The sequence below is a fragment of the Ursus arctos genome, unplaced genomic scaffold (assembly GCF_023065955.2).
Source record: "Ursus arctos isolate Adak ecotype North America unplaced genomic scaffold, UrsArc2.0 scaffold_20, whole genome shotgun sequence".
Lineage (NCBI taxonomy): Eukaryota > Metazoa > Chordata > Mammalia > Carnivora > Ursidae > Ursus > Ursus arctos.
In genome coordinates, this window is record NW_026622875.1 from 36,739,789 (window position 1) to 37,893,221 (window position 1,153,433).

The 1,153,433-nt window shown below is 36.5% G+C and overlaps 1 protein-coding gene, 1 non-coding gene and 1 pseudogene across 4 annotated transcripts; 1 reads left to right on the plus strand and 2 right to left on the minus strand.

Annotated features, from left to right (window-relative positions):
* Positions 1–59,493: 59,493 nt before the first annotated feature.
* On the minus strand, positions 59,494–914,617 carry ZNF385D (zinc finger protein 385D). 3 transcript variants are annotated; one of them, XM_057315888.1, is made up of 9 exons: positions 914,457–914,617; positions 693,867–694,085; positions 271,515–271,657; positions 177,278–177,388; positions 141,695–141,857; positions 77,502–77,732; positions 70,405–70,583; positions 69,271–69,372; positions 67,064–67,428 (listed from the first exon to the last, which is right to left on the minus strand). In XM_057315888.1, exons 1-9 carry the CDS (start codon positions 914,560–914,562, stop codon positions 67,195–67,197), a joined length of 1,488 nt encoding a protein of 495 aa, XP_057171871.1. In that variant the 5' UTR covers positions 914,563–914,617; the 3' UTR covers positions 67,064–67,194. The 3 variants fall into 3 exon arrangements, with proteins under 3 accessions (XP_026352717.1, XP_057171871.1, XP_057171872.1); XM_026496932.4 differs by lacking the exons at positions 693,867–694,085; positions 914,457–914,617 and adding an exon at positions 344,218–344,649 and having other exon boundaries at positions 59,494–67,428; XM_057315889.1 differs by lacking the exons at positions 693,867–694,085; positions 914,457–914,617 and adding an exon at positions 343,385–344,204 and having other exon boundaries at positions 67,067–67,428.
* LOC113254172 (U6 spliceosomal RNA) lies at positions 579,704–579,809 on the plus strand. The gene has a single exon (XR_003315699.1). It is a non-coding gene; the product is annotated as a U6 spliceosomal RNA (small nuclear RNA).
* Positions 676,944–677,057, minus strand: LOC113254168 (U6 spliceosomal RNA; annotated as a pseudogene).
* Positions 914,618–1,153,433: the final 238,816 nt, after the last annotated feature.

Genomic DNA, 1,153,433 nt, shown 5'->3' on the forward strand with positions numbered 1-1,153,433 from the left:
AATCTGAAAGACTGACCAGCCATTGGTGGCAATGGGGAGTGACTGATAGTCTAAAACTACTGGTGAAACATTCCTTTTGTTAAATAGTTCGGCCATTTCTTAAAAACATGAGCATATATCCTCCATGTGATCTCTCAACTCTATTCCTAGAGAAACAAATACACATTTCCTTATGTGTCTCATACATGAATTTTCATAGCAACATTATTTGTTGTAGCCAAAACTAGAAGCAGATGTAATTAGCAGTTATAAATCAATGTCCATTAATAGCTGAAAGGATTAAAAAACTGTCATACATTCATACAGTGGAATACTACTCAGCAATAAAAAGGAATAAACTACTGACACAAGCGACATGGATAAATCTCTACATAATTATACTGAGCGAAATAAGCTACAAAAATAATGTACGTTGTATTACTCTATTTATGTATAATTCTAGAAATTACAAACTAACCTGGAGTGGCATTCAAAACTTAATCTGACTATACATTTTAAATATGCGCAATTCATTTAATGTCCATTATACCTTAATAAAGTGGTCACAAAACTCAAATTAAATTCTTGGCTCAAAAACTAAAAAATACATAGAAATGTATATGTACCTCAGAGTAGGTTCACCTCCTTCTGTGTGTCTTTCACCATATATGATGAGCCGGAAAAAATTCTAAATGCATAAGACAGGGAAAGAAGTTTCAAGTCCTAGAAAAAGTATATACAAATATATTTTAAGTCATTGTTTAAATGTAAGGACTTGGATTTGGTTATTTTAATTTTACGTTTTCTCTCTTCCTAAGTTCTTTTTCATTTGTGTTAACTCTGTCATATATTGTCTTGGGTATGCTGTGTCATATCATCAGCAAATATTTACTTCTTTTCCAATTCTTATGCTTATATTAGATTTGGTAACCACAAATCACTATATTAAAAAAAATGTGCTGAATGCCAAAAGATTCAAAAACTCTTTCCATGAGCAAAATTTAATCTAGTTCTCTTTCTTATTAGATACCAAGAAATAAAATCTCTTAACTGGGACAATGTTTAAGAGTATTTAAAAATTTATTTACCTAGTATTTAAAGAAGGAAGAACCTCAAAAATAAATCATTTCAAAAACATGAAAGTTGTATATATGCTGCTTATCTGCATCAAGAAAATTCTTAGGATAAAAAAAGATAAAGCAGAAAAGTGTTTTTTTATTCAGCCCCTCGTGTGATTCTCAAAACAGCTGCAAGTAATGTAGTGTTATTTACTGGCATTTTGTAAATAAAGTCTCTGAGATTCAGAGTATTTAAGAACTTGCCCACAGTAGCCCGGTAACTAATTTTGGAGATCCTGTGGGAGCCCAGGTCTGTCTGATTTCAAAGTCCATGGTCTAACATCACACTTGGCTAATCCAGACCGTACATTTTAGCGATTGTTTGAACTATTTGTTACTGTGTAAACCGCTACCCCAAAACTTAGTGACGTAAAGTAACTAAATCAACTCACAAGTCTACAGTTTGGGCAGGGTCCAGCGGGGTCCAGCCGGGTCCAGCAGGGAAGACTTCTCCGGTCCGTGTAGCGTCAGATGGGATTGTTTGTGTGGGACCGAAGATCCGATTCTTAAAAGCGCTCAGTCACGTGGCTGGGAACCTGGTTCTCGCGGTGGGCTGAGAGTGTTAGCTGGGCTTGTCAGCTGAAATACCTGCACGTGTCCTCTGCAAGTAGCCTTTCTGCATAGGCTAGTTGTGGTTTCCTCAAATGTGTAGCAGCTGGGTTCCCAAAACAAGCCTCACAAAAGTCTCAGGTGGAAGTTGTATCATCTTTTGTGGTCCAGCTGAGCCTGGTCTTCCTGAGAACCCTGCAGCGAGGTGCTCCCGCATCCTTGCGCCCTGGCTACCCTTGGTGGGCAAAACAGTTTGCTGAGCATTTATTGTATAAAAGGCAAGACTGAGTAAGAGAAGTTAGATCCCAGGATCTCCAGGACGTCCCTGAAACTGAGTCGATGACACACAATGAATTGTTTGCCCTAAATTTTGAGGTAGAGGAACAATCCTTTTTTCCCTTTTTGAGCACATGAGCACACGCACAGAGAAACAGTTCCTGAGAGTCTGTAATTCTGTGAACATTCTCTCACTTCTGTATATAATGGAGTCAATCAGGAGTTTATTGTTCTTCCCAATAAGTTCTCCTTCTAAAAAGGTCAACATAAGTGGTCCCCAAGGAGCAGGATCCCAGCTACTCTTGTTCACGACTCCTCCAATAAACAGCCTGCTCTCTCAAGAAAATGTCAATTTTCATTTTTCAATGGCCCCTTATTGTAGGGATAAGTAGCCTGTCCTCTCAAGTCCTGCTGGATCAAAAGCTAATTCTTAGGTACTATTATTTCTATGCAAGACGAGAAGAAAAAATATTTTTGAATTCTGATGAAGCACCTCATTTCGGCTCATCAGAGTACTTCTCTATGTGGCAAAAACAACTACTCCCTTAAAAACAAACAAAAATAAAAACAAAATGAAACAAAAAAATACCTCCAAGGTAAATAGTCAGAGGCACGGTGGCAAAAATAAGACCTGCTTTTACACTTCCGGGACACTGAATAGAGTACATTTAAAAGAATCAAAACAAGCTGAAAAGAGGGCTGTTGCTGCTGTTGGAATCTCTGCCGTTGTGAGCCCCTCACTGGCCTTTGCCTGTCAGGGGCAGTTGAGATCTGTCCACTTACCCGTTTTTAATCTCTGCCATTGCTGATTGCTAATTTCATGAGTATTAATTACAAAGTTCAGTCCTTCCCCCATGGAGTCTGAAATGGAGAATGAGGGCTAACTTTAGAACAAAAGCCGTCAAATTCCCCCATCTACTCAGTACATTTAAGGCCAAGGCCATGCAAAGCAAAGAGACACATTCCTCCCCTTTCAGGAAAATTTCTGTGACATTAGGATGACTCAAACATTCCTCTCGGTCCTTAAAATAAAGGGTGAGTGTTAAAGGCATTCCGTTTTTGAATGGCCCTAAAAAAATCTTTTTCTGGGAGATCTAGAAAGAGGGGTGAAATTATCTCAGCTCATTGAACACAAATAAATGTTCTGGCCATCCTTCCCTGCATGATTAAACCGTTGTCTTAATCACAGACTGGCCTCTAATTCCCCAATGAGTGCATTGCCTTTGTGCTGTTTTTCAAGAGAAAAGAAGAAAAAGAATTTTGAGAGATTTTTTTTACTTTTGATCTCAGGGACAAATTACATACTGTGGGGCTACTGGCTTGTTGTTTTCAGCCACGATATTCAATTTGTAGCACATCCTCATACTTCCTCAGCAAGATTTTGTTTTAGCAATTTCCATGTGGAACAGAGAGGCGAGTCAGAAAGAGGGCCAATGTTCCATACTAGCTGATGTGACAGGTGGCAGGCATGTAAGTGTCTCTAGTAGCCACAAACATAATTTGACTCATGTACTGTCAAGGGTCTTATTTTAAAGCAAAACACATCTTCCATTTTAAAAATGTCCCAAGAAATTATGATGAAATGAATGGGGAAAGCTGGGAACAAGTCAAATGTGAAACTTGTGTACCCCCATCCACTTAGGAACGAAGACTTCCCTTAGGAAGGAGTATAAAAACTCTACAGAGTTAAAAAAAAAAAAAAAAAAATCTAGGCATGCCTGGGTGGCTGTTTGTTGAGTGTCCAACTCTTGGTTTCAGCTCAGGTCACAATCCCAGGATCCTGGGATCGAGCCCCGCATCGGACTCCATGCTCAGCGGGGAATCTGAAGATTCTCTCTCTCCCTCTGCCCCTCCCCTTGCTTTTGCACTCTCTCCTTCTCTCTCTCTCTCAAATCAATAAATTTACAAAAAAATCTAAAACCCGAAAACACAGACTAAAACCGGAAAATCGATGCCAGTGTTGTTTAGTGACTCTATGACTCAGTCCAGTCAAACACATTAACCTTCTCTGCAGCTTCCACTTCCTCGTCTATAAGATGAGAGATGCTGGACTGGGCAAATGTTCCTAGTCTACTCTCTAATGTCTAGGGATATGCCATGATTCAAAAGCCCAATGGAAATTGTTCTCATATCAGAACAAAAGATTCTCATCTAGCTAATCATCCTTGCTTTGTATTAGCTGGACTTAAATCTATTCGAAACAGTAAGTGTAATAATTACGGTCAGAAGGCAACAGTCAGCTTTCGGCCTTGTGACTTATTGAGAGCTGCTGAAATCATTCCCATCTCCCCCCCACACCCTTGCACACCGGGGGTAATCCCACACCTCGGTCACCTCCCCACCGTGTTGAACGTGATTTGTTGCTGGGTCCATTAATTCCTCCCATACCAAACAGTTGATAAATGATGATAGCATGTTGGCTAATGTTCATCTCTTGGGCAGCTCTCTTCCCCCCCCCCCCATCTTCTCCCTCTCTTTATTCCTCTCCTTTTTGCTCTTCCCCCTGTGGAGCAAAATATGTGTCATGTAGGGCCATTTAGCTGTTACTTTTTGAATCTTTTTTATGTCTTTGAGTTTTCCTTTTGCACCCTACATAACTTAAGTTTTGCTTTTTTCTTTTCAAACTAATATAGGAGTTGTTGAAGATGCATTCTTTCTACCTCGTAACATATATCTCTGATGAGTAAAAATTCATTATGTCATTTGATGAACAAAATAAAATGAGGCTATTAGACAGGGTCTTCCAGACTAGTGCTGAGCAAATATCTGGTTACTGTGGTCTAGCCAAGTTGGCACGTAAAATGAAACATCACAATGTATTATTATTTAGCGTTGAATTTGATTTGATAAATCAATTCTTTCAAATATGTGAATTCCAGATGTTGAAAAGTTTGAAGACTACAGATGAAGAAGTTTTGTAAGGTCTTTCTAAAGTTCAAGGAAGTAGAAAAATGCTGACTCTACTGACTGTCTTGTTGAATGACTGGGCAGTGTTTAGGGTTTCTCCTAACATCTTAAGTCTCTTCTGAAAAGACTAGCTTCCAAGTCCTCTATCTCTATCCTTTGGACTTACAGTGATAATGATCTGTTTTTATCTGATATGCTCTGAGGGACACTTGTCCCTTGCTTCTCTCACTGTTTGTTGTTTCGTTGTTTATTTTTGCTAAGATAGTCTTTGAACCTGAAGAAAGAGGAGAGAAATGTTGATTGACCCAGAGTTTCCCTCTTAGGAGATTTTAAGAATGTGCAAATATGGCAAAACTTTGAGGCATTGAGGAATTAAAAATAAGTCAAAACAGAAATATAATATAGTAATTACATTTGGATTTTCATTGAAGGGACCTAGGTAGTTCTGAAGTCACTTAAGAACAAGCTCTGGGGCAATCCACATTTTCTCTTCTTCCTCTTGCCAAATTTTGCTTTCCAGATCTGGCCAATCAGAAATAACTTAGCTCCTTCCCATTTCCTTCCTGGACCAGGAATCTTTGCCACTTCTTATAATGTCTACATCTCTATGAAGTTTGCTACACAAAAGAATTTTTCTCTAAATGGATAAATGGCTGTGAGCATTTTATTTTGTTACATTATATTTGTTTTTTTGTTTTTTTAGATTTTATTTATGTATTTGACAGAGAGAGAGTACAAGCAGGGGGAGGTGCAGTAAAAGGGGGAGGGAGAAGCAGGCTCCCCACTGAACAGAGAGCCCCATCCCAGGACCCTGGGATCAGGACCTGAGCTGAAGGCAGAAGCTTAGCACACTGAGCCACCCAGATGCCCCTATATTTGGTTTTTAAATATAAATAAAGTTAAACCTAGATATACATTTCAATTACATAAAAGCATGAACATCTGTCTCCCCACAATACAAAGCCTGATGCAAGATATGTTCTTGAGAAAAGGAAACATACATGCATATCTCAAGTCCCAATTTGAAAATCAGTGTTCATCTTTTAAAATACATTTCAGAATTAATGTGCTTTGATGGAGATAAAAATGGAAAAATAATTAGACACTATCCTCCTTATTTGCATTCTTCAGACCCATTCCTGATTAAATCAAACTAGTAGGGTGTTTTGTTTTGTTTTTCTCCACTGATGGCATTTTTTGTGGAGTGGAAATTAAATCTCAGCCGTGATGAGTGGCCCACCAGCACCATAGGAAAGGATTTTCTGAGACACAACTCTCAACGTGTCCAAGAGGCAGTTGTTTGTGAAATGAGAATTTTTGTGCAAAGGCACAAAGTCTGTGTAATAGTAGAACTAAAACTCATAATCTCCAAAAGGTAGAGTGGGGCCTGAATTTCCCTCTGGAAACTGCTGAAATCCAGCCCTCCTTATTTCCCTGGTGTGTGTGTGTGTGTGTGTGTGTGTGTGTGTGTGTGTTGTCACGGAAAGGGGAAGAATCCAAAAACTCTGTAAACTTGCAAATACAGAATGTGCAAATCACTGAACCCAGTTACAATGTCTGTTGGATGGAATTGGCAAGAAGCCGAAGCTGAAAGTAATGGTGTGGACAGCCTCACCCCATTACTTTCAAAGCAATTGATTCTGTTGTAGCCATTATATCACTCTCGATTTAAAAAGAAAAAAAATGGCGGTGGTTTATCATCTCTCCCTTCTAATGGATGGGAACATAAATTTGCCCTCAATGTGGAATAAGTGAACTAAATATAAGGTGTTCAGCTTGTGAGTCTCTGTGTCTGACCCAATGATGAGATGACATATGCTCAGCTCCGTTGCCAACATTCATGCTCGCTTCCTGTGTGAGAGAGTTCCTGGGTTGCGTGCTTGTCTAAAATGGCTTCTGAGAGTCAGACCAGCTTGAAGGAAAGAGAGATACTTATCAAATGTCAGTCATTCCTCAATGTCTGAATATAATGTATCGTGTGATGGTAAGATGGAGGATTTTTCAGTGTCTGGTACTACTACTGTCTGTCTTTGGGTGTGTGATTATTGTTGTTTATTAGACTATTAGCTAGAACGAGATACTTGATTAAGACTGCTTATACCACCCTGTAATGAATCATCGAGCCTTACATTGGAAACCGGGGATGTACTGTATGGTGACTAACATAATATAATAAAAATCATTATAAATAAAAAAAAAAAAAGACTGCTTATACCACCCTGATCTGATATAGATCAGATTCTTTTTTTTTTTAAGCTGAAGAAAGAGAAAATTCTGTACTCAATACCAAATGCATAGTCATTCACACATACATGATAGGTTTTTTGTTCAAAAGTTGTTCTGCCAACACTGTTTTAAAATAAACAAATCCACCTGAGAAAACAATATGATATCAGAAGTGAAAGTCCAAGTGTAAATTAGGAATAAGGAAAGTCAAATATATTTTATCAAGTTTAGAGTTGCTTGGTTAATTAAGTGAATTGTTTTATGCTAGTTGGTTTGGTTGCTGGGTAAGAAAGGAGAAATCTACAAATGCTTAGAAATCTACAAATGCTTATTTCCAGTTGGCTGGGTGATGACCAGTTCATATGTCTAGGTTTGATACACGCGGTGGTCCTCAAACTTTGCTGCACATTTGAATCACCTTAGATTCACCTTTAAAACATACTGATGCCTAGGTCCTACCCCCAGAGATGTAGATTTAAATTTTCTCAGTTTTGTCCTGATTATCAGGACTTTTAAAAGCTCCCTAGACTTCATTGGGCAACCAGAATTCGGAACCCTAATTCTCAGAAATGAGTCTCATAAATTCAGGTGTTTGAGCCCAAGTTGGTCTGGGTTTTGGGAAACACCTATTACTATTCAGGTATGAACAGAACCCATAACTTGTCTTTCTATGTCAAGGTGTTTACATCTTCAAACACCATTAAAATTCCATTTTCATTTTTAGGAATCAAAAGCTCAACTGGGAATTAGTGGAAATGTTTGATGACTCATTCCATTGTTAAAATTAAGTAAATTTCAAATACTGATAACAAGTTATACTTTAGCTTTCAATCTACCCCTCCAAAAAATTTGATTTAGGTTAGAAAATTCAAACCATGTAGGTCGAAGGGTACAAACTTCTAGATATAAGAAGAATAAGTTCGAGGAATCTAATGTACAGCATGGTGACTATAGTTAACAATACTGTATTGCATATTTGAAAGTTGCTAAGAGAGTACATCTTAAATGTTCTTACGATAACAACATTATATGAGGTGAAAGATGTGTTGACTAACATTATTGTGGTAAACATTTCACAATATATACATGAATCAAATCATTACATTGTACACATTAAGCTTACATAATGTTATGTCAAATATATCTCAATAAAACTAGGGAAAAACATGAAGGACCTCTGATAAAGCTTTAGCTTTGAGCTTTATTATTTCTCTTCGAAAAACCTTTATGTAAACAGTTTATCTAAGTCAATAAAGTGAGATTATTGAGATTACTCTAGTACTTTTTCATCTAGAAGATAATATTTATATATATAATATATAACTTGAGTTACAATATATTATATTTCACATACAATAAGTATACCTGTGCTTTTGTTATATTCACAACTCAACAAAAGGGAATGGAAAACCACCCATGTTTTACAGACGAAGAAAGTAAGTTTTTATGATGTGAAATGACTTGTCCAAGGCTACCCATCTACAAAGTAATAGAAATAAAATCAGAGCGTTTATTTCTTCACTCCAAACTAATATACCTTTTTTCTGGTAGAGTAGGATATTCCAAACACTCTCTGAGCCTTAGTTTTCCTGGAGAGCAGCTTGTTGAAATTTGAAATTTTTCTTTTACTTTGAAATCAGAGCCAGTAGCAAAGTGGTAGGAGGAAACACATCTAAATACAAACTGAATTGAGAAAATATCCCTGTATAATGAGAACTCCTGTTGCTAAATACCATTGTTAGGTAAAGAATTTTGAAATATACTATTTGCTAACTGCCTTATGCAAGAATTAATTATTAATGAATTAGAGATATTACATAAAAAAACAGAAAGAAAAGTTATTTCTCTTTTGTTTGTAGATAGGTTACACTGCAAGAATATCTTTGTAAGTAATAATTCAATGAATGTTAGGATCCTAAGAGATATATTTTGTCACTAATGTTATTTGTAATGGAATTCAGAAATTACGATCACATAGTTAAGTACTTAACTCTATGTAATATTCTTAAATATTTTTACCTTATACACCTCCTTTAGAAACTAATAAAAACCATAGAAGCTCTCTCTGGAAAAATTGCTCATCATAACAATTCTCTCTTTTTATTTAAGATTTTTATTTTTTTAAGTAATCTCTACACCCAATATGGGGCTTGAACCTACAACCCTGAGATTAAGAGTTGCACACTCTACCAACTGAGCCAGGCAGGAGGCCCATCATCATTACATTTCTAATATAATTTTGAGAAATTCAGAGACTCAGACCCAGACTGAGAGTTGTGTGCAATTAAATGGTATAAAAATTTAACCGAAGCAAAGTAATCCATTTAAATATAGAGCCATTTCAGGCAAGAAGACTTTAAGTAAAATATTTTTTATGAAGAATTTTCTTGTTTAAAGGGTGACGGAGCCTGCCATGTGTTTATCACTCTGTATATTTAGAATTATTATAACTTAAGATTTAAGAGACTATTTTCTCTTTAGGCATTTTGCCTATATTTTGTAACACAGAACTATAACCAACTGGCCACTGATATCTGGTAACAGGGTAGACTAATAGCTAGGTTTGGTAGAATTACTAACAATGAGAACAAGTACATATATTTGAAATATATATATATATATATATATATATATATATATATATATATATATAATACCTCAGTTATCCTAAAAATAAGCAAATGAAGGACTCTTCTCATAATAGCCACAGTTAAATGAGTTGTTAAGAGAATTCTGCAAATCAGTTTAAATAGACATTTTAGTTTAATTGGATTTCCTTCTCACTAATCCTTAGCTAACATCACTTACTGAATTTAATTTAACATTGTTATTTTGACCATTTTAAGATATACTCTCAAATCACCATAAGTTGCCACAAATCTTAGTGTTTGACCTTCCCCAGAATTCATTGGGAAGTTTTAAAATTTCAGAACTCAGTATCAAAAACTAGCACACAGGTGACTTTTGGTTTCAGTTCTGACCTGTGAAGAGCTTGGAAGTTTGTCACTTCAATCCTTAAAACAAGAAAAAGTTTGACAAGCTGCAAAACGTTGACTGTCCTTGGACCCACCAGAGAACTAAGGTTTTGCAGGGCAAACAATCACTCCAAAATCAAGAGAGACAGGAACATCAGTGAGATACAGCAACTGAGATCTACTTATCTGAAACTGCCGTTACTGGAAACATAAACTTACTGGTAAGGTTGGTTAAAAGATAGTTTTGATAAATTGCTGGAGCTGGAGTGTGGGGTAGCATTGGTTAAGTGATAAATTCCTGGGGACTACAGTCTTAGGGGAACTCCCACATTTTTATGGGTGCTATGTGTAGGAGCCTCACTAGATTTGCACAGGAAAGAGGTAAGAAAGATGCTCTTGTGGCTCTGCCAAGGCGAGGAGTAGAAAAATCACTGTGAAATATGCCCAGAGCCTTCTCTATAACAAAGGCCCAGTCTCCAGGGGTTAAGAGTTTGCCAGAACCTTATGCCAGCTTGAGGAAGGACATCCCTCCCGTTGCAGCCCTTCCAGATCTTCTGTCTCACTGAAGGAAGAAAAAAACATTAGTCAACAAAAGTCAGCCTTCAAGGAAATAGCCAGAGAGGGGTGCAGGGGAATAGGGTGAGAAAGAGCTCTACCAATGGAGCAATATTTGTGACATTCACAGTCCCATCACAGGTCTATCAGAGCACTGAGATTTCATTAGATTATTGAATGCCTCGAGTCCCATCACACCAACAGAACTCTGGCATAATAACAGTGGATTAGAGATTGAAAGAACTACAAGACACAGATTCTTCATGAGAAGGAGTACTTAAGGAAGCCTAAAGTCATGAGGGGAGACAATCACAAGGACTCTAGAGAAATTCAATTCTCTAAACACATACAGCTGCACAAACAGTAAACACAGTCCCATCCTTAGCTGTATCAATATAAATCCTGACACTAAAGGCCTATTTACATCTTTACATCAGTTCCTATTGACCAAAACAACCTGACTTTCAATAAGAAAATTATAAGGTACAACAAAAGGAAAACAAACTAACCCACAGTCTGAAGAGGCAAAGGAATGATCAAAACCAAATTTATATACGACAGATGTTGAAATTATTGGACAGGAAATTTAAAATAATTATAATTAATATGTTAAGGGCTGTAAGTTAAAAAATTGACAAATATGCAAGAAAAAATAGGTAACATAGGTAGAGAGATAGAAACTTTAAGAAAGACTGAAAGGTAAATGACAAAAATCAAAAAGGCTGTAACAGAAGTGAATAAAATGCCTTTCATAGGTTTGTCAGTACATTGGACACAACAGAGGAAAAAAATCAGTGAGCGTAAAGGTATGTTAATAGAAACTGACATTGCCAATTTCTGAGAGTGGAGCAACAGGAACTCACATTCATTATTGGTGGGCAGTTTGGCAATTTCTTCGAGGTATTTTCTTAATCGATTTGAAAACTTATGTCCACAAAAATACTTGCATGCAAGTATTTATAGAAGCTTTCTATTGCCAACAACTGGAAGTGACCAAGATATTATTCAGTAGGTGATTGGATAAACAAACTAGAGCACGTCCACACAACAGAACACTCTTTGGCAGTAAAAAGCAATGAACTATCCAGTGACACAAAGATATAGATGACTATTAAATGATATTTCTGAATGAAAGAAGTCCGTCTGAAAAAGCTATATATATATATGATTCTGAAAAGAGCAAAACTATAGAGATAGTAAACAGACCAGCAATTCAGATTGGGAGGGGGCTGAATAGGTGTGAGTAGGTGAAGCACAGAGATATGCTGAGGGTGGTGAAACTATTTTATATGATACTTTACTAGTGGATATATGACACTGAATTTGTCAAACCCACAGTACTTTAAAGAATGATGCTTAATGTGTATAAATTAAAAAAAATTTAGGAAGTTGAGATATTCCATTATAGAATGCAGAATGTGTCAAAAGAATATAACTGTATTACCAATATATTAAATAATCTCCCCAAAGGGGCTGGAGGAAAAGTTAACTGACTTAAGTAACTGAAAATGGAGTCTGTACAACCAAAAGTAAAAGGTACTTGGACACTGTACTCCAGTTGATTAAGTTGTGTCCCATGGGGATTCAGGCAAACAATTCTGAAATCATTTTACATGTATACTGAAATTAAGCAATTAAGTAAATGGGTAGTAGATGATGGGGGCAGGTTTCTCAGTATTGGAGTGTGGGATTACAAATAATCAAGGGGAGGGGGCCAGAATAATCCATGTGGTAATAGATTAGAGTAGGAGACATCAGTATGAATTCCTGTTTAGCTTAATATAGGTAAAGTAATTAGGGATAGAAATATTCATAGATACATGTATCATGTGTGGGTTAGTATATACAAACATATATTTCCTTCTACGTCAACTGAGAGGGCCTAGAAGCCATGATGTCCCAGTAGAAATGTGCACACCTAATACCTAGATCTCAGTTTGTAATATTCTATAATAAAAGGAACCAGGGATCTTTACAGAAGTGGTTGATTATAGGACTGAGCAGGAAATATTTAAGATGAGCCTGGGACATTTGGTAGGGAAGTAAAAAAGAGCCAAACAAAACAAAAAACACAATGAAATACGTCAAAAGGACACAGGAGTCAATTGAAAAAGTTGCCAGTGGCCAAAGCTGGAGTAATTTGAACAAGAAAATAAATAAAGTAGTATTGTATTATAACCTAAAAGTATAAAGTAAATATCTAGGTGTCCATTCTAATATAAATAACTGATTGAGTAAATAATGAATAATAGACTGATTTCCCTTACAGAAAAATTCCAAATAATTCATGTCGATGCTGCACTCACAAGGAACTGGCACATGACTCCTCACTCTTTAAGTATGAGCTACACAGAGTAACTTTTTTTCACAAAGTACATGGTGGAAAGTAGGAAAGAAGCATAACTTACAGTAGAGAAACCAGGCAAATACCCCCTCAGCCATGTGATCAAGGTTGATATCAGCAGTGAAAAGTCATGTTAATTGTATGTTACCTTGACATGATGCGATTAGAATAGATTTTACCTCTGTGACCTCTCTTCCAAAAACCCATCAATCTAGTCTAGTCATGAGAAAACACCACATAAATCCCAATTAAGGAATATTCTACAAAATATCTGACCAGCACTCCTTAAAACTTTCTTGAGGTCTTCAAAAACAAGTAAAGTCTGAGAAGCTGTCACAGCTGAGAAGAGCCTAAGGAGACAAGACAACTAAACGTAATGTAGTATCCTGGATGACAACCTGGAACAGAAAAATGACATAAAAACTAAGGAAATCTGAATTAAGTATGAATTTTAGTTAATAGTATTATATCAACATGGATTCATTAATTGTGACAAACAGACTGTTATAAGATATTAATAATAGGAGAAACTGGGTATAGGATATATGAGAATTCTGTACCTTCTGTATGTTTTTGGTGGGCTTTTTTTTTTGTAAATCTAAAACTATTCTCCAAAAAAAGTTGATTTTAAAAACTCAAATAGAGTGTCACTTGTCAAATTCTTATGTTTCAAAGTTATAAATCATCTATCCCTTGCTAGAATGTTGTATGTACAAAAAGTCTTACTTTTCATTTACTCTACACCTACTTTTTCTCTTTATTAGTCTCTGTATATATGTACGTATTATATATAATTTAGTTTATTTACAACAACATAAATCTTAAAGAGTTCCCATTATCATCTAAGATGGTTATTTTCTGGTTTGTTTTGCTAAGGCTCTCTGACATATCTTTAGATAGATGTGCACTATTTTAATTATTTCTCACATTTATTTTTTTGAGAAGATACATTTTTGCTCTTACCATGTGAATTACACTCAAACTGCCGTTCCTTGAAGAGAACTCATTTAAATCGACTAGACTAACTTTTAGCAACAAACTGAAAAATAAGTTAACACACTAAACTATAAATAGCTTTAATATGTAGATGCATCATGTTCGATCTTTAAATAGCCAACAGAAGTAAATTTAATAATAGAGATTCATCAGCTTTGCTGTTTTCCACATTCTCTGAATTTGGGTCTGCCATCTAATAGACTGTGAAAACATGGTGAGACTCAGAGTGACTGCCTCTCAGAGGCACATTTACTACTGCGCCTGAACACAAACACAAGCAGAATCATAAAATGGCAAATTGCATGTTCAGATGCCAAACTGCAAGACTAGATTGATATTTACACCTGCAGTTACAAACCGAAGCACACAGTACATTACATGTTCCAAAGAGATATGGGATCACGTTTCACGGGCACAACCTGACTGCTGGAAATCACGGCCTTCACTGACGCACAGTGAATTTTTGTACCTATAACCATGATCACAGCGATATGACCATTGTGGGGAAAGTCTTCCATCCCATGTTTCAGCTTCAAGGCTACTTCTGCAAAAGAGATGGATCAGTCACTGTAAGTAAATAACTAGGAGATAATTAGTATTTATTAGGGATAGAGTTTTTGTCATTTTGGATCTCTGAAAACCTCAGAACAATGTTCACAAGTTTATTATAATATAGACAAGAGAAACAAAAATTAAGGAAAAAAGAAGAGTAGTGGGTAAAACATTATTGGGTGAAATTCTAGCTCATTATGGTAATTACATGGGATTTCAAATAACATAGACTTTCTGGCTGCAGAAATGAGGACGAAAAATGGGGAGGAAGGGAAGGGAACATGCGAGATATAAATAAGGACTCATCCCTCAGGAAGACTTAGCCCAGGAAACGTGGAGACAGTCTAATCAATATTTCTTCATTTCTCAAAGAAAGTTCTGAAAATATAATTTCTCTACACAAATAGCTCAAGAAAAAGATATATTCAAAGAAGGTATTTTGAAACCACAAAATATAAAAACTGGGGAAAAATCTAAATATGACAGAGCTGCAACTTTACAGTATGAAAGATGACAAAATAAATACAAATTGAAATATAATTGGTGATATGTTGCACACATCAGGAAAAATAACACAAGATAAAATGGTAAAGAACTAAGATATAAAATTGCTATAATTTAAATGATAAAAGACAATGGAGAGTTAAATTCCTAAAGACCAGAACTAAGTAAAACAGAAAACATTAGAAATATAATAGAAGAAAACTATTGAATCTGCAGATCAAAAGAACTCAGCATATCTTGAGCTTTACGAATAAAAAGCTAAATTATAACCAAGTCAAGAAAACACTGAGGTCAGTTTTCAAGAGCAGCAGGATTGAAGAGGGAGATAACTTCAGGTTGAGACACACTGAATTTATGGTTAAGATATTCCAATGAGACACTGAGTAGGCAGTTCCACATGTACTTCTTGACCTCAAAAGAAATGTATAATACATATATATGTATTTCATATATGGGATGTTCCTGGAATTTAATACAAAAATAGAGAACACGTTTATAATAATCTGACACACAATATATAATAATAATTGTGCCCATTATACAAAAAGCAATTCAGAATCCAAACACTATTTTTAAAAAGCCACATTAGATGAAAAGAAATTGATAAAAATGGTAATTTTTCTGCTGGTCTCTTCATGGTGTTAGTTTCTCTGGTTGGACGGTGGAGGGCAGAAAGCATGGGGCAGATACAACAGAAGAGTTCCTCTTTGCCATTTTCTCATAGTTTATGTTTCAGTTTCTGGTTGATTCTAAGAATATGCTGAAAATGGGGGTGGGGGATACCTTGCCTGAGAAAAGCAATCAACCCATCATGATAGAATTTTGTTTAGTTTTATGTTCCTTAAGGTATGGTAAGCTTATGTTAAAGTAAGCATTTGCTTGAGAAAAACCTGAAAGATATGTCTATGATGGTTAATTTTATCTGACAACTTGACTGGAAGGTGCCCAGACATTTGGTCAAACATCATTCTGAGTGTGTCCATGAGGGTGTTTTGGATGAAATTAACAGTTGAACTGTAGACTAAGTAAAGCAGATTGTCCTCTCTCTAAAATGGGTGGCCCTCATCCGATCAATTGAAGACCTAAATAGGAAAAAAAAAAAAAAAGTTGGGGCTCTTGTTCAGAGCTGAGACATTGGTCCTCTGTTTTCAGACTCAAACTTAGACTGGAACTAGGCCATCAGATCTCCTAGGTCTCCTGTTTGCCAACTACAGATCCTGGGACTTAGCCTCCATAATCACATTAGCCAATTCCTTATAACAAAATCTCCTTATATGGTTTATATGGATGTCTACATCTATATCCTTTATCTATCTATCTATCCATCCATCCTCCCATCCATACAGAGAGAGAGAGTAGAATGTGGTAAGAACCTTTATTAAAGCATGAAATCAACGAGTCTACATCAAGATGAGGCATGGAGAAGGCATGCTAGATAGAAGCAGGTAACCAACCACATGCTCTTGGCTAGCAACTGGCAGATCAAGAAAATCAGGGTAATAGTCTCAAACCAAAGATAAGTACTAGATACAATTTTTGAAACAGAATCCATTTCTTACTTATTCAGGAATTTGTTTTATTCCAGGATGGAAGCCAATCAAAATGCATAACCATTCTAGGTAGAAGCAGATTGGACACATTTGAAATTTGATAATTCAAATACTTGATTGGAGGACAAGTCTAAATATAAGAATGTCTTTTTTTTTTTTTTAAAGATTTGATTTATTTATTCGACAGAGAGAGAGACAGCCAGTGAGAGAGGGAACACAAGCAGGGGGAGTGGGAGAGGAAGAAGCAGGCTCATAGCGGAGGAGCCTGACGTGGGGCTCGATCCCATAACGCCGGGATCACGCCCTGAGGCGAAGGCAGACGCTTAACCGCTGCGCCACCCAGGCGCCCCTAAATATAAGAATGTCTTCTGATGGCAACATTTCATTTATAAAGGGGTTATGACAGGTTTTCTTTTAAACAAAAATTGAAAACCAGCAAAAATAAAGCCATATAAATAAAAAAGTCATGTCACCCGGATATCTATTTATGAATATTTATCAAACTATTTATCAAAATTGTGCAAGGCTTAGTTATATGTAACGGTCTGTGCTGCACCGTTCAGATGAGCTGTGTGGAATGGAAGGTCTGTTTACTCTCTGAACTGCTTAGAGTACTGCCAGTTGACAGCCCTCAGCTCCATTTAAGAATTGCCCTCATCTGCAAAGAGTCATCTTGCCCAAAACCACATTCCCATCTCTGAAGCAGCCTATATCCACTGACTGGTTGATGTGAGAATATAAAGGCCCAACCTCTCTGTCTCTCCTTGACACAACACTGAAAGGCTATCTCACTTGTAGAGCCTAAGGGATCTGCTATAGTCTTTGTTAAGACTTGTTGTGATGACACTGTAGGTTATCACCTCCTCCTGGGCAATCTTACTCCTCTACTTTTCTGCTTGGTTGCCTTATTTCCTTACCCTGTGCTGAAGGTATGGGTGAGCCAACAGTTTAAAGACAATACCCTGTAAGGAGGAGATTTTATGCAGAATATACTCTAAATCAATTGTATTATTTTATGCTCTGCTCCCAAAACTAGAATGTAGGGTCCCATAAACCAAAGGGTGCAAAAATGGGCAGCTTCACTAACCATCACTTTGAATAACCCACTCAAGAAAATTTTGCTTTCCATTCCCACGTTCCAGGTTCTGGAAGTTTATAGGTCCTAGCTCCCAAAGAGTGATTTTTCCACCAGAAAGAGTTCCATGGAACTTTAAGGCATGACTGCTAACGTCTACATAAGACTCCTTAAGGTGCTCAGGGACCAGTGGCAAGTAACAGGATTTATTGACTTTAATCAGCAAGAAGAAGTAGGGCTACTCTTACACAACAAGAGTATGGCTGAATAATTTCAGCATCTAGACAATTCCCTAAGGCATGCTGAGATGGGCACGCTGACATGAGACCTAGATCCTTTAGGAATGAGGATCTGAGTCAACCAGCAAAGAGGATGAGAGGAACTGGAATGATTAGTAAAGGAAGAAAATGATTGAATATCAGTTTTAGGAGACAGTTTCAGTAGCAGGATGATCTTTTATCCCACTAATCTTCCTTTTGTAAATTCACTCCAGGAAGGTGAGACAATCATAATCTTGAAAGAGTTGCTTCCAGAAATTAAACAAAGAAGTGCATTTGAACAACACAAAAGGTGGACTTAGAAGGGGTGATATGTCATCTACATACACTTCAGAATGAACTAACCTATTTCCCTAGCTGCTAAGCGTACTGCTGGCTGACTGGGTTTGGTCTATATGAAACATCTAACCAAAATGTATTAACCATGTGGACATCCTAACGCGAGCTTTCAAAAGCTGGCTATAACAGATGCTACTTAGTTGCCTCAGCTGAAGAGAGTTGCTTCAACATCATCTCACCACCATTTTGGGCAGCCTGCACCTGATGAAATATGGGTGTAAAGAACTAATCTGGGAATAACTATGAAGGTACAATCCCAACCTCACAATATTCTGGGGTCATCCGAAATGTTTGCTATGATTGGCCCACGGAACAACTTCTTACTCTGCCCAATCCTGCTACATTTCCTTCCCACATAAGTATAAAATCAGGGGGCTTCCCCTAATTGACCTCCTGAATACTAATTTCTGTCTCAAAGTTGGTTTCCTAGGGAATTCAATCTGTGGTATTGTCCAAAAAGAAGAGATGATTAATTGAGTTGTTTCTATCCTTCAAGATAGAACCAATACTCTACAACCACATATTGTCACTATTTTGAAGAATATTTGGTAATGTACATAAAATTTCATAAGATAATGTTGAGTGAAAAAGAAGCAAGGTATAAAATATGATTATAAAGACATGTGAGAGAGGCAAAGTGAGAGAGAAATCTGACAGAAAATACCCCAAGATATTTGCATAGGTTACCTAGACTTAAGAAAAATCGTAATTTTTTTCCTTTGTGCTTTTCTGTGTTTCTGAACACTCCACAATTAATATGTATTGATTTTTAATTAGGAAAGAATATTTTAATCAATATCTCAATGCTTGGTCAGCACAGTACATTTTAGAAAATTGTGGTATCAATGTAATTTTCACACATAGCTAGGATGACTTTTGTACATTTATCATTTTAAGGGAGCTGTGTGCTTCTTCATTTTTAGCCAATATAGTAATTTTTGGTGGTTGAGCTATATTTTCTGCCTTCCTTTGTGATGACATATTGAATAATTGTTATTTGCAAATGTACAACCCCACTGAGAGCTTCCCAGCCTAACTTCTGACTTGCCTGTCTTTAGGACAAGAGACCAAGTTACGCACATTGCACTTCTCACAGTGCTCAAAGGCAGAGAATGGGGATGTGCACAGGCTGCCATTCTTACACTGACAAGACATCTAATCCACAGGCATTAACTTTTTGACCGTTAGGACCCAGGCTTTCTAAAGATGGTTAGCAGAGATGCTATGCAAGGTACATTCCTTCACACTACATGCAGTCTCCCCATAAGTCATTTCATCTGATGAATTTATTATTCCCTCTCATTTCTCCAGCCCTGCTATTTAACCTTGGGACCAAGAGCAATAGAGTCAGCTGAAAAAGAGGGGTGGTGCGTGTGTGCGTGCGTGCGTGTGTGTGTGTGTGTGTGTATGTGTGTCTGTTTAAGGGGCAAGGTGCTGTCTTTTTTAACAACCAATTCCCTCAAGAGCTGATTTCTTCTAAATTGGAAAGATCCTTTATTTCGAATGACTGGCTGATGCGATGCCCAGCTAAGTGGTCGCCTTCTGAGTGCTGTCAGTGGTGACTGATACAGGTTGACAGACCCAGGTAACCGAAATAGGCACCTACTGCCAGCTGTTGTTAAATGAAGCGAGGAAAGAAGAGGATGGAAATGCCCTACAGCTGTGGTTCAAGAATGAAAACACAGCAACACAGCAGTAACAGCAGCGGCGAGATAGAGGCATTCACTAGCTTTCTATTCTTGTTACCACTTTAAGACGAGATGGCTCTGCATTCTGGAGGTAAATCTCAGCCCTGTTATATATTTCCTAACACTCATATGATTTCCGCAAGTGTCATGCTACCCAGAACCGGCCACATGCATTCCATTCCTTTTGTTCATTTCCCTTTTTGTATTCTCTCCCAGCAAAATCAAATTTTTTCCAGCAAATAGAAAATGAGGCATGTGACATTTGTTATCAGAAATGAAAATACGCTTTCCTTGCTTTAGGTCATTCATTTCTACCTTTGTATATCCACAGTTAGTCTTGGTTATTATTTTGAAACAACTCCAACCCATAGAACTGGCCTAATAACTTGCATGGCATATACAGCCATTAAAGAAGTTTTGGACAAAGCTTGCCAACAAATTAAGGAGGTAGATTATTACTCAACGAATGTCACTATAACCTGAGGTTCCACATTATAAAATCATTTCCAAGTCCTAATCAGCAGCTCATCTATTTTCAGCAAGATTTGACACAGCATAATGTTCCTGCATCAAAGGCATGTGGGCAGTCTTATGGCATTCCTGACTGTGATGGGTTTAACTAAGTGAAGAAGGTATAGGTTTATTCTGGAATCGGCTTCAAGTACAAGCACCTTAGAGCTGAGTATGCTTGAAATAGTCAGCTGCTTTTGGCCCTGTGTGCCAAATTGAGGTGTACCTTCACATTTAAGTAATTTGCCCCCCAAAAAGTTGCAGATTCACCACACATCTAATTATTACTGGCCAAAGAGGTCAAATTCAGCATCTTCACTGAGAGTAACTGAACTCACTAGACAATGAAAAGTTCATAAAATAATCAGATTAGGTTAACTACATGACTCTATGTATATGTATGTTTAACTGAAAAATAAAATACAGAATAATCAAGAGCTGAACAGTTGATTTAATTTCACTGACAAACACAATGTTTGAAATGGAAATCAAGGGAACTATCTTGATAATTGCTTTTATAGCAATTGAGACAAAAATGTTCCTGAAATACTCAGTAATTGGTTTATGTATCCATCTCTATTTTGTACTTCAAAATAGAGATTTTGAGACTTCAGCTATCAAAAACTTATCAAATGCATAGTCAGTAAGAGAAGAAATAGATTTCTGCATACCAGTAGATGAATTGTTCAAAAACAGATGAATAAGTAAAAGAATGAATTTGAAATGAAGCCAGTAGCTTTGTAGCACCTTGTAGGTTTCAAAGATTTTTACATATATGCTTTAAGTGCTAATTGTTAAAAATAAGATATCACAACATTCAAATTTGAGAATTCAGTTTGTTTTTTCATTTCTTACCACCAGTACCAATCTATCCTAAGCTCTACCTCAATTATTTATAAAATAAAAATAGTTCTGTAATAGTCATGGATCCATTTCTGGGTTCTCTATTCTGTTCCATTGATATATCTGTCTGTTTTGGTGCTAGTACCATAGTGTCTTGAGGACTACAGCTTTGTAATATAGCTTGAAGTCCGGAACTGTGATGCCTCCAATTTTGTTTTTCTTTTTCAGAATTGCTTTGGCTATTCAAGGTCTTTTGTGGTTCCAAATAAATTTTAGGATTATTTGTTCTAGCTCTGTGAAAAATGCTGGTGGTATTTTGATAGGGATTGCATAAATGTATAGATCGCTTTGGGTAGTATTGACATTTTAACAAAATGTGTTCTTCCAATCCATGAGCATGGAATATTTTTCCATTTCTTTGTGTCCTCTTTCACTTCTTTTATTAGTGTTCTATAGTTTCCAGAATACAGATTTTTTACCTCTTTAATTAGATTTATTCCTAGGTATCTTATGGTTTTGTTGCAATTGCAAATGGGATCAATTCCTTGAATTCTTTTCCTGCTGCCTCATTATTGGTGTATAGAAATGTAACCGATTTCTGCACATATTTTCAGACCACAATGCTATGAAACTGGAAGTCAACCACAAGAAAAAATTTGGAAAGATCTCAAATACATGGAGGTTAAAGAACATCACACTAAAGAATAAATGGGTTAACCAGAAAATTAAAGAATTTAAAGAATACATGGAAACAAATGGAAATGAAAGCACGACAGCCCAAAACCTTTGGGATATAACAAAGGCAGTCCTAACAGGGAAGTGTATAGCAATACAGTCTTACCTCAAGAAACAAGAGAAGTCTCACATACACAATCTAACCTTATACCTAAAGGAGCTAGAAAAGAAACAGCAAATAAAGCCTAAAGCCAGCAGAAGAAGGAAATAATAAAGATTAGAGCAGAAATAAATGATATAGAAACAACAATAACAAAAAACAGTGGAATGGATTAACAAAACTAAGATCTGGTTCTTCAAAGAATTTAAAAAATTGATAAATCCTTAACCAGACTTATCAAAAAGAGAAAGGACCCAAATAGGTAAAATAACAAATGAAAGAGGAGAGATCACAACAAACACCACAGAAATACAAACAATTATAAGAGAATACTATGAAAAATTATATGGTAACAAACTGGGCAACCAGGAAGAAATGGACAAATTCCTAGAAACTTACAAACTACCAAAACTTAAACAGGAAGAAATAGAAAATTTGAACAGACCCATAACCATCAAAGAAATTGAATCAGCAATCAAACATCTCCCAACAAATACAAGTCCTGGGTTGAATGGCTTCTCTGGGGAATTCTATTAGACACTTAACAAAGAGTTAATACTTATTCTTCTCAAACTATTCCAAAAAATAGAAATGGAAGGAAAACTCCCAAACTTATTCTACAAAGCCAGCACTACCTTGATTTCAAAACCAGACAAAGACCCCACTAAAAAGGAGAATTACAGGCCAATATCCCTGATGATCATGGATGCAAAAATTCTCAATAAAATACTGAAAAATTGAATTCAACTGCACATTAAAAGAATTATTCACCACAATCAAGAGGGATTTATTCCTGGGCTGCAGGGGTGGTTCAATATTCACAAATCAATCAACATGATACACCATATTAATAAAAGAAAGCATAAGAACTATATGATCCTCTCAATAGATGCAGAAAAACATGACAAAATACAGCATCCATTCTTTTTTTTTTTGTAAACACTTTATTTATTTATTTGACAGAGAGAAAGAGAGAGAGTACAAGCAGAAGGAGTGGCAGGGAGAGGGAGAAGCAGGCTCCTGCTGAGCTGAGAGCCCAACATGGGGCTTGATCCCAGGATCTTGGGATCATGACCTGAGCCAAATGCAGATGCTTAATGAAATGAGCCATCCAGGTGCCCCTACAGCATCCATTTTTGATAAAACCCTTCAACAAAGTAGGGATAGATAGAACATACCTCAACATCTAAAGGCCATATACAAAAGACCCACACCCACAGTTAATATCATCCTAAATGGGGAAAAACTGAGAGCCTTTCCCCTATGGTCAGGAACAAGACAAGGATGTCCACTCTCACCATTACTATTTAACATAGTACTGGAAGTCTTAGCTTCAGCAATCAGACAACAAAAAGAAATAAAAGACATCTAAATTGGTGAGGAAGAAGTGAAATTCACTATTTACAGGCAACATGATACTCTATGTGGAAAACCCAAAAACCACCAAAAATTGCTAGAATTCATACACAAATTCAGCAAAATCACAGATATAAAATCAATGTGCAGAAATCTGTTGCATTTCTATATACCAATAGAATCTTTTTAATCTGTGAAGTTAATTTCTATTATGCATGCTAATAGTTAATTAATAAAAATTACTAATTTATAAAATGTGTAATCTTGGACAGTCCCCTATTCTCTCTGAGCCTTCTTCTCTTCAGCTTTAAAATAATACCAGCTTTAGGGGCACTTGGGTGGCTCAGTCAATTAAGTGTCTGCTTTCAGCTCAGGTCATGATTTCCAGGTCCTGGGATCAAGCGCTGTGTCAGGATCCCCACTCAGGGGAGTTTTTTTGTCCCTCTCCCTCTGCCCCACTACCCCTGCCCCCGGCTTGTGTATGCACACTCTTTCTCAGAAAAATAAACAAAAATTTTAAATTAATACATACACACATACATACCAGCTTTATAGGATTTTCAATTAAAAGTTTTAATGTTGGGGCACCTGGGTGGTTCAGTTGGTTAAGCGTCTGCCTTCAGCTCAGGTCATGATTCCAGGGTCCTGGGATTGAGCCCCATGTCAGGCTCCCTGCTCAGCGGGGAGCCTGCTTCTCCCTCTGCCTCTGCCTGCCTCTCTGCCTACTTGTGCCCTCTGTCTCTCTGTCAAATAAATAAATAAAATCTTTTAAAAAATGTTTTAAAATAAATAAAAGTTTTAATGCCTGTAAAGCAGACAGCACATAATAGGGGTATGCACAGCAGATATTTTTTGTGCCTAGAATTCTCTGACATAGTCTTACAACTTGATGACAGTGTTTTGATTGGTCTGAATCTATGTCTTACCAAGGGTTGATCCGGTGTTGAATAGCATCTCAGAATACGTTATAGAAATTAGCTCCTAAAGAGAATGTGTACTTACATAAAAACTGAAATCCTAATAGTATTTAAGTTAGAGAGAAAGCCAATAGAAATATTACGAAGTAATATCAGTGGGGGACAACCGTTTGGTGCCAAATGTAAGTGGTTTTGCCTTTTGAGCTCTATGATTTGATATGGTTACTGGGAAGAGAAACATACCAATGAGGAATATTTCTCTCATACCCATGGGATGTTGGCATTCATGGAAGATGAGCCCATTGGATAAATTGCCAACAAAATATACAATGCACATCCTGTCACAATGAGAACTGAAAAAATAAGAAAACCCTATATGGAAAAGTCATAGCTTTGTAAAAAATTTCATATTACCCAAATTCCTATTGCCCAAACCAAATGCAGTTTCCATACATATTTTTAAAGTTAAATTCTTATTTCATCATTTTAAGTACTCCTTTAAAATATATATATATATATATATATGTGTGTATATATATGTATATATATGTTCGAGTTTTGTCAAATGCTCTTTGGAAGTAAGTGCGTATGAAGAGTATTAAATAAATGAATTAACAAATAAATGTAGAAGGTTGGAGTGGAAATACATAGTGATTAGTTTTGTCTTTGGCTTAATATATGAAGGATTTATTATTTTGACCTGGTAATGAAATGCAAAACACTTCCAAAATAATGTTTATGTTTGTTTTAAGCTCTGATGTTTAACCTAATTAACACAAATAAAGGAAATGATAATTAATACACGAGAGCTTCTATATGACGTTTATGGCCCTCAGAGTGATGAATGAGGGGAAACGTCTGGCATTTTGAATGATGTGATAATTAAAGAGGGGAAGGAGAAGGATCCATTGTCATCATCATAATTAGAGATATGAAGATTTTCTAAGAACATAGACTGCCTCAGGACTTGCACAAACTCTACTCAAGACCAGAGAGGGAATAGCTGGATAAGTCTTTTTGGTTTGTCTTTACAGGAAAGTTGAGAGTTACTTATGACCTTTCCAAATATTTCCTTTGCCATAAGATAAACGCAATTCAAGAAGTGTATGGCCTTTCACTCCATGGTTAAAGAGGAGGAAAAAGTATCAGTCACAGTATCACAAACAGGGAAGAATCTTGGAGATTCAGACTTTAATTTTGTAGATGGGGAATAAAAGACCAAGCAAGAACAATAGTAGTTTTTTTCTGAAACAAGAAAATGTTGGATAGAGCCTTTAGGGTCAAAGTATATGACTGACATTTAAAAAGGAAAATGTCAATAAATATCTATAATAGTTTAGAATTTCTGTCATTTGCAAGTGAAAGAACATAATTCAATCTTCAAAAATTCTCCATTTTTATATCTATGAATAGTAATGATAATTATATAATAAAAATAAGGTTTAGGCAAAAATTAATATCCACTTAGAGGACAGACTAGTAGCCTAATATCAATGATAAAATAAAATGTACTGCTCTTGGGCTCTCTGCTAACACCGGTGGTAACAGTGTGTGTGTGCTTCAGGGGAAGGGCACGGGTACAGGGTAAGATCCACAGGGAATAACTGGATATATACAAAAAAGGTCAGAAAAGCAGTTTTAGGGGTAAGTTCTAGAGTGGGCTGAGCTATTCTGAATATGAAAATGAGAATGTTTGTTTCGGTCTCTTTTGACTGCCGAACAGAAGAGCCAACTGCAGAAAAGGGAATAGCAGAGCAACTTGGTAGAATGTTTGAAGGACATTCAAAACCAGATTTTAAACACTCAGTTTTCACTTACTTGTATTCCTCCAATATAAAAGTTCTCTACTCCCAAAACTTTGAAAAAAATATCTGTTAAACACACAGTGACCGTGCGTGTGCGTGATTGTGTGATTGTGTGATTGTGTGATTGTGGGCACATGCACCTAAATTACAAAAAAAAAAAAAAAAAAAAGAGCCAAGTCCCCTTGAGCCAATGTCATATTGAAGATAAAGAAATAACAGTAAGACAGAGATATGGAAAACAAATATTTATGGGACACAGAACATCAGAGACAGAAATTACCATGAAATCTGACAGAAGAACAGGGATGGTATTAGACTTTCCACAAGACACGGCAAGACGATTTAGGCATTTTTATGAATCACTGTTCAACGAAGCAATTATTGACAAGCACGCTATTCTGTAATGAAGAGTACATAAATGTTAGTATAAAAATAGATTCACGGTGAATATTTCAGTGAAGAAGGGTATATAACAGAAACATTTTATTGAAATAAAGGCCCTCAGAGTTCACACAAAACTCTGCTATCAACGTTGTATCAATGTCTCAATCTATGCACAGCCAACTTAACAAGCGGGATGAACTTAGGAATGTACAACACATAAAAAAATTTTATTGGTCACCAAAACTGACTTCAGCCATGTTGATTTGTACTTCCATTTGCTGCCATTTGCTGATTCTAGATCTTTCCAGTCACTCTAAGTAAAACTTTTTTTTTTTTTTTAAGATTTTATTTATTTATTTGACAGAGAGAGAGAGACGGCCAGCGAGAGAGGGAACACAAGCAGGGGGAGTGGGAGAGGAAGAAGCAGGCTCCCAGAGGAGCGGGGAGCCTGATGCAGGGCTTGATCCTAGGACCTTGGGATCACGCCGGAGCCAAAGGCAGACACTTAATGACTGAGCCACCCAGGCACCCCTAAGTAAACATTTTCCACTGTTCTTCCATTCTCTGGGCCAAGCCTGCAGCCTCTTCTGCCACTGGTGGTATGCCATACAATTTCTCCAAGCGCTGCCTAGTCACAGCAAGACATGGCTACTTTCCAAGGTACTCACTGAACCCATTAGAAACCCATGTACTCATGCCATGTCCTGAAGCAAAATTACAAACTGCCCCACTGTAAAGGGGAAACAAAATGCAGTGCCTCTTTCTGGACAAATGACTCAGGACTCCCACAGTATCTTCAAATCCCCCCTTCCCTACAGTTCTCTACTTATGTTAACCTTTGAGGTATGAATGGTTATAGTGACACGGAAGTTGGACATCTTGTATTAGTCTTGGAGGTATGTGTCCCCAGTAATGCTCAGCTCCCGTCATCTTTTTCGCATTCTCAATAGTGGAGAAAAAGAGCTAGAAAATACAGACCTTTCAAAGACAGGATGTGGCACTAAAATAACAAATGGATTTCTTAATTATTTTTAAGTAAAATAGCTCTTGTCTTGCCAATGTGGCAATGGTGATAAAGAAAGCCCAACTATTAAGGTGACCTGCTATTATATAGTTACTTTTTCTCTCTGGTGAAGTAAAATGTGAGAGACAAAGCCATCTTTTAGTATGGGAATGTGTCTTTTAAGGTGCCACTGATGATTTTTAGTTCTGCAGTAGGAACTCTCCTTTTAGCTAAAGCAAGAAAGATTTAGACTAAACATAATTAAAAATTCTTGTTAGTGTGATTAAACACTGAAAATAGGATGGATGTTCAGAAAATATTTACACGATTCCAAATAATAAGGGGATTTAGCCATCTAAGGACTGATGTATTAGACCAATTCAAAAGGTGAATTCTCTCTATCTGTGCTGGACCTAGCCTCCCTTGGAAGCACCAACCTGGATCTGACAAACTTTATAACTTGATAGATAGTTCTTAGTGCAGTGGTGTTGTCCTCTACAGGGCAATTGGACATTTTTTAATTGGTATGTTCATGGGTGGGTACAAATAGGCATTTACTGAGTGGGAGCCTATAACAGCGGACATCTTGGATTTCTTGAGACCACCTGGCACCATAAAGAAATGTTCTGTATTGTGCATGACTTTTGAAGAATTAGCCACCAGTCAAGTAGGTAAAAAGCCTGACTGTATTTATGTGTGCCTAAAAACAGCAACTTTTCATAATGAACTCAAAGTATTTTAACACTGTTTAAATGTATGCTGAAAGCTGCAGAAATGTAACTACTGTGTTTATAGAGTCAAGACCTTGCCTTGTTTTAACGGCATTTTACGTGGAGTTGTTAGCTATTCCAGAAAAGTACATGACAACAGCAATGCCATTCCCGATATCTGGGACTTCAGTACAAACTCCTAATCTGTATTTGTAGCTGTCACAATTCAGGGATTCTACGATTAGGTGGAAACATCTGGCTAGTTAATTTATTTTCTAGTACAGAAGTATCACAGGGCTTATGTATTGAAAAACATTATTTTATTCTAAATTACATTCCTTTTAAGTTTACATTAAATTTGAGGATGAGATTAAATTTTAAAGATTTTATTTATTTATATGGGAGAGAGAGAGCGCGCACAAGCAGGGGGAGGGGCAGAGAGAGAGGGAGAAGCAGACTCCCCACTGAGTGCAGAGCCTGATGCCCGGCTGGATCCCAGGATCCTGAGATCATGACCTGAGCCGAAGTCAGACGTTTAATCAACTGAGCCACCAGGTGCCCTGAGAATTATATTAATTTTAAATGTGTATAGACAGTTTAGTAAGTATATGATTTTCCTTTCAGGATAGTAAAGGAACATTACAGAGCACTTGTTACCAAAGGGAATGGTGGCTACTAATCAGATTATACGAAAGCTTCAGGTCCTGGACACCAGATGTGGAGAGGATTCTCATTCAATTTTAAAGGCATTTCTATTTACATAAATGGTTGAAAAACAATGACATGAAAATTGGCGAACTCGAAAAATATCCTTAAGCAATTGTTAAGAATTCTTTTGATTTTTATATTCAGTCCCCTAGAATAATGAATGCTGAGGTTGGGATAGATTAAGAATCTTCTCTGAGAATCAGGAAATAATGCCCAAAGCCAAAGATAGAAAGATTTTTTTTTAACTGAATGCAAAATACCATCATGTTCTAAAGATTTGCCATATTATGAGGCAGAAGGCATCGTATTAAAGTCCAGATATGGAGATAAATACGGAACCCTCCAAGGAGAAGAGAGTGACTGCAAGTTCGGAGTAGATGCTTATTATGTTGGGGTGCATTTACACCGCTGACATTGCACAGAATAGGTGTTATCCAGCCTTGTTCCCTAACCTAGACGTTTCTTCAAGTAATTTACTTAGGGAGGACGGGACATGCATAGAGCCTCCCTCAACTCCTCCTTCTCTTCAGATACAGCAGCAGTTCGGCGCTGCTCAAATTTACGTATTTGGGCTTCCAAGTAGACTGTCATTTAATTTTTTTTTTTTTAATTCTTGGTTTTATAGACTGAACGACACTGTTCTAACCCAAAGCTAGAGTTAACTTCTGTCTGTCCAGGCTGCTATAGCAAAATACTGCAGACTAGGTGGCTTATCAATAATAGAAAGTAATTTCTCGCAGTTCTCTGGAAGTATAAGATCAAAGAGTCAGCACTGACGGGTTCTGGTGAAGGCCCTCTTCCCAGATGAGGACTGCTGACTTCTTGTGTCCCTTTATGGCAGAAAGAACTAGGGAGCTCTATGGGGACTCTTTCTATAAGAGCACTAATCCCATTCAGGGGGGCCTCCCTGTCATGACCCAAGCACTTCCTAAGGGCCCCACTACCTAACACCATCACATTGGGCACTAGGATTCAACATATGAATTTTCTGGGGGGAGGGACACAAAAATTCAGTCCAGAGGTTATAAAGTTGAGATAGACTGTTACATTGGTGGCCCTCAATGACCCATGCCTCCCATACTCGTCCCTTGTACAGTACCCTCCCACACTGGCTCTTGGCTTGGTCATGTGTCTTGCCTTGGTCAATGGGACATTAGTAAGTGTGAGACAAACAGAGGCTTGATAAGCACTTGCTCATTATATCTCCCTCATTTTCCTACCTAGAACATTCCCTCTTGAGATGATCATAACTGTGAGGAAGCTCGATTCAACCTCCGAAAGGAGCCAAGTGACAAAGAATGAAGGAAATTAGCCAACAGCCAGAACTGAGACCCCAGGTATACGATGCCAGAGGAGGAGCCGCAGGCAGTCCTGACTATTCGCGCTTCCCCAGCTGAAGCCCTAACCAACAGGAAAGCGACAAGCCATCTTTTGCCCTGTCTCAATTCCTGATTCTCAGAAGAGTGAACAAAAAAACAGCAGTTGTTTGAAGTCACTAAGTGACATAAGAGGAGTGAAACAGGGAGCCTTTATGATCCCTTGGCTAAAGGACCAAGGCTGCCGTATGTGTGAAAGCAAAGGTGAGGTGTTTCAACTATTTTTTCCATAGAAATGCTGCTCAAAGTCCCTGCCCCTCTTCTCTGGGTCAAAATTCAAAGTGTCTCTGAATGCAATAAATAGTACTTTCCAATATAAAATAATGTAAGGGTTTGGGCATGACATGGATTAAATTATTTCCTATTCATTTGTTTTAAATGTCAGTGACATGCCATTTCTGTGGCGTCAGTGGAAATTCTCAAGAATAGAAAATGTTGTGGAAAATTGTAAATTTGGCTCTTTTTTAAAATGAAAATTCAACAGATGAAATTTCTTTTTCTATTTCAAGAGTAGGATCCGCAGTCCACAGTTCACGGCATTTGTACAGGAAGAGCATTAGTATTCACTTACTGGTACATGGGCTTTGCCATGTAAATCGACTTGAACAACCGTGTACTGCAAGACACTTAGAAATCTTCAACTATTTGTATCTTTTTAATACACAAATTTGGCTCTACGTCTTATTGCCTATGTTTTTGTCTGAAGTATGAGGACATGGCATTTTAGTTCCTTCACCCACTATATGTTTGGGGGAAATTTGCACATCTACTGTGTAAGATCTGTAAGCTCTCATTTGATGCCAGGAAGTCCACCCACCCCTCCTGTTCTGGCCGTGATCTCACCAGCCCCTACTCCACCCCGGTTGAATAATTGTTTCAATAAAAATAAGTGTAAGCTCTCAGCTAGTATAAATGGATAGTTGTATGGAAAATCTTGTTTCATCCTGTTACCAGCTGGAAAGGACGTGCTGTCTCTAAATGTGTACCACTTGGTGAAACATGCTGGGACTTCTAAAGTCTCAAAAACCACCAAGGTGAAAAGTCCCCCAATAGCAAAATCTCTGTTATTTTCTTCCCTCTCTGTTCTAACATGAGACTTTGTGCAAGTCACAAAACTTCTGCATCTCATTTCACCCAGAACTAGACTGGAATTTCTAAATTAGGTGGTTGCTGAGAGGCTGAAATGAGTAGATACCATTATATGTAAATCTGTTTTGATATTAATCCCTGGGGGGGGTAGAGAGAAGTATGTGCTTATATATATCATTGTATAAATCCAAGATAGTATTTTTATAAGCATTGTTATTTAAAATTCAAAACTAAAAAAATTAAAATTAAAAGTTAAAAATCTGGTTAATTTTCTGTGTCAACTTGACTTGGCCACAGGATGCCCCGATATCTGGTTAGACGTTATTTCTGGGTGTTTCTTGAGGGGGTTTCCAGAAGACGTTAAGATTTGAATTGGTGAGGGGCGCCTGGGTGGCACAGTTGTTAAGCGTCTGCCTTCGGCTCAGGGCGTGATCCCAGCGTTCTGGGATCGAGCCCCACATCAGGCTCCTCTGCTAGGAGCCTGCTTCTTCCTCTCCCACTCCCCCTGCTTGTGTTCCCTCTCTCGCTGGCTGTCTCTGTCAAATAAATAAATAAAATCTTTAAAAAAAAAAAAAAGATTTGAATTGGTGGAATCAGTAAAGCAGGTATCCCTCGCCAGTGTTGGTAGCCATAATCTAATCTGTTGAAATCCTGAATGGAACAAAAGGCAAAGGAAAACTTAATTCACTCTGTCCCCAGCTAGAACATCAATGTGCTCTCAGTGCTCCTGGTTCTGAGACCATCAGACATTGAGTAGAATCTATACCCTCACCTTCCTAGCTCTCAGGCCTCTGAACTATACCACCCACCTTCTTGGATCTCCAGCTTGCAGACAGGAGATGATGGGACCTCTTAGGCTCCATAATCACAAGAACAGGGACCTTATAGTCAATCTCTCTCACTCTCTCTCAATCTCTCTTATTGGTTCTGTTTCTCATTGGAGAACCCTGGCCAATATAACCACCTATAAATTGGCAAAGGAAACATTTTAAAATCAAGAGTAGGGGCACCTAGGTGGCTTAGTCAGTTAAGCATCTGCCTTTGGCTCAGGTCATGATCTCAGAGTCCTGGGATGGAGCCCCACATCGGGCTCCCTGCTCAGCAGGGAGTCTGCTTCTCCTCCTTCTGCCAACCCCCTCACTTGTGCTCTCTCTCACTCTATCTCTCAAATAAATAAAATCATTAAAAAAATAAAAAATAAAATCAAGAGTAGATTTCTAAAATTTAGGCATTGAGTAGATTCCCCAATTGCTTTGACAAAAACAAGCATAAATTGAATTTTAAGTTAAATTCTATGTTTCTTACAATGAGATTGGTTTCCAAGACAAACTTAAATGTATACAAATAGCCACAGCTCAAAGGAGTATGCTTAAGCAGCTAAATGATTTTAGCCTTTAAGCTATCATATAGTGCTTTTGCAGAATAAATTTAAAAGAGAATTTTTTTTTCTGTTTTATTTTAAACTAGACTATTGTATAAACTCACTTCCCTGATTCTTCAAACATGACTTAATCCAATAGGAGGTTATCACATTTCAAATATTTCTGGGGTTCTTAGAAAAGGGAAACATAGACGGGAAAAAATGTAGCCATACTTGCAGGTTGTCCTGGACAATCTTAGGAGGAGAAGCCTTCAAAAACCACTATGTCATTTCAATGTAAATGAACATCCAGGGCAGTATGAGCAGGAAGAGGTAGGAGGCGGTGAGTGGGGAAGGAGAATGGAGGGACAGGTTAGTGGTGGACGGGAAGTAAAGGAGGAATGTCTATGGTTATGCCAGCTTAATTTCAGTAATTTTATTCTGCTATCACCTGACAGTTTTACCCCTTCTCCAGTCTGCTGCTCCCACAGCATGAAGCTTGTGGTACACTTTTTATATACTAGGAAGGACCCTGATTACAGGAACCTTCAAAGCTCTCAAAGAGCCAAGGTGAACACCGACACAGAATCAGTTCCATTGTGTAATGAAGAATGCACTGGATGGAAAGCCTCAAGACACAGGTTCCTCCCACTTCTGCAAGGTGCATTTGCAGAAGTCACTTAACCTTTCTATTAAGTACTGAGCCTCATGGAAAACCATTTTAAACACAGGGTCACTCAGAGTGTGCTCTGCTCAGGTGCTCTCCTTGAGCAAACTACCAGAGGCGAGCCTTATCCAATCAAGAGATGGGTGGGAAATTTTGGGCAAACAGACTGCTAGTGAGTGTTTCATGTAGTTAATTCTAGAACGGAGTCTAAAACCCAAAATGGAAGACTGATATGTGTATTGGATGTGCTCTGGTAAAATAAAAAGAATGAAACTAAAAAATGGGAGAATATGGAGGATTGAAGAGAACACTCAGCATGAGGAACACTGAGTACTGTATGCAATTGTTGAATCGCTATATTGTACACCTGAAACTAATGTAACACTAATGTTAACAACACAGGAATTAAAATTTAAAAACTTAATAAAAATTGGGAGGATAGAAGAGAGAGAAAAAGTAGAATAAGTTATAGGCTGTTGTATAGGATTAGTAATGAACAGTAGCCAACCAGACAGTAAAAAACAAGAGAAAGGGAGATCGAGGGCACTTGAAAAGGTATACATGTAAACAACACAAAACCAAAAATCCAAATCTTCAAAATACCAAAATAAATTTTTAAAGGAAGTCACAGCAAATGTAGAAAAAAACAGTAAATATAACATAACACAGTAGTTATTAAATAATAATATACACAGTTGAGACCAAACCTATCAGTTACAACAAAAGTTTCTTTTAAAGGAAACACATTTTCAAACTGGCTCATTCAGTAAAATCTATCTCTCTGTGTATTTAGAGAATACCTAAAAGATAATGATTTAAAAGGGGTAAAAACAGAGGAAAGGACAAAGGCATAAGAAAAAAGAGAGAGAGAGAGAAAGCAGTGATTCCAATCCTGATAGCCAGATAAAGCCAAATTCAGACCAAAAAACAAAAACAAAAATAAAAAACAAGTAACATTAAAAGAGACAAAAACACAGTCTAATGCTAAGAGTGCATGTTTGAGAAAAGAAGAAAAAAAAAACAGCATTGAGTTCTACTTCTAGTTCTTTCTATAACTTTGAGATCTTAGTCCAGTTCACTACCCTGAGTGTAAATTTCCTCCATACAAAATGGTAATACTAAATTTACCACCCAGAATCCTTTACTTCTGTAGTAAATATAAGCCACATTCAAACAATGGGGAAACAATTCCTGTCACCCACCAGATGTTTTAATGCTGAGTGGAGTACACATGCTCTATTAGCTTGTACCCAGAATATTTTTATAAGCTCCTCTGGATGTGTGTGTGTGTGTGTGTGTGTGTGTGTGTGTGTGTGTGTTTTAAGTGTATTATTTAAAACTAGAACCTCCAGTCCTTTTTGGATTTCTAGAAAACCATATTTTTGGCTGTGGGTTTCCAAAGGCAGTATCCATAGTCCCCTGTGGTAAACACGAAGAGAAAAAAACAAAAAAGCTCATCCAGCTTTTCAGCAAACCCATTGCTTTTCCCTCCTTTGGAGTTTCACGTGTTTATTGAATTCAGCTATATACTGGGGACATATGGCCCTCTTTCTTGCATTGTAATTCATCTCAATTCCACAAGTCTTCACGGAGGGACTGCTGTGGCAGGCACTAAGCGTTGCCAGGGAGGCAGGTACCAACAGCCAAGAGACACAATTCTCAGTGAACTTCAAGGTGGCCCGAGTTCCCACCTCCTTATTCTAAGGAGTTCTCATACTCCTGCCCCATAGATTCTGAAAACGATTACTTGTCTGCTGATCAGTCTGGAAGACCTTAAAACACTGGTATGTGGAAATGGTTAAAGCATGCACCCATCAGCCTATAGGTATTTTTAATGTGAGTCAACAGGGAACACCCAGCTTGGCTTTCACAGACTGGACCGGGTTTCCATTGATGTTGAGTAGACAAAATCAGAGAGCTTTACCCTGAGTCACATTAGAAATTTTTCATCAAAGAACTAAAAGAAGGAAAAAAGAAGGAAGGAATACAGAAAGGAAGGCAGAGTGTAAGAAATAAAAGCAGAAAGAAGGGGAGAAAGAGGACAGAGAAAGAGAGAGAGAAATGCCTTGTATATATTTATAGATTTTCAAATGCCACATAATTTGGCCTTTGACTATCCCTAGAACGTACCTGTCTCTGACTTCCGCTTTTGCATTATGTATTTATGTAAAATACATTTAGCCAGAAGGAGTCTTTGAAATTCTCATTACTATTCCTTAGGGGGAAATTATAAACTTATTCCTGCTCATACAAACTCAGAGAGAGTTGTCTGCGATCCTCTGCAATGTAATTATTTAATCTGAACCTAACTGTTATATGTCTCTCTTCCCTTTCCTGCCATCTGATTGACTGATATGCAATTACCCCATGGTTATTATATTTCATTAATACCTTTGGATCCTGCGTTCCCATTTTGTTGCACCATCATCTGATTTTAAATGCATTAAATATAATCAGTTTAATCCAGCTATACTATACCAAATAGTTTGCAACCTACAGAATTTCCAGATATATTTTCAGTTTGCACAGTAAATAGAAAATTGAGGCCTCACCCCAACTGAAAAATGGGAACTATTCATTATAAGAGTAGAAACTGAAAGAACTGACAAGAGTTGAAGATTTGAAGGCAATTTGGGGCATTACAGTTTACCGGCTATTACAAAAGTACCTGAATGAACCATTTACTTATGGGAACATAGAGCAAAGTCCATAATACAAACTCAAATATTGGAGCATTTGTGGCTGTACAGCCTAAACAATGTGATAATATAAAAATACTTTTATTATTAACAAAGTGTATCATAATCCTGACTTTTAACAGTCCATCATTGACTTTGCTTGTGGATTCCTGCTGTGCTTTGTATCAAGATAATGCAAGTTTCATTTTTAACACTGTAAATATTGTGACCATGTTTTCTAAGAGTTTAGATAGTGAAAATAAGAACAATCCCAATACCAATGTTAGCATGACCCAGACATCACCAAAAAAGAAAGCTAAATGTCTGTGTTATTTTAATAACAGATGGAAGCAGAACTGGGCTAGGCCGATAAATGATCACAACAGAGCATATTAAATAATATGCTGGAAAGGATTTGGAAATGGGCAAGGTGGAGAAGGAGATACGAAAGCACATATTCAGACTGAATCTCACAAATTTGGGATGATTCTAAAACCAATTAAAAAGTGTTTTTTTTTTTTTAATCTCCCAAAAAGATAAGAATGCTCACTCAAAAATAGCAGCCACTGAATTAGCTCTGGCATTCCTCACAAATGAACACGTACACCATTGTGACTTTGTTAAATTAACATATGGTAATGAAACCCTGGTACATCTGATAGCGAGCCTCCCTACAACAAAAGACAAGGGGAACTGAAATCGAGAAACGTGATATTCCTAGGTCCTGGAGGAAGCTCATGGCCTGCCACAAAGGGACATATGAAATGGTCCACACAGGGTACGGGCAGAGAGACACACAGGACTGGCGCACATGCCTTTGTTGGGGTTAGTAGGTGGAGTACCTCGGGGTTTCCAGGCTAAGGCTGGATTGGTCGATTCCAGCCAAGAAGAGTGAAGTTTCAGTAAGCTCCATGGAGGTCGTATCTAAGGAGCAACAACAGGAGGGCCCTGGGGAGCAGGAGAGACTTCATCACAAGGACAATTGGGAAAATCACATCAAAAACTTAACATTTACTTGTGGACAGCGCAGGCCGTTACGTAAGGTGTAAAAGAATTTCAATCTACCACGGAACCAGAACACCTGAAACGGAGAATCTCACGCATGCGCCCTCAGGAAAAAAAAAACCAAAAACAAAAACGTAAGAACGGTCGGGAGAGAATGATCTCCCCCAAATGCCTGATTTAGAGAAAATAGAACTTACCTCCTGACTGATAATGAACATCCGCCCAGAATCTGTGTCTAGCTACAAGCCAACGAGCTTACTGCTTGGACTTGGGCCAGCCTTCCCCTTGTTTGTATCCCGGAGCGCAAATTGAGCCGCCCCAGACTTTCAGTGGATTCACCTGCAGCTTTCTACAGGTGACATTCCCTAAACTGCGATTCCTCAGCTATTTCCGAATAAACTCAATTTCTGGTCATTTGGATTTGCCTCAGTATACCATTTTAAATGGGTTGGCAAGGGCATGAGCTACCGTGAGGGGCTAATGTTAGTTTAAGGCGCACTTTGGCCAAACGATATGAATGCTAAGACAACACCACGGTGCATTAACTTAGCTAAACTCTTGACAATATCATATTGTTTCCTTTATTGTTCCATGAAAATGAGTCAAGTTACCTTTCCTGGTTCAGACACTGCAACTAAAATGTCTTGTGGGTAAACAAAGTTTAGAAAGTTTGAAAATAGTTATGTCAGCTGCTTACAGTGTACAGCTTTTTTTTTTTTTTTTTTAAGATTTTATTTATTTATTTGACAGAGAGAGCCAGCGAGAGAGGGAACACAAGCAGGGGGAGTGGGAGAGGAAGAAGCAGGCTCACAGTGGAAGAGCCTGATGTGGGGCTCGATCCCAGAACGCTGGGATCACGCCCTGAGCCGAAGGCAGACGCTTAACGACTGAGCCACCCAGGTGCCCCTACAGTGTATAGCTTTTTCTGTCCGAACTCAGGAACGGTCGCACTTTCTACAGTATATCAAGTGATAACACTGAATCATGGCAAAAAAACAAAAAAATTTTTAACCCTAGCTATTAGATACCTTGATTTGAAAAAATGTAGTTTAAATTCATTTTCTAAATGCTATGAAGGGTTTAATAAAACATGGGTTAATGTAAAAAAAAAAAAAAAAAAAAGATTGTTGACATCTTGACCAAACACGCTCTACACTCTGCCTATCAATCCGCATCAGTAGGCAATAAGGTGAATGTAAATTTTGGAAAATTCCATTCAGTTTACAAACTTTTTACAAAAGAAAATGAAAAGATTTTACCCGTTAAATCTCCTGCAAACCTTGTATACGACAGTGCTAAAAAAGGATGTGATTTACTCATCTGTGATATTAAGGGTTTCATAATGAAAAATTTTTATCACTTCTCAGTTTCCTTGAGATGTGCATAAACACTTAACGGCATTTTAGATTTTACTGAAATAAAAAAAGATAACCATTCACATGTCTACAGGATGGCTCTCATTGTGGTCATAGGAAAGATGTTAAAATGTTGGCCTATTGTAAAATTACATTTTCAAAATTTGGGACGAGAAGAATATTCTCCAATTTAGACATACATTTAAGATGAGAAATGGAAAAAAGATTACAGTAAAACAGGAACTTACATGCTGTTTCTCCAAAACTATTTGATCATCTTTGAAGGGTCATAATGAGTCAAGAAAAGGATAAACTGATTGCAGCTGAATTACTTAATGCTATGTGTAGGTTGCAACAAAAACTCATACAGTGAAAAACATGACTCATTTTTTGGAAATATGACTGCTTAAGAATCCAAAAGTATGTCTACAGAAAGGAACGCCAAATTTAATAGGACTTTCTCGATATCTTTACTGAAACCATAACTTATTTGGAATCCAATTTTGATTTCGCAAGTTCAGATTATCTCTCTATGTTAAAACCACTTTCCTGGAGAGATTTAAATTGTGATGAAATCCAGCGTGCTTCTGAATGCTCAAAAATGATGGACATTTTAGATATGGATAATTCATATCTCGAATTTATACATGCAAAAGATCTTACTGACAAATACCTCATCTACCAAAACAAGCATATAGATACAAAATGGATGGCATTATTATCAGTGTTTTTGAATTAAGCCATAATTTAAGTTATAACAGGTATAGAGTGGCATATTATTATTTTAATTTGCATTTCACTAATATAATACTGAACATCTTTTCATATGCTTATTTGCCATCCTTATCTGATGTTCAGATCTTTTGTATATTTTTGTTTATTGCCAATCTTTTCTGATGTTCAGATCTTTTGTATATTTTATTATTGGGTTGTTTGTTTCTTTATTGTTGAGTCTTAAGAATTCTTTATACATTTTGGATACAAGTCCTTTACCAGTTATGTTTTCAACAAATGTTTTCTCTGAATCTGTAACTTACATTTGATTCTCTTAACAGTGTCTTCACAGAAATTTTTGTGTCTTTGTTAAAAATTAGTTGACTATATTTGTGTGGGTCTCTTTCTGAACTTTCTAGTAGGGTCCATTGATCAATTTTTCTATTCTTTCAATAATATACTTTCTTGACTACTGTGGCTTTGTAATAAGTGAAGTGGGGAGTGTCACTCCTCCAATTTTGTTCTTCTTCAATATGGTGTTGGCTATTCTGAGTCTTTTGCATTCCCACCTATACTTTTGAATAAGTTTGTTGATATCCACAAAATAATTTGCTGGTATTTGGACTGGGATTGTGTTGAATCTATAAATGAAATGGGAAGAACTGAAATCTTAATAGTATTGAGTCTTCCCATCCTTATATGAACATGAAATCTCTCTCCATTTATTTAGTTTTTCTTTGATTCCTTTTATCAGAGTTTTATAGTTTCTTCACATAGGTCTTGTACATAGTCTGTTGGATTTATACCTGCATATTTAATTTGGGGCATGCTAATATAAGTGGTGTTGTATTTTTTATTTCAATTTCCAAATGTACACTGCTGGTAAATGGAAAGAATTGGCTTTTGTATTTAACCGTTGTATCCTGCAACTTTGCTATAATCACTTATTAGTCCAGGAATTTTTGTTGTTACTGTTAAATATATGGGATATTCTACATAGACAATCATGACATTTGTAAACAAAAGCAATTTAATTTTTTTCTTCCCAATCTGTATTCCTTTTATTTCCTTTTCTTGTCTTATTGCATTAGTTAGGATTTTCTATAAAATGTTGAAAAGGAATAGTGAGAGGAGGCATCCTTGCTTTACTTCTGATTTTAGGGAGAAAGTATATAATTTCTTACTATTAAGTATGATATTAGCTGTGGGGTATGTTTACTGTTTACTCTAGCTGAAGGTGTCAGAAACTAAATATTCCCCTTTTTGGTCTCTACTGTGGTCTTTGGATTTTCCTAGGGATACCTTCTATAGGTTCTGAGGCTTGACATTCTTTCAGTTGTAATCTTACTATGCAAGAGCCCTATCTATGTGGTGATAAACTGTGGGAGAAGAGGAAGAATCCTATAGTCTTCTATTAGTTCTTAGTTTTTTAATGAGCCTAGGCTCCTGAGCTGTAACCTTTACAAGTACTCCTCTGCCTTTAGTTTTGCCCTCTTAGGTAACACAGGAAAGCTAAAGGAGACCTGAGTTGGGTATTTCAATTTTCCCAGGTCCCTTGGGCTCTGGCAAAACAGTTGACCTTTAGTATAGACTTTTGTTACGGAGAACAGAATGTTCTGCGCTTACTTCAAAATTGCTGCTTTTCCCTCCCTATTCCAGAAACACGAGGGATTTTTCTTTGATCTTTACCCGGAGAACCTGGTGAGCCTCTTGGACATGAAACTCACAAAAGTGTGGGGGATCCATTAGAACTGGAGTCTGGAGGTTTTAACTCTTAAACTAGTTAATGCTGAACTTCCACCAATTCGTCAAACATGGTTTAAGTGTTCCCGTAGGTACTGGTTCTAGTTGTGGCCTTCTGCTCCTGGTAAGCTTTGGATCTCTTTCTCTGTTTCTCCAGTTTTAAGGGAATGGTTTGAACTGTGACCTCAATTCTTTGACGGGTTTAAGAAGAGTTGGTGATTTTCAGTTTGGCCCTTTTCTTATCTTAAGGCTAGGAGTCACAACTTCTAAGCTTTTTATGGAAAATTGAAAACGAATCCCTACACATTCAAAAGGACTGCTGGTTCTGGTAAGTAAAATCCTAAGTACGCTATGGCCACATGCTTTTTTTGAGAGGATATTTAGTTTGATGTTATCACATTGGACTGGCACCAAGAATCAATGTATTGTGGCTTTAATAAGAGCAAAACTGTAAGTCAAAGTGAATTTTACATTTAACCAAATTCAGTTTTGACACTACATAAAAGAAAAAGTTTATCCTAAAGGCTACAAGAAGTTTAGAGAAGTATTACTGGGCAAAGAAAGAGAAGGAGTAAAAGTATCCTATCGTCAAACAGAAAACAAAACATTTTTTAAACTTGTATATAGGTAATATCTGTTTAATGAGTCCTATTATATTTATTTTCTCCTTTAAAAAGGCCTTAAATTTATGTGTCTTTAGAATATACAATAATACTGCCTATAAAATATAAACATCCAATAAAGAATTTTAAGAGTTAAGCTGTTATATTAAAGAACACAAAGGAACATAAAATTATTGTTATATTTTTCACACACATTATTTAATTAGTCCTGCTATTAATTACTACTAATTGCCACTGTTACTCCTAGTGCTGTGTTTAAATAATAGCATTTGTGTGACAGAAAAATGACACAAAATAATATATAATTTCAAACAAACACCTATGTTTCATATTTGTATGTTAAAGTGATAACTCATGGTGGATAATTACTTAATATATTATTATGATATTTTTGTTGTGATATGGCTGAGTTCTGAGCTGGTGCCCAGGACTTCATTCTAAGAAGTACAGGCTTTCTGAAGGCAACTATTGGTCAGGAGGCAACTGGCTAATGGCCACTCAAGGAAGCACCTGTTAGAAGCACCTGGTAGACCCTATTAGTAAATGACAAGAGCCTATCCAAGCCCATGAAGTGTGTACCATAAATCACGGTTTTTAACGTAATTTTCAAATATATAATAAAATCCATATTATCAGCCTTCTGCAGTACTACAGGAAACAGACGGGAGGGATTGTATGCATGGTGGGGAAAATGGTAGAAAAGAGGAGAATATATAGTCTACATCTCACAAGTGCCCCAGGATGAAAATCAGGAGGAGGCATTTGTCAGCTCTGAGGCTCAAAGGAAATGATAAGAACAGGTTGCTGGACAGGTTGGTGTAGACCAAGAGGTTAATCATAGGCGAGGCAACCAGTCAAGAGTATTACCCAACTAGAATGACAAAGGAGGGCTTTTACATAGCTAGGGTGGCAGTAACAGTGATAGCTTAAAAGTTACCTGTCAAAACATGTGAGACTTTTGCAGACTCCTAGACCTATTAGCAGGAATAAGAAAGCTGAAAGAACTTGCACAGCTGGAGCAGGAGCTGAAGATAGAGAACAGATTGCTATAAAGGTGGGAGCTGCAAGCTAGCAAAAACATGACATACGTATTAATATGACCGTATTTGTACATGAAGAGAGTGAAGCTTGGTGACATACAAATACATGTGTCTGTAAGGTTGACCTTAATATTACATTATTCAAATCCTTGTAGTGGACGTACATTGCTTGTTCCTGTCCACTTCCTTTTCCTCTCTGGAAACTGATAGCTTAATTTCCCCTACATGAATCACTCTATCCATGTGGTTTGAGTGAGACTAACCCTAACCCAGCCCGCATTAAGTATGTGACTTGTACTAGCCAATCAGAATATTCTTTATCTGGTTACCAGGACTGAATCACAAAAGTTCACTTGACTTTTAACAGGCAAATATAGCCACATCTGTTTGCTAGAATTGTTAGGAAAGATAAGGTCTTTTTAAATTTGTATTGTTAGTCATATAGTTATGTAAACATAAAGCTACTTGTAGAGAGCCAAAGCCAAAATGCAGGAATGCAGGGCCTAGAGAAAGCAAAAATGGGAGAACTTTTTCACTGAGACAGAGAAAGAGAGACAAAGGGGCTCAGTAATAATATCATTGAAAAAAAGATGTCTGAATCCTCTCTCTCCAGTTTCATCAATAGACCCTTTTGGAATTACTAAGTTTTAACTAATTTCTGTCACTTACATACAAAAGAATTATAACCCAAACCTCTATATTTACTTTAAATAATCAAGAACAAATAAAGATATTAGAGTTTTACAACATTAATGTATTTTTTCAATTTATTGCTATGATTTAAAAAAAGTTTTAACTATGTATATTTGATTGCAAGTTGGCCTAAGGGTTTATGACCATAATATTTTACATATAGACTTTCTGCTAAGTGTCCTTTCATTTTTTTAACCTGGAACTCTATCTTATATTAATAAGAATCCCAATTACTTTTGTTTACATTTAAATGTTATAATTTTGCCCATCCTTTATATGTCAACCTTGTTAAATCAATTTTCCAGTAATCTCTCGTACACAGCTCAAGATTGGATTTTGTTTTATAACGTAAACTGATAATTGTGTGTGCTTGTGTTTATTGATTATAGTCTTCCATGTTCAATTGTCTCATGACCTACTTATGGTCTTATTTTTGTCATTTGTACCAATTTCTGGTTCTTACTTGGTTATGATTTAAAAATCTTTTTTTTTTTTTTTGCAATTCTATTTACTAGTATTTGGTTAAGAATTTTTGCAAAAATTGGAAAGTGTTGCTTTCATTTCAATTTTCTCAAAGAGATTGTAAAGAATTGTTAATTCTTCTTTAACCATTTGGTGGAATTCTCCAATGCAATCATCTGGACTCAGAGATTTTTCTTTTGGAGAATTTATTAATTACAAATTTAATTGAACACTTACAGGGTATTTCAAATTATCTATTTTTTATTGTGTGAGTTATATTATTTTACATTTTTTTGAGAAATTGCTCCTTTTTTTTTAAGTTGTCGAATTTATGGGTGTAGAGTTGTTTGTAGAATTCCTTTATCTTTTTTGATGTCCAGTCTGTAGTGATAGTTCCTATTTCATTCCTAATGGTAATAATTTATGCTTCCTCTTTTTTTCTTCTTTTTCAGTTTTGCTAGGGGTTTGACAATTTTATTGACATTTCAAAGATCCAGATCTTTATTTCATTGATCTTATCTCTTGTTTTCTGTTTTGAATTTTATTGATTTCTGCTATTATATTTATTATTTCCTTCCTTCTTATCACTTTGGAATCCTTTTTGCTCTTTTTTCCCTGGGTCCTTGAAGTCTGAGCTTAGATTACTGATTTGAGGCTTTTCTTCTTTCATAATGTATGTATTTAATGCTGTGAATTTCCCTTTCAACACTGCTATAGTTGTATCCACAAATTTTATCTTGTATTTTTTTTATTCAAGCTCATTTTATTTTTAATTTTCTTGAGACTTCCTTTTTGACTCAAGAGTTATTTACAAGTGTTTTATTTAGTTGCCAAATGTGTGGAGATTTTCCACCTAGGTTTCTATTATTACTTTCTACTTTGATTCCAATGTGCTCAAATAACACAATGTTTATAATTATGTCTTTTCAATTTGTTGAGGTTTAGTTTTTGGTGCAGGATATAGCCTATCTTGGTATTTATTTCACGGGCACTTTAAAAGGATTCTGAACCCAATTTCCAACATGTGGATGTGACACAAGCTGGGGATTCTACAATTTAACTCAATTTTGACACTATCTACCCAGTGGTAGTCAGATCCCACAGGTTAAGCGGTCAGTTTACAAGACTATCCCCTCTCCCCACTTCAAACTCGAATCACAAGTTCAGGTTGTTTTCTGCACTTGTAAACAACTGACTATAAATCAGAGTTTCCTACATCCTTCTCCTTGGGTTCTATTAATTTGCCAGAGTGGCTCACAGAACTCAGAGAAACATTTGACTTAGTAGATTACTTGTTTATGATAAAAGGCTATAACGCAGAAACAGCCAGATGGAAGAGGTGCATAGGGCAAGATACGGAGCTTGGAGCTTCTGTGATCTCTCTGAGCATACCACTCTCCCCAAATCTCCATGTGTTCACCAGTCCAGCAGCTCTCCAAACCCCATCTTTTTGGGGCTTTATGGCAGCTTCATTACAAAGACATGATTGATTAAATCATTGGCTTTGGTGATGAACTCAATCTTCAGCCCTGTTCCTGTCTCTGAAGGTGGTGGGGGCGGGAGGATTGGAGGGACAGAAATTTCTAACTCTCTAACCACTTGGTTGGCTCCACTGGCATAGGTGGTGGCGTCCAAAAGTCACCACATTAACATAACAAAGACACATTTATTGTCCCCATCACTTAGGAAATTCCAAGGGTTTTAGGAGCTCTGTGCCTGAAACAAGGACAAAGCCCAATTATATATTCCTTATAATCGCAGTATCACACACTTGCAAAGAATGGATATTCTGCTATTGTTGAGTAGAATGTTTTATAAATATAATTTCAATCCTTTTAGGGGCTGGTCTTGAGTGTGTTCATACCTCGCTGGTTATCGGTTTAGTTGTTTTATCAGCAATGAGAAGGGTGTTAAAGCCTCCATTCAAAATTTTGGATTTTTCGGTTTCTCTTTTCAGTTCTCTCAATTCTTGCATCACATATCTGACAGTGCTGTTGTCTGGGGCATACACACTGGGGAGAGCTATGGCTTCATGTTGAAAATTGACCTTTTGTCACTGTATAATGTGCTTCGCTTTCTCTGGTAATTTTCTTTGTTTTAAAGACGACTTTATTTGATATCAATACAGTCATCCTTGCTTTCCTTTGATAAACGTTTGGATGATATATTTTCGTCTATCCTTTTATTTTTAATCTACTTGGGTTGAAGTGAGTTTCTTATAGATAGCATACAGTTGGGTCACGTCTTTTAAATATATTAGGAGATTGTTTTCTTTTTTCTGGAAATCATCCCCATTACCAAGTTGGACCAGCTGTGCTGATAAGATGTTGGCTTCAAAAACAGTTTTGTGATTTATTGACGTGAGGTTTTGTAAGGCTACCCACTTATTTCCTCCAGTGAGGTACTTCAACAACTTTTAGATTGAAGTAAGAAAATAGTACTAATTTGGTTTGTTCTTGTTTTCTTCTGGTCTCTCCTAACCTCTAGACTATGTTTACTCAGATTTAGAAGTACCCCTAACATTGTAAGGAACTGGTATAAATTATTATTAAGAAATGTAAATTGTAGAAAAATTGCAGAGATACACTTGCTCTTCAACTCTGCAAATATAAACTTGAAGTACTATTGATTTCTGTAACTATATCAATCATATTCCACGTTCAGCACTTCCTGTTCCTACAACTTGGAATTCTCTTCCTTTTAATATTTACATGGCTTACTCATTCATCTTATTCACAGCCATGCTGAAATGTCACTTTCTCAGAGTCCCCTTCCCTAATATCTCCTTCTATAAGATTTCTTCTTCTTTTCCAACTTCTTGAACTATTTCATTTTTATTCATTGCACTAATCACTCACTACCTGGCATCCTAGCTTATAAATCTGTGTGTTTATTTCTCTTTTTTCCTGTCTCCCCTCTAGAATGTGAGATCTGTTAGAGCCCAGGCTTTGTCTGCCTTGATGACTGAGGTCACCAGCACCTTCAAACAGTATCTGACTCAGAACAAAATATTTGTCTATGTGTCCAGAAAGGGGACCTCCTTACTTCTCTAGAATCTTTCAGCACATGTGTTTGAATCATGGGATTTTATGTTTGGTTCAAACTGTGTAATTACAGCAATGTCTTATCATTCTTTTGGAGGAAAAACACATGTTTTGGCCCTTGATGTCTATTTTCAAAACAGTCTAATCAGTTCTATCTATAGCAGAAATTCCTTTAGATAAGAGGTTCGTTTGGAGCATTCTGTAGGCAGGGTAACTATTAAATAAAATTTTCCCAGTTTTTATTTTTTATTCTTTTGATCGGTTGCTATAAGCTGGTAGTAGGTGAAAGGATTGGCAACCTGCACTTATCCCACCAGTTTTCCTAGGAGTCATAAATATATATTTTTTTCTGTAACAGGATGTGATATGAAGAGTGTAGGGCAGTGAACACCTAGCACCTGGGGATGTTGATGGTATTGTGAGAGTTCCTCAAACCATTCATATATCAAATGTCATAATAAACTCAATAAGTGACCCACACGTACTGGTCAAATGTGTATGTGGATGGTGTTAGGACAACCAAAACCAAAACCAATTTGCTTTTTAAAATTACCAGATCCATTATGGTTCTTATTTTTCATTATAAATATGTATATAGTTCATTCTGTGTAAAACGTATGAATATATTCCATCATATATGTATGTTTTGCTATTAAAAAAAGCAAAATTCAGCTTCTATTGTGTGAGGAGCCTATTTTCTAAACAGTTCTAATAAATTATATACATTATATATAAAGATATGTAATACATATTATATCAGAGTATTACATTCTGTATTTTAATGTATGATAATTTTGCTGGCCTCATTGAAGACTTGTGGCTTTAGCAAAGTCATAGACTTCGTTTAGTTTTGAGACTTAGAGCACATTTAAAAACTTCTTTAGAGTTTCATGTTTCTTTTTGCATGTAAATTTTAGATAAGAATGTCTACTATTTCTATTAGAATTAGAAATAATATTATAAATCTGTATAAAATTCTCCAGTGCACAATAAATGAATATAAATATTATGATTAAAGACAATTTAATTATACAATTAAATATTTATTTCTATGCATTTCTAAGTTTTTCATGTAAATAATTCATAATTAGAAAAACTAATTATCTGTCAGACTAAGCACACTGAGTTTTCATTGGTTGTTTTGGGTAGAATGTTCCCTTGGATATTCTATTTGCTTTGGAATATTAAAAATACTTGACAGTCAGCTATTAGAATGTAATTTCCTTCCTTATAACATTAGTGGGTTGCACAACACAGAAGTTGAAACAAGAGTGAGAGAGGGACTTGGTGGGAAAAGACGAAAAAAAAAAGTGGCAAAGAATTAAGATGTCAAGAGGAAACTATATGTAGAGACGCAGGGAACTCCAGGACTGAAAGCCTTAGAGTTTATCTAACACATCTCCTTAACTGCTTATTGAGCGTTGTGTCCTTAAGAAAGAGGTTCACAATTTTCTAACTTCTACCGATGGGTAGATTCAGGTAAGAATGAAAAATGTTCAGGTAAGACTGAGACTAGACGGATATTCATAGACCACTTTCTTCTTTCCAGGCTTATAGCTCAGTAGTGTTTCCCAGTGTCTTTTGCAGTTGAGGGTGACTATGTAATTGATTTCCAGCCAATGGAGTTCAAGGAAAGGTGACTGTGACTCTTTCAGTTCTGGCCCTGGAGAACCTTTCTAGTACAATCCTCCATCTCTCTGTCCATTACACTGAAGGTTAAACAAATATTTTCCAAAGAGGATGAAGTCATAAAACGAAAGGATCCTCGGTACCAAAGAAACTTGGGAAGCCCATGGACCTAACCATTAGAAACACATATGCTGAGATCATTAATAAAAAGTGTTAGAGTGCTGAGATTTAGAGATTTATCGATTACAGCTGTTAGCATTACTGTGGTATTTTCATTCTGCAATTACGCTGAACACACTGTATTGAAATGATATTTTATGAATCTGAATCACTTATTTGCCTGCTGTAACAACTCTGAGTTTAGAGACAGTGCCGTGTCTTATTCCTATTTGTGTTCTTCAGTTAACGCAGGTATCCACTGGATGCCTGCAGTCGGTGGATGATGAACTGAGGTTCCACATTCATGGAAATAACATATTTTAGGTAATTTATAAAAGTTATCTCATTTAATTATCACAACATTGCTTGTGATATGTATCATTTTCTCTACTTTATAAGCAAGAAAAGGAATATAAGAAGGCAAGTAATTTGGGCAAGGTTGACAGCCAACATGAGAAATAACCATCAGGCCTGCCTAACTCTGAAGTTCACATTACTTGCTTGAAACATGTGTCACGAAGTCTGCGAAAATCTCCAGTTTATATCTATAACCTTGTGTCTTGTCGTTTTCAGAAACACTTTGGTCATATTTCAGTTCCATGGTTCTCTGGTGGAGGTGAAAACTCTCAAAACTCCCAGAAGTAACTTCCCTTTCTAGGGAAGCTTATTAGAAGTTATATTTTCCAAAATATTTTATGTCTAGCATGTGCACTGATTTTGTTTTTTAAGAAGTCTGTAGGCTTATCCTTTGGAAAGTGCTCCAGGGTTGTTGTTGTTGTTTTTGTTTTTTTTTGTTTTTGTTTTTTAATGGGAGGGAGAAGGTGATTTTTCTTCAAATAATGAGGTAGTTTATGATTTAATCAAAAATACAATACCAGTGACTTGTTATCTTCCAACAAGAACTCTGCAGTCCTTTGCTTGCACACTCCTTATTAGTCTCCTTGGCAACGGGTAATCACTTGTTTCCCTTAAATAGATGAGATGCCAACAAATATGTAATAGTGGCTTGATACATCAGCAAAGAAAAGTGCCATAATGACAGCATAATAAATCTGAACATGAAAAGTTAATAGCCACATTAGTGACAGCCTAACTATAGTGTGAGAAGCACATGGAGCCTGAATTTTCTGCTTCTATTTCATTCTTTTTGTGATACTCAGTTCTTCCTAGAATGCCCTCCTCTCTCCCTCCCTATGCACGGCCTAGAACCTGTAAAGGGATAGAAACCTTTCAAAGTTAAAATAGACTAATTAATAATTCCTTCCCCCCCCCATAAGAAAGGGTATTAAAATGATCTGGATCAGGCAAATATTTTTATAAAAAAATATGACTTTGGGGTCAACTTCAAAGAGTTAAATGTGTAATTTGAACCTAATATATTTATCTAAATATTTCACATTTTGAGGGTTTTCACCTTGATTTGTTCCAATCAGGGTCATTAATCTCTATTAGGATATTGTCTCTGCTCTCTGATTAAGTATCAGCTCTGTATAGGCTAATACAAAACTCACCATGGTTCTGACAGTGGAGCCAGAGATAGCTGGGGTGGGCCCCACCTCTGAAGGTATAACTAGTCACAGTGACCCTGCTTGATTCATGGGGGGCCACTTCCTCTTCTCGTTATTGCTGGATATATATGGGCATTCCGCCAGCGGATAGCCATTGCTTTAATTCATCCCCGGAATCAACTGCGGTCTGCAGTGGCACAAGATTTCGGCCAAAAGAAGAAAAGCCACTGACACAAGTCTCCTACCTCTCCTCCCTTCTTTGTTTTTAGCTCCACTTCTTTCACTTCCAATGGTTCCTTCTAGCCTTTTCCATCTTCCCTTAATCTAGGGTATTCAATTCTGTCTTTTCCCTTGACAGAATAACAGAGCCATCTGAAAAATGTGTCTCCTATAAGATATTTAGTAAGCCAACATTAAAAAAAAAAGGTGAGACTAGAGAATAAAACAGATCAGAGAAATAAAAACCTAGATAAATATAAATATTATATTAACACTAGAAATGATTGCTGTCATCTGCCCAGTCATTGCCATATGCCAAGCCGTGGGCTCAACTTTATATACATTATTTTCATTTAATCTTTACAATACTGATACTACTGTCTTGATTTTACAAGCAACAGGGTCACGGAGCTAGAAAGTGGCAGAGTGAGTATTTTAATCTATATCAGCTGGTTTCCAAAACCAACACAGAGTTGAAAGGGTCATGCAAGGAAAATGGATCGTTTTTTAACAAAATGTAGTCATCGTTCATTCAGAATTCTTGGAGGGTAATTAACCAAACTCTGAATAGTTCCAAGTCCCTGCCTTCCAAGGCATCTATTCCATTATTAATACTAAGAGGAAGAATAGCTACTATTTATGTCATGCTTGCAACGTGCCAGACACATTCTTAACCTAGAACATGATCAGGGATTCTAACTGTGGGTTCTGAAGTCAGACTGCCAGGGGTTGAATCCTTATTCTACCATTGTGAGAACTTGGACCTCTGTAGCTTCCTAACACCTTAGTTTTCTTCTTTTATTAAGTGGGAAATAACAATATCCCCATTAATACAGGGTTATAATGAGAATTAGATGAGCTAATGCACATGTAACTCTTGGGAACGTGACTGCAACAAGGAAGCATTCCGTAAAGGTTAACTACACTGTTGTTTTTATCGTTGCACGCAAGGCAATATGCTGAGCAACTTACCTGCGTCACTGCACCCGATCTTAGTAATTCTGAGTTATGCGCTATGGTTATCTTTACTTTACAGTTAAGAAAGGGGAGGCCCGGAGGGGTTATATAATTTTCCTAAAGCTACAGCATGACTAATGGCCGAGCCGGGATCCTGTCCTAGGCGTTATGTCTTCAAAGCCGACCGTGTCAGCCACTGGTACTCGGACTCTTTATTGTTGGACAACATTGTTAGTTAGCAAGCATGTTTCTATTTGAAGCCAAACAGTGTCAATGAAATTTAAGCCCTTGATCTTAGTTTCTCTTATTTATAGTTTATGCACATCACCGAACCGTGAGAATTTTCTTTTTCCTTCCTCCCATCTAATGTTCCACCTCCCCCCTCATCCACTCCACCCCAACGATCCTGCTTCACTAACTTCTCAACACAAGTAATTTGTTAGAGATATTCTAGAGAAAATGTACAAAATAAATATATACAACCCAAACAAGAAAGCAATTTTCATAATGTGTTTGACCAAAAGCCTGTCTTAAATTTAACAAATAAAATCTATTAAGGATCAATGCTTTTCTTATGATGGAAGGTAATGATAGAGGCAATCCATTGAATCTGGGAGTTTCTCAGACCATTCTCTGAGAGGAGTCAGTTCTGTGTCCTCCTTGCCAGCGAGAGAGGGGCATGCATGTCCAAATTTACTCTGCCCCAGTGGGATGGGAGTTCTGGCTTGGCGGCTCACATTGCCTTACACCCACAATGCACTGGGATTACCTTTCAGGAATCAGCAACTTTAGAGAAGTTATATGCCTATTGCAAATTTGTATCATAGCAACGTGAACATTTTTAATAAATAAACGGTTCTCCAAATAACTTTATTCATGGAGGAGAAATTTCAGGTTCTTGTCTGTCAGTCTGAATAGCACTTGATGTTCTGTTCTTCCTGTGTTGATCTAAAAACCACACAGACTTTGTTCCCCCTCTGTAAATTATTATCACAAGTGGAAAATACTTTGGTTTTCAGGGACGGTAAAACATTGTTTTTCAAAATTCTCCAGAGTTATTAGAGAAACAATGTCAAGGATGAGAGTTTGTTTTAAAAGGATGAATCTCTATCAGATATCATTTCCATATCTACCGTTAGAACACTGACTTGGCAAAGGAGAGGTTCTGATTTCATTTCCAGTCAGCTCTTCAGTGCTCCTCCTTGCAGTTTAGGGGGAAGGGTAAAGTGGGGATAGAGTAACAGAAAAAAACATACACTGCAAGATAGAGCATTGTATAATTTTTTATGTACATAATTATGTGAGGAATTATGCAACTCAACCAAGGATACCACGCTAAGTTACAAGTAATCGCTATCGAAATGCCAAATATCTCTATTTCACTCACACTTTGCCCTACCCCACTTCTGTCCTCCATGGTTTATGGTGAGTGGTCTAACACAGGCCACAGACTCCTCCTATACGAATGTCTCTACCAGCCTTCATAAACAAGAACGTCATCATTTAGAAAAGTGACGGCATCCTTCCTGTACGGCTCTAGACATCGGCTCATCTTTCACCATTCTGAAATTTTCTCTCATCTGCAAGCCTTCTCTGACCTCCCTTTTCTTTTTCCCCCAGAAGTTAGGTACTCTGTCTTTTGATCTGTGTAACATTTCCAGTATCCTGCTGGCATAATCTTCATTTATTTATCTGCATGTTCATTTATTTTCTATAATGTGAACTTCAGACAGATGCTATGTTTAGGCTTTTTGTTGTTGTTTTTAATCCAAATTGTTTAGCAAATTGTTTCCAGAAATGTTTGTGGAATGTTGGATGACTGGATGGATTAAATGATAAGACTTAATAGTAGAAATCTTGGCATCACTCACTAATCAAACATTGATTGATTTAGGAGATGATTAATTTGAGGGAAAAGAGCAATTGGATTAAAAACAAAAAGACTTGGGTTTAAATACTTATAACGGTACCTACTTGCTGTTTGGCTTTGCTCTTACTGCTTAATTTCTTAGATGAAAGACCACCTCTTGCATAAATTGGGCTTAATAAAGTTTACCCCAGAGGATTTTTATAAAAATTAAATAAGGTTATGTAAATAAAGGGTCTGGTCAATTGCAAGTACTCCATAAACAGTAACTATTATGATTTCTAAGCCTAAGAATCTCTGTATGCTTTAAAGCCTATTTTTGTTTTTAAATAAAAATTATTGAAGACCTCCCAGTGGATACAAATGCGTGCATAGACATTTCCTCCGTGACGCTAACGTTCAAATCAAGAGATGATTTATCACACACATGCGCATGCGCATGATCACGAGTGCAAAACGTCTGTTGTTCCCTGAAAACGCATTTGCTTGTGTACAGGGCATACAGAGTAATAATAATGGTAATATTTATATTATGGTTATTACGTGCCAGGTGCTATTTTAAGCACTTCACTTATATTAGGCTCATTCATGGACACGAGAACACTATGATGTAGATGTACTACTGTTAGTTTCCCCTCTTAACACGTTTCCTTGGAGTAATTAAATAACGGGCCCAAGCTCATACAGTTTGTAAATAACACCAGTTGGGCAAATCGATTAAGGTAGCCATGACATGAAGTTACCTTATTACGAAACAAGTGGCTGGACAGGAGCCATTTGGTATTTGTAGAACAGAACCTACCCAGCCTTACGAAGCTAAACCTAATGGAAAGGAAGAATGACTTACGGAAACATACTATGCTAGTCTAAGTTATACCTGGTTGGAACAGAGGTTCAGGTTCCCACCCCAGTGAAGAGGGAACTTTCATTGCTTGCTGTCTGCTGGCGCCTGGAGTTGCAAGACTCAGGCCTGCTGGGTGGCGGGCAGGAGTGCTCAGCATAGGCGCCCAGAGTGCCCTGTGGATTTGGAGCTTGCAATACCTTGTGTGAGGCTTGTCCCTGCAATGGAATGCAATGATATTTGGGGCATGTAAACTTTCTAGAATGTACCTCAGCTATGGAATCATTTAAACTGGTGTCTATGGAAGATTTATACCAAAGTGGAAAAATTCCTTTTGGGAAAAAGCCTAGTCACGGTGGTGACGCTACTCCAATGTTATTTATCATACCAGAGATTATAAAGGAGGGGCCACTAGAATGTCAGAGCTCGTAGCTCTTTCAGACAGTGGTTTAGTATACAAAACAATCACTATAAGAGTTGGAAACAGGAAGAGTATCATCTTCGATATCCTGATTCTCTCTTAGGAAGAGCCCAAGAATTTGCATAAGGTGCTTTCCTGGTGATTCTGATGGGGGTGCTGTTACGTACCACACTTGAGCAAATATTGCTCAATGGCATCTTTAGTTGTTTAATAGTTTGTTTTAAATGCTTCAAAAACTGTTAAAAATTACAGACATGATCTCTTGACCCTTATGTCATTACCCTAGATCCTAAGATATACCGGCAATTCTTACACCAAAATTTGGACGGCAATTAGTCTCAGACACACTGTAGACTATAAAATGATCCTTCATTAAGTAATATAGATATTTCAGTCCTCAGAGATTTCAGAGTGCCTTCAGGAAGGCAGATTTGGCCTTGTTATTTTTTTCTACCGTATTTAAATATCCATTTCCTGTCACACATTCCACCTGCAATGGCTGGACCCTTGCTTAGAGACAGTGGGGATGGGCAAAATGCCTCATGGAGAAGTCCTGGCGTTCCATGACTTCTGACTGCTGCTAAGGAATTCATTAAGTTTAGAAAGGCCTCTTCTTGCTGCTGTGTAATTGCTGACCCTTCTAACATCAATCTTAGTGCTGTATGAAAGTGACTACAACGCAATGAAGACTAAATTAAGGAATTTGAGATTTGAATAGAACAGGTGTTGCCAAGAGCAGTGAAAGGGTTGAAGGCTGGCTACAGATTTTGCACTTTGATCTGAACATCTTAGATCACTTTACTGGAAAAGGAAAGACAGTGAACAGTGAAGTGCTCTGAATCTCAAAGGAGCTCAGTCATCAGCACCATCATCATCATCATTACATTGGGATCATAGTCAACATTATTATTCCTCAACAAATTTAATTAAAAGCTGTGACCTTCAGCCTATAGTACAAATGATTTCTGATTATCTATTCTTTAGCTAGATTCTATGAAGTTTTCTTATTTTCTCTACAAAAGAGCCTGATGAAACATTTCGCAGTGTATAGTAGAAAAAAATTAGGCGTTGGAGTTCTTGATCTAAATTTTGTCTCCAAAGCTTACTTACTGTTTACCTTGGGGCAGGTGCTTGACTTCTCTGATCTTACTTATTTTACATTTGTAATAAGGGGATAGTAATTTTTTGCCCTTGTGATCCTTGTGAAGATAAAATGTAAAAACCAGAAGCATAGGATTTAGCATAGAGCCTGGCACTGAATATACTTTAGTATATTCTGCCCCTTCTCAAAAAGCAACATATTTTACTAAACACAAGGTACTATGCAGAAATTTTTATTATTGGAAGGATCCTTATATATCATCGATTTCAACGCGCTGGTTTTATAAATTGGGAAAAGCAGGGTCGAAAACAAACTGTTCCTACAATTACTGACCAAACCAGGACATTTTGGAACTTGCAACGAAGCACTATTAATGATTACACCTGTGCAACTGCATAAACTCCAGGTGTTCCAGGCAAACTGGGATTTCTAATCAGTTTACCCAAAGATGGCCAATGACTTGCCAACGGTCCTAAGAACTGATATTAGCTATCGCTTTTGTACTCAGTTCAGCATTCTTTGTGACCATACCTTATCCTTGAATTATAGTAATGATCAAATAATATCTTAAGGTATTATTGAAAATATTCATAGCTTTCCAGAGACCAGGCTAGAGTCTGTCCTTTGCTTTCCCCTCTGGCCACACCCTGCTTCCCTTCATCATCCGCAGCTGAGAGCGCACTTTCGGCGAAAAACAACTTTCATGAGAATCTCATTTCAGGCTCCGATTCTAGAGGACCCACACTAAAGACAGCAGGATTGTGGATAACTTTCGGGGTCCTCTTCTGCTTGTGCACCACCTCAGACTTTGATGACAGAGTGGAGGCCTTGGTGGTGCTCGTTTGGCCCAAGAGCTAGGCAAACCCTAAAATTAGAAATAACCCCTTAAAGGGAAGGGTACAAATCGTGGGTAAAAGTTTAGCCCAAAGTGGTTTGATCTCTCTCCCCAAAAATGGTATATTGAAGTCCTACCTCCAGAACCTCAGAACGTGACCTTATTTGGAAATGGAATCTTTGCAGGTGTAATTAGTTAAGATGAGGCAGTCCTGGAGGAGGGTGCGTCCTAAGTCCAACATGACTGGGATCCTAATAAACAAAAGGAGACACAAGCTTGTAAGGAAGGTGATGTGAAACACAGAGAGAACCCCAGTGTGAAAGTGCGGGCAGAGGTGGGGGTGTGTGTGCCCAAACTGAGGACTGTCAGCCACCACCTGAAATTAGAAGGCACAAAACAGTTCGTTCCTCTCAGGCCCGAAGAGGAAACTAATCCTGCCAGCACCTTGATTTTGGATTCCTAGACCCTAGAACTGTGAGAGAATGAATTCCTGTTGTTTTCAGCCATCAAAGTATATGGTACTTTATTTCAGCAGCCCTAGGAAATTCGTATAGCTAAGTATACAATGGCAGTGAATTGGCATAAACTGGGCTTTTCTTCACAAATGTGACAGAACCGTTTCTATACCAGCCGTTGCTGGCGGTTGGGCCCCCCCTACCTGTCCCACCTCTTACCTAGAGGAAATCCAGAGAAAAGGAAACAGCGGCCAAAATCGGCTTCATTTTCTCCTATCCCGTCTGGCAGTTTGCTCCCATTAAGCATTGCAACTAAAGAAATCACGAAGCTGCGGAGGGTGTTTACGCGGTCCCTCCCATTATAACCCAACCCAGCCCACCTGAAATGCTCTGACACTCCAATTGATGAATAAAACATGATAAATTGATAATTAGCTTTTGAAGGTGAACTCTTTAACAGGAGGGTAATTCAGTAAGGTTTAATTGTTTTCCCCAGCATCAGACCTTAGCTGACATTCGGTTTTAGCTTCAGCGTAACAATTCCCTATGTTTAGAAAGACCACGAGCAATTTCCTAGGACTTGGCCAGAAATTATTCACAATGCCTGGATTACACACTTTGAAAAACGTGAAGTTGTATGTTAGTTAAGTTTCCGAATCTAGTTTTGGCCAAGGCTCCTGGCTTGGAACACTCAACACAAACTTATGACTGGCCATGTTTTGTTGTTGTTATTGTTTGTTTGTTTTAATTTTTAAGCAAAACAACATGAAGAGACTTTGCTATTAGACCATTAACAGCTTAAAACTCATAGATGTTCATGTTACTGGCAATGGGTCAGGCAGGATTTAGGGATAGATATTTCGCATGACTGCTTCTATATTTTGTGTTGATCCTGAATGTGGGAAATTATGGGGGTTATTTCAAAAGTTGATAAAAATACTTTGGTATGATTTCTTTTTTCAAATTAACAATCTGGCAGTTCATATACCTTTGTGAGGAAGTTGTCTATGGTCCTAAAAAGAGAGAGAGAGAGAGAGAATCAAAATGTATTCAGCAAAGGTATGCTCAGAAACAATATTTCTGAATTTTTCTTCATATTTTACTTGAAGAAAGAAGAGAAAAGGACTTGGTTTCATATGGAAAATGCTTGGTGTATCTCCCTAAAATACGGTTTCTGCTGTAAGCTGAAGCCAAACCATCCTTTAGAGAAATGTGAAGAAAATGGCAGAATCTTTTTCTTGAATGCAGTCACCCACTTGCCGACTGAATCGGTTCTTTCCTGGGTGTCAACTCTAGAAAACCCCACACACTCCTGTCATCATATTCTAGCGAAGGGAGTCTTTACTGAAGTTGATGTTTGCAAAACATTAATCCTTAGGAAACCGCCTATCTAAAATGAGAATCAAAGCATTACAAGACGAACACAGAAATGACAAATTGAGGGAGAGGGTAAAGGGTTGAAGAGAACCCTGAAAACTAGCTGGCAAAAGTGTAGGTGGTGATTGAGAATCAATAAGCCATGCCGGAGTTTGCAAACCAACGAATTACAGTGGCCTAGCAGGACACAATTACTATGGTCTCTGAGTGTGTATCGTAACAAATTGCAACACTCTGCTTTGTCCAAAGGGGGCAGTGACAGTTCAATTGCAGCTAATAGTTGCCTAGTGGGAATGCAGCACTAGGGCTCTCAGATTTTTCTGATTTAAGAGAAATCAGAATTTCCAATTAAAAAAAAAAAAAACTCTTTGGGAGATGTTTGGGAGCTAATTAAAATTGGTTTAAAAAACACTGTTCAGGCAAAAAACTTTTTCAGCCCTATGGAGACATGGACTATTATCTTGCAACCTCTTCTCTGCACTGAAATTTGATTTCAGCAAGGGCCAACCGCAGGTTTCAATGTTACAAATAAAATGATTGTTCTGCCTTACACTTACATGAAATGTACTAAGTGGTCAGTTGAAAGATAAGAACTCCTGTCTTTCTAACAAGGGTGAAAGAGGGGCCAATGCAACAGGCAACATTCAGAGATGGACAAAAACAACGTATTATACTCCCCCCACCCCCTCAAACATTTCTTTTGAGAAACAGTCATGAGGCGCCTGTTTTGTGAGGCTTGGAACAATCGTGTTATGCAGTTTTTGTTGTGGCTGTTGTTGTTTTGTACTTCTCTGAACGGTAAGATGTTACAAACCAGTACAGGAGAACGTCTAGAATGCACACCGAATTTGTTCTAATATTCCTCTTCCAAAGAGCCTTCAAACTTAAACTAAGAAGGAAAAATGTTTCCTAAATTGGATACCTTACCTATGGATTATTTGTGGATGAGAGGAAAATAAGCAACCATCTTTATTTCATGAAATAAGTGAAGACTAAGGACTTAAATGTCCCGATTTCCTGAAACCATCCGAAATATTTCGTACCCGGACAAGTTTGATATTGTCGAGGAGAGAGGAGATAATGGCTGAGGACATTTCTAGGGCTGCTGAAGGAACCAGGCAGCTTTCATCACATAAAAATATTACTAGCGTCTTTCTTTTATTGAAACCAAAAAGTTCTTAAAGAATTCCTGATAAAAATAAAGATTAATTTGTTCCCAGCTGAAAGTTTAACTTAGTACAGGACCAGAGACAGGATAAAATGTTATACATTTTACATTTCTGAGTCAATAAAATCGATAGCAGCTTCATTTCACATTGGGGAAATTATTAGCATATGGGGAGATTTTCATACATGACTTAAAACAGAAGAATGGCATGGTACAAATTATGTGAATTGTCCTGATTTCATTATTTTAAATTTAAGATTTTAGTTCTTTGAGTCTTCAATTAAAATAAATAATAACAATAACACAAATAATTATAATTCAAGTATCGAAATGTAAAACACACAAAAAATTTCATCTCAATGGTCCAAGTCCACCTGGGGACATCTAGAACCTCTTAGTAAGCATGGTTTGGCAAGATGAAATGAGCAAAGTGATTGACCGAACATATGGGCTATAAGGTGGCACAAATTTGCATCCTAAGCATTTTGGCTTCTGCTGCTCAAGTTAGGATCCTAAAGGTGCAGACGAAGGAACATGCTCGTTGTAACCAGCGCGGCATCATTTTAGCGGGCAGCCATATCTGTGATTATAGGCAGGGCAATTTCTTTGATCCCTGGTTGCTTTCTTTTATTTTTCTTTTTTTTGTAAAATCAAGAAAGCTACGTACCTCTTCAGTGTGTGTGGTAATGCTCTTTCAAATATGAGGTATTACGGTCGTTGGGTAGACTTTATCAAACCTTTTGCCAGGTGACTGATATTGGACAAAGCCCTGCTTGTATTTTCTAAACTATGAGAATATAAGGTGAAAAAAGTCACATAATTTTTTCCCTTGAGGAGTTTTTTTGCGGGCTACAAAAATGTAGAACAAGTCATAGCCTATTTTTTAAATTTCAAAATTTTATTCACTTTTTTGGAATGTTAATGCCAAAGTTTCCAATCAGAAGTCTGGTTGTCAAAAACAAACACTGCCTTCAATTTGTGGTCGCTAAATGCATGTGGATTAACTATTTTTAGAACTTGAAACTAAGGCTCAAATTGACTCAGTAAATAGGCATAGTCATCACTTAATTTATTTGATAGAGTCTGTTTAAAGTTCTGTTATTAAGAATCATTACTTATAAATCACCAAACCTCCAGTTTTCATGAGAATCAAAGGTCTCATCATATATCAGCTAATAATAAATTTTTCTAGCAGAAATGATGGACTACAATTAAGTTTGGAAATCTTAGTTGAACTGACATAAGATTTTGACTGATAAGGGGAAAAAACTGACCAACAAACTTCCCAGAAAAAACAATGTTCTTTGCATAGAGTTCCACGTGTCTTTAAGACTAGATGTCTTAAATAAAATCTATCAAGTTTCTTTTCAAGACAAAATTGAGGGTCTAGCAGAGCTATGAATGACATTGGTTTGGCACCAGATCAATTCCACTTCAAATACATAGGAATACGAACACTTGTAAGCACAAGATGCATTTTAAAACAACTTTATTGAAATTTATAGAAATTAGGCTTAGATTTTGGAACCAATTTTGAGAGGCAAGTGACTTGTGTTTACTAAATTCAGCTTTTTTTTTTTTTTTAGCATATCTTTGTAGTCACGTTGTTACTCCTAATTTTTTTTCCGAAGGGAGTCCTCAAAATACCAAGCAAGTTGGCCCAGTTTCTTCATAGATAATTTGTCTTGAAGCCACCAAGCATGGCCATTTTTCTGCGATGATCAATCTTATGCCTACATCCCTCTGTCACAAGGCTTTTCCTCAATATCCACCACTTCCACACATTTTTTTCCATAATCACTTTAAAAACAGATGTTATCCCAGGAAATGCTTCTTGACTACTTCATGAAAGCTAAACTTTCCAGCATCTCAAGACCTTTATTTTTTTTTTCCTGTATCTAATAATATTAACTCACAGTCATGATAGACACATAAAGCATTTAATGGAGGGTCTTTACCTAATATTAGCCTTGTCTCGCCCTGGTGTCCTATGCTGAAATTATACAATGATATAGTTTAAATTGAGTTGAGAAGTATCGACTAAAACCCACATTGTTATTTTTAGTTAATAAAATTCCATACACTTTTACCATAGCTTAAAGATGCCATAACATATTTCCCAGTGGGTTTATATCTCACTAGATTTAGATAACCAAATAGCCAAAGGACTTTAACAAATTTTGTTTCCTGAAAAAAATACACCCTAGGCCCCCAATAAAGGATTATCTCCTTGGTAATTTTCTTTAGTCCTGTTTTACCATGTCTTGCACACTACCCAGATTTAAAGAAGATTTGATAAAGGTTCAACTTCTATATCGAAAGTTAGTAGCTTGTATGAAATGTTGTAATTGCATTACCCAACTCAAACTGCTAGCATAATAAGGTTAGTAGAGAGGATAGTACCTTGATATTATATCTACTTGTCAACCTCTCCAATGCCTTAAATTTATTAAGATTCCCAAATGTGAAATTAGAGTTTCTCTTCTTAAAATAAAACCAACTTGATCATTGGGGGGGGGGGAAGATATTGCCATGGCTTTGTAAAAGGATGAATTCTCTATCACTTCATGTATATATACAGACACATTAACCTTAGAATTGGTCACCGTTCAGGTACTTATTTTTAGTTTGACTCTTTCCCTTACAAACCCTTTTAGCCCTACTTTTTGGAAAGTGCTTTTGGAGTTGACTTGTCAGTCATGAAAAGAACGTGACCCCATTCTCTGTGGTTTTAGTAAACTTGACCAAATTCTAGGATACTCCACTAGATCATACATAATCATCAGGTTTGACCTGAAATGCATTTTGGCCGTTTGTAGAGTCAACTTGACCATCTAAGACAGATGGCCTTCTGTCACTGAAAACAGGAAAAAGATGATCAGACTGAAGGTGATTCTTGGTCCTTTCACACCTGAGCAAGCCAAGGAATTCTTCAAACTCTGTGATGTTTTGTAATCTGCATGGACTTCTAAAGAACGTAGCACATAGGGGGTTTTCCAGTGCCGAACTGGCCTTCCATCACCATTCATAATTCTGGTAAGCTCTAAACCCATTCCTGAAAGAACCCTGTAGGCCACCTGAGGATGATATATCAGCATATCCATCTTTCACTGGAAGCCCTGACACCACTCTCAGAACTAATAAGTAGACAAGGAAGACTTGCCTTATAAATGATCCATTTCACTTCCTGGTAGTAACCTCTGTCGTTATTAAAGCATGTCATAGAAAGAACAGAGGGGATGGTCTTGAAATAAATCTACCATTTTAGTGAAAACCTACAGAAATCGATATGTGAAACATTCACTGTCAGAAATAGAATTCCAATAATTCTTGCTGTAACAATGATGAGAGCATCACTGATACCTTTGATTGTGGATGAAGTGGTCTTAATAAGGTGTCCATTAGCTAAAACACATGCAAACCCAGGGCAGATTTAGTGATGGGGAGACCCTTTCTGCTGAAGAGAGAAAGCACAACAAAAGGAATAAGGATGAGGCATTTACATAGCTGTTGCTCCCTTCCACACTCACAATGATAACTTTCTATTGCTGATTGTGGTTTTGTTCAAAATTTATGATGTTCTAGATTGAGAAAAGAGATACGGTGCATCCTTTATGACTTTGTTAAAAGTCCACTGTGAATTAGCAACCCCTCTGATAATTGTTGAAGACTACATTCTGATTGATTGGATGAGTGACCTCCAGTGTGATATACACTCAGCATGGAGAGGAATAGAGAACGCATTTCTGGATATATGCAAATATTTGAGTAGCTCCATGGTTCACTACAAGAAAGCAATTTTATTTTTGACAGGATGAGAGAAGTGGTCTTTTAATGTAGTAATAGTAAACCAGCTCAACCATATTCCTGATGAAGAAATTGAGGACAAAGCATTAGTCAACTAATTATCACCCTGCTGGTCAGAGATACAGTCTACAATAGAATTTGACTTCTTCCTTCAGCTCATTGTTTCCCCCACCACTTTATGATGCTTTTATGAAGCCGAATACAAATAGTAATTAATATAATGTCATCCATGCTAATATACAGAAAGGTAGTTCTCTACATTAATTGATATTTGAAGAGGCCTCTAGACCACTTGAATCATTTAGCTTTGTGATCTGATTTCTTCGGGAAGGAAAATATTGCATGGGTATGGGGGCAGTGTATTTAAAATTTAATTGTAAGTGCAATTTAATGCCATGTGTGCTATGTATTGGTCCCGTGCCTTAGAAACTTAAATGGGCACATCCACAATAAATTTGAATAATCCTATTTTTAAAGTTAGTTGTCTTTTATTTTTGTTTTGTTTTGTTTTATCATTTCCTACTCTTTTAACTTGCAAGTAAGTATGAACACTCTCCTGGTTAAATAGTTCTTTGGCAGTACAATATGTAGCACCTTTCAAAAAACCAAATTATAGCTCTGATGATAATGGCAGTGAATGACTGCAATAGATGAAGGGAGGCCTCATAGTACTTGAAGATTGCAATCTTTACAGATGAGGCCAGGATGATGTAAATCGCCAAAAGCCAACGGTGTTTGCTTATGTGGATAGAACAACCACTCTTCAAAGATTAGGACCAGTGGGAGGAGCAGTTTGTCACATGTAATCACCTGTTTTCTCAAAAGAGAAATACAGCACCTCCCAACGACTGTTTCCTATTTGTCTGGATGATCTGAATGAGGTGCAGCAATGCTTTTTCCAGAGGCATTTGGCTCTCGCAATGCATTTATATTTGTTTCAAATGAAATCAGAGATGCTCTCTCTATCACTTCCTTGCCATGGGTGTGATGCATGGGAAGGGGTGTATAACCATAGAGTCAGACCATCCTTGGGGATTTTCAGAGCACCGATGATGGCCAATCTGAATGATTGATCTTTATTCATGACAGAAGTTCCCTAAGGGAAAGGGTATGGCTTTATAGCAGTCTCAACTGTAATAGATGTTGATCTGGTGTTGATAAATAATGTGGAGTGGAGGGAAGCAATTCACAGAAAATCCACTGTAAGTTCTATAGTTAGGCTTCATCCTTTATTAGGTAGTGAGTAAAAGACAACTGATGATTACAACTCCAATTTAAGAGACCATTTAAACAAAAATGGTTCCATAGCGAAGTGAGGCAGAAGGGATTTAGGTATTTCTGAGTTTTCTCATATGGCTGATGGAGAAAATATGGCTGATTTGTTTGTTCCCAGCAAATCATTAAAGTTAGTAACACCTTGTGATCCAGGACTCTTTGCATCCCACAGGCCCTGACTTCTAGTGGACTGGCTAATTCACTTTGGTGAAGACGGGGAAGAACAGCAAAAGCACACGGTAGTGAGATTGCATCAACTAACATTAAGTTCTCCAACAGAAAGAGGTTTCATCGGGTGTAAAGGTTGTTGGATAAGGACTCAGGTTAACTTATAGTGAAAGATCAAAATATTTGACAAAGCAAGAAAAGGCAACTAAAATTCAAATTCGTTAGAAGCTGGTCACACAGGATATAGACAGAGCCCCAAACGACAAACTCATGAGCAACTTTCCATCTGGCTGAACCAGTAGGGTCTGTGCATGAAAAAAAGGAATCACTTGCTAAGACCAGAGAGTAGAGGTGTTGGTAAGTGTAAAATTCACCAGATAGTCTCAAAAAACAAATTTTCATACTAACCAACATGTTTAACCAGAGATGTGTGGTTTGAAATTCTTTTTACTGAAGACTAATGAAATATTTTTGTTTTTCTTATCTGCCTGCCCTCTTTCTTTCCCTCCTTCCTTCCTTCCTTCTTCTTATTTTGTTGTTTATTGAAAGATATATAAAGCCAACTGCTTTAAAGATATGTTTATATGACAAATGTCTATAGCTAGATGGTGGAGAAGAACTCCAAAGACCATGTTCAATGTTGAGCACCAAGCACGCTATGGGTGTTTCTTAAATATAAAATGACAAATGCTAAATACCTATCTCTCAAATGGTTTCATCTTGAATCTTTATACCTCTCAAAAATGTTACTATAGTTTAGATAAGAGCAGTTTCAGGAAGGCCATACCCAGCCCTTCCCTATAGATTTAAATAGTCTTTACAAAACCTTTTCAAAAATATTTTTTTTCTCTAAACCTAAATCACGTAGGGTTGATTTGTACATGTTTTATCGCTGTTCTAAGTTTGAGTGTCCTTGTTCTTATTAATGCAACAGACTGGCTGCAATCGAATCCCATCATAGCGATAGGTATACGTTAGCTTTCTATGGGAAAAAGCAAATAGCCTTTATCACAAATTAAAGGCACAGCTATTTTTATGCCATTTGTTACCAACTTAATGATAACATGTAACATGGGATGGTTATATAATTATTTTATATAGATTTTCTTTTTATAAGTTATTCTCTTAATCTTTCTAACATATATACAATATACATATATTTATATATACCCCTGATAAATCATGTTTTAAAGGTAAAACATCAATTCCTTTCAGCCTTAGGGTGAATATCAAAGGCTGCCAGTATTTCGTTCCTCCACTAGAGAAATGACGTCAAGTGCATCTTACCAGAATTTTTTCAACACTATATCCTTGGTCTGCAATCACTTCAGATTCATTTTTCTTGTTTTACTAACATTTAAATATATATTGTTTATATCATGTCAGTAGGAAATCTAAAAAACAAGAAAAAGCCCACAACAATAGCTAACCTCTATCATCGTGTTCAAAGCAGAAACCTTTGCCTAAAAGACAACCTTACTGGTATGATATAAAGGGGATATTGCAGAGATGCAATATTCTCTGGGTTTTTTTGTTTTTTAATTTTTTGGATATGTACTAACATGAAAAATCTTTACTTTGCATTATCATTGTAGGTTATGATCATTCCTTGCTCATGAAACAGAACAGTTGTACTTATTTCTTTCTAAACACCCACGGTACACGGGTTTACCTGTTTTCAGATACAGTTTCATTAGAAAGTCTTCCCTCTTTCCAGCAACACCGCTTCAGGGTGGGGAAATAGTACTTTGTAAGAAATTACATTTATTATTATCTCCCCCACCTTTACGCTTAGCCCTGCTCTCTTGTCCTCAACTTAAAGTCATCTACAAGCTGGATCAGAGGGGGACAATGTGGACCAGGAAGACCTCCACAAAACCCTGTGGTGCTTGGGTATCCTTTGACTGCTTACTGGCAGGAAATAGTTGTTCATTCTACCTTTTGCAATTCTTTAAAACCTAGTGGCATAGATTGAGACACAGCACTATTGTTTTACAAGACATCTACTGTATCTACTTTTGTTGGGATAAATACCCAGTAATTGCTGTCATAGCAGGAGGGCCAGCACGGGTACTACTATTCACAGTGTTGCTCTTGTTTTTTTTTTTTTTTTTTTTCTTTTTTGTTTTGTTTTTGTTTTTCTTTTTTCATATTATCTTAATCTACAGAGTAAATTATTATATATATATACATTGGAACCAGTTAATGCCCTTACAATGTATAGTTGTTTCATAAAGCAGGAAAGACAATGCAGAGGGAAATAGGTGCCCAAAAGCACAGTCACAAAGGCTTCAGAAGTTCTAGATACCACTACAAGTCAATGCTGGAGATCACTTCTAAAACAATCAATGTTCAAGAGGAATGCTTTAATTTGGAGAAAATACCACCCGTCCCTGCCCACCCCCAAAACCTCCCTCCTTTTTTTTTTTTTTTTTTTTAAATAATCTTTTCAATTCACTATCAAAAGTCCTGGCTCTTCAGATAGACTTTAAACTATAAATAAACACTGCATAGTTCTCTTTTGTTTTTTTGTTTTTTGAAAAATTATTGCAGTACAAGTACTCCCATTTGGAACTCAGTAAGGAGCAAACAGCACAGGAGTGTGGGCGGTCCGAATAGGTCCAGGAGCTGGCCGCAGCAGCGCCGGCGGGAGCGCGGAGGTCTGGAACAGTGTGGCCGCTGGAGCAGTTCGGAGACTGAAGGGGGAGTTCACGGCCACTGCGGCAGCGGCGGCCGCAGCTGCCAGTGGGTTTGGTAGAATTCGTGGAGCCAATGGCTTTGAAGGTTCTTTTGAAAATACTAATTTTACCTGCAAGGGAGAGAAAAAGAAAAGTGCAGAAGGAAAGGAGTTTGGGCATCTACCTTTAGAATCCAAAATGATGGGCAGCTTTTAAAATGTAGCAGGAAACAACTACAAAGATAAAATCACACTGGGGAAGGATCGATAAGAATAACAGAAAGTGTAGACCATCTTTCCTTTGAAAGAGCTGGAAGATCACTTGAAGATGACCAACCTAGGATGTTTGGAAAGTCCTCCAGAAAAGTACTCAGCAACCTTACTTTATTTTTTGTCATTAATATACCTCCTGAGGAAGGTATTCAAGTTGAGAAAAAAAAAAAAGTATGGAATTTTTACTCTACTTTACACACACACATTAACTGTCACGTAATAGATACTTTAAAAGAGAGATTTATTAATGCTGTCAGCTACTATTGGACTAGCCAAGTGTGTAAACGGGGGAGCATAGCAAGGTGTGAGGTTCTGATGGAGAGAAATAAAAATAACAAAATTCCGCTTTCAAGGAAGAAACTTACCTCCCCCCAAATCTGCCATGGCTGCTTCCTCCTTGTGCAAATGGTAACATTTCTCTCAACCCTACCCTACAAAACCAATTCATTCTTTGGCTAGTAGCATTAGTAAGATGGCTGTTCTCACAGAAAGAATGTTCCCGTTTATGGAAACAGTAACATAGTGAGAGCTAAGGAGGTTTTGGATGGTAACATTAACACAATTTGACTTCCCTGTTTATTTAAGAACCATTCACTTGATTGTTGAAAGCGGCATCTATGCTGGTCAGAAATAGCGCTCGAAGCTATGACTAGTGGTGCCGGAACACCAGCTCTGTGCAGAATTCACAGCCTTTCAATGCAGCTAAAATTGCTTCTGTACAAAAGAGTAAAGTGACTTCATTTGCATAAAAATGGGTGATGCTACTAAATTAATTGGGTCAACTCCTACTGAGGTCTCATAATAGATGATTGCAGTTTTCCTTTAACTATATTTTCATGTGCCAGCAGCATACAATAGCACCAATTATTAATAAGATCTATTTTGAAGAAAACAGATTTCAAAATGCAAAATTCAGCACACACTATCAGTTGTTCTTAACTTTTCACTGAGCCCTGGGTCTCCCTGATAAAAGCTATGGTCAATTCAACCAGGAAAACAAAAACAAAAAACAAAACCCCAAGACAACAAAAAACCCCACATGCTCATAAATATTAGCTTGAAATTATCAGGTTTCACAGATTTCCCCGAAATTCCTAAAAAATAGGCCAGGTCAGGACACTAATACAGTATGTTCACTAATCTAAAAGGAATATTTGGGGTAATGGGAAGAGGGAATCTCTCAGGAAGAATTTCCCCAGGTCTTAGATACTGTTCTTGGCACAGTAATTAAATAAAATAAGCCATGCCTTGGAGACTGCTATTCAAAATTCAAATCTGTGGAGGGTAGCCACCACACCAGTGCTTTGTCCCTTGAAGATATTAAAAAGCAGAGGTGAGAACTTGTTTTTCACTGACCTTTCCTAAAACTACCCACTAACATCATGCGCAGACTTTATGTGATTACTTACCTGACTCAAGAGTTTGGCTTTACTCCCTTCCGCATGCTCTGTCATTACTCAGAGCCCAACTCCAAAAGACAAAGGTACCAGACTGTGGCTAAACGTGTCGAACCAGCCAAACAACTCATGAAACCACCAATTCTATTGGTGGAGTAGGGGCTGCAACTTTCCAATCAATTGTCATGACTAAGGTACCTTCCATTTATTTCATTTTGTAATTGACCCCCCTCCCCAAATCAAGTTCGGCGGACTGTGGGACATTCAAGATCACTGTTGTGTGGGAATCAACGATGACACTCACCCCCAGAGGATGTGCTGCCTTCTGAAGTTTGTTGTAAGGACTGTATTTAGGTTTCGGGGGCTTCCCAGCAGCTCTGTCTTTGTGCCTTCTACTGCTAATGTGCTATTAAAAGCAATTAAAAATGACAGCTTTTAAAAAAAACATCCCCCAAACCCCCCTCATCAATATTGTTTTAACCTGAGGAAGGATACTAATTATTTCATACAAGTTGCAGAAAGACAAAAATGAAAGAGCATGCACTTTGTCCTTGGATTCTGATGGCTTGAGGATATATATTTTTATGCTACTCATTTTAGTATATTTTTAACAAAGAGAAGGCTCTTCTTTTTCCCAGCCTTTCTCTTTACCACTGCACCAATCTCCTTTTTAAAAGTGTACAAAGGAAAGGAATGTCTAAAGGAATTTTATGTGCAAATAAACAAAGATGCCCAGGCAGGCATGAATTTATTTCCATACTAATATTTATCCTCACATTTGTACAGCCAAATGTCAACCCCTTAAATTCTAAAGATAAATAACAAGGGTGCATAAAATGAGTGCAATATTGCACATATGCATATAAAATACAACACAATATGAGGGCTGGGCCTTCAGTTGGCAACGTCTAACTGATCTCTTTGGAAGGCTATTCACGGTGCAAGTGAATGCAATAGATTAGTCATCCCTTTAGCAGGTGGCCGCAGGATTTAGAAATACAGTACACCACCATGTAATAAAGTACATAAAATAAAAGAATAGAACGGTATAAAATTAGTTGTAACATGTAAATATCTAAACAAGTAAAAATGGAACATTGCAATGTGACCTTTAAAGAAAATCAACACTTTGGAGTGGGAAACCTGGTAGAGAAAAGATCTAATACGCCTTTTCCTCCCACTCTTCAGATGTAAGAATAGTACAAACTCACTTCAGACATTTTCTGAAAGGACTTAGAAAAGATTAGATTTTACTATTTCCTTGGCAACTAAAATAGGCATAAATAAATAAGGGCAGCGGCTAGAACATAAGTGGATGGATGGACGGATGGATGGGAGAGAAAAACGGGAAAGAAAGGGAACAAAGGAAGCACACACACTCTGCCCATCAGGACGTCCCCTATGTGTGGTTTTCATTTCTAGAATATGTGCCGTCTACCTGTTTAAGTTGTGTTTCCGAGTTGACGTGCACATCACAGATTTCACAGTGAAACGTTTTGTTTTGCAGACCTGTGTTCCCCTTATTAACTGGTCCTTTGCCTTTCACGCCTGCCCTAGGAAAGGCTTTGATAGTCCCACTTCCATTCCGGGCTTCTAGCATGGTTTTGTGCTTAGTACCTGCCAGGAAGATTTAGAAAAAAGAAAGAAAAAAATACAAAAAAAAAAAAAAAATCTTAGCTAGCATAGGACTTTAAGAAATGATACAGTAACAAAATGTGACATCAAATTTAGTGCAGTTCTTCCAGGAATTATGACTGAAATATGCTTAACGTGGAAGACAATACACTCTGACCACCTTACAGAACATTACTTAATTACTCGTGTTTTTACAACGTCCCACATAACAAACCAGCACCATTAATAGAGCACCTACACTCCAGAGTCCCAAGATGAAATTAAATGGGTGTGACTTCGTTTCATTTCCTCTTGATGCTAATAAGACATAAATGATAGCAGATGAGGAAGAATGATTTAGTTGCTAAAGGTATAGTTGGAGGTGATGTGTAACAAATGTAATCAGTTTAAACATGGTGTGTCTACAGAAGTGGCACTAATTAAAGACCCACTTTCTAAACAGAATACAAACAAGCTTTCTTGGCTATGTGTTTTAGGTTCAGAAAGGAAGAGCAAGGGTATAAAGATCCAGGTGACTGAAAAGAAAATTAGGATAGTAAAGCCCACACTGATTGCTCATATCATTTCAAATACAGAAACAAACGACCAAGAAGACGAGAGGTGAAAGGCTAGGCAGATACACTACAGGCAAACGTTTCTTTTTAATAAACCAGTAATATTTCTGGACTCACTCATAACTAGTGTAACTCCAGTTATTAACAGTCATTTTTTTTAACCTAGTAGTTCACGAATGGGAATTTTCTCTCAAAATTTTGTTCACAATTTTCTTTTTCTTAGTGTTGATAACTATTCTTTATTTTTCTCACTTAGCCATATGGTTTTGCTATGGAATTTTCTCTTGTCATCATTTAAGTCCTTCCTGCCATCCCATTTGCTTAAATACTTTTTTAGTGGTTTCTCTTTCCTACTTGTATGTATTAGATTGCTATCAGTGCTGGAAGCATAAAAAATAAGATTTTCAACTTCTGATTCCTGGAGCAGCTTCCCAGAACCATTGACTATTAATGAGGAAAACACATTGAGGGGCACTAGGTCAGTGCCAATCACCATCACCTTAAACAAGAGGTGATGAATTCACGGAACAGGTTTATAGTCACATTTCTCTCTTTCAAAATGATTGCAACTTTACTGAATCCAATATTAAAAAATGTATATTCCTACAACGTAGACTCCGCACTTTGAAGGTCATATTCTTATGCACAGCTATGAGAATGTTCATATCCCAACATATTAAGGAAAGAGAAAAAGGTCAACACCTTGTAAGTAGACTGGAGGACTTGAAATATGGAGCCGGAGCCTGCTCCGTGTGCTGGTGGGGAGGCCTCCCTGCAGTCTGCTTTTTTCTTGCAGTTTGCAAGCCCACCCCCCCTTGTAAGATTGACACAAACACTTTTTACTCTGCAGATGGTGTAAGTCAGTGTAGGGCAAAAGAATGCTCTAGGAAGCAAGATCTATTTATGTGTATATCTATATCTATCTATCTATCTACACACACACACATATGTACTTTGTGTCACTGTGTGTGTGTGTGTGCGCGCGCGCGTGTGTACATGTGTGTGTCTAGATGGGTGTCCAACCTTCTTTATCCAAACAGGTGATTTTATCAAAATATTTCTTTTCCATGCAGTTTCTTCAGTCAAACTGAGAAGCATTCTTGGGCTGGTTTGGCTTCTCGATGCTTAAGAAGTAGTCAGTAGGAGAATGACTCTCATTCTGACTTTCTGGAGGGACTCTTGATCCACCCTGGTTAATAGCTTCTGTAACTGAGAGGCTTACTGTTACGCTAGAAGAAGCTGAATAGGAGTGGCAGATAATCCGTGGACCTTAATAATAATAAGGCCACGAACACTGACCGCAGCTGACTGGCTGAAATGAATTTTTCACTCACAATGTGAAACAGATGTCTTGATGAAACGAGTCTTTACCTAATTCTCTTCCTTCACACAGACCATGGATTAGACATGGGCTTCTTGAAAGCAACTCCTGGGTTTTGCTCATACTGTGTTTTCAGCACCTGATCCATAGATGCAGCTCAAGTATTAGACATTAACAAAGTGCAATGAACCGATATCTGTAAAGAGCATTGTGAGCTCAGACCCTGGAATGGTCGGAGTCAGAGTTTGCCCCATTAGCTGTGTGGTTTACATTTCTTTGTGCCTCAGTAGCTGTGAAAAAGGAAATGATCTGCTCTACTGAAGTGTTGCATTAAATGCATTTATTGTTTCAAGGATTACTTTTGGCACGTCCACGTGCTCTCAATGACTTTTAGTCAATTCTCTTCTCCTTAATAGTGTTGGTTTTGTTTAAGCAAAAATTTAGAAATCTCTAAGCACTTTAAAAGTTAGTAAAGTCTATCCTTTGATAACTGCTTTTCTGGATATTAAAACTTAGTGAGGGATAGAATAAGCTCTGTCTAGGGATAGAAAAGCTCAAATGAGCCTAGTGAAAAATCATCAAATGTTACCACTTCAAGTTATTGCCAGAAAAATTTACCCAAATTCGTAATAAGCATTAACTATAAAACATTTCAAAGGGTTTTTTTTTTAATTATATAGAGAAAACCATCAAAATCAGCTAAGCAAAGCATTATTTTAGTAGAATGTTTTGGGGAGATTTCTTTGAAGAAAAAGACAAAACATTTTTTTTTGTATTATCTGTGTCTATAACAAACAACTAAAAGGAGACTTCCAAAACTTTTGAAGAGTATGTCTTCTTCAGTTGTTTTAAACATTCTTATACTGTTTTGTGAATCATGCTAGTATGTTTAGATCTACTTCTCCTATCGAATTCTAAAAAAAAAAAGAAACAAGAAAAAAGAAAAAGAAAAAAATGCAAAGCAGGAGTGCTCATATTTAAATCCTGCATTCCAATGTTATGGAATATAAATCCATTAACTGCAAATTTAGTGAAAAATAAAAAGAGAAAGCAAATGAAATAACACAACTGATCCCCAAATAATGCTAGCAGCAACTGTGGTCATACTAATAATGAGCCACAATAATTCATCCTTACAAGGTGCCATATGGCCTCTTAGCTCCATTAGAGACACACAGAGAGAGAAAATCCAAAGAGTACAGTCAACTTGCCCAGATTCACATAGAATTGTTATTTGCTGATCTGAGGTAGAAATGGTCTGATCACTTCTAGCTCATTCCATTGTAACATACAAGAAGAGGTGGTGTTTGATAGAAGCTATAGTCTCAAAATCTGTTTATGATTATGAGTATATTTTTTAAGATTAAAAGAAAACCCATAAATGCACAACTCTACATTCAGAACTACAGGCCTTATTCCATGCACAGAATGTGTTTCTGAAGGGGGGAAAAAAGAGAGAAATACTTAGAATTATAATTTAGATGCAAAGGACACATCTCCCTATCAAAATTGGCCTTCAAACCTGGTTTCCTGACAAAGGGCCCCATCGTCACAGTGGTTTCCTAATATCTAGCTCTGAAAGAAAGCAGAGAACTCTGCTCATGATATTGGAGAGGTGGGAGTGAGTGTGGGAGCAGTGGGGCACGCAGGGGGTGATCACGGTCTGCTGTGGGTGCAGGTAATATGAGGGTCCGTTGAAGAGAATTAGAAAATCATTAAATGGACTAAAACACAGTCTGCCTTCCAGTAGCACCATGAACTGGCAACTCTAATCAACGTCCGTGATAAAGGACTGCTTCCTAGAACACAACTTGTCTACATTCTAAACAATCAGTGTTTTTACTGTTGAGATTTAGCATATATTAAATGAGCCTATTGTCTAACTTACCCTATACTAAACACCACACGCTACATGGAAATTAATGTGTAGACCTCTCCGTTATACTGTGGGCCGCAGACACACAGGAATTCAGCTACAAGCTCTTGTGTCATTAGCAAGTCCCTAACAGTTTGAAATCATTCAAGCTCACAAAAGCTGCAGTTTGCGTATTCAACCCCTTCGGTACTCTGTATTTCTAATGTAAACAGGAGATCATAAATGAACAATGAGATGATAGCACTGTGATCGTGAAGAGGAAGCGACAGAATTTGACTTAACTCCATTCTGTCATTCTATGTGACCACTGGACATCTTTATGTTTGAAACAGTGAAACGCAGTGTGAGCCATGCAATGTCAAGGCTTTGTTTGGCCAGTTCCATTTGCCCACGTTGGTCACTGCTTAGTGACGCACGCGGCACTGGCTGCTTCCCTTCCCTGTTCCCTCTTCCCACTTCCTCACCTGTGCCCTTGGCCTCCCCTAAAAGCCATTTGCCCTCAAATCCTGGTCTCAGAGTCTGCTCCCAAAGGAACCAAACTAAAGCATACCACACTAACCCTATGATGACTCCTACAGCAGCTACTCTTTTCACGACAACCCAGTGAGCCTACAGAGATCCTCTCACCTGTACACCCCCCTCCCCTGGGTTTCCCCACACGGGAGCCTCAGGGAAAGATGCAGGAACCAGTGCACAAGGGGCAGCTGTCTGAATATGGGAACGACGGCATTCGCCATCCACGCGTGGAGGACTTTCCAGACACAACGAGCTTCCGCACGCTGCTGCAGTTACAAGGAAGAGAGCCGGATACGCAGATCAAAAATGGCACACAAAGAGGGTTAAAGAGAATTTACTTGTGTCTCTTCTTCCTTTGCCACCTCCAGTTCTGGCCCAATTGACTAGTGCAAGTCACGTGGGAGGCCTAAAATAAGCACCGGGCCTTGACCCTGGAAAAAGATCTCTGATGTAGGAAGGGAAATGCAGGAATAAAGAAACCAAGCATAGACAGAAGGGGGGTATGGTCCCCTGGCCAGGCTGAAGGTTTGGAGGCGACACCCCTCTAAAGGGATTCCCGTAAGGAACTTACTACCTTAAACTCCCAGATAAGATGGTTCCAGGAGTTCTCAGCTCTGCCTGCACAACACGTGTGAGGTTTTTTGTTTTTGCTTTTCTTCTCCCAAACACTATAGCTTCTAGGCCTGGATATATAATAAATCAGAATCCCTGGATATAGGAAATATATATATCCTAAAGTGACATGGGTGAATATGCTTTTAAAGCTTTGTGGGTATTTCCGACACACAAAGCAGAGATGAGGACTGTAGAATTGGAATATGAAGAACGTTGACCTGATATGATATAATGAAATAACTAATTATTCTTTGCTTCTTTTTTTTTTTTTAAGATTTTATTTATTTATTTGACAGAGATAGAGACAGCCAGTGAGAGAGGGAACACAGCAGGGGGAGTGGGAGAGGAAGAAGCAGGCTCATAGCTGAAGAGCCTGATGTGGGGCTTGATCCCATAACGCCGGGATCACGTCCTGAGCCGAAGGCAGACGCTTAACGGCTGTGCCACCAGGTGCCCCTATTCTTTGCTTCTTAATCAGATGTTTCTGATAAGAATTCAGGAAGAATATCCAAATTCTTGATAAATTAACTCCAGCCTCAAAGGTATGGTTTGTTTATCTGTCAAAGCTGACTGCCCCTCGAAATACATTCACTATGCAGAATGATCAAGAATTCTTGAGAAATAAATGGACTTTCAATGATGTTTTTCCTTTTCAATTATCTGGCATCCCTGAATAATGTAACTGCATGAGTAAAACATGAGGCACGTCTGCACGGTATAGATCTTGACTTGGGGCCAGATCTTTTTCTGTGTGTCTCAGCCTCTGAACTCATGAACTCCCAGACGACAACTAATGTTGCATGGAGGGGAAAGATATGTGCTGAAGGAGTTGCTCTCCATCCGCAATTACTCCTTTAGAATACTGAAGTCAATACTTGAACATTACCGTGCAGCACAGTGACTGACCAATGACAGCCAACATAAAGCTGCAATATCAACCCAGGGTGTGATTTACAAATGATTCTGTTCCTATTGTAATTGCTGACAGGGTCCTGGCAATGAACCCAGCCTTTTAGGGGAAATCTAATCTAGGGCCAAAAGGCTGGCTAAAATCTCAGGCAGGATATAAATATAATTATCTATATCAATATATCTATATATCTATATATAGATATAATCTAGATTTTATTGATATATATATATAGATAGATAGATACAGATACACAGATATAGACTGTTTTTGTATCTATTTATCTAGATAGATAGGTATAGATATATAATATCTATATAATTTTTTTTACACATAAATATACAGTAGACGGATAGAATTGAAATACATTGGGGAAGCATTTATCCTGGCTTATCAGTACATTCTGTTATGATATGTTCAAGTTTAGTGTTTAAGTTAGAAAGATCTAAGTTTAAATCATGGCTCAGCCACTACTGGTCATGTGCCATGCCTGAACCTCAATCAAATAGCAAGAATAGTATCTTTAGGCTGTCACAAAGAGTAAATACAGTATTACATGCAGAGAACATACCTCGGTGGTTGCCCATAATAAGCACTTTACGTTTAATTGTCCGGGTGATATAGATTTAGCCCAAACGGCATCATTTGCCATAAAAACCGTAATGGAAAGGTTTTAGCTAAAAGCGCATGGAGTTATGGAACCAAATTTTGCAACTATATTATTGACAAAACTTTAGAAAACTTCATTTAGAAGTCAATGCGTGGGAGTACATAGCAGTTTCGAAATCAAATAAATGCAAAGCTTGCACTTTAGAATTATATTTTATCTCCTAATGTTTAATAACACACGTGCACGCACACACACAGACACACATCCATAAACACAAACACAAGCACATCGAGGCGCAGGAGCCCTGCAAATCCTCTCCTGCACCCATGTAAATGGCACTTTGCATGTCATTTTTATTTTTTTTGATGGTTAATGACTTCCATGTAATAATTGCCAGTTTTCCGCCACCCCTTTGTCCCCTGCTGCAAAAGATCGAATCCATTCAAAGGAAGATAATTGCAGAGCTGTTGAGACAGAAAAGAAATCCCTGCATCTCACCACTGTTGTGCGCCTCCAGCTGCGAGGCGGAGTTGACAGCAACCTTGCATAGCGAACAGTAAAGAAGCCGTTTTGCCTTTTCTTCCTCAGTCTCCGTGGAAGGACATGAGCTATTGCCAGTGGCTGTCGTGGGGCTTTTTTCCACTTTGGAGGTGATCTCAGTTGTCATAACACTGCTTTTGCGAATTTCCACAGTTGTCGTTGATATTGCTGGTGTCCCTGCGGTACTGTCTGTATTCAAAATAGCAGCGGAAAGAAGGGAAAAACAGTGGTATTATCTTTCCCTATTTGGAAATGTATCACTAATATTACATTCTGCTAATAATGATAAGAGCAGCCAGCAGTTGCTGCTTGTCGACTATGAGTCAATCATCTCATGAAAAAATTTGCATAGATGGCCACATGTAGTTGCCTATATTGATATAAACCATGCAGACGATCTGAAAAACACACCCAACACACTTACATTTTTTTTCCTGTGGGGCAAATAAACATACCCACAGATTTCTCTTGTTAACATATGGCGTTAGCAAAATAGTCTTTACAATGTATTGTATGTTGTATGCAATTATTTCCACACAGATGGCTTTATAAAAAATAGAGGATAAACACTTTCAAGATATTTTTATTTTTATTGTCTTTCTGTTTTCCTTCTACAAGTATTTCTTTAATTAAAATGTAAGTACTGATCCTTTTGTATAGGCTTGTGCAAAAAAAGAAGAAAAAAATGGAACCCTGATGATATATTGGTTTGTCCAGATCAATAATTTAGTAAACCATTGTCCTACTTACAAAAAGTCGCATACTCAATGCCAGGTATAAAAACTCTGGTCTGGCGTATTTATTAAATGCATGCTCTGTACCAGTCTGTGTTCGGAGAGTTTGTTACATAGTATTCAAACATCAATGGCCACTCTCCAGGAAACTCACAGACTGGTCACATCATGTTAATGTCACATCATTGTTTTAGGAGTCTGATGACCATGAAAGTGTTCATGGCTTCTGGCTCCGAAGTGATTCTAAATCTGGAGAGGTCAACCTCTAAAGCAAAAGTCCTTTATCCTGTCTTCACTTGGGCATACACAGCTCCCATTCCGAATATGACAATTACCAATTACCATCAGCAATGTTTGCCATATCCAATAACAAATTGCAAGAGAGCTCTCTCCTCCTATCCTTTCTACTTTTATACTACTTACTCTGCCTCCCAGCTGGCTGGCTCTTAACCTCCTATTCAAAATATTCCCAGGCTGTCTCTCCAGCTACACCTGCTCTTGGAACTGTTTCTCATTCCAGATGCTGCCATGGTCACTAATGCCACACTGAAAAGTTCATAATAAATGAATTAGGCAGTGGTTATAAGGGACAGTGGTCTGCCTGCAATGAAGTGTTGTCCTCATAAAAGCTTACTTCTTATTAGACCACACTATCAAGAGTTGATTGCAGTTACAGGATGCCTTTTGACTTGGATTTCTCCTTTGACCCAGACATTGACGAGGGAGTTTAGGTGAGATTGGTTATGGCTTCTTTCCCAAATATGGCTTCAGAAATACTAGTCAATAAGAAGAGAAATGGGCTCTTGTTGAGGGCTGTTGTATAAAACATTTCGTCTGGATCTTATTTCCTTTGCCTGACACTTCATACATGTTTAATCACTTATTTAGCTGCTAAGATCATCAAGTAAGCCTCCCTTATGTTTTGAAGAATATCCTCCAACCATGTAAAAAGAGTCATACTGCTCATCAGTTTTTCGTGGCTAGAGAGAAATAAATAAAATTTCTCCAATATCAAGTTTTGGCACAAGAATACATTTATTCCCTTGAACATTGACAGGTCCATTTCCTGATTAACTTTTACTTATCTCTTGAGGTACCAACGTTAAAATATCAGGTAATAGCTAGAAAATATTTCTGAGAACGTAGACATGACCAGATGCAATGACTCCTTTAAGATGGTCTAGTAGCTATTCATTGCTCCCAACAAACAAGAAATGATTGAAAGCATAGGCATATGTGTCTATGAATAAATAACAAATGTCCAGTTAATTTGCTATGTTTTATATACATAATTTCATTTAACATTCACACAAACTTATACAAATGAGGGAATTCCAGAAATTAAGGATATGTCCCAAGGTCACAGAAATAGAATACGCTGAGTCAGGGCAAAGTATTCTATAGATTGAAAAAACCAGGGATTTAAAAAAAGATGTTGTGGATGACACTCTTGGCCATGACTGTGACACATGGTAAGGTCACAAAGTAAGGTGACAATCAGCAGTAGGCTAAACTACTAAATTGTTCTTACGATCAGCTCCATGGGGAGTGACAACCATAAATATAGATATATTTAAACTTAGTGTGGCTATGTGCTGGAGCCAGAATGTGATACGCTGGCTATTTATTTCATTTAAATCCAAGTAAGACTATCCCTAGTAATACCCTACACTTCTAAAAACCTTTCCTCGGGATTGACTATGTTTATTTTATATCTTGATCTGAAAACTGTGCATAGCATAGATCATAGTAATCCTACACCAACTTTCCTATTTATAGTGAAATTCATAAGAAAAGTATAGAATAAACAAAACCATGCATCTTCTAATCCCTGTGACAGCTACATTAGTATTTTTTCTAACCTCAGAGGATAATGTACATTTAGACCAAGGATGCCACAAGATTAGAAACGCCAGATTCTCTATGCCTAGGGCTTAGTGAAGTATTAACATTTCTTAAGGCAAGTCCTTTGCATGAGACAGGTTTAGGCGAATTAGTATCAAAACGCTTAACTCCTGGCCCTTCTGCTGTGGTGCTTTAGACCTCATCCCTGAGCACAAATCTGTTATTTTCTCAATTTTGCAGTAATTTGAAAGAAATACAAACAGCTATATTTTTCATTTTAAATTTAATATGTAAGCCTTGTATCCATAGATAGGATGACTATTAATTTATAACAAGACATGGATTTCTCAGTTACTTTTCATTTATCAGTGGTGAGGGAACTTTTTTCATGGGAAAAGTTAGGTAAGTATATTTTAAGATTATGCCGTATTTAAAGAGAATCAACTATGTTATATATGGCCTAGAAAATTACACCTAGCCAAGAGATTTTCCTTAATATTGTACATTAAATTACCAATTATACATAATTCTTATTCAACCATAAAAACAGAATCTTCTATGGGTGTTCACGTTAACAGCATATACCTTTGATAAGATGTGAGACGAATTACCTCTATATTTCCTCCCTCAAACTCACAACCCCTGTATGACCATGGGAAAAAACACTCGACAAACCTAAATTTAAGGACATTTTATGAAATTCCTGACCAACAGTCCCCAAAACTGTTAGGGTCATCAAAACAAGGAAAGTCTGAGAAACTGCCAAATCTAGATGAGTCTAAGGAGACACGATGCGATGGCTATATATAACGTGGTAACCAGGCTGGGATTCTGGAGCAGGAAAAAGGGACATTAGGTAAAAACTTAGGAAATCCGAATGAAACATAGACTCTAGTTAATAATAATGTATCACCATTGGCTCATCAGTTTTGACAAACACACTATGACACTGTGAGATGTTAACAGTAAAGGAAAACTGGATGCAGGGTATACAGGTACCCTCCATAATATTCTTGCACCTTTTCTGTAAATCTAAAACTATTCTAAAATGAAAAGTTCATTAAATTTAAGAAAAACAGAACCATAACCAGTCAACAAATAGTGCATCATGTCGGTTACCTGGTAGAATCGTAATCAAAAGAGATCTTAGTGGTTTCATGGTATAGTTTTCTTAGTTTTCAGATTAAAACTTTTCAGTAAGTTTCTCAAGGTCACATAGTGCTCTAGGGTAGAAACTGGGACTTGATATTGCATCTCCCAATTTTAAATTAAGTGCTTATTATCTTGTGTTGCAATGATTCACGTATTCAAACTTGATTCCGTCAACATTTATTAAGCAGCTATTTTGTGCTGGGTTCTATATATACTAAACTAGTGAGGACAAGAAGGCTGATAAATATCCATCACGTACGAAGTGGTTTATGAGATGTCTCATGATGACTTCCAATGATAATAATAAAGTTAAATCTTTAATCAGTGTTGTGCATTGCTATATTCTTGCATTTACACTTGGCATGAGAAAAACACTCAAATATTTATTAAGAGAAAACAATGAATGAATGAATGAATGAATGAATGAATGAATGAATAATGAGTAACAATTACAGCTAATGACTACTGAATCACCTTTAAAGCATTTACAGGTATGAATTCATTCAATTCTCATAGAAGCCTAAGAGGGGCATACCATTTCTATCCCCATCTTGAGAAGAGATTGAAGCATGGAGAGATTTGGGAACTTGCCCGAAGCCAGAGCTGCCAGGTGGAGCACAGGATTTGAACTTAGACAGTCTGGCTCAGGAACACATGCTCTTCATTTATTTTTTTATTGCTAAAATTTTGATTTTTTTTTCATAAAAGAACTGACTACATTCTCTTCAGCTAATTCATTTTCTTTCTTTTCAGCTAATTCAAATTGGTCATGATTTATTATGCATGTTTGAAGATAGCATCTTAGAAATTTGACTTTAAAAGAACCTTAACATAGTCTGAGCTAGAGTCAATCATGTATGACCAATCATCCATTTATTCTGAAGTATTCAGTTACTGGAATCCTTTTGGGAGGAGGGGAGAAAAGAAAAATCAACAGCTCTCAAATAAGCTCTTGTGCAAAATGGTAAAACTAAACTACAGGCCTTTCCTTTCCTTTCCTTTCCTTTCCTTTCCTTTCCTTTCCTTTCCTTTCCTTTCCTTTTTCCTTTCCTTCCCTCTCTCCCTTCCCTCTCTCCCTTTCCTTCCTTCCTTCCTTCCTTCCTTCCTTCCTTCCTTCCTTCCTTCCTTCCAAAAGATTGGAAACTAGAATAATGACTCACTCTTCCTAATGTTCCCCAAAGGTGGACTGAGATTTCCTTGTACTCTTCAACCAATGACCCTCTAAGAACAATATATGTGACAGGGAGTCAAAAATTATGGGCGCTATTCAGTGGGAAGAAAAAGGTTTGCGATGGTTCGGGTCTGTATTTCTGTGCAGTTTGTCTGCTAGTATCCTATAGCAAATATTCATTATTACAACTGTCAGTATTTGGCTTTGGCATCAAAACAGATTGCTAATACTTTGTGGAATGGGGCTTTAGTTGAGAACAAAAGAAAACATGTCAGTATTCACAGTGGCCCATTTGTGGCCCTCATCCTTGTGCAAAAACACTGAAAATACTTTTTAAAAATCCATAAAGCATACGAAAAGATTCCAGAAAATATCAACAACTTGAATTCCAGATAACAAAATAGAGCAGCCAAGTTACATGGTCTAGGTAAGCAATTTATTCTTCTAGACACAGACCTCATAACCCAAGTAAGACAACCAGAGCTGAGTTATTTAAGTTTCCCCTCAGGTGATAGGAATTAATATTATGACCCAAAGATGCCATCAGGTTTTCCCGTAGATCAGAGACTCAGAATTATATGCAATTTATGTCCTTCCTCCATGTGTGAATTTAAGTCTCACCCAGGCTCGTAGCAAGTGAGCAGAACAGCTGCTTCCTCCTAAATATGCTGACGTTCTCAAGTATAAAAAGGTGCCTCGTGACAAAAAGAAAATCACAAGTTTTTATAAATTATTACTGGTGGCTTCTTTCCTATGGATTTAATTTAATTTAACTAGCATTTATTGAGCACAGTGCCACACCACTAGACCCAGGCCGGAATGGCCCCGTTGTATTTTTGAGGGCTCCACATATCACAAGCCCCTGAAACAAAAGTCTATTTTTTGAATTTGTTGATCTTGTAAAAAAAGTTTTCAGAGACTTTGATGACCAACTGAACAAGTGGGAATGACAGGAAAGGGAAGTGGGAGCTGGAATGGGTGCCTCGGAGGCCAGCATACAGAGTCAGGGCTCCCACGTCTGTGTGTGTACGTATGTGTCTGTATCTGTGTGTGTGCATGTGTCTATATGTGTTGCCAGGTGGGTGGCTCAGTCAGCTAAGGGTACGACTCTTGATTTCAGCTCAGGTCGTGATCTCAGGGTCCTGAGATTGAGCCCCTCATTGGGCTTCGTGCTGGGTTTGGAGCCAGCTTAAGATTCTCTCTCTCCCTCTCCTTCTGTGCCTCCTCCCACCTTGCTCTCTCTTTCTTAAATAAATAAAATTAAATTAAATTAAAAAAGGAAGGAAGGAAGGAGGGAGGGAGGGGGGAGGGAGGGAAGGAGGGAAGGAAGGAAAGAAGGGGAGAGGTAGGAGATCACAGCCTGTAGCTGGAAACCAGAGGAAGACGTTAGTTTGTTCATACCTGGCTACATCAAATCACCTCCCCTCTCGTGGGATGGTATAGGAAGGGCTTCAAACTGCCTAAAATCCTGAGCTTACAAAATGAGGGTGGGGAGAAAGGGTCCCTCCCCCACAGGCTACCTGATTTGGGTGGGTCCAATCAGCATGCAGAAGTCCTGGCTTGGGGAGCGGCTTCTGCCCTGCCCTTGCAGATCTGTCTTACCACTTGGTACGACTCGGGTCTGACACAGGCCAGTAGGTCCCTTATCCTTCAGGTCACAGGGGAAATCCCTGGGGTGCAGGCTGTGGGGCCGCGACGTAGCACGTGTCAGTATTTACGTGGATGACATATGGTCTTCCTTTGCACTCCGGTCTTGGCCCTGAAATTTTTGGGCTGGGCCTGAATGACCCCTCATGTCAGACCCTGTGCTACTCACTGGAGGTGAAGAAATAAACATTATGGTACAATTTGTACACTCAAGAGTGATCTGGCGCTCATACGATGAGGGAGAGGGGGCAATGGATTTTCTCTCTTTGAGGAGGATGAGCACGAGGAAGCGTCACTAGGAAATACTAAAAAAACAAGTTGTACTTCAAACTTTGATTTTATCCTGCCTCCAACGGTGCAAGTGCCATGCAAAAAGTGATTCCCTGGACTTTTTAAATCACGTGGCATAGTCTGTCCTACGGTGACCTCAATGAAACTCTTAATGTCCAATGAAACTCTTAACGATCGGGAGAGTAATTCTTTCTGCCTTTACAACATTTGAAGTAGACTTCCCATGTCTTGCACATATTGGAAATTATAGAAAGGCAAGAGATTTCAAAAACTCACAAAACAAAAAGATCGAACTGCAACTTTTGAAATGCTTCTCAAAGCTGCCCAATCTATGATCTCTTTGAGGATTACATCAGGAATAGATTCATACACTGATAATGATTCTCTGTTGAACTCACTCGGGCTCACTTTGTGCCATGTATATCACATGCAGATTAGAACATAAATTATTTTGATGAAATGTATTTGAGACAGAGCCTTTTTTTTTTTTTTTAATAGGTGATTCAACTTTTGGATTTGCCTCCTGAAGCCAAGACCAATTAGTTTCATTGGGAATGGCCATTGTTTGGAAGCATCCATGATTTGAGAGGGTAATGTTAGATTAACTTTCATAGGATGATTTATCAGAAATCTAGGTTATTCCTATCAGTGATTAAAATTTTGGAGTAAGAAGCTGGGGCATGAGGTGGCCAGGTCAGCACATAGTTGAGAAGCCCTCCGAAGGAAGGGATGATTAGGACCAGAGCAAAGAAGCACTGACTTAGGCGGGCAACTCTAAGTGCCGCTAACGAGGAGGAGGAGGAGGGCCTGGAGGATGAGGCCAGGCAGGAGGGACCCCAGAGGCCCCGCAGCTCCGAAGACGCAGCAGAAACTGTTCCGCCCCCTGAGGAGGTAGGCAGGACGGGACAGCAGGCCAACCGAAGTGGAGACCTACTTATATCTCTAAACCTTACGTTTCCAAAATGCCCTTGACCTCAAAATGGACCTCTCTAGTTTGAACTGGGATCTCACCAAGCAGAAACAGGCATAAAACTAGGCAATAGTCACACACACACACACACACACACACACACACACACACACACACCAGGGAAGGCCGAAGATGCACATGAGTGGAGCAGGGCGCTGACAATGACAGTGGTAGCAGCTGTGGTAAACTGGGGAGGGCGCAGCTCCCTGGACAAGGGGTAGTTCGTTATACCACTTCAGTCAGTTCCTGTCATTTTAGAAACACTTTTCCGGTTTTACCAGATGCTTTATAATTTTGATAAAAGCCAAAAAGTTTTATGTAAAATTTCCTAATTTTAAGTATTAGCAAGTCTGCGTGTATGTGTGAGTGTGAGTGTGAGTGTGTGTGTGTGTGTGTGTGTCTGTGTGCATATAAAATCCTGTGTGGGCCAAAATCTTCTCGACGTTCTATCTGAGCTGTGGGCTGCCAGTTTTGCAAGGTTCTCTAGGGACACAGTGGCTGTGCTTACAGACGCCGCTCATTTCTACAGTGGTTCAGAGACTGATCATATGGCTTGACTTCGGTTCTCCCTCAGAAGACAAGGTCTCTCTCTACTTGAACGGAAGATTAGCTGATTAGAGTTGGTCTTTTTTTTTCTTTACCAAACAATTTGCCTTCACTCTCTTCTTTCAGTCCACAAGAAGGGGCTCGTTCCAGAGCAGAAACCCTGGCATGTCTTATCAGCTAGGAATCATGTTCACAACTTAGTATCTCAGTGATGTTCTTGGTTGATATTAGTCACCTTGACAATCTCTATCAATGTCTTACCATGTTGGAGCCTTAGTTGCTCAAAGTCAGGGGGATATATTATATTCCTGTAGTATATACACATACCCCATAATACAACTAGAAAGAGCTTGCTAGATATTTAAAGTTGATACATATACAGGCTGCTGTCAATAAATTTGTTAGGCATTGGCCTTTCTTTCAAAAGTAAGGCACCAGACTGAAAATTAGCATAGCAATAAAATAGCAAATCTCTGACCTGCTAACCTAAGTTTTCATCCTTAGTCATGTTCATCTTTTTTTTTTTTTTAATATTTTATTTATTTGATAGAGGGAGAGGGAGAAGCAGGCTCCCCGCTGAGCAGGGAGCCCAATGTGGGACTCGATCCCAGAACCCTGGGATCATGACCTGAGCTGAAGACAGATGCTTAACCGACGGCCTAGGCGCCCTCCTTTTCATCTTATAATTCATAAGACACTGCTTCTTTGACTCTATTTTCTCTACGCTCTCTTGGCTCTCACAACATCCAACAATGATGAAGCCAAGATGTTAGAAACGTTTGTGAATCAAAAATAATCCTCTTCCTGGAAACTTAGTGGTTGCAAAAATGTATTCTATTTCAGAATCACCTGGAAGTTTTGATAAAACAGATTGTTGATTCCTGCGCTCCAAGTGTATGATTCCTAGGTCTGGGTTGGGGCCTGAATATTTGCTTTTCTAACAAGTAGCCAGGTGCTGCCGCTGCTGCTGGTCTGAAGCCAGCAGATCAAGGTCCACAGCGGACAGATCTGTCAATTAGGCTAACTCAGCTTCAGAGTTATGGTATCCCTTAAACAGAAAGTCACTGACATAAAAAGGGGAGATGAGGGATTCAGTGAGCTCTGTCCTGTTGTGCCTGTGACTTAGGGGGTTCCTGAGACGGGACTTCCAGGACCAGCACAGGGGAAGTCCTGGCAAGTCAGGGCAAGCTGATTGCCCTATAAGGAAATTTAGGATAAATTAGGAGATAACTCTTAAAAAATATATTTTAGATACTACCTAAAGCAAGCAATGAACATTTCTACTGAAAGATATATATTTTTTGAGAGATATGTGACAGTAAATGAGGGAGGATGGAGACACATTCAGATCGTTGAAACAGAAACCTAACTATGGGGCTTAATTAACCTTCCATTTAGGAGTTAAACCAGGGGCCGTTTTGTAGGAATATAGTCTTCTCTCCCTAACTCACAGTCCATGCATTTCCAAGGGAATCCATTTCCTCTATTGCTCACAGGACGTCTGCTTCATCCCTTCCAAACACAGATTAATCTAAAGTCAATTCATTCAAAACTAAGTTATTCAGAAGGTAGGACCGCTAGGGCTTGGTAGAGTCCATTGAGTGGGTCTGGCCACTGTACATACAATCGTAGACACCAAGAAGAAGGGGTGAATTTTGTCAGAATTAGTGAGCTTGCTGATAAATTGTACAGAAGGGGAAAAAAAAGAGACGTCAAAAAGAAAATCAGTTTATTTCAAAGCTATTTTAAGCGACTTGAATACCACTAAATTATGAAGCTGCCTGTTTAGGCTTTTAAAGGAATAAGAAAAAAAAAAAATCTTTCCAAATCTATGAATGGCAATCCCCTGTTCCAAGACTTCCAGAGGGAAAAGTGCTGCAGGCCACAGTAGCAGTGCCCATTTCATCAATGAGAAGGTCTGTCTTTTTGAATATACACATTTGAAATCTGGCAAAAAGTCCAGGCATGATTTTTCAGCAACTGCCTTTGGTAGTTTGTCTGTTTAACGTATATAGCAATAGACTTCCTTCTGGCCTTGTCCTTTGGGTAAAAAAGTAAGGATTTGCCTTGCGTCCTTCCATAATAGCTAACTATTAAAAATTACGACACGATAAATCATGAATCCTGAAGGCTTTTACTAATTGAAAGGGAACACAAAGTGAGAGAGAGCATGCCTTCTGACTAGTGAATTTAGAATGTGTAGAGAATTGGGGACAAGGAGATAGTTCCGCCAAGCCACTTAGCATACAAATCCTTGCTGTAGAATCCTGTTATGTAGCCCAGAGAATAAGAAGGAAGTAATAATTGTCAGCTCTTCAGTTTTCAGGGTTTGTTTTTGTTTTTTGTTTTTTGTACCATAGATCTGTCCTGAAGATAAGAAAACAAGCTCTCATAATGGCTGGCATACTGATAAAATATTTAGCGTGGATATAATTTAGGACCTTATCCCATCTGGGCCTGGGAGGTTTATTGTATGTGTGAGAGTAGTGCTTCATGGATTAACTATGCAGACAATGTTTTAATCACCAAAAAGATAACATGATGTAACATGCCACTCTCAAACATCAGAATTAAAGGATTTTTTTTTTTTTTAATTTCAAGAGATCAGGAAAGGTGTTTTTAGGAAGTAAATTCTACCGGACAAATTATGGAAAACGGTTGGCAAAGATGAGAGACAGAAAAAGAGACCTTTAAAAATATCAAGAAAACATATTACATACATATTTTTAATGATAACTTTTCAACAACTGCTAGGCATTTCATATAAACTATGTTGTCTCAAGACTAAAACTCCAGTCATTTCGCCCAAGACTGCAATTTATTATTATTTTCCCCTCTGCTGAAAGCAGAACAAGAGGGAGGTCATCATATAATACAATCACTTTCTGATAGAATTTCTCTCCTCAAAGTTGTTGTTTCCTTGTAATGTTAATACGCTTCAGTCAAGATTTTTAAGAGTTGGAGGGGGCACATAAAAATTAGGGGAAATGTGCACATCAAAAAGGAACAAGAGAAATGAGAATTCTACTCATTTCTGAAAGGTTGGCTGCTGAAAAATTAATAGAACTGCTTGGAAAAATAATAAAATTCTGGAGCAAATGCCTCTCTTCCCCAGCAAAGCCAACAGACAGAAACTTTTTCTAAGATGGTAAGAATCTCATTTTATCTACAGAAGCCACATAAAGTGGATTTTCATGAAATTCCAGATATAAAATTAACTCTCCTATTATTCCCACAAATTATCATACTTTTCCAGAAATCCCAAGCTACAGCAAACTGGTTCTTGCACAAAAATTTACCATATCATATAATCTTCTTTTTGTTTTTGAGAATACCTTCATTGTAATTGCACTACCATTTCACCACAACACTAATTGAAACATTAAAAAAAAATTAGTCTCTTTTGTCTAAATGATACAGAATAACCATTTTGATTTTCCTTAGGGCTTACTTAAGAGACCAGTTATTTTGGCATTATTTAAACAGCTTCAAATCCAATTATTTATTTTGAGTATATGCTTAGGAAAAGAAAAGACTTAGCTCTATCAACAAAGATTTCATTCAATACTTTAAGATAAATATATTTTTAAAGTAGAGCTGTGTTAATAGAGGATATGCTGCCTGTGAATTAATTTCAAAGTAAATTCATATTATCTGTGACAGTCAGTACTGCCATTCTGGTCCTGTAGAATGCTGAATATTTTTATAGCTACAAAAGGATAGAAATCTATCCCATGAGACCTGACCTCTCAAAGGATGATGGCATTTCTATTCCATTTAACTTTGTGGGATCTCATTTCATGAGTCAAATTAGAACACCATATTAGAGACTATTTGAAATAAGTTCTGAAATTTCATCAGTAATTTAGATAAAATAATTTTTTAAAGATTTTATTTATTTCTTTATTTAGAGAGTGGGGAGAGGGAGAGAAAGAATCCCAAGCAGACTCTGCACTGAGCTCAGAGCCTAAATGCTGGGATTTATCCCATGACCCTGAGATCATGACCTGAGCAGAAATCAAGAGTCAGACGCTTAAGTGACTGAGCCACCCAGGTGCCCCTAGATAAAATAATTTTAAAATATAATTTTTAATCAAGGCTTAGAAAAGAGTCATGATTTTATTTAGGATACATACTTGTATAGCTGTTAATAAGCACTATTTCTATTACTGTTACCAAAACCCAACCATGACAACAAAAATTTAAAGACAGCACTTAGGGTAAACCACTTTGCTTTATAGATCACTTTTTGAAAATTAATTTTCTTGGGACAGAAGATTTTCTATTCTATGTATCCTGTTTTCTGTAAGCCTGTTTTAAATCAATATTAAGTTCTTTTAAAGTTGTTCCTCTAGAAATGGGGGAAAAGCCTTACTGTGGCATGTGACTAGCTTTGTTCACATCCTTACTGGCAAAGTCTTCTTGCTCAGGGAGGAAGCCGGGCCAAGAATGCTAGCAGTCCAGGGCTGGATGTGTGAAGTCAAAAGTCTGAGCGGATGGGGAGTGTACAAGGCAGAGACCTCATCCAAGCCTGGCACTTGGAAAGCTGTTGCCAACCAGTCAAGATCACAGCCAGGTCGACAGCCACTTCACAAGGCTGGGGAGAGAAGTCAGAGCCAGAAGGCAAGCTGGGTGAGAAGAAACAGCTCTCGGGTATTTAAGGACATGGCTTAGGACCACAGCAGGCAGACGAGGTGGTGACCTTGTTAGGTTATTTTTAGCATGAAGGCTTTACGTCTTGGACAGCACTGTCATGGTTTATTGAGGAAAGAGCACTCATGGCTTCTATCTGCACTTCCCAGAAACAGGGAGAAGAGGCAAAGGAAGAGCTGGTGGCTGTGTGTCTAGAGACCTCGGGCTTTATGCCCCTGGATCGCACTGCAGGAAACTGGGATGAACATGCAGGCAAGCCCCAGGCTAGGGCTCAAGCTCCCCTCTTGCCTCCTCTTTTGCTCAATTTACCTATTTCCTATCTCATCCAAAATAAAATAACTAACCAAATAAAATAACACATGTTTGTATGTATTTCTTGCTTTGAGATTTCAATTTGCTCCCATGAGCTGCTCCTTCAGAATTGAGGACGTTGCTAGAGAAAGAAAGTTAAAAACTTTCCAGGTTGGCTGGGAAAAAGAAAAAAAAAAGTGACCAAGAATTGGGCAGGTTACCTAAGAGAGTTGAGTTGTATGACCTAGTTCAGTGAAATCATTTTTTTCTCATTAGCTCATCTAGAGAACATTGAAGTTTAGGCGTAGCTTTGTAAAAACACAGTGCTTTTTACCAAAATTAAAGCACAAAATAAATTTACCTAGATAATTTAGGTGTAACAATAATTGTGAGTATCCAGGGAATTCTTGAAAAATGCTTAGACATTAAAAAAATAATGTATTTTATTTTCACACAACTTTATTTTCATTCTACCTGTGATATATTCATTTTAGCCCTGTTAAGCCATAATTTCAGTAGTCACTTGCCTTTACTTAAGACTTCAGAAAAATTCCACTGTTCCTAACCTTCAAAGTACCATTCCAAAGCCAATAAAAGTCTCTTCTCTGCCTGACTTGTCAACCTGGGTTAATAAATGTTTCCTCAGACTGGAAGTTTAATTAACTTAAGTTGAATCGATGTGAATGAGATAGAAATTATTTGTATTTGCTTATTAGCTCTGTTTTTTGTAAGATAAGAGGAAACTAAAGAGAAAAGAAGCGAGAGAGAAGGGCAAGAGAGACCTGTGTCTTATTTGCCTTTCTAAATTACAGATTTTATAGGGAGAGTACTTTTGTGAGCTTTTCCTCCTAAAGGATATTTTTGTCAGTCAGTTCGGATGGATCAATATGATGGACCAATCCATAGGATTTGGGTGAAATTACTCTCTTTCGATCTTTGAAGCTCACATCATCACAAATGCTCCACTTCTATTGAAGGCTATATTCTGCTAAGATTTCTGAGATGCTAATGGAAAAGGTGCCACCAAATATGATGATTTATGAATTCTGATGTGAATATCGCTGAAACGCAAATGAATTGTAAATGCCAAAGACGTCTACAGCTGATTTTTGCGAGATATATATTACACAATATACCCAAGATGATAGATAATGCATCACTCAAAATGAGATAGATAGCTTCTTCAACTACTTTAATGTCTCATTATTTTTGGCTATTTTAAACTTTGCATGATATAGAGTGGTTCTCTCTCGTAAGTCCAACAACCTAGCTGTCTAGTTTTATAGGTGCTTATTCTAAATGCCATTACCGTTACATGAATCAGCTACCAGGTGCGACAGTGGGCTCTTTCAAAGGTAAATTACATAATTATGAAATTAAACAAATGTGTGATAAAGAACATTTAAAAGATGCAAGACGATTGTGATGCTCTACATTTGTTTAGTGCTTTTTAGTTTTCAAGTAAGTTTTGTAGACACTTTTCTCTTTATCCTCATAACAATACTGTGAGACGTGAGAATTCTTACTTTATTAAATAGAAAACTGGCTTATTGATATAAAGGCACTTGCTAGAACCATAGAGCTATTAATTAGGAAAGCCACTATCAGTGCCAAGATTTTTTAGGGCTTATTGTTGCCAACTGGTAGAAAATATTATCTTTGATTATCAAGAGTGAAGTATAAAAAAATTGCACATTATCAATAGGACATTGCAGAATCACACAGTAATATAGATAGGGAGATAGAGATATAGCTAAGACAATGTGTATGACTTGAACACATTATATATTTAATTTTTAACTAATTTTATTGTACTTAAAAGAGACATATGTATGTATTAAACATTTTTGTAAAGTAATATATTATTTAAATTTAATGAACCATGTCCGATTTTTAATACCTATTTATCATATTTACTAAGGTTTCTACCTTTAGTTTTAGAAATTGTAATCATTTAAAACATCAAAGAGACAAAAAATGTCCTTTTAAAATAGGAGTTAGATCACATAACTCTTCTCCTCAACTACCAGAATGCTTCCTATTTCATCTCAAGTAGAAGCCAACGTCTAACTGAAAGATAGCATTCCTTATCTTAGATCAGAAACAAGACAAAGATGTCTGTTTTGCCATTGCTATTCAACATTGTACTGAAAGTTCTAGCCAGGACTATTAAGCAAGAAAAATAAATAAAAGGTATCTAGACTGGAAAGGCAAAAGTAAAACTATCTCAATTCATAGATAGCATGAATCTACAAAAAAAAAAAAAAAAATAGAGCTAATAAGTGAGTTCAGCAAATTTGCAGAATATAAGATTAATGTGCAAAAAACAGTTGTATTTCTATACACTAGCAGTAAACAATCTGAAAATAAAATTAAGAAAACAATTTCACTTACCATAGCATGAAAAAGAAGAAAATACTTAGGAATAAACGTCACCATGAAGTGCAAGGCTTATACACTAAAAACTACAAAGCATTGCTAAAGTAAAATTTAAAATATCTAAATAAATGAAAAGACTTTCCTTATTCATGAATTGGAAGACTTAATATTCTAAGATGGTAATACTCCTTGAAGTGATCTATAGTATAAATATAAAATCTATCATGTATCTATCTACTCCTTGAAGTGATCTATAGTATAAATATAAAATCTATCATTCCCCATGACTTTTTTTGCAGAAATGGACAAGCTAAAGTTCATATAGAAATGGAGGGATCCCGATATTCAACAATATTGAAAAAGAAAAATAAGTTGGTGTTCTCATACTTCTTGATTTCAAAACTTACCAAAAAGCTATGGTAATTAACAAGGCATAAGGATACCAGCATATAGATAAATGGAATAAAATTGAGAGTCCAAAAATAAAAATGGCCAATTGATTTTTGATTAGGGTAACAAGACCATTCAAGGGGAAAGAAAAAGTGTCTTCAAGGGACATATGGATATCTACATGCCAAAGAATTATGATGAACCCCTACCTCATATCTATACCACTCAAAATGGGTCAACAACCTAAACATTATAGCTCATACTGTGACACTCATATAAGGAAACATAGTTGTGAATATGTGAGACTTTGGATCTGGCAGTGGTTTCTTAGAAAGGGTACTAGGAGCACAAAGATAAAAAGAAAAAAAATAAATTGGACTTCATCAAAATTAAAAACTCTTGCATGTCAAAGACACTATAAAAAAGTGACAAAAACAAACCACAGATTCAACAAGAAAAAGACAAACGACTAATTAAAAAGTGAACAAATGATCTGAGTAGACATTTCACCAGATACAATATAAAATTGGCCCAAAAACACATGAAAGGATGTTTGACATCATTAGTCATTAGAGAAATGTAGAGCAAAATTACAATGAGATGCCATCTCACATCGACTAGGATGGCTATAATCATGATGAAAAATTAAATTAAAATCATACAGAAAATAAGTGTTACCAAGGATGGGGAAAAATTAGAATCCTCATTCGTTGCTGGTAGGAATAAAAACTGGTGCAGTGGCTGTGGAAAAGTTTAGTAGTTTCTCAAAAAGTTAAATATAGAGTTAACCTATGACTCAGAAGTTCTACTTCTAAATATACAACCAAGATAAAGGAAAATATATTTTTACACACCAACTTGTACAGGAATGCTCATAGTAGCATTTCACAACTGCCAAACAATGAAAACAACCCAAAGTTCATCAGCTAATGAATGGATACACATGTGGTATGTCCATACAAGGTAACACTAGTTAGCCTGTAGAAAGGAAGGGAGTCCTGTCACATGTCACAACGTGGATGACTCTTGAAAACATGACGCTACGTAAAAGAGGTCAGTCACAAAAGACCCCATATTCACCGGAGTAGCCAAATCCATACAGACAAAAAGTAGATTAGTGGTTTCCAGAGAATGGGAAGGAGGGGAAATTAAGACGTACTGGGTTTCTTTCTGTGAGGATGGAAATTCTGGAATTAGCGTAATGGTTGTACAACATTGTGAATATACTGAAACCCTCTAGATTGTACACCTGAAGATGGTTGAAACAGCGAATTCTGTTATGTGAATTTTACCTCCATAATATTTTGCTTCTTTGTTTGTTTTAAAACAAATGTTCTTATATGCACCCCAATGTTCATAGCAGCATTGTCCACAATAGCTAAATCGTGGAAGGAGCCGAGATGCCCTTCAACAGATGACTGGATTAAGAAGATGTGGTCCAAACTAATGAATCATCGAGCCTTACATCGGAAACCGGGGATGTACTGTATGGTGACTAACATAATATAATAAAAAATCATTTAAAAAAAAAAAAAAGAAGATGTGGTCCATATATACAATGGAATATTACTCAGCCATCAAAAAGAATGATTACCCCAACATTTGCTGCAACATGGACAGGACAGAGGAGATAATGCTAAGCGAAATAAGTCAAGCAGAGAAAGACAATTACCATATGGTTTCACATTCATGGAACATAAGAAGTAGGAAGATCGGTAGGAGAAGAAGGGAAGAAGAAAGGGGGGGGTAAAGAGAAGGGGGAATGAACCATGAGAGACTATGGAATCTGGGAAACAAACTGAGGGTTTCAGAGGGGAGGGGGGTGGGGGATTGGGATAGGCCGGTGATGGGTATTAAGGAGGGCACGTATTGCATGGTGCACTGGGTGTTATACGCAAGTAACGAATCATGGAACTTTACATCAAAAACTAGGGATGTACTATATGGTGACTAACATAACGTAATAAAAAATTATTATAAAAAAAATAAAACCAATGTTCTTGCAATAGCCACAAGGCCTGTGTAGCCTGGTCCTCCATTATCTATCTGACTTTATCTTTTCTACCCTTCCCTCTTGTTCCCTCCTTAGCAACCACACTGCACTGGGCTTCTTGCAGCCTCTCACCTCAGAAACGTTAGTTTGCTGTTCATCAATCCAGGATACTCTTCTCCAGAAAATCACATGACTCCTTCCCTCCCGATCTTCAAGTCTGTATCACCTTCTTGTGAGGCTTGCTCTTACTACCCTGGGTAAAACGGTATCCCTGCATCCAGGCCTGCAAGTGCTCTTTCTCTTCCCTGCTTGCTTTTTCTCTACAGAACTTCATCACATTCAAAGATGCTACAAAGTACAGAACAGCCTGAGGGCTGTTCATTATCAGTCCCCACCAGTGGAATGTAAACTCCCCAAGGGCAGCGGGTTTTAGTGTTTTTGTTCTCTGCTGATCCTTAGCATCTAGAACTGCACTCGAAACATAATAGATTCCCAACAAATATTTCTTGAATGAATGAATGAACAAACAAAACACCCCAGGAAATAACCTGACGCTTGGAAAGAAAGAATGAATTGTAGGAGGAGGCAGAGGAAGACCCAACCTTAGTATGTGATTGCATTTCTGTCGAAGTCCTTGTTTATCTCTCTAAAATGTCTGCTTTCTTTTGTTCAGTTATAACTTGATTAGGCGATTTTTAAGAAGTGTTTATTTTTTTAAATAAGGAATTTCGTGATTCCTGAAATCCCTTCCAGCTCTAAAATAATACGGTGTTTTGGAAAAATAGGATGTGTATTAAAACTTGGCATTGAGATCCACAGATTTTCTAAAAAAGTGATTAATAAATTATTTTGAGAATTACACACAACTAATTCTTTACTATCCCTTCTGTCACCGAAGGCCAACAGCTAAATTAGATAGGGTATTTGTGCAAAATTATTTCCTGCATTTGGGAAATTATGTCAGGAATCATATCAAGGGAATACTGTCATGCCATTTTTTTTCTTCTCATTCTGCCAGATCAGGAAGAAAGGATGATATAGTCCAGAAAAGTAAGTTTTTGAGACTCTTGGGGGAAAAAAAACAAATATACAAACAAACAAAAAAACAAACAAACTTTAAGAAGGTGAAAAAGGAATTGAGATAAAAGCCAGTCATGCAAGAAAAAAAGACTAGGAAAATTTGAACTCTCAAGCCTCAAATAGTGTAAAACCTAGGAAACGTGACTATCAAGAAACAGATTGAGGTTCTCTCTTTAAAACGATAGGTAAAAATATGAAAAAAGTTTACTTTTACTAAATATTATGGTTCTTTCTTTTCTTTTTTTTTCTTTTTTTAAAGATTTTATTTATTTATTTGACAGAGAGAGAGACAGCCAGCGAGAGAGGGAACACAAGCAGGGGGAGTGGGAGAGGAAGAAGCAGGCTCATAGCGGAGGAGCCTGATGCGGGGCTCGATCCCGTAACGCTGGGATCACGCCCTGAGCCGAAGGCAGACGCTTAACCGCTGTGCCACCCAGGCGCCCCTAAATATTATGGTTCTTTAAATCTTAGTCTAAACCTAAATGAATTTTATATGTATTATTAAGACTAGTTAGTAGTTAGACTTTATGTTTATTCGTTTTGTGTACTTAGTTTTCGTTTTTACAGAGACACCATCATTAAATAAAAACACAGACTGATTTTTTTTTTCCAGGTAGTTAATTCTGTGAAGAGCCTACCTCCTAAGAGTAGGAACCTAGGGAAACTTTAGAAGCAATTTTTGACCTGGTAGCTAAGAATAAGTAGTCTCAAACCTAGTAAGTTGGTGCTGTCACGCTGAAAACCATTTTAACATAGTTCCTCAAAATGTTAAAACTAGACTTACTATATGACCCAGCAACTCCCATCCTACCCAATTCCACACATACTTGAGAGAAAAGAAAACTTACATCTACACAGAAAGCTGCACATAAATGTTCACTGCAACATTATTCAGAATCCCCCCAAAACAGAAAAACAAACATGCACCACCCGACAAAAGGAAAAATAAAATGTATATCCATAAAATGGCTAATTATTTTGCCCTAAAGAGGAATGAAGTCATGATAGATGTGACATCATGAATGAACCTTGAAAATATTCTATTAAGTAAAAGAAATCGGTCACAAAACACCGGGTATTATGTAATTTCATTTTTTTTTAAAAGATTTTATTTATTTGACAGAGATAGAGACAGCCAGCGAGAGAGGGAGCACAAGCAGGGGGAGTGGGAGAGGAAGAAGTAGGCTCCTAGCGGAAGAGCCCGATGTGGGGCTCGATCCCAGAACGCCGGGATCACGCCCCGAGCCGAAGGCAGACGCCCAACCGCTGTGCCACCCAGGCGCCCCTATGTAATTTCATTTTTATGAAATAGCGAGCATAGGCAAATCTACAGAGACAGATATCATACTAGTGGCTGTGAGGGGGTTTGAGAGGAAATGGAGGGTGACTACTAATGGGTCTGGGGTTTCTCTGGGGGGCTCTAAAATTGACTGGGGTGATGAATGCACAACTCTGAATACACTAAAAACCACTGAACTGTAAACTTTAAATGGGCAAATTGTATGGCATGTGAATTATATCTCAATAAAGCAGTTATTAAGAAGACACACTAAGCTGTGAAAATGCCTTTTAAATTCTAGAACCTTCATTTCTGGTTTTACTATGAGGAAAAATGACCAAATGCTGACTCATGTTACCCGGAGGATATATCAACTCTCATGTTGGTGTAGTGGTGAACTTCAGAAGTATTAAGAGGGGACAGGGCTTCCCTGCTATCGAGTCCCCGAGGTTGATATGTTGGGAGGCTGAGCTTTAGACATTAATACATGTAAATGGAATGGTAGTTATGTATCTCAAGCCAAAACGATCCTCCTGAAAGACAACTATAATCATGCCTCTGCTAAAAACCTTGCAGAACACAATCTAACCTACTCTGTATATATGCCAGTCTGGCTCTTCCATTCGAGCTCCTCACCTACACACTGTATTTTAGTCTTGTCATACTGTCCTAGTTGCCACACACGCTATGCTCTTTTCCAGCACTGCTTGCATCTTTTGGCTAAGGTTTAGCACAAATGTTGTAGAAATTCAGCAATGCCTTAGCCATAAGCTTATACCACCCGTGCCCATATTTCTATTTTGGGTACTACTCATGTTACTATAATTACTTTTTAAATTAGTAATCTTTTCCCCAGACTGTGAGTCTCCCAAGGGCAATACCTAGCACTTGGTAAGTGCCTAAAAAAGTACTTATTATTTGGCCGGTTGGATGAACGATTGAATCCAGTGTTGCATTTAACTATCTCTGATTCACATCTCTGCTCTTCAGGGAAGGAGACGAAAAGTGAAGTGAAACAGTATCAGTGAAATATAAATTTAAAATCATGTAAATGGTGTGGGGAATCACAAATTAAATGGGTAGACAATGGTGGGAATAGGTATGAGACTGACAGGACATGTTTTACTCTCAATGAGTTTTCAATTTCCAACAAGAGAGCATCCTACCAAAAAAGAAACCCGCCTGCACCATTGGTGGGAATGCAAACTGTTGGAGGCACATTGGAAAATAGTATGGAGGTTCCTCAAAAACTTAAAAATAAAATTACCATGTGATCCAGTAATTCCACTACTGGGTGTTTACTCAGAGAAAACAAAAACACTAATTTGAAAAGACACATGCACCCCTATGTTTATTGCAGCATTATTTACAATAGCCAAGACACGGAAGCAACCCAAGGGACCATTGGTAGAGGGATTGATAAAGGAGATGTGGTACGTGTACACACACACACACACACACACACACACACACACACACACGGAATACTACTCAGCCATAAAAAAGAATGAAATCTTGTCATTTGCAACAACATGGATGGATCCAGGGGGTATAATAATGTTGAGTGAAATAAGTCGGGCAAAGACAAATACCATATGGTTTCACTCATATGTTTAAGAGTTTAAGAAACAAAACAAATGGATAAAGAAAAAAAGAGACAAACCAAGAAACAGACCTTTAAATATGGAGAACAAACTGATGGTTACCAGCAGGGAGGTGGTTGGGGGATGGGTGAAATGGGGGGAGGGGATTAAGAGTACACATATTCTGACGAGCACTGAGTAATGTAGAGAACTGATGAATTACTATATAGTATAATGGAAACTAATATAATGCTGCGTGTTAACTATACTGGAATTAAAATTAAAAACGGGAGAGAGAGAGCATTCCACCATGCTAAGGATATTTTATATTTAAACAAAACAGCCCATAAACACAAGCCAACTACCTCAACTTATTGCTTGCCCAATGCACCATAATCTATTGTATCACTTGATGAAAATGGAACAGGTTGGCCATTCAGGAGAGACAGAATGTCTACACCAAATTGCCACCTTCCTAAGATATTCTTAAGGGTAACTATGATAATATCCAATTTCACCCTAGATGGCAACTTTAGAACTCAGCTCCCATTAAGATGGGACTCCACTCTCTAAGTCTGGGTAGACACAATTCTGTTCCACGTCCTGAACTAACCCCTTACAACCTCCCAAAGTATTGCTTCACAACCTAGGCTGCACCAGCATTGGTCCACATCACTAATATTACTGGTTGTTACTAAATCACCTGTCAAATTTTCTGAATTCTCAGTCAATTTACTCTGAATATTAAGCTTGCTCCTTTGCGTTCATGTTTCTGTTGATGCTGTTTATGTAAGGATTCCCAAGAGACTCATGCCTGATCTTAGTTTCATGCTCAGATGCTCTTTCTACAACACCCTCATTTTTCTTTCCAGTGCTAGACAAAATGAAATTCAAATATAGTTTATTGTTGTGTGCCCTAACTTGCATGAACAACTGATGTAGATTTGGAGTAGATTTTGGTTTCTGTGTTTGCCTGAAATTCATATGTCTCAGCCTAATGCTCTGTGTAACTATTTCATAGCTATCAGATCATGTGAGAAATAGTATAGAGAGCCATAAAGTAGTTGGTGGATATTGCGTATTTATCATTTAACTTTGTTTATACCAGATTATATTCAGTATAAAGCTTTAACATCATGCTTTTAAATTGTGTACTTCAATGGGGATGAAAGGGACAAAGCAATTGATTCTTCTTTAAAATGTTATATTGCATGCAGTTTAGAAATTAAATCTTTGCATGTAATCTTGTGATGAATGGGTCCTATAATAAACATGCAAGTGTTTACATGTGTGGTCTTCGTGCTATGTGTGTAAGAAATAATATTTTATATCATTTTCTATTGGCTATGATAATTTTTAAGGAAAGAAGATATAACAAAGTTAGTTATTAGAGCAGCTTTAATCTCTAAAATTGATGGTTTTGTAATTTGATACAGAGTCATGATGTAGAACTTTTTAAAGAAAAGAACAATTAATTAGGACAACTGGATTTGTGATCTAGTTCTGGAAAAGACTCAAGACTCATCTTTCTGTCATGAAAGAAATATTAAGTTGATTGCCTTAATAACATCTAAGCTTTGTTTAGTACTGTGCAATTTGCTAAATGCTTTTACATCCATTCATTCTCACAAAATTCTTTAAAATCAAAGCAAGAGCTATTTTTGCTTCTTTTAAAATGTGACTGTGGTTGATAACACTGTATTGTATAATTCAAATTTGCTAAAGAAGTAGAACTTAAATGTTCTCGCCAAAGAGAGAGAGGGAGGCAGGGAGAGAGAGAGAGGGAGAGAGAGAGGGAAAAGATGTGAGGTGATAGATGCGTTCATGAACTAGATGGGGGAATTCTCTCACAATGAATATGTGTATCAAATCATCACCATGTCTACTTTGCAAACATAAAGTTTTATATATCAATTATACCTTAATAAAACTGAAATATAACATCCTGCAAAAATGAAAGTTGGGAGACTTGAATTTGCTCTTCTAAAGAGCCAAGCTCTGGGGCACCTGGGTAGCTCAGTCAGGTAAGCGTCTGCCTTTGGCTCCAGTCATGATCCCAGGGTCCTGGGACTGAGCCCCGCACTGGGTGCCCTGCTCAGCAGGAAGCTTGCTTCTCCCTGTCCTTCTGCCTGGTACTCTGCCTACTTGTGCTCTCTCTCTCTCTTTGTGAAATAAATGAATAAAATCTTAAAAAAAAAAAAAAAAGATCCAAGCTCTGCATGGCTAGGCCAAGACCATGGTGTACCTCTCCCGTCACCTATGGTATTGTAGAGAACTGAGGTAAGGAAAGGATACAAAGTGAATACCGACTCTCTCTGCCTTTCACCTTTTAAAATCATTTTCAAGTTTTATTTTTCCTTTTTGATCTTCACATTCTAAATGCTATGTGAACTTTTAAAGTTTAAAACTTCTCTTTGGAATTAAGTTCTAATTTTGAAGAGGACAGTGTAAGACAGCAATTCTAGTACAGATGTTATAAATTCACATTTATAACATTATTCATGTTGGGCCAAATGTTAAATAATAACTTAATTGTTTTCAAATTTGCACAGCACTCATTAGACCTCCAGCCAGTTGAAATCACACATTATCAACTTGTAGCTGTACATTTCAAATGTCTGTTGAAAGGAGTTGTGTTGAATGCTCTTCTGAGATCATACTCCCTGCATAACTACAAACGTCCAGGAGGGCTGCTCGCGGGTACAAACTGGAACAAAAACACATCCGCAGCCATATTCGAGTATTTTTAATCTTTGAGCACTTCACATCTGTCTTAGATACTCCCTGTGACTTTCTAGTTCTTAGCATAATAGATAAGAGTAGGATACTTACTATATAGTAGTTGCTAAATAAATATTTTCTGAGTGAGCTAATGTTTTGGTTCCTACATTTTCGGAACTGAAATTCGACAGTCCGACACATCGTTCGTATGTCCAAAGGCAGCAGGAACAACAGCCATCAACAACAAATCCCTTAGACTAGAAACTCCCGAGCACCCTACAGTGGCTTGGCAGTTGGCATATTCAAATCCAAACATAAACTTGAAGACCTTTAATTTAATCTCTACCTTTCGCCCAACCCTGACACAGGATACAAGAATTCTTTGGTATTTAAGATTTCTCAGACTATAAGATATGATTTCGTTTCTGGAGAAAAGTTGTGTGATGAGTAGTTGTCATAGAACCAAATGGCAAAGAGAGAGATGTTAACTTCAGAGCTGATCCTGACACCTACAATGCTTGCTTGCAATTAAGTAAGTCAAGGGAACAAATATAAGTAAAAAGAGATAAATAGGTATATAGGTAGGTAGACAAGTAGGGAAATATTATTTTAAGGGTAAAAGTAGACAAGATGTAGACATTAAATGTACATGTAACATTATGCTAGAAGTAAACAGCAATTTTTAAGAGTCTAAGGATAAAAATGATAATGACGGCAAGAGACAAAATAAATTAAAATGAATTTTAAATGCTATAAAGTTTAAATTCTATATGGGAATGTTGTAATTATACATTATAATTATATAACATATAATATATAACTACATATAATTATATGTAGTATATAATTATATATAATAATAATTATATAATGTTTTACATAGAAAGCTAAAAAGCTAAGCAGCCAACACCAAGTGAAACAATTTTTAAAATATCGTTTGATGGAAAAAATATATAGATGTGAAAGATCAAATAAGTCCACTAAGCCACAATGATATTAAAGATAATACATATAATTGTATTATTATTCTAGCTAAGTAAAATTGTAAATATACAAAAATAAAACAGATTAAGAGGAAAAATGAAGTAGAACAGAAAATACTTAATAACATAAGACATTTTATGTAATATGATCCCATTTTTATAAAAACTGCATCCCACATAATTTTAAAGGAAGACTAGAAGGATATATACATGATTGACACAATCCGTTTTTTCTGTATTAAAACACATATACCAGGTGATGGGTATATGGGTATTGAGGAGGTCATGTGTGGTGATGAGCACTGGGTGTTACATGCAACTAATGAATCATTGAACACTACATCAAAAACTAATGATGTACTAAAGGTTGGCTAACTGAATATAATAAAAAAAGGAAAACTGAAAAAATAAATAAAAAAATAAAACACATATACAATTTATTGCTTTCACAATTTAAAAAAATACTAATTACTTAAAATAATGAGGAGAGAGCGCTGAGCAGTGGCCAGCATGTGAGTCACACAGAGAGGCTGAGAAGCACTCTTGGAGCCTGAGAGTCCTGAGGGCAACGCTCAGAGCTGACGGCCACGAGGTGGAGGGAGGAACAGCTAAGCCCCTTGAAGACGGACTTCTCTGTAACAGCTGCCTAGCCTTTCCTCACCCAGGATCCAGACTTGCTGGTTTTCTCCACAGATGCCTACAGAGATGCAAAGATGACCATCTCCGGGGGTTACACTAGAGCCCAAATATCTAGAACTCAGGAGAAACCTCTTCGGATCTGAGCTCTTCCATTTTTCAGGATGAAATTACCGGATGAAATTCAACATTACGGATAGGGTGAAATGTTTATGTTTTAAAAATGACATTTTTCTTTTCAAATTGGTACTCTCATAGAGTGTACTCTTGGGAGAGCCACTTAGCACCAGTTTCTTCGTATGCAGCAGGAGGAAGTGTCTCATCTGTCTTATTTATAGGAGGCAACAGCACACATACAAATGAAACAATTGAAACAAAGCAATGAACTGAAGTGAGCTCAGCTGAGGGAAATGTTACATACACTTCTGGCTTAAGCAAAGGAACAAAGGTTACAATAATCCTTAAACTCATCTAAATCTCTACCGAAAGCAAATATTTTATATTACAATTTTCACAGAGTATTTGCTTCAGACACATAAAGAAGACTTTGAGAAAGTAATTGCAGAGGTTTCAAAATAACTTTATAATTCCTGACTGGCTAAGATAGAGTAACACATTATTCACCTACACTTTTTTGTTAACTAGGCAATCTTATATTTTCAGATGGAAAACCAAAAGCCTTCTTTTAAATGAGTCTACTAATTTGAAGCAAATAAATCTTAGTGCTCATAAATGCATTTTTATATTAAAAAGACACAAAAATATACTCCCATGCTGTCTGTCTCTCCTTGTAGGCGCACACACACACACACACACACACACACACACACCTGCCCAGAGAACCTCAAACTCAAATGCTGATTGCTTTTTTCTCTCTGGAACACTGTATTAGCTTCAGAAACAAGAGCAGTCAACTCTTCCCCAAATAGAGTAGGCTCTAGAATTGCGGTTTTAAAACCACAGCTGTTAGAAGCTGCAGCCCAAAGTTAATATGTTTATGCCACGTTTTCAACTCATAGTTTCCAAAAATCCCTTTCTTTAAAAAAAAAACATAGACACATATGCTTAATTATTTACAGCCACCAGAAAATAAAATATACACACATGCACGTGTGCCCACTCACACACTCACATACACAACTCAACACCATTTCTGCAGTAATTTCTGGATTAAGAAAATCAAAATCACAGCAAATGTGTAGCACATTAAAATGCTCATAGAAATATCATGCATGTGAAAACGAGATAGTACCCCTGCTTACCAAACATTACTCGGCTACTCTCTGCTTTTTCAGTGGGGTGCAGGCAGAGAGATCCAAGCAAATTTATGAGGTGGTCACGTGATCCCAGTGTCAGCCAAAGACTCTGCTACAAAGTAAGAAGCTATAAATTTCTTTCTCATTAAATACTTAGTCATCTTCACAGAAAGATTTTACATCCAAGTACCCTATGCCCTGTGTTTAACAGATTTCCATCTATCTCTCTTTATATGGGATATTTTCTGTTGAATATTGTTTTGCACATATGTTTTTACTGTCTTCTTGACCACCTGGAAAACCTAAATTTTATTTCCATGTAATCAACTACATTTGTATCTAGAGTCTTTCCAGTTTTTTGTGGCTTTAGATTATATTTTCACCTAACCCATTAAGTGTTTAATGAAAAACACATTAGTTTTTAAACATTGTTCTCTTCACTGGATATTTTTTATTTGGAACCATGGTTATGTAGGTGCTATAAATTTGTCTACCAATATCGTATATAATCTCAGTCAGTGTGAAGTACTTTCTCTTTTCTCAGTGGGGAAAATCATGTATTGAAATATTTCATGCAGAGCTCAGATCTAACGGGCCTCCCTTTTCTTATTCATGTTTTTGCAAGCACCCCTAGCCCCAAGACAGCCACAGCCTCTCATCACCTGGCAAGGGTAGATAACACAAGACAAAATATTTTAAAGTCCAGGAAAAGCCATAAAAGAATGAATGACTCGGAAGCCAAAACTGTCAATTATCACCAGAGCTTAAGCCTACATTCTCAAATAATTCATCCAAGAATGTAGTACAGTTATTTAGTTTTCTTGGCACTCTTCTCTCACATCTGTGTGAGTCTCAACATGTCTTGTTTCTGTCCTGATTCTGCTTCTTCCTTGACTGTGAAAAGAAGCCATTTGGAATCCACCTGTGTGAATTTCACAACATCCCTGAAATCTGTTTCTTTATCACCCATTTAATGTTTGTGATTAATTGCACAGTAGAGCTACCCTAGGAACTGGGGATAGGATCTGGCACATGTCCAGACTCATGGCCGGCAGGCCGACCCACTCTCTCAGGCTATAGAATATTCATTCTCCATCAGACTTCAGGCTACAGAGACTACTGTGAAGACTACTAGTTTTCTCTGCATACATGTGTGCCAGGCTCCTCTACTAGGATTTGCAAGGGTCTCGGGAAGTTCTCGTCTCTATCCACTTCCACAGTAAAGTTCAGAATACTAATAGTACTCACGTACATCACGGAAATAGCTCTGTAAATGATGTCTGCATGTCTTCTATCACACCACCTCAATCCATTCTAATATCCAAATCTATTACCAATACTTACCTTATAATATGTTCACTTGCTCAACATTCTGGGACACACTATCCAATGACCTTAATATGGCTTATGGTCCTTAAGGATGTGGTCTCTGTTTAACTTTCTAGATTCCTCTTTCACCTTGCACACTCCTCCATCTATCCATTTTGCTCTAGTCACACTGAACTTCTTCCATTTCCTTGGAAATCATTCTTATCTCGAGGCTTCAAACAGTATGTCTCCTTTGGCTTTAATATTCTGGCTCACCATCTGGGGAGACCCTATTGGTCTCTCAGCTAAGAAAGTTCTTATTCTAGGAAGCCTTTGAGGATCCCCTAAAATGGATTGTCAACTTCTCTTGCATGCTGCTGCTAAGAATCATAGCTTTCAACATCTCTATCTCAATTTCCTGCCTACCAGTTGCATGTCTCACTAGTCTGAAAGCTCCATAAGAAATGGTAATATCCATCTTGTTCTCCATTATGTCTTGTGAGTCCTGCTCAAGCATTTATTAGGTACAAAAATTGGTTAAATTGATGAAGAGCTGGTTCCATCTCCTTTAATTCCATGTCCTCTCCTAATTACACATGCCCTCTCTCTCCCCACCTTAGGGCCTCATGAATTATTGGCCGATACAGAAAAAGGCAGAGGACCGGCAACTTAGGACAGTATCTAGTACTGTCCTACGATTTGATAAGTGACAGCACACTCTCCCAAAGAGATAAAACAACTTGTCCAGAACATTGAACTGGAGAGAAGCAGGCTCTAGACCAGAACACAAATCTTTTAAATCCCTGGTCTGTGCTCTCTTGACTATGCCAAACTACTTACTAATGATCAAGAATTTCTCATCAACTCCTTCCAACAAGGTTCTTGCACCACTCGCCCTCACATCTATACTCTTATCATACCAAATGCTGATGGGGGGTGGGGTGGGCAGCTTATTTCATTAATGGCTCTTCACCAATATACTCATCAATAACATGTGAAAGCAGAATTAAGAAGGAAACTTCATTAATGAGATTCTGTGTCAAAACTTGAACATGTTACACTTACTTTTCTATTGAATGCACTTGACAGCTCTTACAAAATACAAAAACCAAAACAGTTGGTTTTGTTTTTGTCGGTGCTGTCATTGTTGTTAGAGGTCTAGAAGTGTTTTTTGTTTGTTTGTTCTTGCCAAAACAGTATTCTAAGTACACGTGAGTTGAAAGACTAAGTAAAATAGTTTCTTTGAGACTTTATTACTGATGCATAAAGACTTCATAGTATTGGGGGAAACAAAACAGTTTTCCAAAATTGTGTGCGAGGTTGTTTTGTTGTTGCTGTTGTCGCTGTTTTTGTTTTTGCCAATCTTACTCCTTTCCCACTGAGTCTGGCCTGGGGAAGAAGGAGAAACTGTGGAAGCAAGAGCAAACACACAGATCTCAGTTCACTTCTGCTGCTATAGCTTCGCCCTGGTCTTACATGTCTGGTGTCAGCGATAGCTTTTTGTGGGATCTTCTTGGTCATTCACAATATCCCAGTTCTGTCCCAGAAAACTTATGCTTCTCCTCAATGGCCATTTGAGGCTCATATGGGTGCCACATGCTTCAGGACCCAGAAATTGTACTTGCGAGAATATGCATAGTAGTTATGGGGACATTGGAAATGTTGGTTCTGCTCCTTGTGGGTGGTGTTTGAGTTTGAACAAGTTAACCTTTGGAAATGTTAACTTGTTCAGTTTCTACATCTACAGAATGGGGATATTAACCACAATGAGATACTATATCACACCCACTTAGAAAGGCTAAAATTTAAAAGACTGACAATTCCATTTGTTGCCAAGGATATGGAGTAAATGAGACTTGGGTATTGTCTATGAGATGTAAAATGGTATGCTCTCTTTGAAATAAGTTCAACAATTTGTTATAAAGTCAAACACTCTTATCCTAGAACATAGCAATCTACTAGGTATTTATGAAGAAAAATCAAAATATATCCATGAAAAAAAGCTATACACAAATGATCAGAGCAGCTCTGTACATAAAAGCACCACTGAGAAGCAATCCAAATAGCCATGCCCAGGTAAATGGAGAATTTGTGATATATTCATAAAAGGGGATATTATTCAGCAATAAAAAGAAACAAATTAATTGGTACAAAAACAATATGTATGAACCCGAAGAACCCTATGTTGTGCAAAAGACACCAGGCACGAAAGAATACACAGTACCGTTTCATTTATATCACATTTTAGAAAAGGCAAAGAAAGCAGATCCATGGTTGCCTCTGAATTGGGAAGGCACTGACCAGAATGGGGTATACGAATGAACTTGCTGGGGAGATGGTAAGGTCCTATATCTTTCCCAGGGTGATGGTTATACTGGTGAACAGATTCATCTGCACAGTATGCCTCAATAAAACAGTAAAGGAACTGAAATCTGTTCACTCAGACTGATCCCTGTATTGCAAATGGAATGTGGGAGGAGGCCACAGACATTTCTGCCATGAACTTGGAAAATAATCATAGTTGCACTGTGATTTCACAAAGGCAAATGCCACCCCGAGCTCTCCCTGCAACCTGCCAAAATTTGAGTTCACCTCCAGCTGACCCCATGCTTCACAGAACACATCTTAGCACACATTGTTTTCTCTTTGAGGACAAAATATAAGCACATTATACTCGTCCTTTTTAAACCGCTTTTTCCCCCCAGAGGGAATTTAAGAAATGTAGGGAAAATAAGTGGAATTTTTTTTGAACTATAATAATTAATATGCATTGGACATATGTCAGATAAAAGAGTAGATTTTGGTTCACATTATGGGAAAAGTGTTCTAGTTGTTTTTATTATAAATTATTCCATTGATATTCAAGTTCTTTTCTTTTTAAAAATGACTATATAGACTGATAGAAGTTCAATTACTTGAGAAAGGTTTTTAAGTTTTCTTTTCCTTATTTCAGTGCAACAAGTAATTTGACATAGGCATGGCCACTTAAAGCTCAAGAAAGAATTATTAGAGTGGAACTGTACAAAGAAGACTTAAAGAGAGGGGGGGAAGTCAGTAATTGTTTTGTGGTCTAGAAGTGTAAGACTGGAGATCCAAAGCAATCTCTCATTTCTTGCAAAGTACTCCACAAAGCAGTTGCATTAAGAAAAAAATGATGGGTAAGAGGACTAAGAATATAGCTACTAATGGAATGTGTTGATTTTAAAGTTGGATAAAATGGAAGTCATATCAACCAAGGATAACATTTTTTCTCTCAGCACTTTCCTTGCTGTGTGTCTTATTAGGCACTTAGAGCACTTTTCCCCCCTTGAAAATATAAGTTCATTGCATAATCATGGTAAAGGAACAAACCATGGACTTCTCTGTTTTCTTGTTTTGCCTGGTACAGTGCTGCACAGACCAACTCTTCAACAAATGTGCGCTGCTAGAACTAAAGAATTAAGAGCATATTATAAAAGGCCTTTAAATTAAAAAATGTGCTGGATACAGAGTAATTGTCTAGGGAGCTTGAGGAAAGTAGGCAGCTGCCCCGTTTTAGAACTCTTGACACAGTCACTAGTATTATTTTAGAATGTGATGGGGCTGGATTACCCTCGAATTTCTATAAAGCTGTCAGAGTATAAAATGACTGAGAAAGCACATCAGAAATTTCTATGTAAACATTTTTAACATTTAAAAATATTGTTTCATAGAATTAGTGTCAAAGGCATTATTCAAAATAAATTCGTGACATGAAACTATATAAAGGAAAAGCAAAATTAGTGTGATATGTACCTAATGTAATTTCTATCTTTAATCTTTCTGGGAAAGCAAAAACAAATGGTCTTCCTAACATCTGATTAGAGAATGTTCTTTATTGTCATACCACAGACCCAAACTGAGCCAGACCTACATTTTGATAACCACTCCCGCAGACAGAAGACATGTCCTCTGGGACTAACTATGAAAATGAATAATACAGGACACAGCAAAATGCTAAGGAAAGGGCCCAGAGTTGATTACCTTTCTGTGGTGAAACTGTCTTTGCATGGTTGGTCCTAACCGTCAGCCACCAACGGGCCCAAGTATACCTTTATTTGCGGTACATACTTCGGGAGGGTTTGCAATTATACACAACACAACACAGCCATCAGAATCTGCCAGTACATTAAAACAAGTAATGGGACTCCGAATTCAAATTCTACATACAATTCTTCATTAAAGACCATATAGGTTAGTGATTCACAAAATTATTGAATTTTAGAGTTAGATGGTGGTTCTCATGTTATATCTCTGTCAACTTAATATGAAAAATAGGGGTCCAGAAAACTATGAATGACTTGCCCAAGATAACACACATATCTTATACTGTAGTCAGGGTCAGTTCCAAATTCTCCTGAGTTCTGAGTTAGGGTTTCTTCCATAGCACCATCCTTTGTCTCTCATTCTCATTCTCTCGTTCACTTAAACCCTGGGTTGTTTTCTTACCATTATTTGGCAGGATCTATTTATATGAGGACATTATTTTTATGAACCAAGTTCAAAGCCATAGTCTGCTGGTACTGCAGAGGTTCTGCTAATACACAGCCCCTAAAGCAGTTCTGATACTCTCTCTAAAGAGCCCAGAGCAAGTACGCAAACTCATTTCTCTGCAATAAATTGTCAGCTTCTTACATTTATGGTGGAAATATTTCTCTGTTAATTAATCTATTATATGAAATCTTCTAATAATCAAAAATTCCCAGAGGATGGAGTACGGAGAACACTTTTCATCCCTCAAGTTAAAACATCAAAATATTTTTATTATAATCAGTTTTGTCTTATTTGAAATTGCCTGCAGTACATAGGGTAACATTTCCCTTAAGACTCTTTAGTTTTGACACAATTGGAAAAACGATTTCTTTCTGAGTATATTTATAGGGTCTTTCTGAATATCTTTGTGCATGAAAATCTCCACAAGACAAAGGCAATCAATTATTGTTGGTTATGTTTTTTCCTCCCCTGTTGGAGGGAAACATAATAATTTCTTCCCATTTCATTACATACATAGGTTCAGAAAACAAAATGCTAAGTTTGCTAAATTACTTTGCTTAATTTAGAGAGAAATTTTATGTTTATGTGAGGACTGGTCTGTACCATTGCCATCTTGAAATACGTTCAAGACAGCATGACCTGAGTATTTAAACTTTAGCTCATGTTACACTCTGATGGAGCCTCAAGGTTAAACTTTTTCCATAAGCTTGTAAAGTAATAATGCATTATGTTTATAATAAAGCCATGTTGCTAAGGGTTGGAATGTGACCAAAGAAGGACTATTTAGCTCTCTTTTAACATTTGTTGACATAAGGAACTGTGCTAGGCACTTTAGGGGGATACAAAATTTGATTTAAAAATATGACAAGTTTCTACTGTTGAAAGCTTAAAACGAAGAATAGGAAGCAGATAATAACTTTACCCAATGGCAAGGGGACATAAGAGAAGGGGTACAGCACAGGAGCAAGCGATATATTATGGAACCCTAAAGAGCAAGTGATGTCTCCCATTTTGAAAATGTGACCCTCAGCCACAAATGGCACCACCAGGCAGCCAACTGCTTACGTCTGACCCTGGGTTGTCCTTTCTCCCTTACTTCTCACCTCTGATCCATCAACAAGCCTGCTTGTTTCTATCTCAAAATGTACTTTAAATCCTTCTACCACTTCTCCTCCCCCAGTGTTCCAAGTCATCATCATTTTTGCCTAGACTGGTGTAACCACCTTTATTCATTCTCCCTGATTCTGCTCCTAATTTCTGATCCACTCCCTGCACTACAACAAATGTAAACATTTTTGAAACATGAAAAAGATGACTCCACTTAAAACTCTGCAATGGCTTCCCATTGCTCTTAAAAGTCCAGATGCTACTGGGGCACCTGACTGGCTCAGTTGGTACAGCATGTGACCCTTGATCTTGGGGGGTTGTGAATTCAAGCCCCATGTTGGGTGTAGGGTTCACTTAAAAAAAAAAAAAAGTCCAGCTGCTATTGTAGCTTACAAAACTAGCATGATTTGGTTCCTGTCTTCCTCTCTTGTTTTGTAGAGGCCACATTGGCTCAGCTCAGCATCCATGCCAGAGGCCAGAGAGCTACAAACTCTAGGTCCTAGATTCACCCAATAAGTCCTGGCTATGCTTTGGTTTCTAGCATTTAGATTGCATAAGACTAGAAGAAGCAATTTAGAAAAATATTTCTTTCTCTTTTTTTCTCCCCTTTTTTGGCAAGTTGTATGAAGGAAGGGTCTGTTTTTCCTGGGGAAGTTTCCCCATGTGTGCTGTTTTCTGATCACAGCGTCTCCCTGATACTGGACATGGCCCCCTGCTAGCCCAGTTCTACAGGCTGTTTCCTTCTGTAGCTCTCCTAATGAATCTGCAATCCATTTTATCCTTCCTACTAAAACAAGCTAAGATGAATTTTAAATCCAGCTGTTCAACCCTGAATGATATATTTATTTTCCATTTCTCTAATATGCCAAACTTTTTCTTAAGAGTCTTTGCACATACTTTCTTCCACAACTGGGTTGGCCTTCTTTGGGGCCCTTCTCATATCTCACTTCTTACTGTAAATGTGAACTCTTCAGAGATACTTTTCTTGGTTAATCAACCCAGCTTATATACCCCCCAGTTTTCTCCCATTAAACACCCCATTTTTTTAACAGTAGTTTACAGAAGCTATAATATATAAACACATATAAAATATCAGACATTTTGTAGCATATACATATATCTATATCTATATAACCTTGCTTATCATGTTCAGCAATTAAATTGTAAGTTCTGCCACTTGCTCAGCAATGTATATCTAGTACCTTGGAGAGTGCATGGCACAAAGATATTTAAATTAAATCTATGTTGCTTCTAGCAGTTGTCCAACTTTTTAACCAGCCCATTCTTCTTTCATTGCTTTTCATTGATCACGGTTTAGCTAGGGAAACCGAGAGGGAGAATCTATTCAGAGTAGCAGGGGAAGTTCCCCAGATCACAGCATTGAGGCAAATCGTAGCAAAACTGTCGGAGTGGTGAGGATCACAGGCGTGGGACTATGTCTCTGTGTTGTCCTATCTCTCAGGCACCTTGCAAAGTCTCTGCAATTTGAGTAGGTACTCAAAAAATACGTTTGGCAAATGAACTGATCTCATTCTACCCTTACATCTGAGAGTAATATAAAGTCTAGGAGGTTTAAATCACTCTCCCAAGATCAACAGAAATTGTACTTCTCCTTACACCATTTGCTTACAGTTCAAGCTATCATGGCTTTACTTTTGACATTAGAAATATATTTCATTTATTTTAAATTCCAAGAAAGAAAATTAACAATTTTGGATACTGACACTTTAAAACATACAGAATATTTTCTAATCAAAGCCCTCTCACAAGTCTTGTTCTCAAAATTCAAAATGATCTTATACTGCTTGAAACCCACATGTAGGTCTTTGTTAATAAAAATCATACATAAGTGATATATTCCTTATATTCACTACATTCCTAATTACACATTTCCTTGAATAGTTTTATATTTTAATTATGACCAAGAATATATCTGGTGTAATTCATAAGGACACTTCTCTCTAGCTGTTGATACAGAAAATATAAAATTAAGAAAAAACTTGTTTTAGAGTTAAATCCCTGATATGTTATTCTTTCCATGAGGTATGCAGAGTGATAAAATGCTACTGGGATAGTTAGAAATTTAAAAGTAAAAATATTTTAAAAATTGGTTGGGGGAGGTAATAATTGCTTTGTTTTATTCCATTTATCATTACCAATAGTGAATTAATATTTACATTAGGTAATGCAATTAGACTAAATATTTTATACTAAAATATATATGTATTCTGTAACAATATATCTGAAGGAATCTATTTCATCTGAAGCTGTCAGCTTCTGTTTTGATATTTAGTGAATAATGTCATTTATAAAAGAAGACTATATGTTCATTCAAAATATCTAATGGTTCTTTTGCTCATCTTTTGTCCTCAGGAGATTAGGGATTTGATATTCATTTTTAAATCTCTCATAGCTATGGGACACCTGGGTGGCTCTGTCAGTTAATTGCCTGCCTTCAGCTCAGGTCATGAACTCAGGGTCCTGGGATCAAGCCCTGCATCAGGCTCCGTGCTCAGTACGGATTCTGCTTCTCCCTCTCCCTCTGCCCCTCCTTCTGCTCATGCTCTCTCTCTTTCTCTCTCAAAATGAATAAAAAAAAAATCTTTAAAAAAAATAATAAATCTCTCATAGCTACTAAAACAAAAGATTTCTTTTTTCTCAAAATCCAAAGACTTTATTTGGATTCTCTAATACTGAAAAGATCCAAGAGGAAAGACCCTCCTAGATCCAACATTCTGAAATTGTATAAAGTTTCAAAACATCTTTATTTTTCTCATGAACCAAAGAGTTGGCTCCATTATGCTCAAAGTTAAAGACATACACACTTCAAATGTCAGGTCCATTAACTCTTTCAGTCCCCCTAGGAAACAATCAATTCAGACTTATACTAGTGCAAATAAAATTTAAGACAGGAAAAAAAAGATTACATTTTATAGGTACTTAAATTTTGAGTTTAAAGTAGACTCCTTTGGCACACTTGGGAAAATCTATTTCTTTTCTCTTGGTTTTTATGGCTTGATATAAAATCATTTCTAGTGTATTATGTATGGAAAAGACCTCATCTTTTAGATACAGCTCATGTGTAGATGCATTTTGCATGCACAGTAAATCATCAACAGACACATAAGCGTGTTGCTTTCTCAGCAATTGCTGGTCATATGGATTAAGAGATAGAGTGTAGTTAAATATTCCTGATTATTGGAACATAGCTCTGTAAATATTCCTCAACTCCAACTGCAGTGTTAGACATTTAAACGATTGGTATTTGTTTGGGCAGAGAAGCTGAAAGCTATGATAGTGTGTGTGGCAGCTTTACTCTATTGAAACACAGCATTTAAACACAGAACTAAACCACCTCAGTCGTGGTCTCAGGCTGGATTTAAACACTGCCTCCATGAAGGAAGGCCACTCCTTATTTAATTGTTCACAAAGCCTCTAAGACAGACTGGACAAAGTAGTCAGAAAAGGGGACTGCTCAAAGTAGTAATTGCCAAATTTATTATTTACCTAATAATTCTAAAATTAGACCATGCTACTTCCCTTGCACATAAATTGGAATTTTTAAAAATGACATTGAGTGCAATTTTCTCCTTCTTAACAGTAGACGATATCACATATATTTGTTTGACTTATGTCTTTAAGATACTTAGGCTCAGGGTGCAGTGTGTGCGCATGTGCCTATGTGGGTTGGAAGGAGACCTAGACTCTCTTTTATTTTGCATTTGCAGCATAGAAAACACAACTGCTTTTAGGTGAGAATGGTCACCTTTTTCAGATTACACAACTTGAATTTAGGTCAGAATTAAAATAGAGCACTTCTCTTCTAGCAAAGAAAAAAATTCCTTATCCAAAATCTGTTTCTTATCTCCTTTCATCTTTCACTTTGGGTAGAACCTAATTCTCCCCCAAAAACTAGTTCCAGAGGGTACTCATTCTTTCCTGTGCATGGAAGAGATTCTGGGACGCCCATCTTCCTGGATGCAGTCTCATCTATATTCACAGCCCTCTCTCTTTGTTCCCATCCCTTGTAGACCCCTGATCACCTTGACCATCTCTGTAACTGCCCCACAATTCTAAGACCTTCAAAGTCACAGTCTTTGAGGTACTGGTACCTCTTCCTTTACTCTGATAGACTGAATCCACCATACTTCAAGTCCTCTCCAGCCCACCCCTTCCTTTCCTGTCCTATTAACAGCCCTGTTCTGGGAAACGATTATATCATACTTAAAATTTAGCAAAGATCTCCCACGTACATTCTTCTTCAAGTCACTGCTGGTACCCGAATAACCTATCAAGTGTCAGATTGGTCTCCCTAATGTCAAGTGCTGAGTCCTCAATGTACCGTGTTTGCCTTTTCTTGCTGGATTCCCATCCTCCCTATCCAACCCTGGCATTCTAACTCCCCATCACCCAACATCAGGTTCATTCCTGCAACCCTGTTTTTATTCGAGCTCGCTCCCATCAGGCTTGTTTTTTCTCTGAAATCCCAAAAATCTGTGCCCAAGCAAGCTCTTCCTTTAAATTTTACATCTCTCTTGGAGCCCCCAGAGCTGAAAACCAGTAAACACAGATGCATGGCCACCAATTTTCTGCCTTATCAGTTACCAACCCCATTTCTAAAAGACACAAATCTATGGGTGACTTCATCACAATGAAGTCAGAGGGGGCATCTTCCAGAGTTGATGATTCTCCAGGGATGTTATGGAAATGTTCTTGGCCCATTTCTTGTTCCCTTATCCCTAATAAAATTTCTTTCAGAAAGTAGTATTTGCAGCCTCTATGAAAGGAACATAACATTTCAATCAACAGAATAGCAACGCAAGACGAAAATACATCTATGTTATTTATTATTCTAGCCTAAACCTGGCACAAACCTTAGCACATATTAGAGGTTCCAAAATATGTATTATATAAACAAATATTCACTGGGGATGATAGCATCATTGTTCAAAATATCCAAAACTTTTCTCCACAGCGCCCTCCCTACCAGAGAATTGTATATGCCTCACAAAGTGAGGACTCACCATGTGACTGCCTTTGCTCCCCTTCCAGAAAAGCACGTGTAAAAGTGACCCATGCTATCTCTCAGCAGATAATTTAACAGATAATGTATGGCTTACCATCTCTTTCTTTTTCCCTGTACCATCAGACAGGTTATACCCAGATACACCTACTCTTTCAGATCGTGCCGAGAAATAAAGGGTTATTCAGCGAAGTCATAGCAAAGAACAAATCTTAGTTTTTGTAAGCCATTGACATTCGGGGGTAATCTCTAACCATAATATAACTTGGCCTAAGCTGTCTCATACAGAGAGAATCAAATATGTGAAGTAGGCCTATTCTCTCCTAGTACTGGCTATTGTCCCAGAAAGAAGAAAAGGGCGATTCTTTTAATTCAACTTTGTGAATATATTCAATACAAAAACACTGTCCCTTGTAACACAGAAACTGACTGAAGGGACAGAAGAAGAGATGAGACCTCATTTTTTCTCTTGACTTTTGTTCAAATTTGGTAGCAGGAGAAATTTGAGGAAGAGTGGATTATGGGAAGTTTTTTTTTTTTTTTTTTTTTTTTTTTTTTACCTTTTAGGCCATATCCATCTTCTAAAATATGTAAAATGAGCTTGTATGATGTATAATTAAAATATAAGTAATAAAAATATGAGAGGATAAAGTGACAACCATAAATTTCATGTAAACTTTGGATAGAAATATTTTTGTGAATATATTAACTATTTAAGATCAAAACATAAGTTATCAAGTTAATGTTTCTACACCTACATGGGTAGGTAGCCTAGAAGTATTGATGTTACTCCCTCCATAGGAAACTTTAGAAGATTCTGGTGCTGTAAATTAACTTACCTCAATATTCAGGCAGGAAATGCATATTTCTCTGTATAATTTCATCTATGATACCACTTGAGAAATTTATCTTTGCTTTATGTAACTTTTGTGGAAATTTTCCTTCTCAGACCTGATCCATAATTTAGCATGTGTAATTAACACATGTAATGATGTGTTAATGATCTCTTATTTATACAGCGTCTAGCTTCGATGAACACAAAGTACTCTATTTACTTAATTTATCCTCTAAACATATGCATCTGGAACTAACTTTGGACTTAAAATAAATTAACTCCACGAAAGAGTAGATTTCTATAAAGTAAGATTTATTTAAGGGCAAGAATAAAAAATTAAGACATGCAAATATTCTTCTGCATGACAAATTTATTTAAGGCTTTTGATTTAGACTTAAGAGTACTAGAAAAGCATTTCCGAACTCCTATCAGCGTTCAGCAGGCTCGAGATGACTACCTAGAACCTTATGTTTTTATTAACATTGTAAGAACTTAATTTGTAATGAGAGGCTACTTTGCAGTTGCAGCTAATTCTACATTTACCTGCCTCTATAATTTGCTTTACTTACAGCTGTCTCTTACATTAATATTCATTACAAAAGCCCCTTCTAATATTACTTGATTTGACAGAAATGCATTAGCTATGACAAATGCTTCATAATGTACTCAGACAGTATTAATGCAAGTAGAATCTATGCTAATTATTGCTATTTAAACACACAGATTACTCCTTCTGGTCTTCTTTTTTTAAAATGGAAATAAAATTTACAGCCACCAGAAATTAGAAATATCTGCTTTTTAAATATGCTTTGCATTATTATCATTTCCTATATTAAAAGAGCCATATGCAGAGATAACGGCATATGATAAACATGGTGGACTCATATTTATTTTAAAAAAAAGGAAAAAAGGGATAAAGTCCTCGCTGATATGGAAAAAAGGGGGATCTCAGGAGGAGGGGCCACTTGGCATCACAGTATGACTAAGGCCATTTGTCACTCGATATCAACTCATCCTCCAGTGGTCTCTTTCTTTAACTGCTCCCTTGTCCTATCACACACATCCGGACCAGCAGCTCCTTTCAATAAGGAAAGATCCAGGACATGAAGAAGGATTTCCTGTTCACTTGGACGATCACTAAAAAGCAGAGCACACATGGCCTGATTCACTAGTGGGTTATTTGATGATATTTGATATTTGACTTGTTGAAATTTGTAAGCTTAGCCCACCAACCAAATTCTTTATGGAACTCAGGGAGGACCTTGGGGTCCATAGAGCAGATCGTGACCCACTGCCCCAATCATACCAAGGAAAATGCCCCAGGCTGGCTTATTCTATTTGCGGGATTGTTTTTGCACAACTACATAGACTGCGAATTCATCACCTCCCAAGGTAGCGGTCCACTTGCAGATAGCTTTAAATTTTGGAGAAGGGCTTTCTTATTGAATTGGAATCCCCCTTTCTACAACTTCCCTTCCCTGTCTGGTTAGCTCTGACTCTAAGGCCTGGATAGCGCAGGAATGTAGTCAGTGTTCGATATACAGTTGTAGGAGGAATGAATGTATTAACAACCCTATTTTTTTTTAAAGATTTTATTTATTTATTTGACAGGATAGAGACAGCCAGCAAGAGAGGGAACACAGCAGGGGGAGTGGGAGAGGAAGAAGCAGGCTCATAGCGGAGGAGCCTGATGTGGGGCTCAATCCCATAACGCCGGGATCACGCCCTGAGCCGAAGGCAGACACTTAACCGCTGTGCCACTCAGGCGCCCCTAACAACCCTATTTTTTTTTATGTCATACACTTCATAATCTTTTTTCCAAATAACAAAGTATTTCAACACTCTTCTCAACATTTTCATCAGGTAGAGTTCCAGTTGCTTCAGGTACTTCCTTCCTGGTGTGGTTTCTAAAACTTTTACCTTCCTAAGGATCGGTTCTAGCCTAGAGCAATTTCATAGACTTTCTTTGAAGTGAGAAGATAAGAAGTAAGGGCAATGCACGAAGCATGGTTTGACAAGAGCAAAGTAAGTAGAACCATTGGTTCTTTAAGTCTGGGACCCATTTGTTCTGAGTAGCACTGCAAAAACCCATGGTCTAGGACCATGAGTAGGTTGACTTCTACTAAGTGTGTGGCTCACTCAATTCCCTAAATCGGCAGCCAGTGAATTGCAGGCCTACGCTGGTCTACGTCTGTTTTATATATAAAGTTTTATGGGAACACAGGCGCAGCCATTCTTTTATGTATTATACATGGCTGCTTTCACTCTACAATGGCAGAAATGAGTAGCTATGACAGGGACTGTATGGCATGCAAAGGTGAAAATGTTTCCATCTGGTCCTTTACAGAAAAAGTTTGCTGATCCTTGTCCAGTGTCAATTAAAGTTTATGCCAACATCGGGGTGCCTGGGTGGCTCAGTCGGTTAAGCATCCAACTCTTGATTTCGGTTCAAGTCATGACATTGAGCCCCATGTTAGGTTTCGCATGGAGCCTTCTTAAGGTTCTCTCTCTCTCTGCCCCTCTCCCTTCTACCCTCCTTCATGAGAGCACTCTCTGTTTTTTTAAAAGTTTTTATTTATTACTTATATGAGAGAGAGAGAAAGCACGAGCAGCGGGGAGGAGCAGAGGAAGAGACAGAAGCAGCCTACCAGCTGAGCAGGGAGCCCGATGAAGGACTTGATCCCAGGACCCTGAGATTATGACCTGAGAGGAAGGCTTAACTGACTGAGCCATCCAGATGCCCCTGGAATGTCTGTCCTCTTACTGTTGAGTTTAACATATTCTTTATATGTTCTGGATACAGAGTCTGCCAGATTTGTGAACTGAAAATATTTTCTCCTAGGCTAACAGTTTTCTGTTACAGAAAAAAAGTTTTAATTTTCATGAAGCCCAATTTATCAATTTTTTCTTTTATGGATCATGCTTTTGCTGTCATTATCACTCAAGGTCCCACCTGGAGGGAGAAACTACACAGTAATCTGCGCCTGCAAAGTTCCTTATTAACGCTAAGAGAAAATAGCTTTATGATGATTGGCTAGTGAGAAGTAAAGAGATCTCTAGCTAATGTGTAACTGGGAGAATTACAAAGCAGCTAACACCCCTAAGGCTGAGGTCATGTGCCTAAGGAAGACCCCATCCCTTCCAGACCTTGTTGGAGGAGGTGTGGACATGGCTCACCGAATGGTTGCTATAGGGCCTGGCTGGTGATACGTGCTGGAAATCTGGCCTCTAAAGTACCAGGGAAAACTGTTGATGGTGAAGTATCGAACTGGAGACACAAAGCTACAGAATGGCTATTTGGTGAGTTGGGAGAAGTTGCTGGCCTTATGTGTGCTTCGGCCACCAAGCACAGCAGGAGCTGGGTGTCTATGGCAGAAGCTGTCCACACTGCCGGAGCCTGGCCAGGGAGTACCCAAGACCAGGAGGAAAAACTCCTTCCTCCTTCAATGTCTCTCCAGTGCCCTGACAGAGCTTAACATAATGCCAGTTGGTTCAAAAAAAACAACAATAACAAAAAAGAATACTTTCGAAGGGCCTACCCAAATCCATTTTCACAGAGTGAGGCCCACTAACGGGGCTCTGCCTCACAGTTTCCCAGTGCCTGCTGGACAGGGTATTGCCTCTGCTCGCATCAGTGCTGAGCATGGATGGTAAGCAGGACTCTACCCCAAAGCTTCTGAAGGGTCCAGTGAGGAGAAGAAGCTTCTTTGTTCTGTTCACCTAGAGTGGAGTGTGTATAGCCAGAAGAGGCCCATCCTACAGGGCTACCATGTTGCAAGTTTGTAAGAGGGCTGGAAAGAGAAGGCTTTCCTTCTGCTGTGTGTGCACCCACTGGTGGTTCCAGGTTGCAAGCTGTTCTAGCATCCAGGCTGGCATTTAGGGGAGTGAAACAAAAAAAACAAAACAAAAAAAAAACCCCCAAAAACAAAAAAACAAAAACAAGAAACATGGAATTTTCCACTGGGTCATCCCTCGAGTCTGTAGGCCCCCAGGCAATCCTACTTCTGTCTACCAATCAGTCTTCTGACAGTGGTTTCATGCATTTGCCCAGGGTTGATAGTTGTATTTAGCAAGAAGTTAGGGTGCTGTGTGCTTACTCCATGTTCTCTGAAACCAGAAACTCTCCATAGCCTATGTTTAAATTGATTTATTTCCTTAGACAGCATGTCAAGGCTCGTTCCATACGTAGGTGTTTCTGAGCCATGGTGTTGTCATGTTCAGCTGGCTCAGGAAGATTCCTTCTAAAAAACTGCTAATCCTGATCTGCAAGGCTTTCTTATTCGCTAAAGCTGGAGGTGGGGCGTAACATGGGCATTAAAGAGACACCCATGTCATTATGAAGGGCAAACTTTACTAAATATTGGAGCTGATGAAGAAAGAACTTGAATTGTCCTAAACTACCAGCTGGTGGAGGCAAATGTACATTCGGCGTCATCAATTCTCACCTTCGTGGCACATCAGAGGTCCAGGAATGTCTTGGTATTCTTTTGGCGAAACAGTCATTTCTGATCTTGCTTGCTGTCGGCTCCCTCCGTGGGGTTTCCTTTTTATTTTCTTATTTTTTTTTTTTTACTTTTTAAAAAGACTTATTTATGGGGGGGCATGGTACACTTGCAGGGGGAGGGGCAGGGGGAGAAGGAGAGAGAGAATCTCAAGCAGACTCCACTCTGAGCGTGGAGCCCAACCCAGCATTCGATCTCTCGACCCCAAGATCATGACCTGAGCCGAAATCAAGAGTCACACATTTAACTGACTGCACCACCCAGGCATCCCGGGCTTCCTTTTCATAGATGTCTTTCTAATCCTCCCCTCTCCCATTTTTGTGAGGATCACAGAGGAGTGAGAAAATCCCACTCCCATCTCAAAATTACAATATATAATAATAATAATGATTACAACAATAAATGGTAAGAGTAACCTTTCCAGCATTTCAGAATATCTATTCCGTGCCAGGCAGTATGATACCTGTCTTAACTGCATTTTCTATCAGCCTCACTACAATTTATTATTTGACAGATGAAGAAAATAAATGGCATAGTAGAGATGATAAAACTGGAATCTGATTCCAAATCTCTCCTACTTTTCTCAAAACAGCCCCTCGCCTCTAACCCCTTACTCCCACATCTATACCACCCTTTCCACCTGTACCTGTAGGTAATACATTGTTGTATTTCCATTTTGGTTTTATCTACTAAACAAGACTGAAAGCTCCTTGATGGAAGTGAATTACCTTAAGTCTTAAGACACTGAACTGACACAGAATCCCGTTAGGTGTTGAGTGGCTGCTGATTTTCATAGCTGCCAATTTAGAGGCTGTCCCTCTCTAGCAACTGACTTAGCAGAGAGATTAAAAGAATTTATCTAGAGAGTCACAAATCCAGCCAATGACTAGCTGAGTGGAAGGGACGCTCAGTGAATAATGAGGCTAATCTGACTGATTATCAAAATTCGACCATGCATGCATATGCGCACCCAACCTGAAAAGAGGTGTCACTGTATGCATTAATTTATAGCTACATATGAAGAAATGGAGCCAAGTGTCATAAATGCAAGTACAAGCCTTTCAAATACACACATTTCAGAGACTCATATATGACGATGATACTTGATAAAGGCTCACATCAGTCATGCCACAGCCTCCTGTCCTGATTACAAAGTACACACTGTCCATTTCTCTGAACATGATGACATGTTATCAAAAGATGATAAATGTCCTCACAAACAGGTAGGGCTAAAAGAAGTGCCTGCAATATTTCTCAGTGGTTTTGCAACAACAAACATCTTGTCTGGATTTTCTATGCTGTGGAACGAAAAGCAAAAGGCTTTAATTATCAGGAAAGCTCAAATGTAAAGAAATAAAAATCAGAGGATCTGGGCATTGGGATAGACATTACATCACATCTAGTATAACCATAACCCAGAGCTGGAACTTGCTCCAAAGTCCTAACAAATAGTCGTATGGCCAACATTGGAATTCCTCCATAGTCAGGAAAATATCTGAATGCTTTATTTGATAGAAAGTTCTTTTGTTCATTTGTTCATGCATGCATTCATTCATTTGAAAGTCCTCTTTTTTTTTTTTTTTTTTTTTTTTTTTTTGGGCCAAGACTATGCAAGGCATTAGGAAAATAGCCAAGAACAAAAAAGACACATCTCTGTGCTTAAGGAATGTCCATTCTATTAGAAGTGACAGACAGTTAGGGGCGCCTGGGTGGCTCAGTCGTTAAGCATCTGCCTTCAGCTCAGGGCGTGATCCCGGTGTTCTGGGATCGAGCCCCACATCAGGCTCCTCTGCTGGGAGCCTGCTTCTCCCTCTCCCTCTCCCCCTGCTTGTGTTCCCTCTCTTGCTGGCTGTCTCTCTCTCTGTCAAATAAACAAATAAAATCTTAAAAAAAAAAAAAAGAAGTGACAGACAGTAAACAAAACTGCACAAGAATAAACTCTTCATAAGTGTGATAGGGTGAACCTAGTGAATTCCTCTATATTCTTCATTAATTAGCCCTAGTTGTATACTTTCACGCCATACAGAACAAGGCTGTTCTCATTCTTGTACGTGGTGCCACACCAGATATTGAGGATAGCTAGCATCTTACCCTCAAAACTTCTGCAGGACAAATGCCTCCTGAATGGTTTTAACTCTTTCACATTTGACAAAATGTCACGGCCCTTCATTCCCTACTCTGGGCCTACATGCTAGGTTGTTCCCTTTGTTAATGCAGTGGTTCCTAATCTGTTACCTTTGGACATCATCACATTTGTTACAATTAATTATATGACCCATGATAAATGCAAGAGGGCTTGAACATGGAAAAGAATACAGGGATATTTACTGAACACTGTCTCCACTGCAAATTCCTACTTTCACCTAATATCATGATGGTAGATGTATAATGAATGCTATCAGCTTCATCACTGTCAATCCTACATCTATACTTTCAAATGGAATCTCACACACACACACACACACACACACACACCCCATATAATATACCCATACATAACAATGTTAATATAGCAATAAAATGGAGAAGACTTGATTTAAGACAGGGAATTAAATAATATGCTTACTGAAAATATAACACACATGGCTGGATCAATCCCAACCTTGCATTGCAGAGGCAACATGCCTAGTGCTCAGGATCAGGCCTGTGGAGCTAGATTTGCTAGATTTCAATTCTGGTTCTATCATTACCAGCTGTGTGACTCTGGTCAAGTACTTAACCTCACTGATCTTTAGTATCTTCATCACAAAATGAGAATAAGGTCAGAATCAGTGTTCATCCATAATATATAGAATGCTTGACTTATAGTAAGTGCTAGAGATACATGTTATTGTAGTTATAATAAATTATGCAATGAAAACACAATTTCTTTATTTGCTAAAACCAAGTCAGTCTTCCTAAAGAGCTTCCTCCATGCTAAATTGGAAGGGGATAAAAGAATGTACTAGAACACTGAACTTATGCATTTATATCATCATAGTCTTTACAGATTGAATAGCCTCTTTTGTACTTCTTTTAACTCTATGGTGCAGAATTAAAATTTTATGTCTCTTGATCTACCTTTTCTTCTTTCCTTCCATTAATTTCAGGAGGATTATAATTGTTTATAAAATTTGTTCTGATCTTCCTGACAGTCAAGGCAAAAAGGGAGACAACTCATTACGAAAAAGCAAGAAGTACGCCAGTTCCGAAGAGAGCTAATATTAATTTAGCTTTTTTGGCACCTGCATATATCTGCATATCTAGAATAGAATCTTCTACCATCCTACTAAGGCAAAACTCCTAATCTTATTCTAGTACCTCTGACTATCTGTAGAGGAATTCAAATGTATCCCTCTGATTATCCTGATTCTCAACCTTCTGTTCATCCAATGTCACAAGTGCTGTAGAAATAGGACAGAAATGGCATTCAGGAGATTGCAAGTAGAACAGGCCTGGGCCCACTGGGCAGTTTGCTACTTAAGACGGCTGTTTTGTTAGACCAGGGTTTTTAGAACATGCATAAATCCAGCCAGCTTCAGTTCTCTGGAAGGAAAGTTTCAGCATTTATTTGTTTAATCTCTCTAAAGCAGTCCAAAAGCATTACCTGAAGGCAGAACTTAGAATTGGATTTCTGGTCCCAGAGGACAGCACTGTTGCTGCTACAGTCGGCCTAAAGCCCTAGCATGTAACGAGCACATTTGCAGTTAGAGTCTATTAATAAACTGATGAAAGCTCACCAGTTAAAAGCTGAAGAATGCTATTTAATGCTCTCTTTTGCTTTTAATGGACTGAAACCTGTTAAAATGCTGCTAAATAATAAGACAAATTTTTCTTGCAGTTGATAGAGGGACAGGAACACACACACACACACACACACACACACACACACACACACACACGCAAGTGAGAGATTAATTTCCATAGGCTCGACACCAAAAGTAGTTGGAATGGAGCAAAGCCTAGAGTCTGGAGGGTCCGTGGAGCCCCACAGACAGTCTGAAGATGAAACTCGAGATGTTTCACTCAGACAGAACTATGATTACATTATCAACTTTTCCTGGGGCTATTAAATCAGTGGAGCAAAAAATAGGCACATTTGGTCCACAGACAGAGAGAGCCAAGTATAGCGGAGAGAGGATTAAAATGGCACAACAGATGTCTCGGGGCTCTCATATCAAGGTGCATGCTCAGAAGGGCTCTTCCGGGGGCTCTAATGGGGAAAATGGCTTATTGAGCGCAAAAATGAGAGAAGTTAGGGGATGGACTTTTAAAGACTTTGCTCATTCTTTCACTTCCCAGATGGGCTGTTTCATCTATTTTGGATTTGTGATGTCAAACCAACCCATCGATGCAGTCATTTTGGTGAGACTTTAGCTTTTGTGATGGCTGTCACAATTAAACTTCACACTCAGTACTTGGTTCTCCCTTGCTTCCTAAGAAGCATCTGCCTGCCCCACCCTGTGTCTTTGACCTGCAGAAGGTTCCAGACCTCAGGAGATGAGGAAGTTCTTGGTTGGTCAGAATGTAGCCTTAATGTTAAGGACATCTCACTTTCACGGATATGGAGACCACTTTCTGGTTTTCTACCTGCTTGTCTGGATTTAGATTCACAACCTTCCTCTGAAAACTTGAGGCTATCCGTTCATTTTATATATATATTCCTAAAATTCTTTTACTTCACCTCATGGCTCCAGTATTTTGAACCTCATTTTAGGTTGGACTTAGCTCCTGTTTGCCTTAGCCACCATGGTCAATATGTCCTTCCTTTTACTGCCCCAATTTCTCTCTTGCTTTCTAAATCTTGTCCTGCCTTTTCTATTGCAGCTGTTTAGAATAGAATAGAGTAGAGTAGAGTAGAGTAGAGTAGAGTAGAATACCACTGTGGCAGATTTCATTTACAAAGATGGGTCTCATCTCACAGGACCATCTTACATTGTGACTTTGCCATTCTGCCGTCATTGGGTGGAATGTAGGCCCTCTTCCCTTGTGTCTGTCTCAACCAATACAGTATGGTAGAGGAACACTGTGACTGCAGAGGGTAGGTCATAAAAGGAAATAAAGCTTCAGCGTGGCTGTCGTTTTGGAACCCCAATGTGAGCAGCCCAGGACATATGGGGAGGCCACCAGTAGGTACTCTGGCAGATAGCCCCAGCTGAGTTTCCAGCCAAAAGGCAGCATCAGGGCACCTGTGTGGCTCAGTTGGTTAAGAGTCTGACTCTTGATTTCAGCTCAGGTCATGATCTCAGGGTCATGAGATGGAGCCCTGCATTGTTCAGCACGGAGCTTGCTTAAGATTTTCTCTCTCTCTCTCTCTCTCTCCCTCTCCCCCAACCTCTCTCTCTCTCTCTCAAATAAATAAATAAATAAATAAATAAATAAATAAATAAATAAATAAATAAATCTTCAAAAGGCAGTATTAGTAGCCTGACATGTGAGTCAGGAAGGTCTTGAAATCACTCCAGCACAAGCTCCCATTTGCCTGCAACCATATAGAAGATAGCACCCCCTCCTCCATCACCCGAACAAAAACTGCCCATTTCATCTTAGAATCATGAGATATTAATAAATACTAATAATGCTACTAATAAGATACTCATAATCATGAGAGATACTGATAGTAAACGATTCTTTTTTTTTGTCCCCACTACCAAGTTTGGAATGGTTGTTTGTATACAGAGATAATTAGAGAAAAAACCACATTAAATAGCTGAATATGTGGAGACACCTAGACCAGGGATTTGCAAACTATGGCCAGTAAGCCAAATCCAGCCTGCTGCATGTTTTAGTAGCATTTTATTGGAACACAGCTCGTTTGTTTATATATGGCCAACGCTGCATTCACGTGACAGTGTCATCATTGAGTAGCTGTGACAGAGAGTGCATGGCCCACAAAGCTAAAATGTTAATACCTGGCCCCATTAAAAGTTTGCTGAACCCTGATCTAGACAACTGGTTAATTTTTCCATTTTTTAAAAAACTTTTGAAATTGGATTTTTACCATTTTGCAACCTAATATACTTGTTTCCTACCCAGCTCTGTACAATGTTATATTAATTTGCACACTAAAGGTAGAGCTACACAGACACACTCGTGCATTTAGGTAAAACTTTCATTAAACTCATATATACCACAGAGATTCTAAATAGTCATATATGTGGTTTTCATAATGGTAATGTTGCATTGAGGAACCCAAAAGTAACTATGCTCACTGACCACGCCAGGGGGTGTGACACATTATGGTAAAATGTTTCATTTTTCTTTCTGGAATACCAAAACTGATTATAATACTAGCAACTCCTGACTGCAGAAGTTTACAATGGGTGGATTTTGATGAAAATAAAACAAAGGCTTTCTCAGGATTTTAACTAAAGGTAAATGCTCTTAAAAGCCAACATCTAGGGGTACCTGGGTTGCTCAGTCAGTTAAGTGTCTGCCTTCAGCTCAGGTCAGGATCCCAGGGTCCTGGGATTGAGCCCTGCATTGGGCTCCCTGCTCAACGGGGAATCTGCTTCTCCGTCTCCCTCTGTCTCTTCCCCTGCTTGTGTGCACTCCTCTCTCTCTGTCAAATAAATTAATAAAATCTTAAAAAAAAAAAGCCAACATCTAAACTTAATTCATCTGAGACAAAATACCCACACATTGAATGGGTCTGCTTTATGGATCTTAAATGAGTTCTACGTGAAAAAATTATTTTGTCAATCAAGGCCAACTTGGCATGTTTCCTTCTTTACTCTTTGCATTATAAAAAATTAAATTTCTGCAGCATACAACTCAAAAACAAAACACCCAAACAACAAACTATCTTACTTTCCCTTGTTAATTGCAAGTATGATGGAAGATGTTACCTTTACCCTTTTGAATGAAGGGAGTAATAGTGGACAGAAATACTCAGTGGATTTGACAACCATGGCAAGTAAATTACTCTATTAATGTCCCAATCACAGCTATTAGATTAGTGGTTTTTTTTTTTTAAGATTTAATTTATTTGATTTGACAGAGAGAGACCGCCAGCGAGAGAGGGAACACAAGCAGGGGGAGTGGGAGAGGAAGAAGCAGGCTCCCAGCAGAGGAGCCTGATGCGGGGCTCGATCCCATAATGCCGGGATCACGCCCTGAGTGGAAGGCAGACACTTAACGACTGAGCCACCCAGGCGCCCCTAGATTAGTGGTTTTTAACACAAAGAAACATCTGGTTGGAAACTTGGATTACTCTAAAGTAAGAAACTATTCTTTATCTACTGTTTCAAAAACCTTTTCAAAATCCACTCATCCTTTAGGGTAATGAGTACTTCCACCCCCACCCCCATCCCAGGAAACAAAAGTTAACACATAGTAGGACCCGGAAAAAACAAAAAGACAGGTACTACATTGCTAACATATTTTTCCATAGTATTTGGCAAATGAGAGATTTATGAAATGTTTCTACTAATAGGGAGGTAAGTATAATTCTGTCCCGTTTCTGATACACATAGTTTTCTTCAAAGCAAATTCTTTAAAATGGGGATGCCAATAACTTAGAAATAGCTCTTTTCATTTTTAATTTTTCTGTTATGAGGATAAAATGTGATAATTTATATGATGGCATATTGAAAACTTAAAAGCTACATAAATAAAAACTACCCTGTTTTTGAAATTGCCAACTTTATAGGGAAACAAATTTATGACCTTGAATTCTAGATTACATTACCTTATTTTTAAATATCACCATATGCTAATCTAAAATGTCTCAGTAACATAGGAGGAAGCTTTCATTTATGGGCCCTGAACCAATCCTTTCTGGGTTACTGAATTTTCAATTACCAAAATTACTGCACTAAATACCATCGTAGTTTCCTGAAAGAATACAAGCACTTTTCCAAAGCAGAAATTCGTAGGAGATGATATATGTCCTAGGAGACTCAAATTTCTTGCAGTGCAGGTAATCTCCTGTCTTTATTTGATAATTTTGTTATATTCATTTAGAAAAATTAACATTTGACTGAAAAAAAAAACCCCACTTTTGTTTCTTTTGTTGTTTCGTTCTTACAGAGAATTCTGTCATTGTGTAGACAGCATTACAAAAGCACACAGAAAAAATAAGGCTGCAGTGGTTTCACGTGCAATTCCTAAATTATCTACTATAAATTTTACACAGAGAGATGAAAGATGTTACTTTCCAATACACATGAAGCTTTTATGTGTGGAAAAATAATAACAGTACGGTTTTCATTAACAAAATGTAGACCAACAAAAAGCTTTGGCCTTTAACCTTATCTCCTCTTACCAGCTTCCATGCAGGTGAAAACCACAATAAAGATGTGAAGAGCTTAAATGTGGGCAGACCTACACATTAGAATCTTTTAACAGGTCCAACGACTGCTACGCATAGACAAAGATTTATAGCAGGGCCCTTAGGGGTGTTAAGAGTGTTTGCAAAATAAGTGGAACTATCCTGGGTGATCCACAGCCATGGTGATATCAATTAGCAACCAAAACTGGGGCTAGTGCTAACATGGATCATGGGAGGATTTCGTGCTTTGCTGCCTAAGAGAAGACAGCAAGGTAAAAGAAGTCAGAACTGGCGTTCAAACCCTAGCTCTGCTTCTGACAAATTTGTTGACTTCAGTCAAGTTCTTCAATTCAGAATGTGGTTTCTTTATCTGCAAATTAAAAATGTTTATTTCTACGAGTTGGGTACTCCCCATAACTTTCCTAAGTCTCTAGCCTAGAAGTTCTAGACCACTCACAGGGCGGGATAGCCTTTTGTTCGTTCTCCTTCACCGGAGGAGTCACTGGAGGACGAGGGTTACATCTAAAGGCAGCGCATACGGAGGACTTGCTAAATGGTGGCTAAATGCAACCTTGCAACAAAGGAGTCATTTTAGAGATGATGTGCTCTAGGCATTAAGTTCAGCCAGTTAGAATACCAGTTAGTATTCACCCTCTTCTACCTCCCTCATATGAAAGGGTCATTCCAACAGCTCTAGACTTTCATGGTACCATTATCTGCTCTTTTCTCCCAACAAATCATGTCCTACCCTGGGTTACATTTTGGGCTTATTTCTTGTTTTCCCAACCAGATTGAAGAACCTTAAGGTGGAATTCCTCTTCTGCATCTTAGTTTTCCTTCCTGCCTTACCTTACCTACTGCAAAAATACTTGTAGCTTGGGGCGCCTGGGTGGCACAGCGGTTAAGCGTCTGCCTTCGGCTCAGGGTGTGATCCCGGCGTTATGGGATCGAGCCCCACATCAGGCTCCTCTGCTATGAGCCTGCTTCTTCCTCTCCTACTCCCCCTGCTTGTGTTCCCTCTCTCGCTGGCTGTATCTATCTCTGTCAAATAAATAAAATCTTAAAAAAAAAATACCTGTAGCTGAATGAGCAGGTATGGATGGATGAAAGAACAAATAAACAACCTAGGTTCACGAGTCAGACTCTTGAATATCTGACCATTTCAGAGAGGGATGGGGGAGTTTCTCTTTTCCACAAGCCTTTCTACTTGGGCAGCATGAAAGAAGTACATTATTTTTTTTTCTTATTTTACTTAATTCCATTAGAGAGTTGGTAGGAAAACAGAAGGCAGGACAATAAATAAAATAAGGTCCAAATGGGTCAGTATCGTTATTGCTACACATTCTGCATCTTGACCTTCACCTTGGAGTTTGGCCAGGCACCGACCGTTAGTCTGAGTGTGATTGATTTGAACAATCACGTAAGTGTAAAATGTCAAGGCCGCCCCTAAACTGAGTCATAACAAAAGCAAAGCAAACAAAAGCACTGGCTGTACGCTGGCTGAGTGGCACAGATTCAACCCGCATAGTTAAATATGCTCTGTGCCCTCAAATTTAACCTGATGCCAGTGTCAGAACTTGAAGTTAGTACATAGTCAATCTGATTCTGTAGAGCTTTTTAAAATGTTCCCAACTCTCATTAGAAACTGGAGTAGCACAGTAATTTCATGATGAATCTGACTACAATTATGATCATTAAAATAGTAACTTAATTTTACGCTGTCTTTAGGAAATGTTCAACCCAAGGGTTGCACATTCAAATTCTGAGTTACACTGGTTAATATCTTTGATTTGTATTATAAAGCAGTTAAATGTGGGAGATGTCAATTAGTAAAACTTATTGACTATACGCATTCAAATTGTTGCTAAATATTTTGGAGTGTGTTAATTTTTACTGTTAAAAGAATTCTTAAGATGATCTTCCTGAAAATAAAATTAATACAGCACTATTTATTGATATATATTTTTCTTTTCTTTCTTTCTTTCTTTCTTTTTTTTTTAAAGTAGGCTCCACATTGGGTGTGGAACCTGATGTGGGGTTTGAATTCATGACCCTGAGATTAAGACCTGAGCTGAGACCAAAAGTCAGAGGCTTAACTGACTGAGCCACCCAGGTGCCTCTACTGATATTTTTAATGTAAAACTGCTAGATGCTGGGGCACCTGGGTGGCTCAGTCTGTTAAGCGTCTGCCTTTGGCTCAGGTCATGATCTTGGGGTTCTGGGATTGAGCCCCATGTTGGGTTCCCTGCTCAGTGGGGAGTCTCTTCTCCATCTCCCTCTACCCTTCCCCTGCCCCCGCTCGTGTGCTCTCTCTCTCTCAAATAATTTTTTTTAACTGCTAGTTACTGGGACAAAGATGTACGGTGTAAAGGTGTAAGCTCTATCAAGGAGGTGAAAATTTCATGGGGTTGACAAGTAGGAAGATAGACAATTTCAGTAAGTGCTAGGACAGAGCTTACATAGCAGCTTGGAATAGGACTCAGGCACAGTGTGGATGCACTTGTATGCATTTTATGCATTTGTACGCATCCATGCACGGGGACATTGGCACATGACGTGGACCTGTGCGTCAGTATGTGATGCATAGGGTACAGTGAGGTATAAGAAAGGAGTTTTCCAAGCAAAAGAGCATACACGTCTCACTTGCAATCCTCAAGGGATTTTGTTGGACTGGAACTAAGGACAGCTATGGAGGGCTGACAGAGTGGTAGGCAAGAGCTATCACAAATAAGTTTTGACGCTATGTTTAAGTTTGCCATTCATAGAACATAAATAAAAGGGTAATTCTTAGTTTAAATATCTGTTTCAGTTTGGGTTTTACTAAGAATTCAGTAGAAGCTTTATGACTCCTGAGAGCAAGAAATATGCTGTTGATGTGTTTTGTTTCACATTTCTTGTCTATCACTATTAGATAGCAAACTCTTCACTTTCCCAATTTGAAGACAAAGTTCTCTAATGGTCCACATGTTTTTATAGGTGCTCACTTCATATTCTGTCATATTTGATCATTATTCACATTGTTCAACTTTTTTTGTTGTAGTAGATATTCTAACTTTAAGAACTATTATCTTGCCATTGAAATAGTTTATCATTATATAAGCATGTGTCTACTCAATTCCTAAGAAGGACATAAAAATAGGGGGAAAAAATCCCTCCATGAATTAAAAGAAAAGAAGAAGAACACATACAAACACACACAGAGACACAGATGTTTCCAGAAGTGTGGCATCTGTAGGCAAAGCCACTGGGAGTTTTAATTTAATTTTTAAAATTCATCCAGATGTCTGGTATTTCATAGATACTGGCTAGGTGTTTAGCTTGTAATTTATTTTAAGATTTGATATTTCTGGTAAAAAAAGACAACTGCACATACAGAGTGTGTACACACACCCCACATGCACGCTACATAGATGTATGCATGCAAGTTAGAGACCCGGTTGCTTTAGACTCTAACATAAAATTATACACTTGCTTGTCAAGTTAGTCTTAATTCCCTTCTTATCTTGCACACCATACACCTGCACCCAAATAAAGCTGGATGACAGGTCCTTTTCAAAGTTTAGGTCTCTAACTGCTTCACTCAGTCATTATGTTGAGGAAGACAACACGTTCTTGTCCAGATGAATAATTCATTGTGAAATTCTTCTGTGATTCAAGGAGCAGTTTTATGTAGTATCTAAGACAAAACCTTTATCAGCCTAATAGGACCTGCAAAATACCATTCATCTTGATTTCCTCATGCACAAGAAGGACAGGATAGAATATTTTGTATTATTTCCACGTCATCCCTAATATACAATTTGTCATCACTGATTCACATACAAAGATCCTGGAACCACAATATTCAAATAAGTGTTAGCTTTTTTTTTTTTTTCTTCTGAATTTCCCTTCTCTTTTTCAATCTCTCTAGAGATCTGCTACCAGCATACTCTGCTGGCACTTATCACACATCTTGAGAAGGGAACACTTGATAAAGTCTCTATCTTTGACCAATCTGAAGCATGTCATGAGCCAGCGCTAAGAAAAGGAAAAGCAATTTAGGCATAAATGTTCTCACAATGGTACTTCAACTCCTGCCCCAAGAGGCATGCAATGGGGTCCTTTATCATAGTACTGATTGTCCCAGGGAGGTTTTGTTTGGAAGAATGGGTCAGAAAAGAAAGACCCCAGGAGCTAGCACAATTTCCACTAAGCCAAGAGGGGCATTTGTACACCACTGCATCTGATCTTTAAGTACAGATAGAAATGTGTCTCTTTTCAAATGACTTTATATTTCCTCTTAAACTCAACAGAGCTATAGATTCATAAGTCACAAAAGTGTTTGTTTCTCTTGTTAAAGAAATGTGCAATGCTGATTATGAAGACCTGGTATAGTGGGATATTTCAGGGACAGGTATGAAAGATAGACCCTTGCATATGAATAAATGTGTTTAATAGTTATATTTATATATAATATATACTATACTGTATCATATATACGAATATATAATACAATATCAAAGATACATAGCTTTCTGATATCAAGCCCAGGTTGTATTTTGTTATTATTTTCAACATTTGAGACATTTGTTTGAAGACTATGTCAAGAAAAAAACTTTTCCCATGTTCCTTATGAAAATAGAACAAAGCTAATTCCCACTTGTCCTCCATTAAAAACTGTGTACCTATTTCTAAATGACACTAGAATTAGTCTTTCCTAACAAACTATTCATCTACCACTTCTATTTCCAGTTTATCATTCTCATGATTTGGCTTCTATCTAAATGGAAGGGGGAAAAAAAGTTTGTGCTTAGCTTTACCCGGCACTGGACCAATTGTAAACATCTGGCTCTAGAGGGTAATTCTCAGGAAAGAACCCAGAAAGGAAAGAACCTAGATTTTGTGACCTTACAGCTGACCGATTTTCCCAAAGAGGCTTTGTTTCCTGATGTACTTGCTTTCAGTCACTGGCCATCATTTTACATTTAAAATCTTTTTTATCATTAGGAAAGTTTCTTTATCACTCCAAGTGTCTGACCAAATAATGTGAATTCAAATAAACACTTAGAGTCAATTATTAACCCAGAGCAAGTAAATATTCCTCTGCATTCCTAGAGCTTCTGAACAATAGACTCAAAAACATCTCACTCTCAGCAACTTTGAGTCAGACGAATACAATATCCCTGGAATATAATTTTAAATTTTAAAAATGAGAAAGAGGAAAAAATGGATACAAAGAAGACTAAATCATAAGGATTTATAGTGCAAATTTATAGTGCAAATTTAAATAACAAAGTGGCTTTATCTGATGAATATATCTGCAATTCACTGAGACTTGACAAAGAGAATTATCTACTAGAACCAGAAGAACTGTTCTCAGATCTTACCAGTTAGAGGACTAAGGTATGTCTATATATTCAATATATAGGCTAATTAACTCCTGATGGATAGTCACTGAGGGGACATTAGAAAGGTCAAGTGTTCCTTTCCTGTGCAACTAGAGAATCTCAAAACAAGTAAGTAAACAAACTTTAGGAGTTAGACTTGATGACCTTTATGAAAACTCTGAAATTTGATGAATAATATCTCAGAATTCCTTAGATTAATGAGGACCATTGTTCTTCCATGGAACCATCTATGCACAAATATAAAAGTCTAAAGCTTTGCTATGCTACCCCATTCAAGAACAAAAATACAAAGCTAACTGCTTCACGTTTTAAAACTTCTTATTTATTATACTTTCTATAAACAGTACTCTGTAAAAAAAATAAGTAAACAGATTAATCAAGTATATAGTCTCAATGAATACGTCATCTAGCAACAGGAGGAGGTAAAGACATAAAAAATATATTTTAAGAAAAATATGATAGGGGAGTCAGGTATGGATTCTTATGGGACTTGAGATGCAGAGAGAAGAAAAAAGTGACATACTTTTTTTTTTTTTAAGATTTTATTTATTTATTTGACAGAGATAGAGACAGCCAGCGAGAGAGGGAACACAAGCAGGGGGAGTGGGAGAGGAAGAAGCAGGCTCCCAGCAGAGCAGGGAGCCCGATGCGGGGCTTGATCCCAGGACTCTGGGATCACGCCCCGAGCCAAAGGCAGGCGCTTAACGACTGAGCCACCCAGGCGCCCCAAAAATGATATACTTTTAAGAGAGAAATTTAGAAGAAGAGTAAGACAGTAAATGAAGGTGAGACAGAGAAGTAAGTTGTGTTTCTAGTGGAGAATATTCACGTGAGCAACAGAAGAGACGTCTGGAAAGGTAGGTTGTGGTCAAACCACAGAGCACCATGAGGCTCAGGTACACTGAAGGTTTTTGAATGGGTAGGTGCTATGATCTGCCCTGGACAGTATGAATGGACAGGAGAATGAAGCATATGGTTGTCAAGGGAGAAAGAATGGAGACAGCTGTACTTGCACAGAGGCTATGGCAATTGTATAGGCAAGGCACAGACTCATATGAGGACAGGATGAGGGCAGTAAGCAAGAGGGAATCAGTAAAGGATGTTTTCTGGGACGGGAGAGGAGTGGATTCCAACACCTGATAGACATGTGGACTGAGATAGAAGAGGCAGAGACACCTAGAAAGTTTCAACTCTGTGAATTGCAGGACCAAAATGAAACTAGGAAAGACAGGATGGAGACAAAGCTGGGGATGGTGGTCACGGTTAGGCTGTTTTTGTTTGTTTGTTCATTTGTTTTGTTTTGTTTTGTTTTTTGGTGAATCACATAAAACAGAGATGCTGACAAGCCACCCAAGTGAGTGACCGGTAAGTCATGGAAAGTCAGGTCAGGTTTTAGGCTAGGAATGTGGAATGCTGAGACATCTAGGCACAAGTGATAGCTGAAGCCATGGAGGAATGCTGTGTTACTGCTCACCAATTGCTGCTTCCCCTCCCTGGAGGAGATTATTCTTCCCTGACCATGATAATCAAGGTTGACCATGGGACTTGATAAAGTCAAGTCAGAAGAATATTATATGTCACTTCCATTAAGAAGCTTCAAGAGCCTATTGATTCACCATCTTTTTTTCTCCCCCTGCTATAGAATTGGTAATGTCCAACTAGTGACTCCTTCATTAGCCTAGCCGGAGGTTAAATTAACCTGGAAAAAAAAAATGCAGCTGATATGTAGTGTGAGTGAAAAATAATTAGTTGTAAAAGCCATTAGGATTAGGAGGTTGTTTATGACTGCAGTATCAACTAGCCTAATTTAACTGATAGACTATGGGAATGAATAAGGTTACCAAAAAAGGAAAACTAAAGAAAGATCAGAAGATGACCAAGCCTGGGACTTAATTCTATGATTGTTTGTCATTTCACAGGAAGAAGAATGAGCTATATTTGCTAAGTTACTTTGAGAATACTTCTTAATTTTTCTCATTACTTTTTCTATATGAAAATATCTCACATAAAAAAAACTTGCTAGATGAGACAAAATCATTCTGGCCATATTTGGAAATGTTTGCTCTTTGAATTATTCTCTAATGATTAGCAACCATTCTTATGTACCAACAATTTTCAGTGTTCAATATATTTTTAAAAATATTATTTTTGTCTGGAAATTTTTCTTTGTGCAAATTCACTAACCTAACACTCTTCATTAGATCATGAGAAATAAAATTACGTTTTAATGTTAGGGAGTCTCATCCTGCCTAGAGGTAGGGAAACTGGGCTTTCTGTGAGCAGTTGGTGGTTGATCACCGAATAATATCTTTTGCTCACCAGGCCAGCAGGCAGACTGACATAAGCAATGACAAAAATAAATAAATAAATAAATAAATAAATCCCAAATTATAGTTAGTGAATAAGAGCTTACCCCGCAGGTCATATAGACATATTTGTTACCCTAAGGCAGCAATTAAAACCATAATATATGATTTAGGAATTTAAGAGAAATTGTCTGTCAAAATTACTTTTATCAAGCAGATCTGCAGTGAAACTTTGCTCATTATGACTATTCTACTTCTTGCATTTTAGAGAATCCCAGGAAAACCTCCAAATCAATGTTTTAATTCAAGTCCACACCACTTCTTGTCCTCTTCACTATTGTTGTCCACCGTTCTTTAAGGTACTCATCTATCAAATCATTGTATACTTAGATTTTTAAAAGCAATTAGTTTTTTTTTTTATAGCTGGGCTATTTTTATTAAGAATGATCTTGTAAAATTAGTAAAATGTGATTTAATGCATCTATATCTTTTATGTATGGATAAGTCCATGAATCACAAAACAACCTTGCATATTAAGCAGTAGGGTTAAAATTTTTTATTGTTAAAAAATACAGGATCTTTGATTCTAGAGTCTTATCTTTCTCTCCTTCTGCTTCCAAGTATTTAACTATTCTAGGAAACTAGCTCAGAGGCCCATCTTTTCAGAGTTGTATTTCTTCCTGATCAATACGAAGAAGCAGACAGTAATAAAAAGGACAAGTAATAGTTTTAAGAAAACTTCAATTTGTCATCTTTGGTGCCTCTGATTTATATTGCAATACAAATGGGTAAGAAGGCTATAAAACGACAGGAGCTTTCTTGGGCTACTTTCTCATGGGTAGTTTTGTGGAAATCCCAATTTAAGGATAGAATTCAGCATAAAACATCTGGTGAGTGTGCTGAAATTGTTAGTCTTTCAACCTATATGACTTTTTTTTCTAGGTATAGATTCCCATGGACTAGGAAGGCAATGTACTTCTGATGCTCATAACTTTCTTCCTTTGGCTTTAGGATATTTGTACTAACTTTACAAGACTTTGCTATCCTTTCTGTCCTTCTGGAATTGTCTTAGCTTCATCTTCAAAGGGTACATCACCATTTCAACACCATTCCAACTATTAGGTAAGTGCTGGCCTTTCCGCCGGGAATCTGTTTATTTTATGTAGGTTCTCTCCCACAGCCCAACCCAAAACCTGTTTCCATTTAACTTCTGAAAAGGACAGAACCTTGATGACTGTCACCCTTTCCATATCAATTTCTAAGATTGAGAGATGGAGGTATGTATTCATAACTCATTTATTATTCTAGTTTCCTAGAATAGTTAAATACTTGGAAGCAGAAGGAGAGAGAGATAAGACTCTAGAATCAAAGATCATGTATTTTATAACAATAAAAAATTTAACCCTACTTCTTAATATGTAAAGTTGTTTTGTGATTCATGGACTTATCCATACATAAAAGATACAGATGCATTAAATCACATTTTACTAATTTTACAAGATCATTCTTAATAAAAATAATCCAGAGACAATACATATGGGAGCCTTTCCTAACACAACGAGCAGTTTTATCCACCATGTACAAATATATTTTTACATGATGAGAATCCTCAATTTAACAGGGATTCCTTTTGCATTTTAAAGAGGAGTCAGGTAAACCAAATAGTTATTGACAAAAATTTTAAGAACAGAAAAGACTGCGGACAAGCAAAAACTTTATATCAAACCCCATCTCTTTATATCAAACTAATTTCTTTGTTCTTGCTACCTACTATCTTTTTGCAAAAAAAAAAAAAATTTCTTTATGGCAAATATGGCTTTAAGGATCCCAATTTGTACCCTGATATCTAGGAGCAGAAATTATACTCACCTGCTTCATTACTGCTCATTCCCCTACAGCCCCCAAAATAAAGCAGCAAATTTTCAGTTAATAGAGAAAAGATTAATGCTTTCTTGATAAGGTTTTACATCTGAATTAATAAGATGGCATAATCTAGCTCCTGCTCTGTATACCAAAAAATTGAAAATGACAAGCACTTTTTTTTTTCCCTTGAGTACGTTGTGACACAAAGTTGGATGAATCAGAGAACCAAAGGAGTGGGAGAAAATACAGCCATTCAATAGATATTTTTCTCAGTACCTATACCACACTAGACCAGGTTGCAGGGTACAAAGATGACAGGTGCGCTCAGCCTCAGAGAGTACACGGGCTTCTCAGGGAGTGGGGGCATAATGCATCTACCAATAATACTTAGGTGAAGGACATGACGTGTGTCATAGGAACTCAGAGCGAACATTGTTATTCCTTACAGATTCACAAAGGAGCACGCATCTCTCCAGAACATTCGAGGAGCATATACGTGTCTAATCAATGCCACCATGTGTAATAAACGTGATTTAATCTGTTCTATTTGTTCACTGTAACATTTTACATTTTCATCAGTTATGGCTGGAAGATTCTCTTCTAGTTAAGATATTACTGTTGATGATGATATAAATGCTTCCTGACCATTGTCATTTGAAGGGATTAGAAAACAACCAACATGTACCAGCCATTGTGTTCTAGACATTGATTTATTAAAGATACATCTATGAATCACACAAGACCTCTTTCTCTGTAAATATTGAGGACCAGTGGTCTTATATTTAAAAACACCAGCTTAAGGAAACCCCACTGGCTTCCCCTGCTATGAGTAAGATGGTTGTTTGCAGGAACTATCCCAAGAGGCCATTCATAGGCCATTATTTCACTGTGAAGACTCTGTTAAAAAGAATAATTGGTATCAATAACACTTACCTGTGTATGCAGAGGGAAGGTTACCCAGCCATAACAAGCCCAGAATCACACAGCCACTACTTAAAACAATGCAGTGTTTGGGATTTATGAGAATAAGTCCTGTCAGTAATAATGCCCTTATCGGGCCTTCTCGATTCATTTGGCATACGTTGCAGTGTGCTCACAGTTAAATCAAATCTGCCATGCGGTTATAGGCTAAGGTGCTGCATACAAGACATAAACGATACACACTGAAAAGGTTTACTTCTCAAAAACATGGCTTCAAGTGCCTTTATGCTTTCGTGTTCCTCTAAAACAGCCACAGGACCGTTTCAATTATAAAATCTGCAATATAACTAGTGATTATCTTAATCAATTGCTTAAGGGTATTGCAAAGACGAGGGGAAACAATTACCGTTACACAGAAAAATGGATCAAGCATGAACCGATGCAGCAGGAACACAAGGAAACAGACACGTGGCTAGACAAGGGAAGGGACCCCCAAACAACGATGATGACAACAACAACAAAGATCATCGCTTAACCTGTTTTGTCAGAGCTGGTATTGATGGTATTGGTAGTGATGGAGGTGAAGGTAGTCTTTGCGCTGTCCTTGGCAGTTACAGATTTCTGCTTATTTTTCATGGCTTCCAGTGCTTTGAGCTTCTTGGCATGTTTCGTGCCTTTGTAGTGGGCCGCAGCCTGGCTCTACAAAGGAGAACAAAATGAACCATGCAATCAGGCTCATTTCTAAACTGGCATTCTCTGTATTACTGCAAATACAGACTCCCTTTCAATAACAGGTACCATTCAAGCTAATTCTGGCAGTGGCCAAACAGTAGGGTTCTATTTAGAATGATGCTAGAAGCAATGGGAATCAAATTCTCAAACCTCTGGACCGAAATAAGAAATATTCTATTGTTTCTCTCAAGAGAAATGCAGCTGAACACTAACACGTCGACAACATTTTCTTGGTGGAGTGGAAAAAAAAATAAGAATCTATACCCATATTGCCTTTGCTCTGCCACAGAAGATGCTGGGTTCCCAAAGATTAACAAGGGCCCCAGAAAAGAGTAGCTCTCACTTTCTTGGCTCAGAAAATGTGTTTTCTCTTTCTACAATGTGTCTTATTAATATGATCCCCAACAGGTGTCTACAAGGAAAAGTTCACATATGACAAGGGAAGTGGGCACCCTGGAGACTAAGATCGAAGCTCGGGAGTTCAAAAGCAAAATGCACTGCCTAAGTCCAGATGAAGTACACAGAGCTGGGCAATTTCCTAATTCATTCTTTCTCCTTGCTTCCTATAGAGGTAGTCTGAGAAATTCAAGGGAGTGGCATTCCTTAAGCATGTGGGTTTTTCATGCCCTAGACCATTGACAGGAGGCTCCAGTGGGTTTTAACTACTTAATGGGGCCAACACTATTCTTTTATCTGTGACTTCTGAGATTTCCTTTTCAACAGTAATATACATTTTCCCAAGTTTATATTAACACGATTTTGTTGTTGTTGTTACTAGAGGCACATTAATTGAGATAGAAAATCATTTTAAAGAATTCTGTGTTTATTAATGTTTATTGGAAGGAAAGAAGACTTGGTGGCTTGGAGTGGGATGGGAGTGGGCAGGGAGATTCTTAGATTAGATTCTTAGATCAGCTCAAAACCCTTAAAAAGTCACCTCACAACAAAGAAATCTCAGTGGAGGACTGTATCGGTTAGACTACCCACCACTTCCCACAACTTACTTAAACTCTATGTTCCACTCCATGTTCTGGCACCATTTTTCCAGAAAAAGTAATAACCACACTGTCCTCTTTGTCATAGCAACTGTGGTAGGTAGGGCTGCAGTATAATATCTTTTTATAAATAGAGAAATAACCCACACTTTCATTTGCATCATTCTGACAAGTATTCTCAAAGGACTAGGTACCCTTATTGAAAGAACACTGGACAAGGAAATTATATTAGAAACAGTTTGAACAGAGAGGACACTCATGCATCAGTTACAAGTTTTCCAACAACACATAACATCAAAAGACATAGTGTGAGCCATAACGTGAAGTTAAGACTTGCTATAGTTAATTGAAGAACCAATGATAGATTGGATTGGGTTGATTGTACAAAAAGAATGCCACTTTGATGGACAGAGTTGCATCCCCTTTTTTTCCTGCCTAGTTCTCCTTTTTAATAAATCAAGTCCTTTGGCCATATCTTTTGAGGGCAATATGCTATATTCAATTAAAGCCACAATATAGACAGTCATCTTCTCTAGGCAACTAGCTACATACTTTCCCTTAGAGCAAAGTTCCTCTCTTCTCTCTGTCAGTATCCCTATCCTTGACATAGAAGTGAATGTTTTATCTATAATACATATTAAAAGACAGGGTGTAGATTAACAGTGCTATCTCTACATATACCTCCAAAATATACATTTTAGGGTCCCTAGCAAATCTGCATTCTCAGTAGTATTTCAAATCAGACAATTTTGTTTTAACACACCATAGGACCAGGTGAATGTCACTATTTTGGATATCAAGAAACTAACTCCAAACAAACAAACAAACACCAACCCTGCAAGTGAAGAAAGTACATACACCCCCAAAAATATTCTCTGCACAGGTACAGCTAAGCCAATGCTTCCAACCAGTGAAATGGCTCAGGGAATCGTGAGAAGGGGGTGACAGAATAAGCAATAGTTGGTGGGCTCCCAAGTGAGACACCTGGTCCATATAAGACATGATAAAAAAATGCATACTTGCTTGTTAATTGAATAATAGTCCCAAAGCATCTTAATAATTATTTTAATTAATTATTTTAATTAAAAATTATCTGACTTTTTAAAAAAAGGTAACTAAACCTTATCCCCAAATTTGAAAAAAAAAAACAATGAAGATCCATTTTCATGGATCTCATGCTATGGAGAGATCAGGACATGTAAAATTTAGGGGAAATGATGAAGTATAGAGGGGTTGATAGCCTTGGAGGTGATTAATGTGACTATGACGGTGCAGGCATATGTGTTAGGGGAGGAGGTGGGCATACAAGTTGGAAACTGAATATAAACAGACAACCCTTTCTGGATAGTTCACATTTTCTTTGTCATAGACTTTTATTTAATGTTTGTAGAATTTATTGGACTGCTCTTGGGTTATGCTGGTGTAAATTTTTCTAGTCTATGCACGTTGACCCCATAACTTTTGATCCATCTTGATACAGGTGTGTTGTATAAAGGTGTGTTCCTTGTGTAAAAGAAGTACACCCAGTGAGCTCTCTTTACCCCTTTGCCCACTTCCTGGACTGAATACATTATTCGGCCCCATCTGATATTTTTGAAACTATAGACAAAACTAGAGCCCTGCTGGGAGATTTTTAAAAAGCAGCAGTTGGCCAGAGATGCTTCTCAGCTACTTTTCCTTTGGGCAGAGAGGTGCCGTTGCACCACACCACCCTATATTCCCTCCGGGGTTGTTTACTATTATTAGTCAGTCTCTGAATCAAATCACCCCGAGAAACCTGAGAGCCATCAGACACAAGCAAACTATTATTTTTCACAAGAATGGTTTCAAGGTGAAATAAGTGTACTATTTCATTATGGCACATTTCAGCATCTGTATTTTAAAACGGAAACAGAATCAGACGATCAGAGTACACACAGAAGTGAGCAGAACAACAGAAACGGAGCTTTGACAACTTCCTCTTAAATAATGAGTATAATATGAGGGTACTGTATAATAAACGTCACTCCTGCCGACCCTGCAATAGCGCAAGACAGCATGAAATCTAACAAGCGTCATCCCAGAGGCAAGTGCTGACATTAAAGGTGCGCGCGCACATTCCTGTAGAATAGAGTGATGCCGCTTTAAATGTCATCACCACATCCTAGCCATCAGCAGCCAGTCACACCTTCTCGTCTTCAAATTTCATCTCTAGTATTTCAAAATGGCTTCAAGTTTAAATGCGACCGAAGTCCCAAAGTAGACAAAAATAATTATTAAGTGGCCAAAATTGGGAGAGGAATCTCATTTTTTGAAACACACACACACACACACACACTTATTTTACTTATCTAAGAGGCTATTTGATAAATCACATTTATCTTATGAAACTCACTGAATAATTTTGTTAATATTAATATTCATCTGTCATTTTATCACGTTAGCACCAATACATTGTACTAAAACTTTTACTCTCTTTCAACATAAGGTGTCTTAATATGATGTTTAAAAACTTAAGTTTATTGTTAGCCCACAACATCTAGTTCTCATAACCAGTTCAGTCTCATGAACACATGTGATTTCAAAAGGAACATGGTAGTTTTGGTTAGTTTGCGATATCATGTAATTTTGCCACATATGAAATTGTATTAAAATTAAATGAACATTATCATAGTAAAAGGAAACATCAGAAGAAGAAAGAGTAGTTATTAAAGAAGTTGTAATCCTTTTCAGGGAGGGGAGAGAGAATACTTGAGCCAGAGGAATTCCTTCTCTCTCTCCCTCCCTCCCTTCCTTTCTTCCTAAGAAATAGCTGATATTTCTAATTTTACCTTAGATTGTTGTTTTGGAGGTAAAGAAGAAAATAAAATGATAAAACATGATATAGTATCCTAAACTCTAAAACACTTACTTTAGATTTACAATTTTAAGAATTATTAAAAAATTACTTCAGGAAAAAGAAAAACATTTTGATTTATCTATGTACAGTTGTTTTTATATTGTATATACTCAACTCAAGTTTAATACTGAGGCAGTGTTTGCAGACTCAGCCCTGTAGGCTAGGGCCAGTGTGCATTTTAAATTGGTCAGCAGCGTATTAAATATTTTGAGTATCACTTTCATATATATCAATAGATTTCTATTCTATTCTTATTCTATCTTTATTATTGTTATTCTATCCTTATTGTATCCTAATTCTTTTATTATCAACTCTCAGCTTCACTTAACATTGATAAAAATAAAGAATTAGTTCTCAAAGTGTGGTTCCCAGACCAGTAGCAGCAGTAGCAGCTGGGATCTTGCTAGAAATGCAGGTTCTCAAGCTCCATCCCAGACCACTGAATCAGAGACAGGGGAGCTGGGGGCTTAGCAATGTGGGTTTTACAACCTCTCCAGGTGCTTATAATGCATACTAAAGTTTCAGGACCACTCATCTTAAACCTGTTAGAGCATTTTCTTCAAAGATGGCCCCTTCTTTAATAAATAGCCAAAGTCTAGATTTCTTTTTTAAGATGTATTTATTTATGTTAGAGGAGCGGGGAGGGACAGAGGGAAAGTATCTCATGTAGACCCCCTGCTGAGTGCGGAGCCCAAAGCCCACGCAGGGCTCAATCTCAGGACCCAGAGACCCGACCGGAGCTGAAGTCAAAAGTCGGTCACGTAACCAACTGAGCCACCCAGGTGCCCCTCAGAGTCTAGATTTTTTAAGATTAATATTTAATCATTGGGAGAGTTAACATTTACTAAATGTGAACAATGGGTATCACCCAAGAAAAACCGAATGTTTCTTTCCTTAAAAATAAGTCACAATAAGAAATAAAAAATAACTCTGATACAGAGGCAGTTGGGGAACTTCTATCAAAGAGGGATGGATGCAAAGAGCAAATCAACCTTAGTAACCTCCAAACAATTCCAAAACCCCGTAGAAGTGCTTTCCAAGTCCTTGAAATGTTCTCTTTTCAGTTTTTACCTTTTCTTTTCAAGCTAATTATTGTTGCAGCATGACCCTTTGGCCCTATTATTTTACCTTTATATTGAATGCTTTGCTATGATTTATTTTTCAGGGGCCTGGGGACATCCCCAGCTCAACAGCAAAAATAAATAAAAATCAAGCCCTGTGCACAACACTTAAAACGTTCCTATAACAAGTATCTAATCCACTATTTTGTATGCATCAGACTGACTTAGTGTTAGTCATGTCTAGCTTCTTTTATTATGTGCTTAGGGCTCTTTTACCGAGGGAAGCTTCTAGCCAGCAGACAAATCAAGACCACTCTGGTAAGCTAAGAGAGTGCCTCCTCTGTTACTCCATTTAACAAACTATTTGAAGAAGCCAAACTTACAGACAGAATAGTTCATTGTTTTACACTTGCCTTACTGCTGTGGATACATGTAGCTTTCAAATTCTCTTACATAATGGGGAAAATGACGTGATATAGATATTTTTATCGCTTAATTACATGCCCCATAAAGAATATTTAATAATTTATTTTAACTTGTGATTGTGTAGTTAACATGTAAGTAGATGACTGCATTATGAATAAAAATGAAAATTCTCTTGCACTGAGTCCCAAAGCGAAAAACATGATTCAATTAAGAGTGTTCTCTGAGCTCAAGTGATTGATGCCTTACTTTAAATGTGTTCTTGTCTTCTCTACTTTTCAATACAGAAATGAACAGTAAGAGTCGCAGGAAGAGAAAAAAAAATAGAACAAAAGAGATAATGCCACAAGAGTAGAGTGATTTTTATACATCACCACTACCCACTGGAAGAAATAAATTCTAAGGAAGAGAGGCATGTCACAGTTTCTCAGATACATTAGGTAACTCTTTGATTTTTATAAGCAAAGAAAATACCTTGTCACTAAGTACTTATGTAGTTGTGAAAAAAGTAATCTAGATGGACTCACTTATCTTTTCAAAGTTTCTCAATGCATCTACAAACTTCATGACTTTTAAGCATTAAGTATTTAATGTTTTCAAGTATTTAATGCGAGTGCTAAAGTTCGGGACTTATTTGAGTGAGAGAAGCTAATTTGAGAGGTCCTGCCTGGTTCCTGCTGTGAAACCACTGTTTTTGTGCATTTGGAATCCAAACAGCTGCCTCACTGACCTCTCGTGGTGGGGTCCTGACTGAGGCATGCCGGCTCACAGCGGGCTCTGGCATGTATGCATGATGTGTGTACGCGATATATATGATGTAATGAAGCCAAAAAGAGCAACTGCCTTTGCCGAGGTTTGGTCAATACTGATGGGAGCCTTCTGCAAGCCCGATACTTCCAATGAGTTTTAACTCTAGTGATACAATCACAAACATGTTTTGTATGGAACTAAGAGAAATCAGAAAAACCACTTTGTCTAACTACTCAACCAGGGTTCAATATCCTTTCACAACGCCCACAGCTTAACACTCTGCTCAGTGTGTGATTGTCACATACCACTCAAAATGTGGAGGGGGGGATTTAGAAATGTTGAATCTAATTATATGTGAGGGTCAAGTTGTCATAGGTGTTGGTAACAGTAACAGAGAAAAACGGCTTTATTTCCCAGCATGACATGTACGCTTCCTCTAAATAACCCCCAACTGCCTCCTCCAGGCAACTTACCTGCCCCCTGGAACCACAGTCCTGACCCTCACCATCACCATGTCTGCTCTCTAGAGAGAACAACTGCTTGCAGTGTAGCTCAGGGAGGCATAGCCCTCCCTCTTATTCTCTTAAGGATAATACCACAAGAAGAAATAATTATCAAGCCTTTGCATGACTACTTCCCTCTGTCTGGAGAACCATTACTTGTTTGGCAGATATCTACTCACCACATGTCACCTCCTCCACGGAGTCCTGGATAGGTCTGTGTTATAACACCTATGTCACTGCCACAAAAAGGGTTAAATATCTGTTTCTTCTAATAGAGAATGAATCTCTCAACAGAGAGAGAAAGACCGGGTGTTACTCCTCATTCTGTCCCTAGAACCTAGTATGGATCTCTAAATAGGTGTCTATTAAATACATGTTGAATTAATTTTACATTTTGATTTTAAAATGGAAATATGCATATGGTGTCTCAATGGATTTTGTATGTGAACAGGGTTCAACTTAATTCTCTGCCATTCTTTGGCACGTTGCCTTATCTGTTGAACACACTTTAGGGAATTTTTATGGCACTTAATGCTGGAAAAGCATCTGGCACAAACACAAACTATTATTTTTTCTCAGGGAGAAAGCTTATCATCAACCGCAAATTGTGCTATTTACAGGAGCTCTCTTTGCATGGAATGTAGCAAAGGAATAATATGGAGACTTTCACTTTTACAAAATTTTGATAAATAACAAGTTTTTTTAATCTGGGAAATGTAATGAATTATTCCAGTGATGACTCCGTAATTTAAGCTTTCTCTGAAGGACTAAATTCTTATATGACTTTTTAGTACTTGGAGAACGCTATTTCTCTGTTAACACTATTTTTAAACTTTCAAAACAGAATATTTTATGCTCTAAAACAATATAGGAAAATTAATTATGACATCATTAACCTACTTTCTTCCCTGAAAACCCACATAATAATATATACCTTGTATTTTCCCCTTCCATTGGGGAAAAATTATTAAATTCCTAACTTTTCCATAAACCAAAAAAGGGCTTCCGTCTATAATTTTATAGCATTTCTAATCTCTAATTCATAAAGTTGAGAATTGTTCTGATTGCAACTTTAATGGACTTGTCCTGAAGATGATCTCTAAGATATGCAATTGTTAATAAGATTAATTGGGTTCACAAAATAACTATTTATATTTGAGATAGATGTTTTGTCAGGGTTAAGCACCATACCAATTTTCTGAACTACTCTGAGTATATCAGGAAAAGATGAAGAGTGAGATCACAAATAACTTCAAGAACCTAGACCCTTATAAGCATAATCAACCTGTATCCCAGCTGCTGTCCATTCATTCACAAAGGACTCACAGAACTGTAGCCAGACATTATTGTAGTAATCGGAATAGAGCAGAGACAAGTCAGTATGATAAATTACATTTACACATCTTCTCTATAAAAAAAAATACCAAAGGCAAAGTAAAAAGATTTGAAAAAATATGAAAAATACTTGCAAATCCTACTGCAAAGAGGATTTCACATTACGTAAAGAATAGAAAATCAGGAGAAAAAAACACACCAATAATTAGAAAACTTAGCAAAGCCTTCATGCAATTCAATGAGATTAATTATCTCAAAGTACCTAAGGTTTCTTGAGATGGAATGGGGGCTCAATAATAAGTGGCCTTTTTTTTTTGGTCAAAATAAAAGAAAGCTAATGTTCATCTGTATAAATTAATTGGTGCCTAGGTTAGGACTTAGGAAATAAAAAAAATTGTGAATAAATTGTCATTTTGTGGAAATTGTGGGTTTAGGAAAAAGAGAGAAGAAAATACTTTTAAATAAGAGAAGTATGCCAACTGAACCCCACCTCAAGACACTCCTTTGACCAAAGAGGTCTGAGGTAAGACAATTTGTGGGCAAAACCCAGCAAAATCACCCAACTTCTCAAATAATGGTCTCTCGGACTAGGAAAATATTTGGTGGGCAGAAAAAGGTGTTTGTTGTTGTTGTTTTTAACTTTATGTAACCAAAGTTGCAGAAAGAAATGGCTTTGGCCTTGGATTAACTTTTGGAGGAAGGGTGAGCTAGGAAGAGACAGTGGCAATGACTCTAGAAGACTGAGTTATCCGGGCATGTGTAAGTGCCTGATTCCTTATTATGCCAAAATTTCTTCCCCTTGCATAAGAAAGTATTTATTTTCCCTGATAGACCAGGGGCTGCATGAGTTAAGTCAGCAAATCTAATCCCATGAGTTTAGAACTTAGAGAAAACTTCCACAAATGGTGAGGGGTTAATAGCACAGCATCCCCTTTGAACAATGAGTAGTCCTTGGTGGAATTCTGGCCAAAGGTTTTTTTTTTATTCCTGAATGATGCTTGGAGGAAGAGCTCAGTGTGTCATGAATGCATGAAGGAGATCCTGCTGTTCCTTTACACAGTGGATGTTTGTATTTATGGAATGCTCATCTGTGCCAGGTAGTGTGTTAAAGGCTTTATATGAAATTCTCACTTATTCCTTGCAAAGACCTATGAAGGAATTACACACCTACCATGAGCATTTCATAAATGGAGAGACAGAAAGCTAGAGCCACTCAACCACATAGTAAGGGCAATGCAGGGTGCGCATATATCTAACTCCAAAGACCACACACATAACTCGTTGCCAGTTCAAAAGAGACTGGAACATGGAGAACAACCCTATTACATAACTTCATAGTGGCTCACCTTGCAAAGGACCTAAGTAAGGCTAAATAGTGCACAGATATTATGCTCACAAATAAGAAATTATTCTTGATTTTTGTGGCCATTAATTCATGTAATTTCACTCGTAGTCTGTGTTAGGCCCATGCTTTAGATACTATTATTAGCATCATTCTGAGGGTCTACCTAGTTCAATTCTTTCCATACCAGCTCCAATAAAGCAATGCTGATGTTCGAAACAAAGTATGGAAAACTATGTGATGTTTGTTTATAACCCCGAATGTGAAGACTTCAGACATCAGGAGATATCACTGGGCACCGGTCAGTTCTTACACAGAGAGCCTTGTAGGCTTGGCTAAAGATTATATTTTTTACTCTTTGTTCAAAGAAAAGGCTGCTTGACAGTTTTAGGATACACAAAAACCACAAACATTTTGCGTTTTTGTGAGATCTCTCCGGCAGGAGCAAAGAACGCTGAACAGGAGGAGGAGGGCCAGAGTGGGAAAGGAGCAGAGGGGTGGATTTCTATTGCGGTGGCCCAAGGGAGAGATGCCCACAGCTAAGAATTAGATGATGAAAGCAAAAACAGAGAGAGAAGAGTGCACAGATTTGCTTAATCTGTGAGCTAAAAATGTCAAGAATTGACGATGAACTTTGAGAGGCGGTCTCAAATATGCCTCATGGATTTCTGCTTCTTGCAAACACCTGATTGGAGGTTCCATCCCCAGAATTGTTGATGGTGAAAGAAGTCCAAATGTTTGGGGAAAGAACAAGAGTCAGGTTGGGATATGTTGAGTTTGCGAGTCTTTAAAACATCTAAGTAAACTGTGGGCTCTGCAATTAGCTCTGTGGTCTGGAGCTGAGAGATGAAGTCTAGGCTGGAGCTAAACTGGGGAGTTATCAGGAACAGATGGTAACCGAAGCCACTGGGAAATGCCATTTGAAAAGCAAATAAAAGATTTTTTCCTGTTTAACCACTGAAACACAATCCTTAATCAGCTGCAACATTTGAATGAGTGAATGAAGACTCTGTGTATGGGATAACATATTTCCAAATTCTTCATTGAGCTAAAGCATACTTCATCACTTAGCTTCGAAAACGTCTTTCCTTAAAGTGCTTAAAATCTTCAAGTTTCAGCCACAGAGTGAATCATTCCTTTTCTAATCTTCACTCCACCATAAGTTAACTAGAAATAAATGACACGTTTCTCTCTGCTATATAGAATATCATATCTCAGCATTTGGTCTCTGGAGGCTTGATTCATAAGCATAAAAGTTCTATCACTGGAGCAGCAAAATGAGGACTTGTAAAGTCCAACGACTGAAGGCTACGATGAGTGGCCTCCAGACCTGGCAGTTAGTGCTTCTCTCAGTTAAAATTGTAGTGGATGGAATTAGCCATTTACAGAAATCTTATTAAAGGGTAGGTCAAAAGCAACAAGGCAGGATGGGACTACTAATCAAGGGCTGACTAAATGGAGGAGAGAACTGTGCTTAATGAATATTATTAACATGTCTGAGGTAACACCATCTTAGTTGAATAGGTCTCATCCTGGCATCTGGAAAAAGGAAATTTAAGATTAACTTCATCTAGATTTCTTTCTTTCCTCCTGATCAATGTGGGTGAAAAACAAAACCAAACCAAAAACCTAACACTATCTGTCTCTATCTATTATAACCAAAGGAGAAAGGGTTTGTTCTGTAAATCCTGTTCTAAAAATTCACATACATGTAACATTTAAAAGTCAATAATTGTAAAATTTAAGTACCTTCTGGCTTGTACATGTGAAGAAATAAAAATTCACAACTCCATGAGATTACTAAATCTAAGATTTGTCTAGTTTTTCAATATGTTCAAATGTTAATTTTCAATTTTTGAACAGACCTTTAAGACCTTTAATTTTAATGCTTTGAGGGATGTAGAGGACTGCTTTTGACATGTTTTTTTCTAATAGTTATTTGTGATTAGTACTAAGAAAAGTCAAAAAGTGTGTTCTCTAAATAAGAAGACATTAAAACTTTGACTTTGTAAATATTAAGAAATTTCTAACCATTGGATTTTCTATTGTATTATCTGAATCCTCAAATTGTTTGAATTTACCAGGGTCAAAACAAAATTAATAAGCATCTATATTTTCATGACAGGTTGGAATATTTGGATCCAATCTTAAATACAGGAGTTGTTTTAAGTGATGCTTGTTAATATCACTGCTTCCAATGCTTAAACCAGCAAGTGATTCCCCTCTTGGGCATACATTAACAATTTACTTTTTGCAGACAAGTGCACAAATATGATTAGCTTTTGCAAATTGTTCTTTATTCTGTTACTAGTAAGTAATTTTTATATTATTACAGTGTAAACAGATGCTATTTTCCACTACATATTCAGCTGTAATGAGCTAATTTAATGTATTAAAACAACAAAAGAACTTCAAGAATGAGTCAGTGATTCAAGCTGCATGGAAACCAAGAGAAAAATCAAGCATGAAGTTTGCAAAAAGTGTTCCAAAATTCAGCTTTCAATAAGGAATTGTGGAGCCCCTGTTCTTCGTGGTTGTTTAGCCAAAGCTATGTTTTCACCTTCACACCGTGAGTCCTGCAGCCTTCAGTGGAAGCGTTCCACAGGCTCCTCTGTTCATTGTGCTCCCATTTCCTGAAATGCTATTAGTGTCACTCCTTAAGGTTGAAGATTACATTTACTTATTTGTTTATCTGTTCATTTAAATATTTCTGTATACAACAAGTGTTTATGTTGTGGGGCATTCCGATTATAGATAGGCATTATGGGAAGTGGATCGAGAAAAGGAGATGAAGAAGGTGTAGCAATGAAAATCGGATAAAACCCTGAAGAATCTGGTATCACAGAAACCGAGAGAGATAACAGCTTCTGGAAGGGAATGGTTATCAGTACTGACTGCTGCTGCCATGTCAGATAAAAGGAGAGCATGGAGGGGCGCCTGGGTGGCTCAGTTGGTTAAGCATCTGACTCTCTACTTTGGTTGAGGTTGTGATCTCGGGGTCCTGAGACTGAGCCTGATGATGGACAGGGAGTCCGCTTGGGATTCTCTCCCTCTGCCCCTCCCCCTGCTCATTTTTTTTTTCTTTCTCTCCCTCTCAAATAAATATTAAAAAACAAAAAATAAAGGAGAGAATGGAAGCGTCCACTGGATTTTACAACATATATATTGTTGGTAACTGTAATATAGCATAGGATAATTTAATGCTTAATCAATCTATTGGAACAATGGATTTTGAGAAGGTCTGGATTGCATGAAGTTTCTGAATGCATGGTCATGCAGTTGCCAATTTAAGTGTCTCCAGATGCAAACTTTGTCATCTGACATTATCATACTGAACTGAGCACTATTACTTATTCTACTAATACATGTTTCCATATTATATGTGGATATCTGGAAACAGATCTGCATTTTGATTCTATCATTCATAAAAGCACAAAGATGAGTTAATTGTTTCAATAACATCAATGAGTTATTTTAAAATACTTTCACTTTTTTTTTTTTTTAACAAAGCCCTTGGAGTAGAAAATCTTAAAAGTTTAATTAAGAGAAGGGATAATGTAAAATAATCTATAGACAAACCATCAGAATTAATCTTTTTAGATTTTCAGGGACTGTTTTTTCTATCAGGAGGTATACAGTAGATGCTCAGTATCTACTTGTTGAACAATAATTATATATTATTATACAAAAATGAGATCCCATTCCCATATCTTCAACATTTCTGTATTTGATCAAGATTGTTTTGTTCACACCCTCATGATGATTGCCACTCTTAGGGAGAGGTAATGTAGCTTGATGTTGTAAGCAACAAGCTAGAAAAGTGAAGGCATAGCTCCCCACTAGTCTCTAACTTAAACCATTTCACCATTTCACCTGAAATTTTCCCTATCCCTAAAATAGAGCAATGGTACAAAAGGTTATAATCAGGTTACTGAGTAAAAGGATTTATTTGTTACTTTGAAAGCAAATTTTTAGATAAAGACTAAATAAGGGTCTAATCTTAATTATTCATAGAAATATTAAATTTACGCTTTCCTCTATAGATTAGTGTTTTAAATTGGCTATCCCCTGGTCTTCAGTATTCTCCCTTTCTGCAGTGGCTATGACTTGCTAACATCACCAAAACCACATGGAACAGAGATACCTGACAACCAGAATTGCTCAGTGAAGAAAGATTAGTAAAAAAGAAACATCTATGTTCTCAAGTCTCTACAGTTTAAGTTCTATTTGTTTGTTTGTTTTTTTAAGATTTTATTTATTTATTTGACAGAGAGAAACAGCGAGAGAGGGAACATGAGCAGGGGGAGTGGGGGAGGGAGAAGCAGGCTTCCTGCCGAGCAGGGAGCCCAATGCAGGGCTCGATCCCAGGACCCTGGGATCACGCCCTGACCCAAAGGCAGACGCTTAACGACTGAGACACCCAGGCGCCCTAGTTTGAGTTCTATTTGTTACAGCAGCTTGGCACGAACATAACCAATCAAATCCTTTCCACAGACTTTCAGGTGAGGAACAAAGAACATAAAAGTGCCCTGATAATGATAATAACAGCTACCAAATATTTGCCAACAAATATATTCTATGTGCTACTGAACAGATTTTACCTAAAGTTCACAGTTTCTTTCAAAATTAGATTTTATTATATTCATTTCACAGATGAGGAAACTGAACTTCATAATGTCTAAGTGACCTGCCCAAGGTCCATAGGGAGCAAGCCAGAGAGGAAACATCTGAAGCCAGATCTTCCTGTCTCCAAAACTCATGATCCTTCCAATACAACAGGAAGAATTTTTCAAATAGTTCTGTCTTTAATGAAGATATTTAGGAAAAGGAAAAAATATGTATATAACCCAGAGGGGAGAAAAGATGGAAAAAGATGAAAAATTTTAAAAAGTCCTTTCTGATAAAACAGATTTCCTACTTTCTCCCATGGCCCTCAATGTTTACCATAGAAACACATTTTTGTAAAATGCTGTCTACTTTCTGGGGCACAATGTCAGGTACTCATAGAAGAAACGTATTTTTTCTTCCTTGGCAAACAGGCAGACTACACTTCTCTTATACCTAAGTGGCTATGCGGTTGAGTGATGGACAATGAATGTGACTGTCAGTGACCTGCAATATGTTCAACCTCAGTTTACTAAAATTTCCCAAGCATAGTTTTCCAGGTTCTCTCCCCTTCTGCCTGTTGGATGCAAACAAGCACAGCCATGTTGGAAGCCACATACCAAAGATGTTGAAATCACAAGATGAAAGCCCCTGGATTTCTGAATCACCACTTGGAAGAGATGTGCCAGTGGATGGAGTATACATATTTTGGGTATTACATAGGAAAAATTTAAGATATCTATTATTAGAGCTATTATAGACCCTTAAGATTCTATTTATTTATTTATTTATTTATTTATTTATTTATTTATTTATTTATTTATTTATTTATGAGAGAGAGAACCAATAGGAGGAGGGGCAGAGGGTGAGGAAGACAATCTCAAGTTGACTCTGCACTAAGCGCAGAGCCTGGAGGTTTAACTGACTGAGCCACCCAGGTGCCCCCAGAGCTATTATACATCTTTTGACTGATTTACACAACAACAAGAGTTACATTAAACTAACAAATGCATCTACGGTCTTATTATGTTTTAAAACTGGATAAACATAGGGCTCCCAGCCAAGGAAAAGGAGAGCCAGTGTATGAGCAGATAGAAATAATTAAGTTTGCAAATTTATTTTTTCAGCTAGTGTTTGACTAAAAGAGGACCAAAGTACTTGGAAAATCTGCATGTTATATGATTTTTAAAAGAAGCAAGAATGTGATGTATCTTTCTTTGGGCCTCTTTGGGTACTTCTTTGGATGGCCTAGAGTAAAGAAAGACCTAAAAGTGGTGTTAAACCATAGACTGGAAAGACCCAAATCACTCTTTCTGTATATTTCCTTATTAATTCTTACTAAATCAATATTTTTCTGAAATGATTGGCATACCCAATTTCTCTAAATGCTCTACCTGGAGCCAAAAGTGGAACCATGACTGAGGGTTTTCTCAGACTTTTCACTGAAGCCAGGTAATATATTCTTACCACAGTGCAATGGAATTTCAGTTTCTGATATCCTATTTGATTTTGACAGAATAAATCAAAAGATCCTGCTCCTTCCTAAAGAGTCTTGCAAGTGATTGATGAAACTCCCCAAAATTTTAACATCATGCACTTCAAAAATAAGTACTACTTTTATTTCAGGAACCCTTCAAATCCATAGCTTTTTATGTGTCTTCATTTTTCCTGGCTGTCCTTTCTCATCACACTCTTAGAAAGCTTAAAAAAAAAAAATAATTTACTCATTCCTTTTTTTAAAAAAATCTTTTCAGCAGACACCAAGATAATCTGGTGATTCTTTCTTCAATCTACACGAATTTCATCTATAGACCTCAAGTTCCTTTGGAAACATCCATTCATTTTCCCTATCTTCAAGTGAAGAACATAAGAAACATTGCTTCACAATAGGTATGTAAATGCAGGAAAAAAAAAGTACATAAATCTTTGTATAAATGTTATTATAACCCAAGAGATCACGGTCCCAGGTCTTTAAGCTAAGCATTAGGCATATGCCTTACATTAAGTAAAATGGAATGAAACTAAGTTTGGATTTAATGGTTTTGAATTTAAAATTTGGCTTTCCAGTCATGGACTACGTAACCTTAAGCAAGCTACTCTTCTCCAAAACCAGTGTCTTCATTTGCAAAATTATTATAGGAAAGGCTATTCTTTACTTTGTGAGGATCAAATTAGAGAAGCAAAACTTCGGTGCCTGGAATAAAAACTAAATTTGAATGAGAATTCTGGAGTCTCCATCCTGGTATTTGATTAACTTACTTTTCATTACATTAGAACACTTTTGTGGAAGGCAGAGCCTTTTCTCTGTCCAACTCTCAGAATTAACCCCTCTGGGAACCTCAACGAACTGGTCCCATCAGCTCCAAGTTATACTAATGGAAGGACAGAACATTAGTAGTCTTAGTCCGGTAGGAAAAAAAAAAGATGTCAAGAATGTTTTCATAATAACTTAGAAAAATTATGCTAAAATACACCCTCAGAATGAGCAAAAAATGTTTGTTTTATGGGTATTTCATCCTAAGGAACTTGAGAAATCTAAGTACCCCCTTCAGGCCCCAGAGGATGCGAGATCTAAAAAGTTGCCCTTCCTTGCTTCAAATACAGCTAAAGGAAAACCAAATGGAAGCCGATGACGGAGAGCCAGCTCTGGGGGCAATGCAGAAAACAACTCGTCAGTGTGTCAGTAGACCAAGATTATGGTAAAATAGGAAATGAAGATGAGGAGATAAGGGAGGAAGGTATCCCCAGCTCCCATCCAAAGGGACTAATGGATCATTTTAGGGACTGACAGATGATTAGACAGGAGAGGAAAATTGTGAACATGCGTAGTGATCTAATATATGATTTCCTTACTGGCAAGGGGTTGGATCTTCTCAACCTAATATTTTGGCTGTATTATGGCTCTAACACAGCTATGTTCTTAAAAGTTGTTGCAAAGAAATCATTCTTACTTGTATGCAACTTGGAATAGAGAGGATCTGCTTGCTCCTGGAAAGAGGTGGGAAAATGATTCCCAACTCCTTGGTCTTCCTCCTCACAGATGCCAGTTCACGCCCCTTCAGATGCTTTGTGGGAACTTTCTTTGGGACCCTTAGCACTCCAGAGGTACCTCGTAGTTAAAACAATATATGCCCCCATCGTGGCACATTTTAAGGAAATAGGGAGCAAGCTATACAGTGTTTGGGGAACATTCCTTTCTCTTCCTCAAATATTTTAATTCTTCTTAAAATTACTTGAAAAGAGACATTCTCAGTTTATTGTTTTTCTTTTAACTTCGAGTGGGAAAATAAAGTGTTTTTGTTGTTCATTTTTATTATTTATTTATTTTAAATTTATTTTTTTAAATGTTTCTTCTCATAACTTAAGTTTCTATTTTAATTCCAGTTAATTATCATATTAGTTATGATTAGTTATATTAGTTTCAGGTGCACAATATAGAGATTTACTACTTCCACACATCACCCTGTGCTTATCACAAGTGCCCTCCTTAATCCCCATTGTCTATTTCACCCACCCCCCTCCAAACGCCTCCACTCTGGTAACTGTCAGAGTTGTCCTTTGTTTTTCATGAAATGCTGGCTTGTTGACCATCACACTTAGTTTCAACTCCCCTCTCTCAATTGCACTATAATTCAGATCCTAGTCACATCCCCCCCACACACACACCTTTTGAGAAAACAGGGTGGCTTTTTGTGGTGGCTACAGGGAAGCAGAGTATTTACTGAAATGTGTGGAATTTGTGTTCAGAAGACCTAGTTCCAGTCCTAGCCCTGCTGCTTGCTGGTAAAGGGAATTTACGCAGCCTTTTTAAAGCTCAAGTTTTTCGGGGCGTCTGGGTGGCTCAGTTGGTTAAACCTCTGCCTTAGGCTCAGGTCACGATCCTGGGGTCCTGGGATTGAGCCCCAACTCCTTGGGCTACCTGCTCAGTGGGGAGTCTTCTTCCCCTTCTCCCTCTGCCTCCCCCCCTCCCCGGGCTTGTGCCCTCTCTTTCTCTCAATAAAAAATAAAAAAATAAAAAATAAACAAAGCTCAAGTTTCTCATCGGCAAAGTAGAAGTAACAATCCATGATCACCTGTTCATTCATGCTTCAGTCAAACGTTGCATCATGTTTGTACATGTTTGTACACCATGTACTAAACTCTGTGCTAGATACTAGGGCTATGGTGGTGGAAAAAAGAGAGAGAGAGAGGGAGAGACTCAGTCCTTGTCCTTGGTGAGCGTGGCATTATCATAAGGATTAAAGGAGTCAGTGAATTTAGAAACACTAAATGCTCAATACATGATAGTTATATCTATTATTGCTCAGGACACTGTCGTTATTATGACACATAGACCAATCATGGTGCAGGTTATGAGGCTTTTAGGAGATTTCTAGATTTCCATTAAAAAAAAAAACAGCAAAAAGAGCAATTCACTTTCAGATGAAGTGTGCTTCTCCAACACTAGATTGCTGTTAGAATAACCAAAATGTGTTTGCATGCACACACGTATGAATCATATTAAATTGCCAACATGTGACCATTTGGGACCTATAAAATCAGCAATTTCACATGCCCATTCTAACGTCAGCAGGGGGGTGTGGGGTGCATGAAAAGACGTATGTGGGAAGGAGAACCCAGTGATGAACAGTACGTGCTGCAAAAGTTTCACTCTCTTTAACATCATATTTAACTAAATATAGATTTCTGATAATTAGATTTTAAAATATTCTTAAAAATGGAACATTTTGGCTTCCTTCTGGCTATAGCTCCAATATGAATTCTCAAGCCTAATGGAAAATACTTTTAAAAGGAAATCATCCGTACCCTATATCTGAAACAAGTGCAGGCAGCATTTGTACGGAAGTCTGTATCGTCTGTTGCACACAGTATAATATTCTGAGTAAATATTCCAAATTGAAACGTACGCAGCAAATTCCAGGGTCACATTTTTCTTCGCATTTCTGTTTATCCTTCACCAACTCATTCCATCACATACTGAGTTTACTCAACAGTTACTGAATGCCTATGATGGCTAGAAATGATTTAGGTGCTGTTATTCAAAAACACATGTAAGGTAGTAAATCAGAGCATTTTACAAAGGAAAATAGCCCCTAACAGTCATTACACAACACTCCAAGGTATCACTAACCTCTGATGTTGGAGTTTGTGTAACTGCCTCGCACAGGGTCCCGCAATTCAAGGGTTACAGATCTTGGGATTCAGACCCTGAGTCTGTATTCTGTGAAGATGGATATAATCACTGCCATCATCTGATGAGTTATGCATAAAGCGATAGTGACAAACAAGGCCACGAGCCATCACAGGTCCCTGAAATTACTGATGTAGTACCAAAGCTCCGGTGAGTGGAAGAACAGGTGGCCCTCGCCCTGCAGACTGCAGCTCTAAATCTTCCCAATGGACTGGGAAATAAGCACTTCGCCGTTTAACATGAACAGAGGAAGTCACTTCATCATTGGCCTGTCGCATGAATTGCTGACATAAGAAACTTTTCCCTACTTAGAAAACCACAAGCACCAAGCGATTACTTATCAGTTGGAGAATGCCTGGGTTCCACCCCCACCCCCCCTCCCCAATTCACTAAAAGTCTCGTATCTGGAAATAAAAGCCAATTCTCTTTGAGGAACATTTTGGTGCACTAAGCATTGGAACTCCAGTCATATTCCACTAAATCCTACAGCAGCAAACCTTTCACGAATCTGTCAACGGCATATAAATTTATTGATAACTACAGCTGTGCATCTATTATCCAGCTATATGATGAAAATGCCAACTGTCTGATACCTGAACAGCAGTTCGCTGGATATCATTTTTGAAAAATGTTAGGTCAAACCTGCATTTATTATACAAGATCTTGTGGCTTAGGATTAGAAAGTGAGAAAGAGAAAACCCAGAATCAACCTGTCAGTTACTGAGTCAAGCTATAAATTGCTCCTAGAATTAATTTCTACCATCTACCTATATTTAAAAAAAGTAACTTAGTGACTATGCATGCTGAAAGCTTTACTGGAAGGAAGAATTGGCCAAAGGATAGAATACATTGGCAGAGCCCAGTTAACGTGCAATTATCTAATTGATGAAGAAAGATAAAGGAGGAATCGGACATCTAGCAATCCTTGTCAAAGACGTGCAGTTTGTGATTTTGGAAAGACACTGAATATGAAAACCATGACCATGTTTTATGCCAATACTGAATATAAGAAGGAAGGAAAATTAACTCTAAATACCTCCTGTGAATCTGCTGCTTTGCTTACAATACTCCCTTGAAACCTCAGAGACATCTTTGCATGGTAGTGTTATCCCCTTCGTTGCACAAGTGAGAATCCGAGATTCGTAGAAGTTAAACAAACTTGCTCAAAATCACACAAGGAATACGTGCTAAAACTGGATTAGCCTGATCCAAGTCCCTTAGTCTTTCCATTTCATGAATCTGGAGCAAATAGGAACCTGGAAAATAACTCCTTTCTCACCTGAGCTTGTATCGTGTGGACTAGGTGCAAAGCTGAAATGATGGTCTTGGTGATTTATCAAGGGATCATCCAAAGATTTGAACAGATTGCCACGTCAACACTCTAGAATGTTTACTATAGCAGGCTTAATATAATCCTCCCTCCTCCCCCCCTCTCCAAATTCCAACAAAAGGTGGTTCAGCTCTCTGACACAAAGGAACTGGAACTAAGCTCAACCTTCCTCAGCAGCAAATCACTCACGTGCTGACCGGAGCAGGAGAGAGCTGGTGCTTTACCCCCGCCACTCGCTCGGATAAGCACAGCTGGGCTGAGGAGACCTCTTTTCCTAAATTCTGTTGCCAAGCTGAATTTTATGATCTTCACTGGCAGATGATCAAATACAAACTCTTAACTTACAGCCAAGTTATCTTACAGCAGCTGTTGGAAGAACTAATTTAGAATGCAAATCTAGTCCTTAATCTATGGGAAAACTGTTGCAATGATGGATGGTTTTTGAAGCAATAGTTCATGAAAGACACCCCTGTGCCTTCTAGTATTATGGAAGGAGAAATATTTAGCTACCATTTGTGTTTATTTGTTTTCTTTTGAGCAATTGCCTCTATAGGGGGAATTAGAGCCCCATGGAGGAGGGTCCAGGTGTTTCAATCTGCCTCAACTCGCTTTTCCACGTAAATAAAATTGAGATCAGAAGCCACATGTGTGTCTAGAAGTCTAGAAGACTACTTTCAGATAACGTCTTCTTTGCATCTAGGACTCCTTGATTTTAGGCTATGTCATCTAAAGAACAAGGCAGTGGGGATATAACAATTTGCCTAGTTTTTTGCCATGTCAAGAATGGAGGAAGGTCAGCACCCATCACTGCCTCTGTCTCTGAAGAATCCTGTTACTGTAGGTACGAATTATCAAAAAAAGTTGATAGTCTTTTTCTCTTTTTGTTCTTAAATGAACAGTGCCAGTGAACAGTGCCCCTCTAGAATACCTAATACCTAAGAGTTCACTGAATCATCCTACAGCTTCGATCCTCATCTTTTCAGTTGAACAAATTCTTAGAAAATATTCACTCTTGGTTATTAGGAAGTTTCTTCGTATTCTATTGAGTTACTGAAGGACCCTGGGCTTGTGCCATATCTATGAAGATCTCATCTATGGCAACTGTCAGAGTTAATGCAACTGAAAAATGTATGTCTCGATCTGTTCCTGTTTTGTTAGGCATGGAGAATGATTATTGTGTAACTGCAAATCAATTCAAAGAATTATTAGAATAAGAATAAAGGGAAATTGCTCTAATAGGTAAGGAATTAGAAAAGGGAAGATACATCTACTTTGGGTTTTTTATTGTTATTCTTTCAGCGTGGCTTTATATAGAGCGGAGAAAAGTTGGTAGTCTAAGTGAATCTAAGTGATTTATTTGACTTGGAATATTAAACTAGAAACTCCCTTAACCCTTGATGTACCTCTAACTACCCACCTCGACGTATGCTCACTGTTCCACATGAGCCAACATGCACAGAGGAAACAAAATGAAACGGTGCCACTCAGCATGCCTACTTATGATCCTGCTTTTCCCTGACCACCATTTCTGTCACCCCTTAGTTTTCTTAGATACACACTTGTCTATATCACTGATAACCATGAGTCTGTGGTAGAGAAGGTGGGGCTTCGGTTGGGATTAGGAAAATACCATGAATTCACCACAATCACAACAGGGAGCTGGAGCTGGATCTATTCATCACGTTCAATATCCTCTTATGTTCTCTAAGATTAGGTGCAGCCAGAGCCCTTGATCATCCTAAATCTTCCTGGGGATAAAACACTGACAATTCATCTGGAAATACAGTGCCCCTCTTTTTCATTTCATTGCCCTAATGGACATTGGGATATTTACATCACTGGGTATTCATCTTATTGGTTGCTGCAGTACATGATGGAAGAGCCTAACAGTGTGTTTGGTATTAAGATACCAAGAAAAGCCTGGATCCACTGTGAAACCATCTAATGTACATGGACAGACCAAATACTCTGAAGTCAGAATATGAAGCAAGCTCACAGGAGGAAGACCATATTCGTTCACTAAGGGTGAACTAGGGTAAAGGGAGTTGCTTCCATCTCTCCTAAGAATGTCTCCATTCGTTGTCATGGCTGTGGGCCTTTCTAAAGGTTTGAGTATGAAAGAAGAGGAAGACAAATTAAGGGAGGTCTGACATGTTATAAACTTGAGTAAAATGAAGCTTATATATAAAATGAATTTTATATATATATATATATATATATATATGTATCTCAGGTAAGCATCATGATATTCATTTAGACATTAACTTACACACTCAATAAATATTTATTAGGCATTATATATCAAGCACCGCTCTAATTACTTGATAAACCAGTGAACCAACACGCAAATGATCTTTGCCCCAATAGCGCTTACATTCTAATTGGCAGTGGACAATAAACATCATAAATAAGTAGACTGTGAAGTATATTAGGATGTAATTAGTTCTTAGGGGAAAAACCATCAGGTAAGGAGAGTTGAAATCCTAAACACAGTGGTTGCATCATGAGGTGGTAAAATCTGAATAAAGTTTGAAAAAAAAAAGTAGAAATCTGAGGAAAGAGAATTCCAGGCAGAGAGAGAGTCCATGCAAAAACCTAGAGGTAGAAATGAGCCTGGTGTAGTCAAAGTGTAGTACGGGCAGGGTTGGAACAAGGTTGAGGTAAGCGAAATACTTGCCTCAGGAGAAAAATTTAAGGGGATACTAAAAAAACCCGTGACCGAAATGAATAATATTTTCATGCAATATTTTTAAAAAATTGAAATCAATGCAAAAAAAGTCCATGGTGGAAAAAAATCAAAATTTTAAACAACACAGAATCTGACCCTGTACTTATATAACTCTGCCTCATTCACCTTTTTCCAGTAAAAATTTATCTACAAAAGCTGGTGGCCAGCCTATGGGCCATAGTTTGCCAATTTTATCTTTTTACTGTTGCATTTAATATTTGTTCTGATTGCTCAGTTTTTTTAAGCAATCCTTCAATTTTGCATCTGAATGCCTCACTCGCCTTACCCTAGTCCTGGCTCTGCAAAAGAGGCCAGTGCGGCTGCAGAGGGGCAATTGAGGGGCTGATGGGAGGAGATGAGATTACAAAGGCCCCTGAAGGCCACATGTCATAGGGCTGGATAGTCATTCTAAGGATTCTGACTTTTAATCTAGGTGAAACGTACCATATTGGAGGGTTTTAAACAGAAAAACCATCTGGTCTGAACTTACATTTTTAAAATGTTGAGTAAAAGGAGTAGAAGCAGCAAGAATAATTAAGAGGATGTTCATAATAATCTAAATGAGAGATGACGGATGGTGGCTTGGACCAGTGAGGTAGCGTGAAAGTGGTGGAGAGTGATCAGATTCTAGATATATTTTGGAGGTAGAACTAAAGTAATTTGTGTGGTATTGAATGTAGGGTATGAGATATAAGAAAAGATAATTCCAATATTTTTACCAGATGAATGAAAAACATGGAGCTGTCATTATCAGAGAAATGCTGTCCATAAGGGAGGTTTAGGGACTGAACCATGGCCCATAGTTTTGAACATTTTAGATTTGAGGTATCTACCAGCTAACCAAGTGAAGCTACTAAGCAAGCGATTGATATTCAAATACGAAGTTGAGGAAGAGATATCAGCTGAAGAAATAAATATGGATGCCATCTTGAAATCTATAGAGTTAACTTATTTCCCTCCATCACATCCAGACACTGAAGTCATTCTTGTATAAACTAGAATTCAGAAACTTTTCGTAGAGAATACATCTCTTCATGACACAGAATTATGTTAGCATCTACTCTTTCAAGACTCTTGATGAGAACTGGGTGTTACATGCAACTAATGAATCGTTGAACACTACATCAAAAACTAATGATGTACTATATGCTGGCTAATTGAACATAATAATAAAAAATAATAAATAAAAAAATAATTTAAAAAAGGAAAGAAAAGAAAAAAAGACTCTTCAGTAGCCTAGGAGTTTGTTTAAAAACAACAAAGAACACCCCCCACCCCTTGGTTTTCGTACCTTTGGTGGAAATACCTTTGGTGGAATCTTTGTTTTCCACTGAGGTTTTAATTCTCAGCATTTTTTCTTCAATGTAAAGATGGACAACGTGTTTCAAATTAGAGGAGATGACATGGTAAAATTTTCGTAATTGGATCCCACCACAAATGTTTCACTTTCCAAGATCTGCATTAAATTTTCTGCCACCATGGAATGTGCTAAAGAACTACAGTGTAACCTCTCCACAGGGGAAACACTGGGAAAAAAGAAAGAAACCTCTCCTTGAGTTATTCAAAATAAAGGTCTGTCATTTCATATCATCAGTCTCCAATAAACTGTAATAATTTTTTCAGCCAATCTGTTTTATGAATATAAAAGCATCGCCACTTAACGTGGGGCTGAGTTTGGCATTAAGTTATACACTGTGGCTACTGTTTAAATGTGTAAAAATCACATGGCAGGCTAAGATGACAAGTTCCTTGTGGCGAACTATTTGACTAGTGTCTCTGGGCTAAGAAGAGATGAACTATTTTGACCTACTCTTCATTACAAGATCTAGTCTGCTGACTGCTAATGAGGAGCCACAGAGTGGGTGCAAATATTCTTGTTAATTGTCAAACCTGCATAATGACAAAGCATCTCTTGCCTGCAGTGATCAGCTCCTATCCTGGTAGGAGAGTCAAGACCACAGATCTATCAGTGAACCAGTCTGAGCTGTTAGCTCAGCCTTTCAAAACCCAGTCCCATTTAGTGTTGTGTGGTTTATGCTTCTACATGGATCACTTTCTTGTTAATTGATGCCATTTGCCCTTGTTTTGTTTCATGGATTAAAGTAAGAACTAATAATATCTAAATGTTGGTATCAAATGAAAATAGCAGTCTCTCCTTATTGTCCTCTTTCACTCAAAAATAGAAATAAATTATCATCATAGGAAGTACAGCCATAGATGAAATCTCAGGTTTTTCTAATTAGTCCTTTTTAAGGGAAAGGCAGGAATCCCAATCAAACCTACATTATTTTGTAATTTCATATTTCCATTCAGTTTTCTTTATGCTTTGCACTCTAAATGTTAAAATATCTTTTATGCTTCTCTAAATTATTGTTCTGGATTTTATAAAGTAATAAAATACAACAAAATGCAACAAAGAAAAAGTATCTTTGTGGCATACACAAAGGACATATTAAATGTTTATTTAATCATATATTTATTTTAAATACTTTATGAAATCAATAAATATTTTATCATGATAATGTTCTATCATTGCCCTAGTACTGCTCTGAAAATGCTCCTGTGTTAAGAAATATGAGTTGGCTTAGAGAGATAAGAAATAATTTTACTGTTTATAATATATATTACAGACACAGCTAAGAATAATGCTGACTTTGGGCAATTGATCTTAAAACATTTACTTCTCAATGTCTTTTTAAAACATGAAGATAGCTACTTAGTGTTACTTAAAATAAGATGAAAATTAAAGACAAATATTCCCTAGCCCAAGCCAAAACATAAAACAAAAAAACCTAACTTAGAAAACCATTAAAAATCAACAAAATTAGACTTGCAAACATTCTACTAAAACATATGCTAAACTGTTTTTTTACAGAAGTACTGAATATTCATTGAATATTCACATGATTTTAATTTCTACAATAACCACATGAAGAATGGGAAAAAGTTGATATGAAAATAAGGAAACAATAGATCATAAGCTACCCTTTTGAATTAAGAAGGCAAAAGCACAATAATAATAACAATATAGTACAAATTATCAACCAAACCTTGAGAGCTATTTCAGGAGACTATTTCATACGAGACAGAGCAGAGTTAAAGACAGACGTGACAACTCAATGAGACCCAAATGCAAATGATAAAACCATCGACCAAAGCCTTGAAGGGAAACGCTTTCCCCATCGAGGGATGATTTGTACTGGCCTCCAGGTGTAATATCATGTGCACTGATGAGCTGATCAACAGAACAGAACTTCTACCCAGCTGTAATCAAGAGTGATTGATGGTTGGGACAAAAAAGTTGATTATCATGACAAGTTCGCTGATGCAGAGAAAATAAGCTCCGCTTGGGAAATGGATAAAAAACCTGTTAAGAGACTACCTTCTGCAACCTTATTTATAAAGGCATCTAAGAGAAGGTGTAAGTTGTACAGACGGATCTGATATCCCCATAAACCTGATAAGGATAAATTTGCCATACCTCGATCTCCACAGATTTCCTATGTAAGGAATTTAAAGGCTCATTTAGTCCCGCTAAAAAGTGAACCACACAGGCTCAATGTTACCTGTGCAATTTTTAAAAGTTATCTCTCTGCTTCTCAAAGTATAACTGAAAATCACACACGGACACAGAAAATTAAACTTTCAGAGCGCACCATGTCTCCATTTGCCCTCCTCAGCTCCCTCTTCCCAAGGAGTAAACTCCCCAGATGACTGCAACCTTTACCACTATCACATTCAATTAACATCAAAACATAGATTTGGACTGAGACAACAGATCCCAGAGGCAGTATTTTGCATTTAAAATGAGGTTTGGCAGGCTTGAAAAAGGTGAATCTGGGCCAGAATGTTGGGTGTACCACCGTGTTCTAAAACAGTAGATTATCCAGAGATGTAGAGAGTCTGAAGGGATACATCCATTTTCTCACGTTCTGCTTCTAATGTCATCCAAGAAATTCTAGCACCATAATCCCAATGCAGTGTGTGCAATTTATAGCGTGGCTGGTACAATTTCAACCTCCTTAAGCTCGCAATAAAACCAAATAGCCACTCTTAAAAACTAGTCATCACCAGAAACTTTTAGTGTGGAGGAGGTAAAATGAACGGGTATGTTCATTTCATCTGTAATCTTCTGGCCATGTGAACCCTTGAAAAAGGTACAATGACTCTAGTTAATTAATACAGACAATAGGACTCAGCAAAAGAGACAACACAGGGCAACAGCTAAGAAAGCCAGGATACAAAGGGCCACAAAATCCAATGTGACAGAAGAATAGATGCTATTAAAAATTACCTTTCCCTTAAATACCTTTGCTCCTCTGCCCAGGAACAAATTCCTCTACTGTCCTAGCTCCCAGGGCCATAGCAAAACCGATGATTTATTAAATGCTGAATGAACTATAATGACATATAACAAAAAAGGCAAGGGAGGGGCACTTGGGTGGCACAGTCAGTGAAGCATAGGACTCTTGGTTTTGGCTCAGGTTGTGATCTCAGTGTCCTGAGATTGAGCCCTACATCTGGCTCCACGCTCAGCAAGGAGTCTGCTTCTCCCTCTGCCCCTCTCCCCCTCCCCCATGCTTGCACACTATTTCTGTCAAATAAATAAATAAATCTTAAAAAAAAAAAACAAACCCATACACACACATCTTGCTTCACATTCTACTTTCTGCATGTTCTGTCCTTTCATACTTGCCCATTCTTAACACTCTTCTGAAAACTGCTTCCAACAGGGGCTCTTGGATGAAACAGACTCTCAGCACAGTTTCTCTCCTGTTCCCTTCAAACCTTAGTACAATCATATTGTCCTTTAAGTGGTTCTCGACTTTAAAATGTGTTTCTACACTCCAGCAATCTGTACTTCTAGTAATTAAGCAATGAGCGTATCTACCTTGATTAACTTCTGTATTGTGTGTAGAACTTAAGACCAATAGTCTTAGCTTAGAACGGTCAGCTGATGCCAGTGCAAACGTCAAAATAAATTTCTCTTAGGCCATGTCACCTGATACGACAAATAAAAGCACTGTGCTGCGACTTAAGAGCCCTGTTTCCAGCCCTACCAGTTGTTTCAACAGCTTAGACACCTTGGACAAGTAAGCTAATATTCTGACCTTTGGTTTTCCCAACTCTACAATCTCTAAAATGGACAGAATGACTTCTTAGACATCTCTAAGTCCTAATGCACAACAGTTCTCTGAGGTGCTCATGGTAGTTCATAGAAATACAAATATCACTTTGATTACTGGAAGTTATGTAACACATCTACTCATGATATCTGAAATCAATTTCTCTTTCTAGAGAAAATGGTCAAATTTTCCATGCCTAGGAGAATCTGACAGAAGAGTGAATTTTATTATTTTGTTTCTCTTTGTTTATAGAGAAAGAAGCCCAGAAGAAATATAGATTCTTTTACAAAGAGTTCTCTTTTCTCAGTCCCTTACCCTTCATTCCATCCACAGATGAAACCCTGGAATATCAAAGCCTGATTCAGAGAGTCCCGAAATATCCCAGTGTTGAAGTTTTATTTTTAAAAGCCTGCCAAAGAAGCAGGATGCTTAAATAGGTTCCTGTGCTCTTGACTGGCTCATTTTCTCCTGAAATCTCTAACAGCCAGACCCAATATTTCCTGCCTAGGCCTTCTGTTCCAAGTTTCGTTTTCTGAGAATTCCTCACAGAGCCGTAGGCTCCATTCAGGAAGTAGAAGGTAGTGAGGCTGAGTGATGAAATGGGGCCCAAATGCACACTCAGAGCGCAAGCCCTTCAAAAGGGACATCCCAGGCACTGGTTTCAAAAGCGGCCAAACCTACAGTCCATCACCACACGCCCCAGAGCTAGCTCCTCACACAAGGGCGACATGACAGTGCAAGTAAACCCCATCAGGCCCCAGACAGGTCTCGTCACGCACAAGCTGAATGGCTCTGTCATAGAAGCACTTTTGAAGAAGAAAAAGCACCCAGTGGGAAGGCCACAGTGCACAAGCCAAAGCTCTAAATAGCTCTGTGAGTCCTGAAGACGAACCAGAGACATTGTCTTATGAAAGAGATGTTTCAAAGCTGCCTGAAATTCAATTTCTAACTGGGTCCCTCAGAAAGTCCTTCGGGACTTCGCAGCAGCAGCAACTGACTTAAAGAGGTTGAGAGTTTCTAATAAATGCAGCTTTGCCAGGGACAAGTTGACCCCGCAGTTTTTAAAAGGTAAAGATTTATGAGAAGTGAGAACCTCAAATCAACACAAAAATACACTAAACACAGGCCCTGGCAACAGGGTAGATCCCTTTAAGTACTTTTCTTAAAGATAGATATTTTCCAACTTCAATATTTCTTAAGAAGTAATTTAGCATTCAGAGAATAAAACAATGGTAACCACATTATTTATCCCATAACATAAAAATGACCTTTCCATTTCATCTGCTGTACAGTTCATAATCCAATTGCCTGCATGTTCTATTTTATAATCCTTACGACATGGCATAAGGAATGGCTATTCATTTTATTTTTAAAATTTTTTTTAAGATTGTATTTATTCATTTGAGAGAGAGAGAAAGAGACAGAGAGTGAGCATGAGCTGGGGCAGGGGGAGATGTGGAGGGAGAGGGAGAAGCAGACTCCCCACTGAGCAGGGTGCCCAACACAGGGCTCGATCCTAGGACCTGGAGATCAGGACCTGAGCTGAAGGCAGACGCTCAACCATCTGAGCCACCCAGGTGCCCCTGGCTATTCATTTTAAATAAAGTGATTATGGAACCTGTATATTCAACAAAGAACCCCAGGACACACAACCCATTAAAAAAGTGGCAGATCTAAGCAAGAGGTTGTCTAAATCCTGATCCAGTGATTTTCCTACCATTACACTTAGCGTCCCTGGATGCTGTTTTCGGGTTTGAGGTTAGATGCACAACCCCATGCATAGATTTTTATTAACCCTTATCCTAGGATATACAGTAAATGCTGAAATCTGAATGAGGCAACAATATCTATGAACTCTCCTGGGCATGTTTTGAAAACAGCAGACACTGCCAGAAATAGGCAAGAAATATTTAGAAAATTGCAGCTGAGGCCTTCAAAATGGAATTTATAATTGAGGACAAAATACGTATTTTTTTTAAAAAGCCACAGTAAGATCGTAGATGCAACAACTCCTTTTTATTTTATAAAATTTAAGCATGCTTACAAAGGAAATTTGGAAAATAAAAGCAGAAAGAAATAAGAATAGTTCTTCAACACCAGTACAATCACCATTAAGTTTTTTCTCTCCCTTCAAGCAGTATTTCCTTTAAATATCAACCCCTATGAAGAATATGATTTAAATATTTAAAAGATGTGTCTTAAGTCGTGATGTTACAAAAGTTTAATTATCCAGTTTGGTCACTTGGTAGGAAAAAATGTTCCTTTTAGCAACTTCATCACTATATTGCCTCATTTGGTTACAGAAGTCAACACAGAGATATAAATTAAATTAAGACATATTGCTTAATTTTACTACATTCCTGGGTTCTACAATGTAGAAAAACAATAATGATTTCTATTTTACAATACCATTGAAAAATGTATCAATTGTATTGGTGATAATCCCAAGGATGCCCTTTGGAGGGGTCTTAGGGCTCCAAGCAACATGACCTTCTAATGAGGTGATTTCCCCTTCTGCTTTACAAAACAGCACCTTAAAGTAATTGATGCTGGATAGTCCTGAGTCATAAAGGACATGTTGCTACTATATTATTACTCAGTAATTTGCATTTATACTTAAATTTTCACCATGTTTATGATTAAATTGTGTGACTAAATATCGGTGATGCCATTTGAAAGTACTCACAAGCCCTGGTGAACAAGGCCTGGCCCAGGCTCTAGGTGACTTTTCACAGCAGCTGATACACCCAGTTAGTTCTGAGAGGGAAGAAGCCCCCAGGCTCCCTCTCTGGGAGCACAGATCTCCAGCTACACCATTACTGTAGGATTGGCTGGAGCCTCTGGATGGACTTGCCACTCTGCCTGGACCAGACAGGGCAGGAACAATGACAAGAGTGGACACTGATCCTGCGTGGCCAGTGGCTGGTGACTGGCCAGGTGGCCTTGTATGTCTCCTATATTCTCTGCCCCTCAGTTTCCACATGGGAAATTAGCAAAACTTTTCTTCTGTCTCTAACGTATTATGAAATACTATTGTTGGGTTAACCATAGTTACTTTTAGATGCTACAACTTAATGATTCTTTAGTTTGGGGCCTGAGATCTTACTTTCCACTCTATAAATAGTCATCGAGTAATCATTTGATACTTCACTTAATAACCTTACATCCATGCTGGTCCTGCTATAAATTGTCTTTCAAAGGTTCACTTAATAACTTGTTCAGGCCAATGGTAATTTATACTTATTTTAAGATGCTGATAAAGTAACTGGACACATTATAACTTTTTGGTCTTTAATTGGGAACTTTTGGAATAACCCTTATGTGTGTTTCATGTAAATGTCCCGAAAAGTTGTTGTTTTTTTTCCCCCCAAAGCAAAAGCCTATACCAGGAGAAAGCAATCTCATTTAAAGTGCATGTAGTATATTATGCCATTTAAAAAGATTTCTGCAGGGCCAAAAATAGAAAATGTACTGTACAGGAACTAGGTATCACATAACACCAAACTACACAGGTTATAATATGAAGGGTTAAAAAATAAATAAAAGTATAGAGGGAAAGGAAATTGAATTTTCATGATGCAAAGATGAAAAGAACTACAAGCTATTATTTTCACTGGAAGGGGAAGAAGCTTTGAAATGTAAAAAGGTTCATAAGGCAAAAATACCTTCCTATGTGATTGAGGATGCAACCAAGCATACAAGTGAATTACAGTGTTACTTTTCCAGAATAATTCTAGGTTTAAGAATGGAAATAGGAAGATAAATTCCAGATTTACCTGGAAAGAGCAGATACAATTGTATTGGGATTGTAAAGCCTTTTCTTGGGTTTAAAATGGTCAAATATGAGATATAGCTATATGTATCTATCTAGAAAATATTTGTATTTTCTCTTAATGTGGATTATTGTCTTGTATGTGGATGAATGGATGATAAATCCAATTGATCTTGGCACTCACCAATAAATATTTTATGAAAGTAATATTTGTGGACATGACCAGTCAATAGTAAACAAATCTCATATTTCCAAAAAACATTAGTTCCCCTTATTGACATAATAATGCTACAGAGACATTTTTTAAGTCTCTAAAGGAGTTTCTGCTCTTGTACTTCAACTTTACAATAATTATATTTTGTTTGTAAATCATAGGTAAAATGTTGCTATGTCATTTATAAATTTACTAACATGGGGTTTTCCCATTTTATTAAACTGCAATTTTTAAAAATTAGCACTGCATAGTGAATTTACATTTAAGGTTCAAGATAAAAATGTAAAAACAATCAATTCACATGTGTCCAGTTTACAAAGAACAATGAAGTTATATTATCTGATAATTTTAAGTGGTCATAAAATTCATTTCAAATCTAATAAACCAAGCATCTAAATGAGTATCCGTGGTAGGCAGAATGATGGTGTTTGAGACCCAATCCCTGGAAACTATGGATACGTTACATTCTATGACAAAGGGGGATTAAGTTAGCAGATGGAATTAGGTTGCTAATCAGCTGACTTTAAAGTAGAGAAATTATCCTTGATCGTCCAGTTGAATTCACTGTCATCATAAGGGTCCTTAAATGTGGAAGAGGGAAGCAGCAAAGTGAAGGTCAGAGTCATTCAATGTGAGAAGGATTCAACTGGCCATTGCTTGCTCTAAAGATGGAAGGGAATCATGAGCAAGAGGGTAACCTCTAGACGGTGGACAAGAAAGGCAAGGAACTGAACTCTCCCTTGGAGCCTCCAGAAGAAACATAACCCTGCCAACAGCGTGATTTTAGCCCAGCGAGATCCCCCCTTTCTGACTTCTCACCTCCAGAGCTATAAGATAATACAGTCACGTTGTTCTAAACCACTGTTTGCCATGATTTATTACAGCAGCAATCGAAGATTAATGCAGTAACCATCTAGTGAATGGTCGAGTCTGCAACTGTGTAATTATGGCCCAGACCAATTAGTCTAAATTCTCCAAATACCTTGGCCATTTTCCATGTACCACATACCAGACAAACCTGAAAGCAAAATTGTGAGAATGAGAAGCAACAGTCTCCGATAAATACATATTGATTTCTATATCAACTTGAAACATCATTAGCAAAATAAATTGCTATTCTCTCTTATCAAAGAAATAAAATGAGATTATATTTTATAAAAGACATAAATGTTCTTCATGTTAATGCAGACCTGGTAATAATTCTAAAGACTCTAAATATGACTTTGATATCCATCTACAAGATTAGAAACACTCAAAAAAAAATTTAAAAAAGGAACAATTGCCTTGAAGTAATGAGTGACCCATAGCTGGAGATCACCAACCAAGGACCTAGCCTAGATGTGGCAGATGGTCTTCTTAAATTTAGTGGGAGACTGGGTGCAATGAGACTGAACTCTTTTTCTGATTTCCAGTTTACAGGAAATTCACTTAACACAGAGGAAAATATTGACAGTGAAATTGTTGGCAGGAGGAGATACTGAAATAGCCCCCATTAGATGTAAGAAGCTGACAGCATGGCTCCTGGGAGACTTTTGTATCATTATCTGATCAGTTCCAAAGTGAAATATCAATAAGATTTAAGAAGGAAAGAAATCAAGAAAGAACCACTTAAAGTAGCAATTACAGAACTATATGATTGTTCACTAAATGTTTAGAAATGATCAAAATTGCAACTATTAAGTTCAGAACTCTAATGTACAGGTCGAGAGGACTCTTTTTTTTTTAACTGAAAGATTATTATATGACATTTATCAGTTAAAAAGATTTTTTGTTAATAAATTACACTATGGCAAATTTCTCCTAATTCAAATCAACTCAAAGCACTCAGTATTGAAAAACAAACAAACAAAAAAACAAAACAAAAAACCAAAAACCTCTCTTTAAATAAAATGCCATGTTTAAAATACATGTTTAGTGTATTCTGTTTTTTAATCAACAAATACCATTTAGGTGTTATGCAGGCAATCTACTCTTTTTTAAGCCAACAGCAGAAATGTTCTAAAACTACCTGATGATTGTACTAGTAGGTATGAGTTCATAAGACAGTAGCAATCCTTATACAAAATGAGATGTTCTCACGGAAGAACAAAAACACTTTATTTCTGTCACACCCGTTTTCTGTGCATGATTATCTTACATGCTCTTCTCGTTACTAGAGCACCTAAAGGACCTACTTGCCTAGAAAGATTAAATATGGGAAGGCCTAACATTCCCCAGAATCCAGATCGTTCTGGTCATCTCCACACTGCATGTCCACTTAGGGCAAGATAATGGCACCTCAGAAGAGGAACCACTTTGACAGGATGGGGTCCTCTGTTTGCCTAGAGTATCAACAGTTATTCTATTGCTAGTTTTCCAAACCAACATTCCTCTCTTTTCTGTACCTCTCAGGACCAACTCCACACCATAGGATGTTGGGGAAGACAGGCAGTATTTTTCACATTGGCCATAAGCCAAAATGAGCTTCACTGTGATGAATCCAGAGATTTTTTGATCCTTAGAAAAGGTACGGGAGATATGAATAACTCTCTGTGGACAATTTGCAAAGCACTGGTCAGGTCCACAAACGTCTCCTTTCTGTCATGTTCTCCACTTAAGTTTTATTCACCAGGGGCTTGAGTGCTTTTGAAGTCTTTGGGACTCCCTATTAAAATGCCAATACTTCTAGGGTAATAACTTGAGAACTCTAACACAAATATCATTAAGGGCACAAGGGCTGATCTGGAATTGGGGACCACCAAGGCAGATAAAAAAAATTACAAAGCAAAACATTGGCCTTGAAGTATAATTTGGGACCTATCTTATATCAGAAGTATAATTTATTAGAAGTCTCGTTGGTCCTAAATTTGACTATTCCCCAAAGGGAAAGCGTATTACCTAAATTTAGTATTCCAAGAAACTAAAAAAATACCATTAAACTGCAAGTATAAAATATTGTTAGTGTATGATGTTTCCATAATAAACAACCAAAAATAATAAAATAAACTCTGAAATTAAAGGACATAAGGAGTTAAAATGTTATCTTTGAATTTTGACATGCTTAGTTATTGGGGAAAAATTTTTTAAAAATCTCTTCTGCAAGATAGGAACAGCATAATACATTTTTTTCAGTGAATACTAAATGGTAAACTTACATCGGAATTAAATCTCAACTGGCAAATGTTGCATGATATGATTTGCTTTCTTCGATGAGGAAGAGGAACTCCGAATGTATGATTTATTACAGCTTTCTGAATCGGGTCCATCTGTAATGAGAAAGAAAATACAACAAATAGAAATAAAGCTTGTCAGTTCCATTGGAATGTTGCCTATTTCATTAAAGAGCCAATCTGTACAGCTTGAATCTACTGCTCACATTATAAAAAAAAATTTTTATTCTAAGAAACAGCATTTCTACTTTCTTGGAAAATAGACAATAAGCTCGAAGCTCAGTATGATAAGAAAATGATAAATGTACCCATTAGAGTTTGCATACTAACTGTTTTTCTCATTTACGATCAACAATTGTCTCAGTTTGATAATCCTAAAATATAATTAAAGGTTTATCAAAACTCAAGTTATTGCAAATGCCAGCAATCTTACACAGAAACAGAAGTGTGTCTATGCCATTGCCTCAAAATGGACTTGTAAATAGACTTGGTCAGTTCTGAAAATAAATTATGCACATAATCCAACATTAACCTTATGCTATGTTTGGTATCTTTTCTATGTTAGGAATACAGTATACAAATTCTATTTTCTAAGAATTCAAATGCATGGAGCTATCTATTCATTAAAAAATCATTTATTGACCATTTACTACAGACTGCTATCCAATGGACTTATTATCTGAGGTTCAGAGAGTCTGGACCAGACCAGTTATCTCTCTCCATCCCATATTCCCAGGATAGGTCAAGCGACACCAAAGACATAATGTCAGCAACCCGGTTCTGATAAAACTCATCAGCTTTGTCCTATCGTCCACATCACTGGTTCTCAACTCTTGGAGTTAGATAAAAATGTTGATCTGCTTCTTAATACAGGTGCAACCTCTTTGCTTATCTGTGCTCCTAAGGTGGTGATGAGGTTCAAGAGTGATAATTCGTAAAATTTACCTAGCACAGTCAGTGCTAAGCACATTAAGAAGTGAATAAACATTGGCTATTATATTTTCTCTATCACAGCGCATATGAAAATCAGAGTTAATTTGAGCCTCACACTCTTATAATTATTGTTGGCACACTACTAACTTCTCACACGGCCAAGAAATATTTCAAAATAAATCAAGTGTTACACATACAGCTATGACTGCTGTTGAACGCCTGCAAACTTTAGAACTCTTAACTCTCATCAGATATAAAGTTCTTCTGAGAGTCCTCACAATGGGTTTAGATAGCTTGGAAATGATTTGACAAACATAAAAAAGCTAAGAATGTGTCTGTGAAATGATGCTCTAATAGTCAGCTTCTTTGATACATTGTAGTTTGTTAATTATCCTAAACAATTATTGTTATAATCATTGTTATAACTGTTATTGATAAGTTCCACCTCCTTTTGTGTATTTCACATTATCAGAACCAGTTCACTCATAGGCTGTCCTCATAGTAGGTAGGAGGAAGCTTCTGTCTATATAGTCACAATTCCTATTAGGCTGTCAAGGCACTCCTAATGTGCAATAAAAATAATAGCACTCAGAATTTGTTAAGTATCTTCTATGTGCTAAACACTAGACTAGGTAGTTTATATATTAAATTGTTACAATGATCAAGAAGATCTCATGGGTGTAATCATTTTTATCTTCCATGAATCACCACTTCACATTTCTTATCTGATGTTAATCCTTTCCCAGATCCTGGAGTAAACTCAGCTATCCCATGATTTTTCTGGTCATTTCCACATATTAATAAATTCTAGGATCTCCTCTTTCCTTACTAGTCAATTTCATCATACTTTTTTTTTTTGTTTAAATCATATCCTACTTTCTTTTTAACCAGTTTTATTTAGGTATAATTTACATGTAATAAAATTTAGCAATGTTAGCTGTAGAATTTGAAGAGAATTGGCTTACTACCCACAGTAGTATTATTACACAGAACATTTCCATTACCTGGGAAACTTTCCTCCTGCCCCTCTCAACACCTGACTCCCACTCCTCACCTCTGAAATCACTGGTTTGCTTTCTGTCACTATATTTTTTGCCCTTTCTTGAAGTTCATATGAAGGGAATCAAAGAGCATATATATTTTTTTGTGCCTGCCAACTTTCATTCAGAATAATTTTTTTTTAGATTCATCCATGCTGTTGCATGTATCAGTAGCTTATTCCTTTGTATTGCTCAGTAGTGTTCTGTTGTATGGATATACGACAATGTGTTTATCCATTTGCCAGCTTATGAACATGTGAACTGCTTCCAGTAAATTCTATTATCTTTCCAAGTCTTAACACACAGTCTAAAGATCATTCCTAAATTCAGTTCAGCATCTTAATCCAAACATTAAAACTAATTTAAAATTACAGTCTCTTTCTTAGCTTAGAGCTACTCTCAGCAGTATGAATAATAGTATGAAAATCACAGGCCATGGTATACGGTTCTTTTCTAAACTCTATATATATTTTTCTTTCAAGGCCCTTACTCCTAACCCAGCTAATCTTCCAAACCTTCCTCAACCCCCATCTCACCCCCATTTCCTTAGAGCCCAAGTGGAAAATGCGCAGACTTTGAGAAAGCCAAGAGTCACACACATGTGGGACTCTGGGCTACTGCAATAGCCTTCATTGTGCTTCCCAGGATCGCTTTTGCATTTGTTTAAACACGCCATCACAATGCTTCTCCAGACAACAATCACAGAGAACACTCGGGGATAATTTGCCTTTTAGCCAACAGCGAAAGAAAAATTAAAAGCAGAAAGAGGTCACTGACTTAGAAGTAGTTGCTTCATCATATGCTACCGCAGCTGTTCGGTGCATAAATGGGGCCCATTTCTATTTGGGGATAAGGTGAATTATGTCTATAACCCATTTAGGAAAACTGAAGTCCTCTTATAATGATACTATAAAATAAAAATAAATTATACATTTATATTAAAGATGCTCTCTGAAAATGAATAGTGCTGAATTTTTATCATATATTAGTGAGCAGCATATTATTTTGGTCTTTCAGGAACACTGGGAAAGCAGTGACCACATTCAACCCAAATTTGTGTAGGAGGTGTTTTGGAACTAGACACTTAATGCAAATGTGGCATATTCTCTAGACTTAATTCTTTTATTTGAATTGAATGATGTTCTGATCACTGTGAGTATAAAATCAAATTTCAAAATGCAAAGTAGTGTATTCTTCTTCAGAGACAATTTTATTTCCCAGTATACTTAAAAAAAAACCCACTTAACTGAATTATATTTTGAAGATGGATTTCACAAACTATAGTTACACCAACAAAAGTAATTATCTTTGTCATTTTAGAAATCCAGTACAACGAAATGATAAGTTTAATGCCTTTATTAATGAGCATGAATCATATGCACCTCTCTAAGATATACATCTATAAGTATAAGTAAAACCATTTACAACAAAGAATCATGAAAGGGCAAAAACTAAATAACAACCAGTTCTACTGTTACATAGTTAATTAAATGAGACCACGTGGTATGCATCTATTATCAACCAAGGGGACATGTACACACACACAGCCACTTTGATCATTTTATCTAAACATACAATTATTTGCCACTATAATCAAAACATTATATTTAAAAAGAAAGTCATATGTGTTGATTTTTCCCACAATAGGTGTGATCTGTTGAAACAATGATACCTTATTGTATGTATGCATATTATCACTAGGAATTTTTCCACAAAATCAGTCTCAAGAGATGCCAATGTGTGGAGGTAAGAAAAAGGAGTTCTTGGGTCAAATAAACTGCAGGAAACCTCGCTACTGCAGCCTAGATATTCACAGTACACAATAAAGTATCAAATTCTCTGATATGACCTGCAATTAACACATCCGTTTTGAACAAACAATTTCTAAAATAATATAACCAAAACCTTTGTTTTCTTTGTTTTTAAATTTAACATCCTTATTCAATGCATATACTTTAGAAAATAATGATCCAGGAATATAATCAACATAAAAATATAAATGAAATGTAAAGCATTCAATAGAAAGTAAAGACACTAAACTAAAAATGTGACACGAAGAAATCAGATCCATAAAAACTTTGATACATTTCCCTTAACTCAGGTAGCACAGAATTAACTAAATTAAATGGTAAAATCTACATGATATTTCAATACATATTTATCTAATTTCTAAAGTGGGAAATTCTAAATACATTATCCAACCCCCCAAACAAACAAAAGTAAGAATGATATAGTGCATATTGATATGCTTACCCAAACTCTAGCCTAAAATTCAATTTCAAACTCAGCCTATGGCCTTATTTAAAGCCAAATGAATATGTTTTTCTTCATTTCAGGCTTAAGGATCTTTGCATTTCTATCTCAGGTCTTGCTTTCCCCTCACCTTCCCTCTGGGCATTAGGCTAAATTGATTTGTAAATGAGTATACAAGGGACAGCTACAGCTCAAGATCCCCTTCTCTAGGATGCCCGTTTATATGTTCTGAGGATGGGGGTTAGCCCTGAGGTTACATTGCCTGCTCTAAGAGACTTCCTCTCTTTCTGTTTCTATTATTATTGTGGCTTTCAGTTTTAAAATCAAAGAATAAAAACTGAAATGCCAGTAAGTTTAGAAGTTCAGAAATATAAAGGTTGTCTCTTCCAGCTGGTATTTCTAAGTAACAATGGCCAGTAACAATAACTCCAAAGGTTACACTCACAGGAATTTACTGTGTGTTTTTATGTTTATAAGCGTCATTTCCATGCTATCAACTTACCGTGAAACTCTCATTGCCCCCTGCCTACTATCACACAACTACTAAATGGCAGGGCCAGCTAAGATGCACAACCTCCCACTCTGCCCCCCTGTCTCCCTCAGGTACCACCATCGAAAGCTTTGTGATGTCCACTGTCCTGGATATCTGTGACTCTGTAGTATTAGGTGACACCGGGTGGAGGCCCTGGTCGATTTACTACATCAACTACGAATTAGCAAAATTTGAGTTTATATTACTTATATTCACACATTAGGAAACACTAATAAAAAATCCTAATTATCCCAATCCTGCAACAAATTTGTTCATTTGAAACATATGCAATATTGATGTTTTTCTTTAATCTTTTAAATGGACAGATAACTTACATTAAAAAGTGTTTTTTCATCTTAAGTATATCACTAGTTGATTTTTTTAACCTGTGCATACTTCCATATTATCACCATCCCAATAAACATATAGTACATTTTCAGCAATCTAGAAGGTTCCCAGAACAGAGCCACAAATTTGGGAGTCCCCAAGCCACCTGCACTCTGACAAACTGGCTACAAATTTGGGTGTTACCATGACTCCTGCAGGTTTGATAACTTGCTGGAATGATTAACAGGACTCAAGAAAACACTATACCTATGGTTACAGTTTCTATTGTAAAGGATACAAATCACGACCAACCAAGTGGAGAGCCCCAGAGGGTGAGGTCTGGTAGAATCCTGAACATGGAGCTTCCATGTCCTTTCCCCAAGAAATTAGGATGCATCACCCTTCCCAAACCCTCATAGAAAATTTGCCCAAACCTTGCTCTCTGGAGTTTCCCTTGGGATTTCATTACATATGCATGACTGACTGAATCATTGGCAAAGTGAATGAACTCAATCTCTAGCCCCTTACCCCTTCCTGGAGGTCCAGACTAATATTACCTGCTCAAAGCCCAATCCTCTAATCACATGCTTAGTGTTTCTGGTGACCTCCATCCTGAGTCATCTCATTAGCATAACCTCAGGTGTGATCCAAGGTGGGCATGATTCACAAAGCCACTCATCACTCAGGAAATTCCAAGATTTTAGAGTTACCTAAAATCTAAAACCTGAGGACAAAGATAGCCAAATTCTTTATTACACAATAATTGTACACCTTTGTATTTTTGAACACATATTTTTACACAGTTGTAAGCATAATATAGGATATTTTCTCTTTTTTTTCACTTAACAATATATCATAAGAATATTTTCACTTAAACATCAGTTTTCATATTTACCAATTAAATGGTAGCATACTATTTCATTAAATAATTTTACCACAATTGACTTAGCTTATTCTCTGTTGTTGGATATTTAGGTTGTCAGTTTTAAATAGCACTGCACAGATCATCTGTATGGGTGCAACTTTTATTAAGAACCACAGCCTCTTAGAGCTGGAAAGAATCTGAGTGATCATACTTTGCCTTCTCATTTTATTGGCAAGCCCACTAAAGCCCAGAGATGTTTCTACCTGTAGTAGAAAATGGACAACGAACCAATTCTCCACATCCCAGTTCTAGGTTCTTGCAGCTATCATATATGACAGCAAGTCTAATCCTTCCTCTTTCCCCCCAAGTAGGAAGTAACAAATGGTTAAGATGTAGTCTAAAATGTTGCTACTCTTATTTGCTGGCTGTCTTATTTTAATCTTTCTAAGCTTCTATGTCTTTACCTCTAAATGGAGTGATAATCATGTTGGGTTATTATGAACAATGAACCATATAAAGTATATACAGAGCCCAGCACTGTGCCTGTCACATAGAAAGTACTTGATAAAGGTAAGTGCTTCCTCTATTATTATTTTATGACAATGATAATAAACATCACCGTTCCTTTACAGAAGCAGAAAACTGAAGAAAAAAAAAGAGAGAGTACAAAGATGCCTTTAAAGGTCCAAGTGATCCAAAATCATCCAAGAAAAAATAAATTTAACTAGAATAAACTTTATATTTGAAAAAAATAACAATAGCTAATTTTATTTTATTTTTTTATTTTAGAGAGAGAGAGAGAGCAGGGGAGAGGGGAAGAGAGAGAGAGAGAGAATCTTAAGTAGGCTCCATGCCTAGCGCAGAGCCTGACGTGGAGCTCGATCTCACAACCTGAGATGATGACCCTGAGATCAGGACCTGAGCCAAAATCAAGAGTCAGACACTTAACGGCTAAGCCACCCAGGCACCCCAACAACAGCTAATTTTAAATGACAATATGCGAGGCACTGTCAATAAGTCCTATATGTCTCATTAGGTCCTCATAGTAGCCCTACAAGGGAGACACTTTTGTTTTCTCCTTTTAATAAACTTTATTTTTTTATAGCAGTTTTAAGTTCACAGCAAAATTAAGTAAAAGTAACAGCAGTAGATTTTTTTTTTTGTTCCCATTTTATGTATGAAAATGTTTAGATACAGAGACATGAAGCTAATTGGGTTCAGGTTTCACAGCTCGGCAGTTCTAGAGCTGTGGTTTGAATTCAGATAGTCTGACACCATCATTTCTACAGTTTTAAACACTGTGCTAGATTTTCTTTCATCACCAAAAAAAAAAAAAAAAAAAAAGAAAAGAAAAGAAATCATTACACACACACACACAAAGGGGGCGGTGGGGTGGAAGAAAACGTCAGCAACATCCAGATCAATCAAAGATTATGTACTCTGGCTACACAGAGGAGCTCTAGAAATCACAATGATTTCTAAAAGATAACATATCAAAGCCAGAATGTTCAAGGCATATTAAAAGGCCATTTGTAGAGGAGAATATCTGAACGGTCAATAAAAAATAAAATGTATTGGTTACTCTGGAAGTAAAGTTTAAAATAACAAGGAGAGAGTTAGCAAAAATAGACTGACAATATTTTGTATTGACAAGGATTTGGGAAAAGTGCATAAAAACTTGGCATCACCTAGTAAAACCGAAAATGAACTGAGCATAAGATCTAAACATTCATCCTCTGGAGAAACTCTGGCTTCTGTGCACCACAAGATTATTACACAGAAGTTCCCTGCAGGTTTGTTTGTATCAGTAAAAACTTTAAACAATCTAAATAGCCAACGGTAAGTAGTCAAAGAGCTATAAAAGGAACACCAGACAGATGTTATAAGGAATCAGTTAGATATTTCTTTATCAGCAATGGCAGGTAAAATAAAATGCATCAGAGTATCTATAGTGTGACATCAGACACTAAAAAAAAAATCACACAGGCACAGTTACTAGATAAAGTAAGAAGGAACAATTAGGGGAGCACCATTTTATACCTTCTAAAGAAATAATATGTCTAGGAAATGGCCATCAATTATGGCTATTGGACAAGAAGAGACAACCAGAGAGCAGGCATCTCTTGAAGAAGTACAAAACCACCTGTGAGGAAGTCGTGCTCAAATTAACAAACCTGCATCTGATTAAGCTCTAGGGAGGCTAGTCTCACGAAATACAGGGACAAAGAGCATGGTAAAAGCCTCTATATGGATAAAGAAAGGGGAATCCTCATGCACTGTTGGTGAGAATGTAAATTGGTGCAGCAACTGTGGAAAACAGAGTGGAGGCTCCTCAAAAAATTAAAAATAGAAATACCATATGATCCAATAATTCCACTATTGGCTATTTACCCACAGAAAATGAAAAGATTAATTTGAAAAGATCTATGCACCTCTATGTTTATTGCAGCATTATTTGTATAGCCAACATATGGAAGCAACCTCAGTGTCCATCGACAGACAAATGGATAAAGAAGATGTGGTATGTGTACACACACACACACACACACACACACACACACACGCTGGAATACTACTCAGCCATAAAAAAGAATGAAATCTTGCCATTCGTAACAATATTGGTGGACTTAGAGGGTGTTATGCTAAGCAAAATAAGTCAGACAGAGAAAGACAAATACCATACGGTTTCACATATATGTGAAATCTAAAAAACAAAACAAATGAACAAACAAAAAAAATTAACACAAACAGAAACAGATTCATAAATACAGAGAACAAACTGGTGGTTGCCAGAAGGGAGGAGAGTGGGGGACCAGGCGAAATAGGTGAAGGGGATTAAGAGGTACAAACTTCCAGTTGTAAAATAAAGAAGTCATGGGGATGAAGAGTACAGCAGAGGGAAATAGGATTGTATTAATGCTACATAGCGACAGATGGTGACTACACTTCTGGTGCTGAGTGTTGCATAATGTACACAATTGTTCAATCATTGTGTTGGACACGTGAAACTAATATTATAATATATGTCAACCATACTTCAATTAAAAAAAGTCTCCACATTAATGAAATCAATAAATTTCAAACTGTAGGAAACAACAGAACACATCAGGCTTTTTTAAACAAATAAGTAGCTAGAATATAATGGGAAGAAGACCTATAACTTTAAAGACATTTAAGAGACATAGCGATCAATTCCAAACAATGGGGCTTACATGGATCCTGATTCTAACAAACTGTATAATAAATATTAGAAGATAATCAGAGGGAAATAAAATTGGATATTTATAATAAGGAATTTTCTTTTATTTTCAGTTGTGATAATTGTAGTGTAGATATTATGGCTATGATCTGCTGCAAAATAATTGAGAATATTTGAGAACTAAGAGAGTGAGGGTATTGATGAAGGTTGGTCCTGAGTTGAAAACTACTGAAGGTAGGTGCTGGCAATGTGAGTTTTCATTGTATCATTCTATTTTTGTATATGCTTGAAATATTCCACAAGACAAAAATAATAATAATCACACACACGCACAATCTATAAACAGTTTGTAGATACATACATGTACATCTAAGAGTATGTGGACAAGAGTAGAAGGAAAGGCGCATATCTAACACATACCAGTTGTCCTTTGGGATCTTAGAATGTGACTGGGACAGTGGCTATAGAGGACTAGAGCTACAGCCATAAAATGACATTTCTTCTCAGTATGGAACTAGAAGCAAAAGCAACAAAATAGTAACAGCTGTAAAATTCTGGGTGAATATGGGTTTTGTTATAATATTTATCATAATTTTTATTCCTTTTAAAAGATCGAAAAGTAAAAGATCACGTGCAAATCCCTCAGTAGATTGTACACGGGTGAAAATAAGTTTAGGGATGATGCCTTTATACTTCTTTCTTCGAAATTTGGGCTGGTAGGGAATCTAACAGGAGTACCAATCACCCAAGATCAATACACAGCTCTGAGTGGGGTGTATGAGGGTGTTGAATGCAGATACACATTAAATCTCATAGTTTCTCTCCTTTGCCAAATAGCAAAGGACGTGCATGAGTTCATTCAACAAATAAATTCATTCGACTAGAGGTAGTGTTATTCCCATGAATCTCATTAATCAGGTCATGCCCAAATCTGCTGATTTAAATCAAGTAGGAAATATAACACATATAAGTCACATAGGCACATTAAAGGCATAGCCATTTTTCAAAGCACCAACCTTCAATTATTTTCTACATTCCACTTTCTCTGCCTTGAAAACTCTTTTCCCCTTTAGTGCTTTAGAGTGCATCTTCCCCTGACTAATGCCTACCCATTTTTCAGAACTCAAATTTTCAGGACACTTAGCTGAGACCTACTTCAAATGGGGTAAGTCCTCTCACTTATCCAGTGTAACACTCAATCGTACTATCAATGATATCTCTTGACTTGTTTGTCTCTCCCAACGGAGAGTTAAGTCAAGGCAGGGCTGGGGCCCCTTGTTCTTTGTCTCAGCAATTAGTAGAGTGTCTCCCACTTATCACGGGCTCAACACATGCCTTTTGAGTTGATAGATAAATTGAATAATATTGAAACCCAATATAAAAACATAATACCAATCTTGGAATGGTATTAACAATAGCAGTGAGAAAACATGGATTCACAAGGAAACCTTAGGCACAGGAACTGAAGTGAGCCTATTAGAAGCAAAGTCCCATGAGAAATCACTCTCTGATAAATATGGGATGTAGGATATAGGCTCTGGGAGTGTAATCTAGAACTCTAAACTACCAAGAAGAATTTGCATATAATCTATTACCATCTAAGCAATAGGGCTATTGTTGATAGGTTCTTTCATCTACCCTTTACGTGCCAACATGAGATAAGTTTTCCACCATGCATCTTCCTAGACAAAGTCTAACAGCCATACTTGATCACCTGCTCAGTTAAGGAGAAGATGATTTTGTTCAGAAAACCAATACTTGACCTTCAGTGAGCAAAGGCATTTCCAAATATCAGAGATTTCATTGTCAGTAGCTCTCTGCCATGGTTACTTTTCCCAACATTCTGTGAGGAGGCTAATAAAGTGAAATGTAGAAAGCTCAAAGTAAAGGATGGATTAACTTGAGGGGATCTTAAGACACTATTTTTCTTAGAATCATTTATATGACCATGCAAATTGCATTTAACCAATGTATCATGGCCCTGTCATGGACTGCCCACAGATGCACACATTCTGATATTTTTAAGTGCAAATATGAAATTGTTACCAACACAGTTCCTCCGTCATGGAAGTTCAATCCTGGTTACAACTTTAGAAATTATCTCTTTGTGGTATTTTCAGTGGGTAGGGCCTATGTTTCATACATGTTCATATGCCCTGTGCTTCTCATTCCTTTCTCTGGAACTCAGAATATATTTAAAATTTATAGAAACTTCTCAGGTTACAAATGAGAAAAGCTACACCCTGAAGTGGGGGAGGGAGTCTGACAAAAAAAAGAAGGGAAGGTGATTTCATTCCACAGATGAGCTTCCTTTTTCTGCAACTTGATATTTTTTTCTAGCCAAAAGAATATTAAATTTCTTTGAAAAGAATGAATCTTGACTGATCACACTAATAATGCCCTGTAGAGAAGATTCCAGTGTTTAATTTGGACACTTTAAAAACTCTGTTATCAGTATTACAGGGACTTAATTTGACTCAAATGTTTTGATCAGAATCCTGCTTCTGGTGGACTTAAATAGCAAAATGTCTTCCAAAGACAATGAATGCCTAGGGTGCTTGCCTGTGCAAGAAGTCAGGTTTCTCAATACTCTTCAGGCTTGGTCTCCGAACAAGGTCTAAAGTAATTAAACCCAACAACTCCAGAGCTGGGATTCCGTTTACATGGAATGCCCCAGAGAGCATGGCATTATTAATCACACAAGAAAATAAATTCTAGAAATCCATGCTATTACCAGCTGTACCAGAAGTCCACAAACGCATCTGGTTCCTGGGCAGGTCACTGAAATATGGGACAGGTGTTGAAATCTGCTTTACTTTGAGATGAAAAGAAAGGTAGGGGCAAACACGCTGTTGTGCATAAATTATAAATGGCTAAATTGAAAAGATTTTCTCTTATTCTGAAAATATGTCCTTCCTACTTTTCTCTTGAACTCCTTGCTTTTACAAAATCATGGTGCTATCAAGTGAATTTATTTATTTACTAGTTAGATAGTTCTGGCTTGAAAAATCAAAATACAAAGTCCTATGCTAATTGGCCTTATAATATTTTCTTGTTAATATTTTAACCATGTATTACTTTCCTAGGGCCGCCATAACAAAATACTGCAAACTTGGTGGCTTAAAACAACAGAAATTCATTAGCTCACACTTCTGGGTGCCAGAAGTTCAAAACTGATGCCTTGGCAAAGCCATGCTTCCTCTGAAGTCTGTAAAGAGAATCTATCTTCCTACTGCTAGCTTTTGCTGTTTTCCCAGCCATGTTTGGCAACCTTTGGCTTATAGATGCCAAGGATTACTATAATACTTTTCCTTCACACTGCATTCTTCCTATGTGTGCCTGTGTCCAAATTTCCCTTTTATAAGGACACCAGTTCTATTGGATTTTGGACCACTTTACTGAACTCGTTATCACCTGATTATCTCTGCAAAGAGCTTATTTTCAAATAAGGTCACATTGTGACGTACTGGGGGTTCAGGCTTCAACATCTCTTTCTGGGAGGACACAATTCAACCCATAACAAATGGGAGGGACAATGTGAAAATCTAGAAATCACTGTAAAATTTTGCTGACGCACGAATTCTAGGATTTCTTGGTTAAAGGAAAAATAAAAATTAAAATCAGTTTCTTTGTCTCAGTGACTAAAAGGGAAAATATGAACAAACAGTGGATCACTGAGTCTTTTCCTTGCCTGCCAGCTTCTTACCATGATCACTTTAAGCCTCAAAGAGTTTTGCAATCCCTAAGGGTCTGGGGAGAAGAAGTAAGTTCAAAGTATTGAAATATACATAGAGATGAGGAGAATGGAATTGAAAGAGGTAGTGCAGATCTTTACGAGCAAAAGCCTACAAATAACTCAGGTGAGGTATTTCTGAAATGTCCAAAATGAAAGTTATGAAGTCTACAGAAAGATTAAACAGTGGCATATCAGCATCATTTAGGTAAGTGAATATCCTGATTTTAATTGTTTGGTTAAATTACAAATGACATATATTTGTGGCCGCATATTTTGCATTGTATTTTTGTTCTTGCTCCTTTGCTTGCTTGCTTCTTCCTTTAAATCACCACTTAATGCTTTTGAGAGAGCATAATAATGTTTGGGCTCTTTTTATACAAATTCCATCTCTGTAGGTAACCTATATGATCTGCTCCAGCATGGAAATACCAAGATAATACACATTTTAAAATTAAACGTGTAAGACTATTCTTGCTTGTTTTTGTTTTGTTAAAACATAAACGTACATGTGTCTGTGCACACGTATGTTTGTAGGTGTGTATGTGTGTGTGTATACACAAGCGTGCATATTATTTATGTACTAATTTATTACCAGTATTTATCTACCAACTCCCTATGTAAAGTTGGTCACTGCTTGTAATTTGGCATGACTCTGTTTCTATTGTTCTGTGTTTGGCTAGACTTGATCATTTCTTGAAATATTCGACTTCTTCTTGCACTGAAGTATTCAATCACTAATTTACACACACTTCCTCCCCTCTTCTCCATAGGCTGTCTATACACCTGTTTCTCTTAGCCAGTGATATGGGATTCAAGCCAAAGGGGCATTTTGTGTTGTCAAACACTGCCTTCCATGAACTAGTACGCACCTTTATTTCTGAATTCATTTCCATTCCTCCCTGCCACTGATATTTTGCTCTACTAATACAGTTCTACTGGCAATATCTTGCATAATCCAACTGCGGTTTATTCATCTTTTGTAAGGCTCTTTCCTTTCTTAGCCTTATTACTTGTTTCTTACATGTATAATTCCTGCCTACTGCTCCAAATGTCATCTTTCCCAAGAGGAAAAGATGGTCTTTTAGTATGAAGGGCTAAAGAGCCCTGCTCAAGTACTTACAACACCCTATACATTCTAGCCTCATGTCACAGACTGCCACTCAAATATTCTGCTTATAGTTCTCCCCTCCCCAAACTGCAAAAGAGGTAGAGTTATTCATCTTTGAAAAACAGGTGTCGAAGTACAGAAAATGCTCAAGAAAGCTTTATTGTCGAAAAAAGTAATTAGATATGTAAAAGTAGCCATTCTAGCCACCTGTCAATCACTTTAAATAGAAAAAAGTGGCCCAAGGTATTATTCTTGATTGAAGCCACATTATTCAATTTTACAGAAAAATTGCGTTGTCATCTCAGGCTAATTGTGTTTGGAGCTTTGATGTAAATACTCAAAATGAGCTGCATGTTTAGATAGTAAAAATAATAATATGCCCCTTAAAATGCTTGCCATGCATTTTGCCAACAGTGGGAAAATTCATTCGGTGTTTAAAAGGATCTGTGTGGTGGGTGGTTAAGAAGTATGAGTTAAAACCTGGGTAACAGAATCAACTTCCTGTGATTAAAATGTTTTCCTTACATGTTTCCCAGAAAACCAATGTCTTCTTTCCACCAACAAATACTTTTTAGTGAAATAATGTGGTATTATCCTCATTTTCAGAAATGAAAACTGAGGAATAGCCAGGATAAACGACCTACCATGGTAACCTTTATATGACCAGGCAGCTCCAGGACTGAAATCCAGGTTTATTAAAATCCAGTGTTAATCCTATAAATCACACCGACTCTCCACTGTGTAATAGCACAACAAACTTCTGGACTCAATTTAAAAACTGGATCTGAATTTGGGGCTCTTGGGAATTGGCAAAGGACAGGAACAAATACACATTAAAGAAAAAAAAAAAGAGGAGGAAAACGACACCAGAACAAAGGCTATCATAAATTATTTCTAACAATTGACTTACTTTATTATATTATAGGCTATTTTTAATCCCCAAAATGGTGCTAAAGCACTGATTCTCTTCTTTCTAGATCTTTCTCTACTTTGTCTATTTTTCACTTACTGACCTCTTTAAGGATTTAAGTTAAAGGAACTAATGTCAAGTTGAACTAGTTAGAAGCTTGAATCAGACATTATGAAGGCCAAGTGGTTAAGGCTAGCAAGATGTTCTCAATTATGGAGATCAAGGAAGGATGAAGATGGGGCTATGTGGGACTCCCAGAAATCCTCCAGATCAAACCCCCCGAACCCAAAGTAAAGGTAATCCAATACCTAAGGACCTCTCTTAACCATGAAGGCACAATTACATTTTGTTTGTATTTTAAACAATTTTGGGGTGTACCATATAGAAACATGTGTATAAACTTTTGAAAAACCCCAAATACAGTGCTGTTGAACTATTGGTGCTTTCTTGTATAAACCACAGCAAAATTGTATAAACTAAAATATACATGGTAACAACTTAAACCAGGGATTTGCAAATCTCAAATGGATTCCCAGGAGCACGCAGGTGGAGAACTGTGGATTTAAGAGGTTATTTTGTCAGTTGGAACACTACCTAGTACGTTCTGTATTTCCCATGCACTTCCAGTCTTCTTCATAGGGACTTTCAGAATATATTGTGCTATAATTCTTTTCTATTTTTGTTTGTTTTGATCAAATAATACATACATGGTAACAAACCAAACAGTACAAAAGAGCTTCGGATGAAAAGCAAAACTCTTCTACTCTAACCCTCCCAGCCCAGAGGTAAATGCTTGATATGTTTATCATTATTATTGTTGTTGTTGTTGTTGTTGTTATTTTTTGCTTGTTGACATCATAGCTCTAAATAACATACTAACATTTTTATCTCTAGACACTCATAAAGATGAGAATTTAACATATATACACTCTCATACTTTTTTAAAAAAAGATTTATTTATTTGAGGGGGGCAGAGCAGGGGGGGGCAGAGCAGGGGGGGGCAGAGGGACAGGGAGACCAGGGAGTCTCACTATGATGAGGGGCTTGATCCCAGGACCCTGAGATTATGACCTGAGCCAAAATAAAGAGTTAGACGCTTCACTGACTGAGCCACCCAGGCGCCTTCATACCTTTTTTCCTTTCCATATTCCTTTACAGAACCTTTCAAAGTTTTATCAATTTGAATATTCTATTATTTTACAACTCTACATAATATGGCTCCACATTTACATTTGGTTTCATTAACTTGAGTCAGGATCTCAAATCCCTGCTGAAAGTTATTTGTTTTCTTTCATCTTTTCTCCTTCAATTGCCAATTTCCAAATTCTTTCAACTATATTTACCCTTTCAAATGTTCAAAATTTTCTAACTGAAATATTTTGTCCTCTAACTTTAGCCCACTCTTCTAGGCTTTGTCCAAGGGTAAGTCTAAAATTTAAGAGCTGGGGTGCGTGAGTGGCTCAGTTGGTTAAGCGCCTGCCTTGGACATAGGTCATGATCCCAGGGTCCTGGGATCCAGTCCCGCATTGGGCTCCCTGCTCAGTGGAGAGTCTGCTTCTCCCTCTCCTGCTCTCCCTGCTTGTGCTGTCTCTCTCTCTCTGTCTCTCTGTCAAATAAATAAATAAATAAAATCTTCAAAAAATAAAATTTAAAAGCCAATAAACATTATCATTGTTTTGGCTTTATTAATATTTTTGTCTGCTGATGAGGTAATGTCATAGGATTCGATTTCTTTTTCTATGATTCCAAAGCTACAAATCTTAGTCTGTTCAAAAGAGAGTATTTTAGCTTAGAGCAAAGTAGCTTCTACTTTCTTATTATCCATCAACTGATTGAAACTCTGTCCTGTTTTCAACTAATACATATACAAACCATACTTTTTCATTGTTCCTTATGCCTTTTTCTATAAACGTGTTTTTATCTTAATTTAAAATGAATTTTCTTCTTTTCCGTCAAATGTTTTTAGCCCCACCGTCTCACGCTCTCTGCTTTGTTCATTTATCATTATACCTACAGACCCTAATTCCAGACCTTCTCCAAGGTCCTGACTTCATACTTTTCTCCACTTTATTTTTATTTGCATATCCATCCACCATCTATCTGGCTTCCAGAAATGTTTAAACTTTCATCTTTTGGAGACCCAAAACACCTTTGTTCTTTTGCAGCTATGTCCCCTTTTGTATTTTTTCAGATTTATTCCAAGGAAATCTTAGGAGAAAAGGAATCGTATTTGTATGATCTTTGCCCCATTTTAAAATAAAACTAGAAGTTATTTCTAAATGTGTTTTAAATAACAAATCTGAAGAGAAGTAACCTTGGCTCCTAAAAATGTACACTAGTCCAATATACCTGATATTTGTTATCAATAAGTTATAGTTTGCAGGTAAAGGATTATTGTTGCTCAGATTTAATTAGAAAAAAATACTCCATTTAAATAATTACCCTTCTAAACAACATTTTAACATCAAGAACATGATTTAAGATCATGTCACTTCCTCTGAAATCTTCTGGGAACTCTTAGTGAAAGTTGCTTTCCTCTACTTCTTAGAGTAAGTAATTCCTTCAATCATGAAAGTAATACATGACAGCTAAAAACTACATTTTCCTCCTTCTTCTGTTACTGAATATACTTTGTATTTTAAGTGAACTTTCTAAACCAATTCTCCAGCTCTTTCTTGATAATGATTTACATTTTGTAAAAAAAAAAAAAAAATCTTGGCTAAAGAAAAGCAAACATTAAAAAAAAAATCACAATGAAGAAAATGTCCTAGTACTAAAGACTTCTGCTAATTACCTGGCAAAATATTCTGGCTGCCTGAGCACCTCTGGGATGGCAATGTTAAGACTTGAGAAAAACACATCACAGATCAAGTGTCAGGCTGTTAAGCTGAGTTTCAAGCAATTCCAAAACATTAAACAGGAAAAGCCCATGTACTGTAAGACATAGCTTGGCAAGAGTTTCCATAACCATTTGCACTTTATCATATAAATCAGCACACGAATAAAATAAAGATGACATAGGGTTCAAAAAGGTGGTGAAGGGAATAGTTGAGCATTGGAACATGGAGAGATGAAATTGGTTTAACAAAAATAAGGTATCCTGGAATATAAATCCTGGGGTGGGTAGACTTGGGTTTACATTCAGAAATGGGTACCTATGAACTTCTTGACTTTGGAAAAGAGTACTGGGAGGATGACATGAGATAATATATGGGAAGCACTTGAAACACAGCCAGGCGTGTCATGGATCCACAGTGGTATTGTGGTTTTCAGACATCCTCCTCCTCCAGATATTGAGGGCCAAACAAGTGGAAGAAATTGTAATTCCTATGCTCAGTTTTGTTGTTGTTGTTGTTGTTGTTGTTGTTTAGTGCTTAAGATCATACCTAAAATATAAAATCATTAAAAAATATTCTGTGTTGATTGTTGATTGAGAAACTGGATAATACAGTAACAAACTGAAAGTAATGACTTAAATATTAACTGGGACAGTGGATCAGTTTAATCAGGTTTTAGGAGGAAACAAAACACATTGACCAAACATACAGGCTTCCAAGAAGGATGGTAGTTGACCAGTGTTGGTGAGAAGGAGGGATGCCTGTGAAGTAGACAAAAGGTGTTTTCTAGAACTCTGCAGACTTTTACGCAAGAAAGGATATGCAATTTAACTGTTGGGGCAGGTACAGTAATGTAAAACAAATGGTTTTGATCTCCAGAGAGAAATCTCAGAACAGTCAAAATGAGAAAACCATATACATGCATTTCAGTTCAAATTAGCAAGTACTGAAATAAAGATATGAGCAAAGTGCCATGGGAACAGAAGAGAAGAGGCAGTTACTCAGTTTGGGGGTGTCCTGAGAGACGCCAAATGAATGATCACATTTGGGCTGAATGAGCAGTTATTACTTAGACAGAAAAGGGGAAATGACAATTATAACAGAAACCACCCATGTGAAGGCATGGAATGTGATACTGTCAATAAACATTTAAAATTTAGGTATAAATGGAGCACGGTGTGGGTAGGAGAGATGAAAGTACAAAGTAAATTGGGGCATGTAGATAACATGTGCTATGCTGCTGAATTTGGGCTTTTGTCCTTTGAGCAATGTTAAGCTGTAAGAAAACATGCAGCCCCAAAGTATATGTAATGATATTTGTATTTTTAGAAAAATAATTTAGACAAGAACCTGAAAGAAGAAAATCAATCCGGAGTCAGGAAGACAAATCAGGAGGCTGTTGCACTAGTCCAGCAGAAAACACAGGTCATAAATCAGCCACTAGCAATTGGGAGACTGAGGGAGAGATTGGGTAGATTTTTAAGAGATGGACTTTAAGTCAGCATCATCCATTTGAAGTAAGTCCTGAGAATGACTGATTCTTCTCATTTAAGAGAATGGAGAGTGACAACATTTAACCATCACATGAATAAAGGAAGAATGGCAAATTTCAGAAAGGTGCGTGCAGAGGTGTATGTGTGGGTACAAAAATTAATGAGTTCATTACTGGGAACATATTAAATTTTATGTGCTAACAGCAGGTTTTATATGAGCTATGTCATAGAAATGTAGGAAATTAGAAATAAGTCTCAGGAGTTTAAGTGTATTTAGTGTTGATGTTACAAATTTAATAATTCTTGATGTAACTAAAGAATGGGAGTGGACGGACGAGAATAGACTTTTGAGTAAGACTAGAAGAGATGGGACGCATTTTTGAAGACCTCACTGAGAGTAGATTCTGTTATCTACTTTGGATGCCCAGTACTCATGCCCAAGAGCTTACAGAGCTTGTATTCTGTAGGGCAGGCCCTGGGACTGAGCCTTGTGATCCAAACACAAGATGAAGGGCCTGCTCTTTTTTTTTTTTTCAAGATTTTATGCATTTATTTGACAAAGAGACAGAGAGAGCATAAGTAGGGGGAGCAGCAGGCAGAGGGAGAGGGAGAAGCAGGCTCCTCGCTGAGCAGGGAGCCCGATGCAGGGCTCAATCCCAGGACCCAGGGATCATGACCTGAGCCAAAAGCAGATGCTTAATGACTGAGCCACCCAGGCTCCCCAGCCCCTGCTCTTGATAAATGTGTCATCCGGGGCAGGGCGGAGCTCCAGGGAAGGGGTAGAGCAGGGGAAGCTAACATATGTGGAGATAATTACAACACAAGACAATATTACAATAATTGCTGTAAAACAGGGCCATAGTTAGAAACACAGGGGAGACACTAATGAATTTTGTTGGGGATGGGTCACAGAAGGCTTCATCGTGGGAGAAAAGTTGCAAGTTAAGAGCAAAGTGTTTTTTCCTTTAAGCTTTCTCAGTAGTTTTAATTAGGTTTTTCTTTTTAGATTCTCATCTCTTAGCTAAATGGAAATTTTCTGATGAATAATAATTACTAGCTTCTTTCAAAATTTTACCTTCATTCAAAAATCCATGTTACTTTATGATTTAATTTTTAGAATGTATAGTGTCAATGTTTAGTTAAAGACAAGGACATCATAATTTAATTGAAGAATATATGGATAGTTTAACTATGTCTGCAAGAATAAGAATTTATCAAACCACGTATAACCTTATAGAGATAATTTTTAAGATATATTGAAAGACATTAAAGAAGAGCCTGATAAATGAGAGATACATCATATTTATGGACAGAAAAATAATTAAAATGTCTCTTTGCTCTTTCCAAATCAAACTATAGAGTCAATGCAGTGTGAATCAAATAGCTGTGAGGTTTTTCATGCGACTTGATAGGATAATTCTAAAATTGACCTGGTGAGGAAATTATCCAGAATAAACAAACCACCCTTAAAGAATGCGAACATGGAGAGGCATGTCCTACCAGATGAAAAAAACCTTATTATAAAGGTATAGATTAATGATATTCAGGCAGAGAAGAAGAAATAATAGACCAATGAACAGGTCTGAAGCCCATAAAGTGATAAATTTTCAAAATGTAATATGCTGATTTATCCACTCATTCAATACGTATTACTAAGTGCTGATTATGTGCCAGGAATTTTCTAGGTACTGTAAACAAAACAACAGTAAACAAAATGGACAAAATCCTTTCTCTTCATTGTATTTATGTTATGGTGGGGAGATACACATAAAATACATAACACCAGTGTATACGAATTCAAACAGTCATAAGAGTGATGGAGAAAAATAATGCAGACAAGAGGGACTGAATGTTTGGGGGAGTGTTGAATTTTAAATATAAATGGATGTAGTCTCACTGAAAAGTGATTTTAGAGGGAAAGCCTAAAGGAGGTAAGGGAGGGAGCCCTGTAGACAGAGGGCAAAGTTAGTGCAAAGACAATGAAGTGGGATGGTACCTGAACCAGATATGTCATTGTCACGTGCTGGAGAAAGAACTGACAAATTAATGAATGAGTTGGGACATTTGTTTATCCTTATGGGGAAAAAAATTGGATTCATATCTCTTATAGTACATAAAAATTAATTCCAGGTAGATTATAGACTTAAGTATGAAAGACAAATCTTTACCTTTTAGAAGACAAGGGGAGAAAAGAAAAAAAAAGACGATGACAACAGGGAATATTTCAATGGCCTTACGGTAGAATTTTCTTTTTTTCTTTTTTTTTTTTTACTTAAGACAAAAAAGTTTCAAACAACTTTGAAACTAAGAACATTTGTTCATTAAAAGTCACTTGTAAAGACAGCAAAATGGCAAGTCACAAATCTTATGAAGGATTAATACCCTTGACGTATAAAGAAGTCAAACAATTCAATTAAAAAATCATAACCTAATAGAATATGAACATTTCACAGAAAGGAAAACTAAATAGCCAATAAACATGTGAAGAATCGATCAATCCTGTTAGTGGTTGGGGCAATTTTTGAATACACAAAATTACTTTAGGATTCTATTTTCATTCAACAAATTGACACAAATTTTTAAAAATGTCCAACAGCACCAATCTTTGATACAGATGTGGAACAAAAAGAACTCTTACACACTCATGTGGAATTAAAAACTTTTTGGTAACTTCTATTGAAGTTAAGATCCTAGTATTATAAGACCCAGCAGTTCCATTCCTAGGCAACAGACTCTAGAGAAACTGCAGCATGGAGGCATGTGCAAGAGCAGTTATAGTAACAGTCCTTACAACACCAAAAATAGTGCTAGATATCCACCTGTAGTAGACTAGACCTATATCCTATGGTCTGCTCATATAATGGATAGACCATGCAATATGATAAGAAATGAAGTACAGCTAAATGTGTCCACATAGGTGAGTCTCAGACACATGGTACTGAGTAGAAAAATAAATGATAGAGGAAATCTCTCTATATATATATCTTTATATAGATATATGGATATAATGAGAGAGAGAGAAATAGTTCTGTGACACTGAAAAATAAGCAGAACCGTGTAATCCTTTATTTAAGAGTATATCCTTAAGGGCTAAAACAATAAAGAAAAATAAGGAAGTGATGAATAAAACATCTTAGATAGTGGTTACCTCTGATAGGGAAGCTAGAGTATATGATTAGTGGGAGAAAGAACAAATTATCTTAAAAGTTAATGTTCAATTTCTTAAACTGGATAAGAGGTACATGGTGTTTACACTATATTATGCTGTAATTTTTTTACATATATGGCACATATCTAGCACATATACTTGTACACACAAATATTTCATCTAAAAAAGTCGAAAGAGTTTACAAAAGAGACTTGATGAGAGTTTATGAAACATTATGAAATAATGTTTACAAGGAACATTAAAAAATGCACCAAGAGAAAATGAATTACATTGTTTTATTAATTGAATTTTTGGGGTGTCTGGTTGGCACAGTCAGTCAAATGTTGGTCTCTTGGTTTTGGCTCAGGTCGTGATTTCAGGATCCTGAGATCGAGCCCCACATTGGAATCTGTGCTCAGCATGGAGTCTGCTTAAGATTCTCTCTCCCTCTCCCTCTGCACCCTCTTTAAAATAAAAATAACTAAATCTTCATCAATTGAATTTTTATCAGAAGAATCTTGAAAAATGGCTCATACTACTAGGAATTTAAGATAATTAAAATTAACTAAGTAGAGGTAGTGATTATTTCTTCTATTTCTCCTCCTTTTTCTTCACTTGGTGGTGGGAGAGGAGCAGGGAATAGAAGGATTATAGCATTAATGTTGCATTGGAGCAACCCCATCACCACCAAAAAAACCCTCTGTCATGGCTATCTATATCTCCACCTAATCAGGAAGAAAACACAAACATATTCAAATGAATCTGAACTCCATTATATTTTATGAAAAATAAATTAAAAATTTAAATATGTATACAGAATTTTTTAAAAGATTTTATTTATTTATTTAGAATGCACTCGAGAGTGGTGGAGGGGGGGCAGAGGGAGAAGGAGAGAGAGAATCCCAGGCAAGCTTCATGCCCAGTGCGGAGTCCAGTATGGGGCAATCCCACTACCCTGAGATCACGACCTGAGCTGAAATCAAGAGTCAGTTGCCCAACTGACTGAGCCACCTAGGCACCCCTAAATATGTATACAGAATCTTAAAATCACACGCTAGACATAGCAACTCAGAAAAATAAGTATGAAAAATGTTTCTTAAGTTTCTTCACGTTCTTTCTAAATTAAATTGTAATAAACTACAAGTCCACATTATAAATTTCTCTTTTTTCATAAGCAACTCTAGCCTCTTTGATAAACAAAACTATCTCATGATTTTCTCTCTTAACTAACCAAAAGGAAATGAAGAGTCTATTTGTTCTTATATTACTTAAATACCTTTTGGGGGAAGGGAGAAATCACCGAATAGACATAGAAATAGAACAAGGTGAAAGAAACTCATTAATCTCCAAATCATTGTTCACCCAGACTTCCCTTTAATGAGTCGATTACATGATCAAACACTGTGATAATCAATGTCTAGTTTTAAAAGCCAATAGTATTAAGTCTAAAATGAACATAAATTAACTTATTAGTTTTCATAAATGTTTACTGTGGTGTCCTTACATAGAGAAAACACACACATGCAATTAATTCAGTATGTATGTGTCTCGTCTTAGAGTCATCCTGAACCTTGTTTCTAGGAACCTTCCCGCCTCTAAAATCTCAAACGCATCCTTCACTCTGTTCACAAGCTTTTTCCCCACTGTACCTTGTTTTTAAGTTCCTTCAGAACACGAGTTCTTTCTAGTTGTATTTCTGACTTCAATATCAAGCCTAAAAACCTTTCATAGCAATAACTTTCATGTCTCTGTTACTCCGCTATTCTTCCATCACACCTTTTCTAAAAAATTCCCATCAAAAATCAACCAGACATCTGAATTCTTAGCCCTTTTGATTATTACTGTTTATTTTTACCAGTTGTTGAGTCTGATATCCCTTCAAGTAGCAACTCCTAACCCTTACTGGTGGTGAGATATTAGACAAGATAATTAACCTCTTTAAGCCCGAGTATTTATAATTAAGATAATAACATGTGACACACAGTTATGCTGTGGGTTTTCAGGTGAGATTATATTTGCTAAGGACTTTAGTATATTTTCTGGCACATAAGAAATTCTCATAATTATCACCTGTGATTATTAGTAGTTTTCCTGACTTATCTGGGACCAGTAAAATCCTCATGTAGATTTACTGCTTGGTTTCTACATTCTTGCTACTTCTCTATAAATTCTATTATAGGAGGCTGTTTCTCTGCCTACCCCTTAAATGAGTCTATTCTCCCATATTCCATTTGTATTCTAATGTGATGACTTACTTGCCTATTACGATTTAGTGTCCTTATAAAAGGATACTAGTACTTTAAAAATTGCCAACAAACATCAAGAGAAACTAGTCAGTGATCGTCACAGATGGCAATATATTGATGTGTCCTGTACTTCTCTTGTCTCACTGTGTCCTCTATCATAGGATTTATATTTTCTTATAAAGCCTTCCCCCTTTCATAACTTGGTCTTCATGGCAAAACACAATTAATTATTGAATTATGTGCAATTTTCTGCTCTTGGAGAAAAGCAAAAAGATGCATTTGCAGTAACACTTGGTTTGCTCACAGTCTTGTTCTTAAATCACATCTCTTTAGATGTGAAAGGAATGGCAACTTCTATTTTAAGATTTCGAATCCCAGCAACAGGTACCTTTCAAGAATAAAACCTATCCCATTTTCTTCTAAGTAGAAAGCAGTTAGAATCTGTCAATCAAAGTGCAAAACTTCCACAAGGGAAAGCATTCTAGAACATAAAGCCATTCATTGATCTAAATCAAATGAAAAGGTAGATCTCTTAGGCAGGCGCTTTTCTTAATGTGCTCTGTTCCCTACACTGGCTAAGGGACAACAAAGGCTAAAATATGGCCTGTACAGCAAGCTGCTGATGGTGAAATGCACATCCTTGCATGATCTCAGAGTGTCCTGGCACAAAGCCCACCACCAGGACATTCAACAGCTCTAGTCACAGAATGCCCTTTCCCCTGCTGCTGTGAAGCATTTTTCTGGGTTACACCCAACTGGTCTTGCTTGGATCTTTCAACTCAATTCTACTTTGCATTTTGCAGTGGAGACTCTGGTTATCGCTCTTTAAAGAAAGACTGAGGGAGCAGTGGTGGCGGTGTGGTGACCACGGGTCTGGCTGGCTTTTCTCCATCCCTCCCCTGTCTTCAATGCCCATGATATTAGCAGTTTTCTAGCTTCCCCTCTCCTTGTCTCACGTCCCAGACAAATCTTTTGTCTTCCTCTCTTCACCCTTACACTAGACCCAGCTCTGGGCCAAAACATCCAAAACAACTTCTGAGGGACAAATGACTCCCATGCCATCCTTTATGGACAGAGTTCCATCTTTTCTCCATGGGTTTAACTGAAAAAGAGAAGGGTGGGGAAGGGGCACCTAAGTAAAGCAGAGTGTTTTTGCCATTTCTTGCTTTTGGCGTTTAGTAGCAAATCTTTCTTTCTGCACACAATCCGCACGCCACTCAAAAAATATATGCCAGTGCACACACACACACACACACACACAATGGGTTTTGAAAAAACGTGATCAGAGCTTATTTTTGCTTCTGGATCTCTAGTTATATATCACAAACTTTGTTTAAAATTACAGTGGGCAACAGGAACGAAAAGGCGACCTGAAACTACTTACAATAAAAACAGAGAGGCCAAAAGATAAGCAAGTCCCAGAAAAGTGCTGAAAAAAAGGAAAAGAGGGGTTTTAAGAGGAGAAAACCAAAGTGCCAGGGCAGTGGCCAGAGCCAAGAGGATGTCTGATGGGTTTATCCTGCCACTGAAGACCTACTACTCCCACTGCTGCTGTCTCACAATCTGGCTCCCTGGTTTGGAGCTTAACCTTAGGAGAGCTGACAGGAAATAGTTAAAGCAGTATACAACTCCAGCCAGACGGAAAATGGATAACTTTTCACTTGAGTTGCTGCCACAGAAGAACATTGGTGATGGAAGAAAAGACGCAACTCTATCAGCACAGGCTTTTGCGTGATGCCGTGGGTTCCTTCAGGCCGTGCTCAAAAGTTGTTCTTTCATCAATGAAGACCATGGGGTTTCTGTGTCATACGTCACGCCGTAACTGCCAAGACCCTTTAGTGATTCTGAAGTGTGCATTTGTCTTCTGGGTTTCCTGTGATTGTGGCGTCTTCGTGAAGGTGTGGAATGACAGAGAGGAACGGAGCTAGCTAACAGACGAAGTCTGTGCATCTTTGTTTTGGAACAGACCGGTCTTAGGTCTGGTTTCCCAGAAGCAGACTCTGAGATAAAGATCACAGTGTACAAGTGATTTGTAATGACATGATTCTAGGACAGACCAGTCAACTTGTGGGGAAGCAGGACAGAGAAGGCAGAAGACAATCAATGCTGTGATTTTAGGCCCTGCCTGGGGAGAATGGCTTCAGTCTGATCCTACAGGGATGTCTGGAGTACAGGTTCTGCCATAGTTTGTCCTGCCTTGGCGTGAGGAAGCTAGGCTCATGAAGTCCCACATCTGTCAATCATTGTTAAGGACCTTCTTCAGGCATCTAAAATTTCAGAGACTTCTCGTTCCCTGCCCAGGTTGGCAATGTGGCTCTAGTAGCCCAACAGTAAAGTGTTGGAAGCAAGAGCATACCAAAGCTGGGAAGGGCACCCAGATACAGTCAGGGGGATCAAGGCGATCTGGGTGGATAATGGACGATAAACATTACAGGCCCTTTAAGCAGCCATGACATAGTGACTGGAAATTTTAAGCTTAGTGATCAGTCTGACATGAATAAAAATTGGAGAAAAACATAAGCCAATCCTAAACTGGAGGATTCCCCCATCTTGCCTTATGCCCAACAAATTATCTTTAAACTACTCAGTCTGTTTAAGCCTATGTTCATTTATAATGACATTTTGATCCTCTAGTCATGATCCATAGAAAGAAGATGCAAAATAAACTCATGACCTAGGATACAATTACTTTTACAACTAGCTGAGCCATAATGCTAATTACTTATATATTTTTAAAAAATGCATGGACATATAAACACACCTATGTATCGGTCAATCAATACAGTATAAAATTAAACTCTTCATCTGCCACCACAGGTAAAACTGGCAGTTAATTAAATGTTCTAACATCTCATAATCAGTATTAAATAATTAAGTCATCTGACGCTCTCTAGTTCAGGTTTAAAATTATACATTTGTCTTAACAACTTAGACCAGAAGAAACCCTGAAAAATATGCATATCACAGCTCACATATACCAGGGCTACTGCAAGTTTCAGCAGATAGCCACAGACTTGGACTTCACCCAATATTTCTCCCAGGGACAAGAATACAGCACACTTGTAAGCTTGTTTTTTTGTTGTTCCAGGCTCTATAAATGCCTGTAGTGGTCAGTCTTTGTAGAGCCTCTTAATAAGGAGACTTCTCACCTTCGCTCAGTGCTCTGCTTCACCTTCCAAGCCTTATTACTTGTGTACAGGTCTTCATTTTGGCACCCTTCAACACTGGAACCCATGTACATATAAGACAGGAAAATGGGGTACCCACTACATGACCGATATTGAATACCAGAGCACCTCTAGAAATTGAAATGAACTAATCCTCAGTTTCCAATTTCTATAGTTTTCTCTTCTATCCCAGGACTCAATAATCAATGCGGGCCACCTAATGGCACTTGCTCACTATAGAGAAACACATCATTCTCAGCTGAATCACGTTTCATCAACCAAGATGATTTTTGAGCAGCAACAAGGTTCCCTTAGTGAAGTAAACTAGAGTTGTCTGCAGACACAAAAGTTTTAGACCAAGAAAGACAAAGTAAAGAAGATGAGTATGAAAATCATAGAGTGATCTTTTATAAATACCATTGTACATGGAACATCAGCCCCCAGTCCTTCACTGCATGGTGGCTGTCCACCAAAAACAGGCACAATACCTAACTGAAGATTGAGTCTCTCCTAAAAACATTAATCTAGACGCATGGGTATCAGTGCAATTTCACAATGCAAAGGCGTTTTTATTTTTCAAAGAACTGGCAATTTGACAGCCTGACTGAAACATAATGAACATTTAACTGCAAAAGTACACAGAAAGTCTTTCTCAATCATCTTTTAATTAACAGAAAAGATGATATAGGAAAGTTATCCAAAATTGTTCTGAATTTCAGTTTTAGCAGCTGCAAGAAGGGAAGAGGGTAATTTGAGTTGGAGAATAATTTACTGCCAAATGCTTCAATAATTTTCTAACAAAATTAAGAGGATAAAGAAAATCACAAAGCAAACACCAGGCAGTCACAAACCGCACTATTGACTATACAGAGCCACAGAGTCTTAGAAGGGTAGGAACTTAGTATTCTTTGGAGACCCCAGTCTCATCTTCAAATAGTCTACAAGCTGTGTGATGCAGTCAGAAGACAAATTTTTCATCAAACAGCCTCAGATTTTTTGACGTGATGCTCTGAGGGAAAGGAAGCCACCATAATCAGAGGTGCATCTGCGAGTGGTTTTCATTTCCCTCCGTACTTGTGACAAACTGAGCACCTGCCACCCTCACCTTTGCTTTTTCTTCATAGCTAAGAAATACAGAGAAAGTTAATGATAGAGGGGAAAAGGGAGTATCCCTTTATGATCTATTCTCCCATTTCCAGACCTGAAAACAACAAATTCAGCCAAAGAGTGCATCCCACTGCTAATGCATTCTGAGAAGTTGCAAGTTTTACTTTCATGATAGCTATGCTGCTTTCCCCCATGTTTTTGTGGGTGTCAAATACTGCCAGGTATTCTTAATGCTGGATAATATTTCCAACAGTTGGCGTATTTGTAGATTTGAAAAAAAAAATATTGACTCCTGACCTAAAAACAGGCATTTTAATTAAATAGGGTTTGCTTTAAAAATGAAGCTATGTTTCAATTCAAGGTTTAATCAACTAGTTATAATAGATAACCTAATTAAGTAGTGGTTTCATTTTCTTTTCTAGTGGGAACACTCATAGAGATTATTGTTAAGTGTGTTATCAAGTGACTCAAGAAGTCCTGCAATTCACACTGCACTGATATTTATTAAATGAAATAAGCAAAATTCCTGCAGCTGTATTCAACTTACAGTTAGAAACTGTGTTATAAAGAAGGGGGGAAGGAACTAAAGAAAAATGAGATATTAACTCTACTCCCATAAAACGTAGAATATAGGGGCACCTGGGTGGCTCAGTCAGGTAAGCGTCCGACTCTTGATTTCTGCCCAAGTCATGATCTCAGGGTCGTGAGATCAAGCCCCACGTCAGGCTCCATAATGGGCATGGAACCTGCTTAAGATTCTCTTTCTCCCTCTCCTGTGCCCCTCCTCACCCTGTACTCTCACTCTCAAAACAAAAACAAAAATGAAACAGAATATACACAGAGTAACAAACAGTATACAAATAAGATAGCACAGGAGTTCAGAAGGTAGAAAGAGCAAGAATGAGAGCAATTTCTGACGGGAGTAAAGAAGGAAGATACAGCGGAAAACAGCCTTAGAGCTTAGGTTTGGCAGTCGAATGGGGCCATATAAATGGAAGGGAGTGGTGGGTTGAGAGTCATATCAGGCAAGCCAACTATATATCAGAATGGAAAGAATGAAAAGGCATGGAGGTAGCAAAGCAAAGGGTAGAGATAGTTGATAATGTATTGGGTAGAGATAGGTGACAAAGCATTGGGTAGGGATGGACGATAAAGTATTGGGTATGGATGGGTGATAAACTTAAGAAGGTTGTTGTAAGATGAGCTCACCAAAGATCTGGAATGTATTTTTGTATAGGTGGGAAATGGCATCATAGACAGTCCTTGAAAATGTGAATCCAACATTCATATGGAGAGCTGGCTGAACAAGGAAGAGAAGAGAAGACACAGCAACCTGAGATGTCTGAACAATGAACCAGCAACATTTAATGAGAGGTGAAAGACAAAATGTGAACTGAAAGGATGATTGAAACTGCCAAAAAGAATGAAGGATATCTAGATTTCTAGTGATTCAGATAGCACCTTAAAGAAAACCCACGTTATAGAACACCTGTTACCAAATACACCTGTAATAATTCATAAGGGGCTGAATTATTTATAATAGAAGATAACCATGAAAGTCTTAGAGAAAGCAGACTTAGAAATAAGTGATTTTTTCATCCTTTTCAAACAATATCTATAAGATATATAGCTTAATATTTATATGGATAAAATCGAACATACACATCTCATTTCTAAATTTTTTTCAAAGAATTTTAGATTTAAAAGGTTGTTTCAAAAAAGTAAGAATAGACAGCAGTAGAGAGCCACGTACATGCAGCTTCTAGCTTAATGGAAGAAAAATCCACAACAAAAATTTTAGAAAACATCGAAGCATTTTAAGCTTGGTCATTATGAAGGAAATTTAGGAGAAAGAACTGGCAAGCACTATGTAACATATTCCCAACTGGATCATTTATATGTGAATAAACAATATAACTGGACCAAAAACTATAATTGTATTTAATGACACTGAAGCAATGTTATTGCTCAAAACTGGAAGAGAGTGAGATTTCTGTCCAAAAGATAAGAGACTAGAGTCTCAAATACTGTCTGTTGATTTGGATCCTGAAAGAAAAAAAAAAAAAAACACTCAAACATCAATTTATGCCTTTAATTAATTTATGAATATATGAATTTATGTGCTTTAGTGTCAAGCACAAATTAGGTACTATGACTTAGGTAAACTAAATAAATATTTGGGGACTTGAAAAGGGAATGCAAATTTCTAATATAAAATATCCCATGTCACGAGTTTATCCTGGCCTCTCAGGCAAATACAGATCTATTTCATTTCAAAACTATATATTACTTATTCGACTTCTTTAATGATTCTAGACAAGTTCACTATGTTCTCTAACATTCAGAAAAATCTTAAATAGGGATTATCTACATGGCTGACCTGAATGGAACAAGGCGTCCTTGAGTCTGCCAGCCATGTCTAAAACTATTTCCAATGTCATATTTATAAAAATGGCTGAAGAGAACGCCACTAAAAAAGGCAGTGATTTCCAAATGAACTTCAACTATTTTTTAATGTGAATCTGGGGTCACATATAAACTTTTCTACAGGAGGTCACTGAAAAGTTAATGCTGGTTCTCATTGCAGGCTGGCTCTATTTTTTTACAGACAAATATCTAGCCTGTTTACAACAAACAGAGTGCAAGCCGTTTTATGGATTTGGTTGAAATACTGTTATTCCATATGTGAGAATGAGAAAGTTGAGAACAGATTCTGGGAAGGATTCTTTAAGGGATAAGGATAGTGCCTGCAAATACGAAATACTGAATACATATTTATTGAGTGGGCGAGTTATGTGTGGTATCAAAAGACAAAAACATTAAACATGAAGTATTTGCATTTTATAGTTTTAAAACCAAAATTTTTCCTATGTAGCCTAAGTATTTCCTCCAAGGTTTGCATAGGAGACAATTTCTCCAGGTGAACTAGAATGGCTACTACTTATTGAGAATCTGCCACGTGCTAAGACTTTTGTTGACTGTAATGCTGATCCACGGTACAAACCTGAAGTCTTGTGTTATTATTTCTGTTTTACAGATGAGGAAAATCATGCTCAGAGAGGTTATTTACTTAAAGTTGCAGAGTATGTAGAACAAATACTTAAGGCTGACCAAGAAGTAGGTGAAAGAAAAGAGTAGTCTGAGGGGCTTTTAAGATTTCTAACAGTAGAACATTTTTATTTTAATATGAACTTATGCCTTTTTGCATTTTTAAAATTATCCAAAAAAGTTCTCCTAACCTGATTTTGATTTTTTCTTCCAGATGATAACAACCGTATTGATTAGTATCAGTTATACAAAATCAACTGATACAAAGTCAATCACGCCAATGTGATATACCATTTTTAAAAAGGGCAAATTATTGGCTCCAATATGCCTTATTTTTATTTTTAATGTAAAATATTAAAATATTAATGTCATAATAAACTACATTACACTTACTCATGAAACATATAAAGACATCAATCATTTATTTTAGTGGTTTTGTCAAGAAAAAAAATAAAACATGTAATCAAATAAAAAAAATTTTTTTAAGATTATTTATTTATTTATTTGACAGAGATAGAGACAGCCAGCGAGAGAGGGAACACAAGCAGGGGGAGTGGGAGAGGAAGAAGCAGGCTCCTAGCGGAGGAGCCTGATGTGGGGCTCGATCCCAGAACTCTGGGATCACGCCCTGAGCCGAAGGCAGATGCTTAACCGCTGTGCCACCCAGGCGCCCCTCAAATAAAATTTTTTAATCAAACATTTTTGGATTATTGTTTTAGACAGGTCTGGACTGAGATGATGAATTCCTATGCAGCATTTTCCTAAATAATCAAGTATTTGAGATAGTAAAAGATAACAGAGATATTAAACTCTTAAGAAACTTCTATTTCTAAGGTGATTGGCACAACAAAGTCAAATAGCAAAGCATTACTTTATGGAACCACAAGTCAAATGGAAGGTGGAACAACTCTGTTGTAAGATGGGAGATAAATAAATTTCTACCCCTTTCTCCTTTAACACCTGAGAAAAGATCCATGAACACAAGAACCAGAATCAAAATCTCTATATGGGATGATAACACAAATATGGAACAAAGTGAAAGAAGATGAAGTCTAGAGACTTCAAGAGAGAAAATATAACAAAATCCTTCAGAGTCATAGTGAGCAGCAGGAATTTGGGCCACCAGGCACCTTGGGGGGTGACACTTGGAGCTATAAAACAGTGGGTGCTTTTAAGGGGTGGTTAGTTCCACAGATCGTGCCATTTTCTATTTCATGCTCACTTTTGATCCATCATTGTGGCAAGCAAGAGGTATACTCTTAGAAATGTTCATACACAGTAGTCATCTGTGGTGATTAAATGGGAGTTTAGTAAAGGTCGATAAGATAACTGGTAAAATTTCCTAGTCCCCTTCGTCCTCCCAACGTCTAGAAATGTGCTGTCCAAGACGGTAGCCAGTAGCCAGATGTGGCTATTGAAATGGAACAAAGTAAAGGAACAGCTCCTCAATTGTACCTTCCAAGTGCTCAAATGCTACATGTGGCTAGTGGTTATCATACTTGACAGCTTGGTGTAGGACATGCCCATCATCATAGAACAGACAGGCTGGACAGCATTAAAGAAATGAGCAATCTGTCTTACCACCACCAGAGAGAAGATCAAATGGTGCCTCTCAAAACATGTGAAAGCCCCAGAATAAGACCTACAGTCCATAATGCTTAGTGTCTTCTAATGAAAAATAGCTCTGTCTTATCACCCTGCATTACTGATCCTACCACCATTCACGCAGGCCATCAAATTTGTCTTTTCTAAAACTGATGATCAATCATAAAACATTCAAGAAAACCTTTCAAAATGGAAGACAGAGACCTAAACAAAACACACACACACACACACACACACACACACAATATGCAGAGGAAACAGGAACAGTGCAAGTAAAAGTAACAGAGAGAAAAAAATTTTCCATGCCAGAAACAGAATATATTCATGAATGAAATTAGAAGATGCTGTTAAAAAGGAATGTTCAAATGCAAGAAAAAAGCTCTGAGAAATTATAAATATGAAAGTATATATGCAAAATGTAGGTGAAAATTTTAAAGATAAACTCAAAAAAAATCTTCAAAATTAAAAACAAAACCAAAAACTAATCCAAGAGTATGAACAACAGATGAAAAGATATTAAAAATATTCAACCTAGAGAGCCCACATCTGACTAGTTGAATCTAAGAAAAAAAGAAAATCCTGAGAAAATCTGCATAGAAATTTATAGAAGTCTGGGGAATACTTACTATTTTTACTGTAGTTGTTATTTTTTAGGAGCATTTTATCATTATTACTTTTACCATGTATGTAAATAACCTTGATACAATTAAAATAGTAATTATTATTTGAAAACCCCAAAACAATTTTACAAAACAGAGTAGAATCCATATATTCCACTGGATGGGTGATCGAGTTCTTTACAAAGTACATATTTGAGATCAATTCCTGAGGGTGAACCAAAAAGATTTTTCACTTTAGAAAGCAGATGAAAAACTATAGGCCAAGACATCTGAATTCTTCCTGCTGATTCATTTGCATGAATGAAGTAAAACATTCAAAATCTCAAGACAGATAAATAAAATAAAATGAAATAAAATGAAAAAACCCCTCCAGCCAATGAGGCCATTTGTGCAAATTCATTAGCATGAATACTTCCAATTGATTAGCACAAAGTGTTACAAAAAACCTCAAGAGTAAAAAGTCACATGTAAGATTAGAGGCTGTTCTCCCAAGATGGGGAAAATCCCTGGGGAGGAGGCACTGGGGAGTTAAGAAAAGCATCTGGCCTCCTTTGCAAATGAACATCTCTTAAAAAGCAACATCTTCTAGTACTTCCAAGCCTGGATTAGAGAAAGTGCTTCACTTTTATAAGGTTGCTAAATGTGAAATCAGTAAAGGAAGCAAAATTTAATGCTAATTATTTATAGAATGTTACCGTTGTCTTATAAACAAAAGATCACATCACTTTTGCTCACAAGCATCCAGAGATGCCAGGCTCCCTATCAAGCCAGATAACTGCATTTCGTTGGTGATCTAGAAGGCACGTTTGACCCCTCAGGTGATTGTAGCTGTCCCTTCCCACAGAAAGCTGGAGCAGATCAGCTCATGCTGTGGTGGTAAAGTAATCCAACCAATGGTACCCAGGCATACTCACACGTCTCCGTTTGGAGCACTTAGCAGAGGATTGTAATGATCTCTTCATCCGGGCCCTGTTCTCCATGATACTTTATTTTCAGAGAGAACTGGGAACCAAGTTAACGTCTTCATTGTTGTACACAGAGCTGCTAGTAAACTGTCTTGCACACTTTGTCAGATGCACAAATATTGAAGGGAAGAATAAAGAAATAAATGGAATTCTTAGTTTTAGAGATGAGGAAATGCACTACTAGAGATACAAATACTAGCCCAGAACAGGTTAGTAGCAAAGACAGGAGCAGAACTTAGATCTCTTGCTTCCTTATTACTAATAATTAAAACAACTCATTAGCCCACATTGAAGAGCCACCAAAAAATGATTCTAACTTCTCCCCCGTTACTTATTCTCCACTACTCTTACACCTCTGGACAAAAAGGTCTGCTTATTGTTTAGATAACCCCAGTTTATCTCCTTCTGCCTCTGTTTTTGATGCCTCTGTTGATACCAGGAATTCTCTGCCTTTATCCCAAACTTACTATCATTCAGGGTCCAGCTTAAATGCTATCATATTCAATTACAAAAATAAAAAAGAAATTAGAGAAAACACTAAATGCTTTCCATATACCAAGCAATATAGGAGCCAAAAAGGATGGATAATAAATGGCCTCTCTTAAAGAAGCATACCATTTAATTAGGTGATTAAAAGACTGATAACATCTAGAGTTGGTAAGAGGTTGAGAAAAACCACTACTATACACTTTTGGTTGGGATATAAATCAGGGCCACAGTTTTGTTTTATTTGGGGGGTGGAGAGGATTTGGCAATGTCTCTCCAAGTTGAAAGTACCTGTCCCCTCAAATCCAGCAATTTTGCTTCTAGTAATTCCTCATAAACATACTCTCCTATATTCATTCAAATTCTTATGTACATTAATGACTATAGCAGTTTTTGTAAGATTCCAAAACTGGTAAAACGAGTGTTCATTTATAGGATGTGTTAACAGAAATTGTCTTGTATCTATAAGGAAAATATGTGTGAACAGGAATGTGCTGGTTCTCTACAAGCTAATACAGAAAAAAAAAAAAACTCAAACGTAAGATGTGAAAATAGCAAAGTACAGAACAGTATGTATAATATGATTCCATTTATTTAAAAATACCTATGCAAATATGCCACTATATACATTGAAATTATCAAAGTACAGTTGAAAAAGTACAAGTAGTGATCAATTATCTCAAGGAAGTGGGACTGGAGGAGTGGGGTGGGGATCATTCATTTTTTTATTCTTCAATATTTGAACTTTTTAACAACACACGGTTATCATATTCATAATTACTTGTTTTTTTAAAAGTCTGTAGGTATTTACATAGTTGATAGGGTAGTGGCGTGAATACTGGGGAAAGACTAAGTGAGATACGGATATTTTATACAGGCCTTGAAAGGGAGGTGGTGTTTCAGTAGGTACAGGTGGTGGAAAGATTCTACACAAAGAGTGAACGGCATGCAGCAGGTACGCACGGCCATATGATTTATCCCAGCCAAAGAAATGTTCGTGGAAGTGGCATATTTTCTATTTAGGCTGGGGAAGTGAAAGCCCTTGTGTTCTCTGATTCAATGACAGAGAGGGATTTATGTTGAGTTCGATTCTGAGTAGCTGCACAACACTGAGAACAGTTGCTCAGGGGTCATGTGAATCCTCAAGAGTCAAAAATAAACTTACACTGCACATCCACTGAGAGTTGGAAGTGCTTGTTACTAGAGCCAAACCCAGCCTGACTGATGCAGACAGCATCAGAAGAAGAAATAATATTATATATATGCTCAGAAAGTGACGTGGATTTGAAAGGGAGATGAAATCACCTGCCAAAATGAAGAGTTACATTTGATTTGTTTGGATTTAATAAGTTGCTGAAAGTTTTTTCATTGTTTGGCTTTTTGTTTTTGTTCTTGTTTTTGTTTTAAGCTGCAAAGTGACAAGATCAAAGTCGAGGAATATCCATTACTACTCAGGAAAATTAGCCTGACAGTGTTACGTTAAGAAGGATATCTAGTTTTGGAAATGGAAGAGGGGTATTCAGCAACCAAGAGAGCAAAAAAGAGTAAAAGAAAAATGGGAGTATTTTGTTTTCTAGAATCTGAGGACAAAGGGAGGAGAACCAGGTGGTTCAAAATATAAAACCCAAGGAGGTGAAATAAGGTAAGGCCTGAGAACTAAGTGATTCTGGTGATTAACAGATAAACTTAGAGAAAGTAATTAGTAGAGTAAGGCGGAAAGAAACTGGGTTGTAAGAGTTTGAGCAGTGAGTAGGTGGTAAGGAAATGGGGTCACTTGGTGTAGGAAACTCTCTAAAGAAATATGCAAAGAAAAGGAGAGAAATGAGAACAGCTAGAAGAAATTCTTTAAGTGAAAAAAAGTTGTTATTTTCTTCCCTAAAACGTAGCTATTTATTTAGAGAAGGTAATGAAATACTTGTGGCCATAGTGGAGTCAGGTTAGGAGGGTAGAAGGAGAGTTAGAGGATCGTAATCAATGGCCTGCACGCGGTAGCAAAGGATGAAGTCACACGCACAGGTGCAGAGAGCAACCCTGAGCATTCTTCTGACTCAAGCAGGAAGCACAAGAAAGTGGGCGAAACCCATGCAAGCTTCTGAGGTGAAGAAGAGGGAGCTCACAGGGAAATTAACCTTCGTCTTAACACTTCTGGCAGAGGAAACAAAAGGCATGCCCTTTCCATCACAGTGTGGAGGCTGTAAGCAGTTTAGAAGTGAGATCACTGGACGGGGCAGTGTGGGAGTTGAGGACATTTCATTTCCAGGAATAGACAGGGAGTGGGGAAGGAAGAAGTGCAAGAACATGTGAGCCCCACTGGGGGTTCAGATACAAAAGGAAAGGATTTGTATTGGATGCAATAGAGATATCTAGTAAATGTCTCCAGTTAGGCACAGCACCCCAGAGACAGAGCAGAGCAAACAGAGAATTGGGGTCTCCTTGGGTTTAAATTGAAGTAGAAGAGTAAGGTAAAGGAATGAATCATAGCATGCCTATCACTAAACTTTCTAAATGATGGCAAACATGTGAATCATAGCATCTATCAGTGAATTTTCCAAATGCCCAGGGAGAGATGTGAGCCAGGGTAGGAAATTACAAGTACGTCAATCACAGGTGATGGGTCAAACAACCTAAGAGGTAGCTTTCCCAGATCACATAAGGAAAATGGATCATTCCCTCCTCAGGCATCTTTCAGCATTTTTGCCTGACTCACTCCCGTGGCATAGATAACCTCTCCATACCTCAGTTTCTTCGTCTCTAAAATGGATATAAGAGCAGTATTCATAAGGTTAAGGTGAAGAAAATTGTCATTTTTTTTCTAATTGTCATTTTTATCTCATTTAATCATTATTACCATCTGCTGAGTTAGGCATTATCATTAACTGCAAGGTTATAGACGAAGAAATTGAAAGATTCTTACCTTGATCTTTAATGATTTCATTAAAACATAAAGACTTCATAGTAATGGCTCACTCTACTCCATGTTATCCAACATTTGATAAATCAAATGCAAAATGATTCATGTATACTACATATAATAGGAAAGCCACATAATGCACACCTTAGAATGTGCAGACTGGACCAGTCATTGTCTTTTGACCACCTCCATCCACTCTCTGACTTTCTCTCTTATCCTCTGTTCCCTGAGGGGCTCAGTCTATGGACTGCGTCACCTGGATCTCTTCCTCCTGAATTCTGGTTGTGTTTGGTCTACAGAAGCACCAACAGGAGAACTGAGGGGTGGTAGTGAGAGAGGTCAGTGTTTACCTGCCCCAGCTCTCTCCAAAGTTTCACACCACTCTGACAATAACTGCTTCTGTTTAATACCGTAGCTTAAGCCCCATGGCCCCTCTGCCAGAGGCCAGATCTCCAAGGCTCCAGCATCATTATTACCACCCCCTGCCCCTTCAGGTCCAGGAGTGGATTCAAGGCTACCTCTGGGGGCCTCCACACAACTTGTGGGTTCCTCTAGCATTGCCTTCACCTCTGAGCACGGTTCTTTTATGAGTTCCATTAAACCCTGCCGAGTAGGTATTTTTCCTATTCATACCCTGACTGATTCACAGAGGGTATATGAAATACCGTATATTTTATGTACAAAATGGAACATCAATAATAACTTTTAGATCCATAGGTGACTTTAGAGTGCATTTGAAATAGATGAAAAAACTGAGGGCTGGAGAAATAAATTGGATCCCAGCTGCAAAGCGAGTAAGAGTGAAATGGAGAAGGGCTGGTCTCTGACTCCCAGAACAGACAATTTGTGCTCCATTGTGTGGTCTCCCTCACAGGGGGACCTGAACTGGAAAACAAAAGGGTTTGATTAGAGGAAGCAGCTGCAAGACAGTGACTGTGGCTTCTATTAAATAAATTCCACCGTCAAACCTTTCCACCCCATTGAAAGAAGAGTCCTACCATCTCTCTCCATGGAGATAATTAGGATTTAACCTCCGTGTCAGAGGCAGAAAGCTGCTAGCTTTCAAAAAGAGATGTTACTTAAGGGTCAAAACTATTTTCTTCTGATCAATTCTGCTGCAAATAGATGAACTTCTTATACCTGCTTCTGGTTCTGGGGCGTGTGAGGGGGTATCTTATTCTCTCTCCCTCTCCTGCATACTTATAGCAAATCACGGATTATCAGGCAAAATAGAGGAATGCAGTCTTTACTTAAAACAATTCCTTAATTGGAATGCATTTACAGAGCGGAGAATTTATTCACATTAATCAAAATTAACTACCTAGCTGTGTTTTGTTCTCCCAAAAATTATTCTTAAAATCAATGGCGTACACAATCGATGGTATCTTACACACATATGCACACATACATGCACAAATATATGACAAGTACATACAAACATATATACATAAAGTCTTTAAAAACTAATATGAAATTAATTAGTTTAATCTATAATAAAGAATGATAAACACATATTTATTGTTTAGTTGGGGAAACTTTTGCATTAATGACTTTATGGAATTATCTAATAACTTAAGGTGGCACTATTATTGTTGTTTAATAGGTGACAAAATTGAAGCATATTGAAATTAATAAAATCAGCCTAAGCTGGCACAGGTTAGTAAGTAGGAAACTGCAAATCTGAACCTAGGCCTTCCTAAATAAGCAGTGTGCACACTTTCCATTTTCTGGTGCTCTATAATCAATACCATTATCACACTGATCCACAGAGGATAACTGTATCGATGAGGCCTCTGCCTACAATGTCCTCTGCCAATCATTTCTTTCAGTCCCCACATCTTCTTGAATAACCCCTACCCTCTAGTTCATAAAGGGATACCACCCCTCTGGTCACATCCCGTTCTTCTGAAAATTTAGCTTCGGGTCCTGCAGATACTGGTTTAGGTTCTGTTGGTGGTTAAATGGAAACATTCTGTGGGAGCACAAGTTGGAGGCCATGTGCATGTTGGACCGGAGGGAGCTAGTTACAGAGACAGAAAACAAATATCTCCAGAGAGAAACAAAGACGAGAAACCACTTTGTTTGGGAGAGAGAGAGAGAAAGAGGGAGAATAATCCCACTCCCTGGTGGCTGTCTTGTCTCATCCCTGTAAGAGGTCTGATGGTCATTGCTGCCTTGAGTTCCATGAGATGTCCCTTTATCCTTCCAGTAAATTACCTCTTCCTTTAATTTACACAAGCGAGTTTGAAGAGTGTTGTATTACTTGCAACCAAGTGACCCATAATGCAAAACTATAATTTCTTCTGATAATTATGTATGTCTTTTAGGAATGTTGCTATGAACATGAATTCTGAGTGTGGCTGGTTATTAAACCCCAGGCATTAGTGGAATGTCAGAGAACTAAAAATGTAGAATTATCAGAGAGCAGTTAAAAGCGTGGGCTCTGGATTCAGAATGCCTAGGTTCAAACCTCTGCAAAAGTGTAACATAAAACAAGTTATTCTGCTTCCTCTGCTGTAGAATATGGAAAATACAAGAATTTCCCTGAAAAGATTGTTATGAAAATAAGATATATATGCAGAGCAATTACCACAGTAACTGACCCAAAGAAGAGCTTAAAAAATGTCAGTTATTTTTGTTGTTGTTGTTTTTACATCATTAGTTTTTGATGTTATTTTTACTCTGATCGTCTCCACAGCTGTTTTTCCCTGTCCTACTCTCTAGATAAAGCTTCATTTCAGGTTTCATGTAGAAGCATCAAAATTCCATTTACAAATGAAAGTAGTTCCAAATCCAGTTGTGCAGTAAAAACCAAGGTCTGCCAAAGCCATTAGTATTAGCATTTATGGTTCTTTATCTTTGTTTAAATTTCCAATAAGTTTCATTCGTTCTCATATGAATGGGTTGGGATGATGAGACTTCACTGAAACAGGCAGGAAAAATCTTTTTAAACATCTTGGCAACAGTAAGTCAGACAACCGTGGGATATGATCAGGTACCTAATATGAAAATAATTGTGCCGTCTTTCATAAATGTAAATGATTGCCAACCACTTTCTTGACGAGTTACTGTGGAGTTGTTTCCCCAGCTGTGCTAAACAGAACTGTGCTGAATAATTTCATTTGTTCTGTCCCACATCCCAACACTGGTGTTTTCAGAAGAAGGTTAGAGGAAGAGTAGAGCCCATACTCCACAATGAGTAAAACTGACTGGTCCACACGGGGATTTACCCACCGCATTAGCCTCATTAACACACAGCTCTAGCCAATTGAGCTAAATAATTAGGGTCAGCTATAGATAGAATTACCATTAATTGTTTTCAGATTTCAATCTCTGGGACTTTCATTCCAGAATCACTAATTAAAACAGGGAAGAAAAAAAAGTGCTCAGAAGTATGGAGTGAATTTATGCTTCATAATCATCTATTAGCAAACCAAATGGCTCATTTATGGAGAATGCTATCCAAATCAGGTTTTCCAGTAGTAAATATTTAAATTCCAGGCACTTGAGAAAAATGTTGCTAAATAAATTCTAGACATCACTGTTTTGTCTAGTTAACATGTCTCCCACCCTTCTTATGGGAATAGTTCTACACATCCCCTAGAAATAGGAGTAGACTCACAAACTACTCTGAGCCCCTTAGAGTAGCTTGCTCCATATTGGTCATACTCATTGGTCTGAAGTGGCAGAAGAGAAGCCAAGAGAGGATGTGTTCTTGACACTCTGGTGTCAAGCTTGATTGGCTTGAAGCCATTTCTGAAGCCACACAAAGACGAATGAAGCCCTCATGCAGAGGAAACAGACAAGATGTAGGGAGAGATGAGTAGAGAGGCCTAAAAGCATTTGAAACCCTTCTTCCATCTGGCTCTAACTTTACTCTTACCATTCCCAATTATAAAGGCTAATAAACCTTCCATATTTCTTAAACTAATCTAACTTGGGTTTCTGTCACTTGCAAGGAAAATGTCTTGATTAGCAAGCCACTACACCAGGATTACTTTCGTTAAATATTGTTGAGGCTTGCTTCATTTCAAAGACCCTAGAATTATAGGGGCAATTTAGGCAGTAGTCATGCCTACAAAAAACATATTTAAATATCCATAAATGTAGAAATATGCCTTTACAAAGGCCTCATAAGAAGCTTCTAGGAGATTGTATTATAACAAAGGACAGACATATATATGTATAAGAATGCAAATATACTGGATTAAAGAATAAAGCATGATGGAATTGCCTTTGAGTTGATACAATATGTCTGCCATAGATAAAAACATTTCACATCTATTACCACATTTAATGCCATAATAGCTCTATTAGGGTGAATTAGTTACCTACTGATATACAACAATCTAACTACAAATTTAGGGACTTAAAACAACATGCATTTATTATCTGGCAGTTTCTGTGGGTCAGGAGTTCAGGCACAGTTTTGCTAGGTCCTTTGCAAGACAGTGAGCAAGGGGTCAGCCTGGGATGCAGTCTCATCTGAGGTGTAGATGGGGAAGCTTCCCAACTTACTTGGTTGTGGCCTGCATTCAATTCCTTGTGGGCTGTTGAACTGGACCTCATTTTCTTGCTGGCTGTTGGCCTGAGGCTGCCCCAAGTTCTTTGTCATGGAGATCTCTCTATGAGCAATTCACTAACATGGCAACATGCTTTATCAAAGCCAGTAAGAGAGAAAATCCCCTTGCAAGACTGGTATTTCAATCATACACAACATAATCATATACATATAATTGTGTTTGTCCATCACATTTATCATATTATCTTGGTTAAAAGTATATCATGAATCCCCCCACACTTAAGTAGAGGAATTACATAAGAGTGTAAAGGTGGGGCTTATGGGACCCCTCTAAGGTGTATCTGTCACAGATGTATATATTATTATTATTTCCCATATTACAGTGAAGATGATGAGGCATTTTTCACAGAGAAGTTAAGATGCACAGCTATGCTTCAAATCCAGGTGGCCTGTTTCCACTATGCTACTCTTTATGGAAAAAAGAAAAACAAACTACACATGGCAAGATCAGTATCAGTCTCAGACCTGATGTTCACCAGCCATGTGAGCTGGGACTAAGTCTTAACCTCTCTGATCTTCACATTTTTCTTCTATAAAGCAGAAATGATAAATAAAAACATTTTTATACTTTTGAAAGTATAAGAATATTGTGTTAAAAATATTACCTTAAATCCCTATGATAAAGAATGATGACATTATCCACTAAATTGCTAATTTCTTTTCCCCAAATAAATTGTTCTGTATACTCTAAGTTGGCTAGAATGCACCTCCATGATCAAAGGCCAATAAATCATCCATTGCTTTCTGCAGAGTGATAGCAAGTTCCATCGTGTTAGGCAGTGGAACATAAAGATAAAAGTGTCTGAAGATGACATGATGCCTCACCATCACCAAGACATGATACTTGAGAATGCTAACAGCAGGACAGATAGGTTTACACAAATTCACTCATATTCTTTTGCTTTTCGTGCCTTATAATACTTCCATAAAGACTGGACTTAAAGAAACATCTTTGGTAATAATGGATGGGAAAACGAAGGAAATTCACATCTAGTGAGCAGCTACTAAAAGTTACCATTGTCCTAGGCAGTTCATTGATGTTATTTCATTTAACCTTCAGGAAGTTCTGTAAAATAGTCATTTTTAACTCTATTTTCAGATTAAGAAACTAAGACTCAGGGCGATCATATAACTTCTACAGTGTCGAATTTAAAACTAAGACCTCTTCAAGTTGGACATATATGAGAAATATATATTTAAGCATATATGCACTACATCATGGTAGAATTCACTCATTTTTTCAATTATCAAATCACCAAGGAGTAACTGAGCTCTTATATCAATTGCAGATACATAAAGGCAATGAAAAGTCAGATTAAATGTCACCGTATTTTGAAAGAGAAACCATTGAGTTGGGACTGCTAACTCACTATGTGTCCAAGTCAAATGACTTAGATTCTGTAGTCCAAGCCTCCATTTCTCCTCTGTAAACATGGTACCAATTCCCTTTGTTCTTTTTCCACAAAGCAATTATTGGAATCAAATTAATTAAAATGTCTATAAAAATAAAGCACTGTAATTACAAGGAATTATCACAATCATGGGTGAAACAAATCCAATCTTGGACCCATTTCTCTTTGAGTAACAGTCAAAAACAAACATCTTCATGTGGTATCTTCTCTCACCAGAGTATCTAAGAATACTCGGTATTCATGAGAGCAACTCTGAAGCCTCTTGAATCTAATAGTAAACGTAAAATATGTACAAGAAAGAACTAAATTAAATAACTGGCTTCTAATCATTACATACCCACAAATAAACTAATTTCAGAAATGATGATACAATTTTACAAGCTCTGAAGAGGTGTAGGCATCCTATTTAAAAAGTCATATTTTCCCCTAAATCTTTCATGTTTCATTTTAAAACATGATGGCTTTTAATAAAAACAATCCAGAAAATATGTTAAACTTCACATACCTACTTCCCCATAACACCAATGTGTATCTGTGAATACATGGAACTGGAATGGAATGTTCTCCCAACATCCCAGGCAGAGCCAGGTAGAAACTGATTTTAGGAGTTAAGTTAAAACAACTAAATAAATAGTAATAGCAGTAACAGCACAACAAACTTTGTCACAGGTAGGCTTCCCTCCTGAAAGGAGAGCCTGAGGGTGGGGTGCAAGGCTCTTGTCACCAGAAGACTTCAAGTCAAGGCTTGTTAGTGGCACAGATTCAGGGTTTTGTGGGGCCTAAAGTTGAAGTTCATACAAATTTAGCGAGTATTTTTAAGAAAAAGAACACATACTTACAAATAAAAATTAGAGTGGAAAAAGAATATTTTTTTCTAAAGCTAAAAAGAAAAAAGCTGACAGACAACACAAACATAAAATTCAGAAAAAAAATTGTTTTTTTCAATTCACCCACTTGATAACGCTTTTATCCCCCCTCTACATCTTTTGGACTCATACTCTTCAATGACCTCTTCACATGGCAGTGGCTTTAGACTATAGTTTTCAATGAAGACAACTAAAGAAACAAAATCAGTCTTTCTTCTGGTTTGGTTGACTAAGTTTTTAAAATAATAGTTTGTAAGGTAAATTTTTAGGATTCTTGTCAGATTGGGACACTTCTATTAAGTTTCTTCAATACTTGAGCTATAAGATTTAGAGATATATTCCACAGACCAGTTTCTGGCTCCAATAGATGTCAAACCTCATCCCTCCTCTATTATACACATACCTCTAGTGCTAGGCTTTTGAGAATTGGTTCATATTGAGAACTAAACTGACCCAATATTTCTGTGGTTACTGTGTGCGTTACTAATACCATAGAAGAAAACCTCACATCACATGAAGTTTTGTCAAGAAGACCCTTAGTGAACGTTCCAATGTTGTAATTACATACACTCTGCTCTTTATTCATTAAACGGTCCTTTAAACTCTTGAAGCAATAAATAAGCAGACTTGTATTATCAGATGGGGACAGAATGAGAATATTGAGGTTGGAAGTTGGAACCAAGCATATGAATGAATCATAGAAAAGCTGCTTTGGGAGCGAATAGACACACGTGTTCCTTGGCTCATTTCCATGCACGTCACATTCGTGTTTATTTGAGCAATCAATCCCTGCCTGTGTATCTTGTGGGACATAGAAACCCACCTCTGCTAGTTTGGAGAGGCAAACTGCTCTAACAATTAGACTCCAAATATAACAATGACTCAAGTACATAGAAGTTTTGGGGTTTTGTTTTCTGGTTTTTTGCGTGTGTGTTTTTTTTTTTAAAGAAATCTCTATACCCAATGTGGGGCTCGAACTCATAACCCCAAGATCAATAATCACATGCCCTTCCGACCAAGCCAGCCAGGTTCCCCTAGGGAAGGTTTATTTATTGTGCACAAGACAGTGTATGGAGGGGGAGCAGGTTTGAAGTGACACTCTCACCCATGTGGTCACTCAGGGACCCTCGCTGACAAAGTTCTACCAGCTTTAACATGTGGTTTCCAAGGTCCCTGTAGGAGTTTGTTAGGGCAGTCATAAAAAAAAATTAATAAATAAAAATGCCACAGAGTAGGTGGCTTAAACCACAGAAATCCGATTTCTCATAGTTCTGGAGGCTACAAGTCCAAGATCAAAGTGTTGACAGGTTTGGTTTCTCCCGAGTCCTCTCTCTTTGACTTTCAGGAGGCCACCTTCCTGCTGTGTCCTCACATGGCCTTTCCTCTATATGTGTGCCTCTCTATGCCTGTGTGTCCTAATGTTCTCTTCTTATAAAGACACCAGTCAGACTGGATAAGGGCCCACCCTAATGGCCTCCTGCTAACTTAACTACCGCTTTAAAGGCCTCTCTCCAAATACAGAGGTACTGAGGGTTAGGGCTTCAACATACATTTGAGGTGTTGGGGTGGGGGGATACAATTCAATCCAAAACCATCATCCTGGGGGTTTTCTTGATTCTGGTCACGCAGACATGGAAAGGACTATGGAGAAAAATAACGCTGGGTGTTTTTCTGCAGCCAGGCCTAAAGTATGAAATTGTCCCTTGCAGTCCCATTCCTTTAGTTGATCTTGGACATATGGCTGTGGTCACAGGGAGAGCTGGAAAATTTAGCACCCCAGGGTAGCCCCCTCCCCGCAAAAGCTCACACAATGGATGGCTGGCACACATTTTTGGTGGACAGGCAGGCGTCCTGGCCACAGCACTGTATTTCAATCTGTAGGCTCCTTATTCAAATGAAACACTGAGTTTCACACAGCAAAACTCAACAAATACAATTTTATTTCACTTAACTTTGTTTCTTGCTCTCATCTCCTGGTATTATTAATCTTGCCCTCTAGCCATGTCCTTGACCTTTTTTTCAACTTTAAAACACTCCAGCTTTGTTTTTTGCAGTTGTGTGTGTGTATGTATGTGTTAGAGAGTGATTTAAAAAAACTGATCAATTTGAAAAGACCTCTTTCAGTGAAAGAGGGGAAAAGGCGTAACAAGCTAATCTAAATGAGGCTTCAGGAATCTGAGCAGTTTTATTTACGTAGGACAGGAAAAGATAACTTTCTGAAAGCCTAATCAGAATTAATGAATAGAAAAATTAAGGAATAGAATTAATGCATAGAAAACAGGAAAAGAAAAACTGTAATCAAGCATCAAGTTTGTTCTCTTCCAACAAGCTGAAATCTATTAGAATTTTAAAAATAAAATCACCTTAAGATTACCTTCCCCCATAATATTAAAAAAAATGAATATAATAAAAGACTTTAAAAAAGAAAAGGATATCTGATAGTAATCAAATAATGTACACAATGTGATAAAAATAATGGTGAAATGAAGGGGTGAGACTATATATTATCAGGTTATGTAAGAATTTAGGGTGGCCGCAATTCACGCACTTTGGTTGCAAAGGAATCTGGGTAATAGAAACAGGGTAAGGAAAGGCTTAATTCTTGTTTACTGTTGGGAATATACAGACATCTGACTCACTGATAGTGCTAAATTAGTTGCTTCTCCACTGATGCTAAAGATACCCTTCAGTACCTTCCATCAGAAAATCAATTTCCTTGCAGGAGAGTTTTTGAAGGAGGCTGGGAACTTCTATTATGCTAAATAAGCAGTCGCAGCAAAACACACCTTCGTTCCTAAAATGACCTCTACCAAATAGGGCACATTTACGCTTGCAAATCACAAATATTTCTCTAGCCAATAAATCCAACTAGTTTCAACATTCAAAAGTAATTAAAAACAACTCATATTCTCCTCCTTATTTCTTATTGCTTGTTACACTTGGTAAGTGGTTTGTTCAGATGTCTCCAAACAATGGTGAACAGCTCTAGGACAACCTATGTGTGTGTACAAGGCTCGCTCGTTGCAGTATCCGGCATCTAAACACGTAGGACAAAATGCTTTTGGTGATATTTGTAGGCTTTTGATAAATAAGATGGAAATGACTAACACAGGTCACTTTGAAGCTGGAACTTCCATGTGTTATAAAAAGAATACACACATTGTCTTCACCTCTGAATCTGCAATAGAGTTCTTTATTGCAGCAAATAGCCAAATTATTAATTCCTGCTCACTGATTATTTTTTGAAAGGTTTCAGCAAAGTCAGAAGGTACCATGTGACTAAATCACTAGAACACATTGATTTTGCCCCTACTACATATTTTAAAAATACAAACCTGGTATTTTCCTTCTTTGCAAAAGCATGAATTTCAGCAATGTCCTCTCTGTCCTTGAGACCCGTTCCATCAATAACAATTTCTACATTTATAAGCCTTAATGAGCTGAGTAATAGAGAATTCTGGCCTCTCTAGCCACTAAGGATACCAAATTTTCATCTCCATTTAATAGAATTGAGAGCAAGGTGTCTCAACTCTCATGTGCCCAGAACAATAAGCTAAATTCTTCACGAGAGTTTTCCGGCAAGAACCTGGGGTATAAGAATGCTGGGTACAGAGAACTGCACTAGGTTCCAGTGAGCTGGGTTTGAATCTAGCTCTGTTATTTGATAGCTGTGTGTCCTTGAACAAGTCACAACTCTTAGGACTTCCCGAGTGCATCTATTAAGTGAGATCTTTGGACAAGACACTTGCTAAATAGTTAATGTTACCGTGTTTTCATGGCCCAGATATTTCCCAGTGCTTTACATGTATTAGCTTACTTCCTCTTCAGAACAACCCCAAGGGAAGGTACTTTGAGAATCTTTGCTGAACAGATGTAGAAACCTAAGGCATGGTAAGGTGAAGAATCTTGCTCAAGGTCAAAACAGCAAGTGAGTGGGAAGCAAATTGAAACCAGAAAGAAATGCTCTTAGCCATTATGCTGCTAAGGTCTTTCCTAGCACTAATGTGCTCTGATTTAGAGCAATCCCTCCTACAAGGAAATTAGATCTAGTATCCTTAGCAAAATTTTTGAGACAAGTAACATGCCATAAGGAAAAGAACCTGGACCAGCAACCAGGCAACTGGCTTTCTCTTCCTCCTGCATCCTTAAGAAGTTGTATGCAGCCAGGAAGGCTGCCAACAAGCTTTTTGTGCTATACAAATCCATTCTCCATGTGTGGGATTTTAATTATGAATTAAAAAATGGCACATCTCTTATTGTGAACGGAAGCCTAGATTCCCAGGGCAATGATTTCTTTTTGCCTCTGTAGTTAGTTGAATGGTGGTCTCCCGGAAGATCCATCCATGTCTAATCCCTGGAACCCCTGCAACTGTGAATACTACTTTATATCGCAAGAGAATAAATATTGCCTTTTTCAGGGAAAAGGGATCTTTGTAATGTAAGGAAGTGAAGGATTATGAGGTAAGATTTCCCTGGTGGGCCCTAAATGCTATGTAACTAGTCACAGCAAAACACATTCTCATTCCTAAAAAGACCTCTATAAAACAGGGCATAGTTAGACTTGTAAACTACAGTATTTCTCTATACTTTACCTCTAACCAATTTTACCACAAAAACAAATTAGAAGCAGCTTATGTAAGTGTACATGTAAAATAGTCAAAGGGCGCTTTCACACATGGAGAGTCGAAGGAGACTGGAATGATACATTTATAAACCAAGGAAGGCCAAGGATTGGCAGGAGCCCGCAGAAACCAGGGAGGGTCCTTCTCTAGGGTCTTCAGCGGGAAACAAGCCTGCTGAGATCTGGTTTTGGACTACCAGTCTCCTTCTGGGAGAGAATACATTTCTGGTGTTAAGACACCCATGATGTGGTAATGTGTTGTAGTAGCCCCCACGAGCCAAAACGGTACCCCATTCAGGGTGAACTCGGTGAGACAGAGCGGTGACTGACGCGTCGTTATATCCTGGTGACTGCAACGTAAATTAGCAACAACTATAAAATCACATCATAGAAATCAAGATACTTTGGTTCTTGTTTCTTGTTTGTTTGTTTTTTCAGTATAAATTAGGAAACATGAACAAGGTCAGTAAGCTTAAACAAGGAAAGCATCCATCCGTAAAGGAACATAGGTCTACCAAATATAAAATAATGCAGCTGAGAAAACTTGAAATTTAAAGCTATCTTCTTCTGGACTTAACCTTTATGTGTGTGTGATTATATATGCAAATACGTATAAGTACCCGTATATTTAGATCCAACCTGGCATGCCTGTAGTTCTCCCTTTCTAAATTCATACTCCACTATCCAGCCAAAACAACAGTGACAAAACAAACGTGATGATCACATTATGCTCCTGCGTAACACCAGCAATGCTGTAAAGAGAGACGCTACTCCATTAAACATTCCCCGAAGCCTCTGTTTCTCTGGGGAATGGCAGTAAGGTTGCGAAACCTGTAGCTGCTTTAATGTTCTCAGCCAAGATTTACTGAGGGAGTCATGATGAGAAAGAACCCAGGATATTCTGAATGTGATAAGAAGATTCTGGGAATCCATTGATAAAGAGAAGACAGGAACTCTAGCAATTATAATCCCTAATAATTGTGCCCTCATCCCCACCCCTCACCCTCCTCCCACTGTCCCACATACCCCCCACTGCCCTGCATACCTCCCCTCCCACCACAACAGCCCCATTGCATCTGAGAAAGAATGAGGGGAGGTGACTACTTCATGTGTATGGAGACCACACCCTGTTCTGGGTACCAACCAGGCATCTCTCTCTTCAATGCATATTAACAAAGATAAGGCCAAAGCATATACCACCTGAAAGCCCATCAGAATTATCACTGTAAGTATTCAAGACCCTACTGACAAAAGATCGGCACATATTTCAGGGTAAGGGGAAGTTATTTTAGAAAGCAGTGTCCAGTCCATCAGAAATACAGTCTAGGGAAGTTTATGTGTGAAAACAAAAGCATTCAGAGATCGCTGGCTACTTTACATTTTAAACTGAGGCCAAAAAGGATCTAGGCCCCAATTCTTCCACCTCTTGTGTTCAAAACAGAGGAAAAACAGCTAAAATGGGGCTATTATTCAAATGAACATTATAACTCGTTAGAGAAGAACCTTCTTTTTGCCAATTTTTAAGAATCTTCTCTTCCTCTCCCTCCCTCCTCAGCTCCCCATTCCCTTATTGGTGGCTCTTTTTGGTGGTGAATAAACATGTTGATTGTGGGGTGATATTTTCTATCGTCCTTCGCAGGAAGCTTTATGCTAATAAAGTGCCATTTTATACCAACAAGCCAATAATTAGTCTCCTTCACAGCAGCCATTGCCTACGGCCTCGGTTTCAGGCTATCCCTCTGCCAGGGCCTCTTTCTTTTAGCATCTAGGCCTGTCCTTTCAGCATTAGGTAGCACGGAATAACAAGCAAAGTATTTTAGTCCCAGTCTGCTGGTTTCCTCCTTTGAATGCCCTCCACCTGTCTGATTTTGTGTTTTGGTTTTGCCCAATATGCCGAATCGGAGTCACATATGCAACAGGAACACAGGTGGCCGTGATACGATGCCTGCCTCTCTACATGTCACCCCTGAAATGTCACAGCAGGAGGCAGTTTTCCATAAAGGGCTCAAGAGGCAGAACTGGTAAGGGACTCAAAGTCCAAAACTGGAAAGCTGCATATGCAAACTATTAATGGTGTGACACTAGTTTGCAAATCCTTGTCAGGGAACTCATCACAAAGCAGACACAGCAGGTAAGCAAGGCAATGTGACTGTGGGTACGGGTGCCGTGCGCATGCGCACACACCCACACCCACACACAGTACCACACATACTGTATTTATTTGCAGAAGTACTAAGTACCTGGCATAGGTTAACCTTAAGCAATGGAAAGCAATCGTTCCATTATAAAATCCTGTGCTACTTGCTGTGATGTTAATAAGGAGGCTGCAAACGCACAACTTTGAGAGCTGGACTCTTTGCTGCAAATACTGGGTGGCTTTTTCCCCTGATAATTATGCATTTGCTGTCTAAGATTAATCAGGGAAGTTAATGATGCAAAAAATTACATTTATAATCCAGTCTGAATACAGCTGTACTGCAAGCTAAGTTCTAAGTCCTATTAAAGTAAATGGAATTAATGGGCTGTCGCTGGCAATCTTTATATCTATCAGTTACTAATTAACATTCTTCTGTAAAAAATAGTTTGTGGTGGGGAAAAAATAAAACATACCTTAGCAGCAGCTGTGGTAAAGCTTAAGTGGAGTCATTAAAGGCAGACCCCGGTAGTGGCCACTAGGGATGACAACGCAGACAGCGTTCACAACGCAGTGAGCAAGAAACTGCCAATTCACTGTGCCATCAGTTAAAAAAAAAAATGTGTGTGTGTGTGTGCACGCACGTGTGTGCATATGTAAAGTTGTTTGTTTTATGCAGCAGCAAATGATCACCACTGAGGACAAGCTTTCAGCGGGAAGTGTGGACTTCAGCTAACCATGCGGGAGCAGAGGCACGCGCTGTAGCCCGGGAGAGGGAAATTAGCTACCGAGGACAAACGCCTGTCGTGTGTGATCTTCAGAGATACTCGAGCACAGTTGCTGCTCTCATCACAAAAAGCTCCCAGTTTGGTTACTAATTTTATGTCTTCTGTTCTTGAATTAACTAGAAGTGTCCTTTCCAACCCTTTACCACTCTGTGTGTGTGTGTGTGTGTGTGTTTACGTTTTGTTTGGTCCTTAGTACATAAGGGGAAATGTACTGCTCTTCTGGATTTTAATTCTTTCATATTTGGGGGTTGCTTTTATTTTCTTAGCCAGGAACATTTGCTTTGTTACTTCACAGTCAAGAAGAAGTTCAGTTTGCTAATAATAAAGGGTATGGTTTCTTTTATGGGGGCACTAAGAGTTTCCCCTTATTTTTTATTATTCACAAAATGAGACTCTGATGCAATAAACTCTCCCTTAGGTCTTATCATAGATAAAAGATAAATCTGTTTCAATAGGAGAAAAGTGATGGAGGAGGAAGGGATTAAAAATAATACTTTAAAAATATAAGGTTAAGAGAATTTGCCCTCAAATCTTCAACATCACAAATCTGCCTTGACACAACAGTTAACACTTAGTCTGAAGAGATCTTTTGTTTGTAAACTTTCTAGATGTGCAGGATATGTTTTTGAGTTAGATTCATACTGAACCTCACAAATCAGATGAAAGGCAAACTTTTAAAAAGTCAGGTGATAGAATAATCTAAGTCCTAAATTTTCAGTGACAATATCAAGGGTGACATTGTAGCTTTGTCACTTACAAGGAAAAAATCCTGGAATTTAGATTTTTCATCCATCAAAAGGGAGTAAGAGGACATGCTCTTCCTTCCTACTAAGGAGGTATTAAGATGTTAAAAGCTTCATGTGATTTTACGGATAGGATAGCGTTCAAAAATGTAAATCAATTATCTGTGTTGAATTCAGTTCATCTATATAGCGATCAATAAAGATGCATCTTTAGTTCATGCCGTGGAGATCAGAGCCCCCCAAGCAGGGGCCAGGAGTCAAAATGTCCCTTAGACCTGGGGAGGGAGCCAGCCACCTGACCCTGCAATTTGGGGCACCTTCCTAGAAATATTCCAAGAACTGCATGGGTGCCTGGTCCTGCAGGAGTTGTCAGAGTCACCCCCTGAGGTGTCCTGAATGGGGTACAGATGCCCACAGAGCTCGGGGACTCTTGCCTTTGAGGTGGTCACCGTATGTGTGACCCTTGCAGTTCTAAGAGGGTGGCCTGCACACGAGATCAGGCCACCACTGGTGTTGTTACCTGATTTGGGGTAACTACTCCCATGGCATTGGCCATGTTTGGAGTTCTGAGCCATCACTGTCCACCATGAACCCTGCAGGAGTTGCCTGTGTGGGCCCTGTGTGATTCCAACTACCCACGTCTCTACAGCACCAAGAAGAATGAGCAGCAATCTTGGCTGTGTGCAGCGTCACCACCAACACCCAGGAAGGCCACCCACCTCCCACTGCAGGCTCCGTCATCTTCCTCCGTGTTCCTCCTCAACGCCAACACACCCGGCTGGTCAATGTCCTCCCTATCTCCCACTGATGTCTCCCACCTCTTGCTGTCTTTGTCATCCTTGGCCGTGCCTGATGAGGGTGGAACTGCTTCTGTTACTCTTCCCCCGGGCCAGTGCTCTCCGGGCTGGTGGCCTTGTGAGGCTGGCAAGGGCGTGGTCCTCACTGACAGAGATCACATTCTAGGACGCCAATGATTACCTCCTGAATTGTTTGAAACATAGTGTAAGATATTCTACACTTAGGCTAGAAAATTTCCAACAGTAAACTTAAAGTCACCAAAAAAGAATTATCCTTCACACTTTCTGGCATACCCAGGAAGATTTGCATTTCCTGTTCATCATCAAGGGGAAAACACAGTCACAACCTTTGAGAGGGCCACTGGGAGCCAATCCTTCCCTGGAGCACAACGGCTAAGGCAGCTCATCAGATGTAATAATGTAACAACCCTTAAATTAATGGTGTTAGGGAAAATCAGAAGCAAGAAGATCTACTCCGCTTCAATAGAAACCCGCTGTGAGGAACTCTGGCCCTGTGATCATAACACCGTTCCCTCTTCCTTACAGTGTTGAGAGATGAAGTCCATGAGGAATGGTGCAGTGGACAATAAAGAATAGGAAGAGACGGTGTCTGGGCCCGACAAAGTCTTAAAGTACACAGACTGGATGATAAAGAAAGAAATACATCAGTACCTCTTCTCTACCCATTACTTTAATTTTTCTTCAATAAATCCCTATACCTCATATAGGCCAATGGATGTTATAATACATTTTGTAGTCAACTTGTTTCATAAACAGGAGCCCCACCAAACAGTATTTGCTCAGGCTGTACACATGCCAGAGGCAATTCTGTTGCACATCCTGCTTTGTTTCTTTATTGTACAGGAATAAAAAGATATAGATAGATGGATGGATGGATGGATGGATGGATGGATAGATAGTAGATAGATACAGATATACAGTCTATATATCTATAAGTCGAATTAATTCTGTCTTTGATTCAGTCCATCTATATAGCTCAAGAGGACTTATTTTTAATTTTTCTAGGACATAATTATTATTTTGCTTTTTAATGTAAAATAAAGGTTGCATTTTGCTTAATTCTCACTTTATTTGATGACAGCCACAATACGTGTATAGCCAAGGCTCATTTTAACTAAGACTCATGTCTTTAAACTAATTCATGTGTTCCTTCGAAATGATTTATGTGGATGTTCCAAGCAAAATGTAATGGTAAAGGGAAATAATAATTTAAAAATCTTGCCCCCAAATGAAAAAGAAAATGTTTATTAGCCTTTTCCAATTTGTCACTGAAACAAAGTGATGATAAAATAACGTTCTCAACTAGACGAACTACTCTTTTTTTTTTTTACTAGTTAGAGGCAGTAAAAACCCATGTTTGAAAACAGGGGCTCAGATCTTATACTGCCCTCATTCACAGTGGAGCTCCGGCCTGTCCTGGCTGTGTGATCTGGCTCTCAATTTCTTCAACTCCATATAAAAGACAACACAGCTCGCACTCTACTAGGTTGCTGTAAGGATGCCAATAAGTGATGTTGGTCAAGAAATTATGTAACAGTACCTAGAATCTAGAATGTGTTAAATAAATACAAGTTCCTAGCATTTTATCATAGACCATAAAATAATGTTTTGCCTCGATGATAGTTTTATTGCACATTAATGACAAATCTCAGCAAAAAAATAACTGCCATATGATCCTTAAATCACTACGGTACATTGTATAATTGCACGTACCACAGAAGTTTTGCTTTGCCTCTTTTAATAAGGCACGACCTGATGATGCTGATTTTAAACTATTTTTCTCGATTCAGTGTGTCCTATCTATCCGAGCTGCAGGTTCCTTTCTCCCAAATGCAAAGCAATAAAATATTGACAAAAATTAGTCTGAATTATGCATGTCAATGGGTTTGAAGTGAAAAGCTGAGATAAATTAAAATCATCAGTGTGTATTGAGAAAAGGAAGGAATGGCCTTAAGGTGTTTTATGGTGGGTTGTTTGTTTGTTTGTTTCAGAGACATAAAGGGACTGAACCATGTATCGAGCCAAGATGGAACAAACTGGAGTGAGAAAAATATTAAAATATTAATATTAATAATATTAAATTATTTATTATTATTAATATTAAATATTAATATTCAGTTGGGCTTCTTACTCCTACTTCACATAGAACCAATAAACATTATTTTATGAAAACCAAAAGTGCTATTTCAGAAGGTATCTCTATTCATAAAAGTTCTTTTTATTGCCATTAGAATGCAGTTTTAGAAATTACAGTTTGATCGGCCTTTGGAGTTCCCTAGGTTGGCCACAAACCTTAGAATGGAGCCCAGCTTTCCCCTGCACAGAGGATTATCCTGTCATACATCAGCTTTCCTGGGTGACCTACAAAATTAGCTTGATGTTAAAAACTGGCATTAACAGAAGTAATTTTTTTTTCTTTTCAAAAAGTGCTATAATAAAAATAACAATCCTATTTCCAGTAGATACATATAAAAGATGAAAAAGATATATTACCTGAATTGGAAAGGATTTATTTTAAAATAACAGAAATCTGGGAAATAATCATATTTTGAGACCTTATAATGACTACTGGCAAGAATTAGATTGGTAAAAATCCAGGCAGCTGGGAAAATGCTGGCTCAACAAATGCACAGAGAAACCTTGAGTCCCTACCCAGACCTCAGGAAGGAAACTGTCACCCCCCAGCCTCAGAAGACCCAACTCAGGCATCATGCAGGTTTAGTGCCAAATATTCCAGGAAAACCTTGGGCCAACTGCAATTTGAATCCTGTAAGTGGGGAAGAACATTTTATTTCAACTCAAGTCACACTGTAATGTCCAGACTGTTTTCCTATTTCCTAGTGGAAGCCAAGTTTGAATTTTTTAAAGAGTAGAGGTAAAAATTTCCTTCTTCTTAGAGTGACCTGCCAAACCTACCCAAAGTCCACCCTCAAACAGGCTTTGAAAGAAAGATTACAATTCTATAAAAATTAGACTTTGTAAGCGTCTGTTCACTCATGAATATTTTCTTAATCTATTCTTAATTAATATTAATTCTTAATTAATCTACCTCTTGCCTATCTCTTAAGTCCTTTCTTTGAACCAGGTTTAAGAATAAATAAGTTAAAATTATAATGTAACAAAACAGAACAGAATTGATTTTTAGAACACACTTAAACAATATTTTGATGCTGGACCTCAATAGTCAAATGAAATAGTAAAGATAAAATCTAGTTAGTTTTATAAATAAGAAGCAGAGAAAACATTTCCTAGTCATTCCAAATTCAGGGCAAAGGACTTTCTAAGTCTTCCTAAGATTCATATTCTTGTGGATGCAGGCATTTTACTGTTAACAGAATATGAAATGACCCAGAGGAGGAACAACCAGGCAGGACTGCCCACCTGAGAATTCTTTAGAACGCACTCAAATGAAAAGTTTCTAAGCCACAGTGAACCCTGTGGGACTTGGGGAACAAAATTGTCCACTGAATATTTTTCTGAATCTAGTCCTCTTAAACAAGAATACCTAATAACATTTTCCTCTTACCTTTACCGGTAGCTCTAGAAACACGCAAATACCCATTAATTTGAACAATTCAAGAGAACAATGTTACTTGACTGCATAAGGAGAAAAAATCTTAACTTCAACCTCAAATTTAGCTCTTGGAAAAGAGCAAAGTGTTAACAACTCAGTCTTGTCTACTTTCAACGTTGAGTGAGACACAAAAAAAGTCATACAGTTTCTCTTCCTGTGCTGCCCAATACCATGGACACTAGTTAAATGGGACGACTTAAACTTAAATTAAAACTAATAATTCGTCCCTCGATCTCACTGGTCACATTTCCTGGGTTCAACAGTCACATGTGCTGAGTGGCTACCACATTGGATGGAAACAGAACACGTTCATCAACACAGAAAGTTCTAACGGACAGCAAGCCCCTCCTTGGTAGTCAAAGCAATTTGAGGTTGTCATTCAAGCCCTCTCTCCTTTCAGGTTTCTTAAAGTTATCATTTTATGTAAATCATACTATTGATCAGCTACTTTCCACATTTCATTTCCACTGAATTTTCAGGGCTGTCCTATGAGACAGATGATATAATTCTCATTTTATAGATGAGGAAACTGGAGTTGAGGGAAGTTAAACACATTGTCCAAGGTCACATACCTAACTCTCAACCCAGGTCTGCTTAGCTCAGAGCTTCTGTTCTATGCCCAGTGCTTTGCGGCTTCTGGAGTTTGAACTCACAGGTCCAAGATATTTCAGAGACACAGACAAGGAGGCAAACCCACCCAAATGCCCTTCATATGTGTCCTTTGGGTGAAAATGTGACAGGGTGAGGAAGTAGAAAAGAAACTGACATGGTCTAAGAGTCACTTCTATGTCAGGAACTATGCCAGATACGTTGTCTCAATCTTCACAAAAAGCCCAGGACAATGTATACAAATAACACAGGCAGGGAAAGTGATGGTCATCGAACTAAAGTAATAAATTGGCTTATTCATCAGAGTGGATGAAATGTCATCTCTTGAGGTCAGATCTGCTTCGGATCTGTGGCATTCCCTTTCTCTCCCGTGGGGCATTCCTATCCGATTTGAGGTAGAGATCCCCAGTGGCTAAGGCAGGAGAGGCATGAGAAGTTTATGGCTATCACCACCTTGTGGCAACACTGGCCACTGCACATACTCCCTCCCCGGAAAAGAAGCCTGGGTAGGGAATGAAAATATCTCTCACCCTCGGATGTGGTGTCTGAAAGTGATGGGAAGTGTCAAGATGGAACCTGAAAAGTGAGTCCAGTTGGGAACCAATATTAAAAAACCTAAGGCAAATACTATGTGGAGGCCGAACGGGGAGACAAAACCAGGGAGAAAGAGAGGGAAACAAGTACATTAGAATTTGTAACTGGGTAGTAATCCAAATGGATCTCATCAGGGGTCAAGGCTGGTGGGCACATAGATGTGGCCCTGACTGGCCTATTTAAAAGGTTTGGTGTTGAGGGGCTTAGGAAGAAAAAGCACATATCAATTAGGGATTTGGTGTCTATCAATGATGGGCTTTTGTGTTGTACAATAAAATAAAATTTAAAAATTAGGACAGTTTAGAGAAGTTTTCTTTACTTTTTTTTTCATAAAACTAAATGACTACAATTACAAAATTATCTTTCTTCCCCCGGAGGTTGTGTCTTTTGGTTTTAAAATATCATTTTAAATGAAATGCCATCCATAGTATACGCTAGGCTGTTCATTTTAATGCCCTTCCTTACTTGTCAAAATTAAATACTGGCAATCTTATTTTAGCTCAAAAAGATGTGTGTGTGGCATGTGTGTGTGTGTGTGAGAGAGAGAGAGAGAGAGAGAATTATTATTGGTTTGTGAAGGCCAAGTCTAGGAACCACTCTGCTATGGGATAATTAGAAAGTTAAGCCCAGACTCCATATGCTTAGGTCCACATAAAGGGTAAAGAATTACCCTTTCATCAGCGTGTCATATTTATGAGGGAAGCTGAAAGTTTGCAAGACAAAAGATGCTGTGAGATCAAGTGTCTTTTTCTCACCATCCAACCTGATTCCAATTACTGAAATTACACCCACCCCCTTTGTTTATTGGGGCTTCTAAGCTGTGCACATTACGAACAACGGAATAGATATAGAAGAAAATAAACATACAAAAAAGTTAAAAGCAGCTGCCGTAGGCGATACACAGTGCTAAGAGGCAGACCCGGTTTTCCCATGAAGCGATACATCAAAATATGTGCTGCTGGGGCAAGCATCAGCCATGAAGTATTTACTGTTCTGGAGCAGAAGGAACTTTTCTATTAAAGTATCATTATGTGGAAAGAGGTCCTCTGGTCATTTAACTGCTTTTGAACCATGCAACAATATTGGTAGATTTTGATTTATACCACAAATATAATCTGATCCAAAGAGCTTATTTTAAATTTTGTTGTGCAGACAACAAGCAGAGCAAACCAACATGTCAAGTGTTATCTTTGCAAATATATTCTAAAACAAGGAAGGGGTATATTCATAATTTGCTTGCAATTTGCATGATAATTTGCATGACAGATTGCAATCTGCACAACAAAATTGAGCAATGGCCTGAAAGACTTTACTTTTCCCACCAACTCCTCTGCTCCCCACTCAGCCCTGACACTGTGGACAAAGGCCTGCTGCATAGCTACTTGCTACTTTCCAGAAGTCTAAAAAGCATGTAAGGTGACAATACATTTAGAAAAACTGAGGTTGGGGTTGAGTAAAGGCTGTGGCAAAAGTCTTCATTCTGACACCATGGGCTTTCAGAAACACGCAATGGTCAGATCGGATTCAAATGAACTGCTCATAAGAGACAACAATGCTCTTAGGAAAAGTTAAGAAGCCTTAACTGAGGAAAGCTGTGGGTTCAACAGAGGAAACATTAACTGGCAGTGAAGAAAAAGGAGGATTTATTCCCAAATCTGTCATCAACTGGCTAATATCACCTTAGGCAAGTCATTTTTATTCATTTCTTAAAGGGTATTCTTGGAGAGAAAGGATCTGAGGTAGCTTATGTGGACAACGTAGATAAAAGAAAAAGGTCAGTTAAGTAAGAGGAAACAGAGACATTGCTTAACTTCTCCAAGCCTCCATTTACTATCTTCTAAAAAAAGGCGAGGAGTTTACCAACGGCTGTGGAATTCCATTCCGTGGCTTAGTGGCTGGCTGCAGCATCAGAATAACCTGGGATCTTCTTCGTTACACAGATTACCGGGAACCACTTCTGAAATTCTGACTTCGTAGGACTGAGGAGGAGCTGAGGAGCCTGAATTGTTATAAGCACCCCAGGTGATTCAGACACCTAACCAAAAGTGGGAGGAGTTGTAGTCATAATATTAATAATAGTTAACCTTCTAGGGCACTGACTATGCGCCAGAGACCCTACTAAAATAACGTATGTGTATATCTCTTCAAAAATGACATTTCTAACTTCATGATTTTATGACTCCATGTACCTTCCCACTCATATTTTGTCTGGTAAGTATTTATTAAGGGCAGGACTGTATTTTTTTTTTTTAATCTCCCAATCAGCCTATACATATAATTAACAAACACCTAGTAAGTATTAGTTAAAATGCAGAGAATCAGCCTAAAGTCTCTTTCTTGTGATACAGTCCATCAGCTCTGGGGAGAATGAGTCTGTTATACTGGGAATTTGCACTTTCTCTTTTGCTGTAGGCTTGCTGAAAGTTGTGGTCTGTCAAAGCTATTGGTTATGGGAAGGAGAACCAAAAAAGGTGCAGACTCTTCATCAGGCCTCTCTGGTCAGGACTGTTTTAAGCTAAGGGTGGTGGTTGGAGGCCCCACCGAAGCACATCCAGCTGGTAGTTCCTGCCCACACAACACCCTAGGAAAATCTACTTCTGATTTCCGTCTATTTTTCTCCAGGCCTATCCCTCTCCTACCAGGTAAGAAGGCTCTTTCTTAAAAGAGAATAACAACTCAGAACAATACATATATTCCAGGTTCTACTGTTCACTTTGAAAATAAAAAGATTAAATACATGAAAAATGACCAGTTGCCCAGGTAATGGGAACTGCTGCCAGTGACTACTTAATCAAGCACACATTGTGTCTACACATGTGGAGTTGTTTTTTCTTCTTCTTCCCCTTCTTCTTCCTCCTTCCCTTCTCCTTTTTCTTTCCCCCACCACCAGCATTTTTTCAAGGGAAAGGCGGCCTCCTTCCACGTGGGCTACTATTTTAAGCTTTATAAGCAATTGGTTTTCAGTTATTTATCAGTGAGGAGGATCTAAGATTCAATATATTATATAAGCTTTCGAAAGTCTAGTCATGGATTAAACAGAAAGATGTAAAACTGGAACACATTGTACTGGGACCCATATTGTACCCTAGAATTGCTCTGATGGAATGTATTATGACATCATTTCACTGGTCTCTGCCAAATAAGGTTGAGGAAACCCATCACAATATTTGCTGCAAGGATGTGATTAAATATTCATCACATTGATGGTGTTTTCTCAGGGAGGATTCTTGGAGAAAGTGTCCCTCTGTGCATTTTTCCTCAATGCTGCTGTTTATGAGCTGATAGGCAATCAAGATCTTCCTAATAAAGCAGAATATTCTCTTTGTGAAAAAAAAATAATCCTGTGAAGGGTTTTATTGTCATCATTACCAGCTGACAGATGAAGAAAGTGAAGATTATAAAACTTAAGAAATTTCCTCATAATTGTTCAGCTAGTAGATAGTGGAACCAGGGGCATCTGAGTAGCTCAGTCACTTAAGTGTCCGACTCTTGGTTTCAGCTCAGGTCATGATCTCATGAGTCATGAGATCTAGTGCCCCAACCAGCTCTATTCTCAGTGGGGAGTCTGCTTGAAGACTCTCCCTCTGCCCCTCCCCCTACTTGCACTCATGCACGGACATGTGCGCTTGCTCTCTCTCAAATAAATAAATAAATAAATAAATAAATAAATAAATCTTTCATATATATATATATAGAGAGAGAGAGAGAGAGAGATAGATAGAGGAATCAGCATTCAAAGTCACCATTTTCCAAACTCACAACCCTTATTTTCAAAAGTTTAACTGCACTTCTGAAATACCAGCCATATCTCAGTATCCCTAACACTTCATCTTTGTCAACCTCACTTTGCTCATCTATAAAATAGGGGGACATGTCTAAACAAGCTCTAAAGTACATTCGCGTTTGGATATTGTGATGACTTTTTAATCACTGTTCTCATCAGGAATGCGGACTTTAAGTTCCTCTGCATCGTCACCACCACCTCCCTCACAGCCTCCATCGCTATCACTTACTGAGCACATACTATGTGTTCGCCACTGTGCAGAGTTTACTTCTCTCACAAACCTTGTGAGCTAGGTACTACTGATTTCTCTATTGTAAAGATGAGGTAAGAGATTAAAGAGGTGAAACAACTCTGTTAGTCCATCTGTTAGTAAGGGATGAAGATAAGGTACAACTCCAAGTAGTCTATTGAGTCTCATGGCTAGATACCAGGGAAGTCCTGAGCCTTGCCTAAATGAATATTCTCCAGATATCTGAGATAGGGAAGGGAGGCTTCCTAATGCCAGAACCTGGGTATCAAACAAGCAAATGTTCTCGTAAACGACCAGGTTAAGTTTTTTTAAAGGGTATATTCTCATCATGTTACTGGAAATTAAAGCATTTCTTTAAGGCTTCAGAGGTGGACCCTTATTAATTTGGAATTTACATAAAATCCAAATTTATATAAGTCTTATTGATACTATGTATATGTCTATTTACAGATGCCCAATAGAGAGTTCTCTCATTTAGCCAATATTTACTGAATTCCTCATATATACCAGTCACTATTCTAGGTATCGGTGACAAAATGATAAACAAAAACTAAAAATCCCCAATGTCACAGAGATTACAAACTAGTGGTAGGAGAGATAGTCAATTAAAAATGGAGAGAAATTATAATATTCCTACCCTTAGAGAACTTATATCTAGTGGTGAAGAGAGAGATACTAAACAAACAAATATATAAAATAATGTCAGATTTCGGTAAGTATTATGTAGAAAACCAATCCTGGAAGGGAGGCAGGGCATAATACTGGTGAGGTTATGATAGCTGATAAATTTTAATTAAAAGTGACCAATTTGAGACTGGCTTTCTTAATCTGTTCATTTACTGAGTTTACAACATTAGTTTAAACCCTTGGGAAATATATTAAATTTTACTCACTTCTCATGCTGATTTTTGCCAATTCAAAACAATTCTGCATGAAATGCATTAAGTTAATTTCCAAAAGAATGTAGTTAAGGGAAAAAAAGGCAATATAATAGCATTTTGCTCTGGGAGATTGAACAATAATGTGCAATACGAATTGGACCACGGAGTGTATTCTTTAATGAAAGATACCAGAGAAAGGAGACATAACAAATCTATTTTCAGATTCAGTTGACACGGACTGTTGCTTCTCCCTAATTTGTAGCAGAACACACATCATCTCTGTTGGATTGGATATGACAAAATTTGGGGAAACAAAATAGAAGTCATCATTTTGTGTGAAAATTGGACTCAAGTTACATTGTCATCAAGCAATCTGAAATCCTGAGAAATTATTTTTCATGTATCTTAGTCAAATATCATAATGTGAATAACTGAGACATTTGCATTATATCTATTTTATTTCTTTATTTGATGAATTAATTTATAGGAAAGTTATTATTATATGCTTACTTTATTACATTTATTTTGAAGAAAACTATGATGCTATTAGAATGAAATTTTTTGACTTAGCTGAAATTGGAACATGCTGAAAAAAATCTAAAATTCAGTATATTCTTGAGATTTAACAGAAAATTATCAATTTTCTGCCATAAGCTGGTATTTAAAGGCAGAGAAAGAAAAGGAATATAACATCATTCATGTTGATTCCTTATCATATGAGAGTGAAATTAAAATGAAATCATTAGAGGTGCAGCAGTTTTTATTTTACTGTATGATTTTATCTTTATTTTACTCTACTATTCATGATTATTCAATTACCTTGAGTAAGAGCTTGCTGTAGCACTTGATTATACAAAGTGTGTGTCAAAATGACAGATCTTTAAATCGGAGTACACAGGCAAATGTAGAAAAATGAAACACTAGCAATAAAACAAGAAGCGAAAGGTAAAGGGGTGTGGTGGGACAGGAAAAAAAAATAATGTATTTATCGTATGCAGCTACTGTGCTGAATTACTATTTTTAGACCATTCTAAATATTACTCTGGATGACCTGATGTCACCGAGGAAACTTCAAATCGTATCTTAAGTTATTTAGATAATAAACTCATTAGGATTCTGAGAGATGGAGCTTTTGGCATTGTGTTCTTTTAATGATTCCAGTAAACAGAAAATTTATAATCAAGTATAAACATTTTATAAAACTGCATATTTCTTCCAACTCTAGCCTCTCATTACTGCATATATTGCATTATTCATAACATACGGATAAACCTAATGAATATATGATCTTATACTCGCATACTTAGTTAACGTTTTAACCAATGATACTGGTGGCTGTGCAAAGCACAGAAAAGGAAAAGATGGCTTTCTTTTTCATAATAAAAATAAACCATAAAATCAGCCATAAAGGAAATCCATGATCTTCTAGCTCTAAACAGCATTGTATCCTACACATCTCTGTCATTTTTAAATATTTACTATATTTGTAATATTAAATTTGAGAGGTGCTTACCTAAATTTAATTCTCATTTGCCAGTCAATAAAAAGTTGAATATCTGATACACTGAGTTTAGAAGGACATAAAGGCTAAGCAGCATCCTTCTAGTCTTTCCCACTACATGGTAACATTTTAGGTGAACTGCATGTATGTTATGTTGTTGTGATGGCTTCTTAAGTACACATATACCCAGCCAACTAAATTACATGTAAACAAAGCAGTGTTCTCAAACCTGGTATTTTCCTTCAGTACATTCTAGGATTTAAGGCTTACAAATTTTTGGATTGCATTTTTTTAAAAAATTCCATTTTACAGAGAGAAGAAAACTGTCACTTAGAAAAATGTAATTAAAATATGAGTCAAGAAAATAAATCTATTCGTACACCTCAGGGTAACGTGTCATTAGCTTACAATTTCAATGGGAACAAACTATGGTTTTGTTCTCCAGGTCTGACTGTGCTATCAAGAGGCACTTCCCTAAAAGTCAAAGCAGATCTTTACGCCTATAGAAACCCACAGGCACATAGACATGCATACAGAATAAATCACAGACATTCTTTATGTCCCTGTAGATTCTGTTTCAGGATTTTGATAAAAAATATTTATTTTATTCTCCTATTTAATTAATATTGATCAAGCACACACGAGGCACTGTGGTTGCCTAAAAATATACTGGTGAGCAAGATAGACTGGTTCCTATTCTTGCAGAATCAAATGGATTTAGAAAATGTCTTTGTTTCCTAAGGAAAAAAAATCATAAACAATTAGATGATATCTAAAATAATTAAAACGTATCGAGTGCTCACCACAAACCTATATATTAACTGTTTCAATCGTCACAGCAATCTTCCTTAGTTTCATTAGTATTACCTGTATGTAGATGAAGAAACTGAGGCACAAGGAATTTATGTGACTTGCCCTAAACTACAGCTACTAGAGTGGCTGGGATGGGAACTTAGCTTAGGCAGTCTTGCTCCAGGGCCCATGGTCTAAAATGCTGCGTGAACTTTAGTAACGGACCCTGTGGCACAGTGCCACCCAACCACATTTACCAAGTTACTTTCAATGCAGAGCTCAAAAATGCATTGTCTCCAAGTGGTCCAATTTTCTCTTGCCATTTGCTTGCTTTCCCTCTCCAACTTCTTTCTCCCAAAACTCTAGATTCTAGATTTTAGATGACTTGAATGGGTCACTCTCAGGGGAAATTGCTTTTTCTTGTTGTTGTTGTTAGAGGAGAAAATAGAATTTTAAGATACTCCTGATTATCTTCCCAATTCCAAAACCTCAATGACTGACTCTGGATCTAGGCTGAATCCAAAATATTAAGTCCTAATTTATATGTCCCTCTATTTTCCTATCTTTCTCTGTTATTGAACACATCATCCACAAAAATTCCAAATAATAACTGGAGGGAATTAAAAGAAATATAGCAGTAAAAATAAAATAATACTGGTCATTACATTATACTGTGCACACATTTAGCCTGCACTTCTCCTAAGCCTATTAATAAATATGAACAAACTCAAGCAAACAGACAAAATTTAAGAAATTTTAATATTTAATGTTCAAGATAAAATTGGAAGGAAAATTCCACAGGTTTTATGTTTCTGCACTTCTGAGCAAAGGGACTCCACAGCTTTGTTCTGGACTATCTTTTCTAGGATGTTTAACAAACAGCCTTGTAAGTTAGGTAGTATCTCCCTCTGGGCAGAGGGCAAATTTGTTTCCTGACCAGTGTGATAAAAATAATGCTGTTCTCCGGGGCAAAGGTTGTGCATGTTTGCTGGGAGTCCCCTTTAAAAGACCGTGGTTTTGCCAAGCTCAAGTTTCCTCGGCTGTGATACACGGTCACTACGTGCCCAGTATCAATCCGGCATCACCCTGTGGGCTTGGGAGGCAAAGCAAACCAATGTGAATGTGAAGCTCAATGGTTCCAGTAATAAAGTCATTTATCTCTGACCTAGGAGTCTCATGTCTTTTGCCAACTTCTATAAATTTGTGGTAGAATTACTTAGTTTGCAAGTAGTGTCGTGTCCCAGATCCTGTACTGTTCTTAACACATTCCAATTGAATAAGAGGTATATTGGTTTTGTGTATAGAAAGCTACTCTAGTTATCCTTCCTTTAAATCTTTATCTGCCTCTTGTAATCCTCAGATTTCTGGAAGAACACATGGTGAGATATAAGCTTGTACTTGAACTTGACAAGAAATGACCCAATGGCAATCATATCCGAAATTTTTATCTAGAGAAATTTCCTCAATAGCTGAAGCATACACACATATTCATTGGTATGAAACTACAAAGACACTGCAAAAGACAGTTTCTCAAATTCATCAGATGAAGATAAAAGCACACACATTCCAACTTCAGAAAAAGTTAACCTCATAGTCCCATCGAATCTAACTACTACTCCGAGAGTTAACAGAATTTCAGAATTTCAATTGGTTGGAGAGCAACCACTTACAATTTTTCAAATTATTTAAGAACAATTAAGATGAGTGTTAATATACAATATTTTGTATTTTGAGACTTAACAGAATTTCAGAATTTCAATTGGTTGGAGAGCAACCACTTACAATTTTTCAAATTATTTAAGAACAATTAAGGTAAGTATTAATATACAATATTTTTATACTTAAGTCCTACAACAGCAGAGAAATATACATCCACCACCACACATTACCTATATCTCTCCTCTACTTGATTGTTTTCCAGAGTACTTAGTTACCCCTAACATCCTTTATATACCACTTGTTTATTTTATTACCTGCCTCTCTCCACGAAAGTCAAGCAGTGTGATTGCTAGAGCAGTAACAGAATATGATACATAGTAGGTCCCCAATAAATACTGAATGAATTAATACACTAAATAAATAGAAATGCTAATTGATTTTTTTTACAAAATCAGGAAACTACTGAAAAGAGTTTTATATTCAGCTTTATAAATTAAAATATTATGAGCCTTTCCCTATGTCATTAAATATTCTTTCAAGCCATTATTTTTTATGACTATATAAAATTCCATTTTACTGATCTATCATAACTTAAATATTTCCTCATTGGTAGACACTTGGCTTTTGTCCAGTGTTTTGATATTATAAATGATCTTCCTTATACTCCCATGAATATTAATCTTTGGCTAACTTGGTGCTAAGTATGTACTCTCATTTCAGTGAATGCCTATACATACAATTTTAGATGAAAAATCAATCGTGCTTTAGATCTGCCCTACTTTAAAATTTTTAGATAAAGAATAATTATTTGCATTATACTTATTTGAAAATATTCATCACATATGAGTCTCCCAAAGAGAAATTCCTTCACTTCACTATTACAGTTTAGAAAAAAGAAAATTGAGAACAAACACCTCAGACTTTGTTTTATTGTATAATGAATGGAATAAATAGACTTTAAGGCTTTCAAATGATCTTTCTGTATAATTTCCCTTTCCCGACACTTTAAGTAATTAAGCATTGAAATTGTTAACTCAAAATTATCTTGGATTTTAAAACTGGAGTTATTTTTCCCCTTGTTTAAAGTTTTGACTTATTTTCTTTTTGCAAACCTTTGACAAAGAAAGAAGCTTGAAATCCACTTTGTACTGTGAAAGTTTTGTCCATCTTACACTGGTCCTCCCAATGTTTCTGATTCACACATTATGCTGGAATTAACATGGTGGAAAGTGGGTCTTCCAGTTAAAATACACATACACAGACACACACACTTATTGAAACTATCCCAGTAATTTATCATCATAGTTTTGTCTCTCTGTTTTTTTCCACTTTCTGACCGAGCCATGGTACTAATGGGGGTGGGGAGTGTGAAAGATTGTGTCATTCCACACAAACCATGTTCTTAATATCCATCTCCAAATAATAGAACATCTTGGATTCAGCACTCTTGAAATTCAGCTCCTGTTTTCCACACTTATTCTATTTTTTCTAGGCATACTATACAACGGCTATTGAAAGTGCCTCTTATGGTTGGGAGCTACCAACTATACACCTGTAACAATGATCCAGAACTTTTTGTGAATGTATTCTTTTATATGTATGATGGCACTTGTGAGAACATACAGTTTGGCCTCCTAGGAAACAAAGAGAAAGGATGGGATGGTGTGATCACTCTAACAGTTAAGAGATTTCACTGCTTTCTTACAAGCTCTTAGAAAAGCCCTTACAGGAAGTTAGAGCCTCTTTGTGACAAAGACCGTCATTTGTTGGTCCCTTCTGTTTTCTTGACCATAGGGTCAAAGTCACTCCAACACACTAAATTTAAGTGTTTCATGCCAGTGCTAGCTAAATTCACTGGTGTACAAACTGGCTGTACAAAGAGCTGAGGACCATGTGCAGCAATACCTGATATGGCTTATATAATACAAGAGAACTGGAATAAGATCAGTCTAGACCAGGGATTTTCTGTAAAGAGCCAGATAGTAAATATTTCAGGCTTTGAGGGCCAGGGGTCTCTGTCTCAACTATTCAACTGTATTGTTGTAGCATGGAAGCAGCCATAAACAATATGTAAACTAATGGGCATGGCTGTGTTCCAAAAAAACTTTATTTACAAAAATAAGTGACCCAATGGATTCGGCCCACAGGCTGTAGTCTGGTGACTCTCAGCTTGTATTTGCTTCTATTCTGACATGGTGACTAAGCACAAGTAAATCACCTAATTATTCTGGCCCTTAAATTCACCATGTATAAAAACATTAATAGAATTCTAGATCTTAATGTGCTGAAGGATACTGGCATATACGTCCACACAAAAAAGACAACCACACATTGACCTCTAAATATTTTTGCTATAAATACACATATACATGTGGATTTGACTAAGATGTTGTATTTGATGTCTCTGCTTCAGTTACTCCAAAGGTACCTTTTGAGTATTCAATCAGAAAAATGTGGTCTGAAACATACATCTATCAGTTTTTAGCCTTATGAACATAGGTGCGTTAATTTCTGCCTTTGTGTCTCATATCCTTTTCTAAAATGGGGATAATTACACTACACAACATTGTTCTAACTGCATGTGTAACTGCATGTGTTCAAATCAAGTTGGCCCAAGTCATTCAATCTTTTAGTTCGCTCACTCATAAGCAAGTATCTTGATGCCCATCTTAATGTGGTGGAATGCTCCAAATTCTCAGCAATATCTCCAAAAGCTGTAAGTAGAGTTAGAGTTTTCCTATACGTGCCCTTGCTATAACTACGTCCCTGCTAGCTCCTACAATGAGCAACCTTTCTCACTGGTCTGCTCTTGTTCACACTGTAGATTATCACTCATTTTCAATTTTCCTAGAGCTCTTGTGTTTAGCAGAGTGTCATAAACAATTAAGGGGTACCTAGAGTAAATGTTAGCATGAGGAATGACGTATAGAACCAGAGAAGTTGGATTAGAAGGAAGAGGAGGAGTGGGAAGAGAAGGAAAAGGAGAAGAAAGAGGAAGGAGGGAGAGGAGGAGGAGGGAGAAGCGATAACAGGAGGGAGGAGACGGAAGAGAAAAAAATGGAAAATTATTATTACTTTTATTATTTCCTAATACTGGGAATTTCGTGGGTTATATCCCTCTATTGTCTAGTCCTCCTGCCATGTCCTCAGACTCTTCTTTCTTGTTAAACCATAATTACATCTCTCTATTTTCTCTATTCCCACACATCTTCCACTTTCTCCAACCAAACAAAAATTTTCTCACTTTACTATGCAGAACAATTCAGCTCTTCTTTGAAGCAGTCTTCTTAAAATCTCCTTACAAGTCAAGATGCATTTTGTGGCATTTTCATTCTACCCTCACTTAGTTAGCGTCACTCACTAGTTAAGAAAAAAGAGACCTCTGGGTATATACTTAAAAGATTTGAATTCAGACACTTGAACAGATAGTTGTACACCTATATTCATAGCAGCATTATTCACAAGAGCCAAAAGGTGGAAATCACTCAAATATCCATCAATGGGTGAATGGATTTAAAAAATGTGGTACGTACATACGATAGAATATTATTCAGTCTTTAAAAGGAAGAGAATCCTGACACATGCTACAACATGGCTGAACCGTGAAGACATCCTAAATGAAATAAACCAGATACAAAAGGACAAACACTGTACCCAGAGTATTCAAACCTTTAGAGACAGAATGTAGAAAGGTGGTTGCCAGGGGCTGGGGGAGGATAAGGGGAATGGCCAATTGTTATTTAATGGGTACAGAGTTTCAGATTTTCAAGATAAAAAAGTTCTGGAGGTGGATGGGGGTGATGGTTGCACAACAATGAGAATATATTTAATGCCACTGAACACTTAGAAATGGCTAAAATGACAAATTTTAATTATGCATATTTTGGCACAATAAAAAAAAGACAAAGCAGAGAAAATCCATTTGATTTGCAAAAGCCAGTAATTTTGAATTCAAAGAATTGGGCTTTTGAGTATAATTTCTAAAGGCCACAGTGTATAAAGTCCCCACCATAAGAAGACAGATTGAGAAAAACGCAGGTTCATGGAAGAGCCATTTTTCTCATGTCAATGGATAATAGCATCCTCTGGGCTGAGGAAGGCAATACAGAGTCAGAGAAGACAAAAACTTAGTGTTGGTTGGTAAATAAGAGTTAAGCTGAGTAGCAAGAAGACAGGGCCATCACGTACTTTTTTTGGGAAAGTAGGGAAAAGGAGACCTGTTTCAGCTTCATCCCTGACCCACATCGCCAGTGACACAGCAAGAGCCCAGAGCTTGCTTGGGCCCACATAGCTCAGGAGGAAAATATATGTCTGCATGGGTGACTAGAAAGGTTCTAAACAAATGAATGACTCAAAATCATGGAATTACAGAATATTCCAGTGATGCAAAGTTCAACAGAATGACTTCTCATTCACATCACAGTATCATTGAAGCTATGACAGCCACTTCCAATTTTCCAAGCATCTAGAGCGTCATGGAAAATGACTGGATTTATTTCAAGATCCTTCACAGTTTGTAGAAATGGCTAGAAGTGAAGTAACCTGCAGAGAACCTATGCTTTAGAACTGTGTTGACCAATGCAGTCGCACAAGTCACAAATCACTCTGTAAGTATAAATAAATTTAAATTAAATACAATTAAATACTCAAGTACTCAGCTGCATTAGTCACATTTCAAGTGCTCAATAGCCACCCATGGCTAGTGGCTAGCCAAACAGAGCCGATACAATACATTTCCAACATCACAAAAAGTTCACTTGGACGACACCGGTTTAGAACAAAAGGCTATAAAAGCAATCTATGTGGCTGAACAACCAAGCATCGTATGAACAGACCAGAGTACAACCCACCTCTTGCCAACACGAACAGGAAGGACAAAGAACCAGATGTCTCCTGCCCCCTGAGATTTTTAAAGCTCCCAGAATATAAATATAATCCAGGAAAGTAGAAGGATTCTGGATTAACTAAGATTATATTTTTACCACACACAGAATTGAAGTTCAAAATAGATACTAAGTTGGGTTTAAAAAAATATGTGAAGTTTCCTACACACGTTGCTTTATGAATCAAAATTTGTACGATATCACACTTAAATCACACTTTCCCGAGATAAAAGAGGCTACACTATTGTGTCAAAGTGACTGTAGCACCTTTTTAAGATAAGATTGTCTTATCACCACCTATGTGAAATGCGCAATGCGTGCCTAGTTTATACGCCTAGTTTATACAAAACACTCAAAAATGGTAGCTTTTCTGATTATTACTCCCTAAAAATATCGTTATGGACACACGAAATAAAAGTATGTATCTGAGTAGCAGAACTTCCATATCTAAAAAAAACCAAAAGCATCTTTGAGGATAAGCAGCCCAGTAAGAGCCATGAGAACGTGAAGAGTCCTCTAAGTCAGGAAACTTGGCCTGTCTTTGACTCAATGGTCCCTGAGAAAGTTTTGCGGATTCCAAATTGTAGAATATACCAGGTTCTCGTACCCACTGGCACTGCCGGAACTGGCAACAGCTGTGCTGTCAAATTCACACTAATCAGTTAACAGTTGTCCAAATCAAATTGCAGCCAAGGCTGTTAGAGTCGTTGATAAAATAAACAGTTGTTGAGCGAGAGATGGCGCAAGCTAGTGAGATTGCACCAGCAGCTGGGACTTGGAGTGTGAATGAAAAGGGGACAGGAAGTAGAGGTCAGTGGAAAGCCTTGCGACCTACACAGTTGCAGACTCGAGAAGAACTTCCTAACCCTTTTGTCTCTAACCCTCCTGATAGTGGGGGATCTTAACTGCAGCTGAAATCGACAAAGAAAGACAAACTAACTGAGCAAATGAACCTCAGGGGTAATACTCCTGATATGCAGCCTCTGTTTTGAAGGTGGGAGCAGGGCTCAGTAATAAATAATAAACCTCTAAATCCACTGGCAGGCCAAAATCGGGGGATTTGAGAAAAATAAAGCTATTAAATTAGCTGGTTGGTACAAATTCTACAGAAGTGTGTATGACCTAAGAGTTTCTGGAAAAGCCAAAGTTCCCTGCAGTCCCCACCTACTTCCAAGGCAGCCAGCCACCGGCCCTCCCTGTCAGCCAAGTTTCACACCATCAGTCCCTGCATGGAGGAAGAAACGTCAGAAAGAAGGGCAACTGGACAAAGACAAAGCGACTTTATTCCAACTGGCCATTTTTTTCTCCTTCATCACTAAGTCACAGTGGCTGGCGCTTGTTTTAAGTTTAGTTTTCCTAGGTCCATGTTCAGCATTAGGTACAGAGAAAAACTGTCCGTTAATAACAGTAAACCTTGCTTCCACTAGCAAGGGCTTTAGTTTTTGCATTTGATTAGTTTATATTTTATGGCTGAATTGCAAATTTGTCTTCTACCTGGAAGAGCAGTCAACTCCAAGAACTGAGTTTAAATGAGCATCTTACGAAGCTCAGAGAAATGCAGTCCCAGTTTATAGGGACCGAGAAAAGATGTGAAAGATCTAACGAGGCCAAACAAGTTTTTTTTATAGATTTTATTTATTTGACAGAGAAAGACACAGCAAGAGAGGGAACACAAGCAGGGGGAGTGGGAGAGAGAGAAGCAGGCTTCCCGCCGAGCAGGGAGCCAGATGCGGGGCTTGATCCCATGACCCTGGGATCATGACCCAAGCCAAAGGCAGATGCTTAATGACTGAGCCACCCAGGCACCCCCAAATAATTTTTTAAGAAGGAAAAAAATCCAGAAAAGTTTAAAAATTGCTTTTCTTTTAAAAAATTGATGAAGAAGGGTATACACACACACACACACACACACACACACACACACACACACACACAGCTATGGGGTGTGGAGATAAGCCATGGAAGTAAACGGTCATAGATTTGGTTATGTTCAATGAGGAAGGAGAGAAAATACCATTCACTGAGCACCTACTTATCTAGGACTGTACTTGATGGTAAAAAGTTTTTACTTTGGAGGTTTCGCTTAATACTGTGTTCCACACTAATATCCTTATTTTCTAGATGAGGAATTAGTTGCCCAGGAAGGTGAAGTGAATGGACCAAGAACCACACTTGCTGAGTGGCAATGTCTAGATTTGAACCCAGATCTCTATCTTCAAAGGTAAGCTACAAATTTGAAAGAGGACTTATCAGCTGCAGACTGTTTTCACTGGTAACTGAGACTGATTCATTCAGTCAATATTAAGTGAGCATCTACTGCGTGTTGACCACTGTTATGGGAAAATGGCAAATGGTGCATTTTGGAAACATGTCAAACCTCGAGAAAATGGGATAGTGTTGACAATGCTACAGGCTCTACCCACTTCAGAGGCAGTTATAAAGAAAGAAAGTAACCTTTCTTCCCATTTCCACTCTATTTCCTTTCTTTCCATATATCATCTGGCAATGTTTCAACCAGCATTCAGAGCCAGCAGCTTCAGTATGTCGGGTCACAGACGGGAAGCAGTGGAGAGTGCTGTGTTGTTGCCTGTAATAGCAGCACTGCCCGGCCTGTCTTTGTCCGATTCTACGGCTTGTTGAAATCACGGCCAGACAGAATGGAGAGCCAGTCCAAAGTGATTTTGTAATATGTCATTTATACCATGCTACCAGTGATATTTTCAATTGGCAATCAATTTCTTAGTGACATTTGTAGTTTCTCATTTCTAAGCAAGACAGAATACTCAAAGAAAACAGCAGGTATAGACAGAGCTAAGATTTTCAATATCGAATTTACAGACAATCCAAATGTCCAGAGTAATTCTTATTATCCAAATTCTGATACGGCTGTTAAGGAAATTATAGTCATTTTCTAAGTACTAATCTTTTAAAGGGATTGTCTAAATAACGTGTAATAAAAACAACACAAAACCTCAATATGAGAGTTTCCTTATTGTCCTACAGTAAATCATTTCCAGCCCTACATTTCTTTGGCAGAATATCCTGAAATGACAGTGATGAATCAATCCTTCCTTTCTTGTTTTCCCCTCCCTTCCTCTTTTTCTCTTTGTGTTTCCCTTTCTTGCTTCCTTTCTTCTCTTTCCCTCCTTCCCTCCATTTACTTACCACCACAGAGAGAACAAACCCATGCTTATTTTTCAAGAGTGCTTTCAGTTCTGAAGAACATCCGTTAACATAGCTAATTATATAGTACCCATTAACACAGCTGAATTCCTAAAATAATGATTTTGTTCCATTTTCATTATCTATAAGTCTGTTTCTTTTACCCACAGAATTAATTGTGGTGGTAGAATGTGCTTCTCCCTCTATATTCCTGACTAGCTTAATCAAATAATTCCTTAAAGTACATCACTTTTCATTTTAAATGTAGCTTTAAAAAACAGGTTAACAACTGCCTACATTTAACTGTAGATTTTATGTGCTATAATATTATATGTCATCCACTACCAATTTTATAGGCTTAGCAGAATAAAATAATCATTGATCTTTTTCATACGAATGCTATTAAGAAAAACGATGTAAACTTCAACTGATTAAAATGTTACTTAAGATGTTTTATTAAAACTTATTTTAAAGCAATTTTTCTCATTAAGACTTGACAAATCTGGAGAGCACTTTATTTAATCTCCATTATGAGGATGTTTTGCATGCAAAGAAGAGCCTGCAGGACCGTGAGACCCAGAGAGACTTAGGCGGTCTAGAGTTGCTGGTGCCCGTGGGCGATTATTTCTTGCAGCTCTGCCGCGCACGTTGCTTCTTACACAAATCGAGGTGGGAAGAACAGGGAATCAGGATCTCATTCATAGTTTTAGTCTTCTATAAATATCGATAATAAATGGAGATGAGAACAACTCCCAGTGAAAACTTGTGTGATTCTTAGACATCTCTTATGATTCCTTGATTAAAATATCCCACAACAGGAATTCAACAGATTTAAAGGATGCTAGGAGGTGACAAAAGAACTGGAAAAGATCTATCAGAAAATAGCAAAGGAGCAATCATCCTTGCTACTTTCCCAACTGCCCAGAGCCAGTATCATATTCTTCAGGATAGGCGTGTTCCAGGAAATAAGATACATGGAATATTTCATTTAACCCACAAATAACCCATGAGGCAGTTAGTAGTATTACTTCCATTTTACAGATGAGGTAACAGAGGTACAGGGAAATCAAGTCACTTCCTCTACACAATATATTTAGTAAGCAGTGAATCCAGAATATAAACCTTAGACTCTGGTTCCAAAGCTCATTGTCTTCAGCTCCATGGCCCTGCTGCTCAATATGTGGTCCCTGCTGAGCAGGATCAGCTTTCCCTGTAATTTTGTTAGAAGTGCATTTTCTGATTTAATTGCATACAGATATTCAGGAACTGCTCTACATTATAACAATAATATGAATACTAATAACATAATTTACATTACATATTTCTTTATAGCTTTAAGGTATGGGCACATATACTACTCAACCATGGGCAAACCAAGGCTAGAGGGCAAGTAAGAAGAAAACTTTTTTTTTTAAGTAGGCCCAACACAGGGTTTGAACTCATGACCCTGAGATCAAGACCTCAGCTGAAATCAAGAGACTGACGCTTAACCGAATGAGCCACACTGGAGCCCCAAGAAGAAGGTTCTGAAGGACAAAGAATCTATTTGGATGCCATTGGAGGTTGTTCTGTCCCGCAGTTTATAAGACAGCATGAATGTGCTGGATTCTTGGAAGATTATGAAGGGAGTGGTCATGGATATGTGTCCCCAGAAACTACTTAGTGCTATGACATCATGGAAATTCGTTGAACTTGCCTAGGAAGGGTTGCTCAACCACATCAGAAAGCTATCTTACCAAAAATGACACTTAAATGTCCTAATGGAAGAAACCCATTTCATGAGGGTTTCCATTTATATAAGGAGCAATCTTGGCAAAGCAACTGTTCAGAACCAGAAAATATTTAGAACTCCAGTCTCTTTTATTGAATACTTTAAATAACTCAAAGACCAAATTTAATTAATTTATATCAAATACAAAACTTGATTTAGCTCTCTTATAATGAATGCAAGTTAGCTAAAAAACAATGAGACAGGATAGAATTTATTTTTTTCAATTCTTTGACTTTGTTCAAATAAGAGCCAGCTTATTAAAGGGAATCAATCTGTCAAATTAGTAGTATTGAATTCACGACTTAAATTATTTAAAATATGTTGATTTCTTGTGCCTGCCTCCTCAGCTAAATTGTGGGCTTTATTCTTCATTTATTCTACAACAGTCTACAAACATTTATGAATTGTCTGTTACTCGCATCTCTGAGAGTGCCTGGTATGGTACAGATCCATATTAGTCGCATAATAAATGCTTATTGATTCATGAATTAAAATAAAATTTATTTAGATTCTCTGGATTAAGACTACATTCTTTGAAGGAAAGAACTGGGTCTTGGTCATTGTTGCATCTCCCAAACTAGAAAACTGACAGTCACAGAGTATTTACTGAATTAATGAATGAGCAAAAGGCTGCAGAGAACTAGGAAGTTGCCATGCTCTTGAAGGGTACCATGAAATATGTTAATTCTAACAAGCAAATAATGCCCATTTTTATGGCAATAATGCGAATAATTTATATCTTAAAATTTAAATTAACAACAAAACCCTTATGTCCTAAACACCTATCTGTTCAATTAAATAAAAGTAGCTATTGTCAAAGTTTCCAGTTTCTATTCATTTCCTACTAGCTCATATATGTTGTGGTTCAATATTGTCTGCTAGCAATCAAGCTGATAAATACACTTATGTATTTATATATGTTCCTTTTATTTCCCAAAGTTAACTCCTACTTAATATTCACATTATCAAGAGTCAAAATTTATGAGAACAAAGTTCAGAATTATGAAACATGCATTCATGATTTTAGTAGCAAAATTCCTTAAGGCAGGTCTTTAAACATCAATGCTTCACAGAAAGACAATTTTTAAAAAGGGTAGAGATAAAATACGGGTTTTTATTATAACAAGTGTTTTTTAGATCATCTGACATCTGTAAGATTTTTGTTTATGTCATTCTCAAAAAAAAAATAAGAAAAAAGAAGAAACTAATACAAATATCCTCAGGACATGGGGAGAAATCTAGAGCCATTTATTCTTCCACTTTAACTACTCAAAAATAGAAGTTGCCAATGTCACTTAAAAATAATGGCCACCAACCAGCCATGTAAGGAGAGAAAGCAGCTTCTATTGAAGAAGGCCAATGTACTAAATATGGAATTAGATAGTAATTGCAGAACTAATTACCGTATTTACAGTCAAACATTAAAGTTGGCAAGAAGATCAAAAGAAGTGATGAGAAGGCAAGCATCCTAGAGTCCTAGTATTTCAAAAACTGAAAATGTGGGAAAGGTGGCCAAAATAAATATGGAATATGAGGAACTGCATATGTAATCAACATTCCCAAAACCTGTGGAACTGTATATTAAATATAAACAAATTTCACCTTTTGTCAACTTTAAATCTTTGGAATGATTTCAGGAGCCAACATTCAACTTGGAACATTTTTCTTCGCTCCTGTGGTGATTATTATTTTTTTTTCTGGTTGTTCTTTTAGGTTTATTTGGCTCCATTAAGAGTAAAGCTAACACCCCTCTCCCTGCCAATTACTGTAAGGGTCTTCTTGAGCAGTTAAAAACAGGACAGGCAGCACAATACTTAGATAAGAAAGAAGTGCTGAGGGGCGCCTGGGTGGCTCCGTCGGTTGAGCATTGGACTCTTGATTTTGGATCAGGTTGTGATCTCGGGGTCCTGGGATCCAGCCCTGCATCCAGCTCTGTGCTTAGCAGGGCGTCTGCCTGGGATTCTCTCCCCCCATCTCCTTCTGTGCCTCCCCCCACTCATGCTCTCTCCCTCTCTCTCTCTCTCTCTAAAAATATTAAATCTTTATTAAAAAAAAAAGGAAAGAAGTGGCTATATTCATTTATTTTTCTTTATTTAGGCATGAAAGTCTTTAAAACATGAGTTTTGAAAAATCCTTCAAACAGCTTGCAGGTATCTGCAAATGATATACTATTTAAAGTAACACATGCCATATACCTCATGCTTTCAAAAGAATTCTGAGAGCAACATGGGCTCTCTGGTTCTTCATGTTCACCTCTCACAAATTCCCAAAACCTTTCAATGAAGTTAGAAATTAACTAGTGTAACACAAGGCAGGGAGTCTTACCTCCTCACTGTGGCCTTACTGACAGTTTCTGAGAAGAATGCATTGGCTTTGAATACAGTCAAAGACATCATACAAACTTAAAGTTAAGTAGTCAATTGGTTCAAAGTTTGTCGATGTTGTTGATGTGGGTTGTTTTCATTTTTATGGAGTATGTTAACATTTATACTTTTATTTTGACAGAATTATGTTTTTCAGGCTCGTACAGTTATCTTGACAATTTAAATTTGTTTACAAAGTAAAAAAGTGAAGACAAATTCTGGGGCTAAAGGCCTATACAATATTATCTCGTTTATATTTTAGCTTATGTTATTTTCATTCAGCTAAAACTGAGTATATTCGTCAGGTGTACCACATAGTATATCCGTGATCACTTCATTCTATTGTGTGGAAGAAATGGTTCTATGGTTTCACTTGAGTTAGTAAGCCCAGCAGTTTGGATTTTTGGGGGGAGGTGATGGGGAGAGGTACCTACAAGTTATTACTAAAACTATATACTAAAACTACTATAATGGTATTTATATGGTAAATTGGAAGTACTGACAAGTCCAGTTAACCAACTTTAAATTTAAATTGGACTTTTTAACCTCATTCAGGAGTTTTATGATAGATATGTTATAGTGGGTTCAATGATCCCGACCTTTAAAATGAAAATTTTTCTAATACTCAGAACCCAGTGGGTTATCAAAACACTACAGCCATTCCTTAAAAAAATACAGACCTTTCAATAGAAAGTTAAGCATCAACTTGACATTTTAAATTTGCTGGGTGGTCCAAAAGTTGACCACTTCTGAGAAATAATCAAAGGGCAGTGTTTGGTGATATTAATATGCCAACGACTCTAAAATACATTCCTTCTATACCATGAAACTGGACGTAACGCAGGGCACCATCTCAGTCAATTGCCACTACAGTTGATATTAATAACAAGACTCCAAAATTTTCCTAACCTCTTTGACCTCAATGAATATGCAAGTATTTACATGATAATGTCTTTAATAAGTAAATTTGATTTGGATTTTAGGAGTAAGTTGTCAAGCTTGGTCAACACATTCTCTGATAGTGCAATCTCATCTAAATAGCAGAAAGTTAAGGGGCGCCTGTGTGGCCCAGTCAGTTAAGTGTCTGCTTTTGGCTCCGGTCATGATGCCAGGGTCCTAGGATCAAACCCCACATGGAGCCCCAATCGGGCTCCCTGCTCAGTGGGGAACATGCTTTTCCCTCTCCTTCTGTCCCTTCCCCCACTTCTGCTCTCTCTCTCTCTCTCTTAAATAAATAAACTCTTTAGAAAATAAAATAAATAGTATAAAGTTACAAGAAGCAATGTGTTAACCTTTCTACTTGGGTATTAATCTAAATAGTTCTAGTGGAAGCCTTTGAGCAACCTAATCATAAATGTGATATAGAAATCTCAGAGCTGGGAACATGTTGATCAGAAAATAGATTCTTGTGTCTGAAGCTGGCACGTCTAAGTATTTTAATATCAGCTGAGCCCTGAACTAATCATTATAGGGAGTATAAGTCGCAATTAAGTATTTTGCCAAAGACATTTGCAACTAACAAAATTTAGTGTTTTTTAGATACATAGAATACACAGAAATGATAAATAACCATGTACTGATTACCTAGACTGAAAAACTAAATATTAACAACACTTTGCCTTTGTTACAGAATTTACTATTTTTTTAAACAACAAAACTCAAACGTTATAGACATGTTGAAGTCTCCTTTGTTCCCCTCACCAGTCCTGTTGTCTCCTTCTCAGTCCTTAGAACCCTCTGCAAATAAGGATTTGATGCGTGTTCTTCCAGTCCATGTCCTTATATGCCATAAATCAATCTTTCTTTCTCTCTCATTGCCATGTGATTTTAAAACATGCATGTGCGCATATATCCTATAGTTCTGTATACACTATGCAAGTTGTGTTTCCTTCCCATCCCGCCTTTTGCTTTTATGATATTTCCATGTAAAAACAATTCTTTTATTTCAAACATCTCTTAAGATACATTTATTAAATAGATCTCAATGTTTATCCATTTTCCTATTGATAACCATATTGATTGTCATGCAGTTGTTTTGTTTCTTTTGGCTAATAAAAACATTGCTGCAATGAGCATCATTGAATTAAGCCTCTTGACACACATATGGAAGAGTTTTTCTACATACTTAGATTCAGTGTTTTAAACCATGATCCCCAGTAAGAAGCATGTATATGTGCATATAAACATAGATATCCATATACATGTGTATATATATACATATATATATTTCCTTATTCAAAATTCTAAATGTTTTACTATGATTGATTTTAGATAAGTAGAACTAAAAACAAATAAATTCTAAGCTCAAAATCATTCTATTTTCTCTCTCTGCCCTCATTCTAAACTAGGATCTCAAAACCAGAGTATGCCAATAGGACCTGATAAATAGTCTAAGAGCTAATTAAGTTGAGTCTCAAAACCAAGTGAGTATTTTCGGACTTTTTTTTTCTAGTTAAAGAACAAGTAAGGTTATGGTGGGGGGAGGGCGGGGGGAGGCCAGTCTTCCCACAGAGACCATCATACACAAGCACTATCTACTTGGTTATATGAATTCTATAATGTAGAAAGTGCCAGAAAGTGCTGATTATCTATTATATATTTCCTATCACAAGTTCCTAGGAAAGCAGGGACTGTTGCTTTTCAATGTAGCAGGTGACAAAAGTCACAGAAGTACTAAAGCAGTTGGTATGCACAGATGTTCTAAAGAGCACAAGGATGTTTTGAAAAAACTGATTGTTTTTTCTGTGTGATTTCCTTTGGGAAAAAAATGCTTTAAAAATGTCTCAAGCCTACCGTACTACTAGACTATCATTTATTCTATTTTCTCGTTTTAAAGCAATAATTCGGATTTAGAAATCGAAGTAATAAAGTTAGTTTCTTATCTCTATAGTCACTTAAAATTCTTTTTTCTTTCTTCTTTTTTTCTTTAGTTCCTTAAAATCCCTCAGCAAGGTCCTTGTAAATTCCATTTTAGAGTGTTCAAGAAAGGAAGCTCAAGAATTAACAGCTAACTTTACCTCTTTCATATTTGCCCAAACTCAAGATAAAATGTGCCATAAGGGGTTAAGCTTCAGAGAAAGGCGAAAGGCATATTATCTTACTTTTGACTCTCCTACTGTCCTGATTTACGAGTTTCAGAGAGAGCCATTTACCATTGCCACACCTCACCAGGATAAGGGAAATTGGATAGCACTAAAGGAATTTGGATGAAACTGTATTTGTGGCTGTCTCAATACATAGTTCGAATTATTATATAAAGGCTTCAAAGTCCCCATCACTTGCTGTGTAGAGATGAAACTCAAATCCTTTACAATAGGAGCAGAGCAGTGCTTCTCAATTCTTTCTGCTGAAGGACCAGCTATCCCCCACACCAATCACAGGCCAAAACTCTTATAAAATATAATAAAATGAATTACCAGAAAAAATAAAATGAAAAAACATACAAAATTAAATCACAATTCCTTATTGGCTTCAACAGATGTAAAATTGCTCTACAGTGCTATAAAAACTTACAAGTGCTGCTCACTCTCTGTTTCTCTACCTATCACAGACCCGTCAACAGTTTTTGGATCAGCACGGCTCTGAGAACTACACTTTGACAAGCACTGGGTCATGAAACCGAATTGTCTTGCTGGCAGAAAGTCCTCATTCCTTTGACTAAGAGTAATGAGAAACAGCATTCACGTTGTTCTTCACGTTTGCGTTGAGGGGACGTGTAAAGAGACAGCTTTCCTCAAAAAATTGTCTGAGGTTCTTTTTACACATATACTGAGCTGTAAAACTGGATATCCCCAACACTTTTGACCACAGGGTGGAAACACTGACTCTCAACATTTAAAGGGCAAAGGAATCACTTTGGGGAGATTATAAATAATGCTCATTAGGGTCCCCACACCAGAACCTCTGATTCAATAGACTTCCTTAATACCTACTATTTCTATATTACTTTTAATCGTTAACACCTTTAGACACTCGAATAAGGTCAGCATGATTATTCTAGTTCCACAAATGAGAAAATCTGGATTCAGAGTTTCACAATAGAGAAAGTATTAAACATAGAACTCAAACCTTTTAAATTCTAAGTTTAGTATTTTTTTTCCCGTATGTATGTATACATTGGTCTTGAGTCTTATGAAGCCTGAATTGTTGCTGGAGTAGGAGCAGATATTTTTTAAATTTATTGCTATTTAAAGTTATTCATACCCCTAACAATGATTGCCCATCTACAACATAAATGCTTTTGAGGCTGACATAATATACAGCCCCCACTTATGATCTAAATGTTCTTTTCCATACTTGTCCAATCATGGCCAGAATATTATTCAAGAAATAGTTTACTGTTTTGGAGTTAAGTCTTCTAAGGAATTACAGATTACTTAATTTACTAATATAGAACCAAAGCTCTGATAGCTGATTAAAGAAACTACAACTGTTTTCAGGCACGAGATCAGTTAGCTTTGCTATAGATGAAATTGCACTGAACCTGGATCACTGAACCTAAATCTAGACATGATTCGATGATCACTATTTGTGTGATTTGGGGCAAATTATTTTTTCTCTTGCCCACAGGTTTCCTTACTTATGTTATTCAGGTAATAGCTATAACACACAAGACTCTTATAAAATTAGGTTTTTTAAAAGGTGGGTGTAAAATTGCCTTCCTTAAGATCCCTTGTCACTCAGTTCGTGATCAATACATATTTTTTACAAAAATGCAATATATTGTGCATTATATTTTTCCTTTGTTTATAAGAGTTCCAAGGAGCCTGAACCAGCTCCATAAAGAAAACTTCCCTGTAGGGTAGGTGACCTATGGTGTAGGGTATCTCTCCCCCAGGGGTAGACTTATTTACAATCACAGCAGAGAGTAAATAAAAAGCTGGATTACAAGTTGTCAGAAACACTGTAGTATGGAGTCTGATGGGAGATTGGGGGGGGGGTTGGTAGATCAGATGGCTCTAAAAACCCTTCTTGCTAGCCATAACAAAGTACTACAAATTGGGTGGCTTAAACACACAAATGTATTGCCTCAAAAAATGGAATATATTTGCTTCTCTGGCTTAAACAACAGAAATGTATTGCCTCACAGTTCTGGAGGCTAGAAGTGCAAAATCCAAGTGTCAACTTTCTTCAGGCTTTAAGGGAAGCATCTATTCTAGACCTGTCTTCTTGGCTTGCCAATGGTGTTTCACGCGTGTCTCTTCACATCGCCTTCCCTTTATGTGTGTCTCTGCGTCCAAATTTCCCCTTATAAGAATACCAGTCATAGTGGGTTAGGGCTCACTCTAATGATCTTGTCTTAACTAATTACATCTTCAGTGACCCTATTTCCAAATAAGATCACATTCAAAGGCACTATGGGTTATGAATTTGGGCAGGGGGGAGGGACACAATTCAATCCATAACATTGTGATTCGATGATTAGCATCCTCATGAAACAGAAGACACGAGTCTCAGTTTTTTTCTCATGTCTGCCACTTACTAGCCAAGAAACTGGAATTCTCTCAATTATTCTAGGCTTATCTGTAAAATAAGTGAGTTGGAGTAGAAACAAATTAACTCTAAAAGGTTTATTTCATTTCTAAAATGTCTATATCTAAGTTTGGAGTAGGGATCTCCAAAAGAGCTGCTAGATCCCATAAACTCTGAGCTTAGACAGGCTCTTATCCGGGTCCCCCTCTTTTCTCAGTATCAAACAGTTAGTAAGAAATTCAGACTAGGAAACGGGTCAAATAGATTCTCTGCAAAAGCAAGGTTTCAGCTCATTATGATTAGATTAACTGATAAGGGAAAATAAGAGTATGATGTGTATTATGCCACAATCTTTAATGAAAGAAATATACTCATACATACATCTGTCTCTGGAAAGATAGATAGAAGAGTCATTGACCACCCTCATAGTCACTTAAGGGAGGACTGAGTGGCAAGGGAAGAACAGTAAAGGAAACTTTTTGCTGTTCTTTTTACATTTTGAATCCCAGGAAAATGTGTTACCTCCTCAAAGAGTAAACAAGTATTAAAATAGAAAAAATATTTGCGTGTTGTGCATTTGTTTATTAGCCTTTTACTTTCAAGCTGAGATATTCTATATTTAAGCCATTTTGTGTTTTGGAGTCTTTATAAGTAGGCTTGACTTTTACAGCTTTTGGCTTCACAGGAAGCTATGGGGTGCGGCAAACAAGCTTATGTATTTGTTTCAGTGTGAAAACATATAATGAAAGAAGACTTCATAAGGAGATGTTTCTTAAGAGGCTTTTGCTACACAAATATGACACACTTAATGCACAGAGCTAGCTAGCAATCTGCTACCTCTGTCTTCAAAGGACAAGAAACTTAGCAATCAATATTATATTTACTATGGCATTTTTCACCTGAAAAATTTCCACACCCTCTACCCGTTGTGACTAAGAAAGACAGTCTTATTTTTTTCTACCCATAATTTCCAGCTGGCTGCCTACGTATTTTAGTGACAGCAGCAATTGTAAACATTTAGTAAGAGCGGTTACTAACATACGAGCTGGATTTAATTAATATCTCTTCAAAAACCAAGTGCAAGTGTGCTGAACTATTGTTTCTCTAACTCCTACACTGGCTGAGGGAGGGAGGCGTCTCCGTAGCTGGAGCAGTTAACAAAATATAGAACACAGAGGAAAGCAAGAGTAAAGAATAGGTTTTGAAAGGAAAGGAGACCCAGTGTGCCAATAAACATGGTAGTATTTCCATTTTAAAGATGGAGGAAATGAAGGTCCGGAAGGGTATATGTCTGAAGATAGCAAGAACTCGAATCTGATATTTCCTATTTAGGGTTCTGGATTCTTGTCCTTCACCTATTATGCTATTATAAATGCATATTTAAGCTACGGCTGTAGAATATATGGTACACACACATAATGTTGCCCTTTTAGAGTCATGAAGTACCTCACCAATATTTTATGGTAAGAGTCCTTCTGAATTCACATGAAATAGTTGATGAATATTATAAAATACTGATTTTAGAGGACATTCAATAAATAACCACTGTGATTTTAACATCACTGTTCTTTTATATAACGAGAGTAAACAAACGCATGAGCCAACAAAAAATTACTGATGTAAATTAAGGGGATGGTTTGATGTTATGCTTGCTTATGTTTCCTAATAATTGCTTAAATTAATAACTTTGGTTAGATGGAAATAATCTAATATATGAAAACAGTGACTACTTAGATTTTTTTTAAGTATTGAGACATCTCTGTCAATTATGTTTCTTATTGCACAACTATAATGGTTATTTCTCTTCCATCATCTATCATGCATTTTCCCTATCATCTGTCTGTCTGTCTGTCTATCCATCCACGCATCCATCTATCCTCCACTCACTCATTCTAGAATATGCGTTGAGTCTTTGCAATGTTCCAGGCTCTGTGCTATGGTTACTTTACCGAACAAGATAAATATGGAACTGATCTCAGTTCCCAAATTAAGCCTTAACCTTTACCATATAGCTTTCCTTGGCCACCTCCAAGTGATCTCACCTTCCCTTGAACTCAGGGAGCATTTACTTTCAAAGGACTTTATTTAAGCATTTAATTACAGAGTCCTTTATAGAATGATTTAACTTCTCCACCCCATTTTTTCAACAAATGAAGCAAATCATATGGATAGGGTTCCTGCTTGCCTGAAGCTTACTGCCTAATGCAGTGTTTTAACATCTAGCTGTTTACCAGTAGCTGATAGAAGAGTGTTTTAAGAAGTGACTAATCAACTTATTTCAATACCATAGATACAAGGACAATTCCTCCTTTTTCAGCTCCCCCTCACCCCCTCTGCTTCGCCTTCCTTCTTTCTCCTCCTCCTCTCCTCTTTCTTCTTTTTCCTCTTCCTCCTTCTTCTTTTTGTATTTCTATGGTCTGCTATAGTATCAGACATATAGACAGTGCTTAGTAAATGTCCAATAAGCAAATCAATGCAGAAGAGATTAATTACATCTCCTTCCTCATACTCTCCATTATATTTATTTGGGTTATCTTTATAAAAGATGCCTTTGATATAGAGCTATTATTTTCAAGAGGCCCATGTCTCAATATATAGAATTATTCAGTGGGACTCAAAAGTTTGTAGAATGAATAAATTATTGAATGAGTAAGTGAGTAAAAAACTCAGTCATGTGCTTTTCTCACCAACAATTTTGAGACCCTGACACACATAAAAGCTTTAAACTTCCAAAGAAAATTTTTGCTTTCAGCCAGTCGAGAGGCAGGTAATAGTGTCAGATACCTGGCACATAATAAGCATTTAATAAATGGCAGCTGTAGCCAACGTCCTACACAATGTCATCCTACAAGCAAGGCTCACAGTATTTCTGAGATGAAACCCAACCACAGAAGGACCATGCTGGACATGCAGCTGTAGCTTCCAATACTTCAAACTTCCCTGACACCCCACTACGCAAACTACAGAAAGTAAGTTCCACCATGACAGAAATTTAGCCTGTTAGATTTACTGCTGATTCTGAAGGGCCTGGCACATGGTCAGTCCTCAATAAACTTTTGTTGAATGAATGAAGAAATATGCTCCAGGAGAGTAAGAATTGTCCAGTGTATTTAATCATTCCCCTGGCTTCCCCTCCCAATACCCACAGATATTAAAAATCTAAGGTCCCAAACCTGAACAACTAAATCAGAATCTGCATTTTAACATGATTCCCCCAGTGATTCACATGTACCGTAAAGTATGAGAAGTGCTGCTATAAATCACATAAATTTCACCTTCTTGTCCCCCTCCCTGCAACTGGCAACTCTTCTGAACTCAAACTAACACCACACTCAAGTGTCTAGGGTAGCTGTTGTTTTTGAGAAATAGGAGGACTTGGAGTGGAGCTGGATGCTAAGATCTGATCTCTCTTTCTCAGTATCTCTTTCCCCCTCTCATCCTCCCCCCTTGGCTCCCTCTCCCCTAATGAAATCATATCATACAGAGGAGTAACACAGAGTCAGTATTTCCATACTGATTTACTTTTTTTGAGTGTTAAAGAATAGGGGGCACCGGATGCCTCAGTCAGAAGAGCATGTAACTCTTGATCTCGGGGTCATGAGTTTGAGCCCCATGTTAGGTGTAGAGATTACTGAAAATAAATAAATGTAAAAAAAAAAAAAAGAAAAAGAAAAAGAATATTGGCCCAGGCTAACTAAAAGCAAATAGTTAATCTCCTTTATTTGCCCATCTTTCTGCCTTTGGGCCCTCTATGTGACCTTATTCTTTTTCGTGCATTTCCTGGAAGAAGGAAGACCTCAATATTTACTGGGAAGCTGGCATATGCAGGTGCATTAGGTCAGTTTGCTCATTTAACCTTCATGCCAACGGGAACCATAGCCATGGAAGGGGCGGGGCATAAGATCAGGCTTACAGTCAGTTGCCATGAACACATTCCCCCACAGTTGTACATTTTCAACAAAATTTTAAAGGTTCATTATTGTCATAACTACAATGAGGATATGAAGAAAATATGTTAGAGAAGTGAAAAACAAAGGGGAAACTCTGAGACCCAAGAAGAAAATTGTCAAGGAGTACAACCATTTTTTGATGATCAGCTCCCATTCTAAACAATATCCTAAGTTACCCAAACCACTTTTCAGCTTCAATTTCCCAACATTTTAAAAGTCAGCTATCCCTCTGATCACAAACCTAAGAGAAATTTAGTCTTTCTCATTTTACAAGATTTAGCCTCTTGTCCATGATTGCAAACATGCTCAGGTTTTCTGATTATGCATAAACCTTTCCATTCTGCCATCAGGTCAAGTCTGTTGGCAATTCAGCACCGCCTTCCCTCTTCTGTTCTCTCCCTTACATCACAAGGACTGGAAGCCCCAGGGTTACATTCCCACGGGTCTCTGCCAGCAGTATTCAGGCATGGATCCCATAAAGAGAGGCATTTCATGGGATTTGGATGAAAGTAACTGGGATTACTGAGCATCTTGTATTTCTGCAACTTCCTGATTCCATGAAAGTAAGCACAAAAATCGAGAGCCAACAATAGCCTTCTCTGACCTTTGTGTGCCTGCACAACACCTCCAAAGGCTTTGTAAGCACCTAAATCCTTGTAAGTTCTTCCTGTTTGCATGCCTAGAATAGTTTCTATTTTTCTCACCAAACCCCCACTAAGCCAACCACACAGAGATCCACTCTTGTCCCCAACCTGCCATTCTACCCTATACATCTTTCCTCATAAAAGCACCCATATTTACAAATATTTTTTTCAGCTTCCTTTATAAATTGAATTACTTCAGGGCAGACTTCACAATATAATTTTTGTTATCACTATTTCTGCCACATAGTGATGCTTAATTAACAGCAATTGATTGAATGGACCAAGCTCATAACACTTTCTAATATTTCCTTCCTAAACATCATCTACCTGCTTCCAGGATTGGTTCCTTTTGAGAAATGCTGATGCAGAATGGGATCAGAATGGTCTTAAGCACTGAAACTCCAATGTCTTAAGAGATTGAGGGGCAGGGTAGGGGGTACATGAGGAATTCAAGGAAAGCTTTCTCTTGTCTGAAAGCTACTGAAACGACCAGGATACAACATTCTTAGGTCAAGAGAACAGTTTCTGTTGTTAATCTTTAAAAAGTGACTTTGAGTAGACCAAGGGATCCGAATGCTTTTATCAAATGTCCTCTTTTATAAGCATATCCAAGCCGTATCACCACCTGTTTTCCTTTTCCTTCTAACTATGAATATTTTTACAGATGTTTCATTATTCTACTTGACTAACATCCAAACCCAGTGGCTTATGCTCTTGTGGAAGGATAATAATCAGGGATGTCCACTTATGTTTTCATGATTTTACTTATTTTTCTTTCCTTCACCATTGTGCCACACCCTACACCCAACAGACCAATGACAACATACACATATCATCAATGGAGGAGTATAACAGGCAGTCAGTCTGTGATTGTCATGAACTTGCGTCATGTGGGAAGGTTGTTTGGTGGCAGATGGTTCAACATTTTCTTGGCAAAGAGATAATAGCAGTTTGGCACATCTACGCAGAAGGGACCACCAACAGCCTTGCAAAGTTTGTGTGTCTTAAAGTTGGGAGCGGGGGGGCTTAAAAAGCCATGCTAACCAGGTGCTGACCATCTATAAATGTCTTTGTAGATAAACAACTTAGTGAACAGAGGGAGTTTCCCACCAAGAGCTGGATGGATAGCCTGTTAGATTCCACAATCTCAGCACAACCTGAAACAGAATTAAACTGCATTTCCCTTCACCACAAAATGGACTTTTGAATCAAGAATAAAATTAATTTATAGCAATAAAAAATTATGCTTCATATACCCTGAATTCGTGGATTGAGATTCACACCTGCTACAAAATCGAGAAGTCAGGCTATTATTTAGAGAAATGCTCTATACTCTAACTCTGAGTCCAAAGCCACCTGATTATGGGCTTTGCCACCATTCTCCCTCAGTGTGAAACAAGGAGTGGCTTAATCCTGGATTGCTGCAGCCTGACTAGCACTGAAAGGAAATCATATGCGTAGCAACAGAAGGTCCCCTTATTTAAATGGAACAAATACAAACGTAAGTCAAAATTCATCATAGAGGAAAAAAAGCAAGTCAAACTTTTGCTATCAGTCAATGAGTTGCTGCATTCAAAAAAAAAAAGAAGAGTTTACAGGTTATGCATGGCTTTCACTCAAATAGTGCTTGCTGTGTGTTGAGTGCTGTTTTATACTATCTCACACACACAAGCATTGCCTCATGCCTAGGAAGTAGGTTAACTATGAGTCCCATTTTACAGATGAAGATATCGAGATACATGGGAGTTACATCACTCGCCCAAGTCATACTGATGATAATCAGCAACTTGGAGATTTGAACATAGTCAGTCTACTTGCAGGGTCCAGCTTGACCATCACACAGTGCTGTCTTTGCCCACAAAAGCTCAAATATTTGAAAGAAATAAACCCCAAAGGAAGAGATATTAGGTCCACTCCCTTTATTTTAAAGAGGGGTAAATAGTAGCAAAGAGGATAAAGAGACTTGCTGAGTGTCAAATAGCTCAGCAAATCACTCATCTTTGTTTTTTACGACAAACAATACTCGTCAAATAAATCATTTTGCTTTTAATGGTTCTCAAATGGCAAATTGAAAGTTTAGAACTTAGCTTTTGGAGCCTTCCAGGAATTTCACTTCAGTTGCTCTAAAGCCGACATGAGACCTAACTGACAGGCGGGATGCCAAGTGGTCTTAGAGGCCAGGTGACGCACTTTGATGACCACCTCTGGGTGTCTGGGAAGCAAGACTGTGCCAGGAAGCCACTTAACAGAACAGCAGAGACAGGGAACCCAAGGGACTTTAGTGTGGTCATTTAAAAATCCGAGAATTTGATGCTGAGCAATTTTTTCTCTACTCTTATTGAGATGCCTAGGATTAGAAACCTTTACTTTGGAAATGTGATCTTGATACTCCTCCATTTACGCTCCATCAATTTCAGAATAAGATTCCCGTAGAAAACCCCTCACCCCTAAAAGAGCAAAGTGCCCTTTAGCGAGGACTAGCATATAACGGTACCATCTCACCGGCACGCGCAGAGTCCCCATGACCAAGTATTTTTAAAGAAAATAAGACCCACTTCTGTCTCCTGAAAGAGAATGATCTAATTGTGGGAAGATTTTTTAAACTCCATCATGGGAGCAAGATGTTGCAATAAGAAATCTGTATTATTTAGATCACTGGGCATTCAGTGACCTCTTTGCTTTGGTTGTGTTGACACATCCTGTCATTGATAAGCTCAGACCTCCATTATGACAAACTGCTGAAATCTGAATCAGATGATATTAGGAAAAAAATAGTCACGGGTTTCTAACCTTTTCAACCCTTATTTCTATTTTCATCCTAAGAATACTCTCACGGCTTGTACAAAAAGAGATGATGATGAATATGAGGAATCTGTCAACTTACAAAGACATGCTAAGAGTAAAAATAGAAGCAAGTAAGTAATTGAACTTGTGTTGAGAAGGCCATTAACAGAGCCCCCAAAACAAAGTAATTTAAGAAATACTTAACCTGAGCAACTGTGACAGGGTAGGAAGGGAAAACAAAACAAGTAAAACAAACAAAGGAAACCCTCCTTCCACCAGAATGCTGAGTTGCTTTAAGTTAAGGAGGAAAAGTGCTCTGCAAATGGAATGCATCACTATAATGATTACTGAGGTCCTCTTTACTAACAAGAAAACAAGCAACAGATTTGAAAATTAAAGTGTACAACCCAGATAGAAAAAACACGTTTAAGTTTTTAGACATCTACTTGAATTCTAATGTTCTCTTTAACAAATGCATTAAGTTTTAATGCAGATATATTTCAACAAAATATCGTTAGTACCACCCAGAAAGACACTAAACGGGAGACATGAACTCAAGACCAACCTAGCTGGATTAAATCTCTTTTCATTTTCCCTTGAAGGAGCCTGGCTCCAGGGACCTTACATAACCAGGCCACCAGCTACCTCGTGGCTTTCAGACAATCCATGGAATAAATGATAACAGCAAAATAGAGGTAGTGATCAACTCCCCCCTGGCACATCAGGACTATTCTTATTTCTATTGGGTCAACTTCTCTTTCTATTCTGCACCAAGGTTACAACCTTGTGGCCAAATGAATTTATTGTTCATAACAAGTCCCATAGGCTCAGTTATAAAAAAAGGAACCCTATGACCTCAAATACTGTATTGAAAGGACCCTGCAGCAGACTCTCCTCTGAGAACTAACAAAACATTTTATGTGAGCATTAATTGGACAAAACTAAAATAATCCTTTCTTTCAAAAAAAGAAAAGCAACAATAGCAACAACAACAAAGTACTCCTGGCACTTACCACTCTGCCATATGCAAATGTGACCTGGGAACTTACCGCATTAAAATTGGGGAAGAGGTTGACTGCTGCTGCAGTGTCCAGAGGAAAGGGAAGAAAGGGTTTGATATCCAGCGAAGGTTGCAGAGGAGGGGCTGGTGGACGGACCAGGGCTGGGAGAGCAGGGCTCTGGCATGTACCACCTACAGAGAGGAGAGCAAAGGGAGCAATCAGCCATATTATGCATGTTAAAAACAAAAACAAAACAGGAAAAAAAAAAAAAATCAAGGTGTCTTTTGAGCCCCAAAGGCCAGATTTGTGGGTCACTGGAAAAAACAAGACAGGGAGTGTAGCGGCCTCAGCTAGGAAGTGGCCAATGAGCGGATCTGCCATTAGGCAGAGGGAGCTAGTTAAGCTGCTCCTTTTCCCTCCTCAGATAATAACTGTACAGTTGTGCAAGTAACAGTTACCATTTCAAACATTCCATACTCCACAATCTATCCTTCCTTTCTGCCCTAAAGCTCTAGATTGGATCAGCAACAAATCTTTCACTAAGATCCCTTGATTCAAAAGGAAAACCCCTCCGTTGAACTCCCATCCCTCTTTGAAAACGACCTTCTACTCGAAACATGCATCGAGTCTAAGAGATTATTTTACAGAACTGCTCTTTTCTACCACATCCAAAACTCTGGCAGCAAGATGACATGAACTTGGCATGGAAAAGAAACTTAACCACAAAGACAGGCAGCCATACCTTACTGCCCTGGCAACTGGAGGATTAAAACAAGTGAACCCAGCTACAAATCAAACAATCTCTGGACTGTTCAGCACCCCGGCAGCTTTGAGCATTCGATGGCTACCTACCTTCTTCCCAGTCATGAGTAGGTGGAATTTAGAAGGCCACCAATGAGCAAGCAGTGGGAATATTATGCCAACAAAGACACCCTTTGCACACTAGTAGGCAACCAGCTGTTTGCAACAAAGCACCCCCACTCCTCTCCCCACTCCCCATTATAGGACTCCACGCACTCAGAAGCTGGAAGGAAAGAAGCCCATCTCAGTGTTCAGTCTCCCATATTTTGGTAACATTCCAAAACATCAATTTGCTGTTAATTAAAGGCTGTTTGAATCCTAGGAAACCGTTAAAATATGCCAGCATTCTTCTAATCTGAGAGGCAAGCAACAGACTGTAAAAACCTGCTGGTGAAAATCCAAGAAGCATTAGGAAAACAAAATACAGTGGGATTTTTCCTTTCTCATGGAAAAGAACTCTAAGAGACAGAAGAGAGAGAGAGGCTCATGTCTGTGCCACTCGCTTGCCTGCCATTTTGTTTTCAAAACAAAGTAGAGTGAGACCCATAGGGATAATCTTTAAAAATCTCACAATCAACTCTCTGGTCAACTGGACACAACCATCATCCTGCCCTCAATCAGTTACCTGAATACAAGGTAAACATTCTAAAAATGATTTCCCAATGGCAAATCTAACCCTACTAGGCCAGTAGATCTGCTAATAAGGTGGGTGACTTAATGCTTACAACGGAAGCCATCAGCACAAGATGTAATTAACCCTACAAAAAACCCATTAACTCTCCTGTTTCCAGGTATAAAATCAGCTGGAGCCAAATTTACAAAACCAGTATTTTCCCCACTCTTTTCACTTCCCTTTTAAAATATTCCTTAACAACAACAAGGCCAACAGCAGCACGTTTGAATCAGCAAACCAATTAAAATAAAAAGTAGTACAAGTCAGAAAATAGAGGGCAGATGTTAAAACAAACATAGATAAAAGCAAAAAAATAACAAGTCTACATTCACCAGAGCACACCATAAATGTATTTTATTGTCCACCTGTTAGTATATTGAGTGTGGGTGTCTAAACTTTCTTAGAGAGAGCATCCATAAAACTTTGGTGATAGATCTGTCTTGAGTTTAGTATTACTAAAAATTTCTTTTGACAAAAAGTTAAAGAACCAAAATAAATTTTGGCCAGTATGTTTTTAGAAAACTCAAAGTAAAATATGTCTGGGTGGAAATCAATGATACGGTTTAACATGAGCACAAATAATAGGGAGTTTTAATAAATAATTTTGTATTACTTTGATCTGTGTCACACATGACACTTTGCAGAAGGTGTTCATATATATATCCATTACCTTGTTTGAGCCTAAAATATCAGATATTAGGTAAGGGCTGATATAATGCTATGGAGAAAAAATAAGTTGGAAAACTTTGGTTGTTAATATAGTTTCCACTGAAACGTTCCATTCTTGTAATTAAAAGAATGCAATTCAGCAGGAACATATTCTGTAATTATCTCATTTATAAGTCCCCCTCTGGTTCCAAATGACCAAAAATGCTGAAGAGATAGCTCAAGCTTACTTATTTATTTTATCCAGCGCAATGAGAGGCACAAAGTTGATTGTTTGATAAATTCCCACCTCTCTTCCTCCAAGATATGTATTTCATTTACACTTATATATGCAGCTCCAGACCTTCTCTCAATCATTGCCACTGGGTTTTCCTTAGTAAGGGATACAAAATAACAAGGAGGAGTCATAAAATTTGGGGAACCTACGCAAACTATTTGAGCCCATCTCTTCTTACCTATTTGAAGAGATGAACCAAAAAGGTGGTTGGAAAGCAGAGCACATGTGACCACATACTTTTTTGCTACTGGCTATGCAAATACAGGTGTAATGGATGCTGAGGTGTGCTTCCACAGCCCCCTTCCCCAGCTCCTGGAAGAGCTGGTAGCCCATGACTCACACCTGGGATTCTACACACACATTGCCTTGGGTCCGAGGGTGCTGCCTCACCCAAGTTCAAACTCTTCCAGAGAGCAATGAGTGATGAATACAGGGCTGTCATGGCTTCTCCTTTTTGCCTCAAGGAAGGACGACTGTTTCTGCTCTAGACCTCCTCATAAGACCTAGGATAGACTGAGGCCTCCGCTGTGACCGCATCACAGTTCAACTTTTCCCTCTGCCCAATCCTGTATGCCTCATTCCTCAGAGAAGATGGTCTCTGATAAAGTCTGAGTTCACTTGCAGTACTTGGACAGCAGGGTATAACTATTCACGAGTCTACGTGAAATGTTGAATTGCTTTATTCTAAAACAGATACTTGCCGCAAAATCCAGACCGCTGATATTGAGCTATAAAATTGAAGCTCCCTCTTAAAAATTACCTGTGACTAACATTTTTACTTTTAAAATTTGCATACATCCTGAAATATTTCCTTGCACCAATCTGTACATGCTCAGCAAGCATATTATTTGCAAAGAGCACAAAATCAAAATCAGCAAATAAAACATATTTCATTTGTAAAGCAGATGAAAATATTCTTCGTGAGAAAACAGCTACTTCATTTCCTCATTTTTTAAATAGAAACTACTGCATTTAGGATACAAATATATGTTTATTACTATTTTCTTTATTGTAAAATGAACTTAAAAATAATAAGCACAAAATACATAATGAATTTACAGGCATTTCTATCCGTTAAAGAAGAGCTTTGTTGTTATTGTTTACCCACATGTCACTTCGTTCATTGGAATGTCACACTTCCCGAAGTATTGGTATTCTTAATTTGAGGAAAGCATTTTGAAGCCTCCATGAGTGGAGACTGAAAAAAATTGTAAATTCATACCTTTTATGTTTGAAACCCTGCCTACATGTCTAGTACCACCTTTTTCATAGCCTCTGCGATTTTAAGAGACACAGGTTTAACAAATCAAATTATTCTGATTTCAGAGCAGTTAATATCTCTCTATACCTAATTCTAATATACCATGAAAGTCAGCAAATAAAAACATTCATTGAGGATAGAATGTTAGACACTAAAGTACTGAATAATTTAAGTAAATACAGTAAATAAGATAACCATTAAAGCTCACACAATTTCTCTGTCCGCTTTTTTATTGTTTATTTCTGCTAGTTCATATTTCGAATTTAGAATTGAACTATAGAGCAAACATTAAATATTACTTTGGTCTAGTCACAAGACAGCTATATATTCACAAAAGTACAAACGTGAATTTGGAAAACTATAGGAGTAAACTATTTGTTTAATAGAGTATTTGTTAATAAAGATTATGTGACAGACTAAGGTACATTCACTTCAAAAGTTTGCATTTTTGAAAATCAAATTAAAATATAAATTTGAACATGTTCTTTTTAATAATTCATACAGAAAAAAAGGAATTCTAAGCCAGTGGTTGCCACTTGAAGCCTATCTTATTAGAGATATTGTATATACATACAGGGCCCAGCCCCATGCATGGCCAGGCCAGCTGGTGCTCCCTAAGTGAGGCAGGTAGTTTTTAATGAACCTAATAAACTGCAAAGGAGCTGTTCAAATTCCTCCAGACACAAATGGGGGCTCTCTGAAAGCAGTCAATCAAGACAATTTTAAAAGCATGTTCATATTGTTCACTTTGTTTATTTTGACCCCTGCAGAAAGAGAGTCTTCACAAAGAGGATACTTTGTAAATCAATATTTTGAAATATTCCTTCAGAGTGGGACAATGTTCTTTCCGAAATATCACACTTTTACCCTTGAACTTCTGCACTTGATCCGTTCAGGCATTCAGGGTTTATCAAACAGTCACAGATGTCCTGTCTGACAGCCTGACAGCTTAACCTACTACTTAATCTTTCATCTCTCCAAATGACAAAACTGAAATTCAAAATAATCAAGGGTTGCAGCTGTTAAATATTCAAAACTGTGTGTGCTAGAATCATATCTATGTGTATATATATATACCAAATGGATCATAATTATATATACATGTATAAAAATGTATGTAAATACATATAACATATATAATTATTATGATACATTATATATATAAAAAATCTTTTTAAGTCTACATTTATAAAAAGCAATTGAAATCCTCAATTTCCCGATCAGATAAATAACTTCTATGGTACCTTTTTCCTTAACCATCAGTTTTATATATATACATACACACACATACACACACACACACACACAAATACACATATATAAATTTAACAATATAATTTATTAAATATACACATATTAATTTATATATTATATAATTATATATATACTTATCTACAAGTATAATATATATGCTTCAGTAGTGAGCTATGATAAAACTCGTAAATCTCTCAGAATATTCATACTTAACAGGAAAACATCAAGAGCATTTTAAGTAGTATCAAGTCCTAAGTAGTTACTTATGAAGCAACTACTTTGATACCCATCAAACACTGCTCATCCATTTCCAACTATTTCAGTTAGAATTTGCCATGTGCATTGCGGGAAGGAAAGGTGCACTAGGAATTCTGGGGTCTATGTGATAGTAGACATAAAAAATTTAGATCTGATACCACTAACATGAAGTAGAAAACAAATGAGCATTGGGGGCATAAAGGTAAAACTTAATTTGACACAAAACACTGGCCATAGAGTGCTGTAGTTAGGGAAATCAGCCAGCCAGGGTGGGTGGGAGTGAGTGTAGAGAACACAGCTAAATTTCATAAATCTACTGAGTAATTGCACGGACCAGGTCGGCTATCTCTTAATTCTTTTAAAATGCACAGCAAACTGATGGCTACCAGAGGGGAGGTGGGTGGGGGATGGGTGAAATAGGTGAAGGGGATTAAGGAGGGTACTTGTGATGAGCCCTGGGTGCTGCATGTTAAGTGTCGAATCACTAAATTGTACACCTGCAACTAATATTACACTGTGTGTTAACAAACTGGAATTTAAACAAAAACTTAAAGAATAAAAATATAAAATAAAAATAATAAAATACACAACAATTCTGCCATGTATCTACTATAATACTCAATTTATAAACTCAAAAGCCAAAGCTCTAGGAAGCAAAATATCCTACCTAAAATCACACAGGTAGGAAACGGCATTTGTTGTGAATCCGAGTGACCTTAAGAATTTTCAAAGCACTGATGCAAATAGCTTTTAAATTAAAACAACCACAAAAATCAACAAAGTAACAGAAAAAGGAACACTCTACAAAGTCAGTTTTGCCATATAAGGCAAGCAGCTCCTTCACAGCCAGATGTAATGCATTAAAATGAGAAATCTTGAAATTTTTATTACTGCTCAGAAAAAAAAAAACAACCAACAACAATAAACACATTCCTTATAAAGGCTATGATAAAGGAATATTCAGCATTTATCGCAGATATTTGTCTACCATGGGAACATCCTGGCACTGCCCTATATTTGAGAAAGAATCCAGAAAGACAAGCATAGCATATCAAACATGTTTCAAAAGCCCTCAAGTTTGCATTCTTTAACATCTACTTGCCAAATCAGAAAAATAAATACATGTTTGTTGTATTCCCTTATGTGACTGCCTCTCAAATGCTCAAGGTTGTTGGTTGGGTACTTCAATGTTGTGATGATTTTTCAACTTTCTGGCTAGAAAACTTACGTTTACCGTGTTTCCTTAAACCCAGTGATCCAAACTCCCATTCAGTTCTGATCTTTGTTTAAATATTGTTCCCAACTGAATGATAAAACTGGAAACTTATTTTGAAATAAAATCTGAATTTAGTGTGACTTGGTCACAATTTTTCTTCTATTACTTTCATTTCCTCCCTGTTTTAGATTGTTGTTTACCTACTAGGTTTTGGAAGGTTGACCCAGCACTTTCTCCCTCAGGATGAAGATCCTCATTGGCCCTCACTTGTCCTTGGCAGGTCAATTCAAATGTTAAAGCAAGGTCTGACGCACAGGGCAGCTGGCAGCGCTAAGCCACACAGGATGGTGGCTGCTGTCTCACATCTGTTCTTGACCACAGAGAGGGATCAGGTGAGAACAGAGGCATAAGTCAGGGCAACTGGAGCATCACTCCAGAAACACTGATGCGGAAACGTGAGCCCAAGTCAATGGTCAGGACTCCATCTTAAACCATGAAAGAAAACACATGTGAGCAAGCCATACTTTCCCCTACCCAAATTCTGTATTTTTTCACCTTAAGTTGTGGTATTTTAGCATTTCAGTAAATCACCTCAAAACTCATTTTGGAAGGAACCTGAGAAGGACTAGCTAACATTGTTTTCTCTGTCACTGTCAGTGAACACCATGACCAAAATTAAAAAAAAAAAAAATGCTATTATCTAATTGCTAATATCCTGAGTCAAGTTTTCACTAGAAGAAAAGTAGAATCTCTCATTTATTTAGCTAACTGTCGTGACAATTTCTGGCGCCTGGGAAACACTGCAGAAGATTCTATTAGTGCTGCCAGAGTAAGGAGTTTTAGACTTTTAACCCTGTACTTCAGCCCCTCTGTCAAAGGGTACATAACTCAGGATAAGTACCTCCACACAAGAAGTCAAAAGATTTTGCGTGAAAAATTCCTCTCAACTCAGTACCGGTGATATAAAATGTAAAAATGTAAAATTTTCCCCAAGAGGAATTGCTCAAGATTTAATTTCACAAAATAAATTATAAGTAGTAATAAAAATGTTTTAATACCAAGCTGTCCAATATGGTAGTCATTAGCCATGTGTGGCTAATTTAAATTAAAAATTAGTAAAATTAAAAATTCAGTGTCCACTAGCCACACTTAAATGCTCAATAGCCACATGTGGCGAGAGGCTACCATGTTGTATGTAGCAGTTAGAAAACATTTCTGTCATCGCAGAAGGTTCTACTGGCCATTACAGCTCCAGCGCAAAGCCAACATTTTTAAGTGATGAGTAATTTACAGATAAGGTGCCTGATACAGTCTATTTCAGAATACATTGTTGATAAGTGAGAAAGTCTTGCTTTCTCCTGGTTTCTTCTCCTTCTGGGATTGAGGAGGAGAGCTTTCCAAGAGCCAAATGTGGCCACTGTCAGTAGGCAGACACTGTTGGAATCATACGAAAAAGGATTACTCATCCACTCCTGGAGAAGACGATGACCAATAAGAATCTTCATGTGTGATCAGTGATGATAATACTCATGTTTAATGCTGAAATCAATATTAATGAATAATGAGTGCTTTAGATAAAAATGATACCACATTTTCAAACCAAGGACATACAAAGGGCCAGTGTGAGGGCAAATGAATGTTTATTAATATCTGATACTCTTTGAGAGTGCTATCACTAAGCTTTTATTTCATGAAACAAAGTGTGTCACAATGCAGTCGCTGTAATAGCCAAGTGTTGAAATCCAGCTAACGCAGGCCGTTAAACCTGCCTAATTACATCTGTCTCTCCCGGTAATTTTGCTCATAATAGCTAGGCTTTAGTCACCTCACTCTAAAGAGAGAAAAACAAAACAAACAACAATGCTGAAGTCTTGTTACTTGGCATTGTTTTTATGATCTGTGCCTTTTGGCTGGGACTAACCCGCATGAACTTTGCGATGCCAGTAGAGCTGGGCATGCAGTTCCTCCATAGCCTGTAAATATCTTCCTTCGTTGATTTTTTTTCCCCTCATGATACAATTGTGTTACAGTCTTTGCTTCATTTTCAAGCCCTTGCCAATCTGTGTAGGTACTAAATGTGATCCAAGGTATTAATGAAACATCCCCTGAGCTTAAATGGTTTCGTATAGTTTTCCCAGTAATAAGGGGAAGCCTAGGTGGCTCAGTCGGTTAAGCGTCTGCCTTCAGCTCAGGTCATGATCCCAGGGCCCTGGGTGGGATCGAGCCCCCCATTAGGCTCCCTGCTCAGCGGGAAGCCTGCTTCTCCCTCTCCCTCTGCTCCCTGCTTATGCTCTCTCTCTCTCTGACTCTATCTCAAATAAATAAATAAAATCTTAAAAAAAATAAAATGAGTTAAATAAAAATTACACACCACCTTCACTTATCTTAAGTAGTATTTTTATTATGTAAATGGTGAAGCTATTAGTGGACAAGAAGAGCAACTCTAAGAGAAGAAGACAAGCTAAGTTTTTGATCTAATGGGCCTGAGGTATAAGTGGAAAAGTAGCCATTGGATAAGAGGGCTCACAGCTTAGAGGCCAGTACTGGGTAGATTCCACTCTGAGCAAACAATGGAGACTCATCAGATAGGAAATCTGGACATGAGAAAAAAGAGTTCCCTGGGAAAGCATGGAAGAGGCCTGGGCCTAAGCCTGAGCCTTGACATCTGTACAGTCCTTAGGCCAGTGAGAAAGACCCAGAAGGACTGGAAAGGGCAAGACGGGAGGGGGAGAATATGCCTGCCCAGAGGCAAATTAACCAGCAACTTCCTGGAAGAAGAGAACAGAAATGGGGACTAAACTATCAGAGATTTTTGGGGTTTTTTTGTTTTGTTTTTTGGGTTTTTGGGTTTTTTTAAGATTTTATTTATTTATTCATGACAGAGAGAGAGGCAGAGGCAGAGGGAGAAGCAGACTCCCTGCTAAGCAGGGAGCCTGATGCAGGGCTCGATCCTGGGATCAGGACATGAGCCTAAGGCAGACACTTAACTGATTGAGCCACGCCGGTGCCCTAAACTATCAGAGTTTATTGGTGTGTATTATTAAAAAGCAAGGAACATTTTATCATATATTTTTAGTCCAATTTAGTCCAATAATTAGCTCAATTAGGCTTCCATTGTTGATTTTTTTCTTTAAAAAAACCCCCTAAATACATGGTCTAAACATAAAATGCTCTAATCTGTTTATAACATAATTTTATTAGCATTTTTTCTCAACATAAGTTTCTTAACCATGGATTTCATTTTTAGGTATGAATTTATTCTGTCTTTTAAACAACTCCCCTTTCCTCCATCAGCCTAAAGGCAATTATATTTCAGCTCCTGCACAGGGGGACTGTGCAGAGAACTCTACATAGTATATAGATCCTTTGTCCTTTCATAGGCTTTTGAATAAATAAAAAAAAGGAATAATGATGAGGTTAAAGACAATTGCTCAAGGTCACACCATTAGTAAGGTGTAGAGCCAAAATCTGACACCAAACATTCTACTTCCAGAGTCTAAGCCATTATAGCTACATTTTATTCAGATACTGCCATTTTTTTGATGACGTGTAATAGAGAACAAGAAATTCTATAAACAAAAAGCTGATTTCAATTAAACTTTGCCAAAGCAAATCAAATGAATGTATACTGAGAGGGAGTCATTTGTAAGGCACTGGAATATTCAAGAAGCAATTTCAGTTTCTTGCTCCACTGGCGCTTATAATCCAGTATATTGCATATTATGCATATCTTGAATCTACCAGATACTATAATGCAACAGACTGAATGTTTGTGCCCCAAATTAATATGTTGAAACTCAGCCCCCAATGTGATGGTATTTGGAGGTGGGGCCTTCGGACGGTGTTTAGGTCATGAAGGTGGAGTCCTTAAGAATGGGATTAGTGGGGCGCCTGGGTGGCACAGCGGTTAAGCGTCTGCCTTCGGCTCAGGGTGTGATCCCGGCATTATGGGATCGAGCCCCACATCAGGCTCCTCTGCTATGAGCCTGCTTCTTCCTCTCCCACTCCCCCTGCTTGTGTTCCCTCTCTCGCTGGCTGTCTCTATCTCTGTCGAATAAATAAATAAAATCTTAAAAAAAAAAAAAAAAAAAAAAAGAATGGGATTAGTGCCTTTATTGAAGAGGCCCCAGAAAAAATCCCACCCCTTCCATAGGTGTGGCAGAAGTCTATGAACCAGAAAGTAGGCCTTACCTGACACCAAATCTGCCTGTGCTTTGATCTTGGACTTACCAGCCTCCAGAACTGTGAGAAATAAATGTCCGCTAATTATAAGCCACCCAGTCTGTGGTATTCCATTAAAGCAGCCCAAATGAACTACGCAGATGCTTTCATCCAAAAATACCATTTTTTCTGTTTGAATTCACCTGTTATTGGTTTAGTTTTCCCTTTCACTTCTTCTACACAGTCCAGAAGAGCAAAGTAGAAGTTAATCTTACATCCATCATAATTAATTCTATTGAACATAAGACTAATATCTGCTTGAGCATTCACCTGATTGTGAATGTTTTCATTCAATGTTTCACTGTGATTTTCTTCCCCACATTTCAATTGAATTTTCTTTCATAACAGTCATGACACAGAATTCCTAGGAAACACAAGTGGAGTTAGCACTGGGTGATGTTGAGAAATAACCACGGAAGAGACTGTGTCACTATCACCATCACCAGATACAAGTAAGATATATTAAAAAGAGTGACAATCACATTTTTGCTGCCTTAAGGAGCCTACACTTGGCACATCCCATTTGTAGCACCTATTAGCTTCTAAGGTGTAGGAACTGTGAGTTCTGGTTTCCATTGCTTTGGTGAACATTCTTACAAGTCCTATAATAGCAAAAAGAAATCCTGATTTCAGTTTCCTCAAGAACATTCCCTGTGGAGCTGACATGTGCTCTGTTTAGTCTCGGCCTCAATGTGATTGTTTCTTCTGGCAGGTTTTGCTTAAAACAAACCTAACTTTATATTTTCTTTTAATTCTGAAACTTTTGGTCCTTGGAAAAGATGTAAAATCAGTTACTAATGGGACTGTAGTCATTATGGTGTCCTGAAAATGACTGGCTTTAAAATGGAAGAGAAATAAAATGTGTATAAGTGATTACAAGTGAGAAGATACACATAGCCGTATTTTATTTTTATAAGAAGTCCTGTCATTTTGAGCACTTACTATATTCTAAGTTCTATGCTAGATGGCATTTCATATACATTATTTATGTAAACAATGAAGATATCCTTGTTCTCATTATACAGATGAAAAAACAGAGACTTAGTGAGATCCATTTACTGAAGATAAACCACCTTGTTCAGTGGTGGAGCCAAGAAGAATTAGAAACCAGAGATGTCTGATTCCAAAGCCCATATTCTTTGATTATATAACACCCTTCTTCCTCTCAAATACCTACCATGTTGTGATTCCCACCAACACGAAAGAGGTATTGATGGGAAAAGAAATTGCCTCCGAGTAAAGGACCTAAGTTCTCACATGCGAATAGCTAGGAGGGAGCAGACACAGGATTTACAAATCCAGGAAAAAAACCCAGAAATTGCTTATAGCCTCAGGGAAGAGAAAGTCATCATACCGAGGCTATGGAGCCATCACCAAAATGTAGCACACGATGAAAAGGGACATCTGTACTGACATCATAAAATACTGCAGTTAAAAATGAGGATTAAAGTGAAACTAAAATGAAGGGGAAGCAAATAATCATTGGGAGCTGTTAATGCTGGGGGTCATGTTGGTAGAGATGATGGGCAGTAAAGGGTCCGTCTCAGAGAGCCTTCTGGAGTGGCCCTGAGCTCAGAGAATACCAGGCACTGGCCAAAAGTCCAAGACCAGAGACCAAGGTAAACAAGAGAACACAGATTTTTTTCTGCTTGCCATAATCAACTTCTCACCCTCCTGCGAATTCCAACCTAAATTATAGAGTTCTTTACTTGCCATGAGGTACATACATATCCTGATTTGTGCTACAAATACCCATTGATTTGACTCAACTCAGACTGAGCCAGAACTAACTGGCTAATGTAGAGCATCACAGAAATTGTCTCTGATTTTTCTTTGACTACAAATTTACTAGAAGCTCAGCTTCTTATTAAAAGAATTAGAATTTGAGTACCCAGATAGCACAGGCCTAAATAAATTTTGAAGAGAAATATTTAATTTAGCAATTAGGATAAAATATTCCAGTAATTAAATTGTACTCAGCTGGTGTGTGGTGGGCTATATGTGCTAAATTGTTCAATTTCAAATAATAAACATTAAAATAATAATAATAACCACTCTCAATTTTTGAGCACTTTATATATATATATGGATTTTAATTTTCACAATCTGTTAACTCTTAATAATTTAATTTTTATAGTAGTGAAACTGAGGCTGTATGAAATTAAGTACTTTGTAGCAGCTAATTCAAAGTAGGAAGGCAAACACTAATTGACTGATTTCCATATTCCTGCTCTTGGTAAAAATCATATTTTATCCATTCTCCCCATCAACCAAGGATACAAATCCATGATACTGCTTTCCTTTCTAATACTCAGGCCATAGTTACCAATCAATCATATACCTAGTTGACCTCAGAATCCTTCTAACACAACATACCGATATCTAATCCAGTTGATCAAAGTTTGCTACCCCCAACATGATACTCAAAATGACCTAAACATGATGACATTAAGGCATCTTAAACTCTGCTCTTATCAATCAAGTTGGAAGACACATGGAAATGCTCCGTAAGCCTGGGAAGACGGATGGTAGAATCCCTCTCATGGTATCCTTATACCAAGCTATTTGGCAAAGTGTTCAGACTTCTCTGGGTTAGAATCTGGTGAGAGGACTAAGAAGGGCATTTGACTTTTTGCCAAAGCTTGCCCAGGTTATGAGGACAACTGGAGATTTGCACTTGTTCCTCGTTGAGTAGGAGACTTCCATTCCTTGGCTTTCTGCACCAGAGACTGAAGACATGGTGAATACGTTTTGTGAGACCCCATCCTGACTCGGATGTGACCGAACAACTTGAGAATATACAGCTTCCTCATAGCTACTCTTCCTCATTGATCTGTCTCAGAGAGTGGAAGCCCATGGACTGACCTGATCAATGTAAACCCAGAGAGGTCTATGGAAAATAAAAGAACTACTTACCCGAAAAAGAAACTGGAGAAGGGGTTCTGATCACAGACATGGAGAATTGGAGTTAGTCCTTTCAAATTCATGGGCCTGTTTGCCTTAAATTGTAAAGATTATTTTGTGCTTTTGAAAGGACATTAATCCCAAAGGAAGAACAAAACAGAATGAGTCAAATTGCTTTGAGCAGGAATGCCTGCTGAGAGAGGAAAGAAATTCTGCAAGAAGCGTCTCTTCTGAAATTGGCCCTGCATTTTCCTGAATGATTCTCATCTGTCCTGCATATCATTTTCAAAAGTCATTATGCCTTCCAAGAGCTAACTATCTGTCTCCCATGTTATCAATGTCATTACGACCTTTTCTTGACTATTCGTACCACTGAGTGGCTTCATCACATAACTAAGATAAAGAAAATACTTGTTTAATTTTTTTCACATTTGTGTCATTTGTTTAACTCCTCCCTGCCCTTCAAGGTTTAGCTGAAATGCCACTTTTCCCTCCCCCTGTCCATTTAGCACCAAAATCAATTTTCTCTTTTGCAAACTTCCACAGAATATTTTAAGTAGTTATAAGAACAGGCTTTGTCATCAGAACCCCGAATCCAAATTCCAACGTTTTCATGTCCTAAGGAACTTACTTAACAGCTATGTAGTTTCTTCTCCTATAGATTAAGGAAAATAACATCTAAACCACAGGATTTAAGGATTATATGGAGAAATATTTAACAGAGTAAATATTAAATTATATTAACTCTTCTTATTGCCATTTTCATTATTATTTTATTTAAATGATGGGAAATTAACTGATATACAATATTTTAGGAAATTTGATTTCATTGAAGTTATTGTTTAAATCATTAATCATTATATTGGGTCCTACTTTTCATTTACTAGTAGAGTTATTTGGCTACGGCATAAAAAGTTTTTGAAGGGGAGTGTTCATGTCTGTGTTACCTTAATTTTTTCCCATGATGCCTAATGCAGTGCTTTGAAATTTATGGGCAGTTAAGTGTTCTTGAATGAATGAATAAATGAATGGATAAATAAGACATTGTTTCTCCGAAACTAATCTAAAGAGAGTAAATGGAAATGGCAAACTACATTTAATTTCATTATTACTATATGGTTAATTCCTACCAAGAACATGAAATATTCACTGATGCCTGTTTTCAATGTATGAGCATTGTGGTGGTAGGAATAGGAAATAATATTTAAAAAGAGAGTAATAAAAAGGAAGGAAGGAAGGAAGGAACGAATGAACGAACGAACCGGAGAGGGGGTGTTAGGAAAAACAATCTGGGGAATGATCATATTCAAATCAGATATGCAAATAACCCACTTGACCTAGACAGAGCTATTACTGAAACAACCTGTAAACAACATGGAAACTATCCAAAAAGATGTCCTGTATGGAAACACCCACTCTTCAAAGATCTCATGGTAACCCACAGAAGTATTTCTATCTTTTAAATTGGAAAGAAATTAAGTGCATGACATTATCTGACAAAGTATTGCACGAGACAGAGACTGGCTCTGTGTCTAAAATAGCCAACGCAGAATCTAGCATGGAAACATTTACTATTATTTTTGGTCAGTGGAGAAACGGACATACACTGATTCACAGTCATCCCTTCTTAGCTTTGTTTTCAATTACTTCCCTGCTCAGTCACCTCTTCTCTCTTAATGCTCCTCACTTCTCTGTCCTCTCAGATTTACTTCTTGGCACGTTCATTCTCTCTCACAAACATTCATCAAATATTTATTGGTTGCCCACTGTCGTGAGTGTACTGGGTAAGTTTTAATAACAGTAAATATGATCCCAAGCCCTTTAAATAAAGATAAAACGAAAGCGATAGCAAGGGAATGAGCACATTCTTTTTTCCATCCCTATTCTCTTCAGCAACCCCTTTGAAATAATAGTTTTCTCTTGTTTAATAAAACATTTCTCTGACCTATCAAGTAAAAACAAGGAAAATTTGTTAATATTAGCATTTATTAGCAAAAGCAAACTAGCTACTCACTGGACATTGGTTGGCCTTACTTTGGTCTTTGCTCCATATTTTCATATAGTTTGAAGCCCACCTTCTTTTTAGTAAAGAGCCATGAGTGCTGTTTAATTAACAGTATCAGATATGACCAGCACTTTTTTTCTTTTTTTAACCAAAATGTCACATGTTCTGATATCCACATGGACTGGAATCAAGGCCACTTAATTTTATGAGTAGCTTTCTTGTCCATTTGCTACATTTTTACCAACTATTCCAGACAGACAGTTTTAGATGGCATATTGGCACTGGGGAAATCTTGATAATAATTGTTTATGGCAGTCCTGCTTGTAGCCGAAGAATTCAATTAGTCTAGTCAAAATTTTAGTTGGCTCTTTTTGTCAAATACCTCTAGCCAAATCATGAGTGCCACACAGTTCCTTTCTTTTCTATTCTTTTACACAAGCTCACAATCTTACATTTCTTCTTCCCCAAAGACAGCCACGTTGTATGCTCAGCCTTTCTTTAATGGCCACTGCCACAAAGCCAGGTAGATGTTTTGGAGAGTCTGTATTTTCATTTTTAATTTTGTCTTCCGTTTTCAATTGTCCTTGGCTACATTTTCATTTAGCTAGTCTGGGTAGGATCTCAACTGATTGATAAATTTCAACTATAGACATGAGCATAGTGGAACTGTTTGCAAAGAACTCAGACTCTCCCACCACAGTTCAGAGTATTATACTGTTAAAAATATCTGAAGTCCTTCCTTGATAACATAGGAACATGGTAAGGTAAATCTTCTTCAAAACATGTTTATTTTTGTTTTAAAAAAGTCATATGTTCAGAGAGCCTATGTGAATATAGTCCATGAATAAAACCCTAGATTTCTGGCACATGCGATGCAAATTTGATTGGCATGGAGCAAAGTACATTATTCATTATGTTTCTGGAAAGGTAAAGGCTGTACAATTGGTAAATTAAAAGTGATTATTTCAGTAATGAGATATTTCAAATGAGCAGGCTTTAATCTGCTAAAGGAAATGGGAGGGCATACCTCAAGAGGCAAGCTTAGGAAAACTGGCTATCCCTCAAAGACATCCATAATACCAAAACCACAAATGCACATCACAGATAAAGTAGGGTAAGGGGAACCAAAAGGGACAGAACAACAGCTCTGCATATATTTGCAACCTATACAAAAAACATGAGCTCTGGAAGAATCCAGACAAAGAATGATAAAATACAAAAAGTTGAAACAAAACAACCACATAAAAAACAATGGTGTACATTCTTAGTGGCATAAATCAGAAAATACCAAGACTAAGGATTAGACTAAATTAGAGTCGGGCACCTAGAGTATGTGGAACCAATTGGTTGGCCAACTAAAAATATCAGATGCCAGTGAAAAGCATCCAGTATACTACATGCTTGACATCAACGAGTCCAGCCTCAGAACATAAGAATTAATCATATTAAGCCTAATTGTTAGACTGATTTTTGGAGAGAAAGGGGTGTAAAGTAAGGCATGTAGGCCACATTTAGTGAACTTTGAACAAAGGTAAGATCAGAAGAAACACAATTACATAGAAGTCTTCGCAAAATAAAAAGCTAAAATCTGGACTCTTGGAAGGTTCATTTGTTTGTTGTCCTGTTTTATTTTAGTGTCGCCAGAAAGATGGGTTAAATATGTTCACAGTCTAACAGCTAATGAAAGAGGTGCACACCCTAGTAAGTATCCAAAGCAGAGGAAAGGACATGGTTCAAGGGTAGGCACATAGGGAAAGAGAAGGAAAGGGGAAAAGCTAAAGTTACTGGCAATGTTTGCCTGCAGGTAAGAGACTCAGTGTGACTTAATAGCCTCTGACTATTCGAAAATATAGGAAGGATGGTGAACAGATGTTCTCCATTTTCACTGAAGACAGAAAAAGCAGACAGAAGACTGAAAGTGCAGAGGAAGGATAAGAAAAGTTATTTTAGGTGCAACCATGTCTGGAGGAAATGGCACGCTTTCAGGACCTCTAACAGGAATGACTGTCAAGGGTTAAAACTTTTTAAAAATGAACTTCTACATCTCATCTGCAATTTTGTAGGATTCATATGGGAAGATACAAAAAAATTAGGACAAGTTAGAATAGGATGGGACTTAAACAATCAAGTATTCGACTCCCTGAGCAGGAGTAGGCAAACTACTTTTTTTAAATGGCCAAATAATAAATGTTTTAGGCTTGTGGGCCATATGGTCTGTACTATAATTCCAGTATTGTAGTGTGAAGGCAGCCACAGACAACATTTAAACCAATGGACATGACTATGTTCCAATAAAATTTTATTTACTAAAACAGTCATCAAGCCGGATTGAGTTCTCTGGCACCAGCAGTAAGTTTACTGACCCTGGTCTAAATGTTGGTTCTCAAACTTTATAAGCATCAGAAGTACCTGGAGGATTTGTTAAAACACAGACACCTGAGGCCAACCTCTACTTAGTTTCTGACTGAGTCTTGATTAAGGCCTGCTAATTTGCACGTTTTACTACTTGACAGACAATGCTGACGCTATTGGTCCAGGGACCATACACTAAGAACCCTGAGACCAGAGAATGGAATTGATAAATCCAAGGTCCAGGCAAGGGTATGTGTATCTATGTGTATTGAGCAGAATACTAAGATGGTCCCTAAGATTTCCTGCTTCCCACTGTACACATGGTGCATAATCCCCAGGACTGTGAATTTGGTGGGTATTACTCCTGTGATTATGTTATTCTACATGACATGACCTCAGAATCAGGAGATTATTGGAGTGGGCCTGAGCTAATCACACGTGCCCTTTAAAAGCAAAGAACATTCTCCTGCTGGCCACAGAAGCACCAAAAGGATTCAATGTCCTATTGCTGGCATGCAGATAGAGGTCACGTGGTTAAGGAACTCAGAACAGGAACAGGCTCACAGGAGCAAGGAAACAGAGACCTCAGTCCTACAACCATAGGAACTGAATTCAGCCAACAGGAATGAGCTTAGGGAATGAGCTTAGAAACAGATTTGTATTTTTTCCCCAAAGTCTCCATATTAGTCCAACCAACATCTTGATTTTGGCCTTATGATGCTCTGAGCAGAGAACACAGCCACACCACTGCTGGACTTCTGACCAAAAAACTGTGAACTACTAAATGAGTATCGTTTTAAGCCTCCAAATTCCTGGTAAGTTTATTACACAGTAATAGAAATCTAACACTAAACCTCCGCCATTGAACCGGTTATATATTCACCGCCAGGCATCATTATCGACTCCAACAAAAACCAGACATGTTCTGCTCTACCCCCTGCCCCCTTTACACACATACTCCCCAAAGCACTGTGTTTAGGAAGTATCTCTCTTCAAGCTAAAAGCTTCTCCAACTGCTAGTCCCCTCTTCTGGTCAGGGGCTAAAAGAAACTTAGGTAATAAATAGCTTATATGTTTGGCAAGCTTAGCCACACTAAACCTAAAAATAGTTAATTGTTTTTTTATCTTTCTGAGTAGCTTTATGTTCTTTAGCATCTAATTTGAGCCAATCCTGACTATTTCAATAATGGAACCCCTTTAAGAATCTTTAATAAACCCCAAATTCATAAGAAGTTCAAAAATACCCTCAACAGTTAAGTATTATAAAAATCACATTAATTTAAAAGCATTACATTTTCTGACATTTAAAAAGTCTCTGACATGGCATATCCATAGTTTGATTTTTCTAATGTTCTTATAAAGGTCATGTTTATGGTATAATAAGCACACATTTGCAAGGGTTATTAATCAGAGCAAAGCTAGGTTGCAAACAGATTTCCAAAGAATTTCCCATTTTTATTCTGAGCATATTAGCTACTTAAGAATGTCACATTTTTCAAGAGCCTACTTGGAAAAAAATTAATGATTAATTTTGTTCAAAGGGATGTCTTCATTTTAAATGAAGCAGGAGTACAGCTTAGGAAAATAAATGACAGGGATGTAGTCTGCTAGTTCAGCAAACTTGTATGGCGACTTGGAAAATTCTAGTTTTTAAGCTAATGCTTTAGAACAGGTACATTGCTAGTTAGCATGGAAACCGATAAGGTCTATGAGCTTCATAAAGAATCCAGTGGGTATTGGCACTAGCCTTTCCTAATTTGTATGTGAAGGAAGGAACATATCCTATTAATGCTAAGAAATACTGTAAAATCCTGGTCCATACAGGTGTTAAACTTTATTTTCTCAAAAATTACCTTCCCATTTTGTCTTAGCAAGAAAGATATTGGATTCCTTCTTGTTGAATGTAAGAAAAGAATAGACATTTTTGTTTTAATATTCAAGAAATGTCAAAAAGAGGAATGTCCCTGAAGATTTTTTGGCTACTAGCTATTTGGAAATATCATTTGCATTGGGGACAAGAATTCAACTAACTCTTGAAATATAAGCACACTTTTCAAAATATTTAAGTTTAACAAAAGAAACAAACACACAACATGGCACAGCCTAACCATTCATAAAGGACAGCAGAAGTGGCAGAATTTTAAGCATTTGGTTTTCAAATTTCTGTATCTCTCTTCAGCCTTTCCATACGAGTTTCTCTAACCTTGTGTGTAATGAACTTTATAAACCAAACAGACAAGCTGGCACATGCAATTTTGCTCCAACAAGGGAAAGTATTGCTCCAAAGAGCTGCTTCACCTGGTGGGTGTTTAAACCAAACACTCCAGCTAGATTTCAAGGGCTCCAAATAGCATAGCTCATAAAAAGACCGAGTACAAACCCATGAGAAATTGATGAAATTAGTAATTGGCATTGCCAAATTACTAATGAGATGAGATTTCTGGAAAACCTTTCTTGTATGGAACAACACATCTGCCTCTCTTAATTTAGAAAATGAAGTGCTAGAAGTACAAATGATCAACCACCCTGAGGTGTTGGCCAAGGGACTCGTAAAGCAATAAGCCAAGTGTGATAGCAAGACGGGTGAACTTCCCAGGCAATAATTCCTCATCTGAGACAATCAGAGCAGGGAGAATGGGTCAACCAGGGAAAGAGAAAGAACAATGGTGAAAACTACTAGGCAGGCATCTTTGGCTGTCACAGATGTCCAGCTTGGGTTTCCACACAAATAAGGGATAAAGGCAAATTGAAACATTCTAACCTTTCATGTGACTCACATTAGAATAATTAAAGATAAATAACATAGACAAAGGAAACAGACACAATCAAACTTTTAAAATTACCTCTTAAAACAGCAAGCTATTTGGTAGTTGTAAACATTATAAGAACGTGAAGAAATGTATACTCAATTTGTAACAGTTCTCTTCAGTAACGTAATATAACATAACACTAAATTACTATCGTGTTTGGATTTTAAGGTTGCTATTATTATTGTGGGCAAGTGCAGATTATACATTGGTATAAGGAGATTTAAATATTATGCTTTGAAATCATGTATGGTCTCCAACCATGTAATTTAAAAAAATAACTATGAGAAACTGAAAAGCATCAGTGTATAGAGTAAAACTGACCAATTGCAATATAATGTGAGCCACAGATGTGAGTCACATATGTAATTTTACATTTCCTAGTAGCCACATGAAAGTCGTAAAAAGAAACAGGGGAAATTAATTTAACAATGTCTTATTTAATTCAATTCACATAAAAAGGCATTTCAATATATAAGCAATCTGAAAAAATGAGCTATTTTATACTCCTTTTCTGTATTAAGTCTTCATAAAAAAGCATACATCTTATACATACAGCTTACCTCAATTCAGACTAGCTAATGTAAAGTTTGCGACAGCCACATGTGGCTAGTGACTACAGTATTGGGCAGCAAAGCAAGAGAAGATAAGAAATCAGATTTTGGAGTCAGAATCTGAATTTGAAACTTGTCTCCATCATTAACTGGCTATGACCTAAGCAGCAGGGCTAATAGTTCTCAACCTAATTTCCCTTCTCTGTAAAATGGAAAAAAGCAATTGTAACTGCCATTAAGAGTTGTTCTGTTGATTAAATGAGATAATTCACACTTACTAAACATTTAATACTTTTTAGTTTTAATAGAGTATTATCATGTGACATTGGAATTACTTACAGTCTCAAGATATGAGAGCAACAAAATCCTTTTTGTCAATAAAAGTGGGATTCTGCCTTTAATGGTTTGGTCACTTCTATGGCAAATTAAATATAGATATCAATACTTTCTTGATCCTTCAATCATGAAGAGGAGCCTATTTTCTCATCCTGTGAGTTATCACTGGCCTTGTGACCTGATTTTCCAATAGAATATGACAGAAGTGATGCCATGTGCATTCCAGAGTCTGGGTCTCACGAGGCTTCACACTCTTGCCCTTGCCGTCCAATAAGGCTGCCTGCAGACCAGTAGGAAAGAATGCCAATCTAGCCTAATGGAGAATGGGAGGCCATAAAAAGGGGAACCAGGGTTCATAGCCAACAGCTGGCATCAACCTCCAGAAAGGTGAGTGAGGTCATCTTGGACCTTACAGCCCCAGAGACTCTTGAGATAAATGCTGCTATATGAATAAGCCAGACAAAATAAGCAGAAGTACCCAAACCTAACATATTACGAGGAATAATGTACTGTTGTTGTTGTAAGTCAGTTAGTTTGGGAGTTAGTGTTAAACAATAAGTAACAAAACTATCAACCCAAATCCAATACATTTTCTGAGTAAAGCAAAAGGTACTTCTAAATTCACAAGGAATAAACACAAAAAGGAAAAACAATGGTTCATCAATGATAATCATGTACATTATCGATTTGTTCCATTTGAGAAATAGCTGAAGGGCTTAATGAAGCTTTATGTTCATTATAGAAAAGTTGGACAACATAAATAAGCAAAGAATAGAAAGAAAAATTTTAAATCACTATAATCTCACTACCAGAAGTCACCTCTTTTACTTTTGGTGCCTCTACTATTTTGATCCTTTCTATTTTATTTTATTTTTTTTAAGATCTATTTATTTGTTTGAGATGGGGGAGGGGCAGAGGGAAAGGGAGAGAAAGCCTAAAGTAGACCCCGCTGAGCACATAGCTTGACCTAATGACCCTGAGATCATGACCTGAGCCAAAATCAAGAGTCGGCTGCTTGACTGACTGAACCACCCATGTGTCCCAATTTTGCTCCTTTTTAACATATATATTTGAGGGGGGTAAACACATTAGTTAACAAAAACAGAATCATTTGAAACTGCCTTTGTTCTTTTGAGAAGACATTTTAGTAAATATACTACTAAAACATCATTTGAAATTTTGAAAAGTACTTTATTTTAGGGACATACCATTACTGATTTAACCAATGTCCCATCACTGGGCATTTATGATATGCCCAACTTTTCCCATTATAAATAAAGCTGACATAGAATAATTTTGCAATCATAAATAAGTTATTTTAAATGAAACAAAGTAAGACAATCAATAAATTAAGGGGGGGATAAGGCATACCATGAAACACATCATTATTCATTAGTTATCTTTATATTATAAAACTAAAAAAAACAAATCTTTATCACAGCTAGATACTAACTGTATTCTTTTCAAGTCTCAGCAGCTTTGTTTTTACCAATGTTTTTATTTCCATAGTGCATGAATAAACTGTTTAAGCTGTTTTTAAATAATAAACTTTTTTATAAATTATGAATTATGCTGCAACTATTGTCATCTGATGAAATTTGAATATTCAATTAGTATTCTAATATTCAGTTAATAACTCCAGAAATAAAACATGAAAACCAAATGCCAAGCCATATAATTTTTAAAATGACAAAGAGAAATTTCTCAGTTCCCACTCAACAGCTTTTTACCATACCATATGCTTAGATGATCAATTAAGAGCACACCAGGGTATTTGAAAACAGCATGTGCATAATATGAAATTATTATAATGTGCTTATGTTCCCAACAACATACTTCAATACATATAGACAGATACGTCCTTTGCCAAGAAGACTATTATCTAGTTAAATAAGCTAAGAAAAATATTCTCTGTGACAATGAAAAGGAAGTTGGAGATACAAATCTCACACACTCCCAAGACTGTGCAATGTCAACAACCAGAGATTTTTCTGATGTCCAAATATTTAGAATCATCTGGCCTTCCCTACTTTCTTTTCTTGAAGCACAAAGATACTATCACAATTAAAGACTGAACAACTGAATCTCAGGACAGTTATGCCAAGCTGAATGCGTTCTAATACAATACTATAAAAGTAGATGCCAGAGAGAGAATTTTGCTGTTTATCCGTGCTGTCTGGAGGAGAACAACACCAAATTTAATGAACCACTAGTATTCAATCACTGGAGATGTGTGTTATGTTGTAGGGTAGCATAAGCCCTATGAACTTGCAATGTCTAAATGAACTGTCACTCAAAATAATCAACTTCCCTTTGCTCCCATGCTCACCAAGCAACCTGCAGACTGACGGGGCCTTTTCCGCAACCTGGAAAGGGTGGATTTGAAAAGCCTCTATAATTATGTAGTCACTGGAAATTCAGTATAGATTCAACTGCACGTTAGTAATTAGACACTTACATTTAGATTTCACATGCCTTTTTTTTTATAATAATTTTTTATTATGTTATGTTAGTCACCATACAGTACATCCCAAGTTTTTGATGTAACGTTCCATGACTCATTACTTGTGTATAAACACCCAGTGCACCATGCAATACGTGCCCTCCTTAATACCTATCACCGGCCTATCCCAATCCCCCACCCCCCTCCCCTCCAAGGCCCTCAGTTTGTTTCCCAGAGTCCAGTCTCTCATGGTTCATTCCCCCTTCTGTTTACCCCCCCGTTCCTTCTTCCCTTTCTTCTCCTACCGATCTCCCTACTTCTTATGTTCCATAAAAACAGATTTCACGTGCCTTTTGTTCTTACATGTCAGTCTTTGAGAACTGACTTGCTTCTTGTAACAGCAGCAGAGTCTGGGGAGGCCAGCCAGGTAGCTGGCTGCCTGGGGCATCAATTTTATCAGAAGCCCTAAAGCAGTGAGTCTCAAGATCTATCAGTCTCAAGATCTATCACCTAGACAGCTTAAAACAAAAACAACACAGATTTCTGGGTCCCGCCACCTGAGAATTTGCATTTCTAAGAACTTCCCAGGTGATGCTGACTGTACTGACTTGAGGACCTTATAATGACAGTCACTGCCCTAAAATACCCTTGGATTACACTGGGAATGTTATGGCAGTTTATACTGGTTTCTAAATATGACCCTTCACAGACCGAGTGAAATGTAAGTGCTTTTGTTCCTACCAAAGTAGATAGTGCCCTTGAGTGACGTCTCAGACCTGGCTCCTTAGGAGCCCAAGGCAAGAACTAATATTAATGCTATATTTAGGAGGTGCATGGCCCCGGCAGTGAGAGGGAGGAAATGGGATGCGAGACAGGGAAGATTGGCAAGAGTCGCAAGGCGATGCATGGCCACTGCTTCACAAGAAGCCGTGCAGACACACAGCCAATTATGCTGGACCGCATCTGATGTTTCCAGACACGCTGTGCAGAGACACTGTACTGAGGAGCAGCCAATGAGAGAGCGAAAGGAGAGGGAATTTGGCTACCTTTTCTTCTCCTTTTCTCCAAATTGTCCTAAGTATGCCCCACAGGAAGTCGACCCCCTGCTCTTCCAGGTTGCATTATCTGACCTCTTTGGGACAAAACTGCATTCCACTTTTCAAGAGGTGTGGCATTTCACCCAAGTCTGGAAGTATCAGGAGAAGCCAGAGACCCAGAGCTTAGCACGAACTAAAGTAGCCAGTTAGCTGCAGCCCAAAAGGAAAGCTCGGGCCTCCTAGACTAGCTACTGGACGACACCACGTGGCTTTGGGAGTCTGTTCCTTGACATTGATCGTGTCTGGCACAGCACAAGAAGCTGAAGCTCTAGGGAATGGAGGTACTGAGAATTTCCAGGGACGCTCATAAAATCTAATGCCAGCAGAAATTGAAAGTCTTACCTCATTTTCACCCGCTTCTCTCCAAAGAATAGGGATAGCATTCACCCCATCCAACTCTGAAATGACAGATCTTGCTACCAAGTCTGAGATCAGCGAGCTCACCTATGCCTGAAAATTCTAGACAGCATCAGCTAAAATTCTAAGACTGAATAATGCATGCCTTGGTGCTGACTGAGGAAAGGGGGATTATCCTCATTATTTTAAAAACTGAAACGTAAAAGTCTTTGATATGCCTTCCAAAAATTTGCCTGGGTTAAAAATTGGAAGGAAGGAAGGAAGGAAGGAAGGAAGGAAGGAAGGAAGGAAGGAAGGAAGGAAGGAAGGAAGGAAGGAAGGAAGAAAGAAAGAAAGAAAGAAAGAAAGAAAGAAAGAAAAGAGGAAAAACGTGCTGTTGTTATTCTAAGTGGAAAATATTTGCCAATAAGAAAGAATAATGAAGACTTTTAAAACTATTTTCAATGAGACTTTACAACTGTCCTAATGAGTGTGATCCACTAAACATTTTGAATGATGAAAAGACTGAGAATTAAAAAAAACAATTATAAAGTACATGTAAAAAATCCTTTATTCTAGACACAAATTTGTATATAATTTTTATACATATAAAGTTTTAATTTCTTTAGTAGATCCATTTTTTAGATTTTTCTCACTAAATATATACACTTTTTAATTTTTGTTTTGACTTTTTTTTTTAATTTTTAAGTAATCTCTACACCGAATGTGGGGCTAGGACCTACAACCCTGAGATCAAGAGTCACAAGCTCTACTGACTGAGCCAGCCAGGCGCGCCATCATAATTTTAATGTAAAAGAAATACATATAGATAAACATATATGTCCATATACACAAATTCAAAGAATATTGACTCGAAAGGGCACTAAACCACTAAGCCACCTAGGATGCATATATAACTAAGCGTAGCATTGTGTAGGGGTCCTTAAAGGTACCTGAACCTGTAGACTCAGTGCCACACCAAGGTTTGAACACTACGTAAAGCCATCATTGGATGGTAACCTGGTCAACCTAGCAGAGCTCTCATGCTTACCCCTCACTGTGCTTATGTTCCTAACTCTACATTCTCCTGATGATCACCTTCAGACCCCCAGGCCATTTCCCCATGTTCTTTGAAAACTTCAGAACATGGGACAGAGTACTCCTTCTTCACCTTCTTCCATGTATAATACCCATACTGAAGATCCACTCTACACCCTAATGTTAGATAGACTTTTTTTTCTATGCTCTACTCCCATGTTTCTCAGTGTGGTCTTTAAGCCAACAGCATCAGCATCAAATGAGAACTTTTTAGAAATTCAGACTCACTGGCCCCACCCCAGACCTACTGGATCAGAAACTTTGGGTGTTAGACCCAGCAAAGGATATTTTAAAGAACCTCAGGTAATTCTGATACACCTAAAACTTAAAACTACCCACCTGCCTTCAGCCCAAGCATCTAATCAATAGTATCTGGAACCACTCCTCCAAAATCTTGAAATGAGGTATTCTTACCTCTGATAGCAATCCATGATTACTATATGTTCCCTTTCTCACAACCTGTAGTCCTTTGCTTCCAGGTCTCCTCTCAGTCTCTCAACCCCTCCTTCCTTTTTTCCTTTCCCCTCCAGCCTGGACCACATGGTCAACCAATTAAATTGTATTCTCACGAGTACCCTCAATTTCCTCAACTCTAACTTTTGACCACAACTGTCTTGCCAATGTCATACCCTAAATCAATCCAACTGACAGTTTCTCCGGGTTGTTCCTGCGTTGCCAAGGACTGCTAGAGAAAATGACATAGCCATGCTCACTTGGCTCCATTACAAATTTATTATATCCAACCTCAGCTGGTTCCTCTCTGCTACTTGGCAATTATTTTATTCGTCCCCAGTCTGCTTCCTTTCCCACCCGCAGCAGCTGTTCCACAGCTTTGTAACTTTCCCCAAGTCCCCGACCTCACCTTCAACCTTCACACTCCTTCACCTAGAAAAGAGTCACCAGGCAGGAGCTCTTTAGACTTCCTTACCCTCTACCTGAAAATGGACTCAAATATTTATGCCCATCCTTTGCTCCTCTTTGCCCTGAGGTGTCTTGACCTCCTTTCCTAGACCACCTTCACCCATCTCCCTTCTCTCCGGTCCTACATTCGCCAAGATCTTGATGCCTACCTATTGAACATTCTGACCATGATTGCTATGAAACTGTGTTATCTGTATGCACCGTTCATCTTAATTCTCACAACACTTAACTTATTTATTATGGTAAAATATGTATTATTTAAACATTCACTATTTTAAGTATTTTTAAAAATATGGTTCAGTAGCATTGAGTACATTCATACTGTTGTACAACCATCACCACTACCCGTCTCCAGAACTTTTTTATGATCCCAAACTGAAACTCTGTACCCATTAAAGAGTAACTCCCCATTTCCTCCCCACCACCCCATGGTAACCACTGTTCTACTTTCTGTCTCTATGAATTTGACCATTCTAGGTATCTCATAGAAGTAGAATCACATAATATTTGTACTTTTATGTCCAGCTTATTTCAGTTAACGTAGTTTTCAAGGCTCATCCATGTCATAGCAAGTATCAGAATTTCATTCCTTCTCAAGACTGAATAATAATCCATTGTATGTGTATACGACACTTTGTTTATCCAATCATCCATCCATTGACATTTGAGTTATTTCTTCTCACAAAACTTTTGTTTGCTATTTTTAACCTCATTTTTTGATGAAGATCCTGAGGTCTACAGAGATTAGCTAAATTGCTCATATTCACACAGCTATTAAGCAGGTGGAGTAATCGGATCAAAAAAACCTCTAACTTTGTATCTCTGGGTCTTGTGACTATATCCCACAGGCTCTATCTCATACACTTGCACTTCTCTGAAGCTTGTACTGTATCGGTTTTCACCCTCAATCAAGTAGGCTTTCTCTCTCACTACCCACTCCTTTCTAAAATCATACTCAATTCTATTCAATACTAAAAATAATTGCTTGACTTCCTGCTTTCAATTTACTTCACAAATTTTCCCAAATTTGGCCGTCGAAGGTCACCAGTGATGTTCTAAGTGTCTCTTCTCCCTCCTCTCCCACTCAAAGCTGGTCATTTTGTGCCTTCCTAATCCAGCATCAACGTACTTTTCCAGGCTCATCTGCCAATGACGCCCTTACTGTACTCTACACAGGACGTCTGTCCCTCCTGAAGAGGACAGGAGGGCTCCATTCTTCTTCCCACATTCTCCTTATAACGTCCATTTCTTCCCACTCCTTCTAACAAACTCTTCTTCAGGCCCAGGTCATAAGTTCCTTTTATGGAGTCTCCCAGGCCACCCCAGCTCCCACCAGTCTCAGACAGAGTAACCATGTCTTTCTCTGAGCTACCATTATTAATGCTACCACCCACCATAATACTATCATTATCTGAATATCTGTCATTCTCCAAGATACTGTGAACATCCTGAAGATAATTACTACTTTTAAATAGAGTAGACAATTTATATATTTGGATATTTCTTGTGACCTCCTCATGACCTCTTAGCCATTTTTTCTCCAGCTATAGTTCTGCCAACTACTTCACACAGCTGTAACCATTCAGCTCCCGGTTTCAGTGATAATGGGTGTCTGTTGCTTTCTTCCCCAGATGTTTTCTGATGCCTCAATGAAGGATGCCTATGGGAGACTGAGTTCATACCCATGCACTGATTTAAATTTCCGGGGGATTTATCACATGTTGCCATCTATATCCAAAGAGAAATTGGTGGACTGCCTCCTTCTTCAGTCTCTTGAGTGGAAATTTCGGAGGCTACTGTATACAGCACCTCAGAGGGTTGCAGCATGATTGAGCCTAGTTGTTCAGAGCAGTGATCAGCGTGATAACATACCTTTATTTGATTCTTCCCAATCCTCCACTCTGGTTCCTTGTGATCCTTTCTCAAAATAAACTACTTGCAATGCAGACCCTTGTCTCAGGCTCTGCTTTCTGGGGGAATCTCAAACTTAACAATCGGAATACAAAATCTTGCACGTGTCTTTGCCACTTATAAGCTGTGTAACTTTGGGCAAATTACCTACCTTCCTGCGATTCAGTTGTCCTTATCCATAAACAGAATATATTAAGAAGAATTAACGCTCATAGGCTGAAAAAGTTAATTTCCTTTCTAAAGTATATCAGGTGTTAGAAATATTAGAAGTAGTTCTCTCCAGATTTAAGCAAACCAACAAAAGCCAATAAATAGTTAAGAAATTTAAGAAGATAAGAAAAATGAAGTATCATCTAGTCAGAGAGGAGTAGGAACTATAGTTAAAATTACTGATACTGTAAAACTTTAGCCAATCATGTAGTAGAATCTTCTAAGGAGCACCTTCTGATATAACAAGGGCTCAAGGAAAAAATTTGCAAGTTGGATACGTACTCATAATAACACAGTGGAAACAGCTCAGATTAGAAGGTATCACTTCTCAATGTGACCTAAATCTGCTTTCTTTCAGCCCTTCAAACTACTGACTGGTCTTACAGCCAGATCTGGGCACTAGGAAAGGATTCTTAGATCTTGGAACATCCCATACGTGACAGAGAAGACAATTTGGGGGAAAAAAAAGAGAGAGAGAGAAAAATCATAACTATGGTGAGCTCATTCTTTGGAAGGTGACTTGAGAGCTCATTTGTGTACATACAGACAAAAGATGGAATCTTGGTTGTTTGAACATATGACAATGAACGAGGATAACTCAGAAAGCTTTTTGTGATGGATTTCGATTAAGCAACCTTGCTGTTCCACTTGAGATCCACCTCTTATTAACTGTGCAGGGTCAAGCCAGTTACTCAATTTCACAGAGTCTAATCAAAACAAACAAAAAAAGAGAATTTTTAAAGGAAAGGGAAGGGAAACAAATAGGGAGAAAGGGGAGAAGAGAGAGGGAAGGAAGGAAGGGAAGAAAAGCAGAAGGGAAGAAGGTTGAAAGGATAAGCCTGGCTTTTGAAGTGAGGCCAGCCTGGGCTTGGATCCTTGCTCCGCCACAGAATTGCTTTTGTGTTTAATAAACCATTTAATTTAGCATTATCTTGAAGATCAGCTATGGGGTATGTCAAGCGCCTGAAACATAGAATTTATGCATAAATGGACATCACCTACATCATTGTCCTCCTCACCATCATTACAAGGATTAGCCGCATATCACCTCCAGAATGCGAAAGTGCAATGGAAGAAGCAGGGAGTCAGGCATCCAAAAGGACAAAAGAAGAGCAATGTTAACGGAGTTATTTTTCTCGTCTAAAGTAGCTTTCAGAAATTGCTTTTCTTTTCCCTTTTAAATTAATCTTCAAATGCCTCTGGAGACAGGTGATTTTCAAGAGCTGAGCGAAAGTGAAGCTGATCCGTAGTAGAGCGTAATACCTAAGGGATACAGTCTGGTTTGCAAAATGTGTGTCATCAGCAAGATACCACCGGTGCAGCACTTTTTAGTTCAAAGGTTGCAGCCACATGTGATTTTAAGCAAGCATCGCTGCAGGACACAGTATGTATTATAGCTTAAGTAGAACTGACCAATAGCCCATCCAGCTAACACCAGGCTTCTTCCTCAAAGAATGCCAGATGCTTCCATGGAAAGCACGAAATGCATCAAATATCCCTCACCAGGCTCTACAACACCATGGAGAGAATTGATTCTTGACCTCAGTCGTCAAGCTATGCCCAGAAGCATGAGATCTTACAGCTGTCCTAATAATTTTACCCTTGCAGTCAAATTGCTGATCTATTAGAGATACGTTATGCACATACAGAGATCATGAAGATATTTCATTTTATTCCTTTAAAATGCCCTCCCTGTTAATTCTAATTGCTGCTACCTCTTGTTAGAGCAAAAAGATGTGGTGTAAATAAGAACAGCATTTCATTCTCCTGAAGTACTCTGTAATTATAGAGATAATTGCCATTATGTGTCTTCTCAACACTAGACCCCTGTGCTAAGCAGCTTAGATATACGATTGCTTATCATAATAGTGCTATTGGCACTATAGCCCCATTTTACAAATAAAGGAGGTGAGGCTCTTGGTGGGTATATCATTTTGCCCAATTTCTTACAGTTAGTAATTGTCAGAGTTGGATGAGGACCCAGTTATGTCGGGCTCCAAAGCCAAACAGAGTGCACTTCCTTTGAAGTGCCTTCAGAGAGTAGAAAGAGGCAGAGGCCTGATGAGTTAGGATGCTTATAACGTAAAGGAGGTAAGTGGGAAGTTTGGACATGGAATTTGGATTCGGATCATTCAAATCAGAGCACTGATACTTAGCAGGTATTCGACCTTAGGGAATTGACTTAATCTCTCTCCCCTCGGTTACTTTATCTACGCTATGGAGACAGTAAACTCTCCTGCCTAAGCATGTTTCAGATAATCCCAGGCCCCTTATATACTTGACACAAAGAAAACATACAACAAGTATTGGTTGTTATTATGACAGTCACTGTGCTGTGACAGCACATAATCATTATGTACAGTCACATAGATGCTGGCCCATATGAGTGAAAGCAAGACAGTAAATTCAGCTACAGTCCACAGCATTTAAACATTTCTCTCTTAAACCACTTAATCAATCAATAGGTTTTCTGATCTAATCAGAATAATTATATACATATATTGTACCCCCATCCATCAAATTTCAGCTCTTTGAACAATTGATCATCGTCTCTCAAGTCCATATAATGCATTTCCAGAGAATTGTCCAACAAAATACTGACAACTTAGCTTCTATCAAACAACGCTTTATTGTGGGGAAAAATCTATTCCTGAGTCAACCTCGTAAATCAGCAGAGCGCACAATTACTGGGCCCTGAAGGGAACAAGAGCCTTCCCACTGAACCCATCCTCTCCGGCTAGCTAGGAAGGACCTGAAGTTATTACTTTATAAGTCATTTTGTGTCTTGTTAATATGTGTTTGTTTCAATAGTATTTGAAAAAAGGAAAATTATGAGAAAGACATGACAAAAGTGACAGTGTATCATTCTCATCAATGTGTTTTGTGTGATGTTTAAGTTCAGCAGAGTAGCTCAGATTAAGTATGTGCTCTTGAAGAACAGACTGCCTGGGTGGAAACCCATTAACTAGCTGTGTGGCCTTGGGAGACGTACTTCTGGGGCCACTGCCTCCTTCTCTTGCAAATGGGGGGAGTCAAAGCTGAATCTACTTCATAAGATTGTTACTCATCCCACAAAGATTTGAGTGCTTTCTTTGGGTGAGATAGCATTCCACACATTATAGACACAACAATGAATAAAACAGACTAATTTCACAGCTCTTAAAAAGTTTATAATCACAGGAAGAAAGACAAGAAATCAATCTATAATATGTCGAAAGTGTTAAGTTGAGCTCCACCGTAGGTTTGATAATAGTAAATTTTGAGATCTGTTTTGAATAACTCATTTGGCCTTGCCGAACTTCATGATAATAATCATAATAGTAATAGTAATAATAAAGTAGAGTGGAGAAAAAGGCATAGAGCTGCACTGACCAATATGGTAGTCATTAGTCCCATGTGGCTGTTGAGCACTTAATGTGTGGTTGGTCCAAATTGAGATGTGTTCCAAGTATAAATACAGGGTATTTGCCAGATGTGTTCTAAATGTAAGTACCAGATTTTGAAGACTTAGATATGAAAAAGAGAATATAAAATATCTCATGAATGGTTTATATTGATTGCATGCTGAAATGATAATATTTTGGATAAATTAAGTTAAATAAAATACATTATTTAAATTAATTTGTCCCTGTGTCTTTTTGCTTCTTTAAAATGTGATTGCTAGAGGGGCGCCTGGGTGGCACAGTCATTAAGCGTCTGCCTTCGGCTCAGGGTGTGATACCAGCGTTCTGGGATCGAGCCCCACATCAGGCTCCTCCTCTAGGAGCCTGCTTCTTCCTCTCCCACTCCCCCTGCTTGTGTTCCCTCTCTCGCTGGCTGTCTCTCTCTGTCAAATAAATAAATAAAATATTTAAAAAAAAATGTGACTGCTAGAAAATTTAAAATTACCTACGTGCTTTGCAATTGTGGCTTGTCTTATATTTCTATTTCTACTTGGTTAGAGAGTGATGGAGGCCAAGTATGGAGTAGAGAGAGGCACAGAGAGGTCAGGGAATACCTACCTTTCTTAATAGCATGACATTGGGGTGGGGACTAGAAGGAAGTGAGGGAAAGAGTCATGTGGTTTCTGAGGGAAGAAGCATTCCTTCTGAGGGAACAGTCAGGAATAAATGAAATAATTTATCCTACATGAGTAAAAAGGGACCTGATACCCAGTAAAAGAGTAAATTTTAGCTCTAATGATTATTAGGCTCAAAAACACGGACTGATATTTATAGATCTGCATTTATACTGTATGATTAATTTTAAAAATTAGTTTTGAGTTTTCTTTTTCAGAGGAGGAAGAGCCAGGATTAACTGTCATAAGGGATTAAGGAAAAGCAGCTGGACAGAAGACCTGAGTGCACTCCGGATATGACAAGTTTTGTGACCTTGTGACATTCAGTAACTCACTTGGCCTTTCTGGACTTCACTAATTGGTGTGTAAAATGGAGGAGAAAGATAAATAAGAATATCTGCCTTCTGCAGAGAATTGTTATGAAGCTTTAGAAAGTTATTTAAATTATATAATGCAAGAAAAATCACAATGGAATACTCAAGTGATATGCATGTATTAATTCATAATAGAAAGGTACAGGGGAGCCCTCCAAAAACAGTTCTAGTTCATCTCTGTTACAACTGCCTATAATGTTTTATGATGAAAAGGATTTCCTTCAGATTAATGTATATTTTTATATATCTATATATATCTTCCATAGTTTTATGTTAAAAAGGATTTCCTTCAGATTCTCTCTCTGCCTCTGTTTCACTTTCTCTCTCTATATATAAATATATAACTGTTCAATAACTGTTCTGGACATTTTCTCTTTGCCCCTGTGTGTGCACATTCTAGCTTTCTCCACCCTTTCCTGAGAGGCTGACCTGTATGGATTGCAGCAATGGGCTCCTTAGCCTTCCAGCTTCTGATGACTTTGGTCATTGGAGACAATAAACTATCTGAAAGCAGAATGAGTGTAAGTTTGAGGTTTTACTCCCTGATGGGTCTCTGTTGGTTGTCCATGTCCCTCTACCAAACTTCCCAGGAGACAACACTCCCCATGCCATTCAAAGATGACTACCCTTCTCCTTGTCCAAGGTGCTGCACGATCCTTGTCGGTTTCATTAAATCCTACCCGACCTTTATAAATAGTCCCTTTATTAACCGTCACAATTACACAGTTTTGGTATGACATCTGTTTCCTACTGGGCCCCTGTCATTGGTAAGTATGTGTAAAATCAACTCTTTAAATGAGAAAGAAGTTACTGCAAGCTTCTAAAAGTAGCTTATACTGTATATTCTCTCATTAAAAAAATCTAGGACATACACAGTACTGTGTAAAGACACCACTGTAGAGAGTTGCTGTCCTCATGTGGGTCCATGAGGCTCACCATTAGACTGGTGAGTTAGCCAAACTTATTATTTGTGGCTCCTCCTTTGGGCTTATACTGAGGCCAGCCACTTACATAGCAATGAGCCACTGCTCCTTCATGGCCACCTCCCACCATGTCCTTCCTTAAGCCATTCAGCTCTAGTGCTGGGAAGGTATATCTTTCAGATCAGTGAGCGTGCCAGACTCCCCTCCCACTCTCTGCCTTGTGCATTGTGCCATTTGTCACTGGTGCCCATATCTGCTCTTTGGGGTTATACCTGCTCGGGTCTTTTAGCAACTACAAACACTGAAAAGCAATTGTGTGTCAAAATAAAAACAGTTTCCAACCATAAAATGCAAAATGTACACATTTAGAAATTAGAACAGAGTTTCCCAGGGCTTCTGATCCCCCGTAAGTTTTCTGAGGCCAAACTTTTCTTATTCTTGAGGTAACACTGCATGACTGTTTCAGCTTTGTGGTTGGTTTGCCTACTCACTCACCCATCAATGCTTCCGTCTGTACTTTAAGATTCTACTCAGGTACGATTTTTGCTAAAAGCCACCACTTAAGTCCTAGACTCTGGATTAAGAGCCCTACTTCATGTGTGTTTGGGACACAGTGTCTGCGCCTCCATCAGAGTCCCAAGCATACCTTACTGTCATTGCTGGGTCCCCTGCCTTCCCCTTAAGTGCCTCTCTTCATTCTCTATCACTTTTCCTTATTTTATAATCTTTTTCAACATCTGATATTATTTATTTGCTTCTTAATTCATTATCTTTTTCTTTCACTGAAGTGTCAGTTCCATGAAATCATGTTTTGTTCATCACAGTATCCCCAATACTAGGAACAGTACTTAACACATAATGGGCCCTCAATAAATACCTGTTACCTTAGTGAATAAACAAATAATCTCATGTTTCTCACACGGTACTGGACAGAGGAGATGCGTAATAAATGCTTATTTGAATCCTGAGTAGCCTCACTCTGGTACCACACTACAGTAACAGGCTGACTATTTTATACATTTCTAAGGAAAGGTCTCGTTTGGCATGGAGGTAGCCATGGTGAACCGGAGAGGGTCTGAGCCATCTAGACGGAGCAGCTTGGACTCAATGCCAGACATTTACTATCATTTGGGAATGTAGGCTTGGTGCTGCCAGATCTTTCCATATTGCAAAAAAAGCTGAAGTTCTTGACTTTTCTATGTCACAGTTTCTTCATGTTCAAAAGTGGTAATTAATTTAAAATAGTATAATTATGTGACCCAAGTAAATGTGTTCAAGTGTAATACACCCAGTAGCCTATCAGTTTGAGAACTCTACCCCACATGTTTGCCTACAAAATGCATCCATAAAAGAAAGCAAACTTTAGCAAATATCAGCATCCTGGACTAGAGCATTGCTTTAAAAATATCAGAAGTTATTTCCTAATATAGATTCAGAAGGAACAGCAAAAGCTTGTATATTTATATTTAAAAATGTTCTCTTGTGGAAGTCACAAAGACTATGAGATAAAACTACTAATTAGCACTTAATTTGAAACTTAATTAAAGCGAATTCTACTGTGCTAAAAACTCAATGATCTCAAGGATCCTATGACCTTCAATTTGTTTGTAATGAGGTTCTTCTTTCTAAGCAGGCATGGCAGGGCACAGAATACGAGAAAAGTTCCCCAAAAGGCATCTAGCCAATCAATTTCTTACTTTTATAGCTGAGGAAATTAAGGGTAGGAGAATGAGAGACCTGCCTGAGGTCATGCGATGGCAGAGATGGAAAAAGAACCCACTCTGTGCTCCACTGCATCTTTCTACCCCCCGCCAGATCCAGGAGAGGTTCCATCATGCCTCTCCTGTGGTTTAGACCTTTTTTAGTGATGGACTTTGCTGCATCTGGATTCGACTCTCTGGATTATTCTCTGCTTCCTGACCCAGCAGTACTCAATGGTCCAACTCCTGCCACTCCCACACCCAGCCCTGCTTGCCAAAGCCTCAGCCTGGGACCTGTGCCCAGATGAGCTCAGTCACCAGGGAGAAAACATAACTTGACCAGCGAAGGCAGAGGTGGGCGTGGAAAGTGGAAATTTACCACCCCTGTCCACTGTGGAACATCTGATGCACTGCTTCGCCTCCTCTGAGGGTCTAACTCACTTCCACATGATGATTGTCCTTGAAATAGTTACTCATGTATGACGGGACTAGCAATGACTCAAAATTCACTGTACTTTCCTCACAGGACCAAACCAGAAGAGACTTCAGCAAGGCCCTACAACCTTACACGACTACACATTGACTTATCACAAAGCTCTTGTCCTGGTAATTTGTCCTTGTCATGCAATCAGCTTTTCTTCTCCTAACAATTTGAGGTCTCATTCACATGCCATACAATTCATCCATTTAAAAGCAAGCAACTTCTGATAGCTTACATGAAACCTCTTACCCTGGGGTCAATGAAAGATCACATATCTCTACAAAAAGGTGTATCTTTCAGAAGCAACTACAGCAAGTCCAGGGATTAATTTTGCATGAGCCACAGCATATTTATGATGTGAAGATACAAAAGCGAAGATGTTATTATTTTTTTTTGGAAACCTATAGTTGGCCCCTTGAGTAGAGGCAGAAATTAGGGCCCCAGGGATATGTTTTCAAATTTATGTCTATATTAACTTTATAATCTTGTCATTAGATGTGATCATGGACCAGTAGGATTTGCTTCACTTTCTAATCTTTCTAGGTATCAGAGAGCCAATTATAATTTAGACCAATGCCCCAAAATCTATTGCTTTGCATGCAACCATGCACCGTGAAGGCCGCTGTTAAGGTAACAAAGGGCCACATTCCCCAATACTCTGCTTCTGAGGGTAGTTATTTAAAGAGGTAGATAGATTCATCTATACCTATGATAGATAGATAGAGAATATAGATTCTAGTACCAGAGACAAAATCAGGTTTGGAAAGCTGACAGTTTTTTTTTCTTCCTCCTCCTTCAAGTGGCCGCCTCCGCCTGAATTCCTCTGTTCATGCAGATGTATCCAGAGGCAACTTGAAAAGCACGATGAAGTTTAAGTTCAGAGGCTTTCAGTAGCTTACCTTTAATAAAACCCAGATGTGATTCAAACCTGAGTAGGCCTTACCTGCCAAGAGTATTTGTTGTTATTATTTAAAGAAAAATCGAGCGAGTTGATGATCTGAATCACACTGCCGGGGGAGAGAGATGCTTAGTTAAATAGTTATTATTCTTTTTTAATAACTCCTATTTAGATTGGCTTCATTATGTGACTTACAAATCACATCATCTTTATTAAAGGCACTTAAAATATTCAACATGAGATGAAATTCCGAATGCTTGATTTACTATAAATTGTGCACAGGTGTGGGATTGTTTACAGTCCTTTGGTACAGTAGGAAGTCAAGCTTTCATTTATGTTTCACGGTGCAGTAAATACCGTTTAACTCTGAAATGTTAGGATCATTACAAGGAAGCTTTATATATGCAGCAATGTCAGTGCAGATCAACTTTACGACTCAGGGACCATCACGGTATCTCCTTAAAGACATTGCAAATGCTTCTTTGTTAGAACCTCCTACATTGTTGGTGGGAATGCAAGTTGGTACAGCCACTCTGGAAAACAGTGTGGAGGTCCCTTAAAAAGTTAAAAATTGAGCTACCCTATGATCCAGCCATTGCACTACTGGGTGTTTACCCCAAAGATACAGACGTAGTGAAGAGAAGGGCCATATGCACCCCAATGTTCATAGCAGCAATGTCCACAATAGCTAAATCGTGGCAGGAGCCGAGATGCCCTGCAACAGATGACTGGATTAAGAAGTTGTGGTCCATATATACAATGGAATATTACTCAGCAATCAGAAAGAATGAGTTCTCAACATTTGCTACAACATGGACGGCACTGGAGGAGATAATGCTTAGTGAAATAAGTCAAGCAGAGAAAGACAACTATCATATGATTTCTCTCATCTATGGAACATAAGAACTAGAATGATCAGTAGGGGAAGAAAGGGATAAAGAAAGGGGGGGTAATCAGAAGGGGGAATGAAACATGAGAGACTATGGACTATGAGAAACAAACTGAGGGCTACAGAGGGGAGGGGGGTGGGGGAATGGGATAGACCGGTGATGGGTAGTAAGGAGGGCACATATTGCATGGTGCACTGGGTGTTATACACAACTAATGAATCATCGAGCCTTACATCGAAAACCGGGGATGTACTGTATGGTGACTAACATAATATAATAAAAAATCATTATTAAAAAAAAAAAAAAGAACCTTGAAAAGGAAAGATCTCTACACATAGAAAATACTTAAACCCCTAAATGCTTTGGAGAGAAAAAAAGGCTGCAGATTAGGGAAGTATATGCTAATATGGGCAAAACCTGAAATGGGCTCCCCTGGGATGGCAGTGTTTGGAAAGGGCACAGCCGATCTGAGCACAGCTATAAATTGCTTCTGAAGGTGAGATCATTGGAGAATCTACTGGTCTCTTTAACTGTGTTTTAGTTGATGTTTCCAATTAGTAATATCTAGTCTCTAATCAGCCCCAGAAACTGGAAAAAAATACAATTGTAGAAGATGACAAATCAGTTCTTTTGAAATTGTAGAAGATGAGAAGCAAATGAGTAGAATTATGTATGTGTGTGTCTGTGCTTAGTGACCTGAAGCCATTTATTTTGTGGTGATGTGAGGGAGCTCTGGGCTGGGAACAGACAGCTGGGTTTCAGTGTTGCTTCTGGTGCAACAGGCATGTGGGACCTTGGAAAGTAACAACCGCCCTGTGATTCAGTTTCCTCATCTATCAAAGGGGCAGCTGGAAAACATATCTGGACTCCCTCTTAACCTCCAAACTCTATGACAAGGTGAGTTCTAATATAAGGCAAAAACTCCTGAGTATCAGCTTACAACTGCTCGTGATTAGAAGTAAAAAATAACAAAAACAGTCACTTCGGGTCAATTTTGTCTACCATTACTAACTTGGGCAGCAGCAGGAACTCCTGAGCCCGTGCCAGAACACGTGCTATGTTCTAGGTACTGTGCAAGCTCTGGTAATGCTTACAACAACCCTGTGAGGGAGCTGCGATTTCCTCCAGGGCGAGGTGAAAGAACTTATCCAACCAAAACGGCCCAGCTTGTAAGTGGCAGAAATAGGATTCGAACTTAGGAAAATGCATGTGACTCTGACTTAATGCCAGGGTTCTTAACCACTATCACCTCCTCATGTAATTTGGGATTCCTGAATATTCTAACCAATCTCATGGCTACCTCCCATCTATAAACATTCAAGCTACCTTCATATTTTACCAATCTTCTTTAAGAAATTGTTCATCCTAAGTCCCAGAGTATGAAAATAAATCTGATATTGTTGTTTTGCATTACTTAGAAAGATGCTTTTAGTCCTTCCTTTTCATTTCATTTTTTTATGTTTCTTCATTGATTTTTTTGGTATTAAATGTTAAAAATAACTTTAATAGACTATGGTTTGAGTCCCTTTAATCCTAATATCATATTTCATTACCAACTATTAAAACACCATATATTTGGGGCACCTGGGTGGCTCAACCAGTTAAGCGTCTGCCTTTGGCTCAGGTCATCATGATCTTGGGGTCCTGGGAGCATCGGGCTCCCTGCTCAGCTGGGAGCTTGCTTCTGCCTCTCCCTCTGCCTGCCACTCCCTCCTGCTTGTGCGCTCTCTCTCAAATAAATAAATAAAATCTTTAAAAAAATCACACAATATATTTAACTGTCTAACACTTTCAACTAATTTGTGTCAATAGCTTTCATTGGTTCTTTTTTTTAACACTAGACCTAATTAATTGAACCAATGATTGAAACTTCTGGAGTGTGCTCACTCATACACACACACACACACACACACACACACACAGAGCGCAATGCATTCACTGATCATAATGTCCTTAGTTATAAAGCAAGTTTTCCTTGAAGGTGAGGTTTATTTCCAAAGCTTCTGTGGTAGAAGAATCCACAGAGACTTGAGATCACATGGGTAGACTGGCACTAAAATTGCGAACTCTTACAGACCTCTTGGACCTTCCTTATGTATTTCTTAAACTAAAATGTGCACACATGACAAATATAATGTCTGTCAGGGACACATGACACTTCTACAGTAGTTGCAATGGACACCAGTTCTTTCTTTCCATTTCTTGTCTCCTTCGGGCTCTCACATACCTTTAGTAATGACAATCGCATCACTTCATTTCGCTTTGGTGGAGCCAGCGGATGCACTAAACGGCGGGGGCCTTGTTTTCTGTATTATCTCTTCCCTCCAAATGTTAAGTGCCTTTCTGATTTTAGAACCCAGAGTTATCTATACCTACTTGTCATTAATACCTTGGTTTCCAGAAAGGCCCATGAGGTTCTAGAAAGCCCCTCTAGCCCTCAGAGCCCTCACCATCCTCGTATCAGGGGCGGGGGCTTTCTCTGACCATACCCTCCCTAGGCTTCTATGAAAAAAACTTCACCTCTCTTTAGCCTCTTTCTCTATTTCTAAACTATCGGTTTCTTCTTTTCCTAATTCTTTTCCATACAAGTGACTCTTGCATGATGTTGGAACTAAAAATCTCAAGGTTTTATCGACTATAAGAGACTACTATCACATATTAGACTTAACAAAAGGACACTCATGTATGGGAAGGACTACTGTACATATTTTTTCAATCTTTGTTGTAAAAGTGAACATTTCCCCCAGTTTCTCGTGCAGTTAAGTATGCACTGACCACATGACCCAGCTCTCTCACTCGTAGGTAGTTCCCGCCTTTTCTGGATGTAGACAGTGGAGTTATTTGTGATCATCAAAAACTAGACATAAGGAAATTGCGCTTCAACAAGTGGCTCGTTTGACAAACTGTAGCGCACCCATACATGAAATATCACATGTAAAAGAATGATTCGATCAATCAATCAACCAATCAGAACAAAGTGCTGATACATGAAACAACACAGCTGAGTCTCAAACGCTTTAAGCTGAGTAAAAGGAGCTTCTCAAAAGACTACACACATATTTTATGGTTTCATTTACATGGAATTCTGGAAAAGGCAAAACTGCAGGGGCAGAAATCCATGAATTCTTTTAGAAGCTGGAGCTGGAAGTAGGCATTTACTACTAGGAGGCATGGGGGAATTGGGGGAGAAAATGGAACAGTTCTGTATTTTGATTATGGTGGTAGTTATACGACTGTATTTATCAAAACTTGTAGAACTATAGACTAAAGGGATAAATTATACCTTAATAAAAATAAGTAGATAATAAACCTTTGCCAAAGTAAATTGGGTCTGCTAGACCCAATGACCTGGTGAAACAGGCATAGGCTGACGCAGGTTATAAAATATCAGAAAGAGGATTGCAAGGAGAAAGTTCTGCCCTACGAATGACAGCCTTCTTCTCAGGGGAAAGCCTGAGGAACGAGTGGCATGTTCTGTACCTCATGATTGAGCCTTCTCTCTCCCCGGCCACAGTGCAATGGACCCTGAGTGGGAGTCAATGCCAGCACAGCTTTTTGTTATTGTAATACAGACACTATGAAAGGAAGGAAGGAAGGAAGGAAGGAAGGAAGGAAGGAAGGAAGGAAGGAAGGAAGGAAGGAAAGAAAGAAAGAAAGAAAGAAAGAAAGAAAGAAAGAAAGAAAGAAAGAAAGAAAGAAAGAAAGAAGGAATCTGCCCAAGGCTTTAGCTTGGGTTCTCAGAACTACATAGGAGAAATTAAACTGGAAAAAAAGAAAGCTGGGTAGTGGAAAGAGAACACAGAGCATAAGAGAAGCGGTAGCTGAGTCAAATCATTGGAGAAGTGCTAGAACCAGAGCCCATGAACTGCTGCTGAGTAGACATCTATACTTCTTGCCCATCCCCAAAATCCATTCTGTTCTTCACAAGGTCCAACTCTCTGGCTTTTTCGGAGTTCCGTGAGGTGCTCTGACTTCTTCTTATCTCCTGAATCTCTCTCTCTTTTTTTAAAGATTTATTTATTTGAGAGAGAGAGAAGAGAGAGAGCAAGTGCGAGTGGGGGTACGGACAGAGGGGGAGGGAGAGAAATCCTGAAGCAGACTCCCTGCTGAGTACAGAGCCCCATGCAGAGCTTGATCCCACGACCCTGTGATCGTAACGTGAGCCAAAATCGAGTCGGATGCTTAACCGACTGCACCAGCCAGGCACCCCTATCTCCTGAACCTATAATCCTCCGTCATCTGAGGACCGGATGGTTCAACCCCACAATGCACACTGGCGGGCAGTGCCGAATCTGTGCTGCATTTCTAAATTAGTGTTTTACAGGCTTCACATTTCCCCAGTTTTGATCTTCAATCATTCTTATCTTCACTCAGGCATGTTTGTGACAGGATTTGTTAAATTACAGCTAGAGTAAAGAAGGGATCTGTGCTAATTGTGCAGATTCTCAGTACTGGAACTGACATTTAAAGTCTGGTGCATCATGGATGCTTGAATATCTTCTCTATAATATTTCCTCCAAGGAGTTATTTAGCCTCTCCTTGGATACTAGTAGGGTTGAAGGGAACTCATCACTACATGAGCTAGGCTGATTAATTCTTCCACAGCCCTGATGTTAAGAAATTTTTTGTAAAACTCAGCGACACCTCGTGAACTAAAATACTCAAATTATTTTTGCTAATCTGAAACCTCTCTAAAATTCTCTTTTCCCTTCCTCTATAACAGCCATGTGACCTTTGCCCTTGGGTGACTTCAACTCCCGGGACCTTACTTTCCCTATCCCTCCAAAGGTTTTCTATCAATAAAATATATAATCCTCCTCCCCTGGAATGATTTCCGAATGTCTTATATTACCTTTAGTAAGTTTGTAAATACGGAAGAAACGGTTAGGATTTTTGGAAAATCTCACCTCTCATTTCAAAAAAAAATTTTTTAACAAGAGTAATGATAGGACAATTGTGTTGTAAGTACCCCAGTCTGACAGCCCCAGAGCCTGCACATCATTGACATGCAGTCTGGAGCTATCATATGGAGAAGACGAACAGAAATAGTCCCCAAAAAACACTCATTCATTCTGCCTTTTCAAATTTTAAAACACACCCAAGTAATTTGGATGTTTATATTTAGCTTTACTGACATACGCATTGCAAAGGATATTAAAAGGAAAATAAACAGCAACATCCAAGGCCAATCCTCATCTCCTCTAAGATCTGGGAGAGAAAATTCTGAGACTTGGAGGCGGAGAATAGCACTAGAGCTAGAATTCCATCTGGAAAGCCCATTTCTACCTTCTCTATATCAGTACTCAGGACAATGAACACACAGAATTATAGACCAATAACTGTCTTGAAAACACACAATCACATGAATGTCATTTTGCTAATTAAAATCTTTCCACAATTCCCTGTACCCTGTTGTAATAATACCTAAACCTTTATTTGATGGAACATTTGAGGTCTTTTTTAAAGACCCCGCCACCATTTCTAGACCCTTCTGCTACCACAGCCCTTACTCTCTACGGCAATGGATAAGTAATGACTCCCCAGACTTGCTATGTTCTTTCATATCTGTGTGCCTCTGTTCACTATGGTCACTTTGACTAAAATATCCTCTCCTCTTGGAAACCATATGGATGTCTACAACCCTCCCGTCTCTTGCTTGGACATGTCTGTTTCTAAGGCATCATGTTATGGAGTGGGATCTCTGCCTCTTAAGGCCAGGTGTCCTGCATTCCTCATTCTCCAGTGAGCGCCTCACCTGCCTGCTCTAGCATAGTCCATTGGCAAACTGATCCATGGAGTATCACTCTCATCCCCATATTTCAGTTTATAATGTTTCTACAACCTGTTACATCTTCATACTTGCTTAGTTTAAACCATCATGAAATAATGTTATTTTAAATATTAGAAAAGCACAGATATAAGAAAAAGACTTTGCAATAATTTGTACATCCCTGTGAAATTCTATTAATTAAATTTCACCCTATACACATTGGTAAACAATGTGAAAATTTCATGCAGAAAGAAATAAGAATAGTTCATATGGAGATTATTCAGGTTTGCAAATACATAAGCTCTTGAAAACATGGATTTTACTGTTGTCTAAATACATAAGACCTGTTGGCTGCCTTTATCTACTCTGAGCAAATACAGTTTTCTCTACTCAATCAAGAGTAATTTATTTCTTGAATCCATCATATCCTTTCAGCCTCTACTGGCAGTGAATTAATTCATTCTCTATTTATTCCTTAAAATAGTGCAATGAACTCCTAACTGGCTTTGATGCTTTCAATCTCAACCCACGACATGTGCACACATGCGTGCACACGCACGCACACACACACACACACACACACTCTATTTTCAACTTACTGGTGGTACCAGATTTTTTAAAATATGAGTATCACTTTTCAACGTAAAAACAATTTTCTTTCACTTCTCTACCATGCAACTACACCAATCTTGGGGCCTCCAGTGGAGACAGTCAACAGAGTACCCGTGTGTTTCAATTAAGACTACTCTTATCATTCCACTGTCAGAAGCCAGGGACAAATCTACACACAGTACTAATAATCCCTTCCCTCCACCAGCAGGATATAAGGGAAGTCCCATTCTAGAAAAGATGACCCATTCTCTAGACCTCCACTTGGTGGAGCCAAGCGGCAGCCCCCAAAACATGTGCGGCTGCAAACCTCTTCTGTGACATTTCCTTCCATACTCTGGGCACTTCCCCCGTAATCCTCTCATGTGGTGGCTATTTTCTCCTCCACCTTCCTTGTACCTTGAGCATGAAGGTGGGGGATATGTTCTCCTTGTCTCTCACCGCCATCTCCAGGCATTTTCCCTCCCACCCCCTCTCTACCTCAGTGCCACTGCTATTCACTATAATGATAATGTCAATCATTGTTGCTATCTCTACCCACCTTTTCTTGATGGTTTCAGCACTTGTTTCTCTACCACCACCCTGTACACGATTTTTGGCACGCCTCGTAGATTCCAATATACCTATAGCCAATACTTTCAGTTCACGGGGGTTTCTGCTGTTTGGCCTCCTCTCCTCTAACAATCTTATCTTCCACTCCACTTCAGCCAGTCTTTCCCACAGTCATTGCCTAGAACTTCTCATTCACAATAACTGCAATTTCACCACAAACTCAGTCTTAAACATCCTGCCCTCCAAACACCACCTTCTTTATTTACAAGTCGCTCCTATTATACCAACTCAAACGATCCTTTATCCCATGAGTACCCCTAATCTGATGATCTTACCATCCTTTCAGTCCTTCAAATTGCTCATGCTTTTCTATCTTCACTCAGCTTGAATCTTTGGTTAATGATTATAATTCTTTTGCATGCATCCTCAAGTCCCTAGCCCTTTCTTGCTTCTTTATCCCCTTGACTAAATGAAACTAGGCTTAAATTTAATCTTTACCTACTCATGCCTGCACTCATGCCACTGAATTGGGCAGGAGAAGAAATTAAATGTTCCATAATGACTACTCTCAATTTGAACTCATGAGAGTTAACATCAAGTGGGCCCTTCATGCTGCCCAGTAAACAAATACCTTCCCCGAGTCCATTCATTCACTCCCCTTCTTTCCTAGACAACTGTTTTTATTTTTTCTCCTTTCTCCTCTAATTTCCAATACTTCCCCAAATCAAATCTGGGACAATGGCCTTGCTCACATGTCACCAAGAAAATGGAAGTGACAAAAGATGAATACCATAAAAACGAATATCCCAGAATCTCATCTGTGCTTCTATCTTCACCACTCCTGCTGTCTACGAATGAACTGCGTTCCAAGCTAAGGCCAACTCCTCTTCTTGATCTCTGCCCTGAAGTCTGAACACACACATCACTTATTCACTCTTCCCCCTCTCTCCTTCATCATCAAATTTCCCTTCCTACTGTACCAGTCCTATTCATCTTTAAACATGTTATTATTTCCCCCATCTTCAAAAACAAACAGAAGAAAAAGAAAAAAAAAAAAAGATTCCTGATTCCACATCCTTTTCCAGCTGACATTTAACTTCCGTCTTTCCTTTACAGCAAAGCTCCTTGACAGGGTTGTCTATAATTGCTGTCTCCAAAGTCCTTGTTGCTATTCTCTCTTAATTCCACTCCAACCAAGCCTTTGTTCACACTATGCCATGGAAACTTCTCTCACTGAGATCACTAAAGACAATTTTCAGTCCTTGTATTACTTAATCAATTGTACCCTTCTCTTTGGATTACAGGATATAGAATTTACTCCTACCACTCTTTGGATTACAGGATATAGAATTTACTCCTACCACTCTGGCTGCTCCTTCTTATTCTCCTTTGTTGGTTCAACCTCATCCCCCATGGCCACTAAATGCTGAAACACCTCAGAGTCCAGTCCTTATAACTTACTGAATTTCTAACTTATTTGCACTAATTTCTTTGGCAATCTTTTCCAGTCCATGTTTAAATATCATCTATATACTGATTACTCCTGTGTTTACATATCTAGCCCAGAACTTTCCCCCAGACTTCAGACTCATTACATTCAACTGCCTGCTCAGTATTTTGCACATGGATATTTCAAGGCATTTCAAGTCTTTCATGTCCAAAACCAAATTCCTGCTTTTCACCCTTCAGATCTGCTCCTCTCAGCATTGTTTCCATCTCAGGAAATAGAAGCGCCATCCTTCCAGTTCCTCAAGTCCCAAAACTCTGAATCATCTATAATGTTTTATACTCAACCCCTCAGCAAATCTTATCAACTTTATCTTTAAAATAGACATTTTCTTGGGGCGCCTGGGTGGTGCAGTTGGGTTAAGCTTCTGACTCTTGGTTTCGCCTCAGGTCATGATCTCAGGGTCGTGAGATTGAGCCCTGTGTTGGGCTTCACGCTCAGTGCACAGTCTGCTTAAGACTCTCTCTCTCCTTCTCCCTCTGACCCTCCCCTCCACACATGCACTCCCATACTCTCTCTCTCTCTCTCCTTCAAATAAATAAATCTTTAAAAATAAAATGAAATGGACATTTCAAAAAAAATTAGACATTTTCACCACCTCTGCTGTTACCACCCTCCTTCAGTGCATATCATACCTCAGCTGAAATACTCTGGTAGCTTCCTAATGGGGTTCCTTGCTTCCACCCTTGTCCACGTCCACGCTATGCCTAACACAGCAGCCAGAATGATACTATCTACACATGTCGGATTATTTTTGTCCTCCTCTCAGAAACAGCCACTATCTTCCCATCTTACTCATAATAAAATCAAAGGTCTTACACTATCCCAAGATCCCTATATAATCACTCCATTGTCTCTCTTTAGGATTCCTCCCACTACCACCCTCCACCACTCCAAGTTCGCCTCCTGCAACTCTGCACCATTCTCATGCCACACCGGCCTCCAGGTTATTCCTCTAATCATGTCACAGACTGTTCTCCCTCAGGCCTTTGACATTTGCTGTCCCTTGTGACTGGCATGGTTTTTGCCCATATATCTATCTGGCTTGATTTTTTAGCTTCCTAAATATATTGCTCAAAGTTCACCTTTTCACTGAAACTTCCCTGATCCCGCAACATTTGTCTTCATCCTTCCTTCCTTTATTTTAGTACTTAAAATATATTCCTATATAGCATGGAAAATATCTCACTCATTTATCTTGTTATATCTCTATATCCCCACTAGAATGCAAGTTACATTAGGGTAGGGAATTTTATTTCCTTTTGTTCACTGTTCTGCCTCCAGTGCCCAGAAAAGTTTCTGGCAAATCCATACGAAATATTAAAGGAATAACTGCTGTACTTCCAGCTATTAGTTGACTGAGAAAATACACAGCAAAAATTTTTATAAATACAATTATGCCCTCAAATGGATTTGCCTTTTTTGATCCTAAAATTACTTAGTACATTCAAGGAAAGATAGTAAGGATATGCACTAGAGAACGTTCTGAGCCCCTCTGGAATTTTGAAATTTACGGATAATATTTGAAGCCATGTGAGATTTTCAAATCCCTTGTGATAACTTCCTGGATGTCTCTGTAGTCGTGATCCAGTGATTGAAACCAACACTCCACTTTTTCTGCCAAGGTAATCTTTCCAAAATATAAAGCCCCATCATTTCACTCCTCTGGTTAAAGTCCTTTAGAACTGCCTATGCTATAGCAGTGCTTTACAAATTTTCACCTGCAACTGAAACATCCGGAGGACTCCTTAAGATACAGACTATTGGGTCCTACCCCAGAGTTTCAAATCCAGTCAGTCTGAGGGGGGACAGAGAATGTGCACATCAAGTTCACAGGAGATTCCATTGCTACTTGTGCTGGGACCACACTTTGTAAACCACTGAACCAAAAAATGAACACATTTGCTTCCCTCCCAGTTCCCCCTGCAGAAGAATTTACATGCTATACTTCAGAAACAGGCAGTCTGCGGCCCTGTAGGCAACCCGCTGGGAGCGTTCCTGGATTGCTCATCCAAGTTTTCTCCTGACCAATCCTTCCAAGCTCCTACTCAAATAACTGCACTCTGCAATTTGATCCCCTGGGGTTGATAGGAAGAACGGTTCTGATTTGGTCTCCTGAGAAAGCCTTCCAGGGACATTCCTGACAGCCAAGTTAGAAGACTGAGTCCTGGGAACCATTGGTGTCTATATCAGTCAGCCAGTGGTAGCCAGCAGCCAATGAGGTAGGATAACAATGAGAGCCAATGTTTATCTACACACTTACTAAGTGCCTGGATATTTGCTCAGAACTTTCCATGTATCGCTTTATTAACTCCTCTCAAAAACCCTACAAGGCAGGTACCATCATTATCTCGATTTTGTAGATGAGAAAACTGAACCTCATCAAGATTAAGTGTTGTGCTAATAATTAAATAGCTTGTTAGTAGCAAAGCCTGGACTTGAGCTCAGATATTCTAATTCCAGAAGCCAAAGTCGTAACCAGGTGCTATACTACCTTGCCCTAACTACGAAATCAGGAAAGAAAAAAACTAACACAATTAAAGTATTTACTTCCCAACATGATTTGGGAATGTTCAGCCACAACTAAAAAACAATTGGATCAATTTTACAATCAAGTAGCATTGTGGAAGTTAGTTGACTCCAAATCAATTTTTGCTTTTTTCTTACTTTTAAACTATATTATCAGAAGAGTTAAAATTTTTTTTAATTATTAAAATTTTAACTTAAAAAATGAAGGAAAATTATTTAAAAAGGCTACAAATTGGTCTAATATAGTTGTCTAAGATATGCCAATTTTCCTTGAAGTCGTTATTACCTTGTATTTGGAGTCATGGTTTTAATTATATTTCCATTTAAAACACTGATAAAACCCATTTCAACCTCAATACTCAAAGTGCGGTCTGTAACCAGCTGTATGGACCAAACCTGGGGACTTGTTAGAAACGCAGACTCTCAGATTGCACCCTAGACCTTCTGAGTCAGACTCCATATTTTAACAAGATCTCAGGTGACTCTTACGCAGAGGTCACATTATGCACTTGTTGCTAAATTTTAAATCCAGGCATACCGGGAAAGAAGTGTCATGCAGTAAAAGTTCCCTGGCCCAGACATCAGGAGAACTTTCTCCCATAACTAGCTGTATGACCCTGACTGGGTATCACTTCTCTTGGCCTGCGTTTCTTCACTTAAAAGAAAGAAGGGTGGGCCTAGAAGAGCGGTATTTCAAATACAGTGGTTAGCTGCACATTGGGATCATCTGGGTCTTGACAAAAACACTGATACCCAGTTCTCACCTATAGAGAATCTAATTTAAACTGGTGTGGCCTGGGCAGTGGGATTTTTAAAACTTGCCCTGGTGATTCAAATGTGTAGCCACGATTGAGAACCACTGGCTTAGAATAGGGATTCTTAGTGTGTTGGCTGGACTTGGGGCATCAGCGTCACCTGGAGACTCAGAAACTCAAATTCTCAGGTCCTACCTCAGACCTACTGAATCAGAAGCTCTGGAGGTGGGGCCCCGAAACCCACGTTGAGCAAGCCCTCTGGGTGATTCTGCTGTGCGCTCCTCTTTGAGAGCACTGACCTGAGAAATCACCAAGGCCCCTTTCATTCTGTACAGCTATAATTTTAGCACATCTTTCTGATTAGATGTGTTAGCAATATGTTTACCTCATGAGTCCCATGATATTTAACTTGAAGACTTTCTATTTTGGGGTAAGGAAGGAAGAGGAGATTCTCAAGAAGAGTTCCAAATGGTAACCAAAAAAAAAAAAAAAAAAAATTCCTGACAACAACCATGCAATTTTTAGTACCTTTCTCCTCTAAGATGAACTTCACAATTGAGCACACATACTTAGCATATGCCCATCTGATGAATGACACACTTCGCTTAAAATTCCTTTTTTTAAAACATTATCTCTTATTATCATGAGAAAGTTGTAATAGAATTTTTTCTGATGAGCAGAGTTTAAATATAAATATAACCTGTGGTCTACATTCTAGGAAAGGGGCATAGACACCTCTTCTCTATTGCTAAATGGTTGCTGAGACGTCCCCCACAAGACCCCAGCTGGTGTTGGCACTCACTCTGCCTGTTCCAAGACCTAGAACCAGCTAAGAATTTAAGATTTCCACCTTTAGGCAGAGAGTTGAAGCAGAGTGGATAAGATCTGAACATGTTTGGACATTTCATCCTGTAGGAAGAAAGAGCAACTAAAATCCTTTGGACAGGCTCTGTCTCCCAATGGTCTGAAACATCCTTCCCATGATTATAAAAAGACATGATCCAGAGAGGAGAGTACCAAAAGTTGGCATATCCTAAAAAAGACTTCACAAAAACAGAAAAATGCCCATCTTTAAATATAAAGAAATAATTTTCTTGTGCCTTGAGTTTCTTTGAGGTTTTATAATGAAAATGAGGACAAGAAAATCCTATTTTGGAGAGCACCTAATTTATTTTAAAATACTTTTGATCCTTAAATCCCTTAGCAATGATAGTAATATTAATTCAGACTATTTTAAGTTATGCAAGTGAAATGTTATACTTTATGGAAAAGATGAGTTTATAAATACACAAAGCCTCTCAACTGGATTTTATAAAGATCAGCATGAAATCTGGAGCCCAGCCTGGCATTTTATGTCTGAGCTGTAAGAGTGTCCCATCTTCCAGAGATATTTGCAAACAAATACCAGGGCGGCAGGGGTAGCGCTTGGCCCCCAAAGGGCACTAGTAATCTAAGTCAATGGCTGCCCCCAGGAAACTCGCTGTTTCTAACAGACAAGCTATACAATAGCGGTTCACTCCCCTGTGGCTGTGCAAATCGGCAAGCAACTCTGGATAAAAACTTCTCCTTAGATACCACAGTATGTGCACAAAAGATATTTTGTATGATATGCATACATAGCCCTCTTCCTTTCTCTCCCTCCCTCTCCTCTTTATCCTTGAAAAACAATGCTTTCAACCATCTGGTGCTTAGACCCTATCTATTTGCTTTGCCTTTCCTTGCATTTTCTTTCCCAGGCTCTGTTTACAGGAGAGAAAAAAAAAACAGAGTTTTTTGTGTAGTGACATCACCACAAGGCATATAGACACACACACAAAAAATACATTCAGTTAAAAACTATTTTACTTAGCTTTTTAAAACAAAAGTTTAGACTATCCGAATATATAATAATAAAACAAGTAATAAAAACCCTACAGTTTTCCGAGGACCTGCTATAGGTCAGTTGCTTTACTGGGGTTTGAACATTTAATTCCCACACAACACAATAAAATATTTGTGCCAACTTCACAGGTGAGGAAATTCAGCCTCAGTGGGGTCAGGGGTCCTGATCAACCTAATCAGCTAGTCAGTGGCAGAGGAAGGATTCAATTCCTTCAAATTTTGGTTCAGATATGACCTTCATAATGAGGTCCCCTCCCACAAGCCAGCCCACCCCTCTAGAGCTGTGCCAGATCTCTCCTGACCTACATTTGCTACCCGTAGCACTTCATTTATTCTAGCATACTGTATACTCAATTTATTAATTATGTTTGTTGCTTAATGTCTGTCTCTTCCCAAGAAAATGTAAATTCTTCAAGGGAAAAGATCTTTGTTTTATCCACTGATTCACGGTGTCTAGAACAGTGCCTGGGACACGGCTGAACTGTGTGTATGGGAGGATTCTACTAATAAAATGGCCGAATGCCTTCACTGCCTATGTTCTTAGCTACTGCTCCATAGTGCCTCTGTTCTGAGCATAGAAATAGAAATTCTATTTCATTCCATGCCAAGGCACTCTCCCTGCTAATGATTCGGGAGGGGTAAGCAAGAGGCCTTCTACCATTCTGGTCTCACTGATGGCAAAAATCAAAGTTATAAGTATGTCTTACGCCTTGAGGTATAAAAATTTGTAAACAATAATTTAAAAGCAAGAAAACCCTAAAAGGTAATTGCTCGTTAAGGCATATTTATTTAAATATTGGTTTGTTAGTTGTTGGCTAAAAGATCTTCATTCAAGCTATTTTAAAATTAAGAAGAGGCAACACTTATAAACCACAGTGAAAATGGATTATCTTCCCACTCCACTGTATTTGAAGATAAAACTGTCATCTCCACAAGCAGTGGAAGACAGCGTGACTCAAGGACTTTGGCAATCTTGTCAAGTCTGAGGAACTCCAGTGGGAAGGAAGCTTCTCTCTCCCCACAAAGTACTTTAAAAATAAGGACTTGGACTCCCCCAGTACCTTACCAAGCTGGGTTTCTGTAATCTCCCAGATTCCAGTCCTGAATTGTCTGGGTGGGAAATCCTGGCACAAAATGAAAACAAGGGAGGTTTAAAAGGACAGCAACAGCCCAGAAAGCCAGGACAATACAGAGGAAATGCCTCAGTAACCCAAGAGATGACACCACTCACAAAACCTACGAGGAAACGCACCCATCAGTGACTGAGCTGAGGAACGAGAAATGGAAACTAGGATCTCCTTGTAGTTAGAAGGGGACTGACTGTGTATCCAGTTTGGGTAAATCACCGGAGGAATTTTCATTCAGCTCCCTCCCGAGCTACTGAGATGCGGGCGTAACCTGCCTCGGGGGGCCCTTCAGGATGAGTGAATCACTTCTTCCATTTCTCCGTTCTCCTCCCATTCAGTAATCACCCACCCGCTGCATCACCCCATGCTAGATGACAAACCTCTGCTCCGTATACTAAGACGATTGTATTATGCACACTACACACATCATCTCATTTATGAAGGAACTAAGATGGAACCCATGGGGGTCTGGCCAGGGTCACTCAGCCAATAGGCCCAAGAGGTGGGGCTTAAAACCAGGCAACCTGACCACAGAACATGGGACCTAAATCACTTCTCAGCACTGTGCAAGAGAGGACTCTACTTGCGAAGGCCTCCAACCTGAAACCAGGGACCATTCCCAACCCCAAACATCTGTCTTGCTGAGAGAGACTTCCCCAAAGGGGAGAAGATGAGCACCAACAGTGCTAAGTCTGGCTGAGCATCAGAACCACCAAGGAAGCCTTTAGGTACATTTATACTAATACATTCACTACCCTTAACTAATATATTTACTATCCTTGTTAATGCAGAGAAATATAAGCAAGCGAACGACAAGAAAAGTGGCTCGTATTCCAATGACAGATCACCCTTGATGAGACGCAAAAAAAAAAAAAAAAAAAAAGGAAACCAGTTATTCGACATAGTTCCATACATTCTATAGTTACTGAGCACCCCTGATTGCCAGGCCTTGTCCTCATGCTAAGGTATAAAAAGTAAATAAAACAGACATAAGTCCCTGGCTCAGTGGAGCTTTCTTTCTTTTTTTTTTTTCCCCACATTTTATTGTGCTTTGCTTTATTGTACTTTGCAGACACTGTTTTTTTTTGTTTTTTGTTTTACAGATTGAAGGTTTGTGGTAACACTTTTTTCCCCATTGTGGTTTTATTTATTTATTTTTTATTATAATATTTTTTATTATATTATGTTAGTCACCGTACAGTACATCCCTGGTTTTTGATGTAAGGCTCGATGATTCATTAGTTGCGTATAACACCCAGTGCACCATGCAATACGTGCCCTCCTTACTACCCATCACCAGTCTGTCCCATTCCCCCACCCCCCTCCCCTCTGAAGCCCTCAGTTTGTTTCTCAGAGTCCAAAGTCTCTCAGTGGAGTGACTTAAAAAAGCATAAATCCTGCCCAAATCTAACAACTGCTAATGATTTCTTATGTTTCTCTTTCAAAATGCACATGGATATATCAGTATAGCTGTTCAAGATCCTTCCTAAATTTTTACTCCCAAAGAGATTTCTTTTGGGATTTCTTTTTACCCTTCTGAGCCTTCTTTTACTGGTGTTAAATCCTAGATTTTTTCCGTATCACAACATAAAGATGTGCTCACTTTTTTCACGGCTGTACATTCCAACATTTTGAATGTACCGTAATTTTATTTAATGTCTCCCCTACTGATGTTCACTTGTGTTGTTTCTAGTTTGTGCTTTAAAAACCAACATTGCATCTAACATCCTTATTCACATGTGTGAATGACCTTTTGGGAATATAAAGCAGATTTCTAGTAAAAAACTTGCTAGGGCAGAGAGTATGTGCTATAAAAATATGCATATATAAATATTATCACATCACCTTGTGCAGAGTTTCAAAAAATTTACTCCTTTACACACAAAACTGTATGAGTGGCTTCTCCCACACCCAATTCTTAAAAATCTGTCCAACATTAAAGTATTTATCAATCTGCTAAGTGAAGAACTATAAAAGCTCTTATTTTCATGTCTATTTTGTTAATTATGAGTGAAATTGAATATTTGTTCTATATTTTCACTGGCAATATATATTTTTTTGTAATACGTTTGCTCATATTCATTCTTCTTCTGGGTTGTTTATCTTTTCTCATTGATTTTTATACAAGCTCTTTGTTTAATTAAAAAAATAGCCATTTACCTGACATTGGTATTTAAATAAATTTTGTCATTTTTTAACTTAGTATTTTAATAATTTTTCCCAAATACAAGTTATTAATTTTATGTAATTAGATTTATCATTTCTCCATTTTATAGTTTTGGGTTTGTGTCCTGATTACAAAAACTTTTTCCACTGCAAGAGTATAAATTTATTCACTCAGGCTTCCTTCTATAAATTTATGGCATCAGTTTTTATGTTTGAATCTTTCTTCGAACTATGATTTATTTTGGTGTAAGAAGTGGAATAGGAACCCACTTTATTTATTTGTCTAAATGTTCATCCAGTTGTACCCAAACTATTTATTTGTTACTGTTCTCAACAATGAATTGAAATGTCATTTTTATCATAGCCTGAGTCCCCACATACATAAATATCGAGGTTTACTTCTAGATATTCTAATCTGCTTTTTATTACCTATTATTCGGGAACAAATAACTTAATTATTATGGTTTATGAAATAATTTAGGGTAAGTCACCACGGTCAGACCACTCTTTCTTCATAATTTCCTGGAGTGTTTCCTTATGTTTTTTCTTTCAGATAAACTGTGATATAATTTTTTTCTAGTTCACTTTTAAATCCTGTTAGTATTTTAAGTGCAACTGCATTGCCTTTATTTTTTATTTTTATTTTTTTTAAAGATTTTATTTATTTATGTGACAGAGACAGCCAGTGAGAGGGGGAACACAAGCAGGGGGAGTGGGAGAGGAAGAAGCAGGCTCACAGCAGAGGAGCCTGATGTGGGGCTTGATCCCGGAACGCCGGGATCATGCCCTGAGCCGAAGGCAGACGCTTAACCGCTGTGCCACCCAGGCGCCCCAACTGCATTGCCTTTATAGGTTTATTTATGGAGATCCGAAAATCTTGTGATATTAAATTTGGAGGTAGTTTTTGACAATCCTGATTCTTGGGCTCTATCCCTGGAGATTATGATTCAGTAAATCTAGAAAGGGGAATAGGAAACAGAATTTTCAAGCACTCCAGGCTATTGTTCAGATAGGTTCTGGCATTACCAGACGTGGAAATTCAGAGAGGGTATTTACTCCTTTTGTAAAGAATTAGATTGTCTTTCAAAAGGAGGTGAACTTGCAGGGGACCTTTTGAAGAATTCATAAGATTATGTATTTACATAAAATGTTTAAAGGATACAAAAGAGTGAAAAAGATAATGAATGAGTAGAATTTTAGAGACACAGAGGCAAAAAAAAAACAAAACAAAACTATGTATCAGGTAGGAAAGACAATGTGAGGCAGAGTCTCAAAAGGGTTAAGAAGCAGGGTTTAGGATGAGATAAGGGTAGTTTCATAAAAATGAAACTTCAAGGTAAATTGGGGCCAAAACCTGGACTGTACGGACCGCGTGGATAAGCAGTTTGGAAGTTCTGTTTCAGGAAATAAGAATCACTGGGGGCATTTAAGTATGTGTGTGTGTTGGGGGGTATCATGTCTGTAGCTATGCCTTGGGGATAGCAAAATGTTGGCTGAATTGGAAGCATAAAAGAATCAAGTCAGGAAACCCATTAGGGACGATTATGGCAGTTCACACAAAAGATAAATGATGTGTTCTGCAGACAGTGAGGGATAGAATGAAGGACACTCGCGCATGTGTTTGGGACTTGTGTGAGCTACAATGATTTATTACTCCAATGAGTACTACCCTTTTATCCCCAAAGCTATTGTAGGATCCAGGAATTTTAGGGCTGGGAGGAATCTCTGAATTCATTCAGACCCTAAAAAGTGCAGGGATCCACACGCGTTCAAACTTAATGCACATAATGGCAGACTGGACCCTTGAGTCCAGGAGGCAGAGAGAAGGAGTAGAAAGCATGTGAGCCCGAATTCAACTCTGGACTCCCACACTGTCTCTATAACATCGGGGAAGTAACTTAATGTCAGTTTCCTCATCGATAAAATGAGAATAATAATACCCATCTCCTAGATTTGTTGTGAAGGAAAAGAAAATGAGACAATGAGTATCCCCCTCCCTCTGTCTTCCAACAGGAAGAGAGAAGAGGATTGGTCCCCCTCCCTCCTCGGGTTCCCTATTAGAGGGTAAAGCTCTTAGTATTATCTATATCTTAGCAGGGATTGCTGTGATTGTCCTTAAGACTCTTCAATAGCAAGGACCAGGAAAATGAGAACCTCCACTTTACATAAATGTCCCCTTCTAGCAAGATTCTACAGAAGTGGCCAAAGAGTAGTGTTAGACAGAAAATACTAAAGGGTGCTGTCAACGTTTTGACACACCAGATGTCCAGTTAGATGGTCTTGGGTTTGAATCCTGTGCCTGCCATTTTCAGTCTATTTTGGGGACAAGAAACTTAACAATTAAGCACACCTTTCCTCTTCTGTAAACCAGAGAGAATGACATCTAGCTCATTAAAACAAGATCCTTGCTAAAACAAACAAACAAAATCATTACTTTAGAGAGTGAGTTGAAGTTTGTAAAGAACTCAAGAACTCAATAAATGGTAGCCATCATAGCTGTTTGGAGTCTTTGTAGTTTTGGGGTTTTTTTGTTTTTGTTTTTGGAGTTTTGGGGGGGGGGTTGTGTGTTTTTTTAAGATTTTAAAATTTTATTTATTTGAGAGAGAGAGAGAGAACACGAGCGGAGGTGGTGGGGCAGAGAGAGAGGGAAAAGCAGGCTCCCCTCTGAGCAGAGAGTCTGATGCAGGGCTTGATCCCATGACCCTGGGATCATGACCTCAGCCAAAGGCAGATGCTTAACCTACTGAGCCACCCCGGTGCCCCAAGTTTTTGTGTTTTTAGTAAGTGTGGCATTTTTACCATAGAAACATGCTATAGACATTCTGCATTATTTCTAAGCTTAATATATTCAAATAGAGAGGCTGCAAAAGTTAAAGAAGAACATAGAGTTAGGAATAGAAGAAAAAAAATCTGAAATAGAAAATTACGCACATGTGTCTTTATCTTTTAATGCCCACTGACTCCAAAGAAAATGAAACTTCCAAACATATTTAGCTTAAGATCTAACTGATGTAGAGATCTCTCAAGGACCAACCTTCTAGGTTTGAGGTGGAGGGTACAATTCTCTTTAAAAGATGCACACCTCCTGTTGTATGCATCCCCAATCTTAAAGCATACGGCATCTTTCCTTTTATGGCACCATTCCTTTTTCGGAAAGTGGAACTAGTATCCATATGGAATTAGCACAATAGAAGAGAAATGGAGAAATGGATTGGGGAGGGAGGAGAAAGGACAAAAGAAGCAGAAAGCCATTTCATTTTGTTTCAGTCTGAGAACCCACATTTGAGAAGTCTGCAAGGCAACGTTCACATAAACAGTTTGCCACTTGGAAAGTTTTCTACTCTTTAATGATAGGAATATATGTAGAAATCGATCAGGAAAAAATTTCCATGAGGTACTTTGGCAATACCCATGAGAATTTAACATGCCTTGCCCCTTAAATTCCATGTTTAAGAATTTACCCTTATAGCTGTGTGTGTTCACGCACACAAAGAATTATGTATGCACGATGATACTCATGGCTTTTATCAGTAAAAGAATGGAAAGAAGTTATTTCTCTTATAAAAGGGCCAGTAAAATAAATCACAATATATTCCTGCATTAGAACACTGTGTAGCTATCAAATAAAGAGAATGAGAAACATCAACTACGCTAAATAAAGCAAAATGCAAAACAGGGTTCATGATAGGTTTCCATTCCATGTAAAAACAAGAGGGTGGGTATATACATATCCCTTCCATAGAATTTATTTTTTTCCAGCTTTATTGAGATGTAACTGACATATAACATAAGTTTACGGTATGCAACATAATGATCTAATATATGCATATATTGAGAAAGGACCAAAATAAGTTAACATCACCTCACGTGGTTTCAATATTCTTTTCTTTTGAGGAGAATAAGACCTGCTCTCTCAGCAACCCTCAAATATGCAATACAGTATTAACTATGGTCACCACGCTGTACATTACATCCCCAGGACTTATTTATCTTATAACTAGAAGTTTGCACCTCTTGACACCTTCAACTATTTCCCCTACCCTCCTTTCCCTGCCTTCCATAGAATGTAGTCTCTCACATACAAGAAAGCACACAAGACTAAAGGAAAAGATTTAGTTTTCACTATTTATCCTTTTATAATATTTGATTTTAAAAATTGTACATGTATTACTTTTTCCAAAAAATAGCAAATATTCTCTTAAGGGTATAGAGAGAGTTGTTGTCTCTTTCACTTCCCTGGTGCTCCATGGACCTAAAATAAGTTCAGATGATTATCTGATAAGAAAAGATCACCCCACGAATGGCACATTGCATGATGGAACGAAGGCCAAAGTCAGTGAGGAAGGAAATCCACTGTTCCATTGGAAGAGTGTGGTCCCTATAAGGGGCACGCACACAGGGGAAGGGCCTAGCCCATCTTCTGGCACACAGAAGCCAGCTGTCCTTGTGATGACAGGATTCGTCAGCCTTGATTCTGAAGCATTACTGGGATTGGTGCAAAGTGTTCTATGAACAAGATTTCCTGTCTCCCACCCTTGGGCATTCTTTCCGGAAGGGAACTGGAGCCCTTCCTTGATCTGGGCCTCAGCCCCACCACCAGGTGGCTGTTGGCATGCAAACTAAGAGGAGTTTTGTTTTTATGTTGGTTTGCCTGTTAGTTTGTTTGCCTGCTTCAAAAACCTGCTGCTCGATCTGAATAGGAGAATATGCTCCTGGGCTTTGGTTTTCGGAGGGGGCTGAGATTTACTCAAGGTCACAGGAAGCAGGATGGTGGAGGAGCCTGTGCTGGGGAGCCAGGCATCTTAGGTATGCCTCAGCTCAGCCACTTACTGTACTGTCATTACTAAACCTCTCGTAACTCCATTTCCTCATCTGTAAAGTAGGCATACTGATCATTCCTCCATCACAGGGATGTTATTAGGAAGAGCTGATGGGATATACTTAGAACAGTGACAGCAGGGACTAAGCATTTAAAAAACCTGAACTATTTTTAGTAGGTACAGGGCTGCCTGGTGAGGTAGGGTGACTTGTCACTCTCCAATTTACTGATTTGGAAGCTGAGGCCCAGGACAATTCACCCAAATTCACACCACTAGAAAAAGAAATGGGGTTTAATTTTTAGTTTGTGAATTGGTCCTAGCCAGATACAAGCATTTACTAATCACTTGGCCTCTATCTTCTGGTCTATGAAACGCAGACTTTGACTCGGTATGTTTAATGTCCTTTCAGAATGGCATTAGGCTCTGACTATAGTCAGCAGAGATGGGACCAGAGACAAAATCTCCCAATTTTGCCCTTAAAATGGATATAAGGGTAAGTAGGATTGTGTTGGGCCCTTTCTGCAATCGCACGTCATGCTCGAGGAAAGCACAATAGCTTCTGCTTTGTTGTTCATTTGTTTTCTTGTCTCAAATGCTAGTCGGCAGCAGCTCAGGTCTGGTAACCCCTACTGTGGAATAATTTGCTACTTGTAGCAGTCCTACTTAGCAGTCATAATAGAAAAGCACAAGTGCACCTTGCTTTACCCATAATAGTCGCATATTTGGCAGACTAAGTGGTCTGATAAGCTGATGGCATTTGACAGGAGGTGAGTGAATTGGCCTTCCTAGGTAAGGACTGGCAAGGCCAGCCTCACTCACTCAACACCAGCCAATTGAACACGAGGAAATGGAACCTCAGGTCTGAGAAATTCACTTGCACGAAAGAGGAATGCCCACAGTTTGGCACTGCACTCACCATTTATGAATCCAGTGTCCATGTGCCAGGCTCTATGCTAAGAAGTGTGTGAGTTAAAAGTCTTTCTTTTTTCCTCTCCATGGGCCGTGGTGTGTGTAGATGCTGCCTTATCTGTGTGTGTCTGTGTTTTGTTTTAAGGATATCGATTGTTAACACAATGACAGGTCAGGAGATGGAAGGCACAGTCACTAGTAGCAGCTGCCCTCATAAGTTGTTCTAGAGCTCAGAGAAACACTAATGGATAAACAAGGTCGACAGAACATCAGGAGCCAGTTCAGAATGTCCCAAGGTGGCCAAGCCTTAGCCAGGCCTTTCTTTCCCTAAACGGCACACAAAAAGCATTCCGACTGCTATTCAGGGTAAGCAAACTGTACACCGAATCATGAACGCCTTCACCCCAGCTTGCCCGTCATATCGCAGGGCAGGAGGTGATCTACAATTTGCCCTTTCTGCACAGAGATGGTGCAATACAGACGATCTGTGAGTACTGACGCTTGACCTTTGGGGTATTTCTTCTTTTCAGTAATGAAGGGGAGTGCTGGCTCACAGCTATGAATTCGGGGCAATAGGTACAGCCAGCATTTAGTGAGAATGAACGGGTGCTTATATGCACCACCTAATTTAATACCTACAATTATTCTAGGCAGCATCATTTATCATTCCCGCTTCACAGACAGGGAAACTGAGGCTCACAGGGATCAAGTTACTTGCCCAAGTTCTCCATGAGGAACTCAGTCAAGTGTTGAACCTAGAACTCAAGCTTGATCTATTGGGACCAGGGTGACCGATTCACCACCATCGGCATGAGGCTTTCTCAGTGTTAGCACTGAAGGCCCACATCCTGGGAACCAGGCAAAGTAGGGTGCTTGGTCACCTGATAGAAATAGGGAGGCTTAGGTTAGAGTCTTAGACCTGAATCCCCATATCTGCAGAAAGCTGTGGCTTAGATAAATGATCTCTAACGCCTTACTAGAGTGTGGTCAGCCGACAAGAAGCACCGACAGCACCTGGGGGCTTATTAGAAAGGAGGACTCCCAAGCCGTACCCACACCTACTGAATCAAGAGCTGCAGTTTACTACGACCCTCAGGCGATATGTATGAACATTAATTTGTGGGGGGAAGTATGGTTCTAAAATCCTTTGTAGAACCATACCACTGTGATTCTGAATGGACTGGCATAGCGTGAACCTCGTTTGGGTACCAGCTCTATAAAGAACCCCAAATAGAAAGGAGGGGGCCCATCTCTCAGGGACTTCTGCTCTAGAAGCAACGAGGCAGCACAGGAAGGGACTGTCATCAGGCAGGGACTTTATGCCCCAGGCTGATTTCCCTAAGGGGAGTCAGTGTGTTGAGGGAGAAAGAACACGGGCTTCGGGCTCAGGTGGACTTCTTCGGCTGGATTCCTGACCAGCTGCCTCGGTGACCTGGGGCAAGCTGGGAACTCCTAGGGTGCAGGATGCGCTCCGTAAACTGGTTCAAACTACCCATCTCCGTGGTTTTCAATCCTGGCTGTCCTTCAGAATCAACGGAAGCGTTTTAAAAGAAAATGGAGATGCCTGGGCTCCACCCCCACAGAAGATTTCCCTGGATTACAGTGGGGCCTTGACAATCCCGTCTATTCAGAGCTGCCCAGGAACTCCTTTGTGAAGCCAGGATTCAGATCCACTGATCATCTCTTAAGGACGGTGGTGAGGTGCAGCGAATTAAGTCACGCCAGCACCTGGCACAAAGCAGGCACTCAGGCCATTAAACCCCCTTCTCTGTCAGTGGTGCCGCACGACCTGTCAGCACCAGGACCGCTCTCCACAAACAGGAGTTGGGAAACACTCTCGGAAAACCAAGAGGTCCATAAAGGCCATGCCTTGGGCTTCTCACTATAACTTTCTTATTAACTTATTAAGCATTTTAAAGTTAGGGAAAACCAAGCCGCAGTGATAAAAAGAAGTAATTTATCAGAAGGTTAGTGTTTCAGATCTTAAACATTTTTTTAAGTGAAAAAAATTTTTTTTTTTTTTTTAGAGCAAGCTGTCCTCTACAGCACCTTTTAACTGATAGGCTATGTCTCCTAAGAATCTCCACGGCCCTCTAAAGTACAGCCCATCATCCCTCGGAGGGGCTAACTGAAGCACCTGCTGGTAATCATGTGCCTTCCGCTTCGAGCCCTGCAAGGGCAATGCTCCCGGGCGGTTACTGTGGCGTTGCCGCTGAACAAGGGCACCGGGAGTTGTGAACTGTCGCAGGGCTTTGCAAGAAGGCTTTGAGAGAGATGCTAATAACTCCATACAGGAAGGGCACAATGTTTTACCTTAACTTTTTTTTTTTTTAAATAGCAGGGCCAGTCAGCCAAAGAAATCAGTCTTTAGAAGTCCAGCAACACATGGAAGGATAGGTAAAATCGATATCAAATCCCTCTTCCCTTCCCAAGCAACTATTAATAAACTCCCTCAGCTTTCAATGTGTCTATTCCCGTTAGAGTCTTGGACAGGAAGGAATATGGGGCACAGAATCTTTACAGAGGGTTTCCCGCCCAGCTCACTTTCTTCTCCTCTGCCTTTGCTCCTGCCATTTCCCTTTGTTATACAATCATCACAAAGAACAGATTAGGTATGGCCTCACAGCTACATCTGACCCTGTCATGCAAGGGGCTGTGTGAGGATGTACCCAAATGTTTCCTTTCTCAGTGCACTTGGAAATCCCTGCTGGAATGCTAAACTGCTTAACTGAACATACATTTCCAAGTTGTTACTTTTTTTCAAGCTCACTCTTTCTAATTCACTCTGTTTTTTACATCCTCATAACAAGGCCCATTCACATGGGTGCTTTGCATATTGTGAAGCTTGCATTCAGCAACTCATTGAACCTCACTGTCAAACAGACTCTGTAACACACTGTACAAATGAGAAAGTTGACGCAGAGACGGATTCACCAATTTATCCAACGTCACGGTATCCAGAAAGTGACAAAGTAGGTACGTGAACCTGGAAGATTGGCCAGGGGCTGCTGAAAGCTCTTCAACTAGTCTTTTCCCTCTAACTTGCATCTCCCCCAAGCGAACCTCTAGCTGATAACTGAGATGTTTTTGCAGAGACAAGGTCTCATTTAAAGGCTACTCACATCAGGTGTAAGATCTCCCCCAGTTTGCCCTGAGGTCTATTTCCTGACCCTCCCCTAGACCGCCTAGGTGCTCACACCTACAGGATGCCCTGCCCAGGCTGCCTTGTCAGTTGGCCTCTGGCTCCATTCTACTAATGAGATGCAAGGGCAGCGCACTGGAAGGTGGGCAAAAGGCAGAAGCCAGGGAGGGATTTCTCTCTCTCCATGCCTAAGGCTGAATCCTTCCATCCTTTAATGTCTTGGGTCTGCCATGATTCCAGCTCCCACCAGGAGACTTTTGGGTTCTGGCCTTCAGGCCCACGTCTCTTGTCTTTCCATCTTACAACTACCAGTTTCTTGCTATTGCTAGTCTCTGGGTTGCTTCACCCAGCCCCCATGTGGCTTCTCAGCAATTCTATCACCCATCTAACAAATTATCCACATTAAGTCTTTTGTGAATCAGCGTGGTTTCTGTTTTCTGATTTGACCTGTTTTCAGTTAGTCAGCATGGTTCCTGTTTTCTGATTTTTTAAAATTTTTATACATTTGTATATTAGGCTGGATATAGAGGGGCCAAAGTAAGGAAGAATCAAATTTTACTGGCAGCTTACCATGTACTTCCTGGGGCTTGGCACTTTTACATGCCTTGTATATTTAAGTCCTCAAAAGAGAACTGTGGGAAACATTATCATTATTCTCCTTTTACACAAACCTGGATATCAAAAATGTGAGGTGACTTGCCCAACGACATAGAGCCAGGAAGTGGAACAGATAAATTCTAACGTAGGCCATTTTCCCCCTCTTTTATCAGTCACAGAATAAAGACCAGGCCGACTCCATCTTGAACAAATACTGGAGACGGTGTCATTGTAAATATCTAAGAGTTTGTAACACAAATGACCTCGATTTTTTCTTTTTACAAGCTTTCAGTTAAATAGTGACACAGCAGGAATATATAGCATATAATTAATACAAGCCTTAATATTTAACACTGCCTTGGAAAACCAGAGGCAGTGGAGAAAGCCGGGTCCTGCCTAAGGCCGATTAGTATTCTAATACTGAGCTTCTGTTTCTTTTTTATTAATTATTTGACATAAAAAAACAAGGCAGAACAAATAAAAGTATGAATTATGTTCAGACCTCTGTTATTGTGATCCCACTCAGTCAAAACATAAAAATATCTTATTTCCCAATCATCTGTATTCATTTCTTTAGCTATCAGCTGGAATATTTTTTCTAGTATTATTGTTACAAATAATCTTCCATTCCAAAAAAAAAAAAAAAAAAAAAAAAATCCCCCTCTACTCTTCTGTCAAGTGTAAAGAGCACTGAAGTAAGCCTCAGAAGGACCAAATTGGAGTCTTGGCCTTGACGTTTACTAGCTGTGTGACCTTGAGAATGTTGTTTCAGTCATCGGAGGCTCAAATTCCTCATCTCAAAATAGAAATAATTATATTTTATCTACCTCCTGCAATGGGTCATTTGAAGGATTAAAAAAAGCATAATGTTGATGCATTTCGAAAAATACCAATTGCCATACAAGTGTAAGGGGCCGTGTTTATCAAAGTGCGTTTACATTCATTATGGCATTTTTATCCTCAGAGCAATCTGCCACAAGCACTTTCCCTCATCAGCAAAACGCATGAATATGAAAAAGGTAAGTGTGAAGAACAATTTCACAAAAGCCTTGCAAATAGTAGTCAAAATTATTTCCATTTTTTTCAGCTTTCAGGAACGACAGTCTCCGAAACTGGTGGTCTTCCCGAACATTTGCGGCTACTTGCACAGAGCGTGGTTTCGTGCCTGTGCCCACCTCGTGGCAGGAGCATGTCAATGTCTGGGGCAAACTCACTGGAGCCAAGTAAGGCTGAGAGCTGCAGCTGGGATCAAGTGAATGGATAAAAAGTGCGATTCTACTGCCTTATATGCTGATTTTGGTTAGGTATTCTTCAGACATTTTTGTACATTGGTCTTAATATTTGATAGATCCGTTCCTCTTTACACCGCAGAGTCCTATGAAGAAAGACGTAAATGGAAACAGAAAAAAGATGGTAGAATTCCTTACATGTATTTAAAGATCTAATTTCTAAGGACTAGTCCTTACCTTTAAAGATTAAAAAAAAAAAGTAGCTAAAATGTTTTCAGGAGCAAAGAAGAGCGTTTCTCTTGCCAACACACATAAACCAGTTTTCGCTGGGGACATCAGCCTTAAAGGATCTGCTGAGGAAGTGGACTCCTGTCCTCCCTGATTCTCCAGCTCATTCGGTGCTGCACAAGCAACAGCTATGCACCAGGCACTGAGCTACACTGGGTGCTGGGGATACGGATTAAATAGCATTCACCCTGTAAAAGAACTCGCAGCCCCCCCCCACCCCAACCGCACCCCACAGCCTTCATCTCCCACCAAGTACCATGATGCTTTGGGGCAGGCAATATTTGCTCAAAGCACCAATCCTGACACTGCTGTCTCCCTTCTGACCTCGGTCAGGTGACTTCTCTCTTTCCTCCTTACCTACAGAAATGTGATACTACAAGGGTAGGAAAAAAGAGAAGATGGAAAGGTTGATAAGGAGAAGGAGTTCAGTGCATCCCATCAGTGGTCCAGTGGAGTGTCACGTGTATTTCAGGTGTTGGAGTCAAGAGGGTTTCCTGGAAATACCTTAAATTTTAAAAGCTGTGGAAACCTGACGCTCACGTGCAATGAAGCCCGACTTCCAGCTGCTTCATAATGATTTTAACGCTGCGACAGAGCAAAGCGTCTTCCTATTTTCAACCCTAGCAATTTGGTTCAAGCATGATCTCAACCACTTTAAGCTTTGATATTTCTAGCCACCTCTTAGGCTGTATTTTCTCTTAATGCCACCAATCATGTGTGAAATTCTGTTGCAAAACTAATCTTTGTGGGAAATGATATGTAATGGCTTCTTTAAAGAGATTCAGAGAGAGAGAGAGGGCAGCAGCTATGACCTTTGTTGTTTTTTGACATGTTTCTCATTGTGTAATACAAATGGAAACATCTCTTTCTCAAGGTCAAAGTAGAGATAGGTTTCTGCTGGTACAAGCATCACTCTTTCTTAAGCAGAAAAAGGCTTGAAAATTATCCTTCTGACTTGATTTTTAAAACCTCTAATGTATATAATGGTTGTTAAACTTGAAGCCAGCTGTTCTAAAAAAAAAATAGTTTAATATTCATCCTATTAAACCAATACTTAATGTTTTACCTTTTAAATGATGTGAAACGATTTAGGAATATACAAAAGATGTGAATGAGGAATGAGATTCGGATATTTACATGAAAAGGCACTATTTGATGATCCAGTATGAAGCACACACACACACAAGCCAACACGTTTGCCTTATCAGGGGAGGTTTCAGTCAAAAGCAGCTGTGACCAAATCTTCTGGAATGGAAGTCAGAAACCACTAATTTAAATTTTTCATTTGTTTTTTTGGAACAATTATGCCACCCACAAAATGGTAACTTTGCAAATCGTCATTATCTCATGAATTTTGGAACGTATCCTTTAAATAAACCCATCTCATTTCCATATAATTACAGCAACTAATAAAGTCCTTAAAAAAATTTTTTTTTTGCTCAAAATTTAAGAGCATAATAAGGATTCCATGCTACTGGCATATTGATCAAATCTAGAATTCGTTCCCTTAATATAAGAGCTTCACATGAATTTAAAAGAGAGCTTGCCCTGAGAAAGGAATCTTTATGGTTTTCCAAGTTCTCTTCGATGGCTGGTTCCTGCAGGTGATCCCTTCCGACAGGATTCACCTGTCACATTCTCCATCCCTGTTATGTAGTAATTTATCGCATGTCACTTAGATTCATTTGTAATAAAACATAATGGTAATGACTTCAAGCTTTAAAAAGGGGAATCTGCACTAACAAGTGCCTTCCCGAGTTATTCTCTCTTCCTGTCAGCCTCAGGAAGACAGAAACACCTCCAGTGTGTTTAGAGAGACTCTAGTGGACCTAATTCCCATAACAGATCACTCAGTACAAACTAATTAGGACGAGTTAAATGTTTCCACTGAAAACACAAAAAAAGAGGAATGTTTTTCTCTGCTGCCTGCTGTTTTCTGCTCATTTCTTTCCCCATAACCTTGCTGCCTAACTGTTTTCCTAACAGACTATTTTAGAGGTGAAACTTGATGGTCCAGCCACAACCAAAAGTGTAAATGCTGACGTGAGAATGTTCTCAACATCCCAGGGGAAAAGCAAAAGTCCTTCTTATGACAATGTACAAACGTATCTATTATAGGCTGGAGAATAGGTTTCTGGGCTAGAATTTTCCTACCATATTTTTTCTAGCTGTTGTATTACAAGTTTCCTCAATTAAGTAGTTCTTGTTATGATCGGCACTCCCCTAAGTATTCTATTTTCCTCAGGCATTTCAAGGAAGACAGCTGATCCACAAGGAACACTAAGCTGAACTTGAATGGCCCTTTCACATTTTCTAGACTGTGTCCGCCCCTTTCTCAGGGTTTATTTAATACACTGTTAATAGTAGCATTTAGAGTGGGCTCTAATATTTGTCTCTCAGTTCTGCTCATTTGTTTAAGGTGTACCATTTCCTTTTTCCAGATTATTCTCATGGAGCAAGCCCCAGCCTCTGATTGGCTGTAAGCTCCCCAGAGTCTCCAGCTGGTGGACTCAGGCCTGAGAACATCTTTAATTTCAGCCACACGGAATTTCCTCAGTGCAATCAGACTCCCATTTTCTCTCCTGATGGCAAAGGACTGAGACATGGCACCTCTCTGGCCAACCATGGACAATTTGTGAGGTTGACATGACCACTGGCAACGACTCACCACTCCAGCAGTGGAGAAATGTGGTGGGCCAGATGGAAAGGGGGAGATGATACATACGGCGCTTAGAGCTGGAGAGAGTACATGGTTACAACTTTCTGCCAGGCTCTGACAAATAGCCGGGATGCACTCAGGCAAGAACATGCCCTTCATACCAGCACACTCCTCTTAACCAAACTGTAACCCAGCAGCTCAGGTCTGTTGCACTGACAACCACCCACAGCCTCACTTCCTTAATCTGAGGAGAAGCCTCCCAGCTGCCTTGCTTTTATTTCTGGATAAATTATTAATGGCTATTCATCCTTGGCACGTGTAATTTTTAACTATGTAAAATATTTATGGGGGTGGGGAGGGAATCTCATACGTATTTATTCTTTCTCCTTCTTTTTACTGAAAATCCCAATCAGGTTGCTGACTGGGATTTTCCTTGCTTCTTTTCTCCTCTGTGAGCCTTATTTTTAACTCCAAGTAATGAATGCAAGATCGATAGCATAAGTAACAAAAGTATCCACGGTGACTGAACAGCAAACTCTTAAATCACTGCACAGCAAGTGCGAATGAACAATTATTGAGAAGACTGCACTAAAATTTCAATAGGAGATAAGAGTGAGGCTTAAGTCATTAAAAGGGTCCATTAGTCTTGTAAGTCTGAGACAGCACACTCAAAACACGAGCTATTCTTGAGAATTGGAAATATTGCATATTCCACCCACTTGCACGCACATGGAACTGACTCCAGCTGAGCAAGGACGGGGTCCAGTTGTCCAGTCCCTAAGGTGAAAGAGGCATACAGAAAAGCAGGTAGGCTGAGCCAGACTGTTCAGGCAATGATTCTCCAGTTATATTTGAAGGGGGGTATTGAGCAACGCTGACAAATTAGATTATTTATAAGGGAAATAAATATCCTGCTTACATATCAGTTTACCTGGCATTACAGCATCCCCATGCTCCTCATCACTCCCTGCTGGAGATGCAAGTAAAAGTCGTCTGCCGCCTCAACTCCATTCCCACAAATCACCAGAAAAGCCCAGGAATGCAGCCCCACTTTCTCTCTGTCCAATGTTCTCCCTGACTCAGTTCAAAAATGAAGAAGAAAGTAATGGGCAACCAAACTACACAGTGAAAGTGTTGTTTTCAGAAATTACCTGAAATAGCTAAAATTTTGGAAATACACGCAAACACACAAATACACACACACACACACACGTATATACATGTAGTCTCAGGGACTTTGCCAACATTAGCATGCTATTGAATCTTGAAAATGCCTGAGTTGTTCTGCTCAATTCTTCTTGCCCTAGCTCTTACACCATGCATTTTATTAGAGACAGGTGGGCTCTGAGTTCTGAACACTGAACAGCTTGAGCGAGGGGCTGCATAGCATAAACTGAAATAAACGGCATTCCTGAATACCCACGATTTCCTCCAGGAATAGAAAAACGTATCTCATGCCGGAATTATGGTAAGACTGAACCATGTTCATGACACAGAGGGCAACTTTAGCTTAGCCTTTGAAAGAGTACAGCTTCATCTGAAGTAGGACATCACATTTCAATTTGTACTATTAAAAACTTGCATTACACAGTGAAACTAATTGCCCTGTGAATCACCCTGCTTTACAAGACAACTGGACCAGCCTACAGTTAACATGAGCTAGCCCAGTGAACATTGCTCCAACAGCCACACGATAATCCAGGACAGCACGGATGGCCACTGACCAGTACTTTTGGACTATGCCACTACTCTGGCCAACCCTCCTTCCTCACCACAATCACATAAGGAATTGTTGCAAGAGGCTAAAAACTTAAACTAAAATTTTACCTCCTACTTCCTATCCCTCAATATCATTACAGATGTCAAAATTTTATTTTGTCCAAAAGACATATTCCTTTACAAGATTTCCCATTTATCAAAAATATGCTCACGATAAACACTTGGTGTTTTATCCATTGCCAATAAACAAGCTTACCACCTCCATCACTACCCCTGGAAAGAGGTGTTGTTTAACTCTGGATTCAGCTTAAATTTGGGTATGAAATGAGGATTGTTTCTTCGAAATCAATTTTACTTATTTTTAAGAGACTTCTTTTCTAATATGACACACATTATAGGGAAATCAAAACTGCTGTCAAGACAGCTAAAGGCATTCAGCTTTCCCAACTTGTGTTCCTTCCGTACTTTCGTAAATGTTTCAAAGTCTCAAGAAAACAAAACAAAGCAAAGAGTACACACAAATAAATGACCAAGAAACTAACTCCCCCAACACAAGTTTACCTAAGCACCTCTTTAATCTGAAAAATGACTCTCGATCTCAGATCTAAAGCAAACCAAGAAATCACCCAGGGCATTTGCATCTTGGAATCCTTCCCTGGCCCCTCTCCAGCTGTTCTCACAAACCTTTTAATACCAGATAGATGCCCTCGGATGATGACGCGGGATGGAACTTACAGAAGGAAAGCATAACTTCAGGGAGGAGGGAAGGTTATTCAGTCCCAGTCCTTGGCTTCTTCTTATTTAGTGAAGGGGTTGTGCCTTCTCTCCCAGCAGTAAGTTGCAGCGTTACAGTGCGAACGTACAGCTCCCAGCCCGCTTACAGTGCTCCAGTGTTAGCCCAGATTTAAGCCTCAGCATGTTTTCTGAAAATGCAGGCAGCTCAGCTGAAAACCTTAAGGGAGCTTTCCACCGTGGCACACAACTGAACCGCACAAATATTTAACAGCTTCGAGACCTCTAAAGGTTTAAAATAATATGCATTTTGTGCTAGGTTGTTCTAGCTAGAAGGAAAATGGGATAGTATGGAGGAGCGTCCTCAGCTGCTCAATCACGGCACACCAAAGAATGTTTTCCCTTTTGGCTCAGAATTAGGGAAAAACCAAAATGCCTAATGAAACACTGATACCGACTAAGCTTTCACAGCATCAATAGTATAGGAACTTAGTTTTACATTCCATTGAGTTAGCCCATGACTTCCCACGCCGTACCATTTCTCCTTCTTCACCTAGCTAAAAAAGCCAACTCCGTGCAGACAAATCAAGGCAAAGTTTATCCACCCCCACCAGTTTCCTTTCTTTTCCAACTTAAACTCATCCACGACTAATAAACAGCCCCAATTGTAGCACAAAGGAAGCTCTGAAGGCTGCACCAGCTTGGTCCTCCACTTGCCAACTGGAGGTAGGTTTAATGTAATATATGCTCGCGGCTTAAAGATTTTTTAAAGGGCTGGTCTGCACTGATGAAGAGCTGGACACCCCCAGAATTACATCATCAGAGTTAACACTCACCAAAATACATTATGTTTCTCATTAATCAGACAGCTGGAACCCCACCGCGGCGTCTTCAGCATCAGCTCGCACCCAAGGCTGACACGCAGAGCAGAGCCGTTTCATGCTACATTCGGTGGAAATGTCCCCGGCGTGGAGAGCAGCGAGCGCCGAGCGTGCGTCCTCCGCGGGATGAGCGCCTTGCAGGCTGCCTTTCCCGGGCTACGATCCCCGGCGGCTGGAGCGTGCGCTCCGGCTGCCTGCTGCACTGCCCATCCTTACTGTAATCCGACTCCTCCTTGCGATGTCCTTGCCGCGCCTGTGACATCAGGACTGAGAGTACTACAAACAGACCCCCCCACCCCACCCCACCCCACCCCCGGTTAGCAGCGGCTCCATGAGGTGCTCCGATTGCCTGCCTGGACCAACCATGGCTCTCGGGAAGCTTTGACAAGCCCAGAGACCTGGGAGGGGGCGGAGAGAGGGGCGCGGGAGGCTCTCTTAAAGAGAGAAGGGTCTCCGGATCCACATGGGAGCACACAGGGGAAATTCATCACGGTGCGGGAGGGGAAGTGGTTAAGGCGAGTTCTGCCATTAACGTGTAATTAGGCACACTTTCATCCCGCCCCTCCCGTGAATGTCATCATCCTCGCCAAAATTTAGCCTACCACCCCAAGTTAAAAAAGCAGTGGGAAAAGGAATGGTGCCCCTTGTCTGATTCTCTTTGCTGTGGGCTTGAGGGTGTGTTGTTTGTGATGTTTATGCCTAAGAGAAATAAAACAATCAAGGGACCATTGCTAGGGTAATAGAGGTTTTCACTTTAGAAATGATCAGATCACAGAAACCTAGTAGTTGGTGAAGAGTTATTTTTATTTCTTGAGTATTTTGAGCTAGGTTGATAGAGAAATGTAAAGAAAAGAAACGGGATAAAAGTCACCCCTCAGTTTCACAAGCGCACATTTGCTGCTTCCCATTGTAGGTAGTAGAAAAGACACTGAGGCTGAAATGATCTTTGACCCCTAAAGAGGAGAGACAATTTAGCCTGAAAGACAACCAAGACTGTGTCATAATTCAAGTCTGGTCACCAGTATAATACAGACACACCCACGCACAAGCGCACACAAACTGGCATTAAATTTGAGATGAACAGTCAAGAAAGGCAAAGCTTAGCAAAGCCTCTGGCTCCTCCAATAGTCTAATGAATTGCAGTCCTTATCTTACATAGGAAAGGATGTTAGAAAGAAATCCCTGAAAGCGGTGCTGATTAATACTTAAATGTTCAGCATGGAAAATAAACCCATAAAACAAGTTCAGTTTCCTAAGGACTCATCACCTTGGGATCCAACTTAACCACTGGACTATTGAAACTTAAAAATTTCCACAAAAATCTATAACATTAAGAACTGAAGATAACAAAAGAACTATAGCCTATGGAAGGAAGCAGTTGATATATTTTCAATACAGGGTTTTATAAGCCATGGTAGCAAATATTTCTACATTGTGATATTAAAATAACCAGTGGTCTTTCCTTGCCCAATCCTGTCTCTATTGGTAGATTTAATGCATAGTGGAACTAGTGGGCTGAAGCTCATAATAGCAGCATGCTGTGCAATCTTGCAAAAAAGCTAAACCCCCTATTTCCTCTCTGAAAAAAACACTATGACCAATATCCTCTCTTACAATGGATTATAAAGAATTTGGTGAATGTGAATGGGTAATCATATATAAATCAGTAACATTACAATGAGTCTTCGGATAAATCTAGTGATTTTTTTTTTTAGATCTACTCTCCATTGAAAGCAATTTGGAGAACAAAAATGTAAATAGTAAAGAATACTTTTTTACTCCTTTTTAAAAATTAGAAATAAAAAGAACGTTACAGGAAAATACCGAAGAAAGCGCATAAGTGTTTTTCCTTTCGGACAGATGGAAATCATCCAAAAGTACAATTAATGGCCCTTCCCTCAGGCAAAAGAACCATCTGTGGTAGAGCTGATTCATGAAGCTCATCAGCTGTCCTGACCTCCTACATGGGCTAGGGGGCACTGTAGTTTAATGCTACAGTTTTTGGTCCATTTGTGTTCCTGTAGTTCGAAGATGCAAGCATTGAGAGTTGAGTTTAAGACAGGAGGTTTAAGATACTAAAGGACTGTCTTAATAATTAATAACACCTTGCATCTGCATGGCATTTTGCAGTCACAAGGTACTTTCACTTATGCCATCTTTCTTACTAACAAACTGACATATAAAAAGGTGGATATTATCAATGTCCTGATGAACAGGACCTTGAACCTGAGGACAAATGAATTTGAGGCTCAGAGACATTCAGCAATTTTCTCAATGGTGCCGTCAGTAAAGTATAGTTGTCTTATTGCTTGTATTTTGAATATATGTTAGCATCCCCAGAAGATTTCTTTAAAGAAATAAATTATATGGGTAGCTCATTTGGTTAAGTGTCTGACTTCTTTTTTTTTTTTTTTAAAGATTTTATTTATTTATTTGAGAGTGAGAGACAGAGATAACGACAGAGAGCACAAGCAGGGAGAAGAGAGAGAAGCAGGCTCGCTGGGGAGCAGAGAGCCCAATGTGGGGCTCGATCCCAGGACCTGAGCCAAAGGCAGACGCTTAACCAACTGAGTCACCCAGGTGCCCCAAGTGTCGGACTCTTGATTTCGGCTCAGGTCATGATCTCAGGGTCCTAAAATCAAGCCCCCCCTTGGGCACCACACTGGGTGAGAAGCCTGCTTAGGATTCTCTCTCTCCTCCCTTTGCCCCTCCCCCTCCTAAAAAAAAAGAGAAAGAAATTATAAATTTCCGACTTACACTGGCTCAGGTAAAGGTCTTCCCCAATCAAATTATGTCACTGTGTGTTCCAGAAAAAAAAGTATCTACATGGGCACAAATATACAGGCAGAGAGCATTCAGTAATAGAATATTCCTGCCTCTGCCTGGTCTATAAGGATCGTTCCTGAAAAAGCAGCATGTAACCTCTGGAAGAGTATGGCATTCAAGAGGCAACTGAGTGTTACACGCTTGCACTGGAATTCTGTTCAACCCGAAAAAAGGAAGGCATCTGCTTTATTTAAAGGGGTATGCCCCACCCTTCCCCAATTAAGGGTTATGTGGAATATCAAGACGTCAGATAGAAACAGTGCTTATCTCTGGATGGAAAACAAGTGATTTCTATTTTAATTGTACAGTTTTATTGTTTCCCCTAAAATTATGTGTATGCATTATATTTATAAGGGAAAAATGCAACTATTTTTATTTTAAAATACAATAACATCCAAATAAAGGCATAGCCGATGTTGGCTAGACATGGGGTTGTGGACATGCCCGCTGTGCCTGGGAGATGCTTCCATATGCCATGTCCAGGAAAGGACCCAGCCACTTTCAGGGAAGGACCTGGTTCACACCCCTGACCTTTATCTGTCTCTAAGCTGCTCTAAGCAGCTGGGGGATCCTGAAAGGGAATCAGATCACTGCTTGCCAGATAGAAATATATTTTTCATGATTAAAACAAAAGATGCCCTAAAACCAGTAACATATTTTGAGTGAAAACATAGTAGGTGGAGAATTTTCTCTCTGCTCAAATATCCAAATAGCCGCCTGCCTGGATCCCTGATCTCCAAGTCTTGCTCAAAACTTTGTCAACGTAGTTTCCCTTTGTAAGAGTTGTCACCATCTGACACACTACAGTAGACATCCATTTATTTTGATCTCTTCTCACTGGAATATAATCACCATGAGGGCAGGGATTTTAGTTCATTGTTCACTGCTATATCCACCATCCCTACAAGGGTATCGGGCCCTTGTTCCTACTCAATAAATATTTGCGAATGAATGAGTGAACACACTGAACACAACGATATTGTGTGTAAAACATCATACTTTTCTATGTGCTGCAGTCAGTTCTTCGAGGTTGATGGTGTTTTATACAAAATGTTTGCACAAATTGAATTTGTCCATGCTTAGCAGCAGCTGTTCCTAAATTCTCTGCAATACCGATGCCAGGTGTTACTGCAGGCCACAGTTGGTGAGCTTGCGTGTCCTTTCAAGTTCTCAAAGCTGAAAGCAGCAGTAATTTAGCATTGAGTTAGCACAGCCTCGTTGTGTCTTCCATTGCCTTCCCCTGAGCCTTAGTTTAGTCCACTTGCATTTCTTACTATATTGCAGCAATAAAATTTTATCCAGTGTTCCTAATTCCAACTTGCCCAAATCCCATTTATGCTCCATAAATCATTATTATATTTTAATAATAAAATAACATTGTCAACTATACTTCAATTTAAAAAAAAAAAGAAATAAGGTGAAATAGGTCACCTGGAGCCTCAGTAGGACTTTGTAGACCATAGTATAAGGATTTTCACTTTTGTTCTGACTTATATAGGATGCCTTTGGCATAACGTGATTTGACATATTTTGACAGGTTTCCTATGACCGATGCATGGAAAGTGGATAAAAGGAAGCAAGGGAAGACACAAGGTGAGCATTTAGGAAGACTTTGTGATAATCTAGAAAAGAAATGGTGGCTTGGATCAGGAGAAGCATGGAGGTGGCAAAACGTGGTCAGAGTCTGTATGTATGTCAAAATAGGTCAATAGGGTTTGCTGTGGGTTGTTGAAAAGGCGATAGAAGAGAATTAAAAAGCTAATGGATTACTGAAGATTGGGGGACTGAGCAATTAAAAGGTTGGGATTTGCACTAATTGATATGAGGAAGGCTGTGGAAGAGCATGCTTTGGGTGGGGATTAGGAGATGGTCAGTGTGAGGCATCGTAGTTGAAGATTCTATTATATATTCAAGTGAAAATGTTTATAGAAGTTTGGCTATATAGGTCTGCAGTTCAGGGGAGAAATTTGGGCTTTATATTTAAATTTGGCAGTCATCATTTTATAGATGGTAATTTAATCCATGAGGCCAGATGATATCTTCAAGGAGTATACTCCTTTGGAGGAAGAGAAGAGGGTCAACACTGAGACCTGCGACATTATAAGAGCAAGGGGCCAAACACATGGGTTCTTGATGACTGAACATTTGTTGAGAATGTAACAATTTGTTGAATGAGTATTTGTTAACATATGAATGATATTTGATAGAAGGTTATTTATTTTAAGCCCGAGTTTGCCTCTGTCTGATATATCACCACCCACTGTTAAAACAGTTTGAAAAGGAAAGAAATAAGTAATTGGTCTATATGAGAACAAATGCCTAGTTCAATTAATCCATGTAGTCTTTTGATTAATTTTTTAGATTGTGTAGACACTGCTATAAACTCATAGATCATTTTTATTCCTAGATTCTCACTGGATGTTTCCATTGAAATTAAATGCCCAGGGACCTTAGTCTAGAAAAGGAATTGTCTATAAGAAAAGAAGAAAAGAAGTGCTAACAGTGAGCTAAGAATAAAAAAATAAAAATAAAAAAATAAAAAACTATTAGTACTATGATATTCCAAAATTCTATCTAACTGAATTTCTTTGTCTTTGGAGACACCCAATAAATCCCTTCTATACATGGTCCTATCTATTCTGATAGTCAGTTAATAGGAGCTCTTTTACAATATTTAGTAACTAGTATTGGGAACCCTCTTGGAATTCTTACCTCGGAGCTTGTGGCCTACGCATCTTTATTTATTCAACATATTGGGTACTGGGTATTCATGTGCCAAGTACTATTCTAGGTGCTCAAGGCACATTGATGAAATTACAGAAATCTCTGTCTACAAGGAGCTTACATTCTAGGGGCTTCTGCCTATCAGCTTCTCTACTACAATTTGGAACATCTTTCACTTTTCTCCATGCAGAGGAAAGGACCTAAAATATCCTTCATCTCATTCATTCATTCACTGGTTACAGTTTATTGCTTCTTTCCCCCCAGTACAATGGACATGAGGGAAAGGGCATGTCTACCACGTTCATGCTGTGTCTACTGTCTAAACAGGAGCAGGTATGCAATAAATATTTGTTGAGTAAGTAAGTATTTCAAAAGTCTTCTACTTCTAGATGATGTTCTATCTTGATCTGAGAATATAGTTATATTTTATCAGAAATATCATTTTGTATTCCCCTTTGTCTAAATACTTACATTCACCACCCAAAACTGCTCAGATATTTTGTTCTCTAAGAAGTCTTCCCTGGGCTTATTTATGTCTGACTCATGTGTTCCCCTAATGAGCACTCACACAGTCTTTAGAGAAATCCATTACAGTATTTATCAGATTGGCTTTCAGTGACTTTTCCAATTGTCAATATCCCCAAGCAGAATGAAGGCTTCTTTGGGGTCACAGAAAAAAGTGAAATATATGTTGATTCCTTGAATGTTTTAACATACTCCAGAACATAGCAAAAATGTATGTCAGGGACGTGTCCTATTGGGTTAGTGACTACAGTATGTCATTAACATCAAACATTGCCCATGATTTAGGAAGCAGCAAACTTTGCTGTGGTTGGAAACAAGGATCAGAAAAGGAAGAGACATTAAGAGTGATCTTAGGTTAGAGAAATCCCAAAAATCTGAGGAAAGGCCAGTTGAGAACAGAATGGCTGACCAGCTATCAGGCAAGATAGAGATTAGAAGTGTTGTGGGCAAGTCAGGAGGCTGGTATGGGAGGCAAGTACCAGAGTCAAGAACAGAAGAGAAGCTTTTTGTTTGTTTTTTAAAGATTTATTTATTTATTTGAGAGACAGAGAGAGAGAGAGAGAGCACAAGTGAGAATAGCGGAGGGAGAGGGAGAGAGAATCTCAAGCAGACTCAGCACTGAGCATACCTGGGGCCCAATGTGGGGCTCGATCTCACAACCCCTAGATCAGGATTGAGCCAAAACCAAGAGTCAGGCACTCAACCAGCTGTGCCACCCAGGCACCCCAAGAACAGAAGAGAGTTTAAGCAGAGAGTGATTCAGGGGAAACTAGTCAACCCCCTAGCTGTTCTTACAGGTGGCTTTTATTAGTGCATTTGCCCTGATTGATTAATAGTTCTGCTTCCCTTATAACAGGAAGTATCACTAGCTTCCTTTCTGAAGGCTCTCAGACTATTATTTCCCTGCCATGTTTCCCTTTCTTTATCTTTTCCTCCCAAAGTCGTTCAAGAAGTTGTTTATATTTTCATCTAGTTTTCTTTCTTTTTTATAAAGTTGCTTTGCATCTATGTAGATACTATCTCCAAAAACTGAGGGACACCACATCATAAGTTTATAAGTCCCCCACCACCTCATTGGTGCTTCACTAAAAGGAAGTGAGATCATAATAACTATTATCATCATCACTGGCAAAAAAAAAAAAAAATTAAAAGTAGAGATCCTGAATGACAAAGCACTGAACTCTAATATTTAAGCTACCACACTGCTCTGAAAAGCACTTGGTATCTTATTTAAGGAGATGAAGTATATATCCAAAAATACAAGTAAAAACAAAGGTAATATAAGGTAAATGACAAATGAACAATGTAGGACATGCACGTAAAGTTTTGGTAAAAGATAAAATTGTGATGGCTTCAGGTAAACCTGGAAAACTACAGAGAAGTGGAACCTGAACTTGGTCTTCAGTATCAGTTCAGAATGATTAAATGCATAAAAAGTTGGAAAATGACATAAAACAAGGGTGGGATTGTGAATGATACGTCTGGGAGAGCAAGAACAAATTAGAGTATTAAAGAGCAAGTTTCATAAAAGATTTCCATGCAAAGTAAATTTGTAGAGGGAAACACAGAGTCCTTTTGGATGTGATCTCACATTCCAGGTTAAAGGGTTTTAATTTTATTTGACAGATAATGTAGAAAGTGTTTGCTGAATGAATACATGAATGAGCCTCAAAGTGTTTCCAAGGACAGAAATATAATAATATGCCTCCTCCAAAGACATTTGGAGACACAATAACATGAGTTAATATATCTTGTATAGCAGGTTGAAAGATCTTATACACTCCAGAGGTTTCCAATTTTTCTTAAAATAAAATTCATTTATGGTTCCTGGGCAGCAATTTGAGAATCAGCCCTCTCCCCATCCAGCCCCACAACAAATGTGCTTGCAAACAAAATGGAAGAAGAAAACAGCATCGTATTGAATTTCTTCTTTTGCTTTAAAAAAAAAAAAAAAAAAGATCCTTCAAGATAAATTGAGTACAGCTCTAGTAAATTTGGATGCTTTAGGTCATGCACATTCCATTTTTATATATACTGTGATAATAACTATATAGAGTGAGCAGAGAGACAGTGCAACTCTGCCCCAATGTTGCAAGAATTCACAAAGTAATTGAAAGTGTTTCCAAGTGTGCATAATTCTGTGCCTCCAGTCAAATACAGTAGATGGAAATTTGTTTGGCTTCCTCTGTCAAAATGTCTAAAACACATAAAGGAAATGTGTAAACGGAAAACAAAATATTACAGTTTCAACATTCTTTTAATTATATCTCAATTTCAATCTTGGCTTTGCTCAAACATACTAATAATCCTAAGGGCTCATCTCTGATTCTTTTGGTGGATAAAATGACCGAATGTGATTTTTACCCTTGACTCAAAAGTGTCAGTTCTGGAAATCTACAGTATTTGTCACCATGAATACCATTTAACTGCAGCAGTACCCAAAGGAACTCTGCACAGCCACACGTGAATAGGGCTGGAGGAACTTAATTAATCTTGCTGTCACTTCCATGATGCTTTTCATTAGTTTTGCTGCTATCTGATCAACTGGCCTCCTCTGTATTGGAAATGGCTACCCATAGCTTCTTGTGAAAGCATTTTCAAAAGGTAAACAAAGACTCACCTTTGTGGTAGGGAGCTTTTATGCAGTAGACATTATTATTACTCAGTAGTAATATGGAGGTAACCCTCACATTTTATATTTAAGCTATAAAAACACAGGAAACATAAATACCTCTTCTGTCCTCATCAGGAAAATTGTTTTAAAATCTATACATACATTATGTATTTGATATAAAAGGTCTTTATGACCTTTCATGAATACTGATGCTTAGTGCATTTTCTGGAACTACACTAAATATAGAATGTAATTCATAAGAAATCTAGACTTTTTCACTGACCCCTGGTAAGTAGATTAGGTGAAAGTTGGACTTAATGATGGAACAAAAGAACTGATAACCCAATGGTAGTATCAGCTCTCTCTGTCATATTTTTGAAAGACTGGTTTAATATATGTATATGTCAAATATAATTTTATTTACATGCATTACTTTTGCATTATTTTTTTCAATGCTGACCATAGTTTAATTTACTAAAAAAACTGGAACAATTTTATAAAATGTTATCACAGTTTGACTATATAAAAGTCAATTCATGCCTATGGGATAGCCATGGAGAATTAGAAAAAGAACTTACTGAGAGCCAACATATATGGCAGGCTCTGATGCAGAAATACAAGACTGCAGTGTGTCCCTTTTCCTCATGTGTGGAAGCCAGTCTCCAAAAGAGTCCCCAGCAATTCTTGTTTCCTAGTATTCACATTCTTGTGTAGTCCCTTCCCACTTTGAATAGAGCTGAACTGTGTAACCAATAGGATGTTGTGGAATTGACCACGTGTGACATTCAAGATTAGGTCATAAAAGACAAAGTGGGTTCTGTTTCTCTCTCTTAAATCACACACCCTAGGAAAAGTGAGCTGCCACGCTGTGAGGACAACCATGTGAAACCCTACGAAGAAGTACACATGGTGTGCAACTGAGATTTCCAGTCAACATCGAGCAACAACTTGGCGAATATCTGAGTAAGCCACCTTGGAAGTAGATCCTTCAACTTAAGTCAAGTCTTCAGATGCCTACAGCCATGAACAACATTTTAAATGCAACTCATGAAAGACTCCAATACCCAACAGAGCAACTTTGAGATTCCTGACCCATAGCAACTGTGTGAGACGATAAACATTTATTGTTGTTTTAGCTTCTAAATTTGAGGTAATTTTCTTGTATGCAGCAATAGATAACTAATGCATCATAGCCTGAGTTTATAACTTAAAATTATGGCAATGTGACGTAAACCTCAGTTGAGACAGACTTAGACATATGGCCTTGAAGAGGTGTGTATTCCTTTGGGTCCTAGTTTTGGTTTTTAGGTTTTGAGTTTTTTCTTTTTCTTTTAGAGAGGGAGAGCTTGTGCACACATGAGCTTGGGCCGGGGAGGGACAGAAGGAGAGAGAAAGAGAATCTTAAGCAGATCCATGTCCAGTGTGGAGCCTGACACAGGGCTTAATCTCACAACCCTGAGTTCATAACCTGAGCCAAAATCAAGAGTCAGAAGCTTAACTGACAGAGCCACCCAGGTGCCCAGGGTCTTTGTTTCTTAATTCAAGAAATGATGGTATAGGAATGAGTGAGGGTCACCAACGTAAGATCCTTTAGGGAGAGGTGAGGGAAGTCACACAGCCACACGGAGTGAGCTAGATATACATTTATGGAGAGCATTAGAGACTTTAGAGGATTGAAGAGTATCAACTAACAAGGGAGGATCTTACTTCACTTCAACTGACAGTATGCCATGAGGAAATGTTGCCAGATTCTTCAATTTTTTTCCACTTCTTACTTTCTATGACTAAAATATTACACATTTGATAAAAATTTCATGTAACTTCAACTTGAAGCCATTGATTAAATCTATGATTGAAACAACATTTTCTTCTCTCTCTCTCTCTTTCTTGAATTTTCCAGTATCTTCAGAATTTTATTCAAAGATCTCTGCTATTATATTCATCTGTTCCATCCTTCTTCCCTTCCCTCGCTATCTCTACCCTTCTCTAACTCACAAACTTCTACCATCCATTTACCAACACATATTCCTCTCTGCCTGGCATAATGCTCTCCTCTTAACCTATCAGGCTCTTCTCCACACTTTCGTAGCCTACTTGTCCTTGATGGTCCACTCACATGACATCCTTCCCCTAGGAGGCTTTGCTTGATTGTCAGTCACAATTAGTGATTACTTTTCTTATACTTCAAGAGTAATGTTCTTTATCTCTTGAGCCCTACTAGGCACGTCTCCCTATTTATAATGTGAAATCTCATTTGCTGAAATTAATGTCTCATTAATTTTATTGTCCCTGAGCATTTTTATGATGTCCGTCTGCTATGTACCATCCAGATCTCCCTAAAATGAGAGACTGTTGCTCGCTGCTAGGAGTGCTGTAGACATATGTCTTTCAACTGTCAGCTCCTTTAGGTATTCTCTCACCTGCTGGGAATTGCACTTCCACGGTTTCATACCTTTGTGGTGAACTTTATCCAATGATCAAGGCAAGAGTAAAAAGGCCTGGCCATCTCAGACCAACTTGGGACAACTTAGTCAAGCTGGGCCACTCAACCTCTAAAGCATCCAGGGATGACCTTGGCCCTACATCACAGCTCAACTTCCTCTCCTCACCCCAATTCCTCTTCTCCCTTCCAAGTGCTGACCTAGAGCATTCTCTAGTAAGCATCCTTCATGCCAACCTTCATCTCAGTCCGCTTCCCAGAGAACCCACCCTGTGACACCGTCACTGAACAGATACTCAGTAAATGCCTGGTGGCATCGATTTAAGTCCCACATCCCTGTAGACAAACAAGACTAATTTCCCAAAGACAGTACGGTCTATCACCAAGAAGCCTTGAAGGTGTTGGGTGATTTTGAAAGAAAACCCACCTTTTTCCCAGAAATTCATTGATTTTGGAATTAATGTGAGGAAAAGAAAGCCCTGAATTTAAATGAATGTCCTGGTCCGTGTACTCTGTCTGAGTAATGGTGATGGCTCAGAGCTGTCAGGTCTGCCAGGAGATATTCAATCATGATGCTCTCTTCCTTCTCTTCAACAAAGGTAATCACTCAGCATTTTATCTTTTCTAGAAGGTGTCATTACTTTGAAAAGACAATAAAAGTCTCACAAGGGTTTCTATGTAGCAGAAAATTTTCAAGAGAAAAAAAAAAAAAACTAAAGGAGAAAAAGACCCTAATTAATTTAAGCATGAAAAAATACATTAGCTTGGAGGAAATTTCATAATTTTGAAGTATAAAACTTCCTGAGAAATCCTTTCAAACTGAGTAATTTTTCATGTTTTTTAGAGCCTGTATTACATAACATATATCTTTTAAAATTTACATCGTTTTAATTAAACAACCAGACCATTATTTTTTCTGGAGGAAAGCAAAAATTTGCCTTAGAAAAATCTCTGATGTAGAGATAAATGCGAGGGAATCTACCCTACCGAAACTATCAACCATAAGGCCTTCTTAACCTCTGACTACATGTTACCAACAACAGAGCATAGACATAAACCAAGTGGTTTGTCACCTATTTTCAAGTCCAATGCTTAATCTAGAAGTCATTTAAGTGTTTCCATTTATTCACTAATTTGACAAATATTCATTGACACCCCCCCCCATTTGTCCAGCACTATGCTTGGGACTAGGGATACAGGAATGTGCAAAACACATATTGTCCTTGTCTTCATAGAACTTAACAGTGTTCCAGGGAATGGAAAATTGTAATGGAAGGTGGATCAATGGCTGCGATAATCTGTTGAGACGGGCAGAAAGGGAAGAGAAGGTGGGCAGTCAGGGAGGTTAGAGAAAGGACTTTTGAGAATGAAACATCTAAGTTGAAGAGGGCAGAAAACTTGTAATGTGTCAGATAAAAATAAAGCATAGTTAATAGCATGAGCAAAGGCCCCAAAGAGAAAGGTATGGGGATAAGAGCTAAGAGAAGTTCAATAAGGAGAAGCAGGGGAAAGTGGTATAAAACTGGATAGGACTGGTAGCTTGGAGGCAACCATGACCTGCAACAAAGTTTGGAAAACTACAAAGGCTTTACACAAGAAAGTGATGAACCATATGATTATAGATGCAAAAGCTACTAGAATAGTTTAACACTAACTATCCTGTGGCCTATGGCAAAGCTCCCATATAATCATGTGACATTCTGAAAAGTATATGCAGTAAATGCTATAAATCTCTGGTACAAGGCACAGTTCTCCTTGCTCAGGTTTTCTGTCTATATGCCACCCAATGAAACATAGCAGTCAAGAAAAGGAAAAAAAAAAAGTAAGAAAGAAAAATATGTCTTGCATGGCTGGCCTTGTCTAGTTGGGAATCACCAATTCAACCAGTTTCAGTGAAAATCAGGGTTTTTAGTTGTCATTGGAGCTGAGCATTGAATAAAAGAATGAAAACTGAATGGTTGATTGTTTGACAATTGACCCAGATTAGCCTTCAAATGATGTGAGTCAGTGTGTTGGCTAGATTGAATTCTGTGCCACACAAATACTGGCACTGAAATTTTATACATATATACACACATATCATATACATGTGTGTATATATAAACACACACATACACATATGTATGATTCATGGAAGAAAATGGAGACAATGAAACTTCAAGGAATATGCCATAAATTTTTATGTTTATATGCAAGGTGTGGTATAAGTTTACATTTCTGGCTCCCAAACCCAATTTTTTTCAAGTGTTCAATTCTCTCCTGCTTGCATATTTTCTAAATAACTTCTGTCATATTATGGGTGGCCCTGTTTTTTGAAGATCTTGACCACTGAAGAGTATTCTTAGATTACCATTACCTACAGTTGCCTCAAAGAAATAAAACCTTAGATATTTGCAGTGGCCAGAAGTGTCTTGTTCTTCTCTACAGTTTGAAAAGCTAGTGTTTTTCTAATAACAGTAATATTTTCACAAAATAAGCTATTTATTGCATTTATTTCAGAAAAATAAAAGCAGCCATTTCCAACAGGTTATACACGTATAACATCCACACACTGTATATATGTAAAGTGAGTATGTGAGATTTTACTGTCTTACTTTCTCAGGACTCAATCTTGATGGGAAATTAGGGTACTTTGACAGATTTCAGGGTATCTGCCAAGCCATCCTCCTCTCTGGGGAAATTCTTTTTTCATATGAAATATTCAGGGTTTGCTGACCCTTGGACGTGACTGATTTGATGAGGGTGGCCTCTGAATAGGATTTTCTGAGACCTATGACTTGAATGACCTAGCTTGAAAAGATGAACTGAGATGATCATGTTTGTTCTTGAAAACATAAACTAAGAGATAGAGAAGGAACTTATCAATTGGTGATGGGTCCTGGAACTAGAAGGTCATACAGACTCAGGTCACACAGATTCATATGCAAGATGAATAAGCACAAGAAGGCAGAAAAGGGGAAGAAACAGAGACAGAGAAGTTCCCATGATGGATGCTGGGTGGAGAGAGAGGCACATTCTTTCTTACAGGTCGACTTTGATAATTCGATGGTTTCTTTTCCCATGCACCTTTCCAATAATCTCACCATCCCACCCACCCACTCACCCCCAGGTAACTTTAATAAGACTCTCTTTCTCCAGTAGTAGGATCTTTTATTACACCTTCAGTTAATTAGAAGAGACTCAGTAGAGTCGAAGGCAGGAGGAGTCATGTTTAAGTATTGTTTGCTAGCCTTTGACTACCTCACCTAAACAAGAGAACACAAGATGGCAGCATTGTGAGGAAGGGAAAGATGGCAGTCTAGGGAAAAAAGAAAGAGTGGATCATGCTGGAGGGAATTCAGGGCTTTCAGGAAGTGAACTAAGAGTAGTTATGGGATTAATAATAATGGTTTCTACAAGGAAAAAATAATTGATTCCGGCTTTTCTAATCAAAGATGTATTCTCTTCCAACCTTCATTTTCCAAAATTTTTGGTGAAGATGTACATGTAAACAGTAAGAGTAAAGGTTTTTGACTCTTAGTGTTGGTATGTAGCCTGTATTCCTTATATTTTTACATATTGTGTTCCCGATAATCAAAACCTCTTTTATTAATAAAGTGATAAAGAGCATTGATTTTTGTCCACCAGATAATTTCCTATCTGTTATGGATGAGAGATGTGCTATTGAAGTATTAGGACCCTAAATCATGACTTTGGCCTATGTATTGAGGCATGGTCAGCAAACTTTCTAGAGATGGATTTGTGTTTTAATGAAGAGTAGGAGTGTAGCACATCATTGGCCATAAGTAACATGGATTCATTGATTCTTTTTTTCAATTTCTGGTAGTTCACAATAAATCTGCTATGAGATGCAAATCTCAGGGGAGGTCTTGCAGGAGAACAGAGAAAATTTTATTAAACGACTGTAGAACATCAGTTATGGGATGGAGGATGACAGAGAATTAAGTAGTAAAGACAAGAAGAGCAAGTAAATTAGAATAGTTGAAATTTAAAAGACAGTATATTAAGTCGAATAAAGGTAGAATGAAAGGATACAATGAGCTAGAAGGCAGGGTAAAGCAGTGAGATCCTTGAGGTCAAAAACACATAGTTAAAATTGTATTCACTAGAAATATAATTTCGACTTGAACCGATGTACTTGAAAGGATTTGTGGCTATGGGTAAGGAGGACAGCCAGATTAGGTTCTATTAATATAAATCTTACCTAATCCAGTACTTGATTCAAGTTATGGGCTCAATGATCATATATAATGTAGCTATCAAATACAAGACCTTTTCAAATCCAATCTTTTCTTTTTACTCATGGAAAGTAAAGAATGTGTGTACAAACACCTCCCCCCTACACACATACCCTAGGTACTATCTAATCCTACACTGAAACAGAATTTAGTCGCAAACATTGTCAGTTGAAAGCCTTACAGAATTCATAGAGGAATACTACAATAGTACTGGACAGCTACCTTTAAACAAGACCGAGGCTACACATGTTTCTTAGGCTTATACAATTATTCTACAAAATCCAATGACTGATATGCCATTGTTCCCTATCTAAGACTTTCTCCCTTTCCTAATATCATTTATCTGAAGAACAGAAGTATTAGTTAGATAATCAGTTGTCCTTAGGGAACTTAACATTAGAGCAAAGGGAGGTGGAAAGACTTATGGGTAAATCCAGGCCACAGGGAAGTCCTCATTAAAACTCCTATCTTAGGTCCCCAATGTTTATGCCATTAAAATTTAGTGCCCCACTCATATGGGACAATGCTGTACAGATATTGCCAAGATTGAGACACATATTTACTGTTATTTATCATCAAAAGTCCTATGGAACTGCTTTATTCCCAAACCTGGTTTTACAGTGTTCAGTTGTAGAAATGCTGTATATCTTAATTAAGGTGATGGTTAAATGGGTATGTTTGTCAAACTAATCAAACTTTAAACTTAAGAACTGTGTTTGGGGGGGGGGGGGGGGCGCCTGGGTAGCAAAGCGGTTAAGCGTCTGCCTTCGGCTCAGGGCGTGATCCTGGCGTTATGGGATCGAGACCCGCATCAGGCTCCTCCGCTATGAGCCTGCTTCTTCCTCTCTCATTCCCCCTTGCTTGTGTTCCCTCTCTCGCTGGCCGTCTCTATCTCTATCGAATAAATAAATAAAATCTTAAAAAAAAAAAAAAAGAACTGTGTTTTTATTAAATATAAATCATATTCCAAAAAAAGAGAAATGGAAAAATAAATGGTAAGTGCATATACATGCAGGAAAGAATAGGATGGCATAAACAAAAGGTTGAAAGAGTTAGCAATGAGATATGGTCAGAAAATTAAAAAAAAAAAAAATCAACCTTAAATATCTCACAGGCTTGAACCAAGATTGTCACAACACCAAGAACAATGGGCCTCTTGGGCTTGCTGATAAAGCAGAATGCTATAGAAAAGAGAGCATGGGTTGGGAGGAATACTGACCTAGGACTGAATGCAAGCATTGCCACTCAGCAGCTATGTGACCCCATGAAAGTCACTTAACCTTTTGAGATTCTTTTTCATCATCTGTAAATGGGATAATAATCCCTACTTTGCTTTGTGGTTTTGAATAGTTGGCTCATAAAGGAATTTAATAAATAGCTGCTATCATCATTATCATCCATCATCTTAATGTCTTAATATTAATTTCTGTAAATTTAAAATATAGTTATATTAATATTAAAAGAAATGCACTATTTTGTGCTTTTATGCCTGGCAATTTCAGGCTTCTTTAGTCTTATCTTCCCTACAGTGGATTTTTCCCATTAAAAATGAGTCAAAAAGAAGTAATACGTTTAAAAAGAGAGGCCAATGGGACATTGTAATGCAAGCACGCAAGGGACAGAGGAAGTGGAGTCTCAGTTTCATGGTATTACAAAGCCCAGAGACTAGTTAAAAGAAAACAATAATTCCCAAGAAGGATCGCGTAGTAGGTACAGTGACGGAGATAAGTGGACTGATTGGAGAAATACTAAAGAGATCTCGACTAAGTAGACAGATGTTGATGGGTGGTGGTGGGTTGATGAAGGGGTGGGTATGATTAAGAATAACTTAGGGTTTTGACTTCTTTAGATCAGTGACTGTCCTTGATAGAGGTACTTGGGGAACTTTGAAGAAGCCCAGCTTAAGGAGCAAAGGTAACGGATTTGGATAAGATCTTTGTGTTACTTTGAAACAAGGAAATGGAAAAGACATTAGGCAGTGGAAGAAAAGGTCTGAAACTGAGCAGAAGGATTTAGGCGGTCTTCTGTATGCTGATAAATGTAACAACTGGCTCTTTAGGGAAACAAAGCCCTGATTTGTAGCCTTTGCCAATATCCATGGTTTAGGTATTCCCACCAAGACACCAATTTCATGGTATAATACAACCAGCATAGCTTCAGAAGAGATGTGCACAGCTGGCTCCTGCAAGGGGTGCAAGCCAGCTCCATCTCATAATGGGTGATTCAAGAAGCAGGAAGTAATCAAAGGTGTAAGTATCCATGGAAATGGAAAGTGGAGTAAATTTCTCCGGAGGAGGGATGGCTTTTGCATCTCCTCTGCTTCTGTTTCACCTATGTTTCCTTTTGCATTAACTCTTTCATGCAGGGTTGCTTCGTAGTTGCAGGAAGAATTGGCATCTGTTCCTTACATCATCTTGGAGCTTTCACTATTGGTAGCTACAACACCTGCTATGTTACAAGGTCATCTGAAGGTGACAGTAAATGAAGAATAGCTTCTACTTACTAAAAAGGGTGGGGAGGGGGAATGATGAGGGCAAAGGAAACTGCTTTTATGGCTCTACTATTCCAAAAGTAATCTAAATTCCCAATGAACCTATTTCTACCTGTCTGATGTTAAACTACCTCTGGCTATCTCCTTCAGGAAAGAGAATGTTGTATGTTATTTGATTTCCAAATTTAAATCTTCTATAATTTTATCATGACTCTTTCGATATTTGTGCATTGTTTCCTCTTCCATATATGTTTACATCCCCAGAATTCTTTTTTTTTTAAGACAAGGGGTATTTTTTTAAAGATTTTATTTATTTATTTGAGAAAGAGAGTGAGAGAGCACAAGCAGGGGGAACGGCAGAGGGAGAGCGACAAGCAGACTCCCTGCTGAGCCGGGAGCCTGATGCAGGGCTCGATCCCAGGACCCTGGGATCATGACCTGAGCCAAAGGCAGATGCTTAACCAACTGAGCCACCCAGGCACACCCTCCCCCCTCCCGAAATGTTTATACTAGAATATTTGGAGTTTTCAGTGACAAGGGAATAATTAATCATTTTTTATTGATATAAGGAAATGGTTCTAGAGTATATTTTTGGATTATCTAAGCCAAAAATAATATACATTCCCTTCTAAAGTTCATTTTTTTAGTGGTACTTTTCACTAATTATAAAATTATGACACTTTCTTGTTAAAGAACTTGGAAAATTCAGAAAAAAGAAGTATCCATAATCCCATATAAAAATATTACTAATAGTATTTCTTTTCAGATAGTCAACTAGTATACAGTTTATATGCATGATGGTATGTTTTGCTTATATATTAAATATTTAAGAGTATTTCTTCACGTTTTGAAATTATGTTTGGTATTACACTATCAACATCTTCCCCATGTCATTAAAACTCTGCAAAATATAATCCTAATTGTTGAACAATATCCACTGTTATGAGTGTATCATATGTATTTAAATATTGTTTTAATTTTGGACACTTCAATGGTTTCCAAGTTTTCACTATTATAAATGGAATGGCAATGGATATCCCCTTCCATTAGTTTTTATGCTTATTACTCACTGCTTCCTTGGATAAAATCCTAGAAATGCAATTACTGGGTTAAAGGGTAAAATTGCTGCAAGGAATTTTGGTACATAGTGTTCAATTGTGCTATCAAATGATTGTACCAATTTACAACCACATCAGCACTGTATGTGAGGATCTATTTTCACTCCACCATTGCCAGCATTGAATATTATCTTTAAAAAAGGAAATAAATATGTGTGTGTATGTTTGTGTGTGTGTGTATGTACGCATATCCTATTTTATAAGAAATAACTAGTATTTCATTCTTAGTTACATTTATTTTTCTTTTATTAAGATAGGTTAATGTTTTTAGGAGGAATGTGTGTGTGTGTGAATGTCTCTTCCGATCTCTTGCTCATTTTTCTATTGATGTTTAGCATTTTACCTTACCCAAGGAATTTGATGCAATTTAGAGGTAACTGAAATGAACTTTATTTGAGCTTCTGGAAATATAATTTCTAGATAGAGCATTAGCAGTTACCATAAAACGGAAAATAAAGCTAAACTATGAAAATGATGTTTACAAATCATAATTACACAAAGCAAAAAGAAACATTATCCCTTACAGCTATTAGAACCCCATGAGAAAGGTGCATTTGCTACCACTTTGGGCATATAGAAGGTGTTTTCTTCTGTCCATGGATGCAGTTGGATTTTAGAGTGAAGACACAATTCAGAGGGTTCCCAGGTCCCTTTCCATCACTGCTGAACAGAATTGCAGTGGCATCCCTGCAAACAATTGCTGTGAGCTTTAGATATGATTTTCTAATTCCTCCTTGGCCCCCAAACATGCTACTTCCTCAGTCTTTTCACCACATGGGATCATGTTGCCAATAATGTCTTTGGGATAAATTTGAATTCATCAGGCTTGAATTTAATTACATTATGTAAACTAGAAAATGTCCCCAGTAGGCTTGGAGGGAATAGCTTCTGTATGCAATTGAAACGTCCTGTTTTGTTTAAAATATTTGCATTTTGATAAATCCACTCTGACTCCAAACCCTTTTTTGATCTTTGTCAGGAACTCATTTTCATCACATCAGTCCAAATTTACTTTTTTTCTTTAATAAATATTTGCAAAATTTTGCATAAGTTCTTTCCTTCTGGTCCACATCCTCCCCAAATGCCTCTCTCTTTACCCTGGTTGGGGCAGGACAGTGAGAGGAGATAGACAAAAGAATCATTTTCATGAGTTATTCCAGCACCACAGAAGCTGACAAATACTCATCAGCTTCTGAATAGAGAATATTCTTAGTGCATAGGGAAGAAAGGCTTTCAAAGTAATCAAACAGGGAAAGAGGGATCATTTGAAACACTACATAGACTCCATGCATGGACTGCACATATGACGTCCATGAACTTGTGCATAGGGATCCCCCATTGTAGACTGCATCACTGGCTCTAAATTTTCATCTGTCCCCATCTCCATGCCCTTTGCCATTTAACTATGTAGTTCCTGCCTCTAATGGGCATATTATATTTCAACCTCCTCCTTACATTGGGCTTGGCTTTGTGACCAATTTTAATTAATAGGATGAGGTACGCCATATTTGAACTTAGCACTCTTACTCCTCTGGTATCACTATGAGAAGAACCTACCCTGGCAGCTTGCTGGTCCAAGGAGAATGAGGGGCATGTGGAAGGGAGACAACCCACCTAGCTTCAAACCCGTAGTGAGAAGCAGAGCCACTCAGCAATCACAGCCTGAAGCAAACATATTCAGCTGAGCCAAGCCTAGACTAGCTAAACCCCAGCTGATATACAGCATGTGTCAAAAAATGAAGATAATAAGCAATTGCTGTTTTGAGTCAATGAGTCCCGGGATGGTTTGTTAAACAGCAATCACAAACTAATACAATACCTATAGAAATGTTAGCAACTTACAACTTACATGCTTGATGCAAAAATTAAAAAGTTTAAAAACTCCTCAGGTGGGAAGAAAACCAGTCGGCACCCTTCATTCAGGAATGGTGATGTCCAACTTCCTCATATTCTTGTTTACAGATCCTGAGATGTACCTCCCACTAGAAGCATTTCTACTTGTTGGCTTTTAAGGAAACATTTCTCACTACAAATACACCTTTATTCCCCCCACAGAACACCTAGTCATTGCTCTTCAAAGCTGCTCCCAACTACTTCACTTTTTTCCTACACACAGAGATGCAAAGAGCCTGAGTGAAAGGTGGTGATGGTTGAGTTCAGAAATAAAGCAAGCCTTCCCATTTCCTATTCATCTCACAGGGATAATCTAAACATTGAAGCACTCTGTAGTCAATCAGGCAAGCTCTCACTGCCAGCTCTTGAAAGATGCACAGAAACAATTCTGATTCAGGGCATGGCTCACGAAAAACAAAATCTACAAGCACAGAATAAAAGTATATATGTACACCTGCCTTAAATGAGGCCAAGAAATCACATCCCATATTTTGTATCATTTCTTATTTCCCACAATAGAAAAGAGGATCATATTTACTTGTTTTATAATTTAATTAAAAATAAATTCAAAAAGCCAAATCCAAACCCTCCAATGGTCATGTTGTGACTCAGTTTTACCAAAATCAATAAGCCACTTGTGGCTAAGTGCTTTATAAACAGTCAGCAAACTCAGGGAAAAATATCATGATGAAAAGACTATTTTCATAAGACAAAATCACCGTCTGGCACATAGTCTGGAACATTACTATATGTGGACCAAATCCTATTAATATCCCCACTTTTCTAAGGACAACAAACCTAGCCTGTTTTGTTAGGCAGAACTATATCCTCCCCATGGAGAACCAGGTTGGGAAAGGAGGTATTCTTTTAGCAGCCCTCAGTAAGTGGTGATCTGGTGGCTGACGTGGACAGCAGCAAACCACTTTTAGCCTGGCGTAGAAAAAACAAATCAGCCAGTCATAGCTGGAACAAGCCTAGGAATTAGCCAGGTGCACACACTGCCTTCCCAGCACCAATGACGAGACTAAGAGCATCAGTGTCATTAAGCACTGCTGAGTGTTTCAGGACAGAAACATTCCAAATGCTCTATATTCTGTGCAACAAAACTGAGCAGATTATGCAAATCAAATCGATTTCTATCTCAGCGATCGTAAGTCTCAAAGGTTTGTATTTGGAAACATGTCTAAATAGCCCATGTGGAGAAACAGATTTACTTTTCTCTGCTTTTTAAAAAATGTGTGGAAAAAAACATTGATTATTGCCTTTTTATAAATTGTATGGCCCGAAGCATAATCTATAGTTTACTGTGAGTATAATAAAAAAGTCAGTTGAGGTATCTATCGTAACTAGAGGATTTATACAATAGCTATTGCTCTGAATATTAGAAACAAAAGTTATTTTTCTGATTTAATTTCTACCTTGGAGAAAAAGAAAGGGGTGGGGAATTAACATTGACTGTCTTCTGAAAGACACTCACTTTACATATGTAAGTTCATTTAATATAGTACAGTAAAAAATCCATGACCGAAGAATCGGTAGGATGTCAAGTACATACCCATTTAGAACTGTAAGGTCTCAGATACGCAGGCACATCTGTAGTCGTTTCCGAGCTTGGCCTTAGATTGATCACATCTTATATTCTGTTGAAAAGGATTTACTAACTCAATCACTCAAAATAAATGTTTTATTCTCATTTTTTGTCCTCACTATATATTTCTTTAGACTTAGTCCAAAAATTGAATTTACATTTTTAACAAAGAGACTCAGAAGGCTCTGTATGTAATTTCCAGGCATTCTCTTAAGAGGCTGCCTTTTCACCAAGAAGAACAGAGAAAGATGGATTTATCTGTTATGTTACATGAAAGTGACTTTCAGGATTTAACTAGTATATTAGTGAATAGCACACATGAACATAGAAACACACACAGCCATCTATACAGGAAATAAACACTTCTGGAGAACCAACAATAGTAATAACCACAAACATGTAACACTTACCACGTATGTACCAGTCACTGTTATAAATATGTTATTTCTATTAACTATTTTAATCTTCCTAACAATCCTATGAGACAAGTTTCACACGTTTCAAAGGAAAGTAACAGCTTAACAGAGAGCTCACGGCTGAAATGAATACTAGACATAGGCCATACTATCTTTGCAGCTTCTACCAGGGGAGTCATGTCACAGTTTACAGGGTTTTTCTGACATTTCCCTCTCTTCCTCACCTACTTTACTTTCTACTGCTCAGCCTATGTATTCTTCCATTTTGATGTCTTCCAAATATAGATATAATATACATTTGTGTTATTTACTGATATTATTTATTTACTGAAAAGCATGAAAAAATATGTTCTCTTTCTGGACTTGTATTTACTTTTTCTTTTTCTTAGAATAGCTAAGATATGTTAGGAACCAATACTAGTTAATACACAAAAGTGCTACCAAGGGACACACGGTATCTTTTGATTGGAATAAGTCCACGGGCGTAGCGTTAGGGCCCCTAACGACATTCCAGTGGGCTGACCCAGAGGACCTCTGGGGGAGCTACCGCATTGTCCTCAAACTAACTCTTTTTTCTTCAACGCTCACCTGAGGGAACATTTTCTGGAATCTCCTCCATCAGGTGACCAATAACAGTATTCAGGTATGAACGACAAAACAACAACAAAACCAAAGCCCTCCTGTGAGGTCCATCTAGCATGACGGGTGGTTGTTTATTTCCAAACCTGTCATAGCAAGTACTTAAGACATGAGAATTTTAAGCAATCGGTTTTAGATCCACCATATCTGAGAAATTTTGAGGCAATGGTTTTAATGGGTTCCCACAAATTGGGATGGAGAAGCTAGGAGATTATAACAGAGAGGTAACCCAGAAGAGATAGGTAAGATCAGCTATACCAATCCTTCAAAAAATGAAAATAAAGGGTACATGATAAATATGAAGTCTAGGAATAGGGCAACTATTACTTTCTTTGAAAGGCAGAGAAAGAAGGAAATAGTGGACTTTTGGAAGAAAGAAAATAAAATAAGCAAACCTTTTCAGAAAAAAAATATTGTCAGAAAGAATGGGAGGTAGAAATATAAAGCTCTCTTGCCTATGTAGAATGGGCAGTCTCTCTACATCTAAAATGGAGACCGTGCACAAATTATGCCAAAAATTCCTGAATTATTTCAACTCCCTCTAGACTTTATCTGGAAGCAAATCATGTAAGCAAATATTAAATATATTGAAAGCTATTCCAAGGAGTGTCCAATTCTTGAGGGTCCATGTAATATGTAATATTTTGATAAAACAAATATTTCTTTATAGAAAACCTTTTGAATATCAGTTCATTTACAAGTCATTTGGGGCAAGTGTTCCATGAGTCTCGTCTCTAATAATACCCCATATAAATTCAGGCCAGAGAATGACTTCAGATTCCTTGCTGTTCTTGACGACATAAGCCAGACACCTTGAGCAAACCCTTAAGTCTTATTATTATTATGACTCCTAAACTCATAATATCAAAGGTTATAAACATCTAAGCAGCGTGGGTTTTAGAGGCTCATCCCTTTACCAGATAGAGAAAAGTTCTTACAAGTAGACCTCTAGCCCACAGGCCAAGATGAATCCAATAACTGACATCCCAGCAATGGCATTTGACCCAGAAAAAAGCTGTTGCAATAAAGTGAAAGCTGAAAGGACTAAATGGGGATGGAACAACCAGCAACTTCCATCACTCCTCAAACTGATGAAAATTGCCTCTATCAATAAAATAGGCACTTTACTTTCACGGTTTTCTCTGTCTCCATCAGGGGGGCGGGGCGGGGGAAGATTCACCTGTACCATTTACCCCACACTTTCTGCTCCTTCTCTTTGATGATGAAGGACATTTCATGACTTGGATCAAAAACTGAAGCTCTTTTATCATCTAATGCACTGTTAGCATAATTCATTCAGAGAAGACCCTGCCCTGCTTCTCGTGGAGGTCAATAGCTAGTCCTGTGCATACGTGCCTGTCAGGATTCAGAATCCTGGGCGATGCTTAGTGGTACCTACCACAGGAGGATGCAAGGTGGACACCTATCTCGATGAGACATTAACATAAAATCTTCAAGCTTGGAAATGAAAGAAATGCTCTGTCACCTGGGGTGAGTTCAGGGATCAGAGAATTTAAATATCTCTCTTTTAAGTGAGGAAACTAAGGCTTGGAAAGATTGAGGTTTGTTCAAGTCACCATTTGACTCAAGACAAACGAGCCTCTAATTCAGGACCTTTTCATCTAGATTCCAACCATTTTCTTTTTCATACATATGGGGAGATCAGCAACTTATTTTGTGTTTCCTGTTCCAGCCTCTCTTTGCCAGTAAGTCTCTCCAGATTTGCTATCTGTGTGACTGCAAGCAGGATACTTAACCTCTCTGCAATTATTTCCTCATGAGTAAAAACATTAACATAATACAGATGATCAATATAACTCTATTCTTCTTAGGATTGCTCAGAGAATTAAATTAGACAACACTTTTAGAAAACATGGTCTATTATATAGTGGCTATTTGATAAAAGTAGGTTTCCTACCATTACTCTTTGGATGAGGGTGATAAAATGCAGGTAATGGTATATTTGAACAGAGGATGAGAGGGAAGGCAGAACAGGAACTTGATTTAGCCTGGTCACTTCATATCCTTGATAATTAAGCTTACCTCCCTGAAAATTCATTATGCAATTATAATTGCATTCAGACTTAGAGAAACATGACTTAATGAAAATATCTATGCCTCAACTGCATGTCCTACTCAGCCCTGACCCTCACCCTGCTGCATTGCTTGATTAGTACTGATCACTGCATGATTGGTAACTGATCACTAAACTTTGTGATCTTTGGCTCAATATTTCAAGATGATCATAAGAGGAGAATAACATAGTCCTTTGATAAATTATATTTAGGAATGCTCATGTATTGTGATATTCTGGTAATATATACATGGATATCTAAAACAACCTTACAAATGAAAGACCTGGATAGGTAGCAACAAACCATTAACTCAGACAAAGTTGCATGGGTACAGGTTCATGTGATTGAGGCTTCCACCAAGTGATATTCAAAATTAAGCTCTTTCAGAGAGTATCAAACCTTCCATGCGAACAGTGGAGAAGAACCTGAGAAGACGAGACCTTCCCTGAAAATCTTCCAAGTAGGAGAAAGGAAAGAGCACCTTTTCCAAGGAAGACATGTAGATGTTGCTACACGTCACCATTTGACAGAAAGCCTTTCAGAGAGTACTGTGTGTGGACTATCTATCTAAAGCATGAATCGGAAAAAATCATCCTCAAATACCTCAGATGCTCCAACAGCACGGTTTGATGTGTAAGCCCTGAGCTTTTGGAAAGTCTAGCTGTTTCATTTCACTATGGACCAGCAGTTTCTCTACCCTTGTTCGCACATTGTCAGGCTTCTCACCTAGCTTTTCTGAATGTAAAAGGGGCACCGTTACAGAAACACAAAGGTGCCACCTAAATGATGCTATTCACCAAAATCAGTAAAATAAATAAAATAAAATAAAATAAAATAAAATAAAATAAAATAAAATAGCAGCAGTGGAAAAAGCTAGCTGATCTCTTCCCTTACTATTTATTTGAATAAGAAAATATTCAAAAGCTTACAATATAGCTGCAGAAAGTTAAGCTTTTCCTAAAATATCTTGATCAACACCCACTTCCTATGACAAGACTAAATATATAGCATGTAAGCAAGTCTTCCAGAAAGAAAGTTGTGGCATTGATTTTTTTTTTTTCCTCCCTATTCCTCTTTTTCTATCAAACGTCATATACCACAGTGCGGCGTTATCAGCATTGCCAGGCTAATTCAGCGGGCGGTCAGGTTCTCTCATACACGTGCTTATCAGTCTCCTGTAAGAACTTCGTCATTTAGTGCACCATGGGTATTAGAACTGAGTTACTGGGAACAAATTCTGCCAAGAATAAAACTTTAAAAATCAGACTATAGAGAAGAAGAATGTTATTATGGCTTCAAAATCTATGTATTTAAAAGGAAATTATAAGCAGCCATAGGATGGGTATTCTTAAAAACGTAAATGCTCCTTCTGAGCCAACTCACAGTGTGGGCTACTTATTTACTCACCTAAAGATCTATCTTTTGGTGTTACGTTTCAAAACACCAGCATGAGCATGTTAGCCATTTTTCTGGCACCGGGAGTTTCTAAGGTAATGGCAACTCTATTCTCCACTTAAATATGGTTATTTAATATACAGATTTCAGATAAATGGAAGCTATAAAGAAGTTTCAAATAGTCTACTTTTAAGTGTTGTGTAAATGTGCACACACATATGTATGTATAGAGATAGACAAAGAACCAGGGAATGGACCAGGGTGGTGGAGAATGAGTTCTCATCTCATGCACAAAATTGAAGAGGGCCCCAAACATCTCAGTAACCAAGAGAGAAGGTATTTGAACACATTTTTAAAGAGAAGTCAAAATTAATGTAAAAAAAACCATCATGAGGAAAATATAAAAATTTTAAATAAAGATGTAAGCAGGCTTCCTCATTTCTCCACTTGCCTTAGGCCCCAATACGATTCCACATGGCACTGTTACTGATTATCATTTTTATTTAAAACTTTCACATTTTGTTCATCATGGATTCTTTTGCATTTTAATTTTGAAAAATATTGCACTAAGATATTATTTATCTCGATTACTGAGTTCTTTGGCAATCCCTTAAATTCTGCGACCGAGGCAAGGGCCTCATGCACCTCGCCCCACTCTGCCCTGGAAGGGGTGTGCGTGCCGGCGGGGTGCTACGGTGTCCCCAGGAGAGCGGAGCTGTGGAAAATAAGGGGCAGAGCAATTTAATGACTTGCACAAATCACCGAACTAGTAGAGAGGGCAGCTGGCACGTGAACCCTGGTGTGGGTCACACCTGAGCCCCACATTTAACCACTAGGCTACACAGTCTCTCCCTTGAATCAGGGTTATCACAACATAGTAACAAGTTCAATTCAACAAACACCTAGTGCGTACCTACCCATACTCTATGGTGCTTTGTTGGCGATTTAAAGACAAACATGACACATGTTTCAGCATAGTCATGGCCTACTGAAGCGCACATAAACCTCTTTGACTGACTATGAAATGTGACAATTGCCTTTTTCCCCCTGCCTAGGCTCCACTCACATAAATCAAAGTGAATGATACTTCATCTCCATGGAGGCTTAACCTTGATGTGAGGAAGGGATGAAGAAAAGCACAAAGCACAGAGCATGCAGTGTATCCCAAGTGCCAGTACTTTGGGATATTTTTACGTGTGACTTCATTTCACCTTCATAAAATCCTTGTGGATATTGATGCCTTTATTATTCTAGAATCTGAAGAGCTGGGCGAAGATTCATGATCTGCTCAACATTACAAACATACATGATAAAAATGGGACTCGAACTCCACTCTTTCTGACTTTCCTTTTCCAGAATTCTTGTCAGAGAACATTATAGGCTGCCCCGAATGCTAAGTGTGGCCCTCCTGACTATGCCAGGAAGGACAGGGCACGGTGTCCCAAGCACAGTGTGCCCCTTAATGGCCCAACCAGAAATGTTTTTGACAATCTCAGTGGAAGAAAGCCAAGAACGGTTTGAGAGTACCGTCCTTCTCTAGGGAAGTCAGGGTTTTTTAATCTTCATTGTTTGCTTTGACATATTTCAGAGTTTGAACATATACAATTCACAGCAAATGGGATATAGAGCCTCGAGCAAGAATTATTCAAAAGGCTTTAATCAGAAATTTTGCTCTCATTCCCACTGCCCTGAAACCACATATCATGTCTTCACCAGTACATTATCTCTGAATCAATCTATGCAGGGCCATCAGTGAGAAAAACAACCTTCAAATACCTCCCATTGTGCAAAAACTATGATCTGAAGCAGTACAGCATCTGTACTGACAGAATAATAAGGCCATTTATACTTTTCTATTTGGTAACTCATAAAACCAAGTTGCATCTAAGTAATTTTTTCAGCATTAAGCTTCGCCATGTCTGTGGACATATGCTAATGAATGAAATGAAATTATTTTTTGTATAAATGAATCTTATCTTTTAAACCAGAAACAAATTCCCAAGCTAAATCTCCAAATATATTTTCCTAAGCCCATATGAAGTAGTTCATTATGTTATTTTAGGAATTATGCTACCAAAAATAAAAGAAGAAGAAAAGAAAAAGAAAAATTTACATTTATTTAAATCTAATAATAAAACATAGTGGATTGAACACATGTTTATCTTCATCCTTGCCTGAAATCAAACACACTTAGATGACTGCAAGGCATAAGAAAAGCATTAATCCATAAAGGCAAAGAAATAAGACAGGAAATGACAATATATAAGTGGTATCAACTCATTTTGGAAAATAGAAAATGGAGGAAAAATACATGATCTAGCAAAGTAGTGAAGGTGAAACTAAGTATCCAGAGGAGATTCTGATGAGAGATCAGCTTGTTGAACTTCCAGAACCCTTGAAAAGCTCAGGAATTGGAGGAGTGAGGTACATCCAAAGGTGTGGGTGCAATCAGACCGCGTTCCTCCTCAATCTTTTGTGGAAGAAAGGAGACTTCAAAGACTCAGTAACTGGGGACATGAGGCATAGGGAAGGGAGGCAGTGAGAGGCTAAAATACAAACAGAAGTATTTAGTGAAAATGCAAACTGAATGGGAATAGGTACCACTTCTCCATCTCCCCCCAAGCCCTCTGCCTCTGCTCATTATCCAGAAACTAATATCCCGCACACTACCTATCACACTCTGTCCTGGAGGACATTAGAAGCTCCTTCATCTGAGAAACAGAAAGATCCCAGAGAAGTGACATTCAGATGCTGACATTTTGGAAGCTGCCAAGAAAAAGCCAGCCAATCACCCTACAGGGGAGGTTACCAGCCCACAAACTCTGCCATCAACTTTTTAACACCTTATTTTTAAATACGAATGAACAGAAAGATCACATATTTGGAGAAAGCCTCCATCGTGAAAAGCAGAGACCAAGATAACTAAGGATAAAATTCAAAGAAAGAGAGACAATGCCAGTGGCAGAAGGGATATCTCTTTTTAAAAGAACAATAGTTAATAACCTCAGAGAAGTAGGAGTTAATATTGTACCCATAAAAAAAAAAAAAAAAAAAAAAAAAAAGGAGGGCTCCATGAAAAGGAGCAATCAGATAAGAAGGGCTCTAGGAAATTAAAATCATGATAGGATTAATCAAATATTCAACAGAAGCATTAGAAGGTAAAGTTAAGGATATCTTCCAAAGAGTAGAAATAAAAAGACAATTAGCTGGAGAGAGAGAGAAATGATAACAAAATTAGAGAACTGATCTACACAAGGTTGATATCTGCCTGATGGGAGATCCACAAATAAAATTAAGGACAGCAAATTAGAAAAAAAAAAAAAAAAAAACCTACATGGAAGGACATGTGTCAAGATACATAGGGATCAAGTAAAATAAATTAAAAAGAGGAAACAAGATCCTCATGAGAGCATATCTCGTAAGCATGAGGCTAAAATAAAAATATTTTTGAGACACTAAGTTTTCCAATGAATAACCCTTCTCTACTCTTTCCACTACAGGAGGCACTTCATTCTAAGGAGTCAGTAATCACACTAGAGGAAACATAGAATCTGGGAAACTGGAATCCATGATGCAACACACCTGCTAGAACTTTGGAAATTTCCAAGGTGATGGCCAATGGGGTGTTTTGACCAAACAGCCACATGGGAGGCCCAGAGCACAGCTGGTCTAAATTACAGCAGGAAGTCTGACGGTATCAAGAAAGAGAAATTTTAAAAAAGAATGGAGCAGATAGAGTATCTGACAGACTATCCCATGTGTTATTGAAGGTATGGAAAAAAATGTCCCTAATGCCCTGAGCAAGGGAAAAAATTAAAACAATGTTTAACTCCTAGAAAAACAAAAGGAAATTGTACAATAAAGTAAAAGTAATTATAGTCCATTACTTGGGGTCATCATGAACAATATGTACACAGGCATAATAAAGAAAACCCAAAATACTGATTTAATTAAATCCATAATGTAATTATCGTTAGAGTATGGGGGAGGGTGTGTGTGCCACACACATTCCAGTTCAGGAATTCAAGACACACTGTCTAAAATTATAAATCAACCAAGGGCAGTAAACTCCTGATATTAGTAGGATAAAAAAGTAAAATCCAGAAGAATTATGTAGAAGAATTGAAAGTGGTAGTTTCTGATGAGCAGGACATGGGAATGGGGAGAATCAGGGCAGAATGTCGGTCTTGTTGTTGCTCAAAATCTTAAAGCACTGCTTGACTTTCAAACTATGGGCATGTGTTCATTTGTTAAATATATAAATTAATCAAAAAGATACCTTGTAACTGCATTACTGCAAATAAATCTCCCCGAAAAATAAAGGTAGACATGACTGATTTACATGGTGAGAAAGCAGCCTGATTTGCCTATCTTTTGAAAAATCTGGGTTTGCATGTTTATGTTAAAAAAAAAAAAAAAGGAATAAGGCCAAACAGGAAATTAAATTAAATACTAAACAAAGATCCAAAATGCTTAATGTATTTAGCAGGATTATTGCATTTTTATTGCATTTACCACATATACTGTAACAGACTTTTGGACATAATTAATGAATATTCTATGACCTTCATGTATAAGGTTCTTGGCTTCTTTTAATTTGTCAGTGTTGTCAGAGTATGGCAAGAGGGTAGGTTAAAGGGACTCAAAGTTCTTCGACAGGAAATTGATTGAGTACGGTCAGATCTTAAAATGAAACATTTTGAAGCTGTTACTAGGCTGGGATAGATCTATATCAAAAAGATCTCCAGTAAAGTTTAAGTAAAAGGATCAAGATGCAGAGAAAAGCACGTATTCTGATTCTTTTTGTGTCCACATAAGCACACCAGTGCGCACACAAACATACACACCCAGTATTTATGCCTGTGGATACAAAGGCTGATTTAAAGAGGACACTTAACCGCTAACTGCATTGGCCTCTCAGGAAGAAATCACAGGGGAAGATTCATATTTCATTCAGAACTCTTTAATACTCTGATTTTGTAAGCTTACTTACATGTGGTTTATTTTCAATAAGAACGTGGTTAATAAGGATAAATAAAATGCTAAATCTTACCATTCTACAGTTAAAATAAATAATTTTGAAGAAGAATAGAAAGATCAAGTTACAATGGGGAAAAGGAATTATGATCATACGTGTGTAAAACAAACACAGTTATCTTTTGGTTATGAGATTTGGAATGACTGCTGTTTCTTTTTTGCAGTTTTTTGAAGTTTACAAATTTTCTATAGTTTTTTTCCATTACTTTAAAAATGAAAAAAATATTAAAAAGAAAAAAAGAAGAAAGAGGAGGAAATGCTATTCCTTTATCAATTCTCTAGAGCAGAGAAGATGTGCTGTCAGAATGTAGCTTTTCTGGAAGGGGAGAGTGAGCATCTGGGTATTACATTTGCAGATGGACTTCATACAAAGCATATGGTAGATTTTCTCAAGGAAAATTGTTGCTGTAGAGGCACGAGTTGCTATTTAAACCTTGGCAGACTAGGTCTTTTTTATGCTTGGCTTTTCTCTTTCCAATATGTGAATTAGGCATCTGCTCAGATTTTCTTAAGGAGTTCCCCATTATCAAAATTATTTTTTTTTCTTTGTAAAGATTGTAACTTTCAGAATGTGAACTTTTGATAGCTTGGGTGGGTGAGGGTGTGGGGATCATTTTTTAACTTGTCCTTTAGGCCTACATATTTTTCTTTCTGTTTCCTAAGTTGCCAGATATGTTAAAACAAGGGTTAAGGAAAACAAAACAAAACAAACACTATAAGCTAATATGAAGATATTCACAGAACCAGTGGCACTTGAGCCAAGCAGGCATAGCACCATTTCAGAATAACAAGTAACTTCATTCTCAATTTACCAGAGGTTACGGTTCTAAAAATCACAAGTACTTTTCATGGAAAGTAAATGCTTTTATAAAGGTCAACGTAGAATTTATCAGCTTTATTGCATGTTTTCTGTCCTTTTCTTAGGCATGTAAAAGGAACACAATAGAAGGGTGTTTGGGTTTTTATTATTATTATTATTATTCTTGTCTTTTCTGCAACATGACTAGGTAGAGCAATTGCTTTGCTTCCAACTCAGCAAGTTGTTTTGATTTCATGTAGGTCCATTTTTAACAATAAACAAACATTCCTGCAGTGGCTCAAACTAAGAAACAGACATGAAGTGTGCAGTGGTATATGAGACAGGCAGGAGAACGGCAAACATTTACCCAAGAGAAACTGACAAATGTGGGAGGTATTGCAGAAATGTCTTCACTACAGATCACTGGCCACTTAAATTTTCAGCTGAAAGTTTTAAGAGAAACTCCTATCCCCAAAGAAGAAATCTGGCTCCTTCGACTTTCTGTCCTGCTTTGGGGACAAAAACCTGGAACTCTGCCAGTGCTTACAGTCCCCCCAAGGGATGTTTTACAAAACATTAGCAACTCTAATGGTTTTCATTATTTAATGATTTCTAACATTATGCATCGGAATGAAAACTAAAGCAAAGTTGCGAAAGTTTAGTATTAACTCATTTTTTAATTTAAATGACTTTAATCATTTTCATATTCTCTTTGTCATTTTCTGCCAAAGATGTTTAATAATCAAAAGACAGGGGCTCAAAATTCTAAGCTTCTTTCAGCTATAAGTTGTATTGTTTCAAGCAATTAGCTTCTCTGGGCCTTATATTTTCATATCTGTACAATGAAGCGATGTCTCTCCTGACTTTAATACTCAACAACTAAGACGTGCTTTTCTGTCTATAGAGCGCTTTGCCCCCTTCATTAAAAGACATGGGAATTTATAAAGTCACGACAACAACCACTCCCTGCCTCTAGGTAAATAAATGTTCCTCTAGAGAAGGGGTTGGCATGTTTCAGCCCTCCAGTCAAATCTGGCCAGCCACTCTTTTGTAGATAACATTTTATCTGAACACAGCCACACCTACCTGTTTGCTTATTATCTATGGCTGCTTTCAGGCTACAATGAGCACAGTTGAGGACTTGCACCACACACCATCTGGCCTAAAATATTCACTAACTGCCTTTTCACGGAAAGAGTCTGCGGATACCTGGTCTAGAAAATCTCTGAACTGCTACGGACATTCTGTGAGGTGAGATGAGGGAACAGAAGCCAAGCTGAGGACAGAGCAAAATCTGACACCCTGCAACCTCCCCACCCCCATCTCCTGGCTGGGATACATGCTGTTGCTCGTGGCATTTCCCAACCATCTTAACGCTAATACCTACCTAGAGGGAAAAACAACCTTAACTTCATAATGGTAAGGCCTCTGGTATCCTGTGAGTCTTCTTTAATATATGAAAGTACTTTCTCAACCTCCCTTTTTCCTTACCTCCCCAACCCCATAGTACATGATCAGCCACTCCTCACAACCCCGGGGCAGCAGCTCTCTCTGCCCACGGGTCCTGTCCCTGAGCTTTAATAAACCACCATTTTGCACCAAAGATTCCTCAAGAATTCTTTCTTGGTCATGGGCTCCGGACTCCACCCCACTGAACCTCACCTATATTCCAGAACTACATCAGTAGGGGACCTGAGAAAGGTGCAGGTGTCCAGGTGAGGAACGCAGAGTGCACACAGCCAAAGGCAGGCTCCCCAGCGGACCTCCCACTCCCTCCAGTTGGGCAAACCCAATACCCAGATTCCTTAGATTAAAAGACAAACTTTCATCAGGAACATGCAGCAATTTGACACCAATACTTGTTTCCATCATCTTTTAAAAAATGCTCTAAATTTCCCGTTTTGTACATTTTAATTAATCTCTGGCTTTTTGGTTTGTCACTGACTTTTTGAGGATAGGGTTAAAGCTATGGATCCTCCCCAGGAAAATGAGCTTGCATAATTCAAACAAGGTTTTATTTTTTTATTTTTTTAAATGATTTTATTTATTTATTTGTGTGAGAGAGAGAATGTATGAGCACAAGCAGGGGGAGCAGCAGGTAGAGGGAGAAAAAGGCTACCTGCCAAGCAAGGAGCCCAATGCAGGACTCAAACCCAGGACCCCAGGATCATGACCTGAGCCGAAGGCAGATGCTTAACCGACCACCCAAGCGTCCTTCAAACAAGGTTTTATTCTTGATTTTCTTTCCTGGGTGGTGGCTGGTTCAATTAGCCTAAGACTTACAACAGATAGTTTCTCAACAAGATAATTTGTACAATATTCTCACCATAAAGGTCAAGATTTCTATATAGGGTTGAATGCTAATGTGACCTAACGGAATACCAGATATGGAGCCAGAAAAACCAGTTTCTGCATCGTCTCTGCTACTAACCAGACATGCCAGGCCACTGAGGCACTGCATGCTTTTGGTTCCTGATTCATTAAACAGTGAAATTAATAAATGTCCTGTCTACTCCACAGGCTGCAATAGGAATGAAATGAGGTAATGTGTAAGAGAGGATTTTATAAACCTCACAGCTCTTCCCATTGGAGTGGTGAGCAATTTTGACAACCCATTTCAAAGGCGGTAACAAAGAACCTTAGCTACTCTGTATTCGAGGTGTGGTCCTCAGGCCAGCAGCACAGATAGCCCCAGGCAGTTTGTTAGAAGTGCAGATTCCCAGGTCCCTCTGCAGACTTCTCTGGATGAATCAGAATCTACATTTTCACAAGATCACAGGGTGATTTGTGTGTCTCCTAAAGCCTGAGGAACTCTGCCATAGAAAAATCTCTTTACAGTGTACAAATCACTTCCTAAAGCTCATTTCCTTCAGATAAGGAAACTGAGGCCTACAGAAATCACTGCATCTGCTGAGGTTTTGCACAAGCGAAGTTGCAAAAGTGATGGGAGCACAACAGATACTTGATTTTAGAAACGTTTTCAAAACGATTTTGTGTCCAAAATGATTCTGTGTGCTCACAGCCTAGTGAAAGATAGACATATCATTAAAGAAACACAACATGCAGTAGGAAGCATCAAAACTGCTTGATCAGACTGCTGAAATCCAGAAAGAGTTTCCATCTATTATTATGAGGTCGTGGAACCACTGTCAGGGCAAGTCGCGGATTTCTGGATCTTCTTTTAATCTACAAAATATGGGAAGTGGCATGTCTATTCTGCAATATCTCATTGGGATGGGATAAAATCAGTCATGAAAATTATATAGACTTTATTGGCTACCCTCCCTACCACTGAGCAGTTAGTCTTAGAAAATAACAAGATCAAGGACATCACATGGAAGAAGATGTGGAGAGAGGAACAAAGAATAACTGGGGGTATTTTTAAAAGCACACACATACAAAGCAACAGAAACTGCTGCTGATATTAGAACCAAGAAATACAACAGCAAGAGTATAGATGAGGAGTAATGTTTCTTTGACTTACAGAGGAAGACCCCCTATTTCCACCTTCCCATTCTCTGCCACCAGGAACAACTGGCTAGGTCAGGGAAGCAGGGGCGTGGGGATGAGAACTAAGTTAGAAGAAATGGAAAGTTTTAAACCAGAGCTAAAACTGGGAGGAGAAGGGAGTGCAGTTTAGACCACTGGGAACTCATGCTCTAATAAAGCCATTAACCCCTGAGGCATCTCTCTTCTTGAGAGCCAGAGATGCCAGACTGTCACTCAGAGGACAGAAAACAAGAGTAGATGGAGAGCTTTTAGCTCAGGGTCAAGAAAAGACAGACTCTAGGTTGTCTAGCTCAGACCACCACACTGAGGGAGCAACAGGGGTTCAGAATGGAAGACATACCCAAGGGTGCAATTGTACAGACCTTAGAAACCGGGTTAACCCAGTTCCTTATCTTTTATCTCTCAGATCTGTGAGCATGGTAGATTAGAAGGGAAGGGAAAATAATCCAAGTTTAATGATCATATTTAAAAAAAGTGATAACTTTTGAAGCTGTTACTGCTGCTTACTCTGGAATGTCTTAAAACAGCAAAGAGTTTGGTATCTTAGAAGCCTGGATGTGAACCCAGTTCTGCCACTTACCATTACTGTGTGATCTTATCTACCACAGTCAACCTCTCTGAGTTTCCTCTGAAGACTATGAATTACTGTCACATGTCACATAATGTTATGATAATTAAGTGAAATAATGACTATGAAGTTGTGACAAATCATGAGTGCCCATGACATATTCATTCCCTCCTCTTCTGTTTTTTTTTTACTAAGGCTCCGTTTGTTAGTCCACACTCTCTTGGTCAGTATCCATCCTGTGTTGAGTATTGTATCCAACAATTTATTTACAATCCTAACTTAAAACACAAGGAAAAAGTGTAAAAAAAATAAAGAATCTAATGCTTAAGTGTTCCAGCCCCGGTTGTCCTCGGCTCACCCTTTAGGTTTAGTTATCTAACAACATTATTAGCCTGCTCCAGGACAACCCAGTGTGAATGGAAGAGCCATCAAAGTCTTTCATGTAATTATGTACACAGTTGCTGTAGGCCTCAGGGGCCCCATTGGCCCTCTAATAACTGAGGAGTCTGGAAAGTCTGTGCCTCCCCAAATTACAGCAGTGGCAGGCTATGGACTCACCCCGATCACAGATGGTTTTATTAGTGGCTGCTGCCAGACACTTGGCTGAGGGTGGAGCACATGGCCATTAGCGTCTGTTCCACTTTGGTGGGGTAGGAGCTGTGTGCACAAGGAAAGCTCAGTCTGAAAATAATGGACAATGAGGGAGATAATGCCCTCTTGATGTCACCCAGGGAAAAAAATAAGCTGAAAGAAATTAGGGGGAAATTTTTCTTTTGGCTCCTGAAACAGGAAAGATAAGCCAAAATAATTGTGTTATTTCCATGGAAGAGGAAGATCAGGGTGTCTCCTGGTGCGGGGAAAATAAAGCTGGGAACAAGATTTCTACAGGTGTCAGACACTCAATGAATATGTGAGACGAAATTCTGACTCTTCTACCATTTCTTCGAATTATAAGCACTCAAATATGGTAAAAGGACAACTATCAAACAGCATGCAAGAGAAAGCCATTCTCCATCCTCAATGGCAAACAGAAAATATTCTTTTTAATAAAGAATACAAATATTAATATTTAAGACCTGGAATGCAAAAGCTACAAAGACAAGCAAAAATATTTAAGACATACCTTTGAAAGATCTAGGGGTCACATACAAGTAGATTTAGAGCAGTAACAGCAGTAGCAAAGCCCAGGTGGCACTCAGTTTCTTTTCCCACTTGGCATCTCGATGTAAATACTGTGACCAATTGTGGTATGGTGTGTGTGTGTGTGTGTGTGTGCGTGTGTGTGTGTTTTAATCAAGTTCTGGTAGATTTCCCTAGTCCTTTGGAGCTTTTTACACTGAGTTAGAGTGTATTAGAGAACTTCACTGCAGTGAAATCTCTCTATCCATCTTAGTTTTCTATTGCTGTGTGACAAATTACTACAAACTAAGCAGCTTAAAACAACACAAATTCATTATCTCACAGTTACAAGGGGAGGACGCCAGGCACAGCTTAGCCGGTTCCTCTGCTCATGGCCTCACTAGGCTGAAATCAAGGCATTGCCTAGGCCTGCTATCTACTCTCAGGCTCAGGATTCTCTTCCAAGTCCACAGATGGTCAGCAGAATTCATTTCCTTAGGTCTATAAAACCGAGGTCCTCATTTTTTTGCTAGTGTTAGATGAGGGATCACTCTCAGCTCCTCAAGGCCATCCTCAGGTCCTTACCACATGACACCTTCCTCTTAAAATATGGTGGCCTACTTCTTCCAGGCTCATAGGAGAGCATCTGCTTCAGCAACTTGTCTTTTTGAATGGCTCGCCTAATTAGGTCAGGCCCACCCAGGATAATCTCCTTTATCACTAACTCAAAATCAACTAATTAGACTTCAATTACATCTGTAAAATTCCTCATCTTTGCCACATAATGTAACCTAATCATAGGTGCGGCATTTCATCATATTCATAGTTTCTGCTACTACTTAAGGGGAGGGGATCGTCCATAGTATGCAGCCAAGGAGGTGGGAATCTTGGGAGCTATTTTTGAATTCTGTGTGATATGCTATTTTTTTTTATTGAGGTAATAGTTACAGAACATAAAATCAACCATTTTAAAGTGTACAATTCAGTGGAATTTCATACATTCATAATGTTGTGCAATGATCACCTCTATTTGTTCTAAGATATTGTCATCACGCCAAGGGGAAACCCCATACCCATTAAGCAGTCACTCCCCATTACCCTCTCCCTTTGGCCTCTCGAAACCACTAATTTCCTTTCTGTCTCCATGCATTTAGTTATACTGGATATTTTGTATAAATGGAATCACACAGTATGTGACCTTTTGTGCCTGGCTTCTAACAGTTGATGGACATTTGCGTTGTTTCCACTTTCTGGTGGTTGGGAACAGTGCTCTCTTGTGGAATTCCTCCACAAGTTTTTAAAACATCTATTATCAGTTCCTTTGCGTATATACCTAGGAGTGGAATTCATGGATCATACAGTAATTGGTAATCTATTGTCCACAGTGGTGCATCATTTTACATTTCTCCCAGCAATACATGAATGTTCCAATTTCTCTACATATTCAGCAACACTCGTTATTTCAGGAGTTGTTGTTGTAATTATAGCCATTCCAGTGGGTATAAAGTGAAATCTCACTGTGGTTCTGATCTGCATTTCCCTAATGACTAACAATATTGGCATATTTTTGTGTGCTTTTGGCCATTTTTATATCTTTTAGAGAAATGTCTAAAGAACAAGTCCATCGGCCATTTTTCAATTGGGTTGTTTACCTTTTTGTTATTGAGTTGTGAGAGTTCCTTATATGTTCACGTTATTAGATCCTTATCAGATATGTGATTTGCAGATATTTTCTCTCATTCTGTAGGTCATCTTGCCACTTTCTTGATAGTGTCCTTTGGTGTATATATTTTTTTTTTAATTTTGAAAGATAATTTTATAAAATTTATCTTTTTTTTAATCTCTTGTTCTTCTGAGTCTTATCTAAGAATTCATTGTCAAATTCCATGAAGAGTTACATCTATGTTTTCTACTATGAGTTTAGCACTTATATTTAGGCCTTTGATTCATTCTGAGTTAGTTTTTATATATGGTGTGAGATAAGGTCCAATTAATTCTTCTGCATGTGGATAACCAGTTATTCCAGAAATATTTGTTGAGGAGACTATTCTTTTTCTGTAGAATGGTACAGTACCTTTGCTGAAAATCAACTGATCACAGACTTATGGGTTTATTTCAAGACTCTCAATTCTACTCTAATTCTCTATATGTCTATCCTCTTGCCAGTATCATACAGTTTTGATTACTGTGACTTGATGTAAGTTTTGAAATTAGGAAGGGTTAGTAGTCTAATTTTGTTTTACTTTATCAAGATTGCTTTAGCTATTTGAGGTGCCCTGCAATCCCATATGAATTTTAGGATCAGCTTGTCCATTTATGTAAAAACGTCCATTGAGATTTTAATAGAATCTGTACATTGAATCTGTAAATTGCTTTAGGTACTAATGCCATCTTAACAATGTTAAGTCTTCCAACACATGAATATGAGCTTTCTCTCCATTTATTTAGGTCTTCTTTAACTTTTATCAGCAATATTTGATAATTTGTGCTATATAAGTCAAGTACCTCCTTGGTTATATTTACTCCTAAGTATTTTTTTTTTATGCTATTGTAAATGGAATTGTCTTTCTTTTTTTTTTTTTTAATGATTTTATTTATTTATTTGAGAGAGCGAGAGAGAGACAGCCAGCGAGAGAGGGAACACAAGCAGGGGGAGTGGGAGAGGAAGAAGCAGGCTCCCAGTGGAGGAGCCTGATGTGGGGCTCGATCCCAGAACACCAGGATCACGCCCTGAGCCAAAGGCAGATGCTTAAGGACTGAGCCACCCAGGCGCCCCTGGAATTGTCTTTCTTAACTTCATTTTTCAAACTGTTCATTCATTACTAGTACATAGAAATACAATTGATTTTTGTATATTGATCTTGTATTCTACAACTTTGCTAAATTTGTTTATTAGTTCTAATAGCTTTTTTGGGATATTCTTTAGGACTCCTTAAAATTTTCTACAATAAGATCATGTCATCTGCAAATAGAGATAGTTTTACTTCTTTATTTCTAATTCATAAGTCATTTATTTCTCTTTCTTGCCTAATTGCTGTCTAGAACATCCAGGATTAGCATCTTTGTCTTATACTTGATCTTTTCACCATTGTGTAAACTATTAGTTGTGGGTTTTTCATAAATGCTCTTCACCACATTGAGAAAGTTGGCACCTATTCCTGGTTTGAGTGTTTTGTTTTGTTTTTAATCATGAAACAGTATTGGATTTTGTCAAATGATTTTTTTGCATCAGTTGAGATAACCATGCATTTTATTTTTTTCCTTTCATTCTATTAATGTGGTATATTACATTGACTGATTTCATACATTGGATTACCCTTGCATTCTTGGAATAAATCCCTCTTGATCCTGCTGTATAATACTCTTAACAGGCTACTGAATTCAGTTTGCTAGTACTTGCTTGAGGATTTTTGCATCAATATTAAAAATGGCTATCAGTCTGTAGCTTTCTTCTGATGTCTTTATCTGGTTTTAGGATCAGGGTAATGCTGGCCTCCTAGATTTTTTTGAAGCGTTTTAGAAGGAATGGTGTTAATTCATTTTTAAATGTTTGGTAAGATTCTCCAGTGAAACCATATGGTTTTCGGCTTTGTTGAGAGATTTATTATTAATTATTATTATTATTATTATTATTATTACTACCAATTCACTCTCTATCTTTGTATCTATCTATTTTAAGTATAAACTTCCGGCTAATGAAGCTGGCACTTAACTGAGGCACTGTTTCCTTTCTCTCTGCTCGAAACACTTGCATTGTGAATCTACTGTGGCAAACCCATCAAACAGGAGAGCACATTGGAGTGAGATGGCAGTAGACTGTCTATGCAGCTGTTGTGGCTTGGAGATGGAGAACAGGTCATTTGCCATCTTAAAATTGGGAAATATAGAAAATTGTTGTTAGAGGTATTGAAACTTGGGTGATTTAGAAGATAGATCATCTATAAGGAATTAATGTCTGCTCATGAACGCTACAAGGAAAACATAAACAATGAAGAAATAGTACCTCTCTCCACAAAGAGGAAAGTATATAATTTTGAACTTTTGTAAGAGACTGGATAGCTTTCTTAAAAACTATTGCTCAAGTCACACACAGGGCAATCAGAGGCTACAGAAATGCCTAATCAATACGTTTCTTGAAAGACAAGGAAATTGTGCATAAAAATCTAATTTATGGCTCACGAAAACGATATACATCAGCTACTATGATTGTAATTCCAATATTGTCCAGGAGTTTATAATTATAAAGGAGTTAGCATATGTTAAATATTGTTTCCCAGAAGAGTAGAGAACAAGAAAGGCTTTGAGCTTCAAGTATGGGGATGAAACCATTTCTTTGACAAATCCAATTACTGTGTCCATAGGGAAATGGACTCACTTCTTTGGGAAGGATTTTCCATTATTGTTTCCAAAACAACTTGTTTTTTCTTCACCTCAGAGCCCTGATGCAGAAGGTTCTGAGTCCCTTCAAAAGCAGAGAGTCAAAACAATGTTTCTGTAACAGATATCTTCCAATAAATAAAACACTTGTGCCAGCACTTTATCATGCAGAAAAAGAATTGTATTTTCCGAGTGGATCCATTGTGGTGTATAAAGTGTAGCAAGTGCAGCCTCAACTACTTGTATACCGCTGGCAGGCAAGGAAGTCCACATGGGCCAGCGGAGTTGGTGGCGATTTTCCTGCTCCGGAGGCAGTAACACCCTCCGCAGAACACTGTGCTGGCAATCCCATCTCAGCATGTGTGTGAACCAGAGCAAGTCACATAATCTCGGACCCTTTGTATAAGGATACAAATGCTTACCTGCCCATGTGGGCAGGTTAATAACATAATGTTTACGAAACTCTTTGAAAGCCACCAGAACTAAGCAAAGGTAAGTTTTCAAAGATCTATGCGCCAGTGATTGAGTGCAGAATGCTCCCAGGAGAAACAAGGAAGGGAGTCAGGGAAGAAATACAAAGAAGGGGAAAATGAGGGAAGGGTGGGAATTTAGGCAATCTTGATCCTGCAGAGATCTTTGGAGTTTTAATCATGTCAGTTTGTCTTGACTCAAGGCAAGGTGGTTGTGTGTCATTCCTAAGGTCTCCCTTGTGGGATAAAAACCCCTTAGCCACTCCAGTTTTCTGGGTATGTGAGCAAAACAGCTCTAAGAACCGGAGGGCAGTCCTCCAAAGAGTACAAGGGGCACAAGGGGCACCTTAGAAGCAAACCACCAAATGTGAGGGTGGGGGAATGGTGATCAAATGGTAAAAGCGATTTGCTAGGATTGGGGTGGGCCAGGAGTGTCCACTTAACCATTTTCCTTAACATTTCATTTTCTTCCCATATTTTCAGTTGTTAACAGTGTTCTAAAAATTGTCCAGATACAGCTTTTGTTGTGCATAAGCATAGATATAGTCACTGATACTGAAAATCAAGATGCTTTGGGGCAACTGGTGGTTGATTCGGTTCAGGTCATGATCTCAGGGTCCTGGGATGGAGCCCTGAGAGGGTCTTCCCACTCAGTGGGAGTTTGCTAATCTCCCTCTCCCTCTGCCCCTTCCCCTGCTTGTGCTTTTTCCCCCCTCTCTCTCAAATAAATAAAAAATAAAATAAAATTATAAAATCAAGATGCTTTAAGAACCGTGCAAATGAATTATGGTTACAGAACTCAGCATAAAGCCTAAATATTCCATAATAAAGTAGCCTTTTAAAATGTTTCAGTTTTCAGGTTAATTTTACAATAAAGAAAAATATTTTTCTTTAAATCTATGTAGAATAGATGTGAAAACATTTCAAGGCAATGTTGTTTGTTCTGGTACATAAAAGATACATACACCATCCCTGTCACAATTCAAATAAAATGTAACTTTCACAGACAGAACATAAAGAAACAAAAGGCTTTTCTTCTTGCTTCACCATTTTTTAGGCTTCCTGAAATTGGACAAATTCAAGTAGTTTTTAAATATCTCCATATGAGATAAAGTTTGCGTGGAATCATTTATCCCAAGAGTCTTGGAAAGCAAATTGGTGGAGGGGGGAAATGCCTTAACAGGTCCCCATGGGATAATTAATCATCACTCGTTTTGGAACTGCACTCAGCACCCGTAGCACTGTCATTTGAGGATGAGAAATTCAGTATTTTTCAAATTCAATAGGAGTATTGTCAGGTTCTGCAGTGTTTCATCTCATGTTTAGACAATGAAAGCATCTTTGCTAGAAGTAACATCAAAAACCAGAGTTAAGGGATTTTATAAAGGTGTAAATTATTTCAGCAGAGAAATTAGCACAGTCACAGGGCCAAATTAAAAGTACTGCACATTTTTTACCCATAGCAAAACCATTTGCATATAATTATGACTAAATTAAAATGTGTTTGATGTGGTTGTTTAGTAAACAGAAGAGTATTTTTCTATACCACATGCCTATTGTTCACAATTCTTGTTCTCTATGAATTCTTAATTTCTTTTCTTACATGATAAAATGTAACACTGTCTCGAATTGAAAAGGCTAAATAGGTCGCTATTTGTGAGCTATAATTAAAATGAACACACGTGGTGATGGCAGTTACCAGTGAAGAGTAAAGTTTTTAAGAAATCAATCAGATGAAAAATTAAGTAAATCTATCACCAAGGAAGTGCTTCAATTTCTCCAGAGAATGCAGAATGACTATGAATAAAAGACGATTCAAAAGGAGAGGCAGTGCTATTTCTTTTCCATTTGTCTAGCCTTGAACAAGGTGGAGCCCCCCAGTGTGTGAAAACTGCATGGGGACAATCAGAAGACAAGAGTTTGAATTCCTCTGTCCACTTAAAGCTGTTCATCCCCAGGCAATTCATTTTAGCCTCTCTTGTCTTCAGATTCTTCGTAATTTATTTAATTTAAACTGTTTTTAATTTTTATTTACATTATTTACTTAATTTTACAGAGGGGGAAGCTGAGTGTCAGAGCAATTAAGTAATTTGTCCAAGATCATAAATGATGAAGGTGGGTCTATCTTGGTTCAACACTATTATAGTTTTATTGTTTCCACTATCTCACACTATTTTCCTCTACTGCTTTATGATTAGAAAGAATGTTGCTTAGAAAATTAGTCTTAAGGATAAACATTTTATAATTATCATTATTTCTTCTTTGAGAAATTAAAGTTTAAGCCACAATAAAACTTTCTAGAAGAGTCTAGAACAGAGCCATGCCATTTGCTATGATAGCTACTAGTCACATGTGGTTATTTAAATTAAGTTAAATTTTAAAATTCTAAACTCCTCAGTTAAAAGAATCATATTTCAAGTGCTTGATAGCCACATATGGCTCCTGGCTACCATACTGGAAAGCACAAATAAGGAACATTTCATTATCACACAAATTTCTATTGGATAATGCTGGCTAGAGTCTTGATCCAGGACTTCCAACATTGCACTTTATAGTCACTAGTGTCTTACTTGTTTTGTTTTGTTAGTCTTACTCCTAGGCATGGTATTTCAGCTTACTTTTACAACCATATAGAACAGTGTTCATCTTTAAGTATTTTGGCTGGTATGTGCTCATGTGGAAATCATATTGTAAAATAACAAATTAGCTCAGAATTTTGGAAACACAAACATTTTTTGTCATTAGAGAAGACAGTGCTAAAACTCCAACTCCAGGCAAGATGCAGCTTAGAGTCTTACAGAGAAGAAGTCAAGTAGAGAAGTAACAAAAGACCATTCTAAGATTCAGAGATTTGTCTCTTACCATATGACCTTGACCCACAGCTCCCCTGGAGACCAATTTTGTCGTTTATAAAACAAATGAGCTCAGCAGTCTTTGAACACCCCACCTCCATATGACCTTGACCCACAGCTCCCCTGGAGACCAATTTTGTCGTTTATAAAACAAATGAGCTCAGCAGTCTTTGAACACCCCACCTCCGACATTAGGATTCCTCCCCCATCACAACTAACCTCAGAGTTGCCAGGAGTATAGTACTCCTGACAAGACTGTATCTAACTTTCTCCCCTCCCATCTATTGAGTAGAGATGCTAATGACCAGTGGAAGGGCCACAATGCAGACATGCGGAAAGCATGGGCTACTGCTTGGAGCATGGGATCTCATCGAAAATGAAACATTTCTCCCTGGTTAATTAGCATTTGGCTGAAATGCCTGCTGTATATCTTTCTATTTACCTCCCTTGACCAGATGATGGGAATCCGGAAGAGGTCACGTTCAATATGGTTTGGAAATCATAAAAAAATAATGTCTATAAATAAACAGTATTCTAATAAACAGTGTTGCATATACCCTTATTCTCATTTGCCCTGCGCAACTGATATGCATGTAGCCAAACAGCAAAGCATGCTTATTTGCCTATTACTCAAGTGGTGCCTTCTTCCTTCCTTCCTTCCTTCCTTCCTTCCTTCCTTCCTTCCTTCCTTCCTTCCTTCTACTCTCCCTCCCTCGCTCCCTCCCTTCCTTCCCTTCTGTTCTCTTCCTTCCTTCCATTTTTCATTTTCTTTGTTATACCAATTTAAAATCCTTTTTCATTCTCTGTAATAAAAATGTTATGACACAGGTATACAGTAACACTCATGTTGGTATGGATTCCAACACCATTTTATCAAGACTCTTGCTCATTCCCTTTCTAAAATACTATGGGGATCCCCAGCAATCTCCTCCAAGAATTCTATTTTCCAAGTGCTCTGTACCACTTGTTTTATTTTTAAAATCTACTTCCTCTGTTAAATATGATACTACTATTTTATTCTAGTTAATCAGGACCAAAGGAAACTACATGGACTAGAGAGAGTTTGTTTTGTGCTTAAGTGAGGTCATAATAAAAGTATACATAAAGCTAGTGCTATTTTTACAGGGGAATAGAGCACAATGTCATTCTAGAATTTCTTTCTCCAAACCACACAATGCCTAATTTTTTATAGATGTTGTCAGTGCAAGGAAACATATGTTACATAATAATGACATTTAGCTTTCAAATCAACTCATAAAACTTTGTGTTTGTATTTCCCTCTACTCATGGTTTCCTAATTTTCCTGGTCAGAAAAGTTACTCACGGCTTTTGTTAAAAATACAAACCCTGGAACCTTCCCTTTGCCCTGAAATAAGAATCTCAAGGAGAGAAACCTTAGCATCTGTATGTTCAGAAAACATTAGCAGCAATTTTTACAATGGAAGCCAAATTTGGAAGTCATCAATCTGCTTCCAGATAGAAATTGCATCGCCTATGCGTGCTTTTTCTGAAATCAGTGCCCACCTCCTTCCTATTCTTCTGATGTGAGTCTAGCCCATTTCATAGTCCACAGTACTGTGGAAAACTAGAAGAAAGAAAGAAGGAGGAAATGAAGGATTGAGAATAGCACCATTCAATAAAAATATAATGCCAATTACACGCGCAATTTGCAATTTCCTAGAAACTACATTTTAAAAAGTAAAAAAAGAGAGCTGAAGTAATTTTGATAGCATATTTTACATAATATAGCCAAAGCATTATTATTTCAAAATGTAAATATAAAAACTACTGAGGTAGTTTGCATTCCTTTTTAGAACAAGGCCTTAGAAGTTTGATTTATACCTAAAGTGCACCTGGATTTGGCCTTGCCACTTTTTAAGTGTTCAGTGGTCATTGTATCTGGTGCAGATTTAGAATATATTGGTTTATGACCCAATAACAGTAAACAGCAACTCTAATTCATCCTACTCATTTATCTTATAAAAAAATTGCAACGGGGGGCACCTGGGTGGATCAATCAGTTGGGTGGCTGCCTTGGTCTCCAGTCCCGATCCCAGGGTGCTGGGATTGAGCCCTGTGTCTGGCTCCTTGCTCAGAGGAAAGCCTGCTTCTACCCTGACTGCCACTCCCCTTGCTTGTCTCTCTCCCTCTCTCTCTCTCTCTGTCAAATAAATAAATAAATCTTAAAAAAAAAAAAAGAAAAAGAAAAAGAAAAAAGAAAACTGCAACAGGGTTGCCTGGGAGCTTAATCAGTTAAGTGTCTGACTCTTAGTTTTGGTTCAGGTCATGATCTCATGGGTCATGAGATCAGGCCCCAAGTCAAGCCCTGCATGGGGCTCCACACTTAGTGGGGAGTCTGCTTGAAGATTACCTCTGCCCCCACCCCACTCACACATGTACTATCTCTCTCTCTCAAATAAGTAAATAAATCTTAAAAAACTCTGCAACAATTTTAGACATCTTAATGATGATTTAACTTGACTCTCAAGATAAAAAGTAAAGAGAAAATCAGGAACACCGGTTACACGAATAATATGGCCTGGCTTTAGAGTTCTTATAGATACAGTTTCATTTTCATTGTCTAAAAATAGTATTGAGTTAAGAAATACCATAGAGAATATATTCTAATTCTGATTTGTAAATATCAGGTATTAATCCTTACCATGACAAAAACACATTATACTTATGTATATATTTAAATAATTAAGTTTAGTATTAGTGGAATGGAATCATGGAAAAATATTTGTTAGGATCTTTGAGTTTCTTTTTCTTTTATATTTTTAACAAAGTAAGAGCTCTGTTTATACTATTTCTTCAGCTTTTCAGAAGACCAACCTCTGTTTTTTTTTACGGCATCTCTAAATACACTGGCTTTTGAAATGATCCTACTTCTAGGGAAAGAAGAATGCCTCTGAGAGGCTCTGAGACTGAGCTAATTTACTTGGTCCTTATATGTAACCTCTAAAAATAAAGCCCAGATAAATTTACCATAGTTATTTTGTTAAAATAAATTAAGAATGCAGACTAAGTGAAATATCAGTACAGGGACCCCAAAGTCAATCCACTTCCTTGATAATATATGGAACAAAATGTGCTTCCTCAGGTAGACAAAGTCATGAGAAACATTATAAGCTCACAGTTACCTACTTCCTTCCCCTAAATTCAAACTCTGCATTATCTTTAGGATCTAAACTAAACTTACATAAGAAAATTATTTCCTGGATGTTTGCCTTGTGCCAATAATTTGAATCTTAATTTTGTATTAGATCTAATCTCCTGTATGGCCAAATGTGTTTGAAAACAGAATAGCTTAGTATAAATTCTATTTTTATCATTTTTCCCTGATACTGCAATAAAATGATCAAAAGATAGGAAGCCAAAAGCAGTATTAAGGAGGAATGACAAAAAAAAAAAAAATAATAATTTGTCAATCAAAAGTTTCCATGCATAATGAATAATGGTAATATTTTTCTTTGTAGTTGTCATTGCATATATGTGTTAATGTATATATGTGTTTGCTACTTTTTCTTATATGTACAAATACACACACATAAACATGAATTTTGTAATAAAAAATAGCTACAAATCTCCTGAGGTCCTAATATGAAAGAAATTAAAATATCTCCTACTGAACACAGTGGTGAATATTTTAGATAACTTCCCATTCTCTAGTCTTCTAGTTCCCTTTACAAATAGAACCCCAATTAAGTTGGGGTATCAATATTTCTCAGCCTACCTTGAAGTCAGGGCTGTCCATGTGACACAGTGACAATCAGTTAAATGTAAGCAGAAGTTTCTAGTTGGGGCATTTAGTTAAACACCTTACAATAGGAAAGACCTAGTTAGTTTGTCCCTTTTATCACTAGCCTTCACAATTCTTCTTGTTGCCTGGACTATGGTGTTGATGTCTGGAGATAAATTAGCCCTTTCATCTTCAGATCAAATGGCATGAAGATGGTGGCTTGCCATAAAGATAGTGAGCCAAAAAGTCAGAAGAGTCTTGAGGACTGGCATCATAGATCACTGTTTCCATACCAACCTTCTTTCACCTAAAGTTGGTATTAATCCACTCAGAAACTTCTGAAAATAGAACAAACCTCTTGGAAAGAAAAAAAAATTGAAGAACTCTTCTAAATATATTAGCGATATTATCATTCTTAAAAAGGAGGTAGCTCAGTGATAACAATATTCTCTCCTCTGCATGATGACGGCCTCAAATAGTAAAAATACTAAAGAATATCTCCTGATTTCCTGAATCTTTTGTCATTGATATAATTTTACCTATGGGCATCAGCATATGTCTTATTAATATATGACATGATGAAATTATGGGTAGAAAACAATGATTAGGAAGAAAGTTTTGAAATATTTGCCCATGGGGGATTAAAGATGTTAATAGGGTCATCTTGACTTTGCTAAGGTACTGAGTTAAGAAAAGCAGAAAGCAGTTCACTTTGGCTGGAAATATCTCCAAACGCTGTCAGAAACTTCTTATGTGTCCACAGACAGGAGCTGCATTGTGCTGATAAGAAATAGAAAGTAATTTCTTACATATAATATATAAACTCTTTAAATTGATTTTTAAATCTGCTCTTTCCAAATTGTCTATTCCATAGCTCATCCTGATATTCTCATTGCCTAGAAAGTCAATTGTGATGGTTATTGCATGCCAAGCACATAGTCCTGCTTTCCTTGAATTATAAGAAAACATAAGATTGTCCATCTGTTTCAGATGCAAAAGTTTTATCAGATGTTAGATTCCACAAAGAAGATGAGAGATGTCATAAGTCATCAATTTTAATATGCATTTTCTGAAATAGGCTTTGCTACAACTTACTAGGTTTCTTTCCAAAATAAACAATTCATGCTATATATAATTTTTATGGGTGAGAGAAAATATTTGTAGAAAGCTAAGAATTTTAGAAATTAAAAACAAGCAAATAATTAAGGAAAATAAAGCTAACACATTAAGTACATGTGAGAAAATATATAATTTATGAATATATATTATATAAAATGTTGTGTGATACATGCAAAAATTATATAATTCATGAAAAGTCAAATATGCCAATGGTCAAATGTAGGGTAATAAATGTATATTTTATACATTTATTTTAGTGTGACTGGATTAATATACATATGAAGTACATAATGTCATATATTCATATGTAACCACTAGTACTAATCTTTTAAAAAATATGTATAGCATAATAAAATGACAGAAGACATGAAAACTATGAGAGTAACTATTTCTCAGATAATTTAAATGATAAAGATAAAACCAAGACCTCAGAGAGAGTTTATTAAGAGAGTTTAGTTCTTAAACTTATGAAGAAAATGCTCATCAAAGTACTATTCTTGCATGTAAAATAAAAGTGACACAGCATAAACAAATGAGGATTAGAATTCTTAAAATACATAGAAAAAGTTAACTTGAAAATGCTTATAGGACTGAGTTAAATAATACAAGCAAACTTTTTTTTTTTAAGTCACCCCACAAAGACGCACTCTCTTTACATAAGGACCTGGGACATAAATCCCTTCTGAATATACCTGCCCTTCTCCAGAAGCCAAGACTCCCCACCTGCTACTTTGTGCTGCCTTCTTGAAGATTGTGGTAAATTGCCCATTGACCATCCCCACTCTGTGATATGTGAATGTAAGCAGAGATGACATCCACCACACTCCTGTCTGGACATCTGGACATGACAGTTCCACAGAGTGTGAGGAAAACCCTGTTGACTAGCTCCTCTCTGCACTAAGGTAACCCCCATACCTCTCCCTCTTTTTGTCAGTAGCCATTGAGATTTTTGGGTGGAACTTTGTTGATTATCCTGCCTCTCCCTCTGAGTAATGACAGCACGGAGGCAAACTCTTCTCACTAGTTACTGAGGGAAGGACTAAGGAAAAAAGTGAGCTAGATAAAGCAATACTTTAGATCAGTGTGTGTAGTCCCAGGGCACACCATGGAGCAGCCCATGAAACCAACCAGAATCAACATCACAAAAGCGTTAAGAAATGAATAATGGTGTGGAACACTGCCCTTGTTTCAAATGGCCTCAGGGTAGTACACAAGTGGGACAGAGGAGAATAAATAGTACTGCAAAGACTTTCAAAACGAAATTGACATTTGAACCACAGTCCATGAAGGATAGCCAGGACATATGTTCTAAACTTCAAGGGATTAACTATATATTATTACAAAAGAAGTAAATAGGAACTGGAGTCTCATCACATAAAATATCTAAGATATAATGGGAAATTGCTCATCATATCTAGAATTAGGAAAACCTCAACTGGAATAAGAAAAGATAATCAAAAGATACCAAATGCCAAGATGACATATGTTGGAATTATCTGATGAAGACTTTAAAGCAGCTAACATAAAATGCTCCAGCAAGCAATTACAAACACTCTTGGGGGTAGGGTGGGGAGGAAGGAAAAATGAAAGTCTCAGCAAAGAAAAAGGTAGATATTGAAAAAGATTTCAGAAATAAATAAAAAATAACAGAGATGGCAAATATCTGGGTAAATGTAATATGGCATTCTTTTCCTCTTGTGTTTGTAAAATTAATCTTGATAATTAAATGCAAAAGTTAAAACACTGGCTGATGTGATTTTCAATGAATATACAGGTGATAGTTAAGATAATTATATTATAAAGGTGAGGGAGGAAAAGTGACCTAAAAAGTGTTAAGGTTTTTACATTCTCCTTCAAGTCATAAAAAATATTGAAACAAGATTGTAAATTGTGATAACTTAGGATTGTGATAACTAGAGCAACCATTAAAATCATGATGCAGAGATATATGTTCAAAAACACTAAAGATAAATTAAAATTGAATACTAAAAAATGAATAAGTAGGCAGTGAAAGAGAGAAGAACAGAAAACACAGAGGGAATAAGCAGAAAACCAACAGATAACCTGAATAGAGCTATAAATAAAAAGGAAATTAAACTAATAGTAAAAACAAAACAAAACAAAACAAAAAAACAAGCCTTCTCAAACAAACAAACACTTAAGCACAGATTATTTCAGTGGATCTCCAAATCATGTCGGGAAGAAATTACATCCATTTTGCACAATCTCTTTCAGAAAATATAAGAGAAGGGAACATTTCTCAATGCATTTTTGAGACCAGCATTACCAAAACTGGACAAAAGTAAAACAAAAAAAAAATTACAGACCTGTATTTCCTGTGAACATTGACAGAGAAGTAATAAAAACATTAGCAAATCAAATGTAGCAATACATGCAAAAAAAATACACCATGATCAATTGGGGTTTATTCCAGGAAAGTCAGTCAGGTGTAATATTTAAAAATCAATCTAAATAATCAATCAATCTATAGACAGAAACCACAAGATTTTACCAATTGAGCATTTATCAGACACATTACTAAAAATAAAAAAAAAGGTTTAGATGTATACACAGATGCACACACAAACACACATGTATCTATATTAAAAAATGAGGATGTAAACTAAAACTAAAGAAATTGGTTGGTACCTATGGGGAAGGAATAGAACAAGGTGGAGAGAATAGAGATTTTAGCTGGAGTCTCTGAATATACCTTATTTAACAATTTGGTTTTGGATCCATATAAAAATTTTATATAACTATTAAACAAAATGGATCAAATGACACTAGCTGTATATAAAGTTGGGGACTTAACTACACAGATAAGAATTATTTTGAGTGAATTTAAACAAAGAACTTTGGATATACATTCCTACTGAATATATCCAAAGAATAAAATAAATTACACAAATAACTTAAATGGTAATCATATTATTATATATATTGGTATGAAATAAGTAATTATGTCAAGGTCTTTCGTGACCGCATTTTCCATGTAGGAGAAAGGATATAGAAAAGGGATACAATTTCAAAAGGCAAACAAGTTAATACAAATAACCTAAAATCTTAAATTTGAATTGAAAATACCAGCAAATGTATTTTACTCTATTTAGCATAAATCCTATTTCTTAGCTCATATGTTGAAGAATCCTGGAAGCAATGACAAATGCAGTAGCAATGAACACTCTTAATTCCTGCGATTGTGGTCTTTAAATAATTTCCTACTTAGAAGAACCAGGACTTCTTAGCAAAATTGCTGCTTCTCAGGACTGGAAGAGGAAATATTCAAGATGAGACCAGAATATATTTTCATATTAGAAAGCAGGAAACCTTATCAAAGACTATCATGATAATTTCAAAAGGCCCAAGAATCAGTAGAAGGGTCTCCTACTTCTCAAGAGGGGACAATTTTCACAACAACAAAATATTAAAATATGAAAACTCAATAAAAACAACAAAAAATGAAATAGAACTCAAACAAACAAAATGGGAGGTGGCTACTATATGGCACCAATTAATTATTCTGAAAACTCATAAAACAAGGAAAGTATTTATTCTGCCTTTAATTAATGAAGAATGGTACTTCCTTATTAAGTATTTCCAGTTAATTAATATAGAAGATAGAATTACAATATCACCATTTTGCAAACTCTAATAAAATTATGTACCTAGGCAATGGTCATCAGTTGTTGCTAAATTATTTAATAAAAGGCTAATTGATTGTGAACTGTATGATGAATAGATGAGGACAAACAAAACTTAATCCACAGCTGAATTTTAATACCTCTGAAAAAAAAAGACAATAAAATATTTTGTACCTTCTAAGAGAATGCAATAGAAAGTACACAGAACCACCTCTAAGATATTCTTGAAAAAAAAAAAAAAAATCAATCCTGAACTTCATCAAGTTCAGGTTATACTAGGTATAACAACTAGTTTATAGGAAACACAGGGAACAGAGAAACAAGTTAAATGCCACCAAAGGGATATAATCAATCAAATTTAGAATATAAAAATTTTTATAGAAAAATAATCTGGTTCTTTTAATAAAAATAAATAGAGAGGGGAAAGTCTTATAGATTAAAAGATCCTTTAAAAGTTACTTAAGAGACCTATCAACAAAATGCCATGTTTTGACCCTGTTTGAAATTTGACTTATCAATTATAAAAATATATTAATGGGACAATTGGGTGAAATCTGAATATTAACTAGATAGAGATGGTAGGAAGGAATTATTTTTCATGCTTAGGTGTGATAATGACAATGCATTAATTTTTTAAAGAAGAGTCATCTCCTAGATATTTTGTAATTTTTCTAGATTAAAATGTAACTAGGATTTGCTTGAAATAATGCATTAGGGAATGAGGAGTGAGAAAATAGAAGAAGAGTAATATTGAATAAGATAAATGACCTCTATCAGACCATATGTTGATAATTATGGGAACTAGGTGATAAAATTCTCTTCTTTTCCATATATATCTTAACTTTTTTTTGTATATTAATAGGAAAATAATTTCAGGTTGAAGAAAATGCCAGAGGCAAAGAAGGAGATTAAAGATGGACTAATGAACAAAAAAATTGAGAACATCGGGATGAATCTAAATCAACATTATCGCATTATCTATTTAAGTTTTCATATTAAAAAATAAGAACAGAACTAAAGTTATGATAGAGAACTGCATATAAGTTATTGAGAGGTGATTGACATTAACTAGTTCTAAAGGGCTTATATTTTTTCTGGGATGGAAAAGATATTGATTCAAATTTATAGTTGGTTGTAATAAATAAGTTATTAAATGTTTTTGAGTAGCCACTAAAAATTTAAATAAAATAGAAAAAAAAGAACAAGAAAAAGACAAAAAGAAGGAAAAAAGGAAATATAAAAAAGCAGAATAAATAAAAAGCATACAATAAGATGTTAGAATTATTTTATATTAATATATAAATATATTAATTATTTCATATTAATATATAAATATATAAATATATTGATAATATAAATATAAATATATAAATATATTAATAATCACAATCAATGTAACTTAGGCTAAACTCTAGAATTAAAGGACAAAGATTGTCAGACAGAATTGGAAAACTAAAAGGTTATATGCTCTTTATTTTTTTAAAAGATTTTATTTACTTATTTGAAAGAGAGAGAATGAGCAAGAGAGGGAGCATGAGCAGGGGGAGGGCCAAAAAGAGAGGGAGAAGCAGTCTCCCCACTGAGCAGGGAGCCTGAAGAATCCAATAACTGAAATGAAAAATTCACTAGAGGGAATCAACAGCAGATTAAAAGATACAGAAGAATGGATCAGTGATCAAGAGAACCAGGATAATGGAAAGTAACCAAGTTGAATATCAAAAAGAAAAAAGAATAATGAGAATAGGTTAAGGGACCTCTGCAACATCATCAAGTATAATGACATTCACAGTATAGGTACCCCAGAAGGAAAAGAGAAAAAGAAGAGGCAGAAAACGTATTTGAAGAAATGATAGCTAAAAAGTTTCCTAATTGGGGAAGGAAACAATATCCAGGACCAAGAATCACAGAGAGACCCAAACAAGATGAATATAAGGAGGTCCACATCAAGACACATAATAATTAAAATGTAAGAATTAATGATAAAAAGAGGATCTTATTAACAAGAGAAAATAGTTACAGAAAAGGGGGATCCTATATACTGATTTTTCAGCAGAAACTTTATAGGCCAGAAGAGAGTGGCATGATATATTTAAAGTGCTGACAGGGGAAAAAAAGAAAAAAAAAAGCCTACAACCAGTACTATACCTGGCAAGATTATCATTCAGATTTGAAGGAGAGATAGTTTCCCAGACAAAGAAAAGTTAAAGGAGTCTGCCACTACATCAGCCTTACAAGAAATGTTAGAAGGAATTCTTTAAGTGAAAAGCAAAGGCCAGAACTAGTAGTAAGAAAATTATAAAGGGATAAAAATTTACAGTAAAAGTAAACATATAGTAAAGGTAGTAGATTAATCATAAATAAAGCCAGTATGGAGATTAAAACACAAAACTAGTAAAATCAATTATACCTACAAAACTTAGTTAAAAGATACATGAAATAAAAAAATGTAAAATAGGACATCACATACATAAAATGTGGAGGGGGGTGTAACAATTTAGTGCTTTTAGAATGTGTTTGAACTCAAGCAACTATCAACGTAATATAGACTATTGTACACATGTGACGTTAATATATAAACCTAAAGGTAATCAAAAATCAAAAGCTTATAATAGATACACAAAAAATAAAGATAAAGGAATCCAAGTAAAATCCTAAACAAAACCATGAAACCACAAGGGAAGACAGTAAGAGAAAAAGAAAAGGAACAGAGAACTGCAAAAACAATCAGAAAACAACAAAATGTCACTAAGTACATACCTATTGGTTATTGCTTTAAGTGTAAATGGACTAAATGCTTCAATCCAACGACTTAGAGTGACAAAATGGATTAAAAAAAAACATAAAAAACAAAAATAAGACCCAGGGGGCCTAGGTGGCTCTCTCGGTTAAGCATCTGCCTTTGGTTCAGGTCATGATCCCAGGGTCCTGGGATCGAGCCTCACATCGGGCTCCCTGCTCGGAGGGAGCCTGCTTCTCCCTCACCCCACCCCCAACTCGTGCTCTCTCTCACTAGCTCTCTCTCTCTCAAATAAATAAAATCTTAAAAACAAAACAAGACCCATCTATAGGTGACTATAAGACACTCACTTCAGACTTAAAGAAACATAGAGACTGAAAGTGAAGGGATGGAAAAGCATACATCATGCATATGGAAACAGTAAAGAGATCAATCCAACAAGAGGCTATAACTATAAATATCTATGCACCCAACATAGGGGCACCTAAATATTTTAAAGCAAACATTAACAGACATAAAGGGAGAAGTTAACAGAAATACAATAAAGTAGGGGCCTTTAATACAGTACATACATCAATGGACACATCATTCAGACATAAAATTAACAAGGAAACAATGGCTTTGAATGACACATTAAACAGGATGGATTTAACAGATATACATACATAATATTCCATCCCAAAGCACTTGTGTACATGGAATATTCTCTAGGATAGATCACGTTAGGCCACAAAGCAAGTCTAAATAAACTTAAGAAGAATGAAATCATATCAAGCATCTTTTTCAACTACAATGGTATGAAACTAAATATCAATTACAAAGAAAAAAAACTGGGAGAAAAAAAACACATGTAGGCAATATGTTACTAAACAACCAGTGGGTTAACAAAGCAATCAAAGATGAAATGAAAGAATACATAAAGACAGCGGAAAAGGAGAACACAATGGTTCAAAATATTTGGGACTCAGAAAAAGCAGTTTTAAGAGGAAGGTTTACAGCAATGAAGGCCTACCTTAAGAAACAAAAAAAAGAAATCTCAAATGAACAATTTAACTTTTCAGCTAAAGTAATGAGAAAAAGAGTAACAAACAAAGCCCAAAATAGTAGAAGGAAGGAAACAATAAATATTAGAGCAAAAATAAATGAAATGGATATTAAAAAACAATAGAAAGGATCAGTGAAACACAGAGCTGTTTCTTTGAAAAGATAAACTAAATTGATAAAGCTCTAAGCAGACTCCTCAGAAAAAAAGGAGAAAGATTCAAATAAATAGAATCGGAAATGAAGGAAAATAAAGATCCAATGCCACAGAAATACAGGGAAATATAAGAAGATACATGGAAAATTACATGCCAAAAAACTGGACAACCTGGAAGAAATTATAAATACCTAGGAACATACAATCTTCCAAAACTGAATCAGGAAGAAATAAAAAATTTGAATAGACTGATTACTAGTAAGAAAATTGAATCAGAATCAAAAAAATTCCCAATAAGCAAAAGCCCAGGACAAGATGACTTTAGAAGTGAATTCTACCAAACATTTAAAAAAGAATTAATACCTATTATTTTCAAGCTATTTCAAAAAGTAAAAAGGGAATGGAAACTTCCAAATTCATCCCTTGAGGACACTACCAAAAAAAAAAAAGGAAACCACGGGCCAATATCCCTGATTAACACAGATGGAAAAATCCTCAACAAAATATGAGCAAAGTAAACTCAAAAATACATTATTAAAAGGATTATTCACCACATTTAAGTGGGATTTATTCCAGGAATGCAAAGATAGCCTAATATTTGTAAACCCATCAATGCAATACCCTGCATTAACAAGAGGAAGGATAAAAACCGTATGATCATGTCAATACATACAGAAAAAGCATTTGACAATATACAACATTCATTCATCATAAAAACTCTCAACAAAGTGGGGTTACAGGGAACGTACCTTAATAAAGGCCATATATGATAAACCCACAGCTATCACACTCAATAGTGAAAAGCTGAATGATTTTCCTCTAAGAGGATATCCATTGCCACCACTTTTAATTAACAAAGTACTGACAGCCCCAGCTGCATTAATAAGACTAAAAAGGAAATAAAAGGCATCCAAATTGTTGAGGAAGTAGTAAAACTATCACTATTTGCAGATAGCATGATACTATATAAAGAAAACTCTAAAAACTCTATCACAAAACTATAAGAACTAACAAATGAATTCAGTAAAGTTTCAGGATACAAAATTAACATACCGAAATCTGTTGTGTTTCTGTACACTAATAACGAAGTAACACAAAGAGATATTAAGAAAACAATCCCATTTATAATTCCACCAAAAAAGAATAAAATATCTAGGAATAAATTTAACCGGGGAGGTAAAAGACATATGTTCTAAAACAAAAATGACATTAATAAAAAAAATTGAAGACCACACAAATAAATGAGAACACATACCATGCTCTTGTTTGGAAGAAGTAGTACTGTGAAAATATCCATACTACCCAAAGCAATCTACAGATTTTATACAATCCCTATCAAAATACCAAAAGCATTTTTCACAAAACTAGAACAAATCATCCTAAAATTTATAAGGAACCAAAAAAGATCCCAAATAACCAAAGCAATCTTGAGAAAGAACAAAGCTAGAGGTATCACAATCCCAGGTTTCAACATATACTACAAAGCTGTAGTAATCAAAACAGTGTGGTGCTGGCACAAAAACAGACACACAAATCCATGGAACAGAACAGAGAGCCCAGAAGTAACTCACACTTATATAGTCAATTAATCTATGGCAAAGAAGGCAATGGAGAAAAGACAGACTTTTTAATAAACGGTGTTTGGAAAACTGGACAAGCTACCTGCAAAAGAATGAAACTGGACAACTTTCTTATACCAATAAAAATAAATGTGAAAGGGATTAAAGACTTAAATATGAGACCTAAAACCAGAAAACTTCTCAAAGGAAAAAATAAGCAGTAATCTTTTGGACTTCAGCCTTAGTAACATATTTATGGATATGTCTAAATATGTCTACTCGGGCAAGAGACGACACTAAAATAAAATGTTTTTGCAAAGCAAAGGAAACCATCAATAAAATGAAAAGGCTGGGTGAATGGGGGAAGATATTTGTAAATGATACATCTGATAAGGGATTAGCATCCAAAATATATAAAGAACTTATACAACTCAAAACCAGAAACAAGCAAACAGTCTGATTAAAAAATAGGCAGAGGACATGAACAGACATTTTTCCAAGGAAGACATGCAGATTGCCAAGAGACACATGAAAAGATGCTCAACATCGCTAATCATTAGGGGGATGCAAGTCAAAACCATAATGAGATATCACCTTGTACCAGTCAGAATGTCTAGTATCAAAAAGACAAGAAATTACAGATTTTGGCAAGAATGCGGAGATAAGAGAATGCTCACATACTGTTGGTGAGAATGTAAATTGGTGCAACCCTGTGGAAAACAGTATGGAGGTTCCCCCCCAAAAAACTGAAAATAGAAATACCACATGATTCAGTAATTCCACTACTGGGTATTTACCCAAAGCAAATGAAAATACTAATTCAAAAAGATATTTACACCCCTCTGTTTATTGCAGAGTTATTTACAATAGCCAAGATATGGAAGCAACCCAAGTGTCCATCAATAGATGAACAGACAAAGAAGTGGTGTGTGTGTGTGTGTGTGTGTGTGTGTGTGTGTGTGTGTTTGTAAATATACATATATAAAATATTACTCAGTCATAAGACGGAATAAATTCTTGCCATTTGTGACAAAATGGATGGACGTAGGGGGTATAATAGCAAGTGAAATAAGTCAGATAAAGAAAGACAAATACCATATGATTTCACTTAGATGTGAAATCTAAAATCAAAATAAATAAACAAAATAAAAAAGACTTTTATATACAGAGAAAAAACTAGTGGTTGCCAGAAGGGAGGTGGGTGAGGAGATGGGTGAAATAGTTGAAGAGGATTAAGAGGTACAACTTCCAGTTATAGAGTAAATAAGTCATGGTGATGATGAAAAGTACAGCATAGGGAACATAGTCAATATTATTTTAATAATGTATGGTGACAGATGTCAGTGACTACATTTATGATCTTGAGCGCTAAGTAATGTACAAAATGGTCAAATCTATGTCATATACCTAAAACTAATATAACATTGTATATCAATTCTATTTCAATAATAAATAAAAACAAAACATTTGAAAAATATTTGGGGTTGGTTGTTATATTAACATAAGAAAAATTATGCTTTAAGAAAAAAATTAATAGAATAAAATGTTCTACATAATTATAATAGACTTAATTCCCCAGCAAGGAAAAAAATATAATATAAAATAACATTATTTCAAAATTAGGACGCAAATTTTGAAACAACTACAAGAAGAAATTACTATAATATTTGGCTATGTTATATAAATTTAACTTTTAGTAGTATTAGATTAAGCATATAAAAACCAGTAGGAAAATAGGATATATAAATAACACATTTAATATGCTTTATCTAATGGATATATTTGTAACACTTTATTTCCAAATTGTAGAATATACATGCATTTCAAGCACACTGCAAATGAGCAGTATTAGGAACAACTCGGGAAAAATTTAAAAAGCTCAATAAACTGACAATAGTGAAGTAAATTGAATCAATATTTTAAAATATTTCAAGAGGTACAGATGGCTTCTCAAAGATGTTTTACCAAATTTCAATGAATAGAGAATTCCAAACTTACATAAATTCTATTCTTACCTAAAATTTTACGGGAAAAGCTTTCTAGGTGATTTTATGAGACAAGGTTAGAAGAAGGCAGTTATGCTACATGACAAATTCACTCATAAGCTTTGTTGAAAAAATCTTCAACAAGGTATGAATAAGCCAAATTCAGTAGGGTACCTTAAAATATGTAAACTATCACAAACAAGTTGGTTTTGTCTTAATAGTGCAAGGTCAGTTCAAGTAAAAATTACATATGATTATAACATTGGAAAATTTTTAGGAATTTTACAACTAAAAAAAAAACTTTTGATGACAGAAACAAACAAAAAACCCTCCAACCTACTAAAAGTTGAAGAGAGCATTTTTCACCAATAAAGGTCATTTAGAATTTATATATATAAATTCATATATATATATATAATACATGAATATCATATATATGATATATGGATATACATATATATGAATTTATATATATATGATGTATATATCAAACATAATATTTAAAAATAAAATGTACAATCCATCTACTTTAAATTTAGAAATAAGATCTTAAATACAGAGAACAGAGGGGTGGTTGCCAGAGGAGATGTCACTGGGGGAATGGGTAAAAAATTAAAATAAAAAATAATAATAATCAGAAATAAGAAAGATGATAACCCAATGGAAACTTTGGCAGATTCAAATGAGCACCGCATAGAAGAAGGAAAAAAAACCCATATTATCACCATGCTTGTGAAAAGATGTCCAACTTTGTTGGTAATCAGGAAAACATAAATTAAAATCACAAGGCAATGTCACTGCACACTCACCAGGTTGTGAAAAATTAAGAAATTGGCTAAACATAAATGTTGGTGAATCAAGAGGGACCTTCATACTTGGTTGGGGGCGTGTATATTTGTCCAACCATTTTTGTGAAAGCAATTTGTCATTTTACTGAGAAAAATTAAAAATGTATGTATCCTTTAACCCAGTGATTCTATTCCTAGGTATAGAATCTATAGAAACTTGTGCAAAGGTACAACAGGTGACCTGAACAAGAAAGTTGACAGTGGCATTATTAAGAGAGTAAACTCTGGAAAGAAGCTTCAGTAGAACTTGCCTTAGTGAAGTGTGGTGCACCTGTAGACTGGAGGACAGGAAAGGAAAGTGACATGCATCAACATGGAGAAATCTCAAAAACAGCACTGAGTGAAAAAAGCAAGTGACAAAAGAATACATGTGGAAATTATATAAAGATCAAAAACAAGCCGGCAAAGAGATATGTGCATATGCTATAAAGCTGTAAAAAATAAAAGAAAAGAAATGGATCATTCAAAACGCAGGATAGTAGCTTCTTGGGAGGATAGCAAGAAGAGAAGGAGTTTGTAATCAAAAAGGGTGACACAAGAGACTTCAAAGATCTTGTAATTTTCTACTTTTCAAGCTGCAGAGAGGATACACAGCTGTCTTTATTATCATATTTATACTGCATACGTACATTATATACATTGTTTGGCATTAATGATACGCTGCATAAAAACCTTGAAAGACTGTATAAATAATAGGTAGAAATTTCTACACCATAATTTATGTGGTTGCTTATTCTGACCAAATATGTTGTTATACAAATGAGTAACATACCAATTTGGGCAACTTTAGGTTTAATCATTGTACCCAAATCTTCACTATAATAACTTTCTGAGTGTTGGTAATTTCAATTTGCGTCCTAAATGTTGAGTTACTGGACCTGCATTCATTACATGTCCCACACCTGTGTGCCCTCTGCTATGCCCCCAAACATATACTATGTGTATGTAGTATATAAACACATTTTGTTTTAATTCACTTCCCTTTTCATCAGACATTACAGGCTCTCTCTGGGGATGAAGTCAAGCGTTGCTATGTTCAGATGAATTTTCTGGCCCAAGGAGATAATTTTGCAAACAGTCAATAGCAATATCCCAGAAGTGAGCCAGAAAACTCAACCAGTGAAACAAAATTCAATAGCAATATCAGAGCAGAAAACTCCTTAACCACAGAGGGTATGTTTTCTAAAGATCACACCAGTAAATGCAAATGGAGCACGTAATACCTACATATGATCTCAGCTGATTGTGCCACATCGTCAGATCAGGTTGCAAGAGAAAAAAAAAATTCTGCTCCATAACTCCCAAGGGGTCTCTACGCTTAGGTTTACTGAAAGTCAATTTATGTTAATGGATTGCACAGAGCTGTATATCAAACCTGAGGTGAAGTTGTCACTTTATTGAGAAATCATTAAATTATTACACTATTTAATGATGCATGAAAGCAAAATGCAATTGTGAAGAAAAGCATTTTGGGTATAGACTGTGCGTTTTAGTAATGCAAAATGGTGCATTTCTGTCAGTTCCCAAAACACAGCATGGCCATCTGTGCAATCCTAAAACTGAAAGGAGATAACAAAAGGTGACTAATTAAAACACGACTTCTTTCAAAATTCATTATATCACAGTACAGTGCACCACCCAAGGCCTTAAGACTTCTAAGCAAAACAGGGACGACTTGCCCCTCATGCTGTTGAAATTAACATTATATTCAAAACAAAATATCTATCTATACCTTTGAGGATTTTTATTAAAAAAGACTACATAGCAATAGTGCTTTTATAAAAACAACTGTTGGGGCAAGTGAAAAAAGCAAGTGAAAAAGTACATTTGTCCAAATAATGCCTTCGTCCACATACAAGAGTCCACTAATGTAAGAATATACATACATATGAAAACTGTTGGTATACAAAATCGATAAATAACAATATTTTCTCCTTTAAACCTAAAGACACACACACATGAACATATGTGTACATACACACATACACACACATACACATACCTTCATATACACATATGTCTGTATCTATGTTTCATCAGATCCTATATTCTCATGTATCCTGATCACACACACACAGGTATATAACTATATATAGTCATATATTGCATCTGTATCACTATATATATGTATAGTTGTGGAGTTAAATGTGTAGCCTAGTTTTTCTTTTAAGAGCTTGACACAGTTAGTGGCAAAACTAAGTAGAAACTGAAATGAGACAAATGATTGCCCTTGGTGGTGTCTTCAGTGTAAGAGTTCCAGTATATGAAAAATATTAGCTATGGATGAAAATGGAAAAGTTTAATATCTTAACAAATAATTTAGAGAATTTAAGGCAAAGAACAGAAATTGTTCTAAAATTTCCAGCTGAGAAAACTCAATGACTGTTTTTACACTATAAGGAAATGGTGAAGAGATGTCGCCTTGCTCTTTGCACCATAATGCTGATTGTAACTGTAATATGTTAATGCGGCATTTCAAACAAGATTACTTCCATTCAAAATGTTACCTATAGATGCTTTTTAGGAAATTAATATACGCACATTTTAAGATCATATAAAGACCCCATATTATTTAAATACGGATCTAATTGTCTGTTTGAGATTTTTCAAGGGTCATAAGCGTCAGTACCACACAGGTCATTTACAAAGAAAAACTTTTTTCTAATACTTATGTTTTTCCCCATCAATATTTACTAAATGCACACACTAATGCAAACAAGAAAAAGAACACAATTTCCCCCCTAAATAATGTACTAAAATGACAAGCATTCCTAACTGGAATGTCAGAAGGGAGTTAGAGTCCAAGTAAAATTCCACAACCTCCATGAAGTATGCATCAAACTCATGTATCCTTTCCTTTTTCTCACCTATAGCATTTATTGCCAGGACTATTTTGTTGCTTGAATGCACACTATTTTGAGTTCTTCTCAAATCACTTCCAATATTTGCAGTTTGTCTCCCCACATCAGTCAAATTGCTTTTAGTTTCAAGAAACATTTTATATTGTTTGCAAATAACAAAAAGGGTACAGTTAGGTTGTTCCAGATTTGTTTCAGAAGCTTATAAGCCTCCTGAAATACCTAGGCTCTTTATTTTTACTCTACATTCCTCAGTTCATTACCATCATCTTGCCTCATGGTCACAAAATGGCTGCAGCAATTCAAACATCAAATTTTCACAGTGCAACATTTAAGACCAAGACAGAAGGAAGGAGAGTGGGAAAAGGAGAATGAGATCATCTTGCCCATCTTTCTCTCTCTCTTAAATCATGCAGGCTAATTTTTCCCATAAACTCTGGAGCAGAATTTCCTTATGTTTATTTGATCAGAAGTAGGTCACATGATAATTTTCAGGAGTAAATGAAGTTGGGAAATTGATAGCTGGCTTTTGTCATCTCTGTCATGTAAGGCTCAGTCTATCAATATGAAGATGGGAGAGGAGAAGGCCTAGTGGGTGGGAAACCACAATGGCCACTTCAATACCCCAACCTGACTATGAGTTATCCAGACTTGGTCCCAGTAGTGTATTACTTCTGTTTCCAGCAGAGCAGCCCGTTCAGTGCTGGTGGCTTAACACCACCATTAAAAGTCACCTACATGGCACTGGTCAGAAGAAATATTTGATAGCGCACACAGACAGCCATATGTTATTGGTGTCTAAACAGTGGTGAGGGTTAAAAGAGATTCAGGTAGCAGTTCACTTGGGAGTTATTCCCTTTCTTCAGAAAGTATATGTGATCCAGGAAACTTCTGTCTCTGTTCAGACAGACAGAGAAATAAGCAAGGCTGGGGTCATACACAACAGCTACTTTGTGGAACATAAACTGTAACAGGGGTGAGGATACACTCCTTAAGTTACAGAATTTTACATATAGATTCACATGGTAATGAAGACTCAGTTGGTCATTAAACAACTCCAGAAAGAAAGCTAGAGGATTCTCTGCAATTAGTATGAACAGAGAAGAAATTAGGATTGTTGAAGAATCAGGAAATTGACAGAAAACCCTCCTGGAGGACAAGGGTCTGGGTGGTCTCAGTCGAGGACCACTCCTGGATATACCTGAACAAAACAGTGATGAATATTGGCTTCAAGGTCAAAGTGCCTGAGTGCAGAACTTAGCCTAGCTGCCTGCTCAACTGTACAGCTTTCATCAGCTCAACTTCTCTGTGCCTCTACTTCCATATCTCAGAGTCAGGATTCTAATAATACTCCCCTCATATAGTTATTGTGAGGACAAAATTAGGTACTATATGTGACATGCTTTGAACGTTGGCACACTGTAAATATTTAACTCTTGTTAGCTTCTGTCACCACCATTGACACTTTTAAGCCACACTTGAGTCAAGGATTGACAGTCCTTCATGAAGAAATTTGAAAGTAATACCACAACCTCCCTGAATATTGTTTATTTTATATTCATGCATCTTTAAGTCGGCTTTTGTGCCAACTATGTATAAACTCATACATGCACACATATACATATGCATGTGTGTGTGGACAATTGGATCATTCTAAGCCTTTTATAGGCTTCAGAGTCCTGACTTAGAAAGACTCCTGGACTACTTCAAATATTTTTAAGAGATCAGCTAACGCTTGTGGGCAAACAGCACCCCTTAGCCTGGTTTAAGTTTCCTTGTATCTCAAGATGACACATGCTACACTAGATCCGTAAAATCACTTGTTGAACTAAATTCACATGCTAAGGAGTTTGTATTTCATCCACATTTTATATAGGAAGGAGATCAGTAGTCATACCAACAGCCTCCTTATATTAATATACTAGAGTGCCTCTATTTTGAAGAATTACAAGTACTCTTGGAATGCTCAAGGATGACAAATTACAAAAAGCGTAATTCTCCCAGGAGCTACAACTCTAGAAAAGAAGTCTTCGAAATGTGCATGACATTTGGCTCTTCATTCAAATGCAATTTCTGATTCTTTTGAAGTTTGCCTTTCATTAGTTAAATATATAGCACAGGAAGAAACACACTGAATTTGTAGCTGATGTTTCTCTTTCTATTCAAAGAGTATTGGTAAAAGGCTCGACATATTGAGGGCAATTCATCTTCAGCTTATTTACCTGGATAAATGCCATTATGAGTCAGCTGTATTGGATATTAAGAAAAACTTGACTACAGTTTATGCATTTTCTTCTGATTACCTTTTTTCTCATTCCTACCCTGTACTTACAACTAAGCCTATGGGAATATCATGTCAATAAACTGTTCAGACATATAAACCATAAATGAACATTATGTGTTTTACAAAGAAACAAATCTATGCATATCAGAGTTGGTTATAATTTCTAAAAACTAGAGCCATAATTCCTACACAAAATATTCCCTTTAAACTCATATGTTCATCTGCGTGGGAAAAGTTTGTGGCCATATCATCACATATATTCGTCTTGCACATGTTACCTCTGAAGGTCAGTTCCAAGGAAACGGTCACATAGGTGTGTTCATAGGCTGCTTTCAGTAAACCATGAAGTTAGCAAGGGTCATATTCTAGACATCTTCTGAATGATATAATCCACATATATATTACTATGTTTTCTTGCCCACCAGAGAAATGAGCAAAAGAGAGTGGGGAAAATCTACGGTTTTTTAAAACAAATGGGTCTTCTAACTGTATAGTCTTGCTAATATACAGTCTAAAGCACTTCAGCATTCACATCTTCTCATAAGATAATTTTGGCATGTGGTTTACCATTGTTCGTTCTACAAATTTTTATTGACTCTTTACTACGTGTCGGGCAGGTGTGGGCAGGATGGACTCAGCAGGGGACAAAGCAACCTATGACTCAGTGTCCTGTGCCGCCCTAACAAATTACCACAAATGTAGTGGCTTTCAGCAATACAAATTTATTATCCTACAGTTATGCAAGTCAGAGGCTGAAATTAGTTTTACGAGACTAAATTCAAGGTGCCGTCAAGACGGGTTCTTTCTGGAGATGCTAGGAGACTATCTAGAAGCCCCTCGCATTCTTTACTCACTGCCCCTTTCTCCATCTTCAAACCACATCACTCCAACTTTGGTTCTCTCCTTAACATCTCCTTTTACTGACTTCGACCTTCTTAACCTCCCTCTTATGAAAGCCCTTGTCATTATACTGGGTTCACTTGGATATCCAGAAAAATCTTCCCATCTCAAGGTCCTTAATTTAATCACATCTTCAAAGTCCCTTGTTTAATCACATCTTCAAAGTCCCTTTTTTCATGTAAGGAAACATATTTACAGTTTCTGAGGATGAGGATGTTGGCATCTGAGGGGGCTGGATGTTATTCTATCTGCCATACCAGGTGTCTGCTCTCATGAAGCTTGTCTTCTAAGGGGAAGACAACAAACACGTAACCAAATCCACAAAATGCATCATTTCAGGAATGAATCTGTACTATGAAAAAAACTAAATGGGCAACAGGAGAGTGACTAATTAGATATGGAGGGAGTGGCTATTTTATCTGAGGTGGTCAGAGAAAGCCTCTGAGATATGAAACTTCAGGTCTAAGTGATGAGAGAGAAGGAAAGAACTTTCCAGGTGGAAAGGACATCAATGCAAAGGCCCAGCATCAGTAACAAGCTTGGGTGTTAGGGCAAGAAAAAGGCTATTGTAGTGGCTTATAGTGTCCCAGGGGCAGGAGACTCGGTCAGAAAGCAAGGCTGTGCCCTGACCAAGTAGGTCTCTGTAGTTCATAGCAAAAAGCTTGAATTTGATCCGAAATAGAAGGCAAAACAAAGGAGAATTATAATCAGTGGGAAGACATGGCATGTACTCTGTACATACATAACAGGCATGAGTATTTGGGGATTGTTTGCTAGTTCATTTGGTCTGGCAGTTGATTTGACTGATATGTGTTTAACTGAGTTGATCAGCTGTTTGGCTGAATTGATTGGATTGATCTGTTATTTTAAGTGTTGATGCAGCTGTATCCTGGGCTCTACACTTAAATTCCTTTATGTAAAATTACTAGTAATAATCTTAGCTGATATCCTCTTGGATACAATGCCTTTACATATAATTTGTATTGGTGGTTATTTGATGTCAAATTAATTCTGTAGCCCAAACTGTGTTTGCTAGCCATTTTTACTCAGTGTTGGTTGCCTTCTTTCTTCACTTCTCTACCCTGTTTGGGATGTGCTGAATTCTGGCCAACATCTTGCCTACAATATCTTTATGAGCAGAGTTGTGGGATATGCCTGTCAAATTTTAAGTAGGTGTTCCATGTTTGTGATTTCTTTTCCTTAGCAAATATTTGTGTCTGGAAATTTTACTTGCAGTGTACAAAGAAACCTTGTATTTTTGGTGGAAAAAAAAAATAAGCAGGTCCGTATTTGTCATTGCCTTAGGAGAGACAGAAATCCTGGAATTATTTGGAGGAAAATATTCATGTAACTGATTTAATTAATCATCAAAGCTCATTTGGTGCATGCCATGGCATAAATTGGCTTTAAAAACTGATGTGTAAAATATTCTGTTAAAAAACTCGGTTTCAAGAGTAAAGTTTTATAAAACTAAACGTGTCAGAATCCAGGACTTCAGAATTTATGTACAATAGTGAGACTGGAGATGGAATCTAAGCATGAAAGGAAATGTTTTCTTGACATTTCTTTTCAAAACAAATCAACACTCGAGGTTGTTTTTAGAGGCACAGTTCAATAACTGTACAAAAACAGTTTGCTTAAAAATGTCCTCTCCTTTGCTACCTGGAATGCCCTTTCTCTTATGTTCTATCATTTCTCCAAAATTTAACTGTTCCAGGAGTCTCTCTGAGTAACCTCCCTTGCGGTGGGAAGGAACAGAATCAAACTTACCTTACAGGACACTATGATAAAGAACGTATATGCAAAGTCATGTGGCGGACATAGTAGGTACTCAAAAGTTTTATGTATTTTCAGGGGTGCCTGGGTGGCTCAGTTGGTTAAGTGACTGCCTTTGGCTCAGGTCATGATCCTGGAGTCCTGGGATCGAGTCCCACATTGGGCTCCCTGCTCAGCATGAGGTCTGCTTCTCCCTCTGACCCTTCCCCCCTCATTCTCTTTCTCAAATAAATAAATAAAATCTTTAAAAAAAAAGTTTTATGTATTTTGTTTTGTTTTTAAATTCCTTCAGCCCTTTTACAGTTAATTGATTCACTGGCAAATTGCTCTTGATGAATGAGCCCTGGACTAGGGATAAGAAAACCTCAGCTTTGTTCCAAGCTAGTGGTAGTGTTTTAACTTAAACACAGACTGTTCTATATTCATTTCACAAGTCACCTATACCACTTCCCTACTCATTTGGTCAATAAATATTTACTGAGCTTCAATCTGGTTCAAATCAACGCCATTCCACCCATGAACACAACCTTTGGGAACACAGTTGGAAGGCTTGCAATCATTGGGGTGGGACATTGCTTTCCCCTCTTTGAAGGGTAAATGTGCACGGGACTCCTTCAGAGGCCACAGTTCCAACACTGAGGTCAGAAAGGGGAATCTGATCAGTTCTGGATTTTTATGGTGGGTTTCCACACATACAATTTCAACTATGTTATCTTAGTAACATATTTAATATTGCATAACCCTGTGCTCATACCAAAATAACCTACAGTTTAAAAATATTTTAAAAAGCTTACACGTACATGTTCAGACTCAAACATCTTATGAGGAATGGGGTTAGGAATGTGCTTTTAAAATATAAACATTTTGACATTAAAATACATTATCCCTTTAACTAGCATGGATATCATTTTTCCAGATTGAGTTACAAAAACATTAAAAATAAACCTAGTTTTCTAGACAGTATTGTTAAATAATTTATCTTTTGCTTGTCTTTTCTTCTCTTTCAAGCCCATTTAATTTTTTTCTTTTTATTAAATTTTATAATATTGAATATGTTAATAAATCACATGTCTTATTTGATTCTTTTTCTTCATATTTACATTCATTTTAAAATGATCCAATAAAAATATGAAAATAATTACAGCATTTTTCTTTAATGTAACAAGTCTTACAGCAAATCAACTCATCTCTATAATCTTGTTTGCATTTTAGCATTTTATATGTTAGACTCATTCACATTCTGCCAGAGCTTTATGATAAATAATAAACACTGCTTTCAAGAAATAATTTGAAAACCACTGGTGCTCAGTCCCTACTTCTGAGGAGAAATAACCTTACACTTAATAGAGTGTCATATATTCTCACGGTTAGGAAAGCAAGCAACCTCTCAAGATCTTTGGGATTTACAATATGGGAAGTTGCTCTCCCTTCAGTAAGACACTCTCTCCAAACTTAGAAATTAGAGCTGCTCCAGACAACTCTCTGTGTCATTGGCCACACACATTTGAAGCTTTGTATTATTCACCTTCACCCTTCTGGATCAGTCCAATGATAAAACAGGCTGAACAGTCAGGTGGTGTAATTCTCAACATTGGGACATTTGAATGGAAACTGTCAGTGTTTCACAACTGTGACTATTTGTCACTGGGTGTGTAATTGGACTAGATAACATTTCAGGTCCTTCCCAATTTGAAGATGATCTGATTTATGAATTCCTTTGCCTACTCCCTTGTGTGTCTTCTGTTTCCCATCCATAACAGGGAAAAGATTAATGCAACAGATATTCGGTTATGTTTCTTTTTTTTTTTTAAAGATTTTATTTATGTATTTGACAGAGATAGAGACAGCCAGCGAGAGAGGGAACACAAGCAGGGGGAGTGGGAGAGGAAGAAGCAGGCTCATAGCAGAGGAGCCTGATGTGGGGCTCGATCCCATAACGCCAGGATCACGCCCTGAGCTGAAGGCAGACGCCCAACCGCTGTGCCATCCAGGCGCCCCTCAGTTATGTTTCTGACTTCACTTAAGGACATCCTTGTGGTCAAAGACTTATTCATAAGATATCTGAATATCTTATATAAAACCAATCTCACCTCCTCAGCTATGCTCTTTACCCACAGCCTTTTTTCAATGGTAGGACACATTCTACCAGAACTGGGACACTTTCCACCCTTGTATGCTGACATATTTATTATTCAACAAATGTTTATTGAGCACATTTCATACTAGACATTGTGTTGTTTGGGACACTAGGAACACAGCAGTGATCAGGATAGACAGGAATCCTGCTATCACTGAGCTTTCTTTTAATCAGATTTTTGGCATGGTATGTTTAGTGGACTGAAAGGTGGCCCACAGATATGTCTATATCCTAGTCTCTGGACCCTGTGATTATTATTGTATGCAACAAAAGATGTGATTAAATTAAGGATCTTGCAAGGAGGAGTTTATCTTTTATTATCCAGGTGGGCTGTACATTCAATCACATCTATCCTTATAATAGGGAAGCGGGAGAGGTTCAACACGACACATAGTGGAGAAGATGATGTGAAGATTGAGCAGAGAGGGACTTGGCCACCGGCCAAGGAATGCATTTGAATATGCTAGCCAGTAGTCATTTTAAAAATTATATAAAAGATAAAGTTATTTTAAAGGAGTTCTTCAATTGAAAATAGGAGCAAGTATTTTGGAATTACTTTTGTGGTGATAATGAAATATGCACAGAATCTTTTACCTATATGTGATCTTTGATACTCATAACAACAAAATAAAAAAGAAGACAATAGGGGCGCCTGGGTAGCGCAGTCGTTAAGCGTCTGCCTTCGGCTCAGGGCGTGACCCAGCGTTCTGGGATCGAGCCCCACATCAGGCTCCTCTGCTAGGAGCCTGCTTCTTCCTCTCCCAACCCCCCTGCTTGTTCCCTCTCTAGCTGGCTGTCTCTGTCAAATAAATAAATAAAATCTTAAAAAAAAAAAAAAAGACAATAAAGGAAAGGGGGCTGGGGTTGCTTTATAATATCAAACTTTTATTGCACTTCACACACATATAGCTGGCTGAAGTAGATATTGATGTTTGGTTATCTGACAGCCATTTCTTTCTCCTTCTTTTCTGACTACCCTAGTTATGTTCAAATAGCCACACAGCCCATGAAACTCAGAGCTGACCTCATCTTTTCATCTTTAGCTCCAAGTCCAAGTACCAAACGCTATCTTCTTTATAAAGAAAAGATGGGCTCAGGAATGAACATATGCCACAATTTGATGGATGAGACACAAAGGACTCACTATTGAGGGCTGCTTAGAAAGTTATTTTTTGCTTATCTGGGAGAGGGTTTAGGAGAGTTCTCTGTCTTCTACCCAATAAGAAAGAAAGCAACTGTTGCCATCCTATGACATTTTAAGAGAAAGGTGGCACTTTGGACTGCAGAATGAAGAGTGGTTGATGATTCTACTGCTTATCTTTTGAATCAGCTAACACTGGGATTCACCCCACCTTAGCCTTCCCAGTTAAGCAAGCTGATAAAAAGTCCCATTTTTTAAAAGGCAATTTTGAATTATACTTTGTCACTTGCACATATCCTAAGTGATAGACTAGCCTAACAAATGGTTCTAGCCCTAAATAAATCTACCTGTTCACTGGCCCTAAATGAACACTTAGTTCCTGTAAGTTATTTATTATTTAAAATCAAATTTAATAAAATCAGTGTCGTATGTGAGAATTGACCAGAAAACAGGAGATGCTCAATAGCTAAGACGGAAAGATGAAAAGTAGTGAAGATACTTATAGTTTGCTTTTTTTTTTTTTTTTAGGTTTGGGGTAAAGAAGCAAAAAAAGATGTAGTTCTTAGTACTAAATAGATTCTGTGAGACTGTATAGCAAATGGCTTATGATCCTTCCATTGTAAAATTTGCTTAGAATAGGCTTTCCCTCCAGAAAGTTGTTAAAATAGCATATGTTGCCTCCCAAATTTTCCAGCTGGATAATGTTTCCTGCCGAACTACTCTTAGCCCTCCCAGGAATGTGGTAAACACAATGTGATTTGGAGGTTGAATCAAAGTCAGATTATTTTTAAAAATACCTAAACCAAATACATATGTTCACTAAGGTTAAAGGTAAAAGTAATAAATATCAGCATATGGTCTAATAGGAAAAGCTAAAAAAAAACATGGGGAAAGAGTCATGCAGCCTAAAGGAGAAAAAATGTTATATGTTATTTGGAAAGGTTCTTGGTAAACCAGATATTACACTTGAATCTATTGTTGCAGGAAAGAGGATTTGTTTTTCTTTTCTTCCATTTTTAAGAAATGGTGTGTCATTTCCAGAAAAAAATAAGAAAATTCTTCTAAACTTAACCGTTATTGTTTCTCTAACCAAATGTCTCTTTCAATTTTGTTTCCTGATATTTTATTACATAATCCCTCAACAGTTGTAGAAGCAAGGTATATTAATGGATTCTGAATTTGATTTATAAAAGAAATCATAGGGTGTTTTAGGAACATCTTTTTGAGTGAGAGTGGGAAGGGGGCAAAGTCTATGGATGCCTGGGAGCCTGTGAAGTTCAAGCAGGTAAGGAAAAATGTACCTAGCCTATTTACTTATATATTTATTTATCTTATTTATCTATTGTCAATGACACTGTCAAAATAAGATCTTTTGGAGAAATTTGCTGATGATGGAAGCACATAGGAAAAAATTTTATTTTATTATTATTTTTTTTGGTTTTTTTTTTTTTTTTAAAGATTTTATTTGTTTATTTGAGAGAGAGAGAGAGAGACAGCCCGCGGGAGAGGGAACACAAGCAGGGGGAGTGGGAGAGGAAGAAGCAGGCTCCCAGCAGAGGAGCCTGATGTGGGGCTCGATCTCATAACGCCGGGATCACACCCTGAGCCGAAGGCAGATGCTTAATGACTGAGCCACCCAGGCGCCCCCAAATTGTATTTTAGGACTAATGCTGTTAGTCACTTGCTATTTTAGCTCTTCAAAAACAGCTTTGATCTAAAAACAAAAAAGTTATTTAAAAGAGGTATCAAAAGAGAAACATGAATGTGGAGTTTTTAAGAGTCACTTTCAGTTGTTATCACCCAACTCTTAATCTGTGATCTACTGCTCTCTCACTCTTTCTCCTCCTCTCATTCTTCCCCTAAGCAAATTTAGGACTTAAACACCTTTACATTTTTCCATATTAGACCAATGAGCTGTGATGACTGAGGGGAGCTAGAGGAAGTCCGCTGGGTATGTTTATTTACAGGGTGACAAACACTGCCATGGGATGTAACATATTACAGGAACCTAAAAAGAAAACGTTCAAAGCTGCATTCTAAACCTAGAGTTGACAAATTTTTCTATAAAAACCCAGGTAGTAAACCTTTTAGATTTTGCATACAGCCTCTATCACAACCATTCAATTCCGCCATTGTAGTGAAAAAGTAGCCACAGACTACAATGTAAATGACAATATGTAAATGAAGGAACATTTCTGTGTTCCCATAAAACTTTAGTTATTGACACTGAAATTTGAATTTCATATAATTTCCACATATCCTGAAATATTAGCATTCTTTTGATTTTTCTCTCTCAACCAGTTAAAAAACGTAAAAAACCCATTCTTAGCTCATAGGCATGCAAACACTTATGGTGGCAAATTTGGCTCCTGAGCCACAGTTGGCTGACTCTGTTCTAGATCCACCCATTTTTGATATCTTAGAATGATATTCTAAACCGGGAAATATCATCCAGCTTATGCTAGGCTTCTTCTTCTCCCCATTCCCTGTGCTAATCATGTCACTTTCGTATGTTGCAGGATGAGAAATTATTAAGTAGGGACATGTAATTTGTTAGAAAAGCACTTCGTGGTGATTTCATGAACTGGCTGTAAGAAAATTCAAACTATCTTTATAGTCCTATAAAGTATAAAGCCTTTCACATGTCACAAACATTGGAATGACAGAAACAAAAGTTAAAAAAAAAAAACACAGTTAAGTGAAGATTTTTTTCATGTTTTGTTGTCAGGTATCTTCCTATAGGCTTTCTTTCAACTTCTAATTAAGAGAAATGCCTTCTAGCTACTGAAAGCCTTTGTTTGACTTCTCTCAGTTACCTACTGGTGTATAAAACACACTCCAAATCTAATGTCTGCAAATCACAATAATTTACTATGTCTAGCGATATGGTGGCTTGGCTATGGAGTTCTGGTCTTGCCTGGGCTCGCTCATGTAACTGTTCGGCTGGTGGGTAGGCAGGGGTCTGGACTCATCTGGGACAGCTGACATAGCTAGGCCTTTCTCTGTACATCCTAGCCTTCTTCATAGTATGTGGGCTCAGGGCAGCATTCTTAGTGAGCATAGATAGAGGCTGAAAAACCTCTTGAAGCCCAGGTTCAAGAATTTGCACTGCATCATTTTCTCCACATTCGATTGTTCCAAACAAGACTGAATTCTAGCCTAGATTCAATAGAGAATTTGTGGACACCAAATAACCTACCATAGCACACTAGGTGCTGTCATCAAATTGGTTTATTTTGGCTCTTGTCATTTTTATAATATGGAAAATTCAAGATTACCTGTGGAGACTGTGCAGAGGATGAACATAGTAGAGAGGATGAAAATGCCAGTGAGTTCCTCAAATATGTGAGGACAGGCAGTTGAAGGATTTGGGAGAAAGGAAGTAATGCATGGTTAAGATTGTAGAGACAAAGGTATGAGAATGCTTTGGTCATGGCCACAGTCAGAACTGTGGATCAGGAAGAGCCCCCAGAAGCTGACATAGTCAACAGTAGGCATGAGTCAACAATAAAGTGGCCAGCCTTCTATGTTGGAGTGTTTTAGTTCAGATTCAAGACCTTCATTATCTAGAATATCACGCTAGATCTTACAGTACTACAAGACACAATTTCAAATGTTGCTAGGAAACAACTGGGGCTCTGAGTGGCAATAGTTTAAGTGATGGGAAGGAGAGATACAGCCAGGTTATTATACTGCTACAGGAGAATCCTGACCCATTCCACTATGACTTAATGGTCAAGTCAACTCCACTCAGAAACCTGATAATGGCGTTAGCAATAACCTGTTTCTTCATTTCTAAGATGCCATCTATTTTAAGTTGCATTCTGATTTATATACTATCAGTAACTATAAGGTGCCACTTATTGTTAGGATGCATCCTGACTGGGCCACCTGGATGGCTCAGTGGGTTAAGCGTCCAACTCTTCATTTTGGCACAGGTCATGATCTTAGGGTTGTGAGATCAAGTCCCACATGGGGTTGCACACTGGGTGTGGAGCCTGCTTCGGATTCTCTCTCTCCCTCTGCCCCTCCCCCCACCCTTTCCCTCTATAAAAAACAAAAAACAACAACAAAACATGCATCCTGATTGATTTCAGAGACAAATTATAAGAAAACATGCTTTTTAGAGGTTACAGAACTGGCTAGTAATAATAACAAAAATAGCATGAACTAAGCAATAAGCATAGAAACATGCTAAGCATTTTTCATATTTTTCCACCAATGTTTATAACAGTCCATGAAGGACTTTCTATTATTGTAATTCCTATTACATGAACAAGGCAACTGAAGCTAAAGAGATTAAGTCACCTCTTCAAGGTCATGTAGCTAGTAAATACAAAGCTAAGATTCTATGTTTGGTCTAACACCAAAACCTGAACTTTTAATCACTCACCCCTATGGCTTTTCTTGCAAATTGGACATAGACATGGGACAAGGTATTGTTCAAATAACCCTCACAAAAACAAACAAGTTAAAACAAATTAAGATTTCAAAGATGTGAAGGTAAAACAGAATGGAGAATAGCTGCAGGCAAGTGGGATCATACTCACTTTTCCACCAGTCAGAGGGCAGTGTAAGGAATTTGCTCATTAGGTAAAAGGCAGAGTGCTTTCTGTTGCAGACATCCCCATACAGACATTTCATTTCTTCCTTTTTTTATAACCCATTAGTGCTCAAGCTTTAGCAAGCATAAGAATTACCATACATACATAATCCTAAAAATTTTGTACTTTATGGGCAACTTTGAGAACTTTCAAGAAAAGTTTTATTTTTATCCAATGTTGGCACACAAATGTATTCAGGCTTTTATAACCCTTAAGCTGGATACCACTGCTTCCACATGAAAGGACCTAGCGGGACACTCTTCAGCATTCGGTGATGGTCCATCTAATTCTAATATTCTACCACTACTTATTTAAGCATTAACTTTTGGAATGTGGCTGAACCGTTACTTTTTCATCCATGCAGTGTAGTTTGACAAATCATCCCTTGTGTCTGGTACTATATCTAAATATTATGCTGGGGATGCTGAGATAAAATATATAGTCCCCAACGTCAAAGAGTTTGTGGTCTACAAGAAACCAAGAGTTGAATATATGGCTATGACTGAGGTCAGGATAATTTGGCAGCACAAGTAATGAACATATATCCCACCTGGGCTGGTCAATTTAGCTTTCCTGATAAACTGCTGCATTTAGAAGTATGTAAGAATGAGACATTTAAGAATATGTAAAAATGAGACAAGACAGATGGCACAAGAGAAGGAAAGCAAGACAAAAGCAAGGAGGCAAGGACATTCAAGAGCAAGAATGACACCAGCTATTCACATTACTCTGCAGCTAACGTTTTTTACTAAACTGCATATCATGAACATCCCTACAGATCAGTGATAAGAACTAATTCACCTTTTCTAAGAGCTACATAGTAATCCCAGGTCTAGATGCAGATTATTCAACTATTTCTTTACTCTTTTTTTTTTTTTAAAGATTTTATTTATTTATTTAACACAGATAGAGACAGCCAGCGAGAGAGGGAACACAAGCAGGGGGAGTGGGAGAGGAAGAAGCAGGCTCATAGCGGAGGAGCCTGATACGGGGCTCGATCCCATAACGCTGGGATCACGCCCTGAGCCGAAGGCAGACGCTTAACCGCTGTGCCACCCAGGCGCCCCTCAACTATTTCTTTACTCTTATACATTCAGATTATTTTCAGGATTTCGCTACTACAAACAATGTTGTCATAAACATTCATTTATGTATAACTGTATGTTTACCTGTTTTGATTTCTTCTAAGACCATATCTGCAATAATTTTACATTATTGAGTAAAAGGATATTTCGTCCAAAAAAAAACAAAAGCCAAACTACAGTACTGATTTATCATCTCATCTAGCAGTGTAGGTACAAATCTTATTAAATTTTGCTGATTTAATGAGAAGGATAATAAGAGATCTTCATTGTAATTTGTACTATCTGAACTACTGATGAGGTTGAAAATGTTTTCTTTTCTGTGATTAGTCTGTTTATATCTATTGGGCAGTTCCCTGTTGTCTTTTTTTTTTTTTTTTCATTATTTTTAGGGTTTCTTTTGAATACTTAGGTTATTAACTATTTTTCTTTTGAATTATACACATTTTTTTCATTATTTGTCTTTTGACTTTTTATGATGACTTTGGCTTTGTTAACATCATTTATGATGTATTTAGTTATATTATTTTTAATTTCATAAATGCATACACATTCTTTGCTTTTATAAATTTTTAAGTTTCTGAGCTTCCTCTAGAAAGTCTCCCCTATCTTGAATTTATTCTAACACTTTTATCACTTCTAAAATTTAGATTTCTTTTTCATCTAAGAACTATCATTTTAGGGTTGCTTTATCTTTCAGAAAAAGAAATGATAGATAACTGGTTTTGATATAAGTAATAATTAAATATATAATCTTTTCTCACCAGTGCAGGTCAGCTGGTATTTGAGAAAACAGCCACCATGGAACAGTAGGAATGTCATTTAGAATACCTTTTATTTGGGATGGATGTGCTAATAGGGAGTTGGGAGCGGAAGGTAAGGTAGGAGGGCGAATAAATTTTGTCCCCAATTCTGATTCCTCTCAGATCTGATTTCTATTGCTTATGTGGATTTTCCTCCACATTATTTCCAGAGTTCCGAATTGAATTTGACCCACTTTTTGAAGGGCCAGGCAGCCATCGGTAAGCATGAAAGATGACTTAAAACTCAACTTGGCTCACCAGAGGTTCTTTGGAGCCATGGTGGATGCTCATGGTGATGTTTCTTTATGTTGATGCTGTAATTAGATCTTTGGAATGGTTGCTTACTTATTGGCCCAAGAATGTGAATTTAAATCTAAAGGGTTGTTTTATAATGAAAGTGAAATGAAAGTCTTTTCTTGCTAAATTCAGCCCCATAGTCAATCCATCACCTCTCAAATGCCAAAATACAGTACTTTTCAGCTTTGGTTATTTCTACATTTGATCTGCTGTCAAACAGCAGTTAAGCTGATGCACAAGCATTATTTTGATAAGACCATTTCTAAAGACAGAATTCAAAACAAGAACATTATAGTCTCCCCCATTAATGTCAAATAAATAATATTCTGCCAGACATTGTTGGGGCACTTCTGAAAATCTATTCTCTTTCAAATTGTACTGCATTATATTTTCTGAAGAATGTTTGGTCCTTTTTGAAATTGTTTAGAGTAAAAGTTTTCAAGAGCAGTTTTTTTAGAAGCTGGGTTGGCTTTTATTGGAATCTGTTTTATCCTAGAGAGTAGTTTTCTGGTTAAATGCTGGAGAATGATCAGAACAAGCTGTACAGAAACACCTTGTGTGGGGTGCTCTGACCAGTTAAGAAGATAGTGTCAGCAATGGCTCTTCCATGTGTGGGAAAGGGTGTCAGAACCAGGTGGAAACACCCAAGAAATCAATATTAATTCCTTTATCACTTTGATTTTTGCTTGGGATGGGCCTAGTCTAAAAGATCACCAGCATGGCATTAGTGGCCCAGGAGTTACCCTGGCCATTTGGGTTATCTCTGAGGCTATGTTTCAGCCCAGGAAAAATGCTTGCCTATTGTCTAGTTTAGAAAAGTGGGCTCCAGGGATATAGAGCCATTTATAGTTCTCATATTCTATAATCCAAGCAAGTGAAAGGTAGACTTGGTGATAACAACTGAAAACATTAATTCAATTAAAATTCATTGAGTCCTTAAAATATACAAGGCACTGCAGGAAATACAAAATAAATAAAACCAAGGAGTAATAAAATAGTGGACATACATTAAAGTCAGGATATAGCAAACAGGAATAATTTAGGAATTACCAATTTTGAAAAGGAAAGAAATCCCAGAAGATGGTATATTCTTAATGAGAGAGTTATGCAAATGGACTTTGAATAGGAACAATTCCAAGGGTCCTGGGTAGGAATAGGAGGACTGGCACCTCCAAGGTCAGAGGAGAAAATTCATTCTAACTTTCTAGTGAGTATCAGCTCCATTCAAAGCATCATACTACCTGCCATGGGAACAAAGTTGAAACAGACATAAATCATGCAGGAAGGAGCTCCAGTAGGGAGATAAGACACATTCCCAAATAAAGATGATACAAGATACAAAGTAATGCATTACACTAGAAGTATATATAGATCCTTGTTCTGGGAACTGTGTTGGAATTTAGAGAGATACTCAGCATGACAGGAGGCCAGAGCCAGGGGACTTGAAAACTCACACATCTTCCAGCATTTTGCTATGGTATCTAATTCTAATCTTAAAAGAACCATGAGCGGTAGACAAAACAGGCTAAGATTTATTATTATCTGTTTTACAGGTGAGGAAACTCAGCAAGATAAGAGGGCTTTTGCTATTATTTTTTGTTGTAGTTGTGTTTCACTCCTCAACAGTAGTTTCATAAGGTTGCTCTTGCTAAAGGGAATTCACCCTGATGTGGGACCAGAGAATTAGTAGCTTTATTCCAGCACATCAACGGATAGGACATTATGGATGGTGCTTCTGGCATTTGTGATTGGCAATCTATGCGCTGAAGTTGTATGAAGCTCAGTTTCCCCGTATGTCAAGTGGGAGGTAATAAAGCCTACTTACAAAAATCAAACAGGAAAGCCTTTTAAAAATGATACACAAGAGTAAGGTATTAAGTTTTGCATGGTGAACATTCATTCAAATTCAGTGCCATGACATCATTTTTAAAATTTATCCCAGTGAAAGATGCTTAAAATATGAAATATTTAGGCCTATGAGGACTTTGTCACAATCAACAAAATTGCACTATCACCAAATTGTCCACATTCTACTTGGAGCTGGTATTTTCATTTAGCTTGAAAGGCAAAAAAGATCAATTTTACTGTAATTTTACAGAGTTGCCTTGTTCAACTTCACAAACAGATAAGCATCAGTGTATGGTGTACTGTGACTATGCTTACATAATTTAAGAGATCCTGATGGACTTTAGAATTGGTTTTATAGATATTGATTTCACTTATAGTACTATTATACCTCTGACACTCTAAAATATGTGTTGATGTAGTGTTAAACAATGAACAGAGACAAACAACAACAAAGAGATTCAGAATTTGCTAATCTCTGACACGCAGGTCTTAATGTTACTTTGCAACTTCTATCTTCCAAAGAATCACTTAGAGTTAAAATGGTGGGAACTAGTATTAGTCATTTACTCTTCCGTCAAGTTCAATGAAAATGCCAGATTACAGGTTGCATATCCATGCTGCAAATTTGCTCTCTGTAACAGAACACGGCTTCCTGAGATTAAAAATAAATCAGAAAAAGAGTCTGGAGATTTAAATGTGCCTTGTGGCACAAAATGACTTCGATATGATATAACATAACAGGGATGATAATTTTTGTTGTGACATTAATTCATTCATAAAAGTAACCGAGTACACTGTAGCTCCTGCAACTAGTGCCACTGTATTCTTTTTCTCCATCCTCTCTTTCTTTAAATCTCTTTTCAGTTAGGAAATCTACTCTCTGAATCGATATGGAGATATTTCTAAGGTAAAATAAATGTTTTCAGTGTTAAATTTTAGGAAGATGAACTGAACAAACCATGCCAGTTTCCATTAATCCAGAAAACCTTTCAGCATTACAATCTCTTCCAGGAAGGGCTTTTTTTCTTTTTTTAATAGTCCTGTAAGTGCTTTCTGATGTATAAAGATACCCCCTGAAAAAAGAAAAAACAACTCTGAATAACTTCAGCCACATTTGCCATATTATAACATCAGGATGTTCAGTGAAAGGGTTTAAAAGACTTGATTATTAGACATGAGATTTTTGTGGTTAATGAGAGTTCCTACGAACCGAGGTCTTTGACTTTTAAAGGTGAGAGCTTGGCTGTAATTTCGGTATCAACGTCAGGTTAAGAAAATACACTGGACTATAGGAAAACATTTGGTGATTCACACAAAAAGAGGCTATAGAGCAAGAATAAATTAATCTTACTGATAAAGACCATGAACTAGCTTTGCACAATGCAGAAAGTACCCAAAACATGCTAGAGCTGCCGTTACACTGCATTTCTGATGGCTGGTGAGCCTGCTAGTTACATATAGGGAAAACTGCTTCCAGAGTGAGAATGAACATGTAGGCTATATTAACTTGGTTCACGGGAGTCAGGGAAAGAACTGCACATTAGCCTCTGTTGTGGAAAGGCTTCCTACTTACATTTGTACAGCTGGGAAAAGAGGCCAAGAAGATTTGGAAAAAGTATTTGAGAAGTGATTTTCAGTTCTGGAGTGCCCTAGATGCTCAAACTTATGAATACATCCTATAGCAATTCACATTTTCATCACCTCTGCCCAACCCTGGAATGAGTAATATACAAATTATTCAGAAGTCTCTTAATGTTGCATTAGGGTTTTATAGATTTAAAAAGCACTTTCCCAACTGGTATGGTGGGGAAATTACTGACTTATTAACTTGTCTATCCTCTCTTGATTTTTTTTCTCTTTTCTTTGAATTCTAGCAGGTAGCAAGAGTTTGTATGTATTGCTTTAGGGCTTTTGCCATGGCTGAAAGGGGAAACAGGTTTTCCTCCAGGTATGAAAAAAACAGGAATTTTTTTAAGAAAAGTATGACACATTGCTGGAAGGGCAGAAAGCTGCAGAGTGCACTTGTGATGCAGGGGAGATCTAAGAGAATGGAGAGTAACTGAGATTTCTCTGGGTCCTTGGGTCTGGCTCTGAGGCATTACCCATTGCCAACATACACCTCAAATTTGGAAAGTGAGAATGGGAAGTGCTGAAAGGAGTGGCCTATTGGTACACCTAAAGAAGCCTATACCAGGCACAAATCCATGCCCAAGGCCACAGACATTTGGGACCCAAAAGGACCTTGTAGACTTGAGACAGGGGCTGTTCTGGCAAAAACAAAGGAGAGTATTGATGGCCTGTTATTGCTATAGTTGATTTATACAACCCTGTGCATTTCTGACTTAACAAAGATTATGTGACCAGTCAAATGTAAAGCAAAAGAAAAACCCAGAACTCCTCCAGCCCTATCCAGATTCCTTCTGTTACAGGGCTCCAACCTCGACTTTTTCAAGTGAAGCTAATTCTAAATTCTTATCCCACATCAGCTGCCAAAGATTTCACCTCTGGAAATCCAGCTGCTAAAGCTATTTTTTACCAAACATGGAACAATTCATATTTTTATGACTCACTTCCCAGGGACCCTGTATGAATAAAAAAGCTGTATATGCAAAGGGCTTTGTTAGTTGTTTGGAAGCATCCCATTATCTATATTCAAAACAGTTGCTGCTGGGTAATGGAAGCAGGGGGATTGAGAGTAAGATAAGAAGGGGTCTATGGCTTATAATCAAAATTAAAAACAAAATAAAATAATAAATATATACATTGATAAGCCTCATCAGTTAAGTAAAATATTACATTTCTATGCTTTGGCAGGACTAATAGCAAAACATTTTAATAATACAATTGTTCCATCCTGATTAGGATCTTTCTCAAGCTCTTAACATTTTAGATTACTAGAAAAAAGAATTAAATAATTACATAATGAATATAGTTTATTGAATAATGGTTTTGCAGGTTTCCCCTTCATTTGGGTATGTGTCAATTTTATTGAGATATGACTCACATACAAAAAAATTCACTATTTTTTAAAGTGCATAATGTCAGAGTTTTGGTAAGTGTGTGAAGGCTTACAAGTGTCGCTACAGTCATGATACAGAACATTTACATCACTTACAGAAAGTTTCCTTTTGTTCTTTTGTAATTAGCCTTCTCCCCTACCGCTGGTCTTTGGCAGCAACAGATTATTTTTCTTTTCTTTATTTTCATTTTAATTTATTTTGACAAGAATACTTAACCTGGGATATATCCTCTTAACATGTTTTAAGTGTACAATAACATGTTGTAAAATAGACACACAATGTTGTACAGCAATCTGTTGTTCATCTTGCATATCTGAAGCCTCATGCCCATTGGTTAGCAATTCCTGATTGTCCTACTCCTAGCCCCTGCCAACCACTATTGTAGTTTTTGATTCCATATTTCACTTAACCACAAAGTCTTCAAGGTTCACCCATGCTCTTACATATTTCAGGATTTCCTTCTTTTATAAGGCTAAATAATATTCTATTGCATGTACGTACAACATTTTTCATTATTAGTCTGTCAATGGGCATCCACATTGTTTCTACATCTTGGCTATTGTGAATAGTACTCCAATGAACATGGGAGTGGTAATATATTTCTGTGATCCTGGTTTCCATTCTTTTGGATAAATACACAGAAATGGAATTTACGGGGGAGATGGTATAAAATAAAAAACACAGATAAAAGAAATAGAGAATAGAAAAAATCACACAATCGTCTCGATAGATGCAAAAAAAAAAAAAAAAACCCATTTGATAAAATTCAACAGGATTATCCTTCCAGGATAAAGATTCTCAAGAAACTAAGAATAGAATTACTTCAATACAATAAGGCCATATGTGAAAAGCCCACAGCTAATATCATACTCAGTGGTGAAAAACTGAAAGCTTTTCCTCTAAGATCAGGAATAATGCAAGGATGCCTACTGTTGCCACCTCTATTCAACATAATATTGGATGCCCTAGCCAGAGAAGTTAGGCAAGAAAAATAAATAAAAGACATCCAAATCAGAAATACAGAAATAAAATTGTTCTTGTTTACAAATGACATATTCTTATATATAGAATACCCAAAAGACTCCACACACGCACCCACACACACACCTATTAGAAATGATAAGTGAATTCAGTAAAGTGGCAGGATATCAAATCAGCACACAGAAATCATTTGTGTTCTATATACTAACAACAAACTATCTGAAAAAGCTATTAGGAAAACAATCACATTTACAATGGCATAAAAAAAGAAAATATTTCAAAATAAACTATACATTGAATACTACAAAACATTAATGAAAGAAATTAAAGAAGACACAAATGGAAACACATTTTGTGCTCATGTACTGGAAGACTTAATATACTTAATATTGTTGAAGTGTCCACACTATCCAAAGCTATCTAAAGATTCAATGGAATCTATCAAAATCTCAATAGCTTTTTGTACAGGAATAGGAAAAAAAAATCCTAAAATTCTCATGGAATCACAAAGGACCCTGAATAGTGAAAATCATCTTGAGAAGAACAAAGTTGGAGGGCTTATTCCTCCTGACTTCAAAACATATTACAAAGCTACAGTAATCTAAACATTATGGTACTGGCATTAAGACATACATGTAGACCAATGGAGCAGAATAGAGAGCCCAGAAATAAATCTATGCACATATGGTCAACTGATTTTAGACAAGGGTGCCAAGAATATACAATGGGGAAAGACTATTCTTCAACAAGTGTTGCTGGGAAAACTGGATGTCCACATGCAAAATAAAATTTTAACACCATACACAAAAATCAACTCAAAATAGATTAAAGACTGAAACATAAGATCTGAAACTGTAAAACTCCTACAAGGACACATGGGGGAAGAACTTCATGACACTAATCTTGGCAAATATGTCATGGTTATAACACACACAGCACTAGTAACAAAAGCAAAAACAAGTGATTTATTTTCTATCACTCTTATTCTGCCATTTGTCTCTTCCAGAATTTCATTATAAATGGAGTAATACAGGATGTACTTCTTTATGTCTGACTGCTTTCACTTAGCATAATGCTTTTGATCTTCACTCATATTATTGCAAGTGTCCATTGTTCATATCTTTTTATGACTGAGTAGTATTGTAAGGATATGCCAAATTTGTTTATCCATTCATCAGTTAGTAGATATTTGGGTTGTTTCCAATGTAAGATTATGATGAATAAAGATTCTATGAATATTCATATGCAAGTTTTTATGTAGATACATGTGGCATATTGCAAGTGTATGTTTAAATTCATAAGAAACAAAAAATGAAGTGACTGCACCATTTTACAATTCCAAAAGCAACGTATATGCATCCTGGTTGCTCCACATATTTGCCAATACTTTGTACTATTAGTTTTCTTAATTTTAATTATTCTTGAGGGTGGGTAATTGTATCTGACTTTGATTTTAATTTGTGTATACCAAGTGATTAATAATGTTGAACATTCTGTATGTATTTATTTGCCATCAATATACCCAGAAAAGAGCCTATTCAAATAGTTTGCTCTTTTTTTAAGTGGGTTGTTTGCCTTTTTATTATAGACTTGTAAAAGACATCCTTAATGCCATACAGATTGAAAGGAAATAAGCAAAACAGTTTTTTAATTCTAAGATGGTATGTCCTATACAGAAAATACTAAATATTTTTTAAATAAGCAATTAGAACAAATAAGTTAGTTTAGCAAAATGGTAGGGTTTTGTCAATATATGAAAATTAATTTTATTTCTGTATGTATGAATATGAACAAACACATTGCTAACAATACATAAATGCTATCATTTACTAAGGTATAAAAACAAAAAATAATTCAGTATAAAATTAACAGAATATATACAAGACCCACCTTTTGGAAGCTAATAAAGTTAAAAAGTTAATAAAGTTAATAAAGAGATATACTTGTCCTGGATCTAAGACTTCTAATTCTTAAGAGGTCATTTCTCTTCAAAATGACCTAGAGACTCAGAGTAACCCAAGTTAATATCCTGGCAGGCTTTTTCTTTTAGATATGACAAGCTAATTCATTCATATCTATCTATCTATCTATCTATCTATCTATCTATCTACCTATCTATATCTATTTATAGATATATATATAGTAAATGCAGAGGACCTAGAGTAGTCAAAATACTTGGGGGAAAAGAAGAACAATATTATAGAACTCATACTTCATTATTTTAAGGATTATTATAAACCTACAGTAGTAGATACTGTGGTACTGGATAAAAACAGATGTATGTTTGACTGGAGCATTACAGAAAATCCAAAAATACACCCACATATATCTGGCCAGTTAATTGCTGTCACAGGTGCCAAGGCAATCCTACAGGCAAAGCATAATCATTTCAACTAAGGGTTCTGGAATAACTATCTATCAATATGCAAAACAATGAAAAAAATAGAAGAATGAAACTCAACCTTACAGCACACCATACACAAATACTAACACAATAAATTATAGACTTAAACATAAGAGATAAAATTAGAAACATTCTGGAATATATATATATATATTATATATACATATATATAATACATATATATATATATAAAATACATATATATGAAAATATTAGTGAACTTAGGTCAGGCAAAGACTTTTCAAATAGTGTATAGAGAGCACAAACTGTAGAAAAATTTAATACACTGGACTTCATTAAAGTTAAAAGTTTGTCTCTTCAAAAGGAACTGTTAAAAATTAAAAAAGCAAATAATAACTTTTTGAAAACATTGGTACATATAAATAGCAAAGAGGATGAAGAAGTGAAGGAACTCTGGCTAGAGAAATGTGGTGAAATCCTAATTAAGGCTGAATGTTATTTTTAGAATTGTAAGACAGTTCGATTCACCTTCTAGTCCTATGGAGTGAACAATTTTCACCTCATCTCTCCCTTCTACTTTTCCCCATAAACTTGTGCAAAGCTATTAGAATCCTGCAGTAAAAGCATGAAAAATTTCTCAGGAATTGTGTTTAGATTCTAGGGTGAAAGTCCCTGCCACACGTGAGGTAGGAGTTTTAGGCTAGAAGTCAGTTTGATTACATCTTCCAAGGGCTTCAATGATCTCAGTCTCCACTGTGAATATCAGAGACCTGGACAGAATATTTACAGCCATGAATGGTTATGATACAGAACAATACTCTAAGACAACAGACAAAAATAAATTGACAATAGCTCTGCTTTCTTTTTGGCTACTTTTCTCTATGATCTGATCGCATATGACAATAAATTTGAAAATAATGAATACTTAAATGATGAAAAGTCTTTTCAAATAGTTTGCCAAGTATCATTTAATATGTTTTCTATTCTTTCATGAGTTCTAGCCGTTACCTATGGACTTTAAAGAGAGAAAAAACATTTTCAAGCATTGATGCTAGTATAAAGTAGATTTCTTTTAGACTTTTCAACAAGGATTAGCATTTAAAGTACCAACAGGATGTTGCTATCTTATTTTAAATATCTGTTCCCACGCTCCATACTCAAAGTATTGTATTTTAATCAAGTAGCAGAATGGTTAGAATAAAAAATGTTCCAAACTCACATACACTCAATCATTAAGTGAGTCATAAATGACTGAAACCTTGAAAACTGACTTGTTGATTAGCTTAGAAATTTGAAAGATCTCTTTATCATTTAGTTTCTTTTTTTCCATCAGAAAACAGTACATAACTAACAATACTACATTTACTAAACTTCTGATCATCTTTTCTGGCCCAAAATAGACTCTAAAAATACCAACAGACATCACTGATTCTTGGGAATAGATAATTAGAGATCACATTCTTTTATTTTTGAATATACCCACATTGCAGAGACATGAACATTATCTCCTGTAAAAGTTTTCATTCCTTAAACTCATTTTACACTTCTGTCATAAGGCTTTATTAATAGTATCAAAATACTTCTCTCTGATTATTCTCATGATGCCTGCATTTTATAACATATTTAAACTCTACATGATATCATTGGTTGCTTATATTATTTATACTTGGAAGGTATATGTATGCACATATCTGTTAACATTTATATTTTTTATTCAAGGTATTTTACTATTTTTACATATTATGAGTCTTAAAACACAAACGTCGAAGTAATTTCTTTTCACTATACATTGGCTAATTGAATTTAAATTAAAAAGAAGGAATACCTAAATCTATCCTATACATCTTACATATTCAGTATAATAACGCCATATCCTATACAGTAAGAAAGTGAAGTCTAACGTAATACCAAAGCATGAGCTAATACTTAAGCATTATCTCATATTTTCATGAATTATTCGTTTAAGTACTTATAACTATACAACATGTTTTTATATTTCTTTTTTAACACAAGAGAATAAAAAAATCAGAATATTCAACATGCTTTTCTTCAAAACTGGCTCTTTTTTCTCTTACCAACAGCATATAATATACAGCACAGATCCTAAAATGGGGCATTCAAATAATTTAAAAAGTTTTCCTAATATTTTCTTCCATTTACACCTCAATTAAAATTGTTATTTTCCAAATTGTATGTCAAACCCACTCATTTTTCCATTTCACCCCAAGACTATCCTAGATACCATCATTTTTTTGCCTGAACTATTCTCATATATTTTAATATAAGCGTCTTCTAAATTTCTTGCTTATATACTTCTTCAAAGATTCAAGAAACCTATCTTTGTTCTCTTTGCATAATATTAAATGGAACTCTAAAATTATTATGAGTTTACATAGTTGCAAAGGATGGTACTCTTTGACTTCTTATCAGCATTGACATGTAAAAATAAGTTGTTACATGCCTCCATGAAAGGCTCAATAGGAAATAAATGTAATAAAAGTCTGTTACTTACTCTATCAGGCATCTGCATATAATAGAATAATTTATTTCAGACTAGCCTTTCTGCTATAAAGAACTAGAAAATTGGAGAATGTTTTTAAACAATTATTCTCCAACAATGCATAGAAAGAAACATGGGACTAGGGTAAGATTTTACAAAGCAGGGCAAACAACTACTAATGGAGATAGAACTCAGGGAGCTAAAAGTTAGAAAACTAACAGAGTTCATACATGATTGGAAAATGTCAAAGTTCTGACCAGCCAAAGAAGTGATACCTTGTGGACATTTGAGACATTTAGTTGAAGTTCTTGAAAGCCTATGACTTAAAAGGAAGGACAAACTGGCCTGACTCTAAAAACTACTCTGTATCTGTCCTAAAAAAACAAAACAAAACAAAACAAAACAAACCTTAAAAATCAGCCTACAAACTATAAAACTGACCCACACTAAATTAATTTCTTGCCAGAACAAAACTTAACGTTTTTAAAAGGAAACAACAAAATCTAGATAAACAAAGTTGCATCTTTCAAATATCTGGCCTTCAATAAAAAATAACTACCATGTGAAGAAGAAGACAGATGTAACTTGTAATTACTCAAAAGAAACAAACCTGGGGGGGGAGTTAATTAGAGGATAAGGATTTAAAATAGCTACTGTGGGGTGCCTGGGTGACTCAGTCGTTAAGCGTCTGCCTTCGGCTCAGGGCGTGATCCTGGCGTTCTGGGATCGAGCCCCACATCAGGCTCCTCCACTGGGAGCCTGCTTCTTCCTCTCCCACTCCCCCTGCTTGTGTGCCCTCTCTCGCTGGCTGTCTCTCTCTCTATCAAATAAATAAATAAAATCTTAAAAAAATAAAATAAAATAGCTACTGTTATTACTATGTTTAAAGATATAGAGGAATACACGAACACTATAAAAAGATTAATAGAAACTATAAAACAGAACCAAAAAAAATTGTAGTGAAGAGTACAATGTCTAAAATGAAATTTTCATTGGATGACCTGAGCTGGTCAGGAACTACAGAAGGAAAGATTTGTGAACTTGATGAATGGGCCTCATGAACTATTTGAAGGAGAGAGATGAAAAAAGATAGAATAGTGAAGAAATGCTCAGGAATATGTGGGACAATATCAAGAGGTCCAGCATACATGTAATCAGAGTCTCAGAAAGAAGAGAGGAAAAAATAATTTAGGGAAATAGTAGCCAAAAAATGTTCAAATTTTATGAAAAACACCTATATAGGAACCTGCAGAAAAGTAAATAAGTCAAATAAACCACCAAGATGCATCAAAAGAAAATTGTTGAAAATAAATAATTTTTAAAAATGCAAACAGCTATAGAAAACATATATTAAATACAAAGAAACAAAGATAATGATACCACTGGATTCTCATCAGATCAAATACAAGTCAGATGACAATGGAATGATGGTTAAAGTAATTGAAGGACAAAAAAAACCCTGTAAACCTAAAATTCTACTATCAGAAAAAATATACCTAAAAAATAAAATAAAAAATATTTCAGAAAAATAAAAACGGAGAGACTTTACCCCAGCAGAGCTGCAGTAAGAGAAATGTTAAAGGATGTTTCTTAGACTGGCAGACAATTATACCAAATGGAAACTAACCTAAAGAAATGAAGAACATAATAAATTATATATATGTAGGAAAATGTAACTTTTTCTCATTATTAAATTTCTTCAAAGGCAATTATAGAAATAAAATATCTGAAAAAAGGATAATGGACAAAAATTAAAATGTTCTATTACTAAGTTCTTTCATTACATATTAAATGGTATAAAATTATTTGAAGGTATACTGTGACAAGTTAAAGATGAAAATTGTCAGGACGCCTGGGTGGCTCAGTCAGTTAAACCACTGCCTTTGGCTCAGGTCATAATCCCAGAGTCCTGGGATAGAGTTCTGCATTGGGCTCCTTGCTCAGAGGGGAGCTTGTGTCTCCCTCTGGCTGCCACTCCCCCTGCTTGTGTGCTCTCTCTCTCTCTGACAAATAAATAAATAAAATCTTAAAAAAAAAGATGAAAATTGTCAACACTAGAGTGAAATATACAAAATTAAACAAAGAAATATAGCCTACAAACCAGTAAAGAGATAAAGTGAAATATTAACACCTATGCAATCCAAAAAATACAAAAATAAAAATAGGATAAAAGAGGGGTGCCTGGGTGGCTCAGTAGGTAGAGCATCTGACTTCAGCTCAGGTCATGGTCTCTGTGCTAGAGCTCCACGGCAGGTTCCCTGCTCAGCAGGGAGTCTGCTTGTCCTTTTCCCTCAGCATCACACCCCTCCCCCCACTCATGCTCTTTCTCTCTCAAATGAATAAATAAAATCTTTTAACAAATAGAAAAAAAAGAAACAAAGAATGGATGAGACAAAAATAAAACCAATAGCAAAATGGTATATATAAACCCAGGTACAATTATCATTGTATTAAATGTAAACCGCTTAAATATACCAAATGAAAAACAAATGCTAAAAGAATAGATTTTTACAAACCGAGAAACAACTTTATGTCTTCAAGAAATGCATTTTAAGTGTAGAGACTGAATAATATTAAAGGCATCTGACGGGAAAAGAAAGATCATGCAAATAATAAACCTAAGAACATTAGAGTGACTATATTATTATCAGACAAATTATTTCCAAAAGGAATATTATCAGAGAGACGGGTGGATATTCATTATGATAAACATTATATATGAGACTAGAACAACTTACATTACTTAACAAAATACTATCAACAAATGTAGAATATGTGCTCATTTCAAGTACTTAGGAAACATTCACTAACACTGACAATATTCTGGGTCATAAAACAAGGCTCAAAATTTTAAATCAGTGGTTAAAACACTATTTCTGTTCAACATTATATCAAAGTCCCATATAGTGTAAAAGAAAAGAAAAAAAGCAATAGAATAAAAATTAAAATTAAACTAATTAAATTATAAATAGATAGATAGATAGATAGGTAATAAAAGGATACAAATTGGAAAGGAAGAAGCAAAACTATACTTTTTTGTAGATGACATATTTGGGTACCAAAAAAGCTGAACGAATCTACAGAAAGCTACTAGAAATAGGAAGTTTCACAACATTTTAGGGTACAAGATCAAAAAAGTAATTGTATTTCTGAATATAATCAGTAAACTTACTATATCTTAAAAATATTTTGAGGCATTAAAAAGCTTAAAACACACAGGGATAACTTTAACAAAGATATGGATATGCAAGACCTATATGTTGAGAAGAACAAAATGTTCCTGAGAAAAACTAAAGAAACCAAAATAAATAGGGAGATATACCATGATCATGGATTAGAATATTCAATATTATTAAAATGGAAATCCTCCCGAAAGTAATCTGTACATTCAATAACACCAGATTCAACATACATGCATACTTCCTTGTAGAAATTAACAATATAATTCTAAAATTTTGTAGAAATTCAAATAACATACAGATTAGCAAGAAAAATTCTGAAAAATCAGAACAAAGTCAAAAGACTTACACATATTATAAAGCTGCGTTAATACAGAAAATGTATTTTGATGAAAATTATAGACATATAAGTCAACATGACTGAATAGAGAACCCAAAATTAGACCTATACATAAGTGATTAATTACATTTCAAAATGCCAATGTTATTTAATGGGAAAAGATATGAAACAAAAATGAGTTGTGATGCCTACATTGCACCATAGACAAAATTAAACTCAAAAGTACCAAAGAAAAATCACCAAATTTCTGGAAGAAAACGTGGGAGAAATCTTTATGTCCTTGGGATAGGCAAAGATTTCTTAGCTCATAAAAAGCAGTAATCATAAAAGAACAAATAAAAAGATAAATTGGTATTTATTTAAGTTAAAACTTTTTGTGATTTAAAAATTTCTCCTTCAGAAAATGAAAAACAGGGGTGCCTGGGTGGCTCAGTTGTTGAGCGTCTGCCTTCGGTCAGGGCATGATCCCAGCATTCTGGGATCGAGCCCCACATCAGGCTCCACTGCTGGAAGCCTGCTTCTTCCTCTCCCACTCCCCCTGCTTGTGTTCCCTCTCTCGCTGGCTGTCTCTATCTCTGTCAAATAAATAAATAAATAAATAAATAAATAAATAAATAAATAAAATTTTAAAAAAAGAAAAAAAGAAAAACAAACCAGAGTGGAAGAAAATATTGCTAATATGTATACCTAAAAGGAACTTTTATCTAAAACTTATTTGAAAAAAAAACCTTACAGTTCAGAAACAAAAATAAAAATGCTCCTTTTTAAAAAATGGCAAAGATTTTAACCTATTCTTCACAAAAGTAGGTATATAAGTGACCACATGAAGACATTCTCAGTATCATTAGTCATCATGGAAATGCAAATTAATATGGCAGCAAGACACCAGCACCCCTCTGCTAGACTGGCTATAATTAAAACTCCCGAAAATATCAAGTATTAGTGAGAATGTGGAGCAACCAGAAGGGTAACACCCTGCTGGTGAGAGTGTAACATGTACAACCACTTCAGTTTGGCAACTTCTTGTAGAGTTAAATACACATTTAACATATGATTCAGTAATTCCACTCCTAAGTGTTTACACAAGAGAAATGAAAACATATTTCATGTAAATGTTCATAGAACCTTTATTTAAAATGTTAAAAAGTAGAAATCTTTCAAGTGTCCTTAAATAGCTAATGACTAAACAAATTGTGGCACAGACTCTTAAAGGAATACTGAACAGCATGAAGAGCAAAAAAGAAACTCTCCTGTATCATAAGACTCCATGTGGTAATTTTTTTTGTGATTAGTATTAATAAAAGCTGATTAAAAGAACATAATATAAATTGTACAAAATATTAACAATGATAAAGTCTTCAGGATTGATTATCTTTCCTTTTTTGTATTTTTATAGGTATAAGCACCGGACATTCTATTAATTTGAGTAAGTAGATGGACAAGGCAAGTTTTGTTATGGTAATACTACTGAATTTTTGGATCTCTATGACAACCACCATATTATGATTTACCAAAAAAAATATATATTTTCGACAGTCTTAATTAAATGACAAATAGTAAATCACCTGATTTTTTGAAGAATTTGTTATTTTGTAACTAGTCATTCACTTTTTCAGTACCAAAGCAATAGTTCTAACTGTCCCTTTGTTTGGTATCCTAAGGCATTTTACCAGGGCAATATAACATAATAGATTCTAAATGGATAAGACCTGAATTTTTGTTTTGTAAATTATGAAAAATTATGTAAATAAAACCGAAGGAGCAAAGAGTGTTTTCAGAAAGACTAGTTTTAGAAAAGAATACAAATGGGGGCGCTTGGGTGATTCAGTAATTTAAACATCCAACTCTTCATTTCTGCTCAAATCATGATCTCGGGCTCATGAGATCAAGCCCTGCATCAGTGGGGAATCCACTTGAGATTCTCTCCCTCTCTCTCCCACGCCCCTCTCCCCCCAGCACTTTCTCTTTCTCTCTCAAATAAATAAATAAATAAATAAATAAATAAATAAATCTTAAAAAAGAAAAGAATACATATGGAAGTTGAAGAGTTGTAAAATGATTCCTTTAAAACAATTCATGCCACTGAGTACCCTTTAGAATGACTACTACTAGGGGTGGCATACTTAGGTCTGAAGATCTCCACTCAACAGCTTTCCATTCTTACATCTTGCTTCCTGCAGTCCTTTCTCTTCACAGCAGCAAACTAAGTGATCAATATTTTTAGCGATAAATATTGGATTTTAAAAAATTCTCTTTCACTGCTATTCATTCAAAACTCTCCCGTATGGGTCTACTGCAAATAGAATAAAATGCAAACTCCTCAACTCAGAGGCCAGGTTCTTCTCTCATTTTGCACTTCTCTGCTTCTCCATATCTGTGCTCTGGATATATACATCCTTCTATTCCTCAGACATAAGAAGTTCACACCTACCTCAGCCTTTGTCCCCTGGTTACTCAACCTAAAGCAGTCCCTGTAGAAATCCCTTGTTTTATGGCTCTGTTTCACCATCCCAACATTTATCACTGTCACTCTTGCTCTTCTCCCTCTTCTAATGTGCTTCATGACAGCAAAACCAAAACCTTTGTCTTTTTTTTCCTCTTCATTACCTAGAACTGTGCTTGGTGGGTCCTCAAAACATTTTTCCAGTAGGGGAATGGATGCCAAATAGTTTTTATAAGACAATTTTTTAAAAGACATTTTGGTGTTGTTGAGGAACAACAATGAAATTATTCTATTTTCCAATGTAAATTTATTGTTTCCTAAAGCTAAAGGATGCACATGGTATGTCTCTCATTTGGCTATACATCTCTAAGGAATCTTCGACTGCAAGATAATTTAGAGAAGGTAGAAATTTCAACAAGTTCAATTAATTGCACAGTAGCTGCCCTGAGGACATTTCTAACATTGTTCCTAGGTCTTATTCATAAAAGAGCTTCCTTAAGTGACTGTAATAGACAGGATTCCTTTGAAAATTGTCACCTCTAGACCTGTGGCTTTATTGATTTCTACGTTGCTTTTACTTTTGAGGTATCAAAGTCAAAAACAAAATGAAGATCATGCTAAATGGTTGATTGTAAAGGGAATTATTTTCTCCAAAGAATTGTTGTGATTCTGAATAGGGTAAGAGTAGGCAGTAATTATTGTCCTGAGCTGAGCATTAAGTTCTACTATTTCTTTTTTTTTTTTTTTTAAAGATTTTATTTATTTATTCGACAGAGATAGAGACAGCCAGTGAGAGAGGGAACACAAGCAGGGGGAGTGGGAGAGGAAGAAGCAGGCTCATAGCTGAAGAGCCTGATGTGGGGCTCGATCCCATAACGCCGGGATCACGCCCTGAGCCGAAGGCAGACGCTCAACCGCTGTGCCACTCAGGCGCCCCAAGTTCTACTATTTCTATAGCAGTATTTAGGACACAATGATGCTGCAATTAATAAGAATTGACTATGAATAAAATAGTGGACAAGATGAGAAGCTGTAAATTGAGAAACTATTTTAAAGGATAAGGGTATTATGAAATAATTGAAACTTAATGGAAAAGGGGATAGAGCAGGGGTTAGGATACTGAAAGATAAGGAGATCTGAAGAAAAATGTATCCAAAGAGAAAATGTGCCCCCTCAAACTCCTGATAAAGTCATATGAAATGAAATAGAGTAATCCCACAAAGAAAATAAGTTCTATATCCATGTTCAGAAATATTGTGGAAGACCTAACTTTAATTTTAATTTCTACCACTTGTTCCCTTCACATACTAATGCAAAATCCATTTGTAACTATTGCTAAGATTTCCTTCCCCAAGAGTAAAAGCCAATTAAAGTTCTGCATACATTTCAAAAATCAGACTTCCAAGGACACTGAAAGTGGTTTGTGAATAAAACTAAACAAACAATGAAAAGATACACCCAGAGTAATTTTTTTTAACAGCAAATGTTATAATTAGGTGTAACTAACTTTATCTACATAAGGGAATAAAATTTTTCTTATTGTTGGTATGAAATCCCAACAGGTCTTTTTAGTAAAAGGAGCATAAAAGATTTAGAAAAATATATCTGACTTTTTTTTTAAATAAACAATTTTCCTGTTTGGTGGTTTAAAAAAAAATGTTTTGAGGAAAAAAGGTGGTTGTCTTTATTAGCTCAGAAATAATATGTTTGGTAAGTCAATCCAGTTGCATATTTATAGCATCATGATGACCAAGATAATTATAATTAGTAATGAAAATGCTAAAGTTTTCAAGGCTTAGAATTTAATTTTTCAAAATTTGCATACCTGTCCCTTTTGAGTTCTGAAATGTCACTTTATCGGATTATGAATGCCCAAGTAGGAAGTTGTGAAAAAAAATGGTGGGGAAACTTAGCTTACAGTTGGAGGAATAGATTTTGAGCCTTGATTTTATTGCTCGTTAACCATCTGATGTGATATGTTATTTTATAAGTGTAGGTATCATGTTTCTCCTTTGTAAAAAGGAGGACCAAGAATAATTTCCTCAAAGTATTAATATAGTGAATGACTGAAAATATGGCTATAAAGTCATTCATTAAAATATCCTGTACAAGTCAAATGGAAGCATATATACTGTATGATTCCATTTATATAAAGCTCAAGAAAGCCAAAACAAATACACAGTGGTAGAAATCAGAACAATGGTTATGGGGGATTGGGCTACTGAATGGAAAGTAACCCAAGGGAGTATTCTAGGGGGATAAAATATGCTATACTTTTATTTAGGTGGTTAAAAGATTATACAATATAAAAGTCATAAAGATGTGCACTTAAGATTTATGCATTTTATAGTAAATTAAACCTCAATAAAATAAATAAAAGGAAGATATTACTGTGATGCTTATCCATGTTCCTTAGTATTGCCACAAGGGCAGTCATGACTGGCTCCTTAACTACTTTTTTATTTTATTCTCAAGTGTGACCATTCCATTCTCCTCCTTCAATCAATTTTTGAACCAATCATTATTTCCTGGCCACAACATTTGCCTTTTAACAGTTAAAAAGAAATAGTAAAAGGCCCACCTCTTTGCTTATTTACACTCTATTCCAACCTTGCCAAACAAACTCCAAGTCCTCTCTCATAACAGAGCCTATATGCCACTCATTCCAAAAATTTTCCAAGAAATATTCTACACAGATAATCAGATAAGTCTCCATTGCAGGGTTAGCTTCATGGGCACACAACCACAGCGATAGTACGGGTCCGCACGGTTAGAAAGGCTTTACACTTGGTTGATGCTATGCTAGAGCCACCCTGAAATTCTTAATTTTTCAATGAGGGAATGTGCATTTTCATGTTGCTCTGGGTCCTGAAATTATGAACGAGGCTCTGCTTTTCTGACCCTTTGCTGTACCTGTACCAGTATCTTTTTGGTTGGTATTTATTATTTACTTCTCTGACTCTTTAACTTACCAAGAATCCCTTTAATCATGACTATGGCTTTCCATTTCTATTTCAAGAATCCAGAATAACTCTTAGCATTTAACAGGCAGTGCATGTTTATTGATTGATAGAATAACTAACTGACCCATTAACTGGGTGAATTAATAACAGAGTGAATTAATTAATGTTATTGAATGAGAGATTGATATGGCAACTTAAGAAATGATAAAGGAGTTGAGTAGTAAACTGAAAACTGTATTTGCTAATTAATCAGATCTGTAAATTCATTAAACAAACATTAAATTAAGTACCTACAGTGTGCAGAAGACTCGATTGGCTGGCAATCACATCCATCATTTCCCTTCCTTGACAGACTGATTTGTCCTCCTTCCCACACGCCAGGGCCAAAGCGATAAAAACCACTACCTCCATGCAGCACATCTGTCTCTAAAGACCATGGCAGGAACTGAAAGGAAAGCTGGGCAGAATCAGTGAGTTTTAGGCATGCTGCCCTATTTTTTTCATGCCTACTTTCTAATTTTCTTTTAAACTTTAACTTATACCTTATAAAATCATTCCTTGGCAACTCACTTGGCAATCTGTCTCTTGTCAATGAAGTGAGGAATGGAGGACAAGAGGAAATGGCTAGGGAAGTCATATTGGATACATGGCAATATCCATTTTGTTTTGGAGGCACACCCTTTAAAAGGCAACTGTTGGAGACACCATGATTTTTACTATGTTCAAAGCCCACCAGAGCTCTCACTGAGTTTTTCTCAGTGGCTTCTAGGTCTCTTAATAAATGGGCCATGTTGTTATCAACAGCTATATCACCACTCCCATACCCAACCCGGAAAGTGACTTAGCATATTGTTATTTTCGCTAAGAATTTGCTTGCAATCTAGTCCTAACATATTGTCTCAAAATAATTTGTCTCCCTTCCCTTAAGTTTTTTTTTAGCTGAAGAAAAATTGTACTTTTTGGCATCCCAAACGGCCCTGCTCAAGCAGAGATCGTGTCTGCACCTCCTAGGGAATTAATCACAGCGCGGTGTGTGACAAGAGGCACACTCTCCACAGACTGCCGGGGAGCTGCATTCCTTTATGAAGATAAGGTACTACAGGCTCCATATCATCTGCCCTCTGTGGAACTAAAGCCTTCCCTGTCATTTCTAGTGTTTTAATCCTGTGAGCCTCAATTTCATTTCTTTCCTATTTTCACAGGAAATTAGAATCACTGCATTAATCACAGCCCTTTGAAAGCACAGTTTTTAGTTTTCTTCTTTCTCATATATATCAGAAAAAGTTGTCCAAATAAGATGTAAGCTAATATAGACCTGGAGCCCTTCTCCTTGCAGAATTGCCATTTAGTTTGTCCCAAAGACTTTTTCTTAACCATTTGCACTGAAAGACACAGAATCAAAACTTCTTTTTAAAGTAAACTTAAAGTAATACCTGTGAAACTTCTACTGAATGTAAATATTGCTTTAAGGGTTATGCGCTCATTGAAATCACATTTGAAGCTTTATAATAATGATTTGTGCCAATAATTCTATATATTGTGATGTTAATTCAGTTTATTTGCATCTTGCTGAAGGAGTTGAGAGGTGGTAACTGATAACACTATACCACCAAACACAAGACTGGGTAAAATATATCTATCATCTATCTATATTCACACACGTATACATAGAATATACTATGTGAGTACAGTATATGTGTGTGAATATATACATATTTCTTTTTTTTTTCTCGCTATAATTTCCAGGAATAATTATTCACATGAGGTATTTCATAGCACTGGTTGACATCAAACTTTCATTTTCATTCGCTGATCATTTCTTCATAGCCCTTTACTTGTGGGTGTGTTTCAATAACTGAAGTTCAGACATGGGATTATCCAGGATTATTTCCATAGACCCACCTACTTCTCTATATGCATTCACTCGTCCTGTACTCTCTTCTAGTTCCTTGCCTTTAGGTAACATTCCCACATTTCTATCTTCTTTCTGAACCCTTTCTGTGAACTTCAAACTCAATTACTAATGGGGCATCTCCATTTGGATATCAACAAACTCTTCAGAAATAAGATTATTGCGGGGCGCCTGGGTGGCACAGTCGTTAAGCGTCTGCCTTTGGCTCAGGGCGTGATCCCAGCGTTTTGGGATCGAGCCCCACATCAGGCTCCTCTGCTAGGAGCCTGCTTCTTCCTCTCCCACTCCCCCTGCTTGTGTTCCCTCTCTCGCTGGCTGTCTCTTTCTGTCAAATAAATAAACAAAATCTTAAAAAAAAAAAAGATTATCACAATGTATTCCTGACTAGCTAACCCATTTCTGCTTTTGCCCCTATACCTCTAACAAAGCACATGAGGACCAACCAGCTCATAGGTGCTCAATAAAGAGCTCTTTTGAACAAATGCAATGTAATGTCTTTAAAATATGTTTTTTAATCATTTGTAAAGCATTTATCATATACCAAGTAAAATACGATTTCAAAGGAACCTTAGAACTTGATTCCAAGTAACTATCTCAGAAATCTTTTTTAAAAAATAAGATAAAGACATAATATAAAAATAAAACTCAAGGGAGATTAAACTTAAATGGAGCTAAGGTAAACAGACTTCCCAGGTTCTACCATGACTCCACCTAAGAAGTGTACTAGTCATAGAAGAAATGCAATTTTCATGACCCTGCTCATCAAGACCTTCCCTCACCACTGCATTTAAAACTTTAATAACTTGATCTCATCCCTCACTAGCTTTTCTTATTGCTTTTATCTTCTTTTATGTCACTTCACAGTACCATCAATACATATGTAGTTATTTACCTTTTTATTTTGTATTGTGGTTTTCCTGTTAGACTATGACATGACATGACATAGGGTTTTTGTTTTTGTTTTTTTGTTTCGACATTGTGTTCACCTTGCATCCCTAGGTGTGTAACAGTGCCTCACATATAGTAAGTTGTATTGTTCAGGTCACAGAAGAAAATAGAATTCTACTCAAATAGTGAGTTTTCTGTTTTTGTTTTTGTTTTTTTTTTTTTTTTTAAGGTAGAAAGTACATAGAGTGATGTGTAAAAAAAAATCAATAAGGGATTTAGGGCATAAAATTAGCAACCATAGGAAGTCCTTATAATCCTGACACCCTAAGAAGTAGGGAGTCTAAAGAGGTACTAGATCTCAGTGAGAACTAAAGCCATGGTGGGGTGTTTCCCGCCAAAAGCTGTAGTACTGTCTGGAAAGGGAATGGCCTTCGTTACACAGCCTGAAGCATCAAGGGAGCAGAGTATATATGCCCTGATCTCTGTTGTCTCCTGCCTTTGAATCTCCTGCTGACACTGTCCATTGGCCAAACCCAATGGAAGACTGAGATCAATGGAACCCAGCAATTGAGGCCAGGGGCCAGCCTCTCAGGGCACAGAGCCAGGCAGAGAAGGATGGGGATGGATCTGAGGGACAATCAGGGAACAACCAATATGCATTTAATAAATAGTCATGGAACAAATGGAAGGCTTAAAGTATGGTTTCAACTTAGAAATTGAATCCAAGTGACTGTTTATCTCAGAAACTTTTAAGAATGCTAAGAATTTAAAATCACAATAAAACTCAGAAGAGGTAATTCTGAGAAGGGTAAGGTGAGGCGGTCTAACGGAAGCCACAGAGGAAAGGTTACTTACAAAATGGACCCTTTGGTTAAATTAAATGTTCACACAGATGGGTAGATATACATGTCCAAAATTTCATAGTTCTGTGTAAGTTCTGTAACTTACTGTAACTCCTCCATTTAACTAGGTGGTTTTCATGGATTGTATCATTAATTCAACTTCCTGCCACGGTGCAGCTCTATGTTGCTCACCTAGCATGCAGGTAAGGCATAAGGGCTTCACCGTGACCACCCATCAGATAACAGGGCCAATCTGTAAATGCCATGCAGTTCCTGTTTTTCCTGATTGTATACTCTGTTTTTGGTGAGCTCTGCTTTATGTCAAGAGATCTAGGAACAGATTTGATATCAGGAAGCCAGAAGAGCAGACATCACAGCCATCACCCTCTACATACAATGAGGAGAAAAGGTAAAACTCAACTTTCATATCTGAGGTTTGAGGAAGGGATTCTTTTAAGTAGCAATACCACCTGGAACTAGAATTTATTATTTCTGTAAATAGTAAGGAAACACAGGTAAGAGATGAAAACCTCAAAGCAGCTACTGAGCTTTTCTGCTTTGAGATCCCAGAAGCTCAAAGAACTTCCCTTGGCAGAACTACACTTTATACTCTGTCTGCAGATTTACTTCTGCTTCAGGAAGAAAGCCAGGAGCAAAATCAGCATGTGGAGAGCCCAGAAGTTGGAGAGTCAGGGTTATGCATGTGTGGATATCTTACCTCTTAAGTCGTTGGGTTTGGAAAGAAAGAAATAGCAAAAGTTGGAAAACAATAAAGGGAGAAATATAGTTGCCCATTTTTATGGTCATGTAGATGAAAAGAACATTCTACTGTTCCTCCCTTTGCTCTCATCAAATGCCCATGAAAGAGGGCATTCAGGAAAAAAAAAGAGAGAGAGAGACAAAACAGCATGTCTCACGCCACGTCAAGGTGCAGGCCCATCAATTCAGCAGCCTACAGAGCTCTCCTTCCTGCAAAGAGCCTGCCACTGAAACAACATTATTGCTGGCTTTGACTCAGGAAACCCTAAAGGCATTTTTTCCCTGTAGTTATGAGGTGTTGACCTCACTGCTGGAATTCGAAGATAAGAAAAATGTTTTAATCCATATGTTAATTATTGAAATTAGAACTGCAAACAAATATTTTGGGAAACTTCAAGTTGCTTCCAAACGTGGCACTTTCCATTTTAAGCCCAAAGTGTAATTGTGTATTCAAAGGCTCAGATCTTCCCTAAGATTCATGCATTATGTATGCCGTACTTCCCTGGGACACGGAGGATGTCACGCTCCGCATCCTGCTGAAATGGGGAAATAATTTCAGACAGAGTTTGACTTGAAAAAGTATCAAAACTTAAAAAAGAAAAGAAAAGAAAAAAACTTGGAGCTCACTTTTTCAGATTCAGGAATTTTACTAATATAGAGGTCTTTTTTTGGTAAAAAAAAATAGATGAAATTACGATGAATGTTGAAATAGCACACTAACAACTACAGAAGTACACTCTTGTGTGTTAAAAAAAAAAGTATTTCTGAAAGAAATTGTTATTGACCAAATTGCAGCACTCTTTTTCTGTAAAGGGCTAGATACTAAATATTTTAGGCTGTGTGGTGACATGATCCCTATTTTAAATACCCAACTCAGTCCTTACAATGCACAAACAGCTGTATGTAAAAAAATGGGCAGAACTGTGTTCCAATTAACCTGTATTTACAAGGGCAGGAGGTCAAAAGGATCTCACCTGCAGGCTACAGTTTGACAAACCTTGATGGAGAATATACTTTTACAGATTAATTTTTTTATGAAGGAACTTAAATATTTGAAAGCATTACAGCCTCTTTTTGTTAAGTTGATTACTCCCCTTATAAATTCCTGGGCCTCTTTTATCAGCTGGACAAGTACAGATTTCCCCACATCAACATCAATTAAGGAGGGGGACATTTACATTGCCAACATCAAAGTGCTCCTGGAAACAGATCAAGCAACCTGTCTGTATTAGGTTTAACATTTCCATCATCAGGTTTAATAAAATCTTAATAGTTTTGAAAGCCAGGCTTACAAATATTTTCTCTATCTTCTGCCTCAAAATCATATATTAATTTCAGCCATTGGTACCCAAGGCAGTTCCACTGCAATGGCTTTCTGTTGCTCCAGGGAAGGCCAGGCTAAGGGGATTTGAACATCTGTCTGTAGCAACTACACATGGAGTTCCATTTGGAGATCCCTGTCAAATCAAATGAAAAGGGGAAGCATGTAATAACATCCGTTTAGATTCACTGCCTAATTCTCATTTACTTGTTCTGATTTCTTTTAGTCTCCGGGCACATCTGCCAGTGCTTAGTTTCATGGCTGATGTATGGTAAAGGTTTGATTAAGATACTTCCATATTTTGCAATGCTGACAATATACAGCCCAGGGCAAAGGGCAGAGTTTAAGCTCTGCCAGTTCAAGGTAAAACTAAAATATTTTAGTCCACCCAGCCAAGTCAGTGAGGTTGGTCAACTCACAGACAGCCTCCCGCTTCATCTTCAGTGCGTCTGGAAAATCCAAGGAAACAGACTGCTTTCAAAACAAGTCCATTTTTTTGTGATGCCACAGTACAGGTGTTTCAACGGTATCAATACAGTCTGTCATCATAAACTGGAAAATTCTGAATAATTACAATTTTTTTATGTTCAGAAGTAAGTGAAATTTTTCATTTAGGGGCATCAGTTGCTTCTCATGAAAATGCATTTATCTAATTGCCTTCACTCATATCACTTAATGTGCTGTACTCTGATGACATTCTAATACAATCTTGAAAACAGGTAAATTCTCATGTGTGCAGAGTGGAAATTTAGATAAATGCAATTAATTAAAATGAGTATGGGGACAATTTGACCAACATATACTTGATTTGAAACAGCTTAACACTAAAATCACTGATCAGCCAGCATTATTTTGCAAACTATGGCTAGGAAAGCCAAATGGCATATGATGAAAGAATTTTTCCACTCGTCATAGGCAGATGTGGCTTTAGCAGAACAGGAGAATGTGGTGAATGCTGTGGTTGTCTCCCCAAGAGCCTTTCCTTCTCTTATTTAATGACATGTGTAAATTTGTGGGTAATATCTGTTCTGTATAACCCAATCAAGGTAATCCCATCTCTTTGCTAGGCAGTTGGTTGAGATAACCTGTTCTATGGCAATCAGCACATAGCGTTCCCTTGATACTTTGCACACATAATCTGGGCCAGTGAGATAGGAAGAAAAGTCCTAGCAGTAAGAGGTTACTCACACATCAGGAAAGCCATGCCATGCTTTGAAGATATCATTTAACAGTTAAATCAAACCAATCATAAATCTAGACCATCTGGTCATAAGATCTAAATAACCCCTTAATTAGTATAATGTATATTTTCAAATTATAAAGTACTTTAAATATACAGGAAATTAAATACTGAGACAGATACCTCAGTATCTCATTTATATTAGAAATATCAGCACTTTTCTATATTGATATCAAATCCCCCCCCCTTTTTTTAAAGAAACTGTTTAAAATGTTATAGAATGTCTTCCACATTTCTGTACTTTAGTACTAGGAAACAGAAATAACACTACCTCAGAAGAATTATTGATAAATTAAATCTGTGTACAAAAGGCAGGCTATCTCTACTTTTTAGCAAGTTCAGGTTAAAAGCCTAAGACAAATGTGGTAAGTACAACAGGATTGCTACTGAACATGATCAAAGTGATATGAATCAGCATGGAATGTGAACCAATTTGAGATTCTTATATCACATCAGGATCACAGGAATAAAAAATGTACAACAGAAACAGAAGAAAACATTTCCCTTTATCATTCCTGACTAAAGATATGCCAATACTCTGATAAAGAGCCCACAGGTAACCTGCATCACCACATCGTGTGGCACATTTGAATGAGTTCTCTTCATGTCCTCATTGTGCTGTGTGTATGGGATTCCAGCACGCGGGCTTATACTAAAGAGAAGTAATTAAATTAGAAGGAGCCAAAAGACCTTGGAAACCATCATCCTGCAGCCCAGATGAAGCTGTCCAGGCAGGCAGCTGGGCCTTCTTATAAAGGTCCTTTTTCTCTTTGCATGGTCCTTTTACATCTGCCACTACAGATCTGCGAGTGCCATGCCAACAGCTCTAATGACCGAAGACACACCTAACTTCAGGTCAAACTGGTCTATCAGCTCAATTACAACTGGTCTGCATTGTTTTCAGGACTTCTGGAGCCTAATGAAGGTAGACTAATGTTGTCCTACAGCCCACCCCACTTAGTTTCATTTGAAAAATCCACTGTCTCTCACTTTGTGTACAAAATGTGGAAATACATGCAAATAATCTTCTTGCAAAATGTATGTATATTTGAAAACACACACGTAAATATTCATAGAGTCCACTGTCCTCAAAATCTCACAGGCCACTTGCATAAAATCATGTTGGGAAACCATATTAGAGCTCATCTCTAAGCAAAATAGCTTACTGATATTGAATTCAAAATATCATTTAAAATGTAAAACTATATGCTGATATTTTAATTTCTTTTTATTCTGTATTCCATCATTTGCCCCATTTATTTCAATTTTGTCAAACTAAATGTTCAAAAGTGTTGACATTCTTTTTAAAAAAAATGCCAGTGTTTGATTATATATCTCTTATTTATTTATTTATTTATTTATTTGAGACAGAGAGAGTACAAGGGGGAGAGCCAGAGGGAGAGGGAGAAGCAGACTCCCTGCCGAGATGGGGGCCCTACATGAAGTTTGATCCCAGGACCCTGGGAACATGACCTGAGCCGAAGGCAGACGCTTAACCAACTTAGCCACTCAGGCGCCTCTATCTTCTCTTTCCTAGGCTTTTGTAGGTACTCATTACTTGTTGAGTGCATGGATGGATGAATAAATTAATAAATGTCAAATGCTCATATTAAACATATGTCTTCACTCTTGGAGCAACCTTCTTGGCTATAAGAAATAAAAATAGTTTAACACGTAGAATGGCCATCAAATCATAGGTTTTAAATCTATGTTTCTTAGAGCAAACCAGTATTGAGCCAGATGGTATTTAACTCAAGAGTTGAGGAAATTTAATAGTGGAGACAAAATAAGAAGCTATGGAGGGTCTACTGAACACTGGAAGAGTTGTTATTCGCCAAGGGTTTAACTCAGAAAAGGACAAGGACTTGCAAAGACAAATAGTCAATATATGTCAGTATGATTGATGCAGAAAGGTCAGAATTTTAAACACTGGACTCATGTTGCCAACAGAGAAAGAAATTAGGAGCTATTAGTGTATCTGGGCAGACACAAGAAAGTGCCAGTTAGATCCAGACATCTATAGAACACAAACACAGTAAGTTCAGTGTTTCTCAAATATTGATGTGTTTACGAATGACCTGGGGATCTTGTTCAAAATGGAATTTCTGATTCACTATGTCTGGGAGAGATTCTACATCTCCAACTAGCTTCCAGATGATGCTCATGCAGCGGGTTATTGGACATTTTCTTAGCAAAAAACCCCCAGGATCCTAACAAAGAATAAAGAAGACCAGGTAATGACCGTGCCTCACCGATATATATGCTGTCTGTAATTTGCCCGTGTGCATACACACACGTGTGCGCACACAGCATTCATTCCATAGTTTAGTTCTCAGCTAGTCCTTTTGTTGCCATTTTGAAAACCTGAGCTCAACAACCAAGATTGTTTAAAGAAAATATACATGACATTTGATCCTTATAATGAGGTCTGATTGGTTGGCCAGGTAAGCTTCCTTTTCACATCAACCCCATTTATGATAAAAAGGAAATGTGTTGGATGAAGAGTCTTAGGAAAGCTACAAATTCTCTGAGCATCAATTACATCACCTATAATTTGGGCCATTTACCTTGCTTCTCTGACTGCTTGCTCCTCTAATTCTAGCTGAGTAACTGGAAGATGATTAATCCTTATGAACCTCAGTTTCACGATTTTTAAATTATGGATAAAATGTAACTTCTAAAGATCAAAAAGGTGAATATATTTAAAGTGCTTAGTACAGTCTTTGGTATATCATGAATGCTCATTATATTCCAGTGTTATAAAAACTAGTAAAATAATCCAATACTACTAGCCATTTTCTAAAGGACTATTCAGGTTTACTATTATTGCCATGACTTTAAAATTAGTCTTTTGGTTGTGGGTGTGCCTGTGGATAACTATAAAGCTTTCCATTCCATTATGTATTCCCTTCTGTCACCTTGTTTAATTCTATTCATTGTATCTTCTTACTAAGAAGCTTAGTATTCAAGCCTAAAAATGTCCTTGTAAAATATCATTCTTTATTATGCCAATAACTCAGAAATGTAGGTCAAGTAAATATAAGTGGTGTGTGAAATGAAGCCTTCAGAGTTAATAGTGCTACTGACCAAATAGTCAAACATTGTTAGCGTGATTATAATAGCTTGGAGGAGCCATCCTATCTTCAGAACAATGCTCTCTTCTCTTTTGCAACAAATACTCTGGGAATTGGGGACAGTAATTTTTACTTTCAGAAGAGCCCACCTCTTGCCATATCTACTTTCATTTGGTGTAATAGAGTTGTGTTTCTTCAAGTTATTATTTATAAGATTAGCCTGTGATAGAACACTATAAGTAATTAAGAGTGTTTGCTACAAATTGTAGGCTTCCAGAGCCTGTAAGAAACACCATGAATCTGCTTTACAAACTTATAAATAGATGGAATCAATACACAGTGAAACCTCAAAAAGTCATTCCATGCTAGTTTAGAATTTATGATTTATCGGACACGGGTCTAAGTAAATTCACTTTTGTATTATTTGTGGAAGAAAAAAAATTTTGATTAGCAATATAAGAAGGTCATTTACCTTTTTAAGGAATGTATTATCATTAAGGTACCCTATTTTATTTTTTAAAAGATTTTATTTATTTATTTGAGAGAGAGCACAAAGGGAGTGAAAGGGAGAAGCACATTCCCCACTGAGCAGGGAGCCAGATGTGGGTCTCAATCCCAGGACCCTGAGATTATGACCTGAGCTGAAGGCAGATGCTTAACTGAATGAGCCATCCAGGTGCCCTATCATTAAGGTATTTTAAACCGGTCTAAGGGGATACAGTGTATTACACACAAACATCGCTTTCAGTTCATTAAAGCATACTTGTCAGATCTTTTTTGACAATATTCTTAACGTACAATCTTGAATATTATGAAATAAATGTTCAGAAACCACACAGAATGTCTTTATTGAGAACTTGCTAAGGCAGGGTGGATAGCTGAACATTGCTGGGTAAACTGTTAAATTAGGTTGTGTAACTTCAGTAACTTACTTTGTGGAAGAACTTGAGCTTTTACTTACATAGACTGAATTTCTTTCCCATTAAAATTGCCGTGCTTAATACCACGGTATCTGAAATTCAAGTACTGCATTATTGAACTAGTCACTTTATTCAAATGTGTACACTTTACTACTTCAATACAACTAAGAGATTTTTAAATGCAAATACAAACATTTCATTTGCAGCTTAGAGCTATAATTTATCCCGTTTGGGTAACCAGGTGCTGTGACAGTGCAAAGGACACTCACAAGATTTACAACATTGGGTTTCCAGTGACTAAACATTAGCTTAGAAAATAATACTAGATTATATCATCATTTAAAATTCTAAGTACAATATACTGTTATACTTCAATCTGGATCTGTTTATAACATTTATATACATATATACATGTATATACACGATGATAATTTTTTTAAGATTATTTATGTATTTGAGAGAGAGAGAGCATGAAAAGAGTGGAGGAGCAGAAGGAGAAACAGGCTTCCCGCTGAGCAGGGAGTCTGTTGCGGGCTGGATCCCAGGACCCAGGGATCACGACCTGAGCAGAAGGCAGATGCTTAACCGAATGAGCCAGCCAGGTGCCCCACACAATGATAATTTAAAAAATACTAGCAAAATATCAAAAATAATTTTATCTTGATTTTATAAACCTAATAGTAAAAAAAAAAAAAAAAAAACAAAACACTTCTTCCCAGGGTTTCATGAGTGCACTAATATGCACCCAAGGCAGCTGTTCTCAAGCTTGAGTTTCCATCAGACTCAAAATGGAGGGAGGGCTTGTTAAAAGGCTCTGATTCAGTAAGTCTGGGTAGAAACTAAGAACTTGCATTTCTAACAAGTACCGCAGCTCATATTGATATTGCTAGTCCTGGCAGCTACATGAGAGAGCCACTGCTCTAGAAAATCTCATTTTTATTAGGCATACACAGTATCAAGGTGTTCTATTTTGACTTTTATTTTACTCCATTAGAGCAAACATTTGCAGAATGTGTTACCATATTTTTATCATCATATTCTTTAAATCAATCATTACAATAGAGTATTTTAAAAATATACAAATACCTGGGTCTCACATCTTTAGAATTGAGGTGAGGCCAGGGATTCTACATCAGTGATTCTCAAACTTTGTTGCCTATTATAATCCACTGGGGAGCCTTTAAAAACCCTGGGACCCAGGCTGTAGCCCATACCAATTAAATCAGGAACTCTGAGGGTGGGACTCAGGCTTCACTAGCTGTCCAGGTGATTCCAGTGTGCTTACAAAGTTGAGCCCAATCTGCATGTTTGAGAACCACTGTGTTAGGAGTCTGCATTCCAAAGAATATTCTATTGCTTCTTTCCTATCAGACTGCAATAATCATGAAAATCGATCTCTCTGCCTCTTCATTCTCTCTCTGTCAAGACTACCTCTTGATCACATATTTGTATTTATTCTTTACATTCAAATCTCTAGTTTTTAGGTATTTATAAATGTTTTAGTGGAAACACATATTTCAGTGTCTTTTTAAAAAAAAGATGGGCAGTTTTATTAGTTTATTTTAATGCCTTTCAATCTCTCCCTTAATGCCAACAGGAAATATATTTTAATAGGAAAAAACCCAACAGACTTTTTAAAACAGTTTTGAGACCTTAGACCAGAGCTGTCCAATAAAATTTTCTGAGTTGATGGAAAGATTCTTTAATTGTTCTGTTTAATACAGTAGTCACTAGCCACATTATGTAACTTTTGGACACATAAAATGAAGCTTACTGAACCTTTAGAAATGGAACTTTAAATTTTGTTTAACTTTAATTAATTTAAATTTAAATAGCCACATGTGGCTTACGGCCACCCTATTAGACAGTACAGCATTAAACAATAAACTTAATTTAGCACAAAACTGGCCTGCAACAAGTAGAAGTAATTATTTTCTAAACTTCTAATAATACTCATATATATATTATATATGTCGGATTCTTTTTTTTTTTAAGGTTTTATTTATTTATTTGACAGAGACATAGCCAGCGAGAGAGGGAACACAACCAGGGAGAGGAAGAAGCAGGCTCCCAGCAGAGCAGGGAGCCTGATGTGGGGCTCGATCCCAGGACCCTGGGATCACGCCCTGAGCTGAAGGCAGGCGCTTAACGACTAAGCCACACAGGCGCCCCTATGGTGCAATTCTTGGTTCCAACTACTGAACAGAAAGCAGAGTTATTACACAGCAGTTGAAGACTTTTATGACTGTATGTATATATTTATATATATATATATTTTTTTTTAATGTTTTTTAATTATATTATGTTAGTCACCATACAGTACATCCCTGGTTTTTGATGTAAAGTTCGATGATTCATTAGTTGCGTATAACACCGGGTGCACCATGCAATACGTGCCCTCCTTACTACCCATTACCAGCCTATCCCATTACCCCACCCCCCTCCCCTCTGAAGCCCTCAGTTTGTTTCTCAGAGTCCATAGTCTCTCATGCTTCCTTCCCCCTTCTGATTACGCCCCCTTTCTTTATCCCTTTCTTCCCCTACCGATCTTCCTAGTTCTTATGTTCCATAGAGGAGAGAAACCATTTGATAATTGTCTTTCTCTGCTTGACTTATTTCACTTAGCATTATCTCTTCCAATGCCGTCCATGTTGCAGCAAATGTTGAGAATTCGTCCTTTTTGATAGCTAAGTAATATTCCATTGTATATATGGACCACATCTTCTTAATCCAGTCATCTGTTGAAGGGCACCTCGATTCCTCCCACGATTTAGCTATTGTGGACAATGCTGCTATGAACATTGGGGTGCATATGGCCCTTCTCTTTACTATGTCTGTATCTCTTGGGTAAATACCCAGTAGTGCAATGGGTGGATCATAGGGTAGCTCAATTTTTAACTTTTTAAGGGACCTCCACACTGTTTTCCAGAGTGGCTGTACCAACTTGCATTCCCACCAACAATGTAGGAGGGAATCCCCTTTCTCCATATCCTCTCCAGCAATTGTTGTTAATTGCCTTGTCAATTTTTGCCATTCTAACTGGCGTAAGGTGGTATCTTAGTGTGGTTTTGATTTGAATTTCCCTGATGGCTAATGATTTTGAACATTTTTTCATGTGTCTGTTAGCCATTTGTATGTCATCATTGGAAAACCATCTGTTGATATCTTCTGCCCATTTTATGATTTATTTGTTTCTCGTGTATTGAGTTTGAGAAGTTCTTTGTAGATCTTGGATACCAGTCTTTTATCTGTAGCATCATTTGCAAATATATTCTCCCATTCCGTGGGCTACCTCTTAGTTTTTTTGACTGTTTCCTTGGCTGTGCAGAAGCTTTTTATCTTGATGAAGTCCCACAAGTTCATTTTTTCTTTTGTTTCTCTTGCCTTTGGAGATGTGTCATGAAAAAGGTTGCTTTGGCCGATGTCGTAGAGGTTGCTGCCTATGTTCTCCTCTAGGATTTTGATAGATTCCTGTCTCACATAGGGTCTTTTGTCCATTTGGAGTTTATCTTTGTGTATGGTGTGAGAGACTGGGTCAAGTTTCATTCTTTTGCATGTAGCTGTCCAATTTTCCCAGCACCATTTATTGAAGAGACTGTCTTTTTTCCACCGGATGTTTTTTCCTGCTTTATCAAAGATCAGTTGCCCAAAGAGCCGAGGGTCCATTTCTGGGTTCTCTATTCTGTTCCATTGGTCTATGTGTCTGTTTTTGTGCCAGTACCATGCTGTCATTGTGATCACAGCTTTGTAGTACAGCTCAAAATCCGCCATTGTAATGCCCCTAGCTTTGTTTTTCCTTTTCAACAGTTCCTTGGCAATTTGGGGCCTTTTCTGGTTCCAAACAAATTTAAGGACTATTTGTTCTTTGAAAAATGCCATTGGTATTTTGATCGGGATAGCATTGAAAGTGTAGATTGCTCTGGGTAGCATGGATATTTTAACTATGTTAATTTTTCTGATCCATGAGCATGGAATATTTTTCCATCTTTTGTGTCTTCTTCAATGTCTTTCAAGAGTGATTTATAGTTTCTAGAATATAGGTCCTTTACGTCTCTGGTTAATTCCAAGGCAACGTATGGTTTTTGGTGCTATTGTAAATGGGATGGATTCCCTAATTTCTCTTTCTTCAGTCTCCTTATTCGTGTATAGAAATGCAACTGATTTCTGAGCATTGATTTTGTATCCCACCACATTACTGAATTGCTCTATAACTTCTAATAGTTTGGGAGTGGATTCTTTTGGGTTTTCCATATAGAGTATCATGTCATCTGTGAAGAGAGACATTTTGACTTCTTCTTTGCTGATCTGGATATCTTTTATCCCTTTTTGTTGTCTGATTGCTGTTGCAAGGACTTCTAGTACTATGTTGAATAATAGTGGCGAGAGTGGGCATCCTTGTCGTGTTCCTGATCTTAAGGGAAAGGCTTCCAGCTTTTCCCCATTGAGAATGATATTTGCTGTAGGCTTTTCATAGATGGTTTTTATGAGATTGAGGAATGTACCCTCTATCCCTACACTCTGAAGGGTTTTAATCAGGAAAGGATGCTGTATTTTGTCAAATGCTTTTTCTGCATCTATTGAGAGAATCATATGATTTTTGGCTTTTTCCTTCTGGATAAAATCTAAGACATCGATCGATTTGGAAATGTTGAACCACCCTTGCATCCCAGGGATGAATCCCACTAGGTCATGATGGATAATCCTTTTAATGTACTGTTGGATTCTATTAGCCAGGATCTTGTTGAGAATTTTGGCGTCCATATTCATTAGGGAAATTGGTCTGTAATTCTCCTTTTTGATGGGGTCTTATATGCCTGGTTTGGGGTAATATTGGCCTCATAGAATGAGTTTGGTACCTTTCCTTCTGTTTCAATTTTTGAAATAGCTTTAGGAGAATAGGTATTATTTCTTCTTTGAATGTTTGGTATAATTCCCCAGGAAAACTGTCCGGGCCTGGAGTTTTGTTTTTTGGAAGGTTTTTAATCACTCTTTCAATCTCTTCATAATTAATTGGCCTGTTTAAAAAATCAATTTCTTCCTGTTTCAGTCTTGGTAGTTTATAGGTTTCCAGGAAGGCCTCCGTCTCTTCCAGATTGCTTAATTTATTGGCATAACGGTGTTGATAAAAGTTTCTAATAATCCTTCCAATTTCATTGGTGTTGGTTGTGACCTCTCCTTTTTGATTCATGATTTTATTAATTTGGATCCTTTCTCTATTCTTTTGGTAAGTCTTACCAGTGGTCTGTCAATTTTATTAATTCTCTCAAAGTACCAGCTTCTAGTTCCGTTGATCTGCTCTACTCTACTCCTGGTTTCTAATTCATTGATTTTTGCTCTAATCTTGGTCAACAGCTTCCTCGTACGTGGATTAGGCCTGTCCCTCTGTTGCTGTTCCAGCTTCTTGAGGTGAGAATATAAAAACTGCATTTTAGATTTTTCTCTTCTTTTGAGTGAGGCTTGGATGGCTATGTATTTTCCCCTTAGGGCTGCCTTTGCAGTATTCCATAGGTCTTGGACCATTGTGTTTCCATTTTCGCTGGTCTCCATAAATTGTTTAAATTGATTTTTGATTTCCTGGTTTATCGAATCATTCCTGAGCAGGATGGTTCTTAGTCTCCAAGTGTTTGAGTTTCTTCCAAATTTTTCCTTGTGGTTGAGTTCCACTTTCAAAGCGTTGTGGTCTGAGAATATGCAGGGAACAATTTCAGTCTTTTGGTATCAGTTGAGACCTGTTTTGTGACCCAGAACATGGTTTATTCTTGAGAATGTTCCATGGGCATTAGAATAGAATGAGTATTCTTTGGTTCTGGGGTGTAGTGTTCTATATATATCTATGGGTCCAACTCATTGAGTATGGCATTCAAAGCTCTTGTTTTTATGTTGGTTTTCTGCTCCAGTGCTCTGTCTATTGCTGATAGTGGAGTGTTGAGGTCCCTTACTATTAACGTATTTTTATCTATATGTCTCTTTATCCTGGTTAAGAGTTGGCTTGTGTATCTTGCTGCTCCCCTGTTGGGGGCATATATATTTATAATTGTCATATCCACTTGTTGGATACATCCTTTAAGAATAATATTGTGCCCTTCTGTGTCCCTAACTATAGTCTTTAGTTTAAAATCCAATCTGTCTGATATGAGAATTGCTACCCCAGCTTTCTTTTGAGGTCCATTGGCGTGAAAGATAGTATTCCATCACTTTACTTTCAGTCTGAATGTATCTTTAGGTTCAAAATGAGTCTCTTGTAGACAGCAAATGGATGGGTCATGTCTTTTTATCCAATCTGCAACCCTGTGGAGTTTTATGGGAGCATTTAGGCCATTTACATTGAGACTGATTATTGAGAGATATGATTTTAATGATGCCATGTTGCCAGTAAAGTCTGTTTCTATCAATTGTGACTTTCTGTTCTGTATCACTCATGGGGCCTTTTTACTTTTATAGAACCCCCCTTAATATCTCCTGTAGGGCTGGTTTCGTGGTTATGAAATTGGTCAATGACTGGCGATTCTGGAAGGTCTTTATTTCTCCATACATTCTGAATGACAGCCTTGCTGGATAAAGGATCCTTGGCTGCATGTTTTTCTCTGAACGGGCTTTAAAAATGTCCCCCCCCCCCAACCCTTTCTCTCATTCCAGGTCTGTGTAGACAGGTCTGACATAATTCTGATACCTTGCCTTGGTACGTGAGAAATTTCTTTGCCCTGGCCACTTTCAATACTGTATCCCTGGATCTAATATTTGCGAATTGCACTATGATGTGACGTGGCATAGGTTTGTCGTGTTTGAGCTGGGGAGGGGTCCTCTCTGCCTCTTGGACATGAATGCTTGTTTCCTTTGCTAGATTAGGGAAGTTTTCAGCTACAATTTGTTCAAATATCTCTTCTAGACCTCTGTTTTTCTGCACCCCTTCGGGGATGCCGATGATTCTGACATTGGAACGTTTCATTGAGTCAGTAATCTCCCGTAACGTACATTCTTGAGAATGGATTTTTTTTGAGCCCAGATTCTATTTGAGCTTTCTCTTCTACTAACCCATCCTCCAATTCGCTGATACATTCTTCTGCCTCATTCACCCTGGCCGTCAGAGCCTCTAGTTTTGACTGCATTTGGCTCATAGAATTTTTAATTTCTGCCAGATTCACTCTCATTTCCGTCCTTAGAGATTCTATATTCTCATTAACATTTTCGTTAATACTTTTTTCAAGTCTACACATCATCTTGACCATTGTTACTGTGAATTCCATTTCTGATAATTTGGTTATCTCCATATCCATTAGTTCTGTAGCAGAGGCCACAGACTCATTGTCTTTTCTTTGCTGGGGGTGGATTTCTCCTTCTTGTCATTCTGATAAGGAGAGGTTGCGGGGTTGTCCAGATCCCAAATTATTGACCGGGACCCAGGCAGTGCACCCTTGTTTTATAGGGATCTTAGGGATGTGGGCTTCTTGATTTTTCAGCCTGCCTTCTGGGGGAAGGGCCTGCCACGCCGATACTCAGGCAACCCTGTTTGGGTATAGTCTCCGTGTCCCCTGCTAGGGGGGATGAGGATGGGCACACTGTGAGCTGGTATTTCCAGGCTTTTGTTCTCTGGTGGCTTTCCCTGGGGGTTTGCTGTACCTCTTCTGAGAGTCAGAGCAGCAGTGGCCGAATCTCAGCCTCTGTCTCTGAACAGAGGGATCGCAGAACGTTCTCCTCTGATGTTCTGGCCACTTTAACTCTGTTTCGGTTGGTGCTGCTCAACCCTGCAGGGTCCTGGGATATGCGCCCCACACCCGGCGTCCCAGCCCTCACTTCCAGGGCCACCGCGTCTTTGTCCTTTGTGTTTCTAACACCGCCAGCCACCAGCCACCCGCCGCGCCCACGTGCTCCTGGAGCTCCCGGTCTCAGTCTGGTTCCAGTGAGAGCACCGGAGCTCCGTTTCAGTCTGGTCGCGTGTTCCCCGGCTCACGGTCTCAGTCTGCTCTCTCGGGGGTGCCGTCTGCGAGTCCGCCCGCTCCCCCATGCAGGTGGCTACCGCTTCCCGGAGCCCTAACGCAGCTGCTCCCTCCCCCTTCCGTTTATCTTCCGATATCTGTGCGCAGTTTCACGGCTCCCCGCTTCGTACCTCAATACTCAGTGCTGGAGATGTTCATTTGTAGAGATCCAGATGTATCTTCCTGCGTCTCAGGCTGATTCCGTGGATGTTCAGGCTGGTCTGGTACCTATCCAGCTCGACTCAGGGGACCAGCTGAAAAAGGGGTCCCCTACTCCGCCGCCATCTTAATTCCTCCCTCGACTGTATGTATATTTTTAAATACAGATATAAGAAGCTGATCTGCTATATATGTTTATTATTTTGCCTAACAGTAATTAAATGACTAATATATTCAAGGGACAATCCTGGGTCCTATTGTGGAAGACAAGAGAATACTGCATGATTCTTTCCAAGGAACTTAGAGTCTAAGTAAGGATATGCAATGTAAATAAATCACTGTAATACAAATTGACTTAAGAGAGGTAGAGGCTAAATATTTAGCAGTCCAGAGAAGCTAGAGATCACTTTTCAATAGAATTCAAATCAATTCAATTAACGTTCATCTATTAAATGTCTACTTTGCCTTAAATTTTGTTAGGCTACTGGCAGAATACAAAAAACATGTTAGGTTTCTTGTTTCTTGAGTTTAAGATATTATTTGAAAAGCACAAATACATTCTTCAAACAAGTGAAAGAAATTCCAAGGGGTTAGTTTCAAAAGTGTTCAATAAGCCATATAACATAGCTAATCAAGAGTAAAGAAGACCACTGCAAAATCTAATTAGGCTCTGAAGACTCACATCCTATGGAAGGACTAAAGTATAGGACTGAAGTCTGTATTTACACAAGAAGCAATATCAAAGTGCATTATCATGTAATATTCAACTTGACGAAAAACCAAAACGAAACAAAACAAAAAAACCAATGTTAGAATAATGTGGTATAATTATCACCCAGCAATCAATAGGGTCATAGACCTTCAAGTTTTAACATTTTATAATCTAAAAAAACTGCTGTCACAATGTGTATAGTCAACATACAGATCTTAGAACTCTTATGGTAGAACCGTATGATGCAGAGGGTGAAGACTTTTGTGGTAACTGAAGAGATGAGGGATGGTTAAGTCTTCAAAAAGTAATTATCACTGGGACAAAAGCCAGTTTGGTATATATATGCTCTAAAATTCATAGGATCCAATACAGCAGAAACATATCATCAACAGGAATGGAACAGTAACAAAATTTAGAATCCCTTGATACAATAATTTTTCATTTGCATTTAAAAAATGGTCTTCAGTATATTTTTGTTATTTCAGTATATTAACAATATACTTACTCTTTGCTTCTCCTCCTTCCCTCATTCTTCTCCTTCATATCATTCCTTTCAAATGCACAATGTTGCCATTTTGAGGGAATGGTTGGCCACTTTATTAGACATTTTTTGTCATTTAATTCTAAATATACTGCCATTAATCCAAAATGCATATTTAAAAGTATCATGGTGAGAAAAAGCACAATATTTCACACATGTAAATCAAATGGAAGGTAGAAAGTATTTTCCTAGCATCTAAATAGGTCAGTAAAAGGTAGTACGTTTTTACCTGAATATAATATTCTCAATTGTAGTAATACTTTCTTTAATTGCATTCTTGTTTCATTGTAAACATGTTATCCATCTGTTACACGGATGCCTGAGGCAAGCTGTGCCTTCCTGAATAAGACCCTATTTTCAGAGGTGAACTTTTAGGCTCTCTCATATTCTATAGATTGCCTAAAACTCAAACATTAAAATGCCACAACATCAGGTGGCAAGAATTATGAGAAAACAGATTCATTTTATCTCTATTTCAGTTGGAGTTTATTTTTTTTTTTTTAATTTGAAGTGCCTTGTTTTCCCTCCTATCAAAGTTGTGCACTGCATTACAATGTTTTGAGGGACCCAGAAAAAAACATTATACAAACTCATTAGCACACAGACTAAGCTAACAGAAAGAGATTACTTTATCGTTTCATTTAAAGACTATCATTCTGGTGCTAATGGATTGGTATATTTTCTCAGGGCAGAGGTGCAATGTCAAATAGTATGATATTCAAATAAGACCTTTTCAGAGGGAGGAGGCACACATTCCATAACTAGTTTCCCTAACACATAGTCATTAAGACATGCTTACTATTATTATTATAGTTATTGTTACTAACTATAATGACAATAGAAACTATCACACACATTGGAATAAAAAATTTTTTCAACATGTGACATCCCCACCTCCCATAAATGCATCTTTTCTAAAGGAGGGATATATATTATATTCAGAGAGCAACCCTGACACTGCCAGGTTTGAAGGTTGGCAAAATCCACCAAGTGAATTAAATACACTGAATAAGAACATTAATCTATATTGTGAGGGATCAGTAATGAATAATTGACAAGCTAAACACAGGCTTATAAAATATTAAATGCTTTAAATGATGAAGTTTAGGTGCACTCTTAGTGAAAAAATTGCATATTATTCTTAGCTTTTAATGCTATATAAGAAGAAAAATAAACATGTTATGCATTATACTAATTTGTTAATGCCACCTATTTTGAGCACAGAGTACATTCTTCTACCATAAAACAGAAGATTAAGCCTGGAGGCAATCAAAGATATTATTTAAATAAATTTCTTGCCAGAGCAGTATTAAAACTAGTTCAATAAAGTAGTTGTGAATCTCTTAAAAAGAAAGTGCAACTTAGCATTAGGGAAAATATTTCTTTAACTTAGATGAAAACTGGTAAGCTCAAAATTGGTAAAAGAAGGTTGGTAAAGTAAAGATGATAAAACAAAAAAGATGCTGTGCTTTTATATACTGTTGTGGAATTAAAAATAAAAGTCACTTGAATGTGTAGAATACACATACCTAGTTTTAAATTTGAATCCAATCCAAAAAATATTCACTAAATGAATTACAGCTGCAAACTGAAATAACACTTCAGTGGTATAGATAGCTAAATATTTCGGAAATTATTTGCCCCCCCCGGAAGTAAACATTCTTCTTGACTCAAATCATAGTCTTCAGCAAACATGGCTGGACATTTGGACCCCTTTTTATCAGCTATACACTAAAATGTCCATGCAAGGTCTGCAAATACACAGAGGATATACAGAGATTGAGCAATTCCTTCCTGACATGTCTTTTTATTTAGATGTTACCTTGAAGTAAAGGGTAAGCCCTAGCTCTGGTTTCATCATGGTAACAGTACAACTGGATTCAAGATATGGATGCCTTTGTATCTGGTATGCAAATAAATGTGCCATTAAATAAATAAATAAATAAATAAATAAATAAATAAATAAATTCTTACTGCTAGCATGACTAAATATAACTACAACATGTTCATGTCTGTGATTCATGTAAAAAGTAGCACTATTATAAATCTAATTTCTGACTTTATAACTTGCAATTTGGGGTTCATATTTACAATCAATAATGTCCTTTTCTATGATATCTTATTTTGTAGGGCATCGTCTGTCACATGAACCTCTTGTTCAAATATACTATTACTGGTCTCAAACTTTGGTGTACATCAGAACCACTTGACACACTGCAAAAAACAGACCCTTGGACCACACACCCCTAGAGATTCGGATTAAATACATCTGACATAGAACCCAGAGTCTGCATTTCTAACAAGTTCACAGATGCTGTTGCTTCTGTTCCACTCTGAGCAACAGAACTAGAGGATGTCTATCTGGAGGCTGACTGTCTATTTCTTTAAAGATATAGAGTACATTCACTTATAAACATAAGAAATATGTCTGATAAAAATTACTTTGATAGAGTAAATAATAGAGGTTTAAGTCCTCTTATTTCTAGAATTTGGGAGGACTCTCAGGGGCTCCCTAAATAAATTTCATTTACATATACATAATAGAGCCTGTATTTAATTTTAGGCTATTTCAAATAAACTTTCCAAATCTGATAAAATTCTTATTATTGTCATAGGATGTGGTAACAAAATAACAGACAACATTAAAAAACTAAAAACCCTTTTCCATAATTTGTTTAATGACTTGTTCAATATACAGTATTGAGAAATTTTCATAGCAAATGTGGTTACTTAACCATTATTGATGGATGGGTAAATGTACTCAAAAGCTAAACATCAAGAATTACAATTCAGCCGTATGTAGAAAAACAGAATTTAAAAGATTGACTTCTTGTGTCAGCTCCAACATGTAAAAAGCTTGGAAATCTTCATTCCCAAGCTCACAACAAGAACAAAAACCTGAGCAAACTGAAATTCAATGACCTTTCTTAGGTCCACTTCAGAATTGAGGCTACAGGGCAAGCCACCACTGCAGAATTTGGACAGACAGAGAATACCTGAGGCCTGCTTACCTGAAGGAGAAGCTCCTGAAGCCAGTAACTGATAGGAACATTTATTATGTATGTATGTATGTATGTATGTATGTATTTATTTATTAAGATTTTATTTATTTATTTGACACAGAGAGAGAGAGACAGCCAGCAAGAGAGGGAACACAAGCAGGGGGAGTGGGAGAGGAAGATCATGCCCTGAGCCCAAGGCAGATGCTCAATGACTGAGCCACCCAGGCACCTCCAATAGAGAACATTTAAATGGAAATTTGATGAATTACTGGAGGCTGAGTGTAGACCAGTCAGAGAAGTAGAGTCCTGGGGGCTGAGTTTTAGAAGGGAGTCCCCACACTCTCATGGGTTTTACCTCCAAGAATCCCATCAGGTTCCCAAGAATGAAGATTGGGGAAAAACCTACTCCTGTGTTGGGCAGATGGAGGTGAAAAGTAACAATTTTGAGTTACTCCTGGGACATTCTCCATAAAAAGTCCTGTCATTTAAATTACTATATCCGAGCCTTATCTGACTTGAAAAAACCACAATAAAACAAGTCCAGGTCAAAATATATAACGAATTGATACAACTCAACACCCAGAAAGTGAATAATCCAATTAAAAAATGGGCCGAAGACATGAACAGATATTTCTCCAAGTGGCCAACAGATAGCCAACAGACACATGAAAAGATACTCAACATCACTAATCACCAGGGAAATCCAAATCAAAACTACAATGAGATGTCACCTCACACATGTCAGAATGACTAAAATCAAAAACACAAGAAACCACAAGTGTTGGTGAGGATGTGGAGAGAAAGGAACACTCTTGCACTGTTGGTGGGAATGCAAACTGGTGCAGCCACCGTAGAAAATATATGGAGTTTCCTCAAAAAGTTAAAAATAGAACTACCCTATGAACCAGTAATTGCACTACTGGATATTTGCCCCCAAAATACAAAAACACCAATTCAAAAGGATACATGCACCCCTACATTTATTGTATTGGCTATAATAGCCAAATAATGGAAGCAGCCAAAGAATTCACTGATGGAAGAATGATAAATAAGCGATATGTGTATACATATACATACACAATGGAGAATTATTCAGCCATTAAGAATAAGAAATTTTGCTACTTGCAACAGCCTGGATTGAACTAGAATATAATGTTAAGTGCAATAAATTAGAGAAAGACAAATATCATGATATCATTCATATGTGGAATTTAAAAAACAAAATAAATGAGCATAGAAAAAATAAACAGAGAGACAAACCAGGAAATAGATTCTTTTTTTTTTTTTTAAAGATTTTATTTATTTATTCGACAGAGATAGAGATAGCCAGTGAGAGAGGGAACACAAGCAGGGGGAGTGGGAGAGGAAGAAGCAGGCTCATAGCGGAGGAGCCTGATGTGGGGCTCGATCCCATAACACTGGGATCACGCCCTGAGCTGAAGGCAGACGCTTAACCGCTGTGCCACCCAGGTGCCCCATAGGAAATAGATTCTTAATTATAGAGAACAAACTGATGGTTACTAGAGGGGAGTTCGGTGGGAGGATGGGTTAAATATGTGATGGGGATTAAAGAGTACGCTTATCATGATGAGTACTGAGTAATGTATAGAATAGTTGAATTCTTGTTTTTGAATTATTTTATACCTGCAACAGATATAACACTGTATGTTAACTATACTGGAATTAAAATAAGAAATGTAGTTATAGAAAAAAATATATAAAACAACTCCAGGCCACTCCAGCTTTCTGGTTCCACCTAATGGAAAGAAAAAGAAATGGCTAATAAGTTCTCTTGAAGGTCACAGCCCAGGAACTCAGGCCAATTAAAAAAAAAAAAAAGAATAAATCATAAGATTAAAGAATGTTTCTCCTTTCCCACATCATACCACTACATCAACTGGGCCTCAGGGATAGCAAGACTGTAACTGAGAGAGATGCACATTCTATTCAAGGAGGACATCTTAGGGAAGCACAAAGATATACAAGGAAGAAAAAAAGGAAACCACAGGAACTGAAGTCTGAAGCCTACGGCTATGATAAATATCAATCACAGCCCAGCTTCCAGTCAAATGAATATAAAACCTCACACTAAATGCCTAATTATCTCAGCTCCTACAACTGGAAGCATAATGTCCAGTTTTCAACAACAACAACAACAACAACAACAACAACAAAATCACAAAGCATATTACAAGACAAGAGGAAAAAACAGTCTGAGAAGACAAAGTGTGAGAACCAGATTCATATATGACACATATTTCAGAATGATCAGATAGGGAATTTAAGGGAATTTAACAGGTAAGAATTACATCGGACTTGTTATCATAAACGAAACAAGAAAGAAGAGGGTGAAGTAAAATTTCTAAAGTGCTAAAAAACCCCCAGAACATAGGATTCTGTACAGGGAAATTATCCTTCAAAAAGCATAGAGAAACAAACAAAAACTAAGGGAAATTTTGCCAGTAGATATTCCATGTAAGACATGCTACAACTGCTTCAGAGGGAAGGAAAATGATATAGGTCAGAAACTCAGACCTACATAAAGAAAAGAAGAGTGCTAGAGAAAATAAAATATTTTGTTTTTCTTATTCTTACTCTATCAGTTAATAATTTGTTCAAGGTAATAATACTAACAATCTAGTTGGTCATTTTGGCATAAGGATAACTGAAATGAATGGCAGAAGTGCTTTAAGAGATGGGAGGAAGAATGTGGGAAAATTCTGTTATAAGGTACTTTTATACTCCTGTGAAATGGTATAGTATTACTTGAAAGTGAATTTGGAGTAGTTGTAAATGTATATGCATGTTGCACCAAGAAACTTTAAAAAGAAGCAGAATTGATATGCAAGAAAGGATATCATATAAGATCATACAGAATACTCAAAATCAGAGAAGGCAGAAAAATGGTGGAAGACATAACATTACAAAAGAACAAAGACAATGAGTAAAAAACACAAATATGGTAGATATTAACCCAACTACATAAATAAACTATATTTATTAATAGTCACTTTGAATGCAAATGGTCTAAGTACACAAAATAAAAGATAAAGGCTGTCAGTGGATTAAAAAAGAGACCCAATTATATAGTCTACAATGAAGGCACTTTAAATATAAAAACACATATAGATTACAAGTAAAGAGAAGGAGAAAAATATATCATGCTAACACTAGTCAAATGAAAGCTGAACAAGCTATATTAATTTCAGACAAAGCAGACTTCAGCACAACAAAAATTATCAGGGATGAAGAAGGGCATACATAATGATAAAGAGGTCAATCCTTCAAGAAGAAACAGCAATTTTAAATGTTTATGTGACTAAAAAGAGAGCATCGAAATACATAGGCAAAAACTGATAGAATTTCAAGGAGAAATAGAAAAATCCACTAATACAGTTGGAGATTTTAATACACCTCTACCAGTAATTGACAGATTCAACAGGCAGCAAATCAGTAAATATAAAGAACAGCACCAAAAATCAACAGGATTTGACTAATATTTAGATGATAATCCATCATAAAACAGCAGAATACATATTATTCTAAAGCTTACATGGAATATTCACCAAGAGAGACCACATTTTGGGCCCTAAAACACAACTTACAAACTTAAGGAATAGAGACCATGCAATGTCTGCTTTCAGGCCACAAAATAATTAAACTAGAAATCAATAACAGAAAGATAGTGACAAATTCCAAAATAATTTAAGATTAAGTCATCTACTTTTACTTCTGTTGTGTAGAAGACCACATAGGTCAAAGAACAATAAGTCTTAAGAGAAAAAAATAATATAAATAAAAAATAAATTGATCACAATTTGTAGGATATAGCAAAAGTAGTGTTTTGAGGGAAATTTATAGCATTGCATGTATATATTAAAAAGACAAAAAAAAAAAAAAAAACCAACCCATAATTTAATAATCTAAGCTTCCACCTTGAAAAATTAGGAAGAAAGAGCAATGCAATACCCTAAAACAGCTAGGAAAAAAGAAATAATAACAATTAGAAATCAGTGAAATTGGGTGCCTGGGTGGCTCAGTCGGTTAAGTGGCTGCTTTTGACTCAGGTTGTGATCCCAGGGTCCTGGGATCAAGCCCCACTTTGGGCAGTCCGCCCAGCAGAAAGTCTAGCTTTCCCTCTCTATCTGCCTCTCCCCCAGCTCATGCTCTCTCTCCCTCTCTCAAATAAATAAATAAATAAATAAATAAATAAATAAAATCTTAAAAAAAGAAAAAAGAAATCAGTGAAATTGAAAACATGAAATTAATAGAGAAATTCAACAAAACCAAAATTTGGTTCTTTGAAAACACCAATAAAATTGATCAACCTCTAGCCAGACTACTAAGAAAAAAAAGAGAGAAGACACAAATTACCATTATCAGAAACAGAGAGGCTTGGAACTACTGATCCCCTAGATATTAAAATGATAATAAAAGAATATTATGAAAAACTCTGTGGCCACAATTTTGATAATTTAGATGAAATGGACTAATTTACTGAAAAACACAAATGACCAAAACTTCCACAAAGAGATAAAGATCAGTTAAACAGGTGTATGTCAATTAACAAAATTGAATAAATAATAAACCTTCCAAAAAAGAAAGCACCATCCTTTTTTCCCACTGGTGAAGTTTACCAAATGTTTAAGGAAGTAATGGCACCAATTCTCTATAATTTCTTCTGGAAAATAATAACGGAGGGAACATAGCTTAACTCATTCTATGAGATCTGCATTAGAGTAATACTCTAATACCAACTAGACGAAGACATTATAAGAAATGAAAACTACAGATTAATTTCTATTATAAACTTAGATTAAAAATTCTTAAAATATTAGCAAATTGGATCCAACAATGTATAAAGAATTATACACCATGACCAAACAAGATTTATTTCAGGTACGCAAAACTGGTTTAATATTCAAAATCAAAGAATGTAATCTGTTGCATTAATAGGCTACAGAAAAAAATAACCGCATAATCAAGATGCAGAAAAACATTTAAAAAGATCCAAAACCTATTCACAAAAACTCTGAGCAAATTGGAAAAGGAACTTCTATAACTTGATAAAGAACATTTACAAAAACTCTACAGTTAGGATTAGACTGGAGGTGAGAAAGGATGGTGAGCTTAATGGGGATCTTTTCCAATAAGATCAGGAATACGGCAAGTATATCTCCTTTCACCACTCCTATTGAATTGATGAATACTGGGAGGCCTACCTAAGGCAATGAGACAAGAACAGGAAGTAAAAGATATACATGTTGGGAGGGAAGAAACAAAACTGTCTTTATTTGCAGACGGCATGACTATATATGTACAAAATCCCAAGGCACTGATGAAACCAAACCAAACAAAACAGAACACAACAAAACTAGAACTAATTAGCAATTGTAGTAAGGTTACAGGATACAAGGTTCATATACAAAAGTCATTTGCTTTCCTATATACCAGTAATAAGCAACTGGAATTTTAAATTAAAAACACAATACCATTTACATTACTGATAATAACTACAACAAAGAAATACATAAGCACAAAAATAACAATATATGTATGGAATTTATAAGAGGATGACTACAATCTCTGATAAAAGAAATCAAGGAATATCTGCATAAAGGGAAATATAGTCCATGTTCATGGATAGGAAGGTTCAGTACTGTTAAGATGTCAGTTCTTCCCATTTGATCTACAGACATAACACAACCTCAATTAAAATCCCAACAACATATTTTGTAGATACCATCAAACTGATTTTAAAGATTATATGAAAGGAAAAAGACCCAGAACTACAAACACGACACTGAAGAAGAACAAAGTTGAAGGACAGCCACTACTGAATCCAAGATTTATTATAAAACCAAGGTCATCAGTGCAGCAAGGTATTGGTGAAAGAATAGACACATAGATAAATGAAATGATAAATGAAATACAATAAAGAGTCCAGAAGTAGACATACACACATGTAGTTAACTGATCTTTGAAAGAAGAGCAAAGGCAACTCAATGGAGAGTAGGTAGTCTTTTCAACAAATGATGCTGGAACAACTGGACTTCTGACATGCAAAGAAAAAAGAAAAAAAAAAAAAAAAAAGGAATCCAGACACTGACTGTGAAGGGTATAAACCTTTCACAAAAGTTATGTCAAAATGGATCACAGACCTAATGGTAAAATTCAAAACTATAAAGCCAGAAGATAACATAGGCTAAAAATGTAGGTGACTCTAGATTTGGAGATAAAATTTTAGATACTAAAAGCATGATTTATGAAAAAAAAGTAATGTTTTATATTAAAATTAAAAATTTCTACTGTTTGAAAGACATTGATTGTTAGGAGAAAAGACAAACCACAAACTGGGAGAAGATATTTGCAAAAACACCTATTTGTTAAAGGATTTGTATCCAAAATATACAAAGAATTTTTGAAATTAAATAATAAGGTAACAAACAACCCAATAAAGTGGACAAAAGATCTGAACATACACCTCAACAAATAAAATATACCAGTGTTAAATAAGCATATGAAAAGTACTGAAAATCATATGTCATTAAGTAACTGCAAATTAAAAACACAATGCTATATCACTACACACCTATTAGTATGGCTAAAATCCAAAAATCTGATAATACCAAAGGCTGATGAGTATATGGAGCAACGAGAACTCTCATTCATTGCTAGTAAATATAAAATAATACAAAATATAAAATAGTACAGTCACTTTGGAAGACATTTTACTTGTTTCTTATGAAGGTAATATATATAGTCTTCACCATATGATTTAGCAATCACATCCTTATGTATTTACCCTGTTTAGTTGAAGACATCCACCCAGAAATCTTTATAGCAGATTTATTAGTAACTGAAAAAGTCTTTACGTGACCAAGGTGCTCCTCAGTAGTTGAATTCATAAACTTCAGTATATCCATAAAATGGAATATTATTTAGCACATAAAATAAATGAGCATTTAAGCCATGAAAAGAGATGGAGGAAAGTTAAATAAGTGAAGGAAGCTAGTCTGATAAGATTACCTATTGTACAATTCCAACTTTGTATTCTCTTAAAAAGGCAAAACCACAGAGACAATAAAATAAAAAGTGGTTATGAGGGTTTCATGGGAAGGTGAGGACGGATGAATTTCAAATTCATTCTATGAGGCCAGCACTACCCTGACAGCAAACCATATAAAGACTCCACTAAAAAAAAGGAACTACAGGCCAATATCCCTGATGAACATGGATGCAAAAATTCTTAATAAAATACTAGCAAACCAAATCCACCAATACATTAAAGAATTGTTTACTATGATCAAGTGGGATTTATTACTGGGTTGCAAGGGTGGTTCAATGTTTACAAATCAATCAACATGATACACCACATTAACAAAAGAAAGGATAAGAACCATATGATCATTTCAGTAGATGCAGAAAAAAACATCTGACAAAGTAAAACATCCATTTATGATAAAAACCCTCAACAAGGTAGGTTTAGAGGAAACATATCTCAACATAATTAATACCATATAAAAAAAACCCATAGCTAATATCATCCTCAATGAGGACAAACTGAAAGCTTTTCAGGAACAGGACAGGGATGTCCACTTCAACCATTGTTATTTAACATACTACTGGAAGTCCTTGTCATGGCTATTAGAAAACAAAACAAAACAAAAAGGCATACAAACCATCAAGGAAGAAGTAAAACTGTCACTATTTGCAGATGACATGATACTTTATATAGAAAACCTGAGAAACTCCCCCAAAAAACTACTAGAACTGATAAATGAATTCAGTAAAATCTCAGGACATGAAATCAATGTACAGAAATCTGTTCCATTTCTATACACCAATAATGAAGGAGCAGAAAGAAAAATTAAGGAATCAATCCCATTTACAATTGCACCAAAAATGAGATACCTAGGACTAAACCTAACCAAGGAGGTGAATGATCTTTACTCTGAAAACTATAAAACACTGATGAAAGAAATTGAAGATGACAGAAAGAAATGGAAACACATCCCAGGCTTATGAATTGGAACAACAAATATTGTTAACATGCCTATACTACCCAAAGCAATCTGTACATTTGATGCAATCCCTAACAAAATACCAACAGTATTTTTCACAAAACTAGAACAATCCTAAAATTTGTATGGAACCACGAAAGACTCTGAATAGCTAAAGCAACCTTGAACAAGAAAAGCAACCCTGGAGGTATCACAATTCCAGACTTCAAGTTATATTACAAAGCTGTAGTGATCAAAAGTATGGTACTTGTACAAAAATAGACACACAGATCAATAGAAGAGAAAAGAGAAGAGAAGAGAAGAGAAGAGAAGAGAAGAGAAGAGAAGAGAAGAGAAGACCCAGAAATGAACCCACAACTACATGGTCAACTAATCCTCAACAAAGAAGGAAATAGTATCCAATGGAAAAAAAGACAGTCTCTTCAAGAAATGGGTGTTGGGAAAACTGGACAGCAAAAGAATGAGACTGGGTCACTTTCTTATACTTTACACAATAATGAACTCAAAAGGGCTTAAAGACCTAGATGTAAGATCTGAAGCCATAAAAATCATAGAGAAGAACACAGGCAGTAACCTCTTTGACATTGGCCATAGCAACTTCTTTCTAGATATGTTGCTGGAGTGAAGAGAAACAAAAGCAACAATAAACCATTGTGACTTGATCAAAATAAAATGCTTCTGCACAGCAAAGGGAACAATCAACAAAACTAAAAGGCAACCTACAAAATGGGAGAAGATATTTGCAAAAGACATATGTGATGGTTAGTATCCAAATTACATAAAGAACTTAAACTCAGTATCTCCAAAATGAATAATCCAATTAAAAATGGGCAGAAGACGTGAACAGACATTTCACCAAAGAAGACACACAGAGGGCCAACGGATACATGAAAAGATGCTCAACATCACTCATCATCAGGGAAATACAAGTTAAAACTACAATGAGGTATCACCTCACACCTGTCAGAATGGCTAAAATAAAAAAACACAAGAAACAACAGGTGCTCACGAATATATGGAGAAAGGGGAACCCTATTGCACTGTTGGTGGGAATATAAACTGGTCAGCCACTGTAGAAAACAGTATGGAGGTTCCTCAAAAGTTAAAAATAGAACTACCCTATGATCCAGCAATTGCACTACTAGTATTCACTCAAAAATACAAAAATACTAATTCAAAGGGATATATGTTCCCTGATATTTATTGGAGCATTGTCTACAGTAGGCAAATTATGGAAACAGCTCAAGTGTCCAGTGACTGATGAATGGATAAGGAAGATGTGTTGTATTTCTGCAATGGAATATTATTCAGCCATAAAAAAGAATGAAATCTTGCCATTTGCAATGACATGGATGAAGCTAGAGAATATTATGCTAAGAGAAATAAGTCGGAGAAAGACCAATACCAGATGATGTCACTCATTTGGGAATTTAAGAAACAAAACAAATGAGAAAAGGGAAAAAATAAAGAGAGAGACAAACCAAAAAACACAATCTTAACTATAGAGAACAAACTGATGGTTATCAGAGGGGAGATGAGTCAGGAGCGGGGAGATGGATAAAATGGGTGATGGGGATAAGGAGTGCACTTGCTGTGATGAGTACCAGGCGATGCATGGAAGTGCTGAATCACTATATTACACACCTGAAACTAATACTACACTGTATATTAAATGGAGATTAAATAAAAACTTAAAAATATAAATACATAAAGGATAAAAAAGTAAACGAGATTTTTAAGGTGATGGAACTATTTTGTATGATACCGTAATGTGGATACATGATATGCATTTGCCTACATCCACAAAACTGCAGAACACAGATTGAGCCTTAATGTAAACTATGGACTTTAGTTAATAGCCAGGTATCAATTTTGGTTCATTAATTATAACGAAGCTTGATGCTGAAACGATATGTTAATAATAGGGGAAACTATGTTCACATACATGTAGAAGGAGGGATATATGGGAATTCTCCGTACTAACTGCTCAATTGTTTTATAAATCCAAAATTTCTAGAAAGTAAAGGCTATTAATTTTTAAAGTTTCTTTTTTTTTTTAAAAAAGATTTTTATTTATTTATTTATTTGACAGAGAAAGAGAGACAGCCAGCGAGAGAGGGAACACAAGCAGGGGGAGTGGGAGAGGAAGAAGCAGGCTCCCAGTGGAGGAGCCCGATGTGGGGCTCGATCCCAGGACCCTGGGATCACGCCCTGAGCCGAAGGCAGATGCTTAACGACTGAGCCACCCAGGCACCCCTAATTTTTAAAGTTTCTATTAAGTATGTCAACTTAAAATTTAAAATGCCTGCCAATGTCCTAATGAAAAAATCTTCTAGCTTATTTTATTTAAAAAAAAAAATATATATATATATATACACACACACACACACATATATGCCATAAACATACCTATATACCTTGAATATATATACCACCCCCCCCCCCCCCATAAGCTGGATGTTAGTATTTGCCAGCACACTATTGCTTAGGGTAGTCCTTATGTCTGCTCTTTCTTTCTCATCCTTGAGGGAACAACTTTGCTGTATTCATTGCTCTATCCCTGTAGTTTTAAGCAGTATTTGGCTTGTACTAGGAACTCAGTAAATATTTACTGAACTAATCAATGTGTGAAGATATGAGTATCAAAATTAGCAATCTAGTAAACAGTTATATCTTCTATTGGATTTATATACCTTTGTGAGAGATTGAATTTGGTTAAAAGAGCAATTTCAACCAAATTATTTGTTTTAAACTGAATTTAGAAACAGATTTTGAAATTACTCCATCATTTTGATTAATAGTAATTTTTATAGAATATTTTTTTGTATAACAGTAATTTAACACATATATTAAAATAGGGGTTTTTTAGGCATCCTATTTAATGCCTACATTTGAAGATGTTTCTGTATTTTACTATTAGAGTAGATCATTTATAAATTATAAATACATCAATATACACATAACAAAAACAATATTGAAATTTGCTGAGATGATGTATGTTTAAATATGTTTGAAGACAACTGTCTTTCTCAATACAGCCTTAACATTTTTATTTTTGTGCATCCGAAGTTGCATTTTCCCATGGGACATGGTACACTAGGTTGTAAATTCTTTGAAGGTAAGAATCCTCTTTCATTATATGTATATTTCTAATACCAAACACAACTGAAATTTGATATATATGTTTTTTTAAAAGAATGAAACTGTATTGAATTGAAAATACTGAAGGCACTCTAGATGATCAAAAAATATATATATACTGGTCTAATATAATAAAAAGACATCCTTAGGGCAGGAGTTTAAAAGTTACAGTACTTAACCTAGAAGTCTTCAAATTATAGGGTTTTACACACCACACTTTATACTTGAAATGGTTGCCATGCCTCAGTGAAGCCTTAATATTCAGACTCTGAGACCATGATGAAGTGGTTGCTCTTCACTGGGTGGCAAAATGGCCTCAGAGAAATAGAGTTGCTGAGCTTGCAAATCAAGCTATGAAGGGAAAGGACCATCAAAAAACATAACTATCTTCAGCATATTTCAAAGCCAAAACCATACTGTCTTGATAACATATTTTCTCTAAAGATGTAATTGGATCCATATAAGTTGGAGTATTGAGCGTATATAGCTGATAATGTCAGTCTCAATAACAGAGGGTGCCCACAAAACAGTGTTACCTTTGTTTACAGTTGAACAGCTACTCTGTATGTACGTCCAAGATAGAATGACACAATTGTTACCACTGTTTTCAACAGTAGGTTTGTATAAAAGGAAGAGCACATACCCAAGTCAAATCAAGTCACTGTATCACACAATCTATCTAATTCCTTCTTTTAAAGTTTATCTACATTTGTATCAAATAGGCTTTGATAACTTTAAATATATTTTGGAATGAAAAAGGATATGTTATAGGAAGACATCTATCTGATATGAAGATAATGTTATAGTTTAGATATATAGACATATAGATATGTGTGTATGTGTGTGTTGCATATATATGTTACATATGTAACAGCACTCAGTACCACAGTGAGCCCATGAGGTATGTTTTTAAAGTTAGTTTACAGTTTTTTTAAATTTAGTAATCTCCTAAAGTTGAAATGAATTCTCCGAAGGCATAGCCAGCAAATGGCACAGCCATGATATAGTCTGAACTCGATACCTGTTCTCACATACAATATACTAAATGGTTCCTTATATTTCTACTTATTACTATATTTTCATGGTTACATAATCTCTCATTCTTTTCTCTTCCTCATCTCTCCAATAGATGATAGCTTCCTTCCATTCTTCACTATATTTCTCGCATCCATTTCTTTTGGATCCCACTTTAGTCACTAGTTTGGACTTTTTTCACCTCATATGTTGAATAGTAAGCTGTATTCCTGCTTCCCTCCTCAAATTGGCAAGAGTAGCATCTATAAACACTTCTGTAAGCCATCACTCCCCTGCTAAGCCTCTGTGTCCTTCAAGATCTCACTCTCACCTCTTAATTTCTGAAGATATCTGATCTGCTTCATGGTAAGAGAGCTTTGATGCTGCTATGTGATTCTCATCTCACCTTTGCTCTCACTTCCTTATATATGCAGTGTTATTTCCCCCTTAACCAGCTAAAATCCAGGCCAGCCTTTGATACCCAACTTTGATACCCATGCTGAATAGCAGCAGTGATGGCATTGTTACTGTCGTAATCGTCATCATCATCATCATCATCCTTGTTCTGTTTTTGCAGACACTAAGAGCATTGCTACTCAAAGACTAAAGCTGGCAAACTGGTTCTTACCACTCCACAGTAAGATAAGGACTGTAACAAAAAGAAAGCATTCAGAAACCTTGATACCAATGTAACAGTGCTGTCACACTGAAATGAAGTTTGAAAATATCAATTCTCAATTGATTTGAAATTAAAAACCAAGAAAAAAGCTGGCTCTTCATCATAGCTGGTTTGAGAAATATTGCTTTATAGTCTTTTGAAACATTTTCAGCGTTCAATTTATGCTGAGATAGCAAGAATAGATACCGTATTCATCTTACAAATGTAAAAAAAAAAAAAGCAAAAAAAAAACCAGGGTTAGGAAATGTATGTGATTTGCCAAAACACATAACTTGTTAGTGGTAAAACTTTTTATTCCAAATCTGGCGATGCTCCCCTCCATCTACTTCCATATTAAGGGGGACCATACAGTGATTGTTCCCCTTCTGCCTGGCCAAAATGGAATAGACAAAATAATTTGTTTGGGATCATTCAAGAGCCCCTGGCTGCCCAAATAAATTGTTTGGTGTTTTGTTTTTGTTTTTGTTTTGTTTCGTTTTAAAGTAGGCTCTACACCTAGTGTGGAGCCCAATGTGGGCTTGAACTCATGACCCCAAAATCAAGACCTGAGCTGAGATTGAGTCGGATGCTTAACTGACTGAGCCACTAAGGCGCCCCAAGTTTTATCTATCAGTAGAAATTAACCAAACATTTGTCTTCAAGAAAATGAAAGAGTAAAATATATATTTATTATTTCTACTTAGAATTACTCTAAGGGCTGACTTATTCCCTCATGCATTCATTTATCTTTTCAATCAACTAACATTTGCTAATTTAGTGAACACCTACTATATCCCAGGCACTGTGTTCAGGGTTGGGTATACACGAAGAACAAAATAGACTTTCTACAATGAGTCATAAATAAAAAATAATATGGGGGATTGGATCAGTTTTCTTGTATTTTATGTTATTTGTATCATTTGGAATCACTGGAAACTCAATTTCCTGTTTTATAACACAAAAGCTTTGAAAGAATTCCATCTGATGTGGAAATAAAATTCTGCACAGCTTCACCCTGCTGCAAGCTACTAAGCATTAGCTTCTGTCTAAATGTTCTTTCTTTCTCTAATTGCTTTCTTTAGGATCACTAATCTTCCAAAGAATCATTGTTTACATTATGCTTTTGCCCATTAACCAGAGAAGCATTTCTTTCCACCCTATCCCCACTCCAAGGAAGGATTAAGAGCAACTGTTAACAAAATAATTAAAGCTCAGTTTAATTTCTATGATCCATTTGCATTTGCACTAAAACACTGTGACTATAGATTCCTGGAGAGTTTTAAGTGCCATGGGATCAAGTTCGTTCTCCTGCCCTAAGTGACCTGTACAGCAAGAAGGCAAGGCTTATCATGTGGAACACAAAAACACTCAGATTTGATAAACAAGGTCATTTTGGATGCTCTCTTTGCATAGGAATAAGCATTATAATAACTACCTTGTTTTTACTCTTTATAAAGCCGAGAATCAACCTAGCAAACACCGTACCCAAATACCTATTGCAGCCTGCAGTGGAGTCTCAAAAGCACAGTGGCCCAGAAATTTGATCCACTATGGAAATCAATTCAAGAGCAGATGCCCTCAATCTATGACCCATTCTCGAAGCCTGTGATTCTAGGTAGCACGCAAATTCCCAGAAACGTGTTGGATTAGAGGGATGACAGCGGTGTCACACAGTCTTTGATAGTTATTTAAAGTTAATTAATTTAACCTGACCTTTCCCTAAAACTATAAGGCACAATAGACTACTAGTGATAATTGATTCTGGAGAGCCTCTGAAATGGTTCAAGGAAAACACAGCTGTGCTGTGTAACAGTTCTTGTTTGCTCTGGATTATAAACTATTTTTAGTACTTAGTTAATAAAGCTGATTTTCTTAAGGGGCCTGTCGTGGAATACAGATGCTGTTGGAATTGGGATTTGCAATGGATGAACCTAAGAAAATTAACTCCGCCAATACTGCCTGATTTTTAGAGCTGAGGCATTGGTGTACTTGCTTGTGGAGATACTTAATGAAGGTAGTTAGAGCCTGTTTCATGGTTTCCCAAAATAAATCTACTTTTGACGTCACAGAGGACTCAATAAAGTCTTTCTCCCTTTATGCATTGATATTTTATTAATTATAACAGCAGTAAATGAAGATTTCTGAATATGATAAGCAACATATAAAAAGTGCTCCTTATAAATGCTTCATATATATATATTTTTCCATATCATGACACCCATCTTTTCCCATTTTGACATCTTTAAAGCTGATGATGTATCATAATAGTGAATCTTAGAGTCAATGACATCTTAGGTTCAGTAAAATATGGCAACTGAGGTAATCTAAGCAACTTTCTAAAGGACACACTGCTTTTACTCCCATCATCCAGAGGAGGAAACTGAAGCACAGAGAGATCTTAAGTAACTTATCCAAGGTGACATATGTGATAAATTAAGGAGCAGTGATTTAAATGTAAGCAACCTAGTTCCAGATTCAAATTCTTAATTACGGTGAAATGCCTCAAGGATCCATTTCGATATGACTCAAGTGCCATTTGAACAAGACCTTCTCAAAAGGAGCCACCATTATCAGTTTCATTTTTGTCCCATCAGTATGAAGAAGATACTAATACATAGAAAATAGAAGATATATAGTATTCTATGTTTGCAGAAGAGTATATCATACTGTGCAAATCTTTGTTTTGTTTTCATCATTCAATAATTTTTGCATGAAGTCCTTTTTAATTTCCTTTTTAACTGCTACCTAATATTCTGTTACATGAATGGACATGTAAATGATTTTCATTTTTACATTAGAAATAGCCCTATAATGAAACATGTTTAGATGTTCTCATTTAAACAAATTATTCTCTAAGTAGATATTAGGAATTGGAATTTTGGGGTCATGGATATGTTTCTATTTGCTTTTTTAGAAGATTCAAATATTTTAGCTATAATATACAAAGCCTGTTATATAGCACTTTATTCCTAAGATCAGCAAGTTATTTATAACTATATATTAGAGCAGTTATTTCTCAAACTAATTTGAAGTGCTCTTCTGCATCATGCAGAGAATCCTTTATACCATTTTTATTTAGGTTCGTACACACTCTAAAGATATTTTGTATAAAGAACTTTGTACATTTGAAGAGCACAGCAACAGGACAAGACTTGCTGCCAAGAGTAGTTCTCTGATATACTTCCAGAAAAAAAAGTTGCCCTTGTTATTTTTCATCATTCAAATGCCTCTCATATTTGTAAAATACATCAAAACTGTGACATTTTGCCTGTCACAAATGGTGCTAATATGGCATCAAATGATACGATAAAAATTTACCTCTTACTGGATCAAAAAAAAAATCATGAATAGGAGAAAAAATCCTCTGTTTGTCATATTCCTTCATCAGCACAATGGGTTTAGTCCTCTTGACTACAAAGTGTTTGTTTTCATAAATTATTTCTTCCAAATGGCAGCAATGTGTAAATGGCAGAATGTCTGCTAAGGAGAGTACACGTGGGATCTGCTTATCATCTTTGGGACGAGAATGCTGGTTCTCAGCTACCTTTACAGATACTTCTTGTCTGTGTTCTCAATATAGTTGTTTTGCATTAAAAATAGTTATGTCATCATAACATCTAATACGAATAGCAGGACTATAATCTTAAATGGTATAGGCTTTTGTGTATTAGCTAATCTGCTATAAACTAACCTTTCTTCAAAGGCAAGAAGCTATTAAAGATGAATTTATTAACTTAAGTATCAAGTCCTTCACACAGTCTAAACACAACCTTTTTCTCACAGCTGCTGTAACACACAGCAGCACTTCAATTAAAAAATAAATATTCACATGGTTTAGGAATAACTAAACATAATAAAAATAGCTGTCTCTGAACCACTACATTTAAAAAGGCACCAGAGAGTCCTCGTTTGGAAAGTTGCTTACAAACTTCAGTATCAGAATATGCATAAATATAAAAGACTACTTCATTTCATGATTTATCCCTTTAGTCTTACAATGGAGAGTTGACATTCTTCCTTCCTTCTTAATGTTTTCACCTTACAAGGAAGAAAATGCAAGGAGAGCAAACCCTTCTTCCATGTTCCCTTGAGCTGTTATGTCAGTCCACCAAATTAGTTCTTGGCCTTGAGAGGGCTCTGCAGGGCAGTAATTAAGCTAATAAATTAAGTAATCTTTTAAAATGTAAAACTACTATGGATATGCAAATAGAATGCAAATCAAGCCATTGAAAGTTATTCAAATGGCATTATGGCTTCTTATCCAGCCTTCTCTAAAGACTCCAGAAGTACAAAAATGACCCTACCAGAGTGATTTTGCTACTCAAAATACCGTCTGGATCAGCAGCATCAGCCTCACCTGTGAGCTTGTTAGACTTAAGGCACTCTCGTCCTCCCTCCCATTCCAGAACTTGTACATCAAAACTTGCACTGTAACAAGATCCCGATTCTCAAACATTAAAGTTTGAAGGTTGCCCTATATAAGTCAGTAATAATTCTGTTTTTAATTTTCATTAGATTAACTGCAATCCGCAGTTGCAACACAGTGTTTTGCTTAGCTAATTCTGTGGATTTATTTATTTATTTATTTATTTATTTATTTATTTATTTATCTATTTATTATTAGAAGAAAAGCTAGTTGGAAACTTCCCCAGATTCTCCACTTTGGCCTCAAAAAGTGTTCAAGAGCCTTTACATAAAGGTAAAAAGTGATTAGAAACATTAGCTTACAGTGTTTACATTTCAAATATTTACTCTGGAGGATGAAGCACAACTTAATAGTCTCACTATTTAACAAAATCCTCATTAAAATACTATTCTGAAAATAAATATTATTTATGGTTATTTGGAGGTGACAGATTTATGCCCTGTCTCCCACCACATTAAAGACATGTCATAAGAAATACCATAAATCATCCACGAGTTAGTTTGTATGTAGATAAGATTATTATCTCACCATTTTGTCTAGATTTATGACAATGCCTTCGTAGTTTGTCTTCTCATCAAGAACCCTATTTCTTATTTTATAATCATTTGTTCTACAAGAATTAGTTCGTGGGGGAAAAGTCAAATTGATTTTAAAGTTAGAAGCATGTATCATTTAAAATAATTTATCTTAAAAAAACAAAACTAACAAACTCCATTTTCCTCCCATAAAAAGAAAAACAAACAAAAATGTTTTTCTAACCAGACAAGCGTGTAGCTAAAATTGACCGTGTCACTTATTCATTCTAGGTCTTTGTTTTCCTGTCTGTAAAATGAGGAGGTTTTACCTGATCATGAGGTTATATGATATACATTCATATATAAAATGTATGATTAAGTGAATCTACCATTTATTCTCACCCATGCTATTTCATGATATGAATAAACACAAACAGTTTGGCAGACTTTCCCAAGATTCCTAAAGCTTGGAATGGCACAAGTTTAAATACATTAACTAGAAATAATGATAAATGGGTTTTGGTGATGCACAAAGCATATTGACTAAAGAAATGATCATTCCATTTTTATTATATTTCATCAAATTGTTGTACATATAAGGACAGAATTTATATGTGTGGAAAATGTGATTGTTTATTCAAGCAATGCATTTCTATCACTGTCTTTGAGGTTCTTTCAGCGGCTAATGTAGGCAGAACCACAGGTAAGAACAATGGTTCTCAGATTGAGGCATGCTACACCATCTCATCTATTTCTCTATCCTCAGCAGGAAATGATAGCTACTAAGTCAAATTTCTGGGCTTTCAAAGAGAATCAATTTGTGCACTATTTTATGGCATCCTTATTGCATGTTAATAAAAGAATGCTAAGTCTTCAGTGTCAACGTGTAGCACAAGACACAGTCATGAGGCCAGGGGTCTGCAGAGGGGAAACGAAGACTGAGGTTTGGTACTTGATTGCTTATTCCCATTTGGCAAACAAAAATTAGGATTGCTAAATTCACTTGGTAAAACCATTTCTATGATTCTATTTTTTTATTTAAATTCAATTAGCCAAAACAGAGTACATCATTGGTTTCAGATGTAGTGTTCAACAATTCTATGAATTCTATTCAATACTACTTTGGCAAAATATAATTTGTCCATGCAAAAATGACCCTGTAACTTGTATTATGCACAGGCAGTCTATAAATTATGAACACAGTGTTCTAAAAAGGCCCTTTTCAAGTTAGTTGTTTGGAATCTGAGATTTATTTTCCCATAGAAGTAGCACGTGAAATAATAATAATTTTCTCTAGTCATATCAGAAAATTCTTTTAAGGGGTGCCTGGGTGGCTCAGTTATTAACTGTCTGCCTTCCGCTCAGGGCGTGATCCCAGGGTCCTGGGATCCAGCCCATGTCCAGCTTCCTGCTCAGCAGGAAGCCTGCTTCTCCCTCTCCCACTCCCCCTGCTTGTGTTCCCTCTCTTGCTGTCTCTCTCTCTGTCAAATAAATAAATAAAAACTCTAAAAAAAAGAAAAGAAAAGAAAATTCTTTTAATTCCAAAATGTTGCTAAACTGAAATTATCAGGCATTTGGTACAGTGTGCCTTGAAAATCAGTAGACAACTCTGAAAGTATTTTTGCCTAAGTAAAACTTCATTCATTGTCATCGCTACTTAAGTGTTCCGCCTAATGTCTTCATCTTGTATCTATGTTTCTACCCAATAGTTATCCCCTAGAATAATTTCATGGCCTTGACCCAGATTTTAAGCTGGTTCTTGACTCTGGCTAGCGGTGTGTTGAAGCCAGTTTATATTGTTTCACGAGAGATAATTCTTAAATATTCAGGAATCTTGCAAGTCCCTTGTTCAACAGAGCCAATATTACATATTAGATTATATATACTTACAATTAAATTATATTAAAAACAAAAGTAATAAATAGAACTCATCATTTCTAATTATTTTGTACATTTTACTACGATCTAGTCTCTTGAGGTTATTTATGGGTATTGTATCTGTCTGGTAGAAATACTATACAATGTTGGATACTGCACATCTCCATCCAACTAAAGATTCGGTGACATCATGCTGGTAGCTTGAAATCAACCATGATTCAGTACATACACCAAGGACATCAGCAAACACAAATCAAAACTTGATTACTTTAATTGTTGATTTCTAGACTAGGGGGATAGGAAAGTATGACCTTTGAACTTGCTATCCATTTTTGTTAATATAGTTTAATGAACTACAGCCATGTTCATTTATATACCTTCTGGCTGCTTGAATACTTGAGATTCAGAGACTACATGGCCCACAAAGCCTAAAACAGTTATTACCTGACCATTCAATAAAAAAGTTTACCAACTCCTGCTCTGGATTTAAGAAAAATGGAAACAATATTAATTTAAATTAACTTAAAAATATGTCTGATTTGTCCCTGTTACATTGAGAAAAGCACAGAAATTGAGGACATTTTTTCCAGTATTGTAAAACTATTATTCAATTCAGGAAAGAAGTCAAATAAAGATCCAAAATACATCTCTATTCTTCCACTTTTGTTTTACTTGTTAATGTAAACTAAAATAGCAACTAATAATTCATGTCGAACTATTTATGTTCACAATGATGTGAGTGATTTCTTTGTTGAGCTGAATAATAATTAAACATTTATTTGTAGTCTGATTTTGTGACATAGCTGTTAGTAATAGAATTTTATAAAACTGATGCACAAGTTCACATATTAGATTTTATAAAAATATGTTTATTGAGAAAAGAATGAGCAGATTGGGAAATAACTCCCTTTGTTAAACCTTGGTTAAATTACAACTACATGCTAGCTACCAATATAATAGTTTGTCAAAAACCAAGAAAGCATGTGATAATCAATTTACTATAAAAAATTTACAATAGTTTTACATAATTTATTATTTTTTAAATTGTGTACTACATGACTTTTGTATCAGTAACATTTATAATAAACTTATGTATATTGTATTAGTCAGAGTTATCTAAGGAAAAAAAAACAAAAGGATAGACAGATGATTGATACATAGATCATAGATATAGATATGAGGATAAAGACAGAGAGAGGGACAGAGAGAAAATGAGAGAGAAAGAGAGAGAGATTTAAGGAATTGGCTGACATGATTATGGAGGGTTGGTAAATCCAAAATCTACAGAGTAGGCCAGCAATCTGAAGACCCGGGGTAGAGTCCAAAGGAAGTCAGCTGGCAGAATTCCTCCTTGCCGAGGGGAGATCAATCTTTGTTCTATTAGGGTTTCCAAATAATTGGATGAGGCCCACCTCTCCACATTATGGATGTAATATATTTCAATCATCGTTCACTAATTTAAATGTTATTCTCATCCAAAAATTACCTTCATGAAAACATCCAGAATAATGACCAAATATCTAGGTGCCATGGCCCAGATGACTTGACATACAATTAACCATCACAGGCAAATAGACACACGAAAAGATCCTCAACATCACTGTCAGAAAAATGCAAATCAAAACCACAGTGAACTATCGCCTTGAACCTGTCAGAACGGCTAGAATCAAAAAGACAATAAATAACAAGTGTTGGAGAGGATGTGGAGAAAAATGAACCCTGAGCACTGTTGGTAGGAATGTAAATTGGCACAACCACTCTGGAAAACAATATAGGGAGTCCCCCAAAAAATTAAAAATAGAAATACCATATGATCTAGTAATGCTACTACTGGGTATTTACCTCCCCCCAAAAATGAAAACACTAAACCAAAACGATATATTCACCTGTACGTTCATTGCATCATTATTTATAATAGCCAAGATATGGAAGCAATCCAAATGTCTACTGACAGAGGAATAGTTAGAAAAGAAGTGATACAACACACACACACACACACACACACACACACACACACACACACACACTGGAATACTACTCAACCATAAAAAAGGAGATCTTGCCATTTGTGAAAACATGGATGAACCTAGAGAGTACTATGCTAAATGAAATAAGAGAGAAAGACAAATACTATGATTTCACTTATATGTGGAATCTAAAACCAAAATAAAAACAAAAACACCCCTAAATATCAATGAATGAACAAACAGAAACAGAACCATAAATACAGAGAACAAACTGAGTTACTAGAGGGAAATGGATGGAGGATGGGCAAAATGAGTGAAGGGTAGCAGGAGATACAGGCTTCTAGTTATAGAATGAATAAGTCATGAGAATAAAAGGTACAGCATAGGGAATACAGTCAATGATACTGTAATAGTGTTGTATCCTGACAGAAGGTAGCTACACTTGTGGCGAGCATAGCATAATGTAGACTCTTGTGGAATCACTGTGTTATTCACCTGAAATCAACGTAACATTATGCATCAACTACACTTCAATAAAAAAAAAAAAAAAAAAACTAACCATTGCATACATTTATACATTTTTTTTTTCTTTAAGTGACATTTAAACATTGACCAGCACACACTGACCCTGGCTCACCCCTGACTCTGAATATCCTGTAGTGGTCTGCCTATTTGACAAATGCTGTTCAGCTTTGTACTTCAATGTTACAGCTGGAGGATGGATGAAACTCCTCCCTTCTGTGAGTCATGGCATAGATAAAGTAACACGCAATTTACTGCACAATGACCCTGGACATACTAGCTAGATCTGGGTGTGACTGATGCATGAAGTGGAGAGGAGGAGGAAGAACCTTGGTTCAGAACTGAGCAACCTTTTGAAGTGAGCTTTGTCTGCATTTGGCATTCATTCACCCTCCTCTCTGAGCAACCCCTCTGTCATTGATGTCCTTGTGACTAGCTCTGGCTTTCATCCTATCTGAAGAAACAGGGCCTCAGGTGAACGTGGGATAGAGGGCTCAGAAAAATCATACCAATTTTTTACAATTATGAGTCTGTGCAGGCCTAGTCTTGTGAAATCTTAGAATGCTTTCTTATCCACATCCAGTTGGAGTGTGTCTATACAAAGAAATAGAGGCATGGACAGCTGATAGTTATTTATGGAATGTTCTCTGGTTTACATTTAGCAAAGACCATGATAAGTTGATGAGATTTGAGTTCAAATGCACGATTAGCATTGACCTTGCATAAACAAACCTAACAATGTGTTGTGTGGTTTTTAATAGTTGTTCTTACTTAATAGCATTAACTTCATCTTCAGCTTTTGTAATGATTAGGTCCACAGTGTCCCTGTGGGTTCCCTTCCAGCATATTCTTTCATTATATGTGTGGGCCACCTGGCTAGAATATCTGGAACCCCATTAGATGCCAGAGTTTTTAAAAAGACTTGGCAAGTGTTCCTTCCCTTCCTCTTTTCTTCAAGGATATCTCCCCTGGAAACAGCATTTATTGGTTCTTTCTTAGGGGTGTTTTCCATTATGTTTCTATTGGTGGAAAGAAATGATCCCTGACCTCTGGGAGTGCTTACATAAAAATTTAACTTTGGGAAACTTTTATGAGAATGAAATTTGAACTTGGGTTTTTTGCAGTTTGTAGATTCTCAATTCTGGAGTGACAATTTATTTCATATATTGAAATGTTATGAAAGAAGATTGATCTTTGTGGATTTAGTCTTAAACAACAGTTTCTTTCTGGGTGTGACCCTTAGCTATCTACTACCAATAGTTGATTCTAACATTTTGGCAATCATTTAAGGAAACATACCTACATAGCTTAATGGCATAGCTTATTTAAAAAATGAATTTATGAAATGAAGAGAGAATACTTGTGGATGGAGAATTTAGAAAAGCAAAAAACAACAGCAACACTAAAACCTTAAATTTTTATAAGTCTAGCAAATGCAATGAAAATAAGCATACAGAAAAAGAAGTTTGGTTTAGTTTTAAAGGAATATATTTATAACGATTATATATACATCAGCTTGTGCATGTTCAGAAGGCAAAACTTAGCAACTTAGATGGCATTTGCTCTCCTGCAAGCTGCTTAGGGACAAAGCAGTGTGATAAAAGCAAAAATAAAATAAGATATGAATAACAATCATTCAGCATAGGGAACAGGGAAATTGTACTAAAAATCATCCAACAAAGTGGCTAAGACTTGGCCTAGGCTCTGATGATTCCTAAATTAAGGATGTATAGAAAAGATATTTCTAAGATGCCTACCACCATTTCCTGTTATTACTAGAAAGAATATAAGGAACTGAAGAGAAGAAAAAAGCATGATTAATAAATTGGTAAAATGATTTTAAATGTTGCTTTTAAGAAATTGTAACAAAATGTTTTCAAATGGATGACATATTTCAACTGAAAGCATATTACTATATTATAAAATAACTCCAGTATTTCGTGAAGCACACCACATCACAATGAATAAAATTACTTTTAAAGTAAAGTGATTAAATGATTAAGAATTTATTTCCCTTTCATTTTTTGCTTTTATTCAGACTCAATAATTGCTCCCCCTCTTTTTTGAAAGGTAATCTACTGAAGGTTTTTAATTCCAGGTAATTCCTCATCCATTGTTAGATTACAAAATTTTTGTATCAAGAATAATAGTTCAAAATTGTATGGCTTCAAAAATGTTCATTGGGTAGTTAAGTAAGTATCTGGAATTTAGGAAAGTGAGCTAGTGTGGCCCTTTAGATTTGGAAGTGATTAGAGAAAAAAACTTTTATACTGAGTTAAACTGCAGGGAGAGAAAGAAGAAAAAAGATGCCAAAAAGGAAACCTGGAAACCACTATCATTTAATGAAGGAAAGAGCAAGAGGAGCTTTTGGAAGGTGATGGAGAAAATGAGAGAGAGCAGCATATCAGAGCACCCGGGAGGGAGAGTTTTGAGAAAGAAGGACAGGTCGTAGAGGTTCAAAAATTCCAGAGTGGTCAGAACTGAGAAATAAACATTGTTGGAGTATCTAGAGTTTATTAATGAATTTCTTCAAGGAGAGCTTTTAGTGTTGTTGAGGAAAAAGCAGATAGAACGGACTGTGAATTGAGTAGTATGTGGAAGAAAACGGAAACAAGTCTAGCTACTTTTTTTCAGAAAGGTTGGCTGGAAAGTGAAAAGAAATAAGGTGCAGGGGCAGGTAGACAGAGGATGAAGAGAAGTGATAATAGGATGTTAAAACGGATCTGTTTTTCATTACTTCTAAGACCTCAAATTGATAGCAAAATAATAGGTGGTAAGTTTTCCCCAAGTGAGAAGCCAGTTCACCTAAGTTGGGGGTACCAAGGAGAGAGCTGGGGGCCAGATCTGTGGCTCTTATCTAACCACCCACCTCCAGCCAATTACTTGTTCAATAAGTAGGATTTGCAGGATGACATAAAAAAATTACCTTACTTTTTCCCCGCCATGTCAATAAAAGAGGCTGCAGACCTGAGTTCCTCAGGAAACTACAGATGATTTCTTTGAAGAGAGTAAATAGCATGAGTCCTCTAGACATCTGGTAAGAGGCACAGTATAGAAACTTCTCAGAGACTATGATAAGAGCACTTCAGGGGACACAGTGGACAAGCATTTGACAATGAAAGTAGCCGACAGAGAAGCAACTAGCTGAGGCTGCTTGTGGCACCAGCACAGAATATGTGAAATACTGACAGCACTTTTTTTTTAAAGAGAGAGAGAGAGAGGGAGAGGGACAGAGACAGGGCAAGCAGGGTGGGGCAGGGACAGAGGGAGAGAGAGAATCTTAGGCAGGCTCCACACCCAGCATAGAGCCCAATGCAAGGCTTGATCTCATGACCCTGAGTTCATGACCTGAGCCAAAATCAAGAGCTTTACGAACTGAGCCACCCAGGTGCCATCTGACAGACCTTCTCAGATGAAAGGTGTATGCTTCCCATGGATCAGATAGGACACACATGAGAAGACAGAGCAGACCTGGCATGGCCATAGATGCTGCCTAAAAGGCCCATCTAGAAAGGCAAGGAGACTGTAGGTACAAGACAATGGAGGCGAAGTGCCAGATAACCTGGCTTGAATCAGAATCCTAACCAATCAGATTATGGACACTTAATGGAACAGATCCTTCCCTAGTGCCCTCACAAAAACAGGAGATGGCTTTTAATGTCTGCCAGGCCATCAGAAACTGCATTTTACATTGGCAACCATCAAATAGGATTTGGTTGTCTCTTACCTTTCTCAGGAACTGCAAAGAGAAATCCCTGGGGAAGAAAGGAAGAGGCTCCAGGTAGAAACATATAGAGAAGGGCAGTGGCTATGGGGGAAGAGAACGATACGATTTTTTCCTTAGGTCACCCTGTGTATTTGTTTTCTAGAACTACTATAACAAAATACAACACACTGGGTGACCTAAGGAAAGAAACACATCATTAAACAATAGAAGTTTATTATCTCCAGTTCTGGAGGCTGGAAGTCTGAGATCAAGGTGTCAGAGGGCTGTGCTCCCTCTGAAGGTTGTAGGGAAGGATCTGTTACAAGGCCTTCTCTTAGCTTTCCTGGTAGTACTTTGGCTCCTGACAGAATAACTCATCACATGGCATCTCTGTGTGTATGTTTCTGTCTCTGTGTCCAAATTTCCCCCTTTTTAACAAAGACATAAGTCATATTGAATTAGGCCACCCTAATGACCTCATCTTAACTTGATTACCTTTTAAAAAAACTCATCTCCAAATAAAGTCACATTCTGACATACTGGGGGTTAGAACTCCAATGTGTTTTGGGTGGAAGTGCTGGGGGATGCATTCAACCCATAATACCTGAAAAGTCCCAATTTTTGAATATGTAGATTACATAAGAGAATAATTAATGTACAGCAGAAGAGAGAGGATTTAAAGTTAATAGATTAAGACTTCTGGGGAAGACGGTGGAGTAGGAGGACCCTAAACTCACCTCATCTCACAGATACAACTAGATAACATTCATCTCAGTGCAAAAAATATGACACCATATACCTAAAATGGGGAGAGGAAGAGGAGTAAAGAATCAGTTCAAACTTAAGCAACTATCAACTTCATATAGACTGCTATATGCAAAAGATGTTATATAAAAACCTAATGGTAAGCACAAATAAAAAACCAGTAATAGATATGCAAAGAATAAAGAGAAAGGAATCCAAGCATATCCTAGAGAAAATCAGCAAACCATGAAAGAGAGCAAGAGAAGAAAAGATCAGAGAAAAACCACAAAAACAACCAGAAAAAAGCAACAAAATAACAATAAATACATATCTATCAATAATTACTTTGAATCTGAATGGAATAAATGCTCTAATCAAAAGACATAGGGTGTGAAAATGGATTAAAAAAACCAAGACCCATCTATACGATGTCTGCAAGACACACATTTCAGACCTATAGACACCTGCCGATTGAAAGCGAGGGGATGGAAAACATTTGTCACACATATGGATGTCAAAAGAAAGCTGGGATAACAATGTTCATATTGAATAAAATAGACTTTAAAACAAAGACTGTAACGAGACAAAGAAGTACACTATGATAGTAATAATAAAGGGGTCAAACCAACAAGACGACATAACAATTGTAAATATTTATGTACCCAACATGGGGGAGCACCCAAATACATAAAATAGTTAAAAACAAACAGAAGAATCGATCAATAGTAATACAAGAATAGTAGGGGACTTTAACCCCCCACTTACATCAGTAGACAGATCATCCAAACAGAAAATCAACAAGGAAACAGTGGCTTTGAATGATACAGTGGACCAGATAGATTTAACGGATATATTCAGAACACCCTATCCTAAAACAGCAAAACACACATTCTTTTGAAGTGCACATGGAACATTCTCCAGACTAGATCTCACATTAGGCCACAAAACAAGTCTCAACAAATTAAAAAAGATCAAAGTCATACCATGCATCTTCTCTGACCACAACACTATGAAACTAGAAATCAACCACAAGAAGAAATCTGGAAAGACCACAAATACATGTAGGTTGAATAACATAAATCTCTAGCCAGACACATCAAAGAGAGAGAGAGAGGACTCAAATAAACAAAATTCACAAATGAAAGGGGAGAAATACCAACCAACACCACAGAAATACAAACAATTATGAGAGTATTTTGAAAAATTATATGCCAACATATAATGAAAAACCTAGAAGAAATGGATAAATTCCTAGAAACATATAACTTACAAAACTGAAGCAAGAAGCAAGAAGAAATAGAAAATTTGAACAGACCAATTATCAGCAATGAAATTGAATCGCTAATCAAAAAACTCCCAAACGGGGCACCTGGGTGGCACAGCGGTTAAGCGTCTGCCTTCGGCTCAGGGCGTGGTCCCGGCATTATGGGATCGAGCCCCACATCAGGCTCCTCCGCTATGAGCCTGCTTCTTCCTCTCCCACTCCCCCTGCTTGTGTTCCCTCTCTCACTGGCTGTCTCTATATGTGTTAAATAAATAAATAAAATCTTTAAAAAAAAAAAAAAAAAAAAAAAAAAAAAAACTCCCAAAAAGGTCCAGGACCAGAGAGCTTCAGAGGTGAATTCTACCAAACATTTAAAGAGATAACATCTATACTTCTCAAACTGTTCCAAAAAATAGAAGAGGAAGGAAAACTTCCAAATTCATTCTATGAGGCCAGCATTACCCTGATACCAAACCAAGTAAGGACACCACTAAGAAAGGGAACTACAGGCCAGTATCTCCGATGAACATAGATGCCAAGATCCTGAACAAAATATAAGCAAACCAAATCCAGCAATACATTAAAAAGTTCATTCCCCATAATCAAGTGGAATTTATTCCTGGTTTGCTAGAGTGGTTCGATATTCATAAACCAATCAATGCGATACATGATATCAATCCACAGAAAGGATAAAAACCATATGATCATTTCAGTAGATGCAGAAAAAGCATGTGACAAAATACAATATTCATTCATGATAAAAATCCTCAACAAATTAGGTTTAGAGGGAACTTAGCTCAACATAATAAAGGCCATATATGAAAAACCCAGAGTTAACAGCATACTCAGTGGGGAAAAACTAAGAGTACTTTCTTCCCTAAGGACAGAAACAAGACAAGGATGTCACCTCTCAACACTTTAATTCAACATAGTACTTGAAGTCCTAGCCACAGCAATTAGACAACAAAAAGGAATAAAAGGCATCCAAATTGGTAAGGAAGAAATAAAAATTTCACTATTTGCAGATGACATGATACTCTATATAGAAAATTTGAAAAACTCCTCCAAAAAACTACTAGAACTGATAAATGAATTCAGAAGTCACAAGATACAAAATTAATGTACAGAAATCAGTTTCATTTCTATATACTAATAATGAAGCAGCAGAAAGAGAAATTAAGAAACAGCCCCATTTACAATTGCAACAAAAATAATAAAATGACTAGAAATAAACCTAATCGAAGAGTTGAAAGACCTGTACTATGAAAACTATAAAACGTTGATGAAAGACATTGAACAACACAAGAAATCGAAAGACATTCCATGATCATGGAATGGAAAAACAAATATTGTTAACATGCCTATACTACCCGAAGCAATCTATACATTTAATGCAATTCCTATCAAAATACCAACAGCATTTTCCACAGAACCAGAAGAAATGATCCTAAAATTTGTATGGTATCACCTAATACCCCAAATAGCCAAAGCAAACTTGAAAAAGAAAAACAATCACAATTCCAGACTTCGAGTTATAGTACAAAGCTTTGTAATCAAATGGTACGGTACTGGCACAAAAACAGACACATAGATCAATGGAACAGAATAGAAAACCCAGAAATGAATCCATTACTATATGGTCAACTAATCTTCGACAAAGCAGGAAAGAATATCCAATAGGAAAAAGACAGTCTCTTCAACAAATGGCGCTGGGAAAACTGGACAACTACATGCAAAAGAATGAAACTGGACCAGTTTCTTACATCATACACAATAGTACCATCAAAAGGAATTAAAAACCTAAATGTGAGATCTGAAACCATCAAAATCTTAAAGGAGAACACAAGCAGTAACCTCTTTGACATTGGCTATAGCAACTTATAGATATGTCTCTGGAGATAAGGGAAACAAAAGCAAAAATAAACCATTGGGACTTCATCAAAATAAAATGATTCTGCACAGCAAGGAAAGAATCAGCAACACTAAAAGGCAACCTACTGAATGGGAGAAGATATTTGCAAATGACAATGTGATAAAAGGCTAGGATCCAGAATATATAAAGAATTTATACAACTCAACGCCCAGAAACCAAATAATCAAATTTAAAAATTGGCAGAAGACATAAACAGACATTTCTCCAAAGAAGACATACAGATGGCCAACAGATACATGAAAAGATACTCAACATCACTGATCATCAGGGAAATGCAAATCAAAACTACCATGAGATGTCACCTCACACCTGTTAGAATGACTAAAATCAAAAACACAAGAAACCACAAGTGTTGGTGAGGATGTAGAAAAAAAGGAACACTCTTGCACTATTAGTGGGAATGCAAACTGGCGCACCCACTGTAGATACGAGTATGAAGTTTCCTCACAAAGTTAAAAACAGAGCTACCCTATGTTCCAGTAATTGCACTACTGGGTATTTGCCCCTAAAATACAAAAACACCAATTCAAAAGGATACACATACGCTTATGTTATTGAAGCATTATCTACAAAAACCAAATATGGAAGCAGACAAAGTATTCATTGATAGAAGAATGAATAAAGAAGAAGTGGTGTATATATACAATGGTATATTATTGTCATTGAAAAGAAATTTTGCCACTTGCAACAACCTGGATGGAACTAAAAAGTATAATGCTAAGTGAAATAAGTCAGAGAAAGACAAATATCATATGATTTCATGCATATGTGAAATTTAAGAGAAAACAAATGAGCAAAGGGAAAAAAGAAAAGACAAACCAAGAAACAGACTCTTTAACTATAGAGAACAAACTGATGGTTACTGGAGGGGAGTTGGGTGGGAGGATGGGTTAAATACTTGATGGGGATTAAAGAGTACACTTATCATGATGAGCACTGGGTTATGTATGGAAGCGGTGAATCACTGTTTCGTACACCTGAAACGAATGTAACAGTTCAGCCTCAAAATGGAGAGAGAGAGAGAAAAAAAAAAACTCCCTAAGACTAGAAAGTAGTGGGAAAGAACAGATGATGGTAGGCTCAGGTGAGTTATAAGAAAAGTTGTAGGGGCACAGATGGGTATAAGAAAATATAGCTTGCTATACGGTTAGAGAATTAGAGGGACAGTGAAATGGGCTGGCCCAAGCATTCATGGGTAGCAGCATGACAGTTTCTGATGGAAGGAGTAATAAGAAAGGTTACAGTAAAGTAAAGATTGACTCAATATTGAGAGGCCAAAAGAGAAGAGAAACCATGAACTTTCTGTGGCCTCAAACCACATTGGCTGTGTGCCTTTGTTTCTGGGTTTGTTTGGTTTTTGTTTTTGTTTTGTCCCCAGAAGCACTAAAGTGTTTGAGAGTGAGAAGACAAAGTACATTTCTGAAGCAGAACGTCAGAGCAGCAGACCTATTTGGAATTGGATAGATACAGGTTTGAATTTTGTCTCTGACATTCCTTGTGCAGCAAGTTTATAAACTTTCTAGAAAGTTATGCTTCTATTGTTTGTAAAATGGGTAAGATAATACTTTCTTTTTTTTTTTTTTAAAGATTTTATTTATTTATTTGACAGAGAGAGACAGCCAGCGAGAGAGGGAACACAAGCAGGGGGAGTGGGAGAGGAAGAAGCAGGCTCCCAGCAGAGGAGCCTGATGCGGGGCTCGATCCCAGTACCCTGGGATCACGCCCTGAGCCAAAGGCAGACGCCTAACGACTGAGCTACCCAGGCGCCCCAGATAATACTGTCTTTGTAGAGTTTTTATGAAAAATTAATAAAATAATAGAGGAAAGTATCTAATATGCTGCTTGGCAAACAGTAGGTACTCAATAGTAGATTTTTATTATTGTTATTGTTCTGTTTTCAGTGTTAAGATTATTATCATCATCATCTTCATCATCATTTTTCAACTTTGTAGGTTTGGTGGTTGCTTGTGATAAAAGGATGTGGAGGAGTTGAGTATGTTTCTATTAGTTGTTTTGGTGCTAGGTAAAAACTTACCAAATCTTAGCTGCTTAAAAGAACACATGTTTATTATCTAATGTTTCCAAGGTTTAGAAGTCAGTCATGGTTAGCTGGGTCTTGCACTCAGGTTCTCACAAGGCTGCAATCAAAATGTTGGCTAGGCTGCATTCTCATTGGAGGCTCAACTGGGGAAGAATGTACTTCTAAGCTCAATCAGGTTGTTGGCAGAATTCGTTTTCTCACAGCTGTATGACTTGGGGCCCTGGCTTATTACTGACTATTAGTTGTAGGTTAAGTCAGATCCCACAGGCCTCCCACAGTTTCTAGAGACTACCCAAATTTTCTAGAGATGATCCAGAGTTCCTGACTATCTAGAATTTTTAGAGACCATGCAGAGTTCCTGCAGACCATCCTGAGTTCCTGGAGACCACCCACAGTTCCTAGAGACCACCCCGAGTTTCTAGAAACCACTCAGAATTCCTTGACACATAGGCTTCTCCAGCATGGCCACCTACTTCATCAAGTCCATAGGAGAATCTCTAGCTCTACTTTGCTAAGATAGAGTCTTTTTTAACATAACTTATTCACAGGAGTGCCATCCCACTCCCTCAGTCACATGCTTTGGTTAGAAGCAAGTCACAGATCCTACTCACACTCCAGAGGAAGGGCTTAAGCAAAGATGAGAACACAAGCAGGTAGGAATAGCTGGGGTGTCACCTTAGGGTCTGTCTGCCATAGCTGTATCAGGAAGTCCTCCATGAGTAACCAATTCACAAAACTGAATGACTTGATGTAGATTCTCTCATTCTCCTACAATTTTTTTAAAAAGATTTTATTTATTTATTCGACAGAGATAGAGACAGCCAGTGAGAGAGGGAACACAAGCAGGGGGAGTGGGAGCGGAAGAAGCAGGCTCATAGCGGAGGAGCCTGATGTGGGACTCGATCCCATAACGCCGGGATCACGCCCTGAGCTGAAGGCAGATGCTTAACCGCTGTGCCACCCAGGCACCCCCTCTCCTACAATTATTAATAAATATTTTCACTTACTTTGACCACTTGTCATGTGGCTCTATTCTTCGAGGTGGGTAGAAAAAACACATGATTTAGATGGCATTTATTGCAAGCTCCTATTAAATATACAACCAAAAATAATCAAACATTAAATAGTCCATCAAGGTACGCTTATAAGTCAAATAAAAAAGTTCTTTCCCTAACAAAAAGTTAATTACCTTAAAAGAATAAAAATTAGGCATCAATGGGGCCAATACACAGATAAAATTAAAAGTCAACCAAACATTATAGTGTTCTCTTGTTTAATCCTATCATCTTAGGCAGTTTCTAGAAAAAATTCTTCAACTTTGTTCTTGGCAACAATGAATATTAAATAGAAATTTCTGTGATTAGAAATGTCTACAGGCAAGCCATTTACCAGCATTAAAATGCATGGTATTCTAATTTTCCTGCACCGAAGACACACAGGACAATGAACTGGAGATATAGGTTGGGGAGGAAAATAAATTTATTTTGATATCTTGAAGTGCAGCTTCCAAGGAAAGGGAGGACCTGTCCAAATCTCTCTTGCTCAGAGGGTTCTCCCCAACCATCACAAGTAAAATAACTCTCCACTTTCCACTTTTCAACTCTTTAAGTTTTTTGAAAGTCTTTATCATGATGATCAGACACTGTATTATGTGGTTGTTTATTATCTTTCTTCCTCACCAGAAGATAAATAGTGTAAGCATAGGTTTTTGTGTTTCTAGTGTTTTAAGGAGTGTCTAAGGGTGCCTGGGTTGCTTAGTTAAGTGTCTGATTCTTGATTTCAGCTCAGGTCATGATCTCAGGGTCGTGAGACTGAGCCCCACATCAGGTTCTGCACTGGGTGTGGAACCTGTTTAAGATTCTCTCTCCCTTTCCTTCCACCCCTCCCTTCCCAATGTTCTCTTTCTCTCTTAAAAAACAAAACAAAAAACAAAGTCTAGCACACAGAAAACAGTAACTGTTCATTGATGAAATGAATGCTATGACTTCAGAGCAGCAGAAAATATCCAGCTAATGTTCTACCCAAGTGGTCGAATCAGCTTGAAATCAGGTTGAGAGGACCTGAAATTTCTTAATTATCTGAGACACAAATTAAAGACTTTGTATTCTATTATCATTATTACTATATGGTATATAACTAATATTCTGAAGACATGGTAAGTTTCTATTATTTTTAAATCTCTACCAATTCACCAAATTCAGTAATCCATAGAAGGATTACCTATCATTGATGTAATTTAGAAAAGTTCCACTCTGTTTGCTTAATAGTCTTTTGAAATAGAGATCCAAGCTGATCACAAAATATTAAATCAAAAGAACATTATCAACAGCAACAAAGATATTGGTCTCTGTGTGTACATGTAAAATAACCATTTTAATTCAACTGTAGCTTATATGATATCTATTCATTTCAAGGGCAACTGAAATTTACTTTGAAAATTAAGTTCCAATACCTGCTTCATGGAGTAGGAGGCATTCTGAATGAGAATGTTACTAAAAGCAGAGAATTTAAAATACCTCAAATAAAACTTTATTTTAATAAATAAAATGGATGAATGTAAACTTTTAGAGAGTGAGAGATGCCTAAATTTTTCAGATCCTGTAGTTTACAGCCTTGAACACCTACAATGTCAGGTATATGCTGGTTCAGCACAGAAACCTCAAGAGAAAAAGAGTAGTAAATGACTATCTTAGGTTTGCTCAAATAAATTTCTCAAGCAATCTCTAAGGATGTCACAATCTAGAAAAATCATTGTCAAAATGCACTTTTATCTTTAACAGTACCTCTCCAAATAGACTTGTTTGTGTTTTGCTCTCATTGATTTAAAAGTTATTATCCTTACTGATTTAATTTGGTAAAACTCTTATTAATGTAAGCATGGCTCTCTCAAAATACACTTAAAAAATATCAAGATTAAGATTTATTGGTTTCCTTCCACAACAAGTCTTATTTATATTCAAAGTACCTAAACATTGGTCTCTAATGGATTTTTAACTCAGTTCAATTTAATTTAAAAAACACTGACTTCATCAACTTTCCTACTCCTTTTACCTCAACTGGTCTAAGACCCTCTGAAGTTAATTTCCAGAAACTATTCTCACAGCAAGATAAAGTCCAGAAGCGAAATGAAGATTACTGTTTTTCTAACCACAGGTTATGACCAATTAATGAATTATAAAATAGGTTTATTGTTTTATGTCTTAAAAGTGAAACAGAATAGAATGCAAAAGTCAATATAAATAATAGGCTGTGAAGAAAAGTATTTTTTGGAAATGTTTTTATTCTGTATATCTGCATTTGGTCACATGTAAAATGTTTAGAATGGATTACAATCAGGAAAGCTTGAAAAACATAGGAGTAGAGAAAAGAATGGACTTTAGAGGCAAACAGGCCGAGCTCAAATGCTGGCTATAAATGTCCCTGTGTGACACAGAGTAGGTAACCTCTCAAAATTAGATTAGAACCACTTTAAACATGAGATGGAACAAACAGGACTGGCATCAGATCTCTTCCATATCTGCTTTTGTCACAGACATGCCAGATTCCAAATGTGAGTGGCATACTTACAGAAGTGAGGAAGACCTGAGCCAAAATTTAAAATAGGGTTAAAAAATACCAACAAACAGAAAACGTTGTCTTGCACATTACAGCCAGCCAACTGACTCTTAATCAATGCCCAAGTCTTCAACCTGTTTTATTGTGCTGCACTGTGGTCTGGGAGCTAGCACAAGAGAGATGCAAAAATGAGTCATGATCTCCATGAATAACATTTTAAAAGGCTCGACCATAAATAACTTAGCATTTATATGAAATATAAAACTCGTTAAATGTTTTAATGTGCCCTCAAATAATTTAGCTCATCAAATGTTTTTCCACTGAACTCACTCAAATTAGTTATCTCTAGAAGTCTGAAATGTTAACTGTGCGGAGAGAGCATCAGTCCAAAGGTTGAAAGTTGCTTCATACAGAAATTTGAAATTGAGAGCCAATTAGAATTTCCTTGTTGTTAGAATTCCCTTGTCTAGCTGCATCAGAGTTTATAGAGAACTACTGAAGAGACATCTCACACTTTATCAAAGCCACTGTTACGCATTCTAGTACCTGATTAGGCAATCATCAGTTTCTACTCTGTGCAGACTTTCAATAATAGCAACACTTGAGATGGAATTTGCTTTTTTCATTTTATCATCCAAAAAGAAAATTATTTTAATTGTATGGGCTTTAGATCAATCTAAAGATAATCACTGCCTTAGATGCTTTGCAAAAAGCAAAAAGCAACTTTGCAAAAAGCAACTTTTTAATACATTCAAAACTTTTGCCCAGACTTAGCAAATTCTGAAAGATCCAATGATAGAATCTTTGTATGTGTGTCTCTAGGCACAGAAATGTGCTTCACATTTCTTAAAACCTCTCAAATTTTTGTACTTGCATAATCATGTATATTAAATGATATTTTAAAATTGCCTCAATCTAGAAAATTTCTGATTCATTTCACTGTTAACAATATAACAAGAAAGCCAATGTCTTTATCTTTATTAGAAATAAATTAAAATGAAAGAAATTCAGGCCAATGAGTTAATAACAAACCATTCCAAATATCAATAATACTGTCTTACAACTAGTATGTTTCAATTGGTCTGTTCATCTAGTATTACTGGTTGGAAAACATGCTTTTTAGAAAACAAGTTTAAAGATTATATAGTCACAAATGCAAAGAAAAAATGTTGAACCAATATTTCAAGCTAAAAACACTCCTGATTTTTGCATTTCCTCTTTCCCATTTGCTCTCTTCCTTATCTTCTATAACATAACTTGTCTTTCAGATCAAAACAAACTTGGATTTTTATCTGATTTTCTTCCAGCTTACGGAGTAGTTTAGTTATTACTTTAGAACTGCAAAACTCACCTTATTTTAAATTTAAAGATATACTTTATAATTATCTTTAATTAACATAGTTTGTGAGTGGTAATGATTCTCTAAATTCATGGTATATGGGCTCCCTCCAGTGGCTAATTTAGCATCCACAAATCTCTTAAAATGGCTACTTTATACTACTAAGCTTATTTAAGCAATGATCAGCCATGGTTTAGAAATCTCTGAGTTTAAATCTTACAAAGGAAAAATAAGTATCAGGTGAGCATGTAGCCATAAACCATTCACCTGTTTATTCATTTAACAAGAAATAGTGCAGCTTAAAATATATGTCAGGTAGCACCATGCCAACCTCTAGAGATTCAAGATATGAGGCAACTTCTTTCTAGGAGCTCAGTTTGAAGAGAGGACACAGATGTTTACAAACAATGACAAGCATCACCCACCAAAAACACAGTGAGGTGAGCTCAGTAATGTTGGCACACACAAAGTGGAGTAGAGACCCCAGAGAGCAAGTGAATAGTCCTAGGCAGGTAGACCAGGGAAGACTTCTCAAGGGATCATAAAATAAGAATATGTGGTTAGAAAGAAGGGACATTCCAAGCGAAGAGAACAGCATGTTCAAAGGTTTAGGTTCATAAAATAGTTGAGCATATACAGAAAAATAAGTATTTCTGTTTGGCTGATTAGAGTTCACTTGGGTAACTAGACCGTGGTAAGGGTGTTCAGGAAGATAGGAACAAAAACATGGGGGACACAAGATCCCTATCTTCCTATCTGGAAGATACCTTCTTGATATGGATGAGCTACTAAAATATTTTTTTAAAGGGAGTTACATGGATAGATATTCATGTGGGAAAATTATGATGGTGCACAGTGCAGATTGGAGCAGGGATTGAAACCAAGTTCAGGGGTTCAGCTGGGTAATTCTTAGGGAAAAAAATAAGTGATAAGAAGGAAGTGAATGTCAGAGATTGCAAAATAGAAATAAGTAAATAGAGTCAAGAGATGTTAAGATTTTAGGTGCAGGGCAGAGAAGGGAAAACGTGTCTAGGATGCTGTTAAAAGTCAGGTTTACGTTAAATTCAAACTAGTATCTAATTTATAAATTTTTGACATTTAAAATAATGTCATTGGAAATTTATTAAATGTCATCAGTGACAATTATATTTAATGAGAGGAATAGTTGTATGAACAATATTAAAAGTTAATTTGGCGCATGGGTAAGGGATTCCTTTCTTTAACATTGGGAATCAGTGACATTACTGAAATATCTACGCTCCTATGTCAATAAAAGAAATTTTGTGACACTATGTGTATCTTGGAAAGAATGTTAATGGAAACTGGAAAAAGAGAAGCTTGGGAAATCTGAAATTCCAGCACCTGAACAGTTTACTCTACTAACATGTTAAGTTTGAATGGGTAATAGCTGACATTTGGGAAGCATTGATACTTTGAATATATGTCATTCATATCCCCAAACTTCATAATTTGATAGTTTCCAACAGCTTAGATATCAATTCCCAAAGGACAATGGAAAAAAGTCTACTTTCCCCAGTCTCCTCTGATACTAAAAAACATACAGGTGAGCTGGGTTCTACAGATATACCCATGGGAAACTGATTTTGAAGGGAATGAGAAAGGGCTTGGGGTATCCTCCCCCCCTACCCCGCCCCGGTATATTTTATGAACGGGAATCATTTTCCTGAAAGGACTATGAAAGCAACTTCCTGTTTAGGAACTCCCTGATTATGGTAGAGGTCATGTGCTTTTATTTTAAAAAATTTTTTGAAGATTTTATTTATTTATTAGTGAGAGAGAGATAGAGAGAGTGCATGAGTGGGGGGAGGGTCAAAGGGAGAGGGAGAAGCAGAATCCCTGCTGAGCGGGAAGCAGAACACAGGGCTACATCCAAGGACCCAAAGATCATGACTTAAGCTTCAGTCAGATGCTAAACTGACCAGAGTCACCCAGGCACCCCATGGTCATGTGGTTTTAAAGCTAGCAATTGTGTAGTAGTTTTCTGATACAATAATGTATGATTATGATAGGGGCAGCAGCTCCTATTTTGGGAGTGATGACAGATGGCATTTTAGTAATATGACGCAGGAAAATGTTCTTGACATGCTAGAGTCTGTTTCTCTTTCTCTCCAATGTGTTCTTAAAAAACTTATGCTTAAACTAGAGAGAGGCGAGACTGTTGTCTGCAGTTAAGAATTCCAGCCAGTACACAAACTGCTAGTAGAAGTCATAGAAGGCAGCAGCTCCTTAGGAAACAAGACATTGGGGTTAGTTTTCTGATGACTATGTTTATAGGCAGTGAGGATGGAACACTGGCAAACCCATGAAAAGTAGTAATAAAACAGTTACTGCCGTTATCATCCAAAGACACATGAAATGCAGAGCCTATTGAAGGCAAGACTTTGGCTGATTAGCTAGAGGCTTCAACAGACTTGCCACTTTGGGCTTTCCTGCCTTAGACGTTTTTAAATACCTAAATAAGAATGCTTAGACCAGTGACTACAGCAGTAGCTCTCTTGAGACTGCCACATGGCTATTTCACACTGCTCGTGCCATTGAAAATAGGCAAAAGGGAATTAATACATTGCCTGGGTGATTGATCTTGCCTAACAAGTGAAAATAGAGTGTTTTACAACATTTAGGAAAAAAGAATATATACTGAACCAGGAGATCCAATGTGATCCTTTTGTGTACTTGTAGCCTCATGATTACTTGCAGAAATCAAGACTGCAGCAGCTATTTTCTTCCCTCCTGACTACGTCACATATTTATTTACATATGCTAGCTAGTTCACCTTTCTCCTACCTCCCTTCCCTTTACTCTTTTCTGTAGGGTGTGCTGGCTATGGCTAACTGTATAACTTATTTCCTAGATTTCAGAAGAGTAAAATGGGATTGTGGCTAAACAAGAGAAGAAACGAATATGGAGTTATGTAAGCACAACTTCATTGAGAAACATTCATGTGACCGTCATGTTAATTTAACTAGGTCTAAGAGTCAAATCTTATCACTGTGTACGCAGTAAGGGAGCAAGCTACATCCTAATCCATACCCAATATTGATTTATTTGTTGTTGTTGTCATTGTTACTGTTAGTTTAAAATAAGCTATACTATCTAGCTTCTATCTTTATAGCAACCAAAACTTATTCCTCATTTTTTACTCTCCACAAGATTCTTTTTATAAACAGAGATGACTAAATAAATCATAAGCATTGAGGTTTTACTTTTGTTCATTCAAATGTTAGACTATGAAGTATGTAAATCAAAATGTACAACTTTCCATTCTTCTAGCATTTAAGTATTACTTTTGAGGCCAATTATTTTAAAACAAAAAAAGGAACAATGCACACTAAAGAGATAAAATTACATTTCAGTGATGTTCAATATCACAAAAAACTTTCATTATCACTGAACAGCAGAGACACCTGGGCATATGTTCACTAACAGAACCCCCGTGAGATCTAGTATAATGGCAGTACTCTACACTAAAATAGCTCATTGTAATGGAATTTTCCTAATATAGACATCTGAATGCGATTTCTGGAGAGTTTCATTTTCATTGCTGTTGGAAGACAAACTTCATACATAAACACATACGAAAATGTTGTTCATGCATAAACTACTTTCAGATTATCTTTTCTGTATACTTCAGTATGGTTTTATATTATTTATATTTGTAGTTTGCTGCAGTTTCGTTATTTGAAAAGGACTAAGATACATATTAACTCCCCATTTACCAGAATTTATAAATGTGATATCTCCAGTCATATCAGGTAGGATGTTTTAGCTTCAAATAACACAAATCGACTAAAGATTACGGAAACAATGGACTATTTTGTCAAATAATAGGAGGCCTGAGGGTGATTGTTTCCTGAACTGACTGATGAAGTAGGTCAATTATGACAAGTTTTCTCTGATCTTATAGGTATTCCCCTAATAGTGCAAGCGCTGCCACAGCTCCAAGCATCACATACACAAAAGATAAGGTTCAAAGAGAAGAAAGAAAGAAGAAGGTTTCCTCCTGCTCATCTCCAATTTTACTGGGCAGAAAAATGTTTCTGAGGACCTCTCAAAAGACTTCCCCTCAGGTCTCATTGACCAGAACTAGGTCATATGCTTTGAATTCCATCACAGACAATCAGGAATGGGGTGATGATGCCCAGATTAGAACACATGTGAGTTATCCCCCAAGGCAGCCATCCCCATTAGGAGAAGTGGGGTTTTGCTCCCCAGGGGACATTAGGCACTGCCTGGAGACATTTCTGATTGTCACAACTTGAGGGGGAGTGTTACTAGAATCTAGTAAGTAGAAGGCAGCACTGCTGTTATGCATCCTAAACTAAAGGAGAGAACAAAGGAATGGCAGCCTGCCCCCTCAACAAAACATTATCTGGCCCAAAATATCAATAGTGCCAAGGTTGAGAAAGCCTGTCCTAGGATTTCACTCACCTTCTGTGGTTAGAATGCCTTTTGAAAAGTGAACAAAATCAAGTTTCTGTTAGCAAGAACCCAAAAGGGAAAAGACTCTATAAGATCAATGGTTCTCAAACTTTAGAAAATATCAGAGGGGGAACATAAAGGAAAAAAAAGAAAACATCAGAGGGCTTACCTGGAGGGCTTATTAAACAAAGATTGTTGGACCCCATTCCCGGATGTTGTGATTCAGTGTTTCTGGGGTGAGGGCTCAAAAAGGTACATTTCTAACAAGTTTTCAGGAGATGCTTATGCAAACACCACATGTTTGAGAACCAGTGTAGTCAACCATACCCCAGGAGATTATGAATAAGCATTGATCAGACTGTGACCTTAGACAACTAATGTAACCTCTGCGGGCTTCTACTTTCTCACTGGTAAAATCAGCAATATATGAAAGGTATGTGGCTTTATATTTGGTGAGTTTTGACTCCTCTGTGACCAAATGTCCCATTGAAATTACACTCCCTGCCCCTCGTGGTATTCGTATCACACAACAGAAAATCAGAAAAGTTGTTTAAGATGTAGTAAAATTTGAACCATGTTAAAAACCAAACAGATCAGTTGCATTTCTTCTAAGTAGAAGACCAAAAACAGCTAACCTCTATGTTAGGTGATGCAGTTTAAGGTAAATGGTTGGACAGCCAGTAAGGCACATAATAATCTCAACCCTTTTGTGAGAAGCAGCATTTGAAAAACTGCAAAAAAGATCCTGAAGAGGCTATTTACAAAACAAGAAATACAAACTGTTAATGAGAAAATGATAAAATGTTCAACTTAACCAACAAAGACATGTCAATTAAAATAACCAGGACATGCTTCCTATGTTTTGACGAAGATAAAAGAAAACAAGGAAAACACTGAATGTGGGTGATCAGGGGAAAACAACTAGAGCCACAGTAGACACAATTTAGCAATTTTTGCTCTAGAAGGATGACAGAATCAAATAAGAAAGAGATATCAAATTATGGAAAAAATCAAACAGGTAATAAGGTGGGATTTTACGAGATCTGTGCAAGAAAAATAACCAGCTCAGAAACAAGAGAACGGCATTATGGCTACTTCATCACGATGATGTTGAGGAGGAGGAGGACAATATACTTTCACTTATTAACATACTAAAAAAAGGAAGAGATATTAGAAAAATATTCATTTAAGTATATCAGGGAAGTGGGCAATGTTTGTACTTTATAAGTGCTTACATAGTATGAAGGAAAAATAACAAGACAACTGATGGGAAAACAATAAGAACTGACAAATCACACAAGATGAACCATAAATTAAGCTACAGAACTATGGAATTAAGCCAAGAAGGTAAATTGAAAAATTAAAATGGTGGTATTAGGGTGGCATCACTGTAGTTGACATATTTATGTGCATATATATACACACATAAAGAGAAAAATGATTCATGAATTATTTGATCACTAGGTAGGCCTGGTAAAAGGTCTGGCTGACTTTGCCCTTGGACTTAGGATAAAGGCTGGTGATTACTAAACTCTCCACTCCTGGTGCTTTTTGTGGACATCGTCGAATTTAGTGCACATAATAGCCCTCTCAGGAAACCAGTACTATCTCCATTTCACAGATAAAGACACTGAAGTTCAGGGAGATGAAGAGACCACACTAGTTCTGCCTGGCATCAAAGTCTATACTCTCTCTACTCTAATTCTGGTGTTGCCCTTGGATGGTGATGATAAACATCGTAGCATTAATGACTAACATTTATTGAGTAGTAAGTGCTGTGCTAAGCAAATTGCCTGTGTTATCCCATTTAATTCTCAATATAATCCTGTTATCTATTCCCATTTGTAGATGATGAAATTAAGAGGATATGTTCAAGGTCATAGAATTCTTAAAGCCAGGTCTGCATGCTTCCAAAGCCTACACATAAACACTTTTCTTGTATTTTCTTCTTAAAGGTAACCTTTTTTTTTTTTTTTTTAATAAGAGGAAAGAAAGGGGTGGGGAGTCCAAAAGGAGATACAAATTTTCCACTGATGGTCACCTAACCAGTTTGAAAGACGCATTTGTTGTTTTATTAGGGATTAAGGAAGATGAGAAGGCCCTACCTGTCTTGATTTAGTTTTTAATTTCTACCCTCTCCTCCCAACCCTAAATTCTGGCTTAAAATGGAATTTTCATCATCAAATTTAGTATTGGTTTTAGTCCCCAAAGTTTGGAAGAATGTGGAAAGTGGAAATTAAAATGGATTTAGAAGCTGCCTGTTTCTCTCCAAAAGTACACTAAACAGTTAACATATGCATTAGGTAATTCTGTACTAATGTTAGTTGGACCGTTAGGTAGTTAGGGCCAGGGTCCCCAAAAGACAGTATGGAGTCAGGACAGCTAAAATAAAATGGCACTGACATCCTGTTTTGCAGCTTAGATAGGACTGCACTGACATTCTGCTTTGTAGACTTTGCAGAAATGACTTCTGCAAAATGTCCTAAAATAAGAGAATTAACCACAAAAGCATTTGTCAATATCACAGGCAAGGAGCAGTTAAGACCTAAGCCCTCAGATATCAGCAGAAAAAGACCATCAGCACGTGGACATTAACTTAATAGGTAGACAGATACATGACCAAAGCTCTGATTGGCATGACTCAGCACATGCTGATTGCTTAAAAAAGTTCTGCAAAAGAGCTCATAAAACTCCCTTAACCTAGAAACTTTGACCGCCAGCCTCTCAGGCCCCCTTCCCCTCTGGGAGGTTTGTACTCGTGCTCAAGAAACTTTGCTTTGCTGCCCACTGCTCTTCATCTGGTCTACCTCTTCATTCTTCGAAGCAACGTGATCAAGAACCACAAGCACTAAGGGGACACAAATTCTGTAACATTAACAGCGCAGGGAAAATACCAATGGCTGGCATGCATTACATGCATATATGCTTTAAAATATTGTTAAGCCTTGCAACAATCCTCTAAGGTACACCATTCTCTCCAGTTCACAGATAAAGGAAATGATGATTAAGTGAAGGGATGGCTTAGCATGGTTAAGTGAACTACTGACTGGTAGAAATGGGTTTTTATTCCCTAACCATTTAGCTCCAAACCATGTGTGCTCACCCAGGGGCTAAACAACAAAACAGGCAGCTTTGCAAAGAGCTGTGAAAGTGAGAAGTACCAAGACACAAGTTGGTACAGGAAGATCCAGATTGACAGGCTATTTTAAGGGTAAAAACGAAGGTAGGAAGATTTAGATAATGGATGAAGGATCTCAGAAGGGGGAAAAAAAAGGGAAGACAAGAGTCTATAAAAAATGCATGTATAGTTTGTTTGCTTGCCAGTGTCAGCTTCCAAAATGTCAGGGATGTTCAGTTTTCCCCTCCACTGGGTGATAGGCTGTTATTCTTTGCTTTGTGTCATCTGAAACACAACACTCAACTTAAAGTTGAGTTTAGTAATGAAGAGTGCCCAAGTGAAATCCAATGTTGGACCTACATAATCAGATAGAAGTTGCTTTTCTCCATGTCAAAATATTTGTAGAAGATATATTATCTGTTTGCATTTAAAACTTTATTCATTCCAAGTTAGCTTTAAGATTAGTGCAAAACATCCATGGATACACATTTTTTGTAGAGGCCTCAATGACTCATAGAGGTCTCAAACTATTGATCAGTCAACATGAAATAGCTTAATATTTGATGGGAATAGATCAAGTTATCTGACTTTATGTTCTTTTCCTTCCTCTTTTTATGGAATAAGAGTGTCTTCATGAAAAAAACTAAAAAATATAAAGAAAAGAAGGAGGAATCAATGGAGTCTGGGAGTAACACTTAATGAAACTTTTCCAAATAACCAATGGAATGACATCAGTGAAAGTTATTTTTCTTGATTTATTATTTGTATTTATTTTAATATTTTTATTTTCTAGGAAGCAAGTCAAAGGTGTCTCAAAGAAAATAGAATTTTTAAGAGATTTGTGACACAGTTATTTCATAAGAATAACCAGCTGCTTTGTTTTTTGTATAATTATAATGGCCTTTGTCCTTTAAACTAGCCTCATCAATACAAGCCTGTTTCTTCGGTCTTTTAGATCACTACTCAAACTTCACCATAGGCCCAAGGAAGGATAACTTAGTTTCTGTCGTGGTGATTTTAAGTAAACAACATTTGCAGTGCTAGCTCTGCAACCCCACACCTATAAAATGATTGCACCTGTTACCCACAACAGGAGGTCTTGAGAACTTAAGATAAACCAAAACCACCATGTCATCTTTCTAACAGGGGATGACCCATTTCAATAACTAGCAATATGCATAGGGTTTTTAGCCTCATGGCAGAAACTGATCATTAGGAGGATTTGGGAAGGCATTTCCTCCTATTTCAAACACAGTGTCACAGAATTAGATGTGTATGTGAGGAAGCTCACTTCAAATAAGAACCACTGCCAGGGGGAAAATACAATATTTGATGCAATGATTCAGTCATTTAAAATAGGACCAAGCTCTATTGTGTCACATTCACACCTGTGCTCTATTTTAAAAAGATCCTCAGAGTCTGCAAGTCTGGATTAACAGCACCATCTGAGACAGGCAAAAGGCCAAGTGTCTAAGCAAGCATTCTATGAAAATCAAAATTGATGGCCGTCACAGAACTTTATAGGTTGATGGAATTGTTCTGCATTTTGATTGTGATGGTAGTTACACTGGTGTAAACATTTGTCAAAATTCATTGACCCATACATTTAAAATGGGTGCATTTCATTGTATGGAAATTATACCTCAATAAAGTTGATTTAAAAAAATGACAGCTGTCCATGTTGACCATGAACACATGCCCCTCTGGCAAAAGCAATAGAAACCATGAAGTCAGTTCCGGGTGCACACTAATAAAGATTAAATATAGCTTTTAAGCCTGTGCAGTCATGAGCAGAAGGACTTCCTTGTGAAAAACTGGAGATGACGATTAAAGATGTATCAGGAACTTTATCTTACTAAGACAAAACTAGTCACTCACTATTACACTCTCCAATATGCTTTTTTCTTTTTCAAACTAATCACAGAATGTGTCAGAATGCTCAGTGGAGGGGAGCCTGGGTGGCTCAGTTGTTAAGCGTCTGCCTTCGGCTCAGGGCATGATCCCAGAATCCTGGGATCAAGCCCTGCATCGGGCTCCTCTGCTGGGAGCCTGCTTCTTCCTCTCCCACTCCCCCTGCTTGTGTTCCCTCTCTCGCTGGTTGTCTCTCTCTCTGTCAAATAAATAAATAAAATCTTAAAAAAAAAAAAAGAATGTTCAGTGGATTTCTAAAGGTTTGTACCTTATATATAAGCACATAACTGACCATTAAAATTGGTAAAACTCAAGCTCGGTATGCATATTAACTATGAAGAACACATCTTATTCTTGTTTTAAGAAAATAGAATGTAGCACACTTCTCTGGGATTACTGAAAATATATCTAAGAAATATGCTCATGAAGGCTAATTTCCTAAATATGTAATATTGTACATACTGAGAGACAACACATGTTCTAGAAACCACTTTTGACTGTGTGACCTTGGCAAAACCATATCTTTCTGGATCTATGTCTATTTTTGCTACTGTAAAATGAACAGGCTAGACCAGACAAAGCTCTATGACATAGAACAGCATAAATCATCACACTTATCTCACGGATTAGAAGCTCTATTTTTACCAACCGGAAATTCTCTCTTTTTATCACCTAACACCTTTCTTTGATTATACTAGATTTGGAGAAAGAACGGTGATAATGAGGGAATGAGGAAATTTTTTTAGTTATCTCATTGAGATACTCAAAATATACTAATTTCTTTTCAGCAGACTGGATTTGATATGAGGAATGTTCTAGAAGTTGAGGTTGTCAGGAAAATATTAGAAAGGAAAAGAATATTATTGGCAAGGGAAAAATAAAAAAGAAATGAAACTATGGTTCATCTCACTAAAATTTAACAAAAGATCTATATTAGATTAAAAATTTTCCTTGGAAGTAGTTGAACGCATCTTTGACTTTTGTGGAAATAACCATATGTTTTAGAAATTATGACATTATAGAATCTTGGATTTATAAGGAAACAAAAATGGTCATCAATAGCAGTTTCTCCACTTGCAGTCCAATGGTAGCCAGTATTTTAACATAAAATACAAAAACAACTAAACCTTTCTTGGTTATTTTACTTTTGTGCAGGAAAAGGCACAAAAACGACTTCACACAGCTGTCACTTGGCAAGTTTAAGCCAAGATGTGATTAATATTTTAGAGATAAACATTCAGAGATAGCAGCAGGGGCTTTCTCTTATCACATAAAGGCTAAATTTTATCCAAGGTTGCATTTATTCATAAAGTTTAACTTGTTAGCACCAGGCAATCTTTCTTAATTTCAAACCAGGGCACTTTTCAACCTAAGAAGTGCTGATAGTATAACGGATTTGCCCAAGGAAATCTAAACCCTTCAGTCTGGAGAATAAAAAATAAAGCAAAGAAAACAAATGTTAGAAGTCTAGAGTATCAGAAAAATTTTCTAAAACTTGGACATAATGTGCAAAGGCGGTGGCCCATCATTTCAATGTCATTCCGGAGCAATGACCTAATCTTTATTTGTTAAATCGTTCATAGATACTTAATTTTTCAAATGCTCTCTGAATTGGTGATAACAACTTTCTTTCTGTCTGATTAACAAGTAAAATGGGATAAAAGATCCTACATATTCACTTTATAGTTGCCTGTCAATCATATTGATTTTGCTTTTTAAAAATTATATTTTAACAAGAGATCAAGATACTAAATGAAACGTGTTAATTGATGTTTTTTTTTTTTTAAGAAAAGGTTAAAATAAAAGGGCTATGTATTACAGATACTTGGGAGAAAAACCTACTAAGAAATGTCTTAAAAGTGGTGCAAGCCTTACACAAAGGACGCAGTGCTCTATCTGCGTCCGGTTCCTTCTACTCGGAAAGAGCTTCATTACCACATGCTTAGCTCCTATTCATCCTTATGATTCTGCCAAATTATTTCTTTTGCAAGATTGTCAGTATTTCCCTGAGAACAGTTATTTCTTTCAAATCATTTGATTCATCCTTTTTTAAAGCAGCTACTATCTTGTAGCGGAACTGATCTGTTTAAATACCATTACTGACTCCTCAGCTTCGTGTCCACTTCACGTCCTAAGTAAATGATCACCTCAGGGACCCTCCGTGCTTCACCACCCACCTGTGACCTGAAGAACACAGATGTAGAAGTTCTTGCCTCTGTTTCCTTCCCTTACTTATGATTTCGTATCTGACCTTGTCTTCACCCAATATGCTCTCTTTGGTATCTCTGGGCTCCTGTCCCACACCCATGGACCAGTGCCACTCTATTCTTATGCCTAGCCATGGCTTCCAAAGCACAGGTTTGGCCAGGGACTCAGGCTGTTTAAAAGTTATTCCCAGGTATTTGGCTTCTGGATGCTATTATTGTTCTCACATCCTGGGTCCCTGTCTGCCTGCCACACTACTTTGTCTCGCAGCTGTCGCTGGTATGAACAGCTGAGAGAATGTGTGTGATCAAAGAGGACACACCCCAGGTTCCTGCATTTCCAGTCTTCACCTCTGCACCCTTCAAAGCCCATTGGCAGGTTACCTTGAGCTTTGTACTAATTCTAGCATTCTTCCCTGCTCCATTCCCCACTGCTTTAGAGCTAACAATGTGGTCATTCTCTTCCGAGGGCAGCCACACATACTGCCAGGATCCATGTTGATATCAACCTCTAGTGCTGCTAATGTGGCCCCTTATACCAGACCATTTGAAAATACATTTTCCACTTGCTCATCAAGAATGTTTATCAGAACTCATAGCTCCTCCATAGGCAACCCAATGGCCTCTTAATCTTAGTTTTTTTTTTTATTAGTTACATAATAAAGCTCACTTTAGTGGCATTTAAATATATATATGAAATATAAATATTTAAACAGTAAATTGTTAAATGTTTAAATTTAAATTTATATATTACATAACTATATATTAAGTCTATAATACATTTAGAACTATACAATTTTGATATATTATAAATGTAATAAATTCAAATATGTAAGTATATATATAAATATGTAAAATATAAATATATTTATATAACACAAATATATAAACATATATGAGCTATATTTACACATTAGATATTTAAATATTTCATGATCTAAATATATATATTTGCAATTAGATTAAAAATAGCATAATTGAAGTCTGCCATCTCAAAATAAATAATGCTAACATTGTGGTGTATAACTTAATGTTTTTAGCTCCATGATATATAAATATATGTTCTTATTATGAAAATGGCATTTTCTTTCACCTTGAAATTTTTTTTTCCTATAAGAAAATCTATTTCCATGTCAATATGTATACTTTTAAATAGCTAAATTGCGTTTATGTTTATATTTCATTGTATAGATGACAAATATTTATATGAATAATTCTTACGGTTGGAATTCAGATGGTTTCCATTTTTTCACTATTATAAACAGCACCGCGGTGGACATTGTGATCATGAATGTACATTAGTCAGGTAAGGAGAATTCTTACGCATGGAATCAGTTCAGAGGGACTCTGGGACCCTTTGATACACATGACCCTTCACAAAGTTTTTCCAGTTATTCTTCCAGAAGCATGCTCTCACACTCTCATTAACATGTAGTACTATCAATGTTTTATAATGTTTGACAATGAGATATTAAGAAAGGGTTATTATCCTCAGAAACAGAAAATGTTGCAGATTGTACACATCACTGTGGCCTGGAGCTTAAGCTCTGTGATGAGAATACCAACAGGACCCAACGGGTGGGGAGAGGCTGGGGCTGTGTGGTCAATTAACCTGGGTGGTAGAAGCAATAGGGCCAGAACGACCTCTTTACTCATGGAAGAATAAGCAAATCATGCAAATAAAAACCACAAGGGGTCTATGAAAGGGTGAAACTCTTCAAGAACGGAGACCATTATACTCAGGATGAAGAGGAAAACATATTTTTAAAACATCAGTGGTAGAAAGTAGGGGGAAGTTCTTTGTTTACTTTTCTAATATATTTTACAAAAATGAGGAATCTCAGACACAGGAAAAGAAGGCTGAAACCAAGATGCAAGGAGATGAGCTGAAAATCGGAAGGGTGAATTAAGAAAAAAATTATAAGGAAAAGAAAATGTAAAAGCTGCATTTGACATAGGAAAGAGCCCAAATGATACTGTGTGAGAAACAGATACCTTTTCTATTAAGAATGGCGCTAATGCTATATATCATTCATTTACTCTAAGGAACAATTCTGGGCACCTACTGTGCATAGCAACATTAGAGGATAAATGCTGAAGATTCCAGTTTGTAAAGAATTCACCAGCAGAGGGGGAGACCAATCGGAAACATTGTATAGGCTGAGTTCTCAAACTGAGGCTTGGCACAGTGCTGCAAGAGCAGAATGACAGAAAGATTAACTAACCACCCACAGGGTGAGGAAGGTCTTCACACAGGATATAACCTGTAAAGCAGGGCTTGTAGAATTTAGCAGACTTGGCCAGACTATGGAGGGACAGGAGGAACTCCAGGAAAAGGAAAGAGCACGGGTGAAGTTCGCAAACTCATTTTCATCTAGATTCAATAACCCTTAGTATACTGGTTATTAACAGTGTGAGGGGTTGATTTAGCGCCTTAAAAAGAACCTTTGCCTGAGAAACATGCAAATTCTGAGCATGCACACCCACGTGTCAATGTTATGACAATTGCAGCTGTTAAAAAAAGGTTATGTGACTACAGAATGGGAGAGTTATTTATAGCCATGGGCTAGCTCTATTTAGCATAGTAAAAATCACAAGGTTTTTTTAGCTTATATTAAAAGGTTACAGAAACCTCAAAGTAGTATTTTTTAAAATTTGGTAAGACAAAACAGAATACAGTTTCCAATATTTAAACTGCTTTTTCTCTAAAGTTCTCAGTGTCTAAACGAAGAGTTAATCGCTCATTGATAGCTCAAGTGTTGAAAACACAGATGTTCCATTTCTTTAAATAACTTCTCTTCCTACGAAACGGCCATGTCCTGTGAGATGTAAGTTCATCGGAATAGAATATGGAATGCATATGGAAGCAATCATGTTCTATTTTGGAGCCACTTGACAAAACTCTGTCACTGCATAAAATACAACCACCCCCCCCGTCATTTTTTTTATTTATGCAGCATGTATTCAGTTTAACAACACAAAATAACTCTGATATTCTGAGAATTTGGCAACACTGCATTTTCCATTATGTCAGGTGGAAATGAAAAGGGACCAAACATTACTGATAATAACATTAGAAAAGCTTGTCCTTTTGGTTTATGTACAGATGGGAACCATTATTGGTAACAAAATCTTTGTAACAATATTTTAACTCTAAATATAGCAAACATCGAGCTCCAAAGTCAAATTTGAAAGAGAGAAGGTTAAAAGATAGGCACACAGATTCTATTTCATCCTTAGAATCTCCACTTCTAGGCTCTTACTGAAATGCTCCAAAGATTATCCCATTTCTCGAGGATAAATGCAGCAGGAATAGCACAGATGTGGTAGGGAGAAAGAACGCTGGATATGGAGTAGGAAGACAGATTCCAGACATCTAATTCTGAGAATGCTTTCAAAAAATTATTTACATTCAATGGGTTTCAGTTTTCTTGAATGAAAAATGGGACTACTACTGAGACTATACCATGCAAAGGAAAAATGGGAATATATGTGACACGACTCTTATAAACTATAAAATATTGCAAGCCTATCTTTATGAACGATGTATCTTTGTTATTATATGGGATAAGAATTTGTAACAAATTGCTTTTGTGACTTTGACAATTAACAGGCAATTAAAGGTAGCTGAAGAAAAAGTATAAACTGCTTTTCAGTAACTATTTAACTTACTGCTGCATTTCAGAGTGTGTATAGACCTAACTAGTTATGGGTTAAACATAAAATTTAACACACATGTCCAAACAGATACAGACACAAATTACCACTTGTCTTTGTTTTTCCTAAACTATTCATTGTCCTATTTCATTCCACTGATGTGATTACTCTGCCACCCAATAGCTATGTGACTCTAAGGTTTCATTCAGCCATTTAGTTCATTTTTGTTGGAAATGACAACATTCACCAGAAATTATATCTGTTCCATGTGTTTATTATGTAGGTTCCATATGTTCCATGTAGTTTCCAGATCTCTAAAATAGGGAAGAGACAGTGGCTTATTAAAAGCTGCTAAAATGATAATCTTGAAATTTCTTAGCTCAACAAACAACCTTTTAAAATGTCAAAATGCAGAGAGCTTTTTGCACTTGCTTTAAACTCTTCTAAATATTGTCTCTTTTGTTTGCTTCTAAAAATACAAATAGTAAAAAATGGAATTTACTACTTTCAGAAAATTATTAAAATTTTCATTTCAAAATGATATATCTGCTCCAGTGCAATGAGCAAAAAGTCTTTGGAAGTCTAACCAGCAATCCAGAAACACAGACTCGTAATCATTGCATCTCATGTATAATATTCATGTGTGAATGAACAGATATGATTGATAGGTCAAAATATGAACGTGGAAACATGGGATGTGATGTGGGCCAGGGAGGGGGAACAGAGAAAGGTTTTTTTGGAGGGAGCAAGAGAGAATGTAAAGAACACTGCATAAATTCCCTGGAAATAAAATGATGGCATTTGAGGAACAAAATAAGTGACTCATAATTTCAAAATATAGCGTCAATTTGCTTCAAAATTAATTTTAGTTGTAGAATTTCATTATATTTGATGACGAAGTATTTATACACATTTGTTTGAAGTAAAAAAGAAACATAGTGTTCTTTAATTCATATTTGAAAAACTACATGCTATTTTCTAAAATTCCTAAGAATGAAATGTGTATTTATTTGCATGTGTGCTATGTGCTGGGAGAGGATGCTGATGAGGAGAAAGGGGAGATCAGTGTGTTTTTGAAATGATTATAGTTTAGTAATCTCTTACATATAATATCAGAGCTTCTAAAACTCAAAATAAATTTGTAATGCTAATGACTCCTAAAACTACAAATATTTGGGATAGTTATAAAACGTAGAAGTAACCATTTTTAAACAAACTAAAATGGATTTTACAATGTCTCATTAGCACTCATTTTTATATTTAATTCACATTGTAAGAAATATTAGTAAAGCTTATTGTTAGGATACGAAATAAAGACAGATAAAATATAAAGTGCTTTGTAGATCACTAGTTTCATAGTGACAAAATGCCCACTGTCACAAGGCCATGCTCTAAGGAGGCTAGAGACCTGAGTTCATGTTCTTGCTTTGCCATCTATGACCTACATGACACTAGGCGAGTTACCTGAGCTCCTAAGGTTTTGTATTTGTAATATGCCATATTCCTAATATTCAATTCATAAGGGTATTTGAGAATCACAAGATCTCAGATGACACTCAAACTCATTCGACATGATAAACTGGAAACATTCAACATATTTTAGCATTCTTATTGAAAAATAAGAGCTTTTTGCAGAAGTTGATAATTTTTTTAAATATTTTAACTGAGTTTTATTTTTTCAGCTTTATTGAGATATAATTGACATACAGCATTGTGTAAGTTTAAGTAAGGTATATGAAGCGATGATTTGACACAAGCATATATTATGAAATGATAACAACTAGGGGGTAAGTTTACATATCCATCACCTCACATAATGACTTTGTGTGTGTGGTAAGAACATTTTAGATCTATTCTCAGTATTGCATAATTCGTGTTACCATTAAAGGCCATTAAATAATTTCTCTATTTAACTATTTGCCAATAAGTCATTTTATTAAAATTGAAGAGATATGAAGTGTTTACATGTCTTTATAATTAGATTTTTATCATACCTGGAAATCATGCCAAGGTTGAGAGAGAATTATATTTTATAAGATGGATTTCTAAAAACTTACATGATGATCACTTTAGTTAAGTTTCTCAGTGGTCATAAAAGATAGTAAAATGGACTTTCATCAGTATGTCAAACTAAAAATAAACGACATTGATTTAGAACACTGAAAATGAAATTAGTGAGAACTAAAACTAAAATAAGGTCCTATCTCATTGTTAAAAAATACTCAGACTAAACAAAATTAACCTAGTTTCTTACTCCATAAAATATTTGCTCTTGGAATCTAAGACTGTGAACCAACTAAAAAACTTATATACCAAGACTAATGGTTTGCTTATTAAGACTCACTTCAAGATTGTTTGCTATTCACAATTCAAAACAATTATGTCATAAACTCTGCTCCATTTCAACCATTTCTCTGCCTTGCAAGACCTGCCTTAAAATTTTCCAGCCCAGTCCCTAGCCCTGGTTAAATGCGCTGCCCTAATTTCCTATTCTAAGACATTATTAACTTTAAGTGGTGTACTCCCTTGCTGATGTAGGTTTAATAAACTTAGCTTTACTTCATAAACAGATTTTTCTACTGGACGTTTCGGGACTTTTTAGTGACAACCATTTTTAAGACATCTCATAGTATCTAGAGAGATAAGATATGAATATCTTTAACCTTCTTGATGATAAATGGTAAAGTGTTCTTCTCACTGGCGTACAGATATAAGTGAACATGTGTCGAGGAAACTAAACAAACTGTCATGCTTTGATCTACGAATTGTGTGCCATTCAAAGCAATCCAGTGGATTGTTCTCTAGTCCATGCAAGTTAGATATCTAATTGAGCATCAGTAGGAAATGGCTATTATTAGAACTTCCACCATCCTTCTGGAACTTAAACAAGGAAAAAATCCAAGTAATTATATTATATTCTACAATATTCAGACAATACATTTGCTACACTTGGGCCTCTACAGAAAAGCTGTTAATAAGATCGACCAGCATTCCTATTCTATTATTTGCCATTTTACTCTTGAATACTTCTCTGAAATAGCATTTGGCTCCCTACCAAGAATACAAAGAAAAATCTTAAACTATCTTGGCTTCCACATCTAAGAAACTGAAATAGTACTGACAATCTTACTGTGGTTTGAGAAGACTGGAAATAGAATTGCAAGGATGATAAGAAAAGAGTAAATTGTTCACTTTCTGGATGGGGTTCTCACTTTTGTGAACCAGTGGATAACGACTCTGGACGAGAGTTCTGGGAATGTACTCTGAAACAGTGATTGAACCAAACTGAATCTCCTGGCAAGAGAGGCAATGTTCCTTCAAATGTGAGTAATGTGCTACCTTCTCACCAGCAGAATGAATCCTGATGACCACCGGGGGTAGGTGCATGGGGAAAGGAATATCGGAGAGAGGAGAGTGAGCGATGCAGTGCTGCAGGGTGTCCCGGTTACCCTGTTACACCTAAACCGACAGAATAAGTCTTGCACTGTCACTTCCTCCTAAAAACTATTTCCTCACATTATGTACCTTCTTTTGTAGGAAATAATGATTAACAGAAAAATGCAGCACATTCCACTTCCCAAACCTGATGTTAGAAGACTACCTACACGAATTTCTGAGTTTTGTGTTGCTAATTCATGGAAAAGAATTTGACAAATGACTATTATATTCCAGGAATTATTACCATCCTCAAAGTGATGGTTTTTAATATTCCAGGAGAAAAGGTGGATTCCCACAAACAGGTATTCATATCAATCTGTTTATTTTGTTTGTCTTCGGGAAGCTTCTACATCCAAAGCCTTGTCTTCATTAAACTAAACTTTATTAAATCAAAGGTCCTGTGCTCTTCCTTTTGTTCTTACAAAGGTTATTGTGTTTCTGTCAATTTGGGATAAAAGTATCAAATGCCTGGCTTTTTAAAGAGAGACTAGAACTCTTGGCGAGGATTAGTAATTCCACCTCCTTTACCACTCACTCCACTCCAAAGGCTATCCTCCCAGCCTTTGATCACAATGCTAATTCATCATAAACTCATACCTCATAATGATCCATCTGTTTAGATTTCCTCATCAGTAGCTGTTAAAATTAGGCAAGGGTTTGTTGGTTGGTTATTTTTATTCACAGCCACATTAATGCAAGCCCTAAAGTAATCAGCTTGTATTATGTGGCCTTTCATGCAGGGTGCACAGATTTGCAGCTTGTTTGGTTTATCTAGGCTCATGCTCGTGAGGCAGCTGTTAGGCATTTAGTTAATAAAATCCTCTTCCTCCGGGGAACTGTGCTCTGTCCATTCACAGGGAGACACATCTAGCCTACACATGTAGCCTACAGTTAACACGGGAAGCATTTTAAATCACCCTTCCTCCCTCCCTCCCTCCCTCCTTTCCCCCCCTCCCTCCTTTCTTCTTTTTTTAATGAAGTCATCTCCAGAATTTTAGCGTATAATTTCTCTAAAACTAGCCCACTAATTCACATATGACAAAACTTGTCCACTGTGTTTCTTATTTTAATTTTCTTGAAGAGGGTGGGTTAATATTTCCTATTATATTTTTGAGATAAATCATATTGACTTCAAGTGTTAGTAAGTAAATGATCTTTGAATGTACTTAAACTATTCTGTCTCTAGCCCATCTTCCGTTCAGTGCTTCTATTTGACTTTTTTTGATTTTAGTGGGGAGTGTCTTATCTGTCTTTTTCGAATATTGAAGAAATGAAAATATATGAGATTAAACCTTTTCTCATTTGATTGTGTCCCTGCCAAAAGATCGTATCAATGAAAACTCATTCAAATACCTCATTAAAATTCAGTCCCTAGATGAACAAACTTAATTGGCATGAAGTCAAGATACATAATTATTTAAATTATGAATATTTCTAGAAAAAGAAGATTATGATGAAAGGCATCGATTTATGTTGCATCATTTCATTGTGTTGGAAGTTACAATAAAAATAAATACTGTGTATTGCTGCTAAAAAGTGGAATAAAAGTTATGAATGTATAGTATTTAAAAAAAAGATTTTATTTAAATAGCTTAAATGCTTTTGGTTCATTTGTATTGAAAAATATCATCATTATCTGAGAGATAAAGTCTTACTCTTAGCAGCAATTCAAATCAAATCGAACGACAATGTGAAAAATTACGCTGATGTTTAACACAGACAGCTTTGGACATTAAAAAACATATATACCTAATGGCAACCACTCCCATAAAAAGTAGTATGTGAGCACAGACCACCAATATGGGGAGAAGGTAAGAGACTTGGTTACTGTCAGTGACCACAACCATATTCAATAGAAATCGAGAGTGTGAACACTACTTTAAGAATTAGTAAAAACACAAGAAAAAAGACACTTGCATGTTACTTGACACCCTGCATACTTCCCTGTCATTCCATTTATATGGCATATTTTTCCTACTACCCAGGGACCGTGGGTGCTATACCTTGACAGTGCTGTGGTTATCTGGGAATAAGATACATATTTTCAGAATCTCAGAGAAAGGGTTTATAGTTCATTAAAATTCAACACACTATAGAACTGCTGACACTGCTTTCCATTTCCCAAAAGGCACCTTGGGTAGAGGTTATTTTTCCTTTTTAAAGATTGGTATTATTATTGCAGGTATTTGTTAGTTCAAGATAATGCAAATAGAGTTGTAAGCATAAACATCTAACAGCATTGTGTAACTTTAGAACTGCTATCGTACTTCTTTTTAATGTAGGTGCATCTCTTTCATTTTCATCTTTTAATATTCCTGTTTTAACTAGTATTTTCTGTTATCAGATAAAATGAATAAGAGTTTCTCTCTCAATACTGTTTGTATTGATGAATTATATTAGTGGTTACAATAAAGCAACTGGCTCATTCAAGAAACCTGACAATACTCTCTTACTCCTCACCATAAAAGGAAAAATGAAAACAAGAAAAACAAAAGTGGCTTATGTCCCTATATAGAAACAACAAGGGGATCAGTTGAATAGAGCTTTAAGAAGGTAGAATATCAAGTGTAAGCTGGAAGTCAAGGACTTATTTAGAAAATCAGCAGAAAGCAAAGATACTGTTCACACCTCATACCTTTAATGGGACTCAGAGCAAACAGAGGGCTAGTGGACAATTTTTGTTCCTGGTGTGTGAGTTTCAACATGAACCTTAAGAGGCTACTCAGAAATGAGGTTTTCTTCCTGAGTCTACTATGGCACTCATTACTCTGGCCAATGGCAACTTAAAAGCTAAACTGGCTCCATTAAACTCTAGCTTAAAACTAAAAAAGATGACCAGTAACAACCAGGTATATACCAGATTTTATTTAAATAGATTTTAAACTTCATATGTTAATATCAGAAATGATTCTCCCTTTTCTAATTGACCACAAATATTGAAGGTATGTTACATCACATCAAGGCTTACCATCTATCAAAAGGTAAAACCTCTGTAGGCTATGTTCTACTTACTGAAGAAAACAGAACTGGATATTTATAACCAAAAAATATAGAAAGTTAGAATATGTGGAAAGTAATAAAGGTTTCCTAGATAGATGTTATCAACTACAATATTTTGTACATGTTTTTGAATTTGAATTTTACTTTTTATTTTATCTTTTTTGTTAGTTCCTCAAGCAAATCTTCCACATTATTTATTTTTCTGTTGGGTTAATTCTATACTTGGCTGCTTCTGATGCATATTTTTTTTAAAAAGTTTTCATTTATTTACCTGAGAGAGAGAATACAGGCATGCCTGAGCAGGGGGAGGAGCAGAAGAGGAGGGAAAGGGACAAGCAGACTCTGAGCTGAGCCCAGGACCTTGAGATCATGACGTGAGTTGAAACCAAGGGTCAGATGCTTAACCAACTGAGCCACCCAGGTGCCCCTGATGAATATTTTGATTGTGTATTTATATTTAAAATATGATCTTTACACAAATAACATGTATTATAGAATTTTAGAGAATAAAATAATCATAAAGAACAAAAATGACATATATTCCTATAAGCAAAGTAACTATTTTAACCACTGATAATACGCTTGTATATGGTCAGTCATATATTCTTTGGCATAAATTTTTCATAGCATTTATACCACTTTGTAAATTTATTTTTAATTTGAATACTCTACTGTTAGTCTTCTCAAGTGTAGTTAAACATTCTCTGCAAAAGCAATTTCAATTAATTCATTCTAAATTCCTGTAAAGGTCTACTACAATTTATCTACCCACTCCCTTATTGCTTGATATTTGTGTGTTGGAAGAAACCATTATTATTATTGTTGTTACTATTCCAGTCCTTTTTTTCAAGAATACAGCAAGCACAATCAGTGACTTTTTCAGTGGGGTTTGTAATTCTAAAATTGCTTTCCTTGATATTTCAGGAAATTATAGGTGGTTTGCCTGAATGATATAAGTATTTTTATTCCTCAAACTGGAGGATGTATGTGAAACATTCATAATTGTCCTTTTGACACTAATGTCAATAGCTATAGCGATCAGCATATCTGATAAGAAAAGTGAAATAATAACATAGGGGATTACATGGTCTACCATTTAAAAACAACTATTCATTTCTTTTGACATTTTCACTCTCTTCCTCTTTATTCCAGTATCATTTTATAATTTTTAAAGTTAAATTGCCCGCTTGAAATGACTTCTTGACAGGGAGATCTTGTGATATTAATCAATGTTTTCATCTTCAGGTCTAGCCTTTGTTATTTATTAGCTCCAAGGTTATTTCAAATGCTTGCTCTAGATCCTAACATCTAAGAGGAATATTCAAATCCTTCCTACTCCTATTAAATAAAGACAGCCTTAATTTAAAATCTCTTCACTTGCTATCAGATGATTTCATAATGCATTAAATCGTATCAGGAACATGGTCTTCTCTAATAACATTTGTTTGAATAGTTGTCCCTCATATCTTGTCTTTGATAGTTTTATTGTAAAATTGCCAAGGGATTTAGAGGATGTTGGTGAATAATGTTAGCATTCAGTCTCTATTCACTCATTATTCAGTATTATGGTCAACCATTTATCAAGAACCAAGGTTGGCACTAGGGGTTCAAAGATATAGTATACATATTGCCCGGCATCAAAGAGGTTGACCTTAAAGCTGCACACACAGACAATTATAACTATAATGCATTTTGACAGGTGCAAACCTGGTGGCTGGAAGTGACCATCCAGCAGCTCCTCTTCTATTTACTAGCCATGTAACGTGGGACAAATTAATTCACCGAAGTCAGTGGTCAAATATGTAAAGTGGAAATTATGACTGTACATAACCTATGGATTTGATGAGAGAATTAAATGGCATATGTATATAAAGAATTTAGCATAAACTCTGGCACATAGTCAACACTTAGCAAGTGTAAATTATATTCATTACTAACATTGCCACCACTTATGAGAGAATGAAATCTACAGTCTTGTGGAATACTGGACCTTAAGGGGCTTATGTCATCAGAAAGTTCATGACATGATGATCTGAGAACAATTAAAAACAGGAACCAAGCTGCTACTTAACAAAATGGGGATGGTTATACAAATTACTGTGAACCTATATCCGCGGTTGGCAGGTTTCTCTGTAAGTGGTGAGATAATGAATATTTTAGTCTTTGAGAGTCAGTTTCTGGCAGGAATTTCTCAACTCTGTCATGGTAGTAGAAAACTACTATTCAGTAGCTAACTGAACATAATAATAATAATAAAGACCTTTGCCTTCACCGATGCCACTTCATTTGCAATTGTAATTATTTCCCTGAAAACCATAGACCTAGGCTTTTATTCTATGAAGTGATAAAACTAATTAGCCACAAAAAAGAAAGAAAGAAAGAAAGAAAGAAAGAAAGAAAGAAAGAAAGAAAGAAAAAGCAGCTATAGACAATACATGAACAAATGAGTGTAGCTGTGTTCTAATAAAACTTTCTTTACAAGAACCCAAATTTAAACTTCAAATAATTTTCAGGTCATAAAATATTATATTAATATTATTTAGATATTTCAACTATTTAAGAGTAAAAATCCAGTTTTTGTTTGTGGGCTGTGGGGAAAAAAAAAAAAAAAAAGACCAGACTTAGATTCCAAACCATGGTTTGTCAATCTCTATTCTACATAATATTATATGGCAATTAAAAATATTGTATTGATTTAGAAGAACACGTAATAGTATACCAAAATGTCCCTGCTTAATAATCCTAAGTATACAGAAAAATCTGACAGAAAATGCACCAAAAAGTCAACAATAGTTTATTATCAATGTCATAGATTATATTACATTACAGTCATTCTTTCCAAATTTTCTAGGCTGAGCATGAATTAATTGGAAAATTAGAAAACTCAGCTTTTATATATTAATATCTACTCAAAGTTGTCAGTTGATAAGTGGCCCAATGTGTTTCAGTATATGGTCGTTCAAGATAAAATTCAAATATTCAAAATCAAAATACAATCTATATCCCCTACAATTTTATTTCTCTTACAATTGCTTTTATAATTTTAATCTTCAGGAAGTTAAAAAAAAAAATGACTGGCCAAAGATGAGTTTGGAAACTTCATATATATGAAATCTCTGTTAAATTTTAGAATTTCTTTCCTACTCTCACTTTGTGTACATGCACAGTTCTTCTGAGAAAGAAAGACATTATTGCCATTTGCTCATGAGAGATGGAGGGGATGCTGGCAAGTGTAAGAATAGAGAAAATACGAGGGAGCAGGAACAGGCGTTTAGGTTAGCATAAAATCTGAGAGGAAGTCATTTTGGTTATCCTATTATAAAATCCCCAAAACGAACAAAGAAACTCCTCAGAAATAGAAATCATTAAAAATGAAATATACTTCCTGAGAAACATAACCAACTTCAGGCTCATTCATTTACAAATATTTATTAAAATTCAACTATAAGCGAGATATGAATATAATAGTTGAAGATAATTGGATTTAATAGGGAAACATTCCCTTTAAATCAAGAATGAGGCAAATATCCCCACCACCACTACTTGTAATCAACATGAACATCCCAGCTGGTTCAGTAACAATAGTGACAACAATAACTTTAAAAGCCTAAAGGTTTGCAAAAGAAAAAAAATACGAATATCATTGCCTGTCCGTGTACTCTAGAAAACCATGAGAATCTATAAATGATTAAAAATAGAAATATTCACCAGTGTAGCTAGATTCATGATCAATATAAAAATAAATTCTATTCCTATACAGCAACAGAAAAAAAAATTAGAAAAGAAATATAGCACCACAATGGCAACTTAAATATAAAATACTATAAATAAAGCTGTAGCAAAAATTGCACAGGATTTTTTTAGAGAAAAAAATACTGAAAGGCATCCACAAAGACCTAAATAAATGAAGGGCATTCTATGTCCCAATTAATAATTCCCTCAAAATTAAAATACACATTTAATGCAATTTTGATTTAACTCTCAAAATATATTTAATGGTATTCAAGAAGATGATAGTAAAATTGTATGGAAGAGAAAAGGACAAAGAGTAGCTGAGGCACTTTTGAAGATGAACAAAATGAAAGGACTTATCCTATCAGATAACAAGAGTTATTTATAAAGTTACAGTAATTTAGAGTATGTAGTATTGGTATTAATATAAAATGAATTAATAGTTGTAGAACAGAATGGAGAACCCAGAAATACACTTATGTTGATCAGTGCTAAAAAAAACCAAACTATTCAATAATTCATCTAGGAAAACATTGTTAGCACCCTATATAACACAATACTCAAATATAAAATATCTCTATGTTCCTATATATGTTTTCCATGGTAAAAAAAAAAAAAGTAAAAGATCAGGCTCTGACAGTCCTTAGTCTGCATTTTGGCCGATCAGAAAGAATGGACTATTATCAAAAGTCAGTCAGATTGCATTGTTTATTATTCAATCCTAAAATTATGGATATTCTGTGATTCCAGATGCTTTAAATGTTTGACGGCATGACATTCTTTTAGTAAAGAGCACCTGAAGACTAGACTACATAAAAACACAGAAGTGGGATTCACTGAAAAAGCTATAATGATCTCTCATTTCTTTTTAAATGTCATGGGATCAGCTCTAAGTCCTCAGGTCCTATGGTTCCTACTTCTAGTAAAATACTGGTTACCTAAAAAACCAAGGAAGACCTACCTCCCCTTACCTCATATAGTGCTGGAAGCAATCATACAACTATTGTTAAGAGGAATTATTACTTTCTTGAAGATTATGAGACACTCTGCAGAACCAGATTTGGACCAGAATATTACCTGACTCTAGGGGCACTAAGCTTGCCATATGGCAAATAAAATGACTCTAAGAATCTGCTTGCCTTCCCAGGATGAATATTATATATCTTGCTACCACCGTGGGCTACGTGAATGTAGGCATTTGCCAATACCTACTGAACTATACATTTCAGACCCATTTAATTGATCATATGTAAACTACATCTCAAAGAAAAGTTCTCAAGAATAAAATAGAGTGGTAGGGTGGGGGGAGGACTTAGTCAAAGAAGTTTGGAAACTATTTTTTCCATACCGTTCTTCCTTCTTGGAAAATGCACAATGTACATGAATATTAGAGTCTGGTAAATGCTGTAGGAATACTTGAGATTAGCTTTGTAGATATGGACTGTGTGATGCTGGCATAAGGAGAGGCAAGGGACAGAACTGAGACCAGAAATTAATCCTTATATATAGAGTCAATTGATTTTTGGTGGTTATGCCAAGGCAATTCAGACTGGTAGAGAATAACCTTTTCAACAAATTGTGTTAGGAAAATTAGATATCCATATGCAAAACATAAATTCCAACCCATGCTTCATACCATTACACGCACACCAAAAACCTCAAAATTTATCATAGGCCTAAATGTTAGAGGTAAACCATAAAATACAAGGAAAAAATGTAGGAGAAAATCTTTACAGCTTTTGGTTAGGAAAATATTTTTCAGATATGACACCAAAAGCTCAACCCACTACAAAATTATAATTTTGTCAAAATTTTAAAAATTTGTGCTTTAGCAAACTACATTAAGACAATGAAAAGCCAAGACACAGAAGGGGAGAAAATATACACAAATCATATTTGATAAAGGACGTGTGTCCAGAATATATAAGGAACTTTTATAACTCAATTTTAGAAGACAAACCAATTTTTAAAAATGGGCAAAGGATCTGAATATCAAAAGATACACAAACTGCTAATTAATGAGCACATGAAGAATACTCAACATCATTAGTAATTAGGAAAATGCAAATTAAAACTACAATGAGATATGATTTTCTAGTCAACAGAACAGCTATAATCAAAATGACAGACAGTAACAAGTGTTAGGGAGACACTGGAACTCTCGTGCACAGCTAGTGGGAATGTAAAATGATATAGTCACTTTAGAAAATAATTTGGCAGCTTAAAAAGTTAAAGATAAACTTATTAGGTGACCCAGAAATTCCATTCCTAGGTATCTAGCTAACAGAAATGAAAAACATACGTCCACACGAAGATGTATATGCAAATATACATTGTAGTATTATTTATAATAATCGAAAGTTGAAATAATCCCAACATTTCCATCAATTGAATAGGAAGGTACAATATTTTTTATTTTATCCATACAATGGAATGTGATTCAGCAATAATAGGAACATGTTACAACATGGGTGAACCCCCAAAATACTATGCTATTGAAAGATGCCAGCTGCATGGGCACACGCATTGTATGATTGCATTTCTGTGAAAAATCTATAGAGACAGAACACAGATTAGTGGTCACCTGGGCTGGGAATGAGAGCAGGGCTTGACAGCAACAAACATGGGAAATATTTTTAGGATGATGGAAATGTTCAAAATATTTTGTGGGGATGTTTGCACAATTCTATAAATATGCTAATACTTAAATAGGTGAATTTTATGGTATGTAAATTATACTTCACAAAGCTGCTAAAACATGTGAGTTGATCAAGGCAAATAAAAGATTTAAAAAGGCCATTTGTGATATAGGAAAAACAGTTTGAACACCATCCTTTCAGTGTATATCATATTTGGCTGCCTTTGTTAATCTTCCTACATCTATGCCTATGACAAAAATGTAAAAATGAAATTAGTGACATCAAGTTTTGATACATGATGCAGCACTCTATGGCTTGACACAGGGATGGATTTTTTTACATTTAAGCGACGGGCAGCATCTCCTCAGGCTGTCTGCCATAGGTATTAAATCTCTCTACCCAGCTCTTGATTAAATATTGAATAGCAGTGAGTTTGACGTTATAATCCTTGACAAGTACCTAGAGAGCAGTTATTCTGTGTGGCTGATTAGGTGGGGAGCCATAAGCTTTAACAGTCAATTGAGCTGGAGTCAGGATTACTCTCTTCTTGAGAAAGTTAAGTAGCTTGAAAATACACATGCTGGAACAGAAGGCCACTCCACCTTATTTCTTGACTTTTTGCTTTCTCAAATAGGTGAACAACTTCTAAAAAGGTTGCCACATCTAAGTCATATCTGCACCAGAAAATGCCACAGAGTAACAGCAGCATATAAAGCCATTATATCACCATGCCTGTTCCTTTGCATTGCCATGCATGGTGAGGATGTTATTTTTATATTAACTATGACAATAATAATTACTTATGGATTGTTACCTGGACCTATCTTGAAGTATTTATTGAGACTGTCAATAGAGACAGAAGGTCACAGGGCTAGAGCAGATACATGGCTTTCTCCAAACCAAGCTTTCCTGAAGGAGATATTGACATTCTAAACCCAAGGGAAATGGAGGGAAACTTGCTGGATTTGGCAGTTGTGAACTGATCCCTGTGTACCATTTCCCCATGCGCTACTGACATGGGCTTTGCAATATTGATACTTTCCTTGACTTGGGAACTTATATATTTAAAGACCAATAAAATATGATTGGAACAATTCCTCATTTTCAAAGAATATTTTATGTTGTTTTCCTTAGTCTCTCCATGCCTTACTATTCTCTAGATCTGTGACCTAAAGTACCAAAAAGGATCATCACAGCTTCTTCTGTTTCTCTATTCCCGAAAGGAATTTATGTGACTTTCTCTAGATTTTACTACTTAACATGCAAGGCTTAATTCATAGTACATTTGAAATCGTGTAGTTGGTTTGTAACTATATAATGAGATCAATGATAGTAATTAAAGAAGATATTATTAATACACACAATTTTTACTCATTTACAAAAAGCCAATGCTTAATAGCTATAACTTTGTTAGTATCTCAGGATCACAACTGCAATATCTGTTTTGTATCTACTGGTCCTAACCTACTGGTGTCTAGCACTGGGAGACAGTAAACAAAAATATAACATTTAATTTTTATTTGGGATAAGGGGAGAGCCTTTATTAATTTCTGTATATCATGACAAAGACTAATAAATGGGTCCTATCTTAATATGACTCTATCATTGAATCTTCATAGTTAATCTATATAAAGATTAAATCTTGAAAAAGTCAAAATATTTCCAAATCGATTGAAAGAGTCCTACAAAGAGCAAAATCTGAACAACTTTCATATCTCTTGGTCTCTTAAATAGAGCATTAAAACTCTTAGCCTCTGTTTCCCCAAGTCTAAACCAAGTTAATCTTAATTCTACTTAGATCATAGGATTGCCAGGAATTTTGAATGAGATAATGTATATAAGGTACTTAGCAAACTTGACTAGTGCATAGTTGGCTTTCAGATATTAGTCACTATTATTTACACAGTAATTCATTGCTAATAAAACTAATTCAGACAGAAAAAGCGTTGGAAAATGAAAATTTTGAAAGTTGGTGTTCAGTATGAAAGAAACCTGAGTATGTTTTTCAGCCAAGAAAAAAGAACCAATATTCAACATATCCTATATTTTTCCCAGCTCTTAGAAGCAAGTACTACCAGTTTTGTTGAATCCTATTTTGGAAATCATCTGAAAACAGATATTGTTGATTTTATTTCTCTTTTTGGAGGGGAACATATTTAGAGGAAAGTCAATAAAACCTGAAATACTAGGGGGCTCTAAATACTAGGGGTTGAAATGTGCTCTACGTTCTATGTACTTCCTCCAAATAAAAAGAGAAATTACTGTTAATGGGTTATCTGAGTTCCAAAGATATTTATGTTGCTGCTTTTTAAATTACTACCATTTATCATCAATTATTTATTCTGATATTTGCAATAAATTATCTTTTTAAATATCCATCAGCATGTAAAGATCTTGGCTTCTTACCAGAAGACCCCTTCTTACAAATAAATATAGAAAAAGTACATGTAGTTTTAACTTCTGAGACAAACTATTGGCTACATCATAAGCTTGCTGATTTTAAAGACATTAAAATACATTAATGATCAAAAATTGGAGACAGATTGAGAACACAGCATGAGGGAATCCCAATGATATAATAAAAGAGTTCAGATTTTGGGATCAAATTGCTCCAGTGAAGGGATAATTAAACAATTTCAGCCTCGAGGAAGGCTGCTTTGGCTGACAGCTTGACTGTACTAACAGATGAACTTGTTTTGCAAGCAAATGAGTAAACAAATCTGTTAAAGATAGTTAATTTGGTTTTTCACACATTGATCCACCATTTTCTTATTTACTAAATGATTCCAACCTCTACCAAAACATAGAGGACTGACTGCTTATTTAGCTATGGCTTAAATGATGTGAGGGTTGAGCAAAAATGTTTTTACCTCACTATCCTGTGCTGTTGGGGACGCTGTTTGCTCTTAGTTGTATTGTCACTATTAAGTTTGCTCCTTAAAATAATACCACAATTCATTTACCTGATTTGTCTACTAAGTGCCCTTTAGAGATGATTTATCCAGTTAAAAGTGCAATTATCTAGTAACACATTGTACAGGAGAAGAGAGTGGAGGAGTATGTGTACTCTGATCCTGAAAAGTACACACTGTTGGCATCAGTAATTAACAAGTTAAGTTTTAGCCCTATGCATGCCTTAAAAGTCTTCATAAGACCCTCATGTCAAAAAAACACTGATCACTTGTTTTATATAACAAACACTTACTTAGCACTTACCACGCAACACTAATTGTTCTAAGTGCTTTATTAACTCATTTACTCCTCAAAATAACCATAGGATTAGGTGTTATCCCCATATGATGAGGAAACTAAGACATGGACATGAAGTAAAGTAATTCACTGAAGTAGAGACAAATTTTATAAATAACTTGAGTAAGGAGAAAGGGAGAACAAGGTAGAGAAAGAGGCCTAAGCTAATTCCAGAGCTTCAAGCATGGGTAACTAAAAGAATGTTATTTCACTAACATCACCAGATGAGAAAAATTTTCGCTGAAAGAAGAGAGGCAGGAAGGGTGGCATAAAGTTAGAAGGGAGAAGATGACTGTGACTTTTGAACAACAACAAAAGGCTTATATACTTTTTAAAATTGCAGTATGATTAACATACACTGTTATTATTTTAATATTAATTACAGGTATACAATATAATGATTCAATGATTCTAGACATTGCCCCAGGCTTATCACAGTAAGTGTATTCTTAATCCCCTTCATTTCACCCATCTCCACTTCCACCTATGCCCTGGCAGGCATCAATTTGTTCTCTGTATTTAGGAGTCTGTTTCTTTCTTTCTTTCTTTCTTTTTTTGTCATTTGTCCCTTTTTTTCTTTGTTCATTTGTTTTGTTTCTTAAATTCCATACATAAATCATATGGTGCTTGTCTTCCTCTGACTCACATATACACACACATCATTTCTACTTTATCCATTCATCTCTTGGTGGACTCTAGGGTTGCTTCCATATCTTGGTTATTGTAAATAATGCTGCAGTAAACATAGGAGAACATATATCTTTTCGATTCAGTGTTTCATATTCTTCAGGTAATTCCACCCAGTAGTAGTAAAATTACAGAATCACCTAGTAATTCTGTTTTCAATTTTTTGAGGAACCTCCATACTTTTTTCCATGGTGGTTGCACCAGTTTGCATTTTCACCAACAGTGAACTAGGCTGTCTTTTTCTCAACATCCTTACTAATACTTATTACTTCTTGTCTTTTTGATTCTAGCCATTCTGACAGGTGTAGGGTGATACCTCATTGTGGTTCTTCTGATCTGCATTTCCCTCATGGTTAGTGATGTTCAATATCTTTTCTATGTCTGTTGGCCATCTGTATGTCTTCTTTGGAAAAATGTCTATTCAGACATTGTCCATTGTCTAATCAGATTGTTTGTTTTTTTGTGTTGAGCTATGTAAGTTCTTTATATACTTGGATATTAACCCCTTATTGGATAAATCATTTTCAAATATTTTCTCTCATTCTGTCAATTGCCTTATTGTTTTGTTAATATTTCCCTTCACTGTTCAAAAGCTGTCTATTTTGGTGTAATCTCAATAGTTTATTTTTGCTTTTGCTTCCCTTGCTTGCAAAGACATCTAAAAAAATGCTTCTTCAGTCAATGTCAGAGGGGTTACTGCCTATGTTTTCTTCTAGGAGTTTTGTGGTTTCAGGTCTCATATTTAGATCTTTAATCTATTTTGAATTTATTTTTGTGAATGGTATTAGAAAGTGGTCCAGTCTCATTCTTTTCAATGTAGCTGTCCTATTTTCCCAGCACCATTTATTGAAGAGCCTGTCTTTCCCCCATTATATAGTCTAGCTTCCTTTGTCATAGATTAATTCACTATATAAGTGTGGGTTTATTTCTACACTATCCCATTCCATTGATCTATGTGTCTATTTTTTTAAAAAATATTTTATTTATTTATTTGACAGAGACAGCCAGTGAGAGAGGGAACACAAGCAGGGGGAGTGGGAGAGGAAGAAGCAGGCTCCTAGCAGAGGAGCTTGAGGTGGGACTCAATCCCAGAACGCTGGGATCACGCCCTGAGCCGAAGGCAGACGCTTAATGACTGCACCACCCAGGCGCCCCTACGTGTCTATTTTTTTGTGTCTCAGTACCACAGTACTTTCATTACTGTAACTTTGTAGTATATCTAGGATTATGATACCTCCAGCTTTGTTCTTCTTCCTCAAGATTGCTTTGGCTATCAGGGTCTTGTGTGGTTCCAAACAAATTTGAGGATTTTTTTGGCTTGTTATGTGAAAAATACTGTTGGTATTTTGATAGGGATTGCATATTTTGATCATCATTTAGTTTAGTAAGGCTAAAAATGCTCGAGCTTCATAAAAGTAGAATTCAGTTGAGGTGTTTTTTGTTTTTTTTTTTTTGTTTTTTTTTTGGGTTATGTCAGCACTGGTCTGTGTAGAGAAACATTTTATCAATACCAAATTCCTTCACCATAACTAGCTCTACTCTGTGAGGTAATCAATCTAAACTGGTACATCTCTCTCATGGAGTTTATTTTTTCCTTCATAGTATTTATCATAATTTATAATCATATACTCATTTATATGTTTACTGGTTAAGTGTCTGTTTCCTCCACTAAATAATTCCTTATGAAGCCATGTACTTTATCTCTTTTTACAGCAATGTATATCCAGTTATTAGCATAATTCATAGCACAAGATGAATAAATGATCCAGGTTTCTTCTCCTTACTAAAAACTAAAATCTTTTTAATCTTAAAAGATTAAAAAGTGAGGTAATATTTGGGAGTTGCTATTCATGTTACTGTGTTAAAATGCACAATAAAAGTCTATAAACTTTCTGGGCTTCTTTTTAGAAATCGAAGATTAGGAATAGTAGCAACTAAGTAAGCAGTGAATTTGCCAAATTTAAACACTCGCCTTCCAAGTGGTTAAAGTCTATTAACATTTCAACTATTCAGGTTCCTGGATATAAAATATTTAAGAATATAAAAGGCTGTCACACAACATTGTAAAAAGCAGAGAGAAAAGCACTAGTCTAGAACAGGGAGATTTATGTTAAAACTAACAGAAGTTAGCCTCACAGCTGGAGTGCTACCAGAAAGAAAAAGTACTTCTTGAGATGGGAAAAAAATGTGTGTTCATAAAAGTTCAAATACTTCAATCAAAGTAGAGTACAGCATACACTAATTTTTTTCACAGATGAAAGACCCAAATATAGCAAGCTTTAAAAAAATCAAAGTACAATAAAGGTCTGTGATCCAGAACATCTTCAATCACAGCCTCTTATTCTGCTCTGTCATCTAATTTCACCATTCTCCACTCCAGTGCCTTTGACCTTCGGAGAACAATAATGCCAATGGCTTTTACAGTTATTTGCCCCATTGTGCCACTGTAATTGAGTTCACCTAAGGACCTATTCGACATTGTATTAATAATTGTTTATGCTAGAGGTATTTTAGTCACACTATAACAAGGGTTTGTAAAATCTAATCGAGAAACTTAAAAGATGTTTTGTGTTGATGATGAAGCATCCTCAACCATATTGAATTTTTCATATTGTTAGAATTATAAAAATTATTTATCTTTACATTTATGTTTAAAAATAAAAAGACAAAGGACATTCGTACCTATTATGCTCTTTTGTCTTGAGATTAAAAGAAAAACTCTCCCTATAGAAATGGTCCTACAGTTTAATATTAATGAGAAAACAATTACTATTTTCCTTCTGATCATGAATGACATATGTAATGTTAATTTGTGTTTTATACAGTCTCCAAGTTCTCATCATCTCATCATCATTCTGAATATATATTCAATGTAAATTATGTATAGTTTATAGCTTATTTTATAGTTTATATATAGTTCTGTATATAGTTTAATATATATTTTATATATAGTTTATTTTATAGTCTCTATAAAATAAGCATATTTTTCAATCATTAAAGCCTCAAACCAAAAGACCACAAGTAGAAAAGAATATTCTTCAAAAAGATCTGTCTCTTCCTTGCAACAAATGTCCAAACTCTTCCATATGCCACTCATGTAATTTCCAGAAATATTGAAAGAATGCCAAATATCTATGTAAAAAAGAAGGTCTAGGTTTTTTTATTTGCTTCAAGTCATACTCAACACAACAAAATCTCAGTGCATGGAGTATTGTGGACAGTTTCATTTTAAATGTACACATTAAGTTGAATAATTTATCCTAGCACCTAAGTAGGCTTTGACCTTATAACCTGGCAAGGGCTTTCTCCCAATTAGGCTAAGATCTGAATAACCACCAAGAAAGTTTTTGTTTATTGACACTGGTGAGCCTGGAAGATGAGAATGCCTATAGGCAGTCTGTCTAATATCACAGTGTATCAGTCCAAGCCTGAATACAACTCCTGTGAAGGTATGAGTGGAGAATGACACTAGGCTGAATGTTTCTCGTCAATTATTGCTTGCCCCCTTTCTAAACATGAATCAGGCAACCATTCATCATATACTGCCCCAGATGATAAACACGAGACATTTTTATCCCCTCTCTACTACTTCGCAGTAAACTATTATTTACATTTTATCTCTACAGTTTGGCTATGTTCTTTCCCTCCAACTGTGTGAGACATCTGCCATGTCAGTCACACTGATTGCTCATCACCCACTAGTGACCCATACTAAATTCATTTATTCCTCTCTGTGTTTTAAGTGCACTTTGCCCCAAAACTAATTTCCATCCCAACACCCCAATCTGACATGTCTATCTTTCTATTTACTCAGTGCAAAGTTCATCATCCCTCAAAGCCAAGAGCAAGTTCAACTCTCCTATTTCTTATCCAAGTTCAGTCCATACCAATTGTTCTTACTCTAATTGTAGTCATTACTTTGAAATTTAGCACATAATTTTTTTAATTGTGTCAAGCCCACTGGCTCATCATCTAACTGAACTGTGAGGTCCCCTAGTCATGACCTATATTTTGTGCTTCCTGCAATTTGGTTACTAGCGGTGCTGGATGTCATATTGAAGGGGCAGGCTTGTCATCAATTTTTCATGCTTGCAGCTGAACAAAAGGTAGAAAACCACTCAGTAGAGACAAGGACAGGTGAACAGTAACTTAGCTGTCATTGCCAGGATAAGAAGAGTGGTGAAATCCCCATGTGTGCCTACTAAATTTCTATGAAATAACAATTACAACAACCACAATTACAACGGAGACTAGCATTTGCTGGGCTCCTACTTTGTGCCACGCTCTAAACCAGGGGTTTAATAGATACATCACTTCATTTAGTCAGAATAACAGCACTATTAAACAGGTATCCCTACCTCCATTTTACAGATGAGGAAAGGAGGTCTTAGAAAGAGTAAGGAACTTGCTAAAGACAATTCTGCAGGTATAAGAAGAACTTGAATAAAAACTTATTTTGGCTTGACTTTAAAGCTTTTTACCACAGAATTGTCGGAAGAGCTTAGGCCTACTAAAGACTATGTATTTGTTCATTAAAACATGAATCACTCACCAAAATTACCTATAATTCATTATAGGTAAATTATAAATTATTAGAAAACAATATTCAACCAAGCATTATTGAGTAGATATTGGAAGGTATACAAGGAATTAAAATATGTAATCCATACAATTAAGAATAACAACATTTAGAGGAATAACAAGAAATTAAGAATTACATAAAACTGTAACAAAATAAAAAATATATTAAAGCAATATGTGATGTGTCTAATAACTGATGTCATGAATTTTTATGGGGGTAATTTTCTTTTTTTAAGTTTTTATGTAAATTCCAGTTAGTTAACACAATAAATATTAGTTTCAGGTGTACAATATAGCTATTCAACACTTCCATCTAACACCCAGTGCTCATCATGAGTGTACTCCTTATCCCCATCACCTATTTAACCCATCCCCCACCGACCTCCCCTCTGGTAACCATTAGTTTGTTCTCTATAGTTGAATGTGTTTCTTGGTTTGCCCCCCCTTTTTATCATTTTGCTCATTTGCTTTGTTTCTTAAATTCCACATGAGTGAAATCAAATGGTATTTGTCTTTCTCTGATTGACTTATTTCACTTAGCATAATACTCTCCAGTTCCAGTTCATGTCATTCCAAATGGCAAGATTTCATTCTTTTTTATGGCTGAGTAGTATTCTGGTTTGTGCCCGTGTGCATGCGTGTGTGTGTGTGTGTGTGTGTGTGTGTGTGTGCCACATCTTCCTTATTCATTCATCAGTCAATGGACATTTGGGCTATACCCATAATTTGGCTATTTGTAGATAATGCTGCTATAAACATTGGGGTGCATATATCCCTTTGAATTAGCATTTTTGTATTCTATGGGTAAATCTTTAGTAGTGCAATTGCTGGATCATAGGGTAGTTTGTTTGTTTAAGATTTTATTTATTTATTTCGGGGCGCCTGGGTGGCTCAGTCGTTAAACGTCTGCCTTTGGCTCAGGTCATGATCCCAGCGTTCTGGGATCAAGCCCCGCATTGGGCTCCCTGCTCGGCGGGAAGCCTGCTTCTCCCTCTCCTACTCCCCCTGCTTGTGTTCCCTCTCTCACTGACTCTCTCTCTCTGTTCCCCTTTCTCCACATCCTTGCCAACACCTGTTGATTCTTTTGTTGTTGATTTTAGCTCTTGACAGTTGTGAGGTGATATCTCATTATAGTTTTGATTTGCATTTCCCTGATGATAGATGATGTTAGCATCTTTTCATGTGCCTGTTGGCCATCTGTATGTCTTTGGGAAAATGTCTATTCATGATTTTTTCCCATTTTTTATTGGATTATTCATTTTTGGATGTTGGGTTTTATATATTCATATGGGGGTAATATTCATTGCAGGCTGAAGGCTTAAATAACTAATTGGGCTAGGAGAAAGGCCTTGGAAAATGAATGGGAAGGATTTCTATCATAAGAAGGGAGGGGCTCAGACTTGGGGGTGGAAGTTAGGGACAGTTCTCGGTTCAGATGACACTGAAAAAACACACTTGACAAAAGGAGAGAGTCCACATAAGACATGATGGATGGAAGGCTGGAAACTTGTCCCAAGGGAAAAAATGAGAAAAAGAAAGTTGTCTCAAGGAAAAAGAAATTAAAGCCCTTCTGGACTAGTGTGGTTAGGAAAAGTTGGAACTAAAAGAATTTTCTCTGTGCATGTTTCACTTCTTTTGGATTCTTTACTTTTCTTCCCTGGTCTCTTTCTTTTGGAGGTATTTGGAGATGGGTTTTGTTTATGTTCTTTTATAAGTTTCTATCCAATCATGAACTGTGACATTGTTTACCATCACACTTACTCCATTTCTCTACCCTTTACCCCCTTCCTTATAAAGGAAGTTCCTTGGGAAAAAAAACCTATTTCAACATGTGAAATAAATTTTTCTTTTTACAATATATCATCAGACAACGTGATGTAGCAAAAATGTATTCACAGACAGAGCAGACAGAGCTAGATTTGATTCAAGCTCAGCCATTTAGTGGCAAGTCACTTACACAATGTGTCTCAAATCTTAATCTATAAAATGGTGAAAATGGTAACTACATGACGAGATTGATGTGAAAATTAGAAATTATATATGTAAAGCACTACTTTTACATCATAAATATAATATTAGCTTTGGGTGTTATCAGTTCTTGAGCATTCATGTCAAAAGTTTACATTTTATGCCAGAAACATTCTTACTGTAGCACAGCAATAAAGAAAAACAAAACAAAACACAGTCTACATGCTGGCAAGAATCTTACATGCTAGTTAGGGGATAAAAAACAATCAGATAATAAACATGTAATAAATTTTAGCTATAGTTAAATGATGTGAAGAAAAAATAATACAGGCTAAGAAGTTGTAAGTGGGGTGGACAGTTCAGATAAGGTCGCCAGGGAATTCCCAATATATAGATTTGTTCTTAACAAAGAAGGTATCATATGAAGAAACATGTTCTATAAAATATTTGTCAACAAAGTAATGATTTGGAAATAGTTTTGAATATTATAAAATATTAACTATATAAGAATTTATTTCAAAAAGATACATCACAGAGGATTCATCCAAGCACTTTTGGATAATTAGTATTTTATCAATGGCTAAAAGATGAAGAATAGTAAATCTAAAGTGTTTGAAATCCATGATTAATAATGATCAATGAGAAACAAAAGCAAATTATCTTTGAAAGTGTGATTTCAGCCAGTGATACCTTTCAAGTATCTACTTTATATTTTTTCAAGAACAAACTATTAAATAAAATGATTTGAATACTGTCTTTTTTTTTTTTAAGATTTTATTTATTTATTTGAGGTACAGAAAGAGACAGAATGGGGAGAGGCAGAAAGAGGAGAGATAGAATCTCAAGCCGACTTCCACTGAGCACAGAGACTAAAGTGGGACACAATCTCACAACCCTGAGATTAGGACCTGAGCCAAAATTAAGTCGGAGGCTTAACCAACTGAGCCGCCAAGGTGCCCCAAGTACTGTCTTTATTATATGGTGGTTAAAAGAGAAGTTGCAGAAAACAAAATATCTTGGTTCCAAGCTTTGATTTTTCTTAGCTGTGTGGTCTGGTCTCTTTAACTTGTATGTTCTTTTTTTGATGATGCCAATTTTGTGGGAAATTCACTTTTATGGAAAGACCAATATCCTCTCTGGTAAATGATGTAATCTCTTTGGAAAGAAAGTAGTAGTATATGTATATACTAAGCTGAATCATATGTCAGCTGTAATGCAATTTTCCGCTTAACTAAAAAAAAGTGAAGAAAATAATGATCTATAAAATATTGCAATTAGGTTGGATGTTTTCTATGGTCGTTTCTTTTCTTTTCTTTTTTTTTTTTTTTTAAGATTTCATTTATTTATTTGAGAGAGAGTGAGAGACTGAGACAGAGCATGAGAGCGGAGTGAGGAGCAGAGGGAGAAGCAGACTCCTCATTGAGCAGGGAGTCCGATGGGGGACTCGATCCTGGGACTCCGGGATAATGACCTGAGGCAGACGCTTAACTGACTGAGCCACCCAGGTGCCCCTATGGTCTTTTCTAATACTAATTCTACGACTCTTTTTCTCTTTATAATATGGCCCACCTTGTTGCACAATTAATTTGAAGCTAAAAACATTAAGATCTACAACTGGCAAGGAAAATTAAAAAAATATTGTGTTTGTTCTTTCTCTTTTACAGACTTAGGTTCTTTTACAAAGCGACAAAAACAGATACCATCAGGTTACATATAATTATCCTTTTTGATTTTGAATAATCCTCCTTTATCAAACTTTGTCTTTTTTTAATAAAGAAAGTATATATAATGTTGATACAGATATAATTGTTTCAAGTTCCTTTTCTAAAACTGAGCACTAGTAAAGGGCTCTTTAAGATTATGCTCCACATTCTAATTTCTAGTGAGTCATCCTTCTGTCCTATAAAATATGATACAAAGAGAATGCAGGGATTCGTCCTCTAGCTAATGCATTGTTTGGAGACTTACTAACTTTGGATAAGACACATGGCCATGAGGACATAAGAAAATCTAAGCACTGCAGAAGCAACCACATAATTTGTTCCTTGATTTATTACATCTTTGGCAGGCAACGCTCCAAGCTTCCATGCATATATGGGCAATTGGGGCATCCGTGATGAAGTGCTGTTGACAGAAGTATGGCCCGTGGTAACATGATTGCTATAATAAGGAACCACAGTAAGTCAGACAGCTGTATCAATGGTTATTCTCTGCTTTGATATTTCAAAATGTCAACGCGCCATCACAAACTGTCAGGGGAAAAAAATGTAAAGATGTGGGGAGAGGAAAGAACACTTCTATCTGCAGTTCTTTAATCAAGTCATTGTTGGAGATGTCCCTAATCACAGGTACATAATACATGCAGTTCTGCTACTTTTCTGAAAAATGAGGATTTCACTAAAAGCTGAATGTCAAGTTCATCAGTCTTATTTTAAAATCATCATTTATTTTGCTTCATGAGATGTTACAGTTTAACCCTGCTAGGTCCATAAAGGAATCTTCTTGACAATACATGAGAATTTATAACTATAATATCACTTCAATAAGCACTTATATGTCTAATAAAAAACTGTATCAGAGAAACGAGAAAATTTCAACTATGCTGAATTTAGCAATTTTATATCTGAAGACCTAAAAATAAGGGTAGAATTAATTTAGCACACCCATTTCACTTTTGCTTCTATCTATCCTATAGAGTAAAAAAAGTACTTTAGAGAAATAACTAACTCCTCCCTATTTGACTCATTCTGTTTTTCTCATTTCTTTCTCTATGCTCCAATTTATCAAATATTGAACTTTAAAGTATTAATGACTTGTGCAGTAATAACTCCAAGTAAACAATATATCTACCAACAATTTATAACATATTCAGTATATTTCATCATCCTTGAATTCAGGAATTAGCCCACATAATAAAATATAGAGTAAATTATAGAAGAAAAATTATGAAGGACACATAACCAATAAATTATATAGGACATAGCAGTTAAAATCATTTTATGGGGAAGTATCTTGCTCATACATGTATATGATATATAAATGCATTCACAGGTAAGTATAATGTGCTGTACCAAATATAAATGTGTATATTTTTTTCAACCAGAGTTGGAAATTTTACTAACCAGTTATACTTTTTCTGGCAAAGAAGGAAAGAAGAATGCTACATGCACAGTAATTTAGTTCTGGAGGATTAATGGAATGGCCAAACTAAGCCTGAAAATACTGATACATTTTGTTGCATATGGAAATACAAAGAAATCATTAAATATTGTTACATTCTATGACAAGAATTATGATTGTGCTGAAAATTCAATCAGGTTTCCTTGTCAGTCCAATAATGATAATTTTAACATGTTCATACCAAAAAACCAGTGAACCATGGTATTGCATTCAACAAACAGAATGAAGCCAAACACTACTAAGTCTATGATTTAGAAAACACAAAGTATATTTACTATTTTTTTTATTTTTTTAGCTCTATTGTATTTAAGTAAAAGGAGAGTTTTTTTTAAATGCTATAAAAATTCATATATATAGCACTTTGCTTTTTTATAGTCTTTCACATTAACTTACCCAACAGCATTGCACTTGCTGCTAATGAAAAGAGAGCAGGCTGTACAAATCTTCTTAAGTCTCCTGTGGCAAGAAAACTATTACAGAAATGAATAGAAGGAAGTTTCTGGAGATTTTCTCTTGCCTTTTTGTTTTACCAAAGGCTGTTAGGATCACACTGAGAACTGTCAAAGCTGAATAAACCACTGGCAATTGGGTTTATACCCTTTGGGCAGTCAGGCTTTCATAGGGGATGATTCGACTTTGTCCAAGCACCAATATATTAGAAACAATGTGAAAACTCCCAGAGACTGGAGCCTGGCTTATAACTGTAGACAAAGAGGCACTTTGCTCCTGGTGGTTTGTAAGGGAGGGCTTGTCAGAGAGAGTTAATTCGAGCAGCCTGAAATTACATCAACCCCGGACATCTAAGTATTGTTAATCTGCAGCTTTGCATGTTGTATTTTGAAAGCCATTCAGCTGTAGAGTGGGAGAACAACTGGGTTTACAGAATCATTAAAAAATGTGAAATTTTTTAATTCTCATCTTTAACAAGAAAACGTTCATTACATTTTATGAGGTAAGGTTGGGAGGGATGTCTTCCAAGTTCTCTCTTGGAAATTATTTGAAAGTCAAATTCAGGTTATTTAAATATAGATATATATGTAAGGTACTTGTGAGGTCAAGACTTTCACCTTCATTTCACAGATGAGTATAGATGAGTATTTCATGTGAGTAACAGAACTCTCATTTATAGCGAAAATATTACAAATGTACTATCAATATGAAATTTGAAATTCTTGTTTATTTTCAATTTTCACATGGGTAGACTCTTAGAAAATATACATTATAATCTTAAGAATTCCCAAATACTGAACACATAAATTCACTGACTATATGAATGTACATATATATATACAGAAAGAAGGAAAGAGGGAGAAAGAGACAAGGGATTCTTTCTATGTCATGAAGGCACTGGCTGGGATGAGAAAACGGTATCTGACTTAATAGAATTTATGAATAAATTTCTATCTTCTAATATTGTCTGGACTTCAAAAAATTTTTATAACTTATACTGATGTTTATGCATACACAATGCATATTTATGGTGAGATTCATGTTAGTTGTATGTTTTCTGTAAGGAAGAGCCAAAACTTTAAGCCTGGTTCTCCCCTTTAGTGTGTGAACTTTGTCAACTCATTTAAAAACTGAATTTCAACTTTTATAAAACAGAAAAAAAAACTACTTAGAAGACTGTCAATATTAAATTATTCTGCTCATGGCAAGGAATATGACATGAAGTAGGTAGAAAAAATGTTGGTTTTCCTGGACTCAGAATTTTACATGATAGCAAACATTTTTCTTCAAAAACTATTTTGTGCTTATATTAAAATGTGTGTTTGCTCAATGATCTCATGCCTAATTGATGTGCCATCTTAATCATACCTTTAAGTAGACTGTCTGTATTAAACCTATATCATCAAATTGCTAAACTTTGTGAAAATACCTTAGAAGTAAAGATATTTAAATATGTGCACAGAGATATCAAGTTTATGACCTGACACTGTGTGTTTATTCCAGAAACATAAGTAACTATGCTTCATTTCCTCTTTAACGAATTCACATTAATAAGAATAAATTTCATATTTTGCATTATGCTGCTCAATTTTAAGAGCTCTCTAAAAATTAAGAAATCAGTTCACAGTAATATGAATTTAAGCTGAATCCAGTAATCATCTCTTAATTTTACTTAATGGAGTGTGTATATTCATATGGCAAATTAGCTGATTTAGCTGACCCCTGCTCAGTTCATGGATCAGTTCACCAAATGTATTCATGTATTTCTCCAAAGTCATACACCGGCGAACCACAAAATTAAGATCTCTTCTTTTGTGGATGCACTGGTTCCTTGATTTTCTGCCTTTTCTCTTTTAACTTAACCATTTCCATCCTTTCTTTAAAATGAAAGAATTAGAGGGAATAGTGGCCTAAGGCAGCAGTGTAGAAAAACCTGAGCTCAAGTCCTTCTGTGAACACACAAATCTATACCTATATACAGAGTAATTCCTCCTGAAGAATTGAGGGCTGATTGAGGAGCTTCTACACAGCAAATGATTGAGGAACCATGTCGAGAAAGGTAGAAGAGTTGGAGACATGGTAATGATGGGAACCCAACCCCTACACGATAATCTACAGAAGGCTGGGATATCACTCAGGGCCTGTACACAGACTCATCTGCCTTGGAGCACAGCGAGAAAACAGCAGTTCAAGGGGCAGCTAGACTATATATTAAGTAAATCCATTTACTAGTCCTAGAGCAAATACCAAACATATGGGTAACAACTGCAGCTTACTTGGAGGTTGGAAGTCCTGGTAAGTGCCATTTTTTATATGCCCTTCCCTTCCACCTTGACAGTGTGTCCAGAAGCAGGATTCATGTACTCTATCCAGCCTGCTCTGGCCACCACATTGTGCCTTGGGTCCTGGCGTACATCAGCTCCACTGTCCCCCAAAGGTGGCCCTGGCATGGTATGCCCTGGGACTTCACCTGTGCTTATCCTCGTTCCAGCCATCCCACCAAAGTAGTCCCAGTATGGCACACTCCAGGACTCACTGGCCTGCACCTGACACAACCTTCCTACTGAGGCAGCCCTGCAGTGGTGGGCCCCAGAATGCTCTTGGGCCATGTCTGCTCCAACTCCAACCAGCCATCCTGCCAAGATAACCCTGGTATGGCATATCATGGCCTGTGCCCACTCCAGCCCCAACTGTCCCACCAAGAAGACCCTGGCACACACCCCAGGACCTTCCTGGCTTATGCCAAAATCCAGCTATTCTACCAAGGCAGGCCTGGTGCATCATGCCCAAAACTCCCTGGCCTAAGCCCATTACAGGTCCACCCTTCCCACCAGGGAAGTCACTGACTCACACCCCCAGGGATTCCCCAACCCAAACCCACTTCAGCTCCAGCCAACCTGCCAAAAGCTAGGAACATGCACTCTACATGGGGGATGCTCCTATACAAGTCCATTCTTTCAAGACTGATAGAGGTAGCTGTTCCACATAATTCATAGAAACAAATACAGAAAGTCAAACAAAATGAGAACACAGAGAAATATGTTCCAAGTAAAAGAAACAAAATATGACCCCAGAAGAAAACTAATGAAATACAGATAAATAGTTTACCTGATAAAGAGTTTAAAGTAATGGTCATAAAGATGCCCAATGAAATCTGGAGAAGAATGAAGGAACATAGTAAGAACTTCAATAAATAATTAGAAAATATAAGGAAGAACCAATTAGAGCTGAAGAAAAAAATTAACAAAATGAAAAATAAAAATATAAAACAGGGAATTGAAAGCAAGATGATAGCAAGAACATATCAGCAACCTAGAACACAGGGTAATGAAAAAACCACCCAATAAGAACAGCAAAAACAAACAAACAAACAAAAACAAACAAACTAATTAAAAGGATAGCTTAAGGGACTTCTGGGACAACATCAAACACGCTAATATTCACATTAAAGAACTCCAGGAGAAGAATAAAGAAAAAAAGGGATAGAAAACTTATTTGAAGAAATATGGCTAAAAACTTCTCTTATCTGGGTAAGAAAACAGACATCCAAGCCCACGAAACAAGAGAGTCCCAATCAAGATGAATCCAAAGAGATGCACACCAAGACATATTATAATTAAAATGGTAAAATTTAAAAAGAGAATCTTAAAGGCATCAAGAGGAAAAAAAAAAAAAAGTCACATATAAGGGAAACCACATTCGATTATCACCTGATTTTTCAGCAGAAATTTTGGAGGCCAGAAGGGAGAAGCAGGATGTATTTAAAATGCTGAAAGGGAATTTTCAACCAAGAATACTCTAGATGGCAAAGTTACCATTCAAAATTGCAGGAGAGATGAATAGTTTTTCGGACAAGTAAAAAATAAAGGAATTGATCACCAGTGAATGGGCCTTACAATAAATGTTTAAGGGTCTTTTTTTAAGCAGAAAAGCAAAGGCCATAACTAGATATCAGAAAATATATTTTAAAAATCTCACTGGTGAAGGCAAATATATTAAAGGCAATAGATCAGCCACTAAAAAAGCTAGTATAAAGGTTAAAAGACAAAAATAGTATAATCAACTATAACTATAATAAGCAGTTTAGGGATACACAAAATAAAAAGATAAAATATCATGACAGAAACATAAAACATTGAGGAAAGGGAGTACAAATACATTGCTTTTAGAATACTTTTTAACTTAAGTGACTATCAGCTTAAAAGGGACTTAAATATGTATATATATATGTGTATGATATATATACACATATATATCATATCAAATCATATATGTATATATGCATACATATGTATACACACATATATGTATGTATGTACATATTCATATATATGAACCTCCTGGTAACTATAAGCCATAAACCTATAACAGATACATTAAAAATAAAGAAAAAGGAACCCAAACACAACACTAAAGAAAATCATCAAGCCATGAGAGAAAAGACCAAGAGAAGAAAGGAATGGAGAAGAAATACAAAAACAACCAGAAAAAATTTAACAAAATGACAATAAGCACATACCTATCAAAAATTACTTTAAATGTCAATGGACTAAATGTTTCAATCAAAAGGCATAGAGTAGGTGAATGGATAAAAAGCATGATTCATCTATAGGTTGTCTATAAGAGACTCACTTCAAATCGAAAGACACACAGGCTAAAGGTAAGGGATGGAAAAAGATGTTCCATGAAAATGAAAACAAAAAGAAAGCTGGACTAGCAATACTCTATCAGACAAAATAGGCTTTTGTTTGTTTTTGTTGTTTTTTTGTTTGTTTGTTTCATTTAAATTCAAGTTAGTTAACATATAGTGTATTATTAATTTTGGGGCAGAATTTAGTGATTCATCATTTGCATATAACACCCAGTGCTCATTACATCAAGTGCCCTCCTTAATGCCCATCACCCAATTGCCCCATCCCCCCACTTGCCTCCCCTCCAGCAACCCTCAGTTTGCTCTCTAGTTAAATGTCTCATGGTTTGTCTCCCTCTCTGTTATCCTATTTTATTTTTCCTTCCCTTCCCTTATGTTCATCTGTTTTGTTTCTTAAATTTCACATAGGAATGAAATCATATGGTATTCGTGTTTCTTTAACTTATTTCACTTAGCGTGATACACTCTAGTAACATCCATGTCGTTGCAAATGACAAGCTTCCATTCTTTTTGATGGCTGAGTAATATTCCATTATATATGTATGTGTATATATACATACACACACACACACACACACACACACACGTGTGTATATATACACACATACCTCACATCTTCTTTACCCATTCATCTATCAATGGACATCTGGGCTCTTTCCATAGTTTGGCTATTGTGGGTACTGTTGCTATAGACACTGGCGTGCAAGTAAGCCTTCAAGTCACCATTTTTGTATCCTTTGGATAAATACCTAGTAGTGTAATTGCTGGGTCATAGGGTTCTATTTTTAACTTTTTGAGGAACTTCCATATGTTTTCTAGAGTTGCTGCACCAGTCTGCATGCTCACCAACGTGTAAAAGGGTTCCCCTTTCTCTGCATCCTACCCAACACCTGTTGTTTCCTGACTTGTTAGTCAGGAAACAAAATAGGCTTTAAAAAAAAGGCACAAGAAAAGACAAGGAAGGGAACTCTATAATGATAAAAAGGGCAATCTAACAAGAAAACATAACATCTGTAAATATTTGTGCACCCTACATAGGAGCACCTAAATATATAAAGCAAATATCAACAGACATAAAGGGATAAATTGGCAATAATAAATAAGAATAGTAGTGGACTTTAATACTCACTTAACATCATTGAATAGTTCATCTAGACAGAAAATCAATAAGGAAACATTGGCTTTAATGACACTTTAGACTAGATGGACTTAACAGATATACAGAACACCTCATCCCAAGACTGCAGAATATGCATTCTTTTCAAGTGCACATAGAACATTCTCCAGGATTGATCAATCTCATGTTAGTCCATAAAACAAGTCTCAGTAAATTCAAGACAATTGAAATCATATAAAATATCTTTTCTGACCACAATGGCAAGAAATTAGAAATCAATTATAAGAAAATAACGAAAAACACGAACACTTGGAGAATAAACATGTTACTAAACAACCAATGAGTCAACAAAGAAACAACGAAATCAATAAATACCTCAATACAAATTAAAATAGAAACATAACTCTCAAAAATCTATAGGATGCAGCAAGAGCCATTTTAAGAGGGAAGATCTTAGCAATACAGGCGTACCTCAAGAAAGAAGAAAAATCCAAATAAACAATTTATATACCTAAAGGAACTAAAAAAAAAGCAGAACAAGCAAAGCTCAAAGTTAGTAGAATGAAGGAAATAATAAAGATCAGAGTACAAATAAATGATATAGAGACTAAAAAGAGAAAAAAGAAAACATCAACGAAGCCAAATACTGGTTCTTTGAAAAAAAAAATTAAATTAATAAATCTTTAGCCAGACTCATTAAGAAAAAGAGAGTGCCCAATAAATAAAATCAGAAATGAGAGAGAAATTATAACTGATACCACAGAAATACAAATGATTATGAGACTACTACAAACAATTATATGCCAACAGACTGGAAGACTTAGAAGAAATAGGTAAATTCCTAGAAACACACAACCTTCTAAGACTAAATCATAAAGAAATAGAAAATCTGAATAGACTGATTACAAGTAATGAATTTGAATCAGTAAACTCCAAACAAACAAAAGTCCAGGACCAGATGATTTCACAGGTGAATTCTACCAAATATTTAAAGAAGAGTTAGTACCTATCTCTCTCAAATTTCAAAAAAATTTTCCAAACTCATTACAGGGGGCCTGCATTACCTTGATACAAAAACCAGACAAAGACACCAGAAAACAGAAAATTACAGGCAAATATCACCAATGAACATAGATGAAAAATCCTCAACAAAATATTAGCAATCTAGATTCATTAGCACATTAAAAGTATCATATACCACAATCAAGTGGAATTTATTTCAGGGATGCAAGAATGGCTAAACATTTTCAAATCACTCAATGTGATGTACCACATAACAAGAGGAAGAATAAAAATGATATGATCATCTCAGTATGAAGAAGAAGCATTTGAAAAATTCCACATCCACTTAGGAAAAAAAACCTTTTAACAAAGTGAGTGTAGAGGAAATGTACCTCAATATAATAAAGGCCATATATAACAAACCAACAGCTAACACCAGAATCAATAGTGAAAAGCCAAAGTCTTTTCCTTTAAGATCAGAAACAAGACAATGATTTCCATTCTCACTACTTTTATTCAGAGAAGTCCTACCTGCATCAAGAAAAAGAAATAAATGTATCCAAATTTGAAAGGAAGAAGTAAAACTGTCACTATTTGCAGATGACATGATACTATATATAAAAACCCTAAATACTTGACTAAAAAAAAAAAACTATTAGAACTAATAAACAAATTCAGTAAGGTTTCTGGATACAAAATTAACATATAGAAATTGTTTGCATTTCTATACACTACTAAGGACCTGTCAGAAGAGAAATTAAGAAGACAATCCCACTTATAGTTGTATCAAAAAGAATGAAATCCCAGGAATAAATTTAATCAGGGAGTTAAAAGACCTGTACACTGAAAACTATAAGATATTGAATTTAAAAAAATTGAAGATGATACAAATAAATGAAAAAGATATCAGGCACATGCATTAGAAAAAATTATTATTGCTAAAAGGTTCATACCACCCAAAACAATCTAGAGATTCATAGCAATTTCCATTAAAATACTGGTACCATTTTTCACTGAACTAGAACAAAGAATCCTAAAATTGTTTATGAATCTACAAAAGACCCTGGACAGCCGAAGCTATCTTGAAAAAGAAGAACAAAGGGGAAAGTATTATGCTTCTTGATTTCAAACTATACTTCAGATCTATAGTAATCAAAACAGTATGGTACTAGCATGAAAATAGACTCATAGGTCAATGGAATACAATAGAGAGCCTAGATAAAAATCTATGCTATATGGTCAATTAATCTATGACAAAGGAGGCAAGAATAGACAATGGCGGATAAGTCTTTTCAATAAATAGCATTGGGAAAACTGGACAGCTACATGCAAAAAAGTGAAGCTAGATCACTATCTTATATCACATACAAAAATAAAATAAAAATGGATTAAAGATTTGAATGTAAGACCTGAAACCATAAAACTCTGAGAAGAAAACATAGACAATAATTACTTTGACATTGGTCTTAGCAATATTTTTTGGACTACTATCCTCAGGCAAGGTTAACAAAAGCTAAAGTAAAGAAATGGGATTATATCAGACTAAAAAGATTTTGCACAGTGAAGGAAAGCATCAACAAAACAAAAAGGTGACCTACCGAATGGGAGAAGGTATTTGTAAATTACACATCTGATACGGGGTTAATATTTAAAATATATGAAGAACTTACACAACTTTTATTCAAAAACACAACCCAATTAAAAAAATGGATAGAGGACTTCAATAGACATGTCCAAAGAAGACATACAAATGGCTAACAGGCACATGAAAAGATAATCAAAATCACTAATCATTAGGAAAATGCAAATCAAAATCACAATGAGGTAATACCTCGTACCTGTTAAAATGGCTAGCGTCAGAAAGACAGAAAATAACAAGTGCTGGCAAGGATGTGGAGATGAGGGAACGTTGGCGGAAATGTTAACTGATGCAACTAGTATGGAAAACAGTATGGACATTCTTCAAAAAACTAAAAATAGATTACCATATGATCCTATAATTCCATTTCTAAATGTTTTTCTGAAGAAAATGAAAACAATTCAAAGAGATCTATGTACCCCTATGTTCAATGCAACATTATTTTTAAAAGGCAAGATATGGAAGCAACCTAAGTGTCCACTGACAGATGAACAGATAAAGAAGAGGTGGTATATACAGACACAATGGAATGTTACCTAGTCATTAAAAAGTGATATCTTGCCATTTGTGACAACATAAATGGACATAGAGCATATTATGTTAAGTGAAATCAAAGTCAGAAAAAGACAAATACTTTATGATCTAACTTATATGTTCAAACTGACAACAACAACAAACAAAAGACAGAAACACATTCATATATACAGGAAACAAATCGTTGGTTACCAGAGCAGGGAGGGATTAGAGGGGTGAGGAATAGGTGAAGGAGGTTAGGAGGTACAACTTTTAATTAAAAAATAAATAAGTCAAGAAACAAAACACATGAACAAAAGGAAAAAAAAGAGAGAGGTAAAACAGAAAACAGATTTTTAACAAGAGAAAAAAACTAAGGGTTACTGGAGGGGAGGGGAGAGGAGGGATGAGTTAAATAGGTGAAGGGTATTAAGGAGGCCACTTGTGATGCATACTGGGTGTTATATGTAAGTGATGAATCACTAAATTCTACACCTGAAACTAATATTACACTGTATGTTAATTAACTGGAATTTAAATAAAAACATGAAAAGATGCTCAATATAATTTATCAGTAGGGAAATGCAAATCAAAACTATAATGAGACATCACACCTGTCAGAATGTCAAAAATCAACAACACAAGAAACAACAGGTATTGGTGAGGATGTGGGAACAGGGAAACCCTCTTGCACTGTTGGTGCAGCCTTTGTAGAAAACAGTATGGAGATTCCTCAAAGTTAAAAATAGAACTACCTTATGATCCAGCAATTGCACTACTAGGAATTTACCCAAAGAATACAAAAATACTAATTCAAAGGGATACACGCTCCCCAATGTTTATAGCAGAATTATCTACAATAGCCAAATTATGGAAACAGCCAGATGTCCATCAACTGATAAATGGACGAAGAAGTGGTGTGTGTGTGTGTGTGTGTGTGTGTGTGTGTGTGTGTGCGATGGAATATTACTCACCCATCAAAAAGAATGAAATCTTGCCATTTGCAATGATGTGGATTGAAGTTAGAGAGTATTATCCTAAACAAAATAAGTCAGTCAGAGAAAGAAAAATACCATAAGATTTTACTTATATGTGGAATTTAAGAAATAAAACAAAAGAGCAAAGGGAAAAAAAATACAGAGAGGCAAACAAGAAAATAGACTCTTAACTATAGAAAACAAAGTGATGGTTACCAGAGAGGAGGTAATGGTATGAGTTAAACAGGTGATAGAGATTAAGGAGTGCACTTGTGGTGATGAGCACCAGGTGTTGTACAGAAGTGCGGAATCACTACACTGTACACCCAAACTCATTACACTGTATGTTAACTAACTGGAATTTAAATAAAACTTGTGATCAAATGGATTGGGTTCTAGTCCGTGTTCCATTATTGTCCAATGATCTTGGAATTTCCCTGAATTTCAGTTTCCTCAACCTTAAAACAGATAATAGTAGATACATAAATATAATAATAGACAATAATGGACAATAAAGGAACCTAACTCAGAGAGTGATTGTGATGATTAAACAAAATAATCAAATTAAGCTTTGAATTCAGAGTTTGGCACAAAACAATCATTCAATAAATGTTGATTAATGTAAGTATAAAGTAATCATTGGAGAGGGGTATAAAAGTTTTGTTATATGATACTACAATAAAATGTACCTGATTCATATTAATTTGTATGATGATTTCAAAGTTCTAAAAGCAGGCACATCTATTTACTTTGCATTCCCACAGATAAACTAACCTCGAAGAAAAGAAGTTTAGATACCTAAGGTAGAATGGCTAGGAACATGATAAATGTTGATAATCCATGAGCTCGTATTTAAGACTTCCCAAAAGGCTTCCCATGGTGCCTTCAACACATTCTCTTCCTTTGCCCTCAGTGAACACATTCGGCAAGCACAAAATCAAGATTACAGGTGGCTGACTCCTAACTTTATGTTCTTTGTTGGGTTACAAACTACCACAATTATCAAATCTGAATACTCTACAATATTATCTCCTCCGCTGTCTGGATTTTCCTCAAGTGTCTCCTTACACCCCTGTCTCTGTCTAATGAAATGTAATAAAACATTGTAAAGATCATGTGGGAAATGAACATTTCAAGCAGTAGCACTTAAAAACTAGAGGCTTGGAATATACTGTTTTTTTCCTCTCAAAAGTCACATCAAGCTCAATGGATAGCTATTTAGCCTTCAATTGTCAGTAAAACATCTGGACAAAGTGGAATTAACTGGCTCTTCGAATTCCATTGTGCTTTTTCTTGTCATTATCCCCTGACTCATCTGTCCAGACTATCTCCATTATGATATACTTGAAATCTTCTGAATAAATATAACTTCAATAAGATTAAGTAGTTATTTCCAAGTAAAACATTTATCAAAAGTTTCACAAAATGGTTAAAATACAATATATGAAATAGCTTCAGTTATTAGGGAATATTTTAAAATAATACAGCTCTCAGGAAAATGACATTAACTAATAGTTTGGTTTGACCTAAACCCTGTACTTTCTAAACACTCAAGGAATATAGAGCATTTCTTTCACTTTCATTTGATTTCAGTAAATAATACACCCAGCCATTCATTTTTTTAAATGTTCATGTAACTAAAATGAATATGGGGAATGGGAGGGCAATTCATTTTGGCTAACACAAAGATATCACTGCACTATATGGATATTAAATTAGAAAAAGTGGTTTCTCATTAGAGTAGCATCCACACACACACATACACACACACACAATAAAGTACACGTCATCTACAACAAAACACTGCCAGTCTTATTTTAAAATGAGACCCTTTCCAATCTGTTTTGCTGAGCCACACTTATACTACCATCAACAAACATGAGCTGACTGAAAACATGAAACAAGGACAGAAACACACAAGGAAACAACAGCAAGTTTTTATTGGGTGATGTCTGACCTATTGCAGATGGAATTTATCTCAATAAAGTAATCCATCTCTCTCTCTCTCTATTTTTTTTGCTTCAGTTAACCCCATAGAGTTCAACTTGCTCAAAATTGTAGTTTTTGGCAATTTCTCATAATGGGGATATTCTGTTATTTCATAGAATTCCAAGGATCTAAAGAGGAATTAGAATAATTTCTCAACCCAGAGGTTTCCAAACTTTCTCATTTTGTGGCACTCACAGCATCTTACTGATTTTTACTTGGCGCTCTTGGTCTAAAAGAAATATGTGAGTCCTGTTCATTAAGCAGTTATGTCCAAACAATAAATATTTGTGCCCTAAAAAAATTAGTTCCCAAATGACCAAATAACAAATATTAATGAAAATAAACATTATTTTTATTTCATTCTTTAATGACCATAATTTCTTAATAATGAAATGCTCATACCTGTTAAGCCTGACATAATTTCTCAAACTTTAGAATATAATTGAACACATTCTGTCATTTTCTGTTCCTCACTGATTTTGCGTGGTACTTGGTTTTTATCCCACGACCACCAGAAACTAAGCTATACAAAAATATGATGTCACAATAAGTAATATATATGCTCTAAGGCTGAAACTGTAAATAGCCTCAATAAAGTGGTTTGTGCTGTGTCTGACAGGCTGTGTTGTCTCTGAACAATTTAAAATATGTGGTGATTTACTGCGAGGTTATTGAAGAGCTTTGGACCACCTTTGAACAGAGTATGGAACCATGAACTTAAATAATTGTTTCTTATCGTGAATATTCAAGGTATTTTATTCAACAGAGGCTTTTGTGTTGTGACAAGTAGAGTGTCATGGAAAGCTATGACAAGTTCTTTCCTCAAATAAAGGGAAACAGCTAGAAGAAATCCTTCCTTCTCCCTATAAACACAATATTGTTAGGATAATAACACAAATTTGGATGCAACACTATCAGTGACTGGATTCTTAACCTTTTTCCTGGCCGTTTTTTCAAAATGGCTGGGGGGGACACAGGTGGAGTGTAAGGGGTAGCAGTTAAAGTTCCTACTTCTTACAGGGTATGGGATAGAGAATGAAAGGGAGAACAAGGTTGGATGAAAAATCCAGGTCACTCCACCCTAAGAAATGGGGAGAGAGAGGATGGGTCCTCTCATCTCCAATATTCTCCCATGCTTATCTTCCAAAATCTGGCCAACAAATATCCCCTAAATAGGTGATTCCTTAAGGCTCTGATGCTGTCCAGGAAGCCCCAATGTAGCCACTGGATCCAGAATCATCTCTATCAGTACTGAAGCCAGGGCAAGCAAACACCACCAGCTGGTGCCAAACCAAGCAAGAACTTGGACGGGTCTAAATTTTCCATCATTTTGGCCATTCTGTTAACTCTCATATTATGTAATTCAATATTTTGGATCCACTCATCAAATTACTGTGCCAGGAAGTTTAACTGTATTATGTAATAGATATCCACTGCAAGTCAGTTCTGTACCAACACAAGAGTTATATAGACAATTGATTTTCCATAAATCAGAGAAGAGAACATCTTTAAGGGTTTCTCACAAGTAATAAGAACCTAAGTTTATGTACCCAGATTCTTAACCATAAGCCATATCCTTATCCCCAGGTCCATATAGCACCAAATATGAGGCATCAAAGCTACTGCCTTGGACACGGGTCAGACCTCGGAGAACTCAGAAAGCCCGATGGAACTTTCCAGTCATGCTGGAAGATACGTCTTCACCAGGGGTAGGAAACATACCCTACTACTCTAAAATATATTTGAACCGGTTTGAAGTAGTTTTAGAAAATATCATCGATTTTTCAATGTTTATTTTATAACAAATCATTTTATTGAATTTGTAATATTTTTCAGTAGTACTCTGGATATCATGTTATTGCCAAATCTGTGTTCCCGTTATGTAATATTTATACCTCTTATTTTCTCTCTTTTCTAACTGAAGTGACTAGAACTTTCAGAATAACTTTAAAAGATATTACTGATTATGAGCAGATTTAGACTATTTCCGACTTTAATGAAAAGCCTTCTAGTATTATACTACTAAATATATTGCTGGCAACATTTTCCAATTTAAAAATTGTGCAATACGTATTGATATATTTAACATATCCCTTTCATTTATTGCCATATACACAATTTTTGTCAGCATGCCTCCCTCTAAAACAGGTTACTATTTCTCAAAAGTGCATTCCATGACATAAAAAAAGTGCAATTTAACAGGAAACAAATTCTTTTAATAGTGCTTTGTCGTTTTCATTAAGACAATAACAATAGTAACAATAGTAATTTAAGACAAGTGGCATTTCTCAACACTTCTCTATGTACTTATTACTGTTTATTTTTCTAACCACAAATATTTGAATTTATAGTCTCACATTGACTAGTTACAACCAAAAAATCAGACTTGAACCACTGATAGTTATTTGAATGGACTTGTTAAAAAAGAATTAAAAAAAAGACAATTAGCACTAATGTTTGCAGTAACAAGAAGTATTAGACAATTTAAGTTTAATATTTTACTTTAATCTGTTGAAATTAAAGCAAATAATAAACAGGCCAAAACACAGACGTCAGGGCTTTGATAACCTTCCAGATGGTAGGCAGACTACAAGGCAGAAATGAGACTCAACTCATTTAATTTTGCTACTTGTCAGCTGTGCTGATAATATGAAGGGAGGCAGAAACTGTTAAAAGGAGGTGATGAAGTATGCCATTTATTTAAATGACAGAGCCCTTTATTAGTGCCTATTTATCATAGATAAATTAAAGTGAATGGTAGGAATAGCTTATAGTCACATTTAAATTGTTAGCAGATTGCTAGGGCATAAGAAAAATATTACAGCAGCTCTTAGATCAATGGATCTGAAAAATTTGGAACTTCTAACAATCATTGCTGCACATATACAGAAACATTTAGGACCCATGTGGAATATTTTTCTTTGATCATTTTTTTCTCCCATTTCTCCCCCACTATTTCAAAGAACATGCTGGCTTCAGACATTCTTCAGTTTAGCTATTGTCAATAAACATTTCGTTCAACCTTCTTTTTTTTTTTTTTATGATATGTTAGTCACCATACAGTACATCATTAGCTTATGATGTAGTGTTCCATGACTCATTATTTGGGTATAAGATCCAGTGCTCATTGTAACACGTGCCCTCCTTAACACCCATCACCGGGCTACCCCATCTCCCCACATCCCTCCCCTCTGAAACCCTCAGATTGTTTCCTGGAGTCCATAGTCTCTCATGGTTCGTCTCCCCCTCTGATTCCCTCCCCCCTTCTATTTTCCCTTCCTTCCCCTAATGTCCTCTGTGCTATTCCTTATGTTCCACATATGACTGAAACCATATAATTGTCTTTCTTTGCTTGACTTATTTCACTTAGCATAATCCCCTCCAGTTCCATCCATGTCAATGCAAATGGTGGGTATTTATCCTTTCTGACTATTCAACCTCTTTCAAACTATAGGTGAGAAGTAAGGATATAAACCAAAGTGGAATAATATTTCTAAAATAAGTTTATCAAAACACTGAGATAACAATCATCACACTGTGATGATTGAGTTTGACTTGCTACCTTACTAAAGGTGAATTGTTCTTCCCTGATCTTTTTTTTTTTTTTTAAAGATTTTATTTATTTATGTGACAGAGATAGAGACAGCCAGCGAGAGAGGGAACACAAGCAGGGGGAGTGGGAGAGGAAGAAGCAGACTCATAGCGGAGGAGCCTGATGTGGGGCTCGATCCCATAACGCCGGGATCACGCCCTGAGCCGAAGGCAGACGCTTAACCACTGTGCCACCCAGGCGCCCCTGTTCTTCCCTGATCTAAAAGGAAACTGATTTGACATAGTATCTATTCCTTGAAATATGCCATAAAATTATGAAAAATTCCCATAAAACTAGATTTTACAAAACCATTGCATATATATAAATAGCTACAGATACAAGATAAAAGCTGATTCAATTTATTTAATTTCCTAATATTAATTGAGGTGGGGGGGACAGCTTTCATATTTTATTATAAAGTTGTTTCAAATTTTACCCTAAGAAGTAGTATTGGTTCTGTCCAATCCTATCACTTGGGGTTTGTCATCCAATATCAAATGTGATATCCTTACTTGTTTTTACTATTATAGTTACAAAAAAGGATATAGGCAACTTTAAAAAACAATGAATCATGGAAAAATACATCAAAAACTACTGATGTACTGTATGGTGACTAACATAAAAAATAAAATAAAAATAAATAAAAATAAAAATGATAAAGTTTGGATGGGGGAGGAAAGAAAAAAATTAACTCTCTATAGATCGAATTATAAACATCTACAAAAGAAGACACTAAGAAGTTACCCTGGGAAAACTAAATATTTTCCATTATACTTAACTTTTCAATAATTGGGAGGGAGTTCTTGGCCAACAAAGCATCATATTTAAAGCAATCAATATGTCAGAGAAATTGTTCACAGTGATGAAACCTTCTGCTTTCTGACATGCCAGTGCAATGATAAGAACTGATTCATGATTCTGGTAATTTGAGGAAGTATTATGCTAAGCATGGTCTTTCAAAATAATCATGAAATGAGCCTGCTTTCAGAAAGACGGATGCACAGCTGCAGGGGCCAATTCCAGACTTTCAGTGAAAGCAAACCTTAAGCAGAAAGAAATCTATAATATCGTATCCTGTTGTCTATAGTCTTTCCTCAAGAGGTGATCCAATTTAACCTTTATTTGAGGTATATTATCTCTGAACATTCAGTATCCTTAGCCTTGGTACTCTAATTGCTTCTTGCATTAAGGTTGCCCTTACCTAGCAGGTTGACCTAATGGAATCATTGTTGCCAATTATACTCTTCCCTTAATATTCTACTTTGTTTGGCAACTTTGTTCTGGTAGAGACTCCCTGATAAGTTTATAACTTCCTGTTTCCAAAGACCCCATTATTAAGCTTCATGCATATTCATACCTTAAGAACAATAGTGTCCTTCTGGGTTATAATAACTCTCCTCCATGTCTGCAAAAGAAGGGGATTCTTCTAGGAGGGAAAGCTTCCTGCTGCAATCCTACTCAATGGTCTTAAAAGTAAAACTATGCTCTTTTCTATCTCTATACACTCACATGGCTCAACTCTGCCCAGAGGATAGAAATAAGGTATTGCTGTAATAGTGTGCAGCTTGGCTTGGGGGGTTACAGAGGGCTTTGTCCCCAGCCCTTTGCCTCTGAACATAACCATCTGGCCATCTCTGTTTTCCATGCCATTTCCTCAACCTAGATTTTCCCTCACAGGTGAAGAGCTGATAATACATTTTACTCTGCCTTTCCAACATTCTGTTTCACTTTTCCCCCTTCAATTCTCCATTCTGTAACCCACAGGACCACCTCTACTGCTACTGTATTGGAAAATAAAATGTCTCATTAATAGACACATTAGTTTCATTCAATGTAATTCAATGTAATTTTCATTCAATGTAATTGACCACCAATTTGGGGGTATAGGTAGCATACAGTACTGGATGAAACAGTTCTATTTAAATAAGCACCCTGATTCTCAAGATCACCCCTGGTGTAGCCAAGTGCTATTTCACCTGAGTGCTACTCTACATACTTACACACATGCATGTGCACACGCACACACACACAAAGAAAAGGAGGTGATGGGAGCACAGTAGTTATGAGATACCCTCTTTTAATAAAACTGTTACAATTCATTGGAATGGACCTGTGCAGGCTTATCTCTCTCCTCCCTGAAAATCGTTTCCTTAGTGGTTTTTACAAAATTAGTGTAACTAAGCCTTGTAGATGATTTTCTATCTCTACCTAAGAATATCGGCTTGTACAAAATCATTTTGTTAGCTGATCATAATAAGACAACCTATATTTTGTAGGTAGGGACACTGGGTTATGTAGTATAGATAAGGAATATAAGATCTGATATTAGAAAAAAGCTAAAACTGTACTACTTTCCAGTTGCTGTACTTTGTATAAGTTTCATATCTCAAAACCTCAGTACTTTCATCTCTAAAACGGGAATAATAATGCTTCTCCATAGGCTTGCTGTAGGACCAAATAAGACAATATTTATATAGTGCCACCTTGCTGTGTACATGTTATAGAATTAATAAATGAGAGTTCTTATTTTATTGCTATTATCAGTATTGTTGTGGATAAGAAGCTATATACTTAATAAAAAATAAAACAATTGCTCTCAGTCAATGAATATGAACATTTTCACTTGTAATACAATCCCAGGGTAGAAGTAAATTATGTTGCCAAATTATATAATAACTAGAAAACCTATTTTTCCAAATCATTGCAGAAAGTTTCACAATTGAAAAAGAAATCCAAATAAATATTAAGCTAGAATGGCTTGGACTTAGCAATCAGAAAATCTGCTAAATATAAACCATGAATGTTTATAATATTATTTTTTCTCTTATTAAAGCTATATGCCAGTATTTTTTTCATTACAAATAATCCAAGGGAAAAAACATGGAAGATAAATAAAATATTCTATTATATTTTTATAAGGGGGAAAATGTACAAACCATAATGTCTCCCTTTAAAGCCCTGAGATTTTATGATGCAACATTACAAGATAATTCCTACTGGGATTGCAGCATAAGATATAGGTTTCAAGTACTTGTTGTTTTATTACATAAAGTTAATAAAGTTACTTTTACAGTGATTTTGCATAAATGTCTTTGCTCCTGTAGTATCTCAAATAACATGATATCTAGGTCAGAAATATTGTTTTAACAATTTGAGGTTTCTGTGCTTTTCATCAATCAGAATCTATTTAAATTAACAAAGCGGAGTGAAGCTTAGTGCTTCCAACAGATAAAAACAAAAAAACAAAAACAAAAACCCTCACACTTCAAATAGGACAAAATGCATAGTCAAAAACAAAGAAGCATGCTAAATGCAATTAAAGAAATGCATTGTTCTTTCAAGTTTTTTTTTAATCTGTCAGAACAAAACGATAACAGAAAATAATTCACAAAGTTATAAAATATCATAGTGTTTCTGATGAAAGAGTCAAAATTTTAATGTTTCTCCTTCCCATCCAGCTGAGAATGCAAGCAACCAAGGCATTAATTTCAACTTGATATATTCAGAGCGCTGGAAACAACTATCTGAGATTCTTACCCTGACCCCAGTTGTAGGAGTTTAAGTACTGAAAGCCCATCAAAGTGATGCAAGGGACTCTGTCACCCATCCTGCTCCCTTGGAGGATAGGCGCTGGCCCTGTGGGCGGCACAGGGAAAGGAGCTTTGAGCCAGTGTGGTTGCCTGGGACAGGGGGAGTCCTAGAAGGCAGATCATTTAACTATTCTAACCCAGAAAAATCAGATAATCTGACCCAGAAAGAGGAAATGACTTGCACCGGGTGGGCATAAGCTCTGCAAAGGGTAGAAGCCTTCTCTATCCTATTGAGTTGGGTTTTATAGAGTCTAGAAGTGTACCTGGCCTATAAAAAGTTTTGGTAACTAGTTATTCAATGAATGAATGAAGAGGAATTTACTTAAGGGATAAGTTTTTTCCTGTTATCAATTTGGTCAATTTCACATGAGCCAAAGGCAGACTACGCAGGTGCCCCCTGAGTAGTATCTGTTATTCAGTAGTCCTAACCTGGCTTAAAAACTCAAAATGGCCACATGGTCCTTTCCCAAGAGATTCCATAGAATTTGTGTGGAAATACTTTAAAATGTTCCCATGCTTTACAAAATGTTAAATCTTGAGCAAATTGGGGTATGCCACTTATAACTCTGTTGCGGCAAACATTTGGGAGAAGTTTATCATCAGTTTGGCTGGTTATCTTCTATCTTTGTGGTAGCATTGGTTCTGTGTATGGTGTGGTGTGTTTGGATATAGGGTAAAAGCAGTGTTCAGGAGGAGGGTGAGCAGTACTAATCTAGTTTTTCAGATTATAATCAATGATCTAGCCATGGTAGTATGTGGAAAAGTAGTTAAGGATAGGGAGGGAAAGAAGTTCCTATCGCTTCTTCTACTCATTTCTTCCTCTCCTTAACCTAAGTTACCCTTATTACCTAAAATTCTGAACACAGTTATCACTTACATTAAACTTTCTGGCCTGAATTTACATTCTGAAAATCTAAAGCAGTCAAAACAGTGAACTCCTCTTCTAAAAACATTTTGTTTTATAATTTGCTGCCCCTGATGGTCAGGTAATTTCTCTATATATCTGCCTTTAACATATAATACAATGAATATGTCAGAGATGTCTTTATGACAGCTTTATGTATTTCTTCTCTTGGTAATTAAAGATATATGCATACCCAAGATTCCAGAAATACACATTAAGAGCAACAAAGTATAAATAAAAATGATGGTTCCAACAATGATGTTGACTCTCAATGAATAACCCATACTCAATGAATTGCAGGCTAAGTGTCCTGTGCAGTTTTAGGGATATAATAAAGGGTATATAAATGCTAGTCATTTGACAATGACAGTCATTGTCACGATGCCTGTCTAATTCTTCTAATTCAATTTTGTACAATAATCCAAAACTTGTAAGTCCATTCGACTTATAAATCAATTTATAATCTTGAGTAAAGAATGAACCAAATATCATTAGCCAGGAAAGAACAAATCAAAATTGGTTAAGTTTAAAGTGTTTTAAATATGAAATACTATTTCCAACCTCTTTCAGCATCTCCTTCATCTACTAAAACCTGCAGTTGGCATCATTATATGTCCAACAAAGTGAAAACATTTTCACAAATGAAAAAAAAAAAAATCCCCAGGGCTCTTTGTAAACACTTGCTTCAGAGAATTCTTAAGTACTTGCTCCACAGTTGGTCCTTCAAAAAAAGAAAAGGAGAAGGATCTCCAATTTCAAAGATTTTGAAGCAACAGAATATTCTGTTTTATGTTCAAAGGTAATTTCCATTCTTATAGACTGTATTTGGAGACTAGCAATATGAGACCATGAAACATCTTTAGAAGGTACTGAACTGAGGAAAATGCATGTGTCCATGTACTGAGCAGATAAAAATAATGTTAGTGCTTATGTTTATTTCCTTTTATCCAGCTATACTTATCCCTTAATAGTTTTCCAGCATAATAAATTCCAAATTTGGCACTAGAATTGGGAAGTGCTATGCCCAGAAGATGAAAAAAAAAAAATTCTGTACTCTGAGAGTTAGCAGAGTTTGAAGTGAAAACATTTTTGACCAAGGGAGACATGGCTTTTAATCACAGCCCTGCAACTTAATAGCTGGGGTAACAATAAAGCAATTGGGCAAAATGTAAATAATAGTGAGTCTGGATAAAGTCTATGTGAGAATTCATTGCACTATTCTTGAAAATTTTCTATCAGTTTGAAATTATATAAAAATATATAAAATATAATTAAAAATATATAAAACTTTGATTCAGGAAAGCTAAAGAGTAATTCAACAAGTATCATTCTCTTTTTTCCTTGTTTTGGAACCTGCTTTTCTAAGTGAATTTTGCTCATCTTATTTAGAATTCAGCAGTAGAAACTGAGGGTTACACTTTGTAGGTCCTTCATATTGAGTAGTACAGTTCTACCTCAATGGATTTGATGAATTCAATAGTTTTATAGCACAGGACTTTAGGTAGAACTATATTACTGACTTGAATGAGTTGAAATACAACCCTGAACACCTGGCACAGCTTCTAAAGCTGGTATTTTATTTGGAAAACAAACTCAATGTGTAACATGAACAGTGGATTGACATTTCAAAGCTAAGGATTTGACCTCACCTTCATGTCTCCTAACAAGTGAGAGAAATGAAAAACTTGAGGAAGTAAAGACACATCTAGAGCTTTCAAGCTTTTCTTGGACTGGATCATATCTACAATGTACAGCACAGGCTTTACTATATTCATTTCCTGATTAATTAAAGTGTCACACATAAATCTATTGGCGTCAACTAACAGGTTTACTTCTGATTTTTTTAGAATAAGTGTGCATGCACATGCATGTGAATATGTGACTTTGTATGTTTGTTGTAGAGCAGAAAACCATGTATATGAATCCAAAAGAACACATATACACAGATAATAATGTTTACAGTATGTGAAAAAATAAGGTCAAATAATTTTGAAAAGTGCCATACATATGTTTTACAAAGAAAATTTACACCTTCCACTTGTAAAAAGCAGTATCTGTGAAAATATAAAATCTTGAAGTACTGTAATGGTCATAATTTTAAGTTTTTAGCTTTGGCATTATTAGTTTCTTTTGACCTATTTCACTGTTGGGCAAGGAAATAATATCCCACCTATTTTACCCAATTTCCTTAAAATTACAAAATGTGAAGCTAATTCACTTCTCCCAAATTTACTGTCTTAAATGTTTCATCTTATTACCATTTAAGTATTTTTTCTAAAAAAATAGGATAAAAAAATTTCAATCCTGGAACTTCCACTTCCAATTTTGTTGAGATTTCTTGTTCTCTGCTAAGAACAAAAAATATCATAATGAAATCTTAATCAGTAGATTTGAAAGCATGAGAGAGCTGCTGAAGTAGCCAGTTTTGAAGGGTCAGATCCTGGAGAGAAGGAAAACTTTATTGAGGTAAGTTAGATTTTCTATTCAGTGGCTTTCTCTTGACATATACCAAGATGCAACTAGGCTGGGTAGAGAAGCTGCTAAGCATCCTAAAATACAAAAAATACTTTTGGTAACCTCACATGTTTGAGGAAACAAGAATTGGAGTTCTGTACAACAAGGCATCTAGGACTTGATTGACCAAAATTCCACTGATGAATAAGGTTCATATAAGTGAGACTGGCACTCAAGGCCTGTTGTCTCATTGAGTCATTATCTGATTAAGCTACACAGGAAAAGATGTAAGAGGGCCAAGCAGAAAGTTGTGCAAAGCAACCAAATATGATCAAAGAGTAGTGTGGTCTCAGCATTCCCACAATGCTCAGGAGATCAAAATTGAAGACCTCCAAAATGGAGTGGCACTAGTAAACACTCCAGGCTCTATATGGGATCCCTGGAGGGATATACCATGGGGGTAAACCAGAGGTAGACTGAACCGTGCCAAGACTGCAAACTAGTATCAAGTTAGTTCAAGGTCTAACTGGGTTTAGGTAATATGTCTCTTTTGGCCTTCCAGAGGATAGGGTAAATCATCACTAAAATTCTTCACACATAATATTAACAGTGAAACTAAAATTTCTTAGGATATTAAGAAATAAGATGAAAAGAAAAAACAGGCAATACTAAGTGACACAAATAATACAGTCATGAAATTTTAAAATAACTGTGATTAATATTTTTAAGTGAATAGATGACCAGGTACAGAATTTTCACATAAAATAAGAAAAGAATCAAATGGAAATTTTTTTTTAATTGGAAAATACTATAACTGACAGCATAGCTTGATAGATGGGACAAAGCTGAAGAAAGATGAATGAACTGGAAGACAATACACAACATTTAGACAACAATACACAACATTTAGACAACAATACAGAGGGCAAAATAGATGGAAAGTACAGAGAAGAGCACATGAAACATATTATATAATAGATGAGCCCAAAAACATGTACTACTTTGATCATATCTGTATTAGTTATAACTCCAAACTTTTCATCAACAGTAGAATGAATAACTACGTGTTGGTATGTTCATGTAATGGAAAACTACTTAGTGTTGAAAAGTGAACCACTGCTAACAAAAAACACTGAATCTTTCAAACATAGTATTATACAAAAGAAGCCATATACAAGAGTACATGCTGCATGATGCCATTTACATATAATTCAAAAATGGGTAAAATCATTGTTATTATTATCAGAGGGGCTGCTGGGGATGCTAATATTCTACTTTTTGACTCCATGGTGGTTATGCAAATGTATTTGCTTTGTGAAAACCCACTGAATTGTACACTTGCGATTTGCATGATTTTGTGTATGTGTGCCAAGCTTCAATTAAAAAATATTCTAAACTATTTAAGCCTATGTATATTAAAGTTAAAATTAAAATTAAATTTCTGAGGTTTAAGATGAATCACTTTCATTCTCTCACAGCTAGGAAAGTATCATTGGACACTGATTGTATTTGACTTTCAAGGAATGTGAAGAATTAATCAGGAGAAAGGACATCAAAAAATGAAAAAAAAAAAATAGGAGGTGGGGTGGAGGATGTATATCTGTGAGACTACTCAGTAGCTCTGTATGTCCTTAAAGAAATAAGCAGAATGGAGCCTGCTGTAGACCACGTAAACTGTCCCAGCAATTCTTTCTCCTTTGGCAGTCTAGGGAGAGTTGATGTAGCCAAAGGCAAGAATCAGAAATACCAGATATTAACAATAACAATAGTACAGAATTTATACACAAATAATCAAAATGTTAATAGTACACTTATCTTGATGAACACTGAGTAAAACACGGGATTGTTAAATCACGATATTATACACCTGAAACTAATACAACACTATATATTAACTACACTGGAATTAAAATAAAAAAAAAAGTATTTCCAAATAACAAATTATTTTTTTTCTCTGTATTTTGTTGTTGTTGTTGTTACTTGTTTGTTTATTTGCTTTTCACAACTTCTAGACATAAAATGTCCCAAACTTATTTGGAGCCTCTTTCACTGTTTTACACCTTTTGATTAGGTTTTCTTGATTCTAGATGCTGAGTTCCTTTGATTGCTGTTTCTTATTTAGTTATGTACCTATATTTCCTAATCAATCATCTATCAAAGAGGAAGTACTAAACATATGTGCGGTATTTCTTACTAGCATAATCTAAACCTAGGATTTAAATTAGGGCTAATACTGTAGTATTTTAGATATGGTACATAGTTTGCATTTTTTTTTTCCTAGAAAGAAAATAACTCAGGAACTATGGCATCATTGGCAAACATATTTAGAATGTATTTGTCCTGTTGTGATTTAAAATCTTGCTAAATTTTCTCTGAGATTAGAGGTTTTGCCTGTGATCTGACACGTATGTTTATGATCAGCTTTCTCATTTGTCTCCAGACTAGACTGGATGTTAGTAAAAATTTCCATACACCTTTTTATCCTATTACTGCTTTGTGAGTACAAGGCATTCCCACTAATTATGTCTCTAGATGGCTCCCCGCAAATGTAATCAGGAAGAAAATCACAAATTGGCAAATTAACACTTTAAAAAGTCTTCCTGGGGAGTGAGGCTAGATGGCATGTGAAAGCTACCTTAACAAGTTCAGTATTACCACAAATGTTTCCTACACAACAGAGTTCAATTCTATAAAAAAAAAAAAAAAAAAAAAAAAAAAAAACCTAAAAGAATTTAAAATGTATGAAGAAACAAAATGTATTTGCTTCATGTTAATGTCAAAATCATAACTTTAGGTTTTAAAAAGTTATTTGCTTTGGATACAGCTTCCAAGAACCCCGCTTCCCCAGCTCCAGTAGTTTGCCAATGGACATGATGAGATAGAAAACAGTGGAAAGTAGTTGTGACTGTCTCTAGTACCTGCCAATCTTCTTTTTCAATTGCCACTTTGACCAAATGATACTTAGTTGATGATTTATTTGCTTGAAAAATTTTCTGGGCTAGGTCCAAACATTACAATAAAGGTGAGCAGGAAGTATTTTGCCACTGTTCCGTATAACTGCACCAAACAGGAGAGAGAAAAAAAAAATCTATGCTATCCTACTATGTACAATTAATTCTATACATCACTATTAATCATAATAATATAATATCTTTACTATCAAATAAAACCTTAGAGGCAATCTTACCACAGAGATAAGGAACATCGAGGTCTAGAGATTGAGCTTCTTACCTTAACTCTTGAGAGTTAATTAGTAACTCAGCTGAGCCACAATTTAACTACTCTGGCCAGCAATAAGGAGGTTTTCCTATAATAAACTTTTGGGGTAGGTCTTTCCAAAATGTGTGATTTTAAGGTTTAAAATAAACAGGGAAGTAAGAAAACTCTTGCCCCAGTCCAGTAAAACCTTTGCTTTCTAGCATGGAAAGTTCAATAATAATTGTTTCTTAGGCTCCTGAAATAACTACTATTTTTAGACGTTCCACCTCAGCAGATACACAGGGAAGAAAAAGAGTAAAATCTGCAGGAAGATTCAAGATGAAGAGGAGATAAGTAGTCAGAGAAACAGAGCACCACGGTGGAAAAATACATATCAAAAGCTTAGAACAAAGAAACTTCTTATTAAAAATACTGGATGAGTGTCAGTCATATATGTTTACATGCAGAGTAACTACTGTCATTATGGTGGTTCAAAAATAGGTTCATAAATTCTTTGATAAACCTCTCTTCAAAAGGCAGAATATAATTATGTAATTCCTCTCTTCTTGATTTTGCACTAAACTTAGGGATTCACTTCTAACAAATAAAATATGTTAGAAATGATGGTGCCTGACTTCCAAGACAAGTCACAAAAGGCCTTGTGACTCCCCTTCTTTCTCTTGGATCTCTGACTAGGTTCAGCCAGCTGCCATACTGTGGGGACAGTAAAAAGCCTTATAGAGAGGCCACTGTGGCAAGAAACTATGCCCTCTGCCAACAACTGATACTAACTTGCTACCATGTAAGTCACCTTGGAAATGGATCCACCAGCCCTGGTTAAGCCTTCGATAACCACAGCCCAGGCCAGCATTTTGAGCCCAGGCCAGTATTTTGACTGTAATCTCACAAGAGATCCTGAACTAAAACCAGGCAACTAAGCCCCATTCCTGACTCATAGAAACTGCAACATGATAAATCTTTATTGTTTTAAACCATTAAATTTGGGAGTAATTTGTTACAGTGAAATAGATAACTAATAATGTTGTCATGCTGAAGTGAAAAGTAGCATCACAGAACTCCTAAAACACCACTATTGGAGTAAGCCATATGAAATCACTGTTTCTGTAGGCCGTAGATCAGCCATATGGTTCAACCTACTGGACAGGAGCTCTACCAACTTGTTTCATTCCTGATTTGGACTGGACTTCAGTCTCTCAGGACACACTATTCAATGTGTTTGTCATTTTCTAAATTATAATCACATGGCAAAATAGTCAGGACTTTCTGGCACAATGTTCTGATGCAAGAGTTGGAAACCAATTATTTGTGGATTACCTCTTAGTTTAGACATGTAAAAGATAATTATTAGCAAATGATGATCATTTTCTCTTGCAAAAGGTATTTTGGGTTTTAAACTTGGAACAAATATTTGAATAAATGATAAAATATGCTTCAAATATCTTACACAATCGTAAGTACCAAAAGTCATTGTCTTCTGATCCTTAGAGGCACTGGTTGTTCTTAGGGCAACATGTTTTCTTTGCATTAAAACACACAAACACACACAGTCTCTAAGTACGTAATTATCTTTGAGTGCTCTCCTCATTTTAATCCCATTAAGATGCCTCGGCTAACCCAGGTAACACAAAATTAGCCTTTTGATAACTTACTATCTTTTTTGACACAACCTTTGCCATTTACTCATTTCTATTTACAGAATATATCAAGCTGTTGAATGAGAATTTATTTCTACTTCTAGTCTCCCTAGAGCTTTCACATGTATTCTTGATTTAATGCAAAGCTTTATATGTAACCTTTCCAGCACCAAATCACAATAATTTCTCACTTATCTTTTTCATTTTCAGCTTTAATTGAAGTCAAATCTTAAATGGGAAGTTATAAAAATTGACATATTTTACCCTGACTCCAGATGTGAAATTCTGCTATTATTTTAAAAAGCTTTCTTCAATTACCTTTCTTAAGAGTTTGTAGGGATGTGTCATATATGAACAACTGTCAAGGGGTTCTTATTTTCTTCAAAAAAAAAAAGAATCCTTGACCTAAAATTCCATGATTGCTAATGAAATTACCCTGTCGTCTTTGGGATCTATTGACAGAGGAACAGATATGGTTCTTCTCATAATTCTATCTAGCAAAGGTTTGGTCAACACTAGTGATTAATCAGAAGCAACAAGGAAATTTTCAGAAATTGAAAATTAGAAATCATGATTCATTTTGTATATTACCAGAGCATGAACTTACCTAACGTCCTAGTAAGAGCTGATAATGTTAACTGTGCCTTTTTCTGGATAATAAGATTAGAATTGATCTTCATTTCCTTTCTGTTTATTTACATTCCTTAGCATTAATTTTAAGAATTAATGTGTATTCCTAATCTATTCTATTATATAAATAGCCAATTATTAGTGATCATATTTATACTTAATATAAAATTTATGTACTATAAATGATATCTTAGTGTACACATAGTAACTCTGTTTGGCACACTGATACTAGAAGTAATATATAAAGTTACCAACTGACTCAAATGTTATTGAGTCTTTTTCTTATTTTATTCTTATAGAGCTCAGTCTATCTCTACATCCTCTAACAGAAAGATTATGAGCTGAAACACCTATTGCTACCCACTTGGGGAAATTCTGAGCTTCTTAAACCACTGGCAAATAATGTGTACAGCTTGGACTTCCTTTGACAACAGAATACTACATTAAAGGACAACAAATCTTCTGGCAATAACCCAAATTTAACAGGTTGCTGTAGCAAATTTATCTTTCTAAACAACCAGTGCGTGATCTCACAATAGTATCAACAGTGCACTGTACTGAGAATTAGAATGCTTATATTAAAGCTGCTAATTTGCAGTGGGTTTTGTGGAGGTATAATTTTCCATTTAAAATGTAAACTTCTCTGTACAAAAACACTTGAATCATTATGAAAATGTAAGTAAATCCTTTGCAAAAAGTAGTTATGGTGAGGGAGACTTTCTTTTGCCTTCAGTATTTTATGAGTGTATTTGGTTCCATAAGCAAACTAATTAAAATGTTGCGAGACACACTGAAATGCTGGCATTTTAGATGGAAAGCAGTTGTACTCCTGGCAAAGACTGTTTCATGTTTCTAAGGAATTCTGAAATTGTAGTTATAAACTATTCAGTCAAGCAAACTGAAAACAAGAGCCAAAATCATACTCTCAGCTTTGAGCTCTGTAGCCACATGCCACCACAAAGCCGTGAATTTTCTAAGTATAAAACAGAACAAAAAACACATTTGTTTTGTTAGAAAACATTTGGGAAAAGGGTAGATAAAAGACTGTAGTATTTATACAGTTAAAATAAGGAAAAAATAATTTGGAAGTCATATAATTGTTTTAGTTTGATTATTTCCATGATTTAAAAATGATTAGCCAAATGGCTGGCAAATAATGTTTCCACCACAAACGGGAATGCTCCAGCATAAAAGCTAATAAGATGGAGAAATGTATTATGATACAGTCTCAAGAGTAGATACTTTACCTGAGAGCTCTGGATGTATATGGAGTGGTTATCAGTCTGCATGCAACAGACTGCGTTTGCAATTTGAAATATCCATCTTCTTCACTTTGGCCAGTCCTACTTTGGACAAGATTTATTGAGTTGCTACTTTGTACCAATCACAGTGGTAGGAAGGGGAGTTTCAGTACTAGGAAGTCTAGTATGGAGTCTGTCTGCATGGATTTACAGTGCCATCCCTTAAGAAGGCAGTTTAGCATATTAGTGAGTTATGGACTCTGAGGCCAGACCACATGGGCTTAAATCCCACTTGCCCACTAATTATCTGTGTGATATTGGACAAATTAACTAACCTGTCCAATGTGTTCATCTGTGGAATAAGAATTATAACAATTCTACCTCATGTAGTTGCTATGAAAATTAAATGAGTTAGCCTACGTATAAATGTGTAATTCCTGGCAGTCAGTATTATATAGGTTATTTGCTATTATCCTATCTCCACTCCAACTCAGCAGTGCTATAAATATTGCCTACTAGATAACATAATAGCTAATTTTACAGAAGGTAGGTATCCAGTAATAGCCAAAGATCAGAAAAAGCCTCTAGAAGGCATAGCTGGGCATCTGAAGCCTTTACTATTTGCTCTGCATGCAAAATATAAGGATACAGTAGGGCTGTTACCCAAACAAGCTCATGGTAAATATGATAGAAGGCATACAAATAACATCTAAGAGCATCTAAGAGCACCATTTTTATGAAATAGAAGAAAAACAGAAGTTTAAAATTATATATCATCATCGTCCATCACAGTACCATTATTCAGTCCTTACCCCTTCTAGATGCCAGGCACTAAACAAACTCTTTAAATGCTTTCCCAATGAACCCTGAAAGCAACCTCGTAGAACAAGCACTATTTTTTTTTTTTTTTAGCCCATCTTACAAGTCAAGGGGCTGAAGCTCAGAGAACTTCGTTAAGTTTTTCCAGGCTACACAGATAGTGATGAAGATTTGGCAAGAACTCAGGTCTCTCTGAGTCTAAAGTGTACATTATTATACTCTATTGCAATCCTTATCACATTATTAGCATGTTGCCATGTCATTAAATGTTCTACACAAACATGTTTTCTAACGGCTGCAAAGTGTCCTAGTGTATGTCTACACCATTATTTATTTACCCCTTTCTGCCCTGTCAAATATTTAGGTTGTTTCTAGTCCCTTAGCTATTGTATATTATTTACAATACAAATATGCATGTGTAAGTTTTTATATACATATCTGATTAGTTTCTTCGTACAGATTCCAAGAAGTGAAGTCACAATGCTAAAGGATGTGAACATTTATATAACCCTTAATATAAATTGTCAATTGCCCCACCAGCAATGTGATAGCAATTAGCTCTCCCTTCCATAATTTTGGAGGTTGCTCATTTCACTGCGTCCTTGCCAATCCTGAATGTTAGCAATACATCTTTTTCTAAAAGTTTCTTATCAATGAGTCAGATTTCTAAGTCTCCTACTGATTTAATTTGTATTTTGATTTCCACTGAGTGCTTGGAGAGAAAAGTACCATTTATTGAAAACATAACATGTGGACAATACTTCAACATTCATTCATATCTATCTTTACCCCTCATTCTTCTCCTTGCATTCGATCTTTGCTTTTCCCATCACAGAATTTTCTAATAGTCCAAATCCCAATTTATTGTCACAATGTGTGAGAAGTTTTCACAACATTTCTAGACAAAGTTTGTTACATTCTCTGACCTATGCACGTGCCTTATGCTATCATTTATTACATTATAGTGAAATTGTGATTTACTTCTCTCTTGTCTCTTCCAGATTATGAGCTAATGAAGAACGCATGATCTTATGACTTACTAGATCCCCAGGACTTAACAGATAGTAAAAATTTCTTAATCAAATTAAACTAGCACTTGCCACAAAAGCACACTGACTCTGGATTTCAACTGAATTTTCATTGTTTCCTTAAATTATGGGTTTACTCATCAATCAGTAATGTACTTGATTACTTGCTATGGGACAGTATAAAAACTGAATAAAAACATGTAGTGAAATTACCTTGTTCTAAAAGAATTTGTTCTGTGAAAAAGTAAAAATCAGCCTTGCTGATTGGTTGGAGTTAAGGACTTAGAAATCATAGCAATGTCTGCTCTCTATCTTTTACTTACAATGCACACTTACTGTATGCCAGACTCTTTGCAGGACTGTGTGTGTGTGTGTGTGTGTGTGTGTGTGTAAATATGTATACACACATATACAGATATACAGTACATATATAATTTCATTTAATTCTTAAACAGTCATGTGGCTTAGCTGCTATAATTTTCATTTAATAAACAAGAACGCTGTTAGATATATTAGCTAACAGTTTCAAGGTAAAAAACTAATGGTAGAGCCATATTTGAATATTAGTCAGAATGACTCCACAGATTGTGCTTCTGCCTTCCAATAATATAATGAAATTAAAGAACTTAATGAGAATACTGATAGAAAACAGGAGGTGCAAGGATGTTGGTCATGTCCAATTGTTTCTCTTTATTTTGAAGAACTATACACACAAAGTATTGGAATCAAACTAGCAATGTTAAATATTCTCATTTCATATGCTTAGACTGTATTACAGCTTGTTCTTGTAAAGTTCAGATATTGCAGGAAGAAGAAAAAACAACTTTGTCTTGTTTTAGGTGTCTTTTCAGATGGATGCAACAACAGTTAAGATATCAAGTAAACTGCACAGAAATTGTCAGTGAATGTCTCAGAAAATATCTTTGCTCTGTAGCATTTTAATGCAGTGTAATGCCCTTGGTTTTTTATTGATAAAAAACAACAAACTCACAAGGGTAATGCTATAACTCATTGAGCCTGACTGATGTGTACGGTTGGACTTCTACATTGCTAAAATAAAACCCAGAATGAGTATGTTTGTTAATAGCAGATAGGACTTAAGAGGTATGGTAAGGTCGTTTAAAAACTAAACCTAGGGTACCCAGGGAACCAAGTTACATCATTCTTTTTCAAGGGACACATATTACAAAATAAATTCTTTGTCAAGGGGTACACACTGCAAAAGAAATCCTTTTTCAAGGAGAGTACATCACAAAATAAAGTTTCTGCTGTTATATAATTGTACAAATTAGTGCAAGAACTCTCCAGAGCTTACAAGTGAGAGGGCATGCAATGGAGCCCTTGGGCAGTCCGTTTAAGCCTACGCACGTCTAATGATGGCTTTAAATACCTAAAATAAAACATTAAAGTACAAATAATTACAAAGCAAACCAATTACATTAAAATGCTGTTATCAAATTATTTTAAAAATGTGATATGGTCAATGTGTTCTTTTTTAAGATTTTATTTATTTGTCACAGAGAGAGAGAGCGCGCATAAGCAGGGGCTACGGCAGGTAGAGGGAGAAGGAGGCTACCCACTGAGCAGGAAACAGGATACGGCTTGATCCCAAGACCCCAGGATCATGACCTGAGCTGAAGGCAAACGCCTAACCGACTGAGTCACCCAGGAGTCCCAATATGCGTTCTTACTAACACATTAAATAACAGATTTCTCAGCAGGTCTAATTACGATTGTTATTTCAAAGTGGTCATGAATATAAATAAGTCAGGTTAACTGTAACAACAACAGATTTCTATTATGTCTATCAGTGACAAAGTCACAGGAGTTGCCGATAGTAATAATATTGGTCATCTACATTTGTAATTGAAAGAAATACTATATTTCCTCTCGAGGAACTATAACTAAATATAACTAAAATTAAACATGTGATTTTTAAAATTTCTAATCACACAGGTGCACACCACCTCCCACCAACAAGAATAACATAAACAACAACAACAAAAAACTATTAGAGTCTACCCACACACTTCAAGTTCCGAACTATATTAGTGCTCAATTCGGCACACATATAGTAAGACTGGAACGATCCAGAGAAGATTAGTATGGCCCCCATGCAAGGATGACACACAAATTCATGAAGCATTCCATATTAAAAAAAAAAAAAAAGAACTTCTATATTAACATGTATGTATTTTAAAATATAATTTGCCATTTCCTTGACAACTTAAACAACATTCCGATCACCTAAAAGAGAGAAAAGCTGAGAGAAAAATTAACCATGAAATGCAAATACATTATCACAAGGAAAAAATTTTTTTTTCTCTTTTTGTATCTATATAAGATAATGGATATTAACTAAACTCACTGTGGTGATCATTTCATAATATATGTAAATCAAGTCATTTTACCCTACACCTTAAACATCCAGAGTGCTGTATGTTGATTATATTTCAATAAAACTGAAAGAGAAATAAGTACAAACATATATGCACACTTGTACATTAGGAAACTAAATGAACAAGTATGGGAATGAAACAGTAATCTAGATCAATCATATTTCATTGATCTTAGTGACTATAAGAAGTCCAAAGATGTTAGTAATATTTTCTTGTTTTAAATTTTACAACATGTTGCCAAGAACATCATATAATTTCCTTTTTTTTTTCTTTAGCCTGTAGAGTCACACGTTTCTCTTTCTCCCCACCCACTCCTTTTTAGACTATTTCTTTTGCAGGAATAGTTAAATAAAATCTTTGGGTTAACAATAATCACAGCTTAAAAGAAATGCTTTTCCTCTGATGGTCTTATTAAGAGATGAACTTTAAATAACATTGGCTTGATCTCTCAAGAAACGAATCAAAATTTAGATTTGTGCTTTGCCAGCAAATTCTATTGCTATTCACGCACAGTGATGCCAAAGTTAAGGCCTTGGTTAATTACTGAAACAGGCAGTGAATTCATCATTTTTTTCAAGCAGAAATATGAATGAATCTGCCAATCCTCCTTATTGTTATACAGAATAGTTACACTTATAACTAAGGGTAAGGTGACATTTAAATTTTTAGGAGTTTTTCTATCCTTGACAAATAAAATTATACCTTCTAAGATAAAAGACACACTTTTTTTTTTTTTAAAGATTTTATTTATTTATTCGACAGAGATAGAGACAGCCAGCGAGAGAGGGAGCACAAGCAAGGGGAGTGGGAGAGAAAGAAGCAGGCTCATAGCGTAGGAGCCTGATGTGGGGCTCGATCCCATAACGCCGGGATCACGCCCTGAGCCGAAGGCAGACGCTTAACCGCTGTGCCACCCAGGCGCCCCAAAAGACACACTTTTGAATGAGAAGTGATTTTTTAAAAAATTTACCTAAGATAAATTGTAAACAAACTGACGGAAGTGCAAAGCGATGATGGTAAAAGTAAAAAACGTCCTTGAGAAATAATGTGTCAGTGAGTGCCTACTCATTAAACTAATCGCCTATTACTTTGATAGATTATTGTCATATAATGTGAGTTAAAGCAATTGCAATTCAATATTCAACATTCCCCCCCCACCCACTTAGGGGATGGTCCTCTATGAGTCCCCCTCTGAAGAATTAACATAACGAAGGAAGAACCCATTAGACAATTTTTAGAACACTAAGTGTGAAATTTCAAAATGCCACTATTTTATTGAAAATGCCCATTCCTTTGTTCCAACAGGTACTTGTAGGAATAGAAATGAGTGTTAGAGTAGTTAAAAGCAGAAACAGAAATATATCAAAGGCCATTGTATTGAGATTTATCTCTATCTCTAATGACTTGACTATTCACAGGTATTTAAAGTTTTAAAAGCTTTTTTCCATTGTTGAATGTGCCTTTTTGAGGTTTGACCGTAAATGAAAAGGGAAAGAACAGCACTTTTATGTATTTCATACAGCCTAAGAGACACACCTTCTGGCTCTAATTCCAGATGATGATTTGGGTTTGGATCATTCTTTACTTATCAGATGCACCACTTCTTCTCCTTCTTCTCCTTCTCCTCCTTCCCCTTCCCCTTCTTCTTCTTTTTTTAAAGAGGCAAAATGATAACATTTAGATAAATTTACATCACGCCTAACTTTTTCAGAAGAGGAGGGAAAGAAAACCAACTGGTGTATCTGTAGAAGACAGAGTATCATCCTTGTTGATACCCATTACAAAAAGTCGTTTGCAAATTGCAAGATAATTTGCGTTGTATTTCTTTATGTGTTTTACTTAATGAAATGCTTGTAAAGTTAGAAATGTTTGCAACACAATATTTCAAATTTATAAGCTTAGGAAAATACAGTTGTTTTCAGAGGCGGCTTTTTAGGTCATCTTTTATGATTACATAAAAATGACTTTGGATAATTATCTCTTTTGACCAGAGTAAGAAATGGAGAATATGGTTAGACGTGAGAGAAAGGAAGCCAGGATCGCAGGTGAGAATGAGAAACAAAGTAGCAATAAGATTAAAAAGACAATTATAGAATGGGGAGAAAAGTGGGAAGAAAGGGAAAGAAATAGGACTAGAAGAGACATCAAGAAAGAACACCTTTTATTTTTATAAGAACACGAAATTACATTCATGAAAAACTTTTGTAAAAACAAAAAAATGAATAAATATAAAAAAGAATCCTCTGAAATTAAAAAAATAAGCTTGTAAGGTAATAATACCAAAACCAAAGAGGAAAAGAAAGGGGAAGAAAACTGCAGTAAGTAGAAACCATGCGAAGCTGGCGTGGAGATGTAGAGAAGGGGCCTGGGATTTCACAGCTCTGCTAGGAAGACATCAAACCATGGGTCCCGTGAAGTGTGAAGTTACTCATGGCGTCAGCTTGACAAAGAGTTAGACTCGATTTTGTTTTTTTTTTAAATCTTCATTTATTAACGCTTTTGAAAAGGTACATTGTTTATGTGGTTTAAGAAAAACTATTTTGAAAAGGTATGCTCAGAAAAGTTTCCAATCTCATTCACACACTTCTATGCTGGCTTCACTCACTCCTATTAATAACCATTATCTTCAGTTTACTGTTCATCTTTCCATGTTTCATTATGGAAAAAAGAAATACTCTATCAAACCCTGTTTTTTTTTTCACTCAACAATATATTCTGGAAATCATTCCATAGAAGTTCTTAGAGACCATCTTCATTCTTTTTAACATCTGAATAATAGTCTTTTGTGTAGGTCTACCATAGTTTAGTCAAATTAGGCTTTTATGGGTATTTATTTAGGTTGCTTCCAAAATTTTGCTATTATAACATTGCATGAATTATCTGTGTATAAGTTGTTTGGTATATACGGAGGTTTATCCTCAATGTATATAGCTATAAATAGAATTCACTGCAGGCTCAATAGGAAATGCATCTACAGTTTTCATAAATATTACAATTCTTCCCCAGAGGGGGTTATGTGTACCTATCAGCAATGTATGAGAATATTTCTTCACAGTTTCATCGATAGAGTGTACTTCCTGGCTTTTGAATTCCTGACAATATGTGAGAAATAATAGTTCAGTGTACTTTTAGTTTACGTTTTTAAGTTTATGAGTAAAAGGTAATAACCGTTATTTGCATAAGGGCCATTTAGATATGTTTAATTTGAACTGTCCATGTATTTTCTGGACCTTCGTATTGGGTTTTCAGTAATTTTATATATTATATATGTATTTGTAATATATAAAAATTGCAATGTGATATATCTACCTTATATATGCATATACATAAAATATACATAATATATAATATTTTCTCTTAGTTTATCATTTATTTCACTTTTTGCTTATGGAGTCTTTTTATAATTTTTATATGGTCAAATTCATCAATCTTTTCTTTATTATACATGAATTTTGAGTTTTGTTTTGGTTTTCTCACATCCGGATTATAAAGGAACTTTATAATCTTTTAAATATAGTCCTTTAATCTTCTTCTAGTCCTTGTATAGTTTATCTCTCTACATCCAGATTATTCACACATTTGGACTTTATTCTGGTGTTCAGTGAGAAGTAAGGTCCAATTTTATTTTTTTTAATGGTTATCTAGTTGGCCTATTATTATTTATCTTTAAAAAACATTTATTAGATGAGCTTTGAAACTGAGACTCCTCATAAAATTTAGACCATTAAACTGCTATACTTTCAAAATAAGGTAGACTAGAAAAATAGTCACTTGGAAACAGGAAGATGATGAGGAAACTTACTTTTATTGGTCTGTGTTTCAAGAAAAATACTTTCTAGAATATATAAGGCAAAGCTCAATAGCCATAATCACTTTCATACAGGCTTGGTTTTTCTATCTACAATGCGATCAAGTTGAAAAGTAAAAAGAAAACACAAAGAAAAGGTGTGTGGAAATTTTTACACACACTTTGAGTAACAAGAATTAAAATCAGGAATTGCTTAAAACCAATTACAAAACTACTGTGAAACAAGGCAAATAGTATTTAGCTAAATCAGTGTGTGTAATAAAATTGTACATTTAAACTAATATTAGAAAATAAAATAGTCTGAAAATGAATGAGCTGTGCCTAACAGGAAGACAGAATTAAAACCATATAATAAAGCAAAAGAAGTTGAAAAAAGGAAATTTAAAAAGAGACAGATAACAGAAAGAAATCAAAATGTTACAAAGTTGTACAAATCCTAATATTAGGAAAGATGTGGAGGAATGGAATCTCATGTACTGACAACAGGAGGGCAACTTGGTCAAACTACTTTGGAGAACAATTTATCTAGTTCATCTAAACCACAATATACCTTAAAACAAGCAATCCCCAGTAATCCTATCCTCGCATGAGCAGTCCACTAAGATGTATGTAAAAATATTGATTCAAGTAACATTTAGAATAAGGAAAATTTGTAATATCCATAACCATCAACAAGAGAATAAATAAATTGTGGTATATCCATATTACAGAGCATTATACAATACAAATTAATCTAAAAAAATGAATTCAGTGAGAAGTTGCAGAAGGTTATGTCAAATATACAAAATTTGTATGTTTAAAAGATGCAAATTTAATACTAAAATATGGAATTTTTAAAGATATTTTATTTTTATGTACTCTCTACACCCAATGGGGGGCTCTAACTTATAACCACAAGGTCGAGTCACATGTTCCATTGACTAAGTCATCCAGGTGACCCTAAAATAGAAAATTTTTAATTAATTAATTAATTTATTTATTTATTTATTTAGATTTTATTTATTTATTTGACAGAGATAGAGACAGCCAGCGAGAGAGGGAACACAAGCAGGGGGAGTGGGAGAGGAAGAAGCAGGCTCCCAGCGGAGGAGCCTGATGTGGGTCTCGATCCCATAATGCCGGGATCACGCCCTGAGCCAAAGGCAGACGCTTAACCGCTGTGCCACCCAGGTGCCCCTAAAATAGAAAATTTTTAAATTCCAAAGTGTGGATATAGTCAACTTTGGTTAAAGAGGAGACAGGCAAATTTTAAAGTGGTAGTCAGGGGTCATCAACTGCATTACCATGTTTTATTTCTTAAGTTTGGTTATGAGTATATAGATTTTTATTATATGGAATCTATAGTTTTATAAATAATGTATTACCAAAGTATTACAAAAAAGAAACAAAAATAAAACAGAATGAAAAAGAAACAGGATAGAAGTAGAAATAACAATAGGAATAAAATCAGTAGACTAGAGGATAAAAGGGCATAAAGGAAAAGGAAGAAAACAAGTTAACATAGTCCCTTCTAAAGGGTTATCAAAGTCCTACAATTAGGTTAATCATCCACCTGACTAAATACAACAACGACAACAAAACATCAAACAAACAAAAACCTATGAGATATTTCAAGACTAGAAAATTATAATTAATAAAATATGAAGAAAATATGTTATTTATCTTTAAAAGCATCTTGTGTGAAAAAACAGGTGAACATGGAAGGCAGAACAATAAAAGGTGGAAAGATCAGGAGCCATTTTAGCAGTTGTTGCCATAAATACCTTGTTAGTCTATGTCAGAAGACTCAAAATATTTAGGAAATTAACTTTGGGGCACATACACATAATTCATCAACAGCATCTTTTCTGTGCCTTGGCAAAGAAAGAAACACTATCTCCAAAAACAATTATTTACTACCAATACTAATTCACCTCTAAGCCAGCCCTTGAATTTGTTGAGGGGGCAAACAAAAGACACCTTCACTGAGTTTGCTCTGGGTAGGCTCAAACCTGCATCCTGTCCAGTGTGCAGATGAGGAATCCAGTAAGACGTAGTTGGATAACTGCATTTTAAGCCTAGAAATCCAGACTCTAAGACTATCTGACTCTAGTTGCAAGACACCCATGGACCCAATACTGCAAAAACATTTCAGGGCCAAATTTCACCCCTCAGGCAGAAGAAAACCAGCTGGATTTCTTTGCAGGTGTATCACTATCTCTTTATAAGAATTTAACAATTTCTGCTCTATTGCATGCATAATTATTTTGATAGATGTTGTTTGGGTTGTGTATATTTTGAACTGGGAAAATGATATAAGGAGAGCTATTTCAATAAATCTTGTCTGATTTTTTTTTTCTTTTCAGCCTTTCTGCAGCCCACTCCCCAATCTCCAGTGAAAATATCATTTATTCAGAGCTAAATATACATGGTAGAATCCTGGAAAGAATATTTCAACAGATCATAATTGAAAATGTTTCATTATTAATATAACTCATTGAAGACATGATACATGAATTTCTACAAGTTTTGTTAATGAATCATCCCTGAATTGTTCCCAGAAGCATAATAAATAATTACTTAGAGCTTGATGTATTTTTGCACATAACTTTCATAAATTATGAGTATATTCCACTGTGTTTATGGTTTCTAAAATAAGTATATGTAAGCAAAAAGTCCCCAGTAAGAAAGCTTTTTATGTAAATAAGTACAAACTATGGCTAGATGGTAACTTTTTTAAAAGATTTTATTTATTTATTTTATTTGAGAGAGAGAGCGAGAGCAGGGAGAGGGGCTGACGGAGAGGAAGAGAGAAAATCCCAAGCCTTCTCAAGGCTGAGAGCAGAGCCAGACACAGGGCTTGACATGACCTGAGCCAAAACCAAGAGTCAGACACTTAACAATATGAGCCACCCAGGCACCACTGGGTAGGTGGTTAGTTTAAAGCACCTAAAAATATCAAAAAAATTGTATACTTATTCTTAGAAAAAAAGTCATGGCTATATTTCATTAGCACAATATCACCTGTTTCCAAATATATCTATCACTAAAGTAGAGGCAAACTGCCCAAGAATGAACTCAGTACTGGGTTACTGTCTACCTGACTTCATTTTTTCATATTCATAAGCTTAGCAGATTCAGCTTACAACAAGAAGGGAACAACTCTTACCATCATAGGATTTAATGGAAACATAGAAAAGAGATATACGTAACAATAAAGTTTGATATTCCTTAGGAACTTTTAAATTTTGATGCGAAAAATAATGTTATGGATGATCAGAGGAACATTTTGGAATCCAAGTAATAGTAAGTTAGGAAATGGGTTGTATTAGTAAGTATAGTTGTAAATATCTAATGATTAAATAATACAGTCTGTAATTTATAGAACACTCATTTAATATTTAAGACAATCCCTTAAAGAAGGTAGGAAATTATTATCCCATTTTTAAGAAGAGAACTAGTTGAGCACATACTTACATGATAATTTATCTAAGACAACACTTTTGGTAAAGCTGTTGAGCCAAAACTCTAAGTCTAAAGACAACAGTTATGCTGCTACAATACAATTTGTATTTAGCAGCACAAATTAAACATCTTTTAAAAAGGACCCGAGTAGGTAGCAGCTTTCTTCTTCCTCCCTCTCTCCCTTCTTCTTTCATTTCTTCCAAATATTGTGGCTCAAGATACACATAAAATAATCAGTGCATGTGCATAACATCAAGGATGGAGTTAGATTCACTTTCTACAAGAATTCCTAATTGTGGAGGCCCATAGAAGGACTCCAGAGAGCTCACCACTCTTCTGGAATCAATAGCACAATTTGGTTTTCACTCTTCTGGGGAGGTGGCTTGTTTTCAATACCAGACTTTGAAAGGGTACATGACATACCTCCTCCTTGAATTTTAAGAAGTATTGTCCTAAAGCCTTTACATATGCAAGATTGAACTGCACAGCACTTTCTGAATTTTACCAAAATGTTCCCTTAACAATCATCAGATGTTTGGTCAATCCTAAAGGGATAACACAGTAAATATATTCCACAAATGTGTTTTAAAACTAAAAACTAAAGGACTTTATTGCATTAGCAGTTGTAAAACACTGCTCATAAAATTTTCCTCACCCTCTCTTTCTCTATCCCCCTCCCTTCTTCCCCTTTTCCAATATTCCCTCTTTCTCACCCTCTCCTCCAGAAAACACATGTGCTCCAGAAAGTGCCCCATAATTGGGAATTATAAAGATAAACAAATTATGATCCCTAAATTGTAGTCTAATTAGCAGATCAGGTCAAATATTCAAAAGAACTAATATAAGAATACTGTTGTGACAGCAGCGTAGTGTACATTCATGAGCTGACTTCACTTCCCTCTTACTTGCAAAAAAGGACAATGACTTATTCTGGTCTTTAGATATATTCAGAGTCCTCCAGAGGCGACCATCCCACTGTATTACAGTACAGGGTTAAGAATATTCTCCATGAGCTGCTAAACACAGAATTGTTAGGAACTGGGAATTAGCTTCTGTCTAAATTTAAGGAATGGCAATAGATTATATTTATTAAAAATGTATATGGTCAAAGTGAGAGTTTCTCAATCAAGAGTGATTGTAGGCTCTGGTCAAAGATAGCTGACTCAACAGCAGTGTTTCACTTTTATACTTCCCCAAATCCCATCAGAGTGATAGAAGAAATGTAAAACTGAAAATGAATCCATGTCAGTACCGTAAAGTAGAAGACTATTAATAGAACAAAATTTGAGGAATACATGGAAGATTTAAAGTAGAAAAGCTCAAAAAGAAGGTAAAACCCCAAAAAGCTAACAAATAAGCAAACCACACATGTTAAAAAGAGGGTCACTGCCTAAGATCCATAAGACTGTTTAAATATTGAAAAACATATTGGCTACAAAATACAAAGAGTAAAAACCTCAAATGAAAAACAGACTTGCTTAAATGTCCACAGAACTTAAAATTATACTAACTGTCTTACTTGTTAGACGTAGCCTATATAAACATTTTATTATATTTGTTATTGAAGTTAGATAGATATTCTCACTTTTAAAGAATCCCCAAATATGATGATGATTACTGAGAAACCAGAGCCAACTGTATTTAGTTACTTTAGATCAAAAAATTCTTAAATTAATATATTGTCTTACAAAATTTTCTTTTTTAAAGATTTATTTATTTGAGAGAGAAAGAGAGGGAGAGATTACAAGTGGGGGGAGGGGCAGAAGAAGAGAATCTTCAAGCAGATTCCCCGCTGAGTGCAGAGCCCTACGCAGGGCTAGATCTCATGACCCATGAGATCGTGACCTGAGCCAAAACCAAAGAGGGGATGCTCAAATGACTGCACCACCCAGGTGCCCCTCAAAATATTGGCATTTGTTGTTGATGTAGGAATACTTTAATGTATTTGATATTTGGGTAATTGCCTCCCAAAAATAACTGAAAAAAAAATTATTTTCTAAGTAGAGCTTTGAAATCGCTCCAATAACTCAGGTAGCAACGAGGGAAGCAAAATCAGTCTATGGAGTAACAGGTAGAAAACTTAAGTAGCTGGTTAGCTTTGGAGGTTGATCCAGACTGAGGCTTTAAGTACATCTTGCTTAAGGAAATCCCTGAGGAGACACAAAGTGGGTGAGAAGGTTGGAGGATAAAGCTGGGTGGTGACTCAGGGACTGCGTGTTTCCACAGGAAGACAAGCCAACTGGATGGCAGCTTTCCAGCAGCACCACCTAATGAGTCATACAGATCTTCAAGAGTACTGAGCTAAGTTAAATACTGAGTTAAGACCCTCTATTAATAGTTTTGTTCAATCAAGACCCTCATTTACATATAAATGTATATGTAAGCATATATATGCATATATAGAAATGTGTGTGTGTATATATCTATATATATAAAACAAACTGTCCAAATCACAAAATATTTGAGGAAAATCATTGGAAGTTAAGTCTGCAAAAGCAAGGAGTAAACCCAAGAAGCAGAGTTGAATCAGGAAAGAGAAAAAAATCATTATAAAAAAAAATTGTATCTTCAAAGTGTTTCAAGATAATATCACATAACTAAAAATAGAAAGCCTTGTTATTTTATAAAACAAAACCAAAAACCCAGGGTTCTTTGAAATTAAAAGTATAGTTGCTGAAATTTTTAAAGGTGGGGGGAAAAAAAGAAAGAAAACAAAAAGGAAAGCAAAGTCAAACAGAAGTAGAGAATTGTCCAAAGGCAAAAGATTAAATCAGTGTAAAAGCAAGGAAGGAGATTCTTGCAGAACATAGAATACAGAAGTATTAATACATCCTCAATCTCCATAATCCTAGACAGTGAAATCTCCAAAGATAAAAACAACAATCCTATAAATTGCCAGGAAGAAGAAAGATGATATCTGTGAAGAAATATGAACCAAACTCATTTATGTCAAGAAATAAGGAATGCTAACAAAACAAACAAACACAAAATGTAGCACTATGTAAAACCGGCTAAGGAAGTTCTGAAACTGAAATATACACCCACCCTCCAGAATACTCAAAACAGAGAACTTTTTATATGTACAAATACTCAGGAGACTTTTTGCCCAGGGAACTTTAAAAAGTATGATGATACGTATGTGCAAACTGAAAAATGGGTTGAAGGGAAAATGAAGACATGATATACAAAAAATAAGAATGAACAAATAAAATTGCTGAGAATAGTAATTAATATGTTTCTCAATAATTGCACTTCTACGTAAATATTCACAAAACAAATGCAAAATGCAATAAAAATAGAAATTAATAAATGGTTGACAAAAGTAATCCTTTGGGAACAGACTTCGCAATTTTTTTAAAAAAACCTAAAAGTAAAGGCTACAAATTAATCTGAAAACTGTTTAAAGTAACTCTTACAAAGGTTTGAGGAGTGGTTTAGAGGCAGAAGAAGAGAATTCCCATTCTTTATATCTGTCTTTATTTTTTGAATTGTTTATAATGAGCATGTATCATTACCTTTTTAGAAATTTAAATATAATTGTGGCCACAAGATGGGTCTATTTGTTATTTACCTAAGCAAATAATTTATAGAGTAAGATACTAAAGAATTAACTTCGTTGCCAATTACAGGATTCAATTTAAAGCAAATAGGTTTAGTGTCAAGCATTAAACAAGATGTCCGTGGATCCATTTTACAGTACCACTTTATCAATTTATTATACCATGGATTAGCATATAAACATTGGTAATAGCTAATAGATTGCAAACACATTCGTTGCCTTACAACTATTATTTTCCTATGCTTCATAATGCATCATAAACTCTTTCGTGTCATTAACCACTAAGGCAACTTGAAAGAAAATATCTAGGCTTATTGCAACTTTGTTTTTTTAAGATTTATATTTATTTATTTTAGAGAGAGAGAGCACGCGTGCGCGCGCACACACACACACACGCACACACACACACACATAAACGGGGGGAGGGGCAGAGGGAGAGAAATCCTCAAGCAGACTCCCCAGTAAGCAGGGAACCCAAGGCAGATCTCAATCCCAGGACCCTGAGATAACGGACTGTGCAGAAATCAAGATTCCGATGCTTAACTGAATGAGCCACCCAGGCCCCAGGCACCCAGCTTATCACAACTTTTGAACTGATTATCTCCTTTCTCTCTCACTAGCAATAATGCTGAGGAACTTTGTCTCCACCCTTTTTGCAGCCTGGCTGCTCACTGGAATTCATTTCCAATCCTTTGGTTTATCAATGTTGTACCTGGTGACTCACAGTTCCATTCCTGTCTGCTGATCCAGTCAGGCACCGTTGTACTTCTCTCTCTCTGCCCGGAAATTTGAGCTGTGAATACTCATCTATGAATAAATACAAACATCACACTTCTTGCTTATTTCCAGCAATAAGTGCTTTATTAGAGAAACCATCTGGCTCCTGGTTCTTGGTCTTCCTCTTACTTTTGTTGCCTCAGTATGTTCTTTTAGCATTACCTCTGGTAATTGATCTCCATCTCCTGGCTTCCCTATCATGACAGGCTTAAATGCACTCATGAGTTTTTATGGTTGAACCACCATGCCAGGGTTCTAGAGAACCATTTCAAGGCTCCATTTTTCTGGATGACACTTGAATAATGTGCCCACATTCCTGTCAAAACGGCATCTTTTTCCACTGGCACAGGGAACAATGGACATTGTAGGAGCATATGATTGTCAAACTTTGGGAACAATTCAAGAAGGGAGAGTTTCTCATCTAGTTAAAAGGGACTTTATGAAAGTCATGAGTGAATCAACTTAAATTTTAAGATAAACTTATTTTTATTTTTAGCATTTGCTACTTTCTGTTATGGAATCTCAAAGACATATTCTATAAGATAGAACTATAAGATAGTTCTTTTATTTCTTTTTGACCAGTGTTTCTCAACCAGGAGTAATCTTTCCCCTGGGGACATAGCAATGCCTGGAGATATTTGGGGTTGTCACAACTGGGAGATGCTGCCAGCATTTAGTGGGCAGAGGTTAGGGATGCCTCTCACCATTCTGCAGTGCATAGAACTGCCCTCCATAGCAAAGAATTGCCCGTTCCAAAATGTCAATAGTGCTAGGCTAAAAAATCTTGATCTAGACTCTCGCTAGTTCCAAGAGAGCACGAAAATTGTGTTCTTTCATACAATGCTAAACAAAAATTTCTAATTCTTTTTTCTTTACGGTCATTTCATTGCCTATATGAGGTTGGGCATGGCCGTCTGAATTTCTTTAGTCAATGAAATATAAGGGAGAGTGAGACCCCTTAAGAACTGGCATGTGATTCTTCATCTTCTCATTTTTCCTTCCACATACACCAAAAGTTTGTCTTCCAATAATTAAGAGGCTTTATCTGCCCAAATCAGGCTGAGGGGAGTAGCTCTGGAGAGTCACCTGAACTTGGAATGAATTTTAATAAGTTCAAAGTAGTACTTTATGTTAAACCACTGAAGTTTGGGGATTTTCTGCAGCACAACCTAGCCCATTCTCTTGACATTAATCTTTCCATCCCATGCTCCTAGCATGCCTTCATTGCTGGAAAACTGAAGGCACTTCATCAATGTTCATTGAATTCATGAATTTATATGTATATATGTATTTATATATACACACACATTCAGAAACATACAAAACTCTGGCTTAGTTAAAAGGACTTAATTTGAACAATAGTTACCTAGTTTGTAAGGTGCAAAAGCTACATTTTAAACGCTATTAGAAAATATTTCAAACATTATAAAGTACAAAGAGTAACATGAAAGATATCAGTGCACTTGCCATTCACATTTAATAGACATTAACATTTCGTTATAAATATGATAGGTATTATTAAGACATAACATTACAGATAAAACTAAAGCTCATTTTTCTTCTGTCAATTTTTGCTTTCAATATTTTTAGGCTATGCTGTTAAGTGCACATCTGTTTGGGATTACATAAAGACATACTGAAATACTCCTTTTTTCCACAATGAAGTAACTCTCTTCATTCTGGGCAATCTTTTTTTTAAGTCCGTTTTGTCTTATATTAGTTTTGCTACACAAGTATTCCTTTGGTTAGCAGAACTCTAACATATCTCTTCTCAGCTCTGCTTTCAACTTTTTCTGTGTTATCTTTTAGCTGCACCTCTTGTAAAAAAACAAAAAATCAATATCCTATTATTTTGTTTCTAATTCTGTCGATAATTTCTTTCTTAGCATTCCAAAATTAATATGCTTATATTTATTCTGATTTTGATTTATTTCTACATATATTTTTGTTTTATCATTGCTTCCTTCCTGATTCCCCATTTTCCAATAATTTATTAGATTTACAGATTTTAATTTATTCATCCCCCCACTCATTTACAATAAATGAATTTACTATCTTTTAATGCTTGTAGCAATTATATTTATTTAAGTTGTAAACTTGGCAACAAAGTCTAAAATTAACATATTTCTCTTCTCATTTTCATGATGTTTTCTCTTATTTTAGCATGCCTTGTTCTTAACACCCCACCAAAATTAATATGTTCTCATTGTTTAAACCATCTATATTTATTTTGATTTGTTAATATGTTTGCTTACATATGTGAACGAGATTTTTCCTTGCATCTAACTTGCTTCTTAAAAATTCAATTAATTTCTCACTGAACGACAGCTTTGGGATTGATTTCAGTAGAGTTCTCTGAGTGGAAAACTCAGACTTTATCATGTGTTCATTTTATACTAGTATCAAATGATACTTAACTGAGTATAGAATTTTACAATATTTATATCTCAGTATTCTGAAGATCATATTTCATTAACTTCTAGTTGATAGTAATTCAAATGTCCGCCAAATTTATTTTTATTTGTAGGCAAACGGTCTTTTTTTCTGGTATCCTTTAAAACGTTCTCTTCATTTTAATTTTAATTTTTATGGTGATTTGCAATATCACATACTCAAAATTATGTGTAATTTTTGTCACTAAAGGATGCATGCTTTTATTTAAACAGTTTCAGAAAATCATTGATTGTCTTCTTCTTCCTTTATTATCTCTACTTAATTCTATTTCACTCTGGATATTCTATCAACATATAGATTGTGCCTTATTCTAAACTCCACTTCTGTTAACTTTTCTTTTATAAATGTCTTGTTTTTACAGCTTTGTAACTTTTTTTTGGTAATTTTCTGCGTACATTCCAACACACTAACAATTCTTTCTTGAAAATTGTGAAATCTGCCTATTAATTTCCTTATTGAATTTTAATTATCTCCATTATATTCTTCACTTGTAGTCATATTTGATTAGTTTCTAATTTTCTAATTGTTTTCATTTCGTCTTCCATTATATACTCTAGTTCTTCTCTATTACTTCACTAATTTTATAAATTATTTAAAGTTTCTTTAAGAGTGTTCTCTTTTATCCAGCTTTCAAGTGTGAATCCTCCTGCTACTTGTGTTTGCTTTCTCTCCTTCATTGCGGTCTACTCACATTTTTGAGCCTGTGCTTATCCTTAGGTTGGATTGCCTTGTACTACAGAGTCCTGTATGCAATGGATTGTGGAAGAGCCCCTACAAAGGCATTTGACCTAGCTTTGGCAGGGCGGTCAGCTGTTTCACAGAATTTGATGGAGTTTAAAAGTTATTTTTTGAGATTAAATTCACAATGCACAGGCTATGTAAATTTGAACTCTATACCTGTAGAACACAGGTTTGGAAGTACAATTTCCACCTCCCTTCCCTTCTCTACCTAGGCACACTTACAACCTTGACAGGTATGTAGGTTCTTTGCCACATCTCAGTTTCATGAGTAGAGTTATTTAAATCTCCTTTTTCAAAGGGCTGTCTTTACAGGGTCCTGGCTTCATATAGGAATTTCTTTTCCAGTCTTTTCTCCCCTATACGTAGTTGGGTAATAAACCAAGGACCTCGGGCACAGGATCTAAAGTCCTCTGGGACAAGGCATTCTCACCTTGTTTCTGTAATATGAGAATTTCTTTAAGCTCAAATATCTATTCTTTTAAAATTATGTTACATCTTCATATATTTTTATTTTTATGAGAAGAGATGGGAAAGTTCATTTAATTCATTCAGAAAGGTTCAGTCAGTACATCAATTATGTCAAAAAATACGTCTAATCATTTTCACATACTAATAGCTAAAATTCTAGCACAAATTCAATAAAGATACTAAATGAAGTTGTGTTTTATTAGTAACAACTATACACATGAGAAATGTGAATATGTATATATAGAACATGTCTATTTGGTCTAATTCTAAAGGAAATCCTCTTATTTATATATTTATCTCTATTTTCATTATAATAACCAGGAGCATTTTTGGTGTCTCTGATGAACATATTTGGTGCTAGGAGTCTAAATACCCCCCCTCAAAGTTCTGCTTCACTATTTTTGGAGACTCTAAGTTTATGCTTAGATATATGTCCTCTGTGCAGGACAAACTACATAACACTATGTTCCCATACATAATTTGTGGGAACTTGTGAAAAATAAATATGTGGGGCCCTTTTCCACAAATTATTAAAGATTTCAAAATAATAACAGCAGAGCATTAAGCTGAGTATAGGGTCTCTCAGAGCATGGAGCCCTTTGTGACTGCACAAGTCACAGACCCACAAAGCAGGCTTTGATTCTATATATACTACTTCTAAGATTCAGTAAAAATTCATTTGTTAATATGTTTTATTAATTTCCTATGTCCCAAATGCTGTGACAGAAAATAAACAAAAGAAGATAACATTTTGTAATTAAATTAATGCATATTTTATAACTTTTACTAAAATAAGCTACTCCGTTAACTTTAAAATAGAAATTCATAGAATTAAAAAAATGCAACACAAATATTTAATTTGTATTCTCTAAGAAGAATCTTTCATTATGGGATGCTTAGGAAATTCTGGATTCTATGTTACAAGTCTATGATTTGTCATGTAATACATGATAGGAAATAAGTAGTGTAGAGTTACAGGGCTGTGACTGAATGTAACAAGAGTGACAGCCAGCATAATGTCTGCTAAAAGGAGACCCAGGTGGCAGGGGCAATGCTGGATGCATAGATTTCAAGGATGTTGGTGAAAGCTCTTTTTATTTTTGTATTTTTTTCTAAAGTTGAACTACACGGGGAACCCAGGATGGAGATAGTTTCTGCACTCCAGCAGTTTCATCAGCAACAAACAGCTGGAACCTAAATATAGATAAGGCTCTAAACACAGCAGTTAGTATGATTAAGACTCTCAACATGGGAAGCAACCAGAGTTATACTAAATGTGGTTGCTCCAAACATCAAAGCTTCAGGGTCAGTTAAAATAAATGTCAAAAACTCACAACACAATTAAGTCCCCAGGTATTATAACATTAGAAAAAAAAAAATAGTGACCTCAAAATAGAAACAATCAATATTATTCCCAGAATCCCTCATCTTGGGTTCTGAGTCAAGCCGACTTGAGTTTTGAATCCTGGCTCCCCAGTAACTACGTCTATGACTTTGAGCAAGTTGCTTGGATTCTCTCAGCCTCAGTTATCTTATATACTTTATGGGAGGATTGGGGGAGATAACATAGGTAAATTTCTCAGTTCAATGCCAAGTCCATAACAAGTACTCATTATGAGTTGAAGCAGAATGATCCTTGTGAAAATCTCCAACCAACTGGAGGTGCCTAATATAATTTTTAAAATGGCTATGGAATGAGGACAGTTTCGCCCTTTTCAAGCATTTCCTCTAACTCAGTGTTTCCCAAACTTGTCTGTATATTGGAATCCCATGGGGAGCTTCAGACATTACCGATGCCTCTGTCCTTCTCCCTGAGATTGTGATTTAATTAGTCTAGGGTGTGAACTGGGGTTGGAATATTTAAAAAAAAAAAAAAATCCTCAGCTGTTTCTAATGCACACACAACCTGGTAACTCTGCTCTAACTTATTCTGTGAAATGATGAAACTCATGGATTCTCAATTAGCCTGTTTCCCTACTTACAACATGCAGGGGCAGAGAGAGGTATAGACTAAAGATCCTGTGTTTGGTTAATAGTACCAGATTGGAAGCCAGAACTGACTGAATGTGAATAAGATATTAGTCACTGACTAGGTCTGCAATTAAGGCAAATTAATTTTTCTGTCCTTTATCTTTCTTATCTATAAATAAGGCACCTAAAACTATAGGTCTCAGAGGGTTATTATAAAAACTAAATGAGACAACCCATAAAAAGTTCATAAAGTACAGTGACTAGCACATGGTTAAACTTCTAAAGAATATTAGCTGCTATTATTATTAGTTATTATTATTGTCATCATTTTCATGATTTTGAACTCACAAATACTTCACAAATTATTGAACTGCCAATTGCACACTCCCATTTCTGTATTGGTTTATTGACTTTAATATTTATTTCATAAAAAAGACCCTCCCTGTACTCTGACCTTCTCAACTTGAGGTTGCTCCATAAACTTTCTACTCTTGCCTCCTCAAAGCTTCAGAGAAAACTAATAGCATCGAGAAATAACACACCACTCAATGACCCTAGTTCAGCTCACTGTACCTAAACCAAGTATACCCTGAGGCAAATGAATTTTTTAAAAAAATGACACATCAGAAAATTGCTAAGACTGGCAAATAAACATGGACACTCTGATAGCATACCCTGGATCTTATCAGAAATCTATAGTTCTAGAAAGGAAGTAATATTTGTCCTAAGCAATCTCAACAGATTCTCCATCGCGTAGTATATTACTTTTTTAAGAAAGAGAAAGGAATAGAAAACAAAAATTGAAGAAGAAAAATTCCCAGTACATTTAAAAATTTTTTAAACTTACTGTTCCAAAACAGCATCTACTCTTTCAAATAACATGCAAAATAGTTATCAGAAAAGTGAATATTTTTAAAGAGATCAGGCCAGTGTGACTTGCTTATTTATTTATTTATTTAACCAGGAGGGCAGCGAGGACTCATTCTGTGAGGATCAGGGAAAAGTCTAAGGACTGAAGATAAAAATGAGTGTTCTGGAGGAGGCAGATACAGACACAATAAAAGCATATAGTTCTCTGTGCCTCAAAAAACAAACAAACAAACAAACATGGATTTTAATCTGCTCTTTCCAAGTATTTCCCCTCTCACTAAGGCCTTTTCTTATTTTTATCTTCCCTACCCATGTCTTGTCCAAGCATGGCATCATGAACCTTGCAATTAATATGGTTCAATTGAAATACTGATGGTGAAGGAGTAGCAGAAAGAGACGAAAGCATCAGCCAAAAGTGAGAACAGGAGGCAGCAGTGTAGCAAATGAGTCTGTGAGGAATGACCTCAACTCATGTATATTTCGTGCCACAAATCAATCTGTGTAGAGATCATATGCTTTAGACTCAAAAACCAGGACTGAGGGAACATACTCATAATGGTATAATCATGCACATATCACTTTTATACTAACATTTGAAAAACCAGTGGCATAGAACACTAAAAAAGGATCACACTGAGAAACTAAATCTGATTTCTCCTTTCAAATTAAAGTTTTACATCAAAAGCCACCTTCACTGAGAATAAAATGGAGTCATTTTGACCATGTTTCTTCCCTTTGCACTTTAAGATAATTTGCAAAGATGATTCAGGCTGAGGGCAAATGAAGAGAAGCTGATCAAACAAAAAGACATTCTAAATATGATTTAAAAGCAAAGAGATGCATTTTATATCAAATAGATGATTCACTGAATTTCAGTAGAAATTACTTTATCATGGATTCAAACACTCTGTAGGTTGAGTCATGTGAATCTCACATTGCTAAAAATTACAGTTTATTATAGACAAAGGCCCAAACTAAGAACTTCAAAGAGTATCCTGTAGCTAGTACAGTGCTATAGAATGAGGTCAGTGATGTATTCATTAAGGGACTCAGTATACGTAAGGTTCAAGCCCTGTTTAGAATCGATAACAGAGGTGACTTTCTTAGTCTAGATGCTTAGATTTAACAGAGATCTGTCCATTTAACTTATTTTTTTTAAAGATTTTATTATTTATTCGACAGAGACAGAGACAGCCAGCGAGAGAGGGAACACAAGCAGGGGGAGTGGGAGAGGAAGAAGCAGGCTCATAGCGGAGGAGCCTGACGTGGGGCTCGATCCCATAACGCTGGGAACCACGCCCTGAGCCGAAGGCAGAGGATTAACTGCTGTGCCACCCAGGCGCCCCTGTCCATTTAACTTATTGACAGATACTAACAAATTAAGTAAAATCAGAGTACAAGGGTAACACTATAGTGATTAGAAAAAAAAGAATCAAGATTAATAATATCAATGCTTATCAAATACTTACTATATGCTGTGGACTAATTTAAGTGCTTTAGATGCATCAATTTTAATCTTTACCATATCTTCTAAGAGCTAGAGATCCTATTACTGCCCCAGTTAAGAAGCTGAGAGTACTAAGACACAGAGAGATGAAATAACTTGCCAAAGATCCCATAGTTGGCAAATAGTAGAGCTGAAGTTTGAGTCACACCATCTAATTCTGAAGTTCTTGCTCTTAGTTACCACACCATACCAGACAGAAGGAGAAAAAGATTGAGCTGAAATTCACAGACTGAGTTCTTATCCAAAACATTCAAATTGGATGGTGTAAGGTCCAAGAATAGAGGATGAACAGTGATAGGCTGAAGACAGAAGTTGACAAAAACCAGGAAAATCTGGGGAGAAAAGGGAATGGAATATTTTTAAAAGACTCTGGGTTTCACTGAATTCATGAGTAGACAGCGGAAAGAGATGTTGTCTGTTGTGCGAGTGGAACTCTACCAGAAGAATGTACCCTGAGAGAAAAGAGCAAACTTAAATCACTCTCTGGGCTATCGTAACAGAAATCATGGCGTTAATACCAGGGGAAAAAGTACAACACTTCCTAAAAAACTTGAGATCAAGAAGTAATTAAAAACATAAAAAAAATTCTAGGAAAAATTTATTTGAATCCTCTGACTGTATAAGTTACACTAGATTATCTTTTTCACTTTAGTACCAAGCACCTAATGAAAAGGGCTCTAAATTAAAATCTACAGTCATCAGCAGGATGTAGGGTCACCAGTCATCCTAGTTCACCTAGAACTCTCCTTAACACTAAAAACCATGCATCCCAGGAAACGCCTCTCTCTCCAGACCCCCTGGGATATTTTTTCCCAGGATAGTGCCAATTTTTAAACTGCCTATCCTTTTCCCATAAAACCCTATCAGTCCAGGCAAACCAGATGTTTGATCATCGTATCAGGATAATACATTATGTTAAAGTCCCATCATAATAATCATGAATTGGATCTCAAAAGGGGGATTTACATGATTAAAAATGACTGACAGAAAGTCATATCAAAAGAGGGAGAAGTCAACTTGACTACAAAGACTGTAAAAATATGTATCATTGATTTAAAACATGTTAACAAAAATAAATGGATGTTGGAACTATCAAATGATATAAGTTGTATCATGAGATGCTAACTCACACCAGTTTTCCTACTGACATGTTATTTTCAAGAATGCTGTATTACAAACATTTTAATTCAAGAATAACTCAATAAATATTAAAAAATAAGTAGCATTAAATGTGGTTAAAGGAATACTCAGGAAAATAAAATATTTTACATTTTAAAGCTGTCTTTGATACTCTAGGCAAAATAAGTTTATAGGCTAATGGAATAAAAATATCAAATATCAGCCCAGAGATGTGTTGGATTTATCCTTTAGGATAATAGTGTTTCAAGATTTAGATGTAAAACATATTTTTTTAAAGATTTTATTTATTTATTTGAGAGAGAGAGAGAGCGTGCGTGCGCGTGCACAAACAATGGGGAGAGGGAGAAGGTGGCTCCCTGCTGAGCAGGAAGCCTGATGTAGGGCTCGATCCTAAGACCCTGGGACCATGAACTGAGGTGAAGGCAGATGCTTAACCAACTGAGAGACCCAGGTGCCCCTAGATGTCAAATATTTTTAAATATACTTTCAATAGGAAAGAGTACAAAATGGTACCGCTTAATTGTTTTACGTTGTTCACATACTGTGAGGAGCACTGGGTGTTATATGCAAAACATGAGTCATGGAACACTACATCAAAAACTAATGAAGTACTGTATGGTGACTAACATAACACAATAAAAAAAAATAAAAATAAAAAAGGGATACACTGTAGACTTGTACACTGCTGTCTCTGCAAGAAAATCACTGAACATTGAGCAGTCTGTTAGCCTACATCTGGGTATCAATGAACTGTATAGTGCACATAAAATGTTCTGAATGAAGTGTGTTAAATCACTTATATCATTCAGTTTGATCTCCAGTAAAAAGCAATCAGGTTCAAGACAACCAGTGGAGTAAGAAGAAATACTAGAAGAGCAGACAAAACTTCCCAATCCTGTCATCACAGGTCCAAATAATGCTATTTAAATTATGAGACACAAAGCTGGACAGCCTTGTTCTCAGTGTTCATCTAACACCCCCCTTTTCTAAAGATGTTTTGAATGTTAAGTAAAATGCTGCATTAGATCAAGCACTACCCTTCCAGTTAAAAAGAAAGAACATTTCACTCAACATTTAACCCAGTGCATCACAGAGCATATACAAGAAAAGGTGATTTCTTGAAAACGACATTTCAAAATTGGTTTTAAAACTTTTTTGTTTTAAAATACTGGGACCTAGCCATGAGTACATACTAAAGTAATTGTCTTTGATAGGTTTCTCTAACAGTAATAATGTTGCAGAAACAGAGGAGAGAGAAGTCGCCGGACCAGTCTAAAGGTAACATTCCCCCACACTTCCACCCATTCAAGGAGATGCCTATAAAACAAGCAATGGACCATGTCTATTTCCAAGGCGGGCTTCTGGAAGGAACAAGTGGTTGTGCTTCATTTTAAGATGCAGAATGTAGATGACAAAAGCATGACTACCCTGCAGAAAAGTAATGAGAATTCGGGCATCCAGGAATGGTATGGATCCTGTTACAAGTTCCAGAAAGTAGAGACATATAGTCTCTACTACATGGCTTCGTGATGAATGATTAGGGACACAATGAAAGTGAGCAGTCCAAGTTAAAAGGTAAGTAAAAGAGAAAAGCAGAAATGGAAAGTGAAGAGTAAAAGCAAAATGTATTTGTTTTACTAGACCCTGATACCTAGGGTTAAAATGATATATTGCTGGGTGCCTACCATGACAAGGACATTCTGGCAAGAGTCTTACCTCCATCATGAGCATTTAAGACAACAAGCATGAAATTCAATAATGTTCAGGAGTTAGAAAAAAGTTTTCAGATAAACAACAGGAGCTCAATCAGTTGAGGACCACAGATAAAAAAGAGTAGATCCATGGGGAAAAGGTACTCAATTGTTTCAGGAGAAAACAACAGGGGAGGAGATAGATAATAATCACTTTTCCCCATAATAGAGCAAGTTATTTAACCAAAGAGCTATAGTTTAGAGCATGCTGGTAACTGTGGTAGCATAGACATCACCAAGTTTCAGTCTATTGAGAGTAACAATTGGAATACATCTTTACATGAAATGATTCAGAAGGAAAAGCAAGAGTAACATTAACTGACAAGAATATTGACCCATAGAGAAGTTCACAAACCAAAGGGAGAATGGAATAGTGGGGAATACCTGAATGGGAAAGAAAGAAGGGAAAAGCAGTAGTGATATGAACATCAAGATACATGTCATATGAAACTGAATGTTATCTAGATTTACTGGGTACTAACCACAAACAAAGTGCTAGACTAGAATGTGTAAGCAATGACAAGATGAATAATGCATGTGAAGGAAGAAGTTTTCTTGATTAAAATTACAAAACATTCAAGAAAGACAAAATGTTTTAGTGATGGGCTCCCTCAAATTACCTGTGGAGATTTTATAAATTACTGTCTAAATTCATGATCCCTGGAATCAAATGGCCTCGCTTAGAATACTGGCTGTCTCACTTACTATCTGCATGCCCTCACTCTTCTTACCTAATTTTTCTTGGCCTCAGTTTTTTCATCAGTAAAACAGGGATAATAGTAGCACCTGTTCAACAGTTTTGTTGAAGACAAATTAAATGAGATAATACGTGTGGAACAGTTAGATTGGAGCCTAGAGCAGAATTAACATTGACAAATGTTGGTAGTGTTGTTGTTATTATCATTATTGAAATCTACAGATGGAAGTAAATTTTATTCTACACAAGTGGAGCTCCAAACACATTCTTCAGTTACTTTCCTCACAGCTTAATCAATCAAAAGTTTGGGGAAACTAGCATTATTTGAAGCTTCAATTCTAATTCTTTGGGATGTAACCAAGAGAGAAAAAGTCAATATACTGGTATTGAGGACTTCAGATTTTGAAAATGAATAATCATCAAAGATTTCATACATACTAAAAAAAGAAATAAACACTAAAGTCTCCATATTTGAGCACACTTTTAAAATGTACACTGCAGTGATGGATATGGTCATTACTGGAACCATCATATCAAAAATACTTATAAATGATAAGGTATGATCCTGTGGATAAAAACTCTAAATTATAATTGTATAATTTTATCTTTCAATTCAACAATGCATTAACATTTATGTGGTGGTCTAGAGAGGTTATGATCTCTAACAATGAAATAATAGCAAAATAATTGTAAAGGATACCTATGCAAAACATGTAAATGAGCCAGAAGTAGGAGAGTAGGAGAATATAGCACAGCTATTGCAAAAAGTAACTAAAACCCACAAAAGATGTCAATATGACTAATATAAATAATAAATGGAAGTTTCTAAAAATATTAATAACTATAGAAATTTTCTATTTGGCTATGATCCAAGCAAAAGAAAGAAAAGTATAAGCAGGCTCATTGTTAGGGGCAAAGAGCCCGCTATTCCTCAAAAATATTACCTTCCTTTCTCAAGACTGAGAGCATCACCTCCCAGCTTTAACATCTCCAGTGACTTCAATGAGATCACCTCACACCTGCCAGAATGGCTAAAATCAACAGCACAAGAAACAACAGGTGTTGGTGAGGATGTGGAGAAAAGGGAACTCTCTTGCACTGTTGGTGGGTAAGCAAAGTGGTGCAGCCACTCTGGAAAACAATATGAAGTTCCTCAAAAATAGAACTAACCTATGATTCAGCAATTGCACCACTAGGGATTTACCCAAAGAAAACAAAAATAGGAATTCAAAGGGAACCATACACCCCAATGTTTATAACAGCATTATATACAATAGCCAAATTATGGAAACAGCCCAAGTATCCAACCACTAACAAATGGATAAACAAGATGTCATATATATAAACAGTGGACTATTGCTCAGCCATCAAAAAGAATGAAATCTAGCCATTTGCAATGACATAGCTAGAGCTAGAGAGTATTATGCTAAGTGAAGTAAATCAGTCAGAGAAAGACAAATACCATATGATTTTACTCATATGTAGAATTTAAGAAACAAAACAAATGAAAAAAGGGAAAAAACAAAGAGAGAGGCAAGCCAAGAAACAGAATCTTAACTATAGAGAACAAACTGGTGGTTACCAGAGGGGAGAAGTGGAGGGGGGATGGGTGAAATAGGTGATGGGGATTAAGGGGCACACGTTGTGATGAGCACCAGGTATTAGTATGGAGATGTTGAATCACTATATTGTACACTTGAAACTAATATCACAGTATATGCTAACTGGAATTTAAACAAAAACTTAAGAAATAAATAAAAATTTAAAAATTAAAAAAAAATCTACAAACCCATAGCAACAACAACAACAACAACAACAAAATCTCCAGTGGCTTAATAAGTACATGCTAAGTTTACCATGCCTTAGCATTTCATCCAATGTACCTTATCTACTTGTGTCCAGTCTACCACTCCAGTCAATTTCTATCATTCTCCTTTAATCCAAAGTCCCAGTCCCATCAGACTAGAGGGGATTCAAGCCCCATATAAAAGTATAGACAGTAAGCTATTTTTAACCTACAAAATGACAATTTCATGTGGCTCAAATTAACAGACAACATAAAAAAGGACAGCTTACAGCTTCACGTTAGATTTTCTGAAAATCTAGGAACATTACACCTTGGGATTACTAGGGAAACTGAATAGGTAACTAAATGATTTTAAAAATTACTTTTAATAGAGTGTATCCTTTTAGTAGTTGAGCTTTTTTGTTTATTTTAAATATTTTATTTTTGCGAGTGAGTGAGAGAAAGAGAGAGTGAGCACAAGCAACAGGGAGGGGCAGAGGGAGAAGCAGACTCCCCGCTGAGCAGGAAGTCTGACATGGGGCTTGATTCGAGTGGAAGGCAGATGCTTAACTGACTGAGCCACCCAGGCACCCTTTGGCTTTGAGCTTTTGCTGGATGTATTCCATGTGCTCCTTCATACTACACTCCATCTTTTTCCACCCTTTTCTGTGATGAAGAGACTAATCTATATCTGCTATTACATCTAACTGGCTTCTTTGCATTACAGCTTTTAATTGAATTTAGCCAGTGGGGTATCCCTGCTGGGAGATCAGACATTGGGAAAAGTAGGGGGTTGGGTACTTGGTCTCCTCTGTTCTCTCACACAGGGTTGCCTGAATCTGGCTATGCATCTCCACTGATGGTCACTGCTATTCTCAAGGCTCAATGTCTACCTGACTCTCTACTTCTGAGCTCCTGCAAAAGCCCCCACCTCTCCCCGCTTAGGCCTGTGATGGGATCAACTCCACCATTATCCTCATGATTCCCCTACATGCTGCCAACAGCTTTGTAATGGTCTTTTTATTAAGCCCTTTGTAAATTATCCTAATTTGAATGTGTCATCTGTCTGTTGGAATTCTAACTGATACAAGCCAAATTCCTTATAAGCATATTCACATCTAATTCTTACAAACCTTTGAGGAGGTTTCGATTATCTCTAGTTTATAGAAAAGGTAACTGAAGCTCACAAAGGCTAATTAACTTGACCAAGGTTATATACTGCTTTGTGGATCTAGTGTTGGGGTTTTAGCAATCTGACTCCAGAGGCTCTGGTTTTGATGGGTGATAGGAATTTGCTATCCTGATTTAATAAAATGAGGAAAAATAAATTCCAGATCACACACTGCTATGAAGAAATAAAGCCGATCACAAATTTTTAGGATGGGTTACTATTTGTGTAGATTGTCTCATATGGTACATTTTTTGAGAATAGTTAGAATTATGGAAATGAGGTCTTAATTAGACTTTAGGAGATTTGCCATTTGAGTTTCTAGACTTTTGTCAACAACTTAATGAAACACAGAGAAGACAGACTTACTAAATTTGGGGATGATGCTAAGCTAGGACAGAAGACTAACAGAATTTAAAAAATGTTAACGAGCTGGAAAAACTAGAGAGGTCAGATGAAATAAAATTGCATTGCAATAAATATTGCATTGTGCTATGTTTGTATTAGTCAACTGTCTTGCTTGCTAGAGACAGAAATCCAACTCATGTAGGCTTCAGCAGAGAAGAGTATTTACCAACTCAGTTAACTATTTTAGAAACGGACATTAAATAAAAATGAATGAAGGGGTTCAAAAGATGTCATCAGATGAATTCTCCCCTTCTGTAAATTTCTTTTCTGCTTTCTACTATGTTTACTCTTGAGAAAGTTTGTCACTATGAGGGTTGATATTTTTGTCTCTTGGGTTCAGGTCCAGTAGAAGACAAAACCTCTTCTTGGAATATCTCTACAAATGACCCAGAATTATATATGAAATAGACCAGTAACCTATCACTGGAGTGTCACCAGAAGGCTGCAGTGCTCTGATTAGCAAGGCATGCATCACATACCCACCCCAGAGAGAGCAATGGCTCCATGCAATGACATGAATCCAAGTTGGAAAAGTGCGGCATCCAAAAAAAATCAGAAAGATCTTGCAAGAAGAGTGAGCGAGGGTTGTACTAGTCAAAAATACAATGAAAACTGATGGCAAAATTCAAAAAAATTTGGGACACCTGGGTGGCTCAGTCTGTTCGGTATCTGTGACTCTTGATTTAGGCTTTGGTCATGATTTCAGGATCGTCAGATCAAGCCCTGTGCGGGCTCCACGCTCAGTGGGGAGTCTGCCTGAGATTCCCTCTCTCCCTCTGTCTGCTCCCCAAAATGTGCTCTCTCTCTCTGAAATAAATAAATAAATCTTTTAAAAAATTAGAAACAATTTGAAAAATACAGAATAAGGAAGACATAGCCTAACCACAATATTATTAATATTAGAAAGGCCTTGGGTTTTTAACTATATTTTTATTGAAGTATAATTGACATACAATATCCTGTTCATTTCAGGTGTATATCATAGTGACTCAATATTTTAATACATTATGAAATAATCTCCATGATAAGTCTAGTTATCATCTGTCACTACATAAAGTTATTACAATATTATTGACTGTATTTCCTATGCTATACATATACATCTCCATGATTTACTTATTTTATAGCTATAAGTTTGTACCTCTTAATCTTCTTTGCCTATTTCACCACCACCCCCACCACATGCCCCCTCTGGTAATCAACAGTTTCCTATATCTATGAGTGTGTTTCTGTTTTGTTTTGTTTGTTTGTTTGTTTGTTTGTTTAGATTCCACAAATAAAAGCAGTGTTTTCCTCTGTCTTATTTCACTTAGCATAGTAATCTCTAGGTCCACCGATATCGTCACAAATGGCATCATTTCATGTATTAATGGACACTTAGGTTGCTTCCATAGATTGGCTATTTTAAATAATGCTGCAATGAACATCGAGTATATATATATATATATACATATATATATATATATATATATATATATATATATATATATATCTTCAAATTAGTGTTTTCTTTGGATAAATACCCAGAAGTAGAATTGCTGTATCATATGGTAGTTCTATTTTTTATTTTTTGAGGAACCTCCATACTATTTTCCACAGTGGCAGCACCAATTTACATTCCCACTAAAAGCATACAAGTTTTCCCTTTTCTCTACATCCTTGCCAACACTTGTTATTTCTTGTTTTTATTTTTTTTTAAATAAGCTATACTCCCAAATGTGGGGCTTGAACTCATGACTCCAAGATTAAGAGTCGTATGTTTCATCAACTGACCCAGCCAGCTGCCCCATATTTCTTGTCTTTTAATAACAGCCTATCTAACCAGTGTGAGGTGATATCTTATTGTGGTTTTGATTTACCTTTCCCTGATGATAAGGATGTTGAACATCTTTTCCCGCTAGTCATCTTTATATCTTCTTTGGAAAAATGTCTATTCAAGTCCTCTGCCCATTTTCAATCAGGTCGTTTATTTGATAAAGGTTGTGTTAGTTCTTCATATAGTTTGGATATTAACCCCTTATTGGATATATGAATTGCAGATATCTTCTCCCACTCAGTATGTTGACTTTTGTTTTATTGATGGGTTCCTTCACTGTACAGAAGCTTTTTAGTTTGATGTAATTCACCTTTGGATTTTTATATGATGTGAAACTCAATATGAACCAACAGGGTAATGTGGATACTAAAAAATAGGCATAGACTCAATTGATCAATGTATACTGTTCATAACAATAAAGGCAATATTTATGTTCAGCTGCACTTACCAGATTACACCTGGAATATCATTTTAGGTGCTAAACACCACATCTTATGAGAGATATTGAAGAACTGAGACTTAAGAATGGATTGGGAAGCCATAACCTCTGAAGAATGGTTAAAGACACAAGGATGTTCAAATGAGATGACGAACATTTCAGTGAAGTTATAATATCTGTCTTCCAATATTAAAGAACTTCCATGTGGAATACAAAGTAGATTCACACAAAGTAAATCTTGGAGACAGAATTAAGACCAGGAAATATTAACTTTCATCTGTATTTCAATGCTTTATAAAAGTTAGAAGTGTGTTTAAGTAAGAGAAACAGGTAAGTCAATTGCCCCTTTCCCCCCTCCATCTTTGTTGGAGGTTAAGTAACCACCTCTCATATGTGCTACCAAAGGAATTATCAAATGGTTTAAAACATTGGACTAGAATTGGTCTTAGGTACTTCCAGCTTGGCCATTCTATAAGGAATCACACTGACAGGACCCCAATTCATCTCATTATTTAAGATTTATGGGACTTTAAGCAATTCACTTATCTTCTATGAACCTCATTCCTCCATCTGTAAAATGAGGAAAATAGTCTATCACTTTTAGAGCTGCTGTGTTAAATTATTAATACGCACAGAGCATTTAGATTAGTATACAGCTATGTGTTCAATATTAGCCATTATTACTATATAGTTGATCATGGATACCTAACTTTGTTTGCTATAGAGCTGAGTTGCTAGACATAGTTGTGATAGAGGTTTTTTGGGGTTTTTTTAAACATTTATTTTTTTATTTGAGAGAGAGAGAAAGAGAGAGAGAGTGTGGAGGGGAGGGACATGAGCTGGGAGAGAAAGAATCTTCAAGCAGACTCCATGCTAAGTGTGGAGCTCGACATGGGGCTCAATCTAATGACCTTGAGATCATGACCTGAGCCAAAATCAAGAGCCAGGATGCTTAACTGACTGAGCCACCCCAGTGTCCCAAGTTTTTCTTTTTTTAAAGAAGATTTTGTGTTACTAAATATATGATTAGTTAAGTCTTAAATTATTGTTCTACAGCAAAAGGACTATAAGGTGTTCATCTACTCCTTTTACAACAAACTACTTCTTTGAGCTCATAGTCATTGAGGTCCATTTCTTCAGCAATGTTAATGAAGCCCTGGTAATGTATTTCTCTGCTGGAAAAGCCCATTTAATAACCATAGTTTGGGGCGCCTGTGTGGCTCAGTCATTAAGCGTCTGCCTTCGGCTCAGGGCGTGATCCCGGCGTTCTGGGATCGAGCCCCACATCAGGCTCCTCTGCTGGGAGCCTGCTTCTTCCCCTCCCACTCCCCCTGTCTGTGTTCCTCTCTCGCTGGCTGTCTCTATCAAATAAATAAATAAAATCTTTAAAAAAAAAAAAAAAAAAGAACCATAGCTTGTTCTCCAACATTTCACTCCTTTAAAGAATCAAAGTCTAAATCTTCTTACTAAAAAAAATGATTAACCAGAAGTCAATAAATACATCCTCAGAAGTTATTGTGAAGACCCAAGTTAAGTAAGAACATCTAGATCCTTCATATAGAGAATATACAGCTTCATAATAAAAAACTCCCATGTCTGAGGCCTGACCTGTTTGATTATCTTTGGAAAATTGCAGATTTGTGTCAAAAACAAACTATTCAGCTACTTTTTTAAAAAATTCCATATTTTGTTAGAGGTGTGAGCTGTGAAGTCACCAAATCAAGACTCAAGCTTAAAATTCTAATTCTTACAACTAAGATGAGTTGTGGTTCTCTAATTTCTTAGACTGTATTAACAAGGCTATAGTTTGCAACTACAAACTGTCCACAAAAGTTCCAGAGCTGAACAAGGCTCACTGAGAAAGTCCTCTGTGGCTGACTTTGCCATACAATTATCTCCTTGACATCTTTGCCGCTCAGAGGCCACTGTCACTCAGTTTAAAAGAAACAAAGCAAAAAGCTTTTTGGGCTATATATCCAAATTACATGCAGGAGCAGGGAGTAAATGGGAAAACTCTGTAACTTCCTCTTAATTTTGCTGTGACCCAAAAATTGCTTTAAAAATAGTTTTTAAAAATTAAAAAATAAAGAGACAAGGACTTCAGCTAAATGTGAAGAATAACAGTAAAAGAGGAAATTAACTAGTCCTTTTGATGACAGAAAGACATGATGAATGTAGAAAGTTCCTTGTAATGGTTTACTGAAAATGGGGTTGAAAGTATGGTTCAGAATAGGGAGCACGCATGCAAAGAAGGATTCTTTTTGCTTAGTGTGATTTAATATAGAAAACACACAGACACACACACAGAAAGTTCCCAGTAGAAAAAGATAATTAAAAGATAAAGGTTCCTGAGAAATGGGAAGAAAGGTACAATCCAGAACATGTAACAAAATTTACTCTTCCATAGCATTTGGAACTCTTCCATTGCCAGCTGGGAAGGGAATGCTGCAAGCTCCTACCCCTCTTTCAATTTCCATACCGTTTCTAATTGCAGCCAGCTTACTTAGAGATTCAGAGATAGGAGTTATTCATGTACAACTTTTCATTCTACCATCACCCCAGAGTATGGGAACTTCTCTACAGGTTTCATTACCATTTCTAATGCTGAGGTAAGGTGATACTTAAAATCAACTTTTATGTATAAAATGCTATAATCACTTCTGAAGACTATTCAGAATATCTTGCTTCTATAGTTTTTCCCTCTCCAGTTTGGTTTCCAGAACTTTCCTTCAAACAAATAAAATATGGAGACACTGGGACATGACCAAGTTCTCTACATGTCTTTACTTAGGACAATAGCTGCTCCCAAGAAATGAGACTCAAATCTCTCTGCCATTAATCAGAGATAGAATTATGACAGAGATCTGAACAAATTTCTCTATCTCTAAGCCCCAGGTGAAGAGCTAGGGACTGTTCATATCAAATGCCTCTAGGGAAGAAAAATAATGAGGGAAGCATTCTGAATGACTGAACATTACTGAACAAGCACTTGTTAGTATAATAATTGTCAGCCTTGGCAGATTCAACTGGGAGGAAAATTGATGATAGTGGCTCAGCACAACTGTTCCAACCAAAATGACAGCGGAGTGGGCAGCAGGGGATCTGCTAAGTGGAATAAACAAATGGCCACTAAGAGGAAAAAGTCAAAGGAAAATATTCACTTAGGGTTTCAATTCAAGGCACCAATAAACATTTTTGCAGACCAGATAAACTTTTCTAAAACTGCTCACTTTTGCAGCAATTTCATTAACCATGTTTTCAAGCCTATTTTTCCTTGCTGCCCCTTTCACTATTCCAGAATACTCAATAGAAATGTTCTCTAAAAGAGACAATGCCTTGACAGCCAATTACAGCTTACGTTCATATAGAAAGGACATGGTAAAGTGACTAAAATCCCTTTTAAGTTAGTTCATTGTCATTTAATCAAAATGGACAATCCACTAGCCATTTTCCCCCAGGTTTGTTATCTGCAATGTCTAGAGAACTACCACTGAAGGAAAGCAAAGTCCTTCTCTTCTTCCACTGATGTTTTCTGCTCTTGTTTTCTTCTGTCATTTTGATTCACATAAGTGATTTGCAAATACCTTGAGATTGATTCAGTGAGTTACTTTTAATACTTATGAAACTCATCGGCTGTTCATTAATTCATTCAAGGCAAATTATACTCCAGCTGGGTAGAATTGAGTTCCATCTCATCCTTAGCTCTGTATTTTATTTGGAGCATATTGCAAAAGAGTCAAAGACAGGTACTTTTCCATATCAAATTGTATTGGGAGAGGTAATTTATTTTATGGAATAATTTTAAGGCTTTTCCAGTAAGAAAAAAAGGAAAAGTTGAAACTAGAAAAACTTTAAAATAACTTATACTCCATAAGATCAATCAAGGTAACTGGGAAATACATGTCCATATTAGATTACATCTACATTGAATAAACAAAGAACAATTACTAAAATTTACATTGATTTTCAGTTAACCGACACTGAAGAATTTGGAGGATAAACTATACTGGTAACTTGAATTGTAAATTAACAGTTCCCCTGATTTCTCTGTGCCAATAGTGAAGGTTCTGACTTTTGACTAAATCCTTAAATAGATTTAAGGCTCATAATTTTTCCATGTAAACTAAGCAATTTTTAATGAGTTAATTTTTATCTAATTCTAAAATTCTATTAATCCATTAAATATTACATTATGCATCCATACAAAAAATTCTAAAATTCTATTAATCCACCATGTAATGGATTTCAGGTCTTTATGGCACCATATAATTCAATGTCTTATTGGACAAGACAAACTATATTAATCAAAACACTTTTCTCCTCAAATGAAAGAAACACAGTTCAAAGTAGTTCAATTGAAGAATAAAAAACGGGGAAAAGAACTTGATATGAGCTCACTCCAACAAGCTTGCCTCCCATTATCAACAGCTGCCTGGGACACAGGCCTCTAGGATTCAAGCCAGGAGAGCTGCTCTCTTGAACTCTACTATTTAAAAGATGGTATGATAAAATGGGCTTGCCCATTCCAACTCTCCCCACTTCTCATGGGAACTAAGGACTCTTCACAGAATTGCATAATGGATGTGCCATAAAGTGAAGCTGCAGTTCCAACCTCTAAGTGGTCAGGGGGTATGGGAGGCAGAAAGTTGTTGGTAGTGGCAAAGACTATTTCAGGACTATGTATTGAGAGTTTTGATATTTAAATAATTTAATGATGCTAAAACAAAAATAAGACCTTACCATGTGGGGTTTTTTTTTTTTACATTTTTAAATATTTTAAGTTATTTTAAAACATTTTTATTACAAATCTATACTATTTCAAGTTTATGACCTATTAAATGAGCTTTTGAAATCCAGCCTTAAATCTTAGCCTTTAATTTATAATTTCCTTTACATATTTGGTTAAGGCCCTGCAGGCTGCCTGTGAAAGAAATGACTGATGTTTAGGTGGACCACTGCCCACCTTCATAGCAAGAAGCTTGGTATCTCCCTGTAACTCAACCCTTTTCCTCTTAACATAATTTTCAGAGATATTTATTAGCCAAGAGTGTAACTGAACTCAGAGGAGGATTACTCTAATCACTCTGAAACCTTCTACTAGCTCTGATTTGAAGAGAAAGTAAAGGACACTGGTCTGACACATTGCTTTGGGGACAACTAACCAGCTGGGAAATCACTTGCTGACCTGGTTCAGGAACTAACCTATCAGAGGTTATGTCTTCAAAATGGTACTATGTAAATATTGCAGGTGACCTTCCTTGCGGTCAACACTGAGCATTAAACAACAACAGCAAGCCTTCTCACATAAGTGACAGGTGTGTGTGCATGTGTGTCTAAGGGAAAGGGGGGAAATGGGGAGGAAGGGAGAGAGAGGAAGAGGGAGACAGAACAACAAAGACTGTATGTAAGTATGGGGGCGGGGATGTGAGAACCGGTGGATTTGGGTTAATTACTTTCTTAACGTCAACATCAACCTTACAGTTGCCTCTGGGAAGATTTTCTTTTGTGAAATAATGCACAGAAGAAGATAAGATATGGGTGACTGGCCTACCTTTCTTTTGCAAAGCTTTAAAATGTCCTTTGTCATAGGACATAGAGGTGAATGGCAGGAAGCATTTGCCAGGGGCTTCCTCAGGTACATGTATTTTAGGGAAAAGCATGTACAGAGCTGAAAATCTGGAAACGTATTCCCTTAAACTCTTAATCACCTTCTTGCTCTATCTTTAGATCTTCCAATATGTATGTGGATGCCATTTTGAAGAACATAAGTCAGTCCCAAAGGGCAGGGATTATGTCAATTCTGTTCACTCCCATATCCCTGGACCTAAGCACCAACAACATGGGCTCCACAAGTATTTATTGAAAAATTAATGATAGTGACTACATTCAAATTGAATTTCAACCAAATATCAATATATACTCTATTTTCTATAATTAACTAAAGAGAGTAACATTAATGAAAGGAATAGGGTCAACAAGTCTTTTTCTAAAGGGGAAATTAAGCCATTACTTGGTCAATAAACTTTAATTCTGTAAATTGTATTCCCTCCCTGGAAAGAGAAAATACATATTAATATACTAAATGCTCTAAAAAATTATGAGGAATGTTCTTTTTGAAATTTGTTCATATTTCCAAAACTTACTTAAAGAATCAATCCATCTTAATTCTCATTTAAAACATAAAAAAAAAAATTAAAACATGTTAACATGTATGGAAACCATCGATCTTCAACCATGAAGAAATAAAGGTTGGATTATTCAAATTAAAGGTAATCTATAACATAACATGGTAGATTATTATTAGGTTAGCACTTCTCAATTAGAAAATCTAGTAAGAAAAGCCATACATGAAAGTTTTTACAAAAACTGACTATTAATTAAAGAAGAGTGTTTGAGCTCCAGTTCTAATTGCTTCATTATTCAATCAAGATGAAGAATATTTTGGTTCTTAAAGTATAAACTAGGTTATCAAAAGAAACTGTAAATTGATAATAAAGTTAATTTCATATCAAACTAATGACATTTTTACTAAATAACTTCTATATAAATATATAATGAATGGATACTCATGGATATTTAAAAGCTTTATTGATTTCCTCATTCTCTGAGGGCAGTATTAATGTAGCTATACCTCGGGTAGTAGGGAAAATGTTAATTTAATCACTTGGTGGTTGTAAAGAAGTATTTTCCCAAACTAACTTTGTTTTCTGAAACTTGTTCAAGGGAATAAACAAACTGTGAACGCATTTCAGCAGTTAGCATAAAGTAAAAGACATCATTTATTTATCAACTGAAGTGTTAAACAAATAGAAATATAAATATTAACTTAAATATATGCAGAAGGGGAACTCATTTACGGTTCTGGAGTTAGTAACTCTTAGACTCAAAGAGGAAACTGGCTATTCTCTTGCCCTCCTCCTAATACTGAGAGAGATATGCAGGGAGAAGTACTAAAAGAGAATGAGGACCTTTAAAAGGGTGAGATAAACATCCCATCCCCAAGCTAGATAGATGCCTACAAAGGGCAAACACAGTCAAACCTACACCAAAACTCAGATGCCCATAGAAAGTGTTTGGGAGAGCTTGTATCTCTACTTAACTCTAATGTCTGGTGCCTGCCTCTCCAGAAAATTCTGAAGGTGAGAGGCAGCTGGAACATTCTGCAATGGCAGAATGAAGAGTAGCTTGACAAGAGTTATGGCCTGCACCTGTATGCTGGTATGACAGGGATAAGTGAGTTTTCCAGTTTTCCCCATGCCATGTGGGTCATACAGTGTCATCCAGATGTGAGCCAACTTGGTGGGACTTCAACCCAAGAGGGTGTTCGGGCACGGCAAAAATAAATAAATAGATAGATAGATAAATAAATAAAATCTATTTGTGGAGGAAGGAATGGGTGTGGATATAAATAAGTGGGAAGTTGGCACATGCATTGCTCCTATTAGGTAAATACATGCAGACCAGAAATCTCCTGGGGTGGGGGGCAGGTGGGAACAGAGGTGTTCCCAAAGGACATAAAATACACTGCATAAAAGAACCGGAACATAAATGCCTATCATTACTGAAGGTCAACAATACCCATACATTGTACCAATCATAGATGACTGTTTGTCCTTTTTCTTCTAATCTCTACTCTCCCCATGTTGATTCTGGAAAAATGAGAAGGGAAAAAAGAATGAAAGAATACCACAGCTCCATCTAAAATTGTCCAAGGTAGGTGGAGTGAGGGAAATTTGAATAGTATCTGAGGCTCAAGTTTGAAATTGGATCACCTAAGGTTTGTTTATTCACAAAAGTGAGAATTATTTTTTTTAAAAAAAGGCAGTTGTGATGATTGAAATTGACAAGAGAGCTAGTGTATCTTCCAGAGATGTCTTCAGGGAGCAGGGAGAGGAAAGCCAACAGCAATGCTGAAAGGATCCATGGAAGAAAAAAATTGTCATTTCCTGTGGCATGTTATGTTCAGCTCATTCAGTAAATTGGTTTAGAGTTTAAAGCTATTTTGAATCACAGGAAAAAACGGATTGTTTATGAAATAATACATATAGCTTTGAAAAATCAAAGATGAAGGAAAGGAAAAACAATGGTGTAGCTTCCTTGCTGCTGTGGGAGCAGGGAAGGGGAGAGTGAAAAGATGCTGGGTGAGATTGTTCCCTGTACGTACACCAGGAGGCGCCATAAGATCAGGGCAGCTCTTGTAAGCCCTAAGTAGGTCACCAGAGAGAAAGGGAGTTCAGTTTGGGAGGAACAGCTAAGAAGGTAAGTATTGTGCACTTAGCTATTTACAGTGACTTGATGTTCCCTAGCTGGTTGTTCATGACCTGAAATGAATCTTTTCTAGAAAGAGAATAGGCCACATGAAAAAGAAATTGAAAATATATTTCTTTAGAAACATACTCTAGGATGCTAAGTAAGTTTCACCTCCACACTTCATCAAAATCAATGATGCTTATAATCAGAAGTGCTCCATTCCTGTTTAGTTTTCCTACTTTCTAACATCCATAAATTTAACAATGGATTATGAAAGTCTAGATCACACTCAGGCACCTAATGTGACTATAAAAAAACATTCTTTTCCTCAGTGGAATTACTCTTTTAATGTTCTTGCTTTCCAATTTACATCAGTTAGAAGCTGTTAAAGTAATGGCATAGGCATTAGAAAAATAAAGGGAATATGGAAAGGAAGATTGCTCATGTCTGTGTTTTATTCATCATACTGCCTGTTGAGTTTGTGTCACTGGCTTCAGATTTATCCAGTTTCTTTTCTTTTATGACTGGAGACATTAAGGGCAACCTGTCAGCTCTGTAAAATAACATTTGTAGTACTCTGAATCTTCTCCGTATAATCTTTAATAACTGTCTTACGTTCAAGTTGACAGCAAGCAAAGTAATAAAATGCCTAATACAGTTTTATAGGTCACATAATACAACAGTTTATTTTAGTTCAACAGGGCAATAACAGGTAACAGATAATGAAGTCACTATAGATTTGTATAATATAGTTTCTGAGTTGGCAACAGCTTCAGAAAGCCTCAGAAATCTTCTTTTGAGCTATAACAAAACGGAAGTGCGTTTCCCATTTTCTCTCTAATGATTCATACACTAAAGTTACCCTCATAGATGATGTAGTTCAATTTTCAAAACTTGATGTATATTATTATGCAAACAAATTTACTTTTTTAATGGGAAAGGATAGCTTTCTCTCACAATTTCAAACTACATAAGTGAAGGAAGCAACTATTTGGAATACAAAAATATCTAAGACATCTCTGTCCAAAATAGTAACCACTGGCTACCCATGGCTATTGAAATTGAAATTAATTGAAATGAAATAAGACGTAAAATTCAGTAATATTACCAAGATCGTATTTTGAGTTATCTCCCTTATAACTATTTTTGTCAGTTTAAACGTAGTTGCTTTAGAGACTCTTTCAGATAGTTGTGTTAATTCTAGATATTGTGATGCTAATTCTACTCTTTGTTATACCTAGTAACACCTCCTTTTCATAAGAATACTATGAAGGGTACTCTGGGTACTATTTTAGTTATAGCTCAACACTTTTAGCAATACTACAATTCCTGTCTCCTCCTGGACATTAAAATTCAAGATACCATCCTTAGGGTCTATATCCACATGTAGTAACAGAGCTGAGTATTTCCTCCCTCTCTCCCTTCCTCTCCTCTCCTCCCTCCCTCCCTTCCTTCATTCCCCCTTTTTTCTCTCTCTCTCAGACCCTCTTTCTCTCTCTCCCTCTTCCCCACAACCCTTGAGCTCTATTACCTTTTATGATATTCTTCTGAAGAGCTACACTAGCAGCTAGAGGTACCTGGCTTCCTACAAGTTCAATACCATTCACACACACCCTCATCTGGTTAGGGATTTTAATTTGGTCCTTTTTGGACCCTTTTTCCCATTGCCTCCCACCTTTGTGCAAGGTCTAATTCCTATAGTAAATTCTTTATTTTGCAGACTTCTAGTTGAACCCTGATTGAACTTTCATACAAAGGATAACTGAATTTCTGCAGCCGATATATGAGAAAGAATGCTACAGAGGTGTTGGCAAAATGCACAACCTTGAAGAAATGCTTCTACCTACAAGTAACAGAGAAATCTGGTATTAGTAGCTTAGATCACAGGGGCATTTAAAGTTAACAATAAATATGGAAGAAGGTATCCCAGAATTGGATAAGATGCTTCAAGATGTCATTACATACCCAGGCTGCATCTTTACCCTCCATCACCCTCAGCTTTAATCTTTTGTTTTTATGCTGTTTCATTGTCCCAAGATGACTGCCATGTCTTCAGAAATTATATCTATGTTCAACCAGTAAGAAGGTATAAAGTGCAGGATTAGCTACAAATGTCCTTGTGTTAGAAAATTCAATATTTTAACAAATCCCTCTCTTTACCACCTGACCGCTCCTTATATCTCACTGGTCAGTTCTGAGTCAAATAAGATCATGAGAAAAATAAGATCACAGGGACTGGCTTAGGCTAATATGGATAATTTTTTGGAACTGGCAGAAGGGTCTCCTCACAGCAAAGGATCCCTCTCCACCAGCCAATAAATCAAGGTTCTAATAGCAGGAAAGTAATTTTTGAGGGAGAACCAATGAATGTTTTTTGAGTAAGAGATCAACAGTTTGAGTCTTGGTGTTGGGGAGAAATGAACAAGATACATTCAGGATATGCCAAGATGCCAAAGGGGCTGGAATGTATAGTACCTAAGTGAAGTAAAGGTAAAATAAAAAATAAAAATGGCCTGCTGAAAATTTTGGACTTGACTCTTTAGATAATTGAAATTACAAGAAGAGTTTGAAACAAAAGAACTTCACTGATTTTTCAATGGCTTAGAATGTTATCTGGTACAATGTTTTGTTCTTTAAGGAGAAATAAAATATCTCCATAATGATTCTCTCTTCCTGTAATTTTCCCCGCGGAGGAGGAGAGAAGAAGAAATTCCAGGATTTTGTGCCCCTTTTCTAGGTGTGGAGGTAGGAGATATACCACAGTGGGAAATAAACTGGGCCTCCATTCCATGGCCTTCTTGCCTTCCTTTGTTCATGGACTAGCCAGGACCAAGCCAGCAGCCCAGGGAACCCCAAATGAAGGCAGGCACCTTCCTTTGTTCTCCCATGTCCCCTGCTGCTCTTCTGCTGCTGCTACCTGGTGTAGGATGGAATTTAGGGTGCTAAGCTCTCTGCTACACTTAGAGAAAAGAATGAGCTAGGCCAAATGAGCCTTTTGCTGCTCTACCATTCCTATTGCTTTGTTTTCTGTTTTATTTCTACGCACAAATTGGCTGAGTACTGCATCCTCACCTTGGTAATGGTGCTTTTCCAGAATTGGAAATCCATTAACTTCCCTCATCATTTAATAATTTTCCACAAATGTTTCACTTTGAACTTTAAAGACAACCTCATTTTTTAAATAATTACCTTGACAAGCTTATTTTTAAAATAATTATTATCTATTCACACATCCTTGGAAAAAATCAGTGGTTTTATCCATTTAAAGCACAGTTTAGGTCCTGGATAAAGAGACAGGTCCACTAGTTTATAAATGGCACCACCTGAAATTATTTTTTTAAAAAAGACAAGTAATATATACAGTTGATCCTTGAACAACACAGGTTTGAACAGTTTCGATCAGCTTAAAAGCAGATTTTTTCAATAAATACAGAGTACTGTAAGTGTATTTTCTCTTCCCTATGATTTTCTTATTAACATTTCCTTTTCTCTAGCCTACTTTATTGTAAGAATACAGTATGTAGTATATATAATATACAAAATGTCTGTTAATCAACCGTTTATCTATAAGGCTTTTGGTCAACAGTAAAGTTTTCAAGGAGTGAAAAGTTACATGCAGATTTTCAACTATGCAGGGTGAGGGTCAGTGACCCTAACCCCCACATTGTCCAACTGCACTGCAAAGAAATAGATGCCTTTGAGGCAACTGTTTTCCAGATATATTGTTCCTAAATTCTAAGATGTTATATTTAACAGGTCATTGGCTGGCACACACATTGCTAATTGTTTCTGTCATGACTTGTAAGAAGGAATAGTGTACTTTGCTCATTACTTCAAATTTACACCTAGAAAAATGAAGTGGGTTTCTCTAAAGTTTTTCCCATTCTTGGACACATTATGATGAGAAAACATAAAAGAGTGAACCTATTTTCAAATAGACACACAGCTATTCTAGTCACAGGAAGCACTACAGTCACTCAAGGGTAAAGGGCATGAGAAAACACTGAATAAAGATGTTGGAGAAATAAACAAAACTTCCAAATAAAATCAGAGTATTTACAATGTTGAAATTTTGTTAAGACTCAGAAGAATCTAGATAAATGGTAGGGCCAAAGCAAGCCTCTGCATTTCCAGGTTTACAGGTAAGTTATGAAATCACAGAAAGTACGAAAATCAATGAATAAGATCAGCTTCAACGATATTATTTGCAACAACTTATTATTTCAATGAGATTCAATCCAATTACTTTTATTAAGCTCTCTTCTCATGTGTCTTCAGAAAGCATTTACTACATTGAAACATTTAAGAAATAGTTTTATGAATAGCATGTTAATTATATTAAGGAAAAAAATCCAGCATTTTCCAAAGTCTGCCAAAATTTAAAACTTTCTACTTGTTCATTTACCAAATCCATAAATAGAACATAAAACGTCTGTGGACTGAACACTTTGAGACAGAATGGTAGCATGGTATTCATGAAGTAACTCAGTTGTGGATACTGAATGGAAATGGTCCTGTGCTGGCTTTACATAAGGCTAAAGAATACATATGTTTACACTGCAAATTAACTTCCCCTCTCACTCACTACAAAACCTAAATGTATGGTATTTGACAGATCTATCATGTTACCAAGTTTTGATCCCATTCTTCAGTATCTCTTGGTCATCTTAATCAAACTTACACTCAAAGTGAGAGTCTCAGTAATATCATGGCAGACGGCAACCTATCTAAGTGATGGACAACCTAATGCTCCTCTCAAAGTATAAAACGGTAGTTTAGATACAAACCTGAAAAAGATTTTACTCACCTTCACACTGGAGGTCACTGGCATTTGCCTCCTAACAGTACCTTTTAAATCCATACAAATCTGCCATCACTGGTCTTTCCCCCTCTCTCCTGGAGCCACCTTTGAAGTTAACTTTACTCATTCTTGTATATTTCTCTCATTTTCCGGAGAGTAAATGTTAGCTTAATATTTCAATGTACTTAGAAAATATCTCTGATTACTTTTGAGTTCGCTCATGTTCTCTTGAGTTGGCAGATGAGGAAGCTTAAGTACAGAATATATCTTTTATTCAAAGAGCCAAAGAAGGTCCATAAAAGCTCTAAGCCTTTCTCTTTCTGGATGTGCAGTTAAATGCCTAACACACATGCTCATGCTGTTTTCACTTTGCCATTTATAGGTGGGGCAGTCAATAATGGCCTCATCACAGATTCCTCCGAAGTAAGTCAAAGACTGTTAATACAATGGCCCGCAATGTCTTCCTTTAGTAACTGATATTGTTTATCGAGGTATCTGTAGGAAGCTATCAAATTCAGAAAAAGTAGGATGTAAAATTCTTTTCTTGAGAAGGATAATCATTTATTCCTATAACACCCAGGGTAATTAAATTGTGATATTATTATTTACATTTCCTCATCTTAGCAACAATGATGAATTTGAGCACTGAGGAAACTGAATCATGGGATTATAAATGAGACTCTTATTCCAAATTAGTGTTATAGATAGTAACTGAAGCTACCCTGTGGTAAGAAGGCCTGAGAAAGGGTAGAACGTCTTAATTGGACATAGAAATTCCTTAAGTGACATGGACAAAAGCCATGTGCAACAGACTACTGTGACTATTATTCAGGCATTATATACTCCCTCGAAGTTATTTCTATTTCGTCTAGCAGAATCAAGCATTCTCTCAGGAACACAGCTGAGGATCACTAGAACTCAAGAGCACCAGCTACTTACTGAAGAGCTGATACCTAAAGGAGTATTATACTTATTAAATGTTCTTCTATGGATTTGGTTACAGATTTAAAAAATTTTAAGGGAAATGATTTTCGAGTCTATGATATATTGTTATATAAAGTAAGCAAAATTGAACAAAAGAAGTAAAGGAATGGAAGACAGATCTGAAGGAAGGGAGGGAGCAGGGGGAAGGATGGAGAACAAGGAACAAGTGGATGAAGAAAGAAGAGAAGGGGGAGGGAGGGTCACAAGAAAACTCAGACAAGGAAAAATAAAGAGGAAATACTAGCACGAGTAAGCAGAATGGAGGTGAGGAATTAAGGAGACAAGGAATAAAAGAAAAGGTCTAGATTTGATTCCTAGTGCCCTGCGATACATATTCTTCCTTGAGGGTGAGCTGTTTGATTCTAAAGTGAGGTTCGCTGGAAGACTTGAGCCAAGTTAAAAGCCCCTGCTCTCGGGAGAGAGGCCATGACTAGCTTGCCTCTCAGATGGTTTCCAGGCACTTTCTTTTCAATAGTTCAGATTCTAGCTCCAAGCACCTCCATTCACCCTTGAACTAGAAAGTTCTGCAGTCATAAGAAGGCAGCTTCCCTCAGGGCAGAGACAAGCAGACTCCGTTAGGCCAAAAGCACCCTCCAAATATACCTGCTGGAAACAAACTAGGTTCTGGTCAAAAGACAGACCTACATCTTTAAGTCCGAAATTGTTAATTAAAATCATAATTGGGAGACAAGTCCAATAATATTTCCCTTCAGGTCCCTGTTTTTCATTCTCTAAATTACTTTATGTTAATATTAGTTTTATGTAAAGAAGAGATTGGCAGCGAGAGAAGGGAAAAGGAGCATAATTTCTTCTGGAGGAGGATGGGGCGAGAAAGGTATAATGCGTGACTGCTCCACTGTTAATGCTTTATTCCTTAGGGTCAAAGTAGTTTAAATTTCGAGAAACTCTACCTTTCCTGAAATTCAATAATTTATTCATTTTTAAAAAGTATATAAAGCCACACTCAACAACCTTTCTTGGGGAGAAAAACATTGGCAAGTTATCAAAAAGCCTGGGTCTTAGTCCCATTTCTGGCATCAATTATGGGACTATGCAAATAATTCAGGCTCTTTCTTTTTCTTTGCCTGTAAAAGGAGCGTAATATTAGCTTCCCTGTCGTACAAGTTTGTCGTGGGAATTAAAGGAATGGGGAGGTTGGACAGTAGGGATTAAGAACTGTTTGCTGAATTGAAGAATACATTTGGGAGCTCTCTGAATAGGTAAAAGCCCACTATTTTCAGTATCATCAAAAAAAAAAATGCAGAAAGAGGTTAACTGCCAAAACTAGACACTTCTTCAAGGCAATATGCACATTTGTAGCATATCTTTTAAAAAGTAACCTTTTACAAACAAGATTGTTTTATACAATTCATGAATGGTTTTCCATCCTTTAAAAGGACTTTTTATCCTGTGTATTGAAAGGAACAACATTATTAAAAATCTGTTACTATCATTTTTTTCTGCTTGTCCTAAATTGATTGATTCAATGTTCCTTGCACATTTCCAGGGATGTTCAATTTTCATTCCTAAGTATTCTGGCACCCTAAGTAATCCTTGGTAGACACTTGGATAATTGTTTTCTGTTGCTGTGTACCTAGAAGATGAAGACATCTAGAGTGAAATTCCCAAAGGGTTTTACAGAAACAAGCGTCAACAGCTGCTTGATTTGCTTGCCTGTGCCAGCTCGTTTGCTCTGAAAAGAAAAGGCAAAGACAAGCTGATCCCACAATGATCAGCCGGAGTGAAGGCATTGATTATGTCAACGCAAGAATAATTAGATACGTAGTTACCATAAACAGCCTTTGAAGTGTTTCAATAGCTATAATTCCATTCATTGCTATCATCTAGCTCTTGGCAGGGAAGCCAACTCTCAGGTTTTTTTTGTTTGTTTTTGTTTTTTGGGTTTTTGTTTTGTTTTGTTTTGTTTTTTAATGGATGGATCTAAGCAAAAAGCATCTAGCCCATTGCCTAACCCTAGAAGATTACTAATAAATGGCAATTGAGCAAGAATCTTATACATTGATCACTTCTGGTTGCTATATGAGAAAATCACGTAAGTAGACTATTTCCTCCTTTTAAATTTATGATTCAGACCTCAAATGAGGAATATCTGGCATTCCTACTACATTTCCACAGTTTCCTTAATATCCACAATAAAAGAAAATAACTTCCTTCTTTCTTCAAATTTTTATGTTCCCATTCCCCACCTAGATCTCATCTAATTACCTGACATATACTGAGATGGGGATGCCCTTGCCTTCCTATCACAGATCAATCTTCCCATTGTCACTTTCTCTCCCATGATAATAAGGGAAGTAAGCTTCTGTACGTCCAGGGTGCATCCTTCCACTGGTACTCTGGACCCCTTTTCTTTCACACCTTTATGTGCAGTATGATCACTCTGTTGGTTCAGTGGTTCTCAAATGTGGCCCTCAGACCAGCAACATCAACATCACTTAGAACCTGAATCAGAAACTCCGGAGGGTCATACAGATGTCCTCTAAAGTCTGAGAATCCACTGAGTTAGTTCAGTGGTTCTCAACAACATTAGTACATATTCCAATCACGTGAGAAATTTTAAAAAATATGAATTCTTGGGCTCCACTCCCAGATTAGCTAGTTTGGGATTGGCCCAACTGCTGATACTTTTTAAATCTTCCCCAGTGATTCTAACATGGCACAGAGTTGAAACCACGAATGCTGGTAGACTTTCTTTCTTCTATTTCTTTCTTCTTCTTTTTTTTTTTTTTTTTTTTTTTAAGATTTTATTTATTTATTTGACAGAGAGAGAGACAGCCAGCGAGAGAGGGTACACAAGCAGGGGGAGTGGGAGAGGAAGAAGCAGGCTCATAGCGGAGGAGCCTGATGTGGGACTCGATCCCGGAACGCCGGGATCACGCCCTGAGCCGAAGGCAGGCGCTTAACCGCTGTGCCACCCAGGCGCCCCACTATTTCTTTCTTCTATTTCATTTTTAGCACTGAATCACTCCCATCAACATACATGCACACCCTGACCACTTAACTTCAAAAAATTTCTGTTTGAGATTCCCTCAAGATTCCCCTCCAGATACTATTCATTTGAAACCATATACAGTCACCTCCCTTCCTCATTCACTACTCAATACACAACAATGTAAATTCAAAATACTCCACTGAAAGTGCTCTTACAGAAGCTGCCGATGAACTCCATGTTGCCAAATCCAAACGCAGCTCCTCTGCTCTCATCATCATCTGCCTCTCACTCTTCCTAACAGATCTTCTTTCTTGGATTTCATAACACTCCCTGCCCTTGGATTTTTTTTCTCCAAAATGGCCACTCTTTAGTGGGAGTGTCCTTCTTTGTAACTGAAAAGCTGGGAGATCCTTAGGACTTAATCCTGGGTTCTTTTTTCTTTCTTGCATACTTTTCCCAAATAAGTTTTGATTCATTCCCTTGAGTATCACTTAAGTAAAACACTCAAATCTATCTTAGATTTTTATCAGAGCTTTAGATTTAAATATCTATTTCCCATTTTCTCTGACTGTGGAACATCTGTAAGGAGAAGCTGACAATTGGGAAGCCTGTGATAAAACAGAAAAATAGGGTTGGCCTAAAATAATCATGCATTTTTTTAAGTTTCAAAACTGAAGACTATGTCAAATACCTCTGAAATTTAGAAACACCATTTTAATTTCTCTGGATGCCTTTCCATGAGTGCCTCTCTCATCATGGGAGAATTTTCTAGGCTCATTACCTGAAAAGTCCAGATGAATAGGCAATGTCCAAAATGTTTAGCAAACTCCTTTTCAAAAAAGTCATACCAGAGACCGCTTTCAAAATATATAAACATTATGTTTTTTATAAAGTAGAAAGAGTTTTCACTTGTTTGGTGTTTGTATTTTTAAGAAAATGTTGACAGATCAGAAGCCTGAATGACTGCATAATTTTGCAATATGACCATGAGTGGTCATCATTTGGTGATCATAAGAGATGAAGTTGGCCAACTCAAAAACAGAAAATGGTCCAACTGCAGTGCTACCCTCAAGTGCATAGGTGTCCTATTTTATTTATTAATTTTATTCCTGTTAAAAAATGAATGGATAAGAATATGGTATTGAGATATTCTGTCTCCAAGTTTACAAATGAGAGAATTTGGCAGTATTTTATAAAGAAAATCAGAGAAGGCACAGTGTTTAACAAGGCAAGAATTCAGCAACAAATGAAATAAGGCCTGGTCACCTTGTTGATATTATATTCAAAACAGAAATCTATAATAGTGACAGGAGATGCTAATCAGTGTCTTTTCAAGCTACTTCTCAGGCATGGCTGTCAGGAACCTGTGTCATAAATAGTGGCAGGTTGTAGAAGTAAATGTCATCAATTTGAAGAAGGATTTAGGAAATAACTTTTCTATACGGGATATATATATAGTATTATTTAAAAAATAATAGGGACAGGCAAGATGATGACCATAGAGCTGAATACATAGAGTATATTGAAAGTAATCTTGTTTCTAAAAATGTGTACTTTGTCAAAATTCTGTGTAATTACACTATATTCCTTTATTTCAACTGTATCCTTTAAAATTACTGATGCTTACCTTAATTTTAATAGTTAAAACTCTTGTCTTTAGAATAACCAGTACTTAAGTAGAAGATGTGGGAGGTAGAAAGGAATCAAAATTAGTCAAAAGACATATGAGCAAACATCGGGATAAATAGGAACAAACAGAATGGCCATAGCTCTTGGGAATTACTTGTTACCTAGGTTAGCCAATCTTGAACTTGAATGCCACACTACACACACAGCTGCAATATTTACCATTAAAATGAAATGAGCTAACAAAAGAAAAATATTTAGGACAAACCAAAAACTTGAACAGCCTATGGATTTGATTTTATAAACATGCCTTCAGAGTAAAAGGTGTTACTGCAAAAACATCATATCATAATCTAATAAATGAGTTATACGATTAAAAGATTTTAATATGAAACTACCAAGTACAAATGGACTAACAATGATATTTAATGAAGAAACGCTCTTTTGCAAGTCTTTCCTACATTTCTGAATGTGAGAGTTCAAGAGCTTGGAAACCAGAATGGAGAGAGATTTCTGAAGTGAATTAATAGTAATTATCAACTAGTAGACACAAGCACAATATAACAAGTGTTCCCTCACAGTTCTTCAAGGCAAGTAAGAGCTTTTTCATTACTTGGAAGTACCTGCATCCTATTGTAATAAGGAGATGTTGCCCTAAGAAAGATAATTCCAGTTTCATTGATAGCATAGGGTATCCAAAATTAGATTCTTGTATGCCTTTATTTGTATCATTATCTCCTTGGAGGATGTTTTTTGCCTCTGATTTTCAAAATTATAGCAAAGAGTACTTCTGTTGAGAAAATAAAGACACAGGAATGATGGGTTTTATAAAGACACTTGTGTGAAATGCATAAGGATAATTCTGATTTTTGTATATGTTTAAAAATAGGTCCCTAAAAATTTATGTATACATATTGCATCTAAAAGTATCAGAGCAATCATTTTAAATATATGCTCAGGCGAAGAATATCAAAGATGATATGCTTACCTGGCAGACAGCCTACCCATAGCTATGTTAATGAAGACATAAAATGTTCGGGGATCATTTCATAAGATGTTTTTGCCATTATACTTTGTCATGTAATTACTTAGGAAGTTATATAATGTTTCTTGTCTACCTCTTTACACTAATGCATCCTGAAAACTCATTCTGTTTTATCACACAAATTCAAGTGTTATTGACACACTAGGCCCTAAAAACTCCAAAGCTGTGATGCTTTTGTGTCAATGAACCTGGGAGACTTTAATGCATAGACAACTGACATAGTTATCTATGCAGCTGACACACTTGCTTTAAACTTTCATGTTGAGAACACTCATTCTACTTTTGTCTTTCTAGAAGCCAATGTCCATCACCAATAAATAACAAAGAATCTGCTTTCATCCTGTATCTTGACAGAAACTCACAAACTTTAAAGAAAACTAAAATACCTTATGTAATTCAAAGCTATAACAGTTATTTGCCACTCAGAATATTTATCACAGTTGTTATTTTTATATATTTCTATGCAAATACCTATAATAGCTAGAGGTTATATATACAACTCTATCAATAAGTATATATTATATATATTCTATATGTATGTAATCTATATATATATATGCATATAAAATATTATACATATAATATTTCTCCAACTAAATTAGTTCCTGATGTTCAACAAACATATCTTATATCTCTTTCTGTCTAATACATTACTGAATAAAATGTAGTAGAGCTCAAGGATTTTTGTTAAATGCCTGGTGTTAACTTAGGGTAGCTTATTAATTTATTTCCACAAAATTCTTCCTAACCTCCTTCTATATTCCAGTCACCTGTGGGTCCTAAATTAAAATACTGGGAGTTGTGTGCTGTAGAACTGGTTTGGGAACATGAGTTTAAATCCTTATCCACACATTTAATAGCTCTGTTTTGTTGAGCAAGCTACTTAAACTCCACCTTCTATAAAATGTATTAATACCCAAATTTTCTAATTCATATGTTTATATACATAAACATGTTTTTAAAACTTTGAAATAATATGAAAGTTAAGGAATTGTTACAATAATGGCTGAGGCAGGGATGAACTAGCCATTCACCAAGGCAGTTTTCTCTTCCTCCTGAGCACACAGTGAGCCTTGGGTCTCCTAGGAGACTGGTGTCCTAGAAGATTGAGTATTTCAGTCACCTCTTGGCAGGAAATACCCACAGGAAGCTAGGGCCAAATCCTGACAGCTACCTGCTTTCACAACTAAAAATTTATTGGAACATAACTATGCTCCCTCATGCACGTATTAGCCGTGCCTGCTTTCAAGTTAAAACAGCAGAGTTGAGTAGTTGTGACAGAGACTCTGGCCAAAAAACCCTACCATGATCACTATCTGACCCTTTACCAAAAATAAAAGGTGCTCTTTCCTACTTTAGCAAAATATAAACCATTGTTCTGTAGATCCACTGAAATTGTTTGATTTGCTCATTATATCATATAGTATTACTATAGCTAACACAAGGATATTACATTCTCCTAAAATTACTGTCTGACTTTACCCCTAATAGTGTCAAAGGTAATTGTTTTATGGTTGCTTTTTTGTTTCCTTTCATATTTTTAATCTAACAACCAAAATAAATGGTTGGAACTATAGTATTAGAAATTTTCTGGTTGGAAGATGTTAATCAGTGGAATGGTAATTGTGAGATATTCTTTGAACACTGATTATTTGAACATCGCGAATTATTCCTAAAAATCACATCTTGCATTTCAAGTAAGAGAGTAAAATTAAACAATATTTTCTCACTTACTATGGTCATGAAAACTGCTAATTGTCTGCCATATCCATCTCCTCTGAGCCTTTTTCTTTCTTTCTCTCTCTTTTTTTTCTTTTTTTGCTAAATACATGGATGCCCAGAAGAAACAAAAAAGATTAACCAATCTTCCTTGCAAATAACAATGTGATGTGACTAGGTTCTGGAAGTAAGTGAAGGAAGGAAGTGAAAATAAGGTAAACAAATTCCAGGAATAAAAGGAGGTTGTGTTGTTCTTTGCTTCTGTCCTCTCTACCGAAATGTAAAATGGTGGCTAAAGCAAGGGAGTTTTTTCTTGGACCTCGAGGTAGAAATTCATTATTGAGGATGAGCTTCAACAAGAGAGAAAGAGCCCAAATCCCTGATAATTTTTGAGCCACTACACTACCCCAACACTGCCTAATTTTACATAAAACAGAAATAAACACCAACTTTTAAGATGATTCTTCATTTTGAGCCTTGTCACTTGAGGCCAACTGTAATCCTACTTGATAGAATAGATAAGCGAGTTTAAAATTAATGATTTATCCATAAGTAGAAAAAAGAAATTGAACAATGGAAAAATTTAAAAACAACAAAAACAAACAGCAACATATAGGGGAGATTATCCGAAAGACTATGTAAGAGGGGTATTTTTGAACTATATTAATGACTCTTGTTTCTATTTCCTTTTATCAATATTCCTGCTATTCTGCCAGTAGCACCATTTGGTTGGGGAAGACTTAGGGTTGTTACAGCAGGAATGCAAAGAGAAAGAACGTTCATAATCAGCTTCTGGTACCCAAAATAAGATCCTGCAGGTAGTATTAAAGCAGAGCTTTGTTTAGAACAAGAGGATTTTACCAATTTAACTTAATATATCAGAACCCCACACAGAAGGGAGGGCAGAAATCATAGATTTCCTTCCATGAAATTAGAGATAACCCTTCTTCTCATGATGCTAGGACACAAGGCATGTAAGCATTGGCACAAAATATATGTGATGTAAAAAAAGAAAATCCAGAGTCTGCCTCTCCTGGTCCCAGACCCTGTAAGAGGATAAAATACGGGATAATACATTAGGGGCTCTGAATCATCTCCTTCCATCTTGCTCTTTCCAGGTGACACGACGGGAAGCATCTCACTAAATGTGAAGGGGCCTGGCAACACCAAATCTGGTGAGCCCCCTCCTTTGTTTCATCATTGGGCAACTCTCAGTTCTGGCTTCAGCATGGCACTCTCCAACATGGTGTGCGACCAAACGTATACACGGATGAATCTGAAGCCAGTTTCCTATGGTTTTCAATTATTGTGTGAGAGACTTAAAAACGCTTTTGGGTTGGGGCACCTGGGTGGCTCAGTCAGTGCCCATCTGCCTTCAGCTCAGGTCATGATCCCGGGGTCCTGGAATCGAGCCCCATGTCGGGCTCCCTGCTCAGCAGTGAGTCTGTTTCTCTCTCTCCTTCTGCCCCTCTGACTGCTTATGCTCTCTCTCTCCCAAATAAGTAAATAAAATCTTAAAAAACAAAAAATTCTCTTGGGTCTGAGTATGGGCACTGATGAGAAGAGCTCTAGTGGAGTGGCACAGGGCAGAGGCAGAGCAGCGACCAGAATGTGTAAGATCCTTAGCTGGAGCTTCCGTCTGGGACCATGTGCATCACTGGTGAACACCAATGCTCCACAAAAAAACCCCAAAGAAACAAACGGAACAATAACTATAACAAAAACCAAGATGAAACAGTAGCAATAGAAGGACAAAAACAGATGACACTGCGGCAAGTTCAAATGAGAATTCAAAAAACTGACCAGTGAGAAATGAGATTCATCCTTCCCTACTGGAGCTAAGTTGCCTTGCCCATATACCCAGACACCATCAAGAGAAGAGAGGTCAGAGAGAATGAGCATTGTATTTACTAGGTCTGAGTTTATCTTAAAGAACTTTCTAAAATTATTTCATTAAAAATTGTAAACAGTAAAATTCACACTGTATTATTTTTTCCCTTAACTAGTGGGTAGGGATCATAAGAAGATTAGAATAGCTAAAAGAACCAATAATGATGTATATTTTCTTTATACATCTAAGTGTTGTGTGAGTTAATCAGCTAGATTGCTATATTTACAATGCTCAAAGAGAAGGAATGTGACACACCACTTTTAAAAAATTGTACCAAAGAGCTTTAGAACAGAATATTTTCTTAAAAGAGTAAAATAAATGATGTGTATATCTATTATTATTTCTGAGATGTGTAAAAGAGTAAAACAGCTGTACCAACATGAAGCATTAGAATGAGGCTAAATAATTAGAAACTTCAGGTAACTTCAGAGAAAAATCTATCGGTTTATTCCAAGTTCAAATTATTCATGGTTTCCTTTTATTTTTATAAACATCTGTTAAAATGTTATGTTGGGTGATCCAAAATGCATTGAATAGACTCAATTTTCCTCAAATATTCTCTCTTCAGTTTCTACTATTGTTATTGTTGTTGTTTTACTGATCCTACGTGGCTCCAATACAGATTTCTTCACCCATTTATCAACAGAAAAATGGCTCACTCTCCTATATTCTTCACATTATATTAAAACCTTTAATCATACTTGCTGGTAAAATTATCTGCAAAAATATAGCATACCTCATTTTATTGCACTTTGATGCACTTTTTACAAACTGAAGGGTCAAGATTTCTGACCAGGAAGTAATGCAGATGTGATGCAAATAGCAATAGATCTAGAATTAGAATTCTAATTCTGGAAGAGGAGCCTGAAGATGGGACTGAATTGCTGCAATCTCATGATCAAACTAACAGATGGGGAGTTGCTTCTTATGGATGAGCAAAGGAAGTGATTTCTTGAGATGGAATCTACCCCTGGTGAAGATGCCGTGAAGATTATTGAAATGACAACAAAAAAACTAAAATATTAATTACATAAACTGAATTGATAAAGCAGTGGCTGGGTTCAAGAGGATTGACTCTGATTTTGAAAAAAGTTCTACTGTGGTTAAAATGCTATGAAACAGCATCGCATGCTACAGAGAAATGGATTGTTCGTGAAAGGAAGAGTCATGTGATGTGCCAAACTGCATGTTTGCCTTACTTTAAGAAATTGATACAGCTACTCCAACCTTCAGCAACCAACACCCCGATCAGTTAGCAGCCATCAACACTGAGGCAAAAAAATAATAATAATATATATATGTATATATATAATATATACATATTATATATATGTTATATAAAATACACACACACACCCCTACCTACAGGATCTCCGAGGTATGCCTGCAGTACTAACCTGACAGGCTTCTGTGATAGCCATTAATTTTTATGTTTCTCTAAATTCATCCTTCATTGTCTATTTGGTAATAATGTTGATGGACCCTGTAAATATTTCTCATTTGTCAGCTGGCATGATGTTAAGCTTTGTCAGCAGAGGGTGCTAAGAGGACACTGGAGGGCAGAAGTGTTTCTTTTCCTGGTTCTGGTGAGCTCTGGAGATAGACGCCTGCAGCATAAGCAGTTTCTGCAACGTCTGGCTCCCACGGTTCACATGGCTTCTGCAGGTGTGCTGCTGGCAGCTCCGGGTGATTAGCAGCATACAGTAGTTTCCTGGTGGCAGCTTCCCTTGGCATTCCCCCTGGTGGATCACAATACCAGTGAACTTTTTGCTATATAGTGAGTCATGCAAGCACCTTCTCCAATGAGGTTTAGATCTCAGCCCTGAGAAAGGGGGTCTCAGTTCCTAATGATTCCTTGGCTATATTATCTCAGCCAAAGAGGCAATCATTACTGGCATGCCTTCCACTACCTCAATCCCTGTTGTAACCAATAATTCCTCATATTAAACTTCTCCTGCTTAAGTAACTATGGGGTTTCTGCCCTGGGGGTGGTCCCAAGCAATAGAACGGCAAAGATGGAACTCAGGAAGTGGTTTGATTATAGCCTTAGACTTGAGTACAGTATTGAGATTTTTGTTAATGGCAAATGGGATTCTAGGAATCTATGGCATGCAATAAGATCATAATTAATCAAACTATCACCTATGGTGGATTGTGATAAAGTGCCAGCTAAAGCAAATGTCTTGAGAGCCCAAGCAGCTGCTGCACTTGACTGTTATGGCAGTAATGATGACTACAAGGACTAGGCACAGGATAGATTTTTTTGAGTGCACTTAAACACTTACCAAGAAAAAATGACAAGCTCTCAGCTTAAGTCATAGCCTGAGGACCAGAGAACTACCAGGAGAATGATGAAAGAATATTTTATTTATTGTCGCAACAAGGCTGATATTGCTGAAAATCAAACACAATATTTAATTGTAGGAGTTGCTAAATGACAGCAACAGTTGCAAATCCACAATTCATTGCCTTCTCTATGATAATGGATCTGGACCCTGTGAACATTTCTCTGTTGCTAGTTGGCACAATGTTAAGCTTTGTCAGTAGAGTGTACTAAAGGAAACTGGAAAAGGAATGAGTTTCTCTTCTGGGTTCTGGTATGTTCCTTGAGGCAGTTTCTGAAACACATCTAATTTCTGCAATGTTTGGCTCTAACCACACCCACAGCCTTTGAAAGGCCAGCTCCAGGCATTCAGGTAGGGCTTACTGTGGAGTCGTCTCAGGTGGCACATGGCAGAGTACCACTGGCATGACATCACTTTGTGGATGGCTTCCACTGGCATCCCCATGAGCAGCTCTACAGGGTCAGAAAACTCTGCGGTCCAGTCATGGCCACACCCTCTTCAGTGAAGTCTAGATCTTAGCCTGTGTATCGGGGCTTCCTCCAGATCATGTCCTGCTCATTGTGCACTATTTAAGCCCTAAAATCAGTGGCCCTGTTCCTGTATTTGTTATTACTATAGTATTTACACATGTTTTTTCATTGCCAGCCAGTCCCCAGTTATAGCTAATAATGCTTGATATTTAGATTTCTGTGTGGGTTCATCTTCTCCTGAATCCTGACTTACAGACCTCTTAAAAGTTGAATATTTTAGTTGAAGAAAAGAAAAAAGTACTGAACTAAGGTCTGATTTAATCATAGTCTCCCAGGAATCATTCATTTCTAGTTTTTTATCATTTAGAAATCATTTATTCCTAAAATTATCTAAAGTGAATTAGATGTAATGAAATAATTATTTTGAATGTTATTTAAGTAAGTAAAAATTAGTAAATCTGTCAAAACTCAGCATTACAAAAAAGTCTATTATATAAGAAGAATGTGCAAGATTCAATTTTGTCCTATTTATTTATGGAAATACTGAATATATGCAGTTTAATGAAGACAAAATCTTGGAAAGGTCTGTTAAAATTAAGAGCAAATTGTTTTATATATGTAATGGGAAGATTAAACAAACATATGAAATGGGATATAACTGAAATATAACTCTAGCTTTGTCTATCAATATTCTTTAAAACTTCAAGGGAGCACATTTTTCTCTTAATACAGGATGAAATTACAGAATCCAGTAGATCCCCTGGCATGTAGGCTGATATCTTTTAAAATAAAAAAAAATCACTCATTAATTACAATTACAGAATCAATTAAGAATTCTCCAAGAATTAAAACTTTACTTACAACACCTTATGTAAAGGGAAATAGGGCCCTCCATTCCATTTAACAAGAAGTTTAGAGTCACATTATTACTCCAGTGACTCTTCCAAAAGTTGTTCTCACAAAATCTTCATCTTCTTTTTCTGTTTGTGGTCATTCTTATTAAATTCTTATTTCTTTTGCCTGGTTTAGGATTATCACATAAGAGGTGCAAGAGTAATGAAACTATAGATAGTGTGATAACTTCATATTTTGGTCTCACACCTCATTTTTGTAAATGCATATTCTGTTGCATCTTGGTGCCTTGGTTGAAATGTCAAATTTAATATCATATATAGACATGAACACACACATATAGTTATTACATATGTATTTACTATTTTATTTAATAAAATTTATTGTTCTGATACCATGAGTTGATTTGAAAAAATCCAAGTTATTTCAAGTTTCATATCAAACGATGCTTTCATAATGGGAGAGAAAGTTAGGAAGGATTTCTCAATTATTTTTTACTTATTTTTTCTTCTGAAAAATCACTTTCAGTTTTGACACATTTGTTGTTTTATCAACTGCCTAACTTGACAGGCTCTCAAAGCCTTCCCAGGCAATCATGCTAAAACTGAACTTAATACTTGGGGCTTGGATAATGTTTCATCAAATTATATCTTAATAATTCCTTTGTATAATTTCTACTTCTAAATTCAAAACCTTTTGACTTTTACATGCTTCTTTTCTATCTTCCTGTATAAATGAACATTTAGAACAGATGAACAATGTATTTTAATTTCACATAAGCAACTATAATGCTAACATAAATTATTTATACCAAGTTCATGCTTGCTCATGAATGAGAGAGGAATAAAGAAAATGTGTATTTTTTTAATAAAGAGATTTAAGTCTCCATGTTTTCGTTGTGTGTGTGTGTTTTTTTTTTTCTCTCTCAATTAGATTGAAGTTCACTGTTAATTAAATAAAATGTATTCTTCAGGGAGAAAAAAAGACTAAAAGTACAAAAACTACTCTATAAGGCATCTCATCTTATTTATTAATAGTACACAATAAATTCTAAGGATATAAGGAACATTGCAAAATTCTGTTAGTTATGAGCATCCTTATTCTTAGGCCAAAAAAATGAAAAAATAAAAACCCCAACAACCCTGATTATACATTTTTAAAGAACTGTGTTACAGGCATTGTTCTGTAGAAGCCAGACATTAGAAACTTACAGAGAAAATCTGCAGGCACACAAAAGTATGAATTAAAGTACATAATACTACTCTTTGGTCTTTGATTGCAGCCTGGATAGAAAACCATGAAATCAAAGCACTTCATTATTTGATTATTCCTCTAAATATCATTATATCCGATACTGAGTACAGGTTATTTTTTCAAAGATTTAAAACAGAAGGAAAAATCAGGAAAGAAACAGTAAAAACCTTTAATTTTAGTAATTTATAACTTATTTTTATATATTTAATCTTAAGGTTTGTCTTCACTTGTTTCTATAATTAAAAATTTGTTAATACAACTGAATAAAATTAGTGCATTACGTGATTTCATTCATTCATCTATTCATTCACTCATGCATCCATTCACCTATGATTTTTCAAGGGCCCATTTCATTTAAGGGTCAGGGTTTAAGAAGATGATCTTAAAATCCTAGAATTCAAAGTACTTACATTTTAGTGAGAAAATTCCTCACATTAAAATAAAAAGAAACAATAAAGTGTTCCAAATGAAATGCCTAATACGCTTGGAAATTCATAGGTAAAGAAAGGGCCGTCTATGTTAGGAAGGTAAGGAGAAAGGACAGACACCAATGAATGAGGTTACTTTTGAGCTAAGTCTTATTAAAAAAAAAAAAAAGAAAGAAAGAAAGAAAGAAAAGAAAAAATATTTTATTTTTTTATTTGTCAGAGAGAGAGAGAGAGAGAGCCCATGCAGGCAAGGCAGAGTAGGTAGAACAGGCAGAGGGAGAAGCAGGCTCCCCACTGTGCAAGGAGCCCAAAGCAGGACTCAATCCCAGGACCCAGGATCATAACCTCAGCCAAAGGTAATTGCTTAACCTACTGAGCTACAGTCCCCTGAGCTAAGTCTTAAGGAACAAGTGGGATTCCAGTAGATAATGAAGAAATAATAGAAGAAATGTTTGAGGTCCTGGATGTACCGTATTGGAATACAAGCAAGAGCATATGTGGAGTAATGTAGGAAACGAAGCTGCAAAAATAGGAAGGACATGGCATCAAAGGGCATGTATAATTTGCCAAGGATTTCAGACTTTAACCTCTAATCTAATATATTAAGGATCTTTTTAATGATTTCTTACGACCAGAAAAGAGTCAAATGTACTATATAATTGACAAATGCACAACACGTTACAGTAACGTACCTACTATTACTGCCACAGAAATGCTATATAAAGAGGTAAACAAATATTTCAGTGGCCTAAAACATAATAATTTTTTTGTTCACTTGTTTTAGGGTTAGCTCAGGGTTTGGCAGCTTTGCTAGTTATGGCAATGTTAATGCATAAATTCATACCATGTGTCTGCCTGGGTCACGCCTGTTAACATTTTGTTGCCCAAAGCATGTCATGCAGTTGAGTCCAGTGTCTAGAGGCAGACAAGTCATAGCTTCCCTGACCCTAAAGTAGGAGGTCAATGTAAGTATGGACACTGGGCGAAGTGACTCATTGGAGCCACATGGTATAATCCATCACACATAATAAAGAAGTAGAAAAACTCCAGGAAACAAAGTCATTAAATTGTGCTTAAGAAATTTACTTAGATTTAAGACTGACTGTACTATTCTTTATAAAGATGAAAGAGACTTCTTTTAAAAAGAGCAAGCCACCTATCATCTAAAACTCAGGAAGTATAGTCTTTTAATACATATAAATCAACCTAGACATTAATCTACATATACATATAAATTAAGGGGTATACAATTGTTAGATGTATAAATAGTTATAATTTAATAAAAATGTAATTTGAATAGAATATGTCAGATTTATTTTACTTGAGTTTATCAAAAGTAAAGGAAATCAAAGTGAAATAAATATAATTGCCGAACTTCACATAAATATTTTTTCCACGAACAATATTATTAAAAGTTTTATTTATGAGTAAAAACATTCAGAAAAATACTAATAGGTTGAGAAGCCTTGTGATTTTAACAATAAATTCCCATCCATATCAATTGAGAACCCATTATGAACAAAAAATGAGAAAGTTACCAAGCATTCAACTATGTCCTCCTACCATCCTTTTCCCCTAATTCCCATTTTTATTACACACGTTATTCATTTTATTTCTATTTCTTCAAGGCTAGCAACATTCAGATTATGTTCTATAATTCCCATAGTTGTTTAGGCTTAGTTCTATATTAATATGGCTTCTAAGCAAATTTTGTATTAAAGTATAATATATACATAGAAAGTACACATACACTTTATAAGTTTTTACAAACTAGGAAAATTCATACACTCATACCCAGATTAAGAAATAGAGTATTACTATCACTACAGATATCTCCAGACCCATTTGCTTCCTTCCATTTACTATCCATACCTATCTCAGGGAAACCAGTACCTCAATTTCTAAACTTATTATTAAATGCTTTTGATTTTTAATAAAGGAATACACTGGATTTTATTTTCAACTTTTTAAAAATAAAAGCCTCATTGCTATTGAATTCCCTAAGTCCTTTCACATTTTAAAATGTGTTTATTTCATCTGTTTCCTTTACACATGAATTCATTGCTATAATGTCCTCTGGCATTAAGTATTCTATTGATCATTTTCCTTTTGAGATGAACTATTGCATTCATCTTTTGGTTGTATTTTAATGTCAAGTAGTATTGTTTTCTAAAAAAAAAAATCTCTCTCTTTGAATTCTTGAATATTTGAGAATGTATGTATCTGGCCCTTATATTTGAATGGTAACTTAGACTAGGTATTTTGTTCTTAAGCTTTTTTTTTTTTTTTCACTCAGAAATGTGTAGGCATTGCACTATTATTGTCTTCTGTCTTTAAATCTTGCTTAATAGAAATATAAACATGTACTAGATGAGTCCTCCAAGAAAAAGCGCCCTGAGAGTGTTAGTGGGAGCCTAAGATCAATGAGGAGGCATGGACATACAGAAAATTGGTTAGGACATAAGAAAGGCAAGCAAAATGTTATTGGAAGCTGAAAGAAATTGACAGAAAGTTTGACAAAACTATCACCCATAGTATTATACAAAGTAGGAAATAGTCCTAATGAACTCAAAGCTAGCTAAGCAGTTTTCTGGCCAGAATACTGAAAGATATTCTACTTGGCTTCTTTTCACTGTGATAAAATGTGAAATGAGAGAACTAGGATTTGCTTATGTCTCCACTTTTATCCCCCAGGAAAGGACAGTGTTGTGAGGTTCACATATGGGAAATTATGCCACGTTATCCCTGAGTAGAAGGGGATGAGTATTTGAAGAAGTAAAATAGGACAGGTAGACTTGAAATAATTTGTACAGTATCCCTTGTGACAGAGAAAGAACTCTGTGTATCGGGAACTTCAATTTCATCCAGATACCCCTAGCAAGTCAGAGCTTTGACAGAGTACCTTAGAGTTATTATAGCCTTGACAGGAAGAATAATAATATCCCTTGCCCCAAAAAACATAGAGATAGTGGAGTTGCCCTTTGTTAGAAGATCACGTAAGCTTGGACAAGGAGCATGCGAATGGTGACCAACAGCCACTGAAAACCAGAGGACTTTTCCCAGAATGTCCTAAACTTCTAGCTACACCAAGGCTAGGGTGATATCCAGAGTGTGTATGTGTGGGTGATGGTGGCTTTGGGAGGGGAAAGATCCACCAAACACAACTGAAATAGAATTCCTCCTAGGTAGGCAGAGGGTGGAGTTCATGGAATATTGAATATGTTATAAACAACAAAATATGATATTATTTGCAGCCCTGCTTTATGGACAAAATTGTTTATCCACAACAACTCCCAGAAAACACCAGTATGAGAGAAAGTGACCATTTAATGTGACTCAGTTGTTCTGGGAGGAGGAAGACCAAGTCAAATACTTCAGGGAAGTGCAAGAACTGTAAATACATGGATAGTTATATACGGTACAGAGAGTGGCTTTTCAAATATGCTATCAACTTAAGGTTTAAGAGAAGAGATCATTTGAAAGATTTTCCTCCAATTCACTGAAGGAAATCATGCTAAATGTATGAGGGTAACTGGACATTGATTTAAGTTTGGGTGTTTAACCACCTTCTAGAAGTCCCTCTGAGATTGGTCATCTTGCCAACACCAAATACAGGGTTTCAAGCCTTCTGTTTTTTATCAGCTAGACCTCATTTGGACTTGCCATGTAGTCATGGGTGCAAATGACATGAAGAGTTTACTCACAAGAGAGGAAACGTCAAAGGTTGAGTAAGCACACACAAAAATTGTCCAGTTTCTTTTTTTTTTTTTTTAAGATTTTATTTATTTATTTGACAGAGATAGAGACAGCCAGCGAGAGAGCAAACACAAGCAGGGGGAGTGGGAGAGGAAGAAGCAGGCTCATAGCGGAGGAGCCTGATGTGGGGCTCGATCCCATAACACCGGGATCACGCCCTGAGCCAAAGGCAGACGCTTAACCGCTGTGCCACCCAGGCGCCCCGTGTCCAGTTTCTTTAGTCATCAAAGAAATACATGCTAAATAAAGACTATATTTTTTGACTACCAAATAAGCAAGATAAAAATAAAAGGATCACATACAGTGTTAGTGACAGAGTGCGACAATAGGAGGATACTGATAGTTAAGTTAGGCAGAAACTCCTGGAAAAAAATTTGGCATTATCAAAAGTTTTAACACTTGCATACTATTTAAGCCAACAATTTCCATTTGAATACTTCACATTAAAGGCAATAATTAGAGCTGTGCACAAGTTATTCACAGATATTGATCACAGCGTTATTTGTAATTGAAAAGGAAAAAAAAATATCTGCTTATTTAAAGTGGGGGGGGGAGGACTGCCTAAATAAAATACAGTATTCCTCAACAGTAGAATGCCAAGCAGACAAAAATATTCATGCTACTGTATCAGGTGACACGGGAAAATGTTTATAATTTTTAAGTGAAAAAGCAAACAACAAAAGAGTATGCACAGTGTTACACCACTGTTATCACGGCATGTGTGACACATAAACACATCTATGTGAATATCCTCTGTGCAGTGGAGCAGATAACTTGAGGAAAGTGCTGAAGGTTTGGAATAGACAAGTGGTCCATGAGAAAGGAAACAGACCAGTATGAATGTTGAATGGATAAAATAAATATATGAGGATGAATAATGTAAAGAATTTTGGGGGGCAGCTGGTTGGCTTAGTTGGTTGAGCATCCAATGCTTGGTTTTGGCACAGGTCATGATCTCAGGGTTGTGAGATCAAGGCCCACGTCATCCATGCCCAGAGTGGAGCCTGCTTAAGAGTCTCTCTCTCCTCCTTCTGCCCCTCCCTGCTCATGCTTTCTCTCTCTCTCTAATAGATAAATAAAATCTTTAAAAAAATTCTTGATTTACTTAAAAACTATGAGTTGCAATTAATGATCAGAATGTTGTAGTGATAGCAGTCAACCAGAATAAGCAATATTGTTTTGCTTATCTCAAAGTCCTGATATGGAGACATTGAGAATGGGGATGACTGTATTATCCAGAGAGATTGGAATTTATAGGAAAAGTATAAGTGGATGACAAATGCTTAAAAGGACTGACAAAATAATTTAAGTGATAAACCTAATTGAGTGCAGTTCGAAATAATCCCTCATATGTCCGCACAGAATAAATGCTAAGGTAAACAGTCATCCTGGGCTTTATGGAGATACTGGACTTGCAGGGGACCTTGAGGCACAGGAGGGGTACCAACAGATGAATGTAAGGAAATCCAACACGAGCAAAGGTGGCCTGACTGGGGTCTGTAGAAAGGTCAGAAGCCCAGGGATTACACTGACAATAAGTGGAAATAAGAACTATATACTATAAGAATATAGACTAAATACTATAAGAATAAACAAATTAGGGTCTGGTTGTAGCATTCTTAAAATGCTAAGTCAAAGAACAGAAGTTCTGGTAAATGCCCTTGATCAAAAAATTCCAATATTAAACATCAGTTTTTAAGATATTTGTAGAAATGGTAAGATATTTGCAGAAAATGCTAGAGATTTTAAGAATAGAACGTGAAACCATAAATGTAAAGTCAGGCAAGACTTTACTAAATACAAATACTCAGGTTTACAATACAATGCATGAGGCCTATTAGAAATGGGCTACCTAAAAAGCTTTTAGGGACACCTGAGTGGCTCAGTTGGTTATGTGACTGACTCTTGATTTCAGCTCAGGTCATGATCTCAGCGTTGTGGGATCAAGCCCCTCGTTGGGCTCTGAGCTAAGTGTGTATCTTGCTTAAGATTCTCTCTCTCCCTCTGCCCCTCCCTGTTGTGTGAGCGCTTTCTCTCTCTCTAACAAATAAACAAACAAAAGCACTAAAACAAAAAAAAAGCTTTTATACTATGGTTTCTGAGATACATTAGTTTGAAGTAATAGAAATTAGGGAAAATGAGATATTGCTGAATCCTAATGCTCATAAATACTTAGGTTCTATTTGGTCTAAAATTTTTACAAAAATCAATAATTTTTTCAAGTAGTATTCAAAATGCATTTAGGAATTAAGAAGCACCAAAATTCACCATTAAGTAATGAAGAAAAATGCTTAACTTACAGAAAAGTTCAAAATAATAAGATATATGAAGAGATCTAGCTAGCTAGACGTCCTTGAACTATGTGTATAAGATGCTGGTAAAAAAGCAAAACAAAGGAACGTCAGTTCACTGAGCAGGTACCATGTGCCAGTGTGCTGTGTCCTCAAAGAGGTGAAGTACCATCTCTATTGTCATACTTGTAATAAACAGCAGATACTGAGTTTAAACATTAATCCAAATCACTGAAAAACAGCATATTATTACTCCCACACTGCACCATTTCCCTGTAAGTTCTATTTATACTGTGTTAAGACTGGCAACACCAGAATAGAAACAGACATATTTAATTTTGCCAACTATAGCTTCTTTAAAACACACACACACACACACACACACACACACACACAATAAGGATATGTAAGTTTTGCAAAGTATCAGTTCAGCTACAACCCATACTGTTTTTGCCAGAATCTCTGGCAAAAATAATACCAAGTCAGCAGTGTTCTTGGCCCCATAAATTGTGGACCCAAAAGAAGATGAAATCAATTATCAAAAAATGTACACTTCTTGGAAATGTTCGAATGAATCCAAGGACACATTTTAAATCATCTGGTGACTACAGACTTCATTTTACAAATGAGTAAGTTAAAGCCCAGAGAAGCAAAATGATTCATTCAAAATAACAGAATGAGGAGGTAGACAAATTGGGTTTCTAAAAAGATCAAGTTCTACAGGATCTAGCATCCTACTACCGTTTCATTGTACCACACTAGGGTTTTGTTTTGTTTTGTTTTGTTTTTTTCCTAATAGAAGGAAAATTAAAAAGTACATCAAAGGGAAAATGTAGTCCTGATACGAAGGAAAAGCACCAACCATCCTAAGTTCTCCTTTAGAACTCAAAACGCCCAGAACTGTTAGTCAAGAGAGTTGAACTGTCCATGTTTTTCCCCAGGGGAAAACCTTTTATTCTGTGTCATTGAGGGCTGGTGGTACTTCCAACACTAGCCAATACTTACTGAAGCACTTGATATTTGCCAGACACTGTGTCGAGCGCTCTACATAACTGACTCCATTTCATCCGTCTAGTTGCCATATAATGTATGCTTATTTTTATTCCTATTTGAAAGGTGAAGAAACCAAAACAGAGAGAAGCAGTGAGTCCAAGGTTGATCAGATAGTGAAAGTTGGACTCTGAACCCCAGCAGTTTGAGCCAGGAGTCCCTGTGCTTCGCCTAAACCAATTTATGCTGAACTGATTCCCTATCTCCCACATTACTAAATATCAGAGTACAATATTCTTACTCAAAACATAGTTTAAAACCACAGTAGGCTGGCTTTTGAATACTGAAAACTCCCTAAGAAAGTCAGCAACATCTTTGGAGTTATTGGTCAAACAAGGTACAGGCAGAGGTGAGAAAAATACATACTGACACCAGGAAAACTGGGATAGAGAGAAAAGGAAAAGAAGAAAGACTTTAACTCATCTTTAAACTGCGAGGTTATTTTGATTGATCTCCAAATCTTCACTAGCAATGAGATTAAAGGAAAATCATGGACCTTTCTATGTTTCCTCACAGCACTTTGACATATTTCTGTGGTTTTGTGATAGGACTTAACACTTGCACTGGAGCCATTTGTCAAAATATGTTATTTGTCTCTCCCGATAAACTCTGAGTTTCTTGAGGACAAGGGCCAAATCTAAATTATCATTATCTCACCAGTGCCTACAATTTTACCTGGAATAGTAAATGTTCAGTAAATATTTAGAAAAAAAGTAAAAATGAAACCATATGGTTACAAAGCAAATATCTGCCCCACGTTCTACCCAATATTCCCAGTCTACTCAGGGTTGCCCTACAGACAATATTGATGATCTGGTGATTTTTTTTTTAAGATTTTATTTATTTATTTGACAGAGAGAGACAGCCAGCAAGAAAGGGAACACAAGCAGGGGGAGTGGGAGAGGAAGAAGCAGGCTCCCAGCGGAGCACGGAGCCCGATGTGGGGCTCTATCGCAGGACCCTGGGATCACGCCCTGAGCCGAAGGCAGATGCTTAACGACTGAGCCACCCAGGTGCCCCTGATTTGGTGATTTTGATAAGCTTGTCTTCTCAGTCTGTTTCTTAAATTGAGTCTAACAACATGATCTCAGGGTGTCAAGAAATCTCTTCAGTAATTTATTCTTAAATGGCTTATTTGCATTTTGATGACCCACAAAATTAAAACTGAACTTCAATGCCCACATTTGGGTTGGTGCTTGTGGTCACACTGGTACCATGTGAAGGTCAAGCAACATTACTGGTGAAATAAAAATCTTATGATTTTTACAACCAGACCAGGAAAATTAAGTCCTCATAAGGTTCACATTAGAATGGTGAACTATGCCTCCGCACAGTCATGAGGGGTAATTTCACACTGAAAGGGATAATCGCATCTTGAGAAAACACTAACATTCATAAAATTATGAATAAAATTAAAAATTTAATTAACATGACTAACTCGAATTATTTGGCTTTAAAATTTTCTTTGAAATCAATAGGTAAATCAGTTTTGATTTATTGCACAAAAGTTAGCATCAGGAATGTATTGTTTATAATTAATACATATCATACATTATGTATAATATATAGAACATATATACATATGCATTATATATAATATATAAAAATCATATTAGAAAAATAATGTGCCTACCTCAGGGAGGGAAAGAGGTCTATGAGAGCCTTTCCATTTTTTCCTTTAAAAGGTGTCCATATATTTTCAAGCTGGAAACAAACTGGTCTAGCCCCTATGGAAAATGCATTTCTGCCAGTGCAATCGCCATCACTTCTATGATGGATTCCAGCAGGTGCATCTGCGGAAACCTTCTCTTTTCCTACATATGGCATCCTCCGTAGAGTGCCATCACTCCCAGCTTCCCTGTGCACTAAAATTCACTGAGTGTGCCTCCCGCTATCAAAGACTTTTTGAAAAAAGACGATGTTTTATTATTTGTTCGCTATAATCTACTTTGTTGATTCTTGTCATTGCCCTGCTTTAGAAGAAGAATAATGACGTTCTTCTGCAGGTAGCATTATGATGCTTGGACTCATTTTTTTTTAACACAGTGATTTCTCCTTTTTCACTAACTGTAAATGTTTCATTCAATACTTTACAACCCCCTGGGTTTGGCAGGCAGTTCCTGTTGGGACGTGTACTTTTTGGTGATGTTTCTGTTTCTTCATTGTTTAGAATTATGAAATTCTATTGCATTCTACATAAAAACTACAACATAAGACATGGCATAAAAATGACCCCAAAGCTGTTACTCTTTTCCCACCCGCACTAGGAAGAATAATTGTTCCAATCAAAAGCAGTAGAAAATAAAGCATTGTTATGAGAGATAAATTGCACTATCTAGAAAGTATGAATCATATTCAGTGCCACAAGGCATACTGCCTGAAAGTATATTGTCTGGGGAAAAAAAGAGGAAAAAAAGAGTCTATGAACTTGAGTGAATTAACTAAAGGAGATTTTCTTTAGGGCACCCAGTGGCTGTCGGTATAACTGAAAGGAGTACTGAAGAATGGCCACTGTTTTACTCAAGTCTCTTGCTACTTGCCATGATATCTTTACACTGACCCAGTATTATGAGAGAATCAAAGGGGTTCAGAAGATTAAAGTGCTGACATATTTGAAACTGAACTCTGTTTCAACAATAAAAAGAAATCCTTTCACAAGGAGATTTGGAAACTAGAATATGTATTCACTTTCACAGTCTATTCTTAGACACTGTTGCCTTCTTTCCTCCACTCATTTACACGTGGAAGGGCTGTGGAAGAAAGGTAGAAAGAACTACGGTCTTCTGTATATCAGGATCATGAAATGGTATCATTAAAATCAAGTTTTTCTGTATGTGCATACAACTGCCCAAAAGTGCATTTTAACACACCTAAGATAATTAAAGTCAGTTATTACTACATAATCTTTTTTTTCAGAGACTAGTTTAGTAATTATTTCAGTTCTAAAACTGTGAACTTATCTAACTGAATAATACCCATCTGCTATAATTGTGTTACTTTAAGTAATCATAAGTAACATTTTTGTGTTACTTTAAATAATTATAAATAATTTTTAGTAAAAAAAAAAAAGTGTCACTATCACATGTTTAGTCATTCCTTACAGAACACACCACCCCTGGAATTCTCTGGAAATTAGAGAACTTCAGATGTTAGTCTGAGAAATTCTAATTCAATAGGACTAAAGTGGAGCTCAGGTATTTGTAGCTACAAAAAGCTTCCGGGGCAGTTTTCACCAGCTACCTGATTGACAGCCACTGATATAAACATCTGGTTATAAGGATGTTAATATAAATGATATAAATAAATAAATAATATAAAATAATCAAGTTTTCCGAATACTAAACCTAAGCACTCAACACATTAGTTATTCCACACAAAACTTGTATGAGGTGGGAATAATTACTGCTCCCATTTGACAGATTTAAGAAACTGAGATATGGTCATCCTATTAGTAACCTTCATTCTGGATCCAGACGCAAGGACTAAAAACCTGTGTTTTTTTAAAAAAGATTTCTATTTACATATGAGAGAGAGAGAAAGAAAGAAAGTGAGAGAGAGAGAGAGAGAGTATGTGGAGGGAGAGCAGAGGAAGAGAATCTTCAAGTAGACTCCCTGCTGAGTATGGAGCTTGATCCCAGGACCCCTGAGATCATGATCTGAGTTAAAACCAAGAGTCAGATGCTTAACCAACTGAGCCACCCAAGCACCCCCAAAAAACTGTGGTTTACAGAAGCTGAATGCACCTCTGCTTTAAATTTCCATGAGTGTTCAGAAAGTGTTTGCTATCCTTTTTCCTGATGTCACTTTATTTGCTGAGTGTCTGCTCTGAGGCCCCTGTTAGTCAGCTTGAGTCTCTCACTAGTCCCTACTTACTTGGCTCAATGCCAGTTCCGGTAAGTCCATCTCTAAACCTGAGCCCAGCTACCTGGAGGCCTGACCTCTTGTCTAGCACTGGTTGGCCTTAGCCCTTGCAACTGGAACTATCTTCCAGTCCCCTCAAATTACCTGGCATGACCCACTTGGATCTATAACTTACTCACCTACCTGAGGCTGAGATGCCTGACCAGTCTGGATCAAGATCATTTAGACTCTGTGTCACAATGATCCCTTATATTGGTGGTTTGGACATTCATTCTTCACAAAACAGGTCATCTGACTATTCTTCCCCTTCCCCCAGCCCTAGCTGGTTGCTGCTCTCTCCTCCTGAGAGGAGCTCCCAGCAAACCTTGCAGATACAGCCATCTTATCTAATTATGCAAAAAATGTGCAATTACAGTTTTTAAAAGACAGTTCCCATTTTGACAGAAAATTATCTTCAATTTTCAGATTCTGAGAGTAGAGATTGCAAAATGAACTAATAAGTAGAAAAAGCATGAGAAGAAAGCAGAGGTTTTACATGGCAATGAATTTTAGAGACTGCCAATTTTTTAAAAATCTCTAATTTTTAAAAATAAAATGGGGTCAGTTAATCATAATAGATTTTATATGTAAAATTAGAACCTAACATGAAGTGACTACTTTAAGGACTATAAATTCCATAAATTTAAATTATAAAAACAACATATACCTATTACAAAAAATACACATTAAAATATTAAATCTATCAATAGCTAATGGCAAATGATTGGTATAATTCCTTACAATCTCTTTTGCACATGTGCTATATGATGCCAACTAAGTAAATGTATGTTATTTTATATAAATATGTAGTTTAATGTTAATAATGTTGCTTTATGTAGATATTTTTATACAAAATAAATAATATTTGTGTTTGCCTACATACACAAACTTGATATAACAGAGGATTCTTTCTTTTTACCTTGCTCTATATTCAGTAGCAATTTCCCTTTCATTTTAATCCATACCTTTGGTCAGAACAGCTGTCAAATGTGTGGTTTTCTCCCAAGAGGTGATTTTCAACAGTGGCTGTAAGTGTAATGGAGGTTTCTTTTGCATGGTCTGTCAAGGCATAAAATTCCTTAAGAGGGAAGGAACATGGGTGTGAAATGAAGCTATAGCTTGACAGGGACAGAGATAGGAAAATTCAAATGACTGGATACATTTTTGATCCCAATCACCATGAAATGATTGTTAAATGAGTGCATTCTGTATGAGCTAGGGCTTCTGTAGTTGAGCAAACTGCAGTTCAAATTCAAGATTTGCAACTCATTATCAAAGTAGCCTTAGGAAAGTTATGCCCCTGAGCTTAGCTCTCATCTGTGAAATGGATACAATTTATAATCACTTCACAGAGTTGTTATAAAGTCTAAATAAGATTACTATGAAAAGCATTAAGTGATGATGCTTGCACAGGGTAGAACCTTGCAGGATCGTTATTACTTATCTCATCCTTAATACCACTGCTTCATTGGTGTATACACATCAGGGAAGGAAACTATACTTGACTTCTGCTGCTTGGAGCTACAGATAACCAAAATCAACTCTTCCTGATGGCAGGCCATTTTGAAAGGAGGCCCAAGCCCACACATTCATTCATTCACCCATTCATCTAGTCACTTACACCCATTCACTCAATAATGATTTACTGGTCTCCTGGTATGTGTCACTCATTACAAAAATATGAACATATAAGAATAAATATAAGATGCTGTCCTGTATATGGACTTGTAATATAAGCCCCTAACATGTCATAGCTACAATTACAGAAGTATGTATACAGTAAACCTTGAGCTTTTTAAGGAATGCATTATAGCCTCTTCCTGGGTAGTTGAGAGAAAGCATTTTAGAGAAAATGATTTTTGAACCAAATTTTGGAAATGAATAGGTATTTTCCAGATAGACGGGGCTAGAGGCAAAATTAATAGGTTTTTTCCCAGTGAAAGAAGTGAAGGCGAAAGCAATATGAAATAACATCAAGGTAAATACAGGTACAGCAAGGGGCTTGAGGTACCGATGAGATTGCAGCAGGAGATATGGCTGTCAAGAAAGGCTGCATTTGCCTGAGAGTTTTGTACATGAGGACAAGAAACCTGAAATGGATTCTATAGATGATTTTGAAAAGCACTGTGAAGACTTTTGGGCTGTGGTGTATGGTTTCATCAGGTTGTTTGGGGAAAGCTACTCTGGTATCATGTTTAAAGGCTGATTAAAATGGTATAAATTCAGAGTGGGACTAAGACGTTATAAGAATTCAGCTTGAAATGGATGACTATTCAAACTAAGGCAGCGACATATTGGGGCTCTATGTGGGCTTTTTGTAATCTCAGGAGACTGCTTTATACATTCTGGATGTGAAAAGGAGTCTGTAAACAGCTCTATTTACCCAGGAATAATTTAAGAAAAGATGAGGAATATCTACAAGGTAGAAATCTGTCCTGACTGTGAACTTGGTACATCTAAATTTACTAAATATGTATGAGAGCTTCAATTTAGTAAGCTCAAACAGATGCAAGCAGAGCAGTAATCAGGCTGAGGGCATGTGGCTTGGACACTGCAGAAGAGGGCCCCACTGCACGGATTGTCAAACTCCTGGGGAATGCACATGATGATGCAATCACCAAGAGTCGTTATGTTCAGGACTGAAAAAGCCACATTGAAGTGATTTAAAACTATTGGGTTAGACACTACTTGGTGCTTTTCCTAGTTTACCATGTTGGCGTTTTGTTCAACCGCTGAATCCCTATATATTTCCTTGCAGTGACTCAGTGAATTGAACACATGGCTTTGCTATTAGACTTACACTGTGTTGGTAGATGGCAAGCTGAAATCCATAAGAAGTAGAAGGAATCAGATCAAGCTTTTATTTATTTCTCTTTTATTTTTACTGACAATTTTCCAAATGATTTTGCTTAAGACTTTCATGAGAATCTGAACAGTGAAATGCGGAGTTAACTTACTCTTCTGTTGGCTTTAGAGACACAGGCTAGGTTTCCGGGACAGAAAATACACTACTGACCAGTGAAAAGCACGCGAGATGCTACATTCAGTCCTAATGCTGCTTTGTCTAATTCCATCAAATGCAACTTAGTCATTAAAAAGTAGAAAATTTGGCTGCAGTAATACAGCTAAATTAGTCAAACATTTACCCTAATCTCGAAAGTTTGCAACCAAATTCATGTGACTTAAATACTGATAAAGAACAGTCAAAATGATGCAGCTAAGATCTAATAAATATACTGTAAATTAACATGTAAATGCAACCAAAGTGGCAGTTTCCTCAATTCAGAAATGGTTAAGACTATTGTTTAAGATGGTATTATTCATTACTTCTATATCTGATTAGCATTAGCTGCAAAATTAAGTTTCTCTTTCTTGAAGAAATTACAAATAGAATAATTTCTGAAGTTTATACTCTGGGAAATTAAAATAATTAATGGGTAACCACAAGAAATCTTTCAGTAATTAACAATTTTAGACCAATCATTTTCTTCTAGCCATAGGAAAATGAAGAAATTATGCACAAAAATATTATAGAGCACAGAATTTTTATAAGACATAAAAAGAAGGATAATATTGGGCAATAAGTTTACTAATAACTCTAGTATTCTTTATTTCTCATTGATAAGCAAAATTATATTTATTAATGCTATCAATTTTTATAAATCATTTATTAATATGCTTTATAATTATTTATGTAAGTATTATATAAGTATTAGGACTTAACATGATCACTTTGAAATCTAGTTTTGTTCTTATAAATAAGGGCTGGATATATGCAGATGTAATTTGAAACAACAAACCTAGGTGACATAGGGAAAGCTATGCACAGGGGATCAAGAGACATGAGTTCCATTCTCGGGGAAGGGTGAAAGTTTTGAAGTGTTAAGAAATGGGCTGTTAAGGAAAATAGGTTCCATTCTTCGTTGAGCCTCTGTTCCACTCAGGAGCTGAGGTGTCACTTTTCCAATGGGGAAACATTATGGAAGAAATTTCTACCACACTGATGTTCTTTTAGTGAATCTAGATATGAACAAATGATAGTGTGATACATACATGTGCAGTGAAAGTGAACATGCCCGGAAAGTATGGAATTTTATCCTATTCTTCAGTTAGCTGTGTGGCCTTGGTCACCTGCATTAATATCTCTTTGTTTCATGTGTGGAAATAAGGAAGCAGATTAAACCCAGAATGACAAAATCATTTTCACATCAAGTGCCAGTAATGGTGGGTTGGAAAAAGCTGCTTGGTGCTCTATGTTGAAATAGATTGTGAGCTTGTGTCACAGCTCAGCAAGTAAGAATGGAGCGAGGGGTAAGGACTTGGCAGGTCAAGTGCTGCTTATTTGCTACTCATGAACTGGTTTATCCCTGGGTAATTTCTAGTTCTAAATCTCTGTGACTCTATAATTTAACATCAAGATAATAGGTAATGCTGAAACATGCAGGGGAAGCAGGCAATCATTTGACAAGCTTTAGGAAAGGTCCCAATACTTAAAAATATCACCTTCAACTGCATTGCCTTATAGGATGTTTAAATTTCTATATTTGTTCATCCTTTTGGTTAAGGCGATAAAGGCAGCTATTATCAGTTTACACTATTACTAATCATTAACACTTAGTTCAAATTAATTGACCAATATAGCTAACCTATGAGGATAGTAGACCTTGGAAAAAATGGGGTCTATAATAAATATGTCAGTATAAGTAAAAAGAAAAAAGGTCTTATGTATGTGACAAAGTTGTCAGTAAGGGTAGTGTAGAATGAAATATGCAGTAAGCAATTCAGGAACCAAGAGATCATGGGATAATTGACTGTGTCCAGAAGTCAGGGTTATAGGTGATGAGAAACTCATCAAATAATATCTAGATACAAAAGAAAGCTCAATGGCTATGGTGTTACTTGGGGACTACTCTACTCAAGGAAGTAAACAACAACAAAAAACAATTGGGTCTTATTTGAGAATGAATATATCAACAGAGATTGTTTCTACCACCCAGGTTAAAGTACATGACTCTACTTTGCTAATCTAGATCAAAAAACTAAATGGAAATATTGGAGTCCATTTATCAGATCTAGAATTACCAACCCCAGCTATGGCAATGGTTAATGGTTTTCATTTACCCTTAAAATAATAAAATTGGGAATAGCAATAAATCAGATTGTATAAATGCTACAATTATTAACAGAACTACAAATGGATTAATAAATATTTAACAAGAGAAAGAAAACATAAGTCATATTCTTTAGGAACATTTAAAATTACATGTTTTTAGTAATTAGATAAAAATATAAAACTAAATCTCAGGGGCGCCTTGGTGGCTCAGTCATTAAGCGTCTGCCTTCAGCTCAGGTCATGATCCCAGCATTCTGGGATCCAGCCCCACATCAGGCTCCCTGCTCAGCGGGAAGCCTGCTTCTCCCTCTCCCACTCCCCCTGCTTGTGTTCCCTCTCTCGCTGCCTCTCTCTCTGTCAAATAAATAAATAAATAATCTTTAAAAAAAAAAACATTAAAACTAAATTTCAAATCACTGCTAGACACTAAGTGAAAATAATTATTTCTGTCTGTTGTATATTTATTTCTCTTTATAAAACATTATCTAGAGGTAAGGATTCATATAATGGTAAATATTTAAATTGGCAGAAATATAAATAGTAATTCATATATACAATTGCGTATACAAAATATGAGTAGTGATATGTGATAAATAGGCTGTATATGTATCTACAGGTCGGTGGATATACATTTTACATATATGCATATGTAGGTATGCAGTTATAAGAAATCATATTCAGTTACTTCTATATTTAAAGTGAAAAACTGAACTAATCACTTTGTCAATTTTAAACTTTCTGTAAATCTTTCAGAAAAGATAAGCTGAGAAGGTTTTGAAAAATGTGCTCTTAGTAGAAATGAATGTTCTGATTGATTACTGATGTCTGCCACAGGCATAGCAGTGTTATGTTGACACTTATTTCATGCATGTGATATTCCTATTCTGTGTACTAATATTGAGAATAACTGTAACTAAAAATTTTTTTTTAATCTTTTAAATTATATTTTAATGATCAGACCAGGATAAGTGAAAATGATTAGTTGAAAAAGTGACAAAAATATGAGGGGGTAAAACAAAACAAAACACAATGCCTCAAATATATAAAGAAATGCAAACTTCAATAATAACCATTAGAATAATTATATAAGATTGTTCAGTAATAAAAAAAAATCACAAAGCTGTAAATTTTCTAGAATCAGCTTCCAGAGCTATACTACAGTTATTATGATAAAGTACTTGAGAGATTAAGAAATAAAGTTTGTAAATTGTTATATAATGAGCTTTTCTAAAAATACAACCTGTCATTTTTATAACACTAGGAATGATAGAACTTAAATTGCTCAATTTTATGTTGTTTTTGAACTTCAAGACTATTCAGGAGCTATGGCGGTCAAGAATTTAATGCTGAAGGTTATTTTAAAGTATATCAGGGTATGTGTTGCTTATTTTACACTAAAATCTTATTTGTCATTTTTACTCACAGTGAACATACAATTAGATTTTTTTCATATAAAACTATTGTGATATTTTTAACTTTTTGAGGAACCTCCACACCGTTTTCCACAGTGGCTGCACCAATTTGTATTCCCACCAATGGTGCAAGAGACCTTCCCTTTCACCATATCCTGGCCAACATCTGTTGTTTCCTGTGTTGTTGATTTTAGCCATTATGATGGGTGTGAGGTGATACCTCATTGTAGTTTTGATTTGCATTTCCTTGATGATGAGTGATGTTGAGCATCTTTTCATAAGTCTGTTGGGCATCTGCATGTCCTCTTTGGAAAAATGTCTATTTATATCTTCTGACCATTTTTTATTTAGATTATTCATTTTTGGGTATTGAGTTTATACGTTCTTTATGTATTTTGGATATTAACCCTTTATTGGCTACCCTATGACCCAGCAATTGCACTACTAGGTATTTACCTAAAGAATACAAAAATACTAATTCAAAGGGATACACGCACCCTGATGTTACTGCAGCATTATTTACAATAGTCCAATTATGGAAACAGCCCAAATGTCCATCATCGGCTGATGAATGGATAAAAAAGAGATGGCATGTATACACAATGGAATATTATTCCACCATAAAAAAAAAAAAAGAATGAAATCTTGCCATTTGCAATGACACAGATGGAGCTAGAGAACATTATGCTAAGTGAAATGAGTCAGAGAAAGACAAATACCATACGGTTGCACTCATATGTGGAATTTAGAAAACAAAACAAATGAGCAAGAGAAAAAAAAGAGAGAAGCAAACCAAGAAACAAACTCTTAACTATAGAGAACAAAGCGATAGTTACCAGAAGGGAGGTGGGTGGAGGGAATGGGTGAAATAGGTGATGGGGATTAAAGAGCGCACTTGCTGTGATGAGCACAGGGTGATGTACGGAAGTGTTGAATCACTACATTGTACACCTGAAACTAATATAACACTATATGTCAACTGGAATTTAAATAAAAACTAAAAAGCAGAACAAAACTATTGTGATAGGATTGTCTGAAGATATTAATCGAATCATGGTACTGTTTTCCAAGATCTAGAGATCATGGAGCATCTGACTATAAACCACAAAATCACAGTATGTGCCTTTTAATGAGAAAACTTTCAGAAATAACACCATTCAAATTTTGCCTTAATAAAATACAGCACGAATGGAACTAACAGAGGCACTTCTTTTCCTTCAAGTATATCTGATTTCTCTTCTCACCGTAGCAATTACAATGGATTTATTATGCTTATAGTTTAAAGTGACAATATCTTGACAGATTGTCCTTTCCCATTGAATTAAACTCAAAGTGCAATATCAGTTCTCCATAAATATCTGTGCAAAATAACTACACTGGTCTTTCTACATATGAAGGACAATTCGTATTTCTTCCCCTCAGTTACTGTGACAAAGAACATTTTATCTAGCTTTTAAATTTTCTTATGTTGACGTTATATGAATCAAGGAGATAACCGAGAAGAAATAGAGATAAGGTGTTTAGACTGGTGCCTTAGCTAATTAGATACTATCTAGCTAAAGTTTTCTTTTGAAAAGGAACACTTGATAACATAAATAAAGGCATAACTTATCCATGTCTACCCATCTACCCACTTAACCATCTGCTTATCCATCCATCATTCAACAAGTAAGTACTATGATACTGGTATACACAATATCTCAGTTGGTGTTTCCCTGGAAGTAGTACATCCTGAGATGAATACTTGAGTGCAACTAGTTTATTTGGGAGATGATTCCAGGAAACACCCGGAGATTAGGGAAGAGAAACAGCAAATGAGAGGAAGTCAACAGAAGGTACATTAATGAGCATATCACCATTGTGGGCAAATTGGGCTCAATCCCACTACCGGCCATTGGAAGATGGCATATAGAACATATCTGAGAGTTCTCCCAACCAAAGGGTAAGAAAATTGAGGTATTTTCCAACCAAGTCGCACTAATTGTTGATGGAGGGCTTTATCCTGGGAGTGTTAACTCTATGGCATTTCTAGACTGTCTAAGGTATATTCTCCCATGGCCAAAGAAATCCATTAATCAAACCATTGTAGGGACTGGCAGCAAGAAGTCATTGGTAAAAGGTGAAAACCTAGTGGACTTGTTCAGGGCGTTGACAATTTTTACAATAGCCAGGGAGAATGCTAGACATTGTAGAGATAAAAAGGAAGCGTGGATTCTACCTCTATGGAGTTTCCAGTAGAAGTGGTAAACCTTGGAAATCAATGGTTTTAGTACAATAAGAAAGTTAGCAAAAAAAAAAAAAAAAAAAAAAAAAAAGTTCATGCACAAAAGAGAAAAGAAGCATAGGTGTCCTCAGATTGCCTAAAAAATAATTCTGATACCTGAGCCCAAATTATTTTGTATCATACGGTTGCTGCCTCTCATCTTTAACTGTGTTGCAAATGGAAAGAGAATAGTCATTCCCACATATTTCAGATGATGAGACAATAATGCTCCATGGCAGCCATCAGTAACAATGACAAGGAGAATTGGTTACATGTTGCCAGTAACATCAAAGAAAGTTAAAGAGATTTTGGCAGGACTGAATTCCATAAGCTTCCAGTGAACCATATGGAGAATTTTGGGTGCTTAACTAGCTTTGTTGCAAAACCCGAAATGCAATGTAATTAATAGTAGGTTTCCTAATGTAAGGAAGAATAGGTGCAGCTTTAGTCGTATGACCTCTGAAACACTAGGGTGCTTTGAGTAATTATCAGGAAAGACGTCTAGAGGTAGGGTTACAACCTCATAAGGCAAAGGCTTTAGCTTTTTCAAAACAAAATGATCTTTGCAACATATGATCTTGACAGTACTGTAAAGGGAGCTGATACCTATTTCAAAAGTTGCAGCCCTGACCACTTCCAGATTAAAACTGGAGGGTTAACAATGGCCTGTTTGGGGCCTATGTATCCATATAAAGAACACAATCATTGGGCACTGTCACCACTAACACATGAGTATGATTTCAGCCATGCCAGGGTACAATAATAATCCTAATGAACCAGTGAAGTTTTATAATGAACAGATATTCAGAGTGAGAGAGCTGGGGGAATGTCTCTCAAATCTCCAAGTTTCCTTTGCATTATCTCCTAAATCTATTACATACAGGTTTCTTATATATCTATATTTAGGATTTAATAACAAATAATACTTTTTGTTGAGGTCATAATTACTACAACTCACAGAGTGACACCTTCAGCAGTTAACACATACTACCTTTCTTTTCAATAAATTAGAATATTTGCTCCTCAGGAACCACTCAGATTTACTTTGTTCATTTGTCTGCATGGATGAATGTACTTCATAACTAGTTCAATAAGATATTTAAGGCCTTTTGAAAAATACAATTAAATTTAATAGATGTGGATGAAGACCACAGAAAAAAGAAAAATATATCTAAGAGAGAAGATATTGGAAAATGTGGAAAGTTAAATTATACAAAATTTGCTAGAAATAAAGTAAAATTTGGAACATAAGCCTTCTAACAACTAGGGCAAAAACAGAGCCATAACAGACAGGTGATTCAAAGTGATCATCAGATAAAGCCAAATAAATTGCCAACATAATCTAAAGCATGACAGAGCTAAAATTAGAAACCCATTTCTTCCATGGGGCCTAGCAATATATTGACAGTGCCCTTAGAAATATATTTTCTATAAAGAGGGCAATAGGTTTTATAAGGCTATTTCTAGTAACCTCTTCATAGAAACTATATAAAATGCTAAAGCTAATAACATTGATAGAGTTGTTATTATCTACCATAATTGTTAGATCATTTATCCATCATAACCATCCTTTTGTATGGTTATGGTTGGTATGGTTATAACCAACCAACATTTGTAATAGGCAAAATTATTACCCTCTTTCAACAGATCAGGGAAGTGGCTTAGGAAAGTTACATACATTGTCCAAGATCAATTATCCGTCAGTGGCATAGACAGGATTCCAAACTGATGATTCTAAAATCAGGCTCTAAGAATCTAGGCCTTACAAATGCCCACTGGTTAGGCCCAGTGTCATGATATCTCAGCATTTAGAAAGAGAAAAGGCCAGCAATACGAGCGTATGGAACTATCTTAAATCATTACAAGCAGATATATGCTTTTGAAATCATGAGATTTGCCTCTACAGATTAAATAGGAACTTAGTAAACCACTCATAAGCCATCCTTTGACCAATCCAACCTCTTAATGTTCCCTCATAAGATAAGCAGGTTCCAGAATGGGTCCTTGTAACTGGTTAATTTGCTATGTGGGAATGTTAGTTGTGAGCCAACTGCATTATGGGGGATGGTTATACAAATATTGATTTTGAAATTAAGAAAATGCTTATCTCTCTGGCTTCAGAAGGAAGAGATTAGGCACAGGCATCTTGTCCAATCAAAACTGGTATTAAACAATTAATTAACAGGTTAAACAGGAAAAGCATCTGAATTCACATGGATTTATCCCATTGGATTTTTTTTTACAAGTACTTGATATTCTCTCAATTAAAAAAATAGGCTTAAACTGAGTATTTTAGGTATTTACTTTTAAATAACCTTAATGGCCATATACCTCTAATTGATCAAAATTGCTGTTAATATCACCACTTGCTACTATTAAGGAATAAAAAGCATTTACACAAGGGAAATTAAGAAAAAAAATATTCACTTTTCTAAGTTGCAGCAGTTAGCTGGCAAAGGTAGCATTCTCTTTAATCTAATATGATAATAGTCACTCTGAGGTTGAAGGGTTGTTTGTTTTTTTTTTTTTAAAGAATTTCACGAGGCACAATTTCTTAGCATCTGAACCAGGTACTCTACTGCCCTCTCATGGATATTATATAAGTAGCAGGCAGAATGAATACATCACCTTAAGAAGCATCAACAAATAAAATTTGTTTAAATGAAGCCTGTGGTAACAGTAGCACCATAAAATTTAAAGAACAGCATTGTTTTCTTCATGAAGACTATCAGACACAGACACTTTCAACAACTGTTAAGTAAAATAAATGCAGTACACTTTATTCATGGTATTATGAACTTTGGCATTAGTAATGTCCCTTTTACTTCTAAAAGCCTATGATTCTAAAGTATGCTATTATTTCCCTAAGTTTGGTAATCTCAGATAACTGGCAGAGAGCAAATGACTTCAAGTTGTTAATTCCTCCAAATGATCGTTTTGCCATAATTGATAAATTCCTTCATGAAGCAAGGGCTAAGAAGTCTAAGAAAATTGCAATATATGTAAAAATAAAAATACAAGAACGGAACTCAGAGTAAGAGGTTGTGGTTATGAGGGTGGAGGGAGAGAATGAAAGGAAGGTTGCTGTGTACAGTTGTATAGGTCGTAGACTATACATCACCAAAGGGTGCTGTATACATAAGTTTTTGTTTTGTTTTGTGTTTTTTTGTTTGTTTGTTTGTTTTAAATGGTAGCACACAGTTTAAATTATACCACTGGGAATTCTAGTACTGTGAATTAAGAAATTAAACTTGTTTTTCCAATGAAATCACTGGGAGATTAAACAAAATCATTGGAACTGGTGTGGAAGTACAGCCTATAGACTGTAAAGACAAGCAGGGAGCAGATAGGTAAAGTATCTCTAAAGCATAATATCTTTGACTTGATTTAGCACATCCTCAGCTAACAGTAGCAATTCCAGGTTTAGAGTTTCATAGGCCTTAGGAACATGATAGAAACACTCTTTTAACACTGTTTCGTGGTTCATTCCAAACATAGAGATATGAGAATTCCACATGTGCTCCCTAGTATAACTTCTTTACTTAAAAGTTCTTGGAAACTGTTAATAAATCTTACAACATTATCAACCAAACTGAAAATGCTTTTAGTTGTTTAACATGTAATATGATCCAAAATACAGGAAGCTGTCACCTATTTGCATTGTTTCACTATTTGTAGTGATTATCTAATTCTAAAACGACAGAACTTTATCTTGTATACCAAAGAATCAGGTTCAGATTAACTGTTCTAGGGGAGCTGCAGAGCCCACCAATGAGATGTCAGTGTGGGGCTGCCAAGAACGCCACCTGTCAGATGAACTTTGCCACTGGCTCTGCCTTCAGAAGGGATTTACTTGGAACTTAATATATGATAAATACCTAGTCAGCGACTCAACATGGATTAAGGATATAAGTCAACATCTTCATTGCTGTAAAATTAAGTCAAAAGAAATATTAAACAAACATAAAAAGAAGACATTGATCTATGTCAAATTTTAACAAATGTACTCTAAAATCTTATTTCCTTGTCATATGAACTGGAACTCATCCTAGAATAATTTACTTCCATTTTAATCTGAAAACATGTTTCATTTAGAAATTATTATCATTGTTGCTGTTGTTATTATTACTATTATTATTAAGTAGGCTCCATGCCCAGTGGGGAGCCCAACATGGGGCTCGAACTCAAGAGTCAGAGGCTTAAGCCACTGAGCCACCCAGGCGCCCCTCATTAAAGAAATTATTTTGAGGGAGGAGTATGCTTATATTTGTGCATGCTCCAGTGATTTTATTAATAATTTTTATCACTTTTATTGTTCTTTGTTTCTTTAAATGGTTTGGCTTCCACAGTACCCCCCTCAACTACTACATTTTTAAAATTGTTGCTCACCTTTGAGCCACTGTCTCTCTAGTAGCTTCTGATCATTTGCCCTGCTTCCAGGCACTTGTGATAACACCTCGAGTCACCAAACAGGTCTGGATTCTGGGGCCTCCCTCTCAAGGAGTGTGGATTGAAAAATAGACTCTATCATCAATCCAGTGGATTTGCTGTCACAGAATTGGTTAGGATCTCTGATATATTATTTTGGGAGGTGTCTGGTAAGCTTCTATTAGTGAATGTTTATTCAGTATCTACTACATACCAGGCACTGGTGTCAATTAAAAAAAAAAAAAAAGTAAAGGGATTTTGTGTACTTGGGAAAGGCATAGTGCTTGAGTCTGTTCGGGCGGCCGTAACAAATTACCAGACTGTGTGGTTTAAACAACAGAAATGTATTTCTCACAGTTCTGGAGGTTGGAAGTCCACGAACAAAGTATAAGAGGTTTGGTTTCTCTTGCAACAGCTTTCTTTGGCTTACAGATGGCTGCCTTCTTGCCATGTCCTCATATGACCTTTTCTGTGTTTGCCACATCTCTGATATATCTTCCTCTTCTTACAAAGGCACCAGTCATGTTAGATTAGTGCCCTACCTGTAATGATCTTATTTAACCTGAATTACCTCTTTGAAGGCCCTATGTCAAATACAGTCACACTGGGGGTTAGGGCTTCAACATATGAATTCGGTGGACAGCACAGCATCATACATAAACACCCCTTTAAATAAAGGCCACCCAAGTTTGAATTCCACCTCTAGTTTTTCCCAACTATGTCATATTGCACAAATCATTTAAGAGAAAACTAAGCTGTCTTAACTTCTTCATCTGTATTTTTAAAATAATAACATAATCCAGATCATATACTACTGTTTATCTCACTTAAAACACGTAACAACCCTATGAGGTAGTTCCTTTAAAAAGGAAGTTTAAAATTGCTTTCTTACTCACTTCTAACATTCCTAGGACATTATGTTTGACTTGAAACAAACAGGTTCTTAAAAAGTATTTGTTACAAAATGTATACAATGTTAGAAGCAGTGGCTTTTAAAGGTAGAAGGGAGTTTTGAGACTATCCATTTTTCTCTGTGTAACTAAAATGAATCACCAAGCTTATGCTTTCTTTCTGACTGGGCCATATTCAATATCTGGAAGCCCACGGAAAATAACACATAGAAATGAAAAGTTGCTTTATATCAAAACCACTTTCACTTAAAGAGACCCTGATGAAGCCACTGGTTGTTGCCCACTGTGACATATCTGTTTCTTTAAGACAGCATGTTTTCATTGTATCAACTTCTTCATTAACATCAAACTCTAAGCACAGGAAATTCAACCTCCTTCTTTCACCTGCTCCTGAACACTCAGTGTCTCAGTGATCTGTAAATAATTGACCAGGCAAGCACTGAAGCACAAAGGCAAATAGATCAATACTCCTCCTGCGAGCGCTTACAGCATGGAGAGAAATCCTGCTTCCCTTCATCTCCTACCACAGAGGACCTCATTCGTGAATCAATTCACAGTCTGCAGCCCCCAGATTTAATTCAGCATGCATAATCAGCAACAATTGCTGAAGTCTTTGATTAAACTTTTAAATTGCCTCCTAATATGATGCAAATGGAAAAAGCTATTGATTAAAGAACCTTAAAATGGTAACCTGTTCAAATGAGAAAGGAAAACGCTCTGAGTTGGTGAGCTTGTGTGACAGGATGAACAGTATGAACAATGCACTAAGGATTTCCAATGCATAGATGCAAAACAAGCAGTAAAAATACCTACTGGTTGTCATGTTCATAAACTTAAAAAAAACTTAGAGCTGTTGAATGGTGTGGCCTTTATTTATAACGAAAAATGAGATAGAAAACCTGCAGAAACATAATCCCTAAAGACCTAAAAATGATTTTTACCCTAGGAAATTCTTTGTTTTTTTTTCTTTTTACTATCATGGATTCTGGATTTTAGAGTAACTCGGTTGCACAAGTCATTTCCCAATAGTATTCTCTCAAATAAATTCATAGCAATTTTATCAAGTGGATTCTCTTCCTGTATGAATAATATTTCCATTCACTACAAATCACACTAATCATACTATACATATTATTGAGCATACAATACATGTCAAGGTCCTTTCTACTTGTTGGAGATACAGCTAAACAAAACTGACAAAACTCTGCCTTCATGGAGTTTAGTTTCAAGTGGGAAAGAGAGAAAATAAATAAAATTTTAAAAGCACAATATATGGTTGATTGAATGATGATTATTCCCATAAAGAGAAGGAGAAAAGCAAGTGTCTCTACCCATACATATATGGAGGGGACATGATTTGGACGTAGACATTTCCGAGAAAGTTCTACTGAGATGATGACATTTCAGTAAATAGCTAAACTGGTAAGAAAATGAATCACACAATTTTCTAAATAAAAATGCTTTAAACAAACGCAGCAGCAAATGCAAAAGCCCTGGGGTGAAATCAAGCTTAGTTTGCATCAGAGAAAGAGCTTCCAGGCTGGTCCGGGTGGCATGCAATAAGCGAAGGGGAAAGAAGCAAGAAATGAAGAAAGAAAGGTAATATGGACAGGTAATACAGGACTTTTATTCCAAATGCAATGGAATGCCACTGGAACATTTTAAGCAGAGGGGGAACATAATTTGACTTCTGTTTTGACAGGAACACTTTGGCTGATGTATTGAGGATAGATTCTTTGAGTTATTAGAAAAGGATGGAATAAGATAGGATGGGATGGGGTACAATGAAACAGGATAGGATCTAGGATAGGGTGTAGTAGAACAGAACAGAATACGAACTTGTCAAGAAAGGGAGAAGAGGAGATCTTAAAGGGGAAGATCAGGAGCTCAGTTTTATATGAGCCACATCTGAGAAATTTATTTATTACACATTTACACAGGCCTTAAGTAGCAATTGGTTACATGGGTCTCATAAGGCTATACGACTTCAGGGAAGAGAACTAGGCCAGCAATGCCAATTCCATTGGGAAGCACCAATGTTTAGAGAGCACTTAAACTATGATATTGGATGAAATCACCAAGGAAATAAAATAGAATAAAGAAGATTTCCAAAGACTAAGCCCTGGGACAGCCCAACATTTAGAGGTCAAGGAGGTGAGGAACCAGCAAACAGAGAAGGTATCGTAAGGAAGGAGGAGAAAAACCAGTAGGTTAGAAGTCTAGCGAGGATAATCTTTCAATAACAAGACAGTGATCTCTTTCTAATAAGTCACTTAAGGTAATGACTGAGAGTTGATCCTGGGATTTATCAGCATGAAATCATTGGTGACTTGGAATAGAACAGTTTGAGTCAATAGGTGAAGGAAGCAATGCCTATCTGGAGTAGATTCAGGAAGAAATTGGAGAGAACTATAATAAATGACTGTCTCAAGAAGTCTTCTATGAAGGGAAAGAGATAAATGGGGTTGAGGGAAAATAAAGCAAGGAGAGCAATTTTAAGATGAAAGAATTAGAAGGATCTTTGACAAGTGATGGGAAATACTCATCAGAGAGTGAAAATCTGATGTGTCAGGAGAGAATAGAGAGACCTGCTGCAGGAGTGACTGGACTAGAAAAGAGGACAGGATCTTGGCCATTGCCAGGAGAGTGGGTGATCATCCAGAGTGAGGAGTGAAGGCACACTGTGTAGGAGCATAGACAGAGGGAGGTAAGAAGATGGCACAGGGGGAGCTCCTGGAAGCTCTTTGCTAAATGCTTCTATTTCCATAGTGAAATAGGAAGCAAATTCAACAGCCAAGAATAAAGATGGGGAGAAGGTTATGAAGGTTTGAAGAGTGAGGGAAAGGATGAAACGAGTCATCTAGTGGATTAGGAGAAAAATAACCAGGGAAGTATTGTGCAATTACCCAGAAGCCTTGAGAGCCCACTGGAAGTCAGTGATTATGGAAACAAGTCAGCATGAATGTGTGTGTGAGTTCGTGTGTATGTGTGTGCTCATCTGCATGGGTGCAGATCTGCAGTAGAGAGAGAGTTGCATGATTTAACCAGAGCTGATATTTTGTTCACCAAATAAGAAAGGAGGTAAGAAATTTAGGGTATATGTAAGGGAGTGATGATAATGGTAAAATGTGTAACTTAAGCTAAGGAGAGAACTAAGAAGATAAAGATAAATTTCAGTGAATAGATGGTGAGACCAATACAATGGATTGCTTAACACATACTTATTTCAACATGCACCTCAGTATATTGTATGACGAGTGTTCCATTGTATACGTTTTGTAAAAACACTCCTGTAGATGAACTGTAGTAGAAGCATTACTGAATAGTAATAATAATTCATGGTCTTTAATTTATTAATATTGCAGGAACTTATTGCCTAATGATTTGATGCCTAAGAAATATGAATACTTAAGAAACTTAATAATTTACTCATGTCTTTAACAGTAACTTATCAAAAAGGCACTAAAAACATATTTATGATAAATTAGTAGTGATTTCTTCCTGTTCTGAAATTCCAGAAAAAGTACCTGTGTAAAATGTTAAAGATATTTCAACATTTAAGGAAGAGATTAACTAATCCAAGTTATTCATTGAAAACCTGTTAACTTAAGAAAATATAATACAGTAGATTCAGACTATATAAATATTGTGAAATTGCCTTAAATTTTTCCTTTTTAAATGAAAGTATTGAACTAGAAAATCTCTATAGCGCTTCCAAAAACTAAAATTCTAGATCTTTTTGAAATCTCTTAAATGTTTTATTGGCAAGAAGTGCAGATAATTTATCTCTTTTAATAAAACAGTGGTTATTTTTATATTATTGTCTTTAAATATCCTCAAATATTCCCTTTCTATCCTTTCCTGGCAGAGATGACAAAGGATTTGGATTCTTAAATAAAACAGTTTTTGAGTTTGGGAAATACCTCATATCTTCAAGACACTTTTTTCTTCATCCCCACAAATAAAGTTTTGCTTAATGCCCTACTCAATAGTATGAAGACTCTAAGGTTTAAAAAGCAATTCAGCCAGACTATGGAACAGAATACTGAACATGATTGCTTTATGTAGGGTGTGTTGAGGAGAGGGGGAGGGAGAGGGAAAGGAGGAGAGAAAAAAAGGCTATATAGAAAAACAAACAATCAAAAAACTGCTCTTTTATTTTATACTACACTAGAGCACAGTACTACAGCACAGTACAATGGCCACATTAAATTAATAAAAATGATCAAGAAATTTGATACAGATCACATTTCTGGTTTGAGACAAGAAAAAAAACAAAAAACAAAAAACACCACATTCTACATATTCCTCCTGCTAAGTACAACCATGAACCCTGGAGAAAATACATAAAGCAACCACCAGACGATTGAAAGATGGAGAAAAGAAGGATGACTGGAAAGAGACTTCAGAGCTCAAGAAATGATCCTTCTAATCCTCCCTACCCTACACTAACACAGTAGAAAGAGCACTGTTCCCATCTCCGTGGACACCACAGTTACAGAGGAGGGGAGAAGTCTGGTGGATCATCCTCAACATGAACTAAGTAAGTGACAGAAAACAGCGGCATTTCTCTCCCTTCTATCTATAGAGTGAAGGGAGAATTGTGCAAGATCATATTTCTGATAAAAGGAATTCTTTAAGCTATGTATGAACTTCTGAGCAGATCCATGAGTGGCTCACATAAGAAACTGAAAAGAATGTTCAGTAACCTACACGAAGGCAGGAAAGGGGAAAGACAGAAAGAAAAATCAGAAAAACAAACAGAAAACACATAATCAAATGACAGATTTAATGATATCAATCATGTCATTAAGTGTAAATGGTTTAAACAAACTAATAAAGACAGACTGTATGAATGGATTAAAAAAACAATTCAACTAGATACAATCTACAAGAAATACCCTTCAAATATAGTAACATAGGTTAAAAAGATCAATAGATAAAGAAAATGTGATATATGCACACACACACACACACACACACACACACACACACACACACACACACAATGGAATATTATTCAGCCATACAAAAAGAAGGAAATACTGTCATATATAACACCATGACTGCACCTGGAGGGCATCCTGTAATGAAATAATCCAGACAGGGAAGGACAAGTATTGTATGATCTCACTTACATATGAAATCTAAAAAAGCCAAACTCAGAAATAGAGAGTAGAATGGTAGTTACTGGGGGCTGGGGTATGGGAAAAATGGACAGATGTTGGTAAAAATGTTCAAAATTCCAGTCATCAGATGAATAAGTTCTGAGGATCGAATACGCAACATGGTGATATTAATGAGCAACACATACTTATCAGCTGCTAACAGAATAAAACTTCAGTGTTCTCACTACACACACACACAAAGGGTAATTATATGAGGTGTTGGAGGTGCTAACCAATCTTACTGTGGCAGTCATTTTGCAATAAGTACATTAAATCATCATGTACACCTCAAACTTACATAATATTATATGTCAATCTTATTTCAATAAAGCTGGAAAAAAAAGTAAAAGCATATGAAAAGAAGTCACATATAAGCACTCATCAAAGTAAGCTGGAGGGCTATATTAATATTAAACAAAGAATTCAGAACACACTTAAGTGTAAATCTAATAAGACATATCCAGAATTTGTTTGCTAAAACTACAAAGACCTAAATAAATGAGGAGACATACCATGTTCATGCAATGAAAGACACAACATAGTAAAGACATTAAATCTCTCCAAATTTATCTACAGGTTTAATGCATTTCTGTCAAAATCCCAGCAAGATTTTTGCAGATATACCATTTAAAGGAACAGGAACTAAGAAGCTTTAATCACTAAAATAATTCTGAAAAAGAATAAAATTCCAGGCACTACATTACACCATACTAAGTCTTACTATAGAGCTACAGTAATTTGGACACTGGAATTGGCAAGAGTATACACATAGATCAGTAGAACAAAACAGAGAGTCCAGAGGTAGACCCACACTAGCACACCAATTGATATTTGATAAAGGTGCAAAAACAATTAAATAAGAACGGTCAGCTTCTCAACAAATAGTTTTGGGACAATTGGACATCCATGGGCAAAAGAATAACAATGATAACAATAGTCTTGACCTAAACCCAACACTTTATACAAAAAATTAACTGAAAATGGATCAAAACTATTAATGTAAAATAGAGCACTACAAAATTAATAGAAGAAAAAATAAGAGAAAATCCTTGTGACTTAGGGTTAGTGAGGAGTTCTTAGATATGGCACCATAAGTACAATCTATAAAAAAAGAAAAAAACAATAACCTGGACATCAACAAAATTAAAAACTTTTCCTCAGTGGAACACATTGCTAAGATAATATAAAGGTAAATCACAGATTGTGAGACAGTATTTCCAAATGACATATCCAAGAAAAAGTGTGTTTTCAGGATATATAAAAAACTCTCTAAAATCAATAATAAGGGAAAACAGCTAATTAATAAATGAGTAAACACACATTTGACCAAAGAGAATATATGGAGACTGAGCAGACTAAAAGATGCTGAGTATCATTTGTTATTCAAAAAATGAAATACTTCTATACTATTAGAATGGATAAGAAAAAAATACTAACAGCTTAAATCAAGTGTTGATGAGGATGTGGACACACCATATTTCTCACGTGTTGTTAGTTGGAATGTATAATGCTATAGCCACTCTGGAAATCGATAAACATATATTAACATATATTAACAGTTAAACATATATTAACAGTTAAACATATATTAACATAAAACTCAGCAATTGCACTCCTGGTTTATTTATCCTATAGAAATAAAAACTATGTCCACACAACAACCTCTACATAGATTTTCATGGCCAACTTTACTTGTAATAGCTGAATATCTTTCAACTGCTAAATGAATAAATAAACTGTTGCACAGCTATACAATGGAAATCTACTCAACAATAAAAATAAATGAGTTACTGAAACACACAACTGGAATTGATCTCACACTCATATTGTATGAAAAAAAAGACATTTGAAAAGGTTATATATATTGTACTATACCATTTATAGAACATTCTCAAATGACAAAACTATAGTAATGGAGAATAGATCAGTGGTTGGAGAAAGGGAATAAAGGATTAGTGTTACAGGTAGGTTGGGAATTTCTTTGTAGTGATAAAGTAATTCTGTATCCTGCTTGTGGGGGTGGTTATATGAACCTATCCATGCAATAAACTTTCACAGAACGATACAAAGCAAAATGAAAAAAAAAGGAATACGTGTAAAAAATGGATTCAATCCAAACAAATCTAGTTTAACCATATTATAGCAATGCTAATTTCCTGGTTTAATAAAGTACTCTGGTTGTAGATGTTATCATTGGGGAAATTTGGGTAAAAGGTGCATAAAAACTGTACTATTTTTGCAACATCTTTTAAGTCTTAAATTGTTTAAAAACAAAAAATTAAAATGCATATGGGAAAATAAAATCATGTTGATAAATCTGTAGAAACTCTAAGCTAATACGCAACCTTAGGATGTTGCTCTTTCTAAAATTATTTTCTTGAAGGCTAAGAGAAGGAGAGGGGTGTGCTAGGTTTTGTTAGCTACATTTTTATCAGAGGGCAAATAGGACAATGTCCCACCTCTTTAATCATTTATATTTTGAAGTTTACAGTGAATAAGTCACACTAGTCTGGTTTACATTAAATAAGGTGTATTGAAGCTTATATAATCGCTGAATGTAAACACAGATTGTATAACAAGGCCACCAGGATTCAAGTCCTGAGCAATTTACAATATAATAAATACTCAGGGGTTAAAAGATGTGCTCTAATGCATTTGTGAACCAAATACTTCAAGAGCAACATATTTTATTATTTAAAAATATGAGAGAGGTTTATTGGACCTCTAAAGAAATTAAAAAACACTTCAGAAGAAAATTAAAAACTTCCTCAAATACTTTATATACAAATGTAAAGAGCACCTGTTCTTTGTGGGGTAGTATAGTTAACGGTCCCAAAGCAGTATTTCATTATTTCAAAAAACCCACTGGCAAGACGAGTTCTCAAAGAATATATCTTCTTTCTCTTGAAATCATCTAATAGAACAAAAAGACCCCCCAAAAAGAATAACTTAATACTTAAAAACATGCATTTTTAAAGTATATGAATTAGTTCCCCACCCACTTTGTTCTAAATCTTTATTTGTTTACATCTTGGGCAAAAACAAAGCAGGAATCAAGTACTTTTTTCAATTTGCTGAACTTCCTGAGATTAAGGAGATCAATTCCCAATTATTTGTACCAATGGAAGAAAGCACTGTCACGTAAAGTACAAAATACTTATAACTCAGACTGGTGAATCTGAGAATTCCAGGGTCTCTCTGATAAAGAGTAGCAATAGTTTACTGGTCTGCTATTCACCTTCTGGAGACAAGAATCAGATTAAGAATGAAAGCACTGTCCCTGGGGGAACAGGCTGAGGGCAGCATATCAAGGAAAGAAAAGTTACCTGTCTTGAACACGCATTTTGCCCCAACACTTAACTATGTGCTATCTCAGTGAGACTACAATAGCTTGAGTTGTTATTCGCTTCTCAGTTTTACAGTTGAGGAAACTAAGGCATAGAAACAGTAAATACCTTGGGGTGCCTGGGTGGTACAGGCAGTTAAGCCCCCAACTCTTGGTTTTAGCCCAGGTTGTGATCTCAGGGTCGTGAGATCGAGCCCCATGACCAGCTCTGCACAGAGTCTGCTTAGGACTCTCTCTCCCTCTTCACCCCACCACCCCTTCTCAAATAAATATATAATTCTAAAAAAAAAGAAAAAGAAAAAAAAAGAAATAAACAGTAAATACCTTGACCAAGGACATACAATTAGCCAAGCCAATTTCAGATCTCTTTATCTCCAAAGCTGGTACTCCTTGACTTGTGATATATTACTGCCTCTTAAACATGTATAGATCAAAAGACATTGAGTGACTGCATTTCAACATTTATCCACAAAACTCATGGTTAAGTGACAGTCAGTTTTACAGATAGCTAAAAAGCATCATCAGGTTGACAGCTTATTTGGAGTAACTGAAACATGATAATACTACAATTCCCAGGCACAAAAAGACTTAGATCTTGAAGGAAACTTGGAAAACACCCAAGCCTACCCTACCCTAGGAGATGGCTCTGTTTTTGGTAAAATGTTTAGCCCACAGTAATATTGTGGGGTTTTTTTGGAGTGGGGGTTGGTTATTTGTTTGGTTTTCATACTATGTTTTTTTCAATATGGTTTTTACTAGGGTTTTTTTAGGAATTTTTTTTAACTAAACAAAAGTATGTTTTATTTATTTTTTTACTAATTTTGTTTTGTTTTTACTAGTTTTTTTATTACAAGTTTATATGTTTCGTGAATTTTATTCTTTGGGTTTCATTTCAAATTTAACTGTTTTTTCCTTTGTTTTTTTCTCCATAGGAATGTTGCTTACAGTCTAAAAAAAGGCCAAATTTAAATTGGTGATGGAAAAACAAATCAAACCACAAAATGTGGTAGTAATGATGAAATCATGAACAAAATACATCTATGAATTAATTTAGTTTCTGTGTGTGTCCACTTATATGCAGATTTTTTATAAATATAGTACAGTACTATAAATGTATTTTCTCTTCCCTATGATTTTCTTAACATTTTCTTTTTTCTAGCTTACTTTATTGTAATATAGTATATAATGTATTTATACCATACAAAATATATGTTAACTATGTTATCGGTAAGGCTTCATGTCAACAGTAGGCTATCAGTGGTTAAGTTTGGGGAGGAGTCAAAATTTATATGTGAATTTTTAACTGTGCAGGGGGTCCATGTTCCTAACCACATGTTGTTCATAGATCAACTGTACATATAAACACTTATTTATTTAAATTCTCATTTATGACATTTGTTTGATTCTGTAGCTATTCTTTCCATCCTTCTCTACTCTGTTCTCCAACCTGAGAAACTTATCTGGCAGCCCATCTCAATGGGTGTCCTTACTTCCTGGCAGCCTCCAGCCAATGGAGAGGCCCAGCAGGAGATGGGAGCAGGAGAGATAAATGAGGTCAGTGAGGTCATAGTGTTTTATTTCCCAGTTCTCTCCCTGGAGGTCACCCGGGTCCAACTGTGCCAACAGGCACAAGTCTCAGAACAGCTTTCTCCACAGGATTTTCCCTGCCCTGGGTTTCTAAAAGCTCTCTGCCCTCAACTCTGTCATGAATGGTGGTGGTGACCACTCATTATTAAATGTTTGCTCACTATTATCAGATTTCCCTTCTCACTGTCTGCCAGTTTGAGTGTGTCACTTGCTTTCTCTGGAGTTATGAATGATGACAGTGATAATGAAATTTATATGGAGAGGGAGAAATTCATTTAATATAGGATGTGTTTTATGCATTAAGGTTAAAACAAAGACAAATACAAAGTAGAGTGAAAGACTTTTTCATATCCCAAACCTCTATGATCCCCAGAAAGAGCGACTATAACTATTCCCTATGTATGCACCAGATCTATTTATATCCATTTGCATACACATACTGACAGATAATTTGTTCTCTTTGGTATGCTTAGATCATATGATGCATATTGTCTATGACTTGTCTTTAAATATTTCCCTAATGATAGACATTTAGATTTATTAAACTTTTATATTGTTACCAACAATGATGCAATGGACATCCATATATATGATTAATAAGTTACTTTTTCAAAAAATTCTTATTCAACATCATGCTTTTCTTCATTAAACAATTTCATTTAAAGTCATGATTATATACATATATGTATATATATAATATATATAGATATGAAATCTGAATTATTACTAGAAAATTTTCTTTGAATATTAGCAACTATGACACACGTTCTTTAAATGAGTGAATATTTCATTTTATTCTTTATATATTATATTTTCCCTCTTCCTCACAACCACCATGGAATACAGCTATCATTTTGCGATCTAATGTTGAAACTATAGAGAGAAATTAAAAGCCGCCTTCAGGGCTTGCAAAAAGAACTTTATTTGAATGCAAGGCCCCCTGTCTTTAAACCCCTGCTCTTTGGACTACACCATGCTCCCTCTCCTTACTAGACAAAATTCTTCACTTAGGAAGGAAACTCAAGGTCTAGTAGGGAAGTTGGTCAGGTAGAATACTTTTTCTGAAATATAATTTTAGGCTTCTTTTCTGGCTATGTCCTCTTATTCCATGCAGCGTCCTCAGATTTATGTCTAAAGCAAGGGGTGGGACAAAAAGAAAAATAAATGCAATTTATAGATTTTAAGTTTCAAAAACTAGCCTTGATCAGGTGGGGATAAGGAGTCAGGAGAGAAAAACTCAAGACATAAAGAACACATTTATAAGAATAAAGATTCAGTCACTCTGCATTTAGACCAGGTACTAATAATGATCCAGAGTGTTAGAGAGCCTAACAGTAGGGTTTAGAGGCTAGTGTTTCCCCAAGAAGGAGTACTGTGTGTTAGTCACTGACCATACTGGCCACTAGATCCAAGTCAATAGGAAAGCTGGAGGGACATAAATCTCCAGGTAGTTGGAGATGAGAGAGAAGAGAATATTTTTCCCCATTAAAGCAGTAAAATCATCCCAGCTGGGGTAAACAATAGATAAATTTGCTATGGATGTTAGAGCAAAAGAAATCCAGTGCTAGAGACATGTGCCTGAAGAGTCTGGCTATTCAGTGAAGGGAGAATGGAACAGTGACCTGCAAGACAGATGACCATGACACGCACACATGACTGAAACAAAGCAAACTGGACTGCAATGAGCACAGTGAGAAAAGGTACTTATGGAGCCTTGTAAGCATTCAAGGAAGGCACTAATTAGCCTGAGGGAGAATCATCTGGTTTACTAAAAAAGGAGGGAAAGATTCAATTTTATTTATAGGATTTGATCTAACATTTCTATAATGTTTCATTTAAATAGAATAAACAGTAATATTTGAGAAATAGCTCCAGTTAGAATTATTTTATTTACTATTACTTAAGCATACTAAAAGTATAAGCAGTTCACAGGAGTTCTCCATTAATATGATTAACTGTTATAAACCAAAAGGCTATAACAATGGTTTAGACAAAATAAATTTTTTTCTATGTCTTTCCTTGCTGTCTTAAAGCTTGAGACTGAAATAAATCACAGTGAGTACCCAAAATAAAATCTACATTGTCCCCATACTACATTATACTATACTGACACTGTATTATAATATAATTTGCTTTTTTACGATGTAGATTTTTATTGTCTCTCTCTTATTGCTAAATTATAAACTCCATGAAGACAAAGATCTTTGCCTGGCAAATAAGAGGCTCTCTATAACATTTGTTGAATGAATGAGTAAGCAGATGACATAAAATATTTTATGATTACATTTAGATCATGTTGATTCTGACATTCTGGTTTTCCTGACACTTTAAACCTAAAAATTTGTGCAACTTTGGAAAAAACTATTCATAGAATAATTTAGATGTGCAGAGCAGACCAAAATAATACACCTTAATGATAATGTCATAAAATAAAGTAAGAGGATCTGTAAGCCAGTATATCTAGAATTTCTTATAAATTGTGAAGCAAGCACATTATGTGAAGATTTTTACTTTTCTGGGTTTTTCTATTTATTTTTGGGAAACTGTTTTGTTTTTCACTATTAAAAGGAGATAAAACAGAAAAACAATAGAGAGTGCTTTTCAAATGAGATATTTTTGGTAATCAAAAGCTACATCCTAGCTGTTAGTGAATCTGTATTTCATTTATGGTTAGTGAATTAAAATTATGGTAGTAAATATTCCTATTGCTATTTTGTAAATGCTTGTAATTAGAAAGGGACCAAACAACTTAGAACAAATATAACAATGTAGCCAAAGTGTTAGAATCAAAGCTCAAAGAACTATAAAAATAAACAGTTGTTATTCTTGCCTACCCAAATCTACTTCCTTCCCTTTTGGTAAGAGAACCACAATTTTCCTTGCAAAACCACCAGCCCCTACTCCATCACTGTCCCGGATTGATTCCAGTTCCAAGAGTGGGCATGTGACCCACAACTGGCTTATCAGAGCAGGACATATGCTTTCGGGCCAAGGGGACGGACCATAACCCAATCAGTTTAGTAAAAATTATCCTGAAGCTTTTACTGTAATAACTAGGAAAGGGATATTTTCTTTCACTAAACTTAGTGTTGGGAAAATGGAAGTCTTGAGTTGCTGGTAAGGATGGTGTTATTAATACAGAGGAAAACTCACCCTGAGAAATGGAGATTGGTAAATGGACTGTTTATGGTAATACTGCATGCTTTCTATCTGTCAGGTATTACTCTAAGAACCTCATGTCTATTAATACAATACTCAAAAAAAGATGACATTATTATAAACTTTACATAGCCAAGAAAATTGGAATTGAAAGACCTTAAGTAATGTGTGTAGTATCATAGCTAGTAAACAGTGGAACCAGGACATACTGAAAACAGAGGCTGTGTTCTTAAATACCACTGTGCATAAAACCATGCACACCCCATTCTTTCCATCTTTGACTTTTCATTAAATGAGTTCATATACTCCACTTTTAAGTCAGTTTTTCTGACATTTGCAATTAAAAGTTCTAAATAATAACAGCATTGTAATTAATGAGAACAGTAACAAGTATGCTGAGATAACATAAAGATCTACTATTATAATTTGGCCTACCAAACAAAAAATTAACATAGGATAGACTATGTGTGTGTAATGTTAGCAAATTGATATTTACACTATAGCAAACAAATTAGTTAAGTGCTATTTTTAAGATTTTATTTATTTATTTATTTAGAGTATGAGCAGGGGGAGAGGCAGAGGAAGAGGGAGAGAGAGAATCTCAAGCAGACTCTGTGCCAAGTGTGGAGCCCGACGCAGGGCTCAATCTCACAACCCTGACATCACGACCAGAGGAGAAATCAAGAGTTGGTCACTTAAACTGACTGAGCCACCCAGGCACCCCTAACAGTCAAGTACTATCAGTAAGAGTCTTGGATGGAATTTTTGAAGAGGTCAGAATGTGACAGATTCTGATATTCATATTATCCCTTTTGGGGGGAATAATGTGAAATTAAAGCTAAGGTTATCTACTAGCAGGGTTCTTCTTTATGATAAAAAAGGAAGTACCTCCTAAGTGCTAAATATTAAAATCTACACTTATAAAAGGTTCACAGGCAATATAATGTTTCCATATTCAAAAAATTAATTTTCTTAGCAAAGGCTCAAATTATTTTAAAATCCCAACAATCAGCCAAATCCTGCCTACAAGATATATAAAACTGAGGCAACAACCTGATGGGGTTTTGTAGTTGTTCTTGTTGTTTTTAAAATACAGAACACTTCATGAATTTGAGTGTCATCCTTGTGGAGGGGCCATGCTAATCTTCTCTGTATGGTTCCAATTTTAGTATATGTGCTGCCTGCTGCTGAAGCAAGCACTGTATTATCTGATGTTTTAAGAGGTACATTTAAAATCTATTACAGGCCAAGAATGAAATCTTGCCATTTACAACGACCTGGATAGAGCTAGAAGGTATTATGCTAAGTGAAATAAATCAGTGGGAGAAAGACAAATACCATATGATTTCACTCATATGTGAGATGTAAGAAACAAAACAAACAAAGAAAAAAAAAAGAGAAACAAATAAAAAAACATACTCTTAACTGCAGAGAACAAACTGATGGTTACCAGAGGGGAACTGTGTGGGGGATGGGTGAAACAGGTGAAAGGGATTAAGAGTACATTTATCTCGATGAACAGTGAGTAATGTATAGAATCTTCGAATCATTATATTGTACACCTGAAACTAACATAACACTGTATGTTAACTATATTGGAATTAAAAATTTTTAAATAAATCTATTATAGGCCAAAGTACTCTTTTCTGAGTTTGTAGAGATTATGTGATTTTTCCCACATAAATTTTTGGAAAAGCAGGTTTTATTCTTGGTCCATGCAAAAGCTTAGCTAGTGTTTATTACCCTTTAAATTTCTATAATTCCTCAGAAGGGCTTTAAAATGGCAATTTTTCAGGTACCTCCTTTCAGGAAGTATTTCCTCCACAGTGAGAGAGTCAGGGTTGACTCTAGATCCTACTCGCCATATCCCTAGCCCTGCATCTGCCACAGAATTCATGATAAATGAGGCTTTCTCCTGTAATAACTAAGAAAAACGGACTCTCGTTTACTGGGCTTGGAGTTGAGAAAATGGAAGCCTGGAGCTGCTGGCAATGGTGGCTTCAAACAAAGAAGGCTGACCCAAGAGATTGGAATTGAAAAACAGTGTTTCTGAGGCTGACATTGAGTAAATATTGCATTTCTGTGATAACTGTTTTACAATTGCTTAATATAAAAATGTAGTTTGAATATAGTTTTTGAATAGTATTTGAATATACAGCTTCATGAATACAATTCCAATTGTATAAAATTTGTATAACAACCTTAATACAAAACCATATAATTCAAGGAAACTCAACTGAGTTAGAATTTTTGTGCTTTATAAATTTGTCTTCAGTCATGCATGATGGAGCTATCAAATCCAATTAAGTACAAATTTACCAGACCTAAAAGAGCAGAGTCCAGAAACAGTGAAAAGTCTTTCATTTAAATGGATTCCACATAAATAAGAGGTGTTATTTCTGGTCTGTCATACCACAGTTTTAAACACTTAACTATTTTGGTTAAAGAACAGAAACATTTACTCAACACCACCTAGCTTCCTCTATTAAAGTGTAGACCATATCTTCCATTATTTCTTGGAAAACCCTCAAAACTGCAGAAGGGGCTGACCACAATTAAACATAATTTTTTTTTAAAAATTCCCTTTGGTGTCAGCTATGTGGCTACACACCAAGGATCTATGTATATGAGTCAACAATTAAAACTAAGGTTAGCTTCAAAAACACCCCCGCCACCCCAAAAGGAGCTGCTTTTGAAAATTAAACTGTAAGGTTTACTAATAAGCAAAGCTGAAGCTTGGACTGTTCCCAATGGTTTTGCAAAGTAAGATCTACATGGTGGTAGTTATACATGGCTTATCTAACACATCTGTCTGACCTTTATTTAGTCCAGCAGTATTTGTCTCCCTTTGAAATTATGAAATCAATGGGAAATGACCATAAAACTTGAAGGATTTATGGCTACTTTCCAAACTCTCTTTTCTACGAACTGTTAAACTGCTTCCTAAAGAAAAATGAACAAAAGCTACAATTCGAGACAGTAGATCACATGAACTCCAGAGAGTCCCACCCTGCTACTCACCTTCTATTCTTTGGCTTTCTTATGAATACACGAAGTTCTGCTTCATATTGCTTTGGGGGGGGGTGCAAAGAATTGTGAAGAAGTAAAAGGAGTCACACACCAGATCCTTGCTATTCAAAGTGTGGTCCCAGGACTAGTAGCAATAGCATTACCTGGGAGCTGGTTAGAAAGGCTGAATCTCAGACCCTGCCCCCTACCTGTCTGAATCAGAATCTGCATTTGCAACTGCAGTTGATTTGTATGCAGGTCACAATATGAGGGGGTCTCTGAACTATTTTTATAAGGACACTATAAGTCCTAAAATCTTTGCCTATATACTTTCCAATCTTGACTTTTCTGTCAGCTGATTATAGGTTTCAGAAGAACTAAGCACAAATATAGCTAACACTTATTTTATTACATGTGTGCACTAAATACATTACATAAGTTACTTTATTTTATCCTAAAATTATTGCTTCTGAGATGTATTTATGAGATAGGGCAGTGATTCTCACACTTGAGGCTGCATCCAGAAGCATGTGAAGGGTTCCTTAAGACACAGATTGCTCAACCTACCACCAGAGTTACTGATTCAATAAATTTGGGGTAGGCCACCAAGAACTGGGTTTCACCAAGTACTCAGGTAATGCTAATTGGGACCACTAATACAGAAGCCCCAAATATAAGTATCTGTCAATTCAACTACCTGGGTCCATATCTCAGATGCAGGCTAATTGTCAAAAAAAATTTGTCTAGTCCTAGGGACTCTCTCTGGGCCCCCCTCCTTGTCACAGTTGCCACAGCTCATTTGGCCTCTTTTCTCAAGCCACCTGCAAAAGACAATGCACTTTCTCCATCTCTCCTCCTCCTGACTGTCCCTAAGTCTGAAATGTTTTGGTTTTGATGTTATCAGTGCTAATTACTACAGAGTGATAGATAATTTTTGTGTGTAAGAAGCATTCCAGAAATTTCACAAACCCTCAGAGTTTATTCCCTTGACTTTTACTTCACGTTTTAATGTGGAATTAAGTTCCTATTAAATTCTTGGGCCTTTTTGTTCAAATAACTCGAAGGTACTTCAAAGAAATAACTAATTGAAATTCACATCTTTGTAAGAAAGAGATTGTTGAAATACTTCCACCTAAATTACTTCATTTGCTTCTGTCAAGAATCTTATTAAATAGGTAAGATAAATAAAATAATGCCACAAAAAATTTGGAGGAACTGAAAACAAATTAGTGACTGAAAAATAAGTCTCAGTTTAGGGAGATCCTCCTTTCAGAATAACCACGTTTCCATCTCTTTTTCATGTTCAAACAGGGTCATAGATTCAAAGCTATGCAGTAATTGTTATATGTGTGTGTATTATATACACCTTAGTTTTATTATTTACATAAACATTTCTCAGTTGGAAAGATTTGTGTTTACATTAGATTTTACCTAAAGGAATCAAGTGTTAGATATTTGGAATAGCATCCCCAGAAACATAAAAGTAGGCAAAAAGGTTTTTATGGGGTTTTTTAGATCAATAATTAGTAGTGAAAATTCATGCTTACTTTTCTTCTTCCCTAGGTTCTGAACAGGAATTCTTTACATAGAAGGCATACCCATTGCATTGACTATAAGTAGGAGATAAATATTTTTAATTTCTTCCTTTAGGCCACTAACCCAATTAGTCGGCTAACACATTAAACTACAGAAGAATAGAGACAGTGGTTAAAACATGACTTAACAAGCCTGCTGTGAACCCATGTATTAGTTTTTAAAATATCTTTAACATTCAAAAAGGAGAATCCAGAACAAAATTTAAGTAAATACAACTACTGGAGGTTTTAACTTAATCTGAGCTATACTCATGTAAAAATACAGACCTATTCAATCATGTATAAAGCATGTGTGCGGTGGGTCCCTCAGAAGATGATGTGACTGAACATTGAGCTTCCTGGGAAGGCTTATCTCACAGGAGACTAAAAATCAACCATTTGGGGCGCATTGAAGGGAAAGAGTGATTCTCAATTTAAATCTTTTTAGATATAACTAACATAATTCAATTATAGTTATTTTTAGCACTTTTGTTTTTTAACTTTTATACTAACTTTAAAAATGATTACCCACCACTGTTACGGTAAATTATGAAGAGTTCTCTTTAGCATCTCTTGTAAGGCAGGTCTAGTGGTGATGAACTCCCTCAGCTTTTATTGTCTTTATCTTCCCTTCTCTTTTGAAGGACAGGTTTGCCAGGTATAGCACCTTGGTTGGCAGGGTTTTTTCCTCTAAGTATTTTGACTCTACATCCCACTCCCTTTTGGCGTTCAAGGATGCTGCTGAAATATCCACTAATAATCTTATGGGAGCTTCCTTGTATACAACAAGTGACCTTTCTCTTGATGCCTTCAAAATTCTCTCTTTAACTTTTGACAATTTGATTATAATGTGTCTCCATGTGTGTCTCTTTGGATGGATCCATCTACCATTTAATCTAGGAGTTCCACTTCTGAGGTATATAACCAAAGGAAATGAAATCAGTATCTCAAAGACATATGTACACTCCTATGTTCATTGCAGCATTATTTATGATAGCCAATACATGGAAACAACCTAAGTGTCTATAGACAGAAGGATGTATAAAGAAAATGTGGTGTCTGTGTATGCGTTTGGATTATATATACAATGGAATATTATATGTGTGGATATAATTATAGAATGGAATATTATTCAGCTTTAAAAAACAAGGAAGTCCTGCTATTTGAGACAACATGGATGAAACTGGAGGACACTATGTTAAGTGAAATAAGTCAGACACAGACAAATAGAGATGGCCCTTGAACAACATAAAGTTTAGGGGCACAAACCCTCTGTGCAGTCAAAAATCTATGTGTAACTTTTGACTTTCCCAAAACTTAACAACTAATAGCCTACTGTTGGCTGGAAGCCTTACTGATACCATAAACCGTTGGTTAATACATGCTTTATATGTTATAGTTATTGTATTCTATATTCTTACAATAAAGTAAGCTAGAGAAAGGGAATGTTATTAGGAAAACCATAAGGAAGGGAAAATACATTTATAGTACTGTAGTGTAAAAAAATCCACATATAAGTAGACCTGCACAGTCCAAAACCATGTTATTCAAGGGTCAACTATACCACAGATCTCTGGAGGCTGAGTTAAGATGAAGAGGAGCAGGGGTACTCTAGGCCTGCCTCATCCCCTGAACACAGCTACCTAAACATCAAATCATTTTGGACACCCAAGAAATCAATCTGAGAACTGAAAGAGAAAACTGCACAACTAGAGGTAGAAAAAATACCATATGGGATATGTAGCAGAGTTACAAATTAATATCTAAATGTTTTAATCATAGTAGTTCTCTCTGTGTATTGATTCAAATGTTCTTATTTGGATAATTCAGTCACTTTCAGTTTCAATATTGTCTTTCAGCTTGATCTCTGTTTCCTCTGTTCCTGTCCAAGAAGGTTTTGGTACTGGAGCAAGTCTTATGTGAACAAATTTGGAGTAAGGGTGGTCTCTGGCACCATGACAATAGTTTTTGAAAATCTGCTGGTTGATGCTGACTGGGGTGCAGTTGGTCGGGTACCCATCATAGGTATTCTACCACATACACTGCTAAAGTCCTGTTATTATAACCAAAACTCATTTCATTTCCATCTAGAAGAGGAACAAGAATGTCTCCCTGGCTAACCTGACCTTATATTGATTCATGTTAATTCTACAAACCACTTTGAGTCTCTGCTACATCATCAAACCACAACCAAGTCTAGGATGTGCAAAACCAAGTCTAGGATGTGGGCATTCCTTGCCTCTTCCCATGCCAGACCCCATAGCAATGCAGTCACGTATGACTTCACCATGTGAAGACATAGGGAATCTGATTTTCCCCTCCCATCAGAAGAGAACTAAGCAAAGCTCTACTATGCAACCTAAGCCTTCTTTTTCTTATCTTTTTAGCTGGCACAAACTCACCAGACAAAGTAGAACTATTCTGGAGTGAGTTCTAAATGAAGTATGAGCCAAGTTTCTTTAGGCCTTGTTGTTTCTATAAGCATCTCTAATATATCTTACCTCTCTGGGACTACTTGTCTCACTTCCAGTTTTCCCCTATACCTACCCCCTTCTTTAATTTTAATACTTCCCTGAATCACATATGATAAATAAATATCTGGTACTATTCATAATAATAAATAACTCAGAAATATTTTAGATCACTTTATTCTGCTTTAAATTTTAAAATCCTTCAACTGTTGGAATACTAAGGCCATATCCCCAAAGGAAACAAAGCACTCCTCTTCCAGTGATGTTAAAATAAATATGTTATTTGTTTGGTTTTTGAGTATGCTATTTGGTTTATACAATTTTATTGTAATCGAACCTCAGAGAAATTATGCTATAGCATATGATATTTAGTGGTGGGCTTTTATATTAATCTAATAAAGGCAGTAGTTAAAGAGTATATCAAGGAAAAGGCATTTGTAAGCATCATGAAATAAGTCAATCAACCTTAGTATGTGATGGCAATGACAATATCATTGATAGTTTGGTAAAGAAATCATTTCAGGATCAGATATATTGAATGTAGGGTTCTCCACTCTGATCATTAAAATTTCCACCTCAGAAATACAAAATAATTAAAATGGGCCCTGATGCTCATAATAGTGAGAATATTATACATCATTAAGATATTTTAGATCTAAAGAAATTTCTTAGGGAAATTCTATTTAAGAAGGAAAAATATTTTATGGAAGTAGGAATAAAAGCCTGATAGCAGGAATTACAAACATTGTAACACTTTCATTAGTCATGTTAGCAAACAGGGTCCTTGAATAGTTGAGTAAATAAAATGTGTGTGACAGGATTATAATACATTAATATTTATTGAGTTCCCATAAGATGTGTTAGGTTGTTCTGACACTATTCAAATTTATTATCTCAAAATTTGACCTCTTGACTAAAAGACTTAAGTAATTAAAACATTTCCACTACTTATAAAATTGTGATTTTTCAGCATTTAAAAAATGAATTTTGATTAGTAACTAAGTATAATTCTAAACCTCTTATTGTCTTGATAAAAAATGATGGTAGCAGAGGTTCCTCCATGTTTGCTGAAATAAAATACAGTCTGTTATTAAGATTTTTTAATTTGGGTTTCTTTTACATTTAATAATGGATGAATTAAACAGAAGGAAAAGTACCAGTATTCAAAAGAGTATTCTTTTGAGCCCGGGGGTAAAAATCAATTTATAAAGTATAAGCCTTGAATTTTAGGCAGGAGATGAAATGGAAAGAAAAAAACTAAGCCCTCTTATCTCAGTAAATCTCTCGGACACAAGAACCTGCTGGAGATAGGGACTCTAGCACATGTGTGGCTGGTTAAGGTAAAAAGTAAAAGAGACACGACAAAACACTTGCCATCAACAAATATTGATAATTAAACAATAAGTATTTTTCAGGTAAAAATGTAAATGTATTCCTAGGAGAAAAAATTACCACCATATGAATACAACATTCTCAACAGGTGAAGATACAAAAAGAAAAAAGAAAAACATACAAAATATTGCTGAAGGAAATAGTTTAGGATAGTATATACACTTGGACACTCATTTATGATTAAGTTGTAAAATTTCATGGTCAGAATGCAAAACAAAAGAGCAAGACCAGATGCAAACTGTGGTGTACATAACCCTCCTGCCCCTGCACAGATGGATTATCTGTTCCTGAAATTACCTACAATGCTCAGGACCCACTCACAACAACCAGAGCTAGATTTAAAGGGAGATAGCCATTTGGTTTCATGACTTGTAGATCTATGAGAGTCCCTGAAACACTGCTGAAAATATAACAAGAAAACACTTTGATTAGTCTCTTGGGTTTGCAATTCATCTTTCCCCAGCACATGTTAAAATAAAAACAGATGGTCACTAAAATGCGTCTATAGCAGAGCTTTTGCTGCTGAATGAAGTATGCAAATTAGGCCATGACCATCTCATTGCTCTTTCTCTTCTTTTCCCTCTTATTGATTTTCTATTTCTTCAAACGAAATGTTACTGGAGAATCCCAATTAAAGGAGCTTGGAATGTATACCCAGGGAATTTTAATTTTTAAGGAAAACCCTCAGGATGATTCTGAATCACGTGTTCTAAAGACCTACAGAGAAACACTGTCTTAACCTTTCAAATACTGGCTTGGCTTTTCCCACTTCATTGAAATAATTTTTCAAAGACACCTGCCATTTTACAATCTTCAGATTTCTAATACAGGTTGCCTTTCTCGACCTCTCTGAAAAAAGCCTTCAGGACCCACTGATTAACCACATTCTTTTTCTGAAATTCTCTCCTCCTTTGACTTCTGAATCCTGGAGCAATACTAGCTGCTCTCCAGACTTGAGAGGTGATGTAACATCATGAATATGAGCATAGACTCTGGAGCCAGCTTACCAGGGTTCGGGGTCTGACTCCACCTCTCCCTAGCTAAGAGACCTTGGGCAAATTATCTTCTTTGTCTCAGTTTACTGATCTACATAATGGACACAAACTACAGTAGCTCACAAAAATATGATTTAATATACATTTAATTACATCCCTAGCACAAAGTAAATTCACAACAAATATTACCCATTATTTATATTTCTGACACCTTCATTATCTTCTTAGGATATGCTTTCACTTCCTCCTATAGGACAAGAATGATATTTTAAGGTTGCTTTCCCTCTTCTTTCTTTTGGATATTTTATAACTCCCTCAGTTGTAGCTCTTATATCAACGAGATGAAACTCCATTTAGTAGCACGAACTGAATAAGTACCTTGGTCAAATTATCATCTTTGTTACCCACCCTCCAATTAGATTTTCTTCAGTCTTAACATTTAACTGCACTACCCTAAACTAATGTAACAATAGTCACACAGCATACAAACAGGGTTCTTTTTTTTTTTTAAGATTATATGTATTTGACAGAGACACAGCGAGAGAGGGAACACAAGCAGGGGGAGTGGGAGAGGGAGAAGCAGGTTTCCCGTTGAGCAGGGAGCCCGATGTAGGGCTTATCCCAGGACCCTGGGATCATGACCTGAGCCGAAGGCAGATGCTTAACAACTGAGTCACCCAGGCGCCCCATACAAACAGGGTTATAATCTAGAAACTTACTAAGTCTTCACTCAAGCTATATTCACTATTTTATTTCTCCTGCTAGTTATATATATTGTACCAATTTTCTTTGTTAAAAGAGTGCAATCTTCTTTGGAATTGGGAAATATGAATTATTTATCAGAATTACTATTGCATACACAGGTTTGTTTAATATATGTTAATGAAGTTAAATATTCTTACATTAATTTTTTTTATTCTTCTCCTTTTGAAACCATACTTGTTTTACCTGTAAGTCATTGATTAGTTCATACAATCTTCTACACTTGTATACTTTTATTTAGCCATTGAGATAAAATCTTAAAGGAAAATCGTATGTGTTTTTTCATCACATACTCTCTCTGAAGTAAAATCTTAAATTGAAATTTACATTCATTTTTTCTCTACTCTAAAGATTGACAAATCTTAAGTGACTAATAAATACATCTTGCTCATATTTTGATTTCACCATTGTACCTGATACAAGTAGTTGGAAATGGGCATGCATATGAAATCTGTCCTTTGTCTTTCTACCTGTGTGCATAGTGTCAACCTCAATCTGGATGGTCTTGACACCCATTTCAGTTCCCCAAGAAGAATCTAACTGCATATAAAATGTCAGTAAACAGAACTGTCTTTACTGAGGATTCCAGAGGTGAGACATAAGAGAGAATTACAGCACACATTACAAAGTTAATAAATTAAAATTTCAGACTAGATAAGTCTGTCCCCTCTATCACCTTGTTCCTGACCCCAAGAAGACATTCACTTTCTGACCTGTCTGGCTCCGAGTCCCCAGACTCATTTGTTCTTCACTTGTCTACAATTAGGTTGGGCAGGTCAGTTATATCCCATCTCTAACTGCAAACCAACATAACTAAATTCATCACAATGTTCATCAAACACTGAACTGCACCTTTAAGGCTATTTCAGATTAATCTTAGAGGTATTCTGAAGTTTTGTTGGAAATCGAAATTATAGAGCTTTTTTTTTCCCCCTACCTCTGTGGGTTTCTGTATTTGTGTTTAGATTCGGGATTTTACCTCATTCTCATCACATTTTTGTTATATATTCCAGAAATTCCTATTTTACTCTTCACTGTGCAGTGCTGCTATGGATTTATTTACTTTTGTTCTCAATTTTTTTGTGTCACATCATTGCAATTTTGGAAATAAGAAGAGGAAATAGATGTATCTAGGTTGCTATTTTTGAAAATTACTTTCTTACCCTCTTACCTCTTATTCAAAGACTTAAAATTAATATTTTGAAAGTCTATTTAATGAATTAATCTAAAGTGCCAACTTACACACACAAACACACACACACACACACACACACACACACACACACACTCATACTCCTGTTTAGTGTTTCTGAGAAACAAGCACAAAATGATGAAGCATGCCATGCCTGGGGTGACGCTATAGAAACTTGCCTATGCCAATTTAAATAGGGTTGGCCTCCACATGCAAACTAACCTATTTAGGAAAGGGAAATTTATACATAAAAGCACCCCATTTCCATTACCTACTAGATGTGTTACCGTGGGCAAATTATTTTTAGGGGAAATATAAAGGAAACAGAAAACTAATGAAAAAATGTGCCCTTTCAAACACAGAAAAGTGAAAGTGATTATTTTCCTATGACTGGAGAATAGAAACACTAGAACTGGAAGATATTGCCGGGGAAGTAGTTAGTGTCTGAAAGGGGCAAAAGGTGAGGAAATGAGAGAGAGTTCAACCTGTGCTAAACAGATTTGAAGTTCAGATGCACAAATGAATTATTCTGTACTTCAGTTTATGCTACCACTGCTAGAAGCTCCCAATTCTTCAAACCTCCCCAAACAGACACACACATATACACTTAGAAAATTATCAATAGAAAACTCTTACATCCCAAATAAATACTATTCTCAAGCTAAATGGCATGCATTTAATTCACTCTTTTTTTTTTTTTTCTTAAGGCTTCTCTCTTAGTGGCCGTTTCACCTAATTTTTCATGAATAATAACATTCGTGAAGAACTAGAGTACACTTCTACTGGGGTGGTCTCCGGATAGGGGTCATGCTGGATTATCAGCCTCAGATTTTAAAACATCACTATTATCACAGTAAAGAGTTTTCTTAGAGATATAGACTGGATAAGAAATCTCTGTGTTGATAAAAATGCTACTATTCAATGAAATTAATGTTAAGTCCATGGGAACCACGTAGCTAATGGCTGGAATTCCACCTGTTTGAAATGATCAATGTGTCTTCCTTTCATGGAGGAAAAAAAAAAAAAAAAGTTGATAACCGAAGCCAAAAACCTACTCAAAATCTGAACATGGTAAAACTAGCATTTGTCATTTTCTCCCATATTTTCATCCTTCAATGACAAAAAAGAAACTTGGTTCACTCAAGAACAAAATGGCTTATTACACAATGCTGGACAACTTAATATCAGCATTTTTCATTGTCTCCCTTAGACTGAACCTTCTAAAGAACATGGTCTAGAAGAGAGAAGCTTGAAAAAGCAGCATTCCTTATTGCCATGTCACAGTATGTCATATACTAATATAGATAAGATATTATTAAGAAAGCAGTTATTATTGTTTAATAAAATGACCCCAAAAGGCATTATTACTAATCCATAAATGTACTAGTAAGTTCTAACTAGTCCATGGACGTTCGACAAAAGCACAAATAGTCCTTGGAAATCAAAAGGTGAAATAAATTTTTCTATAAATGAGGAATTTATTATAAAATCAAGGTCTGAAGTAACAGAAAATTCTATGAAGCTATTTTGAATTTTTATTAACCACCAATGTTGCAAGAGAAGGCACCTCTTATAAATTGAAAATCCACTGACACTTGAAACCTCATCTGGGACAATCAATGGAAAGAGAAAAGAAAATAAATCAGTGAGAGCTCGAAAGGAAAATTTTTTTTTAGCTTTTCTGTTAAATAAAAGAAAATTTAATGCTAAGAGGATAGATAAGAGCAACAATATTCTAGATTTATGTTCTACAAAAACAATGAGCACTGAAAGACTCTAGAATACTATTAGATAAAGCTGAATTATTTGATAGCCGTTTCAACCCAATAAAAATGGAAAACCAGGCTTAATAAAATAACTCAAATATGACAAAGGTATTATGAATAAAATAAAGTTGTCACAATAGGTCAACTTGTTACTCAATCCTTTAACAAGCTTTAATGAAAGCTTAACCATAGTGAGTGGGCACATGAAATTGAATTAAATTAGTTGGTCATAGAAACTTTAAATACCCTGAAAGTTTTACCCTTCATTACATGTATTCCAAAATGCTCTTATGAATCAAAGGAGCATGTTTATGCTAATCTTCAAGTTTTAGTTTTTAGATAAAAATATACTTTTATCTTAGCATATTTATATACTCTTAGTATACTTCATTTTAATACTCAACTTTATACTTCCTGAAAATCTTATAAAAACCCTATATGCACAATAAAAACCTTAAGGTTTTTCCATTACAGAATATATCACATAATTGGAATATAAAATGACAAATGTGAGCAAAATCTCAATATTTAGCCAGAAATCATAACTCCATTATTAATTTCTTTAGAGTAATTTAAAAATTACATTAATAAAACTGTGTGCTCTGCAAACACTATTACATTATCATGCATGTAATAGTGTACATCCAATATTGCTTACTCCTATTTATTTGCATACCTGATAGAATTGTGACAATTTACATGAAATTACCTTTGCAGGACTCGGCGATTTTTATTTTAGTTTTGTACATTTATGAATAGTCCAAATGGGACAATATTATTTTTATCATCAGAAAAATAATAGTTATTTGCAGAATTTACTTCTAAGTAAATACAAAATTAAAGGTGTTCTCCAAAGGGAAAATTAGTAAGTCATGCAGTTTGTACTGGAATTTCTTTATAGTTTTCATGAGAGGGTGAGGCATGGAATCTCTGGAATATAATAAAGTCTACACATTTAAGCAGCTTTTAACTACAGAATACCCTTTTGCCACTTCTGTATCTTCTCATCTTTAAAAAAATGTGCAAAAAAAGAAATGTATTTCTGGAATAATCGTGATAAATTATAAAAGACCAATTTACATGACTCTATGCTCTACAAAATATTTTCAGCAGTTAGATTTGGCAAAGAGAATTTAAGGAAACATCAGATTTGTTGTCATAATGTAAGTTAAGTAGTTTAAAAAATAACATAACTCAACAACATAAGAATACATCCAAATGTATAACACAATTTTGTGACACTAGAATTTAAGTTTACCAGGGAAATTTGTATGTTGCTGATAATGGAGACATAGGCAATTTTATGGGTAGAGTTATTTGGCAAGCGTCTTAGTCCCTTTGATTCTTGGCTATGTTATTTGTAAAATAGAATAATATATGCTTTGCAGAGTTGTTGATTGGGGTTTAATAGATGATATATACGACACCTGGAAAAATAAACACTAGCTCACTTTTTGTTCTCTTTGCATTTTTTGTGACAAAGCTTATATTCAGGCATCAAACAGACAACACAGATGGAGGAAAGTATTAAATTTTGTTGCTTTTGCACAATGAAGCATATTATGCATATTACTTATTAAGATACAGCAAGCATTGGTGGTGTCTTAGCTAGATTTCCAGGAAGTAGATGCAGATGATTTTGTGGACGAGCGGTAAATGGGGGATCTACAGCTGTGAGGCACGAGGAAAGCAGGACTGGATAAGGGGTGAGATGCAGCTCTGACAGTATTGCCACAGTAGCATCAGCAAATCTGAAGCTGGAATGGCCATTTAGAGCTGTCTACCCACTTTTGGGGCAAAGAGCTGGGACTTTTTGCAGGCTGCCCCCAACAAGGGAACAAGTTCAGGAGAGGTAGCTCCTTTTGGCTGAGGCCATGCTTAGGGAAGAACCCAGCAAGCAGCACTCCCAGCTCAGCAGGAGGGACATTGGAGACTCAGGACAGCATGCACCCAACGGTGGAGCACAGGTTCCATATAAAGACTTCTACAAAGAGTGCAGCACTGTCAGAAATTAAAGTTAAGTCTTACCTGTGGGGACAGTGGCCTATTAATTAATTAGTACACATAATACATTTTCTCACTGTGATCTTCAGATGATCATTTTCTGTAATAAGTGGGATGACATGAGAAATGCCTCATTAAGCTCAAAAATACAGAAACCAAATTTTAGATATGGTGATTGTCTATGTTGTTCACTCTTGTTCTTTGTAGTGTGCGTTAGGAGATGCCTTTAGGCATGTAATTATACAACACTCTTCATTAAAGACAGAAATGATAGTATGTTTCCCTCCATTTAGACAATCCCAAATTAATAATAATAATAATAATTAGCTCCATGTCTATTATTTATTTTATTTGCATCCTTAAAAATAAATCAATTAGGTACAAGGCTGGATGAATTCAGGTAAACATCTCTGTGGTCATATTGCTTTCTTAACACTACTACGTTTAATTGTTCACCATCTGAAATCTAGATTGAAGATTTTCTAAAATGGAAGCAGTTTACAGCAGTCCATTTTGCAAGTATGCACATTCAAGAAGAAGAATAAAACAATTTCCATATCTTTCTCTAAAGAAAAATGATAATGTTCTCAACTAAGAATTTATAGGGTCCTTTATTTGTAGGAATTCCATGTTTAGTTTGGTTTCTGCGTGGTAAAGGAATTACCATTAATAGATACAGAAGGTTTGTAATTGGGCTCCTTTCTTATTCTGAACAGGTCTAAAAAAGCACACTTTTAGAGTGGGGAGATGGAGGAATATGTATAAGAAATAATATGTTTCTATATTAATGTAAGGTACCAACTCTGTTGTGAGGCTCATTGCCCATAGTTAGATCCACCTGCAGATAAAGGTGAGCACGCCTCTGAAGTATCATTCCAGACCAAACTAATATGACCTAAACCAAGTGTTCTTATTAATTCATGGTTGTTTAACTGACTTTTACTAGAAAGGGCCTGGAAAAAAAATACAAATAGAAAATGTAGCAATAAATTTTGTTAAGCCTCGTATTGATCAATACATTGTTGGAAATACGATAGGATTTTTTTATGTTCTCTTGAAATGATTTCTCTTTTTGAGTAAAGAAAAGCACAGTTTCTGCAGAATATTCATTCTGAGGAGGCAGTAAACTTCAGAAGTGTAGGTATGTAAATGAATAAGACCTGAGTTTGATTGCTAGTTTGACCATTTAATTGTTGTGTGAACCTCATCACACTATTTAATCGATTTTATCCTTGATTTCCACATTTATAAGAAGTAGATAATGGCAACATTTCTGTGGTTGTAAGGAAAAATTAAGTAAGAAAACGCATATAACGACTTTACCACAATACTAGCCCATAATAAATGCACTGATAAAATGATTTTAATATCATCAACTTTAAGGGAACTCATTCCTACTATTAGGATTTGAAAACCTTTGACCATTCTAAATTTTGTCTGGGACTGTCTCTGATTTGAGTTTCTAAGCCAGGCATGACTTTTGTCTCAGTTTCTTTCTATGATATCATTTATTATTCCTCCAAAAGAGGTTTGTCAATATAAACATAGGTGAAGGAAAACACCAAAGCTGGCACCATTACCTCCAACAATACAGACTTAAAGAAAAACAACTTGAAATTGAATCATACTGTGCTTCAGATGTTTGTACCCAAATGTCAAACATAAGAAGAACATAAGTTCAAAACAGAGGCTGTGAAATATATATATTTTAAAACATGACTTAAGAAATAATTGAACTAGTCTTACTAGTTCAACCTAGGCCTATAGAATTGAGTAATTCTCAATTATTTTCTGATGACTATTTTTGTTTTTTTACATGTCTTTGACCAATAACATCCAAGATTAACTCTTTGCCATACATTAGAAAGAGAAATATGGAGTCCTAGAATTTCTATTAGAATATTTTAGCTTAGCCATACTAAAAAACACAACGCAAGGCAGAAATAATTTCCATTTTAAAAATGTACTATTTTTCTTCTCATTATTTGGTAGACTTGAAGCAAACTATAAATTTATATTAAAAAATCTTCATGATGCCAAACCATGACAACAGATCAAAACTTAGTCTCATTTTTAAATGCCACTAAAATTTAGACAAAATATATCTTATTTATCAAACATGAAGCATCTAACCAGAATACAATATTGTAACATTTTCTTTGATATTGATTTAGCTTTCCAAAGGAATCCACTCCTCCTCTCCCTCACCTCTCCATGCTTTTTCTAATAAAGTTGCATTTGTTTCCAAAAATATTTTTGTGCTACTTTTAAAATCTGTTTACTCCAAAACTCAACATGCACTTTCAAAAAGTACTCTAAAACAATTAAACAAACCATGAATTTTCACTAGCAAATTCAAACAACCTGTAAGTACTGACAGATCATACTTTATTGTTAAAACACCTAGTTCATAAGATATGTATCTTTCTCAATTTAACTGCAATCTTACTAACTTACCCCTGCCCCTAACATGCAAAACCAAAAACTCTAAATACTGTTTTATATAAAATTTAAAAGGATATCCATTTCCAAAGAAACTACACTAAAGCTGAACATCAAGGAACTCTAACGTCAACTTTTTCGAATTGCAGCAAATATCTTGGAGGGCCGTGATCACAATACTAATACAATAAAATACATGCAACAAACAAAATTTCCCCTTTTCATCCAAAACACTGTGAGAGATTATTTCTTTTAATGTACTGTGCTGATAAAGCTTTTATTTAACGTTCTGTCCTGGTTTTAAAAATAGATTAGTCCATTCTTTTATATTTACATCTGCAGGTACACAAATAACTTAAGTTGATGATGTAAAATTGAGAATATATTTTTAGAAAAACTTACCATTGTCATTTTTCAGGATCCCATTGCTCAGTTGCTTTAATCTCTTTTGATGTGATTTGCCATTGTAGTGGATTTGTGCTTGAGCTGCCGAATTCAGCTGAATGTTACAAACATTGCACAAAGTGAAATTGGTATGTTTCTTTTCTCTTTCCGGTTTTTCTTCAAAGTCATCAGGTAAAAATTCAGCCTCACTTTCTCCATCATGTGTACATGTGAAATCTAGGGGTACAAAGGAATTTATGAGCCGGCTGATCAAGACTTCTGGACTCTTTCATAGTACTGAATTGGGTAGCAAATGAGCATTCTTCTAGATAATAAGAATTCAAAATTTCCACTTACTCCCTTTTTAGTACATCGTTTTCATACTATCCAAAAGTAGATAGCTTCTTTAATGGAATACAAATGAGAAATATTTCACTTTGGTTTTTCTACGTCAGATAGTGGGTTAAAGCTCTGACACGGGTCTAGCATGCATTATTTCATGCAATCATTTGACAATAGAATAGGCACTATAGATTTTCCTGTGTCATCGCTAGAGAAACTAAGGTTTGGAGTAAATAACCTGCCTAGGGTCACACAAAAAATAAATGGTACAGTTGGGATAAGCATTCAGTTTTATTAATCTCCAAATCCCAAATTCTTCATCACCTTGTTCTCTAGCATGTATTAAAGTATTAGATATATCTCTTTTGATTCAACTAAATAACTTTCTCTTGTTTTTCTATTCCTTGCCTATCAAGTAAAGTCATTTACATCTGGATGGATATATTCTACAAATACAAAAATGCTGAAACTGTTTCAGTACCTAAAATTTTGTATTTTATACCTGGAACACAAAAGAGATTCTGAATACCCAAAATACCTTTGTAGGTAGGGTGCAAAAAGTGTAACTTACCCATGGGTCACAATGGAATATATTATTTTGGGATAAATATATGCTTTGTATACTTAAATCCAAGAGAAAAGGGCCACAGACAATTCCAGTACCTCTGGCTTTAACATGGTAATAAGTAAGTAACTAGTGCAATACATATTTTACTATTCATTTAGAAATTACTTAAAACAATGGCTCCTTTCTAAATTTTTTCTGTGTTTTCACTACATGGGACTGTGTACAACTCTTATGGTCCAGATTTGATATCCCCATCCCAATTTTCCAGATTTCTCAAGGATTTATTGTCATTGATTATATGGGCAGAGGAAAGCAACAATTCTTTTAACATGCATTTATTAGTTGCCTACTGTGTGGCAGGCAATCTCCTAGGTGCTGGAGATAAACTGATAAGCAAGATGAGGATGGTCCTTACCATTATTCAACTTACTGATAATGATAAGAAGGTCATTAGAAGATGGGCTTTGGCATCAGGTGAATGAGGTAACAAATGTCAACATTATTTTAACAATCAAAATTTTCCTACTAAATCAAGCCAAACCCCTAATACTTGAATCTCTTAAAGAATATTGAAGTATCTAATTTCCAAAAGGAGTAAAAGTAAGAATATAATTCATGCTTTTGGGAGGACCAGTTTATTTAAAATATGTTAACCTCTTTTTAATAAGGAAGCTTCCTCTTTCTTACTGATGTAGCCCCTATTACAAAATATTAAACATATAATTTATGTGGTCATACTGAAAATAGAGTTTGTGAAATGATTACATAATCTTAGTTAAAGCAAAATATATACTAAACATATTAGCTTTTCTTATTTTATTTTTTTAAAGATTTTATTTATTTATTTGAGAGAGAGAGAGCACAAGCAGGGGGAAGTAGAGGGAGAAGCAGACTCCCCTCTGAACAGGAAGCCAAATGCAGGGCTCCAATCTAGGACCCCAGGATCATGACCAGAGCTGAAGGAAGACACTTAACCACTTAACTGACTAAGCCACCCAGGTGCCCCTAGCTTTTCGTATTATATATTTTGAAAAGGAATTTAAATATCTACTCCAGGTTTGTATTCAAAACTTTTCCCTTCTAGAGCTGATTTATATTTTTAAAGTCTTTTATCTCAAACATCATTAAGTAATGAAAAAGATTAAGTAAATGATGGTGCATTTACTCACGGTGATATTGTATACCCAATAAAACAGATTGGAAAAATTAAAACATGGGAAATTCTTTCTATATAATTTAAAAACAAACACAAGGTGTAAGTTTACAAATGTTTACAACTATCTAAAACACTAAATAAAACTTAGAAAAAAATGATAGTAATTAATTCTGAATGGTGAGACTGGAGTTGGCTTTTTTCCTACATCTTTTCCTCATTTTCAAAATTTTACATAATGACCACTTACCACACTTATTATTTTAAAAATCAATATATTTGAAATAAATAAGGCAAAAAAGAGAACCTATATCCTATTTAATGAATGGTAGGTTTGTCAGAAGTAGGCCAGACTACACAGACATTCCCAGTACATGAGCCTTTGTGACACATCATTTTTAATAAGTATATGCCTATGTTTGGAAAGAAACATTTTCTTCCTTGATTCACATTTCCACCTTGACCTATAAAATAAGAATGTCTGCCAAAAATTTAGTGGGAGAAAATACTGAAGAAGAAATTTTCTACCAAGGCTATGATATATATTTGCTTACACATGAGGGTTTTCCTCATCACTAAAGAAAGTGAAGACTAGGTCACCAGAGTCAACAATTAATTTTGCACTGGGAAGGGGTGAGGTAACAACTCTTAAAGGAACTAGAAAGTAGGATATTTTAACTATGTGGCATGAACATTAGAAAAAAGGGAAACCTTGAATAAATTCTTGTGACTAGGGTGTGACATCGCAAAACATTTATAGAATTTGCAAGAAAACAGCAATGTTTCTGATGGCACTCTCTAAAGTAGGAGGTGATATGCATAAGTAATCTTTATTCCTAATATAGTAAAATTATCATTTAACTTCTGGAAGGGAAATTTTGCTCATTTGAGTTTCACTGAGAAAAAAATTCAGTGGTCCTACATAGACTTTAGGTAACTAAGCTTGGAACCCAAATTATTTTATCGGTTAACTCATTCTTTTTCCACCTAACTTCTATTCCTCAGAACCACTGAAGACACTATGAAAGTCTGTGGCTTTACACAATAATGTGGATCTAGACTGTATCATGCAATAGGTTTCAGGATTAGAGTTATCTTAGGGATGATTATTGTAGGAATTAAGTATTTGCTTGTGTGTGTGTGTGTTTTGAATTTTGTAGACAAAAAGTTTAAATTAATCCTATGATTCACAGAAATAAAAGGTGGGTACATAAGAGAACTCACCTTTGGTAAGCTATATTAAACCATATATCTGAGCATAATTTGAGAAAAATAAAAGTGGAAATAATATTTTTCTGGGAAGCAACAAGGTTCCTGAAGTTGATTTACAGTACATTGTTTTGGTCCACTTGGGAACCTTCTAAGGTAGAAGCTGAAATGTCATAACTTGAACCAAAGCACCAGATTTTGGTGTTAAGACTGCCCTGAAAATTGCTGATCTTTTCTTCTCCATACCACTCCCAGGGTAACAGACCTTAACCCTGGTTTGGTGTAACCCAGCTTATTAATAATCACAAATTGGAGAATAGACATAGAAGCCAATTGAAGGAGTTCCCAATGACCAAAGCTGGAACAACCAACTAAAAACCATATTTTTGGATTATACTCCAAAGTATAAAATACTTTATACTTTAAATATAAAATATCAATGAATACATACTGATAATAAAAAATAAATGGGGAAGAAGATGCAAACCCCCCATAAAGAAGTGATCCAAATAGTTTAAATAGATACCTTCCTCAAGAAGGATGGAACATAACTACCTACCCCTTAAAAGCAGGCTACACTTAGTGACTTGCTTCCAAATAAAATATGGAAAGAGGAGAAAAGCAACTCTATAGTGAAGAAACTTGACAAAGACTACCTCAGCTATGTAATCAAAGCAAACAGTGATAAGTCATGTTGACAGCATGTAACCTTAAAATGACGTGTTGAGAATGATTTTTCACCTCTACATGTCTTCCTCACAAAAACACACAACCCAAGTCAAAGCATGAGAAAACCAACAGAAAAAAAAAAAGAAGGGCATGCTACAAAATACCTGTTACTCCTGAAAACTCAAGGTCTTCAAAAACAAAGTTTGAGAAATTATCACAACCCAAAGGAGCCAAAGAAAATATTAAAAGTAAATGAAAGGTGGTATCTTGGATGGAATCCTGAAAGTGACTCAGAACACTGGGTAAAAAATAAATAAATAAAATAAAATCTAAAAGTATGCAGTTTCATTAATGTTAATGTATTATTATTCATCCATTAGTTGTGACAAATGGGCCATACTAATCTGTCAACAATAGAAGAAACTGGGTGGGTGGGGTATATGGGAATTCTACTAACTTGGCAACTTTTCTACACATCTAAAACTATCCCAAAAGATTTATTTATTTTAGACTGGGGAAAGGTCAGGGACCATTCTCTGTCTTCTTGATGCATCAAGCCAGAATTTCTTTGGAACTTTTGTACACTAGGAAAGAACTAAGAAAGAAGCTTCTCTTCTTTTCCTCATCCCTTGCTCATTTATCTCCAAGCAGGAAAAATAAATTGTGTGATTGGGAGGGTGAGGGAGGCCCATGTGTGGCCCACAATCTTGGCTCTGTATTTCAAATTCACTTAAAATTACATTTTCTGGGCTGGCTCAGTCAGAAGAGCATGTGACTTTTGATCTCGGGGCCATGAGTTTGAGTCCCACATCAGGTGCAGAGATTACTTAAATTAAATTAAAACTTTTTTAAAAATTACATTTTCATCTCTTCTCAGTTGCCATATGTGAAGTTAAAGTGTAAAGGCTCACATCTTTGAATGGAAGGCCCAGAATTTTCCAGCTGCCCTACATATGACTGGGGAGGTAAATGCAATTCAGACAGGAAAAGGTGAGAAATCCAATATGGACCATGGTTCCAAGCCATTTTCTTGAATTCAATTTGTCTATTAAATAACCAACCAACCCATTAATGAAAAACTTAACACACCTTAACTGAGGCCTTTTTTCTATTTATGATAAGTTCCAATCAGAATGAAGAATAAGCTATTCACACACACACACACACACACACACACACACAGTGTTACCCAACCAATCTCCATGTAATTAAGAATTCAGAAACTCCACTTTTGGTTAGTATTTCAACCCTACCAAAACCATCAATAACCATGAATATAAAATTAGAAGCATTTACAGGAGTGTGTATTATTTGACAAACAAACCTAATTTAATTGAGTGGAAAACTTTCTCCATAGATAATTTCAGTGTTTTATTTCAAAGTTAACAAGCCAGGTTCTACTGTTTTGCCCATAGTTGCCTTTATCCCTTGTTCTTGGATCTGCTAACTTATCAAAATGATAAGCCTTTAAAATTTCAAGAATCTTAAGGTTCTACAATATTATGAAGTGACAGTAGATAACATCTGCCAACAGGCAGGTTAGAGCACAATAAACCATACCTTAAAAGGGGTTTTACAAATGACCTATAAAATCATACAATAGTAAATGGCATAAATAAACTAAACTAAATGATTACTGCTTTTTCGATGGCTTCTCCTACCATAGAATTTTTTTTAAGTGAAGTAGATAGGGACTTAAAATATAGAACACATTTAGCACAGACCTGTTTCTATAAATAGTGGCATAACTAAATAGCAAACACTAAAAATACCTTTAGAAACCTTGGTATGACCATGTATGTAGCAGTCATTTGTCATTAGATGAACATAAAATATACATTTGATCTATAGATATGAAAAATGAATAGTTCAGGTGGATAATAGCTAGCTACTAAAAACCCAGAACTCATACGTTCTATTAATAAGCAGTTTTAATTCCTTGAGTTTTGATAGTACTTATACAAGGATAAGAGGTGAGAAATTTTGTCTATTTCTTTCAAAATCAATTTCTTTGAGAAAATAAAAGCAAACATCTAAATACTGTTCAAATGTAAGACAAAGTTTGTTCTAAAATATTATCTTTCTGAAGAGGAATCTACTGATATTAAGTTCCTTACAGAGTCTACTATATAATAAAGAGCTTTCTCAATTGCTTTATTATGAAGAAAAAGTACTTTTGGGGGAGGACATGAAATTTTAGACCATTTCACTTAAAGAGAAATTGTACTTGTACAATCTGTACAAATCCTTATAATAGAGTTTGCAATTCATTCTTCCATGACTTTACTTGACTGGCTCAATAAAAAAGAAGGCAAAAAATAAAACAAAGATTTAATCATTATTTGTGAGAATAATCTCATAACTACAACTGTAAGATGTCATTCTGAAGAAACATTTCAAAGGTCATGTTAAAAATCAGAGAAAAGTTGTGAACATCTTGAATAAGTATTCACAGGGCAAAATACTCAGAAGAATAGTACTATACTACTGTTACATGACTGGATACTGGTTACTTGGAATAAAATTTCCAGAGACAATATTGTAAATGGATTTTAAAAGCACTCATTTAATTTGATACAACTTAAAATAAAACAGCCATTAGGTATCTGAAAGGTGATTCTAGTGATGACAAACATTGTTGTCAAAGGTTTCAATGAAGTTGCTTCTTGAAATTAGAATCATAAATGAAATATAACAAGCAAATATTTTATTTTTTTTAAAGATTTATTTATTTTGGAAGAGACAGAGCATGAGAGGAGGGAAGGGCAGAAGGAGAGATTCTTTCAAACAGACTCCCTGCTGGGCTCCATCCCACAACCCATGGAGATCATGACCTGAGCTGAAACTAAGAGTTGGACGCTTAACTGACTGAGCCACCCAGGTGCTCTAACAAGCAAATATTTTAAAATCTAATCGTCATTCTTGAAATTTATGGAAGAAAGTCAATCATTCTTTTCTCTTCTTGGTAGAAAAATGAGGGATTTAGGGGCCCCTGGGTGGCACAGTCGTTAGGCGTCTGCCTTCGGCTCAGGGCGTGATCCCGGCGTTATGGGATCGGGCCCCACATCAGGCTCCTCCGCTGGGAGCCTGCTTCTTCCTCTCCCACTCCCCCTGCTTGTGTTCTCTCTCTCTCGCTGGCTGTCTGTCTCTGTCAAATAAATAAATAAAATCTTAAAAAAAAAAAAAAAAAGAAAAAGAAAAATGAGGGATTTAGTTTTATTCAACATTTCCCTAAATTAGGATTAACATAGTCTAAGTTACAACTATAGCTATATAGATACAGATAGATATTTCAGATACACTTCAAGAAATCAAATGAACTATTTCAGTAGTCAATTTTCCTCTGTTTTCAAGTCTAATTTAGAAAAAAATCATATTTTACTATAATGGTCAAAAATTAAGTATATCAATTATATGCATAACATATTAATTACATTTATAGCATTTCATCTTTGAGAAAATTATAGATCACAACATTCTTGTACATTTCAGTTTTAAAACTGTAAATAGTCCATAATTATGTAATTATTTTAAAGTATCAACGTAAGAACACTTTGCATTGATCTCATTCCCCACTAGAGTGCAGTATGAATTTAAAATTAAAACTACAGTATCTGGAGATTCCCATAACACTAGGCATAAAAATAGCATTACTGTAATTTTGTAAATACATACCACATACACACATATTCATATATATAATATTCATCTTTTGTGGCATGCATATATATATAGTACATCTAATTAATTCCAAGTAAATTCACCAAAATTTAGCTACAAACCTTAGACATTAAAAATAAACTGGAGGAATGTCATAGAAAAGCAGACATTCTAAATCAATCTAATCATCATGTTACTATAAGTTCTCTATTAATGAGCAGCAACTGTTTTATATAGTTTTCCGACTTAAATATCAGTGTGGAACTTTAAAAATTAGGACAGTTTAATTAGTATTATCTTACTTTTATGATAGGAAAATGATATTATAGAAGATTACATGAGACAAGTCAAGGTTAATGGATAATTATTTCAATTACAGTTTTTATTACATCATGGCATTAAACCAAATGTGTCAGTCTCAACAAGATTATGGTTTTCACAAGGTGAAGAAAGGCTTACTAAATATTCAAGGATTCACATACAAAATTAAACTGGGAATGTCAGGATAAGATACAGAATGCAACTTTTAAATATACTCTTTTCCCTTTCTTAGGCAGTGGGCTTTCAGAATTGTAAACTGAGAATCAGAATTTTTAGTGTGAGGCCTCAAATAAAGAAAACCCTACCTTACTCTTCAAGTGACCCATCATGAAATCATGGCTAGACTATCTTTGAGACCCAGCAAGAGCTCATTGTTTAATCTCAAAAATAAAAACAAAGGCAAGTCTTATCAAAAGGCATTCTATTAAAACCAATATTCAGTAGATGTACCTTAAATTTCAATGTAATTAATGTCATCTCTTAAAGTTTCAAAATCCTATTAAAAAAACTTCATAATGACAATATATTTTTACAAATAAGGCACAGATATATTCTGGCCTTTTAAAATTATTTTATTATTATTATTTTATTTTAGGAATCTCTTTTGAAAACAGTCATGACTTCAGGGCCTTCTTTGCAAAATCTGACCCCCGGGATTTAAGCTATCCAGTATCCCGGCCATGCTACCAGGGTGTTGAGGCCAGATTATGAGCCATGCTTCTGAGTTCCCACGCTATATTTTTTATGATGCTGTTTTAAATATTAACCCTATTCCCTTGAAAATGCACCAAATATCTTTGTGCTTTCATCTGTATCCTACTTTGCATCTGAAAGAGCTTATATAAAACTTAAGAGTGGCTTGCCCCAGAAAAACTTCTGAAGACCTAAATTAGAGAGAGATTTCTTTGGCTTTTATCTGATGAAAAGTTCTGTGACTGAAGGTACCAGGAACCCAGAATATCAGTGAAAAATGATTTGACAAACATATTTAAAGCCCTTCCTCTGTGTGCAGCGCCTTTTAGGCACTTGGGGATATTAGCACTCCCAAAAAGCAAATATCCTAGTACTCTGTGGAGTTTGAGAAGAGAGTGAAAATGTAGGGTATATTGACTTTAGGATGACGTGATGATCAGTTCCATGCCAAGAAAGAGTAAAACTGGTATTTATTGCAATTAAGATTTAGATTTGCAAATTCAGCAGTTGGATGCTTTAGTTATTCATTTATTTCAAGAAACAGCTTTGCCTTTGTCTTATTCATAATACTTAAAGTCCCAGGATTTTTTCTTTCTTTTTTTTTCATGGACTTTATCTTCTACAGACATATTTTGATATTTGTGTGATTTCAGCTATTGTCTATGTCTAGTTTTTTTTATAATACAGACTTTCTCATGATATGCAGTTTTATCATAACCATTCTTATGAATGACATAATTACTCTTAGTTCAATATTCCTTTCATACACCCCTGTCCTGGTATCAAAGGATTACAGGAGATACTACTGATAATTCAGAATATCTTCAGACTGCATAAAAATATTTTCTCATATCAAATGAAAGTTCCCTGAAACAATTTGTGCATTCCAACTGTGGCAGACATGCTCTAAGATAGTCTTAGTCATAGTAGTCAGACCTTTGCATAGTCTACTCCCCTGGGGTATGGGCAGAACCTGTAACTTGTTTCCACCAATAGAATATGGCAGAGGTGATGGGATGTATGCAATTATGCAAATATGATAATGTTACATAAGATGAGATTGTAATGCCCATCAGGTGAAGAGATGCTAGCTTTGAAAAAGCAAGCTGCCAAGTTACAAGCTTCCCTATGGATAGGTCCACTTGGCAAGGAGCTTAGGGTAGTCTCTCATCAGTAGCCAGGAAGAAACTGAGGCCATCATGACCAGCTGAATGGTACCCCAAAAATGAGTGAGGAAGTGGTTTCTTCCCTAGTCAAGCCTTAGATGAGACCAGAGCCCTGGCTTATATCTTGTTAAACAAGTTCTAGAAACCTAAAGGAATTAAAAGGTCTGCCACCACTTCCTTTAATCAGCTTTCTTATTCAGTATTTCATGTAGCCATTAGCCCTGTGCTCTCAGATGATATGTTTTGTTTAGAGCTGTTTTGTTCCAGAACTCTTAAGCCCACACAAAGTAATTGGTATGTCCCTGAGTTATTTGATTCTGAGTAAGAGTATTTTAACTAGCCAATCAGACAACTTTTATGTTTAGCCTTTCTCTTTTTGCTCATCAGCTGCAAGTTGACAGAGGACCCAGAGAACCCAGCTAAACGTCTGGATTCTTGATGCTTAGAAGCTATGAGATCATAAATCTGTGCTATTTTAAGCCCCCCAGTTCACTACAACAATGTTATACAACAATACATAACTAATATGTCTACTAACTCTTCTATATTCTATCAGTAAAATTTGGAATTAACCCAAATTTCCAAGGAAATGTATTTGTTAAGAAAAAGTCCTCAACAACTTACCACCACAGCTTTTTCAAAAAGATTTAAGTCATTTCTTCCTTAAATACTTCCATTTAACACATATCTGCTGTCTCTGAACTCCACACATATAAAACATATTCAAGTAAAACAAATAGAAAAATATTCCCCCCATGAAGGTCTAAATCACCTGACGTATATCCATGGCAGACATCACTAATTAATTATGACACTCTTCCCTTCCAAGCCTGGATTTGTTTTCACACACTCAACACATCAGTGCAGGGATCCACAAATTGTTCAGATTTGCCATATAAGTTGAAACTGTATTTTCTATACAAAATACATTGACTAATATATCACTGTCAAATTTGACCTAAAAATCATTTCAAAAATGAGACAAAATTTAAAAAAATAAGACAAAACTATGTAGTAGTCATTTTTTCTTATTTAACATAGTTTTTCCATTACCAAGATGATAAGCTTGAAGATCATTAATTAAGTTTGTAGAGCTCAATAATTCTAGACCCAATAAAAACAATCCAAGTTTTAAATGACTTTGTTAAATTATAGCAGTTATTATAAATAAAAAGTTATGCAGGGTGTTAAATTTAAGACAGAACACAACTATACACATAAACAGGGTTTTTTTTGTGTGAAGACTTCAGTAAAGATTTCATTATACTCATGTTTCTCAAATGCATTATATTCAGATTTAAGCTCCAAATAGAGACATGACAGATGTGAATATAGGTCTAAGAAGAGATGTGAAAGACCATTAAATGTTAGATAGCGGATTCATAAATTTAAATTATAACAAATTAGGTTTCTTAGACCTAAAAAAAAGATTAAGAAGAACCTTAATAATGTTCTTAAAATATGTAAAGGAATATTACTAAATTGAAGGTGGTTTTCATTTCTCTTAATGAAAGAATAATACTACATGACTTTAAACTACATCATGAATAATGTAGGCTACATACAGTACTATCATTAAGAAAGTTCTTTGCTGGGTGTTTTTCTTTTCTTTTTGTTTTTTAATAGACTTTTATCCATTTAGAGTAGTTAAAATGAAATCCTTTTAAAGATAAAGAGATGGATTCTGCTCTTTTCAAAGGCTCTGATCTCCAGAGAATGAAACATTTCACTAACAAAGATTCTTCAAGAAATGAAGTTTCTTACAAAAGTATATTTATATCCCACCATTAATACATATTTTTTCATTAATTTTTTTTTAGTAGTCAGGGCACTGGGTGGCCCAATCAGTTAAGCATCTGCCTCCAGCTCATGTCATGATCCTGAGGTCTGGGGATAAAGCCCTGCATCTGGCTCCTTGCTCAGTGGGAATCTGCTTCTTCCTCTCCCTTTAACCCTCCCCCAGCTTGTGCTCTTTCTGTCTCTCTCTCCATATATACCAAATGAATAAATAAAATCTTTAAAAATTTTTAATAGGCAAATAAATTATAATTTCCCCTTTGAATGTTGCTTTTTAATTGAAATGGAATTTAGCAAAATATTGGGTCTCAGAGCAATTAGAGATTTTTTTTCACTTTCCTTGTAGTTTGGGTTTTTTCTTTAATTCAATTTTCAACAATATATGTATTTCATGTTTTTGTTATTTTACTTTTATATTCCAGAAAACGTTAATTAAAAAAATGAAAGTTCTAATTTTTATTTAGGTTAAGATTTGTTGAAGAGATATGGGATACAAAATCACAGTTTCACTATATCAACCTGGATTTTACCTAAACATCAATTCTAATTCTCTGGTGAACCCAAAGATCACTTTAACGAGCTCTGAACATGAATTCATAGCATAAAGAGCAAGGCTTATCCTTGTGTACTTATCCTAACATTTTTCAGGTGTGTAGTCTCCAGAAATTCCTTCACCCCTCTGGCTCTGTTTCCACATTTGTAAAATGAAACAGATGGACAAATGATCTCTGTTTCCTTCAATGCTACAAAATGTAGCCCAGTTTGGGAAAGTCATATTTTACACTCCTACCCAGGTTTCCATTATTGACCTCACTGCAACATTGTGTTTTCCCTTTAGAATATTTTTTTCAATCTGATATTTGTTTGAACTTCAAGAGTTGATAAATGATTTTCACATCTATTTTCTCAATTAATTTTCCTCTAATTGTGCCAGATTTCAAATCTTGAGCAATGTATGTTATATATTAATTGATTAATTCATTTATAAAACTACCGCTTTTAATTGATTAATTGTTAAGAGTACTGCTTTTGCACAGCAAAGGAAACCGTCGACCAAACAAAAAGACAACCTACTGAATGGGGGAAGGCATGCAATGTCTTGCAAATGATATATCCAATAAGGGGTTAACAGCCAACTAAAATAGTGATCTCATTCAACTTAACAACAAAAAAACAAACAATCTGATTAAAAAATAGGCACAGGACTGGAAGAGACATTTTTCCAAAAACATACAGATGGCCAACAGACATATGAAAATATGTTCAACATCACTCATCATCAGGAAAATGCAAATCAAAACCATGATGAAATATCACCTCACACCTGTTAGAATAGCTAAAATCAGGAAGAAAAGAAACACATGCTGGTGAGGATGTGGAACAAAAGGAACCCTCACGCACTGTTGGTGAGAATGTATTGGTACAGCCACTCCAGAAAACAGTATGGAGTTTCCTCAAAAAATTAAAATTTCTGGGTATTTACCCAGCAAAAAGAAAATACAAACAAAAAAGATATATGCACCCCTATGTTTACTGCAGCATTATTTACAATAGCCAAAACACGGGAGCAACCCAAGCATTTACAATAGATGAATGGAAAAGAAAAATGTAGTATATATACACAATGGAATATTACACAGCCATAAAGGATAAGATTGTGCCATTGGGAAAACACGGATAGACCTCAAGATATTATGCTAAGTGAAATAAGTCAGATGGACAAAGCCTAATACCATACGATTTCACTTATATGTAAAATCTAAAAAAATAAATGAATAAACAAACAAAAAGCAGAAAACAAAGAACAAACCGGTGGTTGCCAGAGGGAAGAAGGGAGGGAGGGATGGGCAAAATGGGTGAAGGGGAGTAGGAGATAATACGCTTCCACTGATGGAATGAATACATCATGGAAATAAAAGGCACAGCATAGGGAATATAGTCAATGATAATTTAATAGCATTGTATGGTGACAGACAGTAGCTACACTTGGGGGAGCACAGCATCATGTATAAACTTGTCAAGTCACTATGTTGTACACCTGACACTAATGTAACATTGTACATCAACTGTACTCAGATTTTTTTTAATTTAAAAAAAAAAGGACTATTGCTTTTGATTGATACCTCTCAGAATTAAACTCCTCAAACAAAATCTTGATAGCCCAAGAGTCAAAAATGGGCAAGTGCATAGATTGCCAAAAAATCCCTAACACTCAGGGTTTTATAGATTTGTCATGCCATATACCTCTAATTTTTAAATTCATGGTAGTGCTATGTGGCTATTAAGTAGAAAAAAAAAAACCTTTTTTAATCCTATCTTTTGAGTTATATTTAAATTAAAATGTGTTAAATAAAGATGGCTTTCCTTTCAGAAATGCTGAAATCAGCAGATATGTTGTTGTACATTGATTATTATTATCAACTTCAGTTCATTATAAATATAATTTACCAAATGAGAGAGTGATCTACTTTATCTGATCCAAAGTGCCAGTGATGAAAACGGAAAAGGCTGTGGAAACTTTAAAACTGTAAATTTGGGGGAATAAAGGTATAGAGCAACAATGGACTGGGAAGGAAACAGAACACACTAAGAGAACATTTTAGCCAAATGAAACACCATAACAGATAAATGTTTAGACACAGTATTCTCAGGCTCAGATTCATTTTTAACTCAGTGATGCTTATCAGTAAAACAACTTTTATTGCAGCCTTAGTGGAAGCTAGACTACAATTCTGTGCGCAAAAAGCATGCATAAGTGACGCTTTTTTTCCCCTCAAAACAGTTCACAAATATTTAAAATGTTGCAAACCATTCAGCATTCATGACCTTTTTTCTTTTTCTCTTTCTTTCTTTCTTTCCTTTCTTTCTTCCTTCCTTTCTTTCTTTCTTTCTGTCTGTCTGTCTGTCTGTCTGTCTTTCTTTTTTTAGGATTCCTGTCCCATATGGAAAAACACCCTGGTAAGGGAGATTTTAGTTATGTTGTGTCTGAAATCTTGTCCAGGAAAAAAAGAGAATTTGTCACTGATAGTTTTCTCGATCAAATGATGTGTTAACTAAAGAACTCTCTTAAGTTAACTCTCCAGTCAAAGACAGGACAATGGTGGAAAGCTGGCATGACAGAATATATTTGTACTAAACTCCTGCTAGCTTATTTTAATGCAACTCTTAATAATAATATTTTGTCAAATTGGGAATCAGCCTAAATTGAGACATCCCTGGACAAAAGGTCACACTTTGAACTATTTCAAAATGCAACTTAGTTTTACATTCTAATTGCTCAATTAAGCAAGTTTACTCAATATACACTACAGTTGAAAAGTGAGGAATTTGAAAGTAAAGAAAGTATCTGAAGAATTAACCTTTGAAATAGATACATCATGGGTCGGAAAAGAGATCTGCAAAGTGACCGTGAAAAACAATGTTCCCAGGCCAGTATAAATTCACAGGAAACTTAAAATAATTTGAAAAAAGGCATCCAGATCTATGAAGAAATACTGACTTCAAGGGATTGTCAACCAGGAAAGCACGTGAAAGAGTCAGAGAGGCAAGGGTCGCATGGATCTAGCAACATACTGTCTGGAGGAGACCATGCCTGAAGAAAGGATCTGGCTTTTGGGATGACCATATCTGTTGTGAGAGTTGTGACTGGCTTCAATGTCCTGATACCATACAATTCTTAGTTCCTTTAATTCTGCCTGTCCTGATTATGTGACCAACAGCAACCTTTTGACTTTGATCTGTCTTTCCTTTTATGTATCCAGGGGAGATGTGTACAGGGGGGAATGAGCGGATTGTAGGAACCTGATATGTTTTTGTTCCCATGAAGTCCATTCCTTCTGAAATGCTGGTGTCTTATTTCATTTCATTCTCCTGCTGGATGGACTACATCTCAGTGTTCAAAAAATAGCCTTGTTTAAAGCAAGTGTTCAGAGTAATTGGCACCAATACCATCTTTGAAATGTGTTCACAATTAATTCATATTTTACAACACTAATGAAAACGTCAGGGCTTTTTGAGTGTTTGTTTAAGAAAAACTAATAATTTAGAAACACTTTTCTTCTCAATGCCATACACTGATGAAAAATTCATAAATATTAGTTCATTTAATCCTTAAAAAACTGCCAATGAGGGTTATACTATATCCTATAATTAACCCAAATTTACAGATGAGAAAACAGAGGCAAAGCCACTAAGTAGCAGAGCTGGATTTTGAACTCAGGCTCTGGCTCTAGAGCCGGTGCCTAATGATGTCTTCAATCTAGACTGTAGCAAATAAGGAGCCCGTACAATCTAAAATCCCCTCACATATGAAAAGGCAAATTCTTTGTGCAAATTGTTAACAAAGTATATGGCTGTTCTTTACTGAAATTTCTTCATTTCTTGGTTCAGTAATTTTTTCTAGCAGCAATTTTTAACTGGCATCTTGTCGTCTGAATACACTGCAGTCATTTATTTAATTGAGATCTATTAAAATAAGATGGCTAAGCACTAATCAACAACATATGTTTTTCAATTAACTGGTAATACATATTTATTTCTCATGCTCATGCTAACTAATGGGGCACTCTGAGTGGTTTAAAAGTATTTAAGGCCATAATTAATTTACAAAAATCAACTCTTAAAATATGAAATCACCTTTGGTAAGAGTGACTCATTTCTTTCTTCCTCTCTTACTCTCTCTCTATACATACACACCCGAGTATACTTTTAAAATACGTTATAAATGTTTAATTCATTTTGTAGGAAGAATGGAATAAGTACTGAAATCAGAAGGAAACACATTTCCTCTCATGAGGAATATTTAGATATTTACATATGTGAAGTAACATTTAATTTTACAGACCTGTGCCGATTCATAGCATTCAAACTTCTGTTTAAAGGGAAAAGTAATAACTAAGGAGAGATTTGAATCAAGCAGGAAAACCCAAAAAGCAAGGGAGAAAGGAAGGGGGGGGGGAGTTGTGATGATACTGGATAAATTTGGATGAGTTTGTAGACCTGAATAAATTGGTTCACATTATCTAAAGAAAGATGTTGCAGGAATACAAGTTTTTATTCTCCTCACCACCAGAAACCTCACATTTTTAGATTTGTCTTGCATGTTTCTCTTCAGGGGAGGACAGCAAGTCAAATTTAAATAACTCCAAATTGTTTTGCTTGGCACCTACAAAAGTAGGTGTTAACAGATAGACAGGGGACGTAAAAAGATGATTCTATATTACCTTGTATCCCGGTGAAAGTGTCCCATTGTTCATTAAGCAAAAACTACCTTCCAAATGACATTAGGATATCCTAGAAAGTGAGCTCTACTTACAGAGCTATGTATATGCTAACTGTCATGTGCCATCTGTTATTCTTTACTAAGTCTAACACACTTTTGCCCTGATGTGCTTGCATTGTTTGGAAAATGAACACTTACCAACTATATTCAATAAAAAAAAATGGTCCAGTGGGTGTAATGAAGCAATAAAAACAGTATTCTTGGCAAGTGTTGCCATCACAGTTTGAGATTTTATATTGTTGCTGAGGAGTAATTTCTAAAACAATTACTTGTGGCCAAATATATTAATAATATTCAAATACAGTCAAAGTTGAGAAGCAAATCTAAGACAGGAAATTGGAAGTTCAGACTGACATTCTGTCCATGTTTCAGCACATCCCCTGGGCTCAGATTCCACAGCCATGTATTAATTTTATTCTGGCTTGTGCCCTCTGTGATGATAGTTGCATTTAAGGAATATAGCAAATAGATTTTTTTGAGGATAGTTCCTTACAAATATATTTTTTAAATTCTTATATTGGTAACCTTGCTTTCATTTCAAATTAGTGAAAAGTTCTTTTTGAAATGACTAGAGGTAACTTCTCCAAATACATGTTTTAGAGATTTTGCTATGGTCACTGAGCATAATGTCTATCAGCTACAAGTTCATAAAGCAATTGTTCATGAGTTTTAAACAATCAAGGTTATGTAAATAGTAACCTAGAAATACGGAACAAGTTCGCAAGAACTATCCAAAGTCACGTGGTATTGCAGTAAAATTAAATATTGATAGATATAAAACTGATGTCTATGAATTACTCATGCTTTTATAGCATTTCTTCATAAAATTGCAATCCTTTAAACACATCTATCCACTAAAAATAATAAATAATAGGACATAGATATGGGGCTTTTTTCTTTCTATATAGATAGCTTTCCATTCTTGTAATTTTGGGTGGAATTCAGCTATGTTAAAATAACAAGAACATCACCTATTATTTTACAATGACTATTTACAAAAGATATTCTATGAAATTTTTAAATCTATAAAAAAAATTTTAAAAATAGTGAAAATTCATATTCAAACAAATTCTCTTCTTTCAGATTACATGACTCATTATTCATCTATAAGAAACATGCCCAATTTGGGGGCGCCTGGGTGGCTCAGTCATTTAAGCGTCTGACTCTTGATTTGGCTCAGGTCATGACCTCAAGGTCCTTCAATCCAGCTCTGGGTAGGGCTCTGTGCTCAGCAGCGAGTCTGCTTGAGATTCACTCTCTCTCAGTCTCTCACTGCCCCCCCCCCTGCTCTCTCTCTAAAAATAAATACATCTTAAAAAAAGAAATATGCTCAATTTTAGTGAAATTAGCAATAATTATTTTAATTACTGATTCTACATAATGAATTAAGTTAAGCATAGCATTCTATTTTCTTTATAAATACAGGCAGTGTATAACAGAAATCATTTTCTTTATTGTTAATTGGGTTAGGTAATTATTATTGGTTGGGTTACATATATTTTTAAATAGTGTATTATACTGACTTCTTAGGACTATTTTTTCTTACTGTGATCACTTAGAGGTGTCTCCAGAGCATACTTTTCTTCTAGAGTTAATTCCAGCTGGAAGATACTATGATAGACTATGAGTTTTTGTTTTATACAGCTCTCTATAGTTTTTAATTCCCACTCCCCCTGCTTGTGTTCCCTCTCTCGCTGGCTCTCTCTCTCTCTGTCAAATAAATAAAATCTTAAAAAAAAAAAAAAAGAATTGTCTCCTGTATAGAATTTGATATGATGATAATGATGAAGTCATTTTCTTCTACCCAGCCATACTCAAAGCCTGCACTCATTCCTCTCCTTTTCCACCCTACCAACTGTAATCCCCTGCCCCTGGCCTCGGGGTTAGGAGAATGACCCAGGACTAGCAACTCATGGTGACTTGTTCCAAAAGAGGACATATGACCCAAAACTGGGCCATTCAAAGACCCTGTGTGAGATTTTATGTTCAGGTGCTGAGATTTTATGTTCAGATTATTTTCTCTACACTGCAAGCTGTGAATCCGGTGTTAGCTGTTAACAGCCATTACTTCCCCTGAGGAAAGAAATCCTATTACAGCCTGAGAAAATGAAGTTGTGCTAGCCAGACTCCAAGGTTGTTCCCAATGTTCTTCACCTCTCTGTAATCATGCTCTTATGCAAAAATGATGGTGTGTGACTCCCGATCTAGTATCGTGAGGCTTCTGGGGAAACCAGTTGGCACATTTTAAGGACATTCAAGCAGCCATTTGAAGAGGTATCTATGACAAGGAACTGAGGCCTCCTGCCAAGAGCAAGCCCCAGCTCCCCAGCCATGTGTGCGAACCACCTTGTAAGTGGATCCTCCAGCCCCGATCAGGCCTTCACGAGATTATTGATGTCATGCCGACATCTTCAGTGCAACCTCATGAGAAACCCTGAGCCAGAACCACTTAGCTAAGCTGCTCTTAAATTCTGAGCCTACAGAAAAAGTGTGAGGTAATAAATATGGTTTTCTGCTTTTAAGTTTTAGAGTAATTTATTACACAGAGATTGGTAACTAATACTGAAGTTCAGTAGAGTCGTGAAGAAATGAGAAACAGAAAAGGAGAGAGAATTGTACCAGAAGTGTTCAAACTTGAGCTCTGCTTTACTTGACTTTTTTGTTTTCCTCACTCTTTAAGTTACCCAAGATCCTTCCCATTTATAAGTGCAAATAAATTATTTTTCATGCTCAGGTACTTGATTTGTTTTTAGGTCACTTGCAGCTTAAAGAGTATTACCAGCGTTGTTGATGATACAATGATAGCTACTATTTAGGGTTACCTCTAATGAACCAGGCATTAGGTTAAAGACTTAACTATTCTCTCTAATCCTTTAAAAACTAACTCTGCTTTTGTCATTTTTATGATCAAATCATAACCGCGTGCTTAAGTACACTGGCCAAGAAACAAAACTGGGTTTTAGATGCAGGTCTATTTAAAACTAAAGCCCAAAATTTTCCACCATGACTCTACAGTTCATATTTACATATATCTGGAGAGGGTTTAATATCAGATAAGGCAGGACTGTTTATATCACTCTACATTCATAAGAAATTATTAGTTAATATAAATTAAATTCTAATTCTTAGAAAGTTAATAATATTTTCTTTTAGATATTTCATATCTCAACCAGTTTGAGGAAGTCCTTTATTTACTCAATGCCTTTTTCCAGCATTTCTTCTCCAGGCAGAATTAATTTTTCCATCACTTTGCTCACTTAGAAATTCATTCATAAGGCTAACATAACCCTTTCACAAGGAGCCTTTATTAATTAGAAATGGCTTTCTCTCTCCAATAGATTACGAACTTATTTAAGAGAGTAATTTGAGCTTAGCCATTTTTATGTATTTTTCTATTATAAAGTATCATAATCATACCAATTTCAAAACAGAGAAAAACATTAAAATCTTAATGCAATTATTCTAACACTGCTTTTCCTAAAATTCATATGCAAGATGTTAACAGCTATTACATGGGAAATAGGAGATTTAAGGAAAAACTGGTTTAGAAAATCTGGGTTAAATAAAGAAGCATATTTATTTCCTGCTTGAGAGACATCTTAGAAACTTTAATGTATAGATTCTTATTGTAACTTTACAAATGAAGAACATAGCATGCAGGGTTTTCCTAATTTATTTGGTCACCAAATCCTTTTATCGCAAAGCTTTTGGACCAGTGTTCCATGGAACTCTGAATGAGTGCAATATTCCATTACGTATTTAGGCTCTTTGTAATTTTTTTTCACTTTTATAAACAAGTCTATAATAAAAAATCTTTGGATATTTATATTGTTTTGTATATATTCTGGATAATTTCCTTAAGTTATAGTCATAAAGACGTAAGTACTGCTTCAAAGACTAAGAACAACTTAGAATTTCATCTATATTGTTAGACAGCTTTTAAAATGATTATACCCATTTTTATACTACAATGAAGAATATGTGAAAATGTCAGTTTCACTGAACTCTTGTTAGCATTAGGTATTATATTTTTGCTGAATTTTGCTAATGAAATAAATGAAAAGTGATAACACATAGCTAAGAATATTTTTATTTCTATCTTATTAGGAGGTAGGACAACTCTACATGTTTTTATTAGAATTATCTCTTTGTGCAATTCATTTGTGTAAAATTTCATTAATTTTAACATCTATGAAAATTTGTGTACCACTGCTATAATCAGCATATAAAACACTCTCACATCCCCCAAAACTCTCTTGAGTTACCCCTTTGTAGTCACACTCTTGTTACTCCTGGCAACTACTGATCTGTTCTTTGTCACTACTTTTGTCTTTTCAAGAATGTAATATTAAAGGAAGGAAAAGGTGTATATACACTTTTTCTTTTTTTTTAGAAGATTTTATTTATTTATTTTTGTGAGAGATCGAGAGCATGAGCTGGGGGGGAGGAGCAGAGGGAGAAGCAAGCTCCCTGCCAAGCAGGGTGCCCAATGCCGGGCTCAATCCCACAACCCTGGGATCATGACCTGAGCGGAAGGCAGACGCTCAACCAACTGAACCACCCAGGCGCCCCATAAATATACACTTCTTTGGTGAAATGTCTGTTCAAGTCTACTGGCTGGAGTTTCCAGAATATATCTACATATAATGTAAAAGATGTCATCTCTATATACAGGCTAATAAAAAATATTAAACTCAATTTAACTATATATAATCCATTGGTCAAAAATCCTATAGATTTGAGGTCAACCCTAAGTGGAAGACTGGAAAGGTAGAGTAGGGAATTATGTAAGAAGGATGTCAAATAATAGGCAACTTAGACATAAATCAATATATTTTGTTTCTAACATGAAAATAAATAGAAGAGGATGGGGGTGGAACAGCACCAAGGACAAGCTGTGCTAACTTTTGACAATTGTTGAGTTGTAATTACTAAAACTCACAAAATTTTCATCTCTCTTAAATCTTTTTAACAATAGTTTCATAAACTGAATTTTTATCATATTCACAAAAGGGTTATATAAAAGAAATTTAGAGGTTAAAATGTAAAAATATGCACATACTATATATTTACATATTCTGGAAACAAGACTTTTATTGGCAGGTCCAGCTTCAAGGGCATTTAACCTGTGCGGTTGCATGAGACCTTGCACTCAGGAGGACCCTGTTTCTGGAATTTAATTTTCTGTGGTCATTGTCTTGACATCCTTAATTATGTCTTTGATTTTGTGTTTGGCAAGTAAACTCTATTAGGAAAATGAAGCATATGTCAGGGAGGTGGGTGTTTAGGGCTTTGACTTAGATACCACCATTGTGCCTCCCCAGGATGAGTCCTTGGCTGTCCAGTCCCCACTCTGTGGTGTCCAGGCCCTGCCTTCCCCTTCCTGACCCCACATTGTAGCAGCCATCACCCTCTGTCCACAGCAGCAATTTTGTGTTGGCGGGGGGGGGGGGGGGGGTATAGTTTTCCCTCACTCTTGATGGGGCCAAGGTCAGGGTTAGGCACATGCATCCTAATTTATCTTGGGTTAGGGAATATTGGTAGCCATCCCTACTCTGGGCTCCTAGTGCCATAGCACATTCAGTGATCCCTCATCCAAGTACCCAGGAAGGGTTACAATCTATTGGGTGTTGCTCTCTGTCATGGGTTTGGGTGGTGGCCTTGTGAAAAGCGGAGACTGCCTTCTCTGACCTGAGCTAGGTTATAGTATGTAGATTCCTGAGGGAGCAAGAGATCATAACAAATAAAAACACTATGACAGCAGGGCAGGGATAAATGGGGAGCACAGAGGATTCCCACCCCATTTTAATGCTCATTCATATTACATTGCAGTCATATAAAGGATGCATACATGCAAAGGATTTCCCTCCAGCTAAGCTGCTGCTCCCTCATCTTGCTGGAGCAGCAGCTTCTTGATCAGCCCCAACATCAGTGCTCACCTCCTCCACCCTCCACATAGACAGGCAGCTTCTTCTTACTTCCTTCTGAGGGTGGTTATTTAATGGAAACATAGTTTCCTCTCCATCATCTTAGACATGTTAATGAACAGTCAAAACAAACTATATGCATACAGAACAGCCTTGGTAAGGAAGAATATCAACTTAATAATAGGCCATTCTCCTGGAGGAACTTTTACAGATAGAGTGTGCTCCAGGTGCTACACCAGGACAACAGGTGCTGAAGAAAGAGAACATTTTTCTTTTTAACCACAAGAAGGAGAAAAGTTTACCCCACTCAACATCCATAGATAAGAAAATTACAAGTGTCACTTGTCAGAAAACTGGAAAAGAAGACTCCTCTCTGCCTTCCCCGGCAAATTTATATACATGAAAATTGCTTTATGATTTTTAGATACGACACCAAAGGCACAATCTATGAAAGAAATAATTGATAAATGGGACTTCATTAAAATTAAAAACTCCTGCTTTGTGAAAGACCATGTCAGGAAATTGAAAAGACAAGCCACAGACTAGAAGAAAATATTTGCAAGAGATAATTATGAGAAATAACTATTATCTAAAATATACAAAAACATAAAATCATTCTCTAAATAAGCCCGAATACTTATTCTGATAATTATCAGTAATCCCACTGTTCACACGGAATCTTCCAATTATTGCTTAAATAAAAGTAATAGAAGAGCGTGTATATATATATATATATATATATATATATATATATATATATATATATATATATTTGCATATATCTACACACATATATACAGATACGGGTATATGTAAATATATGTGTGTGTGTGTGTGTGTGTGTGAACTCAATAATAAGAACCCAAGCAATCTGATTTAAAAATAGGCCAAAGGCCTTACAAGACATCTCACCAAAGGAGATACACAGATGACAAGAATATGAAAAGCAGCTCCACATCATACGTCATCAGGAAAATGCAAATTAAAATAACAATGGAACCTCACTATGCACCTATTAGAATGGCCACAATCCAGAACACTGACAACACCAACTGAGGATGTGGAGCAACGGGGACACTCATACATTGCTGGTGGGAATGTAACCTGGTATAGCCACTTTGGAAGACAGTTGGACAGTTTTTTACAAAACTAAATATACTGCGGCCATTTGATACAGCAATCATCTACCCAAAGGAGTTGAAAACTTATGTCCACACAAAAATCTGCACATGGGTATTTATAGCAGCTCTATTCATAATTGCCAAAACTTGGACACAACCAAGATATCTTTCAGGAGATAAATAGATAAATAAGTAGACTATGGTGCATCCAGAAAATAGAATATTATTCAGTGCTAAAAAGAAATGAGAAATCAAGCCATGAAAATACATGGAGGAACCTTCAATGCATATCACTAAGTGAAAGAATCCAATCTGAGAAAGCTACGTTCTATATGATTCCAACTATATGGCATTCTGGAAAGAGGCAACATTATGGAGACAGGAAAAATATCAGTGGTTACCAGGAGTTGGAGGGGGAATGAAGGGATGACTAGACAGAGCACAGAGGATTTGGGGAACATCAAAAATACACCATATGATACCAAAATGATGGATACACATCATTATACATTCGTTCAAACCCACAGAATGTACAAAACTATGAGTTAACCCTAAGGTAAACTGAAGACTTTGGTGATCATGATGTATCATCGTAAGTTCACTGATTATAGCCAATGTGCCACTCTGGTAGGGGATGCTGATAATAGTGGGGTGGACGCATGAGTGGGGGCAGGGAGTAGTATATGGAAAATCTCTGTACCTTCACCTCAATTTTTCCATGAACTTAAACTTGATCTAAAAAATAAAGTCTTTTAAAAAATACTATGAAGATTGAGAGAAAAACCATGAAAGATAAGTTTTATTTTAGTACACTTAATGTCACTTTTCTCCTGCCTTTTGAACAAGAGACATGTGTTTTCATTTTGCACTGGGCCCACATATCAAATGCAGCCCGAACGGTTCGTTGATATGTGCTTTGCAAATATTTTTTGCCAGTCTGTAGTATGCCTTTTCATTCTCTCAACACAGTCTTTTGCAGAGCAAAGACTTTAAGTTTTGATGAAGTGGAATTTATCCATTTCTTCTTTAATGGACTCTGCTTCTGGTAACATGTTTTAAAACACTTATCTTGACCCAGTTCATAAAGATGTATAATTTCTACTAAAAGTTGTATAGTTTTACATTTTACATTTAGAGATCTATGATCCAAACATTATGAACAATTTAATGCTTTTAATCTATATTTATTATTTTTTTAAGATTTTATTCATTTATTTGAGAGAGAGAGAGAGCGCGGGAGGGAGGGGCAGAGGAAGAAGGACAAGCAGACTCCACGCTAAATGTGGAGCCCTACGTGGGGGCTTGATCTCAGCACCCTGAGATCATGACCCGAGCCAAAACCAAAAGTTGGACACTCAACCAACTGAGCCACCCAGGTGTCCCTAATCTAAATTATTTCTACTTGAGACTCTCTCTCCTCTCTTTCTGGGACTATACTTCCACATTAGAATTTTCCTCAGTGAACAATATACCTCCATCTTATTTTTCCTGCCTTTTTACAATTTTGTTTTGTACCAGTGCTTTATTCCAGGTATTTCTATTGAGTTGTATGATAATTAAGGAACAAAAACAACACCTCTTTTCAGCTTTGACCAAATGTTTGGTGAATCCATCTACTGAGTTCTTAAAGATTATGTATTTCAGTTGTAAAATTTGAGTTTGATTTGGTTTTATAGATACCAGTCTTATGGTGAAATTTCACAATGTAGCATTTATTTTTGTCAACATATTAACTTCAATTATATTATAACTTCAGTTATATCACATCCCTCCAATATCTGAATAATCTGTGGCCTATGGCTCTTGGTTTTTGGTAATTTTTCTTGATATACTTGAAAAATTTTATTGAATGATGGAAAATGCATATAAAATATATAGGGACTCCAAAAAATGAATGTCTCCCTCAGACATTACTTCTCTTTGGCCTTCAACTAGAATTGAGGCAGATCCTCTTGACTCAATCAAAAAATGAGATGAGAGTCCAAACTTTTGGCCCTTACTCATAGGCTTAAGCCTTTCAGGAGCCTCAGATGAAAGTGGGGGATCTACCTCAAGTTTCCCCCCAGACTATGAATTCCCATGTTTGTGTCCCAGCTCTGTAGCTAGAAGCACTCCTTAGAATTTCAGCCTCTCACCTTCATTCTGTTCTGTCGCTGGGACTCATAACTCCCCACAGTTCAGCTTTAGACACAGCCTTGATGAACAAAAGCTGCTTAAAATATCTGTCTCACTTGGTTTTGGTTTCCTCTTCTCCAAAACCTTGCCTCCAGAAATCCTGCCTTTCTTTACTGTGTTCAGATTTCAAAGAGCCTTCTGTTGTGATTTTATGTTGCTTTCACAGTTGTGCTTAAAAGCGAAGACTGGCTTGATACAAACTACTCTGTCATAGTCAGAAAATGATACCTACTTTTATATTTTACCCTATATGTTTACGTGGTGCTATTCAGTAAGTATGTATTCATTAAGTACTTATATACAATTTGTAAACGAAAGTAAAATGTTTTAATAATCCAGATTAAAATGCTGGGGAAAAGACACAGAAATTGTGTACAGAATCTTAAAGATATGGGAATATTTAAGCAAAGATACACAAAAGAGAACCAGAATGAACAAAGAACTCCTAATATCTAGATTTGACAAGTTCCACCTTTAAAAAGTAAGATTAAGTTTAAAGATAAGAAAGAGACTTCTATCGATTTCACATTTAGAAGCAAGAGGACAATAGTACTTTCAATTTACGATGTCGAGGCAACCACTGATATTTGCAGCAAAGACATATAAAGCTTGATTTGTGAAAGGACATTCAGTGAGAGATAGTTTTGGGATAATTAATGATCTGGTACTAAGCATATTGTGAAAGAAAGTTCTAAGTCCTTTATACATAGGAGATAATTGATGAGTCCTTGTTTGTGTAAATAAGCCTTCAGAGAAGAGATATGGAAATTGAGAGAGGAATTAGGTTTTGTTGTATTATTGAATTGCAAGTATTTGTAAAGTAAGGGAATTAAAAAAAAGTTTCAACAAAAGCATTGCTTTGTCTTGGCATGCTTAAAATCTTTTAGACTTTTTATATTGCTTTTCTCTCTTGTATTTCATGCTAACACAAAAGTAAAACAAATGACCACACACTTGTATTACTATTGTTAAAATATATACATGGCAGACAAGCCTGGCAATAAAGCATACATTTAATATAAAAATAAACAATTCAACAAATAACTTTTCCTCAGTCTTCACTTATGAGAATGTACTCCGTCATTAACTTTCTTTTCTCAAGTTAGATTTTACCATTTCTTTTAAATAGAAAATGGTGGTTTCTGAATTTACTACATTGTCCTTATGCTACATATTAATTGAAGGAAAAACAGAGTAGAAACTTCCTTGTTTCTGTACATTTCAATAAATCTATCTTGTTTAACATCTGCAAAAATATAAATTTACCCCACCTAGTGCTCTTCAACGTATCTCATGATTATTGATCATTACACGTATCACTCCTCATTGACTAGATCTCACGTCCTGCTTCTCTCCAATTTCTGAAAAATCCTAGAATTTCTTAATTCTGAGATTTGGGGAAAAAAAAAAAACTAACTACACAAAAAAATTACAGTCCCACAATCTCATCTCCATATTCTTTTTGTCATTTTATGGTCTCAAGTGCTTTGCCTTTGCTTTTCTATCCTTTTGTTTCACCAAGCTATAATTGTCTGCCCAATGTAGATTACATTTTACATCTCAGACCAGGGAAATGTGTGGAAGGAAATGCACAAGTTATAAATAACACTATTTGAATGTTTTATTCAATGCATATTTAAATAGGCAGCATCATTAACAACAATGATTGACAACAGGCTGAATGCAAGAGCTATCCAAAAAGGGAGTGTTTGTCCCTGAGAAATAATAAAATGCTAGGCCATGGAAATATTCAAAGTTTAAAGTCTCACTTGGCAGGTTCTGTATAGTCAAGGAATTAGACTTGCTGACTTCAGATTCGGCATTATTATAAGAGTGCATAATGTACACCGAAGAAGGGAAAGAAGAAGGGAACAAGCACATGCACATTCTGACTACTGGAGAGAAGCTATACTCATCCGGGAAGACATGTCTTATTGTTATCCTCATTGTTCAGATGGGAGCACTGAGCCAAAAATTGTAAGTAAATTTCCTAAAATAAAAAACCTTTTTAAAGCCAGAGTTTTGGCTTAAATGAGATATGGCTAACTGTAAGGCCAAAAATTGAAGAGGATTAATATATAGTTAACCAAAGATAAGCGTATATGTGATATACAGGCAGAATTTATGGATTATACTCTAAATAGGAAAAAAGGATAAAATGTGCAGTTTTAGGGAAACTCAAATAAAAACAAAAACTATTAATATTTAACATTATGGATATTTATTATATGCTAGAAACTCTTCTAAGACTTTACCTGCCCTGATGCATTTAATCATCAAAGAAACTGGTATATATTAATATTTTTCTGATTTTATAGGTAAAGACTATGTAGAAAGAAAGAGGTCACAGAAAGTTCCACCCAGATCATACAATTAGAATATATTATAGTAGTGGGGCGCCTGGGTGGCTCAGTCAGTTAAGCATTTGCCTTTGCATCAGGTCATAATCCCAGGGTCCTGGGATCAAGTCCTCCATCAGTCTCCCTGCTTAGTGGGGAGTCTGATTCTCCTTCTACCCCACCCCCCCACCTGCACGTGATCTCTCTCTCTCTCTCAAATAAATAAATAAAATCTTAAAAAAAAAAAAAAAAAGAATCTGTTACAGTGGGAACTGGAAACTCCAGAATCCATGCCCTGATCATTATACCACACAGCCCTAAGAGAATTTACATTGATAAGTTTGATTAGGAAATTATGGAAAAGAGGTTAATTCATTTTTTATTCAGCTTTAATCATGGCAATATGATAGAGTCAACTAAGAGGTTTACGATAAACATTTTGCTTCATTCTCATTTTAATTCCTGAAATTTAACTAATATCCAAATACTATTTTTCTATTCTTCTAACCATAAAAAGTTTTCACTCATATATGAAAAAGGAATAAGTAGAAGTGGTATTCCTAATAAAAGAGATATAAAATCAGGGGCGCATGGGTGGCTCAGTTGGTTAAGCATCTGTCTTTGGCTCAGGTCGTGATCCCGGAGTCCTGGGATCCAGCCCTGCATCGGGCTCCCTGCTCAGCGGGGAGACTGCCTCTTCTCCCTCTGCTGTTCCCCCCACTTGTATTCTATCGCTCCATCTCTCAAATAAATAAATAAAATCTTTTTGAAAAAAGAAATATAAAATAATTTTAATTTGATAATTTTCACGACATAGAATTACTTTTGCAGTTTTCCTTTGAACTTCAGTTAAAGAAAATCAGTTACTCAGTTACCACATAGGAAAAAACAAACAAACAACAACAAAAAAAGTGGGTTAGATGAATTGCGATATAAAATGAGTCTTCACAGGGGTGCCTGGATAGCTCAGTCTGTTAAGCCTTAGACTCTTGGTTTCAGCTCAGGTCCCAGTCTCAGGGTCATTAGTTCAAGCCCCCATTAGGGCTCCACACCCCCACATCAGGCTCAGTGCTCAGCATGGAGCTGGCTTGAGGTTCTCTCTCTCTCCCTCTCCTTCTGCTTCTTACCCACCCCTTGTAATCTCTCTCTCTTTCTTAAAAAAAAAAAAAAAATCTTTAAAAAAAATTATATAAATGAGACTTTACAAAATTTATTTAAATATTCTCTTGGAGGCTTTTTTTTTTTTTTTTAAGATTTTTTATATTTATTCATTTGACAGAGATAGAGACAGCCAGCGAGAGAGGGAACACAAGCAGGGGGAGTAGGAGAGGAAGAAGCAGGCTTCCAGCAGAGGAGCCTGATGTGGGGCTCGATCCCAGAACGCCGGGGTCATGCCCTGAGCCGAAGGCAGATGCTTAACGACTGAGCCACCCAGGCGCCCCTCTTGGTGGCTTTTTATACCAAAAGTCTTTCTTCCCGATTTGAGACCAGCAAGTTGGGGACCCACCAAACTTTAGACTGATTATTTGCCTTCTCTCCAAGTTTTTTTTTTTTTTTAAATCTATACAATAATAGTAACTACAGACATTTTTACTGGTGTGATGGAAGGATTAACTCAATTAAAATGCAGCCTGTAAGATAGCTGATGGCAGAGCCTACCAATAAACTCTAGGGAAACACTTTTCCTGGATTCTGCTAATGATCTGGTAAAAGATCTTTGGAAAAAGTGGTAGCACATCTTCTGGGGGAAGAGTTCAGATTCAGCTATGTCTCCTTCAACTCAGAAGCAAGTAAGTGCAAGGACTTTTCAAAGAAAAGGGAGCGTAATCTCCTGATGCCACCCAGGAAAGTGTGTCTGGATTAGGTAAGAAACATCAAAGGCTTTAGGTTCTTGAAACTGCATATTGTACATGACAGCTTTCTGATAGGTGTTATTGGCCACCAGATGAGTAATGGTCAGCAGTTTCCAAAATTTACAAGCTATCAAAACCAAGGAGATAGCAGAGTTGAATCCCAGTTCTCAAAGCTCAAAAGGCTCCTAGAGAATCATGTGATGGCCTTGAAATGAGATCCTGGGGAATCTTTGTTGCCAGTTTTGTAATGTTTGTTGCCAGTTTATAGTTCTACTTACAGATTCCAAGGTGATCCTGACTTTATGAGACTATAAATGTTAAGTGTCTCAGTCTTTGATATGGCCACCTGGAGTCATTGACAATGGTATTATAGTGGAGAAGTACAGGCCATTACAGCATCCTACTTCTCAGATCCATTAAGTCAGCACATAATATTTACTCAAGGCACAATGTGAACAAAACATTCTGCTACATATATCTTGGGATAGTTACAAGAAGAGCAGATATGACACATTCCCTTGAAAAGTTTACAGTTACAAAACAGAAACTTCTCATAGACATGTCACAAATGCTCCCATTCCTGTTTAGTCTTATAAATACAAATGAAATAAATTGTTAAAATAAACTTACTGATGGAAACTAATTAAAGAGACTGGCAAGCACAATAGGAACTGATTCAATTGTAGAGTACACCAACACTTCAAAGGCATTCATATTAGTAAAACTATTGTGTATATTTCATTATTAATGCATCCAAATTCCTCTATCCTACATCTGGTTTATGTTATTTATATTAGCATATTTTTATAATCAAGTTGGTTTGAGGAGGAAAAATATAAATATGAACAATAAGGAAACCATGTTTTCTTTCTGTGCACTAGCGATTCTTTTTTCCTCCCAAGATTATTCATCAGAAGTATTCCTGAAATAATTTTATTCCTTTACATTTATTTTTGAAAATTCTAGCAAAAACATCAAGTTACTGCTGCCCTACCACTGTGATTTATTTATTTATTATTTTTAAAAAAAAATTTTACAGAGAGAGAGAGTGCAAGTGGGGGAAGGGGTAGAGGGAGAGGGAGAGAGAGTATCTCAAGCAGGTTCTATGCTCAGTGCAGAGCCCAATGTGGGGCTCGATCTCACAAACCCCGATGAGATCATGACCTGACCCGAAATCAAGGGTCAGACACTTAACTGACAGAGCCAGCCAGGTACACCCCACCCTGCTTTTTTTTTTTTTTTTTTTTCTGAGTGAGAGAGACTACCACCATGATTTGTGTGACTTTCACTTGTGATTTAATCTTTACTAGAACAATCATTTCTTCCTCTTTTTTGTCTTTTACTTAACCAAGCAACAGTACAGACCCACACATAAAAGTCAACTAAGGGTTGATATGGATATTATAAGGCAATCATATATTCAGCCTTCCCACTGAGAGGGTATAGGCATAAATATTCACTTTGGAAAACCAACTATTTACCATAGCAATGAGACATACATAATTTCTGATCTTAATTTCTAGATACCTTAAGAACTCTTTTATCCATAATTATATTCATTTTATTCAATTTGAAGTACCATATTCTGGATCATATTTCCCTAAATACCAAGATGTTTTGAAAGAGAGAAATCTATAGAAAAGCAAAGAGCTAGTTTCAAACTATTTCTGTCAGCTAAAACCTGGGAAAAGATCCTGTGGAAGCGAAGGGAAGGAGTCACTGACTGGTAATTGCTTGCTGTGCCTAACACTCATTGAGACCTGCATTAATAATCAATAAGATGCAGCTCCAAATGGTAATTACATGTCATTCTTTTACATTGATTAATATCTTAAGTAGCTAATGTAATAGGGACAGATTTTTTTTCTATTTCAGAAAGCATAAAAAAAATAATGAAATTTGTGTAACAGTCCTATACTGGTATCTCTGAAGGAAGAGAGGCATCTGCAAGTGTACTGGGAATTAGTAAATTCTAATTGTACTTAATGTTAATGAGCATAAGGGTTTAGTCAGTTAAAATATATTTACTGATTACTCAAAGAACTCATAAAGTTGAAAAAGAAGAAAATGTGTGTATTCTAAAATACCATAACAAATCAGAGATTTTTTAGTTTAAGAAAAAATATTCTTTTTGATCTCAAGAAGCCTACAACCCATTGGAATGAAATGGATAAGGGTAAATATAAATCAGTATAAATAATGTGTCTGGCATATTTTTATTATTCATGTTTTTAGACATTAACTCTTGTCAATAAAGAAAAGCCTACTAAGAGGTAATTCATTTTTCCCCCTCTCCTCCTTTCCCCCTCCCAAACCATCTTTTTGTGCTCAGTTCATACTTTAGGCTCTAACCATAAGAAACAAGAACTTTCCCCCTCATACTCTGGATCTATGCACTGGAAACCAGACCAATATGACCAGGGCCAAGGGCAGGCTGCCCCAAGATGGGCCACTTTGGTGTGAACATTATTTTGAATTAAAAGTAATCAAAATCCAGCAGATGCAGGAACAGCTCTCTTCCTGGTCCTCAAGAGACTAAATTTACATTGGAAAGGAGAGCTTTTACAAGGAAGAGAATTACTAATAGAGACTCCCCTTTACCTAAGAAACTTCACTGCAAAATAGAGCAACATTTATTTTCTAAAACATCTCCTTTCACCTTCCTGCTGATGGCCTTCCTCCCCTTCCTATCCTCAGACCTACCCCACTCCTTAGCTCATATAAGCTTCATATAAGCTCATTGTCTTTGGACTCCTACGTCTGTGTGGAATCCATGTACATATGTTATTAAATTTGACTTTCTCCTGTTAATCTGTCTCATGTGGATTTCATTCTAAATCCAGCTAGGACTTTGAAGGGCAGAGGAAGGTTTTTCTCTCCAACAACCCAAAGGCAATGCACTGAATTGTAAATTTACTAAATATCAATTTCATCCAATGATCAATTCAGTAAAATTATAAAAGTCACTAAGTATCCATAAACAATATATTCATATTGATATGTATTGAATGTATTAGTATTAGAAGGATGATATTCCTTAAAATAAGTTTTGATAATAGGCGAGTTTGCCAAATTGATCCTTTGGTGAATTGGCTTTTTGATAAATTGTTCTTTTTGATAATTGATCTTAATCAAATGAATTTAGATCCTAAAATTTATCCCTCTCTGTATGTTTCCCCAACTTTCTCCATCTGACTAATTTCTGTACATCTTATTAGGTGGTTTATGTCTCACTGCTTTCCCAGGAAATCATTTGAGTCCTCCAAAACTCCTCACATGGGTGTCCTGTGTACACCCATCTAAAGAACTGATTTCAGTAGAAACTGTTTCAGAGTTGTCAATTCCAGTAGATTATAAATTCCTTAAAAGAAACGACTGTATCTTACTCATTATTATAACTCGAGCACATACTAGATTCTCGATAAAGCATTTGGTGAATGAATCAATATTCTTCAAAGTTCACAATGACTGGAAAATCAAATAAATGTCTTTTTTTTTTTAAGATTTTATTTATTTGAGAGAGAGAGAGAGCACAAGCAGGGAGGAGGGGTAAAGGGAGAGGGAGAAACAGAGTCCTCGCTGAGCAGGAAACCCAATGTGGGACTCGATCCCAAGACCCTGAGATCATGACCTGAGCCCAAGGCAGATGCTTAACTGACTTGAGACACCCAGGTGCCAAAAATAAATGTCTTGAATATGTAAATGTCAGTAGCCACTCTTCTCATCCTAGTTTCCCAACTCTTCAGATGATCTGGTTCCCACTTCACCCCACAGATCGCAGTTCATGTCACAAATGGGCTACTGGCTCAAACAAGGATAATCTGATTCTCTCATGTTAGCATTTGGAATCTAAATTCAGAGAGTAGACTTAGAATTTCATTTGGGTGGTTGAACTAGGAGGAGATACAGAGTAGAAGGAGCAACTATGTATGTTCCTCCTGTATTTGGTACCAAGAAATCAAATCTATAGAGAAAGGAGAATGCTGCTTCAAGGCAGAAAGCAGCGGCAGAAGGATCGGGAAGAAGGGTAGGATAACAGGGTAATGAAAGACGGTGGTGCACAGTGGGAGTGGGCAAAAAGTGTTCCAGTGGTTCCTGAGCGTCATGTATTTCTTGGGCCCACTCTTATAGGGACATGACTGAATTTCTTGTACTAGAGTCTGTAAGATCACTCTATATATTTCCAGCAAATTCCTTCATCTCTTATTTCCTAAGTCTACTTTGACTGTTTTTAATTCAACCAAATGACTCCTGGCTCTGCCAACACACCCCTAAGCAATGTTCCATTCATAATTCTCCAATTTTCTCTGCTCTGCAATTACTCTTCTAGATATGAGGTGATTGTTGCTGCACAAATGGTAATTCTCTAAGATACTGTGGCAACAGAGAAGTATTTTAGCAGCAATACAATATGTAGCTTTCTCCTCCAAAAACTTGTGTTTTCAATTGCAAATACAAAAAAGACCTGACAGTCTCTTGTTCAGTAATTCTCAGTGGACTGCAAAAAACAAAGGAAGAGGATGACAAGATGGGTAGAAGACAATGGACCATCGAATACGGCATCATTCTACCTGCTCACCACAGCTTGATCTTTACTCTATCAGTTCCTGCTCCACAAAAGCACAAAAACAACAAAACTATGCTTCTATCTTTTCATGCCATCTTGCTACATTTTTATATGGATATGTCTTCCTGTAATGATTTTTAAATCAAGACGATTGAACAAAAAAAGGAATTGATTAGCCCAGATCAAATGTCTCTGATCCACCTGTTATAAAGTAATAAACTGTTGACCTTTTGGAAACATATTAGTGATGTTTCACTTAAGAGAGTCTCTTTTCTTGGAACTAATAAGTCTCTAAAATGTCAGGCTTTATTCCCACATCATTAAACAAATCAGCCTTAATATGCTTCTCTTTCAAGTGACTATTTTAAATAAGTCAAAAAGGCCATTTCTAATGTCAATATAAAGATGATTTAGGTGAGAAAATGTGAGGGCAAATGAAAACCCATCTTAGGGTTAAGTACTGTATAATGCTTGTTTTCTTTTTATAATTAGAAAAGTAAAATCAGGGCAAAGCTAAAAGTATAGCTATCATTAGTATACAACTATCTAAACTAAAAGCATTCACTTGTTCTCTTATTTATAGCCTTTCTGAGAAGAAATCACTAAGTAATACTTAATTGTAAGATACTGGGCTAAGATGCATGTCTAAATTAATTACATCAACTAAAGTGAAAATAACAAAATGTGTTAATTTGGAACCAATGAAAGACTGTTTAAACATCATGATTAGAGTGAATTTATTTGGAGGTAGTGAGTAAGATGCTAACTAAAATCTTTTTTAGCTTCTGATGAATAAAACATAAGTTAATTTGTGGAAGTTTATAAATCACATTCTTTTCAGAAAGTTCCTTTCACATGGAAAGGACATTTCTCAAGGAATAGATATAATTACAGGAAACTAATCAGATAACATAATAATTGGCAAATTATAACAATGTCATAGTTTGGCTTGGTAATCTGAGACAGGAGCTGAGAAACATTTTCCAGGGGTGCCTGGGTGGCTCAGGCAGTTGAGTCTGACTCTTGGTTTTGGCTCAGGTCATGAGATTGTGGTGGGCATGGAGTCTGCTTTAGATTCTCTCTCCCTCTTCCTGTGCCAGAGCCTCCCTGCCCCATTCCCCGACTCTCTCTCTCAAAAAAATTAAAAAAGAAAAATATTTTCCATAAAAGGCTAGACAGTAAATATTTTAGGCTTTGTGGGCCACATACAGTTTCTGTTTCATATTCTTCTCTCCCTTTTTTTTTTGTTTCTATTTGTTTGTTGTATTTATAAGCTTTTAAAAATGTTAAAAACTATGCTTAGCTCATTAGCAGTAAAACAAACAAACAAACAAAAAAACCCAAAACCAAGCCACAGACTATATTTACCCTAGGGGGGGTTGTTACTCTAAAACAAATGGTGATTGAGTTTTCACGTAACCAGATACAATTTTCCTCTGGAGGTAGAATACTTCCTATGCGTATCTCACATTCACATTGGCTCCTAACTTTAAAAATATGTTAATTTATGGTTAATCACCAACAAAGCACTGGGTAGGCACTGTAGATATCATAGTAATTCAGTCTTAGATACAGTATTCAAAATTAGCATGACAAATTTATTTTATTACACCCACTGAACTACAACAATACGAAGTAGAGAGTGATGGATGTCATAAGGAAGCCTCAGGTAACTGATGTTGGACACATATTGTTCATTAGGTCACTATAACTCCAAAAAGTTTCAGAGGACGAATTTTCCACGGAACAGATTCTGGTACTTATTAAGAAACACAGTCTCACCGGTACACCAGAGATGAGAAGTCACAGGGAGATTAACATTAAGTAAAATCATAAGAGACTGATTAAAGTCCCAAATGTTAAATGTTTATATCTTTGTGGTGTGTGTATTCTATTCTCAGGCAGTTTAAATAAGAAGCCAATTTATGAAGAAAGGTTGCCTGTTTATTATGGAATTAGAGGAACTAGTTTGTCGAGTCATATTTTTCAATTATTGAGAACCAATCCATCAAACCTGGGTAAAAACTGGGCAGTTCTGTGGGTCATAGCAACTTACTCTTAGACAGTGCTAAGGATTGCCGTCAGTTCTGCTCCTATAATGTGGGCATGTTCTATGTTCCATGCAAAATATATTCCTTCTAACTGATGACTTTTTCTCCCTTTATCCCCTTTGACTCAGTTATCTCCTCTAGTCCTTAAAGTTTAGATAATTTCCTCTTAAACAGATTAGATATTTAAGTAGAATCTGACTTTAAATAGTCACTCTCATTCTTGTTGTCAAAATACTTTTTCTTAAAGACCATATTTTTATTTACCAAATTTCAAAATTTGATAAAAAAATTTTAGTAAAAATTTTTGATAGTTTCACAAATCTAAATATTCCATTTATAATGTACATTAGAGACTCTTATGGCTGTTTTGTTCACAACACTGCCTTTAAAATTACTTGGTATGGAAATCCAAAAGAGGGAAAGCCCCTTTCATTTTAAGTCATGGAAGGTATAGAAGACATTTCTTGATGGCAATGATACTGGAGCTAGGTCTTTAAAGATAAGCAACATTGTTCATGGAGACCTAGGAGTGAAGAAGTAGGGGTTTTAGTTAGAAGAAATTTTAAGCATTCACCCAGATGTGAAAACACAAAGCAAATATTTGGAGAATAAGCAATATCTCATTTTGGACTATTTCAAGTTCATAAAAGGGATGAATGTGCTGTGTGAGTTGAGAAAGTGGATTGGAAAATACAGAAAAAATTGACTGTCATGTAGTAAACACTGCTTGCATTTCACCAACCCATTTCTTCTTCCTTTAAAGCAACAGATGGATGACACTCCCCAGTCACCCTTGCAGTTAGATATGGCCATGTGACTAAGATGTAGTCAACTCCAGGCCTCGCCCGTAAAAGCCTATGCCGGATGCTTCAATTCTCTTTTGCTTTTTGTGGCCATTTGGCAGTCATATATTGAAGATGGATGAGCTACAAAATCACCACTGGGAAGAAAAGTACCTACCAAGTAGAAGCATCTGTCTTAGATTTTCATAAATAAGAACAAAACTCCTATTGTGTTAAACCACTTAGATTTTGCTAAGTATCTGTTGGAAAAGCTAGCATTACCTTAACATTTGGGTATTAACCTAAAGGTAATAAATGAAAAACATCAAAGGACAATGCATTTGAAAGAGCAAGAGAGACCAATTAGAAAGCTATTGTCAGGGCAGCTGGGTGGCATGGTCCCTTAAGCATCCCACTCTTGATTTTGGCTCAGGTCATGATCTCAAAGTCCTGGGATCAAGCCCCGCATCAGGCTCCTCGCTGGGTGTGGAGACTGCTTGGGATTCTCTCTCTCTCCCTCTGCCCCTCCCCCCCAACTCTTTCTCTCTCTTAAAAAAATAAAACGCTGTTATAATATTCTACAGGAGAGTATACCCCAATCTCTGCTAATTAGAATAGAGATTATGAAATTAGAGTGGTAAAGAAAATTTGTCAAATACTGCACAAGTAATATCATTAGAAGTCCTTCATCATCTACATAAAAACTAGCTTTAACAACCTCTTCAGTTCTCTGCCATATTTAGGTTACTCTCTGCTCCTTCTTTCTAATCCTATCATTCTCCCCAAACACACCCTATATATTTGCCATTACATTATATACTATACAATCCTACGTGTTATTAAGTTTTCAGATGTTTTTAACACAAAAAGTACACAAATAAGTAAGTTCAAGTGATCTCTGTTATCAGTTGAATTATGTCCTACAAAAGTCCATTGGTTGAAGTCCTAATTCCCAGTACCACAGAATGTGAACTTATGGATAATCAGGTGATTGCAGAAGTGATTAGTCAAGATGATGTCATCCTGGAATACAGCAGTCCTCTGTATTAATGTAGCTAGGATCTGTTTCAGTCAGGCATGGGAAGGCTAACAGATCAGGAGATGACTGATACGAAGGGAGAAGTTTTTTCTCACAGTTCCCTAGAAACAAGAGATACAACATACCATGCAGAACCACACAGAGAAGCACCTGGGTCAGGAAAGAGACAGAAAGAGTGAAAAGCATGGATAAATTCTTTATTGTGGTTTTCATGGGAAGGAATGGGTAAAACAGGGGAACAGGCTGACCAGGTTTGGGATTGGTTAGTCTGAATATTTCAGTAAGCTCTGGGGTGTACAGGGCTGCCCCTAGTTGTCTGATACCTGGAATGATCAGAGCAGAGGAATATTGCCTCCAGGAATATAAAAACCAGATACAGAAAGTGGCTCACAGTGTGGGCTCTGCTTTGGCTGGTTTGCATATCAAAGGTGTGCTTGCATCCAAGTTATTTACTATCCCTAGAAATAGCTAGCACTTTGAGGGGCAGTCCAGTCTCCAGAACTGGCAATGCCCTAAGATGTCAAACCATCACAAAATACAGAAAAAAGAAACCATGATTAAAAAATTCTGATTTAATATGACTGGTGTCCTTATAAAAAGGGAAATTTTGGACAAAGACACACACACACTCACAGGGAGAACACAGTGTGAAGATGAAGGTAGAGATTTGGGCAATGCTTCTACAAGATAAGGAATGCCAAAAGTTGCCTACCAGAAGCTAGGCAACACGCATGGACCAGATTCTCCCTCGGTGACCTCAGAAGGACCCCTGCTGACACCCAATCTCAGACTTCCAGCCTCTAGAAAGATGAAATAATAAATTTCTGTTTTTAACCACCCATATTATGGTACCTTGTTACTCCAGTCTTAGCCAACAAATACAATCCCCAATGTCTTCACACTACATTGTCATTCAGCAAACATTTATTTTACTCCTACCCCCTCCAAAGGAGACACTGTGTAAGGTGTTCTAGGAGAAACAAGTGGGTCCCAGAGTCCCTGCCTTCATAGAGTTTATCATCTCAAAGGGGAGAGGAAGGATACAAGCCCAAATTGTTTTTGAGGAACTTTCATTAAAAATTCAAAACTTTAACTTTAAAATCACTTTTAAGATTGGTCGTGTCCCAAGAATCAGCACAATGAAGTGGGCCCTAGATCAGATGACCACATTTCAAGGTCTGGAGGAGCAAACTCTGACTTTGGGAAGTAAACTCCTATTTCTGAGCCTCAAGGTCCTTAACTATCATCATGGGGAGGCTGATGTCACTATTTCAGTAGAGTCAGGGAAATCAGACAAGAGTGCTTGAAGTCTAGAAAACATCCTGTACACTTCAGGCATTATTATTCTAGCCTCTTACCAGCATTTTTACTACAATATGATACTTGTTTTCTGAAGTGTTGGTTCTAGTAGATTTGTTTAAAAACACTGTGGGGACACTATGGTCATAGCTGCTATATTTTCATAAACTATTTTATTTTTTAAAGTTTTTATTTTAATTCCAGTTAGTTAATATAAAATGTTATATTAGTTTCATATATTAAGTGTACAATATAGTGATTCAACAGTTCTGTACCTCCCCCAGTGCTCATCATGATAAGTGTACACCTTAATCCCCATCACCTATTTAATCCATCCCTTTGCCACCTCCCTTCTGGTAACCATCAGTTTGTTCTTTATAGTTAAGAGTCTATTTCTTGGTTTGTCTCTTTCTCTTATTTTTCTCCCTTTGCTTATTTGTTTTGCTTATTAAATTCCATATAGGAATGAAATTATATGGCATTTGTCTTTCTCTGACTTATTTTGCTTAGTTTAATACTCTAGCTCCAGCCATGTTGCTGCAAATGGCAAGATTTCATCCCTTTTAATGGCTGAATAATATCCCATTGTGTACATATCCTAGATCTTTATCCATTCATCAGTCAATGGACAGTTGGGCTGTTTCCATTTCTTGGCTATTGTAAATAATGCTGTTATATGTTAGGGATGCATGTGTCCCTTTGAATTAATGTTTTTATATTCTTTGGGTAAACATCCAGTAGTAGTCAACCATTTAATTTTAAATTAAATACATGCTAGAAACACTTCTGGACCTTCATTTCTTAAGAGCACTTAATAGGACTGCTTATGTCACGGTCATATATTTTATTTAATGAGTGAATAATTGTAATTAGACTTGAAAGACTCGTCTCTTTTCCTGCTTCTGTGGTTACTACAGCTGACATTTTAAAATCCTAAGAAAATGTAACAAAGGAACTCCTCTGTATGGTGAAATTTGTGAAGCTATCCATTCACATGCTGGCTGCAGGGGAACCCTGGTGTGCAGCATAGTGGAGTATGAAATCAGAGGGTCCCTGGTCTTGACCTGGCCATATTCTAGTGATGTGGCTTTGAGAAAACTCAGATAATGCTCTAGGTAGTTAAACCAGCACTGTTGTGATGATGCAATGAGGTAATGGTGTCTAACAGTGCCTAGAACTGAGCCTGATCCACAGCAAATTTTCAACCAAGTATGGAAATACTCAAACAGCAAAAAACCTCACTCAAAAGAAGTGACATTTAAAATATTTAACAACCAGGGCAGTCAGGGTTTTTTCTTTATATATTAGCCACGCTGGATGAATTAAATGGCTTACCTGTGACCCTTAGGGCTACAAAAATGAAATTCTTAGAGCAGCACAAAATCTTTCTCACACACATGCACGCACATAAAATGGAGGACTGGCTTTCATTTCCTGCTCACTGTGGATGCAACTGTAATTCCCAGAAACTTTAACAGAAGAGTGACCCTTCTTTGGACTACTGTTTACATAGCAGTCAAGGCAATTAGCAGTGACCCAATGCAGCTGGTAAGTGATCTTGGTCTTGGTCTAACTGTATCAGTTAAGAAGCAGCTGAGATAAGCTCTACCTCCAGGGTCTAAAAAAGATGGCAGTAGCATCCAGATCACAAGGAATTTCAGATAAACTTACATAAGTTAATTTTTTCCCATTTTATACAGACATAAAATTTCATTCATTGAAAAACATTATTAATTGACTACTTCTTGCTAGACACTTTACTGGGCACTGAGGTAAAGTAGTAAATAAAACGGATATGGTCACTGTCCTAAGAACCCTGAAGATGCTGTAGTTTACCACATAACCATTAGCCAACCTATTTGAAAATGCTTTGTGTTACCCGGAGACCTGTTTGTTCCTTCCTTTTCATACATTCTTTTTTGCTGTGGAATGCTTAACAATTTTCCACTGCAAGCCATGAGTGATTATCATTGGCTTCAGAGAGACACAATTTTAACACGTTAAAGTACATGAAGATAATAGATAGGAATAGAGTCATATTAGTGCTGCTGTGGTGCTAAGAAACCAGACATCCCATAATTCTTTTAACTTGTGAAGAAAGCAAGCATAAGATAAACATAAAAAAGGGATAATTAGCTTGCCTTTTCTAGATGAACTGGAGTTTTGTCATATGAGAATAAATGTTTGAAATATGATTACTAGTCCAAAATTTCTACGAACCAACTCACAAATATTTATAGAGCCTTGATTCTAAATCCAAGCATAAAAAAAGTAATCAGTTATGTGGAAGTTAATGTCTGGTTATATTTACACCATAAAATCATGACTTAATTCAAGGAGTAATTTAATACCATCAATATAGATATAAAGAAGGATGTGTCTGCCAGTCTCTGTGTACATGACATGTATATGTAATACACCATAATGTGTATATACATGGATATATATTCATTCAATTATTATATTCATATTAAATTATTTGCAGAAGTTTTCAGAGAAGGAAGAAAACGGAGCAGGAATGAAGGACTGTAAAAAGCTCCATGAAGAAGAGGAAGAGGTTGACATTTTAAAATATTTTTTCTTTAAAATTAGCATGCCTATTTTGGAGTAAGAAAAAAAATTCTATAAGGAAGAAAATCCATACATACACATAATTTGGTTTATGTCCTATTACTCATGCATACATTCATGCCATGTAGGCAATATTACATCAGCTTCAACATAATTCCATATTTTGAGTATTTAATTTCCAAGCAGTATAAATGTTCCAGGATTGATTTTAAAACTCCTGGACCATTGGGTGATATCCAATAATTTGGTAGAAATTTTCTATAAAGATACATCAGAAACTAATATGCTCACCAGAGAACTCCTCTTTCAATGTTCTATTAGCAATGTGTCAGATATTTTTAGTCTCTGTTTATACTTCTACTTCAGAGTTCCCCCCTTTCTGTGTTTTTATGTGTACTCTAGTCAAGGAAATATAAAGAGGTTAAGCAGTAGAAATCCAGAATTAGGAAAATTCCATTATATTCTGCCCCATACACATGTGAGTTGATCATTGATCGTATTGCCCTGATACCATTCATTTAACAACCTATTCTCCAGATAATGCCCAAAAAGGTCATGATTGAATTTTATAGAGTTATTTTACCTTTAAAGAGACAAGGTGGCATCTTTTTAAATATCTTATTAAATCGCACTACAAATTCATAATCTCTATCAGAAACCCTTAGGACTAGATATGGTTTTGTATTCAGAATATTTTGGATTTTATAAAGATAATGAGGTGCATATACCATGTATTATATAATAGTCTCAGCTCTTTCTAGGACAACGGCTCATAATTAAACAATTTTTTCAAGTTTTTATTTAAATTCCAGTTAGTTAACATACAGTGTGACACTGGTTTCAGGTGTATGATATATTAATTCAACACTTCCATATACCTGTTGTTCATCACAACTGCTCCTTAATCTCTATCACTTACTTAACCCATCTCCCCACCCAACTCCCCTCTGGTAACCATCAGTTTGTTCTTTATAGTTATGAGTCTGTTTCTTGGTTTGCCTCTTTTTCTCTTTTTTTCCCTTTGTTCATTTGTTTTGTTTCTTAAATTCTGCATAGGAGTGCAATCATATGGTATTTGCCTTTCTCTGATTGACTTATTTTGCTTAGCATAATACTCTCCAGCTCCATTTATGTCCTCGCAAATGGCAGGATTTCATTCTTTTTCATGTCTGAGTAATATTTCATTGTATATGTATACTATATCTTCTTTATCCATTCATCAGTCAATGGACACTTTGGCTGTTTTCATAATTTGGCTATTGTAGATAATGCTGCTATAAATAATTCTGCAGCAGATCCATGAATATTTATAATATGTAGAATAAAAACTTTTAATAATCTTGCATCAATTCAAGAAATGGTATGCCATTAAATGAGTTTTGATTAAAAAAAAGACGGGTAAAAAATTTTCTGTTCAGGAACATGTAGATTTTAGAACTGTAGATAAATGATTATGGACCTGTACTCTATGGCCCTTTTCCCAAGTTAGAAATCTGAGAGTCATTTTTTGATACTTTCTTCCTCTTTTTCTACTATTTTCAAAATGATGGGTTAGTGCCATTTCCTAGTTATTTTTTAAAATTTATTCTGTACCTTACTGCCTTAGTTTTTGTTCCTCTCACCTGGACAGTTATGATTTCTTAATAGTTATTTCTGCCTCTACTCTCCCCAATTCAATCAGAATTTCATAGCAATAATTGGAAAAGTGACCACGTAAAACTTAACTAGAAGTATTGCCTTTCAACTTAAAGCCATCGAATGGAACCCATCTTCCATAAACAAAAGTTCTTGGTCATCTGAATCTCTCTTCTATAGTTTTTGATGTTTTTTTAAACATTTTTTAACCATCCCCTTCTCGCACACATCACCCCTACCAGCATCACTTCACTATTCTCTACTATAATACAATAACTATTTGGGGGTTTATATTTTTTTACAGAACTTAATTTTTAATATTTTTCCATCACCAGAAGTACATATTATTTATATTTCATATGGACATTATCAGGAAAATGCATTATTTTTCTATTTTCCTTAGGAAAGCACTGATTCTCACATACACACAAAGTAATCTCTAAAGAGAAGAAAAATAAGTCTTTCATCTCTGGATGTGGTACCTGAATTTCTTCCAGAACACTGCAGGAATAGCATGTAACAAGAATCCAAATATTTATTTACCATGTTCTCTAGTTAGAAGCATCATGTGAATATGTGTAAGTATATATACATAAATACATACATACATACACAAACATACACATGCATACATAAATATCCATACGTGCATGTATAGCCATATATAATACAAAATTTATGTATAAGCATTTAATGAATATATTGAATATTAGAATGATAAACTTATTATTTTTTACTTTTTTATATAGAGGAGAAAAACACGATAATGAATTTCATGTATTCATTGCCCAGCTTCAATAGTTATCAATTCACGGTTTATCATATTATATCTATACTCCTGTGCTGTTCTTCACCCTCAACCTCATTTATTTTTTTTTTAAAGATTTTATTTATTTATTTGACAGAGAGAGAGAGCACAAGCAGGGAGAGCAGCAGACAGAGGAAGAGGGAGAAGCAGAACCCCTGCAGAGCAGGGAGCCTAATGCAAAGCTCGATCACAGGGTCCTGTGATCATGACCTGAACTGAAGGCAGACGCTTAACCAACAGAGCCACCCAGGCGCCCTGCAACCTCATTTATTTTGAAGCAAATTCCAGACATCATCACATTTCATTCATAAATATGGCATTCTGTATGAAGCATTGCTTTAGAATGTTAAGACTGAAAATCTTCACTGATTTTCAAAATTCACAGAGGCAATTTTGAAAAATGATGGTTTAATTTCATTTTGCTTTATTTTATAGAGATGTATAATCACTTCAGGGCTTATGAGAAAATAGACTTCTTTGTAGCCTTGTGTTTTGATCTTTTTAATAAAAAAGACAACTCATTTGTTCTTTTTAACTTGTTAATACAGACATCTCAATGGTGTATAGTGTGCATGGCTGACAGTAACTAAATTACAGAGTATATGCACATAAAAATCTGAATTTAATTTAAATATAAATTAAATTACTTTCATGTGATTGATGCAATTTAAGCTTTGTCTTCTTTACTCATCAAAGCCTTCAAGATATCCATAAAAGACATATCTCCATGACCCAATAGCCAAGCAAATGCCCTCAATAAATACACAGAGAAATCATTGGTTTTCTAGAATCTTTTCCAAAACTCCTTATACAGATTTCATTAACAGCCCTCAACTCTGCTAACCACAGTCCTTCACCACATAGTGTTTGTCAGCCAGCCCCAAATTAAAAAAAGAAAAAAAAAATCTGGGATGACAGCCTAGTGAACAAACAAAATTTGTGTCCACTTATTAAAGTCATAAAAATTCAGTAAGTTCTAAGATCAAATATATTCAAAATAAGGGTTCTCGTGTGCCTGGGTGGCTCAGTCAGTTAAGCGTCTGCCTTCAGCTCAGGTCATGATCCTCGGGTCCTGGGATCAAGTCCCACAGCAGGCTCCCTGCTCAGTAGGGAGTCTGCGTCTCCCTCTACCTCTCTGCCCTGCTCATGATCTCTCTCTCTCTCTCTCAGATAAATAAATAAAATCTTAAAAAATAAAAAAATTAAGGGTTCTCAAGGGTAAAGGTCATTTCTTCATTTTTCTCCATAAGGACAATGACAGTAAGGGGTGGAACAGTCAACTTCAGTTTGAACTTGCTATAGTAAAGCTGGAATTGAATTGGGCTTGCATAATGGACAGAAGAATGGATTAGCTATGTGAACTTAGGCAAGCCACTTAGTGCTCTGAGCCTCAACCTCTTCATCTATAGAACAAAAATAACAACCCACTTTTCACAGCCACTGTAAGAACCAACGAAAGAATGGATGCAAAAGTGGTTTTGCAAATTATAAAGCTCTAGGTAAAATGTGAGTTTTGTATTTATTATTAGGAACTTACTCAGCAATTTTGATGGTGGCTCTGTATTGCTACCAAAATAAGAACCACAGAAGACTTTTTAAAATGATAATGAACACCTTGAGAGTGTTAAAGCCTTCTTTGCTGACAGTGCTCATCTAAACATAAAATGTTGATTTTATATAAACCAGTTAACACATTTTTGTCCTTCTTGTGTGGTTTGTTTTAATTATTTAGTAATTATCCCTAAAGTCTTCCCTAATGCAATAAGCCTTTTTCCAAACTCAGTTTAGATATGTTATTACTTCCCATTTTAAAACATATTAAGTATTTACTTTTACCACCCCATAATTTCTAATATAATATCATTCAATGTTTTGACTATAAAAACTATGACAATTAATTTCAGTTCTCTGGTTTTTTATTACCCCTCCTCCAATTTTCATAAGCAAATATTTAGGCTTTAATTATAAATGCTCTCAGTTCACTTAAATCAAGGTAGGCCAATGAAAATCAGATATGACAACTAATGAGAATTTTAATATGTTGTGCTTATTTTTTTCTTCAGGTTTTCTAGCTCTGGATTATTTGTTATAGAACTGGTAATTTTCATAGGTGTAGTTATAGTTTCTGGCAAGATGAGCTACCAGGAGCTACTGTGCACAGTGTTTAAAAAAGTAGGCTCTGAAATAAAACAGATCTTTATTTCTGTACATACTTGCTGAATGGTACAGCATTGATACATTATTTAATTTTCTTGGGCCACAAATACCTTCTCTGTAAATTGTGGATAACACCAGTGATTTTATCATAGGATTGTTGTGAAATTAAACAGAGGTAAATGGAAAGTATGTGGCAGGGTTCCTGATTGTTCGCAGAACATAATGTATTTAACATTAACAAATAGTTTTATGGAAAGCATAGTATGTGCCGGCCATTGTGCTTAGCACTAAACGTATTCTAATAATTTTTTAAAAATCAAATACACAAGACAAAAAATCAAAGATGTTCAAGAATATGTCAACAGAAAATAAGGTGAATGAAAAGCTTGAAAGTTAAATTGAGTGTCTGTAGCTTAATAATTTTGGACTACTATTTACAAAATTACAAGACATGCTATACATTTTCATGTAACCTAACGTATCCTAACATGTGAACTCAGAGGCATTGCCTATTTTATTCACCATTATTCACTGCCTATCCCCAGCACCTGATACCTGGTTCATAAAATAACCCCACAAATAGTTGCACAAAGAATGAATGCGCTTAAAAAAAATGACTAAAATCCTGCCCATTCCAAGAACATGCAAGGCATTAGCCTAAACATTTTGAGACAATCAAAGATAAATTGGTGATGAATTTTACTCTCAAAAAAAGAATGAGGAGAAGAGATACTCATAATGAGACAATAATATATAAATAATTTCAATACAGGTAGATTTCAGAAGACGGAACTGTTATTTCAACCATCGAAGAGAAAATTAAACAAATGATCTTGATCCAGAACTTTCCACCCTTGCTACTTCTCTGCATACTAGCCTGATGTCCAACTACCAGCATATGCATTTCTTTCTAGAGTATTTGGATTCAACACCCCAAAAAACTACTTAACTTCAAAACTTTGTCACAGGTCTAACTGAGAGAACCCAAACTAAGACATACTAATAGCAAATTTTTACAATCATTTCAAATGTAGAAAGAATTTGCCAGACTTAAACAAATGTGATTTGTTAAGATTTATCAAATGATCTTTGCCTGTAATACTAACACATTCAGTGTGTTTAGTTTAGTTAAAATGACTTATCCACAAATACCACTTTTCAGCAGTTTCTATTGTATCTGAAAGAACATGAGAAGGGTTCTTTAAACCACTCCCTCTGTTTTAACCCACCTCTGATTCCTATTGAAATTAAACCCTGCTGGCTACCTCCATATGCACAGGTATTGTACCATCACTGCAGGGTCCAACATGACAACGAACTCTAAGTGGACTAGAATCTTCACTTATCTCTCCGAAAGTAAATGGAAGTGAAAAAAAAAAAAGGTATTTAAGTATTGCTCATTTTATATTGACGTTCCCTTTTCCAGGTTTGATCCTATATAAAGAAAACTCCCTCAATTCCTTTTTTAACAGCATTCACTTTTACCACAGCTGGACACAAATTTTATAAGCAAGTTCTCAGCAGTGATAAAGGTGCTTAGAAGCACAGAGCCCCAGCATGACAGGCCAACGAAATCTTGGAATCATAAACAGACAATGGGAAGGACTGTCATTTGAGAAAACTACACAGCACAAGGGAAAGGAGCTTAGGAGAAATTAGGTGAGGATTAATCCCAAGATTATTGTTTATAGAGCCATTAAAAGTTATCTTCCAAAGCCAACTGTTTGTTTTCCCATCTACAGGTGAGAAAACACTTATAAATTGTGAAAACAGTAACCTTAGCAACACATGTGTAATAATTACTTTTTGTTTATTTAGGAATTTATGATTAAAGTAACCAAGCAGAACATGAATTTCATTTGTTTATGATGTGCTTTGTTGTGACTTTCTTTCCCTAGCAAGTTTTCAACAGTTGCCTCTTTCAAAGTCTAGGTCATCCATTTACAGCAACTTCTCCATATCCTTGTCAGTCAGGTTTTTATTCTTATCACATTTTTTTTTTACCCTCTTCACTTATCTTATTTTTCTCTCTACTTCATGTGTCGTTTCATTATATGGTATTGTTAGCATCTGTGTTTTCTCCTAATAGTGCAATGCTGGCAACTCCAAAGACCTTAATATTTTCTCATTCAGTCTTCCCACATGTTTAGTCATATCTTTGAGCTCATCCTTCCTTGACATATTTTTGCTTGCAAAGGCCAAGATAGAAAGGTAAAGGCCAGATCTATGCTACTGATAGTGTGATTCAAGCATATTGTGGTAGCTTGCTAGAAATGCACATTCTCAGGTACAGCTCAGACCTACTGAATCAGAACCTGCATTTAATAAGACTTCACATTTTCATATGTAGCTTAAATCTTGACAAATCTTAATATAGGTAATATGGATGGTAATAAGTGGAATTTATAGCTGTTTTAAATTTTTACACTAGGGGATTTCATTACTGGATCAGGGTCAAGTAGTAGAGCCGAAACTACAAAAGAAAAGAAAAAAAAAAGAAGCACACAACCATAGGGAATTCTGGGAGCTCCAAATTAAAGAAAAGGAAGGGGGTAGAATGCAAGGCAACATAGAATTTTTCTGAGGAAGTTCATGTGATTCCAATTACTTAGTTCAAAGGGCCTTTAGGGAATTCTAGTCCAACCCAGAAAAAGCATCAATAGCCAAAGGACCCTATATTAAAGAGAGGACACAATGGTGCCTAACTTACGGATCATGAGATTCACCCCAGACTGAATGGATTGGATTTTTCCACATTCTCCACCATTGTTCCCTCACTTCATTTCCCCTTTTATTCTCCTCATCCATGAACTTCCTGGACCTCTTCTCCCTTAATCTAGATCCCTAAGTTAGTGGGTTTTTTAAAATTTATTTAAAGTATAACTGACATGCAATGTTATATTAATGTCAAGTGTACAATAAATTGATTCAATAATTCTATATATCACTCAAAGCTCACTGCAATAAATGTAATCACCATCTGTCACCATACAATATAATTACAATATTATTGATTATATTCCTTATGCTGTATTTTTTCATCTCCATGACTTACTTGTTTTATAACTGCAAGTTTGTACCTCTTAAACCCCATTACCTATTTGGCCCACCCACCTCCCCTCCGGCAACCACCAATTTGTTCTCTTTATTGAAGAGTCTATTTCTTTTTTTGTTGGTTTATTCATTTGTTTTGTTTTTTCTTAGATTCTACACATAAGTGATATCATACGGTATTTGTCTTTCTCTGTCTGACTTATTTCACTTAGCATAATACCCTCTAGGTCCATTCATGTTGTTACAAATGACAAGTTCTCATCCTTTTTTATGGCTGAGTAATATTTCATTGTATGTATGCCATATCTTCTTTATCCATTCATCTATCAATGGACATTTGGGTTGCTTCCAAGGAAACCCTCATAAACTGTTGGTGGAAACGTAAATTGGTGCAACCACTATGGAAAACAGTATGGAGGTTCCTCAAGAAATTAAAAATAGAAATACCATACCACATGGTAATTCCATTATTGGGTATTTAGGCCAACCCCCCAAAAAAACAAAAACACTTATTTTAAAAGACATATGCATCTTTATGCTTATCACAGCATTATTTACAATAACTAGAGTTAGTGTTTTAAATAATACTTCCTGGCACAATGAAATCCTTCACTTTCTTCACCCCATACTCTACTTATTGTACAATACCCAATGCTATCTTCCTTCTTTTCAAATGTTGCTAGAATAAGTAAAAAAATATGCTGAGTATATAAGTCATCAGCTGATTTCATGTGCCATGTTAATAAAATAGATCCCTTTTCCTCAAATTTTCAACTCCAACTCTGTATTTCTAATTCTCAGAGGATGGCTTCACTTTCTTACAAGGAAAATTTAGGCTATTTAATGTACATTTTCACCATTATCTTCTCTCCACCATAACTCCTGACATATTCTTTATATCTTGAAAATTTCATTTTAACTAGACTTCCTTTTTTGTTTACCTTATCTCCTTCACTGTGGTTAAAGAAGCATTTTCTTCCTGTTTTTTTATTTTATTTATTTTAATTCTAAGGCTTACTTCCCTACTTATACTCCCATTCCATGGACTTTTTCCTTTTATAACCCAGAGTCCTCTAGGAATATTTCAAATTAACTATTTCCTATTTAGTATTCTCCATTTGGTTTCTCTATTGAGTCCTTTTATCTATTTACAAACATTCTCAGATTTTTGCTATCTGAAAAAAAAAGTATCACAGTTATTTATATTTCTCTCTTATGGTCTATTATACCTTACATCACTAGTAAAACTGCTCAAAAACATATTTTACATACTTACCAATAAAAAAGGAAAAATTACTGATACATACAGCAACATGAAAGACTCTCAAATCACACTGAGTGCAAAAGGCCAGACACAAAAGATTATGCACTATATGACTGTGCTTATCAGAAATTCTAGAAAGGACAAAATCTAATCTGTAGTGAAGGAAAGCAGATCAGTGACTGCTTGGGGCAGTAAGTTAGGGAGTGAATTGAGAAGGGTCATAAAAGGACTTTGTATAATCATGAAAATATTCTATATCTTGATTATGTTGGTGTGTAAAAATTCATCAAAACTCATTGAAATGCATACTTAAAATTGGTGCATATTACTGCATGTCATTTATACTTCAATAAAGCTGATTTAAAAATACTCCCTACTTATTGTGTATATGACCTCAAAGTAGATTATTAACCCCAAGACATCTGGCTTTTGCTCACACCATTTCAATGAAACTACTCCAGTGTCACAAATACAGTCCCAATAGTCTCTACCTTCTTGAAGCGTTCTCTTTCAATTTTCGGGGAGGAAGAGCTTATTATTCTCCTACTTATTTAAACATCCCTTCCACATCCCTTCCCCTAATTCTTACTCCTCTACTTTGATTTTGACATTTTGAAGCAATTTAATGGTGGTATTAAAAGCCCATTGCCAAACCAGTCTAAGAATAGGGGAAGATGTTGGAGTAGGAGGATTGTGACCTCATCTTCTCCCACTGACAAACCAAGGCAACTACATGTAATGAAACTCACTCTGAATATGGCCCGAAGATTGGCACAACAGATCTTTCACAGCTAAAGACATAAAGAGAAAGCCACACTAAGAAGAGTAGGAAGGACAGAGATGTGGTTGGGAATCAAATTCCCAGTCCATGAAGTTGGAGGAATATACCCACAAGTGAAATAGGTATGGAGGGACAAGGGAATCAAGCCCATACTTGGAAACCTTGGCCCTGAGGGCCTGCACCAAATAGAGAAGCCCCCACAATATCTTTAAAAAAGGCAGGCTTAACTCTGGGAGAGCCAGGGGACTACAGAAAACTGAGTCTCCATTTTAAAGGGCTAGCAGGCTAAATCATTCAACCTGAGATCCAACACAGAAATAGCAGCTTAAAAAGCATCTGAGGTGTATATGAAGGAGATTTATTACCAATTTTAGGACATGTGCTAGAGATGAAAGGAGCTTTCTCCAGGAACAGAAGTACTGACAGCACCTTTTTCTTGCCTTCTGTCAAGCTACCTGGCCAGACACTTTCAAGAAGCAGTTATAATGCCTTCCATCTACCTTGCTATTGTTGCTTATTTTTCCCCAGCATTTCCTTGCAGAAAGACCCCCACACAGACTGCAGCCTTGGCAGGCACCCCTCCAAAGTGGCTCCTACCCCTCTTCACCCAACGGGCAGTCTTAGTTGGGACCCGCATCCCCCAGAGCACTGCTGCACTGCTACACCTGATAGCCAGTCTCAGTCAGGACTGGTGGCCCTCCAGAGTGACCCTTGCACTGGGGAAGGAGGAGGTAGCATGCCTGCAGTAGTTACCACAAGGCCCCTTAGTCAGAGCCACTGGTAGCTAGCCCCACTCACTAGTGCACATGTAGTAGCTATAGCCAGTCCTCTCAGTCAGCTGCATGAGGACAAGCCCTGCCCAACAGTGCCCCTGAAATGGTCATGGCCAGTCACTGCTGACAGTCAGGCTGAGGGCCAGCCACCCCACCAAGACACCAGTGGCAGTCACAACCCAGTCCAACAAGAGGGCACATGCAGCCCCCATAAAGGACATCCTTGGAACATCTGGTTTTGATGGCCAAAGGGGGCTGTACTATAGTTCCACAGAACTTCTGCTACACAAGACCACAACTTGTAAGAACAGGAGTCATAGCTGATCTAAGAAATAGCAGAAAGAGAAATTAAGAAAATGATCCCATCTATAACTGCATCAAAAATAATAAAATATCTAGGAATAAATTTAACCAAGTAGGTGAAAGACCTGTACTCTGAAAACTCTAAGACACTGAAGAAAGAAATTGAAGATGACACAAACGGAAAGATAAACCATCTTCATGGATTGGAAGAATTAATAATGTTAAAATGTCCATACAACCCAAAGCAATCTATAGATTCAATGCAATCCCAACAAAATACCAATAGTATTTTTCACAGAACCTGAAAAAATAATCTTAAAATTTTTATGGAACTGCAACATATCATGAATAGCCAAAAAAATTTTGAGAAAGAGGAGTATAGCACAATCTCAGATTTCAAACTATACTACAAACCTATAGTAATAAAACAGTATGTTACTGGCACAAAAATAGACGCATAAGTCAATAGAACAGAACTGAGAGCCAAGAAACCCATGCATATAGGGTCGATTAACCTACAACAAAGAAAGCAAGAATACAATGGGAGAAAGTCTCTTCAATAAATGGTGTTTGGAAAATTGGACAGCTAAATGCAAAAGAATGAAACTGGACCATTTTCTTTTACCATACACAAAAATGAACTGAAAATGGATTAAAGACCTAAATGTAAGACCTGAAAGCATAAACTTCTTAAAATAAAATGTAGGCAGTAATATCTTGGTCAACAGCCTTAGCAACTTTCTTTGGATCTGTCTCTTCATACAAAGGAAACAAAAGCAAAAATAAAAAATTGGGATTACATCAAACTTAAAAGCTTTTGCACAGCAAATGATGCCATCAACAAAGTGAAAAGCTAATCTACTGAATGGGAGAAGATATTTCCAAATTATATAACCAATAAGGAGTTAATATGCAAAATATATAAAGAAATCATGCAACACCAAAAAAACCAATAACCTGATTTAAAAATGGGCAGAGGACCGGGACAGAAATTTTTCCAAAGAAGACATACAGATGGCCAGTAAACACATGAAAACACCCTCAATATCACTAATCATCAGAGAAATGCAAGTCAAAACCATAGTAAGATACATCTTCACACCAGTCAGAATGGCTAGAATCAAAAAGACAAGAAATAACAAATGTTGTTAAGGATGTAGAGAAGAGGTAACAGCTATGCGCTGTTGGTGAGAATGTAAATTGATGCAGCCACTATAAATTTTCTGAAAAGATTTAAAAACAGATACACCACAGGACCCAGCAATTTCACTCCTGGATATTTACCCAAAGAAAATGATACTATTACGTTGAAAAGACACACGCACCCCTATGTTTACTGCAGCATTATTTACAAAAGCCAAGATACAGAAGCGGCCCAAATTTCCATCAATAGATGAACAGATAAAAAGAAGATGTGGTACACATATGCAATGGTATATTATTCAGCCATAAAAAAATTGAAATTCTGCCATTTGCCACGACATAAATGGACCCACAGGGCATGATGTTAAGTGATATATGTTGGAAAAAGACAAATATTGTATCATTTCACTTATATGTGGAATTTAAAAAACAAAACAAACAAGCAAACAAAAAAGAGATTCATAAATGGAGAAAACAAACCAGCGGGGAGGTTCCCTGAAGGGAGGCTGGTGGGTGTGGGGGGTGGGAAATAGGTGAAGAAGGTTAAGTAGTACAAACTGCCAGTTATAAATTAAATAAGTCACAGGAATGAAAAGTACAGCATATGGAATATAGTCAATAATATTGTAATAAGTTTGGTGAAAGTAACTATACGTAATGTGTTGAGCACTTAGTAATGTATATAATTGTCAAATCACTATGTTGTACACATGAAACTAATATATCAACTATAATTAAGAATAAAAAAAATAAACAGTAAAAACGAAAAACAAACAAAAAGTCCCATTGCCTTGCTCATGAATCACCATGATTTCCTATAGCTTCAATTAATGTCTCCTTTGTGATTAGATCAAACTCTGCACTCTCCTAACATGTACCCAATACTTCCACCTCCAAATTCACATATCTAAAAACAAGTCCATTCTCTAATCTAAAGCTAGTCACTCCTTCTAACTTCTCTAACAATTTTGCAGGTATTCAAATTAAAAATTTCAAAATAAGTTTATCTGCACCTATTCACACCAAGCATCCACCAGGTATGTAAATACATTATTTGTACTGACTTTCAAATTCCGATTTTACTCTCCATTCCAACTACATCTATCTGAACTCTGGCCTTTCTCTGCCATCTTATCAATACAATTGGTCTCTTTCCCTCCAGAACTCTCATTTTAAACTTCATCTCCTCAATGCATTCTATTTACTGCCATCGGATTTATTGCCTGAAATTCATTGTGGTGGTTGTTTCACTTAGCAACTCAATAAACCATAAAGATCACAGCTTTTGACCAATACCTTTAAAAGAGAGTCTCAAATCTTGAGCCCTTGGAAATCTCTTCATCTGTAGGCTTATTAAATTCTATCCTCAAATCCAAATCACACATTTCACTAGTCTGAAAAGAGGCACTGTTCCCCTGACAATTGCCTACATTTTTCACTCCTGAACTTCCGTTTTATTCTTCTCTTTAATGTAAAAGTATCCCACCATAATCTTAGCCCATACAGGCCTTGTAATGACTACCAACGCCCTGATGACACAGCAGGTGTCATCTCTGGAATGATTTTATTTACGATTGCTTAAGGGATACATCCTCTACATGTTCCTAAATTATTAAGTTTATCCCAAATATTTACCAATTATATACTCCTTTGTATTGTAGTGATTTGAATATGTGATTCATTTTTTCAGACCATATTCTGTCTGAATGGAAATCCTATGAAACCTATCTCTGTACTAGAGTGCTCACATAGACCTGCTCCTTGTGGGTACGCAATAAAAACGGCAACTCGATATTTCACCAACCATCCTAAATTATAATCTCATCAATTATCAAATAATGTATTTAGGGCTATTTTGATACCTAGACAGGCCAAATATCTTCAAGCAAATACAACCATAGCACCAATTAAGTAAATGTAAATTTTCTTCATTTCATTATGTATGCCAGATCTCAACCACCTAATAGGAAGATTTTAAATGGTGTCAGGTAGGTTGGCACCAAGGCATGAGTCAATTTTTGGTAAAAGAACTCACAGGAGGTTGATTAAGGACAGTTTCTGTGTATACATAAGATTGTGTATGTGTGCATGTGTGACTCTTTATGCATCTAACCAAAAAATAAAAACAAATTGTTTTTATAAGAACTAAGAACTTTACCTTCAGCCAGACCCAAATCTCTGCCTTTCACATATTTTAATATTCATGTCTTCTCAAAAGGAGTGAATCCTTTGATATTAAAGGTGTTTGTTCATTTTTAACCTCAAAAAAATTTTTAATGTTAAAAATAAATGTGGAAGAAACTAAATGTGAATTTGTTTGTAATCTTGAAGGAAAGAAAATTAAGGCTAATTACTAGGAAGGAAAGGAGGAAAGATAAAATATTCATTTTAATATGGCAAAACATTCAGAAGCTATTAAAAAAAAGATGGATATAACCAAAATCTTAGCATCTTCAGCATGGTCAAAATACCCCAAACAATGCAAAAGTGACAACTAGAGATGAAATATGCAGCTGTTATGCTAAACAGAAAGTTTTCTTAATGGTTAAAGATAGTTAAGTCAAAAGAAAAATGGCCAAATGATGGGTGCAGGCAATTCCTTTACAAAAAAAGGGAAATAACAAATAAACATAAAATTATGTACAATCACACTCAAAATAAAAAATTGGAAATCAAAACATTTTATAGTTACCCATTTTTCAAAGATTAATATGCTTAAAAACACCCTGTGCTAACAAGGGCAAGAGGAAACAGAATTTCACACATTATCTTGTGGGAGTACAAACTGGTACAATTTCATTGAAAGGTAATATGAAAATATCCACTAAAATAAGTGCCTAGTTTAATGCCTGGCAAAGAAGAAGTGGAAAATAAACATTGGTGAATTAAAATTCAAAACTGCATAAGCTTTTTGACCCAATAATTTCACTTCCATAAATTTTCTATGGACAGATGTTTACAAAATTGGTAAGATATAACATCAAAAATCATTGCAACATTGATTGTAATAGCAAGGAATTTGGAAAGTCTTAAGGAGGACATGGTATACCTAGAATACTATATAGCCAGCACAAAGAATAATATAAATTTTTACGTGCAAATAAAACAAGTCATAAGAAATCATTTAAGCAATGATATCATTTGGAAAGCAACATTTTATGATATATGTGTGTATATATAAATGTGTATATTTGTTATATATATGCATATTTATATATGTATATACATATATTTTGCTTATATATAAAAGCATCTCAAATTACTGATAACTTACACTAGAAAGTTGACCAGTGGAGAAAGGAGATTTTTTATTATAATGGTAATCATATGAGGCTTTATTACTATTATCATATCTATTATTACATTCAAAAATTTGGCAGGTTATCTGCTATAGTGGCTTTTTAAAAATAGATGCAAATTCTTTGACATTTTTTTCTGCTAAGAGGTAGGGGTCCTTTTTCTTTGCCTTGAATCTGAATGGTATTATGACTGCTTTGATTGGTAAAGCACAGTGGAAGCTACACTACATAACTTTTGAGGTTAGATCATAAAAGGGCATGCAATTTGTGTCTTAGGTTAATTGAGGATGCTTGCTCTGGGGAAAGCCAGACTTCTTCATGCATGAAGTTTATCCTGAGATCACCATGCTTGAAGGGCCACATGTAAATACTCTAGTTAACAGTTAACTGCCAGCTGTGTGATTGAGCCATTCTTGGATGTCCTGTTAGGCCAAGCCTTCAGAACAGGGCCAACATTATAGGCATTTGACTTGTGCCGTCACAGGGCCCCCTGCTAAAAGAGCCCTACGTTTGGTGTAGTGCTTTTCTGTCACTATCTTAAAATTTAATGATTTTATCTATGAACTTGTGTTTTGTGCATGCATTCCACTAGAACAATGGAGCATGTGAGTGAGCAAAGGAGATGGAGTTAGCATCCGCTGTTCCTTGCCATTCTACTCATAGATAGCATTCATGACACTCCAGCAGCACAGAATTCTGTTGGACCCACAAAGCATGGGAATTCAGCAACTTAAGCTGAGTACAAGATGAGTTACATCTACAAATGAATAAGCATGGGGACTAACATGACCAAGATGCCACACTTTTCTTTTTTTTTTTTTTTCTCATTTAAATTTTATGTAGTTAACATACAGTGCAATATTGGTTTCTGGAATAGAATTCAGTGATTCATCACTTTCATACAACAACCAATGCTCATCAGAAAAAGTGTCCTCCTGAATACCCATCACCCATCTAGCCCATCCCCCACCCACTTTCCTCCATCATCCCTCAGTTTGCTCTTTATCATTAAGAATCTCTATGGCTTGTTTCCCTCTCTCCGTTTTTTCTTTTTCCCCTTCCCATAAGTTCATCAGGTTTTTTTTTTTTTTAATTCTACTTATGAGTGAGATCATATTCTACTTGTCTTTCTCTGACATATTTCACTTAGCATAATACACTCTGGCTCCAACTGTGTCATTGCAAAGGCAAGATTTCATTGTTTCATTCTTTCTGATGGCTGAATAATATCCCATTATATATATGATTATAGTCTTGAACTATAAGACTATACATATATAGTCTTGAAGGAAAGGAAATTAAGGAAAGGAAATTAAGGCTAGTTACTAGGAAGGAAAGGTGGAAAGACAATATTCATTTTAATATGGCAAAACTTTCAGGAGTTATAAAAAAATATACATATATAAATACACCACTTCATATTTATCTGTTTATCAGTCAATGGGCACTTAAAGGGCTCTCTCCATTTTTTGGCTATTGTTGATAATGCTGCTATAAACATCAGGGTGAATGTATCCCTTTGATTCTGTATTTTTATACCCTTTGGGTAAATACCTAGTAGTGCAACTGTTGGATTATAGGATAGTTCTATTTTTAACATTTTGAGGAACTTCTAGACTGTTCTCCAGAGCAGCTACACAAGTTTGCATTCCCAATTAAAGTTCAAGAAGGTTCCCCTTTCTCTGCATCCTCTCCAACATCTTTTGTTTCTTGTAGTGTTAATTTTAGCCATGCTGACAAGTGTGAGGTGGTATCTCATTATGGTTTTGATTTGTATTTCCCTGATGATGAGTGATGTTGAGCATCTTTTCATGTGTCTGTTACCCATCTGGGTGTCTTCCTGGAGAAGTGTCTACTCATGTCTTCTGTCCATTTCTTACCTGGGTTATTTGTTTTTTGAGTGTTGAATTTGATAAATTCTTCATAGATTTTGGATACTAACTTTATCTGATATGTCATTTGTAAATATCTTCTCTTATTCCATAGGCTGACTTTTAATTTTGTAGATTGTTTCCTTTGCTGTGCAAAAGCTTTTATATTGATGAAGTCCCAAGAGTTCATTTTTGCTTTTGTTTCCCTTGCTTGTGGTGATGTGTCTAGTAAGAAGTTGCCACGGCCAAGGTCAAGGAGGTTTCTGCCTCTGTTCTCCTCTAGGATTTTGATGGCTACTTACCTCACATTAAGGTCTTTCATCCATTTTGAATTCATTTTTGTGTATGGTGTAAGAAAGTGGTTCAGTTTCATTCTTCTGCATGTTGCTGTCCAGTTTTCCCAATACCACGTGCTGAAGAGACTGTCTTTTTTCCATTGGATATTCTTTCCTGCTTTGTCAAAGATCAGTTGACCATAGAGTTGAGGATCCCTTTCTGAGTTCTCTGTTCTGTTCCATTGATCAATGTGTCTGTTTTTGTGCCAGTACCATACTGTATTGATGATTACAGCTTTGTAATATAGCTTGAAATCTGGAATTGTGATGCTTGAAGTTTTGTTTTCCTTTTTCAGAATTGCTTTGGCTATTCAGGGTCTTTTGTGGTTCCATACAAATTTTAGGATTGTTTGTTGCAGCAAAAGCAGTCCTAACAGGGAAGTAGACTGCAGTAAAGGCCTACCTCAAGAAGCAAGAAAAGTCTCAAATTCACAATCTAACCTTACACCCAAAGGAGCTAGAAAGGGAACAGCAAATAAAGCCTAAAGCCAGCTGAAGAAGTGAAATAATAAAGATTAGAGCAGAAATAAATGATATGGGGGGAAAAAAAACAGTCTAACGGATTAATGAAACTAAGAGCTGGTTCTTCAAAAGAATTAGTAAAATTTATAAACCACCTAGCCAGACTTATCAGAAAGAGAAGAGGAAGTACCCAAATAGATAAAACCACAAATAATAGAAGAGAGATCACAAGTGATACCACAGAAATACAAACAATTATAAGAGAATACTACGAAAAATTATATAAGCCATCAAACTGGGCAACTTGGAAAAGATGGACAAATTCCTAAAAACTTACAAACTACCAAAACCCAAACAAGGAGAAAGAGTAAATTTGAACATACCTTAACCAGAAAAGAACTTGAATCAGTAATCAAAAATCTCTCAACAGACAAGAGTACTGGGCCAGAAGAAAAGTTAATACCTTTTCTTCTCAAACTCTTTCAAAAAATAAAAAGGAAAGGAAAACTTCCAAACTTATTTTACAAAGCCAGTATTACCTTGATTCCAAAACCAGACAAAGACCCCACTAAAAAGCAGAATTACAGGCCAATATTCCTGAAGAACACAGATGCAAAAATTCTCAACAAGATTCTAACAAATCAAATTCAACAGTACATTAAAAAAATTATTCACCATGATCAAGTGTGATTTATTCCTGGGCTGCAGGGGTGGTTCAATATTAGCAAATCAATCAACGTGATACACCACATTAATAAAACAAAGGATAATAACCATATGATCCTGTCAATATATACAGAAACAGCATTTGACAAAATACAACATCATTTCCTGATAAAAATCCTTAACAAAGTAGGGATAGATGGAACATACCTCAACATCATAAAGGCCATACACAAAAGACCCACAGTTTAGATCATCCTCAGTGGAGAAACACTGAGAGCCTTTCCACTTTGATCAAGAACACAACAAGGATGTCCATTCTCACCATTACTATTTGACATAGTACTGGAAATCTTAACCTCAGCAAACCATGGATAGGAACTGTTCAATTTCAGTGACTCTACATGTGAGTTAAATATTCTTATATTTGCATTTATAACTTGTATCATATAAAGATGAATAGTACAATTCATGCTAATGATCAAAAATTTTAACTTTATTTAGAAAAGCATTAAATAGCAAATAACATAAAGAAAGGGAAGCTTTATTTTTATCACCTGTTATGTTATTTTATAACATAGCACTTTTTCCTACTTTTTGTATAAAGGGCCCCACCATGTCATTTTACACTAGGCTCCACAAATTATGCAGTTCAACTTGATACAGATCACTCTATCCCCCACAAACTTCTGACTACAACATCATACAAGACTGTAGGAGAACTGACCAACCAAGGTATTCTCTAATACCAAAACTTGTGAGGAAAACAAATGATAATGCAATAGACTATTAGGTATATTTTGTTATACAACAGTAGTAAACTGAACATCTGCCTTCCCAGGACGATTCATTATTCCTTCTGTGCTTATCTAAGCATATAGTTCCATTTAAGATTAATCATATTTATAACTTTTTTGCAATGTTTGTCCACCTTATTATTTTAAAAATTTCTTTAAATAGTTGCTGAATGGATTAACATATAATTTATTGTAACTTTGTTTGGAAAACTAGAGAAAAGTCACAAAAACTAACTCTTGGAATCTCAGTGTTGATACAATTAATAATGGTATTAGAATGACAACAAATTTTTACATTCTTCTCAATATATTTACATATGTCTCAACTCTTTAAAATGATACATAATTAATATTATCTAGGTTTTCACAACATTACAAATCTATATTTTATTGAGGGCATTTAACTTCAAATAACAAACTACTTTGACCCTTAAAGATGGCAACGGCTCATAACTAGTTACTTCCAGCATCTTTAAGACATTTAAGAGGTATATATGACATTTGCAACAGCATGGATGAACTTAGAGGGCATTATGTTAAGTTAAATAAATCAAATAAAAACAAATACCATATGATTTCACTTATCTATGGAATCTAAAAAAACAAACAAACAAAAAAAGCAGAAACAGACTCATAAATACAAAGAATTTATGGTTGTGGGTTGGGATGAGGGGATGGACAAAATGGGTGAAAGAAAGCTGGAGGTACAGGCTTCCAGTTATAGAATAAGTAAGTCTTAAGGATGAAGGTACAGCACAGGGAATACAGTCAATGGTATTGTAATAGTGTATGATGACAGAGGGTAGCTACACTTGTAGTGAGCATAGCATAATATATAGATTTGTTGCTATGTTGTACACCTGAAACTAATATCACATTGTTTGCCAAGTATACTTCAATTTATTTATTTTTTATTTTTTTAACGGTTGATCTTTTTTTCATTATGTTCAATTAGCGAATATATTATTAGTTTTTGATGTAGCGTTCGATGACTCATTAGTTGCATATAACACACAGTGCTCATCACATGCCCTCCTTAATACCCATCACCCAGTTACCTCTTCCTTCTCCCCCCTTCCCTTCTGTAACCCTCAGTTTGTTTCCCAGAGTCCAGAGTCTCTCATGGTTTATCTCCCTCTCTGATTTCATCCCATTCAGTTTTGCCTCCCTTCCCCTATGGTACTCTGCACTATTTTTATATTCCACATATGAGTGAAACCATATGATAATTGTCTTTCTCTGCTTGACTTCTTTCACTTAGCTTAGTACTCTCTAGTTCTATCCATGTCAATGCAAATGGTAGGTATTCATTCTTTCTCATGGCTGAGTAATATTCCATTATATATATGAACTATATCATCTTTATCCACTCATCTGTTGAAGGACATCTCGGCTCCTTCCACAGCTTGACTATTGTGGACATTGCTGCTATGAACATTGAGGAAAATGTGCCCCGTCTTTTCACTACAACTGTCTCTTTGGGGTAAATACCTAGTAGGGCAATTGCTGGGTCGTAGGGTAGCTCTATTTTTAATGTCTTGAGGAACATCCATAATTGTTAAAATGTTTATGCTGCCCAGAGCAATCTACACATTAAATACAATCCCTATCAAAATACCATCGACATTTTGCATAGAGATGTAACAAACAATCCTAAAATTTGTATGGAACCAGAATAGACCCCAAATATCCAAAGGAATATTGAAAAAGAAAACCAAGCTGGGGACATCACAATGCCTGACTTCAAGCTATATTACAAAGCTATGATCATCAAGACAGCACGTTATTGGCACAAAAACAGACACAAAGATCAACAGAATATGACCCAGAAATGGACCTTCAACTTTATGGTCAACTAATCTTCGACAAAGCAGGAAAGAAGATACAATGGAAGACAGTCTTTTCAACAAATGGTGCTAGGAAAATTGGAAAGCCACATGCCCGAAGAATGAAACTCGACCATTCTCTTACACCATACACAAAGATAAACTCTAAATGGATGAAAGACCGCAATGTGAGACAGGAATCCATCAAAATCCTAGAGGAGAACATAGACAGTAACCTATTTGACATTGGACACAGCAACTTCTTGCAAGACACGTCTCTAATGGCAAAGGAAACAAAAGCAAAAATGAACTATTGGGACTTCATCAAGATAAAAATCTTCTGCACAGCAAAGGAAACAGTCAACAAAAGTGAAAGGCAACCCATGGAATGGGAGAAGATATTTGCAAATGACACATCAGATAAAGGGCTGGTATCCAAGATCTATAAAGAATGTATCAAACTCAACACCCAAAGAACAAATAATACAATTAAAAAATGGGCAGAAGACATGAACAGACACTTCTCCAAAGAAGAAATATAAATAGCTAACAGACTCATGAAAAAAATGCTCCATGAGCCATCAGAGAAATACAAATCAAAACCACAATGAGATACCACCTTATACCAGACAGAATGGCTAAAATTAACAAGACAGGGAAAAACAAATGTCGGCAAGGATGTGGAGAAAGGGGAACTCTCTTACACTGTTGGTGGGAATGCAAGCTGGTGCAGCCACTATGGAAAAAAGTATACTTCAATTTAAAAAAATGGAAAAAATGCATTGCATTAAAAAGAAAATGAACAAATAAAACAAAAGAGAAACAGACTCATAGATAGAGGAAACAAAATGTTGGCTACCAGAGGGAAGATTTAGGGAGTGGGCGAAATACATCAAGGGGATTAATTGGGATGAACTTCCAGTTTTAAAATATATAAGTCACGGGGATGTAATATACAGCATGTGTGGGGAATATAGTCAATAATACTGTGATAACTTTGTGTGGTGACAGATGGTAACTAGATGTATCATCAGGATCATTTTGTAAGGTATAAAAATATTGAACCACTATGATGTACACCCGAAACCAAAAGGATATTGTATGTCAATCACACTTCATTTTAAAAACAAATAAATTAATAACATGAAAAAAAGAAGTATATTTAGTTATACTATTTGAATAATTTTACTTTCCTATTGTAATTATCTTTTCTGACCAAAACTTCATGGTTTACTATATTCGATTTTACATATATTTCACAAGGCTTTTCTTTTGTCTGAGTTTAAAAAAGCTACTAATTTTCTTTCCATACATTTGGAGGAAAAAATACAATAAAGCAACAAATCATTAATATTTACTTATAGTAAAGACAAAAAAGAAGAATTTATCAAAAAGAGAAAATATTCAAAAGAGTAAAATTCAATCCCCTCACTCTGTATTTTTTCCTTCCACATTCACACATGGCTAGACTATTTTAAGAATAATTCAAGGTTCTTTTTGCTAATTTTATTCTCATTAAAATTGAGACAGTATGTGTATGTGTGTATAAGAGGCAAGAAAAATTGATACAAGGAAAAAACAAAAACACTGAGCATAAGCAATGATGTCTGGTGCAAAGTACACATTGCTCAGGGTTTGGCACACTTCCTGATTTTCAAAATGTACCAGTAATTTTCTTAATGCTACCTAACTTGTCCAGTTTCAGGCTTCCCAACCTCCAAAGCTGAAACATTTACTGACTTCTAATTTCCTCAGTTAACACTAGTACTTTAGAGAAGAATTTTAAATAGCCATTTAAATCGGATATCACCATTTCTTTAAGTCTCTAAAAGTATACTCTCCAACCTAGCAAGCATTTCAATAGATTAATTTTTTTTCTGTGATCTCCCTCATCGTGAAAATGACTTTGAGAGTTGGCATAACAGTGGAGTTCATGCATGTGGGTCTATGATTTTTTAAAAAAAATATTACAATGCCAATTGCCTTTCTGCTGTTAGTGTCCATAAATTCTCCATGATCCCTGTCCTAAAAATAAGAGTTCTTTTTTACTCTGCTATCTTAAAGGCAAAAGTTTTGGGAAAACTTTGAAGAAATCACTCAATATTTTCCCAATTCAAAAACCGATATACATATTAGCAGAAAAATAGCAAAGTGTAGATATTTAAAGTATTTTATAATCCAGTAACCCTGAGTAATAATTTTCAAATTGTGATATATTTCCTTTCAGTCACTCTCTTGTTTTCCTTCCTCTCTTCATCCCTCCTTCCCTCCTTTTCTCCTTTCTTCCTTTCCTTCCTTATCCTTCTGAATTTCTATTTAGTTTCTGAGGATCATTACTGCACCACACTTAAAAAATAAATACTAGATTCTCTGTCTCCAGACTATGAACCTGTAAGGGAAGGATTCTATCAACAACCAGCACACATGCCATCTCCTCCCAGAAGTCTTCCTTGATTAAACCTCCCCTAACTTTACCTACACAGATTTAATCATTTCTTTGTCTGTAGTACCTCCATATAAAGTGCATGCTTCTATTGTTGCATATCAAAGTGAAATATGATTAGTTTTTATCCATAACCCATTGTTTCTATTAGACATATAAATACCTTCCACAACTCCAAACGTACTTTAGGCCATCTGCGAATGTCTGCTCAATTAAGTAAATTTATGCATTTTGAGTCCTGAATACCCAATGAGGCGCTCATAAGAAGCAGATATTCAGTATATGTTGTATTCTAAGAAACTCAACTCTCCTAAATGCTCTGAGACGTTTTTCCCCTTTTCCCAAAATCACTCACAACACTGAAAGTGAAACAAAGCTGAGTGGCCTAGGGAGGTTGTCTTCATAAATGAAATTGATTTCTAGAGGGCTCACACTCTTCCTCCCTAATTCCTCACTTTATTTCTCATATCTTATCCCCTTGTCAACTCTCTCTTGGCTTTGATCTTGGCCTATTCTATGTTTGTAGGCTTTCTATTCACCTTTACCTGGATTTCTCTATTGTCTGGAAGATCAGGTACTGGTCCACCCCAGACTGTTTCCCAATCACGGAAAGATTTATTTTGTGTGTTCTAGTTAGACACTTAGAGACATTTGAGTTTTGCCTGCTTCAGGTTTTGAGTTTATTATTTCTAAGCCTACAGTTCTTTGGCCTTTAATGAATTCACCTAGCTTCTTGGATTGGGAAATGATGCTACATCCCACATCCTTTTTTTTTTTTTTTTTCCTAGAAAGGAAGGGAAGAATGCTTTCATATTGTTTTAATTTGGTTGAGGCCGAAATGATAAATACTTAAAAACACTTCCCCCCCCCCCAAAAAAAGCTACACAGTGGTTAATACATGTTCTACAAGCAATGTCCATAATTGCAATCCCAAGCACAACATACTCCTGCATTGATAACTTTTTTTTTTAAGATTTTATTTATTTATTTGATGGAGAGAGAGACAGCCAGCGAGAGAGGGAACACAGGCAGGGGGAGTAGGATAGGAAGAAGTAGGCTCCCAGCGGAGGAGCCTGATGTGGGGCTTGATCCCAGGACTCTGGTATCACGCCCTGAGCTGAAGGCAGACGCTTAACGATTGAGCCACCCAGGCGCCCCTGCACTGATAACTCTTACATATTCTGAATATACTACTTATTTTTGTATTTTATCACAGTGATATTTATATAAAAGAACTTATTTAAACAAGAGGGACAAATGTTCTAAATACTTGCATTCTAAGAAGTAGAATATTGCATTTAATTTACACTAAAGGAGAAGTTTAAATTCAGGATGGAAAACATAACAGTTTACTCTGTAGTTAAGAGACTTCGTCAGTTATCAAACACTGCTAGGAATCCAATGGAGGAAAAATAATCTTTTCAACAACGGTTATGGAACAACTGGACATTCACAGTTGTAGATCCATTAACACTTTCTTTGCATTTTATACAAAAAAATTAACTGAAAATTAATCATAGACTTAAGTGTGATACGTAAAAAAAATAAATCTGTGAGAAGGAAAGAGAACATCATTGTGACCACGAGTGTTTAGATAAGACATCAAAAGCATGCTCCATGAGAAGAAAAACTGATGAACTTTGTCAATATTAAACATTTTTTTAAGAGCTCAATGAAAGACACTATTAAGAGAAGGGAAAAACAAGCTATAAACTACAAGAAAATATTTGCAAATTATATCCAGGTAAAGGACTTGTATCCAGAAAAATAACGAACACTTAAAACTCAACAATAAGAAAACAGACAACTCCAATTAAAGAAAATATGCAAATGATCTGAACAGACACTTCATTAAAGATGATAAATTAATGACAAATAAGCATATGAAAAGTTGCTCATTATCATCAGTTATTAGGAAAATGCAAATTAAAACCACAATGAGATACAACTACACACATCTTGGAATGGTTAAAAACAAACAAGCAAAACCTGACATTATGAAATGCTGGTGACACGCCAAAACAACAGGACCTCTTACTCATTCCTGATAAGAATACAAAATGTGCAAGCACTTTCAAAAGCAAAGATAGACATACATTTACCATATGACCTGGCAATCCTACTCCTATTTATTCATGTAATAACATGGATGAATCTTAAATGAATTTTAGTAACTGAAAGAAGCCCAACCCAAAAGGGTGCTGCATGCTATCATTTATATGGCATTTTTAAAAAGGCAAAATTATAGCAAAAACACATTACTATTTGCCCACAGTTGGGAGAGTAGCCACACAAAGGAACTGTCAGGATGATGGAAAGATTCTATATGCTGTTGTGGTGGTAGATACATGCTTACACATTTGTCAAACCCCAAAGAATGATACACTACAAAGAACGAACACATGCATTTCTTTTTACTAAAGTATAGTTGACATACAATGTTACATTCATTTCAGGTGTACAACATAGTGATTTAACAATGTTATACATTACCTAATGCTCACCACAATAAGTGCAGTTACCATCTGTCACCATACAAAGTTATTACAATATTATTGACAATAATCCCTATGCTGTACTCTTCATCACCATAAGTTACCTATTTTATAACTGGAAAGTTTATACCTCTTAACCCTTTTCACCTATTTCTCCCTTTCCTCCAACCCCTTCCCTTCTGGCAACTACCAGTTTATTGTCTGTATTTACAAGTCTATTTCTGATCAACAGATGGCAGGGAACCCCAGGGTAGGATGCAGATTGTTACAAATAAATCTAACTGTATTACAAATGTTTAATCTAACCTCACTGAAGAGGGGAGAGGAAAAGGAGGAGCTCTAAGTAATTCTGGGAAATGATGTTTTGACTGAATGCTCTAAAGCTAAACATAAAATGAGTTATATATAAACACTGTATGGGTTAGTAATTCTGACACTACTTTTAATGTAGTTTAGGGCTGAACAAATAAGTATATATAAATTATAGCTAATGGGAGCTATGTTTTAGTTAAAAGTAAGCAAAGGGGAAGGCTAGAATGAATGCTGTGGTAATAAATTAGACTCAGATCTATAAGCACAAAATCATGTTAGTTTAATGGATGAATAGTGATGGTATACAGTATATGTAAATACATTCTCTAGGCCAGGAAATTGAGCTCAGTCCATTGAGCAGGATGCAAAGCAATGACACTACAAGCACACCCAGCACCCAGGTCTCGGTTTCCAAGTATTACCCAGTGAAAAGTTCTGGGGCTCTTGCTTGGTGAAATCAGGCTGCTATAATACAGTACCTATACAACATATAACCTATAACAGACTGGGTGGCTTATGAACAATAGAAATTTTATTTTTCACAGCTCTGGAGGCTAGAAATCTGAAATCAGGGTCACATTCTGGTGAGAGCCATTTTCTGGTTATAGACTGACAACTTTTCGTCGTATCCTCAGATAGCAGAAAGACACCAAGCCAGCTCTCTGGCCTCTTTTTATAAGGGCATTAATTTCATTCATGAGCACTCCACTCTCGTGACCTAATTACCTCCCAAAAGTTCCACCTCTGAATACCATTATTACATTGGGGATTGGATTTCAACAACTGAATTTTGGAGGGGACAAACATTCAATAGAAGACCCTTTAGAGGAAATCATTGATTCTAGGACTGATAGAGGGCAAAGACAGGATAGCATGGGGCATCTTTTAGTGTCAGAAAATGAGGGTGAGCTTAAAGGAACAAAAAAGGATAGAGGTATACCAAAAGGGGACAAAGAACAACCTGAAAAATCTTTCAAAGGTCAAAACTGGAATAATTTAAATAACAAACTAATAATGATAGCATTGCTTATAACCCAAAGAATAAAGCAAATATCCATCTGTCCATACTCACCTTAGTAAATGATCGAATTAATAAGTAAATGCAGAAGGAATAGATTTTCCTTATAGAATTCCAAATAATAAATGTAAAAGGAATGAGTAAAATTGAAAATCACTATTGGAACAACTAAGAAATAATTGCTGTGGGTGAAAATCTACAAATTAATTATAAAAATAATGGGCAAAACTCTAAAGAGAAACAGAATATTTCTTTATTCTTTAAATTACCTCCCCAAGGAGCTACTGGGTACCTCAGTCAGTTAAGCGGCAGACTCTTGTTTTCAGTGCAGGTCATGATCTCAGGTTGTGCAATCAAGCCCTGCTTGGGGCTCTGCCCTCACCAGGGAGTCTGCTTAGGGTTCTCTCTTTCCCTTTGCCTCTGCCCCTCACCCCGCTCACGCTTTCTCTCGCGTGCGTTCTCTCTTGAAAATAAATAAATCTTTAAAAAAATTATATCCCCAAAATATTTATTAATCACTGTGGTGTCTTTAACATATGCTCATAAATTCTTTGATAGGTTTCCTTCCAGAAGGTAGAGGCTAATTCTCCTGTCCTAGATCATGAGCTGGACTTAGCGATTCACTTCTAAAGAACAGACAATTGTCTGACTTAGCAATTCACTTCTAAAGAACAGACAGAACAATAGTCTGTTCTTTAGAAGTGGGCAGTGGCAGGGGGAGGGTGCGGGGGAGTAATGGAGGCATTGGGAAGAGTAACTACAGTGGAGAATCTGGCAAACACCTTACCCAAATCATGAACATTAACGACACCAGTAATAAGGCATGTTGACATCATGTCAACCCTGATAGGGAGTATTGAAAATTCCACTTGGCCTCTGTGGTATTCTTCCTCCAAATTAATAACTCCAGTGTAATTATGAGAAAACATCAAGCTCAAAACAAGGAACATTCTACAAAATACCTGACCGGTACTCTTGAAAAATACAAGAAAAGACGAACTGCTGCAGATTGGAAGAGATTACAGAAATATCACAACAAAATATAACATAGTATCTGGTACCAGGATCCTGAAACATAAATAGGACATTAATGGAAAAAAATTAATAAAATCTGAATAAAGTCTATAATTTAGCTAATAGTACTATACCAATTTTAATAACTTAGTTTTGAAAATGTACCATGGTTGTGTGAGATGTTCACATACAGGAAGTTGGGTGAAGGTACATAGGAACTTTCTGTTCTAAACATACAACCCTTCTAAAAACCCAACATTATTTCAAATATTTCTTTTTAAAGAAGCTAATCCAGGATTTAGACTAAAAACATTGTCTGCTAACAACAGTGTCAGGAAATCATTTCATATTGCTGATTTAAAGTTTAGTTGTACAATGTGTAAATATATTTTAAAATACAGTTCATAAGGTGATTGCTCATGCAGACCAGGGCAAATAATCAGTAATATTGAGTAGTCAAGGGGCCTAAGTAATGGTCTAACTCCTCCACTGAGGGAGAAACATGCCTCTCCTTAGTTTAGAAAATAAAAATGAGTTGCTTTTTCATCCAAAAGAATAAATTATGGTTAATTAGCAAAAGAAGAAACAACTGTCAGGTAAAGAAAATCTTTGGAAATCAAAGGTTCTGCATTATGTCCAAAAACATAAAAGGAGTGATAAAGTCTAAAGAAATCAATGTGTGGTACTGAAGCCAACAACTGGTTTGGAGGAAAAAAGGACTATCCGTATTTAGAACAGAGTCCAATTAGAACATGCACAAGAGAAAATTTACACTGAGACTAAGCAAATGAGTGAAAGATACCCCAGACTATACCTATACATATGAATATATATTGTTTAAAAAGCTCAATTCTCAAATACATAACAGCCTTTAAAACAACACCTGTAAATTAGCAAACTCAAGAGTACTAGTGAAACACAAAGAACTTTAAAAACAAAGGGCAACAACATAATAGAAGGTTACTTTCTAGATTTTGTTTTGTCTAATTTCTCCTAAGAGCAAATTCAAAACTAAGAAATGAAGGAACACAAACACTCCCTTCCCGACTCACTACTATAGCCTTGAATCAGAACTGTAAATTTAGAGAGGGAGTTAAGATGGCGGAGGAGTAGGGGACCCCTTTTTCAGCCAGTCCCCTGAGTCGAGCTGGATAGGTACCAGACCAGCCTAAATAACCACGGAATCAGCCTGAGACGCAGGATGATGCACCTGGAACTCTACAAATGAACATCTCCAGCGCTGAGTATTGAGGTACGAAGAGGGGAGCTGTAAACCGTGCACAGATATCGGAAGATAAACGGAAGGGGGAGGGAGCCACCGCGTTTGGGTGCCGGGAAGCGGCAGCCACCTGCACGGGGGAGCGGGCGGACTCACAGAGGGCACCCGCGAGAGAGCGGATTGAGACCGGTGAGCCGTGAACGCGCGCGCCACCAGGCATCTCCCGGAACACCGGAATCCCGGTGTGCTCACGGGATCCAGACTGAGACCGGGAACTCCCGGAGCGCGCGCGGGGCAGCTGGCGGCTGGCGGGCCACCTGCACGGGGGAGCGGGCGGACTCGCGGTCGGCACCCGCGAAACAGCAGACTGAGACCCTGAACCGGGTGCGCGCGCCACCAGGCTTCTCCCGAAACTCCAGAATCGAGGTGTGCTCACCGGGCATAGACTGAGACCGGGAGACCCGGGAGCGTGCGGGGTGGCCGGTGGCTGGTGGCATTAGAAACACAAAGGACAGAGACGCGCCGGCCCTGGAAGTGAGGGCAGGGACGCCAGGTTGGTGCGCACATCCCGGGACGCTGCAGGGTTGAGCAGCACCAACAGTAACAGAGTTAAAGTGGCCAGAACATCAGTGGAGAACGGGCCGCAATCCCTCTGTTCTGTGACAATGCAGCCTCTGCTGCTCTGACCCTCAGAAGAGGCATAGCCGGCCGCCAGGGAAAGCTGCCAGAGAACAAAAGCCTGGAAATACCGGCTCAGAGAGTGCCCATCCCCATCCCCCCTCGCAGGGGACACGGAGACTCTACCCAAACAGGGTTGCCTGAGTATCGGCGCGGCAGGCCCCTCCCGCAGAACACAGAAGGCAGGCTGAAAAATCAAGAAGCCCACAACCGGGGCGCCTGGGTGGCGCAGTCATGGAGCACCTGTCTCCGGCTTAGGGCGTGATCCCGGCGTTCCGGAAAGGAGTCCCTCATCGGGCTCCTCCGCTGGGAGCCTGCTTCTTCCTCTCTCACTCCCCTGCTTCTGTTCCGTTCTTGCTGACTGTCTGCCTCCCTCTCTAAGTAAATAAATAAAATCTTTAAAGAAGAAGCCCACATCTCTAAGATCCCTATAAAACAAGGGGCACGGCCTGGGACCCAGTCAATAAATTGGGCTCTGGACAACCCCGCAACCTCTCCTCATTAGAATGACAAGAAGGAGAAGCCCCCCCCAGCAAAGAAAAGACAGTGAGTCTGTGGCCTCTGCCACAGAAATAACGGATATGGATGTAACCAAATTATCAGAAATGGAATTCAGAGTAACAATGGTCAAGATAATGAGTAGACTTGAAAAAAGTATTCAGGAAAATATTACTGAGAATATACAATCCCTAAGGGTGGAAATGAGAGCGAATTTGACAGAAATTAAAAATTCTATGAGCCAAATGCAGGCAAACCTAGAGGCTCTAACGGCCAGGGTCACCGAAGCAGAGGAAAGGGTTAGTGAATTGGAGGATGGGTTAATAGAGGAACAAATAAAAATAGAAGATGGTCTTAAAAAAATCCACGCCCACGAATGTTGGCTACGGGAGATTACTGACTCAACGAAATGATCCAATGTTAGAATCATCGGCATCCCCGAGGGGGTGGAGAAAAACAGAGGTCTAGAAGAGATATTTGAACAAATTGTAGCTGAAAACGTCCCTAATCTAGCAAGGGAAACAAAAATTCGTGTCCAAGAGGCAGAGAGGACCCCTCCCAAGCTCAACCATGACAGACCTACACCACGTCACGTAATAGTGCAATTCGCAAATATTAGATCCAAGGATACAGTATTGAAAGCGGCCAGGGCAAAGAAATTTCTCACGTACCAAGGCAAAGGCATCAGAATTACGTCAGACCTGTCTACACAGACCTGGAATGAGAGAAAGGGTTGGGGGAGCATTTTTAAAGCTCTTTCAGAGAAAAACATGCAGCCAAGGATCCTTTATCCAGCAAGGCTGTCATTCTGAATTGATGGAGAAATAAAGACATTTCAGAATCGACAGTCACTAGCCAATTTCGTAACCACGAAACCAGCCCTACAGGAGTTATTACGGGGGGTTCTATAAAAGTAAAAAGGCCCCAAGAGTGATACAAAACAGAAAGTCACAGCCAATACAAACAAAGACTTTACTCACAACATGGCAGAATTAAAAGCATATCTCTCAGTACTCAGTCTTAATATTAATGGTTTAAATTCTTGCTTTAAACACCACAGGGTTGCAGATTGGATAAAAAGAAATGACCCATCCATTTGCTGTCTACAAGAGACTCATTTCGAACCCAAAGATGCATTCAGACTGAGAGTAAGGGGATGGAGTACCATCTTTCACGCAAATGGACCTCAAAAGAAAGCTGGGGTAGCAATTCTCATATCAGATAAACTGGATTTTAAACTACAGACTACAGTTAGAGACGCAGAAGGGCACTATATTATTCTTACAGGAAGTATTCAACAAGTGGATATGACAATTATAAATATATATGCCCCCAACAGGGGAACAGCAAGATACACAAGCCAACTCTTAACCAGAATAAAGAGACATATAAATAGAAATACATTAATAGTAGGAGACCTCAACACTCCACTCTCAGAAATAGACAGAACACCCTGGCAAAAACTAAGCAAAGAATCAAAGGCTTTGAATGCCATACTCGACGAGTTGGACCTCTTAGATATACATAGAACACTACACCCCAGAACCAAAGAATACTCATTCTATTCTAACGCCCATGGAACATTTTCAAGAACAGACCATGTTCTGGGACACAAAACAGGTCTCAGCCGATACCAAAAGATTGAAATTATCCCCTGCATATTCTCAGACCACAACGCTCTGAAATTGGAACTCAACCACAAGGAAAAATTTGGAAGAAACTCAAACACTTGGAGACTAAGAACCATCCTGCTCAGGAATGACTCGATAAACCAGGAAATCAAAAATCAAATTAAACAATTTATGGAGACCAATGAGAATGAAAATACAACAGTCCAAAACCTATGGGATACTGCAAAGGCGGTCCTAAGGGGGAAATACATAGCCATCCAAGCCTCACTCAAAAGAATAGAAAAATTTAAAATGCAGTTTTTAAATTCTCACCTCAAGAAGCTGGAACAGCAACAGAGGGACAGGCCTAATCCACGCACGAGGAAGCAGTTGACCAAAATTAGAGCTGAAATCAATCAAGCAGAAACCAGAAGTACAGTAGAGCAGATCAACAGGACTAGAAGCTGGTTCTTGGAGAGAATCAATAAAATTGACAGACCACTGGCAACACTTATCCAAAAGAAAAGAGAAAGGACCCAGATTATTAAAATTATGAATGAAAAAGGAGAGGTCACGACGAACACCATTGAAATTGGAAGGATTATTAGAAATTTTTATCAACAGCTATATGCCAATAAACTAAGCAATCTGGAAGAGATGGAATCCTTCCTGGAAACCTATAAACTACCAAGATTGAAACAGGAAGAAATTGATTTCTTAAACAGGCCAATTAATTATGAAGAAATTGAGTCAGTGATAAACAACCTTCCAAATAACAAAACTCCAGGCCCGGATGGTTTTCTTGGGGAATTCTACCAAACATTCAAAGAAGAAATAATACCTATTCTCCTAAAACTATTTCAAAAAATAGAAACAGAAGGAAAGCTACCAAACTCATTCTATGAGGCCAATATTACCTTGATCCCCAAACCAGGCAAAGACCCCCTCAAAAAGGAGAATTACAAATCGATTTCCCTAATGAATATGGATGCCAAAATCCTCAACAAGATACTTGCTAATAGAATCCAACAGTTCATTAAAAGGATTATCCACCACGATCAAGTGGGATTCATACCTGGGATGCAAGCGTGGTTCAATATTCGCAAATCAATCAGCGTGATACATCATATCAACAAGAAAAGACTCAGGAACCATATGATCCTCTCAATCGATGCCGAAAAAGCATTTGACAAAATACAGCATCCTTTCTTGATTAAAACCCTTCAGAGTGTAGGAATAGAAGGTACATTTCTCAATCTCATAAAAGCCATCTATGAAAAGCCTACTGCAAATATTATTCTCAATGGGGAAAAGCTGGAAGCCTTTCCCTTAAGATCAGGAACACGACAAGGATGCCCACTCTCGCCACTATTATTCAACATAGTACTAGAAGTCCTTGCAACAGCAATCAGACGACAAAAAGGGATCAAAGGTATTCAAATCGGCAAAGAAGAAGTCAAAATGTCTCTCTTCGCAGATGACATGATACTCTATATGGAAAACCCAAAAGAAGCCACTCCCAAACTATTAGAAGTTATAGAGCAATTCAGTAACGTGGCGGGATACAAAATCAATGCTCAGAAATCAGTTGCATTTCTGTACACGAATAACGAGAACGAAGAAAGAGAAGTTAGGGAATCCATCCCATTTACAATAGCACCAAAAACCATACGTTACCTTGGAATTAACTTAACCAGCGACGTAAAGGACCTTTATTCTAGAAACTATAAATCACTCTTAAAAGACATTGAGGAAGACATAAAAAGATGGAAAGATATTCCATGCTCATGGATCGGAAGAATTAACATAGTTAAAATGTCCATGCTACCCAGAGCAATCTACACTTTCAATGCTATCCCGATCAAAATACCGAGAACATTTTTCAAAGAACTGGAACAAATAGTCCTTAAATTTGTATGGAACCAGAAAAGACCCCGAATCTCCAAGGAACTGTCGAAAAGGAAAAACAAAGCTGGGGGCATCACAATGCCGGATTTCGAGCTGTACTACAAAGCTGTGATCACAAAGACAGCATGATACTGGCACAAAAACAGACACATAGACCAATGGAACAGAATAGAGAGCCCAGAAATGGACCCTCAGCTCTTTGGGCAACTAATATTTGATAAAGCAGGAAAAAACATCCAGTGGAAAAAAGACAGTCTCTTCAGTAAATGGTGCTGGGAAAATTGGACAGCTACATGCAAAAGAATGAAACTTGACCACTATCTCACACCATACACAAAAATAAACTCCAAATGGATGAAAGACCTCGATGTGAGACAGGAATCCATCAAAATTCTAGAGGAGAACATAGGTAGCAACCTCTACGACATCGGCCAAAGCAACCTTTTTCATGATACATCCCCAAAGGCAAGAGAAACAAAAGATAGAATGAATTTATGGGACTTCATCAAGATTAAAAGTTTCTGCACAGCCAAGGAAACAGTCAGAAAAACTAAGAGGCAGCCCACGGAATGGGAGAATATATTTGCAAATGACACTACAGATAAAGGACTGTTATCCAAGATCTACAAAGAACTTCTCAAACTCAATACACGAGAAACAAATAAACAAATCAAAAAATGGGCAGAAGATATGAACAGACACTTTTCCAATGAAGACATACAAATGGCTAACAGACACGTGAAAAAATGTTCAAAATCATTAGCCATCAAGGAAATTCAAATCAAAACCACACTGAGATACCACCTTACGCCAGTTAGAATGGCAAAAATAGACAAGGCAAGAAACAACAATTGTTGGAGAGGATGTGGAGAAAGGGGATCCCTCCTACATTGTTGGTGGGAATGCAAGTTGGTACAGCCACTCTGGAAAACAGTGTGGAGGTCCCTTAAAAAGTTAAAAATTGAGCTACCCTATGACCCAGCCATTGCACTACTGGGTGTTTACCCCAAAGATACAGACGTAGTGAAGAGAAGGGCCATATGCACACCAATGTTCATAGCAGCAATGTCCACAATAGCTAAATCGTGGAAGGAGCCGAGATGCCCTTCAACAGATGACTGGATTAAGAAGTTGAGGTCCATATATACAATGGAATATTACTCAGCAATCAGAAAGAACGAGTTCTCAACATTTGCTACAACATGGACGGCACTGGAGGAGATAATGCTTAGTGAAATAAGTCAAGCAGAGAAAGACAACTATCATATGATTTCTCTCATCTATGGAACATAAGAACTAGGATGATCAGTAGGGGAAGAAAGGGATAAAGAAATGGGGGGGTAATCAGAAGGGGGAATGAAACATGAGAGACTATGGACTATGAGAAACAAACTGAGGGCTACAGAGGGGAGAGGGGTGGGGGAATGGGATAGGCCGGTGATGGGTAGTAAGGAGGGCACATATTGCATGGTGCACTGGGTGTTATACACAACTAATGAATCATCGAGCCTTACATCGAAAACCGGGTGTATGGTGTACTGTATGGTGACTAACATAATATAATAAAAAATCATTATAAAAAATAAAATAAAATAAATAAAAACATTAAAAACAAAACAAAACAAAACAAAACAAAAAAAAAGAACTGTAAATTTACGAGATGTTTAAAAAGAAAATTCAAGTTCAATTGTTTACTAAAAACAAGTAAGTAATGAGAAATATACTTTAAGATGTTGAGATCTTGGCTAAGTTAATGATGCAAGTTGACATTAGCAATTTGTTGGTGATCCTCCAGGGAAGATGTTGGTCCACATTCCTAGCGACCCCGAGGCAAAATCAGTATTTGTCTCTTTAAAATGGTTTCCTCAGGGATCCAAGATTCTTTGGGGAATATAAATATAGGTAAAGTACCATAAACTTGGCACTAAAAATAAAGGGAAGAAATATATATTATTATTATTTTCATTAACTGGTTGTGTTTCTCCTTAAAGCTAGAATTAAGGTTTTAAGAACTATTTTCTTCAATTAAGTAGCTATATTTGTGTGCATGTAGTCAATATGTAAAGGGAGAAAAAGCCATTTTACCAGCAATCCTGTATTACATATTGGTAGCAACAAGAGCAAAGCATTAAGTTATCACTACTAACAGGAGGACAACTAATACTTTTGGGTAACTGCTGTGTACGAAGCATATTTTAGGTGCTTTGTAAGTAGTATCTAACCTTCAAAATAACCTAGAAGAAAAGCTGCTCTTACATCTACTTTATAGATGAGGAAACAAACTAAAATTTAGAAACATCAAGGTCCCTTTTGACCTCTTATTTCTCTATTAACCAAAATAAATAACTCCACCTGGGTATGCATGAGACAATCCAGAATATCAAAAATAACTTTTAATGGCTATCTTAACTTATTTAAACAATGCAAATTTTGCTGTTTTCTTTGGAATTGATTGGCATTTTTGCTTAATCAGAACAAACAAATTATTACAGGCAATTATGTAAGGCATTGAACTAGAAAATGTGGTAAACGCAAAGAAAAATAAAATTTGCTGTTTAGCCCCAAGAATCTTAAGATCTTTTGAGGAAAAAAACGTGCAAACTCAGAAAAATAAATATTAATACATTTTTAAACCATTTTTTTTTTTTTTAAAGAGAGAGTGTGCATGAGTAGCAAGGGGAAGGGACAGAGGGAGAGGAAGAGAGAGAATCGTAAGCAGGCTCCAAGCCCAGTGCAAAGCCTGATGCAGGTTCCATCTCACAACCCTGAGATCATGACCTGAGCAGAAATCAAGAGTCAGATGTTCAACTGACTGACCCACCCAGGCACCCCATTTTTTAAAACAATTTTTAAGACCACAGTAGGATGGACCTCCCATGAGGACTTCCCATGATGAGATTATTTCATGATTAAGTATTAAATAAACAGCCTGTAGGGGAGAGAAGAAGATGGGGGAGGAAAGCATTTGCTAGATCACCATTTCAGGGCAGGGAGAGATACCAGTTTGTTTTAATTAGCCAGCCTGCCCAGCCTCTCCCAGATGTACAGTTATTGAAGTGTGCTGAGTGGTGGCTTTCTCAGTTCCCTACCACCTCGGGTTGCTCCCGCTCCACGCTTAACCGCGGAAAGTAACTAGAACAGTGTTACTCCAAGTATCGTCCACAGATGACTGCTGGTCTGGACACTGTTTGTTACTAGCTCCAAAGAAATAAACCTAGACATTCTAATACTTAAAAAACTTCTATAGTAATTTGAATGAATAATGCTACAGCTGTTGATTCTTACAAGATATTTGTACTTGATTTTTTTTATTTTTTTATCCTTTTTTTTTCTAGCAATTCATTTTTATTATGTTTTATAAAATATCAGTCTGCAGTTGATTGGAAAGCTTTAAATACACACAGACACACACACACCCCTGGTCTTTCACTACAGATGATTTAAGAAGCATTATACTAGATTCTTGGCCACTGGAACAAAGATTTTGCTCATAAAACAAGCTGCTAAGAAAAATCTTGAGTTACAAATTGGCCTCATCCCTCCCAATGGTCACTAGGTAACAAGTCAGCTGCTTAAAAAGGAGAGCCCACTTAGGATGATAGTGAACTAAAACTTCAGGGAGGCTTCTAATTATTTCTTGTCCACATTATCTCTCCTTCCCTTCTACAGCCCACAGAATATTAACCAGTTCGAGAAAAGGAGAACTCATGTTTCAAATGTATACACGTTTCTTTTTTATACTCAAGCCATCAGCATTTATACTTACATTCCAAGAATATACTTACATGATTTAAATTCTGTGGCTCTACAATGACTATCACCTGGAAAAGTACTTGGACACTTATGTCTAATTCTCTAAGCAAGGTGTGGAAGAAGGGGATGTTTGGGGGTAAAAGCGAAGAAAAGAATTAAAACTGATAGGAAAGACACTACTTTTGCTAAGTAATACTTGTAAATATCCCACCACAGACAAAACAATTTCTGTGGAAGTGCAGCAAATTATTCCAGGCTGAGTTACCTGGAAAGATTTTATGAAAGAAACCTACTTGGAGACTGAGGAAAAAAAAAAAAAATTAAAGAAATGTTGTACTTGTGTAAGAGAAAGAACATTCTACAGGGTAGCCAAAATGCCTGGGAAACCAGGAAAATATACATTAAAAGCATTTATTTATATTACATGGCATTACATACTAAATTCAGTGACATTACATACTATGTTCAATACATTGTCCCTCATCAGCAATGTGCATAGTTTCCTGCTGTGCCACAGAAAACTGCAGTGAGGTAGTGTATTTCCATCAGTCCTTGCATGTGCATCTGCAAGTTGTATCTCTTTACTAAATAAATGTGGGCCTATAACATTACTGTGTGGAAGAAATCAAGATGCTTCCTTCAAATCAGATAAGCCAACATACCACTCCATGTGGCCACATCATCCAATCCAGCTCTGGAAATTATCATCCAGAGTCCCTCATTACTGGAAATACTAGGTGGTCTGCCAATCTTTCGAATCACTCAAAGCACCCCTCCCTTCCCTAGACCATCAAAGACCGGCAATAAGTGGTCACTTAACATGGTCAGATATGTCAAACATTGCCTATGTATATAGACCTTGTGGCCCCGCTATAGATTAGTAAATTGGCATGATCAGAATTATTGAGGCCAAATATTTTGAAAAGAGGAACAGGGAGTTGTCAAGGGTTAGATTTGAAAGGTTTGGTATTAGGATAAAAAAAGCAATCTATCCCTGACTTCCAAGCTAAAAATATATAGTTCTATCATATAGCAATAGGGAACCATTGAAGATTTCTGAGCAAGAGAATAAGATGTTTAAAAATGTGTACTGAAAGGCAGATTGAGTTAGAGAACAGGGAGAGAAATTAGTCTAGTATGATAGTAGAAATGCCATGAATCATTGCCCCAGTCAGTTTGGGGCAATGGAAATGAACATCAAAAGGTTTCAGAGTACTTGAAAGGCAAGAACAGGCTAACCAATGTGGCTAACTGGATTGTTTGAAACAGAAGAAGGCAAAGCAGCTGGTAAATTTTAAGCCTGGCAAAACAATGACACTGTTACCAGGAATGCACAAGTGGGGTAAAGAACTGGGTTTGGGTTTAAGGGGAGATGTTCAGAATTTTGACCTTGAAGCTCAGCACTCCACCAAACAGAACAGTCAATCGACAGCTGAAAGTATGAAACTTAAGCTCAGAAGATGGGCAAGAGCATCACTGAAATATAGCCATTATATACTTCTGATAATAATGACAAGAAATTTACAGTTCATGACAACAGCCAATCTTTCATTGAGCAAATCTCTTCATTGATTTAACTCTTCCACCAGAACAAAGAAAGTTATTAAAAAAATCTCTTGAGATATATTTTTATTTTTCCATGAAGCCAACAAACTTCTACAAAATCTACAGTTCCAAAATGTGTTAATACTCTGAGCAAGAACCTTCCTAAGGGAAGAAATAAATTAACCATTATTAAACTTTCGCTCTAGGGTTTACAATACCTGTGGTTTGCCACAATGTGTTGCTTTGTTATAACTGCCTAAGACTTGTGAAGTGATTTAACTTGAAATTGTGTTAGTCTTTAGAGAGTTTCAAGAGATATTCCTTACTTAGCTTTGAAGCAAAGTGATACCAGACAACTGGAAATGAAAAAAAAATTGAAAATAGCAGAAGCAGAAAAAATATAATAAACACTAGGTATATTCTTATCAATCCAAGAACTGGATTTTTTATCTTTTGCTTTTAACAAATACTCCAATCAAAGTGAAACCCTTAACTACTTGAATCGGGATCATAAAATCTAAAATGAGAGGCTAGGAATGATTAATATTTAATGTCCCTTTCAGGCACATCAGCTCCCAAAGTACAATTGATAAGTTTGAAACAGGATAGGTTTCAAAGTGTGTTTAATACCCCTTAAATACAAATGACTTCACAGTCTATAACTCTATGCTAAATTTACTATTTCATGGGATCCTCCAAATACAGGTATTTCATGCCCTGCAGGCATATTTAAAAGTAATAGCAAAGACTAAAAACATTCTAGCTACAGCTATTATTTTTAGGTAATTTTAGGGGAGATAAATTTTTTAGCACATCTGCTGTACAACTTGGCCTAGCATGTGCCCAGATGAATAAATACCAGCTTGTCAAATCTTCCAAGGTCTCAATACCAGCTGTGATTTCCCAAAATTTATGCTTGAGGAACTGTGTGACCTTGGCATATCCCAGGTCCAAAATGGCCTACCTTGACTCTTCCTAAGTTGTCTGCACTTGCATTAAAATTGCTGAGGAAATGACTTGTAAGTGAATACAAATTCTATGTTTTTCAATCCTAACTCAGTGGTAAGCTAGAAATACTGTACAGACTAAATGTTTGTGGACCCCCCCCCAAGATTGCTATGCAGAAATCCTAACCCCCAGTGTGATGGTATTAGGAGGTGAGGACTTTGGAAAGTAATTAGGTCATGAGGGTGGAGCTCCCATTAACGGAATTCCAGAGACGCAAGGGTTTGCTCTCACTCCGCTCTCCACCTGTAGAATACAAGAAGAGGCTGACCATGTGCAAGCCAGGAGGCAGGCTGCAGCAGACACGGATCTGCCACTCCTCTAATCCCAGCCTCCAGAATGGGAAGAAATAAGTATCTGTCGTTTAAACCACTCAGTCTATGGTATTCTATTATGGCATCCTGAGCTAATACTTTCTGTATATTGCTTTCAAGGAAACTAAGGTTCCAGAGTTTGAGGAGAAAGTCTAAATAATAAATAGATTAATTTAGTAACTTTGTTATTTTTTACTTGTTTCCAAGTTACTGTTGATGTAAAAAAATTTATTAAAGAGGTGTCACAGTAAATAGAGAGATGGGATTCATATCTTGATTTTTTTTCACCACCATTTTGGCCTCAACATTCCTACTTTATGACATGTGTCCTGAGATTGGTAGAGCTGTGATCTCTGCATTCCAGGGTAGGAAAATTGTTGGCTTCACTGAAGCAAATAGTATATAAGCCAGTGCATTACCAAATATTTAGAAGCCGTGCAATATGACTCAGCTATTCGATTTTGCAAAAACAGGATAAGAACAAAAAATTCGAGAGTACACTTCCTCTTCTATTTCATTAATCAGCATTTTAAAACCACCTGGTGAAAGCATTTTAATTTTAAAACGGCAAATTTGTTTTAGCTTTAACAGTTTGCTACAATAGAAGATAGATAGATAGATACGTGCGATTTAGTGAAAACTGTAGAGAAGAAAGGGCTTTAGCAAATTGTTTGCTTTCTCTTCCTTCCTTCCTTCCTTTTCTTTTTTTCTTTTCTTTCTTTCTTTCTTTCTTTCTTTCTTTCTTTCTTTCTTTCTTTCTTTCTTTCTTTCTTTCTCTCTCTCTCTCTCTCTCTCTCTCTCTCTCTCTCTCTCTCTTCTTTCTTTCTTTCTTTCTTTTTCTTGTCGGTGTAGAAAATATTTAGTCCTACCTGGCTTATCAGGAGCATGACAAACTTTCTGAGTTTGCCACAAATTGGAAGCAATTGTGATTGAAGGTGATGTGAAGAGCCACTCTAATCAAGTAATAATCACTCTGAATCATTTCCAGGAAAATCTACAAAGTAGTTTGGATTTAAGTGCCATGGCTCAGTCTGAGCTCCTTATGAATCTGAGCTCAATCTGAGCTCAGTCCCAACCCAGCTCAGCGATAGTGGCAGTGCCATGAAGCCAGCCTACCACTACTTTATTTTCTGACACACAACATTTGGCCAGGGATTTTGATAGCATAATAGATACTAGAACCACATTCATAAAACCATGGATAATGAGAGAATGTTTTAAATGTAAAGTTTCATTCAAGCATTTAATTACAATTATTTCAATGGCTCACAAAAGAAGAAATACATTTCTTTTCAATTCTAACTCTCCATCTTTCTCTTGAACATTTCTCAGCTGGATTTATGCTTTCCATGGCTATTTTAGCAAAATTCCTTTCCAGTCCTTGATTTTCACATAGGACTAAATGCTCCTTTTTGTTGACCTTTGTCCATTCTTAAGCATTTTACCTGCCACAGCTGAAATGGTTTAGCTTGTATGTTAACAACACCTTCATCGCTACCAGAAAACATTAATTAAAAAAACACATAGAGGAACAAACTGAGGGCTTCAGAGGGGAGGGGGGTAGGGGAATGGGATAGGCTGGTGATGGGTAGTAAGGAGGGCACGTATTACATGGTGCACTGGGTGTTATACACAACTAATGAATCATCAAACTTTACATCAAAAACCAGGGATGTACTGTATGGTGACTAACATAATATAATAAAAAAAAAATTAAAAAAAAAACACATAGAGGGGAGCCTGGGTGGCTCAGTCATTAAGTGTCTGCCTTAAGTTCAGGTCATGATCCCAAGGTCCTGGGATCAAGCCCTGCATCCAGCTCCTTGTTCAGTGGGGAGTCTGCTTCTCCCTCTCCCACTCCCCCTGCTTGTGCTCTCTCTCATGCGCACGCTCTCTCTCTGTCAAATAGATAAATAAAATCTTTAAAAAATAAAAAAAAATTAAAAATTAAAAACCTCACAGAAAAATCTGCCAAAGGAAACTCAACTGACAAGTAAGAACCATACTCTGAACCACAGTGATGAACTCCAAAGATACATTTTCTCTCACTCCAAACCTAGAACTGACTTTGTTATAAAACTAACTGAAATGCACTACAGGGTAGTTAACTTTATGACATAAAATTTGAGGTTAGTATCTCAATTGCCTGACATGCACACTAAATCATTCAAACAAAAAGAAAGCTTTCAGTAGCTTTCATTTTCATAATATATGATCAAAGGGGGAAAAGATTATTACATTTTTTAATCTGATGATGAAGATAGGAAAAAAAGAAAATCTTTTCAGAAATGACTTTGTGACAGACTCTACCAATTCTCTCATTCTGTTTTAAATACTTCTATTCTCAAGCTTTTTTTTTTTTTTTTTTCACTTTTTCTGATAAACATAACTGTGCTTCCTTCAACATCCTGTGATTCTAATTATCAGGGTTAACTTATGTTTTCCAGAACTGACAGCCTCTGTTTATATATATTTGCAGCATACATCATTGCAACTTTTTGTCAATCATATGAATATACACAACACTCACACTATTCAATTAATACACACTCAGTTCAGTCTATTCACATACACACATAATTTCATTTATATACTCACCAAGTTTTATTTATATTACAGAATTTCATTTGTCCTTTCTGTTAGATTTTGAATTGCTGGGTATCAGGAAGTAGAACTGTATTGGTTATTTTATTCAATTACCTTGGGTCACAAAAATGCAACTTTATTTCCCATTTTCTTTGTCCTTCAGAGTCCTGATTATTTAACATATTAAGGTACTGATTAGTAGAATAAAATAATTTTTAGCTAATTATAAAACTAGAAACATTTTTTCCTTAAGTCTAAAATTTAAGTGAAAGTTAGGAGAAAGTGTGCATGTTTAGCATGGAAATATAATAAGCTTTACAACAATATTTTTAGATCACACAAAAAATTGTTGATGATGACTAATTTAAGCTCCATATAATCTACACCAACAATTATGTCAATGAAAAATATGAGATATTAAAAAATGCATATGTTGATGAAGATTTGTCAGAAATGTTTTGGGAATCAGAATTATTCTTGAAAATCACACAAATTACTCTTACTTGATATATTTTCCAATATTTAACAGATTGCTATTTATTTGCCAAAATTTTCACAATTTTCTAATATGACAGTTTGCAAGGCAGTCTTCCCATGGATTCTAGAGTATATGTATAAAAAACAAGAATTTTACTGTATACTCTATAAAAATAAGCTCACTTAAAGCATGAGTTTTAAGTCTACAAAAAAGTGACAAAATCGTTTCACAGTCCTCTGTCAAGCTGATGCTATGGTTCACTAATTATACAAACTTGCTCTCTGAAGATTCTGTTTCCTGGAATCATGGAAATCTCAACATACAGCATCCCAAGGTAATCAAGGTTATTCTAGTCAAATCATTCACTGTGTAATGGGAGAGAAATCCAACAATTGCCAGTTATATACAAGGGACATAATGACCACATGGGCTGTACAGGACCACACAGCTGTATGGAAAGACAAGTGAAGCTTTATCCAAGCTTGATGATACTGAATTTCCATTCCTTCATTCATTCAACAAATATTTATTGAGCTCCTAATATGTGGTTTGGAAATATAAGGGAGAAGATAAACATACTCCTCAACCTTTCATGAAGTGTTAAAGGGGGAAGACAGAACATTTTTAAAAATCACACAATTATATGTGTACAATTAAGATCACCATTATGAAAAGTAATAGAAACTGAGCCTCCTTCAACTGGCATTACTTTTTTGGAGGCACAGGATTTTGGATTTGAATTCTGGTGCTGTCATTTACTTGCTCTGTGAACTTGGGCAAATTTTTCAACCTCCTTTAGTCTCCTCTTCCTTAACCTAGCAGGAATTAATTTCTACTTGTGGACATTTTAAAGGGGGACTGCAAAGTCTTTTCCGTGCCTCCCATGAAAGCTGAAGAGTGGAGCTGGTGGCATCACAATGCTCTTTACAGGTACTCCTTCCTTTGTTATGGCTGGGGTTTCAGGCATCTGAAGCTTCAGTGCTGGTCTAAGTAATGGTGACCTGGATACCACTTAGGAAAGCTTTGAACTCCAAGGACAGTATGCTGGAGACAACTGCAGTGTAGATTTTACAATTTAAAATGGAATTTGGGGCAGGGAGAGGGAATGAAAACAATAAAATTATGAGTAGTTATGTATCCTCACTTGAACCTCTGCAGTGACTGCTATGCCCTGTACAGCAGGTAGAAGTAGAAGTGATACTCTACTCTTCAGGTGAGATCAGTAAGGTTACCTGTCTCTCTAAGATGCTTTCTCTTGGAAGGCATCTGCCAGGCTGAGAGAAGCCCAAGCCACTGGGAGAGGTCGTCTGTAAATTCTCTGGTAGACACTCCAACCTAGCCACCCTTCATATGAGTAGAGAAGTCATTTAGAAGTAGACACTCCAGAAACTTAGTTCAATGTAATCCCACATGTTTATTTTTGCTTTCATTGTCTATGCTTTTAGTTTCATGTCCCTCAAAAAAATCATCCCTAGGAGTCTGATAGTTTCAGGTCTCATATTTAACTCTCTAATCCATTTCAAGTTAGTTTTTGTTTATGGTATAAGATAAGGATCCAATTTCATTCTTTTACATGTGGATATGCAATCTTCCCAGCAACATTTATTGAAGACACTGTCATTTCCCCATTGTGGATTCTTTTACTTTTTTTTTTTTTTTGAGTACAGTTGGCACACAATGTTACATTAGTGTCAGGTGTACAACATAGTGATTCAATAACTCTATATATGTTGCGCTATGCTCACCACAACTGTAGCTACCATCTGTCACTATACAACGTTATTATAATACCAATGACTATATTCCCTGCACTGTGCCTTTTATCTCGTGACTTATTCATCCCATAACTGGAAGTCTCTATCTCCCACTCCCCTTCACCCATTTTGCCCATCCCCCAGTTCCCCTTCCCTCTGGCAACCATCAGTTTGTTCTCTGTGTCTTTAAGTCTGATTCACCTTTTTCTTTGTTTATGCATTGTTTTGTTTCCTAGATTCCACATGTGAGTAAACTAATAAAACATCTGTCTTTCTCAGTCCGACTTATTTCATTTAGCATCATACCACTATGTTCACCCACTTTTTCACAAATGACAAGGCATGAGGTCAGCAGGATGATTTGTTATGCTGGGAATTACTAAGGATGGAGATAAATCCATAAATAACTGAAGAGCAACAGCAATAGTTTTTGACAAACCCTTTCAAAGCTCTGAGAAATGTGCAAATGTGCATTATTCAAAATTACGCTGATCCTCAATTTCTAAATGGCGGAAGCTAAAATAGTGTTGCCTCTATTTATACCTAGGTCCAGCAGAGTCCACCTGAAACAAGAGAGGGATGTATATGCCATGTCAGCTTTTCCCCTCTGCAAAAAAGCCTCTCTATCACATAGTCTATAAGGATATTGATCACCCCTTCTAAGCTAACTGGGTACCATATTTTCTCTCAGGGGGATATTATCCAAATTATCTAGAGTAAGTACATAGGATGGAAACTAACTTCTGCCAAAAAACAAATCTCAATGTTCATATTGCACAAATTTCTATATGTTTACAAATATTCACTCCCAAATTTATAATTTTGGAAAGAACAAGCCAAGGATGTAATAAACTTATTTTCACCAAATTATGTTTATATGTAACAAAATATAGACTTGTACAATCATATGTTACAATTTAAAAAAGAAGAAAATATCTTTATAAAATAACTTATTATATTCCCTGAGTGGGTTGTATCATGTATCATATTTTTTTAATTGCAAAAGGTTTTTAATTTTTTTAATTCTTATTTTAATAAGGGTACTAAAACAGATTTATCGATTTAGATTTTAACATACATGGAGTGTACAGATAACTTTTTGCCGGCAGGTATATTCCTAATTACTGCCCTCTCTAGGCTACCCCTCTCTTCTCCCTTTGTTTTTTTTCTTGGAAAAAAGTAAATGTCATTTATTCAAATTGGAATGACTTTTCTTTTAATTGATCCTTTAGAAGTGTATGGGAATATTGGCCCCAATACTCTGAATGTTCAACTTGATAGTATGTAATCAAAATGCACTTGCTGTACAGAACCAGCTATAAAATATGGGAACCCAAGACAAAATGAAAATGTGGGCCCTTTTGTTCAAAAGTTAAGAATTTCAAGATATTGGGAAAAGAGGATTAAACAAAGCATGGGGTGGGGCCTTCAAAGCACATGGCCCTTTGCCACTGCTTCATACACAGGAAGCCATCCCTGGCTGCAAAGTATTTAAAGAATATTGCAAAAACAGAACAGTGACCAAGTGAGCAAAAGGCAAAATGTTCTGTCAGTGGAAAGTTCCAGTGTGAATTTGTGGGTGCCTAGTCATTTTAAAGTTGAATCCTTGCCAAGAAAACCTTAATTCATGGAATCTAAAAACCCAAAGAACTTTACTAATTACATCTTGAAAAACTACCAACCTCTTCAGTAAAATGGGCTTCCATACCAATTTACCCGTCTTAAGACCCTTAATGCGTAAGTCTGGGGATCAGAGCAAAGGCCACGCAATCGCTTTTGCTTCAGCAAAATGAAAATGTCAAACCCAAAAATGTGTTCAACTACTGAGCCACATGCAATTTCAATATTAATTCAGGTTAAGAAAATCTCTACACCAAATTCAAAAAATTTCACTGATATCCATTTGTTAAAATAATCAAGATCACAATTAATGAGGCTTGAAAATCTGATATTTTAAAGTACATATGTAAAACTAAATATTCCTTCTTAAATATCATCTTTACACAAACGTCAACTGTAATTATTCTTCACTGAACAATTTAAGAAATTCTCTTGTTTTAAGTTCTATAAGAGAAATAAGCACAATAACATCATATTTCCATGATAACATTCGTCTTCCACAAAAATAAACATATATTACTATATATTATGTAAAATTTAGTACCATATACTGCAAGGCTTGATTGGTACAACCCCTTCCTCACACATTTCTCTATGTGGGAATTTTCTGAGGGGGTCTTCATACTTTAAGGTTTTCTTCCTTTACCTTAAACCAGGGTTTCTCAACTTTAGTACTATTGATTTGGAACAGATAATACTTTATTTTAGAGAGCTGTCTTAGGCTCTATGTTGGGCCAGGATCTCTGCCCTCTACCCACTAACTGTCAACAGGACCCCTACCCTCAGTTGTATGAACCAAAAACGTATCCAGATATTGTCAAATACCCTCTGAAAGGCAAAATCACCATCCATCTCCATTGAGAACTACTATCATAGACCTAACCCTATAAATAAAGAATTGAATAGAACAATAGTTCAGAGTTTGTGCCCAGCATCCTAGAGATACTATTTTTAGTTCCCTGTCTGTTACTCAGATGTTGTATGAACTGGGAAAATTCACACAGTGTCTTTAAAGTTCAATTTCCTCCTTTGTAAAATGGAGCGTATGAGATTTACGTCACAGGACTGCAGTCAAGATGGAATGCATAACGTTTGTAAAGTGCTTAGCTTAGTACCTGGCACATGTTAACCATTCAATAAAAGTTATTTAAAAAACTGCAACTGAAACACAACTTAATTTAAATTGGTAAAATGAGATTAAAGAATTCAGGGAAAAAAAGAGAAAGAGTGATATATTTCTGAAACTAAAGACTTTTTTCTTCCATTTGGATGTGAACTTTAGACTGTGATATTATACTATTTGGCTTCAAAATTTCAAAATACTGACTTAGGAAGATTTAAACAATTGTATGCATTCTTAGCAGGTGTTTCAGTCCTCATAAAGGTAAATTGAAGGGAAGAATACTGTTAATTAGATTTTATACCAATTCCTCCATTGGAAATTTATTTGATATTAATCTTTTTAATCAGAAAAGAGGAAGGGGTCACTGAGCTGTGGGGAAATAAATCCAACAGAAAGAAGCCTAAGATGCAGCTCATGCCTTTATAAATCCTCGTCAAGGTGGATGGATATGTTTAAGAGTATCATTATATATCAAAGTAAGTGATATGAAAAGGTATAAACAGAATCCATGGGAGCAAAAAAAGGAAAAAAAAACTACTGTTATTAAAAGTGATGCCCATTTATTCAGGGATTATTAGGTGCTGAGGTTTCTGCTGAGTATTTAACATATCATCTCATTTTACTAACACTATCTGGGTAGCTGAGGAAGGCAGTGAAAGCTTGTCCTGGATATTGAAGGATTATTCAGGGCATCCAAGAGATTTTTTTAAAATGGAGAAGAGCATTACAGGAAAAAGAAATCACGTTTGCACACAGGGACTTGAGTAAACTTAATGAGTTTGGTGTGACTGAAGCACAGGTGTTATTTCTGAGTTGACAACATAGAAATGAAAACCAAGAGGCACACTGGCCAAGACCATAAAACTGCCTCTTACTTCAGGCTAAAGAGTATTTTTTACTCTATAGAAATCAGGAAATAACAAACAATTAAGTCCCAGCATGAAACAGTAAAATCTGTTCGAAAGAAGATGATTGTTGTGTCACAGTGTGAACCTAAATTGAAGAGCAAGGGGATTTGATAAGTGATGAGATGTTGGAAGACAAGGAAGGAAATGTTCTGGACAAATATCCATCTTCCACCCTAAGTAAATGGATAGACTATGGTAACGGTAACTGACATAAAGAATACTCATGTAAAAAAGTCACATTAGAGGTCAGGAAAATATTAAATGTTAAATTTTGGTGTTTGGGGAACATCTATGCTGTCCAGTAGTTGCTGGAAACAATTGTTAAATCTTGGTGGTAGACTGGGAAAGAGTTAGGACTAAGACAGTGATGTAAAAACTTACAGAATTTATTGTAATTAAAACCATAAGGTTAGTTATAATCAAGAGAGCACTTGACAGGTTCATAGGTTTTGATGTTCAACTTTGACTTCAAATTCTTAGCAATTATAAGTTATAAAAGCATTTTTCTCATTTGCCAGTCAAATCTTCAGGTATAAAGATTAGAGAGTTTTCCAGTGTGGACTCCTCAAAAAATTAAAAATAGTATTACCATATGAGCCAATAATTCCATTACTGGTTATTTACCTAAAGAATATGAAAACACTAGTTTGAAAAGATACATGTACCCCTGTGTTTATTGAAGCATTATTTACAATAACCAAATTATGGAAGCAACCCAGGTATCCATCAATAGATGAACGGATAAGATATGATATATACACACAATGAAATATTACTCACCCATAAAAAAGAATGAAATAGACTTTCCAAGATGGCAAAGGAGTAGGAGACCTTAGTTTTGTCTGGTCCCAGGAATTCAGCTAAATATCTATCAAGTCATTCTGAACACCTGTGAACTCAACCTGAGATCTAAGAAAAGAATTGCTGCAGTTCTACAAATAGAAAAGTGACCACTTTCTGCAAAGTAGGAGCTATGGTGAAGTGAATCCAAGGTGATATATTGGAAGACAAACCACAGGGGGTGGGAGCCTCTGAAAGCCAGCTACTGGAATGTAATATAGCAACGGAGTGCAAAATCAGAACTTTTAGAGGACTGCTCTGGTGAGGGATGTCCTGCCTGAAAGGTATTCACGCGGTGAAGCAGGCCAAATCCTAGGTGGGACAGTGTGGTCTCAGGATCCCCGGGATTACAGGAAGACCGGGGGTGCTTGAGTGCAGCAGAGATTCCAGGCATCAGAGAAGGGAAACCAGCTGCGATCAGTGAGCCCAAGGGTGGGCATTGAGCTTGGTGTGGCCATAAACCTCAACCACGGCAGGGTCAGGTGACTGCTCCCAAGCAGGAGCCCAGGAAGCAGCAGAACTGTGGGGAGATCTCCCTGTCTAACATGGGAAGAGCTGCACGGGTTCGCACAACGGGAATCTGCAGGGTTTGGAGACTTGAACCAGGGTCATGTAAATGAGATAAAAATGCCCAGTCACAGGCTGGGAGAGCACAGAGTGCAGACAGACACCAGCGAGACAGGAGTGAGTTACTGTTTTTCCCTAAGGTGCACTGAGGGGGCGGGGGGCGGGGGAGGCAGTGCTAGCTTTCAGTCTGAGGCTGGGGATCAGGAGAATGCCATTTTCATTCCTATACTTTAAAGGAGCCAGAAAGCCTTCAGGGAACAAAAGCCACATACAGTAATCCCAAACTGCTTACTTAGCTGGCCCCCTGGCAAGGGTGGTGCAATTCTGCCCAGGGCAAAGACACTTGAGAATCAATGCAACAGGCTCCTCCCCCAGAAGATCATCAAGAACATCCAGCTAAGACCAAGTTTACCTATCACATAGAACTGCAAAACTCCAGTGCTAGGGGAATACAGCATATAGAATTCATGGCATTTCCCCCCATGATTCTTTAATCTTTCAATTTTAATTTTTTTCTTTCCTTTTCAAACAGTTTCTTATTTTATCGACTCTTTTGCAGTCTTTTTGAATTTTCATCATTATAGTTACATTCTATCCTTTTACTATATTTAATTTTATTTTTGTATATATATATATATGTTTTCTTTCTTTACATTTTTGGGATGTAATTTCTTCTAACAAACAAACCAAAATATACCCAGGATACAGTGTATTACTCAGTTCTGTTAAGCTCTTCATATTCTTTTTCATTTGTTTGTTTGTCCTTAATTTTCATTTTTACAGTTACATTCTATCCTTTCATTGCATTTAATTTTATTTTTGTATATACATTAGTTTTAGTTCTTTAAAATTTTGGGATCCAGTTTTCTAAAAAAAACAGAACAAAACACACACAGGATCCAGTGTACTCCTCTGTTCTGTTCACCTGTCTGACTATATTCTATTTTTTATTGATTTGTTGATTTATTGATTTTTTCGGTTTTGGGTCTCTTCTGATTTGTGTATATTTCTTTGGGGCCATTGTTGCCATTTTACTATATTGTTGTCTTGTTCATTCTCTGGACAGAAAGACAAGATAGAATAACTAACCTCAAAAAAGAGAACAAGAGGCAGTAATGACTGCCAGGGACCTAATCAGTATGGACATAAGTAAGATGTCAGAACTAGAGTTCAGAATAACAATTATAAAGATATTAGCTGCGTGTGAAAAAAGCATAGAAGACACTAGAGAATCCCTTTCTGGAGAAATAAAAGAACTAAAATCTAACCAAGTCAAAATCAAAAAGGCTGTTAATGAGATGCAACCAAAAATGGAGCTCTAACTGGTAGAATAAATAAGGCAGAAAAGAGAATTAGTGATATGGAAGACCAAATGATGGAGAATAAAGAAGCTGAGAAAAAGATAAACAACTACTGGATCACAAGGGAAGAATTTGAGAGATAAGTGATACCATAAGGTGAAATAATATTAGAATAATTGGGATCCCAGAAGGAGAAGAAAGAGAGAGAGAGGGGCAGAAGATATATTGGAACACATTATAGCTGAGAACTTCCCTAATCTGGGGAAGGTAACAGGCATTCAAGTCATTCAAGTCCAGGAGGCACAGACAACCCCCCCCAAAAAAAAATCAATAAAAATAGGTCAACATCTCGACATATAGTAGTGAAGCTTGCAAATCTGAGACAACAAGAAAATCCTGAAAGCAGTTTGGGATAAGAGATCCGTAACCCACAATGGTAGAAACATTAGACAGGCAACAGACCCATCCACAGAGACCTGGCAGGCCAGAAAGGACTGGCATGATACATTCAGGCTGCTAATTGAGAAAAATATGCAGGCGAGAATACTTTATCCAACAAGGCTGTCATTCAGAATTGAAGGAGAGATAAAAAGCTTCCAGGACAAACAGAAACTGAAAGAATTTGTGATCATTAAAACAGCCCTGCAAGAAATATTAAAGGGGATTCTTTAAGCAAAGAGAGAGACCAAAGGTAACACAGACCAGAAAGGAACAGAGAAAATATACAGAAACAGTGACTTTACAGGTAATATAGTGACAGTAAATTTATATCTTTCAATAACTACTCTGAATGTAAATGGGCTAAATGCCCCAGTTAAAAGACATAGCATATCAGATTGGATAAAAAAGCAAGACCCATCAATATGCTGTCTGCAAGAGACTCATTTTAGACCCAAAGACACCTCCAGATTGAAAGGGAGGGGGTGGAAAACCATTTATCATGCTAATGGACATCAAAAGAAAGCTGGGTAGCAATCCTTATAGCAAACAAAGTAAATTTTAAACCAAAGACTGTAATAAGAGATGAGGAAGGATGCTATATCATAATTAAACAGTCTATCCAACAAGAAGATCTAACAATTATAAAATATTTATGGCCCTAATATGGGAGCAGCCAATTACATAAACCAATTAATAACAAAATTAAAGAAACACATTGATAATAATACTATAATACTAGGGGACTTTAACACCCCACTCACTGTAATAGATCATCTAAGCAGAAGATAAACAAGAAAACAAGGGCTTCGAATGACACTGAACCAGATGGACTTCACAAACATATTTAGAGCATTCCATCCTAAAGCAACAGAATACACATTCTCCTCGAGTGCACACGGAACATTCGCCAGAATAGATCAATACTGGGTCACCAATTAGGTCTCAACTGGTACCCAAAGATTGGGATCATTACCTGCAAATTTTCAGATCACCATGCTTTGAAACTTGAACTCCATCACAAGAGGAAATTTGGAAAAAACTCAAATACGTGGAGGTTAAAGAGCATGCTATTAAAGAATGAATGGGTCAACCAGGAAATTAAAGAATTTTAAAAAATCATGAAAACAAACGAAAATGAAAACACAGCTGTTAAAAACCGTTGGGATGCAGCAAAGGTGGTTCTAAGAGGGAAGTATATAGTAATACAAGCCTGTCTCAAGAAATAAGAAAGGTCTCAAATATACAACCTAACCTTACACCTAAAGCAGCTAGAGAAAGAATAGCAAATAAAGCCTAAACCCAGCAGGAGAACAGAATTAATAAAGATTAGAGCAGAAATCAATGAAATAGAAACCAAAAGAACAGTAGAACAGATCAACGAAACTAGGAGCTGGTTCTTTGAAAGATATAATAAGATCAATAAAACCCTGACAGACTTATCAAAAAGAAAACAGAAAGGACCCAAATAAATAAAATCATGAATGAAAGAGGAGAGATCACAACCAAAACAGAATACAAACAATTATAAGAACATATTATGAGCAACTATATGCCAACAAATTAGGCACTCTGGAAGAAATGGATGCATTCCTAAAACTATAGGTTACCCATAGCCAGCATACATACGACAAGCAAGGAAATTGAAGTGGTAATCAAAAATCTCTCAAAAAACAAGAGTCCAGGGCTGGATGGCTGCCCAGGAGAATTCTACCAAACATTTAAAGAAAAATTAATACCTATACTTCTGAAGCTGTTTCAAAAAACAGAAAGGGAAGGAAAACATCCAAATTCATTATATGAGGCCACCATTACCTTGGTCCCAAAACCAGACAAAGACTCCACCAAAAAGGAGAATTACAGACTAATATTCCTGATGAACATGGACGCAAAAACTTCTTATCAAGATACTAGCCAACAGGATCGAACAGTACATCAAAAGGATTATTCACCACGACGACGTGGGATTTATTTCTCGGCTGCAAGCATGGTTCAACATCCGCAAATCAATCAATGTGATACACTACATTAATAAAAGAAAGGACAAGAACCATTCGATCCTCTCAATAGATGCAGAAAAACATCTGACAAAGTACAGCATCCTTTCTTGACAAAAACTCTTCACAGTGTAGGGACAGAGGGAACATACCTCAATATCATAAAAGCCATCTATGAAAAGCCCACAGTGAATACCATTCGTTAGGGAGAAAAACTGAGAGCTTTTCCCCTAAGCTCAGGAACACGGAAGGGATGCCCACTAACACCACTGTTCAACATAGTACCAGAAGTCCTAGCCTCAGCAATCAGACAACCAAAAGAAATAAATGGCATCCGAATTGGCAAGGAAGAAGTCAAACTCTCACTCTTCACATTGACCTGATACTCTATGTGGAAAATCCAAAATTGCTAGAACTCCTATAGGAATTCAGCAATGTGGCAGGATATAAAATCAATGCACAGAAATAAGTTCCATTTCTATAAACTAACAATGAGACAGAAGAAAGAGAAACTAAGGATTAGATCCCATTTACAATAGCACCAAAAACTATAACATACCTAGGAATAAACTTAACCAAAGAAGTAAAGGATCTGTACTCTGAAAAATACAGATACTCATGCAAGAAATTGAGGAAGACACAAAGAAATGGAAAAACGTTCCATGCTCATGGATTGGAAGAAAAAATATTGTTAAAATGCTATGCTACCTAGAGCATTCTATGTATTCAGTGCAATCCCTATCAAAATACCATCAACTGTTTTCACAGAGTTGGAACAAATAATCCTAAAATTTGTATGGAACCAGAAAAGACCCCAAATAGCCAAAGGAATGTTGAAAAAGAAAACCAAAGCTAGTGGCATCACAATTCTGAACTTCAAGCTCGATCACAAAGCTGTAATCATCAAGACAGTATGGTACTGGCACAAAAACAGACACATATATCAATGGAACAGAACAGAGAGCCCAGAAATGGGCTCTCAACTCTATGGACAACTAATCTTCAACAAAGCAGGAAAGAGGATCCAATGGAAAAAAGACAGTCTCTTCAACAAATGGTATTGGGAAATTTGGACACCACATGCAGAATGAAACTGGACCATTATCTGACACCATACACAAAGATAGACTCAAAATGGATGAAACATCTAAATGTGAGACAAGAATCCATCAAAATCCTGAAGGAAAACACAGGCAGCAGCAACCTCTGTGACCTCAGTTGCAGCAACTTCTTGCTAGACACATCTCCAAAGGCAAGGGAAACAAAGGCAAAAATGAACTATTGGGACTTCATCAAGATAAAAAGCTTTTGCACAGCAAAGGAAACAGATAACAAAGCCAAAAGACAACCTACAGAATGAGAGGAGGTGTTTGCAAATGTCTTATCAGATAAAGGGCTAGTATCCAAAATCTACAAAGAACTTATCAAACTCAACACCCAAAGAACAAATAATCCAATCAAGAAATGTGCAGAAGACTTGAATAGACAGTTCTCCAAAGAAGGCATACAAATGGCCAACAGACACATGAAAAAAATGGTCAACATCACTTGGCATCAAGCAAATACAAATCAAAATCACAATGAGATACCATCTCACACCAGTCAGAATGGCTAAAATTAACAACACAGGCAACAATAGATGTTGGCAAGGATGCACAGAAAGGGGAACCCTCTTACACTGTTGGTGGGAATGCAAGGTGGTACAGCCACTCTGGAAAACAGTATGGAGTTTCCTCAAAAAGTTGAAAATAGAGCTACCCTACGACCAGCAGTTGCACTACTGTTTACCCAAATATACAAATGTAGTGATCTGAAGGGGCACGTGCACCCCTATGTTTATAGCAGCAATGTCCACAATAGCCAAACTATGGAAAGAGCTCAGATGTGCATCAGTAGATGAATGGATAGAGAAGATGTGGCATGCATATGCAATAAAATACTACTCAGCCATAAAAAAAAAAAAAAAAAAGAAATCTTGCCATTTGCAACAATGTGGATGGAACTAGAGTGTATTATACTAAGTGAAATAAGTCAATCAGAGAAAGACAATTATTATCATATGATCACACTCATATGTGGAAGTTAAGAAACAAAACAGAAGATCACAGGGGAAGAGAGGAAAAAAGTAAAACAAGATGAAATCAGAGAGGGAGACAAACCAAAAGAGACTCTTAATAATCGGAAACAAACTGAGGGTTGCTGGAGGGGAGGGGCTTAGGGGGATGGGGTCACTTGGTGGTGGACATTAAGGAACGCACCTGATGGAATGAGCACTGGGTGTTACATACAACTGATGAATCACTGAACTCTACCTCTGAAACTAATAATACACCATATGTTAATTAATTAAATTTAAGGAAAAAAGGGGAAAAAAAGAATGAAATCTTGCAACAACACAGATAGATCCAGAAGCGTATAATGCTAAATAAAATAAGTCAGACAGAGAAAGACAATATTCTATGATTTCACTCTTGTGTAGAATTTAAGAGACAAAACAAATAAAGAACAAAAAAGGCACACAAACCAGACTGTTAACTCTAGAGAAAAAACTAATGGTTACCAGAGGGGAGGTGGTTGGGAGGATGGGTGAAATAGAGGATGGGGATTAAGAGCACACCTATCATGATGAGCACTGTGTAATGAATGTATGGAATTGCTGAATCACTATATTGTATACTTGAAAGTAATATAACACTGAATGTTAATTATACTGGAATTAAAAAAAAAGATTAGAAAGTTTGCAACCAATATAATAATTGTAATAGCTTCCCTTTTAATAATGCTAAGAATGATAAATAAAAATCTGCTTAAAAGGGGCGCCTGGGTGGCTCAGTCATTAAGCGTCTGCCTTCGGCTCAGGGCGTGATCCCGGAGTCCTGGGATCAAGCCCCACATCAGACTCCTCCGCTGGGAGCCTGCTTCTTCCTCTCCCACTCCCCCTGTTTGTGTTTCCTCTCTCATTGGCTGTCTCTCTCTGTCAAATAAATAAATAAAATCTTAAAAAAAAAAAAAATCTGCTTAATGGTAAAACATATATATTACCATAATATAGGGAGGCTCACCAATAATAAGATCCCAATTTTCTTATATTAAATTTTATAGTTTAATGCAATTTAATATGAAATCTCAAATGAGGTTACTTTGGGATTTTTGTCATTCATTCCAAGTTTGATCTGGAAGAATAATTAGACAATAACAATCTAGAAAATATTACATAAGCAATCACATTAGAAAATATAATTACTAAAACAGTGTAGCTCTGGCACAAGAATGACTGAACAGATTGTCAGAACAAGAGAGAAAATCCAGAAACAAGCATAAATATGAGCAGAGAAGCATTTCAAATCAGTAGGAAAATAAAACATTATCCATTTGTGCTGGTTTAACTATTAGGAAATTAAAGTAAAATTAGATTTGCCCCATCCAAACATACTAAATTTAAAAAAAAAGCTTTCCTAAGCACAAAAAGGTAGGAATTTTGTAGTTATGACTACTTAAAAGTTAATTTTTTTTCTGTATGTTAATGAAAACACCATAAACAAATTTAAAAGCACATAATTAACTGGGGGAAATATTTACAATACCGATAATCTACAAAGCATCAATGACCTTAATGTATACAGTTCTCTTATGATCACTTAGAAAGAGAACCCAAGAGTCTCTTGTAGAAACAAAAGCAAGAAGAGACATGCCTAAACAATTTATAAAAGAAGGAATGGAAAGGAGTAATAAACATTTCAAAACTTTCAAATCTTACTAGCAAGCCTAATAGTGCAAATTAAAGAAGTAATATATAACGTGCTTATTCAACTGGCAAATGTATATTGTACATATTTAATTTTATTTCCCCACGTAAACAGTGTCCCCTCCACTGACAGCAGCCTTCTGAAGTATTTGACAATCTCTATCAGGAGTATTAGGTCTGTGAGTTTTCTTTGACCTAGCAAGCCTCTTCTGTGCTTATACTAAGGTTATTTATTTTTCTACTTCTTCACACCTTTTATTATAGAATATATAGCATTTCCTAATTACACAAGTAAACTTTATCATATAAGCAAAAACACAATAAGCAAAAACAAATTTTGTAATCACATTGTCTTACTGTAAGGTATATTTCATCCTGTAGATATTTAATAATTTAAATACCTCATTGACTTCACATTTGTAGCATTTTTTTTCTTTTTTTTCTATTCTTTGTAAGGCTACATCAATATTACTGAAATGTATCTCTTTGTAAAACTTTATTTAAAAAAAATCTTAGGGGCACCTGGGTGGCACAGCGGTTAAGCGTCTGCCTTCGGCTCAGGGCGTGATCCCGGCGTTACGGGATCGAGCCCCACATCAGGCTCCTCCGCTATGAGCCTGCTTCTTCCTCTCCCACTCCCTCTGCTTGTGTTCCCTCTCTCACTGGCTGTCTCTATCTCTGTCGAATAAATAAATAAAATCTTTTAAAAAATAAATAAATAAATAAAAATTAAAAACATCTTAGCAAAATTGTTTTGTCAAAGGGTTTTGGATGCATATTGCCAATTAGTTGCCAAAATGGTGATACCACTTTACGCTCCTACATGCCTATCTTCAGTCTTTAAAAATACTCTAACATCACACTTAACAAAACAAAACAAAAAAGAAAACCATTCTGATAAGAAAAGTTGATATTTCCTTATCCATTTAATGTTCATTCCCTCGAGAAGTCATAAGATTTTATATGCATGTTTACTACTAGTTTCTATTTATTTTCCTGAGAGTTTTAATTTCATATCCTTCACTCAGTTGTTTTTTTGTTTTTTGTTTTTTTCCTAATTGGGACTCATGTTTACCTTATTGATCAGCAGAAATGCTTCCATTATTAATAAAAGTCTTCCCAGTATATCACAACTGGTTTTTATGCTTTATCAGTTACATCTGAACTTTGTTAATGGGGAAGCTTTTGATTATTTCCACAGGTAATGATTAATAATCATAAAATAAGAATTTATCAATCTTTGTTTTGAGTTTCTGTTCACAGGGTCAGATTGCAGATAATTATTCCCCAACTATATACTTCTATATTTTGTTTTATTTAGAATCTATGTGGGTGTAAGTCATGAGGTAGCAATATGATATATTTAATTTATAATATAATTTCTTTCTTTCTACAAATGAGATGGTGATATTACACTGCCTGTCACATAACCTTTACTGTTATTATTGTTTGTAGTGTGGTAGTTGTCTTGATAAGCGATTAGCCTATTGTCTTTTAAGACCATATTTCTATAACCAAAATTTCCAGTTGCCATCTTTATATATGTATTCATTCCACTAATATTTAATGACTATCTTCTGTAACATCAATTTCTGTCACTAATCTTGGACTTATGTGATCAATCAAAAACAGTGCCGTCTTCATGGGGTTTACATTTCCTTAGTGAAGACAGACTTAACACAAGTAAATGTCAATGGCACATTTTGTGATCCGGAAGAGTTAAAGAATGGGTTCATGAGGACAAAGAATGTTATTCAGGTTAAAAAAGATTTCTTTGAGAAAAAGTTATCCATGACCTGAGACCTCAGGTGTTTTCTTTTTTTTTTTCTTTTAAAGATTTTTATTTATTTATTTGACAGAGAGAGACAGCCAGAGAGAGAGGGAACACAAGCAGAGGGAGTGGGCGAGGAAGAAGCAGGCTCCCAACAGAGGAGCCTGATGCGGGGCTCGATCCCAGGACCCCGGGATCAACGTCCTGAGCCTAAGGCAGACACTTAACAACTGAGCCACCCAGGTGCTTTCCCAGTCAGAAGAAGAATAAAATTCCTGAGGAAGCAGAAACAGTGATGTATTTCAAGACCACACATAAGAGTCATGAGATTCAAATGCCATGACCTCAGTAAGCTTCCTCCCAGTTTCCAAGGGCAATTTCCAGATAACAGTCAATAGGCTTCTTAGCACCACCAGAGGAAAACCTGTGTCTATATTTTCAATCTCTTTTGACAAACTTCTTAGCTCAGTTTCTATCTGTGCTCATGCCTTCTGTCCTTTAACAGAATCTTTCAATTCTACACTCAAAATATGAACATCTTCCATTCCTTTACATTTCTCAAATTAAAGCACCACCAGATATTACCACTCTCAGAAATGTTACAATGTACCAATATCTTTCAGTCATCACAGCAGACCTCTCTGTATTTTGTCCAATTGCCCAATATGTCTTAAATTTTCTTGTCCCTTAACTAGAATTGTATTGTCATTTTCCCTTCTAGCTCCCTGGTGATTTCTCCTCTCTCTCCTCTACTCCATGACCTTCTATTATGCTCTTGCTTTCAATGTAGGTTTTTTCTAGAATGTGCAGTTCTTATCTATGTGCAGTCTACGTATTCTAAGAGGCTCATATATGTTGGAGATGAAGGAAGATAAAGAACACTTCCACCCTGCCCAGCATCTGAGAAAAGGATGTGAAGATGGAGTCCTGTCAATCTCCCCTCCAAAACCCCTTTTAAATCTATTTCACCCTTTTCACTCATACTGCTACTTTCTCAGTTCAGACTGTCTTCCTCTGCACTCTGACTACTGCAGCCATTTCCTCCTCCAGTCTTCTTTTCTGTAGCGCTAACTTCAAATTTCTCAGTCACTCCTCTCTTTAAACTCTTCTATAACTTACATGTACTTGCAGGATAAAGTCAAACTCTTCCCTAATCTGGTCTTTCTCTGCTTCTCAGCCCTATTTCTCGTCCAAGCCTCATTCAGTAACTGATGCTTCATTAATATAGAGGAACCTGTGAATCAACATGTAAAGATATCGGTTCATATTTCTAAGATCTCTACAAATGTTATTTCTCTGAATAAAATATCCACACTATATGTATTTTCCTCCCAAATTTCTATTCATCTTTCTAGATGATGCTAAGATATAGCATCTTCAGTGAAGGCATTCCAAATATCCCTCCAATACCCAAAAGAATAAATCACTTGTCCTTTGTGCTATATCAGAGTTTTGCACACAATTTATATATTGCATTAATCACTATGTGCATGCATATTTATAATCACGTATCTATGTAAATTTGTCTTCTCTTCTAGACAGTGAATCCTGTAAAGACTGAAACATATATCTCCTAGTAAAGTAAATGAGTAGACAATAGAAGTGTTGTTACACTGACTCTAATTCTTCCCAGGTTTGAATCAGAGAACTGATGTGAAATGCTAAAGAAATATAAAATTCCCAGTGGTCATCTCAAGATCACATACTTTTGTACCAAGTCACTTTCTATTGATGTTTGCAAAAGAAAAATCAGGTCAGCAAATACTACAAAATATTTTACATTATATTTAATCTTTTATTAGCTGAGTCTATATAGCACTATTTAAGAATAAAATAGTTCTCTTATGAAGGAGAGGTGTTAGAGAGACTCAATGCTAAATGTTTCCTGTAGAAGTAAAATAGGATATCAAATAAACTGATGAGTTTGCAATTCAGGGTGGGAGAAAGGTTTACTCTTTATAACTAAAGCAGATTATTTTTAGTCTGTCTAGGAAAAACTCTGCCAAAGAAAGTTAATTAGAATAATTTGCTTTGCAAGCCTTGGGATCTACTACTGTGAACAAGCTATAAATGTTAGAGGTAACATTTGCTCTAAAAGGGAGGGGGCATATGAAAAAGAAAAAAAAGAAATTGCTGATGCGGCTACATTTATGTAACACTCAATGAGGAAGAGTAAGAGAAAAAAGAATACTGCTCAATTTTCTCAAGTCAGGATTTGTGAATGTTTAAATGGAGCTTGGTTCAAAAGTAAGTTGTGAAACAAATATTTTTCTTGCTATTTTGGAAGAGATTCACAATATACTCTGCATAGTATCATGAAAAATATTTTGCTTTCACAACTAAATTTGTTCTTTTAGAAGAATGACAAAAAAAAAAAAAAAAGGTTTCTCTGGACAGAACTCAAAATATTCCCCCACCAAAAAGGCATCTAAGAACAGACTTTAACTACTTTGGCCGACTGTAGAAGTTCTCCAGCTTTTTGGTCTTAAGACTCCTTTACACTCTTAAAAATTATTGAAAATCTCTTGAGGAGCCTGGCTGGCTCAGTCAGTGGAACATGAAACTCTTAATCTCGGGGTTGTGAGTTTGAGCCCCACGTTGGGTGTAAAGATTACTTTAAAAAAATCTTTAAAAAAATTATTGAAAATCCCAAAGAGGTTTTATTTATATGAGTCATGTCTATTGTTACTTGCCATATCAGAAATGAAAATGTAGAGAAATTATTTAAACATATATTAATTCATTTTAAAATAACAATTATAATCCCATTGCATGTTAAAATACATAACATGTTATATGAAAAATACCTATATTTACCAAAACAAAAATAAAATCAGGGAGAAGAGTGGCATTGTTTTATAATTATGCCAGTCTCTTTGCTTTGGTACTCAATCTGTTACAATGTATTGCTCTGATTAAAGTATACAAAGAAAAGCCTGTCTATTGAAGGCATATAGTTAGACAAGGAAGGAGCCTTTAAAGTCTTCTTCCAAAGAATGGTGGATATTGATACTACAATAAAGCTTAATATGGATAGTTTGTAAAGCTTAGTTGCTATATGCTTTCTGAAATATTATCAATAAAGTATTATAAATAGTCTATCTTACACTTTGGTAAATCTCTCATGAGTGATTTTATAACATGCATAGCTCATTTAGAGAATATTGGTTTACTGAGTTATATTGATCTTCCAAATTTTGCTGCATTTCACTGTGTAATGTGTGTGTGTGTGTGTGTATGTGTGTGTGTGTGTGTGTGTGTGTGTGTGTGTGTATTTAAACACCATTTGTTAAAATTAAAACTGAGCTCATCAGAAAAATCATTAAGAATTGGGAAACTGTCTAACTTGTGGTGGCAGATTCAAGTATGGCAAAATTCTAATTTTCCCTTGAAATAAAGCTTGAATTTTATCATTGGCAGAAAATACTGAGAGTTAGTTTCCTTGAAATGATAAGTTCACTTCATTCAGACAATTACCAATGTATGAATAATCATAGTTTGTCAGTTGTTCTTTCAAGTACAATTGACACTCCATGAAAAAAGCTGCTAGGTTAGCCTGCAATTCAAACAGTCACTTTTTCTCCAGACTTTTTCTGGAGATAACTGTCATATTACAGTATGTAGAAATATTTTATATGTACTTCCTGTTTTTGTCACTAGAATATTAAAAGATGAGTATAGTTATTATTTGAGATTTAATAAAACAAATGTTTTACTGCTCATAGGAAAATTTCTTAAATAAAACGAGAGGATTTTTTGGACATTAAAAATACTCTGTATGACACCATAATGATGGATACATGTCCTTCATCATACACTTTTCCAAACCAATAGCATATATACCACCGAAAGTGAACAATAATGCAAACTATGGACTTTGGGTAATTAGGATGCGTCAGTGTAGGTTCACCAATTGTAACGAATGTACCATTCTGTTGGCAGATGTTGATAATGGGGGAGTCTATGCATATGTGGGGGCAGGAGGTATATGGAAAAATCTCTGAACCTTCCCCTCTATGAACCCAAAACTGCTCTAAAAATTAAAGTCTAAACAATATTGTTTTTTAAAAATGTCTGCACATAACATGAAGAGCCCAAGATCACTAATACAGTTGGTGCCACTGTCTTGATTTGCACTAAGTGCCATCATTTTTACCACTGTTGCTTTGTTCACCACCAGTGGAAGCATCAACACAGTGAAAAAAGGCAAATAAGAATCATAACTTTATTATGAAAATAGTTTTTCCCTCTCATGCTCTCTGAATGACAATTATCAACCTTGTACTTCTCTACTTTCGGACCTCAAAATCCACATAAAAGAGAGAAAGGCTGTTGTGACAAAAAAGGGTAATAAAGGAAACGAATTCAATGTGTGAAAGAGATAAGCACCTAGTATGTACAATTAATCATGTAAAGACACAATTAATCAGGTTATTTTCAATGTGCTACACTCTAAGTAGTAAGTTATTCAAATACATTTCGTTCAGGCTTTCTGTGCTAATATAGACTTTAATGGAAAATTAAATTATATTCTAATTAAAAGTTGTGATTATTGTATCCAATAAGTGAAAATTACATTAGAATTGATTTTGATAGGTTATAAATCATTTTGTAATCTCTTGTAGGAAGAATAAAATGAGCATCAATTTGAAAGTTAGATATTTTAGGATTTCTATTTAATACTGAACAAGGTTTCATTAGCAAAATGGTTATAAATCTGTTTGTTGTCAAAAAGGAAGCATTTTTACCTAACATAATAAATATCTTCTTATTTTATCCTATATAAAAATGCTAATTCAACTATAAATTTTTGGTTATGGTTTTAATTTTAAATGTTGAATATGATATACCTACTATTTATCAAATTCAAAACTATAGCCAGATTTTTAATTCTGAAGAAATGTGTTTTTACCAATTTTTCTGTGGAAATAATTTTTAGTGAAGCAATATGTTTAATAAAGCTAGTTATTATGCTATTATTTTAAAATTAAATTAAAACATATTTATTATGGAATCCTTCAGAAATTCAAGAAATTAAAATGGCATTTTAATATGATTTCAATAAGGGTAATTATTTGATTAGTATGCATAAGAAATAAACTGCAATTACTTTAAACAATAGTCTTTCTCCCAGAAATATCTATTTATCTATTTCTACATCTACCTCCCTACCTTCCTACCTGTATATTTCTATTACCCACCACTTCCTGCACTTCCACACCCCTCTAACAGCAAAGGGGTAAGAACAGAACTTGGAAATATTTAAGTAATTGGAGACTAGAGAGAGAAATGGCTAGAGAGGCTGACACATCATAGTTAAAGACTAGGTAGAAACCGGTACAGTATAATATTAGGAAAACAATTTAGGACATGGATTTACAGTGCAAAGTGGTATGCAAACACACTGGGTGATATCTGGTTTGATAAGAGGTGGTGAATTAGCACAGTAAGGCCTGTGCAGTAAGCATTCAAAATAGTTTCAGAAGAACAGATGAGGATGTATGAGGTATACCAGAAGCTAGTATTATTAAAAATAAGAATTAATAATTGAGTCAATGAGTGTGCTTGATTTGCCCCTCCAGAAACTTTCACCCTTCCTCACTCTTTTCTATGCCTGGGAATCTGACATCTACGGTCTGCCCTAATGGGACTCTTGTTTTCTGACTGGACTGAGCAAATGTGTGTGTGGAGGGACGGTTGTCAAGGAGACCTGAGGGTGGGGGAATGTGAGGCTGAAATCTCCAATTGCCCCTGCCATGTTGCTTCAACTTTGCTGTGTTCATCTACCAAAAGCTATAGTATATGTCTGTGGGCATCTTCCAACAGGGTTGTTCCTTTAAGTTTCTGAAACTTATCCCTCCAGTTCCCTATCAAGTCTAAAGTTGGCAATATCCTTCAAGCCCTGTGGTGTGTCCCATCCCCTGTAGATTTATTCCTTGTTCTTTTCATTAAACTCTCCTTAATCTTCCTATTTGAGTGTGTCACATATACAAACTCTGAAGAATAGATTGCTCCATTTTATTTTTTAAAATTCCATTTTATTTTATTTTAAAGATTTTATTTTATTATTTATTTGACAGAGATTGAGACAGCCAGCGAAAGAGGGAACACAAGCAGGGGGAGTGGGAGAGGAAGAAGCAGGCTCATAGCAGAGGAGCCTGATGTGGGGCTCGATCCCAGAACGCCAGGATCACGCCCTGAGCCAAAGGCAGACGCTTAACAGCTGTGCCACCCAGGTGCACCTAAAATTCCATTTTATTTTTAAAAATTCCAATTTTATTTTAAATTCCAGTATTTAAAAATAATATTCTGAACTGGCAAGTTAGCAACGTGGAAAGATCCTGAACTCACATCCTCTCACAGAGGAGTCTACAGGTACAAATGGAACAATTTTCTCAAAATAACCTAAAGGCTGGTCATGTGACAACTACACATTGGATAAACAAAAAGAAACCAACATCAAAGCAGGTAGAAGCTTGGATACATTCTCACCATATACCCTACCTCAAATGCAATGACCCACAACCTAGTGGGAACTCAAAACCAGGAGCTTCCTACCTGAGAAGTGAAGGGTTCAAACCTAACATGACACATCCCAACGTTTAAGACATACACTTGAGAGATGAGCACCCAAAATACCTAATTTTGAAAACCAATGAGATTCACACCTCAAAACCCAAAAGACTCTACAGATCTGAGAAACTGTTCTTAAAGGGCTCATGCATTTAGCACCAGGTGTTATATGGAAGTGTTGAATCACTATATTGTACATCTATAACACTGTATGTTAACTAATTGGAGTTAAAATAAAAACTTCAAAAGTGTTTCATCTTCCGTCCCCCATCAATAAAAAAAAGGTCTCATACCCTTAAACTCACCCACCCCAGGGCCCATCTCAGAAAGAGGTGATCACACCCATGTTTAAAGTGAATAAGGCTCTCCTACTTGCTTTAAAGCATCAGTCTGAAGGGCAGACATGTAATTTAACACATGCACCCAAGAGTTTGCTACAACACTCTCCAGGGACAAAGACTGGTGGGTGCCATCTTTTCATGCTTTGCTAGCTGTACTCCAGAGCACTAGTGTTACCTGGAAGGGAACTTTTGTGTGAGTCTGATGCCCCAATTTTTACAGCTGCCACCTAGAATATGCCTCTTGATCACCTGTAACTGGTAGCTAGCAGGCTTAATCTTTCATCCTACCAAACTATACATATTTGCATACATTTATTTTTTTATATTTGCATACTTTTAAAAGCTACTAATTGAGGATATGGCTTCCAGTGAGCCTTAATCTAGGAGCTGAGATCCTCCCTGTTGGGATACTGACAAGTTTTGGCACATCCTCAACTACTTGGAACTCTTAAAAACAGAATAGGATGCTTGGACCATGCACAAAGCTTTGAGAGATAACCAAGAGCGTAGGAGGGTTTGAACAACAAGGTTCACCTCCTACACAAGGCCATTACTTCAAGACTTGAGAGAGGTGGTTTTATCTATTGTATAGATACTAGCACAGAGCATTAGGTAGAATGAAGAAACAAGGGGTATGTTCCCAATGAAAGAACAAAATAAAACTTCAGAAAAAACCTAATACAATGGAGATAAGTAATTTACCTGATAAGAGTTTAAAGTAATGTTCATAAAGGTGCTCACCAAACTGGGGAGAAGAATGCAGGAACAAAACGAAAATTTCAACAAAGAGATGGAACATGTAGGAAAACACCAAGTATAAGTCACAGAGCTAAAGAATACAATAACTGAACTGAAAAATACACTAGAGAGATTCAAAAACAAACTAGATGAAGCAGGATTTAAGATCAGTCAACTCAAAAGACAAGACAGTAGAACTCACCCAATCAGAGCAGCAAAAAGAAAGAAAAAAGGAAAAAAAGCATAGTTTAAAAAACTATGGACATTAGACAGACTAACATTTGCATCATAGAGCTTTGCATCAGAAGAAGAGAGAGAGAAAGACATTTTATTTGAGGAAATAATAACTGAAAACTTCCCTAACCTGGAGAAGGAAATGGACATCCAGATCCAAGAAGCAAAGAGAGTTCCAAATAAAAGGAACCCAAAGAGACCCACACCAAGACACATTATAATTAAAATGTCAAAAGTTAAAGACAAGGAGAGAATCTTAAAAGCATCAAGAGAAAAGCAACTTGTTACATACAGAGAAACCACCATAAGACTAACAGCAAGTTTTTCAGCATAAATATGTAGGCCAGACAGGAGTGGTAAGATATAGTCAAAGTGCTGAATGAAAAACACTTCCAAGAATATTCTACCCGGCAAAATTATCATTCAGAAGTGAAGAAAAGATAAATTTTCCAGACAAGCTAAAGCTAAAGAAGTTCTTCACCATTAAATTGGCCTGACAGGAAAGAAAGGGTGCTAATTAGTTATAAAAATACATATGAAAAAATATATCTAACTACAAAGGTAAATATGTAGAAAAGGTAGTGGATTAATCACTTATAAAGCTAGCATAAAGGTTAAAAGACAAAAGTAGTGAAAATATGATTTTTTAAAAAGATTTTATTTATTCATTTGAGAGAGAGAGAGAATCACGAGTAGGGATAGAGGCAGAGGGAGAATCAGACTCCCTGCTGACCCAGGAGTATGACATGGGGCTCGGTCCCAGGACCGGAGATCATGACCTGAGCTGAAGGCAGACGCTTAACGGACTGAGCCACCAGGTACCCCTAAAAGTATGATTACAATGATCAGTGAAGGGATACACAAGATAAAAGATGTAAATGTGACATCAAAAACAAAACATGGCAGGGGAAAAATAAGGTTGAGTTTTAGGATGGGATGAAACTTAAGATGCTATCAACTTCAAATAGACTGCTATAGAGATGTTGTTATATGTAAGCTTCACAGTAATTGCAAAGCAAAAACCTATAGCAAACACACAAAAGAAAAAGAGAAAGGAAAGTAAGCACACCACTAAAGAAAGTCATCACCACAAAAGAAGAAAGCAAGAGAAGAAGGGAACAGAGAGGAACTACAAAAACAACAAGAAAATATTAACAAAATGGCAAAAAGCACATACCTATCAATAATTACTTTAAATCTAATGCTCCAATCAAAAGACATAAGGTGGCTGAATGAATATAAAGTAAAACTCATCTATATACTGCTTACTAGAGACTCACTTTAAATACAAGGACACACACAACTGAAAATGAAAAGATGGAAAAAGATATTACATGCAAGTGGAAACCACTTTTATTAATACTACAAATACTGCACACTAACTATGAGGTGGATATCTATAAAAATCTTCCAAGGGATGTATGGAATTATGCACATTGATGAATGGATAAGAAAAAAGACCAGGACCCAAAACCAGTCTTCGGAGGAAGTTGGTCATATTGTGTTGTGATACATCCAATCACTCATGTATTTTTTTTTTCATAATTTCATCCTTCATTGTAATAATAATAGAGATAAAGAGAAATATAAGTGCTTAGAGACATGTATTTTCAGTTTGGACTTGCACTTACTTTTTATTTGTTGCAAAGTATAACAGAAAATGCTTCCTGTTTTTGAATTTTAACATAAAAACATCAGAAAATCACTGGCAGCATTAATTAAGGGTACTCCTTCAGAGTCTCAATTTAGAGTCTGAATTTTTGTGTGCAAATCCTGCCTTACCGAAGATTTCTGAGCTTTAGTTTCCTCATTTAAAAGAAAAAAAAAAAAAAAGTTGCACCAACTACTATATACACTTCTGTCTTGAGGGGACAGAAAAAAACAGATAATCAAAGTACAAGTAATTACTTACACTCACCATCACCACAAACTGCCATTTCATGTTTAAAATATGCAAAATGAAGGTCTTAATCACACCCAGCCTGCTCCTCTCCCGGTCTTGTCCATCTCAGAAAATGGCAGAAATAGTCACCTAGGGTCACATGTCTACAAATCAGCCTTGGGCCTTTTTTTTTTCCCCTCACCTACATCAACATCCAATCCAACAGCAGGCACAGCAGGCCTTCCTTCAAAAGACATCTCTTACTACAATGGCATCTTAACACCTCCAGCATCATCACCCCAGTTCTAGCCTTGATCTTCTCTCACTCACCCTAACTCAAACTCCTAATGGATCTCCTCAATCCCATTCTTGGCTCCCTTACTACTGTCAGTTCTATCCAGAACAGCCAGAGTGTCCCCTCCTGATTAAAAATCCAATTCCATTATTGCTCAGCTCAATGCTTTCCAGTGACTTCTCATCATACCCAGGACCATCACGCTGACCCAGTTGCTCTTCCCTCAGTTCTAACTACATAGGTCATCTTGCTACATCTCTATCACCACAAGTTTGTTCCCTCTCAGGAACTTTGTTTCTTTCTTTCTGCAATCACTCTGTCCATAATCTTCACAAAGCTATCAACTTCCCTTCATTTCTGTCTCTGCTCAAAAGCTATCTTCTCAGAAAGATTTTAACTACTCCCTCTGAAATGGTGTTCTACCTCCTCACTTTCTTTTAATTCATCGTGTGTTTCATGAATTGGTATTATATTGTTTATTTTTTATATTTTCCTTCTATAAAAATGTGAGCTCTATAAGGGCAAAGGTTTTATCTGCATTTATTACAGTGGTATTCCCAATGCCTTGAACAGCTCTGACACCAAGTATGTGCTCAATAAATATTTATTGAATGAGTAGAAGAATGAATAAATGTATGTGTGAAACATACCTTGGTTACTTGAAAGCATATTTGGTTCTCAACTGGGGAAATTTTGACCCCAGAGAATATTTAGCAACGTTTAGATACATTTTTTTAAAGATTTTATTTATTTATTTGACAGAGAGAGAAACAGCGAGAGAGTGGGGAGTGGGAAAAGGAGAAGCAGGCTTCCCGCTGAGCAGGGAGCTCAATGAGGGGCTGGAGCCCAATGCGGGCCTCGATCCTAGGACTCTGGGATCATGACCTGAACTGAAGGCAAACGCTTAATGACTGAGCCACCCAAGTGCCCCTAGACACATTTTTTGTTTTTGCAACTGGGAGAGAGATTCTAAACCTCCTACAATGTACAGGGCTGTTCCCGCAGCAAAAAATTATCTGACATAAAATATCAATAGTGTTGAGGATGAGAAACTCTGATCAGAAAAGTTAAAAAATGTAAATATGGGGGCTTCTGGGTGGCTCAGTCGTTAAGCATCTGCCTTCGGCTCAGGGCGTGATCCCAGGGTCCTGGGGCGAACCCTACATCGGGCTCCCTGCTCTGCCGGGAGCCTGCTTCTTCCTCTCCCACTCCCCCTGCTTGTGTTCCCTCTCTCGCTGGCTGTCTCTCTCTCTCTGTCAAATAAATAAATAAAATCTTAAAAAAAAAAAAAAAAACAAAAAACTTAGGGGCACCTGCGTGGCACAGCAGTTAAGCGTCTGCCTTCGGCTCAGGGCATGATCCTGGCATTATGGGATCGAGCCCCACATCAGGCTCCTCCGCTATGAGCCTGCTTCTTCCTCTCCCACTCCCCCTGCTTGTGTTGCCTCTCTCGCTGGCTGTCTCTATCTCTGTCGAATAAATAAAAATTAAAAAAAAAACTTAAAAAAAATGTAAATATGTGTAGCATATTTCACAGTCATCAACAAGGTGAGTATAAAAATATAGAACCCAGAAGGGCATGAAATAGAGTAAAGAGGGTAGAAAAAAACAAAAGAGAGATTCAAAGTGGGAGAAGACTGGAGGAATCTGACTGATCAAAATCAAGTCACAATTTAGGTAAATCTGGGCTATGTCCTGACAGAAATGCAGGAAGTGTATGACAACATGAATCTAGCAGCAGAGCAACAGTGTTCATCAGTTAATCCACAACAGAAGTGAACCAACAACTACTATACAGGAAACAGTGTGTTTCTCCTTGGGAAAGGACTGGCAAAGAGGAAGTTGGCAGCATCCCAGGAAAAGGGGATGGGTCACAGGGCAGGACACCAATCCCACTGGGTAAGGTAAGTGCTTACTAGGACATAAGACAATGGGTCAGTGACAGAAGTGTGTCCACATGGTAAGGACTAGGGATCTTCTGAACCCAGTAAGGCATAAATCCAATAAGAGTTCTGCAACAACTAGAGTCAAAGCAGAATAGCTAATAAGAGATGACATGGTGAGGCAGAAGACCCTGCCTGCTCCTTAGAATGAGTTTCTGAGATCCTCTTCTCCCCACAGTTTAAATTAGGTTTTCTAATTGATTTCTTCATTATACTTATATGGTATATATGTGTAACATGTTCTAAAAATGTTTGCTTGATTAATGTGGGTCTCCCCACTGCATTCTAAAATCTACTGGAGAAAGAGCCCTATTTGTCTAGTGTTTGGTACACAGGGTCTGCTTAATAAATATTTGCTGAATGACTTAATGAATAAAGGTATATATACCAATGAATTGCATTGTAATAAAAAAAAGTTTCATGATCAAAACTGGAAGCTGGGGTCGTTAAATTTCCATTCTTCCTCCCAGTATCAGAAGAAAGGATTCAAATAATTGCATTGAACCCCTTCAAGCCAAGGAGAATTCCAAGCCAGGTTCTGTAATACCCTCAGGATTTCCTTGTCATCTACTCCAAACTCCTCAGATAATGGACAATGTTTTTCTTTCAATGTATATTTTGTTAAACACCTTCTATGTGTCATGATTGCAACTAGGTGCTTGGGATAGAATTATGAGCAAAACAGACCCAGCCCTGATTCTTGTAGAGTTGACAAACTAGTGAAAGAAGTAAGCATTAACAAACATAATTGCAAATCGTGGTACGCATCAAGGAAAGATAAAAACTATAGCCAAAGACAGAGAATTATAGCGTGATATACTCAGATAATATGATTAGGAAAGACCTCTCTGAGGAGGTGTGTTTAAGCTAAGAATATCCTATGATTAAAAAAAAAAAAAAGCCAGTGCTGAAATCATTTTTAAATGAAAAAAAAAAACAAGCTTTCATCATGAAATTACAAAATCTTTTTGTGAAACATTATAGGCAAAGGAGGTTAAATGAACTCTTTTGTATCTGAATAATAAACATTTGTAGAGTAGAAACATTTAAAATTCTCCAGGCCTTTTAAGGTCTCCACATACCAGAGGAACAAAGTTGATTACTTAGAGACGAAAGCAAATCGAACTCAATTGACCTTGTCGCCATCAACCTAACACACGCTATCAAATCAATTTTTGTCACGGAAGGATTATGACACAGTCCTGTGAGTCAGCAGTCTAAACTCACTGAGTGATAGCATTATGGACATGAAAGGAAGGAGCAATCAAAAGGACTGGCTTGAATATCAACATTCTTCGGTGTTTTTGAGAAGGAACAGTTAGGACAGGTAAGCAATATGTAATGGAAATTATTCATTCTGGCTGCAAAAGTATTATTTCTACAATTTGATATATATTTATATTTCATGTTCCAAAGCAGCTCTCTCCTTGACTACTGCTTTCAACTTTATCATTATTTGATAAGGCTGCTCAAATATTATCAGAGAGTCCATTCCTGAGTATGTGATGATGCACAGATACCCAAGTGGAGTTAAGTTCTTTTTTCTGGGAAAAGTGGTGTCATCCATCATTATCATTCCATTCACAAAACTAAGCAAAACAAACTTTCCTACCAAGGATATGAAATGACAATAAATATAGTGCTCAAAACTTTGACACAGTATTCTAAATATCCACAGCTTACATGCATTATTTAAAGCAAAACACAAAGAAACTGGGCTACTCTGTTCTGAATTTTAATTAGTAGACCATAAAGAAGTCCACTTACTTATTCAAATAAGTAAATGAACCAAGCTAAGTCATGGCTTCCTTCAGAAAAAAATCCCAAACAGACAGTTGAACTTGGGGGCCGCCTGGGTGGCTCAGGCAGCTAAGCGTCTGCCTTAGGCTCAGGTCATGATCCCAGGACCCTAGGATCCAGCCCCTTGTCAGGCTCCCTATAGGGAGCCTGCTTCTCCCTCACCCTCTGCTTCTCCTCTCCTCCGGTGATTGCTCTCTCTCTCTCTTACTCTATCAAATAAATAAATAAAATCTTAAAAAAAAAAAAAGACAGTTGAATTTGTATCAAATGTCCATGGGGAAAAGCATTGAGAAGTATCTATTACATGTCTAAATTAATAATTAAGCTTCAAAGGATAAATAACAGAGTCTAAAACACTCCCAGTAAAATTTACATGTATGGAAATTCATACATTTCCTTGTCATATCTTAAAGAATCAATCTCTTAATTTCTAATTCTAACCAAACTGTATTTCATCATATTTTACCAAAGAACATGATTTTTAAAACTGCATATTTAGATAGCTATTTTAAGAAACAACATAAAGAATAATTTGCATGTATAAAATTATAATTCTTTCTTATTTTGAAAGGGATTGAATTTTCTTTCAAAGATTGTAGTTTCAGTGAAAATAAGATGAAGAGTGTTTTCAATATTTCTCAGTAAGAAATGCAAATTCACAACCACAGATGAACAATAAAGGAAAGATTAAGAAAAAAAATCCTTTCGGGGTGCCTGGGTGGCACAGCGGTTGGGCATCTGCCTTCGGCTCAGGGCGTGACCCCGGCATTGTGGGATCGAGCCCCACATCAGGCTCTTCTGCTATGAGCCTGCTTCTTCCTCTCCCACTCCCCCTGCTTGTGTTCCCTCTCTCGCTGGCTGTCTCTATCTCTGTCGAATAAATAAATAAAATCTTAAAAAAAAAAAAATCGTTTCAACTTTATTAAAACACCATAATTTTTATCTTAATTACAATTTCCTTTACTTTGTCATGTAAAATGATTTTGTGCAAATGACTGCTTTCCTTAGATGTACTCCCAAATTAGAATGATGCATATACTATCAAATGCTCTATTTTGATTTTATCTATTAAATTATTAAAAACAAATTAAACTCTAAGTAAATAAAGTAGTAAAAAATTACTCAAAACATACTTTTCATATTTTATGTGAAACAAAAGGCAATGAAAAGCATTGATGGAACCAGATAAATACCGCATTCCCACTTAAAGTGAAAAAATAAAAATAAATCTGATTTAGTATTTTTTTCAAATCTTGGCATTCCAGTAACTGAAATAAAGCAAATATTCTTTCTCTTCTTTTCCAATGACAGTGTAAATATGTACTACACGAGATATTATTATTTAATTTTTCATTAAGATTTTATTTATTTATCTTAGAGAAAGAGCGTAAGCTGGGAGAGGGCAAAGGGAGGTAGAGAAGGAGAGAGACTCTCAAGCAGACTCCCCTATGAGCGTGGAGTTTGACTTGAGGCTCAATCCCATGACCCTGAGATCATGACCTGAGCAGAAATCAAGAGCCCACCACTTAACTGACTGAGCCACCCAGGCTCCCCTACACGAGAAAATATTACATAAAGTTATTCTGCAGTTTCAGGTGGTGCTAAATAATTGCTAACAAAAATGCATTATTGAGCTTGGAGACATGAAATAACAATAAAAGGAAATGGTAACTGTATGCAACCTAGTTTCCCAAAACCAGGGTCCCTGGTGCCATCCACAAAGGCACTCAGCAAGGGCATAAAACAGCCATATCTTTGAAAGAAAGAATTACCCTCCAATTCTATGAGACTATTTGAAAATTATATGCCTGAAATAAATGTAGTTTCTTTATTTTCTTCCATTAAGTTTTATTCTAAATGTTATATTCAGTGTAGAAAGCATTACTACTCAAATTGTTTTATGTAATACATAAGGTATGAATTGATTTTATACTTATGTTTGAACAGGGGCTGGCAAATTTTATACTGAAGAGCCAGATAATAAATATTTTAGGCTTTCAGGCCGAAGGTCGTTGCCACAACAACTCACCCCATGTCACTTTAGCACAAGAGCAGTCAGAGGCAAAATGTAAATAAATGGGCATGGCTGCATTCCAATAAAATTTTATTTACAAAAATAAATTTGGCATGGGCCATAAGTTGTAGACCTCTGGTACAGGAGAGAATGGGAACATAAAATGAGGGAGATATTATTTTCATCTATCAAAAAGGTAGTGAGAGGCACTTTATGTTATAGGTGACAACACGCTTCAAAGTGAATCTTAGGAGGTGAGGACTCTGGAGCCAGATCACTTCCATCTGAATTGAATCCAAGCCTTTCTGCTTGCCAGCTTTCTGGTCTATGCCAGGTACTTAATTCTGTCTTTTCTCCTTCCTTCTGGAAAATGTGGGGTAGAGGGGAATGTGGTTGTTGGGAGGGTTAAGTGAGTTAGGGCAGGTAATCCACTCAGAAGCATGCATGGTAAATCCTAAGAACTGAATAGTAATATTTATTATCATAAAAGTTCATTTCCATATACCACAGCCTGTCAGGAAAAAAAGGGCCCATTCATATTTTCCGGCATTTCTTTGCAATGAGAAAATAAACAAACAAGTGTGCTTGCACTGCCAGTATATGAGAAATCTATAACCATTAAATCATTCTAAGTTCCCAAGGGCCATGCCTGAGGCTTATTTATCCTGTATCCCAACCCCTCCTCGCGCCACGCCCCCCCCCCCCCCCCCCCCCCCCCGCTCTAAGCTACTGTCTAACACAGAGTTGGGAAATGTGAAATGAACGAGGGAAGAAGTGCCTGAATGAATCTATGAACATAAGAACTAACAGAGACAACCCTGGTGGCGAAGGATTACAGAAGCCCTCGAGAGTTAACTAAAGGCAGGAGGCATGATTACACAGTGAGGGGCTAACATCAGATATTTCTTAGAAATTCGAGCACTTACGGGTGTCTTGAGAACAAGTTCAAATCTGTATCTTGTAAGCAATTTAATGTCAGGGCTAGGATACAGCCAAGGAAGTTCAGACTCCATCTGATGACTTCAGAATGCCTTTCTGGAGGGCATGGCAAGTAAGGAACACTTGTGAGTGTAGGGGAGGGCATCTAGCCATTAGAGACATAAAAGGTATTTCAAGAAAAGAGATAGCTTGCAAGGTGAACGGGAATTAAATGACAACATGGGGAAAAGGATTTTTCCAGCTTCTTCAAGGTCTCCAAAGAGAAAATACAACTGAATTTTTTTTTTTTTTTTTTTTTTTTGGTAGATGCAGAACTGTCAATATGACCTCCAAACACAATGCCATAAAATCATCTTTTCAACATTCTTTAAACCTGTTTCTGGTCTAAACATCAGTGCTAACCCCAAACGCTAATGACCCTTAAGTGGCAAATCTTGGCTTACTCTCACTTACATCCCTTTCTTTTTACCCCGTGCTGACAAGACAACCCAAAGTTCTATCAGTGCTCTTTCACAGTCTGCAGGGGCACTTCTCGGACTAGAACAGGAGTGGCGTGCACCCAGGTACCCGGTCAAGGGCAGATTCTGGCTACCAGGATCTGGGGTGGAGTCTGAAACTCTGTCTCTAAAAAGCTGCTGACCTGGGGCGCCTGGGTGGCACAGCGGTTAAGCGTCTGCCTTCGGCTCAGGGCGTGATCCCGGCGTTCTGGGATCGAGCCCCACATCAGGCTCCTCCGCTATGAGCCTGCTTCTTCCTCTCCCACTCCCCCTGCTTGTGTTGCCTCTCTCGCTGGCTGTCTCTATCTCTGTCGAATAAATAAATAGAATCTTTAAAATAAATAAATAAATAAATAAATAAAATAAAAAAAATAAAAAAAAAGCTGCTGACCTGTGAGCTCCCCAACTTTGACAAGCAAAGCTACAGAGAAGAACATTTAGTTCTTATTTTGTGCCTAACCTTCTGTTCTTTTCCCTGGAAAGGGGTCCTGTTTAGCTCACAGCTCAAATGGAACATTAGTGGTCACTTACTCTTTCTACCTTCACTTTGTGAACATAGCCTCAATGTCCTTCAAATGCCTAAATGATTTTTACAGTTAGGGGTTTTAGGACAGTATCTTAGAGTTTTAAAAAGTTGAAGCTACCCAACAAGGCTTTCAAATACAGCTTTTGATTCTCATTTTTAAATTTTTTATTATGTTATGCTAGTCACCATACAGTACATCATTGGTTCTTGATGTAGTGTTCCATGATTCATTGTTTGATTCTCATTTTGATATTGAGAAGCCTGCTTCATTCCTCTTCAGCTAAAATCTACAGCACATATTTTCTTGATTTTTCTTTAACACACTTGAAAATGTTTATATAAACTTATTCTCTGTTGGGCACACTTACATTTAAATTAAAAAAGCAATGCCTAGTTCTCATTTTAGATTATATTATTATATAGAATAAGTGATAGTGTAATGTATCTGTCCAGGTATAATAAAATGTAAATGTTCTGTTGTATAATAAGAAAGCATATAGAAAATATAAATCTATACAACATGAAACCCTTGGTTATTACTACATTATTTGCGGTAATAGTCTATATTGTTTGTGGTATTTTTTCACTAAAAAGTAGTACAATAATGTGTTCTATCTCTTGAATAAGGTTTGAATCTTACCCAGAATAAAATTACTTTAAATGTATGCACCTTAATAAATGTATTGAATTCACTTATATAATTTTTCTGTTTTCTCTCTCTAGCCTGAAATGCTCTGTAAAATTCTGAAGTGAAGAACCCATATCACACACACACACACACACATCTTATTGTGTTAACCTTGGACCATTTCTTGTTAATTTCCAAGTGCAACCCTTGATGGTTCTGCCTCTTGACAGCTTCCATTCTTGGTTTTATCTATGTATCATTCTTTGATGTCTTTACCCAAGTACCGCCTCTAGATGCCCCATCCCTGCAAACTTTTTCTGGGACATTCTCTCCCATGAACCAGAGATCCTGCCATCTATCCATCTATTCAATCATCTGTTCACTCATTTCTTAGTATCCACTGTTATTAAATGTTTGAAATGCACTTGGTAATACATTGGACTGTGTTTTGGGTCATGATAGGAGACAGCAATAACAGCTCTTGTGTATTGGAGGGGAAGGAGAAAGAGGAGGAAAGAGAGAAAGAAAAGATGAATTTGGGTTCATTTACTACACAATCTTTCTTTCTTTTTTTTTTTTTTTTAAAGATTTTATTTATTTATTCGACAGAGATAGAGACAGCCAGCGAGAGAGGGAACACAAGCAGGGGGAGTGGGAGAGGAAGAAGCAGGCTCATAGCGGAGGAGCCTGATGTGGGGCTCGATCCCATAACGCCGGGATCACGCCCTGAGCGGAAGGCAGGCGCTTAACCGCTGTGCCACCCAGGCGCCCCTCATTTACTACACAATCTTTCTATACAGGTTTTTTTTAATTCTAAAACATTTTTCTCTTGCAAACATTTTCCTTCAAACTTCCAAGGATTTTCTCAAATAATTTGAAGATAAACACAAGAGAACTGAACTTGATTGCATAGAGAAAAAGAAATTACCCTTGGAATAAAAAATAGATGTCTTACCATGGTTTACAAACCTGCACTTCATCTGACCCCAGCCTACGTTTCCAAATTCAACCCAACTTTCTCCCCATGCCCTTGAGTTGACCCACCCCAGCCATGCTCCAGGTTTGTGTTTCCTGAAACATATCAACTTCATTCTCACCTCAAAATTATGTACTTATCCTTTCGGCTTGAAGGACTTTTTCTCCAGACCTTCCTGTCTGCCTCCTTCTCATCATTTAAACTGTTCTTAAATATTTTGTTTCAAAGAGGTCTCCCTAACTTTCCTAACGCCATGTATCAAACCACCAGTCAGGCTCAATCATTTCACCCTACTTCAAACCTTCTTAGCACTTTTCAATAGCTGGAATTATCTTATTTTTCATCTTATAATTTACCAGCTTTCTTTTCCCCTGGGAATATAAACTCCTTGAGAGTTGGATGCCTGTCTTAAAGTTTTATTTTATATTCTTGATACTTAGGACACTACCCAGAATACACTCAATTAAATATGTACTGACTGACCACAACTTAATAACTACATCTCCTCTACTCTGCCCTGCAGAAGCATGTTCTCTGGGTGCACAGGGACCAGTGACCTATGATTCCTTACTGATGGAAACAACCTTGTAAAACTGTGATTGGGTTCAGGCAGGGATATTCTGAGGATGTGATCTATCATTGTGTCTTCACTATGACCCCTCTACTCACAAAACTGTTTTTTCTATTTCCGTTTGAGATAAGTGTCAAAATATTTATTGTATTGAGGATCTGACGTATTTCTTTGTTAAGGACCATATATAAATAATTGTAGGAGTCATGTGGGTGGCTCAGTTGGTTAAGCCTCCGCTTTTAGCTTAGGTCATGATCCCAGGGTGGAGCCTACTTCTCCCTCTCCCTCTGCTGCTCCTCCTGCTTGTGCTCGCTCTTTCCCTCCCTCCCTCCTACTCATAAATAAATAAATAAATAAATAAACAAATAAATAAATAAATTTTAAAAAAATAATTGCATTCCTTGACTGGCTTTGTCACCAATAAGCTCAACTATAGTATCTTAGATATGTCTTAAATATCTATATCTTTTCTAACATATATTACATACTATGTGCCAAAATATATTCTAAGTGTTCATATAGCTTCTCACTTATTAATCTTTTACTTGTGGGTTACCTCCATGGCCAACTCCCAGGAACTCTGAGGGAAAACAGAGGACCACATTAATGACAACTATTTTCACTTACACAACTATTGCTGACTTACTGATATATTGCATACAGTTATGCTATGACTAGGTCCATTATTTAACTTACAAATTAAAAAAATCAGGAAAAGTGAAAGGATAAAAAGAGAAAGCAAGTAAAATAAGAAAATTTTCCTGAAGTAACAAAGAATGTTTTTAAGGTCTAAAAGGTAAACAAGAATCTACATAAAAATGATATGACCATAAAATGGAATTAGCTACAAGTGTCCTATTGGGCAAACTTGTGATTGGTCTTATTCACAAACAATTGTGTGTGTGTGTGTGTGTGTGTGTGTGTGTGTGTGAGCACATGCACGTATGTTACTCAATAAACACTAAATGAAAAAACAAAAAGAAGACACTAATTTTGTAGGATATTATAGCATATCATTTTGCCCTATAGCAGTGGTTCTCAACCAGGGGTGATTTTAAGTATTCTCAACTGGGACATGTGACAATGCCTGGAGACATTTCTGGTTGTCACAGCTGAGGGGGTGTTACTAGCATCTAGTATGTAAAATCTGGAGAAGCTGCTAAATATCCTGTAATGCACAGAACGGCCCCTCACAACAAAAAATTATCTGGCCCCAAACGCCAAAAATGCTGACACTGAGAGCATGCGCCCTAGAGAGAGAAGTGATAAATGATAATTTTCACAAAAGGGTAAAATCATGATTCCCATACAGATAAAAAGTGCATATATCTTAAAGAATTTATTTCAACCAGGAGAGAACCAAGCAGATATCTTAAGTGGTTTAAGATTCCAAAAAGCACATTTCTAGATCAGGAAAAATTAATGTGCAAAATTAATGTGCAAATGGAGGTAAAACTATCTTTTCTATAGTATGGGGGGGATTCAATTGAATTTCTATTGGACCCATAGAGGTTATCTACAATATGAAGAACTGTAAAATAATCCCCACTGAATCAGAATCAGGTAAGACAGAAGGGTGTGCTATGGACAATGGATAGGTTTCCACTGAAGTTCACATTTTTTTTTCCCCTACAGAAAAGAGAGATAGAAACATTGGTCACTATCAAATGCTGCCATTGACCAAGTACATTCTGGCAGCCTTGCAGTAATATTCACTAAGAGGAGGAGTTTAGTCAGACTATGAACAATATTTCTATTTATTTAATATTTCATATTGATTCTAATTGAAGTACCTCCTCAAATTGATCCACTTCTCCTAGAAGATGCACATCTAAAATCAATTTTTTAAATTTATTTTCTCTACCTCAACCTCAAACAAAACTTAAGCTCCACCAGAATAGAGAACATAGGAGAAAGAAAAAAATATATATGCTACTATACTGTATTGCCTTTGTCTGCCTAAATACTAAAACTAGAATCAAATGTTTTGTCTTTTTTAATGGACTTTATGGAAGAAGATATCATTTTTCATTATAACATAACCATGAGGACAGTATAATATCTCACAATAATCTATATGGAGGACAAATTAATGATTCATAGAAAACCATAGGCCTGGAAAAAATTATTGAGACAATAAGTTTAATAGAGACTATTTAGAACATCCACTATAGGCCCCTAAGGAAGCATGGATAATTCAACTTCATATAAATCACTTATGATTTTTAATGGCTCACCATCTTAACTTCATTTATGTGTGAACTGTTTCACCAAGGTTGGCCAAGAGTGCATTGCAATCAAGATGTTAAATTCCTTTGGCTTTCTAACAGTTTGGGTGAGAAAATGTGAAAATAAAAGTCAACGATACCAAAAGTATTCATTTTACTAAATTTGAAGGAAAAAAAAAGGAAGTCAAATATGTATAAATGAAACACTCTGCACTTAATACAATCTTTTGTATGTAATCTTCTAGTTGAAATGATATGTTCACCTAAGATTCAAAGAAAGTTAATCATTTTTTTAAGTCTTGCTTCTTATTCTCTTTAGCTTAAATGTTGAAATCATTGAGACTATTTTTAAACTAGAGTTCAGAACAACGGAGCTACTAAAAATAAAAACTGAAAACATTTAAGTGTATAAAAACTAAGATCAACATAATAAATTACATCTGAATTTGAGTAAAAAAACAGAATGAGTGTGTATAGTGTAAATCAATCAGTTAGGAGATAAGATAACCCAATGGATAGCTATCATGCATACTGAATGGTTCTTTTATTAAGCCTGATTCCTATGAACCCATGGTCATCACTAATTTAAAAATTAGAATCAAATATGCCACATTTGTCAGCTAGGTTCTAGTATTACTCAATTACTTGAGAATATTATGTCTCACAAATACCTAATGGTAACACATAGTAAAGATAAACACTTCTGCTATACTAGTGAGAGCATAATTTCAGTGAGGGACATTTTACATTGTATTCTATTTCCTTAAATGATTACTGTGTCATTAATCAGAAGGAAACCTGATTAGCAAATTAATTTTTTTTTATTCTGCAAAGAGCTAATCAAAAGAGATTAATCAAAGGCTGTCAGTAGGGCATAACTAGTCCCTTACTTCAACTAACACCTGCACGCTGGAAGCTGGGAGATAATGGCTGTTAACATGTAAGAGTGTGAGAGCCTTTTGATTGCTGTGAAACCTTTTTTATTCTTCTTTAATCAAGGTAATTACAGAGTACAATGGTTCTTTGAGGCTTATACTGTATTTATCGATGTAAGATTGGGATGTTTTCAAGACACAGTTCACTTATGCAAAGGTTAAAAAATACAACAGTATCTCTACCAGTCTTGGGGTTGTAGCCTTTGCGTTCCATTTCCAAAAGCTAAAAGTTGGATTAATGTTCTTATATAAGACAAAAGTTTATTTCACCTTTGATAGCATGAGTGTTTGGAATTGGGAAAAGGCAATAAAGATATTTTTATCAACTTTAAAAATGACAGAAAATCTACAGCCTTATATCTGGTGATGTCAGAAGACCTCTGTGGCAAAATTCCAATGTGAGCGACTTTCAAATATTTAGCATATTCATTGTCTTTAAAGAATTACGAGAAATGAAATGGTGACAGTCATGATGAACACTGGCACAAAAAGAAAACTGCTTTATTAGAAATGAATTCAATTTTGTTTGTAGTGTGCATTTCAATACTTCTCGGATGTCAGTAGGGGAAGCACTAGGATCCAATCATTTTCATGGAAGTGCAGAATTTTAATTAGAAAGATTTATTGTCCAATAAGTGTGTACTTTAATTGCCAGTAGATATTAATTTATGATAGGCACTACTATTACTTATACAGTCAGTAAATGTTTCAACAATGCTTTTATTGGCACAGTAATCTCACAAAAAAGTACAAAACTTAACAGACACAGGCCTGGACCTAGACCTATATTTGAGACCCAGTTCTACCAACTTTTTAGCCATATAAGCTCATGCAAGGCATTTGAAGAGACAAATTTTATATTTGAAAACTGATGATGGTGATGCATTCCTAGCTTATATCACAATGCTACTTTTGGTTTAGTATGAAAATGAATTTGGGAAATGTGTGTTGGGGGGATCACAGCAAAGATGTGATTTTCCTAATCATTACCATGTATATCACTGTTGTTGACACAAATGGCCACAGAATATCTGCATCCCCATTTTTTGTTTTTTACCAGCTTTTGTTGCTTATTGATGGCACTCTCATGGAAACCAAAAATTATCAGTATGAGGATGTCAAGGGCAAGAAATATAGAATTGAGCCAAATAATAAACGGTAAAATTTTAGCTTCCTTTTCTGTTCAAGTTATTGTACCTGAAAATCGATCGTAGGAGTAATATTATCAAAAAGATCAGTTATTTTAACCATATAGGTTCACTTAATATTTTATTTTGAAAGGCTGGTAATGAAAAATAGAAAATCTAAGCACTATTTAAATATAACATCATATTTCATTGTGTTGCATTTATTTGTGCTTATTTTTCTATCCCCCAAAGCATTAGACAGCTCAAAATTCTAATTCTAAACAACAGATTCAATTCTTTCCACACCAAAACTGTCTCGGAACTTCCCCAAAAGAAGTAAAAAGTACAAAATATGTCTCACTCGTGTTTATATACCACATGGCTTACAATAGTGTCAAGAAGATACACACTCAGAGCTGGAAGAAGGAGAGCGTGTGAAGGCCAAAAGATTAGCACTGGTGAGAGTTAGAAAGAGGGCTTTCATCCGGGTGCCCAGACAGTGAATTAAAAAAGAAAGAAAAGAAAAAGAAAAAGAAAAAGAAAAAAAAAGAAAAAGAAAAAGAAAAAGAAAAAGAAAAAGAAAAAGAAAGCAAGCTTTGGATTCAAGGAACCAAAGAAGAAAAAGAAATGAATAAAAAGAGAAGGACTGAGAGAAGAGGATGTAAGTAGCTTCAAGAAGCTGAGCCTAGAAGAATTCCTTGATGCAATTCATACAAAGGGAGGAATCTTTTTATGGAATTCCAGGAGTTGAGTTGAAGCCTGGAACAATTGTAGTTAAAGGCAATAGGCCCATTTAGATTGGCCGTAGGTAGCTCATGAACAATAAAATCACTAAATTCAAGGAAGCAGCAGGAAGAAAGAAGTGCCAAAGGCCAAAATAATCACACACTGATTAATGATTCATTACAAAATGACAATGAAAATAATGCAGCAAATATTTATTGTGTACCTACAAGATGCCAGAGATACGACAGTAAAGAAAACAGGATTTTCAGTCTCATGAAGCTTATAATTTCCTGGGGGTATAAAAGTATTAATGAAGTTGACATAGGCATTACTTATGAGGAGGTGTGAAGGAATCAGCAAGCTGTGACAAAATAACAGGGAGACAAAATTGAGATTTACAATTCAGGTTACTTTTTTTCTAAAGAAATGGCTTTTCACCTGAATCTTAAGAATGAAAGAACATTAGATTTTCAAAGAGTGAGAACGTCCAAGGCGGCATGAAGGAGTTTCCTGATACGGATAAAGGCTTAATATGGTCAAAGTACTGTGTAGATAAAGTACAGAAAATGAGGAGTAGCACCTCTAAAATATGTTTCATATTTTGATCTAGATCTCTTCCATGAAGCCTTCCTGATTTCTCCCGACTTGGCCGGTTGCCCTTCTTTGTGCTTCCTAACACTGCGTCTCCACCACTGTACTTACTAGATTTTGTAATCATTACCTACCACATTACATTTTCTGCACTGCATCATGGATTTACTTAGAAAGTACAGAACATGTCTCATTCATGTTTATATACCACATGGCCTACAACAGTGTCAAGAAGATACACACTCAGTGTATTATTATTGGATTGAAAAACAATGCAGTTATAAATGCAGTCATTAAGTACACAACATTGAATTCAAAAACCACACAGTCACAGAAAATAAAACTTCCCATTTTGTACTGTCCCAAGTGTATCATTATTGTGATCATGTGAATATATTTCTAATCTGAAGTCAGCAGTGTCTCATCTACAATAACAAATCAGAGTCCTAGGTGGCTAATTTACTGAACAATCTGAATCCATACATAAACCTCATGAAAGGGTTTGATTTTTCCCCCCAATTCTTTCCCCCCCTATAATCTTGTTTCTCTTTACTCTTTTTCTGTGCCTTAAAATTAACTTGGGCAGATCCAATAACTTTCTAATAATTTAAGTATTGAATAATACAGTTCATTTAATCCAGTTTAAAATTTGATCTAATTTAGTTCTCTAATTTTCCCCTTCAGTCCTGCATCAATCCTTTCCCTAAAGTCAACGGCTAGGGAAGGCAAATATAAGCTCTTCATTTTCCTTCCTGTTACCCCTACTTCTCTTCCAGGACTTTCAGTGATGAGGTTTAGATAAGGATCAGAAAAAAAATTACATTTTTTTTCCACTTAAAAGATTTAATTGCACGAAAGGACAGCCTCTTCAATAAATGGTGCTGGGAAAACTTGACAGTCACATGCAAAACAATGAAAGTAGACAACTACCTTACACCATACATAAAAATTGACTCAAAATGGATTAAAGAATTGAACATAAGGCCAAAAACCATAAAACCCCCAGAAGAAAACATAGGCAGAAAGCTTCTTGGTATTGCTCTTGGCAATAGTTTTTTCGATTTGACTCCAAAAGCAATGGTAACAAAAGGCAAAAATAAATGGGACTACATCAAACTACAAAGCTTCTGCATGATGATGGACACCATCAACAACAAAAAGGCAACCTACTGAATGGGAGAAGATATTTGCAAATCATACATCTGGTAAGGGGTTAGTATTCACAATACATAAAGAACTCATACAACTTAGTACTAAAATACAAGCCTGTTTTAAAATGGGCAGAGGATCTGAATAGATATTTTTCCAAAGAAGACATACAAATGACCGACAGGCACATAAAAATATGTTTGACATCACTAATTATCAGAGAAATATAAATCAAAACCACGAGATATTAACTCACTCTTGACAGGATGGCTTATATCAAAAAGACAAGGAATAGCAAGCGTTGGTGAGGATGCAGAGGATGTGGAGGAAAGGGAACCCTTGTACACTACTGGCAGAAATGTAAACTGGTGCAGCTGCTATGGAAAACTGTATGAGGGCTCCTCAAAAAAACCTAAAAACAGAACTACCATATGATCCATCAATTCCACTACTGAGTATTTATCCAAAGAAAACAAAAACTAATTCAAAAAGATAAATGCATCCCTATGTTTATTGCAACTTTATATACAATTGCCAAGATATGTAAGTTACTTGTCTACTGATAGATGAATGGATAAATAAAATGTGGTAGATATATGCAATGGAATGCTATCCAGCCCTATAAAAAAAAAAGAAATCTTGCCATTTGTGACAACATGGGTGGACCCCAAGGTTATTATGCTAGGTGAAATAAGCCAGACACAGAAAGACAAACACCCCATGATTTCTCTTATATGTGGAATCTAAAAAGCAAAACGAATGAATAAAACAAAACTCAGATGCAGGGAGCAGATTGGTAGTTGCCAGACGGGAGAGGCGGTTGGGTAAAGGGGTACAAACTTACAGTCAAAAATAAGTCATGGGGAGGTATTGTCTATAACACGGAGGCTATAGTGCATATCATGTAACTTTATGTGATGATGGGAAAACTAGACGTTGTGGTAAACATTTCATAGTTTATACAAATACTGAATCATTATGTTCTACACTTGAAATTAATAGAATGTTTTATGTCAATTATGCCTGAATTTTTAAAAAAGATAAAATTGTAGTCTTTTCTTGTTCAACAACTACCTCCTTTAGGCAGGAATCCAAATGCTGACTCTCTCATGGGGTCTGGGTTGACAGGCTTTGCATGGGAAATAAGATTGATAAGACTGTTTCCAAATCCTCCCTCCAGTTCCCTCTTGCACTGGCATCCTCCGTGGCTCTTACTTTTTTGGTCCCTTTACCTGATAGGCAGCTCTGTTGGGCAGGATTTTGGAAATATGGACCTAGACTTTCTACTTCTTATGATGTCTACCTGATGCACAGGAATGCTGTGCAGTCTGCCACACACACACACACACACACACACACACACACACACACACACAAAATGGTAGAAACATGATGTTATCTCCAACCACTCTGAGTTTCTAATGCCTTCATTTCTTCTTACATAGGAACAGAGCACAAATCTGGAAGTCTGATGTGTAAGCAGCTGTCCAATCAAGGAATAGTGTTCTAGTCTTCTTTTCTTGCCATAATTCAAATTCCTGTCAGTGAGAGGCAATATAACTCTTAATGAGTAAAGCATCTAGATACAGAAAATATGAATGGAGTTGAAGCCAGATTCTGGTGGGTGGTAGCTGTGTGTAACTTTGAGTAAGATGCTTTTCTGTACTTCTGTTTCCTCATCTGTAAATCTGAGATAATAGCAGCTCCTACATCAGAAGGTAGCAGATGAATTCATGGTAAGTGTGACGTGCTTAGTCTACTCCCTGGCACAGACTGAATACTCAATAAATGCTAGTTACTATTATATTTCTCTTGGGTACCTGAATTCAGTGGGAAGGTCTAACCTTCTTTTTCCTGAAAGATGGAATAGAGCAATTCCCTCAACAGGAACAATGTATTCCCAATGTCTTCTGTCCCTCAGATTCCTGCAGTTCTTTAAGAAAAGGGTAGGGCGTGATGTTTATGTTCCTGTAACTGGGTCTGATACTCCTTAATGAGGCCGTTCATGATGTGTCTGGTGGCAATCTTTATTACGTGTGGATACTTGGCTATAATTCCAAGACAACAGAAAAATAAACACCCAGCATCCCTTTATATTAACATGAAGCAAGATACTACAAGAGTGCCATTCTACATCCACCGACGAAAAGAAATCATCTTCTTTAAAAATATAAGTATAATCACTAAACACAACTCTCTTTCAAATACTCCAAATCTTTTGCATATCATGCATCAACTCTAAATTCTGTGGCAGACCAAAAGTAGACTGATCCTTCTAGAAACGTTAGACACTATGACTGATTTTAATTTCAAAGGCACAGCTAAAATCGAAAAACTTCTTCATTACATGTGAAAAGAAAAGAAAAGCAAGTGTGAACTAACCACACAGTGTATCAAAACACAGCTACTTCCCACTTCAGCATGCTTGTTCTATGAATCATTCATTCTTAGGAAAGAAATAAGAGAGAATTCAGTTATAATGTAAGAATGTCAGGGGAAAGGAGAAGAATCTGAATCTGGAATGCTTCAAAAAGAAAATCCTTTCTGAGAGAGTCTATTTTGACAAACCAAAATCATTTTAGATAAGAGAATATTTTATCACATTAAAAGGGCAGACAAGAAAAAAATGGCACAGCAAAGTGAATGCAGAAGGAACGAGATGAAAAGGAAAATAAGCAAAGAAGAAAAGTTACAGAATAAATGTTAGGTTTACTGAACAATGAGTTAAATGTTGCTGAATAATCCATTAGAAAGCCTTGCACAAACTCAAAAGATAGAAAAAGGAATTTGACAGTAGTGATTAGAAGCAGTGGTTCTGTGACAAACCAACTGAAATATCAATTTTGTTATAAAGTAAGATTAGTATCCTTAGAGAAGGTATCTTCAAATATAGACTATCTTGTAAGTGCTTCTGATTAAGCCACAATGTTTTTGGTGATAAGAGGCTCATCCATCTCTCAGCCTCCAGAACACTCCTATCTTCAACTTTACATGTCCCGCTCTAAATAGAGACACCTGACTGTCACAAATAGCAAATGCTTATTTTACATTTAGTTGGTTGAAAAATATTGGACACATTGGTAAGTTAAGTGTGTTTTTATTTATTCCACTTTTCTCCTAGTGAGGAATTGAGGAAGAAGTGAATTTTATACCAAACCATATTCTGAGCAAACAGAAAGAAGCTAGACATAAATTCGGGTGGGTTAGTCACTTAGGAATCAACTAGATCTTAACTACCTCCCTAGAGCATTTCTTTTTAAATTCATTTCCTTTGTAAATAGAGGAGGTAAGGACACACTCAAAGGTTTGAAATAAGAAAGTACAGTGGTGTTAAGAGTAGCAGTTATTCTCATCTCTCTTGATTCAATGTATTGTTTTTTTATAAGGTGTAGGACACTTTCAGCATTATCACTTATCAAAATAAACAAAATCCATCAAACATATTTTGGGTTTAATTTTAAGATCAGCTAATTGACATGTTTCTAATTCTTCTTCTACAATGTGTAATGCATTAATACCTGCAAAATAATACAGAGCATAATGAACAAAAACAAAACCATGTTTAAAAAATACTCAGATAGGGGCACCTGGGTGGCTCAGTCCTAAAGCATCTGTCTTTGGCTCAGGGTGTGATCCCAGAGTCCTGGGATCCAGCCCCGCATCGGGCTCCCAGCTGGGAGCCTGCTTCTTCCTCTACCACTCCCCCTGCTTGTGTTCCCTCTCTCGCTGGCTGTCTCTCTGTCAAATAAATAAATAAAATCTTAAAAAAAAATACTCATAGAAAGAAGAGCTCTGAATTCTTGAATTTTCTGGAAAAGATCATTTTGTTTCAATCATCTCAGTCAAGACCATTTAAAATTGGAATGGTAGATTCTCATGCCCAAAAAGAATATGTTGACTATAAATGAAGTTTTGTGGTTGGTATTATTGTTCTGCTGATTGAAAGTATTTGAACTCTCTCAGTATCATAAAAGTAAATACCAGGGCTCATTATAAGTATGGATTTTCTTTCCTCTTCTGACAGCACAATCTAGTCAGTGATCCACAGAAAAGATTATACAAACATATTTATGATTCTCACACAATCCACAATTTGTATTACATCAGCAAGGCATGCAATTATAAAAAATGGTAATACTCTCTCTCGTTAATTGAAAAAACAACGTGAATATTTGTTGCTTCCACTTTTGGAACTTTGAATAAAGTTCTTCAAGGGATATTAAAAACACTAGTTTAAAATATTCACGCAGAACATCATACATTTCTTTGGCCACGAGGTTACGTTCCACAACTTCCCAACTACCCCATGTACAGTGGCTTCCTAATTTTGGAATCATTTCCTAAGACTTATGAAAGCAGTTTTAGGAACTTACAGCTTCTCAGCAAAGTAAATAAAACAGGAATCACAGCCAGATAGTTGTGAAAGACCAGGATCAAAACAGCTAATCAGATATTCAGGAAAGAAAGTGGGTCTCATCAGCTAAGAAATAAAGTTGCTACCAGGTATGAGGGGAAATGTGACACCACTCCTGTTCTAGATCCCTCTTGTTCCCAGTACTACAGTCAATGTAAGAAGGACTGGTAAGGAATGAAGAGACAAAAACAGGATATAAGAGAACCACAGAATTTTAAAGTCCGCAGAAGCCTTGGAGTTACTTTTATTTAACAATGTTTTTAAAAGTATGGCCATAACACACGATATTATTAAATGACCTGCACATACTTTCTACATCCCTCTATTCACCTCAAGCAGATACCAGTAGGCTTCTCAGCAGCCTCAGGTCAGCCCGATATGCCCACCACAACATCCCTAATGTGACAAACGCCTACATTGGCTTTGAGAAGAGATTTCGAAGATGTATTAAACTAAAAAGAAGCAAAGTTAGTTACAGCTTCATAATGAAGATAGTCTCAAGTGAAAATAGCTACATGCAGAACACTAAGTAAAAATGCTGCATATAATACGTGTGCTATTTTGAAATCAACTTCCACTTATAGGATATGTTCTGGCCATTTCATATTTTGAAACCTTCAGGGGGTTTTAAATGGTTACATAATATTCCATCGCAGAGATTTGCCATGATTTGTCCACTAATCAATATGTGTATTTTTGTGTGCCCTTGTAATTGTGTCCTTAGCATAAAGTCCTAAAAGAGAGACATCAAAGTGACCACACATATTTCCCAATTGCCTTCCACAAATGTCCCAATAGCAAAAGTATATGAAAACCAATTTCCTTGCATCTTTCTCAAAATGTTGTTTGTATATGTGTTCATATGTACCGAAATCTAAGTTAACAAATGACCACTCATACTTCAGTTTACATTTCTCTACTACTATGGAGTCTAAATATTTTCATATGTGAATACGAACTCCATTCATCTTTCACAAATCATACACTAATTACTTTTACCTACTTTTCTCAGTGTTTTGATTTTTTCTCTCTGATTTATAAGATGCCTTCGCATGTTGAAAGATACTGATTTTTGTCATATATTTTGCAAATTTTTGTTGTTCTGTACTTTGACTACATAACTTGAAATAGGGATCTAACTCTGTCCCCTAATATTAATTGATTGCCTATATTCCATTTTCTAAAAATCTTATGTGTTCTTTTTAATAGCTTCTCTATCGTATTTTAAAGTCTAATCATTTCCAGGTTCTTTTTTATTTATCTGCACAGTTCTAAATTGATAATTCATTTTATTTTTTCCTTCTTTTCTTCCTTTCTTCTGCCTGTTCTTTTTTTCCTCTTGCTCCCTCTCTCCTTTTTTTCTTCCTTCTTCCCTCCTACCCTATTTTTTTTGTTATTTCTCTCTCTTTTGTGCACTTCTTTCACCCATCTTTATCTTTTCTCTCTTCCTTTTATTTCCTCTCTGATGTTTCTTCAAGAAACTGGCTAGTAAATCTGGGTGTTTTTCTTGATGTTCCTGTTGATGTTCCAGATCTGGGCAAAGCACACAGAATTTTGTTACTGTACCAACCATATCTGACAGTTACCCCAAACTGAAGACCTGATGTCAATCCCCACTGAACAGGCTGGGGAGAGGGAGGACGGAAATAGATTGAAAATAAGTTTGTTGATGCCAAAGTCCATCCATACTACGTATATAACCATGACAAGTTGAACTAGGTCTGCTATCCAACACTCTTCATACATGCTCAGTAAATACTTAGTCATTGAATTAAAATTATTAGTATTTTGATGATTTTAGTTTTAGAGAATATTTCTTTTTTGTTGTTGTTAATACAACCCTTCCCTCCTCCTATAGCCTTACTCTTCTTTTTCAAAATGGTCTTAACTATTTTATTTCCTTTTTACAAACTTAAATTTATTTTGCAAAGCTTCCTCCAAAAATCATTAAAATAGTCATTGTGATTATGCTAAAAATGTACATTGATCATTGATTTGTAGAACAAAGTTACACGTACCAGTATACATTTCATAAAGTCTTATTTTCTTCCCCTTTGAGTTTTTTTTTTTTTTTTGATCATTAGGGTCCAACATATTTCTTGATAATCTTATCTCAAAGTACATCAATTGAGAGTAAATTATTAAACATAATCTTTTACTCAATTTTGCATTGTACCATATGTAAACCTTTATAGCTTCCCGATATAGCATCTATACTGGAGTACTCTACTGAACTTTATTTATAATAAATTTTAGTTGATTAAGTACATTTGCAAATAGTGATGGCTTTATATTATTCATCACAGTAGTTAAAATTATTATACCTCTTTACTGTCTTTTTGCATTACCAATAACTTTTTGAGTTATTTTAAATATAGTGGAGTTTGTGATAAGGGGTATCTTTGTTCTTTTTTCTTTTTTTTTTTTTTTTAAAGATTTTATTTATTTATTTGACAGAGATAGAGACAGCCAGCGAGAGAGGGAACACAAGCAGGGGGAGTGGGAGAGGAAGAAGCAGGCTCATAGCTGAAGAGCCTGATGTGGGGCTCGATCCCATAACGCCGAGATCACGCCCTGAGCCGAAGGCAGGCGCTTAACCGCTGTGCCACCCAGGCGCCCCTGTTCTTTTTTCTTTTATTAGAAATATTTTCTCTTGAATGTGATGTTTTGTAACAGATTTAATTATATTGAAAAACTTGCTTTCTAAGGATTAATCTCATTTATGCACATTCTTTCAATAAGCAAAATTCAATTTTAATATTTTATTTATTTAAATTTCAATTTTCATCTGAGAAATTAGTCAGGAATTTCCTTTTCCTCCATTATCTCTCTCAGATTTGGTATCATAATCGCATTGGATTCATAAAATCAATTGAAAATTGGTTAATCTTCATACAAGATAATCATACTTTGTGCTGTTATTTCCCTGAGAAAAGAGAAGTTTCTCCCCTTAATTTGCATCTCTACCTTTTTTCTTGAGAGCCAAGTGAATTCTTAATGTTGTTTTCTGCTACAGGTCAAATTGTGTGTCCATCCAAAATTCATATGTTGAAATCCTAACCCCCAATGTGATGGTATTAGGAGGCAGAGTTTGGGGGAGGTAATTAGGCCATGAGGATGGAGACCTCCTAGATAGGATTAGTGTCCTTATATAAAGAAACTCAGAAAGCCCCCTCATCCCTTCAGCCATGTGAGGTTATGGAAAGAAGACATCATCTATGAATCAGGAGGTAGGCTTCACCAGACATCGAATCTGACAGTGTCTTGATCTTGGACTTCCCAGCCTCCAGAACTGTGAGAAGTAAGTATTTGTTAAGCCACCTAGTCTATGGTATATGTGTTACAACCAACCCAAATGATTAACGGTTTCTAATTAACTAATTCTGCAGCATCTAATATACTTTCTATCACCTCCACAATTTTCTAATTTCATCATTTGTTGAGTTACAATATGCTTTTGAAAGTTGTTGCTGTTGTTTTTCCAGGAAGGGAATACAGAAAGTTTTTCCTTTGAGCCCTGACATATAGGTAGAATTTTTATCTCATTGCTGCTTTAACACATAAAATGCTGTAGATGTGGATCATTATATTTTCATCTCACATTACTGTAAATACTTTTCTAAGGTAGTCTGGAATTAAGTGTTGTACAAAAGTTCAAGATTTTGTCTATTTATAGATGAAAAGATTATGCGCTTTAATTTGAATTTTTGTTAGTTGAGTCTCATGGAGAATGGCACTTTATTGTCTACTACCAGAACTATTACTAGAAATACATGAGAGATTCTATAGACGTCTACTAGAAAGTAACAAGTCCACAAGAGTGTCAAAATGAAAAATCTAGATTTATCTATAGTTGTACACAGCTAACTTAAAAACCTAAATGCTTCAAGAGATAAGGAAAGGGGTGAGATATAAAAGTGGCATGAAGTTTTATTTCTGTAACAAATGATTTGTTTTCTATATTTGATTGTTAGAAATCATGAAGGTTGTGCTACAGTCCCATTCTTTTCCTGGTAGTTTTTTGCTGTCGACTTCCTGCTCCACTTCCATTACTTTCTAGAGCAAAATTCTATAGTAACCATAAAATCAAGAGATGATTCTAAGTAGAGCCACTGAATTTTTTCCAGTTACAGGATCTCCAAGAGAACACATTTTTGTATTTGTCTCATCCTGGGTTCCTGTTTTTGTTTTAGTTTTTGCCCCCCCCCCATCATAATGCCAATAGGTTAAATAATGTAAGTAAACAACAGGATTTATTATCTCCATTGAATTAGAGTTACCTGGAGAAGCAATATAGATGCTCAACTTTACTCTTTTACAGACAAATCAAACACCATCTTATTATTTGTACATTATAAACCCCTCTGAGGAGCTTCCACAAACCTGATCTTGGTTATGATCTTAATTTGCATGTGTCATTTTAATTTTGCTACCTAGGAGAGCAAGCCCCAGTTATCGGGCAACCTGGCATTAGAAATACATTGCACCCTTTGTTACTTCCGATTAAACTCCAACTATGTCCTCAGCTCACCTTAATTAGTGGTCACATGAATTCCTAATTTCATCTTCCTTTCTCCGTAAGATTTTAATGTGTACATTTTCCTTTTAATTTAGAAAGTTCAAACATTGTCTTTCTATTAACTAAACCTGGTACTTTTTCCAGAGCCAATACAATGTATTTCTCTTTGGTCAATGATACTCTCTCAGTAATTATTCTTACAAGCTAATTGTGGCAGTGTCTATGGTTATATCTAGTTGAACACCTAGGAAGCTAGAAATTAGTTCCACAGTGGTATTCATATATTTGAGGTCACACCCCTTTTTTTTTCAAAGGAATTCCATCTGGAGATTTTCCCCTGATGTTCCAAAGCCTCACATGTTAGATGTGATTCTCAAAGTGTGGTCCCCAGACCAGAAGAATCAACTTTAGCATCAGCATCATCACCTGGCACTTTTCCACAAATAAAAATTCATGGTCCCCACTCCTGGACTACTGAATCAGAAACTCTGGGAAGGGAGCCCAGCAATCTGGTCCTGGTGATTCTAATGAATGCTAAAGCTTTAAAACATTGGTCTAAGAGTTCAACTGTAAAATCCTGACATATTTGTTCATTTCATCTATGTTAAATTTTGGTTTAATAATTTTTTTTCTCCAGACATTGGTATTTCTATTCTTCCCTAGACTTACTGATACTTTTCCCCCTAATATATTATATTCTCTTGGGTATTTGGTAGAGGAATGTTGGATACATACACTCAAGATCTACCTTGAGGTCATTCTAAAGATAACTTTGATGCTGTATGTACTTCTACTGGGTAGGTGTAAGAAACAAAATCATGGCAGGCTCTAAGAGGAGGCAGATAGTTTTAGCTTCCCTGAAACTATACACTCCTACTAGTGCCTCTTTGTACAATTTCTTTCCTTGATGAGCTTCCAGTATTAAGTCACATTTTTATCCTATTTTCTAACAGGATCTCTCCTGATAGGAAAATTGTGCCTGTGGATGTATTCCTTATTTTATTATTAGGAAATATGTACATATATTCCCTAATAATGTATATAAAAGCATATATATGAAAACATACATGTGGAAAAGTATATGTGTGTGTGTGTGTGTGTGTGTGTATAATATTCCATTTCTTTTCATTTTTCATTTCCAATTGATTTCCATTTCCTCATGCTCTTAACTGGCTAGCTAAATGGATACACTAATTTAATTTAAGACTTCAAGGCTAAAATAAATAAAATAAAAGACAACATGAAATTCAGGGTCAAACAGCAGGATGTGGATACTGATGCTAACAGTTACCAGTTTTGTGTTGATGGGTGGACTACTTAACATCTCTTAGACTCTACTTTCTCAATTGCAAAAAAAAAAAAAAAAAAAGATGCAAAATTCTAGATTGTTATAAGAATGCAAAATAAATAGGACATCAAGACTGAGTATAAATTTAATGCTTTTGGCTCTTATTACAAAGTTACTAAGCAGTAAATCTTAGAATCTGTTGCCACTATTAGATATCCTTTGGCTTAAAAGAAGCATTCAACAAATTAATCCAAAGAAGTGGGAAAACTAGATACCTGGTTTCAATTACAGGACCAGAGGAATAACTATCTATCTTTGTCTATCTATTTAAATGCACACTCACATACATCTTTCACTATAGAACAATAATTGGTTTCAAAATGTTTGCGTATGGCCCATTAATTTCTATTATTAGTGGGAAAACTCCAGTGTTCCTATTAATGGAAAGTCATCATGCTGGTAATAACAGTAACATGTGTTTGGAATCACATATAATAGGTAACAATAAATTCTTTCTCTACACTTGAATAATAAACTGTAAAAATTCCTCCACCAAACTTGGCAGTCTTTCAGAAGCTGGATAAATTATAGCGAAGTAGTATTTAAAATATCCCCAATATGTTTGGGTGTAATATTTGGACAAAATCAAGGTGATCTTCTAGGAAAAAAGCTTGAATTTTGATACAAACACATGGGATATAGAGTAGGCTACACAGCGTTCACACACTAGGAAGAGAAACTGATGAGTGTGACTTGCATGCGTTCAAAGGCTGTGATCTGGCTCCAGGCCCCATAAGATAAATACATCACGGAAAATTAATTAAAAATAAGTCTCTGTAAAGTAAAACTGGACACAGATGTATGAGTATGGCTCAAATCACCAAAAAGTCAGAACAAGAACACTCACAGAGAGCACTTCAACCTCCATGAAAGAAGTCTCTGTCATGAGTGGGATGACCCAGCCCTGAACCAGGTGAAGGAAATGGACCTGAACCTTCAGTTGGTAGAAAAAGATGAACATACAAGATAACGTACCACTTTTTTTTTTTAATTACTTTGTCTACACATCACACAATCTGATCTCTGATGTCTCAGGCCCTTACTTAACAATTTTTCATCTAACAATTTCCACCACTCTCTCAGCAACCACTGAAAGCCATAACCTTTGGAAGATGTGATCAGAGAAAGTACCACCCCTGGTTTGTGGTCCCTCCCAATTGGGTTTCTGATTAAGCGGTATAAAGGCTACTCTTTGAAGGAGACAGACATTTAGAAGATGGAAAAAGAAACAAGACAAAGTGCATAAGAATATTCAAAGCAAAGGAGAAGAAAAGAAATAGCAAAGTTTCACGGTAACCAACGGCAGGCCCAGCTGTAAAATATGCAGGCCTGGAGCAAGAGCACAAATGGAGGTCCACATGCCATATATTTAAATATCTAAAATTTAAAGGTTACGAATCAAGCCAATGCCATAGGTGTTAGGTTAGGTTTTTTGCTATGAGTTCACTAGCTTCAGGTAATTTCTGTTTCATGATCAATTGCTACAAACCACTCCTAAAATTTATGAGTCTCTAACCATGGTGTTTCCCCATTTGTTCAGGATTCTGCAATTTGGGCAGCACTTGGTGCAGAAAGCTGTCATTGTTCCATGTGGCATCAGCTGGGGGAGTCTGAATGGCTAGGGACTGCAGAAATGACTCCACCAGTGTCGCCTGCTTGAGTCCCAGGTTCTTGCTGCTGGCTCATGCCTCTACAGCTGTGTCAGTTGGGTCCTCCAGGAAGAAGATACCGAGAGGGAGTTGGGATTAACAGCAGTTTTCTGGGGAAATAAGTTGTGCAATGCCTATGAAAGTTGAAAGAGCGAGGAGGCCTACTTGGGCAGAGAATGCTTTCAGTGCATGAAACAGATTTGGCACTTATAAAATGGAAGAAGGCAGGAAACAATCTGACAGGGAGAGCCTTGGACTTTGAGGACAAAGTCTCAGTCCATTCACTGTGGGGCTCCACAGCACAGACTGTCATGTTGGGCAGTGGCCAGACCCTGGTATTCCCACCCTGCCCTGTCACAGGTGGGAGCTGACTGAGAAAAGCCTAGCTCCAGCTTGAACACTGAGGTGGAGCCCAGAGGAGCATCAGCTGGCAGCTCCCAGCTAACTGCACTCCTTGCTGAATAGAACGTTCCTTCTCAAAGGCTGTGTACCTCTATGGGTGCCATAAGAGCCTCCATGTGATATCTCCACACGGGTAGCCTGAGCTCCCTCCCAGGACAGGGTCTCAGGCATGATGCATGGCTTCTCCCGAGAGCCACTTCTGCTATATTCTGTTGGTGAAAGCAAGCCAAAGGGAAAGCCCAGAGTTAAGGGGAGGTGTTGATACAAGAATGTAAATACCTGGATACAGAGTTCACTTAGAGTCTCCATAGCAACCATCAACAGTGAAAGCAATGACAGGCCCATCCTCACATTGGCAGGTCCCAAGGCACCAATATTCATCGGAGCCTCATACCTCCTAATTATTTATGTCACTGATTGTATTTTTGTTACATACCAAATTAGTAAACTATTAGGATTATCATGTTCTCCTATCTTGACACATACAATTTCCTAAGGACCTGAAGGCCCAAGCTCAAATTTAGAGCTCTCGTACTTCTCAGGTCTTCATGCTAGAATGTGGCAGTACAGTGAAACCAACTGGTTCCTTGGACTCCACTCCGAGACTGGGACCATTCACTTTATTCCCATCCCCAGACCCTCTAGTAGGGCCTCTCACACATATGCCTGGACACCCCAGATAACATATCCCAAACCCATTTGCATCCTCCACCTTTCCCTTCATCTGAAAAAAGTGGACTTTTGGCCAGATCTCTGGCACAGTCTGCCACTGGGAAGATGGCCCAGGGTAGAGGCTCACACAGACCCTGGAGGAATCCAGGATTCTGCCTACCCAGAGCAAAGTCTAAAGGGACGGACACGGACTACAAAAGAACAAGCTCCTTGATCTGCAAACTTCTTACCTCACTGAGATAGGGGCCAGTGCCAGAGCACAGCTCGCAAAAGGCAAAGCCCAGAGCAGAAATCCTCTTTATCTGGGCGATACTGGGTGGTGAACTGAAAGTGTCAAAAACAGTATAACCCTGGGCAGACTCATGTTCCTGTCTCCTTTTCATATAGCCCTCTCTGACACAGCATAACTAAGTAAACACATGTGGGGAAATGTACAACTGAGCACATTCTAACATAATATAGAAAAATTTATAAAAGTATTGATAAATACATATAAAATATATAAAAATATAAGTATTAAAATGAATGGCCATGATCTAGAAGCACACAATACAGGGTTATATTTCAAAAACATGTTTAACATGCAATGTACATTTTAGTCCAATATTTATAGACAGTGAAACCAAAAAATAACCTGCACATCTACAAATATGTTTCCATAGCTTTGAGAAGAGTAGTGACAGAGCTTTGTCACAGAGCAGTGACAGTTACAAGCCTATTAACACAGATAACTTTTGGGATCAGTAGAGGGTACAGAATAGGATTGAAAAGGGAGTTTCTGAGCTTCTTCTCACATGTGTCCCTATCTTTGATTTATTAAAACAGGCAGATACTTCTTCATGTTTTAAAAAATTAAGCCAAATAATTTAAAGTGAAGGGAAATGGAAGCTATTAAAGGTAGAATTTTTTAAAAGGTTGTTAGGAATTTCAAAAGACACACAGTATTCAAAGAGAATAAAAACGTAGGAAAGGTCATCAGAGTTGGTGACTTAAAGGTCATTGTACAGTGTGCCATTTAGCGGAGGTGCAAAGTTGACAGAGGTTTCAAAAAAGCAAGTGGAGAGGAAGGAAAAAGCGGCATTTTGTGACCACCTATAGCGCTCTTTTCTCGTATCATGCTACATCAGTGCATCTCAAGCTGAATTCTGTAAGTAGTGTTAAGAGGCAGGCCTAAAATTCAAAAATAAATATAAAACAAAAGATTCTGAATGATCAGATTTCCATTACTAGGATTCAGTTTTCATTGCATCAAAACAATAAGTGGCTCTGAGAAACAGTGAATAAATTGCTCAACTTCATTTAAAAGTTTCCTGAGCATACTGGGCATGGACTTATGATCTTTCATTTTATTTTTCCAAAAAACTCATGCAATTATAACCACATTATGTTAGATAGTTCTAAAAAAAGAATTGCAACATTCTTTCAATTCCTCTTAATTTTAGGAAAACATGATTTGGCAGAGGGGACACTGTCAGAGCCAAGGCCCTTTTATGATTAAAACATATTATAGAGCAGTTTTTACCATAATTCAAATTTTATGAGCTTGTGTCAGGAGGAGAATATGCTTCTATCAATAATGAACTAGCATCTCTTCTCAAATTGCTTTCAGGGTTCACTGGGTCTGTGGAAATTAAAGAGGTTGGTGGTGACTTTAATAACCAATAAAATGACTAACATCTATACAAGTTTGTGGTGGAAATTACTATCTGTTCTTTTAAGATTATAATTTATATGACAATTATAATTCAGAATATAGCTACAATAACTGACAAAAAAAAAAAAAAAGCAAAATTGAAGAAGTGTACTCTCAAAATCACTCTTTAGGTCACTACTTTAATGTAGGCCCTGAGTGACTCAAAGGCTGAGAACATTTCCTACTTGAAGAAGGATTATGCTACATACAGAGAACTGAGGAATATATATGAGTAACAAGAATCAACAAGAATCAAACCCTAATTTGAAAAACAGCAAAAGCAAAACATTCTGTAAGAATACTAATTAAAACAAGAACTTCTTTTTTTGGAGTAAAAAAGTTCAGACATACAAAAAAGAAAAAAGCCTCTGTACTTAACAACAAACTTAAGAAGTGAAATATAGAAAAAATAGCTAAATCCTCTACCCTAACTTGTTGCTCATTCTTGTCCCTGGAGGATACCATTGTTATGAATTTAGGGTTTATCATTTTAAGTTATTGTATATGAACTTGGTGTTCTCTACAAATACATACTGTTTTGCAATAGACACCATTGTTTCACATATTTTAAAACTTATATAATGGGTATTGCACTGCATATATTCTCTGCAATTTGCTTTTCTTTGCTCTTTATTGGGTTTTTGAGATTGTTATCTGTGCTGATATTTGTACGTCTTCATATTGGTTCACTATTGTACTTAACATTATTTGTTGAGAGTATACACTTCATTATTTATTCATTCTCCTATTCATTACACTCGTGTTGCTTCCATGTTTACACTTTGCAAACAACACTGATATGAACATTTTTACTTGTGTCTCCTCATGCACTTAGCAGAGTTTTTCTCAACTGCGCAATCGGATTCACACTTTCAGAATGTATGAATGCAGATTTTCAATTTTACTCTGTTTTGACAAATTTATCCCCAAAACTGCTACACCAATTTTCACTATCACCGGCTCTCTGGGACAGATTCTGTTGCTCCATGTCCTTACCAACACTTAATATTGTCACAGTTTTAAAATTTTTGATTCTGCTTTCTATAAGCTTACTTTTCTTACGATTTTAATTTGTATTTCTACCAATCGATTGTAAAATTACATATATATATAATGGCATTATATTTCTGTATACACATTCAGAATAAAATTTTCAATTCAGACAGAACATGTTTGTTGGGTTTTTAATTGGATTGTGATGAATTTGTACATTAATTTGGAGAGAATTAAGATCCTTACAATTTTAGACATTGTGGCTCTCTGCTTATTCATTTTCTAATATTTTTCCAAATAGTTTCATTTTTTTTCCAAAAAGGCCTTGAGTTTTTCTTTTTTTTTTTTTCCTCAAGATTTTATTTATCTGAGAGAGAGAGAGCGAGAGCACAAGGTGGGGAGAGGAGAGCATGAGAGGGAGAAGCAGGCGCCCCGCTGAGCAAGGAGCCTGATGCTTGATCCCAGGACCCCTGACCTGAGCCGAAGGCAGATGCTTAACCACTTGAGCCACCCAGGTACCCAGCCCCAAGGCCTCGAGGTTTTAAATTTAATTTCTTAGTTACCTGATACTTTTCTTTTTATTTTGAATGGAATAGTATATATTTTTGTCTTATTTCTCTAAGTAAGGAAACAAGTAAAATGTCAGATAGTAGCTCTGACAGCAAATTGTCTTTTATTCTTAGTTTTAAAAGAGTTTTAATTATGAAAAGGTATAAAATTTTAATTAATTCTCTAATTTCCAAATTTGAAAGGTGAGAGTTCATCTTTTTGGTTAACACTGCTAACTTAATTATATTCTGATAAGGAACATGATTAGTGCATACCAACTCTGATAGTTGCCAGGATTTGCCCCCCACCCCAATATCCATTTTCTTCTAAGTAGTGGTAAGATTGTTGGCCACACAAGTTGTTGCTGAGGGGGAAGACGACTTTCCCATCCTCCTTTGCAGCTACCAGTGCAGTCTCAGAACACTAGCTTATATGAACTATCAATGGGAGTTTTCACCTTGCACATGTTCTGGGTTTTGTCCCCAATCCAATTCCCTCCTCTATATATATATATATATAGTGGTTTGAATGGAGAAAATCGTAAAACCTCAAATAATAATTTGGTTTCCTCTTTTCCAGTTTTTTTTTTTTTTGTCACCTATTTCTATTTTTTTTGTGGCATAGTTCTTCCAATATAATTTTCAATAAAAATGCCGAGAGGAGGCTTTTCTTGTCTTTTTTCTCAAATTAAAGTCCCTCTCAATACATTTTCCTATTAAGCATGACTTTTCATCAGAAATGTGTTTTGAATGTAACAAACATTATACTTTGTGATTTAAGATATAATATTTAAAAAGCCAAATTCCTTTCTGTTTGTGATTTATATAATGTTGAATTCAAATTATATGCATTCATTTAAGATTCTTGAATACATATAATTTAGCTGACATTGATGTGCAGCTTTCTTTTTTGTTTTCTACTATTAATTTCAATGCTACGTGGACATTGTAAAGTGCATTGGAGACTTTTCTCTTTATGTGCCAGAAATTTTGAAGCAAATAACCTTTAAATCCATCTGAGGCCAGGACCCTCATGGAGATAATTCTCTGATAAATTTTTAGTATCTTCATGGTTAGTGATATAATCATACTTACCATTTCTTCTAGGACCAATTTTGATCATTTTTCTTTCTTTGAACAATGATTACCATAATGAGATTTCCAACTATACCTAATATTCTCTTTTCAAAAATTTTTCATATTTATGGCTAAAATATTTTTCTCATTGCTATTTTGCATATCTCCTATTCTCTCTCTTTACATGGTTAAGTATATAAAAAGTATTTTTGATTTTTAAGCAGCTGGGTATTTTATTTATCATTGCTGTTTCCCTGTGTTTCAGTTAATATGTGCTTCAGTAGACATCCAGTTTAAGTCCTCTCTGTTTTAGTAAAATCATTAGTTCATTTACTTATTTCTTTTCATAATGAGAGCATTGAGTCCTTAGTACAGTACTATTTTTCTTTTTCTATAGTGTTAATTTTGCTGTTCTATTCAATAAAGACTTCTGTTTCACTTTTGCATTTTAATTTCCAAATATTTTCCTTATCTCATCTAGCTTTTATTTAATCTCAGCTTTCATCTTACGCAGGTTTTTTAAAATCTTTTTTTATCACTTTATTCTTTATAATTTCTTTATTCATGAATTATGGTTTATTAGATTTTATTGAAAACACAATGTAGAAGCTTTCTAAATGTACATATAATTCCTTTTTTCTCCCAAACTGTGTTATTATTTATCTGCTCCCAGATACTATGTTACTCTTTTTGTTGTTTCAGATAAATTCTCATAGGTTTTAGAGATTTTTTCTTTTTTCTTAAATTCATTCATCATTGCGTGAATATGGTACCTAACAGTTCTTGATTTACCAACTATCTGAGGTTATAATGCAGTAACAACCAACCTCAAAGTCTTAGTGGCTTAAAACTACACCAGTTGATCTCTTGCTCATATGACGTATTCAAATTACAGTCAGCACTGGGCTCTGTCTTATGCCATCATTATGCAGAACCTCAGAGTGATGAAACTTCCATCTTGTGGATTGTCACCGTTGTCAGAGCATAGGAAAGCGATGAGAGTGAATAGAGACACCAGCTCTTAAAACCTCATGCCCAGAAGTGATGCATATCACCCACTTATACATCACTGACAGAAACAAGTCACATGGCCACATCTAACTCAAAAAGGTTTGGTAATACATTCCTGTCATAAAGATTGAAATAAATAATTTTTTAAGATTAAAATAAAGATGTTTAGCTGTTAACTATTTCTTTTACTAGGTGATGGAAAATCCCCCCCCCACCTATATTTTTAAAAGTCTACAGCTCTTTCCTTGTAAAAGTAGGGCAAGGAAACTATAACAGTCAGAGTTCCCCACTACTCACTCATATTTTCTCCTTCTGAGTTCAAGTTTTTCTTACTTAGTGAAAAGGATGAGGATGGAGGTGGGGGTGTGCATAAATTACCCTGGCTACTTCATTAAGGAAATTAAAAGAAAAAAAATTTTTTAAAGCAATTTTAGATTCACAGCAGAATTGAGCAGAAGGTACAGAGATTTCCCACATGCCCTCTGCTCTCACACCAGCATGGCCTCCCTCATTATCAACATTCTCCACCAAGTGCTTTATTTTACAATCAGTGAACCTATACGGACACATCATAATTACTCAAGTCCACAGTTTACCTTAGGGTTCACTCTTGGTGTTGTACATTCTAGGGGTTAGACAAATGCATGATGATAAACATCTATTATAGTATCATACAGATTTTTTTTTTCATTGACCTGAAAGCCCTATGTGTTATGCCTATTCATCCCTCCATGCCTTTCTCCAACCCCTGATCTTTTTACAGTCTCTAAAGTCTTGTCTTTTTCCCGACTATCATATAGTTGGAATCATACATTATGTAGCCTTTTGATACTGGCTTTGTTCACTTATGAATATGCATTTAAGGTTTCTCCATGTCTTTTCATGGCTTAATAGCTCATTTCTTTTTAGTACTGAATAATATTCCATTGTCTGCATATACTACAGCTTATTTATTTACCCATTCACTTACTAAAGGATATTTTGGTTGCTTCCAAGGTTTGGCAATTGCGAATAAATCTTCTATAAATATCCTTGTGCAAATTCTTGTGTGGAAATGAGTTTTCAAATCCTAATGAGGAGCACAGCCGCTGGATCAAATAATATGAGAATGTGTAGTTCTATAAGAAACTGCCAAACTATCTTGCAAAGTGACTACCATTTTGCATTCCCACCAATGATGAATCAGTGTCCTTGTTGTTCCACATCACTCTTAGTATTTGATGTTAGAGCTCAGGATTCTGTCCATTCTAATAAGTGTGTGGTAATATCTCATCATTGTTTTAATTTGCTCTTCCCTGGTGACATATTATGTGGAGCTTGATTTCATATGCTTATCTGTCATCTATATATCTTCCAAGGTGTCTGTTAGGTCTTTGGTCCACTTTTAATTGGATTATTTGTTTTTTTTATTGTTGAGTTTTAAGAGTTCTTTGTATGTTTTGGATAACATTCCTTGATCAGATTTGTCTCTCCCTTGTCTTCTCATTCTCTTGACACTGTCTTTTGCAGAGCAGAAATTTTTCAATTTTCATGAAGTAAAGCCTACCAATTATCTCTTTCATAGAATGTGCCTTTGGTGTTACATTTAAAAATCATAAGCCATTCTCATGTATACAAATTTGATAAGGGTGGCACAGAGAAGTCCTTTTCAGTTTTTGGGCAAGTGACACTTCTAAATCTCTTATACATGGATATCAAGTCAGGTAAACTTTTCTCCATGTGGTTAAAAAAGTGTTCTCTTTCTTCTGCACCTGTTGTCCTGGTTTAGCACATGGAGCACACTCTTTGTAAAAGTTCCTTCAGGAGAATAGCATACTATTAAGTTGATACTCTTATTTTATTTACCAAGCTTAGTCTATCTTCACGCCTTTTCTTTTGTCTGCTCATTAATATTTCTAAGAAAATGGAGAGGAAACTAAGGTTCCATTAATTAATCACCCTCAGAACCAAGATGAAGCAGCCTACCTATATGGATGGAGGAAGAGGAGGACGCTGGGGCTGATGAAGAAGCTGCTACTCTAGCAAGGTAAGGGCTCAGCAGCTTAACTGGAGAGAAATCCTTTTCATGTATGTATCTTTTGTATCGTTGCAATGTAAGTCAAATGGGATATTTCAGACAGAGAGATGGGATTTGCTAATAACTGGTTGTAGGGGTGAGGGAAGAATGGACTTCAGCATTCTAGACTAGGCCTACTTACACATAAAGCTAATGAGCTAAATGACAGGTGTTATATTTCAGAAGAACTGGCCATCATCAAGGCATCTTCATTTTGATAAGGGAAAATGCAACTCCAAAAATGACTACAAGGTTCTTTGAAATGTTTACAGAGGTTCTGTGTAAATGAGCATTAGAGCTCCAGGGAGGTAAGCACGATATCTCATTAATGGCTCCATAGAAGGGACTGACTTTGATAGTCATAAAGGAAATGAATTCCTTTTATTCCTCTAGATCTTAGAGTTCAAATTTTGGGATAGACCCAAGGCTTCTAAGCATGGGAACAAACCATGAAGAGTGGAACAGAGAAGTAAGTGAAAGACAAAATTAACCGCATGAGAAAAGTCCTTTTGGGTGGGGAGTGTGTTTCAAAAAAAAGTTTAATTCAAACAAGCAGAAGAAAGAAAAGAATGAAGACAAGTCTGTTAATGACAGACTGAGGCTGTAATTCAAAAAGCCTATGAGTCCACAATGAAGACATTAAACTTAATTAAAGTAGGTAATAAGAAGTTTTTGATCAAAGAATTGAAGTTTGGGAGCAAAACTGGAATATAGGTATAGACTTTGGAAACCTTCTTGACCGCAATGATTGAAAGCCATCCATTTGTAGGTTAAAATTGAAGGCATAGGAAAAGATGTGGTTATTTGGAAAATTTACAAGTATTATGTCTGTATCTGTGTGCATGTGTCATTTACCCAACCACACAGATGTAACACATGTGGTATTTTGGGGAAACCGTAGCACAAATGCACTGGGGTACACTCTTCAGCTTCTTATGGAATAAGGTATAGGTGTGTGTATGTGCTTGTTGACCTGGATGTAAGAAATAAGGTATTTGTTTGTTTGTTTGAAGGTCATAATATCGACATGCCCAGAATTTATTCTCTCTGCTTATTAAAATAAAGTTTTCTAAAGATAATTTAAACTAGGCAAGTTGTAAGGCAAGTACCTAAGACATATATGCAAAGAAGCAATGCTGCTTATTTGGAGGGAAGGTTAATAACATCAAACACAGAATATGTTGCTAAGGGGATAATTATAAAAGAAAAATGAAGTACCTTAAAACCAAATAAAATTAAAATTATCTTTAATTTTTTAACTAGCTGAATCAGATTTTTTCAATGTATACTCAAACTCTATACTCTATTTTAGGCCTCTTGAAAGTTCCACGTACTTTTAGGTCAGGATAAAAGAGCATGAAGTAGCACAGTTTAAAGCACTGAAATAGTAATTAAAGAGCTCTGATAATCTTAGATTACTGAAACTTCCAAAAGAGTGCAAATTATTTAAAGCACAAAGAAAATCTACTTTTAGATGCCAAAAATACTAAAATAATTATTATTTTACCACTTTCATACACCATAACAAAAATAAATTCAAAATGGATTAAAAACCTAAATGTGAAATACGAAATCCTACAAATCCTAGAGGAGAACACAGGCATTAACCTCTTTGACATCAGCCATAGCAACTTCTTATTAGATATGTCGCCTGAGGTTAAGGGAAACAAAGGTAAAAACAAATTATTTGGTCTTCATCAAAATAAAAAATTCTGCACAGTGAAGGAAATAATCAACAAAACTAAAAGACAACCTATTAATGGGAGAAGATATTTGCGAAGGACATAAGCTGATAAAGAGTTAGTATCCAAAACATATAAAGAACTTATAAAACTCAACACCCAAAAAATGAATAACCAAATTAAAAAACGGTCAGAAGACATGAAGAGACATTTTCCAAAGAAGACATACAGATGGCCAAAAGACACATGAAAAGATGCTCAACATCACTCATCATCAGGGAAATACAAATCAAAACAACAACGGAATAACAACTCACACCTGTCAGAAGAGCTAAAGTCAACAACACAAGAAACAACAGGTGTTGGTGAGGATGTGCAGAAAGGGGAACTCTCCTGCACTGCTGGTGGGAATGCAAAGAGGTACAGCCAATGTGGAAAACAGTATGGAAATTCCCCCAAAAAGTTAAAAATAGAACTACCTTTTGATCCAGTGATTGCACTTCTGGGTATTTACCCAAAGAATACAAAAATATTAATTCAAAGGGGTACATGCACCCCAATGTTTATAAAAGCATTATCTACAATAGCCAAATTACGGAAACAGCCCAGATGTCCATCAACTGATGAATGGATAAAGAAGAAGTGATACACATACATACACACACAGAGACACACACAGACACACACACAGAGGAATATTAGTCGACCATAAAAAAGGAATGAAATCTTGCCATTTGCAAAAGGAATGAAATCTTGCCATTTGCAACAACATGGATGGAACTAGAGAGTTTTATACTAAGCGAAATAAGTCAGTCAGAGAAAGACAAATACCATATAATTTCACTCATATATGAAATTTAAGAAACAAAACAAATGATCATAAGGAAAAAAAAAAAAGAGGCAAACCAGGAAACAGACTGTTAACTATAGAGAACAAACAGATTTCCAAAGGAGAGGTTGGTAGGGGGATGGGTGAACTCGGTGATGGGGATTAAGGAGCACACTTGCTGTGATGAGTGCTGGGTGTTGTATGGAAGTGCTGAATCACTAAATCCTACACTTGAAACTAATATTATGTTGTAGATTAACTGGAATTTAAATAAGACCATAAAAAAGAAAAACAGATAATAATTATTCTAGAAAAGATTTACTGAAAATTGAATTGTAGTCTTTATTTCAGATTATTACTCATCTCTTTGAATAGAATTTTATAATTCAAAAAAATATTTTTTCTTTCCTTCATATGAATTCCATACTTTCTTTATATAAGTTCCAAAGTATTAATACCATAGTTTACTATCCTTGCTAAGTAAATTATTTAAAGAAAATCACATTCTTAAAACAAAAACTGTAAGAACACTTGCCTTACGTTTTGTTTTTGTTTTTTTTTTTTCATGAAAGGTGGCATCATTACCTTGAATTCTAGTAAATGATTCCCAAGGAACCAAAAAGGAAACTTAGAGATGGAAAAGGTAAAAGTTCTCTGACAATGGATCACTCACTGTCACTTCCTGACAGAGGCAGCATGGGGAAAAAGCACTGAGATCGGAGTTTATGAATATTAGAATTTATTGACAGTGGAACTCATGCCAGACTTAGACTACTCTGAAAAAAACAAAGTAGTGGCATAAAGAGGCCATGTTGGAGATCAAAATGTGGAGATTTTTAACAATGACTTACAAAAATATTACCATGCAGAATATGAACTTGGGGCCAATCCGTTTTTCATGTAAGGTTCCAATTTTCTCTCAGCAACAGAGAAAACAAATATAGGCAAAATCCTTCTGTGAATTGCAAATTAATAAATTTCAAAAGTTCGCTTAATAATTTAGGGAATTTTTCTCTAACTGCAAATTGATTAATCCCTGCATCGCTTCTGCAATAAAATGGGAGGCTCTACAGATAATTTTTCCATTTTCTGTACTTGTATTAAAATACTGCCAGGAAGGAAATAATAACCCAGAAAACCACACTGTGCAGCTCTAAGGGTGCCAAGATATTCCACTAATGGATCTGAAACAAAAAAGGAAAAACAGTCCTTGTGTTAATCTCCAGGCTATTCACCATTTTGAATAAGTGCACTAAAATGTGAAAAGGAAGAAGGTATTTGTCCTTTCTTAAGAAAGTAGTACCATCTGAAATTCTCCTCTGCAGCTTTTACTTTAAATAAAAATGAGTTTTTGCCTGTAACTATTTACTTATCTCTGCCCTGTACATTTAAAACTTTAATTATTCATATGGTAATCCTTCCTATAATAAAGCATTCAAAGAAAGGGGAGAAGCAAGTATATAAATAAAACACTTCTTGGATTTAAGAGGGCATGACCTTGTCCCAGTTTTTCACTTCTAAAGGTGAAAATAAGGACACTGAACTATTTTTGTCTAGGCTATATATATAAAGAGAGTACTAATATAAGGTCAAAAATATATTCTATTCAAGAGTTGAAATATTTAAGTAAAATTTAAACGTAAAAGACAAGCTTCCAGATAAGTTATGGCCAGGACGAGAATAAACTAAAATGTATCTCGATAGCTTTCTTATATTTTAAAATAATTAAAAGACCAGTGATGATAGCTGACAATTATGTTGACCAAATTCACTTCTGAATTATGTCCTGTTTTTGGTTAAGTTGCAAAAGTCAGTCACTCTTTGGAAAGAGTTTTATTCCTTCTTTGTCTATAATCAGCTAATCTATTTGAGCTTTTCAAAATTCACTCTTTTTATACTTCAGCTTTCTAGTCTTCCTACTGCCCATCTTGGTACCTTATCATTCTGAACCAGTTTTGATATCCCAGAGAGAAAGGTACCAATGACCAACAGGGTGGAATTTTACATCCCCAGTAGGAACAGACATTACAGGACCAAAAATAAGTAGAAAACCTGCCAATCCCCAGTGAATTTACAGAGGCTTGATGCTCTATTAGACTGAACAAGCAGTTCCTCCCTTGGAGGTTAGAGTTACTTTGCACAGGGACAGGGGTTGATCGAAGCAGAGCTAAGACCCCAGCTGATAAACACATCTGCTCGGGTCCAGAGTTTACACTGTATTAAGCACAGTATCACATTTGTTTTCACAACACTGGATTGTGATCATTGACCATTCTGGGGACACCAGAGCACAAAAGTTAAAAGTGGGCTCCAGAAACAATTTCCTGGATTTCTATCCAGGCTTCAAAAATTACCTGCTCTGTGGACAAAGGCAAGTAATTTCACTTCTCTGACCTTCATCTTACTATACTTAAAACAGAAAAAGTATCTTTCCTGGATGGCTGTGAGAACATGAGTTATTACATGGAAGTCCTCACCATAGAGCCTAGTATACAATGCCTGACTTTCACACTGTTACATAATTAACACCATTACTACATAACTAAAATCTTGAAAGCTTGTATTTCGTAGTATAATATAATGTGTTTGATTCATTAGTAAACTTTGAAAATGTTTGCGATTTCCAGGTTTTCACTGTTACAAATATTAATACAATTAACCCCACAGTTGCACCACTGATTAGTTGCTTAGGGAAAATACCTAGAAGGAGAATTACTGACCCAAATAAAATAAACACTTTCAAATATTTTAATATTTATTGTCAAATGGCTTACTTGAAAGTAAAAATGAATTTAAAACTCCATGAATCATTTATCTTTCTAATCTTACCATAAATAATATTTGCTCTAATGCTCACAAATTTTGCAAGTGAAAATTAGTATGTTGTTTCATGTTTAGCCCTCTTAGTATTGTTGAGGTCCAACAGTCCTTTCTTAGGCTTCCTTCCCATTTTTGTATTAATGTGTAATACGGTTCATCCACTTTTAATTAACATTTTTTTCATTGATTTGTAGGTACAATTTATATAGTAAGGGCTTTTGTTTCTCATATTATTTAAATACAATTGTTTCAGCTTTTAATTTTATATATGAAGCTTTTCATGTTGAAGAGCTGTTACATTTTATGAAGCCAAAACTATCAGTCTTTTCTATTACCATAAAATGATTTTATGCTTAGATTTTCTATATCCAGATATAAAAGATTACATAAATATTAATACATTCACTTTCATATTAAAAACTTTTAATTCATTGTGAGTAAAATTATATATAGTGAAAAACAAAAAGATAATTTGATTTTATGTGAACATGATTTTTTTTTCTCCTTACACAGAATGTTTAAAAACAGTATTAGATTGCTTTAGGTGTTAATATTTCTAATATTCTATCACTTTAATAATGAATGTATCTTCACAATGTGTTTTCATTTTCAATAGGGTACATTTTCTATTTCTTATTTTTAAAAGTATCACGTATATTTATCTGCTTATTCTTTCAGCTAGATTTGTTTTAAAGTCAAACCTAGGCAAAGGCAGAGAAAAACAGATGGAAAAAATCCAGAAAAAATTCTAAACATATAGAAATACACTCTAAAGAATTTTATACCAGCTGAGCATATATAAACTTGTAATATTAATTTGGTTGAAAAAGAGTGGATTTTTAAAGTTCTCACTACACACAGAAAATTATAACTTTGTGAGATATATGTCAACTAACATTATTGTGGTAATCATTTTGCAATATATACATGTATAAAGTTACTGTGTTGTTCACCTTAAACTTATACAATGTCATATGTCAATTAAATCTCAATAAACCTCGGAAAAAATCCTGGTTGAAGATGTGATGCAAAAGCACAGAGGAAAAGATGACAATACTGGTGCTTTGCTGTCTCATAATATGATACCATCTGGTATTTTTTAAAGCCTCAGAAAGTCAAATGATTCTACAATAAAATGTCAATTTTTACAATTACCATCCCTGTCAAGCTATGAAATCAGTATTCCCAGCAGCACTGCCACATACCTACAATTTTGTCAAGTGGCATATTTGCCTTTAGACTGATGAAGGATGCTAGTTCTGACATAAATTAGCCCTGATTTATGCATTATGCAATAAGACATCACTTGGGGCATTGGAGCCCTATAATCATCCTTTCTTCAATACCAACCACCACTTTGGACCATAGTGCTGGAAGTCCTCACACTATCCACTTAGACTCCACTGACTCTGTGTGACAAAAATGGCTAAGTATGTAGGGACTCAGTTAATTCATCATTTATGAAATTCTGGTTCTCTTCCCTTTGGGTTAGGTTTTACTTCTTTGACATGTATAGATACTGCTCTGATAATCAACTTCCCTCTTCTCTTCAGAAGCATTGAGGAAAAATTGAATATGCACAGTAATCTACAAGTAAAAACGCAATTAAATCAATTTTCTTAGGCATTTCTTATTTTGAAAGCACTCTACTAGAACCTGGAGATTTAAAAAAAAAACAATCTTCATAAAAACCCTAAAATCATGTAATCTCACTAGAATATAGCCATATTAATTTTTTTAAAAAAATACAACACAAAAAATACTAAAATTAATTTATGGATAAATTTCTATTACAGTATGGTTTGGGAAAAACTGAGGACTATGGTATAGATGTCATTTTTAATGATGTCTTAAAAAGAGGAGTTTACAATGCAAACAACGTTACAGCTAAAGAAAAAAAAAACTTAAGCTAAAGTAAATATATATAAATGTAGCAGAAGACATGAATAGATATTTCTCCAAATAAGACCTACAGATGGCCAACAGACACATGAAAAGACATTCAACATCACTCATCATCAGGAAAATGCAATGAAAACTACACTGAGATATCACCCACACCTGTCAGAATGGCGAAAATCAACAATGCAAATAACAAATGTTGGCAAGGATGTGCAGGAACACTTCTGCACTGTTGGTGAGAAAACAAAGTGGTGCAGCCGATGTGGAAAACAGCATGGAGGTACCCCAAAAAGTTAAAAATAGAACTACCCTCTGATCCAGTGATGGCACTACTGGGTATTTGCCCAAAAATATAAAAACACTAACTCAAAGAGATACATGAGTGTGCTTCCTCATTTTGTCTCTGGTCTCAGACGTCTTGTTATTTTATAGCATTAAAGGATTACAGAAGATCAAACCTGTATTTTCTTCAGATGCCAGTCCCACAGGAGATGATTACCTCTCTTTCAATCACTCTAGCTTAGTGTTTCTCAAGATTTTTAAATTATCTTTCCCCACAGACACTTTTAACACATTTTTCCTAATTGCCATACCTCACCGTACCCCCCCACCACCGGAAATTAAGGAATAAGATTTTGTCTGTTTAGGGTTGAACAGTAGGGTTCAGCTCCAGAGGTCCACAAACCACTATAAAATTTAAGATTTTTTCATCTCCCCCAACAAGAACCAATTTTCACCTTCTTGGGCAGATCCCGCATTAAGAATAATGCTCCTCCTGAAGTCTGAGTGGCTCTGTGTTCTATCTCTAAATCAATCATCAGGGCCATTTGCTCGTGGCCAGACATGAATTATGTGCTCCCCTACAAGTGAGGTTGGAGTCTGCTCTACATAAACAAAACAAGTGATGGAAGGATTGTGCAATGGAGGGAATTTGACAGTACTATGATCAAGAGGAAGGTGAACTGACATAGGGTATGGGTTAAAAAAATGATAAAGGCTCAATACATCCAAGCTTTGAAGAAAGGCCTGCTTATGCAAAGCTATCAAGGCAAAGATTGAATTGAATAAGAGAATGACTCAAGGCAAACAATCAAGGTTATTGTGATAGGTAATATTCACAAAGAGAGATGATGAAATCAGGGCTACAGGCCAAAGAACAAAAAAAACACCACCACCACCACCACCAACAACAACAACATAGAAAGAAAAAAAAGAGGGAGAAAAAGGAAGCAGAGATGATCATAAGGCAGTTGGAAATTCAGGTCTGGCAACTGAGAGAGACTTCAAAGTTAATGTTTATAATAGGGACACACTGAGTTATAGATGATATTTGAAACCTTGCAAGAGGATGAGATACTCAGATGAGAGATTATGTAACAGAACTTTAGGGAACACTATCTAGGGAGAAAAAAGAAAAATACTAAGGAAACACAAGTGAAGACAGTGGTGTCAGTAGACTACAACATCAGAAAGGGTGAGGGAGAAAAGAAATTCAAAGTGGAAGAAGTTGTCTTACGGACAACATCAAACACCACAGAAGTCAGCAGTAGGACAGGGTTTTAAATGAAATGGGCCTATGTCCATGTGTGAGGCACACTGTGTTTAAGTAGTAAACTAAGAATGAAACATTTAAGAAACCAAAAGTAGTTCTTTCTTCTCCAATAAGTTAGATAAAGGAAGGAGAGCTATAAAACAAGAATTAAATGCTTAAGAATACTTGTTTTGGGGTAATATAGGCCTAAATTTGAGTCTATTTTTTATCTTGAGCTAGATTCTCTGACTCAGCATGCTCATCTATAAATGGGACTAATAACAGTACTTGCCACACAAGATTATCTTAATGATAAAATTATATAATTAATGTGAAATACGCCATTGAGTGTCAGTACATTAGGAGTAGTCAAAATGTTCAGTTAATATTTTTTTTAACTGCAAGGAAGAATTCTGAGAAAATTACGAGACTGCGCATGGGAAGGAGGACAACTAACCTAACATAGTGAAAAAATGGAAGTAGAAATTCACTGAATGCCCCATTGGGAAGGAAGCCTTAAGTAGGATGAAATAACATCTTTTTATCAAATAAAAGAGGCAAGATTGAGAAAGTGGATGAAGATGCAGGGAAAATTTGACATGGAAAAGAAAATCATGAAGAGGGCAAACATCAGATAACCTTGATAAATCAATAAAGAATCAGACAAGTGCATCTCCAGAGTGAAGAGACTCAGGTCAGAGTCTTGAAGTAAACGGGAAATTATGGAGCTAGAGATGTAGAGAATAAAGTAGGAGAGAAATTAAAGTTGAGTATAAGTGTTTCTGATGGAGAGAGGAGCCAAGATGAATTAGCACTAAGTGAATTGGTGGTCAAATAAATTGGCCCACTGCCTGACATTCTTCAGAAATATTTTGGAAGCAGCAAGCAGAGAAACAGACATTAAGTAGCAGAAATTATCCAAGATTGAGGACAGCAACACAAGACTAAAAGGAAAAGATCCCAGGAATTCTCCAATTTTTGAGAGAAAGGAATCATAGCCTACTGGACTGAACATTGCTGAAATAATCAAGTACAGCATATGAAATGAAGATGTACTATAGAAAAAAAAATGATTAAGGAGCTAGAGGTCAATGATGAGAAGATAAATATCATTAGAAATAAGGAAAATGAAAGCTATAGTCAGAGAGGAAATATTCAGAGGTTAAGTTCTCTACAATGCATTTTTTTTTAAAAGGGAGAATACTGTGCTTTTTAAAAGCATGAGTATTATCCTTATAAATGACCAAAGAATTTACCTTAAATGCCTGCAGTGCAGGCTTTTAGAAATTGTTCCATTTCAAAAAATATGCCAAAAATTAGCACAAAGCAAAAGCTAAATTTATAACTATCATGCAGCTGCCTAATATAAACACCACAGAGAACACTAGATGGCAAATAGTTTTTTAAAGGCATATGAGGGGAAAAGGACTGAAACTATATTTTTACCTAATCTCTAGTACATGTAAAGATCTTTACAAAGTTTTATAAAATATCATCTGGAACATTAATTAAATTATCTTTAGTTAAATAAGTATTATTTAATTCAAAGAGCTCTTTTGAATAGATATCCGTGTTTATTAAAGTCACAATAAATAACACATAGAATAATATGAAATATTATAGGAATTTTTTATGAAAAAGCCTCACTAGAAATTCTAAAATTTCATCAAAATTAATATAAATTACTTTTTTTTTCAAGTAGCATTTACAAAACAAAAGAAATACTGAAAAACTTTGGGGAAAGTTGTCAAATGACTATACTGGACATTAGGAATGATGTTCTTCTTTAAATGCTAGGATCAAAGGATATATCAATAAAATTCACAGAGAGACTCATAGAAGCACTTGCCCCTCATAGATCTCTTTAAGAATACAATAAGAGACTTTCGGGGAAGATGACGAAGTAGGAGGATCCTAGGCTCACCTCATCCCATGGATATACCAAAATAACACCCACATTAGTGTAAATAACCCAAAGAGTAACCTGAAAACTGGAAAAAACAAATTCTCCACAGCCAAATGTAGAGAAAAGTCCACATTAAAGAGGGTAGGAAGGGGTGGCAATGCTGTTAGGAGCCAAACTGACCCACGGAACTGAACTGCAGGACTGTTCACTGGAGGGAAGGACACCATGGGGACAGGGGAGGGAGAGGAGTAGACCCCACACAAGGCATTGCAGGCACAGGGCACCTGCAATAGGAAGAGGAAGAATCCCCATAAAATTTGGCTTTGAAAACCAGAGGAGCCTAACTTCAAGAGTTCTTATAATCAGCAGAGCTCAACACCTGGAACTTTGAAAATCAGCAGTGAGGCTGGGGGAGACCGAAAGTGTGATAGGAAACTGAGTCCCCACCCTTAAAGAGACAGCACAACAAACAGCCCTGCTGAGATACAGCATAGATGCAGCAGTTTGAAAAATGCCTAGGATATACAGATGGAAGATTTGTTTACTAATCTCAGAGCATGTGCTGGAGGGGCAGGGATGATTGGGAGACTTTTCCATGAACAAAAGAACTGGAGGATTCCATTTCCCTCTCCTGCCCCCCAGCCTAGACACTGACATCTGCAGGAACCATCACAGCCTAAACACTCTCCACCTAGCTTGCTAACAGTGACTCCATCTCGGCACTCTGTAGATCTGCCCTCTGCGTCCTGGCCACACAGTTTTCCAGGGTGACTGCAGGTAACCTACTGCAGTGGACTTGCATGGATCTTGCTGGCATCAAGTGCCTGCCCCTCACTCTCCTGGGAACTCACCCCCTCACATACACACCCTTGGCAGGTGTCCATCCAAAGCAGCACCATAAGAATGGCAGTGTGTAAGCAGCCCCAACAGCCATTACCAGTCTAAAGTGACTTGTGTTCCAGGGAGAGAGGAAAATAACCATGCACACTTGTCTGGCTGTGGCCCCAGAAGTGGGCTGGGGACAGAAGCTGATCTGACTGTAGGCCCCACCCACCAACAAAAGCCTCTCAGGGGACAACATAGGATGAGTACCCTGCAGACTGGTGCAACCACAGTTCTGGCAATTGCCTGGTCTGACCCAACTCAAGCCCAAGACAGCCCACTAACAACACAGGGACCAAAATCTGACCAAAACAAGCAAAGAGTCATTGCAGATGACTGGACTGAAGGCAAACATGGCTCAGCTACAACAGTAGGGCAAAGGAATACACATTGGAGACACCCCTGAAGCACCAGGTTCTGGTGAACAGGGGACACTGCACTGCAGGGCACTACAGGACCTCTTCTTCAAGAGCAAGAAATGTAGCTGACTTTCCTGACACATAGAAACAGACAAAGAGAGTTAGACAAAATGAGGAAACAAGGAAATATGTCCTAAATGAAAGAGCAGGACAAAATCAAAACACAAAAGCTAAACAAAACAGAAATAAGTAATATTTTTTTTAGAAGATTTTATTTGAGAGTTTTTTAAGATTTTATTTGAGAGAGAGAGGGCATGAATGAGAGAGCACCAGCAAGGGGGGGGGGGCAGAGGGAGAAGCAGACTCCCCTCTGAGCAGGGAGCCTGATGCGGAGCTCAATCCCAGGACCCTGAGATCATGACCTGAGCCGAAGGCTGTCATTTAACTGACTGAGCCACCCAGGCGCCCCGAGTAATATGCTTAATGGAGAATTTAAAGTAATGGTTATAAAGATATTCACTAGACTTGAGAAGATATTCACTATCTTCTCATCACTAATATAATCACTATATATAAATATAATCACTAATATAAAGATATTCACTAGAAGACCTCAGTAAGACCCTCAAAAAAGAGACAGAAAACATAAAGAACCAATCAGATATAAAGAACTCAATAATTGAAACTAAAAATATACTAGAGGGAATGAATAGTAGACTAGAAGAAGCAGAAGACTAAATCAGCAACCTGGAAGACAGAATAATGGAAAGCAATCAAACTGAATGAGAGAGAGAAAAAATAAAAAATGAAAACAGATAAAGGCAACTCAGTGATACTATCAAGAATAATAACACTCGGGGCACCTGGGTGGCACAGCGGTTGGGCGTCTGCCTTCGGCTCAGGGCGTGATCCCAGCGATCTGGGATCGAGCCCCACATCAGGCTCTTCTGCTATGAGCCTGCTTCTTCCTCTCCCACTCCCCCTGCTTGTGTTCCCTCTCTCGCTGGCTGTCTCTATCTCTGTCGAATAAATAAATAAAATGTTTAAAAAAAAAAGAATAATAATATTCACATTATAGGGATCCCAGAAAGGAAAGGGAAACAGAAGGGGACAGAAAATTTATTTGAAGAAATAATAACTTAAAACTTCCCAAAAGCGGGGAAGGAAACAGAAATCCACATCCAGGAGGCACAATGAACCACCCCCTTTCCCCCAGTAAAATCATCCCAGCGAGGTCCAAACAAAGACATATACTAATTAAAATGGCAAAAAAGTGGTGATAAAGATAATTTTTTAAATGATTTTATTTAATTATTTCAGGGAGAGAAAGAGAGCACAAGCAGGGGGAGGGAGGGAGGGAGAGAGAAAGAATCTCAAGCAGACTCCACACTGAGTGCAGAGCCGGACACAGGGCTCGATCTTGCCAACCTGAGATCATGGCCTGAACTGAAATCAAGAGTTGGACACTTACCTGACTGAGCCACCCAGGTGACCCAATAAAGAGAGAATTTTAAAAACAGCAAGAGAAAAGAAATAGTTACACACAAGGAAAACCCCCAAAGGCTAGCAACTGATTTAACAGCAGAAACTTTGCAGGCCAGAGAGAATGTCATGATAGATTCAAAGTGCTGAACAAAAAACAAAACAAAACAAAACAAACAGCCAAGAATACTCTATCTGGCAATGCTATCATTCAGAAGAGGAGATAAAGAGTTTCTGAGACAAACAAAGTTATAGGAATTCACCACCACTAAGCCAGCTTCCTAGAAATATTAAAGAGGTTTCTTTGAGTGGAAAGGAAAGATCATAAGCAGGAGTAAGAAAAGTAAGAAGCACAACAGCAGGGGCGTCTGGGTGGCTCAGTCAGTTAAGCATCTAACTCTTGATTTTGGCTCAGGTCATGATCTCAGGATCGTAGGATTGAGCCCCTCATTGGGCTCTGCACTGGACATGGAGCCTGCTTAGGATTCTCTCTGTCTCTCCCTCTCTAAAGAAAAACAATCAAAGCATATACAAGAGAAGAGAGCAAGAGAAGAAAGAAGAACTACGAAAATAATGACAAAACAAGTAACAAAATGGCAATAAATACAAACCTATCAATAATTACTTTGAATGTAAATGTGGACTAAAGGCTCCAAAGGACACAGGGTGACAGAATGGATAAAAAAGCAAGACCCATCAATATACTGCCTACAAGAGACTCATTTCAGACCTAAAGACACACACAGATTCAAAGTAAAGGAATAGAAAAGTATTTACCACACAAATGGAAGTGAAAACAAAGTGAGAGTAGCAATATTTATATTGGACAAAATAGACTTTATTTTTTTTTTAAAGATTTTATGTATTTGTCAGAGAGAGAGAGCGCGCGCGCGCGCACACAAGCAGGGGGAGCAGCAGGCAGAGGGAGAAGCAGGTTCCCCGCTGAGTAGGGACCCTGATGAGGAACTCGATCCCAAGAGCCTGGGAACATGACCTGAGCTGAAGGCAGACGCTCAACTGACTGAGCCACCCAGGCATCCTCAAAACAGACTTTAAAATAAAGACTGGAACAAGAGACATGAGACACTATAAAATAAAAAATCCAACAATAAAAAATCCAACAATAAACAATCCAACAATAAAAAAAACTAAATATTTGTGCACACAACATGGCAGCATGCAAATACATAAAGCAGTTAATAACAAACATAAAGGAAGTAATCGATAGTAAAACAACAATAGTAGGGGACTTTAACACTCCGCTACATCTATGGATAGATCATCCAAACAGAAAATCAACAAAGAAATAGAAGCTTTGGATGACACACTGGACCAGATGGAACTAACAGATATATTTGAAACATTCCATCCTAACAAAGCAGAACACACATTCTTTTCAGGTGTGCATGGAACATTCTCCAGAACAGATCACATGTTAGACCATAAAAAAAAGTCTCAATGAATTGAAAAAGAATGAAGTTACATCATACATCTTTTCTGACCAAAATGCTATGAAACTAGAAATCAATCACAAGAGAAAATCTGGAAAGAGCACAAATAAGTGGAGGTTAAGTAACATGTTACTAAACAATGAATGGGTCAAGACATCAAAGAGGAAATTTTTAAAAAATGAAAACACAATGGTCCAAAATCTTTGGAATGCATCAAAAGTTGTTTTAAGAGGAAAACTGATAGCAATACAGGCCTACCTCAAGAAGTAGGAATAATTTCAAATAAACCACCTAACCTTACACCTAAAGGAGCTAAGAAAAGAAGAATAAACAAAACCTAAAACCAGTAGAAGGAAGGAAATAATAAAGATTGGAGCAGAAATAAATGCTAAAGAAACTAAAAAAAAAAAAAAAAAAAAATAGGACAGATCAATGAAACTAGGAGCTGCTGCTTTGAAAAGATCAACAAAATTGATGAACCTTTATCCAGATGCATCAAAAAAAAAAAAAAAAAGGAGAGAGAGAGGACTCAAAATCAGAAATGAAAGAAGAGAAATAACAACTGACACCACAAAAACACAAAAGAATATAAGAGAATATTATGAAAAATTATATGACAACAAAAGGGACAATCTAAAAGAAATGGATAAATTTCTAGAAACATACAACATCCTAAAACTGAATCCAGAAGAAATAGAAAATTTGAAAAGACCAATAATCAGAACTGAAATTGAACCAGTAATCAAAAAGCTCCCAGTGAAAAAAAGTCCAGAACCAGACAGCTTCAGAGATGAATTCTATCAAAAATTTAAAGAAGAGTTAATACATAATACTTCTCAAACTATTCCAAGAAACAGGAGAAGGAAAACTTCCAAATTCATTCCATGAGGCCAGCATTACCCTGATACCAAAACCAGATAAAGACACCACTAAGAACGAGAACTACAGGCCAGTATCACTGATGAACATACATGCAAAATTCCTCAACAAAATATTAGCAAACCAAATCCAACAAGACATTAAAAAATATCATTCACCATGATCAAGTGGGATTTACTCCTGGGATGCAAGACTGTTTCAATATTCACAAATTAACCAGTGTGATACATCACATCAACAAGAGAAAGGATACAAACCATACGAGCATTTCAATAGATGCAGAAAAAGCATTTGACAAACTGCAATATTCATTCATGAAAAAATCCTCAACAAAGAAGGTTCAGATGGAATAATAATATATACCTCAACATAATAAAGGCCATATGTGAAAAACCCACAGCTAACATTATACTCAATGGTGGAAAACTGAAAGCTCTTCCCCTAAGATCAGGAACGAGACAAGGATGTTTACTCTCATCATTTTTATTCAATATCGTACTGGAATTCCTAGCCATGATGTTCAGATAAGACAAAGAAATAAAAGGCATCCAATTCAGTAAGGAAGAAGTAAAACTTTCATTATGTGCAGATAACATGATACTACATATAGAAAACACTGAAGATTCTACCAAAAACCTACTATAACTGATAAATGAATTCAGTAAAGTTTCAGGATGCAAAATCAATATAGAGAAATCCATTTCATTTATATACACTAGTAATGAAGTAGCAGAGAAATTAAGAAAATAGTTCAATTTACACTGCACCAAAAATAATACCTAGAAATAAACTTAACCAAAAAGGTGAAAGACCTATACTTTGAAAACTATAAAACTGTTGGCAGAAATTGAAGATGACACAAATAAATGGAAAGATACTCTCTGCTCATGGATTGAGAAAACAAATAGTGTTAAAATGTCTACACTACAGATTGAATGCAATCCCTATCAAATACTAACAGTATGTTTCATAGAACTAGATCAAATAACCCTAAAATCTATATGCAACCACCAAAGACCCTGAACTGCCAAAACAATCTTGAAAAAGAAGAACAAATCTGGAGGTATCACAATCCAAGATTTCAAGATATACTACAAAGTTGTAGAAACTGAAACAGTATGGTACTAGCACAAAGAAAGACACAAATATCAATGGAACAGAACAGAAAGCCCAGAAATACACCCATGATTATATGGTCAATTAATCTTTGACAAAAGAGGCAAGAATATGCAATGGGGAAAAGACACTCTCTTCAACAAATGGTGTTGGCAAAACTGGATGGTAACATGGAAAAGAATTAAACTGGACCACTTTCTTAAGCCATACATAAAAATAAACTCAAAATGGATTAAAGATCTAAATGTGAGGCCTGAAACCATGAAAGTCCTAGAGAAGAGCACCGGCAGTAATTTCTCTGACATTAGCTCTAACTACTTTTGTGCAAGATGTCTTCTGAGACAAGGAAATGAAAGCAAAGTCAACTATTGGGACCACATCAAAATAAAAAGCTGCTACACTGCAAAAGAAATTATCAATAAAACTAAGAGACAACCTACTGAATGGTGGAAGATATACCCAATAAAGGGTTGGTATCCAAAATACATAAAGAACTTATACAACTCAATACCCCAAAACCAAGTAATCCTATTAATATTGGGCAGAAGACATGAAAAGACATTCCCCCAAAGAATACATCCAGATGGCCTTCAGACACATGAAAAAGATGCTAACACCACTCATCATTAGGGAAATACAAATCAAAACTACAATGAAATATCACTCATACCTGTCAGAATGGCTAATATCAATAACAAAAGGAACAAGCATTGGCAAGGATGTGGAGAAAAACAAACTCGCCTGCACTATTGGTGGGAAAGGAAACTGGTACAACCACCATGGAAAACAATATGGAAGTTGCTCAAAAAATTAAAAATAGAATTACCATACAATCTAGTAATTCCACTACTGGGTATTTACGCAAAGAGTACAAAAACACTACTTTGAAAAGATAAATGCACCCCTATGTTTACTGTACCACTATTTACAATAGCCAAATTACGGAAGCAGCCCAAGTGTCCGTCAATAGATGAATGGATAAAGAAGATATGGGGGGCGGGGGGGTTCTTTGTATAAAAATCAAATATTACTCAACCATAAAAAAATGAAATCTTGCCATTTACAACAATAGGGATGGATGTTTGAATATATAGGGTATAATGCTAAGTGAATCAGACATAGAAAGACAAATACCATATGATTTCACTCATGTGGAATTTTAAAAAATTTATTTGTTAGAGAGAGAGAGAGAGCTCACACACAAGCAGGGGGAGGGGCAGGCAGAGGGAGAAGCAGGCTCTCCACTGGCAAGGAGCCAGATACAGGACTCAATCCCGGGACTCTTGAGATCATGACCGGAGCCAAAGGCAGACACTTAACCAACTGAGCTATCCAGGTGTCCCAGTCATATGTGGAATTTAAGAAACAAAGCAAACAATCAAAAGGAACAAAAAGAGAGAGAGGAAAACTAAGGAACAGACTGTTAACTAAAGGGAACTGATGGTTACCAAAGGGGAGATGGATGGGGGAATGGGTGAAGGGGACTAAGAGTATACTTATCATGTGGCACCTGCGTGGCTCGGTTTGTTAAGCATTTGCCTTGGGCTCAGGTCATGATCCTGGAGTCCTAGGGTGGAGTCCCATGCGGGCCTCCCTGATCAGCGGGAGCCTGCTTCTCGCTCTCCCTCTGCCCCTCCCCCTGCTCTTGCACGCTGGTGCAAGCGCTCTCTCTCTCTAATAAATAAAAATTTTTAAAAAAAGAGTACACTTATCAGGATGGAGCCCTGAGTAATGGATAGAATTGCTGTATCACTATACTGTACGCCTTAAACTAATATAACACTGTATGTTACTTACACTGGAATTAAATTTTTAAAAAAGAATATGGTAAAAGCCATAAATCTTCTACTCCATGTAGAAGAAAAATGTAATTAAGAATAAATACAAATTTTTGCTTACAATGTTAAGGGATTCTCAGATTTCCCTATAGTTTTTGGGTCTAGTTTGTAAATCCCTGAACACTGCCTCGCAATGTCCTCCTGTGAAAAGCTATGCTCCTGAAAAGTAATTAGATGATTTCTTATCAAAATACCAACAAAATGATCTAATACAAAAAGATAAGGGCAGACTGATGATCACAAAGCCAGAAGTAGAAGAAAACTGGTATCACAGACAACGTTGCTTAACTTGGACATGAAGGAGTTGGTCTTGAAGTTTTCTCAATTTTTGACAGATTTTTTTAAGTGATAGCACTTTAGTTATACTTTTTCTTTTGAGAGCAGCTGTTGCTATCCCATGGATTTTAACCTGAAAATCTATCTTTCTGTTTATTATTTTGAGGTATTTTATAATCAGAACTACTTTGGGTGCAAGGAAAAAAGACTCCTGCCTGGGCATTGTTTTGGAAGAGTCTTCATATCACAAAAACTCATGCACACAAACTTTTTTTTGAAAGAGTGCATGTGTGCCTCAAGTGAGATCTGATGGTCTGTGCATCCTCAGCATCCATTCTTGTAACTTATACTGATAAGGTCCCTGGGAAAACGCTTCCCTAACCAGCGCGCTCAAAAATAAAGATGTCTCTTTCTGAATGTCATTAAGGTTTATGGGTTGTTCTGCAGCTAATATCAGAGATAAATACTGCTTTAAAGCTCAATGAGGATTTGAGTGGGATTAATACTCCAGGAAAGGGAAAGACAAATTAACTTGTCCCAAATCCTTCCTTTCAGTTGTTATGAATTCAATAAATTCTTGCCTTAAGATTTATTTCCCTAGTATTCTTAGAGTTCTAGTACACACTAGAATGGGAAATTTTATTTTTATGAAACTATTTAATAGAATGAAATTCAATTTTAAAAACTGATTTTAAGATGTTGGCTTTAAAAAAATATCATTATTTTGTCCTTTAATAGATAACTTTAAATACTTTCAAGGGAAAATAACCTTAATGATGTTTTGTAAATTGATTCTTCAATATTTTACTTATTTCTATTAATATTTTAGTTATTTCTATTTGTAATGAAATATGTTTAAATTTTGTACACTTTGAATATAATTTTTAATTGTTTAGATTTGTCTCTTCTAACAAAAATTGATTAAAATAATAAAACTAACCATTTTGTTGAAATTAAAGTCAATTTATGGAAAAACATAATTAATAAATCATGCTATTTGGTTTTGGTACATAAACTGATTTTTGTAACTGTTTCACAAATTGTACTTTTTCTCATTATAATATCTCATTTCACATTTCATCCTGTTTGGATTTCTTAACTCTAATTTCACCTGACACTAACACTGCTGATCTTCCTTTTTTTTTCCCTCTGAGTTCCTGGTATATTTTTTACCACCACTTTATTAGCAACCTTTCATTATTTCGTTTTAAGTGTGTTGCATGTAAAAAATATATATTCTTCTTTTAACCCTTTCTACAAGTCCCTACACTTTAATGCAGGAATCCAGTCTATTTATATTTAATGTAATGACTGATACTCTATTTTATTCCTTTCAACTTGTTTTAAATTGTTGTTTCATTTTTCAAGCATTGTTTCTTCATTTTTTTCCTTTTTCTTAGATTTGCTGTGTTAATGACACTGTTCCTTTCACCATTTCCTTTGTGAAATATAAAGATCTGCTGTGCTTTTCTACTCTTTTAATGATCTCCATCCTGTTTCTAGCTATACTCTCACAGAGTGTCTTGACAATACTACAATTACTTTTTAAGGCTACTATATCCCCTACCTACAAAACCTGTTTATCCCACTGTTACTCATCACTCCCCGCCCCACCGGTTATTGCCCTCACATCCCCTATAAACTGAGATCTTTAGAAGACTTTTTCCTTCCCCCTCTCATAGCTTTTTCCCAGAAACGTTAGCCCCTTAAGTCCAAGCTGTTACTAAACTTGGTTAGCATATATATTTTATAGAGTCCTTCACTCACACTTATATATATTCCCAGGCAATTTATCTTTACTTAATATCATATACATTGTTTCTCAATACTATTTTACTCCCTTCTTTATCTTTACCTAATTTGTGCTACCGTTCGTTGTTCATGGTCTTTGCTTAAATACTTTGTTCAGACAGGGACATAGGATCTCTTCTTTGGATTACTTATATCCTGAATTATTTTTCTTTCATCTCAAGAGAGGAAGGATATCTTGACTTAGTATAGTAATACTACATTATAGTAATTTTCTCTCTGAAGTCTAGACACTACTACAGTGCACTCTATCTCCCAGTACTATAAAAGAGAAGTAAAATGAGTGTGACTTTTTTTAGGAAACTTGACTGGACTTGACAGATTTTTATAAGGTTTACCTTTAACCTTGGGCATTAAGAATTTTACCAGTCGGGGTGCCTGGGTGGCACAGCGGTTAAGCGTCTGCCTTCGGCTCAGAGCATGATCCTGGCGTTATGGGATCAAGCCCCACATCAGGCTCCTCCACTGTGAGCCTGCTTCTTCCTCTCCCACTCCCCCTGCTTGTGTTCCCTCTCTCTCTGGCTGTCTCTACCTCTGTCAAATAAATAAATAAAATCTTAAAAAAAAAAAAAAAAGAATTTTACCAGTCTATCCCAGCCTTTTCTTACCAACTGTGCTCTTTCAGTCTCCGCAGTCTGCCACTTTTCCAGTTCAGGGATATTTTAGTCTATTATTAAATTTTTGTCCTTCCTTCGCCTGTTTTTTTTTTTTTTTTTTTTTTACTCTCTCTCTCCATGGAATAGCATTATTTACATACAATATCTATTGGACATATTCACATCTCTTATATTTTCTCACATAGTATCCATCTTTATGCTTTGCCTTTCCGTTTGCCCAACCAATGATTTTTTTCTCCTTCAACTCTTCTGAATTTATTAAGCTCAGAAATAAATTATTTTAAGTTCAGGACAGACATTCTGCATGTAAGTATTTTTTTATTATTTTTAATCATGTTACCATCTATCTCTGCCAACAGTCCTGGGTAGGTGTTCTGTTTGCTCTGTTCTTCTTTCTCATTCTTAGGGTATCTTAAGTGGACTTCTATTGTTCTGTTTTCTCTCACTGGGATCCATTAGATTGTAGGTGACCATAGTCCCAATGACGGTCAAAAGGACAGAGTCTCTACCCTCACAGCCAGAAAATGTGTAAAAGGCCTCTACAGAAGAATCTTCTTGGTTCCTGCTCTTCCTGTACTCTCAGGGCAGGAAGGATGCCCAACCTCTTTGCGGCTTGCAGGGAGATCTGGCACAAATATTTGGGGTTACTATCAATCATTCCCATGCTCAGGGCCCACAGGTTTCCCTATTTCAATCTCTTCCCAAGATAGATCCCTTCCTGGGCCTTGTTCTGGTTATATTATGGGGACATGCCCGGCTCAAATCTGAGAAGACATTTCCCATTATCTTAGATGGTCATAAAGCCCCCAAGGGTTCCTGATGATAAGATGAGACTGGGGAACAGAGTGCAAAGTGGGAAAGTGTTGAGTCACAAAATTCCCCACCCTCCTTGCTTCTGATCACCAACGGATGACTTACAATGCTTACGTATTTAGTTATAACAACCGTCTAGACTTGAAATCTCAGGAGTACAAAATTGGGAGGCAAAAAGGGGAGACTGTGGAATTTACCTAAAGATGGCTAAATTTCTTATTTCTAAGCAAGGGAGTACTTAATACTGGTTCATTCTTAAAGATTATTAAAAGTCAATTTTTAAAAAGAAAAGTTAACATAAAAATTCTACAAAACAATCTTACTTACAGACATAGACACAAAATCATTTGTAAAATAATAAATTGAATCTGTTTGCTAATAAAAAATAATAGCAGGTAACCTTTATTATATACTTACAATGAGTCAGCTAATATGTTAAGTAAAGAATATGAATCATCTCCCCCAACGGTCTAGAACTATTAAGGTATTTCAGTAAGGAGTCCATTTGTGAAATAAATACACAGAATTTAATGACTCTTCTATATACCAAAAATAGGATTTATAATATGATGGAAGTCCATTCATAGTAGTAACACAAATAAAACCAGAAATAAATTACAGATGTGTACAACTGAGATGAAAAAAAGATACACATTTGCTGACTAAAAGAAGAAATAAAATGGAAAAGTATTTCATGATTCTATAGTAGTTTCAATATCCTAAAACTTTCAGTTCTTCCCAAATTATCTATATGTTCAGTACAACCCCACTCAAAATTTCAATAGCATTTTTAATGCAATTTGACAAGTTAATTCTAAAGTGCAACTGGAAAATGAAATATAAAATAAAGCAAGAACAATCTAGAAAGAGATCTTTCACTGCCCTCTTTACACCTTGACCTACATTCACAAGTGTGATCTTTAATTCTGCCTCCTCTTTAACTTATTGTCACTATCTACGTTGGGTATGAGACTGACAAAGTGGTCTTCTTAGAGACAATAAAACAGTGAGATCATGGATCAGGCAAGCTATCTGAGCTTGAATCTCAGCTCTACCACTACCAGCTGTGTGACCTTAGGCAAGTCACTTAACCTCTCTGTGCATCAGTTTCTTCCTCAGTAAAATGGAGATTACAATTATAATAGTAGCCACTTCATAGGTTTGTTGTAGAGGTTAAATAAATAAAATGTAAAGTTCTTAGTACAGTGCATGCCACAGAATGCTATACAAATTCTGAAGGAAAGGAGGTCCAGGTGTTTTGGCCTTGAGTTTTGTTAGAAAATTGTTCCAGGAATTTTTAAAATTTGGGATGAAAAATAAACTAATTTGAAAATCTAGTTTCAGCACTTTTAAATATGGTTAGAGGTGCTGATGGTGTTGAATGTACCTTTGTTCTTATTTTAGTGGGGAGAAAGAACAAGTGGGATGAGTTCTTGAATTGATCATTCAGTTATACAACAAAAAATAAGAAAAAAAAACTATCCCTAAATGATAAGTTCTGGAAAACTGTGCAATAAATCTTTGTATATTGATATATTTAATGTAATCTGATTACACTGGTCCATCTTGCCCTCTCAACACTTATCTAGGATCATGAGGGAACAAAATAAATCACATTTTTCTCTAAGGGCCTAGAAGTTCTTAACTGAGAATGTTCTAGAGAGGTGGTGCAGAGGACATAAAGGCAAAATTTCCTAACAAGCATGATCCATCTCTTTCCCCAAATACCATACTTCATAGGAGTTCAATAATTCCCCCTTTTCATGGAGAATCTGGACACACTGGCTCCCTTTCCCTTAAGTGGTCTCTAGTTCCAGCTGAAAAGTAGGTTCTTTCTCCTTCTTGCCTTCCCTTCTGTTTTTCCCTCCAGTTAGTTCCTAAAGTATGTGGTTCAATTATGCTTCTCTGAATATGGACTTGAGTCTTATCTCCATTCATTACCTGACAAGGGGCAAGGCCATGAATACTTACACTTTATTGTGCCCTGCTTTATAATAGGGTGTGTTCACTGTAGTCAAAATTCCTGTCTATGCTGATTATGCTGACTTTGGAGTAGACTTGAGTCTCAGACAAAGGGGAAACTGCTTTCCCCAAGCCATAGAGAAATATGGGGACCCAGAATGCTGTTAGAGAAGAGGGAGCAACATCAGACTCCTGCAGTTGGGGGGTATGGAGGGGTGTGTGGGCCACAGTGCAACGTCACTCCAAGGTCCTTATGGAGAGCCAGCCAAGCACTCATGCAGAGGATTCTATCCATGCATTTCTGCTCCTGCTAATCTCTGAGGCATTTGCTGCAATGGCTCAACTCTTTTCTGTCATTCTCCATGCACGTCATGAGGAAAGTTTTATCAGTCTGTTCTACTCTATGCTTTCAGACTAAAGGGAGAGGTCTGAACCCATATAGAGGACAAGCTAGAACACAGAAAGTAGAGGCAAGGTAACAAGGCAAGAAGAAATCAGTCAACAATGGAGCATCACCATCAGGTAGATGGTCAAAAGGTAGGACAAGTAATACCTAGATGGAGTGGTGTTTAAAAAAAAAAAAAAAGCATTTACAATTTTTTAGTGAGTAAATCTACCTTTGGAAGTATATTGCTCAAAAGTTTTCAGCTAGGGGTTCCTGGGTGGCTCAATCAGTTGAACATCTGACTCTTGATTGTGGCTGAGGTCATGATCTCAGAGTCCTAGGATGGAGCCCTGCACTGGGCTCTGTGCTCAATGGGGAGTCGGCTTGAGGATTCTCTTTCTCTCTCCTACTGTTCCTCTCTCCACTCGTTCATGCTCTCTGTCTCTCTCAAATAAATCAATCTTTAAAAATAAATTTTTCCCCTTTCCCTCTGCCCCTCCCCCCACTTAGCTCGCTTGCTCTCTCTCTCTCTCTCTCTCTAAAGAAAAAAAAAGTTCTCAAGTTTAATAAATTTTCACAAACTAAATACAATTGTCTTAGGAACACCCAGTTCAAGAAAAGGAACATTCCCAGCACCTCAGAATGTTCCCTTCTGTTGCATTCCAATCACTACCTGCCCTAACAAGAGGTAAATGGAATCAGGCTGTATGTAATTTTCTTTTTTTTTTTTTTTTTAAGATTTATTTATTTATTTGACAGAGATAGAGACAGCCAGCGAGAGAGGGAACACAAGCAGGGGGAGTGGGAGAGGAAGAAGCAGGCTCATAGCGGAGGAGCCTGATGTGGGGCTCGATCCCACAACGCCGGGATCACGCCCTGAGCTGAAGGCAGACGCTTAACCGCTGTGCCACCCAGGCGCCCCTGTATGTAATTTTCTGGATTTGATGTTCACTCAGTATTCTGTTTGTGGGATTTTCTTCCTAGTTTGTATGTAATTGCTTTATAACATCAAGAAAACATTCTTTATTAATACTCAGAAATATTTGAGAAGAGAAAACTAATAAAGTATTATATTTGCTATGCTAAAGTAGAAAAAAGGAAGGACTGATTTACTTGAATATTTAAGAGAAAAAGTATTCTTTTATTAAATATTCCTTCCCTGAAAATGGGCCTATGTTAACCATGTTATATGAACTATCTTATTCTGCCCTTGAAATGACCCTGTAAATCATTATGATGATGATGATGATGATGATGATGACGACGATGATGATATCAATACCCACTCTAGAAATTGGAAAACTAAAGCTTAGAAAAGTCAAGTCAGTTGCCCAAGGTCACTCTAATTATGAGTAGCAGTAAAGCTGCAATTTATATTTAGGTAGCATAAATTTAGGTAGAGTCCTCACTAAAAGATACTCTGCTTGTAACAAACTGTATTATACTCTAAAACATAATATAAAATTATTATCAAAAGTTAAACTCAAAAGGATGAGCTGATCTCAGAGCTCTATCTACGATGGCTTGGTTACTAAATACCACAGAACCTCCTTGAATTGAGGTTTTCACTTATTATAAAGGCAACCATATATTACATAAAAAATAAATTACATATTTTTACATATTACATAAAATAGTAAAATTCTAATGAATTACATATGTTTTTATTATGTGAACTTTTATCCAATTTTGCCTAAGAAAATTAGCAAGCTTATGAGAACACAACACATGAAATACATTATTTATTCACACCTATGTCTACATTTATCATAAGGCTGAAAGCAAGCTGATAAAAGCAGCTGGGGTGCCAGAAAATAGGAAATTACCTCATGTTTAAATTCCTTGGGCCATTTACAAGGTTCCAGGTCTCTTGCTATGGGTCATTAATATCCTTGCTGGAGGAGAGAGAGGGACAGTAGATGGAAGTAAAATCCAAATGATTTATTTTTGAAACCTATTTTAAGAACTTCTTGTAAGAAAAAAAATGAACGAGAAATATGCAGAAATTATTGGCTAAAATGAGGTTTGGAGATTATCCAAGAGTTTCTTTTTATCACTCAACTACCCTTACTAATTTGCAAGTATAATTGAGAATGGGCCACAAAAGTCAATTTGAAAACTGGTTGTCAGGAGCATTAAACCTTACAAGTTGAATAATGTAAGAACTACTTTATGCCCAAAGAGAGTGAGGGGAAAAAAGTGTCTTTCAGATGACAATTACTGTAAAATGAGAAATCTAATTTTCTAAGTTAAATTGTAAGTAAAAAAAAAAATCAAAAAATGTGAAAGCGTGCCTTTCTGTTTCTCCTTTTAACTTTCATGGGCACATATTAGCTAACCAATCCTAGAGTGGTGGTATTAAATTCTGCAGGGATAGCAACTCTTCCTAAACGTGATGAAAGCTATTGATCAATCACACTGACAAAATGCAGAAAGCCACATTTCTGTCTATCATTTCTGAAAGTCCAAAGATCTCCTGAAGGTTCACATGAACCAACTGGATCCATCTACTCAGTTAAGAATTTCTTTGACAGACTAAGATCTCCACAGAGCCAGTAGTACCGTCTGTTCTTATTTTGCCCAGCTGGTGACAGACTGCATACTGTTTGGCAGATGAAAAGACCCTGATGTGTATTTAAACTGAGCTCCAGGCCAGGGAAAGGGAACTACAGATCAGTGATTTATCACCTTTGTTCCTACGCTTTGTAAATGTTGACCGTGTACAAAGAAGACGACTGCTGTTTCTTAAAGCATTTCTCTTCATTTTGTCTCTGTTGAACACTTTGAGGTATATAATAATTTCATAATTTTAATATGAAAACATGTCATCTGGAAGAAAACTGTGAAGTGATAAGTAACATTTATTGAATTCCTAGTATGTGGTAAGAACTCTTCTGAACATTTTTCTCTTCCTTTTTATTTTTGTTTTGCATCATCTACATATTTTACAAATGCTTTCTATTTAGGTTATGTTTCTTTTCATCTGATGATTTCTGACTTTTAATCAGTGTGTAATCAACTTACATACGATGTGATCACTGATCCATCTGGACTTAAAAAAAAAAAGTTCTTTTGTTTCTTGCTTACTGTCCAACTCTTCTACCTCTGACTTTTTTTCTTCCTTCACTTCACACTCCTATGGCAATTCAATAGAATTACATTTTTATGGATCCCTCTTTTCTTCTTCTCTATTTTGGAAACTATGCATTATATTTTTTTAGGATTACCATCAAGTTCATAATTCATATTTTTGACTATGAATATTCTATACTCCTAGTGTTAGCATACTCTAACTTAACACTGAACATTTGCCTCACCCATTTTATTACTTTACCTGTTATGAAACAAAAAAAAAAAAAAAAAAAGAAGTTACTAAAAAAGAGTTAAAGTTACTAATATTTTCTCACTTTCAAGGCCTGTTTGTATCCCAAGGTTCCCCCTGGTCCACTAGCCTTGCTGATATACATTCCTCCAGAAATCTTTCAAGTGAGGACATATGGACGGTAAACTTAACTACATGTTGTTTATTTGAAAATACATATTTTCCCTTTTCTTTTTTCCTTATACTTGAGTATCTGTTTTGGCACAATGTTTTTAGATTGCGGTTACTTTTGCTCATCAATTTAAATACATTATTCCATTTTCTGTGGCCTCCAGAAGAGTCTACTATTGATCCAACTGTTTTTCATAGTTAACCCATTGGTACAACCTACAAATTTTGAAATTGTTCTTTTTATTTTGAGTTTCTTCAACTTCATTGCCAACTTTCTGAGTATGTCTTTATTTATCCTGAACATTGCCTGATGTACCATGTGACTATAATTATCTTTTTTTTCCAATTGTAGAAAAATTTCACTAGTATCTGTTCAAATATTTTTTCTCCACCATTCCTTCTATATTGTTTTCAGGAACTCTTGCATAAGCATAAATACTATATAGATCACCAATGCCCACCAGAAATGTAATGCAAGCCACATACATAACTTAAAATTTTATGTAGCCACATTAAAAATTTTTTAAAAAGATGACATTAATTTTAATAATTGTTAATTAACTCAAAATACCTAAAACATTACCATATATCAATATAAATCAATATAAAATTATTAAAGATCAATATAAAAATTATTAGAGATATCGCACACTCTTCTTTTGAACAAATTCCCTATAATCTGCTGTGTATTTTACAGTTATAGCACATAGCAACTGGGACTAGCCACATTTCAATTGCTTTCTTGTCCCTTATACTCAATAGCTACCATATAGGTCAGCATGTGTTATAACCCTTAAACTATTTTCTGTATTGCTTAAATACTCTTTCATATCTTTGCTTCCCTGTCTATCTGGGTGGCAAACTGACTGACTCACCTTTAAACTGAGCTTAATCTTGTATTTATCCAATCTATTGAGCTTTTATGTCAGTGACTGTATGCTTTACTTCCAAAATTTCTAATTGATTCATTTTTACAGGAACTATTCTATCATTTCTGCCTTTTATTTCATATTTTCATTTTTAATTTTGAAGGGAAATTAAGCCTGCATTTATCCAGTTGAGCATTCAACATATGTTTACTTAAAATCTTTGTCAGACTATTCCATAACATCAGTTTTATCTAGAGTGAATTTAGGTACTAGTTGTTGAGATTTGTTTTTCTCTTTTTTTTTTTTTTTGTTTTGTTTTGTTTTGTTTTTGTCTTTACTATCTTTCTTAAAGGTAAAATTATTCAATCATTTTAAAATTTAGATTTGAGGATCATTTAGGTAGGATTTTATTTTTTTTAATGCCTTTATTCTTATTCCCTCCCTTTATAACAGTTTTTGAGGTTGTTTCCATCCCTGGGATTCTTAGTTGAAATTCAAGCCTTACAATGATATTTCAAGGCTCCTCCTTTGGTACCTGGTAATTTACCAGATCATCTGATAAAATGACTCAGTTTTGATCAGCCACTTCTCTTCCCAGTTTCCCTCTCATTCTGGTTCCCCTAGCTAGCCCATGAACTTCTTTTCACTATGATATGCACTCCATGCAAGGAGAGATTTGTGTCTGAGTAAATGCATACTTGACACTAGAATAATGCCAGTTATGTAGTATGGGCATGTGTATTTGTTAAATGAATTGAGAATAAATTTTGTATCAGTTATAGACAATCAAATTATGTTGCCTTCTGTACTTGCTATGAATTACTTTAGAAACACTACTGATCCGCTTAATTTTTCCAAAATTCTGCTTAGAAAGAAACATCATTAGTGATATGATTAAATCCGTAATGATCAGATTTAAAACTTACACCATTCTGTTTTAAAAGAGAGTAAGAAATACATGAAATACAGTAAATAGGTCTAGTAAATGTGTAATTGGAAACTCAGTAAGAAAGTTGTGATAGAGGGGAGCCTGGGTAGCTCAGTATGTTGAGCATCCGACTGTTGATTTCAGCTCAGGTCATGATCTCAAGGTCCTGGGACCGAGTCCCATATCAGGCTCCATGCTCAGCAAGGAGTCTGTTTGAGGCTTTCTTCTCTCTCTCGTTCCCTCTGCCCCTCCTCCTAACTCTCATTCTTGTTCTCTAAAATAAATAAATAAATATTTAAAAAGGAAAAAAGAAAGTTGTGATAGTGCAGAAGAAATATTTGAAGAAATATTGACTAAGAATTTTCCAAAATGTATAAACTACATTAAGCCATAGATTCCGGTAGTACTACAAGCACTAAGAATTACAAAGAAAAGCCTCATGGGTGTATATTATATAATAAAACTGCTAGAAACCAAATATCAACAATGAATGGAATAAGTTTATTGCTTTCATAGAGTATTATATTTTATATTGAATGTTAAAAGGACCATAATATATGAGAAAGAGAAAAGCAGCCCCTGTGATCCAGGAGCAAAAAAGCCTTAGTGCTGTCATGAGTTGGCCTGGCCTTCATAGATAGGTCTTGTTCTCCTGCTGAACATTAAGAATTTCACAGAACACCAACATCAGATAAGGCTACTTTATGATCATGATGGTTCCAGACAAAAATAAGATCATTCTGCGATGCCTGAACACAGACAAATCATGAACACTGTCAAACCACAAAAATGACTGAACATTCCACTATCTAGGCTAATGTGAGTGACTATTGCTTCTTTACCAACAACATTAGTCTCAATCTAGTCTTCTCTTTTCCTAGGTAGGTTTATTAACATAACCACAGCATTAGCCCTGCTTCCTAAGAGCATCTAATCCAAAGCAAAGCCTCAATTCCAAAAACCCTCCTCCAAATCAACTAACCCAAACCTAAATCCTATAATCTTTTCTAATACACTGTTACATTCCTAATACTATCTTACTCAACAGTCCCCATGTAACATATTCTTCCTCACCAAAATAGGTAATAAATTCAAGTTGTTCAAGGCGTGTTCTTGTTGATCATTGCCTGGAGGGCATTGACATATATAAGCATGTGTGTAGAAGTAAAACCACAGGAAATAAACCAAAAGGTCTGTCACAATTATTTCTGAAGATTTTTCTTCTACTTTTATTTTCCAGATTTCTATTAAACATGTATTTCTTTACAAATTAAAATAAGACTTAAAAACTGTTAATTCGTGAACCTTTATTCAATAACATTACATAAATGTACATCTCTTTTCATGTATTTTGGCTTAAAATGTAGTATTATTTGTATTGTCTGCAAAAATGAAAATACTAAGTATCTATGGGTGGTGAGTTTTTGGATGATTTATATTTTTACTTTAGGCTTTTCTGAATTTTCTGAAATATACATGTGCTCAGAATTCCAAGTCCACTAAAAAAAAATCAATTATATTTTAAAAACTATCCAGCACTGTTGTTAAGATTAAATATATTAAATTACTGATATAGATTAAATTAAGAAATATGAATGTTTATAACTAAACCCTACCTACAAGGAAACCCAGACAGTGTGTTTGTTTCCTCATTGGGTAAGCCTTACCAGGTAAAAATCATTGACTTGAAGTGGAAAGATATAGTAATGAATAAAGTAAAATCCATAAATTTTCAACATATAAACAAAGATATAGTTCATTGTAATGTATTATGGAAATATGTAATATTTCAAGTGAAATATTTAGAGTTGTCCTCCTAGGGTAATAACTGAAGAAGTACTGAAAGTTGCATAATACCAAAACCTAATTTTGTTTTTATTTGCTGGAACTCAATAACCATTCAACTATATCAGAAATAGTTTTATGAAACTGACTTATTCAGCACTAACTCTAGTGTGTGCCTTCTGATTTTTTTTTTTTTTTTGGTCTTAATTACACACAGGTTATTTATATACTCCATGTGACTTTTTGAAGAAATCCAAGTTGCTATTTTCAAAAGTTAGGCTGGTGACCTATGGGGAAAATTATGTATTTTTATCTTGTCACATATGATGGCTATTTTTCAGAGCATATTTTCAAGTATTTTACTACACATCAAATGTTCATATTTACAACTAGTAAATTAAATACCAACTAGAACAAAATTTTTTCTGCATTATTCCTATTTTTATAAAAAAGAAACTATTGTTTAGTATAGCATTCCTAAAAACAGCCACATTTTTTTTATACCACACTTTAACATAATATGGTTTAGTAATCTTGAAACACTAAGCTTTAATATGTTAGGACCAGAGTGCTCCAGGGAAATGCCACCTGTGCCTAAGATCGTTTATTACAGACATAATGGTAATGAGTGACATCCTCGAAACTACTGTGGAAAGGGCTTTATTTTTTCCTAAGGAAAAAACCATAGTGTCAGTGGGGAAGGGATATATTATGCACTATTAATGCATACCTCTTGAAGCTTTTTTTTTTTTTTACCTACAATAATTCAAGAGTCTTAAAAGCCCATTCATTTATTTGTTGCTGAAGAGTAGAAAGTCATTAAGAATTATACATTTAGTAACACTTTGTAAATCATTCTAATTATGTTTTATGAATCATTCAACATTTGGAAATAAAGCCTAACTTTTTCCATGACATTTTTTCCAAATCTGTACACTCATTATAAGAATGGATAGTTCCACATTTTACCAAAACAAATATAGTTAAAATGCTCTCTTGGTATTAAAACGTACCCAAAATAACCAATTAACTCAATGGTTACAGAAACATGGACAAACTTAACATGACTTTAGAAACGCTTGTTGAAATGTTGGCAAGGATGCAAAGAAAGGGGAACCCTCTTACACTGTTGGTGGGAATGCAAGCTGGTAGAGCCACTTTGGAAAACATATGAAGGTTCATCAAAAAGTTAAAAATAAAGCTACCCTAAGACCTAGCAATTGCACTACTAGGTATTTACCCAAAGGATACAAACATAGTGATATGAAGGGGCACCTCAACCCAAAGTTTATAGCAGCAATGTCCATAATAGCCAAACTATAGAAAGAGCCAAGATGTCCATCAACAGATGAATGGATAAAGAAGATATATATACACACACACAAACACACACACAATGGAATACTACTCAGCCACCAAAAAAATGAAATCCTACTGTTTGCAATGACATGGATGAAAATAGAGGGTATTATGCTAAGCAAAATAAGTCAATCAGAGAAAGAAAATTATGATTTCACTCATATGTGGAATTTAAGAAACAAAACAGAGGATCATAGGGGAAGGGAGGGAAAAATAAAATAAGATGAAATCAGAGAGGGAGACAAACCACAAGAGACTCTTAACTATAGGAAACAAACTGAGGGTTGCTGGAGGGGAGGAGGGTGAGGGGATGGAGTAATTGGGTGATGGGCATTAAGGAGGTTATGTGATGTAATCAGCACTGGGTGTTATATGCAACTGATGAACCACTAAACACTACCTATGAAACTAATAATACACTATATGTTAATTAAGTGGATTTAAATAAAATTTTCGAAAAAGAAAAATATATCAAGATCAGAGCCCAGGGGGAAAAAAAGGAAAGAAAGAAATGCTTATTGATTTTAGAATGAGACCAACACTAATGGAAATTAAGTAGCAGAAATAATTAAAAACATTTTTTTACCATATTTTTCCTTTTCCTTTTCTATTTATATGGATTCATAACATTTCAAAAGGGCATGAGAGGAATGGCACCACATTAGTTTTATATCTACAAGGTGAGAGAAAAGACCCAGAAAGAGCAGAGTTATCAATGTATCTGCTTTTACATACAGTTATTCATTGACTGGAAGGTGGCCGGACCTCATAGACAGTAAAGAGAGTGGGTCCTTTAACTTTCCAACAACTTTTTATACAGCAATCTGACTGAACAAAGAAAAAACACAGCCTGTTTCCCAACCAGAATTGAAATTCCCCCAGGGTAGGAATTTTGTCTCAACTATACTTCATTTGTCTCAGAGCCTCTAATAAAATGTTGAAAGCATAGAAACTTCTCATTTGGTTGAAATATTATTCTAATAAGTTGAGAAACATGAAAAGTAGGTAAAAGGAAGGTGACTGATAATATCTAAGAGAACTGCAGCAGGTGTCTTAATTATCTTAAGAAATTTCCACTTAGTGCACACTTAACCCTCCATATAGCGTAACACGTGATTAAAGTTATTTATTCGGAAAATTCTATTTTCTGAGAAAAACTTTGGTGAATATATGATTTCTCTATGAATTTCTGGTTTAGTAATTCAAAGAGAGACATAAACACATGAGAGAAAATATCTTAGTTTTGATAACATAGAGTTTCATGAAGAGTTTAATAATAATCCATGATCTGTATACATGCAGAGTGCACTGTATGAAGGAAATGTGAAAACCGTGATGTTCACAATGGATAAACAGAAATTGCAGAAATATCAGTATAGGGCAAACGGAAATTGGGGCTGACTAAGGAATAAGTTTAATATAAATGCCTGAAGTTGCTCATCCTCTCTCTCTACTTCGAGCTGCTTTCAGAGCATGGAATATAACAAGAGTTTTAGACCTGAAATTCACTATGACCCAATACAAAAAGAAGGTAAAGACAAAGATAATGTGCAACAAAACCATTGTATTAGGCTTTTTAAAAAAGGAAAACACTGTCGATGTTTAGATATGTGTGTAGATCTAGACATATCTACATACCTTATAAATATGTACACGCACATACACGCATGCACATTATATTTCCGTATGTGCTCTAAAGTATGTGATCCTGGGGCATCTGGGGGTGGTGGTCAGTCGGTTAAGCATTGGCTCTTGTTTCAGCTCGGGTCGTGATCTGGGGGTCATGGGATCAAGCCCCACATGGGGCTCAGTGAGGAGTCTGCTTCTCTCTCCCCCCTTCCTCTGCCCTTCCCCCTGCTCATGCTTTCTCTCTAAAATAAATAAATAAATAAATATTTTTAAAAAATAAAAATAAAGGGATGCCTGGGTGGCTCAGTTGGTTAAGCAACTGCCTTCAGCTCAGATCATGATCCTGGGGTCCTGGGATCAAGTCCTGTATCAGGCTCCTTGCTTAACAGGGAGCCTGCTTCTCCCTCTGCCTGCAGCTCCCTCTCTCTCTCTCTGACAAATAAATAAAATCTTAAAAAAAAAAAAAAAGTATGTGCTCCTGCACGCTGCCTTGCTTATTAGAAACTGTCCTCTTTTTAGTTTTGTTTGCCATCATGTATAAGGTTTAGTCGTTTTTGCTGAAGCCCAATAACTAAATACTAAAAGCACAATACCATGAAACAATTAAGGAAACTGAAGTTACCCAACTATGTAGCTAGGAAATTTGGAAATTACTCATGGATACATTGGTATAGCACATTATTGTCCATCATGTTATTCTCTCACTTTCTTTGTAAACAGTGAGTGGTCTTTTTAGTTCAACTAATATTTATTAAATACATACTATGTGCCATATACCATGTTAGGTGCTGAAAACCTAAAAATTAGTAAACCATATCTCTGCCCCAAAGAAGCTATTAGAGATGAAAGGCGTGGAATAAAGTACATATTTAGTATTGACATTTGAGCTGAAAACCCTCAACATCATCCAAAAACTGCTAGGTATTAATATATCACTTTTCTACTACCCTTTTCCATTTAGTGTTCAGATATAAACAAAAGCTTCCTTCTCAAAACAACCAACCAACCTGATGATCCATGCTTCTCTTCCATAACCATTTTAGTTGCCCAAGTTTCTAAAGTTAATGCTCACCTGCTCTATTTTCTTGCTACTTAGGCATCTGTGCACTGGTTTTTGGCCTCATCATATTGCAACATCACTAAAAATGTCATTAATCACCTTGAAGTACCAGGTCTAGTGATGGTTTCTGCAGCTTTTCATACTGTTCAACATTACTATTTTCTCCTCCAACTCTTTCCCCTGAATCTCTGGTTCTCTGAATTATTTGGTTTTTCTATCCAGCTCTCTGAGATCTTCTCTATACCATTTGTGGTTCTCTGCAGTCTCCTACTTTCTGTGAACATTTCTCAAAGTTGAGTCATCAGCTATGTACTAATACTCATTCTCCACTCTGCTTCATAAAACTCAGCCATCTTCAAGAACTCAATTAAAAATTTCATTTAAAAAAGGAAACTACACTAAATGTCTATGAATGGAGATAGAACACTACCTCTTTGGGGAGATATTCAGAATTTTGCTTATCTCAAAATTATTCTTACGAAAGATGGATTTTAAATTAAATATAAATTATAAGCTTGTGTGTTAAATCACTACCTTGAAAACAAAAGTTTCTAAAATTGGAATGAATGGCAACTGACACCCACCCAAATTTTTTTTCTAAAACAAAACAAAACCAAAAACCAATGTGAACAGGACAAAAGATACAGATACAAGGGCATAATAGGACATATTAGATCCACACAAATATGCTACGAAATGATAGATTAATTACACCCACATGGAGTGAGGAACCCAGTAGATTAAAGGAGTCCAGAGCCACAGTCTTTATACCCTTGAGCTAGGGAAGGAGCCATTATCAGCCTTAATATCTACCTATTACGTAAGGAAATTCATTGCTATGCAACCATGATGTATTTCTTTTTCATAATCTATCTCTTCCCATGTTACTAGGTCAATGGCAGGTCCAGGTCATGGCCTTTCATGTAGAATAACTCCAGCATCATTAAGGTGACAATTGATGTCTTTCAAAACAGAGTATCAAAGTATGGGAGTTAGAGACCTAGAATAAAAATTAAGGAATCATGTCTTTTTATTCTAGTTCTAGCAGTATCAGTGATTTTGAAAATCTCTGGCTCTCATCATTTATAAAAATGAGGAAATTAAATCTCATGATTACTGATTTCTCTTCAAACTCCAACAATAATATAATAATACCTTTATCTATATCAGAATCCACAATTTAGAGTTTATAAGCCAAATGTGGCCTGCCACCTGCTTTTGAAAATACACACGTTTTGGAACACAATCACAACCCATGTATGGCACGTAGCCTGTGGCTTCTTTTGCTGCAGGGAGAGTTGAGTAGTTGCAATAGAAACCACGTAGCCCGGAAACCACAAAATATTTTCTATCTGGCCTTTTACAGACAAAAGTTTACTGATCAACAAATCTACAAATCCTCCTCTGATCTCTCCAGAAGGTGATCCCATATGTTCAACTAATTGTTGCACTAAGCAAGCCTTAGCTTAGCGCCACCAAGCCCCAAATACATATTCATTATCTGAATAGCAAAGTGGCATTCTATTCTTTCTCCTCCATTCTTTCTCTATTCATTTTAGGGTGCATTCCCACAGAAATCAGTATTATACAGAGTAACAATCATCTCTTTTAGAGGCTGTAAAATGTAGTGGTTATGAGTACCAAATTCATAACTGCCAGTGGAATCAAACTAAGTTATACTCTGAGCTCTTCCACTTATCATTTACCATCTCCTAAAGCAGGGTATATACTATAATCCTTAAAACAATACTGTTTTGTGTTTTTGTGTAAAGCACATATATCAATTTCAAACACACAGTAAGTGCTCCATAAATTAGAGGTATTACTATTCATTATGATAATATCTCCAGCTTCTAGAATAGTGCTAAGTACCTAGTAAGCACTTCATAAACCTTTGCTGAATTAATGAATGAGTTAAAAGATTCAATGAATTACTACCAATGGTAATTTCATTTTACCAGTTACTCAGGTTAAAACCTCAGTGCTACCATTGTCTTTAACCTGTCCTATAAACCCACAATCAAATTCTGCTGCTCCTTTACTGTCAAACCTTATGAATCTGAGTCTCTAGACTCTTCTCCCTGCATCTAGAATTATCTCCCTTTCCTTCTACTTGAATAAGTCCTTTCTAAAAGTACATCTATCCCATCATTTCTGAAATACTTTTTGACAGAATTCAATGGAAACTACCTAAAGAATAGATCTCTGTAAGAGGATAGATTTTAACCTATATGTAACAGACAGCTGCTGGAGATTTTTAAGCAAGAAAGGAAAAAGAGAAGCAGTGTTGAACTACTGATGGTCCAGTATTTTCCAAAGTGATTTTCCATGAATGAAGTTAGTTCACCAACAAAGAATACATAATACAATACCCTAGTCTTGCAAAAAAAACATAACTGTGTTATGTTAGTCATATGCTCTAAATGTTTTTGTAAAAAAACTTGTTCAAGAGACCTCTGTCGAGGAGTCTCCTGAGTATTTCAAATCACAATTGAAGATACCAAATAATCTAAAGTTTTTGTGTCTAATAGTAGCAATTAGCTCTAAGTAGATTTGGGGAGCTTGAAATATGACTAGTCCAAACTGAGATATGCTGTTAAGTGCAAAATACTCACATAATTTCAAAGACACAATAAAAAATATATGTATATCCTATGAATCTCAATAATTTTTATATTGATTATATGTTGCAATAATAAATTTTGGGACATATATAGTAAAATAGTTAACATTTTCTCATCTCTTTTTATTTTTTTTAAACGTAGCTACCATAAAACTTAAAATACATATAGCTTGCATTGTATTTCTGTTTGACAGCACTGATATAAAGAGCAGATTCAAAACCCATCATTAAAACCATCAGTATAAGCCTTTCACCTCTTTGGTTAAGTTTATTCCTAAAGTATTTTATTCTTTTTGTTGCTACTATAAATGGAATTGTTTTCTTAGTTTCCTTTTCAGACAGTATATTATTTGTGTATATCAACATGAATGATTTTTCTATGTTGATTTTGTATCCTACAACTTCACTGAATTTGTTTATTATTGCTAGGGTTTTTGTTTTATTTTGTTTTTTTTCTGAATCTTTAGGTTTTTCCAGATATACGGTTGTGTCATTGGCAAAGAGATAATTTTACTTCTTCCTTTATGATTCGGATACTTCTTACTTCTTTTTCTGGAATATGGGGGAAACACTAGGGAGATGTTAGTTGAGGGTTACAAAGTTTCAGTTATGCAGGATGAATAGTTCTAGAGATCAAATGTTCAGCGATGTGACTATACTTAAAATACTATATTGTATACTTAACATTTGCTAAGAGGGTAGAAGTTAGGTATTCTTGGGGCGCCTGGGTGGCTCAGTCATTAAGTGTCTGCCTTTGGCTCAGGGCGTAATCCCAGAGTCCTGGGATCGAACCCCACATCAGGCTCCTCCCCTGGGAGCCTGCTTCTTCCTCTCCCACACCCCCTGCCTGTGTTCCTTCTCTCACTGGCTGTCTCTCTCTCTCTGTCAAATAAATAAATAAAATCTTAAAAAAAAAAAAAAAAGGAACTTAGATATTCTTACCACACAAAGAAAGTAAATATGTGAAGTGATGATTATGTCAATTAGCTTGATTTGTGGTGATCATTTCATAATAGATATCAAAACATCAGTTCATACATCTTAAGTATACACAACTTTTATTTGTCAATTATATCTCAGTAAGATGAAGAAAAAAGTCAGTATCTTTAAAACTATTCACTAAACAACAACAAAAATCCAGAAATTATTATGGCATATCTACTATCTCATCTCAGGGAATTTTTTGCTGGAGGAGCCAAAAGTGTCCAGATACACCCTCTCTTTATTCTTTGGATCTGGAGTTAAACATCTGGCTTCAGGTCATCCAATCAAAAACTACTCCCCAGGGCTTTGGAACTGAAGGGACAGACAGAAAAACTAGGTGCCTAATTACAATTGACTACCCTACTAGGAACAGCAAAACATGTCCAGTGGCAACAGTATCTGTGTCAGTACCAGTGGAGCACCCTATCGATTATACCCATGACTCGACCTTGACAATGGCCATGTTCTCTGATACCCTTGGATTCTGCCTATTTCTTTTACCTCATTCCCTAGTAATCTCATGGATTCTGGGAGCTCCCCAATTCCTTCTAACAAATGCCCATCCAGTTTAAATTATGCATGTGTCTAAGAGCACTTAAGAATAGATCTAGAATATTTTATTATTTTTCTTTTATTAGAAACCAATGTCGCACTCGGTGCTGCTAGTACCAGTGGTTCTCACACTTGAATGTATATCAAGATCACCTGATGGACTTCTTTGAAACACAGACTGCTGGATCCTACCTCTACAGTTTCTGATTCAGAATGATTCTGATTCTGCATGGGGTCTGAGAATCTGCATTTTAACAAGGTCTAGTGGTGGTGGTAGTGCTGCTGCTGTTGCTGCTCCTGGGACCACATTTTGAGAACCACAGTTCAAGTAATTCCTATTCTTGCTGCTCCCTTTAAATGGTCTTCTCAATAAATAGCATTTTCTTTCCTGTATTTTAACTTTTTTCATCTTAAATGTTTTAGAATTTTGATAGGGTATTGGACAATTAAAATCTTAATGCCTTAGTCTTGAAGCACAAGGACTTCTCAATCTGGCTCAGATATATATTGCTAACATAGTCCATTTATACTCTTGGTTCTAGCAACACTGGCCCACTACTTTCAGAGCTGGGCTTCCTAAGCTTTACTGTGCACAACTCACCCAGGGATCCTGCTGAAATGCAGATTCTGAGCCAGCAGATCCAGAGCGGGGCCTCAGATTCTGCACTTTTGACAAGCTCACAGGTGATGCTGATATTGCTGGTCTGTGGCCCACACTCTGAGTAGCAACACTTCAGAGCACATGTAACCTCTGTGTAACCTTTTACGTAACCTTTTACAACATACATTTTTTTTTCTTTAAGATGAACAACCAAGAAAATTCTTCCTACTTTTTTCTTCTAATCCACTTCCCACTCAATTTTTAAGATCCAACTTAACCCTCCTTCCTCATGATGCCTTCCCAAAGACTGTCCTCTTTGCAGCTACTTTATTGCATAACTGTATATTCTTCCTGTGAAGATGAATGACAAACTCTTCTATTTTGTCTGAGTTTTGCTGAATATTTATACAAATGTGTGTGTGTGTGTGTGTGTGTGTGTGAGAGAGAGAGAGAGAGAGAGAGAGAAATTACATGAGAGAGAAACCTCACAGTCCAGCAGAAAGAAAATGTGCTTTGATGTCAGACCAGGATTGGAATTTATCTCCACTCATTGCTAACTGTAGTACAAGTAATTCCTCTAAGTTCAGTTTCATATTTAAAAAGCAAGAATAATACTATCTATCTTTCAGCCTTTCTTTGGTTAGAATTGAATAAAGTTAATGAAGATAGGGGTGCCTGGGGGGGCTCAGCTGGTTGAGCATCTGCCTTCAGCTCAGGTCATGATCCCAGGGTCCTGTGATCAAGCCCCGCATTGGGTTCCTTGCTAGGCAGGGAGCCTGCTTCTCCCTCTCTTTATACTGCTCCCCCTGCTCGTGCTTTCTCTGCCTATCTCTGTCAAATAAATATATAAAATCTTAAAAAAAAAATAATGAAGATAACACGTAATACAGTCCTCGCACAAAACAGATAAGGAATAAATGATGGTTATGTTTCTCTTCTTGACCTTTTATAGTCTATCCATCAATTCATCAACTAACCAATTGCTCTAAAACATTAGGGTGCAAGAGCATGACCTAGGGAGATTTCAAAAAATGCAGTTGCCCTGCCCCACCCCAGTGAGATGCTCTGGGTTCATAATTTCTACTTTTACATGATTTCTATGTAATTCAGTCATAGTGGTTTGGGGATCTTATTGTGAGAAGCACTAGCTCTAAGTTTCTACAAGTTTTTAAATGTTTATGATGACCATGGATCCTAGTATAACATTTCCCACACATTGATATTCCAAAGATACAATCAAAGGATGTAGTATTAGCTATAACAACAATAATAGTAAAAAATGCAAATTATATTAATAATGATTAATGGCATTATTATTTTTATTATGAATTATGCTTATGGTAGTTCTCTATTAACCCAATTATTTTACTGTTCAGGTAATTCCATGACCAGATCAGCCTAGATTCAGAATAGAAAGTTCCCAACTCCTCAGTTTGCCTTACAATAATAAATTTCTTTGTTTGGACTTCAAAAATATATGTACCTACTTGTCTAATAATTAAAAACTATGCAATTACTCACCTCATCCCACATGAAGTAAATTCCTTATTTTATAACACCAAGGCTTCAAATTATTTTGTTAAATAAATATCTTGGATTACTTTTTATGGCAATGATTGGCTAGAATGTCCCAAGTACTATTTTAAGCAATGAAAATACACAGGACAGGCACATCCCTGCTGTTGTGGGATTTTCATTCTGGTAGAAAGACAGACAGTAACCAAATAAATAAATGGATGCTTAATATAACTATGTACAGAAGAAACAGAATAGTTCTGTACAGGAGAGCAACTGTGTTGTGAGCTTTGTGTTGTACCACCCAGGTATCCCCACAAGACTTCAGCTTCCAGAAATGCTACTAGCTGACACCCAGCTGTCATACCTATCTCCTGTTATTCACTCAGGTGAAGAGAGCCCCCTGGCAAAGGTCATGCCCCCTTTCCAGGATAGCCTGTATCCAATGGCTGGTCAATGTGGGGATATAAAGGCTGGACTCTTGCACCAACTTGGGACATCTCTAAGGAGCCATCCCAGTTCTAGAGCTCACAGTTTGGCTGAACGCTTTATGTGACTGCATCATATTCCAGCTTCTCCCTTAGTCTCAGTCCTGCTATCTTTTCTTCCCTCACACATGTTGATCCCCAACAAACTCCTTGCACACTAATCTCCTTCCAGAGTCTGCTTCCTGTGGAACCCAACTGCACTGTGCTAGAAATGGAAATTGAATGTCTGCTTGACTCCCTTGGCATCCCCTTGCATATCAGAATTTATTTCCTGTTCCCATTAGCTTTTATGCTTATAGAATGACTTAATTTATAAGCCAGGCTTTCTATAAACTCTCTCCACTTTCTTCAGCCAAAAAAAAAAAAAAAAAAAAAAAAGTAAAATACTTAATTACTTTCTTCAAAAATATTTGTATAAAATATAAATAATGACTTACCTGTTAGAAGAAAAGAGAATCTAGATTATTTGAGCCACTATACTGGGAAATCTCCCTTCACTCTATTCTGAAATGTTTTAATAGCAATGATACCAAGTTACATTTACAGAGCATTTGCTATGATTCAAATAAGTGAAGTGCCTCCATATTCATTACCTTATTTTGATTTATGATGTACAAATTACTATTATCCCGTTATAGTAAGAAGAAAACAAGTTTATGAGGTATAAATAAATGTGTCCAACAAACCAAATCCAGTAGGTGATAAAATTTTAATTTAGGGGCGCCTGGGTGGCACAGCGGTTAAGCGTCTGCCTTTGGCTCAGGGCGTGATCCCGGCGTTACGGGATCGAGCCCCACGTCAGGCTCCTCCACTATGAGCCTGCTTCTTCCTCTCCCACTCTCCCTGCTTGTGTTCCCTCTCTCGCTGGCTGTCTCTATCTCTGTCAAATAAATAAATAAATAATCTTTAAAAAAAAAATTTTTTTTAATTTAAACCCAGGCAGTGGACACTTGACCCTTGGACACCGTTTAGAGTTGCCTTTTATACCATCTGAGAACTGTTCTAAGGCTTAGGTGTCAACTTATTTATTTATTTTAAAAATCCCATTCGCTTCCCTGATTCCAAAAGAAACTCAGTACACTTTACACTAATCAGGAAAATGAAGACAACCAGGTAGTTTTTAAAAGTGTAAATTTCAAATACAACCTGATACTTTTTCCTACTTTAAAAAGAAAAAGAATTTTTTTTCTTCTCCAAAGTGCTATACTCCACTACCATAATGCTCTCTTTTATTCTGTTCTAGTTCTTAATCGGTCACCTGTTGTTAATATGCTAATGGGACAATACAAAAAACAAATATCCACATGAGGCATTGACAGTTTGAGACTTTAAATCCCACCTAATATAAATATGTTGAAACAAGAAGTAAAATTTCAAGTATTAAGATAAGACATCACAAAAAGGAAAGTGACACAAAAGAGAGAGGTATAGTATATTGTGTACTATGTAGTGTATTTTATTATCCTTCCCAAAATCTATTTCATTTTGGGCTACTGAGCAAAATCATGTGGTTTGGTCTACAACATAGTTATTCATATTTTAATCATTTCTATTTGAGTAATGCATTTAATTAAATTTATCATGGATATCCTTTTTAAAAATAGGTTTTAAAAAAAAACAACTACAGTTTACAGGAAAATATATCATCAGTAGCATTGGAACAGTTATTTTAGGTCAAACCACTGCAGGGAAGAAAGATTTATCTCCTTGAGTTTTGATCTACACAGTTCTCAACTAAAGTCAAAAAGTCTCTCCTTGAATCATAATAGTAAACTATACTTGATCCATAGCCCCCAAAGAAGAAGAGGAAATTTGATGCTAAGTCAGTTTGAGGGAAGGATACCTAACATGAGAAAAATGCAGTTTCAAACGATCAGACATAGCAGCAGAAGTCGGGGCCATTCACTGCTCAACAAAATCAAAATCTGAGTGAGAAGAGTCTATTCTCACTTAGCTTTTGGTAGTAACACTACAAACGTTAAATTAAGTTGTTAAGTCTATAAAATTATTTTAAGACTAGTTAATTTGTGGATGCCTGGGTGGCTCAGTCAGTTGAGCATCTGCGTTTGGCTCAGGTCATGATCCCTGGGTCCTGCAATAGAGTCCCACATCAGACTCCCTGCTCAGTGGGGAGTCTGTTTCTCCCTCTCTCTCTGCCCCTCCTCCCTGCTCGTGCTCTGACAAATAAATGAATAAAATCTTAAAAAAAAAAAAAAAGACTAGCTAATTTTATGTGCCATAACACCACGGATTTCACAAAGGGATAGCAAAAACTCTTATGAAATCTTAGAAACCAAAAAAAAAAATTTTTTTTAAGATTTTATTTGATAGAGAAAGATTGAGCACAAGCAGGGGGAGCTGCAGAGGGAGAGGGAGAATCAGGCCCTCTACTGAGCAGGGAGCCCAATGTGAGACTCAATTCCAGGACCCTGGGACCATGACCTGAGCCGAAGGCAGACGCTTAATAGACTTAGCCACCCAGGCATCTGGAAACCAAAATTTCTAAAACTGCATTCATATTGGAGTTCATAGTCTCAAACTTAAATTTTGCATATAAATAAAGAAAATTCTACAAACCCAACCACCACTCAAATAACTAGATTGGATAAAATGGAAAGTACAAATCTAGAGCTTGCCTTCAACATGATTGTTGTGTCTTATTTTTTTAAAAAACATGAATAAATTCCAGAGAAAATTGTAGTATCCTCATTTTTGCCATTCTGTGACAATTGCAGCATGTATGAAATCTAAACAAAGTCTACAGTTAGAAAATCAATAGTATATGTTCTTTACCCTGCTGTATGTCTTTCATGGAGAATACATTTATAGGAGAAAAGAAGCAACTAGTTGTTTAATAGACTTTTAAAAAAAAATTAAGCCCATTGTTAGACATTACTGTGGGTTATGTCCCCCCAAAATTCACAGACTGATGTCTTAACCCCCATTGCCTCACAATGTGATTGTAAGAAGAGAAAGAACTTTTTGGGAGGTAATTAAGTTAAAGTGAGGTCATTAGGATGGGACCTAATCCATTATTCCTGGTGTCCTTATATGAAGAATAAATTAGGACACAGAGGTTGAAGACTATGTGAAGATGCAGAAAAAGACATCTACAAACCAGGGAAAGAAGCCTCAAAGAAACCAACCCTATCAACAACTTAATCTCAGACTTTTGGCTAGCAGAACGATGAGAAAATACATTTCTGTTATTTAAGCCACCCAGTTTATGTATGGTACTTTGTTATGGCAATCCTAGAAAAACTAATACAGGCATGTAAACAAAGCTAGTTACCAAATAGTATAAATAGATAAAGTTGTTTTCTCTGATAGGTATCTGAGAGCAAATGATTCCAACCAGGGCAAATGCTAATTGTTACATTCATGAATCAAGTAATTAATCTTTCTATCTTATTTACAGAATTAATCTCCTTTTAGGTTAATATTTGCTTAAAATGCAGAAGCCTGTGACTCTTTCCCCAGATTATAGATTTCTCAAGGGCAAAAAAACAAAACAAGACAAAACCCCCCAGTATATAGTCATCTTAGCAGGCCGAGTACTTAACACACATTAAATGCTTCAAAGAATGGAAGGAGTCCATGAAGTACAGATGGTCTCCAACTTATAATGGGTCCACTTACAATCTCTTATGACCTTTTGACTTAACCATGGTGCAAAAACAATATGCATTCAATAGAAACTGCACTTTAAACTTTGAATTTTGATCCTCCCCCAGGCTAGTGACAGGCGGTAGAATCCTCTGTTGTGTTGCTGGTCAGTGGCAGCAGCAGCTCCCAGGCAGCCACACTCTCAGGAGGGTAAACAACCCATACACTTACAAACATTGTCTTTCACTCTCAGAACAGTATCCAGTAAATTACACGGGTATTCAATACTTGATAATGAGACAGGCTTTGCGTGAGATGATTTTGTCCAACTGTAGGCTAATGTAAGTGTTCTGAGCATGCTGAAGGTAGGCTAGGCTAAGCTATGAGGTTCGGTAGAATAGGTTTATTGCATGCGTTTTGATTTAGGATATTTTCAACTTACGATGGGTTTATTGGGGTGTAATCCCATAGTGATTCAAGGAAGGTCTGTAGTGAATGAACGAATGCTCGTTTGGCTGAATAACAGTAGCAGCAGCCGACCATCAAGCTAACCCAAGGTAATTATGATAGGAGTTACCCATTCACTACATTCACTGTTACAATGTGAACAAACGGTGGCAGTGAGAGCACTGTGTGGAAACACTGTGGTTTACTAAAAGACTGCTCTATGTGGAGCTACAAGTTATGAGGTCCAGGAGCAGTGCCGACCTCTGAGTAAATCATTTAGCTCCCTGTCTAGTCCTCAAGTGGTACACTGGTGACACCTGCCTTTCTTAACCCACATGCTAGTACTAAGGGTGAGAAATAAACAAAATAATGCAAATGCATATATTTTTAAAAACATTTTTTATGAGGTTTGACTTTTCTGGGACCAAACCCAATGCTTTACTGTGTCTGGTATTTCTCATTTAAAAAAACAGAAGCCACTTATAATCAAGGATTGGTGGAAGATGATAAATGCACTGGACCACAAATCAAAGGGGCACCTGAGTTCTTAGGCAGTTTCCAATGTAATATTTATAATCTGAGTCTCACCATACTTATTGGGAGAACAAAATGAAAAGATGTTCCAAAGTGTATTAAGAACTACTAACTTCTATAAACTTCTAGGCACTGTTATTAATTTTATTTTAGTGTTCTGAATTGTACAGTAGGACATTAACCAATTAATAATGTAAGATACAAGATATAAGCATAATATTACTAAACAAGGGTGAAGAAATATAATAACGCAACTGTGTAAAATGTGAAATAAAACTTGAATATAAGTAAAAGTGAACTCACTTAAGTTAAATTCATTTGCTCAGGATATAACTACACAATGTTCAGTAGAACTTACTAAAATGTTCTTCTATCCTATGAATGAATTCACAATACTTCAGTTCTGGATGTCCAATACACCTATACGACTTACCCAAGACTCTAGGCCAAACTGATTTTATACAAATTATTTTTCCTTACTCGTGGTTTAGACTAGAAACAAAACAAAACATGTACAACTGTTTTAACATTTTAAGTCAATTGTTATTTATGATTGTGCCTCCATTTTGCATTATTTAAAGTGTCTCCTCACTTGAAATTCAGTATTATTTTTTAAAAAGAAAAAGAAAGAGATGTGTAGTTGGGAAATATCTAAGTAAAAATTTCTCTGTGCTGAACTCTTTAGACTGGCATTACCCATCTGTTTACATACTCACCCTTGAACCTAAGTGTGGATGAAATCTTAATAGAATGTTGAATATGAAAATTATTCTCCACAATTAATCAAACTCTATTAATGATAAGCATGTAGGACACTAGCTCAAAACAAATCTATTTCTGGAAGCTATTGATTTGGGACTTAACAAACCTTGGCAAAACCTTAATTAATATTTCTGGAAGACACACTGTGTGCCAAACACTATTTCTCTATTTAGCCATTATATTCATGGAACTTATAATTCAGTGGAAAGGATAACCATATATCCAAGTAACAATACTCCAAGAAATAATTTTTCTTATAAGTAAGATACACATTCGGAGTTTTTCCATAAGTAATTATAGCTTCCTTTATGGAATGGATCCATTCTTCAAAGAGTACCCATATTAAGTGCATAAATATTTAAATGTACAAATGTATAAATCTAAGCATACATTCCATTGTGTTTTGCTATGTGGGAGCTCTATTCTGTGGTTTAAAAAAAGCTGTAATTCATCACAACACCTTAAAGATACTGTTAATAATAACCACCACTTAAGGAGTGGCAGGTGCACTCTATACCCTGAGTGCATCTAAAATCATCCTGAAAGATTTAAATTATTTTTCACACTTAATTGATGAAGAAACTCTCAGTGAGGCTGCACAAGATTACATAACTAGGACATGTCAGACCAGGTTGAATATACCTGCTTCTTTCTAATTCAGCACATATTCTTACCCACAGTGCTATACTGACATCAGCAAAAAGTAATTAGTAGTATTTCTTACAACTTCATGTGTATCTACAATTATCTCAAAATAAAAAGTTTAATTTAAAAAAGTAATTAGACTGATAAAACAACTAACCAGGTTATAAGATAGAAATGCAAAGTAGTCAGAATTGTTTATGTTTGACAACAAAAATAGCAATTTTAATTTAGCTAAACAAATACACTGCATTGTAAAGTCTATGAGATTCTATCAAAATCCTCCCCCCAAAAGCACAGCAATATAATGTTCACTTATGGTTTCTCCTTAGACCACTCTTTTTTAGAACTTTCTAGAACAATCTATATTCCAGAAATAGTCTGCTCAAAGAGATATTCAGACACAAGAGATATAATTACTAAAAATTAACAAGCGTAACTGCTGAAACACCTGGACAAACTGGCTAAAAAAATACTTTAAGTGTCACTTCCTAGACAGCGCATTTCAAAAATCTGAATCAGATTTTTACACACCAAGCTGCAATATAAGTACTACGCTTGCCATAACTAAATTGCTTCAAATACAAATATATCCAAGAACTCCATATAATCAGAGTAAGCTGAAAATGCAATGCAAACATGCCAACAGTGAAAAATGGTAGTAGTTTAAGACTAAATAAATAGCCATCAGCACAAAGCATGTTTAAGATTAACTCGTATCTTCAACATTGATTCCAAGTAATGACACAATTATGGGATTCACAGAATTCATAGTATAAAGATCTAAATTGCTTCCCTCCCTACCAAAAAAGGGCAGGGGGGTAATTCAAAAATCAGGTTAAGTATGAGTGGGAGATTTAAACTATTTTCCCTTCCAAATATGCAATGAAAATGGTGCCAATTTGAAGAGAAAGAAAAGAATTTCTTGTTTCTTCTCACTGACCCTTAAGCACGACTTTCTCTTATATATGCTTTGCATCATTACCTCATATTATTCATGTAGCCAACATAAAAGGAATACATCAATGTTTCCTTATCTGAGGCAGCCACAGACATTTCCACAGAGGCAAGAAAGATGTGACTGCATAGCACAATGGAGATCACAGACTTTCTTTCTCCCTGCAAGCCTGAGAAGTCTGTAATAACTTGAAATTCAAGGTAGTTTGCAATCCTTACTTTTCTTAGCATATATAAAATAAAATCTAAAGGAGAAAAAAAGTAAGACAGAAGTTATCAGTTTCCTGCTTAAAACTCAGGAAGAGCTCCTTTAATTCCTCATCTAATGAGATCATGACAATGTTCAATTAGGCATAGGATCAAAGTTCACAAAAGTATTACAAAGTGTTTGTGATAGTTTCTATCCATCAGGGTTAGCAGAGCCCCATTTTCACAATTACACGTGACCCTGTTCCTGTGCATGACATGGTGTGACTGAGGCTTGCATTTTCTGAGGTGAGAAGTGTAATTCACAGCCCAGATGGAGAGTTGTCTTAAGATTCTTGGATTCTAAATTAAAATTTCTCTTTGGATCTTTGATTCCTGCAACATAATTATTTCCTAACACATTTTTAGAAGAGTGGCTTCATCTTGACCTGTTGAGGACCTAGCCACCAGGTCTCTGTAATTTCCTGTCACTAAAGATGTATGTACAAACGTCTCAGGTCTTTAGTACATAATATTGAGTTGTAATAGAGTCTGAGTTATTCATTCACTCTACAAATATTCGGTCAGTAAAAATCTGGGGCATACACAGATTTCTAAAAACTGCTATCAAGTATTTTCTGTTAAAGTCTCCTTTTGCTTTAGGCAACAGGCTCCCCTAACAAGATTTCAGTCTAATTCTGTAATCTAGGAGTTTGTTTCAGTTACCAAGAGCCACTCATAACCATTTTAAAACTTGAGTCTTGTGCTGGGTTATATGCTCTCCTCTTCCCCTCCTTCCTCCAAGCTCTGGAGTTTTGCCTGCAAGGACATGAGGCCTCAGCTGATGTCAAAACTTTTTTTCCACCCCAGAAAGTTTCCTATTCTACTGCAGATGAGGTAGGAAGAAAAGATTATTTTTTCCCGTGCTAGCCCATGGAGATTCATCTGTCGTCTTCTTCTGATTGTTTCTTCCTTACTTGAACAATCCCACAAGCCAACAGTGATCTTAGACACTGCTTCCTGCTTATTTCCTCTGTGTGGGCAGCACCCAAGAGGACTACACTTGTCATACTCCTCACTCCCACCACCTCAAGCAATTTCCTGGTGTGGGTGATCTGGTCATACCTGAACCCATCAGCCCTGCGAAAGCCTCTTGCTGCTGGAATCTCCTCACCCAGTGGATGGCCCTCTATCCATGGAAATTCATTTATCTGTGCCATGCTAAGGGTGGAAACACAGGCTGTGCCCTCAGCATTCCTTCTATGAGCTCCACCACATCTCCTGGACCATATCCATGCCCCAGCAGCATCATGTTCATCAAGGTCAGCAGCTCAGGAACCTTCCTGCAAGATACAATTACTCCTCCCTGATTTATTATTGTAGTCTCTGTGGTAGCCCCGCACCAGGTGCAGGAAAGAGGCCCAGCTGGAATTCCTGACGTCCTGATACAACTGCTTACTACATGCCAGAACCTGGGGTTACAAGGAACAATAGAACATGGCAGTGAATCACATGACAGCACAATGCAGCACCTGGCCCCTTCCTTGGTGTGGTCATCCACAAACCACTACAAGATTTTAGTTCCTGGCTCACTATCACTCTCTCCAAAACTATTCCTGTCATATGTCATGGTGATTTCATGCATGTAGATGCCCTTCCCACGCCTGTTCTTTCAATTCTTTAACCCACAGTGATCATACCCTCTATCCTACCCCAGCTACATACACTTGTATCTATAGTCTTAACTGCAAATAAGTGAAACCCCTCCTAAATCTCAGACATCCCACTCTCTGACTACCACCTCCTATCTTTCCTGCTCACATGTTCTTCTACCAGAACTGACATGATTTTTTATCTCTTACCCACCACATCTCAACGCTCCTCTTTCCTCTGCTCTGCTCTCATTTTCCATCTTATTCACCTAAATTCCGTGGAAAAACTTTATCACAAACACACACGAACTCTCAACTCCTTTACCTTTTTCTTGCTTTATCTTCTCTCTTAAATCTAATGTTCCATCTCCTTCTCACTAGAAATCTCTCTGCTGAATGTGGATGGAGTTATGCTAATTATAGGGCTTTTATACTGCCTGGGTTTGAAAGTCAGAATCTTGCCCTCCACACCCCTATATCCTAGCTAAGTAATTGGGAAAACCTATTTAAATTCTCCATGCCTCAGATGCTTTATGTAAGATGGAGAACGTATCTGCATATCTTTCAAATGTATGCCATAAGAATTAAATGAGTTAGTACATGTTAATCAGTGACTGGCACTTAGTGTAAGTCTTCATAAATGCTGGCCATTGTTGCTATTATTAAAAATAGTTTTCTGTTCTTTAAAACACAAACTTGGGGGCGCCTGGGTGGCACAGCGGTTAAGCGTCTGCCTTCGGCTCAGGGCGTGATCCCGGGGTCATGGGATCGAGCCCCACATCAGGCTCCTCCACTATGAGCCTTCTTCTTCCTCTCCCACTCCCCCTGCTTGTGTTCCCTCTCTCGCTGGCTGTCTCTATCTCTGTTGAATAAATAAATAAAATCTTTAAATAAATAAATAAATAAATAAAACACAAACTTGATCCAAGAGACAGAAGGAGATCCCTTATGAAAATTTAATTATTTCTAAAATATGGCAGAAATGTTGATATTAAAGAAATGAACAATTTGTTTATATATTATTAAAACATTAAATCATGATTTAAATGCCATGGTTTTTCATAGTTTAACAATATCTATCAGGCATGTTTTCTTAAAAATAAAGTTTCCTGTGCTGTTTTTAACATAAATTTCATTTTAAAAATATAGATGAGAATAAAAAAAGTAAGAAAACCTATAATCAATGATCCCTACTAGAAACAATCATGATTAACACCTTGGAACATAATAGTTTTCTACACCTGTGTTGTTCAATATGGTGCTGTGGTTATTTAAGTTAAACAAAGTGAAAAATTAAGTTCCTCAGTCACACTAACAACATGTCAAATGCTCAATAACCTTAAGTGACCAGTGGCTACAATATATTGGACAAAACAGATATAGAACATTACCCTCATCACAGAACATCCTATTGCACAACACTGTCTATAACCCTTATTATACACCTGTAATGATAAAAATGAATAAAAATTAAAATCTACATTTGATTGTGATTCTTTTTATTCATTCACATTATAGTAAGTGTAATTTAATGTCAATAGATGTGTTTTGGTTACCTCCCATCAAGTTGCTAGGATGCATTTTGAGGTCTTTTACATAGTCTCCATTGTCTTGCAAAGGATTTGTAACTACGAACTTATCATGAACTCTTTATAAATAGTATAATATTTTCATTAAATTCATTTTAGAAGAAATCCCCACACATTTGTTATATCAAATGATATATACATTTTAAAGCATTGGATATATGTTGTAAACTCTGCTGCAAAGACTCAGATGTATTTTACATCACACACAGCCTTTCTAACAGAAGTTATCTAATATGTATTCCAGTAAAATGACAGTAAGATCCAGGAAAATGATGACATGGGAAATATGAAATAGAAGAAAATAGGAGCATACAAAAATGAAATAAAATCTCATAGTGGAAGCTGTCTGAGGGGCCCAGAAAGCAATGGAAACCTAGAAACCAGTGAATTCATGAAAACTTAAAGAAGGATCCTTATATGGATTCCAAGTAATTAGAAGAAGCTGGACAACATTAGCAAGATGATGAAGAAAAAGATCCTCCATTAGAAAGAAAGAAAGAAAGAAAGAAAGAAAGAAAGAAAGAAAGAAAGAAAGAAAAGAAAGAAAGAAAGAAAGAAAGAAAGAAAGAAAGAAGGAAAGATAGATTGATTCCAGGAAAAAAAGAAAATTTTTGTAAACTCAAAAGAATATCATCACCAAATATGAAGCAATCTAAAAGGTATTATGACTTTGAATCATCTATAGAGTGTAAGAAAAGAATATTCATTTGTCCTTAACTCAAGGAATAAAGAATTTTTAGCATACACAGTTTACAACTGCATAACAAATTTAATGGTGGAGCGTGTAGACTAGGAAAGATATATTTCCAAATCATGATGTACAGAAGCTATGAAACATGAAAAGCTGTATTACAATAAATAGATACTTAATGTAGTGAATTCCATGTGTTATCCTTTTAGTATTATTTCGCATATAGGTTACAAATACTTCCAATTCCTTTCCAAAGAACAAACATGTGAAAAACATATGTGGGATAATAAAAACTCTTATTTCATATATGGGTATATGCCTGTGGGAGCACATGGGCATGTTTTAAGCAGCTTGAGATTTAATTACTTTGGGTTCCAGTGACTAGCTGGAGGTGGAAACCAAGAGACCAAACAATGAAAACAGTATTTAACCAAAGCATCTGTGTTTATACATCACAGATACCCTGTTTTGCATTATTATTGAGCATTTGTAAAATGCTCCACACATGAAACAGCAAATCCCACAGGAGGTATATTTTGATGCATATGGAGTGTTAAATTTTACACACACTGTTGTTTTGACTGTTATCTTTATGGGATTTTTCAGTATCACCTTGATTTCTTAAGGAAAGTGTTTTTAATGGGGGTATTTGGAGGTGGGGCAGCAGAGAGGGAGGGTAGGCCTAAGAGAAGGGAAGAGGAAAGAGGCAAAAAGAGGGCAAACATCATGGTATCCTTCCTCATGGCCACAGAAACTCCCATCTCAATCAAATGTTAGCAGGCTCTCAATGCTGGAATTCTGTGTCCCAAATCATTCTCCATATACCAAATCTTTCAAAGAAATGTAAAGATAGGTTTCAAGAATCAATATTAGATTACATAGATTAATAGAATGGGGACTGTTATGGCTTAATTCCTTAAGAGATGAAGACAGAGTATGGTGCCTAACATAATATAATAAAAAATCATTAAAAAAAAAAGAGATGAAGACAGAGCAATAATGTAACAAATATGAGCACAAATCAAAGCTAAGGGCATTCTAAAGGTTTGGTCCGTTCAACGTCATCCTCAGTTTTATATATATATATATATATATATATTATTGGACGTGTTACAAAATAAAGTCTTTGGTGAGATATTTAAAAGAAAGTAAAAGATGATATAAAATATCAAGAACAAGAGCTAAGGGTGGTAACAAAATCAGAGTCTACCATTAAGTGAGCAAAACATTTACCATCCAGACAATACTCTCTCTTCAGTATGTATAGGAAATGAGATAGCAAGTTATAATAGGTCCTATATTATTGTGAGCACATTAATTATATGAAAAGTGCAGGAATAAGCATTTGCACATAAAAAGAAAATTCCATCATTGAGATTATCAAGAAGTTCACACACATAATTACATAGTACTTTTCCAGCCTTAACACAATGAAGCTTTCAGATAGGAAGAAAAATAGACCAAAGCATATCATTATCCCCAAATCTCTAACTTGAAATGTTTTTAAGTTTCAAGAAGTTTGTAGAGAAGGAAATACAAACTTCAGAATAGCCCTAAAATACAATAACCAGCACATTAAGAAATGCATATAGTTGGTTGTGAATTCATTTCCTTACAGACCCTCCATCACTTTTCAGTTAGAGGCAAGACAATTAAATTCAATCACGAACTGCTTAGCAATTACTTTCATTTTTTTAAAGAAATTTTATTTTTAATATGCTGAGTTCAAGGTGACATTGGGACATACTGTCTGAAAAGTCTAGTAGAAGCGTGGAAGTGCAGGGTTCTATTTTCACAGTACTTTATATTTTCCTGTAGCACTGCATCAGTCAGGATATGCTAGGTTACACTGCAGTAACAAAGTCCTAAAATCTTAGTGACTTAAGGAAACAAAGACTTACTTCTTTAAGAAAAAAAAAAAGATTGTATTTATTTATTTGACAGAGAGAGAGAGAACAAGCAGGGGGTTGTGGCAGGGAGAGGGAGAGGGAGAGGGAGAAGCAGGCCCCCCACGGAGTGGGGAGCCCAATGCAGGGCTTGAACCCAGGACCCCAAGATCATGACCTAAACCAAAAGCAGACTCTTAACTGACTGAGCCACCCAGGTGTCCCCAAAGACTTACTTCTTGCTCACACAACATGTTCATCTCAGATGAGCAGGGCCTTCACTGCAAATTATCCTCACTTTGATACTTCCTGAGCTATCAAAGCCCCCACTATCTGAAACATTGTTGGTCTCTGTGAAGGAGGAAAGGAAACTAACAAACCACACACCAGCTTTTAAAGTCTTTGGCCAAAAAATGACAAATCACTTCCAATCACATTTTCTTGGCCAAAGCAAATGACATGTCATAACCTTACTTCAGGAGAGTGGAGTACTGCAATCCTTCCAAGTGACTGATTAGTAAACAGACCTAATCACTACAAGCATTTTACATGTTCTATTTTAAATTGATCATTTCCCCCTTTCCCAGTTAACTTTAAGTTCCTGGAAATAAAATGCTGAATCTTATCCATATTTCCAGGTTTTGTATTTTACGCTGTATTGGGCACTCAATAAGTATTTGTTGAATGAATAACAAGGACAGTCAGCAGAGTCAAATATTTCAGCATGTTCAGGACTAAGTAATATTGAAAAGAGACCTTTGGACTTGATATAAAGTTCGTGTGTAACCCTTGAAAAGTGTCTCAGAAGTAAGACAAATTGAGGTAAAGAAATGAAAGAAAAGCACAGAGACTGCCCTTTCCAAAAGTTTGACAATGATTACAAGGAGAGATTTAGGGCAGCAGCTTGAAGGACATTATTCTATATAGAAAGGAGAGTATAGCAGATCTGGAGGGAGAGGAGATGGAAAGAGAGAGTGAAGTTGGTTTTTTGTTGTTGTTGTTTTTAAAGATTTTATTTATTTATTTGACAGACAGACAGCCAGCGAGAGAGGGAACACAAGCAGGGGAGTGGGAGAGGAAGAAGCAGGCTCCTAGCAGAGGAGCCTGATGTGGGGCTCAATCCCAGAACGCCGGGATCACGCCCTGAGTGGAAGGCAGACGCTTAATGACTGCACCACCCAGGCGCCCCAGAGAGAGTGAAGTTTTAAGAGAGAGGATGAGTAATTGATAAAATGTTTAAGAGGTACCAGGAGGAAGTGGGATCATAAAATAGGTAAGCGGGCATTAGGACAGCAATTCTTTTGAGATAGAGATGTATGTGAATCAGGATGGTTATAAATAAAGTTATGACTGATAATGAGAGAAGGAAAATTTGAAGGCATGCCTATCTAATGATCTTTATTCCACCTGAGAAGGAGAAACCAGATAAGATTCTGAATTTAAGAGCAGACATTGGACCAAGGATTTGAAATGCAGGACAAAATTTAGAATGGCCATTATAAGAAGGCACACACTGAGCATCAGAAGAACGAACAACATTGAGAATGGATGTCCAGTTGTAACTGAAATTTTAAATGGCAAAAGCAAATACTCATCTCCAAAGTTGTAAGAACCATCTATGTGATTTACTGACCCAATATCATAATCCTACAACCCATCTCGTTACACATCCAGGCTCAGAACCCAGGAAATGGAAGCAGATGACCCCTTTCTGACATCTAGCAAAAAGTGTGATGCTTTGATTCCCTGTACAGAAAGAAAGAAAGAAAGAAAGAAAGAAAGAAAGAAAGAAAGAAGAGAAATATGAAAACCTGCTTGCCTATTTTGACTTAATTTGTAGGAACAAAATAAAAATATAATTGCGGAATGTTTCTCTTAGCATGGCCATTTTCAATCTACCATCATTGGGTAATGCTAGGAGGAGGCTGGAATTGATTCAAATAAATTAAAATATATACAGAAATATTACACAACTTCCAAGAGATTTTTCTGTCTTGCAGAATCCAATACCTCCTTAAAAATGAGCTGGTATTAGCCTTTTACAAGAAAGAAAAATAAAATAGATAGCTTTTGCATTGTGCTCAAAAATAAAGGAAAAACTTTTTTGAATATTTGTAGATGCTCTGCTATTTTGGGCACATTGATGAAATTTAGTACTGGTCACAGTAATAGTGAGATCTGAAAAAAAATTTAATGATACTAACTATAGGACTTTTTTAGGTTCCTCATGATTATTAACAAAAAATGTTAACAAGGTAATTGCTGTCATTGTAAGTCAAGATTGGTATCTGCTATTTAATGTACACAAATAGTTAAACTCTGAGAAAACAGTCTTGGTATTGAAAGAAAAAGTCAAGTAAAGAAGAAATGGAGCTGAATTTAGGGGCAAAATGATGAACTCAGCTTGAGACGACAATAGGAATACTAGTAGAAATGACAGGAAATGATGCCCTACAGATATAGTAAATCTCTCACTGGCATGAAAACTAGTTATAAATCATATGTAAAAAAAATGAACGTATGATATCATTTCTATTCCTTGGCCATATGATTTTTTTTTTCCTGTGGGTTGTAAAAGAGAATGAGATATATGTAGTAAAGGCAGCATAATGTTCAATGAAAAGGTATTTTTAACAGAGAGTTAAAGTTCTCAAAATTGTTTATGGGATCACTTTCTTACTTGAATGGAAGGCAAAAGAAGAGCTACAAACGTCATGACACATGAGGTTGGGATTATCCTATTAAAATCACAGCCACTTGACTAGCTTTAACAAATATTCTCTTTGGGGACATTTTCAATGTTATCTTGGAGTGCATTCACAGTTGAACTCTGAACACTCGTTTCATTTTCTGAAAAATTTCAGGAACTAATAAAGTAAGAGCTAAATAAACCTTTACTAGACTATTGGAAGAGCATGATTTTTTTCTTTGAAACATATGCCTGGTAATTTTCTTTTAGAGTGAACTACTTTTACGATTTTCCACAAAAATATGCCAAACCATCCTCAAACTAACCTCCCAATGACTTCCAAACTACTTTAGTATGTGGACACATATTATAGTCGCATACACACACACAGCCATATTCACGGAGTCAGCACCATGATTCTAGTTCCAAATAATAAGTATTGTGGAGTGCTTGGCAGTATTCTAAAGGACATACTTTACTGTATTCTCTATACACATTATGACAATCAACCAAATTTTGATAATTTATTACCATCATTTTTACTAGACTCTACTCATGCTTCAGTAAGAGCCAACTTCCAAGATCCAATGCTGTTTATTTTAATAGCAAAGCAATGGCATGAAATCTTAAAAATTCTTTCAAAATGAACAAATACCAATGCCCTTGTATGCCCTGTTCACTGTAGGGGGCATGAGAGGCACATTCTGTTGACATACGTTGTCTCACTATGTGTCCCTCTGTTCACCTCATGCTTTAAGTGTTAGAAACAAATAACACTTTGACTTTAATGTTTTGACTCTCCTTTAGTAGGAATTCATGGAATAGAAATGAATAACTGTGTATTCCTATGAGATTCTGATAATCAGGGTGATCACTCAGTTGGCACATTTCTGTTTCCATCAGGTTATAAAAATTGAGAGCCTTCTAATATTATTTGATTATGCTGCCCCTCTAGAGATCACTCGCTACTATTACCTTAAACCTTTTATTATTCTGAAGCACACAATGTCAGTTATTAAAATATTGCATTTGATTTATAAAGATGAAAAAAAATAACACTGCAGTCTTTTGCTGTTCAAAACAAAACTCGTTGACATTGCATCACAAACACATTTGGGAAAGTAGTTAAGTTGCCAGGTTTCAAATTATCAAAGGGATGGAGTAAAAACAAATTCATTGAATAACACAGAATTTCCAGACTCAGCTAATGGACAAGATGATTCATTGTTCTGATGTGGCAAGACCAAATGGAAAGCCAACAACTGGGAAAGCACAAAAATGCAGAGACTGGAAGCTTTCAAACTTGGTCATGGAAAGTAAGCAATTTGCTATAATCAGAATGTAATAGGCAGCATTAATTTATAGGAAGATGCCTTTTGGAGTACCAAATTAGCCTAATCAATTTAGAAACTTATTAATGGTCCTGACAATTTTCCTTAAGGACCCCATCAAGGTATATAACATAACTGTTAAAGTCACTTTAGCATTTGCATAAAATTAGTTTATCTTCACATCAAATCTGAGTATGGTTATAAAACCTATCTTGGAATACATTTCAGAGCAATTTTCAAATTAAAGTTTCATTAGTACTCCCTTAATACTGTCATTTATTGATTGTTCTCATCTCCATTCCAGTCATATACTATCATTGTCCCCGGTAATTCATTCCAATGTATGATAGACTTAACAGAAGCTATTTCCCTGCGTATGTGAAAAGTAAAGGAAACTATTCAATGTAGCACAGAGAACATCACGGTTTGAGTCAGACATGGTGGGTTCATGATCCAACTTTGCTACCTCCAAGTTACTTGGCCTTGCAAAATCACTTGAACTTTTGTTTCCTTATCTTAAAAAAAAGTAAATGTGGCTAATGGTAACACCTACCCCCCTAATTTGTGGAAAGAAACAAATAAGAAAATACAGCTGTCATTACTGTATTCTGTGAAACACTATTTCAATGTAAGATTTTACTATGTGCATTAACAGGAAAAGAAGTCTTGCTCTAAATGGACATAGAAATGTGAATCCCATCATTTGTAATGGCAATCTTTTCTACCTTGAATAGTATTTAGTTTTTCTCAAACTTTCTTATGCCTGCTAAAACATCATAATTTAACAAAGTAAAGGCAATCTCTTAAGGAAGAAATCCTTTCTTCTAACTTCCTTTGAGTTCTGAATGGTTCCCCTTCAACTTTTGAAAATTTAAATTGAGAAATCATGTTCTAATTTATGATCTAAAAAGAGAAAACATTTTTTTAAAGTTCTGGTATCATCTCTTCAGGCTAACTTGTTATGGTTTTTTATTTACAAAGAGTCAAAGAAGTATGCATTGGCATCAGACATAATTTATGATTAATAAATAATTAAGAGTTATGCCACTGATTAATAAGGAATTTTTACAAATAAGAGTGCTCACCAAAATCCATAGGAACTGAAAAATGTATTTTGAAAACAATTTCTTAAAGTCAAACTCTTCTTTATGAGGTGCTAAAAAACTTTATTAGACATTATTCAAAAATAATGACTAAAGACATTAATTAACCAATAACTGAGCTGTTTCTACTTTACTCTGGAGAGAGCAAATGACACAATATACCAAAATCTGATAGATTATTTTGCTGTTTTTGATGCAATTTTTGGAGTATCGTTAGCATCTGATAATTATTTAGCTCAATCTTGTACAAATTCTATGTCTACCACAGAGTGGAATTTAATTATTTATTCAACAATTTTTGGGGATACCTACTTTGTTCAAGGCACTGTCAAGCATTACAAGAGGTAGAAAGATTAATACAACATGGTCCCTGCCATAATGGAATTATTCTCTATGGGACTGTAGCTATCATTATCTAGATTATTGATGCTTAGGGAGGCCTGTGAAGAACTATGAAGAATTGTCAAGGGAAATCTAAATTAGTTCATTGTATCCTACTTATTAATTCTTTAGGAAAATATGGACTTGCCAGCTGCTCATACCCTCTCATTCCTAGAAGGTATCCATTTTCTCAGGATCCCCAAAGAGTCAATCTGACTCCAGTTTTTTAACACTTCAAAAAAAATACCAGCACTACAGATTTGTCTAAGAAAGTCGACTCGAGCTCACTGCCATGGAACTATGGCGAAAAGTGTCATGAAAGGGAGCAAAATTTATAAAGCATTGTCTAAGGGATACATGGCTTTTCCATTCCCCCAGAAACTCTGAAATGCTTAAATTAAGCCAAACCAGAGTTAAGCCAAAGTTAAGCATCCAGTAACTAAACTGCTTGGTACTCTGTAAGAAAGATTCCTATGAAAGTCTCTGCTACATTAACAACACAGATGTTGTTCACTGCACCATTCAATTCCCCTTTCATGAAGACTCAGGGGAAAAATTCCCTCCAGTCTCAGTCCTAGGAATGTTCTTTTTCTCCTGAACAACAGAGTTCTGATGGTATCTGTGTCAATGGATCTAACTATTGTTTAAAAATTTAGGGCCAAATCTATGGATCAAGTCTTCGAAATGAATAAACCCTTAGAACATAGCTTGGAGCATTTCTTTACTCACCTTTCCTACTCCTAAGGAAATTTCTCTTTGTCATGTGCTTCTGAATGACAAATTGATTTTTAACTTTCTTAAGTATAATTCAAATACAGAGAAGTACATAAATCATATGTACAACTTGATGAATTTTTACAAGTAAATTAGTTCATGTAATCAACACTCAAATCAGGAAACACAACATTTTCAGCACCTTGCCCCCTTCCACCCTGATAACTCTGCTGTATTCATAGGTTAGCTTAATTTTGAACTTTGTGTGAATAGAATCAGGCTTTTTGGACTTTCCGGCCTTTGTTGGTCAATATTACATTTGTGAAATTATTCGTATTTTAGTCTGCAACTATAGTCTATTCCTTCTTATTCTAGTCCTTTCTTTTGTAAATTAATTTAACAATATTTTACATTGTTTTAAAACATCTCAAACTCATTACCAAAAAGGTAAAGAAGGGACATCGTTTTCTTAGATAGGATATCAGAAGCCCAGGCAACAAAGGAAAAAATGAACTAATTGGACTTTGAAAAATATTTAATCTGCACATCAAAAACACTGTCAACAGAGTAAAAAGGCAACCCACAGAATGGGAAAAATATGCAAATCAAATACCAAACAAGGGATTAACCAGAAGATATAGAGAACATTTTTTTTTAAGATTTATTTATTTGAGAGAGAAAGAGCACGAGCAGGAGGGGCAGAGAGAGGGGGGGAGAGAGAGAATCTCAAGCCGACTCTACACTGAGCATGGAGCCTGATGTGGGGCTCAGTCTCACAACCCTAAGATCACGACCCTCAGATGACAACCTGAGCCAAAACCAAGAGTTGTATGCTTAACCAACTGTGCCACCCAGGCACGCCTATATAAAGAACTTTTAAAATTCAACATGAACAACAAAACAAGCAATCTAATTCAAAAATGGGCAGGGGATTGGGGCACCTGGGTGGCACAGTGGTTAAGCGTCTGCCTTCGGCTCAGGGCATGATCCCAGCGTTATGGGATCGAGCCCCACATCAGGCTCCTCCGCTATGAGCCTGCTTCTTCCTCTCCCACTCCCCCTGCTTGTGTTCCCTCTCTCGCTGGCTGTCTCTATCTCTGTTGAATAAATAAATAAAATATTTAAAAAAAAAAATGGGCAGGGGACTTAAACAGACATTTTTCCAAAGAAGATATACAAAGATATACAAACCATACAAATGGTCAATATACAAACCATACACTAATCATTAGGGAAATGCAAATGAAAACATACCACCTCATATCTAATACAATGGCTACCATTAAAACAACAGAAAGAACGAATGAACGAAAGAAAGAAAGAAGAGAGGGGCGCCTGGGTGGCACAGCGGTTAGGCGTCTGCCTTCGGCTCAGGGCGTGATCCCGGCGTTATGGGATCGAGCCCCACATCAGGCTCCTATGCTATGGGCCTGCTTCTTCCTCTCCCACTCCCCCTGCTTGTGTTCCCTCTCTCGCTGGTTGTCTCTATCTCTGTCAAATAAATAAATAAATAAAATCTTAAAAAAAAAAAAAAAAGAAAGAAGAGAAAAAAGGGAAGGGAAGGGAAGGGAAGGGAAGGGAAAGGGAAAGGGAGGGAGGGAGGAAGGAAGGAAAAGAAAGAAGAGAAAGAAAGAGGGAGAGGAAGGAAGGAAGGAAGGAAGGAAGGAAGGAAGGAAGGAAGGAAGGAAGGAAAAAGAAAATGAGTTTTGGCAAGGATCAGAGAAACTGGAATCCTTGTGCGCTGGGAATGAAAAATGGTACAGCCACTAAGGAAAACATTATGGTAGTTTCTCAAACAATTAAAAGTAGAATTAGTATATGATCCAGGAATTCTACTTCTGGGTATATTCCTAACGAAGGAAAGCAGCCTGGAAGAGATGTTTATACATCCATGTTCATGGCAGCATTACTCACAATAGGTATGATATGAAGCAACCCAAGTGCCCATCGATGAAAGGATAAACAAAATGCAATATGTACTTATAATAGGAAGGAAATATTCTAATATATGCTACTACCTGGATGAACCTTGAGGTCGTTAAGCTAAGTGAAATAAGCCAGTCACAAAAAGACAAATACTAAACAATTCCACTTGTATGAGGTACTCACAGTAGTCAAAATCTTACAGACAGGAAGTAGAATGATGGTTGCCAGGGAATGGAAGGAAAGGGTATGTGGAATTACTGTTTAAAGGGGATAGAATTTTAGTTTTGCAAGAACAAAAGAGTTCTGGATATGTGTGGTGGTGATGGTTGCACAACTATATGAATGTACTTAATGTCACTCAACTGTACACTTATAATGTACACTTATATAAGATGGCAAATTTTATGTTCTTTATTATGATTAATTTTCTTTAAAAAGGCAAAGAATAAGGGCACCTGGGTGGCTCAGTCAGTTAAACGTCTGCCTTCGGCTCAGGTCATAATCCCAGAGTCCTGGGATCCATCCCAGCTCCCTGCTCAGCGGGGAGTCTGCTTCTCCCTCTCCCTTGCCTGACACTCCCCCTACTCCTGAGCTCTCTCCCTGTCAAATAAATAATAAATGATTTTTTTTAAAAAGGTAAAGAATAAGTAATTAAATAGTGTTGATTCACTAAGGCCAGAAAATCAACTATCCTTTAGAAAAAAATACAAAATATAACAATTCTAGAAGAAAAGCTCTTAACTTTTCAGCTAAACTCAAGTCCAATTAACCATAATATCTTATTAGTTGATATTTCTAGTAATCATGTGGTTGACAAAATTCTGTTGATATTGCTAAAAGTACATTTTTATTTATTTTGTTATATTTGTTCCTAATTTTTATTTTTATTTTATTTTATAATATTTTATTTTATAATATACAGTACAACCAGAAGGCACTGAGTTCAAAAGTTGTCCTGTACTAGCTATGTGTATGTGTATTTCTTAGCCTATCTCTTTATCTCTAATGTGAGTTTAATAGCAATTCTTTGCTCCTAAAATTTTGAGATTAAACATAAAGAGGCAATTGTACTTCATAAAAGTACTAGTTGAAAGGTAGTAGTTGTCTAGCTACTTTTTTCAATACACTAAATGCTCCATGAGTCCAGGGCCTTGCTTTTCCCATCAACATTGATATCCCCAGCACCAGTACTCTATCAGCACATAGTAACCACTCATCAAATATTTACTGACTGGATTATGTTAATGTGAACAGAAAAGAATTAATTGCCCTGAAGTCTTTGATCTAAAAATCTGGTCAAAATTTGAACATAAATTAAGACAATGTGCTTCAAAAATACATGAAATTTCTGATCCTTTCTAGGTTTTCCGTAATTTAGTTATGTTGGTTCTGCCATCTTTTCACATATCTAGCACAGTATAAGAATATGAGGATGATGATGTGACACACAAAATAATGTGTATCCAACCCTCCCACTCCCCACTCCAGCCCCTGAGATCCTAACCCATAGAACGTTATAATCTCACTTTATTTGGGGAAACAATCATTGCTGATGTGATTAACCTAAGGATCTTAAAATAAGAAATTATTCTGAATTACCAGGATAGGCCCTAAATGCAATCACAAATGTCCTTGTAAGAGAAAAGCGAGGGAAATTAGTCTCACAGAGGAGAAGGCAATGGGAAGACAAAGACAGATATTGGTGTAATGTGACCCCAAGCCAAGGAATGCCAACAGCCACCAGAAGCTGCAAGAGACAAGGTCCCCCAGAGCCTCCTGACGGTGCACACCTTTGCTAATCCCTTGATATCAGCCCGGTAATACTGATGCCAGATTTCTGGCCTCCAGAATTGTGAGAGAATACATTTCTGTGTTTTAAGCCATGGAGTTTGTGGCAATCTGGTGCACTAACTATAGAAAACTGATATATGATGATGACTAAAAATAGCTAATATCTATGGCATATTCACTTAGTACTAGACATATTTGAAGTACTTTATGCATATCATCTTAAGTCTTCAATCAACCTATGAGATAGGTCACTTAATACCACCATTTTATAGATAAGGCAAAGAAATGTACAGTTAAGTTGACTAAACTCTCATAGCTTTTAAGGAACAGAGCAAGGATTCAAACACAGCATTCTAGTTCTTGAGTTCACATTCTTAAATGCTACATCATGTTAGATGACTATTTTGTCTCTATAACTTTAATGCCAAATTGTACTATGAATGTAAAACTTGTAACGACCTGAGAACTCAATCCAGTACCTAAAATCATTATTCTTTAAATTCTAGGTGTTCTGGATAGATTTGGTACACTGAGACCAACTCATAAAAGTTGTTCTCAACAAAACAGTTTTAAAATCAAGATTTTTCAGGATGCCTTCTGGAGTTTTAAGTGTATTCCTCTAAGTAAAATAAGAATAATATAGAAACATTTCATTAATTTTTCTTTCATTTCAGTTGAGAGTAGATGAGAGATCTTTTTTTGTTTGTGTGTGTGTGTTTTTTTAAAGATATTATTTATCTATTTGTCAGAGAGAGAGAGCATAAGCAGGGGGAGCAGCAGAGGGAGAAGGAGAAGCAGGCTCCTCGCTGAGCAAGGGGTGGGGGATGGGACTCGATCCCAGGACCCTAGAATGATGACCTGAGCCGAAGGCAGACACCTTAACCAGCTGAGCCACCCAGGCATCCCCAGATGACAGATTGTTAAAGGAGAAAGAACTCTAATGATTTTGAATAATAAATTATAAAAACAGCAGTGATTAACTCTTTAGATACAAAAAAAAGGACACATTACAAGAGCACAAAAAAAAACTAAACAGAAAACATCTGACCCCATGTTATGAGAAACTCTTAGTTAAATCATCAAATGGATCTCCCTAACACTGCACTGTATTAGTATTTGTTCTTCTCATGGTGACAGATAGTTCTAATGGGTAATCAAAATATGCCAAGATTAGTACTGTTTGCTAGAAGATGGGCTATGTAACCACATGGATGCAAAGTAAGAACTCTCCTTTACTGTAAACCTCTCAATTAAAAGACCAGTTTAGGAATGCTGCATGTTTGCCTGCTTTGGTACATATAATTCCAGATCAGGGAGAACTGTCCCTTTGTGTTCCAAATAAGGCAAAAAATGAAACATATGGTTGGATGACACTATAGACAAAGTAATAAAGTCATTAAACGGTCTAGAGTTCCCTATTGCCACTCTAGAATGCTGTTCTAGTATTCTCTACCAGTTCATCAGTAGGTTAAGGAATGAGATACTCTTTAAATCCCATCCTCAATCTGGGAAAAACACTAAAAGTGGTACAGCAGTATCTGGATATGATTAAAATCACATTTAAAATGGGATAAAGACTTTGTGAAGAAATTTGATTCATCTCTGCTTCTCAATATCCTGAAAGTTCTCTGTCATTGAATTTTATTTTTTTTTTAGTTAAGGCTGGGTCAATCCAGAAAGGGGAGTTATTCCTAATTTTAGGAGGTCCTAGAATATATAAATTAACACATTTTTAATGTACCGTAATTTTTTAAATGATCTCTAATGTGTTATTCACTTCTTCAAAAGATTAATTACACTAATGAATTTCAGGCACATAATTCCATTTGAGCTGATCTAGGTTTCCTAAGACGCTACTGAAGTGCTTGCCTGATGTTCAAACCATAGGCTTTATCTTATTCAAACTCTTTTTAGAACACTTGTCAAAAAACTAAGGAGTCTCACCTACCTTGAAATCTAAGCTCTTGAAACATTCAAAATTAAAATTTGTTCCCCAATATTAGTTTTTTCAGTTTGTGATATCAATGTGACTCAGATGCTTATCGAGTTTAAATCATTTTCCAGAGATCTGGTTGTTCAAATCACCAAATAATATCAAATAAAATAATAGTCCTATTGTGTAAATATGAAACTTGAAAAAAATTTGTAAAACACACAACACATGTTCATGTGATTATAAGGTTAACCCACTTACAAGATACTCCTCATAAAGTATTTTGCAATTCAACAATTCATATTCAAAATTAGTTTCAATACTTCATTACTAAGGTTAAACATGTTAACCACTATAACAACTTCATTATCTACTTCTAAAAACTAAAACCTCTAGGCAAGTTATTACTACACTACTTTTTCTATTCCTGCTAAAACCCATATATATTCAGAAGTGTATCGTTTATGGTAGGCAAAATGTGATTTTTTAAGGCTTCAAATTTATCAAGAGAAAAGACACAAATTTATATTTCATGCAATGCTAGTTACTACCAGAAAACACAATTTAACCCTAAAACAAAAGAAATCATGGGAATAACCACTAGTTTACTAGAATAGAGAAATGTAGTTTTATTTGAAAACAATAATATACTATGCGAGTGCAATGAAACATAGTAAAATAGTTTAACTTCTCAAAGATTCTCTATTTTCCAAACCTATTCCCACATCTGGGATGTGAAGATCATTAGTACCCCCATGGATTTATATACTTCTATCTGATAATTCCATTCATGTGCAGGCAAATCAGATCTATGACTTAACATATATCACTATTCCCCAGATAAGCATAATTACAGCTTGTGAAGAATTATGACACATGCATCTTATTTGTTGTTCTTGCTCTTAGTTTTAAAACCTCAAAATCTTTAGACAAGCACGAACACAAATTATCTGAAGAACTCATCACTAATGAATTTATACAGTTGGAGATTACAAGAAAATAGTGAAAGACGTGTACCCAACTACCTGCATACACTTTTAAGGATGAAACGCAACATCTTAATTAAATTTCAGATAAAATAAGCTCTCAACTGGATGTGAATCTTTTAGCAGAAGTTGTTATCATAGATGAGACACTATGTTTTGTTGAATTGCAAACATTTTTTATTACTGAACTTTTGATACACCTAGTAAATAGCAAATCATAGCAGGGGGTGTAATTGTTTTGAAAATACTGTTGAAAATAGAAAGGAAATTTTCAAACAAGCTGCTAGTATCTCTTAATAGAAATTCAACATCTTGTTAGGATCTGAGCATTAATTATAAGCTGGCTGAAATATAAGAGTGTCCAGGTAGACCTCAGGATAACTCTAGAGAGTCATACAAACATAATGTTAGCACCAGGTAAGTTTGATGTTATAAATCACACATTGTTAAGAGAAAGGCTAGACTATACTACTATTGATTTACAATAAAGGGGCTCAAAGAAGGAACATTTTCAAGGGGAACACCAAGACCTCAGCATTTAGCTCTCTCTAGAGATGGGAGACCAAATTACATAAATGCTACACAATTTTCATTTGATTTGAAGTCTAAGTTCAACATTTCTGTTAAATTAAACATTTTAAATAGTTGTAAATAAATCAATCTATGATGTGGTCATTGCCATACTAATTTTTCATGGGGTTTAGAATTCAGATAATACTCCCACTTTTCAAATGAGGTTCAAGAAGATTGTGTCGTGGCTAAAGGAACGAATTTTGGAGTCCAGCAATCTTGAGTTGAAAAACATTAACTCTGGATTTTTTTTTCAAATTTTACATGTCTAAGGCTCCTTTTTCCTTATCCACAAAATGAAGATGTAAGGATGTTGCCTTCTTGGGGTTGTTATGTATTTATAGGAGCTGTAAAGCCCTTAATACGTTGCTTAGTGTGCAGTGAAGGGGGAAAAATGTTAGATGTCATTATTACTATAGTTCTTGTTGTTGTCAAATGACCCTAGAGGTCCTTCAGACACTTTGTCACAGAGCAAAAACAGTCCAGACATCCAATATTGGCCTAGGTTCCTTTTTCCTAACACAGTGAGCTCCCAGCATTTCATTTACTGAAATCTAAGATAATACATTAACTCAAGATGTTTGCCCATTCCCCCAGTCTATGTTTTAGCTCCATGGATAGAGTGTTCAAGTTAATTTCCGAGGAACATCTGGAAGGAAATGTGAAGAAATTGCAGCAAACCCCAGACACGCTGTGCTGCATCAATCTACATAATTTGAAATGACCCATATTTGCTTTTCATGCTTACACACCAGAGTATAGTGACTAAATTACCCAGTATAGGGCAAGGGTGACATGAAAACCCAGAGGGAGATAAGCCTTTCCAGTTGGTTTCAGAGAACACAGTGAACCAGAATTGACTGGACATGAAAATCACTTTTAACAGACAACTAGCAAACAGCCTCAAGAGAAGAGAGAAAAATTTCCCGCATGACATCCCCAGAAAGCACCACAGGAATGTCATAAAAAAACACCAGCTCCAGAGTCCTTAGTTACACCTACAGAACACAAAGTAGTCTTCGAAGTCAGTTCAAGGTTCCAGAATTTGGGGATGCTCAAATACCCAGGAACATCACGTCCCTTTTTACTTTAGCCACAGCTCAGGCTAAAGCAGACAACCATCATCTCCAAAAATACATGATGCAGACAAATCTGAACTGTAAGAGGGACAGATAGGGAATTCAGCATTTCACAAGGGGCCGGCAACATGGTATTGGGCAAGGCAGGTTTCTTCTGACCCCAATTTGCACCCACCATAAAACTTCTCTCCAAATGGAAGAAGTCACAAGGTTCTTCCCCTGTGCTCTCTCATCGAACTCAGTTCCCTGGACTAGGGAAGCAATCTGATCCCGGTACACTGATTCACCCCTAACCCCCCAACTCCACCCTAAATGTTAAAATTATTCCCCTGGAGGAAGGCTTCCTATAACACAGTAGCTCCCCACACTGCCCGCAAATCCTGTGCATCCTGAAGATATTGAAAAGAAACAAAAAATGAAAGAAAACAAAACAAAACAAGACGAAGAAGGGAGAAAATAAAAAGAAAAGGTAATTACGAAGCTGGCCCGCTGTGCCTTCTTATCCCAACAACTTCGCCAGGTTTCCCGAGGAGGGAGTGCGCCCCCCACACACACACCCAATAGGAGACAGGCCCTTCCTCGGTGGCCCAGCCCTCGGCTCCAGCCGGAGCCTGGCTGACCCTGTCGCCCCCCGCCGCGGCTTCCTCTGCCCCTGGTCTCAGTCAGTGGGAGCCCCTCAAGCTCCGCGCTCGACACTCCTCGAAACCCCTCGACCCCCACATCTACCTCAAATCTCTGCTGGGCGCTGAGCTGAAAAGGCATGGGGGCAGACTGATGTTATGGGGTACACAAGAAAGGGAGCCGTCCCGGGTGTGGACCATGAAAATGCCCATTCCATGCGCCTCACTTCCTGCGGGGTGACAAGCCCGGCACGGTGCCCAGCACCCCAGCCAACTCCGCCACCCGAACCGAGAAACACCTCTTTTGCGCTCAACTTACCGCGGCTGGGCTGAGCTTTCGTCGCCCCCAGCAGCTTTTCTCTCCTTCCACCGGCCGAGCCCTTCATCCTCCTGCTGGCGGCCGCTCGGCGCCCTGGCCCCGGCATCGGGAGGAGCAGGAGCGGCCACCCGGGCTGGCTGGCCCCGGGGGCGCACAACGGCCCGCCTGCAGCTTCGGTGGTGATAGTCACCACGAGGCGAGGCGTGAGCGGCTGCAGCGGAAAACAGTCCCTGAAGCAAGAGCCACGCGTGTTGTCCCTCAGGCGCGGACTGGAGGTGGCTGTCAGCGCGCCTCTGCCTCCACCGCACCCGGTGGCGCTCCGCACGCGTCCGGAGCCCGAGCCAGCCTCAGGTGCACCCAGCTGGGGAGAGGTGCAAGCTGGCGCGGAGGGAGGGGCCGGCCCGGGGGTGCCCGGGAAAAGAGACAAGACTGAGGAGAGAGAAAGAAACCGAGAGGCGAGCAACTAGCTTTAATGGAGTGAGTGGATCCTGAGTGTTAAGGGGAAATGCGAGGAAGAGAAACGCATCTAGAAACTAGAGGTATTAGAAATGAGCTGGTTGAGCTGCTTCAGGAGGCTCAGGAAAGGGGCTTTCCTTTTGTGCTTAGGTCCTTTATTTATCCTCCTGGGTTGCCTACAGTTCTACCTGAAAAAACCCCACCTCACTCCTCATTCACCCCCTCCCCGTTTTTTTAACAGTGAGCCTCCAACCTGAGTGCAGATACAAAGTGACAGAGTGAAGATACTACAAATTCACAAGAAAGTCCCACCTCCACAAAACCCCAGTTCTCACCCCTCTTGAGAGACCCAAATCCTACTGGGATTTTTTTTCCTTCACCAGATACCTCTGTCAGTCCTCCTTCTGTTTCCCCCTACCTCCCCCTCTCCTGCCCTCTCTCTCTCCTTCCCTACTCCCTCCCCCCAACTACAGTACCCTGGGGATGAAAACACACCCTCTGTTGTCCTTTCTTAGGAAGTAGAGGGGTGTTTCTCAAACTTTGTTTTTTACACTGATCATCTAGGGAATCTGGTTAAAGTTCAGATTCGATTCCAATAGATCTGGAGTACAGCCTGAGATTCTTCCCAAGCCTAATGGTGTGACAGAGGCTGCTGATCCAAGGACCACATTTTGAGTTGCAGAACACAAACAATATAAACTTGCTTTCTAGTATCAGCTGAGCCCCCAACAATTTGTAAGATGATCTGAAATAACAAGTCACTGAGATACCGTCGTCTTTCATGGGGTTTCAGAATGCTATGGAGGCCAAATAACTTAAAAACATGAACAGAGTGCAAAGGTATAAAATGCCTCACATATACAATGCTGTTGTTATGGTCATTAATCATTGCTCTTAATAAAATTATTAGAACACTAATGTTGATGAAAGTATATAAAGATAATGGTAATTTGCTATATGTTCTCAAGAGAGCTCTGAAAAATAATCAGCAGTGACCACCCTGCAAACACAGGGTCATTTAGAAAGAAAATGCTAAGTAACATCCTCTAAAGTGTAGTCTATTCATCCTCTCAGCCAGTTGTTCACTTTAGCAGATATGCAGCACAGTTCAGGTATGTATTATCAGGTAGTTAAGTCACTTTTCAAGCTAAAAGGTAAAGAAAACCAGGAAGAGTAAATGCCAAGAAGAAAGAAATAAAAAGAGAAATATAGTAAATGCACTAAAAGATCTGTTGTTTCAACTTAGCACGACTATGTTAGTTTTGCTTGATCCTCTCTCTCCACATGCTTGTGTCTGGATTTAAACACTCATCTAGAGGCGCCTGGGTGGTTCAGTTGGTTGGGCATATGCCTTCAGCTCGGGTCATGATCCCAGTCTCCTAGGATCAAGCCCTGTATCAGGCTCCCTGCTCAGTGGAGAGTCTGCTTCTCCCTCTCCCTCTGCCTGCCACTCCCCCTGCTCGTGCTCTCTCTCTCACTCTGTCAAATAAATAAAATCTTTAAAAATAAATAAATTAATTAATTAATAAACACTCATCCTATCATTTTAGTTCAGCAAGTATTTTTTTTTAAAGATTTTATTTATTCATTCGACAGAGATAGAGACAGCCAGAGAGAGAGGGAACACAAGCAGGGGGAGTGGGAGAGGAAGAAGCAGGCTCCCAGCAAAAGAGCCTGATGTGGGGCTCGATCCCATAATGCCGGGATCACGCCCTGAGCCGAAGGCAGATGCTTAACCGCTGTGCCACCCAGGTGCCCCAAGTTCAGCAAGTATTAATAAGTCTTTACCATGGTAAAGGCCTCTCCTGGGGTGAATAGAATCTGACACAGTTCCTGCTTTGAAAGGACAATTTTACATATACCAATAAACGCCATATTACGCAGTCTATGGTGCCACAAGAGAACACCAAACACATTAGCACAGAGAGTTCAAAAGGCAGAGAGGTCTGGAGAGACTTCCTAGAAGGAAAGTCATTCTAGACAAACCTTTAAATGTAATATGATTCCATCAAGCAGAAGTAAAATGCAAGGACACTTAAGGTGAAAGTAAGAGCAGCAATGTATGGGGAGTAGTGGACCCTTGGCCCAAACAAACACTACATGGATGAAGGTGGAAGAAACAGCTTGAAAGATTGGCAGGTGCTATGACTGCTACCCTGAGCAGTTTGTACCTCACTTTAGAAGTACTGAGCAGGGGACCACCATGATCAGAAATACAGCAAGAAGATTTGATAAAACAAGCTAAAGAGGTGAACTAGAAGCCGGAAATAGAGTTGTAGAAAGCGCTTAGAAAGCAGTGGAAGCCACAGGTAAAAGATCATAAAGATACAAACAATGATACCAGTTGTGGGAAATGAAATATAAAGATCTTTAAAAGGAGACATAATGAACAGTAATATAGCAACTGTGTGGAGGAGAGAGATTTATTCAAGAGATAGCTAAGGTTTTGTGCCTGGAGTACTAGAAATAGGTGACACCATTAAGAACTGAGAAGTCAAGAAGGAAACTTACAGTTGGTTGTATTTTTATGTTTATTGGGGAAAGGCTATCAGATAATCAATTCTCTTTGGACATATTTAGTCAGAGGTTTGGGGGAGATGTTCAGGTGCAGATGATTACACAGTTAAGAAAAGAAGCCTGCTTTGAGGAAATAGATTCTGGGTTAGAGCTTGTGTTCGCCTTCATGTGTTAGAGCCCTGGGCATGTATATAGAGTTAAGTTGTTGGAGAATGTTAAGTTAGTGAGGTTGAATAGAGAAAGAAACACAAAGTGCTTAGGAGAGAAGCTTAGAACTATGTCGTTTCCTGTTCCTCAGTATCAGCATCCACGATACACGGATAACAGCACCCTCTGCATAAAGCAGTTTTAAGGATTGAGAGAGTGTACTCTTTCCTCACTTATATTTTTTTGCACTAGCCTGACACATAGTAGCCTCTAAAAATGTTCACTGAATGAATTAATAATTTGATAGAAAGACACCAAATCATAACCGAAAAGATGGGAAGAGATGGCTAAGTGGGCTCTGTTATTTCAATGTCATGAAAACAAAGTTAGGGAAAAGTTTTGTTACAGAGATAGAACTGACAACAGATAACAAATGGGACAGAGGTATTAAAGGAGAAACATTAAAACCATTGAGGAAGGTTTTAGATTTGTTCTGGAGGAGGATCTAGTTTTAAAAAGTTAATTGATTACTTATAAGAATATTCTTGTACCAAAAAGGTATCACTATTATGAGTGGCAAAGGATTTAAGAAGAATCTTAGATTCTTCTTTAAAGAAATTTGACAATCACCTGAAGATGAAAGAGAGAGATTGGGGGTAGAGCACTGATGGCAGGATTGAGGAAAGTTGTTCCTCTGTAGAAAAAGGAAAGTCCAAACATACTTTGTTGATGAGGTTAAAGGGCCAAATGTGTGGGAAAGAAGTTCCAGGTGAGAATTGATTGAGCAACATCTGAACAGAAAAACAGAACTAGTGAACCAAGAGTGTAGGTAATCAATCTTAACAGAGAAAGGGGTCACCTGTTCCTTAGAAGAAAGAACACAGGAATAGAAACAAGAAGATGTACTGAGATTCTAAAGTGAAATGGCAGGATGTAAGAAAGGCTTACATCATCTTGTCCTTGGATCTCTAGGAAACAGAGATGAGGACTTCTACTGAAGAAATAGCATTGTGAGCTAGAAAAAAATAGAGAATATTTGGAACAAGTTTTGACAGAGATATCACAGGAAATCCACAAGAGATGAGAAGAAAGATCACCTAGTGATCCTACAAGGTGGGAACCTACCTCAGGGGTAAAACATATACATTTACTATAATGAAGTTAATCGGCTTTTTTATTTGTTATTCTCCTAGGAAAATTCAAAGACAAAAATACAGAAACAAAGTGTGCAGTATGGCTTAACCAAGTTTAGTAATCAACAAAGTAGAAACTGTAGGAGATCCAAAAATGAGGGGTTTCATGGAGTAGAACTTGAGAGGAGGGACTCTTAAGTCTTTCAGACCTGGGGTTGGTTTGTGCTGCCATCTGGAATGTGTGAGAACTTGCACAATTTACCTAATCTCTCTGAGTCTTAGTTTCCTCAAGCATAAAACAGGGATAAGACTATGTTCCTTTCAGTTTTAGGCCTTTATAATAAAAGGAGAGAATATTGGCAAGGCAGTGGTTCCCAAATTAGAGCATTCAGCAGAATCACTTAGGGGGCTTGTCAAAAAAGACTGCTGAGCCTCACCCCTAGAGTTAGTATATTCCTAGATTTTAGGTGAGTTTCAGAAATTTGAGTTTCTAACAAGTTTACCAGGGATGCTGATGGTTCTGGCCTAGAAACTACCCTTTGTAAACCCCTGTTGTAAAGCATTTAGTATAATGCTCGGTACATCGTAAGTACTAAATACATAGTAGTTGGTGTTTAGGGTTGATGCTCATTTTAGATATGATAGCTGAATATACAGTTCAAGATGAAAAGGCTATAAATGAAACACAAATGTGAATAATGGACGGGGATTATAGGGAAAGACTGATCAAGTTCACAAAAATACAGGTTGTATTTAGTGTGGGAAAGATTCAAGATTGAAATCTTGGACATCAATTTATGCTTAGCCCAACACTTTCCAAAATGGTGGTTTATAATAAAATGCCAAGGCCATAACAATTAAATCAGATAATAGAAACAGAAAACTGGGTCAAGGAAGGAGAGCAAAGCTGTCAACAGAGTGGGTCAACACCAATGCTGTGAATGAACACAGAGCCAATCTCTCGGCCTTGGAAGCCAATGAGAAGCAGGAGTCAGTGATGTTACATAACTCTCATTGTCTGAGATGAAGATTTGTAAATCCCAGTCTCTCATGCTGTAAAAATTGCACCTACTCCCAAAATTGAGAGAAAAGCTCACCCCTGGAACTCTGAGTACTTGGAATTCATGTGGCTTCTTGAAGAGGAAGCTTTACTACAAATCAAGACATAGTATTACAACACAATTAATAAAAAGCACATCTGGGATGCGTTCAGAAAATGTGCTCTAGATATTTAGCCTTCTAGTGATTCAGCTTTACCCACTTTTGGCCTCCCTGTACTGAGCACCTGGATTTTGTCAAATGTTGCAGTAGGATAGTCTTCAACCTAGTAAAATCACTCTTCCAAGATGAGAAAACACGCTCAGAGAGATAAAGTAACTTCCCTGAGATGGTACCTAATAAACTCCAATTTCTTTGATTAAAAAGCATATTTAATTTCCACTCTAAAATGTTGTCTCTAGAAAAGCAAAAGAGAGTTACTATATTAGTGCTGTCTGTCCACATTCCTTTTGTCTTAGGTTGGGTTCTTCAGGAAACAGACTTGGAGACATGGAAATCCTCGTGCAGGAAGTTTACTAGGGAGAGCCCTTGAGGTCAACACCTATGAGAGGGTAAAGGAAGCAGAACTGAGTAAAAGGGAAAGTTGAACTCCAATGCAGTCTCAGCAAAGGCCTCCACCCATTCCACAGTTCTGTGCTGAACGGACCCTACAGAGTTATCCTGAACTGAGGACAGAGAAGCAGGTAGGTCTTTGTACAGTCACATCGATCTGTCATTCCTCATGATCAGAATTTACAGAGAAGCCTGTAGAACTAACCTGTCCAAGTATTTGAATATTTCATCATTACTGCTTTATAGCAACCCAAAGAAACCTATCTTGAATGCAGCAATTATTATTTTAATAAACATTATTATTTGCAAGGTACTGTGATGGGTAGTCTGGGGGAACACAAATTTATTTGAATCACATGTCTGATATCATGTAACAAATTTAAAGAACAATGAACTATAGAAAAGTAAATTACCTACAAAATGGATAGAATAATAATATCTGTGTCATAGGGTGAGTCTGAGAATTTAAAAGACTGCCACAAAATAAATGCTATAAAAATATTTGGGTTTTTTTCCAACTACAATAAGTGGGAATAGAATGTTTTACAAAATACACATGACAAAGTACAAACAGTATGTACTAGGTCCAAAGTAAGAAACTATTACTTAACTGAGAAAATTTAATGAAGGAAAATGAATTTAGTTCATTCTTCAAGAAGAGGTTGGATTTTGAAATGCAAAAATAATGGTGAAGAAAGGAAGACAAAAAAAGAAGAACAAATCAGATGAACAAATGTGTAAAAAGCATGAAGACCTAGAAATCTTTTTGAGGGCCAAAAAGTAGACTAGTATGTCAAGAATATAGCTGAAAGGTTAGGGATACTGCTAATGATTTTTGATGTCTAGTTAATTATTATGACTTTATTTAGAAGAAAATAAAGAGCAAAATTTTTGAGCAAATTAGAAATGTGAATAAAGTACTGCTTTATGAAAATTAACCTGTACACAACTGAAAAAAATTGGAAGCAAAATTTTCTCTTGTTCCTGCCTAATACTAATCTCTCTTTCTAGAGACTGTTCTCGAAGTGTTGTCCCTAGCCCAGCAGCATCACCATCACCTGGGGACTTACTAGAAATGCAGATTCTTGCGCTCTACCCCTGACCTACTGAACCAGAAACTCTGTGGGTCCCTTCAGCCTTTGTTTTAATAAGCCCTCCAGGTATAGATTCTGATACACACTCAATTTGAGAATCACTGCTGTAGTGTTTCTCTAACACAGTGTTCTCCTGGAGCAAATATCCTTCGGGAATATCCTGAAGCAATTCTCTTCTCTAACTCTCAAGAGTGTGATTGCTGTCTACTAATATCTTTCTGGACTGTCTCTGACCAAATGACTCAGCACCACAGGGGAGGAAAACTTTTCCTTTCTTCTCTTTTATGTTCTTTGGACTAGTCTAGTAATTAAATTGACACAAAACAGGTTAACAGGAGAAAAAACAAATTTTACTTTTGTATGTGCTCATAGAAATATGAAACTCAAAGAACTGACCAAAGCAGGCAGCTTTTATACCTTTTAGACAAAGAAACGATTTGTGAAGAGTCCCCAAGGCAAAGAAGCTTCAGTTTGATGTAGCAAATTAATGAAGCAACAAGGTTTCTTTACAGAGCTTCTGGGCCCTGACTTCCCTATCTGTAGTAGTAAGGATGCCTGCTACTCTCCAGATGCAGAGACAACACCCTTCACACGGACCGGGGGTGGGGGGGGGGGTGGGGGGGATTATTTCCTAATTTATTTCCTAGCAGCAGCTCAAGGCATCCCACCCTCATAAATCAATAGCCAAAGGCCGAAAAGGGATCCTGGGATCCCTCGGGTATTGCCCTTTAAGAGCAAAGATGCTTTTCAAAGAAGCTCTTTAGGTTTCTTTTGTGTCTCATTGGCCAGGACCCAGTTAAATACCTAACATCATCTGCTGATAAGGTGGAAAATCATCCAATTCATTTGGGAAAGGGGAGGACACTAGGGGGAAAAAAATAAAAATTAAAAAAGGAGAGTAGCTGTTGGATGGGAAACCCGCAGTATGTACACCAGGTAGAATATGCATCATGAGTTACAAAAGATAGATGACTATGAGCACTCATATTGAAAGGAGTATCTCTGCCCTACATGAAAAAAATGGTGAATATGCATTTATATGTACTAAGTTAAAAATAAAAATGCTTGAGTTATGTATGCCCTGTTTTAAGTGACCTACTGATCTGAACATAGCAGATAAAACTTTCTATCTAATATACTTACTGTACTTAAATTTTTTAGTGTAGGCAACATAGAGTCTCACATATGTAGAAAATAGGTATTAACGAAAGTGATGATTTTATATATTTGATACAACAGGAACTCAGTCGGTACTTATTGATTTACTCTAGATGGGAAATGTTATATGTGACTATGAAGTGGCTTGCCCCGACTTGGAAAATCATATCTAGTGCCAAACAAATTTCTGTTCTACTTCAGATGTTCAAGACTTTTTTGCCTTTAAGATGATTATTCCTATTAATAATTCTGAAAGCTAACAGTGGCAGGAAAGTTATGTTTACCAAATGATTTCCTTTTTCTCCTGGGAACAGGGAAAAACTGCTTTTCCCAACCCCCTTGCATCCAGAAAAAGACTTATGATTACTTTTGACCAGAGAAATATCAACAGAAAACACTGGCCTCAAGTCTTGGCCCCGAAAATCTTCTGGGGTTTTTGTGCAAACACCTGTTCACTCCTTCTCTTTCCCCTTGTTGTCTGTAGATTTGAAGCAGAGGAACAATGGAAGACTCCAATGTCCAAGGGTCTGACAGTGTCACCATGTGTCAAATATCCTGTCAGAATGTTCTCTTTTATTGTTCAGTTCATGAGATGCTGTGGTCATTACAGCAGTTAGCACCTACACACATACAGAATGGGAAAAAAAAATGGAGTGGCAATAGCTACAATTGTGAGGTACAGGCTACTGGATTAGCCTTTCCACTCACTTTTCTGAAAATTTGCCATCCCTCCTACTTTTAATGTCTTACTTTGTGTATTTCACTTCAAACACCTAAAAACATTTATGTTGCTATGCTGAGAAAAGAATCCATCTGATATTTGCAACCATTCTAAATTGTAAAGAACTTAATTTGGTTGCACTTTTCCATGTGCATTTGCATTTTAAAAGGCCTACAGAAAGACCACAATGCTTGCACCTAGAGAATGAACCACTAATGGTTGAATTTCAATAATCAGAAAAAGAAAAAATATTACTATGCAAATTATACCATATAGGAAACAGCCTACTTCAATTAGAATTCCAGCCCTGAACAGAAATTAAGTTCACATTTTGATAAATTTCCTAAAATAACAACTAAGAAAAGGCAGTTGTTCTATTTACATCTCTTTTTCTACATGGTTTTCAATCCACACTTATTTATAGTATACTAACTAAAATTCTTTAAAACTGGAAAGTTTTTATTGTATTTATTGTTATATCTCATGAATTTTAAAATGCCTAAAATAGAGAAAGATAATTAAGGAAAGATTGCATACGATTTAATTGTGCAAATGAACAATATTCACTAACTGCGTAATGAACTTAGAATTGCTTTACTTATATTCAGAAATGTTTATATCAATGTTAATTTTCTCCAGTTTAGATTGTAAGCAATTCCAGGGCAAGAACTTATACTTTATACATGTTGTGTGTTATCATGTATAATTCCTATTAGGGTTGATTCTTACCCTTTGGAATAGGTGGCAAATTTTACATATGTATTGAGGTTGAAATTCATACACCACAATTAAGATGTTGCTGGAGAGAAAAATAATCCCTCTACCCTTAGACTAGCTAGAAGAATTAAACTGATATGAGACTGATTAACAGGAAAAAATAAAATTTAATTACATACATACCAGGAACCCACACAGACATGAGATTTCAAAGACAGGCAAAATGAGGTATATATGTCATCCTGAACTAAGGAAGAGGTAGGGGTCTGGGACTTCAAAAGGAAGGAAAGCAATTCAGAAGATGAAAAAGACTAAATGTTTGGCCAACAAATGGCTGCTGGGCCACACAGAAACAATGGGACAGAGAGAGGAATTTTAACAAACAGACTTTGCTAAATTCTTCCCTGTCTACCACACCTAGTTCACACTATGCTGTAGTGATCTATGGTGATCATTTCTTTTAGGAATTTAATGGGGAGATCAAAGTTTCTTCCTGAGTCATTTGGGCGTTGATTGTCTTCAATTTGAAATAATCTGCATGCCAAAGCGGCACATCCTGGAGTGACTTGCCTTGGCCTTCACAAGGTACACAAGCAAACACAAAAAAGTAGCTCACGGATGTCTCTGAGCTTCAACAACTTCCTGGTGAGACCTCTTCCCTGCTGATGGAATGTGGGGGAAGGCAGAAGAGAAGAGGATGGAAGACTTAATTTTAAAATCAAAGTTAATTCAGTCTCTTCCAGTTTCAAATAATATTGTTTGAGTAAATACCCCATCGACTCAAAGTTCAAATTTCCTTTAAGGTCACTTCTGCTCCATAATGTCTTCCTGCTCCATATTCCTTTGGAAATGGTGTCTGTTTCCAGGGCAATGTTGTGGTATTGTCATGGTACTGTGGGAGATAAGTAACTAGTGGGTTCTGATTCCCTCTGCTCTGAAGTTGAGGAAAAATGTCCCCCTTCTTCTAGAAGAAGGTAGTCTCATGCCAGGGTTGCATGGTTGAGATTTCAGTCTCGACTTGTCACCTAAGCTGGCACCTTCACGCAAATTTGTAATAGTACATAGCAGTACTAAACATCTCTTATCAGTTGAAAAATTACTTGTAAAAAGAGATTCCCAGAGATAATTGTCAAATACCCAGTTGTTAGGCTGCTTAAGAGGCTATTTATGACTGCAAAGTATTATAAAACAGTAAAGCTAATTTTATTTTCATATTGTGCTGAAAAGAGAGGAGATGGACATGGTATATATTAATTACAAGTATTTGTCTGAAACGTTGTGCATTGTTGAGTTAGAAGTTAAAACTCCTATATCTGATTATGCTAATTTTAGTTTTGGCTTTCTTTAGATTCACTGCCAGACATGGTCAACAAGTCTTGGGCTCTTTTTGATTATTCCACTCCTGTGGAACTAGCTTGCTGACTTTTGCCTTCAAACTCATTATATCGAGGCTGCAATATGGCTGCTGTAGCTCCAGTAATCATTTTCTCCCGCCAGATAGGAAGAAAGGAGATAAAGAGAAGGGACAATGCCAGTTGGGAAAATCACTTTTGCTAGAAAACAAGTATTTCCCAAAGTCTCCAGCTGAGTTCTCCTTATACCTCATTGGTGAAAATGGAGTCTCATAGCTCCCTTAGCTGCTTTTCAAACTTCATTTTGAAGACAGATAAGGGAGAATGGAGTTCAGATTGGCTATCTAATTAGCTAGTCCAACACCATCCTCAAATAAATGGAAGATTATAACATAAACCCAACAATTTAGAAGATTTATTATAGAAATGAGAAAACATATGGAAAATGAGATATCTGTCTTTAAATCTGAAAGGCTGCCACATGGAGGGAAGCTCAAATGTATGAAGCTCCATGAAGCAGAAACAATAGATGGAAGTTAGACACTACAGATGTTGGCTCAACAAGCAAGAATTTTCTAATGATTAGAACTGTTCGAGAGGAAATAGGACGCTTACTCCATAACCATTTCTCAAAAATATATTGGAGAAAATTCCTGTAATGGATCTCTTCCAAGTTTAAGACTGTTTGTACTAATTGACTACAATTAAAGTATGTTATGGATAATAATACTTACTTGATGTATGTTTACTCTATCTTTGACACTATATTAAGTGCTTTACATGCATTATCTCATTTTCTACCACAAAAACCCTATGAGATAAGCACTATCATTACTCCCACTTGAAGAAACTAAAATACAAATGAGTAATATACTTTACTCAAGGTCACAAATCTCAGGTGTGAGCCCAACTAGTAGGATTTCAGAAATCATACTCTATTCTAACAACAATTTCCTGGATTTAAAGCAATCTCACAATTTTCAAAATTTAAGCAGTAAAATACAAATTCCTTGGTTAGCTATAAGTGCAGATTAGGACCTCACTCACTTCTAGCTACCTGCAGTAGTAAAGCCAAGTCTTAGAATACTCCACCCTGGCATTTTCCATCTTCATTTTCATAGCTCCATTTAGATCACTGTCCTTCTAGAACCCAGTTTAAACAATTAGAGAATCTGTCCTGGTGGATTAAGTTGACTTCTCCTTAACATTTTTCTCTTGGAAAATTGTCCCATGGGAGTGACTGTCCCTCAACTGTTTCTGTGTACTGACCCTGGAGTAAAATTCCAAATGCTGAAAATAGGTTCAGAGAAGAATGCATCTTTATTTCCAACTCCTGGATTAACTTGGAAATACATCTGACAACTAGTCTATTCTCTCTCTCAGTTTTCAAATACTCACAATGGCTGAAACAAGGTAGACATTGACTGAAAAATTGTTAAATGAAGGAATGAATTCATAGACATCAATCGCAACAGCTTTTTGAACCCATATACAGCCTCACATATATAAATCTTCTAATCATTTTTTTCTTGACCGTGTACTAGCCTAGAAATAATAGAAGACCATTCTGCACACATTTGGTAAAAGCAAAATTATTTGTTTTCTTACAATAGGGCTAATTGTGTACTACACCTAAAGAATAATTCTACACCAAGAACTACAAAACTGGGATCATGTAAGCAAAACAGATAATGTAAAGATGCATACCTGAAAACTGATCCCAACTTGAATGCTGGAACCAATATTCCAGAATTGTTCACATGCATGAACATTAGAGGAATCCAGCCACCTCTCTCGAATTCAACAATATTTGATACTAATGATGTCCCTCTTCTAACACTGATACTGCTGGCATCCCCAATAGGCCTATATATTTCACTATTAAATTTGAATCTTTCTGAAAATAAATATGCTGCAAGAGAAATACATTCTTGCAAGAGGAAGCTTATCCTCATGACTTACAGCAACAATTATAGATGTCAAACTCATGTCCTTAAAATAGGTACAGTAAAAATTATGGATAGTGTTATTTAGAAATGAATACCAATGTGAATTCATAAAAATATAGTTGTTGGATCATTCTACTTTCTGGCATCAGACAGAAACAGAAAATGAACTGAATTTGTAGTTTATTTCTGCAAGATTACAATAAAATGCATTTAAAAACTAAATTTGCCAACTGATAATGTGGTTTAAAAGTCAATGCTTAACACCAACCAAAATCAAGTGCCCTAGACTCTTAAGCTAGGATCATGTGTTTCTCTATTTTCTATGTACAATACCAACAAAGTAAACAAAGCACTTCAAGGACACCCCAAATCCTAAAAACATTCAAGTTGACAGCTGAGAAATTATGGCAAACCCATCATTTTGATGTACAGCAATCAGAAATAAGGTATTTCACACAGAATAAAAACTGTCTGCTATCAGTTATGCAAAAAAAGACAGGCTGTAACTAGGGATTTCAAGCACAGAAACAACTATTTATGTGCATAAAAGTGGAAAGGTCTGCAGATGATGAATCCATCTCTACAGTGACATCCTCGACCTTAGAATTTTAAAGTGGAAGAGAACTTCTGATACAACCTCGGCTTTCAGAAATTAAAGAAACTAGTTAGCCAAAGAAGCCAAGTGAATTATTTAAGGTTACCTATCTGATTGATGACAAAGCTAGAATGAGATAGAGTCCAATTTTCCTATGTTTCTCCTATGATTAGGGAGATTTTTTTCCCGCAATCACAGAATGGGGATGGGAGGAGGGTAGGAGAAAGGCTAATTAATTTCCCTTCAGCACCATCATCACTCTAAATCATAAACATCTACTATAGCTTTATTAGAACATAAAGATGAAAGGTATAATACCTCTCCTCAGGAAGCTTGTATTTTAATTGGGGAATTAATGATTCCATGGAGGAAAATATTGCTTTCTCATAGATTAGAATTCTACAGTTTTTGACAATCTGTAACACCCTAAGATCTCAAGTCTCCTAGCTTTCTAGAACATTGCTTCTATTTTCCCTGCTGCTCTAAGCCTCCTTAATTTTAAAACACGCTTTTGTCGTAAAATATTATAACACAAAAGAACAAGGATTAATTAATTTTATAACAAATATCTGTTTCCACCACAAATATCTGTTTCCACCAAACAGAAGTTTCTTATGAAGTTCTTCCGGTGTCCCTTCATGGAAGTTTTGAATGTAACTTTTTGTCATAGTTATATATACATATATGTACATAGTGTATGGTTAAGTTTTATATATTTTGGACTTTTTCAATGTTAACATTTTATTTATATGCTTACTAACATTTTACTTATATACTTCCATGATTAATATATTTATTCAACTTCGTATTTTCAAGTTTCAACCATGTTTGCAGGTGAACTATAACTCATTCATTTCCCTGTTGTATATAATTATGTTGTATGAATTTGACACAATGTATTTGTTCATCTTAGAATAGGTCTTTAAGTAGCCTCTGATTATTTCATTGTTTACTTCTTTTAATTTTATTTTTACAACAGTCACTATTTTACAAATACAATGTTGCACATATACAGGAATATCTTTTGGGGGTGTGCAAGGTAACACCACAATGCTTTCCCTAAATGGCTATGCCCATATACTCCCAGAATCAGTAAATAAGCATTCCTATTTCTCAGTAACCTTCAGTTCTTCATAGCATCTGAGTTTTTAAATTTTGCCTATCTGGTTACTGTGAATTGTATCATGGGTGTGGTTTTAATTTGCGTTTCCCAGTTTACTGATATTGAGCATCTTTTTATATGCTTATTAGCCATTCAGGTTTTCTCTTTTGTGAAATGTGAATTCATGCCTTTTGCCCATTTTTCTGTTTGGTTGTTTTTCATTTTTTTTATTGATTTGTAGCAGCGTTATTCTCAAAATTAATGATTTATTGATTATACGTGCTGTAGATATCTTCTCCCAGATTATAATTTGCATTTGCTGTTTTCTACATTGTCTTTTGATAAATAGAATGTTCAATTTTAATATGATTATATTTATCATCATTTCACTTATGGTTAGTGATTTTTGTGTCTTGTTTATGAAATTTTTCCCTACAATGTAGTCATGAGAAAAGTGATCCATTCCTTTAGACCCTAGTTTAATTCTACTCCTTATTAAGCCCGCCAAATGCAACAGCATTCCAAATGACCTCTGTGACTCCACCAATCTCTGTTCCTAATCTCTATTCTAAATTATAGCCAGCCACATGTCTCACATGATACAACCCTACAGTGGTGGTCCTAGATCTTTTGTCCCCTCAGATTCATGCCTTCCTTTCCCTCCTTGATCTGTATGCTAGGGGGTGAGAGCTGACTCCTTAGGAGCATTCCCCAGGCTTCTGCTGTTTGTCCACTGGGAAACACTGGCCAGAGAATGGAGGACTCTTTTTCCCCCTAACCCCTTACCCTAATGACTTAGCATCCCTGGCAATAGCTGCATTCCCTCTCTGACAAGTCAGGCTCAATGGACCCAGCTTCCACCAGTAATTCTGGGTCCTGAGATACAGCAACAACACTGCCTTCCTTTGTTCCTACAACCTAGGGGACTCAGGGCTTCCTGCTATGCTAAGTATCTGGATTACTTCACTATCCTTTGTTGGGCTTTCCACCCCTCCATTACCACTGGAGATTGAGTTCCTCCTGACGGAAATACTTGAAATGTATTCTGTTTTCCAGGTTTAGACACCAAGTGATGCTGTCCCCATAATCCACATTCTAATCATCTCACATTGCTTATAAGACCCTTCAGAATTCAGCCCTGTTCCCCTCCCCAACTTTATCCCCTGCTTCTTCTGTCCTTAAAGTTTGTGATGTAAGGGCACATGGGTGGCTCAGTTGGTTAAGCATCCAACTCCTGATTTCAGTTCAAAACTCTGCTCACTCCATTGTAAATCCATCTCTACACTTTAATCAAACAGAATTAATCAATTCCTCTTCTGTAAGAACACGTAAGTGCTGCTGTTATACAAGGAGGATGGAGAGTTACAGCATAGCAGTTAAGCACACTGATGTTTGATCCAGGTTTTCACTGGTTCAAATCCCAGCTCTATATTGCCCCAGGCAAATTACTCAACCTTCCTGAACTTCAAGCTTCATCTTTAGAAAATGCTGAAAATAATGGTACCTACCTCATGAATAGTTACCAGCATTTAATGAGCTAATACATTTAAGCATTCAATAAATGGTTACCTATTTATCCATAGTCTCCAATTTTTAGTCAAAATTCCCCTGCACATTTTTATCCATGAGCTCCTTGAGGATAGGGACCACGGGCTTTTGTTGTTTTTGTTCTTTTGTTTAGCAGCCCTTTAACTTAGCGTTTGCCTTGCACCTGATGAATGTTCTTTAAGTATTTGTTAAACAGCACAAGTCTGTTCCAACCCTTGGGCAGAGTAGGGCAGGGAGGCTAGAGGGCAGGAAGCATTCTCTTCTCACCTCATCTCCCACTTGTCACAATCCTTTCAGAGAGTTTGCCTTTCTATTCTTACACATCCAATCTCTTAGCTCTCAAATACATTTAAATAGTAAAAAATCAAACAATATATCCATTTACCTTCCAGGGGTAGCAGGAGATTTGCTACCTCTGTGAAATTTTCACTCTTCTGAAGATACGCAGGACACCATTTACAAAGTACATGCTAGTCTCAAAAACTAAGGGAGGATTTTTTTCCTTTTAAATGTTATCAACAGGGAGAGAGAAAGTCAGCAGGAGCTCACACCCCTAGTGATGCACCCCGTGGAAAGGGGAGAACCAAGCTGAGGCCTTTAAGACAAGAAAGTGATGCATTTGGCAGAGGTTGTCTAAGAAAGGTCACCTCGAGAGCAAGGCACCTCAAGAGCAGTCCAGATGACCAGTTTTTAGAAGCCACTACCCCAAACCAGATCTGCTGAATAGCGAAACTCTCAGCACAATAACCCAGATTGTATAAATGCTTTACAAGTTCCTCTTACAATTGAGGGTAGCTAACAACCGAAAATTCTTAGATCCACAAAATTAGGGATGACTTCTCCTATTAATCAAAAATTTATACCCTTAAAATAGGCAGTATATAATTCCTAAAGAATTTGAAGGAACAGTTACATCTAACAGATATCTATTAGATTGGCAAGACACCAGAGGCATTTTAGACTTAACAAGATAGGGAAAGAAATTATCCAAATTAGAGTTAACATATTCAAGTTTTGCAAGCTCTAAAAAAGCCTAAGAGGAGTCTCAGCTCTTTAGTTAGTCTATGGAGTATTGGGGCAGCTTCTCTCTTCCAGCATTCTGTATGTGAAATGCAGCAAGTGCCAAAACAAATCATTAAGTTATCTTGCTATTAGCAAAAAAATCCAGAGTGTTGTACTACTATAAATCTTGCTAAAAGTTAGGAGATTAAATATGAAAAGAACCCATATTCCTTCAGTTAAACCTTTTGCATATTATATACTTTGTAGAATTGATGTTGATAAAATTCACTGCAATTAAAAAGAAGAAAATGAAACAGCCAAGCCAGCATAGGACTTATTATCAATATTACTGACCAGCAAGTTTCCCAGCATCAGTAAACTTCTATGGAAAATTAATTTCATGCTTGTCTGCTCTGGTAAAACCCCTTACTGAGTTGTTATAAAAAGAGAAAATTGAGATCAGCTGTGGGAATACCAAAAAGAGTTGATGCAGCTAAAAAGAGTTGTCATGTTTACATATTTTATTGCTTTAAGGCCCATACCCACCTAGAACCTTTAGTAAGGTTTCCTGTCTGCTGACATCACAGCTCAAAAGTATTGCCCCATAGGTTCTCACAAAAATTCTACAAAGATGCATGTATACCCAGAGTAAATAATAATAATGGTGATCATAATAATAAATGATTAGCACATTTAAAGAACAGGTAGATAAAATTTCTATGTGAGAAACTAGCTAATCATTGGCAGATCTGCAGAATTTGCTGTACAGAGCTCATACCTCTGTTCTGTGATATTTCTGTTTGCTGTACTTTGTTTCAAAAGACTCATTCCAGGGTACATTCATTTAGGTTAGGAAGCTGCAAAACTTTTCAAAATCCATAGGAAAAATAATTAGCAGACACTAAACATATTATTTTGTTTATCTTAGCATGCAATTTGTCTCAAGGTGAAATTTCAGAAAATTTACCTTCCAAATGGTTTCACATGTTTTGTTATCACGCATTTGAAAACAGCTTGGGCATGACATACCACACCTTCTGCTCTTCTAAATAAGACTGAGGAACAGATGGCTACTGACCTTTATCTCCAATCAAATTCTGCCTGCCTGCATACTGCCTTATTTGTAAAATTAATCTTCTTACCTTCCAATATTTTTCAGATTGGAACAGTTGATTTCAGAGCCTATCACTAATCATCATAACTATTAAAAGCTTGACACACATGCATACTCTTCCATGAATTCCTGTTTAGGAAATAAACTTTTTGATATTTTTAATAATCAAAAAGCCCCAGTTGGAAATATAAAACACTAAGTGTATTTGCAAAACAGGTCCATCCACCCTAAAATGCTCAGGTACATTTATCAGACAAATAGGCAAATCATTCAAATATCAATGTAGAAAAAACAATTTTCAATGGTGTAGGTCAAAGAAAAATTTAACACCAGGAAAAAAAAAATAGTATTACCTTATTCTAAAATATTTAATTATTAACCAGAAAAGAAAGGCACTCCATACATGAAAACCCTTTGTGATTTACAAAATTTCTTTAGCAATTAAGCACGTATTTCATGAAGATAAAATTGCTGTGCTTCATAGGCAATGTTTCTAAGAACTTGAACTTTATAACTGCATGTCCATAGAGACACACAGACCTAGAGCAGAGTTAAGACAATGCTAACTATATGCTTACTCAATAGGTTATAAATTCTTTAACACATGTTTTCTCATTTCATCTTCCCATGTTAAGTGGTAGATATTAAATATATTCGGTAGGTAGTAATTTATATAACAAATATCTATTTAAAATATTGCAGTAATGGGGCACCTATGTGGCTCAATCGGTTAAGTGTGTGACTCTTGATTTCGGCTCAGGTCATGATTTCAGGGTTGTGAGATGGAGACCCACTTTGAGCTCCCTGGTCAGTGTGGAGTCTGCTTGACATTCTCTCTCTCTCCCTCTGCCACTCTCTCTCTCTAAAATAAATAAAATCTTTTTAAAAAATCTGTAGTAATAATCTATGTATTTCAGAAGGCCTTTTTTTAGAACTGAGTATCTGAAATTATCCCTACTTTTACTTTGCATTTGAAGACCCAAGCATCATGTGGCATGTTCAGAAGAAGTACAAAATAATAGTATAATATTTGAAGAAAATTACTACCCAAGAATTGTATGGTTGTTTAACAAATTTTGTCAAATAAGTTTTGGGGTCAGGAAATAATCTTTCCCAAATTAACAGTAACTACTGTTATGTCAATAGCCATGGGGAAAGGACTTAAGTCTTTGCTCTCTTTTTATATTAAAAAAAAAAAAAAAGTCAGGCTAAAAGACATCTCTTCGAAAATAAAAAGTGACCTTTTTGTTACCTATAAAACTTTGCACACTCGTTTTTGTTTTAATACTAGCATCATTATCCTGATATTATCTACTTGAAAAGAAAGCAAATTTTCATGGTGAATACTGAATAATCTCTTGCCAGTGTACCTACAGATTCAAGTCAGTATGACAATTTACAAATAACATGAAGTGTTACTCATTATATGGGAGTCTGTTGGAACTTTTCATTTGAACCCAAAAGTAATTAAAATAATGTAGATGATAAGGTCAGAGTCCAGAATTCTATCTGCATGAGTTTTTATGAGAATTGACTACAAATATTCAAATACTCTTTGAAAAAAGAAATTATAATTATTCACCTACCTTGGCTTATTAATAGCTTCAAGCAAAACTCAACAATTCAAGCAGCAATTATATAAAAAATAATGACATTAGTATTTCCCTAAAGTATTACTGAGAAATTAGTACTAGGTCATCATTAAAATGGGCAGTGGGATAGTCAAGATTATTAATATTTTTATGGATAAATTTTGTTTAATTGCACTTTTAAAAATCTAACCAAAAAGGGATGGGTCTTGAGAAATGACTCAACACCTTTATTTAATATATGTTTAATGTCCTGTAATGCAAAAAGCATGTAAATAATATACCCTAAATACTTATTTTTTAATTTTTAATTTTGTTTAAGTAATCTCTACACCCAATGTGGGACTTGAACCCCAAGATCAACAGTAGCATGCTCTTCTAACTGAACCAGCCAGGCACCCCCTAAATACATATTTTTATTTCAAAACTTTGTAAATGTAATTTATACTAAGCTATTTTAAAGGTGTATATTTTATAAATAAGAATGGATATTATATTCATTTTGTTGATAACCAAGGATCTTTTTTTTTTTAAAGATTGTATTTATTTATTTATTTATTTGACAGAGAGAGATAGCCAGAGAGAGAGGGAACACAAGCAGGAGGAGTAGGAGAGGAAGAAGAAGGCTCCCAGCGGAAGAGCCTGATGCGGGGCTCAATCCCATAACGCGGAGATCACACCCTGAGCTGAAGGCAGACGCTTAATGACTGAGCCACCCAGGCGCTCCAATAACCAAGGACCTTAAGTGAAAGACATTATTGAAGCTGTATAAAGACAGTAATAAAGACAGACATTGTAAATTTAATACATTTTGGTCCTAGAGGTTTGAGACTTCTCAAATTTCTTCCAAAATATATCAGAAGGTGTGACATACACTCCAGCATATCTGAGGAACTAATCCAAACGAGCCAAGGTATTAATTCCAATTTCTTTTAAGTCACATACTTTACTTTAAAATGTGGTAATATATTTATCTTACTATTATTTTTCAGATACTGTGTCTTTCCCCAAACCATTGAGTAAAGCTGTGCTCCAGAAGTTATGTCCATGTTGATACTATGGATTTATTTAAACCCTTGTAGTCACAGAAGTCTAAAGTCCTGGCATATGAGTATCCCTGAATAAAAAGCATAGGTTTGGTCCAGTCTCCACCTGGACCCATGAGATTAAGCTAAACTTGACTAAGGCTGGCAGCTACTCAATGGTAATGCTACAAGTACTCTTGTTTGTTGACTCTCAGTCTATTTCCGTCTTCTATTCCACATTTTGCCCCAATGTGCTAATATTTGTGGCTATAATTCACAAACTATGGTTTCTACTTCTAGTTTTACCTGGATACTTATTTATAACACAGCTTGCTATTAAGTAAATCCAGATATTATGTAAGATAAAAACCAATCCCTTCAACATCCTCCCTATAAAAACAATAACAACAACAAGAAACATATGTAGGGAAATCATACGTATACTAAAGAGCTGTTTAGAGTTTTGAAACTTCTGGAATGGTTCTAAATCTAAGAAGTAAACAGTGAGAAAGGAAGAGAGAACATACTACAATAACTGGAAGGGGGAAAATCTTTAATAATGAAAACAAAAACCAACACTTACTGAAAATGTATCCCATTCCAGGCATTTTGATAGACCCTTTACATGGGTTAACTTCCTTCATTCAAACCATAACCCTATAGGATATTATTAACATTCCCATTTTTGCAAATAAGGAAATTGAGACTTTGAGGATATAAAACAACATATGTACAAGTTACTTAAGTAATTAGAAAGCAGTAGATACAGGATTTAAATTCAAGCCATCTAACTGCAGAGCCTATACTCTCAATCATTGTTTTCTAATCCTTGCAAAATAAAAACACTGCTAAAACATAAAGATTATCCCATTCTATATGAGTGATTAGTTCACCAACTAAAAACTATGAGAGATTCAGAAACATTGTCACTGCCTATCACAAGGTGGTCAACATGGAAACTCAGATACTTTGGAAATTGAGAAATTTAAATTAAAAAAAAGAAAGAAAGAAAGAAATGCAGACATGGGACAAGAGAAGTCAGAGAGGCAGATTGAAGCAGTGGCAGGGCTCAAAGTAGCAAAGATGGCAGATAAAAACAGAAGTCTCAGAGAGACTGAACATGGAGGGGAGGTTAGAAGCAGCAGGGCCATGAGCATTAGATCCTGGAGCAATATAAACAGTGAATGAAAATTCAGAAAAAGATAACTATTTCTGCAGTGAAGTAACCCATGGAGGGGCAGGGTTGGGAGGGACTTGCAAATTGCTGGGAGGTAGGAAGAGGAGAGGGAGAGAGCAGAGAGTGTAACATTTAACTTCATTCATAAAAAGAATTAAAATCCAAGTCAATAGGGGTGAAGTTTCTTAACAACAAGAGCAATAGCAATGCTCAGAACTATCGTTTCAGAACCCGCAACGTGGCAGGTGTGAGTTAAAGCCTACCAGAAGGCACACCCAGAAAGGCACAGAAAACTGGCCCCCACAAAATGCACAAGTATGTGATTTTTACTTGAACTATTTTAATAATTTTATAATTAGGAATCTCCCATAAAAATTACAGTTTTTTTCTTTATTTAAACCTGGTAACCCTAGGCTCTTTAGATGGAGTAGGCCTCTTTAGTTTACTAGAGGACACACTATTCCTACGTTAAAACCGACACCAGTGCGGTCTTCTAAAATGCATTTTGTCACCCTGTACCTGAAATCATTCAAAATCTGAACTCTAGCAAGCCTGGTATGGCCTGGCACTGTGGACTTCTCTACTTTCCATATGCACCCCACCAAAAGAAATTCAGAGCTTCGAAGGCACAATGCTCTTGCTGCCCATACACCCTCGCACAGGATGCCCTTTCTGTCTTGAGTACGTTTGCTCCACCCTCTTTACCTAACTAATTCCTTCACATCCCTTCAAGGTCAGGAACCATTTCTCTGAGGATTCCTTCCATTACCCTAGTTTGTACTTTTCTACATCATGACACTCATCTCATCTACAACTATCACCTATCTGATAATTTTCCCCAAATCTTTATCTCCAACCCAAATTGCTCATTTTTGTACTATTTATGTTCTATATCCTTATTTTTAAATTATATGCTCATAGTTCCAATCTGTCTACTTGAATGTGCCTCAGCCCAGTACAGCCTGAATTCCTTATGTCCTCGAGTATCTATTTTAATAAATATTCCAGATGCTCAAGTGAGAAACCTCAGGATTATCCTTGATGTCATCAAGGGTGACCAGGCGAAAGCACCTACAGATCACCAACTAGGGCTATAAGTGATGACCTTTGAAATGCCATTCCCACAAAATTACCCTGAGCCCATGATTCCCAAGAGCCAGTGATGAAGGATATTAGAATACCATGGTAGAACCATTCCTGGAGAAAAGTGTCTCTTCAGATGGCCAATGTTAGCTTGAGGACTCCCCAACAACTTTGTAGGAATTCTGTTAGACTGTATGGTAATCTAGAACACTTGCACCTAACTTTCTCCCTGCCTTTATTTAGGGTTAGACTTGCATCATGATCTGCTGGTTCTCCCCACCTTATTCAGCTCACTATTTTCTCTTACAAAGGTCCTTCCTCTAACAAATTTTTTTTCATGTTCAATCCCATTCTTGGTGCTGCTTCTTGGAGTATTTGGACTAATACACTATCTTATCCCTCTTATCCAAGTCCAATCGATCCTTTTTACTAAATATATCCTGAATTTATTCCCATTGCCATAATATGGTAGACCAGGCCACCAGCAGCTCTTGTCATTTTTTTTTAAATTTCTGTTTTTATTTTATTAAGGAACATTGTCTGTTGTCATGGTTAATGGAGGTGGAAGTAGGGGGAGGAATGAATTCTATGATATTGTTATAGTCAAAGAAACACATTCTTTTGATAAAAGCATGAAAACCTGTGTTAATTTGGTTAGCACTATGATCCATACCTACAGCAAATGAGAAAGGATTCTCCTAAAACTAAAGGGAAGTGGGGTGGTATGAAGCTTTCTCAAGCTCTATAACAGAACCACTTTAAGTAGTGTTCCAAAGCCTTTGATCCAACCTAAGTGCACATGAGTTGCTTAGAAGGTTGTCTTTTATTAGAGCAGAACTTTCAAATGTCCATCATACTGGCATCATAATATATTTGCTATCTATCCTTCACTTGGAAACAAGATATTTGATAAACTTGTAGAATTCAAGATAATGTTTTCACTGGCATCATCTGCTATAATTAGGTTTTAAATGCCACATGGAAAACCCATAGGTTTAGGTGCTTACAGCAAAGAGCCAAACTATAAGGAACTGGTACTGGGACTCATCATTGTACCCCCCCTCAACCCCTCCTCCACCATTCTCATCAATCAAACATGGAGCCCTTTGGGACTTAAGGGCAATTTAAAAAGGAGAGGCCAGGTGACTTACAAACACTTGATTCATTTCTCAATAACACAATATCCATCAACACTATGAACTCAAATACAACCCTGGTCCAAGGCTGAATAAAAGAAGACAGTGAAGATTTTACCAGCTCCACTTTTGCAAAGTAGTCTTCAGCCCCTCCCAATTCTTTCCTTCTGATCTTATCACCACATACATAATAAAGAGGGAAGAAGTGATGTTTTGGATATTTATCTTACTCAGGGGCCTTTTCTTGTCCTTTGATTTCCATAATTTACACCACCAAAGAGTCATAGCCAGAATCCTCATCACCTTAGTCGATAAATCCAAAGTCTTAAGTTACACAGATGCTATTATATATACCTGCTGGGGGAGGCATACATTCTTTACCTTCCCCAAATCGTATCCTTGCTCATAGCATGCAAAACCTGATCCTAGGTACTATCTGAAGGGAAACTGTGTGTGTGGAAAATAACCTTTATAATCATTATACTTAATTTCTATTAAAAGTCTAAATATAATTTTTTATCCATAAATCCCTTAAGCTCAACTTATAAAACTTGCTATTTTATTTATACATCCAGTGATTTGGGAATTAAAAATAAAAATACTCTTTCACTTTTTTCTTAACTTATGAATCTGACAGTTTTATGTTCTTTAAACATTATCATATTTAATTGATTGAATTATTTTAAATAATTTAAATATTAATCATAATTTTCCTAAGCAATTAAAACACCTACAACTTAAATCATGATTTTCCAAGAGATTAAAAACACCTTAGGAAGCAGAAAAGAAATCTACATAAATTATGAAATGTTTACAAAAATTGTTAATATAATTATAATCAAGTTGAATTACTTTGGGTCATTTATTCATCATCTCTATCCCTACTTACATACTTTCACAGGGACTGTATAGTCATTTAGTACTTACCACGAGTGGAATTAACTAGATCAATTTCAACCAACTCTTATCAGTAGAAAATTTAAGAGTAGGATACAATTACAAATTTGGGCTATAAATTGGAGAGCTGTAACTGGGACACAGAAACCTGGATAATTTGAGGAGAACTGGCATATAGGGGCTGTACCCTTACAATTGGTTTTTCCAAGTTCCTATTTTTCCCTCCAAACTGCACATCATAGATCCCTTCAATGTTCTTAGGTTTTCATCTTACATAATTGTTACTGTGGCTTTGATGATAATTTTTACAACTTTATCCTTTAATCTCTATCACAACTTAATGTTACTTTTTTTTTTGACTTCCCAAGGCTTTTTTCTTTACTCCAAATCTGGGTTAAAAAAAAAAACTTTACAGCTGCTTGTTGCCATGCTTAACTGCCTATCAGCCACCCGTTACACCATCCTTTTTCCTAACAGTATCTGATTTTGTTAAGAATTCATTCCAGATAATCAGAGGAATCTGCCCCCATCCTTAATTCAAGTGTGTTTTCTAATGAATCTAAGTCAATCAGAGCAAAAGCAGAGGAGGCTCTTGGCCACCTAGAAGCAAGCATGGGGCTAAAGCTGTCCAGAGCAGACTGAGGAGAGGGAACGGCAGAGAGGTTCTCCTCTTCCTACTTAACTGCTGGGAGCTATCTTAGGATCACTTAGAATCATGAGCCAACCAGCCTTACAGGGAAGCCCAGGCTGTTCATGACCAAATGACACCAAAATACAGGGGTCCTCAGCACCATGGGTGCTGGAGCATAACCTACCATGGTCTTTTATGTGAGATGGTATTTTTTTAATAACTAGGTGCAGTGGAAAGTACGAAAATTTTGCAGGTTTTAACTTTAGATGTTAAACAAAATTTGAATGTAGTATGCGTGCTGTTCAAGTTGTTCGATATAAACCTTATATGATAATTTATTGGAAATTTATGGCTGCCTTCTTTTTAAAAAACCTCTTATTATGTGCCTATGTTGAGTAATATTAGGGACTTATAGCTTTAGGAATTATTATTTTCTTTACAATGCTTAAAACAACTTCACTGCAGAAGTCACTTTAACTGGCTCCACCATTTTAACATCCCACTACCACCACCATCACCTTTATTTTTTTAATTTATTATTATTCTTTTAATATTTTTTCTCTCTGGTAACAACAAGAAGGTCCTGGATCAGCCTAACTTCCCTGTCACAAAGAACTCTCGTTTCTTTTGGGTACAGGCCAGCATGAGAAACTAAAATCTGAGTGCAAATAGGTTGTTCCACGTGATTAATGACAGTTTTTAAAAAGATGACCCCTCTTTAGTCCCATTTAATAATAAAGCTAGAAAATATTTTTAAAGGTGATAAATTTATATTGATATTTCTGATAGAATCCTGAAAAAATAAATTCTTAAAAAAACTTTGTACCAAAATAAAAATATCTACAACACACTTACTTAGGTTTTTTTTTTTAAACTTCTCACCCAAATTGTACATCAAGTCCTCTCATCTTTTAGAACCCTATCTGTCCCCTGAGACACCAGTGTGTAGTCAGTTTCTTAACATATTCTAAAGTAATTATCTGCAGTCAAAAGTAAAGCTAGAAAGTTCATTTTGTAGGAAAGGACCTTTTAGCTTTAGACAATATTAAAGAATGAGGGAGAGGGTTTATTCAAGCTTTCCAGCTGAGTTCATTGCAGTTTTCCACTTGTGTTCGAATATAAAGATCTCCGTATGATTAATATTACGGCTCTGTAGCCATAATTCTCATCTTAACTTGCTAATATTTAATCATACCATATGTATAAACCCTGAAATTTAAGGGGTCCATAAATGATAAACTGCAGGCTCCTCTTGCATGTGGAATTTACAATGCCCAAGTTCAGTGATGCATCCTGACTGAAATATATACAACATTTATAATGTTCCATAAAAAGCACAAGGCAGTAAGGCTATGTCTTTATATGCCAGACAAATTTTAAAAGTAGCTTATACTACACTCATGCAATAAGCAAACTTGCAAACAGATCATCAAAAATGTGCTTTATATTTGAAGGAAGGAAAGTGAAGATTGGAATACTGGAAATGTGCCCTCTGTCGTATCTACTGGATACACCAGCCCCATGCCTTCCTTATGGTTTCTAAAAGGCAAGATATATATATATACTCTGCACAGGGAAAGGAAATTTCAGATACTAAACCTTTCAAACTTCATTCAAAATTCTTAGAAAGCAGCAGTTTTACATCACATTGTATGATTACGTGTTAAACAAAGAAATTTTATGAATTCTGAAAGTATAAGATTCTAGAATACTTAAGACCAAATATGTAATGGAGATACTGGTCTATGCTGTGTTTAACACAACAGCATATTTTCTCAAAGAGGGCCTTTACCAAGGTAACTAAACACACTGTGCGTTCTCAAATGTGTCTACGATCAAAATGAGGCTAGAGCTGGGTGTTTTCCAGTGAATATGAGGCAGAACTTTTTCACAGGGAAAATTTCACTTACCACAGCAAGGGGGAGCACAAATGGATAGGAAAAAAAAAAAAAAAAAACAGATCATGTCGGGGGAAAAAAAATCAGAGTACAAAGCATTTTACCATTAAAACAACTCAACTAAAGGAAACTGTCAATAGATTTCTTAAATTACTCTCAGAAGAATTGACAACTTCAGCTAGATAAGGAATCCAGCTAGACAAGGAATCAGCTAGACAAGGAATTCCATCTGGATCCAGCCTTTGAACTAATTACTTGAACTCTAATGGCATGTGTGATGCTTGAAGGAATAAAACTAGGGACTACTCTGAGTGTCTAATCCAAGAAGGCACCCTTGAATCAGTTGCACATAGAAATTCACTAGCACATGTGCCAAGAACTCTGTCCGCCTTGAATGCAGTATCTTTTAATGCTTTTGTAAGATGGGCTTTATGAAGGCCAAAAAAGCATGATGTCCCTGAGCAGCACAAATAGTTTAACAGGCTTTAGAACTAGTCCTATCTGGGTTCAGATCCTTACTCTGCTAACACTTATTAGCTGTATGCATTTGATAAGAGACAAGTCTCTGGACCTCATTTTCTATGTCTAAGGAAGCATGATAATAGAGCTTGTAGCATGGTCAGGGGAAATAAAAGATATACTATGCAGAAGCAAATGGCAGAGTACCTGAAGAATTAAGGCTATTTATAAAACCAATATAAGTTATCTGTCCAAAAACAATAGAAAAAATTGCATGTTTTTCAAGGGAACATTTATCAAATTGCCTTAGCCATACTCTGTGGAGCGCATCCAGAAATTGTTAAATAAAATTATTCTCAAGTTATACTCGATTTGGACATTGAGAAGAATAGCAAGAAGTAGCAAACAGGTGTGTAGTTGGCATAGTTGATGAAAGTCATCTAAAATAATAGTCAAAAATTCATCCTGAGTTTTATGAGTATTGAAAGTAAACAATGAGATATTCTGAGATGTTCCTTAGTATCTGTATTAGTTAACTACTGCTGCATAACAAATAACCCCAAACCTAGTGGTTTAAAACAACAATATTTATTATCTCAGCTCCTGTGGGTCAGAAATCCTGGTGAGGTTATTTTAGATCTCTAAAACACTATTTAAAATATACATGCAGGGGGCGCCTGCATGACTTAGTAGGCTAAGCACCTGCCTTCAGCTCAGGTCAAATCTCGGTGTCCTGGGATTGAACCCTGCATCGGGTTCCCTGCTCAGTGGGGAACTTGCTTCTCCCTCTCCCTCTGCAGCTCCCCCTGCTTGTTCTCTCTCTCTCTCTCAAATGAATAAATTTTTAAAAATCTTTAAAATACACATCATAGGATATGGCAAAACTCAAGCTTCATAAATGTCCTTTTACAAAGTGGAGGACATAAGGGAAAGGAGATTTTGTACTTGGTCTCAGCTAACATTGGATAGAGGATACCAAGAGAATTATCCATTATGGACCATGGGACCTGCCACCCTGGCTAATGGTTACTGCTTTAACCTCTGGACAGTGGACACACCCCAAGGGTGGTAAGATGGAGAGACTGCCTCACTACCCTTGGTAGTTTCTACAAAGCAACACTTCAGTTCAGGCAAAAGCTGCCTGGGGAGCTTGCATACTTAGGCTTACAAAAGTATACAAGAGTTAAAAGTGAATGTTATGACTACGAAGCAAGAATGTTGTGTTTTTCTTCCTCACTCCTTGGGATATGTATATTATCCTCAGATTTTACTGTGGAAGGACTTTGTGCAACTTAAGATACCCATAAACATCCGCCATTAATGGAAGAAGAGAAAAATTAGACTAAAATATTTCGCTAAGGAATTCATTGTAATACAGTTTGGACTTATGTTTTTTGATAAATTTTGGTATGTAGAAAATGGATTGATGTCCAAAATCACATAAATTATACAAAGTTCTCATGTGCAAGTAAACCTGCTTTGTGGTAATAGTGAAGATCAAAGAATGCAATCTTTTTAAAACAGCCACCCCTCAAAAGCTTTCCTTCACAAGCTTCAGCTCACCTTGATTTTTACTTTATTTCTCTTTATCTTTATCATTGTTAGTTGACTTTGTCTCATCTGCTTCTTTTTAAATGACTTAAGCCTTTTCCGTGACAGAATGTCTTCTTCGTTATATGTAATCTTTTTTGTGCCCCATTACTGCCTAATACAGTCCTCAACACCTAAAGAGCACTGCATTCATTTTGCTGACTAATTGACTGTAAGAGTTTGAAACTACTGTATCAGATTTTCTCATCCATGAATTATTTGATTGTGAGTTGACCGATTCATAAGCTGCATCAAGTAGAGAAGAATACCAGAACCTCATCTAGAAAATTACTGTTCTAATTTATGTAGCTTCCAAAATGCCCAATTAATTCTCAAGATGTAATTTTATTCCCTGGAATAATCTATTTTATTAAATTTATGTTCCTCCAAATTAAAATATTATTTTAAAATAAAGGATGTTGCATACTCAGTATCTCTTTGTTCTCTAGATGAGATACCCTAAATGTGATTGTAATTAGCTTAATCTTTTCCTACAGTGTTTTATAGTTTTTAAAATTCTTCCACACTTGCTCTACATACAGTTCTATAAGCCAACCAGATTCAGCATTTTCTACTTGATCTGAAAGTATAAAATATAGTGACTTGGAGGGATTTTTCTAAGGTCACATCACTAATTAGAGGCAACACTGGCACCTCTTCCAAAGCTCTTTCCAATATCCCACTCTGCTCTTTTTCCATCTATATATATATAATTTTATATACTCCACAAGAGCATGTACACCCATACCTAGTTTAGTTATAGGCTAATAGAAGGGCATTCTTTTAAAACTCTCCTTTTACGGCACGAAAAACCACCTGCCTCTGCTGCACATATTTCTTCCACGGCAGCAGCAACTTTCCCAAGGTAAATATGCATTTAATGATGCCCAACTGAACAGGGTGATGGAGAGAGAGGAACTCTTCTGCCAGTTTTAAGGACACTCTTCATTACCTCTTTTCTCCACTTCATTACATACACCTTAGGGCTTGAGAAAACAAATCAGCACAGCTCACCATCAGCCAGCATGTTTGTACATGAGCAAAAGGGGGGAAGGAATCATTGTCCTCCAGAGCTGTCAGGGTGAAAAGTTAGGCAGACGAGGACGGTGAAGCAAAGCTCTGCCTCTATCACGGCATATTCTCTTTGTGTTCACAATGACCATAAAGGGAAAGGAACAAAGACGATTCGGCAGACCTTCTTTTGAATTTGTGTCTTGCAATCCTGTCAGACCAATACCTCCCAATAAAATGAAAAATAAGTGTCAGAACAAATGTGACAACTACATTCTGAAGCCACAGGGGTAGGGACTGTCAAGCACCTGCTTTGCCTAACAATTGGAGTTGTGACATCATTGGATTGGATTCCTTTTGTATTTTAAAATCTCAATAAAAAATGAAGGAAAAATACTTCAATATATTAAATTAAAAAAAAAAGACCTCCAGTGAATTCATCAGAACTTTTCCTGTTTTAGAAACAAATAAAGGAACTCATTAAACATATGGCAAAGAAACCTAATTAGGAGGTTTATGTTTGTGATAAAAGGTTAATAAGGGCCCGCAATAAAAAGTTGCATTCTTTTGAGTGATTTTTGAACAGTTTCCATTAGGAAAACTTATTTTTAACATAATTTGACTGAGTGAGTCACTTGACCTCTCTGGATCCCAGTTTCTTCGTTCCTGCACACTTCAGTGAATTTCCATCAGAATTAAGTAAGTCAAGGTATGTGAAAGCATTTTATAAATGTACTTGCCTTACCACTCTACTGCATCTTCAAGACAAGAGTGCAAATGTACTGGGTATATAGTCATATGATCCAGGCCCATCATATTCTTCCTTAATAGAATATTCATGTTATGACAATGACATCTGTGACTTTTCTGGCTTAAGATTTTTGGTGTAACTTGCATTTTTATTAAAAGTTTTTTAAGAGTAGAACATCTTGGCTCAGGCGAATGTGAGTGTCAGATGAGGGTCAGAATGTGAGGGTTACCCCATCATGTAGAGTTTAGAGCAACAGCTGTCAGAGGTCTATGGATACATTAGGCAGACAGGGTTCTATAACCAATTCAGGAATATTTAAATCCCTATCAATACGCAATGATTTATGTGGGGCCCACAATTCCTGTGGGAAAGATCTTGAACTTTGTCCACAATTTAGATTCAGACCTATACAAACACATTGATTTGGGCTTTGGGAGTTTTAATTACCAAAGGCAGCCACTGAGAGGAGCAAAGAGGCCCTGAAAAGGAAAATCCATGCGGGTGAAGAAGAAATCTGACAGAACAGATTAGAGTGAGTTGGGTTTCTGAGGGGAGTGATTCCAAGTACAGTTCAAGGGTACATGTAACCCAGCCTTAGACCAGCTTCTCCTACCAAATGCGTATGTACCCTGGGAGAGAAGAAACCATGGTAGAAATGAAAACTGTATCCTCAGGAGGAGCACATATCACAGTGCTGGGGGACCACCCTCTCATAGAACCTGACACAAGAAAAGGAAAGATTTATTATTATTATTGTTGTTGTTGTTGTTGTTGTTATTTTGCGGGCTAGAAAAAGGGGTGAGCACCTATGTTTCACGGACATATTCTCTCCTGAGAAGATCTGACATGACAGCTCAAGTTTATGTAGACAACTCAGACAAGGCCCACAAGAGCATAAAATCCAGTGAGTGCCCCCTCATAAAACCCACGTATTTATGCCCTATTCCTAGAAGTATCTGTCATACTACTAGCCTGATAGAAGAAAAGGAGAAGTAAAGGAGAAGTTTCTAAATTTGGTGTCAAGACAGTCCTCCACCCATACCAAATATCATCTTGGATAATATACCTACCTATCCATGTAACAAGTTAAATGTAAATAAGATGATAAGATCCAGCATTCAGGAATTAGTGTGGAAGTCAACAGACTTCAGAAAACACCCTATGAATCTTTTCAATAAATTCTGGAATAAAATTTTAAATGACACCCAGTATGTAACTCATCTAACTGGTTTCCTCCTTGGTTTTATGAACATGGTGGAATAGCAGCTACCTTTTTACAAGTTCCTCAGAATCTGCCTCAGGCTAAGAAACTGAGCTCTCCAGGTGGACCAGAGGTGACCCATAACTTTGGGAAGACAAGAGGTAACAATAAATACTAAGTAGTAACAAGGGGAAGTTCAGACTCCAAATTCTCCAAGATCATCCCTGGGGTCAAAGAGACACCAGCAACAGTATGGGTAGAGAACTAGAGATCAAGGAGCTAACTGGCAGTGGGGTAAGCAGTGATCCACAGTTAGCATAACAACCAGTGGTACATTAAACCTTCAAAGGGACCTGCAATGGCCCAAATCTAGCAGAGACCAAGAGCTGAAGGAGAGAGAACACAGCCATTTTTGTCTAAATTCCTTGCAGGGTCTATTAACCCTGTAGAAATAATATCCTGGCCTAAGAGGTCCAATAGCCACATATGGCTATTTAAATTTAAATCTAAATAGTTTTAAATTAAATAAATTTAATAGTTCAATTCCTCAGCTACACTAACCACATATCAAGTGCTGAATAATCACATGTGGCTAGTGACAACCATATGGAATAGTATAAATAGAGAACAGTCCCCTCATCACAAAAAACTCCATTGATAAGCACTGACCGGGAAGTGATTTTACTTATGACCAAGAAACTACTACCTAGAGGGGACTTGAGTTAAACATGGAAGAATTTTAAGTGAAACCCAGATTTGACTGTGTGCAAAATAATTGTTGAATAAATGAAAGAAGAGAAAGCATTAAAAATACCAGAATTTCTATTATTCAAACAAATGGGAATAGGAAGTGTGAAGCATTGAGATATTACTGAAGTGACCTTGAAGGACAAACCTGGAGTACTCCAACTAGATCTGTAATGATACCCAGATGCTCTAGTAATAATGATGACGACAGAGTAAAACTGTATTTGTTCACACACAGTTGCATTTCCATAGCTAGAATGAGATGCCATTATACTTGCGTGTTAAGAAATTGTTTGCATATGTAACTTTTCTATTGTTATGACTACATACTGTAATTGCCATTACATTTTGGCATAGAAAAAAATAAAACAATTCCAAAACAGACTTTAAGAGCATCTTGGCAATAGCTCTCAGTTCCTCCAACCCTTCTTCCCAAATACGGTGAGTGAAAAACATGTATTAATAATGCTGGTAACACAAACTAAGAATTCACTTACTTTCATTGTCAATAACTATTTTTACAGGTGTAAAATGTTTCTAACATTCAGATTAGATAAATATCGTCAAGTGTTCTAGGTTAGTAAACAATGTTTTGTTTTAAAAATCACTTTACACAAGGAAAATATTGTTAAACCTTAAAATTTTTCATGGAAGTGTAGTCATTGGCTTCACTACATACCAAAGGGCATTCTAGGAAAAACTCCTTTCAAGCAATAGAAATCAATTCAGATAAATAATATTCAAGCAAAGCTTTAGATGTGTTCCTAATACTGATGTGCAGTCTAATTAAAACATGGATATGTAAGCTAAAAGAGACATATATATAATCCATTTTTCTTTCCTTTGGAATAACCGCATCCAACATTTCTACAGAAAAGCAGTGGTTATTGAAGCTTTATGGTATTAAGAATTTCTATGTCTCATCCAGACTAGAAGAAGGACATCTTATTTAAGTATACAGAAATGGAGTTCACACTCTAACCCAAGGACAGATAAATAATTAAAACTAGATTCAAAGTGTGGAACTATACTTTTTATCAGTTCCTCCATACCCACCCCAGTGAATTCAATAAATTTACTTAAACAATACAAATCCTGTGTATGCATGATCTAATCTAAGATGTCCAACAAAGCATTCATTATTCATAAATGCATTTGGTTAAAATGATGCTAATGAAGCAAAATAAAGGAGTCTCTCTATGTAGAAATTAGATTTACATAAAGGACTATCTGTCCTATAAATGTAAAGTAAATCTTTTGTCCTGGCTTACCTTCTCCCATATACAAAGCACTGATTGCAGTGTCACTGAGATAAATTAATGCATCTACTTCATTTTAAAAATATAAATTAAGTACCTATTATTTACTATGGAAAAAAAGTCCATTCAAGAGACAAGTACTGGGGGCAGATGAGATTGGCAATTTTAAACAAGGTGGCAAAGGGAAATCTCCTTTGGAAAGTAGACATTTCAGCAAAGATTCAGGTATCACAGGTGAATGTGGTAGCAATGAGAATGTTTTGGGGAGACAGTATCCCAGGAAGAAGGAAAAGCCAGTGCAAAAGCTTCACAACAGTTGCTTGCCTCATGTGTTAAAGAAGAACAAGGAAACCAGTGTGGCTGGTGCCAAATGAATGTGGGAAAGAGATTTTGGAAGCAGCCAGTGTGGTAACAACATGAAAGATCACAAAAGGCCTATAGATCATCATAAGTAACTTTTGCTTTTACTTGGACTAAGATGGAAAGCTACTGAAGATTTAAGTAGATAGGAACATTACTGGACATGACTTTAAAAGGATCACTCTGGCTTCTTGGTAGAAAATAGACTATGCAGGGGTCAGGGGACAAAGCAGGGAGCCCAGCTTGTATGCTACTGGCATAATCCAAGGAAAGATGATGATGTCTGGGCCTGGTATGGTAATACTAGATGTGATAAAAGGTGATCAGATCATCCATCGACTTGGAAGATAGAGTTAACAGAATTTTCTGATGTCCAGTATTAACAACGTCTGTAAGTTAATAAACTCCTGGAAAAATATATATATACATATTTGTATATATGTAGGATAGATTTACTGATATCACATCCTGATTACAACATTTAAAAGAGACTTCTCTCTTCTTTTCCAGCAAATCGTCATGCAGGAGGGAGGCGGAAGCTTTAAACAAATCTAGAGAACTCTAAAAGGATTAAGTTTTTTTTGTGATCAAAGCTACTTTTAGAGAATTCATGTGGTCTTGAGGAAAAGACCTATATGTTAGCTGCAGTTGGCCCTTGGGTATTATAGTAGTAAATGAAAAATGTATCACAGCTTTTGTTGTCTACATTTAATAATATTAATAGCCATGGTCTCAATTTTTTAATTGAAGTGCTCCTGCTCCCAAAGATACAATAGATTCCTAATTGATCCATTTTTCAGGTTATGCACTTGTGCTCTCTTTGATATTATCTTTTAATAGCTAAAACTGTTTTACATCTCTCCCTTGAGAATATCTGAATCTTGCCTCTCATTAAAAGTCTTTGGTAGTCTTCCTGGGATCTTGATCTTGTGGAATAAAATAAAAACCTCTAAAGGCTTCATCATTTTGATGAAATGAAGAGATGTTTTTAGATATCTACTATTGATATAAGATTTGTAATGTATATTTAAAAATCTCAAAGATAAATCTATTTTTAAATTTAATAACATCTGCAGAAAAAAAATTGTCCATACATTTCCCTTAATCACAATTCTTTCGTAATAAAACTGATAGGCAAATAGTACATCCACTAAAAAGCAAAGAAAATTTATTTTAAGAGTACAGCTAACATGTGGTGTGTTGAATGTGGCATAAAATTTTGAGGTTTTCTATATTAGATACATAGAATAGCAAATGTAATTTAAGCCTGTGCAAACAACTTTCTTTGCCCAGATAAGGTATGAACTCAAAAGTTTAAACACAGGAATAAAATCTTCTGTGGTCTAAATTACTAACAGGAAGCAATGAAACTTAAAATATGAAAATTAGGTGAAAAATACTTAGGTTATAACATAATTGGAAGGCTTTTATATTTTGGAAGCAGAAAATTCTCTAAAAATTGTTTAATGGGATGATAGAAAGCCAGGTGACAGAAGGTATAGGACATGGTCTTGCTCCCTAAGAATGTACATGCCTGTGTTCAGCGGGACTGGGTAAATTGTTAAAACTAAGAATAATCAGGAAAATGCTATGGCTGGAAATTTTCTGCAAAGGAATATAGGTATAAAAGGGTTTTTTTTTAAAGTCCACAGTGCTGTTTTTTGTTGTTAGCTCATTGAAAAGAACAAAACCTGAAGAAAACAGATCAGAGTATTGTAAATTCCTGTTCATCACGTCATTAACGACTGAAGGTTGGATAGTTAGAATGGGACCAACTCAGGTATCCAAAGAGGAAAGATTAACAATCTATTACTTGTTTCCCCAGAGGCATAGGGCTTAGGGAAAAAGCAAGGCTACTTGAAAGATAAAATGAATAGAACTGAGAGGAGAAGCCAGCCAGCCTTACATATACTTGATCCAAACAGCATTCTTCATTATATGTTCTGAAGGACTATTCAAACGCAATGTGTCTGATGATTTACTCAGGAGGAACAAAGGGGGTTGAACTACCTTCCCAAAGCCACAGACTACAAAAGAAAATTCCTAGAGTCCATCTCTATGGACTCTGGGAAACAAACTGAGGGCTTGGGTGGGGGGGGATGGGATAGGCTGATGATGGGTATTAAGGAGGGCACGTATTGCATGGTGCACTGGGTGTTATGTGCAAGTAATGAATCATGGAACTTTACATCAAAAACTGGGGATGTACTGCATGGTGACTAACATAATAAAAAAAAAAAAAGAAAAGAAAATTCCTTCCCATTCTAATTCCTTTGGTGATACCAGTAAACTATGCCATTTGTAATCTAAGGTGGGTTTGGGTATAATCCAGTCAAATAATGATTTCAGAAGGAGAATGTTTATTTTCAAGGTTAATAAACTAGCCCATCATAATCTTGACTTACATAACAGGAGAAGCCCTCATGTCTCCTGATCAATCCTGTAGGGTCTATTTTGTAGACTACCTCCACTCTTATGAAAGGACTGAAATATAAAATCTAAACCTGGGCTTCTGCTTCCAACAAAGACAAATCAGAAGTAGATTTGGGCTCTCAGCTGAAACAGATCCTCCCCCCCAAAAGACAAAAGATTTGAAACAATGATTTTCAAGACAATGGATGTCAGGTAATGAAGGATGGTGATCCTTAGGAAATGAGAAACAAGATGAGTCCTGTAATCGTCCCAGCTTGAAGGAGTTCCAAGGCTATAGAAAGGAGAAAGGGAACCGGACAAAAATTGGTGATCTCAATGAATGAGAGAGCTGGAAGTGAGAGTCTGGAGAAACCAAGACAATTTAGAGTCCCAGAGAGAAGAGAATTCCACAGAAAAAGAACTCTAGAGAACTGCAGAGGGTCTTGACTATTTAGCTTAATACTAATCAGCAAAAGTACATGAGGAAATTACTCAAGACCTGGAAAAGAATCATCTGAAAAGAATAAATGCAACAATGCCTGGCACTCACATGGGGATAGAAACGGTGCCTGCTCCTGCTCCCACCAGACAGATTGGAAAAATTCATCATGCATAGGTAGCATGCTCCAGAAAGTCTTGCATCAACAGTGGGAAATACCTCATTCTAGATGAGCATTAATTCTGATACACTTAACAAATCATAAAGCAAACTGGAAAGGAAAAGACTGTTTCCAAGTAATTTAACATACTCCAGAAAAAGCATAAAAATATTAATAAGAATATAAAAATATCCAATACTCAACAAGTTAAAATTCCTATCTGCCATCTAATCAAAGACTACTAGGTATGCAAAGAAGCTGGAAAACATGACCCACTGTGAGGGAAGTAAATAAAATTGACTCAGTATTGTCACAGGTGTTGGAATTGACACACAAGGAGATTTAAATATTATGATTGTAGTCCCTATGTTCAAAGCATTAAGAAGAAATGGGAGATATTTCTTAAGAAATAAATTGAACTTCTTAGAGGTACAAACTGCAATATTCAATGTAAAATACATATTGGGTGGAATTAACAGAAGGTTAAACATTCCTGAAGAGAACAATAGAGAACTTGGAAACATAGTAATAAAGTTATCTAAACAGAAATAGAGGGAAAAGGAAAATTAAAAAAACACACACACAACTTCAGCCAACTGTGGGACAACTTTAAGCAGGCTAATTTATATGTAATTGGGAATCCTCAAAGGAGAAAAGAATAGAAAAAATATTTGAGGAAATAATGGCTGAAAAATTTCCAAAATTGGTAAAAAATATAAATGTGAAGTTTTAAGGGGCTTGACAAATCCCAAGCAAAAGAAACATAAAAGCACTTCATCTTACTTACTATCAGCCAGAATAAAACAATGTTATGTACAGAAAGGGAGAGACAAAGGCGGTTGCACATTTGTCATCAGAAACAACACAAGCAAGAGAACAGCAGTGAAGCGACTTTAAAGTACTAAATACTAAGAAAGAAAAGAACCTATAACATCATGATAACACTACTCAAAAGAAAGCTGCAGTGGCTGTTAATAAGAGACAAAGCAGATTTCGTAGCAAAGAATGTTATTAGGGATATTAGAAGGTCAAGTCACCAAGGGTCATAGCAATCCTCAATATTTATGTATTAATAACAGAGCTTCAAAATACACGAACTGCAAAAATAGATAAATCTATGTTATAGTCAGACATTTCAATACCATCACTCAATAACTGACAGAAAAAGTAGGAAAAAATCAGAAAAGATATACTTGAGCAACATTATCAAACAACTTAAACTAATTGACTTTAAATAAACTTTCTACCCAACAACAGCAAAATAAACATTTTTTTCAGATAAATATGGAACACTTACTGGTACATTCTGATTCATAACACAAATCTTAGTAAGTCTTAAAAGATTCAAGTCATATAAGGCATGTTCTTTGACTGAAGTGGAACAAAGTAGATAGCAGTAACATACAGATAGTAGAAAAATATCCAAATATTTTGAAATTAAATAACACACTTTAAAAAACCAATAGGTCAGAAAGGTATTCAAAAGGCAGAAAATTCTTTAAGTGAACAAAAATAAAACACAACACGTCACAACTTGTGAAATGCCACTGAAGCTGTACTTAGAGGAAACTTTAAAACATAAACCTCTCTATCCAGAAAGAAGATCTCAGGGGAGTAACCTCATTTTGTACCTTCAGATACTATAAAAATAAGAGCAAATGATGCCCAAAATGAACAGAAGAAAGAAAATAATAAAGATAAAAGTGGAAATCAATGAAATAAAAAATAAAACAGAGAAAGGTCAATGAAATTAAAAGTTGATTCTTCAAGATCAAGAACACTGATAAACCTCCAGACAGATTAATCAGAGGTTTTGTATGACACAAATGACCAATATCAGAAATGAGAAAGGTGACTGCTCTCAGATTCTAAAAACATTATTAGAAGGACAATAAGTAAGTATTTGTAACAACTCCATGCTTATAAATTTGACAACTTAGATGAAATGGACATATTCTTTGAAAGACACAAGTTATCACTGCTCTCTCAAGAGGAAACAGATAGCTAAATAGTTTTGTGTCAACTAAAGAAATTCAAATTGTAGTCTATTTTATTTAAAGATTTTATTTATTTGAGAGAGAGAAAGAGAGAGAGAGCAGAGGGACAGAGGGGATGGGGAGAAGGCCAAACAGACTCCATGCTGAGTACAGGATCAACTTGGGGCTTGGTCCCAGGACCCTGAAATCATGACCTGAGCCAAAATCAAGAGTCTAATGCTCAACTGAATGAATGAACCACCCAGACGCCCCCAAATTATAGTTTAAAAACCCTCCCAAACAAAGAATTCCAGACCAATATATCTTTAATTATTTAAGAAGAAAATATTACATCTACATAATTTTTTCCAGAAAATTAAAGAGGATAATTCCTAATACATTTTGTAAGATCAACATTGCCCTGATACCAAAACCAAAGACATTACAAATAGACCAATATTCCTCCTGAATATTGACATAAAAATCTTAAAATTTTAGCAATTTGAATGTAACACTATACAAAAATATATCATAAACAAGCGCTATTTATCTTGAGAATGCATATTAAGTTTAACATTTGGAAATCAATGAATGTAATTTACCATATTAACAAGCTGCAAAAAAAGAAATCCAAAAAGCATATGACCATCTCTACAAGCTCACAAAAAAACATCTGACACATCTCAAATCCATTCCTGATTAAAAACAAACAAACAAACAAAAAAACCTCAGCAAACTAAGAATAGAAGGGAACTATCTCAATCTGAAAAATAGTTCTACAAAATTCTATGAAATCCATAGAAAAAAATTTCTGCTCGCATTATTTCCATCCAACATTGCACTAGAGGTTCCAGCCAGTGCAGTCACATAAAAAACAATAAAATAAAATAAAATAAAATAAAATAAAATAAAATAAAATAAAATAAGGAAAGTAAATATATATATAGAGAGAGAGAGAGAGAAAAGTACAGTCCTCCAGATAAGGGGGGGGGGAGAAGATATAAAACAGGCTTTCTTCAGAGACAACATGATCATCTACATAAAAAATGTAATGGAATCAACCATAGATTAGCTATATTTTTATATACTACAACAAATAATAACAAATTCAAATGAGAAAGTATTATTTATAATGGGCTCAAAAATATTAAGGATAAATATTATAAGTGAAAGGTCTATGTACTGAAAACTAAAACATTACTGAAAGAATTTAAAGAAGATCTAAATAAGAGTTGTACCTTGTTCATGGGTTAGAAGACCAATATTGTTAAGATATAGTTCTCTTTGAATTGATCTATAGATTCAATGCAATCCCAATCAAATTTGAAGCAGACCTTTCAAATATAAAACATAAAGGGATGTGTGGAACTCAGGAATCTTTAAGGTGTAAATTCTGGTTCCATGTAGTACATAGTTTTCGACACTGAGTAGAGGCGGAGGAGGGTTATGTTTCTGGTTCTACTTACTCAAAAGAACAAATCTGAAGGACTTCAAGAATGGTTTTTTTCTTGCACAGAGCATGGGTTGTCTTAGTCAAGAGTAAGAGAATCAAGATGCAATACGTGTATGTTTTACGGAAACATATACACACATGTAGCAAGAATAGGTAGAAATAGAATATGCCCCCAGAATAAACTTCCTGGTGAAAAAATACTTCTCAAGAACATCACTTATAAGATAAGTTGTATGGATAACAATCCTGTTATTAAGAATCTATGCACTTATGACCCAGATCCTCAACGACCTCAGCTTATATTCTATTATCACTTATCACCAGCCTTGAAGCAGTTCTTCACAAATCTTCCATGTATTCTACTCACAAAAATCATTTTGGAATAATGAAAAAGATATCAAAGATTTCACAGGGCAACATAGAAGAGAGCTTACCAAAACAGAGCAAATCCATACAAAATCCGCCTCAGTAGTCATCGTCAGATAAGGCAGGTATCCAAAGCTTCTTCATCATATACCCTGCCACCTGAGGTACTCATTCTGAGCCATTATGTGTTTCAACTTGCTTCCACACTTACATACCACATTCATATTGTTGTCTAGCAATACAAATGCCCTCTAATTAATGGAGCACCTCCTCTTCCTTAAAAGATAGCCTATTGCTGAGTGAGTATGCTTTTTGGGAGTTTCACTTCCTACCCCAAATAAGTTAAAGTATTTCTTCTAACCATAAGCAAGTCTCTCTTTCAAGGGGTTCTGCTTAAAAAAACAAAAACCAAAAACAACAACAACAACAAAAAAAAAAACCCAACTCCTCGGTCATTACTATGTCATTTTATGCAATGTAAAGAAATAATCCTGTGTTATATATGTAAATGTCCATTGACAAAGACATGAAGGCATCAATGTTTATAGACAGTCACAGCTAAACAGCTTCCCTGCCACACACTGGAGGGGGCAGGTGGTATTGATTCTGTTAGATTCATTTAGAAAGCCTAAATCAAGGTGCATCTATGCATACTTTAGAAGAACCTTTTAAATGGTGGAATCTTGACCATCTAATTCATAGAAATATCCTAGTTTCATTCTTAGTCCCTTCTGCTCACACCCTGGGCATTACAAGATTACCCATTTATTTCTCCACACAGCACATATACACCATGGGAGAACTATGCTTCAGGCTGTATGTTTCTTGGGCCTTGATTAGAATAACTCACAATATGGATGAAACCCCTGATTCTCAGTTCCAATTACAAAGAAGAGAGAAGAGTTTGGTGATCTCTAATTTCAAAAACTCATACATTTCCATTTTCAGAATATTTCTTCAATTTCTGTATATACTCAAAATTAAGTACATATTGTTTTTATTCAAATAGTGATTAAGTGACTAAGATACCTGACTGTCTCATGTCCTTTTCCTAATACAACAAAGAAGTAATCCCAAGGAAAAGGATAAGCTTTTGTCCAAAATTTGAGTGCAGTGGGCATATTTAAGAGCATTAAGCTGGAAAATCATGTTTCCAACCTGAAGCAAACTGTTCCTTATTTGGTTTTAACATAGAGTCATTGAAGTTAGTTTTTTAATAGAGAAATGAAAAATTAGAAGTAGAAAAAAAGTCTTATCTCTAAATTTACCTCTAATTTTAAAGGAGGTGAAATGACAATAAGTGCCCCTGAAAGTCATATTATTCTCCCTATATTTATATCATGTTTCTAGGCTTCAAAAGATGATAAAATATGTTTAATAGCATCATTACATTGTTTCAAAAATAATTCATTAAAGTGAATTTTAGTGAATCAAGATATTATAATAATAACACTAGGAGCTCCTCAGGTGAAAACCTTTGTAATAACAATTATGGAAAGATGATTATTGCTTTCTAAAAGAGCCATCTGGATAATAATATTCTATAATTTTATTTCATCTTTTATTCTGATATTTTGATCTTTTATATGCAATGTTTTTCAATATGCAATAAAAGCATATTTGTTTATTAAAAATAATTATATTTCATATATATATAGTTTGGAAATGTAGCTTATTTGGCCAAACTTGAACTCTTCAATTCAGTAGTCCTGATATCAAAATCTTCCTTTTATTTATTCAAGTTATTCATTCAATTATTTATTGACAATATCCACACAAGCATTAACTTAGCAAATTGATATTGTTAATCTCAGTCACTGGGGGGAAAACAGTATCATTAGTGTCAAATTACTGACAGCATGGTGTCCTGTCAAATTAAGTAACTTTGCTGTTTCATAATAAATCAAGTTAATGGTATGCGATGCAAATGTAAGTGTTAAAATTAATCTTTCAATGGTGTAAAATCATTACTTGAAATGACATAGCTTAATGACCAAAAAAGTATTCATTGGTCTTACCTAAAATCTTGATCTGGACAAGTCAAAACAAATTGTGAACCGTGTTACTAAACAATAAAAAATATATATCTGGGTTTAATTAAAATACTTTTCATGTCAATACTCTGTGTGTGTGTGTGTGTGTGTGTGTGTGTGTGTAATTACAAGACAAGGGGAAGCAAAAAAGAACTTAAGACCATATTCACACCCTGATGTGCATCAATTTGTTTACTGAGTGCTTACCACCGATTAGGCACTTTGAGAGATGCTAGGGATTTAAAAACAAATGAGCTAACAAATCCTGTTTCTGCAAGTACAAAACTAAATCTTTTAGACAATGCAGCCAATGGCTGGGGAGAATGGTTAGAAAGAAGAAATTTCTCCTCCAGTATAATAAGTGTGGTGAGTGATGCAGTGCAAAAGCACCGACAAGGAAGGTGTGGGAAATTCCTGAAGATGATGATGAAGCTTCGTCCTTAGATGAAGAGGCGGGGAACAAGGAAAGAGTGAGTATCTGGGTAGGGCTGGATATGTGATGGGACTTGGGTGAGCTTGTCCCAAGTACAGTGAAGAGTGTGTGTAAAGGGTCCATGGTGAACCATCATTGATTTCAAGAATCAGTATGGGGGCGCCTAGGTGGCTCAGTCATTTAAGCCTCTGACTCTTGATTTCGGCTCAGGATATGATTTCAGGGTTGTAAGATCCAGTCCTGCACTGGGCTCACATGCTGGGCGTGGAGCCTGCTTAAGATTCTCTCTCTCCCTCTGATTCTCTCTCTCTCTAATAAAAAAAATTTTTTTTTTTTTTAGTATGGAAAGGACCTTGAGTATGATGAAGAAGTAGCAAGGAAAAGAATTAAGCAGGGACTAAGTTTTATATTCTATTCTTTTCTCCTACCATAATTCTCACATCGTTATTAATCTTTGAATTCATGGGCCATCCCAAGTCCTACCAACACAATCTCTCTATCTTTGGCTGTGTAATGTTTAACATCTGGTTTCTTTGAGAAAGTTTGCATGATCAAAATTATTTGTTGCCTTTATACTTGAATGTCCATTTGGCTAATTATAAACTCGAGCATATGTCATGTTTCATTTCCTTAAAGAATTTGAAGGCATTTTATCGCTATAATCTTGTGTGGAAAGGCTGAAGGCCAGATTTGTGTTGTCTGATATTGTCTTATCAAATTTTCTACTGAATGTTGGGGGAAACTCTTATCATGCTAGGAGACTCTAAATTTATAGATAATATATATTTTAATAGGATAGTATGTAAAAGATGAAAAGGTTTCTAAGAAACAATTGTCAGTCAGAAGAGTTTGGCAAAGTTCCACTGCCTAGAAAATAGCAGGACCATGATTCCCTGAGACACCACTCTATGTCTCTATTGCAGGAATGCAAATTTACAAACATCATATTCAAAGTGAAGATGAAATATATTTCTTCACAGTTCCTGAACTAATTTATCTTCTTCTGAACTCTTTATTAACTATCAGGGAAATATAAAGCTCCCAATTAATGATATTACAACCTCATTCTAGCCAAATAGTGTCCTCTTAGCTTAAAAAATTCCTTTCAGGAAAATGCTGTCAGTTTTCAAAAGTTCCCCCACTCCATTTTCCCCTCCTTAATGGCACCTGTAAGTACAGGAAGAGATTTGGAGTGGGGAGGGCTTATTACATATTTCCGGAGCATGAATAGGATCTTAGATCTGCACATTTTTCATGCAGGTCTTTTGAAGTGTCTTCTGGGTATTAAGGAGGGCATGTGTTGTGATGAGCACTGGGTGTTATATGCAGCTAATGAATCACTGAACACTACAACAAAAACTAATGATGTACTATACAGTGGCTAAGTGAACATTTAAAAAAACAACAACAACAAAAACAAACAAAAAGAAGTGTCTTCTGTTTCCCTCCACAGGTGAACTTTGCCTTTGTCTCTTGGCCTCTGCTTCCCTAACCCCAACCACCATTGGTGGAAGTGTGGAGACTGTAGATCAACAGGCAGAGAATTATATAAATAGGTAACTATACAAAAGGTAAGGAAACTAATCAGAAGTCTATTGTAATAGTCCAGGAAAGACATGGAGATATTGTTTACTAAGGAAGTGGTTGTAGGACTCCAGACACAAAAATTAACAAATATTGTTTGAGTTAACAATAAATAAATAAAACAATAACTTTGTGGCTCTGAGTGGCATGTACTTACAAAGTTATACCTACAAAGTAGGTAAGAAAATAGGTTCAGAGAGACTTAATAAATTGTGCAAAACCTCATAGTTGATACAGTGATCTGCCCGACCATTAATGAATATGTGCGTGAATAAGTTTCTGTACTAGTCACTCAATAGATCAAGAAATGAACGGAAGACTTGTGTCTGGGAGCTCAGCAGAGAGGACCATCAGCATACATGTGGTGCCTGACTCTTGAAGCCTAGGTAGGAGATACTGCCCAACAAATATCTGGAGAATTCGCTAAGAAAAAATTTTTAAAGGCTAATGTGAAAGGGCATAGGAAATGCTATTAGGATAGTCAAATTCAGGATATTTATATTATCATTTCTAAACTTTTACCCTAAAGAAATTCTGTGAGTGGAGTGTAACTTCAGTTTGTTTACCCATTAGTGAGCCACAGGTCAAGATGAGCCTGAATTCCTAGTCCTGCCTGAGAGAATTCGGTCAAATCCCACCATTTTAACCAGTCATTTTGCTTTGTTTTAACCTGTCCAGAGCCAGGTAGTGCTCAATTGAAGGCAGGGTCTGAATTTTCCTGTCATTCAGTATTCTATTTGTTGGGTATTAAAATTCTAAACAACCTTACTAGATGCTTTGGTTTGTTTACTCAGTTTAATGATTTGGCTATTCTCTACTACTTGTATGTTCAAATTTAATCTGAATTCCAGTGACATGCTTTGATTAAAAGATAATGACTTTAGGACCATGAGAAATTTAAAATGAATCAGGTGTTAACATCGCATAAGCTATTCCAACTTTGATACTAAACGTGAACGACTCTCAAAGAAAATAACAATTTAAAAAATCCTTCTTATCTTGGACTAAGCCTCTTTGAAGTCAAATTATATTTTTTCCTAGCTTTTCATACCTATTGAATCAAGATTTAAAAGGATGTTTGTTTTCATGAATTTCCCCCACTTAGCACTGTCCTACAAAGAAGTAATATCTGTATGTGTGACTGGTGTAGCTCTATGCATGGCTTTTAAGTAACTCCCTTTCATTGGCATTAAATGAAAACACTGCCTTACATAAAAATAATTTGTAAAAAAATTTAAAAATACAAAGGAAAATTAACACAATGAGGTACCACTACATACCGATTAGGATGGTCAAAATCTAGAACACCGACGGCGCCAAATACTGGTGATGACACGGAGTAACAGGAATTCTCATTCACTAGTGTTGAAAATTTGAAACAGTACAGCCACTTTGGAAGACAGTTTTGATGGTTTCTTACAAAACTAAACATACTTGCACCATATGATCCAGTAATCACACTCCTTGATATCTCCCCTAAAAAGTTGAAAACTTCTGTCTACACAAAAACCTGCCCACGAATGTTTATAGCAGCTTTATTCATAATTTTCCAAACTTGGAAAGCAACTAAGACATCCTTCAACAGATGAATGTACAAATAAATTGTGGAATTCATACATCAGAACACTAATCAGCACTAAAAAGAAATGAAATACCAAACCACAAGAAGACATGGAGGAAAGTTAAAATACATATTGCTAAGTGAAAGAAATCAATCTGAAAATGCTATGTATTGTAAGATATGACATCTGAAAAAGACAAAACTATAGATGGCAAAACTGTGGTTTCAGTTTAGGAGAAGGAAGGGAAGTAGGGATGAACAGGTGGACCGCAGGGGATTTTTATGGCAGTGAAACCATTCTATATGATATAATGATGGACACATGCCTGTACATACATGTTAAAATTCATTGGGGGGTGCCTGGGTGGCCCAGTTGGTTAAGTGTCCACCTTTGGCTCAGGTCATGATCTCAGGGTCCTGAGATGGAACCCTGCATCGGACTTCCAGCTCAGTGAGGAGTCTGTTTTTCCCTCTCCATATGCCCCTTCCCCTCGTTTGTGCTCAGGTTCTCTGTTTTGCTCTCAAATAAATAAATAAAATCTTTTTAAAAAAACCTTATAGAATGTACTACAAAAAGAGTGAAACCATATATTAAGTATGGCCTTTAGTTAATAATGATATATCAATTTTGGTTCATCAATTATAACAAATGCACCTGCCACACTAATGCAAAATGTTAATAAGGGAATGGCAGGGGGTGACAGGGTACATGGGAATTCTACTCTCCACTTTTTTCTGTGAACTTAATACTTCTCTAAAAAATAACATCTATTAATTTTAAAAATACAAAGAAAAGACCCCACTTTCCATATAATTCCATCCAGTAAGTGTATCAGTGTATTTTAAAGTTTAAAATAAATATTTCCTTTTTGCTCATTTCTTGACAATAGGTAGTTAACACTTGAACAGAATGTTACTGAAATGATCACTCACTAGAGAGATATGTAACTTCTGTCATTTCTAGGCACTGGGACAGACCTTTCCTACAAGATACAGCATAAAGAGTGTCCATATGTCCTGTAGCTATCCGCTAACATGTATTCACAGATGCTAAGCAAGCAAGAAAGCAGAACATGTAAGAGTATCAAAATGGAAAGAAAAACAATTTGTCCAACATAATAAAAGCAACCCTGATCCAAAATCTCATCTCAGATGAATAGTACTATTCTTAAAAAAAATCAACCATGGTGCTGTAATAGATCTCTTGAGATACAAAAATTGATGCCCTAAACATAAAATGAGTAGCAGACACTTTTGTTTAAGCTAAGAAGAAGGAAGGAAAAGATGTTTTCTTTATCTTGCATGTTGCATAAATAAATTTTACACAACACTGATGATAACGAACACTAATTGTGTCATATTTTGTCTTCTCTTTTGACATTATGTACCACTAATTTTTATTATATTTAGCAATAGTATGAGATGTCTGTCACATTGGGTGTTTATCTAGCACTTGCTGATGTTTACAGACATTTTATACTGGAGGCTTTTGTTGATTAATCAAATGCATGTTGAATCACAGAGCAGAGAAATATATTCATCTTACTGTTAGAATAATTAAAAGTAGGTTAATCAAAAACATCATACAAGTTTTTCTTAGATACTGCTAATCCAAACAGAGCTAGGCAATCCCAGAATAGGTTCAATTATTATCCAAAAATATACGGGAAAATGTATTTTTCTTTCTTATTTATAGGGCTACTGTATCCAACTCAGAAAGGTAGAAAATAAGTTCCAAATTTTATTTTTGTGAAATATAAATTATTACAAATAATATATATTTAATCCAAAATACATGCAAACTACATGTACTATATGCATGAAGTTTGATTTCTGTCATAGCAAAATTTCTCTAAATAATTAAATTGAATAAAATGAATATTTCCTATATTCTAAGGGCTTCTCATATACTAGCTTGTTTAATCTTCACAAACACCTTATGAAATAGGTATGATTACTTACTCTGCTTTGCAGATGAGGAAACTGATTAATAGGAAGTTAAGTGAAATGTTCAAGGTCATGTCAAGTGACCAGAGAATGAAGATTCAAACCCAGGCAACTGGACTCCAATATTGGTCCTCATAACCCATACATTATACTTAACGAATACCCAGAACAGTTTGCAGGCATTCAAGAGAACACCACTGAAAAACTCCAAAGTCATTCACAGCAAACTTTACATAGCAATAGAAAAAATCTTATGTTCCCATCAAGTGAAACATGATTTTATATCTACTCAATTTTTTTTATTTTAAGTTTTTATTTAAATTCCAGTTAGTCACCATGAAGTGTAATATTAGTTTCAGGTGTGCAATATAGGGATTCAACACTTCCATACAACACCCAGTACTCATCACAATAAGTGCCCTCCTTAATTCCCTTCACCTATTTAACCCAATCCCCTCATCCACCTCCCTTCTGGTAACCATAAGTTTGTATAGTTATGAGTCTGTTTCTTGGTTTGCACCCCCCTCATTTTCCCTTTGATCTTTTGTTTCTTAAATTCCACATATGAGTGAAATCATACCATATTTGTCTTTCTCTGACTTATTTTGCTTAGCATAATACTCTCTAGCTCCATCCATGTCATTGCACATGGCAAGATTTCATTATTTTTTATAGTTGGGTAATATCCCATTGTATATATATACCACATAATATTAAAGGGGACTCTCAGTTCAAAGGAGAGACCAGAAGTGACAAAGACAAGAAAGGATCAGAGAAAATCTCCAGAAACAATGACCAAACAAATAATAAAATGGCAATAAATACATATCTATCAATAATTATATCTAACCAATTTTAAATTTAGAAGTTTCTAGAATCACTGATTCAAACACTTTGTTGGATCGAAAGATACGGTTTTAACCCAGTGTTCCCATCTCAATTTGTGATGTACTTCTACTAATATAATAGAAATCTCAAGGAGACTATCCCTAAGGCCTTTTGAGATAAAACCCAGATTTCTATTTTCCTTTTTTAGAAGCTAAGTCAATGAAGTTTTCTAACAAAGGAAAGCATGAGAAAAGGAATACTGCTTGTACAGTTATATCAAATGCTGGTTATCCACTATTATTGTTATTGTTATAAAACCATTACTTGAGCATTTATCATCTAGAGAGATACAGAAATAAGAATATGGATGTAGAGATGAAAAGATAAAGTTACAAGTAGAGATATAGATAATAATAGATACATAAGTGATAAATGACAGATTTAATAAACAGTTGGATACTCAAAACAACCCTGTGAGGAGGATTTATCATCTCCACTTTACAAATGAGGAGGCACAGAAAAGTAAAGTAACTTGCTCAACGTTATACAGCTGTTAAATTTGGCCGGGATTCCAACCCAGGGCTGTAAAGGGTCTTTGCCATGCATATACTAGCTTCCTTTGATATTTTTAATGCTAGCAAAGAAATAAAAAGAGGAATAGCCAACAGGTATGGTAAAAGACCTAGCCCTTGCCTCTCTCTCCAAGGTGCTACAGAGAATGATAAAAGTAAATGTGGGTATTCATATATGCTAATGACCAACCTTTGGGTCTATGTACACTGAGAATATCAATCAGAGGACAGTCAGGTTGGGGATATGCTTGTGAGAGGAAGTTGAAACAGGGAAACTAGTGCTGGGATAGGGGTGAAGGAACTTGCCACTTACAAAAAACTCTGAGATAAGTCTACAAGTAAAGAGAGGGATTGAGAATTTAGCTTCATCACCTGAAATGATTAAAGAAAAGGAAGAAGAAAATTGAAGACCAACAAGGAATAGTGGAATGAAAAGGTACTAACCCCCACAGCCACCCAATGGGAGAAGAGAATGCCTGTCTATGGCATAAGTGGGCCCAGATGCTTAAATATCTTTGCAAATTGATACACATGGTAGAGAATGACTTTAAAATATTGGTTCTCTACTTGGGATGATTTTGCCCCATCCCCACCCCTACCAAGAATATTTGAATATGTCTGGAGACATTTTTGGTGGTTGAGACTCGGGGAGGAGTGCTACTGGTATTTGTGCACAAAGGCCAGAAATGCTGCTCAACATTCTACAATGCACTGGACAGCTCCTCAAACTAAAGGATTATCCAGCCTGAAGAGTCAGTGGTGTCACTGTTGAGAACTCTTATGTTAGGGAGTCTGTTACTTGTTTCTTTGCTTGTATAGACACAGGACACTTAGAGGAAAGTTTGGGAACTGATCGAATGAATTAAATGGTATCTGTCCTCTCACCAATCTCTCAGATAAGTTTCGAGTTCCTGCATAGAAAGGATTTGGGGCTAGAAGCTGAAAAAGTTATTTTTAGGAGAAATAGGAGTCTGTGAACCACAGCACTGCTATGTGAAGTTCCAGGAACAAAATGCAACCAAGGATTAGAGAAAGGGCTGTTTCTGCCCCTTCTACTTGGATCCTACATGGATCTAGCATTTTAAGAATGTTTTTGGCCTAAGCATTAGTAGTTTAAACATAGTAATCATCAATATACAATGTTCCCAAAAATGACTTTGTGAAGAGGACAACTTCAGAAGGTTGCTGGGGCTGCAGATGGATAATAATGTGGGTGGGCAATACACAGTGACTATCACTGGTAGATGAGTGTATGAACATGACATTAAACCCTAATCCTCCACCCCCATGACTGCCAGAAATACTTGAGGGGGGGTGGGTTTGAGCAGTGGGGGTAGCTAGCTGAAGGACTTATGTAAGCAGACAGGAACAAAAACAGGGAATTTGAGGTTTCCAAGTTTTGGGGGCCACATTACAGGCATGCACTAGTGAAGACTTGAAAGCTTTTGCATTACACAAGACATGCAAAAATAAAACATTTGTATGTTGGGAAGTTCTTATGTAGGATTTCCTTCAAACATCAAGACTAATGATAGATACAGATATATAGGGGGAAAATGCTTATTCACTCAATTACAATATCAGCTAATAAGTATAGAAGGAAATATAGAGTTAGAAAAAATTTTGCAAACACCACAGTAAAAATTTAGCTTAGAATTGTCAATGGATTCTTAAACTACTGAATAAAAATTTGAAAAAACAGAGTATCTACATATTCTCAAATTATATCCTCCAAAAGTGAACAATTACAAAGGGAAAAAAGCAACCTTGCAATGGAAAAACCCAGCAGATAACATCTTTACTAAGTGATCAAAAGTCACACTTTCTTCACCCCATTAATGAGAGAACACAATATAATGTGTCTCCTGATACAACAATGAGCCTATAAGGACACACCATCATTTCTGTGCCATTTCTGCCAAAAATGTCTAAGCTGAAAGGAAACATGGGAAAACAGCAAACAAAGTCAAATGTTAGGACCTTCTACAAAAGACTGGAATCTTCAGAATTCCTCTAAATTACTGATGACAACCTATTTGAAGAACACTGGGGCTAGAAAACTTATCTTGAAGTTGTGCTTTCATTTATGTGGGTAATTGTGTGGTAAGAGGGCTGATAGACACTACAGAGAAACTAATTCTCCCCTCCCTCATTTCCAATCATATCTTAATCTACAATTGTCTCTCTCTTTTTAACTTCCACTTTTTAAATCTTTAACTGAAGTACAGTTGACATATAATATTAGTTTCAGGTGTACTACATAATGATTTGACAATTATATACATTAAAAATATTCACTACAGTAAGTGTAGTTACCATCTGTCACTATTCAAAGTTATTACAATCTGACTGTATTCCCTATGCTGTACTTTTCATCTGCATGACTTATTTATTTATAACTGGAAGTTTGTACTTGTTAAAGGAGGTTGCAAGTGCTGAAAGCATTCATTCTGAAATTAAGAAGAATGAACTGAAAAACACATAACCGTCTCCCAGGATGGAGCTATGGTTACCATTATTAACATGTCTGGATAGCGAGAGATTTGATAGAGACTTTCTAACATTATTTCAGTGACACGAGGCCAAATTCATTGCCCTTTTAAAATTCATATTCTACTATGTAAGAAGCATCTCTTATAGCCTGACCCACTGAGTATTATAATTCTTGAGCTCATAAAGTATAGCAGTTCTCCAACTGCCATTTTTTCAAAACCCCTTGGTGCAAATTTAACATTATTTAAAAAATAATTTTCAAAATGTCCTTAGTAGTTTTTTCTTATGCTAATAAGTAAATTATTAAATGAAGTCAACATTTAATTAGTATAGAGTAGTTTGCTGTTTTATTATTTTCGTGGAAATGATTATTGTTGGTTTAAAAATTTTAATCTCGGTTATAGATATCAAAACTTTTCTATTGTTGATTTGTTTGACCATCATTGTACTGATAGCAGAAGAAAAAAGAAATGGGATAATATTCCTTTATGTTGTATTTGGAACAACTCTTACACTTAAATCTCAATAAGCAGAGAAATGTAATTATGTACACACACATGCACACATATTACACTAAGTGACATGTAAACTCTAGGTATTACAGTCTAAGAATTTAAATTCTGGAAATAGTGAAATTATAATTATCATAAGATAATATGACCTTTTTGGTAGGTGTAAAAATGCAAGAATTTGAGGTATCAGTCAAGGTTCTTGTTTGCCAACAACAAAAACCAGCTCTGGTGGACTTAAGCAAATAAAAAAAAAAAATTAACTAGCTGGGAATTGGTTGAGTTACAGAATCAGGAAAGAACTGATAATGTGACTCAAAGTTAACAGCAAATCTTTCAGTTAAAGATCATAGATGGAATATGTGTATATGCATATTCATTTAACTATAAATCCCACTTAAAACATTTCTAAAATTACAAGAAAGTACATACACACACAGCAAAAACCTACAAGGCCTAAGAAATAATGGGAATAAATGATAGCAACCATATTTGGGAAGGCTAATTTCAGATGGATAAGCTGGTAGCAAGCTTAACAGACTTGATAAAATGGAATACTAAATCAGCAGAAGGAGAGAGCAGGAAGCAACACAGCTCACATTACAGAATCTCCAAATGATTAAGGAGTTGATGAAACAACTATCACCAGAAGAGGGGTGATATCTATAACCAGAAAGTAGAGTTAAGAATTTGAACCTAAGATGCCCTGTCACTCCATGTAGCCAAGTGATTTGGTTCACAGCAGCAGAAGCCCAAAGATTTGGTGCTAGCTTTGGCAGCACATATACTAAAATTGGAATGATACAGAGATTAGCATGGTTTCATCCTAAGCAACAGAATAAACATTCTTCTCGAGTGCACATGGAACATTCTCCAGAATAGATTACATACTGGGTCACAAATGAGGTCTCAACTTGTACAAAAGACTGAGATCATACCATGCATATTTTCAGACCACAATACTATGAAACTTGAAGTCAACCACAAGAAGAAATTTGGTAGCACCACAAATATATGGAGAGTAAAGAACATCCTACTAAAGAATGAATGGATCAACCAGGAAATTAAAGAAGAATTTAAAAAATACATGGAAGCAAATGAAAATGAAAACATGACCATTAAAAACCTTTGGGATGCAGCAAAGGCTGTCCTAAGAAGGAAGTATATAGCAATAGAGGCCTTCCTCAAGAAGCAAGAAAAATCTCAAACACACAACATAATCTTACACCTAAAGGAACTGGAAAAAGAACAGCAAATAAAGCCTAAATCCAGTGGGGGGAGAGAAATAATAACGATTAGAGCAGAAATCAATAATATAGAAATTTAAAAAGAAACAGTAGAATAGATCAATGAAACTAGGAACTGGTTCTTTGAAAGAATTAATAAGACTGATAACCTGCTGGCAAGACTTATTCAAAAGAAAAGGGAAAGAACCCAAATAAATAAAATCATGAATGAAAGAGGAGAGATCACAACCAATACCACAGAAATACAAACAATTATAAGAGAATATTATGAGCAACTATATGCCAACAAATTAGACAATCTAGAAGAAATGGATGCATTCCTAGAAACATATAAACCACCAAAACTGAAACAGGAAGAAATAGAAAACCTGAACAAACCTACAACCAACAAAGAAATTGAAGCAGTAATAAAAAATCTCCCAACAAACAAGAGCCCAGAGCTAGGTGGCTTCCCACAGGAATTTTACTAAACATTTAATGAAGAATTAATACCTATTCTTCTGAAGCTGTTTCAAAAATAGCAAGGGAAGGAAAACTTCCAAACCAATCTCTGAGGCCCGCATTACCTTGGTCACAAAACCAGAAAAAGAGCCCACCAAAAAGGAGAATTACAGACCAATATCCTTGATGAACATGGATGCAAAAATTCTCACAAGATACTAGCTACTAGGTTCCAATAGTACATTAAAAGGATAATTCACCACAACCAAGTAGGACTTACTCCTGGGCTCTAGGGGTAGTTCAACATCCATAAAGCAATCAACGTACGACATTAATAAAAGAAAGGATAAGAACCATTTGATCCTCTCAATAGATTCAGAAAAAGCATCTGACAAAATATGGCATCCTTTCTTGATAAAAACCCTCCACCATGTAGGAATAGAGGAAAGGTCCCTCAACATCATAAAAACCATATATGAACAACTACAGCAAATATCATCCTCAATGGAAAGACTGAAAGCTTTTCCCCTCAGGTCAGGAACACAACAGGGACGTCCACTCTCATCCCTATTGTTCAACATAGTACTGGAAGTCCTAGCCTCAGCAATCAGACAACAACAAAAAAATAAAAGGCATCCGAATTGGCAAAGAAGTCAAACTTTCACTCTTCACAAAAGACATGATACTCTATGTAGAAAACCTAAAAGAATCCACAAAAAATTGTTAGAACTGATTCAGGAATTTAGCAAAGTCACAGCATATAAAATCAATGCACAGAAATCAGTTGGATTTCTATACACTAACAATGAAACGGCAGAAAGAGAAATCAAGGATTTGATTCCATTTACAACTGCACCAAAACCCATAACATATCTAGGAATAAATCTAACCAAAGAGGTTAAGGATCTGTGCCCTAGAAACTACAGAACACTTATGAAGGAAATTGAGAAAGACACAAAGAAATGGAAAAACATTCCATGGTCATGGAATGGAAGAACAAATATTGTTAAAATGTCTATGCTACCCAAATAAATCTACACATTCAATGCATTCCCTATCAAAATACCATCAATATTTTTCACAGAGCTCGAACAAATAATCCTAAAATTTGTATGGAAGCACAAAAGACCCCAAACAGCCAAAGGAATGTTGAAAAAGAAAACCAAAGCTCGAGGCATCACATTCCAGACTTCAAAGTGCATTACAAAGCTACAGTCATCAAGACAGTATGGCACTGGCACAAAAACAGACACATAGAACAATGGAACAGAACAGAGACCCGGAAATGGACCCTCAACTCTATGGTCAACTAATCTTCAACAAAACAGGAAAGAATATCCAACAGAAAAAAGACAATCTCTTTAAGAAATGATGTTGGGAAAATTGGACAGCCATATGCAGAAGAATGAAACTGGATCATTTCCTTACACCATACACAAAAATAGACTCAAAATGGATGAAAGACCTAAACGTGAGGCAGGAGTCCATCAAATTCCTAGAGGAGAACAAGGCAGCAACCTCTTTGACCTTGTCCCCAGAAACTTCTTGTCAGACATGTCTAAAAAGGCAAGGGAAACAAAAGAAAAAATGAACTATTAGGATTTCATCAGGATAAAAAGCTTCTACACAGCAAAGCAAACAATCAATGAAACTAAAAGGCAACCTATGGAATGGAAGAAGATACTTGCAAATGACATATCAGATAAAGGGCTAGTGTCCAAAATCTCTAAAGAACTTATCAAACTCAACACCCAAAAAACAAAGAATCCAGTCAAGAAATGGGCAGAAGACATGAACAGACATTTCTCCAAAAGAGACATACAAATGGCTAAGAGACACATGAATAAATGTTCAACATCACTTGGCATCAGGGAAATACAAATCAAAACCACAATGAGATACCATCTCACATCATTCAGAATGGCTAAAATTAACAAGTCAGGAAACAACAGATGTTGGCAAGGATGCAGAGAAAGGGGAATCCTCTTACACTGTTGGTTGGAATGAAAACTGGTGCAGCCACTCTGGAACACAGTGTGAAGATTCCTCCAAAAGTTAAAAATAGAACTACCCTATGACACAGCAATTGCACTATTAGGTATTTACCCAAAGGATACAAAAATAGTGATTTGAAGGGGCATGTGCACCCCAATGTTTATAGCAGCAATGTCTACAATAGCCAAGATACAGAAAGAGCCCAGATGTCCATTGACAGATGAATGGTTAAGGAAGATGTAGAGTGTGTGTGTGTGTGTGTGTGTGTGTGTGTGTAATGGAGTATTACTCAGCCATCAAGAGGAATGAAATCTTGCCATTTGCAATGACGTGGATGGAATTAGAGTGTGTTATGCTAATTGAAATGAGTCAGTCAGAGAAAGACAAATACCATATGATTTCTCTCATATGTGGAAATTAAGAACTGAAACAGATGAACATAGGGGAAGGGAAGGAAAAATAAAATAAGATAAAAACAGAGAGAGACAAACCATAAGAGACTCTTAACTATAGGAAACAAACTGAGGGTTGCTGGAGGGGAGGAAGGTGAGGGGATGGGGTAACAGGGTGATGGGCATTAAGGAGGGCACTTGATAAAATGAGTGCTGGGTGTTATATGCAATTGATGAATCACTAAATTCTACCCGAAACTAATAATACACTATGTGTTAACTAAATTGAATTTAAATAATTTTTTTTAAAAGAAGAAGCCCAAAGATCTTTTATCATGGATAACATATTAGCCACTATTAAATACAAAGAGACAGGCAAATTGATTACACATTTGAGAAAAACTTGAACATAAAAGGCAAACACAAAGAGAGAAAGAAAGAGAGAGAGAGAGAGAGAGAGAGAGAGAGAGAGAGAGAGAAAGAAAGAAAGAAAGAAAGAAAGAAAGAAAGAAAGAAAGAAAGAAAGAAAAAACAAGCAACATAGGTAAAATAAAGACTTCACGGAAAGAAAAAAACTTCAAACAAAAATATGATTTAGAATTGAACGGAAGTTAAACATTCAACTAAAGAGTCGGAATATATGCGTGAGGTATATCCAAAACAAAAGGAAAATGTCAGAGATGAAAAATAGAGAAAAGATAAAATTAGAGAAATACACCAGGCAGTCCAACATTCACTTAATAGTTCTAGAAAGAAAGATGAGGGAAAACTTAAGAGAGAAACTGCATCAATGAAATACATGAGGAAAATTTCAAAAACAAAATGATTACATAGGAAAAATAGGAATCAGAATTGGCTTAACACTAAAACCTGGAAAAAGAATCGATAAATAACTTCAAAATTCTTGAGAATTATTTCCAACTGAACCAAACTACCACACATGGACAGGTAATCTACAGAAATTTTCAGAAAATCAAAACTTCTCAAGAAATTTCCATCCTATATATGCCTTATTAGGAAATAACTGGAGGTATTTCAGTAATATCAAAGATAACTCAAAAAAGAGTACATCCATACAGAAAGCAATCATTCTGGGTTGAATAGTCCAATATTCCAATAAAATATATTTTGATAATATTTCAATCAAAGATGAGTAAGAAAATGAAATGATAAAATTACCTGAAATATTGAAATGAATTTTACCCAAAGGAGAAAGAGACAAGAACTAAGAACTCACAAAAGTAAGCAAAGAATAAAATTAGGCAATTATTACTAACAAAGGAGAACAGTTGGGCCAGAAAAGAAATCACTGCAAACAGTATAGCTCAGCTGAATAACATTTACATAGTTATAAAAGCATAAGGACTATTAATCTAAACAAAATTATGATATAACTGTATTTGGAAAATGGGGGGGAAGTGTACTCATATGTAGTACGGGCCAGGGCAGTGAAAAAGAGTGAAGTTTTCATCTGCCATAATGGGAAGTTGATATGCCTAAAACTCTTAAATGAAGAACTGGCAAAATTAGTATTTTATTGGAGAGATGTGGAGCTAAATACCAAAAAGCTAAAAGAATTGCAGGTGGTTGTTTCTGGAAAGTAGGAAATGTCAGCAGGGGAAGAACAAGAGACTACTGCTTTCCTTGTTTTGTTGACTCAGACTTCTTAAAAACTGTGTGTATATATAATGCTGAGACTAGAAAACTGCATTAAAAAAAAAAAAAAGCCAAGAAAGTTTATGCTGACAAAATTATAGGCAAAGTCATGCCAGCAGAAGAGATTAGAGTATCTACTAGATACTGGATAGCCGGGACAATGGGCAGCGTACCATTGCCACCACCAAAAAGACTTAGGACAGAGCCACTCAAAACAGGTTCCTCCACACTAGCAGTGTTAACATCAATTTAAACGTTGTTAGACATGCAAATTCTTGACCTCCCTGTCCCAGACTACTTAATCACAATCTGGGGTAAGGGGTGGGGGTAGTAAATTTAAATTTGCAACTTCGCAAACCCTCCAGGCAATTCTGAGGCAAGTTTAAGGTGATAATTATTGCTCTAGACCACTGGTTCTCAAATATGAGCATGCATCAAAACCACCTTCAAGGCTTGTTAAAACAGATTGCTAGGCCCCACCCCCAGAATTTCTGATTCATACACCTGGGAGAGAGTCCTAGCCTTTGCATGTCTAACGAATGCCCAGATGATGTTGATATGACAGATCTGGGAATTGCACAACAGTGGTACTCAAAATTTTGTTACAGAAACCCATTATATTCTTAAATTTTTCTGAGGACTCCAAAGAGTTTTTGTTTACATGATCTATCTCTATTAATATTTAATGCGTTAGAAATTAAAGCAATTTAAAATATTTATGTATTCTTTATTTTAAAATAAACACATTAGATGCCAGCACAAATTTTTTAAAGATTTTTATTCATTTATTTATTTGAGAGAGAGAGAGGGAGACAGAGAGGAGAGAGAGAGAGAGAGGAGGGAGGAGCAGGAGGAGGACAAACAGCCTCCATGCTGAGTATGGAACCCAACAGAGAGCTTGATCCTACAACCCTGAGATCATGACCTGAACCAAAATCAAGAGTCGGACACTCAACCGACTGAGCCACCCAGGGCCCCTAGCACAAGTATTTTTAATAACTATATTTTCTAAAATAATCAAATTTAGTGAGAATAATACTATTTTACATTTTTAAAAAATTTATTGTATATACGTCTGATTTCATTAAAGACAGCTGGATTCTCCTAGCTTCTGCAGCAGTCTGTTGCATTACCACGTATCATGTGACCTCTAGAAAATTCCACTGTACACTCCTAAAATCGGTGGGAAACAGGCAAATAATGTGGTAGTGTTTTTATGAAATTAGTTTTGATATCGTGAACCCCCCTAGTAGGGTTCCAGGGACTCACAGTTTCCTGAACAATGCTCTGAGAACTGCTCCTCTAGATTATCCCTATTTTTTGTGTTCTCATTCCTCAATTAAATTCCAGGCAAGAGCACCTGTTTGGCTGAGCTCTAGATGCCAGAGCTCTAGATGCCAGAGGCCAGGCATCTGGCCTTTTTGTTTCTCTGGTAGGAATGGGAGTTAGAATTCTGCTTCCTACCATAATTTATGTAACTGTAGTTTTGTCAAACACAAGAAAAGATTTCAGATACTAGTCAAAAACCAAAAATCATTGCAATATTGAGTTTTACCAGAATTCACCTGAGAGCCATGTCTGGCATTGCATGGTTACAAGCAGAACAACTGCTCTTCTAAGAGGGAACACTAGATCAAAAGAAAGACATGGCTGGTGAGCATCATTACAATGATTCTTGATGTGGCAAAGAACTGAAGATATTCAAAACCAGGCCATTAAAACAGCACCCATTATTCTCAGAATAACTGGTGGACAAATAAATCTGCCATAAACCTTAATGCAAATGTAAGACATTAGATGCTTCACTGCGGTGGGGGGGAAGTTTTCCTACCAAAACATGAAGATTGAAGTTGTATTTTCTCATCAGGATAAGCAAATTCATTGATCACAACCTACCCACTTCATTACCTGTTTACAATTATCCTTTCATTTTTCTTCCTTGAGAATGATCTAGAGAAACATTTCATATGGCTTTGCATCATAGCTTATATTTTCAACTAGTTTAGAGCCTATTTTTAAAATGGTTCGCATTATATTGGACATTTTTTGCATGGGAACTATGTTTTTCAAATGACTATTTCTTTTCTGACATGGCAGGGTTTGGTCGTTTAATACTGTTTATACACTTCACTGTTAATTCGGTAGTTAGAAGCTATCTTCAGGTGCAACGGACAAAGTGCCTGCAATTTAATAGCATCTTAAATACTGGTGATGCTATTCTAATGGAGTTATAATTCTGAGCATCGGGTGAGTCAGGAAGAATCGTTCACAGAGCCACAGGATTGGATTCTCCTTCCTGTGTGTGGAGGTTGACCTAAAGAAGAATGCAAAGTAGCAGAAAGCTTAATTTATGAGCTCTGTAAGGACAAAGTTATGGAAGTAATGGACTTAAAAATGGACTCCTTTAAACACTGTTTCATCAGCTAGCAACACTGTACAAGAGCGGAAGGAAAAGACTGTCTCTGGAAGAAAATAATGTGACATGTCACAGTATGACCAGCTGATAAGAGCATCCTTTTTCACATGAAATGCCAAAAAAGTAAAAATCTGGGTGTTGAGCCACCTATTCCTTTCGGTATTTGTGTAGATATTAAACACTGAATGGTATGCCATCTTTCAGTTCAAAAACATAATTAGATAAAGAACACTTAACACAGTATTCGAAATTGTAATGTGCTACATAATACGATGGTAAAATACTGCTCTTCAGTGAAGATGATGTTTTGTCCACTTCATTTCTCTGACAATCACCCCAATTAAAATAACTGAAAGACCTGAGGGGTCAGATTCTGTGTCCTACAGGTGAATTACTTTTCCTTAGGCATTATAATTCTATGAGATCAGTGTTAGTGTCTTAATAAAGAATAGATTCCAGTGAAAACTTTGCTGTGATCACCAACAAGCAACTGAGGACCCAAGATGGCACCTCCTCGCGTAGTCGGCAATTCCAGTGTCAGGTCATCTCCCAAAGCTTTGAGCTCGGTTCATAATATCTACCTATGGAAGTCACCTGCCAAAATTCTAGAAGTCTACATAGATTCATATTCAGAAGGTAAAATCTTTAACAAATCATCAAGCAGAGATTTTAAAAATGTGAGAAAACTCACTGCACAGAAGGGAATAAATGACAAGTAACGGGAAAAATCAGCTTGAGCCAATTATGTCTGCTATAAAGAATTTCTTTTGTTCTGTGAACTAAGTTAGGAGCAGTTATATTCAGATGTGAGAGTGATGATATAGGATGCACAAAAATATAATTCAGCATTATCAAACAAATAGGTTGGAATAATATGAGGAAAACAGAGGAGCATAAGGCAAGTCAGATCCTTGAAGAATATAAGATTATGTTAAAGACAAGGCTAACTTCTAAAAACAGCTATAGAACATAAGAAACAATCGTTGCAAAACGCTACTATTTTCACCCATTAACAGAGTATCAGGTGGTGACTCTTCAGAGAGAACGTGTGATGATAAAATGAAAGGGAAGGCAAGGATTTCCACTATAACAGGAGCTGCTTATCTTTACTTTGCACTGTAGCATTCATATGAAACCATAGCTCTGCAAGCTCAGGTCCATGTGCATATGCACATGAATCTGTGATCCAAAGGTTTCAGTAGACATGTTCTAGAACCATCACACCATCATCCTAAATGAGTCTTATGTACACATTTTCTACCTGTAACATAATTGCCCTTTCAAAGGCTATTTGTTTCAGACCAGCCATAGAGAACAGAAACATTAATTTCTAGAAAAGTCATTAAATATAAACAAAGAGTAACAATTATCATCAAATAAAATTCACGGATACAGGAGATCTTTAATTTGAAATGTCAATTCCTGTAACAGGTTTCATATGATGAAACTATGCAACTCATAAATTTGCTTTCACTTTATGGGTTGGGCTCTGGAAGTCTCTAAAATTAGATACCTTGCAATTCATGCCAATGACTGTCAGTGTGATCCAACAAAATAGGCACCACCCAAGTAATAGGCCTCAAATATTCTAATACATGAATTCTTAATTACACTTTCCCTTTTGAAGTAGGACTCCACTAATAACTGTAATTTGGTGTCTATTTAAATAGGTAGTGGAAAACAGACAACTTAGGTATACCTGGACACTTCTGAGTAGCCTGTTGTGCTTCTCCATTCTAACCTAACCCAACACTGGTTTTGCCTGGCCTAAGAGTACACCTCTTACTCACCCTAATCTCATTTTGCCATTTGGGACTTAACTATGTCTTCAAGGCTCCCAAAACAGCAAAGAATGAAAAATTCTCCACCAATGTTCCGCTGTAGCCTTTTCTCCTACACTCCAGACCAAATCAGAACTTATCATGGGAAAAGATCCATTTGCCCATCTGAGTGTTCTGTTCCTCTTTCCTAGGAGCCACAAAGATAAATAAAATAAATAATTGAGAGAAAACATGCTGACCTATCTGAACAACCCCCATGATCACTGACCCCCGAGAAGAAAACTTTAACTGCTTTACTGCCTCATTTTGGTAGCACACGTTTATTTGATTCAGCCACATTCTACAAGGTAAATTGAAGCTAACTAACACTCCTGCATTACTTTCTAGCTTTAACATTTAAGAATACAGCATAAAAGAACATAATAAGGGTCTAGAGTGTTGTTTGATTTTCTAAAACATGGATATGAAGCAAGGTTCCCCCACAGAATTACATATTTCTTCCAGAAATCAGAATAGTTCTTCACCATCAGCCTTGCCCTCAAGTGTCATTTGAAACAACTGTCCTACTAGACAAGGGTCTTAGCATCTCAGCCCCAAATCAGAAACAATCCTTATGACTCAGTCATTTTTGATGGATCTAATGTTCTAAATAGTTCCTACCTACAGGTGCGTTAGGACATTAGGATTAGTTACTGTGTAAATTGCCTCTAGCTAGGTGCATGGACCATGCTTGTTACAAAAAAAAAATAATAATAATAATTTTAGGATAGCTCTTTCTTTCACCAAAGGGAGAAAAGTCGAAGTAGAACTCTAAAATATTCATAAGTACTGAAATCTGTTCTGTTAAAATGAGAAAGAATTATAGCCCAGATAGATTTAATGTGAAACTACTTTTTAAAGGTCAGTTATCTCCTGTTTCACTCTAGTCACATGATTTAATCAAAGTAGAGGGACCATGTGATGGGACACTTATAATAAATAGACCAAACATGTTCATCATTTTATAACAGCTAAATATTTTACAACTTAACCCAGAAATCTTGAGCACAGATTACTCCAACCTATTACATTTTTTGATCTAAAAAATGTCTTCTAGAATAACCACAGAAAGAAGAGTGCCTCAAACTTTTCCACTTCTGAATTAATAAGCATTTACCATTAGCTTGTGGGGGTGATTCTTACAAGTAACTGCAAAGCTTCTGTTTGGTTGATCTTATCATACTAGCAACCCTGTAGTAACAAAGAGAGATAAGAATTAACTTTCTAAAGGTAAAGCAACAAAAATTCTGCAACAAAAACTCAGGCCTATTAAAGAAGATTTTCCTTTTCTTTCTTTTTCTTCTTTTTTTTTTTTTTCCCCACCCTGACTTTCAATAGGCCTTGGGTTTGTTAGCCTGGCAAAAATGAACATGTCAGCTCTCATTGCAAATCACTGCCCAGCTAAAATGGGATTTTGAAAAGATGTGCCACCTGCTTCATTAATAATAACATCAAATTCTTTTTTCTTGGTTTGCTTTATAGACATATCCTTCTCAGTTCCACAAATCATTTCTTTATGTGACTGTGGATCTAAAAATAAAAAAAGAAAGAAAAGACTGAAGAAGACTGAATTTTTTTCCTCTGTCCCTATGACTTACATAAATATAAGACATAGTAAAGTCTTTCTGCCTTAAATACCAGGAAATCTCTTCCCAAAATCTCCTTCCAAGAAAGCAAAAGAGAAAAAGTAGAAGGAATCAAGCAAACAGCAAGAAAGGAAGCACGAAAGAAAGGAGGGAAGGAGGGAGGAGAAAAGGAGGAAGACCCTCTATATGAATAAGTCTAAATACACAAAAGAAGTATCGGAAGAAAGTATACCAAAAGACTCAGTTCTCAAGAAAAAGAAGTTGTTAATTCTATCTGCTAGTTTATTTAAAAGCACTTTTATTACTGATAATGCATGATTTAGAAACCAGAATAATATTAAAGCTCAAAGCTTTATGATTTTGCATAATATGCCATGATGGAAAGTTGGTGCACTGCAGTACTTAAAAAGCACAGATGGGCTGAACTTTAGTATAACCCCAATAACAATTAGCTTATCTTACGATACGTGAGTTATCCATGGTTATTATGGATTGCCTTTTTTTTCTCCACCAGCATTTGTCTGCTGTTTACATGGACCGATTAATATACGGCATTTGTATTTCATAGGCATAACCATCAGACTGTCACTGCTGCCGTGAGGTAAACATACACGGTTTGAGGCAATTGTTCTTTATAATTTCCATACCAACCTCTGATTGATGGGATGCCAGAGCTATAAAATGTTTTAGTAAAACAGAAACTTGGTCCAGGTATTTGTGATTTTTATGATTTTGACTTTCAAGATCAAAGCACTACCTCTGTAGTCAGGCTTCATCACAGCTTAAGGGAAAAGTGGTGCAGTCCAATGGAAAGTACCAGAGTCTTTCTTCTCAACTCATGAACCACAGAGCAGCAGCCTCAGACCCCCTGCTAGACATGCAGAATCTCAGGCTGAGCCCCTGACCTGCCACATCAGAATCAACACTTCAGCAATTTCCAGGGATGCAGGATGTACTTTAAAGTTCAAAAAGTCAGCTAGAAAGATTGCCCACTAGTGTGCAATATATACCAGCAGTTCAAAGCCCTTTAGGTGGACTTCAAGAACAGCCCCTCCCAACCTGAATCTTAAATTGTTTTAACTCTGTCATTTGTATTGATGGATTGATCCCCCATACATAATCTAATACAAAATGACTTTCTTGTGTAATTCTTAGATCTACTCTGCAAATTAATTATCCAGCCTGATTTTGATTTTGAAATTCTTTGACTTAATTTATAAAAATAAAACAAAACTTTCACATTCAGAATATCTCATGTGGGAATAAAAACAGTAATTAGGTGTGCCTCAAAGTTACTTACGTGTATTATTATTTAATGATGTGTGCATTTAAATGAGGAGTCTACAATTTTTCCTATCATGGGCCAGATGGTAAATATTTTAGGCTTTATGGACCAACAAGAAATATAACTTCATTTGTATCCAAATTTAGTATTCCCTCCATCAAAGTGTAGAAGTCATTCTTAGGTCTTGGCCATACAGAAAAAGGCGGTGGTCAGGATTTGGTTCATAGGCTATAGTTTGCTGACCCATTATTTCGGTCAGCAGCCTAAAATGTAGATCATGAGAATCTGAGAGCTCAGAGATACCATTCTGGAACAGGATATAAGAACCACTCCCATACTTCTGTAAATACAGCAAGTCTAGTTGTCACTGTAGCCCTAACCCCTGCCAAGGTGATGGTCTGGTGAGGCCAAGAGGCAATGTGACATATTTCTGATTCTGAAGAGAAAGAATAAGAATAAGGCAGATTTAGTTATCATGTATTATTGCATTAGAAATGAATGGGCACCCCTTTGATACTCAAAGGAAGTAAGTTTCACTAAACAGAAGAAAATGCTTCCTCTAAAATAAAGAGCAAACTTACTAGACTCTGCAACACAAAGTGATAAGGATAGTATTTTTTAAAAAAACACTTTAGAATAAAACAAAAGTGTCAAAGATCAGTGATTAATACTTTCTTCAGTATTGTAGCTAAGAAATTTATGATTTTGCGTTTTCTTTTTTTCTAAAAAATGTTTTGTAACTTAATTAAAGAGAGGTCTTAAACAGGTTATATTCAAGGTTCAGGGGGAATGCTTTACAACTGTCCTTTATTATTGTTTAAAAGTTATTTTATTTGTGTGTGCATGCACTTCTAACAATGCTGCAGCTTTATTACTACCAGCAGGGCTCAGGGTAAGTGTGTACTGTGAGGAGTAGATGATAACTGGGAGGCTGGAAGGAAAGGGGGTGGGTGGTCTGGAGGCCAGGCCCAAGAGCCCCTCAGTTTAACTTCTGGAAATGGAAAGATATCATGAAGGAGACATGGTAAGCTATGGCCATGCCACCAATTAGATTAAGAAATTCTTGGAAATCTTGGGGTGCTTGGGTGGCTCAGTCGTTAAGAAATTCTTGGAAATCCATCTGTCCTTCAGAGATAAGGTCCAGTTACTTCATCACGCCGTCAAGGACACTGGAATCCTTCTGGTTCTTTGTGAAGGCAACCAGTTCTGTAGTCATGAAGGTTAAGAACTTGCTCTTGAAGAGTTTGTAGTTTTTAACTTTCTATCCAGCATACTTCTGGGAGACAGCAAAGACTCGATATACCACTCAGTCTGCATGGCTGAACATTTTTGCCAAGGTGGGGCTGAGAGAAGTGGGACACATTGTCTGTGACCTGGGAGTGGCACTGTGAACTCTTTTAACTTTAGATATTAGTTTTAGGGGTTACTAAAACTCACTTTCCCACCCACACCCTTGGCAAACATTGCTAATCCATCACAGCACAATCCCCTGAGCCTGAGTGCTCTTAGACTGCAAACCAATTGATCTGGCAATCGAGAGGAAGCCTATGGCTGTCCTTGGTTGTAGACACACTTCACCAAACATGGAGCTTAGTACTAAATACAAAGACAATACGGCGGGCATTAGGAATGTGAATTTGACTCCTGTATCAACTCTCCTATCCTCTGTGTCAATGACTTAAGATGGGATACAGGAGGAACCTATTAGAACACCACAGACAATAATCCAGCGAAGGAGGACCCAGCTTCCTCAGGAAGTCCTGTTTTATGCTCTCTGGGGTCCAGTGGTGTCCAGGTGTCAGTGTATGCTAGTTCTAGCTTGTATTGCCCAATATCCACTGAGAGGCAATAAATAGGGCCTATTCTAAAAGTACAGCATTATGTACAAACACCTAATTTTTGCAAAGACTCTTTAGGTCCTGTTAAGGTGTTTATTGCCTGAAAAATCTTGAGAAAATCCCATTAGCAGATTTCTTGGCATTTAGTCTAAAAATTACTAATACCAAGATACATAACTTTGATATAAAGGAGCAGAGCTCTCTTTTCCTACATGTCTGAACTCACAAGCCTACTAATATAATCTTTATGTTTCATAGTGGAAGGAAATAGGGAGAGGATGAATAATAAACGTTTAGGTTCTATTAAAATAAAACATCCTAGAACTTTTCCAGGGGAGGTGATAAGAAAATTGTGTGTTGGCTGTCATTTCAGTGAGGAGGACATTAATTTTTCTTTCTGCTTGTCAAGATACTTTTTATTCTGTTTTAGTCAATTTATGTGAACCTGATGTGCACATACAAGGTAGTACAGGAAACACACAAAAGGGCATTTTGCCTTTGCCTCAGAATTCCACAGTCAGCTATTCTTCTCCTGGTCCAAATTGTCTTCCCAACTCTGTCTTGCTGATAGTTGGTTCCTAAACGTTCACCCAATTTGGCCCTGTGCTTAGGTAGCTGCTTCATGTCTAGCTGCTTAGATACTGTGATCTGACTCTGGTCTGTCTTCAACCCTCATCCTTCAGAAAATTATTTCTAATGTTCTCAACAGCTCAAAGTACTAATGCCTCAAAACCTAAGCATAAAAGTAACCACCTACACCTCATTTCTAATTCCTTAACCAAACAGATGAGAAATAAAGGATGGGAAGCACTAGAGGCTTTTGACTGAGTCCATGAGTTCAGCATCACCTCCATGAATCTCAGAAGGCTTCCAACACTTTCATTTCCAACATAAATGGAAAGCATTTCAGATTTCACCTGTTACTACTAGAGCTAGGTAATTTCTACACTCAAATGGATAGTGTCTTTCACAATTCCACTGCCATCTTTGGTTCTGAAACCTAACCAAGAATTATTGCCAATCCCTTGTTTCTCTGCAGATCTGCACAGAAACCCAGGTGTGAAGTCACAACACCTTGCCTTAACTCACTCAGCAAGGAAAGTTCACCAAAAGAATCTAATTACCAGCAATGAAAACCAAGAAAGGGACTCTGCCGTTAATGGGAGGTAAAGGCAGAGGATATTGTGTGTCAACAGATCTGAACAGCTCAAAAGACAGATATGGGATGACAAAAGCAAAGGAAAAACTCCTCAAATTGCCTTTCAGCTTTCTCTAAAAAAAGATAATGTTATTCAAAATCCACGTTATATAAAAGAAAACATAAACTGAACAGCTGTTCTTTCGCATCATGTAAGGATACCATTGTCAGCTATCTCAACCACTAGCAGAAGTAACATGTATATTTCTAATACATTACTGGTCACACCCAGATTTTGAAGATTATTTACTCTGGGCAGAATCCTCATACTTTTTATACTTTTGTCTCCATTTTTTGGAACTAAAAATTTTACGACCAGCTGGAAATTCTGTTATGCCTTCTAGGCGGTGTTCTCCCAAGTAAGGTTATTAAGATATTAAACTTGACAAATATTTATGGAGCTCTTACCATGTGCCAGGTATTAGTCTAGACATTTGGTATTCACAGTGAATAAAACAAAGATCTCTGCCTGCATGGAGCTTACATTCAAGTCAGAGGGAGGAAGAGTGGAAGAATGGAGAATACCAGAGAAAAACTCAAATCAATAGAAATAATAAATTAATAAATAATGCAGGATATAAGAGAATCCAGATCAGAGTCAGCATAAGAGTACAAAAAGGCTTAAAAACAATGTTGTAGATTGTAGGAACCCATCTTTCCTCTGAACCCACAGCACCCTGTAGCTCTTATTTCTACCTACCTCATATTTTTTCCTCTATTAAAATCTTTATTAAGGCAGCTTAGCAAAGTAGCTAAGCACCTGAATTTAGAGTCAAACCTAAGATCCAACCCTTGGCCCACTATTTATTAGCTATGAACTAATAAATTTGGTAAGTTATTTGGCATCTCTAAAGCTTAGCTTCTGTCAATCAGTTGTGGGTTTTGGGAGGAGTAAAGGAAATTTTTAAAAATTGGACCTAAAAGTAATGCCTAGATATATTAAGAACTAAATACATGGTATATAGTATTGCCTTATGCATAGAAAGTATTCTGCATTTTTAATTATTTGTCCATCTGTCATTTCCCCTCTCATAGATCCACAGAGTTCCTGAGAACAGGTCTGTATTCACTGCAGCAGCACCTAAGAGGAGAAACCCTGAATTCATAAAAGAAGACACACATTGTAGCTCAAAATCTGGGTTTCGGATTTCTTAATCAGTAAAATGAGAACTTTCTAATAAATACCTAACAAACTCATAAAACAAATTAAGGTATTAAAATTCTGTTATGCAAGATAGATGCTCAAGAAATATTTCCTGAACTGAGTCAGTAAAGACCAATGACTATAATGGATTTGACTGGAGAGTACTTTCCTGATAAACAGCTGAAGTTTGTTCACTGTAGAGAAAAGAGGATTAGACATTGATAGTCCTCTCATCTTCTCTGGCATGACAGTGATTCTTTAAAGAAGTCTCTAAGATAAGACTTTGAAAGTGGCTCCTTTGCTGCAGTGTGTGGACATAAAGTTGCCCTGTAACTTTCAGTAAAAGAAAAAGGAGTAAGATGAATGCCCTTGCCAAAGTTCCTTTTCCCTAAACCCAAGGTTAGGCTCCAGGATGCCATGCGGTGCTAACCTGCCCTGTGAAATTTTCAGAGAGAAAAGTGTTTGTAGAAATACCAGCCTTTGCTCAGATATTTTTAAATGAAACGGAATTTCATGGATAATAGTGCTTCCCATTCGACTCTCTTTCCCACTCTCCCTGGGAAACTAACACAGAGTTTCTTTCTTCTCTGCGGTCCAGATGCTTCCTCGTGACTGTGTGTGTCTGTGAGCTACCTCCAGATGGACCTCCACAGTTCTTACCACTGCAATCGCTATTACTGGCTCATTGCTGCTGGCAAGTCTATCAGAAAATAAAGATATGCTATGGAAGCTAATAATAGTCTGTCACCACCCCAGTCGAGTAACAGCTGTGTAACATACCCAATAACAGACTAAAACTTAGAGTACAAGTAGCTTGTCATCATGTAATTGAAAGGAACAACATGGACAGGGCCAGAAACACACATCTAACAAGAAAAAAAAAAAAAAAACACATGGGGAAAAATCACTGTAGGACATGTAACTTAAAAGTTGTATTTCTTTTCCAGAGTGAGGCTGTAGTTTTGATTCTATTTCTTTCAGAGTTCTCCAATTAACATATCATTATGTGTGGCTAATATTTTAAGCTGATGACCCAACTGTATATCTTTGCTTAATTCTTTGTTTTTATCATGCTTCCTAAGATGGCTCTTCATACATTTTCTTTCCAGACAGATGGAAAGATTGTATTTTCTTGACCCCTTTGAAGTTAAGCATGGCCATGGGACTTGTTTGGTCAATGAAATATAAGTGAAAGTAATATATGTCACTTCTGAGAAGTTGTAGAAGCAAGTACAGGATTGTCTTGTTTCCTTTACCCCCATATGATAATCACAAAGACACATGTGAGATGGAAATTCTGGCATCCTTGATTCCTGCATGATAACAATGAACAGAACTCTATCAACAGACATATAATAAGATTGAGAAGTAAGCTGGATTTGGTGTTTGGCCACTGAAATCTTGGGGTTGTGATCATAGCACAAGGTAATGAATCCTGAGTGATATAGAAGCTTAATCATTAATTTTAAATGATTAATTTTAAAGCATTTAATGTGAACTTGGTGATGGTCTGGGCATCAAGTGTTTTAAAGCTGAAAGTCTTCAGTAAAAGATCAGGATAGCAAAGATCAAAGCGTATCTCCTGAGTGCTCAGCTTTGAATAGTTTTGAAGTAGAACATGTGATAAGATAAACAACGCATTTCCTTAAATGGCAAGGAATAAAGAGCATCCCTCAGCTCCATCCTCTTATAACGGTTTATTCAGTTAAAGACACATGTCTTAACCATACCAATTCTGTTCAGTTCACCTTAAAATCTTTGGTGATGGACAAGAACTAATCAGAACTAATTAGTCAAGGCCCTTTGTTGGGGCTGTATTGTGGGAAGAGAAAAAAACACTGGGTTTGTGTTTGGTTCCAGGCTCCTCAGGGAGAGCCATGCATGGCTGGCAGTGATGCATAAAATAAAAGCAAGGAAGACAACTCACTGAGATGTACACTAGGATCAATCTGTATGTTGATTATACATCAACTGGATATTTAAGAAAAGACAAGAAAGCTAATGAAAGGGCTTGACTAAAGAAAAAAGATTTTAGAAAAAAAATAATTCAATTATAAAAATACCAGCTCAAAAAACAAAAACAAAAACACAACATACACACATAACCTTTTCTCACCTGAACAGATGGAATAAAATTTCTTTTCTTTTTTTTTTTTTAAAGATTTTATTTATTTATTTGACAGAGATAGAGACAGCCAGCGAGAGAGGGAACACAAGCAGGGGGAGTGGGAGAGGAAGAAGCAGGCTCATAGCGGAGGAGCCTGATGTGGGGCTCGATCCCATAACGCCGGGATCACGCCCTGAGCCGAAGGCAGACACTTAACCACTATGCCACCCAGGCGCCCCTGGAATAAAATTTCTATTATGAGTTTAAAGACAGGAAGCAGTCATCTCACACATAAGCTAGACTGATGGAACGTAGGATGGCATAAATACTAGTTATCAAAAGAACATATTCTTTAAGGCAACTTAAAACATCGCCTTTTTGGGGAATGGAGGAGAGGGACATTAAGAACAGTTCACTAACCTGTGGTTGAGTTGTAAGCATCTCTAAGTGTGAAAAGAAAACTCGATGCTAGTGAGGGGAGGCAGTTTTAGTTCTCACTGTTATACAAAAGAACTACATCTAGGAGTTCTAGGGCTGTTGTGACAATCCCCAAGGGGCAGTTATGTTACTCCTCAGGGCTTCTCAGAAGGAATAATTAAGTTTCTCATATCGCTCCTATATGTGCTTCTTTATTAACATTCAGAATTGGGAATTTTATCTTATAATTATTCCAGTAAGTAATTTTCTGAACTTGATGATTCAGAGAATAAAACAAATATGTTTGCAATTTTGTACTTACTTTTATGTAAATATTTGTTATGTGAATTACACAACTTTTATAAAACCTGTCTTTTCATTATACCTAATTTGAGCTCTCAACTTCACATTATAGAACACTTCCTTAAAAGTGCTTTTATGAAAATATATAAGCATGCATGTTGATTTCTACTTCAGAAAACCACCTGTCATATTTATTTTTTAAAAAACCTTCTGGGGCGCCTGGGTGGCTCAGTTGGTTAAGCATCTGCCTTCAGCTCAGGTCCTGATCCCAGGGTCCTGGGATCGAGTTCCTCATTGGGCTCCCTGCTCAGCGAGGAGTCTGCTTCTCTCTCTGCCTGCCACTCCTCCTGCCTGTGCTCTCTCCTCTCTCTCTTTCTCTGTCTCTCTCTCTGACAAATAAATAAAATATTTTAAAAAATAAAAATAAAAAACCCTCAAATTGTCTGTATGGCTAAATGGAACTTGAAATGAATCCCCCAAAATATGGGGTACCTTTGTCCAAAATAGTATGTGCTAGAAGTTGTCAGCTCTTCACAAGAAAATAGTTTAAAATTATATGGATTTTACATAAAATAATTACACCACCAAACTTTAATGGGCCCAAATTATTTGCTAAAAATTTAGTGCTATGAAGGATCTTAGAATTCAATTAGCACAAACTTCCATACATTTGACTTGATGATCTAGACTTAGGATGTGCATCACACATAATTTCTTCCACTAATGAAATAATAAGCATGCATTAGACTGGGTAGAAGTCTTTTAATGAAGTGTATGACTTCCTGACATGCTTTGGTATGTGCTTTACAAATACAGAACAGACTGTAAACTCCTCTAGCAGTCTTTAGTCAAAAGGGGGCAATCAAAATTTTAAAGGCTGATCTGGTACAGCATACTGTTATAAAATTAATAGTGACAGTCCTAATGAAATCCTTTAATGTGATGATTAAAAAGATCCTATGAAATCAAGTACACATATAATCTAAAAATGCATTCTTGGCCCTGGAGAAATGAAGGTTAGGCGAATAATCTGAGTTTTTCAAACTTCTTTTTAGTAATAATAGCTCACACCTGTGTAGGCATTTTAACTATTCACAGAGCACTTTCGTAAGTTCCACCTAACTGCCTCCTTACACCATCTCTGTCAAGTGGTCATGGGGGGAATAACCATTCCCATTTGTCATCAAGGAAACTGCTTCCAAAAGAAATTATTAAGGGACTTACTCAAGGCCAAGCAAATCAGTGGGGGACTAGCCCTGGAAACTATATTATGTAACTTCAAACCCAGGCCTCTTCCACACAGACAAACCAACACCAGTGAGTAATAATACCTCCTGCTGAGGATAATCATTCTCATAAAGAAGACTGAATTCCATTCTGAAAACCAGCACTTGAATAAAAAGGAAACTTGGAGATGGTTTAGAGACAAATAATAAAAATGATCCATATTTGAGAAATACACTAGAGGAGGATAGTGCCCTGAAACTGATTTGTTGGGAAATTTTAGCCTTGTGTGCAAAAGACTAAACAAGGACTTACTATCATTAACAAAAAACATACAGCATTTTCTGCTTAAAATTTAAGACAGAGTGGCAAGTATATTACATCAGAAGATAAGGTCATGTTGGGTTGCTAAGAATATCCTAGGATGAGAATTACCAGATGCCTGTACTACCAGGTGGTTTATGCCAATCTGTTCCTGAGAGATTGTGGAGACTGGGTAGAGAGTGCTGCCAATTTAGGCGTAAGAGACTCCAAAGTCAAAAAAATGCATTTGCACGGAGAACTACCCTTTGATGATTCACCTCCATCATCTCTAAAAAAGACCTGAACCTAAATGGAACGGAGCCTCTCCTGAGTCACACTGAAGTTTGGTCCCTCTACTCTGCATACAGAGTCATTCATTCAGAATTTCCAGAAGTCTCAGAACTAACCAAAACCAGCAGGAACATATACAATCTGCACAAATTTGCATCCATGCTTGTATACATAAGATAAGCATACAAGAGACAAGTTGATAGTACTAAACCAGTTTTCTATGTTTGCAATTGATCTGGGAGCATAGTGCGGCACTGAGTACATGTTTATAGCATTCGCTTAAGTTTCAAATGCTTGTAACTACACTGATCAATAATTCCAAAGGGTGTACTTTGTATGAAGGGAATTTTAAAAAGATAGTGACTGGGTTCCTGGGTGGCTCAGTCGGTTAAGTGTCTGCCTTCGGCTCAGGTCATGATCTCAGGGTCCTGGGATCAGGTCCCACGTCAGGCTCCCTGCTCAGCAGGGAGTCTGCTTGTCCCTCTTCCTCTGCTCCTTCCCCTGGCTTGTGCTCTCTCTCTCTCTCTGCTCTCTCAAATAAATAAATAAATAAATAAATAAATAAATAAATAAATAGTGACATTTATTCTGAAAACAAAATACAATAAAAAGGCAATGACAACTCATATGGTTTTCCAACTCCAGGCATCATCATCTTGACTAATTGCTAAGAAGCAGACAGTAAATTCTAGCATCATCACACATAAACCGTATAATATATATAATGATATACATGTGAAGAACTATTTGAAGATGGCAATAGATATGTTGAAAATGACCAATCTACTCTTTGGAATAAGAACTGTGAGGCAGTTTACATGTGATTATATAAAATGACCATAAAAATAGCTTTGAAATCAATTTCCAGTTCTTTGCTATAGAACTTGTGCACCCCCTTTACTATATGCCTAAAAGAATAAATTTGGTTAATCAAAGATATTTCTGTACTCTGTAACTCAGATCTTAACTGTTGACAATTTATTAAGTCCCAAAGAAGGTTCAAATGTTGGTTAACTGGTTGATTTGCGAAGCCCAATAATGACTATGATGTGGCTCTCTAGTTTCCTCTAACCTGAGCATTCTTCATATTCTGTATCTACAGCAAGGGTATAATAAATCAGGTTAGAAAATGTTCTTTAAAAGTACTTTTTTCCCCTAAGATGCTATCAGTTCTAAGATTCACCACCAGTTTAGTCAGTAGTGGTTTTGTTTTTACTTAAGGGATGGGCACTGCCACAGTAAATATGCACACAGTGTCAAGTTCATCCTAGTATCAGAACTGCTTAAAAGTATCCAAGGTACTTCAAGAATTAAAGAACCATAGTAGTTCCTGCTCAGAACTGAGTTGAAAATAAATCGTTCACTCTGTTATACCATTATATGCAAACCTCTATCCCAATACGGGAACTCAGTAAATGGCTGATATCCCATTCTATATTCAATATTGTGATCACTGCACAGGACTAAGTAGAGACCGTGTAGCATTAATGTAATATCTGAATAGAAATATACTTTTCTTATTATTTCTATTCCTAGAGCGTCTTCTCTTATTTCTTCACATGTCTCCTTCACTTAAAGATCAAGCTTTAGCCAATATAGGTTTGTCAAGAGGCAGGCAGGAGCAAAGATATATTGCCATTTTATCAGTAATGATACAGTCAATTTATTGTATGGTGATTATACTTACGTTACAGAATTGATGTGAGGATTAAATAACACAGCCTATGAGCACCTAACATTGAGCTAGACATTTCATGAGCAATAAGTTATAGTAACTATTAGTTTTCCTCACACTCTACAGCTCCTCCAAAATCTCCTATAGAAGTTTCTTCTATTTCCCTGTGGAGCCTATGATTTGTCCAAGAAATCTGTATAACAAACATCCCAAAGAGCTGGTCTGGCAATGGCAGAGCCCTCAGTGGAGAGCAAGGCAGAAGAAGAAAGTAAGTGAGCAATGCCAGAATTTTCTTTCATAGATGGATGAAGGAAAGAATAAGAATACCCAAGTTCTCATATATTCTGTCTGTCCTATCCCTGTGAGGGCTGGTCTTCTATAAGCCATGCCAACTGTGATGAACAAGATAAACCCAGGCACTAATCCTCAGAGCTCAGATTATAGGTTGTGATAATTACTAAGTATGATGAGTCCACAGAATGAACTATAACTTAGTCCATGTTTGTTATGTGATGGTGGGAAGGCATGGGGAACAGTGGTCAAGGAAATCTGAGTAAGATTTATGTTGGGATTTGAGAGAAACTTAATTGGATGGCAGGCTACAAACTATTCCAGACAGATGAAACACCATGTATGACCATAAGTTTCAAATGACCTCCAAAGAACTGAGTGTCAGTGTAGATGTTCACAGATGTTTACTGACTGAGAAATGAACTACTTGTGGAAGCAAGAAATGTGTTACTTATACGGGGATGCCTTGGCTATAGAACCCCTTTTAAGTAACTGTCTTTGGGTCTGATTTTTAGGCTCCAAAAGCTTTCCTTTCCCTGTTTTGCTCCCACATTTGCTCCAAAAGCTTCCCTCTCCCTGTTTCCCTCCCACATTTGCTCCATTTATACTGATTCTGGGCTCTGTTCCCTATCAGCATCTGTGGCAATCCTTGTAACAATCATAGCAATTCAAGTAGGTGACTAGCACGGTCAAAAGTTCCATATCAAATGCATGGTATATAAAACATAATCTCTGTGGAGTCCACCAGGCCCACATTCAATCCAGGTTCTATAAGAGCGGTGGCAACTGGAAGAGGAAAGAAAGTATATGAGCTGGGATGTGGAAAGATGACACAAAAGTGGCAAAGTGTTGATACTTACCGAAGCTCTGAGTGAGGGAACACAGGGTTCTTAATATTAGTCTACTTTTGTACATCCTTGAAAATTTCCATAATAAGGAAGATTTTTAGAAATCCACCTTCCATCACTTACAAGTAGGTTAATCCCCGGTAATTTATTTAACTCTTCTGAATCCCAATTCCTTGATTTCATAAATAAGGGAAATGTTCATCTCACCAAGTTGACATGAAGATTAAGTGAAAAGACAGAAAAAAAGGACTGGGAATGGGGTCCATGTGAGGAGGGAACTCTACAGACTTGCATGCCCTTCAAGTTTACCAATTAAAAATCCAGCACCACGGCCAAAATGTGGGCCTTCTAGCCCTAGCCTTGGGGCTTAATGAGCACATGAAACACCTGAAGACCTTGTTAAAATGCAGAAGTACAAGTTGTAATTCAGTTAATCTTGGAGAGTCCCAAGATAACTGCATTTCTAAAAAACATCTAAGTAATGCCGAAGCTCCTGGACCACTGACCATACTTTGTGAAGCAGACCCTGACTTCTGCTCTATTTCTGAGATGAAGTTTCCAATTGTACCCTATTCCCATTACTGGGTTTCTGTCTTACTCTCCTGTTCTAAATCCCTGGCTAGGAAATTTCCCCAGAATTCTAATCCCTCCAGGACTGAGGTCCTGGATACATGCTAACAATTACTCTCAGAGTCTGCAAACTTGTTCCTAAATTTAGGAACAGAAGTTACTCTCAACAAGGCCCCAGACTCTGATTTCCCTTGTGGATCCCTGAAGAATTTATGTTGCTTTGATTGCTTCATTATCCCTACATGTACCTCTCTTCCTTACACTAAAGTGGTAACCAAATGCTTCCCTGGAGCACCACAGGTGGTCTTGGCACAGTGTGGATGTGACAAAGGAAAATCTTCCAATTGCCCACATGTGGATTTGTCCCCTTAGTGTTTCTCAACCATAGCAGGCAGTTTCACTCTAGATCCTTTCCTGTAATACCCTTACCACCACCATTTTTTGGCAGCCAATGCTTTCACACCCATCTGTGGCTAGAGAAGCCATTTCAATATTGGAAGAGAAAGATGGTTAAACCCATCAAAGGTATGCCATCAGTAATGTGTTTATTCATAAGCAGATGCTTTATTTGAACGCAGTCTTCAATGTGTGAACATGAAACTTACATAAACTAGTTTATGCAGAACTCTAGAACAAGGCTTAGAATGATCTTTTCTAATCCACCCATTATAATCACCCTTGTAACTTTCAGAAGAGCTGGATGTATAAACTCTGAAAACTTGCTAAGGAAAGAAATCCATCAGCTCTGTTACTTGTAGGTAGATTATAAGATTATATTCTGGCGAGGTTAATGGAAAGTGTCATCTACTATATATACATATTTTCTATCCTCCCCCAGAACAATCACAAAAGCTATTAAAAATCTTGACAAAAATCAAACATTGAGAATAACGCACTCATGTTTAAACATGACTCTTCCAACTGACAGGAGTAACCTCGACAAGCTGCCACCCATCAATGCTTTCTAAACTGATAGGGGTATTCCACATCTTTCCTGAAACATTAAAAGACAGTTTGCAAAATTATCAACTCACAGTGAGTTTGAAAGGAAGTTTCTCATCCTAATAAAACAGTATCTCCCAAGGTTCACGGAAACTCAATGTTCATGAATAGTTAAAAGTGCTTTGCATATAACTCACAACTGCTCTTGAGACTTCTGTGCATATTTTTCTTCTCTCTTAAAGCTTCCTTTTACTGTTAGAGCTTATTTCTTACATTTTTTCTTGCTTGATTTTCATTTCAGACCCCTAGGGCATATAATATATCACATGATTTAGGGTGTAAGTTTGTTGGGAACAGCTTTCTGAAGAGTAAACTGTAGATTTAAGTAGTAATGATGGATATGCACTGGGTTTTAGCTATTCTGCATTCATTTCCTCATATTCTTTGGAAGAAAAAAATTTTCCAGTTACACCCTGAGAAAAGGCTGCCCCTGATCCCATTCATGGAGACATCTTATGGGGCTTAGCTGTGATTGACACTACTCCTAGCTGCATTTCAATTAGGCTTGACTTGTCCACAGTGATTGATCCAGAACCAATAAGAAAAGAGACTACTACTGGGCTCCAAAGAGAGAAGCAAGTGATTGCTCCTGATCTTGAACATGAGAGAATATAAGCTAGAATTTCTCCAGCCATCTTACCATCAGGCAGGAAGGGCAAATCAGGGATTCTGACCAAGGCACAGAAAGTTAAGTGAGAGGTGGAGAGGAAGCTTGAGAGTTGCCTGAGCTCCTGGCCTGAGGCAAGCCCTACGGCTGATTCTTTAATTACCTGGATCAATAAATCCCATTTTTGCTTAAGCCAGCTTAAGCTGGGTTTTTGGCCACATACAGTCAAGAGGAATACTAATTAACGCAGTTTGTTCAGTGGGGCTGGAATGAAGAGATTGAGAATACACAAGAAATACAATCCTTCCCATAATGTACAAACCTAGGCAAAATCCGCAGTTACCAGTGTGTAGAGAACATGGAAAAATAATATAATTAAATGTGAATATTTTTCCTTTTCACAATTTTATCTCTGTGTGCCAAAGGTCTTTTCAATTATTTTAAAGGCAAGCTAATTGTTTTGGTATCATTTAGACATATACACAGTAGTTATGAAAACAGTATGCGGAAGTCACATCAACACAGACTATATAAGCACATTTACTGGAAAGGAAATCACAACTAAAAAATGTCATTTTATTTAAAGATTTTACCCACAATCAAAAGAAGAGTTGAGCTAGTGTCAACTTTTTGAACACTAGCTCTCTCACAATTATTCTTTTTTTTTTACTTTGTAATAATATATTACATCTGATAGCCAGTAAGTTTTTTATCAAGATGTTTTATATTATATTGAGACTTATTTTTATTTTTTAGAGAGAGGGAGAGAGAATGGGGGAAGGGGCAAAGAGAGAGGAAGGGAGAGAATCCCAGGCAGGCTCCACACCCAGCATGGAGGCTGAAATGGTGCTCGAGCTCACAACCCTGAGATCATGACTTGAGCCAAAATCAAGAGTCAGACACATCACTGACTGAGCTACCCAGGCGCCCCATCTGAGACTTATTTAAAAAAAAAAAAGAGATGGATACTATATACTTTCCACATCAATAGCTTGCTCCCTCCATTCCAGCCAAGGACCACTTCCCAAATTCTGGAAATATAGACAATGATAGTCAGGGATTTAATAGAAGAGCCATATTTTAGCAAAATATGTATACAAACTGAATGTTAGATGGGAAATAATTTACCTTATGGGATAAGGCCACTACTTACTATAAATAATGTGCCATATTATTTCAGATCTGTAATATAGATTCAAAGAAATAGTTCAAGATGGTGGAGTTGTATTTAGTATTGCATAATTCTGCTATGATATTGTCATGAAAATGGAACTAAACTATAAAGCTATTACCTAGCTCAAGATAACATCATAATTTCAGGTAGAAGTCATCCAAGTGGTCATATCCTTAGAAGAGAGAGAAGGAAGTGTTCAGACTTTGGTCAGACAGCTAAAAATCTGGCCACATGCACTTACTGTTGTATGACCTTGGCCAAGTTAATTCTCTAAGACTTTATTTCCTTATCGTAATAATGGGAAAATCATAATTACTAACTCCAGAGTTACTGCTATTATTATACAAGATAGGTAATATAAGGGGCATAGACCAGTGCCTGGTTATGGGGCTCCCATCTCTGTACAGGCACACACACACACCTCCTTCCACTGCTTTTGGCAGCTCATGGCTCTTAGCTGAGTCACTCTCTGGGAATTGCCCTCAAAGAGCTGTCTCTTCCTGGGGGTATCCTACCTCCAATGCTTGGTAAATGACATGTACTGTAACATTTCAGGACAACTCTGAAAGGCCAGGTCCTGACCTACCCATGGAGTGGCAGAGAAGACTGTATTAAAGTCCAACTTCTCTTTTTGGTCTAATCCTGCTTTCCTCATTCTCTCACAGGTGTTGATCATAATACCATTTCCCAACAAACTTCATGCACCCATCTCCATCTTAAAGTCTACTTCAAGCTGACTTAAGACACTCTTACCTAGAAAAGGCTTGATCAACATTAGCTTTGATGATGCCTATGATTGTGAAGCAGAAGGGGGTATAGAAACATGAAGCTGATTGTTTTCTTTTGATAAAACTTGATCTTTGCACAGAAAGTGTTTCCTTAAATTATATTCTCAAATAGTGTAGGACAAGTTCCATGTTAAAAGTAGAACTGCTGACAGTTATGACTGGCTACTCTTCACTAACAATCAGCTTAATTGGTAGATTGTATCTAAATTGACACTTCCATTTTCAACTCAGTGATTGTGTAGCTATTTCTATTTTGGAGCTTTTATCACACTGAATAAGTGTTGATCCAAATTTTAAAAAAGCAAATCCCCTTAAACAGCAGCTTCCTCTAAGGGCCCTTTACACTCTAATATTCTATGATTCTGTAATTTTGATGATGGCAGTAAGTGAATAATACATTCTCTGGGAAACAAAGTCATTTAAATACCAAAATTGTCCTTGAAAACAATACTTTATAAAGTATGAAAAGCAGTGGTAGTACGAATCAAATAAAGTGGCAACATGCAAACTGCAGTTGAAGAGTAAGAGTTTGGGAAGAACAATCCCAGATTTTATCCTAACAAAACCATAGGAGCAATGATGCAGAGTATGGCCTAGCCTTGGATGCTGGAATAATGTCATGACAAACTGTAGTACAGGACAAGACACTGGAGATCACTAGGTCAAATCTTCTCTCTTCATTGATAAATGAACTGAGGGACAGTAAAACTAAATTACTTCCTCATGACCATACAACTAGTGAGAGACAGAGCCCATTCTCAAAACCAGCTCTTTTCAATTCACCTTGACTCCAAGCACATGCTCATTCTCTCAGACCCTTGGCCAATCTGAGAAAACTCCTTCCCCCCTTCTTCTTCATTCCCCTAAATTATTTCATGTTCTCTGCCTGAACCAAGCACATCTTCTTTTCATTAATATCCCTTTATAAAATTTCCACCTGAAAAATTCTCCAAGATATACCTTTTGCCTTTCATATCTGAAATAACTTTAGCTATTATTAAATAACATGATACCATAATACACATATGCATGTGCTTTTAATAAATCCATTTGCTTTCTATATGCTACTGATGGTAACAATATTACAAATGTGGTGAGGTTAAAATAATCTCCTTCATTTATAGATTAGTATAGTTAGTCCAACAAAGATTAGAGGAAAATATTTTGCTTTGCTCACAAAACACTGTTTTAATGTAAATGTGGGCCCGCATCAGACACAATCAACATGATAGCAGGTTTTGGAAATGCTTTTTCTAAGCATTTTACAAGTTGTGACAAGTAACACTCTAAACTTCAGCTCAAAATGGTTCTCAAAAACCCTTAGCAGAAACTATTAAAGGGTACCAAGAAAATGAATTTAGAAGAGGCTGAATATTAGTTTTTTAAATAATTATTTTGAGAACATGCTGATAAAATGATCTGGAATGGTTTTGTGGATGAGACTTTCAAGTCATAAATAGTATAATCATAATGAACGGAAATTAAGTCAAATATTCCTGAGTAGTGTGTTTCCAATAGAATTGAAAAATAAGACACATTTTAAGTTAATCCATAAAATCTCTAAACATATATTATTTATCTACACTGAAGATGTCCTCTGAGGCACAAACATAATTTAGTGTGGTGGCAGTTGTGAAGGCAGATGTTTCTTAATGGGCTGACACTAAGCACAATCATTACATGTGCAGTGAATTACATATAATACATATACTATCCCTGTCTGATCCTTCTGAATTACTCATAAACTAGCTCCTTTGAGTGTTTCATATGCTTCTATCTTTATTTTGTAATTAAAAAACACACGCATGCTACAAATGAGAGGCACATTTCATATTTCCAAATAATCCTGGGAGGAAGACAATTCATTATTTGTTTCTAATCCTTTCATTCTATGTTTTCCAATTTTCCTATCTTGGTTTGCTTTGGGAAGGATAAAAGGTGGCGAGGCTGAGAATCTATCCTATGCTTAGTTCTTTTTTTTATTTTTTAAATTTATTAAGTTTTTAATTTTAATTCCAGTATAGTTAACATACAGTGTTATATTTCATGTGTACAATACAGTGATTCAACAATTCTATACATCACTCAGTGCTCACTGTGATAAATGTACTCTTAATCCCCTTCACCTATTTCACCCAATCTCCCTCACACTCCTCCTCTCCAGTAACCATAAATTTCCTCTCTATAGTTAAGAGTCTGTTTCTTGGTTTGTCTCTTTTTTGTCCTCCTCTTGTTTTTTTCTTAAATTCTACATTTGAGTGAAATTACATGGTATTTATCTTTCTCTGACTTATTTGCTTAGCATTATACTCTCTAGCTCCATCTATATTATTACAAATAACAGGATCTCATTCTTTTTACAGCTGAATAATATTCCATTGTATGTGTACACCACATTTTCTTTATCCATTCATCTATTGGTGGATACTGGGGCTGCTTCCATAATTTGGCTATTGTCAATAATGCTGCAATAAACACAGGGGTGCATGTATCACTTTGAATTAGTATTTTTATATTTTGGGGCTAAACACCCAGTAGTACAATTACTAGATTGTAGGGTAGTTCTATTTTTAACTTTCTGAGGAACCTCCATACTGTTTTCCACATTGGTGCACCAATTTGCATTTCACCAATAGTACATGAGGGTTCCTTTTTCTCCATACCCTTGCCAATATTCATTGTTTCCTGTCTTATGCTTAGTTTTTGACAATGACTCATATACTGCCCAGGATATGTTCTCCTTTCTGATTTAGAAGGCTCTTTATCATTTACTATTTATAAAACTTATGAAGAAATAAACCCTTTCAGCCAATATTTTTAAAACCATGCATGTTGCTATATTCCTGTGGGTAGGTAACTATAAGAATATGTGTACTATGTGCTAAGCCTAAATCAGTAAGGGACCAAAAAAAAAAAATCACCATCAGTCAAAGGATTTATATCTGTGGTGGGGAAAAAAATAGTTAAAATTTAAAAAATCAATCTTTTGACTTATTCAGTTAATTCTGTCAAAATAGTCAATAATTTACCCAACTGACAGAGTTAATAGTCAACTGGGTAAACTGCTTAATAGGTATAATTTAAAAATCCTAATATCTGTTTTTCTTATTTTTATGACTGCCACTTATCAGGTTCTAGTTTAGCCCTGCACATATTTACGAAAACCCCATGTCAGTATTACAAGGTAGGTGATGCCATTCCCATTTCACAAAAGAGTAAAGTGAGACTTGCCCAGTGACAGACAAGGAGCAAATCTCTGAGCTGTGGTTGAAGCCCTTGACTATGTGGTTCCAAAGCTTTTGCAAATTTTTATCTGACATGTTGCATTCCTTTATATGTGATGTGCAAGGATTACAACTAGAGTATAAAAGTCACTTACTATGACAGATCTGTCTTTCCCCCCAACACAGTGCTTCCCTCACAGCCATTCCCCAGCCCTCCTCAACAGCAAGTGAAGCTGGGACAATTACAGGTAAAGCTGACTGCATGTGCATGCACACATGCCTGTCTATTATGTATATACTTCATCTCTAGGGGACTGTGATATATCCACCATGACTCAAAACACTGCACATCAAAAAAGGGGGTGGGGGGCACTGAGCCCTCCAGTGTAAATTTTCCTAAAGGCTTAGTCAAAGACTTAGCCATCTCTTCCTAAGCCCAAGCCATACCGCCCTTGGGCAATCTTGCACCCCAAACTACTCAACCCTCTGAAGAAGGGCATTGTTTCCTCATTTCTTTCAAACATGTACAAGCCCTTTAAGAATTTCCTAGGAACTTGCAGAATCTTGGGAAGCTATGACCAGATATGCTGTGAAACAAAACTCAAGGATGCCCCAAAACCTCAAAAAAGGTAAAAAGGAAAAAGGTAAGCAAAATTAACAGAGATGGGGAAAGCATCCTGATTCTGTTATTATACATAATACTTATGCTGGTCATTCCTGAAAGAGCAAATGGCTTGCTGACAGTTTCCTATTTGAATACCACTGTCTGTGCTGTAGAATGACTAGTGCCTACGTGTCAGTTGTGCAAATCACAGGGTGTGTTTGTCCTTTGTTGATGCATTTAGGTATCTGTATCAGGGTTCCCAGAATCCGTTGCTAAAATGAATCGTTATACTCTGATTAACGATTTCACCATTCCTCTTTACTACTGAATCCAATAATAAGGACAGCAAAACAGGAACAAAATATATGCTGCTCATTTGCCTCTACAAGCAGAAGCAAATACTCAGTGGTGGAAGCATGCTTTGCTCAAAGTTTACTCATTAAAAGAGAGGCTGGATATGTAAAACTCAGATTAATTACCCCCAAATGACTGGTTGAGGTTGAATAAAATATATACTCATTAACATTCAACGGTGTTCCTTAGAAGAGAAAGGAGGGGAAAGAAAGATTAAAGTTAGTTGAGAACAAGTATATTTTCAGTGTTTCAGTTGAGTTTTTCAAAGATAAATTCTTCCTCTATTCCAAACCAATTCTGCTGATAAGTTATGCATGAACAGGTAGACAACAGCGACAGATTCCTTGGGTTTGAATTCTAGCTTTACTAGCTGCAAAACTGGAACAATTTACTTAATATCTCTGTGCCTCAGTTTCTTCATCTGTAAAATAAAGATTGTGACACTGTTCAGGGTTGTGTTCATTATGAAATGACTTTAAACTCATAAGATTGTTTTGATAATGACTTAAAACTCACATACAGGACTTAAACAGTGCCTAAAACAGAGCTATTTGTAAATTAGTGCAGCCTGGATTTAAAGAATCATCCTATCACATGGGATGGAGGGTTCACAGTCCTTATTTCTTAATAGCTTCAGCTACATTTAGTTGTGTTTTCATTTCCAGGCCTTTTGTATTTATGTTTTTACTGTGAAAGGTTTTATTGTTACTGCTGTTCTTTTGAGAGCTGGAAAACATCCCTTTGGATCAAATAAAATACCATAGTGGAAGTATTTTGAAAAGCATTAAGTTATATAAGAGTAAGGAAAAAGACTAGTAACAAAGGAGAGAAAGTGCTCATGTCTTTTTAGCAAATAATTACTTTTACTAAGATAACAAAAAAGATATACCACCTGTTTGTCTAACCAAAAGATAGTTTCTGAGCCACTGCTGGGTTATCTTCAAACAAACCATTTCTAGAAAAGAATTATGCTATCTACCTTAATAAAAGATAAAAAAATTTTTTTTGGTTATCTTCACTCTCCATTTTCCAATGAATAACTCATGATTTCAAAAAATCAATTTGATTTAAATGCCGCACTCTCTTGCTAAGGCTGATAACACTACTGACAATGCGTGGGTGCGTGCTTGGGATAGTTGCCTGCAGCCTATTTTGCATTCTTTGAACAATCTGTTTATTTAGGTGACAATAGCTGAAGATACCAGATAAGAGACAAGGAGGGAGGTGAGAACTGTTACATAACACAAAGAATGGAAGATAATTATTAATTTATGACTAATGTCTACACATGGCCAATGTATCGTTTTCATGCCCAAACATGAATGTGCATTTATCATAATAGAGACCACTTCCTCTTATTTGGATATTAAGCTCACATAGTTGACATAAGCCTTTAGCCCATATCTTCATCTGTTTGGCCTGGATAACAAACTCCCATAGACTGGATAGCTTATCATTCACAGAAATTTATTTCTCACAGTTCATCACAGAGACTGGAAAGTTCAAGATCAAGGCAACAGCACATCCACTCTCTGGTGAGGGCCTGCTCCTAGTTCATAGATGGCTATCCTTATGCTATGTCCTCACATAGTGAAGGGGTGAAGGGTCTCTTTCACAAGGTCACTAAACCTATTCACGAGTGCTCTACCCTCATGACCTACCACTTCCCAAAACCATCACATGGAACATCAGGATTTAACTTCTGAAATAGAAGGGGACACATTCAGTCAATAGAAGTCTGCAAAATTAAAAAATCAAATAGTGCAACAAAAAGTTGCACTTTCTCTGGGTTTTAAGATTCCAGAGATGAATGAGCACCATGTCTTCGAATGGGCCACTCCCTAAAAAAGTTCTATTTGAACTGTCCCTGCACCAAGTGAAGCTGTGTTGTATTGGTCTGAGTCTCATTGAAAAGTTCTGCTTTTATGTCCAAACTGACATGATAACACACAATGGAGAACAAAGTACAGAGTCAGCAATATTTTCAATTTAAAATGCTGGGACATATTCAAGTAGATACCATAAGTCTGAGGAATTCTTGTCATTGCTTACATTCTAGGCCTTGTTTATTTGCTAGGCATTTATTTACTACAGATGCATATATATATATACACACCTTCTTTCCATACCCATTCTACTTTCCCCCAATACATATCCCTGTTGGGAGTCTAGGAAATTTATTGTAGATATTTTTCTGTTACTACTAATAGACAATTACACCTGTGCAGAAAGTATTTAACAACCTATACAATGTACAAATTGCAATCGGATTTTATCTGTATTACCATTCAAAGACAGGATCTTATACTCTTAAATTTATGACAGTGTTATTTTGTACACTTGACAGTTTCAGTTGTGCCAAGCAATAATTCAGGGCTTCAGGAACACTGAGGTAATTAACACTTGAAAATGTTATAATTCCTGCAGAGTTATAATTGCAGCCCTCACCTTTTCAAGCCCTGCATGATCCCTAATAGGAGATTATGGGCAGTGGCTTCTGGACCCATTCTCTTCTCCCTTCTTAAAGTGATTACCCTTTCCTGTCAGTGTTGCCGGCAGATATCCTATTTAAAGTCATACACAAGTCTTTCTGGGAAAGCAATTTTTGTAAGATGGTTTACGGGTATAGCGTGGAAGGAGAAAAGGATGTTAAAATTCTTGCTTTAGCTTCCCACAAATTTACATGTGTCTGAGTTTTAGTTTCTTTATCAAGTAAATATCAACAGTAACAATGGTCTATTTCATAGGACTATGGAGAGAGCTACAGGAAATCAGACATATAAGTCATAAAATATGCCTCAAGTACAAGAGATGGTTATTCTCCTACCTTTCTCCCATTCTTTTTTTTTTTTTTTTTTTTCAGAAATACAGAGGCATTGTGACAAGACTCAGCTGAAAAGACAAGGATAACTGAATGACTACTTGGTTGGGATTATTAAATAAGGCACCAAGAGCTCCTGGCTGAGAGCAGATGCTCCTCCTGGAGAGAAGGGGTAGATGATTCCATTCAGGAAAGACAAAAAAGGAAGGAAAAATAGACAGGAGATAAAGGGTTTTTCATGTTGTTCAAATCAGGTTTTTTTTTTTTTTTGTCTTTATTTGTTACTTCATCTTTTACTGAATAGATTTGATGTGTAACATTGCATAAGTTTAAGATGTACAGGGTGTTACCTTGATATGTTTATATATAATATATTGATATTTAAAATAATATTGCCTATATCATTATACTGTGTATTAGATCTCTATGCCTTATTTACTACTTGTTACAAGTTTGTACCATTAGGTAAAATTCAAGCTCACCAAAGCTATTTCCCACCTCAAATCAGGAAGCAACAGTACAGATGTTACCAAGATTAGAGACGGTGAAAGGGCTAAGAAGCCAAACAAATAGTACGACTCTTCCAAAAGACATTAGTAAGTGGAGCAGGCATTTTGAAAAGTATGTTAGAGATCTTAAATTCTACAAGTACACATCTACACAATAGCTGGAACAGTAAAAAATGCAGTTGTTGAAAACTCTGTGTTTAACACTAGACTTTTCAGAGACTAAAAATTCTCTGGTACTGACAAAAAGCATCTTGATACATGCTTATTACATACTTATTACATTGAATGTACAGAAAGCTTCTATAATCTTCAATTTTTACTGAGGCTTAGTGACAATTATAAAGTCTTACCATGGATTAGCACCATCAACTTCTGCTACAAGTTATATATACTATGTGGAAAATTGTTTCTTGACAAAACAATATACAGATTGCAATGGGACTTTATCTGCACCACTCTCCAAAGACAAAACCACATACCCTTAAATTTATGGCAAGGTCATGTCTATACCCTATAGCTTCAATTTTGCCAAGATGTATGAAAAAGGCAGACATTCTTGATTGTATGTACAAGGATGGCCACATCATGATTACCCAGAGCTCATATCTGGCTATAGTACGGAGCTATGCTACGAAACTCTTTACCAAGTGGTCCAGATGTTGTAGCTATCTAGCCCAGGTAGAAAATGAAATCTACAACCCATGCCTCAAAAGTAGGAGGTTATAACCAGTTGTGCTGATCACACTACTAAAATTTAGCAAAGAAGTACCATGACATTCTTCGATCCTGACAGGTCATCATTTACAAGGGTTACAAGTTTATTCCTTCTGAGGTACTTAGAGTAAGCCCGATTTTTCTATATTTCTTTTATCCATTTGCTAGTTTAAATACTTTTTTCACTTGAAAGATTCTCATAATATTATTTTGTTTTCTTAGGTACAATCAACCCTCTTTTGTCCATTTATTTCATAACTTTAAGTACACACACAGACCACATACCTATATTTTCAGTGTATCACAGCAGGACTAAAATAAAATATTCCAACGATCTACTTAGAGCAAGAAGTTTTTCTAATCACATCTTTCCCGAACACTTGCTTTCCTCTGACAACCTGATTTCCTTTTAAATTACATGTGATGGTTTCTTTCCCTTGATTCCTCTATGTGTATCTCATTTCTGATCCATTCACTGGCTTTTCTGTATTTTTTTTCAACTTAATATATCCAACAAAGGCATTTTATTATCAGTCAAAAATAATATTTCTCCACCTCTTTTTCCTTGGTACTTACAGCTTAGGTGACAGGACACTTTATAGAAATGAACCTCACAAGAAGAATGAGGGAATCCAAAAACCTTGTCAGAATACATATGCTCTTGAAATTAGATTAAGAGGAAAACAATAAAACCTACTGGGTCTTGGTAACAATACAGCCAACAACTTGGATTTCTTCCAAGATTCTGTTTAAAAAATTCCATTTAAAAACGCTAACTCCTTGGGCACGTATTGCATGGTGCACTGGGTGTTATACACAACTAATGAATCATCAAGCCTTACATCGGAAACCGGGGATGTACTGTATGGTGACTAACATAATATAATAAAAAATCATTAAAAATAAATAAATAAATAAATAAATAAAATAAAAAAATAAATAAATAAATAAATAAAATAAAAACGCTAACTCCTTATGCCCAGAAATGTAGAAGGAAGAGGTATTCTTCATTTTTATCTTTAAATTATGTATCATTTTCAAAGAACCTTTCCCATCCAGTGCAACATGGAACATCTGTGAATCTAAGCCTGGCTGCTTAAATATCTACATGGCTTTAAAGCAAAACATGGGGGTCTGAGGATTTATTTTTATTATTTCAGAGACTTAAGAAGTATTGCTATTTTTTTCCAAGCTGAGGATAGGCAGACTAACTAAGTGTCACCAGCTATAGTACTTTACCCTAAGATCATTATTCACTTCCCCTTGTGGTCATTAGAAACTCTCACTGCTATTTTATGTGTCCACAGATTTAACATAAAGAGGAAAAAAATAAATTATTACTTTATAACCTTTTTTGCTTCATAGGCACCATTTCCAACATATCATGCCCACTCATAAATACATAATTCAGTACTTCTTTATTGATAGAAAACTTGGAAAATTATGAATCCCTGAGGGTCTGGTCATTTAGTCGTCCTTTGAAATTCCTTTAATTATACACAGTTAAAATATGATCCAGAAGTCTCTTGGTTTCCTCCCCAGACACAGCATCTATAGACCTCTGTCAAACTCATAAGACAATGTATTAATACCTCCTTTCTTTATCCCTCATGTAAACACTCCAGGGTTCAATATTCTCCAACAGTAACTACCCATCAATAAAAATTCTTTTAAAAATTCCAAGAAAAAAAGAGCAGTAATAGTATATGAATCAATATGCTGCTGCTTCACCATATTCTATTGTACTCTGACTCAGCTACTTCTTTGTCTCCTATCTGTATTAATAATCTATTCAGTTCAAACCACAACACATACTCTCTTGTATTTTATTGCTTGTCCCTAATCAGTTCCTTGGCAGAAATATATTTTCATTTCTGCCATTTCTCCCAACTACTTCATCATAAACTGTAAATATTTTGCCCATCAGTGTCATAAACACCTTTGGCTAATCTATACTTGCTATTCATTTTTTTTTTCTAAGACTGAGAGTATTTCTTCATTCTTTAATGAAATTACACCATAAGTAACTTGCAATTTGTATGTCCCAAGTTTCCCCAAATTTACCCTCAGAAGTTTTAATTTCTTAATTCTTATGACAATTTTCTGACCATGCCTATACATTGCCCTTGTGACTATACACACAGCAGCAGCTGACAAAGTAGGATTCTGCAAAGTGTGAAGAATCCTAAAATTAAAAGAATGACACTACCAAAAACACCTTGCTCCCACTGAAACATCTGAGACACAGCCATGGGGGGGGGGGAAGCAAGAAAGAAACCCACCTCTAAAGTTAGAATACGTCGATGTCAAGAGAAAGCTGTTCTTTCAGAGGGATCAGGAAAAGGGCAAAAGACTAATCCCAGAACCTGGAAGTAGCCAGAGTGTGACTGTAACCATATCAAAAATGCTATAATTTTATGATAGTTTTCTAGTGGTTTTTAAAATGATAAAGCAAGATTTGAGATATGAATAAAATATCTGAACACAAAATGAAGTATCAAATATACGCAGATCCTAAGTCATAAATGCCTAGTGGGGGTTGTAAGAGCTATCAGTCAACTACTCAGAAGGTAGAGAGGGTGTTCTCGCAAACAGTTGGGCTTTACAGTCTTAGAACCAATGCGTTCGGGGATGAGTTAGCTGATGCTACATACTGTGCACACCCTGAAAATTGGATTCATCAGGAATTAAGGGAATATCATAAGTGTCCCCTCAAAAATCTATACAAAGAAACAGAAATGTGCCAGAAATATAGGTTAGATAATATATATATAACAAGTTGTAACCATCTGATTAGGTAGCTCTGATCATTTTAACAGTAGGGACTAGTTGGCAAACCCAAAGGTGACCAGCGAGGAAGAAGTAGGATCATTCCAAGTGTTTGCAATAGCTTTTGCAGCCAGGCCATTGCCGGCAAGCATCCATCAAATTCACAAAGTATCCTGTAGGCAAACCAGCCTTCATGGCATCGCCAGAGTACACACTTTGGGAAGAGCTCTGGGTTACCTAACCAGGAGTCCTCACACCAGATACCCACTTCCTCCCATATACAAAAATCTTTTATCTCTTCACTGGTTTAATGCTCAGGTCAGGTGTCACCCGCCTCAAAATAAAACTGAAATCCTTGTCTGAATTCTTGTGCCTTTAATTCCTGCCCTGGTGCTTTTTCCTTTCAGTGCTAAACTTTTTTCAACAATTCATGTAAGTCTAGCTTCATTTTAACACTGACACAGTCTCCCTGACTCCAATCAACAGCACTCAAACAGCTTTAAATCAAGGAGTTTACTTCAGTTTCTCTCCCGTTTGGCCATGGTTATTCAGCACCTTAAAATGTATTAAACCCTACTTTATTCTTTCTCCAAATAGAACTTTCTGACTCAAGCTGTTCTCATCAGGAAACCCCTATTTCATTGCTTTACACTATACTTATGGAAACAGCCTTCTTTGATTCCCTGGCTCTGGTTCCTGACCTATTCCAGTCCATTATTCACACATGGCTGCCAAAATAATTTTCCCCAACATTTTCCATTTCATCCCTTTAATCAAATCTTATAGAGGTGATTTCTCTGGCTAAACCCAGCAAATTGAATACATGTGTTTATCTCCATTATTTCCTGAACCCCATTAAAATGACAGTAGAGACTTTTCATAAATGTAACTAGCAAGGACCATGAAAACAGGAGAAAAAGAGCAGAGATGTCCACCAGGGTGGGGACACTGGGCAGCAGAGGAAGGAGTGACATCTGAATTCACAGAGCATTGAATGTAAGCACCTAGGATTGTGGGAGATGGATGCCAGCCAGAACCTCAGAGTCTCCTTAACCATCAAGAAGAGGTAAAAGCAGAGATGGGTGACTGGGTTGAAATAAGAGGACTATCTTAGTCTGTTGGACAGCTATTACAAAAATACCATAGACTTGGTGGCTTAAACAGTATTTATTTCTCACAGTTCTGGAGGCTGCAAGTCAAATTAAGGTATCGACAGTGTCTGTTGAGAGCCTACTTTCTAGTTCACACAGGCAGGTCCTCACATGATGGAAAGGGCAAGACAGACCTCTGGGGATCTTTTATAAAGGCATTAATCCCATTCATGAAGGCTCCACTATCATGACCTAACCATCTCCCAAGGCCTCACCTCTTAATACTACCACATTTGGAGTTAGAATTTCAACATATGAATTTGTGTGAGGCAGAGCACAAAAATTCAGTCTCTAACAATGACTTATTAAAAACCCACATAAGGAACTCCCCTAGGTCACTTTTGCTCTTCCAAATAAGCCAACTGACAAGACGAATAGATGCTGAGAAGTAAAAAAAAAAAAAAAAAAAAAAAAAAAACCAGCCGAGATCCATTATAGAAAACTCAGTTAAAATAAATATGTGTTATTAGCAGTTTTAAATCTATAATAATCCATTAGAACAGAACAGAATTTCTATTATTCTCTACTCCAACACTTCTGATGAGAATGAGGAAATCCAGGCCTATCTGTGGCAGTGCCTTGCTCAAGTCCACTAATTATTGACAAAACCAGTATTTGAATGTGGACCTCAACTCCCAACCCAGTGCTTTGCAACTATTAACTTCAGGATTGTCACATGAGGAAAAAACGATCAAATGAGAATGTCATCCTGGTATTAAAAAGGAGAGCAGGAGAGGGCAAGAATGAATGAGTGTTTATCCTGTAGCAGCTACAGGAGATGAGATTTTTAAATGACGAGCTTCAGGTCCTCACACAGATAGTTCTAGAGTTTAGAATAGCATTTCATCAACTTACTTTGGCAAGAAAGGACATCAATTCTCTTTGATGAGATTTAATATATGAGAAAAAATCGTTCGCTTTATCTCCTGACCTAAAATAACTTCTAGCACTGATGCTTGCCATCCCCCTACCAAATCTCCACTGTACTTCCCTCACCCACCAGACCCCACTAGTTCTCAGGTGAAGCGAATTTCCTACTGTAAAATAATTCTGATTTATGAGTCATTCTCTTGTGATTTTGTTCGTATGAATCAACTGGCCAGAGGCTTATTATGTCTTGGTGTATTCATGGAATTGAATGACTAATTGTGTAAAGTTAAGTAACAGACAGCTGAACCTACCAACCACTACAAGTGTGCCCTGACATAGTGAGAAACTTCCTTCCATCCCTCAATACCTACTGCATCAGCCCTGAACTTTTCCAGCAGCTCCAGGTATCTGTTTTCCAAGAAGCCCCCTCCTAACAGTACCATACATTTCCTCCCCTAATCTTGATTATTCTACTGTCCCATAACTGTGCTAGAGTTATTCTGCAATTCTCTTAAGGCTAAGTTCAAATTCCTTTTTTCAAGTAGCAGAGTCTGCTCATTCTAATTATTTATAGGACTTCCCTCCAGAGTTGGAAGCCTGGGGTCTAAATCCCAGCTTTGCCCCTTACCTATTTGGACCAATCACTTTATCAATTCTCTGAGCTCAGTTTCCTCATCTATAAAACTCAGAACAGTTTTATATACTCAGGGTACACTGTGAAATTAATGAAATAATGAAAGTGAAGTCCTCAGCAAGGCATATAACTAATAAATATTTGTTCCTACAGCTGGAAATACAATATATCAAAATAGAATGGTGAAAATTGTATAGAAATTGGAATTAGAAGACTAAGTTCCAGAACAGACATTATTTACTGGGTAAAGGATTCAAGAGTTCAACTTCTCTGAACTCTATTAATATCATCTGAAAATTCATTCACTTAACAAATATTTATTGTGAGCCTTTTATAACCCAGACAGTACACTAGAGTCTTGGGAGACAGTAATAAACAAAACAAAAAAGGATCACTATCCTCATAGGATGGGAACGACCATAAAACTAACATCACAGCATTACTGTGAAGAATGAGATGCTTAAAGGCAGAAGTACCTTCCAAACAGAGTTGTGTCATCACTGCCAATACTCATAAAATCACAAGATGGAGTGAAGAGTATATAAATCTCATTCCAACAGTGAAGAAACAGAGACTTGGATGTGACATCCACATTCACACAGCCATTGAGTTGATACAAAAATTTGAATCCCCTACCTATTCCAGTACCTTTTCCCTACCACCACCAGTGTCTCAATATATTGAGTTACCAAGTACACTGGGCAGGTAAGTGAATATGATAAGAGGAAGCATTGTGGGGATTTAAAGATAATAAACCCAACTGAAATCAGTCTGCTTTATGACCTCGAATGCATTTTTAAACAATTCATAACAGCATTTTTCACAATCGCCAAAAGGTGGAAACACCCCAAATTTCCATCAATGGATAAATGATAAACAAAGGTGGCATATACACACAATGGAATATTATTCAGCCATAAAAAGGAATGAAATTCTGATACATGCTACAACATGGATAAAACTTGAAGACGATATGCTAAGTGAAATAAGCCAGACACAAAAGCATAAATACTGCATGATTACACTTATGAGGTACTTGAAGTATTCAAATTCACAGACAGCAGAATGGTGACTGCAAGGAGCTGGTGGGAAGGAGGAATGGAAAGTAACTGCTTACTGGGTGTAGAGCTTCAGTTCGAGAGGATGAAAAAGTTCTAATGATGAATAATGATGATACCTCACAGCACTGTGAGTTTATTTAATCCAACTGAACTAGACATTAAAAGAGTTAAGACAGCGAATTTTATGTGAGGTATATTTGCCCCAATGAAAGAAGGGGAAAAAAATTGATGTTTTTTTTATTACCAGTGTACTGCAGCAGTTTTAAACAATGTCAGAAAAATAGTCCATCCTCCCCAAAACATATTTCCTTTAAATTCTAAAAAAATGGCTGCAGGTAATGTTGAGATTTAACTAGACAGACAGATAATATATAGGCATTAAATATGCTTATGTAATATTTCATATATAACAATACATATATGTATATTTATGTGTATATGCTTAAAATTAGTAAAATTTTATTATCTAATAAGCCTTATATTCTACATGGAATTAATTTGGAGAAATCTCAGTTATATAGTCTGCCCCAACATATGTAGACTCAGCTACCTGTGCTCATTTTAAGAGTAAGTTCATCTGAACACATTTCAGGCACAGTTTGTGCTTCCAATCCCTGCGGTACTAAGATTCCTGCATTTAAACATTAGATTTGAAATTAACAGTAACATTGCGATTGTAAAGATAAAGAAATGGAATTGGGGTTAGTTTGATTCTATCATTCCATATGACCACTTGGATTTTTACTTATGCTTAAGTTTTAGAAGAGTGAAGTAGAATGTCAAATGCATTCTGTAATGTTTTTGTTTGGTAAGTGTAAGCTACAGTTATATGTGTATATTTGCTTCACTTCATCATTATTACTGAACATGATACTGAAATATATGGTGGAGGAGGGAATGTTGAAAATGGTTTGCTCCAGATAATCAAATATGTTAGATACAGCAAGGCCTTAATAAATGTCTAATGAATGCAATGAATGAATGAATAATAAACTCAAAATGCAAATAATAATGTCAAAAACATATCATCTAATTCTCATTTGAAATAAATAAATCATGTACTTTTGGAGGAAATTACTTTAAAATATTCAGAGAGATTCTATCAGATGACAAGATCTTTGGAGCTGTAGGAATAGATGCCACACACAGAAACACCACAGGGAAGTAACATTTGAATGATTTTTTTTTTCTTTCCCATAGTTAGGTAATACATGTTCTGACCTATCAGCTATGCTTATGAATTCTCCTGCATGTCTCCTTACCAAGGTTCCAGTCTCATCCTGCTGGCAGAATTGATGTTTTAATACCAATTCTATTTTCCATCTTGGAGAAAACAATAAAGTTACCTTTCCTGGAAAGACTTGGATCAATTCTTCCCCTTCTCAAAATACAGGAAAATTGGACTACCACAGATAGATCAAACAGACTTCAAATCTCACGCTACACAAACTCCTTACACATACACTCCAGGACAAATCGTAATCAGTTAAAATAATCCATAAAGCAAATGACTGTCTTTCATTTCATCTTTTTAAAGCACATAGTATATGAACTTGAATTGCTTTTTCTTCTTTTTCAAGACTATTCAGAGGTGAGCTGTATACACGTCACATAACTGTTTTATTTACTTCTCTTTAACCAGTTATTTACCTACAGGGACAAGCTCAGACCAGACAACATCTCTCAGGGGGTCAAAACTAACACTGTGAATTGAGTGCAATAACTTCCATGCTATCACTCCACCAGGAGCCACATCTCCTTCATTCATAAAACAGTATGGATACTTACCTTAAACTGCTCGAGAGAAAAGAGGCAGCCACAAACCCCCAGCCTTGCTGAGTCTGGTATCGATTGGAAGAACAATATGTTAGGCAGTGTTTGTTTTTGGCCTGGGAGAGAATTTCTTCAATTGGTGACCCACTGTGTCCCAAACACTGAATTATGGAATGGTTTGTTTTGTTTGGATCTGTTTTATTCTCCAAGAAACACAAACGACACTTTTTTTTAGTGTAAAATTAAATGTACTCACAGTTCCTGTGGTGCAATTTAAATATGTTTTCAGTATTTCCTCCAGAAATTCACAGAGAGTGTAAAATGATTTGCACAGCTTGAGTTTCTTTTTTTTATTGACATAGAATTAACTCTGCTGACTTGATAAAACAAAAATAAATTAAGCCAGAATTACATTAATTTTGTCTTAAAAAAATAGCTACTTCAGTTAAGATAGCCTTAGTGGAAATATCCATTTTATGCTTTATTTAACTCTGTGGAGTTTCTATCTCGTTTAAGTCTAAGTATTAAACTGCTTCATTTGGATTTTTTGTTTACTTACTAGTTTGGCAAAGAAACAGTGTGGCTGATACTTTGTTTTCTTTTAATGAATTCCAAACCTTTCAAAATGTGAAGATCATTTGGACTGACTAGGCCACACATAAAAAGCTTATAATAGAAGTGAAGTTCTAATAAATTCTACTTCCCCTTGAATGTATTCTCATAAATATAAAATCAATAATACAGATAAATAATCCAACTCTTCTATCTCTTTTCCTTAATAGAGTATTTATGTCAGAACCTACCTTAGAATCTTGCTCCATGTTTGACTCTCATAACTAATCAGATTTTTCTCACTCGCCATTCTAAGAGAACATTTCATGAAAAAAACATGACATCCACCCAGTGGTCCCTTGGCTTCCACATCAGATATCCATTGCCACAGTGTTGCATAACCACCAACAAAACATCAGAGGCATAGATAATCATGTATCGCTCATGCATATGGGGTGGTTGGCTGGGGTGGGGGGCTGCTGATCATGGCTGGGCACACTCATATACCTTGGGATTGTATAACTGTCAACTCATCTATGCTGCCTGCCCTCAGTTGGGAAGAGAGGGTAACTCATCCCTGTTCTATCATAGCCCTGTGTATTAGTTTTCTACAGCTGTTTTAGCAAATCACCACAAACTTAGCCTCTTAAAACAACTCAACTTATTATCCCATGATTCTACAGTTCAGAAGTCTGGGTTATCTTAGCTGATTTTTCTTTTTCCTTTTCGATAGAGAAAGAGCAAGAACAGGTGTGTGGGGGGAGGCGCAGAGGGAGAGAGAGAATCTCAAGCAGGCTCCACGCTCAGCATGGAGCCTGACATGGGGCTCTATCTCACGACCCTGAAATCATGGCCTGAGCTAAAATCAAGAGGCAGATGCTTAACTGAGAGGCTAACATGCCTCTTAGCTGGGTTTTCTGCTCCACATTTTACAACACTGAAATTAAGCTGTCAGCTACCTAGTCTCTTACTATGAGGCTCTGGGAAGAATGTACTTCAAAACTCATTCAGGCTGTTGGCTGAATCTACTTCTTTATAACTGTAGAACTGAGGTCCCATTTCCTTGCTGGCTATAGCTCCCAGATGTTTTCCTCTGGTCCTCACATGTGAACCCCTACATATCAGAGCCAACAGCAGGGCACTGAACCCTTCTCATGCTTAGAATCTCTCTTATTCCCCCTTCTGCTGCACCAATCTTTTGCCTCTTCTGCCCACCTTCTAACCCCAGCCTAAGAAAGTTCTCTGCTATTATACTGTGATTACATTGATCCTACCCCCAAAATCTAGGATAATCATCCTATCTTAACCCTAATTACATCTGCAAAATCGTTTGCCATGTGTCCTAATACATCTACAGGCTCTGGAGATTAAGGTGTGGATATCTTTGAGGGCTGTTCTACCTACTACACCAAAAAACACTTTCTTGCCATGGCAGAGGAGAGAAGGTAAGTCCACTCAAAGTACTTTTTAACAACAAAATGACCAAATCCAGTCACACTGTCAAGCCCAGTGTCAGAGTGGGAGGGTAATACACAGTTATATGACAAAGAATATGGATGCAGGGAAGGTGACAAGTTGAGGTCACAGCCTCCTAAAGACAAAAGACATATTTAATAAGAGTGGTGACAGTGTTAGGCTTGTTAACCATCTCTAAACACCATGTGGTAGACAAGAGTAAATGTCTTCACAACAGAGGTGATCCACAAGGCAGAATCACATGTGTAATTACTATCAGCCTCCATATACGATGAACAACCATTAGTCAAAAGTCTTGTTCCTCACTAATGCCTGGCATACAGCAGATATTCAAAATAAAAATAGTATTATGACTAACACTCTATGCCAGGAACTGTATGTGCTAAATAGCAAACATGTGCTAACCCACAACAATTCTATGAAGTAGGTATATCATATCTCCTGTATATAGACATTTCAATAAATGAAAAAACTGAAGCAGAATGAGGTTATGAAATTTGTCTAAGCTTATACAACTAGTAAGTGATACAGCCAGGATATAGACCCAGAAAGTAAGCAAATAGTTGATAAAAAGGACAATCTATCTGAGATAGATCTCAAATCCCTATCAAGTATAGGATGACTTTATGTGAATTCCACACACACACAAAAAACTTGCAATGAAAATTTTAGATTTAAAAAAATTTTTAATTGTGAAAAAGCTTTATTTCAAAAACTGAGTTCACCATTTATAAGTACAATAAAACATAGTCACTGCAAACTCAAATTAGCAATAGGTACAATATATTAACAAAATGACAACTTTTCCAAAAGGGCAGAGGCAAATGAGTGACTTGTTTCACCCAAAATATTCAATTGGTTTTAAATAAGGAAAGGAATTCTTTTCTAGATGTTGAAGCAAAAACTATGAGACCTATTACTGTTAAAAAAAAAAATCTGACAACTGATAATTCATTCTGATGCCCTTGGGATTGTAGAATACCCCAGTGATGGCTAAATATTCTCTATTATAAAAACAAAAACAAAACTTAAAATTCTTACAACACTTACCCTAAAGGTTACAACCACTGGTTAACAGCCATGCTGATGGATAACATCCATCAAGGACGGATTCAATTAATCATCAATCATTTGCTGAATGCAGTCTATGAGCAAACTCCCTGCCTAACACTGTTCAGTTTTAAAATATATCACAGCCCTCAAGACCACTACAATACATATTAGGAGCTCCAAATACACCAGAGGATACAGGGCATTTTCCTCAGTAAATGGGTTAGTTGGATGAGACATATACACACAAGATGAATAACAATACCAGAGCACCAGTGCAAAATGTGTGGAGATAACTACAGCTGAAGGGCTAAATGATAAAGGATACCATCACACAAAAGGCGAAATGTGAGTACAGACCTAAAGAAGGTCTGGAAAGGAAACAGGGTTTCTGTGAGCGTCCATTTAATGACAGGCTTTGGAATTTTATCCTGAAAACAATGCATATCAAGACCTGTGTTGCGTTTGTTCTTTATTCTTCCTTTATTCATTTGAAACATATTTACTGATTTCAGGATTTATCTAGGTCTTGGGGATATAATGAAAAATGAGAGACTCAGTCCTCATGGAAAGTTTATTCTAGTAGAGAGACAAACAGACACATCAAATTATTACAGATGGTGCTAAGTGCTGTGCAGGATATAAATAGGATTCAGTAACAGAGATTAACTGGGCTGGCAAGATTTTAGATGATATGAATATCCAGGCCCAAATGAGAGGATCATATGAGCTGAAATCTGAAACATGGAAAGAAGGTGGCCATGGGAAGATCCAGGGTAACAGTCTTCCAAACAAGAGAACAGAAACTGCAAAGGTCTGCAATAGGGAGAGAAGCAGGAGTAGTTTAAATGCTATCTCAAGATGAATGTGGCCAAAGTACAGGGAGTGAAAAAGAGAGGGATCACCAATGACCCTGAAGAAGGGGGAGGGAGGCCAGTCAGGTCCTTCGCCCACTGAAAGAAATCTGGGTTTCTAAGCAAAGAATTAATAAGATTTTGTTTCTTTTTTAAGATCTCCCAGTGCTATGTAGGGAATGGATTTGCACAGAGCAGGAACGATATTTGGGAGGCCAGGTGGTAGGCTTTGTGCTAATGAGAAATCACCATGATCCCAACCAAGATGATGGCAGTGGACATAGGGAAAAACAGACAGATTTGAAATATGTTTTAGTGATAGAATCAGTAATATTTGTCAGTGAATCAGATGGGTGGGAAGAGGGAAATAGAAAAGGGGAATTCTAAGACAATGCTTAGATGTTTTGCTTGGACAGAGGTGCATGGTGGCACTAAAGAATGGTGGTATTAATGAATCATGTAAGCAAAGCTGGAGTGGAGGAATAGAGCTGTGGGGGGATTTAGTATGTCTGATTATACTGTGAAATATATATATATAATATCTATTATAAATAATAATGTATAATATATGATTATATTAAGTTATATTTAAGATACAGAGGAGGACGTCTTAAATTTGCAAATCTGTAGCTCAGAGAAATCCAGATTAGAGATCTAAATTTGGGGGTTGTCCGATACAGATGTTATTTATTTTTTTAAAGGTTATTTTTTTTTTTTTAAGATTTTTTATTAATTGTCAGAGAGAGAGAGAGACGACAAGCAGGGGGAGCAGCAGGCAGAGCAAGAGGGAGAAGCAGGCTCCTTGCTAAACAAGGAGCCTGATGCAGGACTCTATCCCATGACTCTGGGATCATGACCTGAGCCAAAGGCAGACATTTAAATGATCAAGCCACCCAGGCATCCCTAGATGTCACTTAAACCTTGGCACTGCATGAAATCACCTTGGCTGAGAATGAAAAGAGGGAAAGGAACAGGCAACGTTCCAAAACCCATACAATACCAATATTTAGAGATGAGGTAGAGAAGGTGAGGCCAGCGAAGGAGACAGGGAAGGAAAAAAAGAACCATGTCATGTCATGAAAATCAAGAAGGTAAATTTCTTTAGAAAGGATGAGATTGACTGAAACATCCTGATAAAAGAGTGAGTCAGATTTGTAAATTTAAGTGCCCATTAATTTTGGCATTGAGATTTTGGATGACCTTGAAAAGGACAGTTTCTGAAGGGACTGAAGTCAGAATAAAAGCTATATGGGACGTGAAGATGGTGTAGACAACACACTGGAGGAGTTTTATCATAGATGGGAACAGGAAAATGGGCAATGGTTACAGGAAAATGAGAGGCCAAGTTTCTTAAAGTGTGTTATGCTAAGGCAGTGGTTCTCAGAATGTATACCTTACATAAAAATTAACTGATGGCCTTATAAAAAAAAAAATTGTGGGGCCAGAGTTTCTAATTCAGTAGGTTTTGGTGGGACATGAGAATTCCCATTTCTAACAAGTTCCCAGGTGATGCTGATGTTGCTGATCCAAGAACCACACTTTGAGAACCACTGGCCTAGAATATGTGTTTGTGGTACAGAAAATGGGCCTATATAGAGAAAGACATTGGTGATAAAAGACAGAAAGAACTTTAGGAGTAAAGTTTTTGAAAATGTGTGAAGTCCTGGGATCCAAAGAACAAATGCTTTGGATTGTAGCAGGGTCATTTCTTCCATGGAAAAGGAAGAAAGGAGAGGTTGGTGCCACCTCATCTTTTGCACTTGCTCCCCACATTCAGGGTCCCTTAACCCCTCTCTGTAGAGGCTGCCTCTGCTCCCAGATCTAGCTCCAATCTGCAGCAGTCAGATGGGGTTTAAAAGCCTGATCTGGTTCATCACACAGGGGTCACAGTGCAACACTGGTCCGTTGCTCTTATTGCTGGCACTCTTTTGACCTTCTGCCCCCTGCCCTCCTCCCTGCCTTGTCCCAGCTTTGGCACCTGTACATCGGCCACATTCCTTTAAACTAAGACTCTATTTTTGCTCAATGGAACCATATGGATGTTGAAAAATTACTTTTGGGGTTGCTACACTACAGCAAGAAGGGGTAAAGACCATGGTTACTTCAACCAGAGAATTTCTGCTGTCATCTAACTTATATATTAGGGCTCTGAATATTACCTTTGAAACAAGTGTAAAAGATTTAAAAGCTAGTGCCTTGTAGATGACTCTGTGTCTCTAAGTTCTAGCTGTTTTCTAAAACATGAATTCCTACCTTCTTAACCGGTCATAATTCAATGCTCCAACACAGATCCTTTTGTTCCACATTCCTCAGTGACTGGAGTCGATTCCTGGACCCCAGGTTTCTATTTGGCACTCCGCTTCTTGCTGCTATTCCTAGTCAGTGCTCTTAAATTCTTAGGCCTATGGTCTGCCTAACTGAAAAGAGATCCTTATCTCCCTTGGTTGAGCCTTTTCAATGCCAATAGCTTGTCTGGATGAATGCCACATTCTGTCTATCATTATTCTGTCTTGGGTCACATATAGGTTAAGCTTGCTTCTGGACTTTTCTTCCCAGTGTTTTCTCAGCTACAGTTTAGGATTCCACATCTGTACTGGGTCCCAACCACATTTAACCTTTCAGTGTCATGCCACATTAGGAGATGGGCCAGTAGAGAAAGAACGGGTGATATGGGGCAGAGGTTGTATAGAAACCTCTTTGGTTTAGGGAAACTTATTTCATGACTATGGGGCAAGATGGATAAGGGTTCGGAGATGGTAATGAAGATGTCTGTGGATGAGGCTAGAACAATGGTCTAGGTGAAAGGTTAAAAAGGCCTCACCAGCAAAATGACATAAGGACAGAAAAGGAAGAATTAATCAGAGATATATGAATAGAGAGCTCTGTAGGAAATGTTACTTTCTGGCACACAGGATGGTTGTACTTGACTGCCCTTTGAAGATAAACACATGTAAGTGTAGGACTTACCTCAACTAAAGAAGTATGGGTAAAAATGATTTTGTAACTTCCAGGTTACAAATATTCAGAGCTTGTGGGAGATTTTCCATGTCCTCTCTGCCCTCAACAACCTGGAGGCATGTATTTGCAGGAGCCATAGAAGCAAAACAGCCTGAAATACTGATCCTCCGGCAGTTGCCTGGAGAGCAACTCAGACTCCCAATGAACACTGTGTGTTATGCCAGACCACTTTCTGGGGAAGACAGCAGGAGGAGGAAGAGATGATTTCTGCAGCATAACCTAGCCTAGCCTGTATAATGCAGATTTCATTAAAAATTATTTTACTTCTTGCTTTTTTACTACATATAGATTTAAGTATAATACAAAAATCTAGGATTAATCCAAAAAATGTTGAAGATGGATTAACATTGTTGGAGAATACTTAATAACTTTAAAGCAAAAATTTTAAATCCCCAACTTTGAAGTTATCTACTCAATATAGTTCTTTTATTCATAAATAACAGAGCCATACTAATAATGTGCTGGAAATAAAATCACTTTACTTCGATTTTTTTCAAATGTAACCTTGTGTGTCAACTATACTCAAAGTATGACCTGAAGTATAAACCACCCCCTCTACCACAATTCTCTCCCTTGGTCAGTCATTGCCTATTTCTTCTCAGAAAACTGAGCACATGTTTTTGTTTTGTTTTTGCAATGCTCTAGATAACATAAGCCTTTATAAACGCTGGATGTTTTAATATCACGTAGTATGAGTTTCCCTATTTTTCTTTACACATCTCTAATTTCTGATGTAAGGCAGTCTTTAAACAATTCTGGGATCAGACATATTAATGCCTCAGAAAGAGAGAAAAGCTTATTTTCATGCTTCCTTTTCTCTTCCAGTTTCTTCAAACTAAAGTTTTAAAATTGGCCTGGCAATTTTATAACAGATTTTGTCTTTCCCTTGGGCAGTTAGTGACCTGAGATCTTTTGAGCTTGAAAGAAGCCAAAGGTCTGGATCCTTCTCTGGGGCTAATTGTCTTTCTAGTTAAATCTGGCAACAAACTCTTATTAAAATCCTTATGTGGGAAGAACACATTATTGCTAGACAATATAATAACCTATGGGACAAACACACACAAATGCATATTTATCCTCTTCAAAGCATTTGACCATGTCCTTTCCTGAAAACTTTCTATTTCTCTCCAGGTAATGGTTAAATAGCTTTCTATTTCAGTATTTTATGTGGCTGGTTATTTCAAGCACTAAAAAATGCTTGGCACTGTATATCAGAATTATTTCTAAAAAATATCAACATGTCAAGTGACAAAATATTCAAAATAATGATGCAATATATCTGTAGTGGCAAGGGAAACCCCAAGTAAAATGTTGGGATAAAACTGGGAAAATCCAACACAGAATTAATTTTGATGAAAAATGCTGATGTTTTTTAATAAATTGCTAATGTTTTAAAATGTGTGTATTTTAAATCATATTGTAAGACTCATTGAAAATTTAGTAGATAAAATTGCCTGGCTTATAGAGAATTACTTATAAAAAGAAATTGAAAAAATTGCATTATATATGCACACAGACTCAGACCTAACATTCATTTATAACATTTATAGCATTCATTCATCTTTTTATGTAACACTCATTCTTGATATAACATAAAAATATCACAGGATTGTATTTGCACTCTTTGTGGCTAAGTAGGCTGTGTAAGGTCTGATAAGAACTCTGAAGTTCCCTATTGTTCAAATAATCCTTTATTATACCCATAAGGATTATAATCCGTAATGAGTAATTATGATATTTATGTAGTCAAAACCTGTGTACATATACTATCATCTTGGAAGGCACAAAAGCTGCTCTCAAATGCAGAGGTCCTTGAGGGTTGCATTCATTTGGTAGGGCTTTCCAAATAAAAAAAGACAGAGCTCCCTAGACTTAGACACTCCATGAGAAATTAGTATGTTGAAGTATACACATGAATTTCAGCTTGAGATGGTTCTGAGATTAGTCAAGATAATGATAGGGTCACCAAAATGGCCAGCAGTTAATCCCACGAAGAAAAGAACCATCTGAAATATGTTGAACCATAGCCATGCCCTTGATGTTCAAGATGTGGTCCCTGAACAGCAGGATCAACATCATCTGGGAGCTTCTGAGAAATGAAAAATCCTGGATCCCACCCTAGGCCTCTGGAATCAGACTCTGCCTTTTATTAAGATCCCCAGGTGATTCTTTGGCACATTAAAATTTGAGCAGCATTCAGTTGTACAAAATTAGTCAAGAGGATTAAGACCTAAAAGAAATCATTTTGAGGCCAGCGTTACCCTGATACCAAAACCAGATGAAGACTCCACTAAAAAAGAGAACTACAGGCCAATAACCCTGTAGTTGCAAAACTTCTTGGTAAAATACTAGCAAACCAAATCCAACAGTACATTCAAAGAATCATTCACCGTGATCAAGTGGGATTTATTCCTAGGCTGCAAGGGTGGTTCATTTCACAAATCAATCAATGTGATATACCACATTAATAAAAGAACCATATGATCTTTTCAACAGATGCAGAAAAAGCATTTCACAAAGTTTAACATCCACCATGATAAAAACCCTCAACAAAGTAGGTTTAGAGACAACATACCTCAACATAATAAAGGCCATATATGAAAAACCCAGAGCTAATATCATCTTCAATGAGGAAAACCTAAGAGCTTTTCCTCCACAGCCAGGAACAAGGCAGGGATGTCCACTCTCACCATTGTTATTTAATATAGTACTGGAAGTCCTAGCCACAGCAATCAGACAAGAAAAAGGAATAAAAGACATCCAAATTGGCAAGAAGTCAAACATTCACTATTTGCAAATGACATGATATTCTATATAGAAAACCCAAAAGACTCCATCAATAAACTGCTAGAACTGTTACATAAATTCAGCAAAGTCATAAGACACAAAATCAACAGAAATCTGTTGCATTTCTGTACACCCATAATGAAGTAACAGAAAGAGAAATTAAAAAAAAAAAATCCCATTTACAACTGCACCCAAAACTATAAGATACCTAGGAATAAACCTAACCAAAGAGGTAAAAGATCTGTACTCTGAAAACTGTAAAACGCTAATAAAAGAAGCTGAAGATGACACAGAGAAATGGAAAGATATTCCATGCTCATGGACTGGAAGAACAAATATTGTTAAAATGTCTATACTATCCAAAGCAATCTATACATTTCATGCAATCCCTATCAAAATACCATCAGTATTTTTCACAGAGCTAGAACAAACAATACTAAAATTTGTATGGAGGCACAAAAGACCCCGAATATCCAAAGTAAACTTGGAAAAGCAAAGCAAAGCTGGAGGGATCACAATTCCATTGAAATCCTAGAGAAGAACACAGTCAGTAACCTCTTTGACATCAGCCACAGCAACTTCTTGCTAGGTATGTCGCCTGAGGCAAGGAAAACAAAAGCAAAAATGAACTATTGGGACTTCATCAAGATAAAAAGCTTTTGCACAACAAAGGAAACAATCAACAGAACTAAAAGGCAACCTATCCAATGGGAGAAGATATTTGCAAATGACATATCTGATTAAAAAAAACAAAACAAAACAAAAAAAATCACCCCGTTAAAAATTGGCAGAAGACATGAACGGACATTTTTTCAAAAAAGACACATAGAAGGCCAAAAGACACATGAAAAGATGCTCAACATCACTCATCATTAGGGAAATACAAACCAAAACTACAATAAGATACCACCTCACACCTGTCAGAATGGCTAAAATTAACACAAGAAACAAGTGTTACTGAGTATGCAGAGAAAGGGGAACCCTCTTACACTGTTGGTGGGAATGCAAACTGGTGCAGTCACTGTGGAAAAAAAGTATGGACACTCCTCAAAACGCTAAAAATAGAACTATCCTAGGATCTAGCAATTACACTATTAGGTATTTACCCAAATAATGCAAAAATACTAGTTCAAAAGGATACATGCACTCTGATGTTTATAGCAGCATTATCAACAATAACAAAACTATGGAAACAGTTCAAATGTCCATCAACTGATAAATGGATAAAGAAGTAGGACACACACACACGCACACATACACACACTGGAATGTTACTCAGCCATTAAAAAGAATGAAATCTTGCCATTTGCAATGACAGATGGAGCTAGAATGTATTACGTTAAGTGTAGTAAGTCAGAGAAAGACAAATACCATTTGATTTCACTTGTATGTGGAATTAAAGAAACAAAACAAACAATCATAGCAGTGGGAACAGGGGAGGGTAGAGGGAAGAGAGGCAAACCAAGAAACAGACTCTTAAATATAGAGAACAAACTGATAGTTACCAGAGGGGAGGCGGGTGGGGAGATGGGTTAAATAGATGATGGGAATTAAGGAGTGCACTTGTGATGAGCACCGCATGTTGTATGGAAGTGTTGAATCACTAAATTGTGTACTTGAGACTATTATTATGCTGTATATTAACTAACAAATTTAAATAAAAACTTTTAGAAATAAGAAATCATGTCACTTTTGAAAGAAACTTTGCACCAAGAATCGATGGCTCTAACCACATATTTATTTCAGCTATCATCATGTTCCTGGTAAGAGCTGGTAAGATAATTTACTTAAACTTTCACTAATATCCCTCAGCCTTTTGCTATGAAAAAGGTGATGCGATGAAGTTACTTTTCTTTTCCACGAATTAGTTATGGATAATGAAATCAAATGTGTAATATGAAGGGAGAAGAGAGTCTATCAATATTATTGCAATCCTATATCCCCTATGTTCTGTGAACACTTTTTTATTCATTCATTTATTTATTCAACTGATTTTATTGAACATGTAGTATATGTCAGGCACTGGGCTTGGCATGGGGAACATTGAGGAGGAATATATTCCTTAGCATCATCTGCCATCCTTCTCTAAATATTTAATATAAGAAAATAATGGATAGTTTTCTAGGATGAGGATTATAACAAAAGGAAGGGAGCATCTGCAGATCCTACTACTGGATGGGTTATTTCTGTCTTCTAAAATGCTAGGCCTCATTTTTTTTTAACCAAGCAACTACAGTAGAACCTACAGTGTTTTCTTTCCCTTTGGTATACCATCTCGCTAACTAGAGGACATGCTCCTCAAGGTGGAAGGTCCCTCTTCATTTGCCCTAATTGTTAGCATAGCATCTGACTCAGTAAGTACCTTAGATTGATGATCTCAGCTGGCTTCTCTTGAGGAGAGTGTCAGAACCCTGACTTTGGCATGAATCAATATCAACCATGCTGATGTTAGAAATTCTCTCCAAGAAACCACTTGAACAGTAACTTCTTCATGGCTAGCATCACTGTCTTGGCACAGTGTTTATGATTTCTTGTACCTAGATGGTGGAGAACACTAACAGGAGAACAGCAACAGCAGCAAGTACCACTCATTGAGCAACTAGTAGTATGACACTGTATTACTTTCAACATATATTCTTTAATCTTCATTAATAACCTTATGATCTTTTATATAACTTATGACATAATGCACCTTTTACAGAGGCTGTAAAACTTTCACATCATCTTTTATAACTGAGGCTAAGAGCTTAAATTATTTGCATATTGTCATAAAACTACTAATAGGCAGCATTACCATTTGATGCCAGCTTTGTCTGGCTCCAAATACTATTCTAATCGACTATGCACATCAAAATTAATACAAACAGTAATGATGGCCACTTGTATTTTTATACAATTTTTTTCAAAGTACTGTATTTAGGAGTAGAGAGAGAGAACCCATTTCCTTCAGAGGTACCAGGATTTTGAGAAAAGGTTCCCTTGCATTGAGCAGCTCATGTGTATTAGGAGTATGTCAGCAAACAGTTTCTATAAGCAAGGTTTCCCCAACATCTTTTCAAGGATAATATTTTATATCCATTTATTAGTTCAGCTAACAAGCAAATTCTGGTAACACATTTGCCAGATGTTGATCTAGGCACCACAGAACAACAGGATGAAGAAAATCCAATTCCTACACTCAAGTTGCTCACATTATTGGAGACATATCCTATGACCCACAAACCTTAAAGTATTTACTGGCTGGGTCTTACAAAAAGCATTTCCTGACACACCCCACTGATACGTGAATGTGAAACTCAGGGAAGATGTCAGACTTGGGAATATCAGAGTACGGATAACTATTTAAAGCCATAGATAAGATCATGCAAGGAAGAGGTGGAGGTCTGGGTCTGAACTCTGGATCACAGCTTTGGGGGAAAAAAAGAAGAAGAACTGTTCAATGCATTGTTTAAGAGCAAGGGATTTTATGTTAGAGATGCTAGCAATTGAAACACATCTCAGCCAGTACGTAACTTGAGCTAGTTACACAAGCTTTGTGAACCTCTGCTTTCTCATATGTAAATTAAGATTAAAGTACCCACCTTCCTTCCATGGAGGGTGTGAGCAGTAAGAAGGAGGAATTTACACAAAGTCCCTGGCTTTTAATGACAGGTTATAGAGTATATTGTTGGAAGCATAGACCACTGGGATGGAAGCAGAACTCTTCTACCAACTCTGTGAGCTTTGGCAAGCTCGCTCTTCTTTCTGTGCCTCCCTTTCTTATCTATAACATGGGAAGAATAACGATACTTGCCAGTTTTTGTGACGATGGAATTAATTTATGAAAAGAATTTAGAACAGTATCCAGCGAGTAATAAGAGGCATGTAAGGGTTAGTACTGTTAGTTAACAAGAGTTGTTATTATCTACTCAAGAGGCCACATTTCTATCAGTAAGGGCTTCTGCAATAAAGAAACATACAGGGGAAAAACCCACAAGGGAAATCAAATTGAGCTAAGCAAGCTCTTCGCTTGAAGCAGAAACACATGGGTGCTGAAAAGAGTAGGAAACTTTAATCGGACTCAAAAAGGAAGAGCAAATCAAGCAAAATTCAATAAGGCAAAGTTCTGCCAGGATAAGCTGAGTCTCAGAGAGAACGTGCTTTAGAGGGCACTGAACAAAAGAAAGTGAGTTTTGGGCGTTGAGCCACAGTTTGAGTGATTCAGCACAGAAGCAGGCCCTGGTGTCAGAGGTTTGCATTACTAGGGTGAAAGGTTTTACTTTAAATAGTCATCTCTATCCATTATCCATAGATTATACTTGGTTTAATTCTAAACTAATAAATGATGGGCATTCACTCCATAATTTCCCCCCTAACTTCCCTGAGTAATTAATCTAAGTGAACTGCCTCTTCTATAAATACTTGTCATTCAGGGAGTCTGCTGTTTTCTCTTTGCCTTACCAACCTTTTGAGGGGTCAGTGGATCTACTGAAGTCACTCAAATGGAAAATGTGAAAAACACCTGAAGATTAATGGATTAGGAAATTTCAAGCACAAACTCCATTTGGCATCACACATATATCAACTTACAGAATAGCATAAAAGAAAATAAGAACCCAGCTCCTACTCACATTTCAAAGGTCTCATCGAGACAAGGATTATAAAAATGGAAATTTTTTGTTTGTTTGCTTTTTGGGTTTTTTTTGTGTTGTTGTTTGGAGGGGTTTGGTGGGGTTGTTTGTTTTTACCTATGTGCATACCTTTCTCCCAAGGTGTTATTTCAACAACTCTATTCCCTTTCTGTTCCTTACTACCTGGAAAATTCCCACTCATCTTTCAATACCCAGGTCAAATGTCACCTATAGGATTATGCTTTTCACTCTCCCCAAACTGAAATAGTTGTATTCTTTACTAGGCTGCCTTCAGAATCCAAACTTTCTCTATTACTATATATAATGCCAAGTTGTGATGGTTTACCTAGAAGTTCCTACTACTAGATCATAAATTCCTTCAGAACACTAAGAATGTCTTGTCTTCAGTACCTGTCAGGATACTAATGTGGCCTCCCAAACCTATAATCATGGATCAAGAGGCGCTGTTCTTGCTTTCAGTTAGAATTCACCCAGGGCCACAGGGAGGGGAGAGTATTCACTAGGCTAAAAAAATTGGTTTTGATATCAGAATTCACAGACTATAATAAAGCCTTCAGCAGCATACTAGCCCACTGCTCCTGCAAAAGCACCAGTTTCAAGTCCCTCCTCTCCAACCAAGAGTGTATGGTTCCAAGGTGCAGGAAAACTTTGCCTCTGTTTTCCCCAGTGTCAAACTACCCATTATCACTGATTTGTTTTACTAACTCTCCTATTTCCAACCATTTCTAAACTCAGTACATGTTTGTAGAATGAAAAAAAATAACCAAAGAACTTAGGAAGGCTTAAGGCTCATGCCATACTAAGTATATGTAGTTAGAAGACTATCTAGGGGCACCTGGGTGGCTCAGTCGTTAAGCGTCTGCCTTCGGCACAGGGCGTGATCCCGGGGTCCTGGGATCAAGCCCCACATCAGGCTCCTCCGCTGGGAGCCTGCTTCTTCCTCTCCCACTCCCCCTGCTTGTGTTCCCTCTCTCGCTGGCTGTCTCTCTGTCAAATAAATAAATAAAATCTTTAAAAAAAAAAAAAAAGAAGACTATCTCTGTGAATTCTATTCCTAATATATTCTTTACACTTACAGGACAAAGGAAGTGAAAGGAGAAAGGAAAGAGGAGGGTAATACTTACAACACACTAGTCTAGAAAACATGAAGTTTCTCAAACAGGAGAAACAAGTATCTCCGTCTTGAAATGAGCATCCTTATTCCCCCATGAAGACACACCCAGAACAACTACTTCTCTTTGCCTTGCTCTATTCCCAGAATAGTCATCTTTTGTATGCTGGTCACATCTGTCCATACAATAAGGTTAGAGGCCAAAAAAATTAAAGTATTGTGGATAACATCTAACATCTAATATTCCCCAAGTCTTAAAAAAAAACAAAAAACCCTCAAGTTGGAAATGGTGTCTGCTACATTCCATAGCCCTTGAAGGAAGATATTTTCTTTTTCCTTCATAAGTCTGGATATATACTGGATCCTTTAAAGTGCTTTGGGGGGGGGCACCTGGGTGGCTCAGGTGGTTAAGTGTCTGCCTTCAGCTCAGATCATGATCCCAGGGTCCTGGGATCGAGTCCTACATCAGGATTCTACTCTGCAGGGAGCCTGCCTCTCCCTCTGCCTGCCGCTCCCCCTGCTTGTCCTCTCCCTCTCTCTCTCTAATAAATAAATAAAATCTTAAAAAAATTAAAAATGTTCTTTTTAAAATACTGACTTACATAGCTTTTCAAGAAAGTCCAAACACTTCATCCTTCATTTTTTCATGGTGTCAGTGATGAGAATGAGCAATTTTTTACTCAATTTATATCATGTTCTTAGCATAGTAAGTACCTTTGGGTGTACAAACCACTCATTTGACAGAATTTGGTAATTCTTATAAGCAAAAACCAGTTAACCAGTCTCTGGATCACATAGCACCAAATAACTCCGAATGTGTTGAACATTTTACTTGTAATGTTTCACACAATGCTTAATTTTCTGACTAGTTGTCTTGCTGCTACTGACATACAGCCCTTTTCAAGATAAACTTTCTAGACAAACATTTGACTATATCTAGTTCTAATTGTAAAAGACTTTTAAGAAGTCAGCTTACTGGATATGAGAAATATGATGGGTTTTGGCATTACTAGAGAATTGGGAACTACCATCCCAGATGTAAGGAGAAAATATTTATATAACATGAGAATTCCAAAGTAGTCAAAATCTGAGGTGAGAGGAGGTGTGTGTAGATGGTCCTACCACCAGACGGCTCCATGCACAGATTTCCACCCCATTCTCTACTGAGAGGTCCTATGGCACAACAAAGAGAAATTTAATGGATTTCCCAACTTCAGTTTAACTACACAAAGATCTGGTATTTCAAAATAGCTGGACATGTCTGACAAACCGGGGAGTCTGACCTGCTGGAAACCAACTTTCATGGGGGACTGAGGCAGTTTCTAGATAAAAACTCCTTATAAGGAAGAAAAAGCAGGACACAGTAAGTTGGATGGACCCAGTAGTACGGCCTTATTCCTCAGCAAGAAGGAGAAATTCTAATCAGGTCATCATTTCTGGAGAAGTCATTTGCCCTCTAGTCCCCCTTAATGTACACCTATCTGAATGCATGTGGAAGAAAAGCAAGAGGAAAAAAGGAAGAAGTAGGCAAAAGTTGTAAGGAGTTATCCACTTAAAACTCCCTTAAGCACTGGGACAGAAACAGATCTGCCCTGGTATTCCCTTTAAAGAGTAAACCACTAGAAAATCAGAAGACACCTTCGCTCACTAACCACAACACCCCGTATGCTCAATGCAATCTTTCTGAACTCCCATGACAGAACAGGCAGCACCTGAAAAGGAGGGTATACTGCACAGGGAACCTGAGAGACAACAACAGCATGCTCAAGAGGACTACAGTTTCCCAGGACAACTTCTTGTGTCATCGTGTCTGCACTGGGCTCCTTTAGGTATAGTGACTGTCGACAGAAGAAAGAGTAAATACTTTATGGACTCGGTTTCTAGTACTGGTTTTGTAGGTGTTTTATTAATTATGCTGCTTCTCTATTAAGATTTATTGGACTTTTTTTCTCTTCTCCAGGATCTTATAGACATTCCTATAAATAAAATTTATCATTTTTAAACTACATTTACTTATTTTGTCTCAGACAATAAAAAAGGTTCTTGGGGTAAAGAAATCCATCTCTCAGCGGAAGTCACAAATTACTACATATTCTATAATTCCAATTCCTATCAATTATCTAGAATAAGCAGATCAATAGAGAAAGATGTTGCAAAGGGCTGAGGACGAAATGGAGAGCACTAATAGGAATAATATTTCTTTTGTGGGTGTTGAAAATGTTCTAAATTTAGATTATGATGATGGCTGCACAACTCTTCAAGTATACTAAAAAACGCTGCATTGTACATTAAATAGGTGAGTTCTATGGTAAATTGTATCTCAATGAAACTTTAAAAAAATACGCTCTTCTCAGCAAATGAATAAAACCCCTAATTAAAAATGTTACAATATTGCCAGAATTATATTTTATGTTTTTAGCAAAAATCACATTTTTGAAAAAATTAAAAATGCATAGTGTCAATAGGAAAAATATTTGAAAATCTAAAACACAGTGCCAAATGTAATTTTGGAAATTCATATATTTAACCAAATATTTCCTTTTTATAGTTCATATAAATTATATGATGATTTACAGTATATAATGTAAAACATTTTCTTCAGTGTGAAATTTTCTTATCATACACAATTAATTATGATTTAGCATTTTAGAAAAGGAATTAGAACTGCCCTAATACAGTAACTATTTGGCACATGTGGCACATATTTACATTTAAATTACATTTAAATTAAATTTACATTTAAATGTAATTTAAAAATTCAGTTCCTCAATCCCATTAGTCACATATCAATTGCTCAACAGCCACATGTGGCCAGTGGCTACAATATTAGACAGTAGAGATAACAGAACATTTCCATCATCACAGAAAGTTCTGTTGGATGGCACCATTCTAGAAATTGACTTTCAGTCTTGGAGTACATAAGGTAATTTTACTTTTGGACTCATACTTCCTTTTTAAATTCTTTTTAAAGTATTTCAGTTATTATTTAGATTTATACTACTACTTCTAAAAATCTCATCTGAATGTAGAAAAATAATATTGCTGGTGATGACTATTATAATCATCTGTTAAAGATATTGTTCCTTCTAAACCTGATTTTTTTAGAATTGATGTGCCTAAGATAACTCCAGGTGCTGCCTAGTGACCCTGACAGTCTCCTACTTCCTGAGATAATTGCTGGCCATTGCAGTGAAATAATTTCCACTCTATTTCAAAATGCTTAAGGGAATCTATCCCTCCCCAGTAGCTTGGGAAGTAAAAATCAAGGGAGATCCTTAGGGAGGAAAATAAAAACACATTAGAGATTAAAGAAAAAAAAGCTGGTAACAATGAAATCATCACTGATTCCAACTGTAACTTCAGGGCATCTATGGAATTGGGGCCCATGTTGTATTCTTTTAAAAAGCGAAGAACAGACAATCTATTGACTTCTGTTGAATACCAGAGGGACTTTCCAAAATAGCCAGTGAATTCCAATCACACCTGTAAAATGCTTTAATGTAGCAAAATTTGGATTCATTCATTCTTCTGACTTTCCTAATTGCTCCTGATCAGTTATTCCCAGAGGTTACCTAGTCCTTTGACAGACACAATGTACCATGCTCCTAGCAGAAAGCCTATCTCCCAGTCAAGAAAGGTTGAAGGGAATCTCTACCAGGTCTAACCTCTCATGTCTGCCTGCCTTTTGTGATTCATGATATTGCAACTATAGGTAGGCTTTGTTTTATGATGTTACGATTGGTCTTTCTTTTTAAGCCATAAATACAAAACAGAGTTTACCTCATTATGAAGGCTGCTTCCTCATCAATGAGTTAATATTTCAAAGCACTTAGAACAATGATTGCCCCATAGTGAGACTCCATGTAAGATAGATAGACAGATAGATGTCATTCACTTGCCCCAATGGGGCAGGATCAAGGGTAGTGAGATTTCTTGTAGAGACAGAGGTAGATATATTTCCTAGCAGCCCTTTCTTTCTACCCCAACCTCACAGGGCTAGCCTATCATCTTATGATTGAACAACTAAAATGACCTAGACCTCTCTGATGTTTATATACTTAGGAAAAATTAGGATTATTATTATGAATAAAGTTATTAGATTAATCTATCCCATCATCAACTGATGATCAGATACAACTATTCAGCTGACAATGTTTGTCTCCCGGCAAAGATTCTTAGGAAAACACTCAGTAACTCAAGATATTATCACCGAGGCTATAAAAATAACTTCAAATGAAAACTTCCTACAATAAGCTATTCAAATCCAATTAGACTAAACATTACCAGCTACATCAGGGCATTAATAATGAAGCACTTCATAGATAACATGAAGCTTTGAAGTCCCTAAAGCCAATTGCCAGAACTCACTTAGACATCCCATCTTTGCCAGAAAGCAACAGCAGCATTTCAGATCATTTTGAACTCCTTTAAAAAAGCATTATTTCTTCCAAAGAACATAATAAACTAAAATATTGTCTTTAATATTTAATCTGTAAATTCCATTATGTTCTAGTGGTTTACTATGAATTGTACACATTAGGTCAGGAGTTTCTTTATATGTATTTAATTTGTGATTATTTCATTTAAAGTACCTACAGACTCAATCTAACAAGAAGAAAAAAGTAAGTTGAGAGTGTAAGTCACAGACAATTCTCTTTGTAGCTCAATTACAAAAACTTTCTCTGGTTACAGCCCTCTAAGTAGGTCTTTGTATATTTACCAGAGGGGGCTTCCAAATTACGCTTTAAAGCAGATGATATACTTTGAAGCAGCACATTAAGATCTTTGGGTTGATGCATAAGCTGGCTTCAAGTTACAATTTAAACATGTGTATTAGAATCATAAAATAATGTGGTATTAATAAACTATCTATCCTTCTGTCAAGCTAAGCACAAAGAATGTAATCAGTATTTCTAAAGACTTCTACAGTTAAACTGAAATTGTAAATAGAGAAACTAAGTGAAAGACAGCCAAAAAATGACTTTGGAATATTTTTTGTTCCTATAATTAGGTTTGGAAAGAAGAGAGCTTAGTTTTTCCAAGTCCATATAAGTAAGTCTTAGAGTAACTCTGATCATGCTTTTATGTGCTGAGGGGTGAAAGGGAAATAAAAACCCACTCTGAGTTCAGTAGACAGGAGGGGAAAAGTTAACTTCAGAAACATAAATGGGGCAGGAACCTCGGGAAGTAAGACTGGAGATTTGCTCAAGAGTCACTCATATGCAACCTCCTCAGAGAAAGCACTGCTCCCTCTGGATTGATTAGGTTCATTCTCTGTTTCAGAGGTTACAGGGCTAGGTTCACTCTCTGTTTCAGAGGTTACAGAGCATTTCTTAAAAATGGAGCAGAAATCCAAGCTTTGCTACAGAGTTGGGCCTGTTTTGCAAGGAAAATAAAAATACACAGTTTAACAGTGAACACTCTATACTGCCACCCAAGCAAACAAATACTCACGAGTATTAGGTACCTAACTGCATTATAAGGATGATGTTCCCTTTACATTCTATGCATCCATCATAATTCTAAAGATCCTAAAACATTGGATTAAAGAATCATATATAACTATATGAAAGAAGTTCAAGCTACGTTAAGTGGAAAAAAGCAGATTATAAAACTATTTATATATAGTCCTGTATTTTATAATTAGCTGTTTCTTTAAAAAATCAGCATATAAGAAAAGGTGGGTAGAATATCTGAGAATACGGATAATTACCTTTTCATATAATAAATATATAAGTCCTTTATGGTCTTAAGAAAAAGCATTAAGTGTTATTTTCCTGTGGCCCTTCAATTCTTAGATCATTGATAAATAGCTTTCTGGGAGAAGGGGCAGGAGTTAAGATGCTTGGATTCCTCTTCAGCTCAGAGAATAATATATTTCCCAGGAAGTCCTGAGCAAGAACATTCCACAAAGGCTATCATTTTATGGGGAAAAAAGATACAGATATTGACATATAGATATACATACTCAAAAAATAATTTGATGGTTATTTTAAAGAGGGTGAGAGAGGCAGGGCGCAGAACAGGAAAATGGAGGATTAAACTCAAATTAACTCACTGAATTAATAAATTGATTACTGACACTAGGAAAAGTCTATCTGTATACTGAGGCTCAATCCTTTCAAGAGAATGATTATCAATGTTTTTCCTTTATTTTTCTGTATTATTTATAAATTAAGAATTATCTTAGAAATAGAGAAAAGTACAGGGAATAAAACATACACCTACCTACCAGACACACATAGTGACAAACATTAATATGAATTAACCATATTTTGAAATAATCTTTTATTGAGGTATAGCATACCAAAAGAAAATGCTAATCAAAACCATAGCTAAATGACATCCCATAAAATGAACATACCCATGTAACAACTACCATCCTCCAGAAATTAAACCCCATCAGTACCCAGAAACACTTCTTGGGTGTATCTTCACTGACCACTCCTCATTCCTTCACTGTGGCAATCACTATCCTGACCTCTGATGTCATAGAAGGTTTCTAACTAATTTTTAAATATTATACAAATGGAATCACACATTTTTGGATCTGTTATTTATTTTCCCCAAAATTGTCTATATGTGGGGACAGGTATTTGTGCATGATGTTTGAAGTCAATATCCTTTTCTTCTTTTGGAAGTTACATTGACCTTATAGTAAATGCTGTTCAAAAGTGCCATTTTCCCATAAATAAATTGTCCATGATTGTGAAAATCTTCTTCTGTGCTTTCTAATCTCTGCTATTGTTCTTTTCATCTATACTTGTGCCAATATCATGCTCATAATTACTACAGTTTTGTAGTAAGACTTGATGTTCAGTCGACAAAATCAGCCAACCTTGTTCTTTTATCTTGGCCCCTTGGATTTACCAACAAAGATTAGGATCAAATTTGTTAATTTCTATAAAAAACTGTTGAATTTTAATTAATGTTGCATTTTATCTTTAGACACCTTGGGAGAAGAATAGGTATCTTTACAACATATACTGAGTGTTTCAAATCATGGACAAAGTATATTCCTCAATTTACTTGCCTGCTTTATTTTTTCTATTATTATAGTTTATCTGTAGAGTCCTTAAACACGTTTTGTTAGATTTTTAGATGTTTGATGTCTTAATACTACCTTAAATTATATTTTTTAAAATTTAATTTTCCAGTTGCTTGTTGACAGTACATAAAAGTAGTATTGATTTTTCAAAATTTTTCTGTGTCCGGAAACCTTACTTAATTCACTTAAGAATTGTAACATTTTTATCTGTGGATTCTTTTGGACTCTCTAGATACACAATTATGTTTTCTACAAATAACATTATCACTTCTTCCACTCTAGTTCTTGCAAGTTTTATTTATTTTTAATGGCAAATTATGCTTATAAGATACCTAGTACAACATTCAGCAAAAAGAATAATATCAAATATTGTCTTACTCCAAATATCAGGGGAGAAAGCCTTAAAATCTTACTATTAAGGATGGTAACTGCTCTAAAATTTTAAAGATGTCATTTATTAGATTAAGAATGTATACTTCTGGTCCTAAGATTTTTATTGAACATCAGTGGCTGTTGGATTTTATCAAATGTTGTTCCTACATTTATTGAAATTATATAATTTGTCTTTTTCTGTAAATGTCAATTACATCGATTGATTTTCAAATAAACTACTGCTATATTCCTAGTATAAACCAAATAGATCATAATATATTAGCCTTTTTATGTAACACTAGATTTACATTGCTAATATTTTTGTTTAGGATTTTTCCATCAATGTAGATGAGTAAGACTGACTGTAACTTTTTCTTTCATGAAATTTCCTCAACAGTATTTCTTGACCATCTTCTGGCCTCAAAAAAAAAAAAAAATTAGGAAGTGGCTTCATTATCTTTCATTCTCTAGAAAAGTTGTGGTAATTCTCCCTTAAATGTTTGGAAAAATTCACAAGTAAAGCAATCTAAGTCTAGATTTTTCTTTGTAGGAGGGTATTTAATAATAATTTTTAATTGCTATAAGACAATTCAGACTTCCCATATTTATTCTTGTGTCAGTTTTAGTGAGTTGTATTTTTCTAAGAATTTGTCCAAAACGTATCAATGTATTTATATAACATCATTTATTTGTGCCTTCTTTCTTGATCAGTCTTGCCAAGTTTTTCAAGTTATTTGTCTTTTCCAAAAAAGTGAATTTGGGTTTTGTGGATTTTACTGAGTTTTCCATTTCATCAATTTCTGGTTAACGCTTTTTTCTTTCTTTCTTTTTTCGATTTTAATTGTTATTCTCTTGCTAATTTTTTGAGCTGGATCTTAGAACATTAGCAGGTATTTCTAATAAATACATTTACAGTTTATATCTCATATGATTTCATATATTATTTATTTCAAAGTGTGTTCTAATTTCCATTTTGTTTTTGATTTTCATTTTCACAATTATCAAAGAATATAGTTTGTATGCTGTAATTTTTTAAGAAACTCATTGCAACTTGTTCTCTGGCTAAACCCATGGCCAATGCTTATAAATGTTTAAATATGTACTTGAAAAGAATGTGTGTTCTGCAGCTGTCGGGTGTGGTGTACTATATACAACAATTGCTGATTGTATTGCTCAAGTGATACATATCCTTCTTGATAGCTGTATGTGCTTATTTTATTGGCTGAGAGATATACATTAAAATTAAAATTATTTTATTATGTTCCTTTGCATATTGAAGCTATATTATTACATCTATGCATAAAAAGATTTACTATACCTTCCCTGTGATGGAGATGTTATGAAATGCTTCCATGTCTGCAATGTCTGTCTACTCTTGGTGACCAAACACAAATATATGCTGTTTCTACGACCTATACCTTAAATTTAAGTTGCAGAAAAGTAGAAAGAGGATACAAAAGGCATTCTGCCAACACTACCTCTCAGAAACACCTTTTCAATTATTTTATTTTCTACCTTCTTATAGTCTTATGTTTAAAGTATGGTTCATACAAATAGCATAAAAATTGGGCTTTTTGATAATTGTTCTATTTTTGTTTCTCTACTTTTAAAATCCAATTTAGTAGTCACTGCGGGTTTTTGTTTTTAAAGCTTTTATTTATTTATTTGAGAGAGAGAGAGCAGGTGAGTGCATACAAGAGAGTAAGCGAGACAGAGAGCGGCACACAAGCAGAGGGGGAGGGGTAGAGGAAGAGGGAGAAGTAGACTGCCACTGAGCAGGGAGCCTTAAGCAGGACAGGATCCCAGGACCCTAGGATCATGACCTGAGCGGAAGGCAGACAACTGACTGAGCGACCCAGGTGGCCAGTAGTTACTGTGTTTTAACTGAGAAGTTTAACCAATTAATATTTATGGCCATGATTTCACTATTTGGACCACATTTTCCCTCTCCTTTCACTCCTTCCTGATAACCGTTCCCCTCATACATATAATTGTATTCAATATCTTCTTTATCTCCACACAAAGCCCTTCATAATATTTAATCTTCCCTACTGTTAAAAGCAAATACTATCATCATTCATATGGTTGACATTTAAGTTCTTTCTAAAATATTGTTGCTGCTTATAATTCTGGAATGTACATCCTTTTGTGTTTTCTGGTGATCTATATTAGGTTTCCCTGAATTATAGCCAGGAGAATAATAACTGAGGATGTAAACATTCAATTATATTTGATATTGTCAAATTGATCTCTGAGGTGGTTAAATATAACCAACTGATATTACAACCCATAATATCATAGTCTTTTTCAACTTTGTCAGTTTGAAATGGTGTTAATTATCTGATTTTGAATTTTAATGCATACATTTGTTTATTAGTGATCTTGATCTTCTTCTATTTATTAGAGTAGTAAGATTCCTTTTAGGTGAATTTCCTGTTGGGTGGCTTTTATTTTCCACATTCATGTGGAATTTACTTTATATATATGCTTGATTCTCATCCTATGTATTTTTTTCACCTTGCTTATTCTGTTTCTTTTATAGAAGTTTGGGTTTTTATTTTTTAAAATTTTATTTTTTCAAATTTTTAAGTAGTTTCCTTTGTGATTGGTATGCTTTGAATCTTAGAAAGCATCCTCCTCTTCTCTCCTCTTTAGTATTTTTCATATATTGACAGTTCTAGCATTCAGGTTAAATGTAAAGATTCTCATCCAGTAACACTTTCCTTTCATTCTCCACAAAGAGTATCTGCAAATAGTTTTTCACAAATATTTCTTTGGTTTACTACAAGGATTTCCAAGCAAATATAACACAAGAAGGATAGCAGTGGAACTTAATGGAGATCAGAGCTGCAAAATAAATTCATACTATAAATAAGAATGCAACCTAAGTAGAAAACCACAGAGGACAGAGCTTTTCCTCCACTGAACATCTGCAATTTACTCATAATAGCTCTAACCCATTTATGGGACTATCTGCCAGAAAAGAAAAGGAGATGAACAGTTAGTTACAACAGATTCCTCTTCTTTCAACAACCATCATCCTAACAACTCAAAAGCTGAATCCACTGACAGATGGTTGATGCCATGGAGATATCTGAGCAGTTATTCTGGATCAATGATTGGCAACTTAACCTATGGAAAAGCCATCTTTGAAATGCTAAAGCACAACAAAATAAAAATCTTTAAGATTGTATACAAATTTCCATCTATCCTGCTACTTGCTACTCCTATGATTGGAAGAGATACCTCCACGTTTTAGCAGCAGTAGACACATCTGAAGGCATTTGTGTGTGTGCTTGTGTGTACTGAGACATTCATTTCAGTTGTCTGAATACCCAAAGTAGATGATCAAATGACTGATCAACAGTGTTTATCTATTTGTCAAACAAGTGCAATAATGGAGTGGCCTTTTTCCAAATTCACGCTTTCCTAGAAGGTGGATGTACTCACTTTTTACTGAAGTGTCATTCCTAAATGGTCTCTACCTACCCCTCCATTATCTAATACAAGATTTATGTGAAATTTAGTATAAAGGAATCAGAAGCATACTAAAACTTTGGGATGGTGAAAATGATTCAGAACCTAATAGAGACAGTGGTTTCACAACACTGTGAATGCACTAATGCCACTAAATTGTGCACTTTAAAATGGTTCATTTTATCTTATGAGAATTTCATCTCAATTTAAAAAAGAAAAAAAAACTAAAACAAGAGGTGCCCTAGAGTTAAATAAACTACTCTGTGTTTTAGTTATGATTGCAATTCTCAACTCCCAACTAAATATTGAGAGGTAGGTCACTAATATTTTGTAATCAGTAGTGGTCAAAGTAAAACATTTGAGAAGACTGATGTTTACATAAATCAGTACTGATTCAAGATTAGTCTTGGAATATTACCTCTCTCACACATTTGCATGTTAGTATGCTTTCTGAACTGATAGAGAAAGGGTAGAGTTATAGCAACTACCAGCTACAATTGCACATAATCTGCAGTCTGTTTTATTCATCCATTTTAGGGACAGAACTCCACAGGCACACCTTACAGTAGTTCATTTGCGAATTATCACTGTGCATCGTAGCTGTGACTTTTTATTTCTAATTTTCATTTTATCCATGGATAAAAAGCTAGTAAGGAAAAAGGCAGAAATAGATGACAGCAGGGTGATTAGTGTATGTATATTCACATTGCTTTTCAGGAAGAATAATGCTAGGATATCTTTGTAAAGACAAAATGATTTTATATATCAAGTCAAAAGCAGGCAAATTAATGATGCATGAGATATTATTAATATTCATATTAATTGTGTTAAAATCTAAATTCAAAGAATCTATAAATTCAATATATTTAAATTTTAAATATGAACATTAATTTTTCTTGTTTTATAGACACATATCTATTAATGTTATCTGTGAAAAACATAATTTTATCAAAAGAAATTAAAATTCAGTAATTCATTTTTAATCATTATAACCATATTTATTTTTTTCATGTAAATTTCTATTCTGAAACCCTGATATAGGTAACTTTGTGATTCATGTCCTTTTGGAATGTATTTTATAAGTATCAGGTCAAAAGGGGAAAATGTCTATAGGGATATGCCTTATTTCCTACAAATTTTGATGTGGTTTTATTAAAATGTGCACATGTCCACTAGAGTATCATACGTGTGGTTTTATGGTGAAAGAAAAATTTATAAAGGCAGATTTAAGACCATTACCCAAAAGGGACCAATAAATCATAAAACCTGTTCTCACTGATTCAGCAAGTATTCTTTGGCCAAATTATTTTGTGTTCTTCTTTTAAGGCCATGTACTGTCCGTGTTCCAATAAAACTGCTCTTCCTTTTGCCTTTCATGACTCTCACACATTCCTTCTTGGCCCTGAGATTCCTGTTCACTTTTGATTGTATACCAAGGCAAGACTTACTGCCTATCGTCCCCCCTCCCACTTATACTCCCTGTCTTTTTTCTTCCTGAGCTGAAATTTTATTCATTGTCTTCAGTACAGTCTTGTTCCTAAGAGGAAGCTGGACCACAACGTAAGACCCAGGGAGTAAGTCTTGACTAATCTAAGCCAATAATGATGGTCTCATTCACCTTCTTAAGTGATTGCTTTTGGCATTGGTGTGTGACAAAATGACAGCCAATAAAAATGAAACGAAATCTGCTGAGTGGCTCCAGGATGGATTTCTGCACTCTTTAAATGGGATTCAAGAGAGGTATGTTCTTTTCGACCTTTCTACCAGCTTTGCCACTTGGAGTTAGGACAGCAATCTTGATAAGGAGCCCCAACATTAGAAGCTACGGTGAATTGGATATGCCAGAAGCAGACATTAAGGCAAAGGTTGGATGGACAGCTATATGCATTCTTTATGAAACTTGACCACTCTCTCACACCATACACAAAGATAAACTCCAAATGGATGAAAGACCTCGATGTGAGACAGGAATCCATCAAAATCACAGAGGAGAACATAGGCTGCAACCTCTTTGACATCAGCCATAGCAACTTTTTTCATGACACATCTCCAAAGGCAAGAGAAACAAAAGAAAAAATGAACTTGTGGGATTTCATCAAGATAAAAAGCTTCTGCACAGCCAAGGAAACAGTCAAAAAAACTAAGAGGCAGACCATGGAATGGGCTGCAAATGACACTACAGATAAAAGATTAGTATCCAAGATTTACAAAGAACTTCTCAAACTCAATACACGGGGAAACAAATAATCAAATCAAAAAATGGACAGAAGATATGAACACTTTTCCAATGAAGACATACAAATGGCTAACAGACACATGAAAACATGTTCAAAATCATTAGCCATCAGGGAAATTCAAATCAAAACCACACTGAGATACCATCTTACACCAGTTAGAATGGCAAAAATTGACAAGGCAGGAAACAACAAATGATGGAGAGGATATGGAGAAAGGGGATCCCTCTTACACTGTTGGTGGGAATGCAAGTTGGTACAGCCACTCTGGAAAACAGTGTGGAGGTCCCTTAAAAAGTTAAAAATTGAGCTACCCTGGGGGCGCCTGAGTGGCACAGCGGTTAAGCGTCTGCCTTCGGCTCAGGGCGTGATCCCGGCGTTATGGGATCGAGCCCCACGTCAGGCTCCTCCGCTATGAGCCTGCTTCTTCCTCTCCCACTTCCCCTGCTTGTGTTTCCTCTCTCGCTGGCTGTCTCTATCTTTGTCAAATGAATAAATAAAATCTTTAAAAAAAAAAATTGAGCTACCCTATGATCCAGCAATTGCACTACTGGGTATTTACCCCAAAGATACAGACATAGTGAAGAGAAGGGCCATATGCACCCCAATGTTATAGCAGCATTGTCCACAATAGCTAAGTTGTGGAAGGAGCCGAGATGCCCTTCAACAGATGACTGGATTAAGAAGATGTGGTCCATATATACAATGGAATATTACTCAGCCATCAAAAAAGAACGATTTCACAACATTTGCAGCAACACGGACGGGACTGGAGGAGATTATGCTAAGGGAAATAAGTCAAGCAGAGAAACACAATTATCATATGGTTTCACTCATTAACGGAACATAAGAAATAGGAAGATCGGTAGGAGAAGGAAGGGAAGAATGAAGGGGGGGTAAACAGAAGGGGGAATGAACCATGAGAGACTATGGACTCTGGGAAACAAACTGAGGGCTTCAGAGGGGAGGGGGTTGGGGGATTGGGATAGGCCAGTGATGGGTATTAAGGAGGGCACGTATAGCATGGTGCATTGGGTGTTATATGCAAGTAATGAATCATGGAACATCAAATCAAAAACTAGGGATGTACTGTATGGTGACTAATATAACATAATAAAAAATTATTATTAAAAAAAGGACAGAGGTTGGAATATTACTTAACCTCAAAAAAGGGGGAAATCCTACCATTTGTGACAATATGAATGATCCTGGAAGACCTGATGCTAACTGAAATAAGTCAGTCACAGACAAATGCTGCATGATTCCATGTATATGAGATATCTAAAACAGTCAGACTTACAGAAGCAGATAATGAAATAGTGGTTTCTAGGGGATAGGGAGAGGAGAAAATGGGGAGTTACTGTTCAATAGTAATAAAGCTACAATTATAGGAGATGAATAAGTTCTAGAGATCTGTATAACACAGGGCCTATACTTAATCATGGTACGCACTTCAAAATCTAAGAGGGTATATCTCATGTTCAGTGATCTAACCACAAACACACAAAAAACAAAGGGACACAAGGAATCCGTTGGCAGTGATGAATATATCTATTACCCTGATTGTAGTGATGATATCATGAGCGTATGTATTTGTCCAAACTCATCAAAATGTATACATTAAATATCTATAATTTTTGTATATCATTGTATCTCAATAAGCTATAAAACCAAAAAGCCTTTAAAATGCCATATCCTTTAACCCAGTAATTCTACATCTGAGAACCTAGCCTAAGAAAATACTTTAGAATACATAAAACTTTAATGCACACACACACATACACACAAAGAGATTAAAGTACAGTGTGTTTGTTAGGGGTCAACACCTGTGGAAGAAAGTGGAAAGAAAGTGAGAAGAAGCAGGATTAGGGCAAGGAAGAAGTGAACTGTGATGCAGCCCCAACAAAACTCCAGCCAACAGCACGAAGAGCTCTAGACCAGTATTACCCTAGAAGTTTTCCTGCTTTAGGCTGAAATTGCTGTTTCCTCACACCCTCACTTTACTCAGATATCTAAAGAATGAGGCAGCTCTCTTTAGCTGAGGCATAGGTTACTGAAGGAGTGGACAACTGACAGCGGACAATTTCTGAAGGTCTCCTCACAGCGAGACCTTTCTTGAAGAAGGACCTGCATAGCACATCTCCCCATCTACCACAGGGCAAGCCAGTCCACTGAGGATTTCATGTGGAATGATGGTAGATGCCTGGGTCCTTGTTGATGCCATTGATCCACTAAGTTAACAAAACCTGGAAAGTCCCTGCCTCCAGGCTTACTATTGTATGAGATCATAAAGGGCCACATTTTGTTAAAATTTCTATTACTTGCTCGATACATTGAAATTTACATCAAGGCTCTTGACTTTTACAGAATTTGAGAGAAACTTCTTCAGCTTGATCCTGAACTCTTTCTTCAGGCATAGTTCTGTTGACTCACTCTTCAACTCCACTTGCTGTGACTAAAACATGCTGCCTGCTTGTCACAGTTTCCTTCCTAAGAGAAGGGGCTCAGACCCCATGCAAGCCTATATGCATGTACTGGGGAACAGAAGAATAACACGGCAAATTCCCACTAGAAGGAGCTCAGCGGCATATAATAAACAGCAGTGGTAGGAGTTAGCAGTATCTCTTAAATGATGCAAAGTGTACCTCTAAGTCCTTGCATTCAATTTAACTTTACTCACCAGATAATCTAATTCTTATAAAGACTATAAAAAATCTAGCTCCTCCATTGAAAAGCATTGCAAACTCCAGACAGTCCAGTATCTCACTAAGCCTCTATTTCCTCATTCATAAAATGAGATGTTTAGGCTAGATAATCTCTAGGGCTCCTTCTAACTTTAAAATCCTATAATTCTATGTGCCATGTGTTCATTTCTGCTTATGACATTCTGCTTCCCGAAGTGTGTTTTCAGTAACAGCCACCAAATAATAGCCATCCAGACACTTTGTGCTTAAACCACCCTTTTCACTGGATGTCACCCTGAGGGCCTCCGAACATCTCAGTGGAGCACCAGACGCAAGGGAAGCTGTCAGACAGCTCCCTTCTGAGCTGTCTTCTGCAAAAATGCCTAATCATATCTGCTATGTGCGAGCAGCCATCCAGCCCCAGGCACAAAACAGAGGCTAGCAATAAAGCATTCCCCAGTGATGTCTATGTTCCAACAGGCTGTGAGCAGTAGGAACGTCTTACTACAGGATCTTTTGAGAACCAACTGAAGGAGACCCCTGTGTATTTTTCTTAAAGGAAGACGTAGGTCTTTACAACCAATTAGCCGTGGTCTAGAAAATCAAAGTCTATTTTTATTGGTTTAATATTTTTAAAGAACTGATTAATTCCTAGAAAAATACTTATCTACTGTCAACATACAAAGACTCCCCAAAAATTCAACTGGTCAGTAATTCTTTGATTCTATCAATAGGCAATTCACAAAAGAAAATATCTGAATGACTAGCATATGAAAAGATACTCAACTTGATGGGTATTCAGGGAGTTGCATATTAAATACACTGTAAGAAGCCACCACAAAATTTTTAAAATGGGTAAAATTAGGAAGACTGACAATGCAACTTTTGGTGAGAATCTAGGGCACCAGAATTTGCATATACTGCTGGTGAGAATAGAAGGTGGAACCATCACTTTGGAAAACACTTGGCAGTTTCTAACAATTTTAAGCATATGCTTCCTTTATGACCTAGCAATTCCAATTATATGTATAGTCAAAAGAAATGAGAGGCTGTGTCCTCAAAAATACTTATAAAAGATTGATAGATTTTTTTCATAACAGTCAAGACCTGGAAACAACCCAAATACCTATTAAGAGGAGAAAGAAATGAACTACTAATATATGGTTGAATCTCAAAAACATTATATTGAGCAAAAGAAGCCAGAACTAAAAGACATACTATATGATTCTCTTTATAAGATGTTCAAGAATAGACAAAATTAATCCGTAGTTATGAAAGTCAGAATAGTGATGATCTCTGAGCACAGTGGAGGACACTGACTACAAAGAGGCAGGAGGGATCTTTCCAGGGTACTGAAAATGTTCTATATTTTGATCTGTGTAGTGATGACACGGGTACATTTATATGTAAATATTTACTACGCTGTATACTTAAGATTTGTGTAATTTATTCTACGTAAATTATACTTCAATTTAAAAGATAAATCTTTGGTTCTCTCAATATGGTAAGAAGAGGCCAAATTTGTTTTCTCGTGTAGACCCTACTCTGGACACACTGCTTTTCTTTCTGAAGTAATATTCCCAAGCAAGTTGGACCCTATTAGTTCCACCTTACATAAAAGGATATCCACAATCCAGACTGACTGGAATTTAATGGAGAAGTCAAAGACAATAACATCTACACAAACAGCTTCCATATATCAAAGGCTTTCTATGCCATACACTCTGTATATCATGATTTCACATTCCCAAACCATCCTACAAGACAGAGACCACTAATTAATATTTTTTAGATGAAACAACTAATGCTCATAGCAGTTAAGTAACTTTTGCAATTTAACAAAACTACCAGTGGTAGACCTGGGACTCAAATGAAGTTTTGTTTGGATACAAATTCCCTATTTTTTTAACGTGTTCCACCCCTTTATATGGGTAATGTGCTGGAGACCACATAAGAGGGTGCAGGGGGATGAGGGGTGCAAGCTATACATATTCTCTCTTTTACTATTTTGAAGGTGGCTTCCCTGGCCTTAGATAAGGCCAGAGTGGGTCAGAGTGTAAGCACCTCAGGTGTGAGAAAAAGCTCTCTTGCATGAAGTGAGAAGAAATTAATGAATCACCCAGGCTCCCGCTGGCAAAGCATGTTCTTCACACCTGTTCAGAGGAAAAATGAGCAACAAAATGACCTCCCTCCCCCCAACACACACACACACACACACACACACACACACACACACACACAAACAAAGCTTAAATTTTTTATGAATATGTTTCTTAGTGATTTCACAATATATGCATTTTTTTTATTTTAAAAATATGGCAATACCATTTATAACTACAACCCTCATTTTTCTCCACTCCAGGATGCCAAGCATTCAGGTCAAAGAACTTTCATATCTAAAATTGTTGCAAACCAAATAGTTCCTTGGGGAGGGATAGCTGTGATTAAACCTGGCAACTGTTATGAGCCATATGAAAAGGACACTGAAATTAATTCTATTATGCTACAATTCTCTGCCATTCTATTCTTTGTGCCTTTGCAACAACTTTTTTTTAAAGTTATTAAAAATATATTGGAGCTTCGTGTAATTATAAACACAGAGAAAAATAATGAAAGCAAAACACACCAAGTACCCCCTGTCATTTGAACATACCTCTGCTACTTAAAAGTATGTGTTGGAAAATGCATAATAAAGGCTTGAATTTTTAAACTAAGGTTTTTAATCTTTGGGTTATTATCTGATGCTTAGCAAAACCCAAAGGTAATAAGGAGCCTAAATTGAGTGCTAACAACTTCTTGTGGCTTAAAAAAGTACAGCAGTAATAACAAATACACAAAAGAATATCAAAAGCCATATGCAAAGAACTGAACAATCATTATACTTAGGTCACCACAATTCTTATGAATTAAGATTGTGCATATGTGACAAACATATACAAAGGAAAATTATTAAATACTCTCAACAGACAGACAAGTTCGTGCAAACCAGTAATATATAAATTCTAATCATTTCTTGGAAATACTGTGTAACTACATTTTGTAGACGTATCTTTAAAAAAATGTACAAGCTGCTCCAAAAAATAGCTCAAGAGTTACTTCTGCCATTTACCGGCTTTATGACCTTGGGCAAATCTCTCAGTTTATTTAAGACTCAGTTTTCTTACCTACCTAGCAAAGGTGATTGTAAGGATGAAAGAAAGTAAATACATGCCAAGATAAATACGAAGGAATGCAACAGCTATGGGCTGCCAAGAATGCTTTGTTTCGCCATGAGCTGAAGATGTCATTTGGAGCACAAAATACGGAAACCAGCTCCCTGGTGTGTGGGCTGGGGCACTTCTGCACCTGACATGGAGAACAGCAAAACAACATTTCTTTTTCTGACTATAATAGCCTTCACCTACCAGAGATACTATATCTTTGAACTCCCAGACCCTGATCACTTCAAGAAAACAAGAAAAACAACTGACCACTTACTCCTAAAAACAAGCCAGGATATTCAAATAAATTGTGTCTGTCTTTCACACTGTAAACTTCCACTTGGAATTTTAATCACATTTTCTTGTACCACATTTTGAATGGACATTATTTATAGCTGACTAGAATCTTAGCAGGCATATCTCAGGCTCCCAAAATCCAACCAAAGGCTCTTCTTTCACAAATTCTAGAATGTCCAGTATGCCTAGAAAAGACACAAGGTATACCCTGGTTGATAACATACAGTATTTTACTATAATCTTGCCTTTTTCTTTCTCTTTGGCAGTTACTGTTCAACACATGTCCCATCTGTGGGCCACTGTGGGGTTTTGTTCTCTTTTCAATGATCTCTTTGGTCCCTGTTATGTGACCAACACATTCGATTACATGAGAACATCTGTATCTGAACACAAATGCACCACCTTCCACAGATATAGGCATCCACACAGAGACAAAAAGACATTAAAAATAAGTCAGCTGTATCGAGTTGGCCTGGTGCCTGCAATTTATAGGAACATAGTATCTGCTAGCAAGAACACTGAAAATTGCAGCCATTCATTCTCAGGCTATTTGGCACTTTCGATCCCCTCACAGATCAACGGCTACACAAGGACAGACTGACTGAGCTGGAACCTAAACCCACAGCTCTCCCTTCCCCTTGAACAGATGCACGGGGTAGACTCACAAAGCCCAGGCCAGAGGAACTCAGGTTAAGGCAGCTGTGAATCTCGGGGTACTTTCCAAATGTTAGCATTAACTTGACCAAAAATAATACCGGGTTGAATAAATTTAGTCAAGTCTTCTTTCCATCTACCATCGGTGCCATTTCTACTCTCAACCATGGTTATTTCCTGCCCCCAGATGAGAAGAGCCTGTCTCTAACTTCTCCAAGGACTGGTTTACATCTTTATCAGTTCTCATGACAGACCAAGAATGTTATCATGTAAATAGGCTTCCCGGCATGAGTCACTGATAACTAACCAAGCAATATATGCTGAGATGCTTTTACCTGAGAAACTCAGCGTTTCTCTTAGTAACCTGATCCTTCTGCTGGGGAGCTAATTGCCTGGGCGGAGGCAAATAGATATGCAGGGGTCAAAGGAACTAGATGGAGGCTTCCGATGAATCAAGGATTTTCTGGTATCATTTCATTAAAGAGTGGAAGCGAAATTCCATACTCCACACAGGTCACTGTATTAGTTTCATACTGCTGCTGTAACCAGTTATAAATTTAGTGACTTAAAGTAATACAGATATATAATCTTATAGTTCTGAACGCCAGAAGTCTAAAATCTCAGTGGGCTAAAATCAGTGTCAGCTCAGCTGCATTCCTCTGGAGGCTCTAGGAAAAAAAAAAAACAAAACAAAACACAAACTCTTCCTGCATTTACTAGCTTCTAGAGGCTGCCCCTCATTTCTTAGCTCACAGTTCTGCATCACATTGCCTTTTCTCCCTCTGACAATCCTCACAGCATCTTTTCTCCTCTAGCCTCCCTTTTGTAGGGAGGCTTGCCGTTGTATTGGACCCACCTGGAAAGTCTAGGATAATTTTCCCATCTCAAGATCTTTAGTCTGGTTACACCTGCAAAGTTCCTTTTACCATATAAAGTAGCTAGTCAAATCACAGGCTTTAAGGGATGTTCATAGACATCTCCCACTCGCCATTGCTCAGTCTCCCACAGTCATCGGCCATGCATAGTCCATTTTACATTTGTTCTTATTAATTAAAATCACACGAGTTTAGGAGAAAAAAACAATTAACCGAATATAAAAAATTATTTGCATAGTACACAAAACTCTCTGGACTTGCTACATACACACCACTACTATAGAAAATGTTGAATTTTAATGGTTTTGTATTAATTTAATAGGAAACTATCTCACTATTTTTCTTAGTTGACATTTCTGATTACTAGTGAGGGTGAACTTCTCTTAGTCTAAAGACCATTTGGGTTCCTTTCCTCTGTTTTAACTTTTACCCACTTTTCTTTTGAGTTGTTAATCTTTTAGTTATTGGGTTATGTACATTCTTTATATATTCTTAATACTGAACTCTTTCTGATAAACATGTTGCACAAATCCTTTTCAGTCTATAAATTAACATTTAACTTTACGGTATTTTCAATATTAAATTGGTCAAATTTATCAATCTTTTCCTCTGTGTACTTCCTGTATTTTCTTTAACAAATCCTTTCTATCATCAGATAATAAAAATGTTTTCCTATGTTGTCTTTGAAAATTTGGGAGTTTTCTTTAAAATTATCACAATATTATTTTTATATGATGCTATTAGTGACCCAATTTTATTTTCAAGTGTCAGCCAGCCACTTTTCAATACCATTTTACTAAGTCATTGTTTTGAGTTTCTATATAATGTTCTGTTGATCTTGTCAATCTTGGCACCAATAGTGCACTATTTTTATCACTTTATGTTAACTACAATAACAATAGCAAAAACGGCTTCATTATAGCAGGACTTTTTTGGTTTTCTCCATGAAAATTATCTCAACTATTATTGGAACTTCCACCATCTGTATTAAATTTTAAAGGTATTTTTGTCAAGGATCATGAAAAAGACACTTTAAATTTAGATTATAAATTTGGCTCGTAAATTTTGTAGATTATATTATAGATCTTTTCATCTATAAATAATGATTGTATCTTTTCCTTTAAATATTTTTTTTCTTATTGAATAGGCTGTAATTACCAAAACTGAAGAACAGTGGAGGTGATATCAGTCATGCTTACATTATTTCTGATTCTAATTGGATGTTTCTAAACTTAGACTACTACGATGTTGAAATATATACGTACAAGATTAAGGAAACTGCTTTCTAATGCTAGTTTGGTAAGAGGTTTTAAACAAGTATTTCATCAGATTATACCAAATTTATTTTTACTTAAGTGATATATATTTCCTTAATATATTAATCAATAGATTACATTAATGTTTCATGTGGATCATCCTTGTAATTATGGGATAAACTCTACCTGATGTTTATTTTATACAATACTAGGTTTTAATTATTATGTTTCACTTAAACAGTTGGCAGCTATATTCTTAAGTGAGCTGTCTTAAATTCTTTATCAGAATTTGATATTAAGATAGTTTTACCAACATAAAAAAATAGAATATATTTTGCAAACACTCTGTCTAGTCTTATAAAATGAAACTGTGAAACTTACTGAAGCTTGATGAATTTTCTTTTTATGTGGAATGGGTGGGGGATGAAAGGGGGAGAAGACAGGAGAGGGAGGAAAAGGGACTGAAGTTTAAATACATCACTGGTTCTGCAGCATTTTGATCTCATGACCTTTTTATGTGTTTATAAACTATTGAGGACCTCCAAGAGTTTCTGTTTATATCAATTATAGCTATGAATATTTACTATACTAATGTCAGTCAGAGAATATCATCTACATAATACTTTCTGAAATTTGTTGAGACTCATTTATGGCCTTACAATAAATAAGCATACATAGGTTTACTAAGTACTAGAAAAGAATGTATAATCTCTATTTGTTAGATGAAAGATTTTGTGCACATGTATTAAAGTTTATTAATCCTGTGTTTCCAATATTTCCAAATACTGTTGTATGGCTTCGCATTTTTTAACTATACATTTCTCAAAAAGCTGTGAATTTTCCCAAAGTATCATTATTTTCATTTTATGCCTCATGAATCCTGCCTAGGTTGTTAAATGTACAAAAGTCTTGGGAGTTATAGATTCTAAACAGGCTATTTCTTTTAACATAAAGTGATATTCCTCTTCACCTCTTTTGTATTTTTGGTTCTTATCCACTTTACATTTCAACCTTTTATTTCCAAAATTTCTCTAGCCTCAGATTTCAGATGCCAGTCTTAGTAAATTTGTATGGCTGGTTATTTTTAATCCTGTCTAAAACTCTTTGTTTTAATAGGTGAATTTAATCATTTTACATTTACTGTGCTACTTATATACCTGGCCTTGATTATATTTCCAGGGAGGTGTTGTGGCCTTTGCTCCTGCAGTATATACAGATATACCAATCTGGGCTAGCATTTTCTTATTGTTATACTTCTTATTGTTTAATATCCAAAATTCTTTACCATATATACCTCTCAATACAGTGGTTATGTGTGATGTTTATATAAAGTTTTATTTGTGTCCACAAAACTTAATACAATTTTTCGAACAAAATTTTGTGTGGGACAAATCTTAAGCTGTGCTCTAAATGCATTATTGCAAGAATGACCTAATCACTCTGTGAGAACCCATGTGGAGCACACCTCAAGACTGTCCCAATGGAAGATGGGGAGGCTGTGCAATTTAGGAGCAGACTTCCATGCACAATGTCTGAGGGTTCCCCAAGGGCATCAACTACCCACCACCTCTCTCCTGGACAAGGTCCCATGGTGCAAGAGAAACTGTAAGCACGTGAGGTACTGTCTTCTCCAAATGGCAGTTAATTCAGATAAGCTGAAGAGATACAATGCCCAGCATCAGGAACGTCTATCACAGCCTGAGTACTGATTACTTGGATATGTTATCCCTGTGAAAATTCACTCTGTCCACTAATGGATATATGTTACACTTTAATTAAAAAGTTTAAATATTGTTTATAAGAAGTATATGAGCTATGAAGAAAGTGTCACCTCAGAAAGATAAAAATTGATGTCAAAACTATTTCCCCAACTAGTCTTGCTTGAGTTTCAAGGTAACTCAATTTGCTACTGCTTAACAACAATAGTGTCCGAATTCCTGATGACATCAACATTTTGCCAATATGGAGGATGTTGTTGGCAAGGCAGCTCAACTCATGCTCACAAATATAATTATTCATTTGATCACTCACTCACTTGTTCACCAAGTATTGGCTAAGAACTTAGTAAAGTACTGTGTGTGGTGCTGGTGATAAAATGACAACCAAGTTTTCCTTTGCTTTCAAGGAGCTCAAAGACAAGTGTTAAAAAAGAAAATCGCAGGCCCGAAATGGAGTCATTTATTCTAGGTCACATCCCCAAATCAGGCTTTAATATTTAAGCTAGTTGCAGTTCAGCCTCCCCGAGAAAGGATCAGGCAGGAAATTCCTGCTCAGTATCCATGAGGTAATCACTCACAAGGACCCTTTTCCATGCCCTAGAAGAGGATGAGGTAATCTGAATAACAAGATCACTTGTTCTTCCCCCTAAGGAAAAGTGAACTACCCTGAAACAATCGTTTTTGTTTTTTCTTGTGCTACTTTCTTTTGCTAGTTACTCCCTTGTCCCACCCTCCTTCCTATAAAAACAAAAACAAATTTGTACACTCCTCAGAGCTCCTATCTATGCTTGCTAGATGTGATGCTGCCCAATTCATGAATGGCTTAATAAAACCAATTACATCTTCAAATTCACTTAGCTTTGAATTTTGTTTTATAATACCAGTAACAACAGTTACGTGGCCAATTAAGTATGACAGGAGAATTAAGAAAACAGCAGCATAAGCAAAGTCTTGTGAGCACCAATTTGGACCAAAAAGTTTACAAGTGGCATTTGAGAGATGCTGGAAATGGGAGCAGGGTTTCAATGAAATGAGCAAGCCCGGGGAAGGAGATTTATGTCAATGAACAAGACAGGTTGGGCTCAGTGAAAGAGGAGGCAGTCAAGGACAGTCTAACTCTAGGTGGTGGGGTGGGTGGCGAGGATAAAGTAAATTATCAATTATCAATACTGTGGTAGGTAGTGTCAGATGGCAAGAGACCTCAAACTGTACATTATTAAAATTAGAATTTATTCTGTAGATAAAAACCTTTTCCGGATCCTGCTTTAAGTGAACAAATGACATCAGCAAACCAGTGTTTTAAGCAATTGGGACATTACTGAAGGATAAATTGGAGTAAGAAGAAACTGCAGACAATGAGGTCAACAGAGAAGTTACTGAAACCATTCAAACTATTGAAATACTTACAGGGAAGACAGAAGGCGTGTGTTTAGAAGAAACACATCTATAAATGTTTAAGTTTCACCATTAGAGGTGTAGTCAAAGCCCTAAACAAGCTAACAACCTGCTGTTTGAGCAATAAGCATCTTTGTTAGTCATATAAAGGAAGAAATAGCCTTCTCTAGAAATCTAAAATATACCATCAGAGGTGAGACAAGGTGAAGATGCACAATTTAAACACACTGATACAAAATCAAGTAAAACAATAAAAGAGAAAATGAGCAAATAAGATAGAGGTGAACACGTAAGGAACTGATAAGGATGTTTTTAGTAGCTAAGGTATTAAATTAACCAGAAAAAAAGAAAAGAAAATAGAGCTTTTGTAAGGGAAAAATCACTTGGTGCACAATTTTGTTTTACAAAAAAGAAAGGTATAAAATTATATTTATAGCAGATTGAAGAATGCAAAATGCATAGGCCCTTACATAAAATTTCAGGGATGTCCAGTTTGTAGGTATAAAATGTGCAGATGAACAAATTATCAATTTTCTTGTGAAGACAAAGTTAAACTTCTAATAAAGCTATTTGATTAGAGGGAAAATTAATATGTAGATTGAGGAACTCTAGGGCAAAATGATTAACAATCATAGGAATGCATTAACACAAACATACTGTATCTCTATATTCAACATATTTATAGAGCACCTATTATATTCTAAGTATCATTCCGCCCTCATGAAGCACTCATTCTCATTCCTTTTATAATCAGTCCATTCCTTAAAAAATTATAATAATCTATTCCTTACAGTTCTAACACACAAATTCAATCTCACTCGCCCTATTTAACCTCCCAGCCCAGTGGTGTCCCAACACGAATCCCTCACAACACTCTCCATAGTCCAATCCCATCCAGCCCTCTCCAACCTCATTTTATTCTACCCACTTCCTTGCTTCCAACAGTTCCACCACTCTGGCTGCCATTAGGTTTCTCAAATACTTCAAGCTTATTCCTATTCTGAAGCTTTTTCCCTTGTTCTTTCATCTGCCTGGAGAGACTTTCACCAGATTTTGACATGATGGCTGCCTAGGACCTGCAAACTCAGGTCAAATGACTTCTCCTTGGTGACATTTTCTGGACTACACTAATTCAGAGTTTTTAATACTTAAAATTATTTTATTAGCTTATATCCTCTGTGGTCCAGGAGAGTTGGGACCATAATTATCACAGTCAACAGTGTATATGCCCAATGCCTGTAAGCAGGTGATCAAAAAACACTGCTTGTTAGATGACTGTGTGTATATATATGATTTAGTGGGAATAGGTCACTGGACAATTGCAATTTTGCTAATTGCACAGTGATTTGTTGGCAGGGTGTCAGTGGTGATCTTGGTGCTGTTGGTAACGACTAAATGAATTTTACTGCACCATAGCCTAAGGAAACAAGTCTGTGCCCAGGCCAACAATCTCAACCAAACAACCTCCAACTGAAAGGTCAGAAAAGGTGAGAAAATAAGTTACATCCTCTCCTGGATTTCAATTATGACTTACAAGACACCTGTGTTTCACCTTCTATCTTCTCAAAGTACAGTTTTGCTCAGTCATTTTGCTACAGTGAAATGTGTAAGGCTATACATAGGCCGATACATATGTGCATTCATTTATTCACGAAGATTTTTAGTAAGACTCCACGTTTTATTGACACTCATAAACCTTCTACAAATCTCCAAAGCCACAAGAATGTCAAGACTGACTCTAAAATCTTTAGACATGCTGTTTTGCCTCCAATTCAGTGGCAATCAGGGTTCAGGTAATGTTTATGTGGCCTTTTAGGCCCAACAACATTTAAAGTAAAAATGCTAAGAATCATGCATCCAGGCACGATGCAGTGCATTCTGAACCTGGGAAAAACACTTCAGCACCTTTGATCATCCTGTTGATTGCAGAGTGGTGAACTCATGTGCATTGACTTTTCAATCAACCACTTTTTTGGTCTCAGTCAGCTCAGAAAGACAACCTCAGCTAAATAAACGTTACTGACAAGTGACCTGGAGTGCGATAAGCTGCTCATAAAGGAACAAGAAGGAAAAAAAACAAAAACAAAAACGGATTTAAACTGCCTCTCAGCCTTTATGTTTCTGATGAAAAGGAGAGCTTTAGAGGCTCTGGGAATGATTATAACTTGCATATACTAATGGGAGAAGATAAAACCAAAATATATAAAAGTTCCAAGTATCATTCATTTTATGTTAAAATAAAGGACATCAGGAACAAATGGAAATAGCTTGCTTCTATGAAGGCAGCAAAAAGACAACAGTCATGTCACAGATAAAGTCATCTCCCCCTCTGCGCTCCCCCATAAAGGGTTGAAACATGGAAGAGGAGGGCCCTTCCTGCCCAGGCTGAACTTTCTCCTACATCTGGAAAATGAGCCCACAGTCCCTAAGAGTAGGCATTGAAGAACTCCAGGTTGGAAGTCATGCTGCCTGTGTGTGACCGTGGGAAAGTTACTTTATGGCTGAGCCTCTAAGCTCCCATCTGTGACATGAAAAAATTGGGCATGAGCTCTATGGTTTCTATCAATTCTAATATTCTAATAATTTCGTTTTTTAATTTAGCTTAGTTTTACAACAGACTTAATACTTTTATTTTCTCCTTTCAATGGGAGTAAAACATGAACTACTTACATTAAAATTGAAAAAGACCAAACAAAACTATGCCCTTCTCCCTGTTCCTAGTTTTTGTAGTAATATGTTTTCAACCTACTTCCATATAATTCATGGTATTTCATCTTAATTATGCACCCTCCATACTTGCTACTATACTGCATTTACTTTTTTTTTTTTAAGATTTTATTTATTTGACAGAGACAGACACAGTGAGAGAGGGAACACAAGCAGAGGGAGAGGGAGAAGCAGACTTCCCACTGAGCAGGGAGCCCAACGTGGGGCTTGATCCCAGGACCCTGGGATCATGACCTGAGCCTAGGGCAGACGCTTAATGACTGAGCCACACAGGAGCCCCCTGCATTTACTTTTTAATGAGTGTGTATTTTCTTTAAGAAAGCATGTTGTAAAGGGAATGGAGGGCAAAAAACCAAGAGATATCAGTCTTTCTCTTAGAAATCTGAAATTACATTTTGTTTTATGTGCAGATTTTTTTTTTAAAGCCAAGGATCTACATTAGGACAGCTTGATTTGTGACCATTATGTTTATAATTTTTTTAACTTAAAATTGCAGTTACTAACCATATCTCACATTTACCATTGCTGAAAGATTGCCATTTAAGTACATATTCCATACTGACACATAGAAAGCTCACCTGCAGCCATGTATATACAGTGAAGACACTTATTTCATAATTTACTTTTATTTTTGTGGATTTTCTTCAATTTTTGAATTTCTTTTGTACTTAACTATACTTTCAATGACTAACACAATGCATGGCCCTTAAAATTAAAAATTTAAAACAAGTCAGTGAAATCTTTTATCTGTAAAATTAATGCTTGGTGATTTGAGTCAACATGAATCAAGGATGAAAAAGAAACCCACCTCCCAGTGAGATTAAATTGTCCTATTCCACAGTGAGCACCTCCTCCAAGGAAAAAAACTTGAAGTCACTGAAGAGTACCAGGCCAAGACAATAAGAAAGCTGTTGTGCTGATTCATAGAATGAGAAAACTTTACTCTGTATTTCTAGAAACCGATGATGTGAACTAACATACCTCTAAACAAGACAATTCAAACAGGCTTGGTGATCTCAACACCAACAAGTTTTCATGTGTCTCCTGAACAGAATTGGTGGGCCTACCATCATAGCTCAGAAGTCTATCATAAAGGGGTTTGGAAGAAACTCTGCCTGAACTGGGTCAGGATTTTAAAGACTTTGCATTTAATATTAGCAAGTATCAGTGCAACTGTGACAAACATCCCATGTATCCTGGAATTAAAAGTTTCTTTCAAAGTTTGAATCGCTGGATTCAAAAAGCTTAGCATCGAAATTGTTATTGAAGTGGAAAAGCATGAAATTGTTAGAGATATAAAAGAACTAGGTTTGAAAACTACACCTAAGGTAAAACATTCTAGTGTTTTCCTAGTTGCAAATTCATGTAAAATAAACAATGTCCATGTTCAAAAGAACAGCTCTTCCTTTGTCTCGGTCACAATTCCTGATTTATTTCATTCATAGAACCTTTTATTCTCTGACATTATCTCATGTGTTTATGTGCTTCCCCTGCATAATATCTATCTTTCCCCAACAGAAACTCCATCAAGATATGCTATAACTTAATCATCTTTATAACCATAATAAACACTAAATAAATAAATTGGTGAACAAGTAAGCTTATGATATGAAATTTGAATGCAATAATTTCTCAACATAACAAACTATGCTTGTCCACTACAAAGAAAGGAAAAGAAAGCCATCTCTAATAATAAAGTTTCTGCTATTTTAGGAAGCTACAAATGACTTGGGCAAACAGAACTACCAGAATAATAAATGTATTGTGCCTTATAACTTAAATACTTGGTAGCATGTAGTTAATACATTCCTTAAAATATTTTTGTTATTTTATGATCAATATATTTATATGGTGTGAAATGAGCTTTTAGAATTTAAATACAGTGCATGTCACATTGTGGCTATCAAAAATAAGGATTGAGTATATAACTGTACCATTAAAACTATTAAGTGGCACTTATGTTTTGTTAGAGATTTCCTATATACAATTTTTGTCCTGCTTTTTCAGGTAATATGATTATATTCATAAGTTATACATTTTTCATAACCATCACTGTAATGTATATATAAATTATATCAGGTAACAACACATGTAAAAGTAAATAAATTGGACTACATCAAAGTTTAAAACTTCTATGCATTAAAAGACATAATCAAGAGAGTGAAAAGGCAACCTACAAAATAGGAGAAAATATATGCAAATCATATACGTGATAAGTATTTGCAAAAAATATGTGCAAACCTTATATCTGTAAATCACTAAATAAGAACACCCACCACAATGAAAACACCCAAATAGAAAATGGGCAAAGGACTTGAACAGAGATTAATCCAAAGAAGATATACAAGTGGCCATTAAGAACATGAAAAGATGCTCAACATCACTATGAGGGAAATGCAAATTGAAATCACAATGAGGTAACACATCACCCAAAGTAGGATGGTTATTTAAAAAAATAAATAAATAAAAGAGGAAATAATTAGTGTTGATGAGAAAGTAGAAAAACTGGAACCCTCATGCACTGTTGGTGGGAATGTAAAATGGTACAGCTACTATGGCAAACAATGTGACAATTTCTTTAAAAATTAAAAAAGGAATTACCATATATTCAGGAACTCCATTTCTGAATATATACCCAAAATAACTGAAAGCAGAGTCTTGAAGAGATATTTGTGTGCCTGTGTTTATATCAGCATTATTCTCAAAAGCCAAAAAGTAGAAGTAACCCAAGTATCCATCAATGGATGACTGGATCAATAAAATGTAGTACATAGATGCAATAGAATACTATTTAGATTTAAAAAGAAAAAAAATTCTGACACATGCTACAATGTGGATAAACCTTGAGGATATTACGTTATGTGAAATAAGCCAGTCACCAAAAAAAAAACAAAAAACAAAAGCAAATACGGTATGATTCTACTTGTATAAGGTACCTAGAGTAGTCAAATTCATGGAGATAGAAAGTAGAATGGTGGTAAGCAGGAAATGGGGTGGGTGAAGAAGAAATGAGGAGTTGTTGTTTAATAGGTACAGTTTCAGTTTTAACAAAAGACAAGAGTTCTAGGGATTGGGTGAGCAAAAATGTGAGTGTACTTAACATTATTTAACAGTGCATTTAAAAATGGTTAAGGTGGCCAATTTGTTATTGTATTTTACCACAACTAAAATTTTTTTAAAAAATTTGCCAAGTATGTATAGCAGTGTTTATCCATTACTTTTTCTTTTGAAGATTTTATTTATTTAATTTGTCAGAGACAGAGAGAGAGAGAGAGAGAGAGAGCACGCACACCAGCAGGGGAAGCGGCAGGCAGAGGGAGAAGCGGACTCCCCACTGAGGAGGGAGCCCGATGTGGGGCTCAATCTCAGGACCCTGGGATCATGACCTGAGCTGAAGGCAGATGTTTAACTGACTGAGCCACCCAGGCACCCCTAAATTTGAATTTTAAAATCTGCAATCAACCTTTTATTTAGAAGAACATTTTTATGTGATTCTTATTATAGATATGCAATAGGTTAAGGTCATTTATAAAGACTCTTGAGGTGAGATCCACTCAGAATTCATGGTAAGAAAGATACCTATCCCTTTTTCAATTTTGTTTCCAGCAAGTGTCAGCTTCATCTACCCCCACATTTCTCACTTTGCTCTAGATGCCAAGAAGCTGGGGCCCGTTTTGGTGCAATGTTCTTCAACCAGAGTTTTATTAGAGTATTTCCCTGCTTCTCCTCTTTTATTTGAGAAGCTAGGGATGGGAACTATAGACATGAGCTGTGCAGGGAATTTTATAAACACTATCTCATACAATCTGTTTGACAGCTATGTCGTGCAGTTGTCTAGATTCTGCTTCTACCAATAAAATTGAGGCACAGAATTTGAGTAACTTGACTTTTATTATATAGCTATTCTTGGCCTTATTATATTCAAGTTTTCATTATAAGTTGCTACAAACCTTTTTGGAAGTAAAGAAGATACATAAATAAAGTAAACCAGTAAATTCAGCATCAAAACGTCATTTTATATAGTGCTGAACACTAAATACTGGTAGAACGTTAGAGCCAGATGGAAATCAATCATTTTTTTCAGCCCTACCTCAGATAAGCAAGACCCAGAGAGGTAGCCTAAATGACCTGAGGCATACGCCTGGTCCCTAGCTACATGCCTGTCTCCTCTTCTTCAAAATAGATGGAATCATCTTTTGTGGTTCATTTTTACTTCCAATGTAAGAATCTCACTGCCTGTTAGTCTTAGGATCCATAAAATCCCAAGGAAAGAATGGAAGGGAGCTTTAAACAATTAATAAAATCAGTTTGTACTAGAATGCAATACAACCATAAATAATAAACATTCAAAATTTTTATGTAAAAGTCATTCTTACTATTATTCAATACAGTTTACTGTTTAAATTATCCACTGTTAAAAGATCTCTAGTCTCTAGGCTTGTTAGTTGTTTTCTTCATGTCCTTGAGAATCAAGAACTAATTTAAATTGATACCTGTTACCAATCTACTCCTAGAATTTACCCTAAGGAAATCAACAGAAAATGTATGAAATAAGTAGGTACAAAAATGTCAACAGTATTTTTTATAATTTAATTGCAGTATTTTTTTTTTTAAAAAGGAAAATGGGAGTTACGTGAAATGTCCAACAATAAGAGATCATTTAAGTAATGATACATCATAAAAAGGATTCTGAAAAGCAATTAAAAACCATGATGCAGGGTGCCTGGGAGGCTCAGTTAGTAAAATAACTGCCTTAGGCTCAGGTCATGATCCCGGAGTCCCAAGATTGAGTCCCACAGAGGGCTCATTGCTCAGTGGGGAGTCTGCTTCTCCCTCTCACCCTCCCCCGTCTCATGTGCGCTTTCTCTCTCTCTCTCTCTTATTCTCTCTCTCAAATAAATAAAATCTTTTTTTTAAAGATTTTTTATTTATTTATTTGATGGAGAGAGAGACAGGCAGTGAGAGAGGGAACACATGCAGGGGGGAGTGGGAGAGGAAGAAGCAGGCTCTCAGCGGAGGAGCCTGATGCGGGCTCGATCCCAGAACGCCTGGATCACGCCCCGAGCCAAAGGCAGACGCTTAACGACTAAGCCACCGAGGCGCCCCACAAATAAATAAAATCTTTAAAAACAAAACCATAATGCAGCTCTATACCATCATGGACAAAAGATAACCTCATTAATCTAAACAAACATATTGCTATATGCTTTTAGGCTCAGCAAAATACCTGAAGGATGTTCCAAAATGCGCTTGGAATTTTCTCTGTATGACAACACCATGAACACATTACACATTTTTTTTAACACTTTCTTTTTTACATATTTCTCTCATCTTCTTGTCTTTTTTATAAAGAGAAGGTATTATTTTATAATCACTAAAAGGATAACTAAACTATTTTTATCTAGAAAAAAGCTCATTATGTAAGTATTTGTCCAAAATTAACTTACAAACGACATCAAATCATAATGAACCTGGCTTGAAAATTCCCACTAATAATCAGATTTTTATAAACATTTATGATGCACTAATAAAACATTCAATGAAGTGAATAAAATTAAAAGTTTTTATATCTTATGATCCAGTGAGATTTATTTCATATTGCTCTTATTTCATCTTGCTTTCCTGTCTTTGTGACCTATGGTAGGAAGAATAATACTCCCCACGCGAAGATGCCCATATTTTAATCCTGAGAATCTGTAAATATGCTGTTAAATATTCCGTTACATGGTCAAGGAGAACTGAGGGTGCATATGAACTAAGGTTGCTCATCAGCTGATCTTAATATAGTGAGATCATCCTGGATTATTCAAATGGACCTCAAGGAAACAGATTTTTCCTTAGAGCTTCTAAAAGGAATTCAGCTCTGCCAAAATCTTGATGCTAGCTTAATGAGACCTACTTCAGATTTCCAATCTCCAGCACTGTAAGATATGAAGCAAATTTGCATTGTTTTAAGCCACCAAATTGGTGGTAATTTGTAGTAATAGGAAACTAATACAGGCCTTAATATTTTCATGTGATTTTAAAGTTAAATGTAAAGACTCTATTTCTCCTTGAATGCTAATTAATGCGAATAAATTATTGTCATATATATGAAACATACCCTTACATCAGGGAGCTAGCCTTTATCTTATTACCTACCATTTTACCTGGAAATCTAAAAATCCAGACATACGCACTTATACTTTTGATTCATTTCTTTACCATTCATTTATCTTTTGAAACAATTTTTAGTTATCTTAAAAGTTTCCATTAGCTCCCAGTATCTTGATCTCTTACAGAATGAATTCAACAAGGATATTTCTTTAACCTCATTATTCCCAATATCATCTTCTGGGTTCTTACTGTACTCACCCTGAACAGAGAATGGGTTCCTGACCCCAGATTCTCAAACAAGATTGGAAGCATTAGTATGTATCTCCCAGGGCAACCACAAGGGCATGCATTGGGCTCACAACACCACTCACACAGGTCCACCATGCTGGATGGTCTTCCATGTACAATCCCAGTCTCAGCCACAGCCAACTGCAGAATTCTTGGTCAGAGTTACATAATCATGAAGTCAGAAATCCAGAGCCTGAGACAACATACACCTTCCTCCTCCCACTCTCCTCCTGAGCTTCTCTCCCTTCAGATCTTATATATCCACGTATCAGGTTACTGTCCTTTCCTGAAAATTGACTTCTTGGCCATTTCCTAATAGTAGGCATTCTAAATGCTTCCAAGATTCTCTACCACCCAGAATCCCCTGTCTCCTCTCAGATAGTAACTTTCTGGCCCCTCTCCATAGAGCAAAGAAAAACAAATGGACAGATAAAAGCAAAATGTAAATCTCCAGGGTGCATCCCCTTATATATAATAACTAGAACATTTCTGTTATTTTAAACAATTCTTACATCTCCACTTACCTAATTTGTATTATTATATCAAAGTAGCTGTGTAACTTTTACTGTTTTCTTTCTATAGAAAATGTTATTTCATGCTTCTGCTAGGTATATGAGGCCAAAGAAATTTTGCAAATAAAATAATGCTCATGTCTTTACTTACCCTGTTCATAAGGAAAGAGTGTTTAATAGTCGAGCATTTAAATAGGTTCTTTTCTCTTTCCTACATTGTCCTTGGAAACCCACAATTTCGTTTTCTTTAAAACTGTCTAGCTTAATTTTCAAAAAAGTAAGAGCCGTTCTACAAAAGTAGAATATATATGTCAAAGATTTACTTATTTCACAAGTAAGGGAACCAGCAGGATGGTAAAGCTGGTTCAAACAGCATTTGAGAAACAGTTGTACAGCCTCTCAGAGAAGGTCTACTGAAATAGTTTTGCTAGTTCAAGAAAGGACAGGTTAATGTTCTACAGGATAATAAAACCATAACCACTATGGTTACCCATTCATTTGCATCTGTACCAGAAATCTTCTGCTTCTCTAGGAGACAAAAACCTACCAGTTAACATGTAATTTCAGTCTTGACCAGCCATAATCAATGGTAAAACAAAGCTACATTACCCTAGAAAATTAAATAGCCCTTGGGCAGGTTTGTTAAACAATGCTCAGGTATGACATGGAGAAGATATGCCATTCTCCTTTTGTTTTATTTCCAAGTTTTTGGTGATTTTTCTTATCAAAATAGGTGGGAAATCTCTTTGTATCCACATCATTCTTTCCTAATGAATACTTTAAGCTTCTACATCTTTAGTCTGCCCTTCTATTAATGGTGAATTCATTCACCTATTCATTTTTTACCATCTTCCACTTTCCAGGCCGTGTTCTAGACACATCAAGGTAAGTTTACACTTCCCAAAATTCCTTGATGGTAATAGCCTCATTTTCCTTTAGTATTGAAGGAGAAACAGGGCAATTAAGGAAGAATTGATTTCAAAAAATTATTATTCAGTAACCAGATTTTCTATAAATATATATAAAATTATATATATAGTTATTTTTTACTTAATCTTTGCAATAGCCTTACAAAACAGATTTTGTTACAGATACAGAAACTGAGGCTCAAAGACCGTAATTTCCTTGTAACAAGTAAGTAGAAAGGTTTCGAAGGCTGTGTATTTTCCAATAGGCTTCATTGCCTTAACCTATTATTTTTCTAAGCATGAGGATTAAGGTTTTCCACTTAAAATTTAGGTTTATCTTGTTTATAGATTAAATGCCAATCTGATTAAAAAATACTGAAGAGAGAGTTCAAAATCATTTGCTAAATAAAACTCTATAACTTAGAGTTCTTTAAAATTATAATTAAGGTAGAGTTCCTCCTTAAATAATGGCTAACACTGCTCTTTCCTGACATCCATTAAGTCTGTACTTTTCTGTGAGATTTATGGTCCAATAAAGCATCCTTTTTATCATATTTTAATTATTGTCAATTCTGAGTTCATTAACCTATCTAGGTGTCTCCCCTGAGGTTTGAATGTCCTAAAGGCCCTGGAAAGAGTCATATATATATATATATATATATATATATGACATATTTTATATATTTTTATAACAAATATTATATATCCTATAAGTTTCTGTTTTATAATATAATATAAAATGTACTAATTTTTATGATTTATATTTTATATAGTATATTTTTATAATATAAAGTATATTATATATATTTTATCATATAGAGTACATTATATATTTTATAAAATGTATTATGTATTTTTATAATATAAATATATATATATTTATTTATTATGGAGAACGAACTGTTTTCTCAGATAAAATAGGCTGCTAAACAAAGAACTAGATTTCCCCAAACTCTGAGGATGATCTCAAAGTTTATATGCATTGAATGACAATATATTAGAATGCATAAATTAACAATATTATGGAATGTGAACTCAGCATGAGAAGGTTGAGGCTCAATTGTAATTCTGAGCCAGGAACTTACTTCATCCCTATTGACCTTATTTATGTCAGCTGAGGTTGTGAGTAATAAGCTAGATAATGCATGAGAAAGTGCTTAGCAAAATTTGAAGAGCGCTACAAATGCCAGACATTCTGACTCAAGAACACACACTCCAACACATTGAACTTTGGGTCTTAAAACTTAACCATGTTCACTCTAATGCAGGAGACCTGTATATGCTCTTCCCTATGCCTGGGACTCCATCCCCAACATCTTCTATTCTAACTGCTACTGTTCTGGAGACTACTGCCACGAGCACTTTCTCGGAAAACATTCCCTCAGTCCAGTTCTAGCTTAGTTGCCTCTCCTCCATCAGAATATTTATGTCCTCTCCTTCCATCAGAATACTTATTTCTGCTTTACTTATGTGCTCATCCCAACATTAAAGTTAAGCTTTTTAAGAGAATGGATCACATTTGCCTGATATTCCCATCCCTGACTTATATTACCTTAAGTCAGCTCACATTATATGGTAGATACTGAATAAATATTTGCGGAATGAATTTTAACCTGCCAAATGGTGTATCTCCATCTCATTTTATCTAGACAAAGTGTATTGAGTGCTGAATACTTCATAAGTAGTGGGTAAGGGATTTAAACTGTATGATCCCCACTCAAGAGCATATTAAGGTTTGTATATATAAGACAGTTCCATAATACTAAAAGTATGTTTATGAATAAGCCAAGGATGTAGGATACAGACAAGTAATACTGCATTTGGATAAAAAAGGAAGTGTTTCATAAGAAATAGGAAAGTTTGAGGCATTCTTTCCTAAAAGACCTAAATCATCAGTATTCAGAACTATAAATCCAAACAGAACACTCCTAACATCACACAGAGGCCACCCCTGGCAACATGACAACCATGGGGTGGAGAACACAAAAAAATTTTCACGGAGGTGGTGAGGGAGAAGGTTTTGTTTACAGTCGCCATTTGGCATTACTTCCATAAAGCCTTTGTTGCTGAGCTTAAAGAGATTCATTCTCAGCACATAATCTGTTTGTCAGGTCATTACTTTTACACGAGCAAATCTAGTATATTCTCTGTGCTAACTGCTTTTCAGTTCTGAACATCCTTCCCACCAAGGCCCTTGAATCACCAGAACTCCCTATTCACCTTGATGCCACTGAATTGCTTTGAAACATGTTATTCTTTCTGTGGCAAGTGCTAGAAGAAAACTCACTGTGTATTTGATTCAGATCTACCCTTCATTATTTTAGCAACAGATCTGACTAAATAAATGTGTCATTATAGCTTTAAATTAATTTTAAAATCTGAAAGAAAAAAGAGGTACCTCTAAAGCCATTCCTTCCTCCAAGGCTTTGGATGACACAATCACTTTAGTAAAACGTCTTGTGTTGACATATATTCACACACATAAATTTCAAAGTGTACATGTGAATTTCTGTGAACATATATGTGCGTATTTAAATATTTGGGCATATAAAATTATATACACACAAACTCACACACTCCCTATACATATAATATGCTTTCTATCCATCTGTGTGGATCGGCCCTTACATGTGCAGCCATCAGTACATACCTGAGATGCCCCCGGGATGCTATTTTATAATACCATTGCACAAATGTACACAACTAACTGAAAACATCATCCTCAAAGAATGAATTATGTTGCCAAAGTAAGGAAGCATAAAAATGCAATGTTATAGTATTTCCATCAAAAAGAACTAAAGGTTAAAAAAAAAAAAAGCAAAACAACAACAACAACAACAAAATAGGTTTACTCTACAAAAATATGAAACACTCATTGTAGATTATCAATGTGGGCCCAAGAGTCTCATAATCGATATTTGTTCCATTTTTCTTCCTTCTACCTACAAAACATCTGGAACTATATAAGAAAAAGTAAACTTGTTAGGTCATCATTTAAAACATTCTGTTCCTGATTGGATTAGTTTGTTACTTTTAAAATTTGATTTATGATTTTTAAAAAGTTACTGATGCTAAAAATATGGATTTGCACAAACTCTCCAGTGCATTACAGGGATCTATGGGAGAGGGCCTGGGAGTCAGTATTTTGAACAAATGTCCTAGGTCAGCATTTCTCAAACTTTAATATAAAACTAACCACTTGGGGAACTTGTTAAAATGCAGTTTCTGACTCCATAGATCTGCAGTCACATCTGAAAGTCTGCATGTCTAGCTGCTAGTAAAAGGGCCAAACTTTGAGCAGCAAGGCCCTAGCAGATGAGGCATAATTGAAAAGTGACGGTCTAGTTATTTGTTCCCAAAGCATCAAATATTAGCTTGCTTAAATACTCTGGAGTCAAAGTATAGGCATTGGTATTAAAAAAAAAAAAGACTTAGGAGGAAGGGCAGTCTTGAACTACTGTGTTACTGCTCCATACACTGCGTCCATCACGGTAGAATTGAGTAAAATCTGATAAGCATTTCTCAATTTGATAGCGTTCTCTATAACTTAACTTCTATAGCCTAAATAGCTTTATAATTTTTCTCTGGTTGATTGTTGGGCTTTGCCATTTTGCTTTTTTGTTTTTTTGTTTAGAGAGGGAGGGGGGTAGAAAAGGAGAGGGAGAGGGAGACAGAGAATCTTCAGCAGGCTCAACGCCTAGTGCAGAGCCCAATGCAGGACTCATCTCATAACCCCGAGATCATGACCTGAGCCAAAATCAACAGTGGATGCTTAACCAAGCCACCCAGGAGCCCCTCCCTGGGTTTTGTTGCTCTTTTTGTTGAATTGTCAAAGACACCTTTATTTTTACCCTGTGAAATTCTCTAGACTGGATGGTATTGGGAGTCACAGCAATGACTAGGGTATACTCCTGATCCTTCAAAGCATATGCAGTCTGGTAGCAGAAATAAGATATGAACCAGAATACCTTAATTCAAGATAAGATGTTATATCATTGCAACAGAACCACCATTGCTGTTGTTATGGGAATTCAGAAGAAAGAGAAATTATTTCTGATTGCAATGTCAGGGAAGGACACAAGATTTAAACCCAGGTCTGTCAGATACATCTTTACCACATGAGACAAATACCTAAGGCCCAACTGTCAAAGCCACAGGACCCAAACCTTGTCCCCAAGCAATCAGGGTGCTGGCAAAGGTTATGTGTAAGTCTGATAGTCACAACCCCATTTGTGAGTTTAGAAAATAAACCCCAAGTTTCTCCTTGAGGCTAATTAGAGAGTCTTTTAGGAGCTCTGAGGGAATCCCCGTTGTATGAATGTAATTTCAATATGTTCACTTAACATTCATTTCTCTGCTGTGTAATCTTCATCTGTTGACATCATCCCTCCAAGATCTTAGTGTAATTTTTAATATGTATCTTATAATCCAAAATCTTTTGAAAGTTATTGCTCCTTTTAGCAGATTGATACGAGACACATTGTCATGTTCTATGTGGGGATTGTAGTCACTTTGTTCTATTCTATTAAATTGTGGCGTTATTTGTAACTCTAGAACAAAAGACTATGAGAGAGCAAGTTTTTATTTCTAGCAAAATTCAAAATATGCAAAATAAACAAATCTAATTTGTGTGAACCATTTGGACGTATAATCTTACTTTCACAAGAAGCTTTGAAAATAGGCTAACAGTTCAAAGGAAGCTATTCTAGCAAGAACAAATTAGGAAACCATTTACCAGTTCTATGGCTTGAAGAAATAAAAGTTACTTTATTCCATATTATACACCTAAATCTGCATAATTCTAAAAACAGACCATTAGTAGTTCCTATGATCTACAGAACTGTGTATTTTTGCACATGAAGCACCATATATTTATGGAAGAAAATACATGCAAAATTTTTATGCAGAAGGGCAAGATGTCATAACATCTCAGCAACATAACTATATTTTTTGGTAATAGTTATTTATGGCTCATCTGTATATAAAGATAAAACAGAAGGCATACATTTTTCAAAACAATGCCCCTATTCACTTTTCAAATTAATCCTTAGAGTGTTCCAAATCGCAAATATAATAATGTCTGATTTTTCACAGTGTTAATCATGGGATTTTTCCAAAAGCCATGTGTTAATCAAGCAAAGTCACCTGTCAAAAAGAATAGTTTAAAGACTAATTCTACCACAATCATACTATGATAGATAAAACACCATACTGATGGTTTATAAAAAAAAAAAAAAAGTCATTCATACTTTGGCTTTGGAGCTGATTCCTGGGACAACGTATCATTGTGATGGACACTTACTTTACATGGCTTTAACATCCTTTTAAAAATGATGGAAAGGAGCTCCTGTCAACGCTGAGGAGCATGAAAGGCAGAAAATGCAGGCTCAGAACACAGTGATTAAGTACTCAGATATTCTTTCAATCATTTTCAGTAGATGCTCAAGAAACATGTGTTGATAGAACAACCCCTTACAGACTTGATACTGAAAACAATCCCTCTAGCAACTATACATAAGCCAGATTCTCATTCTGTTGCATGGGCATTGTTGACTCGGGTCATTTCTCTGCCAAATGAACAAGGAAACCTAGTGAGGTATAAACCCCTCCAGCTCTCTGACTGTGAGCAATGATTGGCCTCTAGAGGTAACCACCATTCGCTAATGAAAATAGCCCTTGAGTACTCTATGGGGGGGGGGGGGGGGGAAGGAATTATATAAAGACACAGAAGCCAAGTCATTACCTTTTTAAATCTTCTTTGTAAAAAGAGTCCCAAAGGAAGAGTGTGGGAGAAACAGATCACTCACAGAGAAGGGACAATCCTAACTATGGGTATTTCTGCCTTCGGCTTAGGTCATGATCCTGGAGTCCCAGGACTGAGCCCCATTTTGAGCTCCCTGCTCAACGGAGAGTCTGCTTCTCCCTCTCCCTCTGCCCCTCCCATCCACTCAAAATCTCTCTCTCTCTCAAATAAATAAATAAACATAGTCCTTAAAAAAATATCACTTGGAAAAGGAATTATCTTTAAGTCTTTATGAGTAGTAGTATACTTGGGGAAGCCTTCGCATTTATTTTAATTTTACTTATTTCTTTTTGAAGATTTTATTTATTTGAGAGAGAGTGAGAGAGAGAAAGCACAAGATGGGGGAGGGTCAGAGGGAGAAGCAGACTCCCTGATGAGTGGGGAGCCTGATGTGGGGCTTGATCCTGGGACCCCAGGATCATGACCTGAGCCAGAGGCAGATGCTTAACTGACTGAGCCACCCAGGCACCCTCTCATTTATTCTTAAAGAACAAAACTATTTGGGGAAGATACTTTACCATAAAATAACACCAATTAATGGTAGTTTTAATGTTAGTAGTGGTATTTGACAGAATTGGTAAGACACAATTTAAAAATTTAACATGAGTTTAGTCATTATTAGTAGGGATATGACATCACTATCGCATCATTGAATGTAATTGTGAAGATGCCCTTCAACAATTACTTTAAAAGGCATTATAATAAGTGTTTACTTTGTGGAAACTATTTATATCTACCCACAGGAAAAAAACAGAAAACAATGCTACTGTTATACATATGGATTCTTGGAGCATAGCATCATTATTTCAATTTTGATAAAAGTGAAAACTATTCTTATTCTGTAAAACCACTGAATCATGTGAATCATGATTTTTTAAAAATAATTACTTTAAAAATTGCATACAGGGGCGCCTGGGTGGCACAGCGGTTAAGCGTCTGCCTTCGGCTCAGGGCATGATCCCGGCGTTATGGGATCGAGCCCCACATCAGGCTCCTCCGCTGGGAGCCTGCTTCTTCCTCTCCCACTCCCCCTGCTTGTGTTCCCTCTCTAGCTGGCTGTCTCTATCCTGTCGAATAAATAAATAAAATCTTAAAAAAAAATAAATAAATAAAAATTGCATACAAAATTTTGAACAAAATTGTTTTTGAAATGTGAGATTGGAAAAAAAAGAATATTCAAAATTCATGTTATAATGTATATACTATTAAACATGCATATGTGACCAAGTGAATTAAACATTATACTAATGTAATGATTCCATCTCTATTATTTTAAGCTTGTATTTCAATGAGAGGGGAGATATATGCATGTTTTGTTTACTGTTGGATATCATGCACATCAGACAGTATTTGACATATGCTGGGCATTAAAGTATTTATTGAATAAATATAGTTGTCTTAAAACTCTCCTTTAATCTCTCACTGGTGAAAAAGTCAATTTCTTTATGCTCAGACTGTCATATTCAAGAATATATAGTAGTATCATATATTTGTTGAATTTGAGGTATGGGTTTATGAGAGAACAAAAAGGAAAATAGCTTTATACTAAGACCTGTTTAAGTTGTTATCAATATACTGATTAAGATCTCCTTATGTTGCTATCAATAATGATTATTTCTTAATCTTTTAAAATGCTAGTACCATTCCCAAAATACTTAGATCCTCTTACTATGAAGCATAGTGTGAGTTAAGCTAATTAAAACTATTGGGTAGGGGCGCCTGGGTGGCACAGCGGTTGAGCGTCTGCCTTCGGCTCGGGGCGTGATCCTGGCGTTCTGGGATCGAGCCCCACATCAGGCTCTTCTGCTATGAGCCTGCTTCTTCCTCTCCCACTCCCCCTGCTTGTGTTTCCTCTCTCGCTGGCTGTCTCTCTGTCGAATAAATAAAATAAAATCTTAAAAAAAAAAAAAAACTATTGGGTAGAACTATGCATTTTATAGGCAAATATTCCAGAAGCAGTTAACATGAAATCTTCAAAGTTTATTCTTTCCTTTCTCTGCTATTTTAACGGAGCACAGTGGACTTTTCCTATGTGTATGAAAGCACTGGCTTAGAAATAAATCTGTGTTATGGGCTAGGCCTATCTGCTTGATCAAGTTGGACAGATTGCCTGCTGACCAGTAAAATTAATGAAGTGAACCAACTATTGGGACAACTTTAGGAAAGAAGAAAATGTTCTGAGCTACAGTTTTCTCAACAGTAATAAAAAAGGAATTGAAGTAGTTTATAAAGACCATTTTAGCTCTAAAATTTCCATACTTCTAAGGTACCTACAAGCATTCCAGTGTATGTAAAATGAGATTCTTTATATAATTGGCTAGTTGTGTCTTGTACCTTCAGCATTTACCTACCCTTACCTGTTATCCCGATTAAGGATCAATGAGTAATTTCCAGTAAAAGCCAATCATTATATAGCCATCCTTACAAAATGCCCATGGCTTTCCTTCACATTGCACAAGCTATAGCCTTATAAGGGGTCCTGACTGCCTCAGGTTGCTTATGCATTCAGATTTCCTTCAGCATCAGTAACTCAGGAAAAAAAAAAAAAGTAAGCAAGGCTGGATTTCTATGTAGTCACTGAAATGATTGCTTTTCATTTTGAACTGCTTCTAGAATGTGTCTTGCAATAAGCTCTTATATATTGAATACTTAATTTTGCCCCCAAGGAAAGTTCTGTGCATCATGGGGAATCCAAAAAACAGAAGGCACAGTCCTTACCAGTACGTTCTGGGACTAGAGTTTCTCTTTTCTTATTTGGTGCTCTTTCCTTTTTAGAATGTCAGTAACATTAGTCACATGTAGAAAAATAACAGAGACAACGTTGTATGGAGTAATAGGCTAGGGATTTTAGAGTAAGAATGGTTGAACTGGATTGGAAAATTACATTAAATTAACTCTAGGATCTCTACCAACCCTAAAATTTCATAATACTTTCTCAAATAACTGAAAACTAATGCAGCAATACACGAAGCTGCTTTTTCACATTTTAATCTTTTGGGCTTCTTCTTAGTAACTTTCAAGACTCAGATCAGGCACCCCTTCCAAACACATACCAGTCCAGATAGGTGACCTCTCCTCTCTGCTGTCATGGCAACGTGTACAGACACATACTGTAGCACTCTTCATTTTCTCTCTAACCACAGATTACAGTTTTTCTTATAAATCTTTGTATTGTCACAGTCTAGTTGATTGTCCAGCAAATTTATGCTGAATAGAACTTTAGAAATCTTAACGTTTAGTACAAAATGTAGTCAGAATCCCTCATTTAGCACTTAAAATCTAAACTGGACTCCATTCTGAATGGCCTCAGCTTTTTTTTTTAAAGATTGTATTTATTTGAGAGTGAGTGAGAGAGAGAGAGAGAGAAAGAAAGAGAGAGACAGTGTGCACAAGCAGGGGGAGCAGCAGGCAGAGGGAGAACCAGACTCACTGTGGGGCAGGGAGCCCAACTCGGGGCTCAACCTCAAGACCCTGGGATCATGACCTGAGCCGAAGGCGGACACTTAACTGACTGAGCCACCCAGGCACCCTGGCTTCAGCTTTTTAATACCAACAGTATCTACCTTGAAAAAAAAAAAAAAAACAAACCACCCAGGGGCACCTGGATGGCTCAGTCATTAAGCGTCTGCCTTGGGCTCAGGTCACGATCCCAGCGTTCTGGGATAGAGCCTTGCATCAGGCTCCTTGCTCAGCAGGAAGCCTGCTTCTTTTTCTCCCACTCCCCCTGCTCATGTTCTCTCTCACTGCCTATCAAATAAATAAATAAAATCTTAAAAAAAAAAAAAACAAAACCCAGGGATCAGGAAATTTAATCCAACATAGGATGCTTGAAGGCCTTTTTTGGAGGAAAATGAAGCCATTTTCTATTTGTACCATTTCAAATTCAAAGTCTATTCAATAAACCAATTTCAACAATTGCCTGTTGTTCCATTACTAATAGTAATATCTGTTTCTAGGTCTATCTTCTTTGACATTCTTAAAGGCAGAAAATGTTTTTGGTTTGTAACATTAACAAGAGACCAAGTTAAATGTCCAGTCCACCCAGGTGTATGTTTGTTTGTTTTTTTAATTCTATCTAAATATCTCATGAAACAAGAGTGTGAATAAATTTCCCCCTACTGTATCCTTAGTTTTTTCATTCATTCACAAACATTTATTATTTGTCTATTATAGGCCAGCAAGTATGTTAGACACTCAAGTGCAATTATAAAGTCAGGAAATGTGACCACTGGCCCCATGGACCCCATAGTCTACTAGGAAATACATGAAGTTTCCCAGCACCTATTACATAGTGGGAAGATACGAGCAAGGTCTACAAGAGCACCTAGGAGGGACACTTAATATGCACTATAGTGTTAGGTTTAGCCATTAAGCCTATAATATTTACTATCAGGTCATTTACAGAAAAAGTTTGCCAACCCCTGAGCTGGAGGGTTGGCTAGGCTAAAGGTCCAACATGGTGTCATCCACAAATCTGGTAGTTCATCTGCCTATGAATCAGGTCCCCTCCCTGTTCTTCTTCATGGCCTCTTATCACTCAGTAGGCTAGATAAGGCTTCCTCAGAACATGGTAGTCTCAGGATTTCAACAGTTATGACATCAGAAATTGCAAGAAGCTTCAAAACCCATATAGCATCATTTTCATCACTTCTGTTAGTCAAAATATGACCCAAGACCAGCTCAGATTCAAGGAGTTGGACAAATGAACTATTATCAGTTAATGGGGGAAGTGGCAATACTGTGTCCACACACCTTTGCACTGCTATACTACAGTGTAAATGCTGTTTTAGTAGCATCCCAGAAATCTTCCTATGCCAGGTTTTATTTTCATTGTATGCCACATTCAAGAGTAAAGTGCTAGTATCTTGATTGATGTATAATTACATGACTGTATAATTTGTTAAAATTTATCAAACTATATACTTAAGATGTGTGCATTTGATATAATTAAATTATACCTTCAATAAATTTGTATTTTTCAAAAGAGTAGAGTGGAACACAATGAGACTAGAAAACTAGGAAGTAACCAGAAGGATCAGTCATGCCTCTCCAGAGAAACTGAATAGGAGAGCATCTATAAATGCCTGTGTGTATTTATATACATGAATTACATAAATAGTATATAACTTACATGTATTATACACACATAGACTTATTTAAAAGAAATTGGCTCACACAATTGTGCAGGCTAGTAAGCTTGAAATATATAAAGCAGGCTGGCAGTCTGGAAACACAGGCAGGAATTTATGCTGCAGTCTTGAAGTAACATTGCTTCTTCTCTGAGAAATCTGTTTTTGCACTGAAAGCCTTCAACTGATTGTATGAGCCCCACCCACATTATCAAAGGTAATCTTCTTTAAAGTGAATTTATTATAGATACTAACCACATCTACAAAATACCTTCCCAGCAATACCTAAATTAGTATTTGATTAGAATAGCCCATCCAAGCTGATGCAGCTCATGCCATGTGCCTGCAATACATACATAGTGATATTTCTATTTCTTAAAAAGCCAAAAAGTATCTTGTTACCCCTACTAACAAAAACCAGTTTTAAATTTTCCATTTAAAAACAATTCTTATCCCATTTATAATTTTATGTGAGGTATAGCTAACTTTTAACAAAGTAATATTAAAAATGTCTTTCCTTTTCTATCAGCTTATATCCTGAATCATCACAGAGATCTTGGAAAAAGTCCAATTTATATTTCTGTGAGTTACTATTCAATGAAAACACCTGCTTTAACAACTAGACAAACACTAAGGTTATAGAAGACTTAAATAACATCCCAACCAACTTGACCTAATTGCTATGCATATAACCCTACACTGCTAATAACAGAATATATATTGCAAACTATTTTGAAGCTTACATTAAATATTCTCTAGGGTAGACCATAGGTTAGGCCATAAAACAAGTCACGTTTTTAAGAGCATTTAAATTACACAAAGACTATTCTCTCACTATAATGGAATAAAATTGCAAACAACAGAAGAAATCTGGGAAATGCTTGATTATTTAGAAATTTAAAAACAGTTGTAAATTACTAATAGATCAAAGAAGAAATCACAAGGAAATTTCAAACATCAAACTAAATGTAAAAACAACTGAATAGAAACACATTATATTTATGGGATGCAGCTGAGTGTTTAAAGGAAACTTTATATCTTTAAACACTTCTATTAGAATGGAAGCTCTATATTCAATAACCTAGACTTAACCTAAGAAGCTAAAAAAAGAAAAAAATATATTGAAGCCAAGATAAACAGAAGCAACTAAAGATCAGAACAGAAATCACTAAGACAGAAAACAGAAAACAAAGCAAATCAATGAAATCAAAATTAAGTTCTTTGAAAAGCAAAATAACTTTAACTGATCAAGGAAAAGAGGACACAAATTACCAAAATTAGGAATAATAAAAAAAAAAGGTCTATCACTACAGAACACAGAGAATTAAAAGGATTATAAGGGAACACTGTGAAAAGCTTTATACCAGTACACTGGACAGTTTAGATGAAAACAAGAAATTTCTAGAAAAACACAAATGACTAAAACTGACCAAGAAGAAATAAAATATCTGAATTCACTTATATATTAAGGAAATTGGTAACAAAAAAAATCTTCCCACAATCAAAAATCAAAGCTCAGATGACTTTCCTAGTGAATTTTATCAAACATTTAAGTATGTATATGTGTATGTACAAACACACATACACAAACACACACCCCAACTCAAAGCAAACTTTGAGAAATAGAAGAGTGAATATTTCCCAAAACTATTAAGCTAGGATTACCCTGATATCAAAGCCAGACTTCACAAGAAAAGAGAGAAATGGTGACAACATAATATCATTTGGTGATTTTGTCGGGGAGGATAATTGATCTTTTAACATTAGTTAGCAATATCTGTTCCCCTAAAGAGATGGGAATAACTTTCACTTGGTTACATTTATAGATAAAATAGAACTGATTTTTGAGGGCTTGTTCTATACTAAGCGCTGTGCTAAGGATTGGGAAATCAGAGGCCAGTGACAGTCCTTATCTTTAAATCGCTCGCTATCTTGTAGAAGAGGACAGAAACGTTAACAAGTAGCTGTTCTTACGTTCAAAGGCTCTACAATAATGGTGTCAAATGCAACGTTATAGAAAGGAAAAGTTTCAATCTCAATGTCATTAAGAATTACTTCAAACAACAACAAATGCTTGAACAGCCTTGAAAAATCTTGAAGCACACTCATTTTTTGAGGGGTCAGGAATTTGGACGTTAGCCAGGTGTTTCTGAAAGTTTGGGAAAATCTCACTTGGGCTGCTTGATAAAGATGAGACTTCTAAGCCTGACTGTACAGATACATCATCAGACTCTTTGTGTTGCACACTAGGAATTTTTAACAAGAATGATTTTCTGAAGCTTGAGAACGTTTTATTTGGTAACAAAAGGTTTTTAAGTGGTTTATGGGAACACGAAAGAATTCCTAAATCTCACTTTGGACTCTGCTCAGTCACCTCCTCTACCCCATTCCTCTCTTCTTGGCTGTCCTTAACTTCTTCCCCTCCTGGGTTCTGCAAGCACCAATTCAGTCCCAGTAACCTTGATTAGATGTCTACATCTTCCACCAAACCAGCTGATCTTCCACTATCTTGGTGTCAATTCCTAGGGACAGTTTTACCAAATGGGGTGACTAAACCATGTACCCGAAGTCCATTACATCCATGCCATTCAGTCTTAACCTGGATCTTGATCCTCTTGGCAAGTGCACCTTGACCACTTGGCTTGCTACCCAAACCTATTAATTTCATTTTTATCTCCCTTTAAAAGCCCACAGGCTTCTTTCCAGGTTTGTTTTCAGTAGATATCTTCCTATGCTACTAATGATATTATTCCTCTAGTAATTTTAGATAAGCAAGCATAAGAGTTAAAAATACCTTATATGGCTAAGGAGGCAGAAAATATTTCACAATAATATGTAATAATTATCAGGAAATGTTATCTATGTTGGGAGGGGGACAAAGACAAGACTTTTTGTAGCTGTATCAGATTGAAAAGTGTTTTTACCATTCAAGAAAAGCCACTGTTGTTCAATGCAGAGGGACAGATTTCAGAGATGCAAGTATTCAGCACAAAGAGCAAGCCATGATAAAACCCTCAGAGACAAAAGAACAGAGAGCAACCATTACAAAAACAAACTTCCTCAAGTTCCAGAACTAAATTGAAATTTACAGTATATATTAATCAGAGGAGAAAGCAATACACACACAGTTGATGAGGCTGCTGTGTTATCAGCATAAACTTTGAACATGACTGATGAAGAACTGAAAGATCTCTGCAGTCAGGATGAAGAAGGCAACCATTCAAACACAGGCATCTTGGGACTTGGAACAGATGGGACTTAGAAGAGACTCACTGAATGACTAACAACCAGAAGGAGAAAAATAGGAGCAGGGCAGAGATATTTCCCTATGGTTTTCACCAATTCTTCCTTGAAAATGTACTGAAGATTTAACTTCAGAACCATACTGTATGTTGGGGAAGTATGTCATATATAATTTATAATCATGCTTACTTGAACTGCTAGATGAACTTTACACTTTATACATTCCACATAAAAGTTTAGTTGCCCAAAGTCCTCTTACTGTCTCTCTAGAAAGTCTTGATTTAGGATATTAATGGTGCATTTCAGAATTTTATTGACTTAAAAGCAGTAAGACTCTGGTCATCAGGGATAGGAGGCCAGATAAATAATCCCCATTACAGAATGTTGTTTTACATAGACTCAACTTTGATGTGGGTCTCAGAACATACATTTACTCTCATAGTGCCTTAAATTCATCTCAACTGCAAACACAAGAAGACCAAACTCATTGACTTGAGTTCACACATAGACTCTCATCATGACCTCAACATATCTGTATAAGGCATTAACACCCTTCGCACTTTGGGGATGTGTTACCTGGTCTTTCTGTGAAGCCAGAAACTCTCAGTATCTGGCCCAGTAGAGTATGGGTATGGGAGAGGCTAAGGCTCCTTCCAGGTGGCCACAGTGGAGGATAAATCCTCATTCTCATCCTTGAGAAAGCTGAGCTAGATAGAGGCATTGGAGAAGAGGGTCTTGAATTTTATCACTCAAAGTCACCTACAGGGCTTGTCAAAACAAATTACTGGGTCCACTTCAGAGTTTTTGATTCCGCAGTTCTAGTATGGGGCACGAAATTTTCCATTTGTTACAAGCTCTCAGGTGATGCTGATACTGCTTATCCAGATACCACATATAAAGAATCAGTGTGTTAGGAGTGAGGTGGCACCAGCCTAGGCCCAGAAGTTAGGTAGGACTGAGTAAATGTGGGGAGACACATCACATAGGTCCAGTACAAACATGTTTCATTTATTCATGTGTATCCTCCAATTGATATCCCTTAGACTAGGGTACCCCAAGGTGTGCAATACAGTGTAATCTAAATAAAAGTGAATGAGACTATCCTTTCATCCACCACACATTTATTGAGTGCCTACTGTGTAGCAGATGCTGAGCTATGTACTAGGCATTCAGAAATTAAACATGATTCTTGCTCTTGTAAGGAGCCTTCTATTTTGAGATGTTTAAAACAATGATTCTTCCATCTCCATAAATCATGTTGTCTCTGGCTTGTTTAATGGCCTTTCATTTCTGAGGGAAGTCAGATGCTGTCTAGAATAAAGAAATCATTGCTGAGCTTTAAACTTAAAAATATATAAATTTTCTTGGGTCCATAGCATGATAAAAGTCTTGAATGTCCAGGTTCTGTTTAGAGACAAAATACCTTGTAAATTCCAAAGCCTGACCTTAACTTATCAAGAGCAAAGCTTGGAAATCTGAGCATAGAGTTTTATTCTATAGAAGAGAGAGAAATTGATGGAGTCACAGCTCTAGTCACAGAAGGAAAAATATAAATTTCCTTGGGAAGAAAAGCACAATTTCAGAAAAAAATTTTGAGGAGATATAACCAAGGTTAAGATTGTTGCTTCTCTGGAACTCAATGTTCTAATGCCCTGAACAAAGGCCCAGGGGACAATAGATACTTGATGATAAAAACTTCAGGGTAATAGAAACTCAACAATAAAAATCCCACATAGCTTCAAGAAGAATCTAAGCACAGCTATGTTGGTGTTCTGCTTCCCCTTCATCATGTCCAGCACATCGCACAAATAGTATAATGTGTAAGGGGGGGTCTGGATTATTGTCTAGAAATATTGTTTCCCTCTTTCCCTATGCTTGCTCAATGCATGCTAAAGATTCAGAAGTCCCTACATGATTGTATGAAAGATATAAGAGGCAGGTGAAAATTTAAAGATCAATGTACCTACTGAAGGATCGCAGTAATACAGAGCAAGGGGCTCCTACAGTCCAGGCTGAATTGGACAGCTCAATACCAGAAGGGAGGTGAAGCACCTGAGTCACAGAGGGCAGTAGCACCTGATGAAGCTGAGGGAAGGAGCCAACCAGCAGGGAGAGATACTTAGATTCACCATGATCGCTGCTGGGGAACTTTAAGCCATGCTTTAATTCAGCCATTAACTTCTCACCTGAAGACACAGCAAGCACAGACAGCAACACCCAAAGACTCAGCTTAAACAAGCTATATATCAACCAAAGGCAATATACGATAACAACACAGGGACTCATAGCCCCTACAACCAATTATATGAGGTTGGGTAAAATTTCTCTAAGAAAAAGGGAAGAGAGGAAAAAGTCTTGAAAGACTGAGATGTTACTCAAAAAAAAAAAAAAAAAAAAAAAAAAACCCTGAGTTTACCAAATGGAAACTCCTAAGCTGGGAGAAGCAGTTTACCCAAAAGATACTATTATAAATTGAAAAATATTAATTTACCTCTAATAAACAAGCTGAAAATGTATTAATTGTTTTTGCTATGATGGTTTTTTGCTATTTTATTTCCTGCTTATAAGCAGGGACCAGGATTTCAGAAAAAAAAAAAAAAAAACAGTTACAGAATAAACACTGAGATCTGTTTTATTATGAGGGAGGGAATGAGTCCCGAGTTGCTGTGAATAAATTGCAAACCCACCACAGTCAGAAATTTCTAATATATTTGGCTCATGTCTACACACAGAGTTACAATTTAAAAAATTCACTCATTTATAGCTTAAGCTGGGGGATCTCAAGCTCCAGATGAGACTGAGACCTCTAGGTAAAGCTGAACAAGGACATGGGACTCAGAGTTGAGAATCAAAAAACAAAACAAAACAACAAAAACAAATACCAGTCTGAGGGGGGAAAAAGCGTTGGTCCACAAAAAGAGCTAAACAGGTAGTTTAGATGATGATGATACAGGCATACAAAGCAATACAACAGTAACTTGAAACACCATTATCAGCTATGGGAATGCTGTGGATGCCCTGCCCTATAGTAGGTATCCATTAAATATATTTTAAATAAATCACTAACAGGAAGGATAGTGTGGAATTACAATCTGAATTCTGGAATGTAAACACTTAGGTTTTTGATAGACTACATATAAGTTCATGAATAATTTGAGAGGGAGATAACAGAAGCTATTAGCCATTTGAGCCACCCTCCCTTATCCACATCCATTTTTCCACAGGGGAGCAAGCTTGGTAGAAAGTGTGAGATACTACTGATGATGGAAGATAGGCTCCCACGATCACTCTTTTTTGGGTTGTATTTTTCCTGATTAGCTTAGTGCTGAATCTTGACCAGGAATCTAGTACTTCCTGGTAATGCATTCAGGATCCGACTCTGCATTGCTGGAACAGTCACTGGGACAGAGTGTCTGTCTGTCTAGCGCGGCTGGAGCAGTAAAGAGAATGATGAATCCCCAGAGAGAAACAAGAAGATTCCAAAAGTGACTGGATTATGACTACTCTCCACCTTGAGGATATCCTCCTTCCTTCAGCACTGGCTGCTACCATATATATAACTGAAAGAAAGGCAGGGCTATCTCTAGGTCCCCACGCTGGTAAGTGAATTTCTTGTGTCAATCACTGAATGGTGAAAGATAGCTTCATGAAACATCAAGGCAATCAGAAATTACTTCCTTAGAGGCTTTCTCTGCTCTTAATGGCCCAACGAGTTTCAAGAGAGTAAAAAGATGGAAACTGCAGTTGGGGGGTGAGGTTATTCCTGCTCAACTCTCCCACGTCCCTCCTCTCTCATTTTATCTCAAGAAACCCACTGAGAAACAACAGAGTTAGTAACTCCATTGGGTTATCCTGCTATCAGGAAATAAGTCTACTGGGCTACTGATACAACTGGGCTCCAGAACTTATACAGAGTACTTGATCTTGGATTTGAATTAACAGCTTGTTAATTCTCAAATTTTATACTCCACATGTATACCACGCCTCCTCCCACAACATATGTAAAAGTTCACAAAGTTCCTATTTAGCACCAACCATACTAATCATGTATGAAAAGAATGTGTGCACTTTTAAAGCCTTCACATCTTTAGGCAAAAAAAAAAAAAAAAGTGTTTAAGTCTGAGGTAAATGATTATAGGGAAATAAAAATTTGTGATTAAAGGAACTGATTTTGAATTGGAGATCCTCTGAGGAAGAGAGCAGAGACTGTCTGGGAACATTGAAGAATTGAGTAGCCTGTGTTAAGGAGGCAATTAGAGCTTTGCCTCTGATAAGCAGCTGAGAAAAGGCTGAAGCCAATGATAAGCAGCCAGGAGCTACAAAAAATGGCCACGGACAATGCTGTTGGCAGGGAGAGGTCAGCGTTTACACAGATACCATGGAAGGGTTCAGCAAGGTGAAAAGGTCAGCAGACCAGAATCCAGCAGTCCAGGTTCTATTCCAGCCTCTGGCACCCATTCCTAGGGTGACTCATCCGAGACAGTACAACTTCTGCCTCAATTTCCACACCTGCAAAATGAAGAAACTGAATCACAGAGCCTTTGAGGCCTCATCAAGGTTCATCACACTCAGAAGCCATAGAACCTGAGTGGTAAGTGGACCATCTTTAATCTCAGGTACATTCTCAATTTGAAGTTTACGGTACCCTAAGTTATCATTAGAGATTTAATTAACTGCACCATTTTTGACTACAATTATATTTTGGTAAAAACAAATGCATTGTTGATTTTTTCTACTCTTAGTTATCAAAAGCCAAAAACAAATAAGAGCTGCTAATTCCTTGTCTCCACCATCTGGGTTTTCTGGAACAATGCCAAATTTATGTATTATGTTGAACTGCCCATTCCCACCATGATTTGAAATTTCCAGCATTTTGTCACCCAAATGGTATCTTTTTGACTTATTATTTACTGCCCAACGTGGCACAACATTACTGTCAGAGATCTTTTAGCTGCCTTGGAAAATGTCTTCATGGTACCTATACTAATACACAGGTTCTGTTGCATAAGGGCAACAATAATCAACATTCATGGTAGCAATAATTTATTCCCATGGTATTGTAGAAAATGTAGCAGTAGGATTATTTCTATTCATAGTCAAATAGAATATGTGACCAGAATGTCCCTATGAACCCTCCAATTTATAGGTGCTGGGCAGTGTACTTTAATATTTTCTTCCTAAGTATGTTGAATCAAATACCCTGTCTTCCTAACTTGCAGGAACCCAGCCCTCCTCTTGCTGTGTAGTTTAGGTTTTCATAGGGAGGAACACATCTTACAGATAAGCCCAGCCATGAACTGGCTCACCAGTGCTCTTGCCATCCATCACTTGCAGTGTCTACAGTGGTGTACTCACTACAATGTTGTTGCTGCCATCACTGACCACCTTTTGCTGCAGCTCCACCCAAGTGAGGCAAGTGGTGGCACTGAGTTTGTGATACCTCTTACACTTGTTTATATTTTCTGTGACTGCAGATAGAGCTGCATCATTGACTCTGAATTTCCATTGTCCCCTTCTACAAGGGAAAGGTTAATGTCCCTTCTTCTGGCCTGTTTTTAGAAGGTATCCCACAGAGACCTGGTGGCTCTCCAGCAATCCAGAGCCTTTTGTTTTCTCATGCAGCCCTGTATTAGTTTCCCAGGACTGCGGTAACAAATTACCACAAACCATGTGGCTTACAATAGAAAATTTTTCCCTCACAGTTCTAGAGGTCAGAAGTCCAGGATCAAGAAACTAGCAGGGGCGTGCTCCCTCCCAAGCCTCAGGGAAGAATCCTTCCTGCCACTTCCAGGTGGAGGCTCCAAGGGATCCTTGGCTTGTGGCTGCCTCCCTCCAGTCTTCACCTTCATCTTCTCCAGGTCTCTCCTCTGTGTATCACTTATGAAAACACTCATTATCCATCGGGATAATCCAGGATGATCTCATCTCAATTAATTAACTTAATTACATCTGCAAAGACCTTTTTTTTCCAAATGAAGTCAAATTCACTTTCCAGGACATGGTGGACATACATGGAGTGGGAGGAGAGAGGGAGGGAGGACCATCATTCAACCACTGTGAACGTCTAGCGGTGTGAGAGGGTTTCCCATAGGAGCTTAGACTTGCCTTGCTACCCTTTTGTCTTACTATATGCATCTCCCTTCCTCATACTCACAGAGCAGGCAGCCACATAGACCATAGAACAGGTCTTAGAACCTCTGCTCCTTCTTCATCTATGGATCTTGAAGCTCAGTGTAAGCCCCCATACCAAATTTCCTCCTTACCCAATGGTTAGGCTTTGCTAAGGAGTTGTCCCTCCCTGCAACAGGATTTCTACCTCTCTTCAAATATGTTAGGAAAATCTCTGAACTGCAAAGGAAGGCACATTTCAAGTTCTTTCTCATAAAGCTTTCAAAGCCAGAAAAAATAAGTATATGCTAATATACATATTACATATAATATATATGTGTAAATATATGTATATAGCATTCTTACCAAACCTCACACTGGCTTCTCCAAGTCTATGCTCCAGCCCATTCATGATGTCCAATGACCTGTACAATTCACACATTTTAGAAGCTCAAGCAGACAAGAGTCACTGACTTTCTTTACAGGTCAAACAATAAGAAGCCAAATCTCAAAATATCTTCTGAATCTCTGGCTCTCAAGAACAGGCTATGAAAATTGATGCAGGGGATGCAATCTGAAGTCTTTTTTTTAAAGCTACTTGCCAATAATGATTTTATTTTATCAATTTTCGTAATTTCTTTTGAGACCAGGATGGAAAAAAATGTAGTTCCTTATCTAATCTCTGAGGCCCTTCAACCTAACCAACGACTTTATCCCTCTTCCTCTCTTCACTCATACATTAAGAGGAAAGCTTGGGCTTGCATTAAATGATGAACAAGGACCAATAAATGGCACCACAGTACTGGGTGGTATAGCCTCAGCTCAGAGAAGTTTGTACACACTGGGGAGGAGGGTTAAGTAGGGTTTGATATTGCCATGTTGTACAATTTTAGGACTTGAGTTATAGTTGACTTTTTTACTTAGGATACTCAGAGCCATGGAAGCACAGGGTCAGCCTAGGGTCTGAGAGAAATGGACCTTCTGACATGGGTTCCAGCTAGTAGAATTGACATACATTTAGAACACTCCCTCATTTCAGTAACAGAAATTTAAGTGGAGGTCCTATAGATGGAATACCATTGGCTTTGGCTTAACCAGGTCTAATCTATCTGTGTATAATATATGCAGTGATATACTGGAGCTGGCTCACAACAGCTCATAAATTTTCAGCAAATCTGTGAGCCAGTTAAATATGTTATATTAAAATAAATTTGTATCAGTTTACAACTAAATGAATATTAAAAACAAAGGTAATAAACACTCAAAACTCATTATTTCCTAATAACTTCATTACAGCTTACTAATTCACCAGTGTTAATATAGCATCTCTAAAGGCCCAGAATTTGTTTGCTTTGTCCACTACGGGCTTCACATCACCTGACAGAGAGAGACAGAAACCAATTCCCACATCTCTCAAAGACAGTCTTAGCGATTCATGGACAAATGGATCTGCAACAGACATATTGAATTCATCTGTAATTTTCTCTTTCAAATGAAGTCAAATTCACTTTCTAAGACATTTCTCTGCCCTAATAACCAAATTTAAGTTTTTTGTTATATCTGGAAAGACAAGGAAGGCAAGGCAAAGAACTATAGGGTTGGGGGAAGGATGCAGAACAGAAAATCTTGCCTGTAGGAGTGGCAAGTCCTGCTCGTTTTATGTTCCTTCGGCCCTTCTTAAAAGCTGCATTGTCACCCAATTTGTTAAGCAATAGGCACCTCTTCTAATTTTCATTTGGCAAGAAAAAAACTTAGAAGCCTTATTCCTAATAAAATAAGTTAGATGTCATTTTAAATATTTCTAATACAATCCATTTCCACCTACCTAGGAAAGTCAACCCACCCCCCTGGAGCCAGTTACACCCTTTTAAGAGTAGTCTACTTCCATTACACCATTGCAGGATGGAATATTCCACCAACTGGGGTCTTTACTAGGTAGCAGATAGAAGCACTTGGGGTCATATTTTTTTATTGTAGTTATGTTGTTATCAAGCTAAACAGTACGAGATCTTAAATGTCTAGTAGAATAGATGTCATTGGTGCCAATCCAAATCCCCTACCCAGCTCTTCCTTGCTGACCAACTCATGATTATGTTTGGGGTATTCACCTTCCTCCATTTGGCAATGTGCCTCTATCTTCTACTCAGAGGTAAATCTTGATTTATCCAAATCTAGTATGGTAATCCCATTCCTCTTGCTAGTGATTGGTTAAGAGCCTGGTATAAATAATGCATTTGTAGCCAATAGTGATCTGCTAGGGACATTGAGGAAAGTTTTCCCCATGAATTAAAAAAAAAAAAGTATACCAGAAAAGAGGGTCCCTCTCTTTTCACTGGATTTTCTTACTTCTTTAGGTACGTCGTACCAAGCAACTATTGTGTAACCATGACAGGAGGCAGGAGTGTGAGGTTGATAAACTGATAATCTGAGTAGCTTAATTCTGCAGCCCTGAAGCTGCCCTATCCCAGGATTTCTTATTTAAAATAAACATCTTCATTGTTCATGCCAGTTCTCAATGTGCTATCCCCACATTATAAACATCAGCATCACCTGGAAGCTTTTTAAAAATATGAAACTGCAGGCAATACTTCCAACTTATGGAATCACAACCTGGGGGGAAGCAACCCAGGTATCTATTATTTAAGGAGCCCTCTAAATGATTCTGACTTATGCTCCAGTTTGAGAACCAGTTTAACCTATTTAATAATACCTGGTCATAGGGCTTAAATATTGATAGACAGTAAAGACCTAGATTGTTTTCAATAGAAAACATCCTCATTTACTTATCAGGTGAACTACAGGAACTAGTCCCCAAATGTCAGCTAATGTTTGGGGACTATGGGCAAATCACTTGAATCTTTTTGTCTCATCTGTATTTATTATAAAATGAGGTGATGGTACCTCACAGTGTATGTATGGCAGCTGTTAGCATTTCATGCTAGAGATAAATAATACATACACCAATTATCTCACTTGACACTTTTATTACTTCTCCCTTGGCTGGACACTAATATTGTTCTATTACATCTACAATGATTATCTAAGTAACCAATTAAATGGGGGGTGCTAATTACTAAATATTCTGCCCTCTTTTATAATAAGGAAGATGAAGTGAAAAACTGACATGCATTTTCTAAGAAATTTTAAGGCAAAGGACAGGGGGAAATTTGGAAACCCCCCTAATTAAAAAGCTGAGCTTAAAAAGATAGGCTTTTGGGGCACCTGGTGGCTCAGTTAAGCATTCAACTTGGTTTCCACTCAGGTCATGATCTCATGGGTCACAGGAATGAGGCCCGCATCAGGCTCAGGTCCAGCTGGCTTCTGGCTCCACACTTACTGGGGAGTCTTGGAAGATTCTCTCCCTCTGCCCCTCTCCCAACTTGTGCTCTCTTTCTCTTTCTAAAAATATATAAATCTTTAAGAAAAAAAAAAAGATCGGCTTTCAGAATACAAGAGATATGTGAAGCTATAGAATGCAGAATTAGACTTGACCATACAGTGTATATTTAGATAACATGGGATTCCTTCCCTTTGGTTTTAAACAGGCCAACACCTCACAAAGAATGTTAGTAAAGTAGGTATGTGTACAGAGTAAAACAAGGTAACACCGGTAGAACTTGAATACTAATTGAGCTTGCTTCCCTTTGATGATTTTCAATTATATTCAGCCATACAGTGAACCAATAACCAAAAATTTAATTACCCAAAATAACAAGGATCTAGCATAATCAATAAATGAGGAAGTACACATAGATTCAACCCCAGATTGGTGATTTGAGGTCCAACAGGATGAAGGTGCCAAGTAGCTTGCAACAGGGCTGTGCTCAGCTCCAACAAAACATAACTTTTGCTCTAGCTATTTTTTATCCTATTTATACTTACATAATTATGACATTGCTCTCCTACAGGCCTCTTACATTTCCAGATCTATTTTTTTCTTCCAGATTGTCTCTCCTACTCAATGTGATTTCTAAGTTTAGCTTAATAACCCACTCATCTTCACTGGGTCAGGGGAGAAGGAGTCAGTGTAGAGTTTGTGAACACTGGCTCTGGAGCTAGGCTGCCTGGGTTCCCCACCTCATAAAGTAATGCAAGTTAATATATTTAAAATACTTAGGACAGTATGTGGCACAAAGTAAGTGCTCAGCTAATGTTAACTCCTAACATTATTTGGGAGTGGTTTCAATCTCTCTCTCCCCCGAAGGGCTTTCTCAAATTAAAATTAATCTGAAACTAAAAACCTATTCCTCAGGAATTCTGAGAAGCACCCATAGGGAATATGGCTACCCCTTACCCCACCATTGACTCTCACACACTTACACACACATACATACCTCTTCACCTCCTTGTGAATCATTATCAGACTGAGCCACTATCACTGTTCAGAGTGTGTTCTGTCACAGTAGAGATTATGAATTAGGTTTTAACCTTCTTCAAGATGTCATTTTGCTTTATTTATTTTTACCCTCAGCACTTATTCAGTAAATAAAAATTTACTGTATGAATGAGTCAAACACCATCTGTTTAGCTACTAGCCCACAATTTGGCCTTTGCCCATTTCAGTGGTTTTTGTTTTGGTTTTGGTACAGAAATGACTTAGATTATTTTTTTCCTTTTGTAGTTCTTTGGAACATATTTGTAAAAACAGTGTTACCAAGGCAAGTGGAGTCATCTTTACGATTTTTACCTCACATTGCCAAGTTACTATCTAGAACCACTGGGTCCCATTATAGCACCTCCCATAATACACAAGTTCGCCTGTTTCCTTATTGGCAGTGGATTGATTTTTATCATTATAGTAATTTAAAAGATGCACTGTGGTGATGATCACCAAGTTTGGTAGTACAATTTCTAAGTGGACTTCAGAATTGGTCAGGCACACTCAAGGCATTTTGTTGGTAGAATTAGTTGATTTATAGCCATTTGAAACTTGAATTCCTTTCATTGCTAATAAGCCTAGACGTTTATCAAGGATGTCCATATATCCACATAAAATATATGAACAATGAATTGCAAAGATATACATTAGTTACACTGAAGTGGCAGCATGAGAGATAAGTAGATGTTTGCTTCCAAAGGCTGCCATAACAAATTACCACAAACTAGCTGATAAAAGCAACTTATTCTCACACAGTTCTGGATATGAAAAATCTAGAAATCAAGTTGTCAGCAGGACCATGCTGTTTTACCAGCACACTGAGATACACTATTAACCACAATTGTACTCTGATCTTTACCTGTGTTTCTTTAGTTGACATTTAAGCCTTTTACTTTAAACCTGAAGGTTCTATTTGTTAGCTCATTTGTCATCTTTCCTTCTTACTAGATGAAAAGCAATTCTACTAAGTGCCCACAGATACTGCTGGGAGGGGTCAGCCCCATGTATCTTCAACTCCACTGTCAGACTGTACCAAGTCTATCTAAATGGATGCCACAACCAATCACTGTATTGAAAACACTGCTTTAGGTATAAGCCCAGCTTTCCAACTGCTGTTTCTCAGAGACTATGGATTCTTAAGTGGAAAATAGGCTGTTAGTGTCAGTGATCCCAATCAAGTTGGGCACATTTCAGAACTTCTCATTTATCAAAATTAATGCTGAGGAATAATTTGCATTCACTTATTGAAAGGGCATTAGCATATATTCAAGTTAATGGAATAAAAACAATAAACAAGAGACGTAGGACTTCCAAAACGGCATAACAAGCAGCTCGGACTCTCCCCAGCAAAACAAAAATTTAACCAGTAAAATATAATTTTTTTAATCATTTGAAGTCTCTGGAAATTGTTCTAAGAATGTATCAAATGGAGGGGTGCCTGGGTGGCTCAGTCGGTTAAGCCTCCAACTCTTGGTTTTGGCTCAAGCCATGATCTTATGGGTCATGGGATCAAGCCCCAAGTCAGGTCCCAGCAGGGAGTCTGCTTCAAGATTCTCTCCCTCTGCCCCTCCCCCCACACAAGCACACACTCTCTCAAATAAATCCTTTAAAAAATTAATTTTAAAAAAAGACTACATCTAATGGAGAAACACTGATTTGTGACAATCAACTAGGTCATGGGAAGAATAATCAGAGTCTGTGGCATTTAAGCCAAGACTCACTTGCTTATATACCCTTCCAATCCAGCTTTGTGCTCCAGACTTCCCCCTCTACCAGCATTCTAAGCCAAGCAGGTACAACCAAGAGGATGGTGAATTTGTTCAGCCAAATCACTAAACACAAACCAGTAACCAAGCAAACCTATGACCAGGCAAACAAAATAGTAACTCCTGAGGGAATCAGTATCAAGAATTGCTACAGTATCTAAAATGTCCAGTTTTCAATCAAAAATTATGAGACATAAAGTAACAGAAAAGTGTGACCTACATACAGAGGGGAAACAACAAGCAATAAGAACTGCCCTTGAAGAGGTCTAGATGGTGGGTTAAGTAGCTAAAGACTTCAAAGCAGGCATTAAAAAGATGTTCAACAAACGTACTGAAACCATGCTTTAAAAAAAAGTTATCATAGCAAGGTCCCTTCAAACAGAGAAGATCAACAAAAAGTTATTTAAAAGAACCAAATGGAAGGGGTGGAAAAAATACAAAACCAAAATTAAAAATCCACTGAAGGGGCTCCACAGTGCATATAAGTTGGCAGAAGAAAGAATCAGCAAACTTGTAGATCCATATAGATTATATGATCTGAAGAACAAAGAGAAAAAGAGTATAAAGAAAAAACATCTCAAAGAAATATGGGACATCATGCATATAAGTCATGTGTATAATGGATGGGAGAGAAGGGGAAAAAATTATTCCAAATAATAATGGCTGGAATCTTCCACAATAGGATTTTAAAAAACCCCACTAATCTGTATTTATTGAGCTATCATTAGATGTCTAAACTATCTAGGGTTCCTTAGAGACCCACCCCACCCCCCAAACATAATTATTTTAAGCCTGCTGTTAACCCTTTCCTCTTTGACTCCCTCCAATGTCTGCACTCCTGAACTCACCCCTTCAATCTCACCAAGCCAGAGTGTGAACCCTCTGCTCGAAGCCAGCTGTTGCCTCCGTGCCCTATCACTTTGGGTTTCAGGTCACCTATTTTCTTCTCTTCCTGAACCAATGCTGACCTGAGATTCTACAAACATCAGTTTTCCCTTTACTCTCTATTTCCCAGACTGTTGGAATCAATTCCTTGCCCCTCAGTGGTACCCCATCCCACCGCTGAATCCCAGCCTCAGTCAAAGCTAGGAAGAGTTCACACAGCAAGAACTAAGCACTGAATTACGGAAAAAAGGAAAGAGAAAAGTTAGGGAAAGGATAGGAAAGAAGAGAAAGAAAAGACAGACCCGAAAAGTATGTAACTTCTGCCATTTCAGAGATGATAATATTGAAGTTTAGAGAAATTAAGTAATTGCAAAGGATCACCTTGCCAGTAAACGGCAGAGCAGTAAAATGATCTGTACCTTTCTACTGTACAGACCACCTCAGGTCTCATGGCTAAACTTTATTCTTTCTGTGCTTCTGGGTTACAGGGTCTAATAGTTTTCTGTTGAACAGAACAAATTATCCACATTAACATAGCACAAATTTATTTTCCTGCAGTCCTGTAAGTCAGTAACGTGCTGCCGGTCTCACTGGGCTAAATCAAGGTGTGCATAGGGCTGCATTCCTTGTGGAGGTTCTAGAGAATTAGTTGCCCCCTGCCTTTTAAGCTTCTAGAGGCCACATTGTATTCTTAGACTTACAGGGCTGTTTCGTCTCCAAACCCACAATAGCTGGTCAAGTCTTTTCCACCATCTCATCCCGACACTGGTTCTTCTGCCTCCCTCTTTTACCATTAAAGATTCGATTACATTGAACCCAGATGGATAATGCAGGCTAACGTTAAGGCCAGCCGATTAGCAACCTTACTTCCAGATGCAACCTAATTCCTCCTCACCATGTAAGATAACATATTCAAAGGTTCCAGGGATTAGGATGTAGACCTCCTAGGGGCCATATTTTGCCTACCGTAGAAAGTAAGCATGGCTGTCATAATGGGGTGGCAATCCCATTCCACTCCCCCTGTATTTCTCCATCCCCTATCCAACACCTACTTCTATACCACCATCCTCTATTATAAGATTCTGCCTTTTGATACATTTCATGTTTTGTTTCATGTTCTAACCCTTTCTTTTCATCCCCTGTATCATAATTCACACGTTGATTTCCCTCATTCATTTGGATTTCCACACATGCTTGTCTCAATGAATAGGCTAAGTGGAACTAAAATGTATGTAATGGATAATAGCTTAAATGTATTACTCCTACCAGAAAACACTGACCTTTTAATAGTTTCCCCACCCTGTACCTTAATGCAAAAGAAAAAGCTAAGTCAACTTGATTATAGGCCCTTTCAGGGGTTCTCTGGACATACTCTGGGAGCTCAGGTTTGAATAGGAGTCGAGTTTTATTTCAATCTGTCAACATGCTCACGGGCTGTATCAGTTAAGGTTTTTTGTTCTTGTTCCAAGCGACAGAAATGGGTGTGGTAGTGTTTTGTTTTGTTCTGGTTTTGCTGTGGCCAAGGAAAAGGAAAATGTATTTATAGAATACCATAGCTATGAGCCATGATTGGAAATAAAGCAAAAACACGGGGAAAAGAAACTATTGAAGGATCTTGTTAGGACAGTTTTATTAGAAGGAAAAAAACTTCAAAATATCAGGGTATTAGTCTTTCCCTGGAGGAGAATAACGTAAGGAATAAAAGAAAAACAGTTAAAGTCACCAGCTGGCCCAGCACTACTAGGCATTCCTTAACGGTCATTTGTAAGAAAGCAGAAATGGAAAGGTGTATCAGTTTGGGTTAATCCAGAGAAGCAGAACCAATAGGAGATCTATATTAAGAGATTTATTGCAAAGAATTGGTTTACAAGGTCAAGGAGGCTGGCTAGGTAAGTCCAGACTCTTCAGGCCATCGGGAAGGGCAGGATGAAATTCTCAGGCACAGTCTAAAGTTGCTGTTCATAAGCAGAAGTATTCTTCCCAAGGGAAGCCTCAACTCTGCTGTTAAGGTCTTTCAACTGATTGAACTGGGCCCACCCACATTATTAAAGGGAATCTCCTTAAAGTGAACTGATTATGGATTTTAATAACATTTATAAAATATATCCACAGCAACACCTAGGTCAGTGTTTCATTAAATAGCTGGGGACAGTAGCGTAGACACGTTGACACATCAAGAGACCAATACACTAAATAGAGTATGTCTATTTAGACCAGCAAATATTATCCACCATGTGTGAGAGAATTCACCTGAAGACAATGATGGGGGATATCGAGAAGAGTAAGGGGCACCTGGGTGGCTCAGTCGGTTGAGTGTCTGATTGTTGATTTCCACTCTGGTTGTGATCTCAGGGTTGTGAGATCGAGCCCCATGTAGAGGTCTGCGCTCAGCAGAGAATCTGCTTGAGATTCTCTCTCTTCCTCTACCTCTCTCCCTCCTCTACCCCATGCTTACTTATGTACTAAAATAAATAAATCTTAAAGAAAACAAAACCAAAAAAAAGAGTGAATGGATCCTATACAGCCAAAAACAAATGCCCACTATAGACGGTGGAGAGGAGGTTGCAGAGAGTGAATAGACAGCTCATGGTGGCAAGGGGGGGGGGTGGTTCTTCTGCCAACCTGGATCTTCCTATCAAATCTCCTTCTGTCATGTGGCCATCCCATGAGCTACAATATCTATGAGACTATCCATAGTCTTGTCATTTTTAATTCCTGTAATACAGACAGTTGTAATTTAATTGTAATTTAGTATCAGGTACATGGTGAGTTTAGTTTTAAAAATTGTTTCCAAGGTATAAACGCCTGTGGAAACCCTCAAATGACAACATATTAGAAGTTTCTGTTTCAGCCTAAAGTCAATTGCTAACTTGAGTTGGAGTATCATCAAGTTGTATCAGTCTTTCTGTTTATAGCATACCCATAGGGACTGAGAAAAATTCACCACATTCAAGGAGAACTACTCCATGTTATCAACACAAAACAAGGATGTGATGAAGAGATGATAAACTTCAAGTCTTCAAGAAGTAGGTCTGTCAAATAATAAATCCAGTTGACATCTAAATTCCTCAGGATTTCTGAAAATGCGGAGGATAAGGGAGAGCTAGAGCCTCACCTTTGTCTGTTTCATCACCTGAACTGTTGGTTTTTGCCTCCCCTATCATTCCTTTTGCAAGTTTGGATAAACTCTTTCTTTCTTGGTTGCCTATCATCTTTCCCACTTTCATCCCTGTATAAACACCATTTCTGCTGCATCTTCAAAAGCTTATCTCCTCTCCACAGCTGTCTGTTCAAAGTTGAGAGCCTGACACTGATTTAAACAGCTTGAATTGCTCTGAAATAAATTCCTCAGGGCAGAGACCAATTTCTTATGCATTGTCAATAGCTGCATACAGCGCTGGTGCTTCATAAACACAGTATGAATATAAATAACAAAAAGTCCAAAAATAGGGTAGCAATTTCTATATATTATACAATTAAAATCTGATGCTTTGGATTGAACTTTGAGCACACACACAGAAAAAAAATTTGTAAGGTAGATGCCCTCATCTACTATATGGGAGATAGATTTAAAATGGAAAATTGTCAACCCTTTCAGCATTTTATGAATGCCCAGGAAAACAATTCTTATTCTGCTCTGCCTAGACCCTCTGTGGTAGCGAGTATTCCTTGTTCACAATTATTCCTTTCTGCCATGGCCTCCCTGTAGGTAGAATCCATGTCCCAGCTCTGTTGACTTTGGTCTAATCCATGTGGTTTGACTTATCTAACGGAATTTAAGCAGACATGGGATGAGTGGAGGTCTTAGATGTTCTTGCATGCTCTGCTTTTTTTGGCCTCTAGAACTCTTCAATTTTATCTGAAGCTCAGAATGGAACTGTATCATGGTTCCAGAATGAGAACACAGGTAGGACATACCTGGACCCACCCACGGCCTGAAACTTGGTCCAGCTGACTCCAAATAATGTCAGCCAAGCCCAGATGATCCACAGCTGGACTCATAAACATGAGAAAAGGAAATAAGTATTACTATAAACCACTGAGATTAAAGGATGGCTTTTTATATGGTGCCATCTGAGCAACGGCCAAGTAATATATTCCAGATCCTCAAATAATTTCAATTAGAAGAAATTAAAAATAAGGAAATATTAAGTCTAAAGAAGAGTCTGCTCTTAGTTATACTTTCTTGGGATCTCCCAGGCCACAACCATTCCAAAAATGCAATCTCAGAAAATTTCAAGCCACTCCATAAAATGAGTCTGTAATTATTTTTTCAAGCACTTTTGCAGTAAAACACCTTGGACACATCCCCAAACTAGTGCACGGTCTGCACACAGATATGAAGGAATAACCATGGCGGAACCACAATTATTCACTGTGGTAGCTTGTCTCCAAAATAACCTCACAATGTATCATGCCTAATAGTGTTCATGTACTTGATTAGTCCCTTTCCACACTGAATATGAGCCAGTCCTCCGAAACCAAAAGAATGTAGTACATGTGACACTGATTGCTCAAGCTGTGATGTAAGAAGCCTTGCCACTCTTTGGTATCTTGGAACACTTTTTCTTGGAGTCCTGAGTTGCTATGTAAGTGGTCTATCTTGCTGGAGAGACCAGATGGAGAAGACCAGGAAATATATGGGAAAGGAGACCAAGTTGATACCAGTACACCAGTCTTGCAGCTATCCCTCTCAAGCCACCAGACAGTTGGGACCCCAAACAAATGAGGCTTTCTTGGACTATCCAAGACCATCCTAGCTATCAGTTTTAAATTTTTTTTTAAAGATTTTATTTATTTATTCGACAGAGATAGAGACAGCCAGCGAGAGAGGGAACACAAGCAGGGGGAGTGGGAGAGGAAGAAGCAGGCTCATAGCGGAGGAGCCTGATGTGGGGCTCGATCCCAGAACGCCGGGATCACGCCCTGAGCCGAAGGCAGATGCCCAACCACTGTGCCACCCAGGCGCCCCTAGCTATCAGTTTTAAATGACTGAATGAAACCAGGTGGTGCCATACCGACCAACCCCCGCCCAAAGTCTCACACAAAGTCATGAACATAAAATGATTTTTGTTTTAAACCTCTAGGTTTGGTACAGTTACACATTGATAAATAACCAGAACACTCATTTACATGATTTACTGAAGGGACATAACTAGTTACAACAATAATCAATATTTACTAAATGTTATATGGATGCTATGTAACACGCATCATTATTTAATTTCTTCCACACATTAAAATGAGTCCTATGAAAAATTTAACATCATTATTGCTGTTTGGTAAGAGAGAAAGTTTAGATATGGTGGTATTAATTAAATTGCCCAAAGTCACAGGGCAACTGAGTGGCTCAGTTAACTGGAGGACTTTTGATTTAGGCGCAGGTCATGATCTCAGGCTTATGAAATCGAGCCCCGCCTTGGGCTCCATGCTCAGTGTGGAGTCTGCATGGGATTTGTTCCCTCTTCCTTTCCCCTGCCCCTCCCCCTTGTTCTCTTGTTCTCTCTCTCTAAAATAAATAAAATCTTTAAATTTGTTTTTAAAAAATGTCCAAAGTCAGATGGATGTTAAAGTAGTAGAACCAAGGACTTATCTAGGAAATATCACAGGTCCTGATTTCTAACCACACTAATTGAAAAGCTGGGAAAAAACCCAGGGCTCTGGTTTCCTGGCGTGGTGCTTATTTCACTTGGCCTGTCCACAGCAACCAGGCAATCACTCCATAAGCATTTTGATATACTTTACAATGTTAGCATTTTGCAAAGGAAAGGCAGAAAATTAAATTACATGTCTTAAAGACTGGTTTAGACCAACTGAAAATCTGGCTGACAGTCTTTGAGGTGTTGGAAGAGTGGCAGAAAGTCAAAAGAATTTACACAATATAAAACACTGTTGCCAGCTGACAAAATAACAGTGTTTAAAACAAAGACAACCACTACCTGCCAATTCAAAAAAAAAAAAATCAGAATTAAATAAAAGTACAAAACTACTTTTCCTTTCTATTTGTCTACTTCTCCGCCTTGTCATCAGAGCCTGATTAAGCTGGATATAAAATTTCATTACAAAGTTGACTAAGGTTTTCATAAAGGTATTGCCTCATATATAATCACCCTTACGACCAAGAAGTAGGCAAAAGTTATTCTAGTCATTTATAAACAATGTGAATCTAAAAGAGTACAGGGAACCTAAAATTTCCAAGTAATATGGAAATGATAGGTTTTCTTCTATTGGCTGTGGCTGATATCAGGAGGTTTTATTGTCATTAGCAAGTGGCTCTGAATGGTAAGACCCTGAACCAGAGGTCCATCCCACTGTTGCCACAGAATAGCCTCAAACCAGTAGAATAAGCCACTGTTTGAAAGTCATGATAGAATACATCAATCAAAAGGCATGGTTAAGAATGTCTTTAGTTACGTCATATCAAACTGAGGGACAGTCTACAGAATAACTTCTATACTCCTCAAAAACATCACGGTTATAAAAGCCAAAGACTTTTTAATTAGAATTGCCTAAGAAGTCAAAGACTGAGGAATTCTTCCAGAGTAATATAAACTAAAGAGACAGGACAACCAACTACAACAGGATATCCTGAAATGGATCCTATACGAGAAAAAGCAAATCAGTATTCCCTTTTCATTTAACATTAGTGGGACAATTGGTAAAATCTGAATTTTCCAATATTGTAGATGACATTGCATTAACTGTAATTTCCTAATTTTGATTGTGATTTTGATTGTATTGTGATTTTTTCTAGGAGATACACACTGAAATATTTAGGGGTAAGAAGACACCTTGTCTACTTTCTCTCAAATGGTTCAGGAAAAACAGACCTTTATTTAATCCATCTGAAACTTATTTTTGTATATAATGTAAGATTAGAATCTAGTATTTTTTCTTCCATATACATAGGGCATAGAGTCAGCTCAGTTTAATAATTTATCCTTTCCCACTAAATTATTACCTTTGTCATACACTATATTCTTACATATAACTAAAATCTATTTCTAGAATGTCTTTTGTTCCATGCATTTACTTTCCATTCCTATGCCAATAATATAATGAAAAGACTTTATGGTGTACTTTAATATCTTGGAAGTCAAGGTCCATCTCACTTTTCTGTGTATCTTTTCACATATATAAAATATATGTCTATAAATGTATATATATAAACATATGTATATCCATATATATGAATATATACATGTATGTATATCTATGTACATGAAGTATATGTGTGTATACATATGTAAATTTATGTATACATATTTATGTACTTCTGTATATGCATTTGTGTGTTCATGTATATGTGTATGCATACTCTGTATACATATGTGTATATACGTATATTGCATACATATGAAATAATGTATGTGTATGACCGTAATTGGACATTTCCCAAAAACACCTTTGTTGTAATTCTAATTGCAAATGCATTGAATTTACGTATTCGAGAGAATTACAATTTATATTATTCTATTTTTATCATCCAAGAAAATATTTTGCCATTTAGCTCTTGACATATCCTCACATTAGGTTTTATGATTTTTCTTCATGGAAATCCTTTGTGTTTTCTCTTAAATTCATTCCTAACATCATAGGATTTGTCATCACAAAGAGAGTATCCCCAAGACTGTTTCTAGATGCAAATCACTAGGAGAAAATGGACTTAGTGCCACCTTACCAATTTTATACATTTGTTCTAGTTATTTTATACTCTTTGGTTTTCTAAAAACACAATAAAATCTTAGCAAAGGATTATATCAATCAAATCTTGGCATATCATTATCTTTTCCAGTGTTTTTATCAAATCATTTGTCTTGCTTCATTTTCTTGAACCTCTAATATAAGCTAAAATAAACAAGTCTCCCTATCTAAGCCTGACTTTAATTATTTTAAGTTCTGTTTAATTGTTTTAACATTTAGGATAACATTTGCTATTGATTTTTGGCAAATAGATTTTCATTACATTTGGTTTCCTTCTAATACTTTTGCAATTAATTTTAATAGAAATGGCTGCTGGATATCAAATATTTGTTCAGCAGTTTTTGCTATAATTATGTATTTAATAGGATTATGATGGCAACTTTCCTAAAATTGGAAATCACTATTTTCCTATATTAACACTACGTGGCAATGATACTTGAAACTTGCATCTATTACTAGATGATATGCACAGATATTTTATTCAGAAGCTTTACATTTATGTTTGTGAATATAAGTTTTCTTCTTTAGACTAGTTTCCTTATCAGGTTTCACTACTAATATGATGCTATCTTCATGAATGAAATGGGATAGTTTCTGTCTTAAGGGGATTACCTTAAATAAAATTGGAACAAGCTATTTTTAAAGATTAGATGCAACTTACCTTGGAAATCTATCTAGACTGGTGGGTTGGTTTTTTTTTTTTTTCCCCCAATGCTTCATCTCACACCTTCTCTCACCTTTCATCAACTATTTAGTTCTCTACTTTTTCTTGGGATCATTTGGTAATTTATAATTTTCTAGAAAGGGACATTATTGTCTACTTTATCAAAATTGCTACTGGAAACTTTGTAGACAGCCCTTAAGATTTTTCCAATTGCTCTCTGAATCCTTATTCCTTTCTGTTTCATGTTTTTCTTTTTTTCCTTTCTCAATTTTTCCTGTAAACTTATGATTGGTTTAACTAATTCGTCGCTTCAAAAATTAGCAATGAGATTTCCTTACCCTTCCCTGTATTGCGATTTTCCCCCATACCTTCATTTTTACCTTTATTCCCTTTTCCTTCTGATTTTTTCTTATCTTTTAAAATTGGTAGTAAGTTAACTTTAATTTTCATCTTTCTTCTTTAACATTGAAAGCATTCAAAAGCCACACTCTTGCTCAGAGTACAACTTTGTCTGTGTCATGTGTTCCCAACATCATTGCTTTCTATACACTATGCAGTTTTGATTCCCAGTTTCATCCAATTCTTATGTAGAAAAGCATTTTTAGTTGTTACGCATTTAATATTTGGCAATTACCTTCATGTCATTTACATCTAATTTTTAATAACTGCTTTGATTTCTAAAATTTGTTGTGTTATGATCAGAAAAGGTAGCCTATAAAATATATACTTCATAGAAAAATTTCTTTGGGCCACGTACATGATCAACTTTTGCAAATATTTTATGGATACGTAGAACAGAATACATTCTTTTAAAAAATACAATTAATAAAAGGAGATCTTTTACATTTTTCTATGGTAGTACCTTTTTTTGTAAGATACGCACAATTCAGAAAGAGATATATTGAAGTAACCCACTATATTTGTATTTTTATCAATTTTTGCTCATATCAAGTTTTGCTTTACCTGTATTAAAAGCTGTTCAGTTGTTCAAATGCCACTTCCTGGCTGGTATAGGTCTTTCATAAGCTGTGCCTTTACTTATTGCCCCTCATGACATTTTTAGTGCTTTTAATCTGAAATTCTACATTGCCTAATATTCCTTTTGCCTTTTATGCTTTCCATTTTCTTCCTATTTTCATGATATTGCTATTTATTTTATTTTATTTTATTTTTTTAATTTACTTATTTGACAGAGAGAGACAGCCAGCAAGAGAGGGAACACAGGCAGGGAGAGTAGGAGAGGAAGAAGCAGGCTCCCAGCAGAGAAGCCTCATGTGGGGCTCGATCCCAGGACTCCAGGATCGCGCCCCGAGCCAAAGGCAGATGCTTAGCAATTGAGCCACCCAGGCGCCCCCATCATTTTGCTATTTTTAAATCATTTGTGTTTTTCTTATGAGTAGCAGTGAACTGTATTTTAAGTCTGTTTGACACTTACCCAGACAATTCACCTTTCATATTTAGTGCAGTCACTGACATAAAATGAAAACAAAGGAATAAAATTCTGTTTATTAGTTTTCTGTTGTTTTTGCTATCTACTCTTTTCCTATGCTCATTTGAAAATTTTACTAATAGATTTTTCCAATTCCTTAATGATTATCTTATCTTTTATTACCAGAAACCCATTCTTCTACATTTTAAATAAAAATAATAACCATTCCCCTCCAATAAAATGCTCTATCATTTTCTACTTTTCCATAAAATTACCCATTTAACATAGATGCATTTCTTTCCTTGACCAACCCCAACAAAACTGAGGAGAAATTTGAATGATTTTGCTTTACTTATCTTTTCCTCCTACTTCAAATCCTAGGATTTACTAAGAATTCATAATTAGTAAGTTTCCATTGCAGTGTGTCACCTTTATTTAGTATCTTTATCATACAATGCTAAATATGCTAAATATCATGTATTATCGTCTATCGTCCAGTTAAATAAACATACAAACAAGCACATATTCTAGATTCATTGCTCACAATTTTCACTTCATTTCACATTTCCTTGGCTTCAGTACTTATTTCTCCTTCACTTGTCTACTTACAATCTCTTCTAGACCATTTTGTTTTTCTTAGGGATATACTCTTGAATCTTTTTTTTTTTTTTAATCTTAATTGAACTGTTGGCCTTCCAGGTGAATTATAATTTCAGGGGTAAGAAATTCTCAGGTTGAAGTTCTATACCCTCTGTCTCTATGAACCATACTACTGTCTTCTAGACTCCAGTACTGTAGAGTAGAAATAGGGAAAATAATTAGAATGTTACTCTATGTGTAACTTGATCTTTCCAATAGGAAGTTTGTCAGGATTCTTGATCTTTCAAGTTCAGGAATTTTCCAGGTTTACTGGTTTATGTTTTTCTCATCAATATTCCCTTGACCTCAATATGCCCTTTCATTGTGGTAGTCAGGCCTTTCAGAGAAATCTTCTTAAATTATATGTGCATTTATAGATCCAGGTTCTGTCATCCATTTCTCTGATCTTTTTCATCCTAATTTCTCTCTTTATGTTTTTGTTCTGTGCTTTAAGATATTTATCCCAATTGATTTCCTAGATCATAAGTTCAGTCTCAACTCTGACCTTCCTCTCCTTCAATTAAACCAAGAACTTGGACATAGAAATTGTTTTTATCCCCCACAAAACTTATACTGCCTTGAATGTTTAAGTTTTTCAAGTTGGCATTTGTCTTCTCTAGTCTCTATATCACCGGATGTGCATTTGGTTTGATCTGACTGACCATCTTTCTAGCTTCTGGGCACCTTGTTTTTATTTTTCCATGGAGTCTAAGGTTTGATTCCTGAAGTACCCTAAGCCCTGTAAACAGTAGACAGCTACGTGTTCTCAGAGACTCATGGAGTAGAAGCAGCATCGAAAGGAATCCTTTCCCTGGTACCTGGCCTGCATTCACTCTCTTAGCTTCAGGGGCACAGAGGACTCCAACCACCCAGTCAGTTATTTTCTGGCCTCTTGAGTACCAGAGACCAGCCATATGCACACTGCTAATGCTGACCACACTGTATATGTGAGGTCCATGGTTCTCCCAAGACTTAACACATCTGATCCGCACTACAGTTCCCTCTGATGCTGGTCTTCAGGATCTCACCCACCCATGAAGGCAAAGAAACTCCCTATTCCTCTGACCTACCACAACTCCCACAGGATTAAAGTAACGCTTCAACCCCAGTGGTCACTGAGCTTACCTGAGAAAGACAGATTGGAAACAGGATTATAAGAAAAGGAGCAGTCATGTTTCAGGAACAGCCCCCTTTATTTTCCCATTTTATCTTTTTGATCCTTACAAAAACACTATGTAGTAGAGGTTCAAACCCAGAAATTACAGGTACAATGCTATTTCTCCTTAAAAAAAAAAAAAAGTAGCAAACAGAGATAAAAACAAAACTTAGTTTGGCTCTTCTTAGGTGTGCATACTTACATTCCAACATAAATATACCCAAGTTTCAAGGCCTACAATCAGCCATTATATCCTCGCAATTTTTTGAGAACACAATCTCCAAAAGGAGAAAAATCTGAGGTATGGGTAAGTGATGAATAGAACAGCTCACACAGTTTGGGGCTATGGGTTCAGTACCATTATGATATGCTCTCCTGTCAGGACTGCACCAGCTGGTCACAGGTAACTTTCCTTGGCATCTTTCACCAAGCAAAGCTGGTGGTACATATACAGGCACATGGGCCACTGTCTGGGTAGAGGAGAGTAAAGACAGGTACTGATAAAGATTCTTTCCTCTCGATGTTAAAGGGGGATGTATATTCTTTTCCAAACTCCACACACCATCTAATGAACCCTGAATCAACACAATGTACCTAAAAACATGTGTTGGTTTTCTCTTCATTTATTCTTCAGTTAGGGTCTACATGTTAAAATCTGAACATAAAAGTAACTCATGTATGCACTGCTATAAAGTAATTAACAGAAACTGCTTTCTCTACACAATAAAACCTCAGCTATTTTTGATATGCTGTAATGTTTAAGCAAGTACCCATACTTTATTAAACATCCCTTTCTTTTTGAGATATACTTTTCACTGGTGACTTGAATGGTGTAATAACTCTTGGTGAGCTTGCAAGTTTCTTTTACCCTCCTCTTTTCCTGAATTCCAGCTCAGAGTTATCACCCTGGAGAACTGACATTGCATGCCCAAGATTATAACTTGCATGCTGGTAACAGCTTAAAAGAGAATGCCTCTTAGTAATTTATATTCTAAAATGTCCTCCCCTTTCTTCTCACAGGAAACCTCCTTTACCACAGTCCTACAGAAAACACAACATCTTTCAGGTTTATGAGCAGAATACTACAAGTTGCTGCCTTCACCAAGTAGCTCTCTCTACTCACTTATATAACTTACTATCTCACCGGAAAAGAAAACCTAAGATGAACAGCAACCTCAGACAGTCTTACAACAGACCCAGGGTGCAAAAACATTCACTCTTTTTGCAGGGAATTCACTAATACAAGCAATCATCCATCATCTTCTTGGATTTTTTCCTCTTCCATTCTTTTTGAAGTAATGGATACAGTCGCAGACTTGGCTCAAGAAGATCCAAATTTTCCTGTTTCTATTTCAATTCTCTAAACTATAGTTTCTTATAATTGTTGTCTACCTGCTGAGTTATCAGGCATGCAGAAAGCTCAACGCAGTGTCGGACATACAGTAGGTGTTCAATCAATGGTGGATTTTTATAGTACAAGGCTGTGATCTCAGTGACTCCCTGGACTAAAGCATGCATGTACATATCTTCGAAGGGAGGGAGAACCTTAATGAAAATAAGGCTGCAGTTCATGAAAATTTACAGTTCTATAGTGCCGCAGATTTTTCCCAGCATTCTTTGTACCACCACTCAGGATCACTTCAATAGATAAAGAGTCAGGGTAAAAGCCTTTGGGATATATAGAAAACAACTTGTCTATTTTCTGTATAGACAATTTGTTTCTGTCAGATTTAATTGGTGTATAATTATATGACATCAAGGGCTATCAAGGCACATCTTCCTTCTGAGCCTGTCATGACCTGAAATATTCCCTCCCGAGCTAGGCCTGGTGTCACAACCCATCTCCTACAACCCAAACAGAAATCCTCTTATAGACATTCTTCCACATCCAACAACAGCTCTCCTCCCTCATCCCCATTAAAGACGAACAAGCTATGAAAAATGCTGATGACAGTAAGAATATTCCTTTAGCACTTAAGAGTTCTTTCTCTACAATGAATTTGAGGCCTGGCACATAGAACTCACAAGTAAAAATTCAGTGGGTGAATGGATGGATAGATGGATGAATTTATGGATATATGGATGGCCTAGTGTTTAATATCATTTTAGATAGCAAAGATATCTTTCAGGGATGCTTCCATAGTGGCCATACTCTTCTTGGATTACTGTGTATTTTCATCAGGGTCTTAAAGACCCACCTAAACACTTTTTTTTTCAATTTTTTATTTAAATTCAATTTAGTTAACATATAAGGTATTATTAGTTTCAGGGGTAGAATTTAGTGATTCATCAGTTGTATATAATACCCAGTGCTCATTCCATCAAGTGCTTTCCTTAATACCCACCACCCAGTTCCCCCACCTCCCACCCATCTCCCCTCCAGCAACCCTCAGTTTGTTTCCTAGAGTTAAGAGACTCTTATGGTTTGTCTCCCTCTGTTTTCATCTTATTTTTCCTTCCCTTCCCCTATGTTCTGTTTTGCTTCTTAAATCCCACACATGAAGAACCCACCTAATCTTATCTTCAGTGAAAACAAACTCAATTATATAATATCATATACTCTGAACACTACAGGAACAAACAGTTCAGGGAAGAGAAGTATGATACTAATAATAAGGATGTCACTACTGCTGCTGCTGCTGCTGCTGCTGCTGCTGCTGCTACTAATACAATGTACAACTAAAACTTACTGCAAACTTAACATGGAAGTCACTTTCTTAACTCCTTTACTTAGGAAAACACTTATTTAATGCTTTCTTATTCCCTTTTCTTATGGTTAGGGAAGTAAAAGTCCCGAGATAATTAAAACTTGCTCAAGGTACCCAGCAAGAAAGTATGGAATTTGAACCTCAATCAGTCTGACAATGGAGCCCATGCTCATATTCACATATAGTCACTTAGTACTTGTCACAATTTATCAGTCCACAGTTTCTTGATGCTCTGACAGCCTTCACTAAATATAAGCAATAGGACTGTATTTGCTAGTAATAGCTAACTTAAATTTTTTCTGCTTCTACTGGTAATTAGCTCTAGGCCAAGACCCAGCTTCTGAGCCTGGATATGCCCCTGTGTAAAAGAGCAAAAATTGCTACTGATCTCCAAAGCTCCCTTCTACCTTTCACATACTATGATTCTATGTCATCAAGGATCAATATGGTAAGTTTACACTGATGAATCATGATGTTAAACACAATTTTGACCATAAACAAGGAAATATGAAAAATAAAAAGCTTTCTTTCTTAGGAAATGGGAACGCTATATACGATGTATTGTATATACATTTCCTGATTTTAACTATCCTTGCCATGCTTTATCTATGAGCCAGAAAGCTATAACCTAAAAGTCTAAGAATATAACGCTCATAGTGAAGTTCAATATGGTATTCAAACTATTAAAATCAGATGCCACTTTGTTGTTATACTGGGGTATACTATGATCAAAGAGGGAAGATTTCCAGGCAGAATTACCAAAAGCTCTCAGTGAGAGACTGAAAATCACAATCAGATCAACTTTAATAATAATTAAAAATCTTTAGAGACTATGCTTACTCATTGAAAGGAGCCACTATGCTCCATCATTAATTTTTCACTAAGACCTACTGACAAAATTTAAAGAAAAAGGATGACAGGAGCGATAAACTGGAGGAGGAAGGAAGGGGAAGGAAGAAAGAAAAGGAAAAGGGGGATAAGGAGGATAAATCAAGTAGAAAGAGAAAAAGGAAGGAGGAAAAAGAGGGGAGGAAAGCAAGGAAAGAAGAGGGGAGGCTATGGAGGGAGGAGGAGGGGAGGGAGTGGAGAGAGAAGGAGGAAAAACTTGTGGCCATGGTTATAAAATTCCCATTTACACCTTTCTCCAGCTCTAGGTGTTCTTGCATGCAGATTAGTCCTAGATCTAAAATAATATTGTCTGCTGCTGTCCCACCTTTTTACATATGTCAACATACCAATTGAGAGAGCTATACTATTTTTTAAAGATGTATTTATTCATTTGAGAGAGAGAAAGAGCATGTGTGAATGGGGGAAGGGGTGGAGAGAGAGAATCTTCAAGCAGACTCCCCACTGAGTGCAGAGCCCCACATGGGGCTTAATCCCACACCCGTTGAGACAATGACCTGAGCCTAGACCAAAAGTCATATGCTTAACTGACTGACTGAGCCACCCAGGCCCCTGAAAAAGCTGTACTATTTAACACTTAGAGAAAAGCGGAAAAAAATCTTACTAAAATACACATGCATAAAACATACATTTAATAGATACTTGACAAGAAAAGGACCTCCAGAACTATATTTCAAGCTGTCATCACTATGAAATTATCCATCATCCATGGGGTAATAGAAAAAGGCAGAGATTGTCAAAATTCCCCATTTCAGGTCTTTTCTTCAGATGTCAGCTTTGTAACCTAGAGCTTCCCCTTGACTGTAAATTAAGACATGTGTCAGTACCACCCAAAACAAATGTGAAATATCTGTTTTAGCGATGTCTCTTCCCATTTCAAAAAAAGAACGTAAAAGTCCTTTCTCTGTGTGTCTCACTGCTCCAATAAGACATGGGAAGAATCCCTTGTGGAAAAAAAAAAAAAAAAAAACAGCAACAGTGTCATTATTTGTTTAGGAATAAGCACATTCAAAGGGATAAAGAAAGGGGGGATAATCAGAAGGGGGAATGAAACATGAGAGACCATGGACTATGAGAAACAAACTGAGGGTCTCAGAGGGGAGGGGGGTGGGGGAATGGGATAGACTGGTGATGGGTAGTAAGGAGGGCACGTATTGCATGGTGCACTGGGTGTTATACGCAACTAATGAATCATCGAGCTTTACATCGGAAACCGGGGATGTACTGTATGGTGACTAACATAATATAATAAAAAATCATTAAAAAAAAAAAGGAATAAGCACATTCATTTTCTTTTATGGGACTGATGCCAGCAGGGGTTAGCTAAAAATGGGTAAGAAGTAAGTTCTGAGGGGTGCCTGTGGCTCAGTCCTTAGGCGTCTTCCTTCGGCTCAGAGCGTGATCCCAGCGTTATGGGATCGAGCCCCACATCGGGCTCCTCTGCTGGAAGCCTGCTTCTTCCTCTCCCACTCCCCTTGCTTGTGTTCCCTCTCTCGCTGGCTGTCTCTCTCTCTCTGTCAAATAAATAAATAAAATCTTAAAAAAAAAAAAAAAAAAGTAAGTTCTGAGAGAAAGAGGCAGAAAGCACAACAAGAAGTCAATTTGGGACCTTAAATATTTAAAGGTATATGGATTGAAAACACTACAAGGTGTTTTCAACACTAAATACATGTCTATAGGAAGCAAGTATATCCAAGCACACTCATCTGCTTTTCTTTCCCTGATGAGCCATTTTTATCTGATCAGCTAAGTGTGCTCATGTATTTATCCATTCAGCAGCCATGATTTGGGAATTTGCAACACAGATCAAAGCCAGAGCCATGATAAATCAAACCCAGATCTTCTCCTAGAGAATTCACATACAAAGGAAGGAGAGTGCTCAGTTAACCACATACTTAGAAAAGTGTTTATGTCAGGCAAGTAGGTACTGTAATTTTTCCCATTGCAAAGATGAGAAAGTAATTGTTCCTGAATTTGTACATCTAGTAAAAACCCAGCATATCAACTTTAACCTTTAACTCCCACTTTAACTTCTCTGCTACAATCCATTAGCATAAATGATTTGTATGGTCAGAAAACCACCAAGCATTATGTGAATTTAGATGAATTTTGGAACTTAGTAGGATCAGGAAAGATTTCTGAAGGAATAGCAGTTAGCCAGGTAAGGTTTGATTCTTTGATGAAAGTGTTCTAGGAGATCATTCCAGGGAGAGTGATTCTATCTACCTATTTTATCTACTGGTAAAGAATTCCCTATCATTTCCTCCTCGGGGACGTATCAGAACCGTCTATACTTTTCGTGTTCTCTCAGAAATTTGAGGCTCACGGCTTCCCATCTTCTCTCCTCCCCTGCCAACACCCCTGCATGGGAATTGCATCTCATTGTGAGTCACTGCTGTGGTAGCAATGTTCAGGGGTGCCAGGCCTGAGAAGAGGAATACCGTGTTACCACAGTGATATGCAGAATGGACCACAGCAAGGAGGTGAGGCTGAGGACACCACAGCAGGAGGGCAGGCCAAGGACAGTGACAGGAGACCTCCCAGGGATGAAGTACCCAGTAGCAGTGCCAAGTACATAGTAAGATACTTAATCACCCCATCATGATCAGCAGGTGTTTTCCTTGCAACATGGGAAGAAATGCAGATTCCTATACAGTAAGCAACTTTATGAGACTCACACAGAGAGTGAAAGGATTTGAATCAAGATCAGTGTGACACCAACAACCAAGGCTTGTACTTCACCCACACCAGGGCCTCCATCAGGTCTTGGAAGGAGAATGGAAAAAGCAAACCCATGTTGGCTGTTGTCAAGAGTGTGTCCATCCTAGTTGATGAATGACTTGGCATAATTCTTTTATCAAATTTCCTACCCATTCCAGCTTTAGATCAGATATAGAATAATAATGAAAATTAAAGTCCAAAGATAAAATAAGCAATAATGACCTAGAGGAGATAAGAAGAAACAGAAATGTATTCAGTGTGAGAAATGCTTAGTAGAAAGAGCTGAGGGCTAATCTCAAAAAACCTTGTACCTTTCTGGACTTCATCCTTTAAGAACAGTCCAATCAGAAGAGCACTGAGTGTGCAATGGAACAAGAAGTTTAGTATAGGTGTTGGAACTTAGACAAGTATTGCAGGCTCTGGAGAAGGAAAATTCCAAAGAAAGGAGAAAATCCCTCAGCAGCCATTGTACCAATGAACAAGTTTCTGTTTTCAGAGAAACCTGGAATTCTGGAATGAGCGAGGCTGATGCTATTTAAAGTGTTAGTTTTCTGTGAGTTCACAGTCAAGTGTCTCATAGTGGGTCACGGTGGGACAAAGAGTTGTCATTAAAAAGAGCTGGATACTCAGCAGGATGAATTGGAACCCACCCGTACCTCTCCCCATCTCTAACCACCAAAGCCCTTCAGAGTTTGATGGATGCGGCTTTACTTTTGCCTCCCAAAATCTCATGCCAACTCTAGCCTAACAGCATCCTGGGATAGGTTTGTGAGAAATGTATCTCTCATGAAAGCCAAACTGACAGCAGAAAAGAGTTCAGCAAAGTATGGCCTATAGGCTAAATCCAGCCCACCTCCTGTTTTTGTAAGTAATGTTTAGTGGACCACAGTCATGCTCCCTCATTCACGTGATGTCTTTGGCTTCTTTTGATCTCTGGTGGCAGAGCTGAATATCTGAAATGAAACCATAAGCCCACAAAGCCTAAAATATTTACTCTCTGGCCTTTGAAAAATAACTCTGTTGATGCAGCAAAAAACAATCCAGAAGAAGAACCATCATCACACTCAATCATTTATTCAGTGGCATACTTTCCTGCTAAATAGTAAACTGAGAACTCCTCATTGGCAGGGATTGTGTGGGTCTTCTTCCCACTGAAAATCCAGCTCTAAGTCCAGAGCTTGCACCATGAGACACTCAAATAAGGGTTCCTTGGGCAACAAGTCAATTGAGCCCTCCATCTGCAACTTGGGGTCTGACTTGAGGTGTTAGAAACCTGAATAGGATCCCCCTCAGGACAGGAATGCTGTACGTCAAGGCAGGGCCCAGGAATGGGACTCTAGCCCTTTACTAGGGACAACAGGTGGTGGCAAAATAGGACTCCAATCATATATCGATCCAGATGCAACAATTCCCAGGGCAGAAATTCCAGCCGAGAGGAGAAAGGCAGATGTAACATGAGAATAGGGCTAGATCAGGAAAGCAGTAGCACAGCCTCGTGGCCTAAGTAATCACTTAGGGTGGAACCACAGCTTCATGGCTACTAGTTGTGTGAACTTTAGTAATTGCTTCACCTCTCTGGGCCTATTTCCTCTCTAAAATAACTGAAATACTACTTCTCTCCTAGGGCTGTTTTGAAAATAACATGAGATAATGCTTCCATATAATCAAAATAAGTTAAAACATTGGGCTCGCAATAAATGGTCATTCACTAACTTGTTCATTTACTCAAACAGTTATTGAGCATGCACTTTTTACCCAAGCACCGGACTGAGTCATGGGAATACAAACTATATTCAGTCCTTGTTCTCAAGAAGGTTTCTTTCTAATGGGAAGCAACCAAAAATAAATACACAAACAAGTGAACATTTGGTATTTTGGAAAATTATAAGTGCCCCAAAGGAAAAAGAAACCAGGTTAAAGATCTAGGGAGTGCATCTATGTGAATGTGAGTATGAGCATGGAAGGGGTTGTTCTTTTATCTAAGGTAGGTGGGAAAGGTCTCAGTGATCAGAGACCCAAAGTCAGCATGCAAACACTTAGAAATGACGTGTTTTCAGCAAAGGGACCAGCACCTGCAAATAACATGAGGTCAACTTCTTTGGCAAGTTCAAGAAACAGCTCTGTACTTTTAAATGTTGGTGGTAGGCCTTAGCTTTGAGATAGATGTACTTTTTCTACTTGCCTAAAGTAAGAATCACGCTCAATTTGGGAGACAGGGTGAAGGGATGTTAGTCAAATGATTACAAGCTTGCAAGATGACAATGCGCAATATGCTGAAAACAGAATTTTTTTGCTTGGAATTTCTAAAATGCAAGTTGCTTATTTATCTGAAATATCAGCTCTAGCTATTTTATCTCTTTTTAAAAAATAATTTATTGATTGCTTACAATATATCAAGCAATTTCAATTGGCAAAGTCAGGAGAAGGTTGTTTTAAGCTCCTTAAAGGCAGGAACCCATAGACCCATGAATATTTCCAAGTGAGGAAATGAACATTTTCCCTTTTCCCTAAAGACTAGTGCATATAAGTTAGTCTCATCTGTATTTATTCTTCAGTGAGGAAGACCTCTAACAATATTTTTCAACTTTGGCCTCAGAACATTGCCACTTGACTATTATACTAATGTTTCCAGATTCTTCTGAGATAGGCAAAATATGCATCCTGGCAGTGTGATAGGAGTTTATGGCCTCCTTTACTTTAATGGCCCATTAAATTATATCACTTGCAGTCAAAACTGCACTACAAAACCATCCTCCAATGCTCTTAACCCCTATCCCATCCTTGGGGAGCTCTAGAAGAAAAGATTCTAGAATCTTTGATATACCAGCACCACATGGTCAAAGGTATTTTCAACAGCTCTGACCTGCCCTTGCAAAGCACAATGGACTACAAACGTTCTTTGGTTTTTTTTTTTTTTTTGGAAACTCCAAAGGAAAGAAAGCAATATGCTCAGAACAGTACAACATAACTTTTAAACTATTTGTCATTGCCATCTCTAACTCTCTCACACTAAATTTGATGTATTCAATAAACACAGAGCATCTAAAATAAACTGAGCTCTATTTTATGTGCTTTAAAATATTAGCTTAATCCTTACAGCAACCATGTGGTATAAGAATTATTATACATTCATTTCGCAGATGAGGAAATTGAGGCAAAGGAAGGCTAAGCACTTGCTCAAGCTCATATAGCAAGGAAGTATCTGAACTGGAACTTGAACTCAAGTAGCCTGGCTCTTGATTAAGATTCTCTAATATCAATCACGTGGTCACTATTCTTTGCATTTATTCTTCTGACTCCAGTTTTTGAAGTTTGAGAGGGTAGTACCCAGAGGGGAAAACTCCAAGGGGAAGAGGAGGAAAGGATGTTAAAATAAGCATTATTTTTCTAGTTGTAAAAAATCATTTATTCATGGCAGAAATTTCCAATTATAGAAGAAAGATCATTATTCTAAATAACTGCCATCAACATCTGGTTATGTAATCATTCTTTTTCCTATGTCTGTAAACAAATAGGAGTTTTAGAGAGGTGGAATCACACTACCTTTCACCATTTTATAACGTCTCTTAGACATTTACACCATGACTGAACATTTTTTTAAACATTTCCAGTGGCTGCACAGATTCCATTTGTAAGGAAGGACATACCATGGTTTATTGGACTATTAAATATTTACATTGTGTCTATATTTTAGTTTTTGCAATTATCAATACCATCACAATAAATGGTTGATCCCATCTCTGCTTATTTCTTCAAAATATGTTTCTAAGAATGAAATTACTGGGTTAAAGGATATACAAATTTTTAAGGCTTTTTATAAACTCCCTAATAACTGCTTTCCAGAAAGACTAGCAATTTAGAGAAGATAATTATTTTCTCCTGCCACAAGCTTCTTTAGATGGGGTCACATCCAGTCTAAGAGACATCCCAAGACAGATAGCTCTAGGAAAGACACCTCTATAGAATCCTCTTTTCAACATCCCCTCTCTAGAGTGAGTCAAACTACTTATCATTCTATGGTAGCAAACTGCAAAAACAAACAGAACATAGAAGGTGGAGAAAAAACACACATAAGGCTCAGTTCTGCATATTTAGGGCTAATGGTTTAGAAAAAGAATTGATTCTGATTAACCATCTCCACTTTATGAAAAAGTTTGCGTTCATTAATTTGGGGTTCTCAACTAAAATTTCTACAGGATCAAGGCAAATAAAGCAGACCAGCAATGTTGACTAGGGGTAAAGAGAAAAGAAAACAAAGAGAAGACACACCATTAAGAGTTACCTTTTGCCTTTGTCAAGACTTAACCCATCTAAAAGGGCAGAGCCTGTTAGTAACAGCTGGTTATGGTCATGTACACGTCCAGCTCCAGAACGACAAATTCTTAAAGGAAAGTTGAGCAACTGGGATTTTCTGTATTCTATCTTCCAATTTAAAATATTTACGATTGATTCAATTTTGAAAAATACTACACTAGGTAGAAAGCATATTGTTTCCAATTTAACTTTTTTAGGGTGTATTCTATTTTGCCTCACATCCTTAGTTTTATACCAGAATCTTTAACATAGCCAAGGAAATGCTATAGAAAAGCAGCTTTTGTAACCAGCACTCTGCCTAGAGAGCAACTGATACAGGTACTTAAGAGGCACAACCACCTGTCTTCCTCCCAGGTGCTGATTATTGAGATGAAATGGGCTATAAAGATGGTAACAAACTAGACTGAGTAGGAAGAGAAATTGACTTACAAGAAATCAGTCACCACCTACAGGTTTATGAATAACTGACACTTTGAACCTATCTAGTTAGAGCTGAAACTTCCTCCGAAAAAGACCCATATTATCTATGACATGCTGCTGCTGGCTTATCCGTGACAGTCACTGGAAACAGCCTCACCATGATCTATTTTAATAGGTCTTTTGACCTATTTTTATATTCCAGCACTGAAAAGTTAAACTGCTAACTTACAGAGCCTGGGCATGTTATTTTCCAATAAAATGTATTTAAGTATCCTTCCATCCCAGTTTCCTTTTTACAGGAGAGTGTCCATTGTATGGAAGTACCAACTGATCTGCAGCAAGTTGAGAGAGAGAAAAAGTCTTTAATGCATTGTCGCCCAGAGGTGATCCTCAGCTTCTGTCAGAAGCTCGGAAATCACTTACACTCACAGTGCGTACATGTTCTCTGATCTTAGCTTTTTTCCCCTTTTGTGGGAATAGTATTATGTTGGTTATAAAAACAAATGCTCAGGATAAAGTGAGCACCTCCACTTTAATTGTTTGCCATAGGAACTCTTTCCTTAGCAACCTTCCAGATTATCATTCACTCCACTTGCACCTCCACTACAAGAATACCCTTCAGATACTGAACTGTCTTGCTTCCAAAAAATGAATAGTAGGGTTTTAAGTGTCCTAGTTACTACACTATCTTACTCATTTATCTAGCCTTGCCTAAAAGCCTCATAATCTTGATTGAGGCAAGAGTAAAACTGACCTAACGTAACATAAAATTAGCTGATCAAAAGGGAAAGCTATTGAAATCAAATTTTCTGGTGTTGGTTCCTTTACACAAAATGATCCGACTTATTGAAAAGGCTAGGGTTTATATATTCCTTGGTCTTTGCTAATAAAAATCAAGTAAATGAAAAATTCAAGCCTTCCTTGAGGTTTTAACCATACTTTGCTTTGCAGAGGCGCAAATGGTTGATAACATGTCCCAGGCCAGTAGGAAAGTCATAAGTAATGCCAACAGGTAAAAAGGACTCCCTCAGCAAAACCATAGCACAACAAAAGAGCCATCAGAATCATCCCAAAATTTTAAAACATCCACGTGGCCCTCAAGTGACTTTCCAAAGCAAAGGGTACATTTAAAAAAGATTTTACCCATTGAAGGCAGCAATAAAACCTCTAATGATTAAGCCATGGTCTCCTTGTATCCAGAAAGGACAGGAGAAGCAACACTACCAAAATACACCCTCTGTTTCCTCTTCTGCTAACAGTAACACTGACAAGAAACCATCAACAAAATAGGCAACTGTCAGAGCAAAGAAGAAACCAAGTTGCTTGTTTTTAGGTCATTCAAGGTTCTGACCAACCATGTGGCCATTAGTCCTATGAGATATACCAGGGCCCACAGAAATGGAAGTTGCTGGGTGGGTATACAATGTTCTTAGACTCCCGTTTACAAACGATCCATTTTACTGGCTTCCATCTGGCTCTTCAAACCTCCCCTTCCACATTCATTTCATCCCCAAGAAATGAGATTTCACATTTCTACCACCTTAACCCAAGCTACCCTTACATCTTATCCAGACTAGTGCAATCATCTACCCAGGTTCCTTGCTTCAGTCTTCTCTCTGCAGACAAGCCAGAAAGAGCCTTTTCTTTTAATTGAGGTGAAATTCACATTACCTAGAGTTAACCACTTTAAAGTATATAATTTAGTGACATTTAGTGCATTCATATGTTGTACAATCATCAACTCCAACAAAACATTCTTCTTAGCCCAAAAGAAAACTCTGCACTCAGTGATAGTTACTCTGCATTCTTCCTCCCCCAAGTACCAGACCACCACTAACCTGCTTTCAGTATCTATGGATTTATTATTCTGGTTATTTCATATCCATCACAAAATATGTTACCTTTTGTACCAGGTTTCTTTCACTTAGACATTCTCAAGGTTCATACACCTAGCATGTATCAGAGCTTCATATGTCTAAATAATATTCCATTATATATATATATATACACACACACACACACACACACACACACACACACTTTGTTTATCCATTCTTCAGTTGTTGGACATTTGGGTTGTTTCTGCAGTTGGCAATTATGAATAATTTTGCTCCAAACATCTGTGCAAGTGTTTTGTTTGATTTTGTGTTTTCGGTTTTGGGTGGGGGTGGGGATACGTGTAGGAGTGGAATTGCTAGGTCTTAGGATTTAAACTTTGAGAAACTACCCAACTGTTCTCTATAGCAGCTACATCATCTTACATTCCCACCAACAATCTACCAAGGAGTCTACAATTCTTTGTATGATCTAAAAGAAGTCTAAAATTTCACCACATCCTTATCAACATGTGCTACTATTTATTTTGTTTTAATTTTAGCCAGGAAGATCTTTTTGTAACTGTAGGTCAGGTGATAGAACCCCCTCCACTGGCTCCCCATCACTTAGAACAACATTTAGAATCTTTACCGTGCATCTAAGACCCCAACTGACTGGGGATAGGATTCCCTCTCTTGTCTCATCTCCCAGTACTTACTTTATGTCGTATGTCATGTTAGCCACATTATCCTTCTTGACAATCCTCAAAAGGGCCAAACTTGCTCCCACCTTAGCACCATGCACTTGCTGTTGATCTGGAATGCACTTCTCAAAAGTCTCTCTATTCAACTTCCTTATCCAAGCTTCAGCTCCCACAGGATCTCTCCTAAAATGTTGCCCTAAACAAGTATCTACAGTAGTACAAACCCACATGCCTGAGCAAGGGTTCCCTAGGAAACAAGGTTTGATTTAAGAGTCAAATACAAAAATTTGTCAAGTTGGGGGTGGGGGAGGTTGAAATTCTAAAGAAATAAGAGTGAGCATAAAAGAGAAGTGAGATCATGAGTAAGAAAAAGCATATGCCAGGGCAATGTATTATTCCACTGGCCATAGTTTCTCAAACAAAACAAAACCAAAAGATACAAAACAAAACAAAAACAGCTAGTTACTTGTTCCCCAGAAGGGCTATGTGAAGTTACAGAGTCTCCAAACTGTCACTGGAAGGGAGAGAAAGAGTGTGCAATTTATCTTCTAGCTCTTTTCAATCTTCTGTCCATGATTATTCAAGTCTACCTCCTAAGGTTGTGAAGTTTTTTTAATTGTGGTGAAATACATATAAAAGCTGCCATCTTGGCCATTTTTAAATGTACAGTTTCATGTTAAGTACATTCATATTACTGTGCAACCAATCTCCACAACACTTATCTTCTTGCAAAACTGAAACTATACCTCCCCCATCTCCTGGCAACCACCACTCTTCTTTCTGTCTCTATGAGTTTGACAATTGCAGGTACCTCAGATAAATACATATACAGTATGTATCTTTCTGTGACTAGCTGATTTCACTTAGCATAATGTCCTCAAGTTTCAACCATGTTTTAGCATGTGACAGAATTTCCTTCCTTGTTAAAATGGAGTAATATTCCATTGTATGTATATACCACATTTTGTTTTTCTATTCATCTGTCAATGAACCCTTAGGTTGCTTCTGCCTCTTGGCTATTGTTAATAATGCTTCTATACACATGGGTGTACAAATTCCTCTTCAAGACTCTCCTCTCAATTCTTTTGGATGTACACACAAAGTTGAACAGTTGAATTATATGTTAATTCTATTTTTATTTAATGAACTGCTATTTTCCACAATGACTATAGTATTTTACATTCTCACCAATCATGCACAAGGTTTCCAGTTTTCTCAACATCCTTGCCAACACTTCTGTTTTTACTTTTTTCAAAATAACCATCCTAATTGATGTGAGGCCCTTCAAGCTTTTAACTTTCCAAGCTGTATAAAGTGGCTCTTCCAGGAAGCCACTGAACAAGCCATAGACATCAAGCATCCATTCCAGATAGAGAACGGCTAGGGACCTCTCCTTTCTGGCTGGTACCAAGAATGGGGCCTCCTTACACGGTGGTGGTGGCTGGAGTAGCTTTATGACTACAGAAGTGCTATAACCAATTGCTAGGTCCAATCTATCCAAACTCAACACCTAGGGTGAATATATAGGTAGGTAAGGCCAGGCAAATCCAAAGTAGTGCATAAACTGGGTCTAATGTATCTGTCTAAACCTGCTTTATTTCTTTCAATATATTTGCTATTATCTAAAACTACATGTTTGAACATATTTCCTTTGGTTCATTTCCCCTAAAATATGTAGGTTTCATGAGGGCAAGGAATTCGTCTTGCTCATTCCTCTATTCCCAATACCTACAACAGTTCCTGACACATACTAGGGAGAGGCAAAATTACTTGTTGAAAAAAAATAATAATTTATCTAGCTTCCTTATGCCTAAAATACAAACTCACCTAAGCTTTTTTCTACCAGTTAGGTCTCATATTTGGATGTAAGACTTCCACTTCCAATTACCATATAAAGAACCATAAGAAATCATCCCTCTTATCCTGACAATAAGAACAAATCTGAAAAGCTACAAGATCATAGTTTTGAAGAACTGAGGATGCAAAGAATCAAAAGGGAACTCAATTTAAGGAAGTAAAAATCCCTTAGGAAGAGAGAAGACAGACACATTTGCTTTTATCCCTGCTTTTATCACTGGGAGAAGGAATTCACCATAGGACTAAGAAGAAACCAATGGAACTTTAATGGCTATGCATGGACCAGCATGACAGACTAATGTGCTCAAAGTCTTGCAACAGAACAAACCTCTTCAGCTCCTTGCCATGGCTCTTCACCAAGTACACAAGGGTGGTATGCCAAAGTCTAGAGCAGAATTTCTGAGATCTCCCTGAGGTATATAATGCTGTCTCCAAATGCAGAGCAAAAGAAGGCCTGCTGCAGGCTTATCATGCCAGAAGAGCTAAGACAAATCCCTGAGCACAACTTCACAAGGGTCAGGCAACAGTAGCAAAAGGCTGGGATTGAGGCAGGAGAGCTAAGAGACATTTATCTAAAGCACCATGCGTCCCTCTGAAGGCATGGGGCAGAGCATCAGGGCAAAGAGATATTGTCTAAGATACAAAAGTTAGAGGCAGGACTGAAAAGCAAAAGGAATGAACCAGTTCCCAAGAAAACTACCAGTCTGGTTATAAAGCATAAGGGAGTTTTTAAGTTTCCACAGGTGCTCAGATCCCACAACCCGCTGAAGAGATAGTCCTGATTCTAGCCTCAGAACTGAGAGTAATGGTGAGTTGAATCTAACCAAAACTTCAAAGTTCAAACTCAAATCATCTATATATTAGATGAACTCAGCATGTCTGATACCTGACAAAGATGAGGCATGCCCTTTTATGGTGGTAATATTTATTTTACTCTCCACTATACTTTACACAAGATAGACAGCATGCAAAAAAACATATGTAACATGTGAAGAAGCAAGATAGTATCCTGTCTTGGCTATGGACCACGCTATCAATAAAAGCAGACCCCAAATTGGTCCAAGTTAAATTTGTTGAAAGATATAGTGGAAAAGATGATCAATGTGCATGAATACATGTAGAATTTCAACCTTTCTGATTATGAAAAGTAGGAAAAGGAAATGAGGAGATACACCACCACAAATAATTCCATGGGCTTATTCATAGGCTGGACACAACAGAAAAAGTAATCAGTGAACTTGGGACTTCCATACTTGCTCTTCCTTATGTCCAGAATGTTCCTCTCCTCTATACCATCTGACTTACTCACTGTCTCAAATGTCATTTCAACATTGAGGCACAGTCCCCAAACCTATCTCTTAATTTTCTCTGTAATATTTGTTATCTGAGCTTATATATATACAGACATGAAAACAAGCACATATGTGTGTACCTTCTAATGTAGAATTACTTTAAATTTGTCTAGTTCTCCCTGTCAGAAGGTAAGCTTTTGAGATAAGGTTGTGCCTTGTTTTATCCTTAGAACCTAAATTCTCTATTGAGAATATAGTGGCTGCTCAATTGGTATTTGTGAATTACTGAATTAATGAATATGTGAATGGAGCCAGGGAGCTTCTCTACTGTAATAAGGTACTTACAGTATAATGAACCTGAAGAATGAAAAGAAAGTTGTACCTCAACAGCTTGCAATGGTCAAACTTTGAAAATCATTAAGAACGTTTTTATATAAAGGCACAATTGAGAAATTTTGTGGTACAAAAAGATAATTCTGGCAGCAGAGTAAAAAGGAATGGGCAGGAATGAAATGGGTGAAAAACCAGTTAGGAGGTTAATATCTGCATAGCAAAGGAAACCACCAGCAAAATGAAAAATGCAACCTATGGGAGATAGTATTTATAAATCATATATCTGAAAAGGGGTTAATATCTCAAATATATAAAGAACTTACACAACTCAATAGCAAAAAAACCCCAAACAATCTAATTTAAAAATTGGCAAAGGCCCTGAATATACATTTTTCCTAAAATGATATATACATATGGTCAATAGGCACACGAAAAGATATTCAACATCACTAATCAGGGAAACACAAATCAAAACCACAATGAGGTATCACTTCACCTGTCAGAATGGCTATTATCCACAAGTTAAAAAATAAGTGTTGGTAAGGATGTGGAGAAAAACGAACCCTCGTGCATTGTTGGTGGGAATGTAAACTAATGCAATCACTATGGAAAACATTGGGGAGACACCTCAAAAAATTAAAAATAGAACTACCATATGATCCAGCAATTCTACTTCTGAGCATTTATCTGAAGGGAAAAAGACATAATTCAAGAAGGTAACTGCACCTCCATGTTCATTGCAGCTTTATTTACAATAGCCAGGATATGTAAATAACCTAAGTGTCCATCAATGGATGAATGGATAAAGAAGATGTAGTATATACACATAATAGAGTATTACTGAGCCAGAAAAAATGTAAATACTGCTTTTGGACAACAGGATGAATCTTAAAGGCATTATGCTAGCTAAGTAAAATAAGTGAGACAGAGAAAGGTAATTACCATATGAACTCACTTATACGTGGAATTCAGGAACAAGAACAAAAACCAAAGGAACCCAAACCCACAGATTCAGAGAAGAGATTGGTGTTTGCCAGAGTAAGGGATTGAGGGATGGGTGAATGGGTAAAGATGGTCAAAGGGTACAAACTTCCAATTATAAAATAAGCAATGGGGATACAATGTACAGCATGGTGACTACAGTTAATAATACTGTATCACATATTTGAAAATGGTTAAAATAGTAACTTAAAAGTTCTCATAAGAAATTGGTTGTGTGGTGATGGAGGTTAGCTAGACTTACTGTAGTAATGATTTCACAATGTATACATATACCAAATCAGTATGTTGTATACCTGACACCAATCTAATGTTGTATGCCAATTAAAATATTTTAAAATAAACTTTGACCTTCCCTCAGATATACGCAAGAGTTAACAAGAAATAGACTGCAAACCTAAGTGCATACAACAAAACTATAAAACATCTGGAAAAAAGAAAACAGCATCAGCCAAACAGGAGAAAGTCTTCATGACATGAAGCTATGCAAGTATTTCTTAGAACACAAAAGCAAGAAGCATACAAGAAAGTGAAGTCCAATTTATCAATTTAACATTAAAAACTCTGCTCTTCACAGATACTGTAAGAGAACTGAAAGGCAAGTCATAGTAAACATGTAAATTTAGAGAACAGAAAAAAAAAAAAGGTTATTGCTATAACCAAGACACAAGTTGATGGGAGTCTGAACCCACACTGAAGTACAAAATAAAATAAATCACTGGCTTTAAAGGTATATTGGATCAAGAACCATCAGGTCTTTGTGATAGTCCTGTTGGGTAGTTGGGTTAAGTCAAACAAGCAGTCTAAGACAACTGTGAGATTCACAGTTTTGGCAACTATGAGAATTGCAATGACATCACAAAGACGAATGAAGAGGTCAGATGAAGGTCTAAAAGGTAGTTGAAAATACAAAAATGAACTCAAGGCTAAAAATAACTTAGGAATCCTCCCATTCTGGATAGTGTTTGAATCTGTGAGAAGGGGGTAGAATCCTCATCAATTACCACCTGTGCCTCTCTTTGGGCTCTTAGCATGTCCCATGTGCATGTTAGTTTTACACAAATAAGGCTCTTGAGATAAAACTTTCATTTCCTTGAAAGTAGAAATTGGGTCTTAAACTTTGTGTACTCTTCTTGATCCCAAAGATTTCCTTGACAATAGAAGGATTCAACAATGTGGTAATTCATCTGTTGAGTTATTTATATCTTACAGCCTGAAGTAATTCAGTGCTCTAGACTCTGAATATTTTTACATAGCTAGAAATGAAATTTATCTTACAATGGATATGGGCAGTCAGTGTGGACTTAAGGTTTTTTTCCAATAATGATTGCTATGTTTTTCTGATACATCTTGTTTATGCTCATCCAAAGCAGAAAACACATACACACAAGACTGGAACTTGAGAGATTAGCATTTGAACTCAACTCTCCTAAGCTACGTTAGTGGTTTAAAACAACCCAGAGGGAGGAGAAAAGATGGCAGAGGAGTAGGGGACCCTTTTTTCAGCTGGTCCCCTGAGTCAAGCTGGATATCTACCAGACCACCCTGAAAACCCATGGAATCAGCCTGAGACGCAGGAAGATACATCTGGATCTCTACAATGAACATCTCCAGAGCTGAGTATTGAGGTACAAAGCATGGAGCCATGAATCCACGCACAGATATTGGAAGATAAATGGAAGGGGGAGGGAGCCACTGCGCTCGGGCACTGGGAAGCAGTAGCCACCTGCACTGGGGAGGCGGCCGGACTCCCACGAGAAAGCAGACTGAGACCGTGAGCCTGGGAACACGCGAGTGACCAGACTGAAAACCGGAACTCTGGAGTGCTCACTGGAACTGGACTAAAACCGGGAGCTCAGGAGCCAGGCACATCCAAACTAAAAACCGGAGCTCTGGAATGCTCGCGTGACCAGACTGAAAACTGGTGTTCCAGAGCACGTGTGAACCACACTGAAACAGGGAGGTCGGGAACGCACGCGGGAACGGGGCGGAGAGGGGCTGGCGGTGTTAAAAGCACAAAGGACAGAGACGTGCGGGCCCTGGAAGTGAGGGCTGGGACAGGAGCTGTGGGGCACACAACCCAGGATGCTGCAGGTTTTTGGCAGCACCGACAGAAACAGAATTAAAAGTGGCCAAGAGAGCTCAGTGGAGAGCGGACGGCGATCTGTCTGATCTGAGACAGAGGCTAGGATACGGCCACTGCTGCTCTGACTCTCAGAGGAGTCACAGAAAACCGCCAGGGAAAGCCGCCAGAGAACAAAAGCCCAGAAATACCAGCTCACGTTGTTCCCATCCCCATCCCCCCTCGCAGGGGACAGGGCGACTCTACCCAAAAAGGGTTGCCTGACTATCAGTGCGGCAGGCCCCTCCCCCAGAAGACAGGCTGAAAAAATCAAGAGGCCCACATCCCTAAGGTCCCTATAAAACAAGTGCACACGGCCTGGGTCCTAGTCAATAATTTGGGCTATGGGCATCCCCACAACCTCTCCTCATCAGAATGACAAGGAGGAGAAATACCCCCCCAGCAAAGAAGAGATAATGAGTCTGTGGCCTCTGCCACAGAACTGATGGATATGGGTATAACCAAATTATAAGAAATGGAGTTCAGAGTAACAATGGTCTAGATGATGTGTAGACTTGAAAAAAAATATTAATGAAAATATTAACGAGAACATAAAATCTCTAAGGGCAGAAATGAGAGCGAATCTGGCAGAAATTAAAAATGCTATGAATCAAATGCAGTCTAAACTAAACGCTCTGATGGCCAGAGTAAATGAGGCAGAAGAACAAATTAGTGAATTGGAGGATGGGATGGTAGAAGAGAAAGTTAAAACAGAAACTTGGCTCAAAAAAATCCATTCTCAAAAATGTAGATTATGGGAGATTACTGACTCAATGAAATGTTCCAATGTCAGAATCATCGGCATCCCCAAGGGGGTGGAGAAAGAGAGAGGTCTAGAAGAGATATGTGGACAAATTGTTCAACTGAAAACTTCCCTAATCTGGCAAAGGAAACAAGCATTTGTGTCCAAGAGGCAGAGAGGACCCCTCCCAAGGTCAATCACAGCAAACCTACACCACATCACGTCATAGTGCAATTCGCAAATATTAGATCCAAGAATACCGTATTGAAAGCGGCCAGGGGGAAGAAATTCCTTACGTACAGAGGTAAAAATATCAGAATAACGTCAGACGTGTCTACAGAGACCTGGCAAGATAAGAAGGGTTGGCAGGGTATTTTCAAAGCTCTATCCAAGAAGAACATGCAGCCAAGGATCCTTTATCCAGCAAGGCTGTCATTCAGAATTAATGGAGAAATAAGGACCTTCCAGGATCGGCAGAAACTGAATAAATACGTAACCACCAAACCAGCCCTAAAGGAGATATTAAGGGAGGTTCTATAAAAGTAAAAAGGCCCCAAGAGTGATACAGAACAGAAATTTACAATCTATAGAAACAAAGACTTCACAGGCAACATGACATCATTAAAATCATATCTCTCAATAATGACTCTCAATGTGAATGGCCTAAATGCTCCCATAAACGCCACAGGGTTGCAGATTGGACAGTAAGACATGACCTACCCATTTGCTGTCTACAAGAGACTCATCTTGAACCTAAAGATACACCCAGACTGAAAGTGAAGGGATGGAAAACCATTTTCCATGCCAATGGACCTCAAAAGAAAACTGGGGTAGCAATTCTCATACCAGAAAGATTAGATTTTAAACTAAAGACTATTGTTAGAGATACAGAAGGACACTATATTATTCTTAAAGGATGTAGCCAACAAGTGGATATGACAATTATAAATATCTATGCCCCCAACAGGGAAGCAGCTAGATACACAAGCCAACTCTTAACCAGAATAAAGAGACATATAGATAAAAATACATTGATAGTAGGGGACCTCAACACTCCACTATCAGCAATAGACAGATCACCTAAGCAGAAAATCAACAAAGAAACCAGAGCTTTGAATGACATGCTAGACCAGATGGACCTCATAGATATATACAGAACACTACACCCCAGAACAATAGAATACTCATTCTTTTCGAATGCACATGGAACTTTCTCCAGAATAGACCATATACTAGGTCACAAAACAGGTCTCAACAGATACGAAAAGACTGAAATTATTCCCTGCATAGTCTCAGACCACAATGCCTTGAAACTGGAACTCAATCACAAGGAAAAATTTGGAAGAAACTCAAACATTTGGAAACTAAGAACCATCCTGCTCAAGAATGATTCGGTAAACCAGGAAATTAAAAATCAGTTTAAACAAGTTTTGGAGACCAATGAGAATGAAAACACATCGGTTCAAAACCTATGGGACACTGCAAAGGTGATCCTAAGGAGAAAATACAGAGCCATCCAAGCCTCACTCAAAATAATAGAAAAATCTAAGATACAGTTTTTATATTCTCACCTGAAGAAGCTGGAGCTGGAACAGAAGAACAGGCCTAACCCATGCACGAGAAGGCAGGTGATCAAGATTAGAGCAGAGATCAATGAATTAGAAACCAGGAGCATAGTAGAGCAGATCAACAGAACTAGAAGCTGGTTCTTTGAAGGAATAAATAAGATCAATAAGCCACTGGCCAGACTTATTCAAAAGAATAAAGAAAGGACCCAAATTGATAAAATTATGAATGAAAGGGGAGAGATCACAACCAACACCAATGAAATAGGAAGGATCATTAGAAACTTTTATCAACAGCTTTATGCCAATAAATTAAACAACCTGGAAGAAATGGATGCCTTCCTAGAAACCTACAAATTACCAAGACTGAAACAGGAAGAAATTGATTATTTAAACAGACTGATTAATTATGAAGAGATTGAAGCAGTGATCAAAAACCTCGCCCAAAACAAGAGTCCAGGGCCTGACGGATTCCCCGGGAAATTCTACCAAACATTCAAGGAAGAAATAATACCTATTACCTGAAGCAGTTTCAAAAAATAGAAACAGAAGGAAAGCTACCAAACTCATTCTATGAGGCCAGTATTACCTTGATCCCCAAACCAGGCAAAGACCCCATCAAAAAGGAGAATTACAGACCGATTTCCGTAATGAATATGGATGCCAAAATTCTCGACAAGATCCAAGCTAATAGGAGCCAACAGTACATCAAAAGGATTATCCATCATGACCAAGTGGGATTCATCCCTGGGATGCAAGCATGGTTCAACATTCACAGATTGATCAGTGTGATACATCATATCAACAAGAAAAGAGTCAAGAACCATATGATCCTCTCAATTGATGCAGAAAAAGCATTTGACAAAATATAGCATCCTTTCCTGATTAAAACCCTCAGAGTGTAGGGATAGAAGGTACATTCCTCAATCTCATAAAAACCATCTGTGAAAAGCCTACAGCAAATATAATTCTCAATGAGGAAAAGCTGAAAGCCTTTCCCTTAAGATCAGGAACACGACAAGGATGCCCACTCTTGCCACTATTATTCAACATAGTACTAGAAGTCCTTGCAACAGCAATCAGACAACAGAAAGGGATAAAAGGTATCCAAATTGGCAAAGAAGAACTCAAACTGTCTCTCTTCGCAGATGACATGATACTCTATATGGAAAACCCAAGACTCCACCCCCAAACTACTAGAACTTATAGAGAAATTCAGTAATGTGGCGGGATACAAAATCAGTGCTCAGATATCAGTTGCATTTCTATACACAAACAATGAGACTGAAGAAAGAGAAATTAGGGAATCCATTCCATTTACAATAGCACCAAAAATCATACGTTACCTCAGAATTAACTTAATCAGAGACGTAAAGGATCTATATTCTAGAAACTACAAATCACTCTTGAAAGACACTGAAGAAGACACAAGAAGATGGAAAAATATTCCATGCTCATGGATCGGAAGAATTAACATAGCTAAAATGTCTATGCTACCCAGAGAAATCTACACTTTCAATGCCATCCCGATCAAAATACCAATGACATTTTCCAAAGAACTAGAACAAACAGCCCTTAAATTTGTGTGGAACCAGAAAAGGCCCCAAATCGCCAAGGCATTGTTGAAAAGGAAAAAACAAAGCTGGCGGCATCACATTGCTGGATTTCAAGCTACACTACAAAGCTGTGATCACCAAGACAGCATGGTACTGGCACAAAAACAGACACATAGACCAATGGAACAGAATAGAGAACCCAGAAATGGACCCTCGGCTCTTTCGGCAACTAATCTTTGATAAAGCAGGAAAAAACATCCGGTGGAAAACAAGACAGGCTCTTCAATAAATGGTGCTGGGAAAATTAGACAGCTACATGCAAAAGAATGAAACTTGACCACTCTCTCACACCACACACAAAGATAAACTCCAAATGGATGAAAGACCTCGATGTGAGACAGGAATCCATCAAAATCACAGAGGAGAACATAGACTGTAACCTCTTTGACATCAGCCACAGCAACTTTTTTCATCACACATCTCCAAAGGCAAGAGAAACAAAAGAAAAAATGAACTTGTGGGACTTCATCAAGATAAAAATCTTCTGCACAGCCAAGGAAACAGTCAAAAAAGCTAAGAGGCACCCCACGGACTGGGAGAAGATATCTGCAAATGACACTACAGATAAAAGATTAGTATCCAAGATCTACAAAGAACTTCTCAAACTCAATACATGGGAAACAAATAATCAAATAAAAAAATGGTCAGAAGATATGAACAGACACTTTTCCAATGAAGACATACAAATGGCTAACAGACACATGAAAACATGTTCAAAATCATTAGCTATCAGGGAAATTCAAATCAAAACCACACTGAGATATCATCTTACGCCAGTCAGAATGGCAAAAACTGACAAGGCAAGAAACAACAAATGTTGGAGAGGATGTAGAGAAAGGGGATCCCTCTTACACTGTTGGTGGGAATGCAAGTTGGTATAGCCACTTTGGAAGACAGTGTGGAGGTCCCTTAAAAAGTTATAAATAGAGCTACCCTATGATCCAGCAATTGCACTACTGGGTATTTACCCCAGAGATACAGACTTAGTGAAGAGAAGGGCCATATGCACCCCAATGTTATAGCAGCATTGTCCACAATAGCTAAGTTGTGGAAGGAGCTGAGATGCCCTTCAAAAGACGAATGGATAAAGAAGATGTGGTCCATATATACAATGGAATATTACTCAGCCATCAGAGAGAATGATTACCCAACATTTGCAGCAACATGGACGGGACTGGAGGAGATTATGCTAAGTGGAATAAGTCAAGCAGAGAAAGACAATTATCATATGGTTTCACTCATTTATGGAACATAATAGGAAGATCAGTAGGAGAAGAAAAGGAAGAATGAAGAGGGGGTAAACAGAAGGGGGGATGAACCACGAGAGATTATGGACTCTGGGAAACAGACTGAGGGCTTCAGAGGGGAGAGGAGTGGGTTATTGGGATAGGCTGGTGATGGGTATTAAGAAGGGCATGTATTGCATGGAGCCCTGGGTGTTATACACAAGTAATGAATCATGGAACATTACATCAAAAACTAGGGATGTACTGTATGGTGACTAACATAACATAATAAAAAATTATTATAAAAAATTTTAAAAAAATAAAACAAATAATCCAGATATCAATACATTTTTTTCTCACATAAAACAAGCCAAAATATCCTTCATCTCATATTTAAACGGAGAATAAAATGAGTCTGAGATATTTAAAAGCTAGGTAATATTTCAGATTGTAATACTGCAATTCACACACAACTTACTCTTTCAAATTTACCTGCTCAGCCATTTTTCTTGAAATCTGGATTCTTAATGGTTTCACCTTTCCAAAAAAATGCTATAGTTAATAGTATGTGGAAAATCCAGGATTAAAATCCTAGTTTTTTAAACAATAGTTTCCTTAGATTGGAACTCCATATATTTGAATGATCATTTTAGCCCCCAGTGAGTTGCTCTAGTATTTAATATAAAATTATATAAACTATTGTGCAAAAATTACCTAGTCTTTTTTTAAATCATGTAGATCCTAAGTGCTAGAACAGAAGCAATTTTAAGATGTTATTAATATTATGGAAACATTTTTTGAAAGAAGAAAAAAATAATTAAATATACATATTAATTTATGTAAAAAAAAAACTAGTGCAACTTAGAATCAAAGAATTGATGAAAAGTGTCATTTGGAGACTAGAGAGGCTGTGTTCTCTATCCAAATGTAAGCCTTTATGAACATAACCAGTAGGCTGAACAAACATGTCCCATGGGTGTGTGCTCATAGGAGCTACTCCACCATCTTAAACCTGCTGATGGAGTAATTCACCGTTGCTTGCTCCTAGAGAAGGTATGAGCATTGGCCACTTTAGAGTCCCAAGCATTATCTTACTTCTACAGCTAAAATGTCCAACCACTTATCATAATCTACCTGCAGGTTTTAATGTCTCCCTGAGTTAGCCCTTCTAGAGGTGGATTTCCTGCAGAAAAACTCCCAATCACTGTTCTGAAACCATGAGGGTATAAGCAGTGGGAAAGGAAAGAGAAATAGCAAAGTTCTTACTCAACTGGCCACATTTTAAGCTGGCTTCACATTCTGAGCCTGGCAGATGTTCAAAGTTAATTCCTTTGCTCTTAAGTGTTGTGTCTTCTTCAGAGATTTCCCAAATCGGAACATTTTGTTTTTCTTTCCCAAGATCCAAAACATCAATTTTCCCCGCTGCTCCCACTTAGCCCATTGATTTTTAGCCATGCACCACACACACACTCTCTTTCAGGAGTCTACAGAATTTCTAAGAGACCTTTTTGGGTGGATTTCAAACCCCTCCAGGCTAATTCTCCCATGTGGCCATCCTCTGACCCACAGGTAAAATTCATTCACCCTTTACCCAGAGAAACTCTAGAAGCACACACCAATCCAAACCCAGGAACACCAACTCCACTGGCAAAGAAGCTAATTATCATCCCCTAGTTCTCCAGGCCTGTAACTCAGGAATATCCCATCAAAATCTCCATAGCCCTGATGAAGTACCTTCCACTATCATGTTCCCACCCCCCTGCTAAGGTCAAGGCCAAGAATCACGGCACACCTAAGAAATCCTTTTCATCAAATTCTAAAAGGTCTCCAACAATCCAATTCTATCACTCTTTTTGGGTGAACTTACAGCTATGAAACTACTTCTTCATTTCTTTCCTTTGAAAATTTGCATCTTGATTTTCTAATTCACGTTAGAAATTGTATCTGTTATACCTTCATTTCTCTGGTGAAACTTCCAGTTGCAGAAAAATGAATGTAAAGTTATATATTACCCTAGTATTGTTCTTAAATATTTCATTAGGGCAATTTGTTTTCTTATGCCTTTGGTTAGTAAGCAACAGAAACTTACTGCTTCCTTAACATTCTGCTGCTGCAAAGGGAAAGAATCCCTGAAGAAAGGAGATATATACAGCTTATAAATCAATATAACTTATGATTTCAACATAAGAGAAGAGCTTGGAAGATTGTACATCTTGGTCTCTGAGGTATTGCTCATTTAGGATGTTAACACTAAAGCACATAACGTTTTCATTCAGACTTTAAGCCAAAGGCAAGTTTGGAAGGAAGTTTATTTCCTTCCAATTTTTAGATACTGAGGCTGTATGCAGAGGGTAAAAATTACTGTCTTCCGATATATTGTACTTAGTTTTATAAAAGGCTCAATGGAATCGATGACAAATGTTTTAGGAATACATAGAACAGTTGATCACCAAACCTTCCATGTATATTTAATATGAAAATTAAAGAGCTGACAAGAGCAAACACAGAAATAAACATTACCAATATTTGCTCAGTATTTGACCCATACAATAGTTCTAAGAATGAACAAATGTTTAGCTGATACAGAATTTACATACTTCGAGGTTCATCAGGATGGATTAGACGGTGGTGCAGTAATAAATAACTCCAAAATCTGACTTATAACTGAAGATTATTTGCTTATATATGAATTGGGATCCAATAGGGAGATCACAGTAATTAACTCAGGAATAATTCAGACTTATGGAAGCAAGCACCATTTCAAATGTGGTCAAGCGCCGTGCTAAAGGGAAAGCACTCTGGAGGGACTCACATCAGTAACTGAATCCTTCATCCAGAAGTGATACCTCATTTCCCCTCATGATTTATTGTGCAGATAAAGTCACATGATGCCATCAATCTAAAGAGGCCTGGAAATACAAACCTACTGTGTGTTTAATAACATTCACTAAAGAGCATTAAAGATGACCATAGCTTTATAGATAGGCTGAATCTACATGGCAAGCAAGATGGCCCCTGGCTATCCATGCTTACATCCTAACAATTTAGTGTATCAGAAAAAGTTACTGTTTCCTGGGTTAGTCTGCCCCCAAAAAAGAGGCTTCATAAGATAACCTAAGATTTGTCAAGTGTCTCACCAGATCTCAGTTAGGTGGCCATTCCCTCATATGATACTTTTAATCACATGGCTCTATTTTCATCACAAGAGTAGGCACATGACCCACACTGGCCAATCAGATCTCTCCATTATAGACCACAGTAAGTCAGTCTGAGATAGTGACAGGAATCAACCCAAAACAGTCAAAAAACTATTTGTAGGACTTTCCAGATGCTACCTAAGCAGCCTTGTTGTTTCTCAGATATCACCAGCTATAAAGATAATACTAATCTTGAACTGATGGCACTTATTTTTGACTTACATTGAAAAAGCCTGTCTGAGCATAAAACCAACCAATCAGAATGAAGAACTTACAAAATAAAAATAAATACAAAATAAAATAAATACAAAACAAAAAAATACAATCTTGATGACTTTAAGTCTTTATAAATAGTTGCATCTAAAGTGAGCTCCACTCTTGATTGTCTCATTTAAATGGTCCATTTACATTTCTCATGCTTTGCCTTGAAAACAAAAACAGAAGCCTGCCTTTATGCTGTTCAAAGAAATATTTCTTTGATCTACTTAAATCCCAATCAAAATATACTTCTTGGAAACTACTTTGAGACATTATATTGATCATTCCTGTAGAGTCTGTGGACTTTAAGATAGTAAGATGTTCCAAGTTAATAGGAACAGATTTTTGCAGGTCACTTTTTCTCAATCATTCTTGGTAACGGGATCCTTCCTAATGACAGCGATGACTTGACCTTGTTCAGAAATTCCAGTTCTTGTGTAACCTAAGCCTATAAACTTGCAAAATATTTTCTCTAGAAAAATCAACCCCAATAGAACTTAATGTATTCCCAAACACTAGCATTTTCTTAGACTTTACTTTTACAAATGAGCCTGTGTTATACACAACATTCAAAACATTTTACAATACCACCATCTAACTTTTTGAGACCTTAGTCAATATGGAAGTATTTTATTTTATCCCCAATTTATGCTTGAGGACATCAGTAAGTTCTAGTTTACCACCCGCTATATAACAACTAACATTATAAAACTGAAACCAAATGGCCATGTTGGGTGCAGAGATTACTTATACAGAGAAGCCAAATGAAGGAGTCTTCAGTTAAAATTTGCTTTTTTTCTTTCAGTCCCTTTCTCTTTAAATCACAGAATATTTTATCTTCAGCATGTTAACACCAAAGATTATTTAATCATAAATAACAGGTTGTTGTTGATTGTTTCCCACTTATTTCCAAGTCTTTGCCTAAAATCTCAAATTTCTTCTCCAGGGGCACCTGAGTGGCTCAGTCATTAAGTGTCTGCTTTTGACTCAGGTCATGATCCCAAGGTCTGGGGATCAAGCCCCGCATGGGGCTCCCTGCTCAGCAGAAAACCTACTTCTCCCTCTCCCACTCTCCCTACTTGTGTTCTCTCTCTCTCTCTAATAAGTAAATAAAATCTTTATTAAAAAATATTTCTTCTCCATTATAGATCCTTGATGATTTTATTGTTAATCACATTTCTTTGCATGATGTCTAAGAACATGCACTCTGAAACAAGATAATTTGAGTTTAAATTCAGGATCTATCTCATGCAAATTACTATACTTCTCTGTGCCTCTGCTTTCTCTTCTAGGAAATGGGCATAGCAGCTTACTCATAGATGGTCAGAAAATAATGGCTCTAAGTGTGTTAATAGATTATTGGTTGAAAAATAATCTATTAAAACACTTAGAACCACGTGTGACATATATAAGATCAATGTAAGTATTACTTATTACAATTCTCATTATTATACTTTCAGGAAGTTCTCATATTACCCATGCCTGATTTCCAAATTACCCCCAAAAAAGACTTACACCTAAGTCTTCTATTTCCTTAGAAACCATACCACTAAAATCATGGGAGTCATGACTTAGACATTTTAGAGATTTTTAAAGGTTTGTGGATTCTAAATATCACAATAAAAAATACTAGGAAATCAGATATGCAATTAACCATAGGATCTATTTGTTGTTTAATTTCCTCCATTCCTTCCCCCTTCCCATTTAAGCCCCTCTATCTCCTGCTACAGAGCCACAAGTTTTACTAATAGTAATGCAACTGCATTAAATCAGGATGCGTTTAAGAGACTATACCTATTACCGTACACAGCCAGTTAAAACAGAAAACCAGTGTGTGTGTGTGTGTGTGTGTGTGTGTATGTGTGTGTGTGTGTGTGTAGAGAGGTAGAGAGAGAGAGAGACTCTCGGTGTTGACTTTATTATGTTACTTGTATATACAGAAAAATATTAGTATAAACTAATTATAACTATTACTCTCATTCAACCATAAAACCAAGTTAAAACTCAAGAAGTTACTAAAAATGAATAAAAACAGTTAATTAGCAACAGTAATTTAACATAACTGATGTTTTTGCTGAAACTAATCCAGGAGTCACAACCCAACTATACTACTAACTGCTATGGCAAGCACAAAATTTTGAGTTCTACATTCTTCACTACTTTATGCTTTGCTATAATTCAATTTTCACAACTCTCTTATCTAATGGAAGGACTGGAAAAGCCTTATTGGAACAACCTGCAAGAAAGACATTTGGCCTCCACTTGGTATTTACTGTTAAGACTGATTTTGCCTTTAACTTGTTAGAACCTGACAACTGAAACAGTGCTGCTTGGTGTTCAACAGCCAAAATTTCAAGCATTGATATTTTTAGGCAATATCCTATTCTAAGGTAGACATTCTCAGATTCTTAAAGGAAAAAAAAACCTTATAATTAACTTTATTGTATTTGAAATAAAAATTCTATTTCCACAGGGAATTGTGAAAACATTTTATGCTAACTCCCAGATCTCAGTATGAGAAACCCTAGATCTCCATATTGATCATGCATTCCTATGTGTGGGTCATTCCAATAACACTGTTTTTGTCTTCTCACCTAGCTAGGCCAGTCAGGAGAGAATATTTTTACTGGGAGAAGTAGGTGACTTTGAAGTAGGCTAACCAACTTGTCCCAGTTTGTCCAGGCCTCTTCCACTTTTTAACACCAAATGTCCCATGTCCTGGGAACCTCTTCAGTCCAGAGCAAATCAGGGTGGTTAGTCACTCTGCTATGGATCATGGAGCATTTGATGTGTTAAAGCAGGCCTTTGTCTGTCCCCATGGTGGGAGACAGACAGGGATTAAGTGGGCCTCAATATCACAAACTACTTCCTCCTTTCTAGGGAAGCCTCCAGACTTCCCTACCATCTCCTGGAGCCAAGAAGAATTTAGCCCTCCTCTGGCAAGACAACAAAGTTTGGAAATAATCTTGGAGTACTCTATATACTACCATAGTTCCTCCAACCACTTTTTGAGGAGGTCACCTGATTCGTTTCTACTTGCAAACGCTTCTTAATTTAGGCTGAATCTCTAGCTTTCCTCCTTTCAGCCCAAGGGAGAGAGATTTTCTGGTAACTTATAGCTCAGTGGGGATTGCTTTCAGGCTTCACCCATTACAAGAAGAGAAACTACAGATCTTTTATGAATATAGATACAAAAATCCTTAACAAAATATTATAAATCAAAACTAGCAACATGTCAAGAGAATTATTATACATCATGACCACATATGATTTATCCCAGGAATGCAAAACCGGTTCAACATCCAAAAATCAACTCATGTTATTACATGCTAATAGAAATGTTAATAGAAACCATGTCTATAGAAAATTCTAAGGAATCTTCTAAAACAAACAAAAAACATATTAGAATAAGGAAGGTCAGCAACTTTTCAGGATATAAATCAACATTAAAATCCACTGGTTTTCTATACAGTAACAATAAGCAAACAAATAGAAATTTTTTTAAAATTCCAATTAAATAGTCTCAAGAAGAATACAAAAAAACAAATTAAACAACCTTAAGTATAAAGTTCATACTCTGAAAACTACAAAACATTTTTGGAAGAAATTAGAAAAGACCTCAACAAAGGAGAAGACATCAGAAGACTTAATGTTGTTAGATGGGTTGGTCTACAGATTTAACACAAACCTTATCGATATTCCTGCTGATTTCACTGCATATATTGCTAAACTAATTCCAAAATTTATATGGAAGTGAACGAGACAGAGCAGAGTGTAAACAATCTTGGGGGGTAAAAAAGTTTTTCAACCTATTTAACTGCCACTGCATTTTCCAGTTTTTCTTAAAATACTTCAATTCAGAGCAACAAACACAATTTTGCAAGTTTAAATAGTTCAGCAAAACTCAAAGAAAACCCTACCCAAACATCTCATAACAAAGTTGCTAAAAACCCAAACTACCAGAAAATGGAGAAAATAATACATTACATAAAAAGGAACAATTCAGATAACTGAAGATTTCACAACAAAAACCATAAACAGAAACCAGAGGACAGTTGTGTTCCTTTGTGTTCCTTTTCTACTGCTGCTATAACAAATTACCATAAATTCAGTGTTTTAAAGAACGTAAATTTCTTACCTTAGAGTTTTGTAAGTAGAAGTCTAATGTGGGTCTAATGAGACTAAAATCAAAGCATCTGTAAGGCTGCATTCCCTTCTGGAGGCTCAAGGACAGAATCTCGTTCCTTACCTCTTCCAGCTTCTCGAGACTGCCCATGTTCCCTGTTTTCGCGACCCTTTTCTGCCATTTTCAAACGCAGCAACACTGCCTGGCTCTGACAACAGCTGAACATGTTCTCTGCTTTTAAAGGATTAAACGGAGCCCCACCCCTCCACAAGCCTGGATTTTTCTCTCCATCTCAAAGCCCTTAACTTAATTACAACTATGTTGCAAAGTTCTAAATTAGGTAAACTATCCCCAGGTTCCAGACTTCTACTTCTAAGTAGAAGTCTAATGTGGGTCTAATGAGACTAAAATCAAAGCATCTGTAAGGCTGCATTCCCTTCTGGAGGCTCAAGGACAGAATCTCGTTCCTTACCTCTTCCAGCTTCTCGAGACTGCCCATGTTCCTTGTTTTCGCGACCCTTTTCTGCCATTATCAAACCCAGCAACACTGCATGGCTCTGACAACAGCTGAACATGTTCTCTGCTTTTAAAGGATTAAACGGAGCCCCACCCCCCCCCCATAAGCCTGGATTTTTCTCTCCATCTCAAAGCCCTTAACTTAATTACAACTATGTTGCAAAGTTCTAAATTAGGTAAACTATCCCCAGGTTCCAGATAGACAGATCTATTTTTCTGTCTCCCACAACGTGGAACACCGGTATATATTTTTTTAAGATTTTAATTATTTATTGTTAGAGACAGAGAAAGAGGGTGAGGGGAGAGGCCGAGAGAGAGACAGACAGACAGACAGAATCTCAAGTAGACTCTGCACAGAGCTCAGAGCCCGACACGGGGCTCAGGCTCACAACCCTGACATCATGACCTGCCAAAATCAAGAGTCTGATGCTTGATCTGACTGAGCCACCCAGGCATCCCCGGAACAACAGTTTTAAGGCTCTGCGAGGGAAGAACTGTTAACCCAGAATTCTATATCCACCAATAAATAGCATTCAGAAATTAAAAAAATAAAAGCAATACGGATTGAAAAGAAAGGAATAAAATTGTCTCTATTTACAGATGACATGCTTGTATACATAGAAAAATCCCAAGAAAGCTACAAAAAAAGCTTATAACTAAATTTTCACAGTATAAAAAATCAATTTACAAAAATCAATCACATGTCTATATGCCATCAGTGAACAATTTAAAAAAGAAATTTTTTAAAGTATACTTTACAATAGCTACAAAAAATGATATACATAGTTGTAAGTTAAAACGTGTGAGATCTATATGCTAAAAACTATAAAACAGTGATGAAAAAAATGAAAGACCTACATTAAAGGAGATTGTTCCATATTCATACATTGGAAGACTCAATATTGTTAAGATACCAATTATTCCCAAATTGATCTATAGACTTAATGATTTGCCAGTCAAAACCTCAGCAAGATTTTTTGCAGGTACTGACAAGCTGATTCTACAATTAAGGTATAAAAGCGAAAGAGTTCAAAGCCAAAACAATTTTGAAAATGAAGAAAAAAAAGGATTATACAACTTGATTCCATGGTTTACTGGAAAGCTACAGAACTCAAAATAGTAGTGTACTGGTGAAAGGATAGATGCATAGATAAATAAATGGGACTGACTAGAGAACCCAGAAATAAACCCACACAAAAAGAGTCAATTGATTTTTCTCAACCGTGCAAAGTCAATTCAGCAGAGAAAGAACAATCTTTTCAACAAACAATGCTGGAATAATTGGATATCTACATGTCTTTATATAAAAATTAACTCGAATCCTAGATCTAAATGCAAAACATAAAACTGTAAAGCTTTAGGAAAAAACAAAAACAAAAGGTCTTCATGACATTCGGTTAGGAAAGTGTTCTTAAATACAAACTAAAAGCACAGTCCATAAAGAGAAAATTAATAAATTAGAACTCTTCAGAATTAAAAACTTTGATCTGTGAGAGACACTGTTAAAAGAAGGAAGAGGCAAGCTACGGTCTAGGAGAGACTAGCTGCAAACCTGACAAAAGCCTCTGTTTTAATCTCTGCCGTATTCCCAGGAACTAGCACAGTATCTGGCTTACAGTAGAAACTCAATAAAAAAAAAATGTGTTAAATGAATGAATAAATGAAAGATTTAGCCAATATTTATTATCTTATAGGCCCGTAAGCCTGTGTTTACAGATGGTAGAGGGTATAATACATGGGGCCAAAAGCAAGTTAAAATGTTCTTTTCAAGTGAAATACAGATGCCTAATCTCAAAAACTGGCACGGTGTAACACCAGCCGTTCTCCAAATTCTTGGTCTCAGAGTCTCCTTACACTCTTAAAAATTATTGAAAAACTAGATAGATGAATGGATAAAGAAGAGGCAGTATATATATACAATGGAATATTATTCAGCCATCAAAAAGAATGAACTCTTGCCACTTGCAAGGTCATGGATGGAACTAGAGGGTATTATGCTAAGCGAAATAAATCAGTCAGAGAAAGACAAATACCATATGATTTCACTCGTATACAGAATTTAAGAAACAAAATGAGCAAAGGGGGAAAAAAGAGAGGCAAACCGAGAAACGGACTCTTAACTGTAGAGAACCCACTAATGGTTACCAGAGGGGAGGCGGGGAGGGATGATGGGTGACATAGGTGAAGGGGATTAAGGAGTGCACTTATCTTGATGAAAAAAAATTAAAAGAACAGGCAAAATTTGAAAAAATTATTGAAGAACTCAAGGAACTTTTAGGAAGGTTATACCTGTAACTATTTAGTGTAATTAGAAATTATAGCTGATTTTATTAAATAGTTGTTTATTTTTTAATTTTTTTTTAAGATTTTATTTATTTCAGAGAGAGAGAGAGCGAGCACAAGCATGACTGGGGGGAGGGGCAGAGGGAGAAACAGACACCCTGATGATCAGGGAGCCTGAAGAGGAACTCCATCCCAGAACCCTGGGATCATGACCTGAGCCCAAGGAAGACTCTTAGCCAACTGAGCCACCCAGGCGTCCCTAAATAGTTGCTTATTTTTTTTTGATAATGGTAAAACTATATGTATTAACATAAATAACATTTTATTTAAAAATATTTTTTACTTAGGGGCGCCTGGGTGGCTCAGTCATTCAGAGTCTGCCTTTCGGCTCAGGGTGTGATCCCAGAGTCCTGGGATCGACCTCGGCATCGGGCTACCTGCTCCCCTGGGAGCCTGCTTCTTCCTCTCCCACTCCCCCTGCTTGTGTTCCCTCTCTCGCTGGCTGTCTCTCTCTCTGTCAAATAAATAAATAAATAAAATCTTTAAAATATATATATATGTATATTTACTTAAAAATATATAGTCATTGTTTTGAATTATTGCTAGTCCCTTTAATGTCTGACTTAATAGAAAACAACTAGATTCTCTATCTGCTTCAGTACTCAACTTATATCAATGCACACACATGAATGAATGAGAGTGGAAAAGACAACATCTTAGAAATTCCATGAAAATAGTTTTAACTCACAGAACCCTTGAAAGAATCTCTGCACCACATTTTGCAAATCACTGGGATTAACAAATCCCAAAGAAATGCTTTATCTAGGAAAAATATATATAATTAAAATATCATGTTTATTAATGGAGCACTTATTTATAACCAAATGGTAATTTGATATGAAAACATTATCTGAAGCTAAACTTAAAAGAAAAGTCAAGACCAGGCTCAAACAGAGGCCACATCTTTCCAATTTCAATTATTCTTCCCTAGTCTTCTGGAGAATTCCTTGCTTTATTAACATCCTACATTAATTTTGTTCCTTACCTTTTTCTTTAGAATGCAAAAGCGAGGTGTCAACTTCTCTTTAAAAGTGACTAAAACTCCAACAATTTCCAACTGCGAAGGAAAAAAAAATTACAGGAACAGTTCACGGACCAGTCTACAAATTAGTATCACCTTGAAAGCTGTTAAAACTACATTGGTCCCAGAACAGACCAATTAAGTCAGAAGGGGTGCAGTGAGGTGCACTGAGGTGAGGAGCACCTCACTGTACCCCTTCTGATGTAATTGGGCTTTCTTTAAATCTTCCCAGGACATTCTAATTAGCAGCCAGCATTGAGAATCACTGCCTTAGTGACTCAAAGGCCCCAACCTCTGAGTTTATTTTATCCCTTCCTAATGCCTCTACCTTCTTATAAAGAGCCCCAGAAAGGAATAAAAAGTTTGAGCAACAGCAGCTCTCTCTGCCTTCAGGCATTATGGCAAAATATGTATTTTACTTAAGACTTTTCATCTTGGTAACCTGGACTTGCTTATATTGTTTAAAATTGGTGGCTTCTCTTCCCTACCTCCTGGGATTTCAGGCAGAGCCAATTCTACAGGGATGCAAACTGCAGGTGCACAGAAGGGTGGCCCTCAGAGGGGCCCTGTATTTGGTTTATGGCTCTGCTATTGCCCTCTTGCAAGGACTAAGAATTGTTTAACAAATATCTCTGCATTTTCATTTTTCACTGAGCCCCATAAATTATGTAGCTGGTCCTGATTTCAAGCTAAATCAGGAACTATAAAAATTTGAAGAAGAATGAATTGACACTATTTTGACAAGACAGCCATACAAATGGGTCAGCTATACAAGAGATTCTAGCTATCAGATAAATAAGTCCTGGAGGTGTAATGTGCAGCATGGTGACTATAGTTAACAGTATTTTTTGTGTATTTGGAAGTTGCTAAGAGAGTAGTATCTTGAAAGTCCCATCACAATAAAATTGCAACTAAATGTGTTGATGGATGTTAACTAGACTTATTGTGGTGATTATTTCACAATATATACAAAGATTGAACCATTATGAAGTATACCTGAAACCAATATCAGATGTCAATTATATCTCAATTTTTTAAAGGGTATAATAAAAAAAGAAAGAAAAGGCAAACTTCCAAATGGGAAAATATATTTGAAAGGAAGAAAAAGAAGAGATTTACAATGATTCCCTATAGGCTTAATCCCACTCTTCCTCTCCTTCTTCTAAAAGCCCCAAGCCACAGTTCATAACCTCTTCTCCACCTCAAACTCTTATTCCTGGCCTAGGTTCCTTTTTTACCAACAGGGGTTATAAAGGGGATTATGTCAGTGCAGTTCCTAACTAAAAGCAGATGACTAGGCAAATTACGATAATTTGCAAAGGGCTTACAAACATGTGTATAGGCTCTATGAAAACCAGAAGATACTAGAGAACTAATCCAGAATAAAGGCAATGACCCACAAGCTTAGAAGGGATCATGCATAGGAGGTTATTTTGAGTGAAATATTGAACTTTAGTCAAAGAAGCAGAGGCAACTTGAGCCAGGAAAGTAAATGCTTAGATCTCATTCTTCTCCCTCCTGCTGATATACAGCCTTGGCACCCTATTGGCCAAACCCAACCAGAAGGTGGAGGGCAAAAAAAACCACGCACTTAAGCCTTCTAACTTGGTTCCCTGGTGCAGAAAAAGATTAGAAATTGGGTCTTGAGATGAGAGTGAAATTACATATCAAAGTCAACCCCTTTTCCCTATCAGCACCCTTCTTGCCCTTTGTTCAGGTGAAATGTGTCCCCAACACAGGAAATATCTGAAGTCCTATTGGACTTCCCTGTAAAATAAGGTGATACCAACTCAAGTCACACTCCCATCCCAAACCTTCTTTGCTAGCCAAAGTGGGGGGTCTTCTAGAAAGTAAAAGGAAAAGTGAAAAAACAAGCAACTAGGTAACATAAATCATAGTTGCTTCAGATGTTCTTTCTGTACCTGGTTCCTAAGACCTAAGTTTGTAATTAGACTTCCTTCTTATACTCCACAAACTTCATTCCTGTGGGAGGTGAATCAGCAGTCTTGTCTTTATTAGGTTATCATATTTTTCTATTAGCCAGGACTATTGGGAAACGAGTATCAAAAGTCCCTCCAGCAAATTCCCGGGATCCCAGATATTGTCTTCTTTGCCCCCACCATGGAATGGAAGAGCAATCCAATTTCTCACTGATAATTGGGATCTATTTTCCCCGCCAAAATGATGACACTATTCTCTACCTATTAGTTCAGTGGCAAAAAAAATAAAATAAAAATAAAAAAACAAGACTCGTATCATATACAAAGAAAGGAGCAGTTTAGCTTCCAATTCATGAGAACTAAAACTGTGTTACCTGGTGGGAGCATTCCTCACTTAAACACTAGGACCTCCAAACTCACTAGGCCCAGCAGCCCAGCAAAGAGCAAACAAAAATGTGTTATAGTGGATGAATAGGTGTAATAATAAAGGATGCTACTTCCACCTCCACCCGTTGGTCTTGACCCATACATTTTGAATATAGGGTAGAAATCATCACAAATATGCATGTGTGCATGTATAATTGTGTATTTAAGCATGCGTCTGTATATATGTGCATTCCGATTCTCTTTCTTCTTATGTATCTGGGTGAGGAATCTTAATAAAAGGATCTTGTAAGAACTTTGACAACTACTGTATTTTTTGATGTGTGTGTTTGTGTATGTGTGTGTTAGACAAATGAAGTACCCAAACTCATCAAGTCTATTTAAGATTAATGAATTGACTTAAAGATGTTTAAGGTTATAATTAGCTCACAAATTTCTATGTCCAAAACACTGGACAACCAACAACGGGCTTTATAAAATCTATTTTATAAAGAAAGAAAAAATGAGTAAATTGAGCAAGGAAAATGAAAATACAACAGAGAATGCACAGACTCCATTAAATGATTATAAGTTTATTAGAATTTTAAATAGAAGAAATTCATCAAGTCACTAAGGTAATAAAACTGCTCAAATATCAGCTCTTCACATGTGTGTCTACAGAAGCCCACAACTTACATAATTCTCTTTTGTTTCAATATTAAATATTTGGTTATTTACGAGAGTTAACAATGCTTAAAATATACTTATGCCTCTTTCTCCACTTTCTTACTAAAGTTTGCTAAATTTGCTTTCCTGTGGCCTTTAGCCTTACTTTGCATATCAGCCTGGTTTCGGTATATTTTAATGAAAATGTCTGATTTTAAAAAAGAACATAAGAACTCTGTTAAATGTTAAGTTCTAAGAATAGTATCCCTTAAGGGAGGCAAATGAACAGAAATATGTTTGGCTTTATATTATAATTTTATATCTATTTGACCAATGAAATGTCAGAAATAGGGGTACAAGTACCCAAGATGGTTCACTCACTCATATACTTATTTAACCAATATTTTACAACACCTACTATGCACACCCACTGTGGCAGACACTATTATGTGCACCGTAGGGAGCAATGAGGATGAGCAGGGATAATAAAGAAAATACAGAAAACACTCATAGCCCTTAAGGGACATATAACCCAATATGAAGGATTCAACACATACATGATGAATGATTAGTTAATTACAAGTGTGGGATAGTACTAATTTCAGAGGAAGAGTGCACTCTCAGAGTTCAAAGCAGGAGAAGGTTCACTCTGTGGGCTTAAGGCAACCCTTAAGTCTCCCCACACTTTGGGGAGAAATTTCCCTCTGAGAACAAATAGCCCCTGGCAGCTGAAAAATGGGCCATGAGTGAAGGGATTGATGAGGCAGAAATAGTGATTTAAAAGGCATTTGCTTTAAATTACTACTTAAAACTAGAAGTATATAAAGTCATCCACAAAAAGAAAATAAAAATAAGAGAGGCTTGCACCTTAACTTCAGACATATGGGTATTTGCTGGTTGGGGGGCTGGGAGGGTTACTTAGGATTAAATGATTAAGTGAAGGGCACTGTGAAGGAAAGGTTTAAAGATAATGAAGATAATATCTGTTATGAAAGTAAAAGTTTCAGTGACAATTTCAACTGGTCAGCCCCAACTTAGTGCCTTTAGCAGAAAGCAACACCCCAGTGTGCAGTAGGGGCTAGCTAGCCCTGGACAGCACAGCTTTACTCATGGAAAACACCCTGGATTCTCTAGAATCCTTTTCACTTTTCTGTTTCTTTCACACTTTTTTGCACTGATTGTTTCCAGGCTTCTGGCTGCATTTCTCCTTTGGCCCTATATCCAGCCCTTAAACCTGACTTGTTCTCTAGCTCAGTGTTTTTGAGCCTTTCAGCATCTGCAGGCCATTCATTTGGCATTCGGTGCACACATAAACCACCAATTTTAGATTATTTTTAAATCCTTTCCAAAACAATAAAGCAATATTGTAAACCAGTATTACTACTACTACTACTACTACTACTACTACTACTACTACTACTACTATTACTACCACCACCACTAGTTTAATAGTGATGAAGAGTAAAGTTTTCTTTCAGCAAATTTTCCATAGCAACTCTATGTGATACAATGCTGAATAGCTTGGAGCAGAGATCTGATTTTGTATTCAGACAGTTTCAACTTATTTTCTTTTCTTTATTTCTGTTAAATGTAAAACTTCAAATTTACATATGTCATCATCAATGGAAGCAATGGCCCAAACAGGAGCCTAAAAATTATGGAGACATATCTTCTTGATATACTTAAGAGCACAATCAGATGCTAAGATAATAAGTATACTATAACCAAAAAGGAAAAAATTGCTTATTTCTACTTGTGAAATAATGGAGACTTATTTCCTAGTTTGTGTTTTGATTGCATTCAGCTTTAAAATGGATTTTCTTAGAGTTATAATCTATAGCATTCTTTAGATATGGTTTATAAAAATGTCCAATATGTCATTGTTTTGTTTCTTCAATAAAAAGTAAAAATCATAAAATATAAAAGAACATCAACTCTGAACAATCAAGCCATTTTCATTCCATTTCAAATTCTGGTATTTTATCAGGTCTTCTACACAGTGATGTTAAAGAACACTAACATGGTTTTACTGGCATCACCATTATCATGAAATCTTTAGAAAATCACCCCTCATTGTAAAACCTCATGTGTGCTCCAAGCTGGAATATCTATATACTCACATCGGATACAAAATGAACTTATTAAAAAATGTCCATTTCCTTCAAGGCTGACTCAAGATTAGAGTAAGTATTTTCATTGCCAGACATTCTGGGTAAGCAAACCGGTCTATCGATGGACATCATGGTATCTGCCTGTATTTATGTAGTAACGCCCATCCTTCTCTGCACACAGCTAGCACTCCTTATCTACTACTCCCAAAACAAATTTCTTACTTACAACATAACTTAAAAAGAAAAACCACATTAACTCCTGGGAGCACAGGGTTGCACTGAAAAACAGAACAAAAAGGCATCAGCACGCTTCAGGAGCTGATCCATGCTATCCACAGCTGTGGCGTCAGCTCCCTGTAAATATCTATTAATACATATACAAGAGTAATTGCACCTTCGTGTTGACTGCATTTTATATTATGTAATAGCTCACAATGTCATTTGAAAGAGGAATTTTTCCAATGCCTCTTCTACTTTTACTTATAACATGATATTTAATCATTTACTTCCAGTCTGGTTTTATTACCGTCTCCAAAATTGATGTACTTTTTACCTGATGTTATGAGGAGTGCCACTTTGATTACGTCACTATAATGTCACATATTATCCATATCAAATGACTAATTTCATTAATTTTATACTAAAAAGAATTATTTTGCCCTTGTTTGGGGGGAACATACCAATTGTTTTAACAAAGACATTTAAAGACAAGGCTTCATTTACAAGCGATATTAAAGACTCTGATACATGGCTTTGTGTCACTGACAAATTCTCATACAAAAAGAAAAAAAAAGAAAATTGTTACCAGTCCCATAAAATATACTGTACACATGTTCATTATCACATTTTCTATTTACTCATATTTTGGGAAATAAATAAATTCATCCTCAGCAACTCTTCTTTTTCCATCCAGTACTTGGCTAAATCCACTTCACTGTTTTTATCCCATGATTTTTCTATCTTTCCTTAATTCCTATCTTTGGTTCCTAACCCTAGAGTTGGGTCTTCCTAAACTAATCCCGACTTCTCTGACTCTGAAGGTTAGCACACTCTCTGTTGACAATTTTGAAATCAGTCCCTGTCCCCACAGCTTTGCAGAGAAGGTGAGAAGTGTAGCACCCCATACAACAAGCAGGTCAGCCTGTGAGCTCCTCTTAAGGAAAGATGATCAGGTAGCTTCTTTTAGAGTTTGGCTCATTATTCACAGCTTTGCTGCACGATTTAAAGAGGTCCTTTTACATATTAAGTCTAAGCTGGATGTAATTGCAGCATTTCAATTAGCAATGCAACCACTACTTCCTACATCTTTGGGACACTTTTCCTGCATATGTTAGTCCATTTGAATTACGTCAAACACAAAGCTGTTCATCTCTGCTGATAACCCATCTCTGTCCAATTTATTTTCCCTTCATAGTTCGTGGGATTTAAAAAATGTAATAACTGACCATCATGAAAAAATTTACAGAATGCATAATGGTTTTAAAAATGCACTGAATTCTTATTCTCTTAAAAAAGTTGAATTAAGTTAGTTTCTTATGTCATCCTTCATATTGATACATCTATGTTGTATCAGAAAAAAAAATTCACAAATATTATCATTCACTACACTTTCTTCTCTCTGGATATTTCTCTTGTTGTATAGGAGGAAGTTGATATATCCCCTCTTAAAGCCAACATCTTTTCCCTACAAGTTGGACTTAATTTATTTAAAGGCCCAAGGGCAGAATAATCAATAGAAGGTTCAATTGAAAAAGTTGTCAAGAACATGAGTCAGACAATATTTCTATATTGGTCTACTTAATCATCTGTTTTGATTGAGTAGACCAATTAGTTGGTTGAAGAATTAATCAATTCACTGAATTAAATTATTTTAGCACATGACTAGACCAGGCAAGAAACTCAAATGAGTGAAGTGACTCACCCAAATGAATGAAGTAAGTGTAGAGGAAGGAGAAACCAGCAAATTAAAGAAGAAAGATTTCATACAAAGGAGACAGCCACCATTTGAGTCCTCCTGTGAAATGGGAGACTAACTTTGCCATAAATTTAGATTTATCACAAGCTGGAAATCTGATTTTTAAGAAAAATCTCCAAACTTTTAAAAGTTGTCAATGCATTTATAATTTCTAAAACCATAACACTGTTCATTAAATAAATGACTTACAGGTTAGATATGCCTTTCAGGCCACCTGTTTTAGACTTCCTTTTTAGAATCATATGGATATAACAAAAGGAACAATCATAAGTGTCTTTGTCAATGCACAATGTGAACACATATATTTTCAACAATACCTACCTCCACAGACACACACAAAATAAGTCATCATAAATGATGTATTTCATATGAAGAATAATTATACATACATACATGTATATATGTGTGTATATGAATATAGGTACACAATCCTTTCCCTAGTCTTAGCCAGAATTGAGAGTGTGCTCTCAATAAAACTAAATCTGATTCTTACCACACCATCAATTAACCTCCCAAAACCTCTTCATGTTTAAGAGAGTTCATAGGGTGTATCGTGTTCCCAAAATTTCTGATTGCAATCTCTCTCTCTCTCTTTTTTTTTTTTTTAGTTTTAGAGGTAGAATTTAGTGATTCATCAGTTGCATAAAACACCCACTGCTCATTACATCAAGTGCCCTCCTTAATGCCCATCACCCAGTTATCCCTTCTCCCCACCCACTTCCCCTCCAGCAAAGCTCAGTTTGTTTCCTAGAGTTCAGCATCTTTTATGGTTTGCTTCCCTCTCAATTTTCATCTTACTTTATGTTTCCTTCCCTTCCCTTATGTTCATCTGTTTTGTTTCTGAAATTCCACATATGAGTGAAATCATATGGTATTTGTCTTTCTCTGACTTATTTTGCCTAGCATAATACCCTCTAGTTCCATCCACGTCATTGCAAATGGCAAGATTTCATTCTTTTTGATGGCTAATACTCCATTGTATAAATATACCACATCTTCTTTATGCATTCATCCGTCAATGGACATGTAGGCTCTTTCCATAGACTGGCTATTGTGGACATTGCTGCTATAAACACTGGGGTACAGATGCCCCTTTGAATCACTATGTTTGTATCCTTCGGATAAATCCCTAGTAGTGCAATTGCTCTATTTTTAACATTTTTTTTAAGATTTTATTTATTAATTTGAGAGAGAGACAGAGAGAGAGCATGAGAAGGGGGAGGGGCAGAGGGAGAAGCAGACTCCCTGCTGAGCAGGAAGTCCAATGTGGGACTCAAACCCAGGACTTGGGGACCATGACTTGAGCTGAAGGCAGACACTTAACTAACTGAGCTACCCAGGCACCCCTATTTTTAACTTTTTGAGGAATCTCCATACTGTTTTACAGACTGGCTACACCAGTTTGCATTCCTACCAGCAATATAAGAAGGTCCCCCTTTTTTCACATCCTTGCCAACATCTGTTGTTTCCTGAGTTGTTCATTTTAGCCATTCTGACTGGTGTGAGTTGGTATCTCATTGTGCTTTGATTTGTATTTCCCTGATGCAAGTCATGTTGAGCATTTATTCATGTGTCTGTTGGCCATTTGTATGTCTTCTTTGGAGAAATGTCTGTTCATGTCTTCTGCCCATTTCTTAACTGGATTTTTTGGTTTTTGGGTGTTGAGTTTGAGAAGTTCTTCATAGATTTTGGATACTAGCCCTTTATCTGATAAGACATTTGCAAATATCTTCTTCCATCTGCCTTTTAGTACTGTGGACTGTTTCCTTTGCTGTACAAAAGCTTTTTATCTTGATGAAGTCCCAGTAGTTCATTTTTGCTTTTGTTTCTCTTGCCTTTGGAGATGTGTTTAGCAAGAAGTTGCTGTGGCCAAGGACACAGAGATTGCTGTCTGTGTTCTCCAGGAATTTGATGGATTCCTGTCTCACATTTAGGTCTTTCAGCAATTTTGAGTTTATTTTTGTATATGGTGCAAGAAAGTGGTCCAGTTTTATTCTTCTGCTTGTGGCTGTTCAATTTTCCCAACATCATTTGTTGAAGAGACTGTCTTTTTTCATTTCTTTCCCGCTTTGTTGAAGATTAGTTGACCATAGAGTTGAGGGTCTGTTTCTGGGTTCTCTATTCTGTTCCATTGATCTATGTGTCTGTTTTTGTGACAGTACCATATTGTCTAGATGATTGTAGCTTTGTATATAGCTTGAAGACTGGAATTGTGATGCCTCCAGCCTTGGTTTTCTTTTTCAACCATTCTTTGGCTATTCGGGGTCTTTTGTAGTTCCATACAAATTTTAGGATTGTTTATTCCAGCTCTGTGAAAAATGCTGATGGTACTTTGATAGGGATTGCATTGAATGTGTAGATTGCATTGGGTAGCACAGACATTTTAACAATATTTGTTCTCCCAATCCATGAGCATGGAATGTTTTTCCATGTCTTTGTGTCTTCCTCAATTTCTTTCATAAGTGTTCAATCTTTTAACACCTAGTTGTGTCCATTGTGCCTTTCCCTTTTATCCTTCTCCTTACCAAATGGCTATCAGGTGATCCATCATGGAGCCACCATAGCAGCTCAGAGCTTCTTCCCATTCATTCTAATTTGATAAACTGAGGTGAACATAGGATTCTACATTTTTAATAAACAGCCTGCATGATTCTGAAAGAAATGGGTCTTTGACAATTTGACAAAAATAAATGTCTATTCCTTTAATTTCTAGTCCTCTGTCTTATTTATGTCACTCAGAACTCTATACGCTCCTTTAATATGAGGACTGCTTTTTCCTCTGTTCAGAAAAACTCTCATCCATGAGTCTATGTCTCTGTTACATGTTTTTACTGCTGTGAAATAGAGCCTTGCTTCTGATCTCAGCAATATGGCTTAGGTCCCACCTGCATCAGGAACTTTCTGACCCAAATTATCTGCCTGAATTATCCATTTCCCCTGCTCATGTTGTGATCTCCCTATAATCAAAGACATTTCTGATTGCCAGTTTGTAGATTTCTGAAATGAACTATCTTTGTGAACTTCTTCCTACCAACTACTTCTGGGTCCTATCCTAACTCCTGCTCTGCTCACTGGGTCCACACAATCTCTGGGGCCAATCATCCCTGGCATAACCCTTTAATAATGATAACAATAAAAAAAAATCTCCCATCCAACCCTTATAAGCTCTAGAGCCCAGCAATGCAGCCAATACTAGGGACCAGGAGAATTAATAATCAGAGAAAGCCTCTGGAAAATGAAAGTCGTGAGGTTATGCTTAACCATCACACACATTAAAAAAAAGTTCACTCTCACTCAATCTCATTCATTCTACAGATATGGATTTAATATTTTCTATAAATGAAACACTACACTAGGTATAAGGATAGAGCAATGATCAAAAGAGACAAAGTTCTCTGTCCTCAAGAAGTTTGCATTCTAATGAGGGAAACAGATAATAAACAATTAAATGAGGGGTGCCTGCGTGGCTCAGTAGGTTAAGCCTCTGACTCTTGGCTTCAGCTCAGGTCATGATCTCAGGGTCATGACACCGAGTCCTGAATCAGGCTCCGTGCCCAGCCCAGAGTCTGCTTGGGATTCTTTCCCTCTCCCTCTGCCCCTCCCCCAACTCATGCGTGCATATATGTGCTTTCTCTCTCTTTCAAATAAATAAATAAATAAAATCTTTTTAAAACATAAACAATTAAATAAGCAAACATTTAATTTGATGGTGCTATGAATAAAAGAAGGTATAAGGAATAGCAAGGGAAAGAGTAGGAATATGAGAAGGGTTGAATTTCACATAGGATGTCAGAGAAGTGGTAAGAGGACATGTGTACAAGCCCTTGAGGGATATAAGGGAGCAAACCATGGAGACATTGCCAGAAAGAGTTTCCAGGCAAAGGAAAGAGCAAGTACAAAGGTCTTGAAGAAACCATGTGCTTGGTGTCTAAGGAACAACAAAGGAGGCCAATGTGACCAGAGTGGAGTAAGCAAAGGAGAAACTAGATAGAGATAAGGTCAGAGGGGCAATAGGGGCCAGATCATACAGAACCCCATCGGCAACTGAAAGGACTTAGAATTTTATTCTGAATGGGATAGAGAGTCATTGGAAGGTTTTTAGCCAGAGGGTATCATAATCTGACATATTTGAGCAGGATTACTCTGACAGAAGTGTAGGATATAAGACTAAATGTGAGTGAAGACAAACGTGGAGAGACTAATTAGAACGATATAGCAAAAATCCAGTGGAGAGATGAAGGTGACTAGAGCCACAGTGGTAACAGTTGTGGTGGTGAAATCGGTAGAACTCTGAGTATATTTTTAAGGTAGAGTCAGCTAGATTTGCCAATGGATTTAATGCGGGGTATGAGAAGAAGAGAAAAGTCAGGATGATCCCAAATGTTGGCTTATGTAATTGGCAGGCTAAAGTTGCCATTTAAGTATTTGAGAAATCTGAAGGAAAAGTAGAATTGAGTGGAAGAAAAGCATTCACTTTGGATATATTAAATTTGAGACTATTAGACAGATGGAGATGTTTATGAGCAATTGGGTTTTGAATCCACATGTCAGAGAAATTCAGGATGAATATATAAATTGGATGCTATTATTATCAATCATATTAAAAACCAAAGGAATTAGATGAGATTATCTGATGAATGAAAAGAAAAACAGTTCAAAGAATGAGCCCTTAGTTAGTTCAACATTAAGAAGAGGAGAAAATGGAAGGGGGAATGAAGAGGAAGAATAACAAAAGAGAGTGAGAATAAGCAAGCAGTGAGAGAAAAGGAAAACTATGAGAGAGTTGGTGACCAGAAAAAAATAGAGAACATGTTGCAAGGAAGTAATCAACTAGATCAAATGGTGTTGAGAAATCAAATAAGGACCACAAATGGACCCTTGGGTTTATCAATATTGCAGTCATTAGATTTTTGATAAGAGCTATTTGGGAAAGGGGTTAGAGACTAAAACCTTGTATTCAAAAGAGAATAGAAAATTTAGGCAACACTTTAAGAACTGATTTCCACTTTTTCTTAATTACGGTTTTGTTACCACACAACCACCTTGAAATTTTCTGCATTCACTAAGTGTTCCAAAGCTGTCTGAGAAATGGTGTTTTTGGCATCATATTAACCATGGAGATTACACACACACACACACACACACACACACACACAAACACACACACATTCCATCCTTGCTTTTATGGAACTTAACTGGGTGAAACACAGAGCTTCAGAATAACTATGGCCATTAATGTCGTGAATATTGTGTATCTTTTAAGGACTTGAATTAAATTTAGTACCTCCTGCAACTGCATTAGCTGCAGGAGAGAGGGCAGTCCATAACTACCACTTACTTTAATGAAATTAACTATAACCTGATTTTTTGCTAAAAGTAGCAGGAAATTGCTCTATAATCCAAATGTATCTTAGGTAACAGTAGGAGAAAATTACTACATGATGTTCACCTTGGTAACTTGAAGCCAATGAAAGCTTATTATCCTCATAAAGTGTATAGACTTAGTATAGTGTGTGAAGCAATGATACACTGACATACAGCTCTTTTTCTCGTTAAGTCTCCAAATGTCGAATTTCACTTATCAACTCTTAAAGTGCCATGGAGAGTAAAATAGGGATACCTGCAGATATAAAATGTGTTCTTTCATTAAGAACACGAAAGAAGTCATTACTGCTTCCTATTAAATAACTATACTCTTCGCGGCTAACAGAAAAGAACAGTGGGCTTCTTGTATTCTTCCTGAGAGTTTGAGTCCCTTCAAAGAGTCATTAGCTTAATGGAGAAAGTCATCCATTAAACCCCTAAGAAGAGAGAGTATTATAAAAATTGATGATTTCTATCATGAGTACCTTTCTCTCTTTCTCTTGATTGCTCCATAAAACTGAACTTGAAGGTAAAGTCTTTGATCCTAAGGATATTTAAGACCCACCCCACTATTGCCCCACCCCCAAATAGACAAGAAAATGGCTTTGAGGGGACTTCAGATATATTTGCTAAATATCAAACCTTTCAAAAGGTAAGGAAGTGCTAATTGTACACCAGATGCAGCATTGGTTACTTTTTTTGCAATTTCTTTATATTCCACCCCAAATTTTATCAG

What these genes read in the sequence shown, in the direction of transcription:
- ZNF385D (XM_057315888.1), bottom strand. Translation starts at nt 914,562, where the DNA reads ATGCCGGGGCCAGGGCGCCGAGCGGCCGCCAGCAGGAGGATGAAGGGC. An exon ending in GCTGGAGGCGCACAACAGTG is followed by an intron (nt 70,584 to 77,501) that starts GTGAGATGCAGG and finishes TCTTCCTGGCAG; the next exon opens with GTACTAAGCACAAAACCATG. An exon ending in AGGCAGCACATCCTCTGGGG is followed by an intron (nt 67,429 to 69,270) that starts GTGAGTGTCATC and finishes TCTCCCTTGCAG; the next exon opens with GTAAAATTAGTATTTTCAAA.